The 1,153,433-nt window shown below is 43.9% G+C and overlaps 1 long non-coding RNA gene across 1 annotated transcript; it reads left to right on the top strand.

Moving 5' to 3' along the window:
• Positions 1–402,892: 402,892 nt before the first annotated feature.
• Positions 402,893–405,362, top strand: LOC141196865 (uncharacterized). The gene is made up of 3 exons (XR_012269255.1): positions 402,893–402,953; positions 404,229–404,362; positions 405,297–405,362. It is a non-coding gene; the product is annotated as an uncharacterized lncRNA (long non-coding RNA).
• The last annotated feature ends 748,071 nt before the right edge of the window (positions 405,363–1,153,433 follow it).

Genomic DNA, 1,153,433 nt, shown 5'->3' with positions numbered 1-1,153,433 from the left:
ACTTCCTCTGTAATCCCTCCTGGAAATGTAAGAACTTTACTTTATACACTTCCTCTGTAATCCCTCCTGGAAATGTAAGAACTTTACTTTATGCACTTCCTCTGTAATCCCTCCTGGAAATGTAAGAACTTTACTTTATGCACTTCCTCTGTAATCCCTCCTGGAAATGCAAGAACTTTACTTCACTTCCTCCGTAATCCCTCCTGGAAATGTAAGAAATCTACTTTGTGCACTTCCTCTGTAATTCCTCCTGGAAATGTAAGAACGTTGTGCATTTCCTCTGTAATTCCTCCTGGAAATGTAAGAACTTTACTTTATGGACTTCCTCTGTAATCCCTCCTGGAAATGTAAGAACTTTACTTTTTGCACTTCTTCTGTAATTCCTCCTGGAAATGTAAGAACTTTACTTTATGCACTTCCTCTGTAATCTCTCCTGGAAATGTTAGAACTTTACTTTATGCACCTCCTCTGAAATCCCTCCTGGAAACGTAAGAAATCTACTTTGTGCACTTCCTCTGTAATCCCTCCTGGAAATGTAAGAACTCTACTTTGTGCACTTCCTCTGTAATCCCTCCTGGAAATGTAAGGACTCTACTTTCTGCACTTCCTTTTTCATTCCTCATGGAAATGTAAGAACTTTACCATATGCACTTCCTCTGTAATCCCTCCTGGAAATGTAAGAACTTTACTTTGTGCACTTCCTCTGTAAATCCTCCTGGAAATGTAAGGACTCTACTTTGTGCACTTCCTCTTTAATTACTCCTGGAAATGTAAGAACTTTACTTTATGCACTTCCTCTGTAATCCCTCCTGGAAATGTAAGAACTTTACTTTATGCACTTCCTCTGTAGTCCCTCCTGGAAATGTAAGAACTTTACTTTATGCACTTCCACTGTAATCCCTCCTGGAAATGTAAGAAATCTACTTTGTACACTTCCTCTGTAATCCCTCCTGGAAATGTAAGAACTTTACTTTATGCACTTCCTCTGTAATCCCTCCTGGAAATGTAAGAACTTTACTTTATGCACTTCCTATGTAATCCCTCCTGGAAATGTAAGAAATCTACTTTGTGCACTTCCTCTGTAATCCCTCCTGGAAATGTAAGAACGTTGTGCATTTCCTCTGTAATTTCTCCTGGAAATGTAAGAACTTTACATTATGCACTTCCTCTGTAATCCCTCCTGGAAATGTAAGAACTTTACTTTATGTACTTCCTCTGTAATCCCTCCTGGAAATGTAAGAACTTTACTTTTTGCAATTCCTCTGTAAATACTCCTGGAAATGTAAGGACTCTACTTTGTGCACTTCCTCTTTAATTCCTCATGGAAATGTAAGAACTTTACTATACGCACTTCCTCTGTAATCCCTCCTGGAAATGTAAGGACTCTACTTTCTGCACTTCCTCTTTAATTCCTCATGGAAATGTAAGAACTTTACTATATGCACTTCCTCTGTAAATCCTCCTGGAAATGTAAGAACTTTACTTTATGCACTTCCTCTGTAATCCCTCCTGGAAATGTAAGAACTTTACTTTGTGCACTTCCTCTGTAAATCCTCCTGGAAATGTAAGGACTCTACTTTGTGCACTTCCCCTTTAATTACTCCTGGAAATGTAAGAGCTTTACTTTATGCACTTCCTCTGTAATCCCTCCTGGAAATGTAAGAACTTTACTTTATGCACTTCCTCTTTAATCCCTCCTGGAAATGTAAGAACTTTACTTTTTGCACTTCCTCTGTAATCCCTCCTGGAAATGTAAGAACTTCACTTTATGCACTTCCTCTGTAATCCCTCCTGGAAATGCAAGAACTTTACTTCACTTCCTCCGTAATCCCTCCTGGAAATGTAAGAAATCTACTTTGTGCACTTCCTCTGTAATTCCTCCTGGAAATGTAGGAACGTTGTGCATTTCCTCTGTAATTCCTCCTGGAAATGTAAGAACTTTACTTTATGGACTTCCTCTGTAATCCCTCCTGGAAATGTAAGAACTTTACTTTTTGCACTTCTTCTGTAATTTCTCCTGGAAATGTAAGAACTTTACTTTATGGACTTCCTCTGTAATTCCTCCTGGAAATGTAAGAACTTTACTTTATGGACTTCCTCTGTAATCCCTCCTGGAAATGTAAGAACTTTACTTTTTGCACTTCTTCTGTAATTCCTCCTGGAAATGTAAGAACTTTACTTTATGGACTTCCTCTGTAATTCCTCCTGGAAATGTAAGAACTTTACTTTATGCACTTCCTCTGTAATCCCTCCTGGAAATGTAAGAACTTTGCTTTATGCACTTCCTCTGTAATCCCTCCTGGAAATGTATGAACTTTACTTTATGCACTTCCTCTGTAATCTCTCCTGGAAATGTAAGAACTTTACTTTATGCACCTCCTCTGAAATCCCTCCTGGAAACGTAAGAAATCTACTTTGTGCACTTCCTCTGTAATCCCTCCTGGAAATGTAAGAACTCTACTTTGTGCACTTCCTCTGTAATCCCTCCTGGAAATGTAAGGACTCTACGTTCTGCACTTCCTTTTTCATTCCTCATGGAAATGTAAGAACTTTACCATATGCACTTCCTCTGTAATCCCTCCTGGAAATGTAAGAACTTTACTTTGTGCACTTCCTCTGTAAATCCTCCTGGAAATGTAAGGACTCTACTTTGTGCACTTCCTCTTTAATTACTCCTGGAAATGTAAGAACTTTACTTTATGCACTTCCTCTGTAATCCCTCCTGGAAATGTAAGAACTTTACTTTATGCACTTCCTCTGTAGTCCCTCCTGGAAATGTAAGAACTTTACTTTATGCACTTCCACTGTAATCCCTCCTGGAAATGTAAGAAATCTACTTTGTACACTTCCTCTGTAATCCCTCCTGGAAATGTAAGAACTTTACTTTATGCACTTCCTCTGTAATCCCTCCTGGAAATGTAAGAACTTTACTTTATGCACTTCCTATGTAATCCCTCCTGGAAATGTAAGAACTTTACTTTATGCACCTCCTCTGAAATCCCTCCTGGAAACGTAAGAAATCTACTTTGTGCACTTCCTCTGTAATCCCTCCTGGAAATGTAAGAACTCTACTTTGTGCACTTCCTCTGTAATCCCTCCTGGAAATGTAAGGACTCTACTTTCTGCACTTCCTTTTTCATTCCTCATGGAAATGTAAGAACTTTACCATATGCACTTCCTCTGTAATCCCTCCTGGAAATGTAAGAACTTTACTTTGTGCACTTCCTCTGTAAATCCTCCTGGAAATGTAAGGACTCTACTTTGTGCACTTCCTCTTTAATTACTCCTGGAAATGTAAGAACTTTACTTTATGCACTTCCTCTGTAATCCCTCCTGGAAATGTAAGAACTTTACTTTATGCACTTCCTCTGTAGTCCCTCCTGGAAATGTAAGAACTTTACTTTATGCACTTCCACTGTAATCCCTCCTGGAAATGTAAGAAATCTACTTTGTACACTTCCTCTGTAATCCCTCCTGGAAATGTAAGAACTTTACTTTATGCACTTCCTCTGTAATCCCTCCTGGAAATGTAAGAACTTTACTTTATGCACTTCCTATGTAATCCCTCCTGGAAATGTAAGAAATCTACTTTGTGCACTTCCTCTGTAATCCCTCCTGGAAATGTAAGAACGTTGTGCATTTCCTCTGTAATTTCTCCTGGAAATGTAAGAACTTTACATTATGCACTTCCTCTGTAATCCCTCCTGGAAATGTAAGAACTTTACTTTATGTACTTCCTCTGTAATCCCTCCTGGAAATGTAAGAACTTTACTTTTTGCAATTCCTCTGTAAATACTCCTGGAAATGTAATGACTCTACTTTGTGCACTTCCTCTTTAATTCCTCATGAAAATGTAAGAACTTTACTATACGCACTTCCTCTGTAATCCCTCCTGGAAATGTAAGAACTTTGCTTTGTGCACTTCCTCTGTAAATCCTCCTGGAAATGTAAGGTCTCTACTTTGTGCACTTCCCCTTTAATTACTCCTGGAAATGTAAGAACTTTACTTTATGCACTTCCTCTGTAATCCCTCCTGGAAATGTAAGAACTTTACTTTATGCACTTCCTCTGTAATCCCTCCTGGAAATGTAAGAACTTTACTTTATGCACTTCCTCTGTAATCCCTCCTGGAAATGTAAGAACTTTACTTTATGCACTTCCTCTGTAATCCCTCCTAGAAATGTAAGAACTTTACTTTATGCACTTCCTCTGTAATCCCTCCTGGAAATGTAAGAAATCTACTTTGTGCACTTCCTCTGTAATCCCTCCTGGAAATGTAAGAACGTTGTGCATTTCCTCTGTAATTCCTCCTGGAAATGTAAGAACTTTACATTATGCACTTCCTCTGTAATCCCTCCTGGAAATGTAAGAACTTTACTTTATGCACTTCCTCTGTAATCCCTCCTGGAAATGTAAGAACTTTACTTTTTGCAATTCCTCTGCAAATACTCCTGTAAATGTAAGGACTCTACTTTGTGCACTTCCTCTTTAATTCCTCATGGAAATGTAAGAACTTTACTATACGCACTTCCTCTGTAATCCCTCCTGGAAATGTAAGGACTCTACTTTCTGCACTTCCTCTTTAATTACTCATGGAAATGTAAGAAATTTACTATATGCACTTCCTCTGTAAATCCTCCTGGAAATGTAAGAACTTTACTTTATGCACTTCCTCTGTAATCCCTCCTGGAAATGTAAGAACTTTACTTTGTGCACTTCCTCTGTAAATCCTCCTGGAAATGTAAGGACTCTACTTTGTGCACTTCCCCTTTCATTACTCCTGGAAATGTAAGAACTTTACTTTATGCACTTCCTCTGTAATCCCTCCTGGAAATGTAAGAACTTTACTTTATACACTTCCTCTGTAATCCCTCCTGGAAATGTAAGAACTTTACTTTATGCACTTCCTCTGTAATCCCTCCTGGAAATGTAAGAACTTTACTTTATGCACTTCCTCTGTAATCCCTCCTGGAAATGCAAGAACTTTACTTCACTTCCTCCGTAATCCCTCCTGGAAATGTAAGAAATCTACTTTGTGCACTTCCTCTGTAATTCCTCCTGGAAATGTAAGAACGTTGTGCATTTCCTCTGTAATTCCTCCTGGAAATGTAAGAACTTTACTTTATGGACTTCCTCTGTAATCCCTCCTGGAAATGTAAGAACTTTACTTTTTGCACTTCTTCTGTAATTTCTCCTGGAAATGTAAGAACTTTACTTTATGGACTTCCTCTGTAATTCCTCCTGGAAATGTAAGAACTTTACTTTATGCACTTCCTCTGTAATCCCTCCTGGAAATGTAAGAACTTTGCTTTATGCACTTCCTCTGTAATCCCTCCTGGAAATGTATGAACTTTACTTTATGCACTTCCTCTGTAATCTCTCCTGGAAATGTAAGAACTTTACTTCATGCACTTCCTCTGTAATCCCTCCTGGAAATGTAAGAACTTTACTTTATGCACTTCCTCTGTAATCTCTCCTGGAAATGTAAGAACTCTACTTTGTGCACTTCCTCTGTAATCCCTCCTGGAAATGTAAGGACTCTACTTTCTGCACTTCCTTTTTAATTCCTCATGGAAATGTAAGAACTTTACTATATGCACTTCCTCTGTAATCCCTCCTGGAAATGTAAGAACTTTACATTGTGCACTTCCTCTGTAAATCCTCCTGGAAATGTAAGGACTCTACTTTGTGCACTTCCTCTTTAATTACTCCTGGAAATGTAAGAACTTTACTTTATGCACTTCCTCTGTAATCCCTCCTGGAAATGTAAGAACTTTACTTTATGCACTTCCTCTGTAATCGCTCCTGGAAATGTAAGAACTTTACTTTATGCACTTCCACTGTAATCCCTCCTGGAAATGTAAGAAATCTACTTTGTACACTTCCTCTGTAATCCCTCCTGGAAATGTAAGAACTTTACTTTATGCACTTCCTCTGTAATCCCTCCTGGAAATGTAAGAACTTTACTTTATGCACTTCCTCTGTAATCCCTCCTGGAAATGTAAGAAATCTACTTTGTGCACTTCCTCTGTAATCCCTCCTGGAAATGTAAGAACGTTGTGCATTTCCTCTGTAATTCCTCCTGGAAATGTAAGAACTTTACATTATGCACTTCCTCTGTAATCCCTCCTGGAAATGTAAGAACTTTACTTTATGCACTTCCTCTGTAATCCCTCCTGGAAATGTAAGAACTTTACTTTTTGCAATTCCTCTGTAAATACTCCTGGAAATGTAATGACTCTACTTTGTGCACTTCCTCTTTAATTCCTCATGAAAATGTAAGAACTTTACTATACGCACTTCCTCTGTAATCCCTCCTGGAAATGTAAGGACTCTACTTTCTGCACTTCCTCTTTAATTCCTCATGGAAATTTAAGAACTTTACTATATGCACTTCCTCTGTAAATCCTCCTGGAAATGTAAGAACTTTACTTTATGCACTTCCTCTGTAATCCCTCCTGGAAATGTAAGAACTTTACTTTGTGCACTTCCTCTGTAAATCCTCCTGGAAATGTAAGGACTCTACTTTGTGCACTTCCCCTTTAATTACTCCTGGAAATGTAAGAACTTTACTTTATGCACTTCCTCTGTAATCCCTCCTGGAAATGTAAGAACTTTACTTTATGCACTTCCTCTGTAATCCTTCCTGGAAATGTAAGAACTTTACTTTATGCACTTCCTCTGTAATCCCTCCTGGAATTGTAAGAACTTTACTTTATGCACTTCCTCTGTAATCCCTCCTGGAAATGTAAGAACTTTACTTTATGCACTTCCTCTGTAATCCCTCCTGGAAATGTAAGAAATCTACTTTGTGCACTTCCTCTGTAATCCCTCCTGGAAATGTAAGAACGTTGTGCATTTCCTCTGTAATTCCTCCTGGAAATGTAAGAACTTTACATTATGCACTTCCTCTGTAATCCCTCCTGGAAATGTAAGAACTTTACTTTATGCACTTCCTCTGTAATCCCTCCTGGAAATGTAAGAACTTTACTTTTTGCAATTCCTCTGTAAATACTCCTGTAAATGTAAGGACTCTACTTTGTGCACTTCCTCTTTAATTCCTCATGGAAATGTAAGAACTTTACTATACGCACTTCCTCTGTAATCCCTCCTGGAAATGTAAGGACTCTACTTTCTGCACTTCCTCTTTAATTACTCATGGAAATGTAAGAAATTTACTATATGCACTTCCTCTGTAAATCCTCCTGGAAATGTAAGAACTTTACTTTATGCACTTCCTCTGTAATCCCTCCTGGAAATGTAAGAACTTTACTTTGTGCACTTCCTCTGTAAATCCTCCTGGAAATGTAAGGACTCTACTTTGTGCACTTCCCCTTTCATTACTCCTGGAAATGTAAGAACTTTACTTTATGCACTTCCTCTGTAATCCCTCCTGGAAATGTAAGAACTTTACTTTATGCACTTCCTCTGTAATCCCTCCTGGAAATGTAAGAACTTTACTTTATGCACTTCCTCTGTAATCCCTCCTGGAAATGTAAGAACTTTACTTTATGCACTTCCTCTGTAATCCCTCCTGGAAATGCAAGAACTTTACTTCACTTCCTCCATAATCCCTCCTGGAAATGTAAGAAATCTACTTTGTGCACTTCCTCTGTAATTCCTCCTGGAAATGTAAGAACGTTGTGCATTTCCTCTGTAATTCCTCCTGGAAATGTAAGAACTTTACTTTATGGACTTCCTCTGTAATCCCTCCGGGAAATGTAAGAACTTTACTTTTTGCACTTCTTCTGTAATTCCTCCTGGAAATGTAAGAACTTTACTTTATGGACTTCCTCTGTAATTCCTCCTGGAAATGTAAGAACTTTACTTTATGCACTTCCTCTGTAATCCCTCCTGGAAATGTAAGAACTTTACTTTATGCACTTCCTCTGTAATCCCTCCTGGAAATGTAAGAAATCTACTTTGTGCACTTCCTCTGTAATCCCTCCTGGAAATGTAAGAACGTTGTGCATTTCCTCTGTAATTCCTCCTGGAAATGTAAGAACTTTACATTATGCACTTCCTCTGTAATCCCTCCTGGAAATGTAAGAACTTTACTTTATGCACTTCCTCTGTAATCCCTCCTGGAAATGTAAGAACTTTACTTTTTGCAATTCCTCTGTAAATACTCCTGGAAATGTAATGACTCTACTTTGTGCACTTCCTCTTTAATTCCTCATGAAAATGTAAGAACTTTACTATACGCACTTCCTCTGTAATCCCTCCTGGAAATGTAAGAACTTTGCTTTGTGCACTTCCTCTGTAAATCCTCCTGGAAATGTAAGGTCTCTACTTTGTGCACTTCCCCTTTAATTACTCCTGGAAATGTAAGAACTTTACTTTATGCACTTCCTCTGTAATCCCTCCTGGAAATGTAAGAACTTTACTTTATGCACTTCCTCTGTAATCCCTCCTGGAAATGTAAGAACTTTACTTTATGCACTTCCTCTGTAATCCCTCCTGGAAATGTAAGAACTTTACTTTATGCACTTCCTCTGTAATCCCTCCTAGAAATGTAAGAACTTTACTTTATGCACTTCCTCTGTAATCCCTCCTGGAAATGTAAGAAATCTACTTTGTGCACTTCCTCTGTAATCCCTCCTGGAAATGTAAGAACGTTGTGCATTTCCTCTGTAATTCCTCCTGGAAATGTAAGAACTTTACATTATGCACTTCCTCTGTAATCCCTCCTGGAAATGTAAGAACTTTACTTTATGCACTTCCTCTGTAATCCCTCCTGGAAATGTAAGAACTTTACTTTTTGCAATTCCTCTGCAAATACTCCTGTAAATGTAAGGACTCTACTTTGTGCACTTCCTCTTTAATTCCTCATGAAAATGTAAGAACTTTACTATACGCACTTCCTCTGTAATCCCTCCTGGAAATGTAAGAACTTTGCTTTGTGCACTTCCTCTGTAAATCCTCCTGGAAATGTAAGGTCTCTACTTTGTGCACTTCCCCTTTAATTACTCCTGGAAATGTAAGAACTTTACTTTATGCACTTCCTCTGTAATCCCTCCTGGAAATGTAAGAACTTTACTTTATGCACTTCCTCTGTAATCCCTCCTGGAAATGTAAGAACTTTACTTTATGCACTTCCTCTGTAATCCCTCCTGGAAATGTAAGAACTTTACTTTATGCACTTCCTCTGTAATCCCTCCTAGAAATGTAAGAACTTTACTTTATGCACTTCCTCTGTAATCCCTCCTGGAAATGTAAGAAATCTACTTTGTGCACTTCCTCTGTAATCCCTCCTGGAAATGTAAGAACGTTGTGCATTTCCTCTGTAATTCCTCCTGGAAATGTAAGAACTTTACATTATGCACTTCCTCTGTAATCCCTCCTGGAAATGTAAGAACTTTACTTTATGCACTTCCTCTGTAATCCCTCCTGGAAATGTAAGAACTTTACTTTTTGCAATTCCTCTGCAAATACTCCTGTAAATGTAAGGACTCTACTTTGTGCACTTCCTCTTTAATTCCTCATGGAAATGTAAGAACTTTACTATACGCACTTCCTCTGTAATCTCTCCTGGAAATGTAAGGACTCTACTTTCTGCACTTCCTCTTTAATTACTCATGGAAATGTAAGAAATTTACTATATGCACTTCCTCTGTAAATCCTCCTGGAAATGTAAGAACTTTACTTTATGCACTTCCTCTGTAATCCCTCCTGGAAATGTAAGAACTTTACTTTGTGCACTTCCTCTGTAAATCCTCCTGGAAATGTAAGGACTCTACTTTGTGCACTTCCCCTTTCATTACTCCTGGAAATGTAAGAACTTTACTTTATGCACTTCCTCTGTAATCCCTCCTGGAAATGTAAGAACTTTACTTTATACACTTCCTCTGTAATCCCTCCTGGAAATGTAAGAACTTTACTTTATGCACTTCCTCTGTAATCCCTCCTGGAAATGTAAGAACTTTACTTTATGCACTTCCTCTGTAATCCCTCCTGGAAATGCAAGAACTTTACTTCACTTCCTCCGTAATCCCTCCTGGAAATGTAAGAAATCTACTTTGTGCACTTCCTCTGTAATTCCTCCTGGAAATGTAAGAACGTTGTGCATTTCCTCTGTAATTCCTCCTGGAAATGTAAGAACTTTACTTTATGGACTTCCTCTGTAATCCCTCCTGGAAATGTAAGAACTTTACTTTTTGCACTTCTTCTGTAATTCCTCCTGGAAATGTAAGAACTTTACTTTATGGACTTCCTCTGTAATTCCTCCTGGAAATGTAAGAACTTTACTTTATGCACTTCCTCTGTAATCCCTCCTGGAAATGTAAGAACTTTGCTTTATGCACTTCCTCTGTAATCCCTCCTGGAAATGTATGAACTTTACTTTATGCACTTCCTCTGTAATCTCTCCTGGAAATGTAAGAACTTTACTTTATGCACCTCCTCTGAAATCCCTCCTGGAAACGTAAGAAATCTACTTTGTGCACTTCCTCTGTAATCCCTCCTGGAAATGTAAGAACTCTACTTTGTGCACTTCCTCTGTAATCCCTCCTGGAAATGTAAGGACTCTACTTTCTGCACTTCCTTTTTCATTCCTCATGGAAATGTAAGAACTTTACCATATGCACTTCCTCTGTAATCCCTCCTGGAAATGTAAGAACTTTACTTTGTGCACTTCCTCTGTAAATCCTCCTGGAAATGTAAGGACTCTACTTTGTGCACTTCCTCTTTAATTACTCCTGGAAATGTAAGAACTTTACTTTATGCACTTCCTCTGTAATCCCTCCTGGAAATGTAAGAACTTTACTTTATGCACTTCCTCTGTAGTCCCTCCTGGAAATGTAAGAACTTTACTTTATGCACTTCCACTGTAATCCCTCCTGGAAATGTAAGAAATCTACTTTGTACACTTCCTCTGTAATCCCTCCTGGAAATGTAAGAACTTTACTTTATGCACTTCCTCTGTAATCCCTCCTGGAAATGTAAGAACTTTACTTTATGCACTTCCTATGTAATCCCTCCTGGAAATGTAAGAAATCTACTTTGTGCACTTCCTCTGTAATCCCTCCTGGAAATGTAAGAACGTTGTGCATTTCCTCTGTAATTTCTCCTGGAAATGTAAGAACTTTACATTATGCACTTCCTCTGTAATCCCTCCTGGAAATGTAAGAACTTTACTTTATGTACTTCCTCTGTAATCCCTCCTGGAAATGTAAGAACTTTACTTTTTGCAATTCCTCTGTAAATACTCCTGGAAATGTAAGGACTCTACTTTGTGCACTTCCTCTTTAATTCCTCATGGAAATGTAAGAACTTTACTATACGCACTTCCTCTGTAATCCCTCCTGGAAATGTAAGGACTCTACTTTCTGCACTTCCTCTTTAATTCCTCATGGAAATGTAAGAACTTTACTATATGCACTTCCTCTGTAAATCCTCCTGGAAATGTAAGAACTTTACTTTATGCACTTCCTCTGTAATCCCTCCTGGAAATGTAAGAACTTTACTTTGTGCACTTCCTCTGTAAATCCTCCTGGAAATGTAAGGACTCTACTTTGTGCACTTCCCCTTTAATTACTCCTGGAAATGTAAGAGCTTTACTTTATGCACTTCCTCTGTAATCCCTCCTGGAAATGTAAGAACTTTACTTTATGCACTTCCTCTGTAATCCCTCCTGGAAATGTAAGAACTTTACTTTTTGCACTTCCTCTGTAATCCCTCCTGGAAATGTAAGAACTTCACTTTATGCACTTCCTCTGTAATCCCTCCTGGAAATGCAAGAACTTTACTTCACTTCCTCCGTAATCCCTCCTGGAAATGTAAGAAATCTACTTTGTGCACTTCCTCTGTAATTCCTCCTGGAAATGTAGGAACGTTGTGCATTTCCTCTGTAATTCTTCCTGGAAATGTAAGAACTTTACTTTATGGACTTCCTCTGTAATCCCTCCTGGAAATGTAAGAACTTTACTTTTTGCACTTCTTCTGTAATTTCTCCTGGAAATGTAAGAACTTTACTTTATGGACTTCCTCTGTAATTCCTCCTGGAAATGTAAGAACTTTACTTTATGCACTTCCTCTGTAATCCCTCCTGGAAATGTAAGAACTTTGCTTTATGCACTTCCTCTGTAATCCCTCCTGGAAATGTATGAACTTTACTTTATGCACTTCCTCTGTAATCTCTCCTGGAAATGTAAGAACTTTACTTTATGCACTTCCTCTGTAATCCCTCCTGGAAATGTAAGAACTTTACTTTATGCACTTCCTCTGTAATCTCTCCTGGAAATGTAAGAACTCTACTTTGTGCACTTCCTCTGTAATCCCTCCTGGAAATGTAAGGACTCTACTTTCTGCACTTCCTTTTTAATTCCTCATGGAAATGTAAGAACTTTACTATATGCACTTCCTCTGTAATCCCTCCTGGAAATGTAAGAACTTTACATTGTGCACTTCCTCTGTAAATCCTCCTGGAAATGTAAGGACTCTACTTTGTGCACTTCCTCTTTAATTACTCCTGGAAATGTAAGAACTTTACTTTATGCACTTCCTCTGTAATCCCTCCTGGAAATGTAAGAACTTTACTTTATGCACTTCCTCTGTAATCCCTCCTGGAAATGTAAGAACTTTACTTTATGCACTTCCACTGTAATCCCTCCTGGAAATGTAAGAAATCTACTTTGTACACTTCCTCTGTAATCCCTCCTGGAAATGTAAGAACTTTACTTTATGCACTTCCTCTGTAATCCCTCCTGGAAATGTAAGAACTTTACTTTATGCACTTCCTCTGTAATCCCTCCTGGAAATGTAAGAAATCTACTTTGTGCACTTCCTCTGTAATCCCTCCTGGAAATGTAAGAACGTTGTGCATTTCCTCTGTAATTCCTCCTGGAAATGTAAGAACTTTACATTATGCACTTCCTCTGTAATCCCTCCTGGAAATGTAAGAACTTTACTTTATGCACTTCCTCTGTAATCCCTCCTGGAAATGTAAGAACTTTACTTTTTGCAATTCCTCTGTAAATACTCCTGGAAATGTAATGACTCTACTTTGTGCACTTCCTCTTTAATTCCTCATGAAAATGTAAGAACTTTACTATACGCACTTCCTCTGTAATCCCTCCTGGAAATGTAAGGACTCTACTTTCTGCACTTCCTCTTTAATTCCTCATGGAAATGTAAGAACTTTACTATATGCACTTCCTCTGTAAATCCTCCTGGAAATGTAAGAACTTTACTTTATGCACTTCCTCTGTAATCCCTCCTGGAAATGTAAGAACTTTACTTTGTGCACTTCCTCTGTAAATCCTCCTGGAAATGTAAGGACTCTACTTTGTGCACTTCCCCTTTAATTACTCCTGGAAATGTAAGAACTTTACTTTATGCACTTCCTCTGTAATCCCTCCTGGAAATGTAAGAACTTTACTTTATGCACTTCCTCTGTAATCCTTCCTGGAAATGTAAGAACTTTACTTTATGCACTTCCTCTGTAATCCCTCCTGGAAATGTAAGAACTTTACTTTATGCACTTCCTCTGTAATCCCTCCTGGAAATGTAAGAACTTTACTTTATGCACTTCCTCTGTAATCCCTCCTGGAAATGTAAGAAATCTACTTTGTGCACTTCCTCTGTAATCCCTCCTGGAAATGTAAGAACGTTGTGCATTTCCTCTGTAATTCCTCCTGGAAATGTAAGAACTTTACATTATGCACTTCCTCTGTAATCCCTCCTGGAAATGTAAGAACTTTACTTTATGCACTTCCTCTGTAATCCCTCCTGGAAATGTAAGAACTTTACTTTTTGCAATTCCTCTGTAAATACTCCTGTAAATGTAAGGACTCTACTTTGTGCACTTCCTCTTTAATTCCTCATGGAAATGTAAGAACTTTACTATACGCACTTCCTCTGTAATCCCTCCTGGAAATGTAAGGACTCTACTTTCTGCACTTCCTCTTTAATTACTCATGGAAATGTAAGAAATTTACTATATGCACTTCCTCTGTAAATCCTCCTGGAAATGTAAGAACTTTACTTTATGCACTTCCTCTGTAATCCCTCCTGGAAATGTAAGAACTTTACTTTGTGCACTTCCTCTGTAAATCCTCCTGGAAATGTAAGGACTCTACTTTGTGCACTTCCCCTTTCATTACTCCTGGAAATGTAAGAACTTTACTTTATGCACTTCCTCTGTAATCCCTCCTGGAAATGTAAGAACTTTACTTTATGCACTTCCTCTGTAATCCCTCCTGGAAATGTAAGAACTTTACTTTATGCACTTCCTCTGTAATCCCTCCTGGAAATGTAAGAACTTTACTTTATGCACTTCCTCTGTAATCCCTCCTGGAAATGCAAGAACTTTACTTCACTTCCTCCGTAATCCCTCCTGGAAATGTAAGAAATCTACTTTGTGCACTTCCTCTGTAATTCCTCCTGGAAATGTAAGAACGTTGTGCATTTCCTCTGTAATTCCTCCTGGAAATGTAAGAACTTTACTTTATGGACTTCCTCTGTAATCCCTCCTGGAAATGTAAGAACTTTACTTTTTGCACTTCTTCTGTAATTCCTCCTGGAAATGTAAGAACTTTACTTTATGGACTTCCTCTGTAATTCCTCCTGGAAATGTAAGAACTTTACTTTATGCACTTCCGCTGTAATCCCTCCTGGAAATGTAAGAACTTTGCTTTATGCACTTCCTCTGTAATCCCTCCTGGAAATGTATGAACTTTACTTTATGCACTTCCTCTGTAATCTCTCCTGGAAATGTAAGAACTTTACTTTATGCACCTCCTCTGAAATCCCTCCTGGAAACGTAAGAAATCTACTTTGTGCACTTCCTCTGTAATCCCTCCTGGAAATGTAAGAACTCTACTTTGTGCACTTCCTCTGTAATCCCTCCTGGAAATGTAAGGACTCTACTTTCTGCACTTCCTTTTTCATTCCTCATGGAAATGTAAGAACTTTAACATATGCACTTCCTCTGTAATCCCTCCTGGAAATGTAAGAACTTTACTTTGTGCACTTCCTCTGTAAAGCCTCCTGGAAATGTAAGGACTCTACTTTGTGCACTTCCTCTTTAATTACTCCTGGAAATGTAAGAACTTTACTTTATGCACTTCCTCTGTAATCCCTCCTGGAAATGTAAGAACTTTACTTTATGCACTTCCTCTGTAGTCCCTCCTGGAAATGTAAGAACTTTACTTTATGCACTTCCACTGTAATCCCTCCTGGAAATGTAAGAAATCTACTTTGTGCACTTCCTCTGTAATCCCTCCTGGAAATGTAAGAACGTTGTGCATTTCCTCTGTAATTCCTCCTGGAAATGTAAGAACTTTACATTATGCACTTCCTCTGTAATCCCTCCTGGAAATGTAAGAACTTTACTTTATGTACTTCCTCTGTAATCCCTCCTGGAAATGTAAGAACTTTACTTTTTGCAATTCCTCTGTAAATACTCCTGGAAATGTAAGGACTCTACTTTGTGCACTTCCTCTTTAATTCCTCATGGAAATGTAAGAACTTTACTATACGCACTTCCTCTGTAATCCCTCCTGGAAATGTAAGGACTCTACTTTCTGCACTTCCTCTTTAATTCCTCATGGAAATGTAAGAACTTTACTATATGCACTTCCTCTGTAATCCCTCCTGGAAATGTAAGAACTTTACTTTGTGCACTTCCTCTGTAAATCCTCCTGGAAATGTAAGGACTCTACTTTGTGCACTTCCCCTTTCATTACTCCTGGAAATGTAAGAACTTTACTTTATGCACTTCCTCTGTAATCCCTCCTGGAAATGTAATAACTTTACTTTATGCACTTCCTCTGTAATCCCTCCTGGAAATGTAAGAACTTTACTTTATGCACTTCCTCTGTAATCCCTCCTGGAAATGTAAGAACTTTACTTTATGCACTTCCTCTGTAATCCCTCCTGGAAATGCAAGAACTTTACTTCACTTCCTCCATAATCCCTCCTGGAAATGTAAGAAATCTACTTTGTGCACTTCCTCTGTAATTCCTCCTGGAAATGTAAGAACGTTGTGCATTTCCTCTGTAATTCCTCCTGGAAATGTAAGAACTTTACTTTATGGACTTCCTCTGTAATCCCTCCTGGAAATGTAAGAACTTTACTTTTTTCACTTCTTCTGTAATTCCTCCTGGAAATGTAAGAACTTTACTTTATGGACTTCCTCTGTAATTCCTCCTGGAAATGTAAGAACTTTACTTTATGCACTTCCTCTGTAATCCCTCCTGGAAATGTAAGAACTTTACTTTATGCACTTCCTCTGTAATCCCTCCTGGAAATGTAAGAAATCTACTTTGTGCACTTCCTCTGTAATCCCTCCTGGAAATGTAAGAACGTTGTGCATTTCCTCTGTAATTCCTCCTGGAAATGTAAGAACTTTACATTATGCACTTCCTCTGTAATCCCTCCTGGAAATGTAAGAACTTTACTTTATGCACTTCCTCTGTAATCCCTCCTGGAAATGTAAGAACTTTACTTTTTGCAATTCCTCTGTAAATACTCCTGGAAATGTAATGACTCTACTTTGTGCACTTCCTCTTTAATTCCTCATGAAAATGTAAGAACTTTACTATACGCACTTCCTCTGTAATCCCTCCTGGAAATGTAAGAACTTTGCTTTGTGCACTTCCTCTGTAAATCCTCCTGGAAATGTAAGGTCTCTACTTTGTGCACTTCCCCTTTAATTACTCCTGGAAATGTAAGAACTTTACTTTATGCACTTCCTCTGTAATCCCTCCTGGAAATGTAAGAACTTTACTTTATGCACTTCCTCTGTAATCCCTCCTGGAAATGTAAGAACTTTACTTTATGCACTTCCTCTGTAATCCCTCCTGGAAATGTAAGAACTTTACTTTATGCACTTCCTCTGTAATCCCTCCTAGAAATGTAAGAACTTTACTTTATGCACTTCCTCTGTAATCCCTCCTGGAAATGTAAGAAATCTACTTTGTGCACTTCCTCTGTAATCCCTCCTGGAAATGTAAGAACGTTGTGCATTTCCTCTGTAATTCCTCCTGGAAATGTAAGAACTTTACATTATGCACTTCCTCTGTAATCCCTCCTGGAAATGTAAGAACTTTACTTTTTGCAATTCCTCTGCAAATACTCCTGTAAATGTAAGGACTCTACTTTGTGCACTTCCTCTTTAATTCCTCATGGAAATGTAAGAACTTTACTATACGCACTTCCTCTGTAATCCCTCCTGGAAATGTAAGGACTCTACTTTCTGCACTTCCTCTTTAATTACTCATGGAAATGTAAGAAATTTACTATATGCACTTCCTCTGTAAATCCTCCTGGAAATGTAAGAACTTTACTTTATGCACTTCCTCTGTAATCCCTCCTGGAAATGTAAGAACTTTACTTTGTGCACTTCCTCTGTAAATCCTCCTGGAAATGTAAGGACTCTACTTTGTGCACTTCCCCTTTCATTACTCCTGGAAATGTAAGAACTTTACTTTATGCACTTCCTCTGTAATCCCTCCTGGAAATATAAGAACTTTACTTTATGCACTTCCTCTGTAATCCCTCCTGGAAATGTAAGAACTTTACTTTATGCACTTCCTCTGTAATCCCTCCTGGAAATGTAAGAACTTTACTTTATGCACTTCCTCTGTAATCCCTCCTGGAAATGCAAGAACTTTACTTCACTTCCTCCGTAATCCCTCCTGGAAATGTAAGAAATCTACTTTGTGCACTTCCTCTGTAATTCCTCCTGGAAATGTAAGAACGTTGTGCATTTCCTCTGTAATTCCTCCTGGAAATGTAAGAACTTTACTTTATGCACTTCCTCTGTAATCCCTCCTGGAAATGTAAGAACTTTGCTTTATGCACTTCCTCTGTAATCCCTCCTGGAAATGTATGAACTTTACTTTATGCACTTCCTCTGTAATCTCTCCTGGAAATGTAAGAACTTTACTTTATGCACCTCCTCTGAAATCCCTCCTGGAAACGTAAGAAATCTACTTTGTGCGCTTCCTCTGTAATCCCTCCTGGAAATGTAAGAACTCTACTTTGTGCACTTCCTCTGTAATCCCTCCTGGAAATGTAAGACTCTACTTTCTGCACTTCCTTTTTCATTCCTCATGGAAATGTAAGAACTTTACCATATGCACTTCCTCTGTAATCCCTCCTGGAAATGTAAGAACTTTACTTTGTGCACTTCCTCTGTAAATCCTCCTGGAAATGTAAGGACTCTACTTTGTGCACTTCCTCTTTAATTACTCCTGGAAATGTAAGAACTTTACTTTATGCACTTCCTCTGTAATCCCTCCTGGAAATGTAAGAACTTTACTTTATGCACTTCCTCTGTAGTCCCTCCTGGAAATGTAAGAACTTTACTTTATGCACTTCCACTGTAATCCCTCCTGGAAATGTAAGAAATCTACTTTGTACACTTCCTCTGTAATCCCTCCTGGAAATGTAAGAACTTTACTTTATGCACTTCCTCTGTAATCCCTCCTGGAAATGTAAGAACTTTACTTTATGCACTTCCTATGTAATCCCTCCTGGAAATGTAAGAAATCTACTTTGTGCACTTCCTCTGTAATCCCTCCTGGAAATGTAAGAACGTTGTGCATTTCCTCTGTAATTCCTCCTGGAAATGTAAGAACTTTACATTATGCACTTCCTCTGTAATCCCTCCTGGAAATGTAAGAACTTTACTTTATGTACTTCCTCTGTAATCCCTCCTGGAAATGTAAGAACTTTACTTTTTGCAATTCCTCTGTAAATACTCCTGGAAATGTAAGGACTCTACTTTGTGCACTTCCTCTTTAATTCCTCATGGAAATGTAAGAACTTTACTATACGCACTTCCTCTGTAATCCCTCCTGGAAATGTAAGGACTCTACTTTCTGCACTTCCTCTTTAATTCCTCATGGAAATGTAAGAACTTTACTATATGCACTTCCTCTGTAAATCCTCCTGGAAATGTAAGAACTTTACTTTATGCACTTCCTCTGTAATCCCTCCTGGAAATGTAAGAACTTTACTTTGTGCACTTCCTCTGTAAATCCTCCTGGAAATGTAAGGACTCTACTTTGTGCACTTCCCCTTTAATTACTCCTGGAAATGTAAGAGCTTTACTTTATGCACTTCCTCTGTAATCCCTCCTGGAAATGTAAGAACTTTACTTTATGCACTTCCTCTTTAATCCCTCCTGGAAATGTAAGAACTTTACTTTTTGCACTTCCTCTGTAATCCCTCCTGGAAATGTAAGAACTTCACTTTATGCACTTCCTCTGTAATCCCTCCTGGAAATGCAAGAACTTTACTTCACTTCCTCCGTAATCCCTCCTGGAAATGTAAGAAATCTACTTTGTGCACTTCCTCTGTAATTCCTCCTGGAAATGTAGGAACGTTGTGCATTTCCTCTGTAATTCTTCCTGGAAATGTAAGAACTTTACTTTATGGACTTCCTCTGTAATCCCTCCTGGAAATGTAAGAACTTTACTTTTTGCACTTCTTCTGTAATTTCTCCTGGAAATGTAAGAACTTTACTTTATGGACTTCCTCTGTAATTCCTCCTGGAAATGTAAGAACTTTACTTTATGCACTTCCTCTGTAATCCCTCCTGGAAATGTAAGAACTTTGCTTTATGCACTTCCTCTGTAATCCCTCCTGGAAATGTATGAACTTTACTTTATGCACTTCCTCTGTAATCTCTCCTGGAAATGTAAGAACTTTACTTTATGCACTTCCTCTGTAATCCCTCCTGGAAATGTAAGAACTTTACTTTATGCACTTCCTCTGTAATCTCTCCTGGAAATGTAAGAACTCTACTTTGTGCACTTCCTCTGTAATCCCTCCTGGAAATGTAAGGACTCTACTTTCTGCACTTCCTTTTTAATTCCTCATGGAAATGTAAGAACTTTACTATATGCACTTCCTCTGTAATCCCTCCTGGAAATGTAAGAACTTTACATTGTGCACTTCCTCTGTAAATCCTCCTGGAAATGTAAGGACTCTACTTTGTGCACTTCCTCTTTAATTACTCCTGGAAATGTAAGAACTTTACTTTATGCACTTCCTCTGTAATCCCTCCTGGAAATGTAAGAACTTTACTTTATGCACTTCCTCTGTAATCCCTCCTGGAAATGTAAGAACTTTACTTTATGCACTTCCACTGTAATCCCTCCTGGAAATGTAAGAAATCTACTTTGTACACTTCCTCTGTAATCCCTCCTGGAAATGTAAGAACTTTACTTTATGCACTTCCTCTGTAATCCCTCCTGGAAATGTAAGAACTTTACTTTATGCACTTCCTCTGTAATCCCTCCTGGAAATGTAAGAAATCTACTTTGTGCACTTCCTCTGTAATCCCTCCTGGAAATGTAAGAACGTTGTGCATTTCCTCTGTAATTCCTCCTGGAAATGTAAGAACTTTACATTATGCACTTCCTCTGTAATCCCTCCTGGAAATGTAAGAACTTTACTTTATGCACTTCCTCTGTAATCCCTCCTGGAAATGTAAGAACTTTACTTTTTGCAATTCCTCTGTAAATACTCCTGGAAATGTAATGACTCTACTTTGTGCACTTCCTCTTTAATTCCTCATGAAAATGTAAGAACTTTACTATACGCACTTCCTCTGTAATCCCTCCTGGAAATGTAAGGACTCTACTTTCTGCACTTCCTCTTTAATTCCTCATGGAAATGTAAGAACTTTACTATATGCACTTCCTCTGTAAATCCTCCTGGAAATGTAAGAACTTTACTTTATGCACTTCCTCTGTAATCCCTCCTGGAAATGTAAGAACTTTACTTTGTGCACTTCCTCTGTAAATCCTCCTGGAAATGTAAGGACTCTACTTTGTGCACTTCCCCTTTAATTACTCCTGGAAATGTAAGAACTTTACTTTATGCACTTCCTCTGTAATCCCTCCTGGAAATGTAAGAACTTTACTTTATGCACTTCCTCTGTAATCCTTCCTGGAAATGTAAGAACTTTACTTTATGCACTTCCTCTGTAATCCCTCCTGGAAATGTAAGAACTTTACTTTATGCACTTCCTCTGTAATCCCTCCTGGAAATGTAAGAACTTTACTTTATGCACTTCCTCTGTAATCCCTCCTGGAAATGTAAGAAATCTACTTTGTGCACTTCCTCTGTAATCCCTCCTGGAAATGTAAGAACGTTGTGCATTTCCTCTGTAATTCCTCCTGGAAATGTAAGAACTTTACATTATGCACTTCCTCTGTAATCCCTCCTGGAAATGTAAGAACTTTACTTTATGCACTTCCTCTGTAATCCCTCCTGGAAATGTAAGAACTTTACTTTTTGCAATTCCTCTGTAAATACTCCTGTAAATGTAAGGACTCTACTTTGTGCACTTCCTCTTTAATTCCTCATGGAAATGTAAGAACTTTACTATACGCACTTCCTCTGTAATCCCTCCTGGAAATGTAAGGACTCTACTTTCTGCACTTCCTCTTTAATTACTCATGGAAATGTAAGAAATTTACTATATGCACTTCCTCTGTAAATCCTCCTGGAAATGTAAGAACTTTACTTTATGCACTTCCTCTGTAATCCCTCCTGGAAATGTAAGAACTTTACTTTGTGCACTTCCTCTGTAAATCCTCCTGGAAATGTAAGGACTCTACTTTGTGCACTTCCCCTTTCATTACTCCTGGAAATGTAAGAACTTTACTTTATGCACTTCCTCTGTAATCCCTCCTGGAAATGTAAGAACTTTACTTTATGCACTTCCTCTGTAATCCCTCCTGGAAATGTAAGAACTTTACTTTATGCACTTCCTCTGTAATCCCTCCTGGAAATGTAAGAACTTTACTTTATGCACTTCCTCTGTAATCCCTCCTGGAAATGCAAGAACTTTACTTCACTTCCTCCGTAATCCCTCCTGGAAATGTAAGAAATCTACTTTGTGCACTTCCTCTGTAATTCCTCCTGGAAATGTAAGAACGTTGTGCATTTCCTCTGTAATTCCTCCTGGAAATGTAAGAACTTTACTTTATGGACTTCCTCTGTAATCCCTCCTGGAAATGTAAGAACTTTACTTTTTGCACTTCTTCTGTAATTCCTCCTGGAAATGTAAGAACTTTACTTTATGGACTTCCTCTGTAATTCCTCCTGGAAATGTAAGAACTTTACTTTATGCACTTCCGCTGTAATCCCTCCTGGAAATGTAAGAACTTTGCTTTATGCACTTCCTCTGTAATCCCTCCTGGAAATGTATGAACTTTACTTTATGCACTTCCTCTGTAATCTCTCCTGGAAATGTAAGAACTTTACTTTATGCACCTCCTCTGAAATCCCTCCTGGAAACGTAAGAAATCTACTTTGTGCACTTCCTCTGTAATCCCTCCTGGAAATGTAAGAACTCTACTTTGTGCACTTCCTCTGTAATCCCTCCTGGAAATGTAAGGACTCTACTTTCTGCACTTCCTTTTTCATTCCTCATGGAAATGTAAGAACTTTAACATATGCACTTCCTCTGTAATCCCTCCTGGAAATGTAAGAACTTTACTTTGTGCACTTCCTCTGTAAAGCCTCCTGGAAATGTAAGGACTCTACTTTGTGCACTTCCTCTTTAATTACTCCTGGAAATGTAAGAACTTTACTTTATGCACTTCCTCTGTAATCCCTCCTGGAAATGTAAGAACTTTACTTTATGCACTTCCTCTGTAGTCCCTCCTGGAAATGTAAGAACTTTACTTTATGCACTTCCACTGTAATCCCTCCTGGAAATGTAAGAAATCTACTTTGTACACTTCCTCTGTAATCCCTCCTGGAAATGTAAGAACTTTACTTTATGCACTTCCTCTGTAATCCCTCCTGGAAATGTAAGAACTTTACTTTATGCACTTCCTATGTAATCCCTCCTGGAAATGTAAGAAATCTACTTTGTGCACTTCCTCTGTAATCCCTCCTGGAAATGTAAGAACGTTGTGCATTTCCTCTGTAATTCCTCCTGGAAATGTAAGAACTTTACATTATGCACTTCCTCTGTAATCCCTCCTGGAAATGTAAGAACTTTACTTTATGTACTTCCTCTGTAATCCCTCCTGGAAATGTAAGAACTTTACTTTTTGCAATTCCTCTGTAAATACTCCTGGAAATGTAAGGACTCTACTTTGTGCACTTCCTCTTTAATTCCTCATGGAAATGTAAGAACTTTACTATACGCACTTCCTCTGTAATCCCTCCTGGAAATGTAAGGACTCTACTTTCTGCACTTCCTCTTTAATTCCTCATGGAAATGTAAGAACTTTACTATATGCACTTCCTCTGTAATCCCTCCTGGAAATGTAAGAACTTTACTTTGTGCACTTCCTCTGTAAATCCTCCTGGAAATGTAAGGACTCTACTTTGTGCACTTCCCCTTTCATTACTCCTGGAAATGTAAGAACTTTACTTTATGCACTTCCTCTGTAATCCCTCCTGGAAATGTAATAACTTTACTTTATGCACTTCCTCTGTAATCCCTCCTGGAAATGTAAGAACTTTACTTTATGCACTTCCTCTGTAATCCCTCCTGGAAATGTAAGAACTTTACTTTATGCACTTCCTCTGTAATCCCTCCTGGAAATGCAAGAACTTTACTTCACTTCCTCCATAATCCCTCCTGGAAATGTAAGAAATCTACTTTGTGCACTTCCTCTGTAATTCCTCCTGGAAATGTAAGAACGTTGTGCATTTCCTCTGTAATTCCTCCTGGAAATGTAAGAACTTTACTTTATGGACTTCCTCTGTAATCCCTCCTGGAAATGTAAGAACTTTACTTTTTTCACTTCTTCTGTAATTCCTCCTGGAAATGTAAGAACTTTACTTTATGGACTTCCTCTGTAATTCCTCCTGGAAATGTAAGAACTTTACTTTATGCACTTCCTCTGTAATCCCTCCTGGAAATGTAAGAACTTTACTTTATGCACTTCCTCTGTAATCCCTCCTGGAAATGTAAGAAATCTACTTTGTGCACTTCCTCTGTAATCCCTCCTGGAAATGTAAGAACGTTGTGCATTTCCTCTGTAATTCCTCCTGGAAATGTAAGAACTTTACATTATGCACTTCCTCTGTAATCCCTCCTGGAAATGTAAGAACTTTACTTTATGCACTTCCTCTGTAATCCCTCCTGGAAATGTAAGAACTTTACTTTTTGCAATTCCTCTGTAAATACTCCTGGAAATGTAATGACTCTACTTTGTGCACTTCCTCTTTAATTCCTCATGAAAATGTAAGAACTTTACTATACGCACTTCCTCTGTAATCCCTCCTGGAAATGTAAGAACTTTGCTTTGTGCACTTCCTCTGTAAATCCTCCTGGAAATGTAAGGTCTCTACTTTGTGCACTTCCCCTTTAATTACTCCTGGAAATGTAAGAACTTTACTTTATGCACTTCCTCTGTAATCCCTCCTGGAAATGTAAGAACTTTACTTTATGCACTTCCTCTGTAATCCCTCCTGGAAATGTAAGAACTTTACTTTATGCACTTCCTCTGTAATCCCTCCTGGAAATGTAAGAACTTTACTTTATGCACTTCCTCTGTAATCCCTCCTAGAAATGTAAGAACTTTACTTTATGCACTTCCTCTGTAATCCCTCCTGGAAATGTAAGAAATCTACTTTGTGCACTTCCTCTGTAATCCCTCCTGGAAATGTAAGAACGTTGTGCATTTCCTCTGTAATTCCTCCTGGAAATGTAAGAACTTTACATTATGCACTTCCTCTGTAATCCCTCCTGGAAATGTAAGAACTTTACTTTTTGCAATTCCTCTGCAAATACTCCTGTAAATGTAAGGACTCTACTTTGTGCACTTCCTCTTTAATTCCTCATGGAAATGTAAGAACTTTACTATACGCACTTCCTCTGTAATCCCTCCTGGAAATGTAAGGACTCTACTTTCTGCACTTCCTCTTTAATTACTCATGGAAATGTAAGAAATTTACTATATGCACTTCCTCTGTAAATCCTCCTGGAAATGTAAGAACTTTACTTTATGCACTTCCTCTGTAATCCCTCCTGGAAATGTAAGAACTTTACTTTGTGCACTTCCTCTGTAAATCCTCCTGGAAATGTAAGGACTCTACTTTGTGCACTTCCCCTTTCATTACTCCTGGAAATGTAAGAACTTTACTTTATGCACTTCCTCTGTAATCCCTCCTGGAAATATAAGAACTTTACTTTATGCACTTCCTCTGTAATCCCTCCTGGAAATGTAAGAACTTTACTTTATGCACTTCCTCTGTAATCCCTCCTGGAAATGTAAGAACTTTACTTTATGCACTTCCTCTGTAATCCCTCCTGGAAATGCAAGAACTTTACTTCACTTCCTCCGTAATCCCTCCTGGAAATGTAAGAAATCTACTTTGTGCACTTCCTCTGTAATTCCTCCTGGAAATGTAAGAACGTTGTGCATTTCCTCTGTAATTCCTCCTGGAAATGTAAGAACTTTACTTTATGCACTTCCTCTGTAATCCCTCCTGGAAATGTAAGAACTTTGCTTTATGCACTTCCTCTGTAATCCCTCCTGGAAATGTATGAACTTTACTTTATGCACTTCCTCTGTAATCTCTCCTGGAAATGTAAGAACTTTACTTTATGCACCTCCTCTGAAATCCCTCCTGGAAACGTAAGAAATCTACTTTGTGCGCTTCCTCTGTAATCCCTCCTGGAAATGTAAGAACTCTACTTTGTGCACTTCCTCTGTAATCCCTCCTGGAAATGTAAGACTCTACTTTCTGCACTTCCTTTTTCATTCCTCATGGAAATGTAAGAACTTTACCATATGCACTTCCTCTGTAATCCCTCCTGGAAATGTAAGAACTTTACTTTGTGCACTTCCTCTGTAAATCCTCCTGGAAATGTAAGGACTCTACTTTGTGCACTTCCTCTTTAATTACTCCTGGAAATGTAAGAACTTTACTTTATGCACTTCCTCTGTAATCCCTCCTGGAAATGTAAGAACTTTACTTTATGCACTTCCTCTGTAGTCCCTCCTGGAAATGTAAGAACTTTACTTTATGCACTTCCACTGTAATCCCTCCTGGAAATGTAAGAAATCTACTTTGTACACTTCCTCTGTAATCCCTCCTGGAAATGTAAGAACTTTACTTTATGCACTTCCTCTGTAATCCCTCCTGGAAATGTAAGAACTTTACTTTATGCACTTCCTATGTAATCCCTCCTGGAAATGTAAGAAATCTACTTTGTGCACTTCCTCTGTAATCCCTCCTGGAAATGTAAGAACGTTGTGCATTTCCTCTGTAATTCCTCCTGGAAATGTAAGAACTTTACATTATGCACTTCCTCTGTAATCCCTCCTGGAAATGTAAGAACTTTACTTTATGTACTTCCTCTGTAATCCCTCCTGGAAATGTAAGAACTTTACTTTTTGCAATTCCTCTGTAAATACTCCTGGAAATGTAAGGACTCTACTTTGTGCACTTCCTCTTTAATTCCTCATGGAAATGTAAGAACTTTACTATACGCACTTCCTCTGTAATCCCTCCTGGAAATGTAAGGACTCTACTTTCTGCACTTCCTCTTTAATTCCTCATGGAAATGTAAGAACTTTACTATATGCACTTCCTCTGTAAATCCTCCTGGAAATGTAAGAACTTTACTTTATGCACTTCCTCTGTAATCCCTCCTGGAAATGTAAGAACTTTACTTTGTGCACTTCCTCTGTAAATCCTCCTGGAAATGTAAGGACTCTACTTTGTGCACTTCCCCTTTAATTACTCCTGGAAATGTAAGAGCTTTACTTTATGCACTTCCTCTGTAATCCCTCCTGGAAATGTAAGAACTTTACTTTATGCACTTCCTCTTTAATCCCTCCTGGAAATGTAAGAACTTTACTTTTTGCACTTCCTCTGTAATCCCTCCTGGAAATGTAAGAACTTCACTTTATGCACTTCCTCTGTAATCCCTCCTGGAAATGCAAGAACTTTACTTCACTTCCTCCGTAATCCCTCCTGGAAATGTAAGAAATCTACTTTGTGCACTTCCTCTGTAATTCCTCCTGGAAATGTAGGAACGTTGTGCATTTCCTCTGTAATTCTTCCTGGAAATGTAAGAACTTTACTTTATGGACTTCCTCTGTAATCCCTCCTGGAAATGTAAGAACTTTACTTTTTGCACTTCTTCTGTAATTTCTCCTGGAAATGTAAGAACTTTACTTTATGGACTTCCTCTGTAATTCCTCCTGGAAATGTAAGAACTTTACTTTATGCACTTCCTCTGTAATCCCTCCTGGAAATGTAAGAACTTTGCTTTATGCACTTCCTCTGTAATCCCTCCTGGAAATGTATGAACTTTACTTTATGCACTTCCTCTGTAATCTCTCCTGGAAATGTAAGAACTTTACTTTATGCACTTCCTCTGTAATCCCTCCTGGAAATGTAAGAACTTTACTTTATGCACTTCCTCTGTAATCTCTCCTGGAAATGTAAGAACTCTACTTTGTGCACTTCCTCTGTAATCCCTCCTGGAAATGTAAGGACTCTACTTTCTGCACTTCCTTTTTAATTCCTCATGGAAATGTAAGAACTTTACTATATGCACTTCCTCTGTAATCCCTCCTGGAAATGTAAGAACTTTACATTGTGCACTTCCTCTGTAAATCCTCCTGGAAATGTAAGGACTCTACTTTGTGCACTTCCTCTTTAATTACTCCTGGAAATGTAAGAACTTTACTTTATGCACTTCCTCTGTAATCCCTCCTGGAAATGTAAGAACTTTACTTTATGCACTTCCTCTGTAATCCCTCCTGGAAATGTAAGAACTTTACTTTATGCACTTCCACTGTAATCCCTCCTGGAAATGTAAGAAATCTACTTTGTACACTTCCTCTGTAATCCCTCCTGGAAATGTAAGAACTTTACTTTATGCACTTCCTCTGTAATCCCTCCTGGAAATGTAAGAACTTTACTTTATGCACTTCCTCTGTAATCCCTCCTGGAAATGTAAGAAATCTACTTTGTGCACTTCCTCTGTAATCCCTCCTGGAAATGTAAGAACGTTGTGCATTTCCTCTGTAATTCCTCCTGGAAATGTAAGAACTTTACATTATGCACTTCCTCTGTAATCCCTCCTGGAAATGTAAGAACTTTACTTTATGCACTTCCTCTGTAATCCCTCCTGGAAATGTAAGAACTTTACTTTTTGCAATTCCTCTGTAAATACTCCTGGAAATGTAATGACTCTACTTTGTGCACTTCCTCTTTAATTCCTCATGAAAATGTAAGAACTTTACTATACGCACTTCCTCTGTAATCCCTCCTGGAAATGTAAGGACTCTACTTTCTGCACTTCCTCTTTAATTCCTCATGGAAATGTAAGAACTTTACTATATGCACTTCCTCTGTAAATCCTCCTGGAAATGTAAGAACTTTACTTTATGCACTTCCTCTGTAATCCCTCCTGGAAATGTAAGAACTTTACTTTGTGCACTTCCTCTGTAAATCCTCCTGGAAATGTAAGGACTCTACTTTGTGCACTTCCCCTTTAATTACTCCTGGAAATGTAAGAACTTTACTTTATGCACTTCCTCTGTAATCCCTCCTGGAAATGTAAGAACTTTACTTTATGCACTTCCTCTGTAATCCTTCCTGGAAATGTAAGAACTTTACTTTATGCACTTCCTCTGTAATCCCTCCTGGAAATGTAAGAACTTTACTTTATGCACTTCCTCTGTAATCCCTCCTGGAAATGTAAGAACTTTACTTTATGCACTTCCTCTGTAATCCCTCCTGGAAATGTAAGAAATCTACTTTGTGCACTTCCTCTGTAATCCCTCCTGGAAATGTAAGAACGTTGTGCATTTCCTCTGTAATTCCTCCTGGAAATGTAAGAACTTTACATTATGCACTTCCTCTGTAATCCCTCCTGGAAATGTAAGAACTTTACTTTATGCACTTCCTCTGTAATCCCTCCTGGAAATGTAAGAACTTTACTTTTTGCAATTCCTCTGTAAATACTCCTGTAAATGTAAGGACTCTACTTTGTGCACTTCCTCTTTAATTCCTCATGGAAATGTAAGAACTTTACTATACGCACTTCCTCTGTAATCCCTCCTGGAAATGTAAGGACTCTACTTTCTGCACTTCCTCTTTAATTACTCATGGAAATGTAAGAAATTTACTATATGCACTTCCTCTGTAAATCCTCCTGGAAATGTAAGAACTTTACTTTATGCACTTCCTCTGTAATCCCTCCTGGAAATGTAAGAACTTTACTTTGTGCACTTCCTCTGTAAATCCTCCTGGAAATGTAAGGACTCTACTTTGTGCACTTCCCCTTTCATTACTCCTGGAAATGTAAGAACTTTACTTTATGCACTTCCTCTGTAATCCCTCCTGGAAATGTAAGAACTTTACTTTATGCACTTCCTCTGTAATCCCTCCTGGAAATGTAAGAACTTTACTTTATGCACTTCCTCTGTAATCCCTCCTGGAAATGTAAGAACTTTACTTTATGCACTTCCTCTGTAATCCCTCCTGGAAATGCAAGAACTTTACTTCACTTCCTCCGTAATCCCTCCTGGAAATGTAAGAAATCTACTTTGTGCACTTCCTCTGTAATTCCTCCTGGAAATGTAAGAACGTTGTGCATTTCCTCTGTAATTCCTCCTGGAAATGTAAGAACTTTACTTTATGGACTTCCTCTGTAATCCCTCCTGGAAATGTAAGAACTTTACTTTTTGCACTTCTTCTGTAATTCCTCCTGGAAATGTAAGAACTTTACTTTATGGACTTCCTCTGTAATTCCTCCTGGAAATGTAAGAACTTTACTTTATGCACTTCCTCTGTAATCCCTCCTGGAAATGTAAGAACTTTGCTTTATGCACTTCCTCTGTAATCCCTCCTGGAAATGTATGAACTTTACTTTATGCACTTCCTCTGTAATCTTTCCTGGAAATGTAAGAACTTTACTTTATGCACCTCCTCTGAAATCCCTCCTGGAAACGTAAGAAATCTACTTTGTGCACTTCCTCTGTAATCCCTCCTGGAAATGTAAGAACTCTACTTTGTGCACTTCCTCTGTAATCCCTCCTGGAAATGTAAGGACTCTACTTTCTGCACTTCCTTTTTCATTCCTCATGGAAATGTAAGAACTTTAACATATGCACTTCCTCTGTAATCCCTCCTGGAAATGTAAGAACTTTACTTTGTGCACTTCCTCTGTAAAGCCTCCTGGAAATGTAAGGACTCTACTTTGTGCACTTCCTCTTTAATTACTCCTGGAAATGTAAGAACTTTACTTTATGCACTTCCTCTGTAATCCCTCCTGGAAATGTAAGAACTTTACTTTATGCACTTCCTCTGTAGTCCCTCCTGGAAATGTAAGAACTTTACTTTATGCACTTCCACTGTAATCCCTCCTGGAAATGTAAGAAATCTACTTTGTACACTTCCTCTGTAATCCCTCCTGGAAATGTAAGAACTTTACTTTATGCACTTCCTCTGTAATCCCTCCTGGAAATGTAAGAACTTTACTTTATGCACTTCCTATGTAATCCCTCCTGGAAATGTAAGAAATCTACTTTGTGCACTTCCTCTGTAATCCCTCCTGGAAATGTAAGAACGTTGTGCATTTCCTCTGTAATTCCTCCTGGAAATGTAAGAACTTTACATTATGCACTTCCTCTGTAATCCCTCCTGGAAATGTAAGAACTTTACTTTATGTACTTCCTCTGTAATCCCTCCTGGAAATGTAAGAACTTTACTTTTTGCAATTCCTCTGTAAATACTCCTGGAAATGTAAGGACTCTACTTTGTGCACTTCCTCTTTAATTCCTCATGGAAATGTAAGAACTTTACTATACGCACTTCCTCTGTAATCCCTCCTGGAAATGTAAGGACTCTACTTTCTGCACTTCCTCTTTAATTCCTCATGGAAATGTAAGAACTTTACTATATGCACTTCCTCTGTAAATCCTCCTGGAAATGTAAGAACTTTACTTTATGCACTTCCTCTGTAATCCCTCCTGGAAATGTAAGAACTTTACTTTGTGCACTTCCTCTGTAAATCCTCCTGGAAATGTAAGGACTCTACTTTGTGCACTTCCCCTTTAATTACTCCTGGAAATGTAAGAGCTTTACTTTATGCACTTCCTCTGTAATCCCTCCTGGAAATGTAAGAACTTTATTTTATGCACTTCCTCTTTAATCCCTCCTGGAAATGTAAGAACTTTACTTTTTGCACTTCCTCTGTAATCCCTCCTGGAAATGTAAGAACTTCACTTTATGCACTTCCTCTGTAATCCCTCCTGGAAATGCAAGAACTTTACTTCACTTCCTCCGTAATCCCTCCTGGAAATGTAAGAAATCTACTTTGTGCACTTCCTCTGTAATTCCTCCTGGAAATGTAGGAACGTTGTGCATTTCCTCTGTAATTCCTCCTGGAAATGTAAGAACTTTACTTTATGGACTTCCTCTGTAATCCCTCCTGGAAATGTAAGAACTTTACTTTTTGCACTTCTTCTGTAATTTCTCCTGGAAATGTAAGAACTTTACTTTATGGACTTCCTCTGTAATTCCTCCTGGAAATGTAAGAACTTTACTTTATGCACTTCCTCTGTAATCCCTCCTGGAAATGTAAGAACTTTGCTTTATGCACTTCCTCTGTAATCCCTCCTGGAAATGTATGAACTTTACTTTATGCACTTCCTCTGTAATCTCTCCTGGAAATGTAAGAACTTTACTTTATGCACTTCCTCTGTAATCCCTCCTGGAAATGTAAGAACTTTACTTTATGCACTTCCTCTGTAATCTCTCCTGGAAATGTAAGAACTCTACTTTGTGCACTTCCTCTGTAATCCCTCCTGGAAATGTAAGGACTCTACTTTCTGCACTTCCTTTTTAATTCCTCATGGAAATGTAAGAACTTTACTATATGCACTTCCTCTGTAATCCCTCCTGGAAATGTAAGAACTTTACATTGTGCACTTCCTCTGTAAATCCTCCTGGAAATGTAAGGACTCTACTTTGTGCACTTCCTCTTTAATTACTCCTGGAAATGTAAGAACTTTACTTTATGCACTTCCTCTGTAATCCCTCCTGGAAATGTAAGAACTTTACTTTATGCACTTCCTCTGTAATCCCTCCTGGAAATGTAAGAACTTTACTTTATGCACTTCCACTGTAATCCCTCCTGGAAATGTAAGAAATCTACTTTGTACACTTCCTCTGTAATCCCTCCTGGAAATGTAAGAACTTTACTTTATGCACTTCCTCTGTAATCCCTCCTGGAAATGTAAGAACTTTACTTTATGCACTTCCTCTGTAATCCCTCCTGGAAATGTAAGAAATCTACTTTGTGCACTTCCTCTGTAATCCCTCCTGGAAATGTAAGAACGTTGTGCATTTCCTCTGTAATTCCTCCTGGAAATGTAAGAACTTTACATTATGCACTTCCTCTGTAATCCCTCCTGGAAATGTAAGAACTTTACTTTATGCACTTCCTCTGTAATCCCTCCTGGAAATGTAAGAACTTTACTTTTTGCAATTCCTCTGTAAATACTCCTGGAAATGTAATGACTCTACTTTGTGCACTTCCTCTTTAATTCCTCATGAAAATGTAAGAACTTTACTATACGCACTTCCTCTGTAATCCCTCCTGGAAATGTAAGGACTCTACTTTCTGCACTTCCTCTTTAATTCCTCATGGAAATGTAAGAACTTTACTATATGCACTTCCTCTGTAAATCCTCCTGGAAATGTAAGAACTTTACTTTATGCACTTCCTCTGTAATCCCTCCTGGAAATGTAAGAACTTTACTTTGTGCACTTCCTCTGTAAATCCTCCTGGAAATGTAAGGACTCTACTTTGTGCACTTCCCCTTTAATTACTCCTGGAAATGTAAGAACTTTACTTTATGCACTTCCTCTGTAATCCCTCCTGGAAATGTAAGAACTTTACTTTATGCACTTCCTCTGTAATCCTTCCTGGAAATGTAAGAACTTTACTTTATGCACTTCCTCTGTAATCCCTCCTGGAAATGTAAGAACTTTACTTTATGCACTTCCTCTGTAATCCCTCCTGGAAATGTAAGAACTTTACTTTATGCACTTCCTCTGTAATCCCTCCTGGAAATGTAAGAAATCTACTTTGTGCACTTCCTCTGTAATCCCTCCTGGAAATGTAAGAACGTTGTGCATTTCCTCTGTAATTCCTCCTGGAAATGTAAGAACTTTACATTATGCACTTCCTCTGTAATCCCTCCTGGAAATGTAAGAACTTTACTTTATGCACTTCCTCTGTAATCCCTCCTGGAAATGTAAGAACTTTACTTTTTGCAATTCCTCTGTAAATACTCCTGTAAATGTAAGGACTCTACTTTGTGCACTTCCTCTTTAATTCCTCATGGAAATGTAAGAACTTTACTATACGCACTTCCTCTGTAATCCCTCCTGGAAATGTAAGGACTCTACTTTCTGCACTTCCTCTTTAATTACTCATGGAAATGTAAGAAATTTACTATATGCACTTCCTCTGTAAATCCTCCTGGAAATGTAAGAACTTTACTTTATGCACTTCCTCTGTAATCCCTCCTGGAAATGTAAGAACTTTACTTTGTGCACTTCCTCTGTAAATCCTCCTGGAAATGTAAGGACTCTACTTTGTGCACTTCCCCTTTCATTACTCCTGGAAATGTAAGAACTTTACTTTATGCACTTCCTCTGTAATCCCTCCTGGAAATGTAAGAACTTTACTTTATGCACTTCCTCTGTAATCCCTCCTGGAAATGTAAGAACTTTACTTTATGCACTTCCTCTGTAATCCCTCCTGGAAATGTAAGAACTTTACTTTATGCACTTCCTCTGTAATCCCTCCTGGAAATGCAAGAACTTTACTTCACTTCCTCCGTAATCCCTCCTGGAAATGTAAGAAATCTACTTTGTGCACTTCCTCTGTAATTCCTCCTGGAAATGTAAGAACGTTGTGCATTTCCTCTGTAATTCCTCCTGGAAATGTAAGAACTTTACTTTATGGACTTCCTCTGTAATCCCTCCTGGAAATGTAAGAACTTTACTTTTTGCACTTCTTCTGTAATTCCTCCTGGAAATGTAAGAACTTTACTTTATGGACTTCCTCTGTAATTCCTCCTGGAAATGTAAGAACTTTACTTTATGCACTTCCTCTGTAATCCCTCCTGGAAATGTAAGAACTTTGCTTTATGCACTTCCTCTGTAATCCCTCCTGGAAATGTATGAACTTTACTTTATGCACTTCCTCTGTAATCTTTCCTGGAAATGTAAGAACTTTACTTTATGCACCTCCTCTGAAATCCCTCCTGGAAACGTAAGAAATCTACTTTGTGCACTTCCTCTGTAATCCCTCCTGGAAATGTAAGAACTCTACTTTGTGCACTTCCTCTGTAATCCCTCCTGGAAATGTAAGGACTCTACTTTCTGCACTTCCTTTTTCATTCCTCATGGAAATGTAAGAACTTTAACATATGCACTTCCTCTGTAATCCCTCCTGGAAATGTAAGAACTTTACTTTGTGCACTTCCTCTGTAAAGCCTCCTGGAAATGTAAGGACTCTACTTTGTGCACTTCCTCTTTAATTACTCCTGGAAATGTAAGAACTTTACTTTATGCACTTCCTCTGTAATCCCTCCTGGAAATGTAAGAACTTTACTTTATGCACTTCCTCTGTAGTCCCTCCTGGAAATGTAAGAACTTTACTTTATGCACTTCCACTGTAATCCCTCCTGGAAATGTAAGAAATCTACTTTGTACACTTCCTCTGTAATCCCTCCTGGAAATGTAAGAACTTTACTTTATGCACTTCCTCTGTAATCCCTCCTGGAAATGTAAGAACTTTACTTTATGCACTTCCTATGTAATCCCTCCTGGAAATGTAAGAAATCTACTTTGTGCACTTCCTCTGTAATCCCTCCTGGAAATGTAAGAACGTTGTGCATTTCCTCTGTAATTCCTCCTGGAAATGTAAGAACTTTACATTATGCACTTCCTCTGTAATCCCTCCTGGAAATGTAAGAACTTTACTTTATGTACTTCCTCTGTAATCCCTCCTGGAAATGTAAGAACTTTACTTTTTGCAATTCCTCTGTAAATACTCCTGGAAATGTAAGGACTCTACTTTGTGCACTTCCTCTTTAATTCCTCATGGAAATGTAAGAACTTTACTATACGCACTTCCTCTGTAATCCCTCCTGGAAATGTAAGGACTCTACTTTCTGCACTTCCTCTTTAATTCCTCATGGAAATGTAAGAACTTTACTATATGCACTTCCTCTGTAAATCCTCCTGGAAATGTAAGAACTTTACTTTATGCACTTCCTCTGTAATCCCTCCTGGAAATGTAAGAACTTTACTTTGTGCACTTCCTCTGTAAATCCTCCTGGAAATGTAAGGACTCTACTTTGTGCACTTCCCCTTTAATTACTCCTGGAAATGTAAGAGCTTTACTTTATGCACTTCCTCTGTAATCCCTCCTGGAAATGTAAGAACTTTATTTTATGCACTTCCTCTTTAATCCCTCCTGGAAATGTAAGAACTTTACTTTTTGCACTTCCTCTGTAATCCCTCCTGGAAATGTAAGAACTTCACTTTATGCACTTCCTCTGTAATCCCTCCTGGAAATGCAAGAACTTTACTTCACTTCCTCCGTAATCCCTCCTGGAAATGTAAGAAATCTACTTTGTGCACTTCCTCTGTAATTCCTCCTGGAAATGTAGGAACGTTGTGCATTTCCTCTGTAATTCCTCCTGGAAATGTAAGAACTTTACTTTATGGACTTCCTCTGTAATCCCTCCTGGAAATGTAAGAACTTTACTTTTTGCACTTCTTCTGTAATTTCTCCTGGAAATGTAAGAACTTTACTTTATGGACTTCCTCTGTAATTCCTCCTGGAAATGTAAGAACTTTACTTTATGCACTTCCTCTGTAATCCCTCCTGGAAATGTAAGAACTTTGCTTTATGCACTTCCTCTGTAATCCCTCCTGGAAATGTATGAACTTTACTTTATGCACTTCCTCTGTAATCTCTCCTGGAAATGTAAGAACTTTACTTTATGCACTTCCTCTGTAATCCCTCCTGGAAATGTAAGAACTTTACTTTATGCACTTCCTCTGTAATCTCTCCTGGAAATGTAAGAACTCTACTTTGTGCACTTCCTCTGTAATCCCTCCTGGAAATGTAAGGACTCTACTTTCTGCACTTCCTTTTTAATTCCTCATGGAAATGTAAGAACTTTACTATATGCACTTCCTCTGTAATCCCTCCTGGAAATGTAAGAACTTTACATTGTGCACTTCCTCTGTAAATCCTCCTGGAAATGTAAGGACTCTACTTTGTGCACTTCCTCTTTAATTACTCCTGGAAATGTAAGAACTTTACTTTATGCACTTCCTCTGTAATCCCTCCTGGAAATGTAAGAACTTTACTTTATGCACTTCCTCTGTAATCCCTCCTGGAAATGTAAGAACTTTACTTTATGCACTTCCACTGTAATCCCTCCTGGAAATGTAAGAAATCTACTTTGTACACTTCCTCTGTAATCCCTCCTGGAAATGTAAGAACTTTACTTTATGCACTTCCTCTGTAATCCCTCCTGGAAATGTAAGAACTTTACTTTATGCACTTCCTCTGTAATCCCTCCTGGAAATGTAAGAAATCTACTTTGTGCACTTCCTCTGTAATCCCTCCTGGAAATGTAAGAACGTTGTGCATTTCCTCTGTAATTCCTCCTGGAAATGTAAGAACTTTACATTATGCACTTCCTCTGTAATCCCTCCTGGAAATGTAAGAACTTTACTTTATGCACTTCCTCTGTAATCCCTCCTGGAAATGTAAGAACTTTACTTTTTGCAATTCCTCTGTAAATACTCCTGGAAATGTAATGACTCTACTTTGTGCACTTCCTCTTTAATTCCTCATGAAAATGTAAGAACTTTACTATACGCACTTCCTCTGTAATCCCTCCTGGAAATGTAAGGACTCTACTTTCTGCACTTCCTCTTTAATTCCTCATGGAAATGTAAGAACTTTACTATATGCACTTCCTCTGTAAATCCTCCTGGAAATGTAAGAACTTTACTTTATGCACTTCCTCTGTAATCCCTCCTGGAAATGTAAGAACTTTACTTTGTGCACTTCCTCTGTAAATCCTCCTGGAAATGTAAGGACTCTACTTTGTGCACTTCCCCTTTAATTACTCCTGGAAATGTAAGAACTTTACTTTATGCACTTCCTCTGTAATCCCTCCTGGAAATGTAAGAACTTTATTTTATGCACTTCCTCTGTAATCCTTCCTGGAAATGTAAGAACTTTACTTTATGCACTTCCTCTGTAATCCCTCCTGGAAATGTAAGAACTTTACTTTATGCACTTCCTCTGTAATCCCTCCTGGAAATGTAAGAACTTTACTTTATGCACTTCCTCTGTAATCCCTCCTGGAAATGTAAGAAATCTACTTTGTGCACTTCCTCTGTAATCCCTCCTGGAAATGTAAGAACGTTGTGCATTTCCTCTGTAATTCCTCCTGGAAATGTAAGAACTTTACATTATGCACTTCCTCTGTAATCCCTCCTGGAAATGTAAGAACTTTACTTTATGCACTTCCTCTGTAATCCCTCCTGGAAATGTAAGAACTTTACTTTTTGCAATTCCTCTGTAAATACTCCTGTAAATGTAAGGACTCTACTTTGTGCACTTCCTCTTTAATTCCTCATGGAAATGTAAAAACTTTACTATACGCACTTCCTCTGTAATCCCTCCTGGAAATGTAAGGACTCTACTTTCTGCACTTCCTCTTTAATTACTCATGGAAATGTAAGAAATTTACTATATGCACTTCCTCTGTAAATCCTCCTGGAAATGTAAGAACTTTACTTTATGCACTTCCTCTGTAATCCCTCCTGGAAATGTAAGAACTTTACTTTGTGCACTTCCTCTGTAAATCCTCCTGGAAATGTAAGGACTCTACTTTGTGCACTTCCCCTTTAATTACTCCTGGAAATGTAAGAACTTTACTTTATGCACTTCCTCTGTAATCCCTCCTGGAAATGTAAGAACTTTACTTTATGCACTTCCTCTGTAATCCCTCCTGGAAATGTAAGAACTTTACTTTATGCACTTCCTCTGTAATCCCTCCTGGAAATGTAAGAACTTTACTTTATGCACTTCCTCTGTAATCCCTCCTGGAAATGCAAGAACTTCACTTCCTCCGTAATCCCTCCTGGAAATGTAAGAAATCTACTTTGTGCACTTCCTCTGTAATTCCTCCTGGAAATGTAAGAACGTTGTGCATTTCCTCTGTAATTCCTCCTGGAAATGTAAGAACTTTACTTTATGGACTTCCTCTGTAATCACTCCTGGAAATGTAAGAACTTTACTTTTTGCACTTCTTCTGTAATTCCTCCTGGAAATGTAAGAACTTTACTTTATGGACTTCCTCTGTAATTCCTCCTGGAAATGTAAGAACTTTACTTTATGCACTTCCTCTGTAATCCCTCCTGGAAATGTAAGAACTTTGCTTTATGCACTTCCTCTGTAATCCCTCCTGGAAATGTATGAACTTTACTTTATGCACTTCCTCTGTAATCCCTCCTGGAAATGTAAGAACTTTACTTTATGCACTTCCTCTGTAATCCCTCCTGGAAATGTAAGAACTTTACTTTATGCACTTCCTATGTAATCCCTCCTGGAAATGTAAGAAATCTACTTTGTGCACTTCCTCTGTAATCCCTCCTGGAAATGTAAGAACGTTGTGCATTTCCTCTGTAATTCCTCCTGGAAATGTAAGAACTTTACATTATGCACTTCCTCTGTAATCCCTCCTGGAAATGTAAGAACTTTACTTTATGCACTTCCTCTGTAATCCCTCCTGGAAATGTAAGAACTTTACTTTTTGCAATTCCTCTGTAAATACTCCTGGAAATGTAAGGACTCTACTTTGTGCACTTCCTCTTTAATTCCTCATGGAAATGTAAGAACTTTACTATACGCACTTCCTCTGTAATCCCTCCTGGAAATGTAAGGACTCTACTTTCTGCACTTCCTCTTTAATTCCTCATGGAAATGTAAGAACTTTACTATATGCACTTCCTCTGTAAATCCTCCTGGAAATGTAAGAACTTTACTTTATGCACTTCCTCTGTAATCCCTCCTGGAAATGTAAGAACTTTACTTTGTGCACTTCCTCTGTAAGTCCTCCTAGAAATGTAAGGACTCTACTTTGTGCACTTCCCCTTTAATTACTCCTGGAAATGTAAGAACTTTACTTTATGCACTTCCTCTGTAATCCCTCCTGGAAATGTAAGAACTTTACTTTATGCACTTCCTCTGTAATCCCTCCTGGAAATGTAAGAACTTTACTTTATGCACTTCCTCTGTAATCCCTCCTGGAAATGTAAGAACTTTACTTTATGCACTTCCTCTGTAATCCCTCCTGGAAATGCAAGAACTTTACTGCACTTCCTCCGTAATCCCTCCTGGAAATGTAAGAAATCTACTTTGTGCACTTCCTCTGTAATTCCTCCTGGAAATGTAGGAACGTTGTGCATTTCCTCTGTAATTCCTCCTGGAAATGTAAGAACTTTACTTTATGGACTTCCTCTGTAATCCCTCCTGGAAATGTAAGAACTTTACTTTTTGCACTTCTTCTGTAATTCCTCCTGGAAATGTAAGAACTTTACTTTATGGACTTCCTCTGTAATTCCTCCTGGAAATGTAAGAACTTTACTTCATGTACTTCCTCTGTAATCCCTCCTGGAAATGTAAGAACTTTGCTTTATGCACTTCCTCTGTAATCCCTCCTGGAAATGTAAGAAATCTACTTTGTGCACTTCCTCTGTAATCCCTCCTGGAAATGTAAGAACGTTGTGCATTTCCTCTGTAATTCCTCCTGGAAATGTAAGAACTTTACATTATGCAATTCCTCTGTAATCCCTCCTGGAAATGTAAGAACTTTGCTTTATGCACTTCCTCTGTAATCCCTCCTGGAAATGTAAGAAATCTACTTTGTGCACTTCCTCTGTAATCCCTCCTGGAAATGTAAGAACGTTGTGCATTTCCTCTGTAATTCCTCCTGGAAATGTAAGAACTTTACATTATGCACTTCCTCTGTAATCCTTCCTGGAAATGTAAGAACTTTACTTTATGCACTTCCTCTGTAATCCCTCCTGGAAATGTAAGAACTTTACTTTTTGCAATTCCTCTGTAAATACTCCTGTAAATGTAAGGACTCTACTTTGTGCACTTCCTCTTTAATTCCTCATGGAAATGTAAGAACTTTACTATACGCACTTCCTCTGTAATCCCTCCTGGAAATGTAAGGACTCTACTTTCTGCACTTCCTCTTTAATTACTCATGGAAATGTAAGAAATTTACTATATGCACTTCCTCTGTAAATCCTCCTGGAAATGTAAGAACTTTACTTTATGCACTTCCTCTGTAATCCCTCCTGGAAATGTAAGAACTTTACTTTGTGCACTTCCTCTGTAAATCCTCCTGGAAATGTAAGGACTCTACTTTGTGCACTTCCCCTTTAATTACTCCTGGAAATGTAAGAACTTTACTTTATGCACTTCCTCTGTAATCCCTCCTGGAAATGTAAGAACTTTACTTTATGCACTTCCTCTGTAATCCCTCCTGGAAATGTAAGAACTTTACTTTATGCACTTCCTCTGTAATCCCTCCTGGAAATGTAAGAACTTTACTTTATGCACTTCCTCTGTAATCCCTCCTGGAAATGCAAGAACTTTACTTCACTTCCTCCGTAATCCCTCCTGGAAATGTAAGAAATCTACTTTGTGCACTTCCTCTGTAATTCCTCCTGGAAATGTAAGAACGTTGTGCATTTCCTCTGTAATTCCTCCTGGAAATGTAAGAACTTTACTTTATGGACTTCCTCTGTAATCCCTCCTGGAAATGTAAGAACTTTACTTTTTGCACTTCTTCTGTAATTCCTCCTGGAAATGTAAGAACTTTACTTTATGGACTTCCTCTGTAATTCCTCCTGGAAATGTAAGAACTTTACTTTATGCACTTCCTCTGTAATCCCTCCTGGAAATGTAAGAACTTTGCTTTATGCACTTCCTCTGTAATCCCTCCTGGAAATGTATGAACTTTACTTTATGCACTTCCTCTGTAATCTCTCCTGGAAATGTAAGAACTTTACTTTATGCACCTCCTCTGAAATCCCTCCTGGAAAAGTAAGAAATCTACTTTGTGCACTTCCTCTGTAATCCCTCCTGGAAATGTAAGAACTCTACTTTGTGCACTTCCTCTGTAATCCCTCCTGGAAATGTAAGGACTCTACTTTCTGCACTTCCTTTTTCATTCCTCATGGAAATGTAAGAACTTTACCATATGCACTTCCTCTGTAATCCCTCCTGGAAATGTAAGAACTTTACATTGTGCACTTCCTCTGTAAATCCTCCTGGAAATGTAAGGACTCTACTTTGTGCACTTCCCCTTTAATTACTCCTGGAAATGTAAGAACTTTACTTTATGCACTTCCTCTGTAATCCCTCCTGGAAATGTAAGAACTTTACTTTATGCACTTCCTCTGTAATCCCTCCTGGAAATGTAAGAACTTTACTTTATGCACTTCCTCTGTAATCCCTCCTGGAAATGTAAGAACTTTACTTTATGCACTTCCTCTGTAATCCCTCCTGGAAATGCAAGAACTTTACTTCACTTCCTCCGTAATCCCTCCTGGAAATGTAAGAAATCTACTTTGTGCACTTCCTCTGTAATTCCTCCTGGAAATGTAAGAACGTTGTGCATTTCCTCTGTAATTCCTCCTGGAAATGTAAGAACTTTACTTTATGGACTTCCTCTGTAATCCCTCCTGGAAATGTAATAACTTTACTTTTTGCACTTCTTCTGTAATTCCTCCTGGAAATGTAAGAACTTTACTTTATGGACTTCCTCTGTAATTCCTCCTGGAAATGTAAGAACTTTACTTTATGCACTTCCTCTGTAATCCCTCCTGGAAATGTAAGAACTTTGCTTTATGCACTTCCTCTGTAATCCCTCCTGGAAATGTATGAACTTTACTTTATGCACTTCCTCTGTAATCTCTCCTGGAAATGTAAGAACTTTACTTTATGCACCTCCTCTGAAATCCCTCCTGGAAAAGTAAGAAATCTACTTTGTGCACTTCCTCTGTAATCCCTCCTGGAAATGTAAGAACTCTACTTTGTGCACTTCCTCTGTAATCCCTCCTGGAAATGTAAGGACTCTACTTTCTGCACTTCCTTTTTCATTCCTCATGGAAATGTAAGAACTTTACCATATGCACTTCCTCTGTAATCCCTCCTGGAAATGTAAGAACTTTACATTGTGCACTTCCTCTGTAAATCCTCCTGGAAATGTAAGGACTCTACTTTGTGCACTTCCTCTTTAATTACTCCTGGAAATGTAAGAACTTTACTTTATGCACTTCCTCTGTAATCCCTCCTGGAAATGTAAGAACTTTACTTTATGCACTTCCTCTGTAGTCCCTCCTGGAAATGTAAAAACTTTACTTTATGCACTTCCACTGTAATCCCTCCTGGAAATGTAAGAAATCTACTTTGTACACTTCCTCTGTAATCCCTCCTGGAAATGTAAGAACTTTACTTTATGCACTTCCTCTGTAATCCCTCCTGGAAATGTAAGAACTTTACTTTATGCACTTCCTATGTAATCCCTCCTGGAAATGTAAGAAATCTACTTTGTGCACTTCCTCTGTAATCCCTCCTGGAAATGTAAGAACGTTGTGCATTTCCTCTGTAATTCCTCCTGGAAATGTAAGAACTTTACATTATGCACTTCCTCTGTAATCCCTCCTGGAAATGTAAGAACTTTACTTTATGCACTTCCTCTGTAATCCCTCCTGGAAATGTAAGAACTTTACTTTTTGCAATTCCTCTGTAAATACTCCTGTAAATGTAAGGACTCTACTTTGTGCACTTCCTCTTTAATTCCTCATGGAAATGTAAGAACTTTACTATACGCACTTCCTCTGTAATCCCTCCTGGAAATGTAAGGACTCTACTTTCTGCACTTCCTCTTTAATTACTCATGGAAATGTAAGAAATTTACTATATGCACTTCCTCTGTAAATCCTCCTGGAAATGTAAGAACTTTACTTTATGCACTTCCTCTGTAATCCCTCCTGGAAATGTAAGAACTTTACTTTGTGCACTTCCTCTGTAAATCCTCCTGGAAATGTAAGGACTCTACTTTGTGCACTTCCCCTTTCATTACTCCTGGAAATGTAAGAACTTTACTTTATGCACTTCCTCTGTAATCCCTCCTGGAAATGTAATAACTTTACTTTATGCACTTCCTCTGTAATCCCTCCTGGAAATGTAAGAACTTTACTTTATGCACTTCCTCTGTAATCCCTCCTGGAAATGTAAGAACTTTACTTTATGCACTTCCTCTGTAATCCCTCCTGGAAATGCAAGAACTTTACTTCACTTCCTCCATAATCCCTCCTGGAAATGTAAGAAATCTACTTTGTGCACTTCCTCTGTAATTCCTCCTGGAAATGTAAGAACGTTGTGCATTTCCTCTGTAATTCCTCCTGGAAATGTAAGAACTTTACTTTATGGACTTCCTCTGTAATTCCTCCTGGAAATATAAGAACTTTACTTTTTGCACTTCTTCTGTAATTCCTCCTGGAAATGTAAGAACTTTACTTTATGGACTTCCTCTGTAATTCCTCCTGGAAATGTAAGAACTTTACTTTATGCACTTCCTCTGTAATCCCTCCTGGAAATGTAAGAACTTTACTTTATGCACTTCCTCTGTAATCCCTCCTGGAAATGTAAGAAATCTACTTTGTGCACTTCCTCTGTAATCCCTCCTGGAAATGTAAGAACGTTGTGCATTTCCTCTGTAATTCCTCCTGGAAATGTAAGAACTTTACATTATGCACTTCCTCTGTAATCCCTCCTGGAAATGTAAGAACTTTACTTTATGCACTTCCTCTGTAATCCCTCCTGGAAATGTAAGAACTTTACTTTTTGCAATTCCTCTGTAAATACTCCTGGAAATGTAATGACTCTACTTTGTGCACTTCCTCTTTAATTCCTCATGAAAATGTAAGAACTTTACTATACGCACTTCCTCTGTAATCCCTCCTGGAAATGTAAGAACTTTGCTTTGTGCACTTCCTCTGTAAATCCTCCTGGAAATGTAAGGTCTCTACTTTGTGCACTTCCCCTTTAATTACTCCTGGAAATGTAAGAACTTTACTTTATGCACTTCCTCTGTAATCCCTCCTGGAAATGTAAGAACTTTACTTTATGCACTTCCTCTGTAATCCCTCCTGGAAATGTAAGAACTTTACTTTATGCACTTCCTCTGTAATCCCTCCTGGAAATGTAAGAACTTTACTTTATGCACTTCCTCTGTAATCCCTCCTAGAAATGTAAGAACTTTACTTTATGCACTTCCTCTGTAATCCCTCCTGGAAATGTAAGAAATCTACTTTGTGCACTTCCTCTGTAATCCCTCCTGGAAATGTAAGAACGTTGTGCATTTCCTCTGTAATTCCTCCTGGAAATGTAAGAACTTTACATTATGCACTTCCTCTGTAATCCCTCCTGGAAATGTAAGAACTTTACTTTTTGCAATTCCTCTGCAAATACTCCTGTAAATGTAAGGACTCTACTTTGTGCACTTCCTCTTTAATTCCTCATGGAAATGTAAGAACTTTACTATACGCACTTCCTCTGTAATCCCTCCTGGAAATGTAAGGACTCTACTTTCTGCACTTCCTCTTTAATTACTCATGGAAATGTAAGAAATTTACTATATGCACTTCCTCTGTAAATCCTCCTGGAAATGTAAGAACTTTACTTTATGCACTTCCTCTGTAATCCCTCCTGGAAATGTAAGAACTTTACTTTGTGCACTTCCTCTGTAAATCCTCCTGGAAATGTAAGGACTCTACTTTGTGCACTTCCCCTTTCATTACTCCTGGAAATGTAAGAACTTTACTTTATGCACTTCCTCTGTAATCCCTCCTGGAAATGTAAGAACTTTACTTTATGCACTTCCTCTGTAATCCCTCCTGGAAATGTAAGAACTTTACTTTATGCACTTCCTCTGTAATCCCTCCTGGAAATGTAAGAACTTTACTTTATGCACTTCCTCTGTAATCCCTCCTGGAAATGCAAGAACTTTACTTCACTTCCTCCGTAATCCCTCCTGGAAATGTAAGAAATCTACTTTGTGCACTTCCTCTGTAATTCCTCCTGGAAATGTAAGAACGTTGTGCATTTCCTCTGTAATTCCTCCTGGAAATGTAAGAACTTTACTTTATGGACTTCCTCTGTAATCCCTCCTGGAAATGTAAGAACTTTACTTTTTGCACTTCTTCTGTAATTCCTCCTGGAAATGTAAGAACTTTACTTTATGGACTTCCTCTGTAATTCCTCCTGGAAATGTAAGAACTTTACTTTATGCACTTCCTCTGTAATCCCTCCTGGAAATGTAAGAACTTTGCTTTATGCACTTCCTCTGTAATCCCTCCTGGAAATGTATGAACTTTACTTTATGCACTTCCTCTGTAATCTCTCCTGGAAATGTAAGAACTTTACTTTATGCACCTCCTCTGAAATCCCTCCTGGAAACGTAAGAAATCTACTTTGTGCGCTTCCTCTGTAATCCCTCCTGGAAATGTAAGAACTCTACTTTGTGCACTTCCTCTGTAATCCCTCCTGGAAATGTAAGGACTCTACTTTCTGCACTTCCTTTTTCATTCCTCATGGAAATGTAAGAACTTTACCATATGCACTTCCTCTGTAATCCCTCCTGGAAATGTAAGAACTTTACTTTGTGCACTTCCTCTGTAAATCCTCCTGGAAATGTAAGGACTCTACTTTGTGCACTTCCTCTTTAATTACTCCTGGAAATGTAAGAACTTTACTTTATGCACTTCCTCTGTAATCCCTCCTGGAAATGTAAGAACTTTACTTTATGCACTTCCTCTGTAGTCCCTCCTGGAAATGTAAGAACTTTACTTTATGCACTTCCACTGTAATCCCTCCTGGAAATGTAAGAAATCTACTTTGTACACTTCCTCTGTAATCCCTCCTGGAAATGTAAGAACTTTACTTTATGCACTTCCTCTGTAATCCCTCCTGGAAATGTAAGAACTTTACTTTATGCACTTCCTATGTAATCCCTCCTGGAAATGTAAGAAATCTACTTTGTGCACTTCCTCTGTAATCCCTCCTGGAAATGTAAGAACGTTGTGCATTTCCTCTGTAATTCCTCCTGGAAATGTAAGAACTTTACATTATGCACTTCCTCTGTAATCCCTCCTGGAAATGTAAGAACTTTACTTTATGTACTTCCTCTGTAATCCCTCCTGGAAATGTAAGAACTTTACTTTTTGCAATTCCTCTGTAAATACTCCTGGAAATGTAAGGACTCTACTTTGTGCACTTCCTCTTTAATTCCTCATGGAAATGTAAGAACTTTACTATACGCACTTCCTCTGTAATCCCTCCTGGAAATGTAAGGACTCTACTTTCTGCACTTCCTCTTTAATTCCTCATGGAAATGTAAGAACTTTACTATATGCACTTCCTCTGTAAATCCTCCTGGAAATGTAAGAACTTTACTTTATGCACTTCCTCTGTAATCCCTCCTGGAAATGTAAGAACTTTACTTTGTGCACTTCCTCTGTAAATCCTCCTGGAAATGTAAGGACTCTACTTTGTGCACTTCCCCTTTAATTACTCCTGGAAATGTAAGAGCTTTACTTTATGCACTTCCTCTGTAATCCCTCCTGGAAATGTAAGAACTTTACTTTATGCACTTCCTCTTTAATCCCTCCTGGAAATGTAAGAACTTTACTTTTTGCACTTCCTCTGTAATCCCTCCTGGAAATGTAAGAACTTCACTTTATGCACTTCCTCTGTAATCCCTCCTGGAAATGCAAGAACTTTACTTCACTTCCTCCGTAATCCCTCCTGGAAATGTAAGAAATCTACTTTGTGCACTTCCTCTGTAATTCCTCCTGGAAATGTAGGAACGTTGTGCATTTCCTCTGTAATTCTTCCTGGAAATGTAAGAACTTTACTTTATGGACTTCCTCTGTAATCCCTCCTGGAAATGTAAGAACTTTACTTTTTGCACTTCTTCTGTAATTTCTCCTGGAAATGTAAGAACTTTACTTTATGGACTTCCTCTGTAATTCCTCCTGGAAATGTAAGAACTTTACTTTATGCACTTCCTCTGTAATCCCTCCTGGAAATGTAAGAACTTTGCTTTATGCACTTCCTCTGTAATCCCTCCTGGAAATGTATGAACTTTACTTTATGCACTTCCTCTGTAATCTCTCCTGGAAATGTAAGAACTTTACTTTATGCACTTCCTCTGTAATCCCTCCTGGAAATGTAAGAACTTTACTTTATGCAATTCCTCTGTAATCTCTCCTGGAAATGTAAGAACTCTACTTTGTGCACTTCCTCTGTAATCCCTCCTGGAAATGTAAGGACTCTACTTTCTGCACTTCCTTTTTAATTCCTCATGGAAATGTAAGAACTTTACTATATGCACTTCCTCTGTAATCCCTCCTGGAAATGTAAGAACTTTACATTGTGCACTTCCTCTGTAAATCCTCCTGGAAATGTAAGGACTCTACTTTGTGCACTTCCTCTTTAATTACTCCTGGAAATGTAAGAACTTTACTTTATGCACTTCCTCTGTAATCCCTCCTGGAAATGTAAGAACTTTACTTTATGCACTTCCTCTGTAATCCCTCCTGGAAATGTAAGAACTTTACTTTATGCACTTCCACTGTAATCCCTCCTGGAAATGTAAGAAATCTACTTTGTACACTTCCTCTGTAATCCCTCCTGGAAATGTAAGAACTTTACTTTATGCACTTCCTCTGTAATCCCTCCTGGAAATGTAAGAACTTTACTTTATGCACTTCCTCTGTAATCCCTCCTGGAAATGTAAGAAATCTACTTTGTGCACTTCCTCTGTAATCCCTCCTGGAAATGTAAGAACGTTGTGCATTTCCTCTGTAATTCCTCCTGGAAATGTAAGAACTTTACATTATGCACTTCCTCTGTAATCCCTCCTGGAAATGTAAGAACTTTACTTTATGCACTTCCTCTGTAATCCCTCCTGGAAATGTAAGAACTTTACTTTTTGCAATTCCTCTGTAAATACTCCTGGAAATGTAATGACTCTACTTTGTGCACTTCCTCTTTAATTCCTCATTAAAATGTAAGAACTTTACTATACGCACTTCCTCTGTAATCCCTCCTGGAAATGTAAGGACTCTACTTTCTGCACTTCCTCTTTAATTCCTCATGGAAATGTAAGAACTTTACTATATGCACTTCCTCTGTAAATCCTCCTGGAAATGTAAGAACTTTACTTTATGCACTTCCTCTGTAATCCCTCCTGGAAATGTAAGAACTTTACTTTGTGCACTTCCTCTGTAAATCCTCCTGGAAATGTAAGGACTCTACTTTGTGCACTTCCCCTTTAATTACTCCTGGAAATGTAAGAACTTTACTTTATGCACTTCCTCTGTAATCCCTCCTGGAAATGTAAGAACTTTACTTTATGCACTTCCTCTGTAATCCTTCCTGGAAATGTAAGAACTTTACTTTATGCACTTCCTCTGTAATCCCTCCTGGAAATGTAAGAACTTTACTTTATGCACTTCCTCTGTAATCCCTCCTGGAAATGTAAGAACTTTACTTTATGCACTTCCTCTGTAATCCCTCCTGGAAATGTAAGAAATCTACTTTGTGCACTTCCTCTGTAATCCCTCCTGGAAATGTAAGAACGTTGTGCATTTCCTCTGTAATTCCTCCTGGAAATGTAAGAACTTTACATTATGCACTTCCTCTGTAATCCCTCCTGGAAATGTAAGAACTTTACTTTATGCACTTCCTCTGTAATCCCTCCTGAAAATGTAAGAACTTTACTTTTTGCAATTCCTCTGTAAATACTCCTGTAAATGTAAGGACTCTACTTTGTGCACTTCCTCTTTAATTCCTCATGGAAATGTAAGAACTTTACTATACGCACTTCCTCTGTAATCCCTCCTGGAAATGTAAGGACTCTACTTTCTGCACTTCCTCTTTAATTACTCATGGAAATGTAAGAAATTTACTATATGCACTTCCTCTGTAAATCCTCCTGGAAATGTAAGAACTTTACTTTATGCACTTCCTCTGTAATCCCTCCTGGAAATGTAAGAACTTTACTTTGTGCACTTCCTCTGTAAATCCTCCTGGAAATGTAAGGACTCTACTTTGTGCACTTCCCCTTTCATTACTCCTGGAAATGTAAGAACTTTACTTTATGCACTTCCTCTGTAATCCCTCCTGGAAATGTAAGAACTTTACTTTATGCACTTCCTCTGTAATCCCTCCTGGAAATGTAAGAACTTTACTTTATGCACTTCCTCTGTAATCCCTCCTGGAAATGTAAGAACTTTACTTTATGCACTTCCTCTGTAATCCCTCCTGGAAATGCAAGAACTTTACTTCACTTCCTCCGTAATCCCTCCTGGAAATGTAAGAAATCTACTTTGTGCACTTCCTCTGTAATTCCTCCTGGAAATGTAAGAACGTTGTGCATTTCCTCTGTAATTCCTCCTGGAAATGTAAGAACTTTACTTTATGGACTTCCTCTGTAATCCCTCCTGGAAATGTAAGAACTTTACTTTTTGCACTTCTTCTGTAATTCCTCCTGGAAATGTAAGAACTTTACTTTATGGACTTCCTCTGTAATTCCTCCTGGAAATGTAAGAACTTTACTTTATGCACTTCCTCTGTAATCCCTCCTGGAAATGTAAGAACTTTGCTTTATGCACTTCCTCTGTAATCCCTCCTGGAAATGTATGAACTTTACTTTATGCACTTCCTCTGTAATCTCTCCTGGAAATGTAAGAACTTTACTTTATGCACCTCCTCTGAAATCCCTCCTGGAAACGTAAGAAATCTACTTTGTGCACTTCCTCTGTAATCCCTCCTGGAAATGTAAGAACTCTACTTTGTGCACTTCCTCTGTAATCCCTCCTGGAAATGTAAGGACTCTACTTTCTGCACTTCCTTTTTCATTCCTCATGGAAATGTAAGAACTTTACCATATGCACTTCCTCTGTAATCCCTCCTGGAAATGTAAGAACTTTACTTTGTGCACTTCCTCTGTAAAGCCTCCTGGAAATGTAAGGACTCTACTTTGTGCACTTCCTCTTTAATTACTCCTGGAAATGTAAGAACTTTACTTTATGCACTTCCTCTGTAATCCCTCCTGGAAATGTAAGAACTTTACTTTATACACTTCCTCTGTAGTCCCTCCTGGAAATGTAAGAACTTTACTTTATGCACTTCCACTGTAATCCCTCCTGGAAATGTAAGAAATCTACTTTGTACACTTCCTCTGTAATCCCTCCTGGAAATGTAAGAACTTTACTTTATGCACTTCCTCTGTAATCCCTCCTGGAAATGTAAGAACTTTACTTTATGCACTTCCTACGTAATCCCTCCTGGAAATGTAAGAAATCTACTTTGTGCACTTCCTCTGTAATCCCTCCTGGAAATGTAAGAACGTTGTGCATTTCCTCTGTAATTCCTCCTGGAAATGTAAGAACTTTACATTATGCACTTCCTCTGTAATCCCTCCTGGAAATGTAAGAACTTTACTTTATGTACTTCCTCTGTAATCCCTCCTGGAAATGTAAGAACTTTACTTTTTGCAATTCCTCTGTAAATACTCCTGGAAATGTAAGGACTCTACTTTGTGCACTTCCTCTTTAATTCCTCATGGAAATGTAAGAACTTTACTATACGCACTTCCTCTGTAATCCCTCCTGGAAATGTAAGGACTCTACTTTCTGCACTTCCTCTTTAATTCCTCATGGAAATGTAAGAACTTTACTATATGCACTTCCTCTGTAAATCCTCCTGGAAATGTAAGAACTTTACTTTATGCACTTCCTCTGTAATCCCTCCTGGAAATGTAAGAACTTTACTTTGTGCACTTCCTCTGTAAATCCTCCTGGAAATGTAAGGACTCTACTTTGTGCACTTCCCCTTTAATTACTCCTGGAATTGTAAGAGCTTTACTTTATGCACTTCCTCTGTAATCCCTCCTGGAAATGTAAGAACTTTACTTTATGCACTTCCTCTTTAATCCCTCCTGGAAATGTAAGAACTTTACTTTTTGCACTTCCTCTGTAATCCCTCCTGGAAATGTAAGAACTTCACTTTATGCACTTCCTCTGTAATCCCTCCTGGAAATGCAAGAACTTTACGTCACTTCCTCCGTAATCCCTCCTGGAAATGTAAGAAATCTACTTTGTGCACTTCCTCTGTAATTCCTCCTGGAAATGTAGGAACGTTGTGCATTTCCTCTGTAATTCCTCCTGGAAATGTAAGAACTTTACTTTATGGACTTCCTCTGTAATCCCTCCTGGAAATGTAAGAACTTTACTTTTTGCACTTCTTCTGTAATTTCTCCTGGAAATGTAAGAACTTTACTTTATGGACTTCCTCTGTAATTCCTCCTGGAAATGTAAGAACTTTACTTTATGCACTTCCTCTGTAATCCCTCCTGGAAATGTAAGAACTTTGCTTTATGCACTTCCTCTGTAATCCCTCCTGGAAATGTATGAACTTTACTTTATGCACTTCCTCTGTAATCTCTCCTGGAAATGTAAGAACTTTACTTTATGCACTTCCTCTGTAATCCCTCCTGGAAATGTAAGAACTTTACTTTATGCACTTCCTCTGTAATCTCTCCTGGAAATGTAAGAACTCTACTTTGTGCACTTCCTCTGTAATCCCTCCTGGAAATGTAAGGACTCTACTTTCTGCACTTCCTTTTTAATTCCTCATGGAAATGTAAGAACTTTACTATATGCACTTCCTCTGTAATCCCTCCTGGAAATGTAAGAACTTTACATTGTGCACTTCCTCTGTAAATCCTCCTGGAAATGTAAGGACTCTACTTTGTGCACTTCCTCTTTAATTACTCCTGGAAATGTAAGAACTTTACTTTATGCACTTCCTCTGTAATCCCTCCTGGAAATGTAAGAACTTTACTTTATGCACTTCCTCTGTAATCCCTCCTGGAAATGTAAGAACTTTACTTTATGCACTTCCACTGTAATCCCTCCTGGAAATGTAAGAAATCTACTTTGTACACTTCCTCTGTAATCCCTCCTGGAAATGTAAGAACTTTACTTTATGCACTTCCTCTGTAATCCCTCCTGGAAATGTAAGAACTTTACTTTATGCACTTCCTCTGTAATCCCTCCTGGAAATGTAAGAAATCTACTTTGTGCACTTCCTCTGTAATCCCTCCTGGAAATGTAAGAACGTTGTGCATTTCCTCTGTAATTCCTCCTGGAAATGTAAGAACTTTACATTATGCACTTCCTCTGTAATCCCTCCTGGAAATGTAAGAACTTTACTTTATGCACTTCCTCTGTAATCCCTCCTGGAAATGTAAGAACTTTACTTTATGCACTTCCTCTGTAATCCTTCCTGGAAATGTAAGAACTTTACTTTATGCACTTCCTCTGTAATCCCTCCTGGAAATGTAAGAACTTTACTTTATGCACTTCCTCTGTAATCCCTCCTGGAAATGTAAGAACTTTACTTTATGCACTTCCTCTGTAATCCCTCCTGGAAATGTAAGAAATCTACTTTGTGCACTTCCTCTGTAATCCCTCCTGGAAATGTAAGAACGTTGTGCATTTCCTCTGTAATTCCTCCTGGAAATGTAAGAACTTTACATTATGCACTTCCTCTGTAATCCCTCCTGGAAATGTAAGAACTTTACTTTATGCACTTCCTCTGTAATCCCTCCTGGAAATGTAAGAACTTTACTTTTTGCAATTCCTCTGTAAATACTCCTGTAAATGTAAGGACTCTACTTTGTGCACTTCCTCTTTAATTCCTCATGGAAATGTAAAAACTTTACTATACGCACTTCCTCTGTAATCCCTCCTGGAAATGTAAGGACTCTACTTTCTGCACTTCCTCTTTAATTACTCATGGAAATGTAAGAAATTTACTATATGCACTTCCTCTGTAAATCCTCCTGGAAATGTAAGAACTTTACTTTATGCACTTCCTCTGTAATCCCTCCTGGAAATGTAAGAACTTTACTTTGTGCACTTCCTCTGTAAATCCTCCTGGAAATGTAAGGACTCTACTTTGTGCACTTCCCCTTTAATTACTCCTGGAAATGTAAGAACTTTACTTTATGCACTTCCTCTGTAATCCCTCCTGGAAATGTAAGAACTTTACTTTATGCACTTCCTCTGTAATCCCTCCTGGAAATGTAAGAACTTTACTTTATGCACTTCCTCTGTAATCCCTCCTGGAAATGTAAGAACTTTACTTTATGCACTTCCTCTGTAATCCCTCCTGGAAATGCAAGAACTTCACTTCCTCCGTAATCCCTCCTGGAAATGTAAGAAATCTACTTTGTGCACTTCCTCTGTAATTCCTCCTGGAAATGTAAGAACGTTGTGCATTTCCTCTGTAATTCCTCCTGGAAATGTAAGAACTTTACTTTATGGACTTCCTCTGTAATCACTCCTGGAAATGTAAGAACTTTACTTTTTGCACTTCTTCTGTAATTCCTCCTGGAAATGTAAGAACTTTACTTTATGGACTTCCTCTGTAATTCCTCCTGGAAATGTAAGAACTTTACTTTATGCACTTCCTCTGTAATCCCTCCTGGAAATGTAAGAACTTTGCTTTATGCACTTCCTCTGTAATCCCTCCTGGAAATGTATGAACTTTACTTTATGCACTTCCTCTGTAATCTCTCCTGGAAATGTAAGAATTTTACTTTATGCACCTCCTCTGAAATCCCTCCTGGAAACGTAAGAAATCTACTTTGTGCACTTCCTCTGTAATCCCTCCTGGAAATGTAAGAACTCTACTTTGTGCACTTCCTCTGTAATCCCTCCTGGAAATGTAAGGACTCTACTTTCTGCACTTCCTTTTTCATTCCTCATGGAAATGTAAGAACTTTACCATATGCACTTCCTCTGTAATCCCTCCTGGAAATGTAAGAACTTTACATTGTGCACTTCCTCTGTAAATCCTCCTGGAAATGTAAGGACTCTACTTTGTGCACTTCCTCTTTAATTACTCCTGGAAATGTAAGAACTTTACTTTATGCACTTCCTCTGTAATCCCTCCTGGAAATGTAAGAACTTTACTTTATGCACTTCCTCTGTAGTCCCTCCTGGAAATGTAAGAACTTTACTTTATGCACTTCCACTGTAATCCCTCCTGGAAATGTAAGAAATCTACTTTGTACACTTCCTCTGTAATCCCTCCTGGAAATGTAAGAACTTTACTTTATGCACTTCCTCTGTAATCCCTCCTGGAAATGTAAGAACTTTACTTTATGCACTTCCTATGTAATCCCTCCTGGAAATGTAAGAAATCTACTTTGTGCACTTCCTCTGTAATCCCTCCTGGAAATGTAAGAACGTTGTGCATTTCCTCTGTAATTCCTCCTGGAAATGTAAGAACTTTACATTATGCACTTCCTCTGTAATCCCTCCTGGAAATGTAAGAACTTTACTTTATGCACTTCCTCTGTAATCCCTCCTGGAAATGTAAGAACTTTACTTTTTGCAATTCCTCTGTAAATACTCCTGGAAATGTAAGGACTCTACTTTGTGCACTTCCTCTTTAATTCCTCATGGAAATGTAAGAACTTTACTATACGCACTTCCTCTGTAATCCCTCCTGGAAATGTAAGGACTCTACTTTCTGCACTTCCTCTTTAATTCCTCATGGAAATGTAAGAACTTTACTATATGCACTTCCTCTGTAAATCCTCCTGGAAATGTAAGAACTTTACTTTATGCACTTCCTCTGTAATCCCTCCTGGAAATGTAAGAACTTTACTTTGTGCACTTCCTCTGTAAGTCCTCCTAGAAATGTAAGGACTCTACTTTGTGCACTTCCCCTTTAATTACTCCTGGAAATGTAAGAACTTTACTTTATGCACTTCCTCTGTAATCCCTCCTGGAAATGTAAGAACTTTACTTTATGCACTTCCTCTGTAATCCCTCCTGGAAATGTAAGAACTTTACTTTATGCACTTCCTCTGTAATCCCTCCTGGAAATGTAAGAACTTTACTTTATGCACTTCCTCTGTAATCCCTCCTGGAAATGCAAGAACTTTACTGCACTTCCTCCGTAATCCCTCCTGGAAATGTAAGAAATCTACTTTGTGCACTTCCTCTGTAATTCCTCCTGGAAATGTAGGAACGTTGTGCATTTCCTCTGTAATTCCTCCTGGAAATGTAAGAACTTTACTTTATGGACTTCCTCTGTAATCCCTCCTGGAAATGTAAGAACTTTACTTTTTGCACTTCTTCTGTAATTCCTCCTGGAAATGTAAGAACTTTACTTTATGGACTTCCTCTGTAATTCCTCCTGGAAATGTAAGAACTTTACTTCATGTACTTCCTCTGTAATCCCTCCTGGAAATGTAAGAACTTTGCTTTATGCACTTCCTCTGTAATCCCTCCTGGAAATGTAAGAAATCTACTTTGTGCACTTCCTCTGTAATCCCTCCTGGAAATGTAAGAACGTTGTGCATTTCCTCTGTAATTCCTCCTGGAAATGTAAGAACTTTACATTATGCAATTCCTCTGTAATCCCTCCTGGAAATGTAAGAACTTTGCTTTATGCACTTCCTCTGTAATCCCTCCTGGAAATGTAAGAAATCTACTTTGTGCACTTCCTCTGTAATCCCTCCTGGAAATGTAAGAACGTTGTGCATTTCCTCTGTAATTCCTCCTGGAAATGTAAGAACTTTACATTATGCACTTCCTCTGTAATCCCTCCTGGAAATGTAAGAACTTTACTTTATGCACTTCCTCTGTAATCCCTCCTGGAAATGTAAGAACTTTACTTTTTGCAATTCCTCTGTAAATACTCCTGTAAATGTAAGGACTCTACTTTGTGCACTTCCTCTTTAATTCCTCATGGAAATGTAAGAACTTTACTATACGCACTTCCTCTGTAATCCCTCCTGGAAATGTAAGGACTCTACTTTCTGCACTTCCTCTTTAATTACTCATGGAAATGTAAGAAATTTACTATATGCACTTCCTCTGTAAATCCTCCTGGAAATGTAAGAACTTTACTTTATGCACTTCCTCTGTAATCCCTCCTGGAAATGTAAGAACTTTACTTTGTGCACTTCCTCTGTAAATCCTCCTGGAAATGTAAGGACTCTACTTTGTGCACTTCCCCTTTAATTACTCCTGGAAATGTAAGAACTTTACTTTATGCACTTCCTCTGTAATCCCTCCTGGAAATGTAAGAACTTTACTTTATGCACTTCCTCTGTAATCCCTCCTGGAAATGTAAGAACTTTACTTTATGCACTTCCTCTGTAATCCCTCCTGGAAATGTAAGAACTTTACTTTATGCACTTCCTCTGTAATCCCTCCTGGAAATGCAAGAACTTTACTTCACTTCCTCCGTAATCCCTCCTGGAAATGTAAGAAATCTACTTTGTGCACTTCCTCTGTAATTCCTCCTGGAAATGTAAGAACGTTGTGCATTTCCTCTGTAATTCCTCCTGGAAATGTAAGAACTTTACTTTATGGACTTCCTCTGTAATCCCTCCTGGAAATGTAAGAACTTTACTTTTTGCACTTCTTCTGTAATCCCTCCTGGAAATGTAAGGACTCTACTTTCTGCACTTCCTTTTTCATTCCTCCTGGAAATGTAAGAACTTTACCATATGCACTTCCTCTGTAATCCCTCCTGGAAATGTAAGAACTTTACATTGTGCACTTCCTCTGTAAATCCTCCTGGAAATGTAAGGACTCTACTTTGTGCACTTCCTCTTTAATTACTCCTGGAAATGTAAGAACTTTACTTTATGCACTTCCTCTGTAATCCCTCCTGGAAATGTAAGAACTTTACTTTATGCACTTCCTCTGTAGTCCCTCCTGGAAATGTAAGAACTTTACTTTATGCACTTCCACTGTAATCCCTCCTGGAAATGTAAGAAATCTACTTTGTACACTTCCTCTGTAATCCCTCCTGGAAATGTAAGAACTTTACTTTATGCACTTCCTCTGTAATCCCTCCTGGAAATGTAAGAACTTTACTTTATGCACTTCCTATGTAATCCCTCCTGGAAATGTAAGAAATCTACTTTGTGCACTTCCTCTGTAATCCCTCCTGGAAATGTAAGAACGTTGTGCATTTCCTCTGTAATTCCTCCTGGAAATGTAAGAACTTTACATTATGCACTTCCTCTGTAATCCCTCCTGGAAATGTAAGAACTTTACTTTATGCACTTCCTCTGTAATCCCTCCTGGAAATGTAAGAACTTTACTTTTTGCAATTCCTCTGTAAATACTCCTGGAAATGTAAGGACTCTACTTTGTGCACTTCCTCTTTAATTCCTCATGGAAATGTAAGAACTTTACTATACGCACTTCCTCTGTAATCCCTCCTGGACATGTAAGGACTCTACTTTCTGCACTTCCTCTTTAATTCCTCATGGAAATGTAAGAACTTTACTATATGCACTTCCTCTGTAAATCCTCCTGGAAATGTAAGAACTTTACTTTATGCACTTCCTCTGTAATCCCTCCTGGAAATGTAAGAACTTTACTTTGTGCACTTCCTCTGTAAGTCCTCCTAGAAATGTAAGGACTCTACTTTGTGCACTTCCCCTTTAATTACTCCTGGAAATGTAAGAACTTTACTTTATGCACTTCCTCTGTAATCCCTCCTGGAAATGTAAGAACTTTACTTTATGCACTTCCTCTGTAATCCCTCCTGGAAATGTAAGAACTTTACTTTATGCACTTCCTCTGTAATCCCTCCTGGAAATGTAAGAACTTTACTTTATGCACTTCCTCTGTAATCCCTCCTGGAAATGCAAGAACTTTACTGCACTTCCTCCGTAATCCCTCCTGGAAATGTAAGAAATCTACTTTGTGCACTTCCTCTGTAATTCCTCCTGGAAATGTAGGAACGTTGTGCATTTCCTCTGTAATTCCTCCTGGAAATGTAAGAACTTTACTTTATGGACTTCCTCTGTAATCCCTCCTGGAAATGTAAGAACTTTACTTTTTGCACTTCTTCTGTAATTCCTCCTGGAAATGTAAGAACTTTACTTTATGGACTTCCTCTGTAATTCCTCCTGGAAATGTAAGAACTTTACTTCATGTACTTCCTCTGTAATCCCTCCTGGAAATGTAAGAACTTTGCTTTATGCACTTCCTCTGTAATCCCTCCTGGAAATGTAAGAAATCTACTTTGTGCACTTCCTCTGTAATCCCTCCTGGAAATGTAAGAACGTTGTGCATTTCCTCTGTAATTCCTCCTGGAAATGTAAGAACTTTACATTATGCAATTCCTCTGTAATCCCTCCTGGAAATGTAAGAACTTTGCTTTATGCACTTCCTCTGTAATCCCTCCTGGAAATGTAAGAAATCTACTTTGTGCACTTCCTCTGTAATCCCTCCTGGAAATGTAAGAACGTTGTGCATTTCCTCTGTAATTCCTCCTGGAAATGTAAGAACTTTACATTATGCACTTCCTCTGTAATCCCTCCTGGAAATGTAAGAACTTTACTTTATGCACTTCCTCTGTAATCCCTCCTGGAAATGTAAGAACTTTACTTTTTGCAATTCCTCTGTAAATACTCCTGTAAATGTAAGGACTCTACTTTGTGCACTTCCTCTTTAATTCCTCATGGAAATGTAAGAACTTTACTATACGCACTTCCTCTGTAATCCCTCCTGGAAATGTAAGGACTCTACTTTCTGCACTTCCTCTTTAATTACTCATGGAAATGTAAGAAATTTACTATATGCACTTCCTCTGTAAATCCTCCTGGAAATGTAAGAACTTTACTTTATGCACTTCCTCTGTAATCCCTCCTGGAAATGTAAGAACTTTACTTTGTGCACTTCCTCTGTAAATCCTCCTGGAAATGTAAGGACTCTACTTTGTGCACTTCCCCTTTAATTACTCCTGGAAATGTAAGAACTTTACTTTATGCACTTCCTCTGTAATCCCTCCTGGAAATGTAAGAACTTTACTTTATGCACTTCCTCTGTAATCCCTCCTGGAAATGTAAGAACTTTACTTTATGCACTTCCTCTGTAATCCCTCCTGGAAATGTAAGAACTTTACTTTATGCACTTCCTCTGTAATCCCTCCTGGAAATGCAAGAACTTTACTTCACTTCCTCCGTAATCCCTCCTGGAAATGTAAGAAATCTACTTTGTGCACTTCCTCTGTAATTCCTCCTGGAAATGTAAGAACGTTGTGCATTTCCTCTGTAATTCCTCCTGGAAATGTAAGAACTTTACTTTATGGACTTCCTCTGTAATTCCTCCTGGAAATGTAAGAACTTTACTTTTTGCACTTCTTCTGTAATTCCTCCTGGAAATGTAAGAACTTTACTTTATGGACTTCCTCTGTAATTCCTCCTGGAAATGTAAGAACTTTACTTTATGCACTTCCTCTGTAATCCCTCCTGGAAATGTAAGAACTTTGCTTTATGCACTTCCTCTGTAATCCCTCCTGGAAATGTATGAACTTTACTTTATGCACTTCCTCTGTAATCTCTCCTGGAAATGTAAGAACTTTACTTTATGCACCTCCTCTGAAATCCCTCCTGGAAAAGTAAGAAATCTACTTTGTGCACTTCCTCTGTAATCCCTCCTGGAAATGTAAGAACTCTACTTTGTGCACTTCCTCTGTAATCCCTCCTGGAAATGTAAGGACTCTACTTTCTGCACTTCCTTTTTCATTCCTCATGGAAATGTAAGAACTTTACCATATGCACTTCCTCTGTAATCCCTCCTGGAAATGTAAGAACTTTACATTGTGCACTTCCTCTGTAAATCCTCCTGGAAATGTAAGGACTCTACTTTGTGCACTTCCTCTTTAATTACTCCTGGAAATGTAAGAACTTTACTTTATGCACTTCCTCTGTAATCCCTCCTGGAAATGTAAGAACTTTACTTTATGCACTTCCTCTGTAGTCCCTCCTGGAAATGTAAAAACTTTACTTTATGCACTTCCACTGTAATCCCTCCTGGAAATGTAAGAAATCTACTTTGTACACTTCCTCTGTAATCCCTCCTGGAAATGTAAGAACTTTACTTTATGCACTTCCTCTGTAATCCCTCCTGGAAATGTAAGAACTTTACTTTATGCACTTCCTATGTAATCCCTCCTGGAAATGTAAGAAATCTACTTTGTGCACTTCCTCTGTAATCCCTCCTGGAAATGTAAGAACGTTGTGCATTTCCTCTGTAATTCCTCCTGGAAATGTAAGAACTTTACATTATGCACTTCCTCTGTAATCCCTCCTGGAAATGTAAGAACTTTACTTTATGCACTTCCTCTGTAATCCCTCCTCGAAATGTAAGAACTTTACTTTTTGCAATTCCTCTGTAAATACTCCTGGAAATGTAAGGACTCTACTTTGTGCACTTCCTCTTTAATTCCTCATGGAAATGTAAGAACTTTACTATACGCACTTCCTCTGTAATCCCTCCTGGAAATGTAAGGACTCTACTTTCTGCACTTCCTCTTTAATTCCTCATGGAAATGTAAGAACTTTACTATATGCACTTCCTCTGTAAATCCTCCTGGAAATGTAAGAACTTTACTTTATGCACTTCCTCTGTAATCCCTCCTGGAAATGTAAGAACTTTACTTTGTGCACTTCCTCTGTAAATCCTCCTGGAAATGTAAGGACTCTACTTTGTGCACTTCCCCTTTAATTACTCCTGGAAATGTAAGAACTTTACTTCATGCACTTCCTCTGTAATCCCTCCTGGAAATGTAAGAACTTTACTTTATGCACTTCCTCTGTAATTCCTCCTGGAAATGTAAGAACTTTACTTTATGCACTTCCTCTGTAATCCCTCCTGGAAATGTAAGAACTTTACTTTATGCACTTCCTCTGTAATCCCTCCTGGAAATGCAAGAACTTTACTTCACTTCCTCCGTAATCCCTCCTGGAAATGTAAGAAATCTACTTTGTGCACTTCCTCTGTAATTCCTCCTGGAAATGTAGGAACGTTGTGCATTTCCTCTGTAATTCCTCCTGGAAATGTAAGAACTTTACTTTACGGACTTCCTCTGTAATACCTCCTGGAAATGTAAGAACTTTACTTTTTGCACTTCTTCTGTAATTCCTCCTGGAAATGTAAGAACTTTACTTTATGGACTTGCTCTGTAATTCCTCCTGGAAATGTAAGAACTTTACTTTATGCACTTCCTCTGTAATCCCTCCTGGAAATGTAAGAACTTTGCTTTATGCACTTCCTCTGTAATCCCTCCTGGAAATGTATGAACTTTACTTTATGCACTTCCTCTGTAATCTCTCCTGGAAATGTAAGAACATTACTTTATGCACTTCCTCTGTAATCCCTCCTGGAAACGTAAGAAATCTACTTTGTGCACTTCCTCTGTAATCCCTCCTGGAAATGTAAGAACGTTGTGCATTTCCTCTGTAATTCCTCCTGGAAATGTAAGAACGTTACTTTCTGCACTTCGCCTGTAATCCCTCCTGGAAATGTAAGAACTTTACTTTATGGACTTCCTCTGTAATTCCTCCTGGAAATGTAAGAACTTTACTTTATGCACTTCCTCTGTAATCCCTCCTGGAAACGTAAGAAATCTACTTTGTGCACTTCCTCTGTAATCCCTCCTGGAAATGTAAGAACTCTACTTTGTGCACTTCCTCTGTGATCCCTCCTGGAAATGTAAGAATTCTACTTTGTGCACTTCCTCTGTAATCCCTCCTGGAAATTTAAGAACGTTGTGCATTTCCTCTGTAATTCCTCCTGGAAATGTAAGAACTTTACTTTATGGACTTCCTCTGTAATCCCTCCTGGAAATGTAAGAAATCTACTTTGTGCACTTCCTCTGTAATCCCTCCTGGAAATGTAAGAACGTTGTGCATTTCCTCTGTAATTCCTCCTGGAAATGTAAGAACGTTACTTTCTGCACTTCGCCTGTAATCCCTCCTGGAAATGTAAGAACTTTACTTTATGGACTTCCTCTGTAATTCCTCCTGGAAATGTAAGAACTTTACTTTGTGCACTTCCTCTGTAAATCCTCCTGGAAATGTAATGACTCTACTTTTTGCACTTCCTCTTTAATTACTCCTGGAAATGTAAGAACTTTACTTTATGCACTTCCTCTGTAATCCCTCCTGGAAATGTAAGAACTTTACTTTATGCAATTCCTCTGTAATCCCACCTGGAAATGTAAGAACTTTACTTTACGCACTTCCTCTGTAATCCCTCCTGGAAATGTAAGAACTTTACTTTATGCACTTCCTCTGTAATCCCTCCTGGAAATGCAAGAACTTTAATTCACTTCCTCCGTAATCCCTCCTGGAAATGTAAGAAATCTACTTTGTGCGCTTCCTCTGTAATCCCTCCTGGAAATTTAAGAACGTTGTGCATTTCCTCTGTAATTCCTCCTGGAAATGTAAGAACTTTACTTTATGGACTTCCTCTGTAATCCCTCCTGGAAATGTAAGAACTTTACTTTTTGCACTTCCTCTGTAATTCCACCTGGAAATGTAAGAACTTTACTTTATGGACTTCCTCTGTAATTCCTCCTGGAAATGTAAGAACTTTACTTTTTGCACTTCCTCTGTTAATCCTCCTGGAAATGTAAGAACTCTACTTTGTGCACATCCCCTGTAATACCTCCTGGAAATGTAAGGACTCTACTTTCTGCACTTCCTCTTTAATTCCCCCTGGAAATGTAAGAACTTTACTTTATGCACTTCCTCTGTAATCCCTCCTGGAAATGTAAGAACTTTACTTTTTGCACTTGCACTGTAAATACTCCTGCAAATGTAAGAACTCTACTTTGTGCACATCCCCTATAATCCCTCCTGGAAATGTAAGAACTCTACTTTGTACACTTCCTCTGTAATCCCTACTGGAAATGTAAGGACTCTACTTTCTGCACTTCCTTTTTAATTCCTCATGGAAATGTAAGAACTTTACTATATGCACTTCCTCTGTAATCCCTCCTGGAAATGTAAGAACTTTACTTTGTGCACTTCCTCTGTAAATCCTCCTGGAAATGTAAGGACTCTACTTTGTGCACTTCCTCTTTAATTACTCCTGGAAATGTAAGAACTTTACTTTACGCACTTCCTCTGTAATCCCTCCTGGAAATGTAAGAACTTTACTTTATGCACTTCCTCTGTAATCCCTCCTGGAAATGTAAGAACTTTACTTTATGCACTTCCACTGTAATCCCTCCTGGAAATGTAAGAAATCTACTTTGTGCACTTCCTCTGTAATCCCTCCTGGAAATGTAAGAACTTTACTTTATGCACTTCCTCTGTAATCCCTCCTGGAAATGTAAGAACTTTACTTTATGCACTTCCTCTGTAATCCCTCCTGGAAATGTAAGAAATCTACTTTGTGCACTTTCTCTGTAATCCCTCCTGGAAATGTAAGAACGTTGTGCATTTCCTCTGTAATTCCTCCTGGAAATGTAAGAATTTTACATTATGCACTTCCTCTGTAATCCCTCCTGGAAATGTAAGAACTTTACTTTATGCACTTCCTCTGTAATCCCTCCTGGAAATGTAAGAACTTTACTTTTTGCACTTCCTCTGTAAATACTCCTGAAAATGTAAGGACTCTACTTTGTGCACTTCCTCTTTAATTCCTCATGGAAATGTAAGAACTTTACTATACGCACTTCCTCTGTAATCCCTCCTGGATATGTAAGGACTCTACTTTCTGCACTTCCTCTTTAATTCCTCATGGAAATGTAAGAACTTTACTATATGCACTTCCTCTGTAAATACTCCTGGAAATGTAAGAACTTTACTTTATGCACTTCCTCTGTAATCCCTCCTGGAAATGTAAGAACTTTACTTTGTGCACTTCCTCTGTAAATCCTCCTGGAAATGTAAGGACTCTACTTTGTGCACTTCCCCTTTAATTACTCCTGGAAATGTAAGAACTTTACTTTATGCACTTCCTCTGTAATCCCTCCTGGAAATGTAAGAACTTTACTTTATGCACTTCCTCTGTAATTCCTCCTGGAAATGTAAGAACTTTACTTTATGCACTTCCTCTGTAATGCCTCCTGGAAATGTAAGAACTTTACTTTGTGCACTTCCTCTGTAATCCCTCCTGGAAATGCAAGAACTTTACTTCACTTCCTCCGTAAACCCTCCTGGAAATGTAAGAAATCTACTTTGTGCACTTTCTCTGTAATTCCTCCTGGAAATGTAAGAACGTTGTGCATTTCCTCTGTAATTCCTCCTGGAAATGTAAGAACTTTACTTTATGGACTTCCTCTGTAATCCCTCCTGGAAATGTAAGAACTTTACTTTTTGCACTTCCTCTGTAATTCCTCCTGGAAATGTAAGAACTTTACTTTATGGACTTCCTCTGTAAGTCCTCCTGGAAATGTAAGAACTTTACTTTATGCACTTCCTCTGTAATCCCTCCTGGAAATGTAAGAACTTTGCTTTATGCACTTCCTCTGTAATCCCTCCTGGAAATGTAAGAACTTTACTTTATGCACTTCCTCTGTAATCCCTCCTGGAAATGTAAGAACTTTACTTTATGCACTTCCTCTGTAATCCCTCCTGGAAATGTAAGAAATCTACTTTGTGCACTTCCTCTGTAATCCCTCCTGGAAATGTAAGAACGTTGTGCATTTCCTCTGTAATTCCTCCTGGAAATGCAAGAACTTTACTTTCTGCACTTCCGCTGTAATCCCTCCTGGAAATGTAAGGACTCTACTTTGTGCATTTCCTCTGTAATCCCTCCTGGAAATGTAAGAACTTTACTTTGTGCACTTCCTCTGTAAATCCTCCTGGAAATGTAAGGACTCTACTTTGTGCACTTCTTCTTTAATTACTCCTGGAAATGTAAGAACTTTACTTTATGCACTTCCTCTGTAATACCTCCTGGAAATGTATGAACTTTACTTTATGCACTTCCTCTGTAATCCTCCTGGAAATGTAAGAACTTTACTTTATGCACTTCCTCTCTAATCCCTCCTGGAAATGTAAGAACTTTACTTTATGCACTTCCTCTGTAATCCCTCCTGGAAATGCAAGAACTTTACTTCACTTCCTCCGTAATCCCTCCTGGAAATGTATGAAATCTACTTTGTGCACTTCCTCTGTAATCTCTCCTGGAAATGTAAGAATGTTGTGCATTTCCTCTGTAATTCCTCCTGGAAATGTAAGAACTTTACTTTATGGACTTCCTCTGTAATCCCTCCTGCAAATGTAAGAACTTTACTTTTTGCACTTCCTCTGTAATTCCTCCTGGAAATGTAAGAACTTTACTTTATGGACTTCCTCTGTAATTCCTCCTGGAAATGTAAGAACTTTACTTTATGCACTTCCTCTGTAATCCCTCCTGGAAATGTAAGAACTTTGCTTTATGGACTTCTTCTGTAATCCCTCCTGGAAATGTATGAACTTTACTTTATGCACTTCCTCTGTAATCCCTCCTGGAAATGTAAGAACTTTACTTTATGCACTTCCTCTGTAATCCCTCCTGGAAATGTATGAGCTTTACTTTATGCACTTCCTCTGTAATCTCTCCTGGAAATGTAAGAACTTTACTTTATGCACTTCCTCTGTAATCCCTCCTGGAAACGTAAGAAATCTACTTTGTGCACTTCCTCTGTAATCCCTCCTGGAAATGTAAGAACGTTGTGCATTTCCTCTGTAATTCCTCCTGGAAATGTAAGAATGTTACTTTCTGCACTTCGCCTGTAATCCCTCCTGGAAATGTAAGAACTTTACTTTATGGACTTCCTCTGTAATTCCTCCTGGAAATGTAAGAACTTTACTTTATGCACTTCCTCTGTAATCCCTCCTGGAAATGTAAGAACTTTACTTTATGCACTTCCTCTGTAATCCCTCCTGGAAATGTAAGAAATCTACTTTGTGCACTTCCTCTGTAATCCCTCCTGGAAATGTAAGAATTCTACATTGTGCACTTCCTCTGTAATCCCTCCTGGAAATGTAAGAACGTTGTGCATTTCCTCTGTAATCCCTCCTGGAAATGTAAGGACTCTACTTTGTGCACTTCCTCTGTAATCCCTCCTGGAAATGTAAGAACTTTACTTTGTGCACTTCCTCTGTAAATCCTCCTGGAAATGTAAGGACTCTACTTTTTGCACTTCCTCTTTAATTACTCCTGGAAATGTAAGAACTTTACTTTATGCACTTCCTCTGTAATCCCTCCTGGAAATGTAAGAACTTTACTTTATGCACTTCCTCTGTAATCCCACCTGGAAATGTAAGAACTTTACTTTACGCACTTCCTCTGTAATCCCTCCTGGAAATGTAAGAACTTTACTTTATGCACTTCCTCTGTAATCCATCCTGGAAATGCAAGAACTTTAATTCACTTCCTCCGTAATCCCTCCTGGAAATGTAAGAAATCTACTTTGTGCGCTTCCTCTGTAATCCCTCCTGGAAATTTAAGAACGTTGTGCATTTCCTCTGTAATTCCTCCTGGAAATGTAAGAACTTTACTTTATGGACTTCCTCTGTAATCCCTCCTGGAAATGTAAGAACTTTACTTTTTGCACTTCCTCTGTAATTCCTCCTAGAAATGTAAGAACTTTACTTTATGGACTTCCTCTGTAATTCCTCCTGGAAATGTAAGAACGTTGTGCATTTCCTCTGTAATTCCTCCTGGAAATGTAAGAATTTTACATTATGCACTTCCTCTGTAATCCCTCCTGGAAATGTAAGAACTTTACTTTATGGACTTCCTCTGTAATTCCTCCTGGAAATGTAAGAACTTTACTTTATGCACTTCCTCTGTAATCCCTCCTGGAAATGTAAGAACTTTACTTTATGCACTTCCTCTGTAATCCCTCCTGGAAATGTAAGAAATCTACTTTGTGCACTTCCTCTGTAATCCCTCCTGGAAATGTAAAAATTCTACTTTGTGCACTTCCTCTGTAATCCCTCCTGGAAATGTAAGAACGTTGTGGATTTCCTCTGTAATTCCTCCTGGAAATGTAAGAACTTTACTTTCTGCACTTTCCCTGTAATCCCTCCTGGAAATGTAAGGACTCTACTTTGTGCACTTCCTCTGTAATCCCTCCTGGAAATGTAAGAACTTTACTTTGTGCACTTCCTCTGTAAATCCTCCTGGAAATGTAAGGACTCTACTTTTTGCACTTCCTCTTTAATTACTCCTGGAAATGTAAGAACTTTACTTTATGCACTTCCTCTGTAATCCCTCCTGGAAATGTAAGAACTTTACTTTATGCACTTCCTCTGTAATCCCACCTGGAAATGTAAGAACTTTACTTTACGCACTTCCTCTGTAATCCCTCCTGGAAATGTAAGAACTTTACTTTATGCACTTCCTCTGTAATCCCTCCTGGAAATGTAAGAACTTTACTTTATGCACTTCCTCTGTAATCCCTCCTGGAAATGTAAGAAATCTACTTTGTGCACTTCCTCTGTAATCCCTCCTGGAAATGTAAGAACGTTGTGCATTTCCTCTGTAATTCCTCCTGGAAATGTAAGAACTTTACATTATGCACTTCCTCTGTAATCCCTCCTGGAAATGTAAGAACTTTACTTTATGCACTTCCTCTGTAATCCCTCCTGGAAATGTAAGAACTTTACTTTTTGCAATTCCTCTGTAAATACTCCTGTAAATGTAAGGACTCTACTTTGTGCACTTCCTCTTTAATTCCTCATGGAAATGTAAGAACTTTACTATACGCACTTCCTCTGTAATCCCTCCTGGAAATGTAAGGACTCTACTTTCTGCACTTCCTCTTTAATTACTCATGGAAATGTAAGAAATTTACTATATGCACTTCCTCTGTAAATCCTCCTGGAAATGTAAGAACTTTACTTTATGCACTTCCTCTGTAATCCCTCCTGGAAATGTAAGAACTTTACTTTGTGCACTTCCTCTGTAAATCCTCCTGGAAATGTAAGGACTCTACTTTGTGCACTTCCCCTTTCATTACTCCTGGAAATGTAAGAACTTTACTTTATGCACTTCCTCTGTAATCCCTCCTGGAAATGTAAGAACTTTACTTTATGCACTTCCTCTGTAATCCCTCCTGGAAATGTAAGAACTTTACTTTATGCACTTCCTCTGTAATCCCTCCTGGAAATGCAAGAACTTTACTTCACTTCCTCCGTAATCCCTCCTGGAAATGTAAGAAATCTACTTTGTGCACTTCCTCTGTAATTCCTCCTGGAAATGTAAGAACGTTGTGCATTTCCTCTGTAATTCCTCCTGGAAATGTAAGAACTTTACTTTATGGACTTCCTCTGTAATCCCTCCTGGAAATGTAAGAACTTTACTTTTTGCACTTCTTCTGTAATTCCTCCTGGAAATGTAAGAACTTTACTTTATGGACTTCCTCTGTAATTCCTCCTGGAAATGTAAGAACTTTACTTGATGCACTTCCTCTGTAATCCCTCCTGGAAATGTAAGAACTTTGCTTTATGCACTTCCTCTGTAATCCCTCCTGGAAATGTATGAACTTTACTTTATGCACTTCCTCTGTAATCTCTCCTGGAAATGTAAGAACTTTACTTTATGCACCTCCTCTGAAATCCCTCCTGGAAACGTAAGAAATCTACTTTGTGCACTTCCTCTGTAATCCCTCCTGGAAATGTAAGAACTCTACTTTGTGCACTTCCTCTGTAATCCCTCCTGGAAATGTAAGGACTCTACTTTCTGCACTTCCTTTTTCATTCCTCATGGAAATGTAAGAACTTTACCATATGCACTTCCTCTGTAATCCCTCCTGGAAATGTAAGAACTTTACTTTGTGCACTTCCTCTGTAAAGCCTCCTGGAAATGTAAGGACTCTACTTTGTGCACTTCCTCTTTAATTACTCCTGGAAATGTAAGAACTTTACTTTATGCACTTCCTCTGTAATCCCTCCTGGAAATGTAAGAACTTTACTTTATGCACTTCCTCTGTAGTCCCTCCTGGAAATGTAAGAACTTTACTTTATGCACTTCCACTGTAATCCCTCCTGGAAATGTAAGAAATCTACTTTGTACACTTCCTCTGTAATCCCTCCTGGAAATGTAAGAACTTTACTTTATGCACTTCCTCTGTAATCCCTCCTGGAAATGTAAGAACTTTACTTTATGCACTTCCTACGTAATCCCTCCTGGAAATGTAAGAAATCTACTTTGTGCACTTCCTCTGTAATCCCTCCTGGAAATGTAAGAACGTTGTGCATTTCCTCTGTAATTCCTCCTGGAAATGTAAGAACTTTACATTATGCACTTCCTCTGTAATCCCTCCTGGAAATGTAAGAACTTTACTTTATGTACTTCCTCTGTAATCCCTCCTGGAAATGTAAGAACTTTACTTTTTGCAATTCCTCTGTAAATACTCCTGGAAATGTAAGGACTCTACTTTGTGCACTTCCTCTTTAATTCCTCATGGAAATGTAAGAACTTTACTATACGCACTTCCTCTGTAATCCCTCCTGGAAATGTAAGGACTCTACTTTCTGCACTTCCTCTTTAATTCCTCATGGAAATGTAAGAACTTTACTATATGCACTTCCTCTGTAAATCCTCCTGGAAATGTAAGAACTTTACTTTATGCACTTCCTCTGTAATCCCTCCTGGAAATGTAAGAACTTTACTTTGTGCACTTCCTCTGTAAATCCTCCTGGAAATGTAAGGACTCTACTTTGTGCACTTCCCCTTTAATTACTCCTGGAATTGTAAGAGCTTTACTTTATGCACTTCCTCTGTAATCCCTCCTGGAAATGTAAGAACTTTACTTTATGCACTTCCTCTTTAATCCCTCCTGGAAATGTAAGAACTTTACTTTTTGCACTTCCTCTGTAATCCCTCCTGGAAATGTAAGAACTTCACTTTATGCACTTCCTCTGTAATCCCTCCTGGAAATGCAAGAACTTTACTTCACTTCCTCCGTAATCCCTCCTGGAAATGTAAGAAATCTACTTTGTGCACTTCCTCTGTAATTCCTCCTGGAAATGTAGGAACGTTGTGCATTTCCTCTGTAATTCCTCCTGGAAATGTAAGAACTTTACTTTATGGACTTCCTCTGTAATCCCTCCTGGAAATGTAAGAACTTTACTTTTTGCACTTCTTCTGTAATTTCTCCTGGAAATGTAAGAACTTTACTTTATGGACTTCCTCTGTAATTCCTCCTGGAAATGTAAGAACTTTACTTTATGCACTTCCTCTGTAATCCCTCCTGGAAATGTATGAACTTTACTTTATGCACTTCCTCTGTAATCTCTCCTGGAAATGTAAGAACTTTACTTTATGCACTTCCTCTGTAATCCCTCCTGGAAATGTAAGAACTTTACTTTATGCACTTCCTCTGTAATCTCTCCTGGAAATGTAAGAACTCAACTTTGTGCACTTCCTCTGTAATCCCTCCTGGAAATGTAAGGACTCTACTTTCTGCACTTCCTTTTTAATTCCTCATGGAAATGTAAGAACTTTACTATATGCACTTCCTCTGTAATCCCTCCTGGAAATGTAAGAACTTTACATTGTGCACTTCCTCTGTAAATCCTCCTGGAAATGTAAGGACTCTACTTTGTGCACTTCCTCTTTAATTACTCCTGGAAATGTAAGAACTTTACTTTATGCACTTCCTCTGTAATCCCTCCTGGAAATGTAAGAACTTTACTTTATGCACTTCCTCTGTAATCCCTCCTGGAAATGTAAGAACTTTACTTTATGCACTTCCACTGTAATCCCTCCTGGAAATGTAAGAAATCTACTTTGTACACTTCCTCTGTAATCCCTCCTGGAAATGTAAGAACTTTACTTTATGCACTTCCTCTGTAATCCCTCCTGGAAATGTAAGAACTTTACTTTATGCACTTCCTCTGTAATCCCTCCTGGAAATGTAAGAAATCTACTTTGTGCACTTCCTCTGTAATCCCTCCTGGAAATGTAAGAACGTTGTGCATTTCCTCTGTAATTCCTCCTGGAAATGTAAGAACTTTACATTATGCACTTCCTCTGTAATCCCTCCTGGAAATGTAAGAACTTTACTTTATGCACTTCCTCTGTAATCCCTCCTGGAAATGTAAGAACTTTACTTTTTGCAATTCCTCTGTAAATACTCCTGGAAATGTAATGAATCTACTTTGTGCACTTCCTCTTTAATTCCTCATGAAAATGTAAGAACTTTACTATACGCACTTCCTCTGTAATCCCTCCTGGAAATGTAAGGACTCTACTTTCTGCACTTCCTCTTTAATTCCTCATGGAAATGTAAGAACTTTACTATATGCACTTCCTCTGTAAATCCTCCTGGAAATGTAAGAACTTTACTTTATGCACTTCCTCTGTAATCCCTCCTGGAAATGTAAGAACTTTACTTTGTGCACTTCCTCTGTAAATCCTCCTGGAAATGTAAGGACTCTACTTTGTGCACTTCCCCTTTAATTACTCCTGGAAATGTAAGAACTTTACTTTATGCACTTCCTCTGTAATCCCTCCTGGAAATGTAAGAACTTTACTTTATGCACTTCCTCTATAATCCTTCCTGGAAATGTAAGAACTTTACTTTATGCACTTCCTCTGTAATCCCTCCTGGAAATGTAAGAACTTTACTTTATGCACTTCCTCTGTAATCCCTCCTGGAAATGTAAGAACTTTACTTTATGCACTTCCTCTGTAATCCCTCCTGGAAATGTAAGAAATCTACTTTGTGCACTTCCTCTGTAATCCCTCCTGGAAATGTAAGAACGTTGTGCATTTCCTCTGTAATTCCTCCTGGAAATGTAAGAACTTTACATTATGCACTTCCTCTGTAATCCCTCCTGGAAATGTAAGAACTTTACTTTATGCACTTCCTCTGTAATCCCTCCTGGAAATGTAAGAACTTTACTTTTTGCAATTCCTCTGTAAATACTCCTGTAAATGTAAGGACTCTACTTTGTGCACTTCCTCTTTAATTCCTCATGGAAATGTAAAAACTTTACTATACGCACTTCCTCTGTAATCCCTCCTGGAAATGTAAGGACTCTACTTTCTGCACTTCCTCTTTAATTACTCATGGAAATGTAAGAAATTTACTATATGCACTTCCTCTGTAAATCCTCCTGGAAATGTAAGAACTTTACTTTATGCACTTCCTCTGTAATCCCTCCTGGAAATGTAAGAACTTTACTTTGTGCACTTCCTCTGTAAATCCTCCTGGAAATGTAAGGACTCTACTTTGTGCACTTCCCCTTTAATTACTCCTGGAAATGTAAGAACTTTACTTTATGCACTTCCTCTGTAATCCCTCCTGGAAATGTAAGAACTTTACTTTATGCACTTCCTCTGTAATCCCTCCTGGAAATGTAAGAACTTTACTTTATGCACTTCCTCTGTAATCCCTCCTGGAAATGTAAGAACTTTACTTTATGCACTTCCTCTGTAATCCCTCCTGGAAATGCAAGAACTTCACTTCCTCCGTAATCCCTCCTGGAAATGTAAGAAATCTACTTTGTGCACTTCCTCTGTAATTCCTCCTGGAAATGTAAGAACGTTGTGCATTTCCTCTGTAATTCCTCCTGGAAATGTAAGAACTTTACTTTATGGACTTCCTCTGTAATCACTCCTGGAAATGTAAGAACTTTACTTTTTGCACTTCTTCTGTAATTCCTCCTGGAAATGTAAGAACTTTACTTTATGGACTTCCTCTGTAATTCCTCCTGGAAATGTAAGAACTTTACTTTATGCACTTCCTCTGTAATCCCTCCTGGAAATGTAAGAACTTTGCTTTATGCACTTCCTCTGTAATCCCTCCTGGAAATGTATGAACTTTACTTTATGCACTTCCTCTGTAATCTCTCCTGGAAATGTAAGAATTTTACTTTATGCACCTCCTCTGAAATCCCTCCTGGAAACGTAAGAAATCTACTTTGTGCACTTCCTCTGTAATCCCTCCTGGAAATGTAAGAACTCTACTTTGTGCACTTCCTCTGTAATCCCTCCTGGAAATGTAAGGACTCTACTTTCTGCACTTCCTTTTTCATTCCTCATGGAAATGTAAGAACTTTACCATATGCACTTCCTCTGTAATCCCTCCTGGAAATGTAAGAACTTTACATTGTGCACTTCCTCTGTAAATCCTCCTGGAAATGTAAGGACTCTACTTTGTGCACTTCCTCTTTAATTACTCCTGGAAATGTAAGAACTTTACTTTATGCACTTCCTCTGTAATCCCTCCTGGAAATGTAAGAACTTTACTTTATGCACTTCCTCTGTAGTCCCTCCTGGAAATGTAAGAACTTTACTTTATGCACTTCCACTGTAATCCCTCCTGGAAATGTAAGAAATCTACTTTGTACACTTCCTCTGTAATCCCTCCTGGAAATGTAAGAACTTTACTTTATGCACTTCCTCTGTAATCCCTCCTGGAAATGTAAGAACTTTACTTTATGCACTTCCTATGTAATCCCTCCTGGAAATGTAAGAAATCTACTTTGTGCACTTCCTCTGTAATCCCTCCTGGAAATGTAAGAACGTTGTGCATTTCCTCTGTAATTCCTCCTGGAAATGTAAGAACTTTACATTATGCACTTCCTCTGTAATCCCTCCTGGAAATGTAAGAACTTTACTTTATGCACTTCCTCTGTAATCCCTCCTGGAAATGTAAGAACTTTACTTTTTGCAATTCCTCTGTAAATACTCCTGGAAATGTAAGGACTCTACTTTGTGCACTTCCTCTTTAATTCCTCATGGAAATGTAAGAACTTTACTATACGCACTTCCTCTGTAATCCCTCCTGGAAATGTAAGGACTCTACTTTCTGCACTTCCTCTTTAATTCCTCATGGAAATGTAAGAACTTTACTATATGCACTTCCTCTGTAAATCCTCCTGGAAATGTAAGAACTTTACTTTATGCACTTCCTCTGTAATCCCTCCTGGAAATGTAAGAACTTTACTTTGTGCACTTCCTCTGTAAGTCCTCCTAGAAATGTAAGGACTCTACTTTGTGCACTTCCCCTTTAATTACTCCTGGAAATGTAAGAACTTTACTTTATGCACTTCCTCTGTAATCCCTCCTGGAAATGTAAGAACTTTACTTTATGCACTTCCTCTGTAATCCCTCCTGGAAATGTAAGAACTTTACTTTATGCACTTCCTCTGTAATCCCTCCTGGAAATGTAAGAACTTTACTTTATGCACTTCCTCTGTAATCCCTCCTGGAAATGTAAGAACTTTACTTTATGCACTTCCTCTGTAATCCCTCCTGGAAATGCAAGAACTTTACTGCACTTCCTCCGTAATCCCTCCTGGAAATGTAAGAAATCTACTTTGTGCACTTCCTCTGTAATTCCTCCTGGAAATGTAGGAACGTTGTGCATTTCCTCTGTAATTCCTCCTGGAAATGTAAGAACTTTACTTTATGGACTTCCTCTGTAATCCCTCCTGGAAATGTAAGAACTTTACTTTTTGCACTTCTTCTGTAATTCCTCCTGGAAATCTAAGAACTTTACTTTATGGACTTCCTCTGTAATTCCTCCTGGAAATGTAAGAACTTTACTTCATGTACTTCCTCTGTAATCCCTCCTGGAAATGTAGGAACTTTGCTTTATGCACTTCCTCTGTAATCCCTCCTGGAAATGTAAGAAATCTACTTTGTGCACTTCCTCTGTAATCCCTCCTGGAAATGTAAGAACGTTGTGCATTTCCTCTGTAATTCCTCCTGGAAATGTAAGAACTTTACATTATGCAATTCCTCTGTAATCCCTCCTGGAAATGTAAGAACTTTGCTTTATGCACTTCCTCTGTAATCCCTCCTGGAAATGTAAGAAATCTACTTTGTGCACTTCCTCTGTAATCCCTCCTGGAAATGTAAGAACGTTGTGCATTTCCTCTGTAATTCCTCCTGGAAATGTAAGAACTTTACATTATGCACTTCCTCTGTAATCCCTCCTGGAAATGTAAGAACTTTACTTTATGCACTTCCTCTGTAATCCCTCCTGGAAATGTAAGAACTTTACTTTTTGCAATTCCTCTGTAAATACTCCTGTAAATGTAAGGACTCTACTTTGTGCACTTCCTCTTTAATTCCTCATGGAAATGTAAGAACTTTACTATACGCACTTCCTCTGTAATCCCTCCTGGAAATGTAAGGACTCTACTTTCTGCACTTCCTCTTTAATTACTCATGGAAATGTAAGAAATTTACTATATGCACTTCCTCTGTAAATCCTCCTGGAAATGTAAGAACTTTACTTTATGCACTTCCTCTGTAATCCCTCCTGGAAATGTAAGAACTTTACTTTGTGCACTTCCTCTGTAAATCCTCCTGGAAATGTAAGGACTCTACTTTGTGCACTTCCCCTTTAATTACTCCTGGAAATGTAAGAACTTTACTTTATGCACTTCCTCTGTAATCCCTCCTGGAAATGTAAGAACTTTACTTTATGCACTTCCTCTGTAATCCCTCCTGGAAATGTAAGAACTTTACTTTATGCACTTCCTCTGTAATCCCTCCTGGAAATGTAAGAACTTTACTTTATGCACTTCCTCTGTAATCCCTCCTGGAAATGCAAGAACTTTACTTCACTTCCTCCGTAATCCCTCCTGGAAATGTAAGAAATCTACTTTGTGCACTTCCTCTGTAATTCCTCCTGGAAATGTAAGAACGTTGTGCATTTCCTCTGTAATTCCTCCTGGAAATGTAAGAACTTTACTTTATGGACTTCCTCTGTAATCCCTCCTGGAAATGTAAGAACTTTACTTTTTGCACTTCTTCTGTAATTCCTCCTGGAAATGTAAGAACTTTACTTTATGGACTTCCTCTGTAATTCCTCCTGGAAATGTAAGAACTTTACTTTATGCACTTCCTCTGTAATCCCTCCTGGAAATGTAAGAACTTTGCTTTATGCACTTCCTCTGTAATCCCTCCTGGAAATGTATGAACTTTACTTTATGCACTTCCTCTGTAATCTCTCCTGGAAATGTAAGAACTTTACTTTATGCACCTCCTCTGAAATCCCTCCTGGAAAAGTAAGAAATCTACTTTGTGCACTTCCTCTGTAATCCCTCCTGGAAATGTAAGAACTCTACTTTGTGCACTTCCTCTGTAATCCCTCCTGGAAATGTAAGGACTCTACTTTCTGCACTTCCTTTTTCATTCCTCATGGAAATGTAAGAACTTTACCATATGCACTTCCTCTGTAATCCCTCCTGGAAATGTAAGAACTTTACATTGTGCACTTCCTCTGTAAATCCTCCTGGAAATGTAAGGACTCTACTTTGTGCACTTCCTCTTTAATTACTCCTGGAAATGTAAGAACTTTACTTTATGCACTTCCTCTGTAATCCCTCCTGGAAATGTAAGAACTTTACTTTATGCACTTCCTCTGTAGTCCCTCCTGGAAATGTAAAAACTTTACTTTATGCACTTCCACTGTAATCCCTCCTGGAAATGTAAGAAATCTACTTTGTACACTTCCTCTGTAATCCCTCCTGGAAATGTAAGAACTTTACTTTATGCACTTCCTCTGTAATCCCTCCTGGAAATGTAAGAACTTTACTTTATGCACTTCCTATGTAATCCCTCCTGGAAATGTAAGAAATCTACTTTGTGCACTTCCTCTGTAATCCCTCCTGGAAATGTAAGAACGTTGTGCATTTCCTCTGTAATTCCTCCTGGAAATGTAAGAACTTTACATTATGCACTTCCTCTGTAATCCCTCCTGGAAATGTAAGAACTTTACTTTATGCACTTCCTCTGTAATCCCTCCTCGAAATGTAAGAACTTTACTTTTTGCAATTCCTCTGTAAATACTCCTGGAAATGTAAGGACTCTACTTTGTGCACTTCCTCTTTAATTCCTCATGGAAATGTAAGAACTTTACTATACGCACTTCCTCTGTAATCCCTCCTGGAAATGTAAGGACTCTACTTTCTGCACTTCCTCTTTAATTCCTCATGGAAATGTAAGAACTTTACTATATGCACTTCCTCTGTAAATCCTCCTGGAAATGTAAGAACTTTACTTTATGCACTTCCTCTGTAATCCCTCCTGGAAATGTAAGAACTTTACTTTATGCACTTCCTACGTAATCCCTCCTGGAAATGTAAGAAATCTACTTTGTGCACTTCCTCTGTAATCCCTCCTGGAAATGTAAGAACGTTGTGCATTTCCTCTGTAATTCCTCCTGGAAATGTAAGAACTTTACATTATGCACTTCCTCTGTAATCCCTCCTGGAAATGTAAGAACTTTACTTTATGTACTTCCTCTGTAATCCCTCCTGGAAATGTAAGAACTTTACTTTTTGCAATTCCTCTGTAAATACTCCTGGAAATGTAAGGACTCTACTTTGTGCACTTCCTCTTTAATTCCTCATGGAAATGTAAGAACTTTACTATACGCACTTCCTCTGTAATCCCTCCTGGAAATGTAAGGACTCTACTTTCTGCACTTCCTCTTTAATTCCTCATGGAAATGTAAGAACTTTACTATATGCACTTCCTCTGTAAATCCTCCTGGAAATGTAAGAACTTTACTTTATGCACTTCCTCTGTAATCCCTCCTGGAAATGTAAGAACTTTACTTTGTGCACTTCCTCTGTAAATCCTCCTGGAAATGTAAGGACTCTACTTTGTGCACTTCCCCTTTAATTACTCCTGGAATTGTAAGAGCTTTACTTTATGCACTTCCTCTGTAATCCCTCCTGGAAATGTAAGAACTTTACTTTATGCACTTCCTCTTTAATCCCTCCTGGAAATGTAAGAACTTTACTTTTTGCACTTCCTCTGTAATCCCTCCTGGAAATGTAAGAACTTCACTTTATGCACTTCCTCTGTAATCCCTCCTGGAAATGCAAGAACTTTACTTCACTTCCTCCGTAATCCCTCCTGGAAATGTAAGAAATCTACTTTGTGCACTTCCTCTGTAATTCCTCCTGGAAATGTAGGAACGTTGTGCATTTCCTCTGTAATTCCTCCTGGAAATGTAAGAACTTTACTTTATGGACTTCCTCTGTAATCCCTCCTGGAAATGTAAGAACTTTACTTTTTGCACTTCTTCTGTAATTTCTCCTGGAAATGTAAGAACTTTACTTTATGGACTTCCTCTGTAATTCCTCCTGGAAATGTAAGAACTTTACTTTATGCACTTCCTCTGTAATCCCTCCTGGAAATGTATGAACTTTACTTTATGCACTTCCTCTGTAATCTCTCCTGGAAATGTAAGAACTTTACTTTATGCACTTCCTCTGTAATCCCTCCTGGAAATGTAAGAACTTTACTTTATGCACTTCCTCTGTAATCTCTCCTGGAAATGTAAGAACTCTACTTTGTGCACTTCCTCTGTAATCCCTCCTGGAAATGTAAGGACTCTACTTTCTGCACTTCCTTTTTAATTCCTCATGGAAATGTAAGAACTTTACTATATGCACTTCCTCTGTAATCCCTCCTGGAAATGTAAGAACTTTACATTGTGCACTTCCTCTGTAAATCCTCCTGGAAATGTAAGGACTCTACTTTGTGCACTTCCTCTTTAATTACTCCTGGAAATGTAAGAACTTTACTTTATGCACTTCCTCTGTAATCCCTCCTGGAAATGTAAGAACTTTACTTTATGCACTTCCTCTGTAATCCCTCCTGGAAATGTAAGAACTTTACTTTATGCACTTCCACTGTAATCCCTCCTGGAAATGTAAGAAATCTACTTTGTACACTTCCTCTGTAATCCCTCCTGGAAATGTAAGAACTTTACTTTATGCACTTCCTCTGTAATCCCTCCTGGAAATGTAAGAACTTTACTTTATGCACTTCCTCTGTAATCCCTCCTGGAAATGTAAGAAATCTACTTTGTGCACTTCCTCTGTAATCCCTCCTGGAAATGTAAGAACGTTGTGCATTTCCTCTGTAATTCCTCCTGGAAATGTAAGAACTTTACATTATGCACTTCCTCTGTAATCCCTCCTGGAAATGTAAGAACTTTACTTTATGCACTTCCTCTGTAATCCCTCCTGGAAATGTAAGAACTTTACTTTTTGCAATTCCTCTGTAAATACTCCTGGAAATGTAATGAATCTACTTTGTGCACTTCCTCTTTAATTCCTCATGAAAATGTAAGAACTTTACTATACGCACTTCCTCTGTAATCCCTCCTGGAAATGTAAGGACTCTACTTTCTGCACTTCCTCTTTAATTCCTCATGGAAATGTAAGAACTTTACTATATGCACTTCCTCTGTAAATCCTCCTGGAAATGTAAGAACTTTACTTTATGCACTTCCTCTGTAATCCCTCCTGGAAATGTAAGAACTTTACTTTGTGCACTTCCTCTGTAAATCCTCCTGGAAATGTAAGGACTCTACTTTGTGCACTTCCCCTTTAATTACTCCTGGAAATGTAAGAACTTTACTTTATGCACTTCCTCTGTAATCCCTCCTGGAAATGTAAGAACTTTACTTTATGCACTTCCTCTGTAATCCTTCCTGGAAATGTAAGAACTTTACTTTATGCACTTCCTCTGTAATCCCTCCTGGAAATGTAAGAACTTTACTTTATGCACTTCCTCTGTAATCCCTCCTGGAAATGTAAGAACTTTACTTTATGCACTTCCTCTGTAATCCCTCCTGGAAATGTAAGAAATCTACTTTGTGCACTTCCTCTGTAATCCCTCCTGGAAATGTAAGAACGTTGTGCATTTCCTCTGTAATTCCTCCTGGAAATGTAAGAACTTTACATTATGCACTTCCTCTGTAATCCCTCCTGGAAATGTAAGAACTTTACTTTATGCACTTCCTCTGTAATCCCTCCTGGAAATGTAAGAACTTTACTTTTTGCAATTCCTCTGTAAATACTCATGTAAATGTAAGGACTCTACTTTGTGCACTTCCTCTTTAATTCCTCATGGAAATGTAAAAACTTTACTATACGCACTTCCTCTGTAATCCCTCCTGGAAATGTAAGGACTCTACTTTCTGCACTTCCTCTTTAATTACTCATGGAAATGTAAGAAATTTACTATATGCACTTCCTCTGTAAATCCTCCTGGAAATGTAAGAACTTTACTTTATGCACTTCCTCTGTAATCCCTCCTGGAAATGTAAGAACTTTACTTTGTGCACTTCCTCTGTAAATCCTCCTGGAAATGTAAGGACTCTACTTTGTGCACTTCCCCTTTAATTACTCCTGGAAATGTAAGAACTTTACTTTATGCACTTCCTCTGTAATCCCTCCTGGAAATGTAAGAACTTTACTTTATGCACTTCCTCTGTAATCCCTCCTGGAAATGTAAGAACTTTACTTTATGCACTTCCTCTGTAATCCCTCCTGGAAATGTAAGAACTTTACTTTATGCACTTCCTCTGTAATCCCTCCTGGAAATGCAAGAACTTCACTTCCTCCGTAATCCCTCCTGGAAATGTAAGAAATCTACTTTGTGCACTTCCTCTGTAATTCCTCCTGGAAATGTAAGAACGTTGTGCATTTCCTCTGTAATTCCTCCTGGAAATGTAAGAACTTTACTTTATGGACTTCCTCTGTAATCACTCCTGGAAATGTAAGAACTTTACTTTTTGCACTTCTTCTGTAATTCCTCCTGGAAATGTAAGAACTTTACTTTATGGACTTCCTCTGTAATTCCTCCTGGAAATGTAAGAACTTTACTTTATGCACTTCCTCTGTAATCCCTCCTGGAAATGTAAGAACTTTGCTTTATGCACTTCCTCTGTAATCCCTCCTGGAAATGTATGAACTTTACTTTATGCACTTCCTCTGTAATCTCTCCTGGAAATGTAAGAATTTTACTTTATGCACCTCCTCTGAAATCCCTCCTGGAAACGTAAGAAATCTACTTTGTGCACTTCCTCTGTAATCCCTCCTGGAAATGTAAGAACTCTACTTTGTGCACTTCCTCTGTAATCCCTCCTGGAAATGTAAGGACTCTACTTTCTGCACTTCCTTTTTCATTCCTCATGGAAATGTAAGAACTTTACCATATGCACTTCCTCTGTAATCCCTCCTGGAAATGTAAGAACTTTACATTGTGCACTTCCTCTGTAAATCCTCCTGGAAATGTAAGGACTCTACTTTGTGCACTTCCTCTTTAATTACTCCTGGAAATGTAAGAACTTTACTTTATGCACTTCCTCTGTAATCCCTCCTGGAAATGTAAGAACTTTACTTTATGCACTTCCTCTGTAGTCCCTCCTGGAAATGTAAGAACTTTACTTTATGCACTTCCACTGTAATCCCTCCTGGAAATGTAAGAAATCTACTTTGTACACTTCCTCTGTAATCCCTCCTGGAAATGTAAGAACTTTACTTTATGCACTTCCTCTGTAATCCCTCCTGGAAATGTAAGAACTTTACTTTATGCACTTCCTATGTAATCCCTCCTGGAAATGTAAGAAATCTACTTTGTGCACTTCCTCTGTAATCCCTCCTGGAAATGTAAGAACGTTGTGCATTTCCTCTGTAATTCCTCCTGGAAATGTAAGAACTTTACATTATGCACTTCCTCTGTAATCCCTCCTGGAAATGTAAGAACTTTACTTTATGCACTTCCTCTGTAATCCCTCCTGGAAATGTAAGAACTTTACTTTTTGCAATTCCTCTGTAAATACTCCTGGAAATGTAAGGACTCTACTTTGTGCACTTCCTCTTTAATTCCTCATGGAAATGTAAGAACTTTACTATACGCACTTCCTCTGTAATCCCTCCTGGAAATGTAAGGACTCTACTTTCTGCACTTCCTCTTTAATTCCTCATGGAAATGTAAGAACTTTACTATATGCACTTCCTCTGTAAATCCTCCTGGAAATGTAAGAACTTTACTTTATGCACTTCCTCTGTAATCCCTCCTGGAAATGTAAGAACTTTACTTTGTGCACTTCCTCTGTAAGTCCTCCTAGAAATGTAAGGACTCTACTTTGTGCACTTCCCCTTTAATTACTCCTGGAAATGTAAGAACTTTACTTTATGCACTTCCTCTGTAATCCCTCCTGGAAATGTAAGAACTTTACTTTATGCACTTCCTCTGTAATCCCTCCTGGAAATGTAAGAACTTTACTTTATGCACTTCCTCTGTAATCCCTCCTGGAAATGTAAGAACTTTACTTTATGCACTTCCTCTGTAATCCCTCCTGGAAATGTAAGAACTTTACTTTATGCACTTCCTCTGTAATCCCTCCTGGAAATGCAAGAACTTTACTGCACTTCCTCCGTAATCCCTCCTGGAAATGTAAGAAATCTACTTTGTGCACTTCCTCTGTAATTCCTCCTGGAAATGTAGGAACGTTGTGCATTTCCTCTGTAATTCCTCCTGGAAATGTAAGAACTTTACTTTATGGACTTCCTCTGTAATCCCTCCTGGAAATGTAAGAACTTTACTTTTTGCACTTCTTCTGTAATTCCTCCTGGAAATCTAAGAACTTTACTTTATGGACTTCCTCTGTAATTCCTCCTGGAAATGTAAGAACTTTACTTCATGTACTTCCTCTGTAATCCCTCCTGGAAATGTAGGAACTTTGCTTTATGCACTTCCTCTGTAATCCCTCCTGGAAATGTAAGAAATCTACTTTGTGCACTTCCTCTGTAATCCCTCCTGGAAATGTAAGAACGTTGTGCATTTCCTCTGTAATTCCTCCTGGAAATGTAAGAACTTTACATTATGCAATTCCTCTGTAATCCCTCCTGGAAATGTAAGAACTTTGCTTTATGCACTTCCTCTGTAATCCCTCCTGGAAATGTAAGAAATCTACTTTGTGCACTTCCTCTGTAATCCCTCCTGGAAATGTAAGAACGTTGTGCATTTCCTCTGTAATTCCTCCTGGAAATGTAAGAACTTTACATTATGCACTTCCTCTGTAATCCCTCCTGGAAATGTAAGAACTTTACTTTATGCACTTCCTCTGTAATCCCTCCTGGAAATGTAAGAACTTTACTTTTTGCAATTCCTCTGTAAATACTCCTGTAAATGTAAGGACTCTACTTTGTGCACTTCCTCTTTAATTCCTCATGGAAATGTAAGAACTTTACTATACGCACTTCCTCTGTAATCCCTCCTGGAAATGTAAGGACTCTACTTTCTGCACTTCCTCTTTAATTACTCATGGAAATGTAAGAAATTTACTATATGCACTTCCTCTGTAAATCCTCCTGGAAATGTAAGAACTTTACTTTATGCACTTCCTCTGTAATCCCTCCTGGAAATGTAAGAACTTTACTTTGTGCACTTCCTCTGTAAATCCTCCTGGAAATGTAAGGACTCTACTTTGTGCACTTCCCCTTTAATTACTCCTGGAAATGTAAGAACTTTACTTTATGCACTTCCTCTGTAATCCCTCCTGGAAATGTAAGAACTTTACTTTATGCACTTCCTCTGTAATCCCTCCTGGAAATGTAAGAACTTTACTTTATGCACTTCCTCTGTAATCCCTCCTGGAAATGTAAGAACTTTACTTTATGCACTTCCTCTGTAATCCCTCCTGGAAATGCAAGAACTTTACTTCACTTCCTCCGTAATCCCTCCTGGAAATGTAAGAAATCTACTTTGTGCACTTCCTCTGTAATTCCTCCTGGAAATGTAAGAACGTTGTGCATTTCCTCTGTAATTCCTCCTGGAAATGTAAGAACTTTACTTTATGGACTTCCTCTGTAATCCCTCCTGGAAATGTAAGAACTTTACTTTTTGCACTTCTTCTGTAATTCCTCCTGGAAATGTAAGAACTTTACTTTATGGACTTCCTCTGTAATTCCTCCTGGAAATGTAAGAACTTTACTTTATGCACTTCCTCTGTAATCCCTCCTGGAAATGTAAGAACTTTGCTTTATGCACTTCCTCTGTAATCCCTCCTGGAAATGTATGAACTTTACTTTATGCACTTCCTCTGTAATCTCTCCTGGAAATGTAAGAACTTTACTTTATGCACCTCCTCTGAAATCCCTCCTGGAAAAGTAAGAAATCTACTTTGTGCACTTCCTCTGTAATCCCTCCTGGAAATGTAAGAACTCTACTTTGTGCACTTCCTCTGTAATCCCTCCTGGAAATGTAAGGACTCTACTTTCTGCACTTCCTTTTTCATTCCTCATGGAAATGTAAGAACTTTACCATATGCACTTCCTCTGTAATCCCTCCTGGAAATGTAAGAACTTTACATTGTGCACTTCCTCTGTAAATCCTCCTGGAAATGTAAGGACTCTACTTTGTGCACTTCCTCTTTAATTACTCCTGGAAATGTAAGAACTTTACTTTATGCACTTCCTCTGTAATCCCTCCTGGAAATGTAAGAACTTTACTTTATGCACTTCCTCTGTAGTCCCTCCTGGAAATGTAAAAACTTTACTTTATGCACTTCCACTGTAATCCCTCCTGGAAATGTAAGAAATCTACTTTGTACACTTCCTCTGTAATCCCTCCTGGAAATGTAAGAACTTTACTTTATGCACTTCCTCTGTAATCCCTCCTGGAAATGTAAGAACTTTACTTTATGCACTTCCTATGTAATCCCTCCTGGAAATGTAAGAAATCTACTTTGTGCACTTCCTCTGTAATCCCTCCTGGAAATGTAAGAACGTTGTGCATTTCCTCTGTAATTCCTCCTGGAAATGTAAGAACTTTACATTATGCACTTCCTCTGTAATCCCTCCTGGAAATGTAAGAACTTTACTTTATGCACTTCCTCTGTAATCCCTCCTCGAAATGTAAGAACTTTACTTTTTGCAATTCCTCTGTAAATACTCCTGGAAATGTAAGGACTCTACTTTGTGCACTTCCTCTTTAATTCCTCATGGAAATGTAAGAACTTTACTATACGCACTTCCTCTGTAATCCCTCCTGGAAATGTAAGGACTCTACTTTCTGCACTTCCTCTTTAATTCCTCATGGAAATGTAAGAACTTTACTATATGCACTTCCTCTGTAAATCCTCCTGGAAATGTAAGAACTTTACTTTATGCACTTCCTCTGTAATCCCTCCTGGAAATGTAAGAACTTTACTTTGTGCACTTCCTCTGTAAATCCTCCTGGAAATGTAAGGACTCTACTTTGTGCACTTCCCCTTTAATTACTCCTGGAAATGTAAGAACTTTACTTCATGCACTTCCTCTGTAATCCCTCCTGGAAATGTAAGAACTTTACTTTATGCACTTCCTCTGTAATCCCTCCTGGAAATGTAAGAACTTTACTTTATGCACTTCCTCTGTAATCCCTCCTGGAAATGTAAGAACTTTACTTTATGCACTTCCTCTGTAATCCCTCCTGGAAATGCAAGAACTTTACTTCACTTCCTCCGTAATCCCTCCTGGAAATGTAAGAAATCTACTTTGTGCACTTCCTCTGTAATTCCTCCTGGAAATGTAGGAACGTTGTGCATTTCCTCTGTAATTCCTCCTGGAAATGTAAGAACTTTACTTTACGGACTTCCTCTGTAATCCCTCCTGGAAATGTAAGAACTTTACTTTTTGCACTTCTTCTGTAATTCCTCCTGGAAATGTAAGAACTTTACTTTATGGACTTGCTCTGTAATTCCTCCTGGAAATGTAAGAACTTTACTTTATGCACTTCCTCTGTAATCCCTCCTGGAAATGTAAGAACTTTGCTTTATGCACTTCCTCTGTAATCCCTCCTGGAAATGTATGAACTTTACTTTATGCACTTCCTCTGTAATCTCTCCTGGAAATGTAAGAACATTACTTTATGCACTTCCTCTGTAATCCCTCCTGGAAACGTAAGAAATCTACTTTGTGCACTTCCTCTGTAATCCCTCCTGGAAATGTAAGAACGTTGTGCATTTCCTCTGTAATTCCTCCTGGAAATGTAAGAACGTTACTTTCTGCACTTCGCCTGTAATCCCTCCTGGAAATGTAAGAACTTTACTTTATGGACTTCCTCTGTAATTCCTCCTGGAAATGTAAGAACTTTACTTTATGCACTTCCTCTGTAATCCCTCCTGGAAACGTAAGAAATCTACTTTGTGCACTTCCTCTGTAATCCCTCCTGGAAATGTAAGAACTCTACTTTGTGCACTTCCTCTGTGATCCCTCCTGGAAATGTAAGAATTCTACATTGTGCACTTCCTCTGTAATCCCTCCTGGAAATTTAAGAACGTTGTGCATTTCCTCTGTAATTCCTCCTGGAAATGTAAGAACTTTACTTTATGGACTTCCTCTGTAATCCCTCCTGGAAATGTAAGAAATCTACTTTGTGCACTTCCTCTGTAATCCCTCCTGGAAATGTAAGAACGTTGTGCATTTCCTCTGTAATTCCTCCTGGAAATGTAAGAACGTTACTTTCTGCACTTCGCCTGTAATCCCTCCTGGAAATGTAAGAACTTTACTTTATGGACTTCCTCTGTAATTCCTCCTGGAAATGTAAGAACTTTACTTTGTGCACTTCCTCTGTAAATCCTCCTGGAAATGTAATGACTCTACTTTTTGCACTTCCTCTTTAATTACTCCTGGAAATGTAAGAACTTTACTTTATGCACTTCCTCTGTAATCCCTCCTGGAAATGTAAGAACTTTACTTTATGCAATTCCTCTGTAATCCCACCTGGAAATGTAAGAACTTTACTTTACGCACTTCCTCTGTAATCCCTCCTGGAAATGTAAGAACTTTACTTTATGCACTTCCTCTGTAATCCCTCCTGGAAATGCAAGAACTTTAATTCACTTCCTCCGTAATCCCTCCTGGAAATGTAAGAAATCTACTTTGTGCGCTTCCTCTGTAATCCCTCCTGGAAATTTAAGAACGTTGTGCATTTCCTCTGTAATTCCTCCTGGAAATGTAAGAACTTTACTTTATGGACTTCCTCTGTAATCCCTCCTGGAAATGTAAGAACTTTACTTTTTGCACTTCCTCTGTAATTCCTCCTGGAAATGTAAGAACTTTACTTTATGGACTTCCTCTGTAATTCCTCCTGGAAATGTAAGAACTTTACTTTTTGCACTTCCTCTGTTAATCCTCCTGGAAATGTAAGAACTCTACTTTGTGCACATCCCCTGTAATACCTCCTGGAAATGTAAGGACTCTACTTTCTGCACTTCCTCTTTAATTCCCCCTGGAAATGTAAGAACTTTACTTTATGCACTTCCTCTGTAATCCCTCCTGGAAATGTAAGAACTTTACTTTTTGCACTTGCACTGTAAATACTCCTGCAAATGTAAGAACTCTACTTTGTGCACATCCCCTATAATCCCTCCTGGAAATGTAAGAACTCTACTTTGTACACTTCCTCTGTAATCCCTACTGGAAATGTAAGGACTCTACTTTCTGCACTTCCTTTTTAATTCCTGATGGAAATGTAAGAACTTTACTATATGCACTTCCTCTGTAATCCCTCCTGGAAATGTAAGAACTTTACTTTGTGCACTTCCTCTGTAAATCCTCCTGGAAATGTAAGGACTCTACTTTGTGCACTTCCTCTTTAATTACTCCTGGAAATGTAAGAACTTTACTTTACGCACTTCCTCTGTAATCCCTCCTGGAAATGTAAGAACTTTACTTTATGCACTTCCTCTGTAATCCCTCCTGGAAATGTAAGAACTTTACTTTATGCACTTCCACTGTAATCCCTCCTGGAAATGTAAGAAATCTACTTTGTGCACTTCCTCTGTAATCCCTCCTGGAAATGTAAGAACTTTACTTTATGCACTTCCTCTGTAATCCCTCCTGGAAATGTAAGAACTTTACTTTATGCACTTCCTCTGTAATCCCTCCTGGAAATGTAAGAAATCTACTTTGTGCACTTTCTCTGTAATCCCTCCTGGAAATGTAAGAACGTTGTGCATTTCCTCTGTAATTCCTCCTGGAAATGTAAGAATTTTACATTATGCACTTCCTCTGTAATCCCTCCTGGAAATGTAAGAACTTTACTTTATGCACTTCCTCTGTAATCCCTCCTGGAAATGTAAGAACTTTACTTTTTGCACTTCCTCTGTAAATACTCCTGAAAATGTAAGGACTCTACTTTGTGCACTTCCTCTTTAATTCCTCATGGAAATGTAAGAACTTTACTATACGCACTTCCTCTGTAATCCCTCCTGGAAATGTAAGGACTCTACTTTCTGCACTTCCTCTTTAATTCCTCATGGAAATGTAAGAACTTTACTATATGCACTTCCTCTGTAAATACTCCTGGAAATGTAAGAACTTTACTTTATGCACTTCCTCTGTAATCCCTCCTGGAAATGTAAGAACTTTACTTTGTGCACTTCCTCTGTAAATCCTCCTGGAAATGTAAGGACTCTACTTTGTGCACTTCCCCTTTAATTACTCCTGGAAATGTAAGAACTTTACTTTATGCACTTCCTCTGTAATCCCTCCTGGAAATGTAAGAACTTTACTTTATGCACTTCCTCTGTAATTCCTCCTGGAAATGTAAGAACTTTACTTTATGCACTTCCTCTGTAATGCCTCCTGGAAATGTAAGAACTTTACTTTGTGCACTTCCTCTGTAATCCCTCCTGGAAATGCAAGAACTTTACTTCACTTCCTCCGTAAACCCTCCTGGAAATGTAAGAAATCTACTTTGTGCACTTTCTCTGTAATTCCTCCTGGAAATGTAAGAACGTTGTGCATTTCCTCTGTAATTCCTCCTGGAAATGTAAGAACTTTACTTTATGGACTTCCTCTGTAATCCCTCCTGGAAATGTAAGAACTTTACTTTTTGCACTTCCTCTGTAATTCCTCCTGGAAATGTAAGAACTTTACTTTATGGACTTCCTCTGTAAGTCCTCCTGGAAATGTAAGAACTTTACTTTATGCACTTCCTCTGTAATCCCTCCTGGAAATGTAAGAACTTTGCTTTATGCACTTCCTCTGTAATCCCTCCTGGAAATGTAAGAACTTTACTTTATGCACTTCCTCTGTAATCCCTCCTGGAAATGTAAGAACTTTACTTTATGCACTTCCTCTGTAATCCCTCCTGGAAATGTAAGAAATCTACTTTGTGCACTTCCTCTGTAATCCCTCCTGGAAATGTAAGAACGTTGTGCATTTCCTCTGTAATTCCTCCTGGAAATGTAAGAACTTTACTTTCTGCACTTCCGCTGTAATCCCTCCTGGAAATGTAAGGACTCTACTTTGTGCATTTCCTCTGTAATCCCTCCTGGAAATGTAAGAACTTTACTTTGTGCACTTCCTCTGTAAATCCTCCTGGAAATGTAAGGACTCTACTTTGTGCACTTCTTCTTTAATTACTCCTGGAAATGTAAGAACTTTACTTTATGCACTTCCTCTGTAATCCCTCCTGGAAATGTATGAACTTTACTTTATGCACTTCCTCTGTAATCCTCCTGGAAATGTAAGAACTTTACTTTATGCACTTCCTCTCTAATCCTTCCTGGAAATGTAAGAACTTTACTTTATGCACTTCCTCTGTAATCCCTCCTGGAAATGCAAGAACTTTACTTCACTTCCTCCGTAATCCCTCCTGGAAATGTAAGAAATCTACTTTGTGCACTTCCTCTGTAATCTCTCCTGGAAATGTAAGAATGTTGTGCATTTCCTCTGTAATTCCTCCTGGAAATGTAAGAACTTTACTTTATGGACTTCCTCTGTAATCCCTCCTGCAAATGTAAGAACTTTACTTTTTGCACTTCCTCTGTAATTCCTCCTGGAAATGTAAGAACTTTACTTTATGGACTTCCTCTGTAATTCCTCCTGGAAATGTAAGAACTTTACTTTATGCACTTCCTCTGTAATCCCTCCTGGAAATGTAAGAACTTTGCTTTATGGACTTCTTCTGTAATCCCTCCTGGAAATGTATGAACTTTACTTTATGCACTTCCTCTGTAATCCCTCCTGGAAATGTAAGAACTTTACTTTATGCACTTCCTCTGTAATCCCTCCTGGAAATGTATGAGCTTTACTTTATGCACTTCCTCTGTAATCTCTCCTGGAAATGTAAGAACTTTACTTTATGCACTTCCTCTGTAATCCCTCCTGGAAACGTAAGAAATCTACTTTGTGCACTTCCTCTGTAATCCCTCCTGGAAATGTAAGAACGTTGTGCATTTCCTCTGTAATTCCTCCTGGAAATGTAAGAACGTTACTTTCTGCACTTCGCCTGTAATCCCTCCTGGAAATGTAAGAACTTTACTTTATGGACTTCCTCTGTAATTCCTCCTGGAAATGTAAGAACTTTACTTTATGCACTTCCTCTGTAATCCCTCCTGGAAATGTAAGAACTTTACTTTATGCACTTCCTCTGTAATCCCTCCTGGAAATGTAAGAAATCTACTTTGTGCACTTCCTCTGTAATCCCTCCTGGAAATGTAAGAATTCTACATTGTGCACTTCCTCTGTAATCCCTCCTGGAAATGTAAGAACGTTGTGCATTTCCTCTGTAATCCCTCCTGGAAATGTAAGGACTCTACTTTGTGCACTTCCTCTGTAATCCCTCCTGGAAATGTAAGAACTTTACTTTGTGCACTTCCTCTGTAAATCCTCCTGGAAATGTAAGGACTCTACTTTTTGCACTTCCTCTTTAATTACTCCTGGAAATGTAAGAACTTTACTTTATGCACTTCCTCTGTAATCCCTCCTGGAAATGTAAGAACTTTACTTTATGCACTTCCTCTGTAATCCCACCTGGAAATGTAAGAACTTTACTTTACGCACTTCCTCTGTAATCCCTCCTGGAAATGTAAGAACTTTACTTTATGCACTTCCTCTGTAATCCATCCTGGAAATGCAAGAACTTTAATTCACTTCCTCCGTAATCCCTCCTGGAAATGTAAGAAATCTACTTTGTGCGCTTCCTCTGTAATCCCTCCTGGAAATTTAAGAACGTTGTGCATTTCCTCTGTAATTCCTCCTGGAAATGTAAGAACTTTACTTTATGGACTTCCTCTGTAATCCCTCCTGGAAATGTAAGAACTTTACTTTTTGCACTTCCTCTGTAATTCCTCCTGGAAATGTAAGAACTTTACTTTATGGACTTCCTCTGTAATTCCTCCTGGAAATGTAAGAACGTTGTGCATTTCCTCTGTAATTCCTCCTGGAAATGTAAGAATTTTACATTATGCACTTCCTCTGTAATCCCTCCTGGAAATGTAAGAACTTTACTTTATGGACTTCCTCTGTAATTCCTCCTGGAAATGTAAGAACTTTACTTTATGCACTTCCTCTGTAATCCCTCCTGGAAATGTAAGAACTTTACTTTATGCACTTCCTCTGTAATCCCTCCTGGAAATGTAAGAAATCTACTTTGTGCACTTCCTCTGTAATCCCTCCTGGAAATGTAAAAATTCTACTTTGTGCACTTCCTCTGTAATCCCTCCTGGAAATGTAAGAACGTTGTGGATTTCCTCTGTAATTCCTCCTGGAAATGTAAGAACTTTACTTTCTGCACTTTCCCTGTAATCCCTCCTGGAAATGTAAGGACTCTACTTTGTGCACTTCCTCTGTAATCCCTCCTGGAAATGTAAGAACTTTACTTTGTGCACTTCCTCTGTAAATCCTCCTGGAAATGTAAGGACTCTACTTTTTGCACTTCCTCTTTAATTACTCCTGGAAATGTAAGAACTTTACTTTATGCACTTCCTCTGTAATCCCTCCTGGAAATGTAAGAACTTTACTTTATGCACTTCCTCTGTAATCCCACCTGGAAATATAAGAACTTTACTTTACGCACTTCCTCTGTAATCCCTCCTGGAAATGTAAGAACTTTACTTTATGCACTTCCTCTGTAATCCCTCCTGGAAATGTAAGAAATCTACTTTGTGCACTTCCTCTGTAATCCCTCCTGGAAATGTAAGAACGTTGTGCATTTCCTCTGTAATTCCTCCTGGAAATGTAAGAACTTTACATTATGCAATTCCTCTGTAATCCCTCCTGGAAATGTAAGAACTTTGCTTTATGCACTTCCTCTGTAATCCCTCCTGGAAATGTAAGAAATCTACTTTGTGCACTTCCTCTGTAATCCCTCCTGGAATTGTAAGAACGTTGTGCATTTCCTCTGTAATTCCTCCTGGAAATGTAAGAACTTTACATTATGCACTTCCTCTGTAATCCCTCCTGGAAATGTAAGAACTTTACTTTATGCACTTCCTCTGTAATCCCTCCTGGAAATGTAAGAACTTTACTTTTTGCAATTCCTCTGTAAATACTCCTGTAAATGTAAGGACTCTACTTTGTGCACTTCCTCTTTAATTCCTCATGGAAATGTAAGAACTTTACTATACGCACTTCCTCTGTAATCCCTCCTGGAAATGTAAGGACTCTACTTTCTGCACTTCCTCTTTAATTACTCATGGAAATGTAAGAAATTTACTATATGCACTTCCTCTGTAAATCCTCCTGGAAATGTAAGAACTTTACTTTATGCACTTCCTCTGTAATCCCTCCTGGAAATGTAAGAACTTTACTTTGTGCACTTCCTCTGTAAATCCTCCTGGAAATGTAAGGACTCTACTTTGTGCACTTCCCCTTTAATTACTCCTGGAAATGTAAGAACTTTACTTTATGCACTTCCTCTGTAATCCCTCCTGGAAATGTAAGAACTTTACTTTATGCACTTCCTCTGTAATCCCTCCTGGAAATGTAAGAACTTTACTTTATGCACTTCCTCTGTAATCCCTCCTGGAAATGTAAGAACTTTACTTTATGCACTTCCTCTGTAATCCCTCCTGGAAATGCAAGAACTTTACTTCACTTCCTCCGTAATCCCTCCTGGAAATGTAAGAAATCTACTTTGTGCACTTCCTCTGTAATTCCTCCTGGAAATGTAAGAACGTTGTGCATTTCCTCTGTAATTCCTCCTGGAAATGTAAGAACTTTACTTTATGGACTTCCTCTGTAATCCCTCCTGGAAATGTAAGAACTTTACTTTTTGCACTTCTTCTGTAATTCCTCCTGGAAATGTAAGAACTTTACTTTATGGACTTCCTCTGTAATTCCTCCTGGAAATGTAAGAACTTTACTTTATGCACTTCCTCTGTAATCCCTCCTGGAAATGTAAGAACTTTGCTTTATGCACTTCCTCTGTAATCCCTCCTGGAAATGTATGAACTTTACTTTATGCACTTCCTCTGTAATCTCTCCTGGAAATGTAAGAACTTTACTTTATGCACCTCCTCTGAAATCCCTCCTGGAAAAGTAAGAAATCTACTTTGTGCACTTCCTCTGTAATCCCTCCTGGAAATGTAAGAACTCTACTTTGTGCACTTCCTCTGTAATCCCTCCTGGAAATGTAAGGACTCTACTTTCTGCACTTCCTTTTTCATTCCTCATGGAAATGTAAGAACTTTACCATATGCACTTCCTCTGTAATCCCTCCTGGAAATGTAAGAACTTTACATTGTGCACTTCCTCTGTAAATCCTCCTGGAAATGTAAGGACTCTACTTTGTGCACTTCCTCTTTAATTACTCCTGGAAATGTAAGAACTTTACTTTATGCACTTCCTCTGTAATCCCTCCTGGAAATGTAAGAACTTTACTTTATGCACTTCCTCTGTAGTCCCTCCTGGAAATGTAAAAACTTTACTTTATGCACTTCCACTGTAATCCCTCCTGGAAATGTAAGAAATCTACTTTGTACACTTCCTCTGTAATCCCTCCTGGAAATGTAAGAACTTTACTTTATGCACTTCCTCTGTAATCCCTCCTGGAAATGTAAGAACTTTACTTTATGCACTTCCTATGTAATCCCTCCTGGAAATGTAAGAAATCTACTTTGTGCACTTCCTCTGTAATCCCTCCTGGAAATGTAAGAACGTTGTGCATTTCCTCTGTAATTCCTCCTGGAAATGTAAGAACTTTACATTATGCACTTCCTCTGTAATCCCTCCTGGAAATGTAAGAACTTTACTTTATGCACTTCCTCTGTAATCCCTCCTCGAAATGTAAGAACTTTACTTTTTGCAATTCCTCTGTAAATACTCCTGGAAATGTAAGGACTCTACTTTGTGCACTTCCTCTTTAATTCCTCGTGGAAATGTAAGAACTTTACTATACGCACTTCCTCTGTAATCCCTCCTGGAAATGTAAGGACTCTACTTTCTGCACTTCCTCTTTAATTCCTCATGGAAATGTAAGAACTTTACTATATGCACTTCCTCTGTAAATCCTCCTGGAAATGTAAGAACTTTACTTTATGCACTTCCTCTGTAATCCCTCCTGGAAATGTAAGAACTTTACTTTGTGCACTTCCTCTGTAAATCCTCCTGGAAATGTAAGGACTCTACTTTGTGCACTTCCCCTTTAATTACTCCTGGAAATGTAAGAACTTTACTTCATGCACTTCCTCTGTAATCCCTCCTGGAAATGTAAGAACTTTACTTTATGCACTTCCTCTGTAATCCCTCCTGGAAATGTAAGAACTTTACTTTATGCACTTCCTCTGTAATCCCTCCTGGAAATGTAAGAACTTTACTTTATGCACTTCCTCTGTAATCCCTCCTGGAAATGCAAGAACTTTACTTCACTTCCTCCGTAATCCCTCCTGGAAATGTAAGAAATCTACTTTGTGCACTTCCTCTGTAATTCCTCCTGGAAATGTAGGAACGTTGTGCATTTCCTCTGTAATTCCTCCTGGAAATGTAAGAACTTTACTTTACGGACTTCCTCTGTAATCCCTCCTGGAAATGTAAGAACTTTACTTTTTGCACTTCTTCTGTAATTCCTCCTGGAAATGTAAGAACTTTACTTTATGGACTTGCTCTGTAATTCCTCCTGGAAATGTAAGAACTTTACTTTATGCACTTCCTCTGTAATCCCTCCTGGAAATGTAAGAACTTTGCTTTATGCACTTCCTCTGTAATCCCTCCTGGAAATGTATGAACTTTACTTTATGCACTTCCTCTGTAATCTCTCCTGGAAATGTAAGAACATTACTTTATGCACTTCCTCTGTAATCCCTCCTGGAAACGTAAGAAATCTACTTTGTGCACTTCCTCTGTAATCCCTCCTGGAAATGTAAGAACGTTGTGCATTTCCTCTGTAATTCCTCCTGGAAATGTAAGAACGTTACTTTCTGCACTTCGCCTGTAATCCCTCCTGGAAATGTAAGAACTTTACTTTATGGACTTCCTCTGTAATTCCTCCTGGAAATGTAAGAACTTTACTTTATGCACTTCCTCTGTAATCCCTCCTGGAAACGTAAGAAATCTACTTTGTGCACTTCCTCTGTAATCCCTCCTGGAAATGTAAGAACTCTACTTTGTGCACTTCCTCTGTGATCCCTCCTGGAAATGTAAGAATTCTACATTGTGCACTTCCTCTGTAATCCCTCCTGGAAATTTAAGAACGTTGTGCATTTCCTCTGTAATTCCTCCTGGAAATGTAAGAACTTTACTTTATGGACTTCCTCTGTAATCCCTCCTGGAAATGTAAGAAATCTACTTTGTGCACTTCCTCTGTAATCCCTCCTGGAAATGTAAGAACGTTGTGCATTTCCTCTGTAATTCCTCCTGGAAATGTAAGAACGTTACTTTCTGCACTTCGCCTGTAATCCCTCCTGGAAATGTAAGAACTTTACTTTATGGACTTCCTCTGTAATTCCTCCTGGAAATGTAAGAACTTTACTTTGTGCACTTCCTCTGTAAATCCTCCTGGAAATGTAATGACTCTACTTTTTGCACTTCCTCTTTAATTACTCCTGGAAATGTAAGAACTTTACTTTATGCACTTCCTCTGTAATCCCTCCTGGAAATGTAAGAACTTTACTTTATGCAATTCCTCTGTAATCCCACCTGGAAATGTAAGAACTTTACTTTACGCACTTCCTCTGTAATCCCTCCTGGAAATGTAAGAACTTTACTTTATGCACTTCCTCTGTAATCCCTCCTGGAAATGCAAGAACTTTAATTCACTTCCTCCGTAATCCCTCCTGGAAATGTAAGAAATCTACTTTGTGCGCTTCCTCTGTAATCCCTCCTGGAAATTTAAGAACGTTGTGCATTTCCTCTGTAATTCCTCCTGGAAATGTAAGAACTTTACTTTATGGACTTCCTCTGTAATCCCTCCTGGAAATGTAAGAACTTTACTTTTTGCACTTCCTCTGTAATTCCTCCTGGAAATGTAAGAACTTTACTTTATGGACTTCCTCTGTAATTCCTCCTGGAAATGTAAGAACTTTACTTTTTGCACTTCCTCTGTTAATCCTCCTGGAAATGTAAGAACTCTACTTTGTGCACATCCCCTGTAATACCTCCTGGAAATGTAAGGACTCTACTTTCTGCACTTCCTCTTTAATTCCCCCTGGAAATGTAAGAACTTTACTTTATGCACTTCCTCTGTAATCCCTCCTGGAAATGTAAGAACTTTACTTTTTGCACTTGCACTGTAAATACTCCTGCAAATGTAAGAACTCTACTTTGTGCACATCCCCTATAATCCCTCCTGGAAATGTAAGAACTCTACTTTGTACACTTCCTCTGTAATCCCTACTGGAAATGTAAGGACTCTACTTTCTGCACTTCCTTTTTAATTCCTCATGGAAATGTAAGAACTTTACTATATGCACTTCCTCTGTAATCCCTCCTGGAAATGTAAGAACTTTACTTTGTGCACTTCCTCTGTAAATCCTCCTGGAAATGTAAGGACTCTACTTTGTGCACTTCCTCTTTAATTACTCCTGGAAATGTAAGAACTTTACTTTACGCACTTCCTCTGTAATCCCTCCTGGAAATGTAAGAACTTTACTTTATGCACTTCCTCTGTAATCCCTCCTGGAAATGTAAGAACTTTACTTTATGCACTTCCACTGTAATCCCTCCTGGAAATGTAAGAAATCTACTTTGTGCACTTCCTCTGTAATCCCTCCTGGAAATGTAAGAACTTTACTTTATGCACTTCCTCTGTAATCCCTCCTGGAAATGTAAGAACTTTACTTTATGCACTTCCTCTGTAATCCCTCCTGGAAATGTAAGAAATCTACTTTGTGCACTTTCTCTGTAATCCCTCCTGGAAATGTAAGAACGTTGTGCATTTCCTCTGTAATTCCTCCTGGAAATGTAAGAATTTTACATTATGCACTTCCTCTGTAATCCCTCCTGGAAATGTAAGAACTTTACTTTATGCACTTCCTCTGTAATCCCTCCTGGAAATGTAAGAACTTTACTTTTTGCACTTCCTCTGTAAATACTCCTGAAAATGTAAGGACTCTACTTTGTGCACTTCCTCTTTAATTCCTCATGGAAATGTAAGAACTTTACTATACGCACTTCCTCTGTAATCCCTCCTGGAAATGTAAGGACTCTACTTTCTGCACTTCCTCTTTAATTCCTCATGGAAATGTAAGAACTTTACTATATGCACTTCCTCTGTAAATACTCCTGGAAATGTAAGAACTTTACTTTATGCACTTCCTCTGTAATCCCTCCTGGAAATGTAAGAACTTTACTTTGTGCACTTCCTCTGTAAATCCTCCTGGAAATGTAAGGACTCTACTTTGTGCACTTCCCCTTTAATTACTCCTGGAAATGTAAGAACTTTACTTTATGCACTTCCTCTGTAATCCCTCCTGGAAATGTAAGAACTTTACTTTATGCACTTCCTCTGTAATTCCTCCTGGAAATGTAAGAACTTTACTTTATGCACTTCCTCTGTAATGCCTCCTGGAAATGTAAGAACTTTACTTTGTGCACTTCCTCTGTAATCCCTCCTGGAAATGCAAGAACTTTACTTCACTTCCTCCGTAAACCCTCCTGGAAATGTAAGAAATCTACTTTGTGCACTTTCTCTGTAATTCCTCCTGGAAATGTAAGAACGTTGTGCATTTCCTCTGTAATTCCTCCTGGAAATGTAAGAACTTTACTTTATGGACTTCCTCTGTAATCCCTCCTGGAAATGTAAGAACTTTACTTTTTGCACTTCCTCTGTAATTCCTCCTGGAAATGTAAGAACTTTACTTTATGGACTTCCTCTGTAAGTCCTCCTGGAAATGTAAGAACTTTACTTTATGCACTTCCTCTGTAATCCCTCCTGGAAATGTAAGAACTTTGCTTTATGCACTTCCTCTGTAATCCCTCCTGGAAATGTAAGAACTTTACTTTATGCACTTCCTCTGTAATCCCTCCTGGAAATGTAAGAACTTTACTTTATGCACTTCCTCTGTAATCCCTCCTGGAAATGTAAGAAATCTACTTTGTGCACTTCCTCTGTAATCCCTCCTGGAAATGTAAGAACGTTGTGCATTTCCTCTGTAATTCCTCCTGGAAATGTAAGAACTTTACTTTCTGCACTTCCGCTGTAATCCCTCCTGGAAATGTAAGGACTCTACTTTGTGCATTTCCTCTGTAATCCCTCCTGGAAATGTAAGAACTTTACTTTGTGCACTTCCTCTGTAAATCCTCCTGGAAATGTAAGGACTCTACTTTGTGCACTTCTTCTTTAATTACTCCTGGAAATGTAAGAACTTTACTTTATGCACTTCCTCTGTAATCCCTCCTGGAAATGTATGAACTTTACTTTATGCACTTCCTCTGTAATCCTCCTGGAAATGTAAGAACTTTACTTTATGCACTTCTTCTCTAATCCCTCCTGGAAATGTAAGAACTTTACTTTATGCACTTCCTCTGTAATCCCTCCTGGAAATGCAAGAACTTTACTTCACTTCCTCCGTAATCCCTCCTGGAAATGTAAGAAATCTACTTTGTGCACTTCCTCTGTAATCTCTCCTGGAAATGTAAGAATGTTGTGCATTTCCTCTGTAATTCCTCCTGGAAATGTAAGAACTTTACTTTATGGACTTCCTCTGTAATCCCTCCTGCAAATGTAAGAACTTTACTTTTTGCACTTCCTCTGTAATTCCTCCTGGAAATGTAAGAACTTTACTTTATGGACTTCCTCTGTAATTCCTCCTGGAAATGTAAGAACTTTACTTTATGCACTTCCTCTGTAATCCCTCCTGGAAATGTAAGAACTTTGCTTTATGGACTTCTTCTGTAATCCCTCCTGGAAATGTATGAACTTTACTTTATGCACTTCCTCTGTAATCCCTCCTGGAAATGTAAGAACTTTACTTTATGCACTTCCTCTGTAATCCCTCCTGGAAATGTATGAGCTTTACTTTATGCACTTCCTCTGTAATCTCTCCTGGAAATGTAAGAACTTTACTTTATGCACTTCCTCTGTAATCCCTCCTGGAAACGTAAGAAATCTACTTTGTGCACTTCCTCTGTAATCCCTCCTGGAAATGTAAGAACGTTGTGCATTTCCTCTGTAATTCCTCCTGGAAATGTAAGAACGTTACTTTCTGCACTTCGCCTGTAATCCCTCCTGGAAATGTAAGAACTTTACTTTATGGACTTCCTCTGTAATTCCTCCTGGAAATGTAAGAACTTTACTTTATGCACTTCCTCTGTAATCCCTCCTGGAAATGTAAGAACTTTACTTTATGCACTTCCTCTGTAATCCCTCCTGGAAATGTAAGAAATCTACTTTGTGCACTTCCTCTGTAATCCCTCCTGGAAATGTAAGAATTCTACATTGTGCACTTCCTCTGTAATCCCTCCTGGAAATGTAAGAACGTTGTGCATTTCCTCTGTAATCCCTCCTGGAAATGTAAGGACTCTACTTTGTGCACTTCCTCTGTAATCCCTCCTGGAAATGTAAGAACTTTACTTTGTGCACTTCCTCTGTAAATCCTCCTGGAAATGTAAGGACTCTACTTTTTGCACTTCCTCTTTAATTACTCCTGGAAATGTAAGAACTTTACTTTATGCACTTCCTCTGTAATCCCTCCTGGAAATGTAAGAACTTTACTTTATGCACTTCCTCTGTAATCCCACCTGGAAATGTAAGAACTTTACTTTACGCACTTCCTCTGTAATCCCTCCTGGAAATGTAAGAACTTTACTTTATGCACTTCCTCTGTAATCCATCCTGGAAATGCAAGAACTTTAATTCACTTCCTCCGTAATCCCTCCTGGAAATGTAAGAAATCTACTTTGTGCGCTTCCTCTGTAATCCCTCCTGGAAATTTAAGAACGTTGTGCATTTCCTCTGTAATTCCTCCTGGAAATGTAAGAACTTTACTTTATGGACTTCCTCTGTAATCCCTCCTGGAAATGTAAGAACTTTACTTTTTGCACTTCCTCTGTAATTCCTCCTGGAAATGTAAGAACTTTACTTTATGGACTTCCTCTGTAATTCCTCCTGGAAATGTAAGAACGTTGTGCATTTCCTCTGTAATTCCTCCTGGAAATGTAAGAATTTTACATTATGCACTTCCTCTGTAATCCCTCCTGGAAATGTAAGAACTTTACTTTATGGACTTCCTCTGTAATTCCTCCTGGAAATGTAAGAACTTTACTTTATGCACTTCCTCTGTAATCCCTCCTGGAAATGTAAGAACTTTACTTTATGCACTTCCTCTGTAATCCCTCCTGGAAATGTAAGAAATCTACTTTGTGCACTTCCTCTGTAATCCCTCCTGGAAATGTAAAAATTCTACTTTGTGCACTTCCTCTGTAATCCCTCCTGGAAATGTAAGAACGTTGTGGATTTCCTCTGTAATTCCTCCTGGAAATGTAAGAACTTTACTTTCTGCACTTTCCCTGTAATCCCTCCTGGAAATGTAAGGACTCTACTTTGTGCACTTCCTCTGTAATCCCTCCTGGAAATGTAAGAACTTTACTTTGTGCACTTCCTCTGTAAATCCTCCTGGAAATGTAAGGACTCTACTTTTTGCACTTCCTCTTTAATTACTCCTGGAAATGTAAGAACTTTACTTTATGCACTTCCTCTGTAATCCCTCCTGGAAATGTAAGAACTTTACTTTATGCACTTCCTCTGTAATCCCACCTGGAAATATAAGAACTTTACTTTACGCACTTCCTCTGTAATCCCTCCTGGAAATGTAAGAACTTTACTTTATGCACTTCCTCTGTAATCCCTCCTGGAAATGCAAGAACTTTAATTCACTTCCTCCGTAATCCCTCCTGGAAATGTAAGAAATCTACTTTGTGCACTTCCTCTGTAATCCCTCCTGGAAATGTAAAAATTCTACTTTGTGCACTTCCTCTGTAATCCCTCCTGGAAATGTAAGAACGTTGTGGATTTCCTCTGTAATTCCTCCTGGAAATGTAAGAACTTTACTTTCTGCACTTTCCCTGTAATCCCTCCTGGAAATGTAAGGACTCTACTTTGTGCACTTCCTCTGTAATCCCTCCTGGAAATGTAAGAACTTTACTTTGTGCACTTCCTCTGTAAATCCTCCTGGAAATGTAAGGACTCTACTTTTTGCACTTCCTCTTTAATTACTCCTGGAAATGTAAGAACTTTACTTTATGCACTTCCTCTGTAATCCCTCCTGGAAATGTAAGAACTTTACTTTATGCACTTCCTCTGTAATCCCACCTGGAAATGTAAGAACTTTACTTTACGCACTTCCTCTGTAATCCCTCCTGGAAATGTAAGAACTTTACTTTATGCACTTCCTCTGTAATCCATCCTGGAAATGCAAGAACTTTAATTCACTTCCTCCGTAATCCCTCCTGGAAATGTAAGAAATCTACTTTGTGCGCTTCCTCTGTAATCCCTCCTGGAAATTTAAGAACGTTGTGCATTTCCTCTGTAATTCCTCCTGGAAATGTAAGAACTTTACTTTATGGACTTCCTCTGTAATCCCTCCTGGAAATGTAAGAACTTTACTTTTTGCACTTCCTCTGTAATTCCTCCTGGAAATGTAAGAACTTTACTTTATGGACTTCCTCTGTAATTTCTCCTGGAAATGTAAGAACGTTGTGCATTTCCTCTGTAATTCCTCCTGGAAATGTAAGAATTTTACATTATGCACTTCCTCTGTAATCCCTCCTGGAAATGTAAGAACTTTACTTTATGGACTTCCTCTGTAATTCCTCCTGGAAATGTAAGAACTTTACTTTATGCACTTCCTCTGTAATCCCTCCTGGAAATGCAAGAACTTTACTTTATGCACTTCCTCTGTAATCCCTCCTGGAAATGTAAGAAATCTACTTTGTGCACTTCCTCTGTAATCCCTCCTGGAAATGTAAAAATTCTACTTTGTGCACTTCCTCTGTAATCCCTCCTGGAAATGTAAGAACGTTGTGGATTTCCTCTGTAATTCCTCCTGGAAATGTAAGAACTTTACTTTCTGCACTTTCCCTGTAATCCCTCCTGGAAATGTAAGGACTCTACTTTGTGCACTTCCTCTGTAATCCCTCCTGGAAATGTAAGAACTTTACTTTGTGCACTTCCTCTGTAAATCCTCCTGGAAATGTAAGGACTCTACTTTTTGCACTTCCTCTTTAATTACTCCTGGAAATGTAAGAACTTTACTTTATGCACTTCCTCTGTAATCCCTCCTGGAAATGTAAGAACTTTACTTTATGCACTTCCTCTGTAATCCCACCTGGAAATGTAAGAACTTTACTTTACGCACTTCCTCTGTAATCCCTCCTGGAAATGTAAGAACTTTACTTTATGCACTTCCTCTGTAATCCCTCCTGGAAATGCAAGAACTTTAATTCACTTCCTCCGTAATCCCTCCTGGAAATGTAAGAAATCTACTTTGTGCGCTTCCTCTGTAATCCCTCCTGGAAATTTAAGAACGTTGTGCATTTCCTCTGTAATTCCTCCTGGAAATGTAAGAACTTTACTTTATGGACTTCCTCTGTAATCCCTACTGGAAATGTAAGAACTTTACTTTTTGCACTTCCTCTGTAATTCCTCCTGGAAATGTAAGAACTTTACTTTATGGACTTGCTCTGTAATTCCTCCTGGAAATGTAAGAACTTTACTTTATGCACTTCCTCTGTAATCCCTCCTGGAAATGTAAGAACATTACTTTATGCACTTCCTCTGTAATCCCTCCTGGAAACGTAAGAAATCTACTTTGTGCACTTCCTCTGTAATCCCTCCTGGAAATGTAAGAACGTTGTGCATTTCCTCTGTAATTCCTCCTGGAAATGTAAGAACGTTACTTTCTGCACTTCGCCTGTAATCCCTCCTGGAAATGTAAGAACTTTACTTTATGGACTTCCTCTGTAATTCCTCCTGGAAATGTAAGAACTTTACTTTATGCACTTCCTCTGTAATCCCTCCTGGAAACGTAAGAAATCTACTTTGTGCACTTCCTCTGTAATCCCTCCTGGAAATGTAAGAACTCTACTTTGTGCACTTCCTCTGTGATCCCTCCTGGAAATGTAAGAATTCTACATTGTGCACTTCCTCTGTAATCCCTCCTGGAAATTTAAGAACGTTGTGCATTTCCTCTGTAATTCCTCCTGGAAATGTAAGAACTTTACTTTATGGACTTCCTCTGTAATCCCTCCTGGAAATGTAAGAAATCTACTTTGTGCACTTCCTCTGTAATCCCTCCTGGAAATGTAAGAACGTTGTGCATTTCCTCTGTAATTCCTCCTGGAAATGTAAGAACGTTACTTTCTGCACTTCGCCTGTAATCCCTCCTGGAAATGTAAGAACTTTACTTTATGGACTTCCTCTGTAATTCCTCCTGGAAATGTAAGAACTTTACTTTGTGCACTTCCTCTGTAAATCCTCCTGGAAATGTAATGACTCTACTTTTTGCACTTCCTCTTTAATTACTCCTGGAAATGTAAGAACTTTACTTTATGCACTTCCTCTGTAATCCCTCCTGGAAATGTAAGAACTTTACTTTATGCAATTCCTCTGTAATCCCACCTGGAAATGTAAGAACTTTACTTTACGCACTTCCTCTGTAATCCCTCCTGGAAATGTAAGAACTTTACTTTATGCACTTCCTCTGTAATCCCTCCTGGAAATGCAAGAACTTTAATTCACTTCCTCCGTAATCCCTCCTGGAAATGTAAGAAATCTACTTTGTGCGCTTCCTCTGTAATCCCTCCTGGAAATTTAAGAACGTTGTGCATTTCCTCTGTAATTCCTCCTGGAAATGTAAGAACTTTACTTTATGGACTTCCTCTGTAATCCCTCCTGGAAATGTAAGAACTTTACTTTTTGCACTTCCTCTGTAATTCCTCCTGGAAATGTAAGAACTTTACTTTATGGACTTCCTCTGTAATTCCTCCTGGAAATGTAAGAACTTTACTTTTTGCACTTCCTCTGTTAATCCTCCTGGAAATGTAAGAACTCTACTTTGTGCACATCCCCTGTAATACCTCCTGGAAATGTAAGGACTCTACTTTCTGCACTTCCTCTTTAATTCCCCCTGGAAATGTAAGAACTTTACTTTATGCACTTCCTCTGTAATCCCTCCTGGAAATGTAAGAACTTTACTTTTTGCACTTGCACTGTAAATACTCCTGCAAATGTAAGAACTCTACTTTGTGCACATCCCCTATAATCCCTCCTGGAAATGTAAGAACTCTACTTTGTACACTTCCTCTGTAATCCCTACTGGAAATGTAAGGACTCTACTTTCTGCACTTCCTTTTTAATTCCTCATGGAAATGTAAGAACTTTACTATATGCACTTCCTCTGTAATCCCTCCTGGAAATGTAAGAACTTTACTTTGTGCACTTCCTCTGTAAATCCTCCTGGAAATGTAAGGACTCTACTTTGTGCACTTCCTCTTTAATTACTCCTGGAAATGTAAGAACTTTACTTTACGCACTTCCTCTGTAATCCCTCCTGGAAATGTAAGAACTTTACTTTATGCACTTCCTCTGTAATCCCTCCTGGAAATGTAAGAACTTTACTTTATGCACTTCCACTGTAATCCCTCCTGGAAATGTAAGAAATCTACTTTGTGCACTTCCTCTGTAATCCCTCCTGGAAATGTAAGAACTTTACTTTATGCACTTCCTCTGTAATCCCTCCTGGAAATGTAAGAACTTTACTTTATGCACTTCCTCTGTAATCCCTCCTGGAAATGTAAGAAATCTACTTTGTGCACTTTCTCTGTAATCCCTCCTGGAAATGTAAGAACGTTGTGCATTTCCTCTGTAATTCCTCCTGGAAATGTAAGAATTTTACATTATGCACTTCCTCTGTAATCCCTCCTGGAAATGTAAGAACTTTACTTTATGCACTTCCTCTGTAATCCCTCCTGGAAATGTAAGAACTTTACTTTTTGCACTTCCTCTGTAAATACTCCTGAAAATGTAAGGACTCTACTTTGTGCACTTCCTCTTTAATTCCTCATGGAAATGTAAGAACTTTACTATACGCACTTCCTCTGTAATCCCTCCTGGAAATGTAAGGACTCTACTTTCTGCACTTCCTCTTTAATTCCTCATGGAAATGTAAGAACTTTACTATATGCACTTCCTCTGTAAATACTCCTGGAAATGTAAGAACTTTACTTTATGCACTTCCTCTGTAATCCCTCCTGGAAATGTAAGAACTTTACTTTGTGCACTTCCTCTGTAAATCCTCCTGGAAATGTAAGGACTCTACTTTGTGCACTTCCCCTTTAATTACTCCTGGAAATGTAAGAACTTTACTTTATGCACTTCCTCTGTAATCCCTCCTGGAAATGTAAGAACTTTACTTTATGCACTTCCTCTGTAATTCCTCCTGGAAATGTAAGAACTTTACTTTATGCACTTCCTCTGTAATGCCTCCTGGAAATGTAAGAACTTTACTTTGTGCACTTCCTCTGTAATCCCTCCTGGAAATGCAAGAACTTTACTTCACTTCCTCCGTAAACCCTCCTGGAAATGTAAGAAATCTACTTTGTGCACTTTCTCTGTAATTCCTCCTGGAAATGTAAGAACGTTGTGCATTTCCTCTGTAATTCCTCCTGGAAATGTAAGAACTTTACTTTATGGACTTCCTCTGTAATCCCTCCTGGAAATGTAAGAACTTTACTTTTTGCACTTCCTCTGTAATTCCTCCTGGAAATGTAAGAACTTTACTTTATGGACTTCCTCTGTAAGTCCTCCTGGAAATGTAAGAACTTTACTTTATGCACTTCCTCTGTAATCCCTCCTGGAAATGTAAGAACTTTGCTTTATGCACTTCCTCTGTAATCCCTCCTGGAAATGTAAGAACTTTACTTTATGCACTTCCTCTGTAATCCCTCCTGGAAATGTAAGAACTTTACTTTATGCACTTCCTCTGTAATCCCTCCTGGAAATGTAAGAAATCTACTTTGTGCACTTCCTCTGTAATCCCTCCTGGAAATGTAAGAACGTTGTGCATTTCCTCTGTAATTCCTCCTGGAAATGTAAGAACTTTACTTTCTGCACTTCCGCTGTAATCCCTCCTGGAAATGTAAGGACTCTACTTTGTGCATTTCCTCTGTAATCCCTCCTGGAAATGTAAGAACTTTACTTTGTGCACTTCCTCTGTAAATCCTCCTGGAAATGTAAGGACTCTACTTTGTGCACTTCTTCTTTAATTACTCCTGGAAATGTAAGAACTTTACTTTATGCACTTCCTCTGTAATCCCTCCTGGAAATGTATGAACTTTACTTTATGCACTTCCTCTGTAATCCTCCTGGAAATGTAAGAACTTTACTTTATGCACTTCCTCTCTAATCCCTCCTGGAAATGTAAGAACTTTACTTTATGCACTTCCTCTGTAATCCCTCCTGGAAATGCAAGAACTTTACTTCACTTCCTCCGTAATCCCTCCTGGAAATGTAAGAAATCTACTTTGTGCACTTCCTCTGTAATCTCTCCTGGAAATGTAAGAATGTTGTGCATTTCCTCTGTAATTCCTCCTGGAAATGTAAGAACTTTACTTTATGGACTTCCTCTGTAATCCCTCCTGCAAATGTAAGAACTTTACTTTTTGCACTTCCTCTGTAATTCCTCCTGGAAATGTAAGAACTTTACTTTATGGACTTCCTCTGTAATTCCTCCTGGAAATGTAAGAACTTTACTTTATGCACTTCCTCTGTAATCCCTCCTGGAAATGTAAGAACTTTGCTTTATGGACTTCTTCTGTAATCCCTCCTGGAAATGTATGAACTTTACTTTATGCACTTCCTCTGTAATCCCTCCTGGAAATGTAAGAACTTTACTTTATGCACTTCCTCTGTAATCCCTCCTGGAAATGTATGAGCTTTACTTTATGCACTTCCTCTGTAATCTCTCCTGGAAATGTAAGAACTTTACTTTATGCACTTCCTCTGTAATCCCTCCTGGAAACGTAAGAAATCTACTTTGTGCACTTCCTCTGTAATCCCTCCTGGAAATGTAAGAACGTTGTGCATTTCCTCTGTAATTCCTCCTGGAAATGTAAGAACGTTACTTTCTGCACTTCGCCTGTAATCCCTCCTGGAAATGTAAGAACTTTACTTTATGGACTTCCTCTGTAATTCCTCCTGGAAATGTAAGAACTTTACTTTATGCACTTCCTCTGTAATCCCTCCTGGAAATGTAAGAACTTTACTTTATGCACTTCCTCTGTAATCCCTCCTGGAAATGTAAGAAATCTACTTTGTGCACTTCCTCTGTAATCCCTCCTGGAAATGTAAGAATTCTACATTGTGCACTTCCTCTGTAATCCCTCCTGGAAATGTAAGAACGTTGTGCATTTCCTCTGTAATCCCTCCTGGAAATGTAAGGACTCTACTTTGTGCACTTCCTCTGTAATCCCTCCTGGAAATGTAAGAACTTTACTTTGTGCACTTCCTCTGTAAATCCTCCTGGAAATGTAAGGACTCTACTTTTTGCACTTCCTCTTTAATTACTCCTGGAAATGTAAGAACTTTACTTTATGCACTTCCTCTGTAATCCCTCCTGGAAATGTAAGAACTTTACTTTATGCACTTCCTCTGTAATCCCACCTGGAAATGTAAGAACTTTACTTTACGCACTTCCTCTGTAATCCCTCCTGGAAATGTAAGAACTTTACTTTATGCACTTCCTCTGTAATCCATCCTGGAAATGCAAGAACTTTAATTCACTTCCTCCGTAATCCCTCCTGGAAATGTAAGAAATCTACTTTGTGCGCTTCCTCTGTAATCCCTCCTGGAAATTTAAGAACGTTGTGCATTTCCTCTGTAATTCCTCCTGGAAATGTAAGAACTTTACTTTATGGACTTCCTCTGTAATCCCTCCTGGAAATGTAAGAACTTTACTTTTTGCACTTCCTCTGTAATTCCTCCTGGAAATGTAAGAACTTTACTTTATGGACTTCCTCTGTAATTCCTCCTGGAAATGTAAGAACGTTGTGCATTTCCTCTGTAATTCCTCCTGGAAATGTAAGAATTTTACATTATGCACTTCCTCTGTAATCCCTCCTGGAAATGTAAGAACTTTACTTTATGGACTTCCTCTGTAATTCCTCCTGGAAATGTAAGAACTTTACTTTATGCACTTCCTCTGTAATCCCTCCTGGAAATGTAAGAACTTTACTTTATGCACTTCCTCTGTAATCCCTCCTGGAAATGTAAGAAATCTACTTTGTGCACTTCCTCTGTAATCCCTCCTGGAAATGTAAAAATTCTACTTTGTGCACTTCCTCTGTAATCCCTCCTGGAAATGTAAGAACGTTGTGGATTTCCTCTGTAATTCCTCCTGGAAATGTAAGAACTTTACTTTCTGCACTTTCCCTGTAATCCCTCCTGGAAATGTAAGGACTCTACTTTGTGCACTTCCTCTGTAATCCCTCCTGGAAATGTAAGAACTTTACTTTGTGCACTTCCTCTGTAAATCCTCCTGGAAATGTAAGGACTCTACTTTTTGCACTTCCTCTTTAATTACTCCTGGAAATGTAAGAACTTTACTTTATGCACTTCCTCTGTAATCCCTCCTGGAAATGTAAGAACTTTACTTTATGCACTTCCTCTGTAATCCCACCTGGAAATATAAGAACTTTACTTTACGCACTTCCTCTGTAATCCCTCCTGGAAATGTAAGAACTTTACTTTATGCACTTCCTCTGTAATCCCTCCTGGAAATGCAAGAACTTTAATTCACTTCCTCCGTAATCCCTCCTGGAAATGTAAGAAATCTACTTTGTGCACTTCCTCTGTAATCCCTCCTGGAAATGTAAAAATTCTACTTTGTGCACTTCCTCTGTAATCCCTCCTGGAAATGTAAGAACGTTGTGGATTTCCTCTGTAATTCCTCCTGGAAATGTAAGAACTTTACTTTCTGCACTTTCCCTGTAATCCCTCCTGGAAATGTAAGGACTCTACTTTGTGCACTTCCTCTGTAATCCCTCCTGGAAATGTAAGAACTTTACTTTGTGCACTTCCTCTGTAAATCCTCCTGGAAATGTAAGGACTCTACTTTTTGCACTTCCTCTTTAATTACTCCTGGAAATGTAAGAACTTTACTTTATGCACTTCCTCTGTAATCCCTCCTGGAAATGTAAGAACTTTACTTTATGCACTTCCTCTGTAATCCCACCTGGAAATGTAAGAACTTTACTTTACGCACTTCCTCTGTAATCCCTCCTGGAAATGTAAGAACTTTACTTTATGCACTTCCTCTGTAATCCATCCTGGAAATGCAAGAACTTTAATTCACTTCCTCCGTAATCCCTCCTGGAAATGTAAGAAATCTACTTTGTGCGCTTCCTCTGTAATCCCTCCTGGAAATTTAAGAACGTTGTGCATTTCCTCTGTAATTCCTCCTGGAAATGTAAGAACTTTACTTTATGGACTTCCTCTGTAATCCCTCCTGGAAATGTAAGAACTTTACTTTTTGCACTTCCTCTGTAATTCCTCCTGGAAATGTAAGAACTTTACTTTATGGACTTCCTCTGTAATTTCTCCTGGAAATGTAAGAACGTTGTGCATTTCCTCTGTAATTCCTCCTGGAAATGTAAGAATTTTACATTATGCACTTCCTCTGTAATCCCTCCTGGAAATGTAAGAACTTTACTTTATGGACTTCCTCTGTAATTCCTCCTGGAAATGTAAGAACTTTACTTTATGCACTTCCTCTGTAATCCCTCCTGGAAATGCAAGAACTTTACTTTATGCACTTCCTCTGTAATCCCTCCTGGAAATGTAAGAAATCTACTTTGTGCACTTCCTCTGTAATCCCTCCTGGAAATGTAAAAATTCTACTTTGTGCACTTCCTCTGTAATCCCTCCTGGAAATGTAAGAACGTTGTGGATTTCCTCTGTAATTCCTCCTGGAAATGTAAGAACTTTACTTTCTGCACTTTCCCTGTAATCCCTCCTGGAAATGTAAGGACTCTACTTTGTGCACTTCCTCTGTAATCCCTCCTGGAAATGTAAGAACTTTACTTTGTGCACTTCCTCTGTAAATCCTCCTGGAAATGTAAGGACTCTACTTTTTGCACTTCCTCTTTAATTACTCCTGGAAATGTAAGAACTTTACTTTATGCACTTCCTCTGTAATCCCTCCTGGAAATGTAAGAACTTTACTTTATGCACTTCCTCTGTAATCCCACCTGGAAATGTAAGAACTTTACTTTACGCACTTCCTCTGTAATCCCTCCTGGAAATGTAAGAACTTTACTTTATGCACTTCCTCTGTAATCCCTCCTGGAAATGCAAGAACTTTAATTCACTTCCTCCGTAATCCCTCCTGGAAATGTAAGAAATCTACTTTGTGCGCTTCCTCTGTAATCCCTCCTGGAAATTTAAGAACGTTGTGCATTTCCTCTGTAATTCCTCCTGGAAATGTAAGAACTTTACTTTATGGACTTCCTCTGTAATCCCTACTGGAAATGTAAGAACTTTACTTTTTGCACTTCCTCTGTAATTCCTCTTGGAAATGTAATAACTTTACTTTATGGACTTCCTCTGTAATTCCTCCTGGAAATGTAAGAACTTTACTTTTTGCACTTCCTCTGTTAATCCTCCTGGAAATGTAAGAACTCTACTTTGTGCACATCCCCTGTAATACCTCCTGGAAATGTAAGGACTCTACTTTCTGCACTTCCTCTTTAATTCCCCCTGGAAATGTAAGAACATTACTTTATGCACTTCCTCTGTAATCCCTCCTGGAAATGTAAGAACTTTACTTTTTGCACTTCCACTGTAAATACTCCTGCAAATGTAAGAACTCTACTTTGTGCACATCCCCTGTAATCCCTCCTGGAAATGTAAGAACTCTACTTTGTGCACTTCCTCTTTAATTCCTCATGGAAATGTAAGAACTTTACTATATGCACTTCCTCTGTAAATCCTCCTGGAATTGTAAGAACTTTACTTTATGCACTTCCTCTGTAATCCCTCCTGGAAATGTAAGAACTTTACTTTGTGCACTTCCTCTGTAAATCCTCCTGGAAATGTAAGGACTCTACTTTGTGCACTTCCCCTTTAATTACTCCTGGAAATGTAAGAGCTTTACTTTATGCACTTCCTCTGTAATCCCTCCTGGAAATGTAAGAACTTTACTTTATGCACTTCCTCTTTAATCCCTCCTGGAAATGTAAGAACTTTACTTTTTGCACTTCCTCTGTAATCCCTCCTGGAAATGTAAGAACTTCACTTTATGCACTTCCTCTGTAATCCCTCCTGGAAATGCAAGAACTTTACTTCACTTCCTCCGTAATCCCTCCTGGAAATGTAAGAAATCTACTTTGTGCACTTCCTCTGTAATTCCTCCTGGAAATGTAGGAACGTTGTGCATTTCCTCTGTAATTCCTCCTGGAAATGTAAGAACTTTACTTTATGGACTTCCTCTGTAATCCCTCCTGGAAATGTAAGAACTTTACTTTTTGCACTTCTTCTGTAATTTCTCCTGGAAATGTAAGAACTTTACTTTATGGACTTCCTCTGTAATTCCTCCTGGAAATGTAAGAACTTTACTTTATGCACTTCCTCTGTAATCCCTCCTGGAAATGTAAGAACTTTGCTTTATGCACTTCCTCTGTAATCCCTCCTGGAAATGTATGAACTTTACTTTATGCACTTCCTCTGTAATCTCTCCTGGACATGTAAGAACTTTACTTTATGCACTTCCTCTGTAATCCCTCCTGGAAATGTAAGAACTTTACTTTATGCACTTCCTCTGTAATCTCTCATGGAAATGTAAGAACTCTACTTTGTGCACTTCCTCTGTAATCCCTCCTGGAAATGTAAGGACTCTACTTTCTGCACTTCCTTTTTAATTCCTCATGGAAATGTAAGAACTTTACTATATGCACTTCCTCTGTAATCCCTCCTGGAAATGTAAGAACTTTACATTGTGCACTTCCTCTGTAAATCCTCCTGGAAATGTAAGGACTCTACTTTGTGCACTTCCTCTTTAATTACTCCTGGAAATGTAAGAACTTTACTTTATGCACTTCCTCTGTAATCCCTCCTGGAAATGTAAGAACTTTACTTTATGCACTTCCTCTGTAATCCCTCCTGGAAATGTAAGAACTTTACTTTATGCACTTCCACTGTAATCCCTCCTGGAAATGTAAGAACTTTACTTTATGCACTTCCTCTGTAATCCCTCCTGGAAATGTAAGAAATCTACTTTGTGCACTTCCTCTGTAATCCCTCCTGGAAATGTAAAAACGTTGTGCATTTCCTCTGTAATTCCTCCTGGAAATGTAAGAACTTTACATTATGCACTTCCTCTGTAATCCCTCCTGGAAATGTAAGAACTTTACTTTATGCACTTCCTCTGTAATCCCTCCTGGAAATGTAAGAACTTTACTTTTTGCAATTCCTCTGTAAATACTCCTGGAAATGTAATGACTCTACTTTGTGCACTTCCTCTTTAATTCCTCATGAAAATGTAAGAACTTTACTATACGCACTTCCTCTGTAATCCCTCCTGGAAATGTAAGGACTCTACTTTCTGCACTTCCTCTTTAATTCCTCATGGAAATGTAAGAACTTTACTATATGCACTTCCTCTGTAAATCCTCCTGGAAATGTAAGAACTTTACTTTATGCACTTCCTCTGTAATCCCTCCTGGAAATGTAAGAACTTTACTTTGTGCACTTCCTCTGTAAATCCTCCTGGAAATGTAAGGACTCTACTTTGTGCACTTCCCCTTTAATTACTCCTGGAAATGTAAGAACTTTACTTTATGCACTTCCTCTGTAATCCCTCCTGGAAATGTAAGAACTTTACTTTATGCACTTCCTCTGTAATCCTTCCTGGAAATGTAAGAACTTTACTTTATGCACTTCCTCTGTAATCCCTCCTGGAAATGTAAGAACTTTACTTTATGCACTTCCTCTTTAATCCCTCCTGGAAATGTAAGAACTTTACTTTTTGCACTTCCTCTGTAATCCCTCCTGGAAATGTAAGAACTTCACTTTATGCACTTCCTCTGTAATCCCTCCTGGAAATGCAAGAACTTTACTTCACTTCCTCCGTAATCCCTCCTGGAAATGTAAGAAATCTACTTTGTGCACTTCCTCTGTAATTCCTCCTGGAAATGTAGGAACGTTGTGCATTTCCTCTGTAATTCCTCCTGGAAATGTAAGAACTTTACTTTATGGACTTCCTCTGTAATCCCTCCTGGAAATGTAAGAACTTTACTTTTTGCACTTCTTCTGTAATTTCTCCTGGAAATGTAAGAACTTTACTTTATGGACTTCCTCTGTAATTCCTCCTGGAAATGTAAGAACTTTACTTTATGCACTTCCTCTGTAATCCCTCCTGGAAATGTAAGAACTTTGCTTTATGCACTTCCTCTGTAATCCCTCCTGGAAATGTATGAACTTTACTTTATGCACTTCCTCTGTAATCTCTCCTGGACATGTAAGAACTTTACTTTATGCACTTCCTCTGTAATCCCTCCTGGAAATGTAAGAACTTTACTTTATGCACTTCCTCTGTAATCTCTCATGGAAATGTAAGAACTCTACTTTGTGCACTTCCTCTGTAATCCCTCCTGGAAATGTAAGGACTCTACTTTCTGCACTTCCTTTTTAATTCCTCATGGAAATGTAAGAACTTTACTATATGCACTTCCTCTGTAATCCCTCCTGGAAATGTAAGAACTTTACATTGTGCACTTCCTCTGTAAATCCTCCTGGAAATGTAAGGACTCTACTTTGTGCACTTCCTCTTTAATTACTCCTGGAAATGTAAGAACTTTACTTTATGCACTTCCTCTGTAATCCCTCCTGGAAATGTAAGAACTTTACTTTATGCACTTCCTCTGTAATCCCTCCTGGAAATGTAAGAACTTTACTTTATGCACTTCCACTGTAATCCCTCCTGGAAATGTAAGAAATCTACTTTGTACACTTCCTCTGTAATCCCTCCTGGAAATGTAAGAACTTTACTTTATGCACTTCCTCTGTAATCCCTCCTGGAAATGTAAGAACTTTACTTTATGCACTTCCTCTGTAATCCCTCCTGGAAATGTAAGAAATCTACTTTGTGCACTTCCTCTGTAATCCCTCCTGGAAATGTAAAAACGTTGTGCATTTCCTCTGTAATTCCTCCTGGAAATGTAAGAACTTTACATTATGCACTTCCTCTGTAATCCCTCCTGGAAATGTAAGAACTTTACTTTATGCACTTCCTCTGTAATCCCTCCTGGAAATGTAAGAACTTTACGTTTTGCAATTCCTCTGTAAATACTCCTGGAAATGTAATGACTCTACTTTGTGCACTTCCTCTTTAATTCCTCATGAAAATGTAAGAACTTTACTATACGCACTTCCTCTGTAATCCGTCCTGGAAATGTAAGGACTCTACTTTCTGCACTTCCTCTTTAATTCCTCATGGAAATGTAAGAACTTTACTATATGCACTTCCTCTGTAAATCCTCCTGGAAATGTAAGAACTTTACTTTATGCACTTCCTCTGTAATCCCTCCTGGAAATGTAAGAACTTTACTTTGTGCACTTCCTCTGTAAATCCTCCTGGAAATGTAAGGACTCTACTTTGTGCACTTCCCCTTTAATTACTCCTGGAAATGTAAGAACTTTACTTTATGCACTTCCTCTGTAATCCCTCCTGGAAATGTAAGAACTTTACTTTATGCACTTCCTCTGTAATCCTTCCTGGAAATGTAAGAACTTTACTTTATGCACTTCCTCTGTAATCCCTCCTGGAAATGTAAGAACTTTACTTTATGCACTTCCTCTGTAATCCCTCCTGGAAATGTAAGAACTTTACTTTATGCACTTCCTCTGTAATCCCTCCTGGAAATGTAAGAAATCTACTTTGTGCACTTCCTCTGTAATCCCTCCTGGAAATGTAAGAACGTTGTGCATTTCCTCTGTAATTCCTCCTGGAAATGTAAAAACTTTACATTATGCACTTCCTCTGTAATCCCTCCTGGAAATGTAAGAACTTTACTTTATGCACTTCCTCTGTAATCCCTCCTGGAAATGTAAGAACTTTACTTTTTGCAATTCCTCTGTAAATACTCCTGTAAATGTAAGGACTCTACTTTGTGCACTTCCTCTTTAATTCCTCATGGAAATGTAAGAACTTTACTATACACACTTCCTCTGTAATCCCTCCTGGAAATGTAAGGACTCTACTTTCTGCACTTCCTCTTTAATTACTCATGGAAATGTAAGAAATTTACTATATGCACTTCCTCTGTAAATCCTCCTGGAAATGTAAGAACTTTACTTTATGCACTTCCTCTGTAATCCCTCCTGGAAATGTAAGAACTTTACTTTGTGCACTTCCTCTGTAAATCCTCCTGGAAATGTAAGGACTCTACTTTGTGCACTTCCCCTTTAATTACTCCTGGAAATGTAAGAACTTTACTTTATGCACTTCCTCTGTAATCCCTCCTGGAAATGTAAGAACTTTACTTTATGCACTTCCTCTGTAATCCCTCCTGGAAATGTAATAACTTTACTTTATGCACTTCCTCTGTAATCCCTCCTGGAAATGTAAGAACTTTACTTTATGCACTTCCTCTGTAATCCCTCCTGGAAATGCAAGAACTTCACTTCCTCCGTAATCCCTCCTGGAAATGTAAGAAATCTACTTTGTGCACTTCCTCTGTAATTCCTCCTGGAAATGTAAGAACGTTGTGCATTTCCTCTGTAATTCCTCCTGGAAATGTAAGAACTTTACTTTATGGACTTCCTCTGTAATCACTCCTGGAAATGTAAGAACTTTACTTTTTGCACTTCTTCTGTAATTCCTCCTGGAAATGTAAGAACTTTACTTTATGGACTTCCTCTGTAATTCCTCCTGGAAATGTAAGAACTTTACTTTATGCACTTCCTCTGTAATCCCTCCTGGAAATGTAAGAACTTTGCTTTATGCACTTCCTCTGTAATCCCTCCTGGAAATGTATGAACTTTACTTTATGCACTTCCTCTGTATTCTCTCCTGGAAATGTAAGAACTTTACTTTATGCACCTCCTCTGAAATCCCTCCTGGAAACGTAAGAAATCTACTTTGTGCACTTCCTCTGTAATCCCTCCTGGAAATGTAAGAACTCTACTTTGTGCACTTCCTCTGTAATCCCTCCTGGAAATGTAAGGACTCTACTTTCTGCACTTCCTTTTTCATTCCTCATGGAAATGTAAGAACTTTACCATATGCACTTCCTCTGTAATCCCTCCTGGAAATGTAAGAACTTTACATTGTGCACTTCCTCTGTAAATCCTCCTGGAAATGTAAGGACTCTACTTTGTGCACTTCCTCTTTAATTACTCCTGGAAATGTAAGAACTTTACTTTATGCACTTCCTCTGTAATCCCTCCTGGAAATGTAAGAACTTTACTTTATGCACTTCCTCTGTAGTCCCTCCTGGAAATGTAAGAACTTTACTTTATGCACTTCCACTGTAATCCCTCCTGGAAATGTAAGAAATCTACTTTGTACACTTCCTCTGTAATCCCTCCTGGAAATGTAAGAACTTTACTTTATGCACTTCCTCTGTAATCCCTCCTGGAAATGTAAGAACTTTACTTTATGCACTTCCTATGTAATCCCTCCTGGAAATGTAAGAAATCTACTTTGTGCACTTCCTCTTTAATCCCTCCTGGAAATGTAAGAACGTTGTGCATTTCCTCTGTAATTCCTCCTGGAAATGTAAGAACTTTACATTATGCACTTCCTCTGTAATCCCTCCTGGAAATGTAAGAACTTTACTTTATGCACTTCCTCTGTAATCCCTCCTGGAAATGTAAGAACTTTACTTTTTGCAATTCCTCTGTAAATACTCCTGGAAATGTAAGGACTCTACTTTGTGCACTTCCTCTTTAATTCCTCATGGAAATGTAAGAACTTTACTATACGCACTTCCTCTGTAATCCCTCCTGGAAATGTAAGGACTCTACTTTCTGCACTTCCTGTTTAATTCCTCATGGAAATGTAAGAACTTTACTATATGCACTTCCTCTGTAAATCCTCCTGGAAATGTAAGAACTTTACTTTATGCACTTCCTCTGTAATCCCTCCTGGAAATGTAAGAACTTTACTTTGTGCACTTCCTCTGTAAGTCCTCCTGGAAATGTAAGGACTCTACTTTGTGCACTTCCCCTTTAATTACTCCTGGAAATGTAAGAACTTTACTTTATGCACTTCCTCTGTAATCCCTCCTGGAAATGTAAGAACTTTACTTTATGCACTTCCTCTGTAATCCCTCCTGGAAATGTAAGAACTTTACTTTATGCACTTCCTCTGTAATCCCTCCTGGAAATGTAAGAACTTTACTTTATGCACTTCCTCTGTAATCCCTCCTGGAAATGCAAGAACTTTACTGCACTTCCTCCGTAATCCCTCCTGGAAATGTAAGAAATCTACTTTGTGCACTTCCTCTGTAATTCCTCCTGGAAATGTAGGAACGTTGTGCATTTCCTCTGTAATTCCTCCTGGAAATGTAAGAACTTTACTTTATGGACTTCCTCTGTAATCCCTCCTGGAAATGTAAGAACTTTACTTTTTGCACTTCTTCTGTAATTCCTCCTGGAAATGTAAGAACTTTACTTCATGTACTTCCTCTGTAATCCCTCCTGGAAATGTAAGAACTTTGCTTTATGCACTTCCTCTGTAATCCCTCCTGGAAATGTAAGAAATCTACTTTGTGCACTTCCTCTGTAATCCCTCCTGGAAATGTAAGAACGTTGTGCATTTCCTCTGTAATTCCTCCTGGAAATGTAAGAACTTTACATTATGCAATTCCTCTGTAATCCCTCCTGGAAATGTAAGAACTTTGCTTTATGCACTTCCTCTGTAATCCCTCCTGGAAATGTAAGAAATCTACTTTGTGCACTTCCTCTGTAATCCCTCCTGGAAATGTAAGAACGTTGTGCATTTCCTCTGTAATTCCTCCTGGAAATGTAAGAACTTTACATTATGCACTTCCTCTGTAATCCCTCCTGGAAATGTAAGAACTTTACTTTATGCACTTCCTCTGTAATCCCTCCTGGAAATGTAAGAACTTTACTTTTTGCAATTCCTCTGTAAATACTCCTGTAAATGTAAGGACTCTACTTTGTGCACTTCCTCTTTAATTCCTCATGGAAATGTAAGAACTTTACTATACGCACTTCCTCTGTAATCCCTCCTGGAAATGTAAGGACTCTACTTTCTGCACTTCCTCTTTAATTACTCATGGAAATGTAAGAAATTTACTATTTGCACTTCCTCTGTAAATCCTCCTGGAAATGTAAGAACTTTACTTTATGCACTTCCTCTGTAATCCCTCCTGGAAATGTAAGAACTTTACTTTGTGCACTTCCTCTGTAAATCCTCCTGGAAATGTAAGGACTCTACTTTGTGCACTTCCCCTTTAATTACTCCTGGAAATGTAAGAACTTTACTTTATGCACTTCCTCTGTAATCCCTCCTGGAAATGTAAGAACTTTACTTTATGCACTTCCTCTGTAATCCCTCCTGGAAATGTAAGAACTTTACTTTATGCACTTCCTCTGTAATCCCTCCTGGAAATGTAAGAACTTTACTTTATGCACTTCCTCTGTAATCCCTCCTGGAAATGCAAGAACTTTACTTCACTTCCTCCGTAATCCCTCCTGGAAATGTAAGAAATCTACTTTGTGCACTTCCTCTGTAATTCCTCCTGGAAATGTAAGAACGTTGTGCATTTCCTCTGTAATTCCTCCTGGAAATGTAAGAACTTTACTTTATGGACTTCCTCTGTAATCCCTCCTGGAAATGTAAGAACTTTACTTTTTGCACTTCTTCTGTAATTCCTCCTGGAAATGTAAGAACTTTACTTTATGGACTTCCTCTGTAATTCCTCCTGGAAATGTAAGAACTTTACTTTATGCACTTCCTCTGTAATCCCTCCTGGAAATGTAAGAACTTTGCTTTATGCACTTCCTCTGTAATCCCTCCTGGAAATGTATGAACTTTACTTTATGCACTTCCTCTGTAATCTCTCCTGGAAATGTAAGAACTTTACTTTATGCACCTCCTCTGAAATCCCTCCTGGAAAAGTAAGAAATCTACTTTGTGCACTTCCTCTGTAATCCCTCCTGGAAATGTAAGAACTCTACTTTGTGCACTTCCTCTGTAATCCCTCCTGGAAATGTAAGGACTCTACTTTCTGCACTTCCTTTTTCATTCCTCATGGAAATGTAAGAACTTTACCATATGCACTTCCTCTGTAATCCCTCCTGGAAATGTAAGAACTTTACATTGTGCACTTCCTCTGTAAATCCTCCTGGAAATGTAAGGACTCTACTTTGTGCACTTCCTCTTTAATTACTCCTGGAAATGTAAGAACTTTACTTTATGCACTTCCTCTGTAATCCCTCCTGGAAATGTAAGAACTTTACTTTATGCACTTCCTCTGTAGTCCCTCCTGGAAATGTAAAAACTTTACTTTATGCACTTCCACTGTAATCCCTCCTGGAAATGTAAGAAATCTACTTTGTACACTTCCTCTGTAATCCCTCCTGGAAATGTAAGAACTTTACTTTATGCACTTCCTCTGTAATCCCTCCTGGAAATGTAAGAACTTTACTTTATGCACTTCCTATGTAATCCCTCCTGGAAATGTAAGAAATCTACTTTGTGCACTTCCTCTGTAATCCCTCCTGGAAATGTAAGAACGTTGTGCATTTCCTCTGTAATTCCTCCTGGAAATGTAAGAACTTTACATTATGCACTTCCTCTGTAATCCCTCCTGGAAATGTAAGAACTTTACTTTATGCACTTCCTCTGTAATCCCTCCTCGAAATGTAAGAACTTTACTTTTTGCAATTCCTCTGTAAATACTCCTGGAAATGTAAGGACTCTACTTTGTGCACTTCCTCTTTAATTCCTCATGGAAATGTAAGAACTTTACTATACGCACTTCCTCTGTAATCCCTCCTGGAAATGTAAGGACTCTACTTTCTGCACTTCCTCTTTAATTCCTCATGGAAATGTAAGAACTTTACTATATGCACTTCCTCTGTAAATCCTCCTGGAAATGTAAGAACTTTACTTTATGCACTTCCTCTGTAATCCCTCCTGGAAATGTAAGAACTTTACTTTGTGCACTTCCTCTGTAAATCCTCCTGGAAATGTAAGGACTCTACTTTGTGCACTTCCCCTTTAATTACTCCTGGAAATGTAAGAACTTTACTTCATGCACTTCCTCTGTAATCCCTCCTGGAAATGTAAGAACTTTACTTTATGCACTTCCTCTGTAATCCCTCCTGGAAATGTAAGAACTTTACTTTATGCACTTCCTCTGTAATCCCTCCTGGAAATGTAAGAACTTTACTTTATGCACTTCCTCTGTAATCCCTCCTGGAAATGCAAGAACTTTACTTCACTTCCTCCGTAATCCCTCCTGCAAATGTAAGAAATCTACTTTGTGCACTTCCTCTGTAATTCCTCCTGGAAATGTAGGAACGTTGTGCATTTCCTCTGTAATTCCTCCTGGAAATGTAAGAACTTTACTTTACGGACTTCCTCTGTAATCCCTCCTGGAAATGTAAGAACTTTACTTTTTGCACTTCTTCTGTAATTCCTCCTGGAAATGTAAGAACTTTACTTTATGGACTTGCTCTGTAATTCCTCCTGGAAATGTAAGAACTTTACTTTATGCACTTCCTCTGTAATCCCTCCTGGAAATGTAAGAACTTTGCTTTATGCACTTCCTCTGTAATCCCTCCTGGAAATGTATGAACTTTACTTTATGCACTTCCTCTGTAATCTCTCCTGGAAATGTAAGAACATTACTTTATGCACTTCCTCTGTAATCCCTCCTGGAAACGTAAGAAATCTACTTTGTGCACTTCCTCTGTAATCCCTCCTGGAAATGTAAGAACGTTGTGCATTTCCTCTGTAATTCCTCCTGGAAATGTAAGAACGTTACTTTCTGCACTTCGCCTGTAATCCCTCCTGGAAATGTAAGAACTTTACTTTATGGACTTCCTCTGTAATTCCTCCTGGAAATGTAAGAACTTTACTTTATGCACTTCCTCTGTAATCCCTCCTGGAAACGTAAGAAATCTACTTTGTGCACTTCCTCTGTAATCCCTCCTGGAAATGTAAGAACTCTACTTTGTGCACTTCCTCTGTAATCCCTCCTGGAAATGTAAGAATTCTACTTTGTGCACTTCCTCTGTAATCCCTCCTGGAAATTTAAGAACGTTGTGCATTTCCTCTGTAATTCCTCCTGGAAATGTAAGAACTTTACTTTATGGACTTCCTCTGTAATCCCTCCTGGAAATGTAAGAAATCTACTTTGTGCACTTCCTCTGTAATCCCTCCTGGAAATGTAAGAACGTTGTGCATTTCCTCTGTAATTCCTCCTGGAAATGTAAGAACGTTACTTTCTGCACTTCGCCTGTAATCCCTCCTGGAAATGTAAGAACTTTACTTTATGGACTTCCTCTGTAATTCCTCCTGGAAATGTAAGAACTTTACTTTATGCACTTCCTCTGTAATCCCTCCTGGAAATGTAAGAACTTTACTTTATGCACTTCCTCTGTAATCCCTCCTGGAAATGTAAGAAATCTACTTTGTGCACTTCCTCTGTAATCCCTCCTGGAAATGTAAGAATTCTACTTTGTGCACTTCCTCTGTAATCCCTCCTGGAAATGTAAGAACGTTGTGGATTTCCTTTGTAATTCCTCCTGGAAATGTAAGAACTTTACTTTCTGCACTTCCCCTGTAATCCCTCCTGGAAATGTAAGTACTCTACTTTGTGCACTTCCTCTGTAATCCCTCCTGGAAATGTAAGAACTTTACTTTGTGCACTTCCTCTGTAAATCCTCCTGGAAATGTAATGACTCTACTTTTTGCACTTCCTCTTTAATTACTCCTGGAAATGTAAGAACTTTACTTTATGCACTTCCTCTGTAATCCCTCCTGGAAATGTAAGAACTTTACTTTATGCAATTCCTCTGTAATCCCACCTGGAAATGTAAGAACTTTACTTTACGCACTTCCTCTGTAATCCCTCCTGGAAATGTAAGAACTTTACTTTATGCACTTCCTCTGTAATCCCTCCTGGAAATGCAAGAACTTTAATTCACTTCCTCCGTAATCCCTCCTGGAAATGTAAGAAATCTACTTTGTGCACTTCCTCTGTAATCCCTCCTGGAAATTTAAGAACGTTGTGCATTTCCTCTGTAATTCCTCCTGGAAATGTAAGAACTTTACTTTATGGACTTCCTCTGTAATCCCTCCTGGAAATGTAAGAACTTTACTTTTTGCACTTCCTCTGTAATTCCTCCTGGAAATGTAAGAACTTTACTTTATGGACTTCCTCTGTAATTCCTCCTGGAAATGTAAGAACTTTACTTTTTGCACTTCCTCTGTTAATCCTCCTGGAAATGTAAGAACTCTACTTTGTGCACATCCCCTGTAATACCTCCTGGAAATGTAAGGACTCTACTTTCTGCACTTCCTCTTTAATTCCCCCTGGAAATGTAAGAACTTTACTTTATGCACTTCCTCTGTAATCCCTCCTGGAAATGTAAGAACTTTACTTTTTGTGCTTCCACTGTAATTACTCCTGCAAATGTAAGAACTCTACTTTGTGCACATCCCCTATAATCCCTCCTGGAAATGTAAGAACTCTACTTTGTACACTTCCTCTGTAATCCCTACTGGAAATGTAAGGACTCTACTTTCTGCACTTCCTTTTTAATTCCTCATGGAAATGTAAGAACTTTACTATATGCACTTCCTCTGTAATCCCTCCTGGAAATGTAAGAACTTTACTTTGTGCACTTCCTCTGTAAATCCTCCTGGAAATGTAAGGACTCTACTTTGTGCACTTCCTCTTTAATTACTCCTGGAAATGTAAGAACTTTACTTTACGCACTTCCTCTGTAATCCCTCCTGGAAATGTAAGAACTTTACTTTATGCACTTCCTCTGTAATCCCTCCTGGAAATGTAAGAACTTTACTTTATGCACTTCCACTGTAATCCCTCCTGGAAATGTAAGAAATCTACTTTGTGCACTTCCTCTGTAATCCCTCCTGGAAATGTAAGAACTTTACTTTATGCACTTCCTCTGTAATCCCTCCTGGAAATGTAAGAACTTTACTTTATGCACTTCCTCTGTAATCCCTCCTGGAAATGTAAGAAATCTACTTTGTGCACTTTCTCTGTAATCCCTCCTGGAAATGTAAGAACATTGTGCATTTCCTCTGTAATTCCTCCTGGAAATGTAAGAATTTTACATTATGCACTTCCTCTGTAATCCCTCCTGGAAATGTAAGAACTTTACTTTATGCACTTCCTCTGTAATCCCTCCTGGAAATGTAAGAACTTTACTTTTTGCACTTCCTCTGTAAATACTCCTGAAAATGTAAGGACTCTACTTTGTGCACTTCCTCTTTAATTCCTCATGGAAATGTAAGAACTTTACTATACGCACTTCCTCTGTAATCCCTCCTGGAAATGTAAGGACTCTACTTTCTGCACTTCCTCTTTAATTCCTCATGGAAATGTAAGAACTTTACTATATGCACTTCCTCTGTAAATACTCCTGGAAATGTAAGAACTTTACTTTATGCACTTCCTCTGTAATCCCTCCTGGAAATGTAAGAACTTTACTTTGTGCACTTCCTCTGTAAATCCTCCTGGAAATGTAAGGACTCTACTTTGTGCACTTCCCCTTTAATTACTCCTGGAAATGTAAGAACTTTATTTTATGCACTTCCTCTGTAATTCCTCCTGGAAATGTAAGAACTTTACTTTGTGCACTTCCTCTGTAATCCCTCCTGGAAATGCAAGAACTTTACTTCACTTCCTCCGTAAACCCTCCTGGAAATGTAAGAAATCTACTTTGTGCACTTTCTCTGTAATCCCTCCTGGAAATGTAAGAACGTTGTGCATTTCCTCTGTAATTCCTCCTGGAAATGTAAGAATTTTACATTATGCACTTCCTCTGTAATCCCTCCTGGAAATGTAAGAACTTTACTTTATGCACTTCCTCTGTAATCCCTCCTGGAAATGTAAGAACTTTACTTTTTGCACTTCCTCTGTAAATACTCCTGAAAATGTAAGGACTCTACTTTGTGCACTTCCTCTTTAATTCCTCATGGAAATGTAAGAACTTTACTATACGCACTTCCTCTGTAATCCCTCCTGGAAATGTAAGGACTCTACTTTCTGCACTTCCTCTTTAATTCCTCATGGAAATGTAAGAACTTTACTATATGCACTTCCTCTGTAAATACTCCTGGAAATGTAAGAACTTTACTTTATGCACTTCCTCTGTAATCCCTCCTGGAAATGTAAGAACTTTACTTTGTGCACTTCCTCTGTAAATCCTCCTGGAAATGTAAGGACTCTACTTTGTGCACTTCCCCTTTAATTACTCCTGGAAATGTAAGAACTTTACTTTATGCACTTCCTCTGTAATCCCTCCTGGAAATGTAAGAACTTTATTTTATGCACTTCCTCTGTAATTCCTCCTGGAAATGTAAGAACTTTACTTTATGCACTTCCTCTGTAATGCCTCCTGGAAATGTAAGAACTTTACTTTGTGCACTTCCTCTGTAATCCCTCCTGGAAATGCAAGAACTTTACTTCACTTCCTCCGTAAACCCTCCTGGAAATGTAAGAAATCTACTTTGTGCACTTTCTCTGTAATTCCTCCTGGAAATGTAAGAACGTTGTGCATTTCCTCTGTAATTCCTCCTGGAAATGTAAGAACTTTACTTTATGGACTTCCTCTGTAATCCCTCCTGGAAATGTAAGAACTTTACTTTTTGCACTTCCTCTGTAATTCCTCCTGGAAATGTAAGAACTTTACTTTATGCACTTCCTCTGTAATCCCTCCTGGAAATGTAAGAACTTTGCTTTATGCACTTCCTCTGTAATCCCTCCTGGAAATGTAAGAACTTTACTTTATGCACTTCCTCTGTAATCCCTCCTGGAAATGTAAGAACTTTACTTTATGCACTTCCTCTGTAATCCCTCCTGGAAATGTAAGAAATCTACTTTGTGCACTTCCTCTGTAATCCCTCCTGGAAATGTAAGAACGTTGTGCATTTCCTCTGTAATTCCTCCTGGAAATGTAAGAACTTTACTTTCTGCACTTCCGCTGTAATCCCTCCTGGAAATGTAAGGACTCTACTTTGTGCATTTACTCTGTAATCCCTCCTGGAAATGTAAGAACTTTACTTTGTGCACTTCCTCTGTAAATCCTCCTGGAAATGTAAGGACTCTACTTTGTGCACTTCTTCTTTAATTACTCCTGGAAATGTAAGAACTTTACTTTATGCACTTCCTCTGTAATCCCTCCTGGAAATGTATGAACTTTACTTTATGCACTTCCTCTGTAATCCTCCTGGAAATGTAAGAACTTTACTTTATGCACTTCCTCTCTAATCCCTCCTGGAAATGTAAGAACTTTACTTTATGCACTTCCTCTGTAATCCCTCCTGGAAATGCAAGAACTTTACTTCACTTCCTCCGTAATCCCTCCTGGAAATGTAAGAAATCTACTTTGTGCACTTCCTCTGTAATCTCTCCTGGAAATGTAAGAACGTTGTGCATTTCCTCTGTAATTCCTCCTGGAAATGTAAGAACTTTACTTTATGGACTTCCTCTGTAATCCCTCCTGGAAATGTAAGAACTTTACTTTTTGCACTTCCTCTGTAATTCCTCCTGGAAATGTAAGAACTTTACTTTATGGACTTCCTCTGTAATTCCTCCTGGAAATGTAAGAACTTTACTTTATGCACTTCCTCTGTAATCCCTCCTGGAAATGTAAGAACTTTGCTTTATGGACTTCTTCTGTAATCCCTCCTGGAAATGTATGAACTTTACTTTATGCACTTCCTCTGTAATCCCTCCTGGAAATGTAAGAACTTTACTTTGTGCACTTCCTCTGTAAATCCTCCTGGAAATGTAAGGACTCTACTTTGTGCACTTCTTCTTTAATTACTCCTGGAAATGTAAGAACTTTACTTTATGCACTTCCTCTGTAATCCCTCCTGGAAATGTATGAACTTTACTTTATGCACTTCCTCTGTAATCCTCCTGGAAATGTAAGAACTTTACTTTATGCACTTCCTCTCTAATCCCTCCTGGAAATGTAAGAACTTTACTTTATGCACTTCCTCTGTAATCCCTCCTGGAAATGCAAGAACTTTACTTCACTTCCTCCGTAATCCCTCCTGGAAATGTAAGAAATCTACTTTGTGCACTTCCTCTGTAATCTCTCCTGGAAATGTAAGAACGTTGTGCATTTCCTCTGTAATTCCTCCTGGAAATGTAAGAACTTTACTTTATGGACTTCCTCTGTAATCCCTCCTGGAAATGTAAGAACTTTACTTTTTGCACTTCCTCTGTAATTCCTCCTGGAAATGTAAGAACTTTACTTTATGGACTTCCTCTGTAATTCCTCCTGGAAATGTAAGAACTTTACTTTATGCACTTCCTCTGTAATCCCTCCTGGAAATGTAAGAACTTTGCTTTATGGACTTCTTCTGTAATCCCTCCTGGAAATGTATGAACTTTACTTTATGCACTTCCTCTGTAATCCCTCCTGGAAATGTAAGAACTTTACTTTATGCACTTCCTCTGTAATCCCTCCTGGAAATGTATGAGCTTTACTTTATGCACTTCCTCTGTAATCTCTCCTGGAAATGTAAGAACTTTACTTTATGCACTTCCTCTGTAATCCCTCCTGGAAACGTAAGAAATCTACTTTGTGCACTTCCTCTGTAATCCCTCCTGGAAATGTAAGAACGTTGTGCATTTCCTCTGTAATTCCTCCTGGAAATGTAAGAACGTTACTTTCTGCACTTCGCCTGTAATCCCTCCTGGAAATGTAAGAACTTTACTTTATGGACTTCCTCTGTAATTCCTCCTGGAAATGTAAGAACTTTACTTTATGCACTTCCTCTGTAATCCCTCCTGGAAATGTAAGAACTTTACTTTATGCACTTCCTCTGTAATCCCTCCTGGAAATGTAAGAAATCTACTTTGTGCACTTCCTCTGTAATCCCTCCTGGAAATGTAAGAATTCTACATTGTGCACTTCCTCTGTAATCCCTCCTGGAAATGTAAGAACGTTGTGCATTTCCTCTGTAATTCCTCCTGGAAATGTAAGAACTTTACTTTCTGCACTTTCCCTGTAATCCCTCCTGGAAATGTAAGGACTCTACTTTGTGCACTTCCTCTGTAATCCCTCCTGGAAATGTAAGAACTTTACTTTGTGCACTTCCTCTGTAAATCCTCCTGGAAATGTAAGGACTCTACTTTTTGCACTTCCTCTTTAATTACTCCTGGAAATGTAAGAACTTTACTTTATGCACTTCCTCTGTAATCCCTCCTGGAAATGTAAGAACTTTACTTTCTGCACTTCCTCTGTAATCCCACCTGGAAATGTAAGAACTTTACTTTACGCACTTCCTCTGTAATCCCTCCTGGAAATGTAAGAACTTTACTTTATGCACTTCCTCTGTAATCCCTCCTGGAAATGCAAGAACTTTAATTCACTTCCTCCGTAATCCCTCCTGGAAATGTAAGAAATCTACTTTGTGCGCTTCCTCTGTAATCCCTCCTGGAAATTTAAGAACGTTGTGCATTTCCTCTGTAATTCCTCCTGGAAATGTAAGAACTTTACTTTATGGACTTCCTCTGTAATCCCTCCTGGAAATGTAAGAACTTTACTTTTTGCACTTCCTCTGTAATTCCTCCTGGAAATGTAAGAATTTTACTTTATGGACTTCCTCTGTAATTCCTCCTGGAAATGTAAGAACGTTGTGCATTTCCTCTGTAATTCCTCCTGGAAATGTAAGAACTTTACTTTCTGCACTTTCCCTGTAATCCCTCCTGGAAATGTAAGGACTCTACTTTGTGCACTTCCTCTGTAATCCCTCCTGGAAATGTAAGAACTTTACTTTATGCACTTCCTCTGTAATCCCTCCTGGAAATGTAAGAACTTTACTTTGTGCACTTCCTCTGTAAATCCTCCTGGAAATGTAAGGACTCTACTTTTTGCACTTCCTCTTTAATTACTCCTGGAAATGTAAGAACTTTACTTTATGAACTTCCTCTGTAATCCCTCCTGGAAATGTAAGAACTTTACTTTATGCACTTCCTCTGTAATCCCACCTGGAAATGTAAGAACTTTACTTTACGCACTTCCTCTGTAATCCCTCCTGGAAATGTAAGAACTTTACTTTATGCACTTCCTCTGTAATCCCTCCTGGAAATGCAAGAACTTTAATTCACTTCCTCCGTAATCCCTCCTGGAAATGTAAGAAATCTACTTTGTGCGCTTCCTCTGTAATCCCTCCTGGAAATTTAAGAACGTTGTGCATTTCCTCTGTAATTCCTCCTGGAAATGTAAGAACTTTACTTTATGGACTTCCTCTGTAATCCCTCCTGGAAATGTAAGAACTTTACTTTTTGCACTTCCTCTGTAATTCCTCCTGGAAATGTAAGAACTTTACTTTATGGACTTCCTCTGTAATTCCTCCTGGAAATGTAAGAACGTTGTGCATTTCCTCTGTAATTCCTCCTGGAAATGTAAGAATTTTACATTATGCACTTCCTCTGTAATCCCTCCTGGAAATGTAAGAACTTTACTTTATGGACTTCCTCTGTAATTCCTCCTGGAAATGTAAGAACTTTACTTTATGCACTTCCTCTGTAATCCCTCCTGGAAATGTAAGAACTTTACTTTATGCACTTCCTCTGTAATCCCTCCTGGAAATGTAAGAAATCTACTTTGTGCACTTCCTCTGTAATCCCTCCTGGAAATGTAAAAATTCTACTTTGTGCACTTCCTCTGTAATCCCTCCTGGAAATGTAAGAACGTTGTGGATTTCCTCTGTAATTCCTCCTGGAAATGTAAGAACTTTACTTTCTGCACTTCCCCTGTAATCCCTCCTGGAAATGTAAGGACTCTACTTTGTGCACTTCCTCTGTAATCCCTCCTGGAAATGTAAGAACTTTACTTTGTGCACTTCCTCTGTAAATCCTCCTGGAAATGTAAGGACTCTACTTTTTGCACTTCCTCTTTAATTACTCCTGGAAATGTAAGAACTTTACTTTATGCACTTCCTCTGTAATCCCTCCTGGAAATGTAATAACTTTACTTTATGCACTTCCTCTGTAATCCCACCTGGAAATGTAAGAACTTTACTTTACGCACTTCCTCTGTAATCCCTCCTGGAAATGTAAGAACTTTACTTTATGCACTTCCTCTGTAATCCCTCCTGGAAATGCAAGAACTTTAATTCACTTCCTCCGTAATCCCTCCTGGAAATGTAAGAAATCTACTTTGTGTGCTTCCTCTGTAATCCCTCCTGGAAATTTAAGAACGTTGTGCATTTCCTCTGTAATTCCTCCTGGAAATGTAAGAACTTTACTTTATGGACTTCCTCTGTAATTCCTCCTGGAAATGTAAGAACTTGACTTTTTGCACTTCCTCTGTTAATCCTCCTGGAAATGTAAGAACTCTACTTTGTGCACATCCCCTGTAATACCTCCTGGAAATGTAAGGACTCTACTTTCTGCACTTCCTCTTTAATTCCCCCTGGAAATGTAAGAACTTTACTTTATGCACTTCCTCTGTAATCCCTCCTGGAAATGTAAGAACTTTACTTTTTGCACTTCCACTGTAAATACTCCTGCAAATGTAAGAACTCTACTTTGTGCACATCCCGTATAATCCCTCCTGGAAATGTAAGAACTCTACTTTGTACACTTCCTCTGTAATCCCTCCTGGAAATGTAAGGACTCTACTTTCTGCACTTCCTTTTTAATTCCTCATGGAAATGTAAGAACTTTACTATATGCACTTCCTCTGTAATCCCTCCTGGAAATGTAAGAACTTTACTTTGTGCACTTCCTCTGTAAATCCTCCTGGAAATGTAAGGACTCTACTTTGTGCACTTCCTCTTTAATTACTCCTGGAAATGTAAGAACTTTACTTTACGCACTTCCTCTGTAATGCCTCCTGGAAATGTAAGAACTTTACTTTATGCACTTCCTCTGTAATCCCTCCTGGAAATGTAAGAACTTTACTTTATGCACTTCCACTGTAATCCCTCCTGGAAATGTAAGAAATCTACTTTGTGCACTTCCTCTGTAATCCCTCCTGGAAATGTAAGAACTTTACTTTATGCACTTCCTCTGTAATCCCTCCTGGAAATGTAAGAACTTTACTTTATGCACTTCCTCTGTAATCCCTCCTGGAAATGTAAGAAATCTACTTTGTGCACTTTCTCTGTAATCCCTCCTGGAAATGTAAGAACGTTGTGCATTTCCTCTGTAATTCCTCCTGGAAATGTAAGAATTTTACATTATGCACTTCCTCTGTAATCTCTCCTGGAAATGTAAGAACTTTACTTTATGCACTTCCTCTGTAATCCCTCCTGGAAATGTAAGAACTTTACTTTTTGCACTTCCTCTGTAAATACTCCTGAAAATGTAAGGACTCTACTTTGTGCACTTCCTCTTTAATTCCTCATGGAAATGTAAGAACTTTACTATAAGCACTTCCTCTGTAATCCCTCCTGGAAATGTAAGGACTCTACTTTCTGCACTTCCTCTTTAATTCCTCATGGAAATGTAAGAACTTTACTATATGCACTTCCTCTGTAAATACTCCTGGAAATGTAAGAACTTTACTTTATGCACTTCCTCTGTAATCCCTCCTGGAAATGTAAGAACTTTACTTTGTGCACTTCCTCTGTAAATCCTCCTGGAAATGTAAGGACTCTACTTTGTGCACTTCCCCTTTAATTACTCCTGGAAATGTAAGAACTTTACTTTATGCACTTCCTCTGTAATCCCTCCTGGAAATGTAAGAACTTTACTTTATGCACTTCCTCTGTAATTCCTCCTGGAAATGTAAGAACTTTACTTTATGCACTTCCTCTGTAATGCCTCCTGGAAATGTAAGAACTTTACTTTGTGCACTTCCTCTGTAATCCCTCCTGGAAACGCAAGAACTTTACTTCACTTCCTCCGTAAACCCTCCTGGAAATGTAAGAAATCTACTTTGTGCACTTCCTCTGTAATTCCTCCTGGAAATGTAAGAACGTTGTGCATTTCCTCTGTAATTCCTCCTGGAAATGTAAGAACTTTACTTTATGGAGTTCCTCTGTAATCCCTCCTGGAAATGTAAGAACTTTACTTTTTGCACTTCCTCTGTAATTCCTCCTGGAAATGTAAGAACTTTACTTTATGGACTTCCTCTGTAAGTCCTCCTGGAAATGTAAGAACTTTACTTTATGCACTTCCTCTGTAATCCCTCCTGGAAATGTAAGAACTTTGCTTTATGCACTTCCTCTGTAATCCCTCCTGGAAATGTAAGAACTTTACTTTATGCACTTCCTCTGTAATCCCTCCTGGAAATGTAAGAACTTTACTTTATGCACTTCCTCTGTAATCCCTCCTGGAAATGTAAGAACTTTACTTTATGCACTTCCTCTGTAATCCCTCCTGGAAATGTAAGAAATCTACTTTGTGCACTTCCTCTGTAATCCCTCCTGGAAATGTAAAAATTCTACTTTGTGCACTTCCTCTGTAATCCCTCCTGGAAATGTAAGAACGTTGTGGATTTCCTCTGTAATTCCTCCTGGAAATGTAAGAACTTTACTTTCTGCACTTCCCCTGTAATCCCTCCTGGAAATGTAAGGACTCTACTTTGTGCACTTCCTCTGTAATCCCTCCTGGAAATGTAAGAACTTTACTTTGTGCACTTCCTCTGTAAATCCTCCTGGAAATGTAAGGACTCTACTTTTTGCACTTCCTCTTTAATTACTCCTGGAAATGTAAGAACTTTACTTTATGCACTTCCTCTGTAATCCCTCCTGGAAATGTAAGAACTTTACTTTATGCACTTCCTCTGTAATCCCACCTGGAAATGTAAGAACTTTACTTTACGCACTTCCTCTGTAATCCCTCCTGGAAATGTAAGAACTTTACTTTATGCACTTCCTCTGTAATCCCTCCTGGAAATGCAAGAACTTTAATTCACTTCCTCCGTAATCCCTCCTGGAAATGTAAGAAATCTACTTTGTGCGCTTCCTCTGTAATCCCTCCTGGAAATTTAAGAACGTTGTGCATTTCCTCTGTAATTCCTCCTGGAAATGTAAGAACTTTACTTTATGGACTTCTTCTGTAATCCCTCCTGGAAATGTAAGAACTTTACTTTTTGCACTTCCTCTGTAATTCCTCCTGGAAATGTAAGAACTTTACTTTATGGACTTCCTCTGTAATTCCTCCTGGAAATGTAAGAACTTGACTTTTTGCACTTCCTCTGTTAATCCTCCTGGAAATGTAAGAACTCTACTTTGTGCACATCCCCTGTAATACCTCCTGGAAATGTAAGGACTCTACTTTCTGCACTTCCTCTTTAATTCCCCCTGGAAATGTAAGAACTTTACTTTATGCACTTCCTCTGTAATCCCTCCTGGAAATGTAAGAACTTTACTTTTTGCACTTCCACTGTAAATACTCCTGCAAATGTAAGAACTCTACTTTGTGCACATCCCGTATAATCCCTCCTGGAAATGTAAGAACTCTACTTTGTACACTTCCTCTGTAATCCCTCCTGGAAATGTAAGGACTCTACTTTCTGCACTTCCTTTTTAATTCCTCATGGAAATGTAAGAACTTTACTATATGCACTTCCTCTGTAATCCCTCCTGGAAATGTAAGAACTTTACTTTGTGCACTTCCTCTGTAAATCCTCCTGGAAATGTAAGGACTCTACTTTGTGCACTTCCTCTTTAATTACTCCTGGAAATGTAAGAACTTTACTTTACGCACTTCCTCTGTAATGCCTCCTGGAAATGTAAGAACTTTACTTTATGCACTTCCTTTGTAATCCCTCCTGGAAATGTAAGAACTTTACTTTATGCACTTCCACTGTAATCCCTCCTGGAAATGTAAGAAATCTACTTTGTGCACTTCCTCTGTAATCCCTCCTGGAAATGTAAGAACTTTACTTTATGCTCTTCCTCTGTAATCCCTCCTGGAAATGTAAGAAATCTACTTTGTGCACTTTCTCTGTAATCCCTCCTGGAAATGTAAGAACGTTGTGCATTTCCTCTGTAATTCCTCCTGGAAATGTAAGAATTTTACATTATGCACTTCCTCTGTAATCCCTCCTGGAAATGTAAGAACTTTACTTTTTGCACTTCCTCTGTAATCCCTCCTGGAAATGTAAGAACTTTACTTTTTGCACTTCCTCTGTAAATACTCCTGAAAATGTAAGAACTCTACTTTGTGCACTTCCTCTTTAATTCCTCATGGAAATGTAAGAACTTTACTATACGCACTTCCTCTGTAATCCCTCCTGGAAATGTAAGGACTCTACTTTCTGCACTTCCTCTTTAATTCCTCATGGAAATGTAAGAACTTTACTATATGCACTTCCTCTGTAAATACTCCTGGAAATGTAAGAACTTTACTTTATGCACTTCCTCTGTAATCCCTCCTGGAAATGTAAGAACTTTACTTTGTGCACTTCCTCTGTAAATCCTCCTGGAAATGTAAGGACTCTACTTTGTGCACTTCCCCTTTAATTACTCCTGGAAATGTAAGAACTTTACTTTATGCACTTCCTCTGTAATCCCTCCTGGAAATGTAAGAACTTTACTTTATGCACTTCCTCTGTAATTCCTCCTGGAAATGTAAGAACTTTACTTTATGCACTTCCTCTGTAATGCCTCCTGGAAATGTAAGAACTTTACTTTGTGCACTTCCTCTGTAATCCCTCCTGGAAACGCAAGAACTTTACTTCACTTCCTCCGTAAACCCTCCTGGAAATGTAAGAAATCTACTTTGTGCACTTCCTCTGTAATTCCTCCTGGAAATGTAAGAACGTTGTGCATTTCCTCTGTAATTCCTCCTGGAAATGTAAGAACTTTACTTTATGGAGTTCCTCTGTAATCCCTCCTGGAAATGTAAGAACTTTACTTTTTGCACTTCCTCTGTAATTCCTCCTGGAAATGTAAGAACTTTACTTTATGGACTTCCTCTGTAAGTCCTCCTGGAAATGTAAGAACTTTACTTTATGCACTTCCTCTGTAATCCCTCCTGGAAATGTAAGAACTTTGCTTTATGCACTTCCTCTGTAATCCCTCCTGGAAATGTAAGAACTTTACTTTATGCACTTCCTCTGTAATCCCTCCTGGAAATGTAAGAACTTTACTTTATGCACTTCCTCTGTAATCCCTCCTGGAAATGTAAGAAATCTACTTTGTGCACTTCCTCTGTAATCCCTCCTGGAAATGTAAGAACGTTGTGCATTTCCTCTGTAATTCCTCCTGGAAATGTAAGAACTTTACTTTCTGCACTTCCGCTGTAATCCCTCCTGGAAATGTAAGGACTCTACTTTGTGCATTTCCTCTGTAATCCCTCCTGGAAATGTAAGAACTTTACTTTGTGCACTTCCTCTGTAAATCCTCCTGGAAATGTAAGAACTCTACTTTGTGCACTTCCCCTTTAATTACTCCTGGAAATGTAAGAACTTTACTTTATGCACTTCCTCTGTAATCCCTCCTGGAAATGTATGAACTTTACTTTATGCACTTCCTCTGTAATCCCTCCTGGAAATGTAAGAACTTTACTTTATGCACTTCCTCTCTAATCCCTCCTGGAAATGTAAGAACTTTACTTTATGCACTTCCTCTGTAATCCCTCCTGGAAATGCAAGAACTTTACTTCACTTCCTCCGTAATCCCTCCTGGAAATGTAAGAAATCTACTTTGTGCACTTCCTCTGTAATCCCTCCTGGAAATGTAAGAACGTTGTGCATTTCCTCTGTAATTCCTCCTGGAAATGTAAGAACTTTACTTTATGGACTTCCTCTGTAATCCCTCCTGGAAATGTAAGAACTTTACTTTTTGCACTTCCTCTGTAATTCCTCCTGGAAATGTAAGAACTTTACTTTATGGACTTCCTCTGTAATTCCTCCTGGAAATGTAAGAACTTTACTTTATGCACTTCCTCTGTAATCCCTCCTGGAAATGTAAGAACTTTGCTTTATGGACTTCTTCTGTAATCCCTCCTGGAAATGTATGAACTTTACTTTATGCACTTCCTCTGTAATCCCTCCTGGAAATGTAAGAACTTTACTTTATGCACTTCCTCTGTAATCCCTCCTGGAAATGTATGAGCTTTACTTTATGCACTTCCTCTGTAATCTCTCCTGGAAATGTAAGAACTTTACTTTATGCACTTCCTCTGTAATCCCTCCTGGAAACGTAAGAAATCTACTTTGTGCACTTCCTCTGTAATCCCTCCTGGAAATGTAAGAACGTTGTGCATTTCCTCTGTAATTCCTCCTGGAAATGTAAGAACGTTACTTTCTGCACTTCGCCTGTAATCCCTCCTGGAAATGTAAGAAGTTTACTTTATGGACTTCCTCTGTAATTCCTCCTGGAAATGTAAGAACTTTACTTTATGCACTTCCTCTGTAATCCCTCCTGGAAATGTAAGAACTTTACTTTATGCACTTCCTCTGTAATCCCTCCTGGAAATGTAAGAAATCTACTTTGTGCACTTCCTCTGTAATCCCTCCTGGAAATGTAAGAATTCTACTTTGTGCACTTCTTCTGTAATCCCTCCTGGAAATGTAAGAACGTTGTGCATTTCCTCTGTAATTCCTCCTGGAAATGTAAGAACTTTACTTTCTGCACTTTCCCTGTAATCCCTCCTGGAAATGTAAGGACTCTACTTTGTGCACTTCCTCTGTAATCCCTCCTGGAAATGTAAGAACTTTACTTTGTGCACTTCCTCTGTAAAACCTCCTGGAAATGTAAGGACTCTACTTTTTGCACTTCCTCTTTAATTACTCCTGGAAATGTAAGAACTTTACTTTATGCACTTCCTCTGTAATCCCTCCTGGAAATGTAAGAACTTTACTTTATGCACTTCCTCTGTAATCCCACCTGGAAATGTAAGAACTTTACTTTACGCACTTCCTCTGTAATCCCTCCTGGAAATGCAAGAACTTTAATTCACTTCCTCCGTAATCCCTCCTGGAAATGTAAGAAATCTACTTTGTGCGCTTCCTCTGTAATCCCTCCTGGAAATTTAAGAACGTTGTGCATTTCCTCTGTAATTCCTCCTGGAAATGTAAGAACTTTACTTTATGGACTTCCTCTGTAATCCCTACTGGAAATGTAAGAACTTTACTTTTTGCACTTCCTCTGTAATTCCTCTTGGAAATGTAAGAACTTTACTTTATGGACTTCCTCTGTAATTCCTCCTGGAAATGTAAGAACTTTACTTTTTGCACTTCCTCTGTTAATCCTCCTGGAAATGTAAGAACTCTACTTTGTGCACATCCCCTGTAATACCTCCTGGAAATGTAAGGACTCTACTTTCTGCACTTCCTCTTTAATTCCCCCTGGAAATGTAAGAACATTACTTTATGCACTTCCTCTGTAATCCCTCCTGGAAATGTAAGAACTTTACTTTTTGCACTTCCACTGTAAATACTCCTGCAAATGTAAGAACTCTACTTTGTGCACATCCCCTGTAATCCCTCCTGGAAATGTAAGAACTCTACTTTGTGCACTTCCTCTGTAATCCCTCCTGGAAATGTAAGGACTCTACTTTCTGCACTTCCTTTTTAATTCCTCATGGAAATGTAAGAACTTTACTATATGCACTTCCTCTGTAATCCCTCCTGGAAATGTAAGAACTTTACTTTGTGCACTTCCTCTGTAAATCCTCCTGGAAATGTAAGGACTCTACTTTGTGCACTTCCTCTTTAATTACTCCTGGAAATGTAAGAACTTTACTTTACGCACTTCCTCTGTAATCCCTCCTGGAAATATAAGAACTTTACTTTATGCACTTCCTCTGTAATCCCTCCTGGAAATGTAAGAACTTTATTTTATGCACTTCCACTGTAATCCCTCCTGGAAATGTAAGAAATCTACTTTGTGCACTTCCTCTGTAATCCCTCCTGGAAATGTAAGAACTTTACTTTATGCACTTCCTCTGTAATCCCTCCTGGAAATGTAAGAACTTTACTTTATGCACTTCCTCTGTAATCCCTCCTGGAAATGTAAGAAATCTACTTTGTGCACTTTCTCTGTAATCCCTCCTGGAAATGTAAGAACGTTCTGCATTTCCTCTGTAATTCCTCCTGGAAATGTAAGAACTTTACTTTTTGCACTTCCTCTGTAAATACTCCTGGAAATGTAAGGACTCTACTTTGTGCACTTCCTCTTTAATTCCTCATGGAAATGTAAGAACTTTACTATACGCACTTCCTCTGTAATCCCTCCTGGAAATGTAAGGACTCTACTTTCTGCACTTCCTCTTTAATTCCTCATGGAAATGTAAGAACTTTACTATATGCACTTCCTCTGTAAATACTCCTGGAAATGTAAGAACTTTACTTTATGCACTTCCTCTGTAATCCCTCCTGGAAATGTAAGAACTTTACTTTGTGCACTTCCTCTGTAAATCCTCCTGGAAATGTAAGGACTCTACTTTGTGCACTTCCCCTTTAATTACTCCTGGAAATATAAGAACTTTACTTTATGCACTTCCTCTGTAATCCCTCCTGGAAATGTAAGAACTTTACTTTATGCACTTCCTCTGTAATCCCTCCTGGAAATGTAAGAACTTTACTTTATGCACTTCCTCTGTAATCCCTCCTGGAAATGTAAGAACTTTACTTTGTGCACTTCCTCTGTAATCCCTCCTGGAAATGCAAGAACTTTACTTCACTTCCTCCGTAAACCCTCCTGGAAATGTAAGAAATCTACTTTGTGCACTTCCTCTGTAATTCCTCCTGGAAATGTAAGAACGTTGTGCATTTCCTCTGTAATTCCTCCTGGAAATGTAAGAACTTTACTTTATGGACTTCCTCTGTAATCCCTCCTGGAAATGTAAGAACTTTACTTTTTGCACTTCCTCTGTAATTCCTCCTGGAAATGTAAGAACTTTACTTTATGGACTTCCTCTGTAATTCCTCCTGGAAATGTAAGAACTTTACTTTATGCACTTCCTCTGTAATCCCTCCTGGAAATGTAAGAACTTTGCTTTATGCACTTCCTCTGTAATCCCTCCTGGAAATGTAAGTACTTTACTTTAGGCACTTCCTCTGTAATCCCTCCTGGAAATGTAAGAACTTTACTTTATGCACTTCCTCTGTAATCCCTCCTGGAAATGTAAGAAATCTACTTTGTGCACTTCCTCTGTAATCCCTCCTGGAAATGTAAGAACGTTGTGCATTTCCTCTGTAATCCTCCTGGAAATGTAAGAACTTTACTTTCTGCACTTCCGCTGTAATCCCTCCTGGAAATGTAAGGACTCAACTTTGTGCATTTCCTCTGTAATCCCTCCTGGAAATGTAAGAACTTTACTTTGTGCACTTCCTCTGTAAATCCTCCTGGAAATGTAAGGACTCTACTTTGTGCACTTCTTCTTTAATTACTCCTGGAAATGTAAGAACTTTACTTTGTGCACTTCCTCTGTAATCCCTCCTGGAAATGTATGAACTTTACTTTATGCACTTCCTCTGTAATCCCTCCTGGAAATGTAAGAACTTTACTTTATGCACTTCCTCTCTAATCCCTCCTGGAAATGTAAGAACTTTACTTTATGCACTTCCTCATTAATCCCTCCTGGAAATGCAAGAACTTTACTTCACTTCCTCCGTAATCCCTCCTGGAAATGTAAGAAATCTACTTTGTGCACTTCCTCTGTAATCCCTCCTGGAAATGTAAGAACGTTGTGCATTTCCTCTGTAATTCCTCCTGGAAATGTAAGAACTTTACTTTATGGACTTCCTCTGTAATCCCTCCTGGAAATGTAAGAACTTTACTTTTTGCACTTCCTCTGTAATTCCTCCTGGAAATGTAAGAACTTTACTTTATGGACTTCCTCTGTAATTCCTCCTGGAAATGTAAGAACTTTACTTTATGCACTTCCTCTGTAATCCCTCCTGGAAATGTAAGAACTTTGCTTTTTGGACTTCTTCTGTAATCCCTCCTGGAAATGTATGAACTTTACTTTATGCACTTCCTCTGTAATCCCTCCTGGAAATGTAAGAACTTTACTTTACGCACTTCCTCTGTAATCCCTCCTGGAAACGTAAGAAATCTACTTTGTGCACTTCCTCTGTAATCCCTCCTGGAAATGTAAGAACGTTGTGCATTTCCTCTGTAATTCCTCCTGGAAATGTAAGAACTTTACTTTCTGCACTTCCCCTGTAATCCCTCCTGGAAATGTAAGAACTTTACTTTATAGACTTCCTCTGTAATTCCTCCTGGAAATGTAAATACTTTACTTTATGCACTTCCTCTGTAATCCCTCCTGGAAATGTAAGAACTTTACTTTATGCACTTCCTCTGTAATCCCTCCTGGAAATGTAAGAACTTTACTTTATGCACTTCCTCTGTAATCCCTCCTGGAAATGTAAGAAATCTACTTTGTGCACTTCCTCTGTAATCCCTCCTGGAAATGTAAGAACGTTGTGCATTTCCTCTGAAATTCCTCCTGGAAATGTAAGAACTTTACTTTCTGCACTTCCCCTGTAATCCCTCCTGGAAATGTAAGGACTCTACTTTGTGCACTTCCTCTGTAATCCCTCCTGGAAATGTAAGAAATTTACTTTGTGCACTTCCTCTGTAAATCCTCCTGGAAATGTAAGGACTCTACTTTGTGCACTTCCTCTTTTATTACTCCTGGAAATGTAAGAACTTTACTTTATGCACTTCCTCTGTAATCCCTCCTGGAAATGTAAGAACTTTACTTTTAGCACTTCATCTGTAATACCTCCTGGAAATGTAAGAACTTTACTTTATGCACTTCCTCTGTAATCCCTCCTGGAAATGTAAGAACTTTACTTTATGCACTTCCTCTGTAATCCCTCCTGGAAATGCAAGAACTTTACTTCACTTCCTCCGTAATCCCTCCTGGAAATGTAAGAAATCTACTTTGTGCACTTCCTCTGTAATCCCTCCTGGAAATGTAAGAACGTTGTGCATTTCCTCTGTAATTCCTCCTGGAAATGTAAGGACTTTACTTTATGGACTTCCTCTGTAATCCCTCCTGGAAATGTAAGAACTTTTATTTTTGCACTTCCTCTGTAATTCCTCCTGGAAATGTAAGAACTTTACTTTATGGACTTCCTCTGTAATTCCTCCTGGAAATGTAAGAACTTTACTTTATGCACTTCCTCTGTAATCCCTCCTGGAAATGTAAGAACTTTGCTTTATGGACTTCTTCTGTAATCCCTCCTGGAAATGTATGAACTTTACTTTATGCACTTCCTCTGTAATCCCTCCTGGAAATGTAAGAACTTTACTTTATGCACTTCCTCTGTAATCCCTCCTGGAAACGTAAGAAATTTACTTTGTGCACTTCCTCTGTAATCCCTCATGGAAATGTAAGAACGTTGTGCATTTCCTCTGTAATTCCTCCTGGAAATGTAAGAACTTTACTTTCTGCACTTCCCCTGTAATCCCTCTTGGAAATGTAAGAACTTTACTTTATGGACTTCCTCTGTAATTCCTCCTGGAAATGTAAGAACTTTACTTTTTGCACTTCCTCTATAATCCCTCCTGGAAAAGTAAGAACTTTGCTTTATGCACTTCCTCTGTAATCCCTCCTGGAAATGTAAGAACTTTACTTTATGCACTTCCTCTGTAATCCCTCCTGGAAATGTAAGAACTTTACTTTTTGCACTTCCTCTGTAAATACTCCTGGAAATGTAAGGACTCTACTTTGTGCACTTCCTCTTTAATTCCTCATGGAAATGTAAGAACTTTACTATACGCACTTCCTCTGTAATCCCTCCTGGAAATGTAAGGACTCTACTTTCTGCACTTCCTCTTTAATTCCTCATGGAAATGTAAGAACTTTACTATATGCACTTCCTCTGTAAATACTCCTGGAAATGTAAGAACTTTACTTTATGCACTTCCTCTGTAATCCCTCCTGGAAATGTAAGAACTTTACTTTGTGCACTTCCTCTGTAAATCCTCCTGGAAATGTAAGGACTCTACTTTGTGCACTTCCCCTTTAATTACTCCTGGAAATGTAAGAACTTTACTTTATGCACTTCCTCTGTAATCCCTCCTGGAAATGTAAGAACTTTACTTTATGCACTTCCTCTGTAATCCCTCCTGGAAATGTAAGAACTTTACTTTATGCACTTCCTCTGTAATCCCTCCTGGAAATGTAAGAACTTTACTTTATGCACTTCCTCTGTAATCCCTCCTGGAAATGCAAGAACTTTACTTCACTTCCTCCGTAAACCCTCCTGGAAATGTAAGAAATTTACTTTATGGACTTCCTCTGTAATTCCTCCTGGAAATGTAAGAACTTTACTTTATGCACTTCCTCTGTAATCCCTCCCGGAAATGTAAGAACTTTGCTTTATGCACTTCCTCTGTAATCCCTCCTGGAAATGTAAGAAATCTACTTTGTGCACTTCCTCTGTAATCCCTCCTGGAAATGTAAGAACGTTGTGCATTTCCTCTGTAATTCCTCCTGGAAATGTAAGAACTTTACTTTCTGCACTTCCGCTGTAATCCCTCCTAGAAATATAAGGACTCTACTTTGTGCATTTCCTCTGTAATCCCTCCTGGAAATGTAAGAACTTTACTTTGTGCACGTCCTCTGTAAATCCTCCTGGAAATGTAAGGACTCTACTTTGTGCACTTCTTCTTTAATTACTCCTGGAAATGTAAGAACTTTACTTTATGCACTTCCTCTGTAATCCCTCCTGGAAATGTATGAACTTTACTTTATGCACTTCCTCTGTAATCCCTCCTGGAAATGTAAGAACTTTACTTTATGCACTTCCTCTCTAATCCCTCCTGGAAATGTAAGAACTTTACTTTATGCACTTCCTCTATAATCCCTCCTGGAAATGCAAGAACTTTACTTCACTTCCTCCGTAATCCCTCCTGGAAATGTAAGAAATCTACTTTGTGCACTTCCTCTGTAATCCCTCCTGGAAATGTAAGAACGTTGTGCATTTCCTCTGTAATTCCTCCTGGAAATGTAAGAACTTTACTTTATGGACTTCCTCTGTAATCCCTCCTGGAAATGTAAGAACTTTTATTTTTGCACTTCCTCTGTAATTCCTCCTGGAAATGTAAGAACTTTACTTTATGGACTTCCTCTGTAATTCCTCCTGGAAATGTAAGAACTTTACTTTATGCACTTCCTCTGTAATCCCTCCTGGAAATGTGAGAACTTTGCTTTATGGACTTCTTCTGTAATCCCTCCTGGAAATGTATGAACTTTACTTTATGCACTTCCTCTGTAATCCCTCCTGGAAATGTAAGAACTTTACTTTACGCACTTCCTCTGTAATCCCTCCTGGAAACGTAAGAAATCTACTTTGTGCACTTCCTTTGTAATCCCTCCTGGAAATGTAAGAACGTTGTGCATTTCCTCTGTAATTCCTCCTGGAAATGTAAGAACTTTACTTTCTGCACTTCCCCTGTAATCCCTCCTGGAAATGTAAGAACTTTACTTTATGGACTTCCTCTGTAATTCCTCCTGGAAATGTAAGAACTTTACTTTATGCAATTCCTCTGTAATCCCTCCTGGAAATGTAAGAACTTTACTTAATGCACTTCCTCTGTAATCCCTCCTGGAAATGTAAGAACTTTACTTTATGCACTTCCTCTGTAATCCCTCCTGGAAATGTAAGAACGTTGTGCATTTCCTCTGAAATTCCTCCTGGAAATGTAAGAACTTTACTTTCTGCACTTCCCCTGTAATCCCTCCTGGAAATGTAAGGACTCTACTTTGTGCACTTCCTCTGTAATCCCTCCTGGAAATGTAAGAAATTTACTTTGTGCACTTCCTCTGTAAATCCTCCTGGAAATGTAAGGACTCTACTTTGTGCACTTCCTCTTTTATTACTCCTGGAAATGTAAGAACTTTACTTTATGCACTTCCTCTGTAATCCCTCCTGGAAATGTAAGAACTTTACTTTAAGCACTTCCTCTGTAATTCCTCCTGGAAATGTAAGAACTTTACTTTATGCACTTCCTCTGTAATCCCTCCTGGAAATGTAAGAACTTTACTTTATGCACTTCCTCTGTAATCCCTCCTGGAAATGCAAGAACTTTACTTCACTTCCTCCGTAATCCCTCCTGGAAATGTAAGAAATCTACTTTGTGCACTTCCTCTGTAATCCCTCCTGGAAATGTAAGAACGTTGTGCATTTCCTCTGTAATTCCTCCTGGAAATGTAAGAACTTTACTTTATGGACTTCCTCTGTAATTCCTCCTGGAAATGTAAGAACTTTACTTTATGCACTTCCTCTGTAATCCCTCCTGGAAATGTAAGAACTTTGCTTTATGGACTTCTTCTGTAATCCCTCCTGGAAATGTATGAACTTTACTTTATGCACTTCCTCTGTAATCCCTCCTGGAAATGTAAGAACTTTACTTTATGCACTTCCTCTGTAATCCCTCCTGGAAACGTAAGAAATCTCCTTTGTGCACTTCCTCTGTAATCCCTCATGGAAATGTAAGAACGTTGTGCATTTCCTCTGTAATTCCTCCTGGAAATGTAAGAACTTTACTTTCTGCACTTCCCCTGTAATCCCTCCTGGAAATGTAAGAACTTTACTTTATGGACTTCCTCTGTAATTCCTCCTGGAAATGTAAGAACTTTACTTTATGCACTTCCTCTGTAATCCCTCCTGGAAATGTAAGAACTTTGCTTTATGCACTTCCTCTGTAATCCCTCCTGGAAATGTAAGTACTTTACTTTAGGCACTTCCTCTGTAATCCCTCCTGGAAATGTAAGAACTTTACTTTATGCACTTCCTCTGTAATCCCTCCTGGAAATGTAAGAAATCTACTTTGTGCACTTCCTCTGTAATCCCTCCTGGAAATGTAAGAACGTTGTGCATTTCCTCTGTAATCCTCCTGGAAATGTAAGAACTTTACTTTCTGCACTTCCGCTGTAATCCCTCCTGGAAATGTAAGGACTCAACTTTGTGCATTTCCTCTGTAATCCCTCCTGGAAATGTAAGAACTTTACTTTGTGCACTTCCTCTGTAAATCCTCCTGGAAATGTAAGGACTCTACTTTGTGCACTTCTTCTTTAATTACTCCTGGAAATGTAAGAACTTTACTTTGTGCACTTCCTCTGTAATCCCTCCTGGAAATGTATGAACTTTACTTTATGCACTTCCTCTGTAATCCCTCCTGGAAATGTAAGAACTTTACTTTATGCACTTCCTCTCTAATCCCTCCTGGAAATGTAAGAACTTTACTTTATGCACTTCCTCATTAATCCCTCCTGGAAATGCAAGAACTTTACTTCACTTCCTCCGTAATCCCTCCTGGAAATGTAAGAAATCTACTTTGTGCACTTCCTCTGTAATCCCTCCTGGAAATGTAAGAACGTTGTGCATTTCCTCTGTAATTCCTCCTGGAAATGTAAGAACTTTACTTTATGGACTTCCTCTGTAATCCCTCCTGGAAATGTAAGAACTTTACTTTTTGCACTTCCTCTGTAATTCCTCCTGGAAATGTAAGAACTTTACTTTATGGACTTCCTCTGTAATTCCTCCTGGAAATGTAAGAACTTTACTTTATGCACTTCCTCTGTAATCCCTCCTGGAAATGTAAGAACTTTGCTTTTTGGACTTCTTCTGTAATCCCTCCTGGAAATGTATGAACTTTACTTTATGCACTTCCTCTGTAATCCCTCCTGGAAATGTAAGAACTTTACTTTACGCACTTCCTCTGTAATCCCTCCTGGAAACGTAAGAAATCTACTTTGTGCACTTCCTCTGTAATCCCTCCTGGAAATGTAAGAACGTTGTGCATTTCCTCTGTAATTCCTCCTGGAAATGTAAGAACTTTACTTTCTGCACTTCCCCTGTAATCCCTCCTGGAAATGTAAGAACTTTACTTTATAGACTTCCTCTGTAATTCCTCCTGGAAATGTAAATACTTTACTTTATGCACTTCCTCTGTAATCCCTCCTGGAAATGTAAGAACTTTACTTTATGCACTTCCTCTGTAATCCCTCCTGGAAATGTAAGAACTTTACTTTATGCACTTCCTCTGTAATCCCTCCTGGAAATGTAAGAAATCTACTTTGTGCACTTCCTCTGTAATCCCTCCTGGAAATGTAAGAACGTTGTGCATTTCCTCTGAAATTCCTCCTGGAAATGTAAGAACTTTACTTTCTGCACTTCCCCTGTAATCCCTCCTGGAAATGTAAGGACTCTACTTTGTGCACTTCCTCTGTAATCCCTCCTGGAAATGTAAGAAATTTACTTTGTGCACTTCCTCTGTAAATCCTCCTGGAAATGTAAGGACTCTACTTTGTGCACTTCCTCTTTTATTACTCCTGGAAATGTAAGAACTTTACTTTATGCACTTCCTCTGTAATCCCTCCTGGAAATGTAAGAACTTTACTTTTAGCACTTCATCTGTAATACCTCCTGGAAATGTAAGAACTTTACTTTATGCACTTCCTCTGTAATCCCTCCTGGAAATGTAAGAACTTTACTTTATGCACTTCCTCTGTAATCCCTCCTGGAAATGCAAGAACTTTACTTCACTTCCTCCGTAATCCCTCCTGGAAATGTAAGAAATCTACTTTGTGCACTTCCTCTGTAATCCCTCCTGGAAATGTAAGAACGTTGTGCATTTCCTCTGTAATTCCTCCTGGAAATGTAAGGACTTTACTTTATGGACTTCCTCTGTAATCCCTCCTGGAAATGTAAGAACTTTTATTTTTGCACTTCCTCTGTAATTCCTCCTGGAAATGTAAGAACTTTACTTTATGGACTTCCTCTGTAATTCCTCCTGGAAATGTAAGAACTTTACTTTATGCACTTCCTCTGTAATCCCTCCTGGAAATGTAAGAACTTTGCTTTATGGACTTCTTCTGTAATCCCTCCTGGAAATGTATGAACTTTACTTTATGCACTTCCTCTGTAATCCCTCCTGGAAATGTAAGAACTTTACTTTATGCACTTCCTCTGTAATCCCTCCTGGAAACGTAAGAAATTTACTTTGTGCACTTCCTCTGTAATCCCTCATGGAAATGTAAGAACGTTGTGCATTTCCTCTGTAATTCCTCCTGGAAATGTAAGAACTTTACTTTCTGCACTTCCCCTGTAATCCCTCTTGGAAATGTAAGAACTTTACTTTATGGACTTCCTCTGTAATTCCTCCTGGAAATGTAAGAACTTTACTTTTTGCACTTCCTCTATAATCCCTCCTGGAAAAGTAAGAACTTTGCTTTATGCACTTCCTCTGTAATCCCTCCTGGAAATGTAAGAACTTTACTTTATGCACTTCCTCTGTAATCCCTCCTGGAAATGTAAGAACTTTACTTTTTGCACTTCCTCTGTAAATACTCCTGGAAATGTAAGGACTCTACTTTGTGCACTTCCTCTTTAATTCCTCATGGAAATGTAAGAACTTTACTATACGCACTTCCTCTGTAATCCCTCCTGGAAATGTAAGGACTCTACTTTCTGCACTTCCTCTTTAATTCCTCATGGAAATGTAAGAACTTTACTATATGCACTTCCTCTGTAAATACTCCTGGAAATGTAAGAACTTTACTTTATGCACTTCCTCTGTAATCCCTCCTGGAAATGTAAGAACTTTACTTTGTGCACTTCCTCTGTAAATCCTCCTGGAAATGTAAGGACTCTACTTTGTGCACTTCCCCTTTAATTACTCCTGGAAATGTAAGAACTTTACTTTATGCACTTCCTCTGTAATCCCTCCTGGAAATGTAAGAACTTTACTTTATGCACTTCCTCTGTAATCCCTCCTGGAAATGTAAGAACTTTACTTTATGCACTTCCTCTGTAATCCCTCCTGGAAATGTAAGAACTTTACTTTATGCACTTCCTCTGTAATCCCTCCTGGAAATGCAAGAACTTTACTTCACTTCCTCCGTAAACCCTCCTGGAAATGTAAGAAATTTACTTTATGGACTTCCTCTGTAATTCCTCCTGGAAATGTAAGAACTTTACTTTATGCACTTCCTCTGTAATCCCTCCTGGAAATGTAAGAACTTTGCTTTATGCACTTCCTCTGTAATCCCTCCTGGAAATGTAAGAAATCTACTTTGTGCACTTCCTCTGTAATCCCTCCTGGAAATGTAAGAACGTTGTGCATTTCCTCTGTAATTCCTCCTGGAAATGTAAGAACTTTACTTTCTGCACTTCCGCTGTAATCCCTCCTAGAAATATAAGGACTCTACTTTGTGCATTTCCTCTGTAATCCCTCCTGGAAATGTAAGAACTTTACTTTGTGCACGTCCTCTGTAAATCCTCCTGGAAATGTAAGGACTCTACTTTGTGCACTTCTTCTTTAATTACTCCTGGAAATGTAAGAACTTTACTTTATGCACTTCCTCTGTAATCCCTCCTGGAAATGTATGAACTTTACTTTATGCACTTCCTCTGTAATCCCTCCTGGAAATGTAAGAACTTTACTTTATGCACTTCCTCTCTAATCCCTCCTGGAAATGTAAGAACTTTACTTTATGCACTTCCTCTATAATCCCTCCTGGAAATGCAAGAACTTTACTTCACTTCCTCCGTAATCCCTCCTGGAAATGTAAGAAATCTACTTTGTGCACTTCCTCTGTAATCCCTCCTGGAAATGTAAGAACGTTGTGCATTTCCTCTGTAATTCCTCCTGGAAATGTAAGAACTTTACTTTATGGACTTCCTCTGTAATCCCTCCTGGAAATGTAAGAACTTTTATTTTTGCACTTCCTCTGTAATTCCTCCTGGAAATGTAAGAACTTTACTTTATGGACTTCCTCTGTAATTCCTCCTGGAAATGTAAGAACTTTACTTTATGCACTTCCTCTGTAATCCCTCCTGGAAATGTGAGAACTTTGCTTTATGGACTTCTTCTGTAATCCCTCCTGGAAATGTATGAACTTTACTTTATGCACTTCCTCTGTAATCCCTCCTGGAAATGTAAGAACTTTACTTTACGCACTTCCTCTGTAATCCCTCCTGGAAACGTAAGAAATCTACTTTGTGCACTTCCTTTGTAATCCCTCCTGGAAATGTAAGAACGTTGTGCATTTCCTCTGTAATTCCTCCTGGAAATGTAAGAACTTTACTTTCTGCACTTCCCCTGTAATCCCTCCTGGAAATGTAAGAACTTTACTTTATGGACTTCCTCTGTAATTCCTCCTGGAAATGTAAGAACTTTACTTTATGCAATTCCTCTGTAATCCCTCCTGGAAATGTAAGAACTTTACTTAATGCACTTCCTCTGTAATCCCTCCTGGAAATGTAAGAACTTTACTTTATGCACTTCCTCTGTAATCCCTCCTGGAAATGTAAGAACGTTGTGCATTTCCTCTGAAATTCCTCCTGGAAATGTAAGAACTTTACTTTCTGCACTTCCCCTGTAATCCCTCCTGGAAATGTAAGGACTCTACTTTGTGCACTTCCTCTGTAATCCCTCCTGGAAATGTAAGAAATTTACTTTGTGCACTTCCTCTGTAAATCCTCCTGGAAATGTAAGGACTCTACTTTGTGCACTTCCTCTTTTATTACTCCTGGAAATGTAAGAACTTTACTTTATGCACTTCCTCTGTAATCCCTCCTGGAAATGTAAGAACTTTACTTTAAGCACTTCCTCTGTAATTCCTCCTGGAAATGTAAGAACTTTACTTTATGCACTTCCTCTGTAATCCCTCCTGGAAATGTAAGAACTTTACTTTATGCACTTCCTCTGTAATCCCTCCTGGAAATGCAAGAACTTTACTTCACTTCCTCCGTAATCCCTCCTGGAAATGTAAGAAATCTACTTTGTGCACTTCCTCTGTAATCCCTCCTGGAAATGTAAGAACGTTGTGCATTTCCTCTGTAATTCCTCCTGGAAATGTAAGAACTTTACTTTATGGACTTCCTCTGTAATTCCTCCTGGAAATGTAAGAACTTTACTTTATGCACTTCCTCTGTAATCCCTCCTGGAAATGTAAGAACTTTGCTTTATGGACTTCTTCTGTAATCCCTCCTGGAAATGTATGAACTTTACTTTATGCACTTCCTCTGTAATCCCTCCTGGAAATGTAAGAACTTTACTTTATGCACTTCCTCTGTAATCCCTCCTGGAAACGTAAGAAATCTCCTTTGTGCACTTCCTCTGTAATCCCTCATGGAAATGTAAGAACGTTGTGCATTTCCTCTGTAATTCCTCCTGGAAATGTAAGAACTTTACTTTCTGCACTTCCCCTGTAATCCCTCCTGGAAATGTAAGAACTTTACTTTATGGACTTCCTCTGTAATTCCTCCTGGAAATGTAAGAACTTTACTTTTTGCACTTCATCTATAATCCCTCCTGGAAAAGTAAGAACTTTGCTTTATGCACTTCCTCTGTAATCCCTCCTGGAAATGTAAGAACTTTACTTTTTGTACTTCCTCTGTAAATACTCCTGGAAATGTAAGGACTCTACTTTGTGCACTTCCTCTTTAATTCCTCATGGAAATGTAAGAACTTTACTATACGCACTTCCTCTGTAATCCCTCCTGGAAATGTAAGGACTCTACTTTCTGCACTTCCTCTTTAATTCCTCATGGAAATGTAAGAACTTTACTATATGCACTTCCTCTGTAAATACTCCTGGAAATGTAAGAACTTTATACACTTCCTCTGTAATCCCTCCTGGAAATGTAAGAACTTTACTTTGTGCACTTCCTCTGTAAATCCTCCTGGAAATGTAAGGACTCTACTTTGTGCACTTCCCCTTTAATTACTCCTGGAAATGTAAGAACTTTACTTTATGCACTTCCTCTGTAATCCCTCCTGGAAATGTAAGAACTTTACTTTATGCACTTCCTCTGTAATCCCTCCTGGAAATGTAAGAACTTTACTTTATGCACTTCCTCTGTAATCCCTCCTGGAAATGTAAGAACTTTACTTTATGCACTTCCTCAGTAATCCCTCCTGGAAATGCAAGAACTTTACTTCACTTCCTCCGTAAACCCTCCTGGAAATGTAAGAAATCTACTTTGTGCACTTCCTCTGTAATTCCTCCTGGAAATGTAAGAACGTTGTGCATTTCCTCTGTAATTCCTCCTGGAAATGTAAGAACTTTACTTTATGGACTTCCTCTGTAATCCCTCCTGGAAATGTAAGAACTTTACTTTTTGCACTTCCTCTGTAATTCCTGCTGGAAATGTAAGAACTTTACTTTATGGACTTCCTCTGTAATTCCTCCTGGAAATGTAAGAACTTTACTTTATGCACTTCCTCTGTAATCCCTCCTGGAAATGTAAGAACTTTGCTTTATGCACTTCCTCTGTAATCCCTCCTGGAAATGTAAGAACTTTACTTTATGCACTTCCTCTGTAATCCCTCCTGGAAATGTAAGAACTTTACTTTATGCACTTCCTCTGTAATCCCTCCTGGAAATGTAAGAAATCTACTTTGTGCACTTCCTCTGTAATCCATCCTGGAAATGTAAGAACGTTGTGCATTTCCTCTGTAATTCCTCCTGGAAATGTAAGAACTTTACTTTCTGCACTTCCCCTGTAATCCCTGCTGGAAATGTAAGGACTCTACTTTGTGCATTTCCTCTGTAATCCCTCCTGGAAATGTAAGAACTTTACTTTGTGCACTTCCTCTGTAAATCCTCCTTGAAATGTAAGGACTTTACTTTGTGCACTTCTTCTTTAATTACTCCTGGAAATGTAAGAACTTTACTTTATGCACTTCCTCTGTAATCCCTCCTGAAAATGTAAGAACTTTACTTTATGCACTTCCTCTGTAATCCCTCCTGGAAGTGTAAGAACTTTACTTTATGCACTTCCTCTGTAATCCCTCCTGGAAATGTAAGAACTTTACTTTATGCACTTCCTCTTTAATCCCTCCTGGAAATGCAAGAACTTTACTTCACTTCCTCCGTAATCCCTCCTGGAAATGTAAGAAATCTACTTTGTGCACTTCCTCTGTAATCCCTCCTGGAAATGTAAGAACGTTGTGCATTTCCTCTGTAATTCCTCCTGGAAATGTAAGAACTTTACTTTATGGACTTCCTCTGTAATCCCTCCTGGAAATGTAAGAACTTTACTTTTTGCACTTCCTCTGTAATTCCTCCTGGAAATGAAAGAACTTTACTTTATGGACTTCCTCTGTAATTCCTCCTGGAAATGTAAGAACTTTACTTTATGCACTTCCTCTGTAATCCCTCCTGGAAATGTAAGAACTTTGCTTTATGGACTTCTTCTGTAATCCCTCCTGGAAATGTATGAACTTTACTTTATGCACTTCCTCTGTAATCCCTCCTGGAAATGTAAGAACTTTACTTTATGCACTTCCTCTGTAATCCCTCCTGGAAAAGTAAGAAATCTACTTTGTGCACTTCCTCTGTAATCCCTCATGGAAATGTAAGAACTTTACTTTATGCACTTCCTCTGTAATCCCTCCTGGAAATGTAAGAACGTTGTGCATTTCCTCTGTAATTCCTCCTGGAAATGTAAGAACTTTACTTTCTGCACTTCCCCTGTAATCCCTCCTGGAAATGTAAGAACTTTACTTTATGGACTTCCTCTGTAATTCCTCCTGGAAATGTAAGAACTTTACTTTATGCACTTCCTCTATCATCCCTCCTGGAAAAGTAAGAACTTTGCTTTATGCACTTCCTCTGTAATCCCTCCTGGAAATGTAAGAACTTTACTTTATGCACTTCCTCTGTAATCCCTCCTGGAAATGTAAGAACTTTACTTTATGCACTTCCTCTGTAATCCCTCCTGGAAATGTAAGAAAATTACATTGTGCACTTCCTATGTAATCCCTCCTGGAAATGTAAGAACGTTGCGCATTTCCTCTGTAATTCCTCCTGGAAATGTAAGAACTTTACTTTCTGCACTTCCCCTGTAATCCCTCCTGGAAATGTAAGAACGTTGTGCATTTCCTCCGTAATTCCTCCTGGAAATGTAAGAACTTTACTTTCTGCACTTCCCCTGTAATCCCTCCTGGAAATGTAAGGACTCTACTTTGTGCACTTCCTCTGTAATCCCTCCTGGAAATGAAAGAACTTTACTTTGTGCACTTCCTCTGTAAATCCTCCTGGAAATGTAAGGACTCTACTTTGTGCACTACCTCTTTTATTACTCCTGGAAATGTAAGAACTTTACTTTATGCACTTCCTCTGTAATCCCTCCTGGAAATGTAAGAACTTTGCTTTATGGACTTCTTCTGTAATCCCTCCTGGAAATGTATGAACTTTACTTTATGCACTTCCTCTGTAATCCCTCCTGGAAATGTAAGAACTTTACTTTATGCACTTCCTCTGTAATCCCTCCTGGAAACGTAAGAAATCTACTTTGTGCACTTCCTCTGTAATCCCTCCTGGAAATGTAAGAACGTTGTGCATTTCCTCTGTAATTCCTCCTGGAAATGTAAGAACTTTACTTTCTGCACTTCCCCTGTAATCCCTCCTGGAAATGTAAGAACTTTACTTTATGGACTTCCTCTGTAATTCCTCCTGGAAATGTAAGAACTTTACTTTATGCACTTCCTCTATAATCCCTCCTGGAAAAGTAAGAACTTTGCTTTATGCACTTCCTCTGTAATCCCTCCTGGATATGTAAGAACTTTACTTTATGCACTTCCTCTGTAATCCCTCCTGGAAATGTAAGAACTTTATTTTATGCACTTCCTCTGTAATCCCTCCTGGAAATGTAAGAACTTTACTTTATGCACTTCCTCTGTAATCCCTCCTGGAAATGAAAGAACTTTACTTCACTTCCTCCGTAATCCCTCCTGGAAATGTAAGAAATCTACTTTGTGCACTTCCTCTGTAATCCCTCCTGGAAATGAAAGAACGTTGTGCATTTCCTCTGTAATTCCTCCTGGAAATGTAAGAACTTTACTTTCTGCACTTCCCCTGTAATCCCTCCTGGAAATGTAAGGACTCTACTTTGTGCACTTCCTCAGTAATCCCTCCTGGAAATGTAAGAACTTTACTTTGTGCACTTCCTCTGTAAATCCTCCTGGAAATGTAAGGACTCTACTTTGTGCACTTCCTCTTTTATTACTCCTGAAAATGTAAGAACTTTACTTTATGCACTTCCTCTGTAATCCCTCCTGGAAATGTAAGAACTTTACTTTATGCACTTCCTCTGTAATCCCTCCTGGAAATGTAAGAACTTTACTTTATGCACTTCCTATGTAATCCCTCCTGGAAATGTAAGAACTTTATGCAATTCCTCTGTAATCCCTCCTGGAAATGCAAGAACTTTACTTCACTTCCTCCGTAATCCCTCCTGGAAATGTAAGAAATCTACTTTGTGCACTTCCTCTGTAATCCCTCCTGGAAATGTAAGAACGTTGTGCATTTCCTCTGTAATTCCTCCTGGAAATGTAAGAACTTTACTTTTTGGACTTCCTCTGTAATCCCTCCTGGAAATGTAAGAACTTTACTTTTTGCACTTCCTCTGTAATTCCTCCTGGAAATGTAAGAACTTTACTTTATGGACTTCCTCTGTAATTCCTCCTGGAAATGTAAGAACTTTACTTTATGCACTTCCTCTGTAATCCCTCCTGGAAATGTAAGAACTTTGCTTTATGCACTTCCTCTGTAATCCCTCCTGGAAATGTATGAACTTTACTTTCTGCACTTCCCCTGTAATCCCTCCTGGAAATGTAAGGACTCTACTTTGTGCACTTCCTCTGTAATCCCTCCTGGAAATGTAAGAACTTTACTTTGTGCACTTCCTCTGTAAATCCTCCTGGAAATGTAAGGACTCTACTTTGTGCACTTCCTCTTTTATTACTCCTGGAAATGTAAGAACTTTACTTTATGCACTTCCTCTGTAATCCCTCCTGGAAATGTAAGAACTTTACTTCATGCACTTCGTCTGTAATCCCTCCTGGAAATGTAAGAACTTTACTTTATGCACTTCCTCTGTAATCCCTCCTGGAAATGCAAGAACTTTACTTCACTTCCTCCGTAATCCCTCCTGGAAATGTAAGAAATCTACTTTGTGCACTTCCTCTGTAATCCCTCCTGGAAATGTAAGAACGTTGTGCATTTACTCTGTAATTCCTCCTGGAAATGTCAGAACTTTACTTTATGGACTTGCTCTGTAATCCCTCCTGGAAATGTAAGAACTTTACTTTTTGCACTTCCTCTGTAATTCCTCCTGGAAATGTAAGAACTTTACTTTATGGACTTCCTCTGTAATTCCTCCTGGAAATGTAAGAACTTTACTTTATGCACTTCCTCTGTAATCCCTCCTGGAAATGTAAGAACTTTGCTTTATGGACTTCTTCTGTAATCCCTCCTGGAAATGTATGAACTTTACTTTATGCACTTCCTCTGTAATCCCTCCTGGAAATGTAAGAACTTTACTTTATGAACTTCCTCTGTAATCCCTCCTGGAAACGTAAGAAATCTACTTTGTGCACTTCCTCTGTAATCCCTCCTGGAAATGTAAGAACGTTGTGCATTTCCTCTGTAATTCCTCCTGGAAATGTAAGAACTTTACTTTCTGCACTTCCCCTGTAATCCCTCCTGGAAATGTAAGAACTTTACTTTATGGACTTCCTCTGTAATTCCTCCTGGAAATGTAAGAACTTTAGTTTATGCACTTCCTCTATAATCCCTCCTGGAAAAGTAAGAACTTTGCTTTATGCACTTCCTCTGTAATCCCTCATGGAAATGTAAGAACTTTACTTTATGCACTTCCTCTGTAATCCCTCCTGGAAATGTAAGAACTTTACTTTATGCACTTCCTCTGTAATCCCTCCTGGAAATGTAAGAAATCTACTTTGTGCACTTCCTCTGTAATCCCTCCTGGAAATGTAAGAACGTTGTGCATTTCCTCTGTAATTCCTCCTGGAAATGTAAGAACTTTACTTTCTGCACTTCCCCTGTAATCCCTCCTGGAAATATAAGCACTCTACTTTGTGCACTTCCTCTGTAATCCCTCCTGGAAATGTAAGAACTTTACTTTGTGCACTTCCTCTGTAAATCCTCCTGGAAATGTAAGGACTCTACTTTGTGCACTTCCTCTTTTATTACTCCTGGAAATGTAAGAACTTTACTTTATGCACTTCCTCTGTAATCCCTCCTGGAAATGTAAGAACTTTACTTTATGCACTTCCTCTGTAATCCCTCCTGGAAATGAAAGAACTTTACTTCACTTCCTCCGTAATCCCTCCTGGAAATGTAAGAAATCTACTTTGTGCACTTCCTCTGTAATCCCTCCTGGAAATGTAAGAACGTTGTGCATTTCCTCTGTAATCCCTCCTGGAAATGTAAGAACTTTATTTTATGCACTTCCTCTGTAATCCCTCCTGGAAATGTAAGAAATCTACTTTGTGCACTTCCTCTGTAATCCCTCCTGGAAATGTAAGAACGTTGTGCATTTCCTCTGTAATTCCTCCTGGAAATGTAAGAACTTTACTTTCTGCACTTGCCCTGTAATCCCTCCTGGAAATGTAAGGACTCTACTTTGTGCACTTCCTCTGTAATCCCTCCTGGAAATGTAAGAACTTTACTTTGTGCACTTCCTCTGCAAATCCTCCTGGAAATGTAAGGACTCTACTTTGTGCACTTCCTCTTTTATTACTCCTGGAAATGTAAGAACTTTACTTTATGCACTTCCTCTGTAATCCCTCCTGGAAATGTAAGAACTTTACTTTATGCACTTCCTCTGTAATCCCTCCTGGAAATGAAAGAACTTTACTTCACTTCCTCCGTAATCCCTCCTGGAAATGTAAGAAATCTACTTTGTGCACTTCCTCTGTAATCCCTCCTGGAAATGTAAGAACGTTGTGCATTTCCTCTGTAATTCCTCCTGGAAATGTAAGAACTTTACTTTCTGCACTTCCCCTGTAATCCCTCCTGGAAATGTAAGGACTCTACTTTGTGCACTTCCTCAGTAATCCCTCCTGGAAATGTAAGAACTTTACTTTGTGCACTTCCTCTGTAAATCCTCCTGGAAATGTAAGGACTCTACTTTGTGCACTTCCTCTTTTATTACTCCTGAAAATGTAAGAACTTTACTTTATGCACTTCCTCTGTAATCCCTCCTGGAAATGTAAGAACTTTACTTTATGCACTTCCTCTGTAATCCCTCCTGGAAATGTAAGAACTTTACTTTATGCACTTCCTATGTAATCCCTCCTGGAAATGTAAGAACTTTATGCAATTCCTCTGTAGTCCCTACTGGAAATGCAAGAACTTTACTTCACTTCCTCCGTAATCCCTCCTGGAAATGTAAGAAATCTACTTTGTGCACTTCCTCTGTAATCCCTCCTGGAAATGTAAGAACGTTGTGCATTTCCTCTGTAATTCCTCCTGGAAATGAAAGAACTTTACTTTATGGACTTCCTCTGTAATCCCTCCTGGAAATGTAAGAACTTTACTTTTTGCACTTCCTCTGTAATTCCTCCTGGAAATGTAAGAACTTTACTTTATGGACTTCCTCTGTAATTCCTCCTGGAAATGTAAGAACTTTACTTTATGCACTTCCTCTGTAATCCCTCCTGGAAATGTAAGAACTTTGCTTTATGCACTTCCTCTGTAATCCCTCCTGGAAATGTATGAACTTTACTTTCTGCACTTCCCCTGTAATCCCTCCTGGAAATGTAAGGACTCTACTTTGTGCACTTCCTCTGTAATCCCTCCTGGAAATGTAAGAACTTTACTTTGTGCACTTCCTCTGTAAATCCTCCTGGAAATGTAAGGACTCTACTTTGTGCACTTCCTCTTTTATTACTCCTGGAAATGTAAGAACTTTACTTTATGCACTTCCTCTGTAATCCCTCCTGGAAATGTAAGAACTTTACTTCATGCACTTCGTCTGTAATCCCTCCTGGAAATGTAAGAACTTTACTTTATGCACTTCCTCTGTAATCCCTCCTGGAAATGCAAGAACTTTACTTCACTTCCTCCGTAATCCCTCCTGGAAATGTAAGAAATCTACTTTGTGCACTTCCTCTGTAATCCCTCCTGGAAATGTAAGAACGTTGTGCATTTACTCTGTAATTCCTCCTGGAAATGTCAGAACTTTACTTTATGGACTTGCTCTGTAATCCCTCCTGGAAATGTAAGAACTTTACTTTTTGCACTTCCTCTGTAATTCCTCCTGGAAATGTAAGAACTTTACTTTATGGACTTCCTCTGTAATTCCTCCTGGAAATGTAAGAACTTTACTTTATGCACTTCCTCTGTAATCCCTCCTGGAAATGTAAGAACTTTGCTTTATGGACGTCTTCTGTAATCCCTCCTGGAAATGTAAGAACTTTACTTTATGCACTTCCTCTGTAATCCCTCCTGGAAATGTAAGAAATCTACTTTGTGCACTTCCTCTGTAATCCCTCCTGGAAATGTAAGAACGTTGTGCATTTCCTCTGTAATTCCTCCTGGAAATGTAAGAACTTTACTTTCTGCACTTCCCCTGTAATCCCTCCTGGAAATGTAAGCACTCTACTTTGTGCACTTCCTCTGTAATCCCTCCTGGAAATGTAAGAACTTTACTTTGTGCACTTCCTCTGTAAATCCTCCTGGAAATGTAAGGACTCTACTTTGTGCACTTCCTCTTTTATTACTCCTGGAAATGTAAGAACTTTACTTTATGCACTTCCTCTGTAATCCCTCCTGGAAATGTAAGAACTTTACTTTATGCACTTCCTCTGTAATCCCTCCTGGAAATGAAAGAACTTTACTTCACTTACTCCGTAATCCCTCCTGGAAATGTAAGAAATCTACTTTGTGCACTTCCTCTGTAATCCCTCCTGGAAATGTAAGAACGTTGTGCATTTCCTCTGTAATCCCTCCTGGAAATGTAAGAACTTTATTTTATGCACTTCCTCTGTAATCCCTCCTGGAAATGTAAGAAATCTACTTTGTGCACTTCCTCTGTAATCCCTCCTGGAAATGTAAGAACGTTGTGCATTTCCTCTGTAATTCCTCCTGGAAATGTAAGAACTTTACTTTCTGCACTTCCCCTGTAATCCCTCCTGGAAATGTAAGGACTCTACTTTGTGCACTTCCTCTGTAATCCCTCCTGGAAATGTAAGAACTTTACATTGTGCACTTCCTCTGTAATCCCTCCTGGAAATGTAAGGACTCTACTTTGTGCACTTCCTCTTTTATTACTCCTGGAAATGTAAGAACTTTACTTTATGCACTTCCTCTGTAATCCCTCCTGGAAATGTAAGAACTTTACTTTATGCACTTCCTCTGTAATCCCTCCTGGAAATGTAAGAACTTTACTTTATGCACTTCCTCTGTAATCCCTTCTGGAAATGAAAGAACTTTACTTCACTTCCTCCGTAATCCCTCCTGGAAATGTAAGAAATCTACTTTGTGCACTTCCTCTGTAATCCCTCCTGGAAATGTAAGGACTCTACTTTGTGCACTTCCTCAGTAATCCCTCCTGGAAATGTAAGAACTTTACTTTGTGCACTTCCTCTGTAAATCCTCCTGGAAATGTAAGGACTCTACTTTGTGCACTTCCTCTTTTATTACTCCTGAAAATGTAAGAACTTTACTTTATGCACTTCCTCTGTAATCCCTCCTGGAAATGTAAGAACTTTACTTTATGCACTTCCTCTGTAATCCCTCCTGGAAATGTAAGAACTTTACTTTATGCACTTCCTATGTAATCCCTCCTGGAAATGTAAGAACTTTATGCAATTCCTCTGTAGTCCCTCCTGGAAATGCAAGAACTTTACTTCACTTCCTCCGTAATCCCTCCTGGAAATGTAAGAAATCTACTTTGTGCACTTCCTCTGTAATCCCTCCTGGAATTGTAAGAACGTTGTGCATTTCCTCTGTAATTCCTCCTGGAAATGTAAGAACTTTACTTTATGGACTTCCTCTGTAATCCCTCCTGGAAATGTAAGAACTTTACTTTTTGCACTTCCTCTGTAATTCCTCCTGGAAATGTAAGAACTTTACTTTATGGACTTCCTCTGTAATTCCTCCTGGAAATGTAAGAACTTTACTTTATGCACTTCCTCTGTAATCCCTCCTGGAAATGTAAGAACTTTGCTTTATGCTCTTCCTCTGTAATCCCTCCTGGAAATGTATGAACTTTACTTTCTGCACTTCCCCTGTAATCCCTCCTGGAAATGTAAGGACTCTACTTTGTGCACTTCCTCTGTAATCCCTCCTGGAAATGTAAGAACTTTACTTTGTGCACTTCCTCTGTAAATCCTCCTGGAAATGTAAGGACTCTACTTTGTGCACTTCCTCTTTTATTACTCCTGGAAATGTAAGAACTTTACTTTATGCACTTCCTCTGTAATCCCTCCTGGAAATGTAAGAACTTTACTTCATGCACTTCGTCTGTAATCCCTCCTGGAAATGTAAGAACTTTACTTTATGCACTTCCTCTCTAATCCCTCCTGGAAATGCAAGAACTTTACTTCACTTCCTCCGTAATCCCTCCTGGAAATGTAAGAAATCTACTTTGTGCACTTCCTCTGTAATCCCTCCTGGAAATGTAAGAACGTTGTGCATTTACTCTGTAATTCCTCCTGGAAATGTCAGAACTTTACTTTATGGACTTGCTCTGTAATCCCTCCTGGAAATGTAAGAACTTTACTTTTTGCACTTCCTCTGTAATTCCTCCTGGAAATGTAAGAACTTTACTTTATGGACTTCCTCTGTAATTCCTCCTGGAAATGTAAGAACTTTACTTTATGCACTTCCTCTGTAATCCCTCCTGGAAATGTAAGAACTTTGCTTTATGGACTTCTTCTGTAATCCCTCCTGGAAATGTATGAACTTTACTTTATGCACTTCCTCTGTAATCCCTCCTGGAAATGTAAGAACTTTACTTTATGAACTTCCTCTGTAATCCCTCCTGGAAACGTAAGAAATCTACTTTGTGCACTTCCTCTGTAATCCCTCCTGGAAATGTAAGAACGTTGTGCATTTCCTCTGTAATTCCTCCTGGAAATGTAAGAACTTTACTTTCTGCACTTCCCCTGTAATCCCTCCTGGAAATGTAAGAACTTTACTTTATGGACTTCCTCTGTAATTCCTCCTGGAAATGTAAGAACTTTACTTTATGCACTTCCTCTATAATCCCTCCTGGAAAAGTAAGAACTTTGCTTTATGCACTTCCTCTGTAATCCCTCCTGGAAATGTAAGAACTTTACTTTATGCACTTCCTCTGTAATCCCTCCTGGAAATGTAAGAACTTTACTTTATGCACTTCCTCTGTAATCCCTCCTGGAAATGTAAGAAATCTACTTTGTGCACTGCCTCTGTAATCCCTCCTGGAAATGTAAGAACGTTGTGCATTTCCTCTGTAATTCCTCCTGGAAATGTAAGAACTTTACTTTCTGCACTTCCCCTGTAATCCCTCCTGGAAATGTAAGCACTCTACTTTGTGCACTTCCTCTGTAATCCCTCCTGGAAATGTAAGAACTTTACTTTGTGCACTTCCTCAGTAAATCCTCCTGGAAATGTAAGGACTCTACTTTGTGCACTTCCTCTTTTATTACTCCTGGAAATGTAAGAACTTTACTTTATGCACTTCCTCTGTAATCCCTCCTGGAAATGTAAGAACTTTACTTTATGCACTTCCTCTGTAATCCCTCCTGGAAATGAAAGAACTTTACTTCACTTCCTCCGTAATCCCTCCTGGAAATGTAAGAAATCTACTTTGTGCACTTCCTCTGTAATCCCTCCTGGAAATGTAAGAACGTTGTGCATTTCCTCTGTAATTCCTCCTGGAAATGTAAGAACTTTACTTTCTGCACTTCCCCTGTAATCCCTCCTGGAAATGTAAGGACTCTACTTTGTGCACTTCCTCAGTAATCCCTCCTGGAAATGTAAGAACTTTACTTTGTGCACTTCCTCTGTAAATCGTCCTGGAAATGTAAGGACTCTACTTTGTGCACTTCCTCTTTTATTACTCCTGAAAATGTAAGAACTTTACTTCATGCACTTCCTCTGTAATCCCTCCTGGAAATGTAAGAACTTTACTTTATGCACTTCCTCTGTAATCCCTCCTGGAAATGTAAGAACTTTACTTTATGCACTTCCTATGTAATCCCTCCTGGAAATGTAAGAACTTTATGCAATTCCTCTGTAATCCCTCCTGGAAATGCAAGAACTTTACTTCACTTCCTCCGTAATCCCTCCTGGAAATGTAAGAAATCTACTTTGTGCACTTCCTCTGTAATCCCTCCTGGAAATGTAAGAACGTTGTGCATTTCCTCTGTAATTCCTCCTGGAAATGTAAGAACTTTACTTTATGGACGTCCTCTGTAATCCCTCCTGGAAATGTAAGAACTTTACTTTTTGCACTTCCTCTGTAATTCCTCCTGGAAATGTAAGAACTTTACTTTATGGACTTCCTCTGTAATTCCTCCTGGAAATGTAAGAACTTTACTTTATGCACTTCCTCTGTAATCCCTCCTGGAAATGTAAGAACTTTGCTTTATGCACTTCCTCTGTAATTCCTCCTGGAAATGTATGAACTTTACTTTATGCACTACCTCTGTAATCCCTCCTGGAAATGTAAGAACTTTACTTTATGCACTTCCTCTGTAATCCCTCCTGGAAACGTAAGAAATCTACTTTGTGCAATTCCTCTGTAATCCCTCCTGGAAATGTAAGAACGTTGTGCATTTCCTCTGTAATTCCTCCTGGAAATGTAAGAACTTTACTTTCTGCACTTCCCCTGTAATCCCTCCTGGAAATGTAAGAACTTTACTTTATGGACTTCCTCTGTAATTCCTCCTGGAAATGTAAGAACTTTACTTTATGCACTTCCTCTGTAATCCCTCCTGGAAAAGTAAGAACTTTGCTTTATGCACTTCCTCTGTAATCCCTCCTGGAAATGTAAGAACTTTACTTTATGCACTTCCTCTTTAATCCCTCCTGGAAATGTAAGAACTTTACTTTATGCACTTCCTCTGTAATCCCTCCTGGAAATGTAAGAAATCTACTTTGTGCACTTCCTCTGTAATCCCTCCTGGAAATGTAAGAACGTTGTGCATTTCCTCTGTAATTCCTCCTGGAAATGTAAGAACTTTACTTTCTGCACTTCCCCTGTAATCCCTCCTGGAAATGTAAGAACTTTACTTTGTGCACTTCCTCTGTAATTCCTCCTGGAAATGTAAGAACTTTACTTTGTGCACTTCCTCTGTAATCCCTCCTGGAAATGTAAGAAATCTACTTTGTGCACTTCCTCTGTAATCCCTCCTGGAAATGTAAGAACGTTGTGCACTTCCTCTGTAGTCCCTCCTGGAAATGTAAGAACTTTACTTTCTGCACTTCCCCTGTAATCCCTCCTGGAAATGTAAGGACTCTACTTTGTGCACTTCCTCTGTAGTCCCTCCTGGAAATGTAAGAACTTTACTTTGTGCACTTCCTCTGTAAATCCTCCTGGAAATGTAAGGACTCTACTTTGTGCACTTCCTCTTTTATTACTCCTGGAAATGTAAGAACTTTACTTTATGCACTTCCTCTGTAATCCCTCCTGGAAATGTAAGAACTTTACTCTATGCACTTCCTCTGTAATCCCTCCTGGAAATGTAAGAACTTTACTTTATGCACTTCCTCTGTAATCCCTCCTGGAAATGTAAGAACTTTATGCACTTCCTCTGTAATCCCTCCTGGAAATGCAAGAACTTTACTTCACTTCCTCCGTAATCCCTCCTGGAAATGTAAGAAATCTACTTTGTGCACTTCCTCTGTAATCCCTCCTGGAAATGTAAGAACGTTGTGCATTTCCTCTGTAATTCCTCCTGGAAATGTAAGAACTTTACTTTATGGACTTCCTCTGTAATCCCTCCTGGAAATGTAAGAACTTTACTTTTTGCACTTCCTCTGTAATTCCTCCTGGAAATGTAAGAACTTTACTTTATGGACTTCCTCTGTAATTCCTCCTGGAAATGTAAGAACTTTACTTTATGCACTTCCTCTGTAATCCCTCTTGGAAATGTAAGAACTTTGCTTTATGCACTTCCTCTGTAATCCCTCCTGGAAATGTATGAACTTTACTTTATGCACTTCCTCTGTAATCCCTCCTGGAAATGTAAGAACTTTACTTTATGCACTTCCTCTGTAATCCCTCCTGGAAACGTAAGAAATCTACTTTGTGCACTTCCTCTGTAATCCCTCCTGGAAATGTAAGAACGTTGTGCATTTCCTCTGTAATTCCTCCTGGAAATGTAAGAACTTTACTTTCTGCACTTCCCCTGTAATCCCTCCTGGAAATGTAAGAACTTTACTTTATGGACTTCCTCTGTAATTCCTCCTGGAAATGTAAGAACTTTACTTTATGGACTTCCTCTGTAATTCCTCCTGGAAATGTAAGAACTTTACTTTATGCACTTCCTCTGTAATCCCTCCTGGAAATGTAAGAACTTTGCTTTATGCACTTCCTCTGTAATTCCTCCTGGAAATGTATGAACTTTACTTTATGCACTACCTCTGTAATCCCTCCTGGAAATGTAAGAACTTTACTTTATGCACTTCCTCTGTAATCCCTCCTGGAAACGTAAGAAATCTACTTTGTGCACTTCCTCTGTAATCCCTCCTGGAAATGTAAGAACGTTGTGCATTTCCTCTGTAATTCCTCCTGGAAATGTAAGAACTTTACTTTCTGCACTTCCCCTGTAATCCCTCCTGGAAATGTAAGAACTTTACTTTATGGACTTCCTCTGTAATTCCTCCTGGAAATGTAAGAACTTTACTTTATGCACTTCCTCTGTAATCCCTCCTGGAAAAGTAAGAACTTTGCTTTATGCACTTCCTCTGTAATCCCTCCTGGAAATGTAAGAACTTTACTTTATGCACTTCCTCTTTAATCCCTCCTGGAAATGTAAGAACTTTACTTTATGCACTTCCTCTGTAATCCCTCCTGGAAATGTAAGAAATCTACTTTGTGCACTTCCTCTGTAATCCCTCCTGGAAATGTAAGAACGTTGTGCATTTCCTCTGTAATTCCTCCTGGAAATGTAAGAACTTTACTTTCTGCACTTCCCCTGTAATCCCTCCTGGAAATGTAAGAACTTTACTTTGTGCACTTCCTCTGTAATTCCTCCTGGAAATGTAAGAACTTTACTTTGTGCACTTCCTCTGTAATCCCTCCTGGAAATGTAAGAAATCTACTTTGTGCACTTCCTCTGTAATCCCTCCTGGAAATGTAAGAACGTTGTGCACTTCCTCTGTAGTCCCTCCTGGAAATGTAAGAACTTTACTTTCTGCACTTCCCTGTAATCCCTCCTGGAAATGTAAGGACTCTACTTTGTGCACTTCCTCTGTAGTCCCTCCTGGAAATGTAAGAACTTTACTTTGTGCACTTCCTCTGTAAATCCTCCTGGAAATGTAAGGACTCTACTTTGTGCACTTCCTCTTTTATTACTCCTGGAAATGTAAGAACTTTACTTTATGCACTTCCTCTGTAATCCCTCCTGGAAATGTAAGAACTTTACTCTATGCACTTCCTCTGTAATCCCTCCTGGAAATGTAAGAACTTTACTTTATGCACTTCCTCTGTAATCCCTCCTGGAAATGTAAGAACTTTATGCACTTCCTCTGTAATCCCTCCTGGAAATGCAAGAACTTTACTTCACTTCCTCCGTAATCCCTCCTGGAAATGTAAGAAATCTACTTTGTGCACTTCCTCTGTAATCCCTCCTGGAAATGTAAGAACGTTGTGCATTTCCTCTGTAATTCCTCCTGGAAATGTAAGAACTTTACTTTATGGACTTCCTCTGTAATCCCTCCTGGAAATGTAAGAACTTTACTTTTTGCACTTCCTCTGTAATTCCTCCTGGAAATGTAAGAACTTTACTTTATGGACTTCCTCTGTAATTCCTCCTGGAAATGTAAGAACTTTACTTTATGCACTTCCTCTGTAATCCCTCCTGGAAATGTAAGAACTTTGCTTTATGCACTTCCTCTGTAATCCCTCCTGGAAATGTATGAACTTTACTTTATGCACTTCCTCTGTAATCCCTCCTGGAAATGTAAGAACTTTACTTTATGCACTTCCTCTGTAATCCCTCCTGGAAACGTAAGAAATCTACTTTGTGCACTTCCTCTGTAATCCCTCCTGGAAATGTAAGAACGTTGTGCATTTCCTCTGTAATTCCTCCTGGAAATGTAAGAACTTTACTTTCTGCACTTCCCCTGTAATCCCTCCTGGAAATGTAAGAACTTTACTTTATGGACTTCCTCTGTAATTCCTCCTGGAAATGTAAGAACTTTACTTTATGCACTTCCTCTGTAATCCCTCCTGGAAAAGTAAGAACTTTGCTTTATGCACTTCCTCTGTAATCCCTCCTGGAAATGTAAGAACTTTACTTTATGCACTTCCTCTGTAATCCCTCCTGGAAATGTAAGAACTTTACTTTATGCACTTCCTCTGTAATCCCTCCTGGAAATGTAAGAAATCTACTTTGTGCACTTCCTCTGTAATCCCTCCTGGAAATGTAAGAACGTTGTGCATTTCATCTGTAATTCCTCCTGGAAATGTAAGAACTCTACTTTGTGCACATCCCCTGTAATCCCTCCTGGAAATGTAAGGACTCCACTTTCTGCACTTCCTTGTTAATTCCCCCTGGAAATGTAAGAACTTTACTTTATGCACTTCCTCTGTAATCCCTCCTGGAAATGTAAGAACTTTACTTTTTGCACTTCCTCTGTAATCCCTCCTGGAAATGTAAGAACTCTACTTTATGCACTTCCTCTGTAATCTCTCCTGGAAATGTAAGAACTTTACTTTATGCACTTCCTCTGTAATCCCTCCTGGAAATGTTAGACCTTTACTTTATGCACTTCCTCTGTAATCTCTCCTGGAAATGTAAGAAATCTACTTTGTGCTCTTCCTCTGTAATCCCTCCTGGAAATGTAAGAACATTGTGCATTTCCTCTGTAATTCCTCCTGGAAATGTAAGAACTTTACTTTCTGCACTTCCCCTGTAATCCCTCCTGGAAATGTAAGGACTCTACTTTGTGCACTTCCTCTGTAATCCCCCCTGAAAATGTAAGAACTTTACTTTGTGCACTTCCTCTGTAAATCCTCCTGGAAATGTAAGGACTCTACTTTGTGCACTTCCTCTTTAATTACTCCTGGAAATGTAAGAACTTTAATTTATGCACTTCCTCTGTAATCCCTCCTGGAAATGTAAGAACTCTACTTTCTGCACTTCCCCTGTAATCCCTCCTGGAAATGTAAGAATTTTACTTTATGCACTTCCTCTGTAATCCCTCCTGGAAATGTAAGAACTTTACTTTATGCACTTCCTCTGTAATCCCTCCTGAAATTTAAGAACTCTACTTTGTGCACATCCCCTGTAATCCCTCCTGGAAATGTAAGAACTTTACTTAATGCATTTCCTCTGTAATCCCTCCTGGAAATGTAAGAACTTTACTTTATGCACTTCCTCTGTAATCCCTCCTGGAAATGTAAGAACTTTACTTTATGCACTTCCTCTGTAATCCCTCCTGAAATTTAAGAACTCTACTTTGTGCACATCCCCTGTAATCCCTCCTGGAAATGTAAGAACTTTACTTTATGCATTTCCTCTGTAATCCCTCCTGGAAATGTAAGAACTTTACTTTATGCACTTCCTCTGTAATCCGTCCTGGAAATGTAAGAACTTTACTTTATGCACTTCCTCTGTAATCCCTCCTGGAAATGTACGAACTTTACTTTATGCACTTCCTCTGTAATCCCTCCTGGAAATGTAAGAACTCTACTTTGTGCACATCCCCTGTAATCCCTCCTGGAAATGTAAGAATTTTACTTTATGCACTTCCTCTGTAAATCCTCCTGGAAAAGTAAGAACTCTACTTTGTGCATATCCCCTGTAATCCCTCCTGGAAATATAAGAACTTTACTTTATGCACTTCCTCTGTAATCCCTCCTGGAAATGTAAGAATTTTACTTTATGCACTTCCTCTGTAATCCCTCCTGGAAATGTAAGAATTTTACTTTTTGCACTTCCTCTGTAAATCCTCCTGGAAATGTAAGAACTCTACTTTGTGCAGATCCCCTGTAATCCCTCCTGGAAATGTAAGGACTCCACTTTCTGCACTTCCTCTTTAATTCCCCCCGGAAATGTAAGAACTTTACTTTATGCACTTCCTCTGTAATCCCTCCTGGAAATGTAAGAACTTTACTTTTTGCACTTCCTCTGTAATCCCTCCTGGAAATGTAAGAACTCTATTTTATGCACTTCCTCTGTAATCCCTCCTGGAAATGTAAGAACTCTACTTTGTGCATTTCCTCTTTAATTCCTCATGGAAATGTGAGAACTTTACTTTATGCATTTCCTCTGTAATCCCTCCTGGAAATGTAAGAACTTTACATTTTGCACTACCTCTGTGAATACTCCTGGAAATGTAAGATCTCTACTTTGTGCACATCCCCTGTAATCCCTCCTGGAAATGTAAGGACTCTACTTTGTGCACTTCCTCTGTAATCCCTCCTGGAAATGTAAGGACTCTACTTTCTGCACTTCCTCTTTAATTCCTCATGGAAATGTAAGAACTTTACTATATGCACTTCCTCTGTAATCCCTCCTGGAAATGTAAGAACTTTACTTTGTGCACTTCCTCTGTAAATCCTCCTGGAAATGTAAGGACTCTACTTTGTGCACTTCCTCTTTAATTACTCCTGGAAATGTAAGAACTTTACTTTATGCACTTCCTCTGTAATCCCTCCTGGAATTGTAAGAACTTTACTTTATGCACTTACACTGTAATCCCTCCTGGAAATGTAAGAAATCTACTTTGTGCACTTCCTCTGTAATCCCTCCTGGAAATGTAAGAACTTTACTTTATGGACTTCCTCTGTAATTCCTCCTGGAAATGTAAGAACTTTACTTTATGCACTTCCTCTGTAATCCCTCCTGGAAAATTAAGAACTTTGCTTTATGCACTTCCTCTGTAATCCCTCCTGGAAATGTAAGAACTTTACTTTATGCACTTCCTCTGTAATCCCTCCTGGAAATGTAAGAACTTTACTTTATGCACTTCCTCTGTAATCCCTCCTGGAAATGTAAGAAATCTACTTTGTGCACTTCCTCTGTAATCCCTCCTGGAAATGTAAGAACATTGTGCATTTCCTCTGTAATTCCTCCTGGAAATGTAAGAACTTTACTTTCTGCACTTCCCCTGTAATCTCTCCTGGAAATGTAAGGACTCTACTTTGTGCACTTCCTCTGTAGTCCCTCCTGGAAATGTAAGAACTTTACTTTCTGCACTTCCCCTGTAATCCCTCCTGGAAATGTAAGGACTCTACTTTGTGCACTTCCTCTGTAGTCCCTCCTGGAAATGTAAGAACTTTACTTTGTGCACTTCCTCTGTAAATCCTCCTGGAAATGTAAGGACTCTACTTTGTGCACTTCCTCTTTTATTACTCCTGGAAATGTAAGAACTTTACTTTATGCACTTCCTCTGTAATCCCTCCTGGAAATGTAAGAACTTTACTTTATGCACTTCCTCTGTAATCCCTCCTGGAAATGTAAGAACTTTACTTTATGCACTTCCTCTGTAATCCCTCCTGGAAATGTAAGAACTTTATGCACTTCCTCTGTAATCCCTCCTGGAAATGCAAGAACTTTACTTCACTTCCTCCGTAATCCCTCCTGGAAATGTAAGAAATCTACTTTGTGCACTTCCTCTGTAATCCCTCCTGGAAATGTAAGAACGTTGTGCATTTCCTCTGTAATTCCTCCTGGAAATGTAAGAACTTTACTTTATGGACTTCCTCTGTAATCCCTCCTGGAAATGTAAGAACTTTACTTTTTGCACTTCCTCTGTAATTCCTCCTGGAAATGTAAGAACTTTACTTTATGGACTTCCTCTGTAATTCCTCCTGGAAATGTAAGAACTTTACTTTATGCACTTCCTCTGTAATCCCTCCTGGAAATGTAAGAACTTTGCTTTATGCACTTCCTCTGTAATCCCTCCTGGAAATGTATGAACTTTACTTTATGCACTTCCTCTGTAATCCCTCCTGGAAATGTCAGAACTTTACTTTATGCACTTCCTCTGTAATCCCTCCTGGAAACGTAAGAAATCTACTTTGTGCACTTCCTCTGTAATCCCTCCTGGAAATGTAAGAACGTTGTGCATTTCCTCTGTAATTCCTCCTGGAAATGTAAGAACTTTACTTTCTGCACTTCCCCTGTAATCCCTCCTGGAAATGTAAGAACTTTACTTTATGGACTTCCTCTGTAATTCCTCCTGGAAATGTAAGAACTTTACTTTATGCACTTCCTCTGTAATCCCTCCTGGAAAAGTAAGAACTTTGCTTTATCCACTTCCTCTGTAATCCCTCCTGGAAATGTAAGAACTTTACTTTATGCACTTCCTCTGTAATCCCTCCTGGAAATGTAAGAACTTTACTTTATGCACTTCCTCTGTAATCCCTCCTGGAAATGTAAGAAATCTACTTTGTGCACTTCCTCTGTAATCCCTCCTGGAAATGTAAGAACGTTGTGCATTTCATCTGTAATTCCTCCTGGAAATGTAAGAACTTTACTTTCTGCACTTCCCCTGTAATCCCTCCTGGAAATGTAAGGACTCTACTTTGTGCACTTCCTCTGTAGTCCCTCCTGGAAATGTAAGAACTTTACTTTGTGCACTTCCTCTGTAAATCCTCCTGGAAATGTAAGGACTCTACTTTGTGCACTTCCTCTTTAATTACTCCTGGAAATGTAAGAACTTTACTTTATGCACTTCCTCTATAATCCCTCCTGGAAATGTAAGAACTTTACTTTATGCACTTCCTCTGTAATCCCTCCTGGAAATGTAAGAACTTTACTTTATGCACTTCCACTGTAATCCCTCCTGGAAATGTAAGAAATCTACTTTGTGCACTTCCTCTGTAATCCCTCCTGGAAATGTAAGAACTTTACTTTATGCACTTCCTCTGTAATCCCTCCTGGAAATGTAAGAAATCTACTTTGTGCACTTCCTCTGTAATCCCTCCTGGAAATGTAAGAACGTTGTGCATTTCCTCTGTAATTCCTCCTGGAAATGTAAGAACTTTACTTTCTGCACTTCCCCTGTAATCCCTCCTGGAAATGTAAGAACTTTACTTTGTGCACTTCCTCTGTAATCCCTCCTGGAAATGTAAGAAATCTACTTTGTGCACTTCCTCTGTAATCCCTCCTGGAAATGTAAGAACGTTGTGCACTTCCTCTGTAGTCCCTCCTGGAAATGTAAGAACTTTACTTTCTGCACTTCCCCTGTAATCCCTCCTGGAAATGTAAGGACTCTACTTTGTGCACTTCCTCTGTAGTCCCTCCTGGAAATGTAAGAACTTTACTTTGTGCACTTCCTCTGTAAATCCTCCTGGAAATGTAAGGACTCTACTTTGTGCACTTCCTCTTTTATTACTCCTGCAAATGTAAGAACTTTACTTTATGCACTTCCTCTGTAATCCCTCCTGGAAATGTAAGAACTTTACTTTATGCACTTCCTCTGTAATCCCTCCTGGAAATGTAAGAACTTTACTTTATGCACTTCCTCTGTAATCCCTCCTGGAAATGTAAGAACTTTATGCACTTCCTCTGTAATCCCTCCTGGAAATGCAAGAACTTTACTTCACTTCCTCCGTAATCCCTCCTGGAAATGTAAGAAATCTACTTTGTGCACTTCCTCTGTAATCCCTCCTGGAAATGTAAGAACGTTGTGCATTTCCTCTGTAATTCCTCCTGGAAATGTAAGAACTTTACTTTATGGACTTCCTCTGTAATCCCTCCTGGAAATGTAAGAACTTTACTTTTTGCACTTCCTCTGTAATTCCTCCTGGAAATGTAAGAACTTTACTTTATGGACTTCCTCTGTAATTCCTCCTGGAAATGTAAGAACTTTACTTTATGCACTTCCTCTGTAATCCCTCCTGGAAATGTAAGAACTTTGCTTTATGCACTTCCTCTGTAATCCCTCCTGGAAATGTATGAACTTTAGTTTATTCCTTTCCTCTGTAATCCCTCCTGGAAATGTAAGAACTTTACTTTATGCACTTCCTCTGTAATCCCTCCTGGAAACGTAAGAAATCTACTTTGTGCACTTCCTCTGTAATCCCTCCTGGAAATGTAAGAACGTTGTGCATTTCCTCTGTAATTCCTCCTGGAAATGTAAGAACTTTACTTTCTGCACTTCCCCTGTAATCCCTCCTGGAAATGTAAGAACTTTACTTTATGGACTTCCTCTGTAATTCCTCCTGGAAATGTAAGAACTTTACTTTATGCACTTCCTCTGTAATCCCTCCTGGAAAAGTAAGAACTTTGCTTTATGCACTTCCTCTGTAATCCCTCCTGGAAATGTAAGAACTTTACTTTATGCACTTCCTCTGTAATCCCTCCTGGAAATGTAAGAACTTTACTTTATGCACTTCCTCTGTAATCCCTCCTGGAAATGTAAGAAATCTACTTTGTGCACTTCCTCTGTAATCCCTCCTGGAAATGTAAGAACGTTGTGCATTTCATCTGTAATTCCTCCTGGAAATGTAAGAACTTTACTTTCTGCACTTCCCCTGTAATCCCTCCTGGAAATGTAAGGACTCTACTTTGTGCACTTCCTCTGTAGTCCCTCCTGGAAATGTAAGAACTTTACTTTGTGCACTTCCTCTGTAAATCCTCCTGGAAATGTAAGGACTCTACTTTGTGCACTTCCTCTTTAATTACTCCTGGAAATGTAAGAACTTTACTTTATGCACTTCCTCTATAATCCCTCCTGGAAATGTAAGAACTTTACTTTATGCACTTCCTCTGTAATCCCTCCTGGAAATGTAAGAACTTTACTTTATGCACTTCCACTGTAATCCCTCCTGGAAATGTAAGAAATCTACTTTGTGCACTTCCTCTGTAATCCCTCCTGGAAATGTAAGAACTTTACTTTATGCACTTCCTCTGTAATCCCTCCTGGAAATGTAAGAATTTTACTTTTTGCACTTCCTCTGTAAATCCTCCTGGAAATGTAAGAACTCTACTTTGTGCACATCCCCTGTAATCCCTCCTGGAAATGTAAGGACTCCACTTTCTGCACTTCCTCATTAATTCCCCCTGGAAATGTAAGAACTTTACTTTATGCACTTCCTCTGTAATCCCTCCTGGAAATGTAAGAACTTTACTTTTTGCACTTCCTCTGTAATCCCTCCTGGAAATGTAAGAACTCTACTTTATGCACTTCCTCTGTAATCTCTCCTGGAAATGTAAGAACTTTACTTTATGCACTTCCTCTGTAATCCCTCCTGGAAATGTAAGACCTTTACTTTATGCACTTCCTCTGTAATCTCTCCTGGAAATGTAAGAAATCTACTTTGTGCTCTTCCTCTGTAATCCCTCCTGGAAATGTAAGAACATTGTGCATTTCCTCTGTAATTCCTCCTGGAAATGTAAGAACTTTACTTTCTGCACTTCCCCTGTAATCCCTCCTGGAAATGTAAGGACTCTACTTTGTGCACTTCCTCTGTAATCCCTCCTGGAAATGTAAGAACTTTACTTTGTGCACTTCCTCTGTAAATCCTCCTGGAAATATAAGGACTCTACTTTGTGCACTTCCTCTTTAATTACTCCTGGAAATGTAAGAACTTTAATTTATGCACTTCCTCTGTAATCCCTCCTGGAAATGTAAGAACTTTACTTTATGCACTTCCTCTGTAATCCCTCCTGGAAATGTAAGAATTTTACTTTATGCACTTCCTCTGTAATCCCTCCTGGAAATGTAAGAACTTTACTTTATGCACTTCCTCTGTAATCCCTCCTGAAATTTAAGAACTCTACTTTGTGCACATCCCCTGTAATCCCATTTCCTCTGTAATCCCTCCTGGAAATGTAAGAACTTTACTTTATGCACTTCCTCTGTAATCCCTCCTGGAAATGTAAGAACTTTACTTTATGCACTTCCTCTGTAATCCCTCCTGAAATTTAAGAACTCTACTTTGTGCACATCCCCTGTAATCCCTCCTGGAAATGTAAGAACTTTACTTTATGCATTTCCTCTGTAATCCCTCCTGGAAATGTAACAACTTTACTTTATGCACTTCCTCTGTAATCCGTCCTGGAAATGTAAGAACTTTACTTTATGCACTTCCTCTGTAATCCCTCCTGGAAATGTAAGAACTTTACTTTATGCACTTCCTCTGTAATCCCTCCTGGAAATGTAAGAACTCTACTTTGTGCACATCCCCTGTAATCCCTCCTGGAAATGTAAGAATTTTACTTTATGCACTTCCTCTGTAAATCCTCCTGGAAAAGTAAGAACTCTACTTTGTGCATATCCCCTGTAATCCCTCCTGGAAATGTAAGAACTTTACTTTATGCACTTCCTCTGTAATCCCTCCTGGAAATGTAAGAATTTTACTTTATGCACTTCCTCTGTAATCCCTCCTGGAAATGTAAGAACTCTACTTTATGCACTTCCTCTGTAATCTCTCCTGGAAATGTAAGAACTTTACTTTATGCACTTCCTCTGTAATCCCTCCTGGAAATGTAAGACCTTTACTTTATGCACTTCCTCTGTAATCTCTCCTGGAAATGTAAGAAATCTACTTTGTGCTCTTCCTCTGTAATCCCTCCTGGAAATGTAAGAACATTGTGCATTTCCTCTGTAATTCCTCCTGGAAATGTAAGAACTTTACTTTCTGCACTTCCCCTGTAATCCCTCCTGGAAATGTAAGGACTCTACTTTGTGCACTTCCTCTGTAATCCCTCCTGGAAATGTAAGAACTTTACTTTGTGCACTTCCTCTGTAAATCCTCCTGGAAATGTAAGGACTCTACTTTGTGCACTTCCTCTTTAATTACTCCTGGAAATGTAAGAACTTTAATTTATGCACTTCCTCTGTAATCCCTCCTGGAAATGTAAGAACTTTACTTTATGCACTTCCTCTGTAATCCCTCCTGGAAATGTAAGAATTTTACTTTATGCACTTCCTCTGTAATCCCTCCTGGAAATGTAAGAACTTTACTTTATGCACTTCCTCTGTAATCCCTCCTGAAATTTAAGAACTCTACTTTGTGCACATCCCCTGTAATCCCTCCTGGAAATGTAAGAACTTTACTTTATGCATTTCCTCTGTAATCCCTCCTGGAAATGTAAGAACTTTACTTTATGCACTTCCTCTGTAATCCCTCCTGGAAATGTAAGAACTTTACTTTATGCACTTCCTCTGTAATCCCTCCTGAAATTTAAGAACTCTACTTTGTGCACATCCCCTGTAATCCCTCCTGGAAATGTAAGAACTTTACTTTATGCATTTCCTCTGTAATCCCTCCTGGAAATGTAAGAACTTTACTTTATGCACTTCCTCTGTAATCTGTCCTGGAAATGTAAGAACTTTACTTTATGCACTTCCTCTGTAATCCCTCCTGGAAATGTAAGAACTTTACTTTATGCACTTCCTCTGTAATCCCTCCTGGAAATGTAAGAACTCTACTTTGTGCACATCCCCTGTAATCCCTCCTGGAAATGTAAGAATTTTACTTTATGCACTTCCTCTGTAAATCCTCCTGGAAAAGTAAGAACTCTACTTTGTGCATATCCCCTGTAATCCCTCCTGGAAATGTAAGAACTTTACTTTATGCACTTCCTCTGTAATCCCTCCTGGAAATGTAAGAATTTTACTTTATGCACTTCCTCTGTAATCCCTCCTGGAAATGTAAGAATTTTACTTTTTGCACTTCCTCTGTAAATCCTCCTGGAAATGTAAGAACTCTACTTTGTGCACATCCCCTGTAATCCCTCCTGGAAATGTAAGGACTCCACTTTCTGCACTTCCTCTTTAATTCCCCCTGGAAATGTAAGAACTTTACTTTATGCACTTCCTCTGTAATCCCTCCTGGAAATGTAAGAACTTTACTTTTTGCACTTCCTCTGTAATCCCTCCTGGAAATGTAAGAACTCTACTTTATGCACTTCCTCTGTAATCCCTCCTGGAAATGTAAGAACTCTACTTTGTGCATTTCCTCTTTAATTCCTCATGGAAATGTGAGAACTTTACTTTATGCATTTCCTCTGTAATCCCTCCTGGAAATGTAAGAACTTTACTTTTTTCACTTCCTCTGTAAATACTCCTGGAAATGTAAGATCTCTACTTTGTGCACATCCCCTGTATTCCCTCCTGGAAATGTAAGGACTCTACTTTGTGCACTTCCTCTGTAATCCCTCCTGGAAATGTAAGGACTCTACTTTCTGCACTTCCTCTTTAATTCCTCATGGAAATGTAAGAACTTTACTATATGCACTTCCTCTGTAATCCCTCCTGGAAATGTAAGAACTTTACTTTGTGCACTTCCTCTGTAAATCCTCCTGGAAATGTAAGGACTCTACTTTGTGCACTTCCTCTTTAATTACTCCTGGAAATGTAAGAACTTTACTTTATGCACTTCCTCTGTAATCCCCCCTGGAAATGTAAGAACTTTACTTTATGCACTTCCTCTGTAATCCCTCCTGGAATTGTAAGAACTTTACTTTATGCACTTACACTGTAATCCCTCCTGGAAATGTAAGAAATCTACTTTGTGCACTTCCTCTGTAATCCCTCCTGGAAATGTAAGAACTTTACTTTATGCCCTTCCTCTGTAATCCCTCCTGGAAATGTAAGAACTTTACTTTATGCACTTCCTCTGTAATCCCTCCTGGAAATGTAAGAAATCTACTTTGTGCACTTCCTCTGTAATCTCTCCTGGAAATGTAAGAACGTTGTGCATTTCCTCTGTAATTCCTCCTGGAAATGTAAGAGCTTTAGTTTATGCACTTCCTCTGTAATCCCTCCTGGAAATGTAAGAACTTTACTTTATGCCCTTCCTCTGTAATCCCTCCTGGAAATGTAAGAACTTTACTTTTTGCACTTCCTCTGTAAATACTCCTGGAAATGTAACGACTGTACTTTGTGCGCTTCCTTTTTAATTCCTCATGGAAATGTAAGAACTTTACTATACGCACTTCCTCTGTAATCCCTCCTGGAAATGTAAGGACTAGTGTTGAGCGAACATGCTCGACACTGCTCGGTACTCGCCCGAGCATCACGCTATTCGGGATGTTCGGCGAGCACCGAGCATTTCCGGGTTACTCGGGCGGGAGCTCGGGTCTCCGCCCTGCATGTTTGGCGCTCTTTACAGAGCCAATGAACATGCAGGGATTGCCAGCCAGTCACTGTAATGCCGCAGCCATGTTGTTTGTGGGCATTACAGTGATTGGCTGGCCGCACAGCGTCACCTCGAGTATTTAAAACCGGGTGCCGCCATCTTGGACACAGTCGCTCCGGATCAGACAGTGTAGGGACAGCGCTGCTGATTTAGGGAGAGATATATCCTGCAAAATAGATAGTGTAGGGTCTGTAAAGGCTGCCAGATCAAACAAACAGTCCTTCTCAGGACTAATATCCATCCCAGGTATATCAGGCAGGCAGGCTGTATAGGAGATGCAGTGGTTATACCAGCAAACGCTGCATTACAGTCCTGTGTGCTGCTCCTGTTGCTGAAATTGCTGGACTTAGCTCCAGGTCCCGGGGGCCAGGAAAAATCCTTTTTTTTTTTATCAAAATCCTCTTTTTTTTTTCCTCCTTCACAATGTACAAATACCCATCTTATTAACCTTTTGGTGTCCCGTCCCCCCCCCAAAAAAAAGTGTGCCTCTGATTTTTCAGACACAAATATATCTGTTGAAAATAGTCTGGTGTAGGCCAGAGAAACAGAAGTGTGGTTTTGCAGTTCTATGGGCCATTTGTATCTAAAAAAAACAGTTTGAGTGTGTCGCTCAGCCGCAAATATATATATATTTTAAAAAGCCTGGTATACACCAGTAAATTATTACTGTGGTTTTGATGTTCCACAGTAAAACATCTCTATTATCCTGTTTTTGGCATTTTTTGCTGTATAAAAATAATAATAGTGTCTCCCTGATTTTTCAGACACAAATATATCTGTTGAAAATAGTCTAGTGTAGGCCAGAGAGACAGAAGTGTGCTTTTGCTGTTCCATGGTAAAAAATCTCTATTATCCTGCTTTTTGCATTTTTTGTTGTAAAAAAAAAAAAAAAAATAGTGTCTCCCTGATTTTTCAGACACAAATATATCTGTTGAAAATAGTCTGGTGTAGGCCCGAGAAATACAAGTGTGGTTTTGCAGTTCCACGGTACAAACCTCTGTATTATCCACTTTTGGGCCATTTGTATCTAAAAAAAACAGTTTGAGTGTGTCGCTCACTGTTCAGCCGCAAATATATGTATATTTTAAAAAGCCTGGTATACACCAGTAAATTATTACTGTGGTTTTGATGTTCCACGGTAAAACATCTCTATTATCCTGTTTTTGGCATTTTTTGCTGTATAAAAATAATAATAGTGTCTCCCTGATTTTTCAGACACAAATATATCTGTTGAAAATAGTCTGGTGTAGGCCAGAGAGACAGAAGTGTGCTTTTGCTGTTCCACGGTAAAAAATCTCTATTATCCTGCTTTTTGCATTTTTTGCTGTAAAAAAAAAAAAATAGTGTCTCCCTGATTTTTCAGACACAAATATATCTGTTGAAAATAGTCTGGTGTAGGCCCGAGAAATACAAGTGTGGTTTTGCAGTTCCACGGTACAAACCTCTGTATTATCCACTTTTGGGCCATTTGTATCTAAAAAAAACAGTTTGAGTGTGTCGCTCACTGTTCAGCCGCAAATATATATATATTTTAAAAAGCCTGGTATACACCAGTAAATTATTACTGTGGTTTTGATGTTCCACGGTAAAACATCTCTATTATCCTGTTTTGGGCATTTTTTGCTGTATAAAAATAATAATAGTGTCTCCCTGATTTTTCAGACACAAATATATCTGTTGAAAATAGTCTGGTGTAGGCCCAAGAAATACAAGTGTGGTTTTGCAGTTCCACGGTACAAACCTCTGTATTATCCACTTTTGGGCCATTTGTATCTAAATAAAACAGTTTGAGTGTGTCGCTCACTGTTCAGCCGCAAATATATATATATTTTAAAAAGCCTGGTATACACCAGTAAATTATAACTGTGGTTTTGCTGTTCCACGGTAAAAAAATCTCTATTATTCATATTTTGGTAGTTTTTTCCGTAAAGAAAAACAGTAGTGTCTCCTAACTGTTGTGACACAAAAATATATCTGTTGAAAATAGTCTTGTGTAGGCCCGACATCCCAGTGTGGTTTCGCAGTTCCACGGGTCAAATCGCTGTACTATCCAGTTTTGGGCCTTTGGTATCTAAAAAAAAAGCAGTTTGAGTGTGTCGCTCACTGTTCAGCCGCAAATATCTCTATTTAAAAAAGTGTGGTATACCCCAGTAAACAATAACTGGTTTTCCTCTGCCACGGTTCTAATCTACTCTTTATTACCCTTTTTCCATTGATAGTGCAAGTGTAAGCTATTTTACTTCATTTATAATGGGCAAGGCGCGTGGCAAGGGACGTGGAAGTGGACGTTCTGTGATGGTTCGTGCAGAGGACGGCGCCGTGGCCAAGGTGAAAATGTGCCACAACCAACAGCCACATCTTCTCGCTCCCACTTCTTGACCGAATTACTAGGGAAGCACAGAACAACACCAGTATTGAGAACTGATCAGTGTGAACAGGTTATTAATTGGATAGCAGACAATACTTCCAGTTACCTGGGCACCACCACCTCCGGTCTGTCTTCCACACGGTCAACTCTTAGTAGCCGTGAGTCTCGACCGCATACTCCTCCTCACCCTGATGCTCCTTCCTCCCACCATGCCGAGTGTCGTCAGACAGCAAGTGATCCCACACTTGGACACTCTGAAGAGCTGTTCACTGGTCCATTTCCATATTTGGGCCCCTCGCCTGATACGCTTGAAGTGGTGGCAGAGGAGATCCCATGTTGCGATGCCCAAATATTTGAACAGCCACGGCCACAGGAAGTCGACGTTGGCAATCTGTCACAAGAGGTGGACGATGACGAGACACAATTGCCAGGAAGTGAGGAGGAGGATCGTGGTGCGCAAGTGGAAGAGGAGGAGGTGGTGGATGATCTAGTAACTGACCCAACGTGGAAGGAGGACATGCAGAGTGAGGCCAGCAGCACACAGGGGGAGGGAGGCAGAGTACCCCAACAGGCAGGAAGAAGCAGTGTGGTGGCCGCAGACAGAAGGCAGGCAACCGTTCCCCGTAACACCAACACGAGGGACGTTGCCAGTACAAGCGGTAGGTCTTCCAGAGTCTAGAATTTTTTTAAAGACTCTGCTGATAACCCCAAAAAGGCCATATGTTCCACCTGCCATGCCAGCATCAGCAGGGGTGACAAAACTACCAGCCTGACCACCACCAGCATGATCAGGCACATGGCAGCAAAGCACCCGACTTTGTGGGGCGAAACCCAGGGTCCACGACAAGTGTCAGCGGGTGTCACCACTGCTTCTTCCACTGTTGTGCGTGCAAGGCAATCCCCTGTCCATACTGCATGTAAAAATGCCCCCTCCTCTCAGTCTTCACTTATTATGGCAGTTTCTCAAGAAACAGCATCAACGTCCACATCCACGTCCCACCGCAGCGTTCAATTGTCCATATCCCAGACCTTTGAACGAAAGCGGAAATTCGCAGCTAACGCCCCACAGGCCACAGTCCTAAATTCGCACATTTCACGACTGCTGGCATTGGAAATGCTGCCTTTTAGGCTGGTGGAGACGGAATCCTTCCGCAATCTTATGGCGGTGGCCGTCCCTCGGTACTCGGTCCCCAGCCGACACTATTTTGCCCGGTGTGCCATCCCCGCACTGCACAAGCACGTGTCCCAAAGCATCTGCCGTGCCCTCAACAACGCAGTTACTGGGAGAGTCCACCTGACAACGGACACGTGGACAAGTGCTTGTGGCCAGGGACGGTACATCTCTCTGACGGCACACTGGGTAAACATAGTGGAAGCCGGGACCCAGTCGGACCTTGGGATGGAACACATCCTCCCCACACCGAGGATTGCGGGCCCTATGTCAGTCAGAGTTGCCCCCACAGTGTACAGCTCCTGCGCATCCTCCTCCTCCTCCTCCTCATGTTCAGCCTCCCTCTCAGATATCACCACATCAGTTACAAGCTGGAAGCATTGCAGTACTGCCTCCGCCAAGCGGCAACAGGCTGTGCTGAAACTCATAAGCTTAGGTGATAAACCTCACACTGCTTGTGAGTTGTGGACAGCTGTGAAAGAGCAGGCAGATCTGTGGCTGAGACCGCTGAACCTACATCCCGGCATGGTCGTGTGTGACAATGGCCTTAACCTGGTGGCGGCTCTGAGGCGAGGTGAGATCACACACGTACCATGCCTGGCTCATGTGCTTAACCTCGTGGTTCAGCGGTTTCTTAAATCGTACCCCGAGTTGCCAGATCTGCTCGTGAAAGTACGCCGCCTGTCAGCTCATTTTCGCAAGTCGGCTACAGCTTCCACCGCCCTTGCTGTGTTGCAGCAGCGTTTGCAGCTTCCGGCACACCGACTGGTGTGTGATGTCCCCACATGCTGGAACTCTACCCTCCACATGTTGCAAAGGATTTGTGAGCAGAAGAGAGCAGTTGTGGAGTACCAGCTGCAACAAGGCCGTCGATATTCAGGTCAGACTCCACACATAAGACCTCAGGAGTGGACCTGGATGTCTGACATTTGTACCATCCTGACAAACTTTGAGGAGGCCACCAAGATGGTGAGTGGCGATGACGCCATCATTAGTGTCAGCATCCCACTTGTCTGTCTTTTGCAACGCTCTCTGCAGAGAATTAAAGAGGAGGCATTGCAGCCAGAGTATGATGAGATGGATCAAGAAGCCGTAGCGGGCGATTACACACAGCCCAGCCTCATCTCATTCCAATGTGCATTGGGGGACAATGAGGGAGAGGAGGAGGAGGAGGAGGAAGAACAGGAGCTGCTATCATGCGTTGTAGACGGTAGTACCTGTACAAGTGTCATACCGTCGGTTCAGCGTGGGTGGCCTGAGGACGGGGGGGGGGGAAGAGGAGGAGGAGGAGGAGAGCATGGTCAGTCGTCATCTTGGTGAGGACACGGAAATCTTGCCCGTTACCAGTCTGGCACGCATGGCTGACTTTATGTTACGCTGCCTTAACCGTGACCCTCGCGTTGTCAAAATGTTGGGTGACAGTCATTACTGGTTGGTGACACTTGTAGACCCCCGCTACAAGGAGAACTTTCACTCTCTTATTCCTGAGGTGGAGAGGTCTACAAAAATGGGGCAGTACCAGAAGGCCCTTGCTGCAGAACTCTTAAAAAAATTCCCATCTGAACACGCTAGCGGCAGAGGTCACAGTTCGTTGCCCAACCAAGGCGTACAGGCGAGAGAGATGCAACTCCAATCCAGCAGAGGCAGGGGAACACTGTCAACGTTCTGGGACAGTTTTCTGACACCCGCCCAGCTTATAGGCCCTGAGGCGCGGGGTACTCTCACAAGGAGTGGAAAGTTTCAAAAGATGGTGAGGGAGTACCTTGCCGATCGTACCAGCGTCCTCCGTGATTCCTCTGTGCCTTTTAATTATTGGGTATCCAAGCTGGACTCTTGGAATGAACTCGCTCTGTACGCCTTGGAGGTCCTGGCCTGCCCTGCCGCTAGCGTGTTATCGGAGCGTGTTTTTAGTGCCGCTGGGGGAATTATAACTGATAAGCGCACTCGCCTGTCAACTGACAATGCTGACAAGCTGACCCTTATCAAAATGAACAAGGGCTGGATTGGGCCAGACTTCTCATCACCACCAAATGACAGCAGAGTAACATAAAGTCAAATCCACTGTGTTATTTCGGGAGGTGTATTCACATGCACCGCTTCACACCCACACATGGGTATACGCTTCCTCGTTTCGGCTGTTTTATCTTCTCCTTATCCTCAGCCTCCACCACCACTATACCACCAGGGTGCCAGCATTGCAAGTTCCTCCGTCCTTATTTTTGGCAGCTTTTGCTTGCAAGGCATAAGCAAATACTATGGGACACCCACTCCCCAATAATGGGACTTATGTTTGTAATATGCTGTACTGCATGGCTCTTGTAAGGGGCATTGCAAGTTGCTCCGTCATAATTTTTGGCAGCTTTTGCTTGGAAAGCATAAGCAAATACTATGGGACACCCACTCCCCAATAATGGGACTTATGTTTGTAATATGCTGTACTGCATGGCTCTTGTAAGGGGCATTGCAAGTTGCTCCGTCCTAATTTTTGGCAGCTTTTGCTTGGAAAGCATAAGCAAATACTATGGGACACCCACTCCCCAATAATGGGACTTATGTTTGTAATATGCTGTACTGCATGGCTCTTGTAAGGGGCATTGCAAGTTGCTCCATCCTAATTTTTGGCAGCTTTTGCTTGGAAAGCATAAGCAAATACTATGGGACACCCACTCCCCAATAATGGGACTTATGTTTGTAATATGCTGTACTGCATGGCTCTTGTAAGGGGCATTGCAAGTTGCTCCGTCCTAATTTTTGGCAGATTTTGCTTGCAAGGCATCAGCAAATACTATGGGAGACCAACTCTCCAATAATGGGACTTATGTTTGTAATATGCTGTACTGCATGGCTCTTGTAAGGGGCATTGCAAGTTGCTCCGTCCTAATTTTTGGCAGCTTTTGCTTGGAAAGCATAAGCAAATGCCATGGGACACCCACTCCCCAATAATGAGACTTATGTTTGTAATATGCTGTACTGCATGGCTCTTGTAAGGGGCATTGCAAGTTGCTCCGTCCTAATTTTTGGCAGCTTTTGCTTGCAAGGCATAAGCAAATACTATGGGACACCCACTCCCCAATAATGGGACTTATGTTTGTAATATGCTGTACTGCATGGCTCTTGTAAGGGGCATTGCAAGTTGCTCCGTCCTAATTTTTCGCAGCTTTTGCTTGGAAAGCATAAGCAAATACCATGGGACACCCACTCCCCAATAATGGGACTTATGTTTGTAATATGCTGTACTGCATGTGACGCGCCCCCTGGGCCGTGTGTACACGTGTGTGGGATACCCGGTGCCGGATCTCTGGGGTCTGTAGACTCCGTGGCAGTGACCCGGTCCCGTGGCTCAGGCTGGTCAAACCAGTGGCAGTCTTTCTTAAGTTTTGAGGTTAATTGTCCGACTGCGCCACCCGTGGATTGCGGTCAGGGAGTACCACCGCTGCGAGGCAGACCGCTGAGGCTGGTGTTGTGTGCGCAGCATAGAATGGGATAACTCCCCTTGGGAGGAGTATAGCCTCAGGGCAGTGAGTGTGGATGATGGGGGTGTTGGTGCACGAGTGCAGCAGGAACGACTCAGAGTCTTTGCAGTGCAGTTCAGGGTCTTTACTGATGATTATAAGGTAGACCCTCCCGGGAGTACTGGCTAACATAAGAGGCCTGGTCAGTCTGTGAGCAAGCAGGAGTTCCCCTGGCCAGGTGGAGTTGTAGGCCTCCCCGTCTGTCTGCACTCTTCCTGGCTACCTTGCTGTAAGCGGGTAGAAGTAGCCCACATCCCTGAGTGTACCGTGTAGTGCTCACCCATATGGCTGATGACTTGGGGCCTTCTGTTAGCCTCTGCTCCACGACGGCGGTGCTGGTCCCTTGCTTGTGACTGAGCCACCGGGCTTCTATGGCCAGAGGACCTGAAATCCCCTGCCGGCTGGTTTCTGCTGCTGGATATATAAGTCCTCACAGCTTCGGACTCCTGTGTCCGGTTCCTATTGTCTTCTGCCAGGGCGAGCTCTGCTCAGCTTCCAGCCTCTGGTCTTTAGCTCCTAGCTCCTACAGAGCTCCTTGCTGTTACTTTCCCTTGCTCTCTCTCTGACTCTGACTGTTCTCTGACTCACTCAACCCCGCCCCAGATCCAGTTTATAAGGGCAGAATTCTCCCCTCCCAGGACTGGGGCAGGAGGATGTTGCATGTTTAAGGGATCCTGACCAGGAAACCTCCCACTTGCTCTCCGACGTAATATCTCTATTACTGTGGTGACCAGACCCCTGGGGTGCCAAACATGGCTCTTGTAAGGGGCATTTCAGTTCCTCATAATTTTTGGAAAGCCTTCCATTCACTGCTTAGGCCAACAGTGCACGGGAGACCCAGTTGCTATAAATGGAAAAAAAGGTTTAGTTAATGCCCTCTGACCTCCATGTCATTTCCAAGGGGCATTGGAGTGGCTCGAAATTTCTGGTAGGCATTGCACTCACTGTATGCCCTATAACTGTGTAGCCGAACCGCTCCTTTTGTTACAGAAACATATCCTACAAGACATATCTGGTTGACTGGCCTGATATTGATGTGAATGGTCCCTGTTCCTCCTGCTCTTTCTCCTTTGCCACTACCTCATCCATCATTTATCACCTGAAGCTTTGTTTTAACGGGAGTCATAGAACTTGGATAGTAGCAGGAAAACATCCAGCAATCCTCGGAGGAGGTAGGATATGCGCCAAAACGCTGACCACCTCAGGCCTAGCTGCTACTACATACATGCGCTTGCATTACAACAAAACAAAGCAGATGCTAACTTCTATCATCCTCATCATGCTCCTCACCTTGGCACTCTCAACTCCCCTGATGGAGAAGCCAGGGCCCACCGGAGGAGTCTGATAGTCCGGTGGGCTCGGCCAATGCTGCCCTAAAGCAGGCCAGGCTAAGAAAAGTGTGGGAAAGGTTACCGGGATAAATAGGGGTGGCTGGGGACCGAGTATGGACACCCGGCCACCCCCTGGAGGCTGGGGAGCAAGCGGGGACACCCGGCCACCAGGCGGCTGGGGACTGAGTATGGATACCAGGCCGTCGACACAGCCATGGCGTGGTGGCCAGATTCCGCCTCCACATGCCTAAAAGGCCCAATTTAAAGTGCAATCAAGCAAGCAGTATGGTATTGCAGCCTGGGGGTGGGTGGGTGGCAGGCTGCATACTTGCGCTTGCATTGCAAGGAATGGGAGAGGTACAATTGAACACTGCCCTGGGACAAGGACTTGAATGGGGATAGTTGCAAGTCTGCAATGACAGGTGCAAGGTGGGAGGCATCTTCGCATGTACCATGAACAGGGTTTTGGCATGCACACACTACAGCGGAATAGGCTCTCCTTCCCACTAAATGCACTGGGGAGGGCACAGGTAATGTTTTGGTATACGCGCTTAATCTTATGTAAAAGGCACACCAGGACAAATATGGGCGGCTGGGGACTGAGTATGGATACCTCGCTGCCGAAGCAGCCATGTGGTAGTGGCCAGCTTCGGCCTCCTCCAAACTAAAAGGCCCCATTTCAAGTGCAAGCTAGCAGTATGGAATTGCAGTCTGGGGGTGGGTGGGTGGCAGGCTGCACACTTACACTTGCATTAAAAGAAAACATAGCAGATGCTAACTTCTGTCATCATCATCATGCTCCTCACCTTGGCACTCTCAACTCCACCGATGGAGAAGTCAGGGCCCACGGGAGTAGTCTGGTTCTCTGGTGGGCTCGTCCAATGCTGCCTAAAGCAGGCCGGGCTAAGAAAAGTGTGTGGGGGGATGTTCCAAGGAGAAATAGGGGCGGCTGGGGACCGTTTATGGACACCCGGCTGCCCCCAGGCGGCTGGGGACCGTGTGTGGACACCCGGCCGCGGGGCGGCTGGGGACCGAGTATGGACACCCGGCCGCCGGGTGGCTGGGGACTGAGTATGGATTCCAGGCCGCCAACACAGCCATGACGTGGTGGCCAGATTCCACCTCCACATGCCTAAAAGGCCCAATTTCAAGTTCAAGCAAGCAAGCAGTATGGTATTGCAGCCTGGGGGTGGGTGGGTGGCAGGCTGCATACTTGAGCTTTTATTGCAAGAAATGGGGGAGGTACAATTGAACACTGCCCTGGGACTAGAACTTGCATGGGGATAGTTGCAAGTCTGCATCTTCTGATGCGGTAAGGATCACTTATGATGGGCACACTTTTAGACAGTGACCTGGGAGTCAGAGATGCTTCCAGGGGTCTTCCCCATGCTGTTCCCTTGTCTTTTCAGCACTTTATGCATGTGTCACACAGCACATGGCCAGATAAGGTTGTAAAATGTTAAAATGACATTTCACGGTGAATGCATTTGTCATAGTTGAAAGCAATACAAAAGTGCAAAAACGCATAAAAAATGCTACTTGTGAACATAGCCGAAGGTGTGGAGGAGTATTTTTGTTTTTGGTCATTTATTTTAACTTATACACAAGTATTTTCCCTGGAAAGGATGTTCCTTAACATATTTCACAGGAAAAAAGTTTCACTTTCGTTTTTGAACGTTTTATTGTGAGCCCGTAAAAGTGGCTTAATACCTCTGACCACGTTGTTGACAGCAGTGACCTAGGGGTCAGAAATGCTTCCTGGGGCGATCCCCATGCTGTCTCCATGTCATTTGAGCACTGTCACTATCGTTTTGGGCACTTGTTAGGCTTTTAAAAGACTGCCCGGGGTGCCACCGCAAAAATGCTCGAGTCTCCCATAGACTAACATTGGGCTTGTTGCTCGGGTCGAGCACCCGAGTATCACGGCGAGCTCGGCCCGAGCTTCGAGCACCCGAGCATTTTAGTGCTCGCTCAACACTACTGATAACCCAAGAAGGTTCTCACCTGGAGAAGAATGCTCCTCCACAAGCTAAGCAACTGTGGAATGAGAGAAGCCGGCTGTTCATCTACAGAGAGAAGCTGTGCAGAAGGTATGTCAACCCCAGAACCCATGAAATGGTGTGGCAGATTGTAGTACCCAGGACAGACATCCAGATGGTGTTAGAGGCCTACCACAATCAAGCAGGTCACTTTGGCTGGAAGAAACTGGAAACCCTGCTGAAAGACCGGTTTTATTTGGTTGGAATGCGGAGCTCCATAGAAAGGTGGTGCCGGAATTGTGGGCCCTGTAGCCTCAGAAGGAAGGACTACGGCAGCCAGAAAGCACCCCTGCAGCCCATCAAAACAACTCGACCCTTGGAGATTGTCGCTCTGGATCACGTCAAGTTGTCACCCAGCAGGTCAGGCTATTCCTATGCCCTGACCATGGTGGATCACTATTCCTGGTTCCTGGTGGTAGCCCCTGTCAAAGATCTGATAGCAGAAACTGCAGCAAGAACGTTCCAAGCATACTTCTGCAGGCCCCATGGATACCCGGACAAGGTGCTGACAGATCAAGGCCCTGCCTTTGAAGCCGAGCTGTTTAAAGAATTCTGTCATCTGTATGGGTGCAAGAAGATCCGGACTACACCGTATCACCCTCAAACCAAAGGTTTGTGCTAGAAAATGAACAACATCGTCATAGACCTGCTGAAAACCTTATCCTTGGAAGAAAGGAACCAGTTGCCAGACAAACTACCTGACCTGGTAGATCTGTACAATCACATACCTGTGAGTTCTACTAATTGTACCCCAGCGTACCTCATGAGCGCAAGACCCGGAAAGTTGCCCATGGACCTGGACCTCGGAGTGGTAGAACCTGATGCAGATGTGTCCACTGAAGACTGGGACACAACTCGACAAGAGCAGTACAGGAGAGTACAGGCCTGTGTCAAAGACAGTCTAAACAGAGTAAGGGAAAAGCAAGAAGGCTAGTATAATAAGCATGCAGCAGCAGAACCCTTGGCACCTGGAGAAATCGTGCTCAAGCGGAAAAGAAGAGGTCACAAGCTCGATGACTAGTGGGAAAGAGAACCCTACACTGTGTTAAATTCTAGATTTGATAACAGCAAAACCTGCCTGATCAGTAAAGACGGAGGTAAGACAACTGCAACAGTCTCAAGAGACCACTTGAAATTATGCCCAGGTCTATTGAAGCCACAGGAGAAGGAAGTACCTCTTATAGTACCCAAAGAAGATGAACTTCATACAGTTCTAGGAGATTTCCCTGCAGACTGGCCTCAACTTGATGGAGCAGTTATCATACCAGTGATGCACTTCTATCAGCAACCAGAAGAACCTCCACAGCAAGTAGAACCTGTAAGCGCCCAGGAAGAGCCTGCTCAGGAACAAGAAGAATCCCCAGAAGAAGGATCACCAGTTGAAGCAGAGCCAGAAGGCCCAGTAAACACTGTACTTGCCAGTCCCATAGAGAGATTGAGGCAGTTCTATAATTTACCCACACGTAGATCTGATAGGTTAGCGGATAGTGCACGCACAGACACTAATAACACCCCAGTGCTACGTAGGTCTACACGCAGCACACAAGGCCAAATCCCAGCCAGGTATAGGGAATAAGTTAAAAATGGCTGCAGTGTAAATAGTTATCCAGTTGGGTATTGCCTGCTGTTATTATTTATGTGAACTGAAAATATATATGTGTGTTTAGTTACCCGTAAGGGTTTAAAGACTTGTAGGCTGAGGACTGTGAGCAGCCAAAAACTTTATTTGTAAATAGTTGTACTCCTTAAAGTGCCCCCTTTATTGATTTTATTTATGCAACACATGACCTCAGAACAAAAACCCGTTTGGAGTGGCCGAAGACGTGGTCCAACACCTGGATCACCTATGCCCTGCAGCCAAGACGAGGGCCTACGTTGAGGGTTTTCGGACGGGTCCCTCATACTGCTCCATTTGCACCTTCACCAATGAGATGGACACCTGTAATGGATCTCACTGAGACTTTAGAAGGGTGTATTATATGTTTTAAGGAAATGTTATTATTGTTATTATAATTGTTGTTGTTGTAACCTTTTACAAAATGCTTGAGTCCAGGAGTACTGAATTGTACTAGGGGGGAATGTGGCGCCCTGCTGTTCACAGGTACCACAGGACTCAAAAGGGTGCATGGATGGGCTTCTCCACAAGAGACCCTCGCTACACACAAACACCTCCACCCTTCCACCTCATACCACCAGAGGGAGTCTGTCAGTGACATATATATTGGAGGGTGGAGTTAGGTAGTCAGATCAGTCTGCTAGATCAGTTAAGAGTGTGCTCAGTGAAGTAGCAGCACGCTGGCTGCTGTGCTGAGGCAAGTTGAGGCCTGCAGCACATGCTGAAGCCTGAGTTGAGGGCCCCGAGTGTGGCCGGAGGCAAGGAGAGAAGGAGAGAAGTGATAAGGGGGCAGAGGAGCATCATAGGCTCACCCCAGAACGGGGGCATCTACACCCAGTAGGGATCACCGGCATACCAGGAGGACTACAAGTCCCTGGTCGACCTGAAGCTAAACCCATCGACAGGACTAGGAACCACGAAGGCCCCAGCATCCAGGGAGAGTGGTTGCCAAGAGGAAAGTCCTTCTACAAAGGCAGCAGGTGAGAGAGAGAGAGAGAGAGAGAAACAGCATAGAAGCCAGGCCTAGCTCCAGGCAGGTCAGAAGCTTAGAAAGAGGAAGCAACGGACCAGGAGGCCTTATACCCGCTCACTGGGAAGAGTCCAGAAGTGCACCCTTACCACCGAGTTCCCTGGACCGTACCAGTTATCCACACCAGTAAAGGTACTGAAGGGAACCCCTGTGTGCGTGTCCGTCATTCCCCCTGATCCAACCTGGCCACCTCTCACCTGCATCCCCATCCATCCTACACTGCCCTGGAGCCGGCTCCACCTGTGGGGAGCCGTTCCAACCAAGCTGCCCTATCAACTGCCCCAGAGGTCTGCAGCAGCGCCGGTACCGATTACCGGAAACCACAGGTGGCGTCACGATCAAACTACAACTTGTAAATAATCCCCTTTTTGTTGACCGCCCTGGGCCACGGACCGGGCCGCAGCCACTGTGGCATACATATATCTCATTCCCCAGTATCTAAAGGCCCGGCTGCCGAGCACCCCATTGCCCTGGGGGGCACGTCAAATAAAAAAATAAAGTTGAATTCTGTAGTGCTATAGCATGTACACATGAAACATTAGAAATTTAAATTGAATTACTCTAGATAATAAGAAAAAATGGAGATGCTTTGCGCATAATTTTGCCAATTCATGCATGCCCAGAAGCCAACAACAAGGCAATCTCATTTTGCTGGGAACAGCCTTCCAGTATCTCTTGCTGCCGCAAGTTACACCTCCTGCTGTTGAGCCAATGCTAGTGGAGCAGGTCATATTTTCTGTAAAGGAGAGTTAGCGAAGGTATAAGTAAGAACCAATGCATGTATTCTGGAGGCAAAGGGCATTAAGTTCACCTGTGCCCAGTGAAGCCGGGAAACTGCAACACCTAGGGTAGGTCGGAAAGAGATGACCCTAGGTGAAAAAGATTGCTCTCATAAACTAGTGACCGAAGTCACAGTGGCCTGTGGTGAGAAGTCTCTCTACACTACCGCCCATATTGATTCCAGTTCGGCTGCCAACTTCATCCTGTCAGGACATGGCTTTTGAGCTTCAACTTCCGACACAACGACTTGATCAACCCATGGCTAGTGCTTCCATACATGAACAACTCTTGGCTGAGCCTATCCAATTCATGAGATAGCTCGTCAGGTTCCAGATTGGAGCTCTGCATTCTGAAAAGATTTTGTTCTGCGTGCTGTCAAAATCTGTGAACTCTGTCCTGCTGGGTCTGCCATGGTTGCGTTCACACGTGCCAGCTGTTGATTTGTCCTCCGGTTAAGTGCTTCAGTGGGGACTGTCGTGCGCTACCGCTTGCCTCGCCAAGGTCTTGACCTAGTCTCTGCCTTCCATGCCTACGAACTGTTCTTCTCTGCCCACCTATTGTCAAGCCTTTGCAGGCTTGACATTGAAGGCAGAGGTCTTGCCACCTCATAGACCTTACGATTGCCCCATAGACCTTCAGTCTGGCACCTCTCCTCCCCGAGGCTGGGTATACCTTCTATCACTACCAGAGACTCAGACCATATCAGAATATATCCAAGAGAACCTTGCCAAGGGATTTCTTCGTAAGTCCTCTTCTCCTGCTGCTGCCAGCTTCTTCTTCGTGACAAAGAAGGATGGTTACCTACATTGACTATCAGGGCCTTAACAAAATCACCATCAAAAACAATTATCCTCTGCCCTTGATTTCAGAACTTTTTGACAGAATCCGTGGGGCTAAGATTTTCATCAAATTGGATCTAATAGTGTATTATAACTTGATCCAGATATGCAAAGGCAACGAGTAGATGACATCTTCAGGGACCTTCTTTATATTAAAATGGTTGTATATTTGGACGACATCCTGATATTCTCTCATTATCTACTGTATCCACCCATAGAAGACACGTACGTCAGGTTCTGCAGCGTCTATGGGAGAACAATTAATGAGTCTGTCGTGTCTTCTTTCCAGCACTTAGAAGAGGCCTTTATGAGAACTCCGGTGCTGCATCACCCTGACCCTAACAAACAGTTTCTACTAGAAGTGGATGCCTCCTTTATCGATGCTGGGGAAGTTCCTCTGCAAAAAACTTCTTCTGGGAATCTGTCTCCTGTGGATTCTTTTCTAAACTGTTCTCACCGACTGAGCGTAATTACTCTATTAGGGATTGCGAACTACTGGCCATTAAGATGGTGCTAAAAGGATGGCGTCATCTACTGGAAGGCACCAGCTCTCCAGTTATTATATACACTGATCATAAGAACTTAACCTTTCTGCAGTCAACCCAACGGCTAAATCCTCGTCAAGCCAGGTGGGCACTCTTCGTCTCTTGTTTTGATTTTGAGCTACACTTCCTTCCAGTGGACAAGAATGTTAAAGCAGATGCTCTGTCTTGATATTTTGAAGTGACTATTTTCGTGGAAGAGGCTCAGTATATCATAGATCCAGCCAGGATTGTTGAAGCAGCCCTTGTCCTCCTAAAAGACATTCATCTGGGGAAAACCTTTGTTCCTAGTGCTAAAAGAAGGAAAATACTGTCGTGGGGACAAGAATCCAAGCTAGCCTGCCATGTGGGAGTACTCACATCCACTGAGCTAATTGCACACCGCTTTTGGTGGCCATCGCTGTCCAAGGATGTTCAGGACTTTGTGACCACTTGTCCGCAGTGCCCAAGAAACAAGTCTCCCAGGAACAAGCCTGCTGGTCTCCTTCAGCCTCTGCCAGTTCTTTCCGCCCCCCTGGCAACATATCGCTATGGATTTCATCATGAACCTGCCCCTCTCTGAGGGTTACAACACCATCTGGGTCATGGTGGAACAGTTCTCTAAGATGGGTCACTTTATCCCCTTGGTCGGCCTACCTTGGACTCCCAAGCTTGCCACATAGTTCTTCCAGCATGAGTTTCATCCTCATGCTTTCCCTCTCCACATTGTCTCTGACCGCAGAGTCCAGTTTACATCTAAATTTTGGAGAGATCTTTGCAAGCTGCTGAATGTCCAGCTGGATTTCTCCACCGCGTGCCATCCACAGAGCAATGGACAAGTGAAACCAGTTAACAAAACTCTTGAAAACTACAGTATGCTTGCCCCTTTATTTCTGCTCACCAGGATGACTGGATACAACGTCTTCTATGGGCAGAGTTCTCCTACAGCAACCACATTGGACTCACAATAAAACGTTCAAAAACGAAAGTGAAACTGTTTTCCTGTGAAATATGTTAAGGAACATCCTTTCCAGGGTAAAGTCTTGTATATAAGGTAAAATAAATAACTAAAAACAAAAATACTCCTCCACACCTTGGGCTATGTTCACAAGTAGCATTTTTTATGCCTTTTTGCACTTTTGTATTGCTTTCAACCGTGACAAATGCATTCACCAGGAAATGTCATTTTAACATTTTACAACCTTATCTGGTCATGTGCTGTGTGACACATGCATACAGTGCTGAAAAGACATGGGAACAGCATGGGGAAGACCCCTGGAAGCATCTCTGACACCCAGGTCAATTCCTGGAAGTGATCCTTGCTGCTTCAGAAGATGCAGACTTGCAACTATCCCTGTGCAAGTCCTTGTCCCAGGGCAGTGTTCAATTGTACCTCCCCCATTCCTTGCAATGCAAGCGCAAATATGCAGCCAACCACCCACCCACCTGTAGGCTGCAATACTATACTGCTAGCTTGGACTTGAAATGGGGCTTTTTAGTTTGGAGAAGGCCGAAGCTGGCCACTACCTCATGGCTGCGTCGGTGGCGAGGTCTCCATACTCAGTCCCCAGCCGCCACTATTTGTCCTGGGAACCTTCCCCACACTTTTCTTAGCTTGGCCTGCTTTAGGGCAGCATTGGACGAGCCCACCAGACAACCAGACTCCTCCGGTGGGCCCTGGCTTCTCAATCAGGGGAGTTGAGAGTGCCAAGGTGAGGAGCATGATGATGATAGAAGTTAGCATCTGCTTTGTTTTCTTGGAATGTGAGCGTAAGTGTGCAGCCTGCCACCCACCCACCCCCAGGCTGCAATACCATACTGCTAGCTTGCTTGCACTTGAAATGAGGCCTTTTAGGCTTGTGGAGGCAGACGCCGGCCACCATGTTATGGCTGCATCGGCGGCCTGGTATCCATACTCAGTCCCCAGCCGCCCGGCGGCCGGGTGTCCACACTCGGTCCCCAGCCGCCCCTATTTGTCCCGGTGCACCTTATACATAAGCACGCATACCAAAACATTACCTGAGCCCTCCCCAGTGCATTTAGTGGGAAGGACAGCCTAACCACAAACACGTGGACAAGTGAATGTGGCCAGGGATGGTCCATCTCACTGATGCCTTCACACTGGGTTAATATTGTGGAAGCCGGGACACAGTTGAACACTGGGATGCAACATGTCCTCTAGACATAGAGGATTGCGGGTCCTGGGTAAATCAGGCTTCAACACAAAGTTCAGAAGGTAGACAGCAGCAGTGGTCGGCCTCCTACACAACGAGTAAATTATTCATGATCATGAGGCGAATCTATCTCCTTAGCTTTCTGTTCCTTGGAATGGAAGCGCATGTATGTAGTAGCGGATAGGCCTGAGGTGGTCAGTGTTTTGGCGCATATCCTACCTCCTCCGAGGATTGCTGGATGTTTTCCTGCTACTATTCCAGTTCTATGACTCCCATTAAAACAAAGCTTCAGGTGATGAATGATGGATGAGGTGGTGGCAAAGGAGAAAGAGCAGGAGGAACAGGGACCATTCACATCAATATCAGGCCAGTCAACCATACATGTCTTGTAGGATATGTTTCTGTACCAAAAGGAGCAGTTTGGCTACACAGTTGTAGGGCATACAGTGAGTGCAATGCCTACCAAAAATATTAAATGTAATAGATGTAAGTCTGTGCTGCCAGCTAGGTAGTACAAGATTATAGTCAAGTAAAAATCCTAGTCCAGATTCGGTCAGGTGATTTAGAGTCAGAGAAATCCGCATTAGTGGGACCCTATGGTAAAGAAAGATATGGCAAATAACGATTCCCCCTGTATAGGATGTCAGGTGTTGAAGGGGTTAATTGCAGGACACTAAGTACTGCTTTCTATTGTTATGTTATAACAACACCCACATCAACGGAGCAGGGAGAGTGGCATCAAAAGATTAACATTACCTTGGGTCATGTTGGCAGAGTCTGGGGCAGCTTAGAGCGAGATGCTGGGGATGTGCAGTAGCCTCGACGCGCGTTTCGCATGGAAATGGCTTCGTCAGGAAGCATATCCTACCTCCTCTGAGGATTGCTGGATTTTTTCCTGCTACTATCCCAGTTCTATGACTCCCATTAAAACAAAGCTTCAGGTGATGAATGATGGATGAGGTGGTGGCAAAGGAGAAAGAGCAGGAGGAACAGAGACCATTCACATCAATATCAGGCCAGTCAACCATACATGTCTTGTAGGATATGTTTCTGTACCAAAAGGAGCAGTTTGGCTACACAGTTGTAGGGCATACAGTGAGTGCAATGCCTACCAAAAATTTTGAGGCACTCCAATGCCCCTTGGAAGTGACATGGAGGTCAGAGGGCCTTAACTAAACCTTTTTTTCCATTTATAGCAACTGGGTCTCCTGTACACTGTTAGCCTAAGCAGTGAATGGAAGGCTTTCCAAAAATTATGAGGAACTGCAATGCCCCTTGAAACAGACGTGGATTACAGCATACTAAAAACCTTCTACCCATTATTGGGGAGTGGGTCTCCCTTAGTGTTCGCCTATGCATTGAAAAGCAAAAACTGACTAAAATTAGGAGGAAATGCAATGCCCGTTGGAAGAGTCATGGAGGTTAGAGGTAATTAAAAACAATATTTCAATGCCCCTTGGAAGAGCTGTGGAGTTCAGAGTGGTTTAACAAGAAGGTTTTAATGCCCCTTGGAAGAGACGTGGAGGTCACAGTAGCTTAACAAGACGGTTTTAATGCCCCTTGGAAGAGACGTGGAGTTCAGAGTGGTTTAACAAGACGGTTTTAATGCCCCTTGGAAGAGACGTGGAGGTCCCAGTGGAATAAAAAGACAATATCAATGCCCCTTGGAAGAGTGGTGGAGGTCCCAGTGGAATAAAAAGACAATATCAATGCCCCTTGGAAGCGTGGTGGAGGTTACAGTGGAATCAAAAGACAATATAAATGCCCCTTGGAAGAGTGGTGGAGGTCGCAGTGGAATAAAAAGACAATATCAATGCCCCTTGGAAGAGTGGTGGAGGTCGCAGTGGAAGAAAAAGACAATATCAATGCCCCTTGGAAGAGTGGTGGAGGTCCCAGTGGAATAAAAAGACAATATCAATGACCCTTGGAAGAGACGTGGAGGTCACAGTAGCTTAACAAGACGATTTTAATGCCCCTTACAAGAGCCATGCAGTACAGCATATTAAAAACATTATTCCCATTATTGGGGAGTGGGTCTCCCATAGTCTTTGCCTATGCCTTCCAAGCAAAAGCTGCCAAAAATTAGGACGGAGGAACTTGCAATGCTGGAAACACGGACAACGGTCACCCTGGTGGTATAGTGGTGGTGGAGGCTGAGGATAAGGAGAAGAGCAAAAAACAGCCGAAATGAGGAAGCGTATACCCATGTGTGGGTGTGAAGCCGTGCATGGGATTACACCTCCCTAAATAACACAGTGGTTTTGACTTTATGTTACTCTGCTGTCATTTGGTGGTGATGAGAAGTCTGGCCCAATCCAGCCCTTGTTCATTTTGATAAGGGTCAGCTTGTCAGCACTGTCAGTTGACAGGCGAGTGCGCTTATCAGTTATAATTCCTCCAGCGGCACTAAAAACACGCTCCGATAACACGCTAGCGGCAGGGCAGGCCAGGACCTCCAAAGCATACAGAGCGAGTTCATTCCAAGTGTCCAGCTTGGATACCCAATAATTAAAAGGCACAGAGGAATCACGGAGGACGCTGGCACGGTCAGCAAGGTACTCCATCACCATCTTTTGAAACTTTCCACTCCTTGTGAGAGTACCCCGCGCCTCAGAGCCTGTAAGCTGGGCAGGTCTCAGAAAACTGTTCCAGAACGTTGACAGTGTTCCCCTGCCTCTGCTGGATTGGAGTTGCGTCTCTTTCGCATGTACGCCTTGGTTGGGCAACAAATTGTGACCTCTGCCGCTAGCGTGTTCAGATTGGAATTTTTTTAACAGTTCTGCAGCAAGGACCTTTTGGTACTGCCCCATTTTTGTAGACCTCTCCACCTCAGGAATAAGAGAGTGAAAGTTCTCGTTGTAGCGGGAGTCTAAAAGTGTCACCAACCAGTAATTACAGTCACCCAACATTTTGACAACGCGAGGGTCACGGTTAAGGCAGCGTAACATAAAGTCAGCCATGCGTGCCAGACTGGTAACGGGCAAGATTTCCGTGTCCTCACCAAGATGACGACTGACCATGCTCTCCTCCTCCTCCTCCCCCACCCCCCTGTCCTCAGGCTATCCACGCTGAACCGATGGTATGTCCGTTGTACAGGTACTACCGTCTACAGCGCATGATACCAGCTCCTGTTCTTCCTCCTCCTCTCTCTCATTGTCCCCAATGCACGTTAGGATGAGATGAGGCTTGGCTGTGTGTAATTGCCCGCTATGGCTTCTTGATCCATCTCATCATACTCTGGCTGCAATGCCTCCTCTTTAATTCTCTGCAGAGAGAATTGCAAAATACAGACAAGTGGGATGCTGACGCTAATGATGGCGTCATCGCCACTCACCATCTTGGTGGACTCCTCAAAGTTTGTCAGGATGGTACATATGTCAGACTTCCAGGTCCACTCCTGAGGTCTTATGTGTGGAGTCTGACCTGAATATCGACGGCCTTGTTGCAGCTGGTACTCCACAACTGCTCTCTTCTGCTCACAAATCCTTTGCAACATGTGGAGGGTAGAGTTCCAATGTTCCATCACACACCAGTCGGTGTGCCGGAAGCTGCAAACGCTGCAGCAACACAGCAAGGGCGGCGGAAGCTGTAGCCGAGTTCCGAAAATGAGCTGACAGGTGGCGTACTTTGACGAGCAGATCTGGCAACTCGGGGTATGATTTAAGAAATCGCTGAACCACGAGGTTAAGCACATGAGCCAGGCATGGTACGTGTGTGATCTCGCCTCGCCTCAGAGCCGCCACCAGGTTACAGCCATTGTCACACACGACCATGCCTGGATGTAGGTTCAGCGATCTCAGCCACAGATCTGCCTGCTCTTTCACAGCTGTCCACAACTCACAAGCAGTGTGAGGTTTATCACCTAAGCTTATGAGTTTCAGCACAGCCTGTTGCCGCTTGGCTGAGGCAGTACTGCAGTGCTTCCAGCTTGTAACTGATGTGGTGATATCTGAGATGGAGGCTGAACATGAGGAGGAGGAGGAGGATGATGCGCAGGAGCTGTACACTGTGGGGGCAACTCTGACAGACATAGGGCCCGCAATCCTCGGTGTGGGGAGGATGTGTTCCGTCCCAAGGTTCGACTGGGTCATGGCTACCACTATGTTTACCCATTGTTCCGTCAGGGAGATGTACCGTCCCTGGCCACAAGCACTTGTCCAAGTGTCCGTTCTCGGGTGGACTCTCCCAGTAACTGTGTTGTTGAGGGCACGGCAGATGTTTTGGGTTACGTGCTTGTGTAGTGCGGGGATGGCACACCGGGCAAAATAGTGTCGGCTGGGGACCGAGTACCGAGGGACGGCCACCGCCATAAGGTTGCGGAAGGATTCCGTCTCCACCAGCCTAAAAGGCAGCATTTCCAACGCAAGCAGTCGTGAAATGTGCAAATTTAGGACTGTGGCCTGTGGAGCGTTTGGCTGCGAATTTGCGCTTTCGTTCAAATGTCTGGGATATGGACAATTGAACGCTGCGGTGGGACGTGGACGTGGACGTTGATGCTGTTTCTTGAGAAACTGCCATAACAAGTGAAGACTAAGAAGAGGGGGCATCTTTGCATGCAGTATGGACAGGGGATTGCCTTGCACGCACAACAGGGGGTTCTCTTACACGCACAACAGAGGAAGAAGCAGTGGTGATACCCACTGACACTGGTCGTGGACCCTGGGATTCACCCCACAAAGTCGGGTGCTTTGCTGACATGTGCCTGATCATGCTGGTGGTGGTCAGGCTGGTAGTTTTGTCACCCCTGCTGATGCTGGCCTGGCAGGTGGTACAAATGGCCTTTTTGGGGTTATTAACAGAGTCTTAAAAAAATTTCAGACTCTGGAAGACCTACCGGTTGTACTGGCAACGTCCCTCGTGTTGGTGTTACAGGGAATGGTTGCCCGCCTTCTGTCTGCGGCCACCACACTGCTTCTTCCTTCCTGTTGGGGTACTCTGTCTCCCTCCCCCTGTGTGCTGCTTGCCTCGCTCTGCGTGTCCTCCTGCCACGTTGGGTCAGTTACTAGATCATCCACCACCTCCTCCTCTTCCACTTCCGCACCACGGTCCTCCTCCTCACTTCCTGGCAATTGTGTTTCGTCATCGTCCACCTCTTGTGACAAATTGCCAGCGTCGCCTTCCTGTGGCCGTGGCTGTTCAAATATTTGGCCATCGCTACATGGGATCTCCTCTTTCACCACTTCAAGCGGAGCAGGCGAGGGGCCCAAATATGGAAATGGACCAGTGAACAGCTCTTCAGAGTGTCCAAGTGTGGGATCAGTTGCTGTCTGAGGACACTCGGCATGGTGGGAGGAAGGAGCATCAGGGTGAGGAGGAGTATGCGGTCGAGACTCACGGCTACTAAGACTTGATCGTGTGGAAGACAGACTGGAGATGGTGGTGCCAGGGTGACTGGAAGTATTATCTGCTATCCAATTAATAATCTGTTCACACTGATCAGTTGGCAAAAGTGTTGTTGTTGTGTGCTTCCCTAGTAATTCGGTCAAGAACTGGAAGCGAGAAGATGTGGCTGTTGGTTGTGGCACATTTTCACCTTGGCCACGGCCCCGTCCTCTGCACGCACCATCACCAGAACGTCCAGTTCGACGTCCTTTGCCACGCGCCTTGCCCATTGTAAATGAAGTATACTAGCTTACGCTCGCACTATCAATGGCAAAAGGGTAATAAAAAGGAGATTAGAACAGTGGAAGAGGAAAACCGCAGTTCTATTTCTCTGGCCTACACCAGAATCTTTTAAACAGATATATTTGTGTCTGAACAGTCAGCGAGACACCCAAACTGTTTTTTTTTATGTAAAAAAGGCAAAAAGGTGGATTACACCCAGATTTGAACCGTGGAAGAGGAAAACCACAGTTCTAGTTATCTGGCCTTCACCAGAATATTTTAAACAGATATATTTGTGCCTGAACAGTCAGCGAGACACTCAAACTGTTTTTTATTATGGAAAAAAGGCAAAAAAGTGGATAATTCATAGATTTGAACCGTGGAACTGCAAAACCACAGTTCTAGCTATCTGGCCGAAACCAGACTCTTTTAAACAGATATATTTGTGTCTGAACACTCACAGACACACTCAATTTTTTTTTGTGGGGAAAAAATACCAAAAGGTTAATAAGACGGGTATTTGTACAGTCTGAGTGAGGAAAAAAAAAAAAAAAGAGGATTTAGATAAAAAAAAAAGAATTTTTCCTGGCCCCTGAGACCTGGGGCTAAGTCTAGCAATTTGAGCAACAGCAGCACACAGGACTGTAATGCAGTGTTTGTTGGTATAACCACTACGTCTCCTTTACAGCCTGCCTGCCTGCCTGATATCTGGGATGAATATTAGTCCTCAGAAGGACTGTTTGATTTTGCAAGCTTTAGAGACTCTACACTACCTATTTCGCAGTATAAATCTCTCCCTAGCTCAGCAGCACTCTCCCTACACTGTCTGATCCGGAGTGACTGTGTCCAAGATGGCGGCACCCGGTTTTAAATACTCAAGGTGACGCTGTGCGGCCAGCCAATCACTGTAATGCCCACAAACAACATGGCTGCGACATTACAGTGACTGGCTGGCAATCCCTGCATGTTCATTGGCTCTGTAAAGAGCGCCAAACATGCAGGGCAGAGACCCGAGCTCCCGCCCGAGTAACCCGGAAATGCTCGGTGCTCGCCGAACATCCCGAGTAGTGAGATGCTCGTGCAAGTACCGAGCAGTGTTGAGCATGCTCGCTCAACACTAATCATGATCCCTGACCCTTAAATTCTGAATAATGGCTTGAAAGGACAAATGTGAACTATAAAAAAGGAGTATCTGCGTCTTTTCGGGGAGACTCTATATGATGTTAGCCTAAGGGACCACAGTCTGGCTGGAAAAATACAGATCTGCTCCATTGACCATTGATGAAATTCAGAGACGATTTGAAAAATCCAGGTTGGGACAATCAGGTCACCTGGCCACATATCTCACGGCTCTAATCCAAGCGGGCCAGCGGAAGGGTGAGACTCTGTAATTTGTACCATCTGATGGATTTGCTGGGACTGTTCTATATGTTATTGATTGCTGGTGGTTCAATAAATTATTGCCACACTGTTTACCATCACTCTGTGTTGTCTTAGTGTTCTGCCCACGGTAAAAGAGATCGGGCATTCAATGATATGAGCCCTGGTCTAAAGATAGCTGGGCCAGCAGACAAGAGCACCCACTGACCCCCGTGCTTATCTACTGCAGAATAATATAATATACAGCTCACCTGCTGCAGAATATTATATATACAGCTCATCTACTGTAGAATATTATAATATACAGCTCATCTACTGCAGAATATTATATATACAGCTCACCTGCTGCAGAATATTATAATATACAGCTCACCTGCTGCAGAATATTATAATATACAGCTCATCTACTGCAGAATATTATAATATACAGCTCATCTACTACAGAATATTATATATACAGCTCATCTACTACAGAATATTATAATATACAGCTCACCTGCTACAGAATATTATATATACAGCTCATCTACTGCAGAATATTATAATATATAGCTCATCTGCTGCAGAATATTATATATACAGCTCATCTACTGCAGCATATTATAATATACAGCTCATCTACTGCAGAATATTATAATATACAGCTCATCTACTGCAGAATAATATATATACAGCTCATCTTCTGCAGAATATTATATACAGTCATATGAAAAAGTTTGGGCACCCCTATTAATCTTAAGCTTAATGTTTTATAAAAATTGGTGTTTTTGCAACAGCTATTTCAGTTTGATATATGTAATAACTGTTGGACACAGTAATGTTTCTGCCTTGAAATGAGGTTTATTGTGCTAACAGAAAATGCAATCTGCATTCAAACAAAATTTGACCTGTGCATAAGTATGGGCACCCTTATCATTTTCTTGTTTTAAATACTCCTGCCTACTTTTTACTGACTTACTAAAGCACTTTTTTTGGTTTTGTAACCTCATTGAGCTTTGAACTTTATAGCCAGGTGTATGCAATCATGAGAAAAGCTACTTAAAGTGGCCACTTGCAAGTTGTTCTCCTGTTTGAATCTCCTCTGAAGAGTGGCATCATGGGCTCCTCAAAACAACTGTCAAATGATCTGAAAACAAAGATTATTCAACATAGTTGTTCAGGGGAAGGATACAAAAAGCTGTCACAGAGATTTAACCTGTCAGTTTCCACTGTGAGGAACATAGTAAGGAAATGGAAGAACATAGGGACAGTTCTTGTTAAGGCCAGAAGTGTCAGGACAAGAAAAACATCAGAAAGGCAGAGAAGAAGAATGGTGAGATCAGTCAAGGACAATCCTCAGACCACCTCCAGAGAGCTGCAGCATCAACTTGCTGCAGATGGTGTCACTGTGCATCGGTCAACTATACAACGCACTTTGCACAAGGAGAAGCTGTATGGGAGAGTGATGCGAAAGAAGCCGTTTCTGCAAGTACGCACAAACAGAGTCGGCTGAGGTATGCAAAAGCACATTTGAAGAAGCCTATTTCTTTTTGGAAGAAGGTCCTGTGGACTGATGAAACCAAGATTGAGTTGTTTGGTCATACAAAAAGGCGTTATGCATGGTGGCAAAAAAACACAGCATTCCAAGAAAAACACTTGCTACCCACAGTAAAATTTGGTGGAGGTTCCATCATGCTTTGGGGCTGTGTGGTCAATGCTGGCACTGGGAATCTTGTTAAAGTTGAGGGACGCATGGATTCCACTCAGTATCAGCAGATTCTTGGCAATAGTGTTCAAGAATCAGTGATAAAGTTGAAGTTACGCAGTGGATGGATCTTTCAGCAAGACAATGATCCAAAACACCGCTCCAAATCTACTCAGGCATTCATGCAGAGGAACAATTACAATGTTCTGGAATGGCCATCCCAGTCCCCAGACCTGAATATCATTGAACATCTGTGGGATCATTTGAAGAGGGCTGTCCATGCTCGGCGACCATCAAACTTAACTGAACTGGAATTGTTTTGTAAAGAGGAATGGTCAAAAATACCTTCATCCAGGATCTAGGAACTCATTAAAAGCTACAGGAAGCGACTAGAGGCTGTTATTTTTGCAAAAGGAGGATCTACTAAATATTAATGTCACTTTTCTGGTGAGGTGCCCATACTTATGCACCTGTCAAATTTTGTTTGAATGCAGATTGCACATTTTCTGTTAGTACAATAAACCTCATTTCAAGGCAGAAACATTACTGTGTCCAACAGTTATTACATATATCAAACTGAAATAGCTGTTGCAAAAACACCAATTTTTATAAAACATTAAGCTTAAGATTAATAGGGGTGCCCAAACTTTTTCATATGACTGTATACAGCTCATCTACTGCAGAATAATATATATACAGCTCATCTTCTGCAGAATATTATATATACAGCTCATCTTCTGCAGAATATTATATATACAGCTCATCTACTGCAGAATAATATAATATACAGCTCATCTACTGCAGAATATTATAATATACAGCTCATCTTCTGCAGAATATTATAATATACAGCTCATCTACTGCAGAATATTATATATACAGCTCATCTACTGCAGAATATTATATATACAGCTCATCTACTGCAGAATATTATAATATACAGCTCATCTACTGCAGAATATTATAATATGCAGCTCATCTTCTGCAGAATATTATAATATACAGCTCATCTACTGCAGAATATTATAATATACAGCTCATCTGCTGCAGAATATTATAATATACAACTCATCTACTGCAGAATATTATAATATACAGCTCATCTTCTGCAGAATATTATAATATACAGCTCACCTGCTGCAGAATATTATATATACAGCTCATCTACTACAGAATATTATAATATATATACATCTCATCTACTGCAGAATATTATAATATACAGCTTATCTACTGCAGAATAATATAATATACAGCTCATCTACTGCAGAATATTATAATAAACAGCTCACCTACTGCAAAATATTATAATATACAGCTCATCTACTGCAGAATATTATATATACAGCTCATCTACTGCAGAATATTATAATAAACAGCTCATCTACTACAGAATATTATAATATACAGCTCATCTACTGCAGAATATTATAATATACAGCTCATCTACTGCAGAATATTATATATACAGCTCATCTACTGCAGAATATTATATATACAGCTCATCTTCTGCAGAATATTATATATACAGCTCACCTGCTGCAGAATAGTATAATATACAGCTCACCTGCTGCAGAATATTATAATATACAGCTCACCTGCTGCAGAATAGTATAATATACAGCTCACCTGCTGCAGAATAGTATAATATACAGCTCATCTACTGCAGAATATGATATATACAGCTCATCTACTACAGAATATTATAATATACAGCTCACCTGCTGCAGAATATTATATATACAGCTCATCTACTGCAGAATATGATATATACAGCTCATCTACTACAGAATATTATAATATACAGCTCATCTTCTGCAGAATATTATAATATACAGCTCATCTTCTGCAGAATATTATAATATACAGCTCATCTACTACAGAATATTATAATATACAGCTCATCTACTGCAGAATATTATATATACAGCTCATCTACTGCAGAATAATATAATATACAGCTCACCTGCTGCAGAATATTATAATATACAGCTCATCTACTACAGAATATTATAATATACAGCTCATCTACTGCAGAATATTATATATACAGCTTATCTACTGCAGAATATTATAATATACAGCTCATCTTCTGCAGAATATTATATATACAGCTCATCTACTGCAGAACATTATATATACAGCTCATCTACTGCAGAATATTATAATATACAGCTCATCTACTACAGAATATTATAATATACAGCTCATCTACTACAGAATATTATAATATACAGCTCATCTTCTGCAGAATATTATAATATACAGCTTATCTACTGCAGAATAATATAATATACAGCTCACCTGCTGCAGAATATTATAATATACAGCTCATCTACTGCAGAATATTATATATACAGCTTATCTACTGCAGAATATTATAATATACAGCTCATCTTCTGCAGAATATTATATATACAGCTCATCTACTGCAGAACATTATATATACAGCTCATCTACTGCAGAATATTATAATATACAGCTCATCTACTACAGAATATTATAATATACAACTCATCTGCTGCAGAACATTATATATACAGCACACCTGCTGCAGAATATTATAATAAACAGCTCATCTACTACAGAATATTATAATATACAGCTCACCTGCTGCAGAATATTATAATATACAGCTCACCTGCTGCAGAATATTATAATATACAGCTCATCTACTGCAGAATATTATAATATACAACTCATCTGCTGCAGAACATTATATATACAGCTCACCTGCTGCAGAATATTATAATAAACAGCTCATCTACTACAGAATATTATAATATACAGCTCACCTGCTGCAGAATATTATAATATACAGCTCACCTGCTGCAGAATATTATAATATACAGCTCACCTGCTGCAGAATATTATATATACAGCTCATCTACTGCAGAATATTATAATATACAGCTCATCTACGGCAGAATAATATAATATACAGCTCATCTACTGCAGAATATTATAATATACAGCTCATCTTCTGCAGAATATTATAATATACAGCTCATCTACTGCAGAATATTATAATATACAGCTCATCTTCTGCAGAATATTATAATATACAGCTCATCTACTGCAGAATATTATAATACACAACTCATCTACTGCAGAATATTATAATATACAGCTCATCTTCTGCAGAATATTATAATATACAGCTCACCTGCTGCAGAATATTATATATACAGCTCATCTACTACAGAATATTATAATATATATACATCTCATCTACTGCAGAATATTATAATAAACAGCTCACCTACTGCAAAATATTATAATATACAACTCATTTGCTGCAGAATATTATATATACAGCTCATCTACTGCAGAATATTATAATATACAGCTCATCTACTGCAGAATATTATAATATACAGCTCATCTACTGCAGAATATTATATATACATCTCATCTACTGCAGAATATTATAATATACAGCTCATCTACTGCAGAATATTATATATACATCTCATCTACTGCAGAATATTATAATATACAGCTCATCTACTGCAGAATATTATAATATACAGCTCATCTACTGCAGAATATTATATATACAGCTCATCTACTGCAGAATATTATAATATACAGCTCATCTACTGCAGAATATTATAATATACAGCTCATCTACTGCAGAATATTATATATACATCTCATCTACTGCAGAATATTATAATATACAGCTCATCTACTGCAGAATATTATAATATACAGCTCATCTACTGCAGAATATTATAATATACAGCTCATCTACTGCAGAATATTATATATACATCTCATCTACTGCAGAATATTATAATATACAGCTCATCTACTGCAGAATATTATAATATACAGCTCATCTACTACAGAATATTATAATATACAACTTATCTACTGCAGAATATTATAATATACAGCTCATCTACTGCAGAATATTATAATATACAGCTCATCTACTGCAGAATATTATAATATACAGCTCATCTACTACAGAATATTATAATATACAACTTATCTACTGCAGAATATTATAATATACAGCTCATCTACTGCAGAATAATATAATATACAGCTCATCTACTGTAGAATATTATAATATACAGCTCATCTACTGCAGAATATTATATATACAGCTCATCTACTGCAGAATAATATAATATACAGCTCATCTACTGCAGAATAATATAATATACAGCTCATCTACTGCAGAATATTATATATACAGCTCATCTACTGCAGAATAATATAATATACAGCTCATCTTCTGCAGAATATTATATATACAGCTCATCTTGTGCAGAATATTATAATATACAGCTCATCTACTGCAGAATATTATAATATACAGCTCATCTTCTGCAGAATATTATAATGTACAGCTCATCTACTGCAGAATATTATATATACAGCTCATCTACTGCAGAATATTATAATATACAGCTCATCTACTGCAGAATAATATAATATACAGCTCATCTACTGCAGAATATTATATATACAGCTCATCTTCTGCAGAATATTATAATATACAGCTCATCTACTGCAGAATATTATATATACAGCTCATCTACTGCAGAATATTATAATATACAGCTCATCTACTGCAGAATATTATAATATACAGCTCATCTTCTGCAGAATATTATATATACAGCTTATCTACTGCAGAATATTATATATACAGCTCATCTTCTGCAGAATATTATAATATACAGCTCATCTACTGCAGAATATTATATATACATCTCATCTACTGCAGAATATTATAATATACAGCTCATCTGCTACAGAATATTATATATACAGCTCATCTACTGCAGAATAATATAATATACAGCTCATCTACTGCAGAATATTATATATACAGCTCATCTACTGCAGAATATTATAATATACAGCTCATCTACTGCAGAATATTATAATATACAGCTCATCTTCTGCAGAATATTATATATACAGCTCATCTACTGCAGAATATTATAATATACAGCTCATCTACTGCAGAATATTATAATATACAGCTCATCTTCTGCAGAATATTATATATACAGCTCATCTACTGCAGAATATTATAATATACAGCTCATCTACTGCAGAATATTATAATATACAGCTCATCTACTGCAGAATATTATATATACAGCTCATCTACTGCAGAATATTATAATATACAGCTCATCTACTGCAGAATATTATAATATACAGCTCATCTACTGCAGAATAATATATATACAGCTCATCTTCTGCAGAATATTATATATACAGCTCATCTACTGCAGAATAATATAATATACAGCTCACCTGCTGCAGAATATTATAATATACAGCTCATCTTCTGCAGAATATTATAATATACAGCTCATCTACTGCAGAATATTATATATACAGCTCATCTACTGCAGAATATTATATATACAGCTCATCTACTGCAGAATATTATAATATACAGCTCATCTACTGCAGAATATTATAATATGCAGCTCATCTTCTGCAGAATATTATAATATACAGCTCATCTACTGCAGAATATTATAATATACAGCTCATCTGCTGCAGAATATTATAATATACAACTCATTTACTGCAGAATATTATAATATACAGCTCATCTTCTGCAGAATATTATAATATACAGCTCACCTGCTGCAGAATATTATATATACAGCTCATCTACTACAGAATATTATAATATATATACATCTCATCTACTGCAGAATATTATAATATACAGCTTATCTACTGCAGAATAATATAATATACAGCTCACCTGCTGCAGAATATTATAATAAACAGCTCACCTACTGCAAAATATTATAATATACAGCTCATCTACTGCAGAATATTATATATACAGCTCATCTACTGCAGAATATTATAATAAACAGCTCATCTACTACAGAATATTATAATATACAGCTCATCTACTGCAGAATATTATAATATACAGCTCATCTACTGCAGAATATTATATATACAGCTCATCTACTGCAGAATATTATATATACAGCTCATCTTCTGCAGAATATTATATATACAGCTCACCTGCTGCAGAATAGTATAATATACAGCTCACCTGCTGCAGAATATTATAATATACAGCTCACCTGCTGCAGAATAGTATAATATACAGCTCACCTGCTGCAGAATAGTATAATATACAGCTCATCTACTGCAGAATATTATATATACAGCTCATCTACTACAGAATATTATAATATACAGCTCATCTTCTGCAGAATATTATAATATACAGCTCATCTTCTGCAGAATATTATAATATACAGCTCATCTACTACAGAATATTATAATATACAGCTCATCTACTGCAGAATATTATAAATACAGCTCATCTACTGCAGAATAATATAATATACAGCTCACCTGCTGCAGAATATTATAATATACAGCTCATCTACTGCAGAATATTATATATACAGCTTATCTACTGCAGAATATTATAATATACAGCTCATCTTCTGCAGAATATTATATATACAGCTCATCTACTGCAGAACATTATATATACAGCTCATCTACTGCAGAATATTATAATATACAGCTCATCTACTACAGAATATTATAATATACAGCTCATCTACTACAGAATATTATAATATACAGCTTATCTACTGCAGAATAATATAATATACAGCTCATCTACTACAGAATATTATAATATACAGCTCATCTACTGCAGAATATTATATATACAGCTTATCTACTGCAGAATATTATAATATACAGCTCATCTTCTGCAGAATATTATATATACAGCTCATCTACTGCAGAACATTATATATACAGCTCATCTACTGCAGAATATTATAATATACAGCTCATCTACTACAGAATATTATAATATACAACTCATCTGCTGCAGAATATTATATATACAGCTCACCTGCTGCAGAATATTATAATAAACATCTCATCTACTACAGAATATTATAATATACAGCTCACCTGCTGCAGAATATTATAATATACAGCTCACCTGCTGCAGAATATTATAATATACAGCTCACCTGCTGCAGAATATTATAATATACAGCTCACCTGCTGCAGAATATTACAATATACAGCTCACCTGCTGCAGAATATTGTAATATACAGCTCACCTGCTGCAGAATATTATATATACAGCTCATCTACTGCAGAATATTATAATATACAGCTCATCTACGGCAGAATAATATAATATACAGCTCATCTACTGCAGAATATTATAATATACAGCTCATCTTCTGCAGAATATTATAATATACAGCTCATCTACTGCAGAATATTATAATATACAGCTCATCTTCTGCAGAATATTATAATATACAGCTCATCTACTGCAGAATATTATAATATACAACTCATCTACTGCAGAATATTATAATATACAGCTCATCTTCTGCAGAATATTATAATATACAGCTCACCTGCTGCAGAATATTATATATACAGCTCATCTACTACAGAATATTATAATATATATACATCTCATCTACTGCAGAATATTATAATAAACAGCTCACCTACTGCAAAATATTATAATATACAACTCATTTGCTGCAGAATATTATATATACAGCTCATCTACTGCAGAATATTATAATATACAGCTCATCTACTGCAGAATATTATATATACATCTCATCTACTGCAGAATATTATAATATACAGCTCATCTACTGCAGAATATTATATATACATCTCATCTACTGCAGAATATTATAATATACAGCTCATCTACTGCAGAATATTATAATATACAGCTCATCTACTGCAGAATATTATATATACAGCTCATCTACTGCAGAATATTATAATATACAGCTCATCTACTGCAGAATATTATAATATACAGCTCAACTACTGCAGAATATTATATATACATCTCATCTACTGCAGAATATTATAATATACAGCTCATCTACTGCAGAATATTATAATATACAGCTCATCTACTGCAGAATATTATAATATACAGCTCATCTACTGCAGAATATTATATATACATCTCATCTACTGCAGAATATTATAATATACAGCTCATCTATTGCAGAATATTATAATATACAGCTCATCTACTGCAGAATATTATAATATACAGCTCATCTACTACAGAATATTATAATATACAACTTATCTACTGCAGAATATTATAATATACAGCTCATCTACTGCAGAATATTATAATATACAGCTCATCTACTGCAGAATATTATAATAAACAGCTCATCTACTACAGAATATTATAATATACAGCTCATCTACTGCAGAATAATATAATATACAGCTCATCTACTGTAGAATATTATAATATACAGCTCATCTACTGCAGAATATTATATATACAGCTCATCTACTGCAGAATAATATAATATACAGCTCATCTACTGCAGAATAATATAATATACAGCTCATCTACTGCAGAATATTATATATACAGCTCATCTACTGCAGAATAATATAATATACAGCTCATCTACTGCAGAATATTATAATATACAGCTCATCTACTGCAGAATATTATATATACAGCTCATCTACTGCAGAATATTATAATATACAGCTCATCTACTGCAGAATAATATAATATACAGCTCATCTACTGCAGAATATTATATATACAGCTCATCTACTGCAGAATATTATAATATACAGCTCATCTTCTGCAGAATATTATAATATACAGCGCATCTACTGCAGAATATTATATATACAGCTCATCTTCTGCAGAATATTATAATATACAGCTCATCTACTGCAGAATATTATATATACAGCTCATCTACTGCAGAATATTATATATACAGCTCATCTACTGCAGAATATTATAATATACAGCTCATCTACTGCAGAATATTATAATATACAGCTCATCTTCTGCAGAATATTATATATACAGCTTATCTACTGCAGAATATTATATATACAGCTCATCTTCTGCAGAATATTATAATATACAGCTCATCTACTGCAGAATATTATATATACAGCTTATCTACTGCAGAATATTATATATACAGCTCATCTTCTGCAGAATATTATATATACAGCTCATCTACTGCAGAATATTATATATACATCTCATCTACTGCAGAATATTATAATATACAGCTCATCTACTGCAGAATATTATATATACAGCTTATCTACTGCAGAATATTATAATATACAGCTCATCTTCTGCAGAATATTATAATATACAGCGCATCTACTGCAGAATATTATATATACAGCTCATCTTCTGCAGAATATTATAATATACAGCTCATCTACTGCAGAATATTATATATACAGCTCATCTACTGCAGAATATTATATATACAGCTCATCTACTGCAGAATATTATAATATACAGCTCATCTACTGCAGAATATTATAATATACAGCTCATCTTCTGCAGAATATTATATATACAGCTTATCTACTGCAGAATATTATATATACAGCTCATCTTCTGCAGAATATTATAATATACAGCTCATCTACTGCAGAATATTATATATACAGCTTATCTACTGCAGAATATTATATATACAGCTCATCTTCTGCAGAATATTATATATACAGCTCATCTTCTGCAGAATATTATAATATACAGCTCATCTACTGCAGAATATTATATATACATCTCATCTACTGCAGAATATTATAATATACAGCTCATCTTCTGCAGAATATTATATATACAGCTTATCTACTGCAGAATATTATATATACAGCTCATCTTCTGCAGAATATTATAATATACAGCTCATCTACTGCAGAATATTATATATACATCTCATCTACTGCAGAATATTATAATATACAGCTCATCTACTGCAGAATATTATATATACAGCTCATCTTCTGCAGAATATTATAATATACAGCTCATCTACTGCAGAATATTATAATATACAGCTCATCTGCTACAGAATATTATATATACAGCTCATCTACTGCAGAATAATATAATATACAGCTCATCTACTGCAGAATATTATATATACAGCTCATCTACTGCAGAATATTATATATACAGCTCATCTACTGCAGAATATTATAATATACAGCTCATCTACTGCAGAATATTATAATATACAGCTCATCTTCTGCAGAATATTATAATATACAGCTCATCTACTGCAGAATATTATAATAAACAGCTCACCTACTGCAAAATATTATAATATACAACTCATTTGCTGCAGAATATTATATATACAGCTCATCTACTGCAGAATATTATAATATACAGCTCATCTACTGCAGAATATTATATATACATCTCATCTACTGCAGAATATTATAATATACAGCTCATCTTCTGCAGAATATTATAATATACAGCTCATCTTCTGCAGAATATTATAATATACAGCTCATCTACTGCAGAATATTATATATACATCTCATCTACTGCAGAATATTATAATATACAGCTCATCTACTGCAGAATATTATAATATACAGCTCATCTACTGCAGAATATTATATATACAGCTCATCTACTGCAGAATATTATAATATACAGCTCATCTACTGCAGAATATTATAATATACAGCTCAACTACTGCAGAATATTATATATACATCTCATCTACTGCAGAATATTATAATATACAGCTCATCTACTGCAGAATATTATAATATACAGCTCATCTACTGCAGAATATTATAATATACAGCTCATCTACTGCAGAATATTATATATACATCTCATCTACTGCAGAATATTATAATATACAGCTCATCTACTGCAGAATATTATAATATACAGCTCATCTACTGCAGAATATTATAATATACAGCTCATCTACTACAGAATATTATAATATACAACTTATCTACTGCAGAATATTATAATATACAGCTCATCTACTGCAGAATATTATAATATACAGCTCATCTACTGCAGAATATTATAATAAACAGCTCATCTACTACAGAATATTATAATATACAGCTCATCTACTGCAGAATAATATAATATACAGCTCATCTACTGTAGAATATTATAATATACAGCTCATCTACTGCAGAATATTATATATACAGCTCATCTACTGCAGAATAATATAATATACAGCTCATCTACTGCAGAATAATATAATATACAGCTCATCTACTGCAGAATATTATATATACAGCTCATCTACTGCAGAATAATATAATATACAGCTCATCTACTGCAGAATATTATAATATACAGCTCATCTACTGCAGAATATTATATATACAGCTCATCTACTGCAGAATATTATAATATACAGCTCATCTACTGCAGAATAATATAATATACAGCTCATCTACTGCAGAATATTATATATACAGCTCATCTACTGCAGAATATTATAATATACAGCTCATCTTCTGCAGAATATTATAATATACAGCGCATCTACTGCAGAATATTATATATACAGCTCATCTTCTGCAGAATATTATAATATACAGCTCATCTACTGCAGAATATTATATATACAGCTCATCTACTGCAGAATATTATATATACAGCTCATCTACTGCAGAATATTATAATATACAGCTCATCTACTGCAGAATATTATAATATACAGCTCATCTTCTGCAGAATATTATATATACAGCTTATCTACTGCAGAATATTATATATACAGCTCATCTTCTGCAGAATATTATAATATACAGCTCATCTACTGCAGAATATTATATATACAGCTTATCTACTGCAGAATATTATATATACAGCTCATCTTCTGCAGAATATTATATATACAGCTCATCTACTGCAGAATATTATATATACATCTCATCTACTGCAGAATATTATAATATACAGCTCATCTACTGCAGAATATTATATATACAGCTTATCTACTGCAGAATATTATAATACACAGCTCATCTTCTGCAGAATATTATAATATACAGCGCATCTACTGCAGAATATTATATATACAGCTCATCTTCTGCAGAATATTATAATATACAGCTCATCTACTGCAGAATATTATATATACAGCTCATCTACTGCAGAATATTATATATACAGCTCATCTACTGCAGAATATTATAATATACAGCTCATCTACTGCAGAATATTATAATATACAGCTCATCTTCTGCAGAATATTATATATACAGCTTATCTACTGCAGAATATTATATATACAGCTCATCTTCTGCAGAATATTATAATATACAGCTCATCTACTGCAGAATATTATATATACAGCTTATCTACTGCAGAATATTATATATACAGCTCATCTTCTGCAGAATATTATATATACAGCTCATCTTCTGCAGAATATTATAATATACAGCTCATCTACTGCAGAATATTATATATACATCTCATCTACTGCAGAATATTATAATATACAGCTCATCTTCTGCAGAATATTATATATACAGCTTATCTACTGCAGAATATTATATATACAGCTCATCTTCTGCAGAATATTATAATATACAGCTCATCTACTGCAGAATATTATATATACATCTCATCTACTGCAGAATATTATAATATACAGCTCATCTACTGCAGAATATTATATATACAGCTCATCTTCTGCAGAATATTATAATATACAGCTCATCTACTGCAGAATATTATAATATACAGCTCATCTGCTACAGAATATTATATATACAGCTCATCTACTGCAGAATAATATAATATACAGCTCATCTACTGCAGAATATTATATATACAGCTCATCTACTGCAGAATATTATATATACAGCTCATCTACTGCAGAATATTATAATATACAGCTCATCTACTGCAGAATATTATAATATACAGCTCATCTTCTGCAGAATATTATAATATACAGCTCATCTACTGCAGAATATTATAATATACAGCTCATCTGCTGCAGAATATTATAATATACAACTCATCTACTGCAGAATATTATAATATACAGCTCATCTACTGCAGAATATTATAATATACAGATCATCTACTGCAGAATATTATAATATACAGCTCATCTTCTGCAGAATATTATAATATACAGCTCATCTTCTGCAGAATATTATATATACAGCTCATCTACTGCAGAATATTATAATATACAGCTCATCTACTGCAGAATATTATAATATGCAGCTCATCTTCTGCAGAATATTATATATACAGCTCATCTACTGCAGAATATTATAATATACAGCTCATCTTCTGCAGAATATTATATATACAGCTCATCTACTGCAGAATATTATAATATACAGCTCATCTACTGCAGAATATTATAATATACAGCTCATCTACTGCAGAATATTATAATATACAGCTCATCTTCTGCAGAATATTATATATACAGCTCATCTACTGCAGAATATTATAATATACAGCTCATCTACTGCAGAATATTATATATACAGCTCATCTACTGCAGAATATTATAATATACAGCTCATCTACTGCAGAATATTATAATATACAGCTCATCTACTGCAGAATATTATATATACATCTCATCTACTGCAGAATATTATAATATACAGCTCATCTACTGCAGAATATTATAATATACAGCTCATCTTCTGCAGAATATTATAATATACAGCTCATCTACTGCAGAATATTATATATACAGCTCATCTACTGCAGAATATTATAATATACAGCTCACCTGCTGCAGAATATTATAATATACATCTCATCTACTGCAGAATATTATAATATACAGCTCACCTGCTGCAGAATATTATATATACAGCTCATCTACTGCAGAATATTATAATATACAGCTCACCTGCTGCAGAATATTATAATATACATCTCATCTACTGCAGAATATTATAATATACAGCTCACCTGCTGCAGAATATTATATATACAGCTCATCTACTGCAGAATATTATATATACAGCTCATCTACTGCAGAATATTATAATATACAGCTCACCTGCTGCAGAATATTATAATATACATCTCATCTACTGCAGAATATTATAATATACAGCTCACCTGCTGCAGAATATTATATATACAGCTCATCTACTGCAGAATATTATAATATACAGCTCACCTGCTGCAGAATATTATAATATACATCTCATCTACTGCAGAATATTATAATATACAGCTCACCTGCTGCAGAATATTATATATACAGCTCATCTACTGCAGAATATTATATATACAGCTCATCTACTGCAGAATATTATATATACAGCTCATCTACTGCAGAATATTATAATATACAGCTCATCTACTGCAGAATATTATATATACAGCTCATCTACTGCAGAATATTATATATACAGCTCATCTACTGCAGAATATTATAATATACAGCTCATCTACTGCAGAATATTATAATATACAGCTCATCTACTGCAGAATATTATATATACAGCTCATCTACTGCAGAATATTATAATATACAGCTCATCTACTGCAGAATATTATAATATACAGCTCATCTACTGCAGAATATTATATATACATCTCATCTACTGCAGAATATTATAATATACAGCTCATCTACTGCAGAATATTATAATATACAGCTCATCTTCTGCAGAATATTATAATATACAGCTCATCTACTGCAGAATATTATATATACAGCTCATCTACTGCAGAATATTATATATACAGCTCATCTACTGCAGAATATTATAATATACAGCTTATCTACTGCAGAATATTATATATACAGCTCATCTTCTGCAGAATATTATAATATACAGCTCATCTACTGCAGAATATTATATATACAGCTCACCTGCTGCAGAATATTATATATACAGCTCATCTTCTGCAGAATATTATATATACAACTCATCTACTGCAGAATATTATAATATACAGCTCATCTACTGCAGAATATTATATATACATCTCATCTACTGCAGAATATTATAATATACAGCTCACTTGCTGCAGAATATTATAATATACAGCTCACCTGCTGCAGAATATTATAATATACAGCTCACCTGCTGCAGAATATTATAATATACAGCTCATCTACTGCAGAATATTATAATATACAACTCATCTACTGCAGAATATTATAATATACAGCTCATCTGCTACAGAATATTATAATATACAGCTCATCTACTGCAGAATATTATAATATACAGCTCATCTACTGCAGAATATTATAATATACAGCTCACCTGCTGCAGAATATTATATATACAGCTCATCTACTGCAGAATATTATAATATACAGCTCATCTTCTGCAGAATATTATAATATACAGCTCATCTACTACAGAATATTATAATATACATCTCATCTACTGCAGAATATTATATATACAGCTCATCTACTGCAGAATATTATAATATACATCTCATCTACTGCAGAATATTATAATATACAGCTCATCTACTGCAGAATATTATAATAAACAGCTCATCTTCTGCAGAATATTATAATATACAGCTCATCTACTGCAGAATATTATAATATACAGCTCATCTACTACAGAATATTATAATATACAGCTCATCTACTGCAGAATATTATAATATACAGCTCATCTACTGCAGAATATTATAATATACAGCTCATCTACTACAGAATATTATAATATACAGCTCATCTACTGCAGAATATTATAATATACAGCTCATCTACTGCAGAATATTATAATATACAGCTCATCTACTGCAGAATATTATATATACAGCTCATCTACTGCAGAATATTATAATATACAGCTCATCTTCTGCAGAATATTATAATATACAGCTCATCTACTACAGAATATTATAATATATATACATCTCATCTACTGCAGAATATTATAATATACAGCTTATCTACTGCAGAATAATATAATATACAGCTCACCTGCTGCAGAATATTATAATAAACAGCTCACCTACTGCGAAATATTATAATATACAGCTCATCTACTGCAGAATATTATAATATACAGCTCATCTACTGCAGAATATTATAATAAACAGCTCATCTACTACAGAATATTGTAATATACAGCTCATCTACTGCAGAATATTATAATATACAGCTCACCTGCTGCAGAATAGTATAATATACAGCTCACCTGCTGCAGAATAGTATAATATACAGCTCATCTACTGCAGAATATTATAATATATAGCTCATCTTCTGCAGAATATTATAATATACAGCTTATCTGCAGAATATTATAATATACAGCTCATCTTCTGCAGAATATTATAATATACAGCTTATCTGCAGAATATTATAATATACAGCTCATCTACTGCAGAATATTATAATATACAGCTCATCTTCTGCAGAATATTATAATATACAGCTTATCTGCAGAATATTATAATATACAGCTCATCTACTGCAGAATGTTATAATATACAGCTCATCTACTGCAGAATATTATAATATACAGCTCATCTTCTGCAGAATATTATAATATACAGCTCATCTACTGCAGAATATTATAATATACAGCTCACCTGCTGCAGAATATTATAATATACAGCTCACCTGCTGCAGAATATTATATATACAGCTCATCTTCTGCAGAATATTATATATACAGCTCATCTACTGCAGAATATTATAATATACAGCTCATCTACTGCAGAATATTATAATATACAGCTCATCTACTGAAGAATATTATAATATACAGCTCATCTGCTGCAGAATGTTATAATATACAGCTCATCTACTACAGAATATTATAATATACAGCTCATCTACTGCAGAATATTATAATATACAGCTCATCTACTGCAGAATATTATAATATACAGCTCACCTGCTGCAGAATATTATAATATACAGCTCATCTACTGCAGAATGTTATAATATACAGCTCATCTACTACAGAATATTATAATATACAGCTCATCTTCTGCAGAATATTATAATATACAGCTCATCTACTGCAGAATATTATAATATACAGCTCATCTACTGCAGAATATTATAATATACAGCTCATCTGCTGAAGAATATTATATATACAGCTCATCTACTGCAGTAGATGAGCTCTATATTATAATATTCTGCAGTATATGAGCTGTATATTATAATATTCTGCAGTAGATGAGCTGTATATTATAATATTCTGCATTAGATGAGCTGTATATTATACTATTCTGCAGTAGATGAGATGTATATTATAATATTCTGCAGCAGATGAGCTGTATATTATAATATTCTGCAACAGCTGAGCTGTATATATAATATTCTGTAGCAGGTGAGCTGTATATTATAATATTCTGCAGTAGATGAGCTGTATATATAATATTCTGTAGCAGGTGAGCTGTATATTATAATATTCTGCAGTAGATGAGCTGTATATATAATATTCTGCAGTAGATGAGCTTTATATTATAATATTCTGCAGTAGATGAGCTTTATATTATAATATTCTGCAGCAGGTGAGCTGTATATTATAATATTCTGCAGTAGATGTGACACGCCCCCTGGGCCTGTGCTGTGCAGGGGGATACCCGGAGCCGGATCGCTGCGGGTTGTAGTTCTCCGTGGCGGTAACCCGGTCCGTGCCCAGGGCGGTCAAACCAGTGGCAGTCTTAGGTAATAACAATGCCCGACTACGCCACCCGTGGATTGCGGTCAGTGGGGACCGCCGCTGCGCTGCAGACCGCTGAGGCTGATGTTGTTTGCACAGCCGAGTATGGGATAACTCCCCACGGGAGAAGTATTGCCTCAGGGCAGCTAATGTGAGAGATGATGGGAGTGATGGTGTGAGCGTCCCAGTGCTAATGGTGCTGGTGCGGCAAGGAATCACAGAGACGTGTGGTGCAGTTCAGGGTCTTTACTGATGGTATAAGGCAGACCCTCCCGGGAGTACTGGCTAGCATAAGGGGCCTGGTCAGTCTGCGAGCAAGCAGGATCTCCCTTGGCCAGGTGGAGTTGTAGGCCTCCCCGTTTATCTGCACTCTTCCTGGCTACCTTGCTCTATGCGGGTAGAAGTAGCCCACGTCCCTGAGTATACCGTGTGGTGCTCACCCGTATGGCTGGTGACTTGGGGCCTTCTGTTAGCCTCCGCTCCTGGATGGCGGCGCTGGTCCCTTCTTTGTGACTGAGCCTCCGGGCTTCTATGGCCAGAGGACCTGGAATCCCCTGCCGGCTGGTTTCTGCTGCTGGGTATATATCAGTCCCCACAGCCTCGGACTCCTGTGTGGTTTTTAGTGTCCTCAGCCAGGGCGAGCTATATCTCTGCTCACAGCCCCTGGCCTTCTGCTTCTCCTCCTACAGAGCTCCTGTTCTCACTTTCCCTCTCCAGGCTCTGACTGCTCTGCTTGTTCTGCAGGCTCTGTCTCTGTCTGCAGCTTCACTCACTAATCCCGCCCCAGACCCAGTTTATAAGGGCAGATTCCTCCCCTCCCAGGTGTGGGCGGACCGTGTTGCATGCTTAGGGCTCCTGACCAGAGAAACCTCCCACTTGCTCTCAGACATAATATCTCTATTACTGTGGTAACCAGACCCCTGGGGTGCCACATTCCCCCCTAGTAAATTTTAGTACTCCGGGACTAAACACATTTTTTTAAAGAAACATAAATACAGGGTATAAACGATAATACAAAAACATATTTACAAGAAGCTTTAGTTCTTTAAAGGTCACGGCGTGTCCGCAACCGGGTGTCCATATCACCCAAGGTGAAGTTTTTGAAACAAGGGGGTGTCCATGTCACCCAAGGTGAAACTTTAAGCGAAGTAGGGGACCTGTCCAAAGCAAACCCCTTGCGTTGGCCTTGGGCGTGGCTGCAAGGGTAGACTAACTACTTTGGGCCGCAAGGAGGCCACGCCAGACAGGTTTTCTCTTCCGCGGCCGTCTTCGCAAGAGGCACCAAGGTGCAACTATCTACAAGCATTGTTCCGGTTATCCAGCTTCCATGACCTGTTAGTCCAAATAAATCTGCAGGGTAACTGAGAAACATAATTAGTAACAGTCAACAACAAAAACCATAAACAGTTAAACAGATAAATTCACAGTGCATCACTTTAGATTCTCCAGCGAGCGGGCATCTGACTTCTAGTGACTCTAGTGGACCTACGGAGCTCACTAACTGGTCCTGCACTACAGGGTGTAGGGGAGGTTATGGGCAAGCTGGGCAGCTGTCTGCGCACTCTTTGGCTCACTAGGGGCACAGCAGGCTCACTACTAGCAGAGGGTTGATCCTCCTGTACTGCTGGTGTGGACTCTTCTGCCTCTTGGGCCGGCTGCTCTTCCAGCTCTACCGGTTCCTCTGTAGGCACTTGCGGGGCTGGCTGGAGAAAGGTGAGGACGGGTACCACGACAGCGCCGTTTACTTGTGTCCAAGACCGGGGGAAGTCTCCGAGTACGGTACTGATCATTTCTTCCCTTTCCTCTGAGGGTTGAGGGTTTTCTTGATCTTCTTCAGGGCTTTGCAGCTGCTCGAGACACTTCTTCAGGTGGTCTCTGGAGACAATGGCTGTGGTTTCTCCTCCATCCTTACTGATTACGCAGATTTTTGGGTTCTCATGGCTTGATGGCAGTACGGTGTACGGGTCCTTCTCCCACTGGTCGTCCAACTTGTGAAGCCGCCTCTTCCTCTTCAAGACCTGCTCTCCAGGTACTAGGGGAACAGCGGGAGCATACTGGTTATAAGCCTTCTCTTGCCTTTCTCTAGCTTGAGACAGACTTCGCTCGACGCTCTCCTGTACTTTCCGATACTGCTGCTGCCGTTCTGTATCCCAGTCTGCCTCTGGCGAGGTGTCCTCAGGTGTCAGGACTCCCATATCCAGGTCAATAGGCAGCTTACCAGGTCTTGCTCTCATTAGGTAAGCCGGGGTACAGTTGGTGGAACCTACAGGGATGTGGTCATACAGGTCCACCAGATCGGGCAGTTTCTCAGGCCACAGACTGCGTTCTTCCAGGGGCAATGTTTTTAGCAGATCTATCACCACCTGGTTCATCTTCTCGCAGAGTCCATTGGTTTGAGGGTGATAGGGCATTGTTCTTATCCTCTTGCAGCCATACAGGTTACAGAACTCCTGGAAGACCTTCGCTTCGAAGGCTGGTCCTTGGTCTGTCATCACTTGGTCCGTGTACCCGTGTGGATGGCAGAAGTGCTGCTGGAAGGCTCTAGCTGCTGTTTGAGCCGTTAAGTCCTTGACCGGGACCACCACCAGGAACCGGGAGTAATGATCTACGATTGTGAGGGCGTAGACATACCCAGATCTGCTTGGAGCCAGTTTCACATGGTCCAGGGCTACCAGTTCCAGTGGCTGTCTGGTGATGATGGGCTGCAGGGGAGTCTTCTGGCTGGCTCGGTCTTTTGTTATCAGGTGACACGGGCCACAGTCTCTGCACCACCTCTCGATGGCTCCTCTCATGCCTACCCAGTAGAACCATTCACGCAACAAGAACTCCAGCTTCTTCCATCCGAAATGCCCTGCTCCGTTGTGGTATGCCTCCAGAACCATAGCTGCGTCTCGTCTTGGGACCACTACCTGCCAGGTCAACTCATGTGTTTGAGAGTTAACCATTCTCCGGCACAGCTTCTCCCTGTAGAGGAACAGCTTACTTTTCTCCTTCCACAGTTGCTTGGTCTCCTCCGGAGCATCTGGGTCAAGACGGGCATCGGCCTGGGTCAGCATTTCCTTCACCAAATGGACTGCGGGATCACTGTCTTGCGTCTCCGCCCAGTTGTAGTGGGGCAAGGGATTGAACGTCACAGAGCGCCTGTCCTTCACACGGTGGGAATACAGGGTAATCCCATGATGGTGGAACGCAGGGAGCTCAACTTCTTCCAGATCTTCTGGATCTTTCCCTACGTCCGGTAAGTTCGGCATTCTAGACAGGGCATCTGCGTTGGCATTTGAGCGTCCTGCCCGGTATTTGATGGTGAATTCAAAGTTGGACAGGCGGGCCATCCATCTCTGTTCCAGGGCACCGAGCCTTGCAGTGTCCAGGTGTGTCAACGGGTTGTTATCCGTGTACACGGTGAATTTGGAGGAGGCAAGGTAATGCTTGAAACGTTCGGTCACTGCCCACACTACTGCCAGGAACTCCAGCTTGAATGAGCTATAATTCTCAGGGTTCCTCTCCGTGGGCCGTAGCTTTCGGCTGGCGTAAGCGATTACCCGTTCTTTCCCTTGCTGGATCTGGGACAGTACGGCTCTTAGCCCGATGTTGCTTGCGTCCGTGTGGAGGATAAAGGGCTGGCTGTAGTCTGGATATGCCAGGATTTCATCCCCCGTGAGGGCCATCTTCAGCTGGCAGAAGGACTCCTCTTCCAGCTTTTCCCACCTAAAGGGCGGCTTCTGGTTTCTGGCTTTCCGAGATTGACCTATCAGGAGGTCCTGCATAGGGGCTGCCATTTTGGTGAAACCGGGAATGAATCTTCGGTAGTAGCCTACCAACCCGAGGAACTGCCACACTTCCTTTATGCTGGAGGGTCTTGGCCAGTCCTTAATCACGGTGATCTTATCAGGGTCGGGAGCCACTCCATCAGCACTCACCACGTGTCCCAGGTACTGCACCTTTGGTTTCAAGAGGTGACACTTGGAGGGTTTCACCTTTAGGCCGTAGCTTGCCAGAGCTTCAAACACTTCTGCCAGGTGTTTCAGGTGGTCCTCGTAGGTCTTGGAATAGACGATGACATCGTCCAGGTATAACAGGACCATCTCGAAGTTCCGGTGTCCCAGACAGCATTCCATCAACCGTTGGAAGGTTCCTGGTGCGTTGCAGAGCCCGAACGGCATACAGTTAAATTCGCTGAGACCCATCGGGGTAGTGAATGCGGTCTTCTCCCGGTCCGCCTCTGCTACAGGAACCTGCCAGTACCCGCTAGTGAGATCCAAAGTAGAGAAGAAGTTAGCAGATTTTAATGCAGCTAAGGACTCTTCTATCCTTGGTAACGGGTACGCATCTTTGTGTGTGATACGGTTGACCTTCCTGTAGTCTACACACATTCTCATGGTGTTGTCTTTCTTTTTCACTAAGACTAGTGGAGCTGCCCAAGGGCTACAGCTGTCCCTGATTACCCCAGCCTCCTTCATGTCTCTAAGCATCCCCTTGGCGTGTTGATAGTGTGCAGGGGGTACGGGTCGGTATCTCTCCTTTATGGGAGGATGGTCTCCCGTGGAGATGTGGTGTTCTACCCCCTTTACTCGCCCGAAGTCTAGCGGGTGTTTACTAAACACTCTCTCGTACTCTCGAACCACCCGATAGACTCCCTGTTTCTGGTGTGAGGGAGTGGAGTCAGTACCCAAATGCAGTTGCTGACACCAGTCCTCCATTGGTTTCTTAGAGCCGTTACCTTCCTCTGGTTGAGATGGAGGCAAGGGTTCCACGGCCTGTACAGAGTTCTGGTTGATGGTGAACAATTTGGCTAGCGTGGCGTACCGGGGCAGGTGTACTTCTCTCTCCCCGATATTTATGATGCGAACGGGCACCCTCCCATGGCGCACATCGACCACCCCCCGTGCTGTCAAAATGGTGGGCCTACTGTCTGAGTAGACGGGTTCTACCATTGCTTGGTAGTCTCTACCTCTTAGACCAATAGCTGCCCGGCACCAAATCATCATCTCACTTTTTGGGGTCATGGCAATAGGGAACGGGTCACACATTCTCACGCTACCTATCTCACCACCAGATAGTTCCACCTGTTGCCGCTTCATTAGTGCCCGGATCTCTTTTTGGAGCACACGCTGCTGGCCGGAACTGGCGTTCTTGGCAACCTGCTGTAAAATGAGAATCACCTCTGCAAGACAATTTTCAATCACATTAGTTCCCAAGGTTATTCTAGGGTGACTCTCATGACGGTCTATGTCCACTATAATCAGTCCTTGTGCCGCCAGTTCGACTTTACCGATCTTAATGGTGTCCTGTTTGAATCCCACCTGCGGCATGGGCTGACCATTGCTGGCGATGATACTCAGGTCGTCATCTGGGTAGCGGGTTATGTCCGAGTCATTCCAGTACTGCTTAAAGAGCACGTATGGGATGGTGGTCACCTGTGACCCAGTGCCTAGTAGGGCACTCATAGGAATGCCATCCAGTACCACAGGCAAGATTGGACGTCCCCCTACGTATTTATCATGCCAGTTTGATGGGCCTGATGGTCTTATGTCTGGGGGTTGGCCCTCAACCCCAGGTTGTGCCCGTTTAAATGACAGTACCTTGCCACATGTCCGGGTTGATTGCAGCGGCGGCAGATGGGTCGTCCGTCCTCATTGTATCTGTCGCTGGGTCTTCCTCTGGCCGGTGGGGTCCTCCTCAGTCGGCGCCACGGGACGTCCTCCGGTCCGGATGCCAGCTGGATCTTTCCTGGAGAAGAGACCTGTAAAGACTGCACAGTTCTGGTTAGCGCGGCAACGCTCTTAGTCAGCTCTTGGACCTGGTGGTGTAGGTCTGTTGCCGGGTCATTGTTCAAAGCCTGCGCATCAGCTCCCACAGGCCCTGCAGACAAGGGCGCCGTCTCCTGGTGATAAGTGATAGCAGGGCGCCTGTGGGTCACAGCGCCACCTGGTGCCGGTTCTCGGAGCACCCGGATGGCTCTGTCCTTGAACTGTGCAAAGTCCAGGTCAGGGTCCTGTAAGGCCATTGCCCGCAACTGGGTTCGGTGGGCATTGCACAGTAGACCCTCAATAAATTGTTCAGTCAACAGCTTATCTTCATTTCCCACGCTGTCAGGGTCTGCCTGCTTAATGGCTCTCAGGGCCTCTTGTAGGTTTAAAGCATAGTCTCTTATACTCTCATGTGCCCGCTGTTTACACCCGTAAAATCGGAGCTTTATTTCGGCTGAGGTGCGGGTGTCAAATGTGTCTTTCAGCCGGGCTAGTATCTCTCTGACAGTCCTCTTCCTCCCAGGTGGCCAGGACTTTACCTCCCTTTGGGCTGCCCCGATTAATTGGGCCACCAGGATGCTCACTTTTTGCTCTTCTGTGAGGGGGTACACCTGGAAGAGGCTATCCAGTCTTTCTCTAAAGTCATTTAGGGTATGTGACTCCCCTGTGTACTGGGGTAGCCAGGTTGCCCCCGGGATATAGGGCATGGTGAATGGCATGACTGCTGCAGCGGTTGCGCTGGCGGTGGCTGTGGCAGTGCAGCTCCCCTCGGTGTCCGGCATCCTCCTCCCCCCTAGTGGACCGTGGCCTACCTTGCGATGCTCTTCTTCCGTAGGCCGCGGCTCCGCAGTCGATCGTCGGGGTCGAGGACCTGGCGTCGCGCTCCGATGATGTCAGCGTCGCTATTCCTCCCTTCCAGGACCTTGCGCAGCGTCACTGTGTGGGGCGGAGCTTCGGATCTCGCGCGCTTTCGGCGTCCACGCCCCTCTTCTTCCTGTGCGGCGTCCCGAAGATGGCGTCCGAAGGCGGGAAGCAGCTGCGGATGGCGGGAAGAAGGCAGAAGACGGCGGGAAACGGTCCAAGATGGCGTCTGATGGCGGGAATCGGCTCCGGATGGCGGGAAACGACTCCGGACGGCGGGAAACTTCACCACAGGTAAGTTCAAAAGTCTTTTTCAGGCACGCAGTACCCGGTGGTTGCGGGCACGAAATCCTGCCGACTACGCCAAAGTTGACGCACCCCCTGGGCCTGTGCTGTGCAGGGGGATACCCGGAGCCGGATCGCTGGGGGTTGTAGTTCTCCGTGGCGGTGACCCGGTCCGTGCCCAGGGCGGTCAAACCAGTGGCAGTCTTAGGTAATAACAATGTCCGACTACGCCACCCGTGGATTGCGGTCAGTGGGGACCGCCACTGCGCTGCAGACCACTGAGGCTGATGTTGTTTGCGCAGCCGAGTATGGGATAACTCCCCACGGGAGAAGTATTGCCTCAGGGCAGCTAATGTGAGAGATGATGGGAGTGATGGTGTGAGCGTCCCAGTGCTAATGGTGCTGGTGTGGCAAGGAATCACAGAGACGTGTGGTGCAGTTCAGGGTCTTTACTGATGGTATAAGGCAGACCCTCCCGGGAGTACTGGCTAGCATAAGGGGCCTGGTCAGTCTGCGAGCAAGCAGGAGTTCCCCTGGCCAGGTGGAGTTGTAGGCCTCCCCGTTTATCTGCACTCTTCCTGGCTACCTTGCTCTATGCGGGTAGAAGTAGCCCACGTCCCTGAGTATACCGTGTGGTGCTCACCCATATGGCTGGTGACTTGGGGCCTTCTGTTAGCCTCCGCTCCTGGATGGCGACGCTAGTCCCTTCTTTGTGACTGAGCCTCCGGGCTTCTATGGCCAGAGGACCTTGAATCCCCTGCCGGCTGGTTTCTGCTGCTGGGTATATATCAGTCCCCACAGCCTCGGACTCCTGTGTCCGGTTTTTAGTGTCCTCAGCCAGGGCGAGCTATATCTCTGCTCACAGCCCCTGGCCTTCTGCTTCTCCTCCTACAGAGCTCCTGTTCTCACTTTCCCTCTCCAGGCTCTGACTGCTCTGCTTGTTCTGCAGGCTCTGTCTCTGTCTGCAGCTTCACTCACTAATCCCGCCCCAGACCCAGTTTATAAGGGCAGATTCCTCCCCTCCCAGGTCTGGGCGGACCGTGTTGCATGCTTAGGGCTCCTGACCAGAGAAACCTCCCACTTGCTCTCAGACATAATATCTCTATTACTGTGGTAACCAGACCCCTGGGGTGCCACAGATGCGCTGTATATTATAATATTCTGTAGCAGGTGAGCTGTATATATAATATTCTGCAGATGAGCTGTATATTATAATATTCTACAGTAAATGAGTTGTATATTATAATATTCTGCAGAAGATGAGCTGTATATTATAATATTCTGCAGAAGATGAGCTGTATATTTTAATATTCTGCAGTAGATGAGCTGTATATTATAATATTCTGCAGTAGATGAGCTGTATATATAATATTCTGCAGCAGATGAGCTGTATATTATAATATTCTGCAGAAGATGAGCTGTATATTATAATATTCTGCAGTAGATGAGCTGTATATTATAATATTCTGCAGTAGATGAGCTGTATATATAATATTCTGCAGTAGATGAGCTGTATATTATAATATTCTGCAGTAGATGAGCTGTATATATAATATTCTGCAGTAGATGAGCTGTATATATAATATTCTGCAGTAGATGAGCTGTATATTATAATATTCTGTAGAAGATGAGCTGTATATTATAATATTCTGCAGCAGGTGAGCTGTATATTATAATATTCTGCTGTAGATGAGCTGTATATTATAATATTCTGTAGTAGATGAGCTGTATATTATAATATTCTGCAATAGATGAGCTGTATATTATAATATTCTGCAGCAGATGAGTTGTATATTATAATATTCTGCAGTAGATGAGCTGTATATTATAATATTCTGCAGTAGATGAGCTGTATATTATAATATTCTGCAGCAGGTGAGCTGTATATTATGATATTCTGCAGAAGATGAGCTGTATATATAATATTCTGCAGTAGATGAGCTGTATATATAATATTCTGAAGTAGATGAGCTGTATATTATAATATTCTGCAGTAGATGAGCTGTATATTATAATATTCTGCAGTAGATGAGCTGTATATATAATATTCTGCAGTAGATGAGCTGTATATATAATATTCTGCAGCAGGTGAGCTGTATATTATAATATTCTGCAGAAGATGAGCTGTATATTATAATATTCTGCAGAAGATGAGCTGTACATTATAATATTCTGCAGTAGATGAGCTGTATATATAATATTCTGCAGCAGGTGAGCTGTATATATAATATTCTACAGTAAATGAGTTGTATATTATAATATTCTACAGTAGATGAGCTGTATATATAATATTCTGCAGCAGATGAGCTGTATATTATAATATTCTACAGTAAATGAGTTGTATATTATAATATTCTGCAGAAGATGAGCTGTATATTATAATATTCTGCAGAAGATGAGCTGTATATTTTAATATTCTGCAGTAGATGAGCTGTATATTATAATATTCTGCAGTAGATGAGCTGTATATATAATATTCTGCAGCAGATGAGCTGTATATTATAATATTCTGCAGCAGATGAGCTGTATATTATAATATTCTACAGTAAATGAGTTGTATATTATAATATTCTGCAGAAGATGAGCTGTATATTATAATATTCTGCAGAAGATGAGCTGTATATTTTAATATTCTGCAGTAGATGAGCTGTATATTATAATATTCTGCAATAGATGAGCTGTATATATAATATTCTGCAGCAGATGAGCTGTATATTATAATATTCTGCAGCAGATGAGCTGTATATATAATATTCTGCAGTAGATGAGCTGTATATATAATATTCTGCAGCAGATGAGCTGTATATATAATATTCTGCAGCAGATGAGCTGTATATATAATATTCTGCAGTAGATGAGCTGTATATTATAATATTCTGCAGAAGATGAGCTGTATATTATAATATTCTGCAGAAGATGAGCTGTATATTATAATATTCTGCAGTAGATGAGCTGTATATTATAATATTCTGCAGTAGATGAGCTGTATATATAATATTCTGCAGTAGATGTGCTGTATATTATAATATTCTGCAGCAGGTGAGCTGTATATTATAATATTCTGCAGCAGGTGAGCTGTATATTATAATATTCTGCTGTAGATGAGCTGTATATTATAATATTCTGTAGTAGATGAGCTGTATATTATAATATTCTGCAATAGATGAGCTGTATATTATAATATTCTGCAGCAGATGAGTTGTATATTATAATATTCTGCAGTAGATGAGCTGTATATTATAATATTCTGCAGTAGATGAGCTGTATATATAATATTCTGCAGCAGGTGAGCTGTATATTATAATATTCTGCAGAAGATGAGCTGTATATATAATATTCTGCAGTAGATGAGCTGTATATATAATATTCTGCAGTAGATGAGCTGTACATTATAATATTCTGCAGTAGATGAGCTGTATATATAATATTCTGCAGCAGGTGAGCCGTATATTATAATATTCTGCAGAAGATGAGCTGTATATTATAATATTCTGCAGAAGATGAGCTGTATATATAATATTCTGCAGCAGGTGAGCTGTATATTATAAGATTCTGCAGTAGATGAGCTGTATATTATAATATTCTGCAGCAGGTGAGCTGTATATATAATATTCTGCAGTAGATGAGCTGTATATTATAATATTCTGCAGTAGATGAGTTGTATATTATAATATTCTGCAGTAGATGAGCTGTATATTATAATATTCTGCAGTAGATGAGCTGTATATTATAATATTCTGCAGTAGATGAGCTGTATATTATAATATTCTGCAGTAGATGAGCTGTATATTATAATATTCTGCAGTAGATGAGCTGTATATATAATATTCTGCAGAAGATGAGCTGTACATTATAATATTCTGCAGTAGATGAGCTGTATATATAATATTCTGCAGCAGGTGAGCTGTATATTATAATATTCTGCAGAAGATGAGCTGTATATTATAATATTCTGCAATAGATGAGCTGTATATATAATATTCTGCAGTAGATGAGCTGTATATTATAATATTCTGCAGCAGATGAGCTGTATATTATAATATTCTGCAATAGATGAGCTGTATATATAATATTCTGCAGTAGATGAGTTGTATATTATAATATTCTGCAGTAGATGAGCTGTATATTATAATATTCTGCAGTAGATGAGCTGTATATATAATATTCTGCAGCAGGTGAGCTGTATATTATAATATTCTGCAGAAGATGAGCTGTATATTATAATATTCTGCAATAGATGAGCTGTATATATAATATTCTGCAGTAGATGAGTTGTATATTATAATATTCTGCAGTAGATGAGCTGTATATTATAATATTCTGCAGTAGATGAGCTGTATATATAATATTCTGCAGCAGGTGAGCTGTATATTATAATATTCTGCAGAAGATGAGCTGTATATTATAATATTCTGCAGAAGATGAGCTGTATATTATAATATTCTGCAGTAGATGAGCTGTATATATAATATTCTGCAGCAGATGAGCTGTATATTATAATATTCTGCAGCAGATGAGCTGTATATTATAATATTCTACAGTAAATGAGTTGTATATTATAATATTCTGCAGAAGATGAGCTGTATATTATAATATTCTGCAGAAGATGAGCTGTATATTTTAATATTCTGCAGTAGATGAGCTGTATATATAATATTCTGCAGCAGATGAGCTGTATATTATAATATTCTGCAGCAGATGAGCTGTATATTATAATATTCTGCAGAAGATGAGCTGTATATTATAATATTCTGCAGTAGATGAGCTGTATATATAATATTCTGCAGTAGATGAGCTGTATATTATAATATTCTGCAGTAGATGAGCTGTATATATAATATTCTGCAGCAGATGAGCTGTATATTATAATATTCTGCAGCAGATGAGCTGTATATTATAATATTCTGCAGAAGATGAGCTGTATATTATAATATTCTGCAGTAGATGAGCTGTATATTATAATATTCTGCAGTAGATGAGCTGTATATATAATATTCTGCAGTAGATGAGCTGTATATTATAATATTCTGCAGTAGATGAGCTGTATATTATAATATTCTGTAGTAGATGAGCTGTATATTATAATATTCTGCAATAGATGAGCTGTATATTATAATATTCTGCAGCAGATGAGCTGTATATTATAATATTCTGTAGCATTGAGCTGTATATATAATATTCTGCAGTAGATGAGCTGTATATATAATATTCTGCAGTAGATGAGTTGTATATTATAATATTCTGCAGTAGATGAGCTGTATATTATAATATTCTGCAGTAGATGAGCTGTATATTATAATATTCTGCAGTAGATGAGCTGTATATTATAATATTCTGCAGAAGATGAGCTGTATATTATAATATTCTGCAGTAGATGAGCTGTATATATAATATTCTGCAGAAGATGAGCTGTATATTATAATATTCTGCAGTAGATGAGCTGTATATATAATATTCTGCAGCAGGTGAGCTGTATATTATAATATTCTGCAGTAGATGAGCTGTATATTATAATATTCTGCAGTAGATGAGCTGTATATATAATATTCTGCAGTAGATGAGCTGTATATATAATATTCTGCAGCAGATGAGCTGTATATTATAATATTCTGCAGTAGATGAGCTGTATATTATAATATTCTGCAGTAGATGAGCTGTATATATAATATTCTGCAGTAGATGAGCTGTATATTATAATATTCTGCAGTAGATGAGCTGTATATTATAATATTCTGCAGTAGATGAGCTGTTTATTATAATATTCTGCAGATGAGCTGTATATTATAATATTCTGCAGAAGATGAGCTGTATATTATAATATTCTGCAGTAGATGAGCTGTATATTATAATATTCTGCAGTAGATGAGCTGTATATATAATATTCTGCAGTAGATGAGCTGTATATATAATATTCTGCAGTAGATGAGCTGTATATATAATATTCTGCAGTAGATGAGCTGTATATTATAATATTCTGTAGAAGATGAGCTGTATATTATAATATTCTGCAGTAGATGAGCTGTATATATAATATTCTGCAGTAGATGAGCTTTATATTATAATATTCTGCAGAAGATGAGTTTTATGTTATAATATTCTGCAGCAGATGAGCAGTACATTATAATATTCTGCAGTAGATGAGCTGTATATATAATATTCTGCAGCAGGTGAGCTGTATATTATAATATTCTGCAGAAGATGAGCTGTACATTATAATATTCTGCAGTAGATGAGCTGTATATTATAATATTCTGCAGAAGATGAGCTGTATATTATAATATTCTGCAGCAGGTGAGCTGTATATTATAATATTCTGCAGCAGCTGAGCTGTATATTATAATATTCTGCAGTAGATGAGCTGTATATTATAATATTCTGTAGTAGATGAGCTGTATATTATAATATTCTGCAGCAGGTGAGCTGTATATTATAATATTCTGCAGTAGATGAGCTGTATATTATAATATTCTGCAGTAGATGAGTTGTATATTATAATATTCTGCAGAAGATGAGCAGTATATTATAATATTCTGCAGAAGATGAGCTGTATATTATAATATTCTGCAGTAGATGAGCTGTATATTATAATATTCTGCAGAAGATGAGCTGTATATTATAATATTCTGCAGTAGATGAGCTGTATATTATAATATTCTGCAGAAGATGAGCTGTATATTATAATATTCTGCAGTAGATGAGCTGTATATTATAATATTCTGCAGCAGATGAGTTGTATATTATAATATTCTGCAGAAGATGAGCGGTATATTATAATATTCTGCAGCAGGTGAGCTGTATATTATAACATTCTGCAGCAGATGAGCTGTATATTATAATATTCTGCAGCAGATGAGTTGTATATTAGAATATTCTGCAGAAGATGAGCGGTATTTTATAATATTCTGCAGCAGGTGAGCTGTATATTATAATATTCTGCAGTAGATGAGCTGTATATATAATATTCTGCAGTAGATGAGCTGTATATATAATATTCTGCAGCAGGTGAGCTGTATATTATAATATTCTGCAGCAGATGAGTTGTATATTATAATATTCTGCAGAAGATGAGCGGTATATTATAATATTCTGCTGTAGATGAGCTGTATATTATAATATTCTGCAGTAGATGAGCTGTATATTATAATATTCTGCAGAAGATGAGATGTATATTATAATATTCTGCAGCAGATGAGTTGTATATTATAATATTCTGCAGAAGATGAGCTGTATATATAATATTCTGCAGCAGATGAGCTGTATATATAATATTCTGCAGCAGGTGAGCTGTATATTATAACATTCTGCAGCAGATGAGCTGTATATTATAATATTCTGCAGCAGATGAGTTGTATATTAGAATATTCTGCAGAAGATGAGCGGTATATTATAATATTCTGCAGCAGGTGAGCTGTATATTATAATATTCTGCAGTAGATGAGCTGTATATTATAATATTCTGCAGCAGATGAGTTGTATATTATAATATTCTGCAGAAGATGAGCGGTATATTATAATATTCTGCAGCAGGTGAGCTGTATATTATAATATTCTGCAGTAGATGAGCTGTATATTATAATATTCTGCAGTAGATGAGTTGTATATTATAATATTCTGCAGTAGATGAGTTGTATATTATAATATTCTGCAGAAGATGAGCAGTATATTATAATATTCTGCAGAAGATGAGCTGTATATTATAATATTCTGCAGCAGATGAGTTGTATATTATAATATTCTGCAGAAGATGAGCTGTATATTATAATATTCTGCAGCAGGTGAGCTGTATATTATAATATTCTGCAGCAGCTGAGCTGTATATTATAATATTCTGCAGTAGATGAGCTGTATATTATAATATTCTGTAGTAGATGAGCTGTATATTATAATATTCTGCAGCAGGTGAGCTGTATATTATAATATTCTGCAGTAGATGAGCTGTATATTATAATATTCTGCAGCAGATGAGTTGTATATTATAATATTCTGCAGAAGATGAGCGGTATATTATAATATTCTGCAGCAGGTGAGCTGTATATTATAATATTCTGCAGTAGATGAGCTGTATATTATAATATTCTGCAGCAGATGAGTTGTATATTATAATATTCTGCAGAAGATGAGCGGTATATTATAATATTCTGCAGCAGGTGAGCTGTATATTATAATATTCTGCAGTAGATGAGCTGTATATTATAATATTCTGCAGTAGATGAGTTGTATATTATAATATTCTGCAGTAGATGAGTTGTATATTATAATATTCTGCAGAAGATGAGCAGTATATTATAATATTCTGCAGAAGATGAGCTGTATATTATAATATTCTGCAGTAGATGAGCTGTATATTATAATATTCTGCAGAAGATGAGCTGTATATTATAATATTCTGCAGTAGATGAGCTGTATATTATAATATTCTGCAGAAGATGAGCTGTATATTATAATATTCTGCAGTAGATGAGCTGTATATTATAATATTCTGCAGAAGATGAGCTGTATATTATAATATTCTGCAGTAGATGAGCTGTATATTATAATATTCTGCAGCAGATGAGCTGTATATATAATATTCTGCAGTAAATGAGCTGTATATATAATATTCTGCAGTAGATGAGCTGTATATTATAATATTCTGCAGAAGATGAGCTGTATATTATAATATTCTGCAGAAGATGAGCTGTATATTATAATATTCTGCAGAAGATGAGCTGTATATTATAATATTCTGCAGTAGATGAGCTGTATATTATAATATTCTGCAGTAGATGAGCTGTATTTTTCTAATATTCTGCAGAAGATGAGCTGTATTTTATAATATTCTGCAGCGGAGGACAGAGGAGCGGAGGACGGAGGGGAGGACGGAGGGGAGGCCGGAGCGGAGGACAGAGGAGCGGAGGACGGAGCGGACGGCGGAGCCGAGGGCGGAGCGGAGGACGGAGGGGAGGCGGGAGCGGAGGACGGAGGGGAGGCCAGAGCGGAGGACGGAGGGGAGGCCAGAGCGGAGGACGGAGGGGAGGACGGAGGGGAGGACGGAGCGGAGGACGGAGGGGAGGACGGAGCGGAGGACGGAGCGGAGGACGGAGCGGAGGACGGAGGGGAGGACGGAGGGGAGGACGGAGCGGAGGACGGAGGGGAGGACGGAGCGGAGGACGGAGGGGAGGACGGAGGGAAGGGCGGAGGGGAGTGCGGAGGACGGAGCGGAGGACGGAGCGGAGGGCAGAGGGGAGGACGGAGGGGAGGAAGGAGGGGAGGACGGAGCGGAGGACGGAGGGGAGGACGGAGCGGAGGACGGAGGGAAGGGCGGAGCGGAGGACAGAGGAGCGGAGGACGGAGCGGACGGCGGAGCCGAGGGCGGAGCGGAGGACGGAGGGGAGGCGGGAGCGGAGGACGGAGGGGAGGCCAGAGCGGAGGACGGAGGGGAGGCCAGAGCGGAGGACGGAGGGGAGGACGGAGGGGAGGACGGAGCGGAGGACGGAGGGGAGGACGGAGGGGAGGACGGAGCGGAGGACGGAGCGGAGGACGGAGCGGAGGACGGAGGGGAGGACGGAGGGGAGGACGGAGCGGAGGACGGAGGGGAGGACGGAGCGGAGGACGGAGGGGAGGACGGAGGGAAGGGCGGAGGGGAGTGCGGAGGACGGAGCGGAGGACGGAGCGGAGGGCAGAGGGGAGGACGGAGGGGAGGAAGGAGGGGAGGACGGAGCGGAGGACGGAGGGGAGGATGGAGCGGAGGACGGAGGGGAGGACGGAGGGAAGGGCGGAGGGGAGTGCGGAGGACGGAGCGGAGGACGGAGCGGAGGGCAGAGGGGAGGACGGAGGGGAGGAAGGAGCGGAGGACGGAGCGGAGGACGGAGCGGAGGACGGAGGGGAGGACAGAGCGGAGGATGGAGCGGAGGGCGGAGCAGAGGGGACTTCTCTGCAGCTTGATAAGAGACGTGTCTGAGCCGCCATGGGCCCCGCGGGGGAGTACAGAGACGCCGTCTATTCCTGGCAGCGGCCTCCGGCTTCCTCAGGGACTTTCTGTGGCGGAATCCGCCTGTGAGAGGCGCAGTGTGAACACAGCCTTACTGGCAGACACTGCGAGACTCTGTGCCGGACCCCACAATGTAACACGGGTATCCCCAGCTGAGAATAACCACAAGAGCCCAGCAGGGACACAGGAAACCCCGTGCTTTTATGTATCTTGGAGCCTACAGATTTACGTTACATAAGATAAAACAGATGAGACCCCCCAGGGATGAAATCCTATAACCCCCCCTATAAAGCGCAGCCAAGCTCCTCCCCTGTACAGTGATAACAGGACTATTATAGCGCTATTACAGGCGAGTAGGTAACGTGTCTCCAGCCAATAAGAGCGGCCCGTCCATTATCCAATCAGATTACAGAGGTGCCGGGGCAGCGACCAATCAGGACGCGCTGATGACAGTTCTGGATCGGCGGTCCCGGCTTCCCGTCCGTGCTCTTTATCGGTGTCCGCTCCGCTCTCAGGAGCGGCTGTCAGGCGGTGTCTAGTAACCGTCTGTGAATACGTTCCCGGCTTCCCTGCCTGTGACGCTGCTGGTGGAAGGCGGTTTGTGTTATGGCGTCTTATTACCTCCGTTACATGACAAGCGCTGGCTTGTCAGCTGCCGTGAGACTACAACTCCCAGCATGCCCGCCTATGTCCTGATGGTGCTGGTGTGCCGGGAGCTGTAATGTCGCCATGTTGGCTCTCCTGTGGCTTACTCTAGTCTTGCGCTGCTGCTAGACACCAGTAGGGGGAGCCCTGTGCATAGGATTTCATATATGGGCTCTATAACCCAAGTCTGTTCCCCGGGCTCCCCCTGGTGGTGGATGCAGGTATAGCATGGGGCTGAATGATGAGCTGCTCTTCGCCCGGCTTCTGTAGTTAGAGAGAAACCTCCCTACTAATTCTCTGGGGTTTCCTCTTCTCCTTGTCTCTACAGTCTGTGGTAGTGCAGATGAATCATGTACTGCTGAATACATGGACCTGATGCATGAAGACTAGTGATGAGCGAGCATGCTCTCTACTGCTCGGTGCTCGCCCCAGCATCTCACTGCTCGAGATGCTCCACGCTCCCCGAGTATTTCCGGGGTTGCTCGGCGGGAGCTCGAGTCCCCTCCCTGCATGTTTGTTGCTCTTTACCGAGCTAATGAACATGCAGGGATTGCCTGTCACTCATTGTAATGCCGCAGCCATGTTGGTTGTGGCATTACAGTGATTGGCTGGCCGCACAGAGTCATCAGGTCTATATCAGACCTGGGGCCGCTGTGCTCGTCAGTCACTCCGGAATCAGACAGTGGAGGGAGAGCAGGTAGATCTGTGGCTCACACCGCCGAGCCTAAAGCCAGGCATGGTCGTGTGTGACAATGGCCGGACCCTGGTGGCAGCTCTGAGGCGAGCTCACACACGTACCAGGCCTGGCCCATGTGCTTAACCTCGTGGTTCAGCGCTGTCTCAAATCCTACCTGGAGCTGCCGGATCTGCTTGTTAAAGTACGCCGCCTGTGTGCCCATTTTAGAAAATCACCTCCAGCTTCCGCCACCCTTGCCGTGTTTCCACAGCGTTTGCAGCTTCCGTCCCATAGACTGGTATGTGATGTCCCTACGCGTTGGAACTCTACACTGCAGATGTTGGGAAGGATTTGTGAGCAGAAGAGGGCAGTTGTTGACTACCAGCATCAACAAGGCCGTCGGTATTCAGTTCAGACTCCACACGCAGTGTAGACATGGCTGCTGATCAGTGCTGCTCATAACACTATGGATCTGTCAGGTCCCTGTAATGGGTAATTGCTGCAGTGTAGACATGGCTGCTGATCAGTGCTGCTCATAGCAGAATGGATCTGTCAGGACCCTGTAATGGGTAATTGCTGCAGTGTAGACATGGCTGCTGATCAGTGCTGCTCATAGCACTATGGATCTGTCAGGTCCCTGTAATGGGTAATTGCTGCAGTGTAGACATGGCTGCTGATCAGTGCTGCTCATAGCACTATGGATCTGTTAGGACCCTGTAATGGGTAATTGCTGCAGTGTAGACATGGCTGCTGATCAGTGCTGCTCATAGCACTATGGATCTGTCAGGTCCCTGTAATGGGTAATTGCTGCAGTGTAGACATGGCTGCTGATCAGTGCTGCTCATAGCACTATGGATCTGTCAGGACCCTGTAATGGGTAATTGCTGCAGTGTAGACATGGCTGCTGATCAGTGCTGCTCATAGCACTATGGATCTGTCAGGACCCTGTAATGGTAATTGCTGCAGTGTAGACATGGCTGCTGATCGGTGCTGCTCATAGCACTATGGATCTGTCAGGTCCCTGTAATGGGTAATTGCTGCAGTGTAGACATGGCTGCTGATCGGTGCTGCTCATAGCACTATGGATCTGTCAGGACCCTGTAATGGTAATTGCTGCAGTGTAGACATGGCGGCTGATCAGTGCTGCTCATAGCACTATGGATCTGTCAGGTCCCTGTAATGGGTAATTGCTGCAGTGTAGACATGGCTGCTGATCAGTGCTGCTCATAACACTATGGATCTGTCAGGACCCTGTAGTAGGTAATTGCTACAGTGTAGACATGGCTGCTGATCAGTGCAGCTCATAGCACTATGGATCTGTCAGGACCCTGTAATGGGTAATTGCTGCAGTGTAGACATGGCGGCTGATCAGTGCTGCTCATAGCACTATGGATCTGTCAGGTCCCTGTAATGGGTAATTGCTGCAGTGTAGACATGGCTGCTGATCAGTGCTGCTCATAGCTGAATGGATCTGTCAGGACCCTGTAATGGGTAATTGCTGCAGTGTAGACATGGCTGCTGATCAGTGCTGCTCATAGCACTATGGATCTGTCAGGTCCCTGTAATGGGTAATTGCTGCAGTGTAGACATGGCTGCTGATCAGTGCTGCTCATAACACTATGGATCTGTCAGGACCATGTAATGGGTAATTGCTGCAGTGTAGACATGGCTGCTGTTCATTACTGCTCATAGCACTATGGATCTGTCAGGTCCCTGTAATGGGTAATTGCTGCAGTGTAGACATGGCTGCTGATCAGTGCTGCTCATAACACTATGGATCTGTCAGGTCCCTGTAATGGGTAATTGCTGCAGTGTAGACATGGCTGCTGATCAGTGCTGTTCATAGCAGAATGGATCTGTCAGGACCCTGTAATGGGTAATTGCTGCAGTGTAGACATGGCTGCTGATCAGTGCTGCTCATAACACTATGCATCTGTCAGGTCCCTGTAATGGGTAATTGCTGCAGTGTAGACATGGCTGCTGATCAGTGCTGCTCATAGCACTATGGATCTGTCAGGTCCCTGTAATGGGTAATTGCTGCAGTGTAGACATGGCTGCTGATCAGTGCTGCTCATGGCAGAATGGATCTGTCAGGTCCCTGTAATGGGTAATTGCTGCAGTGTAGACATGGCTGCTGATCAGTGCTGCTCATAGCACTATGGATCTGTCAGGTCCCTGTAATGGGTAATTGCTGCAGTGTAGACATGGCTGCTGATCAGTGCTGCTCATAGCATTATTGATCTGTCAGGACCCTGTAATGGGTAATTGCCGCAGTGTATACATGGCGGCTGATCAGTGCTGCCCATAGCACTATGGATCTGTCAGGTCCCTGTAATGGGTAATTGCTGCAGTGTAGACATGGCGGCTGATCAGTGCTGCTCATAGCACTATGGATCTGTCAGGTCCCTGTAATGGGTAATTGCTGCAGTGTAGACATGGCTGCTGATCAGTGCTGCTCATAGCACTATGGATCTGTCAGGTCCCTGTAATGGGTAATTGCTGCAGTGTAGACATGGCTGCTGATCAGTGCTGCTCATAGCACTATGGATCTGTCAGGTCCCTGTAATGGGTAATTGCTGCAGTGTAGACATGGCTGCTGATCAGTGCTGCTCATAGCACTATGGATCTGTCAGGTCCCTGTAATGGGTAATTGCTGCAGTGTAGACATGGCTGCTGATCAGTGCTGCTCATAGCATTATTGATCTGTCAGGACCCTGTAATGGGTAATTGCTGTAGTGTAGACATGGCTGCTGATCAGTGCTGCTCATAGCACTATGGATCTGTCAGGTCCCGGTAATGGGTAATTGCTGCAGTGTAGACATGGCTGCTGATCAGTGCTGCTCATAGCACTATGGATCTGTCAGGTCCCTGTAATGGGTAATTGCTGCAGTGTAGACATGGCTGCTGATCAGTGCTGTTCATAGCAGAATGGATCTGTCAGGACCCTGTAATGGGTAATTGCTGCAGTGTAGACATGGCTGCTGATCAGTGCTGCTCATAACACTATGCATCTGTCAGGTCCCTGTAATGGGTAATTGCTGCAGTGTAGACATGGCTGCTGATCAGTGCTGCTCATAGCACTATGGATCTGTCAGGTCCCTGTAATGGGTAATTGCTGCAGTGTAGACATGGCTGCTGATCAGTGCTGCTCATAGCAGAATGGATCTGTCAGGTCCCTGTAATGGGTAATTGCTGCAGTGTAGACATGGCTGCTGATCAGTGCTGCTCATAGCACTATGGATCTGTCAGGTCCCTGTAATGGGTAATTGCTGCAGTGTAGACATGGCTGCTGATCAGTGCTGCTCATAACACTATGGATCTGTCAGGTCCCTGTAATGGGTAATTGCTGCAGTGTAGACATGGCTGCTGATCAGTGCTGTTCATAGCAGAATGGATCTGTCAGGACCCTGTAATGGGTAATTGCTGCAGTGTAGACATGGCTGCTGATCAGTGCTGCTCATAACACTATGCATCTGTCAGGTCCCTGTAATGGGTAATTGCTGCAGTGTAGACATGGCTGCTGATCAGTGCTGCTCATAGCACTATGGATCTGTCAGGTCCCTGTAATGGGTAATTGCTGCAGTGTAGACATAGCTGCTGATCAGTGCTGCTCATGGCAGAATGGATCTGTCAGGTCCCTGTAATGGGTAATTGCTGCAGTGTAGACATGGCTGCTGATCAGTGCTGCTCATAGCACTATGGATCTGTCAGGTCCCTGTAATGGGTAATTGCTGCAGTGTAGACATGGCTGCTGATCAGTGCTGCTCATAGCATTATTGATCTGTCAGGACCCTGTAATGGGTAATTGCCGCAGTGTATACATGGCGGCTGATCAGTGCTGCCCATAGCACTATGGATCTGTCAGGTCCCTGTAATGGGTAATTGCTGCAGTGTAGACATGGCGGCTGATCAGTGCTGCTCATAGCACTATGGATCTGTCAGGTCCCTGTAATGGGTAATTGCTGCAGTGTAGACATGGCTGCTGATCAGTGCTGCTCATAGCACTATGGATCTGTCAGGTCCCTGTAATGGGTAATTGCTGCAGTGTAGACATGGCTGCTGATCAGTGCTGCTCATAGCACTATGGATCTGTCAGGTCCCTGTAATGGGTAATTGCTGCAGTGTAGACATGGCTGCTGATCAGTGCTGCTCATAGCACTATGGATCTGTCAGGTCCCTGTAATGGGTAATTGCTGCAGTGTAGACATGGCTGCTGATCAGTGCTGCTCATAGCATTATTGATCTGTCAGGACCCTGTAATGGGTAATTGCTGTAGTGTAGACATGGCTGCTGATCAGTGCTGCTCATAGCACTATGGATCTGTCAGGTCCCGGTAATGGGTAATTGCTGCAGTGTAGACATGGCTGCTGATCAGTGCTGCTCATAGCACTATGGATCTGTCAGGTCCCTGTAATGGGTAATTGCTGCAGTGTAGACATGGCTGCTGATCAGTGCTGTTCATAGCAGAATGGATCTGTCAGGACCCTGTAATGGGTAATTGCTGCAGTGTAGACATGGCTGCTGATCAGTGCTGCTCATAACACTATGCATCTGTCAGGTCCCTGTAATGGGTAATTGCTGCAGTGTAGACATGGCTGCTGATCAGTGCTGCTCATAGCACTATGGATCTGTCAGGTCCCTGTAATGGGTAATTGCTGCAGTGTAGACATGGCTGCTGATCAGTGCTGCTCATAGCAGAATGGATCTGTCAGGTCCCTGTAATGGGTAATTGCTGCAGTGTAGACATGGCTGCTGATCAGTGCTGCTCATAGCACTATGGATCTGTCAGGTCCCTGTAATGGGTAATTGCTGCAGTGTAGACATGGCTGCTGATCAGTGCTGCTCATAGCATTATTGATCTGTCAGGTCCCTGTAATGGGTAATTGCTGCAGTGTAGACATGGCTGCTGATCAGTGCTGCTCATAGCACTATGGATCTGTCAGGTCCCTGTAATGGGTAATTGCTGCAGTGTAGACATAGCTGCTGATCAGTGCTGCTCATAGCACTATGGATCTGTCAGGTCCCTGTAATGGGTAATTGCTGCAGTGTAGACATGGCTGCTGATCAGTGCTGCTCATAGCATTATTGATCTGTCAGGACCCTGTAATGGGTAATTGCCGCAGTGTATACATGGCGGCTGATCAGTGCTGCCCATAGCACTATGGATCTGTCAGGTCCCTGTAATGGGTAATTGCTGCAGTGTAGACATGGCGGCTGATCAGTGCTGCTCATAGCACTATGTATCTGTCAGGTCCCTGTAATGGGTAATTGCTGCAGTGTAGACATGGCTGCTGATCAGTGCTGCTCATAGCACTATGGATCTGTCAGGTCCCTGTAATGGGTAATTGCTGCAGTGTAGACATGGCTGCTGATCACTGCTGCTCATAGCACTATGGATCTGTCAGGTCCCTGTAATGGGTAATTGCTGCAGTGTAGACATGGCTGCTGATCAGTGCTGCTCATAGCACTATGGATCTGTCAGGTCCCTGTAATGGGTAATTGCTGCAGTGTAGACATGGCTGCTGATCAGTGCTGCTCATAGCATTATTGATCTGTCAGGACCCTGTAATGGGTAATTGCTGCAGTGTAGACATGGCTGCTGATCAGTGCTGCTCATAGCATTATTGATCTGTCAGGACCCTGTAATGGGTAATTGCTGCAGTGTAGACATGGCTGCTGATCGGTGCTGCTCATAGCACTATGGATCTGTCAGGACCCTGTAATGGGTAATTGCTGCAGTGTAGACATGGCTGCTGATCAGTGCTGCTCATGGCTCTATGGATCTGTCCGGTTCCTGTAATGGGTTGTTGCTGTGGTTGGAGGTACAGGCCTCTATTCTCTGGTCCTGGCATCTGTAGAAGGATCATCACTATAACACTGGGCACCTGCTTACCAGGAATGGCTTCCTCTCCTGAGCTCACGCTATACTCCTCCTGACAAGGACCAGCATTATGAAGGGCTCCTCTAATATTCCTGAGTTGTGGTGTGAGGAGATTGTCCAGGGGTTGGTGAGGAGGACACTACTTGTTGGTGTGTTCTAAAATGAAACGTGGCTCATTCTTATATTTTGCCTGCAGAATCTGACTATAATGGCGACCGTGATCTACACTGACCAGGAGAACGGTGATGTTAATGCTGCGCTGTTGTCCAGAGATCGTGCACAACTATCAGGTGCCGGTAAGTGGTTTCTAAAGGTAACGGCCGATCTGGCCCCAATTCATCAAGGGGTTTAATAGATTTCTAGCAGAACTCTGACAAGTCAAAACTTTTATGCAACTAGATGTTAATTTATATATATATATATATATATATATATATATATATATATATATATATTTATTTAAGCACTTTCACTCCAGCTCTGCCAAGTGGACGGAGCATGGTGAAGCCACCTGAGTCACAACTTTCCATAAATTAAGTGCACCCCATCACTATGATGCGCCTCATAATAAACTTTGCTTTTACTTTTGCCCACCCATCTTTAAAGAATCTCTGCCATCAGTTTTTATTCTCTATATATTGCAGTCATCATATTATATAGCACTGTGTACTTACAATTGCTCATTTTGCCTTTCTACCCAGCTTATTGTCATTTACCTAATGGAAAAGAGATGTGATTAATAACTGACTAGCTGAATCCTTCTAATCTCTATGTTACCACAAGGTGAACTTTTCCTGCATGAGTCATAAGTCCCTGCAGAGGAGGAGGGGGCAGCTGGGTCAGGAGGTGAAGAGGAGAATGATTTTTGCAGGGAAGAGGCTTCCTGTCTCTACATAGAAAAGAATTTACTGGGTAGAAAGGTAAAGTGAGCAATTGTTAGTACACAGTCCTATATAATTACAATATAGTAAGAGGATAAGCTCTGATGGGAGAGGTTCTTTAAGACTGTCATGTATTGGGTAATGAGTTGGGGTGTCAGTCTCCATCAGTGCTGGCTGAACACTGACTATCCTGCTCAGATTACTACACATGGCGCTGCTCCTCCCTGTAGTATGGGCTACGCAGGACGGTGCCAAGGCTCCAGATTCTACCTGCACAGCGACAAGGTCCCAACACTTCTACCTCTATAACTTGCCTAATGCAGACGCAAACCTGCAGCCTTTCCACTGAGATCTTGTCGGCCTTCTACACTGCCATGGCTTTGTCTGCACAATGTAGCTTAAAGGGAATGTCCACTTCTTAAGCATCCTAGAAGTCTACAATATAAGGTCGGTATTCCTCTAACCCTCTGCCTTATTTGGCTGCCATTGAAGGCAGTCAGCGAAATGGGTTCAATTTTCTATAGAAGTGGCAGAATTTAACCCCTTCCTGACCGTGTTATTTCCCGTCTCTGCATTTTTCTTATTCTTCTAAGAGCAGTAACTTTATCTTTCTGTCAATACAGCCATATGAGGGTTTTTGTTTTTATGCCGTTCACTGATCAGGTAAATTATTTTTATATTTTGATTGGACTTTTACAGAAGTAACGCCCATATGTTTTATTTTAAAATGGGTCATAGAGAGGCAGGGGTGATTTGAATGTTCAGATTATACTTTTTCCTTTTTGTCCCCTTAGGCTGTGTGCCCACGATGCGTTTTTTAAGCGTTTCCGCAGTGGCAAAAACACTGCAGAAACGCTTAAAAAACACATGGTAGAAGGCCTGCCATGTTCCCCAATGATAATCCACATGTGCTGTGCACATGCTGCGGAAATTTCTGCTGCGGATTATCATTGCGGAAAAAAACGCAGCAATAACAATTATTTTGCGGAAGTGCTGCGTTTTCGCCGCCACTTACTTGCATTAGAACGCATGGATTACGCATCACTGTATATGTAGATGCGCAATCCACGCGTTCCAATGTGCGGATGGTTCCCAGGTATAGAGGAGAGGAGACCCTCCTCCGGACCCGGGTACCATAGAAACTGTGAAAAAAAGAATAAAATAAAAACTAAATATGATACTTACCTTCTGGCGGCCCCCGCTGCGCTCCTCCTCTCATGCCGGCAAATCGCGATGGACTGAAGGACCTGCGCTGATGTCATAGTCATGTGATGGGTCACGCGACGCTGACGTCGGCAGGTCCTTCAGTGCAGTGTACCGCGATCTGCCGGCAGTCAGCACCGAGTGAAGCAAGACTCTGGGGTCTATCGGAAGGTAAGTATAGATTTATTTTTTATTTTTTGACATTCTCTCGGGTCACACTATATAAATCCATGTCGTTTGCATGGATTTATATAGTGTGACCAAGTTGACAAGCACTTTCCAAGTGATGCTAAAATCGCTTGGAAAGCGCTTGACAACCCGCATGCGGAAATGCATGTTAAGAACTCTTCATTTCCGCATGTCCCTGGCAGGAAAATGCATGTACAATCCGCATGTACAATCCGCATGAACAATCCACATGCGTTTTTTCTGCCAGGGGAGATGCAGAAACGCTCAGGAAAAATACGGAGCATTTCTGCATGGTGGGCACATAGCCTTAGGGGACTTGAACATGCAATCATCTGATTTCTTGTTACGTACAGCAATACTGCAGTATATAGCCAGCATTCACAGATCTGTCATGACAGGCATGGGTCTTTTCAGCAGACTCCTTTCTGGCAGTGATGGCATCCCACGATCGTGTTACAGGAGCACAGATGGGCACATGGCATGACTCCCTTCTCAGTTCGCTGTTAATGCCGCTGTCCGTCTCTAACAGGTGGAGCTCTGCCCTACATGTGGCTATTAGAGGTTGATGATGGCTAAATATCACAGCTGGCATATGATGTAACTGCAAATCATGTTGGTAAGGGGTTAAAGTGCCACTCCAGTGGGTTTTTTTTGTTTCACTTTTAGTGTAGAAATGATTTTCAAGTATGTGCTCAGATTGGGCATGGGTGCTGGGATTACTAGTACACCTGACATCCAGGTGGGCATAATTCTGTTCCTTGTGTATTGGAAGACTCTGCCTCTGCTGCTTTGGTGTTGGCAATCTTTCAGTTTCTTGCCCATTGATGCTCGGGAACAATCCTCAAAGTATCTATTTATCGGTCGACCATGACTGCACCACGAGAGAGGGAATCCGCCCACCAAGTACAAGAAACCTACAGGCTTAAAAGGGGCGGCACCTCTCGCCTCAGTTTGGTTTCCTGTCCTTGATGAAGGGAACCTGTGGCAGGCTTACCTGTTGACGATGTACGGATTCTGAAGAATCGAGCTGTCGAGCAGCGCCCACAGCCTGGGGTCGGCAGCTCCAGCATCGCTCTGCATCAGTGGCTGTGGAGCGGTGCCTATGTCTGGGGTTGGCAGCCCCAGCATCGAATGGGCGCTGGATGGCAGCAGGGGCTGTGCCCCTGTCTGGGGTTGGCAGCCCCAACATCATGCTGGTGCCAGATGGTAAGGGGGAGCTGCGCCCCTGTCTGTGGTGGGCCGCCCAGTGTCGTTCTGGCGCCAGGCAGCGGTGTCCCTGTGGGAAGTTGCAGCTTCAGTGCCGCATGATACGGCGGGGCCACACGCTTCCGGTCTCTCTATGTAGCCGGAGGCGTGGCATGATGCTGCTGTGCTCCCCGGTGGTCACGTGACCGGACCAGGAAGTTCCGGCCACATGTGTGCAGACTCCAAAGGGAGTGCTGCAATAACCTCTACGGCCAGCAGGTGGCACGCCCAGTGGTAGAATTAGCAACCCTTAAATCCCTCTCCCTTAAAACAGCACTACTAATAGCTTTAACCTCTGCTAGGAGGATTGGTCACATTCAGGCTCTGTCTACGGCCTTACCATTTACTCAAATCCTGGATGATAGGCAGGATCAGGTTTAAGAATTACTCTATCTCCCTAAGGTAGCTACTCATTTCCACTGACTTCAGGAAGTAGTACTACCCTCCTTCTGTCCTAATCCGAGTAACCAGAAGGAAGCGGAGTTGCATATATTAGACGTAAGGAGTTGTGTGGTTAGGTACCTCTCGGTTACCAAAGACTTTAGGAAAGAGAGCTCATTGTTTATATCCTACCAAGGGGTTAGGAAAGGGTTTAAAGTCAAGGTCCCCGTAGCTAGATGGATGAGGGAGGCTATTTCTCTAGCTTATGCGTTTAGTGGCGAAGAAGTATCACAAGGGTTGAACGCTCACTCCACCCGGGCTGTCTATCTCCTGGGCAGAGAAGACGGGTGTCTCGATAGACATATGTAAGGCTGCTACCTGGTCTTCTCCCTCTACATTCTATAGGCACTATAGACTGGATATGGGTGTTTCATCTGACCTCACCTTTGGGAGAAGGGTGCTCCAAGCTGTGGACCCTCCCTAGACTTCTTAATCTCTACAATTCTCTCGTGGTGCTGTCATGGTCGACCGATGGTCATAAGTTACTTACCGGTAACGGGATTTTTCTGAGACCATGACAGCACCCTTATATTTCCTCCCTTCATGTTTGTGGGAGCACTCTGTTTGTTAGAATTTCACACTTAATGGGTGGTGTATGAGTAATTTTGTGATTGTTTGCTATGTTTATCCTGGCAGTACTCTCAATACTCTGTAATCCAAACTGAGGCGAGAAGTGGCACCCCTTTTTAAGCCTGTAGGTTTGCTGTCCTTGGTGGGCTGATTCCCCCCCCCCCCCATGGTGCTGTCATGGTCTCCGATAGATCCTGTTACCGGTAAGTAACTTGACTTTTTCCCTATAGGAAAGTCGCTTGTCAAAAGCCACCAGGACAAAGTGCGCAGTTCTGCATCAAGTGGGAAAACATCAAGAAAAGCTCTGGGAAATGTCAACAAGCAAGTAATGACCCAGAAGAACGGGCAGCCTCTGAAAGGAGACCGGAAAGTGCCAAAGCCTGCGCCCGCTGTTATACAGGTATAATGTATTACCGCAGCTCTGATCATACACCGCTCTTGTGTTCTGCCCTGTACTGATGTACAGACTTGTATCTACATAATCCTAAAATGCCACAGGAACATCTGCAAGAAGATCACATGGCATGTTCTACTATTACAAGTCCCATTATTATCTGTTGGATTAAAGTAGGCTAATATCTGGCTAATCTAGCTGTGTAATGTGTATGGGGGTCTCCTGGCTGCCCTAACAAATATTCAGTTCAAATACCCGCTCCTTGTTCTCTAGGCACAAATTGCTTAGAGGCAGCAGATTACCCTCCTCCCCACAGAACACATGAGAGCTCATCTGTATGTTGGGAGAGATGGCTGCTAGCCAAACAGTGTATGGCCAGGCCACAGCTATGCCACAGGGGCTTGGCTGACTCCTTTTCAGATCATATATGGGGAACCTAATGGCAAACACTGGATAAATGAAGCTTGTGACCTGGTTCCTGTTCCCCTCTAGGTTTCTGGCACTTCTGATAAGACAGATGAGCAGCAGTACCCCGACATTGAGAAGTTTGTTCCCTACAATCCTGCAGGTAACTCTTCCATACCTTGATGTACCTATTGCCTGCCATTAGCCACTTGCCTTTACATTTAATTTTGAGCATGAGAATCAATTCTAATACTTGCACCTGAAGCTGGATGGGGTTAGTGAATTTGTCACCAGGATTTTGCTGCCCCATCTGAGAGCAGCATGACTTAGGGGCAGAGACCCTGATTACAGTGATGGATCACTTGGTGCAGTTCAGAGTAACTGTGTCTGCTGCAGATCTACAAATGCTCTGAATGCTGGGCTCTGTATAACCCCACCCACATCACTGATTGGTAGCTTTCTGCCTATGCACAGTGTACAGAACTATCCATCCATTGTGGGGACAGGGTTGGACTACATGGCAGAAGCTTTACTAGTCATCTGGTGGCAGTCTCCTGCTTGTGGAAGATCTCTTATCAAAACTACAGCAGTCAGCCCAGAAAGCAACACGTCACTGGAATTGGGGATCTTTGTCCCCACGTTGTGCTGTTCTCAGATCAGGTGGCAATAAACCTGGTGACAGATTCCCTTTAAATGCAGTTTAGGGCCATCTCTGTTACACTCTTACTCTCTATTAGCTGCAATGTCCCATCTGCCTAATGCAGCCACAGATCTCATGGCTGCAGTATCCGGATCTTCAGAAACTCGCTGACATCGTGTCAGTTAATCCAATGAGTGTTTGCAGTGACAGCAATGTCTGTTAGCTGGGCTTCTGCTGCTGCTCAGTTGTGGAGGAGAGCAGACAGATGTCAGTGTGGTGTTCAGAGGTTCCTGGGGCCCCTGCAGGTGACATCAGGAGTGCCAGAGATCCAGAGTGTGGTCTTGGGCTCCACTATACAGGTGGGACTTTGCAGGTATTTGGGGGTGGGGAGAGGAGGGCACAACACTGACGTGTGCAGTGAAGGTGGTTAAAGTTCATTGATGCTAGATGACTCATTTTGTTGCATTGAGCCCATAGACAAACTAGGAATGCCAAAGAACCAATCAAGAACAACCGAACAAAATAGTCAAATTCTGCAAAAATAGGAAATTTAAAAAACCTATAATGAATACACGGTTAAGTAAGTGACACCGTAGAGACAGGCACTCACACCAATGTACATACAATAGTTAAAATAGAAAAATATAGAATAGATGTATACTACCAGGAGTAGTTCTAGAACCGCCCGCCAGGGTTAGTACTGGAACCGCCCGCCAGGGTTAGTACTGGAACCGCCCGCCAGGGTTAGTACTGGAACCGCCCGCCAGGGTTAGTACTGGAACCGCCCACTGGCGCCAGGGGTAGTACTGGGACCGCCCACTGGCGCCAGGGGTAGTACTGGGACCGCCCACTGGCGCCAGGGGTAGTACTTGGACCGCCCACTGGCGCCAGGGGTAGTACTGGGACCGCCCACTGGCGCCAAGGGTAGTACCGGGACCGCCCACTGGCGCCAAGGGTAGTACTGGGACCGCCCACTGGCGCCAAGGGTAGTACTGGGACCGCCCACTGGCGCCAGGGGTCGTACTGGAACCGCCCACTGGCGCCAGGGGTCGTACTGGAACTGCCCACTGGCGCCAGGGGTCGTACTGGAACCGCCCACTGGCGCCAGGGGTCGTACTGGAACCGCCCACTGGCGCCAGGAGTCGTACTGGAACCGCCCACTGGCGCCAGGGGTCGTACTGGAACCGCCCACTGGCGCCAGGGGTCGTACTGGAACCGCCCACTGGCGCCAGGGGTCGTACTGGAACCGCCCACTGGCGCCAGGGGTCGTACTGGAACCGCCCACTGGCGCCAGGGGTCGTACTGAAACCGCCCACTGGCGCCAGGGGTAGTACTGAAACCGCCCACTGGTGCCAGGGGTAGTACTGGAACCGCCCACTGGTGCCAGGGGTAGTATTGGAACCGCCCACTGGCGCCAGGGGTAGTATTGGAACCGCCCACTGGCGCCAGGGGTAGTACTGGAACCGCCCACTTGCACCAGGGGTAGTTCTTGAACTACCCACCAGGAGCATACCAGGAACAGTACTAGAACCGCCCACGAGGACTTGCACGCTAGGAGTAATTCTAGAACCGCCCACCGGCACCAGGGGTTGTTCAGGAACCGCCCGCCAGGGGTAGATCTAGAACCGCCCTCCAGCACCAGGAGTAATTCTAGAACCGCCCACCATCACCAGGGGTTGTTCTGGAACCGCCCACCAGGGGTAGTTCTAGAACCGCCCACCAAAACTAGGGGTAGTTCTAGAACCAACCACCAGGAGTAATTCTAGAACCGCCCACCATCACCAGGGGTTGTTCAGGAACCGCCCGCCAGGGGTAGATCTAGAACCGCCCTCCAGCACCAGGAGTAATTCTTGAACCACCCACCATCACCAGGGGTTGTTCTGGAACCGCCCACCAGGGGTAGTTCTAGAACTGCCCACCAAAACTAGGGGTAGTTCTAGAACCAACCACCAGGAGTAATTCTAGAACCGCCCACTATCACCAGGGGTTGTTCAGGAACCACCTGCCAGGGGTAGAACTAGAACCGCCCTCCAGCACCAGGAGTAATTCTAGAACCGCCCACCATCACCAGGGGTTGTTCTGGAACCGCCCACCAGGGGTAGTTCTAGAACCGCCCACCAAAACTAGGAGTAGTTCTAGAACCGCCCACCAGGTGCAGTACTAGAACTGCACACTAGGAGTAGTTCTAAAACCGCCCATCAGCACCAGGGGTTGTTCCAGAACCGCCCGCCAGGGGTTGTTCTAGAACCACCAGCACCAGGAGCAGTACTAGAACTGCCAACACCAGGAGCAGTACTAGAACTGCCAGCACCAGGAGCGGTACTAGAACTGCCAGCACCAGGAGCAGTACTAGAACTGCCAGCACCAGGAGCAGTACTAGAACTGCCAGCACCAGGAGCAGTACTAGAACTGCCAGCACCAGGAGCAGTACTACAGTAGAACCGGCAGCACCAGGAGCAGTACTAGAACCGCCATCACCAGGAGCAGTACTAGAACCGCCATCACCAGGAGCAGTACTAGAACCGCCATCACCAGGAGCGGTACTAGAACCGCCCCACCAGGAGCGGTACTAGAACCGCCAGCACCAGGAGCGGTACTAGACCCACCCCGCCAGGAGCAGTACTAGACCCGCCATCACCAGGAGCGGTACTAGACCCGCCCTGCCAGGAGCGGTACTAGACCCGCCCCGCCAGGAGCGGTACTAGACTCGCCCCGCCAGGAGCGGTACTAGACCCGCCCCGCCAGGAGCGGTACTAGACCCGCCCCGCCAGGAGCGGTACTAGACCCGCCCCGCCAGGAGCGGTACTAGACCCGCCCCGCCAGGAGCTGTACTAGACCCGCCCCGCCAGGAGCTGTACTAGACCCGCCCCGCCAGGAGCTGTACTAGACCCGCCCCGCCAGGAGCAGTACTAGACCCGCCCCGCCAGGAGCAGGACTAGACCCGCCCAGCAGCAGGAGCAGGACTAGACCCGCCCAGCAGCAGGAGCAGGACTAGACCCGCCCAGCAGCAGGAGCAGGACTAGACCCGCCAGCACCAGGAGCAGGACTAGAACCGCCAGCACCAGGAGCAGTACTAGAACCGCCCCGCCAGGAGCAGAACTAGAACCGCCCCGCCAGGAGCAGTACTAGAACCGCCCCGCCAGGAGCAGTACTAGAACCGCCCCGCCAGGAGCAGTACTAGAACCGCCCCGCCAGGAGCAGTACTAGAACCGCCCCGCCAGGAGCAGTACTAGAACCGCCCCGCCAGGAGCAGTACTAGAACCGCCCCGCCAGAAGCAGTACTAGAACCGCCCCGCCAGGAGCAGTACTAGAACCGCCCCGCCAGGAGCAGTACTAGAACCGCCCCGCCAGGAGCAGTACTAGAACCGCCCCGCCAGGAGCAGTACTAGAACCTCCCCGCCAGGAGCAGTACTAGAACCCGCCCGCCACCCGCCCGTCAGCAGAGGGTAGTTTTTTGACCGCCCCACAGTCAGCAGAGGGTAGTTTTTTGACCGCCCCACAGTCAGCAGAGGGCAGTTTTTTGACCGCCCCACAGTCAGCAGAGGGCAGTTTTTTGACCGCCCCACAGTCAGCAGAGGGCAGTTTTTTGACCGCCCCACAGTCAGCAGAGGGCAGTTTTTTGACCGCCCCACAGTCAGCAGAGGGCAGTTTTTTGACCGCCCCACAGTCAGCAGAGGGCAGTTTTTTGACCGCCCCACAGTCAGCAGAGGGCAGTTTTTTGACCGCCCCACAGTCAGCAGAGGGCAGTTTTTTGACCGCCCCACAGTCAGCAGAGGGCAGTTTTTTGACCGCCCCACAGTCAGCAGAGGGCAGTTTTTTGACCGCCCCACAGTCAGCAGAGGGCAGTTTTTTGACCGCCCCACAGTCAGCAGAGAGCAGTTTTTTGACCGCCCCACAGTCAGCAGAGGGGGTAGTTTTTTGACCGCCCCACAGTCAGCAGAGTGGGTAGTTTTTTGACCGCCCCACAGTCAGCAGAGGGGGTAGTTTTTTGACCGCCCCACAGTCAGCAGAGGGGGTAGTTTTTTGACCGCCCCACAGTCAGCAGAGGGGGTAGTTTTTTGACCGCCCCACAGTCAGCAGAGGGGGTAGTTTTTTGACCGCCCCACAGTCAGCAGAGGGGGTAGTTTTTTGACCGCCCCACAGTCAGCAGAGGGGGTAGTTTTTTGACCGCCCCACAGTCAGCAGAGGGGGTAGTTTTTTGACCGCCCCACAGTCAGCAGAGGGGGTAGTTTTTTGACCGCCCCACAGTCAGCAGAGGGGGTAGTTTTTTGACCGCCCCACAGTCAGCAGAGGGGGTAGTTTTTTGACCGCCCCACAGTCAGCAGAGGGGGTAGTTTTTTGACCGCCCCACAGTCAGCAGAGGGGGTAGTTTTTTGACCGCCCCACAGTCAGCAGAGGGGGTAGTTTTTTGACCGCCCCACAGTCAGCAGAGGGGGTAGTTTTTTGACCGCCCCACAGTCAGCAGAGGGGGTAGTTTTTTGACCGCCCCACAGTCAGCAGAGGGGGTAGTTTTTTGACCGCCCCACAGTCAGCAGAGGGGGTAGTTTTTTGACCGCCCCACAGTCAGCAGAGGGGGTAGTTTTTTGACCGCCCCACAGTCAGCAGAGGGGGTAGTTTTTTGACCGCCCCACAGTCAGCAGAGGGGGTAGTTTTTTGACCGCCCCACAGTCAGCAGAGGGGGTAGTTTTTTGACCGCCCCACAGTCAGCAGAGGGGGTAGTTTTTTGACCGCCCCACAGTCAGCAGAGGGGGTAGTTTTTTGACCGCCCCACAGTCAGCAGAGGGGGTAGTTTTTTGACCGCCCCACAGTCAGCAGAGGGGGTAGTTTTTTGACCGCCCCACAGTCAGCAGAGGGGGTCGTTTTTTGACCGCCCCACAGTCAGCAGAGGGGGTCGTTTTTTGACCGCCCCACAGTCAGCAGAGGGGGTAGTTTTTTGACCGCCCCACAGTCAGCAGAGGGGGTAGTTTTTTGACCGCCCCACAGTCAGCAGAGGGGGTAGTTTTTTGACCGCCCCACAGTCAGCAGAGGGGGTAGTTTTTTGACTGCCCCACAGTCAGCAGAGGGGGTAGTTTTTTGACTGCCCCACAGTCAGCAGAGGGGGTAGTTTTTTGACCGCCCCACAGTCAGCAGAGGGGGTAGTTTTTTGACCGCCCCAGTCAGCAGAGGGGGTAGTTTTTTGACCGCCCCACAGTCAGCAGAGGGGGTAGTTTTTTGACCGCCCCACAGTCAGCAGAGGGGGTAGTTTTTTGACCGCCCCACAGTCAGCAGAGGGGGTAGTTTTTTGACCGCCCCACAGTCAGCAGAGGGGGTAGTTTTTTGACCGCCCCACAGTCAGCAGAGGGGGTAGTTTTTTGACCGCCCCACAGTCAGCAGAGGGGGTAGTTTTTTGACCACCCCACAGTCAGCAGAGGGGGTAGTTTTTTGACCGCCCCACAGTCAGCAGAGGGGGTAGTTTTTTGACCGCCCCACAGTCAGCAGAGGGGGTAGTTTTTTGACCGCCCCACAGTCTGCCGAGGGCAGTTTTTTGACCGCCCCACAGTCTGCCGAGGGCAGTTTTTTGACCGCCCCACAGTCTGCCGAGGGCAGTTTTTTGACCGCCCCACAGTCTGCCGAGGGCAGTTTTTTGACCGCCCCACAGTCTGCCGAGGGCAGTTTTTTGACCGCCCCACAGTCAGCAGAGGGTAGTTTTATGACCGCCCCACAGTCACCAGAGGGTAGTTTTATGACCGCCCCACAGTCACCAGAGGGTAGTTTTATGACCGCCCCACAGTCACCAGAGGGTAGCCCCTAACTTATTAGTCCCCTGTGCAGCTGCACTGGTTGCACCAATGATATCCACTTAGCCTAGTAAAATCTATCATCCCTTATCAAAGCTGAGCAACAAAAAACTCTCCTAGTTACCCATAGCAATCAGAAATTAAAAGGGTATTCCCATCTCCAAGATTCTATCCCAATATATAGTAGGTGTAATAATAATAATATTAGCAAATACCTCCAATAAGAAATGTAGAATAGTTTTTCTGATTCGCTATGTTTCTTTCCTCATGTGAAGGCATTGCAGGACCTTAGGTATCCATGGTTACGACCACTAGCAACTAGATAACTATTGCTATAAGTGGTTGTAAGCATGGATAGCTAAGGTCCTGCAATGCCTGCACATGAGGGAAGAGACATGGCGAGTCAGAAAAACTATTCTACATTTCTAATTGGAGGTATTTGCTAACATTATTATTATTACACCTACTCCATATTCCACAGTGATATAAAAAAAGAATAAAAAGGGGAGACAGGGGGCGCAGAGTCTAAGTGTAGATGAATATGTGCATTTGCCACAACAATATTTGTTTTTTGCACTCACCCTTTAGATGTCTTGTATTTTCTCTCAAATGATCTGTATAGTGGATCAGCTCTTTGCAATCCTCTGGTCTGGAGCACAAATGCGGGAACTATGTCAGCCCTGGTATAAGGCTTGCATGTTGGATATTGTAGTGGAGAGAAGATTTCCCTTTTTTGGCGCTTCCAGAGGATAAGGATCGTTACAGATGAATTCTTTTTCTCAAAATCAGATTTATTCGGACACTATATTAAGAACAAACAACGTGTTTCTGCCAGCAACGGCCTTCATCAGGTATAATATGCACTTGTAAGGACTTTAAGGGAAGACAATCTTTATAGACTAGTTACTCTTAAGATGTCGTGTTTTTTTTTTTTTTTTCTTTCCTTGACTTGGTTGAATTGATTAGGATTGACACCACACCCCAATTAAGTTAGGAGAGTGGGTAGTTGTTCAGCATTACATTCTAACACCATTCTGTGTACTAGAATGGTATATTTTTTCATATTAGAATGAACATATATATAATAAAATTCCTTTCTCTTATAATTTCCTTCACTTTCCCCTCCTTATATATATAGAAAGAGAAAGTGATATATAATAGTAATTTTAGAATACATAGTTGTGATTAAAATATACCTGGTGATGGTTATATTTATATATAAAAAAAAATAATAAATAAATTACATAGTACTGATCATAAAAATACATAATTGTTAGTCTAGTATATAAAAAAAATCATAAAATATAAGTTATTTTTACAGGAATGAGATCTTACAATAAAACAAATATTATTTTCAGTATTGGTAAATAGGGCTGTGCATTATTAAATATACATTTTTTTTCTTCTTTTTCCCCCTCACACATTTTCCACTATATCATTAAGACCATCTGGATATAGGGTTTTCAATCTAAAGATACAATAAGACTCTTTTCTGTTTAGTTTCTGGAGTTACCTTTATGTCACATTGTTTGTGGTGTTTAAATAAAAGGTGTCTGGACAAACTGTGTTTTAAAAAACCTTTTTTGGTGTTGTGTCTGTGGCCATTCATACGCGACCGCAGTGTCTGTGTAGTGCGGCCCACGTATTGAAGACCACAGGCACAATTGATCACGTAGATAACGTGATCACTCTCATAAGTAAGGTGCTGGTTTACATTTATTGTCTCTCCTGTGCTTCTTGATGTGATACATTTTTGTTTGTGACTAATGATATTGCAGCAATGACATTTTTTTGATCCACATCTAAAAACTCCAAGGGGATTTTGTATAGGAGTCTTTTTTGGTCTTAAAGGAGAGAGGGGTTTCTCTAAAACACTAGGCGCAATAATGTTCCCAATAGTAACCCCCCTCCGGAATGTGATACCAGGATTCTCCGGTAGCCACTTTTTGAGGAAGGAATCCCTTCTTAGAATGTACCAATACTTTTTTAAAAAATAATAAATACAAAAATACTGAAAAAATATCATTCAATACCAAAGACAATATTTCAAAATCAGAGAAGTTGGCTCTCAAACAATTGAAAAATAATAAAAAAAATAGTCATCAGACAAGCGGATAAAGGAGGTGGAGTGGTCATTCAGGACAGGGAAACATATCTGCAGGAAGCTCACAATATCCTAGCAGATAAAAAATACTATAAAAAATTAGATGCAGATCCTGCAAAAACATTTAAATCAGAATACCACATGTTCATAAATGTAGCATATTCACAAAATATTATCAATAAAAAAGAAAAACGTTTCCTGACAAACAAAAACCCAAACACAGCAATTTTTTATCATTTACCAAAGGTCCACAAAAACCCTGTAGTACCACCAGGTAGACCGATTATTTCCGGTATTGGATCTCTAACTAGTCAGTTATCTCACTATATAGACTTACATCTTCAGGACCTTGTAAAAAAGCTACCGTCTTTCCTCCATGATTCTTACCAACTTATAAAGGAATGTAGTTCTTTAAACTGGGAAAATGATTATCTTTTCATTACACTGGACGTGAATGCTCTGTACTCCAATATAGAACATAATATGGGAGTTGAAGCAGTATCACACTATTTATCTGAGATTCCAAATATGCCGTCGGCCCAGAGAGATTTCCTTCTATCAGGCTTAAAGTTTATATTGGAGCATAATGTTTTTGAATTCCAGGGTGAATTGTTCCTGCAGCAGTTTGGCACCGCGATGGGGACTCGGGTCGTGCCAAGTTTTGCTAATCTTTTTATGGGGCGATTCGAGTCCTCATCGCCCATCAGCCAAACACCATATAAGGAACACATATTGCTATATAGGCGCTATATAGATGATTTAATCGTCTTCTGGAAGGGCACAGAAAAACAAGCTATTTCTCTTATAGAGGAACTTAACAAAAATAGTTGTTGTATTTCATTCACATATAACATGGATAAAGAAAAAATCCATTATCTGGACCTGGAAATCAGTCACTCTAATAATAAAATTATAACTAAAACCTTTTTTAAAAACAACGGATTCTAATGGATTTTTGGACTTTCGGAGCGCACATTATCCAAAATGGAAGCAGAACATACTGTTCAGCCAATACCTGCGCATCCGAAAGAACAATACGAAAGACAAAGATTATGTGGAACAATCCAAAATTCTGACTAAAAAATTCTTGGATAAAAAATACCCCAAAAAATTGATAGCAGAAGCCTATGAAACCAACCTGAAAAAAACTCAAAATGAATGTCTGTATGAAAAACTCACAGAAAAAAAACAGTGCTCTGTTATAGACAATGAACAAACAAATACGTACAAAAAGAGAGATAAAGAAAATAATAAAAGATGGCAATATAATTTTATTACTGCTTTTAATCAGGGAAGTGTGAAAGTAAGACAGATTTTAAAAAAGTATTGGTACATTCTAAGAAGGGATTCCTTTCTCAAAAAGTGGCTACCGGAGAATCCTGGTATCACATTCCGGAGGGGGGTTACTATTGGGAACATTATTGCGCCTAGTGTCTTAGGGAAACCCCTCTCTCCTTTAAGACCAAAAAAGACTCCTATACAAAATCCCCTTGGAGTTTTTAGATGTGGATCAAAAAAATGTCATTGCTGCAATATCATTAGTCACAAACAAAAATGTATCACATCAAGAAGCACAGCAGAGACAATAAATATAAGCCAGCACCTTACTTGTGAGAGTGATCACGTTATCTACGTGATCAATTGTGCCTGTGGTCTTCAATACGTGGGCCGCACTACACAGACACTGCGGTCGCGTATGAATGGCCACAGACACAACACCAAAAAAGGTTTTTTAAAACACAGTTTGTCCAGACACCTTTTAGTTAAACACCACAAACAATTTGACATAAAGGTAACTCCAGAAACTAAACAGAAAAGAGTCTTATTGGATCTTTAGATTGAAAACCCTATATCCAGATGGTCTTAATGATATAGTGGAAAATGTGTGAGGGGGAAAAAGAAGAAAAAAAATGTATATTTAATAATGCACAGCCCTATTTACCAATACTGAAAATAATATTTGTTTTATTGTAAGATCTCATTCCTGTAAAAATAACTGTTATATTTTATGATTTTTTTTTATATACTAGACTAACAATTATGTATTTTTATGATCAGTACTATGTAATTTATTTATTTATTTTTTTATATATATAAATATAACCATCACCAGGTATATTTTAATCACAACTATGTATTCTAAAATTACTATTATATATCACTTTCTCTTTCTATATATATAAGGAGGGGAAAGTGAAGGAAATGATAAGAGAAAGGAATTTTATTATATATATGTTCATTCTAATATGAAAAAATATACCATTCTAGTACACAGAATGGTGCTAGAATGTAATGCTGAACAACTACCCACTCTCCTAACTTAATTGGGGTGTGGTGTCAATCCTAATCAATTCAACCAAGTCAAGGAAAGAAGGAAAAAAAAAACACGACATCTTAAGAGTAACTAGTCTATAAAGATTGTCTTCCCTTAAAGTCCTTACAAGTGCATATTATACCTGATGAAGGCCGTTGCTGGCAGAAACGCGTTGTTTGTTCTTAATATAGTGTCCGAATAAATCTGATTTTGAGAAAAAAAATTCATCTGTAACGATCCTTATCCTCTGGAAGCGCCGAAAAAGGGAAATCTTCTCTCCACTACAACCTACTCCATATTGGGAGAGGATTTGGAGATGGGAATACCCCTGTAATAAAAGCTGAGCTCTGACTGGTTGCTATGGGTAACGAGAATAGTTGTAATTCTGCTCCATAATCTACATAATTTCTCCCCTTTCTCATCATTCAGGTGGATGTGACGGGGTCCTGGGTCTCCTCCTCCGCTTCCATCCGGTCAGTCTTGTCATGGCTCAGTGAAGGCTAAGAAGCGGGTTATTCTGTTCTTCTTGGCTTTCTCCTGTCCCTATTCTCCAATCGATTCTTCTTGCCTTCCTTGTGGTTTGTGAGCTCCCGTGTGTCTCCTCTCACCTGCGCTCCTGTGTATGCAGGCACCTGCCATTGTGATGTCATCGCTATGTCATAGATTCCACATTCCGGCACCTGCCATTGTGATGTCATCGCTATGTCGCCATGCTTCCACATGCTGGTATGTGCCTCTGTGATATCACAGCTTTGGCCAATATGGCTGTAGTCCTGGGGCAGCATAAGTCACATGACTGGTACCAGTCGTATGGTCCAGGACATTGCAGTCCAATTGAAGAAATCATTGCTTGATTACAATCCGGTTTTCCACACAATTTACCTCACACACATTATTTACACCAGTGCATTATTAATGGCCGTACAGAACTAGGCCTCAAAAAGGCTGGGTTTATTGAGGTCCTGACAAGACCAGGTAATGAAGGGTTTATTACAGGGTTTGATATGGAGGTTGGATGTGGAACTAGGAATGTGATAGGCTGGTGGTGGAGTTCTAGTGAGATTTATATAATAGGAGGGCAGCCATATTTGGCGTGACATTCAGTGCTGGCTTCACTTTCCTCTCCTACAGACATCATTGACATCTGGAGGAGGTGGGAGAGCAGCTGCAGCGGTCAATTCCTCCAAAGTACGAGAGAGTGAAGACACCTCTGATTGGCCGCAGGGATCGCGGGGCCCCGGGAGAGCCAGTGCTGACACTGCTGGAATGGCCAAACCAGGTCTTCATAGGTCATTGAATAAAATGGAGGTTTATTTAGAATAAAGTTACAAGTAAAGGTATAGATAAGGATAAGATATAAAAACCTTATACAGAAACCTCTATGAATGAGAAGTGGGTCTGCCTTCTTGCAAAAGGGTGCAGTATTTAAATGTAAATTTCTCTCATGCATGGAGTTTCCACGCACGCCCAGACAATATAATGAAATGACATGGAAATCTGTATTCCAAGCAAAACATCCATATTCACAGGTGATTAGAATGAGAGAAAAATGTATTTTGAATAATAGTTACAGTTCAGAGATGGAGATGAGACATAAAATGCGTATACAGGACCCCTATGAATGAGAGAGGGACCTACTCTGTTACAGAAGAGTGCAGGATCTAAACCAAAGTTCTGGCTCACAGTAACAAAGTTTCCATGCATGTTCAGATTAAACATTACAATTCTTAGTTCTCAAGGATAAGTCTGTTGCAGGAGACCTCCAGACGCCTGGTTTCTGTGAGTACATTTTATCTATAGAATAACATGGTACAGAACTTTCTAACAATATCTGCAGGCTCAGCCTTGATTTCCCTTACAGAAACAAAACATGATTTAATAAAGCTAGACTATATCAGACGTATCACAAGTAATATAACATATTGGAAAATTATGGATTATAATTACTGTATTGATTATTTTCTTTATTAGAAATATTTAAAGTAAAATATAATTAGTACTTAAGCATAAATCTGACAAGGAGGCTTCCAGGCGGTTTGTTTCTGAAAGAATATCTGATCTATAGTGCAATGTCTTACAGAACCTTCTGACCATATCGGAAGCTTAGCGCAGAGGCAGATCTGTTTTCCGGCACCCGGAGCAAGACTTCAGTTTGGCGCCCCCCACACACACCGCTCATGCAGTTTGAATAGTAGTCATGTGACCGCTCATATACGATTTGCTTTTTGACAGTCACGTGACTAGCTGCTCTTCCTAATTCTCTCAATTTCAGTGAAAAACGACAGCCCCTATTTCATGAAGAGAAGCAGGATTAAAGGCTAGTTGTCACATAACCGTAAGTATGAAAATCACATACGAGTGGTCATGTGGTGTCTGCTGGACCCAGCTAGCAGAGCTGAATCCTGACATTGAGTATATTGCACGCTGTTAAGGTTGGGCATGCTACAGTACTTAATTTTATAATTAAAAGGGTTGTCCAGGTTTGTGATTAAAGTCGGCAGTAACTCTAGGTGGCTGCAGACTTCTGAATACTCGCAGCGCATGCACTGCACACTTTCACCTTTCCTCCAGCACAGGAGAATCCTGAAAGGTCATGTGAGTGCAAGTATGAGATTTTCATACTTCTGGCCACATTCCAACTAAACGTGACCAGCCTCACTCAAGTCATTTGTATAGAATGAGGCCACGCATGTCTAGTTGGCATGTGACCAAGTGTATGCAAATCGCATAATTGTGGTTTCAAGATTTCCTGCTCTCACCACTAGCGCCAGAGAGTCCTGACCGCATGCAGTGCACATGCGCACGGTGAAAATTCAGAGGTCTGCTGTCAGTGATTGCAGACTTTCATCACAAATTTGAACAACCCTTTTAATTTTCCTAAAACAAATAAAAACAGAGTAACTCTTGTCAGACAGCACAACACTTTATTAATATGGCCATGTATCATGTAATTTTATAAGTTATGGACTGTTCAATGTGTACAGGATCAGAACCAATAACTGCACAAAAATACATCAACATAACTACCAGCAGTATGCAAAAATACAGCATCACAACCCTCATCAGTACAGTACAACACCAGAACCACCATCAGTACATGTACTGTCTCCTCCTTGGTATGTCCTCACACTGTCTCTTCATGTTACCCCTTTCCCCACATTACCCAGTCTCTATTATGTGCCCGCACAAACTTTTCTCCTCCTATACTGTCTCCTGACACCCCCCCCACCATTCCTTATACTATTTCTGCACACATCCCCCCCCCCGTTCCTCATTATCTCCACACACCCATTCACGCTTGCTCCTCACACATTCCCTCCCCGCAGTGTTTCCACACCCATTCCTCACCCCCGCTCACTATGCTGTTTCCTCACACATTCTCCCCTCGCTCTCCATACTGTTTCTTCACACATTCTCTCCATACTGTCTCCTCAAATTCACCCAGCATTACAATAATTCTTTGGTTCCTTCAGCTTAATTGGAGTGCTTGCCACACCAACAGACATTCTTCACGCCTATGTGTCGCTCAAGAGTGTCATCAGCAGTATAATCAGATGACCTGATGACGGCTGACGTCGCCCTGACCCAGAAGTGCGGGAAGTCAGTGCTTGAATTGTTCTTGTGCATGAAAGACGTGAGTAAAGTTGATTGCTGGGAGCCGTTGTTGCACCTTCTCTGAGCCGGCCATCAAGCTAATAGCTGAATCCCACTATGGGGGCGGCAGAGACGCGCATGACCGCGACTTTAGGTGGCCCGATGGCGCCCCCTGGCCTGCTGCACTGAAGTTTAATGCCACACCTGCACCCCCTTAGATACGCCCCTGATTAGAATTGGTTTCTTTTAGCTGAAACAAAACATCACTTTATAAAGCTGACATATAATCCATCATTTGCCAATATGTTATATTACTTGTTATAATAGCTATACAGATTATTTTCATCAGTTCCCACCTTTGTTTTGCACGTAAACAACTCTATGAATCACAAAATTAAAAGCAATAGCTACTTTTTCAAGCTTAAAAGTACACTGTTTCTATTTCGAATCTTCATGTGTATTTGCAATGTCTAGAATTATAATAACACAAATTGCAACAATAGGTTTTGAGGAATGAAACAAAGAACTCAATGAACTGAGCTCCTAGGGAACCTATTTTGGATGCTATCACTTGGAGCTCTTTTACATTCTTGAGATGCTCAATCACAACTTCAGAGCTATCAAAGATACAACATTAATCCTCCACGAATGAACACACAACCTTGAGCTGCCAGTAAGAAATCTGCTACTCTACATGTCTGTTCTAATTCTAAAGAGATTTCTGCCAGAGCATCAGAAGTCTCATTGATAACCTGGTCCATAATATTACTATACAGATTTAGCTTTTTCATAATGCGGATACCCCAACCTATCAAAATTGGGGCCATTGAATAGAATCATAGATTCGTAGCTGTAAGTGACCTCCAGGTTCATCGTGTTCAACCCCCTGCTCAATGCAAGATTCAATAAACCATCTCCGGACAGATGTCTGTCCAGCCTCTGTTTGAAGACTTCTATTGAAGGCGAACTCGCCACCTCTCGTGGCAGCCTGTTCCACTCATTGATCACCCTGTCAAAATGTTTTTTCTAATATCTAATCTGTATCTGCTCCCTTTTCAGTTTTATTCCATTGCTTCTCTTGTTTCCATGTGCAAATTAGAATAAAGATGATCCCTCTACACTGTCCCATCCCTTCAGATATTTGTAGACAGCTATTAAGTCTCCTCTTGGCCTTCTTTTTGCAAGCTAAACATTCTCAGATCCTTTAACCGTTCCTCGTTGGACATAGTTTGCAGTCCGCTCAATATCCTCGTGGATCTTCTCTGAACTTCCAGTTTTTCGATGTCTTTTTCAAATGTGGTGCCCAGAAGTGGACACAGTATTTCAGATGAGGTCTGACCATGGAGGAGTAGAGGGGGATAATTACTTCCCTTTATCTAGATTCTATGCTTCTCTTAATACATCCCAGAACTGTTTGCCTTTATTTCTGCTGCATCACACTGTTGACTTATGTGCAGTCTGTGATCTATTATTATACCCAAGTCTTTTTCACATGTGCTGTTGCTTGGTTCTATTCTTCCCATTCTGTAGATGTCCTTTTCGCTTTTTTCTTGCCCAATGAATGTAATTTTAAAACTGGTAAAAATATCCCTTCTGATAATGATAGCCATGTGATGTGAAGAGCTAATCAGTTCTTTAACCCCTTCACCCTTGTTTCACCTTCATGACTAGGCCAACTTGTACAATTTAGACCACTGCCACTTTATATTGTAGTAACTCTGAACGCTTCAAATCCCAATGATTGAGATTGGGTTTTTTTTTTTTTGACACATTGTACTTTTAGTAGTAAACTTACAGTTAGGTCCATATATATTTGGACAGAGACAAAATTTTTCTAATTTTGTTTCACAATATTTTTATTGAATTTTATCAACATTTAAACACGAACTCGAACATGGTTCGTATGGGGGGGGTGGGGAGGGATGGAAAGGGGGGGGAGGGGAAAGAATTTGTGAAAGGGGAAGGAGGGTAATCAGGTACATTAGCATTGTTTATCCAAGATAATATAAATCAAAACAAAACAGAACAAGTAAAAGCGAATACGCTTAGCAATGACACATTGGAACAACATGTTAAACCTGTGTGAAAGGTTTGGGAATGACTATTGTCTGTCTATGGTTTCTCTTTAATCGGGGAATTTTTTTGACCATAATGACCATTTTTTTAAGTTTCTTGTTGAGCCATTTATGCTGGAAGCATATCTGAACTCGTACGATTTATGGAGTGAGATTCTGCCTAGAAGTTCGAAGAAACGAGGGGGATCTGGTTTCTTCAAGTTATATGCGATTGAATTTTTTATTACCAAACATATGTGGATGATAAGGTATCTAGTGTGTGAGGTCAGTGATTCCAACTCTAAGGACCAGAGAGCCTTCTGGGGTGTAAGGGCGATTTCTTGGTTGGTTAGGTTATTAATTAGTTTAGACGTCTGAGCCCAGATTTTTTTAATTTTGGGGCAGTTCCAGAAAATGTGGATCAGATCTCCGTATTGCCCGCAATTTCTCCAACAGAGAGGGGAATTGTTGGGGTCTATATGCGAGGGCCTTAAAGGGGTATAGTACCAACGTGATAACGTTTTATAGTATCCCTCATGTAACGCCATGCAAATGTTGGAGGAATATGATGAGCAGAGGGCGTTTTCCCACATCTCCATTGTGAAGGATGTATTTAAGTCTACTTCCCATTTTTTCATGAATGTAGTTTTTTTTAAAAATGCGTCTTTGTTAAAACTTGAGTAAATATATTTCAGACTCCAGAAGATGTTATGGTTTGTATTACGAAGTAAGTTTATAGAGGCCTCAGACATTGATTTCCTGCTGGATAGAAATATTCCAATCATGTCCTTAGTCATTGAGTAGTAGAAGAACTCGTCGGATGTCAATTTAAATTTGGATTTTAGTTCTGCGAAGGGAATAAAATTGCTACTGTTAAAAATGTCTTTGATTTTGCTTATGCCTATGATGGGCCAATGAGAGGGGAATGGGTGATTGTAGATTGCTGCGATATATGAAAGAGGAAAATTCAGTGAGTTATTTGAATTGTTTTTGCTTCTATTGAGAGTAATGAACTTTCCCCAAGCAAATAAAGCAGCTTGGAAGATAGGGTGGGATGGAGTATACCGGGATTTTTTGAAAAGATTATTAAGGAGTAGATTTTGGGGAAGAAGGTTACCATTGAGCAATGTCTCCAATTCAATCCATGCTGGAGGGTGTTTTGAATGTAACCAGTATTGGCTTTGTTTAATTAAATTTGCTAAATAGTAAGCGTTCACATTGATGAGACCAATGCCACCGTTAACTTTGCTTTTATATAGCAAAGCTGTCGGGGTCCTCACTTTTTTACCGCTCCAAAAGAATGTATTGATAAGGCATTGCATCTTGGTTATGTATGGGGCGGGAATAATTAAGGGAAGGTTTCTTAGTACGTATAAGATTTTAGGAAGTACAAATGCTTTCAGGATTAGCGACTTGCCTAGCCACGATAGGTCTTTGTCGTTAAAGTATTGTAAGTCTTTATTGTTTCTGTTATTGAAACCATATTTTTGGTGGTAATTGAGTTTATATTTTTTGTGATGATGATTCCTAGGTATGTGAATTCTTCCTCTTCCCAATCGTAGTTAAAGTCTTTTTTTATTGTATTTATTATGCAGTTGCTTAGGTTGATTTGGATTATTTTTGATTTTTTGTTGTTTATTTTGAAATACGATATTTCCGAGAATTTTTCCAGGGTGTTTGTTACCTCTTTGACCGAATTGAGGGGGTCAGCTAGTGTAAGGAGAATATCGTCTGCAAACAGACTAATTGTAAATTGTGGGGAGCCTGCCTGTATCCCTTTGATATTTTCATTTTCCCTGATTTTTTGTGCGAGGGGTTCAATTGCCAAAGCAAACAAAAGAGGTGGTAGGGGGCAAACCTGCCTGGTTCCGTTATTTATTTTTATTGGGCTAGATAAGTGATTGTTGGCGTATATTTTGGCAGAGGGGTTAGAGTATAACGCGAGGATGGAAGACAAAATTTTTTCGCCAAAACCAAATTTCATTAGTGCAAGTTTTAAATATAGCAAGTTGAGACGATCGAACGCTTTTTCAGCGTCAGGAGGATTGATGGGGTTTTGGATAAATTCAATAATTTGATAATATTAATGAGGCGTCTCGTTCCGTCTGTAGATTGTCTTTTTTCGACAAAGCCAATTTGATCGTTGTTTATTAAGGTAGGTAATATAGATTTTAATCTATTTGCCAACACTTTGGAGTATAGTTTGGCATCGGTGTTTATAAGGGAGATGGGCCTGAAGTTTTTGACATCCTCCGGATTTCCTTTGGGTTTGGGTATAAGTATGATTATGGCTTCCAGCATTTCGTCTGGGAATGAGCCCTGAGACGCTGCCTTATTAAATACTTGGGTGAGGTGAGGGGTAAGAATAGATTTGAACGTTTTGAAATATTGGTTGGTGAATCCGTTGGGGCCTGGGGATTTATAGGGTTTTAGTTGTGTTAATGCCTCGACGACCTCTTTTTCTGTAAAGGGGGATGATAACGTTTCTAAGTCATGTTTACTGGCTTTTGGTAGATTAATTGAGGAAAGGAATTTGTTGATGAGTTCTTTGTTAGGCTTTGGTATGGAATCATTTGTGTTAATATTATATAGTCTATGATAGTCTCCACTTTTGAGAAATACTATCTCTTTTGGGTGATGTCTAAGTGTGCCATCCTCCGATAGAACTTTATTAATCCTGTTTTGTATCCTCTTTTTCTTAATACGGTTCATCATAAATTTAGTCGGTTTGTTCAAGGATGCATATACTTTAAATTGTGAGTTCTTGACTAGAGATTCGAAGGGGGCAAATAATTCTTTGAGTTCTACTCTTAAATTATGAATTTCTTGGCCAATTTTTCGAGAGGGTGGGTAAGTGTTGGTTTGGATCTCCTCCTTAGATCTAATTAAGGCTTGGAGTTCTATAATTTTATCCCTATTTTTCTTTTTGATGGAGGATGACAGTTTCAGCAATGTCCCTCTGAGGACTGCCTTATGAGCATTCCAGAGAGTAAATGGACTAATGGTTTCATCTTCATTTTCATTGAAGTATTGTTTTAAATTTTCCTCAATTATAGATCTGTACTCTGGTGAATAAAGGAGGGACGGGTTGCATTTCCAAAGAAAGCTATTAGTGAGGGGTGGGCCTAACCTAATTTCTCCCAGCTAAGGGGAGTGGTCAGAGATAGTTTTTGGGAGAATTTCAATTTTTTCAATTTTTAAGATGGAAAAGACATCAGTTAGAATAAGGACTATTCTGGACGCAGTCTGGTGGACGTCTGAAAAAAACGTGTACTCTTTTGAGGTAGTGTTGATACACCTAAATGCGTCAAACAGCTCGTTTTTTATTAGCCACGGGTTTAGGGAAGCAGATAGACATCTTCTGGGGGATGAGGAGTCCATATGATCATCAGGAACCATATTGAAATCACCCAGTATAAACAGTTCTCCCTTCTTGATTTTGGAAATCTTTTTCATCACCTTGTTAAGAAAGCTGATTTGTCTTTTGTTGGGAGCATAAATGTTTACAATTGTACAAATCTTGTTATTGACCCCACAAACAAGAATGTGATATCTGCCATTAGGGTCAGAAACCTCTTCTTCAAGTTTAAAGGGGACGGTATTTTTGATTATAGTGGCGACCCCCGCTTTTTTTTTATTCTTGTTTGTAGACTCAAAAATGTTAGTAAAGTTTTTGTGGCCGAATTTGGGATGATTGGATTCAGAGAATTTTGTCTCTTGTAGACAGATAATGTCCGCTTTTTGGGAGTTAATTTCTTTCCAGAGGGATAATCTTTTATTCAGGCTATTTAGTCCCTTAACATTATATGATGATATTTTAATACTCAAGTTGGAGAATGCTTATATTCAATTGGGAAAGGTGGAGAGATTTAGGAGTTGGAATCAGGTAGTATGTTAAAGCTTTTTAGATGACTACACAGGTGAGTTATTATAATAAATGTGTCATAAAATGTGTGAACAATTCACAATGCAAACAACAAACAAATGAGAACAATAACACAACTTTAGGATTGTACGTGATAAGCGAAGTGAATATTTGTGTAATAAAATCACGACTTCTAGACAAACCTCCAGGGGATACCTACTAGTCCGTAGGGTTTTTTTTCTGGGGGAAAAAAGTTTGTGAAATTGTCCGATGTAGAACAACCAAGTTGTTAGAAGAGAAAATCCCAGTGTGAAGAGGTCCAGTTAGGATTGCATACAGTTGGTATATAACACACTACGAAACGCATAATACCTGTATGATGAAAAGGTTATATAATTATAACATAACATTAAATCCTTCAACAACGTGGAGGGAAACTGCAGCTTTAAGCAGTAAACAAATTTTTAGAAAAGGTAATGGTTAGCCGGAAGTTCAACGATTGTCCCTTTGGGAGAGAGGAGGGACTTTAAATGAGGAATCGTCCTTCAGCGAGGCAATAAATTTACGCCCTTCCTCGGGGGAGAAAAGAACGATGGTTTTTCCTTTGTGAAAAACTAATAGTTTTAGCGGGAAGCCCCATCTGTAGGGCACTCCCGATTCTCTCAAATATGTCGTGGTGTCTCTGAAGGATTTTCTGGCATCTATTGTTTCCTTAGACAGGTCTGTGTAGATTTTTAGATCTTTAAATGGTTCAGGAAAGGTTTTTTCTACCTTGATAAAGTTTTGAATTTTTTCTTTTGTTTGGTAGAAGTGAATTCGTAAGATTGTATCTCTTGGGGTGTCGGCTGCAACTGAGTTGGGACGGGGTAGTCTGTGGATCCTGTCTATAGTGAGTTCTTGATTGGATAATAAGGGCAGAGCTTTTTTGAACACTGATTTAGCGTATTCAGATAGATCTTGTGGTGGGACTGTCTCCGGGATACCTCGTATTTTGAGGTTGTTCCTGCGGTTACGGTCCTCCAAATCCGCAAGTTTTGCTCTGAGCTTGTTGATCTCTGCGTGGGTATTATACTGGTCGTTTGTTGTTTTTTCGGTTTTGACATCTACAAGAGTAAGTCTTTTTTCATAATCCTCCAGTCTTTTATTGAAAACTTGGAAAGTGGAATTTATTGTTTCTGTTTGTTTGTCCAGAGTAATTTTCATATTATCGTTGATCACTCTGGCCAATTCTAACATGTAAGATTCAGTGTTATTTGAGGGAGGTGGAAATTCCTTGTAACTGCCTGAATTGTAAGAAGCTTTATCGGGGGTCTTGGGCCCGTGATCTGTTTTCTGCTTATTTTTTTCCGGGCTATGATTTGGGGATGAGTCTGTGAAGTCAGAGTCTGAGTCAGACTCAGCGTGATCCTGGCACACTGTGCCCTTGTGACCCCAGCTTTCAGGTTTCGATCTTTTATGAGATATTGAGGTGTCCATTCCTTCGAAGTTCAGATTATTAGGTGCGATTGAAGGAGGATGGTCCTTGTTTATGACTGTTGGAGGGGATAGGATAGAGGAAGAGGGATTTTGGAAAGAAGTTTGTGACACTTCTTTTTGGGAATTTTTTCTGGAGGTTGATTTTTCTTCCCTTTTGAGGGGAGATCTGGACTTGAGAGGCTGTATTTGGAGAGTCCTCCAGGGTATTACAGTATGTGTGGTAATCAGGATTTTTCTCGGCAGGATTTTTAGATTTATTTGTAGAATTAGAGGATTTGCTACTTGCAGTAGCACTTTTTTTTAGTAGAGCTCATGTTTGACTGTGTCAGTTAGAGCAAAATTTGAAATTTTTAGACAGGATTTGATTTTGAAATGAGTTTATCCGACACGTCTGTAGTTTATAGGTTTTTGTAAAGAAAAAAAAAATGTTATTGGATATTAAATGATATCAACCAAGCAGAGGTAATCTGTCAGAGATATAATTAACCTGTATTACTAAGTGAGAAAAATACAAGTTAGACGGTTGGAAATAAGTCCGTGGGACTCTGTAATCCTAACGTTTAATATGATTTTCCTTCTTTTCCAGTGACAGGTTGAGACCTATTGCCTGAACATAGGAGAGTTTTGTAGGGGGTCCAAGTAAATGATACGAGAATTGAACCTTAAGAGATCAGTAGCACTGATTTATTGTGCCAAAATTGAGGAAGTCACAACTTTGTCGTGTTATATGTGTCATAGATTTTGCATTCAGATGTGATCTATGCTCAAGATTGGCAGTTGGCAGAAGTAATTCTGTAGATGCAAGTAGGGAACAGTGTTACGTTTTGCAATTCCAATTAGTGCTGCGAGATGCACTTAGATTCTGCTGTTGAGGCAGTTGACTGTCAGGTGTAACACTGTAGGTGTTAGGGGAGTTGTAGCTGTGATATGCAGATGGCAATCTGTATTCACACTCTGCATATATACATTGCAGTTCTGTCTCTTTTGGAACTCAATGTGCCACAAGGTCCAGTTAATATTTAAATGCAGAACAGTCAGCAGTCTGTATTCACACTGTGGGAGCTGAGAAGGACGCGATGATTCCTTCGTTCGCCGGGTAGTATGGGGGGACGGGATGGGGGAGTATGTACTAGCCTGTACTATGTCTCCGCTGATCCGGTGTCCTCTTCGCTCCCTCCGTGCAGTCCGCGCTGTCCTCCTCACCGTGGTGCTGGATCTTCTCCTCCGTGCCTTCCTGTGTGGGACCTCGGTCGGCCTTTTCGTGATCCAAGGGTGTCAGGAAGGATGTGGGTTTGTGATGAGGCACAGCTTGTTAATGGTGCCGGAGGTGCTGTCGCCTTCCCTCTTCTCCCTTGGGAACTTGAGCTGTGCTTCTGATGGTGGGAAAGTGCAGCCGCCGGCTTCAAGTAGCTGGAACAACTTCAATTTTGGTGCGATTTCTTCAGGGAAGGTCTCAAAATACTCCTGAGACGTTCCCCAGACGGATTTTGTAGGAGCATTTGGGATTTCCTCATTTAAATTGCTTTGAGGTAGCTTTGATTTGGTTGCCTGTATGGAGCTCAGCTCTTCTGCAACCTACATCAGCCAAGCCCAGGCCACGTCCCCCACTTCTACTTTTTAAACCATTTTCACTGTGCGGCATTTTTCCACACCTGCCTGTCTAGTTGATTGGAGGGGTTTCGGTCCTGAGGAAAGGTCTTGGGAGCCTGCCGACAGCATCGTTCTCCCCCCTGTGATTTTTGAGCAGTTTCTCTGTCGGGTTGGCCTAAAGAACAGTGGGGCGTAAGGGGGGTGCTGTCACAGCAGTAACTCACGTGCCTCCTCAGCGTCGTCCTACTCTCCATCGTCAGCGTTCGGCGTCTCCTCCCATCAGGTCGGCTCGCTGAGGTTTGCCTCTTGCCGCTCTCCTCTACACAGCTGCAACAGCATGGTGTTTTCCCTTTGGCCTTAGGGGGCGTGGCCGGTCTCTGCAGGAATTTAACCCTGCTTTGTCCTGCAGAGATCAGGAGTGGTACCTGGCGACTACCTGCGGCCAAGACTATCCTCGCCACCAGAGGCTCAAGTGAAAACCAGTTAGTTGCTTAGTCACGCCACTCCAGGGTAAGCCCGGCCCCAGGAGCAGTGGGTCCACACCCAGCCGTGTTACCGGAAGTTTCAGCAGTTTTTATTTTAAGTACATTAAGACTTTTTCTGTTGAACAACTTCCTTTGTAGAGAAGCTGTCACTTGACATAAATGTGTAATTTTTTCCGTTCTCATGAATCTGCGTCATTTTGTTTTTCTTTCCTGTGCCCCTTCGTTTCTAAGATATGGCACTTTACGCCTTGTGTAAAGTAGTCTTTTTAGCCAACTCGGAGTGGTCTTTAACCCCTTACTGGCCAGGGGCGTATTAGTATGCCCCAGGCCATCACCCCCGGTTCAGCACTGGCTCCGGCGCTGAGCCCGCACTGAACCAGGCACATGTCAGCTGATTCTTACAGCTGACATGTGGCTGCAACAGCCGTTGGTGGAATTGCGATCCACCCGCAGCTGTTAACCACTTAAATGCCGCAGTCAATCTCCGACAGCGGCATTAGCCCCGCCCATCTGTGACCTGTCACTTGATCGCGGGTTACCGATGCGTGGGCATGGCAACCCGGGGTCTGCAGCAGACCCCTGTGGTTGTCATGTCTTGCTTGCTATGAGCGCCACCTAGTGGTTGGCGCTCATAGCACATGAGCATTTCTGCTACATAGAGGCAATCTGCTCATCGCCTTTCTGAAGCCGAGCCGGTCAGGTAACTGCAGCTTCTGGTCTCCTGTGGAGACTATTGACGCATGCAGAAAGTGGGAAAAAATGTTTTTAAAAATATGAAAAAGGTAAAACAATCTATAAAAGTTTAAATCGCCCCCCTTTCGCCCCATTCAAAATAAAATAATAATAATAAAGAAAAAACACATAAACATATTTGGTATTGCTGCGTTCACAATCGCCCATTCTATCAATATAAAAAAAAGAATTAATCCGATCAGTAAACGGCGTAACGAGAAAATTCTAAACGCCAGAATTATGTTTTTTGGTCGTTGCAACATTGAAATAAAATGAAATAACGGGCGATCAGCTCGACACGCAAAAAATAAGCCCTCACTTGGCCCCAGATCCCGAAAAATGGAGACTCTACGGGTCTCGGAAAATGGCACCATTTTTAGCAAACTTTGGATTTTTTTTCACTTAAATAAAAAAGAACCTATACATGTTTGGTGTCTACAAACTCGTAATGACCTGGAGAATCATAATTGCAGGTCAGTTATAGCATTCAGTGAACGTGGTAAAAAAAAAACAACCGTGGAATTGCATTTCATTTGCAATTTCACCGCGCTTGGAATTTTTGTCCCCGTTCTCCAGTACATGATATGGTAAAACCAGTGATGGCGTTTAAAAGTACAACTTGTCCCGCAAAAAATAAGCCCTCACATGGCAATATTGACCTAAAAATAAAAAGGCTATGGGTCTGGGAAGAAGGGGAGCAAAAAATGAAAATGCAAAAATGGAAAATGCTCTGGTCATTAAGGGGTTAAAAAGACCCCCATGTAGAGGAGTTTTGTATCACTACCACTTAGCTAAAGGGACAAGATGAATCTATAAGTAAGAGGAGTGGAGTGGCCGATGGAAAAGGGAATAAAACCAATCCCAGATCCAGAAGAACAGCGGCATTTACACCAAATAAATGTTCTAGATTTATGACAAGTGACAGATCCTATTTAATGTGATTGTTTCTGTGACAAAACAGACATTTTCTGCTATTCTAGAACTCCTTTCCATATAAATGTATTGTGGCTCTAGATGGTACCGTGTATGCTATCATTGTAATCTCCATTACTGGATAGAATTAGAGAAGAAAGACTAAGGCTCGAAGCTGTGACCAAAAATGATCAAAAGTGACTGCAGATTTTATTTGTATTTTTTTTAGGCAAAAGGAGTTAATAACAGCGATCACCTGACCGGGGTCTTACATCTTCAAGCAACTATTCCCAATCATCTGGGGAATCTACAAGAAGAAATGTCTTGTTTGCAGCCACTGATTTCTCTGCCTCCATTCAGTCCACAGTTGTGGATTTGTCCGGCTGAATCTTCCATGAGGCTTTTCCTCTCCATCACTGACTGCGAGGATCCATCACATAACTGCCATAGATTCAGCTTACGTGCTCAGCCATCACTGGGAGCCCCCCAGCAATGTATACATGACATTGCCAGAACAGCCCACCCCACTGTATCCAGAGCTGATCACTCCGTACTAGGACCCTGTAATAGAAGTGGACGGCCCCCACACACAGGGGGCAGCTGTGGACGTGGTCCTGTGCCGGCTTCATTAGGGCAAGGTATATAGAGGATCTCATCTGTACCGAGAAGCCGGACAAGCAGTCCTGCAGCAGAAGTGACCGAACACTGCGAGGGTCAGTACCTAGGACCACCTCTTGGGAGGAGGAGGATGTTTTAATGAAGTATAAAAACTTAGGACACTATAGTCCTGATTGATCAATGCAATTATGCCAGAATTCTGGTGTAAATCACTTTGAAAAGTCACAATTTTTGTGCATTGTTGAGTTGATTAAAAATGTTGTGACTTTTGGTGTTTTCATGTCAGTTTTGCCCAGCTTCACCAAAATGGGCAGAGTTGGGGCAGGATGGAAGTGTGGCACCACAGCTTGTCTAATTCATAGCGAACTGTGGCTTCCCTTACACCAGAAATCTTACTCCAGTCCGTGACTGGAGTAAGATTTGTGGCAAGGTGCACACACCACTTGACAGAAGCGCATAATTCATGTGTGGCACCCCAGGGGTCTGGTTTCCACAGTAACAGCAATGTTATGTCTGAGAGCAGGTGGGAGGTCTCTTGGTCAGGGATCCGATGCATGCCACACCTCCTGCCCAGTCCTGGGAGGGGAAGAACTTCCCCTATATAAACCTAGGGCTGAGGCAGGGTTAGTGAGTAGAGAAGAAGTAGAGACAGAGAAGAGCAGCAGATATAGGAGAAGAACATCAGGAGCTCTGTGGGAGCAGTGCTATAAGGAGTCAGGGGCTGGCAGCTGCAGAGCTCGCCCTGACTGAGAAGCTATCACCGGACCCGGAGTCCGAGGCTGTGGGGACTAATCTTTACCCAGCAGCAGAAACCGCCCGGCAGGGGATTTCAGGTCCTCTGGCCAAGAAACCCGAAGGCACGGTCACACGCGTGGGACCAGCACCGCCGTCGTGGAGCGGACGCCACTAGAAGGCCCCGAGTCACCGGCCATACGGGTGAGCACCACACGGTACACTCAGGGACGTGGGCTACTTATACCCGCCTCTAGCAAGGTAGCCAGAAGAGTACAGTCAGTTTGGGAGGCCTACAACTCCGCCTGGCCAGGGAAGATCCCATCTGCTCAAGGACTGACCAGGCCCCGATCGCTAGCCAGTACTCCGGGAGGGTCTATCTTTATCACCAGTAAAGACCCTGAACTACACCACATCGTCTCTGAGTGATTCCTGATACCCCCATCATCCACGTCGGCTGCCCTGAGGCCATACCCCTCCCGTTGGGGGTGATACTACCACGCTGCACAATCCTACCACCGGCCTCAGCGGTCTGCCCTGCAGCGGCAGCTCCTTCGCTGCATTCAACGGGTGGCGTAGTCGTCCAACATCTACCGCTAATACAACGCCACTTAGTCTGACTCCCTGGGCACGGACCGGGTCACCGCCACGAGACTACAACCCTCAACAGATCCGGCTCCGGGTAAGCTCCTGCATGCGCAACGCTGTGCGACACAGGCCCAGGGGTGCGTCAACTTTTGGCGTAGTCGGCAGGATATCGTGCCCGCAACCACCGGGTACTGCGTGCCTGAAAAAGACTGTTCAAACTTACCAGTGGTGAAGATTCCCGCCATCCGTGGAGGTTTCCCGCCATCCGGCGCCATCTTCTGCCTTCTTCCCGCCATCCGTGGAGTTTTCTCGCCGTTGGACGCCATCTTGAAGACGCCGCGCGGGAAGAAGAGGGGCGTGGACTCCGAAAGCGCGCGAGAACGGAAGCCCCGCCTCACGTCCGGACGTTGCGTAAGGTCCTGGAAGGAGCCCAGCAGACGCCGACGTCACAGGAGCGCGACGGAAGGTCCTCAACCCTGACGATCCACTGCGTAGCCGCGGCCTACGGAAGAGGATCATCGCAAGGTAGGCCACGGTCCACTAGGGGGGAGGAAGATGTCGGATACGGAGGTGAGCTTCACTGCCTCAACCCCCGCCAGCGCCACCGCTGCTGCAGTCATGCCTTTCACCATGCCCTATATCCCGGGAGCGGCCTGGCTACCCCAGTACTCAGGGGAGTCACATACCCTGCATGACTTTAGAGAAAAGCTGGATAGCCTCTTCCAGGTGTACCCCCTCACAGAAGAGCAAAAAGTGAGCATCCTGGTGGCCCAATTAACCGGGGCAGCCCAAAGGGAGGTAAAGTCCTGGCCACCTGGGGGGAGGACTGTTGCAGGGATACTAACCCGGCTGAGGGACACCTTTGATACCCGCACCTCAGCCGAGATCAAGCTTAGATTCTACGGGTGCAAGCAGCGAGCATACGAGAGTATAAGGGACTATGCCCTGAACCTACAAGAGGCCCTGAGAGCCATTAAGCAGACCGACCCTGACGGCGTGGGAGACGAGGACAGGCTGTTGACTGAACAATTTATAGAGGGTTTATATTGCAATGCCCACCGAACCCAGTTGCGGGCAATGGCCTTACAGGACCCTCATCTGGGATTTGCACAGTTCAAGGACAGAGCCATCCGGGTGCTCCGAGAACCGGCACCAGGTGGCGTTGTGACCCACAGACGCCCCACTACCACTTACCACCAGGAGGCGGCGCCCTTGTTGGCAGGGCCTGTGGGAGCTGATGCGCAGGCTTTGAACAATGACCCGGCTCCAGACCTGCACCATCAGGTCCAAGAGCTAGCTAAAAGCGTTGCCGCGCTAACCCGAACTGTGCAGTCTTTACAGGTTTCCACTCCAGGGAAGATCCAGCTGGCATCCGGACCGGAGGACATCCCGTGGCGTCGACCAAGGAGGACCCCACCGGCCAGAGGAAGACCCAGCGACCGATACAACGAGGACGGACAACCCATCTGCCGCCGCTGCAATCAACCCGGACATATGGCAAGGTACTGTCCTTTAAACTGGCACAACCTGGGGTAGAGGGCCAAACCCCAGGAAAAAGATCATCAGGCCCATCGAACTGGCGCGACAAATATGTGGGAGGACGTCCAGTCTTGCCTGTGGTACTGGATGGCATCCCTATGAGTGCCCTACTGGACACCGGGTCACAGGTTACCACTATCCCGTACGTGCTCTTCAAGCAGTACTGGAATGACTCGGATATCACCCGCTACCCTGACGACGATTTGAGTATCATCGCCAGCAATGGTCAGCCCGTGCCACAGATTGGATTTAAAGAGGTGACCATTAAAATCGGTAGAGTTGAACTGGCGGCACAGGGACTGATCATTGTAGACATTGACAAGCACGAGAGTCACCCAAAGATAACTCTAGGAACTAATGTAATTGAAAATTGTCTTGCAGAGGTGATTTTCCTTTTACAGCAGGTTGCCAAGAACGCCAGCTCCGGCCAGCAGCGAGTGCTCCAGAAAGAGATCCGGGCACTGATGCGACGGCAACAGATAGAACTCTCCGGTGGTGAGATTGGTAGCGTAAGAATGTGTGACCCTTTCCCTATTGCCATGCCCCCAAAAAGTGAAATGATGATTTGGTGCCGGGCAGCTATTGGTCTGAGAGGTAGAGATTACCAGGCAATGGTAGAACCAGTTTACTCAGACAGTAGGCCCACCATTTTGACAGCACGGGGGGTGGTCGATGTACGCCATGGGAGGGTGCCCGTTCGCATAATAAATATCGGGAAGAGGGAAGTGTACCTGCCCCGGTATGCCACGCTAGCCAAATTGTATACCATCAATCAAAATTCCATACAGTCCGTAGAACCCTTGCCTCCATCTTCCCCGGAGGAAGGTAACGGCTCTAAGGAAACAATGGAGGACTGGTGTCAGCAACTACATTTGGGTACTGACTCCACTCCCTCACACCAGAGACAGGGAGTCTATCGGGTGGTTCAAGAGTACGAGAGAGTGTTTAGTAAACACCCGTTAGACTTCGGGCGAGTCAAGGGGGTAGAACACCGCATCCCCACGGGAGACCATCTTCCCATAAAAGAGAGGTATCGACCCGTACCCCCTGCACACTACCAACACGCCAAGGGGATGCTTAGGGACATGAAGGAGGCTGGGGTGATCAGGGATAGCTGTAGCCCCTGGGCAGCTCCACTAGTCTTAGTCAAAAAGAAAGACAACACCATGAGGATGTGTGTAGATTACCGGAAAATCAACCGTATCACACACAAGGATGCGTACCCCTTACCAAGGATAGAGGAGTCTTTGGCTGCTTTAAGATCTGCTAACTTCTTCTCTACCTTGGATCTCACTAGTGGGTACTGGCAGGTTCCTGTAGCAGAGGCGGACCGGGAGAAGACCGCATTCACCACCCCGATGGGACTTAGCGAGTTTACCTGCATGCCGTTCGGACTCTGTAACGCACCAGGAACCTTTCAACGATTAATGGAGTGCTGTCTGGGCCACAAAAACTTCGAGACGGTCCTGTTGTACCTGGACGATGTCATCGTATATTCCAAGACTTATGAGGACCACCTGAAACACCTGGCGGAAGTGTTCGAAGCTCTGGCAAACTACGGTCTAAAGGTAAAACCCTCCAAGTGTCACCTCCTAAAACCAAAGGTGCAGTACCTGGGACACGTGGTGAGCGCTGACGGAGTGGCTCCCGACCCTGATAAGATCACCGCAATTAAGGAATGGCCAAGTCCCTCCAGTGTAAAGGAAGTGCGGCAGTTCCTCGGGTTGGTAGGCTATTACCGCAGATTCATCCCCGGTTTCACCAAAAAGGCAGCTCCTATGCAGGACCTCCTGATAGGCCAGTCCCGGAAGGCCAAGAACCAGAAGCCGCCCTTCAAATGGGAGAAGTTAGAAGAAGAGTCCTTCCGCCAGCTGAAGATGGCCCTCACGGGGGATGAAATCCTGGCGTACCCTGATTACAGCCAGCCCTTTATCCTCTACACCGACGCAAGTAACATCGGGCTAGGAGCCGTACTGTCCCAGATCCAGCAGGGGAAAGAACGAGTAATCGCTTACGCCAGTCGAAAACTGCGACCCACCGAAAGAAACCCTGAGAATTACAGCTCATTTAAGCTAGAGTTCCTGGCAGTGGTGTGGGCAGTCACCGAACGCTTTAAGCACTACCTCGCTTCTTCCCGGTTCACCGTGTACACGGATAACAACCCGTTGACACACCTGGACACGGCAAGACTCGGTGCCTTAGAGCAGAGATGGATGGCCCGTCTGTCCAACTACGAGTTCACAATCAAATACCGGGCAGGACGCTCCAATACCAACGCGGACGCCCTGTCCAGGATGCCAAACCTACCGGACGTAGGAGAAGATTCAGAGGGGCTGGAAGAAGTCGAACTCCCCGCGTTCCACCGTCATGGGACTATCCAGTATTCCCATCAGGTAAGGAGTAAGCAAGCCGCTACGTTTAACCCCTTGCCTCACTACAACTGGGAGGAAACGCAAGACAGTGACCCTGCCGTCCGACTGGTGAAGGAGATGCTGACTCGGCCAGAGGCTCGCCTTGACCCAGACGCTCCGGAGGAAGCCAAACAACTGTGGGCTGAGAAGAGTCGACTGTTCCTTTACAAGGGGAAGTTGTGCCGCAGAATGGTTAACTCCCGGACGCATGAACTAATCTGGCAAGTAGTGGTGCCACGAAGAGACGCAGCCATGGTGATGGAGGCATACCACGACGGGGCTGGACACTTCGGATGGAAGAAGTTGGAGTTCCTGCTGCGCGGGCGGTTCCACTGGGTAGGCATGAGGGGAACCATCGAGAGGTGGTGCAGAGACTGTGGCCCGTGCAACCTAAGAAGGAAGGACCGTGCCAGCCAGAAGACCCCCCTTCAGTCCATCGTCACCAAGCAGCCGTTGGAACTGGTAGCCTTGGATCATGTAAAACTGACCCCAAGCAGAAGTGGCTACGTCTACGCGTTAACCATTGTGGATCATTACTCCCGGTTCTTGGTTGTCGTCCCCGTTAAGGACTTAACAGCTCAAACAGCAGCTAGAGCCTTCCAGCAGCACTTCTGCCGTCCACACGGGTACCCGAACCAAGTGCTGACGGACCAGGGACCTGCCTTTGAAGCGGAGGTCTTCCAGGAATTCTGCAATCTGTATGGCTGCCGGAAGATAAGGACGACGCCCTATCATCCGCAAACTAATGGACTTTGTGAGAAAATGAACCAGGTGGTAATGGATCTTCTGAAAACGTTGTCCCTGGAAGAACGCAGTCTGTGGCCTGAGAAGCTGCCCGACCTGGTGGACCTATACAACTACATCCCTGTAGGTTCCACCAACTGTACCCCGGCTTACCTAATGAGGGCAAGGCCTGGTAAGCTACCTGTTGACCTGGAGATGGGAGTCCTGACACCCGAGGACACTTCACCGGAAGCAGACTGGGACACAGAGAGGCAGCAGCAGTACCGGAAAGTACAGGAGAGCGTGGAGCGAAGTCTCTGTCTCGCTAGGGAAAGACAAGAGAAAACTTACAACCAGTATGCTCCCGCTGTTCCCCTGGTACCCGGAGAGCAGGTCTTGAAGAGGAAGAGACGGCTCCACAAGTTGGACGACCAGTGGGAGAAGGACCCGTACACCGTACTGCCCTCAAGCCACGACAACCCAAAGGTTTGTACCATCAGTAAAGACGGAGGGGAAACCACAGCCATTGTATCCCGGGATCACCTGAAGAAGTGTCCCGAACAGCTATGGAACCCAGAAGGAGAGCAAGAAGACCCTCGACCCGTAGAGGAAAGGGAAGATATGGTTAGTACTGTGCTCGGAGACTTCTCTCGGTCCTGGACTCAAGTCAATGGTGCAGTTGTGGTACCCGTCCTCACGTTCCTCCAACCAGCATCCCAAGTGCCTACGGAGCAACAGGTAGAGCTGGAAGAGCAGCCGGTCCAGGAGGCAGCAGACTCCACACAAGCAGAACAGGAGGATCAACCCTCTGCTCATAGTGAGCCTGCCGTACCCCTAGTGAGCCAAAGAGCCCGTAAACAGCTGCCCAGTTTACCCTTGACAGCTCCTACACCCTGTAGTTCAGGGCCAGACAGTCAGCTCCGTAGGTCCACTAGGGCCACTAGAGGCCAGTTACCCGCACGTTGGAGGATTTGAAGTGTTTAAATTGTTTTATTGAGGTCACCTGTCTGTTACTTGTAAATAATTATGTGTTTCTAGTTATTTTTAGGAGTCCTTGGTGGGTTTACCGGGAATCCTTGTACAATTGGTTGGAGCGTAACCTAGGAATGGACTAAAGACTGTTAAGGACTCGGGGCAGGACAGACCCCTACCTGGTTACGTCTCCCTGTTTTGGTGAAATGGACACCTTGCTTTTCTTCAAAATTGCACCCGGTTGCGGACACGCCGTAACCATCTTTATGTGTTTTTCTTATTGTATTATTATTGTTTATACCTTGTTATGTTTTTCTAAAAATATGTTTAGTCCCGGAGTACTAAATTTCACTAGGGGGGAATGTGGCACCCCAGGGGTCTGGTTTCCACAGTAACAGCAATGTTATGTCTGAGAGCAGGTGGGAGGTCTCTTGGTCAGGGATCCGATGCATGCCACACCTCCTGCCCAGTCCTGGGAGGGGAAGAACTTCCCCTATATAAACCTAGGGCTGAGGCAGGGTTAGTGAGTAGAGAAGAAGTAGAGACAGAGAAGAGCAGCAGATATAGGAGAAGAACATCAGGAGCTCTGTGGGAGCAGTGCTATAAGGAGTCAGGGGCTGGCAGCTGCAGAGCTCGCCCTGACTGAGAAGCTATCACCGGACCCGGAGTCCGAGGCTGTGGGGACTAATCTTTACCCAGCAGCAGAAACCGCCCGGCAGGGGATTTCAGGTCCTCTGGCCAAGAAACCCGAAGGCACGGTCACACGCGTGGGACCAGCACCGCCGTCGTGGAGCGGACGCCACTAGAAGGCCCCGAGTCACCGGCCATACGGGTGAGCACCACACGGTACACTCAGGGACGTGGGCTACTTATACCCGCCTCTAGCAAGGTAGCCAGAAGAGTACAGTCAGTTTGGGAGGCCTACAACTCCGCCTGGCCAGGGGAGATCCCATCTGCTCAAGGACTGACCAGGCCCCGATCGCTAGCCAGTACTCCGGGAGGGTCTATCTTTATCACCAGTAAAGACCCTGAACTACACCACATCGTCTCTGAGTGATTCCTGATACCCCCATCATCCACGTCGGCTGCCCTGAGGCCATACCCCTCCCGTTGGGGGTGATACTACCACGCTGCACAATCCTACCACCGGCCTCAGCGGTCTGCCCTGCAGCGGCAGCTCCTTCGCTGCATTCAACGGGTGGCGTAGTCGTCCAACATCTACCGCTAATACAACGCCACTTAGTCTGACTCCCTGGGCACGGACCGGGTCAACGCCACGAGACTACAACCCTCAACAGATCCGGCTCCGGGTAAGCTCCTGCATGCGCAACGCTGTGCGACACAGGCCCAGGGGTGCGTCACATGCGCCACTTAATGAATCTGGACCGTCTGACTCCAGCACGCTCCCTCATCAAGAGCAGCTTGAATATGGCCAGTCTTAATGAATCCGTGTCCTAAGTGCTTTATTAGTTAAAGAATAACCGTTGTTTTAATTTTTGTTTTGTAAATTAATATTACACATGAAAATAAGTAATTTTATAATCTTATCAGAGAAGTCTTCTTTTTCCTGCTGGATTGATCTTTCAGTCTCAATTCGCGGTAACATCTGTAAAATCTGTATTCAGTGAAGACAAACTTTCCTATTAGTGAGATAGATGACAGTTAGTGCTATTAATACTCTTTAAAGAAGGAAGGGGGAGGAGCTAGCAGAAGGGGGAGGAGCTAGCGGAAGGCACAGACCTTCTGCTGCAAGTTCTCCTGAAACCACAGTTACTTCTCCATGGAAGATTGCAGCTGGTGTTTATACATAGAATCCTAGAACATTAGAATTGGAGGAACCTCCAGGGTCCTAGTGTCCAACCCCTGCTCAATGCAGGATTCACTAAACCATCTCAGACAAATGTCTGTCCAGCCTCTGTTTGAAGACTTCCATTGAAGGAGAATTCACCACCTCTCGTGGCAGCCTGTTCCATTGAAAAACGCACCAAATCTGCAGCGTGTGCACACAGCCTTGTTGTTCTTTTGGTCACAGGCAGGTCTTTGCACAGTCCTGAATGATAAGTACAGCACATACACGCTAAGGCTATGTGCCCACGTAGCAGATTTGATGCAGAGCGTTTTTGCCTCTCTCTGGCAGAAAAAAACGCATGCAGATTTACATGCAGATTTACATGCAGATTTACATGCAGATTTTCTGCCAGAGAGAAGTGTTTTTTCAGCATTTTTTCAGCGTTTTCGCATGCGTTTTTTCAAGCACTTTTCCAAGTGATTTTGAGCATCACTTGGAAAAGTGCTTGACAAGTTGGTCACACAATATAAATCCATGCAACCGGCATGGATTTATATTGTGTGACCAACTTAGATGCTTTAAATGCTGCATCTATAGTAAAAAAAAACAAAAACCTGTATACTCATCTCTCCAGTCTCCTCCCGGCAGCGTTCTCTCTCTTCAGCGTCCCGCGGTATACTGGCAGGACCTGCGGTGACATCATTTAGTCAGCTGATGGTCACGCGACCATCACCTGACCGCTGACGTCAGCGGTCAGGTGACCATCAGCTGACTAGATGACGTCACCGCAGGTCCTGCCAGTATACCGCTGGACGCCGAGGAGAGAGGATCGCCGCCGGGAGCAGACCGGAGAGGGGAGTATACAGGTTTTTTTTATTTTTAACTTATTTATTTCTTTTTTTCACCGCTTGGTAGCCGGGATGAAGAGGAGTTGTAGTCTCTTCTTCATCCTGGGTGCCACACGGGTTTGCTGCTTTTCAATGGCCGCGTAATCGCGGTAGAAATGGTCATGCTGCGTGTTGCAACGCAATGCGAATTCGGCGCGCTAATTAGCGCATCATGTGCACAGCACATCCCAATTCACATTGCTTTGCATGGCAGACGGTTTTACATGGGCACATAGCCTAAGAGCGGGGAGCGGCTCTAGTGTCACCTGCTGGGATGGCACAATCACTGTCAGCAGGATACAGGGGACATTATCAGAAAGGAGGAGATGACGTCTCTTCCCTCCCGCCTATTAGAGAATAGATGGCTGTATACGGGGGGGCCTTATCCTCCTCTATTACACAGCACTCAGTTCCTAAAGGGAATGATTTGACCATAATACAATATATTTGAGTGGGGCCAGTGCTCCAGTTTTACCTTCATAATGTTGAATGGAGATTGATCAGTTCCAGTGTGTCTGAACAGGGTCCGAGCCCACATCTCCTGAGCTCAGGCTTTACACTGAGCATCACTGTCACGGAGGTCACATTAGAAGGGCATGGAGCACGATGTGGATGGTTGCCCCCGTATCCGCCATTACCTGGACTGCTAGCTTTACCTGGACACTCTGGATCAGCTCCTCCGTCTTGTCGAGACCTCTAAGGGCCTGTTCACACAAGCAGATAAAATATCATTCAGAGTTTCATCCAGAAAAGTGGGAGAATTCTTTCCTCACTTGTCGTCCATGTGCAGTCCAGATCTAATCTGGCTTTTTAACCATTTACAGTTTCCAGGGCTACAGGATTGCAATGTATCTGTATAAAGCAGATTTTTTTCTGTACCCATAGACTTGAATGGGTGAATCTTGTCTGACGGATGAAACGAGGACATGCTGCCATTTTCTTTCTTTATTTTTTGCTCACACACAGATTCGATCAGTGACAAAAAAGAAAAATGACTCCTCTGCACTTTCCCATTGAATCCCATTAGTCTGAGTGCCGTCCATTTGTTCCACAGACAACTTTCCTACTGAAAATACATTCGTGTGAACGAGTCCTAAGAAAGACATTGTAATTGGTTATTAGATGTTCACTGAAGTTTGGCTCTGAAAATGCAGGGCTCTTAAAGACGTTCTCTAATACTTTAATGCAGATGATTTATGCATAAAATAGGTGGTCTATATCAGATCGTTGTAGGTCCGACTCTTGGCTCCCCACCAATAAGCTGTTTATAGCTCTGGCAACGGCCGGATGTAACTTGTGAACAGAGCGCACCCCAGTGGCCACTGCCTGGTGCTGCAGATCACCTCCGGTACTCCTCAATAGCTGGTCTGCACCCGGCAGCGGCCGCAGTGTACGGAGCGGTTTTGTTCCACTTTGAACATTGCCTGCATCTTGCCAGAGGTGATGACAGCTGATCATCGGGGGGCCGATGGTTGGACCCCACCTATCTTATATTAATGACCTATCCAGTGGAGTATAAAAGTGTTTGATAACTCCTTTTAAAATCTTGTTTCCATCCCATTGTCTTATACAGCGTGTATCTGTGTTCTTTCTGTAACCAGATGGGCCTGACCTCTGATGGTTCTTCTAGGCTTCTATTACAGCTCTTACAGCCCCAGCATGCATCATTTGTGCTGGAGAGGAATATGAAGACGCAGGAGCAAATAGAAGAACAATTAGGAAAGCTTGGATTATTAGAAGAGCAAAAAATGCTCATAGTGGAGGTGAGCCGATTATTTATTTTTATTTTTTTAACTTTCATTTTTATATTTTTTTATTTTTAGGACATTTGCTTCCTCTCCTCAGAAAATAACAGTAGATAAGATTGATTAAAGCTTCTGGAAAGGTGTTCAATAACGTCTGATCAGGTGGCTGGTTTGTAATGGTTGTCCCATCTTACCAATCCCTCTCTTCTACCATGAATGTCACATTGTGGGATGAATATATATATATGTATATGTGTATGTGTGAAAAGTTGTTTGCCCCTTTCTGATTTCTCATTCTTTTGCATGTTTGTCACACTTAAATATTTCAGATCTCAAAACAAATTTTAATATTAGACAAAGATAACACAAGTAACCACAAAATGCAGTTTTTAAATGAAGATCCTAATTATTAAGGGAAAAAGAAATCTAAACCTACAGGGCCCTGTGTGAAAAAGTGATTGCCCTCTAAACCTAATAACTGGTTGAAGCACCCTCAGCAACAACAACTACAATCAAGTGTTTGGGATAATTGGCAATGAGTCTTTTACAACACTCTGGAGGAATTTTTGCCAACTCATCTTTGCAAAATTGTTGTAATTTAGCCACATTGGAGGGTTTCCGAGCATGAACCGCTTTCTTAAGGTCAGGACTTTGACTAAGCCACTGCAAAGTCTTAATTTTGTTTTCCTTAAGCCAATCAGAGGTGGACTTAATAGTGTGTTTTGGATCATTGTCCTGCTGCATAACCCAAGTGCACTTCAGCTTGAGGTCATGAACAGATGGCCGGACATTCTCTTTCAGGATTTTTTGGTTAACCAGCAGAATTCATGGTTCCATTTACCACAGCAAGTCTTCCAGGTCCTGAAGCAGCATAACAGTCCCAGACCATCACGCTACCGCCACCATATTTTACTGTTGGTATGATGTTCCTTTTTTGAAATGCAGTGTTACTTCTACGCCAGATGTAATGGGACATACACCTTCCAAAAAGTTCAACTTTTGTCTTGTCAGTCCACAGAGTATTCTCCCAAAAGTCTTGGCGATCATCAAGATGTTTTCTGCCAAAACTGAGATGAGCCTTTGTTCTTATTGCTCAGCAGTGGTTTTTGTCTTGGAACTCTGCTATGCGTGTCATTTTTGCCCAGTCTCTTTCTTATGGTGGAGTCATGAACACTGACCTTAACTGAGGCAAGTGAGACCTGCAGTTCTCTGGATGTTGTTGTGGGGTCTTTTGTGACCTCTTGGATGAGTCGTTGCTGCGCTCTTGGGGTAATTTTGATCAGCCGGCCACGCCTAGGAAAGTTCACCATTGTTCCATATTTTCACCTATTGTGGATAATGACTCCCACTGTGGTTCGCTGGAGTCCCAAATCTTTAGAAATGGCTTTAGAACTTTTTCCAGACTGATAGATCTCAATTACTTTGTTTCTCATTTGGTCCTGAATTTCTTTGGATCGCAGCATGATGTCTAGCTTTAGAGGATCTTTTGTTCTAGGGTTAAGATAATTGTGTAAATTCGCGCTAATGGTAGTGGGTTTGGAGAAAGAAAACCAGAGGTGGATAACTTAATTTGCTTGAAGCTTTTATTAAGATATAAAATATATGGGGGTGGGGAAAAAAAAAGTTTTAAAAGGGTGATATGTATCACCAGGATTAGTGTACAAATTTCTTTAAAAATGCTCCAGGCTAATATGATAAAAACATAAAACATAGAAAGAAATTTGATGATTGAAATTAATCTTCCTTCTCAGGTGCGACGGGTAGGTTAGATCGGCTGGGCCTGTTGTTGAGTACTTGTAGAATGTGGATAGGGACTCTCGTAGGAGAGGATTAGATACACAGCTCAGCAGACTGTATCACACAGGATAAGATTAGATACACAGCTCAGCAGACAGTATCACACAGGAGAGGATTAGATACACGGCTCAGCAGACAGTATCACACAGCATAGGATTAGATACACGGCTCAGCAGACAGTATCACAAAGGAGTGGATTAGATACACAGCTCAGCAGACAGTATCACACAGGAGAGGATTAGATACACAGTTCATCAGACAGTATCACATAGGAGAGGATTAGATACACGGCTCAGCAGACACTATCACACAGGAGAGGATTAGATACACAGCTCAGCAGACAGTATCACACAGCATAGGATTAGATACACGGCTCAGCAGACAGTATCACAAAGGAGTGGATTAGATACACAGCTCAGCAGACAGTATCACACAGGAGAGGATTAGATACACAGTTCATCAGACAGTATCACATAGGAGAGGATTAGATACACGGCTCAGCAGACAGTATCACACAGCATAGGATTAGATACACAGCTCAGCAGACAGTATCACACAGCATAGGATTAGATACACAGCTCAGCAGACAGTAGAACACAGGAGAGGATTAGATACACAGTTCATCAGACAGTATCACATAGGAGAAGATTAGATACACGGCTCAGCAGACACTATCACATAGGAGAGGATTAGATACACGGCTCAGCAGACAGTATCACATAGGAGAGGATTAGATACACGGCTCAGCAGACAGTATCACACAGCATAGGATTAGATACACTGCTCAGCAGACAGTATCACACAGGAGTGGATTAGATACACAGCTCAGCAGACAGTATCACACAGGATAGGATTAGATACACGGCTCAGCAGACAGTATCACACAGCATAGGATTAGATACACGGCTCAGCAGACAGTATCACAAAGGAGTGGATTAGATACACAGCTCAGCAGACAGTATCACACAGGAGAGGATTAGATACACAGTTCATCAGACAGTATCACATAGGAGAGGATTAGATACACGGCTCAGCAGACAGTATCACACAGCATAGGATTAGATACACAGCTCAGCAGACAGTATCACACAGCATAGGATTAGATACACAGCTCAGCAGACAGTAGAACACAGGAGAGGATTAGATACACAGTCAATCAGACAGTATCACATAGGAGAGGATTAGATACACGGCTCAGCAGACAGTATCACACAGCATAGGATTAGATACACAGCTCAGCAGACAGTATCACACAGCATAGGATTAGATACACAGCTCAGCAGACAGTATCAAAAAGGAGTGGATTAGATACACAGCTCAGCAGACAGTATCACACAGGAGAGGATTAGATACACAGTTCATCAGACAGTATCACATAGGAAAGGATTAGATACACGGCTCAGCAGACAGCATCACACAGCATAGGATTAGATACACAGCTCAGCAGACAGTATCACACAGCATAGGATTAGATACACAGCTCAGCAGACAGTAGAACACAGGAGAGGATTAGATACACAGTTCATCAGACAGTATCACATAGGAGAGGATTAGATACACGGCTCAGCAGACAGTATCACACAGCATAGGATTAGATACACAGCTCAGCAGACAGTATCACACAGCATAGGATTAGATACACAGCTCATCAGACAGTATCACACAGGATGGGATTAGATACACAGCTCAGCAGATGGTATCACACAGGATAGGATTAGATACACAGCTCAATAGACAGTATCACACAGGATAGTGTTATAGCAGAAGATGGAGTCCCTCAAGTTTAAAGGCCCAATCTATGCTATTTAAGTCTGACAGTTATTTTAGGTGAAAACAACAGCTATGAATGTTCCTTCTTGTATCATTGTGAGAAGACAAAGTATACTCCCTGGCCAGATGTTTCTTCTTGTAGCAATAATGTGTTCTTGCAGAAAGATGAAATGACCTTGCTAACTAGATAAGTCTAATTAAATATTTTAAAGCATACAGAAACTAGCTTTTTTTCGCTTGTTCAGCTAAACTGTATAATCGAACCATATATGGCAAATCCGTTTCCTGCCTTTTAGGGTGTATATTAGCCCTGTGTTTTGTAATAAAGTTTTTAGAGTATGTTTAGACACAAACATCCTGTCCTGTGTCTTCATTCTCTCCGAGCTCGTAATCCAAAGGATAGAAGACCCAAAATTCAGTGACGACAGCTGGCGCCCGAACAGGGACCTTGAGTTAATCTACCCAAGGGTGCTCGACCGGTCAAAGACGTGGGACGAGTGAAGCTCTCTGTTGGTGATATATACAGCGCTGAGGTAAGAATAACTGTTATATTCTACCTAATTATATTACTGCATAGAAGAGACTCCCTCACCCCCGAGCGGTCGGCTCCCCAGGTAATTCAACAGATTGTTGTCTGGCTCAGGTCCCTTTGAACCAGTAGAATCCCTCAGATAAATTGACAGTCCTGCCTTCTATCCTTTAGAGAATTTAAGAATGAAAGTATGGATCCGATGATTGTGTTGTGGATGTGTCCCGGGATTGATGTTTTTGGTCTGTTTTTCTGGTTGGCGTATAAGTCCTAGAGAGGCTAGTAGTGGAATGGTTCAGAAACCTTTGTGGCCCATTGTCTAAGTGACCATTGTCTAAGTGACTGAGGAGTCTCTTCTAGGTGAGGAGAACCGAAAAAAATGGAGAACCAAAATGCCAAGGAAGGCATTATAGCCAAAGACTTAGTGGTACGCAGAGAAGGGAAACAGGCACTGATTGGAATTGACAAAATATTGTGTAAAGCGGGAATGAATGAGAATGGAGAGATGAATGGAGAGAAATGGAAATCCTTCTTTAACTCCTATCATGGATGGTTGAAAGATAAGGGTCTGTTGAAGACAGTGGATGTATGGATGAATGCATGCGCTTATTTTGAAGGAAAGATTGAAGAATTAGGAGACGGACGTTACAGACTGACAAAAACTGGAATGACAGATTTTCCTCCCTGTCCGCTCCCGACGTCACCCCCACCCCAGTACCAGAATTCTCAAGAACCTAAATGTTGGGATTGCCCCAGATGTGGACAGCAGAACCCCTTGACAGTAGACATCTGTGTGGCATGTGGAGGACCGAGACCCCACCCAACTAGTCTATTCCCAATGAGGACGGTAGTTATGCCAGGAGCACCGGGAGCAGCAGCAGCAGCAGGGGGGGATGCAGTGGTTCCAGGTCAGGAAGCTCGTACAATGTTAATGTATACACCATGGAGTCCTTCAGAGCAGTTGGCACTGATCTCCCAGCTGCCAGACCCATCCCAGTCCCCTATGGGTTTCGCTAGAATGATCACCACCATACAGGATACGTACCATGCCACTAGAATAGATCTGCAGGGGGTAATTAAGGGAAAATTGGCAGATGAAGCCCGCTATGATAGGTTGATAGATGAGACAAAAAAACAGTATGCCAATAGGACCGGACCCGTAGATGCAGAATCTAATGATGCAGCAGCTGGAGTCCTATTCGCAGCAGCATTGGTAAAAGCATGTCAAGACAGGCAAGCAGAAAAGCAAGTTACACTAGAAGATAGAGTGCAGGGGAAGGAGGAAGATCCTAAGGATTATTTCTATGCACTAAAGAAAACCTGGTCAGAAATGGGGTTCAACCCCGGGAATAAGACTAGTGAGAGGGTATTAGCAAGTGCTTTCATGAATGGACTAAAGAAAGAGATTGCAGAGAAGGTAAAAGCAAGTAGACCGGACTGGAGATCAGTGAAGGCAGAAGATTTAGCTAGAATAGCTCAGGGGGCACAGCATGACATAGCGCAGGCAAAAAGAGCTGCCAGAATACATATAGTAGAGACGACCCCCAGTAACAACAGAGGCAGAGGACGGACTGAAGGAGGAGGACAGAAACTGTGTTACGGATGTAAAAAGCCAGGACATTTTAGAAAGAACTGTAGGACCAACCTGTATCCAAATGCTCAGAGTACGGGTCCTCCAGCCGACCAAACAACGCCCCCATAGGATGAGGGTAGCTTGCACATGAACCCCCTCATCTCCTTACCCCCAACTCCCAGTTGTATAGTGCAGGTGAACCTACCAGGGGGACATGAAATCGATTTCCAAGTAGATACGGGGGCCGACAATTCAGTAATTACGCAAGGTGATTGGCCATATACTGACACTGATTTTTCACATCATGTCATTGCCACCCCCTTCAATTCCCCGTCTGTCCTGCTTCCTGTCACTAAGAGAATTCCCCTGCAAATTCAAGGAGCTACTGTACATAGCCAGCTCATGGTATCGCCCCGAGGCCAATGAAATCTATTGGGAAATGATGTGTTGTCCCAATTACAAGCACATATTGAGTATCATCCCGATGGCACTGTCACCATGACCCCAGGTTTAAAACCAAGTACCCTTTGCAAAATTATGTCACTAGATATTGCCAGCATAGAAGAGACAAATGAGTTTCCCCCGATATTGGAGCAGGCTGTACCACATGATTTTTGGGCCTCAGACAAAACAGATGTTGGTAGGTTAAGAGTTCAACCAGTAATGGTGAAATTAAAACCAGGAGCAATCTTACCTCAACAGAGGCAGTATCCCCTTAGCTCGGCTCAGGAGAATGCCATAGCCCCGCAGGTCCAAAAATTACTACAGAGAGGAGTCCTAGTCAAAACCCAGTCCCCTTGCAACACTCCCCTGTTCCCAGTAAAGAAAAAGAGCGTGCCAGGACAACCAGCCGCATATAGAATGGTCCATGACCTCTGGTTGGTTAACAAAGCCACAGAACTTCTAACACCAGTTGTGCCCAACCCGCATACTCTCCTGTCACAGATACCTTCTAACTCTCTTTGCTTTTCAGTGGTTGATTTGGCAAATGCATTTTTCAGTGTACCATTACATCCTGACAGCCAGTACCTGTTTGCTTTCACATTCCAGGGCAGTCAATATACATGGACAGTGTTGCCACAGGGTGCCCAGAATTCACCCACAATGTACACTGCAAGTCTGCAGGAAATACTGGAGGGATGGTCTGAACCACATATCGTTGTTTTGCAATATGTCGATGACCTGCTCATTTGTGCCCCCTCCAGGAAACAATGTCATAGTGCAACTATATCGCTTATGTTGTTTCTCTATCGCGCTGGCTGCAAGGCATCGAAAGATAAGCTTCAGTTTTGTAAATCTTCAGTCAGCTTTTTGGGACATTGCATTACACCAGGAGCTCGTCATTTAACAAATGCACGTAAACAAGCAGTACAGGCATTCACCGTCCCCATTAATGTTGCAGCCCTCAGAACTTTTCTTGGACTTGTTTCCTATTGCAGACAGTGGATTCATGCCGTCTCTATTTTAATGCAGCCCCTCTATGACTGTCTTACCCCAACACCTTTTGTACTAACATCAGAGGCAATAGACTGTTTTTATTCTCTCAAGAACCGTATTTTGGCCGCTCCAGCTTTGGGTACCCCTAATTATGAGCTCCCATTTACTCTGTACCTTCATGAACAAGCTGGACATGCAGCAGTTTTTACTCAAACACACGGTGATAATCAGAGACCTGTTGCCTACTTTAGTGGCAGATTGGATGCGGTAGCCAGAGGTGCACCATCCTGCGTACGTGCTCTGCATGCTGTTGGACTATTACTCCATAAATCCGCAGACATTGTTCTTGACCACCCGCTCACCGTTCTACACCTCATGATGTCTACACTATATTGAATCAAGTGCAACCCGCTCACCTCTCAGCAGCAAATAGTAACATAGTAACATAGTTTGTAAAGCCGAATAAAGACTTGTGTCCATCAAGTTCGACCTGTTAGTTCTGTAATTGCTAAAGTTGATCCAGAGGAGGGCAAAAACCCCAAATGATTTGGCCAATCTTCACCTGAGGAAAAATTCCCTCCCGACTCTGAAACCAGCAGTCAGAATAAATCCCTGTATCAACCTACTATTTTATTTTATTTTTAAGTATATGCTGAAATCTGCCTGGTATCTAGAAATGCATCCAGTCCCCGCTTGAACTGGTGTAGTGAATCCGACATTACCGTCTCCTCACTCAGTGAATTCCATATTCTCACTGCTCTTACCGTAAAGAACCCCTTCCTATGCTGGTGCTGAAACCTTTTCTCTTCCAGTCTTAGTGAGTGCCCTCTTGTTACCGTAATATCCCTCCTTTTGAACAAATCCCGGGCAAGATCTCTATACTGTCCCCTAACATATTTGTACACATTTATTATGTCCCCCCTCAACCTTCTCTTTTCCAGGCTGAATAGTCCTAGTTTTGCCAACCTCTCTGGGTATTGCAGTCCCTCCATTCCCTTTATTAATTTTGTTGCCCTCCTTTGTACCTTTTCAAGCTCATTTATATCCTTTCTATATATTGGGGCCCATAACTGAGCACAGTATTCCAAGTGTGGTCTGACCAGTGCTTTGTACAGTGGAAGAACAATGTTCTCATCCTTTGCAGCTATACCTCTTCTGATACATCCCATTACCCTGTTTGCCCTTACAGCAGCGGCCTGACTTTGGGCACTCCAATTTAGTTTGCTATCAATCAAGATGCCCAAGTCCTTCTCCATCTCTGAATTCCCCAATGATTTCCCATTCAGTGAGTACTGGTGACTTCCATTTTTCCTTCCCATATGTATGACCTTACATTTCTCCTCGTTAAACCTCATTTGCCATTTAATGCTCCACCTACCCAGCTTATCCAAATCCCTCTGTAGGTCTGCACTGTCCTCTTTTGTATTAATTATTTTACATAACTTTGTGTCATCTGCAAATATTGATATTTTACTATTGATCCCGTTGACTATGTCGTTAATAAAGATATTAAATAACATTGGGCCTAGTACAGACCCCTGTGGTACCCCACTAGTGACGCTTACCCAATCTGAGTATATTCCATTTATAACCACCCTCTGCCTTCTATCCTTTAGCCAGTTAGCTACCCACTTGCAGACATTCTCCCCCAGCCCCATCATTCTCATTTTGTAGACCAACCTATTATGTGGCACGCTATCGAACGCTTTTGAGAAGTCGAGATACACGACATCCACTGGTTCCCCCTGATCTACTCGAGAGCTAACCTCCTCGTAGAAGTCAATCAGGTTTGTTTGGCAGGAGTGATTCCTCATGAATCCATGTTGGTTCGGGATTAAAAGATTATTAGCATCAAGATGCTCCGTAATTGCCTCTTTAATGAAACTCTCAAAAATGTTGCCCACAACGGACGTCAGACTCACCGGCCGATAGTTTCCGGCGTCACTTTTCGCTCCCTTTTTGAATATTGGCACTACATTCGCCTGTCGCCAATCAAGTGGCACAGACCCAGTCTCAAGTGGCACAGACCAGTATTGTTAACATTTACACAGAATCTAGGTACGCATTCGGTATATCGCATGATTTTAGTCCAATATGGAAGTCAAGAGGTTTCCTGACGGCAGCAGGACACCCCATTAAGAATGCTGATGCGGTCCAGCAGTTAATTGATGCGCTACAACAACCTAAACAAGTAGCTGTCATAAAGGTAAGAGCACATACCAGACGCACCGACCAGGTAAGCAGAGGAAACGCGATGGCAGATGCAGCGGCAAAAACAGCAGCCTGTAAGCCGCAACAAGGGTCAACAGTACGTCAGTTAAGTGCCCCTAAAAACCCCTTTGTGTCGGAGGACATCTTATCCCAAATGCAGGCTCAGGCTCAAAAGGAGGAGGTTGATAAGTGGTTAAAGGAAAGTGCATGCCTGAATGAAGCAAATGGGGTATGGGGGAAAGGGACACGACGATGCCTTCCAAGGGCACTGTACCCAGCAGCTGCCCAGATACTACATGGGCCGACACACCAATCTAAAACGGGTGTGATGAGTGTGATGCAGAAACATTGGGTGGCACCAGGATTCTACACCTGTATTGAAAACCTGGTACAAGGGTGCATGATATGTGCTACACATAATCAGGGTAGAGTAGTTAAAACACCACCCAAACACACCCCCCGGCCCCTCTATCCATTCCAGAGACTGCAAATTGATTATATTCAGCTGCCAAAGTCAGGATCATGGGAATATGTGTTGGTCTGTATTGATTTGTTCTCAGGATGGCCAGAGGCTTTCCCGATTGCCAAAGCCACGGCTGCGGCAACCGCAAAGAAACTGCTTGCGGAGGTGGTCTGCAGGTATGGGGTACCAGAGGTAATTGAGAGTGACAGAGGTACACACTTCACAGGTGAAATAATGAATGAAGTCATGTCAGCTCTAGGAATTCAACAAGCATTCCACACCCCATATCACCCACAAAGTAGTGGTAAAGTGGAAAGACTGAATGGGACATTGAAATTAAAAATTCAGAAAGCCATGGCTGAGACAGGAAAACCATGGCCGGACTGTTTACCACTTGCTCTGTTTTCAGTAAGATACACGCCTAATAGAAAGACTGGACTCTCCGCATATGAGATATTGTTTGGCAATGTACCCAGCCTAGGGTGTTTCTATCCGCAAGCATTAGAAATGAACAACCATGTGCTAAGTTCCTATGTGAGGGCTTTACACAAAAAGATTAAGAAAGTACATGATAATGTCTTCAGTTCTCTTCCAGATCCAGATCAAGACTCTAGCAGCCATACGCTGCAACCTGGAGACTGGGTGGTTATAAAAAGACACGTGAGGAAAAGCCTAGATCCACGGTTTGACGGACCCTTTCAAGTTCTGCTGACCACAAGTACAGCCGTTAAGCTAGAGGGAAAAGAGGCCTGGATCCACGCGTCCCATTGCAAAAAGATACTAGGAGAACCAGCGGACAAAGAATGATGACATTTATACTTACCTGCATACTTACAACCACAGGTGCATGGACTACGTTAGGCACCATGGATGGAGATGACAATAGATTCATTAGACACCATCTTGCTCTAATCGATGGACTAAAGGAGCAAAACCAGACCATTGCTAATTGTTGGATATGTACACATGCCCCTGTGACGTCCACTAGCATACCCTTTCTCGCTGTCCCGGTCTCATGGGAAGAGATAAACTTTTGGGTGAACTGTTCAGATACTTGGGCCAATAATTCCACACAGAGATTTTCCTTTCTAAATCCCACAAATTGGTTTAAAGGTATTGGTGGGTGGTTGGCTGGTATAGTACAAGTGATTTTACAGGTTTTGCTAATGTGTCTTGCGGTTTATTTGGTTTTTAAGCTTTTTTTAATGTGTATTCAGCGTTGTACTAAAAGAAAACATAGAAATTCGTATTGATAAATGAAGGAACAAAAGAATGGAATGTTATAGCAGAAGATGGAGTCCCTCAAGTTTAAAGGCCCCATCTATGCTATATAAGTCTGACAGTTATTTTAGGTGAAAACAACAGCTATGAATGTTCCTTCTTGTATCAATAGCGTGTCCTTGGGAGAAGATAAAGTGATTCTCCCTGGCCAGATGTTTCTTCTTGTAGCAATAATGTGTTCTTGCAGAAAGATGAAATGACCTTGCTAACTAGATAAGTCTAATTAAATATTTTAAAGCATACAGAAACTAGCTTTTTTTCGCTTGTTCAGCTAAACTGTATAATCGAACCATATATGGCAAATCTGTTTCCTGCCTTTTAGGGTGTATATTAGCCCTGTGTTTTGTAATAAAGTTTTTACAGTATGTTTAGACACAAACATCCTGTCCTGTGTCTTCATTCTCTCCGAGCTCGTAATCCAAAGGATAGAAGACCCAAAATTCAGTGACGACAATAAGATTAGATACACAGCTCAGCAGACAGTATCACACAGGAGAGGATTAGATACACAGCTCAGCAGACAGTATCACACAGGAGAAGATTAGATACACAGCTCAGGAGACAGTATCACACAGTATAAGATTAGATACACTGCTCAGCAGACAGTATCACACAGGAGAGGTTAGATACACAGCTCAGCAGACAGTATCTCACAGGAGAGGATTAGATACACTGCTCAGTAGACGGTATCGCACAGGAGAGGATTAGATACATGGCTCCGCAGACAGTATCACACAGGGTAGGATTAGAGACACAGCTCACCAGACAGTATCACACAGGAAAGCATTAGATACATAACTCAGCAGACGGTATCACACAGGACAGGATTAGATGCATAGCTCAGCAGACAGTATCACACAGGATAGGATTAGATACACAGCTCAGCAGACAGTATCACACAGGAGGGGATTAGATACATAGCTCAGCAGACAGTATCACACAGGAGAGGATTAGATACACAGCTCAGCAGACAGTATCACACAGGAGGGGATTAGATACATAGCTCAGCAGACAGTATCACACAGGAGGGGATTAGATACATAGCTCAGCAGACAGTATCACACAGGAGAGGATTAGATACACAGCTCAGCACACAGTATCACACAGGAGAGGATTAGATACACAGCTCAGCAGACAGTATCGCACAGGAGAGGATTAGATACACGGCTCAGCTGACAGTATCACACAGGAGAGGATTAGATACACAGCTCAGCAGACAGTATCACACAGGAGAGGATTAGATACACAGTTCATCAGACAGTATCACACAGGAGTGGATTAGATACACGGCTCAGCAGACAGTATCGCACAGGGCGGGATTAGATACACGACTCAGCAGACAGTATCACGCAAGATAGGATTAGATACACAGTTCATCAGACAGTATCACACAGGATGGGATTAGATACACAGCTCAGCACACAGTTTCACACAGAAGAGGATTAGATACACGGCTCAGCAGACAGTATCACACAGGAGAGGATTAGATACACAGCTCAAAAGACAGTATCGCACAGGAGAGGATTAGATACACAGCTCAGCAGAAGGTATCACACAGCTTAGATACACTGCTCAGCAGATGGTATCACACAGGAGAGGATTAGATACACGGCTCAGCAGACAGTATCACACAGGAGAGGATTAGATACACTGCTCAGCAGACAGTATCACACAGGGTAGGATTAGAGATACAGCTCAGCAGACAGTATCACACAGGAGAGGATTAGATACACAGCTCAGCAGACAGTATCACACAGGAGAGGATTAGATACACGGCTCAGCAGACAGTATCACACAGGAGAGGATTAGATACACGGCTCAGCAGACAGTATCACACAGGAGAGGATTAGATACACAGCTCAGCAGACAGTATCACACAGGAGAGAATTAGATACATGGCTCAGCAGAAAGTATCACACAGGAGAGGATTAGATACACAGCTCAGCACACCAGTATCACACAGGAGAGGATTAGATACACGGCTCAGCAGACAGTATCACACAGGAGAGGATTAGATACACAGCTCAGCAGACAGTATCACACAGGATAGGATTAGATACACTGCTCAGCAGATGGTATTACACTGGATAGGATTAGATACACAGCTCAGCAGACAGTATCACACAGGATAGGATTAGATACATGGCTCAGCAGACATTATCACACAGGAGAGGATTAGATACACAGCATAGGATTAGATACATAGCTCAGCAGACAGTATCACACAGCATAGGGTTAGATACACGGCTCAGCGGACAGTATCACACAGCAGGGGATTAGAGACACTGCTCATCAGACAGTATCGCACAGGAGAGGATTAGATACATGGCTCAGCAGACAGTATCACACAGCATAGGGTTAGATACACGGCTCAGCAGACAGTATCACACAGGAGGGGATTAGATACACAGCTCAGCAGATAGTATCACACAGGAGTGGATTAGATGCATAGCTCAGCAGACAGTATCACACAGGAGAGGATTAGATACACAGCTCAGCAGACAGTATCACACAGGAGAGGATTAGATACACAGGAGAGGATTAGATACACAGCATAGGATTAGATACACAGCTCAGCAGACGGTATCACACAGCATAGGATTAGATACACAGCTCAGCAGACAGTATCACACAGGAGGGGATTGGAGACACAGCTCAGCTGACAGTATCACACAGGAGGGGATTAGATACACAGCTCAGCAGACAGTATCACACAGGAGAGGATTAGATACACTGCTCAGCAGACAGTATCACACAGGAGAGGATTAGATACACAGCTCAACACACAGTATTACACAGGAGAGGATTAGATACACAGCTCAGCACACAGTATCACACAGGAGAGGATTAGATACACATCTCAGCAGACAGTATCACACAGGAGAGGATTAGATACACAGCTCAACTCACAGTATTACACAGGAGAGGATTAGATACACGGCTCAGCAGACAGTATCACACAGGAGAGGATTAGATACACAGCTCAGCTGACAGTATCACACAGGAGAGGATTAGATACATGGCTCAGCAGACAGTATCACACAGGAGAGGATTAGATAGACACCTCAGCAGACAGTATCACACAGGAGAGGATTAGATACACGGCTCAGCAGACAGTATCACACAGGGTAGGATTAGAGATACAGCTCAGTAGACAGTATCACACAGGAGAGGATTAGATACACGGCTCAGCAGACAGTATCACACAGGGTAGTATTAGAGATACAGCTCAGCAGACAGTATCACACAGGGTAGGATTAGATACACGGCTTAGCAGACAGTATCACACAGGAGGGGATTAGATACACAGCTCAGCAGACAGTATCATACAGGAGGGGATTAGATACACAGCTCAGCAGACAGTATCACACAGGATAAGATTAGATACACAGCTCAGCAGACAGTATCACACAGGAGAGGATTAGATACATGGCTCAGCAGATAGTATCACACAGGATAGGATTAGATACACTGCTCAGCAGACAGTATCACACAGGAGTGGATTAGCTACACAGCTCAGCAGACAGTATCACACAGGAGAGGATTAGATACACGGCTCAGCAGACAGTATCACACAGGAGAGGATTAGCTACACGGGTCAGCAGACAGTATCACACAGGGTAGGATTAGAGATACAGCTCAGCAGACAGTATCACACAGGAGAGTATTAGATACACAGCTCAGCAGACAGTACCACACAGGAGAAGATTAGATACACAGCTCAGCAGACAGTATCACACAGGAGAGGATTAGATACACAGTTCATCAGACAGTATCACACAGGAGAGGATTAGAGATACAGCTCAGCAGACAGTATCACACAGGAGTGGATTAGCTACACAGCTCAGCAGACAGTATCACACAGGAGAGGATTAGATACACAGCTCAGTAGACAGTATCACACAGGAGATGATTAGATACACTGCTCAGCAGACAGTATCACACAGGATAGGATTAGATGCACAGCTCAGCAGACAGTATCACACAATAGAGGATTAGATACACAGCTCAGCAGACAGTATCGCACAGGACAGGATTGGATACACAGCTCAGCAGACAGTATCACACAGGATAGGATTAGATACACAATTCACCATCACTGAGTCATAATAGCTCAGCGGTATGTGGTGAGGGACTACTACTCCCAGCAAGTGACAGCGCAGGCACCGATCATGTAACTAAACCATCACTGCGTCATAATAGCACTGCAGTATGTGGTGAGGGACTACAACTCCCAGCAAGTGACAGCACAGGCACCGATCATGTAACTAAACCATCACTGCATCATAATAGCCCTGCAGTGTGTGGTGAGGGACTACAACTCCCAGCAAGTGACAGCGCAGGCACCGATCATGTAAATAAACCATCACTGCGTCATAATAGCACTGCAGTATGTGGTGAGGGACTACAACTCCCAGCAAGTGACAGCGCAGGTACCGGTCATGTAACTAAACCATCACTGCGTCATAATAGCACTGCAGTATGTGGTGAGGGACTACAACTCCCAGTAAGTGACAGCGCAGGCACCGATCATGTAACTAAACCATCACTGCGTCATAATAGCACTGCAGTATGTGGTGAGGGACTACAACTCCCAGCAAGTGACAGCACAGGCACCGATCATGTAACTAAATCATCACTGCATCATAATAGCATTGCAGTGTGTGGTGAGGGACTACAACTCCCAGCAAGTGACAGCGCAGGCACCGATCATGTAACTAAACCATCACTGCATCATAATAGCACTGCAGTATGTGGTGAGGGACTACAACTCCCAGCAAGTGACAGCGCAGGCACCGATCATGTAACTAAACCATCACTGCATCATAATAGCACTGCAGTATGTGGTGAGGGACTACAACTCCCAGCAAGTGACAGTGCAGGCACCGATCATGTAACTAAACCATCACTGCATCATATAGCACTGCAGTATGTGGTGAGGGACTACAACTCCCAGCAAATGACAGAACAGGCACCGGTCATGTAACTAAACCATCACTGCATCATAATAGCACTGCAGTATGTGGTGAGGGACTACAACTCCCAGCAAGTGACAGCGCAGGCACCGATCATGTAACTAAACCATCACTGCATCATAATAGCCCTGCAGTATGTGGTGAGGGACTACAACTCCCAGCAAGTGACAGCGCAGGCACCGATCATGTAACTAAACCATCACTGCGCCATAATAGCATTGCAGTATGTGCTGAGGGACTACAACTCCCAGCAAGTGACAGCGCAGGCACCGATCATGTAACTAAACCATCACTGCGTCATAATAGCACTGCAGTATGTGGTGAGGGACTACAACTCCCAGCAAGTGACAGCGCAGGCACCGGTCATGTAACTAAACCATCACTGCGTCATGATAACACTGCAGTATGTGGTGAGGGACTACAACTCCCAGCAAGTTTATTTCTTTTTATTTTACACGCTGCTGTTTTCCACAGTGAATTACCAGAAAGATCTGCACCAAAATCATGGAGTGCAAATTTGCTGCTGTGGATTTTCTTGCGGATTTTTGCTAATTTGCTCTGATTTTCTATGGAAATCCTCCAGGAACAATCTGCCACATTTGAACAGATCTTCAGGCCTCATTCAGACATCTGTAGTTTTCTGGTACATTAAAAAAAAAGCAAAAAAAAACAAAACTGATTTTCATCAAAGGGATCGATCCGAATTGTATTAATGTTTGTTACTATATGCAAATAAAAATATATATATATATGGATATGTGAGCTGCCCCATAGATGATAAAGGTGCGTATTATGTCTGTCAATAACATGGATGTAAAAAAACAGACGTGTGAATGAGACGTTCACCCACAAGATCATCTAGCAATAGTGCAGCTCTGACCTGACACATAGCATTCACAGAAAGGCTCCTGATCAGCACATATGATGTCTGTGATCTATAAAGAGTCCTCCACATTGTACCCACTACATATACATTCACAATAAAGCTGCCCCCGTAACATCAACTGCCCCACACCTACCACATATAGCCAGGTCCCCGCTCCCCCACACACAGTATATAGCCAAGATCCCCGCTCCCCCACACACAGTATATAGCCAGGTCCCCGCTCCCCCACACACAGTATATAGCCAAGATCCCCGCTCCCCCACACACAGTATATAGCCAGGTCCCCGCTCCCCCACACACAGTATATAGCCAGGTCCCCGCTCCCCCACACAAAGTATATAGCCAGGTCCCCGCTCCCCCACACACAGTATATAGCCAGGTCCCCGCTCCCCCACACACAGTATATAGCCAGGTCCCCGCTCCCCCACACAAAGTATATAGCCAGGTCCCCGCTCCCCCACACACAGTATATAGCCAGGTCCCCGCTCCCCCACACACAGTATATAGCCAAGATCCCCGCTCCCCCACACACAGTATATAGCCAGGTCCCCGCTCCCCCACACACAGTATATAGCCAAGATCCCCGCTCCCCCACACACAGTATATAGCCAGGTCCCCGCTCCCCCACACAAAGTATATAGCCAGGTCCCCGCTACCCCACACACAGTATATAGCCAGGTCCCCGCTCCCCCACACACAGTATATAGCCAGGTCCCCGCTCCCCCACACACAGTATATAGCCAAGATCCCCGCTCCCCCACACAAAGTATATAGCCAGGTCCCCGCTCCCCCACACACAGTATATAGCCAGGTCCCCGCTCCCCCACACAAAGTATATAGACAAGGTCCCCGCTCCCCCACACAAAGTATATAGCCAAGATCCCCTCCTCCATGTATAGCATATTTATCCAGGTCTCCCTCCCCCACACAAAGTATATAGCCAAGATCCCCTCCTCCATGTATAGCATATTTATCCAGGTCTCCTCCCCCACATATAGCAAAGAGAACCAAGTCCAGCACCCCCTCCCCCACCACACAGCATACGGTATATAGACAAGTACCCCACACAGCATACGGTATATAGACAAGTCCCCCATACACAGCATACGGTATATAGCCAAGATCCCCTCCTCCATGTATAGCATATTTATCCAGGTCCCCGCTCCCCCACACAAAGTATATAGCCAAGGTCCCCTCCTCCATGTATAGCATATTTATCAAGGTCTCCCTCCCCCACATATAGCAAAGAGAACCAAGTCCAGCACCCCCTCCCCCACCACACAGCATACGGTATATAGACAAGTAACCCACACAGCATACGGTATATAGACAAGTCCCCCACACACAGCATACAGTATATAGACAAGTCCCCCACCACACAGCATACGGTATATAGACAAGTACCCCACACAGCATACGGTATATAGACAAGTCCCCCCCACACAGCATACGGTATATAGACAAGTCCCCCACACACAGCATACGGTATATAGACAAGACCCCCACACACAGCATACAGTATATAGACAAGACCCCCACACACAGCATACGGTATATAGACAAGACCCCCACACACAGCATACGGTATATAGACAAGTCCCCCCCACACAGCATACGGTATATAGACAAGTCCCCCCCACACAGCATACGGTATATAGACAAGTCCCCCACACACAGCATACGGTATATTGACAAGTCCCCCACACACAGCATACAGTATATAGACAAGTCCCCCACACACAGCATACGGTATATTGACAAGTCCCCCACACACAGCATACGGTATATAGACAAGTCCCCCATACACAGCATACAGTATATAGACAAGTCCCCCACACACAGCATACAGTATATAGACAAGTCCCCCACACACAGCATACGGTATATAGACAAGTCCCCCACACACAGCATACAGTATATAGACAAGTCCCCCACACACAGCAGACGGTATATAGACAAGACCCCCACACACAGCATACGGTATATAGACAAGTCCCCCCCACACAGCATACGGTATATAGACAAGTCCCACCCACACAGCATACGGTATATAGACAAGTCCCCCACACACAGCATACGGTATATAGACAAGTCCCCCACACACAGCATACGGTATATAGACAAGTCCCCCATACACAGCATACGGTATATAGACAAGTCCCCCATACACAGCATACGGTATATAGACAAGTCCCCCCCACACAGCATACAGTATATAGACAAGTCCCCCACACACAGCATACAGTATATAGACAAGTCCCCCACACACAGCATACGGTATATAGACAAGTCCCCCACACACAGCATGCGGTATATAGACAAGTCCCCCATACACAGCATACGGTATATAGACAAGTCCCCCACACACAGCATACAGTATATAGACAAGTCCCCCACCACACAGCATACGGTATATAGACAAGTACCCCACACAGCATACGGTATATAGACAAGTCCCCCCACACAGCATACGGTATATAGACAAGACCCCCACACACAGCATACAGTATATAGACAAGTCCCCCACACACAGCATACGGTATATAGACAAGACCCCCACACACAGCATACGGTATATAGACAAGTCCCCCCCACACAGCATACAGTATATAGACAAGTCCCCCATACACAGCATACAGTATATAGACAAGTACCCTACACACAGCATACGGTATATAGACAAGTCCCCCACACACAGCATACGGTATATAGACAAGTCCCCCACACACAGCATACGGTATATAGACAAGTCCCCCACACACAGCATACGGTATATAGACAAGTCCCCCATACACAGCATACGGTATATAGCCAAGATCCCCTCCTCCATGTATAGCATATTTATCCAGGTCCCCGCTCCACCACACAAAGTATATAGCCAAGGTCCCCTCCTCCATGTATAGCATATTTATCAAGGTCTCCCTCCCCCACATATAGCAAAGAGAACCAAGTCCAGCACCCCCTCCCCCACCACACAGCATACGGTATATAGACAAGTAACCCACACAGCATACGGTATATAGACAAGTCCCCCACACACAGCATACAGTATATAGACAAGTCCCCCACCACACAGCATACGGTATATAGACAAGTACCCCACACAGCATACGGTATATAGACAAGTCCCCCCCACACAGCATACGGTATATAGACAAGTCCCCCACACACAGCATACGGTATATAGACAAGACCCCCACACACAGCATACAGTATATAGACAAGACCCCCACACACAGCATACGGTATATAGACAAGACCCCCACACACAGCATACAGTATATAGACAAGTCCCCCACACACAGCATACGGTATATAGACAAGTCCCCCACACACAGCATACGGTATATAGACAAGACCCCCACACACAGCATACGGTATATAGACAAGTCCCCCCCACACAGCATACAGTATAAAGACAAGTCCCCCATACACAGCATACAGTATATAGACAAGTACCCTACACACAGCATACGGTATATAGACAAGTCCCCCACACACAGCATACGGTATATAGACAAGTCCCCCACACACAGCATACGGTATATAGACAAGTCCCCCACACACAGCATACGGTATATAGACAAGTCCCCCACACACAGCATACGGTATATAGACAAGTCCCCCACACACAGCATACGGTATATAGACAAGTCCCCCATACACAGCATACGGTATATAGACAAGTCCCCCGCACACAGCATACGGTATATAGACAAGTCCCCCACACACAGCATACGGTATATAAACAAGTCCCCCACACACAGCATACGGTATATAGACAAGTCCCCCACACAGCATATGGTATATAGACAAGTCCCCCACACACAGCATACAGTATATAGACAAGTCCCACACACACAGCATACAGTATATAAACAAGTCCCCCATACACAGCATACGGTATATAGACAAGTGCACCACACACAGCATACGGTATATAGACAAGTCCCCCACACACAGCATACGGTATATAGACAAGTCCCCCATACACAGCATACGGTATATAGACAAGTCCCCCATACACAGCATACAGTATATAGACAAGTCCCCCACACACAGCATACAGTATATAGACAAGTCCCCCACACACAGCATACGGTATATAGACAAGTCCCCCACACACAGCATACGGTATATAGACAAGTCCCCCATACACAGCATACAGTATATAGACAAGTCCCCCACACACAGCATACAGTATATAGACAAGTCCCCCACACACAGCATACAGTATATAGACAAGTCCCCCGCACACAGCATACGGTATATAGACAAGTACCCCACACAGCATACGGTATATAGACAAGTCCCCCACACACAGCATACAGTATATAGACAAGTCCCCCACCACACAGCATACGTTATATAGACAAGTACCCCACACAGCATACGGTATATAGACAAGTCCCCCCCACACAGCATACGATATATAGACAAGTCCCCCACACACAGCATACGGTATATAGACAAGTCCCCCACACACATCATACGGTATATAGACAAGACCCCCACACATAGCATACGGTATATAGACAAGTCCCCCCCACACAGCATACAGTATATAGACAAGTCCCCCATACACAGCATACGGTATATAGACAAGTACCCTACACACAGCATACGGTATATAGACAAGTCCCCCACACACAGCATACGGTATATAGACAAGTCCCCCACACACAGCATACGGTATATAGACAAGTCCCCCACACACAGCATACGGTATATAGACAAGTCCCCCACACACAGCATACGGTATATAGACAAGTCCCCCACACACAGCATACGGTATATAGACAAGTCCCTCATACACAGCATACGGTATATAGACAAGTCCCCCACACACAGCATACGGTATATAGACAAGTCCCCCCCACACAGCATACGGTATATAGACAAGTCCCCCACACACAGCATACAGTATATAGACAAGTCCCCCACACACAGCATACGGTATATAGACAAGTCCCCCACACACAGCATACAGTATATAGACAAGTCCCCCGCACACAGCATACGGTATATAGACAAGTCCCCCACACACAGCATACGGTATATAAACAAGTCCTCCACACACAGCATACGGTATATAGACAAGTCCCCCACACAGCATATGGTATATAGACAAGTCCCCCACACACAGCATACAGTATATAGACAAGTCCCACACACACAGCATACAGTATATAGACAAGTCCCCCATACACAGCATACGGTATATAGACAAGTGCCCCACACACAGCATACGGTATATAGACAAGTCCCCCACACACAGCATACAGTATATAGACAAGTCCCCCACACACAGTATACAGTATATAGACAAGTCCCCCACACAGCATACAGTATATAGACAAGTCCCCCACACACAGCATACGGTATATAGACAAGTCCCCCACACAAAAGCATACGGTATATAGACAAGTCCCCCACACAGCATACGGTATATAGACAAGTCCCCCACACACAGCATAAGGTATATAGACAAGTCCCCACACACAGCAAACGGTATATAGACAAGTCCCCCATACACAGCATACAGTATATAGACAAGTCCCCCACACACAGCATACGGTATATAGACAAGTCCCCCCCACACACAGCATACGGTATATAGACAAGTCCCCCACACACAGCATACGGTATATAGACAAGTCCCCCCCACACAGCATACGGTATATAGACAAGTCCCCCCCACACAGCATACGGTATATAGACAAGTCCCCCCCCACACAGCATACGGTATATAGACAAGTCCCCCACACAGCATACAGTATATAGACAAGTCCCCTACACAGCATACAGTATATAGACAAGTCTCCCACACACAGTATACGGTATATAGACAAATCCCCCACACACACAGCATACGGTATATAGACAAGTCCCCCACACAGCATACAGTATATAGACAAGTCCCCCCCACACAGCATACAGTGTATAGACAAGTCCCCCCCCACACAGCATACGGTATATAGACAAGTCCCCCACACACAGCATACAGTATATAGACAAGTCCCCCGCACACAGCATACGGTATATAGACAAGTCCCCCACACACAGCATACGGTATATAAACAAGTCCTCCACACACAGCATACGGTATATAGACAAGTCCCCCACACAGCATATGGTATATAGACAAGTCCCCCACACACAGCATACAGTATATAGACAAGTCCCACACACACAGCATACAGTATATAGACAAGTCCCCCATACACAGCATACGGTATATAGACAAGTGCCCCACACACAGCATACGGTATATAGACAAGTCCCCCACACACAGCATACAGGATATAGACAAGTCCCCCACACACAGCATACAGTATATAGACAAGTCCCCCACACACAGCATACGGTATATAGACAAGTCCCCCCCACACACAGCATACAGTATATAGACAAGTCCCCCACACACAGTATACAGTATATAGACAAGTCCCCCACACAGCATACAGTATATAGACAAGTCCCCCACACACAGCATACGGTATATAGACAAGTCCCCCACAAAAAAGCATACGGTATATAGACAAGTCCCCCACACAGCATACGGTATATAGACAAGTCCCCCACACACAGCATAAGGTATATAGACAAGTCCCCACACACAGCAAACGGTATATAGACAAGTCCCCCATACACAGCATACAGTATATAGACAAGTCCCCCACACACAGCATACGGTATATAGACAAGTCCCCCCCACACACAGCATACGGTATATAGACAAGTCCCCCACACACAGCATACGGTATATAGACAAGTCCCCCCCACACAGCATATGGTATATAGACAAGTCCCCCCCACACAGCATACGGTATATAGACAAGTCCCCCCCCCCACAGCATACGGTATATAGACAAGTCCCCCACACAGCATACAGTATATAGACAAGTCCCCCCCACACAGCATACAGTGTATAGACAAGTCCCCCCCCACACAGCATACGGTATATAGACAAGTCCCCCATACACAGCATACAGTATATAGACAAGTCCCCCACACACAGCATACAGTATATAGACAAGTCCCCCACACAGCATACGGTATATAGACAAGTCCCCAACACAGCATACGGTATATAGACAAGTCCCCTACACAGCATACAGTATATAGACAAATCCCCCACACACAGTATACGGTATATAGACAAGTCCCCTACACAGCATACAGTATATAGACAAGTCCCCTACACAGCATACAGTATATAAACAAGTCCTCCACACACAGTATACGGTATATAGACAAGTCCCCCACACACACAGCAAACGGTATATAGACAAGTCCCCCACACACAGCATACAGTATAAAGACAAGTCCCCCACACACAGCATACGGTATATAGACAAGTCCCCACCACACAGCATACAGTATATAGACAAGTCCCCCACACACAGCATACGGTATATAGACAAGTCCCCCATACACAGCATACAGTATATAGACAAGTCCCCCACACACAGCATACGGTATATAGACAAGTCCCCCATACACAGCATACAGTATATAGACAAGTCCCCCACACACAGCATACAGTATATAGACAAGTCCCCCACACAGCATACGGTATATAGACAAGTCCCCCACACACAGCATACAGTATATAGACAAGTCCCCCACACAGTATACGGTATATAGACAAGTCCCCTACACAGCATACAGTATATAGACAAGTCCCCCACACACAGTATACGGTATATAGACAAGTCCCACATACACACAGCATACGGTATATAGACAAGTCCCACACACACACAGCATACGGTATATAGACAAGTCCCCCACACACAGCATACAGTATATAGACAAGTCACCCACACACAGCATACAGTATATAGACAAGTTCCCCACACACAGCATACAGTATACAGACAAGTCCCCCTCACAGCATACGGTATATAGACAAGTCCCCCACACACAGCATACGGTATATAGACAAGTCCCCCACACACAGCATACAGTATATAGACAAGACCCACACACAGCATACAGTATATAGACAAGTCCCCCACACACAGCATACGGTATATAGACAAGACCCCCACACAGCATACAGTATATAGACAAGTCCCCCACACACAGCATACGGTATATAGACAAGACCCCCACACAGCATACAGTATATAGACAAGTCCCCCCCACACAGCATACAGTATATAGACAAGACCCCCCACACAGCATACAGTATATAGACAAGTCCCCCCCACACAGCATACAGTATATAGACAAGTCCCCCACACACAGCATACGGTATATAGACAAGTCCCCCATACACAGCATACGGTATATAGACAAGTACCCCACACACAGCATACGGTATATAGACAAGTCCCCCCCACACAGCATACGGTATATAGACAAGTCCCCCCCCACACAGCATACGGTATATAGACAAGTCCCCCACACAGCATACAGTATATAGACAAGTCCCCTACACAGCATACAGTATATAGACAAGTCCCCCACACACAGTATACGGTATATAGACAAATCCCCCACACACACAGCATACGGTATATAGACAAGTCCCCCACACAGCATACAGTATATAGACAAGTCCCCCCCACACAGCATACGATATATAGACAAGTCCCCCACACACAGCATACGGTATATAGACAAGTCCCCCACACACATCATACGGTATATAGACAAGACCCCCACACATAGCATACGGTATATAGACAAGTCCCCCCCACACAGCATACAGTATATAGACAAGTCCCCCATACACAGCATACGGTATATAGACAAGTACCCTACACACAGCATACGGTATATAGACAAGTCCCCCACACACAGCATACGGTATATAGACAAGTCCCCCACACACAGCATACGGTATATAGACAAGTCCCCCACACACAGCATACGGTATATAGACAAGTCCCCCACACACAGCATACGGTATATAGACAAGTCCCCCACACACAGCATACGGTATATAGACAAGTCCCTCATACACAGCATACGGTATATAGACAAGTCCCCCACACACAGCATACGGTATATAGACAAGTCCCCCCCACACAGCATACGGTATATAGACAAGTCCCCCACACACAGCATACAGTATATAGACAAGTCCCCCACACACAGCATACGGTATATAGACAAGTCCCCCACACACAGCATACAGTATATAGACAAGTCCCCCGCACACAGCATACGGTATATAGACAAGTCCCCCACACACAGCATACGGTATATAAACAAGTCCTCCACACACAGCATACGGTATATAGACAAGTCCCCCACACAGCATATGGTATATAGACAAGTCCCCCACACACAGCATACAGTATATAGACAAGTCCCACACACACAGCATACAGTATATAGACAAGTCCCCCATACACAGCATACGGTATATAGACAAGTGCCCCACACACAGCATACGGTATATAGACAAGTCCCCCACACACAGCATACAGTATATAGACAAGTCCCCCACACACAGTATACAGTATATAGACAAGTCCCCCACACAGCATACAGTATATAGACAAGTCCCCCACACACAGCATACGGTATATAGACAAGTCCCCCACACAAAAGCATACGGTATATAGACAAGTCCCCCACACAGCATACGGTATATAGACAAGTCCCCCACACACAGCATAAGGTATATAGACAAGTCCCCACACACAGCAAACGGTATATAGACAAGTCCCCCATACACAGCATACAGTATATAGACAAGTCCCCCACACACAGCATACGGTATATAGACAAGTCCCCCCCACACACAGCATACGGTATATAGACAAGTCCCCCACACACAGCATACGGTATATAGACAAGTCCCCCCCACACAGCATACGGTATATAGACAAGTCCCCCCCACACAGCATACGGTATATAGACAAGTCCCCCCCCACACAGCATACGGTATATAGACAAGTCCCCCACACAGCATACAGTATATAGACAAGTCCCCTACACAGCATACAGTATATAGACAAGTCTCCCACACACAGTATACGGTATATAGACAAATCCCCCACACACACAGCATACGGTATATAGACAAGTCCCCCACACAGCATACAGTATATAGACAAGTCCCCCCCACACAGCATACAGTGTATAGACAAGTCCCCCCCCACACAGCATACGGTATATAGACAAGTCCCCCACACACAGCATACAGTATATAGACAAGTCCCCCGCACACAGCATACGGTATATAGACAAGTCCCCCACACACAGCATACGGTATATAAACAAGTCCTCCACACACAGCATACGGTATATAGACAAGTCCCCCACACAGCATATGGTATATAGACAAGTCCCCCACACACAGCATACAGTATATAGACAAGTCCCACACACACAGCATACAGTATATAGACAAGTCCCCCATACACAGCATACGGTATATAGACAAGTGCCCCACACACAGCATACGGTATATAGACAAGTCCCCCACACACAGCATACAGGATATAGACAAGTCCCCCACACACAGCATACAGTATATAGACAAGTCCCCCACACACAGCATACGGTATATAGACAAGTCCCCCCCACACACAGCATACAGTATATAGACAAGTCCCCCACACACAGTATACAGTATATAGACAAGTCCCCCACACAGCATACAGTATATAGACAAGTCCCCCACACACAGCATACGGTATATAGACAAGTCCCCCACAAAAAAGCATACGGTATATAGACAAGTCCCCCACACAGCATACGGTATATAGACAAGTCCCCCACACACAGCATAAGGTATATAGACAAGTCCCCACACACAGCAAACGGTATATAGACAAGTCCCCCATACACAGCATACAGTATATAGACAAGTCCCCCACACACAGCATACGGTATATAGACAAGTCCCCCCCACACACAGCATACGGTATATAGACAAGTCCCCCACACACAGCATACGGTATATAGACAAGTCCCCCCCACACAGCATATGGTATATAGACAAGTCCCCCCCACACAGCATACGGTATATAGACAAGTCCCCCCCCCCACAGCATACGGTATATAGACAAGTCCCCCACACAGCATACAGTATATAGACAAGTCCCCCCCACACAGCATACAGTGTATAGACAAGTCCCCCCCCACACAGCATACGGTATATAGACAAGTCCCCCATACACAGCATACAGTATATAGACAAGTCCCCCACACACAGCATACAGTATATAGACAAGTCCCCCACACAGCATACGGTATATAGACAAGTCCCCAACACAGCATACGGTATATAGACAAGTCCCCTACACAGCATACAGTATATAGACAAATCCCCCACACACAGTATACGGTATATAGACAAGTCCCCTACACAGCATACAGTATATAGACAAGTCCCCTACACAGCATACAGTATATAAACAAGTCCTCCACACACAGTATACGGTATATAGACAAGTCCCCCACACACACAGCAAACGGTATATAGACAAGTCCCCCACACACAGCATACAGTATAAAGACAAGTCCCCCACACACAGCATACGGTATATAGACAAGTCCCCACCACACAGCATACAGTATATAGACAAGTCCCCCACACACAGCATACGGTATATAGACAAGTCCCCCATACACAGCATACAGTATATAGACAAGTCCCCCACACACAGCATACGGTATATAGACAAGTCCCCCATACACAGCATACAGTATATAGACAAGTCCCCCACACACAGCATACAGTATATAGACAAGTCCCCCACACAGCATACGGTATATAGACAAGTCCCCCACACACAGCATACAGTATATAGACAAGTCCCCCACACAGTATACGGTATATAGACAAGTCCCCTACACAGCATACAGTATATAGACAAGTCCCCCACACACAGTATACGGTATATAGACAAGTCCCACATACACACAGCATACGGTATATAGACAAGTCCCACACACACACAGCATACGGTATATAGACAAGTCCCCCACACACAGCATACAGTATATAGACAAGTCACCCACACACAGCATACAGTATATAGACAAGTTCCCCACACACAGCATACAGTATACAGACAAGTCCCCCTCACAGCATACGGTATATAGACAAGTCCCCCACACACAGCATACGGTATATAGACAAGTCCCCCACACACAGCATACAGTATATAGACAAGACCCACACACAGCATACAGTATATAGACAAGTCCCCCACACACAGCATACGGTATATAGACAAGACCCCCACACAGCATACAGTATATAGACAAGTCCCCCACACACAGCATACGGTATATAGACAAGACCCCCACACAGCATACAGTATATAGACAAGTCCCCCCCACACAGCATACAGTATATAGACAAGACCCCCCACACAGCATACAGTATATAGACAAGTCCCCCCCACACAGCATACAGTATATAGACAAGTCCCCCACACACAGCATACGGTATATAGACAAGTCCCCCATACACAGCATACGGTATATAGACAAGTACCCCACACACAGCATACGGTATATAGACAAGTCCCCCCCACACAGCATACGGTATATAGACAAGTCCCCCCCCACACAGCATACGGTATATAGACAAGTCCCCCACACAGCATACAGTATATAGACAAGTCCCCTACACAGCATACAGTATATAGACAAGTCCCCCACACACAGTATACGGTATATAGACAAATCCCCCACACACACAGCATACGGTATATAGACAAGTCCCCCACACAGCATACAGTATATAGACAAGTCCCCCCCACACAGCATACAGTGTATAGACAAGTCCCCCCCACACAGCATACGGTATATAGACAAGTCCCCCATACACAGCATACAGTATATAGACAAGTCCCCCACACACAGCATACAGTATATAGACAAGTCCCCCACACAGCATACGATATATAGACAAGTCCCCAACACAGCATACGGTATATAGACAAGTCCCCTACACAGCATACAGTATATAGACAAATCCCCCACACACAGTATACGGTATATAGACAAGTCCCCTACACAGCATACAGTATATAGACAAGTCCCCTACACAGCATACAGCATATAGACAAGTCCCCCACACACAGCATACAGTATATAGACAAGTTCCCCACACAGAGCATACAGTATATAGACAAGTCCCCCATACACAGCATACGGTATATAGACAAGTCCCCCCCACACAGCATACGGTATATAGACAAGTCCCCCACACACAGCATACAGTATATAGACAAGTCCCCCACACACAGCATACGGTATATAGACAAGTCCCCCACACACAGCATACAGTATATAGACAAGTCCCCCGCACACAGCATACGGTATATAGACAAGTCCCCCACACACAGCATACGGTATATAAACAAGTCCTCCACACACAGCATACGGTATATAGACAAGTCCCCCACACAGCATATGGTATATAGACAAGTCCCCCACACACAGCATACAGTATATAGACAAGTCCCACACACACAGCATACAGTATATAGACAAGTCCCCCATACACAGCATACGGTATATAGACAAGTGCCCCACACACAGCATACGGTATATAGACAAGTCCCCCACACACAGCATACAGTATATAGACAAGTCCCCCACACACAGTATACAGTATATAGACAAGTCCCCCACACAGCATACAGTATATAGACAAGTCCCCCACACACAGCATACGGTATATAGACAAGTCCCCCACACAAAAGCATACGGTATATAGACAAGTCCCACACACAGCATACGGTATATAGACAAGTCCCCCACACACAGCATAAGGTATATAGACAAGTCCCCACACACAGCAAACGGTATATAGACAAGTCCCCCATACACAGCATACAGTATATAGACAAGTCCCCCACACACAGCATACGGTATATAGACAAGTCCCCCCCACACACAGCATACGGTATATAGACAAGTCCCCCACACACAGCATACGGTATATAGACAAGTCCCCCCCACACAGCATACGGTATATAGACAAGTCCCCCCCACACAGCATACGGTATATAGACAAGTCCCCCCCCACACAGCATACGGTATATAGACAAGTCCCCCACACAGCATACAGTATATAGACAAGTCCCCCCCACACAGCATACAGTGTATAGACAAGTCCCCCCCCACACAGCATACGGTATATAGACAAGTCCCCCATACACAGCATACAGTATATAGACAAGTCCCCCACACACAGCATACAGTATATAGACAAGTCCCCCACACAGCATACGGTATATAGACAAGTCCCCAACACAGCATACAGTATATAGACAAATCCCCCACACACAGTATACGGTATATAGACAAGTCCCCTACACAGCATACAGTATATAGACAAGTCCCCTACACAGCATACAGTATATAAACAAGTCCTCCACACACAGTATACGGTATATAGACAAGTCCCCCACACACACAGCATACGGTATATAGACAAGTCCCCCACACACAGCATACAGTATAAAGACAAGTCCCCCACACACAGCATACGGTATATAGACAAGTCCCCACCACACAGCATACAGTATATAGACAAGTCCCCCACACACAGCATACGGTATATAGACAAGTCCCCCATACACAGCATACAGTATATAGACAAGTCCCCCACACACAGCATACGGTATATAGACAAGTCCCCCATACACAGCATACAGTATATAGACAAGTCCCCCACACACAGCATACAGTATATAGACAAGTCCCCCACACAGTATACGGTATATAGACAAGTCCCCTACACAGCATACAGTATATAGACAAGTCCCCCACACACAGTATACGGTATATAGACAAGTCCCACATACACACAGCATACGGTATATAGACAAGTCCCACACACACACAGCATACGGTATATAGACAAGTCCCCCACACACAGCATACAGTATATAGAGAAGTCACCCACACACAGCATACAGTATATAGACAAGTTCCCCACACACAGCATACAGTATACAGACAAGTCCCCCTCACAGCATACGGTATATAGACAAGTCCCCCACACACAGCATACGGTATATAGACAAGTCCCCCACACACAGCATACAGTATATAGACAAGACCCACACACAGCATACAGTATATAGACAAGTCCCCCACACACAGCATACGGTATATAGACAAGTCCCCCACACACAGCATACAGTATATAGACAAGTCCCCCACACACAGCATACGGTATATAGACAAGTCCCCCCCACACAGCATACAGTATATAGACAAGACCCCCCACACAGCATACAGTATATAGACAAGTCCCCCCCACACAGCATACAGTATATAGACAAGTCCCCCACACACAGCATACGGTATATAGACAAGTCCCCCATACACAGCATACGGTATATAGACAAGTCCCCCACACACAGCATACGGTATATAGACAAGTCCCCCACACACAGCATACGGTATATAGACAAGTCCCCCACAAACAGCATACGGTATATAGACAAGTCACCCACACACAGCATACAGTATATAGACAAGTCCCCCCCACACAGCATACGGTATATAGACAAGTCCCCCCCACACACAGCATACGGTATATAGACAAGTCCCCCCCACACAGCATACAGTATATAGACAAGTCACCCACACACAGCATACAGTATATAGACAAGTCCCCCACACACAGCATACGGTATATAGACAAGTCCCCCATACACAGCATACAGTATATAGACAAGTCCCCCACACACAGCATACATTATATAGACAAGTCCCCTACACAGCATACAGTATATAGACAAGTCCCCCACACACAGCATACATTATATAGACAAGTCCCCTACACAGCATACAGTATATAGACAAGTCCCCTACACAGCATACGGTATATAGACAAGTCCCCCACACACAGCATACGGTATATAGACAAGTCCCCCACACACAGCATACAGTATATAGACAAGTCCCCCCCACACAGCATACAGTATATAGACAAGTCCCCCACACAGCATACGGTATATAGACAAGTCCCCCATACACAGCATACAGTATATAGACAAGTCCCCCACACACAGCATACGGTATATAGACAAGTCCCCCGCACACAGCATATGGTATATAGACAAGTCCCCGCCACACACAGCATACGGTATATAGACAAGTCCCCCCCACACAGCATACAGTATATAGACAAGTCCCCCACACACAGCATACAGTATATAGACAAGTCCCCCACACACAGCATACGGTATATAGACAAGTCCCCCACACACAGCATACGGTATATAGACAAGACCCACACACAGCATACAGTATATAGACAAGTCCCCCACACACAGCATACGGTATATAGACAAGTCCCCCACACACAGCATACAGTATATAGACAAGTCACCCACACACAGCATACAGTATATAGACAAGTTCCCCACACACAGCATACAGTATATAGACAAGTCCCCCTCACAGCATACGGTATATAGACAAGCCCCCACACACAGCATACGGTATATAGACAAGTCCCCCACACACAGCATACGGTATATAGACAAGTCCCCCACACACAGCATACGGTATATAGACAAGTCCCCAACACAGCATACAGTATATAGACAAATCCCCCACACACAGTATACGGTATATAGACAAGTCCCCTACACAGCATACAGTATATAGACAAGTCCCCTACACAGCATACAGTATATAAACAAGTCCTCCACACACAGTATACGGTATATAGACAAGTCCCCCACACACACAGCATACGGTATATAGACAAGTCCCCCACACACAGCATACAGTATAAAGACAAGTCCCCCACACACAGCATACGGTATATAGACAAGTCCCCACCACACAGCATACAGTATATAGACAAGTCCCCCACACACAGCATACGGTATATAGACAAGTCCCCCATACACAGCATACAGTATATAGACAAGTCCCCCACACACAGCATACGGTATATAGACAAGTCCCCCATACACAGCATACAGTATATAGACAAGTCCCCCACACACAGCATACAGTATATAGACAAGTCCCCCACACAGTATACGGTATATAGACAAGTCCCCTACACAGCATACAGTATATAGACAAGTCCCCCACACACAGTATACGGTATATAGACAAGTCCCACATACACACAGCATACGGTATATAGACAAGTCCCACACACACACAGCATACGGTATATAGACAAGTCCCCCACACACAGCATACAGTATATAGACAAGTCACCCACACACAGCATACAGTATATAGACAAGTTCCCCACACACAGCATACAGTATACAGACAAGTCCCCCTCACAGCATACGGTATATAGACAAGTCCCCCACACACAGCATACGGTATATAGACAAGTCCCCCACACACAGCATACAGTATATAGACAAGACCCACACACAGCATACAGTATATAGACAAGTCCCCCACACACAGCATACGGTATATAGACAAGTCCCCCACACACAGCATACAGTATATAGACAAGTCCCCCACACACAGCATACGGTATATAGACAAGTCCCCCCCACACAGCATACAGTATATAGACAAGACCCCCCACACAGCATACAGTATATAGACAAGTCCCCCCCACACAGCATACAGTATATAGACAAGTCCCCCACACACAGCATACGGTATATAGACAAGTCCCCCATACACAGCATACGGTATATAGACAAGTCCCCCACACACAGCATGCGGTATATAGACAAGTCCCCCACACACAGCATACGGTATATAGACAAGTCCCCCACAAACAGCATACGGTATATAGACAAGTCACCCACACACAGCATACAGTATATAGACAAGTCCCCCCCACACAGCATACGGTATATAGACAAGTCCCCCCCACACACAGCATACGGTATATAGACAAGTCCCCCCCACACAGCATACAGTATATAGACAAGTCACCCACACACAGCATACAGTATATAGACAAGTCCCCCACACACAGCATACGGTATATAGACAAGTCCCCCATACACAGCATACAGTATATAGACAAGTCCCCCACACACAGCATACATTATATAGACAAGTCCCCTACACAGCATACAGTATATAGACAAGTCCCGTACACAGCATACGGTATATAGACAAGTCCCCCACACACAGTATATGGTATATAGACAAGTCCCCCACACACAGCATACGGTATATAGACAAGTCCCCCACACACAGCATACAGTATATAGACAAGTCCCCCCCACACAGCATACAGTATATAGACAAGTCCCCCACACAGCATACGGTATATAGACAAGTCCCCCATACACAGCATACAGTATATAGACAAGTCCCCCACACACAGCATACGGTATATAGACAAGTCCCCCCCACACAGCATACGGTATATAGACAAGTCCCCGCCACACACAGCATACGGTATATAGACAAGTCCCCCCCACACAGCATACAGTATATAGACAAGTCCCCCACACACAGCATACAGTATATAGACAAGTCCCCCACACACAGCATACGGTATATAGACAAGTCCCCCACACACAGCATACGGTATATAGACAAGACCCACACACAGCATACAGTATATAGACAAGTCCCCCACACACAGCATACGGTATATAGACAAGTCCCCCACACACAGCATACAGTATATAGACAAGTCACCCACACACAGCATACAGTATATAGACAAGTTCCCCACACACAGCATACAGTATATAGACAAGTCCCCCTCACAGCATACGGTATATAGACAAGCCCCCACACACAGCATACGGTATATAGACAAGTCCCCCACACACAGCATACAGTATATAGACAAGACCCACACACAGCATACAGTATATAGACAAGTCCCCCACACACAGCATACGGTATATAGACAAGTCCCCCACACACAGCATACAGTATATAGACAAGTCCCCCACACACAGCATACAGTATATAGACAAGTCCCCCACACACAGCATACGGTATATAGACAAGTCCCCCACACACAGCATACGGTATATAGACAAGTCCCCCACACACAGCATACAGTATATAGACAAGTCCCCCACACACAGCATACGGTATATAGACAAGCCCCCAAACACAGCATACGGTATATAGACAAGTCCCCCACACACAGCATACAGTATATAGACAAGACCCACACACAGCATACAGTATATAGACAAGTCCCCCACACACAGCATACGGTATATAGACAAGTCCCCCACACACAGCATACAGTATATAGACAAGTCCCCCACACACAGCATACAATATATAGACAAGTCCCCCACACACAGCATACAGTATATAGACAAGTCCCCCACACACAGCATACGGTATATAGACAAGCCCCCACACACAGCATACGGTATATAGACAAGTCCCCCACACACAGCATACAGTATATAGACAAGTCCCCCACACACAGCATACGGTATATAGACAAGTCCCCCACACACAGCACACAGTATATAGACAAGTCCCCCACACACAGCATACAGTATATAGACAAGTCCCCCACACACAGCATACAGTATATAAACAAGTCCCCCACACACAGCATACGGTATATAGACAAGTCCCCCACACAGCATACGATATATAGACAAGTCCCCCACACACAGCATACGGTATATAGACAAGTCCCCCACACACAGCATATGGTATATAGACAAGTCCCCCACACACAGCATACAGTATATAGACAAGTCCCCCACACACAGCATACGGTATATAGACAAGTCCCCCATACACAGCATACGGTATATAGACAAGTCCCCCACACACAGCATACAGTATATAGACAAGTTCCCCACACACAGCATACAGTATATAGACAAGTCCCCCACACAGCATACAGTATATAGACAAGTCCCCCACACAGCATACAGTATATAGACAAGTCCCCCACACACAGCATACAGTATATAGACAAGTCCCCCACACAGCATACGGTATATAGACAAGTCCCCCATACACAGCATACAGTATATAGACAAGTCCCCCATACACAGCATACGGTATATAGACAAGTCCCCACCACACAGCAAACAGTATATAGACAAGTCCCCCACACACAGCATACGGTATATAGACAAGTCCCCCACACACAGCATACGGTATATAGACAAGTCCCCCACCACACAGCATACAGTATATCGACAAGTCCCCCACCCCCTCCCCCCCCACACACAGCATACAGTATATAGACAATTTCACACACACAGCATACAGTATATAGACAAGTCTCCCACACACAGCATACGGTATATAGACAAGTCCCCCACACACAGCATACGGTATATAGACAAGTCCCCCACACACAGCATACAGTATATAGACAAGTTCCCCACACACAGCATATAGTATATAGACAAGTCCCCCTCACAGCAAACGGTATATAGACAATCCCCCACATACAGCATACAGTATATAGACAAGTCCCCCACACACAGCATACAGTATATAGACAAGTCCCCCACACACAGCATACGGTATATAGACAAGTCCCCCACACACAGCATACAGTATATAGACAAGTCCCCAAACACACAGCATACAGTATATAGACAAGTCCCCCACACACAGCATACGGTATATAGACAAGTCCCCCACACACAGCATACAGTATATAGACAAGCCCCCACACACAGCATACAGTATATAGACAAGTCCCCCACACACAGCATACAGTATATAGACAAGTCCCCCACACACAGCATACAGTATATAGACAAGTCCCCCACACACAGCATACAGTATATAGACAAGTTCCTCACACAGAGCATACAGTATATAGACAAGTCCCCCACACACAGCATACAGTGTATAGACAAGTTCCCCACACAGAGCATACGGTATATAGACAAGTCCCCCACACACAGCATACAGTATATAGACAAGTCCCCCACACACAGCATACAGTATATAGACAAGTCCCCCATACACAGCATACAGTATATAGACAAGTCCCCCACACACAGCATACAGTATATAGACAAGTCCCCCATACACAGCATACGGTATATAGACAAGTCCCCCACACACAGCATACAGTATATAGACAAGTCCCCCATACACAGCATACGGTATATAGACAAGTCCCCCACACACAGCATACGGTATATAGACAAGTCCCCCACACACAGCATACAGTATATAGACAAGACCCCCACATAGCATACAGTATATAGACAAGTCCCCCACACACAGCATACAGTATATAGACAAGTCCCCCATGCACAGCATACAGTATATAGACAAGTCCCCCACCACACAGGATACAGTATATAGACAAGTCCGCCACCCCCTCCCCCCCCCCACACACAGCATACGGTATATAGACAAGTCCCCCACACACAGCATACAGTATATAGACAAGACCCCCACACAGCATACAGTATATAGACAAGTCCCCCCCACACAGCATACGGTATATAGACAAGTCCCCCACACACAGCATACGGTATATAGACAAGTCCCCCACACACAGCATACGATATATAGACAAGTCCCCCACACACAGCATACGGTATATAGACAAGTCCCCCACACACAGCATACGGTATATAGACAAGTCCCCCATACACAGCATACGGTATATAGACAAGTTCCCCACACACAGCATACAGTATATAGACAAGTTCCCCACACACAGCATACAGTATATAGACAAGTCCCCCACCCCCTCCCCCTCCACACACAGCATACGGTATATAGACAAGTCCCCCACACAGCATACAGTATACAGACAAGTTCCCCACACACAGCATAAGGTATATAGACAAGTCCCCCACACAGCATACGGTATATAGACAAGTCCCCCACTCCCTCCCCCCCCACACACAGCATACAGTATATAGACAAGTCCCCCACACAGCATACGGTATATAGACAAGTCCCCCATACACAGCATACAGTATATAGACAAGTCCTCCACACACAGCATACGGTATATAGACAAGTCCCCACCACACAGCAAACAGTATATAGATGTGGCACCCCAGGGGTCTGGTTTTCCACAGTAATGTAATGTTATGTCTGAGAGCAGGTGGGAGGTCCTTTGGTCAGGGATCCTGTGCATGCCACACCTCCTGCCCAGTCTTGGGAGGGGAAGAACTTCCCCTGTATAAACCCTGGGCTGAGGCAGGGTTAGTCAGTCAAGGAGAGTAGAGACAAGAAACAGTCACAGGAAGAAACAGCAGAAGCTCAGTGGGAGCAATACTACTACAAGTCAGGGGCTGGCAGCTGCAGAGCTCGCCCTGACTGAGAAGCTTTCTTACCGGACCCGGCGTCCGAGGCTGTGGGGACTAACTCTTACCCAGCAGCAGAAGCCGATCGGCAGGGGATTTCAGGTCCTCAGGCCCAGAAACCCGAAGGCACGGTCACACGCGTGGGACCAGCACCGCCATCGTGGAGCGGAAGCCATTAGAAGGCCCCGAGTCACCGGCCATACGGGTGAGCACCACACGGTACACTCAGGGACGTGGGCTACTTATATCCGCTTCTAGCAAGGTAGCCAGAAGAGTACAGTCAGTTTGGGAGGCCTACAACTCCGCCTGGCCAGGGGAGATCCCATCTGCTCAAGGACTGACCAGGCCCCGTTCACTAGCAAGTACTCCGGGAGGGTCTATCGTTGTTACCAGTAAAGACCCTGAATTACACCGCACCGTCTCTGAGTGGTTCCTGCTACCCCCATCATCCACATCTGCTGCCCTGAGGCCATACCCCTCCCGTTGGGGGTTATACCATCTACGCTGCACCATCCATCCACCGGCCTCAGCGGACTGTCTTGCAGCGGCAGCTCCATAGCTGCATTCAACGGGTGGCGTAGTCGTCCTACATATACCGCTGTTACATCGCCGCTCAGTTTGACTCCCTGGGCACGGACCGGGTCACCGCCACGAGACTACAACCCTCAAGAGATCCGGCTCCGGGTAAGCTCCCGCGTGCGCAACGCAGCGCGACACAGGCCCAGGGGCGCGTCAACTTTGGCGTAGTCGGCAGGATTTCGTGCCCGCAACCACCGGGTACTGCGTGCCTGAAAAAGAGACTTTTCAAACTTACCTGTGGTGAAGATTCCTGCCATCCGGCGCCATCTTCAGCCTTCTTCCCGCCATCGGTGAAGTTTCCCGCCATCCGGCGCCATCTTCTGCCTTCTTCCCGCCATCCGTGGAGTTTTCCCGCCATTGGACGCCATCTTGAGGACGCCGCGCGGGAAGAAGAGGGGCGTGGACTGCGAAAGCGCGCGAGAACTGAAGCCCCGCCTCACGTCCGGACGTTGCGTAAGGTCCTGGAAGGAGCCCAGCAGACGCCGACGTCACAGGAGCGCGACGGAAGGTCCTCAACCCTGACGATCCACTGCGGAGCCGCGGCCTACGGAACAGGATCATCGCAAGGTAGGCCACGGTCCACTAGGGGGGAGGAAGATGTCGGATACGGAGGAGAGCTTCACTGCCTCAACCCCCGCCAGCGCTACCGCTGCTGCAGTTATGCCCTTCACCATGCCCTATATCCCGGGAGCAGCTTGGCTACCCCAGTACTCAGGGGAGTCACATACCCTGCATGACTTTAGAGAAAAGCTGGATAGCCTCTTCCAGGTGTACCCCCTCACAGAAGAGCAAAAAGTGAGCATCCTGGTGGCCCAACTAACCGGGGCAGCCAAAAGGGAAGTAAAATCCTGGCCACCTGGGAGGAAGACTGTCGCAGGGATACTAACCCGGCTGATGGACACCTTTGATACCCGCACCTCAGCCGAGATTAAGCTTAGATTCTACGGGTGCAAGCAGCGAGCGCATGAGAGTATAAGGGACTATGCACTAAACCTACAAGAGGCCCTGAGGGCCATTAAGCAGACCGACCCTGATGGAGTGGGAAACGAGGACAGGCTGTTGACCGAACAGTTTATAGAGGGACTGTATTGTAATACCCACCGAACCCAGTTGCGGGCAATGGCCTTACAGGATCCCCATCTGGGCTTTGCACAGTTCAAGGACAGAGCCATCCGGGTGCTCCGAGAACCGGCACCGGGTGGCGTTGTGACCCACAAGCGCCCTGCTATCACTTACCACCAGGAGGCGGCGCCCTTGTCGGCAGGGCCTGTGGGAGCTGATGCGCAGGCTTTGGACAATGACCCGGCTCCAGACCTACACCATCAGGTCCAAGAGCTAGCTAAGAGCGTTGCTGCGCTAACCCGAACTGTGCAGTCTTTACAGGCTTCCACCCCAGGGAAGATCCAGCTGGCATCCGGACCGGAGGACATCCCGTGGCGTCGACCAAGGAGGACCCCACCGGCCAGAGGAAGACCCAGTGACCGATACAGCGAGGACGGACGACCCATCTGCCGCCGCTGCAATCAACCTGGACATATGGCAAGGTACTGTTCTTTAAACGGGCACAACCTGGGGTAGAGGGCCAACCCCCAGGAAAAAGATCACCAGGCCCATCGAACTGGCGCGACAGATATGTGGGAGGACGTCCAGTCTTGCCTGTGGTACTGGATGGCATTCCCATGAGTGCCCTACTGGACACCGGGTCACAGGTCACCACCATCCCGTACGTGCTCTTTAAGCAGTACTGGAATGACTCGGATATTACCCGCTACCCTGACGACGACTTGAGTATCATCGCCAGCAATGGCCAGCCCGTGCCACAGATCGGATTTAAAGAGGTGACCACAAAATCGGTAGAGTCGAACTGGCAGCACAGGGACTGATCATTGTAGATATTGACAAACATGAGAGTCACCCAAAAATAACTCTAGGAACTAATGTAATTGAAAATTGTCTTGCAGAGGTGATTTTCCTTTTACAGCAGGTTGCCAAGAACGCCAGCTCCGGCGAGCAGCGGGTGCTCCAGAAAGAGATCCGGTCACTGATGCGACGGCAACAGGTGGAACTCTCCGGCGGTGAGATTGGTAGCGTAAGAATGTGTGACCCTTTTCCTATTACCATGCCCCCAAAAAGTGAAATGATGATTTGGTGCCGGGCAGCTATTGGTCTGAGAGGTAGAGATTACCAGGCAATGGTAGAACCAGTTTACTCAGACAGTAGGCCCACCATTTTGACAGCACGGGGGGTGGTCAATGTACGCCATGGGAGGGTGCCCGTTCGCATAATCAATATCGGGGAGAGGGAAGTGTACCTGCCCCGGTATGCCACGCTAGCCAAATTATATACCATTAACCAAAATGCTATACAATCTGTGGAACCCTTGCCTCCATCTCACCCGGAGGAAGGTAACGGCTCTAAGAAAACAAAGGAGGACTGGTGTCAGCAACTACATTTGGGTACTGACTCCACTCCCTCACATCAGAAACAGGGAGTCTATCGGGTGGTTCAAGAGTACGAGAGAGTGTTTAGTAAACACCCGTTAGACTTCGGGCGAGTCAAGGGGGTAGAACACCACATCCCCACGGGAGACCATCCTCCCATAAAAGAGAGGTATCGACCCGTACCCCATGCACACTACCAACACGCCAAGGGGATGCTTAGAGACATGAAGGAGGCTGGGGTGATCAGGGATAGCTGTAGCCCCTGGGCAGCTCCACTAGTCTTAGTCCGAAAGAAAGACAACACCATGAGGATGTGTGTAGATTACCGGAAAATCAATCGTATCACACACAAGGATGCGTACCCCTTACCAAGGATAGAGGAGTCATTGGCTGCTTTAAGATCTGCTAACTTCTTCTCTACCTTGGATCTCACTAGCGGGTACTGGCAGGTTCCTGTAGCAGAGGCGGACCAGGAGAAGACCGCATTCACCACCCCGATGGGACTTAGCGAGTTCACCTGCATGCCGTTCGGACTCTGCAACGCACCGGGAACCTTCCAACGACTAATGGAGTGTTGTCTGGGCCACAGAAACTTCGAGACGGTCCTGTTGTACCTGGACGATGTCATCGTATATTCCAAGACGTATGAGGACCACCTGAAACACCTGGCGGAAGTGTTCGAAGCTCTGGCAAGTTACGGCCTAAAGGTGAAACCCTCCAAGTGTCACCTCCTGAAACCAAAGGTGCAGTACCTGGGACACGTGGTGAGCGCTGACGGAGTGGCTCCCGACCCTGATAAGATCACCGCAATTAAGGAATGGCCAAGCCCCTCCAGCGTAAAAGAAGTGCGGCAGTTCCTCGGGTTGGTAGGCTACTACCGAAGGTTTATTCCCGGTTTCACCAAAAAGGCAGCACCTATGCAGGACCTCCTGATAGGCCAGTCCCGGAAGGCCAAGAACCAGAAGCCGCCCTTCAAATGGGAGGAGCTGGAAGAAGAGTCCTTCCGCCAGCTGAAGATGGCCCTCACGGGGGACGAAATCCTGGCGTACCCGGATTATAGCCAGCCCTTTATCCTCTACACCGACGCCAGTAACATCGGGCTAGGAGCCGTACTGTCCCAGATCCAGCAGGGGAAGGAACGAGTAATCGCCTACGCCAGCCGAAAACTGCGACCCACCGAAAGGAACCCCGAGAATTACAGCTCATTTAAGCTAGAGTTCCTGGCCGTAGTATGGGCAGTCACCGAGCGCTTTAAGCATTACCTCGCTTCTTCCCGGTTCACCGTGTACACGGATAACAACCCGTTGACACACCTGGACACGGCAAGACTCGGTGCCCTGGAGCAGAGGTGGATGGCCCGTCTGTCCAACTACGAGTTCACAATCAAATACCGGGCAGGACGCTCCAATACCAATGCGGACGCCCTGTCCAGGATGCCAAACCTGCCGGACGGAGGAGAAGATCCGGAGGGACTGGAAGAAGTTGAACTCCCTGCGTTCCACCGTCATGGGACTATTCAGTATTCCCACCAGGTAAGGAGTAAGCAGGCTGCTACGTTGAACCCCTTACCTCACTACAACTGGGCGGAAACGCAAGACAGCGACCCTGCCGTCCGACTGGTGAAGGAGATGCTGACTCGGCCGGAGGCTCGCCTTGAACCAGACGCTCCGGAGGAAGCCAAACAACTATGGGCAGAGAAGAGTCGACTGTTCCTTTACAAAGGGAAGTTGTGCCGCAGAATGGTTAACTCCCGGACGCATGAATTACTCTGGCAAGTAGTGGTGCCACGAAGGGACGCAGCCATGGTGATGGAGGCATACCACGACGGAGCTGGGCACTTCGGGTGGAAGAAGCTGGAGTTCCTGCTGCGCGAGCGGTTCCACTGGGTAGGCATGAGGGGAACCATTGAGAAGTGGTGCAGAGACTGTGGCCCGTGCAACCTGAGAAGGAAGGACCGTGCCAGCCAGAAGACTCCCCTGCAGTCCATCGTCACCCGGCAACCGTTGGAACTGGTAGCCTTGGATCATGTAAAACTGACCCCAAGCAGAAGTGGCTACGTCTACGCGTTAACCATCGTGGATCATTACTCCCGGTTTCTGGTTGTCGTCCCCGTCAAGGACTTAACGGCTCAAACAGCAGCTAGAGCCTTCCAGCAGCACTTTTGCCGTCCACACGGGTACCCGGACCAAGTGCTGACGGACCAGGGACCTGCCTTTGAAGCGGAGGTCTTCCAGGAATTCTGCAATCTGTATGGCTGCCGGAAGATAAGGACGACACCCTACCATCCGCAAACTAATGGACTTTGTGAGAAAATGAACCAGGTGGTAATGGATCTTCTAAAAACGTTGCCCCTGGAAGAACGCAGTCTGTGGCCTGAGAAGTTGCCCGATCTGGTGGACCTATACAACCACATCCCGGTAGGTTCCACCAACTGTACCCCGGCTTACCTAATGAGGGCAAGACCTGGTAAGTTACCTGTTGACCTGGAAATGGGAGTCCTGACACCCGAGGACACTTCACCAGAAACAGACTGGGACAAAGAGAGGCAGCAGCAGTACCGGAGAGTACAGGAGAGCGTGGAGCGAAGTCTCTGTCAGGCTAGGGAAAGACAAGAGAAAACTTACAACCAGTATGCTCCCGCTGTTCCCCTGGTACCCGGAGAGCAGGTCTTGAAGAGGAAGAGACGGCTCCACAAGTTGGATGACCAGTGGGAGAAGGACCCGTACACCGTACTGCCCTCAAGCCACGAGAACCCGAAGGTTTGTACCATCAGTAAAGACGGAGGGGAAACCACAGCCATTGTATCCCGGGACCACCTGAAGAAGTGTCCCGAACAACTGAGGAACCCTGAAGAGGAACAAGAAGACCATCGACCAGTAGAGGAAAGGGAAGATATGGTTAGTACTGTGGTCGGGGACTTCCCTCGGTCTTGGACTCAAGTCAATGGTGCAGTTGTGGTACCCGTACTCACCTTCCTCCAACCAGCATCCCAAGCACCTACGGAGCAACAGGTAGAGCTGGAAGAACAGCCGGTCCAGGAGGCAGAAGACTCCACACAAGCAGGACAGGAGGATCAACCCTCTGCTTATAGTGAGCCTGCCGTACCCCTAGTGAGACAAAGAGCCGGTAGACAGCTGCCCAGTTTACCCTTGACAGCTCCTACACCCTGTAGTTCAGGGCCAGACAGTCAGCTCCGTAGGTCCACTAGGGCCACTAGAGGCCAGTTACCCGCACGCTGGAGGATTTGAAGTGTATAAATTGTTTTATTTATGTTTATCTGTGTATTGTTGCTTGTGTATAATTTTGTATTTCCAGTTATTTTTAGGAATCCTTGGTGGATTTACCGGGAATCCTTGTACATAGTTGGAGCGTAACCCAGGATGGACTAGAGACTGTTAAGGACTCGGGGTAGGACAGACCCCTACCTGGTTACGTCTCCCTGTTTTGGTGAAATGGACACCTTGCTTTCTTCAAAGACTACACCCGGTTACGGACATGCCGTGACCACCTTTATGTGTTTCTTCTTATTGTACTATTATTGTTGTTATATCTTGTTATGTTTTTTCTAAAATATGTTTAGTCCCGGAGTACTAAATTTCACTAGGGGGGAATGTGGCACCCCAGGGGTCTGGTTTTCCACAGTAATGTAATGTTATGTCTGAGAGCAGGTGGGAGGTCCTTTGGTCAGGGATCCTGTGCATGCCACACCTCCTGCCCAGTCTTGGGAGGGGAAGAACTTCCCCTGTATAAACCCTGGGCTGAGGCAGGGTTAGTCAGTCAAGGAGAGTAGAGACAAGAAACAGTCACAGGAAGAAACAGCAGAAGCTCAGTGGGAGCAATACTACTACAAGTCAGGGGCTGGCAGCTGCAGAGCTCGCCCTGACTGAGAAGCTTTCTTACCGGACCCGGCGTCCGAGGCTGTGGGGACTAACTCTTACCCAGCAGCAGAAGCCGATCGGCAGGGGATTTCAGGTCCTCAGGCCCAGAAACCCGAAGGCACGGTCACACGCGTGGGACCAGCACCGCCATCGTGGAGCGGAAGCCATTAGAAGGCCCCGAGTCACCGGCCATACGGGTGAGCACCACACGGTACACTCAGGGACGTGGGCTACTTATATCCGCTTCTAGCAAGGTAGCCAGAAGAGTACAGTCAGTTTGGGAGGCCTACAACTCCGCCTGGCCAGGGGAGATCCCATCTGCTCAAGGACTGACCAGGCCCCGTTCACTAGCAAGTACTCCGGGAGGGTCTATCGTTGTTACCAGTAAAGACCCTGAATTACACCGCACCGTCTCTGAGTGGTTCCTGCTACCCCCATCATCCACATCTGCTGCCCTGAGGCCATACCCCTCCCGTTGGGGGTTATACCATCTACGCTGCACCATCCATCCACCGGCCTCAGCGGACTGTCTTGCAGCGGCAGCTCCATAGCTGCATTCAACGGGTGGCGTAGTCGTCCTACATCTACCGCTGTTACATCGCCGCTCAGTTTGACTCCCTGGGCACGGACCGGGTCACCGCCACGAGACTACAACCCTCAAGAGATCCGGCTCCGGGTAAGCTCCCGCGTGCGCAACGCAGCGCGACACAGGCCCAGGGGCGCGTCATAGACAAGTCCCCCCCACACAGCATACGGTATATAGACAAGTCCCCCACCCCCTCCCCCCCACACACAGCATACAGTATATAGACAAGTCCCCCACACAGCATACAGTATATAGACAAGTTCCCCACACACAGCATACAGTATATAGACAAGTCCCCCACACACAGCATACAGTATATAGACAAGTTCCCCACACAGAGCATACAGTATATAGACAAGTCCCCCACGCACAGCATACAGTATATAGACAAGTCCCCCACACACAGCATACAGTATATAGACAAGTCCCCCACACAGCATACGGTATATAGACAAGTCCCCCACACACAACATACAGTATATAGACAAGTCACCCACACAGCATACAGTATATAGACAAGTCCCCCACACACAGCATACAGTATATAGACAAGTCCCCCACACACAGCATATGGTATATAGACAAGTCCCCCACCTCCCACACACGGTATACAGACAAGTACCCCCCACACACAGCATACAGTATATAGACAAGTCCCCCACCTCCCACACACGGTATACAGACAAGTCCCCCCCACACACACACAGCATACAGTATATAGACAAGTCAAACCACACACCCCCACACACACAGCATACGGTATATAGACAAGTGCATAGCTGTGCTAGGGTAGGTGTGGGAGGAGCCTTCCTTCTCTTGTCAGTGCTGGCCCTGCAGTGGGGCCCACCAGGGAATTCCCCAGCAGGCCAGTCCGTGCCTGGTCACATGCTGACTAGAGTCTCAGACACCTCTCTGAGTAGCCCACTGATAGAAGTGGATGAGAATCTAGTCGGCATTTGACCTCAACTATTACATCATAACACCGGCTTTATCTTTTTAAAGCTTTGTAACCTTTACTCACTTTATGAATCAGCCACAGATAAAACTCAATAAGGATGGGTTGCTACTGTGTGCAATTTGCCAGCCAGCCCAGAACAGCGGTGACATGAGCCGACAGCAGCGACTTGAGTAGACTGTGGCCACCTGAGCCAACAGCGGCATTTAAATTGAGCTATCGCCAGGAAATGGATGACAATGGCAGTCAGGGGAATGGTGAAGGCCTGCATGGCTGCCATCTTGGTACTCCTGTGAAGTTCATCCACAGTCTGGACTTAATCTTATAAACTGTATACTGCATTACTAGAGGATTACTGTATATAGAATAAGCAGTCAAGAGATTGCAGGTTCAAGTGCCCTAAGGGGACATAAAAAAATAAAGTAAAAATGGAAAAAAAAGAAAAAAGTTTTACAAAGGAAAAAAAATAAACAAAAATGTTAAATCACCCCTATTTTCCAAGGTAACAAAAAAAGAAATTAAAAAAGAAACATTTTATATTGTCATGTCTGTAAAAGTCCGACCTATCAAAGCCCAAATTATTTAAACCGCACGTTAAATAGCGGAAAAATAAATTAAGAAGCCAGAATTGCCGTATTATGGTGTCACCAAACAGTAATAAATAACCCGGTATTGTGTCACCATTTTGTGGGACCCTGCATTTGTTCCATGTTTCTGCTGATGAATCTGGGCGAGGTTCGCTTTCTGCTCGCCGACCTGCAGGGGTTATTGATGCCATTCTCTGCTGTCTACAAACTTTTCATCTCTTTTTGATGCATTTTTTGGGAGGTAAAATTACCCAAAAAGAAAAAAAAATTGGGTGTTTAGATTATCTTTGCTGTTGGGCATTTGCTGTAGGGGTTAATATATTTATGATTTGATAGATCGGACTTTTTGTCAGTGTGTCAATACTAAATAAATAAATATATATATATAATCTTTTAGTCTTGCTTTGTATTGACAAATGGAGGTAGGAAATTTAAAAGGATTTTTTTTATATATATAAATTTCAATTTTAATACTTTTCTATCACATTATTTTTTGGTCCCGTTGGGCAACTTGAACCAAAAATCCACAACTCATTGGAATTGCGACACTTAAATTCTGCGGATGTCGGGAAGGGGATAAAGAGAATAAAGTAACTTTGCAGAATGCTTCCGTTTTGTGTACACAGCTCCTGTGCTGACTTAGTGTTCTCTTTGGTTACACCACACACCCATTCTGTGTCCGGCCCCCACAGATCGCCATCTCCATATATATGGGGGGATTTCCTCATGTGACGGCCCCTCTGCCGATGTATACAGATCACATGTGGCTTCACCTTCAGCTTTGATCTCCGCAGTCTTCAGTTCCGGATCCTCCAGGATGAGGGATAAATCTTTCTTGCTCTTCATTCCCCTCCGTGGCTGATACAGCAGCTCCACCGCGCCGACGTTCCCCTCATAGGGAGGAATCGCTCCGCAAAGACTGTTCTCAGCCACAGGACGATCCGCCGGATACAGGAGGAAAGTTCTCCTCTCTGCAATGAAGGATTATTCCACTTTTCTGCCATTTGTAAGATCTCTGCTTGTTGTCTGAGAATAAAATCATTCTTGTTAATATCCAGAACCGGAAAAAAATCTAATCCTGACAGCAGCGGAGCATTTATTACAATGGTATTCAGTCTAGACGATCCCCCTCCTGTCCTGACCGTTTGCTACAATGTATCAGTGCAGGGAAAATCTATCAGTTCGGACTTGGTTTCCCTTACAGAGGATTGTCCAGGCCAGACACCATTGTACCCAGTGGCGTCCCGCCAATGGCGGCAGGCCACGCGACTGCTATGGGGCCCGTGAGCTGGGGGGGACCCATAGCAGTCGCCTGCACTGTGTACCTCCGCATCGGGTCCCCCTCCTGCACCCAGGCAAGAGGCGGGGCCCTGAGCAGGCGGGGGGCTTACTCGCCGTCGGGCATCCCAGCGCACTATGGGCCCCCCCGCCTGCTCAGGGCCCCGGCCGGCACAATACTTACCTCTTCCCGTGCCCTAGACGCTAGAATGTATGGGATCCTTCCAGGTGTGATGTCATTTCCGGGGGCGTGTTCTAGTTCAGCACCAGACGCCAGAGTCTCATGCAGAGACAGAGCTGCCGGTGAAGCTGCAGGAGGAGGTCAGTGTCCTAAGCTGAGAAACAGGAGATTGTTCTATTAATTGCTGGTCTGATGTCTTTTCTTCGTGTTGTTTTTGGGGTGAGGGGGCTTGATATTTGCGAGTGAGGGATTTGGGGGGGTTAATGCTGGAGGGCAGTCTGGTGGGGTTAATTAATGCTTGTGGAGATCTTAGGGGGCTCTGGGGAATAATGCAGGGATAATGTGTGCTTGTGGGGGCCCTAAGGGGATGCTGTGGGCTTGTGAGGGCTCTGGGGGGGATGCTGCGGGCTTGTGGGGGCCCTAAGGGGGATTTTGCGGTCTTGTGGGGGCTCTGGGGGGGATGCTGCGAGCTTGTGGGGCCCTGGGGGAGATGCTGCGGGCTTGTGGGGCCCTGGGGGGGATGCTGTGGGCTTGTGGGTGCTCTGGGGGGGATGCTGCGGGCTTGTGGGGCCCTGAAGGGGTGCTGTGGGCTTGTGGGGGCCCTGGGGGGGATGCTGTGGGCTTCTGGGGCCCTGGGGGGGATGCTGTGGGTTTGTGGGGGCCATTGGGGGGATACTGTGGGCTTGTGGGTGCTCTGGGGGGATGCTGCTTGCTTGTGGGGCCCTGGGGGGGGATGCTGTGGGCTTGTGGGTGCTCTCGGGGGGATGCTGCAGTCTTGTGGGTGCTCTGGGGGGGGATGCTGTGGGCTTGTGGGGGCTCTGGGGGGGATGCTGCAGGCTTCTGGGTCCTCTGCGGGGGGGGTGCTGCAGGCTTGTGGGGGCCCCGGGGGGAAGCAGAAGGCTTGTGGGGGCCCCGGGTGGGATGCAGCGGGCTTGTGGGGCCTCTGTATGGGGTCCAGCCTGCATATGGCATTACATGGGGACCAGGCAGTATTCTCCACGTTGAATTATATGGGATCCAGTATTTTGTATGGAGCATTATATGGGGCTCATAATACTGTATGGAGGACTATGTGGTGCCCATAATATTGTATGGAGGACTTAGTGGTGCCATAACACTGTATGGAGGACTATACTGTCCGGTCTGCACTGTGCGCTGTGAGGATTCACCGGTTTCTGAGCTATTGTAGAATTTACAATAGATATCACTCATGAAATGTAAGAAGTCAGTGAAATGTTTGGCATTGTACTATATCTATATCTATAATTTCTCTGCTGTATCTGTGCATCATGAATGGTTGGCTGTGTTAAAGGGGCCACTGAGACTCTTTCGCCCGGGGCCCACGAAAACCTGGAGGAGGGAGCATCATGTGACACTCCCTCTCCCATCATTCCTCCTCTGCGTCTGACGCAGCAGCATGATGACGCGCCACGCTGTGTCAGACAGTGGAGCTGGCAGCTGCTGAGGTGATCAGCTGCAGAGACTGAAGCAGCGGGGAACGAGGAGCGGTAAGTATGTATTTATTTATAAATCAGTGTGTACTGATAATACTGGAGGACTGGGGCTGCATTTTACCCTATGGGGGGCTGCATTATACTGAGTGGAGATCCATGGTGAGTGTCTTATACTGTGTGGAGGACCATGGGGGAGTGCATTATACTGAGTGGAGATCCATGGTGAGTGTCTTATACTGTGTGGAGGACCATGGGGGAGTGCATTGTACTGTGTGGAGGACCATGGGGGAGTGCATTGTACTGTGTGGAGGACCATGGGGGAGTGCATTGTACTGTGTGGAGGACCACGTGGGAGTGCATTATACTGCGTGGAGGACCACGGGAAGTGCATTGTACTGTGTGGAGGACCACGAGGGAGTGCATTATACTGCGTGGAGGACCACGAGGGAGTGCATTATACTGTGTGGAGGACCACGAGGGAGTGCATTATACTGCGTGGAGGACCATGGCGAGTGTATTATACTGCGTGGAGGACCACGGCGAGTGCCTTATACTGTGTGGACGACCATGGCGAGAGTCTTATACTGTGTGGAGGACCATGGCGAGTGCATTGTACTCTATGGAGTATGGAGAGGTGTGGGGCAGTTGGGGGATCATACTGTGTTGGTGTCATCATACTTTACCCTGGGAGTTGAGGTCGGGTACAGTAGGGTCATTATACTGTGCATATGGAGGAATTCACCATGGGGGTATCATACCGTGTTTGGGGGGCACTTTTGTTGGCACCACACTTTATGGGCAATGAAAAAGGGATCTAGGACTTCAGCAGGAGGAAAATTACTATGTAAAGGCTGGAAGGTTGTGAGATCTGCTCTTCTGTGACCCCGACAATTATTTACATTTTTACAATTTTTTGTTGGGGGGGGGGGGCCCAATTAGAACTTCTGCTATGGGGCCCCATGATTCCTATGTACGCCCCTGATTGTACCAAATCCTCAGCTGTGCTGGTACTAAGGATTTGGACACTCAGACATTTTGGGCTAAATATATACATACAAATATTTTTTCAATAACGTTTCATAAACAATTTGGCTTTTTTATTTCCTTTGCATTGCTAGTTGCAGAATGAGCTCACTGAGAATTTATCAGTGAGCTCATTCTGACCTTCTCTGTGCTGATTATGTTCACAGACCAGCATGAAAGTTGGGCTGATCTCTGATGCAGTCATAAATCATCGCAGAAATAAAAGAGCTGGAAAATCCACATCATAAGGAGCTCACTGACTGAATCTCAAGTTAACTCATTCTGCAGCCATCAATGTGCTGCTGGGAAACAAAAAGCTGGTAAAGGCCGAACAGAGCAAATGTTACAAGAAGCAAAATAGTAAAAAGTCTTTTTAGACCAATATACATGTATTTAAAGGGATTGTCCGGTGTGAAGCTGAAGGCTGCAGTCATCTGTGTGACTCTCTGTGACTGCAGACTTGTAATCCTCACATCATGTAGACTGCGCGCTGCCAGCATTATTCTCAGCCCAGAGATGGCAGAAGCCCCTGTATCATGTGTACAGGAATTGTGCCCCCTCTCCCCGAGGAGCAGCAGTGCCTCATCCTCCAGATACATGAGGGTCCCATCGGGGAGATCCGCATGTACCGGCCATGATGTCATCTCCATGGATACGGCATCAATGTGCAGAGCAGAAGACCCCTGTAAGGGAGAGCTCAGACGTGGGGGGATTGATGTGGATGTGAGGAGCAGATCCCCCCCATATTCACAGATTATCGCACAATACATGTGGCCTTGCACAGGAAAAACTGTGAGGAAAGAAGAAATCAGATTTCTTACAATATAGAATAATGTCCTCCTGCCCTCGCTCATGTCCAGTATTATTTATCCCCTGACCTTTTGGGTGGGGAACCCCTCCTGAGCCCCCTCCATTATATAGGAGCCATATATCTGCTCCATTACTGGCAGAAGGTAAGGAGCCAATCACACTGCACGGCTTCTACTTCCTGCTCTAAGCCCCGCCCACCTGCCTTCCCTTGAGATCTCCATGACAACCCTTGTGTGACTACAGTGACAGGCCACGCCCCCGAGGATTCTGATCAGTGCGGATGTCTCCATATTGCTGAGGACTGTGAGCGGCTGATGGGCGGAGCCAGCAGCGATGTGAGGGGCGGAGCCAGCAGCGATATGAAGGGCGGAGCCAGCAGCGACATGAGGGGCGGAGCCAGCAGCGACATGAGGGGCGGAGCCAGCAGCGATATGAGAGGCTGAGCCAGCAGCGACACGAGGGGCGGAGCCAGCAGCGATATGAGGGGCGGAGCCAGCAGCGATGTGAGGGGCGGAGCCAGCAGCGATGTGAGGGGCGGAGCCAGCAGTGATGTGAGGGGCGGAGCCAGCAGCGATGTGAGGGGCGGAGCCAGCAGCGATGTGAGGGGCAGAGCCAACAGCGATATGAGGGGCGGAGCCAGCAGCGATATGAGGGGCGGAGCCAGCAGTGATATGAGGGGCGGAGCCAGCAGCGATATGAGGGGCGGAGCCAGCAGTGATGTGAGGGGCGGAGCCAGCAGCGATATGAGGGGTGGAGCCAGCAGCGATATGAGGGGCAGAGCCAGCAGCGATATGATGGGCGGAGCCAGCAGCGATATGATGGGCGCAGCCAGCAGTGACATGAGGGGCGGAGCCAGCAGCGATATGAGGGGCGGAGTCAGCAGTGATATGAGGGGCGGAGCCAGCAGCGATATGAGGAGCGGAGCCAGCAGTGATATGAGGGGCGCTCACAGCACTGACAGGAGCAGGTGTGTGTGCAGCCAGTTCCTCTGCTGTGGGTGTTGTGGTGTGTGAGCTTCGCCGTGTATATATTATACATATATATATATATATATATATATATATATATATATATATACACAGTTGAAATCAGAAGTTTCCATACACTGTATAAATAGACACATCTGCAGGTTTTTCTCAATATCTGACATGAAATCAGAATAAACCTTTCCCATTTTAGGTCAATTAGGATTACCATCATTTTTAATATTTGCCAAATGCCAGAATAATGAGAGAGAGAGAATGTTTTAGGACATTTTTATTACTTACTGCTAAGTCAAAAGTTTCCCTCTTTCCCTCTCCTCATTCATTGGGAGTGGGGCGCGGAGGATGCTGGGTGGGACGCGCGGGGTAACCCCCGCCCACAGCCCAGCATCCACCGCGGGGTCCGCGACACTAATGTCACACCTCATTTGACGTGACATCAGCGGAAGAAAGAGCCGGCTGCAGCCGGGGGGTCACGTGATGCCTGTGAGTGGCGCTATCGCCAGTCCCTCCTACAGGAAATCAACCCCACATGATGCTGCCTCCCCCATGTTTCACAGTTGGGATGGTGTTCTTAGGCTTCCAAGCTTCTCCTTTTTTCTTCCAAAAGTAACGATGGTCACTATGCCCAAAAAGTTCAGTTTTAGTTTCATCAGACCACGGGACATGTCTCCAAAAATTAAGGTCTTTGTTCCTGTGTGCATTTGCAAACATTAATCTGGCTTTTTTATCTTTCTTTTGGAGTAATGGCTTCTTCCTGGCACAGTGGCCTTTCAGCCTATATTGATACAGTACTCATTTCACTGTGGATATTGACACAATCTAATCAGCTTCCCCTATCATCTTCACAAGATCTTTTGCTTTTGTCCTTGATATGCACATATCGGACCAAAGCACGTTCATGTCTGGGACACAGAACCCGTCTCCTTCCTGAGCGGTATGATGGCTGGACATTCCCATCTTGTTTGTACTTGCATATAATTGTTTGTACAGATTAACGAGACACCTTCAGGTATCTTGAAATTGTACCCAAGGATGAGCCAGACTTGTGCAAGTCCACAATTCTCTTCCTGATATCTTGGTTGATTTCTTTAGACTTTCCCATGATGCTACACAAAGAAGCAGTGTGTTTCAGGTGTGCATTAAAATACATCCACAGGTGTGTCTCTAATTAACTGAGATGTTGCCAAAAAAGCTATCAGAAGTTTCCAAACACATGACATCATCATATGGGCAGTCCAGAATTTGTTAAAGGTATAGCAATATTAGTGTATGTAAACTTATGACTTTGCAGTAAGTAATAAAAATGCTTTAAAACATTCTCTCTCTCTCTTATTATTCTGGCATTTGGCAAATCTTAAAAATTATGGTAATCCTAATTGACCTAAAACGTGAAGGTTTATTCTGATTTCATGTCAGATATTGAGAAAAACATGTGACGCGCCCCTGGGCCTGTGTCGCGCTGCGTTGCGCACGCGGGAGCCTACCCGGAGCCGGATCAGTGGAGGGTTGTAGTCTCGTGGCGGTGACCCGGTCCGTGCCCAGGGAGTCAAACTAGACGGCAGTCTATTAGTAGTAAATAGTTGATGACTACGCCACCCGTTGAGTGCAGCCAGGAAGCTGCTGCTGCAGGGCAGACCGCTGAGGCCGGTGGTAGGATTGTGCAGCGTGATAGTATAACCCCCAACGGGAGGGGTATGGCCTCAGGGCAGCCGACGTGGATGATGGGGGTAGCAGGAACCACTCAGAGACGGTACGGTGTAGTTCAGGGTCTTTACTGGTAACAACGACAGACCCTCCCGGAGTACTTGCTAGCAAACGGGGCCTGGTCAGTCTTTGAGCAGATGGGATCTCCCCTGGCCAGGCGTAGTTGTAGGCCTCCCAAACTGACTGTACTCTTCTGGCTACCTTGCTAGAAGCTGATGTAAGTAGCCCACGTCCCTGAGTGTACCGTGTGGTGCTCACCCGTATGGCCGGTGACTCGGGGCCTTCTAATGGCTTCCGCTCCACGATGGCGGTGCTGGTCCCACGCGTGTGACCGTGCCTTCGGGCTTCTGGGCCAGAGGACCTGAAATCCCCTGCCTGACGGATTCTGCTGCTGGGTAGGAGTTAGTCCCCACAGCCTCGGACTCCGGGTCCGGTAAAGAATCTTCTTAGTCAGGGCGAGCTCTGCAGCTGCCAGCCCCTGACTCCTTGTAACTCTGCTGTTTCCTATGCTGCTTCTTGTCTCCACTCTCCTTGTCTGACTCACCCTGCCTCAGCCCCGGGTTTATACAGGGGAAGTTCTTCCCCTCCCAAGACTGGGCAGGAGGTGTGGCATGCACAGGATCCCTGACCAAAGGACCTCCCACCTGCTCTCAGACATAACATTACATTACTGTGGAAAACCAGACCCCTGGGGTGCCACACATGCATATGTGTCTTTTTATTGTTATGATCTGCAACAAGTACTAAGGAAAGAAGGGAGAAAGCTATCCCTACAGTAAGACTAAGCTGAATCCCTACGATGTAGCGGCTGCCTGTTCCTAGCGAACAGACCCGCCTTAGTCCTCGGCTAGTCTGAACGAAGACCTATAGCATAAAGGAGAGGGGTCCCTAAAAGAACTAAGGACTGGAACAAAAATGGGACATCTCCTAAACAGAGAAGTTGTTACAGAACACAAAAAGATAAACTGACAAAAAGGTACTAGAGGTCCCAGAAGGACCAAGCGAACTGACAGAGAAAGGCACAGAAGCACCTGGCTAGAAAAGCAGTCAAACAACACTGAAGTCCAACACAGCCAAAAGGGCGGAGATGGAATATAAAGGCAGATGGTCTTGTGACCGCAAAACACAAGATGGAAAAAACAAACAGGAGGGTTCTAACATTTATATAGTGTATGTAAATTTCTGGTTTCAACTGTGTATACAGGTGACAGGAGCAGGTGTGTGTGCAGCCAGGTCCGCTCTTTTTGTGGCGCCGCAGCGGAGCGTGTTGTGGTGTGTGAGCTCTGCCGTGTATATAGTACAGAGGAGTATATATATACATACACACACACGGGGCATGCAGGAGTTTTTAGTTTACCAGTTTGGGTCCATGCGGAGCAGCTATAGGATTCACTGGTAACATTTTGGGGAACAGACAAAGTTTTTATAATTTTTATTCCATTTTTCTTTTGCGTGAGATTAATAAAAAAACAATTCTGCTGATGTTTTTTTATTTTTTCCAGCATTCAATGGCAAAACCCCAGGAATGGTTCTTATATTTTTTCTTTCCAGCGTTTATCGTGCAGTATAGAGACAAAATGAACAAAAGCTACAATTTTGCCATTAATTCTTACTATTTTATTCTTGATGCTGTTTTTCGTGCCGGATAAATCATGTGATCGTTGTACAGTTTGGGTTGTTGTTCTCTGCGATGTTAATCAGGTTTAGTTTTTTTGTTCTTGTTTTTTGGGGGTTTATTTTAATAAAATCAAGTTTTAATGTAAGAAAAAAAATTATATTTGAGTTTTTACTTTGTATATTTCCAAATATTTTATTGAAACGGAGTAAAGGAAAGAAGGATGAACTAGTGGGAGAGCAACTGTAAAGGACCCCTGCCAGTCCCTAAAACTAAAGGGGCCTGTGACGACACAGCATTTAATCGTAATTATCCAGATGTAAATTCCATAGGCCCAGAATGATAGACTATTGCCTGAATTATTAACTATTGAATTTATGTGTTTCTTTCTTCGGTTGGTCAACGCACATGATCTTTTGTCATTAGTCCGAATGTTGACTCATCTTGTAGGTTGAGGTGATATTTGTTAATTGATAAATGGTTATTTACCTCTTATATCAACTCTTCTGGTTTATTGTACTGTTATCTTTGCAATACAGGGACGCAGGCTCTTTGAACAATGGATGTTTGCTAAATATGTTGATTACCATTTTATAAGTCCATGCAATTTGTTGACTTGCATTGTTTCGGAATTTATAGTTTATCCTTCAATGTTTGCAATGTTTGCAAGTCAACATTTGGGGGATGAACTGTGGATGCTCCAGTAATGGGAATTAGTAACACCACCCCTTTCTCTTGACCTGTGAATGAAGTCTTGAAGAAGGACAGTTGTGAACTACATAAAGGAGTCTTTTTACAAAACCACTGCCAGGAACACTCTATGGGACAGCTCTACAGAACACCATGAATCCATTAAGAGGGACACAGATTTGGTTTCTACAGGATGTCAGCTTAAGGGACCACAGCCCTGGCTGGAGGAATACAGATCTGCTCCATTGACTACTATAGAACCCATGGATACATCTGGGAAAACCAGGTTGGGACCCACCAGTCACCTGGTCCCATGGAGATGTTTGGAGTAGCCAGGTTGGGACACTCTGGCCACCTGGAACTCGTGAATATGCTCGGAAAAAGCCAAGTCGGGACCTTCCGGTCACCTAGTTCCATGGATATGTTCGGAGAAGCCAGGTTGGAACTTTCTGGTCTCCTGGCCACGTACCTCAATGGACTGTCAGCTTTCTAAGCTTGTTGTTACCTCCTCTTTGTGGGTGTTCTTTGGTGGGGGTGCCATTGGTGGGGGTAGTCAGCCCCAGAAGCCCCTCGGATTGGCAGCTGCTTTAATCCCAGCGAGTCAGCGGAAGGGTGAGACTCTGTAATTTGCACCATATTAGGTATTTGCTGGGACTGTTCGATATGTTTATTGTGTGTTTGGTGGCTCAATAAAATATTACCTCACTGTTTTACAATCATCCTGTGTTGTTGTTTATGTATCTTCTATCAGTGATGGATTATAATGAGTGTGATCTGCTCCACCATGAGGGGCCCGATCCTCCCGGGGGCCCACGTTCAAAGATCCCAGCACGGCTCAGGACGGATTCTTGTAGTGCTGATGTTTGATAAATAGGATAATAGAGCGCTCATAGAAAATAAATGTCTGACCTCTTCTTTCTGATGGGCATTTTAGAGCGAGGAGCTGCGCTCTGGACTCACCGCTGCACTCCCCATGCCATTGCGGTGGCCATCTTAATATCGATCTGTGCGGAGGAGACTGTGGGAGTCAGACGGAGGTGTCAAATGTACGGACCCTTTTAATCACAGGATGGAGGGTCACTGTGAATATTAATTCATGAACCACTGTGCATAGTGACTCGCCCCCAGGGCCGTGGGGCACTCGGCAGCCGGGCCTCTGGTTGCCGGGGGATATCACGGTGGCTGGCCCAGTCCGTGGCCCAGGGCGGTCACTCAAAGGGGGGGGGGATGCTTATAGGGGAAATTGTCGTGACGCCACCTGTGGATTCTGGTAAGAGGTTACCAGCGCTGCGACAGTCCACTGAGGCTGATGTTAGGGGCAGCTATGATGGGACGGCTCCCCACAGGTGGAGCAGGCCTCAGGGCAGTGTAGAGGTGTAGAAAGATGGTGGAAGCAGGAGGGAGACGGCAGGACGGTCCCAGAGGAAGTACAGGCACACACACAAGGGTAAACTTCAATACCTTTACTGGTGGTGATGCAGGTACGGTCCAGGGCTTGTGGGGGCCCCGGGGGGATGCTGCGGGCTTGTGGGGGCCCTAAGGGGATGCTGCGGGCTTGTGGGGCCCTGGGGGGGATTCTGCGGGCTTGTGGGGCCCTGGAGGGGATGCTGTGGGCTTGTGGGTGCTCTGGGGGGGATGCTGCAGGCTTGTGGGGTCTATGGGTGGGATGCTGCAGGCATGTGGGGGCTCTGGGGGGAGTGATGCAGGCTTGAGGGGGGCCCTGGGGGGATGCAGCCGGCTTGTGGGGGCCCCGGGGAGGATGCAGCGGGCTTGTGGGGCCTCTGTATGGGGTCCAGCCTGCATATGGCATTACATGGGGACCAGGCAGTATTCTCTATGGTGAATTATATGGGATCCAGTATTTTGTATGGAGCATTATATAGGTCTCATAATACTGTATGGAGGACTATGTGGTGCAATAACACTGTATGGAGGACTATACTGTCCGGTCTGCACTGTGCGCTGTGAGGATTCACCGGTTTCTGAGCTATTGTAGAATTTACAGTAGATATCACTCATGAAATGTAAGAAGTCAGTGACATTTTTGGCATTGTACTATATCTATATATATAATTTCTCTGCTGTATCTGTGCATCATGAATGGTTGGATGTGTTAAAGGGGCCACTGAGACTCTTTCGCCCGGGGCCCACGAAAACCTGAAGGAGGGAGCATCATGTGACACTCCCTCTCCCATCATTCCTCCTCTGCGTCTGACGCAGCAGCATGATGACGCGCCACGCTGTGTCAGACAGTGGAGCTGGCAGCTGCTGAGGTGATCAGCTGCAGAGACTGAAGCAGCGGGGAACGAGGAGCGGTAAGTATGTATTTATTTTTTAAATCATTGTGTACTGATAATACTGGAGGACTGGGGCTGCATTTTACCCTACGGGTGGGGGGGGCTGCATTTTACCCTATGGGGGGCTGCATTATACTGCGTACAGGACCATGGGGGAATGCATTATACTGAGTGGAGAACCATGGCGAGTGTCTTAAGGCCCCGTCACACTAAGCGATGCAGCAGCGATCCCGACAACGATACGACCTGTCAGGGATCGTTGCTGCATCGCTAATACATCGCTGGTGAGCTGTCAAACAGGCAGGCTCACCAGCGATCAGGGGAGCAGCGATATCGTGGAAAGAATCGTTCCACGATGTCCTGCTCCTGTTACCAGCCTGCTGCTTAAGCAGGAGCAGGCTGGTAACTATGGTAAACATCGGGTTACTAAGTGCGCGTGTGCCCCTAGTAACCCGCTGTTTATCATGGATACAACTCTGCTAAGGTGAACGGTAGCCTCCGCGCACCGTAGCAGAGTGGTATCCATGGTAAACAGCGGGTTACTAAGTGCGCGCGTGCCCCTAGTAACCCGATGTTTACCATGGTTACCAGCCAGATCGTTGGTCCCGCTGGTCACACACAGCGATGTGTGCTGGCCAGCGGGAGGCCAACGACCAAAAAATGGTCCAGGACACTTTGCAGCGATCAGCGACCTCACAGCAGGGGCCTGATCGTTGCAAAGTGTCACACATAGCGACATCGCTGGTGAGGTCGCTGTTGAGTCACCAAAACCGTGACACAGCAGCGATCTCGCTAGCGATATCGCTATGTGAGACGGGGGCTTTATACTGTGTGGAGGACCATGGGGGAGTACATTGTACAGTGTGGAGGACCATGGGGGAGTGCATTGTACTGTGTGGAGGACCATGGGGGAGTGCATTATACTGTGTGGAGGACCACGGGGAGTGCATTGTACTGTGTGGAGGACCACGTGGGAGTGCATTATACTGCGTGGAGGACCACGAGGGAGTGCATTATACTGCGTGGAGGACCATGGCGAGTGCCTTATACTGTGTGGAGAACCATGGCGAGAGTCTTATACTGAGTGCATTATACTCTATGGAGTGTGGAGAGGTGTGGGGCAGTTGGGGGATCATACTTTACCCTGGGAGTTGAGGTCGGGTACAGTAGGGTCATTATACTGCGCATATGGAGGAATTCACCATGGGGGTATCATACCGTGTTTGGGGGGCACTTTTGTTGGCACCACACTTTATGGGCAATGAAAAAGGGATCTAGGACTTCAGCAGGAGGAAAATTACTATGTAAAGGCTGGAAGGTTGTGAGATCTGATCTTCTGCAACCCCGACAATTATTTACATTTTTATTGCTGGGGGGGGGGGGCCCAATTAGAATTTCTGCGTCCTATGTACGCCCCTGATTATACCAAATCCTCAGCTGTGCTGGTACTAAGGATATGGACACTCAGACAATTTGGGCTAAATATATACATACAAATATTTTTTCAATAACGTTTCATAAACAATTTGGCTTTTTTATTTCCTTTGCATTGCTAGTTGCAGAATGAGCTCACTGAGAATTTATCAGTGAGCTCATTCTGACCTTCTCTGTGCTGATTATGTTCACAGACCAGCATGAAAGTTGGGCTGATCTCTGATGCAGTCATAAATCATCGCAGAAATAAAAGCGCTGGAAACTCCACATCATAAGGAGCTCACTGACTGAATCTCAAGTTAACTCATTCTGCAGCCATCAATGTGCTGCTGGGAAACAAAAAGCTGGTAAAGGCCAAACAGAGCAAATGTTACATGAAGCAAAATAGTAAAAAGTCTTTTTAGACCAATATACATGTATTTAAAGGGATTGTCCGGTGTGAAGCTGAAGGCTGCAGTCATCTGTGTGACTCTCTGTGACTGCAGACTTGTAATCCTCACATCATGTAGACTGCGCGCTGCCAGCATTATTCTCAGCCCAGAGATGGCAGAAGCCCCTGTATCATGTGTACAGGAATTGTGCCCCCTCTCCCCGAGGAGCAGCAGCGCCTCGTCCTCCAGATACATGAGGGTCCCATCGGGGAGATCCGCATGTACCGGCCATGATGTCATCTCCATGGATACGGCATTAATGTGCAGAGCAGAAGACCCCTGTAAGGGAGAGCTCAGACGTGGGGGGATTGATGTGGATGTGAGGAGCAGATCCCCCCATATTCACAGATTATCGCACAATACATGTGGCCTTGCACAGGAAAAACTGTGAGGAAAGAAGAAATCAGATTTCTTACAATATAGAATAATGTCCTCCTGCCCTCGCTCATGTCCAGTATTATTTATCCCCTGACCTTTAGGGTGGGGAACCCCTCCTGAGCCCCCTCCATTATATAGGAGCCATATATCTGCTCCATTACTGGCAGAAGGTAAGGAGCCAATCACACTGCACGACTTCTACTTCCTGCTCTAAGCCCCGCCCACCTGCCTTCCCTTGAGATCTCCATGACAACCCTTGTGTGACTACAGTGACAGGCCACACCCCCGAGGATTCTGATCAGTGCGGATGTCTCCATATTGCTGAGGACTGTGAGCGGCTGATGGGCGGAGCCAGCAGCGGTGTGAGGGGCAGAGCCAGCAGCGATATGAGGGGCGGAGCCAACAGCGACATGAGGGGCGGAGCCAGCAGCGATATGAGAGGCGGAGCCAGCAGCGATGTGAGGGGCGGAGCCAGCAGCGATATGAGGGGCTGAGCCAACAGCGACATGAGGGGCGGAGCCAGCAGCGATATGAGGGGCGGAGCCAGCAGCGATGTGAGGGGCAGAGCCAGCAGCGATATGAGGGGCGGAGCCAGCAGTGATATGAGGGGCGGAGCCAGCAGTGATATGAGGGGCGGAGCCAGCAGCGATATGAGAGGCGGAGCCAGCAACGATATGAGGGGCGGAGCCAGCAGCGACATGAGGGGCGGAGCCAGCAGCGATATGAGGGGCGGAGCCAGCAGCGATATGAGGGGCGGAGCCAGCAGCGATATGAGGGGCGGAGCCAGCAGCGATATGAGGGGCGGAGCCAGCAGCGATATGAGGGCGGAGCCAGCAGCGATATGAGGGGCGCTCACAGCACTGACAGGAGCAGGTGTGTGTGCAGCCAGTTCCTCTGCTGTGGGTGTTGTGTTGTGTGAGCTTCGCCGTGTATATAATATACACATATACAGTACAGACCAAAAGTTTGGACACACCTTCTCATTTAAAGATTTTTCTGTATTTTCATGACTATGAAAATTGTACATTCACACTGAAGGCATCAAAACTATGAATTAACACATGTGGAATTATATACTTAACAAAAAAGTGTGAAACAACTGAAAATATGTCTTATATTCTTGGTTCTTCAAAGTAGCCACCTTTTGCGTTGATGACTGCTTTGCATACTCTTGGCATTCTCTTGATGAGCTTCAAGAGGTAGTCACCGGAAATGGTTTTCACTTCACAGGTGTGCCCTGTCAGGTTTAATAAGTGGGATTTCTTGCCTTATAAATGGGGTTGGGACCATCAGTTGTGTTGTGCAGAAGTCTGGTGGATACACAGCTGATAGTCCTACTGAATAGACTGTTAGAATTTGTATTATGGCAAGAAAAAAGCAGCTAAGTAAAGAAAAACGAGTGGCCATCATTACTTTAAGAAATGAAGGTCAGTCAGTGCGAAAAATTGGGAAAACTTTGAAAGAGTCCCCAAGTGCAGTTGCATAAACCATCAAGCGCTACAAAGAAACTGGCTCACATGAGGATCGCCCCAGGAAAGGAAGACCAAGAGTCACCTCTGCTTCTGAGGATAAGTTTATCCGAGTCACCAGCCTCAGAATTCGCAGGTTAACAGCAGCTCAGATTAGAGACCAGGTCAATGCCACACAGAGTTCTAGCAGCAGACTCATCTCTTCAACAACTGTTAAGAGGAGACTTTGTGCAGCAGGCCTTCATGGTAAAATAGCTGCTAGGAAACCACTGCTAAGGACAGGCAACAAGCAGAAGAGACTTGTTTGGGCTAAAGAACACAAGAAATGGACATTAAACCAGTGGAAATCTGTGCTTTGGTCTGATCAGTCCAAATTTGAGATCTTTGGTTCCAACCACCGTGTCTTTGTGCGATGCAGAAAAGGTGAACATATGGACTCTACATGCCTGGTTCCCACCGTGAAGCATGGAGGAGGAGGTGTGATGGTAGGCATACTGAACCAGCATGGCTACCACAGCATCTTGCAGCGGCATGCTATTACCTTCAGTTTATGTTTAGTTGGACCATCATTTATTTTTCAACAGGACAATGACCCCAAACACACCTTCAGGCTGTGCAAGGGCTATCTGACCAACAAGAAGAGTGATGGGGTGCTACGCCAGATGACCTGGCCTCCACAGTCACCAGACCTGAACCCAATCGAGATGGTTTGGGGTGAGCTGGACCGCAGAGTGTAGGCAAAAGGGCCAACAAGTGCTAAGCATCTCTGGGAACTCTTTCAAGATTGTTGGAAAACCATTTCCGGTGATTACCTCTTGAAGCTCATCAAGAGAATGCCAAGAGTGTGCAAAGCAGTCATCAAAGCAAAAGGTGGCTACTTTGAAGAACCTAGAATATAAGACATATTTTCAGCTGTTTCACACTTTTTTGTTAAGTATATAATTCCACATGTGTTAATTCATAGTTTTGATGCCTTCGGTGTGAATATACAATTTTCATAGTCATGAAAATACAGAAAAATCTTTAAATGAGAAGGTGTGTCCAAACTTTTGGTCTGTACTGTATATATATATATATATATATATATACAGAGTTGAAATCAGAAGTTTCCATACACTGTATAAATAGACACATCTGCAGGTTTTTCTCAATATCTGACATGAAATCAGAATAAACCTTTCCCATTTTAGGTCAATTAGGATTACCATCATTTTTAATATTTGCCAAATGCCAGAATAATGAGCGTCTCTTGTAAGGGGCATTAAAAGAGTCTTGTTATACCACTCTGACCTCCACGTGTCTTGTAAGGGGCATTAAAACCGTCTTGTTATACCACTCTGACCTCCACGTGTCTTGTAAGGGGCATTAAAACCGTCTTGTTATACCACTCTGACCCCCACGCCTCTTCAGAGGGGCATTAAAACCGTCTTGTTATACCACTCTGACCTCCACGTCTCTTCTGAGGGGCATTAAAACCATCTTGTTATACCACTCTGACCTCCACGTCTCTTGTAAGGGGCATTAAAACCGTCTTGTTATACCACTCTGACCTCCACGTCTCTTCTGAGGGGCATTAAAACCGTCTTGTTATGCCACTCTGACCTCCACGTCTCTTCTGAGGGGCATTAAAAGCGTCTTGTTAAGCTACTGGGACCTCCACGACTCTTCGAACGGGCATTGCATTTCCTCATAATTTTTGGAAGCTTTTGCTTGGAAGGCATAAGCAAATACTATGGGAGACCCACTCCCCAATAATGGGAATAATGTTTTTAAGATGCTGTACTGTATGGCTCTTGTAAGGGGCATTAAAACCGTCTTGTTAAGCTACTGTGACCTCCACGTCTCTTCAAAGGGGCATTAAAAGCGTCTTCTTAAGCCACTCTGAACTCCACAGCTCTTCCAAGGGGCATCGAAATGTTGTTTTTAATTACCTTACCTCTAATCTCCATGACTCTTCCAACGGGCATTGCATTTCCTCCTAATTTTAGTCAGCTTTTGCTTTTCAATGCAAAGGTGAAAACTAAGGGAGACACACTCCCCAATAATGGGTAGAAGGTTTTTAGTACGCTGTAATCCACGTCTGTTTCCAGGGGCATTGCAGTTCCTTATAATTTTTGGAAAGCCTTCCATTCACTGCTTAGGCCAACAGTGCACAGGAGACCCAGTTGCCATAAATGGAAAAAAAGGTTTAGTTAAGGCCCTCTGACCTCCATGTCATTTCCAAGGGGCATTGGAGTGCCTCAAAAGTTTTGGTAGGCATTGCACTCACTGTATGCCCTATAACTGTGTAGCCAAACCGCTCCTTTTGTTACAGAAACATATCCTACAAGACATATGTGGTTGACTGGCCTGATATTGATGTGAATGGTCCCTGTTCCTCCTGCTCTTTCTCCTTTGCCACTACCTCATCCATCATTTATCACTTGAAGCTTTGTTTTAACAAGAGTCATAGAACTTGGATAGTAGCAGGAAAACATCCAGCAATCCTCGGAGGAGGTAGGATATGCGCCAAAACGCTGACCACCTCAGGCCTAGCCGCTACTACATACATGCGCTTGCATTCCTTGAAAACAAAGCAGATGCTAACTTCTATCATCCTCATCATGCTCCTCACCTTGGCACTCTCAACTCCCCTGATAAAGAAGCCAGGGCCCACCGGAGAAGTCAGGTTCTTTGGTGGGCTCGTCCAATGCTGCCCTAAAGCAGGCCAGTCTAAGAAAAGTGTGTGGGGATGTTCCGCGGAGAAATCGGGGCGGCTTGGAACCGTTTATGGACACCTGGCCGCGGGGTGGCTGGGGACCGAGTGTGGACACCCGGCCGCCCCCTGGCGGCTGGGGACCGAGCATGGACACCCGGCCGCCGGGCGGCTGGGGACTGAGTATCGATACCTCGCTGCCGAAGCACCCATGAGGTAGTGGCCAGCTCTGGCCTCCACATGCCTAAAAGGCCCAATTTCAAGTGCACGCATGCTAGCAGTATGGTATTGCAGCCTCGGGGTGGGTTGGTGGCAGGTTGCACACTTATGCTTGCATTCCAACAAAACAAAGCAGATGCTAACTTCTATCATCATCATGCTCCTCACCTTGGCATTCTCACCTCCCCTGATGGAGTCGGTTTCTCTAGTGGGCTTGTCCAATGCTGCCCTAAAGCAGGCCAGTCTAAGAAAAGTGTGTGGGGATGTTCCGCGGAGAAATCGGGGTGGCTGGGGACCGTCTATGGACACCCCGCCGCCCCCAGGCGGCTGGGGACCAGGCGTGGATACCCGGCCGCCGGGCGGCTGGGGACTGAGTATGGATACCTCGCTGCCGAAGCAGCCATGAGTTAGTGGCCAGCTTCGGCCTCCTCAAAACTAAAAGGCCCAATTTCAAGTGCAAGCTAGCAGTATGGTATTGCAGCCTGGGGGTGGGTGGTTGGCTGCATATTTGCGCTTGCATTGCAAGGAATGGGGGAGGTATAATTGAACACTGCCCTGGGACAAGGACTTGCACGGGGATAGTTGCAAGTCTGCATCTTCTGATGCGGCAAGGATCACTTCTGATGGGCACACTTTTAGGCAGTGACCTGGGAGTCAGAGATCCTTCCAGGGGTCTTCCCCATGCTGTTCCCATGTCTTTTCAGCACTATATGCATGTGTCACACAGCACATGGCCAGATAAGGTTGTAAAATGTTAAAATGACATTTCCCGGTGAATGCATTTGTCACAGTTGAAAGCAATACAAAAGTGCAAAAACGCATAAAAAATGCTACTTGTGAACATAGCCCAAGGTGTGGAGGAGTATTTTTGTTTTTGGTTATTTATTTTACCTTATACACAAGTCTTTACCCTGGAAAAGAAATTCCTTAACATATTTCACAGGAAAAAAGTTTCACTTTCGTTTTTGAACATTTTCTTATGAGCCTGTAAAGGTGGCTTAATACCTCTGACCACGTTGTTGACAACAGTGACCTGGGGGTCAGAAATGCTTCCTGGGGCGATCCCCATGCTGTCCCCATGTCATCTGAGCACTGTCACTATCATTTTGGGCACTTTTTAGGCTTTCTACAGACTGCCGGGGGTGCCTCCGCAAAAATGCTCGGGTCTCCCATAGACTAACATGGGCTCGTTGCTCGGGTCGAGCACCCGAGTATCACGGCGAGCTCGGGCCGAGCTTCGAGCACCCGAGCATTTTAGTGCTCGCTCAACACTATTTATAATGGGAGCACAAGCTAGTGACTGATTTATATTCTCAGTGGAGCAGGATTCATTGTGGTGAATGATATACTCATGGGCACAGTGTGGCACATATTTGCATTTGGTGGCACAGTGGGCGGCATTATTTATTTAAGTCGCTTATATTTGTAACATTTTTGTTTTTCAGGAGTGCGGTGATCTGCTGAAAAGTGCGGAGCAGCCGAAACCTGGACAGCAAACTGCAAAGACGAATCATGGCGGGAAGTCGTCACGAAAGACTGGACTAGGTAAAGAAGAGAAGAAAGAGAGCGACTGCAGTGTATAAACTGGAGGGTTAAGTGGGGCCCATTATATTATAATAAATCTATGTGGGGCCCATTATATTATAATAAATCTATGTGGGGTCCATAATATTAAAGGGACGGATATGTGGGGCCCATTATATAATAATAAATCTATGTGCGGCCCATTATATTATAATAAATCTATGTGGGGCCCATTATATTATAATAAATCTATGTGGGGCCCATTATATTATAATAAATCTATGTGGGGCCCATTATATTATAATAAATCTATGTGGGGTCCATAATATTAAAGGGACGGATATGTGGGGCCCATTATATTATAATAAATCTATGTGCGGCCCATTATATTATAATAAATCTATGTGGGGCCCATTATATTATAATAAATCTATGTGGGGCCCATTATATTATAATAAATCTATGTGGGGTCCATAATATTATAATAAATCTATGTGGGGTCCATAATATTAAAGGGACGGATATGTGGGGCCCATTATATTATAATAAATCTATGTGGTGCCCATTATATTAAAGGGAAAGCTATGTGGGGCCAATTATATTAAAGGGAAAGCTATGTGGGGCCCATTATATTAAAGAGAAAGCTATGTGGGGCCCATTATATTAAAGAGAAAGCTATGTGGGGCCCATTATATTAAAGAGAAAGCTATGTGGGGCCAATTATATTAAGGGGAAAGCTATGTGGGGCCCGTTATATTAAAGGGAAAGCTATGTGGGGCCCATTATATTAAAGAGAAAGCTATGTGGGGCCCATTATATTAAAGAGAAAGCTATGTGGGGCCCATTATATTAAAGAGAAAGCTATGTGGGGCCCATTATATTAAAGAGAAAGCTATGTGGGGCCCATTATATTAAAGAGAAAGCTATGTGGGGCCCATTATATTAAAGGGAAAGCTATGTGGGGCCCATTATGTTAAAGAGAAAGCTATGTGGGGCCCATTATATTAAAGAGAAAGCTATGTGGGGCCCATTATATTAAAGAGAAAGCTGTGTGGGGCCCATTATATTAAAGAGAAAGCTATATGGGGCCCATTATATTAAAGAGAAAGCTATATGGGGCCCATTATATTAAAGAGAAAGCTATGTGGGGCCCATTATATTAAAGGGAAAGCTATGTGGGGCCCATTATATTAAAGAGAAAGCTATGTGCGGCCCATTATATTAAAGAGAAAGCTATGTGGGGCCCATTATATTAAAGAGAAAGCTATGTGGGGCCCATTATATTAAAGAAAAAGCTATGTGGGGCCCATTATATTAAAGAAAAAGTTATGTGGGACCCATTATATTAAAGGGAAAGCTATGTGGGGCCCATTATATTAAAGGGAAAGCTATGTGGGGCCCATTATATTAAAGGGAAAGCTATGTGCGGCCCATTATATTAAAGAGAAAGCTATGTGGGGCCCATTATATTAAAGAGAAAGCTATGTGGGGCCCATTATATTAAAGGGAAAGCTATGTGGGGCCCATTATATAATAATAAAATCTATGTGGTGCCCATTATATTAAAGGGAAAGCTATGTGGGGCCCATTATATTAAAGAGAAAGCTATGTGGGGCCCATTATATTAAAGGGAAAGCTATGTGGGGCCCATTATATTAAAGGGAAAGCTATGTGGGGCCCGTTATCTTAAAGGGACATCTACGTAGGGCCCATTATATTAAATGGATGTCTCTGTGGGGCCCATTATATTAAAGAGAGAGCTATGTGGGGCCCATTATATTAAAGAGAAAGCTATGTGGGGCCCATTATATTAAAGGGAAAGCTATGTGGGGCCCATTATATTAAAGAGAAAGCTATGTGGGGCCCATTATATTAAAGGGAAAGCTATGTGGGGCCTATTATATAATAATAAAATCTATGTGGGGCCGATTATATTAAAGGGAAAGCTATGTGGGGCCCGTTATCTTAAAGGGACATCTACGTATATGATAAATTCTATATGGGGCCCATGATATTTAATGGAAGGCTATGTGAGGCCCATTATATTAAATAGAGGACTATGTGGGGACCAATACATTAAAAAGAAAGCTATATTGGGGCCCACTATGTTATCTGGAAGGTTTTGTGGGGCCCTCTGTATTAAATTGAGGGCTATGTGAGGCCTATTAAATTAAATGGAAAGCGTTGCGGGGCCCATAATATTATATGGAGGGCTATGTGAGGCGCATTTATCAAATAAAGGGCTATGTAGCGCCAATTATATTAAATGGAAGCCTGTGTTTTGTCCATTATATTAAATAGAGATGTATCTTGGCTCCATTATAATAAATGGAAGGCAATGTGGGGACCATTATATTAAATGGAGGGTTATGTGGGGCCCATTATATTAAATGGAAGCCTATATGGAGCCCAGTAAATTAAATGTAAAGCTATGTGGGGCCCAATATTTTAAATGGAAGGTTAAGTGGGGCCAATTGTATTAAATAGAGGGCTATGTGGTGCCCAATATAAAACATGGAAGGCTTTTTGGTGCCCATTATATTAAATAGAGGGATATTTTGGCCCCATTTTATTAAATGGAAGGCTATGTCAGGTCCAATATATTAAATGGAGTCCAGTGCGGCCTATTATATTAAATTGACGGTTATGTGGGGTTCAATAAATTAAATGAAAAGCTATGTGGAGCCCAATAAATTAAATTATAGTACATGGAAGGCAATGTGCGGCTCATTATACTATATAGAGGGCTATGTGGGGGCCATTATACTTTATAGAATTCTATGTGGGGGTCCATTATACTTTTGCCAATGGCAAATTGTGTGTTCCGGTGGCACTCCAAAGGTAAAGGGTGTGCTCCGGTGGCACTCCAACGTCATAGGGTGTGCTCTGGTGGCACACCAATGGCAAAAAGGCCAAAGAGTAGACTCTGGTGGCAGACTGAGCAGCCCTAGAGTGCGCCCCAGTGATAAGCAATAAGGCCAAAGAATGTACCCTGGTGGTAGGCTAAAAAGCCCTAGAGTGCGCCCCAGTGGTAAGCAATAAGGCCAAAAAGTGCACCCCGGTGGCAGGCTAAAAAAGCCTAAAATGAGTGCTCCGGTGGTAAGCAAAATGGTCAGAGTGTACCCTGGTCGCAGTTAAAAAGCCCAAGTTGGGTGCCCCGGTGGTAAGCTAAAAGGCCAAAGAGTGCACCCCGGTGGAAGCTAAAAAGCCCAAGATGGGTGCCCCGGTGGTAAGCAAAAAAGGTCACATATTGGGCCCCTCTGGTAGGCCTACGGGAAATAGAGTTCTCCGATGGCACACCAACGGTAAAGGGTGTGCCCGATGGTACTCCAATGGTAAAGGGTGTGCTTCAGTGGCATGCCAGTGGCAAAAAGTGTACTCCGGTGGCATGCTAATGGTGAAAGGTGTGCTCTTTTGGCACCCCAACTGTAAAGAGTGTGTTCCAGTGGCACCCCAGCAGCCAATGGTGTACTTCGGTGGCAGACCATCGGGAAATGGTGTGATATGTAAGGCTCATCATAACAAAAGGGAGGGCTATGTGGGACCCATTATTTTACATGGAAAGCAAGGTGGGGCCCATTATATTAATTAGGCGCTTATGTGGGGCTCTTTATATTAAATAAAAACATATGTGGGCCCCATTAAATAAAATGGAAGGCTATGTGGACCCCATTAAATTAAATGGAAGGCTATGTGGACCCCATTAAATTAAATGGAAGGCTATGTGGGGCCCATTATATTAAATGGAAGCCTATATGGGGCCCAATAAATTAAATGAAAAGCTACAGTATGTACAGCAATAATAAAAATGGTAATAATACAGGGTGGGCTATTTATATGGATACACCTAAATTAAATGGAATGGTTGGTGATGTCAACTTCCTGTTTATGGCACATTAGTATATGGGAGGGGGAAACTTTTCCAGATGGGTGGTGACTATGGCGGCCATTTTGAAGTCGGCCATTTTGGATCTAACTTTATTTTTTTCAATGGGAAGAGGGTGATGTGACACATCAAACTCATTGAGAATTTCATAAGAAAATACAATGGTGTGCTTGGTTTTAACATAACTTTATTCTTTCATGAATTTTTTACAAGTTTATGACCACTTATAAAATGTGTTTAAAGTGCTGCCCATTGTGTTGGATTGTCAATGCAACCCTCTTCTCCCACTCTTGACACACTGATAGCAACACCGCAGAAGAAATGCTAGCACAGGCTTTCAGTATCCGTTGTTTCAGATGCTGAAAGGTTATATGGGGCCTATTAAAATAAATGGAAGACTATGCAGGACCTCTTGTAATAACTAGAAGGCAATTTGTGGCCCATTATATTAAACTAGATGGTGGCCCGATTCTAACTCATCGGGTATTCTAGAATATGTATGCGGCCGGCCGCGACCAATCAGCGAACCGTGTTAGTGAGGACCGGAGAGCATGTTTAAATTTGGCGACAAAACCGGTGATTGGTCACGGCTGGCGGCCGCGACCAATCAGCGAATCGTATTAGTGAGAACCGGGGAGCGGGTACTTCCACTGTGAGCAGCCGGGAGATGACCGGCTGCTCGCAGCAGAAGTATCCCAACCGGCGGCGCCGCTCCCCGGTCCTCCCTTCACACTTGCCGTCGGGAGATCAGCGGCCCTAGCCGCTGATCTAGCGAAGGTAGCCGCATGAAGGTCAGCGGCGCCGCAGGTCGGGGTACTTCTGCTGCGAGCAGCCGGGAGATGACCGGCTGCATCGCCACTGACCTCTGTGCAGAGCGGTGTTTAAATTTGGAGCCAATATCGCTGATTGGTCGTGGCCGCCGAATCGTATTAGTGAGGACAGGGGAGCGGCGCTGCCTGTGCGGGTACTTCCACTGCGAGCAGCCGGGAAATGACCGGCCTCTCGCAGCAGAAGTATCCCGACCGGTGGCGCCGCTCCCCGGTCCTCCCTTCACACTTTCCGTCGGAAGATCAGCGGCCCTAACCGCTGATCTCCCGACGGTAGCCGCATGGAGGTCAGCGGCGCCGCTGGTCGGGGTACTTCTGCTGCTAGCGCCGGTCATCTCCCGGCTACATCGCCGCTGACCTCCGTGCGGCAGATGAGCTGCTAATGGCCGCCATCTTTTTCTGAAATCCCACGTCGCTGATTGACCACGGTCGGACCAATCAGCGACGCAGGACTTCCTGGACAGAAGGACAGACAGACATGATAAGACGATTATATATATTAAATGTAAGGTTATGTAGGGCCCAATATATTCAATGAAAAACTATATGGACCCATTATATAAAAGAAAAAGCTAAGTGTGACCCATTTTATTAAATGGATGATGGCGTGCTCCCTTGGCAAGCCAGCGGGAAAGTGGCGTGCTTCCGGTGGCAAGCCAGCTGGACAGTGGCGTGCTCCGGTGGCAAGCCAGCGGGAAAGTGGCGTGCTCCGGTGGCAAGCCAGCGGGAAAGTGGCGTGCTCCGGTGGCAAGCCAGCGGGAAAGTGGCGTGCTCCGGTGGCAAGCCAGCGGGAGAGTGGCGTGCTCCGGTGGCAAGCCAGCGGGAAAGTGGCGTGCTCCGGTGGCAAGCCAACGGGAAAGTGGCGTGCTCCGGTGGCAAGCCAACGGGAAAGTGGCGTGCTCCGGTGGCAAGCCAACGGGAAAGTGGCGTGCTCCGGTGACAAGCCAACGGGAAAGTGGCGTGCTCCGGTGGCAAGCCAACGGGAAAGTGGCGTGCTCCGGTGGCAAGCCAACGGGAAAGTGGCGTGCTCCGGTGGCAAGCCAACGGGAAAGTGGCGTGCTCCGGTGGCAAGCCAACGGGAAAGTGGCGTGCTCCGGTGGCAAGCCAGCGGGAAAGTGGCGTGCTCCGGTGGCAAGCCAACGGGAAAGTGGCGTGCTCCGGTGGCAAGCCAACGGGAAAGTGGCGTGCTCTGGTGGCAAGCCAACGGGAAAGTGGCGTGCTCCGGTGGCAAGCCAACGGGAAAGTGGCGTGCTCCGGTGGCAAGCCAACGGGACTGTGGCATGCTCCGGTGGCAAGCCAACGGGAAAGTGGCGTGCTCCGGTGGCAAGCCAACGGGAAAGTGGCGTGCTCCGGTGGCAAGCCAACGGGAAAGTGGCGTGCTCCGGTGGCAAGCCAACGGGAAAGTGGCGTGCTCCGGTGGCAAGCCAACGGGAAAGTGGCGTGCTCCGGTGGCAAGCCAACGGGACTGTGGCGTGCTCCGGTGGCAAGCCAACGGGAAAGTGGCGTGCTCCGGTGGCAAGCCAACGGGAAAGTGGCGTGCTCCGGTGGCAAGCCAACGGGAAAGTGGCGTGCTCCGGTGGCAAGCCAACGGGAAAGTGGCGTGTTCCGGTGGCAAGCCAACGGGAAAGTGGCGTGCTCCGGTGGCAAGCCAACGGAAAAGTGGCGTGCTCCGGTGGCAAGCCAGCGGGAAAGTGGCGTGCTCCGGTGGCAAGCCAACGGGAAAGTGGCGTGCTCCGGTGGCAAGCCAACGGGAAAGTGGCGTGCTCCGGTGGCAAGCCAACGGGAAAGTGGCGTGCTCCGGTGGCAAGCCAACGGGACAGTGGCGTGCTCCGGTGGCAAGCCAACGGGAAAGTGGCGTGCTCCGGTGGCAAGCCAACGGGAAAGTGGCGTGCTCCGGTGGCAAGCCAACGGGAAAGTGGCGTGCTCCGGTGGCAAGCCAACGGGAAAGTGGCGTGCTCCGGTGGCAAGCCAACGGGAAAGTGGCGTGCTCCGGTGGCAAGACAACAGGAAAGTGGCGTGCTCCGGTGGCAAGCCAACGGGAAAGTGGCGTGCTCCGGTGGCAAGCCAACGGGAAAGTGGCGTGCTCCGGTGGCAAGCCAACGGGAAAGTGGCGTGCTCCGGTGGCAAGCCAACGGGAAAGTGGCGTGCTCCGGTGGCAAGCCAACGGGAAAGTGGCATGTTCCGGTGGCAAGCCAACGGGAAAGTGGCGTGCTCCGGTGGCAAGCCAACGGGAAAGTGGCGTGCTCCGGTGGCAAGCCAGCGGGAAAGTGGCGTGCTCCGGTGGCAAGCCAACGGGAAAGTGGCGTGCTCCGGTGGCAAGCCAACGGGAAAGTGGAGTGCTCCGGTGGCAAGCCAACGGGAAAGTGGCGTGCTCCGGTGGCAAGCCAACGTGAAAGTGGCGTGCTCCGGTGGCAAGCCAACGGGACTGTGGCGTGCTCCGGTGGCAAGCCAACGGGAAAGTGGCGTGCTCCGGTGGCAAGCCAACGGGAAAGTGGCGTGCTCCGGTGGCAAGCCAACGGGAAAGTGGCGTGCTCCGGTGGCAAGCCAACGGGAAAGTGGCGTGCTCCGGTGGCAAGCCAACGGGACTGTGGCGTGCTCCGGTGGCAAGCCAACGGGACTGTGGGGTGCTCCGGTGGCAAGCCAACGGGAAAGTGGCGTGCTCCGGTGGCAAGCCAACGGGAAAGTGGCGTGCTCCGGTGGCAAGCCAACGGGAAAATGGCGTGCTCCGGTGGCAAGCCAACGGGAAAGTGGCGTGCTCCGGTGGCAAGCCAACGGGAAAGTGGTGTGCTCCGGTGGCAAGCCAACGGGAAAGTGGCGTGCTCCGGTGGCAAGCCAACGGGAAAGTGGCGTGCTCCGGTGGCAAGCCAACGGGAAACTGGCGTGCTCCGGTGGCAAGCCAACGGGAAAGTGGCGTGCTCCGGTGGCAAGCCAACGGGAAAGTGGTGTGCTCCGGTGGCAAGCCAACGGGAAAGTGGCGTGCTCCGGTGGCAAGCCAACGGGAAAGTGGCGTGCTCCGGTGGCAAGCCAACGGGAAAGTGGCGTGCTCCGGTGGCAAGCCAATGGGAAAGTGGCGTGGGCCGGTGGCAAGCCAACGGGAAAGTGGTGTGCTCCGGTGGCAAGCCAACGGGAAAGTGGCGTGCTCTGGTGGCAAGCCAACGGGAAAGTGGCGTGCTCCGATGGCAAGCCAACGGGAAAGTGGCGTGCTTCGGTGGCAAGCCAACGGGAAAGTGGCGTGCTCCGGTGGCAAGCCAACGGGAAAGTGGCGTGCTCCGGTGGCAAGTCAACGGGAAAGTGGCGTGCTCGGGTGGCAAGCCAACGGGAAAGTGGCGTGCTCCGGTGGCAAGCCAACGGGAAAGTGGCGTGCTCCGGTGGCAAGCCAACGGGAAAGTGGCGTGCTCCGGTGGCAAGCCAACGGGAAAGTGGCGTGCTCCGGTGGCAAGCCAACGGGAAAGTGGCGTGCTCCGGTGGCAAGCCAACGGGACTGTGGCGTGCTCCGGTGGCAAGCCAACGGGACTGTGGCGTGCTTCGGTGGCAAGCCAGCGGGAAAGTGGTGTGCTCCGGTGGCAAGCCAACGGGAAAAGGTGTGCTCCGGTGGCATGCTAATGGTAAAGGTGTGCTCCAGTGGCATTCTAACGGTAAAGGTGTGCTGCGGTCACATGCTAATGGTAAAGGTGTGCTCCGGTGGCATGCTAACGGGAATAGGTGTGCTCCGATGGCATGCTAACGGGAATAGGTGTGCCCGGTGGCATACTAACGGGAAAAGGTGTGCTACGGTGGCATGCTAGCGGGAAATGGTGTGCTTCGGTGGCATGATAACGAGAAAAGGGGTACTCCATTGGCACCACAATGGTCAAGGGACTTGGAAATGTCACATGTGAAGTCATACTCGCATAGTGTCTGTTGTTGCAGGGATCAAAAGAGCGACCCGGTGGAACAAGATGTGGACACTGTGCGGCAGATTGTGGTTTAAGGACAGCAAACAGCAAAATAAGACCAAGCAACAGCAAGAAAACAATCCAAGAATTACCGCAGCAGACAAGTAAGTGATTGTGATTCTTTTAAACGGTGATGTATGATCAGATGAAGTGGAATGCAGTAAGTTTGGAAATATGATTAACATGTTAATAAAGTGTCTGAAATGTATGAGCGAGAAAGAGAAAAAGGTGGATTGTTACAGGGGGACAGCTGAGAGTAGGGAGTTGCAGAGAAAGTCCTTGTGACAGGTTTAGGATGTATACGGCTGTTTATTGTCTCCTCCACATACAAAGGCAGGAGATGAGACTATTGAACTTGGAGTTGTCAGTAATGTTGGAGGTGAAATTAATAAAGCAAGTAAAATGGGAAAGAAAAAAAGGGGTTGTATGTTTGCCTGGTCAGAGGGATGTTTGCCTGGTCATGGGGATGTTTGTCTGGTCAGAGGGATGTTTGCCTGGTCAGAGGGATGTTTGCCTGGTCAGGGGGATGTTTGCCTGGTCAGGGGGATGTTTGCCTGGTCAGGGGGATGTTTGTCTGGTCAGGGGGATGTTTGTCTGGTCAGAGGGATGTTTGCTTCACGTTGGAGAAGAGGGAAAGGACTGAATAATCCAGCACCTGTCCTATCCACAGGATGGTCAGCTAGTGCCGCCATTGGGAAAGAGCTGACCTAGTGTCACTATCAATCATCAGAGTCTGCAGTACAACTGATTAGGGGTCCAGCAGGGGGGCGCTGATGACACAGGTGGACCTTGGGCGGTTTTCCGGATGCGGACGCTGCACCTAGAGGGTTTTCTTCATGTAATTATCCTCCTCACATTGCAGACTTGTGAACTTTATAAATTTTCTTCATTTGCTTATTTTCTTCCTTCTCTCCCAAACACGTTGCTGAAGTGCTGTCTCACCCCCACTGCCCCCATCCAGAAGCTTCTTGTGGCTGCTGTTCAGTGAGATTTGTCCTCTATATACCAGCAGTCTGTGTATGGGCCTGTCTCTGTCTGATCCTCTCTGCTCTCCACCCCTGCACTCAGACATGGGAAACCCTGTACTCGGATTACTTCACATCTTGGTGAACAACAGCTGAAAGGACCCTATAAAGGAGCCTGTACCAGGCAGGTGACAGCGGTGCAGCATTGTGCTTGTGGGGGCAATCGGGCGGTGGAGTCAGAAATTGGGGAATACTTGGGTGCTCTCTGGACGGACAATATTAGTGCTGCAGTAATTTCCCACAAGTTTTTGCACAGAGCGGCCACTAATATAGAATAAAGTAAAACAATTGTGCCCTGTAAATAATGGCTGTGCTTTGCTACAAATGCTTCATGTTTGCAGGAGGTTTTTTTTTCTTTAATAAATTTTATTTAGTTTATAATTGATTTTTTCTCTTTCTGCTAGATATCAGGACATGATAGAGGCCGTACGGGACTGATATAAGAAGTTCTTGGCTGAGAAGGAAAGAAGCTTCATTCCTCCATGAGCTGCAGTTCTTTGTGTCCAGTCGGGAACTCTATTAGTAAGTAGATTTTATCACCGGCGCAGACATTTCTGGGAAGGTTCCAATTGGCCGAATACAAGATGTTCATTAAACTCTTCATTAGAAATAAACGTCTGGTTATCATCCACAATACTTAATACCGGTCACTTGTCACAAATTTGTATATTTTTACCTGTTATAAAATGCTGCTCATCCCTTGAATCTTTTCTTTTTTTTTGTCATTTTAGACAAAACATTACATATTCCTGACAAGTCCCAGGTCTTTTCACACCACTCGTTTTGCAGGTTCTTTAATGCTACAGCACTTATGTTATTGGGGTCATTTTTGTGCAGTTTGCAGTTACATGATTTTTTATACATGTTTTTTTTTAGCTTTGTCTTGTTATTACATCACATTCATCTTTTTCCTCTCTTGCTTTCCTGGACTGAAGGAAACATATCTCCAAGTCACTCTGAGCTGCCGGCAGGAGAGATGGACCCTCAGGAGCCTCCTAGTCTTCAGAATCCACATGAAGGAGAAGTCCAAGAACAAGAAAGGCCTCCGACAGCAGAGCAACCTGTCCGCCAAAAAGTCCCAGAAGAAGAAGCGATGGTCCCGCAGCTCATCTGTGTTTTTCCTAAATGTGGATTATACTTTTACTGATTGTAATTTTCTTGGTCGATACCAGATAAAGTTTTGGATGACAACTGTCTGAACTTGTGTCTTATTTTACATTTCTCCTTTTTTCTTCTTGCTTCCCCTCCAGTGAGATCTGGCTTAGGTGATAAAAGCCTTTCTCTATCCGGTATTTTTGCAGCAGGCTGGAGAATGACTTTCTGGATGATAACTTGCCTTAGTCTCAGATGCCCATACACTAGTTAGCTTTAGACCGGACGCTTGTCCACACAACACATCCCGACTCCCCCATATACATGAATGTGGTTATATGTGTGGGGGAGATGGCCCCATACACAGCACATGGTCGGCTGCTCCAGCAAAAATCCTTGGGTTTGACCTACCTTCCTGTAATATATATGGGGGGCCATTAGTTGGATGTTTGCAGGACCCCTCTTTGTCCGACAGCTTCCCTCCCCCACACATAGCAAGCAGTGTACATACAAGCTCCCTTCCCGCACATACAGTATATATAGCACATAAAGAAAAAACCTAGAAGTCTAAACTGAAACATAAATTGATGTGCATGCAAAATGTAAATGCATGTTCACACACGGCCACTAGACAAAGAAAAACCAAAGACAAGCAAAATACCCAAGTAACTGGAAGTAAATGGGTAAATCGCACAGTGCAAAAATAATAAATAATGAAGGGTATTTAGTTAACATAATTTTGATCAAAATAATGTAAAAGCTATCCCGCCACGTCATAGCAACCCTTATGGGACAGTCCTAACTCTAATATTAAAACCTTACCATTTGTCAAGTGACGTACATATGGATAAGGGCAGAGAGACTAACCCCCTAGTAGAAGCATAGACCTGAGGCAGAATAAACATTTCAGCTCAGACAAAGGGTGGCCACACCCTAATATGTACTAAAGCACACTGAACTACAAAGAAAAAACCTAGAAGTCTGAACTGAAACATAAATTGATGTGCATGCAAAATGTAAATGCATGTTCACACAAGGACACTAGACAAAGAAAAACCAAAGGCAAGCAAAATACCCAAGTAACTAGAAGTAAATGGGTAAATCGCAAAGTGCAAAAATAATAAATAATGAAGGGTATTTAGTAGTGAAGAGCGAGCACTAAAATGCTCGGATGCTCAAAGCTCGGGCCGAGCTCGCCATGATACTCGGTTGCTCGACCTGAGCCACGAGCCCAATGTTAGTCTATGGGAGACCCGAGCATTTTCGCGGCGGCATCCCCGGCTGTCTTTTAAAAGCCTAACAAGTGCCCAAAACGATAGTGACAGTGCTCAAATGACATGGGGACAGCATGGGGATCGCCCCAGGAAGCATTTCTGACCCCCAGGTCACTTCTGTCAACAACGTGGTCAGAGGTATTAAGCCACTTTTAAGGGCTCACAATAAAACGTTCAAAAACTAAACTGAAACTGCTTTCCTGTGAAATATGTTAAGGAAGTTCCTTTCCAGGGTAAAGACTTGTGTATAAGGAAAAATAAATAACAAAAAAAAAAAAATACTCCTCCACACCTTGGGCTATGTTCACAAGTAGCATTTTTAATGTGTTTTTGCACTTTTGTATTGCTTCAACCGTGACAAATGCATTCACCGGGAAATGTCATTTTAACATTTTACAACCTTATCTGGCCATGTGCTGTGTGACACATGCATACAGTGCTGAAAAGACATGGGGACAGCATGGGGAAGACCCCTGGAAGCATCTCTGACTCCCCGGTCACTGCCTAAAAGTGTGCCCATCAGAAGTCATCCTTGCAGCATCAGAAGATGCAGACTTGCAACTATCCCCGTGCAAGTTCTTGTCCCAGGGCAGGGTTCAATTGTACCTCCCCCATTCCTTGCAATGCAAGCGCAAATATGCAGCCAACCACCCACCCACCCCCAGGCTGCAATACCATACTGCTTGCTTGCACTTGAAATTGGGCCTTTTAGGCATGTGGAGGTGGAATCTGGCCACCATGTCATGGCAGCGTTGGCGGCCTGGTATCCATACTCAGTCCCCAGCCGCCCGGCGGCGGGGTGTCCACACTCGGTCCCCAACCGCCAGGGGGCGGCCGGGTGTCCATACTCGGTCGCCAGCCGCCTGGGGGCAGCCGGGTGTCCATAAACGGTCCCCAGCCGCCCCTATTTCTCCTTGGAACATCCACCCACACACTTTTCTTAGCCTGGCCTGCTTTAGGGCAGCATTGGACGAGCCCACCAGAGAACCAGACTCCTCCGGTGGGCCCTGGCTTCTCCATCAGGGGAGTTGAGAGTGCCAAGGTGAGGACCATGATGATGATACAAGTTAGCATCTGCTTTGTTTTGTTGGAATGCAAGCGCATGTATGTAGTAGCGGCAAGGCCTGAGGTGGTCAGCGTTTTGGCGCATATCCTACCTCCTCCGAGGATTGCTGGATGTTTTCCTGCTACTATCCCAGTTCTATGACTCCCGTTAAAACAAAGCTTCAGGTGATGAATGATGGATGAGGTGGTGGCAAAGGAGAGCAGGAGGAACAGGGACCATTCACATCAATATCAGGCCAGTCAACCACATATGTCTTGTAGGATATGTTTCTGTAACAAAAGGAGCGGTTTGGCTACACAGTTATAGGGCATACAGTGAGTGCAATGTCTACCAAAAATTTCGAGGCACTCCAATGTACCTTGGAAATGACATGGAGGTCAGAGGGCCTTAACTAAACAGTTTTTTCCATTTATAGCAACTGGGTCTCCTGTACACTGTTGGCCTAAACAGTGAATGGAAGGCTTTCCAAAAATTATGAGGAACTGCAATGCCCCTTGAAACAGACGTGGATTACAGCGTACTAAAAACCTTCTACCCACTATTGGGGAGTGGGTCTCCCTTAGTATTCGCCTTTGCATTGAAAAGCAAAAGCTGACTAAAATTAGGAGGAAATGCAATGTCCGTTGGAAGAGTTGTGGAGGTTAGAGGTAATTAAAAACAACATTTCAATGCCCCTAGGAAGAGCTGTGGAGTTCAGAGTGGCTTAAGAAGACTGTTTTAATGTCCCTTTGAAGAGACATGGAGGTCACAGTAGCTTAACAAGATGGTTTTAATGCCCCTCGGAAAAGACGTGGAGGTCCCAGTAGCTTAACCAGACGGTTTGAATGCCCCTCGGAAGAGGGGCTTTTAATGCCCCTTCCAAGAGCCATACAGTACAGCATAGTACAAACATTATTCCCATTATTGGGGAGTGTGTATCCCATAGTCATTGCTTATGCCTTCCAAGCAAAAGCTGCCAAAAATTGGGACGGAGGAACTTGCAATGCCCCTTACAAGAGCCATGCAGTACAGCATATTCCAAACATTATTCCCATTATTGGGGAGTGGGTCTCCCATAGTCTTTGCTTATGCCTTCCAAGCAAAAGCTGCCAAAAATTAGGACGAAGGAGCTTGCAATGCCCCTTACAAGAGCCATGCAGTACAGCATATTACAAACATTATTCCCATTATTGGGGAGTGGGTCTCCCATAGTATTTGCTTATGCCTTCCAAGAAAAAGCTGCCAAAAATTAAGAGGAACTGCAATGCCCGTTCGAAGAGTCGTGGTTAGAGTTAATTAAAAACAACATATCAATGCCCCTTGGAAGAGCAGTGGAGTTCAGAGTGGTTTAACAAGACGCTATTAATGCCCCTTAAAAGAGATGTGGAGGTCCCAGTAGCTTAACAAGACGGTTTTAATACCCCTTGGAAAAGTGGTGGAGGTCCCAGTAGCTTAACAAGATGGTTTTAATACCCCTCGGAAAAGTGGTGGAGGTCACAGTAGCTTAAGAAGACGCTTTTAATGCCCCTCAGAAGAAACGTGGAGATCCCAGTAGCTTAACAAGACGGTTTTAATGCCCCTTGGAAAAGTGGTGGAGGTCGCAGTAGCTTAACAAGACGCTATTAATGCCCCTCAGAAGAGACGTGGAGGTCCCAGCAGCTTAACAAGACGGTTTGAATGCCCCTTGGAAGAGACGTGGAGGTCACAGTAGCTTAACAAGACGCTATTAATGCCCCTCAGAAGAGACGTGGAGGTTCCAGCAGCTTAACATGACGGTTTTAATGCTCCTCAGAAAAGTGGTGGAGGTCCCAGTAGCTTAACAAGATGGTTTTAATGCCCCTCAGAAACGTAGTGGAGGTCCCAGTAGCTTAACAAGACTGTTTGAATGCCCCTTGGAAGAGATGTGGAGGTCCCAGTAGCTTAACTGGCCGGTTTAAATGCCCCTTGGAAAAGTGGTGGAGGTCACAGTAGCTTAACAAAACGCTATTAATGCCCCTCAGAAGAGACGTGGAGGTCTCAGTAGCTTAACAAGACGGTTTTAATGCTCCTCAGAAAAGTGGTGGAGGTCCCAGTAGCTTAACAAGACGGTTTTAATGCCCCTTGGAAAAGTGGTGGAGGTCGCAGTAGCTTAACAAGACGGTTTGAATGCTCCTTGGAAGAGACGTGGAGGTCCCAGTAGCTTAACAAGACGGTTTTAATGCTCCTCAGAAAAGTGGTGGAGGTCCCAGTAGCTTAACAAGACGGTTTTAATGCCCCTTGGAAAAGTGGTGGAGGTCGCAGTAGCTTAACAAGACGGTTTGAATGCCCCTTGAAAGAGACGTGGAGGTCCCTGTAGCTTAACAAGACGGTTTGAATGCCCCTTGGAAGAGACGTGGAGGTCCCAGTAGCTTAACAAGACTGTTTTAATGCCCCTCGGAAAAGTGGTGGAGGTCACAGTAGCTTAACAAGACGCTTTTAATGCCCCTCGGAAGAGACGTGGAGGTCCAAGTAGCTTAACAAGACGGTTTGAATGCCCCTTGGAAGAGACGTGGAGGTCCCAGTAGCTTAACAAGACAGTTTTAATGCCCCTCGGAAAAGTTGTGGAGGTCACAGTAGCTTAACAAGATGCTTTTAATGCCTCTCAGAAGAGACGTGGAGTTCCCAGTAGTTTAAGAAGATGGTTTGAATGCCCCTTGGAAGAGAAGTGGAGGTCCCAGTAGCTTAACAAGACGGTTTTAATGCTTCTCGGAAAAGTGGTGGAGGTCCAAGTAGCTTAAAAAGACGCTTTTACTGCCCCTCAAAAAAGTGGTGGAGGTCGCAGTAGCTTAACAAGACGGTTTGAATGTCCCTTGGTAGAGACGTGGAGGTCCCAGTAGCTTAACAAGACAGTTTGAATGCCCCTTGGAAGAGACGTGGAGGTCCTACTAGCTTAACAAGACGGTTTTAATGCCCCTCGGAAAAGTGGTGGAGGTCACAGTAGCTTAACAAGTCGCTTTTAATGCCCCTCAGAAGAGAAGTGGAGATCCCAGTAGCTTAACAAGACGGTTTGAATGCCCCTTGGAAGAGACGTGGAGGTCACAGTAGCTTAACAAGACGGTTAGAATGCCCCTTGGAAGAGACGTGGAGGTCACAGTAGCTTAACAAGATGGTTTTAATGCTCCTCGGAAAAGTGGTGGAGGTCCCAGTAACTTAACAAGATGCTTTTAATGCCCCTCGGAAAAGTGGTGGAGGTCCCAGTAGCTTAACAAGACGCTTTGAATGCCCCTTGGAAGAGACGTGGAGGTCACAGTAGCTTAACAAGATGGTTTTAATGCTCCTCGGAAAAGTGGTGGAGGTCCCAGTAGCTTAACAAGATGCTTTTAATGCCCCTCGGAAAAGTGGAGGTCCCAGTAGCTTAACAAGACGGTTTTAATGCCCCTTGGAAAAGTGGTGGAGGTCGTAGTAGCTTAACAAGACTGTTTGAATGCCCCTTGGAAAAGTGGTGCAGGTCCCAGTAGCTTAACAAGATGGTTTGAATGCCCCTTGGAAGAGACGTGGAGGTACCAGTAGCTTAAAAAGACGGTTTTAATGCCCCTTGGAAAAGTGGTGGAGGTCCCAGTAGCTTAACAAGACGGTTTTAATGCCCCTCGGAAAAGTGGTGGAGGTCCCAGTAGCTTAACAATACGCTTTTAATGCCTCTCAGAAGAGACGTGGAGGTCCCAGTAGCTTAACAAGACGGTTTTAATGCCCCTTGGAAGAGACGTGGAGGTCCCAGTAGCTTAACAAGACGGTTTTAATGCTTCTCGGAAAAGTGGTGGAGGTCCCAGTAGCTTAATAAGACGCTTTTAATGCCCCTCGAAAAAGTGGTGGAGGTCGCAGTAGCTTACCAAGACGGTTTGAATACCCCTTGGAAGAGACGTGGAGGTCCCAGTAGCTTAACAAGACAGTTTGAATGCCCCTTGGAAGAGACGTGGAGGTCCCACTAGCTTAACAAGACGTTTTTAATGCCCCTCGAAAAAGTGGTGGACGTACCAGTAGCTTAATAAGACGCTTTTAATGCCCCTCAGAAAAGTGGTGGAGGTCCCAGTAGCTTAACAAGACGGTTTGAATGCCCCTTGGAAGAGATGTGGAAGTCCCAGTAGATTAACAAGACGGTTTTAATGCTCCTCGGAAAAGTGGTGGAGGTCGCAGTAGCTTAACAAGACGCTTTTAATGCCCCTTACAAGAGCCATACAGTACAGCATTTTAAAAATATTATTCCCATTATTGGGGAGTGGGTCTCCCACAGTCTTTGCTTATGCCTTCCAAGCAAAAGCTGACAAAAATAAGGACGGAGGAACTTTCAATAATGGCAACACGGACCACGGTCACCCTAGTGGTATAGTGGTGGTGGAGGCTGAGGATAAGGAGAAGAACATAAAACAGCCGAAATGAGGAAGCGTATACCCATGTGTGGGTGTGAAGCGGTGCATGTGAATACACCTTCCGAAATAACACAGTGGATTTGACTTTATGTTACTCTGCTGTCATTTGGTGGTGATGAGAAGTCTGGCCCAATCCAGCTACTGTTCATTTTGATAAGGGTCAGCTTGTCAGCATTGTCAGTTGACAGGCGAGTGCGCTTATCAGTTATAATTACCCCAGCAGCACTAAAAACACGCTCTAATAACACGCTAGCGGCAGGGCAGGCCAGGACCTCCAAGGCGTACAGAGCGATTTCATTCCAAGTGTCCAGCTTGGATACCCAATAATTAAAAGGCACAGAGGAATCACGGAGGACGCTGGTACGGTCGGCAAGGTACTCCCTCACCATCTTTTGAAACTTTCCACTGCTTGTGAGAGTACCCTGCGCCTCAGGGCCTGTAAGCTGGGCAGGTCTCAGAAAACTGTCCCAGAATGTTGACAGTGTTCCCCTGCCTCTGCTGGATTGGAGTTGCCTCTCTCTCGCTTGTACGCCTTGGTTGGTCAACGAACTGTGACCTCTGCCGCTAGCGTGTTCAGATGGGAATTTTTTTTTAACAGTTCTGCAGCAAGGGCCTTCTGGTACTGCCCCATTTTCGTAGACCTCTCCACCTCAGGAATAAGAGAGTGAAAGTTCTCCTTGTAGCGGGGGTCTAAAAGTGTCACCAACCAGTAATGACTGTCACCCAACATTTTGACAACGCTAGGGTCACAGTTAAGGCAGAGTAACATAAAGTCAGCCATGCGTGCCAGACTGGTAACGGGCAAGACTTCCGTGTCCTCACCAAGATGACGACTGACCATGCTCTCCTCCTCCTCCTCCTCCACCCCCCCCCCTGTCCTCAGGCCACCCACGCTGAACTGACAGTATGACAGTTGTACAGGTACTACCGTCTACAGCGCATGATACAAGCTCCTGTTCTTCCTCCTCCTCCTCTCCCTCATTGTCCCCCAATGCACGTTGGGATGAGATGAGGCTGGGCTGTGTGTAATCGACCGCTACGGCTTCTTGATCCATTTCATCATACTCTGGCTGCAATGCCTCCTCTTTAATTCTCTGCAGAGAGCATTGCAAAAGAAAGACAAGTGGAATGCTGACGCTAATGATGGCGTCATCGCCACTCACCATCTTGGTGGACTCCTCAAAGTTTGTCAAGATGGTACATACAGTACAGACCAAAAGTTTGGACACACCTTCTCATTTAAAGATTTTTCTGTATTTTCATGACTATGAAAATTGTACATTCACACTGAAGGCATCAAAACTATGAATTAACACATGTGGAATTATATACTTAACAAAAAAGTGTGAAACAACTGAAAATATGTCTTATATTCTAGGTTCTTCAAAGTAGCCACCTTTTGCTTTGATGACTGCTTTGCACTCTTGAGAGACTGCCATAAAGACTGAGAGGAGGAGGCATCTTTGCATGCAGTATGGACAGGGGATTGCCATGCACACACAACAGGTGACACCCGCTGACACTGGTCATGGACCCTGGGGTTCGCCCCACAAATTCGGGTGCTTTGCTGCCATGTGCTTGATCATGCTGGTGGTGGTCAGGCTGGTAGTTTTGTCACCCCTGCTGATGCTGGCATGGCAGGTGGTACAAATGGCCTTTTTGGGGATATCAGCAGAGTCTTTAAAAAAATTCCAGACTCTGGAAGACCTACAAGTTGTACTGGCAACGTCCCTCGTGTTGGTGTTATGGGGAACTGTTGCCGGCCTTCTGTGTGCGGCCACCACACTGCTTTTTTCTGCCTGTTGGGGTACTCTGCCTCCCTCACCCTGTCTGCTGCTGGCCTCGCTCTGCATGTCCTCCTGCCACATTGGGTCAGTTACTAGATCATCCACCACCTCCTCCTCTTCCACTTGCGCACCACGATCCTCCTCCTCACTTCCTGGCAATTGTGTCTCGTCATCGTCAACCTCTTGTGACAAATTGCCAGCGTTGACTTCCTCTGGCCGTGGCTGTTCAAATATTTGGGCATCTCTACATGGGATCTCCTCTTCCACCACTTCAAGCGGAGCAGGCGAGGGGCACAAATCTGGAAATGGACCAGTGAACAGCTCTTCAGAGTGTCCAAGTGTGGGATCAGTTGCTGTCTGACGACACTCGGCATGGTGGGAGGGAGGAGCATCAGGGTGAGGAGGAGTATGCGGTCGAGACTCATGGCTACTAAGAGTTGACCGTGTGGAAGACAGACCGGAGGTGGTGGTGCCCAGGTAACTGGAAGTATTATCTGCTATCCAATTAATAACCTGTTCACACTGATCAGTTCGCAATACTGGTGTTGTTCTGTGCTTCCCTAGTAATTCGGTCAAGAAGTGGGAGCGAGAAGATATGGCTGTTGGTTGTGGCACATTTTCACCTTGGCCACGGCCCCGTCCTCTGCATGCACCATCACCAGAACGTCCACTTCCATGTCCCTTGCCACGCGCCTTGCCCATTGTAAAGTAAGTAAAATAGCTTACACTCGCACCATCAATGGAAAAAGGGTAATAAAGTAGATTAGAACCGTGGAAGAGGAAAACCACAGTTCTATTTCTCTGGCCTACACCCGACTCTTTTAAACAATCTGAACAATCAGGGAGAAACTATTACTGTTTTTCTTTACGGAAAAAATACCAAAAGGTGAATAATAGAGATTTTTTACCGTGGAATGGCAAAACCACAGTTATTGTTTACTGGGGTATACCAGAAAATTTTAAATAGATATATTTGTGACGCGCCCCCTGGGACATATTCCTTTTTGAGAGGAATACCCGGCACCGGATCAGATGGGGGGGGTTGTAGTCTCCGAGCGGCTGTGACCCGGTCCCGTGCCCAGGGCGTCAAGCTAAGTGTTATGTGGCAGCTTTACAGATGTTACTAAAGTTCTTTTGTGTCGACTACGCCACCCGTTGTGATGCGGTCACTGTGGCCGCCGCTGCTGCAGGGTCCGCTGAGGCTGATGGTGGATGCGCAGCTTGGTGGGATAACCCCCAACGGGAGGGGTATAGCCTCAGAGGGGACAGGCGCAGAGGATGGGGGTTGTGGTGGTGCGATGCAGCCGGCAATGAAGACAGACTCGGGTTGTGCAGTTAAGGGTGTTTACTTACTGCTGATGTTGTACTGGTCACTCCAGCTGCTAGTGACCACCCGAGCCGTGCTGCGTCCACCAGGTCCTGGATCCGGCCAACCCCCAAACAAGTCCAGAGCGTGGCCCTGAGCTCTCCCTCTGTCCTTTCTTCAGCCGTCCCCACCAGTGATTCACCTAGGTCCAGCTCCCTCGGGCCTTCTTTTGGGACACCCTTGGCCCTGGGTTCCCTGACCCTTCATGTGGTGTGCCTTCGGGGTGAATGTGGTGGGTGACCGTGACAGACACTGCCCACGGTCTCCGGTCTCTGGCTGGGGAATGTCTTTGCCCCCACCAGCTTGGGTTCCGGTACCCTCTTGCTGACTCCTCACCCGGTGCTCTAATTTGGGTTCTTGGGTCCCTTCAGTCTTCCCCCTCTGGGTCTTTCTCTGCTCCACTCTCTCTCTCTCCAGGGCTGCTGTTTCCTTCTCTCTCCTCTCCAACTGACTTGTTCTCAGCGTCTGACCCTGATCTAAGTTGGTGCCCTCCTTATATATCCCTCTATGTGTGAGCTCAGGTGACCAGCACCCAATGAGCTCCTAACTTTACCCAGGCTGCTCCCCCTATCTGCCCCTACACTACATGGGATGTACCACCCCCCTCCCACTCCAGCCAGGAACAGGCTCGGTTGTACCTGCACATTTCTAAGTGGGAGTACCGTCGGCCTGCTCCTCTGGAATGGGATGTATGTAGTGCATGCAGTCTATCTGAGCTCAGTTCCACACTCCTTCCTTACCCGGGAGTGGAATATCACACCTCTGGGTTGAGGTGCAATACCCCTGTAGCAGCCGAATCCTCAGGGTGCTACATTCCCCCCTGGTAAATCACAGCACGTCCTCGGGCTGTAAGACATAAAACACCAAAACATACAAAATTTTTATATGAACATATAAAACATATAAACATTATATATATATAAAACTTTTTATATAAACATTCTCGTAGACTTCTCTTGTCTCTGGTTCCTCCTCTGGACACTGTGCAACGTGTGTCCGGGAAAAGTGCGACAGTCTCTTAGAAAACTCTGGTTTTCTATAAAACCGGTAGGGGGCGCTTTAGGACGCGCAACTATATACAGGGGAAGTTGAAAGTTGGCCGCTCTCAGTCCTCGGCCAGTTAGAGGGTAGGGAATGGCTGCTCACAGTCCTCAGCCTGTAGGATGAAGGGGTTAACGGGTACACAGTTCCCTGGTCCCAACGGGGACTATTTTAGCAGCAACAGTTTCAGTTTCTATATACCCCGATTGGGTAACTATTTACAGCTCCTGCTCTGCCGCACTCAACGGCGTGTTCCTCCTGCTCTTTCTTGATATGATGTTTCTTCAGACCCGTCCGGGTCCTCTGGCTCCTCCTCCGTCAAGCGGCGTACGTGGAGGGCGTAAGGTCCTTTGGCACACTTGTGCCGGGTGAAAGTGACCTCGTCTCCGACGTAGAGGTCACGGCCTTTGTGACCTTCCGGCAGGTGGGACTCGACGTCTCTGCGGGTCACAAAAACGTCACCGCGGTTGTTACGGTCCCGAATAAAGCCCCACCCATGCTGCGGGTTGAACTTTATCACTGTCCCGATGGTGCGGGGACAATGCGCTGCACGGGGGTTCCTCCTAGTCCGTCTCTTCTGCTCCGCGCTCTGGATTTGGGCCTGTTGTTCTCTGACCCGCCTCTCCTCCCGTTCTCTCTTAAACTCTGCCAGCTGTTGACGGCAACACTCTGTACGTTCAGCTGCGGCTGCCCGAGTTTCTCCGGTGAACCCCATCAAATCTTCTCCCGTGGGGTCCCACACGAATTGGGCTTCTGCTAGAGGAGGCGAGACCCGAGCCACGGGCTTCGGAGCCGGGATTAGGGGCTCACACAAGGGCCCTAGTCTTTGCTGCCGCTCCAGCTCAGGGTACCCTTCGGGCCAGATGAAGGGCCGCCCGTCCGGCCATGTGAGCTGGCCGAAGAGGTCCTCCCCCAGGTGTGGCACCCTAGGTATTGCGGGCGCGGGCGCGGTGGTGGTGGCGCCCGGGTTGCCCAGGCCTTGCGGCCAGGCCTGGGGCACCTGGAAGGTGAAGGGCACCGTTAGGACGGCGGCGCCCTGGGCTACCTGGCCTTGCGGCCAGGCCGGAGGCTCCGCGGAGGTAGGGGGCGCTGTTGGTGGTGCGGCGCCCGGGGGTACTAGGCCTTGCGACCAGGCTGGTGGTAATTCCTGCTTTGTCACGCTCCGGGTCGGGGCGCGTGACGTCACAGGGGTCGCTGCGGCGGCTTCCGGTCGGGGCCTAGTCCATGGCGGCGACCCGGCGGCTACGGGCACAGCAGGGGGACTTTCGGGCTCTGCGACGGGGAGCTGGGGCAGGTAAGCGGTGTTACGGCTTGGGGTATAGGCGTCCCCTTTACCTGCCTCCATGCGTTCGGCTCCCTCCTCGGCGCCGTCTCCGGCCTTGGGTCCTCCCGCGCCATCCTCAGAGGCGGTCTGCTTCCTCTTCCAGGGTAGCGTGCTCCGTTGACTGGTCTCTGCTTGCTGGGTCATCTCCCGGCTCCACTCCGCCAGTATCTCACGCTGTACCCGGGCCATCCTCCGTGCGAGGCCCTCCAGGGCAGTCTGTGCACACTCCCGGTCTCGGGGGAGCTGCGCTAGGATCTCCGCTAGACCTAGCGGGGTTGTGGACTCTAGCAGGCTCCTGACCATCGGGTCGGTGCTGCTCTGCTCTGCTTCCGGCAGGCTCCTGGCCAGCGGGCCGGTGCTGTTCTGCTTTCTTTCCATCTCCGGGTGAGCTTCTCCGCTACTCCTTGTTAGACCTCTTGCCTCCGGGTGCGCTCGCTCCAGACTCCTCCAAGCGACACCCATCTTTTCTCTTCTCTTTCGTCCCCTCCCACTTCGAGGGCGGTCCCGGGGCAACTCGGTGACTGTCAGCTCCAGGGGGAGTTCTTTCACGCTGACAGACACCTCCAGCATCACAGTCTCTGTTGGTGGGGGCGGTTTCCACTTTTGGCGCCATTTTCTGTCCTGGCCCACGATGGGAGGTGGCCTCCTGCCCTCCTTTGGCACGCCCATAATGGCGTCCGCTGCTCTTCCAAGGCGGGAAATCTGCGGTTTTGGCGGGAAGCGTCGCCCAGTGGCGGGAAACTCTGCAGATGGCGGGAACAAGTTGGAAATGGCGGACAATCGGCGGGAAACGACTGGTGATGGAGTCCGATGGCGTGGACCCTCCGGAACCGGCGGGAGACTTCTTTCTGAGGTAAACTTGCACTTTTCTTCAGGCACGCAGTACCCGGGTGTTGCGGGCACGTAATCCTGCCGACTACGCCAAAGTTGACGCGCCCCCTGGGACATATTCCTTTTTGAGAGGAATACCCGGCACCGGATCAGATGGGGGGGGTTGTAGTCTCCGAGCGGCTGTGACCCGGTCCCGTGCCCAGGGCGTCAAGCTAAGTGTTATGTGGCAGCTTTACAGATGTTACTAAAGTTCTTTTGTGTCGACTACGCCACCCGTTGTGATGCGGTCACTGTGGCCGCCGCTGCTGCAGGGTCCGCTGAGGCTGATGGTGGATGCGCAGCTTGGTGGGATAACCCCCAACGGGAGGGGTATAGCCTCAGAGGGGACAGGCGCAGAGGATGGGGGTTGTGGTGGTGCGATGCAGCCGGCAATGAAGACAGACTCGGGTTGTGCAGTTAAGGGTGTTTACTTACTGCTGATGTTGTACTGGTCACTCCAGCTGCTAGTGACCACCCGAGCCGTGCTGCGTCCACCAGGTCCTGGATCCGGCCAACCCCCAAACAAGTCCAGAGCGTGGCCCTGAGCTCTCCCTCTGTCCTTTCTTCAGCCGTCCCCACCAGTGATTCACCTAGGTCCAGCTCCCTCGGGCCTTCTTTTGGGACACCCTTGGCCCTGGGTTCCCTGACCCTTCATGTGGTGTGCCTTCGGGGTGAATGTGGTGGGTGACCGTGACAGACACTGCCCACGGTCTCCGGTCTCTGGCTGGGGAATGTCTTTGCCCCCACCAGCTTGGGTTCCGGTACCCTCTTGCTGACTCCTCACCCGGTGCTCTAATTTGGGTTCTTGGGTCCCTTCAGTCTTCCCCCTCTGGGTCTTTCTCTGCTCCACTCTCTCTCTCTCCAGGGCTGCTGTTTCCTTCTCTCTCCTCTCCAACTGACTTGTTCTCAGCGTCTGACCCTGATCTAAGTTGGTGCCCTCCTTATATATCCCTCTATGTGTGAGCTCAGGTGACCAGCACCCAATGAGCTCCTAACTTTACCCAGGCTGCTCCCCCTATCTGCCCCTACACTACATGGGATGTACCACCCCCCTCCCACTCCAGCCAGGAACAGGCTCGGTTGTACCTGCACATTTCTAAGTGGGAGTACCGTCGGCCTGCTCCTCTGGAATGGGATGTATGTAGTGCATGCAGTCTATCTGAGCTCAGTTCCACACTCCTTCCTTACCCGGGAGTGGAATATCACACCTCTGGGTTGAGGTGCAATACCCCTGTAGCAGCCGAATCCTCAGGGTGCTTCATTTGTGTCTGAACAATCAGGAGACAGTACTGTTTTTCTTTACAGCAAAAAATGCAAAAAAGCAGGATAATACAGAGATTTGACCCGTGGAACTGCAAAACCACACTTGTATTTCTCGGGCCTACACCAGACTATTTTCAACAGATATATTTGTGTCTGAACAATCAGGAGACACTACTACTGTTTTTCTTTGCGGCAAAAAATGCCAAAAGCAGGATAATAGAGATTTTTTACCGTGGAACAGCAAAACCACAGTTATAATTTACTGGTGTATACCAGACTATTTTCAACAGATATATTTGTGTCTGAACAATCAGGAGACACTATTAGTTTTTTTTTTTTACGGTGACACATATTACGATAACTTGCACCCATAGTGCACAAAAAACAAAAACCCTAAAAAAACACAATGGGTTCAACCGTACTCAAATTGTTAACTAGGAGCAATGATTAGTGTGAATAATATAATATTTTGATTGGAGATGATCCAACCTCTGGTTCCACCACTGATCCTGAGAATGAAGGAATGGGGAACCTATCAGCTTTTTTTTTTCCTGCACAGCTGTGCTCCCAACCACCCACAGTGCAAAAAAAAAAACTAAAAAAACAATAGGTATAACCGTACTCAAATTGATAATTGGGAGCAGCGATTAGTGTGAAGGATATAATATTGTGATAGGCGATGTTCCATCCACTGATTCTGAGAAAGAAGGAATGGGGAACCTATCAGCTTTTTTTCCTGCACAGCTGTGCTCCCACCCATTGCGCAAAAATACCCTAAAAAAATGCACGTACTCAAATTGTTAATTGGGAGCAATGATGAGTGTGAAGGGATATAATATCTTGATTGGCGATGGTCCGACCTGTGGTTCCGCCACCGATCCCAAGAATGAAGGAATTGAGAACCTGTAAGCTTTTTTTTTTCCTGCACAGCTGTGCTCCCAACCACCCACCCACAGTGCAAAAAATAAAAAAACAATAGATCCAACTGTACTCAAATTGTTAAATTGGGAGCGTGAAAAAAATAATGCATCCACTTCTTTCTAAATTAGGCTGTCAGACCCCCAAGAATGACATCCTAGTAATATGCCATGACTTATACCTCTTTAAATGTATGCAAAGGATAAACCTGGATATCCAGGTATACGTTCTATTGATTGATTTCTATAAGGGCCTATTTACACATGTAAATGTGTATCTGCTACGGACATGAATGATCGGCTGCAGCCCTTCCACTTGGCCAGTCAATGGATCCGCAAATCACAACAAGTAATTCAAGGAAATGGAAAAGTAAAAAAAAAAAATTCTAGTAACATTGCATAGCGTACCGGCGATATTTAACTTGCCATCAGTGATTGACAGCATATAAATGGTTAAACAGCAGTGATTGACGCTCCGCTCTCGCCGCTGCTGTTACAGCAAGATGTCAGCTGTGTAGGATGGGGGCTCTGCTCCTGAGCCCACCCGAAACAGCAATCCAATGGACGGTTTCACACACCACATTATCCAGTGGTGTTTAATTTGCTTTTCTATTTAGGAAACAAAACCGTTTTAATAACGTTTTCCTTCTCTGGTATCTAGGAGCCATTTCAGCTATTTGTAAAGGGAATCTGTCAGCAGGTTTTTCTTGGCTATTCTGAGAGCAGCATGATGGGGTGAGCGCCGCACTAGGAGTAGGACCACCGAGCCCAGAGCTATTGCAAGACGTGCAGACAATATATACCAGGTATGAATGAATCCAATACAACATTATTGTTACTTGGGAATTAACCTACTTGGATATAATACATCCCTTGATATGTATATACCAAAAGGTCATTATCTTGGGAATGCCTATATTGGCTTTTATTATTTGGGATTATATCCTTTTACTATGTGACCTAGGATATACTATCAGTATGCATTAGCACAATTGGAGCTACTACTATTTAGCCCTGGTGTCTCTGCAATTCAAATATTTACATTATACCTCCTCACTATTATATGGTATTACTATATATATTTGTGTGTGCTCTTTTCTTTGCCACCATGTACCCAAATTATTGTAATAAAGGTCTTTTTTAACACATTGACCCCTTGTCGGATGTACTATATATTGGTTGTTGTTGAGAGCAGCATGATGTAGAGACAAAGACCCTGATTCTAGGGACGTCTCACTTACAGGGCTGCTTGTTGTAGTTTTGATAAAAATCACACTTTTATTAGCAGAAGATTATCACTAGAGGACTAGTAAACCTGCTGCCAGGTAGTCCAACCACGCCCCCCACCACTGATTGGCAGTTTAAATACAGTGTACACAGAAAGCTGCCAATCAGAGGTGTGGGTGGGGTTATTATACAGAGCTCAGCATTCAGAGATCTGCATGAGAAAAAAAAAACTGCAATTTTATCAAAATAACACCAAGCAGCCCAGTAAGTGATACATCGTTGGAATCAGGGCCTCGGATTATGCTGCTCTCAAATGGGATAGCAAAAACCTGCTGACATATTCCATTTAAAGGGGCAGCTGCTACTAAATCCAGACATGGTGCAAAATTTAAATTCTGCTGCAGATTTACTGCTGTAGATTTTTAATTCCTAAAAATCCCTGTAGATTCAGAGGATCTCAACCTTTTCAATGCAAATTATTTTCAAGACTTATTCACAGATATTATGAAATATTACAGTAGAAATAAAAAAAAAAAAAGCACAATACCTAAACCCCTTCCTTGGGAAAAATATACGGCAAGTATAAGAAAGACAAAAATTTATTCTGGAGTCATATTGAAGTCTAAATAGAATTGTAACCATACAATGTAAACAGCAGCGAATGTAAGTAGGATCCACTGGATCTATATAAGAGGAACGTTTTCCAAAGCTGATCTTCTGAGCCCACCGCTATGCTGGCTGGACCGGCATTGTGATCGTCAGCACCTGGAATATACGTCACGTTTTACTGCAGCTCATAGAACCAAATGATAAGACGCAGAGCAGTGCGAGGCTTGTGACTCGCTATACACAAAATATACGACATGTTTGATGAATGGCATAAAGGAAAGCCGATGCATTCAGATGTCTCTGGGCAACTATATGTTGTGATAGATAAGTTCCTGTCAGGGTGAGGGGCAGCATCCTATCTGCTCACTCATCATGACAGGTTTACAACATGTTGACTCATGGACGTGATCAGTCAGTCAATCAATGACAGATGCACGTTCTTGATTCCGACAGGTAGGTCAGAGAAGTCCGTCTCAAACAGTTTACTTTCACCCATCTAGGATGGATGGCTGCTGACATCGTTGGCCATTATGTCCATATGCAATTATTATCCCCTAATTGTGATGTACAGTACAAATTTATATTGTGGTACCGTGTTAGCCAGAAAATTTGATGGAAATAATTTTATGCCCAAAAATGGCAAAAGTATTCTCGGAGTGATCCCTTTATTGGCTAACCAGAAAAAAAATATATATATGCAAACTTACAGAGCACAGAGGCTTCTTCTTCAGGCAGGATTACAAATGTTATGAATTCATGTGTAATATTGCCTGAAGAAGGAGCCTCTGTGCTCTGAAAGCTTGCATATATTTTTTTTTCTGGTTAGCCAATAAAGGTATCACTCCAAGAACACTTTTGCCATTTTTGGGCATAAAAGTATTCACATAGAATTATTCACTAATTAAAACAATTTATTTTTGCTAAATAAATGTATACATTTTTTAAAATTTAATTTTATACATTTTCTCAGAGAACCTCTTTAAGAAGGAGATTTCAGAATGGGCTATAAGACATGTCCAGCTTTGCTTAATTGTCTCACCTTACTGTCCTTGTTGAACTGAGCTCCACTTTGTTCTTGGATGATATTGTAAGGAATGAAGACGTCTAGATGATACAAATCGGGACGTCTGACTATTCTGTCTTCACCCAAGTCCAACACAAGAGATCTAGCAGAAGACTGTAAAGAGAAGACCAGCGTGGTAACAACGCTTATGTCGCTGAATGCTTCTGTACGGGAAAGAAAGTTGTAACCAACAAGTGCACAAAAATCTAAACTTTTATCTTGATACGTGGCCAACTAGAAGTTACTGTGTAGCTCCACACGTCTCCTACATTAAATCTGACACGTGGAGGAACTGCTCACAGAAAATGCTGAAAAATATTTTTTAGGATTCACACTGCATTAAAAGGGGTTGTCCACCACTTTAATACTAATGGAATATCCTTAGGATAGGTCATCAATATTAAAGTGCCAGGCAACCCCTTTAAGTGAGGCATAATGAATGGTACCAGAATTTCACATAATGTAGCCTTCATTAGGCAGAAGGCCCACTCGGTTATATGAAGAAATCTGGGGTCCCCAAAAGCAAACCCCGTAATCACCAGATTCCCGTGTGGTGACTACTTAATCTGCTTTTTGGGAAGACCAGAACTGACCCCTATATTTAACCAAGTGGGTCCCCTTAAGCTACATTATCCTGTCTGATGAAGGCTACATTAGCTGAAACATTCTTCATCTTCATTATGCCTCATTTAACGCAATGTGAATCATGGACATGAGAAAAATCAAATTAAAAAATAAATACATTTAAAGCATTTTCTGTGCGATTCCTCCAAATGTCGCATTAATGTAGAAAAAATAAAGAGCGGCGTGTTCTACACTATTGCAACAAGCCTCTTTCATCATTTATATCATCATTATAACATCATTTATATGCACCAGCACCATGGAATCAATGGCACTATATAATTAAATAACAATAATAATATATACATCTTCCCACCAGCTTGTTTTCCCTCTATCTCCTCTGTGGATCTATGAAGCCAGAACTGTCAAAGAAGAGGTGATGGTGGAGATGGAGGGGAAACAAGCAGGGGGGGAGGCTTATATAAATGACTGGTCCCGCCGTGAAGCACTGGGCGTCTGTGCTTGGTTTGAACAGTCATTCTCCGCTGACAGAGTCGTTTACAGAGATCTTCTTTCCCATTCCAACAGCTTGCAAACAACCCACCATGGTATGAAAAAAAAATTAGATCATCATCATCCAGCAAATGTGTCACAGCTGCCAGCAATTGGCTACTGTGGACACATCAAAGCTGTGATGATAAAAGTTGGCAGAGGAGGACCGGTAGCACGAGGTTGGCACAGACTTTTAATAAGGGAAGACTATTGGAGATCACATGAAATGCAAAAAGGTCACAATCCTAAACCACATCTGAGGGTCTCACCACTTTAGGTAAAGCGATTTCAGCCACCAGAAAACTTGGGTGTCCTACAGGAGGTTCCGCCACAATCATGTAATCTGGTTTCACGGGTGAACTGATAAAAAAAGGAAGGCAGCAGTATATTGCAAGGGTACACCATCAATTTATGATCTGTTGGGGTCGATCTCTAATATAATAAAGGGGCACTGATGCTGGTAATGAGGAACAGCCCCTTTCACAGTCATTCCCTGCACATTGGCATCATGGCCTCCACTGTGCAGCGGAACGACAGCATAGATCCAGCAAAGTGAATGGGCTTAGCTGCAGTTCTCCTGCACAGTGAATATCCGGGTAGCTGCCCCACACCAGCATATTCTTTAAAAAGGGCAGCGGCGTTACTTCCAGGCTGCAGCCCCCTTATTCTTGGAGTCCAAGAAGTTGGATATCCTATATCTTTTGTAAGATGGGATTCTAAAAAAATTAAATGCATGCATTAAACCTCAAAGTAACCCAAACCTTTCAACTTCTGAGATGAGGGACTTGCTTGGAGTTAGCTGGGAGGGTCTGTAGGAAAAAAATAAAGACAATAAAGGCATAATAGTTAAAACAAAAAAAAAACAATGTCCACATTGTTCTTGCACCATAACAAGCCATTCTGCAACTTCCCCCATCTGTTGGGTATAACCCATCACCACGAGGAGTAGCGCTCCCCCATCTGTTGGGTATAACCCATCACCTCAAGGAGTGGTGCTTCCCCATCTGTTGGGTGTAACCCATCACCACAAGGAGTGGCGCTCCCCCATCTGTTGGGTGTAACCCATCACCACAAGGAGTGGAGCTCCCCCATCTGTTGGGTGTAACCCATCACCACGAGGAGTGGCGCTCCCCCATCTGTTGGGTATAACCCATCACCACGAGGAGTGGAACTCCCCCATCTGTTGGGTATAACCTATCACCTCAAGGAGTGGCGCTCCCCCATCTGTTGGGTATAACCCATCACCACGAGGAGTGGCGCTCCCCCATCTGTTGGGTGTAACCCATCACCACGAGGAGTGGCGCTCCCCCATCTGTTGGGTGTAACCCATCACCACGAGGAGTGGCGCTCCCCCATCTGTTGGGTATAACCTATCACCAGGAGGAGTGGCGCTCGTCATACTTTGTGTCCCTAGGGGAAATGTGGTATTATAAGACATTCAATCAATTGAATGGCCGACCATGTACTGCATGGATGAGCGAGGAACATCAGAGAAGAAGCCGCCGATGCTCAACAGCAGCCTACTCTGTCGTCTTTTACAGACTGTATGCCATAGACTTGTACCTTAGAGTTGGGACTTACCCCATTATGTCCATTTCCTGAATCATCGGTTTTGATTTGGTTCTGATATACTGTTCGAAAATGGATCCCAGGAACTTCCGATTTTTCTGCATTTTTCACTCTGAAGGAAAACCATAGATGATAAACAGGGTCGGACTGGAACTGAAACTCAGCCCTGGCATGTGAGAGCACGCAGGCCCGCCCAACGCGCGTTGAATGTGAAATATTTTCGTGAATGATTTGGGTATATGTCACAATAAAAATTGCTGCAAACTGCACTTTATCATCGATAGACAAAAACTGACATAATGTAAAATATAAACTTCCCTCCAGGAAAATGTTAATTTCTTTCAACTGGGGGGACGGACATATTTGTAATATAGAGCTCCAAGTTCCCAAAAACGCTATGTTTGATAGTACCAGGAAAAGTGAATCCTTGCAGATTTGAAGCAGTTTCATGTCTATTCTTTCAGTATTTTTGCAGCGTTTCTAAAGAACGGGGAAAAAAAATCTCAAAAAATGCAATATCAAGGGGATTTTCCTGCCGAGCGACACGTTTTTTGTGCAGAAATGTTCTTCCCTTTCTTTTTTGTTTATATTTTGTGTTATACACTAGTGGCCAAAATTGAGGCAACACCTTCAGTTTTTCACCATCACCAATATTTAATGGAGGTTTTCACTGACCTACTTACTTGTACACACGCCCTCTTCTGCCATATGTATTCTATGTTGGTTTATAGTGACCTGGGTGTGATTTAAGACAGATATTGTGCGATTAAAATGCGGTTTTTATATTTTAAAGCCAGTTTGTCATCAGAAGGTAAGCAATTACATGTTTTCGTTCTCAAAGTGTGTAAGCGGTTTCAAGAGACTGGTTCGATAAAGAATAAACCAGGTAGAGAAAGGAAGAAGGCTACAAGTCCTCAGACTGATAGAAGAATTGTTAGAATCGCCCTAAATAACAGGAAATAAACGGCTGTTAACATCAACAAGGAGCTTGTCAACACCGGAGTGACAGTGTCTGACCGGACGGTTCGACGACGACTGGTAAATGCAGGGTTAAGAGCCAGAATACCAGGTAAAAAGCCATTTTTGAAAACCTCACAGCGTCAGAAACGTCTGCAGGGGCCAAAGAACATTGTAAATGGACCATTGAACAATGGAGAAATGTTATATGGAGCGATGAGACACGCATATCCATCTTTGGCAGCGACGGTGTCCGCTACGTTCGACGACGACCTGGAGAGGACTGGTTGCCAGAGGGTACAGTACCCACCATGAAGCCTCCTCTGAGTGTTATGGTAGGGGGCTGCGTGTCCAGAGATGCAGGTGGTCGGCTGCAGGTAATTGAAGGAACAGTTAATGCTGAAAAGTACATCAAGGAAGTCCTTCAGCCTAAACTCATTCCTTCGGCACATGATGTATTTGGTGAAGGGACACCGTTTATTTTTCAGCAAGATGGAGCCCCATGCCATACAGCTAAAAAATGTCTCTCTTGGTTCAAGGACAAAAATGTCCAGCTATTGAATTGGCCAGGAAACAGCCCAGATCTCAATCCTATTGAGAATCTCTGGGCTCGGCTCAAAAGAGCGGTGTCAAAACAGCGGGCTTCACACAAGCAGGAACTCATTGCAGCCATCATCAAATCATGGCTTCATATCATCACACCATCTGATTTACACAAACTGGTAGATAGCATGCCAAGTAGATGCCAGGCAGTCATCAAGGCCGAGGGCTATCCAACTGAGTATTAACATTTAGTGTTAGGCTGAGTTCACACGATGCGTTTTTCATGCGTTTCCGCGGCGTTTTTGCAGTTGCGTAAACGCCGCGGAAACGCATGAAAAACGCATGGTAGAAGGGCAGCAATGTTCCCCAATGGAAATCCGTATGTGCTGTGCCCATGATGCGGATTTTTCCGCAGCGTAAACGCTGCGGTCAAAAATCCGCAGCATGTCAATTAATTTTGCGGAAACGCTGCTCTTTTGCCGCCATTGACTTGCATTAGACCGCATGGAATCCGCATCACTGTATATGTTGATGCGCTTTTCATGCGGTCTAATGTGCGGATGGTACCCGGGTGTGGAGGAGAGGACTCTCATCCAGACCCAGGTACCATTAAAAAAAAAAGAATAAAATAAAAAATATATATATTCTCACCTTCTGACGGCCCGCGCTGCGTCCTGCCGGCTTCCCGCGCACTTCGGGGTTGAATGATGAAGGACCTTCGCTGACGTCAGAGTCATGTGACGGGTCACGTGACGCTGACGTCGGAAGGTCCTACAGTCTTCACTGCCGGCAGCCGGGACCGATGAAGCAGGACACCGCGGGCCATCAGAGGGTAAAGTATAGATTTATTTTTTATTTTTTGACCTCACACACTATATAAATCCATGCCGGTTGCATGGATTTATATACTGTGAAGTTGACAAGCACTTTCCAAGTGATGCTAAAATCGCTTGGGAAGCTCTTGTCAACCCGCATGCGGAAATGAAAGTGAAGACCGCTTCATTTCCGCATGTCCCTGGCAGGAAACCGCATGTCCAATCCGCATGCGTTTTTTCCTGCCAGAGAGATGCAGAAACGCTCAGGAAAAAATCCTGAGCATTTCTGCATCGTGTGCACATACCCTTAGATATGAAAATAGGACAAATCAATGGCTTTTCTCCCACAGTCATCTGAGTGACAATAGTCTCCAATTTGTTGACAAATGAACAAATTTCCTGCTAATATTGTGTTTCTATATGAGATTTTATTTCTGCTTAAAAACTTTACTGTGAAATCAAAAACATTCATGAAATTTGTATTTGTATTGGCAAAATGCTAAAAATTCATAAATCTTGGGGGTGTTGCCTCAATTTTGGCCACTAGTGTATAGAGTTCCTCAGTATATTTATATGTTGTCCCCCATCACCTTTTTCATCTCTCCTTACAAGTATGCCTTGTATCTTAGCTAAAACATGGTAGTAAGTAGCATATGAAACCCTTTTATAATGGGTAGTGTAGAATCGCTGCATATTTCAGGGATATGCGCTCCTGAGGACTCATTAGTGCTGCCCTCCTCAGGCGAAACCTGGTTGTGACCTCGTATAATATGGGGCTAGCCGGTCTCACCTACCAGTTTGGGTCACAAACCCTTTTTCGTTTGCTTTGATGTTTTACTCATTGTTTATTACGTTTACACCCCAAATCTCTCCTAATCCTGGAGATCAAACCTATGAAAGCAATTTATGAATGATCGTAACACCTCTATGAAGGGTAATTATCACATCCTTCATAAATATACATTTATATGTATAAATACATATGTGGTCAATGCATAGTACTGGCACATGACTTATCACTTTCCAGGACCTTACAAAGCACCGGGAACATTCATAACAAGCGGAGGTGAAGCGATTCTGGCAACTTAATAGGAAAGGATTCTTTACAGTTAGAGCAGTCAGACTGTGGAATGCCAACCACAAGATATAGTAATGGCAGATAGTATAACAGCATTTGTAGAAGGGCTGGATACGTTTTTACCAAAACATGACATTGTGGGTTATAAATAATCTAGTAATAGAAAATGTATAACTTTGGAGATAGACCAAGGACATTAAAGTTAAAACTTTTTCAACCTATGTAACTATGCAAGTATGCAGAATGCACATTAGGAAAATGCTTGAAATGCAATTCCCTATAATATTATTTTACAAGTAATTTCCTCTTAATTTTCCGCTTTGTAAAGTGCTAGTTATAAGCACAATCTATGGATCTAAAAAGTGCAAAACACTCCTGAAACACTTGTACGTATGTTCTATAATCTTTATTTCTTATGGTGCTTAAGGGAAGCCGTAATGATAAGACTCCTGCTTGGTAACAAGTGCAGTTATTTGCCTCCATAATGAAAGTGAATTGCCAATGATGAAAGGGTTAATACTTGGACCCTGCATCAGTAATAGCTAGTGTTGAGCGATACCTTCCGATATCGGGAAATATCGGATCGGATTGGATCGGACCGATACCGAAAAAGTATCGGATATCGCCGATTCCGATACCGGAAACCAATGCAAGTCAATGGGACAGAAATATCGGAATGAAAATAAACCCTTTCTTTCCTTGTAGGTTAATTCTACATGAAGTAAAACAACTAAGAATAATATAGAATGTATTGGGGGAGGTGGGGGAGACAATAAAGGCATAGAGGTTTAGCCCAATCAAATGGAATAGCAGGAATTAATATTTTTTTTAAGACGTTCTGAGTTACGGAAATATTGACTATGTTGAGTATTTTTATATTTTGTCAGATATTTATGTTTCACTACTTCTATGCTCTTCACCTTCTTTTTTACTTCTCCCACACTTTCTCCTTCATCATCCATAGCATCTTTTTCATCCTCTTCTTCTTCACCTTCTTCATTTTCTTCTTCTTCACCTTCTTCGTATTATTCTTTTTTTTTACATTCTTCATATTCTACTTCTTCATCTTCTTCATATTCTTCTTCTTCATCATATTCTTATTTGTGACAGGCATTCCTGTAGCTGTTATCTATAAAAGGTTGGACATTACACCTTTCGTTCTGCCCGTCACAAAAGATTTACAACAGGATTTGCCCGCGTTCAGTTTGGCCTGCAGCAGCAGGTCTTTTCCAGGGGCACCACGAGGAGAAACGGACTCACCCCCATATACTGCTTAGTCATCTTCTGCTTATAATTTAGATATTATCTTTTGCTCTGATTTTTAGTCTTATGCTTAATGTTCTTCCGCTTTTTGTTCTGCAGCTTCTTGTATTTCTGCTTCTTGGTTTTCTGTCTCTTGTTCTTCTGTATCTTGGTGCTTGTCTTCTCTTCTTTGTCCTCTTGGCCAACTTCTTCAGGGTCATCTTCTTGGTCTTCTTCGGGGTGGTCTTCAGGGTCGTCGTCTTCGGGGGTCGTCGTCTTCGGGGTCCTCGGCTTCTTTGGGTTGGTCTTCTGGGTCCTCGTCTTCGGGGTCCTCGTCTTCTTCGGGCTGGTCTTCAGGGTCCTCGTCTTCTTCGGGGTGGTCTTCAGGGTCCTCGTCTTCTTCGGGGTGGTCTTCAGGGTCCTCGTCTTCTTCGGGGTGGTCTTCAGGGTCCTCGTCTTCAGGGTCGTTGTCTTCGGGGTCCTCGTCTTCTTAGGGTTGGTCTTCAGGGTCCTCGTCTTCAGGGTCCTCGTCAGGGAGATCCAGAGTGATTACCAAGAACCATTTCAAAAAGCATGAACTTGGAAATGTAGCAGAAGGTACAAGAAAGCTGAGGAACTACCGAGAACCAGCTGACGGTACTGGTACCCGGATGGGTAGCAGAAGGTACAAGAGCCAATGGAACTGCCGAAGACCAGCTGATGGTACTGGAACTCGGTTACTAAGCAGGAGGTACCTGTGCCAGAAAGCACTACCAAGGACCAGCAGACGTTGGTGGAACTTGGATACCGAGAAGGAGGCACCTAATCCAAAGGCACTGCCGAGAACCAGCTGATGGTACTGGAACCCGGATGGGTAGCAGAAGGTACCCATGTAAAAAAAAGTTCAAGGCCGCGAGCCGGCCGCAGTTACCAAAACCCACAGTCCTACAGGGGGTGCTTGTCTTATTGGCACTATGGAACCAGCCTTCATTGCCTGATCCCGCAGCCCACATAGGAGTCACCTAAACTGCAGGCACCATAGAGTCGGCTAACCCGACCGCAACACGACAGGACAACGCATTGGAGGCAAAGTGACGTTGACACTACCCGGAAACAGCTGGCGTGCTGGAACCAGGCTGGGCAGGAGGGAGTACCCATGCCAAAGTCACTGCCGAGAACCAGCTGACGGTACTGGAACCCTGATGGGTAGTAGAAGGTACAAGAGCAAATGGAACTACCGAGGACCAGCTGATGGTACTGGAACCCGGATGGGTAGCAGAAGGTACAAGAGCCAATGGAACTGCCGAAGACCAGCTGACGGTACTGGAACTCGGTTACTAAGCAGGAGGTACCTGTGCCAGAAAGCACTACCAAGGACCAGCAGACGTTGGTGGAACTTGGATACCGAGAAGGAGGCACCTAATCCAAAGGCACTGCCGAGAACCAGCTGACGGTACTGGAACCCGGATGGGTAGCAGAAGGTACCCATGTAAAAAAAAGTTCAAGGCCGCGAGCCGGCCGCAGTTACCAAAACCCACAGTCCTACAGGGGGTGCTTGTCCTATAGGCACTATGGAACCAGCCTTCATTGCCAGATCCCGCAGCCCACATAGGAGTCACCTAAACTGCAGGCACCATAGAGTCGGCTAACCCGACCGCAACACGACAGGACAACGCATTGGAGGCAAAGTGACGTTGACACTACCCGGAAACAGCTGGCGTGCTGGAACCAGGCTGGGCAGGAGGGAGCACCCGTGCCAAAGACACTGCCGAGAACCAGCTGACGGTACTGGAACCCGGATGGGTAGTAGAAGGTACAAGAGCAAATTGAACTACCGAGGACCAGCTGACGGTACTGGAACCCGGATGGGTAGCAGAAGGTACAAGAGCCAATGGAACTGCCGAAGACCAGCTGACGGTACTGGAACTCGGTTACTAAGCAGGAGGTACCTGTGCCAGAAAGCACTACCAAGAACCAGCAGACGTTGGTGGAACTTGGATACCGAGAAGGAGGCACCTAATCCAAAGGCCGAGAACCAGCTGACGGTACTGGAACCCGGATGGGTAGTAGAAGGTACAAGAGCAAATGGAACTACCGAGAACCAGCTGGCGGTGCTGGAACACAGGAAAAATACTAAAAACAGAGTGGAGCCAGAGGTGTAATTGGAGCATCTTTTAAATCAGTAGTACAGTGGATGTGGACAAAGCAGGAGAATTTGCCGGACACACAGCAGGGGAACAGCTGACGTTACTGAACCCCAAAAACACTGGAGCAAGTGTTGACTGTGCAGACGGCACTTCTGAGCAGCAACTAGCGGTATTGGAGCCCAGGGTAAATACTAAAAACAGAGAAGCCAGAGGTGTATTTGGAGGAGGTTTTAAATCAGTAGTACAGTGGATGTGGACAAAGCAGGAGAAATTGCCGTCCGCACAGCAGGGGAACAGCTGACGTTACCGAACCCCAATAACAAGGCAGCAAGCGTTGACTGTGCAGACGGCACTTCCGAGCGCCAACTGGCGGTGTTGGAGCTCAGGGATAATACTGAAAACAGAGGAGCCAGAGGTGTATTTGGAGGAGGTTTTAAATCAGTAGTACAGTGGATGTGGACAGAGCAGGAGAAATTGCCGTCCGCACAGCAGGGGAACAGCTGATGTTACTGAACCCCAATAACACGGCAGCAAGTGTTGACTGTGCAAACGGCACTTTCAAGCGCCAACTGGCGGTGTTGGAGCTCAGGGATAATACTGAAAACAGAGGAGCCAGAGGTGTAATTGGAGCAACTTTAAAATCTGTAGTAGTGAGAATGTGGACAGAGCAGGAGAAATTGCTGTCCGCACAGCAGGGGAACAGCTGACGTTACTGAACCCCAATGACACGGCAGCAAGTGTTGACTGTGCAGACGGCACTTCCGAGAGCCAACTGGCGGTGTTGGAGCTCAGGGATAATACTGAAAACAGAGGAGCCAGAGGTGTAATTGGAGGAGGTTTTAAATCAGTAGTACAGTGGATGTGGACAGAGCAGGAGAAATTGCCGTCCGCATAGCAGGGGAACAGCTGACGTTACTGAACCCCAATAACATGGCAGCAAGTGTTGACTGTGCAGACGGTACTTCCGAGCGCCAACTGGCGATGTTGGAGCTCAGGGATAATACTGAAAACAGAGGAGCCAGAGGTGTATTTGGAGGAGGTTTTAAATCAGTAGTACAGTGGATGTGGACAGAGCAGGAGAAATTGCCGTCCGCACAGCAGGGGAACAGCTGACGTTACTGAACCCCAATAACATGGCAGCAAGTGTTGACTGTGCAGACGGCACTTCCGAGCGCCAACTGGCGATGTTGGAGCTCAGGGATAATACTGAAAACAGAGGAGCCAGAGGTGTATTTGGAGGAGGTTTTAAATCAGTAGTACAGTGGATGTGGACAGAGCAGGAGAAATTGCCGTCCGCACAGCAGGGGAACAGCTGACGTTACTGAACCCCAATAACATGGCAGCAAGTGTTGACTGTGCAGATGGCACTTCCGAGCGCCAACTGGCGGTGTTGGAGCTCAGGGATAATACTGAAAACAGAGAAGCCAGAGGTGTAATCGGAGCAACTTTAAAATCTGTATTAGTGAGAATGTGGACAGAGCAGGAGAAATTGCCGTCCGCACAGCAGGGGAACAGCTGACGTTACTGAACCCCAATAACATGGCAGCAAGTGTTGACTGTGCAGACGGCACTTCCGAGCGCCAACTGGCGGTGTTGGAGCTCAGGGATAATACTGAAAACAGAGGAGCCAGAGGTGTATTTGGAGGAGGTTTTAAATCAGTAGTAGAGTGGATGTGGACAGAGCAGGAGAAAGTGCCGTCCGCACAGCAGGGGAACAGCTGACGTTACTGAACCCCAATAACACGGCAGCAAGTGTTGACTGTGCAGACGGCACTTCCGAGCGCCAACTGGTGGTGTTGGAGCTCAGGGATAATACTGAAAACAGAGGAGCCAGAGGTGTAATTGGAGCAACTTTAAAATCAGTAGTAGTGAGAATGTGGACCGAGCAGGAGAAATTGCCGTCTGCACAGCAGGGGAACAGCTGACGTTACTGAACCCCAATAACACGGCAGCAAGTGTTGACTGTGCAGACGGCACTTCCGAGCACCAACTGGCGGTGTTGGAGCTCAGGGATAATACTGAAAACAGAGGAGCCAGAGGTGTAATTGGAGCAACTTTAAAATCTGTAGTAGTGAGAATGTGGACAGAGCAGGAGAAATTGCCGTCCGCACAGCAGGGGAACAGCTGACGTTACTGAACCCCAATGACACGGCAGCAAGTGTTGACTGTGCAGACGGCACTTCCGAGCGCCAACTGGCGGTGTTGGAGCTCAGGGATAATACTGAAAACAGAGGAGCCAGAGGTGTATTTGGAGGAGGTTTTAAATCAGTAGTACAGTGGATGTGGACAGAGCAGGAGAAATTGCCGTCCGCACAGCAGGGGAACAGCTGACGTTACTGAACCCCAATAACATGGCAGCAAGTGTTGACTGTGCAGACGGCACTTCCGAGCGCCAACTGGCGATGTTGGAGCTCAGGGATAATACTGAAAACAGAGGAGCCAGAGGTGTATTTGGAGGAGGTTTTAAATCAGTAGTACAGTGGATGTGGACAGAGCAGGAGAAATTGCCGTCCGCACAGCAGGGGAACAGCTGACGTTACTGAACCCCAATAACATGGCAGCAAGTGTTGACTGTGCAGACGGCACTTCCGAGCGCCAACTGGCGATGTTGGAGCTCAGGGATAATACTGAAAACAGAGGAGCCAGAGGTGTATTTGGAGGAGGTTTTAAATCAGTAGTACAGTGGATGTGGACAGAGCAGGAGAAATTGCCGTCCGCACAGCAGGGGAACAGCTGACGTTACTGAACCCCAATAACATGGCAGCAAGTGTTGACTGTGCAGACGGCACTTCCGAGCGCCAACTGGCGGTGTTGGAGCTCAGGGATAATACTGAAAACAGAGGAGCCAGAGGTGTAATTGGAGCAACTTTAAAATCTGTAGTAGTGAGAATGTGGACAGAGCAGGAGAAATTGCCGTCCGCACAGCAGGGGAACAGCTGACGTTACTGAACCCCAATAACATGGCAGCAAGTGTTGACTGTGCAGACGGCACTTCCGAGCGCCAACTGGCGGTGTTGGAGCTCAGGGATAATACTGAAAACAGAGGAGCCAGCGGTGTATTTGGAGGAGGTTTTAAATCAGTAGTACAGTGGATGTGGACAGAGCAGGAGAAATTGCCATCCGCACAGGAGGGGAACAGCTGACGTTACTGAACCCTAATGACACGGCAGCAAGTGTTGACTGTGCAGACGGCACTTCCGAGCGCCAACTGGCGGTGTTGGAGCTCAGGGATAATACTGAAAACAGAGGAGCCAGAGGTGTAATTGGAGCAACTTTAAAATCAGTAGTAGTGAGAATGTGGACAGAGCAGGAGAAATTGCCGCCCGCACAGCAGGGGAACAGCTGACGTTACTGAACCCCAATAACACGGCAGCAAGTGTTGACTGTGCAGACGGCACTTCCGAGCGCCAACTGGCGGTGTTGGAGCTCAGGGATAATACTGAAAACAGAGGAGCCAGAGGTGTAATTGGAGCAACTTTAAAATCTGTAGTAGTGAGAATGTGGACAGAGCAGGAGAAATTGCCGTCCGCACAGCCGGGGAACAGCTGACGTTACTGAACCCCAATGACACGGCAGCAAGTGTTGACTGTGCAGACGACACTTCCGAGCGCCAACTGGCGGTGTTGGAGCTCAGGGATTACAGTTCAGGTGGTAGAAACATGAACAGAACAGGAGACCTGGATACTTTTGCCAACAATTATTTATTCTAGAAGAGGACTGGCAAATTCATGAGAGATCCAGGCCTTGTTCATTTTGAGAAAAGTAAGCCGGTCAACGTTATCGGAGGATAGTCGCATGCGACGGTCTGTTAGTACACCACCTGCGGCACTAAAGACGCGTTCCGATAATACACTAGCAGCAGGTCAAGCTAGCACCTCCAATGCATACTGACTTAGCTCTGGCCATGTATCTAGCTTACAGACCCAAAACTTGAAGGGAGAAGAGCCGTCTGGGAGTACACTAAGAGGGCAAGACATGTAGTCTGTCACCATCTGACGGAAACGTTGCCTCCTGCTGACTGGAGCCGTCTTTGATGGTGTAGACATTTGTGGCGGCGGGGACACAAAACTTTGCCACATTTCGGCCATACTGATCTTGCCTTGTGCTGAGGCGCTGCTTCTGCTCCCTCTTTGTGCAGAGCTTCCTCCACTGCCTCGACGCACTGAGCTGCTTTGTAAAGCACTAGCAGCACTGCTCTCGGTTGGAATGGAGAACATGATGGAATGCACCAGTGCGTCTTGGTACTCCCGCATTTTACGCTCCCGGTTCAACGGTGTTATGAGGCTTTGTAAGTTGTCCCGGTAGCGAGGATCTAGGAGGGTGGACACCCAATAATCAGCCGTGTTGAGAATGTGGGCGATGCGGCGATCGTTTCTCAGGCACTGCAGCATGAAATCAACCATGTGCTGCAGACTGCCAACTGGCCAAGAAACGCTGTCCCCTGCTTGAGGCGTGATCTCTGCCTGCTCTGCATCACCCCACCCTCGCTCTAGATACTGACTACTAGAGCATTGTGTACCTCCCTCCTCTGGACAGATGTCTTCCTCATCCATTGACTCCTCCTCATCCTCCTCACAAAGTGTCCCCTGCCTAGGCCTTTGTGAGGAACCACGATGCGCAGACTGTAGAGAAGCAGATGGCATTTGTGACTCCTCATCCTCCACCTCTTCCAAAACCTCGTCCCTTAGTGCTTGCAGTGTTTTTTCAAGCAGGCAGATAAGGGGGATAGTCATACTGACTAGTGCATCATCTGCACTCGCCATCCGCGTGGAATAATCGAAGGCACGCAAAACGTGGCAAATGTCCTTCATAGAGGCCCACTCATTGGTGGTGAAGTGTGAACGGCGTGCACTGCGACTTCTTTGCGCCTGCTGCAGCTGGTACTCCATTACTGCTGCCTGCTGCTCACACAACCTCTCCAACATATGTAACGTTGAATTCCACCGGGTGGGTAGGTCACATATGATGCGATGTTCCGGAAGACGTAATTGGCGCTGCAGAGCTGCAATGCGTGATCTTGCATTGCTGGAACGCCGCAAGTGAGCGCACTCTATGCGGACCTTGTGAAGCAGTGCATCAAGATCCGGATAGTCCCTCAAAAAACTCTGCACGACCAAGTTGAGCACATGTGCCAGACATGGGATGTGAGTGAGGTTGCCTAGGCCCAGAGCTGCCACCAGATTTCAGCCATTGTCACACACTACCATGCCTGGCTGGAGATTCGCTGGCACAAACCACACGTCGCTCTGCTGCTTGATGGCATTCCAGAGCTCCTGCGCTGTGTGGCTTCGATTCCCCAAAGAAATTAATTTTAATACGGCCTGTTGACGTTTGGCCACGACTGTGCTCATATTGGTCACCATAACAGGTAACCGTTCACGGGTCGATGTGGAGGTAGACCGTGACGGCTCCTGCAGCGCTGATTTAGAGGAACTGGAATATGAGGAGGAGTCAATGTGTACAGACTGGATTCCTGCAATCCTTGGAGTTGGCAGAACACGTACAGCGCCACTCTCAAGATCTGTACCCGGCTCCACAACATTTACCCAATGGGCAGTGAGGGAAAGGTATCGTCCCTGTCCATGCTTACTGGTCCACGCATCGGTGGTTAGGTGGACCTTGCTACTGACGGCGTTTTGTAGCGCATGTTTAATTTTTCCCTCCACATGATGTTGCAGGGCAGGGGCAGCTTGCCTGCTGAAATAAAATCGGCTGGGCACGTTGTATTGTGGGACTGCCAATGCCATAAAGTTACGGAATGTGTCAGTCTCCACCAGCCTGAATGATAGCATTTCAAGGGCCAGTAGTTTAGCAATGCCAGCATTCAGAGCCTGTGCTCGGGGGTGGTTTGCCGAGTATGGGCGCCTTTTCTCCCATGCCTGTGCTAACGATGGCTGTAGACTGGCCTGGGAGTGTGAGGATGACTGGGAAAGTGGTGCTGTGGGTGGAATTACACTGTGTCTCTGTACAACAGTGCCAGAGATTCTTCCATGGCGATCCTGTGAGGAAGCCGAACCAGCTGTGTGTGAGCTGGAGGAAGAGGCTACAACACGAGCTGAAGAGGTGGTAGGTGGCGCTGTAGGTTGGCCTAGGTCTTCAGTGTGTTTTTGTAACTCCACCACGTGGTTGGTCCGCACATGTTTCCACATATTTGTGGTATTGAGGTTGCTGACACTTTTCCCTCTTTTCACCTTTTGATTACACAGCTTGCATTTGACAAAGCAAATGTCATCTGCAACTGTGTCAAAAAAGGACCAGGCACTGCAAGTCTTGGGAGCGCCCGCTTTGGATTTTGGAAGAGCCATGCTCCTAATGGGTGCCGAAGTGGAGGCTACAGGCAACCAAGTCTGCCCCCTCCCTCTCCCTCCTTTTTGGGCTGTTCGGGGAATCTCTTCCTCAGAGCTGCTCCCACCACCTTCCTGTCCCTCACACCATGATGGGTCAAGGACCTCATCATCTACACCACCCTCTTCAAACAACTGCTTCTCCTGGGTAGTCTCGACAGCACAGTACGCACCAGAAAGTGGCACCTGAGTCTCATCATCAGATGCGTACTGAGGTGTGCTGCTGACCATAGGCACTGGCCCACCCGCCTCTTCAGATTTAGAGAGACAAAACGGTTGCGCATCACTGCATACTACCTCTTCTTCAAATTCTCGAATTCTGCTTGGCTGGCCCCCTCTTTCCAAGCCAAGAGATTCAGAGAACAGAAGTAGAGATGGCTCCTGTCCAGGGCTCTCTGACTGCCTGGGCAATTTGGCAGGTGGTGAAGAGACAGATGGGTGCTCTTCAGTGCTCAGGACCTGAGAGGATCTGGAACTAATTGAAGTCGATGCGTTAGCTGCCATCCATCCGACAACGGCTTCAATTTGGTCCTCCCGCAGCAGTGGGGTACGGCTAGCTCCTACAAAGCTGCGCATAAAGGACTGTTCCCTGGTAAAACTGGGGGATGCTGAGTCACTGGTGCCCGCAGCAGGCACAGAATCCCCACGTCCTCTCCCTGCAGGCACAGAATCCTCACGTCCTCTCCCTGCAGAAACTCCACGCCCACGCCCACATGCCTTACTCCCTGCCTTCTTCATCTTGGTAGACTGATAAAGATAGGCAGAAAAGTACTAAGGGCTTAGTGTGCTTATTCCTGAACAGCTGCTAACAGGTATAAGAAACACTAATTTTATAAAGTGTGGACTAGACTTTAATATGAGCTAATGTGGCCTACACAACTGTAAAGTGGAGTGTTTGGTGAACTTTATTTAGGTTTTTTTTGTCACAAAAAGACACTGGATGTGCCTAAAGATGTAATAACGATAGTATCACAAACTTTTTGTAGCTATTACAATGTAGGAAGGTAACCTACAATGCTATAGATAAGGCTGCAAAAAATAGGCTAATACTAATCTGGCTGGGGCTGCAGGGCCCAATGCTGCAGAAAGGCTCCTCTAACTACTCCTATATAGTGTGTTTGGAACCAATTTAGCTGAATACGGATGGAACCACCACACTAATAGGAGAAATCAGGAAAAATGATCAATTAGCAAAAAAGGACAATGTATGAGGCAGTGACGCACGCTAAGCGCACTACAACCAACGTGGCTGAAGCACACACTACAGGGTGAGCTGCACTCACACACCAGACCTTGCAGACAGCCGTGAACAGTGCAGATGCAGAGCACTGAGCACTAGTGCTGCAAGACAAAAAGAAATTCTCTATCTACTCCTGTATAGTGTGTTTGGAACCAATTTAGCTGAATACGGATGGAACCACCACACTAATAGGAGAAATCAGGAAAAATTATCAATTAGCAAAAAAGGACAATGTATGAGGCAGTGACGCACGCTGAGCGCACTACAACCAGACGTGGCTGAAGCACACACTACAGCGTGAGCTGCACTCACACACCAGACCTTGCAGACAGTGGTGAACAGCACAGAGAACTGTGCACTAGCGCTGCAAGGCACAGCGATTTATAAAGTAGCTTGGGTAAAGCAGAATAGAGCTAATAGGTAGCTAAAACTGTCCCTCAGAACAACAGCGTCCTATCCCTAACTGAATTCACAGCAGAGTGAGCTCAAAATGGCGGCAGCGGCTTTTATAGTGCATCATGACATCATTTCAGCAGCCAATCACAGCCATGCCATTAGTTAACATGCCTACACGCCTAACAGGATGTGCCCACACTTCTTAGGATCCTCATTGACTGAATAAAATGAAAATGGCTCATTGCATTATGGGAACTTCCGATTCCGGTATATGATATTCTAAAAGTATTGGAATTAAGTATCGGAATTCCGATACCGCGAATATCGGCCGATACCCGATATTTCAGCATCGGATGCTCAACACTACTGATGACACATTAATGACGTTGCACCAGCCAGACTAATCAAAAGCCACGTTAGGGAACCCTCCAAAGTAAGAGATTTGCGAGCCTCCTATCCAGAGGCCAGAGACTACTGACTTGGCTGATGGATCGGGATCCCACAAATGAGTACACCCCTCTGTAAAAACAAATCTTTTTTTTCTGTTTTATTGTTTTCATATTCTTAGGATCATAACGTGTTTTATTGGTACTATTTTGGGATATGTAAGTCTTTTTGGTCATCCTTATTTTTGTGATAAAATGACAAATGTGTGTGGTTTTTTTTGTTGGAATTTGTTTTTTATTTGATAAAAAAAAATTATTGGGAAAACAAAACCTGTTTTTCAACATTTTTGTAAATGATTAGTTTCACAACGGGAACGCGCAATGCGTTAGTTGCATAAATAATCCATTAGTGCAGTTCAATGTCCAGCCTGTGTGTGTTATATTGGCAGGCCGCCTATTAGATGGGGTCTCCAGTCGGATCTAATATCTCCAGTGACCATGGCATGTAAGGAGTTAACGGAGCAGCGGCAGAGTGCTGACAGTGCACCCTTTCACTGCTGGGTCCCTGCTTGATGTGGGTAGTGAGCACTGTTGGATGGAGCCCTGGGATCATGATTCCAGGATGAAGATGCAAGTCCTAATGTCAATGGGCATGTTCCATTAGGAAGTGCTTTGACGGGAAGTGGTTTATCTACTACATTTTTTTTATCTTAACATCCAATATTATGAAAGCTTAGGTTTGATCTCTCGTATCAAAGGGTTTTTTAATCTCCAGCATTCATGGTATATGCACAGGATATGCCATAATAGCTGGATAGGTGATGGTGTTACCTCCCGGGCCTCTGCCTGTCAGGAGTACAGGAGTTCCACTTTGCATTGGCTAACATTCTGAAGCCCGCCATCCTGTTCTTGGTTAGATATGGGTACCCATACTCATCTGCTTTTTCTTTTCTTTTCCAAGGACTTGAGAAGTTTCCTTTACAAAAAACTTCCAAGGTACTTTCTTTCCATAGTTTTTCGTATGATTAATGATTGCTATTATGTAATTATATTTAATAATTTAAGACCTCAACTCCCAAGGTGTGAATAACAAAACTCCTGCCCTCCTCTCTCTGACGATACAGCCTGGTCTCTGGGGCCTTTATTTCTGATACCAATGCCCATGCGTTGGCTCGTTAACAATGGTCATTCTGATGTGAGGTGTGTAGTAAATTATGTCTATTACTAACATAACCTTTTGATTGTTGTTTTATTAGTGTTGAAGGACTTCATGCCATTGTAGTGTCAGACAGAGATGGGGTACCTGTAATTAAAGGTAAGGAACTAGAATGGACATGCATGTCTCGGCATGCAGTTCTGCTGTAATGTGGTTCTCTGCCCTTATACCCACTCTTACAGCTAGGTTACACACCTCAACTCTTATCTCAAACTTCCAAATTAATGATGCGGATATGATGAACCACTGGTGAGCCCACAAGCTACTATCTGACCAGCAGATTTGTTCCTGCCAATATTGGAACTCAATCTAATAATTTCAGCCATAATGATAATTGAGATTAAAGAAGTTGTCCACTACGTGTACATTGATGCCCTATCCATAGGATAGGACATCAATGTCTGGTCGGTTGGGGTCCCACACCCGGCACTCCCGCCGATCCGCTGTTATCGGTGCCGCCGGCTGTAAGTGCTTACTTGCGGAGCTTGGCCATCAAGTTGTAGTGGCCACCGCAGGGTACTTCACATTCGCCTCCTATTCAGTTCAATTTAATAAGAGGCGGATGTGTAGTACTCCACGGCGGCCACTACAACTAGGCGGCCAAGATCTGCAAGTAAGCACTTCCGTCCGGCAGCACCGATTACAGCTGATCATCAGGGGTGCTGGTTGTGGGACCCCAGTTGATCAGACATTGATGCTCTATCCTACGCATGGGGCATCAATGTAAAAGTAGTGGATGGGTTTGTTTCCATGTTGAGATTTTTTTTTTTTTTTAAGCGGTTTTTGTAGCTAAAGCCAGAAATGAATAATAAATGGTAGATGTCTCTTTTTTTAATCCACTCTTGGTTTTGGCTTCAAAAACTGCATCAAAATCTGAAGTTGGAAACCACTTTCATTATTTTTAAAAGGAAAAAGAGGGTGATATGAATCTTAATACAATTAGTTTACTTTATTTTTTAGTCCGCTTAGAGGACTTGAAAACCTGTGATCCTTTGCTTTTTCTATATACTGCAAAACTATGATTGCTCTATTTAACTGCCACTGCCAGTGATTGACAGCAGCGCCTAGGTAGTTAAACATCAGCGACTGGAACAAGCGCTGCTGCTGAAGACTGATGGTGGCTGTATAGCAGCCGGTATATGGCGCAAGCTGAGCCCCCTCCACACATGCAGACCCCAGTACGAACATACAGGTACATGCATTTGCTCCAGAGTTGTAAAGAGCCATGCCACATGACTTGGGCTATAAAGAAAAACCAGGACCCTCTATTTGTGTACAGCCATTTTGGGCTGCTTGTACCTCATCAACCAAAAGTAGGAGACTGGATTATAGAAATGTTCACATTCAAACACTTATTGCTGTTTTCTTTATCAGTTGCAAATGAGAATTCCCCTGAACATGCTCTGAGGCCATGTTTCCTATCCACATTTGCACTGGCCACTGACCAGGGAAGCAAGCTGGGACTCTCCGAAAACAAAAGCATCATATGTTACTACACCACGTATCAGGTAGGTAAGGCTGTAGACCCAGGACGGCTTTGTGAGCATCGGGTGTGATTATCACAATCGGTGGTGGTGATGGACATGCTCATCCCAACCAGATTCAAGTGGTATCATCTTCTGGTTTAGAGTTTTTTGGGGGCAGGTATTTTCGGGCAGGTTTGTCTGACCTGCTATACAGTTGGCTTTAGATATGTAGATTGTAAATATTTTCCAAAGTTCTCAAAGAGATTGTCCCAAATCAGAAAATCGTGATCCCTGGGTGCAGTTTGTTATAAAACGATTGTAAAATTGTCTGGTGTAAGCCACCCTCTTCCGGTCCGGTGCTGAGCCTCTCCGGCTGCTCCATGTGTCCAGTATTACCTGCGGGGCCGATGTCACATCAGCAGCTTGGCAGCCAGTCAGTGAGCTCAGGTGTTTTGAGTGGGGTGTTTTGTCTACACCGCCAAGCCACTGAGCTCTCTGATTTGCTGGTGTGCTGTCGACATGACGTCAGCGCTGCAGCCCATATCCGTTACCGAGAGCTATGGTGGAGACTCAGCCCTGCACCTGGGGAGGGGGAGTAAAGCGTGGGGTCCAAGAACAAGCTAAACCCTGATGAAACACTTTGTTTTAATTCCATTTGTTATGAGGATTGTGTGTAAAGTGCCGGTGTTAATAGACATATTAATAGGCCCATCCTCCTTTTAGAATTGCTGTTTCAGTCCTCATTGCACTGATATTAACCGGATCTCACTGTGTTTTCTTTGTGGTCCACAAGTCACTTTCTCCATGCATACCTCACATTACGGTTCATAGGGATCCATTGGAAGTGTTTTCCATGTTCATTGTACAGTAAAGCATCATTTACACAATAGAAAACGCCTTTAAGCAGCATGGAAATATGGAGGTTATAAGTATCACTTCATTTCTATTGTCTGTAAGTCATTGATTTGTGTTTCAGGTTGTCCAGTTTAACAGATTGCCGTTGGTTGTGAGCTTCATAGCTAGCAGCAATGCCAATACAGGTAGGCGTTCTTCTGTATTATTTACATTGTATTTACATGTCTAGCCCGATAAAAGGTGCAGTGTACAGTACAGACCAAAAGTTTGGACACACCTTCTCATTTAAAGATTTTTCTGTATTTTCATGACTATGAAAATTGTACATTCACACTGAAGGCATCAAAACTATGAATTAACACATGTGGAATTATATACTTACTAGATGGTGGCCCGATTCTAACGCATCGGGTATTCTAGAATATGTATGCGACCGACCGGGCGCAATTAGCAGAGCGGTGTTTAAATTTGGCGCCAAAATCGCTGATTGGTCGCGTTTGGCAACCGCGACCAATCAGCGAAGCGGTGTTTAAATTTGGCGGCAATATCGGAGATTGGTCGCGGGCGGCGGCTGCGACCAATCAGCGAACCGTGTTAGTGAGAACTGGAGAGCGTGTTTAAATTTGGCACCAAAATCGCTGATTAGTCGCGACCAATCAGCAGAGCGGTTTTTAAATTTGGTGCCAATACTGCTGATTGGTCGCGGTTGGCGGTCGCGACCAATCAGCAGAGCGATGCAGAGCGTTGTTTAAATTTGGCGCCAAAATTGCTGATTGGTCGCGGATGGCGGCCGCGACCAATCAGCAGAGCGGTGTTTAAATTTGGCACCAATCTCGCTGATTGGTCGCGGCTGGCGGCCACAACCAATCAGCAAAGCGGTGTTTAAATTTTGGGCCAAAATCGCTGATTGGTCGCGGGCGGCGGTCGCGACCAATCGGCGAACCGTGTTAGTGAGGACTGGAGAGCGTGTTTAAATTTGGCACCAAAATCGCTGATTAGTCGCGACCGCGACCAATCAGCAAAGAGGTGTTTAAATTTGGCGACAATACTGCTGATTGGTCGCGGCCGGTGACCGCGACCAATCAGCAGAGCGATGCAGAGCGGGGTTTAAATTTGGCGCCAAAATCGCTGATTAGTCGCGACCGCGATCAATCAGCAGAGCGTTGTTTAAATTTGGCGCCAATCTTGCTGATTGGACGCGTCCGACATCCACGACCAATCAGCAGAGCGGTGTTTAAATTTGGCGCCAAAATCGCTGATTAGTCACAGCTGAAGGCCGCGACCAATCAGCAGAGCGTTGTTTAAATTTGGCGCCAAAATCGCTGATTGGTCGCGGCCGGCGGCCTCAACCAATCAGCAGAACGGTGTTTAAAATTGTCGCCAATCTCGCTGATTGTTCGCGGCTGGCGGCCGCGACCAATTAGCAGAGCGGGGTTTAAATTTGGCACCAATAATGCTGATGGGTCGCGGCCGGCGACCGCGACCAATCAGCAGAGCGGGGTTTAAATTTGGCCCCAATACTGCTAATGGGTCGCGGCAAGCGACCGCGACCAATCAGCAGAGCTTTGTTTAAATTTGGCACAAAAAACGAAGATTGGTCGCGGCCGGTGGTTGCGACCAATCAGCAGAGTGAGGTTTAAATTTGGCGCCAATACTGCTGACTGGTCACGGCCGACAACCGCGACCAATCAGCAGAGCGGTGTTTAAATTTTGCGCCAATACTGCTGATTGATCTCGGCCAGCGACCGCGATCAATCAGCAGAGCGTTGCTTAAATTTGGTGCCAATCTCATTGATTGGTTGCGGCTGGAGTCCGCGACCAATCAGCAGAGCGTTGTTTAAATTTGGCGCCAATCTCGCTGATTGGACGCGTCCGGTATCCGCGACCAATCAGCAGAGCGTTGTTTAAATTTGGCGCCAAGGTCGCTGATTGGTTGCGGCTGGCGTCCGCGACCAATTAGCACAGCAGTGTTTAAATGTGGCAGCAAGATCGGTGATTGGTCGCGGCCGCTATTTAAATGTGGCGCCCAAATCGGTGATTGGTCGCGGCCGCTATTTAAATGTGGCGCCCAAATCGGTGATTGGTCGCGGGCAGCGGCCGCGACCAATCAGCAGAGCGGTGTTTAACTTTAGCGCCAAGATCACTGATTGGTCGCGCTGTCCGCACGCGACCAACCAGCGAATCGTATTGGTGAGGAGCGGGGAGCGGAATTGTATTAGTGAGGACCGTACCTCCTATTTGAGGCCAATCAGCTGGGAAGTCTCCTAGGTCAGTGTGTATCACCGCTTCTGCAGGTTCTTCCTGGATTGTGAGAGGCACTTTTTCTTGGGGTTTCAGTAAATCTGGACACAATTTTAGGTGGTCCCTGGACACTGTTGTAGATGTTTTTCCTCCATCTCGACTGATTAAGCATGTTTTCTTGTTGTCAAACCTTGACGGTAACACAGTGTAGGGGTCTTTTTCCAACTGGTCATCAAGTTTGTGGTTACGTCTTTTTTTTTTCAATACTGTTTCACCAGGTGTGAAAGGTTCTGCGGGTGCTTTTTTGTAAGACTGTCCTTGACACAAGCTTGTACTCTTCTGTACTGCTCTTGTCTGGTCTTGTCCCAGTCTTCAGTGGTCATATCAGCTTCAGGCTCAACAACACCAAGCTCCAGATCCATGGGCAGCTTTCCTGGCCTTGCCCGCATGAGATATGCCGGAGTGCAATTGGTGGAACTCACTGGTATATGATTATACTGATCCACTAAGTCAGGTAGTAGGTCTGGCCACTGGTTTCTCTCCTCAAGTGGTATGGTCTTTAGCAGGTCGATGATGCTGTTGTTCATCTTTTCGCAGAGACCGTTGGTTTGTGGATGGTACGGTGTAGTTCTGATTTTTTTACAACCGTAGAGATGACAGAACTCCTTGAACAACTCAGCCTCAAAGGCCGGGCCTTGGTCCGTCAGCACCTGCTCAGGGTAACCATAGGGTCTGCAGAAATATGCTTGGAACGTCTTTGCTGCTGTCTCTGCCGTCAGGTCTTTGACGGGGGCGACCACCAGGAAACGTGAGTAGTGATCCACCATGGTCAGAGCATAGGAGTACCCTGACCTGCTGGAGGACAGCTTGACATGGTCCAGGGCCACGATCTCCAGGGGCCGAGTCGTCTTGATGGGTTGCAGGGGTGCCTTCTGGCTGCTGAAGTCTTTTCTTCTTAGGCCACAGGGTCCACAGTCCCGGCACCACCTCTCAATAGAGCTGCGCATTCCTACCCAGTAGAATCAACACTTCAGCAGGGTCTCTAGCTTTTTCCAGCCAAAGTGCCCCGCCTGATCGTAGTAAGCTTCTAATACCATCTGGATGTCTGTCTTCGGGACCACTATCTGCCATACCATCTCATGAGTTTTTGGATTGACGTATCTCCGGCACAGCTTCTCACGGTAGATAAACAGCCGGCTTCTTTCGTTCCACAGCTGCTTTGCTTGCAGAGACGCATCCTTCTCCAGGGAGGCACCTTCTTGGGTTATCAGCTGTTTGATGCAGCTGACAACCCGGTCGCTGTCCTGGGTCTCTTTCCAGCTGTGGTGAGTCAGGGGGTTTAACGTCTTTCCACGCTGCTTCCTGGAGGCTCGTTGCTCGTGGATCATCCCATTCCGGTGAAAGGCAGGTAGCTCAATCTCTTCCAAGTCATCCACTTCTTCTTCTGTGTCTGACTGGTGAGGCATCCTAGACAGGGCATCGGCATTGGCGTTCTTGCGGCCCGCCCGGTATTTGATTGTAAATTGATAGTTTGACAGCCGAGCCATCCATCGTTGTTCCAGTGCCCCCAACTTAGCTGTTTCAAGATGGGTCAAGGGGTTGTTATCAGTAAAGGCAGTGAACTTACTGGAGGCTAGATAGTGCTTGAACCTTTCAGTGATGGCCCAGACTAAGGCCAGGAACTCCAACTTGAAGCTGCTATAGTTCTCTGGGTTCCTCTCAGTCGGGCGGAGCTTCCTGCTTGCGTATGCGATCACTTTCTCTTGCCCATTCTGCTTCTGACTTAGAACAGCGCCCAGACCTTCGTTGCTGGCATCTGTGTACAGCAGGAACGGTTGGCTGTAGTCAGGGTAGGCTAGGATCTCATCACCTGTCAGGATCTCCTTCATCTCCTGAAACGACTGGGCTTGCTCCTTACCCCAGTGGAATGGGGGATTTCTGCCTTTGGGGGACTGTCCTACCAGGAGGTCTTGCAGAGGAGCTGCTTTCTTAGTGTAGTCCTTAACGAACCTCCAGTAGTATCCGACTAGTCCCAAGAACTGACGCACCTCCTTGAGGTTTTTCGGCTCCGGCCACTTCTGGATGGCAGTGACTTTCTCCGGGTCTGGTGCTACCCCTTCCGGACTGACAATGTGCCCCAGATACTGTACCTTTCTCTTGAGCAGGTGGCACTTTGAGGGCTTCAACTTCATCCCGTACCGGGACAGTGACTCAAATACCTCTGCCAGGTGCTTCTAGTGGTCCTCGTACCTTCTGGAGTACACTATTACATCGTCCAGGTAAAGTAACACAGTCTCAAAGTTGCGGTGTCCCAGGCAGCACTCCATCAATCTCTGGAACGTTTCGGGGGCATTGCAGAGTCCAAACGGCATACTGTTGAACTCGCAGAGTCCCATCGGGGTGGTGAAGGCCGTCTTCTCCCGATCCTCCTCAGCCACAGCTACTTGCCAGTAACCACTAGTGAGGTCAAGGGTGGAAAAGTAATTTGCAGACTTTAAGGCAGCTAGGGACTCCTCTATGCGTGTTAAAGGGTATGCATCTTTATGTGTAATGCGATTTACTTGACGGTAATCTACACACATTCTCATGCTCCCGTCCTTTTTCCTCACTAGCACTAGGGAGCTGCCCAGAGACTACAACTATCCCTTATCACTCCCGCCTTCCTCATGTCATGCAGCATTTCTTTTGCCTTCTGGTAGTGAGCTGGGGGTCTAGGCCTATAACGTTCTTTGATTGGGGAATGGTTGCCTGTGGGGATATGATGTTGAACCCCCTTAACCCTCCCGAAGTCAAGTGGATGTTTACTGAACACCTGCGAGTATTCTTGAACCACCCGGTGTACACCCTGTCTTTGATGGGCAGGAGTGGTGTCTGTCTCAACATGGAGCTGTTGACACCAATCCTCCACCTGAGTTGCAGGGTCATTATCCTCTACTTCATCTGGTGAGGTTAAGGACTCCGCCTCGTGAATGCAGTTGTTATTGACAGCATGTAATTTGGCAACAGTGGCATAACGTGGCAGTTTGACCTCATCTTCCCCTAAATTGAGAAGACGAACAGGCACCCTCCCATTACGTACATCTACCACTCCCCTGGCGGTTAAGAGCGTGGGTCTATGTTCGGAGCAAAGGGGTTCTACTACCGCCTGGTAGCTCTGTCCTCTAAGACCTATAGCAGCTCTACACCAGATGAGCATTTCATTCATTGGGGGGATGACAATGGGTATAGGGTCTGTTACCCGCACGTTACCGATTTCACCATCTGTTAACTTTACTTGCTGTTGATACATCAGGACTCGGATTTCCTTCTGCAGTGCCCTTCTCTGTCTCGGTCTGGCAGTGTCGGCGATCTGTTGGAGCAAGAACACAACTTCTCCCAAACAGTTACCAGCAATGTTAGTGCCAAGTACCATATACGGGTTAGCGTCATCAGGATTAGTCTCTACTACAATTAGTCCTTGATCCTTCAGCTCCACTCTCCCCACCTTTACAGTCACATTCTTAACCCCGTGTAGGTTAAGGGGGAGTCCATTTGAGGCGTATACAGACAAATTTGGAGCTGGCGGACGTAGGTCGTCCGTGGACCAGAACCTCTTGTAGAGGACTTCAGGCATGATGGTTACCTGAGATCCTGTGTCCAGCAGGGCATGCGTCGGGATCCCGTCCAACACAATGGACAGGAAAGGTCTTCCTCCGACGAACCTGTTGTACCAGTCTGATGGGCCTGGTGAGGTTACTCCTGGGTGTCGGCCCTCGGACCCAGGGTTTTCTCGTTTAAAGGACAATTCTGGGCGATGTGTCCAGTCTTGCGGCAGCAGTAGCAGGCAGGGTCCTTCTGTGGACGGCGCTGGTCACTGGTCCTCGGCGAGGGCGGTGTTGGCCTCCTCCAGGGGACATCCTCAGGGCTATCGGCTAGCAGGATCTTCCCTCCTTCCTCAGGCTCCGTCCGCAGCTGTAGAGCACTCAGCACAGTGGTCAGGGTTTTGCTCAACTGACGCACCTCAGAGCGCAAACTGTCCAGTTCTTTAGGGGACTTTGCTGGGATTTTAGCTTCAGCAGCCACTGGGGAAAAGGTGGGTGTAGCCGGTACTGGGGTAGCCCCACCCTGGTAACGTTGGATGACATTTGTTTCCAGGGGCTGCAGTCCTTTTACAGCCATGTCCTTGAGGTTGTCAAAGGTGGCATCTGGATGATCCAGGGACCACCAACGCACAGTCCTGCTCTCCTCTGGAGACCTCAGTCCCCGGACAAACTGTTCCTTCAGCATTTTGTTCTCATTCTCAACACTGGTTGGACTAACCTGGTTCAGAGCCCGCAGGGCCCCTTGAAGACGCCAGGCGTAGTCCCGAACATTGTCCTCTGGTTGTTGGGAACAGCTGTAGAACGTCATCCGGAGGTCCGCCTCAGTAAGGTCCTCAAAGACAGTCTGTAGTTTTTGAAGTATTGCGGACACTGACTGCTGGTCTGCGGCCGACCATGTTTCCACTTCCCGTTCCGCAGCACCGGTCAGTTGTCCTAATACAACGGCGGCTCTTTGTTTACCGGTCATGGAGTACATATCTAAGATACCACATATCTTCCGTTTGAATCCATACAGGGTATCTGGTTTGCCGTTGTACTGGGGGAGCCACTTTGCTCCAGGAATGTAAGGTAAAGTCATAGGAATTACAGGTGTTACAGGCGCTGCTGGTTGAGCGGCGGCTTCGGCCTGCTCATCGTCGGGCGCGGGTTGAATATCAGGGACGTTGGCCAGCATTTCGGCGTTCTGCTGCTGCTCGTCGGACATCTTGGCGCCCCCCTAGTTAACCGTGGCCTATCTTCTGGTTTTTCTTCCGGCAGGCCGCAGCTCCGCAGGTAACGGTCGTCTTCAGGACCTTGCGTCGCTTGCGTCCTACGTCAGAGCGTTCAGCAACACCCCTTATAGGACCTGGCGCTTCTCGCTTTGACGTCGAGGCATGGGGCGTGTCCGGGACTTCGCGCTCTTTTGCAGCTACACCCCTTATTTTCCAGCGGTTACGCCCATCTTCTCGCTCAGCGACCCAACAATGGCGGCAATCTTCACCACAACTTTACGTACACAGTTCAGAATAAAGGCGCACAGTACCCGGTGGCAACGGGCACAACACCTCATCGTTGCAGCGGGCACGCAATCCTGTTCGTGACGCCAAGTTGGAGATGACTCGCCCAGGGGAATGGGGACGACTCGGTACCCAGGCCTTTAGCCTGGCCTTTAGGGATGTCGCGGTGGTCGGCTCCCGTGCCCGTACCCTGGGGTCGCTCCTTTAAAAGGGTTAATAGGTATTTGTGAAATTTGTTAAAGTTATAAGAGTTCGTGATGCCACCGGTGGCTTCTGGTGAGGATCACCAGCGCTGCTCAGTCCACTGAGGCTGATGATAAGGCAGCTCGATGGTATGGCTCCCCACAGGTGGAGCTAGGCCTCAGGGCAGTGAATGAAGGGGGAATGCAGGACAGGCGAGACCCAGCCGGGTCAGAGCAAGAACAGGGACAGACACGATAGTCACTTCAGTACCTTTTACTGATGGAAATTCAGGCACGTCCCGGAGCACTGTAGGGTGAAGGGTGCATATCAGGATCCTCCCCAATGAGCAGGTGTTAGACCTCCTGTTTCTTGCTTCTGCGTAGTAAGTTTCTGACCTGCCTGGAGCTAGGCCTAACTTTGTCTCTGTCCTGCGCTGGCTGACCTTGTGGTAGGGCCTTCTCTTGGAGTGCATGCTCCCGACTTACGGGGCCTATGTGTCTCCTGGCTCTGTTACGTATCAGCACTTTAGCGATCCTGGGACTTGTAGTTCTCCAGGGATTCCGGTTATATCTTACTGGGTCATGGAGTCACCAGTAAATATTCTGCAGTAGATGAGCTGTACATTATAATATTCTGCAGTAGATGAGCTGTATATATAATATTTTGCAGTAGATGAGCTGTATATTATAATATTCTGCAGCTGATGAGCTGTATATTATATTATTCTGCAGTAGATGAGTTGTATATTATAATATTCTGCAGTAGATGAGCTGTATATTATAATATTCTGCAGTAGATGACCTGTGTATTATAATATTCTGCAGTAGATGACCTGTGTATTATAATATTCTGCAGTAGATGAGCTGTATATATAATATTCTGCAGTAGATGAGCTGTATATTATAATATTCTGCAGAAGATGAGCTGTATATTATAATATTCTGCAGTAGATGACCTGTGTATTATAATATTCTGCAGTAGATGAGCTGTATATTATAATATTCTGCAGTAGATGAGCTGTATATATAATATTCTGCAGTAGATGAGCTGTATATATAATATTCTGCAGTAGATGACCTGTATATTATAATATTCTGCAGTAGATGAGCTGTATATATAATATTCTGCAGCAGATGAGCTGTATATATAATATTCTGCAGTAGATGAGCTGTATATTTTAATATTCTGCAGAAGATGAGCTGTATATATAATATTCTTCAGTAAATGAGCTGTATATTATAATATTCTGCAGAAGATGAGCTGTATATTATAATATTCTTCAGTAGATGAGCTGTATATATAATATTCTGCAGTAGATGAGCTGTATATTATAATATTCTGCAGAAGATAAGCTGTATATTATAATATTCTGCAGTAGATGAGCTGTATATATAATATTCTGCAGTAGATGAGCTGTATATTATAATATTCTGCATATGAGCTCTATATTATAATATTCTGCAGTAGATGAGCTGTATATTATAATATTCTGCAGCAGATGAGCTGTATATTATAATATTCTGCAGTAGATGAGCTGTATATATAATATTCTGCAGTAGATGAGCTGTATATTATAATATTCTGCAGCAGATGAGCTGTTTATTATAATATTCTGCAGTAGATGAGTTGTATATTATAATATTCTGCAGATGAGCTGTATATTATAATATTCTGCAGTAGATGAGTTGTATATTATAATATTCTGCAGCAGATGAGCTGTATATTATAATATTCTGCAGCAGATGAGCTGTATATATAATATTCTGCAGTAGATGAGCTGTATATTATAATATTCTGTAGCAGGTGAGCTGTATATTATAATATTCTGCAGCAGATGAGCTGTATATATAATATTCTGCAGTAGATGAGCTGTATATTATAATATTCTGCAGAAGATGAGCTGTATATATAATATTCTTCAGTAGATGAGCTGTATATTATAATATTCTGCAGATGAGCTCTATATTATAATATTCTGCAGTAGATGAGCTGTATATTATAATATTCTGCAGAAGATGCGCTGTATATTATAATATTCTGCAGATGAGCTCTATATTATAATATTCTGCAGTAGATGAGCTGTATATTATAATATTCTGCAGCAGATGAGCTGTATATATAATATTCTGCAGTAGATGAGCTGTATATTATAATATTCTGTAGCAGGTGAGCTGTATATTATAATATTCTGCAGCAGATGAGCTGTATATATAATATTCTGCAGTAGATGAGCTGTATATTATAATATTCTGCAGAAGATGAGCTGTATATATAATATTCTTCAGTAGATGAGCTGTATATTATAATATTCTGCAGAAGATGAGCTGTATATATAATATTCTTCAGTAGATGAGCTGTATATTATAATATTCTGCAGAAGATGAGCTGTATATATAATATTCTGCAGTAGATGAGCTGTATATTATAATATTCTGCAGAAGATGAGCTGTATATATAATATTCTTCAGTAGATGAGCTGTATATTATAATATTCTGCAGAAGATGAGCTGTATATTATAATATTCTGCAGAAGATGAGCAGTATATTATAATATTCTGCAGTAGATGAGCTGTATATTATAATATTCTGCAGCAGGTGAGCTGTATATTATAATATTCTGCAGTAGATGAGCTGTATATTATAATATTCTTCAGTAGATGAGCTGTATATTATAATATTCTGCAGAAGATGAGCTGTATATTATAATATTCTGCAGAAGATGCGCTGTATATTATAATATTCTGCAGATGAGCTCTATATTATAATATTCTGCAGTAGATGAGCTGTATATTATAATATTCTGCAGCAGATGAGCTGTATATTATAATATTCTGCAGTAGATGAGCTGTATATTATAATATTCTGCAGTAGATGAGATGTATATTATAATATTCTGCAGAAGATGCGCTGTATATTATAATATTCTGCAGATGAGCTCTATATTATAATATTCTGCAGTAGATGAGCTGTATATTATAATATTCTGCAGAAGATGAGCAGTATATTATAATATTCTGCAGTAGATGAGCTGTATATTATAATATTCTGCAGTAGATGAGCTGTATATTATAATATTCTGCAGCAGATGAGCTGTTTATTATAATATTCTGCAGTAGATGAGTTGTATATTATAATATTCTGCAGATGAGCTGTATATTATAATATTCTGCAGTAGATGAGTTGTATATTATAATATTCTGCAGCAGATGAGCTGTATATTATAATATTCTGCAGCAGATGAGCTGTATATATAATATTCTGCAGTAGATGAGCTGTATATTATAATATTCTGCAGCAGATGAGCTGTATATTATAATATTCTGCAGTAGATGAGCTGTATATTATAATATTCTGCAGCAGATGAGCTGTTTATTATAATATTCTGCAGTAGATGAGTTGTATATTATAATATTCTGCAGATGAGCTGTATATTATAATATTCTGCAGTAGATGAGTTGTATATTATAATATTCTGCAGCAGATGAGCTGTATATTATAATATTCTGCAGCAGATGAGCTGTATATATAATATTCTGCAGTAGATGAGCTGTATATTATAATATTCTGTAGCAGGTGAGCTGTATATTATAATATTCTGCAGCAGATGAGCTGTATATATAATATTCTGCAGTAGATGAGCTGTATATTATAATATTCTGCAGAAGATGAGCTGTATATATAATATTCTTCAGTAGATGAGCTGTATATTATAATATTCTGCAGATGAGCTCTATATTATAATATTCTGCAGTAGATGAGCTGTATATTATAATATTCTGCAGAAGATGCGCTGTATATTATAATATTCTGCAGATGAGCTCTATATTATAATATTCTGCAGTAGATGAGCTGTATATTATAATATTCTGCAGCAGATGAGCTGTATATATAATATTCTGCAGTAGATGAGCTGTATATTATAATATTCTGTAGCAGGTGAGCTGTATATTATAATATTCTGCAGCAGATGAGCTGTATATATAATATTCTGCAGTAGATGAGCTGTATATTATAATATTCTGCAGAAGATGAACTGTATATATAATATTCTTCAGTAGATGAGCTGTATATTATAATATTCTGCAGAAGATGAGCTGTATATTATAATATTCTGCAGAAGATGAGCAGTATATTATAATATTCTGCAGTAGATGAGCTGTATATTATAATATTCTGCAGCAGGTGAGCTGTATATTATAATATTCTGCAGTAGATGAGCTGTATATTATAATATTCTGCAGTAGATGAGCTGTATATTATAATATTCTTCAGTAGATGAGCTGTATATTATAATATTCTGCAGAAGATGAGCTGTATATTATAATATTCTGCAGAAGATGAGCTGTATATTATAATATTCTTCAGTAGATGAGCTGTATATTATAATATTCTGCAGTAGATGAGCTGTATATTATAATATTCTTCAGTAGATGAGCTGTATATTATAATATTCTGCAGAAGATGAGCTGTATATTATAATATTCTGCAGTAGATGAGCTGTATATTATAATATTCTTCAGTAGATGAGCTGTATATTATAATATTCTGCAGATGAGCTGTATATTATAATATTCTGCAGATGAGCTCTATATTATAATATTCTGCAGTAGATGAGCTGTATATTATAATATTCTGCAGCAGATGAGCTGTATATTATAATATTCTGCAGTAGATGAGCTGTATATTATAATATTCTGCAGTAGATGAGATGTATATTATAATATTCTGCAGAAGATGCGCTGTATATTATAATATTCTGCAGATGAGCTCTATATTATAATATTCTGCAGTAGATGAGCTGTATATTATAATATTCTGCAGAAGATGAGCAGTATATTATAATATTCTGCAGTAGATGAGCTGTATATTATAATATTCTGCAGTAGATGAGCTGTATATTATAATATTCTGCAGTAGATGAGCTGTATATTATAATATTCTGCAGCAGATGAGCTGTTTATTATAATATTCTGCAGTAGATGAGTTGTATATTATAATATTCTGCAGATGAGCTGTATATTATAATATTCTGCAGTAGATGAGTTGTATATTATAATATTCTGCAGCAGATGAGCTGTATATTATAATATTCTGCAGCAGATGAGCTGTATATATAATATTCTGCAGTAGATGAGCTGTATATTATAATATTCTGCAGAAGATGAGCTGTATATATAATATTCTGCAGTAGATGAGCTGTATATTATAATATTCTGCCGTAGATGAGCTGTATAATATAATATTCTGCAGTAGATGAGCTGTATATTATAATATTCTGCAGCAGGTGAGCTGTATATTATAATATTCTGCAGAAGATGAGCTGTATATATAATATTCTGCAGTAGATGAGCTGTATATTATAATATTCTGCAGTAGATGAGCTGTATAATATAATATTCTGCAGTAGATGAGCTGTATATTATAATATTCTGCAGTAGATGAGCTGTATATATAATATTCTGCAGTAGATAAGCTGTATATTATAATATTCTGCAATAGATGAGCTGTATTTCATAATATTCTGCAGTAGATGAGCTGTATAATATAATATTCTGCAGAAGATTAGCTGTATATTATAATATTCTGCAGTAGATGAGCTGTATATATAATATTCTGCAGTAGATGAGCTGTATATATAATATTCTGCAGAAGATGAGCTGTATATTATAATATTCTGCAGTAGATGAGCTGTATATATAATATTCTGCAGTAGATGAGCTGTATATTATAATATTCTGAAGCAGGTGAGCTGTATAATATAATATTCTGCAGCAGATGAGCTGTATATATAATATTCTGCAGTAGATGAGCTGTATATTATAATATTCTGAAGCAAGTGAGCTGTATAATATAATATTCTGCAGCAGGTGAGCTGTATATTATAATATTCTGCAGTAGATGAGCTGTATATTATAATAATCTGCAGTAGATGAGCTGTATATATAATATTCTGCAGCAGATGAGCTGTATAATATAATATTCTGCAGTAGATGAGCTGTATATATAATATTCTGCAGAAGATGAGCTGTATATTATAATATTCTGCAGCAGGTGAGCTGTATATTATAATATTCTGCAGAAGATTAGCTGTATATTATAATATTCTGCAGTAGATGAGCTGTATATTATAATATTCTGCAGTAGATGAGTTGTATGTTATAATATTCTGCAGAAGATGAGCTGTATATATAATATTCTGCAGAAGATTTGCTGTATATATAATATTCTGCAGTAGATGAGCTGTATATTATAATATTCTGCAGTAGATGAGCTGTATATATAATATTCTGCAGTAGATGAGCTGTATATATAATATTCTGCAGTAGATGAGCTGTATATATAATATTCTGCAGTAGAGGAGCTGTATATTATAATATTCTGCAGTAGATGAGCTGTATATATAATATTCTGCAGTAGATAAGCTGTATATTATAATATTCTGCAGCAGATGAGCTGTATATATAATATTCTGCAGTAGATGAGCTGTATATTATAATATTCTGCAGTAGATGAGCTGTATATTATAATATTCTGCAGCAGATGAGCTGTATATTATAATATTCTGCAGTAGATGAGCTGTATATATAATATTCTGCAGTAGATAAGCTGTATATTATAATATTCTGCAGCAGATAAGCTGTATATTATAATATTCTGCAGTAGATGAGCTGTATATATAATATTCTGCAGAAGATTTGCTGTATATATAATATTCTGCAGTAGATGAGCTGTATATATAATATTCTGCAGTAGATGACCTGTATATTATAATATTCTGCAGTAGATGAGCTGTATATATAATATTCTGCAGTAGATGAGCTGTATATTTAATATTCTGCAGAAGATGAGCTGTATATTATAATATTCTGCAGAAGATTAGCTGTATATTATAATATTCTGCAGCAGATGAGCTGTATATTATAATATTCTGCAGAAGATTAGCTGTATATTATAATATTCTGCAGCAGGTGAGCTGTATATTATAATATTCTGCAGAAGATGAGCTGTATATTATAATATTCTGCAGTAGATGAGCTGTATATTATAATATTCTGCAGAAGATGAGCTGTTTATTATAATATTCTGCAGAAGATGAGCTGTATATATAATATTCTGCAACAGGTGAGCTGCATATTATAATATTCTGCAGTAGATGAGCTGTATATTATAATATTCTGCAGTAGATGAGCTGTATATATAATATTCTGCAGTAGATGAGCTGTATGTATAATATTCTGCAGAAGATGAGCTGTATATTATAATATTCTGCAACAGGTGAGCTGTATATTATAATATTCTGCAGTAGATGAGCTGTATATTATAATATTCTGCAGTAGATGAGCTGTATATTATAATATTCTGTAGTAGATGAGCTGTATATATACTATTCTGCAGTAGATTAGCTGTATATTATAATATTCTGCAGCAGGTGAGCTGTATATTATAATATTCTGCAGTAGATGAGCTGTATATTATAATATTCTGCAGTAGATGAGCTGTATATTATAATATTCTGTAGTAGATGAGCTGTATATATAATATTCTGCAGTAGATGAGCTGTATATTATAATATTCTGCAGCAGGTGAGCTGTATATATAATATTCTGCAGAAGATGAGCTGTATATATAATATTCTGCAGAAGATGAACTGTATATTATAATATTCTGCAGAAGATGAGCTGTATATATAATATTCTGCAGAAGATGAACTGTATATTATAATATTCTGCAGAAGATGAGCTGTATATATAATATTCTGCAGAAGATTTGCTGTATATATAATATTCTGCAGTAGATGAGCTGTATATTATAATATTCTGCAGTAGATGAGCTGTATATATAATATTCTGCAGTAGATGAGCTGTATATATAATATTCTGCAGAAGATGAGCTGTATATATAATATTCTGCAGTAGATGAGCTGTATATATAATATTCTGCAGAAGATGAGCTCTATATTATAATATTCTGCAGTAGATGAGCTGTATATATAATATTCTGCAGTAGATGAGCTGTATATTTTAATATTCTGCAGTAGATGAGCTGTATATTATAATATTCTGCAGAAGATGAGCTGTATATTATAATATTCTGCAGTAGATGAGCTGTATATATAATATTCTGCAGTAGATGAGCAGTATATTATAATATTCTGCAGTAGATGAGCTGTATCTATAATATTCTGCAGTAGATGAGCTGTATATTATAATATTCTGCAGTAGATGAGCTGTATATATAATATTCTGCAGTAGATGAGCTGTATATATAATATTCTGCAGTAGATGAGCTGTATATTATAATATTCTGCAGTAGATGAGCTGTATATATAATATTCTGCAGTAGATGAGCTGTATATTATAATATTCTGCAGTAGATGAGCTGTATATATAATATTCTGCAGAAGATGAGCTGTATATTATAATATTCTGCAGTAGATGAGCTGTATATATAATATTCTGCAGTAGATGAGCTGTATATTATAAATTATAATATTCTGAAGCAGGTGAGCTGTATAATATAATATTCTGCAGCAGATGAGCTGTATATTATAATATTCTGCAGTAGATGAGTTGTATGTTATAATATTCTGCAGAAGATGAGCTGTATATATAATATTCTGCAGAAGAGTTGCTGTATATATAATATTCTGCAGTAGATGAGCTGTATATTATAATATTCTGCAGTAGATGAGCTGTATATTATAATATTCTGCAGTAGATGAGCTGTATATATAATATTCTGCAGTAGATGAGCTGTATATATAATATTCTGCAGTAGATGAGCTGTATATTATAATATTCTGCAGTAGATGAGCTGTATATATAATATTCTGCAGTAGATGAGCTGTATATATAATATTCTGCAGTAGATGAGCTGTATATTATAATATTCTGCAGAAGATGAGCTGTATATATAATATTCTGCAGTAGATGTGCTGTATATTATAATATTCTGCAGTAGATGAGCTGTATATTATATTATTCTGCAGTAGATGAGCTGTATATTATAATATTCTGCAGTAGATGAGCTGTATATATAATATTCTGCAGAAGATGAGCTGTATATTATAATATTCTGCAGAAGATTAGCTGTATATTATAATATTCTGCAGCAGGTGAGCTGTATATTATAATATTCTGCAGAAGATGAGCTGTATATATAATATTCTGCAGTAGATGAGCTGTATATTATAATATTCTGCAGTAGATGAGCTGTATATTATATTATTCTGCAGTAGATGCGCTGTATATTATAATATTCTGCAGCAGATGAGCTGTATATATAATATTCTGCAGAAGATGAGCTGTATATTATAATATTCTGCAGTAGATGAGCTGTATATATAATATTCTGCAGTAGATGAGCTGTATATTATAATATTCTGCAGTAGATGAGCTGTATATTATAATATTCTGCAGTAGATGAGCTGTATATTATATTATTCTGCAGTAGATGCGCTGTATATTATAATATTCTGCAGCAGATGAGCAGTATATATAATATTCTGCAGTAGATGAGCTGTATATATAATATTCTGCAGTAGATGAGCTGTATATTATAATATTCTGTAGAAGATGAGCTGTATATTATATTATTCTGCAGTAGATGCGCTGTATAATATAATATTCTGCAGCAGATGAGCTGTATATATAATATTCTGCAGCAGGTGAGCTGTATATTATAATATTCTGCAGTAGATGAGCTGTATATTATAATATTCTGCAGTAGATGAGCTGTATATTATAATATTCTGCAGTAGATGAGCTGTATATTATAATATTCTGCAGTAGATGAGCTGTATATTATAATATTCTGCAGCAGATGAGCTGTATATATAATATTCTGCAGTAGATGAGCTGTATATATAATATTCTGCAGTAGATGAGCTGTATATTATAATATTCTGCAGAAGATGAGCTGTATATTATAATATTCTGCAGTAGATGAGTTGTATATTATAATATTCTGCAGTAGATGAGCTGTATATTATAATATTCTGCAGTAGATGAGCTGTATTTCATAATATTCTGCAGTAGATGAGCTGTATATATAATATTCTGCAGTAGATGAGCTGTATATTATAATATTCTGCAGAAGATGAGCTGTATATACAGTGCCTACAAGTAGTATTCAACCCCCTGCAGATTTAGCTGGATGACACATGCGGAATTAACTTGGCATTGTGACATTTGTACTGTAGATCAGCCTGGAAGTGGGAAATGCACTGCAGCAAATATTGTTTTTTTTTTTTTTTTTTTTTTTTTTTTTTTAAAACGTTAAAAGTTAATTCAGAGTGTCATTTATTATTCAACCCCTCAAACCACAAGAATTCTGTTTGGCCCCCCTAAAGTATTAAGAAGTAGTTCAGGCACCAAGAATAATGAGCTTCACATGTGTGGATTAAAGATCTCTTTTGCCAGCCTTTTCTGACTATTTAAGACCCTCCCCAAACTTGTGAACAGCACTCAGACATGGCCAACATGGGAAAGACAAAGGAGCATTCCAAGGCCATCAGAGACAAGATCGTGGAGGGTCACAAGGCTGGCAAGGGGTACAAAACCCTTTCCAAGGAGTTGGACCTACCTGTCTCCACTGTTGGGAGCATCATCCGTAAGTGGAAGGCTTATGGAACTACTGTTAGCCTTCCACGGCCTGGACAGCCTTTGAAAGTGTCCTCCCGTGCCGAGGCCAGGCTTGTCCGAAGAGTCAAGGCTAACCCAAGGACAACAAGGAAGGAGCTCCGGGAAGATCTCATGGCAGTGGGGACATTGGTTTCAGTCAATACCATAAGTAACGTACTCCACCGCAATGGTCTCCGTTCCAGACGAGCCCGTAAGGTACCTTTACTTTCAAAGCGTCATGTCAAGGCTCGTCTACGGTTTGCTCATGATCACTTGGAGGACTCTGAGACAGACTGGTTCAAGGTTCTATGGTCTGATGAGACCAAGATCGAGATCTTTGGTGCCATCCACACACGTGACGTTTGGAGACTGGATGGCACTGCATACGACCCCAAGAATACCATCCCTACAGTCAAGCATGGTGGTGGCAGCATCATGCTGTGGGGCTGTTTCTCAGCCAAGGGGCCTGGCCATCTGGTCCGCATCCATGGGAAGATGGATAGCACGGCCTACCTGGAGATTTTGGCCAAGAACCTCCGCTCCTCCATCAAGGATCTTAAGATGGGTCGTAATTTCATCTTCCAACAAGACAACGACCCAAAGCACACAGCCAAGAAAACCAAGGCCTGGTTCAAGAGGGAAAAAGTCAAGGTGTTGGAGTGGCCTAGTCAGTCTCCTGACCTTAACCCAATTGAAAACTTGTGAAAGGAGCTCAAGAATAAAGTCCACATGAGACACCCAAAGAACCTAGATAACTTGGAGAAGATCTGCATGGAGGAGTGGGCCAAGATAACTCCACAGACCTGTGCCGGCCTGATCAGGTCTTATAAAAGACGATTATTAGCTGTAATTGCAAACAAGGGTTATTCCACAAAATATTAAACATAGGGGTTGTATAATAATTGACCCACACTTTTATGTTTAAAATTTATTGAAATTCAACTGAGCAACATAACTTTTTGGTTTGTAAGATTTATGCTTCTGTTTATAAATCCTACTCTCGTTTGCAGTTTGAAGGCTCTAACTTATTTGCATCTTATCAAACCAGCTAAATCTGCAGGGGGTTGAATACTACTTATAGGCACTGTATAATATTCTGCAGTAGATGAGCTGTATATTATAATATTCTGCAGTAGATGAGCTGTATATATTATATTCTGCAGTAGATGTGTAGCACCCTGAGGATTCGGCTGCTACAGGGGTATTACACCTCAAGCCAGAGGTGTGGTATTCCACTCCCGGGTAAGGATGGAGTGTGGAACTGAGCTTAGTAGGCTGCATGCACTACATACATCCCATTTCCGGGGGACAGAACTACGGTACTCCCACCAGTATATGTGCAGGTACGACAGCGTCTGTCCCTGGCTGGAGTGGGAGGGGGGTGGAACATCCCAGTAGTGTAGGGGCAGATAGGGGGAGTAGTCTGGGTAAAGCTAGGAGTTCATTGGGTGTTGGTCACCTGAGCTCACACATAGAGGGAGTATATAAGGTGGGCACCATCTTAGATCAGGGTTCAGTTCAGGCAGAGGAGAAGAGCAGAGGAGCTCAGCCAGGAGGGCTGACAGGGAGCTGTGGCTCCGGCTGGGCCCAGCTCCAGAGCAAGGCCTGCTGCTGAGAGAGAGAGAGAGGAGTCAGAAGGACCCAGAGAGGAAACAAGAAGGAACCCCAAGATCCCAGAATAAGGACAGAAGGGTGAAGGGTTGGCGGACAAGGGTACCGGATCCCAAGCTGGCAGAGACCAAAACCAACCTTAGCCAGGAACCGGAGGTCGTGGTCAGGATCTGCCACGACCCTCACCAAATCCACTAGAAAGGCACACCGAGCATAGGGTCAGGGAGCCCAGAGGAGGCTTGACCACCAAGAGGCCCGAGGGAGCCGGCCAAAAGTGGAACCCTGGTGGGAACGACCAGAGGAAGGGAGAGTCAGAAAGGAGCTCAGGACCACGCTCCGGAATTGCCTGGGGGTTGGCCGAGTCCAGGACCTGGTGGACGCAGCACGGCTCGGGTGGTCACTCAAGGCCAGAGTGACCAAGAGGACACCAGTAAGTAAAAACCCTGAACTGCATCTCCCGACTCTGAGTCTCCTTACTGCACCGTCACAACCCCCACCATCTACACCTGCTGCCCTGAGGCCATACCCCTCCCGTTGGGGGTTATACCATCACTGCTGCACATATACCACCGGCCTCAGCGGACTGCTCTGCAGCGGCGGCTTCAAAGCCGCACTCAACGGGTGGCGTAGTCGACAATCAAGTTAACATCTACTGCCATAGACTGCCACTTAGTTTGACACCCTGGGCACGGACCGGGTCACCGCCACAAGGACTACTACCCCTATCCAGATCCGGCTCCGGGTATCCCCTACAGCACTGGCCCAGGGGGCGCGTCAACTTTTGGCGTAGTCGGCAGGATCACGTGCCCGCAACCACCGGGTACTGCGTGCCTGAAGAAAAGTTCACATTTACCTCAAAAAAGAAGTCTCCCGCCGGTTCCGGAGGGTCCCCGCCATCGGACGCCATCGCGGGTCGTTTCCCGCCGGTTGCCCGCCATCTGCAGCTTTTTCCCGCCATCCACCGAGTTTCCCGCCACTGGGAGGCGATTCCCGCCATTTCAGAAGATTTCCCGCCCTGGCAGAGCGGACGCCATTATGGGCGTGCCAGAGGGTGGCAAGAGGCCACCTCCCATCGTGGGCCAGGACCAAGAGTGGCGCCAAAAACGAAGACCGCCCCCACCAGCAGAGACTGCAATGATTGAGATGTCCATCAGCGTGGGGGGTCTGCCCCTGGAACTGACAATCACCAAGTTTCCCCGGGACCGCCCTCAGTATGGGCGTAGACAGAACAAAAGAGAGAAGATGGGAGCAGCTTGGAGGAGTCTGGAGGAGCCGTACCCGGAGATGGAGGGAGAGGCAGGCAGCACCGACCCAGTGGTCAGGAGCCTGTTGCAAGCGACAACCCCAGAAGGCCTGGTGGAGATCCTGGCGCAGCTCCCCAGAGATCGGGAGCATGCACGGACCGCACTGGAGGGCTTGGCTCAGAGGATGGCCCGAGTGCAGCGGGACGTACTGGCCGCATGGAGCAGAGAGATGGCCCAGCAGGCTGGAACCCGCCAGCGAAGCACGCCACCCACAACAAGGAGCATGTCCGCCTCTGAGGACGGTGCAGGAGGGACGACGGCCGGAGACGACGCCGCGGAGGGAGTTGAAGAAAAGGGAGCAGGTAATGGGGACGACAACATCCCGTGCCTGATGGTCGCAAGCCTGCCCCAACTCCCCGTCGCAGAGCCCGAGACCCCACTCACCACTCACGTTGCTGCATCGTCACCGCTCCAAGCTAGGCCTCAAGCGGCAGGAGCCGCGACCACGCCCCCTGTGACGTCACGCGCCTCAACCCTGAGCGCGGCCAAGCAGGAGACGCCACCGGCCTGGTCGCAAGGCCGAGTACCCCCGGGCGCCGCAGTACCAACAGCGCCCTCTACCTCCACTGAGCCACCGGCCTGGTCGCTGGGCCAAGTAACCCCGGGCGCCGCCGTCTTCACGGTGCCCTTTACATTCAGGGTGCCCCAAGCCTGGTCGCAAGGCCTGGTGAACCCGGGCGCCGCCACCACAACAGCGCCCTCAACGTCCACAGCGCCACACCTGGGTGAAGACCTATTTGCCCAGCACACATGCCCGGATGGGCAGCCCTTTGTGTGGCCACCGGAGTTCCACCATCCCCGACTCCGGAAAGAAAGACCCCTGGATGAGCCCCTAATCCCGGTTCCGGCGCCCGTCAAAATGACCCCGCTCTCGTTAGAGGAGGCGCAGTTTGAGTGGGACCCCGCAGGAGGAGACCTCATCGGGTTCACTCAAGAGGACCCGGACGGGTCTGAAGAATACAGGGAGGAAGCATCAGGAGGACGCCGTTATTAGAGTACGGTATGAGAACTGTTATAAGTACTGCTGCTAGTTAAAATATAGTCCCCGTTGGGACCAGTGAACTGTTCCAGTGTGTCCCATCTCCCCACAGGCTGAGGACTGTGAGCAGCCATCCCTTTTCCCCACTGGCCGAGGACTGAGAGCGGCCATACCTCCCCTTGTATATAGTTGCGCTTTCTAAAGTGCCCCCTACCGGTTTTATAGGAAACTGTTTTTTCTACCAGAGACTGTGGCACTTACCTGGTCACAATTTGCACAAGTGGCCAGAGGTCAAAAATGTTTTATATGAAGAGTATTATGCTGCTGATATATATATAGTGTTTTATATGTTTATGATGTTTTTGCAAAACTTTTGTATGTTTTTGGATATTTTGCTCTTTTACAGCCCGAGGACGTGCTGTGATTTACCAGGGGGGAATGTAGCACCCTGAGGATTCGGCTGCTACAGGGGTATTACACCTCAAGCCAGAGGTGTGGTATTCCACTCCCGGGTAAGGATGGAGTGTGGAACTGAGCTTAGTAGGCTGCATGCACTACATACATCCCATTTCCGGGGGACAGAACTACGGTACTCCCACCAGTATATGTGCAGGTACGACAGCGTCTGTCCCTGGCTGGAGTGGGAGGGGGGTGGAACATCCCAGTAGTGTAGGGGCAGATAGGGGGAGTAGTCTGGGTAAAGCTAGGAGCTCATTGGGTGCTGGTCACCTGAGCTCACACATAGAGGGAGTATATAAGGTGGGCACCATCTTAGATCAGGGTTCAGTTCAGGCAGAGGAGAAGAGCAGAGGAGCTCAGCCAGGAGGGCTGACAGGGAGCTGTGGCTCCGGCTGGGCCCAGCTCCAGAGCAAGGCCTGCTGAGAGAGAGAGAAAGGAGTCAGAAGGACCCAGAGAGGAAACAAGAAGGAACCCCAAGATCCCAGAATAAGGACAGAAGGGTGAAGGGTTGGCGGACAAGGGTACCGGATCCCAAGCTGGCAGAGGCCAAAACCAACCTTAGCCAGGAACCGGAGGTCGTGGTCAGGATCTGCCACGACCCTCACCAAATCCACTAGAAAGGCACACCGAGCATAGGGTCAGGGAGCCCAGAGGAGGCTTGACCACCAAGAGGCCCGAGGGAGCCGGCCAAAAGTGGAACCCTGGTGGGAACGGCCAGAGGAAGGGAGAGTCAGAAAGGAGCTCAGGACCACGCTCCGGAATTGCCTGGGGGTTGGCCGAGTCCAGGACCTGGTGGACGCAGCACGGCTCGGGTGGTCACTCAAGGCCAGAGTGACCAAGAGGACACCAGTAAGTAAAAACCCTGAACTGCATCTCCCGACTCTGAGTCTCCTTACTGCACCGTCACAACCCCCACCATCTACACCTGCTGCCCTGAGGCCATACCCCTCCCGTTGGGGGTTATACCATCACTGCTGCACATATACCACCGGCCTCAGCGGACTGCTCTGCAGCGGCGGCTTCAAAGCCGCACTCAACGGGTGGCGTAGTCGACAATCAAGTTAACATCTACTGCCATAGACTGCCACTTAGTTTGACACCCTGGGCACGGACCGGGTCACCGCCACAAGGACTACTACCCCTATCCAGATCCGGCTCCGGGTATCCCCTACAGCACTGGCCCAGGGGGCGCGTCAACTTTTGGCGTAGTCGGCAGGATCACGTGCCCGCAACCACCGGGTACTGCGTGCCTGAAGAAAAGTTCACATTTACCTCAAAAAAGAAGTCTCCCGCCGGTTCCGGAGGGTCCCCGCCATCGGACGCCATCGCGGGTCGTTTCCCGCCGGTTGCCCGCCATCTGCAGCTTTTTCCCGCCATCCACCGAGTTTCCCGCCACTGGGAGGCGATTCCCGCCATTTCAGAAGATTTCCCGCCCTGGCAGAGCGGACGCCATTATGGGCGTGCCAGAGGGTGGCAAGAGGCCACCTCCCATCGTGGGCCAGGACCAAGAGTGGCGCCAAAAACGAAGACCGCCCCCACCAGCAGAGACTGCAATGATTGAGATGTCCATCAGCGTGGGGGGTCTGCCCCTGGAACTGACAATCACCAAGTTGCCCCGGGACCGCCCTCAGTATGGGCGTAGACAGAACAAAAGAGAGAAGATGGGAGCAGCTTGGAGGAGTCTGGAGGAGCCGTACCCGGAGATGGAGGGAGAGGCAGGCAGCACCGACCCAGTGGTCAGGAGCCTGTTGCAAGCGACAACCCCAGAAGGCCTGGTGGAGATCCTGGCGCAGCTCCCCAGAGATCGGGAGCATGCACGGACCGCACTGGAGGGCTTGGCTCAGAGGATGGCCCGAGTGCAGCGGGACGTACTGGCCGCATGGAGCAGAGAGATGGCCCAGCAGGCTGGAACCCGCCAGCGAAGCACGCCACCCACAACAAGGAGCATGTCCGCCTCTGAGGACGGTGCAGGAGGGACGACGGCCGGAGACGACGCCGCGGAGGGAGTTGAAGAAAAGGGAGCAGGTAATGGGGACGACAACATCCCGTGCCCGATGGTCGCAAGCCTGCCCCAACTCCCCGTCGCAGAGCCCGAGACCCCACTCACCACTCACGTTGCTGCATCGTCACCGCTCCAAGCTAGGCCTCAAGCGGCAGGAGCCGCGACCACGCCCCCTGTGACGTCACGCGCCTCAACCCTGAGCGCGGCCAAGCAGGAGACGCCACCGGCCTGGTCGCAAGGCCGAGTACCCCCGGGCGCCGCAGTACCAACAGCGCCCTCTACCTCCACTGAGCCACCGGCCTGGTCGCTGGGCCAAGTAACCCCGGGCGCCGCCGTCTTCACGGTGCCCTTTACATTCAGGGTGCCCCAAGCCTGGTCGCAAGGCCTGGTGAACCCGGGCGCCGCCACCACAACAGCGCCCTCAACGTCCACAGCGCCACACCTGGGTGAAGACCTATTTGCCCAGCACACATGCTCGGATGGGCAGCCCTTTGTGTGGCCACCGGAGTTCCACCATCCCCGACTCCGGAAAGAAAGACCCCTGGATGAGCCCCTAATCCCGGTTCCGGCGCCCGTCAAAATGACCCCGCTCTCGTTAGAGGAGGCGCAGTTTGAGTGGGACCCCGCAGGAGGAGACCTCATCGGGTTCACTCAAGAGGACCCGGACGGGTCTGAAGAATACAGGGAGGAAGCATCAGGAGGACGCCGTTATTAGAGTACGGTATGAGAACTGTTATAAGTACTGCTGCTAGTTAAAATATAGTCCCCGTTGGGACCAGTGAACTGTTCCAGTGTGTCCCATCTCCCCACAGGCTGAGGACTGTGAGCAGCCATCCCTTTTCCCCACTGGCCGAGGACTGAGAGCGGCCATACCTCCCCTTGTATATAGTTGCGCTTTCTAAAGTGCCCCCTACCGGTTTTATAGGAAACTGTTTTTTCTACCAGAGACTGTGGCACTTACCTGGTCACAATTTGCACAAGTGGCCAGAGGTCAAAAATGTTTTATATGAAGAGTATTATGCTGCTGATATATATATAGTGTTTTATATGTTTATGATGTTTTTGCAAAACTTTTGTATGTTTTTGGATATTTTGCTCTTTTACAGCCCGAGGACGTGCTGTGATTTACCAGGGGGGAATGTAGCACCCTGAGGATTCGGCTGCTACAGGGGTATTACACCTCAAGCCAGAGGTGTGGTATTCCACTCCCGGGTAAGGATGGAGTGTGGAACTGAGCTTAGTAGGCTGCATGCACTACATACATCCCATTTCCGGGGGACAGAACTACGGTACTCCCACCAGTATATGTGCAGGTACGACAGCGTCTGTCCCTGGCTGGAGTGGGAGGGGGGTGGAACATCCCAGTAGTGTAGGGGCAGATAGGGGGAGTAGTCTGGGTAAAGCTAGGAGCTCATTGGGTGCTGGTCACCTGAGCTCACACATAGAGGGAGTATATAAGGTGGGCACCATCTTAGATCAGGGTTCAGTTCAGGCAGAGGAGAAGAGCAGAGGAGCTCAGCCAGGAGGGCTGACAGGGAGCTGTGGCTCCGGCTGGGCCCAGCTCCAGAGCAAGGCCTGCTGAGAGAGAGAGAAAGGAGTCAGAAGGACCCAGAGAGGAAACAAGAAGGAACCCCAAGATCCCAGAATAAGGACAGAAGGGTGAAGGGTTGGCGGACAAGGGTACCGGATCCCAAGCTGGCAGAGGCCAAAACCAACCTTAGCCAGGAACCGGAGGTCGTGGTCAGGATCTGCCACGACCCTCACCAAATCCACTAGAAAGGCACACCGAGCATAGGGTCAGGGAGCCCAGAGGAGGCTTGACCACCAAGAGGCCCGAGGGAGCCGGCCAAAAGTGGAACCCTGGTGGGAACGGCCAGAGGAAGGGAGAGTCAGAAAGGAGCTCAGGACCACGCTCCGGAATTGCCTGGGGGTTGGCCGAGTCCAGGACCTGGTGGACGCAGCACGGCTCGGGTGGTCACTCAAGGCCAGAGTGACCAAGAGGACACCAGTAAGTAAAAACCCTGAACTGCATCTCCCGACTCTGAGTCTCATTACTGCACCGTCACAACCCCCACCATCTACACCTGCTGCCCTGAGGCTATACCCCTCCCGTTGGGGGTTATACCATCACTGCTGCACATATACCACCGGCCTCAGCGGACTGCTCTGCAGCGGCGGCTTCAAAGCCGCACTCAACGGGTGGCGTAGTCGACAATCAAGTTAACATCTACTGCCATAGACTGCCACTTAGTTTGACACCCTGGGCACGGACCGGGTCACCGCCACAAGGACTACTACCCCTATCCAGATCCGGCTCCGGGTATCCCCTACAGCACTGGCCCAGGGGGCGCGTCAGATGAGCTGTATATATAATATTCTGTAGTAGATGAGCTGTATATATAATATTCTGCAGTAGATGAGCTGTATATTATAATATTCTGCAGTTGATGAGCTGTATATTATAATATTCTGCAGTAGATGAGCTGTATATTATAATATTCTGTAGTAGATGAGCTGTATATATAATATTCTGCAGTAGATGAGCTGTATATTATAATATTCTACAGTAGATGAGCTGTATATATAATATTCTGTAGTAGATGAGCTGTATATATAATATTCTGCAGTAGATGAGCTGTATATTATAATATTCTGCAGTAGATGAGCTGTATCTATAATATTCTGCAGCAGGTGAGCTGTATATTATAATATTCTGCAGCAGGTGAGCTGTATATTATAATATTCTGCAGCAGATGAGCTGTATATTATAATATTCTGCAGCAGGTGAGCTGTATATTATAATATTCTGCAGCAGGTGAGCTATATATTATAATATTCTGCAGCAGGTGAGCTGTTTATTATAATATTCTGCAGTAGATGAGATGGATATTATAATATTCTGCAGCAGATGAGCAGAATATTATATTCTGCAGCAGGTGAGCTGTATATTATATTATTCTGTAGTAGATGAGATGTTTATTATAATATTCTGCAGTAGATGAGATGGATATTATAATATTCTGCAGCAGATGAGCTGTATATATAATATTCTGCAGTAGATGAGCTGTATATTATAATATTCTGTAGTAGATGAGATGGATATTATAATATTCTGCAGCAGATGAGCAGAATATTATATTCTGCAGCAGGTGAGCTGTATATCATATTATTCTGCAGTAGATGAGATGTTTATTATAATATTCTGCAGTAGATGAGCTGTATATTATAATATTCTGTAGCAGATGAGCTGTATATATAATATTCTGCAGTAGATGAGCTGTATATTATAATATTCTGCAGTAGATGCGCTGTATATTATAATATTCTGCAGTAGATGACCTGTATATTATAATATTCTGCAGTAGATGAGCTGTATATTATAATATTCTGCAGTAGATGAGCTGTATATATAATATTCTGCAGCAGGTTAGCTGTTTATATAATATTCAGCAGAAGATTAGCTGTATATTATAATATTCTGCAGCAGGTGAGCTGTATATTATAATATTCTGCAGTAGATGAGCTGTATATTATAATATTCTGCAGTAGATGAGCTGTATATCATAATATTCTGCAACAGGTGAGCTGCATATTATAATATTCTGCAGTAGATGAGATGTATATTATAATATTCTGCAGTAGATGAGCTGTATATATAATATTCTGCAGTAGATGAGCTGTATATTATAATATTCTGCAGAAGATGAGCTGTATATATAATATTCTGCAGAAGATGAGCTGTATATTATAATATTCTGCAGTAGATGAGCTGTATATATAATATTCTGCAGTAGATGAGCTGTATATTATAATATTCTGCAGAAGATGAGCTGTATATATAATATTCTGCAGTAGATGAGCTGTATATTATAATATTCTGCAGTAGATGAGCTGTATATTATAATATTCTGCAGTAGATGAGCTGTATATATAATATTCTGCAGTAGATGAGCTGTATATATAATATTTTGCAGTAGATGAGCTGTATATATAATATTCTGCAGTAGATGAGTTGTATGTTATAATATTCTGCAGTAGGTGAGCGGTATATTATAATATTCTGCAGTAGATGAGCTGTATATATAATATTCTGCAGTAGATGAGCTGTATATTATAATATTCTGCAGTAGATGAGCTGTATATTATAATATTCTGCAGTAGATGAGCTGTATATATAATATTCTGCAGAAGATTTGCTGTATATATAATATTCTGCAGTAGATGAGCTGTATATTATAATATTCTGCAGAAGATTTGCTGTATATATAATATTCTGTAGCAGGTGAGCTGTATATTATAATATTCTGCAGCAGGTGAGCTGTATATTATAATATTCTGCAGTAGATGAGCTGTATATATAATATTCTGCAGTAGATGAGCTGTATATTATAATATTCTGCAGATGAGCTGTATATATAATATTCTGCAGAAGATGAGCTGTATATTATAATATTCTGCAGTAGATGAGCTGTATATATAATATTCTGCAGTAGATGAGCTTTATATTATAATATTCTGCAGATGAGCTGTATATATAATATTCTGCAGAAGATGAGCTGTATATTATAATATTCTGCAGTAGATGAGCTGTATATTATAATATTCTGCAGTAGATGAGCTGTATATTATAATATTCTGCAGCAGGTGAGCTGTATATTATAATATTCTGCAGTAGATGAGCTGTATATTATAATATTCTGCAGAAGATGAGCTGTATATATAATATTCTGCAGTAGATGAGCTGTATATTATAATATTCTGAAGCAGGTGAGCTGTATAATATAATATTCTGCAGCAGATGAGCTGTATATTATAATATTCTGCAGTAGATGAGTTGTATGTTATAATATTCTGCAGAAGATGAGCTGTATATATAATATTCTGCAGAAGATTTGCTGTATATATAATATTCTGCAGTAGATGAGCTGTATATTATAATATTCTGCAGTAGATGAGCTGTATATATAATATTCTGCAGTAGATGAGCTGTATATTTAATATTCTGCAGAAGATGAGCTGTATATTATAATATTCTGCAGAAGATTAGCTGTATATTATAATATTCTGCAGCAGATGAGCTGTATATTATAATATTCTGCAGAAGATGAGATGTTTATTATAATATTCTGCAGTAGATGAGCTGTATATTATAATATTCTGCAGTAGATGAGTTGTATGTTATAATATTCTGCAGAAGATGAGCTGTATATATAATATTCTGCAGAAGATTTGCTGTATATATAATATTCTGCAGTAGATGAGCTGTATATTATAATATTCTGCAGTAGATGAGCTGTATATATAATATTCTGCAGTAGATGAGCTGTATATTTAATATTCTGCAGAAGATGAGCTGTATATTATAATATTCTGCAGAAGATTAGCTGTATATTATAATATTCTGCAGAAGATGAGCTGTATATTATAATATTCTGCAGTAGATGAGCTGTATATTATAATATTCTGCAGAAGATGAGCTGTTTATTATAATATTCTGCAGAAGATGAGCTGTATATATAATATTCTGCAGTAGATGAGCTGTATATTATAAAATTCTGCAGTAGATGAGATGTATATTATAATATTCTGTAGTAGATGAGCTGTATATATAATATTCTGCAGTAGATGAGTTGTATATTATAATATTCTGCAGTAGATGAGATGTATATTATAATATTCTGTAGTAGATGAGCTGCATATTATAATATTCTGCAGTAGATGAGCTGTATATATAATATTCTGCAGAAGATGAGCTGTATATTATAATATTCTGCAACAGGTGAGCTGTATATTATAATATTCTGCAGTAGATGAGCTGTATATATAATATTCTGCAGTAGATGAGCTGTATATATAATATTCAGCAGAAGATTAGCTGTATATATAATATTCTGCAGTAGATGAGCTGTATATATAATATTCAGCAGAAGATTAGCTGTATATTATAATATTCTGCAGCAGGTGAGCTGTATATTATAATATTCTGTAGTAGATGAGCTGTATATTATAATATTCTGTAGTAGATGAGCTGCATATTATAATATTCTGCAGTAGATGAGCTGTATATATAATATTCTGCAGTAGATGAGCTGTATATATAATATTCTGCAGAAGATGAGCTGTATATTATAATATTCTGCAACAGGTGAGCTGTATATTATAATATTCTGCAGTAGATGAGCTGTATATATAATATTCTGCAGTAGATGAGCTGTATATATAATATTCAGCAGAAAATTAGCTGTATATTATAATATTCTGCAGCAGGTGAGCTGTATATTATAATATTCTGCAGTAGATGAGCTGTATATTATAATATTCTGCAGTAGATGAGCTGTATATTATAATATTCTGTAGTAGATGAGCTGTATATATAATATTCTGCAGTAGATGAGCTGTATATCATAATATTCTGCAACAGGTGAGCTGCATATTATAATATTCTGCAGTAGATGAGATGTATATTATAATATTCTGCAGTAGATGAGCTGTATCTATAATATTCTGCAGTAGATGAGCTGTATATTATAATATTCTGCAGCAGGTGAGCTGTATATTATAATATTCTGCAGAAGATGAGCTGTATATATAATATTCTGCAGAAGATGAGCTGTATATATAATATTCTGCAGCAGATGAGCTGTATATATAATATTCTGCAGTAGATGAGCTGTATATTATAATATTCTGCAGAAGATGAGCTGTATATATAATATTCTGCAGTAGATGAGCTGTATATTATAATATTCTGCAGAAGATTTGCTGTATATATAATATTCTGCAGTAGATGAGCTGTATATTATAATATTCTGCAGCAGATGAGCTGTATATATAATATTCTGCAGTAGATAAGCTGTATTTTATAATAATCTGCAGTAGATGAGCTGTATATTATAATATTCTGCAGTAGATGAGTTGTATATTATAATATTCTGCAGTAGATGAGCTGTATATTATAATATTCTGCAGTAGATGAGCTGTATATTATAATATTCTGCAGTAGATGAGCTGTATATTATAATATTCTGTAGTAGATGAGCTGTATATATAATATTCTGCAGTAGATGAGCTGTATATCATAATATTCTGCAACAGGTGAGCTGCATATTATAATATTCTGCAGTAGATGAGTTGTATATTATAATATTCTGCAGTAGATGAGCTGTATATTATAATATTCTGCAGTAGATGAGCTGTATATTATAATATTCTGCAGCAGATGAGCTGTATATTATAATATTCTGCAGCAGGTGAGCTGTATATATAATATTCTGCAGAAGATCAACTGTATATTATAATATTCTGCAGTAGATGAGCTGTATATTATAATATTCTGCAGTAGATGAGCTATATATTATAATATTCTGTAGTAGATGAGCTGTATATATAATATTCTGCAGTAGATGAGATGTATATTATAATATTCTGCAGTAGATGAGCTGTATATTATAATATTCTGCAGCAGGTGAGCTGTATATTATAATATTCTGCAGAAGATGAGCTGTATATTATAATATTCTGCAGAAGATGAGCTGTATATATAATATACTGCAGCAGGTGAGCTGTATATTATAATATTCTGCAGTAGATGAGCTGTATATATAATATTCTGCAGAAGATGAGCTGTATATATAATATTCTGCAGAAGATGAGCTGTATATTATAATATTCTGCAGAAGATGAGCTGTATATATAATATTCTGCAGAAGATTTGCTGTATATATAATATTCTGCAGTAGATGAGCTGTATATTATAATATTCTGCAGTAGATGAGCTGTATATATAATATTCTGCAGTAGATGAGCTGTATATATAATATTCTGCAGTAGATGAGCTGTATATATAACATTCTGCAGAAGATGAGCTGTATATTATAATATTCTGCAGTAGATGAGCTGTATATATAATATTCTGCAGTAGATGAGCTGTATATATAATATTCTGCAGAAGATGAGCTGTATATTATAATATTCTGCAGTAGATGAGCTGTATATATAATATTCTGCAGCAGATGAGCTGTATATTATAATATTCTGAAGCAGGTGAGCTGTATAATATAATATTCTGCAGCAGATGAGCTGTATATTATAATATTCTGCAGTAGATGAGCTGTATATATAATATTCTGCAGTAGATGAGCTGTATATTATAATATTCTGCAGTAGATGAGCTGTATATTATAATATTCTGCAGTAGATGAGCTGTATATATAATATTCTGCAGTAGATGAGCTGTATATATAATATTCTGCAGTAGATGAGCTGTATATATAATATTCTGCAGTAGATGAGCTGTATATATAACATTCTGCAGAAGATGAGCTGTATATTATAATATTCTGCAGTAGATGAGCTGTATATATAATATTCTGCAATAGATGAGCTGTATATATAATATTCTGCAGTAGATGAGCTGTATATTATAATATTCTGCAGTAGATGAGCTGTATATTATAATATTCTGTAGCATTGAGCTGTATATATAATATTCTGCAGTAGATGAGCTGTATATATAATATTCTGCAGAAGATGAGCTGTATATATAATATTCTGTAGTAGATGAGCTGTATAATATTCTGCAGAAGATGAGCTGTATATTATAATATTCTGCAGTAGATGAGCTGTATATTATAATATTCTGCAGCAGGTGAGCTGTATATTATAATATTCTGCAGTAGATGAGCTGTATATATAATATTCTGCAGTAGATGAGCTGTACATTATAATATTCTACAGTAAATGAGTTGTATATTATAATATTCTGCAGAAGATGAGCTGTATATATAATATTCTGCAGAAGATGAGCTGTATATATAATATTCTGCAGCAGATGAGCTGTATATTATAATATTCTGCAGTAGATGAGCTGTATATATAATATTCTGCAGCAGATGAGCTGTATATTATAATATTCTGCAATAGATGAGCTGTATATATAATATTCTGCAGCAGATGAGCTGTATATTATAATATTCTACAGTAGATGAGCTGTATATTATAATATTCTGCAGTAGATAAGCTGTATATTATAATATTCTGCAGAAGATGAGCTGTATATTATAATATTCTGTAGTAGATGAACTGTATATATAATATTCTGCAGTAGATGAGCTGTATATCATAATATTCTGCAACAGGTGAGCTGCATATTATAATATTCTGCAGTAGATGAGTTGTATATTATAATATTCTGCAGTAGATGAGCTGTATATTATAATATTCTGCAGTAGATGAGCTGTATATTATAATATTCTGCAGCAGATGAGCTGTATATTATAATATTCTGCAGCAGGTGAGCTGTATATATAATATTCTGCAGAAGATCAACTGTATATTATAATATTCTGCAGTAGATGAGCTGTATATTATAATATTCTGCAGTAGATGAGCTATATATTATAATATTCTGTAGTAGATGAGCTGTATATATAATATTCTGCAGTAGATGAGATGTATATTATAATATTCTGCAGTAGATGAGCTGTATATTATAATATTCTGCAGCAGGTGAGCTGTATATTATAATATTCTGCAGAAGATGAGCTGTATATTATAATATTCTGCAGAAGATGAGCTGTATATATAATATACTGCAGCAGGTGAGCTGTATATTATAATATTCTGCAGTAGATGAGCTGTATATATAATATTCTGCAGAAGATGAGCTGTATATATAATATTCTGCAGAAGATGAGCTGTATATTATAATATTCTGCAGAAGATGAGCTGTATATATAATATTCTGCAGAAGATTTGCTGTATATATAATATTCTGCAGTAGATGAGCTGTATATTATAATATTCTGCAGTAGATGAGCTGTATATATAATATTCTGCAGTAGATGAGCTGTATATATAATATTCTGCAGTAGATGAGCTGTATATATAACATTCTGCAGAAGATGAGCTGTATATTATAATATTCTGCAGTAGATGAGCTGTATATATAATATTCTGCAGTAGATGAGCTGTATATATAATATTCTGCAGAAGATGAGCTGTATATTATAATATTCTGCAGTAGATGAGCTGTATATATAATATTCTGCAGCAGATGAGCTGTATATTATAATATTCTGAAGCAGGTGAGCTGTATAATATAATATTCTGCAGCAGATGAGCTGTATATTATAATATTCTGCAGTAGATGAGCTGTATATATAATATTCTGCAGTAGATGAGCTGTATATTATAATATTCTGCAGTAGATGAGCTGTATATTATAATATTCTGCAGTAGATGAGCTGTATATATAATATTCTGCAGTAGATGAGCTGTATATATAATATTCTGCAGTAGATGAGCTGTATATATAATATTCTGCAGTAGATGAGCTGTATATATAACATTCTGCAGAAGATGAGCTGTATATTATAATATTCTGCAGTAGATGAGCTGTATATATAATATTCTGCAATAGATGAGCTGTATATATAATATTCTGCAGTAGATGAGCTGTATATTATAATATTCTGCAGTAGATGTGACGCGCCCCTGGGCCTGTGTCGCGCTGCGTTGCGCACGCGGGAGCTTACCCGGAGCCGGATCTGTTTAGGGTTGTAGTCTCGTGGCGGTGACCCGGTCCGTGCCCAGGGAGTCAAACTGGACGGCAGTCTGTTAGCGGTAGAAAATGGTTGATGACTACGCCACCCGTTGAATGCAGCCAGGGGGCTGCTGCTGCAGGGCAGACCGCTGAGGCCGGTGGAAGGATGGTGCAGCGTGATAGTATAACCCCCAACGGGAGGGGTATGGCCTCAGGGCAGCCGACGTGGATGATGGGGGTAGCAGGAACCACTCAGAGACGGTATGGTAGCGTTCAGGGTCTTTACTGGTAACAACGATAGACCCTCCCGGAGTACTTGCTAGCGAACGGGGCCTGGTCAGTCCTTGAGCAGATGGGATCTCCCCTGGCCAGGCGTAGTTGTAGGCCTCCCAAGCTGACTGTACTCTTCTGGCTACCTTGCTAGAAGCTGATGTAAGTAGCCCACGTCCCTGAGTGTACCGTGTGGTGCTCACCCGTATGGCCGGTGACTCGGGGCCTTCTAATGGCTTCCGCTCCACGATGGCGGTGCTGGTCCCACGCGTGTGACCGGGCCTTCGGGCTTCTGGGCCAGGGGACCTGAAATCCCCTGCCTGACGGATTCTGCTGCTGGGTAGAAGTTAGTCCCCACAGCCTCGGACTCCGGGTCCGGTAAAGAATCTTCTTAGTCAGGGCGAGCTCTTTAGCTGCCAGCCCCTGACTCCTTGTGACTCTGCTGCTTCCTATGCTGCTCTTGTCTCTACTCTTCCTGGACTCACTCACCCTGCCTCAGCCCCGGGTTTATACAGGGGAAGTTCTTCCCCTCCCAAGGCTGGGCAGGAGGTGTGGCATGCACAGGATCCCTGACCAAAGGACCTCCCACCTGCTCTCAGACGTAATATCTCTATCACTGTGACAACCAGACCCCTGGGGTGTCACACTCCCCCCTAGTGAAATTTAGTACTCCGGGACTAAACACTTTTTAGAAAAATATAACAAGGTATATCAAAGAACAATAAAATACAATAAGGAAACACAATAAGATGGTCACGGATGTCCGCAACCGGGTGCAGTCTTTGAAGAAAAGCAAAGGTGTCCATTTCACCAACACAGGGAGACGTAACCAGGTAGGGGTCTGTCCTACCCCGAGTCCTTAACAGTCTCTAGTCCATCCTGGGTTACGCTCCAACTATATACAAAGGATTCCCGGTAAATCCACCGAAGACTCCTAAAAACAACTAGAAACACAAAATTACACACAAGCAACAATAAACAGGTAAACATTGTAAAACAACTTAAACATTTAGATCCTCCAACGTGCGGGTAACTGGCCTCTAGTGGCCCTAGTGGACCTACGGAGCTGACTGTCTGGCCCTGAACTACAGGGTGTAGGAGCTGTCAAGGGTAAACTGGGCAGCTGTCTACCGGCTCTTTGTCTCACTAGGGGTACGGCAGGCTCACTATAAGCAGAGGGTGGATTCTCCTGTTCCGCTTGGGTGGAGTCTTCTGCCTCCTGGACCGGCTGCTCTTCCAGCTCTAGCCGTTGCTCCGTAGGTTCTTGGGATGATGGTTGGAGGAAGGTGAGTACGGGTACCACAACTGCACCATTGACTTGAGTCCAAGACCGAGGGAAGTCCCCGAGCATGGTACTAACCATATCTTCCCTTTCTTCCACGGGTCGATGGTCTTCCTGTTCCTCCTCAGGGTTCCTCAGTTGTTCGGGGCACTTCTTCAGGTGGTCCCGGGATACAATGGCTGTGGTTTCCCCTCCGTCTTTACTGATGGTACAGACCTTCGGGTTCTCGTGGCTTGAGGGCAGTACGGTGTACGGGTCCTTCTCCCACTGGTCGTCCAACTTGTGGAGCCGTCTCTTCCTCTTCAAGACCTGCTCTCCGGGTACCAGGGGAACAGCGGGAGCATACTGGTTGTAAGTCTTCTCTTGTCTTTCCCTAGCCTGACAGAGACTTCGCTCCACGCTCTCCTGTACTTTCCGGTACTGCTGCTGCCTCTCTGTGTCCCAGTCCGTTTCTGGTGAAGTGTCCTCGGGCGTCAGGACTCCCATTTCCAGGTCAACAGGTAACTTACCAGGTCTTGCCCTCATTAGGTAAGCCGGGGTACAGTTGGTGGAACCTACCGGGATGTGGTTGTATAGGTCCACCAGATCGGGCAACTTCTCAGGCCACAGACTGCGTTCTTCCAGGGGCAACGTTTTTAGAAGATCCATTACCACCTGGTTCATTTTCTCACAAAGTCCATTAGTTTGCGGATGGTAGGGTGTCGTCCTTATCTTCCGGCAGCCATACAGATTGCAGAATTCCTGGAAGACCTCCGCTTCAAAGGCAGGTCCCTGGTCCGTCAGCACTTGGTCCGGGTACCCGTGTGGACGGCAAAAGTGCTGCTGGAAGGCTCTAGCTGCTGTTCGAGCCGTTAAGTCCTTGACGGGGACGACAACCAGAAACCGGGAGTAATGATCCACGATGGTTAACGCGTAGACGTAGCCACTTCTGCTGGGGGTCAGTTTTACATGATCCAAGGCTACCAGTTCCAACGGTTGCCGGGTGACGATGGACTGCAGGGGAGTCTTCTGGCTGGCCCGGTCCTTCCTTCTCAGATTGCACGGGCCACAGTCTCTGCACCACTTCTCGATGGTTCCCCTCATGCCTACCCAGTGGAACCGCTCGCGCAGCAGGAACTCCAGCTTTTTCCACCCGAAGTGTCCAGCTCCGTCGTGGTATGCCTCCATCACCATGGCTGCGTCTCTTCGTGGCACCACTACTTGCCAGAGTAGTTCATGCGTCCTGGAGTTAACCATTCTGCGGCACAACTTCCCCTTGTAAAGGAACAGTCGACTCTTCTCTGCCCATAGTTGTTTGGCTTCCTCTGGAGCGTCTGATTCCAGGCTAGCCTCCGGGCGAGTCAGCATCTCCTTCACCAGTCGGACGGCAGGGTCGCTGTCTTGCGTTTCCGCCCAGTTGTAGTGAGGTAAGGGGTTCAACGTAGCAGCCTGCTTACTCCTTACCCGGTGGGAATACTGGATAGTCCCATGACGGTGGAACGCAGGGAGTTCAACTTCTTCCAGTCCCTCCGGATCTTCTCCTCCGTCCGGCAGGTTGGGCATCCTGGACAGGGCGTCCGCGTTGGTATTGGAGCGCCCTGCCCGGTATTTAATTGTGAACTCGTAGTTGGACAGACGGGCCATCCACCTCTGCTCCAGGGCACCGAGTCTTGCCGTGTCCAGGTGTGTCAGCGGGTTGTTATCCGTGTATACGGTGAACCGGGAAGAAGCGAGGTAATGCCTAAAGCGCTCGGTGACTGCCCATACCACGGCCAGGAACTCTAGCTTAAATGAGCTGTAATTTTCGGGGTTCCTTTCGGTGGGTCGCAGTTTTCGGCTGGCATAGGAGATTACTCGTTCTCTCCCCTGCTGAATCTGGGACAGTACGGCTCCTAGCCCGATGTTACTGGCGTCGGTGTAGAGGATGAAGGGCTGGCTATAGTCCGGGTACGCCAAGATTTCATCCCCCGTGAGGGCCATCTTCAGCTGGCGGAAGGACTCTTCTTCTAGCTTTTCCCATTTGAAGGGCGGCTTCTGGTTCTTGGCCTTCCGGGACTGGCCTATCAGGAGGTCCTGCATAGGTGCTGCCTTTTTGGTGAAACCGGGAATAAACCTTCGGTAGTAGCCTACCAACCCTAGGAACTGCCGCACTTCTTTTACGCTGGAGGGGCTTGGCCATCCCTTAATTGCGGTGATCTTATCGGGGTCGGGAGCCACTCCGTCAGCGCTCACCACGTGTCCCAGGTATTGCACCTTTGGTTTCAGGAGGTGACACTTGGAGGGTTTCACCTTTAGGCCGTAACTCGCCAGAGCTTCGAACACCTCCGCCAGGTGTTTCAGGTGGTCCTCATAAGTTTTGGAGTATACGATGACATCGTCCAGGTACAACAGGACCGTCTCGAAGTTTCTGTGGCCCAGACAGCACTCCATTAATCGTTGGAAGGTTCCTGGGGCGTTGCAGAGTCCGAACGGCATGCAGGTGAACTCGCTAAGTCCCATCGGGGTGGTGAATGCGGTCTTCTCCCGGTCCGCCTCTGCTACAGGAACCTGCCAGTACCCGCTAGTGAGATCCAAGGTAGAGAAGAAGTTAGCAGATCTTAAAGCAGCCAATGACTCCTCTATCCTTGGTAAGGGGTACGCATCCTTGTGTGTGATACGGTTGATTTTCCGGTAATCTACACACATCCTCATGGTGTTGTCTTTCTTTTTGACTAAAACTAGTGGGGCTGCCCAGGGGCTACAGCTATCCCGGATTACCCCAGCCTCCTTCATGTCTCTAAGCATCCCCTTGGCGTGTTGGTAATGTGCAGGGGGTACGGGTCGATACCTCTCTTTTATGGGAGGATGATCTCCCGTGGGGATGCGGTGTTCTACCCCCTTGACTCGCCCGAAGTCTAACGGGTGTTTACTAAACACTCTCTCATACTCTTGAACCACCCGATAGACTCCTTGTTTCTGGTGTGAGGGAGTGGAGTCAGTACCCAGATGTAGTTGCTGACACCAGTCCTCCATGTCTTTCTTAGAGCCGTTACCTTCCTCCGGGTGAGATGGAGGCAAGGGTTCCACAGATTGTATAGAATTTTGATTAGTGGTATATAATTTGGCTAGCGTGGCATACCGGGGCAGGTACACTTCCCTCTCCCCGATATTTATTATGCGAACGGGCACCCTCCCATGGCGTACATTGACCACCCCCCGTGCTGTCAAAATGGTGGGCCTACTGTCTGAGTAAACTGGTTCTACCATTGCCTGGTAATCTCTACCTCTCAGACCAATAGCTGCCCGGCACCAAATCATCATTTCACTTTTTGGGGGCATGGCAATAGGAAAAGGGTCACACATTCTTACGCTACCAATCTCACCGCCGGAGAGTTCCACTTGTTGCCGTTGCATCAGTGCCCGGATCTCTTTCTGGAGCACCCGCTGCTCGCCGGAGCTGGCATTCTTGGCAACCTGCTGTAAAAGGAAAATCACCTCTGCAAGACAATTTTCAATTACATTAGTTCCTAGAGTTATTTTTGGGTGACTCTCATGTTTGTCAATATCTACAATGATCAGTCCCTGTGCGGCCAGTTCGACTCTACCAATTTTGATGGTCACCTCTTTAAATCCGATCTGTGGCACGGGCTGACCATTGCTGGCGATGATACTCAAGTCGTCGTCAGGGTAGCGGGTAATATCCGAGTCATTCCAGTACTGCTTGAAGAGCACGTACGGGATGGTGGTGACCTGTGACCCGGTGTCCAGTAGGGCACTCATGGGAATGCCATCCAGTACCACAGGCAAGACTGGACGTCCTCCCACATATCTGTCGCGCCAGTTCGATGGGCCTGGTGATCTTTTTCCTGGGGGTTGGCCCTCTACCCCAGGTTGTGCCCGTTTAAAGAACAGTACCTTTCCATATGTCCGGGTTGATTGCAGCGGCGGCAGATGGGTCGTCCGTCCTCGCTGTATCGGTCACTGGGTCTTCCTCTGGCCGGTGGGGTCCTCCTTGGTCGACGCCACGGGATGTCCTCCGGTCCGGATGCCAGCTGGATCTTCCCTGGAGTGGAAACCTGTAAAGACTGCACAGTTCGGGTTAGCGCAGCAACGCTTTTAGCTAGCTCTTGGACCTGATGGTGTAGGTCTGGAGCCGGGTCATTGTCCAAAGCCTGCGCATCAGCTCCCACAGGCCCTGCTGACAAGGGCGCCGCCTCCTGGTAGTAAGTGGTAGTGGGGCGTCTGTGGGTCACAACGCCACCTGGTGCCGGTTCTCGGAGCACCCGGATGGCTCTGTCCTTGAACTGTGCAAATTCTAGATGAGGGTCCTGTAAGGCCATTGCCCGCAACTGGGTGCGGTGGGCATTGCAATATAAACCCTCTATAAATTGTTCGGTCAACAGCCTGTCCTCGTTTCCCACTCCATTAGGGTCGGTCTGCTTAATGGCCCTCAGGGCCTCTTGTAGGTTGAGTGCATAGTCCCTTATACTCTCATGCGCTCGCTGCTTGCACCCGTAGAATCTAAGTTTAATCTCGGCTGAGGTGCGGGTATCAAAGGTGTCCTTCAGCCGGGTTAGTATCCCTGCGACAGTCTTCCTCCCAGGTGGCCAGGATTTTACTTCCCTTTTGGCTGCCCCAGTTAGTTGGGCCACCAGGATGCTCACTTTTTGCTCTTCTGTGAGGGGGTACACCTGGAAGAGGCTATCCAGCTTTTCTCTAAAGTCATGCAGGGTATGTGACTCCCCTGAGTACTGGGGTAGCCAAGCTGCTCCCGGGATATAGGGCATGGTGAAGGGCATAACTGCAACAGCGGTAGCGCTGGCGGGGGTTGAGGCAGTGGAGCTCTCCTCCGTATCCGACATCTTCCTCCCCCCTAGTGGACCGTGGCCTACCTTGCGATGATCCTGTTCCGTAGGCCGCGGCTCCGCAGTGGATCGTCAGGGTTGAGGACCTTCCGTCGCGCTCCTGTGACGTCGGCGTCTGCTGGGCTCCTTCCAGGACCTTACGCAACGTCCGGACGTGAGGCGGGGCTTCAGTTCTCGCGCGCTTTCGGAGTCCACGCCCCTCTTCTTCCCGCGCGGCGTCCTCAAGATGGCGTCCAATGGCGGGAAAACTCCACGGATGGCGGGAAGAAGGCTGAAGATGGCGCCGGATGGCGGGAAACTTCACCGATGGCGGGAAGAAGGCTGAAGATGGCGCCGGATGGCGGGAATCTTCACCGATGGCGGGAATCTTCACCACTGGTAAGTTTGAACAGTCTTTGCTTTTCAGGCACGCAGTACCCGGTGGTTGCGGGCACGTGATCCTGCCGACTACGCCAAAGTTGACGCGCCCCTGGGCCTGTGTCGCGCTGCGTTGCGCACGCGGGAGCTTACCCGGAGCCGGATCTGTTTAGGGTTGTAGTCTCGTGGCGGTGACCCGGTCCGTGCCCAGGGAGTCAAACTGGACGGCAGTCTGTTAGCGGTAGAAAATGGTTGATGACTACGCCACCCGTTGAATGCAGCCAGGGGGCTGCTGCTGCAGGGCAGACCGCTGAGGCCGGTGGAAGGATGGTGCAGCGTGATAGTATAACCCCCAACGGGAGGGGTATGGCCTCAGGGCAGCCGACGTGGATGATGGGGGTAGCAGGAACCACTCAGAGACGGTATGGTAGCGTTCAGGGTCTTTACTGGTAACAACGATAGACCCTCCCGGAGTACTTGCTAGCGAACGGGGCCTGGTCAGTCCTTGAGCAGATGGGATCTCCCCTGGCCAGGCGTAGTTGTAGGCCTCCCAAGCTGACTGTACTCTTCTGGCTACCTTGCTAGAAGCTGATGTAAGTAGCCCACGTCCCTGAGTGTACCGTGTGGTGCTCACCCGTATGGCCGGTGACTCGGGGCCTTCTAATGGCTTCCGCTCCACGATGGCGGTGCTGGTCCCACGCGTGTGACCGGGCCTTCGGGCTTCTGGGCCAGGGGACCTGAAATCCCCTGCCTGACGGATTCTGCTGCTGGGTAGAAGTTAGTCCCCACAGCCTCGGACTCCGGGTCCGGTAAAGAATCTTCTTAGTCAGGGCGAGCTCTTTAGCTGCCAGCCCCTGACTCCTTGTGACTCTGCTGCTTCCTATGCTGCTCTTGTCTCTACTCTTCCTGGACTCACTCACCCTGCCTCAGCCCCGGGTTTATACAGGGGAAGTTCTTCCCCTCCCAAGGCTGGGCAGGAGGTGTGGCATGCACAGGATCCCTGACCAAAGGACCTCCCACCTGCTCTCAGACGTAATATCTCTATCACTGTGACAACCAGACCCCTGGGGTGTCACAGATGAGCTGTATATTATAATATTCTGTAGCATTGAGCTGTATATATAATATTCTGCAGTAGATGAGCTGTATATATAATATTCTGCAGAAGATGAGCTGTATATATAATATTCTGTAGTAGATGAGCTGTATAATATTCTGCAGTAGATGAGCTGTATATTATAATATTCTGTAGCATTGAGCTGTATATATAATATTCTGCAGTAGATGAGCTGTATATATAATATTCTGCAGAAGATGAGCTGTATATATAATATTCTGTAGTAGATGAGCTGTATAATATTCTGCAGTAGATGAGTTGTATATTATAATATTCTGCAGTAGATGAGCTGTATATTATAATATTCTGCAGTAGATGAGCTGTATATATAATATTCTGCAGTAGATGAGCTGTATATTATAATATTCTGCAGTAGATGAGCTGTATATTATAATATTCTGCAGCAGGTGAGCTGTATATTATAATATTCTGCAGTAGATGAGCTGTATATATAATATTCTGCAGTAGATGAGCTGTACATTATAATATTCTACAGTAAATGAGTTGTATATTATAATATTCTGCAGAAGATGAGCTGTATATATAATATTCTGCAGAAGATGAGCTGTATATATAATATTCTGCAGCAGATGAGCTGTATATTATAATATTCTGCAGTAGATGAGCTGTATATATAATATTCTGCAGCAGATGAGCTGTATATTATAATATTCTGCAATAGATGAGCTGTATATATAATATTCTGCAGCAGATGAGCTGTATATTATAATATTCTACAGTAGATGAGCTGTATATTATAATATTCTGCAGTAGATAAGCTGTATATTATAATATTCTGCAGAAGATGAGCTGTATATTATAATATTCTGTAGTAGATGAACTGTATATATAATATTCTGCAGTAGATGAGCTGTATATCATAATTTTCTGCAACAGGTGAGCTGCATATTATAATATTCTGCAGTAGATGAGTTGTATATTATAATATTCTGCAGTAGATGAGCTGTATATTATAATATTCTGCAGTAGATGAGCTGTATATTATAATATTCTGCAGCAGATGAGCTGTATATTATAATATTCTGCAGCAGGTGAGCTGTATATATAATATTCTGCAGAAGATGAGCTGTATATTATAATATTCTGCAGTAGATGAGCTGTATATTATAATATTCTGCAGTAGATGAGCTATATATTATAATATTCTGTAGTAGATGAGCTGTATATATAATATTCTGCAGTAGATGAGCTGTATATCATAATATTCTGCAACAGGTGAGCTGCATATTATAATATTCTGCAGTAGATGAGATGTATATTATAATATTCTGCAGTAGATGAGCTGTATATTATAATATTCTGCAGCAGGTGAGCTGTATATTATAATATTCTGCAGAAGATGAGCTGTATATATAATATTCTGCAGAAGATGAGCTGTATATTATAATATTCTGCAGAAGATGAGCTGTATATATAATATTCTGCAGAAGATTTGCTGTATATATAATATTCTGCAGTAGATGAGCTGTATATTATAATATTCTGCAGTAGATGAGCTGTATATATAATATTCTGCAGTAGATGAGCTGTATATATAATATTCTGCAATGGATGAGCTGTATATATAATATTCTGCAGTAGATGAGCTGTATATTATAATATTCTGCAGTAGATGAGCTGTATATTATAATATTCTGTAGCATTGAGCTGTATATATAATATTCTGCAGTAGATGAGCTGTATATATAATATTCTGCAGAAGATGAGCTGTATATATAATATTCTGTAGTAGATGAGCTGTATAATATTCTGCAGAAGATGAGCTGTATATTATAATATTCTGCAGTAGATGAGCTGTATATTATAATATTCTGCAGCAGGTGAGCTGTATATTATAATATTCTGCAGTAGATGAACTGTATATATAATATTCTGCAGTAGATGAGCTGTATATATAATATTCTGCAGTAGATGAGCTGTACGTTATAATATTCTACAGTAAATGAGTTGTATATTATAATATTCTGCAGAAGATGAGCTGTATATATAATATTCTGCAGAAGATGAGCTGTATATATAATATTCTGCAGCAGATGAGCTGTATATTATAATATTCTGCAGTAGATGAGCTGTATATATAATATTCTGCAGCAGATGAGCTGTATATTATAATATTCTGCAATAGATGAGCTGTATATATAATATTCTGCAGCAGATGAGCTGTATATTATAATATTCTACAGTAGATGAGCTGTATATTATAATATTCTGCAGTAGATAAGCTGTATATTATAATATTCTGCAGAAGATGAGCTGTATATTTTAATATTCTGCAGTAGATGAGCTGTATATTTTAATATTCTACAGTAGATGATCTGTATATTATAATATTCTGCAGTAGATAAGCTGTATATTATAATATTCTGCAGAAGATGAGCTGTATATTATAATATTCTGCAGTAGATGAGCTGTATATTTTAATATTCTACAGTAGATGATCTGTATATTATAATATTCTGCAGTAGATAAGCTGTATATTATAATATTCTGCAGAAGATGAGCTGTATATTATAATATTCTGCAGAAGATGAGCAGTATATTATAATATTCTGCAGTAGATGAGCTGTATATTATAATATTCTGCAGTAGATGAGCTGTATATATAATATTCTGCAGCAGATGAGCTGTATATTATAATATTCTGCAGCAGATGATCTGTATATTATAATATTCTGCAGAAGATGAGCTGTATATTATAATATTCTGCAGTAGATGAGCTGTATATTATAATATTCTGCAGTAGATGAGCTGTATATTATAATATTCTGTAGAAGATGAGCTGTATATTATAATATTCTGCAGTAGATGAGCTGTATATTATAATATTCTGCAGCAGGTGAGCTGTATATTATGATATTCTGCAGTAGATGACCTGTATATATAATATTCTGCAGTAGATGAGCTGTATATTATAATATTCTGCAGAAGATGAGCTGTATATATAATATTCTGCAGAAGATGAGCTGTATATATAATATTCTGCAGTAGATGAACTGTATATTATAATATTCTGCAGAAGATGAGCTGTATATATAATATTCTGCAGTAGATGAGCTGTATATTATAATATTCTGTAGTAGATGAGCTGTATATTATAATATTCTGCAGCAGGTGAGCTGTATATATAATATTCTGCAGCAGGTGAGCTGTATATTATAATATTCTGCTGTAGATGAGCTGTATATTATAATATTCTGCAGTAGATGAGCTGTATATATAATATTCTGCAGTAGATGAGCTGTATATTATAATATTCTGCAGTAGATGAGCTGTATATATAATATTCTGCAGCAGGTGAGCTGTATATATAATATTCTGCAGAAGATGAGCTGTATATTATAATATTCTGCAGTAGATGAGCTGTATATATAATATTCTGCAGCAGATGAGCTGTATATATAATATTCTGCAGTAGATGAGCTGTATATGTAATATTCTGCAGTAGATGAGCTGTATATTATAATATTCTGCAGTAGATGATCTGTATATATAATATTCTGCAGCAGGTGAGCTGTATATATAATATTCTGCAGAAGATGAGCTGTATATTATAATATTCTGCAATAGATGAGCTGTATATTATAATATTCTGCAGCAGATGAGTTGTATATTATAATATTCTGCAGTAGATGAGCTGTATATATAATATTCTGCAGTAGATGAGCTGTATCTATAATATTCTGTAGTAGATGAGCTGTATATATAATATTCTGCAGTAGATGAGCTGTATATATAATATTCTGCAGTAGATGAGCTGTATATATAATATTCTGCAGTAGATGAGCTGTATATTATAATATTCTGCAGTAGATGAGCTGCATATATAATATTCTGTAGTAGATGAGCTGTATATTATAATATTCTGCAGAAGATGAGCTGTATATATAATATTCTGTAGTAGATGAGCTGTATATTATAATATTCTGCAGTAGATGAGCTGTATATATAATATTCTGCAGTAGATGAGCTGTTTATTATAATATTCTGCAGCAGATGAGCTGTATATATAATATTCTGCAGTAGATGAGCTGTATATTATAATATTCTGCAGTAGATGAGCTGCATATATAATATTCTGTAGTAGATGAGCTGTATATTATAATATTCTGCAGAAGATGAGCTGTATATATAATATTCTGTAGTAGATGAGCTGTATATTATAATATTCTGCAGTAGATGAGCTGTATATTATAATATTCTGCAGAAGATGAGCTGTATATATAATATTCTGTAGTAGATGAGCTGTATATTATAATATTCTGCAGTAGATGAGCTGTATATATAATATTCTGCAGCAGGTGAGCTGTATATTATAATATTCTGCAGAAGATGAGCTGTATATATAATATTCTGCAGCAGGTGAGCTGTATATTATAATATTCTGCAGAAGATGAGCTGTATATATAATATTCTACAGTAGATGAGCTGTATATTATAATATTCTGCAGTAGATGAGCTGCATATTATAATATTCTGCAGCAGGTGAGCTGTATATTATAATATTCTTCAGTAGATGAGCTGTATATTATAATATTCTGCAGTAGATGAGCTGTATATTATAATATTCTTCAGTAGATGAGCTGTATATTATAATATTCTGCAGTAGATGAGCTGTTTATTATAATATTCTTCAGTAGATGAGCTGTTTATTATAATATTCTTCAGTAGGTGAGCTGTATATTATAATATTCTGCAGCAGGTGAGCTGCATATTATAATATTCTGCAGTAGATGAGCTGTATATTATAATATTCTTCAGTAGATGAGCTGTATATCATAATATTCTGCAACAGGTGAGCTGCATATTATAATATTCTGCAGTAGATGAGATGTATATTATAATATTCTGCAGTAGATGAGCTGTATATTATAATATTCTGCAGCAGGTGAGCTGTATATTATAATATTCTGCAGAAGATGAGCTGTATATATAATATTCTGCAGAAGATGAGCTGTATATTATAATATTCTGCAGAAGATGAGCTGTATATATAATATTCTGCAGAAGATTTGCTGTATATATAATATTCTGCAGTAGATGAGCTGTATATTATAATATTCTGCAGTAGATGAGCTGTATATATAATATTCTGCAGTAGATGAGCTGTATATATAATATTCTGCAGTAGATGAGCTGTATATATAACATTCTGCAGAAGATGAGCTGTATATTATAATATTCTGCAGTAGATGAGCTGTATATATAATATTCTGCAGCAGATGAGCTGTATATTATAATATTCTGAAGCAGGTGAGCTGTATAATATAATATTCTGCAGCAGATGAGCTGTATATTATAATATTATGCAGTAGATGAGCTGTATATATAATATTCTGCAGTAGATGAGCTGTATATTATAATATTCTGCAGTAGATGAGCTGTATATTATAATATTCTGCAGTAGATGAGCTGTATATATAATATTCTGCAGTAGATGAGCTGTATATATAATATTCTGCAGTAGATGAGCTGTATATATAACATTCTGCAGAAGATGAGCTGTATATTATAATATTCTGCAGTAGATGAGCTGTATATTATAATATTCTGTAGTAGATGAGCTGTATATATAATATTCTGCAATAGATGAGCTGTATATATAATATTCTGCAGTAGATGAGCTGTATATTATAATATTCTGCAGTAGATGAGCTGTATATTATAATATTCTGTAGCATTGAGCTGTATATATAATATTCTGCAGTAGATGAGCTGTATATATAATATTCTGCAGAAGATGAGCTGTATATATAATATTCTGTAGTAGATGAGCTGTATAATATTCTGCAGAAGATGAGCTGTATATTATAATATTCTGCAGTAGATGAGCTGTATATTATAATATTCTGCAGCAGGTGAGCTGTATATTATAATATTCTGCAGTAGATGAACTGTATATATAATATTCTGCAGTAGATGAGCTGTACATTATAATATTCTACAGTAAATGAGTTGTATATTATAATATTCTCCAGAAGATGAGCTGTATATATAATATTCTGCAGAAGATGAGCTGTATATATAATATTCTGCAGCAGATGAGCTGTATATTATAATATTCTGCAGTAGATGAGCTGTATATATAATATTCTGCAGCAGATGAGCTGTATATTATAATATTCTGCAATAGATGAGCTGTATATATAATATTCTGCAGCAGATGAGCTGTATATTATAATATTCTACAGTAGATGAGCTGTATATTATAATATTCTGCAGTAGATAAGCTGTATATTATAATATTCTGCAGAAGATGAGCTGTATATTATAATATTCTGTAGTAGATGAGCTGTATATATAATATTCTGCAGTAGATGAGCTGTATATCATAATATTCTGCAACAGGTGAGCTGCATATTATAATATTCTGCAGTAGATGAGTTGTATATTATAATATTCTGCAGTAGATGAGCTGTATATTATAATATTCTGCAGTAGATGAGCTGTATATTATAATATTCTGCAGCAGATGAGCTGTATATTATAATATTCTGCAGCAGGTGAGCTGTATATATAATATTCTGCAGAAGATGAGCTGTATATTATAATATTCTGCAGTAGATGAGCTGTATATTATAATATTCTGCAGTAGATGAGCTATATATTATAATATTCTGTAGTAGATGAGCTGTATATATAATATTCTGCAGTAGATGAGCTGTATATCATAATATTCTGCAACAGGTGAGCTGCATATTATAATATTCTGCAGTAGATGAGATGTATATTATAATATTCTGCAGTAGATGAGCTGTATATTATAATATTCTGCAGCAGGTGAGCTGTATATTATAATATTCTGCAGAAGATGAGCTGTATATATAATATTCTGCAGAAGATGAGCTGTATATTATAATATTCTGCAGAAGATGAGCTGTATATATAATATTCTGCAGAAGATTTGCTGTATATATAATATTCTGCAGTAGATGAGCTGTATATTATAATATTCTGCAGTAGATGAGCTGTATATATAATATTCTGCAGTAGATGAGCTGTATATATAATATTCTGCAGTAGATGAGCTGTATATATAACATTCTGCAGAAGATGAGCTGTATATTATAATATTCTGCAGTAGATGAGCTGTATATATAATATTCTGCAGTAGATGAGCTGTATATATAATATTCTGCAGAAGATGAGCTGTATATTATAATATTCTGCAGTAGATGAGCTGTATATATAATATTCTGCAGCAGATGAGCTGTATATTATAATATTCTGAAGCAGGTGAGCTGTATAATATAATATTCTGCAGCAGATGAGCTGCATATTATAATATTATGCAGTAGATGAGCTGTATATATAATACTCTGCAGTAGATGAGCTGTATATTATAATATTCTGCAGTAGATGAGCTGTATATTATAATATTCTGCAGTAGATGAGCTGTATATATAATATTCTGCAGTAGATGAGCTGTATATATAATATTCTGCAGCAGATGAGCTGTATATTATAATATTCTACAGTAGATGAGCTGTATATTATAATATTCTGCAGTAGATAAGCTGTATATTATAATATTCTGCAGAAGATGAGCTGTATATTATAATATTCTGTAGTAGATGAGCTGTATATATAATATTCTGCAGTAGATGAGCTGTATATCATAATATTCTGCAACAGGTGAGCTGCATATTATAATATTCTGCAGTAGATGAGTTGTATATTATAATATTCTGCAGTAGATGAGCTGTATATTATAATATTCTGCAGTAGATGAGCTGTATATTATAATATTCTGCAGCAGATGAGCTGTATATTATAATATTCTGCAGCAGGTGAGCTGTATATATAATATTCTGCAGAAGATGAGCTGTATATTATAATATTCTGCAGTAGATGAGCTGTATATTATAATATTCTGCAGTAGATGAGCTATATATTATAATATTCTGTAGTAGATGAGCTGTATATATAATATTCTGCAGTAGATGAGCTGTATATCATAATATTCTGCAACAGGTGAGCTGCATATTATAATATTCTGCAGTAGATGAGATGTATATTATAATATTCTGCAGTAGATGAGCTGTATATTATAATATTCTGCAGAAGATGAGCTGTATATATAATATTCTGCAGAAGATGAGCTGTATATTATAATATTCTGCAGAAGATGAGCTGTATATATAATATTCTGCAGAAGATTTGCTGTATATATAATATTCTGCAGTAGATGAGCTGTATATTATAATATTCTGCAGTAGATGAGCTGTATATATAATATTCTGCAGTAGATGAGCTGTATATATAATATTCTGCAGTAGATGAGCTGTATATATAACATTCTGCAGAAGATGAGCTGTATATTATAATATTCTGCAGTAGATGAGCTGTATATATAATATTCTGCAGTAGATGAGCTGTATATATAATATTCTGCAGAAGATGAGCTGTATATTATAATATTCTGCAGTAGATGAGCTGTATATATAATATTCTGCAGCAGATGAGCTGTATATTATAATATTTTGAAGCAGGTGAGCTGTATAATATAATATTCTGCAGCAGATGAGCTGCATATTATAATATTATGCAGTAGATGAGCTGTATATATAATACTCTGCAGTAGATGAGCTGTATATTATAATATTCTGCAGTAGATGAGCTGTATATTATAATATTCTGCAGTAGATGAGCTGTATATATAATATTCTGCAGTAGATGAGCTGTATATATAATATTCTGCAGTAGATGAGCTGTATATATAATATTCTGCAGTAGATGAGCTGTATATATAACATTCTGCAGAAGATGAGCTGTATATTATAATATTCTGCAGTAGATGAGCTGTATATATAATATTCTGCAATAGATGAGCTGTATATATAATATTCTGCAGTAGATGAGCTGTATATTAAAATATTCTGCAGTAGATGAGCTGTATATTATAATATTCTGTAGCATTGAGCTGTATATATAATATTCTGCAGTAGATGAGCTGTATATATAATATTCTGCAGAAGATGAGCTGTATATATAATATTCTGTAGTAGATGAGCTGTATAATATTCTGCAGAAGATGAGCTGTATATTATAATATTCTGCAGTAGATGAGCTGTATATTATAATATTCTGCAGCAGGTGAGCTGTATATATAATATTCTGCAGTAGATGAGCTGTATATATAATATTCTGCAGTAGATGAGCTGTACATTATAATATTCTACAGTAAATGAGTTGTATATTATAATATTCTGCAGAAGATGAGCTGTATATATAATATTCTGCAAAAGATGAGCTGTATATATAATATTCTGCAGCAGATGAGCTGTATATTATAATATTCTGCAGTAGATGAGCTGTATATATAATATTCTGCAGCAGATGAGCTGTATATTATAATATTCTGCAATAGATGAGCTGTATATATAATATTCTGCAGAAGATGAGCTGTATATATAATATTCTGCAGCAGATGAGCTGTATATTATAATATTCTGCAATAGATGAGCTGTATATATAATATTCTGCAGTAGATGAGCTGTATATATAATATTCTGCAGTAGATGAGCTGTATATATAATATTCTGCAGCAGATGAGCTGTATATTATAATATTCTGCAATAGATGAGCTGTATATATAATATTCTGCAGTAGATGAGCTGTATATTATAATATTCTGCAGTAGATGAGCTGTATATTATAATATTCTGCAGCAGATGAGCTGTATATTATAATATTCTACAGTAGATGAGCTCTATATTATAATATTCTGCAGTAGATAAGCTGTATATTATAATATTCTGCAGAAGATGAGCTGTATATTATAATATTCTGCAGTAGATGAGCTGTATATTTTAATACTCTACAGTAGATGATCTGTATATTATAATATTCTGCAGTAGATAAGCTGTATATTATAATATTCTGCAGAAGATGAGCTGTATATTATAATATTCTGCAGAAGATGAGCAGTATATTATAATATTCTGCAGTAGATGAGCTGTATATTATAATATTCTGCAGTAGATGAGCTGTATATATAATATTCTGCAGCAGATGAGCTGTATATTATAATATTCTGCAGCAGATGATCTGTATATTATAATATTCTGCAGAAGATGAGCTGTATATTATAATATTCTGCAGTAGATGAGCTGTATATTATAATATTCTGTAGAAGATGAGCTGTATATTATAATATTCTGCAGTAGATGAGCTGTATATTATAATATTCTGCAGCAGGTGAGCTGTATATTATAATATTCTGCAGTAGATGACCTGTATATATAATATTCTGCAGTAGATGAGCTGTATATTATAATATTCTGCAGCAGGTGAGCTGTATATTATAATATTCTGCTGTAGATGAGCTGTATATTATAATATTCTGTAGTAGATGAGCTGTATATATAATATTCTGCAGTAGATGAACTGTATATTATAATATTCTGTAGTAGATGAGCTGTATATTATAATATTCTGCAGCAGGTGAGCTGTATATTATAATATCCTGCTGTAGATGAGCTGTATATTATAATATTCTGCAATAGATGAGCTGTATATTACAATATTCTGCAGCAGATGAGTTGTATATTATAATATTCTGCAGTAGATGAGCTGTATATCATAATATTCTGCAGTAGATGAGCTGTATATTATAATATTCTGCAGTAGATGAGCTGTATATTATAATATTCTGCAGTAGATGAGCTGTACATTATAATATTCTGCAGTAGATGAGCTGTATATATAATATTCTGCAGTAGATGAGCTGTATATTATAATATTCTGCAGTAGATGAGCTGTATATATAATATTCTGCAGCAGGTGAGCTGTATATATAATACTCTGCAGAAGATGAGCTGTATATTATAATATTCTGCAATAGATGAGCTGTATATTACAATATTCTGCAGCAGATGAGTTGTATATTATAATATTCTGCAGTAGATGAGCTGTATATCATAATATTCTGCAGCAGATGAGCTGTATATATAATATTCTGCAGCAGATGAGCAGTATATATAATATTCTGCAGAAGATGAGCTGTATATATGATATTCTGCAGTAGATGAGCTGTATATTATAATATTCTGCAGTAGATGAGCTGTATATATGATATTCTGCAGTAGATGAGCTGTATATATAATATTCTGCAGCAGGTGAGCTGTATATTATAATATTCTGTAGTAGATGAGCTGTATATTATAATATTCTGCAGTACATGAGCTGTATATATAATATTCTGCAGAAGATGAGCTGTATATATAATATTCTGTAGTAGATGAGCTGTATATTATAATATTCTGCAGTACATGAGCTGTATATATAATATTCTGCAGTAGATGAGCTGTATCTATAATATTCTGTAGTAGATGAGCTGTATATATAATATTCTGCAGTAGATGAGCTGTATATATAATATTCTGCAGTAGATGAGCTGTTTATTATAATATTCTGCAGCAGATGAGCTGTATATATAATATTCTGCAGTAGATGAGCTGTATATTATAATATTCTGCAGTAGATGAGCTGCATATATAATATTCTGTAGTAGATGAGCTGTATATTATAATATTCTGCAGAAGATGAGCTGTATATATAATATTCTGTAGTAGATGAGCTGTATATTATAATATTCTGCAGTAGATGAGCTGTATATATAATATTCTGCAGTAGATGAGCTGTATATATAATATTCTGCAGCAGGTGTGCTGTATATTATAATATTCTGCAGAAGATGAGCTGTATATATAATATTCTGCAGCAGGTGAGCTGTATATTATAATATTCTGCAGAAGATGAGCTGTATATATAATATTCTACAGTAGATGAGCTGTATATTATAATATTCTGCAGTAGATGAGCTGTATATTATAATATTCTGCAGCAGGTGAGCTGTATATTATAATATTCTTCAGTAGATGAGCTGTATATTATAATATTCTGCAGTAGATGAGCTGTTTATTATAATATTCTGCAGTAGATGAGCTGTTTATTATAATATTCTTCAGTAGATGAGCTGTTTATTATAATATTCTTCAGTAGATGAGCTGTATATTATAATATTCTGCAGCAGGTGAGCTGTATATTATAATATTCTTCAGTGGATGAGCTGTATATTATAATATTCTGCAGCAGGTGAGCTGTATATTATAATATTCTTCAGTAGATGAGCTGTATATTATAATATTCTGCAGCAGGTGAGCTGTATATTATAATATTCTGCAGTAAATGAGCTGTATATTATAATATTCTGCAGAAGATGAGCTGTATATTATAATATTCTGCAGAAGATGAGCTGTACATTATAATATTCTGCAGTAGATGAGCTGTATATATAATATTCTGCAGCAGGTGAGCTGTATATTATAATATTCTGCAGAAGATGACTTGTATGTTATAATATTCTGCAGTTGATGAGCTGTATATTATAATATTCTGCAGCAGGTGAGCTGTATATTATAATATTCTGCAGTAAATGAGCTGTATATTATAATATTCTGCAGAAGATGAGCTGTATATTATAATATTCTGCAGAAGATGAGCTGTACATTATAATATTCTGCAGTAGATGAGCTGTATATATAATATTCTGCAGCAGGTGAGCTGTATATTATAATATTCTGCAGAAGATGACTTGTATGTTATAATATTCTGCAGTAGATGAGCTGTATATATAATATTCTGCAGCAGGTGAGCTGTATATTATAATATTCTGCAGAAGATGACTTGTATGTTATAATATTCTGCAGTTGATGAGCTGTATATTATAATATTCTGCAGTAGATGAGCTGTATATTATAATATTCTGTAGAAGATGAGCTGTATATATAATATTCTGCAGAAGATGAGCTGTACATTATAATATTCTGCAGTAGATGAGCTGTATATATAATATTCTGCAGTAGATGAGCTGTATATATAATATTCTACAGTAGATGAGCTGTATATTATAATATTCTGCTGTAGATGAGTTGTATATTATAATATTCTGCAGTAGATGAGCTGTATATTATAATATTCTGCAGTAGATGAGCTGTATATTATAATATTCTGTAGTAGATGAGCTGTATATATAATATTCTGCAGCAGGTGAGCTGTATATTATAATATTCTGCAGAAGATGAGCTGTATATTATAATATTCTGCAGAAGATGAGCTGTATATTATAATATTCTGCAGTAGATGAGCTGTATATTATAATATTCTGCAGAAGATGAGCTGTATATTATAATATTCTGCAATAGATGAGCTGTATATATCATATTCTGCAGTAGATGAGCTGTATATTATAATATTCTGCAGAAGATGAGCTGTATATTATAATATTCTGCAATAGATGAGCTGTATATATCATATTCTGCAGAAGATGAGCAGTATATTATAATATTCTGCAGAAGATGAGCTGTATATTATAATATTCTGCAGAAGATGAGCTGTATATTATAATATTCTGCAGTAGATGAGCTGTATATATAATATTCTGCAGTAGATGAGCTGTATATATAATATTCTGCAGTAGATGAGCTGTATATATAATATTCTGCAGCAGATGAGCTGTATATTATAATATTCTGCAGTAGATGAGCTGTATATTATAATATTCTGTAGCAGGTGAGCTGTATATATAATATTCTGCAGATGAGCTGTATATTATAATATTCTACAGTAAATGAGTTGTATATATAATATTCTGCAGCAAATGAGCTGTATATATAATATTCTGCAGAAGATGAGCTGTATATTATAATATTCTGCAGAAGATGAGCTGTATATTATAATATTCTGCAGTAGATGAGCTGTATATTATATTATTCTGCAGTAGATGAGATGTTTATTATAATATTCTGCAGTAGATGAGCTGTATATATAATATTCTGCAGTAGATGAGCTGTATATTATAATATTCTGCAGTAGATGAGCTGTATATTATAATATTCTGCAGTAGATGAGCTGTATATTATAATATTCTGCAGAAGATGAGCTGTATATTATAATATTCTGCAGAAGATGAGTTGTATGTTATAATATTCTGTAGCAGGTGAGCTGTATATATAATATTCTGCAGTAGATGAGCTGTATATTATAATATTCTGCAGTAGATGAGCTGTATATTATAATATTCTGCAGCAGATGAGTTGTAAATTATAATATAATGCAGTAGATGAGCTGTATATTATAACATTCTGCAGAAGATGAGTTGTATATTATAATATTCTGCAGAAGATGAGCTGTACATTATAATATTCTGCAGTAGATGAGCTGTATATATAATATTCTGCAGCAGGTGATGTGTATATTATAATATTCTGCAGTAGATGAGCTGTATATATAATATTCTGCAGTAGATGAGCTGTATATATAATATTCTGCAGTAAATGAGCTGTATATTGTAATATTCTGCAGAAGATGAGCTGTATATTATAATATTCTGCAGTAGATGAGCTGTATATTATAATATTCTGCAGTAGATGAGCTGTATATATAAAATTCTGGAGAAGATGAGCTGTATATTATAATTTTCTGCAGTAGATGAGCTGTATATTATAATATTCTGCAGTAGATGAGCTGTATATTATAATATTCTGCAGAAGATGAGCTGTATATTATAATATTCTGCTGTAGATGAGCTGTATATATAATATTCTGCAGTAGATGAGTTGTATATTATAATATTCTGCAGTAGATGAGCTGTATATATAATATTCTGCAGCAGGTGAGGTGTATATTATAATATTCTGCAGAAGATGAGCTGTATATTATAATATTCTGCAGAAGATGAGCTGTACATTATAATATTCTGCAGTAGATGAGCTGTATATATAATATTCTGCAGCAGGTGAGGTGTATATTATAATATTCTGCAGTAGATGAGCAGTATATTATAATATTCTGCAGAAGATGAGCTGTATATTATATTATTCTGCAGTAGATGAGATGTTTATTATAATATTCTGCAGTAGATGAGCTGTATATTATAATATTCTGCAGAAGATGAGCTGTATATTATAATATTCTGCAGAAGATGAGTTGTATATTATAATATTCTGCAGATGAGCTGTATATTATAATATTCTACAGTAACTGAGTTGTATATTATAATATTCTGCAGAAGATGAGCTGTATATTATAATATTCTGCAGAAGATTTGTTTTATGTTATAATATTCTGCAGCAGATGAGCTGTATATATAATATTCTGCAGAAGATGAGCTGTATATATAATATTCTGCACCAGATGAGCTGTATATTATAATATTCTGCAGTAGATGAGCTTTATATTATAATATTCTGCAGAAGATGAGTTTTATGTTATAATATTCTGCAGCAGATGAGCTGTATATATAATATTCTGCAGCAGGTGAGCTGTATATTATAATATTCTGCAGAAGATGAGCTGTACATTATAATATTCTGCAGTAGATGAGCTGTATATTATAATATTCTGCAGTAGATGAGCTGTATATTATAATATTCTGCAGCAGATGAGTTGTATATTATAATATTCTGTAGTAGATGAGCTGTATATATAATATTCTGCAGTAGATGAGCTGTATATATAATATTCTGTAGTAGATGAGCTGTATATTATAATATTCTGCAGAAGATGAGTTGTATGTTATAATATTCTGCAGCAGATGAGTTGTATATTATAATATTCTGCAGTAGATGAGCTGTATATTATAATATTCTGCAGAAGAAGAATTGTATGTTATAATATTCTGTGGCAGGTGAGCTGTATATATAATATTCTGCAGTAGATGAGCTGTATATTATAATATTCTGCAGTAGATGAGCTGTATATATAATATTCTGCAGCAGATGAGTTGTATATTATAATATTCTGTAGCAGGTGAGCTGTATATATAATATTCTGCAGTAGATGAGCTGTATATTATAATATTCTGCAGTAGATGAGCTGTATATATAATATTCTGCAGTAGATGAGCTGTATATTATAATATTCTGCAGAAGATGAGCTGTATATTATAATATTCTGCAGCAGATGAGTTGTATATTATAATATTCTGCAGTAGATGAGCTGTATATTATAATATTCTGCAGAAGATGAGCTGTATATATAATATTCTGCAGTAGATGAGCTGTATATTATAATATTCTGCAGAAGATGAGTTGTATGTTATAATATTCTGTAGCAGGTGAGCTGTATATATAATATTCTGCAGTAGATGAGCTGTATGTTATAATATTCTGTAGCAGGTGAGCTGTATATATAATATTCTGCAGTAGATGAGCTGTATATTATAATATTCTGCAGAAGATGAGTTGTATGTTATAATATTCTGTAGCAGGTGAGCTGTATATATAATATTCTGCAGTAGATGAGCTGTATATTATAATATTCTGCAGAAGATGAGATGTATATTATAATATTCTGCAGCAGATGAGCTGTATATTATAATATTCTACAGAAGATGAGCTGTACATTATAATATTCTGCAGTAGATGAGCTGTATATTATAATATTCTGCAGTAGATGAGCTGTATATTATAATATTCTGCAGTAGATGAGCTGTATATTATAATATTCTGCAGAAGTTGAGTTGTATGTTATAATATTCTGCAGAAGATGAGCTGTATATTATAATATTCTGCAGAAGATGAGTTGTATGTTATAATATTCTGCAGAAGATGAGCTGTATATTATAATATTCTGCAGAAGATGAGCTGTATATTATAATATTCTGCAGTAGATGAGCTGTATATTATAATATTCTGCAGTAGATGAGCTGTATATTATAATATTCTGCAGAAGATGAGATGTATATTATAATATTCTGCAGCAGATGAGCTGTATATTATAATATTCTGCAGAAGATGAGATGTATATTATAATATTCTGCAGCAGATGAGCTGTATATTATAATATTCTGCAGAAGATGAGCTGTACATTATAATATTCTGCAGTAGATGAGCTGTATATTATAATATTCTGCAGTAGATGAGCTGTATATTATAATATTCTGCAGTAGATGAGCTGTATATTATAATATTCTGCAGTAGATGAGCTGTATATTATAATATTCTGCAGAAGATGAGTTGTATGTTATAATATTCTGCAGAAGATGAGCTGTATATTATAATATTCTGCAGAAGATGAGTTGTATGTTATAATATTCTGCAGAAGATGAGCTGTATATTATAATATTCTGCAGAAGATGAGCTGTATATTATAATATTCTGCAGTAGATGAGCTGTATATATAATATTCTGCAGTAGATGAGCTGTACATTATAATATTCTGCAGTAGATGAGCTGTATATATAATATTCTGCAGTAGATGAGCTGTATATTATAATATTCTGCAGTAGATGAGCTGTATATTATAATATTCTGCAGTAGATGAGCTTTATATTATAATATTCTGCAGAAGATGAGTTTTATGTTATAATATTCTGCAGCAGATGAGCTGTATATATAATATTCTGCAGAAGATGAGCTGTATATATAATATTCTGCACCAGATGAGCTGTATATTATAATATTCTGCAGTAGATGAGCTTTATATTATAATATTCTGCAGAAGATGAGTTTTATGTTATAATATTCTGCAGCAGATGAGCTGTATATATAATATTCTGCAGCAGGTGAGCTGTATATTATAATATTCTGTAGTAGATGAGCTGTATATTATAATATTCTGCAGCAGGTGAGCTGTATATTATAATATTCTGCAGAAGATGAGCTGTACATTATAATATTCTGCAGTAGATGAGTTGTATATTATAATATTCTGCAGCAGATGAGTTGTATATTATAATATTCTGTAGTAGATGAGCTGTATATATAATATTCTGCAGTAGATGAGCTGTATATTATAATATTCTGCAGTAGATGAGCTGTATATATAATATTCTGCAGCAGATGAGTTGTATATTATAATATTCTGTAGCAGGTGAGCTGTATATATAATATTCTGCAGTAGATGAGCTGTATATTATAATATTCTGCAGAAGATGAGCTGTATATTATAATATTCTGCAGCAGATGAGTTGTATATTATAATATTCTGCAGTAGATGAGCTGTATATTATAATATTCTGCAGAAGATGAGTTGTATGTTATAAAATTCTGTAGCAGGTGAGCTGTATATATAATATTCTGCAGTAGATGAGCTGTATATTATAATATTCTGCAGAAGATGAGCTGTACATTATAATATTCTGCAGTAGATGAGCTGTATATATAATATTCTGCAGTAGATGAGTTGTATATTATAATATTCTGCAGCAGATGAGTTGTATATTATAATATTCTGTAGTAGATGAGCTGTATATATAATATTCTGCAGTAGATGAGCTGTATATTATAATATTCTGCAGTAGATGAGCTGTATATATAATATTCTGCAGCAAATGAGTTGTATATTATAATATTCTGTAGCAGGTGAGCTGTATATATAATCTGCAGTAGATGAGCTGTATATTATAATATTCTGCAGAATATGAGCTGTATATTATAATATTCTGCAGCAGATGAGTTGTATATTATAATATTCTGCAGTAGATGAGCTGTATATTATAATATTCTGCAGAAGATGAGCTGTATATTATAATATTCTGCAGCAGATGAGTTGTATATTATAATATTCTGCAGTAGATAAGCTGTATATTATAATATTCTTCAGTAGATGAGCTGTATATATAATATTCTGCAGTAGATGAGCTGTATATTATAATATTCTGCAGTAGATGAGCTGTATATTATAATATTCTGCAGAAGATGAGCTGTATATTATAATATTCTGCAGCAGATGAGTTGTAAATTATAATATTCTGCAGAAGATGAGTTGTATATTATAATATTCTGCAGTAGATGAGCTGTATATTATAATATTCTGCAGTAGATGAGCTGTATATTATAATATTCTGCAGAAGATGAGCTGTATATTATAATATTCTGCAGAAGATGAGCTGTACATTATAATATTCTGCAGTAGATGAGCTGTATATATAATATTCTGCAGTAGATGAGCTGTATATATAATATTCTGCAGTAAATGAGCTGTATATTATAATATTCTGCAGTAGATGAGCTGTATATTATAATATTCTGCAGAAGATGAGATGTATATATAATATTCTGCAGTAGATGAGCTGTATATTATAATATTCTGCAGTAGATGAGCTGTATATATAATATTCTGCAGCAGGTGAGGTGTATATTATAATATTCTGCAGTAGATGAGCTGTATATATAATATTCTGCAGTAGATAAGCTGTATATATAAAATTCTGGAGAAGATGAGCTGTATATTATAATGTTCTGCAGTAGATGAGCTGTATATTATAATATTCTGCAGAAGATGAGCTGTATATTATAATATTCTGCAGAAGATGAGCTGTATATTATAATATTCTGCAGAAGATGAGCTGTATATTATAATATTCTGCAGTAGATGAGCTGTATATTATAATATTCTGCAGAAGATGAGCTGTATATTATAATATTCTGCAGAAGATGAGCTGTATATTATAATATTCTGCAGCAGATGAGCTGTATATTATAATATTCTGCAGCAGGTGAGCTGTATATTATAATATTCTGCAGCAGCTGAGCTGTATATTATAATATTCTGCAGTAGATGAGCTGTATATATAATATTCTGCAGTAGATGAGTTGTATATTATAATATTCTGCAGTAGATGAGCTGTATATATAATATTCTACAGCAGGTGAGGTGTATATTATAATATTCTGCAGAAGATGAGCTGTATATTATAATATTCTGCAGAAGATGAGCTGTACATTATAATATTCTGCAGTAGATGAGCTGTATATATAATATTCTGCAGCAGGTGAGGTGTATATTATAATATTCTGCAGTAGATGAGCTGTATATATAATATTCTGCAGTAGATGAGCTGTATATTATAATATTCTGCAGTAGATGCGCTGTATATTATAATATTCTGCAGTAGATGAGCTGTATATTATAATATTCTGCAGTAGATGAGCTGTATATTATAATATTTGGCAGTAGATGAGCTGTATATTATAATATTCTGCAGTAGATGAGCTGTATATATAATATTCTGCAGTAGATGAGCTGTATATTATAATATTCTGCAGAAGATGAGCTGTATATTATAATATTCTGCAGTAGATGAGCTGTATATTATAATATTCTGTAGTAGATGAGCTGTATATTATAATATTCTGCAGTAGATGAGCTGTATATATAAAATTCTGGAGAAGATGAGCTGTATATTTTAATGTTCTGCAGTAGATGAGCTGTATATTATAATATTCTGCAGAAGATGAGCTGTATATTATAATATTCTGCAGCAGGTGAGCTGTATATTATAATATTCTGCAGTAGATGAGCTGTATATATAATATTCTGCAGTAGATGAGCTGTATATATAATATTCTGCAGTAGATGAGCTGTATATATAAAATTCTGGAGAAGATGAGCTGTATATTATAATGTTCTGCAGTAGATGAGCTGTATATTATAATATTCTGCAGAAGATGAGCTGTATATTATAATATTCTGCAGCAGGTGAGCTGTATATTATAATATTCTGCAGTAGATGAGCTGTATATATAATATTCTGCAGTAGATGAGCTGTATATATAATATTCTGCAGTAGATGAGCTGTATATTATAATATTCTGTAGTAGATGATCTGTATATTATAATATTCTGCAGCAGGTGAGCTGTATATATAATATTCTGCAGAAGATGAGCTGTATATTATAATATTCTGCAGCAGATGAGCTGTATATTATAATATTCTGCAGTAGATGAGTTGTATATTATAATATTCTGCAGAAGATGAGCAGTATATTATAATATTCTGCAGAAGATGAGCTGTATATTATAATATTCTGCAGTAGATGAGCTGTATATATAATATTCTGCAGAAGATGAGCTGTATATTATAATATTCTGCAGTAGATGAGTTGTATATTATAATATTCTGCAGAAGATGAGCAGTATATTATAATATTCTGCAGAAGATGAGCTGTATATTATAATATTCTGCAGTAGATGAGCTGTATATTATAATATTCTGCAGAAGATGAGCTGTATATTATAATATTCTGCAGTAGATGAGCTGTATATTATAATATTCTGCAGAAGATGAGCTGTATATTATAATATTCTGCAGTAGATGAGCTGTATATTATAATATTCTGCAGCAGATGAGTTGTATATTATAATATTCTGCAGAAGATGAGCGGTATATTATAATATTCTGCAGTAGATGAGCTGTATATTATAATATTCTGCAGCAGATGAGTTGTATATTATAATATTCTGCAGAAGATGAGCGGTATATTATAATATTCTGCAGTAGATGAGCTGTATATTATAATATTCTGCAGTAGATGAGCTGTATATTATAATATTCTGCAGTAGATGAGCTGTATTTTATAATATTCTGCAGAAGATGAGCTGTATTTTATAATATTCTGCAGCGGAGGACAGAGGAGCGGAGGACGGAGGGGAGGCCGGAGCGGAGGACAGAGGAGCGGAGGACGGAGCGGACGGCGGAGCGGAGGGCGGAGCAGAGGACGGAGGGGAGGCGGGAGCGGAGGATGGAGGGTAGGCGGGAGCGGAGGATGGAGGGGAGGCCAGAGCGGAGGACAGAGCGGAGGACGGAGGGGAGGACGGAGGGGAGGATGGAGGGGAGGACGGAGGGGAGGCCAGAGCGGAGGACAGAGCGGAGGACGGAGGGGAGGACGGAGCGGAGGACGGAGGGGAGGGCGGAGTGGAGGACGGAGGGGAGGATGGAGGGAAGGGCGGAGCGGAGGACGGAGGGGAGGACGGAGGGGAGGACGGAGGGGAGGACGGAGCGGAGGGGAGGATGGAGGGGAGGATGGAGGGGAGGCCAGAGCGGAGGACAGAGCGGAGGACGGAGGGGAGGACGGAGCGGAGGATGGAGGGGAGGGCGGAGTGGAGGACGGAGGGGAGGACGGAGGGAAGGGCGGAGGGGAGTGCGGAGGACGGAGCTGAGGACGGAGGGGAGGACGGAGGGGAGGACGGAGGGGAGGACGGAGCGGAGGACGGAGCGGAGGACGGAGCGGAGGACGGAGCGGAGGACGGAGGGGAGGGCGGAGGGGAGGGCGGAGCAGAGGGGACACTTCTCTGCAGCTTGATAAGAGACGTGTCTGAGCCGCCATGGGTCCCGCGGGGGAGTACAGAGACGCCGTCTATTCCTGGCAGCGGCCTCCGGCTTCCTCAGGGGCTTTCTATGGCGGAATCCGCCTGTGAGAGGCGCAGTGTGAACACAGCCTTACTGGCAGACACTGCGAGACTCTGTGCTGGACCCCACAATGTAACACGGGTATCCCCCGCTGAGAATAACCACAAGAGCCCAGCAGGGACACAGGAAACCCCGTGCTTTTATGTATCTTGGAGCCTACAGATTTACGTTACATAAGATAAAACAGATGAGACCCCCCGGGATGAAATCCTATAACCCCCCCTATAAAGCGCAGCCAAGCTCCTCCCCTGTACAGTGATAACAGGACTATTATAGCGCTATTACAGGCGAGTAGGTAACGTGTCTCCAGCCAATAAGAGCGGCCCGTCCATTATCCAATCAGATTACAGAGGTGCCGGGGCAGCGACCAATCAGGACGCGCTGATGACAGTTCTGGATCGGCGGTCCCGGCTTCCCGTCCGTGCTCTTTATCGGTGCCCGCTCCGCTCTCAGGAGCGGCTGTCAGGCGGTGTCTAGTAACCGTCTGTGAATACGTTCCCGGCTTCCCTGCCTGTTACGCTGCTGGTGGAGGGCGGTTTGTGTTATGGCGTCTTATTACCTCCGTTACATGACAAGCGCTGACTTGTCAGCTGCCGTGAGACTACAACTCCCAGCATGCCCGCCTATGTCCTGATGGTGCTGGTGTGCCGGGAGCTGTAATGTCGCCATGTTGGCTCTCCTGTGGCTTACTCTAGTCTTGCGCTGCTGCTAGACACCAGTAGGGGGAGCCCTGTGCATAGGATTTCATATATGGGCTCTATAACCCAAGTCTGTTCCCCGGGCTCCCCCTGGTGGTGGATGCTGGTATAGCATGGGGCTGAATGATGAGCTGCTCTTCGCCCGGCTTCTGTAGTTAGAGAGAAACCTCCCTACTAATTCTCTGGGGTTTCCTCTTCTCCTTGTCTCTACAGTCTGTGGTAGTGCAGATGAATCATGTACTGCTGAATACATGGACCTGATGCATGAAGACTAGTGATGAGCGAGCATGCTCTCTACTGCTCGGTGCTCGCCCCAGCATCTCACTGCTCGAGATGCTCCACGCTCCCCGAGTATTTCCGGGGTTGCTCGGCGGGAGCTCGAGTCCCCTCCCTGCATGTTTGTTGCTCTTTACCGAGCTAATGAACATGCAGGGATTGCCTGTCACTCATTGTAATGCTGCAGCCATGTTGGTTGTGGCATTACAGTGATTGGCTGGCCGCACAGAGTCATCAGGTCTATATCAGACCTGGGGCCGCTGTGCTCGTCAGTCACTCCGGAATCAGACAGTGGAGGGAGAGCAGGTAGATCTGTGGCTCACACCGCCGAGCCTAAAGCCAGGCATGGTCGTGTGTGACAATGGCCGGACCCTGGTGGCAGCTGTGAGGCGAGCTCACACACGTACCATGCCTGGCCCATGTGCTTAACCTCGTGGTTCAGCGCTGTCTCAAATCCTACCTGGAGCTGCCGGATCTGCTTGTTAAAGTACGCCGCCTGTGTGCCCATTTTAGAAAATCACCTCCAGCTTCCGCCTCCCTTGCCGTGTTTCCGCAGCGTTTGCAGCTTCCGGCTCATAGACTGGTATGTGATGTCCCTACGCGTTGGAACTCTACACTGCAGATGTTGGGAAGGATTTGTGAGCAGAAGAGGGCAGTTGTTGACTACCAGCATCAACAAGGCCGTCGGTATTCAGTTCAGACTCCACACGTAACACCTCAGGAGTGGACATGGATGTCAGACATATCCTCCAAAACTTTGAGGACTCCACCAAGATGGTGAGTGGCGATGACGCCATAATTAGGCTATGTGCCCACGATGCAGAAATGAAGCAGAAAATTTCTGCATCATTTCTGCATCTCCCTGGCAGATTATGCATGCGTTTTTCCTGCCAAATACATGCGGATTTGAAGCGTTCTTCACATGCGTTTCCGCATGCGGATTGACAAGCGCTTTCCAGGCGATTTTAGCATCACTTGGAAAGTGCTTGACAACTAGGTCACACTATATAAATCCATGCAACCGGCATGGATTTATATAGTGTGACCGTAAGAATGTTTAAAAATAAAAAAATAAACCTATACTTACCCTCCGATGGCCCGGCGTGTGTAGCTGCGCTCGCTTCTGTCTGCTAGCTGATCGCAGGACACTGCACTGAAGGGCCTGCGGTCACAAGACTGTGACGTCACCGCAGGTCCTTCAGTCCTGCCCGCAAGCAAAGGGAAGGAGACCGGGGGCCATCAAAAGGTGAATATAAACTTTATTTTTTATTTTATTCTTTTTTTTACAGGTACAATGGTACCCAGGTCTGGATGAGAGTCTCCTCTCCTCCAGAACTGGGTACCATCCGCACATTGAAACGCATATAATCCGTGAGTACAAATGTACTGACACGAATTATGTGCGTCTCAATGCAAGTCAATGGCGGCGATTACGCTGCGCTTCCGCAAAATTAATGGACATGCTGCGGATTTTTGAGCGCAGCATAAACGCTGCGGAAATATCCGCAGCATGGGCATAGAACTTGCGGAATCCCCTTGGGGACCATGGGGGGCGGATTACCTAGCGTTTAACAAGCGTTTATGCTGCGGAAATTCCACAGCATATACGCTTGAAAAACGCTATGTGGGCACTTAGCCTTAGCGTCACCATCCTGCTTCTGTCTTCTGAAATGCTCTCTGCTCACAATAAAAGAGTATGCACTGCTGGCGGAGCACGATGAGATGGAGCAAGGAACCATACAGGGTGATTACACACAGCCCAGCCTCATCTCATCCCAATGTGGATTGGGTGACAATGAGGAAGAGGAGGAGTAAGAACAGCAGCTAGTTTCCTGCGCTATAGATGGTACTATCTGCACTACTGTCATACCGTCTGTTCAGCGTGGATGGTCTGAGGACAGAGAGGAGGAGAGCATGGTCAGTGGTCCTATTGGTGAGGACACAGAAGTATTGCCTGTTAGCAGTCTGGCATGCATGGCTGAGTTTGTTACGCTGCCTTTCCCATGACCCTCGCGTTCTCAAAATTTTGGTTGGTGACACTTCTAGACCCACTCTACAAGTAGAAATTTCTATCTCTTATTCCTGAGGCGGACAGGTCTACAAAAATGGGGCAGTACCAGAAGGCCCTTGTTGCGGAACTATTAAAAATCTGAAAACGCTGGTGGCAGAGGTCACAGTTCGTTGGACAACCAAGCAGCAGAGGCGAGAGACACAACTCCAATCCAGCAGAGGCAGTGGAACACTGTCCAAGTTCTGGGAGAATTTTCTCTGCCCCTCCCAGGCCCTGAGGCTCGGGGTACTCTCACAAGGAGAGCAAAGTTTGGGAAGATGCTGAGGGAGTACCTTGCCGACCGTACCAACGTCCTCTGTAATTCCTCTGTGCCTTATAATTGTTTGGTATCCAAGCTGGATACATGGAATGAACTGGCTCTCTACGCCTTGGAGGTCCTGGCCTGCCCTGCCGCCAGTGTTTTATCAGAGCGGGTTTTTAGTGACGTTGGTGGAATTATAACTGATAAGCACATCCGCCTGTCAACTGAAAATGCTGACAGGCTGTCTCTTATAAAAATGAACAAGGGCTGGATTGGGCCAGACTTCTCAACACCACAGTATGAAAGCAGCGTAACATAAACTCAAACCAGTGTCTTTTTTTGGGAGGTGTTTTCACATGCACCTTTTCACACCCACACATGGGTATAAGCTTCCTGATTTTGGTGGCTATTTGCTCTTGTCCTCCTCCTTCTCCTCATCATCCACCACCATATCACCAGGGTGACCGTGGTCCGTGATGCAACACCCACAAATTTTTTTAAAGGGTGTTTATGATGCCCATAAAAAATTTTTTTTATGTTGTATGTTATCTGTCAGGACCCTGTAATGGGTAATTGCTGCAGTGTAGACATGGCGGCTGATCAGTGCTGCTCATAGCATTATGGATCTGTCAGGTCCCTGTAATGGGTAATTGCTGCAGTGTAGACATGGCTGCTGATCAGTGCTGCTCATAGCACTATGGATCTGTCAGGACCCTGTAATGGGTAATTGCTGCAGTGTAGACATGGCTACTGATCAGTGCTGCTCATAGCAGAATGGATCTGTCAGGACCCTGTAATGGGTAATTGCTGCAGTGTAGACATGGCTGCTGATCAGTGCTGCTCATAGCAGAATGGATCTGTCAGGACCCTGTAATAGGTAATTGCTGCAGTGTAGACATGGCGGCTGATCAGTGCTGCTCATAGCACTATGGATCTGTCAGGACCCTGTAATGGTAATTGCTGCAGTGTAGACATGGCTGCTGATCAGTGCTGCTCATAACACTATGGATCTGTCAGGACCCTGTAATGGGTAATTGCTGCAGTGTAGACATGGCTGCTGATCAGTGCTGCTCATAACACTATGGATCTGTCAGGACCCTGTAATGGGTAATTGCTGCAGTGTAGACATGGCTGCTGAGCAGTGCTGCTCATAGCACTATGGATCTGTCAGGACCCTGTAATGGGTAATTGCTGCAGTGTAGACATGGCGGCTGATAAGTGCTGCTCATTGCACTATGGATCTGTCAGGACCCTGTAATAGGTAATTGCTGCAGTGTAGACATGGCTGCTGATCAGTGCTGCTCATAGCACTATGGATCTGTCAGGACCCTGTAATGGGTAATTGCTGCAGTGTAGACATGGCGGCTGATAAGTGCTGCTCATTGCACTATGGATCTGTCAGGACCCTGTAATAGGTAATTGCTGCAGTGTAGACATGGCTGCTGATCATTGCTGCTCATAGCACTATGGATCTGTGAGGACTCTGTAATGGGTAATTGCTGCAGTGTAGACATGGCTGCTGATCAGTGCTGCTCATAGCACTATGGATCTGTCAGGACCCTGTAATGGGTAATTGCTGCAGTGTAGACATGGCTGCTGATCAGTGCTGCTCATAGCACTATGGATCTGTCAGGACCCTGTAATGGGTAATTGCTGCAGTGTAGACATGGCGACTGATAAGTGCTGCTCATTGCACTATGGATCTGTCAGGACCCTGTAATAGGTAATTGCTGCAGTGTAGACATGGCTGCTGATCAGTGCTGCTCATAGCACTATGGATCTGTCAGGACCCTGTAATGGGTAATTGCTGCAGTGTAGACATGGCTGCTGATCAGTGCTGCTCATAGCACTATGGATCTGTCAGGACCCTGTAATGGGTAATTGCTGCAGTGTAGACATGGCTGCTGATCAGTGCTGCTCATAGCACTATGGATCTGTCAGGACCCAGTAATGGGTAATTGCTGCAGTGTAGACATGGCGGCTGATCAGTGCTGCTCATAGCACTATGGATCTGTCAGGACCCTGTAATGGGTAATTGCTGCAGTGTAGACATGGCTGCTGATCAGTGCTGCTCATAGCACTATGGATCTGTCAGGACCCTGTAATGGGTAATTGCTGCAGTGTAGACATGGCTGCTGATCAGTGCTGCTCATAGCACTATGGATCTGTGAGGACCCTGTAATGGGTAATTGCTGCAGTGTAGACATGGCTGCTGATCAGTGCTGCTTATAGCACTATGGATCGGTCAGGACCCTGTAATGGGTAATTGCTGCAGTGTAGACATGGCTGCTGATCAGTGCTGCTCATAGCACTATGGATCTGTCAGGACCCTGTAATGGGTAATTGATGCAGTGTAGACATGGCTGCTGATCAGTGCTGCTCATAGCACTATGGATCTGTGAGGACCCTGTAATGGGCAATTGCTACAGTGTAGACATGGCTGCTGATCAGTGCTGCTCATAGCACTATGGATTGGTCAGGACCCTGTAATGGGTAATTGCTGCAGTGCAGACATGGCGGCTGATTAGTGCTGCTCATAACACTATGGATCTGTCAGGTCCCTGTAATGGGTAATTGCTGCAGTGTAGACATGGCTGCTGATCAGTGCTGCCCATAGCACTATGGATCTGTCAGGACCCTGTAATGGGTAATTGCTGCAGTGTAGACATGGCTGCTGATCAGTGCTGCTCATAGCACTATGGATCTGTCAGGACCCTGTAATGGGTAATTGCTGCAGTGTAGACATGGCTGCTGATCAGTGCTGCTCATAGCACTATGGATCTGTCAGGTCCCTGTAATGGGTAATTGCTGCAGTGTAGACATGGCTGCTGATCAGTGCTGCTCATAGCACTATGGATCTGTCAGGACCCTGTAATGGGTAATTGCTGCAGTGTAGACATGGCTGCTGATCAGTGCTGCTCATAGCACTATGGATCGGTCAGGACCCTGTAATGGGTAATTGCTGCAGTGTAGACATGGCTGCTGATCAGTGCTGCTCATAGCACTATGGATCTGTCAGGACCCTGTAATGCGTAATTGCTGCAGTGTAGACATGGCTGCTGATCAGTGCTGCTCATAGCAATATGGATCTGTCAGGACCCTGTAATGGGTAATTGCTGCAGTGTAGACATGGCTGCTGATCAGTGCTGCTCATAGCACTATGGATCTGTCAGGTCCCTGTAATGGGTAATTGCTGCAGTGTAGACATGGCTGCTGATCAGTGCTGCCCATAGCACTATGGATCTGTCAGGACCCTGTAATGGGTAATTGCTGCAGTGTAGACATGGCTGCTGATCAGTGCTGCTCATAGCACTATGGATCTGTCAGGACCCTGTAATGGGTAATTGCTGCAGTGTAGACATGGCTGCTGATCAGTGCTGCTCATAGCACTATGGATCTGTCAGGTCCCTGTAATGGGTAATTGCTGCAGTGTAGACATGGCTGCTGATCAGTGCTGCTCATAGCACTATGGATCTGTCAGGACCCTGTAATGGGTAATTGCTGCAGTGTAGACATGGCTGCTGATCAGTGCTGCTCATAGCACTATGGATCGATCAAGACCCTGTAATGGGTAATTGCTGCAGTGTAGACATGGCGGCTGATCAGTGCTGCTCATAACACTATGGATCTGTCAGGTCCCTGTAATGGGTAATTGCTGCAGTGTAGACATGGCTGCTGCTCAGTGCTGCTCATAGCAGAATGGATCTGTCAGGACCCTGTAATGGGTAATTGCTGCAGTGTAGACATGGCTACTGATCAGTGCTGCTCATAGCACTATGGATCTGTCAGGTCCCTGTAATGGGTAATTGCTGCAGTGTAGGCATAGCTGCTGATCAGTGCTGCTCATAGCACTATGGATCTGTCAGGTCCCTGTAATGGGTAATTGTTGCAGTGTAGACATGGCTGCTGATCAGTGCTGCTCATAGCACTATGGATCTGTCAGGACCCTGTAATGGGTAATTGCTGCAGTGTAGATATGGCTGCTGATCAGTGCTGCTCATAGCACTATGGATCGATCAAGACCCTGTAATGGGTAATTGCTGCAGTGTAGACATGGCGGCTGATCAGTGCTGCTCATAACACTATGGATCTGTCAGGTCCCTGTAATGGGTAGTTGCTGCAGTGTAGACATGGCTGCTGCTCAGTGCTGCTCATAGCAGAATGGATCTGTCAGGACCCTGTAATGGGTAATTGCTGCAGTGTAGACATGGCTACTGATCAGTGCTGCTCATAGCAGTATGGATCTGTCAGGACCCTGTAATGGGTAATTGCTGCAGTGTAGACATGGCTGCTGATCAGTGCTGCTCATAACACTATGGATCTGTCAGGTCCCTGTAATGGGTAATTGCTGCAGTGTAGACATGGCTGCTGATCAGTGCTGCTCATAGCACTATGGATCTGTCAGGTCCCTGTAATGGGCAATTGCTGCAGTGTAGACATGGCTACTGATCAGTGCTGCTCATAGCACTATGGATCTGTCAGGACCCTGTAATGGGTAATTGCTGCAGTGTAGATATGGCTGCTGATCAGTGCTGCTCATGGCACTATGGATCGATCAAGACCCTGTAATGGGTAATTGCTGCAGTGTAGACATGGCGGCTGATCAGTGCTGCTCATAACACTATGGATCTGTCAGGTCCCTGTAATGGGTAGTTGCTGCAGTGTAGACATGGCTGCTGCTCAGTGCTGCTCATAGCAGAATGGATCTGTCAGGACCCTGTAATGGGTAATTGCTGCAGTGTAGACATGGCTACTGATCAGTGCTGCTCATAGCACTATGGATCTGTCAGGTCCCTGTAATGGGTAATTGCTGCAGTGTAGACATGGCTGCTGATCAGTGCTGCTCATAGCAGTATGGATCTGTCAGGACCCTGTAATGGGTAATTGCTGCAGTGTAGACATGGCTGCTGATCAGTGCTGCTCATAACACTATGGATCTGTCAGGTCCCTGCAATGGGTAATTGCTGCAGTGTAGACATGGCTGCTGATCAGTGCTGCTCATAGCACTATGGATCTGTCAGGTCCCTGTAATGGGCAATTGCTGCAGTGTACACATGGCTCCTGATCAGTGCAGCTCATAGCACTATGGATCTGTCAGGTCCCTGTAATGGGTAATTGCTGCAGTGTAGACATGGCAGCTGATCAGTGCTGCTCATAGCACTATGGATCTGTCAGGTCCCTGTAATGGGCAATTGCTGCAGTGTACACATGGCTCCTGATCAGTGCAGCTCATAGCCCTATGGATCGGTCAGGACCCTGTAATGGGTAATTGCTGCAGTGTAGACATGGCGGCTGATCAGTGCTGCTCATAGCACTATGGATCTGTCAGGACCCTGTAATGGGTAATTGCTGCAGTGTAGACATGGCTGCTGATCAGTGCTGCTCATAGCCCTATGGATCTGTCAGGACCCTGTAATGGGTAATTGCTGCAGTGTAGACATGGCGGCTGATCAGTGCTGCTCATAGCACTATGGATCTGTCAGGTCCCTGTAATGGGTAATTGCTGCAGTGTAGACATGGCTGCTGATCAGTGCTGCTCATGGCTCTATGGATCTGTCCGGTTCCGGTAATGGGTAATTGCTGCAGTGTAGACATGGCTACTGATCAGTGCTGCTCATGGCTCTATGGATCTGTCCGGTTCCTGTAATGGGTTGTTGCTGTGGTTGGAGGCACAGTCCACTATTCTCTGGTCCTGGCATCTGTAGGAGGATCATCGCTATAACACTGGGCACCTGCTTACCAGGAATGGCTTCCTCTCCTGAGCTCACGCTATACTCCTCCTGACAAGGACCAGCATTATGAAGGGCTCCTCTAATATTCCTGAGTTGTGGTGTGAGGAGATTGTCCAGGGGTTGGTGAGGAGGACACTACTTGTTGGTGTGTTCTAAAATGAAACGTGGCTCATTCTTATATTTTGCCTGCAGAATCTGACTATAATGGCGACCGTGATCTACAGTGACCAGGAGAACGGTGATGTTAATGCTGCGCTGTTGTCCAGAGATCGTGCACAACTATCAGGTGCCGGTAAGTGGTTTCTAAAGGTAACGGCCGATCTGGCCCCAATTCATCAAGGGGTTTAATAGATTTCTAGCAGAACTCTGACAGGTCAAAACTTTTATGCAACTAGATGTTAATTTTTTTATATAATATATATATATAATTGGTTAGTATATGGGTACAGGAGGCGCTGTGGGCTCGTCACTACTAGTGGCAGCAAATTTGTGGACAGGGAACCAGGGTTGTCCAAATAAGTGTTGATATAGCCGAGAAGAAGTAAATTTGCGCTAGTGGTAGTGAACAGAAGGACGGCACGAGAGATTTTGAGTGCAAGGGATAATTTTATTTAATCGAACATGTGCTTAAAAATAGCTAGTTAAAATGATTCAGACTCAGTGAGGTCACTGGGTCGGATATAAGAATAGTTATTAAAAGTATTAAAAGTTATAAAATCGATAAATAGATCGGTGTCCACTGATACAAGGTAATCACTGATTGATAAAAATAGGCCTTTTTCCCTCGTAGTCTGAGGATGTTCGGTTGCAGTAGATGTATAAGGAGGCAAAGGCTTGTAGACCTGGTGGGATAGAATAGGAATGTATAAATATGGTATACTAATGAGCGATGGGGGAAGGGGTAGGTATCTGTTTGTCTGTGGTTACCTGATACTGGTGCCTCGTATGGGGTATGGAGGTTCACTGGTGGCACGTGTTGGTGCCTGGGAGGGAGGACGAGGGGTACCTAGAGTGGGGTACACAAAAAAATGTATGGATAAGTGGGGGTGGAACTCGACAGAGATGTCTCTGCTGGACTCTGAGTTGGGTCGTGAGTTACCTGTTCTTGGTATGGTACTCAATAGACTGTGGTAGTAGTTAGCTGTTGATCCACAGTAGCACTGCTACTGGTGTGACAGTCAGCAGGCTGTGTGGATAATACTGGATTCACCGGAGCAGTACTATAGGGAGTGAGAGGAGACAAGTATTAAGAATAGGGTGCAGGGCTCAAGGGTTAAGGTACAGGGTTCAAAGAGGGTAGTTTTGGATTAGTTACCTTCTAGAGGGTAGCGGGGGGTGTCCTGATTATTTTGGATGACTAGGAGGTATCGGTCCTGGTCCTTCTTGGAGAGAGGTAGAGGATATGTCACACACGGCTGTGGGTTGATGATCTGAGTTAGATCTGCAGGGGGAAGGAATAGGGATAGATCATAAATTAACTGATGTAGCTGTGGTACAAGCCTTGGAGACAAGAGTTTTGGGGTTACCTGTTGGTAGGTACAAGGGGCATCCAGGGACGTCTTAGAATGAGCTGGAGGTAGTAGTCCTGGTCCCTTGTTGAGTGGAGGTAGCACGAGGAGGTCAGAAGTAGGATGCAGCAAGAGGCTTGTACTAGCATGTAATGTCTCTGTTCGCTGTATAGAGATCTGTAGGGAGGGGGAGGGGGTGTATCTGTTAAGGTATCACTGGATTGTGGCTGTAGCCTCCAGTTTTTACCCAGAGATCGTGATTTACCTGCTTCGTAGGGATTAGGGTGTCAATAGTAGATGCTGGTTCAGGTCTCCATAATGTAGATACAGCAGGGTGCTGTAGTAGGAGGCTATAGTTATGTCAGAGGTAACCAGAGATAGGATACAGTAGGAGGCTTATGTTTTCCTATGTTGGGTGCACCAGGAGGCTCTGGCTGGAAACAGTGGGTGCCAGATTCAGCAATAGGGAGGGTGGCTGGTGCAGAGCCCAACTGAAGGGGTTGATAGCAAGTACTGCGGGGAACAGGGAAAAAACGTTAGAGGGTCAGCTGCGTACAGTATGGACTTGGTGGGGCAGGGGCCCGTTGTTACTTACGGTCTGTAGAGGGCTTCACCGTCTGGGGGTGGTCGAGGTCCGGAGCGAGAGCGGAGTCCTGGCCGGTGACTGCCGCGTGCTCGCTACTTCCGGGTAGGAGGAGGAGAGAGAGAGTATGTGGAGAGCGCACAAGAGGGGGGCAGCGTGACGTGGGGTCACGTGGTGTGCAGCGTGCACAAGGTACGGAGGCCTGTGGGCGCCTCTTTAGCTGTGTTAAGGGTCAGTCCGACGCGTTTCAACAACTGCGGCTGTCTTCCTCAGGGATGGCTTAACCCAGTCAAATGGTGTCCTTATATATGCAGGGCTGGTGACGTCATAGGTCAATTTGTTAGTCATTAAATGCAAAGAGCTCTATTTCGCTGTTCAATCCTCTTGGTCTTAAGGTGTTCAGTTTAAAAATCCACTCACTTTCTTTCCTGGACATGCTCTTAATAAAATCTCCTTGTCTCCAGTTCTTGTGGACGATTTGTATACCTACTATTTTAATTCCTTTTATTGACCCATTGTGTTTTTTTATAAAGTGTTTTGAGAGAGGGTGGCCCATGTATTTATTTTTGATGTTCCTTAAATGTTCGTTGATCCTGATGTTCATAGGTCTTTTTGTTCTGCCTATATATAATTTGCCACATGGGCAATATAGCCCGTATATGACCCCTGTGGTGTTGCATGTTATAAAATCTGTGATGGGGTATATTTCTTTTTGGTGGCTGACGGTGTGTTGTTTTGGTGTGTTTAGGGTTTTGCATGTCTTACATTTTTTGCATGGAAAGAAGCCTTTTAGTTTTTGATGGAATGGGGTTTGAGGTTTTTGAGAACTGGTGTGTATCCTTACTGTGGGGGCTATAATTGATCCTAGGTTACGTGCCTTTTTGAAGATGAATTTGGGTCGGTTTGGGATTTTGTCATCGTGTTCGATTAAATAAAATTATCCCTTGCACTCAATATATATATATTTATTTATTTAAGCACTTTCACTCCAGCTCTGCCAAGTGGACGGAGCATGGTGAAGCCACCTGAGTCACAACTTTCCATAAATTAAGTGCACCCCATCACTATGGTGCGCCTCACCAGAAGTGTTAAGTGGAGTCCACCTCATAATAAACTTTGCTTTTACTTTTGCCCACCCATCTTTAAAGAATCTCTCCCATCAGTTTTTATTCTCTATATATTGCAGTCATCATATTATATAGCACTGTGTACTTACAATTGCTCATTTTGCCTTTCTACCCAGCTTATTGTCATTTACCTAATGGAAAAGAGATGTGATTAAAAACTGACTAGCTGAATCCTTCTAATCTCTATGTTAACACAAGGTGAACTTTTCCTGCATGAGTCATAAGTCCCTGCAGAGGAGGAGGGAGCAGCTGGGTCAGGAGGTGAAGAGGAGAATGATTTTTGCAGGGAAGAGGCTTCCTGTTTCTACATAGAAAAGAATTTACTGGGTAGAAAGGTAAAGTGAGCAATTGTTAGTACACAGTCCTATATAATTACAATATATTAAGAGGATAAGCTCTGATGGGAGAGGTTCTTTAAGACTGTCATGTATTGGGTAATGAGTTGGGGTGTCAGTCTCCATCAGTGCTGGCTGAACACTGACTATCCTGCTCAGATTACTACACATGGCGCTGCTCCTCCCTGTAGTATGGGCTACGCAGGACGGTGCCGAGGCTCCAGATTCTACCTGCACAGCAACAAGGTCCCAACACTTCTACCTCTATAACTTGCCTAATGCAGACGCAAACCTGCAGCCTTTCCACTGAGATCTTGTCGGCCTTCTACACTGCCATGGCTTTGTCTGCACAATGTAGCTTAAAGGGAATGTCCACTTCTTAAGCATCCTAGAAGTCTACAATATAAGGTCAGTATTCCTCTAACCCTCTGCCTTATTTGGCTGCCATTGAAGGCAGTCAGCGAAATGGGTTCAATTTTCTATAGAAGTGGCAGAATTTAACCCCTTCCTGACCGTGTTATTTCCCATCTCTGCATTTTTCTTATTCTTCTAAGAGCAGTAACTTTATCTTTCTGTCAATACAGCCATATGAGGGTTTTTGTTTTTATGCCGTTCACTGATCAGGTAAATTATTTTTATATTTTGATTGGACTTTTACAGAAGTAACGCCCATATGTTTTATTTTAAAATGGGTCATAGAGGGGCAGGGGTGATTTGAAGGTTCAGATTATACTTTTTCCTTTTTGTCCCCTTAGGCTGTGTGCCCACGATGCGTTTTTTAAGCATTTCCGCAGCGGCAAAAATGCTGCAGAAACGCTTAAAAAACACATGGTAGAAGGCCTGCCATGTTCCCCAATGATAATCCGCATGTGCTGTGCACATGCTGCGGAAATTTCTGCTGCGGATTATCATTGCGGAAAAAAAACGCAGCACTACCAATTATTTTGCGGAAGTGCTGCTTTTTCGCCGCCACTTACTTGCATTAGATCGCATGGATTACGCATCACTGTATATGTAGATGCGCAATCCACGCGTTCCAATGTGCGGATGGTTCCCAGGTCTAGAGGAGAGGAGACCGTCCTCCGGACCCGGGTACTATAGAAACTGTGAAAAAAAGAATAAAATAAAAACTAAATATGATACTTACCTTCTGGCGGCCCCCGCTGCGCCCCTCCTCTCATGCCGGCAAATCGCGATGGACTGAAGGACCTGCGCTGATGTCATAGTCATGTGATGGGTCACGCGACGCTGACGTCGGCAGGTCCTTCAGTGCAGTGTACCGCGATCTGCCTGCAGTCAGCACCGAGTGAAGCAAGACTCTGGGGTCTATCGGAAGGTAAGTATAGATTTATTTTTTATTTTTTGACATTCTCTCGGGTCACACTATATAAATCCATGCCGTTTGCATGGATTTATATAGTGTGACCAAGTTGACAAGCACTTTCCAAGTGATGCTAAAATCGCTTGGAAAGCGCTTGACAACCCGCATGCGGAAATGCATGTTAAGAACTCTTCATTTCCGCATGTCCCTGGCAGGAAAATGCATGTACAATCCGCATGTACAATCCGCATGTACAATCCGCATGTACAATCCGCATGTACAATCCGCATGTACAATCCGCATGTACAATCCACATGTACAATCCACATGCGTTTTTTCTGCCAGGGGAGATGCAGAAACGCTCAGGAAAAATCCGGAGTATTTCTGCATCGTGGGCACATAGCCTTAGGGGACTTGAACATGCAATCATCTGATTTCTTGTTACGTACAGCAATACTGCAGTATATAGCCAGCATTCACAGATCTGTCATGACAGGCATGGGTCTTTTCAGCAGACTCCTTTCTGGCAGTGATGGCATCCCACGATCGTGTTACAGGAGCACAGATGGGCACATGGCATGACTCCCTTCTCAGTTCGCTGTTAATGCCGCTGTCCGTCTCTAACAGGTGGAGCTCTGCCCTACATGTGGCTATTAGAGGTTGATGATGGCTAAATATCACAGCTGGCATATGATGTAACTGCAAATCATGTTGGTAAGGGGTTAAAGTGCCACTCCAGTGGGTTTTTTTTCTTTCACTTTTAGTGCAGAAATGATTTTCAAGTATGTGCTCAGATTGGGCATGGGTGCTGGGATTACTAGTACACCTGACATCCAGGTGGGCATAATTCTGTTCCTTGCGTATTGGAAGACTCTGCCTCTGCTGCTTTGGTGTTGGCAATCTTTCAGTTTCTTGCCCATTGATGCTCGGGAACAGTCCTCAAAGTATCTATTTATCGGTCGACCATGACTGCACCACGAGAGAGGGAATCCGCCCACCAAGTACAAGAAACCTACAGGCTTAAAAGGGGCGGCACCTCTCGCCTCAGTTTGGTTTCCTATCCTTGATGAAGGGAACCTGTGGCAGGCTTACCTGTTGAAGATGTACGGATTCTGAAGAATCGAGCTGTCGAGCAGCGCCCACAGCCTGGGGTCGGCAGCTCCAGCATCGCTTTGCGTCAGTGGCTGTGGAGCGGCGCCTATGTCTGGGGTTGGCAGCCCCAGCATCAAATGGGCGCTGGATGGCAGCAGGGGCTGTGCCCCTGTCTGGGGTTGGCAGCCCCAACATCATGCTGGTGCCAGATGGTAAGGGGGAGCTGCGCCCCTGTCTGGGGTGGGCCGCCCCAGTGTCGTTCTGGCGCCAGGCAGTGGTGTCCCTGTGGGAAGTTGCAGCTTCAGTGCCGCATGATACGGCGGGGCCACACGCTTCCGGTCTCTCTATGTAGCCGGAGGCGTGGCATGATGCTGCTGTGCGCCCCGGTGGTCACGTGACCGGACCAGGAAGTTCCGGCCACATGTGTGCCGACTCCAAAGGGAGTGCTGCAATAACCTCTACGGCCAGCAGGTGGCACGCCCAGTGGTAGAATTAGCAACCTTTAAATCCCTCTCCCTTAAAACAGCACTACTAATAGCTTTAACCTCTGCTAGGAGGATTGGTCACATTCAGGCTCTGTCTACGGCCTTACCATTTACTCAAATCCTGGATGATAGGCAGGATCAGGTTTAAGAATGACTCTATCTCCCTAAGGTAGCTACTCATTTCCACTGACTTCAGGAAGTAGTACTACCCTCCTTCTGTCCTAATCCGAGTAACCAGAAGGAAGCAGAGTTGCATACATTAGACGTAAGGAGTTGTGTGGTTAGGTACCTCTCGGTTACCAAAGACTTTAGGAAAGAGAGCTCATTGTTTATATCCTACCAAGGGGTTAGGAAAGGGTTTAAAGTCAAGGTCCCCATAGCTAGATGGATGAGGGAGGCTATTTCTCTAGCTTATGCATTTAGTGACGAAGAAGTATCACAAGGGTTGAACGCTCACTCCACCCGGGCTGTCTATCTCCTGGGCAGAGAAGACGGGTGTCTCGATAGACATATGTAAGGCTGCTACCTGGTCTTCTCCCTCTACATTCTATAGGCACTATAGACTGGATATGGGTGTTTCATCTGACCTCACCTTTGGGAGATGGGTGCTCCAAGCTGTGGACCCTCCCAAGACTTCTTAATCTCTACAATTCTCTCGTGGTGCTGTCATGGTCGACCGATGGTCATAAGTTACTTACCGGTAACGGGATTTTTCTGAGACCATGACAGCACCCTTATATTTCCTCCCTTCATGTTTGTGGGAGCACTCTGTTTGTTAGAATTTCACACTTAATGGGTGGTGTATGAGTAATTTTGTGATTGTTTGCTATGTTTATCCTGGCAGTCCTCTCAATACTCTGTAATCCAGACTGAGGCGAGAAGTGGCACCCCTTGTTAAGCCTGTAGGTTTGCTGTCCTTGGTGGGCTGACCCCCCCCCCCCCCATGGTGCTGTCATGGTCTCCGAAAGATCCTGTTACCGGTAAGTAACTTGACTTTTTCCCTATAGGAAAGTCGCTTGTCAAAAGCCACCAGGGCAAAGTGCGCAGTTCTGCATCAAGTGGGAAAACATCAAGAAAAGCTCTGGGAAATGTCAACAAGCAAGTAATGACCCAGAAGAACGGGCAGCCTCTGAAAGGAGACCGGAAAGTGCCAAAGCCTGCGCCCGCTGTTATACAGGTATAATGTATTACCGCAGCTCTGATCATACACCGCTCTTGTGTTCTGCCCTGTACTGATGTACCGACTTGTATCTACATAATCCTAAAATGCCACAGGAACATCTGCAAGAAGATCACATGGCATGTTCTACTATTACAAGTCCCATTATTATCTGTTGGATTAAAGTGGGCTAATATCTGGCTAATCTAGCTGTGTAATGTGTATGGGGGTCTCCTGGCTGCCCTAACAAATATTCAGTTCAAATACCCGCTCCTTGTTCTCTAGGCACAAATTGCTTAGAGGCAGCAGATTACCCTCCTCCCCACAGAACACATGAGAGCTCATCTGTATGTTGGGAGAGATGGCTGCTAGCCAAACAGTGTATGGCCAGGCCACAGCTATGCCACAGGGGCTTGGCTGACTCCTTTTCAGATCATATATGGAGAACCTAATGGCAAACACTGGATAAATGAAGCTTGTGACCTGGTTCCTGTTCCCCTCTAGGTTTCTGGCACTTCTGATAAGACAGACGAGCAGCAGTACCCCGACATTGAGAAGTTTGTTCCCTACAATCCTGCAGGTAACTCTTCCACACCTTGCTGTACCTATTGCCTGCCATTAGCCACTTGCCTTTACATTTAATTTTGAGCATGAGAATCAATTCTAATACTTGCACCTGAAGCTGGATGGGGTTAGTGAATTTGTCACCAGGATTTTGCTGCCCCATCTGAGAGCAGCATGACTTAGGGGCAGAGACCCTGATTACAGTGATGGATCACTTGGTGCAGTTCAGAGTAACTGTGTCTGCTGCAGATCTACAAATGCTCTGAATGCTGGGCTCTGTATAACCCCACCCACATCACTGATTGGTAGCTTTCTGCCTATGCACAGTGTACAGAACTATCCATCCATTGTGGGGACAGGGTTGGACTACATGGCAGAAGCTTTACTAGTCATCTGGTGGCAGTCTCCTGCTTGTGGAGGATCTCTTATCAAAACTACAGCAATCAGCCCAGAAAGCAACACGTCACTGGAATTGGGGATCTTTGTCCCCACGTTGTGCTGCTCTCAGATCAGGTGGCAATAAACCTGGTGACAGATTCCCTTTAAATGCAGTTTAGGGCCATCTCTGTTACACTCTTACTCTCTATTAGCTGCAATGTCCCATCTGCCTAATGCAGCCACAGATCTCATGGCTGCAGTATCCGGATCTTCAGAAACTCGCTGACATCGTGTCAGTTAATCCAATGAGTGTTTGCAGTGACAGCAATGTCTGTTAGCTGGGCTTCTGCTGCTGCTCAGTTGTGGAGGAGAGCAGACAGATGTCAGTGTGGTGTTCGGAGGCTCCTGGGGCCCCTGCACGTGACATTAGGAGTGCCAGAGATCCAGAGTGTGGTCTTGGGCTCCACTATACAGGTGGGACTTTGCAGCTATTTGGGGGTGGGGAGAGGAGGACACAACACTGACGTGTGCAGTGAAGGTGGTTAAAGTTCATTGACGCTAGATGACTCATTTTGTTGCATTGAGCCCATAGACAAACTAGGAATGCCAAAGAACCAATCAAGAACAACCGAACTAAATAGTCAAATTCTGCAAAAATAGGAAATTTAAAAAACGTATAATGAATACACGGTTAAGTAAGTGACACCGTAGAGACAGGCACTCACACCAATGTACATACAATAGTTAAAATAGAAAAATATAGAATAGATGTATACTACCAGGAGTAGTTCTAGAACGCACACCAGGGGTAGGTGTAGAACCGCCCGCCAGGGTTAGTACTGGAACCGCCCACTGGCACCAGGGGTAGTACTGGAACCGCCCACTGGCGCCAGGGGTAGTACTGGAACCGCCCACTGGCGCCAGGGGTAGTACTGGGACCGCCCACTGGCGCCAGGGGTAGTACTGGGACCGCCCACTGGCGCCAAGGGTAGTACTGGGACCGCCCACTTTTGCCATGGGTAGTACTGGAACCGCCCACTGGCGCCAGGGGTAGTACTGGAACCGCCCACTGGCGCCAGGGGTAGTACTGGAACCGCCCACTGGCGCCAGGGGTCATACTGGAACCGCCCACTGGCGCCAGGGGTCGTACTGGAACCGCCCACTGGCGCCAGGGGTCGTACTGGAACCGCCCACTGGCGCCAGGGGTCATACTGGAACCGCCCACTGGCGCCAGGGGTCGTACTGGAACCGCCCACTGGCGCCAAGGGTAGTACTGGGACCGCCCACTGGCGCCAAGGGTAGTACTGGGACCGCCCACTGGCGCCAAGGGTAGTACTGGGACCGCCCACTGGCGCCAAGGGTAGTACTGGAACCGCCCACTGGCGCCAGGGGTCGTACTGGAACCGCCCACTGGCGCCAGGGGTCGTACTGGAACCGCCCACTGGCGCCAGGGGTCGTACTGGAACCGCCCACTGGCGCCAGGGGTCATACTGGAACCGCCCACTGGCGCCAGGGGTCGTACTGGAACCGCCCACTGGCGCCAGGGGTCGTACTGGAACCGCCCACTGGCGCCAGGGGTCGTACTGGAACCGCCCACTGGCGCCAGGGGTCGTACTGGAACCGCCCACTGGCGCCAGGGGTAGTTCTTGAACCGCCCACCAGGAGCATACCAGGAACAGTACTAGAACCGCCCACGAGGACTTGCACGCTAGGAGTAATTCTAGAACCGCCCACCGGCACCAGGGGTTGTTCAGGAACCGCCCGCCAGGGGTAGATCTAGAACCGCCCTCCAGCACCAGGAGTAATTCTAGAACCGCCCACCATCACCAGGGGTTGTTCTGGAACCGCCCACCAGGGGTAGTTCTAGAACCGCCCACCAAAACTAGGGGTAGTTCTAGAACCAACCACCAGGGGTAATTCTAGAACCGCCCACCATCACCAGGGGTTGTTCAGGAACCACCCGCCAGGGGTAGATCTAGAACCGCCCTCCAGGAGTAATTCTAGAACCACCCACCATCACCAGGGGTTGTTCTGGAACCGCCCACCAGGGTAGTTCTAGAACCGCCCACCAAAACTAGGAGTAGTTATATAACCGCCCACCAGGAGCAGTACTAGAACTGCACACTAGGAGTACTTCTAAAACCGCCCATCAGCACCAGGGGTTGTTCCAGAACCATCCGCCAGGGGTTGTTCTAGAACCACCAGCAACAGGAGCAGTACTAGAACTGCCAACACCAGGAGCAGTACTACAACTGCCAGCACCAGGAGCAGTACTACAGTAGAACCGGCAGCACCAGGAGCAGTACTAGAACCGCCATCACCAGGAGCAGTACTAGAACCGCCCCGCCAGGAGCAGTACTAGAACCGCCAGCACCAGTACTAGACCCGCCCCGCCAGGAGCAGTACTAGACCCGCCATCACCAGGAGCAGTACTAGACCCGCCCCGCCAGGAGCAGTACTAGACCCGCCCCACCAGGAGCAGTACTAGACCCGCCCCGCCAGGAGCAGTACTAGACCCGCCCCGCCAGGAGCAGTACAAGACCTGCCCCGCCAGGAGCAGTAGTAGACCCGCCCCGCCAGGAGCAGTACTAGACCCGCCCCGCCAGCACCAGGAGCAGTACTATAACCGACAGCACCAGGAGCAGTACTAGAACCGCCAGCACCAGGAGCAGGACTAGAACCGCCAGTACCAGGAGCAGGACTAGAACCGCCAGCACCAGGAGCAGGACTAGAACCGCCAGCACCAGGAGCAGGACTAGAACCGCCAGCACCAGGTGCAGTACTAGACCCGCCCCGCCAGGAGCAGTACTAGACCCGCCCCGCCAGGAGCAGTACTAGACCCGCCCCGCCAGGAGCAGTACTAGACCCGCCCCGCCAGGAGCAGTACTAGACCCGCCCCGCCAGGAGCAGTACTAGACCCGCCCCGCCAGGAGCAGTACTAGACCCGCCCCACCAGGAGCAGTACTAGACCCGCCCCGCCAGGAGCAGTACTAGACCCGCCCCGCCAGGAGCAGTACTAGACCCGCCCACCAGCAGCAGGAGCAGGACTAGAACCGCCAGCACCAGGAGCAGTACTAGAACCGCCAGCACCAGGAGCAGTACTAGAACCGCCCCGCCAGGAGCAGTACTAGAACCGCCCCGCCAGGAGCAGTACTAGAGCCGCCCCGCCAGGAGCAGTACTAGAGCCGCCCCGCCAGGAGCAGTACTAGAGCCTCCCCGCCAGGAGCAGTACTAGAGCCTCCCCGCCAGGAGCAGTACTAGAGCCGCCCCGCCAGGAGCAGTACTAGAGCCGCCCCGCCAGGAGCAGTACTAGAGCCGCCCCGCCAGGAGCAGTACTAGAGCCGCCCCGCCAGGAGCAGTACTAGAGCCGCCCCGCCAGGAGCAGTACTAGAACCCACCCGCCAGCACTAGGAGTAGTTTGAGAACCGCCCACAGTCAGCAGAGGGTAGTTTTTTGACCGCCCCACAGTCAGCAGAGGGTAGTTTTTTGACCGCCCCACAGTCAGCAGAGGGGGTAGTTTTTTGACCGCCCCACAGTCAGCTGATGGGGTAGTTTTTTGACCGCCCCACAGTCAGCCGAGGGGGTAGTTTTTTGACCGCCCCACAGTCAGCAGAGGGGGTAGTTTTTTGACCGCCCCACAGTCAGCCGAGGGAGTAGCTTTTTGACCGCCCCACAGTCAGCCGAGGGGGTAGCTTTTTGACCGCCCCACAGTCAGCCGAGGGGGTAGCTTTTTGACCGCCCCACAGTCAGCCGAGGGGGTAGCTTTTTGACCGCCCCACAGTCAGCCGAGGGGGTAGCTTTTTGACCGCCCCACAGTCAGCCGAGGGGGTAGCTTTTTGACCGCCCCACAGTCAGCCGAGGGGGTAGCTTTTTGACCGCCCCACAGTCAGCCGAGGGGGTAGCTTTTTGACCGCCCCACAGTCAGCCGAGGGGGTAGCTTTTTGACCGCCCCACAGTCAGCCGAGGGGGTAGCTTTTTGACCGCCCCACAGTCAGCCGAGGGGGTAGCTTTTTGACCGCCCCACAGTCAGCCGATGGGGTAGCTTTTTGACCGCCCCACAGTCAGCCGAGGGGGTAGCTTTTTGACCGCCCCACAGTCAGCCGAGGGGGTAGCTTTTTGACCGCCCCACAGTCAGCCAAGGGGGTAGCTTTTTGACCGCCCCACAGTCAGCCGAGGGGGTAGCTTTTTGACCGCCCCACAGTCAGCCGAGGGGGTAGCTTTTTGACCGCCCCACAGTCAGCCGAGGGGGTAGCTTTTTGACCGCCCCACAGTCAGCCGAGGGGGTAGCTTTTTGACTGCCTCACAGTCAGCCGAGGGGGTAGCTTTTTGACCGCCCCACAGTCAGCCGAGGGGGTAGCTTTTTGACCGCCCCACAGTCAGCCGAGGGGGTAGCTTTTTGACCGCCCCACAGTCAGCCGAGGGGGTAGCTTTTTGACCGCCTCACAGTCAGCCGAGGGGGTAGCTTTTTGACCGCCCCACAGTCAGCCGAGGGGGTAGCTTTTTGACCGCCCCACAGTCAGCCGAGGGGGTAGCTTTTTGACCGCCCCACAGTCAGCCGAGGGGGTAGCTTTTTGACCGCCCCAGTCAGCCGAGGGGGTAGCTTTTTGACCGCCCCACAGTCAGCCGAGGGGGTAGCTTTTTGACCGCCCCACAGTCAGCCAAGGGGGTAGCTTTTTGACCGCCCCACAGTCAGCCGAGGGGGTAGCTTTTTGACCGCCCCACAGTCAGCCGAGGGGGTAGCTTTTTGACCGCCCCACAGTCAGCCGAGGGGGTAGCTTTTTGACCGCCCCACAGTCAGCCGAGGGGGTAGCTTTTTGACCGCCCCACAGTCAGCCGAGGGGGTAGCTTTTTGACCGCCCCACAGTCAGCCGAGGGGGTAGCTTTTTGACCGCCCCACAGTCAGCCGAGGGGGTAGCTTTTTGACCGCCCCACAGTCAGCCGAGGGAGTAGTTTATTGACCGCCCCACAGTCAGCCGAGGGGGTAGTTTATTGACCGCCCCACAGTCAGCCGAGGGGGTAGTTTTCTGACCGCCCCACAGTTAGCCGAGGGGGTAGTTTTCTGACCGCCCCAGTCAGCCGAGGGGGTAGTTTTCTGACCGCCCCACAGTCAGCCGAGGGGGTAGTTTTCTGACCGCCCCACAGTCAGCCGAGGGGGTAGTTTTCTGACCGCCCCACAGTCAGCCGAGGGGGTAGTTTTTTGACCGCCCCACAGTCAGCCGAGGGGGTAGCTTTTTGACCGCCCCACAGTCAGCCGAGGGGGTAGCTTTTTGACCGCCCCACAGTCAGCCAAGGGGGTAGCTTTTTGACCGCCTCACAGTCAGCCGAGGGGGTAGCTTTTTGACCGCCCCACAGTCAGCCGAGGGGGTAGCTTTTTGACCGCCCCACAGTCAGCCGAGGGGGTAGCTTTTTGACCGCCCCACAGTCAGCCGAGGGGGTAGCTTTTTGACCGCCCCACAGTCAGCCGAGGGGGTAGCTTTTTGACCGCCCCACAGTCAGCCAAGGGGGTAGCTTTTTGACCGCCCCACAGTCAGCCGAGGGGGTAGCTTTTTGACCGCCCCACAGTCAGCCGAGGGGGTAGCTTTTTGACCGCCCCACAGTCAGCCGAGGGGGTAGCTTTTTGACCGCCCCACAGTCAGCCGAGGGGGTAGCTTTTTGACCGCCCCACAGTCAGCCGAGGGGGTAGCTTTTTGACCGCCCCACAGTCAGCCGAGGGGGTAGCTTTTTGACCGCCCCACAGTCAGCCGAGGGAGTAGTTTATTGACCGCCCCACAGTCAGCCGAGGGGGTAGTTTATTGACCGCCCCACAGTCAGCCGAGGGGGTAGTTTTCTGACCACCCCACAGTCAGCCGAGGGGGTAGTTTTCTGACCGCCCCACAGTCAGCCGAGGGGGTAGTTTTCTGACCGCCCCACAGTCAGCCGAGGGGGTAGTTTTCTGACCGCCCCACAGTCAGCCGAGGGGGTAGTTTTCTGACCGCCCCACAGTCAGCCGAGGGGGTAGTTTTTTGACCGCCCCACAGTCAGCCGAGGGGGTAGTTTTATGACCGCCCCACAGTCACCAGAGGGTAGTTTTATGACCGCCCCACAGTCACCAGAGGGTAGTTTTATGACCGCCCCACAGTCACCAGAGGGTAGCCCCTAACCTATTAGTCCCCTGTGCAGCTGCACTGGTTGCACCAATGATATCCACTTAGCCTAGTAAAATCTATCATCCGTTATCAAAGCTGAGCAACAAAAAACTCTCCTAGTTACCCATAGCAATCAGAAATTAAAAGGGTATTCCCATCTCCAAGATCCTATCGCAATATATAGTAGGTGTAATAATAATAATATTAGCAAATACCTCCAATAAGAAATGTAGAATACTTTTTCTGATTCGCTATGTTTCTTTCCTCATGTGCAGGCATTGCAGGACCTTAGGTATCTATGGTTACGACCACTAGCAACTAGATAACTATCGCTATAAGTGGTTTGTAAGCATGGATAGCTAAGGTCCTGCAATGCCTGCACATGAGGGAAGAGACATGGCGAATCAGAAAAACTATTCTACATTTCTAATTGGAGGTATTTGCTAACATTATTATTATTACACCTACTCCATATTCCACAGTGATATAAAAAAAGAATAAAAAGGGGAGACAAGGGGCGCAGAGTCTAAGTGTAGATGAATATGTGCATTTGCCACAACAATATTTGTTTTTTGCACTCACCCTTTAGATGTCTTGTATTTTCACTCAAATGATCTGTATAGTGGATCAGCTCTTTGCAATCCTCTGGTCTGCAGCACAAATGCGGGAACTATGTCAGCCCTGGTATAAGGCTTGCATGTTGGATATTGTAGTGGAGAGAAGATTTCCCTTTTTCGGCGCTTCCAGAGGATAAGGATCGTTACAGATGAATTCTTTTTCTCAAAATCAGATTTATTCGGACACTATATTAAGAACAAACAACGTGTTTCTGCCAGCAACGGCCTTCATCAGGTATAATATGCACTTGTAAGGACTTTAAGGGAAGACCATCTTTATAGACTAGTTACTCTTAAGATGTCGTGTTTTTTTTTTTTTTTCTTTCCTTGACTTGGTTGAATTGATTAGGATTGACACCACACCCCAATTAAGTTAGGAGAGTGGGTAGTTGTTCAGCATTACATTCTAGCACCATTCTGTGTACTAGAATGGTATATTTTTTTATATTAGAATGAACATATATATAATAAAATTCCTTTCTCTTATCATTTCCTTCACTTTCCCCTCCTTATATATATAGAAAGAGAAAGTGATATATAATAGTAATTTTAGAATACATAGTTGTGATTAAAATATACCTGGTGATGGTTATATTTATATATAAAAAAATAATAATAAATAAATTACATAGTACTGATCATAAAAATACAGAATTGTTAGTCTAGTATATAAAAAAATTCATAAAATATAACAGTTATTTTTACAGGAATGAGATCTTACAATAAAACAAATATTATTTTCAGTATTGGTAAATAGGGCTGTGCATTATTAAATATACATTTTTTTCTTCTTTTTCCCCCTCACACATTTTCCACTATATCATTAAGACCATCTGGATATAGGGTTTTCAATCTAAAGATCCAATAAGACTCTTTTCTGTTTAGTTTCTGGAGTTACCTTTATGTCAAATTGTTTGTGGTGTTTAACTAAAAGGTGTCTGGACAAACTGTGTTTTAAAAAACCTTTTTTGGTGTTGTGTCTGTGGCCATTCATACGCGACCGCAGTGTCTGTGTAGTGCGGCCCACGTATTGAAGACCACAGGCACAATTGATCACGTAGATAACGTGATCACTCTCACAAGTAAGGTGCTGGTTTATATTTATTGTCTCTCCTGTGCTTCTTGATGTGATACATTTTTGTTTGTGACTAATGATATTGCAGCAATGACATTTTTTTGATCCACATCTAAAAACTCCAAGGGGATTTTGTATAGGAGTCTTTTTTGGTCTTAAAGGAGAGAGGGGTTTCCCTAAGACACTAGGCGCAATAATGTTCCCAATAGTAACCACCCTCCGGAATGTGATACCAGGATTCTCCGGTAGCCACTTTTTGAGAAAGGAATCCCTTCTTAGAATGTACCAATACTTTTTTTAAAAATAATAAATACAAAAATACTGAAAAAATATCATTCAGTACCAAAGACAATATTTCAAAATCAGAGAAGTTGGCTCTCAAGCAATTGAAAAATAATAAAAAAAATAGTCATCAGACAAGCTGATAAAGGAGGTGGAGTGGTCATTCAGGACAGGGAAACATATCTGCAGGAAGCTCACAATATCCTAGCAGATAAAAAATACTATAACAAATTAGATACAGATCCTGCAAAAACATTTAAATCAGAATACCACATGTTCATAAATGTAGCATATTCACAAAATATTATCAATAAAAAAAAAAAACGTTTCCTGACAAACAAAAACCCAAACACAGCAATTTTTTATCATTTACCAAAGGTCCACAAAAACCCTGTAGTACCACCAGGTAGACCGATTATTTCCGGTATTGGATCTCTAACTAGTCAGTTATCTCACTATATAGACTTACATCTTCAGGACCTTGTAAAAAAGCTACCGTCTTTCCTCCATGATTCTTACCAACTTATAAAGGAATATAGTTCTTTAAACTGGGAAAATGATTATCTTTTCATTACACTGGATGTGAATGCTCTGTACTCCAATATAGAACATAATATGGGAGTTGAAGCAGTATCACACTATTTATCTGAGATTCCAAATATGCCGTCGGCCCAGAGAGATTTCCTTCTATTAGGCTTAAAGTTTATATTGGAGCATAATGTTTTTGAATTCCAGGGTGAATTGTTCCTGCAGCAGTTTGGCACCGCGATGGGGACTCGGGTCGCGCCAAGTTTCGCTAATCTTTTTATGGGGCGATTCGAGTCCTCATCTCCCATCAGCCAAACACCATTTAAGGAACACATATTGCTATATAGAAGCTATATAGATGATTTAATCATCTTCTGGAAGGGCACAGAAAAACAAGCTATTTCTCTTATAGAGGAACTTAACAAAAATAGTTGGGGTATTTCATTCACATATAACATGGATAAAGAAAAAATCCATTATCTGGACCTGGAAATCAGTCACTCTAATAATAAAATTATAAGTAAAACCTTTTTTAAAAAAAACGGATTCTAATGGATTTTTGGACTTTCGGAGCGCACATTATCCAAAATGGAAGCAGAACATACTGTTCAGCCAATAGCTGCGCATCCGAAAGAACAATACGAAAGACAAAGATTATGTGGAACAATCCAAAATTCGGACTAAAAAATTCTTGGATAAAAAACACCCCAAAAAATTGATAGCAGAAGCCTATGAAACCAACCTGAAAAAAACTCAAAATGAATGTCTGTATGAAAAACTCACAGAAAAAAAACAGTGCTCTGTTATAGACAATGAACAAACAAATACGTACAAAAAGAGAGATAAAGAAAATAATACAAGATGGCAATATAATTTTATTACTGCTTTTAATCAGGGAAGTGTGAAAGTAAGACAGATTTTAAAAAAGTATTGGTACATTCTAAGAAGGGATTCCTTTCTCAAAAAGTGGCTACCGGAGAATCCTGGTATCACATTCCGGAGGGCGGTTACTATTGGGAACATTATTGCGCCTAGTGTCTTAGGGAAACCCCTCTCTCCTTTAAGACCAAAAAAGACTCCTATACAAAATCCCCTTGGAGTTTTTAGATGTGGATCAAAAAAATGTCATTGCTGCAATATCATTAGTCACAAACAAAAATGTATCACATCAAGAAGCACAGCAGAGACAATAAATATAAACCAGCACCTTACTTGTGAGAGTGATCACGTTATCTACGTGATCAATTGTGCCTGTGGTCTTCAATACGTGGGCCGCACTACACAGACACTGCGGTCGCGTATGAATGGCCACAGACACAACACCAAAAAAGGTTTTTTTAAAACACAGTTTGTCCAGACACCTTTTAGTTAAACACCACAAACAATTTGACATAAAGGTAACTCCAGAAACTAAACAGAAAAGAGTCTTATTGGATCTTTAGATTGAAAACCCTATATCCAGATGGTCTTAATGATATAGTGGAAAATGTGTGAGGGGGAAAAAGAAGAAAAAAAATGTATATTTAATAATGCACAGCCCTATTTACCAATACTGAAAATAATATTTGTTTTATTGTAAGATCTCATTCCTGTAAAAATAACTGTTATATTTTATGATTTTTTTTTATATACTAGACTAACAATTATGTATTTTTATGATCAGTACTATGTAATTTATTTATTTATTTTTTTATATATATAAAATATAACCATCACCAGGTATATTTTAATCACAACTATGTATTCTAAAATTACTATTATATATCACTTTCTCTTTCTATATATATAAGGAGGGGAAAGTGAAGGAAATGATAAGAGAAAGGAATTTTATTATATATATGTTCATTCTAATATCAAAAAATATACCATTCTAGTACACAGAATGGTGTTAGAATGTAATGCTGAACAACTACCCACTCTCCTAACTTAATTGGGGTGTGGTGTCAATCCTAATCAATTCAACCAAGTCAAGGAAAGAAGAAAAAAAAAAACCACGACATCTTAAGAGTAACTAGTCTATAAAGATTGTCTTCCCTTAAAGTCCTTACAAGTGCATATTATACCTGATGAAGGCTGTTGCTGGCAGAAACGCGTTGTTTGTTCTTAATATAGTGTCCGAATAAATCTGATTTTGAGAAAAAAAATTCATCTGTAACGATCCTTATCCTCTGGAAGCGCCGAAAAAGGGAAATCTTCTCTCCACTACAACCTACTCCATATTGGGAGAGGATTTTGGAGATGGGAATACCCCTGTAATAAAAGCTGAGCTCTGACTGGTTGCTATGGGTAACGAGAATAGTTGTAATTCTGCTCCATAATCTACATAATTTCTCCCCTTTCTCATCATTCAGGTGGATGTGACGGGGTCCTGGGTCTCCTCCTCAGCTTCCATCCTGTCAGTCTTGTCATGGCTCAGTGAAGGCTAAGAAGCGGGTTATTCTGTTCTTCTTGGCTTTCTCCTGTCCCTATTCTCCAATCGATTCTTCTTGCCTTCCTTGTGGTTTGTGAGCTCCCGTGTGTCTCCTCTCACCTGCGCTCCTGTGTATGCAGGCACCTGCCATTGTGATGTCATCGCTATGTCATAGATTCCACATTCCGGCACCTGCCATTGTGATGTCATCGCTATGTCATAGATTCCACATTCCGGCGCCTGCCATTGTGATGTCATCGCTATGTCGCCATGCTTCCACATGCTGGTATGGGCCTCTGTGATATCACAGCTTTGGCCAATATGGCTGTAGTCCTGGGGCAGCATAAGTCACATGACTGGTACCAGTCGTATGGTTCAGGACATTGCAGTCCAATTGAAGAAATCATTGCTGGATTACAATCCGGTTTTCCACACAATTTACCTCACACACATTATTTACACCAGTGCATTATTAATGGCCGTACAGAACTAGGCCTCAAAAAGGCTGGGTTTATTGAGGTCCTGACAAGACCAGGTAATGAAGGGTTTATTACAGGGTTTGATATGGAGGTTGGATGTGGAACTAGGAATGTGATAGGCTGGTGGTGGAGTTATAGTGAGATTTATATAATAGGAGGGCTGCCATATTTGGCGTGACATTCAGCGCTGGCTTCACTTTCCTCTCCTACAGACATCATTGACATCTGGAGGAGGTGGGAGAGCAGCTGCAGCGGTCAATTCCTCCAAAGTACGAGAGAGTGAAGACACCTCTGATTGGCCGCAGGGATCGCGGGCCCCGGGAGAGCCAGTGCTGACACTGCTGGAATGGCCAAACCAGGTCTTCATAGGTAATTGAATAAAATGGAGGTTTATTTAGAATAAAGTTACAAGTAAAGGTATAGATAAGGATAAGATATAAAAACCTTATCCAGAAACCTCTATGAATGAGAAGTGGGTCTGCCTTCTTGCAAAAGGGTGCAGTATTTAAATCTAAATTTCTCTCATGCATGGAGTTTCCACGCACGCCCAGACAATATAATGAAATGACATGGAAATCTGTATTCCAAGCAAAACATCCATATTCACAGGTGATTAGAATGAGAGAAAAATGTATTTTGAATAATAGTTACAGTTCAGAGATGGAGATGAGACATAAAATGCGTATACAGGACCCCTATGAATGAGAGCGGGACCTACTCTGTTACAGAAGAGTGCAGGATCTAAGCCAAAGTTCTGGCTCACAGTAACAAAGTTTCCATGCATGTTCAGATTAAACATTACAATTCTTAGTTCTCAAGGATAAGTCTGTTGCAGGAGACCTCCAGACGCCTGGTTTCTGGGAGTACATTTTATCTATGGAATAACATGGTACAGAACTTTCTAACAATATCTGCAGGCTCAGCCTTGATTTCCCTTACAGAAACAAAACATGATTTAATAAAGCTAGACTATATCAGACGTATCACAAGTAATATAACATATTGGAAAATTATGGATTATAATTACTGTATTGATTATTTTCTTTATTAGAAATATTTAAAGTAAAATATAATTAGTACTTAAGCATAAATCTGACAAGGAGTCTTCCAGGCGGTTTGTTTCTGAAAGAATATCTGATCTATAGTGCAATGTCTTACAGAACCTTCTGACCATATCGGAAGCTTAGCACAGAGGCAGATCTGTTTTCCGGCACCCGGAGCAAGAATTCAGTTTGGCGCCCCCCACACACACCGCTCATGCAGTTTGAATAGTAGTCATGTGACCGCTCATATACGATTTGCTTTTTGACAGTCATGTGACTAGCTGCTCTTCCTAATTCTCTCAATTTCAGTGAAAAACGACAGCCCCTATTTCATGAAGAGAAGCAGGATTAAAGGCTAGTTGTCACATAACCGTAAGTATGAAAATCACATACGAGTGGTCATGTGGTGTCTGCTGGACCCAGCTAGCAGAGCTGAATCCTGACATTGAGTATATTGCACGCTATTAAGGTTGGGCATGCTACAGTACTTAATTTTATAATTAAAAGGGTTGTCCAGGTTTGTGATTAAAGTCGGCAGTAACTCTAGGTGGCTGCAGACTTCTGAATACTCGCAGCGCATGCACTGCACACTTTCACCTTTCCTCCAGCACAGGAGAATCCTGAAAGGTCATGTGAGTGCAAGTATGAGATTTTCATACTTCTGGCCACATTCCAACTAAACGTGACCAGCCTCACTCAAGTCATTTGTATAGAATGAGGCCACGCATGTCTAGTTGGCATGTGACCAAGTGTATGCAAATCGCATAACTGTGGTTTCAAGATTTCCTGCTCTCACCACTAGTGCCAGAGAGTCCTGACCGCATGCAGTGCACATGCGCACGGTGAGAATTCAGAGGTCTGCTGTCAGTGATTGTAGACTTTCATCACAAATTTGAACAACCCTTTTAATTTTCCTAAAACAAATAAAAACAGAGTAACTCTTGTCAGACAGCACAACACTTTATTAATATGGCCATGTATCATGTAATTTTATAAGTTATGGACTGTTCAATGTGTACAGGATCAGAACCAATAACTACACAATAATACATCAACATAACTACCAGCAGTATGCAAAAATACAGCATCACAACCCTCATCAGTACAGTACAACACCAGAACCACCATCAGTACATGTACTGTCTCCTCCTTGGTATGTCCTCACACTGTCTCTTCATGTTACCCCTTTCCCCACATTACCCAGTCTCTATTATGTGCCCGCACAAACTTTTCTCCTCCTATACTGTCTCCTGACACCCCCCCCCACCATTCCTTATACTATTTCTGCACACATCCCCCCCCCCGTTCCTCATTATTTCCACACACCCATTCACGCTTGCTCCTCACACATTCCCTCCCCGCAGTGTTTCCACACCCATTCCTCACCCCCGCTCACTATTCTGTTTCCTCACACATTCTCCCCTCGCTCTCCGTACTGTTTCTTCACACATTCTCTCCATACTGTCTCCTCAAATTCACCCAGCATTACAATAATTCTTTGGTTCCTTCAGCTTAATTGGAGTGCTTGCCACACCAACAGACATTCTTCACGCCTATGTGTCGCTGAAGAGTGTCATCAGCAGTATAATCTGATGACTCTGCTGACGTCGCCCTGACCCAGAAGTGCGGGAAGTCAGTGCTTGAATTGTTCTTGTGCATGAAAGACGTGAGTAAAGTTGATTGCTGGGAGCCGTTGTTGCACCTTCTCTGAGCCGGCCATCAAGCTAATAGCTGAATCCCACTATGGGGGCGGCAGAGACGCGCATGACCGCGACTTTAGGTGGCCCGATGGCGCCCCCTGGCCGGCTGCACTGAAGTTTAATGCCACACCTGCACCCCCTTAGATACGCCCCTGATTAGAATTGGTTTCTTTTAGCTGAAACAAAACATCACTTTATAAAGCTGACATATAATCCATCATTTGCCAATATGTTATATTACTTGTTATAATAGCTATACGGATTATTTTCATCAGTTCCCACCTTTGTTTTGCACGTAAACAACTCTATGAATCACAAAATTAAAAGCAATAGCTACTTTTTCAAGCTTAAAAGTACAGTTTCTATTTTGAATATTCATGTGTATTTGCAATGTCTAGAATTATAATAACACAAATTGCAACAATAGGTTTTGAGGAATGAAACAAAGAACTCAATCAACTGAGCTCCTAGGGAACCTATTTTGGATGCTATCACTTGGAGCTCTTTTACATTCTTGAGATGCTCAATCACAACTTCAGAGCTATCAAAGATACAACATTAATCCTCCACGAATGAACACACAACCTTGAGCTGCCAGTAAGAAATCTGCTACTCTACATGTCTGTTCTAATTCTAAAGAGATTTCTGCCAGAGCATCAGAAGTCTCATTGATAACCTGGTCCATAATATTACTATACAGATTTAGCTTTTTCATAATGAGGATACCCCAACCTATCAAAATTGGGGCCATTGAATAGAATCATAGATTCGTAGCTGTAAGTGACCTCCAGGTTCATCGTGTCCAACCCCCTGCTCAATGCAAGATTCAATAAACCATCTCCGGACAGATGTCTGTCCAGCCTCTGTTTGAAGACTTCTATTGAAGGCGAACTCGCCACCTCTCGTGGCAGCCTGTTCCACTCATTGATCACCCTGTCAAAATGTTTTTTCTAATATCTAATCTGTATCTGCTCCCTTTTCAGTTTTATTCCATTGCTTCTCTTGTTTCCATGTGCAAATTAGAATAAAGATGATCCCTCTACACTGTCCCATCCCTTCAGATATTTGTAGACAGCTATTAAGTCTCCTCTTGGCCTTCTTTTTGCAAGCTAAACATTCTCAGATCCTTTAACCGTTCCTCGTTGGACATAGTTTGCAGTCCGCTCAATATCCTCGTGGATCTTCTCTGAACTTGTTCCAGTTTTTCGATGTCTTTTTCAAATGTGGTGCCCAGAAGTGGACACAGTATTTCAGATGAGGTCTGACCATGGAGGAGTAGAGGGGGATAATTACTTCCCTTTATCTAGATTCTATGCTTCTCTTAATACATCCCAGAACTGTTTGCCTTTATTTCTGCTGCATCACACTGTTGACTTATGTGCAGTCTGTGATCTATTATTATACCCAAGTCTTTTTCACATGTGCTGTTGCTTGGTTCTATTCTTCCCATTCTGTAGATGTCCTTTTCGCTTTTTTCTTGCCCAATGAATGTAATTTTAAAAGTGGTAAAAATATCCCTTCTGATAATGATAGCCATGTGATGTGAAGAGCTAATCAGTTCTTTAACCCCTTCACCCTTGTTTCACCTTGATGACTAGGCCAACTTGTACAATTTAGACCACTGCCACTTTATATTGTAGTAACTCTGAACGCTTCAAATCCCAATGATTGAGATTGGGGTTTTTTTTTTTGACACATTGTACTTTTAGTGGTAAACTTACAGTTAGGTCCATATATATTTGGACAGAGACAAAATTTTTCTAATTTTGTTTCACAATATTTTTATTGAATTTTATCAACATTTAAACACGAACTCGAACATGGTTCGCATGGGGGGGGGGATGGGGGGGGGGGAAGAATTTGTGAAAGGGGAAGGAGGGTAATCAGGTACATTAGCATTGTTTATCCAAGATAATATAAATCAAAACAAAACAGAACAAGTAAAAGCGAATACGCTTAGTAATGACACATTGGAACAACATGTTAAACCTGTGTGAAAGGTTTGGGAATGACTATTGTCTGTCTATGGTTTCTCTTTAATCGGGGAATTTTTTTGACCATAATGACCATTTTTTTAAGTTTCTTGTTGAGCCATTTATGCTGGAAGCATATCTGAACTCGTACGATTTATGGAGTGAGATTCTGCCTAGAAGTTCGAAGAAACGAGGGGGATCTGGTTTCTTCAAGTTATATGCGATTGAATTTTTTATTACCAAACATATGTGGATGATAAGGTATCTAGTGTGTGAGGTCAGTGATTCCAACTCTAAGGACCAGAGAGCCTTCTGAGGTGTAAGGGCGATTTCTTGGTTGGTTAGGTTATTAATTAGTTTAGACGTCTGAGCCCAGATTTTTTTAATTTTGGGGCAGTTTCAGAAAATGTGGATCAGATCTCCGTATTGCCCGCAATTTCTCCAACAGAGAGGGGAATTGTTGGGGTCTATATGCGAGGGCCTTAAAGGGGTATAGTACCAACGTGATAACGTTTTATAGTATCCCTCATGTAACGCCATGCAAATGTTGGAGGAATATGATGAGCAGAGGGCGTTTTCCCACATCTCCATTGTGAAGGATGTATTTAAGTCTACTTCCCAGTTTTTCATGAATGTAGTTTTTTTTAAAAATGCGTCTTTGTTAAAACTTGAGTAAATATATTTCAGACTCCAGAAGATGTTATGGTTTGTATTACGAAGTAAGTTTATAGAGGCCTCAGACATTGATTTCCTGCTGGATAGAAATATTCCAATCATGTCCTTAGTCATTGAGTAGTAGAAGAACTCGTCGGATGTCAATTTAAATTTGGATTTTAGTTCTGCGAAGGGAATAAAATTGCTACTGTTAAAAATGTCTTTGATTTTGCTTATGCCTATGATGGGCCAATGAGAGGGGAATGGGTGATTGTAGATTGCTGCGATATATGAAAGAGGAAAATTCAGTGAGTTATTTGAATTGTTTTTGCTTCTATTGAGAGTAATGAACTTTCCCCAAGCAAATAAAGCAGCTTGGAAGATAGGGTGGGATGGAGTATACCGGGATTTTTTGAAAAGATTATTAAGGAGTAGATTTTGGGGAAGAAGGTTACCATTGAGCAATGTCTCCAATTCAATCCATGCTGGAGGGTGTTTTGAATGTAACCAGTATTGGCTTTGTTTAATTAAATTTGCTAAATAGTAAGCGTTCACATTGATGAGACCAATGCCACCGTTAACTTTGCTTTTATATAGCAAAGCTGTCGGGGTCCTCGCTTTTTTACCGCTCCAAATTAATGTATTGATAAGGCATTGCATCTTGGTTATGTATGGGGCGGGAATAATTAAGGGAAGGTTTCTTAGTACGTATAAGATTTTAGGAAGTACAAATGCTTTCAGGATTAGCGACTTGCCTAGCCACGATAGGTCTTTGTCGTTAAAGTATTGTAAGTCTTTATTGTTTCTGTAATTGAAACCATATTTTTGGTGATAATTGAGTTTATATTTTTTGTGATGATGATTCCTAGGTATGTGAATTCTTCCTCTTCCCAATCGTAGTTAAAGTCTTTTTTGATTGTATTTATTATGCAGTTGCTTAGGTTGATTTGGATTATTTTTGATTTTTTGTTGTTTATTTTGAAATACGATATTTCCGAGAATTTTTCCAGGGTGTTTGTTACCTCTTTGACCGAATTGAGGGGGTCAGCTAGTGTAAGGAGAATATCGTCTGCAAACAGACTAATTGTAAATTGTGGGGAGCCTGCCTGTATCCCTTTGATATTTTCATTTTCCCTGATTTTTTGTGCGAGGGGTTCAATTGCCAAAGCAAACAAAAGAGGTGATAGGGGGCAACCCTGCCTGGTTTCGTTATTTATTTTTATTGGGCTAGATAAGTGATTGTTGGCGTATATTTTGGCAGAGGGGTTAGAGTATAACGCGAGGATGGAAGACAAAATTTTTTCGTCAAAACCAAATTTCATTAGTGCAAGTTTTAAATATAGCAAGTTGAGACGATCGAACGCTTTTTCAGCGTCAAGAGTCAGGAGGATTGATGGGGTTTTGGATAAATTCAATAATTTGATAATATTAATGAGGCGTCTCGTTCCGTCTGTAGATTGTCTTTTTTCGACAAAGCCAATTTGATCGTTGTTTATTAAGGTAGGTAATATAGATTTTAATCTATTTGCCAACACTTTGGAGTATAGTTTGACATCGGTGTTTATAAGGGAGATGGGCCTGAAGTTTTTGACATCCTCCGGATTTCCTTTGGGTTTGGGTATAAGTATGATTATGGCTTCCAGCATTTCGTCTGGGAATGAGCCCTGAGACGCTGCCTTATTAAATACTTGGGTGAGGTGAGGGGTAAGAATAGATTCGAACGTTTTGAAATATTGGTTGGTGAATCCGTCGGGGCCTGGGGATTTATAGGGTTTTAGTTGTGTTAATGCCTCGACGACCTCTTTTTCTGTAAAGGGGGATGATAACGTTTCTAAGTCATGTTTACTGGCTTTTGGTAGATTAATTGAGGAAAGGAATTTGTTGATGAGTTCTTTGTTAGGCTTTGGTATGGAATCATTTGTGTTAATATTATATAGTTTATGATAGTCTCCACTTTTGAGAAATACTATCTCTTTTGGGTGATGTCTAAGTGTGCCATCCTCCGATAGAACTTTATTAATCCTGTTTTGTATCCTCTTTTTCTTAATACGGTTCATCATAAATTTAGTCGGTTTGTTCAAGGATGCATATACTTTAAATTGTGAGTTCTTGACTAGAGATTCGAAGGGGGCAAATAATTCTTTTTTGAGTTCTACTCTTAAATTATGAATTTCTTGGCCAATTTTTCAAGAGGGTGGGTAAGTGTTGGTTTGGATCTCCTCCTTAGATCTAATTAAGGCTTGGAGTTCTATAATTTTAGCCCTATTCTTCTTTTTGATGGAGGATGAGAGTTTCAGCAATGTCCCTCTGAGGACTGCCTTATGAGCATTCCAGAGAGTAAATGGACTAATGGTTTCATCTTCATTTTCATTGAAGTATTGTTTTAAATTTTCCTCAATTATAGATCTGTACTCTGGTGAATAAAGGAGGGACGGGTTGCATTTCCAAAGAAAGCTATTAGTGAGGGGTGGGCCTAACCTAATTTCTCCCAGCAAAGGGGAGTGGTCAGAGATAGTTTTTGGGAGAATTTCAATTTTTTCAAATTTTAAGATGGAAAAGACATCAGTTAGAATAAGGTCTATTCTGGACGCAGTCTGGTGGACGTCTGAAAAAAACGTGTACTTTTTTGAGGTAGTGTTGATACACCTAAATGCGTCAAACAGCTCGTTTTTTATTAGCCACGGGTTTAGGGAAGCAGATAGACATCTTCTGGGGGATGAGGAGTCCATATGACCATCAGGAACCATATTGAAATCACCCAGTATAAATAGTTCTCCCTTCTTGATTTTGGAAATCTTTTTCATCACCTTGTTAAGAAAGCTGATTTGTCTTTTGTTGGGAGCATAAATGTTTACAATTGTACAAATCTTGTTATTGACCCCATAAACAAGAATGTGATATCTGCCATTAGGGTCAGAAACCTCTTCTTCAAGTTTAAAGGGGACGGTATTTTTGATTATAGTGGCGACCCCCGCTTTTTTTTTATTCTTGTTTGTAGACTAAAAAATGTTAGTAAAGTTTTTGTGGCTGAATTTGGGATGATTGGATTCAGAGAATTTTGTCTCTTGTAGACAGATAATGTCCGCTTTTTGGGAGTTAATTTCTTTCCAGAGGGATAATCTTTTATTCAGGCTATTTAGTCCCTTAACATTATATGATGATATTTTAATACTCAAGTTGGAGAATGCTTATATTCAATTGGGAAAGGTGGAGAGATTTAGGAGTTGGAATCAGGTAGTATGTTAAAGCTTTTTAGATGACTACACAGGTGAGTTATTATAAATGTGTCATAAAATGTGTGAACAATTCACAATGCAAACAACAAACAAATGAGAACAATAACACAACTTTTGGATTGTACGTGATAAGCGAAGTGAATATTTGTGTAATAAAATCACGACTTCTAGACAAACCTCCAGGAGATACCTACTAGTCCGTAGGGTTTTTTTTCTGGGGGAAAAAAGTTTGTGAAATTGTCCGATGTAGAACAACCAAGTTGTTAGAAGAGAAAATCCCAGTGTGAAGAGGTCCAGTTAGGATTGCATACAGTTGGTATATAACACACTACGAAACGCATAATACCTGTATGATGAAAAGGTTATATAATTATAACATAACATTAAATCCTTCAACAACGTGGAGGGAAACTGCAGCTTTAAGCAGTAAACAAATTTTTAGAAAAGGTAATGGTTAGCCGGAAGTTCAACGATTGTCCCTTTGGGAGAGAGGAGGGACTTTAAATGAGGAATCGTCCTTCAGCGAGGCAATAAATTACGATGGTTTTTCCTTTGTGAAAAACTAATAGTTTTAGCAGGAAGCCCCATCTGTAGGGCACTCCCGATTCTCTCAAATATGTCGTGGTGTCTCTGAAGGATTTTCTGGTGTCTATTGTTTCCTTAGACAGGTCTGTGTAGGTTTTTTCTACCTTAATAAAGTTTTGAATTTTTTCTTTTGTTTGGTAGAAGTGAATTCGTAAGATTGTATCTCTTGGGGTGTCGGCTGCAACTGAGTTGGGATGGGGTAGTCTGTGGATCCTGTCTATAGTGAGTTCTTGATTGGATAATAAGGGCAGAGCTTTTTTGAACACTGATTTAGCGTATTCAGATAGATCTTGTGGTGGGACTGTCTCTGGGATACCTCGTATTTTGAGGTTGTTCCTGCGGTTACGGTCCTCCAAATCCGCAAGTTTTGCTCTGAGCTTGTTGATCTCTGCGTGGGTATTATACTGGTCGTTTGTTGCTTTTTCGGTTTTGACTTCTACAAGAGTAAGTCTTTTTTCATAATCCTCCAGTCTTTTATTGAAAACTTGGAAAGTGGAATTTATTGTTTCTGTTTGTTTGTCCAGAGTAATTTTCATATTATCGTTAATCACTCTGGCCAATTCTAACATGTAAGATTCAGTGTTATTTGAGGGAGGTGGAAATTCCTTGAAAATGCCTGAATTGTAAGAAGCTTTATCGGGGGTCTTGGGCCCGTGATCTGTTTTCTGCTTATTTTTTTCCGGGCTATGATTTGGGGATGAGTCTGTGAAGTCAGAGTCTGAGTCAGACTCAGCGTGATCCTGGCACACTGTGCCCTTGTGACCCCAGCTTTCAGGTTTCGATCTTTTATGAGATATTGAGGTGTCCATTCCCTCGAAGTTCAGATTGTTAGGTGCGATTGAAGGAGGATGGTCCTTGTTTATGACTGTTGGAGGGGATAGGATAGAGGAAGAGGGATTTTGGAAAGAAGTTTGTGACACTTCTTTTTGGGAATTTTTTCTGGAGGTTGATTTTTCTTCCCTTTTGAGGGGAGATCTGGACTTGAGAGGGCTTGCTGTATTTGGAGAGTCCTCCAGGGTATTACAGTATGTGTGGTAATCAGGATTTTTCTCGGCAGGATTTTTAGATTTATTTGTAGAATTAGAGGATTTGCTACTTGCAGTAGCACTTTTTTTTAGTAGAGCTCATGTTTGACTGTGTCAGTTAGAGCAAAATTTGAAATTTTTAGACAGGATTTGATTTTGAAATGAGTTTATCCGACACCTCTGTAGTTTATAGGTTTTTGTAAAGAAAAAAAAAATGTTATTGGATATTAAATGATAACAACCAAGCAGGGGTAATCTGTCAGAGATATAATTAACCTGTATTACTAAGTGAGAAAAATACAAGTTAGACGGTTGGAAATAAGTCTGTGGGACTCTGTAATCCTAACGTTTAATATGATTTTCCTTCTTTTCCAGTGACAGGTTGAGACTTATTGCCTGAACATAGGAGAGTTTTGTAGGGGATCCAAGTAAATGATACGAGAATTGAACCTTAAGAGATCAGTAGCACTGATTTATTGTGCCAAAATTGAGGAAGTCACAACTTTGTCGTGTTATATGTGTCATAGATTTTGCATTCAGATGTGATCTATGCTCAAGATTGGCAGTTGGCAGAAGTAATTCTGTAGATGCAAGTAGGGAACAGTGTTACGTTTTGCAATTCCAATTAGTGCTGCGAGATGCACTTAGATTCTGCTGTTGAGGCAGTTGACTGTCAGGTGTAACACTGTAGGTGTTAGGGGAGTTGTAGCTGTGATATGCAGATGGCAATCTGTATTCACACTCTGCATATATACATTGCAGTTCTGTCTCTTTTGGAACTCAATGTGCCACAAGGTCCAGTTAATATTTAAATGCAGAACAGTCAGCAGTCTGTATTCACACTGTGGGAGCTGAGAAGGACGTGATGATTCCTTCGTTCGCCGGGTAGTAGGGGGGGACGGAACGGGGGAGTATGTACTAGCCTGTACTATGTCTCTGCTGATCCGGTGTCCTCTTCGCTCCCTCCGTGCAGTCCGCGCTGTCCTCCTCACCGTGGTGCTGGATCTTCTCCTCCGTGCCTTCCTGTGTGGGACCTCGGTCGGCCTTTTCGTGATCCAAGGGTGTCAGGAAGGATGTGGGTTTGTGATGAGGCACAGCTTGTTAATGGTGCCTGAGGTGCTGTCGCCTTCCCTCTTCTCCCTTGGGAACTTGAGCTGTGCTTCTGATGGTGGGAAAGTGCAGCCGCCGGCTTCAAGTAGCTGGAACAACTTCAATTTTGGTGCGATTTCTTCAGAGAAGGTCTCAAAATACTCCTGAGACGTTCCCCAGACGGATTTTGTAGGAGCATTTGGGATTTCCTCATTTAAATTGCTTTGAGGTAGCTTTGATTTGGTTGCCTGTACGGAGCTCAGCTCTTCTGCAACCTACATCAGCCAAGCCCAGGCCACGCTCCCCACTTCTACTTTTTAAACCATTTTCACTATGCAGCATTTTTCCACACCTGCCTGTCTAGTTGATTGGAGGGGTTTCGGTCCTGAGGAAAGGTCTTGGGAGCCTGCCGACAACATCGTTCTCCCCCCTGTGATTTTTGAGCAGTTTCTCCGTCGGGTTGGCCTAAAGAACAGTGGGGCGTAAGGGGGGTGCTGTCACAGCAGTAACTCACGTGCCTCCTCAGCGTCGTCCTACTCTCCATCGTCAGCGTTCGGCGTCTCCTCCCATCAGGTCGGCTCGCTGAGGTTTGCCTCTTGCCGCTCTCCTCTGCACAGCTGCAACAGCATGGTGTTTTCCCTTTGGCCTTAGGGGGCGTGGCCGGTCTCTGCAGGAATTTAACCCTGCTTTGTCCTGCAGAGATCAGGAGTGGTACCTGGCGACTACCTGCGGCCGAGACTATCCTCGCCACCAGAGGCTCTAGTGAAAACCAGTTAGTTGCTTAGTCACGCCACTCCAGGGTAAGCCCGGCCCCAGGAGCAGTGGGTCCACACCCAGCCGTGTTACAGGAAGTTTCAGCAGTTTTTATTTTAAGTACATTAAGACAACTTTTTCTGTTGAACAACTTCCTTTGTAGAGAAGCTGTCACTTGACATAAATGTGTAATTTTTTCCGTTCTCATGAATCTGCGTCATTTTGTTTTTCTTTCCTGTGCCCCTTCGTTTCTAAGATATGGCACTTTACGCCTTGTGTAAAGTAGTCTTTTTAGCCAACTCGGAGTGGTCTTTAACCCCTTACTGGCCAGGGGCGTATTAGTACACCCCAGGCCATCACCCCCGGTTCAGCACTGGCTCCGGCGCTGAGCCCGCACTGAACCAGGCACATGTCAGCTGATTCTTACAGCTGACATGTGGCTGCAACAGCCGTTGGTGGAACTGCGATCCACCCGCAGCTGTTAACCACTTAAATGCCGCTGTCAATCTCCGACAGCGGCAATAGCCCCGCCCATCGGTGACCTGTCACGTGATCGCAGGTTACCGATGCGTGGGCATGGCAACCCGGGGTCTGCAACAGACCCCTGTGGTTGTCATGTCTTGCTTGCTATGAGCGCCACCTAGTGGTTGGCACTCATAGCACATGAGCATTTCTGCTACATAGAGGCAATCTGCTCATCGCCTTTCTGAAGCCGAGCCGATCAGGTAACTGCAGCTTCTGGTCTCCTGCGGAGACTATTGAAGCATGCAGAAAGTGGAAAAAAAAGTTTTTAAAATTATGAAAAAGGTAAAACAATATATAAAAGTTTAAATCGCCCCCCTTTCACCCCATTCAAAATAAAATAATAATAAAGAAAAAACGCATACACATATTTGGTATTGCTGCGTTCAGAATCGCCCATTCTATCAATATAAAAAAAAGAATTAATCCGATCGGTAAACGGCGTAACGAGAAAATTCTAAACGCCAGAATTATGTTTTTTGGTCGGCACAACATTGAAATAAAATGAAATAACGGGCGATCAGCTCGACACGCAAAAAATAAGCCCTCACTTGGCCCCAGATCCCGAAAAATGGAGACTCTACGGGTCTCTGAAAATGGCGCCATTTTTAGCAAACGTTGGATTTTTTTTTCACCACTTAAATAAAAAAGAACCTATACATGTTTGGTGTCTACAAACTCGTAATGACCTGGAGAATCATAATTGCAGGTCAGTTATAGCATTCAGTGAACGTGGTAAAAAAAAACAACCGTGGAATTGCATTTTTTTTGCAATTTCACCGCGCTTGGAATTTTTGTCCCCGTTCTCCAGTACATGATATGGTAAAACCAGTGATGGCGTTTAAAAGTCCAACTTGTCCCGCAAAAAATAAGCCCTCACATGGCAATATTGACCGAAAAATAAAAAGGCTATGGGTCTGGGAAGAAGGGGAGCAAAAAATGAAAATGCAAAAATGGAAAATGCTCCGGTCATTAAGGGGTTAAAAAGACCCCTATGTAGAGGAGTTTTGTATCACTACCACTTAGCTAAAGGGACAAGATGAATCTATAAGTAAGAGGAGTGGAGTGGCAGATGGAAAAGGGAATAAACCAATCCCAGATTCAGAAGAACAGCGGCATTTACACCAAATAAATGTTCTAGATTTATGACAAGTGACAGATCCTATTTAATGTGATTGTTTCTGTGACATTACAGACATTTTCTGCTATTCTAGAACTCCTTTCCATATAAATGTATTGTGGCTCTAGATGGTACCGTGTATGCTATCATTGTAATCTCCATTACTGGATAGAATTAGAGAAGAAAGACTAAGGCTCGAAGCTGTGACCAAAAATTATCAAAAGTGACTGCAGATTTTATTTGTATCTTTTTTAGGCAAAAGGAGTTAATAACAGCGATCACCTGACCGGGGTCTTACATCTTCAAGCAACTATTCCCAATCATCTGGGAATCTACAAGAAGAAATGTCTTGTTTGCAGCCACTGATTTCTCTGCCTCCATTCAGTCCACAGTTGTGGATTTGTCCGGCTGAATCTTCCATGAGGCTTTTCCTCCATCACTGACTGCGAGGATCCATCACAGAACTGCCATAGATTCAGCTTATGTGCTCAGACATCACTGGGAGCCCCCCAGCAATGTATACATGACATTGCCAGAACAGACCACCCACTGTATCCAGAGCTGATCACTCCGTACTAGGACCCTGTAATAGAAGTGGACGGCCCCCACACACAGGGGGCAGCTGTGGACGTGGTCCTGTGCCGGCTTCATTAGGGCAAGGTATATAGAGGATCTCATCTGTACCGAGAAGCCGGACAAGCAGTCCTGCAGCAGAAGTGACCGAACACTGCGAGGGTCAGTACCTAGGACCACCTCTTGGGAGGAGGAGGATGTTTTAATGAAGTATAAAAACTTAGGACACTATAGTCCTGATTGATCAATGCAATTATGCCAGAATTCTGGTGTAAATCACTTTGAAAAATCACAATTTTTGTGCATTGTTGAGTTGATTAAAAATGTTGTGACGTTTGGTGTTTTCACGTCAGTTTTGCCCAGCTTCACCAAAATGGGCAGAGTTGGGGCTGGATGGAAGTGTGGCACCACAGCTTGTCTAATTCATAGCGAACTGTGGCTTCCCTTACACCAGAAATCTTACTCCAGTCCGTGACTTAACAAAAAAGTGTGAAACAACTGAAAATATGCCTTATATTCTAGGTTCTTCAAAGTAGCCACCTTTTGCTTTGATGACTGCTTTGCACACTCTTGGCATTCTCTTGATGAGCTTCAAGAGGTAGTCACCAGAAATGGTTTTCACTTCATAGGTGTGCCCTGTCAGGTTTAATAAGTGGGATTTCTTGCCTTATAAATGGGGTTGGGACCATCAGTTGTGTTGTGCAGAAGTCTGGTGGATACACAGCTGATAGTCCTACTGAATAGAATTTGTACTATGGCAAGAAAAAAAGCAGAAAAACACGTCCCCAGCATGAGACACCCATTCAGGGCCGGCGTAAGGGCAGGCAGACTAGGCATCTTCCTAGGGCCTCCAGCCCGTGGCGTGCCGCTATAGGGCCCGTGAGTTCGTCCCCCCGCATCGCGCATTGAACTGTATCGGTAGCGGGGGAATGACTGTGCCTGCAGAGTGGAGCTGCTGAGACGCTCTGCAGAGCATGGAGCAGCTGGAGAACGAGGAGAGGTGAGTATTGTATGTATTTGTTTTTTATACGTGGTGACCATAATACTGCAGAACTGGGGGGCTGCATTATACTGTATGGAGTGGCTGAATTATACTTTATCGAGGACTATGGATTGCATTATATTATATGTACTATATGTTTGGCTGCATTATACTATAGGGAGGCTGCATTATACTGTATTAAGGACTGAGGAGAATGCATTATACTATATGAAGGACTATGGGGAGTGCATTATACACTATAAAGGACTATGGGGAGTGCATTATACTATAGGGAGGGCTATGAGGAGTGCATTATACTATAGGGAGGGCTATAGGGAGTGCATTATACTATATGGAGGACTATGAGGTGCATTCCATTATATGGAGGACTATGGGGAGTATATTATACTATATGGAGGGCTATGGGGAGTGTATTATACTATTTGGAGGAATATCGACCACATTATACAATATGGAGGGCTGTGGGGCACATTATACAATATGGAGGACTATGGGGAGTATATTATACTATATAGAGGGTTATGGGGAGTGCATTATACTATATAGAGGGCTATCGAGAGTGTATTATACTATATGGAGGACTATGGGCCTCATTATACAATATGGGGGGCTGTGGGGCACATTATAAAATATGGAGGACTATGGCATGTATTATACTAAACAAGCAAAATGCTGCCGATTCATCGAGTAATTGGATTGTTTATGCCAGAACAAAAATCCTTGTTCTCAGCAGCACATCGGCCGGTGTAACCTGCAGATGTGCTGCTGATAACATGATGCTGTATGGGGACAGATTGATCTATTAGTGATTGTTCTGTATCCATCATTCTTCCTCAGCTGGTGTAAAGAGGTCGGGAAACAAGCGTCGAACGGCTTCAGTATTGTGGATTGCGCTCGTTTAGCGGCCTGATCTCAGCGCATGTACATACAAGCTAAATGTTTGTGTGGTGCTGTATGTCAGCATTTGGGACCCCACTTTAAACTTTTCCCCAGGGCCCCACTTTATCTAAAATCGGCCCTGCACCCATTTAAATGGTTCCCGTCCGCTGCACAGACTGGGAGAGAGAGGGGAGACTATTTGGGGCTTATGTAGTGGCGCTCAGTTTTGTGGACATCGGAGGGAAAGTTTTCTTTTAATTTATGAAATTCAATTCATGTGATAAATTTAAAAAAATATTAGTAACAATTCAACTTTATTTTAATCCTTAGGTTATGGGTGAGGATCTTTTGGCAGAAAGAACAGAGGAAGGACAAATGGACACAAAAACCACTCAGACATTGGCCTCTTACATAATGGCGTCTGATGCCGAGTTCAGAGTCAAATGGTTTCAGAAAGCGACCACTTTCCTAATGAGCAGCGAGTAAAGATGATCAGCTCTCCGCCATCACTGACTGTCTGCCAACTGGAGCTCGTCCATCTCTAATCATTCCTGCTCAATGGGGGCCACAATATTTTTACTTCACAGTAATCACTGACATCTTTTCGGAGTATATTGTATACATAGTGATCTTTATACGGCTGGAGCACTTACAGTAGCCAATCAGATGGCATGCAGGTAGCGTTGTGCGAGATCCAGTATGCCGTCCTGCTTCTATCATTAGAGGGTCCTGCTAGAGAACAGCGGCCACACTATTATACTGTGTCCAGAGTTACAGGACTCTGTCAGATGGGGACTGCTACGTTCCAAAAAATGCTTAATAAGTTGTTTTTTTTTCAAACTGGATTGATATGCAAAATATTTTTAATAAAATCATTTTCTTATACTTTGCAGGGTTTCTGCTTATTCAGTAATGTTGTAGCTGTTTGCTCTCACGCTGTGGATGATTGTAAATGAATACAGTTTCCTACATAATCATTGCAGCGGATCAGTTAAAAACGGGTGCCGTATGTGTTGTACCCAGGGCCGGCATCACCACCCGGGCAAGTGCCTGGGCCCTGAGCGAGCAGGGGGCCCACTCACCCTCTGGGACACCAACGCGCTATGGGGCCCATGAGTCAGCGGGGCCTGATGCCAGCGAATGGGCACTTGCACTGGGCCTTCCCCAGTGCTTTAAACTGTTTTCAATACTTACCTCTCCCTGTTCCTCTGCTGCTCCTCTGTCTTCTGCGTCTTCTTACTCTGTGACATCTCAGGGCAGAGGGCGCGATGACGTCACTACAGAGCGCCCTCTGCTGAGCAGTCCCAGTGCAGGAAGTCGGAAGACGCTGATGAGACAGGCCTGCTTCCAGCAAGGAGCGGTATTTGATTTTTTTTTTTATGTAAGGAGTATTATATGGGGTTCATTATGTATGGAGTATTATATGGGGCTCATTATCTATTGAACAATATAAGGGGCTCATTATGTATGGAGTATTATATGGGGCTCATTATCTATTGAACAATATGAGGGGCTCATTATGTATGGAGTATTATATGGGGCTCATTATCTATTGAACAATATATGGGGCCCATTATGTAAGGAGTATTATATGTGGCTCATTATCTATTGAACAATATATGGGGCCCATTATGTATGGAGTATTATATAGGGCCCATTATCTATGGAGCATTATATGGGGCCTATTCTTTATGGAGCAATATATTGGGCCCACTATTTATGGAGCAATATATAGGGCCCACTATTTATGGAGCAATATATAGGGCCCATACTGTATGGAGCAATATTTGGGCTCCATTATTCTGTATGGAGCATTATATGGTACCCATTATGTATGGAGCAATATATGGGGCTCATTTTACTTTATGGAGCAATATATGGGGTCCATTATACTGAATGGAGCAATATATGGGGATCATACTGTATGGAGCATTATATGCGGTCCATTATTCTGTATGGAGCAATATATGGTGCCCATAGTACTGGATGCAGGACCATGTGCTGCCCATAATACTGTATGGAGGACCATGTGGTGTCCATAATACTGTATGGAGGACCATGTGGTGTCCATAATACTGTATGGAGGACCATGTGGTGTCCATAATACTGTATTGAGGACCATGTAGTGCCCATAATACTGTGTGGAGGACCATGTGGTGCCCATAATACTGTGTGGAGGACCATGTGGTGCCCACAATACTGTATATGGAGGACCATGTGGTGTCCATAATACTGTATGGAGGACCATGTGGTGTCCATAATACTGTATATGGAGGACCACGTTGTGCCCATAATACTGTATATGGAGGACCACGTGGTGTCCATAATACTGTATATGGAGGACTACGTGGGGCCCATAATACTGTATAGAGGACTATATTGTCTGGTCTGAACTGTGCGCTGGGAGGATTCGCTGGTTTCTGAGCTGTTGTAGACTTTACAATAGATATCACTCATGTAATGTGAGAAGTAAGTGAGATCTTTAGCATTGTACTATACCTATATTTCTGTGCATCATGAATCGTGGTAGGTGTGAAAGGGGCCCACTGAGACTTTTGCCCGGGGCCCATGAAATCCTGGAGCGGCCCTGGTTGTGGCATCTATTTCTTTTTGTACTGGATGCATGAGTTTTAATGGCGAATTTCTTTCAAAAAACAGTGGGATAAACAGTCATCTGAACTTGTCCCTTAACTTACATTGGTCTGTGAGGTGATCTGAAAGCAGAAAATCCAATGCTGACTTCTAGAACATTTGGGGTAACTTTCCCGCATTGGTCTCTACATAATCTGTGAATTCAGGGAACTGCTAGATCTGCAGCAGATAAAAGAGGGATTATATCAAAATGGCATCATGCAGACCAGCAAGTGACACATCGCTGGGATAAGGTCCTCTGCCCCGACTTGTTGCTTTTAGATTACATAGCAAAAAGCTGATGACAGTTTCCCTGTAATAAAATCCCAGAGCTTCTCCCATGGGAAATCCAGCGGGTGGCAGATACTGGCCTGGAATCCTGCAGATACACAGCACTGCCGTCGCCTATACACTGCATTGTGAAAGGATTTGGACCCCTTGAACTTTTCTACCTTTTGCCACATTTCTGGCTTCAAACAAAGATATAAAATTCTATTTTTTGGGGGAAGAATCAACAACAAGTGGGACACAATCGTGAAGTGGAATGAAATTTATTTGCTATTTTATACTTTTTTAACAAATTAAAAACTGAAAAGTGGGGCGTGCAATATTATTCGGCCCCCTTGAGTTAATACTTTGTAGCGCCACCTTTTGCTGCGATTACAGCTGCAAGTCGCTTGGGGTATGTCTCTATCAGTTTTGCACATCGAGTGGCTAAAATTCTTGCCCATACTTCCTTGCAAAACAGCTCGAGCTCATTGAGGTTGGATGGAGGGCGTTTGTGAACAGCAGTTTTCAGCTCTTTCCACAGATTCTCGATTAGATTCAGGTCTGGACTTTGACTTGGCCATTCTAACACCTGGATATGTTTATTTTTGAACCATTCCATTGTAGATTTTGCTTTATGTTTGGGATCATTGTCTTGTTGGAAGATAAATCTCCGTCCCAGTCTCAGGTCTTTTGCAGACTCCAACAGGTTTTCTTTCAGAATGGTCCTGTATTTGGCTCCATCCATCTTCCCATCAATTTTAACCATTTTCTTTGTCCCTGCTGAAGAAAAGCAGGCCCAAACCAAGATGCTGCCACCACCATGTTCGACAGTGGGGATGGTGTTTTGAGGGTGATGAGCTGTGTTGCTTTTACGCCAAACATATCGTTTTGCATTGTGGCCAAAAAGTTTGATTTTGGTTTCATCTGACCAGAGCACCTTATTCCACATGTTTGGTGTGTCTCCCAGATGGCTTGTGGCAAACTTCAAATGAGACTTTTTATGGATATCTTTGAGAAATGGCTTTCTTCTTGCCATTCTTCCATAAAGCCCAGATTTGTGCAGTGTACAACTGATTGTTGTCCTATGGACAGACTAACCCACCTCAGCTCTAGATCTCTGCAGTTCATCCAGAGTGATCATGGGCCTTTTGGCTGCATCTCTGATCAGTCTTCTCCTTGTTCGAGATGAAAGTTTAGAGCAGTGTTTCCCATACTCCAGTCCTCACAGACCCCACAGGTCGTGTTTTCAGGATTTCCATAGTATTGCACAGGTGAGAGAATTCCTGATGCCTTGATGATACTTCCATCACCTATGCAACACTAAGGAAATCCTGAAAACACGACCTGTGGGGGTCCGTGAGGACTGGAGTTTGGGAAACACTGGTTTAGAGGTACGGCCTGGTCTTGGTAGATTTGCATTGGTCTGATACTCCTTCCATTTCAATATGATCGCTTGCACAGTGCTCCTTGAGATGTTTAAAACTTGGGAAATCTTTTTGTATCCAAATCCGGCTTTGAACTTCGCCACAACAGTATCTCGGACCTGCCTGGTGTGTTCCTTGGTCTTCATGATGCTCTCTGCACTTGAAACAGAACCCTGAGACTATCACACAGCAGGTGCATTTATACAGAGACTTGATTACACACAGGTGGATTCTAGTTATCGTTACCAGTCTTTTAGGACAACATTGGATCAGTGGATTCTATTTATCATTACCAGTCATTTAGGACAACATTGGATCATTCAGAGATCCTCACTGAACTTCTGGAGTGAGTTTGCTGCACTGAAAGTAAAGGGGCCGAATAATATTGCTCGCCCCACTTTTCAGTTTTTATTTTTTTTTAAAAGTTTAAAATATCCAATAAATTTCATTCCCACTTGTTGATTCTTCCCAAAAAAATTTCAATTTTATATCTTTATGTTTGAAGCCAGAAATGTGGCAAAAGGTGGAAAAGTTCAAGGGGGCCAAATCCTTTCACAATGCGCTGTATCTACCACTCGCTGACCTCCCTCTGTGAGAAGCTGATGTTTATTAATGATGGAATACAATGTTTTATTATAGCGGTGAGTGCTGCATTCACTTCTTACACTCATTCATGTGGATTTGTCTGATTAGTGACCTGCACCAGCTTATATCATGGGGCTGCTCAAAGTATAAACATTTACCAAAAAGGTGTGGTCTGTTTATTTTCTTTTGGTTTCCATTTTGTTTTACTTTTTTTTTTTTTTCTTTACCTGGATCTTTCAGTAAAAAATAAATAAATAAAAAATAAAATATAGTCAACCTCTGGTATGCTCTACTACCATGAGATCCCCATAATAAAGGCAGAATTTAATAAAGGGTTACACATTTATCCAAGACATTGAAAGTTACGGTTAAAAAGGTAAAAAGACTTTTCTTTTTTTGCAGCAAAATTGGCTACAATTGCACAGACAGGTTATATTTGCCCACAGCGTGGGACTGGGGAGACTGGGGCCCACCCTACAGCTAGATGCAGATACCTGTTAGCCGTTATCCCCGTTATAGTGGGACCTCGACTGTAAAACACAGGCGGCTCCTGCACATCTACTGTGCGCACAGCACAACTGGGATGGACAATTACGGTAGTTTGCATTAAAGGGCTTCTTTGGTGAAAACAAGTTATCACCGATCCATGGGCTCCTCAGGATTGGTGATAACTTAATGATCGTTTGGGTCCGACCATTGGAAACCGCACTGATCAGAATTGGGAAGTTTTATCCCTGACAGGACACTTTTATCCCCATTTTAAAATGCAGCGGCAGGTGGGATGTCTGACCGCAGATCCATTCATTCTCTTTGGGGCTTCCAGAAAAAAACAAGAGCAGCGCTCGCAGCCATTGAGGGAATGAATGGATCAGTGGTGAAGTCGCGCATGCTGCTCCAGTCTAGTGGGGATAAAAGCTCCACATTCTACCAATCGGTGCGGGTCCCAGCAGTCAGACCCCCACCAATCAATACCTTATCACTTATCCTTTGGAAAGGTGATTACTTGTTTTCACAGTAGAATTCCTGTAAGTGCATCTTGTTCCAAGTATTTAATCACAAATCTAAATAAAGATTATTCTCCTAATTAATATCAGAGAGAACAATTGACTGCTGTACACAACACAATCCACTTTTTCAAGACCAATAATACCACATTCAAGGGAGAACTAACGTGACACTGTGACCAGACCACATATTACCAGCATAAAGCGACCGAATAATCCCACGTAGAAGGGAGAAATACAGCCACACTGTGACCAGACCACATATTACCACCACATAGTGACCGAATAATACCACATATTGTATAAGGGACAAATATCGCCACACCATGATCAGACCAGATTTTAGCAGCATATAGCGACCAAATTATTCCACATAGAAGGGAGAACTACCGTCACACCGTGAGCAGACCACATATGACCACCACATAGTGACCGAACAATACCTCATACTGTAAAAGGGACAAATATCGCCACACCATGACCAGACCAGATTTTAGCAGCATATAGCGACCAAATTATTCCACATAGAAGGGAGAACTACCGTCACACCGTGAGCAGACCACATATGACCACCACATAGTGACCGAACAATACCTCATACTGTAAAAGGGACAAATATCGCCACACCATGACCAGACCAGATTTTTGCAGCATATAGCGACCAAATTATTCCACATAGAAGGGAGAACTACCGTCACACCGTGAGCAGATCACATATGACCACCACATAGTGACCGAACAATACCTTATACTGTAAAAGGGAGAAATATCGCCACACCATGACCAGACCAGATATTACCAACATACAGCGACCAAATAATTCCACATACAAGGGAGAAATACCACCACACCATGTCCACACCACATAGTGACCAAATAATAACACATACAAGATAAATACCACACCATGACCGGACCAGATATTACAACATAGTGACCGAATATTACAATACTGATCATTAATGAAATGTCCTCGGACGTACATTCAGTTGAAACCAGTGGGCCCCCTCTACGTCCTGCTCAGGGTCCTGCCAAGGACCCTGGCCCACCGGATAATCGTCCAGTGTCCCGGTGCTCCAGTCAGACCCTGTTTGCCCACCAAACTCATCCATTTAAATGTCTGATTTTAGAGTTTGCATTGTGTTCCTTTTCTTAGCTTATAAAAACATAATAATTATAGTCTATGGACCTTTTCTGATGCTGATGGTTCACAAAAGAAATTTGAGACATGTTTGATTGTAATCTGATTTGCAGATAAAGCTGGCCCATTCAAATGATTGGATTGCCAAAAAAAGATCCATTTGCATCCTTGTTCTGTATGTTTTTCACTGACTAATGTTAGAAGTTTGTAAATCTTCATCACTTTTTGTCTCTCATCAATAGGTGGCAGAAAATGTCATTTTTCAACATGAGGAGAGAAAACTTCATCCCATCACTTTACCTGATGGGCCCATGCAGGGTCGGACTGGCCTGGTGTGATAAATTCCCGGTGGGCCCCGATGAGGGAGTGAGAGAATTGGTAGCGGGGGCTCTTAAAAAGTGCGGACCCTTTAAAAGCGCAGCCGAAGGAAATGTAGCGTCGCGTGCGGCGCTCATACTATTCAGTGGTGACAGCGGGTGACGCGCATAGTCACATGACAGGAGGACGTGTTCTTGGTGGGCGGTGACACGCACCGCGCTTTGCTTTCCCGCTGGTGGCTGACAGTTGTGTGGTGTCAGGTGACACGCTGACGTCACGCTCTCCTCTCCCTGCTCCCCTGCCGGCTTTTGATACGCCGACGCCGCGCTCTGCTCTCCAGTCCCGGCTCCTGCTCCTTTGGAATTGGCCTTGTAACACCGGCTCCCGTCCGGGTATGTAACACCGCACCGCCCTCTTCTCTCCTGCTCTCTTGGCCTTTTAAGCCGGCTCCTGGGCTGAGTATGCGGTGACCTGCACTCTGCTCTCTCACCATCACCCTGGAAACAAGGCTGCCGGCCCCGGCTACAGCTCTCCCTGCTTCACCTTCAAGTCAAGTGCAATATCCACGTTTTTCTGGGTGAGTGTTCCCAGCATTGGTCATCATCCATATATGGAGGGGTCGCAGGCTGGTCACATGGGGACATGGGGCTGAAGGGGGGACTGGCTGGACCCATGGGAACATGGATGGGGACATGGGGCAGAAGGGGGGCCTGGCTGGACCCATGATGACATGGATGGAGACATGGGGCTGAAGGGGGGGGCTGGATGGACCCATGGGGACATGGATGGAGACATGGGGCTGAAGGGGGGGGCTGGATGGACCCATGGGGACATGGATGGAGACATGGGGCTGAAGGGGGGGCTGGCGGGACCCATGGGGACATGGATGGAGACATGGGGCTGAAGGGGGGGGGGCTGGATGGACCCATGGGGACATGGATGGAGACATGGGGCTGAAGGGGGGGCTGGCGGGACCCATGGGGACATGGATGGAGACATGGGGCTGAAGGGGGTGCTGGATGGACCCATGGGGACATGGAGGGGGATATGGGGCTGAAGGGGGGGCTGTCTGGACCCATGGGGCTGAAGGGGGGGCTGGCTGGACCCATGGGGACATGGGGCTGAAGGGGGGGCTGGCTGGACCCATGGGGACATGGATGGGGACATGGGGCTGAAGGGGGGGCTGGCTGGACCCATGGGGACATGGATGGGGACATGGGGCTGAAGGGGGGGCTGGATGGACCCATGGGGACATGGAGGGGGATATGGGGCTGAAGGGGGGGCTGTCTGGACCGATGGGGACATGGAGGGGGACATGGGGCTGAAGGGGGGGCTGGATGGACACATGGGGACATGGGGCTGAAGGGAGGGCTGGCTGGATCCATGGGGACATGGAGGAGGACATGGGGCTGAAGGGGGGGTGGCTGGCTGGATCCATGGGGACATGGAGGAGGACATCGGGCTGAAGGGGGGGGGGCTGGCTGGATCCATGGGGACATGGAGGAGGACATGGGGCTGAAGGGGGGGGGCTGGCTGGATCCATGGGGACATGGAGGAGGACATGGGGCTGAAGGGGGGGGGCTGGCTGGATCCATGGGGACATGGAGGAGGACATGGGGCTGAAGGGGGGGGGGCTGGCTGGATCCATGGGGACATGGAGGAGGACATGGGGCTGAAGGGGGGGGCTGGCTGGACCCATGGGGACATGGAGGGGGACATGGGGCTGAAGGTGGGCTGGATGGACCCATGGGGACATGGAGGGGGACATGGGGCTGAAGGTGGGCTGGATGGACCCATGGGGACATGGAGGGGGACATGGGGCTGAAGGGGGGGCTGGCTGGACCCATGGGGACATGGAGGGGGACATGGGGCTGAAGGTGGGGCTGGCTGGACCCATGGGGACATGAAGGGGGACATGGGGCTGAAGGGGAGGCTGGCTGGACCCATGGGGACATGGGGCTCAAGGGGGGGCTGGCTGGACCCATGGGGACATGGAGGGGGACATGGGGCTGAAGGGGAGGCTGGCTGGACCCATGGGGACATGGGGCTCAAGGGGGGGCTGGCTGGACCCATGGGGACATGGAGGGGGACATGGGGTGGAAGGGGGGGCTGGCAGGACCCATGGGGACATGGGGCTGAAGGGGGGGGGTGGCTGGCTGGACCCATGGTGACATGGATGGGGACATGGGGCTGAAGGGGGGGGCTGGATGGACCCATGGGGACATGGATGGGGACATGGGGCTGAAGGGGGGAGGGCTGGCTGGACGCATGGGGAGACATGGATGGAGGCATGGTGCTGAAGGGGGGGGCTGGATGGAGGCATGGGGCTGAAGGGGGGGCTGGCTGGACGCATGGGAGGACATATGGATGGAGGCACGGGGCTGAAGGGGGGGCTGGCTGGACGCATGGGGGGACCCATGGAGGTGAAGGGGGCCAAGTTGGGGACCTGGATGGACACATGGAGGTGAAGGGGGGCAAGCTGGACACATGGGGACCTGGATGGACACATGGAGGTGAAGGGCGGCAAGCTGGACACATGGGGACCTTCATGGATACATGGAGGTAAAGGGCGGCAAGCTGGACACATGGGGACCTGGATGGACACATGGAGGTGAAGGGCAGCAAGCTGGACACATGGGGACTTGGATGGACACATGGAGGTAAAGGGCGGCAAGCTGGACACATGGGGACCTGGATAGATATATGGGGTGGGGTGGGATGCATATATGAGGGGGACAGGATGGATATCTGAAGGGGGGCGGGCTGGTCACATGGAGGCCCGGATGGATATATGGGAGGGGCAGGCTGGACACATGGAGACCAGAATGGATATATGGGGGGGGGGTCAGGATGGATAGATGGGGGCCACGCTGGACAAGGGACTTTATTACTGTTTAGGGGCCAGATTGAGGAACTTTATTAGTTTATGATGGCGAGTGGGGAACATTATTACTTTAGAGTCCAATTAGGGACATTATTACTTCTGTAATATAACTTACTTTTTAGGAAACAGTTTTCCATAAGAGGGGACAAAAGGGGGGTCCTGTTACTGTGCAGGGCGGCACTATGTCGCTTTATTTCTTCAACTGGTGTAGTGTAGAAGCCTGGGGAAAAGTGGGAATGTGCTCTAAAAGAGATCAGTTATTGATAACTGTGTGTTATTTTCTGCAGAGATGATTCCTGGCTGGAAGAAGTGATGGCGGACTGTGCCAGATGAAGAAAAGCGAAGATGAAGAACTTCACCTAGAGACATCACTGGTGAGTCAGTGTATTACTGTACACTTACACTATATAGTATATTCAGAGTTCCTGTGTATGTCACTGGTGACCAGTGTATTACCTATATACAGAGCTCCTGTGTATAATGTCACTCGTGATAACTGTATTACCTGTACACTATATGCAGAGCTCCTGTGTATAATGTCACTCGTGATAACTGTATTACCTGTACACTATATACAGAGCTCCTGTGTATAATGTCACCGGTGATCACTGTATTACCTGTACACTGACACGATATACAGAGATCCTGTTTATAATGTCACTGGGGATCACTGTATTACCTGTACACTGACACTATATACAGAGCTCATATGTATAGTGACAGTGTTGTTAGCATTGTGGTTTGTATTCCTGATTAGTATTGTATTATTTGGTCACTATGTGGTGGTAATATGTGGTCTGGTCATGGTGTGGCGATATTTGTCCCTTTTGTATGTGGTATTATTGGTGTTATTATAGTGGATTATGTTGTGTATGGCGGTCATTTGTTCTCGCTGAGATTAACTAGGAAAAGATTTTTTTCCATGAGGCCACGGCTTCACTATCAGCATTTGGTCAGTATTGTTTCTCAGTAGTGAGAGGCAAAAGCAGGAGTGGGTGATAAATCCAGAATTGGTGACTTGTTTCTATTCTACCTTTTCTCTGATTGTTCCTCACCTGGTTTTGGCTCCCACTCCTGAGAATAATCCTGACTGAATACTGATAGTGGGGCTGTGGCCTTAGAGATGAAATACTTGGAGCAGAGCGTCAGAGATGCACTTACAGTGGATCTCCGGTGAAAACAAGTAATCACCTCTCCACAGGATCAGTGATAACTTATTGATTGGTGGGGGTCTGACTACTGGGACCTGCACCGATCGGCAGAATGTGGAGCTTTTCTCCCCATTAGACTGGAGCTCATGTGCGACTCGACCACTGATCCATTCATTCCCTCAGAGGCTGCGAGCGCTGCTCTTTTTTGGAAGCCCCCAAGAGAACGAATGAGGCTGTGGTCAGACGTCCCACCTGTCGCTGCATTTTAAAATGGGGATAAGTGTCCTGTCAGGGATAAAACTTCCCCATTCTTCCAATCAATAAGTGATCACCTATCCTGTGTAGCCCATGAATCTGTGATCACTTGTTTTAACCAAAGAAGCTCTTTCATGCAAACTCCAGAAATTGTCCATCCCTGTTCTAGTCTGTGCACAGTAGATGTGAGGAGCCGCCGGTCACTGCTCCACTATAACAGGGAGAGCAGAGAAAAGAGATCTGCATATTGCTGTAGGTGGCCCCTAGAGTCAATGTCCCCTGTGGGCCCAGACGCCCCAGTCCGACCCTGCTGACATCTGATTAAGGCCTAAGGCCCCGTTCACATGTCAGGTTTTAATCAGTGTTTTTTTCTCATTTTCATCTGATTTTGGTCAGTGTGTCAGTTTTTCTCCTCAGTGGGGCATATTTTTTTATATGTAAAGTAAAAAGCTAAAGGTTTCCTAGCCTCGCTTGCCCGGCCTATAGACACTGGAGAACAGGCAGTACAGGCAACATGGTTGGTTCTGGCCATTTTTCTGACAGACTCATTGACTTCAATAGATGATCTTTATCTACAAATCGGATGAAAATCGGACCGGTCTCAGTTCTGATTTACAGATCAATCGTCCACAAAAAATAGAGCTGTAAACCTGTCCCCGGTCTATAACGGAGCATATTCTACCTGTTAGAGAAATAACCAGACGTGAAAAGAGCCATGTGCTATTCTTACTGGGAAGGGGCCACCATTTTATGTTTTGTATTAATAATTATGTAATCAATTATTTTTAATACAAAATTAAATGTCCCACTTTATTAGTTTTTTATTTATTTATTTTTACATTGGCCACTAGGGGCTGCCATTTTTATTTGGGGGGGGGGGGGTGTAAGAAGCGCTCTTACACACCTCATTTACAGCAGCCCTGGCCATAAGAGACAGTAGTCTGTCACCGACCCTATCTCTAACATTAGAGGCCGCTCCTCCTGCCTCTAGCTGTGACCTGGGCACGCCCCCTTGGCTGTTCAGGTCGCAGCCGTGGGAGGAGATTGCAGCCATCTTTGTGGAGCCTGCAGTGTAAGCTGTACATTCCCCCTATCGTCGCACGCACTGCTCAGTCAGAGCGTGCCATGACAGGAGCTGCCGGGGAGGAAATGCCTGGGAGTGGACGTCCCGAGTGAGTATCTGCGGCGGCGCCGTGCGGTGATCTCAGCTTCTCTACTGTTATCACTGCCGACATCTTCAGGCAACACAGACACAGCGCTGCGTGGGAACGTGGAAGGTGAGTAGAAGCATTTATTGTTTTGTTTATTTTTTTCCCTTTGCATTGAATATATGGGGGCATATACACACAAGGGTGGAGTTGGAGGCATATACCCACCAGGGTGGAGGAGGGGGCATATACCCACCAGGATGGGATGGAAGGGGCATATACCCACCAGGATGTAGGGAGTGTGCATATACCCACCAATGAAGGGGGGCATTTACCCACCAGGATGGATGAAGGGGGCATATATCCACCAGGATGGATGGAGGGGGGGGCATACACCCACAAGGATGGAGGGGGGGCATATATCCACAAGGATGAAGGTGGGGCATATACCGACAAGGATGGAGGGGGGCATATACCCATCAAGATGGATGGAGGGGGGCATATACCCACCAGGAAGGATGGAGGGGGGCATATACCCACCAGGATGGATGGAGGGGGGCATATACCCACCAGGATGGATGGAGGGGGGGCATATACCCACCAGGATGGATGGAGGGGGGCATATACCCACCAGGATGGATGGAGGGGGGCATATACCCACCAGGATGGATGGAGGGGGGCATATACCCACCAGGATGGATGGAGGGGGGCATATACCCACCAGGATGGATGGGGGGGGCATATACCCACCAGGATGGAGAGGTGGCATATACTCACCAGAATAGAGGGAGAGGGCATATACACCTACCCAGGATGGATGGAGGGGCATATACACCTTCCCAGGATGGATGGATGGAGGGGCATATATACCTACCCAGGATAGATGGATGGAGAGGCATATACACCTACCCAGGATGGATGGATGGAGGGGCATATACACCTACCCAGGATGGATGAATGGAGGGGTATCTACACCTACCCAGAATGGATGGATGGAGGGGCATATACACCTACCCAGGATGGATGGATGGAGGCGCATATACACCTAGCCAGGATGGATGGATGGAGGCGCATATACACCTACCCAGGATGGATGGATGGAGGCGCATATACACCTACCCAGGATGGATGGATGGAGGCGCATATACACCTACCCAGGATGGATGGATGGAGGCGCATATACACCTACCCAGGATGGATGGATGGAGGCGCATATACACCTACCCAGGATGGATAGATGGAGGGGTATATACACCTACCCAGGATGGATGGATGGAGGGGCATATACACCTACCCAGAATGGATGGATGGAGGGGCATATTCTCCTACCAAGGATGGATGGAGGGGCATATACTCCTACCCAGCATGGATGGATGGAGGGTCATCTACACCTTACCAGGATGGATGGAGGGGCATAAACACATACTAGAATAGACTACCCAGGATGGATGGATGGAGGGTCATCTACGCCTACCCAGAATGGATGGATGGAGGGGCATATACACCTACCCATGATGGATGGATGGGCCGATACACCTACCCAGGATGGATTGATGGATGGAGGGGCATCTACAACTACCCAGAATTGATGGATGGAGAGGCATATACACCTACCCAGGATGGATGGATGGAGAGGCATATACACCTACCCAGGATGGATGGAGGGGCATATACACCTACCCAGGATGGATGGATGGAGGAAGGGACATATACTGCTACCCAGGATGGATGGATGGAGGGGCATATACACCTACCCAGGATGGATGGACGGGCAAATACACCTACCCAGGTTGGATGGAGGGGCCGAAACACCTATCCAGGATGGATTGATGGATGGAGGGGCATCTACAACTACCCAGAATTGATGGATGGAGAGGCATATACACCTACCCAGGATTAATGGATGGAGAGGCATATTCACCTACCCAGGATGGATGGTTGGAGGGGCATATACACCTACTCAGGAAGGATGGAAGGGTATATACACCTATCCAGGATGGATGGAGGGGCATATATACCTACCCAGGATGGATGGATGGAGGGGCATCTACACCTACCCAGGATGGGGACCATATTCCATATACCAGGATGGGGCATGTAGAAGGATGAGGGGCATATACTGTAGGGCATATATTGGGCCATTACGCTTTGGCTCTTTTGATACCTGTGATACGTCTGACCTCATAGTATGTCCCCCCCTTTTTACTCTTTTGAAGGAGGCTGTTTTATACTTGAAGCATATATTTGTTACAATCCATAACTAAATCGTGTGTATTTTTTATTTTTCCTCTTTAGTGGTTAACTCTGGAATGAAGCACCGCTTTGTATTCATTTATATGAGATATTTTCATGTGCTGAGTGTCGGCTTATTTGTTACCCCCCCTCTTTTTCTCAGATATGATTGTAATTTGATTTATCATGAGACGATGGATTTTCGTTTTTTATACAGTTCTTCCCATTTTTGTATGTTTTAGATAAACCTTGATAAAGGCTGAGGCCGAAGTGTTGGTCAAACATCTGTATCATGAACAATTTATTGTCTGAATAAATACCTTGATTTGCATCAATATCCATTGTGCCTAAAGGTTTATATATATATATATATATATATATATATATATATATATATATATATATATATATATATATATATATATATATAAAATAAGTATTTTTGCATGTGAGTTTTCTTATAATGTTTTTAAATAGAAGACCGTATTGCGATATCATTAAGATACAAATGTTTCTGTTGCGATCCTCAGCTCTACCTGAGAACACAATCTGCGTGGGACTGGGCCGAGTGGGGGGCATCTGGCCAACATATAGCGGCGGGCACTCTGCAGCAACTCAGCACTGTTGACTTTGGAGGTCCTCTTCATTCCCTGGTGGTCAGCGGCTGCATGCATCCCCTAGAACTGGATATGCTAAGACTGTTTGCTGTGGAGCCCTCTAGTTTCGATCAGATAAATGTGGAGGACAGCTCAACATATCTGTCATCATAGACAATCTGTGCCGAATCCGCACCCCTCACTGCTGAGCAGCTACCCTGTCTAGGTGGCAGCACACAGTGCTTTGTGTGTGTCCCATTGTGTCACTAGTGATATAGCAGTATACTAGGGATGCACCAACTCCACATTTTTATTAATATTACTCCAGATATGGACGAAACCCTCCAAGATGCAGGCTTTATTATACTACAGAATTTTGGTGCATCTATAATATATGCTCAAGCACTTTAATAGAAACCTGTTCCACCATGTCCATCCTTCACTGCGCTACTGGTATTTATTTGGAAACACAGGGATATTCCAGGAAAACGTGTTTTATGCTTAATAAAAATAAACTGATCACATTTTCAGAGAATTTCCATTGGTGTTTATGTCCTTTTTTGTAATTTACCTGTCTGGTTAATTCACACTTTTCATGTTTTTTGTACAACCAGTTAATGGGGTGGTCTCAGTTTCTTAAAGGGAGTCTGTCACCCCAATACTCAAATCATTTATGGATTTGTATAGGAATCTAGGCCCCTATAAAAAAAATATACTTTAGGTACAGATGATATTTTTATGCAAAAACAGGATTTACACCCCACGCTTAATTACCATTCTCTGCCCCTCCCCTTACGATGATTGACAGCACTGCCTATATTGAATCCTCAGCCCTGCACACACTGACACTGCAGGAGCTGAAAACTCAGTGTCCGAGCTTGCGGGCATCCTCTGATCCCATTGTCCAGTCTACAGTTGTCTCGTTCAGTGGGCAGAAAAAAGCTTTTACTTAAAAATTGTAAGTCTCGATTTGTTTGCCAAAAGACATGTGGGAGACTCCCAAAATATATGGAGGAATGTGGTTTGGTCAGATGAGACCAAAATTGAACTTTTTGGCCACCAAGGTAAATGCTATGTCTGGCACCAAACCAACAGCTCATCACCCCAAGAACACCATCCCCACAGTGAAACATGGTGGTTGCAGTATCATGCTGTGGGTATGTTTTTCTGCAGCAGCCACCTCCATTATCTGAATGCAATGAAGATTGTGAACTTGTGCGGTAACACTTTTTCATTTCTGCTCCATTCTGTCTTCAAGCACAGGGTTAACAATGCTCTGACTCCATATCCGGCTTCATGGCTTGATCATAGATGCTGGATCCTGATTCCCAAGAAAATCCCACCAACCCAAGATTGTGAAAGAAATGCACAAAACACTTTTAGTGAATGTTAAATAGACCAAATTTTATTACAAATCATATTATTTCATTCAGTGTCTGAAATTTAGAATCAGCCAATTGCTATGAAAAAGACACTGAAAATGGCAAACCTCCGACTCACGAAGAATCATCCGTCAGCACTCAGGAGAGGAAAACCCCCTGTGGAGGAAACCTCTAGGGAACCATGGCTGGAGGACTTGCCCATCCCTCGGGCTTAGAAGGATAGTGCCAACAAGTAACAGCAAATTGTACTAGAATTTGTACATTCTATCATATTTACAGTGAGACATGATATACATCCACTATAGATATGATAGCAGTGACATCACATAGTCACACAAGTTACACATTACATCATCAGAAAACAGACAGTAATGGAGAAGGTCAAAGTAGGTGCCCTGTGCGAGCACCATATGGAGAAGTCTAATGCGACATCTCCAGGCCGTACACATAAAGGTGAAGGCAACTAGTACCGGACGTGAGGGAGATCTGGTTGCAACATCTGTCACCCCATTGATCGCTAGGGTTAGTTTGATCTGGCTGGCTAGGCGATATGGCTGATCTGGCTGGCTAGGCGATATGGCTGATCTGGCTGGCTAGGCGGTATGGCTGATCTGGCAGGCTAGGCGGTATGGCTGGCTAGGCGGTATGGCTGATCTGGCTGGCTAGGCAGTATCCCCTTCCTCCCTTACAGGTTGTGGAGTGATGAAGCTCCAGGTCTCCAGACACATCAAGTACGGCGCTTCATACGGCTGAATGACCTGTGGTTCCGGAATCATCTTTTATATCATAGATGTATGTGTTTATGACATCAGCACAGTTGCTGTAGTTACCACAGGTGTTCATTACTGGTGCTTCACTGGCTAGAAAGTCTCTCTCAGTGTTCCAAAGAATTAACCCTTGAATGACTGGCATTGTAGATTTGTCCAGAATCCTGTAACATAATCTTGTCACTATGCAGGACCGTTATCAATATTATACTTTAAAATTGCCCTAAACAAAGTCTAATTAGTGAGCGCATCTACAGATTTGATGGGTAACGAGCACAATAATCCCCTTAAGCCCTACTAAATGCATAAGTGTCCAATATGAGTACAGAGCAGTCCATACAGAATGGATGATATAGAGGGCAATACAGTTAGATAAAGAAGTAGAAAGCCAAACCAAGTAAATGTCTCCTGAGATCTCGGCTACTGAGGTCTCAATTGCGCATCTGCTGCCTCAGGCGGCCATTTGTGTAACACAAGCGATCGGAAGATCACAGCTTCTAGTCTGCTAAGGAGACTATTGAAGCATGTAAAAAGTAAAAAAAAATATTTAAAAGTTCAAATCACCCCCCTTTTGCCCCATTCAAAATAAAACAATCAAAAACACACGTTTGGTATCGCTGCATTTAGAATCGCCCGATCTATCAATATATAAAAAGAATGACTCCCATCAGTAAACTGTATAACGAGAAAAAAAACAAAACTCCAGAATTAAGTTGTTTTGGTCGCCGCAACATTGCATTAAAATGTAATAACAGGCGATCATAACATCATATCTACACCAAAACGGTATCAATAAAAATGTCAGCTCAGTGCGCAAAAAATAACCCCTGACCCGGCTCTAGATCACGAAAAATGGAGACGCTACGGTCTCGGAAAAATGATTATTTTTTTTTACAAGCTTTGAATTTTGATTTCACCACTTAAATAAAGTAGAAGCTGCACATGTTTGGTAACTATGAACTCGTAATGACCTGGAGAATCATAATGGCCGGTCAGTGTTAGCATTTACTGAACATGGAAAAAAAAAACCTTTTGTGGAATTGCACTTTTTTTGACATTTCACTGCACTTGGATATTTTTCCCATTTTCCAGTACACAATATGGTAAAATCAATGTTGGTGTTCAAAAGAATAACTCATCCCACAATAAAACAAGCCCTCACATGGCCATATTGACGGAAAAATAAAAAAGTTATGGCTCTGGGAAGAAGGGAGCAAAAAATGAAAGCGCAAAAACGGAAAAACCTGAGGTGATAAAGGGGTTAACTGGAATTTTCTGCCATGGACTCATTGGCAAATCTGAAATAGATATTTCTCGCTCCCTTATCAGTGTGGAAACATATATCTTTGGCCTCATTCAGACGTCTGTTTTTCATGTTTGTGTCCTCTCCATATTTGTTACGGATAGATCACATACACAATATAATCTGTGGAGTCGTCCACATGTCATTTTTTTTTTGAAAACCGCGTAGTGTCCGTTTTTTATCCTAGTGGTTGATGGAAATTCTCCAGTCAGATCTATGGGTCCATGACATCGCTGACAGCTGGCATTGCCATCCATGTGCTGTCTGTGATAACACTGTCACCATAGGAGAAGCTTCTCAATTTATGGATTTATTTTGCATATAAGAAAAGCTGATGAAACGCTGAAGATAAAAACTGACCACTTTCAGACATTTTTTGCATATACGATAAGTCACTGACATCTGATTAAGGCCTAAGGCCCCGTTCACATGTCAGGTTTTAATCAGTGTTTTTTTCTCATTTTCATCTGATTTTGGTCAGTGTGGCAGTTTTTCTCCTCAGTGGGGCATATTTTTTATATGTAAAGTAAAAAGCTAAAGGTTTCCTAGCCTCGCTTGCCCGGCCTATAGACACTGGAAAACAAGCAGTACAGGCAACATGGTTGGTTCTGGCCATTTTTCTGACCGACTCATTGACTTCAATAGATGATCTTTATCTACAAATCGGATGAAAATCGGACCGGTCTCAGTTCTGATTTACAGATCAATCGTCCACAAAAAATAGAGCTGTAAACCTGTCCCCGGTCTATAACGGAGCATATTCTACCTGTTAGAGAAATAACCAGACGTGAAAAGAGCCGTGTGCTATTCTTACAGGGAAGGGGCCACCATTTTATGTTTTGTATTAATAATTATGTAATCAATTATTTTTAATACAAAATAAATGTACCACTTTATTAGTTTTTTATTTATTTATTTTTACATTGGCCACTAGGGGCTGCCATTTTTATTTGGGGGGTGTGTAAGAAGCGCTCTTACACACCTCATTTACGGCAGCCCTGGCCATAAGAGACAGTACAGTCATGGCCAAAAGTTTTGAGAATGACACCAAAATTATATTTTCACATGATCTGCTGGCCTCTGGTTTTTATTAGTGTTTGTCTGATGTTTATATCACATACAGAAATACGGTTATATGAAAAAGTTTGGGCACCCCTATTAATCTTAAGCTTAATGTTTTATAAAAATTGGTGTTTTTGCAACAGCTATTTCAGTTTGATATATGTAATAACTTTTGGACACAGTAATGTTTCTGCCTTGAAATGAGGTTTATTGTTCTAACAGAAAATGTGCAATCTGCATTCAAACAAAATTTGACAGGTGCATAAGTATGGGCACCCTTATCATTTTCTTGTTTTAAATACTCCTACCTACTTTTTACTGACTTACTAAAGCACTTTTTTTGGTTTTGTAACCTCATTGAGCTTTGAACTTCATAGCCAGGTGTATGCAATCATGAGAAAAGCTACTTAAAGTGGCCACTTGCAAGTTGTTCTCCTGTTTGAATCTCCTCTGAAGAGTGGCATCATGGGCTCCTCAAAACAACTGTCAAATGATCTGAAAACAAAGATTATTCAACATAGTTGTTCAGGGGAAGGATACAAAAAGCTGTCTCAGAGATTTAACCTGTCAGTTTCCACTGTGAGGAACATAGTAAGGAAATGGAAGAACACAGGCACAGTTCTTGTTAAGGCCAGAAGTGGCAGGCCAAGAAAAACATCAGAAAGGCAGAGAAGAAGAATGGTGAGATCAGTCAAGGACAATCCTCAGACCACCTCCAGAGAGCTGCAGCATCAACTTGCTGCAGATGGTGTCACTGTGCATCGGTCAACTATACAACGCACTTTGCACAAGGAGAAGCTGTATGGGAGAGTGATGCGAAAGAAGCCGTTTCTGCAAGCACGCCACAAACAGAGTCGGCTGAGGTATGCAAAAGCACATTTGGAGAAGCCAATTTCTTTTTGGAAGAAGGTCCTGTGGACTGATGAAACCAAGATTGAGTTGTTTGGTCATACAAAAAGGAGTTATGCATGGCGGCAAAAAAACACAGCATTCCAAGAAAAACACTTGCTACCCACAGTAAAATTTGGTGGAGGTTCCATCATGCTTTGGGGCTGTGTGGCCAATGCCGGCACCGGGAATCTTGTTAAAGTTGAGGGACGCATGGATTCCACTCAGTATCAGCAGATTCTTGACAATAATGTTCAAGAATCAGTGACAAAGTTGAAGTTACGCAGGGGATGGATCTTTCAGCAAGACAATGATCCAAAACACCGTTCCAAATCTACTCAGGCATTCATGCAGATGAACAATTACAATGTTCTGGAATGGCCATCCCAGTCCCCAGACCTGAATATCATTGAACATCTGTGGGATCATTTGAAGAGGGCTGTCCATGCTTGGCGACCATCAAACTTAACTGAACTGGAATTGTTTTGTAAAGAGGAATGGTTAAAAATACCTTCATCCAGGATCCAGGAAATCATTAAAAGCTACAGGAAGCGACTAGAGGCTGTTATTTTTGCAAAAGGAGGATCTACTAAATATTAATGTCACTTTTCTGGTGAGGTGCCCATACTTATGCACCTGTCAAATTTTGTTTGAATGCAGATTGCACATTTTCTGTTAGTACAATAAACCTCATTTCAAGGCAGAAACATTACTGTGTCCAACAGTTATTACATATATCAAACTGAAATAGCTGTTGCAAAAACACCAATTTTTATAAAACATTAAGCTTAAGATTAATAGGGGTGCCCAAACTTTTTCATATGACTGTATAATTGCAATCATATTATGAGTACCAATAGGTTATATTGACAGTTAGAATGAGTTAATGCAGCAAGTCAATATTTGCAGTGTTGCCCCTTCTTCTTCAAGACCTCTGTATTTCTCCCTGGCATGCTCTCAATCAACTTTTGTACCAAATCCTGACTGATAGCAGTCCATTCTTGCATAATCAATGCTTGCATTTTGCCAGAATTTGTTGGTTTTTGTTTTTCCACCCGTCTCTTGATGATTGACCACAAGTTCTTAATGGGATTAAGATCTGGGGAGTTTCCAGGCCATCGTCCCAAAATCTCTGTTTTGTTCCATGAGCCATTTAGTTATCACCTTTGCTTTATGGCAAGGTGCTCCATCATGCTGGAAAAGGCATTGTTGGGCGCCAAACTGCTCTTGGACGGTTGGGAGAAGTTGCTCTTGGAGGACATTCTGGTACCATTCTTTATTCATGGCTGTGTTTTTAGGCAAGACTGTGAGTGTGCCGATTCCCTTGGCTGAGAAGCAACCCCACACATGAATGGTTTCAGGATGCTTTACAGTTGGCATGAGACAAGACTGGTGGTAGCGCTCACCTCTTCTTCTCCGAATAATCTGTTTTCCAGATGTTCCAAACAATCGAGAAGGGGATTCATCAGAGAAAATGACTTTGCCACAGTCCTCAGCAGTCCACTCCCTGTACCTTTTGCAGAATATCAGTCGGTCCCTGATGTTTTTCTGGAGAGAAGTGGCTTCTTTGCTGCCCTCCTTGAAACCAGCCCTTGCTCAAAGAGTCTCCGCCTCACAGTGCGTGCAGAAGCATTCACACCAGCCTGCTGCCATTCCTGAGCAAGCTCGGCACTGCTGGTAGTCCGATCCCGCAGCTGAAACAGTTTTAAGATACGGTCCTGGCGCTTGCTGGTCTTTCTTGGGCGCCCTGGAGCCTTTTTGACAACAATGGAAGCTCTCTCCTTGAAGTTCTTGATGATGCGATAGATTGTTGACTAAGGTGCAATCTTTGTAGCTGTGATACTCTTCCCTGTTAGGCCATTTTTGTGCAGTGCAATGATGGCTGCACGTGTTTCTTTAGAGATAACCATGGTTAACTGAAGAGAAACAATGATACCAAGAACCAGCCTCCTTTTAAAGTGTCCAGTGATGTCATTCTTACTTAATCATGACTGATTGATCGCCAGCCCTGTCCTCATCAACACCCACACCTGTGTTAATGGATCACTCACTAAAACGATGTTAGCTGCTCCTTTTAAGGCAGGACTGCAATGATGTTGAAATGTGTTTTGGGGGTTAAAGTTCATTTTCTGGGCAAATATTGACTTAGCAAGTACAGTAATTGCTGTTAAGCTGATCACTCTTTGACATTCAGGAGTATATGCAAATTGCCATTACAAAAAATGAAGCCGTAAACTTTGGAAAAATTACTATTTGTCTCATTCTCAATACTTTTGGCCATGACTGTAGTCTGTCACCGACCCTATCTCTAACATTAGAGGCCGCTCCTCCTGCCTCTAGCTGTGACCTGGGCACGCCCCCTTGGCTGTCCAGGTCGCAGCCGTGGGAGGAGATTGCAGCCATCTTTGTGGAGCCTGCAGTGTAAGCTGTACATTCCCCCTGTCGTTGCACGCACTGCTCAGTCAGAGCGTGCCATGACAGGAGCTGCCGGGGAGGAAATGCCTGGGAATGGACGTCCCGAGTGAGTATCTGCGGCTGCGCCGTGCGGTGATCTCAGCTTCTCTGCTGTTATCACTGCCGACATCTTCAGGCAACACAGACACAGCGCTGCGTGGAAACGTGGAAGGTGAGTAGAAGCGTTTATTGTTTTGTTTTTTTTCCCTTTGCATTGAATACATGGGGGCATAAACCCACCAGGATGGAGGAGGGGGCATAAACCCACCAGGATGGAGGAGGAGGCATAAAACTACCAGGATGGAGGGGGCATATACCCACCATGATGGATGGAGGGGGGGCATATACCCACCATGATGGATGGAGGGGGGGCATATACCCACCAGTATGGAGGGGGGGATATACCCACCTGGATGGATGGATGGAGGGGGGCATATACTGACTGGGATGGATGGAGGGGCATATACACCTAACCAGGATGGATGGAGGGGCATATACACCTAACCAGAATGGATGGAGGTACATATACACTTACCCAGGATGGATGGATGGAGGGGCATATGCACCTACCCAGAATGGATGGATGGAGAGGCATATACACCTAACCAGGATGGATTGAGGGGCATATACACCTACCCAGGATGGATGGATGGAGGTGCATATACACCTACCCTGGATGGATGGATGGAGGGGCATTTACACCTACCCAGGATGGATGGAGGGATGGAGAGGCATTTACACCTACCCAGGATGGATGGATGGGCATTTACACCTACCCAAGATGGATGGAGGGGCATATACACCTACCCAGGAAAGATGGAGGGGCAGATACTCCTACCCAGGATGGATGGAGGGGCAGATACTCCTACCCAGGATGGATGGAGGGGCATATACACCTATCCAGGATGGATGGAGGGGCATATACCCCTACCCAGGATGGATGGATGGAGGGGCATATACACCTACTCAGAATGGATGGATGGAGAGGCATATACACCTACCCTGGATGGATGGATGGATGGAGGGGCATGTACATCTACCCAGGATGGATGGAGGGGCATATACACCTACCCAGGATGGATGGATGGAGAGGCATTTACACCTACCCAGGATGGATAGATGGAGGGGCATTAACACCTACCCAGGATGGATGGATGGAGGGGCATTAACACCTACCATGGATGGATGGATGGATGGAGGGACATGTACACCTACCCAGGATGGATGGAGGGGCATGTACACCTACCCAGGATGGATGGAGGGGCATTTACACCTACCCAGGATGGATGGATGGATGGAGGGGCATTTACACCTACCCAGGATGGATGGAGGGCCATGTACACCTACCCAGGATAGATGGATGGATGGAGGGGCATGTACACCTACCCAGGAGTGATGGATGGATGGAGGGGCATTTACACCTACCCAGGAGGGATGGATGGAGGGGCATTTACACCTACCCAGGATGGATGGATGGAGGGGCATTTACACCTACCCAGGATGGATGGATGGAGGGTCATTTACACCTACCCAGGATGGATGGATGGAGGAGCATTTACACCTACCCTGGATGGATGGATGGATTTAGAGGCATGTACACCTACCCAGGATGGATGGATGGATGGAGGGGCATTTACACCTACCCAGGATGTATGGATGGAGGGGCATTTACACCTACCCAGGATGGATGTAGGGGCATTTACACCTACCCAGGAGGGATGGATGGATAGAGGGGCATTTACACCTACCCAGGATAGATGGATGGATTGACATTTACACCTAGCCAGGATGGATGGATGAAGGGGCATATACACTTACCCAGGATGGATGGATGGAGGGGCATATACACCTACCCAGAATGGATGGATGGAGAGGCATATACACCTAACCAGGATGGATTGAGGGGCATATACACATAGCCAGGATGGATGGATGTAGGGGCATTTACACCTACGCAGGATGGATGGATGGAGGGGCATATACACCTACCCTGGATGGATGGATGGAGGGGCATTTACACCTACCCAGGATGGATGGAGGGATGGAGAGGCATTTACACCTACCCAGGATGGATGGATGGGCATTTACACCTACCCAAGATGGATGGAGGGGCATATACACCTACCCAGGAAAGATGGAGGGGCAGATACTCCTACCCAGGATGGATGGAGGGGCATATACACCTATCCAGGATGGATGGAGGGGCATATACCCCTACCCAGGATGGATGGATGGAGGGGCATATACACCTACTCAGAATGGATAGATGGAGAGGCATATACACCTACCCAGGATGGATGGATGGAGGGGCATGTACATCTACCCAGGATGGATGGAGGGGCATATACACCTACCCAGGATGGATGGATGGAGAGGCATTTACACCTACCCAGGATGGATAGATGGAGGGGCATTAACACCTACCCAGGATGGATGGATGGAGGGGCATTAACACCTACCATGGATGGATGGATGGATGAAGGGACATGTACACCTACCCAGGATGGATGGAGGGGCATGTACACCTACCCAGGATGGATGGAGGGGCATTTACACCTACCCAGGATGGATGGATGGATGGAGGGGCATTTACACCTACCCAGGATGGATGGAGGGCCATGTACACCTATCCAGGATAGATGGATGGATGGAGGGGCATGTACACCTACCCAGGAGTGATGGATGTATGGAGGGGCATTTACACCTACTCAGGAGGGATGGATGGATGGAGGGGCATTTACACCTACCCAGGATGGATGGATGGAGGGGCATTCACACCTACCCAGGATGGATGGATGGAGGGTCATTTACACCTACCCAGGATGGATGGATGGAGGAGCATTTACACCTACCCTGGATGGATGGATGGATTTAGAGGCATGTACACCTACCCAGGATGGATGGAGGGGCATTTACACATACCCAGGATGGATGGATGGAGGGGCATTTTCACCTACCCAGGATGAATGGATGGATGGAGGGACATTTACACCTACCCAGGATGGATGGATGGATGGAGGGGCATTTACACCTACCCAGGATGGATGGATGGATGGAGGGGCATTTACACCTACCCAGGATGGATGGATGGATGGATGGAGGGGCATTTACACCTACCCAGGATGGATGTAGGGGCATTTACACCTACCCAGGATGGATGGATGGATGGAGGGGCATTTACACCTACCCAGGATAGATGGATGGATTGGCATTTACACCTAGCCAGGATGGATGGATGAAGGGGCATATACATTTACCCAGGATGGATGGATGGATGGAGGGGCATATACACCTACCCAGGATTGATGGAGGGGCGTCTACACCTGCCCAGGATGGATGGATGGATGGGCATCTACGCCTACTCAGAATGGATGGATCGATGGAGGGGCATATACATCTACCCAGGATGGATGGATGGGGGGGCATATAAACCTACCCAGCATGGATGGATGGAGGGGCATTTACACCTACCCAGGATGGATGGATAGAGGGGCATTTACACCTACCCAGGATGGATGGATGGATGAAGTGGCATATACACCTACCCAGGATGGATGGATGAAGGGACATTTACACCTACCCATGATGGATGGCGGGGCACATACACCTACCGAGGATGAATGGAGGGGCATATACACCTACCCAGGATGGATGGATGGAGGGGCACATACACCTACCTAGGATGGATGGAGGGGCATCTACACCTGCCTGGGATGGATGGATGGAGGGGCATCTACGCCTACCCAGAATGGATGGATCGATGGAGGGGCATATACATCTACCCAGGATGGATGGATGGGTGGGCATATAAACCTACCCAGCATGGATGGATGGAGGGGCATATACACCTACCCAGGATGGATGGATGGAAGGGCATATATACCTACCCAGAATGGATGGATGGAGGGGCATATACACCTAACCAGGATGGGGACCATATACCATATACGAAGATGTAGCCATATACAAGTATGGGGAGGGCATATACTGTGGGGCATATATGGGACCATTACGCTGTAGAGCACCATATGGGGACATTACGCTGTGGTTCACCATATGGGGCCATTACGCCTTTGGCTCACCATATGGGGCCATTACGCCTTTGGCTCACCATATGTGGCCATTACGCTGTGGCTGACCATATGTGGCCATTACACTGTGGCTCACCATATGTGGCCATTACGCTGTGGCTCACCATATGGGGCCATTACGCTGTTGCTTACCATATAGGGCCATTACGCTGTGGCTCACCATATGGGGCCATTACGCTGTGGCTCACCATATAGGGCCTTTACGCTGTGGGGCACCATATGGGGCCACTGAAGTTCTCCACTAAGGGGGTTAGAAACTCCTATTACAGTTACTGATGATTACTGCATGGCTCCTGTCACACAATTATGTTATAGCCTACTGACTTTGTACTTATATATAAAGATGATAATCATAGTGTCATTTCAGCAGAGACAGATGTTACAGACTTTGCAGTAACTAATAAAAATGATGCCTTAAAACATTCTCTCATTATTCTGGCATTTAGCAAATATTACAAATTATGGTAATCCTAATTGACCTAAAACGGGAAAGATTTATTCTGATTTCATGTCAGATATTGAGAAACACATGCATATGTGTCTTTTTATATAGTGTATGGAAACTTCAGGGTGGTGAGCCCGGGTGGTGAGCATTTTTATTGGTATATCGCCTCCCATGCTGGTATGTGCTGCCCCCCTCCTTGTATTTGTGATTCCCCCATCCTGTACCCACCATCCAATCCTGGTATGCGTGGTACCCCTCACCCCCAATCCTGGTATGCGTGGCACCCCTCACCCCCAATCCTGGTATGCGTGGCACCCTCACCCCCAATCCTGGTATGCTTGGCACCCCTCACCCCCAATCCTGGTATGCGTGGCACCCCTCACCCCCAATCCTGGTATGCGTGGCACCCTATCCCTCACTCCCAATCCCGGTATGCGTGGCACCCCTCACACCTATCCTGGTGTGTATGGTATCCCTCATCCTGGTATGCATGGCACCCTATCCCTCACTCCCAATCCCGGTATGCGTGGCTCCCCTCATCCCGGTATGCGTGGCACCCCTCACCCCCAATCCCGGTATGCGTGGCAACCCTCACTCCCAATCCCAGTATGCGTAGCACCCCTCATCCTTATCCTGGTGTGTATGGTATCCCTCATCCTAGTATGCATGGTACCCCATCCCTCTTCCCTATCCTGGTGTGTATGGTATCCTTCAACCTGGTATGCTTGGCACCCCATCCCTCATTCCCAATCCCGGTATGCGTGGCACCCCTCATCCCCAATCCCGGTATGCCTGGCACCCCTCATCCCTATCCTGGTATGTAATGGCACTCCTCATCACTATCCTGGTGTCTATTGTATCCCTCATCCTGGTATGCATGGTACCCCATCTCTCATCCCGGTATGCATGGCACTCCATCCCTCATCCCCAATCCCGGTATGCGTGGCACACCTCATCCCCAATCCCGGTATGCGTGGCACCCCTCATCCCCAATCCCGGTATGCGTGGCACCCTTCATCCCCAATCCTGGCATGCGTGGCACCCCTCATCCCCAATCCCGTCATGCGTGGCACCCCTCATCCCCAGTCCCGTCATGCGTGGCACCCCTCATCCCCAATCCCGGCATGCGTGGCACCCCTCACCCCCAATCCCGGTATGCGTGGCACCCCTCATCCCCAATCCCGGTATGCGTGGCACCCCTCATCCCCAATCCCGGTATGCCTGGCACCCCTCACCCTCAATCCTGGTATGCATGGTCCCCTCAACCCCCAATCCTGGTATGTGTGTTACCCCTCACCCCCCAATCCTGGTAAGCGTGGTACCCCTCACCCCCCAATCCTGGTAAGCGTGGTACCCCTCACCCCCCAATCCTGGTATGCGTGGTACCCCTCACCCCCCAATCCTGGTATGCGTGGTACCCCTCACCCCCCAATCCTGGTATGCGTGGTACCCCTCACCCCCCAATCCTGGTATGCGTGGTAGCCCTCACCCCCAATCCTGGTATGTGTGGTACCCCTCACCCCCCAATCCTGGTATGTGTGGTACCCCTCATCCCCAATCCTGGTATGCGTGGCACTCCTCACCCCCAATCCCGGTATGCGTGGCACCCCTCACCCCAAATCCCGTTATGCGTGGCACCCCTCATCCCGGTATGCGTGGCACCCCTCATCCCTATCCTGGTATGTATGGCACCCCTCATCACTATCTTTGTGTGTATGGTATCCCTCATCCTGGTATGCATGGTACCCCATCCCTCATCCCGGTATGCATGGCATTCCATCCCTCATCCCCAATCCCGGTATGCATGGCATTCCATCCCTCATCCCCAATCCCGGTATGCGTGGCACCCCTCATCCCCAATCCCGGCATGCGTGGCACCCCTCATCCCCAATCCCGGCATGCGTGGCACCCCTCATCCCCAATCCCGTCATGCGTGGCACCCCTCATCCCCAATCCCGGCATGCGTGGCACCCCTCATCCCCAATCCTGGCATGCGTGGCACCCCTCATCCCCAATCCTTGTGAGTGTGGCACCCCTCACCCTCAATCCTGGTATGCATGGTCCCCTCACCCCCCAATCCTGGTATGCGTGTTACCCCTCACCCCCAATCCTGGTATGCGTGGTACCCCTCACCCCCCAATCCTGTTATGCTTGGTACCCCTCACCCCCCAATCCTGGTATGCGTGGTACCCCTCACCCCCCAATCCTGGTATGCGTGGTACCCCTCACCCCCCAATCCTGTTATGTGTGGTACCCCTCACCCCCTAATCTTGGTATGTGTGGCACCCCTCACCCCCCAATCCTGGTATGTGTGGCACCCCTCACCCCCCCAATCCTGGTATGTGTGGCACCCCTCTCCGCTCAATCCTGGTATGTGTGGCACCCCTCACCGCCCAATCCTGGTATGTTTGATACCCCTCACCCCCCAATCCTGGTATGCGTGGTACCCCTCACCCCCCAATCCTGGTATGCGTGGTACCCCTCACCGCCCATCCTGGTATGCGTGGTAGCCCTCACCCCCAATCCTTGTATGTGTGGTACCCCTCACCCCCCAATCCTGGTATGTGTGGTACCCCTCACCCCCCAATCCTGGTATGTGTGGTACCCCTCACCCCCCAATCCTGGTATGCGTGGTACTCCTCACCCCCAATCCTGGTATGTGTGGTACCCCTCACCCCCAAATCCTGATATATGCATGGTCACCTCACCCCACAATCCTGTTATGTGTGGCCTCCTCATCCCTTTCACACTGTACACACATACAAAAAAAAACAAAACAATTATACTCACCTTTCTTCTCTGTACTCCAGCGCTGCTGCGTCCTCTTCTGCTGGAGGCCGGGGGAGGAGTGCGGCGCCGGAGCACCGCGCTGTCTGGTGCCATTTTGCTGAAGACACGCTGTAAATGTGTCTTCAGTAAAATGGCGCCGGATAGCGCAATGCGCACGCGCCGGTCCGACGCCTTCACTCCGCCCCCGGTCTCCAGCGGAGAGAGGCGCCGCGGCAACGCTCCTCCCGGTCAGGTAAGTATCTAAGTATGACGCCGGAGATCGCGGTATGCGTTCAGTGTCTACGCATGCCGCGAACTCCGGCGCCATACACCTCCTCTTACCTGTAACGGCTGGATGCGTGCTTCTCTCTGGAGCCAGACTGCGCGTCACGCATGCGCAGTCTATCGAGGCTTCAGACAGAGACACGCATCCCGCCTTATATTATAGATATATGTATATATATAAAATATATATATATATACAGTACAGACCAAAAGTTTGGACACACCTTCTCATTTAAAGATTTTTCTGTATTTTCATGACTATGAAAATTGTACATTCACACTGAAGGCATCAAGACTATGAATTAACACATGTGGAATTATATACTTAACAAAAAAGTGTGAAACAACTGAAAATATGTCTTATATTCTAGGTTCTTCAAGGTAGCCACCTTTTGTTTTGATGACTGCTTTGCGCACACTTGGCATTCTCTTGATGAGCTTCAAGAGATAGTCATCGGAAATGGTCTTCTAACAATCTTGAAGGAGTTCCCAGAGATGCTTAGCACTTGTTGGCCCTTTTGCCTTCACTCTGCTGTCCAGCTCACCCCAAACCATCTCGATTGGGTTCTGGTCTGGTGACTGTGGAGGCCAGGTCATCTGGCGTAGCACCCCATCACTCTCCTTCTTGGTCAAATAGCCCTTACACAGCCTGGAGGTGTGTTTGGGGTCATTGTCCTGTTGAAAAATAAATGATGGTCCAACTAAACGCAAACCGGATGGAATAGCATGCCGCTGCAAGATGCTGTGGTACCCATGCTGGTTCAGTATGCCTTCAATTTTGAATAAATCCCCAACAGTGTCACCAGTAAAGCACCCCCACACCATCACACTTCCTCTTCCATGCTTCACGGTGGGAACCAGGCATGTAGAGTCCATCCGTTCACCTTTTCTGCGTCGCCCAAAGACACTGTGGTTGGAACCAAAGATCTCAAATTTGGACTCATCAGACCAAAGCAGATTTCCACTGGTCTAATGTTTATTCCTTGTGTTCTTTAGCCCAAACAAGTCTCTTCTGCTTGTTGCCTGTCCTTAGCAGTGGTTTCCTAGAAGCTATTTTACCATGAAGGCCTGCTGCACAAAGTCTCTTAACAGTTGTTGAAGAGATGTGTCTGCTGCTAGAACTCTGTGTGGCATTGACCTGGTCTCTAATCTGAGCTGCTGTTAACCTGCGATTTCTGAGGCTGGTGACTCGGATAAACTTATCCTCAGAAGCAGGGGTGACTCTTGGTCTTCCTTTCCTGGGGCGGTCCTCATGTGAGACAGTTTCTTTGTAGCGCTTGATGATTTTTGCAACTTCACTTGGGGACACTTTCAAAGTTTTCCCAATTTTTCGCACTGGCTGACCTTCATTTCTTAAAGTAATGATGACCACTCGTTTTTCTTTACTTAGAATTTGTATTATGGCAAGAAAAAAGCAACTAACGGTCTATTCAGTAGGATTATCAGCTGTGTTTCCTCCAGACTTATGCACAACACAACTGATGGTCCCAACCCTATTTATAAGGCAAGAAATCCCACTTATTAAACCTGACAGGGCACACCTGTGAAGTGAAAACCATTTCCGGTGACTACCTCTTGAAGCTCATCAAGAGAATGCCAAGAGTGTGCAAAGCAGTCATCAAAGCAAAAGGTGGCTACTTTGAAGAACCTAGAATATAAGACATATTTTCAGTTGTTTCACACTTTTTTTGTTAAGTATATAATTCCACATGTGTTAATTCATAGTTTTGATGCCTTCAGTGTGAATGTACAATTTTCATAGTCATGAAAATGCAGAAAAATCTTTAAATGAGAAGGTGTGTCCAAACTTTTGGTCTGTACTGTATATATATATATATATATATATATATATATATATATAATTTTGCATGTGAGCTTCCCTATCATAATGTTTTTAAATAGCAGACCATATTACGATATCATTGTGATACAAATGTTTCTGTTGCGATCCTCAGCTCTAATTGAGAACACAATCTGCGTGGGCCTGGGCCGAGTGGGGGCATCTGACCAACATTTAGCGGCAGGCCACGCGACTGCTATGGGGCCCGTGAGCCGGGGCTGCCCCATAGCAGTCGCCCCCCTCCTGCACCCCCCACTCCACTGCTTGATTGCCTCCGTCGCCCGCCAGTACTGTCTTCAGGCATGACTGTGTGCAGTGCGCTGTGTGGCTGTGTCTTGTAGTAATGACACGGCAGAGGCGACGCTACACCTTTAATTGTGCTTGTGTCGCCCCTGCTGTCATTACTAGCAGACCAGCCGCGCAGCACACTGCACGCGGCCATGCCTGAAAACAGAGCTGGTGGGCGATGGCGGCATTCAAGCAGCGGAGCTGGGGTGCAGGTGGGGGGACCCGATGAAGGGAGGCCCTGAGGGGGGCCCCGATGAAGGGAGGCCTCGAGGGGGGCCCCGATGAAGGGAGGCCTTGAGGGGGGCCCTGATGAATGCGGGCCCCGATGAAGGGAGGCCTCGAGAGGGGCCCTAATGAAGGGGGGCCCCGATGAAGGGAGGCCCTGAGAGGGGCCCCGATGAAGGGGGGCCCCAATGAAGGGAGGCCCTGAGGGGTGCCCTGATGAAGCGCCAGTAATTAAGCAGCGCTGGCAGAGCGGGGGAGCAGGAGGGGGGTCCTGATGAAGTGCTGGCTATCAAACACCGCCGGAGGTTCTCCCTGTGGAGATGCTTGGGGAGCAGTCCAGGCCCCGACGGCGAGTTGGCTCCTCTGATGGTCTAGGGCCTGTGATGGCCATCAGACAAGCCGGTGGCCCTGCCCAGTTGGACTGGACACAGGACAAGGGGCAGGTGAGTGAGGCTTGTCGCCAGATACCCCAATCCCCATATTAACCCCTTAACGCCCAATGACAGACACTGCACGGCATGAGCAGGTGTATGTTAACGCTCCTTGCCGTGCAGTGTCCGTCATGGCTTTAAACTCACTGTGTGTAGACACGCAGTGACAGTTAAGTAGTTAAGTACCGACAGCTGTCTGTGACAGCTGAGTGGCACGAGAAGGGGTGCAGGGATCCATGCTGTTGGTCCCCGCACCCAGATCGCTGAGATCGGTCAGTCAATTTGACTGACCGATCTCGGTATGATCGCCCAGGAGTGGCTGTAATATCAGCCCCTCCTGCATGTTCAGTGCCAAAGCTCAGCACTGCTGGTGGCTGAGCTCCGCCACTAAACAGCCAGGAGCAGTGTCAGCGCCGCCCCTGGCTGTTAACTCCCTGAATGCTGCGATTGAGCGCGATCGCCGTGTTCAGGAGGCAGGCAGAGGGACGGCAGTTCCCTCTGCCTTCAGATCGGCGCCCCTGCGATGTAATCGCGGGGCTCAATCGTTGCCATGGTGACCCGGGTCACCAAGCTACAGAAAGCTGCTGAAACCATGTTCACAGCATGGTCTCAGGAGCTTTCACTACAGGTATAATATACTGCAATGCATTATACCTGTGATCATAGGCGGATTATAATGAGGGCAATCTGGGCTACCGCCCAGGGCTCCGGGGGCCCCGGGACCCCGAGGGGTCTATGGCCAGATTGCCCTCATTATAATATGTGCGGTGTCGCGGCACATACCGGCAGTCATAGGTGGGGGGCCCCCGGATCGCTCCCCCAGCAGCGGCGCACGGCCACTGCTTCTTCTTCGGCCGGGCCAGCACTGCACCTGTTAACTTCCCCGTGTTTTCCCGGCCACGTCACAGCTAGGAGACACGGCCCTGTGTGCGGCCGTGTCTGCTAGTGTGAAGTCACGCAGTGCGCGCCCTGCACTGCTACTTACCACCGGAGAGGAGCTGGACGACAGGAGCCGGGGGATGGTGAGTGTGTGTGTGTGTGAGTGTGCAGATATGTGTTTATGCGTGTATGTATATGTCTGTATATGTTTGTGTGACTGCGTGCGGCCTCCCGCTGTCTCTGGGGGGGAGCGCCGTGCGGCCTCCCGCTGTGTATAGATGGCGCCATGCGGCCTCCCGCTGTGTATAGATGGCGCCATGCGGCCTCCCGCTGTGTATAGATGGCTACCTGCGGCCTCCTGCTGTATATAGATGGCTACGTGCGGCCTTCTGCTGTGTATAGATGGCTACGTGTGGCCCCCTGCTGTGTATAGATGGCTACGAGCGGCCTCCTGCTGTGTATAGATGGCTACTTGCGGCCTCCTGCTGTGTATAGATGGCTACCTGCGGCCTCCCACTGTGTATAGATGGCTACCTGCGGCCTCCCGCTGTGTATAGATGGCTTAGTTCGGCCTCCTGCTGTGTATAGATGGCACCGTGCGGCCTCCCGCTGTGTATAGATGGCACCGTGCAGCCTCTCGCTGTGTATAGATGGCACCGTGCGGCCTCTCGCTGTGTATAGATGGCACTGTGCGGCCTCCCGCTGTGTATAGATGGCACAGTCCGGCCTCCTGCTGTGTATAGATGGCACCGTGTGGCCTCCTGATGTGTATAGGAGGATTGTGGCAGCTCATATTGTGTGTAGGGTCTCATACTGTATATAGGGGATGTCAGCATACTTAATTGTGCTCAATATTAAGTCACACAATTAATGTAGAAAAAAATATTATAATTAATATATTAATATTGTGCCAAATTAATTTCACGTGAACTATCACATGATCTATCACAGGGGATTATGTGACATGTCACGTGATACATCAGGTGTGTGTGGGGGGCGCCACGCCTTCTAAACTGCCCGGGGCCCTTGCTACTCTTAATCCACCCCTGCCTGTGATCAAAGAGAAAAAAGTGAAAGTCCCATAAAGGGACTAAGTAAAAAGTTTTAAAAAATTGTAAAAAAAAATATTCCAAAATAATAATAATAAAAATATTCACTAAGAAATACACATTTTTATGTAAAAAAAATAAATATATATAACTCCTATATAAAGTAAAGTATAGGCTATAGGAGGCAGAGAGTGCAGTATAAGTCATATATGGGGTCACCGCCTATATGATCTATATATCGCACTCTCTGCCTCCTATATGAAATATAGATCACACTCTCGGCCTCTTATAAGACATATATAGTCTATAAAGGGTCTTTAACACATCTGTGTTTCTAGTTCATGTGGTGACAGTTTCCACACGTACCGGAGACACATACACACGTAGACACATTCAAATGAATGGGTCTGTGCACATGTCAGTGTTTCCACGGACTGTGTGTCCGTGGGCAAAAGACGCTGACATGTCAGTTTTTTTATACACTGCACGGGCCGAAAAACGTCCCACACACGTGCACACTGATGACACACAGATGACATGCGTGTGTTATCCGTGTGACACATACCGGCGCCTGTGAATCAGCGGTACAGTTCATGCTGTTCCCAGGTGCTTAAGGAATCACTCATCTTTGTCCCCTGCCGGCACTGCCATCAGCGCTAGCAAGGGACAATGTTGAGAGTAGTAGGTTCACCTCCTGATGTCGCCAAAACCTGTAAATATAAGAAAATAAAAACATATTCACCTGGCTTGAGGCGACCACACATGCTGAGGAGAATGACTCCCTGCAGCGAGCGGGCCCCTACGCTGACCTCACTGAGTGACAGGGCATCGCTCACTGAGCTCAGCACAGGTCGGGGGCCCGCTCACTGCAACAAGTCATTCTCCTCCGCTCCTCAGCGTGTGTGGTCACTTCAAGCCAGGTGAGTATAATGTTTTTTTTATTTTAGTATTATATTTACAGGTTTTGGAGACATTTGGAGGTTAATACTATGAAGAGCGATTCCTTCAGCACCCGGTGCCTGGGAACAGCACAAACTGTACCGCTGATTCCCAGGCGCCGGTATGGTATGTGTGATCCTGATGCAGCACACGTATGCCACACAGACACGGATATCTCCGGTACTGGTTTTCCAGTACCGGAAATATCCGGGTGTGTGAAAGAGCCCTATGCCATATAGGAGGCCGAGAGTCTGCATGTCACATAGGAGACCAAGAGTGCGGTATACAATATATATGGGGCCTATATGACATAATAGACCACACTCTCTACCTCCTATATGAAATATAGATCACACTCTTGGCCTCTTATGACATATACAGTGTATATGTCATATAGGAGGCTGAGAGTGCGGGTCTATATGACGTATACAACACACTCAGCCTCATATATAAAGTATATATTATAGGAGACCGAAAGTGCGGTTTGTATGTCGTATAGGAGGCCGAGAGTGCGATATATGTCACGTGTGGGGCCTATATGATGATAGAAGTGAAGTATGCCGGCACCAGTTCCCAAATCTTGCCTGTTTAGTCAAAAAAACCTCTATGACGGGTTTTTTAGCCCTTGGCTATCCCCATCAGGAGGTGCAATGTCTAAATAAGCAGTGTTAATCAAATGTCCAAGGAAGTATGAAAAAGACAGCACTCACCAATGGATGCCAAAAAAGATCCTTTTATTTCAGATCCAGCATACAGACGTTGCAGATTGGTGAGTGCTATCTTTTTCATACCTCCTATATGATGTATAGATCGCACTTTCTACCTCATGACAAACAGACCGCACTCTCTTCCTTCTATATGACATATACAACGCATTTAGCCTCCTATATTTCATTGCAGCTATTTGGTAAATTCTAAAAAGTAATTTTTTTTTCTCATTAAAGTACACTCTGCGCCCCATCTTGACTGAAAAAAAACAGAAATGTAAAAATTTTTGCTAATTTATTAAAAAAGAAAAACTGAAATATCACATGGTCATAAGTATTCAGACCCTTTGCTCAGACACTCATATTTAAGTCACATGCTGTCCATTTCCTTGTGATCCTCCTTGAGATGGTTCTACTCCTTCATTGGAGTCCAGCTGTGTTTAATTAAACTGATAGGACTTGATTTGGAAAGGCACACACCTGTCTATATAAGACCTCACAACTCACAGTGCATGTCAGACCAAATGAGAATCTTGAGCTCAAAGGAACTGCCCAAGGAGCTCAGAGACAGAATTGTGGCAAGGCACAGATCTGGCCAAGGTTACAAAAGAACCTAGAATATAAGACATATTTTCAGTTGTTTCACACTTTTTGTTAAGTATATAATTCCACATGTGTTAATTCATAGTTTTGATGCCTTCAGTGTGAATGTACAATTTTCATAGTCAAGTTGTGTCACCCTGGCCTGGATGCTGTGTCTAAGAGCAGGGGGGAGGTTCTCTAGTCAGGGGAACATTAGCATGCAGTACCTCCTGTCTCAGGCCAGTAGGGGGAGCAGGCTGCCCCTATAAAAGCTGGTGCTGGGGGCAGGGTTAGAGAGAACTGGACGACCTGTCTCAGCACTGAGAAGTGTCCAGAGCAGAGAGGGACAGTCGTATTGCACCCTAAGAGGAAGTGTGGCAGAAGGAGAGCCACAAGCCAGAGACAAGAGGCGAAGCAAGCCTGTCTTGGCAGATAAAGGACTTTATTTACCAGACTTTGGTGTCTGAGGCTGGGAGGATTCCACATCCTACAGCAGATAACCAGTCCGCAGGGGACTGTATGTTCCTTGGCCTAAGAAACCTGGAGGATCTGCCACAACAGAAGGGACCAGTAAAGCCGTACCAGGCCGGGAGCAGAAAGGAACCCACGTCGCAGGCCATACAGGCGAGAGTACACGGAAAGCTCGGAAACGTGGGCTGTTACCCTATAAGGAGATAGCCAGAAGGAGCACAGAAAGCACGGTAGGCCTACACCCTCACCCTCACCCTGACCAGGGCCAATTTCCCCATTGCTCTCAGACATCCAGGTCCCCTCCTAGCCGGGACTGTTTATGGGTCTGTTTACCTGTTTTAGTTAAGGCCCTGGACTGCAACCTGTTGTCTGTGTGCTCCTTCACGCCTCCAGCACTACCGGTACTGGGACTCTCACCACCATCACTCCCACCATCCATTATACTGCCCTGGGGCCGCACTCTTCCCATGGGGAGTCACACTACCCTAGCTGCACACCTCATCAGCCCCAGCGGTCTGCATGCAGCGGTGGTTCCTAATAACCGCAATCCACGGGTGGCGTAGTCGGACATAATCATCAGCGCATAACAGACTACCACTGGCCTGACCACCCTGAGCCACGGAACCGGGTTGCCACTACTACTTCCATCGTTCCCCTACTGCCCGGATCCGAGTGCCCCACGGCCCAGGGGGCGAGTCAGCTTTGGCGTAGTCGGCAGGATTGCAACCAACCCGCCACAAACGGGTATTGCGTGCCTGAAAAAGACTTTGCACTTACCTGAAAAGATGTTTCCTGCCGTCCGGAGCCGTTTCCCGCCATTTCCAGCCGTCTCCCGCCATCTTCCATCGGTTCCCGCCATCTTCAGCTGTTTTCCCGCCATCCAAAGTCGTTTTCCCGCCGTCGGACCCCATCTTCAGGACGCTGCGCGGGAAGAAAAGGGGCGTGGACGCCGAAAGCACGCGAGACCTGAAGCTCCGCCCCACGCACCGACGCTGCGCAAGGTCCTGGAAGGGAGAGAGAGCGACGCTGACGTCACCAGGACGCGACGCAAGGTCCTCGTCCAGAGCAGCAGCAGCGGAGCCGCGGCCTACAGAAGAGGATCATCGGAAGGTAGGCCACGCTTAACTAGTGGGGAGGAAGATGTCGGATACAGAGGCGCCCACTACCACCAATGCAGATGCAGCAGCGGTGATGCCATTTTCCCTGCCCTACATCCCTGGAGCGGCCTGGCTGCCCAAGTACTCAGGGGAGCCCCATGCCCTAACTGACTTTAAGGAAAGGCTGTACAGTTTGTTCCAAGTCTACCCCCTGACAGAGGAACAGAAGGTCAGCATATTAACAGGGCAGTTAACTGGCGCAGCCCAAAGGGAGGTAAAATCATGGCCCACTGAGGAGAAAAGGACCGTGAAGGGTATTCTGGCCCGGCTGCGGGGTACCTTTGACACACGTACCTCCGCTGAAATTAAAATGAGGTTCTATGGATGTAAGCAGCGGGCACAGGACAGCATCAGAGACTATGCCCTAAATTTGCAGGAAGCCTTGAGGGCCATCCAACAAGCTGACCCTGGCAGTGTGCAGGAAACGGATAAGCTACTAACAGAACAGTTTATAGAAGGTCTGCTTTCTAGCGCCCACAGGACCCAGCTGTGCCTCATGTTCTTTCAGAACCCTGATCTGACCTTTGCCCAATTCAAGGACAGGGCCATAAGGGTGCTCCGTGAATCCGCAACAAGTGGTGCTATAAACCCCCGGCGCCCTGCTCTCACCTACCACCAGGATGCGGCGCCCTCCTCTATGGACTCCGTGGGGGCTGATGCACAGGCCCTGAACCAAGCCCCGTCGAAAGATTTGCACCACCAAGTCCAGGAGCTGACCAGGAGCGTCGCGGCGTTGACCAGGACCGTCCAGACGTTACAAGTGGACCCGTCAAGACCCATCGAGCTGGCTTCAAGTCCGGAGGATGTCCCGTGGTGTCGACAGAGGAGGATCCCGTCGTTCCGAGGGAGGCCCACCGACCGCTACGCAGAGGATGGACAGCCCATTTGCCGTCGATGCAACCAGCCCGGACACATTTCCAGGTACTGTAATTTAAACGGGTCCAACCTGGGGCAGAGGGCCAACCCCCAGGCATAAGATCACCAGGCCCTTATAATTGGCGTGATAAGTGCGTTGGGGGGCGCCCGGTTTTACCCGTGGTGCTGGACGGTATCCCCATGAGCGCCTTGCTGGATACTGGGTCGCAAGTAACCACTATCCCTTATGTACTTTTTAAGCAGTATTGGACTGATGCTGATATCACACGGTATCCAGACAGTAACTTGAGCATCATCGCCAGTAATGGCTTACCCGTGCAGCAGATGGGGTTCAAGGAGATGACCATTAAGATTGGTAAAGTTGAACTGCCGGCACAGGGAGTAATTGTTGTGGACATTGACCGTCATGAAAGTCACCCTAAAATAACTGTGGGTACTAACGTGATTGAAAATTGTCTTTCAGAGATCATTTTAATTCTACAACAGGTGGCGGTGAATGCTAGTTCCAGCCAACAGAGAGTCCTCAACAAGGAGATAAAAGCCCTGATGAGACCGCAGCAGGTAGAACTGTCTGGTGGTGAGATCGGTAGTGTAAGACTGAGTGACCCATTCCCCATTTCCATGCCTCCCAAAAGTGAAATGATGATCTGGTGTCGGACTGCAATCGGGTTGAGAGGTAGAGACTACCAAGCCATGGTAGAACCCGTGTACTCAGACAGCAGGCCCACCATTTTGACAGCCCGGGGGGTGGTTGATATCCGTCATGGGAGGGTGCCCGTCCCCATCCTCAACATTGGGGAGAGGGAAGTACACTTACCCAGGTACGCTACACTCGCCAAACTGTTTGTTGTCGAACACAAAGCTATCAGGGCCGTGGAACCCTTGCCTCCATCTCAACAGGCGGAGGGTAATGGCTCCCAGAAACAAAAGGAGGACTGGTGCCAGAAACTCCATGTGGGTGCTGACTCCACTCCCCTGCACCAAAAACAAGGAGTCTACCGGGTGGTACAGGAGTACGAGAGAGTCTTTAGTAAGCACCCACTAGACTTCGGCAGAGTAAAGGGGATAGAACACCACATCCCCACAGGGAGCCACCCACCGATAAAAGAAAGACACAGACCTGTACCCCCTGCACATTATCAGAATGCAAAGGGCATGCTAAGAGAAATGAAAGAAGCCGGGGTCATTAGAGATAGCTGTAGCCCCTGGGCAGCCCCCTTGGTTCTCGTGAAAAAGAAAGACGGCACCATGAGAATGTGCGTAGACTATAGACAAATCAACCGTATCACCCATAAAGACGCATACCCGCTGCCTAGAATAGAGGAGTCTTTAGCCGCACTAAAATCAGCTAACTTCTTTTCTACTTTGGACCTTACTAGCGGGTACTGGCAGGTTCCTGTGGCAGAGGCTGACAAGGAGAAGACCGCCTTCACCACCCCGATGGGACTGAGCGAGTTCAACTGTATGCCTTTCGGGCTCTGCAACGCACCAGGGACCTTCCAGCGATTGATGGAATGCTGTCTAGGGCACCGAAACTTCGAGACAGTCCTCCTTTATCTGGACGACGTGATCGTCTATTCGAAAACCTACGAGGACCATCTAAAGCACCTGGCTGAGGTGTTCGAAGCCCTGGCAGGCTATGGTCTGAAGGTGAAACCATCGAAGTGTCACCTGCTGAAACCAAAGGTCCAGTACCTAGGGCACGTGGTAAGCGCGGAAGGAGTGGCCCCCGACCCTGACAAGGTCACGGCAATCAAGAACTGGCCAAGCCCCTCGAACATCAAATAGGTGAGACAGTTTCTCGGATTGGTAGGCTACTACCGAAGGTTCATCCCCGGGTTCACTAGGATGGCAGCTCCTATGCAGGACCTCCTAATCGGACAGTCTAAGTCTAGGAGCCAAAAGCCGCCCTTCAAGTGGGATAAACCGGAAGAGGAGTCCTTCTGCCAGTTGAAGATGGCCCTCACGGGGGATGAGATCCTGGCCTACCCTGATTATGGTCAGCTTTTTATTCTCCACACGGATGCCAGTAATGTGTGACTGGGAGCAGTACTGTCCCAAAACCAACAGGGCAGAGAAAGGGTGATCGCGTACGCCAGCCGGAAGCTGAGGCCCACCGAGAGGAAGCCGGAGAATTGCAGCTCCTTCAAGCTAGAATTCTTGGCGGTGGTGTGGGCCGTGACAGAACGCTTCAAGCATTACCTGGCCTCCGCAAAGTTCACCGTGTACACGGACAACAACCCGTTGACACACCTGGACAATGCAAGACTGGGTGCCCTAGAACAGCGGTGGATGGCCCGTCTCTCCAACTATGACTTCGTGATCAAGTACCGGGCCGGCAAAACCAATGCCAACGCTGACGCCCTATCGAGGATGCCTCACTTACTTGAAGGTGACGAAGACCCAGAAGAGCTGGAGGAGGTAGAACTCCCCGTGTTTCACCGGTACTTAGCCGCTCAATACTCCCACCGCGTGAAGGAGGAGGATCTAACAACCGTGATGATCAATCCCGTACCTCACCACAGCTGGGCCGATACCCAAGATAGTGACCCTGCCATCCGCCTGGTGAAAGATCTGCTGACCCAGGAGGACGCCCGCATGGATCCGGATGCTCCAGAGGAAGCCAAGCAGCTGTGGAAGGAGAAGAGCAAGCTGTTCCTCTACGAAGGCAAGCTGTGCAGAAGGATTGTCAACCACCGGACGCACGAGCTGACCTGGCAAGTCGTGGTCCCAAGGCGGGATGCAGCTATGGTCCTGGGGGCTTACCATGACAGAGCAGGGCACTTTGGTTGGAAGAAACTGGAGTTCCTGCTAAGAGGAAGATTCTTTTGGGTCGGCATGAGAGGGGCTGTAGAAAAGTGGTGCAGAGACTGTGGCCCTTGTCACCTAAGGAGGAAGGACCGTGCCAGCCAGAAGACACCCTTGAGGCCCATCGTCACCACGCAGCCTCTTGAGCTGGTAGCTCTGGACCACGTCAAATTGGCTCCAAGCCGGTCAGGATACATCTAAGCCCTGACAATCGTGGACCACTATTCCCGTTTTCTAGTGGTGGTCCCGGTAAAGGACTTGACAGCCCAAACAGCGGCCAGAGCCTTCCAGCAATACTTCTGCCGTCCACACGGGTATCCGGAACAAGCCCTGACAGACCTGGGTCCAGCGTTTGAGGCTGAAATCTTCCAAGAGTTCTGCATCCTCTATGGCTGTAAGAAGATTCGGACAACGCCTTACCATCCACAAACCAACGGGATGTGTGAGAAAATGAACAATATAGTCATTGATCTCCTGAAGACATTGCCCCTGGAGGAACGCAGCCTGTGGCCAGAAGAACTGCCGGACCTGATAGACTTATACAATCATATCCCGGTGAATGCTTCCAACTGCACCCCGGCTTACCTGATGCGAGCCAGACCAGGTAAGCTGCCCGTAGACCTGGAGATGGGAGTCCTGACGCCTGAGGACACCTCCCCGGATGCGGACTGGGATACGGAAAGGCAACTGCAGTACAAGAAGGTACAGGAGAGTGTGGAGAGGAGCCTGGCCAAGGTGAGAGAACGGCAAGAAAAACTCTTCAACCAACACGCCCCTGCTGGTCCCCTGGAACCTGGTGAGCAGGTCCTGAAGCGGAAGAGAAGGCTACATAAGTTGGACGACCAGTGGAAAAGGGAACCCTACACCGTACTTCAGTCTGATCACGACAACCCGAAGGTGTGCGTGATCACCAAGGATGGAGGAGAAACCACTAGTACCGTCTCCAGAGACCACCTCAAAAGGTGCCCCGAGCAACTCCGTAGTGCAGAAGAGGATCAGAGTGACCTTGAACCCGCAGAGGACAAGGAAGAAATGATCAGCACCGTTCTCGGAGAGTTCCCTCAGTCCTGGACTCGAATAAATGATGCCATAGTGGTACCCGTCCTGCATTTCCTGCAACCGACTGCGCAACAACCTGCACCAGAGCCGGAAGGTGAAGAGGAGCAAGCGATTCCAGAGGCAGAAGAGCCTGTATCAGCCGCCCAGGAGAGTCAACCCTCTGCTGACAGTGAGCCTGCCATGCCTGCGGTAAGCCAAAGAACCCGCAGACAGCTGCCTGCCCTACCTGTACACCCAGCTGGTAGCTGTACCCCTAACGCTAGTGGGGAAAGCCAAGTCGGTCCACCACCAGACAGTGGGTTAAGGAGACCAACCAGGAGCACAAAGGGGCAGATACCCGCTCGCTGGAAAATATAGAGCGCGCTAAAATTGTAAATAACCCTGTTGCCAAATGTTGAATTGTTTGCCAAGTTACATGCTTGTTTGGTAATTCTGTGTTTCAGTTTCTTGCAGCTACCATAAGGACTCAAAGGTTATGGACTTTTTATAACCGGAATCTTGTATGGACTGCGTTCGGAGCCTAACCAAGGAATGAACTAAGACTGTGAAGGACTTGGGGTAGGACAGACCCCCACCCGGTTAAGGCTCCCCGTTGTATTGGTGATATGGACACCCGGTCACAGACCACACTGTGACCTTAAGAACTCAATCTGTGCGTCACTTTCCTGATAATGTTTTATGGTCATGCATATTGTCTTTGTTTATTGTTTAGTCCCAGAGTACTAAATTTCACTAGGGGGAATGTGTCACCCTGGCCTGGATGCCACAAAATGTAATAAAGCTGTGTCTGAGAGCAGGGGGGAGGTTCTCTAGTCAGGGGAACATTAGCATGCAGTACCTCCTGTCTCAGGCCAGTAGGGGGAGCAGGCTGCCCCTATAAAAGCTGGTGCTGGGGGCAGGGTCAGAGAGAACTGGACGGACCTGTCTCAGCACTGAGAAGTGTCCAGAGCAGAGAGGGACAGTCGTATTGCACCCTAAGAGGAAGTGTGGCAGAAGGAGAGCCACAAGCCAGAGACAAGAGGCGAAGTGAGCCTGTCTTGGCAGATAAAGGACTTAATTTACCAGATTTTGGTGTCTGAGGCTGGGAGGATTCCACATCCTACAGCAGATAACCAGTCCGCAGGGGACTGTATGTTCCTTGGCCTAAGAAACCTGGGGGCTCTGCCACAACAGAAGGGACCAGTAAAGCCGTACCAGGCCGGGAGCAGAAAGGAACCCACGTCGCAGGCCATACAGGCGAGAGTACACGGAAAGCTCGGAAACGTGGGCTGTTACCCTATAAGGAGGAGATAGCCAGAAGGAGCACAGAAAGCACGGTAGGCCTACACCCTCACCCTGACCAGGGCCAATTTCCCCATTGCTCTCAGACATCCAGGTCCCCTCCTAGCTGGGACTGTTTATGGGTCAGTTTACCTGTTTTAGTAAAGGCCCTGGACTGCAATCTGTTGTCTGTGTGCTCCTTCACGCCTCCAGCACTACCGGTACTGGGACTCTCACCACCATCACTCCCACCATCCATTATACTGCCCTGGGGCCGCACTCTTCCCGTGGGGAGTCACACTACCCTAGCTGCACACCTCATCAGCCCCAGCGGTCTGCATGCAGCGGAGGTTCCTAATAACTGCAATCCACGGGTGGCTTAGTCGGACATAATCATCAGCGCATAACAGACTACCACTGGCCTGACCACCCTGAGCCACGGAACCGGGTTGCCACTACTACTCCCATCGTTCCCCTACTGCCCGGATCCGAGTGCCCCACGGCCCAGGGGGCGAGTCAAAGTAAATACAGAAAAATCTTTAAATGAGATTATTATATATATATATATATGTATATATTGCAGAGTACCACTTCTGTCCTGTATACTGGGCGTAATTCTCTGTATGTATTATTCTGTATATACAGTATATACACTGGATAGAACCAATTCTCCTGTCCTGTATACTGGGTGTAATTCTCTGTGTATGTATTATTCTGTATATACAGTATATACACTGGATAGAACCAATTCTCCTGTTCTGTATACTGGGCGTAATTCTCTGTATGTATTATTCTGTATATACAGTATATACACTGGATAGAACCAATTCTCCTGTCCTGTATACTGGGTGTAATTCTCTGTGTATGTATTATTCTGTATATACAGTATATACACTGGATAGAACCAATTCTCCTGTCCTGTATACTGGGTGTAATTCTCAGTATCTGTATATACACACTGCACTGCTAAAATAAAATGTATAATAATAATAATTTGAGTGGTTTACCCTCTGATACGTACCACTCCCAGCATGCACTATCAGATTTAACCCTTCAGGGCCTGCTGGGAGTTGTAGTTTGTTACAGCAGTGATGATGCGGGGACAGGTATTGCATTTGAACCCACAGCATCAAGTCATTCACACTTTAAAGAGAACCTGTCGCGTCCTACCTGCCCTCTACACTGCCCCCATAGCGTTGGTAGTGGTGCAATGTGCATCACTAACAAGCTGTTTTCATGAAAATCAAAGCAGCTAGAATGAATTTATAATGTTTAATATACTTATATCCTACCTGCCTTTTCAGTCATAGGGACGTGCTTGTCATATTCAGTCAAGGGTGGGCGCAGCATTCACTCACTGCTGGCGCCGTCCATGTATTTGAATCCTGTTCCCAACAAGTGGTAATATTGTGGGGCGCACTTGTAGATGTCCGGCCGCCTGCGCAGTGAGGCTGTGATTACCAGATTCACTGCGTATGCGCCGGGAACATAGCGCGTCATAGTGCATGCGCAGTGAAGCTGTGTAGTCCTCAGCTGCACTGCGCATGCGCTATGACGCTCTATACCCCGCGCATGCGCAGTGAAGCTGTGTAGTCCTCAGCTGCACTGCGCATGCGCTATGACGCTCTATACCCCGCGCATGCGCAGTGAGGCTGTATGATTATGACTTTTTCTTCACTTTGAAAATTGTTTAAGTTGGCTGAGGGACTGGGTGGTTTACCTAGGACAAGGAATGGCCATGTGTAAGAAAAACCGCTACTGATTGTAAATGACAGATTCTGTTAACTACAATAAATAAGTTGGTTAACAAGAAACACTTTGATATAGTGCACTACACAATACAGTTCTCTTTTACACACTGTATAGTTTGCTAAAAGGCACATGTTTTAGTGGGAGAGGCCAAAAAATGAACGAGTAATACAACCGTTTATGGTAGCTGTAGTGTGGGCCACTAGAGTCAATTCTCCTGGTGGGCCCTAGGCACCCCAGTCCAACCCTGCTTTGTACTGTGCCTCAAAAGTAGTTCCCAATTACATGTAGGGTATTGGCGTACTCAGGAGAAATTGCCCAACAAAATGAGAGGTTAATTTTCTTCTGTTACTCTTGTGAAAATAAAAAATTTGGGGCTGAAAGAAAATTTTTGTGGAAAAAAATAGATTTTTTTATTTTCATAGCTCTACGTTACAAACGTTTGTGAAGCACCTGGGGTTCAAAGTGCTCACCACACATCTAGATAAGTTTATTGAGGGGTCTAGTTTCCAAAATGGTGTCACTTGTGGGGGTTTCCACTGTTTAGGCGCATCAGGGGCTCTCCAAATGTGACATGGCGTCCGCTAATTATTCCAGCAAATTTTGAATTCAAAAAGTCAAATGGCGCTTCGTCCCTTCCGAGCCCTGCCATGTGCCCAAACAGTGGTCTTACAGCACATATTGGGTATTGGCATGCTCAGGAAAAATTGCACAATACATTTTGGGGTCAATTTTTATCTGTTACCCTTGTAAAAATAAAAAAAAGAGTCTAAATTACATTTGTTGTGAAAAAAAGATAAATGTTAATTTTTTTTCTTCCTCATTGCTTCAGTTCCTGTGAAGCACCTGAAGGGTTAATAAAGTTCTTGAATGTGGTTTTGAGCACCTTGAGGGGTGCAGTTTTTAGAATGGTGTCACTTTTGAGTATTTTCTGTCATAAAGGCCCCTCAAAGTCACTTGAAATGTGATGTGGTCCCTAAAAAAAAATGATTTTGTAAATTTTGTTGGAAAAATGAGAAATCGCTGGTCAACTTTTAACCTTTGTAACTTTCTAACAAAAAAAATTTTGTTTCCAAAATGCTGATGTAAAGTAGACATATGGGAAATATTAGTTATTAACTATTTTGTGTTACATATCTATCTGACTTAAAGGCATAACAATTCTAAGTTTGAAAATTGCAAAATTTTCAACATTTTCGCCAAATTTCCATTTTTTTCACAAATAAACGCAAGTCATATCGCATAAATTGTACCACTATCATGAAGTAAAATATGTCACAAAAAAACTATTTCAGAATCAGTGCGATCAGTTGAAGCGTTCCAGAGTTATTACCTCATAAAGTGACAGTGGTCATATTTAAAAAAATAATGCCCGGTCATTAACCTACAAAGTGGCTCAGTCCTTAAGGGGTTAAATATATTTCTAATGTGTCTTGTATGTATGACTGTGTATATATATTTATGTCTGTTTTATGTGTTTTTAAGAATGTGTTTAAATATGTAAGTATGTCTGTATGTGTACGTATCTGTGTATGTGCGTGTCTGCGTAATGTATGTGTGCATATCTGTGTACCATGTGTGTGTGTGTATGTCTGTGTACCGTGTGCGTGCATGTCTGCGTACCGTGTGCGTGCATGTCTGCGTACCGTGTGTGTGCATGTCTGCGTACCGTGTGCGTGCATGTCTGTGTACTGTGTGTGTGCATGTCTGCGTACTGTGTGCGTGCATGTCTGTGTACTGTGTGTGTGCATGTCTGCGTACCGTGTGCGTGCATGTCTGCGTACCGTGTGCGTGCATGTCTGCGTACCGTGTGCGTGCATGTCTGTGTACTGTGTGTGTGCATGTCTGAGTACTGTGTGCATGCATGTCTGTGTACTGTGTGTGTGCATGTCTGCGTACTGTGTGCATGCATGTCTGCGTACTGAGTGTGTGTGTTCATATCTGCGTACTGTGTATGTATGTCTGCATACTGTGTGTGCATCTGCGTACTGTGTGTGCGCGCATGTCTGCGTACTATGTGTGTGTGCATCTGTGTACTGTGTGTGCGCATGTCTGCGTACTGAGTGTGTGTGTGCATATCTGCGTACTATGTATGTATGTCTGCATACTGTGTGTGCGTGCATGTCTGCATACTATGTGTGTGTGAGCATCTGTGTACTGTGTGTGCGCATGTCTGTGTACTGTGTGTGTGAGCATCTGTGTACTGTGTGCGCACATGTCTGCGTACTGTGTGTGTGTGAGCATCTGTGTACTGTGTGTGTGCATGTCTGGGTACTGTGTGTGTGTGCATGTCTGTGTACTGTGTGTGTGCATGTCTGTGTACTGTGTGTGTTTGCATGTCTGTGTACTGTGTGTGTGCATGTCTGTGTACTGTGTGTGTGCATGTCTGGGTACTGTGTGTGTGTGCATGTCTGTGTACTGTGTGTGTGCATGTCTGCCTACTGTGTGTGTGTGAGCATGTCTGGGTACTGTGTGTGTGTGTGTGCATGTCTGTGTACTGTGTGTGTGCATGTCTGCGTACTGTGTGTGTGTGAGCATGTCTGGGTACTGTGTGTGTGCATGTCTGTGTACTGTGTACTGTGTGTGTGCGTGCGTGTCTGTGTACTGTGTGTGTGTGTGTGTTTGCATATGTGAAGGATGAGGGAGCAGGCTGGGCCCTGTGTTGTATACCTATATTTCTCTGCAGTATCTCTGCATCATGAATTGTGGTATGTGTTAAAGGGGCCACTGAGAGTCTTTCGCCCGGGGCCCACGAAACCCTGGAGCCGGCAATGATGGAGGAGGGAGCATCATGTGACACCCCCCTTTCCTATCATTACGCCTTTGCGTCTGACGCAGCAGCATGATGACGCGCCATGCTGTGTCAGACAGTGGAGCTGGCAGCTCCTGAGTTGCTGAGAGAGACGCGGTGCAGAGACTGAAGCAGCCAAGAATGAGGAGGGGTAAGTATGTATTTATTTATTCATTTTTAAATCAGTGTATACTGATAATACTGGAGGACTGGGGCTGCATTTTACCCTATGGTGGAGGGGGAGCTGCGTTTTACCCTCTGGGGGGCTGCATTATACTTCTTACAGGACCATGGGGTGCACTATACTGTGTTGAGGACAATGGGGAGTGCATTATACTACGCGGAGAACCATGGGGAGTTCATTATACTGCATGTAGGACCATGGACAGTGCATTATACTGTGTAGAGGACTATGGGGAGTTCATTATACTGTGTGGCGGACCATAGGGAGTGCATTATACTTGGTGAAAGACCATGGGGAGTGCATTATACTGCGTGGAGGACCATGGGGAGTGCATTATACTGCGTGGAGGACCATGGGGAGTTCATTATACTGCGTGGAGGACCATGGGGACTGCATTATACTGCGTGGAGGACCATAGGGAGTGCATTATACTGCGTGGAGGACCATGGGGAGTTCATTATACTGCGTGGAGGACCATAGGGAGTGCATTATGCTGCGTGGAGGACCATAGGGAGTGCATTATACTGCGTGGAGGACCATGGGGAGTTCATTATACTGCGTGGAAGACCATGGGGACTGCATTATACTGTGTGGAGGACCATAGGGAGTGCATTATACTGTGTTGAGGACCATGGCGAGTGCATTATACTGTGTTGAGGACCATGGCGAGTGCATTATACTGTGTGGGGGACCATGGCGAGTGCATTATATTGTGTGGAGGACCATGGCGAGTGCATTATACTGTGTGGAGAACCATGGGAAGTGTCTTATACTGTGTGGAGGACAATGGGGAGAGCATTATACTGAGTGGAGGACCATTGTTAGTGCATTATACTGTGTGGAGGACTATGGCGAGTGCATTATACTGTGTGGAGGAAGATGGTGAATGCATTATACTGTCGAGGACCATGGGGAGTGCATTATACTGCGTGGAGGACCATGGGAAGCATATTATACTGTGTGGAGGACCATAGGGAGTGCATTATACTGCGTGAAAGACCATGGGGAGTTCATTATACTGCATGTAGGACCATGGACAGTGCATTATACTGTGTAGAGGACTATGGGGAGTTCATTATACTGTGTGGAGGACCATAGGGAGTGCATTATACTTGGTGAAAGACCATGGGGAGTGCATTATACTGCGTGGAGGACCATGGGGAGTGCATTATACTGCGTGGAGGACCATGGGGAGTTCATTATACTGCGTGGAGGACCATGGGGACTGCATTATACTGCATGGAGGACCATAGGGAGTGCATTGTACTGCGTGGAGGACCATGGGGAGTTCATTATACTGCGTGGAGGACCATAGGGAGTGCATTATGCTGCGTGGAGGACCATAGGGAGTGCATTATACTGCGTGGAGGACCATGGGGAGTTCATTATACTGCGTGGAAGACCATGGGGACTGCATTATACTGTGTGGAGGACCATAGGGAGTGCATTATACTGTGTTGAGGACCATGGGGAGTGCATTATACTGCGTGGAGGACCATGGGGAGTGCATTATACTGTGTGGAGGACCATGGGGAGTTCATTATACTGCGTGGAGGACCATGGGGACTGCATTATACTGCGTGGAGGACCATGGGGAGTTCATTATACTGCGTGGAAGACCATGGGGACTGCATTATACTGTGTGGAGGACCATAGGGAGTGCATTATACTGTGTTGAGGACCATGGGGAGTGCATTATACTGCGTGGAGGACCATGGGGAGTGCATTATACTGCGTGGAGGACCATGGGGAGTTCATTATACTGCGTGGAGGACCATGGGGACTGCATTATACTGCGTGGAGGACCATGGGGAGTGCATTATACTGCATGGAGGACCATAGGGAGTGCATTGTACTGCGTGGAGGACCATGGGGAGTTCATTATACTGCGTGGAGGACCATAGGGAGTGCATTATGCTGCGTGGAGGACCATAGGGAGTGCATTATACTGCGTGGAGGACCATGGGGAGTTCATTATACTGCGTGGAAGACCATGGGGACTGCATTATACTGTGTGGAGGACCATAGGGAGTGCATTATACTGTGTTGAGGACCATGGGGAGTGCATTATACTGCGTGGAGGACCATGGGGAGTGCATTATACTGCGTGGAGGACCATGGGGAGTTCATTATACTGCGTGGAAGACCATGGGGACTGCATTATACTGCATGGAGGACCATGGGGAGTGCATTATACTGCGTGGAGGACCATGGGGAGTTCATTATACTGCGTGGAGGACCATAGGGAGTGCATTATGCTGCGTGGAGGACCATAGGGAGTGCATTATACTACGTGGAGGACCATGGGGAGTTCATTATACTGCGTGGAAGACCATGGGGACTGCATTATACTGTGTGGAGGACGATAGGGAGTGCATTATACTGTGTTGAGGACCATGGGGAGTGCATTATACTGTGTTGAGGACCATGGCGAATGCATTATACTGTGTGGGGGACCATGGCGAGTGCATTATATTGTGTGGAGGACCATGGCGAGTGCATTATACTGTGTGGAGAACCATGGGAAGTGTCTTATACTGTGTGGAGGACCATGGGGAGAGCATTATACTGAGTGGAGGACCATTGTTAGTGCATTATACTGTGTGGAGGACTATGGCGAGTGCATTATACTGTGTGGAGGAAGATGGTGAATGCATTATACTGTCGAGGACCATGGGGAGTGCATTATACTGTGTGGAGGACCATGGGAAGCATATTATACTGTGTGGAGGACCATAGGGAGTGCATTATACTGCGTGGAGGACCATAAGGAGTGCATTATTCTGAGTGGAGGACCATATGGAGTGCATTATACTGCGTGGAGGACCATAGGGAGTGCATTATACTGCGTGCAGGACCATGGAGAGCGTATTATACTGTGTGAAGTACCCTAGGGAGTGCATTATACTGCTTGGAAGACCATAGGGAGTGCATTATACTGCGTGGAGGTCCATGGGGACTGCATTATACTGTGTGGAGGACCATAGGGAGTGTATTATACTGCGTGGAGGACCATGGGGAGTGTATTATACTGTGTGCAGGACCATAGCGAGTGCATTATACTGTGTGGAGGACCATGACGAGTGCATTATACTGTGTGCAGGACCATGGCGAGTGCATTATACTGTGTGCAGGACCATGGCGAGTGCATTATACTGTGTGGAGGACCATGACGAATGCATTATACTGTGTGCATTACCATGGCGAGTGCATTATACTGTGTGAAGGACCATGACGAGTGCATTATACTGTGTGGAGGACCATGGCGAGTGAATTATACTCTGTGAAGGACCATGGTGAATGCATTATACTGTGGAGGACCATGATGAATGTGTTATACTGTGGAGGATCATGGGGAGTGCATTATACTCTGTGGAGTGTGGAGAGGTGTGGGGCCATATACTGTATGCTAGGCCCACTATACTGCATGGAGGGCTGTGTGGGGATCACAGGTGTGGGGATCATAAAGTGTTGGGGTCACCATACTTTGCCCTGGGAGTTGAGGTGGGGTACAGTAGGGTCATCATACTGCACATGTGGAGGAATTCACCATGGGGATATCATACTGTGTTTGGGGGAAACTTTTGTTGGCATCATATTTATGGGGCAATGAAAAAGGAATCTAGCACTTCAGCAGGAGGAAAATTACTATGTAAAGGTTGGAAAGTTGTGAGATCTGCTCTTCTATGACCCCAAGAATTTTTTATATTTTTGTTTTGGGAAGGGGGCGGGGGGACAATTAGAACTTCTGCTATGGGGACCCATGAATCTTATGTATGCCCCTTGGTGCGGGCACTCTGCAGCAACTCAGCACTGTTGACTTTGGAGGTCCTCTTCATTCCCTGGTGATCAGTGGCTGCATGCATCCCCTAGAACTGGATATGCTAAGATTGTTTGCTGTGGAGCCCTCTAGTTTCGATCAGATAAATGTGGAGGACAGCTCAACATATCTGTCATCATAGACAATCTGTGCCGAATCCGCACCCCTCACTGCTGAGCAGCTACCCTGTCTAGGTGGCAGCACACAGTGCTTTGTGTGTGTCCCATTGTGTCACTAGTGATATAGCAGTATACTAGGGATGCACCAACTCCACATTTTTATTAATATTACTCCAGATATGGACGAAACCCTCCAAGATGCAGGCTTTATTATACTACAGAATTTTGGTGCATCCATAATATATGCTCAAGCACTTTAATAGAAACCTGTTCCACCATGTCCATCCTTCACTGCGCTACTAGTATTTATTTGGAAACACAGGGATATTCCAGGAAAACGTGTTTTATGCTTAATAAAAATAAACTGATCACATTTTCAAAGAATTTCCATTGGTATTTATCTCCTTTTTGTAATTTACCTGTCAGGTTAATTCACACTTTTCATGTTTTTTCTACAACCAGTTAATGGGGTGGTCTCAGTTTCTTAAAGGGAGTCTGTCACCCCAATACTCAAATCATTTATGGATTTGTATAGGAATCTTGGCCCCTATAAAAAAAATTATACTTTAGGTACAGATGATATTTTTATGCAAAAACAGCATTTACACCCCACGCTTAATTACCATCCTCTGCCCCTCCCCTTACAATGATTGACAGCACTGCCTATATTGAATCCTCAGCCCTGCACACACTGACACTGCAGGAGCTGAAAACTCAGTGTCCGAGCTTGCGGGCATCCTCTGATCCCCTTGTCCAGTTTACAGTTGTCTCTTTCAGTGGGCAGAAAAAAAGCTTTTACTTAAAAATTGTAAGGGTCGATTTGAGTTTGCCAAAAGACATGTGGGAGACTCCCAAAATATATGGAGGAATGTGCTGTGGTCAGATGAGACCAAAATTGAACTTTTTGGCCACCAAGGTAAATGCTATGTCTGGCACCAAACCAACAGCTTATCACCCCAAGAACACCATCCCCACAGTGAAACATGGTGGTTGCAGTATCATGCTGTGGGTATGTTTTTCTGCAGCAGCCACCTCCATTATCTGAATGCAAGGAAGATTGTGAACTTGTGCTACTTGTGCAGTAACACTTTGTCATTTCTGCTCCATTCTGTCTTCAAGCACAGGGCTAACAATGCTCTGACTCCATATCCGGCTTCATGGCTTGATCATAGATGCTGGATCCTGATTCCCAAGAAAATCCCACCAACCCAAGATTGTGAAAGAAATGCACAAAACACTTTTAGTGAATGTTAAATAGACCAAATTTTATTACAAATCATATTATTTCATTCAGTGTCTGAAATTTAGAATCAGCCAATTGCTATGAAAAAGACACTGAAAATGGCAAACCTCCGACTCACGAAGAATCATCCGTCAGCACTCAGGAGAGGAAAACCCCCTGTGGAGGAAACCTCTAGGGAACCATGGCTGGAGGACTTGCCCATCCCTCGGGCTTAGAAGGATAGTGCCAACAAGTAACAGCAAATTGTACTAGAATTTGTACATTCTATCATATTTACAGTGAGACATAATATACATCCACTATAGATATGATAGCAGTGACATCACATAGTCACACAAGTTACACATTACATCATCAGAAAACAGACAGTAATGGAGAAGGTCAAAGTAGGTGCCCTGTGTGAGCACCATATGGAGAAGTCTAATGTGACATCTCCAGGCCGTACACATAAAGGTGAAGGCAACAAGTACCGGACGTGAGGGAGATCTGGCTGCAACATCTGTCACCCCATTGATCGCTAGGGTTAGTTTGATCTGGCTGGCTAGGCGATATGGCTGATCTGGCTGGCTAGGCGGTATGGCTGATCTGGCTGGCTAGGCGGTATGGCTGGTCTGGCTGGCTAGGCGGTATGGTTGATCTGGCTGGCTAGGCCGTATCCCCTTCCTCCCTTACAGGTTGTGGAGTGATGAAGCTCCAGGTCTCCAGACACATCAAGTACGGCGCTTCATACGGCTGAATGACCTGTGGTTCCGGAATCATCTTCTATATCATAGATGTATGTGTTTATGACATCAGCACAGTTGCCGTAGTTACCACAGGTGTTCATTACTGGTGCTTCACTGGCTAGAAAGTCTCTCTCAGTGTTCCAAAGAATTAACCCTTGAATGACTGGCATTGTACATTTGTCCAGAATCCTGTAACATAATCTTGTCACTGTGCAGGACCGTTATCAATATTATACTTTAAAATTGCCCTAACCAAAGTCTAATTAGTGAGCGCATCTACAGATTTGATGGGTAACAAGCACAATAATCCCCTTAAGCCCTACTAAATGCATAAATGTCCAATATGAGTACAGAGCAGTCCATACAGAATGGATGATATAGAGGGCAATACAGTTAGATAAAGAAGTAGAAAGCCAAACCAAGTAAATGTCTCCTGAGATCTCGGCTACTGAGGTCTCAATTGCGCATCTGCTGCCTCAGGCGGCCATTTGTGTAACACAAGCGATCGGAAGATCCCAGCTTCTAGTCTGCTAAGGAGACTATTGAAGCAGGTAAAAAGTAAAAAAAAATATTTAAAAGTTCAAATCACCCCCCTTTTACCCCATTCAAAATAAAACAATCAAAAATCCACGTTTGGTATCGCCGCATTTAGAATCGCCCGATCTATCAATATATAAGAAGAATGACTTCGATCAGTAAACTGTATAACGAGAAAAAAAAAAAAACTCCAAAATTAAGTTGTTTTGGTCGCCGCAACATTGCATTAAAGTGTAATAACAGGCGATCATAACATCATATCTACACCAAAACGGTATCAATAAAGATGTCAGCTCAGTGCGCAAAAAATAACCCCTGACCCGGCTCTAGATCACGAAAAATGGAGACGCTACGGGTCTCGGAAAAATGATTATTTTTTTTTACAAGCTTTGAATTTTGATTTCACCACTTAAATAAAATAGAAGCTCCACATGTTTGGTAACTACGAACTCGTAATGACCTGGAGAATCATAATGGCCGGTCAGTGTTAGCATTTACTGAACATGGTAAAAAAAAACCTTTTGTGGAATTGCACTTTTTTTGCCATTTCACTGCACTTGGATATTTTTCCCATTTTCCAGTGCACAATATGGTAAAATCAATGGTGGTGTTCAAAAGAATAACTCATCCCACAATAAAACAAGCCCTCACATGGCCATATTGACGGAAAAATAAAAAAGTTATGGCTCTGGGAAGAAGGGGAGCAAAAAATGAAAGCGCAAAAACGGAAAAACCTGAGGTGATAAAGGGGTTAACTGGAATTTTCTGCCATGGACTCATTGGCAAATCTGAAATAGATATTTCTCGCTCCCTTATCAGTGTGGAAACATATATCTTTGGCCTCATTCAGACGTCTGTTTTTCATGTTTGTGTCCTCTCCATATTTGTTACGGATAGATCACATACACAATATAATCTGTGGAGTCGTCCACATGTCATTTTTTTGTTGAAAACCGCGTAGTGTCCGTTTTTTATCCTAGTGGTTGATGAAAATTCTCCAGTCAGATCTATGGGTCCATGACATCGCTGACAGCTGGCATTGCCATCCATGTGCTGTCTGTGATAACACTGTTACCATAGTAACATAGTAACATAGTTTGTAAAGCCGAATAAAGACTTGCGTCCATCAAGTTCGACCTGTTAGTTCTGTAATTGCTAAAGTTGATCCAGAGGAGGGCAAAAACCCCAAATGATTTAGCCAATCTTCACCTGAGGAAAAATTCCCTCCCGACTCTGAAACCAGCAGTCAGAATAAATCCCTGTATCAACCTACTATTTTATTTTATTTTTAAGTATACGCTGAAATCTGCCTGGTATCTAGAAATGCATCCAGTCCCCGCTTGAACTGGTGTAGTGAATCCGACATTACCGTCTCCTCACTCAGTGAATTCCATATTCTCACTGCTCTTACCGTAAAGAACCCCTTCCTATGCTGGTGCTGAAACCTTTTCTCTTCCAGTCTTAGTGAATGCCCTCTTGTTACCGTAATATCCCTCCTTTTGAACAAATCTCGGGCAAGATCTCTATACTGTCCCCTAACATATTTGTACACATTTATTATGTCCCCCCTCAACCTTCTCTTTTCCAGGCTGAATAGTCCTAGTTTTGCCAACCTCTCTGGGTATTGCAGTCCCTCCATTCCCTTTATTAATTTTGTTGCACTCCTTTGTACCTTTTCAAGCTCATTTATATCCTTTCTATATATTGGGGCCCATAACTGAGCACAGTATTCCAAGTGTGGTCTGACCAGTGCTTTGTACAGTGGAAGAACAATGTTCTCATCCTTTGCAGCTATACCTCTTCTGATACATCCCATTACCCTGTTTGCCCTTACAGCAGCGGCCTGACTTTGGGCACTCCAATTTAGTTTGCTATCAATCAAGATGCCCAAGTCCTTCTCCATCTCTGAATTCCCCAATGATTTTCCATTCAGTGAGTACTGGTGACTTCCATTTTTCCTTCCCATATGTATGACCTTACATTTCTCCTCGTTAAACCTCATTTGCCATTTAATGCTCCACCTACCCAGCTTATCCAAATCCCTCTGTAGGTCTGCACTGTCCTCTTTTGTATTAATTGTTTTACATAACTTTGTGTCATCTGCTAATATTGATATTTTACTATTTATCCCGTTGACTATGTCGTTAATAAAGATATTAAATAACATTGGGCCTAGTACAGACCCCTGTGGTAACCCACTAGTGACGCTTACCCAATCTGAGTATATTCCATTTATAACCACCCTCTGCCTTCTATCCTTTAGCCAGTTTGCTACCCACTTGCAGACATTTTCCTCCAGCCCCATCATTCTCATTTTGTATACCAACCTATTATGTGGCACGCTATCGAACGCTTTTGAGAAGTCGAGATACACGACATCCACTGGTTCCACTGGTTCCCCCTGATCTACTCAAAGTTTGTCAGGATGGTACATATGTCAGACATCCAGGTCCACTCCTGAAGTCTTATGTGTGGAGTCTGACCTGAATATCGACGGCCTTGTTGCAGCTGGTACTCCACAACTGCTCTCTTCTGCTCACAAATCCTTTGCAACATGTGGAGGGTAGAGTTCCAGCATGTGGGGACATCACACACCAGTCGGTGTGCCGGAAGCTGCAAACGCTGCTGCAACACAGCAAGGGCGGCGGAAGCTGTAGCCGACTTGCGAAAATGAGCTGACAGGCGGCGTACTTTCACGAGCAGATCTGACAACTCGGGGTACGATTTAAGAAACCGCTGAACCACGAGGTTAAGCACATGAGCCAGGCATGGTACGTGTGTGATCTCACCTCGCCTCAGAGCCGCCACCAGGTTAAGGCCATTGTCACACACGACCATGCCGGGATGTAGGTTCAGCGGTCTCAGCCACAGATCTGCCTGCTCTTTCACAGCTGTCCACAACTCACAAGCAGTGTGAGGTTTATCACCTAAGCTTATGAGTTTCAGCACAGCCTGTTGCCGCTTGGCGGAGGCAGTACTGCAATGCTTCCAGCTTGTAACTGATGTGGTGATATCTGAGATGGAGGCTGAACATGAGGAGGAGGAGGAGGATGCGCAGGAGCTGTACACTGTGGGGGCAACTCTGACTGACATAGGGCCCGCAATCCTCGGTGTGGGGAGGATGTGTTCCGTCCCAAGGTCCGACTGGGTCCCGGCTTCCACTATGTTTACCCAGTGTGCCGTCAGAGAGATGTACCGTCCCTGGCCACAAGCACTTGTCCACGTGTCCGTTGTCAGGTGGACTCTCCCAGTAACTGCGTTGTTGAGGGCACGGCAGATGCTTTGGGACACGTGCTTGTGTAGTGCGGGGATGGCACACCGGGCAAAATAGTGTCGGCTGGGGACCGAGTACCGAGGGACGGCCACCGCCATAAGATTGCGGAAGGATTCCGTCTCCACCAGCCTAAAAGGCAGCATTTCCAATGCAAGCAGTCGTGAAATGTGCGAATTTAGGACTGTGGCCTGTGGGGCGTTAGCTGCGAATTTCCGCTTTCGTTCAAAGGTCTGGGATATGGACAATTGAATGCTGCGGTGGGACGTGGACGTTGATGCTGTTTCTTGAGAAACTGCCATAACAAGTGAAGACTGAGAGGAGGGGGCATTTTTACATGCAGTATGGACAGGGGATTGCCTTGCACACACAACAGGGGGTTCTATTGCACGCACAACAGTGGAAGAAGCAGTGGTGACACCCGCTGACACTTGTCGTGGACCCTGGGTTTCGCCCCACAAAGTCGGGTGCTTTGCTGCCATGTGCCTGATCATGCTGGTGGTGGTCAGGCTGGTAGTTTTGTCACCCCTGCTGATGCTGGCATGGCAGGTGGAACATATGGCCTTTTTGGGGTTATCAGCAGAGTCTTTAAAAAAATTCCAGACTCTGGAAGACCTACCGCTTGTACTGGCAACGTCCCTCGTGTTGGTGTTACGGGGAACGGTTGCCTGCCTTCTGTCTGCGGCCACCACACTGCTTCTTCCTGCCTGTTGGGGTACTCTGCCTCCCTCCCCCTGTGTGCTGCTGGCCTCACTCTGCATGTCCTCCTTCCACGTTGGGTCAGTTACTAGATCATCCACCACCTCCTCCTCTTCCACTTGCGCACCACGATCCTCCTCCTCACTTCCTGGCAATTGTGTCTCGTCATCGTCCACCTCTTGTGACAGATTGCCAACGTCGACTTCCTGTGGCCGTGGCTGTTCAAATATTTGGGCATCGCAACATGGGATCTCCTCTGCCACCACTTCAAGCGTATCAGGCGAGGGGCCCAAATATGGAAATGGACCAGTGAACAGCTCTTCAGAGTGTCCAAGTGTTGGATCACTTGCTGTCTGACGACACTCGGCATGGTGGGAGGAAGGAGCATCAGGGTGAGGAGGAGTATGCGGTCGAGACTCACGGCTACTAAGAGTTGACCGTGTGGAAGACAGACCGGAGGTGGTGGTGCCCAGGTAACTGGAAGTATTGTCTGCTATCCAATTAATAACCTGTTCACACTGATCAGTTCTCAATACTGGTGTTGTTCTGTGCTTCCCTAGTAATTCGGTCAAGAAGTGGGAGCGAGAAGGTGTGGCTGTTGGTTGTGGCACATTTTCACCTTGGCCACGGCCCCGTCCTCTGCACGAACCATCACAGAACGTCCACTTCCATGTCCCTTGCCACGCGCCTTGCCCATTATAAATGAAGTAAAATAGCTTACACTTGCACTATCAATGGAAAAAGGGTAATAAAGAGTAGATTAGAACCGTGGCAGAGGAAAACCACAGTTATTGTTTACTGGGGTATACCACACTTTTTTAAATAGAGATATTTGCGGCTGAACAGTGAGCGACACACTCAAACTGCTTTTTTTTTAGATACCAAAGGCCCAAAACTGGATAGTACAGCGATTTGACCCGTGGAACTGCGAAACCACACTGGGATGTCGGGCCTACACAAGACTATTTTCAACAGATATATTTTTGTGTCACAACAGTTAGGAGACTACTGTTTTTCTTTACGGAAAAAACTACCAAAACCTGAATAATAGAGATTTTTTTACCGTGGAACAGCAAAACCACAGTTATAATTTACTGGTGTATACCAGGCTTTTTAAAATATATATATATTTGCGGCTGAACAGTGAGCGACACACTCAAACTGTTTTATTTAGATACAAATGGCCCAAAAGTGGATAATACAGAGGTTTGTACCGTGGAACTGCAAAACCACACTTGTATTTCTTGGGCCTACACCAGACTATTTTCAACAGATATATTTGTGTCTGAAAAATCAGGGAGACACTATTATTATTTTTATACAGCAAAAAATGCCAAAAACAGGATAATAGAGATGTTTTACCGTGGAACAGCAAAAGCACACTTCTGTCTCTCTGGCCTACACCAGACTATTTTCAACAGATATATTTGTGTCTGAAAAATCAGGGAGACACTATTATTATTTTTATACAGCAAAAAATGCCAAAAACAGGATAATAGAGATGTTTTACCGTGGAACATCAAAACCACAGTAATAATTTACTGGTGTATACCAGGCTTTTTAAAATATATATATATTTGCGGCTGAACAGTGAGCGACACACTCAAACTGTTTTTTTTTAGATACAAATGGCCCAAAAGTGGATAATACAGAGGTTTGTACCGTGGAACTGCAAAACCACACTTGTATTTCTCGGGCCTACACCAGACTATTTTCAACAGATATATTTGTGTCTGAAAAATCAGGGAGACACTATTTTTTTTTTTTTTTACAACAAAAAATGCAAAAAGCAGGATAATAGAGATTTTTTACCATGGAACAGCAAAAGCACACTTCTGTCTCTCTGGCCTACACCAGACTATTTTCAACAGATATATTTGTGTCTGAAAAATCAGGGAGACACTATTATTATTTTTATACAGCAAAAAATGCCAAAAACAGGATAATAGAGATGTTTTACCGTGGAACATCAAAACCACAGTAATAATTTACTGGTGTATACCAGGCTTTTTAAAATATATATATATTTGCGGCTGAACAGTGAGCGACACACTCAAACTGTTTTTTAGATACAAATGGCCCATAGAACTGCAAAACCACACTTCTGTTTCTCTGGCCTACACCAGACTATTTTCAACAGATATATTTGTGTCTGAAAAATCAGAGGCACACTTTTTTTTGGGGGGGGGGGGGGACACCAAAAGGTTAATAAGATGGGTATTTGTACATTGTGAAGGAGGAAAAAAAAAGAGGATTTTGATAAAAAAAAGGATTTTTCCTGGCCCCCGGGACCTGGAGCTAAGTCCAGCAATTTCAGCAACAGGAGCAGCACACAGGACTGTAATGCAGCGTTTGCTGGTATAACCACTGCGTCTCCTATACAGCCTGCCTGCCTGCCTGATATACCTGGGATGGATATTAGTCCTGAGAAGGACTGTTTGTTTGATCTGGCAGCCTTTACAGACCCTACACTAACTATTTTGCAGGATATATCTCTCCCTAAATCAGCAGCGCTGTCCCTACACTGTCTGATCCGGAGCGACTGTGTCCAAGATGGCGGCACCCGGTTTTAAATACTCGAGGTGATGCTGTGCGGCCAGCCAATCACTGTAATGCCAACAAACAACATGGCTGCGGCATTACAGTGACTGGCTGGCAATCCCTGCATGTTCATTGGCTCTGTAAAGAGCGCCAAACATGCAGGGCGGAGACCCGAGCTCCCGCCCGAGTAACCCGGAAATGCTCGGTGCTCGCCGAACATCCCGAGTAGCGTGATGCTCGGGCGAGTACCGAGCAGTGTCGAGCATGTTCGCTCAACACTAGTCCTTACATTTCCAGGAGGGATTACAGAGGAAGTGCGTATAGTAAAGTTCTTACATTTCCATGAGAAATTAAAGAGGAAGCGCACAAAGTACAGTCGTTACATTTCCAGGAGTATTTACAGAGGAAGTGCAAAAAGTAAAGTTCTTACATTTCCAGGAGGGATTACAGAGGAAGTGCATAAAGTAAAGTTCTTACATTTCCAGGAGGGATTACAGAGGAAGTGCATAAACTAAAGTTCTTACATTTCCAGGAGGAATTACAGAGGAAATGCACAACGTTCTTACATTTCCAGGAGGGATTACAGAGGAAGTGCACAAAGTAGATTTCTTACATTTCCAGGAGGGATTACAGAGGAAGTGCATAAAGTAAAGTTCTTACATTTCCAGGAGGGATTACAGAGGAAGGGCATAAAGTAAAGTTCTTACATTTCCAGGAGGGATTACAGAGGAAGTGCACAAAGTAGATTTCTTACATTTCCAGGAGGGATTACAGTGGAAGTGCATAAAGTAAAGTTCTTACATTTCCAGGAGGGATTACAGAGGAAGTGCATAAAGTAAAGTTCTTACATTTCCAGGGGGGATTACAGAGGAAGTGCATAAAGTAAAGTTCTTACATTTCCAGGAGTAATTAAAGAGGAAGTGCACAAAGTAGAGTCCTTACATTTCCAGGAGGATTTACAGAGGAAGTGCACAAAGTAAAGTTCTTACATTTCCAGGAGGGATTACAGAGGAAGTGCATATAGTAAAGTTCTTACATTTCCATGAGGAATTAAAGAGGAAGTGCAGAAAGTAGAGTCCTTACATTTCCAGGAGGGATTACAGAGGAAGTGCACAAAGTAGAGTCCTTACATTTCCAGGAGGGATTACAGGGGATGTGCACAAAGTAGAGATCTTACATTTCCAGGAGTATTTACAGAGGAAGTGCAAAAAGTAAAGTTCTTACATTTCCAGGAGGGATTACAGAGGAAATGCATAAAGTAAAGTTCTTACATTTCCATGAGGAATTAAAGAGGAAATGCACAAAGTAGAGTTCTTACATTTCCAGGAGGGATTACAGAGGAAGTGCATAAAGTAGAGTTCTTACATTTCCAGGAGTATTTACAGAGGAAGTGCAAAAAGTAAAGTTCTTACATTTCCAGGAGGGATTACAGAGGAAATGCATAAAGTAAAGTTCTTACATTTCCATGAGGAATTAAAGAGGAAATGCACAAAGTAGAGTTCTTACATTTCCAGGAGGGATTACAGAGGAAGTGCATAAAGTAGAGTTCTTACATTTCCAGGAGGGATTACAGAGGAAGTGCACAAAGTAAAGTTCTTACATTTCCAGGAGGGATTACAGAGGAAGTGCATAAAGTAAAGTTCTTACATTTCCAGGAGGGATTACAGAGGAAGTGCAAAAAGTAAAGTTCTTACATTTCCAGGAGGGATTACAGGGGATGTGCACAAAGTAGAGTTCTTACATTTCCAGTAGGATTTACAGAGGAAGTGCAAAAAGTAAAATTCTTACATTTCCAGGAGGGATTACAGAGAAAGTGCATAAAGTAAAATTCTTACATTTCCAGGAGGGATTACAGAGGAAGTGCATAAAGTAAAGTTCTTACATTTCCAGGAGGGATTACAGGGGATATGCACAAAGTAGAGTTCTTACTTTTCCAGGAGGATTTACAGAGGAAGTGCATAAAGTAAAATTCTTACATTTCCAGGAGGGATTACAGGGGATGTGCACAAAGTAGAGTTCTTACATTTCCAGGAGGGATTACAGAGGAAGTGCATAAAGTAAAGTTCTTACATTTCCAGGAGGGATTACAGAGGAAGTGCATAAAGTAAAGTTCTTACATTTCCAGGAGGGATTACAGAGGAAGTGCATAAAGTAAAGTTCTTACATTTCCAGGAGGGATTACAGAGGAAATGCATAAAGTAAAGTTCTTACATTTCCAGGAGGGATTACAGGGGATGTGCACAAAGTAGAGTTCTTAAATTTCAGGAGGGATTACAGAGGAAGTGCATAAAGTAAAGTTCTTACATTTCCAGGAGGGATTACAGAGGAAGTGCATAAAGTAAAGTTCTTACATTTCCGGGAGGGATTACAGAGGAAGTGCATAAAGTAAAGTTCTTACATTTCCAGGAGGGATTACAGAGGAAGTGCACAAAGTAGATTTCTTACATTTCCAGGAGGGATTACAGTGGAAGTGCATAAAGTAAAGTTCTTACATTTCCAGGAGGGATTACAGAGGAAGTGCATAAAGTAAAGTTCTTACATTTCCAGGAGGGATTACAGAGGAAGTGCAAATTAAAGTTCTTACATTTCCAGGAGTAATTAAAGAGGAAGTGCACAAAGTAGAGTCCTTACATTTCCAGGAGGATTTACAGAGGAAGTGCACAAAGTAAAGTTCTTACATTTCCAGGAGGGATTACAGAGGAAGTGCACAAAGTAGAGTCCTTACATTTCCAGGAGGGATTACAGGGGAAGTGCAGAAAGTAAAGTTCTTACATTTCCAGGAGGAATTACAGAGGAAATGGACAATGTTCTTACATTTCCAGGAGGGATTACAGAGGAAGAGCACAAAGTAGATTTCTTACATTTCCAGGAGAGATTACAGAGGAAGTGCATAAAGTAAAGGTCTTACATTTCCAGGAGGGATTACAGAGGAAGTGCATAAAGTAAAGTTCTTACATTTCCAGGAGAGATTACTGAGGAAGTGCATAAAGTAGAGTTCTTACATTTCCAGGAGGGATTACAGAGGAAGTGCAAAAGTAAAGTTCTTACATTTCCAGGAGGGATTACAGAGGAAGTGCACAAAGTAAAGTTCTTACATTTCCAGGAGGGATTACAGAGGAAGTGCACAAAGTAGAGTCCTTACATTTCCAGGAGGGATTACAGGGGAAGTGCAGAAAGTAAAGTTCTTACATTTCCAGGAGGAATTACAGAGGAAATGCACAACGTTCTTACATTTCCAGGAGGGATTACAGAGGAAGTGCACAAAGTAGATTTCTTACATTTCCAGGAGGGATTACAGAGGAAGTACATAAAGTAAAGTTCTTACATTTCCAGAAGGGATTACAGAGGAAGTGCATAAAGTAAAGTTCTTACATTTCCAGGAGGGATTACAGAGGAAGTGCATAAAGCAAAGTTCTTACTTTTCCAGGAGGGATTACAGAGGAAGTGCATAAAGTAAAGTTCTTATATTTCCAGGAGGAATTACAGAGGAAGTCCATAAAGTAAAGTTCTTACATTTCCAGGACGGATTACAGGGGAAGTGCAGAAAGTAGAGTCCTTACATTTCCAGGAGGGATTACAGGGGAAGTGCAGAAAGTAAAGTTCTTACATTTCCAGGAGGAATTACAGAGGAAATGCACAATGTTCTTACATTTCCAGGAGGGATTACAGAGGAAGAGCACAAAGTAGATTTCTTACATTTCCAGGAGAGATTACAGAGGAAGTGCATAAAGTAAAGGTCTTACATTTCCAGGAGGGATTACAGAGGAAGTGCATAAAGTAAAGTTCTTACATTTCCAGGAGAGATTACAGAGGAAGTGCATAAAGTAGAGTTCTTACATTTCCAGGTGGGATTACAGAGGAAGTGCAAAAGTAAAGTTCTTACATTTCCAGGAGGGATTACAGAGGAAGTGCATAAAGTTAAGTTCTTACATTTCCAGGGGGAATTAACGAGGAAGTGCAGAAAGTGGAGTCCTTACATTTCCAGGAGGGATTACAGGGGATGTGCACAAAGTAGAGTTCTTACATTTCCAGGAGGGATTACAGAGGAAGTGCATAAAGTAAAGTTAATACATTTCCAGGAGGAATTACAGAGGAAATGCACAACGTTCTTACATTTCCAGGAGGGATTACAGAGGAAGTGCACAAAGTAGATTTCTTACATTTCCAGGAGGGATTACGGAGGAAGTGAAGTAAAGTTCTTGCATTTCCAGGAGGGATTGCAGAGGAAGTGCATAAAGTAAAGTTCTTACATTTCCAGGAGGGATTACAGAGGAAGTGCATAAAGTAAAGTTCTTACATTTCCAGGAGGGATTACAGAGGAAGTGCATAAAGTAAAGTTCTTACATTTCCAGGAGGGATTACAGAGGAAGTGCATAAAGTAAAGTTCTTACATTTCCAGGAGTAATTAAAGAGGAAGTGCACAAAGTAGAGTCCTTACATTTCCAGGAGGATTTACAGAGGAAGTGCACAAAATCAAGTTCTTACATTTCCAGGAGGGATTACAGAGGAAGTGCACAAAGTAGAGTCCTTACATTTCCAGGAGGGATTACAGGGGAAGTGCAGAAAGTAAAAAGTTCTTACATTTCCAGGAGGAATTACAGAGGAAATGCATAAAGTAGGTTTCTTATATTTCTAGGAGGGATTACAGAGGAAGTGCATAAAGTAAAGTTCTTACATTTCCAGGAGGAAACCGCGCGCATTTTGAATCTTTTTTTTTAAGCTTTTTTCACTGTTTTCAGAACATTAACAGTAAGAACATGGAAGAGTCCAGGAGCCATTTGGTGAGCTGCATATCCTGCTACATGTTCACAGACTTGCCAGTGGAAAAGCCAAACTTCACATGCCAGAAATGCAAGCTTGTGTCCCTGTTGGAGGAAAAGTTGCGAAATCTAGAAGAGAGGTTAACTACCTTGAAAATCATTAAGGAAGGTGAAGAGTTCTTAGACAGAGCAGAATTATCTCTTCATGATTCAGAAAGAGAAGAAATTCGAACTGCACCTGACGAAACAGAGGAATGGAAGCATGTGACCCACAGAAGCAGGAGGATCGAGAGGCAGTCAGCACCCATACTGCTCAGGAACCAGTACCAGGCTCTCACGCAGGAGAACCATGAAGAAATACAGCAAAATAAGACTTTGCCAGCAATGAATAACCTTGTAAGCCCTCAGAATTCTCCTGGATGGAGAAAGAAGAATGTTGTGAAGAAAAAACGGAGAGTGGTGGTCATGGGGGATTCCCTGTTAAGAGGAACTGAGGCCGCTATCTGCAGACCAGACATAACCTCAAGAGAAATGTGCTGTCTTCCAGGAGCAAAAATTAAAGATGTGTCTGACAGGATATCAAGACTCTTCAGACCTACAGATCACTACCCATTCCTGCTAATACATGTGGGGACAAATGACACCGCAAGAAAGGACCTGGAAACCATCTGCAGTGACTTTGAAGACTTAGGCAAGAAAGTGAAAGAATTGGGAGCGCAGGTGGTCTTCTCATCCATCCTCCCAGTGGATGGCCATGGAACAATGAGGTGGAATAAGATTCTACAGGTGAACAACTGGCTACGTCGATGGTGCCGTCAACAAGGATTTGGATTTCTGGATCACGGAATGAATTACCTATACGATGGACTACTTGCTAGAGATGGGGTGCACCTTACGAAGACTGGAAAACATGTATTTGGAAGTCGCCTTGCTACACTCATCAGAAGAGCTTTAAACTAGAACAATGTGGGAAGGGAAGCAAAAGGCCAGAAAAAGCCATACAGCTGACAAATACTATTGAGATCTCTGCTACTGGAAGTGGAAAGGAAGAACAAAGACAAAACAATTTAAATAATAAAAATATGGGAGGAAGAGAAACCAATCACAAACTAAAATGTTTTTATACAAATGCACAAAGCATGGGCAACAAACAAGGAGAATTGGAACTACTAATGCAGGAAAAGAAATATGATGTCATTGGAATCACTGAAACTTGGTGGGACGATACACATGATTGGAATAAAAGGCTAAAAGGATACAACTTATTTGCAAGAAACAGACTTGATAAACGAGGAGGAGGTGTCGCATTGTATGTTAGAAAAGCGTATATCTGCACAGAGATTGAAGCTTCAGAGACTGGGAGTTCTGTGGAAACTGTTTGGGTAAGAATACAAGGAGAGAACAACGGAAAGGACACCATTGTAGGCATTTACTACAGGCCACCTGGGCAAGCTGAAGATATGGATGAACTCTTTATGTATCAAATGACCAAGTTCTCCAAAAAATATGACGTAGTGGTCATGGGAGATTTCAACTATCCAGACATTTGTTGGGAATCTCTCTCAAGTAAAACTAACAGGTCAAGCAATTTCTTATCCTCTCTTGCTGACAACTTTATCTTCCAAAAGGTAGGGGAGAAAACAAGGGGATCTGCTACTTTGGATCTAATCCTTATAAACAGGGAGGAAATGGTTGAGGAGGTAAAGGTGGCTGGGACCCTAGGAGGCAGCGATCATGCTATTATAGAATTTTGGATAACTAGAGGAGGAAGACATGTGAAGACTCAAACTTCAAGGTTAGATTTTAGAAAGGCAGATTTTAAGAGACTCAGAAAGAGAATAGGAGGGATCCAATGGCTGGATGTCCTTAAGGACAAAAATGTCCAGGAAGGATGGGAAATTTTTAAAAATGAGATTCTCAAAGCACAATCGTTAACAATCCCGAAAAGTAGGAAGAATGGGAAGCATTTAAGGAAACCAGGATGGATGAACACAGAACTTAAACACATGCTAAAAAGAAAGAAAGAAATGTTTATTAAATGGAAAGAGGGAGGCATATCTAAAGAAGATTATAATGCAGTCTGCAGATCCTGCAGGGCACGTATCAGGTTAGCTAAAGCTGACAATGAATTAAGGCTTGCAAGAGATGTCAAAAGCAATAAAAAAGGATTTTGGGGGTATGTCAAAAGTAAAAGAAAAGTCAAAGATGCTATAGGATTTTTACAGGATGAAAATGGAGAAATGGTAAGAGAGGATGTTGAGAAGGCCGAACTTTTTAATTCCTATTTTGCATCTGTTTTCTCTCAGAAAGAAAATGTAACATCAACTGATCTTCACTGTCCTTTTAAAGGAATAGAGGAATCCAAGTTATCTGTAAACAGAAAGATTGTGAGGGAATATTTAGCTAACATAAATGAGTTCAAGTCTCCAGGTCCAGATGAATTACACCCCAGAGTACTGAAGGAGATCGTAGAAGAAATTTTAGAACCACTCTCCATAATCTTTGAAAATTCTTGGAGAACAGGAGAAGTCCCAGAAGACTGGAGAAGAGCAAATGTTGTTCCTATCTTCAAAAAGGGGAAGAAGGTGGACCCAGGGAACTATAGGCCGGTGAGTCTGACTTCTATACCAGGAAAGATCTTTGAACAAATTATTAAACAACATGTATGTAAGTACCTGGATAAGAATGAAGTGATTAACCAGAGTCAGCATGGGTTTGTAACTAACAAGTCATGTCAGACTAACTTAATTTTCTTCTATGACAGAATCACTGACTGGGTGGATCAGGGAAATGCTGTAGATATAGTATATCTTGACTTCAGCAAAGCATTTGACAAAGTATCTCACACCATCCTTATTGAAAAAATGACCAAGTATGCAATGGACCAGGCAACTGTTAGGTGGATTCATAACTGGCTTAGTGATTGGACTCAAAGGGTGGTTGTAAATGGCTTCACATCCAGCTGGATGAATGTCTCAAGTGGGGTACCACAGGGCTCCGTCCTGGGACCTGTATTGTTCAACATCTTTATCAATGATTTAGATGAAGGAATTGAGGGTAAACTGATTAAATTTGCTGATGACACAAAGCTAGGAGGGATAGCTAATACTAGAGAAGAGAGAGAGAGGATTCAAAAAGACCTAAATAAACTGGAGCAGTGGGCAGCAACCAACAGAATGGTTTTTAACAGGGAAAAATGCAAAGTACTACATCTGGGCAATAAAAATGAAAAAAGCATATACAGAATGGGAGGAATAGAGCTAAGCAACAGTACATGTGAAAAAGACTTAGGTATACTAATAGATCATAGACTGAACATGAGTCAACAGTGTGATGCAGCAGCAAAAAAGGCAAATACAATTCTGGGATGTATTAGCAGAAGCATACAGTCTAGATCACGTGAAGTCATTATCGGTCTTTACTCCTCTTTGGTCAGACCTCATCTGGAATACTGTGTACAGTTTTGGGCACCACATTTTAAAAAAGACATAGACAAACTGGAGCAAGTTCAGAGAAGAGCGACCAGAATGGTGACTGGTCTGCAAACCATGTCCTATGAGGAACGGTTGCAGGATTTGGGAATGTTTAGCTTGCAAAAAAGAAGACTGAGAGGAGACTTAATAGCTGTATACAAATATGTCAAGGGCTGTCACATTGTAGAAGGATCATCTTTATTCTCATTTGCACAAGGAAAGACTAGAAGCAATGGGATGAAACTAAATGGGAGGAGACACAGATTAGATATTAGAAAAAACTTTTTGACAGTTAGGGTGATTAATGAGTGGAACAGGCTGCCACGAGCGGTGGTGAGTTCCCCTTCAATGGACGTCTTCAAACAGAGGCTGGACAGACATCTGTCTGAGATGATTTAGTGAAACCTGCTTTGAGCAGGGGGTTGGACCAGATGACCCAGGAGGTCCCTTCCAACTCTACCATTCTATGATTCTATGATTACAGAGGAAGTGCATAAAGTAAAGTTCTTACATTTCCAGGAGGGATTACAGAGGAAGTGCATAAAGTAAAGTTCTTACATTTCCAGGGGGGGATTACAGAGGAAGTGCATAAAGTAGAGTTCTTACATTTCCAGGAGGGATTACAGAGGAAGTGCAAAAAGTAGAGTTCTTACATTTCCAGGTGGGATTACAGAGGAAGTGCAAAAGTAAAGTTCTTACATTTCCAGGAGGGATTACAGAGGAAGTGCATAAAGTTAAGTTCTTACATTTCCAGGGGGAATTAACGAGGAAGTGCAGAAAGTGGAGTCCTTACATTTCCAGGAGGGATTACAGGGGATGTGCACAAAGTAGAGTTCTTACATTTCCAGGAGGATTTACAGAGGAAGTGCACAAAGTAAAGTTCTTACATTTCCAGGAGGGATTACAGAGGAAGCGCACAAAGTAGAGTCCTTACATTTCCAGGAGGGATTACAGGGGAAGTGCAGAAAGTAAAGTTCTTACATTTCCAGGAGGAATTACAGAGGAAATGCACAACGTTCTTACATTTCCAGGAGGGATTACAGAGGAAGTGCACAAAGTAGATTTCTTACATTTCCAGGAGGGATTACAGAGGAAGTGCATAAAGTAAAGTTCTTACATTTCCAGGAGGGATTACAGAGGAAGTGCATAAAGCAAAGTTCTTACTTTTCCAGGAGGGATTACAGAGGAAGTGCATAAAGTAAAGTTCTTACATTTCCAGGAGGAATTACAGAGGAAGTCCATAAAGTAAAGTTCTTACATTTCCAGGAGGGATTACAGGGGAAGTGCAGAAAATAAAGTTCTTACATTTCCAGGAGGAATTACAGAGGAAATGCACAACGTTCTTACATTTCCAGGAGGGATTACAGAGGAAGTGCACAAAGTAGATTTCTTACGTTTCCAGGAGGGATTACAGAGGAAGTGCATAAAGTAAAGTTCTTACATTTCCAGGAGGGATTACAGAGGAAGTGCATAAAGTAAAGTTAATACATTTCCAGGAGGGATTACAGAGGAAGTGCATAAAGCAAAGTTCTTACATTTCCAGGAGGGATTACAGAGGAAGTGCATAAAGTAAAGTTCTTACATTTCCAGGAGGAATTACAGAGGAAGTCCATAAAGTAAAGTTCTTACATTTCCAGGAGGAATTACAGAGGAAGTGCAAAAAGTAAAGTTCTTACATTTCCAGGAGGGATTACAGAGGAAGTCCATAAAGTAAAGTTCTTACATTTCCAGGAGGAATTACAGAGGAAATGCACAACGTTCTTACATTTCCAGGAGGGATTACAGAGGAAGTGCACAAAGTAGATTTCTTACATTTCCAGGAGGGATTACGGAGGAAGTGAAGTAAAGTTCTTACATTTCCAGGAGGATTTACAGAGGAAGTGCACAAAGTAAAGTTCTTACATTTCCAGGAGGGATTACAGAGGAAGCGCACAAAGTAGAGTCCTTACATTTCCAGGAGGGATTACAGGGGAAGTGCAGAAAGTAAAGTTCTTACATTTCCAGGAGGAATTACAGAGGAAATGCACAACGTTCTTACATTTCCAGGAGGGATTACAGAGGAAGTGCACAAAGTAGATTTCTTACATTTCCAGGAGGGATTACAGAGGAAGTGCATAAAGTAAAGTTCTTACATTTCCAGGAGGGATTACAGAGGAAGTGCATAAAGCAAAGTTCTTACTTTTCCAGGAGGGATTACAGAGGAAGTGCATAAAGTAAAGTTCTTACATTTCCAGGAGGAATTACAGAGGAAGTCCATAAAGTAAAGTTCTTACATTTCCAGGAGGGATTACAGGGGAAGTGCAGAAAATAAAGTTCTTACATTTCCAGGAGGAATTACAGAGGAAATGCACAACGTTCTTACATTTCCAGGAGGGATTACAGAGGAAGTGCACAAAGTAGATTTCTTACGTTTCCAGGAGGGATTACAGAGGAAGTGCATAAAGTAAAGTTCTTACATTTCCAGGAGGGATTACAGAGGAAGTGCATAAAGTAAAGTTAATACATTTCCAGGAGGGATTACAGAGGAAGTGCATAAAGCAAAGTTCTTACATTTCCAGGAGGGATTACAGAGGAAGTGCATAAAGTAAAGTTCTTACATTTCCAGGAGGAATTACAGAGGAAGTCCATAAAGTAAAGTTCTTACATTTCCAGGAGGAATTACAGAGGAAGTGCAAAAAGTAAAGTTCTTACATTTCCAGGAGGGATTACAGAGGAAGTCCATAAAGTAAAGTTCTTACATTTCCAGGAGGAATTACAGAGGAAATGCACAACGTTCTTACATTTCCAGGAGGGATTACAGAGGAAGTGCACAAAGTAGATTTCTTACATTTCCAGGAGGGATTACGGAGGAAGTGAAGTAAAGTTCTTACATTTCCAGGAGGGATTACAGAGGAAGTGCATAAAGTAAAGTTCTTACATTTCCAGGAGGGATTACAGAGGAAGTGCATACAGTAAAGTTCTTACATTTCCAGGAGGGATTACAGAGGAAGTGCATAAAGTAAAGTTCTTACATTTCCAGGAGGGATTACAGAGGAAGTGCATAAAGTAAAGTTCTTACATTTCCAGGAGTAATTAAAGAGGAAGTGCACAAAGTAGAGTCCTTACATTTCCAGGAGGATTTACAGAGGAAGTGCACAAAATCAAGTTCTTACATTTCCAGGAGGGATTACAGAGGAAGTGCGCAAAGTAGAGTCCTTACATTTCCAGGAGGGAATACAGGGGAAGTGCAGAAAGTAAAAAGTTCTTACATTTCCAGGAGGAATTACAGAGGAAATGCATAAAGTAGATTTCTTATATTTCTAGGAGGGATTACAGAGGAAGTGCATAAAGTAAAGTTCTTACATTTCCAGGAGGGATTACAGAGGAAGTGCATAAAGTAAAGTTCTTACATTTCCAGGAGGGATTACAGAGGAAGTGCACAAAGTAGATTTCTTATATTTCTAGGAGGGATTACAGAGGAAGTGCATAAAGTAAAGTTCTTACATTTCCAGGAGGGATTACAGAGGAAGTGCATAAAGTAAAGTTCTTACATTTCCAGGGGGGGATTACAGAGGAAGTGCATAAAGTAGAGTTCTTACATTTCCAGGAGGGATTACAGAGGAAGTGCAAAAAGTAGAGTTCTTACATTTCCAGGTGGGATTACAGAGGAAGTGCAAAAGTAAAGTTCTTACATTTCCAGGAGGGATTACAGAGGAAGTGCATAAAGGTAAGTTCTTATATTTCCAGGGGGAATTAACGAGGAAGTGCAGAAAGTGGAGTCCTTACATTTCCAGGAGGGATTACAGGGGATGTGCACAAAGTAGAGTTCTTACATTTCCAGGAGGATTTACAGAGGAAGTGCACAAAGTAAAGTTCTTACATTTCCAGGAGGGATTACAGAGGAAGTGCACAAAGTAGAGTCCTTACATTTCCAGGAGGGATTACAGGGGAAGTGCAGAAAGTAAAGTTCTTACATTTCCAGGAGGAATTACAGAGGAAATGCACAACGTTCTTACATTTCCAGGAGGGATTACAGAGGAAGTGCACAAAGTAGATTTCTTACATTTCCAGGAGGGATTACAGAGGAAGTGCATAAAGTAAAGTTCTTACATTTCCAGGAGGGATTACAGAGGAAGTGCATAAAGTAAAGTTCTTACATTTCCAGGAGGGATTACAGAGGAAGTGCATAAAGCAAAGTTCTTACTTTTCCAGGAGGGATTACAGAGGAAGTGCATAAAGTAAAGTTCTTACATTTCCAGGAGGAATTACAGAGGAAGTCCATAAAGTAAAGTTCTTACATTTCCAGGAGGGATTACAGGGGAAGTGCAGAAAATAAAGTTCTTACATTTCCAGGAGGAATTACAGAGGAAATGCACAACGTTCTTACATTTCCAGGAGGGATTACAGAGGAAGTGCACAAAGTAGATTTCTTACGTTTCCAGGAGGGATTACAGAGGAAGTGCATAAAGTAAAGTTCTTACATTTCCAGGAGGGATTACAGAGGAAGTGCATAAAGTAAAGTTAATACATTTCCAGGAGGGATTACAGAGGAAGTGCATAAAGCAAAGTTCTTACATTTCCAGGAGTGATTACAGAGGAAGTGCATAAAGTAAAGTTCTTACATTTCCAGGAGGAATTACAGAGGAAGTCCATAAAGTAAAGTTCTTACATTTCCAGGAGGAATTACAGAGGAAGTGCAAAAAGTAAAGTTCTTACATTTCCAGGAGGGATTACAGAGGAAGTCCATAAAGTAAAGTTCTTACATTTCCAGGAGGAATTACAGAGGAAATGCACAACGTTCCTACATTTCCAGGAGGGATTACAGAGGAAGTGCACAAAGTAGATTTCTTACATTTCCAGGAGGGATTACGGAGGAAGTGAAGTAAAGTTCTTGCATTTCCAGGAGGGATTACAGAGGAAGTGCATAAAGTAAAGTTCTTACATTTCCAGGAGGGATTACAGAGGAAGTGCATAAAGTAAAGTTCTTACATTTCCAGGAGGGATTACAGAGGAAGTGCATAAAGTAAACTTCTTACATTTCCAGGAGGGATTACAGAGGAAGTGCACAAAGTAGAGTCCTTACATTTCCAGGAGGATTTGCAGAGGAAGTGCACAAAATAAAGTTCTTACATTTCCAGGAGGAATTACAGAGGAAATGCACAACGTTCTTACATTTCCAGGAGGGATTACAGAGGAAGTGCACAAAGTAGATTTCTTATATTTCTAGGAGGGATTACAGAGGAAGTGCATAAAGTAAAGTTCTTACATTTCCAGGAGGGATTACAGAGGAAGTGCATAAAGTAAAGTTCTTACATTTCCAGGGGGGATTACAGAGGAAGTGCATAAAGTAGAGTTCTTACATTTCCAGGAGGTATTACAGAGGAAGTGCAAAAAGTAAAGTTCTTACATTTCCAGGAGAGATTACAGAGGAAGTGCATAAAGTAAAGTTCTTACATTTCCAGGACGGATTACAGAGGAAGTGCATAAAGTAAAGTTCTTACATTTCCAGGAGGGATTACAGAGGAAATGCATGAAGTAAAGTTCTTACATTTCCAGGAGGTATTACAGGGGATGTGCACAAAGTAGAGTTCTTAAATTTCAGGAGGGATTACAGAGGAAGTGCATAAAGTAAAGTTCTTACATTTCCAGGAGGGATTACAGAGGAAGTGCATAAAGTAAAGTTCTTACATTTCCAGGAGGGATTACAGAGGAAGTGCATAAAGTAAAGTTCTTACATTTCCAGGAGGGATTACAGAGGAAATGCATAAAGTAAAGTTCTTACATTTCCAGGAGGGATTACAGGGGATGTGCACAAAGTAGAGTTCTTAAATTTCAGGAGGGATTACAGAGGAAGTGCATAAAGTAAAGTTCTTACATTTCCAGGAGGGATTACAGAGGAAGTGCATAAAGTAAAGTTCTTACATTTCCGGGAGGGATTACAGAGGAAGTGCATAAAGTAAAGTTCTTACATTTCCAGGAGGGATTACAGAGGAAGTGCACAAAGTAGATTTCTTACATTTCCAGGAGGGATTACAGTGGAAGTGCATAAAGTAAAGTTCTTACATTTCCAGGAGGGATTACAGAGGAAGTGCATAAAGTAAAGTTCTTACATTTCCAGGAGGGATTACAGAGGAAGTGCAAATTAAAGTTCTTACATTTCCAGGAGTAATTAAAGAGGAAGTGCACAAAGTAGAGTCCTTACATTTCCAGGAGGATTTACAGAGGAAGTGCACAAAGTAAAGTTCTTACATTTCCAGGAGGGATTACAGAGGAAGTGCACAAAGTAGAGTCCTTACATTTCCAGGAGGGATTACAGGGGAAGTGCAGAAAGTAAAGTTCTTACATTTCCAGGAGGAATTACAGAGGAAATGGACAATGTTCTTACATTTCCAGGAGGGATTACAGAGGAAGAGCACAAAGTAGATTTCTTACATTTCCAGGAGAGATTACAGAGGAAGTGCATAAAGTAAAGTTCTTACATTTCCAGGAGGGATTACAGAGGAAGTGCATAAAGTAAAGTTCTTACATTTCCAGGAGAGATTACTGAGGAAGTGCATAAAGTAGAGTTCTTACATTTCCAGGAGGGATTACAGAGGAAGTGCAAAAGTAAAGTTCTTACATTTCCAGGAGGGATTACAGAGGAAGTGCATAAAGTAAAGTTCTTACATGTCCAGGGGGAATTAACGAGGAAGTGCAGAAAGTGGAGTCCTTACATTTCCAGGAGGGATTACAGGGGATGTGCACAAAGTAGAGTTCTTACATTTCCAGGAGGATTTACAGAGGAAGTGCACAAAGTAAAGTTCTTACATTTCCAGGAGGGATGACAGAGGAAGTGCACAAAGTAGAGTCCTTACATTTCCAGGAGGGATTACAGGGGAAGTGCAGAAAGTAAAGTTCTAACATTTCCAGGAGGAATTACAGAGGAAATGCACAACGTTCTTACATTACCAGGAGGGATTACAGAGGAAGTGCACAAAGTAGATTTCTTACATTTCCAGGAGGGATTACAGAGGAAGTGCATAAAGTAAAGTTCTTACATTTCCAGGAGGGATTACAGAGGAAGTGCATAAAGTAAAGTTCTTACATTTCCAGGAGGGATTACAGAGGAAGTGCATAAAGCAAAGTTCTTACTTTTCCAGGAGGGATTACAGAGGAAGTGCATAAAGTAAAGTTCTTATATTTCCAGGAGGAATTACAGAGGAAGTCCATAAAGTAAAGTTCTTACATTTCCAGGACGGATTACAGGGGAAGTGCAGAAAGTAGAGTCCTTACATTTCCAGGAGGGATTACAGGGGAAGTGCAGAAAGTAAAGTTCTTACATTTCCAGGAGGAATTACAGAGTAAATGCACAATGTTCTTACATTTCCAGGAGGGATTACAGAGGAAGAGCACAAAGTACATTTCTTACATTTCCAGGAGAGATTACAGAGGAAGTGCATAAAGTAAAGGTCTTACATTTCCAGGAGTGATTACAGAGGAAGTGCATAAAGTAAAGTTCTTACATTTCCAGGAGAGATTACAGAGGAAGTGCATGAAGTAGAGTTCTTACATTTCCAGGTGGGATTACAGAGGAAGTGCAAAAGTAAAGTTCTTACATTTCCAGGAGGGATTACAGAGGAAGTGCATAAAGTTAAGTTCTTACATTTCCAGGGGGAATTAACGAGGAAGTGCAGAAAGTGGAGTCCTTACATTTCCAGGAGGGATTACAGGGGATGTGCACAAAGTAGAGTTCTTACATTTCCAGGAGGATTTACAGAGGAAGTGCACAAAGTAAAGTTCTTACATTTCCAGGAGGGATTACAGAGGAAGTGCACAAAGTAGAGTCCTTACATTTCCAGGAGGGATTACAGGGGAAGTGCAGAAAGTAAAGTTCTTACATTTCCAGGAGGAATTACAGAGGAAATGCACAACGTTCTTACATTTCCAGGAGGGATTACAGAGGAAGTGCACAAAGTAGATTTCTTACATTTCCAGGAGGGATTACAGAGGAAGTGCATAAAGTAAAGTTCTTACATTTCCAGGAGGGATTACAGAGGAAGTGCATAAAGTAAAGTTCTTACATTTCCAGGATGGATTACAGAGGAAGTGCATAAAGCAAAGTTCTTACTTTTCCAGGAGGGATTACAGAGGAAGTGCATAAAGTAAAGTTCTTACATTTCCAGGAGGAATTACAGAGGAAGTCCATAAAGTAAAGTTCTTACATTTCCAGGCGGGATTACAGGGGAAGTGCAGAAAATAAAGTTCTTACATTTCCAGGAGGAATTACAGAGGAAGTCCATAAAGTAAAGTTCTTACATTTCCAGGAGGGATTACAGAGGAAGTGCACAAAGTAGATTTCTTACGTTTCCAGGAGGGATTACAGAGGAAGTGCATAAAGTAAAGTTCTTACATTTCCAGGAGGGATTACAGAGGAAGTGCATAAAGTAAAGTTAATACTTTTCCAGGAGGGATTACAGAGGAAGTGCATAAAGCAAAGTTCTTACATTTCCAGGAGGGATTACAGAGGAAGTGCATAAAGTAAAGTTCTTACATTTCCAGGAGGAATTACAGAGGAAGTCCATAAAGTAAAGTTCTTACATTTCCAGGAGGAATTACAGAGGAAGTGCAAAAAGTAAAGTTCTTACATTTCCAGGAGGGATTACAGAGGAAGTCCATAAAGTAAAGTTCTTACATTTCCAGGAGGAATTACAGAGGAAATGCACAACATTCTTACATTTCCAGGAGGGATTACAGAGGAAGTGCACAAAGTAGATTTCTTACATTTCCAGGAGGGATTACGGAGGAAGTGAAGTAAAGTTCTTGCATTTCCAGGAGGGATTACAGAGGAAGTGCATAAAGTAAAGTTCTTACATTTCCAGGAGGGATTACAGAGGAAGTGCATAAAGTAAAGTTCTTACATTTCCAGGAGGGATTACAGAGGAAGTGCATAAAGTAAAGTTCTTACATTTCCAGGAGGGATTACAGAGGAAGTGCATAAAGTAAAGTTCTTACATTTCCAGGAGTAATTAAAGAGGAAGTGCACAAAGTAGAGTCCTTACATTTCCATGAGGATTTACAGAGGAAGTGCACAAAATAAAGTTCTTACATTTCCAGGAGGGATTACAGAGGAAGTGCACAAAGTAGAGTCCTTACATTTCCAGGAGGGATTACAGAGGAAGTGCACAAAGTAGATTTCTTACATTTCCAGGAGGGATTACGGAGGAAGTGAAGTAAAGTTCTTGCATTTCCACTAGGGATTACAGAGGAAGTGCATAAAGTAAAGTTCTTACATTTCCAGGAGGAATTACAGAGGAAATGCACAACGTTCTTACATTTCCAGGAGGGATTACAGAGGAAGTGCACAAAGTAGATTTCTTATATTTCTAGGAGGGATTACAGAGGAAGTGCATAAAGTAAAGTTCTTACATTTCTAGGAGGGATTACAGAGGAAGTGCATAAAGTAAAGTTCTTACATTTCCAGGGGGGATTACAGAGGAAGTGCATAAAGTAGAGTTCTTACATTTCCAGGAGGGATTACAGAGGAAGTGCAAAAAGTAGAGTTCTTACATTTCCAGGTGGGATTACAGAGGAAGTGCAAAAGTAAAGTTCTTACATTTCCAGGAGGGATTACAGAGGAAGTGCATAAAGTTAAGTTCTTACATTTCCAGGGGAAATTAACGAGGAAGTGCAGAAAGTGGAGTCCTTACATTTCCAGGAGGGATTACAGGGGATGTGCACAAAGTAGAGTTCTTACATTTCCAGGAGGATTTACAGAGGAAGTGCACAAACTAAAGTTCTTACATTTCCAGGAGGGATTACAGAGGAAGTGCACAAAGTAGAGTCCTTACATTTCCAGGAGGGATTACAGGGGAAGTGCAGAAAGTAAAGTTCTTACATTTCCAGGAGGAATTACAGAGGAAATGCACAACGTTCTTACATTTCCAGGAGGGATTACAGAGGAAGTGCACAAAGTAGATTTCTTACATTTCCAGGAGGGATTACAGAGGAAGTGCATAAAGTAAAGTTCTTACATTTCCAGGAGGGATTACAGAGGAAGTGCATAAAGTAAAGTTCTTACATTTCCAGGATGGATTACAGAGGAAGTGCATAAAGCAAAGTTCTTACTTTTCCAGGAGGGATTACAGAGGAAGTGCATAAAGTAAAGTTCTTACATTTCCAGGAGGAATTACAGAGGAAGTCCATAAAGTAAAGTTCTTACATTTCCAGGCGGGATTACAGGGGAAGTGCAGAAAATAAAGTTCTTACATTTCCAGGAGGAATTACAGAGGAAGTCCATAAAGTAAAGTTCTTACATTTCCAGGAGGGATTACAGAGGAAGTGCACAAAGTAGATTTCTTACGTTTCCAGGAGGGATTACAGAGGAAGTGCATAAAGTAAAGTTCTTACATTTCCAGGAGGGATTACAGAGGAAGTGCATAAAGTAAAGTTAATACATTTCCAGGAGGGATTACAGAGGAAGTGCATAAAGCAAAGTTCTTACATTTCCAGGAGGGATTACAGAGGAAGTGCATAAAGTAAAGTTCTTACATTTCCAGGAGGAATTACAGAGGAAGTCCATAAAGTAAAGTTCTTACATTTCCAGGAGGAATTACAGAGGAAGTGCAAAAAGTAAAGTTCTTACATTTCCAGGAGGGATTACAGAGGAAGTCCATAAAGTAAAGTTCTTACATTTCCAGGAGGAATTACAGAGGAAATGCACAACATTCTTACATTTCCAGGAGGGATTACAGAGGAAGTGCACAAAGTAGATTTCTTACATTTCCAGGAGGGATTACGGAGGAAGTGAAGTAAAGTTCTTGCATTTCCAGGAGGGATTACAGAGGAAGTGCATAAAGTAAAGTTCTTACATTTCCAGGAGGGATTACAGAGGAAGTGCATAAAGTAAAGTTCTTACATTTCCAGGAGGGATTACAGAGGAAGTGCATAAAGTAAAGTTCTTACATTTCCAGGAGGGATTACAGAGGAAGTGCATAAAGTAAAGTTCTTACATTTCCAGGAGTAATTAAAGAGGAAGTGCACAAAGTAGAGTCCTTACATTTCCATGAGGATTTACAGAGGAAGTGCACAAAATAAAGTTCTTACATTTCCAGGAGGGATTACAGAGGAAGTGCACAAAGTAGAGTCCTTACATTTCCAGGAGGGATTACAGAGGAAGTGCACAAAGTAGATTTCTTACATTTCCAGGAGGGATTACGGAGGAAGTGAAGTAAAGTTCTTGCATTTCCACTAGGGATTACAGAGGAAGTGCATAAAGTAAAGTTCTTACATTTCCAGGAGGAATTACAGAGGAAATGCACAACGTTCTTACATTTCCAGGAGGGATTACAGAGGAAGTGCACAAAGTAGATTTCTTATATTTCTAGGAGGGATTACAGAGGAAGTGCATAAAGTAAAGTTCTTACATTTCTAGGAGGGATTACAGAGGAAGTGCATAAAGTAAAGTTCTTACATTTCCAGGGGGGATTACAGAGGAAGTGCATAAAGTAGAGTTCTTACATTTCCAGGAGGGATTACAGAGGAAGTGCAAAAAGTAGAGTTCTTACATTTCCAGGTGGGATTACAGAGGAAGTGCAAAAGTAAAGTTCTTACATTTCCAGGAGGGATTACAGAGGAAGTGCATAAAGTTAAGTTCTTACATTTCCAGGGGAAATTAACGAGGAAGTGCAGAAAGTGGAGTCCTTACATTTCCAGGAGGGATTACAGGGGATGTGCACAAAGTAGAGTTCTTACATTTCCAGGAGGATTTACAGAGGAAGTGCACAAACTAAAGTTCTTACATTTCCAGGAGGGATTACAGAGGAAGTGCACAAAGTAGAGTCCTTACATTTCCAGGAGGGATTACAGGGGAAGTGCAGAAAGTAAAGTTCTTACATTTCCAGGAGGAATTACAGAGGAAATGCACAACGTTCTTACATTTCCAGGAGGGATTACAGAGGAAGTGCACAAAGTAGATTTCTTACATTTCCAGGAGGGATTACAGAGGAAGTGCATAAAGTAAAGTTCTTACATTTCCAGGAGGGATTACAGAGGAAGTGCATAAAGTAAAGTTCTTACATTTCCAGGAGGGATTACAGAGGACGTGCATAAAGCAAAGTTCTTACTTTTCCAGGAGGGATTACAGAGGAAGTGCATAAAGTAAAGTTCTTACATTTCCAGGAGGAATTACAGAGGAAGTCCATAAAGTAAAGTTCTTACATTTCCAGGAGGGATTACAGAGGAAATGCACAACGTTCTTACATTTCCAGAAGGGATTACAGAGGAAGTGCACAAAGTAGATTTCTTACATTTCCAGGAGGGATTACGGAGGAAGTGAAGTAAAGTTCTTGCATTTCCAGGAGGGATTACAGAGGAAGTGCATAAAGTAAAGTTCTTACATTTCCAGGAGGGATTACAGAGGAAGTGCATAAAGTAAAGTTCTTACATTTCCAGGAGGGATTACAGAGGAAGTGCATAAAGTAAACTTCTTACATTTCCAGGAGGGATTACAGAGGAAGTGCATAAAGTAAAGTTCTTACATTTCCAGGGGGGATTACAGAGGAAGTGCATAAAGTAGAGTTCTTACATTTCCAGGAGGGATTACAGAGGAAGTGCAAAAAGTAAAGTTCTTACATTTCCAGGAGGGATTACAGAGGAAGTGCATAAAGTAAAGTTCTTACATTTCCAGGACGGATTACAGAGGAAGTGCATAAAGTAAAGTTCTTACATTTCCAGGAGGGATTACAGAGGAAATGCATAAAGTAAAGTTCTTACATTTCCAGGAGGTATTACAGGGGATGTGCACAAAGGTGAGTTCTTAAATTTCAGGAGGGATTACAGAGGAAGTGCATAAAGTAAAGTTCTTACATTTCCAGGAGGGATTACAGAGGAAGTGCATAAAGTAAAGTTCTTACATTTCCAGGAGGGATTACAGAGGAAGTGCATAAAGTAAAGTTCTTACATTTCCAGGAGGGATTACAGAGGAAGTGCACAAAGTAGATTTCTTACATTTCCAGGAGGGATTACAGTGGAAGTGCATAAAGTAAAGTTCTTACATTTCCAGGAGGGATTACAGAGGAAGTGCATAAAGTAAAGTTCTTACATTTCCAGGAGGGATTACAGAGGAAGTGCATAAAGTAAAGTTCTTACATTTCCAGGAGTAATTAAAGAGGAAGTGCACAAAGTAGAGTCCTTACATTTCCAGGAGGATTTACAGAGGAAGTGCACAAAGTAAAGTTCTTACATTTCCAGGAGGGATTACAGAGGAAGTGCACAAAGTAGAGTCCTTACATTTCCAGGAGGGATTTCAGGGGAAGTGCAGAAAGTAAAGTTCTTACATTTCCAGGAGGAATTACAGAGGAAATGCACAATGTTCTTACATTTCCAGGAGGGATTACAGAGGAAGAGCACAAAGTAGATTTCTTACATTTCCAGGAGAGATTACAGAGGAAGTGCATAAAGTAAAGTTCTTACATTTCCAGGAGAGATTACAGAGGAAGTGCATAAAGTAGAGTTCTTACATTTCCAGGAGGGATTACAGAGGAAGCGCAAAAGTAAAGTTCTTACATTTCCAGGAGGGATTACAGAGGAAGTGCATAAAGTAAAGTTCTTACATTTCCAGGGGGAATTACAGAGGAAGTCCATAAAGTAAAGTTCTTACATTTCCAGGACGGATTACAGGGGAAGTGCAGAAAGTAGAGTCCTTACATTTCCAGGAGGGATTACAGGGGAAGTGCAGAAAGTAAAGTTCTTACATTTCCAGGAGGAATTACAGAGTAAATGCACAATGTTCATACATTTCCAGGAGGGATTACAGAGGAAGAGCACAAAGTAGATTTCTTACATTTCCAGGAGAGATTACAGAGGAAGTGCATAAAGTAAAGGTCTTACATTTCCAGGAGGGATTACAGAGGAAGTGCATAAAGTAAAGTTCTTACATTTCCAGGAGAGATTACAGAGGAAGTGCATAAAGTTAAGTTCTTACATTTCCAGGGGGAATTAACGAGGAAGTGCAGAAAGTGGAGTCCTTACATTTCCAGGAGGGAATACAGGGGATGTGCACAAAGTAGAGTTCTTACATTTCCAGGTGGGATTACAGAGGAAGTGCAAAAGTAAAGTTCTTACATTTCCAGGAGGGATTACAGAGGAAGTGCATAAAGTTAAATTCTTACATTTCCAGGGGGAATTAACGAGGAAGTGCAGAAAGTGGAGTCCTTACATTTCCAGGAGGGATTACAGGGGATGTGCACAAAGTAGAGTTCTTACATTTCCAGGAGGATTTACAGAGGAAGTGCACAAAGTAAAGTTCTTACATTTCCAGGAGGGATTACAGAGGAAGTGCACAAACTAGAGTCCTTACATTTCCAGGAGGGATTACAGGGGAAGTGCAGAAAGTAAAGTTCTTACATTTCCAGGAGGAATTACAGAGGAAATGCACAACGTTCTTACATTTCCAGGAGGGATTACAGAGGAAGTGCACAAAGTAGATTTCTTACATTTCCAGGAGGTATTACAGAGAAAGTGCATAAAGTAAAGTTCTTACATTTCCAGGAGGGATTACAGAGGAAGTGCATAAAGTAAAGTTCTTACATTTCCAGGAGGGATTACAGAGGAAGTGCATAAAGCAAAGTTCTTACTTTTCCAGGAGGGATTACAGAGGAAGTGCATAAAGTAAAGTTCTTACATTTCCAGGAGGAATTACAGAGGAAATGCACAACGTTCTTACATTTCCAGGAGGGATTACAGAGGAAGTGCACAAAGTAGATTTCTTACGTTTCCAGGAAGGATTACAGAGGAAGTGCATGAAGTAAAGTTCTTACATTTCCAGGAGGGATTACAGAGGAAGTCCATAAAGTAAAGTTAATACATTTCCAGGAGGGATTACAGAGGAAGTGCATAAAGCAAAGTTCTTACATTTCCAGGAGGGATTACAGAGGAAGTGCATAAAGTAAAGTTCTTACATTTCCAGGAGGAATTACAGAGGAAGTCCATAAAGTAAAGTTCTTACATTTCCAGGAGGAATTACAGAGGAAGTGCAAAAAGTAAAGTTCTTACATTTCCAGGAGGGATTACAGAGGAAGTCCATAAAGTAAAGTTCTTACATTTCCAGGAGGAATTACAGAGGAAATGCACAACGTTCTTACATTTCCAGGAGGGATTACAGAGGAAGTGCACAAAGTAGATTTCTTACATTTCCAGGAGGGATTACGGAGGAAGTGAAGTAAAGTTCTTGCATTTCCAGGAGGGATTACAGAGGAAGTGCATAAAGTAAAGTTCTTACATTTCCAGGAGGGATTACAGAAGAAGTGCATAAAGTAAAGTTCTTACATTTCCAGGAGGGATTACAGAGGAAGTGCATAAAGTAAAGTTCTTACATTTCCAGGAGGGATTACAGAGGAAGTGCATAAAGTAAAGTTCTTACATTTCCAGGAGTAATTAAAGAGGAAGTGCACAAAGTAGAGTCCTTACATTTCCAGGAGGATTTACAGAGGAAGTGCACAAAATAAAGTACTTACATTTCCAGGAGGGATTACAGAGGAAGTGCACAAAGTAGAGTCCTTACATTTCCAGGAGGGATTACAGGGGAAGTGCAGAAAGTAAAGTTCTTACATTTCCAGGAGGAATTACAGAGGAAATGCACAACGTTCTTACATTTCCAGGAGGGATTACAGAGGAAGTGCACAAAGTAGATTTCTTATATTTCTAGGAGGGATTACAGAGGAAGTGCATAAAGTAAAGTTCTTACATTTCCAGGAGGGATTACAGAGGAAGTGCATAAAGTAAAATTCTTACATTTCCAGGGGGGATTACAGAGGAAGTGCATAAAGTAGAGTTCTTACATTTCCAGGAGGGATTACAGAGGAAGTGCAAAAAGTAGAGTTCTTACATTTCCAGGTGGGATTACAGAGGAAGTGCAAAAGTAAAGTTCTTACATTTCCAGGAGGGATTACAGAGGAAGTGCATAAAGTTAAGTTCTTACATTTCCAGGGGGAATTAACGAGGAAGTGCAGAAAGTGGAGTCCTTACATTTCCAGGAGGGATTACAGGGGATGTGCACAAAGTAGAGTTCTTACATTTCCAGGAGGATTTACAGAGGAAGTGCACAAAGTAAAGTTCCTACATTTCCAGGAGGGATTACAGAGGAAGTGCACAAAGTAGAGTCCTTACATTTCCAGGAGGGATTACAGGGGAAGTGCAGAAAGTAAAGTTCTTACATTTCCAGGAGGAATTACAGAGGAAATGCACAACGTTCTTACATTTCCAGGAGGGATTACAGAGGAAGTGCACAAAGTAGATTTCTTACATTTCCAGGAGGGATTACAGAGGAAGTGCATAAAGTAAAGTTCTTACATTTCCAGGAGGGATTACAGAGGAAGTGCATAAAGTAAAGTTCTTACATTTCCAGGAGGGATTACAGAGGAAGTGCATAAAGCAAAGTTCTTACTTTTCCAGGAGGGATTACAGAGGAAGTGCATAAAGTAAAGTTCTTACATTTCCAGGAGGAATTACAGAGGAAGTCCATAAAGTAAAGTTCTTACATTTCCAGGAGGGATTACAGAGGAAATGCACAACGTTCTTACATTTCCAGGAGGGATTACAGAGGAAGTGCACAAAGTAGATTTCTTACGTTTCCAGGAGGGATTACAGAGGAAGTGCATAAAGTAAAGTTCTTACATTTCCAGGAGGGATTACAGAGGAAGTGCATAAAGTAAAGTTAATACATTTCCAGGAGGGATTACAGAGGAAGTGCATAAAGCAAAGTTCTTACATTTCCAGGAGGGATTACAGAGGAAGTGCATAAAGTAAAGTTCTTACATTTCCAGGAGGAATTACAGAGGAAGTCCATAAAGTAAAGTTCTTACATTTCCAGGAGGAATTACAGAGGAAGTGCAAAAAGTAAAGTTCTTACATTTCCAGGAGGGATTACAGAGGAAGTGCATAAAGTAAAGTTCTTACATTTCCAGGAGGGATTACAGAGGAAGTGCATAAAGTAAAGTTCTTACATTTCCAGGAGTAATTAAAGAGGAAGTGCACAAAGTAGAGTCCTTACATTTCCAGGAGGATTTACAGAGGAAGTGCACAAAATAAAGTACTTACATTTCCAGGAGGGATTACAGAGGAAGTGCACAAAGTAGAGTCCTTACATTTCCAGGAGGGATTACAGGGGAAGTGCAGAAAGTAAAGTTCTTACATTTCCAGGAGGAATTACAGAGGAAATGCACAAGGTTCTTACATTTCCAGGAGGGATTACAGAGGAAGTGCACAAAGTAGATTTCTTATATTTCTAGGAGGGATTACAGAGGAAGTGCATAAAGTAAAGTTCTTACATTTCCAGGAGGGATTACAGAGGAAGTGCATGAAGTAAAATTCTTACATTTCCAGGGGGGATTACAGAGGAAGTGCATAAAGTAGAGTTCTTACATTTCCAGGAGGGATTACAGAGGAAGTGCAAAAAGTAGAGTTCTTACATTTCCAGGTGGGATTACAGAGGAAGTGCAAAAGTAAAGTTCTTACATTTCCAGGAGGGATTACAGAGGAAGTGCATAAAGTTAAGTTCTTACATTTCCAGGGGGAATTAACGAGGAAGTGCAGAAAGTGGAGTCCTTACATTTCCAGGAGGGATTACAGGGGATGTGCACAAAGTAGAGTTCTTACATTTCCAGGAGGATTTACAGAGGAAGTGCACAAAGTAAAGTTCTTACATTTCCAGGAGGGATTACAGAGGAAGTGCACAAAGTAGAGTCCTTACATTTCCAGGAGGGATTACAGGGGAAGTGCAGAAAGTAAAGTTCTTACATTTCCAGGAGGATTTACAGAGGAAATGCACAACGTTCTTACATTTCCAGGAGGGATTACAGAGGAAGTGCACAAAGTAGATTTCTTACATTTCCAGGAGGGATTACAGAGGAAGTGCATAAAGTAAAGTTCTTACATTTCCAGGAGGGATTACAGAGGAAGTGCATAAAGTAAAGTTCTTACATTTCCAGGAGGGATTACAGAGGAAGTGCATAAAGCAAAGTTCTTACTTTTCCAGGAGGGATTACAGAGGAAGTGCATAAAGTAAAGTTCTTACATTTCCAGGAGGAATTACAGAGGAAGTCCATAAAGTAAAGTTCTTACATTTCCAGGAGGGATTACAGAGGAAATGCACAACGTTCTTACATTTCCAGGAGGGATTACAGAGGAAGTGCACAAAGTAGATTTCTTACGTTTCCAGGAGGGATTACAGAGGAAGTGCATAAAGTAAAGTTCTTACATTTCCAGGAGGGATTACAGAGGAAGTGCATAAAGTAAAGTTAATACATTTCCAGGAGGGATTACAGAGGAAGTGCATAAAGCAAAGTTCTTACATTTCCAGGAGGGATTACAGAGGAAGTGCATAAAGTAAAGTTCTTACATTTCCAGGAGGAATTACAGAGGAAGTCCATAAAGTAAAGTTCTTACATTTCCAGGAGGAATTACAGAGGAAGTGCAAAAAGTAAAGTTCTTACATTTCCAGGAGGGATTACAGAGGAAGTCCATAAAGTAAAGTTCTTACATTTCCAGGAGGAATTACAGAGGAAATGCACAACGTTCTTACATTTCCAGGAGGGATTACAGAGGAAGTGCACAAAGTAGATTTCTTACATTTCCAGGAGGGATTACGGAGGAAGTGAAGTAAAGTTCTTGCATTTCCAGGAGGGATTACAGAGGAAGTGCATAAAGTAAAGTTCTTACATTTCCAGGAGGGATTACAGAGGAAGTGCATGAAGTAAAGTTCTTACATTTCCAGGAGGGATTACAGAGGAAGTGCATAAAGTAAACTTCTTACATTTCCAGGAGGGATTACAGAGGAAGTGCATGAAGTAAAGTTCTTACATTTCCAGGAGTAATTAAAGAGGAAGTGCACAAAGTAGAGTCCTTACATTTCCAGGAGGATTTACAGAGGAAGTGCACAAAATAAAGTTCTTACATTTCCAGGAGGGATTACAGAGGAAGTGCACAAAGTAGAGTCCTTACATTTCCAGGAGGGATTACAGGGGAAGTGCAGAAAGTAAAGTTCTTACATTTCCAGGAGGAATTACAGAGGAAATGCACAACTTTCTTACATTTCCAGGAGGGATTACAGAGGAAGTGCACAAAGTAGATTTCTTATATTTCTAGGAGGGATTACAGAGGAAGTGCATAAAGTAAAGTTCTTACATTTCCAGGAGGGATTACAGAGGAAGTGCATAAAGTAAAGTTCTTACATTTCCAGGGGGGATTACAGAGGAAGTGCATAAAGTAGAGTTCTTACATTTCCAGGAGGGATTACAGAGGAAGTGCAAAAAGTAAAGTTCTTACATTTCCAGGAGGGATTACAGAGGAAGTGCATAAAGTAAAGTTCTTACATTTCCAGGACGGATTACAGAGGAAGTGCATAAAGTAAAGTTCTTACATTTCCAGGAGGGATTACAGAGGAAATGCATAAAGTAAAGTTCTTACATTTCCAGGAGGTATTACAGGGGATGTGCACAAAGGAGAGTTCTTAAATTTCAGGAGGGATTACAGAGGAAGTGCATAAAGTAAAGTTCTTACATTTCCAGGAGGGATTACAGAGGAAGTGCATAAAGTAAAGTTCTTACATTTCCAGGAGGGATTACAGAGGAAGTGCATAAAGTAAAGTTCTTACATTTCCAGGAGGGATTACAGAGGAAGTGCACAAAGTAGATTTCTTACATTTCCAGGAGGGATTACAGTGGAAGTGCATAAAGTAAAGTTCTTACATTTCCAGGAGGGATTACAGAGGAAGTGCATAAAGTAAAGTTCTTACATTTCCAGGAGGGATTACAGAGGAAGTGCATAAAGTAAAGTTCTTACATTTCCAGGAGTAATTAAAGAGGAAGTGCACACAGTAGAGTCCTTACATTTCCAGGAGGATTTACAGAGGAAGTGCACAAAGTAAAGTTCTTACATTTCCAGGAGGGATTACAGAGGAAGTGCACAAAGTAGAGTCCTTACATTTCCAGGAGGGATTTCAGGGGAAGTGCAGAAAGTAAAGTTCTTACATTTCCAGGAGGAATTACAGAGGAAATGCACAATGTTCTTACATTTCCAGGAGGGATTACAGAGGAAGAGCACAAAGTAGATTTCTTACATTTCCAGGAGAGATTACAGAGGAAGTGCATAAAGTAAAGTTCTTACATTTCCAGGAGAGATTACAGAGGAAGTGCATAAAGTAGAGTTCTTACATTTCCAGGAGGGATTACAGAGGAAGCGCAAAAGTAAAGTTCTTACATTTCCAGGAGGGATTACAGAGGAAGTGCATAAAGTAAAGTTCTTACATTTCCAGGGGGAATTACAGAGGAAGTCCATAAAGTAAAGTTCTTACATTTCCAGGACGGATTACAGGGGAAGTGCAGAAAGTAGAGTCCTTACATTTCCAGGAGGGATTACAGGGGAAGTGCAGAAAGTAAAGTTCTTACATTTCCAGGAGGAATTACAGAGTAAATGCACAATGTTCATACATTTCCAGGAGGGATTACAGAGGAAGAGCACAAAGTAGATTTCTTACATTTCCAGGAGAGATTACAGAGGAAGTGCATAAAGTAAAGGTCTTACATTTCCAGGAGGGATTACAGAGGAAGTGCATAAAGTAAAGTTCTTACATTTCCAGGAGAGATTACAGAGGAAGTGCATAAAGTTAAGTTCTTACATTTCCAGGGGGAATTAACGAGGAAGTGCAGAAAGTGGAGTCCTTACATTTCCAGGAGGGATTACAGGGGATGTGCACAAAGTAGAGTTCTTACATTTCCAGGTGGGATTACAGAGGAAGTGCAAAAGTAAAGTTCTTACATTTCCAGGAGGGATTACAGAGGAAGTGCATAAAGTTAAATTCTTACATTTCCAGGGGGAATTAACGAGGAAGTGCAGAAAGTGGAGTCCTTACATTTCCAGGAGGGATTACAGGGGATGTGCACAAAGTAGAGTTCTTACATTTCCAGGAGGATTTACAGAGGAAGTGCACAAAGTAAAGTTCTTACATTTCCAGGAGGGATTACAGAGGAAGTGCACAAAGTAGAGTCCTTACATTTCCAGGAGGGATTACAGGGGAAGTGCAGAAAGTAAAGTTCTTACATTTCCAGGAGGAATTACAGAGGAAATGCACAACGTTCTTACATTTCCAGGAGGGATTACAGAGGAAGTGCATAAAGTAAAGTTCTTACATTTCCAGGAGGGATTACAGAGGAAGTGCATAAAGTAAAGTTCTTACATTTCCAGGAGGGATTACAGAGGAAGTGCATAAAGCAAAGTTCTTACTTTTCCAGGAGGGATTACAGAGGAAGTGCATAAAGTAAAGTTCTTACATTTCCAGGAGGAATTACAGAGGAAATGCACAACGTTCTTACATTTCCAGGAGGGATTACAGAGGAAGTGCACAAAGTAGATTTCTTACGTTTCCAGGAAGGATTACAGAGGAAGTGCATGAAGTAAAGTTCTTACATTTCCAGGAGGGATTACAGAGGAAGTCCATAAAGTAAAGTTAATACATTTCCAGGAGGGATTACAGAGGAAGTGCATAAAGCAAAGTTCTTACATTTCCAGGAGGGATTACAGAGGAAGTGCATAAAGTAAAGTTCTTACATTTCCAGGAGGAATTACAGAGGAAGTCCATAAAGTAAAGTTCTTACATTTCCAGGAGGAATTACAGAGGAAGTGCAAAAAGTAAAGTTCTTACATTTCCAGGAGGGATTACAGAGGAAGTCCATAAAGTAAAGTTCTTACATTTCCAGGAGGAATTACAGAGGAAATGCACAACGTTCTTACATTTCCAGGAGGGATTACAGAGGAAGTGCACAAAGTAGATTTCTTACATTTCCAGGAGGGATTACGGAGGAAGTGAAGTAAAGTTCTTGCATTTCCAGGAGGGATTACAGAGGAAGTGCATAAAGTAAAGTTCTTACATTTCCAGGAGGGATTACAGAAGAAGTGCATAAAGTAAAGTTCTTACATTTCCAGGAGGGATTACAGAGGAAGTGCATAAAGTAAAGTTCTTACATTTCCAGGAGGGATTACAGAGGAAGTGCATAAAGTAAAGTTCTTACATTTCCAGGAGTAATTAAAGAGGAAGTGCACAAAGTAGAGTCCTTACATTTCCAGGAGGATTTACAGAGGAAGTGCACAAAATAAAGTACTTACATTTCCAGGAGGGATTACAGAGGAAGTGCACAAAGTAGAGTCCTTACATTTCCAGGAGGGATTACAGGGGAAGTGCAGAAAGTAAAGTTCTTACATTTCCAGGAGGAATTACAGAGGAAATGCACAACGTTCTTACATTTCCAGGAGGGATTACAGAGGAAGTGCACAAAGTAGATTTCTTATATTTCTAGGAGGGATTACAGAGGAAGTGCATAAAGTAAATTTCTTACATTTCCAGGAGGGATTACAGAGGAAGTGCATAAAGTAAAATTCTTACATTTCCAGGGGGGATTACAGAGGAAGTGCATAAAGTAGAGTTCTTACATTTCCAGGAGGGATTACAGAGGAAGTGCAAAAAGTAGAGTTCTTACATTTCCAGGTGGGATTACAGAGGAAGTGCAAAAGTAAAGTTCTTACATTTCCAGGAGGGATTACAGAGGAAGTGCATAAAGTTAAGTTCTTACATTTCCAGGGGGAATTAACGAGGAAGTGCAGAAAGTGGAGTCCTTACATTTCCAGGAGGGATTACAGGGGATGTGCACAAAGTAGAGTTCTTACATTTCCAGGAGGATTTACAGAGGAAGTGCACAAAGTAAAGTTCCTACATTTCCAGGAGTGATTACAGAGGAAGTGCACAAAGTAGAGTCCTTACATTTCCAGGAGGGATTACAGGGGAAGTGCAGAAAGTAAAGTTCTTACATTTCCAGGAGGAATTACAGAGGAAATGCACAACGTTCTTACATTTCCAGGAGGGATTACAGAGGAAGTGCACAAAGTAGATTTCTTACATTTCCAGGAGGGATTACAGAGGAAGTGCATAAAGTAAAGTTCTTACATTTCCAGGAGGGATTACAGAGGAAGTGCATAAAGTAAAGTTCTTACATTTCCAGGAGGGATTACAGAGGAAGTGCATAAAGCAAAGTTCTTACTTTTCCAGGAGGGATTACAGAGGAAGTGCATAAAGTAAAGTTCTTACATTTCCAGGAGGAATTACAGAGGAAGTCCATAAAGTAAAGTTCTTACATTTCCAGGAGGGATTACAGAGGAAATGCACAACGTTCTTACATTTCCAGGAGGGATTACAGAGGAAGTGCACAAAGTAGATTTCTTACGTTTCCAGGAGGGATTACAGAGGAAGTGCATAAAGAAAAGTTCTTACATTTCCAGGAGGGATTACAGAGGAAGTGCATAAAGTAAAGTTAATACATTTCCAGGAGGGATTACAGAGGAAGTGCATAAAGCAAAGTTCTTACATTTCCAGGAGGGATTACAGAGGAAGTGCATAAAGTAAAGTTCTTACATTTCCAGGAGGAATTACAGAGGAAGTCCATAAAGTAAAGTTCTTACATTTCCAGGAGGAATTACAGAGGCAGTGCAAAAAGTAAAGTTCTTACATTTCCAGGAGGGATTACAGAGGAAGTGCATAAAGTAAAGTTCTTACATTTCCAGGAGGGATTACAGAGGAAGTGCATAAAGTAAAGTTCTTACATTTCCAGGAGTAATTAAAGAGGAAGTGCACAAAGTAGAGTCCTTACATTTCCAGGAGGATTTACAGAGGAAGTGCACAAAATAAAGTACTTACATTTCCAGGAGGGATTACAGAGGAAGTGCACAAAGTAGAGTCCTTACATTTCCAGGAGGGATTACAGGGGAAGTGCAGAAAGTAAAGTTCTTACATTTCCAGGAGGAATTACAGAGGAAATGCACAAGGTTCTTACATTTCCAGGAGGGATTACAGAGGAAGTGCACAAAGTAGATTTCTTATATTTCTAGGAGGGATTACAGAGGAAGTGCATAAAGTAAAGTTCTTACATTTCCAGGAGGGATTACAGAGGAAGTGCATGAAGTAAAATTCTTACATTTCCAGGGGGGATTACAGAGGAAGTGCATAAAGTAGAGTTCTTACATTTCCAGGAGGGATTACAGAGGAAGTGCAAAAAGTAGAGTTCTTACATTTCCAGGTGGGATTACAGAGGAAGTGCAAAAGTAAAGTTCTTACATTTCCAGGAGGGATTACAGAGGAAGTGCATAAAGTTAAGTTCTTACATTTCCAGGGTGAATTAACGAGGAAGTGCAGAAAGTGGAGTCCTTACATTTCCAGGAGGGATTACAGGGGATGTGCACAAAGTAGAGTTCTTACATTTCCAGGAGGATTTACAGAGGAAGTGCACAAAGTAAAGTTCTTACATTTCCAGGAGGGATTACAGAGGAAGTGCACAAAGTAGAGTCCTTACATTTCCAGGAGGGATTACAGGGGAAGTGCAGAAAGTAAAGTTCTTACATTTCCAGGAGGATTTACAGAGGAAATGCACAACGTTCTTACATTTCCAGGAGGGATTACAGAGGAAGTGCACAAAGTAGATTTCTTACATTTCCAGGAGGGATTACAGAGGAAGTGCATAAAGTAAAGTTCTTACATTTCCAGGAGGGATTACAGAGGAAGTGCATAAAGTAAAGTTCTTACATTTCCAGGAGGGATTACAGAGGAAGTGCATAAAGCAAAGTTCTTACTTTTCCAGGAGGGATTACAGAGGAAGTGCATAAAGTAAAGTTCTTACATTTCCAGGAGGAATTACAGAGGAAGTCCATAAAGTAAAGTTCTTACATTTCCAGGAGGGATTACAGAGGAAATGCACAACGTTCTTACATTTCCAGGAGGGATTACAGAGGAAGTGCACAAAGTAGATTTCTTACGTTTCCAGGAGGGATTACAGAGGAAGTGCATAAAGTAAAGTTCTTACATTTCCAGGAGGGATTACAGAGGAAGTGCATAAAGTAAAGTTAATACATTTCCAGGAGGGATTACAGAGGAAGTGCATAAAGCAAAGTTCTTACATTTCCAGGAGGGATTACAGAGGAAGTGCATAAAGTAAAGTTCTTACATTTCCAGGAGGAATTACAGAGGAAGTCCATAAAGTAAAGTTCTTACATTTCCAGGAGGAATTACAGAGGAAGTGCAAAAAGTAAAGTTCTTACATTTCCAGGAGGGAATACAGAGGAAGTCCATAAAGTAAAGTTCTTACATTTCCAGGAGGAATTACAGAGGAAATGCACAACGTTCTTACATTTCCAGGAGGGATTACAGAGGAAGTGCACAAAGTAGATTTCTTACATTTCCAGGAGGGATTACGGAGGAAGTGAAGTAAAGTTCTTGCATTTCCAGGAGGGATTACAGAGGAAGTGCATAAAGTAAAGTTCTTACATTTCCAGGAGGGATTACAGAGGAAGTGCATAAAGTAAAGTTCTTACATTTCCAGGAGGGATTACAGAGGAAGTGCATAAAGTAAACTTCTTACATTTCCAGGAGGGATTACAGAGGAAGTGCATGAAGTAAAGTTCTTACATTTCCAGGAGTAATTAAAGAGGAAGTGCACAAAGTAGAGTCCTTACATTTCCAGGAGGATTTACAGAGGAAGTGCACAAAATAAAGTTCTTACATTTCCAGGAGGGATTACAGAGGAAGTGCACAAAGTAGAGTCCTTACATTTCCAGGAGGGATTACAGGGGAAGTGCAGAAAGTAAAGTTCTTACATTTCCAGGAGGAATTACAGAGGAAATGCACAACGTTCTTACATTTCCAGGAGGGATTACAGAGGAAGTGCACAAAGTAGATTTCTTATATTTCTAGGAGGGATTACAGAGGAAGTGCATAAAGTAAAGTTCTTACATTTCCAGGAGGGATTACAGAGGAAGTGCATAAAGTAAAGTTAATACATTTCCAGGAGGGATTACAGAGGAAGTGCATAAAGCAAAGTTCTTACATTTCCAGGAGGGATTACAGAGGAAGTGCATAAAGTAAAGTTCTTACATTTCCAGGAGGAATTACAGAGGAAGTCCATAAAGTAAAGTTCTTACATTTCCAGGAGGAATTACAGAGGAAGTGCAAAAAGTAAAGTTCTTACATTTCCAGGAGGGATTACAGAGGAAGTGCATAAAGTAAAGTTCTTACATTTCCAGGAGGGATTACAGAGGAAGTGCATAAAGTAAAGTTCTTACATTTCCAGGAGTAATTAAAGAGGAAGTGCACAAAGTAGAGTCCTTACATTTCCAGGAGGATTTACAGAGGAAGTGCACAAAATAAAGTACTTACATTTCCAGGAGGGATTACAGAGGAAGTGCACAAAGTAGAGTCCTTACATTTCCAGGAGGGATTACAGGGGAAGTGCAGAAAGTAAAGTTCTTACATTTCCAGGAGGAATTACAGAGGAAATGCACAAGGTTCTTACATTTCCAGGAGGGATTACAGAGGAAGTGCACAAAGTAGATTTCTTATATTTCTAGGAGGGATTACAGAGGAAGTGCATAAAGTAAAGTTCTTACATTTCCAGGAGGGATTACAGAGGAAGTGCATGAAGTAAAATTCTTACATTTCCAGGGGGGATTACAGAGGAAGTGCATAAAGTAGAGTTCTTACATTTCCAGGAGGGATTACAGAGGAAGTGCAAAAAGTAGAGTTCTTACATTTCCAGGTGGGATTACAGAGGAAGTGCAAAAGTAAAGTTCTTACATTTCCAGGAGGGATTACAGAGGAAGTGCATAAAGTTAAGTTCTTACATTTCCAGGGGGAATTAACGAGGAAGTGCAGAAAGTGGAGTCCTTACATTTCCAGGAGGGATTACAGGGGATGTGCACAAAGTAGAGTTCTTACATTTCCAGGAGGATTTACAGAGGAAGTGCACAAAGTAAAGTTCTTACATTTCCAGGAGGGATTACAGAGGAAGTGCACAAAGTAGAGTCCTTACATTTCCAGGAGGGATTACAGGGGAAGTGCAGAAAGTAAAGTTCTTACATTTCCAGGAGGATTTACAGAGGAAATGCACAACGTTCTTACATTTCCAGGAGGGATTACAGAGGAAGTGCACAAAGTAGATTTCTTACATTTCCAGGAGGGATTACAGAGGAAGTGCATAAAGTAAAGTTCTTACATTTCCAGGAGGGATTACAGAGGAAGTGCATAAAGTAAAGTTCTTACATTTCCAGGAGGGATTACAGAGGAAGTGCATAAAGCAAAGTTCTTACTTTTCCAGGAGGGATTACAGAGGAAGTGCATAAAGTAAAGTTCTTACATTTCCAGGAGGAATTACAGAGGAAGTCCATAAAGTAAAGTTCTTACATTTCCAGGAGGGATTACAGAGGAAATGCACAACGTTCTTACATTTCCAGGAGGGATTACAGAGGAAGTGCACAAAGTAGATTTCTTACGTTTCCAGGAGGGATTACAGAGGAAGTGCATAAAGTAAAGTTCTTACATTTCCAGGAGGGATTACAGAGGAAGTGCATAAAGTAAAGTTAATACATTTCCAGGAGGGATTACAGAGGAAGTGCATAAAGCAAAGTTCTTACATTTCCAGGAGGGATTACAGAGGAAGTGCATAAAGTAAAGTTCTTACATTTCCAGGAGGAATTACAGAGGAAGTCCATAAAGTAAAGTTCTTACATTTCCAGGAGGAATTACAGAGGAAGTGCAAAAAGTAAAGTTCTTACATTTCCAGGAGGGATTACAGAGGAAGTCCATAAAGTAAAGTTCTTACATTTCCAGGAGGAATTACAGAGGAAATGCACAACGTTCTTACATTTCCAGGAGGGATTACAGAGGAAGTGCACAAAGTAGATTTCTTACATTTCCAGGAGGGATTACGGAGGAAGTGAAGTAAAGTTCTTGCATTTCCAGGAGGGATTACAGAGGAAGTGCATAAAGTAAAGTTCTTACATTTCCAGGAGGGATTACAGAGGAAGTGCATAAAGTAAAGTTCTTACATTTCCAGGAGGGATTACAGAGGAAGTGCATAAAGTAAACTTCTTACATTTCCAGGAGGGATTACAGAGGAAGTGCATGAAGTAAAGTTCTTACATTTCCAGGAGTAATTAAAGAGGAAGTGCACAAAGTAGAGTCCTTACATTTCCAGGAGGATTTACAGAGGAAGTGCACAAAATAAAGTTCTTACATTTCCAGGAGGGATTACAGAGGAAGTGCACAAAGTAGAGTCCTTACATTTCCAGGAGGGATTACAGGGGAAGTGCAGAAAGTAAAGTTCTTACATTTCCAGGAGGAATTACAGAGGAAATGCACAACGTTCTTACATTTCCAGGAGGGATTACAGAGGAAGTGCACAAAGTAGATTTCTTATATTTCTAGGAGGGATTACAGAGGAAGTGCATAAAGTAAAGTTCTTACATTTCCAGGAGGGATTACAGAGGAAGTGCATAAAGTAAAGTTCTTACATTTCCAGGGGGGATTACAGAGGAAGTGCATAAAGTAGAGTTCTTACATTTCCAGGAGGGATTACAGAGGAAGTGCAAAAAGTAAAGTTCTTACATTTCCAGGAGGGATTACAGAGGAAGTGCATAAAGTAAAGTTCTTACATTTCCAGGACGGATTACAGAGGAAGTGCATAAAGTAAAGTTCTTACATTTCCAGGAGGGATTACAGAGGAAATGCATAAAGTAAAGTTCTTACATTTCCAGGAGGTATTACAGGGGATGTGCACAAAGTAGAGTTCTTAAATTTCAGGAGGGATTACAGAGGAAGTGCATAAAGTAAAGTTCTTACATTTCCAGGAGGGATTACAGAGGAAGTGCATAAAGTAAAGTTCTTACATTTCCAGGAGGGATTACAGAGGAAGTGCATAAAGTAAAGTTCTTACATTTCCATGAGGGATTACAGAGGAAGTGCACAAAGTAGATTTCTTACATTTCCAGGAGGGATTACAGTGGAAGTGCATAAAGTAAAGTTCTTACATTTCCAGGAGGGATTACAGAGGAAGTGCATAAAGTAAAGTTCTTACATTTCCAGGAGGGATTACAGAGGAAGTGCATAAAGTAAAGTTCTTACATTTCCAGGAGTAATTAAAGAGGAAGTGCACAAAGTAGAGTCCTTACATTTCCAGGAGGATTTACAGAGGAAGTGCACAAAGTAAAGTTCTTACATTTCCAGGAGGGATTACAGAGGAAGTGCACAAAGTAGAGTCCTTACATTTCCAGGAGGGATTACAGGGGAAGTGCAGAAAGTAAAGTTCTTACATTTCCAGGAGGAATTACAGAGGAAATGCACAATGTTCTTACATTTCCAGGAGGGATTACAGAGGAAGAGCACAAAGTAGATTTCTTACATTTCCAGGAGAGATTACAGAGGAAGTGCATAAAGTAAAGTTCTTACATTTCCAGGAGAGATTACAGAGGAAGTGCATAAAGTAGAGTTCTTACATTTCCAGGAGGGATTACAGAGGAAGCGCAAAAGTAAAGTTCTTACATTTCCAGGAGGGATTACAGAGGAAGTGCACAAAGTTGATTTCTTACATTTCCAGGAGGGATTACGGAGGAAGTGAAGTAAAGTTCTTGCATTTCCAGGAGGGATTACAGAGGAAGTGCATAAAGTAAAGTTCTTACATTTCCAGGAGGGATTACAGAGGAAGTGCATAAAGTAAAGTTCTTACATTTCCAGGAGGGATTACAGAGGAAGTGCATAAAGTAAACTTCTTACATTTCCAGGAGGGATTACAGAGGAAGTGCATGAAGTAAAGTTCTTACATTTCCAGGAGTAATTAAAGAGGAAGTGCACAAAGTAGAGTCCTTACATTTCCAGGAGGATTTACAGAGGAAGTGCACAAAATAAAGTTCTTACATTTCCAGGAGGGATTACAGAGGAAGTGCACAAAGTAGAGTCCTTACATTTCCAGGAGGGATTACAGGGGAAGTGCAGAAAGTAAAGTTCTTACATTTCCAGGAGGAATTACAGAGGAAATGCACAACGTTCTTACATTTCCAGGAGGGATTACAGAGGAAGTGCACAAAGTAGATTTCTTATATTTCTAGGAGGGATTACAGAGGAAGTGCATAAAGTAAAGTTCTTACATTTCCAGGAGGGATTACAGAGGAAGTGCATAAAGTAAAGTTCTTACATTTCCAGGGGGGATTACAGAGGAAGTGCATAAAGTAGAGTTCTTACATTTCCAGGAGGGATTACAGAGGAAGTGCAAAAAGTAAAGTTCTTACATTTCCAGGAGGGATTACAGAGGAAGTGCATGAAGTAAAGTTCTTACATTTCCAGGACGGATTACAGAGGAAGTGCATAAAGTAAAGTTCTTACATTTCCAGGAGGGATTACAGAGGAAATGCATAAAGTAAAGTTCTTACATTTCCAGGAGGTATTACAGGGGATGTGCACAAAGTAGAGTTCTTAAATTTCAGGAGGGATTACAGAGGAAGTGCATAAAGTAAAGTTCTTACATTTCCAGGAGGGATTACAGAGGAAGTGCATAAAGTAAAGTTCTTACATTTCCAGGAGGGATTACAGAGGAAGTGCATAAAGTAAAGTTCTTACATTTCCAGGAGGGATTACAGAGGAAGTGCCCAAAGTAGATTTCTTACATTTCCAGGAGGGATTACAGTGGAAGTGCATAAAGTAAAGTTCTTACATTTCCAGGAGGGATTACAGAGGAAGTGCATAAAGTAAAGTTCTTACATTTCCAGGAGGGATTACAGAGGAAGTGCATAAAGTAAAGTTCTTACATTTCCAGGAGTAATTAAAGAGGAAGTGCACAAAGTAGAGTCCTTACATTTCCAGGAGGATTTACAGAGGAAGTGCACAAAGTAAAGTTCTTACATTTCCAGGAGGGATTACAGAGGAAGTGCACAAAGTAGAGTCCTTACATTTCCAGGAGGGATTACAGGGGAAGTGCAGAAAGTAAAGTTCTTACATTTCCAGGAGGAATTACAGAGGAAATGCACAATGTTCTTACATTTCCAGGAGGGATTACAGAGGAAGAGCACAAAGTAGATTTCTTACATTTCCAGGAGAGATTACAGAGGAAGTGCATAAAGTAAAGTTCTTACATTTCCAGGAGAGATTACAGAGGAAGTGCATAAAGTAGAGTTCTTACATTTCCAGGAGGGATTACAGAGGAAGCGCAAAAGTAAAGTTCTTACATTTCCAGGAGGGATTACAGAGGAAGTGCATAAAGTAAAGTTCTTACATTTCCAGGGGGAATTAACGAGGAAGTGCAGAAAGTGGAGTCCTTACATTTCCAGGAGGGATTACAGGGGATGTGCACAAAGTAGAGTTCTTACATTTCCAGGAGGATTTACAGAGGAAGTGCAAAAAGTATAATTCTTACATTTCCAGGAGGGATTACAGAGGAAGTGCATAAAGTAAAGTTCTTACATTTCCAGGAGGGATTACAGAGGAAGTGCACAAAGTAGATTTCTTACATTTCCAGGACGGATTACAGTGGAAGTGCATAAAGTAAAGTTCTTACATTTCCAGGAGGGATTACAGAGGAAGTGCATAAAGTAAAGTTCTTACATTTCCAGGAGGGATTACAGAGGAAGTGCATAAAGTAAAGTTCTTACATTTCCTGGAGTAATTAAAGAGGAAGTGCACAAAGTAGAGTCCTTACATTTCCAGGAGGATTTACAGAGGAAGTGCACAAAGTAAAGTTCTTACATTTCCAGGAGGGATTACAGAGGAAGTGCACAAAGTAGAGTCCTTACATTTCCAGGAGGGATTACAGGGGAAGTGCAGAAAGTAAAGTTCTTACATTTCCAGGAGAAATTACAGAGGAAATGCACAACATTCTTACATTTCCAGGAGGGATTACAGAGGAAGTGCACAAAGTAGAGTCCTTACATTTCCAGGAGGGATTACAGAGGAAGTGCACAAAGTAGATTTCTTACATTTCCAGGAGGGATTACGGAGAAAGTGAAGTAAAGTTCTTGCATTTCCAGGAGGGATTACAGAGGAAGTGCATAAAGTAAAGTTCTTACATTTCCAGGAGGAATTACAGAGGAAATGCACAACGTTCTTACATTTCCAGGAGGGATTACAGAGGAAGTGCACAAAGTAGATTTCTTATATTTCTAGGAGGGATTACAGAGGAAGTGCATAAAGTAAAGTTCTTACATTTCCAGGAGGGATTACAGAGGAAGTGCATAAAGTAAAGTTCTTACATTTCCAGGGGGGATTACAGAGGAAGTGCATAAAGTAGAGTTCTTACATTTACAGGAGGGATTACAGAGGAAGTGCAAAAAGTAGAGTTCTTACATTTCCAGGTGGGATTACAGAGGAAGTGCAAAAGTAAAGTTCTTACATTTCCAGGAGGGATTACAGAGGAAGTGCATAAAGTTAAGTTCTTACATTTCCAGGGGGAATTAACGAGGAAGTGCAGAAAGTGGAGTCCTTACATTTCCAGGAGGGATTACATTGGATGTGCACAAAGTAGAGTTCTTACATTTCCAGGAGGATTTACAGAGGAAATGCACAACGTTCTTACATTTCCAGGAGGGATTACAGAGGTAGTGCACAAAGTAGATTTCTTACATTTCCAGGAGGGATTACAGAGGAAGTGCATAAAGTAAAGTTCTTACATTTCCAGGAGGGATTACAGAGGAAGTACATAAAGTAAAGTTCTTACATTTCCAGGAGGGATTACAGAGGACGTGCATAAAGCAAAGTTCTTACTTTTCCAGGAGGGATTACAGAGGAAGTGCATAAAGTAAAGTTCTTACATTTCCAGGAGGAATTACAGAGGAAGTCCATAAAGTAAAGTTCTTACATTTCCAGGAGGGATTACAGAGGAAATGCACAACGTTCTTACATTTCCAGAAGGGATTACAGAGGAAGTGCACTAAGTAGATTTCTTACGTTTCCAGGAGGGATTACAGAGGAAGTGCATAAAGTAAAGTTCTTACATTTCCAGGAGGGATTACAGAGGAAGTGCATAAAGTAAAGTTAATACATTTCCAGGAGGGATTACAGAGGAAGTGCATAAAGCAAAGTTCTTACATTTCCAGGAGGGATTACAGAGGAAGTGCATAAAGTAAAGTTCTTACATTTCCAGGAGGAATTACAGAGGAAGTCCATAAAGTTCTTACATTTCCAGGAGGAATTACAGAGGAAGTGCAAAAAGTAAAGTTCTTACATTTCCAGGAGGGATTACAGAGGAAGTCCATAAAGTAATGTTCTTACATTTCCAGGAGGAATTACAGAGGAAATGCACAACGTTCTTACATTTCCAGGAGGGATTACAGAGGAAGTGCACAAAGTAGATTTCTTACATTTCCAGGAGGGATTACGGCGGAAGTGAAGTAAAGTTCTTGCATTTCCAGGAGGGATTACAGAGGAAGTGCATAAAGTAAAGTTCTTACATTTCCAGGAGGGATTACAGAGGAAGTGCATAAAGTAAAGTTCTTACATTTCCAGGAGGGATTACAGAGGAAGTGCATAAAGTAAACTTCTTACATTTCCAGGAGGGATTACAGAGGAAGTGCATAAAGTAAAGTTCTTACATTTCCAGGGGGGATTACAGAGGAAGTGCATAAAGTAGAGTTCTTACATTTCCAGGAGGGATTACAGAGGAAGTGCAAAAAGTAAAGTTCTTACATTTCCAGGAGGGATTACAGAGGAAGTGCATAAAGTAAAGTTCTTACATTTCCAGGACGGATTACAGAGGAAGTGCATAAAGTAAAGTTCTTACATTTCCAGGAGGGATTACAGAGGAAATGCATAAAGTAAAGTTCTTACATTTCCAGGAGGTATTACAGGGGATGTGCACAAAGTAGAGTTCTTAAATTTCAGGAGGGATTACAGAGGAAGTGCATAAAGTAAAGTTCTTACATTTCCAGGAGGGATTACAGAGGAAGTGCATAAAGTAAAGTTCTTACATTTCCAGGAGGGATTACAGAGGAAGTGCATAAAGTAAAGTTCTTACATTTCCAGGAGGGATTACAGAGGAAGTGCACAAAGTAGATTTCTTACATTTCCAGGAGGGATTACAGTGGAAGTGCATAAAGTAAAGCTCTTACATTTCCAGGAGGGATTACAGAGGAAGTGCATAAAGTAAAGTTCTTACATTTCCAGGAGGGATTACAGAGGAAGTGCATAAATTAAAGTTCTTACATTTCCAGGAGTAATTAAAGAGGAAGTGCACAAAGTAGAGTCCTTACATTTCCAGGAGGATTTACAGAGGAAGTGCACAAAGTAAAGTTCTTACATTTCCAGGAGAGATTACAGAGGAAGTGCATAAAGTAGAGTTCTTACATTTCCAGGAGGGATTACAGAGGAAGCGCAAAAGTAAAGTTCTTACATTTCCAGGAGGGATTACAGAGGAAGTGCATAAAGTAAAGTTCTTACATTTCCAGGGGGAATTACAGAGGAAGTCCATAAAGTAAAGTTCTTACATTTCCAGGACGGATTACAGGGGAAGTGCAGAAAGTAGAGTCCTTACATTTCCAGGAGGGATTACAGGGGAAGTGCAGAAAGTAAAGTTCTTACATTTCCAGGAGGAATTACAGAGTAAATGCACAATGTTCTTACATTTCCAGGAGGGATTACAGAGGAAGAGCACAAAGTAGATTTCTTACATTTCCAGGAGAGATTACAGAGGAAGTGCATAAAGTAAAGGTCTTACATTTCCAGGAGGGATTACAGAGGAAGTGCATAAAGTAAAGTTCTTACATTTCCAGGGGGGATTACAGAGGAAGTGCATAAAGTAGAGTTCTTACATTTCCAGGAGGGATTACAGAGGAAGTGCAAAAAGTAAAGTTCTTACATTTCCAGGAGGGATTACAGAGGAAGTGCATAAAGTAAAGTTCTTACATTTCCAGGACGGATTACAGAGGAAGTGCATAAAGTAAAGTTCTTACATTTCCAGGAGGGATTACAGATTAAATGCATAAAGTAAAGTTCTTACATTTCCAGGAGGTATTACAGGGGATGTGCACAAAGTAGAGTTCTTAAATTTCAGGAGGGATTACAGAGGAAGTGCATAAAGTAAAGTTCTTACATTTCCAGGAGGGATTACAGAGGAAGTGCATAAAGTAAAGTTCTTACATTTCCAGGAGGGATTACAGAGGAAGTGCATGAAGTAAAGTTCTTACATTTCCAGGAGGGATTACAGAGGAAGTGCACAAAGTAGATTTCTTACATTTCCAGGAGGGATTACAGTGGAAGTGCATAAAGTAAAGTTCTTACATTTCCAGGAGGGATTACAGAGGAAGTGCATAAAGTAAAGTTCTTACATTTCCAGGAGGGATTACAGAGGAAGTGCATAAATTAAAGTTCTTACATTTCCAGGAGTAATTAAAGAGGAAGTGCACAAAGTAGAGTCCTTACATTTCCAGGAGGATTTACAGAGGAAGTGCACAAAGTAAAGTTCTTACATTTCCAGGAGGGATTACAGAGGAAGTGCACAAAGTAGAGTCCTTACATTTCCAGGAGGGATTACAGGGGAAGTGCAGAAAGTAAAGTTCTTACATTTCCAGGAGGAATTACAGAGGAAATGCACAATGTTCTTACATTTCCAGGAGGGATTACAGAGGAAGAGCACAAAGTAGATTTCTTACATTTCCAGGAGAGATTACAGAGAAAGTGCATAAAGTAAAGTTCTTACATTTCCAGGAGAGATTACAGAGGAAGTGCATAAAGTAGAGTTCTTACATTTCCAGGAGGGATTACAGAGGAAGCGCAAAAGTAAAGTTCTTACATTTCCAGGAGGGATTACAGAGGAAGTGCATAAAGTAAAGTTCTTACATTTCCAGGGGGAATTAACGAGGAAGTGCAGAAAGTGGAGTCCTTACATTTCCAGGAGGCATTACAGGGGATGTGCACAAAGTAGAGTTCTTACATTTCCAGGAGGATTTACAGAGGAAGTGCAAAAAGTAAAATTCTTACATTTCCAGGAGGGATTACAGAGGAAGTGCATAAAGTAAAGTTCTTACATTTCCAGGAGGGATTACAGAGGAAGTGCACAAAGTAGATTTCTTACATTTCCAGGACGGATTACAGTGGAAGTGCATAAAGTAAAGTTCTTACATTTCCAGGAGGGATTACAGAGGAAGTGCATAAAGTAAAGTTCTTACATTTCCAGGAGGGATTACAGAGGAAGTGCATAAAGTAAAGTTCTTACATTTCCTGGAGTAATTAAAGAGGAAGTGCACAAAGTAGAGTCCTTACATTTCCAGGAGGATTTACAGAGGAAGTGCACAAAGTAAAGTTCTTACATTTCCAGGAGGGATTACAGAGGAAGTGCACAAAGTAGAGTCCTTACATTTCCAGGAGGGATTACAGAGGAAGTGCACAAAGTAGATTTCTTACATTTCCAGGAGGGATTACGGAGGAAGTGAAGTAAAGTTCTTGCATTTCCAGGAGGGATTACAGAGGAAGTGCATAAAGTAAAGTTCTTACATTTCCAGGAGGAATTACAGAGGAAATGCACAACGTTCTTACATTTCCAGGAGGGATTACAGAGGAAGTGCACAAAGTAGATTTCTTATATTTCTAGGAGGGATTACAGAGGAAGTGCATAAAGTAAAGTTCTTACATTTCCAGGAGGGATTACAGAGGAAGTGCATAAAGTAAAGTTCTTACATTTCCAGGGGGGATTACAGAGGAAGTGCATAAAGTAGAGTTCTTACATTTCCAGGAGGGATTACAGAGGAAGTGCAAAAAGTAGAGTTCTTACATTTCCAGGTGGGATTACAGAGGAAGTGCAAAAGTAAAGTTCTTACATTTCCAGGAGGGATTACAGAGGAAGTGCATAAAGTTAAGTTCTTACATTTCCAGGGGGAATTAATGAGGAAGTGCAGAAAGTGGAGTCCTTACATTTCCAGGAGGGATTACAGGGGATGTGCAGAAAGTAGAGTTCTTACATTTCCAGGAGGATTTACAGAGGAAGTGCACAAAGTAAAGTTCTTACATTTCCAGGAGGGATTACAGAGGAAGTGCACAAAGTAGAGTCCTTACATTTCCAGGAGGGATTACAGGGGAAGTGCAGAAAGTAAAGTTCTTACATTTCCAGGAGGAATTACAGAGGAAATGCACAACGTTCTTACATTTCCAGGAGGGATTACAGAGGAAGTGCACAAAGTAGATTTCTTACATTTCCAGGAGGGATTACAGAGGAAGTGCATAAAGTAAAGTTCTTACATTTCCAGGAGGGATTACAGAGGAAGTGCATAAAGTAAAGTTCTTACATTTCCAGGAGGGATTACAGAGGACGTGCATAAAGCAAAGTTCTTACTTTTCCAGGAGGGATTACAGAGGAAGTGCATAAAGTAAAGTTCTTACATTTCCAGGAGGAATTACAGAGGAAGTCCATAAAGTAAAGTTCTTACATTTCCAGGAGGGATTACAGAGGAAATGCACAACGTTCTTACATTTCCAGAAGGGATTACAGAGGAAGTGCACAAAGTAGATTTCTTACGTTTCCAGGAGGGATTACAGAGGAAGTGCATAAAGTAAAGTTCTTACATTTCCAGGAGGGATTACAGAGGAAGTGCATAAAGTAAAGTTAATACATTTCCAGGAGGGATTACAGAGGAAGTGCATAAAGCAAAGTTCTTACATTTCCAGGAGGGATTACAGAGGAAGTGCATAAAGTAAAGTTCTTACATTTCCAGGAGGAATTACAGAGGAAGTCCATAAAGTTCTTACATTTCCAGGAGGAATTACAGAGGAAGTGCAAAAAGTAAAGTTCTTACATTTCCAGGAGGGATTACAGAGGAAGTGCATAAAGTAAAGTTCTTACATTTCCAGGGGGAATTAACGAGGAAGTGCAGAAAGTGGAGTCCTTACATTTCCAGGAGGGATTACAGGGGATGTGCACAAAGTAGAGTTCTTACATTTCCAGGAGGATTTACAGAGGAAGTGCAAAAAGTAAAATTCTTACATTTCCAGGAGGGATTACAGAGGAAGTGCATAAAGTAAAGTTCTTACATTTCCAGGAGGGATTACAGAGGAAGTGCACAAAGTAGATTTCTTACATTTCCAGGACGGAATACAGTGGAAGTGCATAAAGTAAAGTTCTTACATTTCCAGGAGGGATTACAGAGGAAGTGCATAAAGTAAAGTTCTTACATTTCCAGGAGGGATTACAGAGGAAGTGCATAAAGTAAAGTTCTTACATTTCCTGGAGTAATTAAAGAGGAAGTGCACAAAGTAGAGTCCTTACATTTCCAGGAGGATTTACAGAGGAAGTGCACAAAGTAAAGTTCTTACATTTCCAGGAGGGATTACAGAGGAAGTGCACAAAGTAGAGTCCTTACATTTCCAGGAGGGATTACAGGGGAAGTGCAGAAAGTAAAGTTCTTACATTTCCAGGAGAAATTACAGAGGAAATGCACAACGTTCTTACATTTCCAGGAGGGATTACAGAGGAAGTGCACAAAGTAGAGTCCTTACATTTCCAGGAGGGATTACAGAGGAAGTGCACAAAGTAGATTTCTTACATTTCCAGGAGGGATTACGGAGGAAGTGAAGTAAAGTTCTTGCATTTCCAGGAGGGATTACAAAGGAAGTGCATAAAGTAAAGTTCTTACATTTCCAGGAGGAATTACAGAGGAAATGCACAACGTTCTTACATTTCCAGGAGGGATTACAGAGGAAGTGCACAAAGTAGATTTCTTATATTTGTAGGAGGGATTACAGAGGAAGTGCATAAAGTAAAGTTCTTACATTTCCAGGAGGGATTACAGAGGAAGTGCATAAAGTAAAGTTCTTACATTTCCAGGGGGGATTACAGAGGAAGTGCATAAAGTAGAGTTCTTACATTTCCAGGAGGGATTACAGAGGAAGTGCAAAAAGTAGAGTTCTTACATTTCCAGGTGGGATTACAGAGGAAGTGCAAAAGTAAAGTTCTTACATTTCCAGGAGGGATTACAGAGGAAGTGCATAAAGTTAAGTTCTTACATTTCCAGGGGGAATTAATGAGGAAGTGCAGAAAGTGGAGTCCTTACATTTCCAGGAGGGATTACAGGGGATGTGCAGAAAGTAGAGTTCTTACATTTCCAGGAGGATTTACAGAGGAAGTGCACAAAGTAAAGTTCTTACATTTCCAGGAGGGATTACAGAGGAAGTGCACAAAGTAGAGTCCTTACATTTCCAGGAGGGATTACAGGGGAAGTGCAGAAAGTAAAGTTCTTACATTTCCAGGAGGAATTACAGAGGAAATGCACAACGTTCTTACATTTCCAGGAGGGATTACAGAGGAAGTGCACAAAGTAGATTTCTTACATTTCCAGGAGGGATTACAGAGGAAGTGCATAAAGTAAAGTTCTTACATTTCCAGGAGGGATTACAGAGGAAGTGCATAAAGTAAAGTTCTTACATTTCCAGGAGGGATTACAGAGGACGTGCATAAAGCAAAGTTCTTACTTTTCCAGGAGGGATTACAGAGGAAGTGCATAAAGTAAAGTTCTTACATTTCCAGGAGGAATTACAGAGGAAGTCCATAAAGTAAAGTTCTTACATTTCCAGGAGGGATTACAGAGGAAATGCACAACGTTCTTACATTTCCAGAAGGGATTACAGAGGAAGTGCACAAAGTAGATTTCTTACGTTTCCAGGAGGGATTACAGAGGAAGTGCATAAAGTAAAGTTCTTACATTTCCAGGAGGGATTACAGAGGAAGTGCATAAAGTAAAGTTAATACATTTCCAGGAGGGATTACAGAGGAAGTGCATAAAGCAAAGTTCTTACATTTCCAGGAGGGATTACAGAGGAAGTGCATAAAGTAAAGTTCTTACATTTCCAGGAGGAATTACAGAGGAAGTCCATAAAGTTCTTACATTTCCAGGAGGAATTACAGAGGAAGTGCAAAAAGTAAAGTTCTTACATTTCCAGGAGGGATTACAGAGGAAGTGCATAAAGTAAAGTTCTTACATTTCCAGGGGGAATTAACGAGGAAGTGCAGAAAGTGGAGTCCTTACATTTCCAGGAGGGATTACAGGGGATGTGCACAAAGTAGAGTTCTTACATTTCCAGGAGGATTTACAGAGGAAGTGCAAAAAGTAAAATTCTTACATTTCCAGGAGGGATTACAGAGGAAGTGCATAAAGTAAAGTTCTTACATTTCCAGGAGGGATTACAGAGGAAGTGCACAAAGTAGATTTCTTACATTTCCAGGACGGATTACAGTGGAAGTGCATAAAGTAAAGTTCTTACATTTCCAGGAGGGATTACAGAGGAAGTGCATAAAGTAAAGTTCTTACATTTCCAGGAGGGATTACAGAGGAAGTGCATAAAGTAAAGTTCTTACATTTCCTGGAGTAATTAAAGAGGAAGTGCACAAAGTAGAGTCCTTACATTTCCAGGAGGATTTACAGAGGAAGTGCACAAAGTAAAGTTCTTACATTTCCAGGAGGGATTACAGAGGAAGTGCACAAAGTAGAGTCCTTACATTTCCAGGAGGGATTACAGGGGAAGTGCAGAAAGTAAAGTTCTTACATTTCCAGGAGAAATTACAGAGGAAATGCACAACGTTCTTACATTTCCAGGAGGGATTACAGAGGAAGTGCACAAAGTAGAGTCCTTACATTTCCAGGAGGGATTACAGAGGAAGTGCACAAAGTAGATTTCTTACATTTCCAGGAGGGATTACGGAGGAAGTGAAGTAAAGTTCTTGCATTTCCAGGAGGGATTACAAAGGAAGTGCATAAAGTAAAGTTCTTACATTTCCAGGAGGAATTACAGAGGAAATGCACAACGTTCTTACATTTCCAGGAGGGATTACAGAGGAAGTGCACAAAGTAGATTTCTTATATTTGTAGGAGGGATTACAGAGGAAGTGCATAAAGTAAAGTTCTTACATTTCCAGGAGGGATTACAGAGGAAGTGCATAAAGTAAAGTTCTTACATTTCCAGGGGGGATTACAGAGGAAGTGCATAAAGTAGAGTTCTTACATTTCCAGGAGGGATTACAGAGGAAGTGCAAAAAGTAGAGTTCTTACATTTCCAGGTGGGATTACAGAGGAAGTGCAAAAGTAAAGTTCTTACATTTCCAGGAGGGATTACAGAGGAAGTGCATAAAGTTAAGTTCTTACATTTCCAGGGGGAATTAATGAGGAAGTGCAGAAAGTGGAGTCCTTACATTTCCAGGAGGGATTACAGGGGATGTGCAGAAAGTAGAGTTCTTACATTTCCAGGAGGATTTACAGAGGAAGTGCACAAAGTAAAGTTCTTACATTTCCAGGAGGGATTACAGAGGAAGTGCACAAAGTAGAGTCCTTACATTTCCAGGAGGGATTACAGGGGAAGTGCAGAAAGTAAAGTTCTTACATTTCCAGGAGGAATTACAGAGGAAATGCACAACGTTCTTACATTTCCAGGAGGGATTACAGAGGAAGTGCACAAAGTAGATTTCTTACATTTCCAGGAGGGATTACAGAGGAAGTGCATAAAGTAAAGTTCTTACATTTCCAGGAGGGATTACAGAGGAAGTGCATAAAGTAAAGTTCTTACATTTCCAGGAGGGATTACAGAGGACGTGCATAAAGCAAAGTTCTTACTTTTCCAGGAGGGATTACAGAGGAAGTGCATAAAGTAAAGTTCTTACATTTCCAGGAGGAATTACAGAGGAAGTCCATAAAGTAAAGTTCTTACATTTCCAGGAGGGATTACAGAGGAAATGCACAACGTTCTTACATTTCCAGAAGGGATTACAGAGGAAGTGCACAAAGTAGATTTCTTACGTTTCCAGGAGGGATTACAGAGGAAGTGCATAAAGTAAAGTTCTTACATTTCCAGGAGGGATTACAGAGGAAGTGCATAAAGTAAAGTTAATACATTTCCAGGAGGGATTACAGAGGAAGTGCATAAAGCAAAGTTCTTACATTTCCAGGAGGGATTACAGAGGAAGTGCATAAAGTAAAGTTCTTACATTTCCAGGAGGAATTACAGAGGAAGTCCATAAAGTTCTTACATTTCCAGGAGGAATTACAGAGGAAGTGCAAAAAGTAAAGTTCTTACATTTCCAGGAGGGATTACAGAGGAAGTCCATAAAGTAAAGTTCTTACATTTCCAGGAGGAATTACAGAGGAAATGCACAACGTTCTTACATTTCCAGGAGGGATTACAGAGGAAGTGCACAAAGTAGATTTCTTACATTTCCAGGAGGGATTACAGAGGAAGTGAAGTAAAGTTCTTGCATTTCCAGGAGGGATTACAGAGGAAGTGCATAAAGTAAAGTTCTTACATTTCCAGGAGGGATTACAGAGGAAGTGCATAAAGTAAAGTTCTTACATTTCCAGGAGGGATTACAGAGGAAGTGCATAAAGTAAACTTCTTACATTTCCAGGAGGGATTACAGAGGAAGTGCATAAAGTAAAGTTCTTACATTTCCAGGGGGGATTACAGAGGAAGTGCATAAAGTAGAGTTCTTACATTTCCAGGAGGGATTACAGAGGAAGTGCAAAAAGTAAAGTTCTTACATTTCCAGGAGGGATTACAGAGGAAGTGCATAAAGTAAAGTTCTTACATTTCCAGGACGGATTACAGAGGAAGTGCATAAAGTAAAGTTCTTACATTTCCAGGAGGGATTACAGAGGAAATGCATAAAGTAAAGTTCTTACATTTCCAGGAGGTATTACAGGGGATGTGCACAAAGTAGAGTTCTTAAATTTCAGGAGGGATTACAGAGGAAGTGCATAAAGTAAAGTTCTTACATTTCCAGGAGGGATTACAGAGGAAGTGCATAAAGTAAAGTTCTTACATTTCCAGGAGGGATTACAGAGGAAGTGCATAAAGTAAAGTTCTTACATTTCCAGGAGGGATTACAGAGGAAGTGCACAAAGTAGATTTCTTACATTTCCAGGAGGGATTACAGTGGAAGTGCATAAAGTAAAGTTCTTACATTTCCAGGAGGGATTACAGAGGAAGTGCATAAAGTAAAGTTCTTACATTTCCAGGAGGGATTACAGAGGAAGTGCATAAATTAAAGTTCTTACATTTCGAGGAGTAATTAAAGAGGAAGTGCACAAAGTAGAGTCCTTACATTTCCAGGAGGATTTACAGAGGAAGTGCACAAAGTAAAGTTCTTACATTTCCAGGAGAGATTACAGAGGAAGTGCATAAAGTAGAGTTCTTACATTTCCAGGAGGGATTACAGAGGAAGCGCAAAAGTAAAGTTCTTACATTTCCAGGAGGGATTACAGAGGAAGTGCATAAAGTAAAGTTCTTACATTTCCAGGGGGAATTACAGAGGAAGTCCAAAAAGTAAAGTTCTTACATTTCCAGGACGGATTACAGGGGAAGTGCAGAAAGTAGAGTCCTTACATTTCCAGGAGGGATTACAGGGGAAGTGCAGAAAGTAAAGTTCTTACATTTCCAGGAGGAATTACAGAGTAAATGCACAATGTTCTTACATTTCCAGGAGGGATTACAGAGGAAGAGCACAAAGTAGATTTCTTACATTTCCAGGAGAGATTACAGAGGAAGTGCATAAAGTAAAGGTCTTACATTTCCAGGAGGGATTACAGAGGAAGTGCATAAAGTAAAGTTCTTACATTTCCAGGAGAGATTACAGAGGAAGTGCATAAAGTAGAGTTCTTACATTTCCAGGGGGAATTAACGAGGAAGTGCAGAAAGTGGAGTCCTTACATTTCCAGGAGGGATTACAGGGGATTTGCACAAAGTAGAGTTCTTACATTTCCAGGTGGGATTACAGAGGAAGTGCAAAAGTAAAGTTCTTACATTTCCAGGAGGGATTACAGAGGAAGTGCATAAAGTTAAGTTCTTACATTTCCAGGGGGAATTAACGAGGAAGTGCAGAAAGTGGAGTCCTTACATTTCCAGGAGGGATTACAGGGGATGTGCACAAAGTAGAGTTCTTACATTTCCAGGAGGATTTACAGAGGAAGTGCACAAAGTAAAGTTCTTACATTTCCAGGAGGGATTACAGAGGAAGTGCACAAAGTAGAGTCCTTACATTTCCAGGAGGGATTACAGGGGAAGTGCAGAAAGTAAAGTTCTTACATTTCCAGGAGGAATTACAGAGGAAATGCACAACGTTCTTACATTTCCAGGAGGGATTACAGAGGAAGTGCACAAAGTAGATTTCTTACATTTCCAGGAGGGATTACAGAGGAAGTGCATAAAGTAAAGTTCTTACATTTCCAGGAGGGATTACAGAGGAAGTGCATAAAGTAAAGTTCTTACATTTCCAGGAGGGATTACAGAGGACGTGCATAAAGCAAAGTTCTTACTTTTCCAGGAGGGTTTACAGAGGAAGTGCATAAAGTAAAGTTCTTACATTTCCAGGAGGAATTACAGAGGAAGTCCATAAAGTAAAGTTCTTACATTTCCAGGAGGGATTACAGAGGAAATGCACAACGTTCTTACATTTCCAGAAGGGATTACAGAGGAAGTGCACAAAGTAGATTTCTTACGTTTCCAGGAGGGATTACAGAGGAAGTGCATAAAGTAAAGTTCTTACATTTCCAGGAGGGATTACAGAGGAAGTGCATAAAGTAAAGTTAATACATTTCCAGGAGGGATTACAGAGGAAGTGCATAAAGCAAAGTTCTTACATTTCCAGGAGGGATTACAGAGGAAGTGCATAAAGTAAAGTTCTTACATTTCCAGGAGGAATTACAGAGGAAGTCCATAAAGTTCTTACATTTCCAGGAGGAATTACAGAGGAAGTGCAAAAAGTAAAGTTCTTACATTTCCAGGAGGGATTACAGAGGAAGTCCATAAAGTAAAGTTCTTACATTTCCAGGAGGAATTACAGAGGAAATGCACAACGTTCTTACATTTCCAGGAGGGATTACAGAGGAAGTGCACAAAGTAGATTTCTTACATTTCCAGGAGGGATTACAGAGGAAGTGAAGTAAAGTTCTTGCATTTCCAGGAGGGATTACAGAGGAAGTGCATAAAGTAAAGTTCTTACATTTCCAGGAGGGATTACAGAGGAAGTGCATAAAGTAAAGTTCTTACATTTCCAGGAGGGATTACAGAGGAAGTGCATAAAGTAAACTTCTTACATTTCCAGGAGGGATTACAGAGGAAGTGCATAAAGTAAAGTTCTTACATTTCCAGGGGGGATTACAGAGGAAGTGCATAAAGTAGAGTTCTTACATTTCCAGGAGGGATTACAGAGGAAGTGCAAAAAGTAAAGTTCTTACATTTCCAGGAGGGATTACAGAGGAAGTGCATAAAGTAAAGTTCTTACATTTCCAGGACGGATTACAGAGGAAGTGCATAAAGTAAAGTTCTTACATTTCCAGGAGGGATTACAGAGGAAATGCATAAAGTAAAGTTCTTACATTTCCAGGAGGTATTACAGGGGATGTGCACAAAGTAGAGTTCTTAAATTTCAGGAGGGATTACAGAGGAAGTGCATAAAGTAAAGTTCTTACATTTCCAGGAGGGATTACAGAGGAAGTGCATAAAGTAAAGTTCTTACATTTCCAGGAGGGATTACAGAGGAAGTGCATAAAGTAAAGTTCTTACATTTCCAGGAGGGATTACAGAGGAAGTGCACAAAGTAGATTTCTTACATTTCCAGGAGGGATTACAGTGGAAGTGCATAAAGTAAAGTTCTTACATTTCCAGGAGGGATTACAGAGGAAGTGCATAAAGTAAAGTTCTTACATTTCCAGGAGGGATTACAGAGGAAGTGCATAAATTAAAGTTCTTACATTTCCAGGAGTAATTAAAGAGGAAGTGCACAAAGTAGAGTCCTTACATTTCCAGGAGGATTTACAGAGGAAGTGCACAAAGTAAAGTTCTTACATTTCCAGGAGAGATTACAGAGGAAGTGCATAAAGTAAAGTTCTTACATTTCCAGGGGGAATTACAGAGGAAGTCCAAAAAGTAAAGTTCTTACATTTCCAGGACGGATTACAGGGGAAGTGCAGAAAGTAGAGTCCTTACATTTCCAGGAGGGATTACAGAGGAAGTGCAGAAAGTAAAGTTCTTACATTTCCAGGAGGAATTACAGAGTAAATGCACAATGTTCTTACATTTCCAGGAGGGATTACAGAGGAAGAGCACAAAGTAGATTTCTTACATTTCCAGGAGAGATTACAGAGGAAGTGCATAAAGTAAAGGTCTTACATTTCCAGGAGGGATTACAGAGGAAGTGCATAAAGTAAAGTTCTTACATTTCCAGGAGAGATTACAGAGGAAGTGCATAAAGTAAATTCTTACATTTCCAGGGGGAATTAACGAGGAAGTGCAGAAAGTGGAGTCCTTACATTTCCAGGAGGGATTACAGGGGATGTGCACAAAGTAGAGTTCTTACATTTCCAGGTGGGATTACAGAGGAAGTGGAAAAGTAAAGTTCTTACATTTCCAGGAGTAATTACAGAGGAAGTGCATAAAGTTAAGTTCTTACATTTCCAGGGGGAATTAACGAGGAAGTGCAGAAAGTGGAGTCCTTACATTTCCAGGAGGGATTACAGGGTATGTGCACAAAGTAGAGTTCTTACATTTCCAGGAGGATTTACAGAGGAAGTGCACAAAGTAAAGTTCTTACATTTCCAGGAGGGATTACAGAGGAAGTGCACAAAGTAGAGTCCTTACATTTCCAGGAGGGATTACAGGGGAAATGCAGAAAGTAAAGTTCTTACATTTCCAGGAGGAATTACAGAGGAAATGCACAACGTTCTTACATTTCCAGGAGGGATTACAGAGGAAGTGCACAAAGTAAAGTTCTTACATTTCCAGGAGGGATTACAGAGGAAGTGCATAAAGTAAAGTTCTTACATTTCCAGGAGGGATTACAGAGGAAGTGCATAAAGCAAAGTTCTTACTTTTCCAGGAGGGATTACAGAGGAAGTGCATAAAGTAAAGTTCTTACATTTCCAGGAGGAATTACAGAGGAAGTCCATAAAGTAAAGTTCTTACATTTCCAGGAGGGATTACAGGGGAAGTGCAGAAAGTAAAGTTCTTACATTTCCAGGAGGAATTACAGAGGAAATGCACAACGTTCTTACATTTCCAGGAGGGATTACAGAGGAAGTGCACAAAGTAGATTTCTTATATTTCTAGGAGGGATTACAGAGGAAGTGCATAAAGTAAAGTTCTTACATTTCCAGGAGGGATTACAGAGGAAGTGCATAAAGTAAAATTCTTATATTTCCAGGGGGGATTACAGAGGAAGTGCATAAAGTAGAGTTCTTACATTTCCAGGAGGGATTACAGAGGAAGTGCAAAAAGTAGAGTTCTTACATTTCTAGGTGGGATTACAGAGGAAGTGCAAAAGTAAAGTTCTTACATTTCCAGGAGGGATTACAGAGGAAGTGCATAAAGTTAAGTTCTTACATTTCCAGGGGGAATTAACGAGGAAGTGCAGAAAGTGGAGTCCTTACATTTCCAGGAGGGATTACAGGGGATGTGCACAAAGTAGAGTTCTTACATTTCCAGGAGGATTTACAGAGGAAGTGCACAAAGTAAAGTTCTTACATTTCCAGGAGGGATTACAGAGGAAGTGCACAAAGTAGAGTCCTTACATTTCCAGGAGGGATTACAGGGGAAGTGCAGAAAGTAAAGTTCTTACATTTCCAGGAGGAATTACAGAGGAAATGCACAACGTTCTTACATTTCCAGGAGGGATTACAGAGGAAGTGCACAAAGTAGATTTCTTACATTTCCAGGAGGGATTACAGAGGAAGTGCATAAAGTAAAGTTCTTACATTTCCAGGAGGGATTACAGAGGAAGTGCATAAAGTAAAGTTCTTACATTTCCAGGAGGGATTACAGAGGAAGTGCATAAAGCAAAGTTCTTACTTTTCCAGGAGGGATTACAGAGGAAGTGCATAAAGTAAAGTTCTTACATTTCCAGGAGGAATTACAGAGGAAGTCCATAAAGTAAAGTTCTTACATTTCCAGGAGGGATTACAGAGGAAATGCACAACGTTCTTACATTTCCAGGAGGGATTACAGAGGAAGTGCACAAAGTAGATTTCTTACGTTTCCAGGAGGGATTACAGAGGAAGTGCATAAAGTAAAGTTCTTACATTTCCAGGAGGGATTACAGAGGAAGTGCATCAAGTAAAGTTAATACATTTCCAGGAGGGATTACAGAGGAAGTGCATAAAGCAAAGTTCTTACATTTCCAGGAGGGATTACAGAGGAAGTGCATAAAGTAAAGTTCTTACATTTCCAGGAGGAATTACAGAGGAAGTCCATAAAGTAAAGTTCTTACATTTCCAGGAGGAATTACAGAGGAAGTGCAAAAAGTAAAGTTCTTACATTTCCAGGAGGGATTACAGAGGAAGTCCATAAAGTAAAGTTCTTACATTTCCAGGAGGAATTACAGCGGAAATGCACAACGTTCTTACATTTCCAGGAGGGATTACAGAGGAAGTGCACAAAGTAGATTTCTTACATTTCCAGGAGGGATTACGGAGGAAGTGAAGTAAAGTTCTTACATTTCCAGGAGGGATTACAGAGGAAGTGCATGAAGTAAAGTTCTTACATTTCCAGGAGGGATTACAGAGGAAGTGCATAAAGTAAACTTCTTACATTTCCAGGAGGGATTACAGAGGAAGTGCATAAAGTAAAGTTCTTACATTTCCAGGAGTAATTAAAGAGGAAGTGCACAAAGTAGAGTCCTTACATTTCCAGGAGGATTTACAGAGGAAGTGCACAAAATAAAGTTCTTACATTTCCAGGAGGGATTACAGAGGAAGTGCACAAAGTAGAGTCCTTACATTTCCAGGAGGGATTACAGGGGAAGTGCAGAAAGTAAAGTTCTTACATTTCCAGGAGGAATTACAGAGGAAATGCACAACGTTCTTACATTTCCAGGAGGGATTACAGAGGAAGTGCACAAAGTAGATTTCTTATATTTCTAGGAGGGATTACAGAGGAAGTGCATAAAGTAAAGTTCTTACATTTCCAGGAGGGATTACAGAGGAAGTGCATAAAGTAAAGTTCTTACATTTCCAGGGGGGATTACAGAGGAAGTGCATAAAGTAGAGTTCTTACATTTCCAGGAGGGATTACAGAGGAAGTGCAAAAATTAAAGTTCTTACATTTCCAGGAGGGATTACAGAGGAAGTGCACAAAGTAGAGTCCTTACATTTCCAGGAGGGATTACAGGGGAAGTGCAGAAAGTAAAGTTCTTACATTTCCAGGAGGAATTACAGAGGAAATGCACAACGTTCTTACATTTCCAGGAGGGATTACAGAGGAAGTGCACAAAGTAGATTTCTTACATTTCCAGGAGGGATTACAGAGGAAGTGCATAAAGTAAAGTTCTTACATTTCCAGGAGGGATTACAGAGGAAGTGCATAAAGTAAAGTTCTTACATTTCCAGGAGGGATTACAGAGGACGTGCATAAAGCAAAGTTCTTACTTTTCCAGGAGGGTTTACAGAGGAAGTGCATAAAGTAAAGTTCTTACATTTCCAGGAGGAATTACAGAGGAAGTCCATAAAGTAAAGTTCTTACATTTCCAGGAGGGATTACAGAGGAAATGCACAACGTTCTTACATTTCCAGAAGGGATTACAGAGGAAGTGCACAAAGTAGATTTCTTACGTTTCCAGGAGGGATTACAGAGGAAGTGCATAAAGTAAAGTTCTTACATTTCCAGGAGGGATTACAGAGGAAGTGCATAAAGTAAAGTTAATACATTTCCAGGAGGGATTACAGAGGAAGTGCATAAAGCAAAGTTCTTACATTTCCAGGAGGGATTACAGAGGAAGTGCATAAAGTAAAGTTCTTACATTTCCAGGAGGAATTACAGAGGAAGTCCATAAAGTTCTTACATTTCCAGGAGGAATTACAGAGGAAGTGCAAAAAGTAAAGTTCTTACATTTCCAGGAGGGATTACAGAGGAAGTCCATAAAGTAAAGTTCTTACATTTCCAGGAGGAATTACAGAGGAAATGCACAACGTTCTTACATTTCCAGGAGGGATTACAGAGGAAGTGCACAAAGTAGATTTCTTACATTTCCAGGAGGGATTACAGAGGAAGTGAAGTAAAGTTCTTGCATTTCCAGGAGGGATTACAGAGGAAGTGCATAAAGTAAAGTTCTTACATTTCCAGGAGGGATTACAGAGGAAGTGCATAAAGTAAAGTTCTTACATTTCCAGGAGGGATTACAGAGGAAGTGCATAAAGTAAACTTCTTACATTTCCAGGAGGGATTACAGAGGAAGTGCATAAAGTAAAGTTCTTACATTTCCAGGGGGGATTACAGAGGAAGTGCATAAAGTAGAGTTCTTACATTTCCAGGAGGGATTACAGAGGAAGTGCAAAAAGTAAAGTTCTTACATTTCCAGGAGGGATTACAGAGGAAGTGCATAAAGTAAAGTTCTTACATTTCCAGGACGGATTACAGAGGAAGTGCATAAAGTAAAGTTCTTACATTTCCAGGAGGGATTACAGAGGAAATGCATAAAGTAAAGTTCTTACATTTCCAGGAGGTATTACAGGGGATGTGCACAAAGTAGAGTTCTTAAATTTCAGGAGGGATTACAGAGGAAGTGCATAAAGTAAAGTTCTTACATTTCCAGGAGGGATTACAGAGGAAGTGCATAAAGTAAAGTTCTTACATTTCCAGGAGGGATTACAGAGGAAGTGCATAAAGTAAAGTTCTTACATTTCCAGGAGGGATTACAGAGGAAGTGCACAAAGTAGATTTCTTACATTTCCAGGAGGGATTACAGTGGAAGTGCATAAAGTAAAGTTCTTACATTTCCAGGAGGGATTACAGAGGAAGTGCATAAAGTAAAGTTCTTACATTTCCAGGAGGGATTACAGAGGAAGTGCATAAATTAAAGTTCTTACATTTCCAGGAGTAATTAAAGAGGAAGTGCACAAAGTAGAGTCCTTACATTTCCAGGAGGATTTACAGAGGAAGTGCACAAAGTAAAGTTCTTACATTTCCAGGAGAGATTACAGAGGAAGTGCATAAAGTAAAGTTCTTACATTTCCAGGGGGAATTACAGAGGAAGTCCAAAAAGTAAAGTTCTTACATTTCCAGGACGGATTACAGGGGAAGTGCAGAAAGTAGAGTCCTTACATTTCCAGGAGGGATTACAGAGGAAGTGCAGAAAGTAAAGTTCTTACATTTCCAGGAGGAATTACAGAGTAAATGCACAATGTTCTTACATTTCCAGGAGGGATTACAGAGGAAGAGCACAAAGTAGATTTCTTACATTTCCAGGAGAGATTACAGAGGAAGTGCATAAAGTAAAGGTCTTACATTTCCAGGAGGGATTACAGAGGAAGTGCATAAAGTAAAGTTCTTACATTTCCAGGAGAGATTACAGAGGAAGTGCATAAAGTAAATTCTTACATTTCCAGGGGGAATTAACGAGGAAGTGCAGAAAGTGGAGTCCTTACATTTCCAGGAGGGATTACAGGGGATGTGCACAAAGTAGAGTTCTTACATTTCCAGGTGGGATTACAGAGGAAGTGGAAAAGTAAAGTTCTTACATTTCCAGGAGTAATTACAGAGGAAGTGCATAAAGTTAAGTTCTTACATTTCCAGGGGGAATTAACGAGGAAGTGCAGAAAGTGGAGTCCTTACATTTCCAGGAGGGATTACAGGGTATGTGCACAAAGTAGAGTTCTTACATTTCCAGGAGGATTTACAGAGGAAGTGCACAAAGTAAAGTTCTTACATTTCCAGGAGGGATTACAGAGGAAGTGCACAAAGTAGAGTCCTTACATTTCCAGGAGGGATTACAGGGGAAATGCAGAAAGTAAAGTTCTTACATTTCCAGGAGGAATTACAGAGGAAATGCACAACGTTCTTACATTTCCAGGAGGGATTACAGAGGAAGTGCACAAAGTAAAGTTCTTACATTTCCAGGAGGGATTACAGAGGAAGTGCATAAAGTAAAGTTCTTACATTTCCAGGAGGGATTACAGAGGAAGTGCATAAAGCAAAGTTCTTACTTTTCCAGGAGGGATTACAGAGGAAGTGCATAAAGTAAAGTTCTTACATTTCCAGGAGGAATTACAGAGGAAGTCCATAAAGTAAAGTTCTTACATTTCCAGGAGGGATTACAGGGGAAGTGCAGAAAGTAAAGTTCTTACATTTCCAGGAGGAATTACAGAGGAAATGCACAACGTTCTTACATTTCCAGGAGGGATTACAGAGGAAGTGCACAAAGTAGATTTCTTATATTTCTAGGAGGGATTACAGAGGAAGTGCATAAAGTAAAGTTCTTACATTTCCAGGAGGGATTACAGAGGAAGTGCATAAAGTAAAATTCTTATATTTCCAGGGGGGATTACAGAGGAAGTGCATAAAGTAGAGTTCTTACATTTCCAGGAGGGATTACAGAGGAAGTGCAAAAAGTAGAGTTCTTACATTTCTAGGTGGGATTACAGAGGAAGTGCAAAAGTAAAGTTCTTACATTTCCAGGAGGGATTACAGAGGAAGTGCATAAAGTTAAGTTCTTACATTTCCAGGGGGAATTAACGAGGAAGTGCAGAAAGTGGAGTCCTTACATTTCCAGGAGGGATTACAGGGGATGTGCACAAAGTAGAGTTCTTACATTTCCAGGAGGATTTACAGAGGAAGTGCACAAAGTAAAGTTCTTACATTTCCAGGAGGGATTACAGAGGAAGTGCACAAAGTAGAGTCCTTACATTTCCAGGAGGGATTACAGGGGAAGTGCAGAAAGTAAAGTTCTTACATTTCCAGGAGGAATTACAGAGGAAATGCACAACGTTCTTACATTTCCAGGAGGGATTACAGAGGAAGTGCACAAAGTAGATTTCTTACATTTCCAGGAGGGATTACAGAGGAAGTGCATAAAGTAAAGTTCTTACATTTCCAGGAGGGATTACAGAGGAAGTGCATAAAGTAAAGTTCTTACATTTCCAGGAGGGATTACAGAGGAAGTGCATAAAGCAAAGTTCTTACTTTTCCAGGAGGGATTACAGAGGAAGTGCATAAAGTAAAGTTCTTACATTTCCAGGAGGAATTACAGAGGAAGTCCATAAAGTAAAGTTCTTACATTTCCAGGAGGGATTACAGAGGAAATGCACAACGTTCTTACATTTCCAGGAGGGATTACAGAGGAAGTGCACAAAGTAGATTTCTTACGTTTCCAGGAGGGATTACAGAGGAAGTGCATAAAGTAAAGTTCTTACATTTCCAGGAGGGATTACAGAGGAAGTGCATCAAGTAAAGTTAATACATTTCCAGGAGGGATTACAGAGGAAGTGCATAAAGCAAAGTTCTTACATTTCCAGGAGGGATTACAGAGGAAGTGCATAAAGTAAAGTTCTTACATTTCCAGGAGGAATTACAGAGGAAGTCCATAAAGTAAAGTTCTTACATTTCCAGGAGGAATTACAGAGGAAGTGCAAAAAGTAAAGTTCTTACATTTCCAGGAGGGATTACAGAGGAAGTCCATAAAGTAAAGTTCTTACATTTCCAGGAGGAATTACAGCGGAAATGCACAACGTTCTTACATTTCCAGGAGGGATTACAGAGGAAGTGCACAAAGTAGATTTCTTACATTTCCAGGAGGGATTACGGAGGAAGTGAAGTAAAGTTCTTACATTTCCAGGAGGGATTACAGAGGAAGTGCATGAAGTAAAGTTCTTACATTTCCAGGAGGGATTACAGAGGAAGTGCATAAAGTAAACTTCTTACATTTCCAGGAGGGATTACAGAGGAAGTGCATAAAGTAAAGTTCTTACATTTCCAGGAGTAATTAAAGAGGAAGTGCACAAAGTAGAGTCCTTACATTTCCAGGAGGATTTACAGAGGAAGTGCACAAAATAAAGTTCTTACATTTCCAGGAGGGATTACAGAGGAAGTGCACAAAGTAGAGTCCTTACATTTCCAGGAGGGATTACAGGGGAAGTGCAGAAAGTAAAGTTCTTACATTTCCAGGAGGAATTACAGAGGAAATGCACAACGTTCTTACATTTCCAGGAGGGATTACAGAGGAAGTGCACAAAGTAGATTTCTTATATTTCTAGGAGGGATTACAGAGGAAGTGCATAAAGTAAAGTTCTTACATTTCCAGGAGGGATTACAGAGGAAGTGCATAAAGTAAAGTTCTTACATTTCCAGGGGGGATTACAGAGGAAGTGCATAAAGTAGAGTTCTTACATTTCCAGGAGGGATTACAGAGGAAGTGCAAAAATTAAAGTTCTTACATTTCCAGGAGGGATTACAGAGGAAGTGCATAAAGTAAAGTTCTTACATTTCCAGGACGGATTACAGAGGAAGTGCATAAAGTAAAGTTCTTACATTTCCAGGAGGGATTACAGAGGAAATGCATAAAGTAAAGTTCTTACATTTTCAGGAGGTATTACAGGGGATGTGCACAAAGTAGAGTTCTTAAATTTCAGGAGGGATTACAGAGGAAGTGCATAAAGTAAAGTTCTTACATTTCCAGGAGGGATTACAGAGGAAGTGCATAAAGTAAAGTTCTTACATTTCCAGGAGGGATCACAGAGGAAGTGCATAAAGTAAAGTTCTTACATTTCCAGGAGGGATTACAGAGGAAGTGCACAAAGTAGATTTCTTACATTTCCAGGAGGGATTACAGTGGAAGTGCATAAAGTAAAGTTCTTACATTTCCAGGAGGGATTACAGAGGAAGTGCATAAAGTAAAGTTCTTACATTTCCAGGAGGGATTACAGAGGAAGTGCATAAATTAAAGTTCTTACATTTCCAGGAGGAATTACAGAGGAAGTCCATAAAGTAAAGTTCTTACATTTCCAGGAGGAATTACAGAGGAAGTGCAAAAAGTAAAGTTCTTACATTTCCAGGAGGGATTACAGAGGAAGTCCATAAAGTAAAGTTCTTACATTTCCAGGAGGAATTACAGAGGAAATGCACAACATTCTTACATTTCCAGGAGGGATTACAGAGGAAGTGCACAAAGTAGATTTCTTACATTTCCAGGAGGGATTACGGAGGAAGTGAAGTAAAGTTCTTGCATTTCCAGGAGGGATTACAGAGGAAGTGTATAAAGTAAAGTTCTTACATTTCCAGGAGGGATTACAGAGGAAGTGCATAAAGTAAAGTTCTTACATTTCCAGGAGGGATTACAGAGGAAGTGCATAAAGTAAACTTCTTACATTTCCAGGAGGGATTACAGAGGAAGTGCATAAAGTAAAGTTCTTACATTTCCAGGAGTAATTAAAGAGGAAGTGCACAAAGTAGAGTCCTTACATTTCCAGGAGGATTTACAGAGGAAGTGCACAAAATAAAGTTCTTACATTTCCAGGAGGGATTACAGAGGAAGTGCACAAAGTAGAGTCCTTACATTTCCAGGAGGGATTACAGGGGAAGTGCAGAAAGTAAAGTTCTTACATTTCCAGGAGGAATTACAGAGGAAATGCACAACGTTCTTACATTTCCAGGAGGGATTACAGAGGAAGTGCACAAAGTAGATTTCTTATATTTCTAGGAGGGATTACAGAGGAAGTGCATAAAGTAAAGTTCTTACATTTCCAGGAGGGATTACAGAGGAAGTGCATAAAGTAAAGTTCTTACATTTCCAGGGGGGATTACAGAGGAAGTGCATAAAGTAGAGTTCTTACATTTCCAGGAGGGATTACAGAGGAAGTGCAAAAAGTAAAGTTCTTACATTTCCAGGAGGGATTACAGAGGAAGTGCATAAAGTAAAGTTCTTACATTTCCAGGACGGATTACAGAGGAAGTGCATAAAGTAAAGTTCTTACATTTCCAGGAGGGATTACAGAGGAAATGCATAAAGTAAAGTTCTTACATTTCCAGGAGGTATTACAGGGGATGTGCACAAAGTAGAGTTCTTAAATTTCAGGAGGGATTACAGAGGAAGTGCATAAAGTAAAGTTCTTACATTTCCAGGAGGGATTACAGAGGAAGTGCATAAAGTAAAGTTCTTACATTTCCAGGAGGGATTACAGAGGAAGTGCATAAAGTAAAGTTCTTCCATTTCCAGGAGGGATTACAGAGGAAGTGCACAAAGTAGATTTCTTACATTTCCAGGAGGGATTACAGTGGAAGTGCATAAAGTAAAGTTCTTACATTTCCAGGAGGGATTACAGAGGAAGTGCATAAAGTAAAGTTCTTACATTTCCAGGAGGGATTACAGAGGAAGTGCATAAATTAAAGTTCTTACATTTCCAGGAGTAATTAAAGAGGAAGTGCACAAAGTAGAGTCCTTACATTTCCAGGAGGATTTACAGAGGAAGTGCACAAAGTAAAGTTCTTACATTTCCAGCAGGGATTACAGAGGAAGTGCACAAAGTAGAGTCCTTACATTTCCAGGAGGGATTACAGGGGAAGTGCAGAAAGTAAAGTTCTTACATTTCCAGGAGGAATTACAGAGGAAATGCACAATGTTCTTACATTTCCAGGAGGGATTACAGAGGAAGAGCACAAAGTAGATTTCTTACATTTCCAGGAGAGATTACAGAGGAAGTGCATAAAGTAAAGTTCTTACATTTCCAGGAGAGATTACAGAGGAAGTGCATAAAGTAGAGTTCTTACATTTCCAGGAGGGATTACAGAGGAAGCGCAAAAGTAAAGTTCTTACATTTCCAGGAGGGATTACAGAGGAAGTACATAAAGTAAAGTTCTTACATTTCCAGGGGATATTAACGAGGAAGTGCAGAAAGTGGAGTCCTTACATTTCCAGGAGGGATTACAGGGGATGTGCACAAAGTAGAGTTCTTACATTTCCAGGAGGATTTACAGAGGAAGTGCATAAAGTAAAGTTCTTACATTTCCAGGAGGGATTACAGGGGATGTGCACAAAGTAAAGTTCTTACATTTCCAGGAGGGATTACAGAGGAAGTGCATAAAGTAAAGTTCTTACATTTCCAGGAGGGATTACAGAGGAAGTGCATAAAGTAAAGTTCTTACATTTCCTGGAGTAATTAAAGAGGAAGTGCACAAAGTAGAGTCCTTACATTTCCAGGAGGATTTACAGAGGAAGTGCACAAAGTAAAGTTCTTACATTTCCAGGAGGGATTACAGAGGAAGTGCACAAAGTAGAGTCCTTACATTTCCAGGAGGGATTACAGGGGAAGTGCAGAAAGTAAAGTTCTTACATTTCCAGGAGGAATTACAGAGGAAATGCACAACGTTCTTACATTTCCAGGAGGGATTACAGAGGAAGTGCACAAAGTAGATTTCTTACATTTCCAGGAGGGATTACAGAGGAAGTGCATAAAGTAAAGTTCTTACATTTCCAGGAGTAATTAAAGAGGAAGTGCACAAAGTAGAGTCCTTACATTTCCAGGAGGATTTACAGAGGAAGTGCACAAGGTAAAGTTCTTACATTTCCAGGAGGGATTACAGAGGAAGTGCACAAAGTAGAGTCCTTACATTTCCAGGAGGGATTACAGGGGAAGTGCAGAAAGTAAAGTTCTTACATTTCCAGGAGGAATTACAGAGGAAATGCACAACGTTCTTACATTTCCAGGAGGGATTACAGAGGAAGTGCACAAACTAGATTTCTTACATTTCCAGGAGGGATTACAGAGGAAGTGCATAAAGTAAAGTTCTTACATTTCTAGGAGGGATTACAGAGGAAGTGCATAAAGTAAAGTTCTTACATTTCCAGGAGGGATTACAGAGGAAGTACATAAAGCAAAGTTCTTACTTTTCCAGGAGGGATTACAGAGGAAGTGCATAAAGTAAAGTTCTTACATTTCCAGGAGGAATTACAGAGGAAGTCCATAAAGTAAAGTTCTTACATTTCCAGGAGGGATTACAGGGGAAGTGCAGAAAGTAAAGTTCTTACATTTCCAGGAGGAATTACAGAGGAAATGCACAACGTTCTTACATTTCCAGGAGGGATTACAGAGGAAGTGCACAAAGTAGATTTCTTACGTTTCCAGGAGGGATTACAACGGAAGTGCATGAAGTAAAGTTCTTACATTTCCAGGAGGGATTACAGAGGAAGTGCATAAAGTTCATACATTTCCAGGAGGAATTACAGAGGAAGTGCATAAAGCAAAGTTCTTACATTTCCAGGAGGGATTACAGAGGAAGTGCATAAAGTAAAGTTCTTACATTTCCAGGAGGAATTACAGAGGAAGTCCATAAAGTAAAGTTCTTACATTTCCAGGAGGAATTACAGAGGAAGTGCAAAAAGTAAAGTTCTTACATTTCCAGGAGGGATTACAGAGGAAGTCCATAAAGTAAAGTTCTTACATTTCCAGGAGGAATTACAGAGGAAATGCACAACGTTCTTACATTTCCAGGAGGGATTACAGAGGAAGTGCACAAAGTAGATTTCTTACATTTCCAGGAGGGATTACGGAGGAAGTGAAGTAAAGTTCTTGCATTTCCAGGAGGGATTACAGAGGAAGTGCATAAAGTAAAGTTCTTACATTTCCAGGAGGGATTACAGAGGAAGTGCATAAAGTAAAGTTCTTACATTTCCAGGAGGGATTACAGAGGAAGTGCATAAAGTAAAGTTCTTACATTTCCAGGAGGGATTACAGAGGAAGTGCATAAAGTAAAGTTCTTATATTTCCAGGAGTAATAAAAGAGGAAGTGCACAAAGTAGAGTCCTTACATTTCCAGGAGGATTTACAGAGGAAGTGCACAAAGTAAAGTTCTTACATTTCCAGGAGGGATTACAGAGGAAGTGCACAAAGTAGAGTCCTTACATTTCCAGGAGGAATTACAGAGGAAATGCACAACGTTCTTACATTTCCAGGAGGGATTACAGAGGAAGTGCACAAAGTAGATTTCTTACATTTCCAGGAGGGATTACAGAGGAAGTGCATAAAGTAAAGTTCTTACATTTCCAGGAGGGATTACAGACGAAGTGCATGAAGTAAAGTTCTTACATTTCCAGGAGGGATTACAGAGGAAGTCCATAAAGTAAAGTTCTTACATTTCCAGGAGGGATTACAGGGGAAGTGCAGAAAGTAAAGTTCTTACATTTCCAGGAGGAATTACAGAGCAAATGCACAACGTTCTTACATTTCCAGCAGGGATTACAGAGGAAGTGCACAAAGTAGAGTTCTTACATTTCCAGGAGGGATTACAGAGGAAGTGCATAAAGTAAAGTTCTTACGTTTCCAGGAGGGATTACAGAGGAAGTGCATAAAGTAAAGTTCTTACATTTCCAGGAGGGATTACAGAGGAAGTGCATAAAGTAAAGTTCATACATTTCCAGGAGGGATTACAGAGGAAGTGCATAAAGTAAAGTTCTTACGTTTCCAGGAGGGAATACAGAGGAAGTGCATAAAGTTCTTACATTTCCAGGAGGGATTACAGAGGAAGTGCATGAAGTAAAGTTCTTACGTTTCCAGGAGGGATTAAAGAGGAAGTGCATAAAGTAAAGTTCTTACATTTCCCGGAGGGATTACAGAGGAAGTGCATAAAGTAAAGTTCTTACATTTCCAGGAGGGATTACAGAGGAAGTGCATGAATTAAAGTTCTTACATTTCCAGGAGGGATTACAGAGGAAGTGCATAAAGTAAAGTTCATATATTTCAAGGAGGGATTACAGAGGAAGTGCATAAAGCAAAGTTCTTACATTTCCAGGAGGGATTACAGAGGAAGTGCATAAAGCAAAGTTCTTACATTTCCAGGAGGGATTACAGAGGAAGTGCATAAAGTAAAGTTCTTACATTTCCAGGAGGGATTACAGGGGAAGTGCAGAAAGTAAAGTTCTTACATTTCCAGGAGGAATTACAGAGGAAATGTACAACGTTCTTACATTTCCAGGAGGGATTACAGAGGAAGTGCACAAAGTAGAGTTCTTACATTTCCAGGAGGGATTACAGAGGAAGTGCATAAAGTAAAGTTCTTACGTTTCCAGGAGGGATTACAGAGGAAGTGCATAAAGTAAAGTTCTTACATTTCCAGGAGGGATTACAGAGGAAGTGCATAAAGTAAAGTTCATACATTTCCAGGAGGGATTACAGAGGAAGTGCATAAAGTAAAGTTCTTACGTTTCCAGGAGGGAATACAAAGGAAGTGCATAAAGTAAAGTTCTTACATTTCCAGGAGGGATTACAGAGGAAGTGCATAAAGTAAAGTTCTTACGTTTCCAGGAGGGATTAAAGAGGAAGTGCATAAAGTAAAGTTCTTACATTTCCAGGAGGGATTACAGAGGAAGTGCATAAAGTAAAGTTCTTACGTTTCCAGGAGGGATTACAGAGGAAGTGCATGAAGTAAAGTTCTTACATTTCCAGGAGGGATTACAGAGGAAGTGCATAAAGTAAAGTTCTTACATTTCCAGGAGGGATTACAGAGGAAGTACATAAAGTAAAGTTCTTACATTTCCAGGAGGGATTACAGGGGAAGTGCAGAAAGTAAAGTTCTTACATTTCCAGGAGGAATTACAGAGGAAATGCACAACGTTCTTACATTTCCAGGAGGCATTACAGAGGAAGTGCACAAAGTAGATTTCTTACGTTTCCAGGAGGGATTACAGAGGAAGTGCATAAAGTAAAGTTCTTACATTTCCAGGAGGGATTACAGAGGAAGTGCATAAAGTAAAGTTCATACATTTCCAGGAGGAATTACAGAGGAAGTGCATAAAGCAAAGTTCTTACATTTCCAGGAGGGATTACAGAGGAAGTGCAGAAAATAAAGTTCTTACATTTCCAGGAGGAATTACAGAGGAAGTCCATAAAGTAAAGTTCTTACATTTCCAGGAGGAATTACAGAGGAAGTGCAAAAAGTAAAGTTCTTACATTTCCAGGAGGGACTACAGAGGAAGTCTATAAAGTAAAGTTCTTACATTTCCAGGAGGAATTACAGAGGAAATGCACAACGTTCTTACATTTCCAGGAGGGATTACAGAGGAAGTGCACAAAGTAGATTTCTTACATTTCCAGGAGGGATTACGGAGGAAGTGAAGTAAAGTTCTTGCATTTCCAGGAGGGATTACAGAGGAAGTGCATCAAGTAAAGTTAATACATTTCCAGGAGGGATTACAGAGGAAGTGCATAAAGCAAAGTTCTTACATTTCCAGGAGGGATTACAGAGGAAGTGCATAAAGTAAAGTTCTTACATTTCCAGGAGGAATTACAGAGGAAGTCCATAAAGTAAAGTTCTTACATTTCCAGGAGGAATTACAGAGGAAGTGCAAAAAGTAAAGTTCTTACATTTCCAGGAGGGATTACAGAGGAAGTCCATAAAGTAAAGTTCTTACATTTCCAGGAGGAATTACAGCGGAAATGCACAACGTTCTTACATTTCCAGGAGGGATTACAGAGGAAGTGCACAAAGTAGATTTCTTACATTTCCAGGAGGGATTACGGAGGAAGTGAAGTAAAGTTCTTACATTTCCAGGAGGGATTACAGAGGAAGTGCATAAAGTAAAGTTCTTACATTTCCAGGAGGGATTACAGAGGAAGTGCATAAAGTAAACTTCTTACATTTCCAGGAGGGATTACAGAGGAAGTGCATAAAGTAAAGTTCTTACATTTCCAGGAGTAATTAAAGAGGAAGTGCACAAAGTAGAGTCCTTACATTTCCAGGAGGATTTACAGAGGAAGTGCACAAAATAAAGTTCTTACATTTCCAGGAGGGATTACAGAGGAAGTGCACAAAGTAGAGTCCTTACATTTCCAGGAGGGATTACAGGGGAAGTGCAGAAAGTAAAGTTCTTACATTTCCAGGAGGAATTACAGAGGAAATGCACAACGTTCTTACATTTCCAGGAGGGATTACAGAGGAAGTGCACAAAGTAGATTTCTTATATTTCTAGGAGGGATTACAGAGGAAGTGCATAAAGTAAAGTTCTTACATTTCCAGGAGGGATTACAGAGGAAGTGCATAAAGTAAAGTTCTTACATTTCCAGGGGGGATTACAGAGGAAGTGCATAAAGTAGAGTTCTTACATTTCCAGGAGGGATTACAGAGGAAGTGCAAAAATTAAAGTTCTTACATTTCCAGGAGGGATTACAGAGGAAGTGCACAAAGTAGATTTCTTACATTTCCAGGAGGGATTACAGAGGAAGTGCATAAAGTAAAGTTCTTACATTTCCAGGAGTAATTAAAGAGGAAGTGCACAAAGTAGAGTCCTTACATTTCCAGGAGGATTTACAGAGGAAGTGCACAAGGTAAAGTTCTTACATTTCCAGGAGGGATTACAGAGGAAGTGCACAAAGTAGAGTCCTTACATTTCCAGGAGGGATTACAGGGGAAGTGCAGAAAGTAAAGTTCTTACATTTCCAGGAGGAATTACAGAGGAAATGCACAACGTTCTTACATTTCCAGGAGGGATTACAGAGGAAGTGCACAAAGTAGATTTCTTACATTTCCAGGAGGGATTACAGAGGAAGTGCATAAAGTAAAGTTCTTACATTTCTAGGAGGGATTACAGAGGAAGTGCATAAAGTAAAGTTCTTACATTTCCAGGAGGGATTACAGAGGAAGTACATAAAGCAAAGTTCTTACTTTTCCAGGAGGGATTACAGAGGAAGTGCATAAAGTAAAGTTCTTACATTTCCAGGAGGAATTACAGAGGAAGTCCATAAAGTAAAGTTCTTACATTTCCAGGAGGGATTACAGGGGAAGTGCAGAAAGTAAAGTTCTTACATTTCCAGGAGGAATTACAGAGGAAATGCACAACGTTCTTACATTTCCAGGAGGGATTACAGAGGAAGTGCACAAAGTAGATTTCTTACGTTTCCAGGAGGGATTACAACGGAAGTGCATGAAGTAAAGTTCTTACATTTCCAGGAGGGATTACAGAGGAAGTGCATAAAGTTCATACATTTCCAGGAGGAATTACAGAGGAAGTGCATAAAGCAAAGTTCTTACATTTCCAGGAGGGATTACAGAGGAAGTGCATAAAGTAAAGTTCTTACATTTCCAGGAGGAATTACAGAGGAAGTCCATAAAGTAAAGTTCTTACATTTCCAGGAGGAATTACAGAGGAAGTGCAAAAAGTAAAGTTCTTACATTTCCAGGAGGGATTACAGAGGAAGTCCATAAAGTAAAGTTCTTACATTTCCAGGAGGAATTACAGAGGAAATGCACAACGTTCTTACATTTCCAGGAGGGATTACAGAGGAAGTGCACAAAGTAGATTTCTTACATTTCCAGGAGGGATTACGGAGGAAGTGAAGTAAAGTTCTTGCATTTCCAGGAGGGATTACAGAGGAAGTGCATAAAGTAAAGTTCTTACATTTCCAGGAGGGATTACAGAGGAAGTGCATAAAGTAAAGTTCTTACATTTCCAGGAGGGATTACAGAGGAAGTGCATAAAGTAAAGTTCTTACATTTCCAGGAGGGATTACAGAGGAAGTGCATAAAGTAAAGTTCTTATATTTCCAGGAGTAATAAAAGAGGAAGTGCACAAAGTAGAGTCCTTACATTTCCAGGAGGATTTACAGAGGAAGTGCACAAAGTAAAGTTCTTACATTTCCAGGAGGGATTACAGAGGAAGTGCACAAAGTAGAGTCCTTACATTTCCAGGAGGAATTACAGAGGAAATGCACAACGTTCTTACATTTCCAGGAGGGATTACAGAGGAAGTGCACAAAGTAGATTTCTTACATTTCCAGGAGGGATTACAGAGGAAGTGCATAAAGTAAAGTTCTTACATTTCCAGGAGGGATTACAGACGAAGTGCATGAAGTAAAGTTCTTACATTTCCAGGAGGGATTACAGAGGAAGTCCATAAAGTAAAGTTCTTACATTTCCAGGAGGGATTACAGGGGAAGTGCAGAAAGTAAAGTTCTTACATTTCCAGGAGGAATTACAGAGCAAATGCACAACGTTCTTACATTTCCAGCAGGGATTACAGAGGAAGTGCACAAAGTAGAGTTCTTACATTTCCAGGAGGGATTACAGAGGAAGTGCATAAAGTAAAGTTCTTACGTTTCCAGGAGGGATTACAGAGGAAGTGCATAAAGTAAAGTTCTTACATTTCCAGGAGGGATTACAGAGGAAGTGCATAAAGTAAAGTTCATACATTTCCAGGAGGGATTACAGAGGAAGTGCATAAAGGAAAGTTCTTACGTTTCCAGGAGGGAATACAGAGGAAGTGCATAAAGTTCTTACATTTCCAGGAGGGATTACAGAGGAAGTGCATGAAGTAAAGTTCTTACGTTTCCAGGAGGGATTAAAGAGGAAGTGCATAAAGTAAAGTTCTTACATTTCCCGGAGGGATTACAGAGGAAGTGCATAAAGTAAAGTTCTTACGTTTCCAGGAGGGATTACAGAGGAAGTGCATGAAGTAAAGTTCTTACATTTCCAGGAGGGATTACAGAGGAAGTGCATAAAGTAAAGTTCATATATTTCAAGGAGGGATTACAGAGGAAGTGCATAAAGCAAAGTTCTTACATTTCCAGGAGGGATTACAGAGGAAGTGCATAAAGCAAAGTTCTTACATTTCCAGGAGGGATTACAGAGGAAGTGCATAAAGTAAAGTTCTTACATTTCCAGGAGGGATTACAGGGGAAGTGCAGAAAGTAAAGTTCTTACATTTCCAGGAGGAATTACAGAGGAAATGTACAACGTTCTTACATTTCCAGGAGGGATTACAGAGGAAGTGCACAAAGTAGAGTTCTTACATTTCCAGGAGGGATTACAGAGGAAGTGCATAAAGTAAAGTTCTTACGTTTCCAGGAGGGATTACAGAGGAAGTGCATAAAGTAAAGTTCTTACATTTCCAGGAGGGATTACAGAGGAAGTGCATAAAGTAAAGTTCATACATTTCCAGGAGGGATTACAGAGGAAGTGCATAAAGTAAAGTTCTTACGTTTCCAGGAGGGAATACAAAGGAAGTGCATAAAGTAAAGTTCTTACATTTCCAGGAGGGTTTACAGAGGAAGTGCATAAAGTAAAGTTCTTACGTTTCCAGGAGGGATTAAAGAGGAAGTGCATAAAGTAAAGTTCTTACATTTCCAGGAGGGATTACAGAGGAAGTGCATAAAGTAAAGTTCTTACGTTTCCAGGAGGGATTACAGAGGAAGTGCATGAAGTAAAGTTCTTACATTTCCAGGAGGGATTACAGAGGAAGTGCATAAAGTAAAGTTCTTACATTTCCAGGAGGGATTACAGAGGAAGTACATAAAGTAAAGTTCTTACATTTCCAGGAGGGATTACAGGGGAAGTGCAGAAAGTAAAGTTCTTACATTTCCAGGAGGAATTACAGAGGAAATGCACAACGTTCTTACATTTCCAGGAGGCATTACAGAGGAAGTGCACAAAGTAGATTTCTTACGTTTCCAGGAGGGATTACAGAGGAAGTGCATAAAGTAAAGTTCTTACATTTCCAGGAGGGATTACAGAGGAAGTGCATAAAGTAAAGTTCATACATTTCCAGGAGGAATTACAGAGGAAGTGCATAAAGCAAAGTTCTTACATTTCCAGGAGGGATTACAGAGGAAGTGCAGAAAATAAAGTTCTTACATTTCCAGGAGGAATTACAGAGGAAGTCCATAAAGTAAAGTTCTTACATTTCCAGGAGGAATTACAGAGGAAGTGCAAAAAGTAAAGTTCTTACATTTCCAGGAGGGACTACAGAGGAAGTCCATAAAGTAAAGTTCTTACATTTCCAGGAGGAATTACAGAGGAAATGCACAACGTTCTTACATTTCCAGGAGGGATTACAGAGGAAGTGCACAAAGTAGATTTCTTACATTTCCAGGAGGGATTACGGAGGAAGTGAAGTAAAGTTCTTGCATTTCCAGGAGGGATTACAGAGGAAGTGCATCAAGTAAAGTTAATACATTTCCAGGAGGGATTACAGAGGAAGTGCATAAAGCAAAGTTCTTACATTTCCAGGAGGGATTACAGAGGAAGTGCATAAAGTAAAGTTCTTACATTTCCAGGAGGAATTACAGAGGAAGTCCATAAAGTAAAGTTCTTACATTTCCAGGAGGAATTACAGAGGAAGTGCAAAAAGTAAAGTTCTTACATTTCCAGGAGGGATTACAGAGGAAGTCCATAAAGTAAAGTTCTTACATTTCCAGGAGGAAATACAGCGGAAATGCACAACGTTCTTACATTTCCAGGAGGGATTACAGAGGAAGTGCACAAAGTAGATTTCTTACATTTCCAGGAGGGATTACGGAGGAAGTGAAGTAAAGTTCTTACATTTCCAGGAGGGATTACAGAGGAAGTGCATAAAGTAAAGTTCTTACATTTCCAGGAGGGATTACAGAGGAAGTGCATAAAGTAAACTTCTTACATTTCCAGGAGGGATTACAGAGGAAGTGCATAAAGTAAAGTTCTTACATTTCCAGGAGTAATTAAAGAGGAAGTGCACAAAGTAGAGTCCTTACATTTCCAGGAGGATTTACAGAGGAAGTGCACAAAATAAAGTTCTTACATTTCCAGGAGGGATTACAGAGGAAGTGCACAAAGTAGAGTCCTTACATTTCCAGGAGGGATTACAGGGGAAGTGCAGAAAGTAAAGTTCTTACATTTCCAGGAGGAATTACAGAGGAAATGCACAACGTTCTTACATTTCCAGGAGGGATTACAGAGGAAGTGCACAAAGTAGATTTCTTATATTTCTAGGAGGGATTACAGAGGAAGTGCATAAAGTAAAGTTCTTACATTTCCAGGAGGGATTACAGAGGAAGTGCATAAAGTAAAGTTCTTACATTTCCAGGGGGGATTACAGAGGAAGTGCATAAAGTAGAGTTCTTACATTTCCAGGAGGGATTACAGAGGAAGTGCAAAAATTAAAGTTCTTACATTTCCAGGAGGGATTACAGAGGAAGTGCATAAAGTAAAGTTCTTACATTTCCAGGACGGATTACAGAGGAAGTGCATAAAGTAAAGTTCTTACATTTCCAGGAGGGATTACAGAGGAAATGCATAAAGTAAAGTTCTTACATTTCCAGGAGGTATTACAGGGGATGTGCACAAAGTAGAGTTCTTAAATTTCAGGAGGGATTACAGAGGAAGTGCATAAAGTAAAGTTCTTACATTTCCAGGAGGGATTACAGAGGAAGTGCATAAAGTAAAGTTCTTACATTTCCAGGAGGGATTACAGAGGAAGTGCATAAAGTAAAGTTCTTACATTTCCAGGAGGGATTACAGAGGAAGTGCACAAAGTAGATTTCTTACATTTCCAGGAGGGATTACAGTGGAAGTGCATAAAGTAAAGTTCTTACATTTCCAGGAGGGATTACAGAGGAAGTGCATAAAGTAAAGTTCTTACATTTCCAGGAGGGATTACAGAGGAAGTGCATAAATTAAAGTTCTTACATTTCCAGGAGGAATTACAGAGGAAGTCCATAAAGTAAAGTTCTTACATTTCCAGGAGGAATTACAGAGGAAGTGCAAAAAGTAAAGTTCTTACATTTCCAGGAGGGATTACAGAGGAAGTCCATAAAGTAAAGTTCTTACATTTCCAGGAGGAATTACAGAGGAAATGCACAACATTCTTACATTTCCAGGAGGGATTACAGAGGAAGTGCACAAAGTAGATTTCTTACATTTCCAGGAGGGATTACGGAGGAAGTGAAGTAAAGTTCTTGCATTTCCAGGAGGGATTACAGAGGAAGTGTATAAAGTAAAGTTCTTACATTTCCAGGAGGGATTACAGAGGAAGTGCATAAAGTAAAGTTCTTACATTTCCAGGAGGGATTACAGAGGAAGTGCATAAAGTAAACTTCTTACATTTCCAGGAGGGATTACAGAGGAAGTGCATAAAGTAAAGTTCTTACATTTCCAGGAGTAATTAAAGAGGAAGTGCACAAAGTAGAGTCCTTACATTTCCAGGAGGATTTACAGAGGAAGTGCACAAAATAAAGTTCTTACATTTCCAGGAGGGATTACAGAGGAAGTGCACAAAGTAGAGTCCTTACATTTCCAGGAGGGATTACAGGGGAAGTGCAGAAAGTAAAGTTCTTACATTTCCAGGAGGAATTACAGAGGAAATGCACAACGTTCTTACATTTCCAGGAGGGATTACAGAGGAAGTGCACAAAGTAGATTTCTTATATTTCTAGGAGGGATTACAGAGGAAGTGCATAAAGTAAAGTTCTTACATTTCCAGGAGGGATTACAGAGGAAGTGCATAAAGTAAAGTTCTTACATTTCCAGGGGGGATTACAGAGGAAGTGCATAAAGTAGAGTTCTTACATTTCCAGGAGGGATTACAGAGGAAGTGCAAAAAGTAAAGTTCTTACATTTCCAGGAGGGATTACAGAGGAAGTGCATAAAGTAAAGTTCTTACATTTCCAGGACGGATTACAGAGGAAGTGCATAAAGTAAAGTTCTTACATTTCCAGGAGGGATTACAGAGGAAATGCATAAAGTAAAGTTCTTACATTTCCAGGAGGTATTACAGGGGATGTGCACAAAGTAGAGTTCTTAAATTTCAGGAGGGATTACAGAGGAAGTGCATAAAGTAAAGTTCTTACATTTCCAGGAGGGATTACAGAGGAAGTGCATAAAGTAAAGTTCTTACATTTCCAGGAGGGATTACAGAGGAAGTGCACAAAGTAGATTTCTTACATTTCCAGGAGGGATTACAGTGGAAGTGCATAAAGTAAAGTTCTTACATTTCCAGGAGGGATTACAGAGGAAGTGCATAAAGTAAAGTTCTTACATTTCCAGGAGGGATTACAGAGGAAGTGCATAAATTAAAGTTCTTACATTTCCAGGAGTAATTAAAGAGGAAGTGCACAAAGTAGAGTCCTTACATTTCCAGGAGGATTTACAGAGGAAGTGCACAAAGTAAAGTTCTTACATTTCCAGCAGGGATTACAGAGGAAGTGCACAAAGTAGAGTCCTTACATTTCCAGGAGGGATTACAGGGGAAGTGCAGAAAGTAAAGTTCTTACATTTCCAGGAGGGATTACAGAGGAAATGCATAAAGTAAAGTTCTTACATTTCCAGGAGGTATTACAGGGGATGTGCACAAAGTAGAGTTCTTAAATTTCAGGAGGGATTACAGAGGAAGTGCATAAAGTAAAGTTCTTACATTTCCAGGAGGGATTACAGAGGAAGTGCATAAAGTAAAGTTCTTACATTTCCAGGAGGGATTACAGAGGAAGTGCACAAAGTAGATTTCTTACATTTCCAGGAGGGATTACAGTGGAAGTGCATAAAGTAAAGTTCTTACATTTCCAGGAGGGATTACAGAGGAAGTGCATAAAGTAAAGTTCTTACATTTCCAGGAGGGATTACAGAGGAAGTGCATAAATTAAAGTTCTTACATTTCCAGGAGTAATTAAAGAGGAAGTGCACAAAGTAGAGTCCTTACATTTCCAGGAGGATTTACAGAGGAAGTGCACAAAGTAAAGTTCTTACATTTCCAGCAGGGATTACAGAGGAAGTGCACAAAGTAGAGTCCTTACATTTCCAGGAGGGATTACAGGGGAAGTGCAGAAAGTAAAGTTCTTACATTTCCAGGAGGAATTACAGAGGAAATGCACAATGTTCTTACATTTCCAGGAGGGATTACAGAGGAAGAGCACAAAGTAGATTTCTTACATTTCCAGGAGAGATTACAGAGGAAGTGCATAAAGTAAAGTTCTTACATTTCCAGGAGAGATTACAGAGGAAGTGCATAAAGTAGAGTTCTTACATTTCCAGGAGGGATTACAGAGGAAGCGCAAAAGTAAAGTTCTTACATTTCCAGGAGGGATTACAGAGGAAGTACATAAAGTAAAGTTCTTACATTTCCAGGGGATATTAACGAGGAAGTGCAGAAAGTGGAGTCCTTACATTTCCAGGAGGGATTACAGGGGATGTGCACAAAGTAGAGTTCTTACATTTCCAGGAGGATTTACAGAGGAAGTGCATAAAGTAAAGTTCTTACATTTCCAGGAGGGATTACAGGGGATGTGCACAAAGTAAAGTTCTTACATTTCCAGGAGGGATTACAGAGGAAGTGCATAAAGTAAAGTTCTTACATTTCCAGGAGGGATTACAGAGGAAGTGCATAAAGTAAAGTTCTTACATTTCCTGGAGTAATTAAAGAGGAAGTGCACAAAGTAGAGTCCTTACATTTCCAGGAGGATTTACAGAGGAAGTGCACAAAGTAAAGTTCTTACATTTCCAGGAGGGATTACAGAGGAAGTGCACAAAGTAGAGTCCTTACATTTCCAGGAGGGATTACAGGGGAAGTGCAGAAAGTAAAGTTCTTACATTTCCAGGAGGAATTACAGAGGAAATGCACAACGTTCTTACATTTCCAGGAGGGATTACAGAGGAAGTGCACAAAGTAGATTTCTTACATTTCCAGGAGGGATTACAGAGGAAGTGCATAAAGTAAAGTTCTTACATTTCCAGGAGTAATTAAAGAGGAAGTGCACAAAGTAGAGTCCTTACATTTCCAGGAGGATTTACAGAGGAAGTGCACAAGGTAAAGTTCTTACATTTCCAGGAGGGATTACAGAGGAAGTGCACAAAGTAGAGTCCTTACATTTCCAGGAGGGATTACAGGGGAAGTGCAGAAAGTAAAGTTCTTACATTTCCAGGAGGAATTACAGAGGAAATGCACAACGTTCTTACATTTCCAGGAGGGATTACAGAGGAAGTGCACAAAGTAGATTTCTTACATTTCCAGGAGGGATTACAGAGGAAGTGCATAAAGTAAAGTTCTTACATTTCTAGGAGGGATTACAGAGGAAGTGCATAAAGTAAAGTTCTTACATTTCCAGGAGGGATTACAGAGGAAGTACATAAAGCAAAGTTCTTACTTTTCCAGGAGGGATTACAGAGGAAGTGCATAAAGTAAAGTTCTTACATTTCCAGGAGGAATTACAGAGGAAGTCCATAAAGTAAAGTTCTTACATTTCCAGGAGGGATTACAGGGGAAGTGCAGAAAGTAAAGTTCTTACATTTCCAGGAGGAATTACAGAGGAAATGCACAACGTTCTTACATTTCCAGGAGGGATTACAGAGGAAGTGCACAAAGTAGATTTCTTACGTTTCCAGGAGGGATTACAACGGAAGTGCATGAAGTAAAGTTCTTACATTTCCAGGAGGGATTACAGAGGAAGTGCATAAAGTTCATACATTTCCAGGAGGAATTACAGAGGAAGTGCATAAAGCAAAGTTCTTACATTTCCAGGAGGGATTACAGAGGAAGTGCATAAAGTAAAGTTCTTACATTTCCAGGAGGAATTACAGAGGAAGTCCATAAAGTAAAGTTCTTACATTTCCAGGAGGAATTACAGAGGAAGTGCAAAAAGTAAAGTTCTTACATTTCCAGGAGGGATTACAGAGGAAGTCCATAAAGTAAAGTTCTTACATTTCCAGGAGGAATTACAGAGGAAATGCACAACGTTCTTACATTTCCAGGAGGGATTACAGAGGAAGTGCACAAAGTAGATTTCTTACATTTCCAGGAGGGATTACGGAGGAAGTGAAGTAAAGTTCTTGCATTTCCAGGAGGGATTACAGAGGAAGTGCATAAAGTAAAGTTCTTACATTTCCAGGAGGGATTACAGAGGAAGTGCATAAAGTAAAGTTCTTACATTTCCAGGAGGGATTACAGAGGAAGTGCATAAAGTAAAGTTCTTACATTTCCAGGAGGGATTACAGAGGAAGTGCATAAAGTAAAGTTCTTATATTTCCAGGAGTAATAAAAGAGGAAGTGCACAAAGTAGAGTCCTTACATTTCCAGGAGGATTTACAGAGGAAGTGCACAAAGTAAAGTTCTTACATTTCCAGGAGGGATTACAGAGGAAGTGCACAAAGTAGAGTCCTTACATTTCCAGGAGGAATTACAGAGGAAATGCACAACGTTCTTACATTTCCAGGAGGGATTACAGAGGAAGTGCACAAAGTAGATTTCTTACATTTCCAGGAGGGATTACAGAGGAAGTGCATAAAGTAAAGTTCTTACATTTCCAGGAGGGATTACAGACGAAGTGCATGAAGTAAAGTTCTTACATTTCCAGGAGGGATTACAGAGGAAGTCCATAAAGTAAAGTTCTTACATTTCCAGGAGGGATTACAGGGGAAGTGCAGAAAGTAAAGTTCTTACATTTCCAGGAGGAATTACAGAGCAAATGCACAACGTTCTTACATTTCCAGGAGGGATTACAGAGGAAGTGCACAAAGTAGAGTTCTTACATTTCCAGGAGGGATTACAGAGGAAGTGCATAAAGTAAAGTTCTTACGTTTCCAGGAGGGATTACAGAGGAAGTGCATAAAGTAAAGTTCTTACATTTCCAGGAGGGATTACAGAGGAAGTGCATAAAGTAAAGTTCATACATTTCCAGGAGGGATTACAGAGGAAGTGCATAAAGTAAAGTTCTTACGTTTCCACTAGGGAATACAGAGGAAGTGCATAAAGTTCTTACATTTCCAGGAGGGATTACAGAGGAAGTGCATGAAGTAAAGTTCTTACGTTTCCAGGAGGGATTAAAGAGGAAGTGCATAAAGTAAAGTTCTTACATTTCCCGGAGGGATTACAGAGGAAGTGCATAAAGTAAAGTTCTTACGTTTCCAGGAGGGATTACAGAGGAAGTGCATGAAGTAAAGTTCTTACATTTCCAGGAGGGATTACAGAGGAAGTGCATAAAGTAAAGTTCATATATTTCAAGGAGGGATTACAGAGGAAGTGCATAAAGCAAAGTTCTTACATTTCCAGGAGGGATTACAGAGGAAGTGCATAAAGCAAAGTTCTTACATTTCCAGGAGGGATTACAGAGGAAGTGCATAAAGTAAAGTTCTTACATTTCCAGGAGGGATTACAGGGGAAGTGCAGAAAGTAAAGTTCTTACATTTCCAGGAGGAATTACAGAGGAAATGCACAACGTTCTTACATTTCCAGGAGGGATTACAGAGGAAGTGCACAAAGTAGAGTTCTTACATTTCCAGGAGGGATTACAGAGGAAGTGCATAAAGTAAAGTTCTTACGTTGCCAGGAGGGATTACAGAGGAAGTGCATAAAGTAAAGTTCTTACATTTCCAGGAGGGATTACAGAGGAAGTGCATAAAGTAAAGTTCATACATTTCCAGGAGGGATTACAGAGGAAGTGCATAAAGTAAAGTTCTTACGTTTCCAGGAGGGAATACAAAGGAAGTGCATAAAGTAAAGTTCTTACATTTCCAGGAGGGATTACAGAGGAAGTGCATAAAGTAAAGTTCTTACGTTTCCAGGAGGGATTAAAGAGGAAGTGCATAAAGTAAAGTTCTTACATTTCCAGGAGGGATTACAGAGGAAGTGCATAAAGTAAAGTTCTTACGTTTCCAGGAGGGATTACAGAGGAAGTGCATGAAGTAAAGTTCTTACATTTCCAGGAGGGATTACAGAGGAAGTGCATAAAGTAAAGTTCTTACATTTCCAGGAGGGATTACAGAGGAAGTGCATAAAGTAAAGTTCTTACATTTCCAGGAGGGATTACAGGGGAAGTGCAGAAAGTAAAGTTCTTACATTTCCAGGAGGAATTACAGAGGAAATGCACAACGTTCTTACATTTCCAGGAGGCATTACAGAGGAAGTGCACAAAGTAGATTTCTTACGTTTCCAGGAGGGATTACAGAGGAAGTGCATAAAGTAAAGTTCTTACATTTCCAGGAGGGATTACAGAGGAAGTGCATAAAGTAAAGTTCATACATTTCCAGGAGGAATTACAGAGGAAGTGCATAAAGCAAAGTTCTTACATTTCCAGGAGGGATTACAGAGGAAGTGCAGAAAATAAAGTTCTTACATTTCCAGGAGGAATTACAGAGGAAGTCCATAAAGTAAAGTTCTTACATTTCCAGGAGGAATTACAGAGGAAGTGCAAAAAGTAAAGTTCTTACATTTCCAGGAGGGACTACAGAGGAAGTCCATAAAGTAAAGTTCTTACATTTCCAGGAGGAATTACAGAGGAAATGCACAACGTTCTTACATTTCCAGGAGGGATTACAGAGGAAGTGCACAAAGTAGATTTCTTACATTTCCAGGAGGGATTACGGAGGAAGTGAAGTAAAGTTCTTGCATTTCCAGGAGGGATTACAGAGGAAGTGCATAAAGTAAAGTTCTTACATTTCCAGGAGGGATTACAGAGGAAGTGCATAAAGTAAAGTTCTTACATTTACAGGAGGGATTACAGAGGAAGTGCATAAAGTAAAGTTCTTGCATTTCCAGGAGGGATTACAGAGGAAGTGCACAAAGTAGAGTCCTTACATTTCCAGGAGGATTTACAGAGGAAGTGCACAAAGTAAAGTTCTTACATTTCCAGGAGGGATTACAGAGGAAGTGCACAAAGTAGAGTGCTTACATTTCCAGGAGGGATTACAGGGGAAGTGCAGAAAGTAAAGTTCTTACATTTCCAGGAGGAATTACAGAGGAAATGCACAACGTTCTTACATTTCCAGGAGGGATTACAGAGGAAGTGCACAAAGTAGATTTCTTACATTTCCAGGAGGGATTACAGGGGAAGTGCATGAAGTAAAGTTCTTACATTTCCAGGAGGGATTACAGAGGAAGTGCATAAAGTAAAGTTCTTACATTTCCACGAGGGATTACAGAGGAAGTGCATAAAGCAAAGTTCTTACTTTTCCAGAAGGGATTACAGAGGAAGTGCATAAAGTAAAGTTCTTACATTTCCAGGAGGAATTACAGAGGAAGTCCATAAAGTAAAGTTCTTACATTTCCAGGAGGGATTACAGGGGACGTGCAGAAAGTAAAGTTCTTACATTTCCAGGAGGAATTACAGAGGAAATGCACAACGTTCTTACATTTCCAAGAGGGATTACAGAGGAAGTGCACAAAGTAGAGTTCTTACATTTCCAGGAGGGATTACAGAGGAAGTGCATAAAGTAAAGTTCTTACGTTTCCAGGAGGGATTACAGAGGAAGTGCATAAAGTAAAGTTCATACATTTCCAGGAGGGATTACAGAGGAAGTGCATAAAGTAAAGTTCTTACGTTTCCAGGAGGGATTACAGAGGAAGTGCATAAAGTAAAGTTCTTACATTTCCAGGAGGGATTACAGAGGAAGTGCATAAAGTAAAGTTCTTACGTTTCCAGGAGGGATTACAGAGGAAGTGCATGAAGTAAAGTTCATACATTTCCAGGAGGGATTACAGAGGAAGTGCATAAAGCAAAGTTCTTACATTTCCAGGAGGGATTACAGAGGAAGTGCATAAAGTAAAGTTCTTACATTTCCAGGAGGAATTACAGAGGAAATGCACAACGTTCTTACATTTCCAGGAGGGATTACAGAGGAAGTGCACAAAGTAGATTTCTTACATTTCCAGGAGGGATTACGGAGGATTGAAGTAAAGTTCTTGCATTTCCAGGAGGGATTACAGAGGAAGTGCAGAAAGTAAAGTTCTTACATTTCCAGGAGGGATTACAGAGGAAGTGCATAAAGTAAAGTTCTTACATTTCCAGGAGTAATTAAAGAGGAAGTGCACAAAGTAGAGTCCTTACATTTCCAGGAGGATTTACAGAGGAAGTGCACAAAGTAAAGTTCTTACATTTCCAGGAGGGATTACAGAGGAAGTGCACAAAGTAGAGTCCTTACATTTCCAGGAGGGATTACAGGGGAAGTGCAGAAAGTAAAGTTCTTACATTTCTAGGAGGAATTACAGAGGAAGTGCACAAAGTAAAGTTCTTACATTTCCAGGAGGGATTACAGAGGAAGTGCATATAGTAAAGTTCTTACATTTCCATGAGGAATTAAAAAGGAAGTGCAGAAAGTAGAGTCCTTTCATTTCCAGGAGGGATTACAGAGGAAGTGCACAAAGTAGAGTTCTTACATTTCCAGGAGGGATTACAGGGGATGTGCACAAAGTAGAGTTCTTACATTTGCAGGAGTATTTACAGAGTAAGTGCAAAAAGTAAAGTTCTTACATTTCCAGGAGGGATTACAGAGGAAGTCCATAATGTAAACTTCTTACATTTCCAGGAGGAATTACAGAGGAAGTGCAAAAAGTAAAGTTCTTACATTTCCAGGAGGGATTACAGAGGAAGTCCATAAAGTAAAGTTCTTACATTTCCAGGAGGAATTACAGAGGAAATGCACAACGTTCTTACATTTCCAGGAGAGATTACAGAGGAAGTGCACAAAGTAGATTTCTTACATTTCCAGGAGGGATTACGGAGGAAGTGAATTAAAGTTCTTGCATTTCCAGGAGGGATTACAGAGGAAGTGCATAAAGTAAAGTCCTTACATTTCCAGGAGGGATTAGAGGAAGTGCATAAAGTAAAGTTCTTACATTTCCAGGAGGGATTACAGAGGAAGTGCATAAAGTAAAGTTCTTACATTTCCAGGAGGGATTACAGAGGAAGTGCATAAAGTAAAGTTCTTACATTTCCAGGAGTAATTAAAGAGGAAGTGCACAAAGTAGAGTCCTTACATTTCCAGGAGGATTTACAGAGGAAGTGCACACAGTAAAGTTCTTACATTTCCAGGAGGGATTACAGAGGAAGTGCACAAAGTAGAGTCCTTACATTTCCAGGAGGGATTACAGGGGAAGTGCAGAAAGTAAAGTTCTTACATTTCCAGGAGGAATTACAGAGGAAATGCACAACGTTCTTACATTTCCAGGAGGGATTACAGAGGAAGTACACAAAGTAGATTTCTTACATTTCCAGGAGGGATTACAGAGGAAGTGCACAAAGTAGATTTCTTACATTTCCAGGAGGGATTACAGAGGAAGTGCATAAAGTAAAGTTCTTACATTTCCAGGAGGGATTACAGAGGAAGTGCATAAAGCAAAGTTGTTACATTTCCAGGAGGGATTACAGAGGAAGTGCATAAAGTAAAGTTCTTACATTTCCAGGAGGAATTTCAGAGGAAGTCCATAAAGTAAAGTTCTTACATTTCCAGGAGGGATTACAGGGGAAGTGCAGAAAGTAAAGTTCTTACATTTCCAGGAGGAATTACAGAGGAAATGCACAACGTTCTTACATTTCCAGGAGGGATTACAGAGGAAGTGCACAAAGTAGATTTCTTACGTTTCCAGGAGGGATTACAGAGGAAGTGCATAAAGTAAAGTTCTTACATTTCCAGGAGAGATTACAGAGGAAGTGCATAAAGTAAAGCTCATACATTTCCAGGAGGGATTACAGAGGAAGTGCATAAAGCAAAGTTCTTACATTTCCAGGAGGGATTACAGAGGAAGTGCATAAAGTAAAGTTCTTACACTTCCAGGAGAGATTACAGAGGAAGTGCACAAAGTAGATTTCTTACATTTCCAGGAGGGATTACAGTGGAAGTGCATGAAGTAAAGTTCTTACATTTCCAGGAGGGATTACAGAGGAACTGCATAAAGTAAAGTTCTTACATTTCCAGGAGGGATTACAGAGGATGTGCATAAAGTAAAGTTCTTACATTTCCAGGAGTAATTAAAGAGGAAGTGCACAAAGTAGAGTCCTTACATTTCCAGGAGGATTTACAGAGGAAGTGCACAAAGTAAAGTTCTTACATTTCCAGGAGGGATTACAGAGGAAGTGCATATAGTAAAGTTCTTACATTTCCATGAGGAATTAAAAAGGAAGTGCAGAAAGTAGAGTCCTTTCATTTCCAGGAGGGATTACAGAGGAAGTGCACAAAGTAGAGTTCTTACATTTCCAGGAAGGATTACAGGGGATGTGCACAAAGTAGAGTTCTTACATTTGCAGGAGTATTTACAGAGGAAGTGCAAAAAGTAAAGTTCTTACATTTCCAGGAAGGATTACAGAGGAAATGCATAAAGTAAAGTTCTTACATTTCCATGAGGAATTAAAGAGGAAGTGCACAAAGTAGAGTTCTTACATTTCCAGGAGGTATTACAGAGGAAGTGCATAAAGTAGAGTTCTTACATTTCCAGGAGGATTAACAGAGGAAGTGCAAAAAGTAAAGTTCTTACATTTCCAGGAGGGATTACAGAGGAAGTTCATAAAGTAAAGTTCTTACATTTCCAGGAGGAATTACAGAGGAAGTGCAAAAAGTAAAGTTCTTACATTTCCAGGAGGGATTACAGAGGAAGTCCATAAAGTAAAGTTCTTACATTTCCAGGAGGAATTACAGAGGAAATGCACAACGTTCTTACATTTCCAGGAGGGATTACAGAGGAAGTGCACAAAGTAGATTTCTTACATTTCCAGGAGGGATTACGGAGGAAGTGAATTAAAGTTCTTGCATTTCCAGGAGGGATTACAGAGGAAGTGCATAAAGTAAAGTTCTTACATTTCCAGGAGGGATTACAGAGGAAGTGCATAAAGTAAAGTTCTTACATTTCCAGGAGGGATTACAGAGGAAGTGGATAAAGTAAAGTTCTTACATTTCCAGGAGTAATTAAAGAGGAAGTGCACAAAGTAGAGTCCTTACATTTCCAGGAGGATTTACGGAGGAAGTGCACAAAGTAAAGTTCTTACATTTCCAGGAGGGATTACAGAGGAAGTGCACAAAGTAGAGTCCTTACATTTCCAGGAGGGATTACAGGGGAAGTGCAGAAAGTAAAGTTCTTACATTTCCAGGAGGAATTACAGAGGAAATGCACAACGTTCTTACATTTCCAGGAGGGATTACAGAGGAAGTACACAAAGTAGATTTCTTACATTTCCAGGAGGGATTACAGAGGAAGTGCACAAAGTAGATTTCTTACATTTCCAGGAGGGATTACAGAGAAAGTGCATAAAGTAAAGTTCTTACATTTCCAGGAGGGATTACAGAGGAAGTGCATAAAGCAAAGTTGTTACTTTTCCAGGAGGGATTACAGAGGAAGTGCATAAAGTAAAGTTCTTACATTTCCAGGAGGAATTACAGAGGAAGTCCATAAAGTAAAGTTCTTACATTTCCAGGAGGGATTACAGGGGAAGTGCAGAAAGTAAAGTTCTTACATTTCCAGGAGGAATTACAGAGGAAATGCACAAAGTTCTTACATTTCCAGGAGGGATTACAGAGGAAGTGCACAAAGTAGATTTCTTACGTTTCCAGGAGGGATTACAGAGGAAGTGCATAAAGTAAAGTTCTTACATTTCCAGGAGAGATTACAGAGGAAGTGCCTAAAGTAAAGTTCATACATTTCCAGGAGGGATTACAAAGGAAGTGCATAAAGCAAAGTTATTACATTTCCAGGAGGAATTACAGAGGAAGTGCATAAAGTAAAGTTCTTACATTTCCAGGAGGAATTACAGAGGAAGTCCATAAAGTAAAGTTCTTACATTTACAGGAGGAATTACAGAGGAAGTGGAAAAAGTAAAGTTCTTACATTTCCAGGAGGAATTACAGAGGAAATGCACAACGTTCTTACATTTCCAGGAGGAATTACAGAGGAAGTGCACAAAGTAGATTTCTTACATTTCCAGGAGGGATTACGGAGAAAGTGAAGTAAAGTTCTTGTATTTCCAGGAGGGATTATGGAGGAAGTGCATAAAGTAAAGTTCTTACATTTCCAGGAGGGATTACAGAGGAAGTGCATAAAGTAAAGTTCTTACATTTCCAGGAGGGATTACAGAGGAAGTGCATAAAGTAAAGTTCTTACATTTCCAGGAGGATTTACAGAGGAAGTGCATATAGTAAAGTTCTTACATTTCCATCAGGAATTAAAGAGGAAGTGCAGAAAGTAGAGTCCTTACATTTCCAGGAGGGATTACAGAGGAAGTGCGTATAGTAAAGTTCTTACATTTCCATGAGGAATTAAAGAGGAAGTGCACAAAGTAGAATCCTTACATTTCCATGAGTATTTACAGAGGAATTGCAAAAAGTAAAGTTCTTACATTTCCAGGAGGGATTACAGAGGAAGTGCATAAAGTAAAGTTCTTACATTTCCAGGAGGAATTACAAAGGAAATGCACAACGTTCTTACATTTCCAGGAGGGATTACAGAGGAAGTGCACAAAGTAGATTTCTTACATTTCCAGGAGGGATTACAGAGGAAGTGCATAAAGTAAAGTTCTTACATTTCCAGGAGGGATTACAGAGGAAGTGCATAAAGTAAAGTTCTTACATTTCCAGGAGGGATTACAGTTGAAGTGCACAAAGTAGATTTCTTACATTTCCAGGAGGGATTACAGTGGAAGTGCATAAAGTAAAGTTCTTACATTTCCAGGAGGGATTACAGAGGAAGTGCATAAAGTAAAGTTCTTACATTTCCAGGAGGGATTACAGAGGAAGTGCATGAAGTAAAGTTCTTACATTTCCAGGAGTAATTAAAGAGGAAGTGCACAAAGTAGAGTCCTTACATTTCCAGGAGGATTTACAGAGGAAGTGCACAAAGTAAAGTTCTTACATTTCCAGGAGGGATTACGGAGGAAGTGCATATAGTAAAGTTCTTACATTTCTATGAGGAATTAAAAAGGAAGTGCAGAAAGTAGAGTCCTTACATTTCCACGAGGGATTACAGAGGAAGTGCACAAAGTAGAGTCCTTACATTTCCAGGAAGATTTACGGAGGAAGTGCACAAAGTAAAGTTCTTACATTTCCAGGAGGGATTACAGAGGAAGTGCACAAAGTAGAGTCCTTACATTTTCAGGAGGGATTACAGGGGAAGTGCAGAAAGTAAAGTTCTTACATTTCCAGGAGGAATTACAGAGGAAATGCACAACGTTCTTACATTTCCAGGAGGGATTACAGAGGAAGTACACAAAGTAGATTTCTTACATTTCCAGGAGGGATTACAGAGGAAGTGCACAAAGTAGATTTCTTACATTTCCAGGAGGGATTACAGAGGAAGTGCATAAAGTAAAGTTCTTACATTTCCAGGAGGGATTACAGAGGAAGTGCATAAAGCAAAGTTGTTACTTTTCCAGGAGGGATTACAGAGGAAGTGCATAAAGTAAAGTTCTTACATTTCCAGGAGGAATTACAGAGGAAGTCCATAAAGTAAAGTTCTTACATTTCCAGGAGGGATTACAGGGGAAGTGCAGAAAGTAAAGTTCTTACATTTCCAGGAGGAATTACAGAGGAAATGCACAACGTTCTTACATTTCCAGGAGGGATTACAGAGGAAGTGCACAAAGTAGATTTCTTACATTTCCAGGAGGGATTACAGAGGAAGTGCATAAAGCAAAGTTATTACATTTCCAGGAGGGATTACAGAGGAAGTGCATAAAGTAAAGTTCTTACATTTCCAGGAGGAATTACAGAGGAAGTCCATAAAGTAAAGTTCTTACATTTCCAGGAGGAATTACAGAGGAAGTGGAAAAAGTAAAGTTCTTACATTTCCAGGAGGAATTACAGAGGAAATGCACAACGTTCTTACATTTCCAGGAGGAATTACAGAGAAAGTGCACAAAGTAGATTTCTTACATTTCCAGGAGGGATTACGGAGAAAGTGAAGTAAAGTTCTTGCATTTCCAGGAGGGATTACGGAGGAAGTGCATAAAGTAAAGTTCTTACATTTCCAGGAGGGAATACAGAGGAAGTGCATAAAGTAAAGTTCTTACATTTCCAGGAGGGATTACAGAGGAAGTGCATAAAGTAAAGTTCTTACATTTCCAGGAGTAATTAAAGGGGAAGTGCACAAAGTAGAGTCCTTACATTTCCAGGAGGATTTACAGAGGAAGTGCACAAAGTAAAGTTCTTACATTTCCAGGAGGGATTACAGAGGAAGTGCATAAAGTAAAGTTCTTACATTTCCAGGAGGAATTACAAAGGAAATGCACAACGTTCTTACATTTCCAGGAGGGATTACAGAGGAAGTGCACAAAGTAGATTTCTTACATTTCCAGGAGGGATTACAGAGGAAGTGCATAAAGTAAAGTTCTTACATTTCCAGGAGGGATTACAGAGGAAGTGCATAAAGTAAAGTTCTTACATTTCCAGGAGGGATTACAGTTGAAGTGCACAAAGTAGATTTCTTACATTTCCAGGAGGGATTACAGTGGAAGTGCACAAAGTAGATTTCTTACATTTCCAGGAGGGATTACAGAGGAAGTGCATATAGTAAAGTTCTTACATTTCCATGAGGAATTAAATAGGAAGTGCACAAAGTAGAGTTCTTACATTTCCAGGAGGTATTACAGAGGAAGTGCATAAAGTAGAGTTCTTACATTTCCAGGAGGGATTACAGAGGAAGTGCAAAAAGTAAAGTTCTTACATTTCCAGGAGGGATTACAGAGGAAGTGCATAAAGTAAAGTTCTTACATTTCCAGGGGGAATTAAAGAGGAAGTGCAGAAAGTAGAGTCCTTACATTTCCAGGAGGTATTACAGGGGATGTGCACAAAGTAGAGTTCTTACATTTCCAGGAGGATTTACAGAGGAAGTGCAAAAAGTAAAATTCTTACATTTCCAGGAGGGATTACAGAGGAAGTGCATAAAGTAAAATGCTTACATTTCCAGGAGGGATTACAGAGGAAGTGCATAAAGTAAAGTTCTTACATTTCCAGGAGGGATTACAGGGGATGTGCACAAAGTAGAGTTCCTACTTTTCCAGGAGGATTTACAGAGGAAGTGCATAAAGTAAAGTTCTTACATTTCCAGGAGGGATTACAGGGGATGTGCACAAAGTAGAGTTCTTACATTTCCAGGAGGGATTACAGAGGAACTGCATAAAGTAAAGTTCTTACATTTCCAGGAGGGATTACAGAGGAAGTGCGTAAAGTAAAGTTCTTACATTTCCAGGAGGGATTACAGAGGAAATGCATGAAGTAAAGTTCTTACATTTCCAGGAGGGATTGCAGGGGATGTGCACACAGTAGAGTTCTTACATTTCCAGGAGGGATTACAGAGGAAGTGCATAAAGTAAAGTTCTTACATTTCCAGGAGGGATTACAGAGGAAGTGCATAAAGTAAAGTTCTTACATTTCCAGGAGGGATTACAGAGGAAGTGCATAAAGTAAAGTTCTTACATTTCCAGGAGGGATTACAGAGGAAGTGCATAAAGTAAAATTCTTACATTTCCAGGAGGGATTACAGAGGAAGTGCATAAAGTAAAATTCTTACATTTCCAGGAGGGATTACAGAGGAAGTGCATAAAGTAAAGTTCTTACATTTCCAGGAGGGATTACAGGGGATGTGCACAAAGTAGAGTTCCTACTTTTCCAGGAGGATTTACAGAGGAAGTGTATAAAGTAAAGTTCTTACATGTCCAGGAGGGATTACAGGGGATGTGCACAAAGTAGAGTTCTTACATTTCCAGGAGGGATTACAGAGGAACTGCATAAAGTAAAGTTCTTACATTTCCAGGAGGGATTACAGAGGAAGTGCGTAAAGTAAAGTTCTTACATTTCCATGAGGGATTACAGAGGAAGTGCATAAAGTAAAGTTCTTACATTTCCAGGAGGGATTACAGAGAAATGCATGAAGTAAAGTTCTTACATTTCCAGGAGGGATTACAGAGGAAGTGCATAAAGTAAAGTTCTTACATTTCCAGGAGGGATTACAGAGGAAGTGCATAAAGTAAAGTTCTTACATTTCCAGGGGGAATTAAAGAGGAAGTGCAGAAAGTAGAGTCCTTACATTTCCAGGAGGTATTACAGGGGATGTGCACAAAGTAGAGTTCTTACATTTCCAGGAGGATTTACAGAGGAAGTGCAAAAAGTAAAATTCTTTCATTTCCAGGAGGGATTACAGAGGAAGTGCATAAAGTAAAATTCTTACATTTCCAGGAGGGATTACAGAGGAAGTGCATAAAGTAAAGTTCTTACATTTCCAGGAGGGATTACAGGGGATGTGCACAAAGTAGAGTTCCTACTTTTCCAGGAGGATTTACAGAGGAAGTGCATAAAGTAAAGTTCTTACATTTCCAGGAGGGATTACAGGGGATGTGCACAAAGTAGAGTTCTTACATTTCCAGGAGGGATTACAGAGGAACTGCATAAAGTAAAGTTCTTACATTTCCAGGAGGGATTACAGAGGAAGTGCGTAAAGTAAAGTTCTTACATTTCCATGAGGGATTACAGAGGAAGTGCATACAGTAAAGTTCTTACATTTCCAGGAGGGATTACAGAGGAAATGCATGAAGTAAAGTTCTTACATTTCCAGGAGGGATTGCAGGGGATGTGCACAAAGTAGAGTTCTTACATTTCCAGGAGGGATTACAGAGGAAGTGCATAAAGTAAAGTTCTTACATTTCCATGAGGAATTAAAGAGGAAGTGCACAAAGTAGAGTTCTTACATTTCCAGGAGGTATTACAGAGGAAGTGCATAAAGTAGAGTTCTTACATTTCCAGGAGGATTAACAGAGGAAGTGCAAAAAGTAAAGTTCTTACATTTCCAGGAGGGATTACAGAGGAAGTCCATAATGTAAACTTCTTACATTTCCAGGAGGAATTACAGAGGAAGTGCAAAAAGTAAAGTTCTTACATTTCCAGGAGGGATTACAGAGGAAGTACATAAAGCAAAGTTCTTACTTTTCCAGGAGGGATTACAGAGGGAAGTGCATAAAGTAAAGTTCTTACATTTCCAGGAGGAATTACAGAGGAAGTCCATAAAGTAAAGTTCTTACATTTCCAGGAGGGATTACAGGGGAAGTGCAGAAAGTAAAGTTCTTACATTTCCAGGAGGAATTACAGAGGAAATGCACAACGTTCTTACATTTCCAGGAGGGATTACAGAGGAAGTGCACAAAGTAGATTTCTTACGTTTCCAGGAGGGATTACAACGGAAGTGCATGAAGTAAAGTTCTTACATTTCCAGGAGGGATTACAGAGGAAGTGCATAAAGTTCATACATTTCCAGGAGGAATTACAGAGGAAGTGCATAAAGCAAAGTTCTTACATTTCCAGGAGGGATTACAGAGGAAGTGCATAAAGTAAAGTTCTTACATTTCCAGGAGGAATTACAGAGGAAGTCCATAAAGTAAAGTTCTTACATTTCCAGGAGGAATTACAGAGGAAGTGCAAAAAGTAAAGTTCTTACATTTCCAGGAGGGATTACAGAGGAAGTCCATAAAGTAAAGTTCTTACATTTCCAGGAGGAATTACAGAGGAAATGCACAACGTTCTTACATTTCCAGGAGGGATTACAGAGGAAGTGCACAAAGTAGATTTCTTACATTTCCAGGAGGGATTACGGAGGAAGTGAAGTAAAGTTCTTGCATTTCCAGGAGGGATTACAGAGGAAGTGCATAAAGTAAAGTTCTTACATTTCCAGGAGGGATTACAGAGGAAGTGCATAAAGTAAAGTTCTTACATTTCCAGGAGGGATTACAGAGGAAGTGCATAAAGTAAAGTTCTTACATTTCCAGGAGGGATTACAGAGGAAGTGCATAAAGTAAAGTTCTTACATTTCCAGGAGGGATTACAGAGGAAGTGCATAAAGTAAAGTTCTTACATTTCCAGGAGGGATTACAGAGGAAGTGCGTAAAGTAAAGTTCTTACATTTCCAGGAGGGATTACAGAGGAAATGCATGAAGTAAAATTCTTACATTTCCAGGAGGGATTGCAGGGGATGTGCACACAGTAGAGTTCTTACATTTCCAGGAGGGATTACAGAGGAAGTGCATAAAGTAAAGTTCTTACATTTCCAGGAGGGATTACAGAGGAAGTGCATAAAGTAAAGTTCTTACATTTCCAGGAGGGATTACAGAGGAAGTGCATAAAGTAAAGTTCTTACATTTCCAGGAGGGATTACAGAGGAAGTGCATAAAGTAAAGTTCTTACATTTCCAGGAGGGATTACAGAGGAAGTGCATAAAGTAAAATTCTTACATTTCCAGGAGGGATTACAGAGGAAGTGCATAAAGTAAAGTTCTTACATTTCCAGGAGGGATTACAGAGGAAGTGCATAATGTAAAGTTCTTACATTTCCAGGAGGGATTACAGAGAAAGTGCATAAAGTAAAATTCTTACATTTCCAGGAGGGATTACAGAGGAAGTGCATAAAGTAAAATTCTTACATTTCCAGGAGGGATTACAGAGGAAGTGCATAAAGTAAAGCTCTTACATTTCCAGGAGGGATTACAGAGGAAGTGCATAAAGTAAAATTCTTACATTTCCAGGAGGGATTACAGAGGAAGTGCATAAAGTAAAATTCTTACATTTCCAGGAGGGATTACAGAGGAAGTGCATAAAGTAAAGTTCTTACATTTCCAGGAGGGATTACAGGGGATGTGCACAAAGTAGAGTTCCTACTTTTCCAGGAGGATTTACAGAGGAAGTGCATAAAGTAAAGTTCTTACATTTCCAGGAGGGATTACAGGGGATGTGCACAAAGTAGAGTTCTTACATTTCCAGGAGGGATTACAGAGGAACTGCATAAAGTAAAGTTCTTACATTTCCAGGAGGGATTACAGAGGAAGTGCGTAAAGTAAAGTTCTTACATTTCCATGAGGGATTACAGAGGAAGTGCATAAAGTAAAGTTCTTACATTTCCAGGAGGGATTACAGAGGAAATGCATGAAGTAAAGTTCTTACATTTCGAGGAGGGATTACAGAGGAAGTGCATAAAGTAAAGTTCTTACATTTCCAGGAGGGATTACAGAGGAAGTGCATAAAGTAAAGTTCTTACATTTCCAGGGGGAATTAAAGAGGAAGTGCAGAAAGTAGAGTCCTTACATTTCCAGGAGGTATTACAGGGGATGTGCACAAAGTAGAGTTCTTACATTTCCAGGAGGATTTACAGAGAAAGTGCAAAAAGTAAAATTCTTTCATTTCCAGGAGGGATTACAGAGGAAGTGCATAAAGTAAAATTCTTACATTTCCAGGAGGGATTACAGAGGAAGTGCATAAAGTAAAATTCTTACATTTCCAGGAGGGATTACAGGGGATGTGCACAAAGTAGAGTTCCTACTTTTCCAGGAGGATTTACAGAGGAAGTGCATAAAGTAAAGTTCTTACATTTCCAGGAGGGATTACAGGGGATGTGCACAAAGTAGAGTTCTTACATTTCCAGGAGGGATTACAGAGGAACTGCATAAAGTAAAGTTCTTACATTTCCAGGAGGGATTACAGAGGAAGTGCGTAAAGTAAAGTTCTTACATTTCCATGAGGGATTACAGAGGAAGTGCATACAGTAAAGTTCTTACATTTCCAGGAGGGATTACAGAGGAAATGCATGAAGTAAAGTTCTTACATTTCCAGGAGGGATTGCAGGGGATGTGCACAAAGTAGAGTTCTTACATTTCCAGGAGGGATTACAGAGGAAGTGCATAAAGTAAAGTTCTTACATTTCCATGAGGAATTAAAGAGGAAGTGCACAAAGTAGAGTTCTTACATTTCCAGGAGGTATTACAGAGGAAGTGCATAAAGTAGAGTTCTTACATTTCCAGGAGGATTAACAGAGGAAGTGCAAAAAGTAAAGTTCTTACATTTCCAGGAGGGATTACAGAGGAAGTCCATAATGTAAACTTCTTACATTTCCAGGAGGAATTACAGAGGAAGTGCAAAAAGTAAAGTTCTTACATTTCCAGGAGGGATTACAGAGGAAGTACATAAAGCAAAGTTCTTACTTTTCCAGGAGGGATTACAGAGGGAAGTGCATAAAGTAAAGTTCTTACATTTCCAGGAGGAATTACAGAGGAAGTCCATAAAGTAAAGTTCTTACATTTCCAGGAGGGATTACAGGGGAAGTGCAGAAAGTAAAGTTCTTACATTTCCAGGAGGAATTACAGAGGAAATGCACAACGTTCTTACATTTCCAGGAGGGATTACAGAGGAAGTGCACAAAGTAGATTTCTTACGTTTCCAGGAGGGATTACAACGGAAGTGCATGAAGTAAAGTTCTTACATTTCCAGGAGGGATTACAGAGGAAGTGCATAAAGTTCATACATTTCCAGGAGGAATTACAGAGGAAGTGCATAAAGCAAAGTTCTTACATTTCCAGGAGGGATTACAGAGGAAGTGCATAAAGTAAAGTTCTTACATTTCCAGGAGGAATTACAGAGGAAGTCCATAAAGTAAAGTTCTTACATTTCCAGGAGGAATTACAGAGGAAGTGCAAAAAGTAAAGTTCTTACATTTCCAGGAGGGATTACAGAGGAAGTCCATAAAGTAAAGTTCTTACATTTCCAGGAGGAATTACAGAGGAAATGCACAACGTTCTTACATTTCCAGGAGGGATTACAGAGGAAGTGCACAAAGTAGATTTCTTACATTTCCAGGAGGGATTACGGAGGAAGTGAAGTAAAGTTCTTGCATTTCCAGGAGGGATTACAGAGGAAGTGCATAAAGTAAAGTTCTTACATTTCCAGGAGGGATTACAGAGGAAGTGCATAAAGTAAAGTTCTTACATTTCCAGGAGGGATTACAGAGGAAGTGCATAAAGTAAAGTTCTTACATTTCCAGGAGGGATTACAGAGGAAGTGCATAAAGTAAAGTTCTTACATTTCCAGGAGGGATTACAGAGGAAGTGCATAAAGTAAAGTTCTTACATTTCCAGGAGGGATTACAGAGGAAGTGCGTAAAGTAAAGTTCTTACATTTCCAGGAGGGATTACAGAGGAAATGCATGAAGTAAAGTTCTTACATTTCCAGGAGGGATTGCAGGGGATGTGCACACAGTAGAGTTCTTACATTTCCAGGAGGGATTACAGAGGAAGTGCATAAAGTAAAGTTCTTACATTTCCAGGAGGGATTACAGAGGAAGTGCATAAAGTAAAGTTCTTACATTTCCAGGAGGGATTACAGAGGAAGTGCATAAAGTAAAGTTCTTACATTTCCAGGAGGGATTACAGAGGAAGTGCATAAAGTAAAGTTCTTACATTTCCAGGAGGGATTACAGAGGAAGTGCATAAAGTAAAATTCTTACATTTCCAGGAGGGATTACAGAGGAAGTGCATAAAGTAAAGTTCTTACATTTCCAGGAGGGATTACAGAGGAAGTGCATAAAGTAAAGTTCTTACATTTCCAGGAGGGATTACAGAGGAAGTGCATAAAGTAAAATTCTTACATTTCCAGGAGGGATTACAGAGGAAGTGCATAAAGTAAAATTCTTACATTTCCAGGAGGGATTACAGAGGAAGTGCATAAAGTAAAGTTCTTACATTTCCAGGAGGGATTACAGAGGAAGTGCATAAAGTAAAATTCTTACATTTCCAGGAGGGATTACAGAGGAAGTGCATAAAGTAAAATTCTTACATTTCCAGGAGGGATTACAGAGGAAGTGCATAAAGTAAAGTTCTTACATTTCCAGGAGGGATTACAGGGGATGTGCACAAAGTAGAGTTCCTACTTTTCCAGGAGGATTTACAGAGGAAGTGCATAAAGTAAAGTTCTTACATTTCCAGGAGGGATTACAGGGGATGTGCACAAAGTAGAGTTCTTACATTTCCAGGAGGGATTACAGAGGAACTGCAAAAAGTAAAGTTCTTACATTTCCAGGAGGGATTACAGAGGAAGTGCGTAAAGTAAAGTTCTTACATTTCCATGAGGGATTACAGAGGAAGTGCATAAAGTAAAGTTCTTACATTTCCAGGAGGGATTACAGAGGAAATGCATGAAGTAAATTTCTTACATTTCCAGGAGGGATTGCAGGGGATGTGCACAAAGTAGAGTTCTTACATTTCCAGGAGGGATTACAGAGGAAGTGCATAAAGTAAAGTTCTTACATTTCCAGGAGGGATTACAGAGGAAGTGCATAAAGTAAAGTTCTTACATTTCCAGGAGGGATTACAGAGGAAGTGCATAAAGTAAAGTTCTTACATTTCCAGGAGGGATTACAGAGGAAGTGCATAAAGTAAAGTTATTACATTTCCAGGGGGAATTAAAGAGGAAGTGCAGAAAGTAGAGTCCTTACATTTCCAGGAGGTATTACAGGGGATGTGCACAAAGTAGAGTTCTTACATTTCCAGGAGGATTTACAGAGGAAGTGCAAAAAGTAAAATTCTTTCATTTCCAGGAGGGATTACAGAGGAAGTGCATAAAGTAAAATTCTTACATTTCCAGGAGGGATTACAGAGGAAGTGCATAAAGTAAAGTTCTTACATTTCCAGGAGGGATTACAGGGGATGTGCACAAAGTAGAGTTCCTACTTTTCCAGGAGGATTTACAGAGGAAGTGCATAAAGTAAAGTTCTTACATTTCCAGGAGGGATTACAGGGGATGTGCACAAAGTAGAGTTCTTACATTTCCAGGAGGGATTACAGAGGAACTGCATAAAGTAAAGTTCTTACATTTCCATGAGGGATTACAGAGGAAGTGCATACAGTAAAGTTCTTACATTTCCAGGAGGGATTACAGAGGAAATGCATGAAGTAAAGTTCTTACATTTCCAGGAGGGATTGCAGGAGATGTGCACAAAGTAGAGTTCTTACATTTCCAGGAGGGATTACAGAGGAAGTGCATAAAGTAAAGTTCTTACATTTCCATGAGGAATTAAAGAGGAAGTGCACAAAGTAGAGTTCTTACATTTCCAGGAGGTATTACAGAGGAAGTGCATAAAGTAGAGTTCTTACATTTCCAGGAGGATTAACAGAGGAAGTGCAAAAAGTAAAGTTCTTACATTTCCAGGAGGGATTACAGAGGAAGTCCATAATGTAAACTTCTTACATTTCCAGGAGGAATTACAGAGGAAGTGCAAAAAGTAAAGTTCTTACATTTCCAGGAGGGATTACAGAGGAAGTACATAAAGCAAAGTTCTTACTTTTCCAGGAGGGATTACAGAGGGAAGTGCATAAAGTAAAGTTCTTACATTTCCAGGAGGAATTACAGAGGAAGTGCATAAAGTAAAGTTCTTACATTTCCAGGAGGGATTACAGGGGAAGTGCAGAAAGTAAAGTTCTTACATTTCCAGGAGGAATTACAGAGGAAATGCACAACGTTCTTACATTTCCAGGAGGGATTACAGAGGAAGTGCACAAAGTAGATTTCTTACGTTTCCAGGAGGGATTACAACGGAAGTGCATGAAGTAAAGTTCTTACATTTCCAGGAGGGATTACAGAGGAAGTGCATAAAGTTCATACATTTCCAGGAGGAATTACAGAGGAAGTGCATAAAGCAAAGTTCTTACATTTCCAGGAGGGATTACAGAGGAAGTGCATAAAGTAAAGTTCTTACATTTCCAGGAGGAATTACAGAGGAAGTCCATAAAGTAAAGTTCTTACATTTCCAGGAGGAATTACAGAGGAAGTGCAAAAAGTAAAGTTCTTACATTTCCAGGAGGGATTACAGAGGAAGTCCATAAAGTAAAGTTCTTACATTTCCAGGAGGAATTACAGAGGAAATGCACAACGTTCTTACATTTCCAGGAGGGATTACAGAGGAAGTGCACAAAGTAGATTTCTTACATTTCCAGGAGGGATTACGGAGGAAGTGAAGTAAAGTTCTTGCATTTCCAGGAGGGATTACAGAGGAAGTGCATAAAGTAAAGTTCTTACATTTCCAGGAGGGATTACAGAGGAAGTGCATAAAGTAAAGTTCTTACATTTCCAGGAGGGATTACAGAGGAAGTGCATAAAGTAAAGTTCTTACATTTCCAGGAGGGATTACAGAGGAAGTGCATAAAGTAAAGTTCTTACATTTCCAGGAGTAATAAAAGAGGAAGTGCACAAAGTAGAGTCCTTACATTTCCAGGAGGATTTACAGAGGAAGTGCACAAAGTAAAGTTCTTACATTTCCAGGAGGGATTACAGAGGAAGTGCACAAAGTAGAGTCCTTACATTTCCAGGAGGGATTACAGGGGAAGTGCAGAAAGTAAAGTTCTTACATTTCCAGGAGGAATTACAGAGGAAGTCCATAAAGTAAAGTTCTTACATTTCCAGGAGGGATTACAGGGGAAGTGCAGAAAGTAAAGTTCTTACATTTCCAGGAGGAATTACAGAGGAAATGCACAACGTTCTTACATTTCCAAGAGGGATTACAGAGGAAGTGCACAAAGTAGAGTTCTTACATTTCCAGGAGGGATTACAGAGGAAGTGCATAAAGTAAAGTTCTTACGTTTCCAGGAGGGATTACAGAGGAAGTGCATAAAGTAAAGTTCATACATTTCCAGGAGGGATTACAGAGGAAGTGCATAAAGTAAAGTTCTTACGTTTCCAGGAGGGAATACAGAGGAAGTGCATAAAGTAAAGTTCTTACATTTCCAGGAGGGATTACAGAGGAAGTGCATAAAGTAAAGTTCTTACGTTTCCAGGAGGGATTACAGAGGAAGTGCATAAAGTAAAGTTCTTACATTTCCAGGAGGGATTACAGAGGAAGTGCATAAAGTAAAGTTCTTACGTTTCCAGGAGGGATTACAGAGGAAGTGCATGAAGTAAAGTTCTTACATTTCCAGGAGGGATTACAGAGGAAGTGCATGAAGTAAAGTTCATACATTTCCGAGAGGGATTACAGAGGAAGTGCATAAAGCAAAGTTCTTACATTTCCAGGAGGGATTACAGAGGAAGTGCATAAAGTAAAGTTCTTACATTTCCAGGAGGAATTACAGAGGAAATGCACAACGTTCTTACATTTCCAGGAGGGATTACAGAGGAAGTACACAAAGTAGATTTCTTACATTTCCAGGAGGGATTACGGAGGAAGTGAAGTAAAGTTCTTGCATTTCCAGGAGGGATTACAGAGGAAGTGCAGAAAGTAAAGTTCTTACATTTCCAGGAGGGATTACAGAGGAAGTGCATAAAGTAAAGTTCTTACATTTCCAGGAGTAATTAAAGAGGAAGTGCACAAAGTAGAGTCCTTACATTTCCAGGAGGATTTACAGAGGAAGTGCACAAAGTAAAGTTCTTACATTTCCAGGAGGGATTACAGAGGAAGTGCACAAAGTAGAGTCCTTACATTTCCAGGAGGGATTACAGGGGAAGTGCAGAAAGTAAAGTTCTTACATTTCCAGGAGGAATTACAGAGGAAGTGCACAAAGTAAAGTTCTTACATTTCCAGGAGGGATTACAGAGGAAGTGCATATAGTAAAGTTCTTACATTTCCATGAGGAATTAAAAAGGAAGTGCAGAAAGTAGAGTCCTTTCATTTCCAGGAGGGATTACAGAGGAAGTGCACAAAGTAGAGTTCTTACATTTCCAGGAGGGATTACAGGGGATGTGCACAAAGTAGAGTTCTTACATTTGCAGGAGTATTTACAGAGTAAGTGCAAAAAGTAAAGTTCTTACATTTCCAGGAGGGATTACAGACGAAATGCATAAAGTAAAGTTCTTACATTTCCATGAGGAATTAAAGAGGAAGTGCACAAAGTAGAGTTCTTACATTTCCAGGAGGTATTACAGAGGAAGTGCATAAAGTAGAGTTCTTACATTTCCAGGAGGATTAACAGAGGAAGTGCAAAAAGTAAAGTTCTTACATTTCCAGGAGGGATTACAGAGGAAGTCCATAATGTAAACTTCTTACATTTCCAGGAGGAATTACAGAGGAAGTGCAAAAAGTAAAGTTCTTACATTTCCAGGAGGGATTACAGAGGAAGTCCATAAAGTAAAGTTCTTACATTTCCAGGAGGAATTACAGAGGAAATGCACAACGTTCTTACATTTCCAGGAGAGATTACAGAGGAAGTGCACAAAGTAGATTTCTTACATTTCCAGGAGGGATTACGGAGGAAGTGAATTAAAGTTCTTGCATTTCCAGGAGGGATTACAGAGGAAGTGCATAAAGTAAAGTCCTTACATTTCCAGGAGGGATTACAGAGGAAGTGCATAAAGTAAAGTTCTTACATTTCCAGGAGGGATTACAGAGGAAGTGCATAAAGTAAAGTTCTTACATTTCCAGGAGGGATTACAGAGGAAGTGCATAAAGTAAAGTTCTTACATTTCCAGGAGTAATTAAAGAGGAAGTGCACAAAGTAGAGTCCTTACATTTCCAGGAGGATTTACAGAGGAAGTGCACACAGTAAAGTTCTTACATTTCCAGGAGGGATTACAGAGGAAGTGCACAAAGTAGAGTCCTTACATTTCCAGGAGGGATTACAGGGTAAGTGCAGAAAGTAAAGTTCTTACATTTCCAGGAGGAATTACAGAGGAAATGCACAATGTTCTTACATTTCCAGGAGGGATTACAGAGGAAGTACACAAAGTAGATTTCTTACATTTCCAGGAGGGATTACAGAGGAAGTGCACAAAGTAGATTTCTTACATTTCCAGGAGGGATTACAGAGGAAGTGCATAAAGTAAAGTTCTTACATTTCCAGGAGGGATTACAGGGGAAGTGCAGAAAGTAAAGTTCTTACATTTCCAGGAGGAATTACAGAGGAAATGCACAACGTTCTTACATTTCCAGGAGGGATTACAGAGGAAGTGCACAAAGTAGATTTCTTACGTTTCCAGGAGGGATTACAGAGGAAGTGCATAAAGTAAAGTTCTTACATTTCCAGGAGGGATTACAGAGGAAGTGCATAAAGTAAAGTTCATACATTTCCAGGAGGAATTACAGAGGAAGTGCATTAAGCAAAGTTCTTACATTTCCAGGAGGGATTACAGAGGAAGTGCAGAAAATAAAGTTCTTACATTTCCAGGAGGAATTACAGAGGAAGTCCATAAAGTAAAGTTCTTACATTTCCAGGAGGAATTACAGAGGAAGTGCAAAAAGTAAAGTTCTTACATTTCCAGGAGGGATTACAGAGGAAGTCCATAAAGTAAAGTTCTTACATTTCCAGGAGGAATTACAGAGGAAATGCACAACGTTCTTACATTTCCAGGAGGGATTACAGAGGAAGTGCACAAAGTAGATTTCTTACATTTCCAGGAGGGATTACGGAGGAAGTGAAGTAAAGTTCTTGCATTTCCAGGAGGGATTACAGAGGAAGTGCATAAAGTAAAGTTCTTACATTTCCAGGAGGGATTACAGAGGAAGTGCATAAAGTAAAGTTCTTACATTTACAGGAGGGATTACAGAGGAAGTGCATAAAGTAAAGTTCTTACATTTCCAGGAAGGATTACAGAGGAAGTGCATAAAGTAAAGTTCTTACATTTCCAGGAGTAATAAAAGAGGAAGTGCACAAAGTAGAGTCCTTACATTTCCAGGAGGATTTACAGAGGAAGTGCACAAAGTAAAGTTCTTACATTTCCAGGAGGGATTACAGAGGAAGTGCACAAAGTAGAGTGCTTACATTTCCAGGAGGGATTACAGGGGAAGTGCAGAAAGTAAAGTTCTTACATTTCCAGGAGGAATTACAGAGGAAATGCACAACGTTCTTACATTTCCAGGAGGGATTACAGAGGAAGTGCACAAAGTAGATTTCTTACATTTCCAGGAGGGATTACAGGGGAAGTGCATAAAGTAAAGTTCTTACATTTCCAGGAGGGATTACAGAGGAAGTGCATAAAGTAAAGTTCTTACATTTCCATGAGGGATTACAGAGGAAGTGCATAAAGCAAAGTTCTTACTTTTCCAGAAGGGATTACAGAGGAAGTGCATAAAGTAAAGTTCTTACATTTCCAGGAGGAATTACAGAGGAAGTCCATAAAGTAAAGTTCTTACATTTCCAGGAGGGATTACAGGGGAAGTGCAGAAAGTAAAGTTCTTACATTTCCAGGAGGAATTACAGAGGAAATGCACAACGTTCTTACATTTCCAAGAGGGATTACAGAGGAAGTGCACAAAGTAGAGTTCTTACATTTCCAGGAGGGATTACAGAGGAAGTGCATAAAGTAAAGTTCTTACGTTTCCAGGAGGGATTACAGAGGAAGTGCATAAAGTAAAGTTCATACATTTCCAGGAGGGATTACAGAGGAAGTGCATAAAGTAAAGTTCTTACGTTTCCAGGAGGGAATACAGAGGAAGTGCATAAAGTAAAGTTCTTACATTTCCAGGAGGGATTACAGAGGAAGTGCATAAAGTAAAGTTCTTACGTTTCCAGGAGGGATTACAGAGGAAGTGCATAAAGTAAAGTTCTTACATTTCCAGGAGGGATTACAGAGGAAGTGCATAAAGTAAAGTTCTTACGTTTCCAGGAGGGATTACAGAGGAAGTGCATGAAGTAAAGTTCTTACATTTCCAGGAGGGATTACAGAGGAAGTGCATGAAGTAAAGTTCATACATTTCCGAGAGGGATTACAGAGGAAGTGCATAAAGCAAAGTTCTTACATTTCCAGGAGGGATTACAGAGGAAGTGCATAAAGTAAAGTTCTTACATTTCCAGGAGGAATTACAGAGGAAATGCACAACGTTCTTACATTTCCAGGAGGGATTACAGAGGAAGTGCACAAAGTAGATTTCTTACATTTCCAGGAGGGATTACGGAGGAAGTGAAGTAAAGTTCTTGCATTTCCAGGAGGGATTACAGAGGAAGTGCAGAAAGTAAAGTTCTTACATTTCCAGGAGGGATTACAGAGGAAGTGCATAAAGTAAAGTTCTTACATTTCCAGGAGTAATTAAAGAGGAAGTGCACAAAGTAGAGTCCTTACATTTCCAGGAGGATTTACAGAGGAAGTGCACAAAGTAAAGTTCTTACATTTCCAGGAGGGATTACAGAGGAAGTGCACAAAGTAGAGTCCTTACATTTCCAGGAGGGATTACAGGGGAAGTGCAGAAAGTAAAGTTCTTACATTTCCAGGAGGAATTACAGAGGAAGTGCACAAAGTAAAGTTCTTACATTTCCAGGAGGGATTACAGAGGAAGTGCATATAGTAAAGTTCTTACATTTCCATGAGGAATTAAAAAGGAAGTGCAGAAAGTAGAGTCCTTTCATTTCCAGGAGGGATTACAGAGGAAGTGCACAAAGTAGAGTTCTTACATTTCCAGGAGGGATTACAGGGGATGTGCACAAAGTAGAGTTCTTACATTTGCAGGAGTATTTACAGAGTAAGTGCAAAAAGTAAAGTTCTTACATTTCCAGGAGGGATTACAGACGAAATGCATAAAGTAAAGTTCTTACATTTCCATGAGGAATTAAAGAGGAAGTGCACAAAGTAGAGTTCTTACATTTCCAGGAGGTATTACAGAGGAAGTGCATAAAGTAGAGTTCTTACATTTCCAGGAGGATTAACAGAGGAAGTGCAAAAAGTAAAGTTCTTACATTTCCAGGAGGGATTACAGAGGAAGTCCATAATGTAAACTCCTTACATTTCCAGGAGGAATTACAGAGGAAGTGCAAAAAGTAAAGTTCTTACATTTCCAGGAGGGATTACAGAGGAAGTCCATAAAGTAAAGTTCTTACATTTCCAGGAGGAATTACAGAGGAAATGCACAACGTTCTTACATTTCCAGGAGAGATTACAGAGGAAGTGCACAAAGTAGATTTCTTACATTTCCAGGAGGGATTACGGAGGAAGTGAATTAAAGTTCTTGCATTTCCAGGAGGGATTACAGAGGAAGTGCATAAAGTAAAGTCCTTACATTTCCAGGAGGGATTACAGAGGAAGTGCATAAAGTAAAGTTCTTACATTTCCAGGAGGGATTACAGAGGAAGTGCATAAAGTAAAGTTCTTACATTTCCAGGAGGGATTACAGAGGAAGTGCATAAAGTAAAGTTCTTACATTTCCAGGAGTAATTAAAGAGGAAGTGCACAAAGTAGAGTCCTTACATTTCCAGGAGGATTTACAGAGGAAGTGCACACAGTAAAGTTCTTACATTTCCAGGAGGGATTACAGAGGAAGTGCACAAAGTAGAGTCCTTACATTTCCAGGAGGGATTACAGGGGAAGTGCAGAAAGTAAAGTTCTTACATTTCCAGGAGGAATTACAGAGGAAATGCACAATGTTCTTACATTTCCAGGAGGGATTACAGAGGAAGTACACAAAGTAGATTTCTTACATTTCCAGGAGGGATTACAGAGGAAGTGCACAAAGTAGATTTCTTACATTTCCAGGAGGGATTACAGAGGAAGTGCATAAAGTAAAGTTCTTACATTTCCAGTAGGGATTACAGAGGAAGTGCATAAAGCAAAGTTGTTACATTTCCAGGAGGGATTACAGAGGAAGTGCATAAAGTAAAGTTCTTACATTTCCAGGAGGAATTTCAGAGGAAGTCCATAAAGTAAAGTTCTTACATTTCCAGGAGGGATTACAGGGGAAGTGCAGAAAGTAAAGTTCTTACATTTCCAGGAGGAATTACAGAGGAAATGCACAACGTTCTTACATTTCCAGGAGGGATTACAGAGGAAGTGCACAAAGTAGATTTCTTACGTTTCCAGGAGGGATTACAGAGGAAGTGCATAAAGTAAAGTTCTTACATTTCCAGGAGAGATTACAGAGGAAGTGCATAAAGTAAAGTTCATACATTTCCAGGAGGGATTACAGAGGAAGTGCATAAAGCAAAGTTCTTACATTTCCAGGAGGGATTACAGAGGAAGTGCATAAAGTAAAGTTCTTACACTTCCAGGAGAGATTACAGAGGAAGTGCACAAAGTAGATTTCTTACATTTCCAGGAGGGATTATAGTGGAAGTGCATAAAGTAAAGTTCTTACATTTCCAGGAGGGATTACAGAGGAAGTGCATAAAGTAAAGTTCTTACATTTCCAGGAGGGATTACAGAGGATGTGCATAAAGTAAAGTTCTTACATTTCCAGGAGTAATTAAAGAGGAAGTGCACAAAGTAGAGTCCTTACATTTCCAGGAGGATTTACAGAGGAAGTGCACAAAGTAAAGTTCTTACATTTCCAGGAGGGATTACAGAGGAAGTGCATATAGTAAAGTTCTTACATTTCCATGAGGAATTAAAAAGGAAGTGCAGAAAGTAGAGTCCTTTCATTTCCAGGAGGGATTACAGAGGAAGTGCACAAAGTAGAGTTCTTACATTTCCAGGAAGGATTACAGGGGATGTGCACAAAGTAGAGTTCTTACATTTGCAGGAGTATTTACAGAGGAAGTGCAAAAAGTAAAGTTCTTACATTTCCAGGAAGGATTACAGAGGAAATGCATAAAGTAAAGTTCTTACATTTCCATGAGGAATTAAAGAGGAAGTGCACAAAGTAGAGTTCTTACATTTCCAGGAGGTATTACAGAGGAAGTGCATAAAGTAGAGTTCTTACATTTCCAGGAGGATTAACAGAGGAAGTGCAAAAAGTAAAGTTCTTACATTTCCAGGAGGGATTACAGAGGAAGTTCATAAAGTAAAGTTCTTACATTTCCAGGAGGAATTACAGAGGAAGTGCAAAAAGTAAAGTTCTTACATTTCCAGGAGGGATTACAGAGGAAGTCCATAAAGTAAAGTTCTTACATTTCCAGGAGGAATTACAGAGGAAATGCACAACGTTCTTACATTTCCAGGAGGGATTACAGAGGAAGTGCACAAAGTAGATTTCTTACATTTCCAGGAGGGATTACGGAGGAAGTGAATTAAAGTTCTTGCATTTCCAGGAGGGATTACAGAGGAAGTGCATAAAGTAAAGTTCTTACATTTCCAGGAGGGATTACAGAGGAAGTGCATAAAGTAAAGTTCTTACATTTCCAGGAGGGATTAGAGGAAGTGGATAAAGTAAAGTTCTTACATTTCCAGGAGTAATTAAAGAGGAAGTGCACAAAGTAGAGTCCTTACATTTCCAGGAGGATTTACGGAGGAAGTGCACAAAGTAAAGTTCTTACATTTCCAGGAGGGATTACAGAGGATGTGCACAAAGTAGAGTCCTTACATTTCCAGGAGGGATTACAGGGGAAGTGCAGAAAGTAAAGTTCTTACATTTCCAGGAGGAATTACAGAGGAAATGCACAACGTTCTTACATTTCTAGGAGGGATTACAGAGGAAGTACACAAAGTAGATTTCTTACATTTCCAGGAGGGATTACAGAAGAAGTGCACAAAGTAGATTTCTTACATTTCCAGGAGGGATTACAGAGGAAGTGCATAAAGTAAAGTTCTTACATTTCCAGGAGGGATTACAGAGGAAGTGCATAAAGCAAAGTTGTTACTTTTCCAGGAGGGATTACAGGAAGTGCATAAAGTAAAGTTCTTATATTTCCAGGAGGAATTACAGAGGAAGTCCATAAAGTAAAGTTCTTACATTTCCAGGAGGGATTACAGGGGAAGTGCAGAAAGTAAAGTTCTTACATTTCCAGGAGGAATTACAGAGGAAATGCACAACGTTCTTACATTTCCAGGAGGGATTACAGAGGAAGTGCACAAAGTAGATTTCTTACGTTTCCAGGAGGGATTACAGAGGAAGTGCATAAAGTAAAGTTCTTACATTTCCAGGAGAGATTACAGAGGAAGTGCCTAAAGTAAAGTTCATACATTTCCAGGAGGGATTACAAAGGAAGTGCATAAAGCAAAGTTATTACATTTCCAGGAGGAATTACAGAGGAAGTCCATAAAGTAAAGTTCTTACATTTCCAGGAGGAATTACAGAGGAAGTGGAAAAAGTAAAGTTCTTACATTTCCAGGAGGAATTACAGAGGAAATGCACAACGTTCTTACATTTCCAGGAGGAATTACAGAGGAAGTGCACAAAGTAGATTTCTTACATTTCCAGGAGGGATTACGGAGAAAGTGAAGTAAAGTTCTTGCATTTCCAGGAGGGATTACGGAGGAAGTGCATAAAGTAAAGTTCTTACATTTCCAGGAGGGATTACAGAGGAAGTGCATAAAGTAAAGTTCTTACATTTCCAGGAGGGATTACAGAGGAAGTGCATAAAGTAAAGTTCTTACATTTCCAGGAGTAATTAAAGGGGAAGTGCACAAAGTAGAGTCCTTACATTTCCAGGAGGATTTACAGAGGACATGCACAAAGTAAAGTTCTTACATTTCCAGGAGGGATTACAGAGGAAGTGCATAAAGTAAAGTTCTTACATTTCCAGGAGGATTTACAGAGGAAGTGCATATAGTAAAGTTCTTACATTTCCATCAGGAATTAAAGAGGAAGTGCAGAAAGTAGAGTCCTTACATTTCCAGGAGGGATTACAGAGGAAGTGCGTATAGTAAAGTTCTTACATTTCCATGAGGAATTAAAGAGGAAGTGCACAAAGTAGAATCCTTACATTTCCATGAGTATTTACAGAGGAATTGCAAAAAGTAAAGTTCTTACATTTCCAGGAAGGATTACAGAGGAAGTGCATAAAGTAAAGTTCTTACATTTCCAGGAGGAATTACAAAGGAAATGCACAACGTTCTTACATTTCCAGGAGGGATTACAGAGGAAGTGCACAAAGTAGATTTCTTACATTTCCAGGAGGGATTACAGAGGAAGTGCATAAAGTAAAGTTCTTACATTTCCAGGAGGGATTACAGAGGAAGTGCATAAAGTAAAGTTCTTACATTTCCAGGAGGGATTACAGTTGAAGTGCACAAAGTAGATTTCTTACATTTCCAGGAGGGATTACAGTGGAAGTGCATAAAGTAAAGTTCTTACATTTCCAGGAGGGATTACAGAGGAAGTGCATAAAGTAAAGTTCTTACATTTCCAGGAGGGATTACAGAGGAAGTGAATGAAGTAAAGTTCTTACATTTCCAGGAGTAATTAAAGAGGAAGTGCACAAAGTAGAGTCCTTACATTTCCAGGAGGATTTACAGAGGAAGTGCACAAAGTAAAGTTCTTACATTTCCAGGAGGGATTACAGAGGAAGTGCATATAGTAAAGTTCTTACATTTCTATGAGGAATTAAAAAGGAAGTGCAGAAAGTAGAGTCCTTACATTTCCACGAGGGATTACAGAGGAAGTGCACAAAGTAGAGTCCTTACATTTCCAGGAAGATTTACGGAGGAAGTGCACAAAGTAAAGTTCTTACATTTCCAGGAGGGATTACAGAGGAAGTGCACAAAGTAGAGTCCTTACATTTCCAGGAGGGATTACAGGGGAAGGGCAGCAAGTAAAGTTCTTACATTTCCAGGAGGAATTACAGAGGAAATGCACAACGTTCTTACATTTCCAGGAGGGATTACAGAGGAAGTACACAAAGTAGATTTCTTACATTTCCAGGAGGGATTACAGAGGAAGTGCACAAAGTAGATTTCTTACATTTCCAGGAGGGATTACAGAGGAAGTGCATAAAGTAAAGTTCTTACATTTCCAGGAGGGATTACAGAGTAAGTGCATAAAGCAAAGTTGTTACTTTTCCAGGAGGGATTACAGAGGAAGTGCATAAAGTAAAGTTCTTACATTTCCAGGAGGAATTACAGAGGAAGTCCATAAAGTAAAGTTCTTACATTTCCAGGAGGGATTACAGGGGAAGTGCAGAAAGTAAAGTTCTTACATTTCCAGGAGGAATTACAGAGGAAATGCACAACGTTCTTACATTTCCAGGAGGGATTACAGAGGAAGTGCACAAAGTAGATTTCTTACGTTTCCAGGAGGGATTACAGAGGAAGTGCATAAAGTAAAGTTCTTACATTTCCAGGAGAGATTACAGAGGAAGTGCCTAAAGTAAAGTTCATACATTTCCAGGAGGGATTACAGAGGAAGTGCATGAAGCAAAGTTATTACATTTCCAGGAGGGATTACAGAGGAAGTGCATAAAGTAAAGTTCTTACATTTCCAGGAGGAATTACAGAGGAAGTCCATAAAGTAAAGTTCTTACATTTCCAGGAGGAATTACAGAGGAAGTGGAAAAAGTAAAGTTCTTACATTTCCAGGAGGAATTACAGAGGAAATGCACAACGTTCTTACATTTCCAGGAGGAATTACAGAGGAAGTGCACAAAGTAGATTTCTTACATTTCCAGGAGGGATTACGGAGAAAGTGAAGTAAAGTTCTTGCATTTCCAGGAGGGATTACGGAGGAAGTGCATAAAGTAAAGTTCTTACATTTCCAGGAGGGATTACAGAGGAAGTGCATAAAGTAAAGTTCTTACATTTCCAGGAGGGATTACAGAGGAAGTGCATAAAGTAAAGTTCTTACATTTCCAGGAGTAATTAAAGGGGAAGTGCACAAAGTAGAGTCCTTACATTTCCAGGAGGATTTACAGAGGAAGTGCACAAAGTAAAGTTCTTACATTTCCAGGAGGGATTACAGAGGAAGTGCATAAAGTAAAGTTCTTACATTTCCAGGAGGATTTACAGAGGAAGTGCATATAGTAAAGTTCTTACATTTCCATCAGGAATTAAAGAGGAAGTGCAGAAAGTAGAGTCCTTACATTTCCAGGAGGGATTACAGAGGAAGTGCGTATAGTAAAGTTCTTACATTTCCATGAGGAATTAAAGAGGAAGTGCACAAAGTAGAATCCTTACATTTCCATGAGTATTTACAGAGGAATTGCAAAAAGTAAAGTTCTTACATTTCCAGGAGGGATTACAGAGGAAGTGCATAAAGTAAAGTTCTTACATTTCCAGGAGGAATTACAAAGGAAATGCACAACGTTCTTACATTTCCAGGAGGGATTACAGAGGAAGTGCATAAAGTAAAGTTCATACATTTCCAGGAGGGATTACAAAGGAAGTGCATAAAGCAAAGTTATTACATTTCCAGGAGGAATTACAGAGGAAGTCCATAAAGTAAAGTTCTTACATTTCCAGGAGGAATTACAGAGGAAGTGGAAAAAGTAAAGTTCTTACATTTCCAGGAGGAATTACAGAGGAAATGCACAACGTTCTTACATTTCCAGGAGGAATTACAGAGGAAGTGCACAAAGTAGATTTCTTACATTTCCAGGAGGGATTACGGAGAAAGTGAAGTAAAGTTCTTGCATTTCCAGGAGGGATTACGGAGGAAGTGCATAAAGTAAAGTTCTTACATTTCCAGGAGGGATTACAGAGGAAGTGCATAAAGTAAAGTTCTTACATTTCCAGGAGGGATTACAGAGGAAGTGCATAAAGTAAAGTTCTTACATTTCCAGGAGTAATTAAAGGGGAAGTGCACAAAGTAGAGTCCTTACATTTCCAGGAGGATTTACAGAGGACATGCACAAAGTAAAGTTCTTACATTTCCAGGAGGGATTACAGAGGAAGTGCATAAAGTAAAGTTCTTACATTTCCAGGAGGATTTACAGAGGAAGTGCATATAGTAAAGTTCTTACATTTCCATCAGGAATTAAAGAGGAAGTGCAGAAAGTAGAGTCCTTACATTTCCAGGAGGGATTACAGAGGAAGTGCGTATAGTAAAGTTCTTACATTTCCATGAGGAATTAAAGAGGAAGTGCACAAAGTAGAATCCTTACATTTCCATGAGTATTTACAGAGGAATTGCAAAAAGTAAAGTTCTTACATTTCCAGGAAGGATTACAGAGGAAGTGCATAAAGTAAAGTTCTTACATTTCCAGGAGGAATTACAAAGGAAATGCACAACGTTCTTACATTTCCAGGAGGGATTACAGAGGAAGTGCACAAAGTAGATTTCTTACATTTCCAGGAGGGATTACAGAGGAAGTGCATAAAGTAAAGTTCTTACATTTCCAGGAGGGATTACAGAGGAAGTGCATAAAGTAAAGTTCTTACATTTCCAGGAGGGATTACAGTTGAAGTGCACAAAGTAGATTTCTTACATTTCCAGGAGGGATTACAGTGGAAGTGCATAAAGTAAAGTTCTTACATTTCCAGGAGGGATTACAGAGGAAGTGCATAAAGTAAAGTTCTTACATTTCCAGGAGGGATTACAGAGGAAGTGAATGAAGTAAAGTTCTTACATTTCCAGGAGTAATTAAAGAGGAAGTGCACAAAGTAGAGTCCTTACATTTCCAGGAGGATTTACAGAGGAAGTGCACAAAGTAAAGTTCTTACATTTCCAGGAGGGATTACAGAGGAAGTGCATATAGTAAAGTTCTTACATTTCTATGAGGAATTAAAAAGGAAGTGCAGAAAGTAGAGTCCTTACATTTCCACGAGGGATTACAGAGGAAGTGCACAAAGTAGAGTCCTTACATTTCCAGGAAGATTTACGGAGGAAGTGCACAAAGTAAAGTTCTTACATTTCCAGGAGGGATTACAGAGGAAGTGCACAAAGTAGAGTCCTTACATTTCCAGGAGGGATTACAGGGGAAGGGCAGCAAGTAAAGTTCTTACATTTCCAGGAGGAATTACAGAGGAAATGCACAACGTTCTTACATTTCCAGGAGGGATTACAGAGGAAGTACACAAAGTAGATTTCTTACATTTCCAGGAGGGATTACAGAGGAAGTGCACAAAGTAGATTTCTTACATTTCCAGGAGGGATTACAGAGGAAGTGCATAAAGTAAAGTTCTTACATTTCCAGGAGGGATTACAGAGTAAGTGCATAAAGCAAAGTTGTTACTTTTCCAGGAGGGATTACAGAGGAAGTGCATAAAGTAAAGTTCTTACATTTCCAGGAGGAATTACAGAGGAAGTCCATAAAGTAAAGTTCTTACATTTCCAGGAGGGATTACAGGGGAAGTGCAGAAAGTAAAGTTCTTACATTTCCAGGAGGAATTACAGAGGAAATGCACAACGTTCTTACATTTCCAGGAGGGATTACAGAGGAAGTGCACAAAGTAGATTTCTTACGTTTCCAGGAGGGATTACAGAGGAAGTGCATAAAGTAAAGTTCTTACATTTCCAGGAGAGATTACAGAGGAAGTGCCTAAAGTAAAGTTCATACATTTCCAGGAGGGATTACAGAGGAAGTGCATGAAGCAAAGTTATTACATTTCCAGGAGGGATTACAGAGGAAGTGCATAAAGTAAAGTTCTTACATTTCCAGGAGGAATTACAGAGGAAGTCCATAAAGTAAAGTTCTTACATTTCCAGGAGGAATTACAGAGGAAGTGGAAAAAGTAAAGTTCTTACATTTCCAGGAGGAATTACAGAGGAAATGCACAACGTTCTTACATTTCCAGGAGGAATTACAGAGGAAGTGCACAAAGTAGATTTCTTACATTTCCAGGAGGGATTACGGAGAAAGTGAAGTAAAGTTCTTGCATTTCCAGGAGGGATTACGGAGGAAGTGCATAAAGTAAAGTTCTTACATTTCCAGGAGGGATTACAGAGGAAGTGCATAAAGTAAAGTTCTTACATTTCCAGGAGGGATTACAGAGGAAGTGCATAAAGTAAAGTTCTTACATTTCCAGGAGTAATTAAAGGGGAAGTGCACAAAGTAGAGTCCTTACATTTCCAGGAGGATTTACAGAGGAAGTGCACAAAGTAAAGTTCTTACATTTCCAGGAGGGATTACAGAGGAAGTGCATAAAGTAAAGTTCTTACATTTCCAGGAGGATTTACAGAGGAAGTGCATATAGTAAAGTTCTTACATTTCCATCAGGAATTAAAGAGGAAGTGCAGAAAGTAGAGTCCTTACATTTCCAGGAGGGATTACAGAGGAAGTGCGTATAGTAAAGTTCTTACATTTCCATGAGGAATTAAAGAGGAAGTGCACAAAGTAGAATCCTTACATTTCCATGAGTATTTACAGAGGAATTGCAAAAAGTAAAGTTCTTACATTTCCAGGAGGGATTACAGAGGAAGTGCATAAAGTAAAGTTCTTACATTTCCAGGAGGAATTACAAAGGAAATGCACAACGTTCTTACATTTCCAGGAGGGATTACAGAGGAAGTGCATAAAGTAAAGTTCTTACATTTCCAGGAGGGATTACAGAGGAAGTGCATAAAGTAAAGTTCTTACATTTCCAGGAGGGATTACAGTTGAAGTGCACAAAGAAGATTTCTTACATTTCCAGGAGGGATTACAGTGGAAGTGCACAAAGTAGATTTCTTACATTTCCAGGAGGGATTACAGAGGAAGTGCATATAGTAAAGTTCTTACATTTCCATGAGGAATTAAAGAGGAAGTGCACAAAGTAGAGTTCTTACATTTCCAGGAGGTATTACAGAGGAAGTGCATAAAGTAGAGTTCTTACATTTCCAGGAGGGATTACAGAGGAAGTGCAAAAAGTAAAGTTCTTACATTTCCAGGAGGGATTACAGAGGAAGTGCATAAAGTAAAGTTCTTACATTTCCAGGGGGAATTAAAGAGGAAGTGCAGAAAGTAGAGTCCTTACATTTCCAGGAGGTATTACAGGGGATGTGCACAAAGTAGAGTTCTTACATTTCCAGGAGGATTTACAGAGGAAGTGCAAAAAGTAAAATTCTTAAATTTCCAGGAGGGATTACAGAGGAAGTGCATAAAGTAAAATTCTTACATTTCCAGGAGGGATTACAGAGGAAGTGCATAAGTAAAGTTCTTACATTTCCAGGAGGGATTACAGGGGATGTGCACAAAGTAGAGTTCCTACTTTTCCAGGAGGATTTACAGAGGAAGTGCATAAAGTAAAGTTCTTACATTTCCAGGAGGGATTACAGGGGATGTGCACAAAGTAGAGTTCTTACATTTCCAGGAGGGATTACAGAGGAACTGCATAAAGTAAAGTTCTTACATTTCCAGGAGGGATTACAGAGGAAGTGCGTAAAGTAAAGTTCTTACATTTCCATGAGGGATTACAGAGGAAGTGCATAAAGTAAAGTTCTTACATTTCCAGGAGGGATTACAGAGGAAATGCATGAAGTAAAGTTTTTACATTTCCAGGAGGGATTGCAGGGGATGTGCACACAGTGGAGTTCTTACATTTCCAGGAGGGATTACAGAGGAAGTGCATAAAGTAAAGTCCTTCCATTTCCAGGAGGGATTACAGAGGAAGTGCATAAAGTAAAGTTCTTACATTTCCAGGAGGGATTACAGAGGAAGTGCATAAAGTAAAGTTCTTACATTTCCAGGAGGGATTACAGAGGAAGTGCATGAAGTAAAGTTCTTACATTTCCAGGAGGGATTATAGAGGAAGTGCATAAAGTAAAGTTCTTACATTTCCAGGGGGAATTAAAGAGGAAGTGCAGAAAGTAGAGTCCTTACATTTCCAGGAGGTATTACAGGGGATGTGCACAAAGTAGAGTTCTTACATTTCCAGGAGGATTTACAGAGGAAGTGCAAAAAGTAAAATTCTTACATTTCCAGGAGGGATTACAGAGGAAGTGCATAAAGTAAAATTCTTACATTTCCAGGAGGGATTACAGAGGAAGTGCATAAAGTAAAGTTCTTACATTTCCAGGAGGGATTACAGGGGATGTGCACAAAGTAGAGTTCCTACTTTTCCAGGAGGATTTACAGAGGAAGTGCATAAAGTAAAGTTCTTACATTTCCAGGAGGGATTACAGGGGATGTGCACAAAGTAGAGTTCTTACATTTCCAGGAGGGATTACAGAGGTAGTGCATAAAGTAAAGTTCTTACATTTCCAGGAGGGATTACAGAGGAAGTGCATGAAGTAAAGTTCTTACATTTCCAGGAGTAATTAAAGAGGAAGTGCACAAAGTAGAGTCCTTACATTTCCAGGAGGATTTACAGAGGAAGTGCACAAAGTAAAGTTCTTACATTTCCAGGAGGGATTACAGAGGAAGTGCATATAGTAAAGTTCTTACATTTCTATGAGGAATTAAAAAGGAAGTGCAGAAAGTAGAGTCCTTACATTTCCACGAGGGATTACAGAGGAAGTGCACAAAGTAGAGTCCTTACATTTCCAGGAAGATTTACGGAGGAAGTGCACAAAGTAAAGTTCTTACATTTCCAGGAGGGATTACAGAGGAAGTGCACAAAGTAGAGTCCTTACATTTCCAGGAGGGATTACAGGGGAAGTGCAGAAAGTAAAGTTCTTACATTTCCAGGAGGAATTACAGAGGAAATGCACAACGTTCTTACATTTCCAGGAGGGATTACAGAGGAAGTACACAAAGTAGATTTCTTACATTTCCAGGAGGGATTACAGAGGAAGTGCACAAAGTAGATTTCTTACATTTCCAGGAGGGATTACAGAGGAAGTGCATAAAGTAAAGTTCTTACATTTCCAGGAGGGATTACAGAGGAAGTGCATAAAGCAAAGTTGTTACTTTTCCAGGAGGGATTACAGAGGAAGTGCATAAAGTAAAGTTCTTACATTTCCAGGAGGAATTACAGAGGAAGTCCATAAAGTAAAGTTCTTACATTTCCAGGAGGGATTACAGGGGAAGTGCAGAAAGTAAAGTTCTTACATTTCCAGGAGGAATTACAGAGGAAATGCACAACGTTCTTACATTTCCAGGAGGGATTACAGAGGAAGTGCACAAAGTAGATTTCTTACGTTTCCAGGAGGGATTACAGAGGAAGTGCATAAAGTAAAGTTCTTACATTTCCAGGAGAGATTACAGAGGAAGTGCATAAAGTAAAGTTCATACATTTCCAGGAGCGATTACAGAGGAAGTGCATAAAGCAAAGTTATTACATTTCCAGGAGGGATTACAGAGGAAGTGCATAAAGTAAAGTTCTTACATTTCCAGGAAGAATTACAGAGGAAGTCCATAAAGTAAAGTTCTTACATTTCCAGAAGGAATTACAGAGGAAGTGGAAAAAGTAAAGTTCTTACATTTCCAGGAGGAATTACAGAGGAAATGCACAACGTTCTTACATTTCCAGGAGGAATTACAGAGGAAGTGCACAAAGTAGATTTCTTACATTTCCAGGAGGGATTACGGAGAAAGTGAAGTAAAGTTCTTGCATTTCCAGGAGGGATTACGGAGGAAGTGCATAAAGTAAAGTTCTTACATTTCCAGGAGGGATTACAGAGGAAGTGCATAAAATAAAGTTCTTACATTTCCAGGAGGGATTACAGAGGAAGTGCATAAAGTAAAGTTCTTACATTTCCAGGAGTAATTAAAGGGGAAGTGCACAAAGTAGAGTCCTTACATTTCCAGGAGGATTTACAGAGGAAGTGCACAAAGTAAAGTTCTTACATTTCCAGGAGGGATTACAGAGGAAGTGCATAAAGTAAAGTTCTTACATTTCCAGGAGGATTTACAGAGGAAGTGCATATAGTAAAGTTCTTACATTTCCATCAGGAATTAAAGAGGAAGTGCAGAAAGTAGAGTCCTTACATTTCCAGGAGGGATTACAGAGGAAGTGCGTATAGTAAAGTTCTTACATTTCCAGGAGGAATTACAAAGGAAATGCACAATGTTCTTACATTTCCAGGAGGGATTACAGAGGAAGTGCATAAAGTAAAGTTCTTACATTTCCAGGAGGGATTACAGAGGAAGTGCATAAAGTAAAGTTCTTACATTTCCAGGAGGGATTACAGTTGAAGTGCACAAAGTAGATTTCTTACATTTCCAGGAGGGATTACAGTGGAAGTGCACAAAGTAGATTTCTTACATTTCCAGGAGGGATTACAGAGGAAGTGCATATAGTAAAGTTCTTACATTTCCATGAGGAATTAAAGAGGAAGTGCACAAAGTAGAGTTCTTACATTTCCAGGAGGTATTACAGAGGAAGTGCATAAAGTAGAGTTCTTACATTTCCAGGAGGGATTACAGAGGAAGTGCAAAAAGTAAAGTTCTTACATTTCCAGGAGGGATTACAGAGGAAGTGCATAAAGTAAAGTTCTTACATTTCCAGGGGGAATTAAAGAGGAAGTGCAGAAAGTAGAGTCCTTACATTTCCAGGAGGTATTACAGGGGATGTGCACAAAGTAGAGTTCTTACATTTCCAGGAGGATTTACAGAGGAAGTGCAAAAAGTAAAATTCTTACATTTCCAGGAGGGATTACAGAGGAAGTGCATAAAGTAAAATTCTTACATTTCCAGGAGGGATTACAGAGGAAGTGCATAAAGTAAAGTTCTTACATTTCCAGGAGGGATTACAGGGGATGTGCACAAAGTAGAGTTCCTACTTTTCCAGGAGGATTTACAGAGGAAGTGCATAAAGTAAAGTTCTTACATTTCCAGGAGGGATTACAGGGGATGTGCACAAAGTAGAGTTCTAACATTTCCAGGAGGGATTACAGAGGAACTGCATAAAGTAAAGTTCTTACATTTCCAGGAGGGATTACAGTGGAAGTGCACAAAGTAGATTTCTTACATTTCCAGGAGGGATTACAGAGGAAGTGCATATAGTAAAGTTCTTACATTTCCATGAGGAATTAAAGAGGAAGTGCACAAAGTAGAGTTCTTACATTTCCAGGAGGTATTACAGAGGAAATGCATAAAGTAGAGTTCTTACATTTCCAGGAGGGATTACAGAGGAAGTGCAAAAAGTAAAGTTCTTACATTTCCAGGAGGGATTACAGAGGAAGTGCATAAAGTAAAGTTCTTACATTTCCAGGGGGAATTAAAGAGGAAGTGCAGAAAGTAGAGTCCTTACATTTCCAGGAGGTATTACAGGGGATGTGCACAAAGTAGAGTTCTTACATTTCCAGGAGGATTTACAGAGGAAGTGCAAAAAGTAAAATTCTTACATTTCCAGGAGGGATTACAGAGGAAGTGCATAAAGTAAAATTCTTACATTTCCAGGAGGGATTACAGAGGAAGTGCATAAAGTAAAGTTCTTACATTTCCAGGAGGGATTACAGGGGATGTGCACAAAGTAGAGCTCCTACTTTTCCAGGAGGATTTACAGAGGAAGTGCATAAAGTAAAGTTCTTACATTTCCAGGAGGGATTACAGGGGATGTGCACAAAGTAGAGTTCTTACATTTCCAGGAGGGATTACAGAGGAACTGCATAAAGTAAAGTTCTTACATTTCCAGGAGGGATTACAGAGGAAGTGCGTAAAGTAAAGTTCTTACATTTCCATGAGGGATTACAGAGGAAGTGCATAAAGTAAAGTTCTTACATTTCCAGGAGGGATTACAGAGGAAATGCATGAAGTAAAGTTCTTACATTTCCAGGAGGGATTGCAGGGGATGTGCACAAAGTAGAGTTCTTACATTTCCAGGAGGGATTACAGAGGAAGTGCATAAAGTAAAGTTCTTACATTTCCAGGAGGGATTACAGAGGAAGTGCATAAAGTAAAGTTCTTACATTTCCAGGAGGGATTACAGAGGAAGTGCATAAAGTAAAGTTCTTACATTTCCAGGAGGGATTACAGAGGAAGTGCATAAAGTAAAGTTCTTACATTTCCAGGGGGAATTAAAGAGGAAGTGCAGAAAGTAGAGTCCTTACATTTCCAGGAGGTATTACAGGGGATGTGCACAAAGTAGAGTTCTTACATTTCCAGGAGGATTTACAGAGGAAGTGCAAAAAGTAAAATTCTTTCATTTCCAGGAGGGATTACAGAGGAAGTGCATAAAGTAAAATTCTTACATTTCCAGGAGGGATTACAGAGGAAGTGCATAAAGTAAAGTTCTTACATTTCCAGGAGGGATTACAGGGGATGTGCACAAAGTAGAGTTCCTACTTTTCCAGGAGGATTTACAGAGGAAGTGCATAAAGTAAAGTTCTTACATTTCCAGGAGGGATTACAGGGGATGTGCACAAAGTAGAGTTCTTACATTTCCAGGAGGGATTACAGAGGAACTGCATAAAGTAAAGTTCTTACATTTCCAGGAGGGATTACAGAGGAAGTGCGTAAAGTAAAGTTCTTACATTTCCATGAGGGATTACAGAGGAAGTGCATACAGTAAAGTTCTTACATTTCCAGGAGGGATTACAGAGGAAATGCATGAAGTAAAGTTCTTACATTTCCAGGAGGGATTGCAGGGGATGTGCACAAAGTAGAGTTCTTACATTTCCAGGAGGGATTACAGAGGAAGTGCATAAAGTAAAGTTCTTACATTTCCAGGAGGGATTACAGAGGAAGTGCATAAAGTAAAGTTCTTACATTTCCAGGAGGTATTACAGAGGAAGTGCATAAAGTAAAGTTCTTACATTTCCAGGAGGGATTACAGAGGAAGTGCATAAAGTAAAGTTCTTACATTTCCAGGGGGAATTAAAGAGGAAGTGCAGAAAGTAGAGTCCTTACATTTCCTGGAGGTATTACAGGGGATGTGCACAAAGTAGAGTTCTTACATTTCCAGGAGGATTTACAGAGGAAGTGCAAAAAGTAAAATTCTTACATTTCCAGGAGGGATTACAGAGGAAGTGCATAAAGTAAAATTCTTACATTTCCAGGAGGGATTACAGAGGAAGTGCATAAAGTTCTTACATTTCCAGGAGGGATTACAGGGGATGTGCACAAAGTAGAGTTCCTACTTTTCCAGGAGGATTTACAGAGGAAGTGCATAAAGTAAAGTTCTTACATTTCCAGGAGGGATTACAGGGGATGTGCACAAAGTAGAGTTCTTACATTTCCAGGAGGGATTACAGAGGAACTGCATAAAGTAAAGTTCTTACATTTCCAGGAGGGATTACAGAGGAAGTGCGTAAAGTAAAGTTCTTACATTTCCATGAGGGATTACAGAAGAAGTGCATAAAGTAAAGTTCTTACATTTCCAGGAGGGATTACAGAGGAAATGCATGAAGTAAAGTTCTTACATTTCCAGGAGGGATTGCAGGGGATGTGCACACAGTAGAGTTCTTACATTTCCAGGAGGGATTACAGAGGAAGTGCATAAAGTAAAGTTCTTACATTTCCAGGAGGGATTACAGAGGAAGTGCATAAAGTAAAGTTCTTACATTTCCAGGAGGGATTACAGAGGAAGTGCATAAAGTAAAGTTCTTACATTTCCAGGAGGGATTACAGAGGAAGTGCATAAAGTAAAGTTCTTACATTTCCAGGAGGGATTACAGAGGAAGTGCATAAAGTAAAATTCTTACATTTCCAGGAGGGATTACAGGGGATGTGCACAAAGTAGAGTTCTTACATTTCCAGAAGGGATTACAGAGGAAGTGCATAAAGTAAAGTTCTTACATTTCCACGAGGGATTACAGAGGAAGTGCATAAAGTAAAGTTCTTAAATTTCCAGGAGGGATTACAGAGGAAGTGCATAAAGTAAAGTTCTTACATTTCCAGGAGGGATTACAGAGGAAATGCATAAAGTAAAGTTCTTACATTTCCAGGAGGGATTACAGGGGATGTGCACAAAGTAGAGTTCTTACATTTCCAGGAGGGATTACAGAGGAAGTCCATAAAGTAAAATTCTTACATTTCCAGGAGGAATTACAGGGGATGTGCACAAAGTAGAGTTCTTACGTTTCCAGAAGGGATTACAGAGGAAGTGCATAAAGTAAAGTTCTTACATTTCCAGGAGGGATTACAGAGGAAGTGCACAAAGTAGATTTCTTACATTTCCAGGAGGGATTACAGTGGAAGTGCATAAAGTAAAGTTCTTACATTTCCAGGAGGGATTACAGAGGAAGTGCATAAAGTAAAGTTCTTACATTTCCAGGAGGGATTACAGAGGAAGTGCATAAAGTAAAGTTCTTACATTTCCAGGAGTAATTAAAGAGGAAGTGCACAAAGTAGAGTCCTTACATTTCCAGGAGGATTTACAGAGGAAGTGCACAAAGTAAAGTTCTTACATTTCCAGGAGGGATTACAGAGGAAGTGCATATAGTAAAGTTCTTACATTTCCATGAGGAATTAAAAAGGAAGTGCAGAAAGTTCAGTCCTTTCATTTCCAGGAGGGATTACAGAGGAAGTGCACAAAGTAGAGTTCTTACATTTCCAGGAAGGATTACAGGGGATGTGCACAAAGTAGAGTTCTTACATTTGCAGGAGTATTTACAGAGGAAGTGCAAAAAGTAAAGTTCTTACATTTCCAGGAGGTATTACAGAGGAAATGCATAAAGTAAAGTTCTTACATTTCCATGAGGAATTAAAGAGGAAGTGCACGAAGTAGAGTTCTTACATTTCCAGGAGGTATTACAGAGGAAGTGCATAAAGTAGAGTTCTTACATTTCCAGGAGGATTAACAGAGGAAGTGCAAAAAGTAAAGTTCTTACATTTCCAGGAGGGATTACAGAGGAAGTCCATAAAGTAAAGTTCTTACATTTCCAGGAGGAATTACAGAGGAAGTGCAAAAAGTAAAGTTCTTACATTTCCAGGAGGGATTACAGAGGAAGTGCATAAAGTAAAGTTCTTACATTTCCAGGAGTAATAAAAGAGGAAGTGCACAAAGTAGAGTCCTTACATTTCCAGGAGGATTTACAGAGGAAGTGCACAAAGTAAAGTTCTTACATTTCCAGGAGGGATTACAGAGGAAGTGCACAAAGTAGAGTCCTTACATTTCCAGGAGGGATTACAGGGGAAGTGCAGAAAGTAAAGTTCTTACATTTCCAGGAGGAATTACAGAGGAAATGCACAACGTTCTTACATTTCCAGGAGGGATTACAGAGGAAGTGCACAAAGTAGATTTCTTACATTTCCAGGAGGGATTACAGAGGAAGTGCATAAAGTAAAGTTCTTACATTTCCAGGAGGGATTACAGAGGAAGTGCATGAAGTAAAGTTCTTACATTTCCAGGAGGGATTACAGAGGAAGTCCATAAAGTAAAGTTCTTACATTTCCAGGAGGGATTACAGGGGAAGTGCAGAAAGTAAAGTTCTTACATTTCCAGGAGGAATTACAGAGCAAATGCACAACGTTCTTACATTTCCAGGAGGGATTACAGAGGAAGTGCACAAAGTAGAGTTCTTACATTTCCAGGAGGGATTACAGAGGAAGTGCATAAAGTTCTTACGTTTCCAGGAGGGATTACAGAGGAAGTGCATAAAGTTCTTACGTTTCCAGGAGGGATTACAGAGGAAGTGCATAAAGTAAAATTCTTACATTTCCAGGAGGGATTACAGAGGAAGTGCATAAAGTAAAGTTCTTACATTTCCAGGAGGGATTACAGGGGATGTGCACAAAGTAGAGTTCCTACTTTTCCAGGAGGATTTACAGAGGAAGTGCATAAAGTAAAGTTCTTACATTTCCAGGAGGGATTACAGGGGATGTGCACAAAGTAGAGTTCTTACATTTCCAGGAGGGATTACAGAGGAACTACATAAAGTAAAGTTCTTACATTTCCAGGAGGGATTACAGTGGAAGTGCACAAAGTAGATTTCTTACATTTCCAGGAGGGATTACAGAGGAAGTGCATATAGTAAAGTTCTTACATTTCCATGAGGAATTAAAGAGGAAGTGCACAAAGTAGAGTTCTTACATTTCCAGGAGGTAATACAGAGGAAGTGCATAAAGTAGAGTTCTTACATTTCCAGGAGGGATTACAGAGGAAGTGCAAAAAGTAAAGTTCTTACATTTCCAGGAGGGATTACAGAGGAAGTGCATAAAGTAAAGTTCTGACATTTCCAGGGGGAATTAAAGAGGAAGTGCAGAAAGTAGAGTCCTTACATTTCCAGGAGGTATTACAGGGGATGTGCACAAAGTAGAGTTCTTACATTTCCAGGAGGATTTACAGAGGAAGTGCAAAAAGTAAAATTCTTACATTTCCAGGAGGGATTACAGAGGAAGTGCATAAAGTAAAATTCTTACATTTCCAGGAGGGATTACAGAGGAAGTGCATAAAGTAAAGTTCTTACATTTCCAGGAGGGATTACAGGGGATGTGCACAAAGTAGAGCTCCTACTTTTCCAGGAGGATTTACAGAGGAAGTGCATAAAGTAAAGTTCTTACATTTCCAGGAGGGATTACAGGGGATGTGCACAAAGTAGAGTTCTTACATTTCCAGGAGGGATTACAGAGGAACTGCATAAAGTAAAGTTCTTACATTTCCAGGAGGGATTACAGAGGAAGTGCGTAAAGTAAAGTTCTTACATTTCCATGAGGGATTACAGAGGAAGTGCATAAAGTAAAGTTCTTACATTTCCAGGAGGGATTACAGAGGAAATGCATGAAGTAAAGTTCTTACATTTCCAGGAGGGATTGCAGGGGATGTGCACAAAGTAGAGTTCTTACATTTCCAGGAGGGATTACAGAGGAAGTGCAGAAAGTAAAGTTCTTACATTTCCAGGAGGGATTACAGAGGAAGTGCATAAAGTAAAGTTCTTACATTTCCAGGAGGGATTACAGAGGAAGTGCATAAAGTAAAGTTCTTACATTTCCAGGAGGGATTACAGAGGAAGTGCATAAAGTAAAGTTCTTACATTTCCAGGGGGAATTAAAGAGGAAGTGCAGAAAGTAGAGTCCTTACATTTCCAGGAGGTATTACAGGGGATGTGCACAAAGTAGAGTTCTTACATTTCCAGGAGGATTTACAGAGGAAGTGCAAAAAGTAAAATTCTTTCATTTCCAGGAGGGATTACAGAGGAAGTGCATAAAGTAAAATTCTTACATTTCCAGGAGGGATTACAGAGGAAGTGCATAAAGTAAAGTTCTTACATTTCCAGGAGGGATTACAGGGGATGTGCACAAAGTAGAGTTCCTACTTTTCCAGGAGGATTTACAGAGGAAGTGCATAAAGTAAAGTTCTTACATTTCCAGGAGGGATTACAGGGGATGTGCACAAAGTAGAGTTCTTACATTTCCAGGAGGGATTACAGAGGAACTGCATAAAGTAAAGTTCTTACATTTCCAGGAGGGATTACAGAGGAAGTGCGTAAAGTAAAGTTCTTACATTTCCATGAGGGATTACAGAGGAAGTGCATACAGTAAAGTTCTTACATTTCCAGGAGGGATTACAGAGGAAATGCATGAAGTAAAGTTCTTACATTTCCAGGAGGGATTGCAGGGGATGTGCACAAAGTAGAGTTCTTACATTTCCAGGAGGGATTACAGAGGAAGTGCATAAAGTAAAGTTCTTACATTTCCAGGAGGGATTACAGAGGAAGTGCATAAAGTAAAGTTCTTACATTTCCAGGAGGTATTACAGAGGAAGTGCATAAAGTAAAGTTCTTACATTTCCAGGAGGGATTACAGAGGAAGTGCATAAAGTAAAGTTCTTACATTTCCAGGGGGAATTAAAGAGGAAGTGCAGAAAGTAGAGTCCTTACATTTCCTGGAGGTATTACAGGGGATGTGCACAAAGTAGAGTTCTTACATTTCCAGGAGGATTTACAGAGGAAGTGCAAAAAGTAAAATTCTTACATTTCCAGGAGGGATTACAGAGGAAGTGCATAAAGTAAAATTCTTACATTTCCAGGAGGGATTACAGAGGAAGTGCATAAAGTTCTTACATTTCCAGGAGGGATTACAGGGGATGTGCACAAAGTAGAGTTCCTACTTTTCCAGGAGGATTTACAGAGGAAGTGCATAAAGTAAAGTTCTTACATTTCCAGGAGGGATTACAGGGGATGTGCACAAAGTAGAGTTCTTACATTTCCAGGAGGGATTACAGAGGAACTGCATAAAGTAAAGTTCTTACATTTCCAGGAGGGATTACAGAGGAAGTGCGTAAAGTAAAGTTCTTACATTTCCATGAGGGATTACAGAAGAAGTGCATAAAGTAAAGTTCTTACATTTCCAGGAGGGATTACAGAGGAAATGCATGAAGTAAAGTTCTTACATTTCCAGGAGGGATTGCAGGGGATGTGCACACAGTAGAGTTCTTACATTTCCAGGAGGGATTACAGAGGAAGTGCATAAAGTAAAGTTCTTACATTTCCAGGAGGGATTACAGAGGAAGTGCATAAAGTAAAGTTCTTACATTTCCAGGAGGGATTACAGAGGAAGTGCATAAAGTAAAGTTCTTACATTTCCAGGAGGGATTACAGAGGAAGTGCATAAAGTAAAGTTCTTACATTTCCAGGAGGGATTACAGAGGAAGTGCATAAAGTAAAATTCTTACATTTCCAGGAGGGATTACAGGGGATGTGCACAAAGTAGAGTTCTTACATTTCCAGAAGGGATTACAGAGGAAGTGCATAAAGTAAAGTTCTTACATTTCCACGAGGGATTACAGAGGAAGTGCATAAAGTAAAGTTCTTAAATTTCCAGGAGGGATTACAGAGGAAGTGCATAAAGTAAAGTTCTTACATTTCCAGGAGGGATTACAGAGGAAATGCATAAAGTAAAGTTCTTACATTTCCAGGAGGGATTACAGGGGATGTGCACAAAGTAGAGTTCTTACATTTCCAGGAGGGATTACAGAGGAAGTCCATAAAGTAAAATTCTTACATTTCCAGGAGGAATTACAGGGGATGTGCACAAAGTAGAGTTCTTACGTTTCCAGAAGGGATTACAGAGGAAGTGCATAAAGTAAAGTTCTTACATTTCCAGGAGGGATTACAGAGGAAGTGCACAAAGTAGATTTCTTACATTTCCAGGAGGGATTACAGTGGAAGTGCATAAAGTAAAGTTCTTACATTTCCAGGAGGGATTACAGAGGAAGTGCATAAAGTAAAGTTCTTACATTTCCAGGAGGGATTACAGAGGAAGTGCATAAAGTAAAGTTCTTACATTTCCAGGAGTAATTAAAGAGGAAGTGCACAAAGTAGAGTCCTTACATTTCCAGGAGGATTTACAGAGGAAGTGCACAAAGTAAAGTTCTTACATTTCCAGGAGGGATTACAGAGGAAGTGCATATAGTAAAGTTCTTACATTTCCATGAGGAATTAAAAAGGAAGTGCAGAAAGTAGAGTCCTTTCATTTCCAGGAGGGATTACAGAGGAAGTGCACAAAGTAGAGTTCTTACATTTCCAGGAAGGATTACAGGGGATGTGCACAAAGTAGAGTTCTTACATTTGCAGGAGTATTTACAGAGGAAGTGCAAAAAGTAAAGTTCTTACATTTCCAGGAGGTATTACAGAGGAAATGCATAAAGTAAAGTTCTTACATTTCCATGAGGAATTAAAGAGGAAGTGCACGAAGTAGAGTTCTTACATTTCCAGGAGGTATTACAGAGGAAGTGCATAAAGTAGAGTTCTTACATTTCCAGGAGGATTAACAGAGGAAGTGCAAAAAGTAAAGTTCTTACATTTCCAGGAGGGATTACAGAGGAAGTCCATAAAGTAAAGTTCTTACATTTCCAGGAGGAATTACAGAGGAAGTGCAAAAAGTAAAGTTCTTACATTTCCAGGAGGGATTACAGAGGAAGTGCATAAAGTAAAGTTCTTACATTTCCAGGAGGGATTACAGAGGAAGTGCATAAAGTAAAGTTCTTACATTTCCAGGAGTAATAAAAGAGGAAGTGCACAAAGTAGAGTCCTTACATTTCCAGGAGGATTTACAGAGGAAGTGCACAAAGTAAAGTTCTTAAATTTCCAGGAGGGATTACAGAGGAAGTGCATAAAGTAAAGTTCTTACATTTCCAGGAGGGATTACAGAGGAAATGCATAAAGTAAAGTTCTTACATTTCCAGGAGGGATTACAGGGGATGTGCACAAAGTAGAGTTCTTACATTTCCAGGAGGGATTACAGAGGAAGTCCATAAAGTAAAATTCTTACATTTCCAGGAGGAATTACAGGGGATGTGCACAAAGTAGAGTTCTTACGTTTCCAGAAGGGATTACAGAGGAAGTGCATAAAGTAAAGTTCTTACATTTCCAGGAGGGATTACAGAGGAAGTGCACAAAGTAGATTTCTTACATTTCCAGGAGGGATTACAGTGGAAGTGCATAAAGTAAAGTTCTTACATTTCCAGGAGGGATTACAGAGGAAGTGCATAAAGTAAAGTTCTTACATTTCCAGGAGGGATTACAGAGGAAGTGCATAAAGTAAAGTTCTTACATTTCCAGGAGTAATTAAAGAGGAAGTGCACAAAGTAGAGTCCTTACATTTCCAGGAGGATTTACAGAGGAAGTGCACAAAGTAAAGTTCTTACATTTCCAGGAGGGATTACAGAGGAAGTGCATATAGTAAAGTTCTTACATTTCCATGAGGAATTAAAAAGGAAGTGCAGAAAGTAGAGTCCTTTCATTTCCAGGAGGGATTACAGAGGAAGTGCACAAAGTAGAGTTCTTACATTTCCAGGAAGGATTACAGGGGATGTGCACAAAGTAGAGTTCTTACATTTGCAGGAGTATTTACAGAGGAAGTGCAAAAAGTAAAGTTCTTACATTTCCAGGAGGTATTACAGAGGAAATGCATAAAGTAAAGTTCTTACATTTCCATGAGGAATTAAAGAGGAAGTGCACGAAGTAGAGTTCTTACATTTCCAGGAGGTATTACAGAGGAAGTGCATAAAGTAGAGTTCTTACATTTCCAGGAGGATTAACAGAGGAAGTGCAAAAAGTAAAGTTCTTACATTTCCAGGAGGGATTACAGAGGAAGTCCATAAAGTAAAGTTCTTACATTTCCAGGAGGAATTACAGAGGAAGTGCAAAAAGTAAAGTTCTTACATTTCCAGGAGGGATTACAGAGGAAGTGCATAAAGTAAAGTTCTTACATTTCCAGGAGGGATTACAGAGGAAGTGCATAAAGTAAAGTTCTTACATTTCCAGGAGTAATAAAAGAGGAAGTGCACAAAGTAGAGTCCTTACATTTCCAGGAGGATTTACAGAGGAAGTGCACAAAGTAAAGTTCTTACATTTCCAGGAGGGATTACAGAGGAAGTGCACAAAGTAGAGTCCTTACATTTCCAGGAGGGATTACAGGGGAAGTGCAGAAAGTAAAGTTCTTACATTTCCAGGAGGAATTACAGAGGAAATGCACAACGTTCTTACATTTCCAGGAGGGATTACAGAGGAAGTGCACAAAGTAGATTTCTTACATTTCCAGGAGGGATTACAGAGGAAGTGCATAAAGTAAAGTTCTTACATTTCCAGGAGGGATTACAGAGGAAGTGCATGAAGTAAAGTTCTTACATTTCCAGGAGGGATTACAGAGGAAGTCCATAAAGTAAAGTTCTTACATTTCCAGGAGGGATTACAGGGGAAGTGCAGAAAGTAAAGTTCTTACATTTCCAGGAGGAATTACAGAGCAAATGCACAACATTCTTACATTTCCAGGAGGGATTACAGAGGAAGTGCACAAAGTAGAGTTCTTACATTTCCAGGAGGGATTACAGAGGAAGTGCATAAAGTTCTTACGTTTCCAGGAGGGATTACAGAGGAAGTGCATAAAGTTCTTACGTTTCCAGGAGGGATTACAGAGGAAGTGCATAAAGTAAAGTTCTTACATTTCCAGGAGGGATTACAGAGGAAGTGCATAAAGTAAAGTTCTTACGTTTCCAGGAGGGAATACAGAGGAAGTGCATAAAGTTCTTACATTTCCAGGAGGGATTACAGAGGAAGTGCATGAAGTAAAGTTCTTACGTTTCCAGGAGGGATTAAAGAGGAAGTGCATAAAGTAAAGTTCTTACATTTCCAGGAGGGATTACAGAGGAAGTGCATAAAGTAAAGTTCTTACGTTTCCAGGAGGGGTTACAGAGGAAGTGCATGAAGTAAAGTTCTTACATTTCCAGGAGGGATTACAGAGGAAGTGCATAAAGTAAAGTTCATATATTTCAAGGAGGGATTACAGAGGAAGTGCATAAAGCAAAGTTCTTACATTTCCAGGAGGGATTACAGAGGAAGTGCATAAAGCAAAGTTCTTACATTTCCAGGAGGGATTACAGAGGAAGTGCATAAAGTAAAGTTCTTACATTTCCAGGAGGGATTACAGGGGAAGTGCAGAAAGTAAAGTTCTTACATTTCCAGGAGGAATTACAGAGGAAATGCACAACGTTCTTACATTTCCAGGAGGGATTACAGAGGAAGTGCACAAAGTAGAGTTCTTACATTTCCAGGAGGGATTACAGAGGAAGTGCATAAAGTAAAGTTCTTACGTTTCCAGGAGGGATTACAGAGGAAGTGCATAAAGTAAAGTTCTTACATTTCCAGGAGGGATTACAGAGGAAGTGCATAAAGTAAAGTTCATACATTTCCAGGAGGGATTACAGAGGAAGTGCATAAAGTAAAGTTCTTACGTTTCCAGGAGGGAATACAAAGGAAGTGCATAAAGTAAAGTTCTTACATTTCCAGGAGGGATTACAGAGGAAGTGCATAAAGTAAAGTTCTTACGTTTCCAGGAGGGATTAAAGAGGAAGTGCATAAAGTAAAGTTCTTACATTTCCAGGAGGGATTACAGAGGAAGTGCATAAAGTAAAGTTCTTACGTTTCCAGGAGGGATTACAGAGGAAGTGCATGAAGTAAAGTTCTTACATTTCCAGGAGGGATTACAGAGGAAGTGCATAAAGTAAAGTTCATACATTTCCAGGAGGGATTACAGAGGAAGTGCATAAAGCAAAGTTCTTACATTTCCAGGAGGGATTACAGAGGAAGTGCATAAAGTAAAGTTCTTACATTTCCAGGAGGGATTACAGGGGAAGTGCAGAAAGTAAAGTTCTTACATTTCCAGGAGGAATTACAGAGGAAATGCACAACGTTCTTACATTTCCAGGAGGGATTACAGAGGAAGTGCACAAAGTAGATTTCTTAGGTTTCCAGGAGGGATTACAGAGGAAGTGCATAAAGTAAAGTTCTTACATTTCCAGGAGGGATTACAGAGGAAGTGCATAAAGTAAAGTTCATACATTTCCAGGAGGAATTACAGAGGAAGTGCATAAAGCAAAGTTCTTACATTTCCAGGAGGGATTACAGAGGAAGTGCAGAAAGTAAAGTTCTTACATTTCCAGGAGGAATTACAGAGGAAGTTCATAAAGTAAAGTTCTTACATTTCCAGGAGGAATTACAGAGGAAGTGCAAAAAGTAAAGTTCTTACATTTCCAGGAGGGATTACAGAGGAAGTCCATAAAGTAAAGTTCTTACATTTCCAGGAGGAATTACAGAGGAAATGCACAACGTTCTTACATTTCCAGGAGGGATTACAGAGGAAGTGCACAAAGTAGATTTCTTACATTTCCAGGAGGGATTACGGAGGAAGTGAAGTAAAGTTCTTGCATTTCCAGGAGGGATTACAGAGGAAGTGCATAAAGTAAAGTTCTTACATTTCCAGGAGGGATTACAGAGGAAGTGCATAAAGTAAAGTTCTTACATTTACAGGAGGGATTACAGAGGAAGTGAATAAAGTAAAGTTCTTACATTTCCAGGAGGGATTACAGAGGAAGTGCATAAAGTAAAGTTCTTACATTTCCAGGAGTAATAAAAGAGGAAGTGCACAAAGTAGAGTCCTTACATTTCCAGGAGGATTTACAGAGGAAGTGCACAAAGTAAAGTTCTTACATTTCCAGGAGGGATTACAGAGGAAGTGCACAAAGTAGAGTCCTTACATTTCCAGGAGGGATTACAGGGGAAGTGCAGAAAGTAAAGTTCTTACATTTCCAGGAGGAATTACAGAGGAAATGCACAACGTTCTTACATTTCCAGGAGGGATTACAGAGGAAGTGCACAAAGTAGATTTCTTACATTTCCAGGAGAGATTACAGGGGAAGTGCATAAAGTAAAGTTCTTACATTTCCAGGAGAGATTACAGAGGAAGTGCATAAAGTAGAGTTCTTACATTTCCAGGAGGGATTACAGAGGAAGCGCAAAAGTAAAGTTCTTACATTTCCAGGAGGGATTACAGAGGAAGTGCATAAAGTAAAGTTCTTACATTTCCAGGGGGAATTAACGAGGAAGTGCAGAAAGTGGAGTCCTTACATTTCCAGGAGGGATTACAGGGGATGTGCACAAAGTAGAGTTCTTACATTTCCAGGAGGATTTACAGAGGAAGTGCAAAAAGTAAAATTCTTACATTTCCAGGAGGGATTACAGAGGAAGTGCATAAAGTAAAGTTCTTACATTTCCAGGAGGGATTACAGAGGAAGTGCACATAGTAGATTTCTTACATTTCCAGGACGGATTACAGTGGAAGTGCATAAAGTAAAGTTCTTACATTTCCAGGAGGGATTACAGAGGAAGTGCATAAAGTAAAGTTCTTACATTTCCAGGAGGGATTACAGAGGAAGTGCATAAAGTAAAGTTCTTACATTTCCTGGAGTAATTAAAGAGGAAGTGCACAAAGTAGAGTCCTTACATTTCCAGGAGGATTTACAGAGGAAGTGCACAAAGTAAAGTTCTTACATTTCCAGGAGGGATTACAGAGGAAGTGCACATAGTAGAGTTCTTACATTTCCAGGAGGGATTACAGGGGAAGTGCAGAAAGTAAAGTTCTTACATTTCCAGGAGGAATTACAGAGGAAATGCACAACATTCTTACATTTCCAGGAGGGATTACAGAGGAAGTGCACAAAGTAGATTTCTTACATTTCCAGGAGGGATTACAGAGGAAGTGCATAAAGTAAAGTTCTTACATTTCCAGGAGTAATTAAAGAGGAAGTGCACAAAGTAGAGTCCTTACATTTCCAGGAGGATTTACAGAGGAAGTGCACAAGGTAAAGTTCTTACATTTCCAGGAGGGATTACAGAGGAAGTGCACAAAGTAGAGTCCTTACATTTCCAGGAGGGATTACAGGGGAAGTGCAGAAAGTAAAGTTCTTACATTTCCAGGAGGAATTACAGAGGAAATGCACAACGTTCTTACATTTCCAGGAGGGATTACAGAGGAAGTGCACAAAGTAGATTTCTTACATTTCCAAGAGGGATTACAGAGGAAGTGCAAAAAGTAAAGTTCTTACATTTCCAGGAGGAATTACAGAGGAAATGCACAACGTTCTTACATTTCCAGGAGGGATTACAGAGGAAGTGCACAAAGTAGATTTCTTACATTTCCAGGAGGGATTACAGAGGAAGTGCATAAAGTAAAGTTCTTACATTTCCAGGAGGGATTACAGAGGAAGTGCATAAAGTAAAGTTCTTACATTTCCAGGAGGGATTACAGAGGAAGTGCATAAAGCAAAGTTCTTACTTTTCCAGGAGGGATTACAGAGGAAGTGCATAAAGTAAAGTTCTTACATTTCCAGGAGGAATTACAGAGGAAGTCCATAAAGTAAAGTTCTTACATTTCCAGGAGGGATTACAGGGGAAGTGCAGAAAGTAAAGTTCTTACATTTCCAGGAGGAATTACAGAGGAAATGCACAACGTTCTTACATTTCCAGGAGGGATTACAGAGGAAGTGCACAAAGTAGATTTCTTACGTTTCCAGGAGGGATTACAACGGAAGTGCATGAAGTAAAGTTCTTACATTTCCAGGAGGGATTACAGAGGAAGTGCATAAAGTTCATACATTTCCAGGAGGAATTACAGAGTAAGTGAATAAAGCAAAGTTCTTACATTTCCAGGAGGGATTACAGAGGAAGTGCATAAAGTAAAGTTCTTACATTTCCAGGAGGAATTACAGAGGAAGTCCATAAAGTAAAGTTCTTACATTTCCAGGAGGAATTACAGAGGAAGTGCAAAAAGTAAAGTTCTTACATTTCCAGGAGGGATTACAGAGGAAGTCCATAAAGTAAAGTTCTTACATTTCCAGGAGGAATTACAGAGGAAATGCACAACGTTCTTACATTTCCAGGAGAGATTACAGAGGAAGTGCACAAAGTAGATTTCTAACATTTCCAGGAGGGATTACGGAGGAAGTGAAGTAAAGTTCTTGCATTTCCAGGAGGGATTACAGAGGAAGTGCATAAAGTAAAGTTCTTACATTTCCAGGAGGGATTACAGAGGAAGTGCATAAAGTAAAGTTCTTACATTTCCAGGAGGGATTACAGAGGAAGTGCATAAAGTAAAGTTCTTACATTTCCAGGAGGGATTACAGAGGAAGTGCATAAAGTAAAGTTCTTACATTTCCAGGAGTAATAAAAGAGGAAGTGCACAAAGTAGAGTCCTTACATTTCCAGGAGGATTTACAGAGGAAGTGCACAAAGTAAAGTTCTTACATTTCCAGGAGGGATTACAGAGGAAGTGCACAAAGTAGAGTCCTTACATTTCCAGGAGGGATTACAGGGGAAGTGCAGAAAGTAAAGTTCTTACATTTCCAGGAGGAATTACAGAGGAAATGCACAACGTTCTTACATTTCCAGGAGGGATTACAGAGGAAGTGCACAAAGTAGATTTCTTACATTTCCAGGAGGGATTACAGAGGAAGTGCATAAAGTAAAGTTCTTACATTTCCAGGAGGGATTACAGAGGAAGTGCATGAAGTAAAGTTCTTACATTTCCAGGAGGGATTACAGAGGAAGTCCATAAAGTAAAGTTCTTACATTTCCAGGAGGGATTACAGGGGAAGTGCAGAAAGTAAAGTTCTTACATTTCCAGGAGTAATTACAGAGCAAATGCACAACGTTCTTACATTTCCAGGAGGGATTACAGAGGAAGTGCACAAAGTAGAGTTCTTACATTTCCAGGAGGGATTACAGAGGAAGTGCATAAAGTAAAGTTCTTACGTTTCCAGGAGGGATTACAGAGGAAGTGCATAAAGTAAAGTTCTTACATTTCCAGGAGGGATTACACAGGAAGTGCATAAAGTAAAGTTCATACATTTCCAGGAGGGATTACAGAGGAAGTGCATAAAGTAAAGTTCTTACGTTTCCAGGAGGGAATACAGAGGAAGTGCATAAAGTTCTTACATTTCCAGGAGGGATTACAGAGGAAGTGCATGAAGTAAAGTTCTTACGTTTCCAGGAGGGATTAAAGAGGAAGTGCATAAAGTAAAGTTCTTACATTTCCAGGAGGGATTACAGAGGAAGTGCATAAAGTAAAGTTCTTACGTTTCCAGGAGGGGTTACAGAGGAAGTGCATGAAGTAAAGTTCTTACATTTCCAGGAGGGATTACAGAGGAAGTGCATAAAGTAAAGTTCATATATTTCAAGGAGGGATTACAGAGGAAGTGCATAAAGCAAAGTTCTTACATTTCCAGGAGGGATTACAGAGGAAGTGCATAAAGCAAAGTTCTTACATTTCCAGGAGGGATTACAGAGGAAGTGCATAAAGTAAAGTTCTTACATTTCCAGGAGGGATTACAGGGGAAGTGCAGAAAGTAAAGTTCTTACATTTCCAGGAGGAATTACAGAGGAAATGCACAACGTTCTTACATTTCCAGGAGGGATTACAGAGGAAGTGCACAAAGTAGAGTTCTTACATTTCCAGGAGGGATTACAGAGGAAGTGCATAAAGTAAAGTTCTTACGTTTCCAGGAGGGATTACAGAGGAAGTGTATAAAGTAAAGTTCTTACATTTCCATGAGGGATTACAGAGGAAGAGCATAAAGTAAAGTTCATACATTTCCAGGAGGGATTACAGAGGAAGTGCATAAAGTAAAGTTCTTACGTTTCCAGGAGGGAATACAAAGGAAGTGCATAAAGTAAAGTTCTTACATTTCCAGGAGGGATTACAGAGGAAGTGCATAAAGTAAAGTTCTTACGTTTCCAGGAGGGATTAAAGAGGAAGTGCATAAAGTAAAGTTCTTACATTTCCAGGAGGGATTACAGAGGAAGTGCATAAAGTAAAGTTCTTACGTTTCCAGGAGGGATTACAGAGGAAGTGCATGAAGTAAAGTTCTTACATTTCCAGGAGGGATTACAGAGGAAGTGCATAAAGTAAAGTTCATACATTTCCAGGAGGGATTACAGAGGAAGTGCATAAAGCAAAGTTCTTACATTTCCAGGAGGGATTACAGAGGAAGTGCATAAAGTAAAGTTCTTACATTTCCAGGAGGGATTACAGGGGAAGTGCAGAAAGTAAAGTTCTTACATTTCCAGGAGGAATTACAGAGGAAATGCACAACGTTCTTACATTTCCAGGAGGGATTACAGAGGAAGTGCACAAAGTAGATTTCTTACGTTTCCAGGAGGGATTACAGAGGAAGTGCATAAAGTAAAGTTCTTACATTTCCAGGAGGGATTACAGAGGAAGTGCATAAAGTAAAGTTCATACATTTCCAGGAGGAATTACAGAGGAAGTGCATAAAGCAAAGTTCTTACATTTCCAGGAGGGATTACAGAGGAAGTGCAGAAAGTAAAGTTCTTACATTTCCAGGAGGAATTACAGAGGAAGTCCATAAAGTAAAGTTCTTACATTTCCAGGAGGAATTACAGAGGAAGTGCAAAAAGTAAAGTTCTTACATTTCCAGGAGGGATTACAGAGGAAGTCCATAAAGTAAAGTTCTTACATTTCCAGGAGGAATTACAGAGGAAATGCACAACGTTCTTACATTTCCAGGAGGGATTACAGAGGAAGTGCACAAAGTAGATTTCTTACATTTCCAGGAGGGATTACGGAGGAAGTGAAGTAAAGTTCTTGCATTTCCAGGAAGGATTACAGAGGAAGTGCATAAAGTAAAGTTCTTACATTTCCAGGAGGGATTACAGAGGAAGTGCATAAAGTAAAGTTCTTACATTTACAGGAGGGATTACAGAGGAAGTGAATAAAGTAAAGTTCTTACATTTCCAGGAGGGATTACAGAGGAAGTGCATAAAGTAAAGTTCTTACATTTCCAGGAGTAATAAAAGAGGAAGTGCACAAAGTAGAGTCCTTACATTTCCAGGAGGATTTACAGAGGAAGTGCACAAAGTAAAGTTCTTACATTTCCAGGAGGGATTACAGAGGAAGTGCAAAAAGTAGAGTCCTTACATTTCCAGGACGGATTACAGGGGAAGTGCAGAAAGTAAAGTTCTTACATTTCCAGGAGGAATTACAGAGGAAATGCACAACGTTCTTACATTTCCAGGAGGGATTACAGAGGAAGTGCACAAAGTAGATTTCTTACATTTCCAGGAGGGATTACAGGGGAAGTGCATAAAGTAAAGTTCTTACATTTCCAGGAGGGATTACAGAGGAAGTGCATAAAGTAAAGTTCTTACATTTCCAGGAGGGATTACAGAGGAAGTGCATAAAGCAAAGTTCTTACTTTTCCAGAAGGGATTACAGAGGAAGTGCATAAAGTAAAGTTCTTACATTTCCAGGAGGAATTACAGAGGAAGTCCATAAAGTAAAGTTCTTACATTTCCAGGAGGGATTAAAGGGGAAGTGCAGAAAGTAAAGTTCTTACATTTCCAGGAGGAATTACAGAGGAAATGCACAACGTTCTTACATTTCCAGGAGGGATTACAGAGGAAGTGCACAAAGTAGAGTTCTTACATTTCCAGGAGGGATTACAGAGGAAGTGCATAAAGAAAAGTTCTTACGTTTCCAGGAGGGATTACAGAGGAAGTGCATAAAGTAAAGTTCATACATTTCCAGGAGGGATTACAGAGGAAGTGCATAAAGTAAAGTTCTTACGTTTCCAGGAGGGAATACAGAGGAAGTGCATAAAGTAAAGTTCTTACATTTCCAGGAGGGATTACAGAGGAAGTGCATAAAGTAAAGTTCTTACATTTCCAGGAGGGATTACAGAGGAAGTGCATAAAGTAAAGTTCATACATTTCCAGGAGGAATTACAGAGGAAGTGCATAAAGCAAAGTTCTTACATTTCCAGGAGGGATTACAGAGGAAGTGCAGAAAGTAAAGTTCTTACATTTCCAGGAGGAATTACAGAGGAAGTCCATAAAGTAAAGTTCTTACATTACCAGGAGGAATTACAGAGGAAGTGCAAAAAGTAAAGTTCTTACATTTCCAGGAGGGATTACAGAGGAAGTCCATAAAGTAAAGTTCTTACATTTCCAGGAGGAATTACAGAGGAAATGCACAACGTTCTTACATTTCCAGGAGGGATTACAGAGGAAGTGCACAAAGTAGATTTCTTACATTTCCAGGAGGGATTACGGAGGAAGTGAAGTAAAGTTCTTGCATTTCCAGGAGGGATTACAGAGGAAGTGCATAAAGTAAAGTTCTTACATTTCCAGGAGGGATTACAGGGGAAGTGCAGAAAGTAAAGTTCTTACATTTCCAGGAGGAATTACAGAGGAAATGCACAACGTTCTTACATTTCCAGGAGGGATTACAGAGGAAGTGCACAAAGTAGAGTTCTTACATTTCCAGGAGGGATTACAGAGGAAGTGCATAAAGTAAAGTTCTTACGTTTCCAGGAGGGATTACAGAGGAAGTGTATAAAGTAAAGTTCTTACATTTCCAGGAGGGATTACAGAGGAAGTGCATAAAGTAAAGTTCATACATTTCCAGGAGGGATTACAGAGGAAGTGCATAAAGTAAAGTTCTTACGTTTCCAGGAGGGAATACAAAGGAAGTGCATAAAGTAAAGTTCTTACATTTCCAGGAGGGATTACAGAGGAAGTGCATAAAGTAAAGTTCTTACGTTTCCAGGAGGGATTAAAGAGGAAGTGCATAAAGTAAAGTTCTTACATTTCCAGGAGGGATTACAGAGGAAGTGCATAAAGTAAAGTTCTTACGTTTCCAGGAGGGATTACAGAGGAAGTGCATGAAGTAAAGTTCTTACATTTCCAGGAGGGATTACAGAGGAAGTGCATAAAGTAAAGTTCATACATTTCCAGGAGGGATTACAGAGGAAGTGCATAAAGCAAAGTTCTTACATTTCCAGGAGGGATTACAGAGGAAGTGCATAAAGTAAAGTTCTTACATTTCCAGGAGGGATTACAGGGGAAGTGCAGAAAGTAAAGTTCTTACATTTCCAGGAGGAATTACAGAGGAAATGCACAACGTTCTTACATTTCCAGGAGGGATTACAGAGGAAGTGCACAAAGTAGATTTCTTACGTTTCCAGGAGGGATTACAGAGGAAGTGCATAAAGTAAAGTTCTTACATTTCCAGGAGGGATTACAGAGGAAGTGCATAAAGTAAAGTTCATACATTTCCAGGAGGAATTACAGAGGAAGTGCATAAAGCAAAGTTCTTACATTTCCAGGAGGGATTACAGAGGAAGTGCAGAAAGTAAAGTTCTTACATTTCCAGGAGGAATTACAGAGGAAGTCCATAAAGTAAAGTTCTTACATTTCCAGGAGGAATTACAGAGGAAGTGCAAAAAGTAAAGTTCTTACATTTCCAGGAGGGATTACAGAGGAAGTCCATAAAGTAAAGTTCTTACATTTCCAGGAGGAATTACAGAAGAAATGCACAACGTTCTTACATTTCCAGGAGGGATTACAGAGGAAGTGCACAAAGTAGATTTCTTACATTTCCAGGAGGGATTACGGAGGAAGTGAAGTAAAGTTCTTGCATTTCCAGGAGGGATTACAGAGGAAGTGCATAAAGTAAAGTTCTTACATTTCCAGGAGGGATTACAGAGGAAGTGCATAAAGTAAAGTTCTTACATTTACAGGAGGGATTACAGAGGAAGTGCATAAAGTAAAGTTCTTACATTTCCAGGAGGGATTACAGAGGAAGTGCATGAAGTAAAGTTCTTACATTTCCAGGAGTAATAAAAGAGGAAGTGCACAAAGTAGAGTCCTTACATTTCCAGGAGGATTTACAGAGGAAGTGCACAAAGTAAAGTTCTTACATTTCCAGGAGGGATTACAGAGGAAGTGCACAAAGTAGAGTCCTTACATTTCCAGGAGGGATTACAGGGGAAGTGCAGAAAGTAAAGTTCTTACATTTCCAGGAGGAATTACAGAGGAAATGCACAACGTTCTTACATTTCCAGGAGGGATTACAGAGGAAGTGCACAAAGTAGATTTCTTACATTTCCAGGAGGGATTACAGGGGAAGTGCATAAAGTAAAGTTCTTACATTTCCAGGAGGGATTACAGAGGAAGTGCATAAAGTAAAGTTCTTACATTTCCAGGAGGGATTACAGAGGAAGTGCATAAAGCAAAGTTCTTACTTTTCCAGAAGGGATTACAGAGGAAGTGCATAAAGTAAAGTTCTTACATTTCCAGGAGGAATTACAGAGGAAGTCCATAAAGTAAAGTTCTTACATTTCCAGGAGGGATTACAGGGGAAGTGCAGAAAGTAAAGTTCTTACATTTCCAGGAGGAATTACAGAGGAAATGCACAACGTTCTTACATTTCCAGGAGGGATTACAGAGGAAGTGCACAAAGTAGAGTTCTTACATTTCCAGGAGGGATTACAGAGGAAGTGCATAAAGTAAAGTTCTTACGTTTCCAGGAGGGATTACAGAGGAAGTGCATAAAGTAAAGTTCATACATTTCCAGGAGGGATTACAGAGGAAGTGCATAAAGTAAAGTTCTTACATTTCCAGGAGGGATTACAGAGGAAGTGCATAAAGTAAAGTTCTTACGTTTACAGGAGGGATTACAGAGGAAGTGCATAAAGTAAAGTTCTTACATTTCCAGGAGGGATTACAGAGGAAGTGCATAAAGTAAAGTTCTTACGTTTCCAGGAGGGATTACAGAGGAAGTGCATGAAGTAAAGTTCTTACATTTCCAGGAGGGATTACAGAGGAAGTGCATAAAGTAAAGTTCTTACGTTTCCAGGAGGGATTACAGAGGAAGTGCATGAAGTAAAGTTCTTACATTTCCAGGAGGGATTACAGAGGAAGTGCATAAAGTAAAGTTCTTACGTTTCCAGGAGGGATTACAGAGGAAGTGCATAAAGTAAAGTTCATACATTTCCAGGAGGAATTAAAGAGGAAGTGCACAAAGTAGAGTCCTTACATTTCCAGGAGGATTTACAGAGGAAGTGCACAAAGTAAAGTTCTTACATTTCCAGGAGGGATTACAGAGGAAGTGCACAAAGTAGAGTCCTTACATTTCCAGGAGGGATTACAGGGGAAGTGCAGAAAGTAAAGTTCTTACATTTCCAGGAGGAATTACAGAGGAAGTGCACAAAGTAAAGTTCTTACATTTCCAGGAGGGATTACAGAGGAAGTGCATATAGTAAAGTTCTTACATTTCCATGAGGAATTAAAAAGGAAGTGCAGAAAGTAGAGTCCTTTCATTTCCAGGAGGGATTACAGAGGAAGTGCACAAAGTAGAGTTCTTACATTTCCAGGAGGGATTACAGGGGATGTGCACAAAGTAGAGTTCTTACATTTGCAGGAGTATTTACAGAGTAAGTGCAAAAAGTAAAGTTCTTACATTTCCAGGAGGGATTACAGAGGAAATGCATCAAGTAAAGTTCTTACATTTCCATGAGGAATTAAAGAGGAAGTGCACAAAGTAGAGTTCTTACATTTCCAGGAGGTATTACAGAGGAAGTGCATAAAGTAGAGTTCTTACATTTCCAGGAGGATTAACAGAGGAAGTGCAAAAAGTAAAGTTCTTACATTTCCAGGAGGGATTACAGAGGAAGTCCATAATGTAAACTTCTTACATTTCCAGGAGGAATTACAGAGGAAGTGCAAAAAGTAAAGTTCTTACATTTCCAGGAGGGATTACAGAGGAAGTCCATAAAGTAAAGTTCTTACATTTCCAGGAGGAATTACAGAGGAAATGCACAACGTTCTTACATTTCCAGGAGAGATTACAGAGGAAGTGCACAAAGTAGATTTCTTACATTTCCAGGAGGGATTACGGAGGAAGTGAATTAAAGTTCTTGCATTTCCAGGAGGGATTACAGAGGAAGTGCATAAAGTAAAGTCCTTACATTTCCAGGAGGGATTACAGAGGAAGTGCATAAAGTAAAGTTCTTATATTTCCAGGAGGGATTACAGAGGAAGTGCAAAAAGTAAAGTTCTTACATTTCCAGGAGGGATTACAGAGGAAGTGCATAAAGTAAAGTTCTTACATTTCCAGGAGTAATTAAAGAGGAAGTGCACAAAGTAGAGTCCTTACATTTCCAGGAGGATTTACAGAGGAAGTGCACACAGTAAAGTTCTTACATTTCCAGGAGGGATTACAGAGGAAGTGCACAAAGTAGAGTCCTTACATTTCCAGGAGGGATTACAGGGGAAGTGCAGAAAGTAAAGTTCTTACATTTCCAGGAGGAATTACAGAGGAAATGCACAACTTTCTTACATTTCCAGGAGGGATTACAGAGGAAGTACACAGAGTAGATTTCTTACATTTCCAGGAGGGATTACAGAGGAAGTGCACAAAGTAGATTTCTTACATTTCCAGGAGGGATTACAGAGGAAGTGCATAAAGTAAAGTTCTTACATTTCCAGGAGGGATTACAGAGGAAGTGCATAAAGCAAAGTTGTTACATTTCCAGGAGGGATTACAGAGGAAGTGCATAAAGTAAAGTTCTTACATTTCCAGGAGGAATTTCAGAGGAAGTCCATAAAGTAAAGTTCTTACATTTCCAGGAGGGATTACAGGGGAAGTGCAGAAAGTAAAGTTCTTACATTTCCAGGAGGAATTACAGAGGAAATGCACAACGTTCTTACATTTCCAGGAGGGATTACAGAGGAAGTGCACAAAGTAGATTTCTTACGTTTCCAGGAGGGATTACAGAGGAAGTGCATAAAGTAAAGTTCTTACATTTCCAGGAGAGATTACAGAGGAAGTGCATAAAGTAAAGTTCATACATTTCCAGGAGGGATTACAGAGGAAATGCATAAAGCAAAGTTCTTACATTTCCAGGAGGGATTACAGAGGAAGTGCATAAAGTAAAGTTCTTACACTTCCAGGAGAGATTACAGAGGAAGTGCACAAAGTAGATTTCTTACATTTCCAGGAGGGATTACAGTGGAAGTGCATAAAGTAAAGTTCTTACATTTCCAGGAGGGATTACAGAGGAAGTGCATAAAGTAAAGTTCTTACATTTCCAGGAGGGATTACAGAGGATGTGCATAAAGTAAAGTTCTTACATTTCCAGGAGTAATTAAAGAGGAAGTGCACAAAGTAGAGTCCTTACATTTCCAGGAGGATTTACAGAGGAAGTGCACAAAGTAAAGTTCTTACATTTCCAGGAGCGATTACAGAGGAAGTGCATATAGTAAAGTTCTTACATTTCCATGAGGAATTAAAAAGGAAGTGCAGAAAGTAGAGTCCTTTCATTTCCAGGAGGGATTACAGAGGAAGTGCACAAAGTAGAGTTCTTACATTTCCAGGAAGGATTACAGGGGATGTGCACAAAGTAGAGTTCTTACATTTGCAGGAGTATTTACAGAGTAAGTGCAAAAAGTAAAGTTCTTACATTTCCAGGAGGGATTACAGAGGAAATGCATAAAGTAAAGTTCTTACATTTCCATGAGGAATTAAAGAGGAAGTGCACAAAGTAGAGTTCTTACATTTCCAGGAGGTATTACAGAGGAAGTGCATAAAGTAGAGTTCTTACATTTCCAGGAGGATTAACAGAGGAAGTGCAAAAAGTAAAGTTCTTACATTTCCAGGAGGGATTACAGAGGAAGTCCATAATGTAAACTTCTTACATTTCCAGGAGGAATTACAGAGGAAGTGCAAAAAGTAAAGTTCTTACATTTCCAGGAGGGATTACAGAGGAAGTCCATAAAGTAAAGTTCTTACATTTCCAGGAGGAATTACAGAGGAAATGCACAACGTTCTTACATTTCCAGGAGAGATTACAGAGGAAGTGCAGAAAGTAGATTTCTTACATTTCCAGGAGGGATTACAGAGGAAGTGCATAAAGTAAAGTTCTTACATTTCCAGGAGTAATAAAAGAGGAAGTGCACAAAGTAGAGTCCTTACATTTCCAGGAGGATTTACAGAGGAAGTGCACAAAGTAAAGTTCTTACATTTCCAGGAGGGATTACAGAGGAAGTGCACAAAGTAGAGTCCTTACATTTCCAGGAGGGATTACAGGGGAAGTGCAGAAAGTAAAGTTCTTACATTTCCAGGAGGAATTACAGAGGAAATGCACAACGTTCTTACATTTCCAGGAGGGATTACAGAGGAAGTGCACAAAGTAGATTTCTTACATTTCCAGGAGGGATTACAGAGGAAGTGCATAAAGTAAAGTTCTTACATTTCCAGGAGGGATTACAGAGGAAGTGCATGAAGTAAAGTTCTTACATTTCCAGGAGGGATTACAGAGGAAGTCCATAAAGTAAAGTTCTTACATTTCCAGGAGGGATTACAGGGGAAGTGCAGAAAGTAAAGTTCTTACATTTCCAGGAGGAATTACAGAGCAAATGCACAACGTTCTTACATTTCCAGGAGGGATTACAGAGGAAGTGCACAAAGTAGAGTTCTTACATTTCCAGGAGGGATTACAGAGGAAGTGCATAAAGTAAAGTTCTTACGTTTCCAGGAGGGATTACAGAGGAAGTGCATAAAGTAAAGTTCTTACATTTCCAGGAGGGATTACAGAGGAAGTGCATAAAGTAAAGTTCATACATTTCCAGGAGGGATTACAGAGGAAGTGCATAAAGTAAAGTTCTTACGTTTCCAGGAGGGAATACAGAGGAAGTGCATAAAGTTCTTACATTTCCAGGAGGGATTACAGAGGAAGTGCATGAAGTAAAGTTCTTACGTTTCCAGGAGGGATTAAAGAGGAAGTGCATAAAGTAAAGTTCTTACATTTCCAGGAGGGATTACAGAGGAAGTGCATAAAGTAAAGTTCTTACGTTTCCAGGAGGGGTTACAGAGGAAGTGCATGAAGTAAAGTTCTTACATTTCCAGGAGGGATTACAGAGGAAGTGCATAAAGTAAAGTTCATATATTTCAAGGAGGGATTACAGAGGAAGTGCATAAAGCAAAGTTCTTACATTTCCAGGAGGGATTACAGAGGAAGTGCATAAAGCAAAGTTCTTACATTTCCAGGAGGGATTACAGAGGAAGTGCATAAAGTAAAGTTCTTACATTTCCAGGAGGGATTACAGGGGAAGTGCAGAAAGTAAAGTTCTTACATTTCCAGGAGGAATTACAGAGGAAATGCACAACGTTCTTACATTTCCAGGAGGGATTACAGAGGAAGTGCACAAAGTAGAGTTCTTACATTTCCAGGAGGGATTACAGAGGAAGTGCATAAAGTAAAGTTCTTACGTTTCCAGGAGGGATTACAGAGGAAGTGCATAAAGTAAAGTTCTTACATTTCCAGGAGGGATTACAGAGGAAGTGCATAAAGTAAAGTTCATACATTTCCAGGAGGGATTACAGAGGAAGTGCATAAAGTAAAGTTCTTACGTTTCCAGGAGGGAATACAAAGGAAGTGCATAAAGTAAAGTTCTTACATTTCCAGGAGGGATTACAGAGGAAGTGCATAAAGTAAAGTTCTTACGTTTCCAGGAGGGATTAAAGAGGAAGTGCATAAAGTAAAGTTCTTACATTTCCAGGAGGGATTACAGAGGAAGTGCATAAAGTAAAGTTCTTACGTTTCCAGGAGGGATTACAGAGGAAGTGCATGAAGTAAAGTTGTTACATTTCCAGGAGGGATTACAGAGGAAGTGCATAAAGTAAAGTTCTTACATTTCCAGGAGGGATTACAGGGGAAGTGCAGAAAGTAAAGTTCTTACATTTCCAGGAGGAATTACAGAGGAAATGCACAACGTTCTTACATTTCCAGGAGGGATTACAGAGGAAGTGCACAAAGTAGATTTCTTACGTTTCCAGGAGGGATTACAGAGGAAGTGCATAAAGTAAAGTTCTTACATTTCCAGGAGGGATTACAGAGGAAGTGCATAAAGTAAAGTTCATACATTTCCAGGAGGAATTACAGAGGAAGTGCATAAAGCAAAGTTCTTACATTTCCAGGAGGGATTACAGAGGAAGTGCAGAAAGTAAAGTTCTTACATTTCCAGGAGGAATTACAGAGGAAGTCCATAAAGTAAAGTTCTTACATTTCCAGGAGGAATTACAGAGAAAGTGCAAAAAGTAAAGTTCTTACATTTCCAGGAGGGATTACAGAGGAAGTCCATAAAGTAAAGTTCTTACATTTCCAGGAGGAATTACAGAGGAAATGCACAACGTTGTTACATTTCCAGGAGGGATTACAGAGGAAGTGCACAAAGTAGATTTCTTACATTTCCAGGAGGGATTACGGAGGAAGTGAAGTAAAGTTCTTGCATTTCCAGGAGGGATTACAGAGGAAGTGCATAAAGTAAAGTTCTTACATTTCCAGGAGGGATTACAGAGGAAGTGCATAAAGTAAAGTTCTAACATTTACAGGAGGGATTACAGAGGAAGTGAATAAAGTAAAGTTCTTACATTTCCAGGAGGGATTACAGAGGAAGTGCATAAAGTAAAGTTCTTACATTTCCAGGAGTAATAAAAGAGGAAGTGCACAAAGTAGAGTCCTTACATTTCCAGGAGGATTTACAGAGGAAGTGCACAAAGTAAAGTTCTTACATTTCCAGGAGGGATTACAGAGGAAGTCCACAAAGTAGAGTCCTTACATTTCCAGGAGGGATTACAGGGGAAGTGCAGAAAGTAAAGTTCTTACATTTCCAGGAGGAATTACAGAGGAAATACACAACGTTCTTACATTTCCAGGAGGGATTACAGAGGAAGTGCACAAAGTAGATTTCTTACATTTCCAGGAGGGATTACAGGGGAAGTGCATAAAGTAAAGTTCTTACATTTCCAGGAGGGATTACAGAGGAAGTGCATAAAGTAAAGTTCTTACATTTCCAGGAGGGATTACAGAGGAAGTGCATAAAGCAAAGTTCTTACTTTTCCAGAAGGGATTACAGAGGAAGTGCATAAAGTAAAGTTCTTACATTTCCAGGAGGAATTACAGAGGAAGTCCATAAAGTAAAGTTCTTACATTTCCAGGAGGGATTACAGGGGAAGTGCAGAAAGTAAAGTTCTTCCATTTCCAGGAGGAATTACAGAGGAAATGCACAACGTTCTTACATTTCCAGGAGGGATTACAGAGGAAGTGCACAAAGTAGAGTTCTTACATTTCCAGGAGGGATTACAGAGGAAGTGCATAAAGTAAAGTTCTTACGTTTCCAGGAGGGATTACAGAGGAAGTGCATAAAGTAAAGTTCATACATTTCCAGGAGAGATTACAGAGGAAGTGCACAAAGTAGATTTCTTACATTTCCAGGAGGGATTACGGAGGAAGTGAATTAAAGTTCTTGCATTTCCAGGAGGGATTACAGAGGAAGTGCATAAAGTAAAGTCCTTACATTTCCAGGAGGGATTACAGAGGAAGTGCATAAAGTAAAGTTCTTACATTTCCAGGAGGGATTACAGAGGAAGTGCATAAAGTAAAGTTCTTACATTTCCAGAAGGGATTACAGAGGAAGTGCATAAAGTAAAGTTCTTACATTTCCAGGAGTAATTAAAGAGGAAGTGCACAAAGTAGAGTCCTTACATTTCCAGGAGGATTTACAGAGGAAGTGCACACAGTAAAGTTCTTACATTTCCAGGAGGGATTACAGAGGAAGTGCACAAAGTAGAGTCCTTACATTTCCAGGAGGGATTACAGGGGAAGTGCAGAAAGTAAAGTTCTTACATTTCCAGGAGGAATTACAGAGGAAATGCACGTTCTTACATTTCCAGGAGGGATTACAGAGGAAGTACACAAAGTAGATTTCTTACATTTCCAGGAGGGATTACAGAGGAAGTGCACAAAGTAGATTTCTTACATTTCCAGGAGGGATTACAGAGGAAGTGCATAAAGTAAAGTTCTTACATTTCCAGGAGGGATTACAGAGGAAGTGCATAAAGCAAAGTTGTTACATTTCCAGGAGGGATTACAGAGGAAGTGCATAAAGTAAAGTTCTTACATTTCCAGGAGGAATTTCAGAGGAAGTCCATAAAGTAAAGTTCTTACATTTCCAGGAGGGATTACAGGGGAAGTGCAGAAAGTAAAGTTCTTACATTTCCAGGAGGAATTACAGAGGAAATGCACAACGTTCTTACATTTCCAGGAGGGATTACAGAGGAAGTGCACAAAGTAGATTTCTTACGTTTCCAGGAGGGATTACAGAGGAAGTGCATAAAGTAAAGTTCTTACATTTCCAGGAGAGATTACAGAGGAAGTGCATAAAGTAAAGTTCATACATTTCCAGGAGGGATTACAGAGGAAGTGCATAAAGCAAAGTTCTTACATTTCCAGGAGGGATTACAGAGGAAGTGCATAAAGTAAAGTTCTTACACTTCCAGGAGAGATTACAGAGGAAGTGCACAAAGTAGATTTCTTACATTTCCAGGAGGGATTACAGTGGAAGTGCATAAAGTAAAGTTCTTACATTTCCAGGAGGGATTACAGAGGAAGTGCATAAAGTAAAGTTCTTACATTTTCAGGAGGGATTACAGAGGATGTGCATAAAGTAAAGTTCTTACATTTCCAGGAGTAATTAAAGAGGAAGTGCACAAAGTAGAGTCCTTACATTTCCAGGAGGATTTACAGAGGAAGTGCACAAAGTAAAGTTCTTACATTTCCAGGAGCGATTACAGAGGAAGTGCATATAGTAAAGTTCTTACATTTCCATGAGGAATTAAAAAGGAAGTGCAGAAAGTAGAGTCCTTTCATTTCCAGGAGGGATTACAGAGGAAGTGCACAAAGTAGATTTCTTACATTTCCAGGAGGGATTACAGAGGAAGTGCATAAAGTAAAGTTCTTACATTTCCAGGAGGGATTACAGAGGAAGTGCATGAAGTAAAGTTCTTACATTTCCAGGAGGGATTACAGAGGAAGTCCATAAAGTAAAGTTCTTACATTTCCAGGAGGGATTACAGGGGAAGTGCAGAAAGTAAAGTTCTTACATTTCCAGGAGGAATTACAGAGCAAATGCACAACATTCTTACATTTCCAGGAGGGATTACAGAGGAAGTGCACAAAGTAGAGTTCTTACATTTCCAGGAGGGATTACAGAGGAAGTGCATAAAGTAAAGTTCTTACGTTTCCAGGAGGGATTACAGAGGAAGTGCATAAAGTAAAGTTCTTACATTTCCAGGAGGGATTACAGAGGAAGTGCATAAAGTAAAGTTCATACATTTCCAGGAGGGATTACAGAGGAAGTGCATAAAGTAAAGTTCTTACATTTCCAGGAGGGATTACAGAGGAAGTGCATAAAGTAAAGTTCATATATTTCAAGGAGGGATTACAGAGGAAGTGCATAAAGCAAAGTTCTTACATTTCCAGGAGGGATTACAGAGGAAGTGCATAAAGCAAAGTTCTTACATTTCCAGGAGGGATTACAGAGGAAGTGCATAAAGTAAAGTTCTTACATTTCCAGGAGGGATTACAGGGGAAGTGCAGAAAGTAAAGTTCTTACATTTCCAGGAGGAATTACAGAGGAAATGCACAACGTTCTTACATTTCCAGGAGGGATTACAGAGGAAGTGCACAAAGTAGAGTTCTTACATTTCCAGGAGGGATTACAGAGGAAGTGCATAAAGTAAAGTTCTTACGTTTCCAGGAGGGATTACAGAGGAAGTGCATAAAGTAAAGTTCTTACATTTCCAGGAGGGATTACAGAGGAAGTGCATAAAGTAAAGTTCATACATTTCCAGGAGGGATTACAGAGGAAGTGCATAAAGTAAAGTTCTTACGTTTCCAGGAGGGAATACAAAGGAAGTGCATAAAGTAAAGTTCTTACATTTCCAGGAGGGATTACAGAGGAAGTGCATAAAGTAAAGTTCTTACGTTTCCAGGAGGGATTAAAGAGGAAGTGCATAAAGTAAAGTTCTTACATTTCCAGGAGGGATTACAGAGGAAGTGCATAAAGTAAAGTTCTTACGTTTCCAGGAGGGATTACAGAGGAAGTGCATGAAGTAAAGTTCTTACATTTCCAGGAGGGATTACAGAGGAAGTGCATAAAGTAAAGTTCATACATTTCCAGGAGGGATTACAGAGGAAGTGCATAAAGCAAAGTTCTTACATTTCCAGGAGGGATTACAGAGGAAGTGCATAAAGTAAAGTTCTTACATTTCCAGGAGGGATTACAGGGGAAGTGCAGAAAGTAAAGTTCTTACATTTCCAGGAGGAATTACAGAGGAAATGCACAACGTTCTTACATTTCCAGGAGGGATTACAGAGGAAGTGCACAAAGTAGATTTCTTACGTTTCCAGGAGGGATTACAGAGGAAGTGCATAAAGTAAAGTTCTTACATTTCCAGGAGGGATTACAGAGGAAGTGCATAAAGTAAAGTTCATACATTTCCAGGAGGAATTACAGAGGAAGTGCATAAAGCAAAGTTCTTACATTTCCAGGAGGGATTACAGAGGAAGTGCATAAAGTAAAGTTCATATATTTCAAGGAGGGATTACAGAGGAAGTGCATAAAGCAAAGTTCTTACATTTCCAGGAGGGATTACAGAGGAAGTGCATAAAGCAAAGTTCTTACATTTCCAGGAGGGATTACAGAGGAAGTGCATAAAGTAAAGTTCTTACATTTCCAGGAGGGATTACAGGGGAAGTGCAGAAAGTAAAGTTCTTACATTTCCAGGAGGAATTACAGAGGAAATGCACAACGTTCTTACATTTCCAGGGGGGATTACAGAGGAAGTGCACAAAGTAGAGTTCTTACATTTCCAGGAGGGATTACAGAGGAAGTGCATAAAGTAAAGTTCTTACGTTTCCAGGAGGGATTACAGAGGAAGTGCATAAAGTAAAGTTCTTACATTTCCAGGAGGGATTACAGAGGAAGTGCATAAAGTAAAGTTCATACATTTCCAGGAGGGATTACAGAGGAAGTGCATAAAGTAAAGTTCTTACGTTTCCAGGAGGGAATACAAAGGAAGTGCATAAAGTAAAGTTCTTACATTTCCAGGAGGGATTACAGAGGAAGTGCATAAAGTAAAGTTCTTACGTTTCCAGGAGGGATTAAAGAGGAAGTGCATAAAGTAAAGTTCTTACATTTCCAGGAGGGATTACAGAGGAAGTGCATAAAGTAAAGTTCATACATTTCCAGGAGGGATTACAGAGGAAGTGCATAAAGCAAAGTTCTTACATTTCCAGGAGGGATTACAGAGGAAGTGCATAAAGTAAAGTTCTTACATTTCCAGGAGGGATTACAGGGGAAGTGCAGAAAGTAAAGTTCTTACATTTCCAGGAGGAATTACAGAGGAAATGCACAACGTTCTTACATTTCCAGGAGGGATTACAGAGGAAGTGCACAAAGTAGATTTCTTACGTTTCCAGGAGGGATTACAGAGGAAGTGCATAAAGTAAAGTTCTTACATTTCCAGGAGGGATTACAGAGGAAGTGCATAAAGTAAAGTTCATACATTTCCAGGAGGAATTACAGAGGAAGTGCATAAAGCAAAGTTCTTACATTTCCAGGAGGGATTACAGAGGAAGTGCAGAAAGTAAAGTTCTTACATTTCCAGGAGGAATTACAGAGGAAGTCCATAAAGTAAAGTTCTTACATTTCCAGGAGGAATTACAGAGGAAGTGCAAAAAGTAAAGTTCTTACATTTCCAGGAGGGATTACAGAGGAAGTCCATAAAGTAAAGTTCTTACATTTCCAGGAGGAATTACAGAGGAAATGCACAACGTTCTTACATTTCCAGGAGGGATTACAGAGGAAGTGCACAAAGTAGATTTCCTACATTTCCAGGAGGGATTACGGAGGAAGTGAAGTAAAGTTCTTGCATTTCCAGGAGGGATTACAGAGGAAGTGCATAAAGTAAAGTTCTTACATTTCCAGGAGGGATTACAGAGGAAGTGCATAAAGTAAAGTTCTTACATTTACAGGAGGGATTACAGAGGAAGTGAATAAAGTAAAGTTCTTACATTTCCAGGAGGGATTACAGAGGAAGTGCATAAAGTAAAGTTCTTACATTTCCAGGAGTAATAAAAGAGGAAGTGCACAAAGTAGAGTCCTTACATTTCCAGGAGGATTTACAGAGGAAGTGCACAAAGTAAAGTTCTTACATTTCCAGGAGGGATTACAGAGGAAGTGCACAAAGTAGAGTCCTTACATTTCCAGGAGGGATTACAGGGGAAGTGCAGAAAGTAAAGTTCTTACATTTCCAGGAGGAATTACAGAGGAAATGCACAACGTTCTTACATTTCCAGGAGGGATTACAGAGGAAGTGCACAAAGTAGATTTCTTACATTTCCAGGAGGGATTACAGGGGAAGTGCATAAAGTAAAGTTCTTACATTTCCAGGAGGGATTACAGAGGAAGTGCATAAAGTAAAGTTCTTACATTTCCAGGAGGGATTACAGAGGAAGTGCATAAAGCAAAGTTCTTACTTTTCCAGAAGGGATTACAGAGGAAGTGCATAAAGTAAAGTTCTTACATTTCCAGGAGGAATTACAGAGGAAGTCCATAAAGTAAAGTTCTTACATTTCCAGGAGGGATTACAGGGGAAGTGCAGAAAGTAAAGTTCTTACATTTCCAGGAGGAATTACAGAGGAAATGCACAACGTTCTTACATTTCCAGGAGGGATTACAGAGGAAGTGCACAAAGTAGAGTTCTTACATTTCCAGGAGGGATTACAGAGGAAGTGCATAAAGTAAAGTTCTTACGTTTCCAGGAGGGATTACAGAGGAAGTGCATAAAGTAAAGTTCATACATTTCCAGGAGGGATTACAGAGGAAGTGCATAAAGTAAAGTTCTTACGTTTCCAGGAGGGAATACAGAGGAAGTGCATAAAGTAAAGTTCTTACATTTCCAGGAGGGATTACAGAGGAAGTGCATAAAGTAAAGTTCTTACATTTCCAGGAGGGATTACAGAGGAAGTGCATAAAGTAAAGTTCATACATTTCCAGGAGGAATTACAGAGGAAGTGCATAAAGCAAAGTTCTTATATTTCCAGGAGGGATTACAGAGGAAGTGCAGAAAGTAAAGTTCTTACATTTCCAGGAGCAATTACAGAGGAAGTCCATAAAGTAAAGTTCTTACATTTCCAGGAGGAATTACAGAGGAAGTGCAAAAAGTAAAGTTCTTACATTTCCAGGAGGGATTACAGAGGAAGTCCATAAAGTAAAGTTCTTACATTTCCAGGAGGAATTACAGAGGAAATGCACAATGTTCTTACATTTCCAGGAGGGATTACAGAGGAAGTGCACAAAGTAGATTTCTTACATTTCCAGGAGGGATTACGGAGGAAGTGAAGTAAAGTTCTTGCATTTCCAGGAGGGATTACAGAGGAAGTGCATAAAGTAAAGTTCTTACATTTCCAGGAGGGATTACAGAGGAAGTGCATAAAGTAAAGTTCTTACATTTACAGGAGGGATTACAGAGGAAGTGCATAAAGTAAAGTTCTTACATTTCCAGGAGGGATTACAGAGGAAGTGCATGAAGTAAAGTTCTTACATTTCCAGGAGTAATAAAAGAGGAAGTGCACAAAGTAGAGTCCTTACATTTCCAGGAGGATTTACAGAGGAAGTGCACAAAGTAAAGTTCTTACATTTCCAGGAGGGATTACAGAGGAAGTGCACAAAGTAGAGTCCTTACATTTCCAGGAGGGATTACAGGGGAAGTGCAGAAAGTAAAGTTCTTACATTTCCAGGAGGAATTACAGAGGAAATGCACAACGTTCTTACATTTCCAGGAGGGATTACAGAGGAAGTGCACAAAGTAGATTTCTTACATTTCCAGGAGGGATTACAGGGGAAGTGCATAAAGTAAAGTTCTTACATTTCCAGGAGGGATTACAGAGGAAGTGCATAAAGTAAAGTTCTTACATTTCCAGGAGGGATTACAGAGGAAGTGCATAAAGCAAAGTTCTTACTTTTCCAGAAGGGATTACAGAGGAAGTGCATAAAGTAAAGTTCTTACATTTCCAGGAGGAATTACAGAGGAAGTCCATAAAGTAAAGTTCTTACATTTCCAGGAGGGATTACAGGGGAAGTGCAGAAAGTAAAGTTCTTACATTTCCAGGAGGAATTACAGAGAAAATGCACAACGTTTTTACATTTCCAGGAGGGATTACAGAGGAAGTGCACAAAGTAGAGTTCTAACATTTCCAGGAGGGATTACAGAGGAAGTGCATAAAGTAAAGTTCTTACGTTTCCAGGAGGGATTACAGAGGAAGTGCATAAAGTAAAGTTCATACATTTCCAGGAGGGATTACAGAGGAAGTGCATAAAGTAAAGTTCTTACATTTCCAGGAGGGATTACAGAGGAAGTGCATAAAGTAAAGTTCTTACGTTTACAGGAGGGATTACAGAGGAAGTGCATAAAGTAAAGTTCTTACATTTCCAGGAGGGATTACAGAGGAAGTGCATAAAGTAAAGTTCTTACGTTTCCAGGAGGGATTACAGAGGAAGTGCATGAAGTAAAGTTCTTACATTTCCAGGAGGGATTACAGAGGAAGTGCATGAAGTAAAGTTCATACATTTCCAGGAGGGATTACAGAGGAAGTGCATAAAGCAAAGTTCTTACATTTCCAGGAGGGATTACAGAGGAAGTGCATAAAGTAAAGTTCTTACATTTCCAGGAGGAATTACAGAGGAAATGCACAACGTTCTTACATTTCCAGGAGGGATTACAGAGGAAGTGCACAAAGTAGATTTCTTACATTTCCAGGAGGGATTACGGAGGCAGTGAAGTAAAGTTCTTGCATTTCCAGGAGGGATTACAGAGGAAGTGCAGAAAGTAAAGTTCTTACATTTCCAGGAGGGATTACAGAGGAAGTGCATAAAGTAAAGTTCTTACATTTCCAGGAGTAATTAAAGAGGAAGTGCACAAAGTAGAGTCCTTACATTTCCAGGAGGATTTACAGAGGAAGTGCACAAAGTAAAGTTCTTACATTTCCAGGAGGGATTACAGAGGAAGTGAACAAAGTAGAGTCCTTACATTTCCAGGAGGGATTACAGGGGAAGTGCAGAAAGTAAAGTTCTTACATTTCCAGGAGGAATTACAGAGGAAGTGCACAAAGTAAAGTTCTTACATTTCCAGGAGGGATTACAGAGGAAGTGCATATAGTAAAGTTCTTACATTTCCATGAGGAATTAAAAAGGAAGTGCAGAAAGTAGAGTCCTTTCATTTCCAGGAGGGATTACAGAGGAAGTGCACAAAGTAGAGTTCTTACATTTCCAGGAAGGATTACAGGGGATGTGCACAAAGTAGAGTTCTTACATTTGCAGGAGTATTTACAGAGTAAGTGCAAAAAGTAAAGTTCTTACATTTCCAGGAGGGATTACAGAGGAAATGCATAAAGTAAAGTTCTTACATTTCCATGAGGAATTAAAGAGGAAGTGCACAAAGTAGAGTTCTTACATTTCCAGGAGGTATTACAGAGGAAGTGCATAAAGTAGAGTTCTTACATTTCCAGGAGGATTAACAGAGGAAGTGAAAAAAGTAAAGTTCTTACATTTCCAGGAGGGATTACAGAGGAAGTCCATAATGTAAACTTCTTACATTTCCAGGAGGAATTACAGAGGAAGTGCAAAAAGTAAAGTTCTTACATTTCCAGGAGGGATTACAGAGGAAGTCCATAAAGTAAAGTTCTTACATTTCCAGGAGGAATTACAGAGGAAATGCACAACGTTCTTACATTTCCAGGAGAGATTACAGAGGAAGTGCAGAAAGTAGATTTCTTACATTTCCAGGAGGGATTACAGAGGAAGTGCATAAAGTAAAGTTCTTACATTTCCAGGAGTAATAAAAGAGGAAGTGCACAAAGTAGAGTCCTTACATTTCCAGGAGGATTTACAGAGGAAGTGCACAAAGTAAAGTTCTTACATTTCCAGGAGGGATTACAGAGGAAGTGCACAAAGTAGAGTCCTTACATTTCCAGGAGGGATTACAGGGGAAGTGCAGAAAGTAAAGTTCTTACATTTCCAGGAGGAATTACAGAGGAAATGCACAACGTTCTTACATTTCCAGGAGGGATTACAGAGGAAGTGCACAAAGTAGATTTCTTACATTTCCAGGAGGGATTACAGAGGAAGTGCATAAAGTAAAGTTCTTACATTTCCAGGAGGGATTACAGAGGAAGTGCATGAAGTAAAGTTCTTACATTTCCAGGAGGGATTACAGAGGAAGTCCATAAAGTAAAGTTCTTACATTTCCAGGAGGGATTACAGGGGAAGTGCAGAAAGTAAAGTTCTTACATTTCCAGGAGGAATTACAGAGCAAATGCACAACGTTCTTACATTTCCAGGAGGGATTACAGAGGAAGTGCACAAAGTAGAGTTCTTACATTTCCAGGAGGGATTACAGAGGAAGTGCATAAAGTAAAGTTCTTACGTTTCCAGGAGGGATTACAGAGGAAGTGCATAAAGTAAAGTTCTTACATTTCCAGGAGGGATTACAGAGGAAGTGCATAAAGTAAAGTTCATACATTTCCAGGAGGGATTACAGAGGAAGTGCATAAAGTAAAGTTCTTACGTTTCCAGGAGGGAATACAGAGGAAGTGCATAAAGTTCTTACATTTCCAGGAGGGATTACAGAGGAAGTGCATGAAGTAAAGTTCTTACGTTTCCAGGAGGGATTAAAGAGGAAGTGCATAAAGTAAAGTTCTTACATTTCCAGGAGGGATTACAGAGGAAGTGCATAAAGTAAAGTTCTTACGTTTCCAGGAGGGGTTACAGAGGAAGTGCATGAAGTAAAGTTCTTACATTTCCAGGAGGGATTACAGAGGAAGTGCATAAAGTAAAGTTCATATATTTCAAGGAGGGATTACAGAGGAAGTGCATAAAGCAAAGTTCTTACATTTCCAGGAGGGATTACAGAGGAAGTGCATAAAGCAAAGTTCTTACATTTCCAGGAGGGATTACAGAGGAAGTGCATAAAGTAAAGTTCTTACATTTCCAGGAGGGATTACAGGGGAAGTGCAGAAAGTAAAGTTCTTACATTTCCAGGAGGAATTACAGAGGAAATGCACAACGTTCTTACATTTCCAGGAGGGATTACAGAGGAAGTGCACAAAGTAGAGTTCTTACATTTCCAGGAGGGATTACAGAGGAAGTGCATAAAGTAAAGTTCTTACGTTTCCAGGAGGGATTACAGAGGAAGTGCATAAAGTAAAGTTCTTACATTTCCAGGAGGGATTACAGAGGAAGTGCATAAAGTAAAGTTCATACATTTCCAGGAGGGATTACAGAGGAAGTGCATAAAGTAAAGTTCTTACGTTTCCAGGAGGGAATACAAAGGAAGTGCATAAAGTAAAGTTCTTACATTTCCAGGAGGGATTACAGAGGAAGTGCATAAAGTAAAGTTCTTACGTTTCCAGGAGGGATTAAAGAGGAAGTGCATAAAGTAAAGTTCTTACATTTCCAGGAGGGATTACAGAGGAAGTGCATAAAGTAAAGTTCTTACGTTTCCAGGAGGGATTACAGAGGAAGTGCATGAAGTAAAGTTCTTACATTTCCAGGAGGGATTACAGAGGAAGTGCATAAAGTAAAGTTCATACATTTCCAGGAGGGATTACAGAGGAAGTGCATAAAGCAAAGTTCTTACATTTCCAGGAGGGATTACAGAGGAAGTGCATAAAGTAAAGTTCTTACATTTCCAGGAGGGATTACAGGGGAAGTGCAGAAAGTAAAGTTCTTACATTTCCAGGAGGAATTACAGAGGAAATGCACAACGTTCTTACATTTCCAGGAGGGATTACAGAGGAAGTGCACAAAGTAGATTTCTTACGTTTCCAGGAGGGATTACAGAGGAAGTGCATAAAGTAAAGTTCTTACATTTCCAGGAGGGATTACAGAGGAAGTGCATAAAGTAAAGTTCATACATTTCCAGGAGGAATTACAGAGGAAGTGCATAAAGCAAAGTTCTTACATTTCCAGGAGGGATTACAGAGGAAGTGCATAAAGTAAAGTTCATATATTTCAAGGAGGGATTACAGAGGAAGTGCATAAAGCAAAGTTCTTACATTTCCAGGAGGGATTACAGAGGAAGTGCATAAAGCAAAGTTCTTACATTTCCAGGAGGGATTACAGAGGAAGTGCACAAAGTAGAGTTCTTACATTTCCAGGAGGGATTACAGAGGAAGTGCATAAAGTAAAGTTCTTACGTTTCCAGGAGGGATTACAGAGGAAGTGCATAAAGTAAAGTTCTTACATTTCCAGGAGGGATTACAGAGGAAGTGCATAAAGTAAAGTTCATACATTTCCAGGAGGGATTACAGAGGAAGTGCATAAAGTAAAGTTCTTACGTTTCCAGGAGGGAATACAAAGGAAGTGCATAAAGTAAAGTTCTTACATTTCCAGGAGGGATTACAGAGGAAGTGCATAAAGTAAAGTTCTTACGTTTCCAGGAGGGATTAAAGAGGAAGTGCATAAAGCAAAGTTCTTACATTTCCAGGAGGGATTACAGAGGAAGTGCATAAAGTAAAGTTCATATATTTCAAGGAGGGATTACAGAGGAAGTGCATAAAGCAAAGTTCTTACATATCCAGGAGGGATTACAGAGGAAGTGCATAAAGCAAAGTTCTTACATTTCCAGGAGGGATTACAGAGGAAGTGCACAAAGTAGAGTTCTTACATTTCCAGGAGGGATTACAGAGGAAGTGCATAAAGTAAAGTTCTTACGTTTCCAGGAGGGATTACAGAGGAAGTGCATAAAGTAAAGTTCTTACATTTCCAGGAGGGATTACAGAGGAAGTGCATAAAGTAAAGTTCATACATTTCCAGGAGGGATTACAGAGGAAGTGCATAAAGTAAAGTTCTTACGTTTCCAGGAGGGAATACAAAGGAAGTGCATAAAGTAAAGTTCTTACATTTCCAGGAGGGATTACAGAGGAAGTGCATAAAGTAAAGTTCTTACGTTTCCAGGAGGGATTAAAGAGGAAGTGCATAAAGTAAAGTTCTTACATTTCCAGGAGGGATTACAGAGGAAGTGCATAAAGTAAAGTTCTTACGTTTCCAGGAGGGATTACAGAGGAAGTGCATGAAGTAAAGTTCTTACATTTCCAGGAGGGATTACAGAGGAAGTGCATAAAGTAAAGTTCATACATTTCCAGGAGGGATTACAGAGGAAGTGCATAAAGCAAAGTTCTTACATTTCCAGGAGGGATTACAGAGGAAGTGCATAAAGTAAAGTTCTTACATTTCCAGGAGGGATTACAGGGGAAGTGCAGAAAGTAAAGTTCTTACATTTCCAGGAGGAATTACAGAGGAAATGCACAACGTTCTTACATTTCCAGGAGGGATTACAGAGGAAGTGCACAAAGTAGATTTCTTACGTTTCCAGGAGGGATTACAGAGGAAGTGCATAAAGTAAAGTTCTTACATTTCCAGGAGGGATTACAGAGGAAGTGCATAAAGTAAAGTTCATACATTTCCAGGAGGAATTACAGAGGAAGTGCATAAAGCAAAGTTCTTACATTTCCAGGAGGGATTACAGAGGAAGTGCATAAAGTAAAGTTCATATATTTCAAGGAGGGATTACAGAGGAAGTGCATAAAGCAAAGTTCTTACATTTCCAGGAGGGATTACAGAGGAAGTGCATAAAGCAAAGTTCTTACATTTCCAGGAGGGATTACAGAGGAAGTGCATAAAGTAAAGTTCTTACATTTCCAGGAGGGATTACAGGGGAAGTGCAGAAAGTAAAGTTCTTACATTTCCAGGAGGAATTACAGAGGAAATGCACAACGTTCTTACATTTCCAGGAGGGATTACAGAGGAAGTGCACAAAGTAGAGTTCTTACATTTCCAGGAGGGATTACAGAGGAAGTGCATAAAGTAAAGTTCTTACGTTTCCAGGAGGGATTACAGAGGAAGTGCATAAAGTAAAGTTCTTACATTTCCAGGAGGGATTACAGAGGAAGTGCATAAAGTAAAGTTCATACATTTCCAGGAGGGATTACAGAGGAAGTGCATAAAGTAAAGTTCTTACGTTTCCAGGAGGGAATACAAAGGAAGTGCATAAAGTAAAGTTCTTACATTTCCAGGAGGGATTACAGAGGAAGTGCATAAAGTAAAGTTCTTACGTTTCCAGGAGGGATTAAAGAGGAAGTGCATAAAGTAAAGTTCTTACATTTCCAGGAGGGATTACAGAGGAAGTGCATAAAGTAAAGTTCATACATTTCCAGGAGGGATTACAGAGGAAGTGCATAAAGCAAAGTTCTTACATTTCCAGGAGGGATTACAGAGGAAGTGCATAAAGTAAAGTTCTTACATTTCCAGGAGGGATTACAGGGGAAGTGCAGAAAGTAAAGTTCTTACATTTCCAGGAGGAATTACAGAGGAAATGCACAACGTTCTTACATTTCCAGGAGGGATTACAGAGGAAGTGCACAAAGTAGATTTCTTACGTTTCCAGGAGGGATTACAGAGGAAGTGCATAAAGTAAAGTTCTTACATTTCCAGGAGGGATTACAGAGGAAGTGCATAAAGTAAAGTTCATACATTTCCAGGAGGAATTACAGAGGAAGTGCATAAAGCAAAGTTCTTACATTTCCAGGAGGGATTACAGAGGAAGTGCAGAAAGTAAAGTTCTTACATTTCCAGGAGGAATTACAGAGGAAGTCCATAAAGTAAAGTTCTTACATTTCCAGGAGGAATTACAGAGGAAGTGCAAAAAGTAAAGTTCTTACATTTCCAGGAGGGATTACAGAGGAAGTCCATAAAGTAAAGTTCTTACATTTCCAGGAGGAATTACAGAGGAAATGCACAACGTTCTTACATTTCCAGGAGGGATTACAGAGGAAGTGCACAAAGTAGATTTCCTACATTTCCAGGAGGGATTACGGAGGAAGTGAAGTAAAGTTCTTGCATTTCCAGGAGGGATTACAGAGGAAGTGCATAAAGTAAAGTTCTTACATTTCCAGGAGGGATTACAGAGGAAGTGCATAAAGTAAAGTTCTTACATTTACAGGAGGGATTACAGAGGAAGTGAATAAAGTAAAGTTCTTACATTTCCAGGAGGGATTACAGAGGAAGTGCATAAAGTAAAGTTCTTACATTTCCAGGAGTAATAAAAGAGGAAGTGCACAAAGTAGAGTCCTTACATTTCCAGGAGGATTTACAGAGGAAGTGCACAAAGTAAAGTTCTTACATTTCCAGGAGGGATTACAGAGGAAGTGCACAAAGTAGAGTCCTTACATTTCCAGGAGGGATTACAGGGGAAGTGCAGAAAGTAAAGTTCTTACATTTCCAGGAGGAATTACAGAGGAAATGCACAACGTTCTTACATTTCCAGGAGGGATTACAGAGGAAGTGCACAAAGTAGATTTCTTACATTTCCAGGAGGGATTACAGGGGAAGTGCATAAAGTAAAGTTCTTACATTTCCAGGAGGGATTACAGAGGAAGTGCATAAAGTAAAGTTCTTACATTTCCAGGAGGGATTACAGAGGAAGTGCATAAAGCAAAGTTCTTACTTTTCCAGAAGGGATTACAGAGGAAGTGCATAAAGTAAAGTTCTTACATTTCCAGGAGGAATTACAGAGGAAGTCCATAAAGTAAAGTTCTTACATTTCCAGGAGGGATTACAGGGGAAGTGCAGAAAGTAAAGTTCTTACATTTCCAGGAGGAATTACAGAGGAAATGCACAACGTTCTTACATTTCCAGGAGGGATTACAGAGGAAGTGCACAAAGTAGAGTTCTTACATTTCCAGGAGGGATTACAGAGGAAGTGCATAAAGTAAAGTTCTTACGTTTCCAGGAGGGATTACAGAGGAAGTGCATAAAGTAAAGTTCATACATTTCCAGGAGGGATTACGGAGAAAGTGAAGTAAAGTTCTTGCATTTCCAGGAGGGATTACGGAGGAAGTGCATAAAGTAAAGTTCTTACATTTCCAGGAGGGATTACAGATGAAGTGCATAAAGTAAAGTTCTTACATTTCCAGGAGGGATTACAGAGGAAGTGCATAAAGTAAAGTTCTTACATTTCCCGGAGTAATTAAAGGGGAAGTGCACAAAGTAGAGTCCTTACATTTCCAGGAGGATTTACAGAGGAAGTGCACAAAGTAAAGTTCTTACATTTCCAGGAGGGATTACAGAGGAAGTGCATGAAGTAAAGTTCTTACATTTCCAGGAGGGATTACAGAGGAAGTGCATAAAGTAAAGTTCATACATTTCCAGGAGGGATTACAGAGGAAGTGCATAAAGCAAAGTTCTTACATTTCCAGGAGGGATTACAGAGGAAGTGCATAAAGTAAAGTTCTTACATTTCCAGGAGGGATTACAGGGGAAGTGCAGAAAGTAAAGTTCTTACATTTCCAGGAGGAATTACAGAGGAAATGCACAACGTTCTTACATTTCCAGGAGGGATTACAGAGGAAGTGCACAAAGTAGATTTCTTACGTTTCCAGGAGGGATTACAGAGGAAGTGCATAAAGTAAAGTTCTTACATTTCCAGGAGGGATTACAGAGGAAGTGCATAAAGTAAAGTTCATACATTTCCAGGAGGAATTACAGAGGAAGTGCATAAAGCAAAGTTCTTACATTTCCAGGAGGGATTACAGAGGAAGTGCATAAAGTAAAGTTCATATATTTCAAGGAGGGATTACAGAGGAAGTGCATAAAGCAAAGTTCTTACATTTCCAGGAGGGATTACAGAGGAAGTGCATAAAGCAAAGTTCTTACATTTCCAGGAGGGATTACAGAGGAAGTGCATAAAGTAAAGTTCTTACATTTCCAGGAGGGATTACAGGGGAATTGCAGAAAGTAAAGTTCTTACATTTCCAGGAGGAATTACAGAGGAAATGCACAACGTTCTTACATTTCCAGGAGGGATTACAGAGGAAGTGCACAAAGTAGAGTTCTTACATTTCCAGGAGGGATTACAGAGGAAGTGCATAAAGTAAAGTTCTTACGTTTCCAGGAGGGATTACAGAGGAAGTGCATAAAGTAAAGTTCTTACATTTCCAGGAGGGATTACAGAGGAAGTGCATAAAGTAAAGTTCATACATTTCCAGGAGGGATTACAGAGGAAGTGCATAAAGTAAAGTTCTTACGTTTCCAGGAGGGAATACAAAGGAAGTGCATAAAGTAAAGTTCTTACATTTCCAGGAGGGATTACAGAGGAAGTGCATAAAGTAAAGTTCTTACGTTTCCAGGAGGGATTAAAGAGGAAGTGCATAAAGTAAAGTTCTTACATTTCCAGGAGGGATTACAGAGGAAGTGCATAAAGTAAAGTTCTTACGTTTCCAGGAGGGATTACAGAGGAAGTGCATGAAGTAAAGTTCTTACATTTCCAGGAGGGATTACAGAGGAAGTGCATAAAGTAAAGTTCATACATTTCCAGGAGGGATTACAGAGGAAGTGCATAAAGCAAAGTTCTTACATTTCCAGGAGGGATTACAGAGGAAGTGCATAAAGTAAAGTTCTTACATTTCCAGGAGGGATTACAGGGGAAGTGCAGAAAGTAAAGTTCTTACATTTCCAGGAGGAATTACAGAGGAAATGCACAACGTTCTTACATTTCCAGGAGGGATTACAGAGGAAGTGCACAAAGTAGATTTCTTACGTTTCCAGGAGGGATTACAGAGGAAGTGCATAAAGTAAAGTTCTTACATTTCCAGGAGGGATTACAGAGGAAGTGCATAAAGTAAAGTTCATACATTTCCAGGAGGAATTACAGAGGAAGTGCATAAAGCAAAGTTCTTACATTTCCAGAAGGGATTACAGACGAAGTGCAGAAAGTAAAGTTCTTACATTTCCAGGAGGAATTACAGAGGAAGTCCATAAAGTAAAGTTCTTACATTTCCAGGAGGAATTACAGAGGAAGTGCAAAAAGTAAAGTTCTTACATTTCCAGGAGGGATTACAGAGGAAGTCCATAAAGTAAAGTTCTTACATTTCCAGGAGGAATTACAGAGGAAATGCACAACGTTCTTACATTTCCAGGAGGGATTACAGAGGAAGTGCACAAAGTAGATTTCCTACATTTCCAGGAGGGATTACGGAGGAAGTGAAGTAAAGTTCTTGCATTTCCAGGAGGGATTACAGAGGAAGTGCATAAAGTAAAGTTCTTACATTTCCAGGAGGGATTACAGGGGAAGTGCAGAAAGTAAAGTTCTTACATTTCCAGGAGGAATTACAGAGGAAATGCACAACGTTCTTACATTTCCAGGAGGGATTACAGAGGAAGTACACAAAGTAGATTTCTTACATTTCCAGGAGGGATTACAGAGGAAGTGCACAAAGTAGATTTCTTACATTTCCAGGAGGGATTACAGAGGAAGTGCATAAAGTAAAGTTCTTACATTTCCAGGAGGGATTACAGAGGAAGTGCATAAAGCAAAGTTGTTACATTTCCAGGAGGGATTACAGAGGAAGTGCATAAAGTAAAGTTCTTACATTTCCAGGAGGGATTTCAGAGGAAGTCCATAAAGTAAAGTTCTTACATTTCCAGGAGGGATTACAGGGGAAGTGCAGAAAGTAAAGTTCTTACATTTCCAGGAGGAATTACAGAGGAAATGCACAACGTTCTTACATTTCCAGGAGGGATTACAGAGGAAGTGCACAAAGTAGATTTCTTACGTTTCCAGGAGGGATTACAGAGGAAGTGCATAAAGTAAAGTTCTTACATTTCCAGGAGAGATTACAGAGGAAGTGCATAAAGTAAAGTTCATACATTTCCAGGAGGGATTAAAGAGGAAGTGCATAAAGCAAAGTTCTTACATTTCCAGGAGGGATTACAGAGGAAGTGCATAAAGTAAAGTTCTTACACTTCCAGGAGAGATTACAGAGGAAGTGCACAAAGTAGATTTCTTACATTTCCAGGAGGGATTACAGTGGAAGTGCATAAAGTAAAGTTCTTACATTTCCAGGAGGGAATACAGAGGAAGTGCATAAAGTAAAGTTCTTACATTTCCAGGAGGGATTACAGAGGATGTGCATAAAGTAAAGTTCTTACATTTCCAGGAGTAATTAAAGAGGAAGTGCACAAAGTAGAGTCCTTACATTTCCAGGAGGATTTACAGAGGAAGTGCACAAAGTAAAGTTCTTACATTTCCAGGAGCGATTACAGAGGAATTGCATATAGTAAAGTTCTTACATTTCCATGAGGAATTAAAAAGGAAGTGCAGAAAGTAGAGTCCTTTCATTTCCAGGAGGGATTACAGAGGAAGTGCACAAAGTAGAGTTCTTACATTTCCAGGAAGGATTACAGGGGATGTGCACAAAGTAGAGTTCTTACATTTGCAGGAGTATTTACAGAGGAAGTGCAAAAAGTAAAGTTCTTACATTTCCAGGAAGGATTACAGAAGAAATGCATAAAGTAAAGTTCTTACATTTCCATGAGGAATTAAAGAGGAAGTGCACAAAGTAGAGTTCTTACATTTCCAGGAGGTATTACAGAGGAAGTGCATAAAGTAGAGTTCTTACATTTCCAGGAGGATTAACAGAGGAAGTGCAAAAAGTAAAGTTCTTACATTTCCAGGAGGGATTACAGAGGAAGTTCATAAAGTAAAGTTCTTACATTTCCAGGAGGAATTACAGAGGAAGTGCAAAAAGTAAAGTTCTTACATTTCCAGGAGGGATTACAGAGGAAGTCCATAAAGTAAAGTTCTTACATTTCCAGGAGGAATTACAGAGGAAATGCACAACGTTCTTACATTTCCAGGAGGGATTACAGAGGAAGTGCACAAAGTAGATTTCTTACATTTTCAGGAGGGATTACGGAGGAAGTGAATTAAAGTTCTTGCATTTCCAGGAGGGATTACAGAGGAAGTGCATAAAGTAAAGTTCTTACATTTCCAGGAGGGATTACAGAGGAAGTGCATAAAGTAAAGTTCTTACATTTCCAGGGGGGATTACAGAGGAAGTGGATAAAGTAAAGTTCTTACATTTCCAGGAGTAATTAAAGAGGAAGTGCACAAAGTAGAGTCCTTACATTTCCAGGAGGATTTACGGAGGAAGTGCACAAAGTAAAGTTCTTACATTTCCAGGAGGGATTACAGAAGAAGTGCAAAAAGTAGAGTCCTTACATTTCCAGGAGGGATTACAGGGGAAGTGCAGAAAGTAAAGTTCTTACATTTCCAGGAGGAATTACAGAGGAAATGCACAACGTTCTTACATTTCCAGGAGGGATTACAGAGGAAGTACACAAAGTAGATTTCTTACATTTCCAGGAGGGATTACAGAGGAAGTGCACAAAGTAGATTTCTTACATTTCCAGGAGGGATTACAGAGGAAGTGCATAAAGTAAAGTTCTTACATTTCCAGGAGGGATTACAGAGGAAGTGCATAAAGCAAAGTTGTTACTTTTCCAGGAGGGATTACAGAGGAAGTGCATAAAGTAAAGTTCTTACATTTCCAGGAGGAATTACAGAGGAAGTCCATAAAGTAAAGTTCTTAAATTTCCAGGAGGGATTACAGGGGAAGTGCAGAAAGTAAAGTTCTTACATTTCCAGGAGAAATTACAGAGGAAATGCACAACATTCTTACATTTCCAGGAGGGATTACAGAGGAAGTGCACAAAGTAGATTTCTTAAGTTTCCAGGAGGGATTACAGAGGAAGTGCATAAAGTAAAGTTCTTACATTTCCAGGAGAGATTACAGAGGAAGTGCCTAAAGTAAAGTTCATACATTTCCAGGAGGGATTACAAAGGAAGTGCATAAAGCAAAGTTATTACATTTCCAGGAGGAATTACAGAGGAAGTGCATGAAGTAAAGTTCTTACATTTCCAGGAGGAATTACAGAGGAAGTCCATAAAGTAAAGTTCTTACATTTCCAGGAGGAATTACAGAGGAAGTGGAAAAAGTAAAGTTCTTACATTTCCAGGAGGAATTACAGAGGAAATGCACAACGTTCTTACATTTCCAGGAGGAATTACAGAGGAAGTGCACAAAGTAGATTTCTTACATTTCCAGGAGGGATTACGGAGAAAGTGAAGTAAAGTTCTTGCATTTCCAGGAGGGATTACAGGGGAAGTGCAGAAAGTAAAGTTCTTACATTTCCAGGAGGAATTACAGAGCAAATGCACAACGTTCTTACATTTCCAGGAGGAATTACAGAGGAAGTCCATAAAGTAAAGTTCTTACATTTCCAGGAGGAATTACAGAGGAAGTGGAAAAAGTAAAGTTCTTACATTTCCAGGAGGAATTACAGAGGAAATGCACAACGTTCTTACATTTCCAGGAGGAATTACAGAGGAAGTGCACAAAGTAGATTTCTTACATTTCCAGGAGGGATTACGGAGAAAGTGAAGTAAAGTTCTTGCATTTCCAGGAGGGATTACGGAGGAAGTGCATAAAGTAAAGTTCTTACATTTCCAGGAGGGATTACAGAGGAAGTGCATAAAGTAAAGTTCTTACATTTCCAGGAGGGATTACAGAGGAAGTGCATAAAGTAAAGTTCTTACATTTCCAGGAGTAATTAAAGGGGAAGTGCACAAAGTAGAGTCCTTACATTTCCAGGAGGATTTACAGAGGAAGTGCACAAAGTAAAGTTCTTACATTTCCAGGAGGGATTACAGAGGAAGTGCATAAAGTAAAGTTCTTACATTTCCAGGAGGATTTACAGAGGAAGTGCATATAGTAAAGTTCTTACATTTCCATCAGAAATTAAAGAGGAAGTGCAGAAAGTAGAGTCCTTACATTTCCAGGAGGGATTACAGAGGAAGTGCGTATAGTAAAGTTCTTACATTTCCATGAGGAATTAAAGAGGAAGTGCACAAAGTAGAATCCTTACATTTCCATGAGTATTTACAGAGGAATTGCAAAAAGTAAAGTTCTTACATTTCCAGGAGGGATTACAGAGGAAGTGCATAAAGTAAAGTTCTTACATTTCCAGGAGGAATTACAAATGAAATGCACAACGTTCTTACATTTCCAGGAGGGATTACAGAGGAAGTGCACAAAGTAGATTTCTTACATTTCCAGGAGGGATTACAGAGGAAGTGCATAAAGTAAAGTTCTTACATTTCCAGGAGGGATTACAGAGGAAGTGCATAAAGTAAAGTTCTTACATTTCCAGGAGGGATTACAGTTGAAGTGCACAAAGTAGATTTCTTACATTTCCAGGAGGGATTACAGTGGAAGTGCACAAAGTAGATTTCTTACATTTCCAGGAGGGATTACAGAGGAAGTGCATATAGTAAAGTTCTTACATTTCCATGAGGAATTAAAGAGGAAGTGCACAAAGTAGAGTTCTTACATTTCCAGGAGGTATTACAGAGGAAGTGCAAAAAGTAGATTTCTTACATTTCCAGGAGGGATTACAGAGGAAGTGCATAAAGTAAAGTTCTTACATTTCCAGGAGGGATTACAGAGGAAGTGCATAAAGTAAAGTTCTTACATTTCCAGGAGGGATTACAGAGGAAGTGCATAAAGTAAAGTTCTTACATTTCCAGGAGGAATTACAGAGGATGTGCATAAAGTAAAGTTCTTACATTTCCAGGAGTAATTAAAGAGGAAGTGCACAAAGTAGAGTCCTTACATTTCCAGGAGGATTTACAGAGGAAGTGCACAAAGTAAAGTTCTTACATTTCCAGGAGCGATTACAGAGGAAGTGCATATAGTAAAGTTCTTACATTTCCATGAGGAATTAAAAAGGAAGTGCAGAAATTAGAGTCCTTTCATTTCCAGGAGGGATTACAGAGGAAGTGCACAAAGTAGAGTTCTTACATTTCCAGGAAGGATTACAGGGGATGTGCACAAAGTAGAGTTCTTACATTTGCAGGAGTATTTACAGAGGAAGTGCAAAAAGTAAAGTTCTTACATTTCCAGGAAGGATTACAGAGGAAATGCATAAAGTAAAGTTCTTACATTTCCATGAGGAATTAAAGAGGAAGTGCACAAAGTAGAGTTCTTACATTTCCAGGAGGTATTACAGAGGAAGTGCATAAAGTAGAGTTCTTACATTTCCAGGAGGATTAACAGAGGAAGTGCAAAAAGTAAAGTTCTTACATTTCCAGGAGGGATTACAGAGGAAGTTCATAAAGTAAAGTTCTTACATTTCCAGGAGGGATTACAGAGGAAGTCCATAAAGTAAAGTTCTTACATTTCCAGGAGGAATTACAGAGGAAATGCACAACGTTCTTACATTTCCAGGAGGGATTACAGAGGAAGTGCACAAAGTAGATTTCTTACATTTCCAGGAGGGATTACGGAGGAAGTGAATTAAAGTTCTTGCATTTCCAGGAGGGATTACAGAGGAAGTGCATAAAGTAAAGTTCTTACATTTCCAGGAGGGATTACAGAGGAAGTGCATAAAGTAAAGTTCTTACATTTCCAGGAGGGATTACAGAGGAAGTGGATAAAGTAAAGTTCTTACATTTCCAGGAGTAATTAAAGAGGAAGTGCACAAAGTAGAGTCCTTACATTTCCAGGAGGATTTACGGAGGAAGTGCACAAAGTAAAGTTCTTACATTTCCAGGAGGGATTACAGAAGAAGTGCACAAAGTAGAGTCCTTACATTTCCAGGAGGGATTACAGGGGAAGTGCAGAAAGTAAAGTTCTTACATTTCCAGGAGGAATTACAGAGGAAATGCACAACGTTCTTACATTTCCAGGAGGGATTACAGAGGAAGTACACAAAGTAGATTTCTTACATTTCCAGGAGGGATTACAGAGGAAGTGCACAAAGTAGATTTCTTACATTTCCAGGAGGGATTACAGAGGAAGTGCATAAAGTAAAGTTCTTACATTTCCAGGAGGGATTACAGAGGAAGTGCATAAAGCAAAGTTGTTACTTTTCCAGGAGGGATTACAGAGGAAGTGCATAAAGTAAAGTTCTTACATTTCCAGGAGGAATTACAGAGGAAGTCCATAAAGTAAAGTTCTTACATTTCCAGGAGGGATTACAGGGGAAGTGCAGAAAGTAAAGTTCTTACATTTCCAGGAGGAATTACAGAGGAAATGCACAACGTTCTTACATTTCCAGGAGGGATTACAGAGGAAGTGCACAAAGTAGATTTCTTACGTTTCCAGGAGGGATTACAGAGGAAGTGCATAAAGTAAAGTTCTTACATTTCCAGGAGAGATTACAGAGGAAGTGCCTAAAGTAAAGTTCATACATTTCCAGGAGGGATTACAAAGGAAGTGCATAAAGCAAAGTTATTACATTTCCAGGAGGAATTACAGAGGAAGTGCATAAAGTAAAGTTCTTACATTTCCAGGAGGAATTACAGAGGAAGTCCATAAAGTAAAGTTCTTACATTTCCAGGAGGAATTACAGAGGAAGTGGAAAAAGTAAAGTTCTTACATTTCCAGGAGGAATTACAGAGGAAATGCACAACGTTCTTACATTTCCAGGAGGAATTACAGAGGAAGTGCACAAAGTAGATTTCTTACATTTCCAGGAGGGATTACGGAAAAAGTGAAGTAAAGTTCTTGCATTTCCAGGAGGGATTACGGAGGAAGTGCATAAAGTAAAGTTCTTACATTTCCAGGAGGGATTACAGATGAAGTGCATAAAGTAAAGTTCTTACATTTCCAGGAGGGATTACAGAGGAAGTGCATAAAGTAAAGTTCTTACATTTCCCGGAGTAATTAAAGGGGAAGTGCACAAAGTAGAGTCCTTACATTTCCAGGAGGATTTACAGAGGAAGTGCACAAAGTAAAGTTCTTACATTTCCAGGAGGGATTTACAGAGGAAGTGCATATAGTAAAGTTCTTACATTTCCATCAGGAATTAAAGAGGAAGTGCAGAAAGTAGAGTCCTTACATTTCCAGGAGGGATTACAGAGGAAGTGCGTATAGTAAAGTTCTTACATTTCCATGAGGAATTAAAGAGGAAGTGCACAAAGTAGAATCCTTACATTTCCATGAGTATTTACAGAGGAATTGCAAAAAGTAAAGTTCTTACATTTCCAGGAGGGATTACAGAGGAAGTGCATAAAGTAAAGTTCTTACATTTCCAGGAGGAATTACAAAGGAAATGCACAACGTTCTTACATTTCCAGGAGGGATTACAGAGGAAGTGCACAAAGTAGATTTCTTACATTTCCAGGAGGGATTACAGAGGAAGTGCATAAAGTAAAGTTCTTACATTTCCAGGAGGGATTACAGAGGAAGTGCATAAAGTAAAGTTCTTACATTTCCAGGAGGGATTACAGTTGAAGTGCACAAAGTAGATTTCTTACATTTCCAGGAGGGATTACAGTGGAAGTGCATAAAGTAAAGTTCTTACATTTCCAGGAGGGATTACAGAGGAAGTGCATAAAGTAAAGTTCTTACATTTCCAGGAGGGATTACAGAGGAAGTGCATGAAGTAAAGTTCTTACATTTCCAGGAGTAATTAAAGAGGAAGTGCACAAAGTAGAGTCCTTACATTTCCAGGAGGATTTACAGAGGAAGTGCACAAAGTAAAGTTCTTACATTTCCAGGAGGGATTACAGAGGAAGTGCATATAGTAAAGTTCTTACATTTCTATGAGGAATTAAAAAGGAAGTGTAGGAAGTAGAGTCCTTACATTTCCACGAGGGATTACAGAGGAAGTGCACAAAGTAGAGTCCTTACATTTCCAGGAAGATTTACGGAGGAAGTGCACAAAGTAAAGTTCTTACATTTCCAGGAGGGATTACAGAGGAAGTGCACAAAGTAGAGTCCTTACATTTCCAGGAGGGATTACAGGGGAAGTGCAGAAAGTAAAGTTCTTACATTTCCAGGAGGAATTACAGAGGAAATGCACAACGTTCTTACATTTCCAGGAGGGATTACAGAGGAAGTACACAAAGTAGATTTCTTACATTTCCAGGAGGGATTACAGAGGAAGTGCACAAAGTATATTTCTTACATTTCCAGGAGGGATTACAGAGGAAGTGCATAAAGTAAAATTCTTACATTCCCAGGAGGGATTACAGAGGAAGTGCATAAAGCAAAGTTGTTACTTTTCCAGGAGGGATTACAGAGGAAGTGCATAAAGTAAAGTTCTTACATTTCCAGGAGGAATTACAGAGGAAGTCCATAAAGTAAAGTTCTTACATTTCCAGGAGGGATTACAGGGGAAGTGCAGAAAGTAAAGTTCTTACATTTCCAGGAGGAATTACAGACGAAATGCACAACGTTCTTACATTTCCAGGAGGGATTACAGAGGAAGTGCACAAAGTAGATTTCTTACGTTTCCAGGAGGGATTACAGAGGAAGTGCATAAAGTAAAATTCTTACATTTCCAGGAGAGATTACAGAGGAAGTGCCTAAAGTAAAGTTCATACATTTCCAGGAGGGATTACAGAGGAAGTGCATAAAGCAAAGTTATTACATTTCCAGGAGGGATTACAGAGGAAGTGCACAAAGTAGATTTCTTACATTTCCAGGAGGGATTACAGAGGAAGTGCATAAAGTAAAGTTCTTACATTTCCAGGAGGGATTACAGAGGAAGTGCATAAAGCAAAGTTGTTACTTTTCCAGGAGGGATTACAGAGGAAGTGCATAAAGTAAAGTTCTTACATTTCCAGGAGGAATTACAGAGGAAGTCCATAAAGTAAAGTTCTTAAATTTCCAGGAGGGATTACAGGGGAAGTGCAGAAAGTAAAGTTCTTACATTTCCAGGAGGAATTACAGAGGAAATGCACAACATTCTTACATTTCCAGGAGGGATTACAGAGGAAGTGCACAAAGTAGATTTCTTAAGTTTCCAGGAGGGATTACAGAGGAAGTGCATAAAGTAAAGTTCTTACATTTCCAGGAGAGATTACAGAGGAAGTGCCTAAAGTAAAGTTCATACATTTCCAGGAGGGATTACAAAGGAAGTGCATAAAGCAAAGTTATTACATTTCCAGGAGGAATTACAGAGGAAGTGCATGAAGTAAAGTTCTTACATTTCCAGGAGGAATTACAGAGGAAGTCCATAAAGTAAAGTTCTTACATTTCCAGGAGGAATTACAGAGGAAGTGGAAAAAGTAAAGTTCTTACATTTCCAGGAGGAATTACAGAGGAAATGCACAACGTTCTTACATTTCCAGGAGGAATTACAGAGGAAGTGCACAAAGTAGATTTCTTACATTTCCAGGAGGGATTACGGAGAAAGTGAAGTAAAGTTCTTGCATTTCCAGGAGGGATTACAGGGGAAGTGCAGAAAGTAAAGTTCTTACATTTCCAGGAGGAATTACAGAGAAAATGCACAACGTTCTTACATTTCCAGGAGGAATTACAGAGGAAGTCCATAAAGTAAAGTTCTTACATTTCCAGGAGGAATTACAGAGGAAGTGGAAAAAGTAAAGTTCTTACATTTCCAGGAGGAATTACAGAGGAAATGCACAACGTTCTTACATTTCCAGGAGGAATTACAGAGGAAGTGCACAAAGTAGATTTCTTACATTTCCAGGAGGGATTACGGAGAAAGTGAAGTAAAGTTCTTGCATTTCCAGGAGGGATTACGGAGGAAGTGCATAAAGTAAAGTTCTTACATTTCCAGGAGGGATTACAGAGGAAGTGCATAAAGTAAAGTTCTTACATTTCCAGGAGGGATTACAGAGGAAGTGCATAAAGTAAAGTTCTTACATTTCCAGGAGTAATTAAAGGGGAAGTGCACAAAGTAGAGTCCTTACATTTCCAGGAGGATTTACAGAGGAAGTGCACAAAGTAAAGTTCTTACATTTCCAGGAGGGATTACAGAGGAAGTGCATAAAGTAAAGTTCTTACATTTCCAGGAGGATTTACAGAGGAAGTGCATATAGTAAAGTTCTTACATTTCCATCAGAAATTAAAGAGGAAGTGCAGAAAGTAGAGTCCTTACATTTCCAGGAGGGATTACAGAGGAAGTGCGTATAGTAAAGTTCTTACATTTCCATGAGGAATTAAAGAGGAAGTGCACAAAGTAGAATCCTTACATTTCCATGAGTATTTACAGAGGAATTGCAAAAAGTAAAGTTCTTACATTTCCAGGAGGGATTACAGAGGAAGTGCATAAAGTAAAGTTCTTACATTTCCAGGAGGAATTACAAATGAAATGCACAACGTTCTTACATTTCCAGGAGGGATTACAGAGGAAGTGCACAAAGTAGATTTCTTACATTTCCAGGAGGGATTACAGAGGAAGTGCATAAAGTAAAGTTCTTACATTTCCAGGAGGGATTACAGAGGAAGTGCATAAAGTAAAGTTCTTACATTTCCAGGAGGGATTACAGTTGAAGTGCACAAAGTAGATTTCTTACATTTCCAGGAGGGATTACAGTGGAAGTGCACAAAGTAGATTTCTTACATTTCCAGGAGGGATTACAGAGGAAGTGCATATAGTAAAGTTCTTACATTTCCATGAGGAATTAAAGAGGAAGTGCACAAAGTAGAGTTCTTACATTTCCAGGAGGTATTACAGAGGAAGTGCAAAAAGTAGATTTCTTACATTTCCAGGAGGGATTACAGAGGAAGTGCATAAAGTAAAGTTCTTACATTTCCAGGAGGGATTACAGAGGAAGTGCATAAAGTAAAGTTCTTACATTTCCAGGAGGGATTACAGAGGAAGTGCATAAAGTAAAGTTCTTACATTTCCAGGAGGAATTACAGAGGATGTGCATAAAGTAAAGTTCTTACATTTCCAGGAGTAATTAAAGAGGAAGTGCACAAAGTAGAGTCCTTACATTTCCAGGAGGATTTACAGAGGAAGTGCACAAAGTAAAGTTCTTACATTTCCAGGAGCGATTACAGAGGAAGTGCATATAGTAAAGTTCTTACATTTCCATGAGGAATTAAAAAGGAAGTGCAGAAATTAGAGTCCTTTCATTTCCAGGAGGGATTACAGAGGAAGTGCACAAAGTAGAGTTCTTACATTTCCAGGAAGGATTACAGGGGATGTGCACAAAGTAGAGTTCTTACATTTGCAGGAGTATTTACAGAGGAAGTGCAAAAAGTAAAGTTCTTACTTTTCCAGGAAGGATTACAGAGGAAATGCATAAAGTAAAGTTCTTACATTTCCATGAGGAATTAAAGAGGAAGTGTACAAAGTAGAGTTCTTACATTTCCAGGAGGTATTACAGAGGAAGTGCATAAAGTAGAGTTCTTACATTTCCAGGAGGATTAACAGAGGAAGTGCAAAAAGTAAAGTTCTTACATTTCCAGGAGGGATTACAGAGGAAGTTCATAAAGTAAAGTTCTTACATTTCCAGGAGGGATTACAGAGGAAGTCCATAAAGTAAAGTTCTTACATTTCCAGGAGGAATTACAGAGGAAATGCACAACGTTCTTACATTTCCAGGAGGGATTACAGAGGAAGTGCACAAAGTAGATTTCTTACATTTCCAGGAGGGATTACGGAGGAAGTGAATTAAAGTTCTTGCATTTCCAGGAGGGATTACAGAGGAAGTGCATAAAGTAAAGTTCTTACATTTCCAGGAGGGATTACAGAGGAAGTGCATAAAGTAAAGTTCTTACATTTCCAGGAGGGATTACAGAGGAAGTGGATAAAGTAAAGTTCTTACATTTCCAGGAGTAATTAAAGAGGAAGTGCACAAAGTAGAGTCCTTACATTTCCAGGAGGATTTACGGAGGAAGTGCACAAAGTAAAGTTCTTACATTTCCAGGAGGGATTACAGAAGAAGTGCACAAAGTAGAGTCCTTACATTTCCAGGAGGGATTACAGGGGAAGTGCAGAAAGTAAAGTTCTTACATTTCCAGGAGGAATTACAGAGGAAATGCACAACGTTCTTACATTTCCAGGAGGGATTACAGAGGAAGTACACAAAGTAGATTTCTTACATTTCCAGGAGGGATTACAGAGGAAGTGCACAAAGTAGATTTCTTACATTTCCAGGAGGGATTACAGAGGAAGTGCATAAAGTAAAGTTCTTACATTTCCAGGAGGGATTACAGAGGAAGTGCATAAAGCAAAGTTGTTACTTTTCCAGGAGGGATTACAGAGGAAGTGCATAAAGTAAAGTTCTTACATTTCCAGGAGGAATTACAGAGGAAGTCCATAAAGTAAAGTTCTTACATTTCCAGGAGGGATTACAGGGGAAGTGCAGAAAGTAAAGTTCTTACATTTCCAGGAGGAATTACAGAGGAAATGCACAACGTTCTTACATTTCCAGGAGGGATTACAGAGGAAGTGCACAAAGTAGATTTCTTACGTTTCCAGGAGGGATTACAGAGGAAGTGCATAAAGTAAAGTTCTTACATTTCCAGGAGAGATTACAGAGGAAGTGCCTAAAGTAAAGTTCATACATTTCCAGGAGGGATTACAAAGGAAGTGCATAAAGCAAAGTTATTACATTTCCAGGAGGAATTACAGAGGAAGTGCATAAAGTAAAGTTCTTACATTTCCAGGAGGAATTACAGAGGAAGTCCATAAAGTAAAGTTCTTACATTTCCAGGAGGAATTACAGAGGAAGTGGAAAAAGTAAAGTTCTTACATTTCCAGGAGGAATTACAGAGGAAATGCACAACGTTCTTACATTTCCAGGAGGAATTACAGAGGAAGTGCACAAAGTAGATTTCTTACATTTCCAGGAGGGATTACGGAAAAAGTGAAGTAAAGTTCTTGCATTTCCAGGAGGGATTACGGAGGAAGTGCATAAAGTAAAGTTCTTACATTTCCAGGAGGGATTACAGATGAAGTGCATAAAGTAAAGTTCTTACATTTCCAGGAGGGATTACAGAGGAAGTGCATAAAGTAAAGTTCTTACATTTCCCGGAGTAATTAAAGGGGAAGTGCACAAAGTAGAGTCCTTACATTTCCAGGAGGATTTACAGAGGAAGTGCACAAAGTAAAGTTCTTACATTTCCAGGAGGGATTTACAGAGGAAGTGCATATAGTAAAGTTCTTACATTTCCATCAGGAATTAAAGAGGAAGTGCAGAAAGTAGAGTCCTTACATTTCCAGGAGGGATTACAGAGGAAGTGCGTATAGTAAAGTTCTTACATTTCCATGAGGAATTAAAGAGGAAGTGCACAAAGTAGAATCCTTACATTTCCATGAGTATTTACAGAGGAATTGCAAAAAGTAAAGTTCTTACATTTCCAGGAGGGATTACAGAGGAAGTGCATAAAGTAAAGTTCTTACATTTCCAGGAGGAATTACAAAGGAAATGCACAACGTTCTTACATTTCCAGGAGGGATTACAGAGGAAGTGCACAAAGTAGATTTCTTACATTTCCAGGAGGGATTACAGAGGAAGTGCATAAAGTAAAGTTCTTACATTTCCAGGAGGGATTACAGAGGAAGTGCATAAAGTAAAGTTCTTACATTTCCAGGAGGGATTACAGTTGAAGTGCACAAAGTAGATTTCTTACATTTCCAGGAGGGATTACAGTGGAAGTGCATAAAGTAAAGTTCTTACATTTCCAGGAGGGATTACAGAGGAAGTGCATAAAGTAAAGTTCTTACATTTCCAGGAGGGATTACAGAGGAAGTGCATGAAGTAAAGTTCTTACACTTCCAGGAGTAATTAAAGAGGAAGTGCACAAAGTAGAGTCCTTACATTTCCAGGAGGATTTACAGAGGAAGTGCACAAAGTAAAGTTCTTACATTTCCAGGAGGGATTACAGAGGAAGTGCATATAGTAAAGTTCTTACATTTCTATGAGGAATTAAAAAGGAAGTGCAGGAAGTAGAGTCCTTACATTTCCACGAGGGATTACAGAGGAAGTGCACAAAGTAGAGTCCTTACATTTCCAGGAAGATTTACGGAGGAAGTGCACAAAGTAAAGTTCTTACATTTCCAGGAGGGATTACAGAGGAAGTGCACAAAGTAGAGTCCTTACATTTCCAGGAGGGATTACAGGGGAAGTGCAGAAAGTAAAGTTCTTACATTTCCAGGAGGAATTACAGAGGAAATGCACAACGTTCTTACATTTCCAGGAGGGATTACAGAGGAAGTACACAAAGTAGATTTCTTACATTTCCAGGAGGGATTACAGAGGAAGTGCACAAAGTATATTTCTTACATTTCCAGGAGGGATTACAGAGGAAGTGCATAAAGTAAAATTCTTACATTCCCAGGAGGGATTACAGAGGAAGTGCATAAAGCAAAGTTGTTACTTTTCCAGGAGGGATTACAGAGGAAGTGCATAAAGTAAAGTTCTTACATTTCCAGGAGGAATTACAGAGGAAGTCCATAAAGTAAAGTTCTTACATTTCCAGGAGGGATTACAGGGGAAGTGCAGAAAGTAAAGTTCTTACATTTCCAGGAGGAATTACAGAGGAAATGCACAACGTTCTTACATTTCCAGGAGGGATTACAGAGGAAGTGCACAAAGTAGATTTCTTACGTTTCCAGGAGGGATTACAGAGGAAGTGCATAAAGTAAAATTCTTACATTTCCAGGAGAGATTACAGAGGAAGTGCCTAAAGTAAAGTTCATACATTTCCAGGAGGGATTACAGAGGAAGTGCATAAAGAAAAGTTATTACATTTCCAGGAGGGATTACAGAGGAAGTGCATAAAGTAAAGTTCTTACATTTCCAGGAGGAATTACAGAGGAAGTCCATAAAGTAAAGTTCTTACATTTCCAGGAGGAATTACAGAGGAAGTGGAAAAAGTAAAGTTCTTACATTTCCAGGAGGAATTACAGAGGAAATGCACAACGTTCTTACATTTCCAGGAGGAATTACAGAGGAAGTGCACAAAGTAGATTTCTTACATTTCCAGGAGGGATTACGGAGAAAGTGAAGTAAAGTTCTTGCATTTCCAGGAGGGATTACGGAGGAAGTGCATAAAGTAAAGTTCTTACATTTCCAGGAGGGATTACAGAGGAAGTGCATAAAGTAAAGTTCTTACATTTCCAGGAGGGATTACAGAGGAAGTGCATAAAGTAAAGTTCTTACATTTCCAGGAGTAATTAAAGGGGAAGTGCACAAAGTAGAGTCCTTACATTTCCAGGAGGATTTACAGAGGAAGTGCACAAAGTAAAGTTCTTACATTTCCAGGAGGGATTACAGAGGAAGTGCATAAAGTAAAGTTCTTACATTTCCAGGAGGATTTACAGAGGAAGTGCATATAGTAAAGTTCTTACATTTCCATCAGGAATTAAAGAGGAAGTGCAGAAAGTAGAGTCCTTACATTTCCAGGAGGGATTACAGAGGAAGTGCGTATAGTAAAGTTCTTACATTTCCATGAGGAATTAAAGAGGAAGTGCACAAAGTAGAATCCTTACATTTCCATGAGTATTTACAGAGGAATTGCAAAAAGTAAAGTTCTTACATTTCCAGGAGGGATTACAGAGGAAGTGCATAAAGTAAAGTTCTTACATTTCCAGGAGGAATTACAAAGGAAATGCACAACGTTCTTACATTTCCAGGAGGGATTACAGAGGAAGTGCACAAAGTAGATTTCTTACATTTCCAGGAGGGATTACAGAGGAAGTGCATAAAGTAAAGTTCTTACATTTCCAGGAGGGATTACAGAGGAAGTGCATAAAGTAAAGTTCTTACATTTCCAGGAGGGATTACAGTTGAAGTGCACAAAGTAGATTTCTTACATTTCCAGGAGGGATTACAGTGGAAGTGCACAAAGTAGATTTCTTACATTTCCAGGAGGGATTACAGAGGAAGTGCATATAGTAAAGTTCTTACATTTCCATGAGGAATTAAAGAGGAAGTGCACAAAGTAGAGTTCTTACATTTCCAGGAGGTATTACAGAGGAAGTGCATAAAGTAGAGTTCTTACATTTCCAGGAGGGATTACAGAGGAAGTGCAAAAAGTAAAGTTCTTACATTTCCAGGAGGGATTACAGAGGAAGTGCATAAAGTAAAGTTCTTACATTTCCAGGGGGAATTAAAGAGGAAGTGCAGAAAGTAGAGCCCTTACATTTCCAGGAGGTATTACAGGGGATGTGCACAAAGTAGAGTTCTTACATTTCCAGGAGGATTTACAGAGGAAGTGCAAAAAGTAAAATTCTTACATTTCCAGGAGGGATTACAGAGGAAGTGCATAAAGTAAAATTCTTACATTTCCAGGAGGGATTACAGAGGAAGTGCATAAAGTAAAGTTCTTACATTTCCAGGAGGGATTACAGGGGATGTGCACAAAGTAGAGTTCCTACTTTTCCAGGAGGATTTACAGAGGAAGTGCATAAAGTAAAGTTCTTACATTTCCAGGAGGGATTACAGGGGATGTGCACAAAGTAGAGTTCTTACATTTCCAGGAGGGATTACAGAGGAACTGCATAAAGTAAAGTTCTTACATTTCCAGGAGGGATTACAGAGGAAGTGCGTAAAGTAAAGTTCTTACATTTCCATGAGGGATTACAGAGGAAGTGCATAAAGTAAAGTTCTTACATTTCCAGGAGGGATTACAGAGGAAATGCATGAAGTAAAGTTCTTACATTTCCAGGAGGGATTGCAGGGGATGTGCACACAGTAGAGTTCTTACATTTCCAGGAGGGATTACAGAGGAAGTGCATAAAGTAAAGTTCTTACATTTCCAGGAGGGATTACAGAGGAAGTGCATAAAGTAAAGTTCTTACATTTCCAGGAGGGATTACAGAGGAAGTGCATAAAGTAAAGTTCTTACATTTCCAGGAGGGATTACAGAGGAAGTGCATAAAGTAAAGTTCTTACATTTCCAGGAGGGATTACAGAGGAAGTGCATAAAGTAAAGTTCTTACATTTCCAGGGGGAATTAAAGAGGAAGTGCAGAAAGTAGAGTCCTTACATTTCCAGGAGGTATTACAGGGGATGTGCACAAAGTAGAGTTCTTACATTTCCAGGAGGATTTACAGAGGAAGTGCAAAAAGTAAAATTCTTACATTTCCAGGAGGGATTACAGAGGAAGTGCATAAAGTAAAATTCTTACATTTCCAGGAGGGATTACAGAGGAAGTGCATAAAGTAAAGTTCTTACATTTCCAGGAGGGATTACAGGGGATGTGCACAAAGTAGAGTTCCTACTTTTCCAGGAGGATTTACAGAGGAAGTGTATAAAGTAAAGTTCTTACATTTCCAGGAGGGATTACAGGGGATGTGCACAAAGTAGAGTTCTTACATTTCCAGGAGGGATTACAGAGGAACTGCATAAAGTAAAGTTCTTACATTTCCAGGAGGGATTACAGAGGAAGTGCGTAAAGTAAAGTTCTTACATTTCCATGAGGGATTACAGAGGAAGTGCATAAAGTAAAGTTCTTACATTTCCAGGAGGGATTACAGAGGAAATGCATGAAGTAAAGTTCTTACATTTCCAGGAGGGATTGCAGGGGATGTGCACAAAGTAGAGTTCTTACATTTCCAGGAGGGATTACAGAGGAAGTGCATTAAGTAAAGTTCTTACATTTCCAGGAGGGATTACAGAGGAAGTGCATAAAGTAAAGTTCTTACATTTCCAGGAGGGATTACAGAGGAAGTGCATAAAGTAAAGTTCTTACATTTCCAGGAGGGATTACAGAGGAAGTGCATAAAGTAAAGATCTTACATTTCCAGGGGGAATTAAAGAGGAAGTGCAGAAAGTAGAGTCCTTACATTTCCAGGAGGTATTACAGGGGATGTGCACAAAGTAGAGTTCTTACATTTCCAGGAGGATTTACAGAGGAAGTGCAAAAAGTAAAATTCTTTCATTTCCAGTTGGGATTACAGAGGAAGTGCATAAAGTAAAGTTCTTACATTTCCAGGAGGGATTACAGGGGATGTGCACAAAGTAGAGTTCCTACTTTTCCAGGAGGATTTACAGAGGAAGTGCATAAAGTAAAGTTCTTACATTTCCAGGAGGGATTACAGGGGATGTGCACAAAGTAGAGTTCTTACATTTCCAGGAGGGATTACAGAGGAACTGCATAAAGTAAAGTTCTTACATTTCCAGGAGGGATTACAGAGGAAGTGCGTAAAGTAAAGTTCTTACATTTCCATGAGGGATTACAGAGGAAGTGCATACAGTAAAGTTCTTACATTTCCAGGAGGGATTACAGAGGAAATGCATGAAGTAAAGTTCTTACATTTCCAGGAGGGATTGCAGGGGATGTGCACAAAGTAGAGTTCTTACATTTCCAGGAGGGATTACAGAGGAAGTGCATAAAGTAAAGTTCTTACATTTCCAGGAGGGATTACAGAGGAAGTGCATAAAGTAAAGTTCTTACATTTCCAGGAGGGATTACAGAGGAAGTGAATAAAGTAAAGTTCTTACATTTCCAGGAGGGATTACAGAGGAAGTGCAAAAAGTAAAGTTCTTACATTTCCAGGAGGGATTACAGAGGAAGTGCATAAAGTAAAATTCTTACATTTCCAGGAGGGATTACAGAGGAAGTGCATAAAGTTCTTACATTTCCAGGAGGGATTACAGGGGATGTGCACAAAGTAGAGTTCCAACTTTTCCAGGAGGATTTACAGAGGAAGTGCATAAAGTAAAGTTCTTACATTTCCAGGAGGGATTACAGGGGATGTGCACAAAGTAGAGTTCTTACATTTCCAGGAGGGATTACAGAGGAACTGCATAAAGTAAAGTTCTTACATTTCCAGGAGGGATTACAGAGGAAGTGCGTAAAGTAAAGTTCTTACATTTCCATGAGGGATTACAGAGGAAGTGCATAAAGTAAAGTTCTTACATTTCCAGGAGGGATTACAGAGGAAATGCATGAAGTAAAGTTCTTACATTTCCAGGAGGGATTGCAGGGGATGTGCACACAGTAGAGTTCTTACATTTCCAGGAGGGATTACAGAGGAAGTGCATAAAGTAAAGTTCTTACATTTCCAGGAGGGATTACAGAGGAAGTGCATAAAGTAAAGTTCTTACATTTCCAGGAGGGATTACAGAGGAAGTGCATAAAGTAAAGTTCTTACATTTCCAGGAGGGATTACAGAGGAAGTGCATAAAGTAAAGTTCTTACATTTCCAGGAGGGATTACAGGGGATGTGCACAAAGTAGAGTTCCTACTTTTCCAGGAGGATTTACAGAGGAAGTGTATAAAGTAAAGTTCTTACATTTCCAGGAGGGATTACAGGGGATGTGCACAAAGTAGAGTTCTTACATTTCCAGGAGGGATTACAGAGGAACTGCATAAAGTAAAGTTCTTACATTTCCAGGAGGGATTACAGAGGAAGTGCGTAAAGTAAAGTTCTTACATTTCCATGAGGGATTACAGAGGAAGTGCATAAAGTAAAGTTCTTACATTTCCAGGAGGGATTACAGAGGAAATGCATGAAGTAAAGTTCTTACATTTCCAGGAGGGATTGCAGGGGATGTGCACAAAGTAGAGTTCTTACATTTCCAGGAGGGATTACAGAGGAAGTGCATTAAGTAAAGTTCTTACATTTCCAGGAGGGATTACAGAGGAAGTGCATAAAGTAAAGTTCTTACATTTCCAGGAGGGATTACAGAGGAAGTGCATAAAGTAAAGTTCTTACATTTCCAGGAGGGATTACAGAGGAAGTGCATAAAGTAAAGATCTTACATTTCCAGGGGGAATTAAAGAGGAAGTGCAGAAAGTAGAGTCCTTACATTTCCAGGAGGTATTACAGGGGATGTGCACAAAGTAGAGTTCTTACATTTCCAGGAGGATTTACAGAGGAAGTGCAAAAAGTAAAATTCTTTCATTTCCAGGAGGGATTCCAGAGGAAGTGCATAAAGTAAAATTCTTACATTTCCAGGAGGGATTACAGAGGAAGTGCATAAAGTAAAGTTCTTACATTTCCAGGAGGGATTACAGGGGATGTGCACAAAGTAGAGTTCCTACTTTTCCAGGAGGATTTACAGAGGAAGTGCATAAAGTAAAGTTCTTACATTTCCAGGAGGGATTACAGGGGATGTGCACAAAGTAGAGTTCTTACATTTCCAGGAGGGATTACAGAGGAACTGCATAAAGTAAAGTTCTTACATTTCCAGGAGGGATTACAGAGGAAGTGCGTAAAGTAAAGTTCTTACATTTCCATGAGGGATTACAGAGGAAGTGCATACAGTAAAGTTCTTACATTTCCAGGAGGGATTACAGAGGAAATGCATGAAGTAAAGTTTTTACATTTCCAGGAGGGATTGCAGGGGATGTGCACAAAGTAGAGTTCTTACATTTCCAGGAGGGATTACAGAGGAAGTGCATAAAGTAAAGTTCTTACATTTCCAGGAGGGATTACAGAGGAAGTGCATAAAGTAAAGTTCTTACATTTCCAGGAGGGATTACAGAGGAAGTGAATAAAGTAAAGTTCTTACATTTCCAGGAGGGATTACAGAGGAAGTGCATAAAGTAAAGTTCTTACATTTCCAGGGGGAATTAAAGAGGAAGTGCAGAAAGTAGAGTCCTTACATTTCCTGGAGGTATTACAGGGGATGTGCACAAAGTAGAGTTCTTACATTTCCAGGAGGATTTACAGAGGAAGTGCAAAAAGTAAAATTCTTACATTTCCAGGAGGGATTACAGAGGAAGTGCATAAAGTAAAATTCTTACATTTCCAGGAGGGATTACAGAGGAAGTGCATAAAGTTCTTACATTTCCAGGAGGGATTACAGGGGATGTGCACAAAGTAGAGTTCCAACTTTTCCAGGAGGATTTACAGAGGAAGTGCATAAAGTAAAGTTCTTACATTTCCAGGAGGGATTACAGGGGATGTGCACAAAGTAGAGTTCTTACATTTCCAGGAGGGATTACAGAGGAACTGCATAAAGTAAAGTTCTTACATTTCCAGGAGGGATTACAGAGGAAGTGCGTAAAGTAAAGTTCTTACATTTCCATGAGGGATTACAGAGGAAGTGCATAAAGTAAAGTTCTTACATTTCCAGGAGGGATTACAGAGGAAATGCATGAAGTAAAGTTCTTACATTTCCAGGAGGGATTGCAGGGGATGTGCACACAGTAGAGTTCTTACATTTCCAGGAGGGATTACAGAGGAAGTGCATCAAGTAAAGTTCTTACATTTCCAGGAGGGATTACAGAGGAAGTGCATAAAGTAAAGTTCTTACATTTCCAGGAGGGATTACAGAGGAAGTGCATAAAGTAAAGTTCTTACATTTCCAGGAGGGATTACAGAGGAAGTGCATAAAGTAAAGTTCTTACATTTCCAGGAGGGATTACAGAGGAAGTGCATAAAGTAAAGTTCTTACATTTCCAGGAGGGATTACAGGGGATGTGCACAAAGTAGAGTTCCTACTTTTCCAGGAGGATTTACAGAGGAAGTGTATAAAGTAAAGTTCTTACATTTCCAGGAGGGATTACAGGGGATGTGCACAAAGTAGAGTTCTTACATTTCCAGGAGGGATTACAGAGGAACTGCATAAAGTAAAGTTCTTACATTTCCAGGAGGGATTACAGAGGAAGTGCGTAAAGTAAAGTTCTTACATTTCCATGAGGGATTACAGAGGAAGTGCATAAAGTAAAGTTCTTACATTTCCAGGAGGGATTACAGAGGAAATGCATGAAGTAAAGTTCTTACATTTCCAGGAGGGATTGCAGGGGATGTGCACAAAGTAGAGTTCTTACATTTCCAGGAGGGATTACAGAGGAAGTGCATTAAGTAAAGTTCTTACATTTCCAGGAGGGATTACAGAGGAAGTGCATAAAGTAAAGTTCTTACATTTCCAGGAGGGATTACAGAGGAAGTGCATAAAGTAAAGTTCTTACATTTCCAGGAGGGATTACAGAGGAAGTGCATAAAGTAAAGATCTTACATTTCCAGGGGGAATTAAAGAGGAAGTGCAGAAAGTAGAGTCCTTACATTTCCAGGAGGTATTACAGGGGATGTGCACAAAGTAGAGTTCTTACATTTCCAGGAGGATTTACAGAGGAAGTGCAAAAAGTAAAATTCTTTCATTTCCAGGAGGGATTCCAGAGGAAGTGCATAAAGTAAAATTCTTACATTTCCAGGAGGGATTACAGAGGAAGTGCATAAAGTAAAGTTCTTACATTTCCAGGAGGGATTACAGGGGATGTGCACAAAGTAGAGTTCCTACTTTTCCAGGAGGATTTACAGAGGAAGTGCATAAAGTAAAGTTCTTACATTTCCAGGAGGGATTACAGGGGATGTGCACAAAGTAGAGTTCTTACATTTCCAGGAGGGATTACAGAGGAACTGCATAAAGTAAAGTTCTTACATTTCCAGGAGGGATTACAGAGGAAGTGCGTAAAGTAAAGTTCTTACATTTCCATGAGGGATTACAGAGGAAGTGCATACAGTAAAGTTCTTACATTTCCAGGAGGGATTACAGAGGAAATGCATGAAGTAAAGTTCTTACATTTCCAGGAGGGATTGCAGGGGATGTGCACAAAGTAGAGTTCTTACATTTCCAGGAGGGATTACAGAGGAAGTGCATAAAGTAAAGTTCTTACATTTCCAGGAGGGATTACAGAGGAAGTGCATAAAGTAAAGTTCTTACATTTCCAGGAGGGATTACAGAGGAAGTGAATAAAGTAAAGTTCTTACATTTCCAGGAGGGATTACAGAGGAAGTGCATAAAGTAAAGATCTTACATTTCCAGGGGGAATTAAAGAAGAAGTGCAGAAAGTAGAGTCCTTACATTTCCAGGAGGTATTACAGGGGATGTGCACAAAGTAGAGTTCTTACATTTCCAGGAGGATTTACAGAGGAAGTGCAAAAAGTAAAATTCTTTCATTTCCAGGAGGGATTCCAGAGGAAGTGCATAAAGTAAAATTCTTACATTTCCAGGAGGGATTACAGAGGAAGTGCATAAAGTAAAGTTCTTACATTTCCAGGAGGGATTACAGGGGATGTGCACAAAGTAGAGTTCCTACTTTTCCAGGAGGATTTACAGAGGAAGTGCATAAAGTAAAGTTCTTACATTTCCAGGAGGGATTACAGGGGATGTGCACAAAGTAGAGTTCTTACATTTCCAGGAGGGATTACAGAGGAACTGCATAAAGTAAAGTTCTTACATTTCCAGGAGGGATTACAGAGGAAGTGCGTAAAGTAAAGTTCTTACATTTCCATGAGGGATTACAGAGGAAGTGCATACAGTAAAGTTCTTACATTTCCAGGAGGGATTACAGAGGAAATGCATGAAGTAAAGTTCTTACATTTCCAGGAGGGATTGCAGGGGATGTGCACAAAGTAGAGTTCTTACATTTCCAGGAGGGATTACAGAGGAAGTGCATAAAGTAAAGTTCTTACATTTCCAGGAGGGATTACAGAGGAAGTGCATAAAGTAAAGTTCTTACATTTCCAGGAGGGATTACAGAGGAAGTGAATAAAGTAAAGTTCTTACATTTCCAGGAGGGATTACAGAGGAAGTGCATAAAGTAAAGTTCTTACATTTCCAGGGGGAATTAAAGAGGAAGTGCAGAAAGTAGAGTCCTTACATTTCCTGGAGGTATTACAGGGGATGTGCACAAAGTAGAGTTCTTACATTTCCAGGAGGATTTACAGAGGAAGTGCAAAAAGTAAAATTCTTACATTTCCAGGAGGGATTACAGAGGAAGTGCATAAAGTAAAATTCTTACATTTCCAGGAGGGATTACAGAGGAAGTGCATAAAGTTCTTACATTTCCAGGAGGGATTACAGGGGATGTGCACAAAGTAGAGTTCCAACTTTTCCAGGAGGATTTACAGAGGAAGTGCATAAAGTAAAGTTCTTACATTTCCAGGAGGGATTACAGGGGATGTGCACAAAGTAGAGTTCTTACATTTCCAGGAGGGATTACAGAGGAACTGCATAAAGTAAAGTTCTTACATTTCCAGGAGGGATTACAGAGGAAGTGCGTAAAGTAAAGTTCTTACATTTCCATGAGGGATTACAGAGGAAGTGCATAAAGTAAAGTTCTTACATTTCCAGGAGGGATTACAGAGGAAATGCATGAAGTAAAGTTCTTACATTTCCAGGAGGGATTGCAGGGGATGTGCACACAGTAGAGTTCTTACATTTCCAGGAGGGATTACAGAGGAAGTGCATAAAGTAAAGTTCTTACATTTCCAGGAGGGATTACAGAGGAAGTGCATAAAGTAAAGTTCTTACATTTCCAGGAGGGATTACAGAGGAAGTGCATAAAGTAAAGTTCTTACATTTCCAGGAGGGATTACAGAGGAAGTGCATAAAGTAAAGTTCTTACATTTCCAGGAGGGATTACAGAGGAAGTGCATAAAGTAAAATTCTTACATTTCCAGGAGGGATTACAGGGGATGTGCACAAAGTAGAGTTCTTACATTTCCAGAAGGGATTACAGAGGAAGTGCATAAAGTAAAGTTCTTACATTTCCAGGAGGGATTACAGAGGAAGTGCATAAAGTAAAGTTCTTAAATTTCCAGGAGGGATTACAGAGGAAGTGCATAAAGTAAAGTTCTTACATTTCCAGGAGGGATTACAGAGGAAATGCATAAAGTAAAGTTCTTACATTTCCAGGAGGGATTACAGGGGATGTGCACAAAGTAGAGTTCTTACATTTCCAGGAGGGATTACAGAGGAAGTCCATAAAGTAAAATTCTTACATTTCCAGGAGGAATTACAGGGGATGTGCACAAAGTAGAGTTCTTACGTTTCCAGAAGGGATTACAGAGGAAGTGCATAAAGTAAAGTTCTTACATTTCCAGGAGGGATTACAGAGGAAGTGCACAAAGTAGATTTCTTACATTTCCAGGAGGGATTACAGTGGAAGTGCATAAAGTAAAGTTCTTACATTTCCAGGAGGGATTACAGAGGAAGTGCATAAAGTAAAGTTCTTACATTTCCAGGAGGGATTACAGAGGAAGTGCATAAAGTAAAGTTCTTACATTTCCAGGAGTAATTAAAGAGGAAGTGCACAAAGTAGAGTCCTTACATTTCCAGGAGGATTTACAGAGGAAGTGCACAAAGTAAAGTTCTTACATTTCCAGGAGGGATTACAGAGGAAGTGCATATAGTAAAGTTCTTACATTTCCATGAGGAATTAAAAAGGAAGTGCAGAAAGTAGAGTCCTTTCATTTCCAGGAGGGATTACAGAGGAAGTGCACAAAGTAGAGTTCTTACATTTCCAGGAAGGATTACAGGGGATGTGCACAAAGTAGAGTTCTTACATTTGCAGGAGTATTTACAGAGGAAGTGCAAAAAGTAAAATTCTTTCATTTCCAGGAGGGATTACAGAGGAAGTGCATAAAGTAAAATTCTTACATTTCCAGGAGGGATTACAGAGGAAGTGCATAAAGTAAAGTTCTTACATTTCCAGGAGGGATTACAGGGGATGTGCACAAAGTAGAGTTCCTACTTTTCCAGGAGGATTTACAGAGGAAGTGCATAAAGTAAAGTTCTTACATTTTCAGGAGGGATTACAGGGGATGTGCACAAAGTAGAGTTCTTACATTTCCAGGAGGGATTACAGAGGAACTGCATAAAGTAAAGTTCTTACATTTCCAGGAGGGATTACACAGGAAGTGCGTAAAGTAAAGTTCTTACATTTCCATGAGGGATTACAGAGGAAGTGCATAAAGTAAAGTTCTTACATTTCCAGGAGGGATTACAGAGGAAATGCATGAATTAAAGTTCTTACATTTCCAGGAGGGATTGCAGGGGATGTGCACACAGTAGAGTTCTTACATTTCCAGGAGGGATTACAGAGGAAGTGCATAAAGTAAAGTTCTTACATTTCCAGGAGGGATTACAGTGGAAGTGCATAAAGTAAAGTTCTTACATTTCCAGGAGGGATTACAGAGGAAGTGCATAAAGTAAAGTTCTTACATTTCCAGGAGGGATTACAGAGGAAGTGCATAAAGTAAAGTTCTTACATTACCAGGGGGGATTACAGAGGAAGTGCATAAAGTAAAATTCTTACATTTCCAGGAGGGATTACAGGGGATGTGCACAAAGTAGAGTTCTTACATTTCCAGAAGGGATTACAGAGGAAGTGCATGAAGTAAAGTTCTTACATTTCCAGGAGGGATTACAGAGGAAGTGCATAAAGTAAAGTTCTTAAATTTCCAGGAGGGATTACAGAGGAAGTGCATAAAGTAAAGTTCTTACATTTCCAGGAGGGATTACAGAGGAAATGCATCAAGTAAAGTTCTTACATTTCCAGGAGGGATTACAGGGGATGTGCACAAAGTAGAGTTTTTACATTTCCAGGAGGGATTACAGAGGAAGTCCATAAAGTAAAATTCTTACATTTCCAGGAGGAATTACAGGGGATGTGCACAAAGTAGAGTTCTTACGTTTCCAGAAGGGATTACAGAGGAAGTGCATAAAGTAAAGTTCTTACATTTCCAGGAGGGATTACAGAGGAAGTGCACAAAGTAGATTTCTTACATTTCCAGGAGGGATTACAGTGGAAGTGCATAAAGTAAAGTTCTTACATTTCCAGGAGGGATTACAGAGGAAGTGCATAAAGTAAAGTTCTTACATTTCCAGGAGGGATTACAGAGGAAGTGCATAAAGTAAAGTTCTTACATTTCCAGGAGTAATTAAAGAGGAAGTGCACAAAGTAGAGTCCTTACATTTCCAGGAGGATTTACAGAGGAAGTGCACAAAGTAAAGTTCTTACATTTCCAGGAGGGATTACAGAGGAAGTGCATATAGTAAAGTTCTTACATTTCCATGAGGAATTAAAAAGGAAGTGCAGAAAGTAGAGTCCTTTCATTTCCAGGAGGGATTACAGAGGAAGTGCACAAAGTAGAGTTCTTACATTTCCAGGAAGGATTACAGGGGATGTGCACAAAGTAGAGTTCTTACATTTGCAGGAGTATTTACAGAGGAAGTGCAAAAAGTAAAGTTCTTACATTTCCAGGAGGTATTACAGAGGAAATGCATAAAGTAAAGGTCTTACATTTCCATGAGGAATTAAAGAGGAAGTGCACGAAGTAGAGTTCTTACATTTCCAGGAGGTATTACAGAGGAAGTGCATAAAGTAGAGTTCTTACATTTCCAGGAGGATTAACAGAGGAAGTGCAAAAAGTAAAGTTCTTACATTTCCAGGAGGGATTACAGAGGAAGTCCATAAAGTAAAGTTCTTACATTTCCAGGAGGAATTACAGAGGAAATGCACAACGTTCTTACATTTCCAGGAGGGATTACAGAGGAATTGCACGAAGTAGATTTCTTACATTTCCAGGAGGGATTACGGAGGAAGTGAATTAAAGTTCTTGCATTTCCAGGAGGGATTACAGAGGAAGTGCATAAAGTAAAGTTCTTACATTTCCAGGAGGGATTACAGAGGAAGTGCATAAAGTAAAGTTCTTACATTTCCAGGAGGGATTACAGATGAAGTGCATAAAGTAAAGTTCTTACATTTCCAGGAGGGATTACAGAGGAAGTGGATAAAGTAAAGTTCTTACATTTCCAGGAGTAATTAAAGAGGAAGTGCACAAAGTAGAGTCCTTACATTTCCAGGAGGATTTACAGAGGAAGTGCACAAAGTAAAGTTCTTACATTTCCAGGAGGGATTACAGAGGAAGTGCACAAAGTAGAGTCCTTACATTTCCAGGAGGGATTACAGGGGAAGTGCAGAAAGTAAAAAGTTCTTACATTTCCAGGAGGAATTACAGAGGAAATGCACAACGTTCTTACATTTCCAGGAGGGATTACAGAGGAAGTACACAAAGTAGATTTCTTACATTTCCAGGAGGGATTACAGAGGAAGTGCACAAAGTAGATTTCTTACATTTCCAGGAGGGATTACAGAGGAAGTGCATAAAGTAAAGTTCTTACATTTCCAGGAGGGATTACAGAGGAAGTGCATAAAGCAAAGTTGTTACTTTTCCAGGAGGGATTACAGAGGAAGTGCATAAAGTAAAGTTCTTACATTTCCAGGAGGAATTACAGAGGAAGTCCATAAAGTAAAGTTCTTACATTTCCAGGAGGGATTACAGGGGAAGTGCAGAAAGTAAAGTTCTTACATTTCCAGGAGGAATTACAGAGGAAATGCACAACGTTCTTACATTTCCAGGAGGGATTACAGAGGAATTGCACAAAGTAGATTTCTTACGTTTCCAGGAGGGATTACAGAGGAAGTGCATAAAGTAAAGTTCTTACATTTCCAGGAGAGATTACAGAGGAAGTGCATAAAGTAAAGTTCATACATTTCCAGGAGGGATTACAGAGGAAGTGCATAAAGCAAAGTTCTTACATTTCCAGGAGGGATTACAGAGGAAGTGCATAAAGTAAAGTTCTTACATTTCCAGGAGGAATTACAGAGGAAGTCCATAAAGTAAAGTTCTTACATTTCCAGGAGGAATTACAGAGGAAGTGCAAAAAGTAAAGTTCTTACATTTCCAGGAGGAATTACAGAGGAAATGCACAACGTTCTTACATTTCCAGGAGGAATTACAGAGGAAGTGCACAAAGTAGATTTCTTACATTTCCAGGAGGGATTACGGAGGAAGTGAAGTAAAGTTCTTACATTTCCAGGAGGGATTACAGAGGAAGTGCATAAAGTAAAGTTCTTACATTTCCAGGAGGGATTACAGGGGAAGTGCATAAAGTAAAGTTCTTACATTTCCAGGAGGGATTACAGAGGAAGTGCATAAAGTAAAGTTCTTACATTTCCAGGAGTAATTAAAGGGGAAGTGCACAAAGTAGAGTCCTTACATTTCCAGGAGGATTTACAGAGGAAGTGCACAAAGTAAAGTTCTTACATTTCCAGGAGGGATTACAGAGGAAGTGCATAAAGTAAAGTTCTTACATTTCCAGGAGGATTTACAGAGGAAGTGCATATAGTAAAGTTCTTACATTTCCATGAGGAATTAAAGAGGAAGTGCAGAAAGTAGAGTCCTTACATTTCCAGGAGGGATTACAGAGGAAGTGCGTATAGTAAAGTTCTTACATTTCCATGAGGAATTAAAGAGGAAGTGCACAAAGTAGAATCCTTACATTTCCATGAGTATTTACAGAGGAATTGCAAAAAGTAAAGTTCCTACATTTCCAGGAGGGATTACAGAGGAAGTGCATAAAGTAAAGTTCTTACATTTCCAGGAGGGATTACAGAGGAAGTGCATAATGTAAAGTTCTTACATTTCCAGGAGGAATTACAGAGGAAATGCACAACGTTCTTACATTTCCAGGAGGGATTACAGAGGAAGTGCACAAAGTAGATTTCTTATATTTCCAGGAGGGATTACAGAGGAAGTGCATAAAGTAAAGTTCTTACATTTCCAGGAGGGATTACAGAGGAAGTGCATAAAGTAAAGTTCTTACATTTCCAGGAGGGATTACAGAGGAAGTGCACAAAATAGATTTCTTACATTTCCAGGAGGGATTACAGTGGAAGTGCATAAAGTAAAGTTCTTACATTTCCAGGAGGGATTACAGAGGAAGTGCATAAAGTAAAGTTCTTACATTTCCAGGAGGGATTACAGAGGAAGTGCATAAAGTAAAGTTCTTACATTTCCAGGAGGGATTACAGAGGAAGTGCATAAAGTAAAGTTCTTACATTTCCAGGAGTAATTAAAGAGGAAGTGCACAAAGTAGAGTTCTTACATTTCCAGGCGGTATTACAGAGGAAGAGCATAAAGTAGAGTTCTTACATTTCCAGGAGGGATTACAGAGGAAGTGCAAAAAGTAAAGTTCTTACATTTCCAGGAGGGATTACAGAGGAAGTGCATAAAGTAAAGTTCTTACATTTCCAGGGGGAATTAAAGAGGAAGTGCAGAAAGTAGAGTCCTTACATTTCCAGGAGGTATTACAGGGGATGTGCACAAAGTAGAGTTCTTACATTTCCAGGAGCATTTACAGAGGAAGTGCAAAAAGTAAAATTCTTACATTTCCAGGAGGGATTACAGAGGAAGTGCATAAAGTAAAATTCTTACATTTCCAGGAGGGATTACAGAGGAAGTGCATTAAGTAAAGTTCTTACATTTCCAGGAGGGATTACAGGGGATGTGCACAAAGTAGAGTTCCTACTTTTCCAGGAGGATTTACAGAGGAAGTGCATAAAGTAAAGTTCTTACATTTCCAGGAGGGATTACAGGGGATGTGCACAAAGTAGAGTTCTTACATTTCCAGGAGGGATTACAGAGGAACTGCATAAAGTAAAGTTCTTACATTTCCAGGAGGGATTACAGAGGAAGTGCGTAAAGTAAAGTTCTTACATTTCCATGAGGGATTACAGAGGAAGTGCATAAAGTAAAGTTCTTACATTTCCAGGAGGGATTACAGAGGAAATGCATGAAGTAAAGTTCTTACATTTCCAGGAGGGATTGCAGGGGATGTGCACAAAGTAGAGTTCTTACATTTCCAGGAGGGATTACAGAGGAAGTGCATAAAGTAAAGTTCTTACATTTCCAGGAGGGATTACAGAGGAAGTGCATAAAGTAAAGTTCTTACATTTCCAGGAGGGATTACAGAGGAAGTGCATAAAGTAAAGTTCTTACATTTCCAGGAGGGATTACAGAGGAAGTGCATATAGTAAAGTTCTTACATTTCCATGAGGAATTAAAAAGGAAGTGCAGAAAGTAGAGTCCTTACATTTCCAGGAGGGATTACAGAGGAAGTGCACAAAGTAGAGTTCTTACATTTCCAGGAGGGATTACAGGAGATGTGCACAAAGTAGAGTTCTTACATTTGCAGGAGGGATTACAGAGGAAATGCATAAAGTAAAGTTCTTACATTTCCATGAGGAATTAAAGAGGAAGTGCACAAAGTAGAGTTCTTACATTTCCAGGAGGTATTACAGAGGAAGTGCATAAAGTAGAGTTCTTACATTTCCAGGAGGGATTACAGAGGAAGTGCAAAAAGTAAAGTTCTTACATTTCCAGGAGGGATTACAGAGGAAGTGCATAAAGTAAAGTTCTTACATTTCCAGGGGGAATTAAAGAGGAAGTGCAGAAAGTAGAGTCCTTACATTTCCAGGAGGTATTACAGGGGATGTGCACAAAGTATAGTTCTTACATTTCCAGGAGGATTTACAGAGGAAGTGCAAAAAGTAAAATTCTTACATTTCCAGGAGGGATTACAGAGGAAGTGCATAAAGTAAAATTCTTACATTTCCAGGAGGGATTACAGAGGAAGTGCATAAAGTAAAGTTCTTACATTTCCAGGAGGGATTACAGGGGATGTGCACAAAGTAGAGTTCTTACATTTCCAGGAGGGATTACAGAGGAACTGCATGAAGTAAAGTTCTTACATTTCCAGGAGGGATTACAGAGGAAGTGCGTAAAGTAAAGTTCTTACATTTCCATGAGGGATTACAGAGGAAGTGCATAAAGTAAAGTTCTTACATTTCCAGGAGGGATTACAGAGGAAATGCATGAAGTAAAGTTCTTACATTTACAGGAGGGATTGCAGGGGATGTGCACAAAGTAGAGTTCTTACATTTCCAGGAGGGATTACAGAGGAAGTGCATAAAGTAAAGTTCTTACATTTCCAGGAAGGATTACAGAGGAAGTGCATAAAGTAAAGTTCTTACATTTCCAGGAGGGATTACAGAGGAAGTGCATAAAGTAAAGTTCTTACATTTCCAGGAGGGATTACAGAGGAAGTGCATAAAGTAAAGTTCTTACATTTCCAGGGGGAATTAAAGAGGAAATGCAGAAAGTAGAGTCCTTACATTTCCAGGAGGTATTACAGGGGATGTGCACAAAGTAGAGTTCTTACATTTCCAGGAGGATTTACAGAGGAAGTGCAAAAAGTAAAATTCTTACATTTCCAGGAGGGATTACAGAGGAAGTGCATAAAGTAAAATTCTTACATTTCCAGGAGGGATTACAGAGGAAGTGCATAAAGTAAAGTTCTTACATTTCCAGGAGGAATTACAGAGGAAATGCACAACGTTCTTACATTTCCAGGAGGAATTACAGAGGAAGTGCACAAAGTAGATTTCTTACATTTCCAGGAGGGATTACGGAGGAAGTGAAGTAAAGTTCTTGCATTTCCAGGAGGGATTACAGAGGAAGTGCATAAAGTAAAGTTCTTACATTTCCAGGAGGGATTACAGAGGAAGTGCATAAAGTAAAGTTCTTACATTTCCAGGAGGGATTACAGAGGAAGTGCATAAAGTAAAGTTCTTACATTTCCAGGAGGGATTACAGAGGAAGTGCATAAAGTAAAGTTCTTACATTTCCAGGAGTAATTAAAGGGGAAGTACACAAAGTAGAGTCCTTACATTTCCAGGAGGATTTACAAAGGAAGTGCACAAAGTAAAGTTCTTACATTTCCAGGAGGGATTACAGAGGAAGTGCATAAAGTAAAGTTCTTACATTTCAAGGAGGATTTACAGAGGAAGTGCATATAGTAAAGTTCTTACATTTCCATGAGGAATTAAAGAGGAAGTGCAGAAAGTAGAATCCTTACATTTCCATGAGTATTTACAGAGGAAGTGCATAATGTAAAGTTCTTACATTTCCAGGAGGAATTACAGAGGAAATGCACAACGTTCTTACATTTCCAGGAGGGATTACAGAGGAAGTGCACAAAGTAGATTTCTTACATTTCCAGGAGGGATTACAGAGGAAGTGCATAAAGTAAAGTTCTTACATTTCCAGGAGGGATTACAGAGGAAGTGCATAAAGTAAAGTTCTTACATTTCCAGGAGGGATTACAGAGGAAGTGCACAAAATAGATTTCTTACATTTCCAGGAGGGATTACAGTGGAAGTGCATAAAGTAAAGTTCTTACATTTCCAGGAGGGATTACAGAGGAAGTGCATAAAGTAAAGTTCTTACATTTCCAGGAGGGATTACAGAGGAAGTGCATAAAGTAAAGTTCTTACATTTCCAGGAGTAATTAAAGAGGAAGTGCAGAAAGTAGAGTCCTTACATTTCCAGGAGGGATTACAGAGGAAGTGCACAAAGTAGAGTTCTTACATTTCCAGGAGGGATTACAGGGGATGTGCACAAAGTAGAGTTCTTACATTTGCAGGAGGGATTACAGAGGAAATGCATAAAGTAAAGTTCTTACATTTCCATGAGTAATTAAAGAGGAAGTGCACAAAGTAGAGTTCTTACATTTCCAGGAGGTATTACAGAGGAAGTGCATAAAGTAGAGTTCTTACATTTCCAGGAGGGATTACAGAGGAAGTGCAAAAAGTAAAGTTCTTACATTTCCAGGAGGGATTACAGAGGAAGTGCATAAAGTAAAGTTCTTACATTTCCAGGGGGAATTAAAGAGGATGTGCACAAAGTAGAGTCCTTACATTTCCAGGAGGATTTACAGAGGAAGTGCAAAAAGTAAAATTCTTACATTTCCAGGAGGGATTACAGAGGAAGTGCATAAAGTAAAATTCTTACATTTCCAGGAGGGATTACAGAGGAAGTGCATAAAGTAAAGTTATTACATTTCCAGGAGGGATTACAGGGGATGTGCACAAAGTAGAGTTCCTACTTTTCCAGGAGGATTTACAGAGGAAGTGCATAAAGTAAAGTTCTTACATTTCCAGGAGGGATTACAGGGGATGTGCACAAAGTAGAGTTCTTACATTTCCAGGAGGGATTACAGACGAACTGCATAAAGTAAAGTTCTTACATTTCCAGGAGGGATTACAGAGGAAGTGCGTAAAGTAAAGTTCTTACATTTCCATGAGGGATTACAGAGGAAGTGCATAAAGTAAAGTTCTTACATTTCCAGGAGGGATTACAGAGGAAATGCATGAAGTAAAGTTCTTACATTTCCAGGAGGGATTGCAGGGGATGTGCACAAAGTAGAGTTCTTACATTTCCAGGAGGGATTACAGAGGAAGTGAATAAAGTAAAGTTCTTACATTTCCAGGAGGGATTACAGAGGAAGTGCATAAAGTAAAGTTCTTACATTTCCAGGAGGGATTACAGAGGAAGTGCATAAAGTAAAGTTCTTACATTTCCAGGAGGGATTACAGAGGAAGTGCATATAGTAAAGTTATTATATTTCCATGAGGAATTAAAAAGGAAGTGCAGAAAGTAGAGTCCTTACTTTTCCAGGAGGGATTACAGAGGAAGTGCACAAAGTAGAGTTCTTACATTTCCAGGAGGGATTACAGGGGATGTGCACAAAGTAGAGTTCTTACATTTGCAGGAGGGATTACAGAGGAAATGCATAAAGTAAAGTTCTTACATTTCCATGAGGAATTAAAGAGGAAGTGCACAAAGTAGAGTTCTTACATTTCCAGGAGGTATTACAGAGGAAGTGCATAAAGTAGAGTTCTCACATTTCCAGGAGGGATTACAGAGGAAGTGCAAAAAGTAAAGTTCTTACATTTCCAGGAGGGATTACAGAGGAAGTGCATAAAGTAAAGTTCTTACATTTCCAGGGTGAATTAAAGAGGAAGTGCAGAAAGTAGATTCCTTACATTTCCAGGAGGTATTACAGGGGATGTGCACAAAGTAGAGTTCTTACATTTCCAGGAGGATTTACAGAGGAAGTGCAAAAAGTAAAATTCTTACATTTCCAGGAGGGATTACAGAGGAAGTGCATAAAGTAAAATTCTTACATTTCCAGGAGGGATTACAGAGGAAGTGCATAAAGTAAAGTTCTTACATTTCCAGGAGGGATTACAGGGGATGTGCACAAAGTAGAGTTCCTACTTTTCCAGGAGGATTTACAGAGGAAGTGCATAAAGTAAAGTTCTTACATTTCCAGGAGGGATTACAGGGGATGTGCACAAAGTAGAGTTCTTACATTTCCAGGAGGGATTACAGAGGAACTGCATAAAGTAAAGTTCTTACATTTCCAGGAGGGATTACAGAGGAAGTGCGTAAAGTAAAGTTCTTACATTTCCATGAGGGATTACAGAGGAAGTGCATAAAGTAAAGTTCTTACATTTCCAGGAGGGATTACAGAGGAAATGCATGAAGTAAAGTTCTTACATTTCCAGGAGGGATTGCAGGGGATGTGCACAAAGTAGAGTTCTTACATTTCCAGGAGGGATTACAGAGGAAGTGCATAAAGTAAAGTTCTTACATTTCCAGGAGGGATTACAGAGGAAGTGCATAAAGTAAAGTTCTTACATTTCCAGGAGGGATTACAGAGGAAGTGCATAAAGTAAAGTTCTTACATTTCCAGGAGGGATTACAGAGGAAGTGCATATAGTAAAGTTCTTACATTTCCATGAGGAATTAAAAAGGAAGTGCAGAAAGTAGAGTCCTTACATTTCCAGGAGGGATTACAGAGGAAGTGCACAAAGTAGAGTTCTTACATTTCCAGGAGGGATTACAGGGGATGTGCACAAAGTAGAGTTCTTACATTTGCAGGAGGGATTACAGAGGAAATGCATAAAGTAAAGTTCTTACATTTCCATGAGGAATTAAAGAGGAAGTGCACAAAGTAGAGTTCTTACATTTCCAGGAGGTATTACAGAGGAAGTGCATAAAGTAGAGTTCTTACATTTCCAGGAGGGATTACAGAGGAAGTGCAAAAAGTAAAGTTCTTACATTTCCAGGAGGGATTACAGAGGAAGTGCATAAAGTAAAGTTCTTACATTTCCAGGGGGAATTAAAGAGGAAGTGCAGAAAGTAGAGTCCTTACATTTCCAGGAGGTATTACAGGGGATGTGCACAAAGTAGAGTTCTTACATTTCCAGGAGGATTTACAGAGGAAGTGCAAAAAGTAAAATTCTTACATTTCCAGGAGGGATTACAGAGGAAGTGCATAAAGTAAAATTCTTACATTTCCAGGAGGGATTACAGAGGAAGTGCATAAAGTAAAGTTCTTACATTTCCAGGAGGGATTACAGGGGATGTGCACAAAGTAGAGTTCCTACTTTTCCAGGAGGATTTACAGAGGAAGTGCATGAAGTAAAGTTCTTACATTTCCAGGAGGGATTACAGGGGATGTGCACAAAGTAGAGTTCTTACATTTCCAGGAGGTATTACAGAGGAAGTGCATAAAGTAGAGTTCTCACATTTCCAGGAGGGATTACAGAGGAAGTGCAAAAAGTAAAGTTCTTACATTTCCAGGAGGGATTACAGAGGAAGTGCATAAAGTAAAGTTCTTACATTTCCAGGGTGAATTAAAGAGGAAGTGCAGAAAGTAGATTCCTTACATTTCCAGGAGGTATTACAGGGGATGTGCACAAAGTAGAGTTCTTACATTTCCAGGAGGATTTACAGAGGAAGTGCAAAAAGTAAAATTCTTACATTTCCAGGAGGGATTACAGAGGAAGTGCATAAAGTAAAATTCTTACATTTCCAGGAGGGATTACAGAGGAAGTGCATAAAGTAAAGTTCTTACATTTCCAGGAGGGATTACAGGGGATGTGCACAAAGTAGAGTTCCTACTTTTCCAGGAGGATTTACAGAGGAAGTGCATAAAGTAAAGTTCTTACATTTCCAGGAGGGATTACAGGGGATGTGCACAAAGTAGAGTTCTTACATTTCCAGGAGGGATTACAGAGGAACTGCATAAAGTAAAGTTCTTACATTTCCAGGAGGGATTACAGAGGAAGTGCGTAAAGTAAAGTTCTTACATTTCCATGAGGGATTACAGAGGAAGTGCATAAAGTAAAGTTCTTACATTTCCAGGAGGGATTACAGAGGAAATGCATGAAGTAAAGTTCTTACATTTCCAGGAGGGATTGCAGGGGATGTGCACAAAGTAGAGTTCTTACATTTCCAGGAGGGATTACAGAGGAAGTGCATAAAGTAAAGTTCTTACATTTCCAGGAGGGATTACAGAGGAAGTGCATAAAGTAAAGTTCTTACATTTCCAGGAGGGATTACAGAGGAAGTGCATAAGGTAAAGTTCTTACATTTCCAGGAGGGATTACAGAGGAAGTGCATATAGTAAAGTTCTTACATTTCCATGAGGAATTAAAAAGGAAGTGCAGAAAGTAGAGTCCTTACATTTCCAGGAGGGATTACAGAGGAAGTGCACAAAGTAGAGTTCTTACATTTCCAGGAGGGATTACAGGGGATGTGCACAAAGTAGAGTTCTTACATTTGCAGGAGGGATTACAGAGGAAATGCATAAAGTAAAGTTCTTACATTTCCATGAGGAATTAAAGAGGAAGTGCACAAAGTAGAGTTCTTACATTTCCAGGAGGTATTACAGAGGAAGTGCATAAAGTAGAGTTCTCACATTTCCAGGAGGGATTACAGAGGAAGTGCAAAAAGTAAAGTTCTTACATTTCCAGGAGGGATTACAGAGGAAGTGCATAAAGTAAAGTTCTTACATTTCCAGGGTGAATTAAAGAGGAAGTGCAGAAAGTAGATTCCTTACATTTCCAGGAGGTATTACAGGGGATGTGCACAAAGTAGAGTTCTTACATTTCCAGGAGGATTTACAGAGGAAGTGCAAAAAGTAAAATTCTTACATTTCCAGGAGGGATTACAGAGGAAGTGCATAAAGTAAAATTCTTACATTTCCAGGAGGGATTACAGAGGAAGTGCATAAAGTAAAGTTCTTACATTTCCAGGAGGGATTACAGGGGATGTGCACAAAGTAGAGTTCCTACTTTTCCAGGAGGATTTACAGAGGAAGTGCATAAAGTAAAGTTCTTACATTTACAGGAGGGATTACAGGGGATGTGCACAAAGTAGAGTTCTTACATTTCCAGGAGGGATTACAGAGGAACTGCATAAAGTAAAGTTCTTACATTTCCAGGAGGGATTACAGAGGAAGTGCGTAAAGTAAAGTTCTTACATTTCCAGGAGGGATTACAGAGGAAGTGCATAAAGTAAAGTTCTTACATTTCCAGGAGGGATTACAGAGGAAGTGCATAAAGTAAAGTTCTTACATTTCCAGGAGGGATTACAGAGGAAGTGCATATAGTAAAGTTCTTACATTTCCATGAGGAATTAAAAAGGAAGTGCAGAAAGTAGAGTACTTACATTTCCAGGAGGGATTACAGAGGAAGTGCACAAAGTAGAGTTCTTACATTTCAAGGAGGGATTACAGGGGATGTGCACAAAGTAGAGTTCTTACATTTGCAGGAGGGATTACAGAGGAAATGCATAAAGTAAAGTTCTTACATTTCCATGAGGAATTAAAGAGGAAGTGCACAAAGTAGAGTTCTTACATTTCCAGGAGGTATTACAGAGGAAGTGCATAAAGTAGAGTTCTCACATTTCCAGGAGGGATTACAGAGGAAGTGCAAAAAGTAAAGTTCTTACATTTCCAGGAGGGATTACAGAGGAAGTGCATAAAGTAAAGTTCTTACATTTCCAGGGTGAATTAAAGAGGAAGTGCAGAAAGTAGATTCCTTACATTTCCAGGAGGTATTACAGGGGATGTGCACAAAGTAGAGTTCTTACATTTCCAGGAGGATTTACAGAGGAAGTGCAAAAAGTAAAATTCTTACATTTCCAGGAGGGATTACAGAGGAAGTGCATAAAGTAAAATTCTTACATTTCCAGGAGGGATTACAGAGGAAGTGCATAAAGTAAAGTTCTTACATTGCCAGGAGGGATTACAGGGGATGTGCACAAAGTAGAGTTCCTACTTTTCCAGGAGGATTTACAGAGGAAGTGCATAAAGTAAAGTTCTTACATTTACAGGAGGGATTACAGGGGATGTGCACAAAGTAGAGTTCTTACATTTCCAGGAGGGATTACAGAGGAACTGCATAAAGTAAAGTTCTTACATTTCCAGGAGGGATTACAGAGGAAGTGCGTAAAGTAAAGTTCTTACATTTCCATGAGGGATTACAGAGGAAGTGCATAAAGTAAAGTTCTTACATTTCCATTAGGGATTACAGAGGAAATGCATGAAGTAAAGTTCTTACATTTCCAGGAGGGATTGCAGGGGATGTGCACAAAGTAGAGTTCTTACATTTCCAGGAGGGATTACAGAGGAAGTGCATAAAGTAAAGTTCTTACATTTCCAGGAGGGATTACAGAGGAAGTGCATAAAGTAAAGTTCTTACATTTCCAGGAGGGATTACAGAGGACGTGCATAAAGTAAAGTTCTTACATTTCCAGGAGGGATTACAGAGGAAGTGCATATAGTAAAGTTCTTACATTTCCATGAGGAATTAAAAAGGAAGTGCAGAAAGTAGAGTCCTTACATTTCCAGGAGGGATTACAGAGGAAGTGCACAAAGTAGAGTTCTTACATTTCCAGGAGGGATTACAGGGGATGTGCACAAAGTAGAGTTCTTACATTTGCAGGAGGGATTACAGAGGAAATGCATAAAGTAAAGTTCTTACATTTCCATGAGGAATTAAAGAGGAAGTGCACAAAGTAGAGTTCTTACATTTCCAGGAGGTATTACAGAGGAAGTGCATAAAGTAGAGTTCTTACATTTCCAGGAGGGATTACAGAGGAAGTGCAAAAAGTAAAGTTCTTACATTTCCAGGAGGGATTACAGAGGAAGTGCATAAAGTAAAGTTCTTACATTTCCAGGGGGAATTAAAGAGGAAGTGCAGAAAGTAGAGTCCTTACATTTCCAGGAGGTATTACAGGGGATGTGCACAAAGCAGAGTTCTTACATTTCCAGGAGGATTTATAGAGGAAGTGCAAAAAGTAAAATTCTTACATTTCCAGGAGGGATTACAGAGGAAGTGCATAAAGTAAAATTCTTACATTTCCAGGAGGGATTACAGAGGAAGTGCATAAAGTAAAGTTCTTACATTTCCAGGAGGGATTACAGGGGATGTGCACAAAGTAGAGTTCCTACTTTTCCAGGAGGATTTACAGAGGAAGTGCATGAAGTAAAGTTCTTACATTTCCAGGAGGGATTACAGGGGATGTGCACAAAGTAGAGTTCTTACATTTCCAGGAGGTATTACAGAGGAAGTGCATAAAGTAGAGTTCTCACATTTCCAGGAGGGATTACAGAGGAAGTGCAAAAAGTAAAGTTCTTACATTTCCAGGAGGGATTACAGAGGAAGTGCATAAAGTAAAGTTCTTACATTTCCAGGGTGAATTAAAGAGGAAGTGCAGAAAGTAGATTCCTTACATTTCCAGGAGGTATTACAGGGGATGTGCACAAAGTAGAGTTCTTACATTTCCAGGAGGATTTACAGAGGAAGTGCAAAAAGTAAAATTCTTACATTTCCAGGAGGGATTACAGAGGAAGTGCATGAAGTAAAATTCTTACATTTCCAGGAGGGATTACAGAGGAAGTGCATAAAGTAAAGTTCTTACATTTCCATGAGGGATTACAGGGGATGTGCACAAAGTAGAGTTCCTACTTTTCCAGGAGGATTTACAGAGGAAGTGCATAAAGTAAAGTTCTTACATTTCCAGGAGGGATTACAGGGGATGTGCACAAAGTAGAGTTCTTACATTTCCAGGAGGGATTACAGAGGAACTGCATAAAGTAAAGTTCTTACATTTCCAGGAGGGATTACAGAGGAAGTGCGTAAAGTAAAGCTCTTACATTTCCATGAGGGATTACAGAGGAAGTGCATAAAGTAAAGTTCTTACATTTCCAGGAGGGATTACAGAGGAAATGCATGAAGTAAAGTTCTTACATTTCCAGGAGGGATTGCAGGGGATGTGCACAAAGTAGAGTTCTTACATTTCCAGGAGGGATTACAGAGGAAGTGCATAAAGTAAAGTTCTTACATTTCCAGGAGGGATTACAGAGGAAGTGCATAAAGTAAAGTTCTTACATTTCCAGGAGGGATTACAGAGGAAGTGCATAAAGTAAAGTTCTTACATTTCCAGGAGGGATTACAGAGGAAGTGCATATAGTAAAGTTCTTATATTTCCATGAGGAATTAAAAAGGAAGTGCAGAAAGTAGAGTCCTTACATTTCCAGGAGGGATTACAGAGGAAGTGCACAAAGTAGAGTTCTTACATTTCCAGGAGGGATTACAGGGGATGTGCACAAAGTAGAGTTCTTACATTTGCAGGAGGGATTACAGAGGAAATGCATAAAGTAAAGTTCTTACATTTCCATGAGGAATTAAAGAGGAAGTGCACAAAGTAGAGTTCTTACATTTCCAGGAGGTATTACAGAGGAAGTGCATAAAGTAGAGTTCTTACATTTCCAGGAGGGATTACAGAGGAAGTGCAAAAAGTAAAGTTCTTACATTTCCAGGAGGGATTACAGAGGAAGTGCATAAAGTAAAGTTCTTACATTTCCAGGGGGAATTAAAGAGGAAGTGCAGAAAGTAGAGTCCTTACATTTCCAGGAGGTATTACAGGGGATGTGCACAAAGTAGAGTTCTTACATTTCCAGGAGGATTTACAGAGGAAGTGCAAAAAGTAAAATTCTTACATTTCCAGGAGGGATTACAGAGGAAGTGCATAAAGTAAAATTCTTACATTTCCAGGAGGGATTACAGAGGAAGTGCATAAAGTAAAGTTCTTACATTTCCAGGAGGGATTACAGGGGATGTGCACAAAGTAGAGTTCCTACTTTTCCAGGAGGATTTACAGAGGAAGTGCATGAAGTAAAGTTCTTACATTTCCAGGAGGGATTACAGGGGATGTGCACAAAGTAGAGTTCTTACATTTCCAGGAGGGATTACAGAGGAACTGCATAAAGTAAAGTTCTTACATTTCCAGGAGGGATTACAGAGGAAGTGCGTAACGTAAAGTTCTTACATTTCCATGAGGGATTACAGAGGAAGTGCATAAAGTAAAGTTCTTACATTTCCAGGAGGGATTACAGAGGAAATGCATGAAGTAAAGTTCTTACATTTCCAGGAGGGATTGCAGGGGATGTGCACAAAGTAGAGTTCTTACATTTCCAGGAGGGATTACAGAGGAAGTGCATAAAGTAAAGTTCTTACATTTCCAGGAGGGATTACAGAGGAAGTGCATAAAGTAAAGTTCTTACATTTCCAGGAGGGATTACAGAGGAAGTGCATAAAGTAAAGTTCTTACATTTCCAGGAGGGATTACAGAGGAAGTGCATAAAGTAAAGTTCTTACATTTCCACGGGGAATTAAAGAGGAAGTGCAGAAAGTAGAGTCCTTACATTTCCAGGAGGTATTACAGGGGATGTGCACAAAGTAGAGTTCTTACATTTCCAGGAGGATTTACAGAGGAAGTGCAAAAAGTAAAATCCTTACATTTCCAGGAGGGATTACAGAGGAAGTGCATAAAGTAAAATTCTTACATTTCCAGGAGGGATTACAGAGGAAGTGCATAAAGTAAAGTTCTTACATTTCCAGGAGGGATTACAGGGGATGTGCACAAAGTAGAGTTCCTACTTTTCCAGGAGGATTTACAGAGGAAGTGCATAAAGTAAAGTTCTTACATTTCCAGGAGGGATTACAGGGGATGTGCACAAAGTAGAGTTCTTACATTTCCAGGAGGGATTACAGAGGAAGTGCATAAAGTAAAGTTCTTACATTTCCAGGAGGGATTACAGAGGAAATGCATAAAGTAAAGTTCTTACATTTCCAGGAGGGATTACAGGGGATGTGCACAAAGTAGAGTTCTTACATTTCCAGGAGGGATTACAGAGGAAGTGCATAAAGTAAAATTCTTACATTTCCAGGAGGGATTACAGGGGATGTGCACAAAGTAGAGTTCTTACATTTCCAGAAGGGATTACAGAGGAAGTGCATAAAGTAAAGTTCTTACATTTCCAGGAGGGATTACAGAGGAAATGCATAAAGTAAAGTTCTTACATTTCCAGCAGCGATTGCAGGGGATGTGCACAAAGTAGAGTTCTTACATTTCCAGGAGGGATTACAGAGGAAGTGCATAAAGTAAAGTTCTTACATTTCCAGGAGGGATTACAGAGGAAGTGCATAAAGTAAAGTTCTTACATTTCCAGGAGGGATTACAGAGGAAGTGCATAAAGTAAAGTTCTTACATTTCCAGGAGGGATTACAGAGGAAGAGCATAAAGTAAAGTTCTTACATTTCCAGGAGGGATTACAGAGGAAATGCATAAAGTAAAGTTCTTACATTTCCAGGAGGGATTACAGGGGATGTGCACAAAGTAGAGTTCTTACATTTCCAGGAGGGATTACAGAGGAAGTGCATAAAGTAAAGTTCTTACATTTCCAGGAGGGATTACAGAGGAAGTGCATAAAGTAAAGTTCTTACATTTCCAGGAGGGATTACAGAGGAAGTGCATAAAGTAAAGTTCTTACATTTCCAGGAGGGATTACAGAGGAAGTGCATAAAGTAAAGTTCTTACATTTCCAGGAGGGATTACAGAGGAAATGCATGAAGTAAAGTTCTTACATTTCCAGGAGGATTTACAGAGGAAGTGCAAAAAGTAAAATTCTTACATTTCCAGGAGCGATTACAGAGGAAGTGCATAAAGTAAAATTCTTACATTTCCAGGAGGGATTACAGAGGAAGTGCATAAAGTAAAGTTCTTACATTTCCAGGAGGGATTACAGGGGATGTGCACAAAGTAGAGTTCCTACTTTTCCAGGAGGATTTACAGAGGAAGTGCATAAAGTAAAGTTCTTACATTTCCAGGAGGGATTACAGGGGATGTGCACAAAGTAGAGTTCTTACATTTCCAGGAGGGATTACAGAGGAACTGCATAAAGTAAAGTTCTTACATTTCCAGGAGGGATTACAGAGGAAGTGCGTAAAGTAAAGTTCTTACATTTCCATGAGGGATTACAGAGGAAGTGCATAAAGTAAAGTTCTTACATTTCCAGGAGGGATTACAGAGGAAATGCATGAAGTAAAGTTCTTATATTTCCAGGAGGGATTGCAGGGGATGTGCACAAAGTAGAGTTCTTACATTTCCAGGAGGGATTACAGAGGAACTGCATAAAGTAAAGTTCTTACATTTCCAGGAGGGATTACAGAGGAAGTGCGTAAAGTAAAGTTCTTACATTTCCATGAGGGATTACAGAGGAAGTGCATAAAGTAAAGTTCTTACATTTCCAGGAGGGATTACAGAGGAAGTGCATAAAGTAAAGTTCTTACATTTCCACGGGGAATTAAAGAGGAAGTGCAGAAAGTAGAGTCCTTACATTTCCAGGAGGTATTACAGGGGATGTGCACAAAGTAGAGTTCTTACATTTCCAGGAGGATTTACAGAGGAAGTGCAAAAAGTAAAATCCTTACATTTCCAGGAGGGATTACAGAGGAAGTGCATAAAGTAAAATTCTTACATTTCCAGGAGGGATTACAGAGGAAGTGCATAAAGTAAAGTTCTTACATTTCCAGGAGGGATTACAGGGGATGTGCACAAAGTAGAGTTCCTACTTTTCCAGGAGGATTTACAGAGGAAGTGCATAAAGTAAAGTTCTTACATTTCCAGGAGGGATTACAGGGGATGTGCACAAAGTAGAGTTCTTACATTTCCAGGAGGGATTACAGAGGAAGTGCATAAAGTAAAGTTCTTACATTTCCAGGAGGGATTACAGAGGAAATGCATAAAGTAAAGTTCTTACATTTCCAGGAGGGATTACAGGGGATGTGCACAAAGTAGAGTTCTTACATTTCCAGGAGGGATTACAGAGGAAGTGCATAAAGTAAAATTCTTACATTTCCAGGAGGGATTACAGGGGATGTGCACAAAGTAGAGTTCTTACATTTCCAGAAGGGATTACAGAGGAAGTGCATAAAGTAAAGTTCTTACATTTCCAGGAGGGATTACAGAGGAAATGCATAAAGTAAAGTTCTTACATTTCCAGCAGGGATTGCAGGGGATGTGCACAAAGTAGAGTTCTTACATTTCCAGGAGGGATTACAGAGGAAGTGCATAAAGTAAAGTTCTTACATTTCCAGGAGGGATTACAGAGGAAGTGCATAAAGTAAAGTTCTTACATTTCCAGGAGGGATTACAGAGGAAGTGCATAAAGTAAAGTTCTTACATTTCCAGGAGGGATTACAGAGGAAGAGCATAAAGTAAAGTTCTTACATTTCCAGGAGGGATTACAGAGGAAATGCATAAAGTAAAGTTCTTACATTTCCAGGAGGGATTACAGGGGATGTGCACAAAGTAGAGTTCTTACATTTCCAGGAGGGATTACAGAGGAAGTGCATAAAGTAAAGTTCTTACATTTCCAGGAGGGATTACAGAGGAAGTGCATAAAGTAAAGTTCTTACATTTCCAGGAGGGATTACAGAGGAAGTGCATAAAGTAAAGTTCTTACATTTCCAGGAGGGATTACAGGGGATGTGCACAAAGTAGAGTTCCTACTTTTCCAGGAGGATTTACAGAGGAAGTGCATAAAGTAAAGTTCTTACATTTCCAGGAGGGATTACAGGGGATGTGCACAAAGTAGAGTTCTTACATTTCCAGGAGGGATTACAGAGGAACTGCATAAAGTAAAGTTCTTACATTTCCAGGAGGGATTACAGAGGAAGTGCGTAAAGTAAAGTTCTTACATTTCCATGAGGGATTACAGAGGAAGTGCATAAAGTAAAGTTCTTACATTTCCAGGAGGGATTACAGAGGAAATGCATGAAGTAAAGTTCTTATATTTCCAGGAGGGATTGCAGGGGATGTGCACAAAGTAGAGTTCTTACATTTCCAGGAGGGATTACAGAGGAACTGCATAAAGTAAAGTTCTTACATTTCCAGGAGGGATTACAGAGGAAGTGCGTAAAGTAAAGTTCTTACATTTCCATGAGGGATTACAGAGGAAGTGCATAAAGTAAAGTTCTTACATTTCCAGGAGGGATTACAGAGGAAATGCATGAAGTAAAGTTCTTATATTTCCAGGAGGGATTGCAGGGGATGTGCACAAAGTAGAGTTCTTACATTTCCAGGAGGGATTACAGAGGAAGTGCATAAAGTAAAGTTCTTACATTTCCAGGAGGGATTACAGAGGAAGTGCATAAAGTAAAGTTCTTACATTTCCAGGAGGGATTACAGAGGAAGTGCATAAAGTAAAGTTCTTACATTTCCAGGAGGGATTACAGAGGAAGTGCATAAAGTAAAGTTCTTACATTTCCAGGGGGAATTAAAGAGGAAGTGCAGAAAGTAGAGTCCTTACATTTCCAGGAGGTATTACAGGGGATGTGCACAAAGTAGAGTTCTTACATTTCCAGGAGGATTTACAGAGGAAGTGCAAAAAGTAAAATTCTTACATTTCCAGGAGGGATTACAGAGGAAGTGCATAAAGTAAAATTCTTACATTTCCAGGAGGGATTACAGAGGAAGTGCATAAAGTAAAGTTCTTACATTTCCAGGAGGGATTACAGGGGATGTGCACAAAGTAGAGTTCCTACTTTTCCAGGAGGATTTACAGAGGAAGTGCATAAAGTAAAGTTCTTACATTTCCAGGAGGGATTACAGGGGATGTGCACAAAGTAGAGTTCTTACATTTCCAGGAGGGATTACAGAGGAACTGCATAAAGTAAAGTTCTTACATTTCCAAGAGGGATTACAGAGGAAGTGCGTAAAGTAAAGTTCTTACATTTCCATGAGGGATTACAGAGGAAGTGCATAAAGTAAAGTTCTTACATTTCCAGGAGGGATTACAGAGGAAATGCATGAAGTAAAGTTCTTACATTTCCAGGAGGGATTGCAGGGGATGTGCACAAAGTAGAGTTCTTACATTTCCAGGAGGGATTACAGGGGATGTGCACAAAGTAGAGTTCTTACATTTCCAGAAGGGATTACAGAGGAAGTGCATAAAGTAAAGTTCTTAAATTTCCAGGAGGGATTACAGAGGAAGTGCATAAAGTAAAGTTCTTACATTTCCAGGAGGGATTACAGAGGAAATGCATAAAGTAAAGTTCTTACATTTCCAGGAGGGATTACAGGGGATGTGCACAAAGTAGAGTTCTTACATTTCCAGGAGGGATTACAGAGGAAGTGCATAAAGTAAAATTCTTACATTTCCAGGAGGGATTACAGGGGATGTGCACAAAGTAGAGTTCTTACATTTCCAGAAGGGATTACAGAGGAAGTGCATAAAGTAAAGTTCTTACATTTCCAGGAGGGATTACAGAGGAAATGCATAAAGTAAAGTTCTTACATTTCCAGGAGGGATTGCAGGGGATGTGCACAAAGTAGAGTTCTTACATTTCCAGGAGGGATTACAGAGGAAGTGCATAAAGTAAAGTTCTTACATTTCCAGGAGGGATTACAGAGGAAGTGCATAAAGTAAAGTTCTTACATTTCCAGGAGGGATTACAGAGGAAGTGCATAAAGTAAAGTTCTTACATTTCCAGGAGGGATTACAGAGGAAGTGCATAAAGTAAAGTTCTTACATTTCCAGGAGGGATTACAGAGGAAATGCATAAAGTAAAGTTCTTACATTTCCAGGAGGGATTACAGGGGATGTGCAAAAAGTAGAGTTCTTACATTTCCAGGAGGGATTACAGAGGAAGTGCATAAAGTAAAGTTCTTACATTTCCAGGAGGGATTACAGAGGAAGTGCATAAAGTAAAGTTCTTACATTTCCAGGAGGGATTACAGAGGAAGTGCATGAGGTAAAGTTCTTACATTTCCAGGAGGGATTACAGAGGAAGTGCATAAAGTAAAGTTCTTACATTTCCAGGAGAGATTACAGAGGAAGTGCACAAAGTAGATTTCTTTCATTTCCAGGAGGGATTACAGTGGAAGTGCATAATGTAAAGTTCTTACATTTCCAGGAGGGATTACAGAGGAAGTGCATAAAGTAAAGTTCTTACATTTCCAGGAGGGATTACAGAGGAAGTGCATAAAGTAAAGTTCTTACATTTCCAGGAGTAATTAAAGAGGAAGTGCACAAAGGAGAGTCCTTACATTTCCAGGAGGATTTACAGAGGAAGTGCACAAAGTAAAGTTCTTACATTTCCAGGAGGGATTACAGAGGAAGTGCATATAGTAAAGTTCTCACATTTCCATGAGGAATTAAAGAGGAAGTGCAGAAAGTAGAGTCCTTACATTTCCAGGAGGGATTACAGAGGAAGTGCACAAAGTAGAGTTCTTACATTTCCAGGAGGGATTACAGGGGATGTGCACAAAGAAGAGTTCTTACATTTCCAGGAGTATTTACAGAGGAAGTGCAAAGAGTAAAGTTCTTACATTTCCAGGAGGGATTACAGAGGAAATGCATAAAGTAAAGTTCTTACATTTCCATGAGGAATTAAAGAGGAAGTGCAAAAAGTAAAGTTCTTACATTTCCAGGAGGGATTACAGAGGAAATGCATAAAGTAAAGTTCTTACATTTCCATGAGGAATTAAAGAGGAAGTGCATAAAGTAAAGTTCTTACATTTCCAGGAGGGATTACAGAGGAAGTGTATAAAGTAAAGTTCTTACATTTCCAGGGGGAATTAAAGAGGAAGTGCAGAAAGTGGAGTCCTTACATTTCCAGGAGGGATTACAGGGGATGTGCACAAAGTAGAGTTCTTACATTTCCAGGAGGATTTACAGAGGAAGTGCAAAAAGTAAAATTCTTACATTTCCAGGAGGGATTACAGAGGAAGTGCATAAAGTAAAATTCTTACATTTCCAGGAGGGATTACAGGGGATGTGCACAAAGTAGAGTTCTTACATTTCCAGAAGGGATTACAGAGGAAGTGCATAAAGTAAAGTTCTTACATTTCCAGGAGGGATTACAGAGGAAGTGCATAAAGTAAAGTTCTTAAATTTCCAGGAGGGATTACAGAGGAAGTGCATAAAGTAAAGTTCTTACATTTCCAGGAGGGATTACAGAGGAAATGCATAAAGTAAAGTTCTTACATTTCCAGGAGGGATTACAGGGGATGTGCACAAAGTAGAGTTCTTATATTTCCAGGAGGGATTACAGAGGAAGTGCATAAAGTAAAATTCTTACATTTCCAGGAGGGATTACAGGGGATGTGCACAAAGTAGAGTTCTTACATTTCCAGAAGGGATTACAGAGGAAGTGCATAAAGTAAAGTTCTTACATTTCCAGGAGGGATTACAGAGGAAATGCATAAAGTAAAGTACTTACATTTCCAGGAGGGATTGCAGGGGATGTGCACAAAGTAGAGTTCTTACATTTCCAGGAGGGATTACAGAGGAAGTGCATAAAGTAAAGTTCTTACATTTCCAGGAGGGATTACAGAGGAAGTGCATAAAGTAAAGTTCTTACATTTCCAGGAGGGATTACAGAGGAAGTGCATAAAGTAAAGTTCTTACATTTCCAGGAGGGATTACAGAGGAAGTGCATAAAGTAAAGTTCTTACATTTCCAGGAGGGATTACAGAGGAAGTGCATAAAGTAAAATTCTTACATTTCCAGGAGGGATTACAGGGGATGTGCACAAAGTAGAGTTCTTACATTTCCAGGAGGATTTACAGAGGAAGTGCAAAAAGTAAAATTCTTACATTTCAAGGAGGGATTACAGAGGAAGTGCATAAAGTAAAATTCTTACATTTCCAGGACGGATAACAGAGGAAGTGCATAAAGTAAAGTTCTTACATTTCCAGGAGGGATTACAGGGGATGTGCACAAAGTAGAGTTCTTACTTTTCCAGGAGGATTTACAGAGGAAGTGCATGAAGTAAAATTCTTACATTTCCAGGAGGGATTACAGGGGATGTGCACAAAGTAGAGTTCTTACATTTCCAGGAGGGATTACAGAGTAACTGCATAAAGTAAAGTACTTACATTTCCAGGAGGGATTGCAGGGGATGTGCACAAAGTAGAGTTCTTACATTTCCAGGAGGGATTACAGAGGAAGTGCATAAAGTAAAGTTCTTACATTTCCAGGAGGGATTACAGAGGAAGTGCATAAAGTAAAGTTCTTACATTTCCAGGAGGGATTACAGAGGAAGTGCATAAAGTAAAGTTCTTACATTTCCAGGAGGGATTACAGAGGAAGTGCATAAAGTAAAGTTCTTACATTTCCAGGAGGGATTACAGAGGAAGTGCATAAAGTAAAATTCTTACATTTCCAGGAGGGATTACAGGGGATGTGCACAAAGTAGAGTTCTTACATTTCCAGGAGGATTTACAGAGGAAGTGCAAAAAGTAAAATTCTTACATTTCAAGGAGGGATTACAGAGGAAGTGCATAAAGTAAATTCTTACATTTCCAGGACGGATAACAGAGGAAGTGCATAAAGTAAAGTTCTTACATTTCCAGGAGGGATTACAGGGGATGTGCACAAAGTAGAGTTCTTACTTTTCCAGGAGGATTTACAGAGGAAGTGCATGAAGTAAAATTCTTACATTTCCAGGAGGGATTACAGGGGATGTGCACAAAGTAGAGTTCTTACATTTCCAGGAGGGATTACAGAGTAACTGCATAAAGTAAAGTTCTTACATTTCCAGGAGGGATTACAGAGGAAGTGCATAAAGTAAAGTTCTTACATTTCCAGGAGGGATTACAGAGGAAGTGCATAAAGTAAAGTTCTTACATTTCCAGGAGGGATTACAGAGGAAGTGCATAAAGTAAAGTTCTTACATTTCCAGGAGTGATTACAGAGGAAGTGCACAAAGTAAAGTTCTTACATTTCCAGGAGGATTTACAGAGGAAGTGCATAAAGTAAAGTTCTTACATTTCCAGGAGGGATTACAGAGGCAGTGCATAAAGTAGAGTTCATACATTTCCAGGAGGGATTACAGAGGAAGTGCATAAAGTAAAGTTCTTACATTTCCAGGAGGGATTACAGAGGAAGTGCATAAAGTAGAGCTCTTACATTTCCAGGAGGATTTACAGAGGAAGTGCATGAAGTAAAATTCTTACATTTCCAGGAGGGATTACAGAGGAAATGCATAAAGTAAAGTTCTTACATTTCCAGGAGGGATTACAGAGGAAGTGCATAAAGTAAAGTTCTTACATTTCCAGGAGGGATTACAGAGGAAATGCATAAAGTAAAGTTCTTACATTTCCAGGAGGGATTACAGAGGAAGTGCATAAAGTAAAGTTCTTACATTTCCAGGAGGATTTACAGAGGAAGTGCATAAAGTAAAGTTCTTACATTTCCAGGAGGGATTACAGAGGCAGTGCATAAAGTAGAGTTCATACATTTCCAGGAGGGATTACAGAGGAAGTGCATAAAGTAAAGTTCTTACATTTCCAGGAGGGATTACAGAGGAAGTGCATAAAGTAGAGCTCTTACATTTCCAGGAGGATTTACAGAGGAAGTGCATGAAGTAAAATTCTTACATTTCCAGGAGGGATTACAGAGGAAGTGCATAAAGTAAAGTTCTTACATTTCCAGTGGGAATTAAAGAGGAAGTGCAGAAAGTAGAGTCCTTACATTTCCAGGAGGGATTACAGGGGATGTGCACAAAGTAGAGCTCTATGAAATAAGCCTCCCGAAACAGATATGTAAAAAAAGAGCTAAGTTTAATTTGAATTCTCTGTTATCCCTCCTGGAAATGAATGTCTCAACTGATAACTGGGTGATACAATTTCATGGTAAAAATATCAAACTGTGTAGAGACTCACCACACATTAAAAAAGGAGCACCCTTCTTGTCAAGTAATTTACACATTTCCAGGAGGAATAATAGAGGAACAGCATAAAAAATGCTACAGAATTGTAAAGAAAGTGTATAGTATAAGCCCAGCACTAAGAGAAGAGCATTCTCCTGTGTCCGCAGGGTGGTCCGGCCCCCCGGAGGATACGTCATCCAGGGCTATATCTGTCCTTGTCACTGAGTCAAGTGCCCTGTCAGGACTAGCCCCTGTCTGTGACCACCAGGGAATCTGCACTATTCCCAGACCCCATAGTGCCAGGACGCAGGCTGTGATCAGCGCCCCCCCTGGCATGTAGGAAATACTGCACCCAAAGTCTCTCCAACTTCTGCACTAATTGAGTGACTCAAAAAATTTGAGGGGACAAGACGGGAAAAATAATCAGTATTTAGATAAAATATTTTAAAATTTTATTTTACTTTATCGGCCCATTGTTATATAGATCAGTGAAAAGAACTTGACTTTAAAAAAAAAAGTGCCGTTCCTCTATTATTCCTCCTGGAAATGACTAAATAGGCAACTGGGTCTTATCTAGAGATGAGCGTTGTTCTACTCGAACTGTTCGCCAATCTCAAATTCAAGCTGTTTTGGGCGGTGTTCGAGCCGGTCGGCGAACACGAACAATTTGAGAAAAATTCGGCTGTTCGAGGTTATGTTCGATAACTGTTCGTGCACCAAAATCATAACTGGATTTTTTCTCAGTAATGATGAAAATTAATGTTAATATGCAGTTTGAGTGTACAGCGGGGCGGGGGGAGGGGCAGGGGATGGATCTCTGCAGGAACAATGAAGATCTCCATTTTTTTTTCTCTTTCCCGCATTTGCAGTGGGGAGGTGCAATCTGTCAGCCTATCAGCAGCGCACACACGGAGCGAAGTGCTTTTTTTCACACAAGCAAGGGCATGTGTCATTGGCAGTGTATGTCACATGTCCTTGCCCTATAAGACCAAGCCATTTTCCCCGTCGCCACCATTTTCTCACTGCTGCAGCTGCGTGTTAGACGGCACCGCTGTTGCTGTGTGCGCTATACCTTGTTAATTTCAAGCCAATTTTCGCACAAATATACAGATAGCTTGGGAGTAGGGAATAGTTGTGATTGCAGTCCTTTTAAGGACTAGGTTACAGCATTTCCTACGACTTTTATCAGGCAGGTCTGTGCTCTTAAATAGATAGGTTGTGGGAGTAAAGACTAATTGTAATTGGAGTCCTTTTCAGGACTAGGTTACATGAGTTCCTATCAGTTTTTGCCAGGCAGGTCTGTGCCAGTGCTGTGCAAGTTTTTTTCACAGCATTTGGCTGAATCTAGCAAAGCTAATCCTTTTTGGCCTATTGCAGAGTGTGTTAGTCAGTGGAGTAGCCTATCTGTGTTGCAAGATATACCACCTGTGTATAGAATACCAATTTTTTTACTGCACCTAGTGAAGTAAAATCTTTTGGGCATAGCATCATTCTATTAGTCCATCTATACTGACCTCCATCAGGTTGCAAACTGAATATAATTTTTTTCTGCATCTAGCTCTGAAAAAATATTTGGGCTTCTAGCAGTGTGTGGGACTTGGTCTATTAGTCCATCTATACTGACCTCCATCAGGTTGCAAATTAAAAATAATTTTTTTCTGCATCTAGCTCTGAAAAAATATTTGGGCTTCTAGCAGTGTGTGGGACTTGGTCTATTAGTCCATCTATACTGACCTACATCAGGTTGCAAATTAAAAATAATTTTTTTCTGCATCTAGCTCTGAAAAAATATTTGGGCTTCTAGCGGTGTGTGGGACTTGGTCTATTAGTCCACCTATACTGACCTCCATCAGGTTGCAAATTAAAAATAATTTTTTTCTGCATCTAGCTCTGAAAAAATATTTGGGCTTCTAGCAGTGTGTGGGACTTGGTCTATTAGTCCATCTATACTGACCTACATCAGGTTGCAAATTAAAAATAATTTTTTTCTGCATCTAGCTCTGAAAAAATATTTGGGCTTCTAGCGGTGTGTGGGACTTGGTCTATTAGTCCATCTATACTGACCTCCATCAGGTTGCAAATTAAAAATATTTTTTTTCTGCATCTAGCTCTGAAAAAATATTTGGGCTTCTAGCAGTGTGTGGGACTTGGTCTATTAGTCCATCTATACTGACCTCCATCAGGTTGCAAATTAAAAATATTTTTTTTCTGCATCTAGCTCTGAAAAAATATTTGGGCTTCTAGCAGTGTGTGGGACTTGGTCTATTAGTCCATCTATACTGACCTCCATCAGGTTGCAAATTAAAAATAATTTTTTTCTGCATCTAGCTCTGAAAAAATATTTGGGCTTCTAGCGGTGTGTGGGACTTGGTCTATTAGTCCATCTATACTGACCTCCATCAAGTTGCAAATTAAAAATAATTTTTTTCTTCATTTATCTCTGAAAAAATATTTGGGCTTCTAGCAGCGTGTGGGACTTGTTCTATTAGTCCATCTATACTGACCTCCATCAGGTTGCAAATTAAAAATAATTTTTTTCTGCATCTAGCTCTGAAAAATATTTGGGCTTCTAGCAGTGTGTGGGACTTGGTCTATTAGTCCATCTATACTGACCTCCATCAGGTTGCAAATTAAAAATAATTTTTTTCTGCATCTAGCTCTGAAAAAATATTTGGGCTTCTAGCAGTGTGTGGGACTTGGTCTATTAGTCCATCTATACTGACCTCCATCAGGTTGCAAATTGAATAAAAACATTTTCTGCATCTAGCTCTGAAAAAATATTTGGGCTTCTAGCGGTGTGTGGGACTTGGTCTATTAGTCCATCTATACTGACCTCCATCAGGTTGCAAATTAAAAATAATTTTTTTCTGCATCTAACCCAGCCAATAGTTTTGGCCTAATACCACAGTTTGGCCACTCAGCTCTGCTCGGTTACCATCCATTGTTTTTTTGTGCAAACAACTCCAGAGTTGTGAATTAGTTAACCACCAAAATGAGTGGAAAAAGGCCTGCTGCTGGTGGAAAGGGGAATAGGCGTGTTGGGAAGGGGAAAAAAGGTTGTGTCCGTGGGGTAGGTGCAGAAGAAAGACCATCTTCCAGCCAAACTAAAATGTCTACTTCTTTTAGCGGACAATGTGATAAGATCCCTTTCTTACGGCCACGCCAATCGCTACAAATTCCAGATGAGGCACAAAAACAGCAGGTGCTTCAACGGATATCAAGTGCTCCTTTAAGTGGGCTCTCCTCCACATCAACTTCAACATCACAAATACTCCAGTCCTCAAAGGTGTCACCCAAATCGCACTTGCTTCCTCACAGCTCCCAAATCTCCAGCTGCCCGTCTGAGTGTGAGGTAGAACAGATGGTTGAGTCTGCAGAGCTGTTTACTCATACTATAGCCTGGGAATCAGAGGTCGACTCCAGCGCTTCTGTGAATCCAGACGAGGAAATGATCTGCACTGATGCCCAGAATCTTTATGAGTCGGATCCAGGACCAGACGCAGAAGGTTCTGACCATAATGTAGACCCTCATTCCCAAACTGTAACTCCTGTTGGTGGAGACAATGAGGAAGACGATGATAAGACTCAAATACCTGATTGGAGCGACAACTTTAGTTTTTTGTCAGGGCAGGAACAGGTTGGCTCTGAGGACGACGGGTGTGATAACGCACAGGGTGATGATGATGAGGTCAGAGATCCCACTTACTGTCAACCCACAGTCAGCCAAGAGATGAGGTCAGCAGAGGAGGTGGAGGAAGATGCTAGTGACGACGAGGTCAGGTTGCGCCTTCCTGGACAGAGACGTAGTACTGGAAGCACGTCAACAACTGCATCCTCAAACACAACTCTGCCTCTCACCACAAGTCGTGGTGGCTCTTCAGGTCGCATGGGTGCTAAGCCTTGCATAGCCTGGGCATTTTTTCAGATCGATAAAGATGACCCAACTCGTGTTATCTGTAACATTTGTCAGCAAAAGCTAAGTAGAGGCCAAAAAATACATAGTTTGAGTACTTCATGCATGAACCGGCACATGGACATGAAGCATAAGTTGCAGTGGGAAGCTCAGTGTGCTACAATGCGGCCTAGCCGGCCGGGCCAATCACCGTCTGCCATATCTTGTGCATCCGCGGCCTCTTCATCCTCTGTGACTGGGGGCACAGCAGTCACACCTGTTTTGGGGCGCAGACCTGCCACCTCTTTACCCGCAACAGCCAGCGTGATTGGCAGGTCATCATTTTCTTTGGAGGTGGTAACACCAGCTGGTCTTGAGCGCTGTCCGACATCGATAGCACCACCTTTGGATCAAGGCAACCTAACATGTCCGCCTGCATCTTCCTCACAGACCGGCAGTTTGCCGGGGACACCCTTATCAACCCCGTCTAAGCACAATAGCCAGCCCTCGGTCCCTCAGATGTGGACAAGTAAAAGACCATTTCCTCCTAGCCATGAGAAAGCTAAGAGGTTGAATTTCACCATCTGCAAGCTCTTGGCTACAGAAATGCTGCCTTTCCGCCTGGTGGACACAGAGGATTTTCGAGACCTTATGTCCGTCGCAGTGCCCCAGTACCAGATGCCCAGTCGGCACTACTTCTCAAAGAAAGGTGTGCCTGCGCTCCACCAGCATGTCGCACACAACATCACCGCTTCTTTGAGAAACTCTGTGTGTGACAGGGTGCATTTCACCACAGACACTTGGACGAGTAGGCATGGACAGGGGCGTTACATGTCGCTGACTGGGCACTGGGTAACTATGGTGACAGCAGGACAAGGGGCTGCTGTCCAAGTCTTGCCGTCCCCACGAGTTGTGCGTCAATCCTCTTTATGTCAAAGTTCCTCCACTGCTTCTGCCTCCTCAACCTCCTCTCGGTCTTCCACCTGCACCCAAAGCCTGTCTGGTCATGCCACAAGCTTTCTAACTGCGCAGAAGGGATCCTGCACACCTCCTTACTATGCTGGCAGTAGGGCTCAACGTCATCAGGCGGTTTTTACATTGAAATGTCTGGGAAATGTGAGTCACACAGCTGAGGAGTTGTGGTCAGCTCTGGAGAACCAATTTCATGAATGGTTGTCTCCACTGGACCTGAAACCAGGGAAGGCCGTGTGCGACAATGCTGCAAACCTGGGTGCGGCCCTTCGCCGGGGCAATGTCACACACGTGCCTTGTATGGCTCACGTGTTGAACCTGGTTGTCCAGCAATTTTTAGCCCACTATCCCAGACTAGATGGCCTTCTGCAGAGGGCACGGTCGCTGTGTGCTCACTTCCGCCGTTCGCATCCCGCAGCTCAGCGACTTACATCTCTACAGAAGTCGTTGGGCCTGCCACTTCACCGGCTAAAATGCGATGTGCCTACCCGGTGGAATTCAACTCTGCACATGTTGCAGCGACTGTGGCAGCACCGACAAGCCCTGGTGCAATACGTTCTGACGTATAGCCTGGGCCAACGAGATTCAGAGGTGGGGCAAATCACGCTGGAGGAGTGGTCTCAGATCAGGGACCTATGCACCCTTCTGCACAGTTTTGAAATGGCGACGAAGATGTTTAGTGCTGACGATGCCATTATCAGCATGACTATTCCGGTGATTTACATGCTGGAGCACATGTTAAACAGAATTCGGAGTCAGGTGGTGGCACAAGAGGAGGTGGAGGAAGTAGAGGAGGAGGAGTTGTATGCGGAAGGGCTAACATCTGCAAGGTCCAGACGGTCGGCAGCACCAAGGCGGCAGGCATGTGAGGGTGGGGGAGATGGTTTTACCAGGGCGCATGGTAGCAGCCAAACTAGTGAGGAAGGTGCAGGAGCCCAGGAAGAAGTGGAGGACGAACTGATGGAAGACTCATCAGATGAGGGAGACCTTGATCACATTTCTGTTGTGCGAGGTTGGGGGGAGAGGACAGAGGAAGGAAGCATGATTGTTACCTCGCCACCAACACAACAGGGACTTGGTGCTCCTGGATGCGCAACACACATGAGTGCCTTCTTGCTGCACTACCTGCAACATGACCCTCGAATTGTGAGAATTAGAAATAATCCTGACTACTGGGTTGCCACACTGTTAGATCCCCGGTACAAAAGTAAATTTGCAGAAATTATTCCTGCCATAGAAAGGGATGCACGCATGCAGGAGTATCAGCAGAGACTGTTGCAGAATCTTACATGTGCTTTTCCACAAAATACCAGTGGTGCACGTAGTGAATCTCACAGTTCCAACTTGCCAACCGTGGGACCGTCAAGTGTTCAGCACTCAAACCGTGACAGAACCACAGTATCTGCTGGTAACATCAATTTTGCGGAATCATTTCACCACTTTTTTAGCCCATCCTTTGCAAGGCCACAGGAGACAAGAAGTCTGACACATAGTCAACGCCTAGAGACGATGGTACAGGAGTATCTCCAAGTAAACATTGAAGCCACGACTGTGTCACTGGACCCTTGCTCTTTTTGGGCTTCCAATCTGGATAAATGGCCGGAGCTAGCCACTTACGCCTTGGAGATCTTGTCATGCCCCGCAGCCAGCGTTCTGTCTGAACGTGTGTTCAGCGCTGCTGGTGGTGTGCTGACAGATAAGCGCACGCGGCTCTCCACTGATAATGTAGACAGACTCACGTTCATAAAGATGAACAAATCATGGATCCGAAACGACTTTTCTACCCCTGTGTCATCCTGGGGAGAGTAAAAGCTTGATGATTGGTTAAAATCACCCTACCAACCGTTTTAAGCTTTCAAATTACTAATCATGTTTATCTGTATCTTGACTGGAAAATAATTTGGGCTTTGTAGCAGTGTGCAGCACTGATCCTATTAGGCCATCTATACTAAAGCTTCACCAGATTTAAAATTAAAAATAATTTTTAGCTGCATCTAGCCCGGAAAATAATTTTGGGGCTCCGAGATGCGCAAGACACATAAGTGCCTTCTTGCTGCACTACCTGCAGCATGACCCTCATATTGTCAGAATTCGAAGTAATCATGACTACTGGGTTGCCACACTCTTAGATCCCCCAAACTTTTCGATCAACCTTTTCATTTTAATAAAGACCAAAAAAATGGTCATTTTTGAAATTATAAGCATTAGCAGGTTGTTAGAAACTGAAATCAAACAGTTTTCAACTCAAAACTTTATTCTAGGTGATGTTACATTTTCACATAGGACCCCTTGTTCGAAAGGAGCTTCTGAACTCTCTCGTCCATTGAATTTGTCAGGTTTTGGATGGTTTCTGCTTCAATTGTTTTGCATGAGGACAGAATACCCTCCCAGAGCTGTTGCTTAGATGTGAACTGCCTCCCGCCATCATAGACACTCCTTTTAATGATGCTCCAAAGGTTCTGAATGGGGTAGAGGTCAGGGGAGCATGGGGGTCACACCATAAGTTTGTCCCCTTTTATGCCCATATCAGCCAGAGATGCAGATGTTTTATGTGCAGCATGAGATGGTGCATTATCATGCAGAAAAATGATCTTGCTGTGAAATACACGGTTCTTCTTCTTGAACCATGGCAGGAAGTGCTGTTTGAGAAAATCCACATACATTATGGAGTTCATCTTTAGCGCCTTCAGGGATCCTAAAGGGGCCGACAATCTCTCTCCCCATGATTCCAGCCCAAAACATTACTCCACCTCCTCCTTGTTGGCGCTGTAGCCGTGTTTGCGTGGGGTGTCCATCAACCAGCCATCCTCCACTCCATCCATCTGGACCATCGAGCGCTGCACGGCACTCATCCGTGAACAAAACAGTTTTGAAATCAGTCTTCATGTAATGTTTGGCCCACTGGAGCCGTTTCTGCTTGTGTGAAGTGGATAGAGGAGGTCGACAGGATGGCGCATGCACAGCTGCAAACCTCTGAAGGACCCTGCATCTTGTTGTTCGGGGGACGTTGGAGGCACAAGCAGCTTCAAAAACTTGTCTGCTGCTATGACAAGGCTTTTTTGCCGCTGCTCTTTCAACCTGACGTAATTGCCTGTAGGAAAGAGTCCTCAATTTGCCCTTATCAGCACGCACACGTGTGTACTGTGAATCAGCTACATACTTCTTGATTGCCAGGACACTTCATCCTGATCATCGCACAATGTTGATTGTAGTCATGCCTTGACCTAAACACTCCACAATTTGTTGCTTCTCAGCAGCCGACACATCCTTTTTCTTTCCCATTTTGGCAGAAAATGTAGGCTGCTTAATAATGTGAGAGAGCCTTCTTAAGTAGTCTTGCCTTTCATTGGACACACCTGCCAAACTAATTAGCACAGGTGTCTGCAATTGCTTACAGTGATATAAAGAGCCCTGACACACATCACCATCAATGAGTTTAACTGACAAACAAACAAATTCTTCCCTTATCACTCCTAAACACTTTTTGTATAATAATTTGGAACGCAGTGTACATGTGCTTTTCCACAAAACACCAGTGGTTCACGTAGTGAATCTTACAGTTCTAACTTGCCAACCGTGGTCTGTATGGAGTTGTGCAATAAAGGGCCCAAAATTAAGATAACATAGATGGGAGAGGTCTTTATGAATAGGAATTCCTAAGTATTTGATACCCTGTGAGGGCCAGGCAAAGGGAAAGTTGGACTGGATGGAATCCTATATGGATTTGGGGAGGGAGACATCGAGGGCCTCAGACTTCGCTGCATTGATTTTAAAATTTTACCATGTAACAAAGTGATCTATTTCAGCCATAACAGCATGGATGGATATATGTGATTGAGTGATATATACTAGGACATCATCAGCAAATAGAGAGCACTTGTACTCGGTGCCTCCCACCTCAATCCACCTAATATTGGGGTTATGGCGAATTGATGAGAGCAGGTGCTCCGTCACTAGGATGTATAAGAGAGGGGACAGAGGACATCACTGCCTTGTCCCATTGGTGATTGTGAAAGGTGATGAAAATGTTCTGACGCACCCCCTGGGCCTTGGGACACCCGGAGCCGGACCCTTTTTGGTGGATGCTGGTGGTTGTAGTCTTCGTGGCGGCGACCCAGTTCCGTGGCTCAGGGCGGTCAAACCAGTGGCGGAACTATTTATGTGGTTTTCATGTTTAAATGTCCGACTACGCCACCCGTGGATTGCGGTCAGAGTGAACCGCCGCTACAGGGCAGACCACTGAGGCTGGTGTTGTGGGTGCAGCAGAGCGTAGCATAACTCCCCACGGGAGGAGTATAGCCTCAGGGCAGTGTATGCGGAGGATGGGGGTGATGGTGCAGGGCAGCAGCAGTAACGACACGGAGTCAGTGATGCAGTTCAGGGCCTTTACTCACAGTTCTTATTATCCAGACCACGTCTGCAGGTAACGGCTGCCCACGTCGTACTGTGCTCACCAGGTGAGGGGCTCAGACAACTCCCAGATAACTTTGGAGCACTTCACAGGACCCCCTTTGTGTGTCCTTTGTCTGGCCTTTCTTACCAACACTTCTGTCCGGCTGCCTCGGGCCTCCTCTTGGTAAACTTGGCGCCAGTTTCCCTGACCCTATGTGGTGCCTTCCTAGCGGGTGTAGCGAGGGGCTGCGCCACATAAAATGTCAGAGCCTCCGGTTTCTAGCTGAGGGTCGTTTCCTGCCTCCACTAGTTCGGGGACCGGTCTCCCCCTTTGGCCTGACCCCTCCACGCAGGTGGATTCGGGCGTGCGGTGGCGACTCGCCCGTCCGCACCCCTGGGATCCCTTCATTCCTCGTTCCTGGAGCCTTCTCCGCTCCTCTTCCTTCCTTCTCCCTCTTCCAGGCCTGGGCCTCTGTTACTAGGCCCGCCTCCGGAGCAGAGCTCATGCAGAGCCCCTGCTCCCTGCCACTTCTGCTCAGACTTCTCTGCACTGAACTAAGATGGTGCCCACCTTTTATACTCCCTTCTCAATGCACCCAGGAACTGCTTCCTCCCTGCTCCTGCACTACAGGGTTCCCCTTCCTCAGTGTTCCCTCCCCCCACTCCAGCCAGGGACAGGGACTGTCGTGCCCATCTCAGGGGCATATTGGTCGCCCTGCCCCACGGCAATGTGGTGTAATGCATGCAGGTGTCGGGTCCTGATCCACACTCCATCCTTACCTGAGAGTGAGATATCACACCTCTGGGTGAGGTGCAATACGTCTGTAGCAACCGAGCCCTCAGGGTGCTACAGTTCCATTTATCTTCAGCCTAGGTGACGTATTGCGATACAGGGCCGTGATTTTGGCTATAAAAGGGTCCCCTAGACCCCTACCCCAAGCTTTTTAAGAGAATCATATATGGCGTGCCAGGAGACTCTATGGAATGCTTTCTCAGCATCCAACGAGAGTATCTACTTACAAATTTTTAACTGCATCTAGCCCAGGAAATACTTTGTGCCTAGTAGCAGTGTCTGCTAGTCAGCGGATTATCCCGGCTGTTAAGCAAGCTACACCACCTGTAGTTTGGACACTTAATTTTTTCAAAGGAAATGCTTCGGGACCATGGGATACTTAGTGAAGAGCATCAGGAGGCACCCCAAGGCATAGGGGCTGGGACTGGCAGTAGGATGCCTTGCGGTGGACAGCCGAGCTCGATCCTTATAAAAGCTTTTTAACTGCAGCAGCTTTAGTGGACGCTACTGGAGCTGGAATTACGCGGCTGCTGGCATGAGACTTGCCCTCCAATAGATCCTTGTAAATGGATTTAAAGTGTATTCATTCAAATTAGAGAGACAATTTAAATTAAAAAGCTTAGAGCTGCCTCCACCACAGGGGGGCTCGCTCGACCCACCAGCGGACAGGCACCAGTATTGGGAGAGGGGGGCTGGCCGTCAGGGTTCACCGCGGCTCTGGCACAAACCCGGCGACACGGAGGTGGCACGGGCAGGAGCGGACTGGCCGTGTCGGCTTCTCACTTTTTGGATTTTAGAAGGGCATGACATGCCTATATCTGTGTCTCCCCCTCCTTTTACTCCTCCACCTCTTTTATTTTCGCATGACTATATGTACTTGTCACTTTTCCATGTGTTAGTTGTGTCTTCTGAGCAGTTTGTCAGCTTTTGGACACCTTTGAAGGTGTTTTCTATGTGTTTCTATGTGTTTTTGTTTGCCTGCCATTGGTTTTAACGGTGTTCGAAGGTGTTCGACGAACAGTTCGACGAACGGTTCGGCGAACACACGGGTGTTCGACGAACCGAACCGAACTCGAACACTACGGGGGTGGCTCAACACTAGTCTTATCGTTCCATTATTCATGAGTGTCCAATCAGTACTGACAATATTAGTCACACTCTGTTTTAAATGGGAATGATTGTGCCAAGTTATTAATTGATGCACACATTTCCAAGAGGAATAACAGAGGACAAGACAGGAGAATTAATCAGTATTTGATCCAAAATGACACTTATTTCCAACATTTCAGGTATTTTATTGGCCCAATGTTATAGATTAGTGAGATGGATTTTGCAGCATTTTTTTTTCTTCTTAAAATTGTGCCACTCCTCTGTTATTCTTCCTGGAAATGTATGACTAAATCGACAATGTTATAGTTTAGTGCATTGGATTTACATAAAGGATCTGTCCTGACATATCACTGATACTTCCCCCAAAAAACAATAATTTGGGAATATTTTTCCTCTGTTATTCTTCCTGGAAATGTATGACCAAATTGACAACTACATGTTACCGTTCCTTTGTCTTTGAGAATGTTTCTGTCCTATCAGTGCTGCTGATTACGATAGCCACGCCCTATTGAAAAGTAAGTGGGTGTGTCAATGGGGCGTGTCTCTACACAGAATGTCCCTCTCTAATCACTACTGACAATGTTAGTCACGCCCTGTTGTAAGGTTAGTACATTTCCAGGAGGAACAACAGGTGAACAGCAAAAATAAATAAAAAAATAAAAAACAAAATGTGTTCTAAAATAGTCATTCCCCCTGTTGTTCCTCTTGGAAATGTATTTACCTTATAATAGTGCGTGACAAACATTGTCAGCCCTGATTGGACAGGGACATTGTGTAGGGACACGCCTCACTGACGCAACCTATAAAATAACAATTCTGGAACATATTTTTTTTTCTGTTCCAATGTTGTTCCTCCTGGAAATGTAAAGTGAAGACATTTCAAGAGGAACAACATGGGAAATAGTTATTCTGGAACATTTTTTTTTTTTTATTGATGTTCCCATATTGTTCCTCCTGGAAATGTATTGACCTTTCATTATTTTTGAAAGAAAAGCAAATTTTTTTCAATGAAGCTAACATTAAATGAATCAGAAATACACTCTATACATTGTTAATGTGGTAAATGACTATTCTAGCTGCAAACGTCTTGTTTTTATTGCAATATCTACATAGGTGTATAGAGGCCCATTTCCAACAACCACCACTCCAGTGTTTTAATGGTACATTGTGTTTGCTAACTGTGTAAGAAGGCTAATGGATGTTTAGAAAACCCTAGAAAACCCTTGCACAAGTATGTTAGCCCAGCTGAAAACGGTTTGGCTGATTTGAGAAGCTATAAAATTGACCTTCCTTTGAGCTAGTTGAGAATCTGGAGCATTACATTTGTTTGTTCTATGAAACTCTCAAAATGGCCAGAAAAAGAGAACTTTCATGTGAAACTCAACAGTCTATTCTTGTTCTTAGAAATGAAGGCTATTCCATGCAAGAGATTGCCAAGAAACTGAAGATTTCCTCCAACGGTGTGTACTACTCCCTTCAGAGGAGAGCACAAACAGGCTCTAACCAGAGTAGAAAGAGAAGTGGGAGCCACGCAGCACAACTGAGCAACAAGACAAATACATTAGAGTCTCTAGTTTGAGAAATCGACGTCTCACAGCTCCTCAACTGACAGCTTCATTAAATAGTACACGCAAAATGCCAGTGTCAACGTCTACAGTGAAGAGGCGACTCCGGGATGCTGGCCTTCAGGGCAAAGTGGCAAAGAAAAAGCCATATCTGAGACTGACTAATAAAAGGAAAAGATTAATATGGGCAAAAGAACACAGACATTGGACAGAGGAAGATTGGAAAAAAGTTTTATGGACAGACGAATCAAAGTTTGAGGTGTTTGGATCACATAGAAGAACATTTGTGAGACGCAGAACAACTGAAAAGATGCTGGAAGAGTGCCTGACGCCATCTGTCAAGCATGGTGGAGGTAATGTGATGGTCTGGGGTTGCTTTGGTGCTGGTAAAGTGTGAGATCTGTACAAGATAAATGGGATTTTGAATAAGGAAGGCTATCACTCCATTTTGCAACGCCATGCCATACACTGTGGACAGCGCTTGAATGGAGCCAATTTCATCCTACAACAGGAAGATGACCCAAAGCACACCTCCAAATTATGCATGAACTATTTAGGGAAGAAGCAGGCAGCTGGTATTCTATCTGTAATGGAGTGGCCAGCAGTCACCAGATCTCAGCCCCATTGAGCTGTTGTGGGATCAGATCAGATTGACCATATGATACGCAAAAAGTGCCCATCAAGCCAATCCAACTTGTGTGAGGGGCTTCAGGAAGCATGGGGGGGGAATTTCTCAAGATTACCTCAGCAAATTAACAGCTAGAATGCCAAAGGTCTGCAATGCTGTAATTGCTGCAAAGGAGCATTCTGTGACGAAAGCAAAGTTTGAAGCAGAAATTATTCTTTCCAATAAAAATCATTATTTCTAACCTTGTCAATGTCTGGACTATTTTCTATTCATTTTTCAACTCATTTGATAAATAAAAGTATGAGTTTTCATGGAAAAAAAAAATTGTCTGGGTGACCCCAAAGTTTTGAATGGTAGTGTGTATGTATATATATATATATATATATATATTTGCAAAGGTTTAGGTTTGGGGCTCATAGATATATATATATATATATACACTGCTCAAAGAAATAAGGAGGGAGCATCATGTGACACTCCCTCTCCCATCATTCCTCCTCTGCGTCTGACGCAGCGGCATGATGACGCGCCACGCTGTGTCAGACAGTGGAGCTGGCAGCTGCTGAGGTGATCAGCTGCAGAGACTGAAGCAGCGGGGAACGAGGAGCGGTAAGTATGTATTTATTTATAAATCAGTGTGTACTGATAATACTGGAGGACTGGGGCTGCATTTTACCCTAGGGGTGGGGGGCTGCATTTTACCCTATGGCTGGCTGCATTATACTGCGTACAGGACCATGGGGGAATGCATTATACTGAGTGGAGGACCAAGGCGAGTGTCTTATACTGTGTGGAGGACCATGGGGGAGTGCATTGTACTGTGTGGAGGACCATGGGGGAGTGCATTATACTGTGTGGAGGACCACGAGGGAGTGCATTATACTGCGTGGAGGACCATGGGGGAGTGCATTATACTGTGTGGAGGACCACGTGGGAGTGCATTATACTGCGTGGAGGACCACAAGGGAGTGCATTATACTGCGTGGAGGACCACGAGGGAGTGCATTATACTTCGTGGAGGACCATGGGAGTGTATTATACTGCATGGAGGACCATGGCGAGTGCCTTACACTGTGTGGAGGACCATGGCGAGAGTCTTATACTGTGCGGAGGACCATGGTGAGTGCATTTAACTCTATGGAGTGTGGAGAGGTGTGGGGCAGTCGGGGGATCATACTTTACCCTGGGAGTTGAGGTGGGGTATAGTAGGGTCATTATACTGCGCATATGGAGGAATTCACCATGGGAGTATCATACCGTGTTTGGGGGGCACTTTTGTTGGCACCACACTTTATGGGCAATGAAAAAGGGATCTAGGACTTCAGCAGGAGGAAAATTACTATGTGAAGGCTGGAAGGTTGTGAGATCTGCTCTTCTGTGACCCCGACAATTATTTACATTTTTACATTTTTTTGTTGGGGGGCCCAATTAGAACTTCTGCTATGGGGCCCCATGATTCCTATGTACGCCCCTGATTGTACCAAATCCTCAGCTGTGCTGATACTAAGGATATGGACACTCAGACATTTTGGGCTAAATATATACAGTACAGACCAAAAGTTTGGACACACCTTCTGATTTAAAGATTTTTCTGTATTTTCATGACTTTGAAAATTGTACATTCACACTGAAGGCATCAAAACTATGAATTAACACATGTGAAATTATATACCTAACAAAAAAGTGTGAAACAACTGAAAATATGTCTTATATTCTAGGTTCTTCAAAGTAGCCACCTTTTGCTTTGATGACTGCTTTGCACACTCTTGGCATTCTCTTGATGAGCTTCTAGAGGTAGTCACCGGAAATGGTTTTCACTTCACATGTGTGCCCTTTCAGGTTTAATAAGTGGGATTTCTTGCCTTATAAATGGGGTTGGGACCATCAGTTGTGTTGTGCAGAAGTCAGGTGGATACACAGCTGATAGTCCTACTGAATAGACTGTTAGAATTTGTATTATGGCAAGAAAAAAGCAGCCAAGTAAAGAAAAACGAGTGGCAATCATTACTTTAAGAAATGAAGGTCAGTCAGTCTGAAAAATTGGGCAAACTTTGAAAGTGTCCCCAAGTGTAGTTGCAAAAACCATCAAGCGCTACAAAGAAACTGGCTCACATGAGGACCGCCCCAGGAAAGGAAGACCAAGAGTCACCTCTGCTTCTGAGGCTAAGTTTATCCGAGTCACCAGCCTCAGAAATCGCAGGTTAACAGCAGCTCAGATTAGAGACCAGGTCAATGCCACACAGAGTTCTAGCAGCAGACACATCTCTACAACAACTGTTAAGAGGAGACTTTGTGCAGCAGGCCTTCACGGTAAAATAGCTGCTAGGAAACCACTGCTAAGGACAGGCAACAAGCAGAAGAGACTTGTTTGGGTTAAAGAACACAAGGAATGGACATGAGACCAGTGGAAATCTGTGCTTTGGTCTGATGAGTCCAAATTTGAGATCTTTGGTTCCAACCACAGTGTCTTTGTGCAACGCAGAAAAGGTGAACGGATGGACTCTACATGCCTGGTTCCCACCGTGAAGCATGGAGGAGGAGGTGTGATGGTGTGGGGGTGCTTTGCTGGTGACACTGTTGGGGATTTATTCAAAATTGAAGACATACTGAACCAGTATGGCTACCACAGCATCTTGCAGCGGCATGCTATTCCAATCGGTTTGCGTTTAGTTGGAGCATCATTTATTTTTCAACAGGACAATGACCCGAAACACACCTCCAGGCTGTGTAAGGGCTATTTGACCAAGAAAGCGAGTGATGGGGTGCTACGCCAGATGACCTGGCCTCCACAGTCACCAGACCTGAACCCAATCGAGATGGTTTGGGGTGAGCTGGACCGCAGAGTGAAGGCAAAAGGGCCAACAAGTGCTAAGCATCTCTGGGAACTCCTTCAAGATTGTTGGAAGACCATTTCCGGTGACTACCTCTTGAAGCTCATCAAGAGAATGCCAAGAGTGTGCAAAGCAGTCATCAAAGCAAAAGGTGGCTACTTTGAAGAACCTAGAATATAAGACATATTTTCAGTTGTTTCACACTTTTTTGTTAAGTATATAATTCCACATGTGTTAATTCATAGTTTTGATGCCTTCAGTGTGAATGTACAATTTTCATAGTCATGAAAATATAGAAAAATCTTTAAATGAGAAGGCGTGTCCAAACTTTTGGTCTGTACTGTACATACAAATATTTTTTCAATAAAGTTTCATAAACAATTTGGCTTTTTTATTTCCTTTGCATTGCTAGTTGCAGAATGAGCTCACTGAGAGTTTATCAGTGAGCTCATTCTGACCTTCTCTGTGCTGATTATGTTCACAAACCAGCATGAAAGTTGGGCTGATCTCTGATTCAGTCATAAATCATCGCAGAAATAAAAGAGCTGGAAACTCCACATCATAAGGAGCTCACTGACTGAATCTCAAGTTAACTCATTCTGCAGCCATCAATGTGCTGCTGGGAAACAAAAAGCTGGTAAAGGCCGAACAGAGCAAATATTACATGAAGAGAAATAGTAAAAAGTCTTTTTAGAGCAATATACATGTATTTAAAGGGATTGTCCGGTGTGAAGCTGAAGGCCTGCAGTCATCTGTGTGACTCTCTGTGACTGCAGACTTGTAATCCTCACATCATGTAGACTGCGCGCTGCCAGCATTATTCTCAGCCCAGAGATGGCAGAAGCCCCTGTATCATGTGTACAGGAATTGTGCCCCCTCTCCCCGAGGAGCAGCAGTGCCTCGTCCTCCAGATACATGAGGGTCCCATCGGGGAGATCCGCATGTACCGGCCATGATGTCATCTCCATGGATACGGCATCAATGTGCAGAGCAGAAGACCCCTGTAAGGGAGAGCTCAGACGTGGGGGGATTGATGTGGATGTGAGGAGCAGATCCCCCCCATATTCACAGATTATCGCACAATACATGTGGCCTTGCACAGGAAAAACTGTGAGGAAAGAAGAAATCAGATTTCTTACAATATAGAATAATGTCCTCCTGCCCTCGCTCATGTCCAGTATTATTTATCCCCTGACCTTTTGGGTGGGGAACCCCTCCTGAGCCCCCTCCATTATATAGGAGCCATATATCTGCTCCATTACTGGCAGAAGGTAAGGAGCCAATCACACTGCACGGCTTCTACTTCCTGCTCTAAGCCCCGCCCACCTGCCTTCCCTTGAGATCTCCATGACAACCCTTGTGTGACTACAGTGACAGGCCACGCCCCCGAGGATTCTGATCAGTGCGGACGTCTCCATATTGCTGAGGACTGTGAGCGGCTGATGGGCGGAGCCAGCAGCGATGTGAGGGGCGGAGCCAGCAGCGATATGAGGGGCTGAGCCAGCAGCGACATGAGGGGCGGAGCCAGCAGCGATATGAGGGGCGGAGCCAACAACGACAAGAGGGGCGGAGCCAACAGCGACACGAGGAGCGGAGCCAGCAGCGATATGAGAGGCGGAGCCAGCAGCGATATGAGGGGCGGAGCCAGCAGCGACATGAGGGGCGGAGCCAACAGCGACACGAGGGGCGGAGCCAGCAGCGATATGAGGGGCGGAGCCAGCAGCGATATGAGGAGCGCTCTCAGCACTGACAGGAGCAGGTGTGTGTGCAGCCCGTTCCTCTGTTGTGGGTGTTGTGGTGTGTGAGCTTCGCCGTGTATATAATATACACACATATATATATATATATATACAGAGTTGAAATCAGAAGTTTCCATACACTGTATAAATAGACACATCTGCAGGTTTTTCTCAATATCTGACATGAAATCAGAATAAACCTTTCCCATTTTCGGTCAATTAGGATTACCATCATTTTTAATATTTGCCAAATGCCAGAATAATGAGAGAGAGAGAATGTTTTAGGACATTTTTATTACTTACTGCTAAGTCAAAAGTTTCCCTCTTTCCCTCTCCTCATTCATTGGGAGTGGGGCGCGGAGGATGCTGGGTGGGACGAGCGGGGTAACCCCCGCCCACAGCCCAGCATCCACCGCGGGGTCTGCGACTCTAATGTCACCCCTCATTTGACGTGACATGAGCGGAAGAAAGAGCCGGCTGCAGCCGGGGGGTCACGTGATGCCTGTGAGGGGCGCTATCGCCAGTCCCTTCTACAGGAAATCAACCCCACATGATGCTGCCACCCCCATGTTTCACAGTTGGGATGGTGTTCTTAGGCTTCCAAGCTTCTCCTTTCTTCTTCCAAAAGTAACGATGGTCACTATGCCCAAAAAGTTCAGTTTTAGTTTCATCAGACCACGGGACATGTCTCCAAAAATTAAGGTCTTTGTTCCTGTGTGCATTTGCAAACATTAATCTGGCTTTTTTATCTTTCTTTTGGAGTAATGGCTTCTTCCTGGCACAGTGGCCTTTCAGCCTATATTGATACAGTACTCATTTCACTGTGGATATTGACACAATCTTATCAGCTTCCCCTATCATCTTCACAAGATCTTTTGCTTTTGTCCTTGATATGCACATATCGGACCAAAGCACATTCATCTCTGGGACACAGAACCCGTCTCCTTCCTGAGCGGTATGATGGCTGGACATTCCCATCTTGTTTGTACTTGCATATAATTGTTTGTACAGATTAACGAGACACCTTCAGGTATCTTGAAATTGTACCCAAGGATGAGCCAGACTTGTGCAAGTCCACAATTCTCTTCCTGATATCTTGGTTGATTTCTTTAGACTTTCCCATGATGCTACACAAAGAAGCAGTGTGTTTCAGGTGTGCATTCAAATACATCCACAGGTGTGTCTCTAATTAACTGAGATGTTGCCAAAAAAACTATCAGAAGTTTCCAAACACATGACATCATCATATGGGCAGTCCAGAATTGTTTAAAGGTATAGCAATATTAGTGTATGTAAACTTATGACTTTGCAGTAAGTAATAAAAATGCTTTAAAACATTCTCTCTCTCTCTTATTATTCTGGCATTTGGCAAATCTTAAAAATTATGGTAATCCTAATTGACCTAAAACGGGAAGGTTTATTCTGATTTCATGTCAGATATTGAGAAAAACATGCAGATGTGTCTTTTTATTGTTATGATCTGCAACAAGTACTAAGGAAAGAAAGGAGAAAGCTATCCCTACAGTAAGACTAAGCTGAATCCCTTCGATGTAGCGGGCTGCCTGTTCCTAGCGAACAGACCCGCCTTAGTCCTCGGCTAGTCTGAACGAAGCCCTATAGCATAAAGGAGAGGGGTCCCTAAAAGAACTAAGGAGTGGAACAAAAATGGGACATCTCCTAAACAGAGAAGTTGTTACAGAACACAAAAAGATAAACTGACAAAAAGGTACTAGAGGTCCCAGAAGGACCAAGCGAACTGACAGAGAAAGGCACAGAAGCACCTGGCTAGAAAAGCAGTCAAACAACACTGAAGTCCAACACAGCCAAAAGGGCGGAGCTGGAATATAAAGGCAGATGGTCTTGTGACCGCAAAACACAAGATGGAAAAAACAAACAGGAGGGTTCTAACATTTATATAGTGTATGAAAATTTCTGGTTTCAACTGTGTATACAGGTGACAGGAGCAGGTGTGTGTGCAGCCAGGTCCGCTCTTTTTGTGGAGCCGCAGCGGAGCGTGTTGTGGTGTGTGAGCTCTGTCGTGTATATAGTACAGAGGAGTATATATATATGTGTATGTATATATATATATATATACATACACACACACGGGGCATGCAGGAGTTTTTAGTTTACCAGTTTGGGTCCATGCGGAGCAGCTATAGGATTCACTGGTAACATTTTGGGGAACAGACAACGTTTTTATAATTTTTATTCCATTTTTCTTTTGCGTGAGATTAATAAAAAAACAATTCTGCTGATGTTTTTTTATTTTTTCCAGCATTCAATGGCAAAACCCCAGGAAAGGTTCTTATATTTTTTCTTTCCAGCGTTTATCGTGCAGTATAGAGACAAAATGAACAAAAGCTACAATTTTGCCATTAATTATTACTATTTTATTCTTGATGCTGTTTTTTGTGCCGGATAAATCATGTGATCGTTGTACAGTTTGGTTTGTTGTTCTTTGCGATGTTAATCAGGTTTAGTTTTTTTGTTCTTGTTTTTTGGGGGTTTATTTTAATAAAATCTAGTTTTAATGTAAGAAAAAAAATTATATTTGAGTTTTTACTTTGTATATTTCCAAATATTTTATTGAAACGGAGTAAAGGAAAGAAGGATGAACTAGTGGGAGAGCAACTGTAAAGGACCCCTGCCAGTCCCTAAAACTAAAGGGGCCTGTGACGACACAGCATTTAATCGTAATTATCCAGATGTAAATTCCATAGGCCCAGAATGATAGACTATTGCCTGACTTATTAACTATTGAATTTATGTGTTTCTTTCTTCGGTTGGTCAACGCACATGATCTTTTGTCATGAGTCCGAATGTTGACTCATCTTGTAGGTTGAGGTGATATTTGTTAATTGATAAATGGTTATTTACCTCTTATATCAACTCTTCTGGTTTATTGTACTGTTACCTTTGCAATACAGGGACGCAGGCTCTTTGAACAATGGATGTTTGCTAAATATGTTGATTACCATTTTATAAGTCCATGCAATTTGTTGACTTGCATTGTTTCGGAATTTATAGTTTATCCTTCAATGTTTGCAATGTTTGCAAGTCAACATTGGGGGATGAACTGTGGATGCTCCAGTAATGAGAATTAGTAACACCACCCCTTTCTCTTGACCTGTGGATGAAGTCTTGAAGAAGGACAGTTGTGAACTACATAAAGGAGTCTTTTTACAAAACCACTGCCAGGAACACTCTATGGGACAGCTCTACAGAACACCATGAATCCATTAAGAGGGACACAGATTTGGTTTCTACAGGATGCCAGCTTAAGGGACCACAGCCCCGGCTGGAGGAATACAGATCTGCTCCATTGACTACTATAGAACCCATGGATACATCTGGGAAAACCAGGTTGGGACCCACCAGTCACCTGGTCCCATGAAGATGTTTGGAGTAGCCAGGTTGGGACACTCCGGCCACCTGGAACTCGTGAATATGCTCGGAAAAAGCCAAGTCGGGACCTTCCAGTCACCTAGTTCCATGGATATGTTCGGAGAAGCCAGGTTGGAACTTTCTGGTCTCCTGGCCATGTACTTCAATGGACTGTCAGCTTTCTAAGCTTGTTGTTACCTCCTCTTTGTGGGTGCTCTTTAGTGGGGGTGCCATTGGTGGGGGTAGTCAGCCCCAGAAGCCCCTCGGATTGGCAGCTGCTTTAATCCCAGCGAGTCAGCGGAAGGGTGAGACTCTGTAATTTGCACCATATTAGGTATTTTCTGGGACTGTTCGATATGTTTATTGTGTGTTTGGTGGCTCAATAAAATATTACCTCACTGTTTTACAATCATCCTGTGTTGTTGTTTATGTATCTTCTATCAGTGATGGATTATAATGAGTGTGATCTGCTCCACCATGAGGGGCCCGATCCTCCCGGGGGCCCACGTTCAAAGATCCCAGCACGGCTCAGGACGGATTCTTGTAGTGCTGATGTTTGATAAATAGGATAATAGAGCGCTCATAGAAAATAAATGTCTGACCTCTTCTTTCTGATGGGCATTTTAGAGCGAGGAGCTGCGCTCTGGACTCACCGCTGCACTCCCCATGCCATTGCGGTGGCCATCCTAATATCGATCTGTGCGGAGGAGACTGTGGGAGTCAGACGGAGGTGTCAAATGTACGGACCCTTTTAATCACAGGATGGAGGGTCACTGTGAATATTAATTCATGAACCGCTGTGCATAGTGACTCACCCCAGGGCCGTGGGGCACTCGGCAGCCGGGCCTCTGGTTGCCGGGGGATATCACGGTGGCTGGCCCAGTCCGTGGCCCAGGGCGGTCACTCAAAGGGGGGGGAATGCTTATAGGGGAAATTGTCGTGACGCCACCTGTGGATTCTGGTAAGAGGTTACCAGCGCTGCGACAGTCCACTGAGGCTGATGTTAGGGGCAGCTATGATGGGACGGCTCCCCACAGGTAGAGCAGGCCTCAGGGCAGTGTAGAGGTGTAGAAAGATGGTGGAAGCAGGAGGGAGACGGCAGGACGGTCCCAAAGGAAGTACAGGCACACACACAAGGGTAAACTTCAATACCTTTACTGGTGGTGATGCAGGTGCGGTCCAGGGCTTGTGGGGGCCCCGGGGGGATGCTGCGGGCTTGTGGGGGCCCTAAGGGGATGCTGCGGGCTTGTGGGGCCCTGGGGGGGATTCTGCGGGCTTGTGGGGCCCTGGAGGGGATGCTGTGGGCTTGTGGGTGCTCTGGGGGGGATGCTGCAGGCTTGTGGGGTCTATGGGGGGGATGCTGCAGGCATGTGGGGGCTCTGGGGGGGGTGATGCAGGCTTGAGGGGGGCCCTGGGGGGATGCAGCCGGCTTGTGGGGGCCCCGGGGAGGATGCAGCGGGTTTGTGGGGCCTCTGTATGGGGTCCAGCCTGCATATGGAATTACATGGGGACCAGGCAGTATTCTCTATGGTGAATTATATGGGATCCAGTATTTTGTATGGAGCATTATATAGGGCTCATAATACTGTATGGAGGACATAGTGGTGCCATAACACTGTATGGAGGACTATACTGTCCGGTCTGCACTGTGCGCTGTGAGGATTCACCGGTTTCTGAGCTATTGTAGAATTTACAAAAGATATCACTCATAAGTGGAGAACCATGGCGAGTGTCTTAAGGCCCCGTCACACTAAGCGATGCAGCAGCGATCCCGACAATGATACGACCTGTCAGGGATCGTTGCTGCATCGCTAATACATCGCTGGTGAGCTGTCAAACAGGCAGGCTCACCAGCGATCAGGGGAGCAGCGATATCGTGGAAAGAATCGTTCCACGATGTCCTGCTCCTGTTACCAGCCTGCTGCTTAAGCAGGAGCAGGCTGGTAACTATGGTAAACATCAGGTTACTAAGTGCGCGTGTGCCCCTAGTAACCCGCTGTTTATCATGGATACGACTCTGCTAAGATGAACGGTAGCCTCCGCGCACCGTAGCAGAGTGGTATCCATGGTAAACAGCGGGTTACTAAGTGCGTGCGTGCCCCTAGTAACCCGATGTTTACCATGGTTACCAGCCAGATCGTTGGTCCCGCTGGTCACACACAGCGATGTGTGCTGGCCAGCGGGAGGCCAACGACCAAAAAATGGTCCAGGACACTTTGCAGCGATCAGCAACCTCACAGCAGGGGCCTGATCGTTGCAAAGTGTCACACATAGCGACATCGCTGGTGAGGTCGCTGGTGAGTCACCAAAACCGTGACACAGCAGCGATCTCGCTAGCGAGATCGCTATGTGAGACGGGGGCTTTATACTGTGTGGAGGACCATGGGGGAGTACATTGTACTGTGTGGAGGACCATGGGGGAGTGCATTGTACTGTGTGGAGGACCATGGGGGAGTGCATTGTACTGTGTGGAGGACCATGGGGGAGTACATTGTACTGTGTGGAGGACCATGGGGGAGTGCATTGTACTGTGTGGAGGACCATGGGGGAGTGCATGGTACTGTGTGGAGGACCATGGGGGAGTGCATTATACTGTGTGGAGGACCACGGGGAGTGCATTGTACTGTGTGGAGGACCACGTGGGAGTGCATTATACTGCGTGGAGGACCACGAGGGAGTGCATTATACTGCGTGGAGGACCATGGCGAGTGCCTTATACTGTGTGGAGAACCATGGCGAGAGTCTTATACTGAGTGCATTATACTCTATGGAGTGTGGAGAGGTGTGGGGCAGTTGGGGGATCATACTTTACACTGGGAGTTGAGGTCGGGTACAGTAGGGTCATTATACTGCGCATATGGAGGAATTCACCATGGGGGTATCATACCGTGTTTGGGGGGCACTTTTGTTGGCACCACACTTTATGGGCAATGAAAAAGGGATCTAGGACTTCAGCAGGAGGAAAATTACTATGTAAAGGCTGGAAGGTTGTGAGATCTGCTCTTCTGTGACCCCGACAATTATTTACATTTTTACATATTTTTGTTGGGGGGGGGGCCCAATTAGAACTTCTGCTATGGGGCCCCATGATTCCTATGTACGCCCCTGATTGTACCAAATCCTCAGCTGTGCTGGTACTAAGGATATGGACACTCAGACATTTTGGGCTAAATATATACATACAAATATTTTTTCAATAACGTTTCATAAACAATTTGGCTTTTTTATTTCCTTTGCATTGCTAGTTGCAGAATGAGCTCACTGAGAATTTATCAGTGAGCTCATTCTGACCTTCTCTGTGCTGATTATGTTCACAGACCAGCATGAAAGTTGGGCTGATCTCTGATGCAGTCATAAATCATCGCAGAAATAAAAGCGCTGGAAACTCCACATCAGAAGGAGCTCACTGACTGAATCTCAAGTTAACTCATTCTGAAGCCATCAATGTGCTGCTGGGAAACAAAAAGCTGGTAAAGGCCGAACAGAGCAAATGTTACATGAAGCAAAATAGTAAAAAGTATTTTTAGACCAATATACATGTATTTAAAGGGATTGTCCGGTGTGAAGCTGAAGGCCTGCAGTCATCTGTGTGACTCTCTGTGACTGCAGACTTGTAATCCTCACATCATGTAGACTGCGCGCTGCCAGCATTATTCTCAGCCCAGAGATGGCAGAAGCCCCTGTATCATGTGTACAGGAATTGTGCCCCCTCTCCCCGAGGAGCAGCAGTGCCTCGTCCTCCAGATACATGAGGGTCCCATCGGGGAGATCCGCATGTACCGGCCAGGATGTCATCTCCATGGATACGGCATCAATGTGCAGAGCAGAAGACCCCTGTAAGGGAGAGCTCAGACGTGGGGGGATTGATGAGGATGTGAGGAGCAGATCCCCCCATATTCACAGATTATCGCACAATACATGTGGCCTTGCACAGGAAAAACTGTGAGGAAAGAAGAAATCAGATTTCTTACAATATAGAATAATGTCCTCCTGCCCTCGCTCATGTCCAGTATTATTTATCCCCTGACCTTTTGGGTGGGGAACCTCTCCTGAACCCCCTCCATTATATAGGAGCCATATATCTGCTCCATTACTGGCAGAAGGTAAGGAGCCAATCACACTGCACGGCTTCTACTTTCTGCTCTAAGCCCCGCCCACCTGCCTTCCCTTGAGATCTCCATGACAACCCTTGTGTGACTACAGTGACAGGCCACGCCCCCGAGGATTCTGATCAGTGCGGATGTCTCCATATTGCTGAGGACTGTGAGCGGCTGATGGGCGGAGCCAGCAGCGATGTGAGGGACGGAGCCAGCAGCGATGTGAGGGGCAGAGCCAGCAGCGATATGAGGGGCGGAGCCAGCAGCGATGTGAGGAGCGGAGCCAGCAGCGATATGAGGGGCGTAGCCAGCAGCGATATGAGGGGCGGAGCCAGCAGCGACATGAGGGGCGGAGCCAGCAGTGATATGAGAGGCGGAGCCAGCAGCGATATGAGGGGCGGAGCCAGCAGCGATATGAGGGGCAGAGCCAGCAGCGATATGATGGGCGGAGCCAGCAGCGATATGAGGGGCGGAGCCAGCAGCGATATGAGGAGCGCTCACAGCACTGACAGGAGCAGGTGTGTGTGCAGCCAGTTCCTCTGCTGTGGGTGTTGTGGTGTGTGAGCTTCGCCGTGTATATAATATATACACATATATATATATATATACATACACAGTTGAAATCAGAAGTTTCCATACACTGTATAAATAGACACATCTGCATGTTTTTCTCAATATCTGACATGAAATCAGAATAAACCTTTCCCATTTTAGGTCAATTAGGATTACCATCATTTTTAATATTTGCCAAATGCCAGAATAATGCTCTCTTGTAAAGGGCATTAAAAGAGTCTTGTTATACCACTCTGACCTCCACGTGTCTTGTAAGGGGCATTAAAACCGTCTTGTTATACCACTCTGACCTCCACGTCTCTTCTGAGGGGCATTAAAAGCGTCTTGTTATACCACTCTGACCTCCACGTGTCTTGTAAGGGGCATTAAAACCGTCTTGTTATGCCACTCTGACCTCCACGTCTCTTCTGAGGGGCATTAAAAGCGTCTTGTTAAGCTACTGGGACCTCCACAACTCTTCGAACGGGCATTGCATTTCCTCATAATTTTTGGAAAATTTTGCTTGGAAGGCATAAGCAAATACTATGGGAGACCCACTCCCCAATAATGGGAATAATGTTTTTAAGATGCTGTACTGCATGGCTCTTGTAAGGGGCATTGAAACCGTCTTGTTAAGCTACTGTGACCTCCACGTCTCTTCAAAGGGGCATTAAAAGCGTCTTCTTAAGCCACTCTGAACTCCACAGCTCTTCCAAGGGGCACTGAAATGTTGTTTTTAATTACCTTACCTCTAATCTCCATGACTCTTCCAACGGGCATTGCATTTCCTCCTAATTTTAGTCAGCTTTTGCTTTTCAATGCAAAGGTGAAAACTAAGGGAGACACACTCCCCAATAATGGGTAGAAGGTTTTTAGTACGCTGTAATCCACGTCTGTTTCCAGGGGCATTGCAGTTCCTTATAATTTTTGGAAAGCCTTCCATTCACTGCTTAGGCCAACAGTGCACAGGAGACCCAGTTGCCATAAATGGAAAAAAAGGTTTAGTTAAGGCCCTCTGACCTCCATGTCATTTCCAAGGGGCATTGGAGTGCCTCAAAAGTTTTGGTAGGCATTGCACTCACTGTATGCCCTATAACTGTGTAGCCAAACCGCTCCTTTTGTTACAGAAACATATCCTACAAGACATATGTGGTTGACTGGCCTGATATTGATGTGAATGGTCCCTGTTCCTCCTGCTCTTTCTCCTTTGCCACTACCTCATCCATCATTTATCACTTGAAGCTTTGTTTTAACGAGAGTCATAGAACTTGGATAGTAGCAGGAAAACATCCAGCAATCCTCGGAGGAGGTAGGATATGCGCCAAAACGCTGACCACCTCAGGCCTAGCCGCTGCTACATACATGCGCTTGCATTCCTTGAAAACAAAGCAGATGCTAACTTCTATCATCCTCATCATGCTCCTCACCTTGGCACTCTCAACTCCCCTGATAGAGAAGCCAGGGCCCACCGGAGAAGTCGGGTTCTTTGGTGGGCTCGTCCAATGCTGCCCTAAAGCAGGCCAGTCTAAGAAAAGTGTGTGGGGATGTTCCGCGGAGAAATCGGGGCGGCTTGGAACCGTTTATGGACACCTGGCCGCGGGGCGGCTGGGGACCGAGTGTGGACACCCAGCCGCCCCCTGGCGGCTGGGGACCGAGCATGGACACCCGGCCGCCGGGCGGCTGGGGACTGAGTATCGATACCTCGCTGCCGAAGCAGCCATGAGGTAGTGGCCAGCTCTGGCCTCCACATGCCTAAAAGGCCCAATTTCAAGTGCACGCATGCTAGCAGTATGGTATTGCAGCCTCGGGGTGGGTTGGTGGCAGGTTGCACACTTATGCTTGCATTCCAACAAAACAAAGCAGATGCTAACTTCTATCATCATCATGCTCCTCACCTTGGCATTCTCACCTCCCCTGATGGAGTCGGGTTCTCTAGTGGGCTCGTCCAATGCTGCCCTAAAGCAGGCCAGTCTAAGAAAAGTGTGTGGGGATGTTCCGCGGAGAAATCGGGGTGGCTGGGGACCATCTATGGACACCCCGCCGCCCCCAGGCGGCTGGGGACCAGGTGTGGACACCCGGCCGCCGGGCGGCTGGGGACTGAGTATGGATACCTCGCTGCCGAAGCAGCCATGAGGTAGTGGCCAGCTTCGGCCTCCTCAAAACTAAAAGGCCCAATTTCAAGTGCAAGCTAGCAGTATGGTATTGCAGCCTGGGGGTGGGTGGGTGGTTGGCTGCATATTTGCGCTTGCATTGCAAGGAATGGGGGAGGTACAATTGAACACTGCCCTGGGACAAGGACTTGCACGGGGATAGTTGCAAGTCTGCATCTTCTGATGCGGCAAGGATCACTTCTGATGGGCACACTTTTAGGCAGTGACCTGGGAGTCAGAGATCCTTCCAGGGGTCTTCCCCATGCTGTTCCCATGTCTTTTCAGCACTGTATGCATGTGTCACACAGCACATGGCCAGATAAGGTTGTAAAATGTTAAAATGACATTTCCCGGTGAATGCATTTGTCACAGTTGAAAGCAATACAAAAGTGCAAAAACGCATAAAAAATGCTACTTGTGAACATAGCCCAAGGTGTGGAGGAGTATTTTTGTTTTTGGTTATTTATTTTACCTTATACACAAGTCTTTACCCTGGAAAAGAAATTCCTTAACATATTTCACAGGAAAAAAGTTTCACTTTCGTTTTTGAACATTTTCTTATGAGCCTGTAAAAGTGGCTTAATACCTCTGACCACGTTGTTGACAACAGTGACCTGGGGGTCAGAAATGCTTCCTGGGGCGATCCCCATGCTGTCCCCATGTCATCTGAGCACTGTCACTATCATTTTGGGCACTTTTTAGGCTTTCTACAGACTGCCGGGGGTGCCTCCGCAAAAATGCTCGGGTCTCCCATAGACTAACATGGGCTCGTTGCTCGGGTCGAGCACCCGAGTATCACGGCGAGCTCGGGCCGAGCTTCGAGCACCCGAGCATTTTAGTGCTCGCTCAACACTATTTATAACGGGGGCACAAGCTAGTGACTGATTTATATTCTCAGTGGAGCAGACTTCATTGCGGTGAATGATATACTCATGGGCACAGTGTGGCACATATTTGCATTTGGTGGCACAGTGGGCAGCATTATTTATTTAAGTCGCTTATATTTGTAACAATTTTGTTTTTCAGGAGTGCGGTGATCTGCTGAAAAGTGCGGAGCAGCCGAAACCTGGACAGCAAACTGCAAAGAAGAAATCATGGCGGGAAGTCGTCACGAAAGACTGGACTAGGTAAAGAAGAGAAGAAAGAGAGCGACTGCAGTGTATAAACTGGAGGGTTAGGTGGGGACCATTATATTATAATAAATCTATGTGCGGCCCATTATATTATAATAAATCTATGTGGGGTCCATAATATTATAATAAATCTATGTGGGGTCCATAATATTAAAGGGACGGATATGTGGGGCCCATTATATTATAATAAATCTATGTGGTGCCCATTATATTAAAGGGAAAGCTATGTGGGGCCAATTATATTAAAGGGAAAGCTATGTGGGGCCAATTATATTAAGGGGAAAGCTATGTGGGGCCCGTTATATTAAAGGGAAAGCTATGTGGGGCCCATTATATTAAAAAGAAAGCTATGTGGTGCCCATTATATTAAAGAGAAAGCTATGTGGGGCCCATTATATTAAAGGGAAAGCTATGTGGGGCCCATTATATTAAAGAGAAAGCTATGTGGGGCCCATTATATTAAAGAGAAAGCTATGTGGGGCCCATTATATTAAAGAGAAAGCTATGTGGGGCCCATTATATTAAAGAGAAAGCTATGTGGGGCCCATTATATTAAAGAGAAAGCTATGTGGGGCCCATTATATTAAAGGGAAAGCTATGTGGGGCCCATTATGTTAAAGAGAAAGCTATGTGGGGCCCATTATATTAAAGAGAAAGCTATGTGGGGCCCATTATATTAAAGGGAAAGCTATGTGGGGCCCATTATGTTAAAGAGAAAGCTATGTGGGGCCCATTATATTAAAGAGAAAGCTATGTGTTGCCCATTATATTAAAGATAAAGCTATGTGCGGCCCATTATATTAAAGAGAAAGCTATGTGGGGCCCATTATATTAAAGAGAAAGCTATGTGGGGCCCATTATATTAAAGAGAAAGCTATGTGGGGCCCATTATATTAAAGAAAAAGCTATGTGGGGCCCATTATATTAAAGGGAAAGCTATGTGGGGCCCATTATATTAAAGGGAAAGCTATGTGGGGCCCATTATATTAAAGGGAAAGCTATGTGCGGCCCATTATATTAAAGAGAAAGCTATGTAGGGCCCATTTTATTAAAGAGAAAGCTATGTGGGGCCCATTATATTAAAGAGAAAGCTATGTGGGGCCCATTATATTAAAGGGAAAGCTATGTGGGGCCCATTATATAATAATAAAATCTATGTGGTGCCCATTATATTAAAGGGAAAGCTATGTGGGGCCCATTATATTAAAGAGAAAGCTATGTGGGGCCCATTATATTAAAGGGAAAGCTATGTGGGGCCCATTATATTAAAGGGAAAGCTATGTGGGGCCCGTTATCTTAAAGGGACATCTACGTAGGGCCCATTATATTAAATGGATGGCTATGTGGGGCCCATTATATTAAAGAAAAAGCTATGTGGGGCCCATTATATTAAAGGGAAAGCTATGTGGGGCCCATTATATTAAAGGGAAAGCTATGTGGGGCCCATTATATTAAAGGGAAAGCTATGTGCGGCCCATTATATTAAAGAGAAAGCTATGTGGGGCCCATTTTATTAAAGAGAAAGCTATGTGGGGCCCATTATATTAAAGAGAGAGCTATGTGGGGCCCATTATATTAAAGAGAAAGCTATGTGGGGCCCATTATATTAAAGAGAAAGCTATGTGGGGCCCATTATATTAAAGGGAAAGCTATGTGGGGCCCATTATATTAAAGAGAAAGCTATGTGGGGCCCATTATATTAAAGGGAAAGCTATGTGGGGCCCATTATATAATAATAAAATCTATGTGGGGCCCATTATATTAATGGGAAAGCTATGTGGGGCCCGTTATCTTAAAGGGACATCTACGTATATGATAAATTCTATATGGGGCCCATGATATTTAATGGAAGGCTATGTGAGGCCCATTATATTAAATAGAGGGCTATGTGGGGACCAATACATTAAAAAGAAAGCTATATTGGGGCCCACTATGTTATCTGGAAGGTTTTGTGGGGCCCTCTGTATTAAATTGAGGGCTATGTGAGGCCTATTAAATTAAATGGAAAGCGTTGCGGGGCCCACAATATTATATGGAGGGCTATGTGAGGCGCATTTATCAAATAAAGGGCTATGTAGCGCCAATTATATTAAATGGAAGCCTGTGTTTTGTCCATTATATTAAATAGAGATGTATCTTGGCTCCATTATAATAAATGGAAGGCAATGTGGGGACCATTATATTAAATGGAGGGTTATGTGGGGCCCATTATATTAAATGGAAGCCTATATGGAGCTCAGTAAATTAAATGTAAAGCTATGTGGGGCCCAATATTTTAAATGGAAGGTTAAGTGGGGCCAATTGTATTAAATGGAGGGCTATGTGGTGCCCAATATAAAACATGGAAGGCTTTTTGGTGCCCATTATATTAAATAGAGGGATATTTTGGCCCCATTTTATTAAATGGAAGCCTATGTCAGGTCCAATATATTAAATGGAGTCCAGTGCGGCCTATTATATTAAATTGACGGTTATGTGGGGTTCAATAAATTAAATGAAAAGCTATGTGGAGCCCAATAAATTAAATTATAGTACATGGAAGGCAATGTGCGGCTCATTATACTATATAGAGGGCTATGTGGGGGCCATTATACTTTATAGAATTCTATGTGGGGGTCCATTATACTTTTACCAGTGGCAAATTGTGTGTTCCGGTGGCACTCCAAAGGTAAAGGGTGTGCTCCGGTGGCACTCCAACGTCATAGGGTGTGCTCTGGTGGCACACCAATGGCAAAAAGGCCAAAGAGTAGACTCGGCCCCAGTGATAACAATAAGGCCAAAGAATTTACCCTGGTGGTAGGCTAAAAAGCCCTAGAGTGCGCCCCAGTGGTAAGCAATATGGCCAAAAAGTGCACCCCGGTGGCAGGCTAAAAAAGCCTAAAATGAGTGCCCCGGTGGTAAGCAAAATGGTCAGAGTGTACCCCGGTCGCAGTTAAAAAGCCCAAGTTGGGTGCCCCGGTGGTAAGCTAAAAGGCCAAAGAGTGCACCCCGGTGGAAGCTAAAAAGCCCAAGATGGGTGCCCCGGTGGTAAGCAAAAAAGGTCACATATTGGGCCCCTCTGGTAGGCCTACGGGAAATAGAGTTCTCCGATGGCACACCAACGGTAAAGGGTGTGCCCGATGGTACTCCAATAGTAAAGGGTGTGCTTCAGTGGCATGCCAGTGGCAAAAAGTGTACTCCGGTGGCATGCTAATGGTGAAAGGTGTGCTCTGTTGGCACCCCAACTGTAAAGAGTGTGTTCCAGTGGCACCCCAGCACCCAATGGTGTACTTCGGTGGCAGACCATCGGGAAATGGTGTGATATGTAAGGCTCATCATAACAAAAGGGAGGGCTATGTGGGACCCATTATTTTATATGGAAAGCAAGGTGGGGCCCATTATATTAATTAGGGGCTTATGTGGGGCTCTTTATATTAAATAAAAACATATGTGGGCCCCATTAAATAAAATGGAAGGCTATGTGGACCCCATTAAATTAAATGGAAGGCTATGTGGACCCCATTAAATTAAATAGAAGGCTATGTGGGGCCCATTATATTAAATGGAAGCCTATATGGGGCCCAATAAATTAAATGAAAAGCTACAGTATGTACAGCAATAATAAAAATGGTAATAATACAGGGTGGGCTATTTATATGGATACACCTAAATTAAATGGGAATGGTTGGTGATGTCAACTTCCTGTTTATGGCACATTAGTATATGGGAGGGGGAAACTTTTCCAGATGGGTGGTGACTATGGCGGCCATTTTGAAGTCGGCCATTTTGGATCTAACTTTATTTTTTTCAATGTGACACATCAAACTCATTGAGAATTTCATAAGAAAATACAATGGTGTGCTTGGTTTTAACATAACTTTAATTTTTTACAAGTTTATGACCACTTATAAAATGTGTTTAAAGTGCTGCCCATTGTGTTGGATTGTCAATGCAACCCTCTTCTCCCACTCTTGACACACTGATAGCAACACCGCAGAAGAAATGCTAGCACAGGCTTTCAGTATCCGTTGTTTCAGATGCTGAAAGGTTATATGGGGCCTATTAAAATAAATGGAAGACTATGCAGGACCTCTTGTAATAACTAGAAGGCAATTTGTGGCCCATTATATTAAACTAGATGGTGGCCCGATTCTAACTCATCGGGTATTCTAGAATATGTATGCGGCCGGCCGCGACCAATCAGCGAACCGTGTTAGTGAGGACCGGAGAGCATGTTTAAATTTGGCGCCAAAACCGGTGATTGGTGACGGCTGGCGGCCGCGACCAATCAGCGAATCGTATTAGTGAGACCCGGGGAGCGGGTACTTCCACTGTGAGCAGCCGGGAGATGACCGGCTGCTCGCAGCAGAAGTATCCCAACCGGCGGCGCCGCTCCCCGGTCCTCCCTTCACACTTGCCGTCGGGAGATCAGCGGCCCTAGCCGCTGATCTAGCGACGGTAGCCGCATGGAGGTCAGCGGCGCCGCAGGTCGGGGTACTTCTGCTGCGAGCAGCCGGGAGATGACCGGCTGCATCGCCACTGACCTCTGTGCAGAGCGGTGTTTAAATTTGGAGCCAATATCGCTGATTGGTCGTGGCCGCCAAATCGTATTAGTGAGGACAGGGGAGCGGCGCTGCCTGTGCGGGTACTTCCACTGTGAGCAGCCGGGAAATGACCGTCTGCTCGCAGCAGAAGTATCCGGACCGGTGGCGCCGCTCCCCGATCCTCCCTTCACACTTTCCGTCGGAAGATTAGCGGCCCTAACCGCTGATCTCCTGACGGTAGCCGCATGGAGGTCAGCGGCGCCGCTGGTCAGGGTACTTCTGCTGCGAGCAACCGGGAGTTGACCGGCTAGCGCCGGTCATCTCCCGGCTGCATCGCCGCTGACCTCCGTGCGGCAGATGAGCTGCTAATGGCCGCCATCTTTTTCTGAAATCCCACGTCGCTGATTGACCACGGTCGGACCAATCAGCGACGCATGACTTCCTGGACAGAAGGACAGACAGACAGACATGATAAGACGATTATATATATTAAATGTAAGGTTATGTAGGGCCCAATATATTCAATGAAAAACTATATGGGCCCATTATATAAAAGAAAAAGCTAAGTGTGGCCCATTTTATTAAATGGATGATGGCGTGCTCCCTTGGCAAGCCAGCGGGAAAGTGGCGTGCTTCCGGTGGCAAGCCAGTGGGACAGTGGCGTGCTCCGGTGGCAAGCCAGTGGGACAGTGGCGTGCTCCGGTGGCAAGCCAGAGGGAAAGTGGCGTGCTCCGGTGGCAAGCCAGCGGGAAAGTGGCATGCTCCGGTGGCAAGCCAGCGGGAAAGTGGCGTGCTCCGGTGGCAAGCCAGCGGGAAAGTGGCGTGCTCCGGTGGCAAGCCAGCGGGAAAGTGGCGTGCTCCGGTGGCAAGCCAACGGGAAAGTGGCGTGCTCCGGTGGCAAGCCAGTGGGAAAGTGGCGTGCTCCGGTGGCAAGCCAACGGGAAAGTGGCGTGCTCCGGTGGCAAGCCAACGGGAAAGTGGCGTGCTCCGGTGGCAAGCCAACGGGAAAGTGGCGTGCTCCGGTGGCAAGCCAACGGGAAAGTGGCGTGCTCCGGTGGCAAGCCAACGGGAAAGTGGCGTGCTCCGGTGGCAAGCCAACGGAAAAGTGGCGTGCTCCGGTGGCAAGCCAACGGGAAAGTGGCGTGCTTCGGTGGCAAGCCAACGGGAAAGTGGTGTGCTCCGGTGGCAAGCCAACGGGAAAGTGGCGTGCTCCGGTGGCAAGCCAACGGGAAAGTGGCGTGCTCCGGTGGCAAGCCAACGGGAATGTGGCGTGCTCCGGTGGCAAGCCAACGGGACTGTGGCGTGCTCCGGTGGCAAGCCAACGGGAAAGTGGCGTGCTCCGGTGGCAAGCCAAAGGGAAAGTGGCGTGCTCCGGTGGCAAGCCAACGGGAAAGTGGCGTGCTCCGGTGGCAAGCCAACGGGAAAGTGGCGTGCTCCGGTGGCAAGCCAACGGGAAAGTGGCGTGCTCCGGTGGCAAGCCAACGGGACTGTGGCGTGCTCCGGTGGCAAGCCAACGGGAAAGTGGCGTGCTCCGGTGGCAAGCCAACGGGAAAGTGGCGTGCTCCAGTGGCAAGCCAACGGGACAGTGGCGTGCTCCGGTGGCAAGCCAACGGGAAAGTGGCGTGCTCCGGTGGCAAGCCAACGGGAAAGTGGCGTGCTCCGGTGGCAAGCCAACGGGAAAGTGGCGTGCTCCGGTGGCAAGCCAACGGGACTGTGGCGTGCTCCGGTGGCAAGCCAACGGGACTGTGGCGTGCTCCGGTGGCAAGCCAACGGGACTGTGGCGTGCTCCGGTGGCAAGCCAACGGGAAAGTGGCGTGCTCCGGTGGCAAGCCAACGGGAAAGTGGCGTGCTCCGGTGGCAAGCCAACGGGAAAGTGGCGTGCTCCGGTGGCAAGCCAACGGGAAAGTGGCGTGCTCCGGTGGCAAGCCAACGGGAAAGTGGCGTGCTCCGGTGGCAAGCCAACGGGAAAGTGGCGTGCTCCGGTGGCAAGCCAACGGGAATGTGGCGTGCTCCGGTGGCAAGCCAACGGGACTGTGGCGTGCTCCGGTGGCAAGCCCACGGGACTGTGGCGTGCTCCGGTGGCAAGCCAACGGGATAGTGGCGTGCTCCGGTGGCAAGCCAACGGGACAGTGGCGTGCTCCGGTGGCAAGCCAACGGGACAGTGGCGTGCTCCGGTGGCAAGCCAACGGGAATGTGGCGTGCTCCGGTGGCAAGCCAACGGGACTGTGGCGTGCTCCGGTGGCAAGCCAACGGGAAAGTGGCGTGCTCCGGTGGCAAGCCAACGGGAAAGTGACGTGCTCCGGTGGCAAGCCAACGGGAAAGTGGCGTGCTCCGGTGGCAAGCCAACGGGAATGTGGCGTGCTCCGGTGGCAAGCCAACGGGACAGTGGCGTGCTCCGGTGGCAAGCCAACGGGAAAGTGGCGTGCTCCGGTGGCAAGCCAACGGGAAAGTGGCGTGCTCCGGTGGCAAGCCAACGGGAAAGTGGCGTGCTCCGGTGGCAAGCCAACGGGAAAGTGGCGTGCTCCGGTGGCAAGCCAACGGGAAAGTGGCGTGCTCCGGTGGCAAGCCAACGGGAAAGTGGCGTGCTCCGGTGGCAAGCCAACGTTAAAGTGGCGTGCTCCAGTGGCAAGCCAACGGGAAAGAGGCGTGCTCCGGTGGCAAGCAAACGGGAAAGTGGCGTGCTCAGGTGGCAAGCCAACGGGACTGTGGCGTGCTCCGGTGGCAAGCCAACGGGACTGTGGCGTGCTCCGGTGGCAAGCCAACGGGACTGTGGCGTGCTCCGGTGGCAAGCCAACGGAACTGTGGCGTGCTCCGGTGGCAAGCCAACGGGACTGTGGCGTGCTCCGGTGGCAAGCCAACGGGACTGTGGCGTGCTCCGGTGGCAAGCCAACGGGACTGTGGCGTGCTCCGGTGGCAAGCCAACGGGACTGTGGCGTGCTCCGGTGGCAAGCCAACGGGACTGTGGCGTGCTCCGGTGGCAAGCCAACGGGACTGTGGCGTGCTCCGGTGGCAAGCCAACGGGACTGTGGCGTGCTCCGGTGGCAAGCCAACGGGAAAGTGGCGTGCTCCGGTGGCAAGCCAACGGGAAAGTGGCGTGCTCCGGTGGCAAGCCAACGGGAAAGTGGCGTGCTCCGGTGGCAAGCCAACGGGAAAGTGGCGTGCTCCGGTGGCAAGCCAACGGGAAAGTGGCGTGCTCCGGTGGCAAGCCAACGGGAAAGTGGCGTGCTCCGGTGGCAAGCCAACGGGGAAATGGCGTGCTCCGGTGGCAAGCCAACGGAAAAGTGGCGTGCTCCGGTGGCAAGCCAACGGGAAAGTGGCGTGCTCCGGTGGCAAGCCAACGGGAAAGTGGCGTGCTCCGGTGGCAAGCCAACGGGAAAGTGGCGTGCTCCGGTGGCAAGCCAACGGGAAAGTGGCGTGCTCCGGTGGCAAGCCAACGGGAAAGTGGCGTGCTCCGGTGGCAAGCCAACGGGAAAGTGGCGTGCTCCGGTGGTAAGCCAACGGGAAAGTGGCGTGCTCCGGTGGCAAGCCAACGGGAAAGTGGCGTGCTCCGGTGGCAAGCCAACGGGACTGTGGCGTGCTCCGGTGGCAAGCCAACGGGAAAGTGGCGTGCTCCGGTGGCAAGCCAACGGGAAAGTGGCGTGCTCCGGTGGCAAGCCAACGAGAAAGTGGCGTGCTCCGGTGGCAAGCCAACGGGAAAGTGGCGTGCTCCGGTTGCAAGCCAACGGGAAAGTGGCGTGCTCCGGTGGCAAGCCAACGGGAAAGTGGCGTGCTCCGGTGGCAAGCCAACGGGTAAAGGTGTGCTCCGGTGGCATGCTAATGGTAAAAGTGTGCTCCAGTGGCATTCTAACGGTAAAGGTGTGCTGCGGTCACATGCTAATGGTAAAGGTGTGCTTCGGTGGCATGCTATCGGGAATAGGTGTGCTCCGATGGCATGCTAACGGGAATAGTTGTGCCCGGTGGCATACTAACGGGAAAAGGTGTGCTACGGTGGCATGCTAGCGGGAAATGGTGTGCTTCGGTGGCATGATAACGAGAAAAGGGGTACTCCATTGGCACCACAATGGTCAAGGGACTTGGAAATGTCACATGTGAAGTCATACTCGCATAGTGTCTGTTGCTGCAGGGATCAAAAGAGCGACCTGGTGGAACAAGATGTGGACACTGCGCGGCAGATGGTGGTTTAAGGACAGCAAACAGCAAAATAAGACCAAGCAACAGCAAGAAAACAATCCAAGAATTACCGCAGCAGACAAGTAAGTGATTGTGATTCTTTTAAACGGTGATGTATGATCAGATGAAGTGGAATGCAGTAAGTTTGGAAATATGATTAACATGTTAATAAAGTGTCTGAAATGTATGAGCGAGAAAGAGAAAAAGGTGGCTTGTTACAGGGGGACAGCTGAGAGTAGGGAGTTGCAGAGAAAGTCCTTGTGACAGGTTTAGGATGTATACGGCTGTTTATTGCCTCCTCCACATACAAAGGCAGGAGATGAGACTATCAAACTATTGAACTTGGAGTTGTCAGTAATGTTGGAGGTGAAATTAATAAAGCAAGTAAAATGGGAAAGAAAAAAAGGGGTTGTATGTTTGCCTGGTCAGAGGGATGTTTGCCTGGTCATGGGGATGTTTGTATGGTCAGGGGGATGTTTGCCTGGTCAGGGGGATGTTTGCCTGGTCAGGGGGATGTTTGTCTGGTCAGGGGGATGTTTGCCTGGTCAGGGGGATGTTTGGTCAGAGGGATGTTTGTCTGGTCAGGGGGATGTTTGTCTGGTCAGAGGGATGTTTGCTTCACGTTGGGGAAGAGGGAAAGGACTGAATGATCCGGCACCTGTACTATCCACAGGATGGTCAGCTAGTGCCGCCATAGGGAAAGAGCTGACTGTTATGTTCTGCTACCAAAGCTAAGGAAAGAGAGGAGATCTGTCCCTACTATAGGACTCAGCTGAATCCCTACGATGTAACAGGGAACCTGATCCTGCGATCAGACCTGCTAAAGTCCTAATCTAGTCTGTACGGAGACCTATAGATGTGGGGAGGGAATCCCTACAAGTACTAAGGACTGGGAGGAATATGGGACACCTCCTAACAGAAATAGTAGCAGACAGAAGAACAAACAAAATAGATAGAACATAGAGGTCCGTAGACCAAGCAAACTAACAGAGTTAGATACAGAGCACAGGCTAGCTAGAAAGTAGATATACAATGAAGTCCAGCAAAGCCAGAAGGGCGGAGCAGGATTAAATAGGCCAACAAGGTCATGTGACCAGCAAAGGAAAAAAAACCTAACAGCAAGGTTCTAACAGTACCCCCCCTTCTAAGAGGATCCTCCGGATCCCCTAGGACCAGGCTTATCAGGAAATCTCCTGTGAAACGCTCTGATAAGTCTGGACGCGGAAACATCATCTGACCTCACCCAAGAGTTATCCTCGGGTCCGAAACCTTTCCAGGCCACAAGATACTGCAAACTACCTCTATACCGTCTAGAGTCAAGGATGCGAGAAATTTCATATTCCCCGTCCTCCACCACCGGAGGAACAGAGGCAGAGGCGTCACCATCCGACACAACAGCTTTTTTTAACAGAGAGACATGAAAGACCGGATTAATTCTCCAGGAGGTAGGAACCTCCAACCTAACAGCAGATTGGTTGACAACCTGAAGCACCTTAAAGGGCCCTACAAACTTGGGACCCAATTTCTTAGAAGGAATCCTCAACCGCAGATTCCTAGAGGACAACCAAACCATGTCACCAACAGCGAACAAAACCTCCTGTCGTTTCCTATCAAAGTAGTCTTTAGATTTTCTGTTGGCCTCCTGAAGATTACCACGCACATCCGTCCAAACTCTTTCCAAATCACCGGAAAAATTCTCCTCCTCAGGCACGGCAGATCCCAACTTGGAGAACGACCCAAACGACGGATGTCTCCCAGAACAACAAAAAAAAGGCGAACAACCAGCAGAAGAAGATGTATGATTGTTCAGAGCAAATTCGGCAAGTGGCAGAAACTCAGACCACCCCTCTTGATTGTCTGCCACAAAACAACGCAAGAACTGCTCAACATCCTGGTTTTTCCTTTCTGTCTGGCCATTAGATTCAGGATGATATCCGGACGAAAACGACAAATGAATTCCCAACCTGTCACAAAAGGCACGCCAAAAACGAGCCACGAACTGAGGACCCCTATCAGAAACAATGTCAGTAGGAACGCCATGAAGTCTGACAATTTCCTTGACAAAGGCCTTAGCGAGAGTTTTAGCGCAGGGCAGTTTGACGAAGGGAACCAAGTGACACATCTTGCTAAAACGGTCCACGACCACCCAGATGACAGTAAAACCCTCAGAGGGGGGAAGGTCAGTTATAAAGTCCATAGCCAAATGTGTCCAAGGAGCACTGGGGACCTCCAAAGGACAAAGCAACCCCGCAGCAGGAGTATGTGAGGACTTAGATCTAGCACATATAGTACATTGGCGCACCCACTTAATGACTTCCTTCTGCCATCCAGGCCACCAAAAACTGCGACCCACCAGTCTCTTGGTCTCAGAGATTCCGGGATGACCTGCCAACCGAGATTCGTGACACTCAACAAACAAATCTCTCCTAAAGGTCCCAGGCACAAACAACCTCCCATGAGGAGTGTTAGATGGGGCATTCTCCTGAGCTTTAAGAATCTCATCTTCCAAAACGGAGTCTAAAGCAGCTATCACAACACCTTCTTGTAAAATGTTTTCCTCTTTCTCAGCACCGACTATGGGAGAAAAACTGCGAGACAAGGCATCCGCCTTAACATTCTTAGTACCAGGGATGTAAGTAACGGAGAAATTAAACCGCGAGAAAAACAGTGCCCACCTAGCCTGACGGGCATTCAGGCGCTTGGCAGCATCAAGATATATCAGATTTTTATGATCCGTAAGAACCTGAACGGGAAATTCCGCACCTTCCAAGAAGTGGCGCCAGTGTTCAAATGCGAGTTTAATAGCCAATAATTCCCGATTACCAATATCGTAATTCAATTCAGTCTCCGAAAATTTTTTTGAAAAAAAGGCACAGGGATGTAATCCATCCCCGTTATCCTGAGACAATACTGCGCCAACCCCCACAGAGGAAGCATCAACCTCAACCAAAAACGGCCTAGTAACATCAGGCTGCATAAGGATGGGAGCAGAGGTGAACCTCTCCTTGAGATACACAAAAGCTTCAATGGCCTCAGAAGACCACTGAACCGCATCAGCACCTTTCCTGGTGAGATCAGTCAGAGGTTTGACAATACTAGAAAAATTTTTTATGAATTTTCTATAGTAATTGGCGAAACCCAAAAACCTCTGTATCGATTTCAAACCAATAGGCCTAGGCCATTCCTGCACAGCCTGAACCTTAACCGGATCCATCTCAAAACCTTTGCTGGAGATAATGTAGCCCAAAAAACTAATTCTCTGTACAGCGAACTCACATTTCTCCAGCTTAGCAAAAAGCGAATTGTCCATTAATAACTGTAATACCTCACGCACGCTCCGCCAATGAGACTCCAGATCTGGCGAATAAATCAAAATGTCATCCAAATACACAACCACATTTTTACCGATCAAAGGTCTAAGGATGTCATTAATCAGATTCTGAAAAAATGCAGGAGCATTAGTAAGACCAAAAGGCATAACCAGATTCTCAAAATGACCCACAGGAGTGTTAAAAGCAGTCTTCCATTCATCACCCTCCTTCATGCGCAACAGATTGTATGCCCCCTTAAGGTCAATTTTAGAGAACCACTTGGCCCCCAATAACTGGTTAAAAAGATCAGGAATCAATGGCAGTGGGTAAGGATTGCGTACCGTAATTTTGTTAATCTCACGAAAATCCAGACAAGGACGTAAACCGCCGTCCTTTTTTTTTACAAAAAAAAATCCAACCGCCACAGGAGACTTAGAGGGCCTAATGTGACCGGCGGCCAAACTTGTCTGTATGTATTCCTCCAAAGCCTTCCTCTCAGGAATAGTAAGGTTAAATAAACGACTTTTAGGAAGAGTCGCTCCAGGGACAAATTCAATAGAACAATCATAGTCTCTATGGGGAGGCAAAACCTGCGATTCTTTCTCAGAAAAAACTCTCCAAAAATCCTGAATAGGAACAGGCAATTCTCCCCTATCCAAAGCTGTAATACGCCCGTTACAACACTTGTCATAACATTTATGGCTCCAGGATTTAATTTCACTGGTAGACCAATCCAGTACAGGATTGTGAAATTTTAACCAGGGCAAACCCAATATTACTGGAGAAGGCAAGTTATTCAACACTACCAAATCCAATTTCTCATGGTGAACACCATTAATAGTGAGAGGAAATTCACTGACCTTGAGAGTAATATTCTTCAAAGGGGAACCATCCACAGAAACCACAGCAATGGGGGATGATAAAGGTTCAGGTTTTAAATTGAGTTTTTCCACGAATCCCCCATCAATTACATTCAGTGTAGACCCGCAATCAACAAACACCCGAAATTCCATTAATTTTTCCTGAGCAATCGTGGAAGCAGCTAAAAATATACCCTTGGAATTTAAACAGGCAATACGGGCGTGACTGACCATTTTTTTTTCTTTCTTCATACGAAGCTCACAGCCTTTAATCAAATGACCAGATTTTCCGCAATAGAAACACAAGCCTTCCGAAAAACGACGGTCTTTTTCTTGAGAGCGAGGTGCCACCGATCCAATCTCCATCGGTTCACCACTGTTAGTACACACATTATCATAACCAGAAACTGACTTGGCAGAGGATTTGCTCTCATTAACCCTAGCATGCAGTCTTCTATCCACCCGTATAGCTAATTGCATAGCCTGTTGCAAATCCTCAGGTGTAGGATAAGCAATTAGCAGGTCTTTAACCCTTTCACTGAGCCCAGCAAGAAATAGACTTTTCAGAGCAGAATCGTTCCACCCTGTTTGAGTGGACCAACGACGAAAATGAGTACAATATTTTTCCACATTACCTGATCCTTGTTTTAAACGTCTCAACTCAGTCTCAGCTGATGCCACACGGTCAGGATCATCATATAATAGTCCTAAAGCAGAAAAAAAACTATCCACTGATCTGAAGCATGTATCACTAGGTTGCAAAGAAAAGGCCCACTCCTGAGGCTCTTTGCGCAAAAGTGACATTATGAACCCTACGCGCTGGGATTCATCCCCAGAGGACTTGGGTCTCAAACGAAAATACAGTAAGCAAGCATTTTTAAATGAAAAAAATTCTCGATGTTCACCAAAAAATAAATCCGGCAAACATACCTTAGGCTCCAAGAAATATGCTCCAGGACAGTTACTCACGTGCTGACGGAGCTCGGCCACTTCCAGAGAGAGTCCCTGCAGGTGTTTAGCCAAATCCTGAACCGACACCATGATGGAACAAAAAAAATCTTTCCTTAGAGAATTTGCAGGCTGGACTTACTGTTATGTTCTGCTACCAAAGCTAAGGAAAGAGAGGAGATCTGTCCCTACTATAGGACTCAGCTGAATCCCTACGATGTAACAGGGAACCTGATCCTGCGATCAGACCTGCTAAAGTCCTAATCTAGTCTGTACGGAGACCTATAGATGTGGGGAGGGAATCCCTACAAGTACTAAGGACTGGGAGGAATATGGGACACCTCCTAACAGAAATAGTAGCAGACAGAAGAACAAACAAAATAGATAGAACATAGAGGTCCGTAGACCAAGCAAACTAACAGAGTTAGATACAGAGCACAGGCTAGCTAGAAAGTAGATATACAATGAAGTCCAGCAAAGCCAGAAGGGCGGAGCAGGATTAAATAGGCCAACAAGGTCATGTGACCAGCAAAGGAAAAAAAACCTAACAGCAAGGTTCTAACACTGACCTAGTGTCACTATCAATCATCTGAGTCTGCAGTACAACTGATTAGGGGTCCAGCAGGGGGGCGCTGATGACACAGGTGGACCTTGGGCGGTTTTCTGGTTGCCGACGCTGCACCTAGAGGGTTTTCTTCATGTAATTATCCTCCTCACATTGCAGACTTGTGAACTTCATAAATATTCTTCATTTGCTTATTTTCTTCCTTCTCTCCCAAACACGTTGCTGAAGTGCTGTCTCACCCCCACTGCCCCCATCCAGAAGCTTCTTGTGGCTGCTGTTCAGTGAGATTTGTCCTCTATATACCAGCAGTCTGTGTATGGGCCTGTCTCTGTCTGATCCTCTCTGCTCTCCACCCCTGCACTCAGACATGGGAAACCCTGTACTCGGATTACTTCACATCTTGGTGAACAACAGCTGAAAGGACCCTATAAAGGAGCCTGTACCAGGCAGGTGACAGCGGTGCAGCATTGTGCTTGTGGGGGCAATCGGGCGGTGGAGTCAGAAATTGGGGAATACTTGGGTGCTCTCTGGGTGGACAATATTAGTGCTGCAGTAATTTCCCACAAGTTTTTGCACAGAGCGGCCACTAATATAGAATAAAGTAAAACAATTGTGCCCTGTAAATAATGGCTGTGCTTTGCTACAAATGCTTCATGTTTGCAGGAGGTTTTTTTTTCTTTAATAAATTTTATTTAGTTTATAATTGATTTTTTCTCTTTCTGCCAGATATCAGGACATGATAGAGGCCGTACGGGACTGATATAAGAAGTTCTTGGCTAAGAAGGAAAGAAGCTTCATTCCTCCATGAGCTGCAGTTCTTTGTGTCCAGTCGGGAGCTCTATTAGTAAGTAGATTTTATCACCGGCGCAGACATTTCCGGGAAGGTTCCAATTGGCCGAATACAAGACGTTCATTAAACTCTTCATTTGAAATAAACGTCTGGTTATCATCCACAATACTTAATACCGGTCACTTGTCACAAATTTGTATATTTTTTACCTGTTATAAAATGCTGCTCATCCCTTGAATATTTTCTTTTTTTTTGTCATTTTAGACAAAACATTACATATTTCTGACAAGTCCCAGGTCTTTTCACACCACTCGTTTTGCAGGTTCTTTAATACTACAGCACTTACGTTATTGGGGTCATTTTTGTGCAGTTTGCAGTTACATGATTTTTTATACATGTTTTTTTTTAGCTTTGTCTTGTTATTACATCACATTCATCTTTTTCCTCTCTTGCTTTCCTGGACTGAAGTAAACATATCTCCAAGTCACTCTGAGTTGCCGGCAGGAGAGATGGACCCTCAGGAGCCTCCTAGTCTCCAGAATCCACATGAAGGAGAAGTCCAAGAACAAGAAAGGCCTCCGACAGCAGAGCAACCTGTCCGCCAAAAAGTCCCAGAAGAAGAAGCGATGGTCCCGCAGCTCATCTGTGTTTTTCCTAAATGTGGATTATACTTTTACTGATTGTAATTTTCTTGGTCGATACCAGATAAAGTTTTGGATGACAACTGTCTGGACTTGTGTCTTATTTTACATTTCTCCTTTTTTCTTCTTGCTTCCCCTCCAGTGAGATCTGGCTTAGGTGATAAAAGCCTTTCTCTATCCGGCATTTTTTCAGCAGGCTGGAGAAAGACTTTCTGGATGATAACTTGCCTTAGTCTCAGATGCCCATACACTAGTTAGCTTTAGACCGGACGCTTGTCCACACAACACATCCCGACTCCCCCATATACATGAATGTGGTTATATGTGTGGGGGAGATGGCCCCATACACAGCACATGGTCGGCTGCTCCAGCAAAAATCCTTGGGTTTGACCTACCTTCCTGTAATATATATGGGGGGCCATTAGTTGGATGTTTGCAGGACCCCTCTTTGTCCGACAGCTTCCCTCCCCCACACATAGCAAGCAGTGAACAGACAAGCTACCTTCCCGCACATACAGCATATATAGCATATAAAGAAAAAACCTAGAAGTCTGAACTGAAACATAAATTGATGTGCATGCAAAATGTAAATGCATGTTCACACACGGCCACTAGACAAAGAAAAACCAAAGACAAGCAAAATATCCAAGTAACCGGAAGTGAATGGGTAAATCGCACAGTGCAAAAATAATAAATAATGAAGGGTATTTAGTTAACATAATTTTGATCAAAATAATGTAAAAGCTATCCCGCCACATCACGGCAACCCTTATGGGACAGTCCTAACTCTAATATTAAAACCTTACCATTTGTCAAGTGACGTACATATGGATAAGGGCAGAGAGACTGACCCCCTAGTAGAAGCATAGACCTGAGGCAGAATAAACATTTCAGCTCAGACAAAGGGTGGCCACACCCTAATATGTACTAAAGCACACTGAACTACAAAGAAAAAACCTAGAAGTCTGAACTGAAACATAAATTGATGTGCATGCAAAATGTAAATGCATGTTCACACAAGGACACTAGACAAAGAAAAACCAAAGGCAAGCAAAATACCCAAGTAACTAGAAGTAAATGGGTAAATCGCAAAGTGCAAAAATAATAAATAATGAAGGGCATTTAGTAGTGAAGAGCGAGCACTAAAATGCTCGGGTGCTCAAAGCTCGGGCCGAGCTCGCCATGATACTCGGTTGCTCGACCTGAGCCACGAACCCAATGTTAGTCTATGGGAGACCCGAGCATTTTCGCGGCGGAATCCCCGGCTGTCTTTTAAAAGCCTAACAAGTGCCCAAAACGATAGTGACAGTGCTCAAATGACATGGGGACAGCATGGGGATCGCCCCAGGAAGCATTTCTGACCCCCAGGTCATTTCTGTCAACAACGTGGTCAGAGGTATTAAGCCACTTTTAAGGGCTCACAATAAAACGTTCAAAAACTAAACTGAAGCTGCTTTCCTGTGAAATATGTTAAGGAAGTTCCTTTCCAGGGTAAAGACTTGTGTATAAGGTAAAATAAATAATCAAAAAAAAAAAAATACTCCTCCACACCTTGGGCTATGTTCACAAGTAGCATTTTTAATGCGTTTTTGCACTTTAGTATTGCTTCAACCGTGACAAATGCATTCACCGGGAAATGTCATTTTAACATTTTACAACCTTATCTGGCCATGTGCTATGTGACACATGCATACAGTGCTGAAAAGACATGGGGACAGCATGGGGAAGACCCCTGGAAGCATCTCTGACTCCCCGGTCACTGCCTAAAAGTGTGCCCATCAGAAGTCATCCTTGCCGCATCAGAAGATGCAGACTTGCAACTATCCCCGTGCAAGTTCTTGTCCCAGGGCAGGGTTCAATTGTACCTCCCTCATTCCTTGCAATGCAAGCGCAAATATGCAGCCAACCACCCACCCACCCCCAGGCTGCAATACCATACTGCTTGCTTGCACTTGAAATTGGGCCTTTTAGGCATGTGGAGGCGGAATCTGGCCACCATGTCATGGCAGCGTTGGCGGCCTGGTATCCATACTCAGTCCCCAGCGGCCCGGTGGCGGGGTGTCCACACTCGGTCCCCAACCGCCAGGGGGCGGCCGGGTGTCCATACTCGGTCGCCAGCCGCCTGGGGGCAGCCGGGTGTCCATGAACGGTCCCCAGCCGCCCCTATTTCTCCTTGGAACATCCCCCCACACACTTTTCTTAGCCTGGCCTGCTTTAGGGCAGCATTGAACGAGCCCACCAGAGAACCAGACTCCTCCGGTGGGCCCTGGCTTCTCCATCAGGGGAGTTGAGAGTGCCAAGGTGAGGACCATGATGATGATACAAGTTAGCATCTGCTTTGTTTTGTTGGAATGCAAGCGCATGTATGTAGTAGCGGCAAGGCCTGAGGTGGTCAGCGTTTTGGCGCATATCCTACCTCCTCCGAGGATTGCTGGATGTTTTCCTGCTACTATCCCAGTTCTATGACTCCCGTTAAAACAAAGCTTCAAGTGATGAATGATGGATGAGGTGGTGGCAAAGGAGAGCAGGAGGAACAGGGACCATTCACATCAATATCAGGCCAGTCAACCACACATGTCTTGTAGGATATGTTTCTGTAACAAAAGAAGCGGTTTGGCTACACAGTTATAGGGCATACAGTGAGTGCAATGCCTACCAAAAATTTTGAGGCACTCCAATGTACCTTGGAAATAACATGGAGGTCAGAGGGCCTTAACTAAACAGTTTTTTCCATTTATAGCAACTGGGTCTCCTGTACACTGTTGGCCTAAACAGTGAATGGAAGGCTTTCCAAAAATTATGAGGAACTGCAATGCCCCTTGAAACAGACGTGGATTACAGCGTACTAAAAACCTTCTACCCACTATTGGGGAGTGGGTCTCCCTTAGTATTCGCCTTTGCATTGAAAAGCAAAAGCTGACTAAAATTAGGAGGAAATGCAATGTCCGTTGGAAGAGTTGTGGAGGTTAGAGGCAATTAAAAACAACATTTCAATACCCCTAGGAAGAGCTGTGGAGTTCAGAGTGGCTTAAGAAGACTGTTTTAATGTCCCTTTGAAGAGACATGGAGGTCACAGTAGCTTAACAAGATGGTTTTAATGCCCCTCGGAAAAGACGTGGAAGAGGGGCTTTTAATGCCCCTTCCAAGAGCCATACAGTACAGCATAGTACAAACATTATTCCCATTATTGGGGAGTGTGTATCCCATAGTCATTGCTTATGCCTTCCAAGCAAAAGCTGCCAAAAATTGGAACGGAGGAACTTGCAATGCCCCTTACAAGAGCCATGCAGTACAGCATATTCCAAACATTATTCCCATTATTGGGGAGTGGGTCTCCCATAGTCTTTGCTTATGCCTTCCAAGCAAAAGCTGCCAAAAATTAGGACGAAGGAGCTTGCAATGCCCCTTACAAGAGCCATGTAGTACAGCATATTACAAACATTATTCCCATTATTGGGGAGTGGGTCTCCCATAGTATTTGCTTATGCCTTCCAAGAAAAAGCTGCCAAAAATTAAGAGGAACTGCAATGCCCGTTCGAAGAGTCGTGGAGGTTAGAGTTAATTAAAAACAACATATCAATGCCCCTTGGAAGAGCTGTGGAGTTCAGAGTGGTTTAACAAGACGCTATTAATGCCCCTCAAAAGAGATGTGGAGGTCCCAGTAGCTTAACAAGACGGTTTTAATACCCCTTGGAAAAGTGGTGGAGGTCCCAGTAGCTTAACAAGACGGTTTTCATACCCCTCGGAAAAGTGGTGGAGGTCACAGTAGCTTAAGAAGACGCTTTTAATGCCCCACAGAAGAAACGTGGAGATCCCAGTAGCTTAACAAGACGGTTTTAATGCCCCTTGGAAAAGTGGTGGAGGTTGCAGTAGCTTAACAAGACGCTATTAATGCCCCTCAGAAGAGACGTGGAGGTCCCAGCAGCTTAACAAGACGGTTTGAATGCCCCTTGGAAGAGACGTGGAGGTCACAGTAGCTTAACAAGACGCTATTAATGCCCCTCAGAAGAGACGTGGAGGTTCCAGCAGCTTAACATGACATTTTTAATGCTCCTCAGAAAAGTGGTGGAGGTCCCAGTAGCTTAACAAGATGGTTTTAATGCCCCTCAGAAACGTAGTGGAGGTCCCAGTAGCTTAACAAGACTGTTTGAATGCCCCTTGGAAGAGACGTGGAGGTCCCAGTAGCTTAACTGGCCGGTTTAAATGCCCCTTGGAAAAGTGGTGGAGGTCTCAGTAGCTTAACAAGACGGTTTTAATGCTCCTCAGAAAAGTGGTGGAGGTCCCAGTAGCTTAACAAGACGGTTTTAATGCCCCTTGGAAAAGTGGTGAAGGTCGCAGTAGCTTAACAAGACGGTTTGAATGCCCCTTGGAAGAGACGTGGAGGTCCCAGTAGCTTAACAAGACGGTTTTAATGCTCCTCGGAAAAGTGGTGCAGGTCCCAGTAGCTTAACAAGACAGTTTTAATGCCCCTTGGAAAAGTGGTGGAGGTCGCAGTAGCTTAACAAGACGGTTTGAATGCCCCTTGGAAGAGACGTGGAGGTCCCAGTAGCTTAACAAGACGGTTTGAATGCCCCTTGGAAGAGACGTGGAGGTCCCAGTAGCTTAACAAGACTGTTTTAATTCCCCTCGGAAAAGTGGTGGAGGTCACAGTAGCTTAACAAGACGCTTTTAATGCCCCTCGGAAGAGACGTGGAGGTCCAAGTAGCTTAACAAGACGGTTTGAATGCCCCTTGGAAGAGACGTGGAGGTCCCAGTAGCTTAACAAGACGGTTTGAATGCCCCTTGGAAGAGACGTGGAGGTCCCAGTAGCTTAACAAGACAGTTTTAATGCCCCTCGGAAAAGTTGTGGAGGTCACAGTAGCTTAACAAGATGCTTTTAATGCCTCTCAGAAGACATGGAGGTCCCAGTAGCTTAACAAGATGGTTTGAATGCCCCTTGGAAGAGAAGTGGAGGTCCCAGTAGCTTAACAAGACGGTTTTAATGCTTCTCGGAAAAGTGGTGGAGGTCCCAGTAGCTTAAAAAGACGCTTTTACTGCCCCTCAAAAAAGTGGTGGAGGTCGCAGTAGCTTAACAAGACGGTTTGAATGCCCCTTGGTAGAGACGTGGAGGTCCCAGTAGCTTAACAAGACAGTTTGAATGCCCCTTGGAAGAGACGTGGAGGTCCCAGTAGCTTAACAAGACGGTTTTAATGCCCCTCGGAAAAGTGGTGGAGGTCACAGTAGCTTAACAAGTTGCTTTTAATGCCCCTCAGAAGAGAAGTGGAGATCCCAGTAGCTTAACAAGACGGTTTGAATGCCCCTTGGAAGAGACGTGGAGGTCACAGTAGCTTAACAAGACGGTTAGAATGCCCCTTGGAAGAGACGTGGAGGTCACAGTAGCTTAACAAGATGGTTTTAATGCTCCTCGGAAAAGTGGTGGAGGTCCCAGTAGCTTAACAAGATGCTTTTAATGCCCCTCGGAAAAGTGGTGGAGGTCCCAGTAGCTTAACAAGACGCTTTGAATGCCCCTTGGAAGAGACGTGGAGGTCACAGTAGCTTAACAAGATGGTTTTAATGCTCCTCGGAAAAGTGGTGGAGGTCCCAGTAGCTTAACAAGATGCTTTTAATGCCCCTCGGAAAAGTGGAGGTCCCAGTAGCTTAACAAGACGGTTTTAATGCCCCTTGGAAAAGTGGTGGAGGTCGTAGTAGCTTAACAAGACTGTTTGAATGCCCCTTGGAAAAGTGGTGCAGGTCCCAGTAGCTTAACAAGATGGTTTGAATGCCCCTTGGAAGAGACGTGGAGGTACCAGTAGCTTAAAAAGACGGTTTTAATGCCCCTCGGAAAAGTGGTGGAGGTCCCAGTAGCTTAACAAGACGGTTTTAATGCCCCTCGGAAAAGTGGTGGAGGTCCCAGTAGCTTAACAATACGCTTTTAATGCCTCTCAGAAGAGAAGTGGAGGTCCCAGTAGCTTAACAAGACGGTTTTAATGCTTCTCGGAAAAGTGGTGGAGGTCCCAGTAGCTTAAAAAGACGCTTTTACTGCCCCTCAAAAAAGTGGTGGAGGTCGCAGTAGCTTAACAAGACGGTTTGAATGCCCCGTGGTAGAGACGTGGAGGTCCCAGTAGCTTAACAAGACAGTTTGAATGCCCCTTGGAAGAGACGTGGAGGTCCCAGTAGCTTAACAAGACGGTTTTAATGCCCCTCGGAAAAGTGGTGGAGGTCACAGTAGCTTAACAAGTTGCTTTTAATGCCCCTCAGAAGAGAAGTGGAGATCCCAGTAGCTTAACAAGACGGTTTGAATGCCCCTTGGAAGAGACGTGGAGGTCACAGTAGCTTAACAAGACGGTTAGAATGCCCCTTGGAAGAGACGTGGAGGTCACAGTAGCTTAACAAGATGGTTTTAATGCTCCTCGGAAAAGTGGTGGAGGTCCCAGTAGCTTAACAAGATGCTTTTAATGCCCCTCGGAAAAGTGGTGGAGGTCCCAGTAGCTTAACAAGACGCTTTGAATGCCCCTTGGAAGAGACGTGGAGGTCACAGTAGCTTAACAAGATGGTTTTAATGCTCCTCGGAAAAGTGGTGGAGGTCCCAGTAGCTTAACAAGATGCTTTTAATGCCCTTCGGAAAAGTGGAGGTCCCAGTAGCTTAACAAGACGGTTTTAATGCCCCTTGGAAAAGTGGTGGAGGTCGTAGTAGCTTAACAAGACTGTTTGAATGCCCCTTGGAAAAGTGGTGCAGGTCCCAGTAGCTTAACAAGATGGTTTGAATGCCCCTTGGAAGAGATGTGGAGGTACCAGTAGCTTAAAAAGACGGTTTTAATGCCCCTCGGAAAAGTGGTGGAGGTCCCAGTAGCTTAACAAGACGGTTTTAATGCCCCTCGGAAAAGTGGTGGAGGTCCCAGTAGCTTAACAATACGCTTTTAATGCCTCTCAGAAGAGACGTGGAGGTCCCAGTAGCTTAACAAGACGGTTTGAATGCCCCTTGGAAGAGACGTGGAGGTCCCAGTAGCTTAAGAAGACGGTTTGAATGCCCCTTGGAAGAGACGTGGAGGTCCCAGTAGCTTAACAAGACGGTTTTAATGCTTCTCGGAAAAGTGGTGGAGGTCCCAGTAGCTTAATAAGACGCTTTTAATGCCCCTCGAAAAAGTGGTGGAGGTCGCAATAGCTTACCAAGACGGTTTGAATGCCCCTTGGAAGAGACGTGGAGGTCCCAGTAGCTTAACAAGACAGTTTGAATGCCCCTCAGAAGAGACGTGGAGGTCCCACTAGCTTAACAAGACGTTTTTAATGCCCCTCGGAAAAGTGGTGGACGTACCAGTAGCTTAATAAGACGCTTTTAATGCCCCTCAGAAAAGTGGTGGAGGTCCCAGTAGCTTAACAAGACGGTTTGAATGCCCCTTGGAAGAGATGTGGAAGTCCCAGTAGATTAAGAAGACGGTTTTAATGCTTCTCGGAAAAGTGGTGGATGTCGCAGTAGCTTAACAAGACGCTTTTAATGCCCCTTACAAGAGCCACACAGTACAGCATTTTAAAAATATTATTCCCATTATTGGGGAGTGGGTCTCCCACAGTCTTTGCTTATGCCTTCCAAACAAAAGCTGACAAAAATAAGGACGGAGGAACTTTCAATAATGGCAACACGGACCATGGTCACCCTGGTGGTATAGTGGTGGTGGAGGCTGAGGATAAGGAGAAGAACATAAAACAGCCGAAATGAGGAAGCGTATACCCATGTGTGGGTGTGAAGCGGTGCATGTGAATACACCTTCCGAAATAACACAGTGGATTTGACTTTATGTTACTCTGCTGTCATTTGGTGGTGATGAGAAGTCTGGTCCAATCCAGCTACTGTTCATTTTGATAAGGGTCAGCTTGTCAGCATTGTCAGTTGACAGGCGAGTGCGCTTATCAGTTATAATTACCCCAGCAGCACTAAAAACACGCACCGATAACACGCTAGCGGCAGGGCAGGCCAGGACCTCCAAGGCGTACAGAGCGATTTCATTCCAAGTGTCCAGCTTGGATACCCAATAATTAAAAGGCACAGAGGAATCACGGAGGACGCTGGTACGGTCGGCAAGGTACTCCCTCACCATCTTTTGAAACTTTCCACTGCTTGTGAGAGTACCCCGCGCCTCAGGGCCTGTAAGCTGGGCAGGTCTCAGAAAACTGTCCCAGAATGTTGACAGTGTTCCCCTGCCTCTGCTGGATTGGAGTTGCCTCTCTCTCGCTTGTACGCCTTGGTTGGTCAACGAACTGTGACCTCTGCCGCTAGCGTGTTCAGATGGGAATTTTTTTTTAACAGTTCTGCAGCATGGGCCTTCTGGTACTGCCCCATTTTCGTAGACCTCTCCACCTCAGGAATAAGAGAGTGAAAGTTCTCCTTGTAGCGGGGGTCTAAAAGTGTCACCAACCAGTAATGACTGTCACCCAACATTTTGACAACGCGAGGGTCACGGTTAAGGCAGAGTAACATAAAGTCAGCCATGCGTGCCAGACTGGTAACGGGCAAGACTTCCGTGTCCTCACCAAGATGACGACTGACCATGCTCTCCTCCTCCTCCTCCTCTCCCCTGTCCTCAGGCCACCCACGCTGAACTGACAGTATGACAGTTGTACAGGTACTACCGTCTACAGCGCATGATACAAGCTCCTGTTCTTCCTCCTCCTCCTCTCCCTCATTGTCCCCCAATGCACGTTGGGATGAGATGAGGCTGGGCTGTGTGTAATCGACCGCTACGGCTTCTTGATCCATTTCATCATACTCTGGCTGCAATGCCTCCTCTTTAATTCTCTGCAGAGAGCATTGCAAAAGACAGACAAGTGGAATGCTGACGCTAATGATGGCGTCATCGCCACTCACCATCTTGGTGGACTCCTCAAAGTTTGTCAAGATGGTACATACAGTACAGACCAAAAGTTTGGACACACCTTCTCATTTAAAGATTTTTCTGTATTTTCATGACTATGAAAATTGTACATTCACACTGAAGGCATCAAAACTATGAATTAACACATGTGGAATTATATACTTAACAAAAAAGTGTGAAACAACTGAAAATATGTCTTATATTCTAGGTTCTTCAAAGTAGCCACCTTTTGCTTTGATGACTGCTTTGCACACTCTTGAGAGACTGCCATAAAGACTGAGAGGAGGGGGCATCTTTGCATGCAGTATGGACAGGGGATTGCCATGCACACACAACAGGTGACACCCGCTGACACTGGTCATGGACCCTGGGGTTCGCCCCACAAAGTCGGGTGCTTTGCTGCCATGTGCCTGATCATGCTGGTGGTGGTCAGGCTGGTAGTTTTGTCACCCCTGCTGATGCTGGCATGGCAGGTGGTACAAATGGCCTTTTTGGGGATATCAGCAGAGTCTTTAAAAAAATTCCAGACTCTGGAAGACCTACAGGTTGTACTGGCAATGTCCCTCGTGTTGGTGTTAAGGGGAACTGTTGCCGGCCTTCTGTGTGCGGCCACCACACTGCTTTTTTCTGCCTGTTGGGGTACTCTGCCTCCCTCACCCTGTCTGCTGCTGGCCTCGCTCTGCATGTCCTCCTGCCACATTGGGTCAGTTACTAGATCATCCACCACCTCCTCCTCTTCCACTTGCGCACCACGATCCTCCTCCTCACTTCCTGGCAATTGTGTCTCGTCATCGTCAACCTCTTGTGACAAATTGCCAGCGTTGACTTCCTCTGGCCGTGGCTGTTCAAATATTTGGGCATCTCTACATGGGATCTCCTCTTCCACCACTTCAAGCGGAGCAGGCGAGGGGCACAAATCTGGAAATGGACCAGTGAACAGCTCTTCAGAGTGTCCAAGTGTGGGATCAGTTGCTGTCTGACGACATTCGGCATGGTGGGAGGGAGAAGCATCAGGGTGAGGAGGAGTATGCGGTCGAGACTCATGGCTACTAAGAGTTGACCGTGTGGAAGACAGACCGGAGGTGGTGGTGCCCAGGTAACTGGAAGTATTATCTGCTATCCAATTAATAACCTGTTCACACTGATCTGGTGTTGTTCTGTGCTTCCCTAGTAATTTGGTCAAGTAGTGGGAGCGAGAAGATATGGCTGTTGGTTGTGGCACATTTTCACCTTGGCCACGGCCCAGTCCTCTGCATGCACCATCACCAGAACGTCCACTTCCATGTCCCTTGCCACGCGCCTTGCCCATTGTAAAGTAAGTAAAATAGCTTACACTCGCACCATCAATGGAAAAAGGGTAATAAAGTAGATTAGAACCGTGGAAGAGGAAAACCACAGTTCTATTTCTCTGGCCTACACCCGACTCTTTTAAACAATCTGAACAATCAGGGAGAAACTATTACTGTTTTTCTTTACGGAAAAAATACCAAAAGGTGAATAATAGAGATTTTTTACCGTGGAATGGCAAAACCACAGTTATTGTTTACTGGGGTATACTAGAAAATTTTAAATAGAGATATTTGTGTCTGAACAATCAGGAGACAGTACTGTTTTTCTTTACAGCAAAAAATGCAAAAAAGCAGGATAATACAGAGATTTGACCCGTGGAACTGCAAAACCACACTTGTATTTCTCGGGCCTACACCAGACTATTTTCAACAGATATATTTGTGTCTGAACAATCAGGAGACACTACTACTGTTTTTCTTTGCGGCAAAAAATGCCAAAAGCAGGATAATAGAGATTTTTTACCGTGGAACAGCAAAACCACAGTTATAATTTACTGGTGTATATCAGACTATTTTCAACAGATATATTTGTGTCTGAACAATCAGGAGACACTATTAGTTTTTTTTTTTACGGTGACACATATTACTATAACTTGCACCCATAGTGCAAAAAAAAACAAAAACCCCAAAAAAACACAATAGGTTCAACCGTACTCAAATTGTTAACTAGGAGCAATGATTAGTGTGAATAATATAATATTTTGATTGGAGATGATCCAACCTCTGGTTCCACCACTGATCCTGAGAATGAAGGAATGGGGAACCTATCAGCTTTTTTTTTTCCTGCACAGCTGTGCTCCCAACCACCCACAGTGCAAAAAAAACCCCTAAAAAAACAATAGGTATAACCGTACTCAAATTGATAATTGGGAGCAACGATTAGTGTGAAGGATATAATATTGTGATAGGCGATGTTCCATCCACTGATTCTGAGAAAGAAGGAATGGGGAACCTATCAGCTTTTTTTCCTGCACAGCTGTGCTCCCACCCATTGCGCAAAAATACCCTAAAAAAATGCACGTACTCAAATTGTTAATTGGGAGCAATGATGAGTGTGAAGGGATATAATATCTTGATTGGCGATGGTCCGACCTGTGGTTCCGCCACCGATCCCAAGAATGAAGGAATTGAGAACCTGTAAGCTTTTTTTTCCTGCACAGCTGTGCTCCCAACCACCCACCCATAGTGCAAAAAATAAAAAAAACAATAGATCCAACTGTACTCAAATTGTTAAATTGGGAGCGTGAAAAAAATAATGCATCCACTTCTTTCTAAATTAGGCTGTCAGACCCCCAAGAATGACATCCTAGTAATCTGCCATGACTTATACCTCTTTAAATGTATGCAAAGGATAAACCTGGATATCCAGGTATACGTTCTATTGATTGATTTCTATAAGGGCCTATTTACACATGTAAATGTGTATCTGCTACGGACATGAATGATCGGCTGCAGCCCTTCCACTTGGCCAGTCAATGGATCCGCAAATCACAACAAGTAATTCAAGGAAATGGAAAAGTAAAAAAAAAATTTCTAGTAACATTGCATAGCGTACCGGCGATTGCGCTATTTAACTTGCCATCAGTGATTGACGGCATATAAATGGTTAAACAGCAGTGATTGACGCTCCGCTCTGGCCGCTGCTGTTACAGCAAGATGTCAGCTGTGTAGGATGGGGGCTCTGCTCCTGAGCCCACCCGAAACAGCAATCCAATGGACGGTTTCACACACCACATTATCCAGTGGTGTTTAATTTGCTTTTCTATTTAGGAAACAAAACCGTTTTAATAACGTTTTCCTTCTCTGGTATCTAGGAGCCATTTCAGCTATTTGTAAAGGGAATCTGTCAGCAGGTTTTTCTTGGCTATTCTGAGAGCAGCATGATGGGGTGAGCGCCACACTAGGAGTAGGACCACCGAGCCCAGAGCTATTGCAAGACGTGCAGACAATATATACCAGGTATGAATGAATCCAATACAACATTATTGTTACTTGGGAATTAACCTACTTGGATATAATACATCCCTTGAAATATGTATATACCAAAAGGTCATTATCTTGGGAATGCCTATATTGGCTTTTATTATTTAGGATTATATCCTTTTACTATGTGACCTAGGATATACTATCAGTATGCATTAGCACAATTGGAGCTACTACTATTTAGCCCTGGTGTCTCTGCAATTCAAATATTTACATTATACCTCCTCACTATTATATGGTATTACTATATATATGTGTGTGCGCTCTTTTCTTTGCCGCCATGTACCCAAATTATTATAATAAAGGTCTTTTGACACATTGACCCCTTGTCGGATGTACTATATATTGGTTGTTGTTGAGAGCAGCATGATGTAGAGACAAAGACCCTGATTCTAGGGACGTCTCACTTACAGGGCTGCTTGTTGTAGTTTTGATAAAAATCACACTTTTATTAGCAGAAGATTATCACTAGAGGACTAGTAAACCTGCAGCCAGGTAGTCCAACCACGCCCCCCACCACTGATTGGCAGTTTAAATACAGTGTACACAGAAAGCTGCCAATCAGTGGTGTGGGTGGGGTTATTATACAGAGCTCAGCATTCAGAGATCTGCATGAGAAAAAAAAACCTGCAATTTTATCAAAATAACCCCAAGCAGCCCAGTAAGTGATACATCGTTGGAATCAGGGCCTCGGATTATGCTGCTCTCAAATGGGGTAGCAAAAACCTGCTGACATATTCCATTTAAAGGGGCAGCTGCTACTAAATCCAGACATGGTGCAAAATGTAAATTCTGCTGCAGATTTACTGCTGTAGATTTTTAATTCCTAAAAATCCCTGTAGATTCAGAGGATCTCAACCTTTTCGATGCAAATTATTTTCAAGACTTATTCACAGATATTATGAAATATTACAGTAGAAATAAAAAAAAAAGCACAATACCTAAACCCCCTCCTTGGGAAAAATATACGGCAAGTATAAGAAAGACAAAAATTTATTCTGGAGTCATATTGAAGTCTAAATAGAATTGTAACCATACAATGTAAACAGCAGTGAATGTAAGTAGGATCCACTGGATCTATATAAGAGGAACGTTTTCCAAAGCTGATCTTCTGAGCCCACCGCTATGCTGGCTGCACCGGCATTGTGATCGTCAGCACCTGGAATATACGTCACGTTTTACTGCAGCTCATAGAACCAAATGATAAGACGCAGAGCAGTGCGAGGCTTGTGACTCGCTATACACAAAATATACGACATGTTTGATGAATGGCATAAAGGAAAGCGGATGCATTCAGATGTCTCTGGGCAACTATATGTTGTGATAGATAAGTTCCTGTCAGGGTGAGGGGCAGCATCCTATCTGCTCACTCATCATGACAGGTTTACAACATGTTGACTCATGGACGTGATCAGTCAGTCAATCAATGACATAGATGAACGTTCTTGATTCCGACAGGTAGGTCAGAGATGTCCGTCTCAAACAGTTTACCTTCACCCATCTAGGATGGATGGCTGCTGACATCGTTGGCCATTATGTCCATACGCAATTATTATCCCCTAATTGTGATGTACAGTACAAATTTATATTGTGGTACCGTGTTAGCCAGAAAATTTGATGGAAATACTTTTATGCCCAAAAATGGCAAAAGTATTCTCGGAGTGATACCTTTATTGGCTAACCAGAAAAAAATAAATATATGCAAACTTACAGAGCACACAGGCTCCTTCTTCAGGCGGGATTGCAAATGTTATGAATTCATGTGTAATATTGCCTGAAGAAGGAGCCTCTGTGCTCTGAAAGCTTGCATATATTTTTTTTTTCTGGTTAGCCAATAAAGGTATCACTCCGAGAATACTTTTGCCATTTTTGGGCATAAAAGTATTCACATAGAATTATCCACTAATTAAAAGAATTTATTTTTGCTAAATAAATGTATACATTTTTTTAAATTTTATTTTATACATTTTCTCAGAGAACCTCTTTAAGAAGGAGATTTCAGAATGGGCTATAAGACATGTCCAGCTTTGCTTAATTGTCTCACCTTACTGTCCTTGTTGAACTGAGCTCCACTTTGTTCTTGGATGATATTGTAAGGAATGAAGACGTCTAGATGATACAAATCGGGACGTCTGAATATTCTGTCTTCACCCAAGTCCAACACAAGAGATCTAGCAGAAGACTGTAAAGAGAAGACCAGCGTGGTAACAAGGCTTATGTCGCTGAATGCTTCTGTACGGGAAAGAAAGTTGTAACCAACAAGTGCACAAAAATCTAAACTTTTATCTTGATACGTGGCCAACTAGAAGTTACTGTGTAGCTCCAGACGTCTCATACATTAAATCTGACACGTGGAGGAACTGCTCACAGAAAATGCTGAAAAATATTTTTTAGGATTCACACTGCATTAAAAGGGGTTGTCCACCACTTTAATACTAATGGAATATCCTTAGGATAGGTCATCAATATTAAATTGCCAGGCAACCCCTTTAAGTGAGGCATAATGAATGGTACCAGAATTTCACATAATGTAGCCTTCATTAGGCAGAAGGCCCACTCGGTTACATGAAGAAATCTGGGGTCCCCAAAAGCAAACCCAGTAATCACCAGATTCCCGTGTGGTGACTACTTCATCTGCTTTTTGGGAAGACCAGAACTGACCCCTATATTTAACCAAGTGGGTCCCCTTAAGCTACATTATCCTGTCTGATGAAGGCTACATTAGCTGAAACATTCTTCATCTTCATTGTGCCTCATTTAACGCAATGTGAATCATGGACATGAGAAAAATCAAATTAAAAAATAAATACATTTAAAGCATTTTCTGTGCGATTCCTCCAAATGTCGCATTAATATAGAAAAAATAAAGAGCGGCGTGTTCTACACTATTGCAACAAGCCTCTTTCATCAGTTCTATCATCATTATAACATCATTTATATGCACCAGCACCATGGAATCAATGGCACTATATAATTAAATAATAATAATAATATATACATCTTCCCACCAGCTTGTTTTCCCTCTATCTCCTCTCTGGATCTATGAAGCCAGAACTGTCAAAGAAGAGGTGATGGTGGAGATGGAGGGGAAACAAGCAGGGGGGAAGGCTTATATAAATGACTGGTCCCGCCGTGAAGCACTGGGCGTCTGTGCTTGGTTTGAACAGTCGTTCTCTGCTGACAGAGTCGTTTACAGAGATCTTCTTTCCCATTCCAACAGCTTTCAAACACCCCACCATGGTATGAAAAAAAAATTATATCATCATCATCCAGCAAATGTGTCACAGCTGCCAGCAATTGGCTACGGTGGACACATCAAAGCTGTGATGATAAAAGTTGGCAGAGGAGGACCGGTAGCACGAGGTTGGCACAGACTTTTAATAAGGGAAGACTATTGGAAATCACATGAAATGCAAAAAGGTCACAGTCCTAAACCACATCTGAGGGTCTCACCACTTTAGGTAAAGAGACTTCAGCCACCAGAAAACTTGGGTGTCCTACAGGAGGTTCCGCCACAATCATGTAATCTGGTTTCACGGGTGAACTGATAAGAAAAGGAAGGAAGCAGTATATTGCAAGGGTACACCATCAATTTATGATCTGTTGGGGTCAATCTCTAATATAATAAAGGGGCACTGATGCTGGTAATGAGGAACAGCCCCTTTCACAGTCATTCCCTGCACATTGGCATCATGGCCTCCACTGTGCAGCGGAACGACCGCATAGATCCAGCAAAGTGAATGGGCTTAGCTGCATTTCTCCTGCACAGTGAATATCCGGGTAGCTGCCCCACACCAGCATATTCTTTAAAAAGGGCAGCGGGGTTACTTCCAGGCTGCAGCCCCCTTATTCTTGGAGTCCAAGAAGTTGGATATCTTATATCTTTTGTTAGATGGGATTCTAAAAAAAGTAAATGCATGCATTAAAGCTCAAAGTAACCCAAACCTTTCAACTTCTGAGATGAGGGACTTGCTTGGAGTTAGCTGGGAGGGTCTGTAGGAAAAAAATAAAGAACATAAAGGCATAATAGTTAAAACAACAAAAAAAAAACAATGTCCACATTGTTCTTACACCATAACAAGCCATTCTGCAACTTCCCCCATCTGTTGGGTATAACCCATCACCACGAGGAGTGGCGCTGCCCCATCTGTTGGGTATAACCCATCACCACGAGGAGTGGCGCTCACCCATCTGTTGGGTATAATCTATCACCTCAAGGAGTGTTGCTCCCCCATCTGTTGGGTGTAACCCATCACCACGAGGAGTGGAGCTCCTCCATCTGTTGGGTGTAACCCATCACCACGAGGAGTGGCGCTCCCCCATCTGTTGGGTATAACCCATCACCACGAGGAGTGGAGCTCCCCCATCTGTTGGGTGTAACCCATCACCACGAGGAGTGGAGCTCCCCCATCTGTTGGGTGTAACCCATCACCACGAGGAGTGGCGCTCCCCCATCTGTTGGGTGTAACCCATCACCACGAGGAGTGGCGCTGCCCCATCTGTTGGGTATAACCTATCACCAGGAGGAGTGGCGCTCGTCATACTTTGTGTCCCTAGGGGAAATGTGGTATTATAAGACATCCAATCAATTGAATGGCCGACCATGTACTGCATGGATGAGCGAGGAACATCAGAGAAGAAGCCGCCGATGCTCAACAGCAGCCTACTCTGTCGTCTTTTACAGACTGTATGCCATAGACTTGTACCTTAGAGTTGGGACTTACCCCATTATGTCCATTTCCTGAATCATCGGTTTTGATTTGGTTCTGATATTCTGTTCAAAAATGGATCCCAGGAACTTCCGATTTTTCAGCATTTTCCATTCTGAAGGGAAACCATAGATGATTAACAGGGTCGGACTGGAACTGAAACTCAGCTCTGGCATGTGAGAGCACGCAGGCCCGTCCGACGCGCGTTGAATGTGAAATATTTTCGTGAATGATTTGGGTATATGTCACAATAAAAATTGCTGCAAACTGCACTTTATCATCGATAGACAAAAAATGATATCATGTAAAATATAAACTTCCCTCCAGGAAAATGTTAATTTCTTTCAACTGGCGGGACGGACATATTTGTAATATAGAGCTCCATATTCCCAAAAACGCTATGTTTGATAGTACCAGGAAAAGCAGGAAAAGTGAATCCTTGCTGACTTAAAGCAGTTTCATGTCTATTCCTTCAGTAGTTTTGCAGCGTTTCTAAAGAACGGGAAAAAAAAAATCTCAAAAACGCAATATCAAGGGGATTTTCCTGCCGAGCGACACGTTTTTTGTGCAGAAATGTTCTTCCCTTGACAGTGTCCGATCGGACGGTTCGACGACGATTGGTAAATACAGGGTTAAGAGCCAGAATACCAGGTAAAAAGCCATTTTTGAAAGCCTCACAGCGTCAGAAACGTCTGCAGGGGCCAAAGAACATTGTAAATGGACCATTGAACAATGGAGAAATGTTATATGGAGCGATGAGACACGCATATCCATCTTTGGCAGCGACGGTGTCCGCTACGTTCGACGATGACCTGGAGAGGACTGGTTGCCAGAGGGTACAGTACCCACCATGAAGCCTCCTCTGAGTGTTATGGTAGGGGGCTGCGTGTCCAGAGATGCAGGTGGTCGGCTGCAGGTAATTGAAGAAACAGTTAATGCTGAAAAGTACATCAAGGAAGTCCTTCAGCTTAAACTCATTCCTTCGGCACGTGATGTATTTAGTGAAGGGACACCGTTTATTTTTCAGCAAGATGGAGCCCCATGCCATACAGCTAAAAAATGTCTCTCTTGGTTCAAGGACAAAAATGTCCAGCTATTGAATTGGCCAGGAAACAGCCCAGATCTCAATCCTATTGAGAATCTCTGGGCTCGGCTCAAAAGAGCGGTGTCAAAACAGCGGGCTTCACACAAGCAGGAACTCATTGCAGCCATCATCAAATCATGGCTTCATATCATCACGCCATCTGATTTACACAAACTGGTAGATAGCATGCCAAGTAGATGCCAGGCAGTCATCAAGGCCGAGGGCTATCCAACTGAGTATTAACATTTAGTGTTAGATATGAAAATACGACAAATCAATGGCTTTTCTCCCACAGTCATCTGAGTGACAATAGTGTCCAATTTGTTGACAAATGAACAAATTTCCTGCTAATATTGTGTTTCTATATGAGATTTTATTTCAACTTAAAAACTTTACTGTGAAATCAAAAACATTCATGAAATTTGTATTGGTATTGGCAAAATGCTAAAAATTCATAAATCTTGGGGGTGTTGCCTCAATTTTGGCCACTAGTGTATAGAGTTCCTCAGTATATTTATATGTTGTCCCCCGTCACCTTTTTCATCTCTCCTTACAAGTATGCCTTGTATCTTAACTAAAACATGGTAGTAAGTAGCATATGAAACCCTTTTATAATGGGCAGTGTAGAATCGCTGCATATTTCAGGGTTATGCGCTCCTGAGGACTCATTAGTGCTGCGCTCCTCAGGCGAAACCTGGTTGTGACCTCGTATAATATGGGGCTAGCCGGTCTCACCTACCAGTTTGGGTCACAAACCCTTTTTCGTTTGCTTTGATGTTTTACTCATTGTTTATTACGTTTACACCCCAAATCTCTCCTAATCCTGGAGATCAAACCTATGAAAGCAATTTATGAATGATCGTAACACCTCTATGAAGGGTAATTATCATCTCCTTCATAAATATACATTTATATGTATAAATACATATGTGGTCAATGCATAGTACTGGCACATGACTTATCACTTTCCAGGACCTTACAAAGCACCAGGAACATTCATAAGAAGTGGAGGTGAAGCGATTCTGGCAACTTAATAGGAAAGGATTCTTTACAGTTAGAGCAGTCAGACTGTGGAATGCCAACCACAAGATATAGTAATGGCAGATAGCATAACAGCATTTATAGAAGGGCTGGATACTTTTTTAACAAAACATGACATTGTGGGTTATAAATAATCTAGTAATAGAAAATGTATAACTTTGGAGATAGACCAAGGACATTAAAGTTAAAACTTTTTCAACCTATGTAACTATGCAAGTATGCAGAATGCACATTAGGAAAATGCTTGAAATGCAATTCCCTATAATATTATTTTACAAGTAATTTCCTCTTAATTTTCTGCTTTGTAAAGTGCTAGTTATAAGCCCAATCTATGGATCTAAAAAGTGCAAAACACTCCTGAAACACTTGTACGTATGTTCTATAATCTTTATTTCTTATGGTGCCTAAGGGAAGCCGTAATGATAAGACTCCTGCTTGGTAACAAGTGCAGTTATTTGCCTCCATAATGAAAGTGAATTATCAATGATGAAAGGGTTAATACTTGGACCCTGCATCAGTAATAGCCCTTGTAGTAACCATGACAACTATTGTGAGGGCATAAACAAGTGTCATAAAGAAGATTCCATAAAAGAATGCCGCGCTGCCATGATCAGCGCCATTACTAATGATGCGCCTGAGGACCTTGAGCTTGACCACCCCACGTAATGTGCCAATGTTGGTGTAATTTGGAGGTTCTAGCAGGGAAAGGGGTTGTCTTCTTAGACACCCCGGGGGGAAGGGAAGGTAACAGAGGGGGGGTCCCCAAAACAGGATCCCCTTCTGTTACTATGTACAAAGAGCTGCTCTTCTTTGGGAGTTCATGGATGGATCCTTGACTTTAATGGGTGATAAATTGGGAGGGGGAGGGGATACTCATCCTATTAGGGGTTATCCATAATGAGCAACCCCTGTAACCAAGTACCCAACATCTTGAGAGACGGAGCTGGATCTGTAAGGGAGAAGTGGTAGATCCACCTGGGAAATCAGATCAACTAAATTCGTTCCAGCAATAAATGTGGTGACAGATAGCGCAGCCAGATCTCTCCCACATCCAGTTTATCACATTAATAGTCTATATTTGTTATGTCGCTCTCTGTAAATATGTAGAAATTCTAAAACTCCGTCATATATCGGCACTAACTCTCTAAGCCCAAGGGAAGGGCAGCCCTCCAGCCATGGTTCCCTAGAGGTTTCCTCCACAGGGGGTTTTCCTCTCCTGAGCGCTGGAGGGTGACTCTTCGTGAGTCGAGGGTTGTGCCATTTTCGGTGTCATGTAAATTTAAATAAAGTTGAGAACGTTTGACACCTAATTGCAATGATTTGTGTATTTATTTTGTATGTGTCTGATTCATTTTGTTTGGGAGTCGGGGTCCATCACACATCACTGAGTCATACGTCTGGACATCTGCCGCCAGAAATTTTGCTCCAGGGGTTGCCCCTGCTCTGGGGAGTTTGATGGAGCAGAGAAGACAAGAATTACAGAACTCATCCTCAGAATAAGGACTTCTATTACAGTACTACAAGCAGCTTCCTCGCCTCATTCACACAGTGAGTATTTTGGGCACTAATTTACATCAGTATTTGTAAGCTGAAAACCAGAGGGGAACAAACACAGTGAAAAATAGTAACTGAAACACTTTCACCTCTTCTGTTTTGGATCCACTCCTGGCGTCTGCTAACAAATACTGATGCAAAATATCGCCATGGAAGTGCCCTAAATTCTTACTGACTGATTTGACTGTTTGAGTAGCAGTCAAGCAACAGAGGTTGCAAGCGTTAAAGGAGTTTTCTGGTATCAAAAACCCCTGTCCCCCTTGCCATTTTTCTCTATCCTGAACCTGTGCTTCCTGCCCTGATCTCAGACTGTCTGACCTAGTCCTTGTCTTCGCTCTCCTGAGTCTGGTACCCTGGTACCTCCGGAATGCTGCTGCAGTCCCGGGAACTGCACTGAAGTGGTACCTGGTGTCTACCGGCGGCCCAGTCTATCCTCACCACCAGAGGTTCTAGTGGAGACCCAGTAGACACCTAGTCACAACCCTCCCGTGGGGCAGTGGGTCCATATCCACCAGGGTTACACCCACATAGCAAATGTGGTACCAATATTCAAGAAGGGGATAACATCTGAGCCTGGAATTTATAGGTCGGTAAGTTTAACTTGTACTGTGGGCAACAACTTTGAGGGTTTTCTAAGAGATACTAACCTGGAGCACCTCAATAAGAATAACCTAAACATATGATTATGAGGGATCTGTCCTGCAAACTAATCTGAAAAGATTCTATGGGAGGTAAGTTCAGGTTGGACCAGGGTAACTTAGTGGATGTTGTCTATCTGGACTTTTCAAAGGCATTTGATACGGTGCCATACAACAGGTTGGTACATAAAAATGTTCAATATATTATATGGTAAACTTGCTCCAAGAAAGAACAAGTCCTTGTGTGGTCGATGGAAAAATCAAGGAAAAGATCAGTGATGCGGTCGTTACCTCTTGACAGCTCCATTTCGTACTTGTTCTCTAGTCCCTCCATGGCCACGGTGATAAAAAATTCCCTGAAAAGCTCATTATTCTAATAAAAAAAATACAAAGTAAGGAGCTGACACAAAGGAGAGCAGACAGCTCGTATGTCGGAATAAGCAATTGCAGTTACCGTAATTTTCTCAAAGAAGGTGCCATTAATCACTATGTCGTACGCCGAGCAGCCGCCTCTACCTGTAGGACAAAGTGCACCAGGACTTAGATACTTTGCGGTGCCGACTCAATCCATTGACCTTAGTAGGGCTGCTATGAATAAGTGGTATAAGTTCTTAAAGGGGAATCCAAGTAGTGGACAATCCCTCTAAGTCCCAAATCTAAACCAAAAAAGTTCAAAAGTCAACAACAAGATGTCAAACTTTATTCCGCAGACTGGAAGTGGACCTACCAGAACCTGTGGAGATGGCACCTTTGACCATTGAGGATTAGTAAGTTGTAATACTTGCTATTTTAACCCCTTTAAGGATATCTCTGGACTATCCCTTTAAAAAGAGAAGCGCTGTATTAAAAAAAAACGTACTATTATCAACTTCAACGTGGGGCTCTCCAAGGCTCATGGGGACTCGATAGCCGGAGGGATCATCAGATTCCAGGATGCTGACTAACTCCTGCTCCGTCAGGTCCGGGGCCGCTGGGATCTGGTTCGACTTGCAGATGTTAATAAAGATTTTGGTATTTTTGGATGTGCGAGTTTTAATGCAGAAACCTAACACAGAAATAAAAACAAAAAGTGAACAAAAACACAATAAAATCGGCAAAAGCCAAGCAGCATTTACATGTAATCAACTGCATAAGAAATTATGTGACCCCCCACGTTGGTTGCATCATGTGACCGTTGCAGTCAATAAGACCCCACTGCCCCACTGTGGTATCTGTCACATAATATGCACAAAGTAATCTGGATAATAATCAGAGGACGCCCATCTCACCCGGCTGGGGTCTGATCTCTCTGCTTTCTGGTAAGTTCGGTATTCTGCTCTCCATCTCCTGTTTGGCCTGAAATGAGGCAACAAGTGTGAATCAGTGAGTAACATGAACAGGATGGTTCTGCAAACTGATTTTTCCTGCACCAAAATAGTACAACTGTGAGGGGTCTAAAGCCAACAATACACATTAGGTAAATGCTGGAGACTGCCGCGCCCCCGGCGCCTGACGGAGGAGACATTCACCCGGTGATTGCTGGCCTCTCCAATTCATCTTCGTACCTTCATCAGCATCTGTTCATACAGCGCTTCCTCCATGTTTGTGTTCATTTCTGCAGACAGCAGCGACTTGTCAGAGGCCATTTTTTCGGTCAAAGACAGAAGCTCAGAGATCTTGTTTTATAAGAGAAAACCTGAAAAATGAAAATATGTATTAATCTTCTCCACAGACAACGACAAGGGGAGAGTGCGGGAGCCCGACGGCCCACGACATGAGGGGGTGCGGGAGCCTGACAGCCCTCGACACGAGGGGGTGCGGGAGCCTGACAGCCCTCGACACGAGGGGGTGCGGGAGCCTGACAGCCCTCGACACGAGGGGGTGCGGGAGCCTGACAGCCCACGACACGAGGGGGTGCGGGAGCCTGACAGCCCACGACACGAGGGGGTGCGGGAGCCTGACAGCCCATGACACGACGGGGGGCGGGAGCCTGACAGCCCTCGACGCGAGGGGGTGCGGGAGCCTGGCAGCCCACGACACGAGGGGGTGCAGGAGCCTGGCAGCCCACGACACGAGGGGGTGCGGGAGCCTGGCAGCCCACGACACGAGGGGGTGCGGGAGCCTGACAGCCCACGACACGAGGGGGTGCGGGAGCCTGACAGCCCACGACACGAGGGGGTGCGGGAGCCTGACAGCCCTCGACACGAGGGGGTGCGGGAGCCTGACAGCCCACGACACGAGGGGGTGCGGGAGCCTGACAGCCCACGACACGAGGGGGTGCGGGAGCCTGGCAGCCCACGACACGAGGGGGTGCGGGAGCCTGGCAGCCCACGACACGAGGGGGTGCGGGAGCCTGGCAGCCCACGACACGAGGGGGTGCGGGAGCCTGGCAGCCCACGACACGAGGGGGTGCGGGAGCCTGACAGCCCACAGCACGAGGGGATGCGGGAGCCTGGCAGCCCACGACACGAGTGGGTGCGGGAGCCTGACAGCCCACGACACGAGGGGGTGCGGGAGCCTGACAGCCCACGACACGAGGGGGTGCGAGACCCTGACAATATTGGGAGTAGGATTCTGCACACCTACAGCTAGCTACTTATTGTCCTGAATGTAGTAATCACCTTGGCACATTCCCATCTTCTTACCTGTAGTACAGACGCCAAACACCACTACTCTGACTGCAATCACCCAGCTACAGCGTCACCACGCCTCAGCAACAGGGGAGCGTCTAGATTGGAGTTGATTTCTTGAGGGGGAGGAGTGATTTCATGGAATCATGATGTCACCGGAAGGGGCGGGGCCTTCTCAGTCCAGTGGACACTATTCCACCTGCTGCTGCAGCAGTGCGCACATTGTGCCGGGACAGGAGGATGGTGATGAGGAGCTCGTGTTCTGCGTTGTGCTGTGAGGACTGAGGCGGGGAGAACACAATATTAATTATAATAATTTTTTTTAGGCTGTGTGCCCACTATGCGTTTTTTAAGCGTTTCCGCGGTGGCAATTCCGCTGCAGAAACGCTTAAAAACGCTTGATAGAAGGTCGGCCATGTTCCCCAATGATAATCCGCATGTGCTGTGCACATGCTGTGTAAATTTCCGCTGCGAATTATCATTGCGGAAAAATCCGCTGCACTACCAATTATTTTGCGGAAGCACGGCGCTTTCGCCGCCATTGACTTGCATTAGAACACATGGAATCCGCATCACTGCATCTGTACATGCAGAATCCATGCGCTTCAATGTGCGGATGGTGCCCGGGTTTGGAGAAGAGGAGACTGTCCTCCGGACCCGGGTACCATAGAACCTGTAAAAAAAGAATAAAATAAAAAATAAATATTATACTTACCTTCTGATGGCCCCCGGTGTCTTTATCCGATGCGTCCTGGCTTGCCAGCAGCTCGCGATGGTCTGAAAAGGACCTGCCGTGACGTCATTTAGTCATGTGACGGGTCACGCGACCGCTGACGTCGGCAGGCCATCAGAAGGTAATTATATATTTATTTTTTACCATTCTTTTATGGTCACACTATATAAATCCATGCCGGTTGCATGTATTTATATAGTGTGACCAAGTTGTCAAGCACTTTTCAAGTGATGCTAAAATCGCTTGGAAAGCGCTTGTCAACCCGCATGCGGAAATGCAAGTGAAGAACGCTTCACATCAGCAAGTCCCTGGCAGGAAAAACGCATGTACAATCCGCATGTACAATCCGCAGGTACAATCCACATGCGTTTTTTCTGCCAGGGAGATGCGGAAACGCTCAAAAAAAATCCGGAGCATTTCTGCATCGTGGGCACATAGCCTTACATTAATTGTATGACTCAATATTGAGCACACGTAACCATCTATACACAGCTGGAGGCCGCACGTAGCCATCTATACACAGCAGGAGGCCGCACGTAGCCATCTATACACAGCGGGAGGCCGCACGTAGCCATCTATACACAGCGGGAGGCCGCACGTAGCCATCTATACACAGCGGGAGGCCGCACTAAGCCATCTATACACAGCGAGAGGCCGCACGTAGCCATCTATACACAGCGGGAGGCCGCACGTAGCCATCTATACACAGCGGGAGGCCGCACGTAGCCATCTATACACAGCGGGAGGCCGCACGGCGCCATCTATACACAGCGGGAGGCCACACGGCGCCACCTATACACAGCGGGAGGCCCACAGCGCCCCCCCCAGAGAGAGCAGGAGGCCGCACGGCGCAATCTATACACAGCGGGAGGCCGCACAGCGCCCCCCTCACAGAGACAGCAGGAGGCCGCACGGCGCCATCTATACTCAGCAGGAGGCCGCACGGCGCACCCGACCCCAAAGACAGCAGGAGGCCGCACGGCGCCATCTATACTCAGCAGGAGGCCGCACGGCGTCACCTATACACAGCGGGAGGCCGCACGGCGCCACCTATACACAGCGGGAGGCCGCACGGCGCCACCTATACACAGCGGGAGGCCGCACGGCGCCACCTATACACAGCGGGAGGCAGCACGGCGCCACCTATACACAGCGGGAGGCCGCACGGCGCCACCTATACACAGCGGGAGGCGCCACCTATACACAGCGGGAGGCCGCACGGCGCCACCTATGCACAGCGGGCGGCGCCACCTATACACAGCGGGAGGCCGCACGGCGCCACCTATACACAGCGGGAGGCCCCACGGCGCCACCTATAAACAGCGGAAGGCCGCACGATGCCATCTATACACAGGGGGCCGCACAATGCCATCTATACACAGCGGGAGGCCGCACGGTGCAATCTATACACAGCGAGAGGCTGCACGGCGCCATATATACACAGCGGGAGGCTACACGGCGCCCCCCCCCCAAGAGACAGCAGTAGGCCGCACGGCGCCATCTATACACAGCGGGAGGCCGCACGGCGCCCCCCCCCCAGAGACAGCAGGAGGCCGCACAGCGCCATCTATACACAGCGGGAGGCCGCACGGCGCCCCCCCAGAGACAGCAGGAGGCCGCACGGCGCCATCTATACTCAGCAGGAGGCCGCACGCAGTCACGCACACACAAACATATACAGACATATACATACACGCATAAACACATTTGAAACATAAAAATACATATAAACAGACATCACACAATGACATCTGCCTGCACACACACACACATACATACATACACACACACACACTCACCATCCCCCGACTCGGCTCCAGCTCTTTTCCGGTGCAGCAGTGCAGGCTGGGTGCGCACTGCGTGACGTCACAGCTAGGAGACACGGCCGCGCACAGGGCCGTGTCTCCTAGCAGTGACGCGGCCGGGCCAGCACAGGGAAGTTAACTGCTGCAGTGCTGGCCCGGCCGAAGAAGAAGCAGCGGCTGTGTGCCGCTGCTGGGGGAGCGATCCGGGGCCCGCCCCCCACTGTCTGCCGGTATGTGCCGTGGCGCCGCACATATAATGAGGACAATCTGGCCATAGACACCCCGGAGCCCCCTGGAGGTTCGGGGCCCCGGGCGGTAGCCCAGATCGTCCTCATTATAATCCGCCTATGCTTATATACATGTAACACTCACTACCCCCTATTCCTGTGTATTGCTGTAATATATAACCTATACTCGTTATCCATCATTATAAATTAAGAAGATTTTCCACTTTATCCGATAAATATCCACACTCAATCAGTAGATTAGATGTCTGCTGAAGAGGCAATACACATGAACGTCTCCACATCATCCTCCCCGACTGTATCTATATGTGCCCCGTGACCCCCGATCAAGTGTCTCCATCACGTGCTCGCAGCATCACAGGTCACATAGTTTCCTCGTAGCGTTGGTGCGCGTTGTGTATCGCGCCGCGCCTCCTCAGCACCCATTGGTTGGTGGAGACATACCTCCATCCTGATTGGCTATAGTTGGCCATTTAACTCTTAGCTCTTTCCGAATGATGCCACCCCCTGACGAAGACAAGAAGCCGAAACATACATCGGGTGGACGCCAATCAGGAGTGGGATCTGCATCTGCTATAGCGTGAGTACAATCCACATGTGGTCACCTTTTTTAAAAATGCTTAAAGTGGATACAAATACAGATCTGTCAACAGCACATATGCCCAAGTCAGTGCACTACTCTCTACAGGATTCACACCGACATCCAAATAATAAGGGACCAGCCCTTGTATATATACATATACAGGTGCATCTCACTAAAATAGAATATCATCAAAAAGTTAATTTATTTCAGTTCTTCAATACAAAAAAGTGAAACTCGTATAGCCATAATCATCAGCATTAACAGAAATAAACAATAACTGTTTGATTATATTCTAATTTAGTGAGAAACACCTGTATTTGTTCACATATGAGATATATAATTTATGTAGATTTATTCTTTGGAGGCACTTGCACTTTATGTAAAGTTTATGATAATGAAACAATCATATGTACAGATATATCTAACTAATGATATGTATATATATTTTTATATACTGGATTAATTTGTGGCTTGATTCTCTGTATTATCCCTTTGCTGTTCTAATCATGATCCATTCCCACTGGTGTTAATTGTAATTCCTGTCTCGACGTCCCCTTTGCGTATAGTTTTTAATTCCCCCCTTTTTTGCATTTCCTCCTCTTCCACCTGGTTATCAATATAATAATTATTAGCATCACCCACATGCCTGGACTCTTCTGGTCGATGTCTCCTTTCTGCTATATACTAGAGTGGTATACTATGTGCACAGATACATGGAGTGCCATATACTTCTCAGGAGGTGCGCAGCGTCCACCTCCTCACCGCACAGGCCCACAAGCTCCTCTCCGGCAGGAAGAAGATGCATTCAGGCGGCTCCTACCACTGCAGCAGACGGCAGTGCACAAGTATACAGGGTGCAGTGTGGATGTGTCTGCACCACTGGGATGTGGCCGACCTGCATGTATACATATGCCCCTCTACAGGGGCGGACTGGCCCACCGGAGGATCGGGAAAACCCACGGGTCCCGATGGCCCCGCCCCCTACACCCCCTGGGCCCTGTACAGAGAACAGAGGGCCCCCCCCGGTTCGCAGCACTGCCGATATGATTAGTGATGGGCCCTCTGCCTCCTCTGCGCAGCGACACTGCCGGCGCGTGCGCAGGAGGTCAGTCTCAGGGTGATGACGTCATTGCCCTGGGACTGCTTCCTGTGCGCGCTGTGGAGTACGGACCCTGCGTCGCTCCAGGCAGCGGCTGCAGCTCATCTCGACGCGTCAGTATGAAACGGGGAGGGGAGGGGGGAAGGGATAGGGGGGAGGGGTGACTGGGAGGACCCCTGGCCGAGGCTGGCAGTAAATACTACTGGACAATGGGCATGATTATCATCATGCCCATTGCCCAGCATGTCCTGCTGCCAGCCTCTGGTTACTGGTACTATGCCCAGCAGCATGTACTATCACCAGGGGCTGGCAGGACATAGTGGGTGGGCATGATAGTACCAAGGAGGCTGGCAGGACATACTAGGCATGAATCATGCCCAGCATGTCCTGCCAGCCACTGGTGGTACCATCATGCATGCCCATTACCCAGCCACTGGTGGTGTGGTACTATCATGCTAGTACTAACACCAGTGGCTGGCTGGCAGGACATGCCATGTGAGCTTGAATGCTAATACCACAGAGGCTGGCAGTACATACTGGGCAATGGGCATGATAGTACCACCAGTAGACTGACTAGGTGGTCTCCAGGGCTCCGTCTCCCCTTCTCGCTGCTGTTAGGCTGGGTTATCATTGCGTTTATGCTGTGCGTTACAACGCATCCGTTGTAAATCAGTGCAGACGTAATGTACCGTAGACTTGCATTGCAAAAATAGGCATGTGTTTGAAAGTATGCATTATTTGCAACGCACAGGAAAACATGGTCGGCGGCTGGAGGCCAGCTGAGCACTTCTCTGACAACTGGGTTCTAGTGTCATTCTGTGCCTGCTCATCTCTGTCAGCAGGCATATTTGTCTAATGGCAAAGATGTAGCTGAGCTGGAGACAGAAGATCCGTGGATTACGTCAGAGCAAGGGTTTTGTTTTTTTATTAAAGATGGAGTCCCTACATGTGTTTTGTGTTTTATTTTTATTAAAAAAAAAATTCTGTGTTGTGTTTTTTTCTGTTTACTGGAAATTCATGGTGGCCATGTCTAGTTTGGCGTGACTCCATGAATTTCAGGCTTAGTGCCAGCTGATAATACAAAGCTGGTATTAACTCCATTATTACCCAGCGTGCCGCCCCCCACCAGGGCCGTTGGAAGAGCCGGATAAAGTGCCTGGAAATGGTGCTACGATGAATGCGCCAATTCCAGGGGTGGCTGCAGGCTGCCATTTTCAGCGTGGGGGGCCCAGAATGCTTGGGCCTTACCATGCTGAGAATCCCAGCCCCCAGCCCCAACGATCAAAATATGGCGGGAGCCCACGCATTTTTTTTTTTTAATTATTTTTTTAAATAATTAAAAAAAAACATTGGGCTTTCCTGACTTTTGATCGCCAGTCAAGGTAAAACCAGGCAGATAAAGCAGACAGGTACGGGCTGCCACCTCTATCTGCGCTGAGAATCAAAATTTCTGCAGAGCGCTATGTCATTTTTGTTTTATTATTTATTTATTTTCACACTTCTATATGTGACAGTCCCAACAGCTAATCACAGAGGCTGACACAGAGAATGGGCGTCTGTGACTGGCTGCTTGAGTAACCTGAAAGCAGCCCATACATAGTACCATACTAGAATGTATGGGCTGATTGTACATTACTCAAACAGCCAATCACAGAAGCCCATCCTCTTTGACAGCATCTGCGATTGACTGTTGGGTCTGTCACATATAAAAGTGTGAATAGAAAATTTTAAAAATGAATTTTTGATTCTCACCGCAGATAAAGCAGACAGCTACGTACTGCCACCCCCAGCTGCCTGGTTTTACCTTGGCTGGCGATCAAAAGACAGAGAAGCCGAATATTTGTTTTAAACTTAACTTTTTTTTTCCCGCCATATGTTGATCGCCAGCCAGATAAAACCAGGCAGCTGGGGGCTGGGATTCGCAGCATAGTAAGGCCCAAGCGTTCTTGGCCCTCCACACTGAAAATCGCAGCCCACAGCCACCCCTGAAAATGGCGCATTCATCATAGCACCATTTCCAGGTGCTTTACCCGGCTCTTCCAGCGGCCCTGGTGGTGAGTGGCACCCTGGGTAATAATAGGGTTAGTACCAGGCCATCTTTGCCTTATCAGCTGGTACTAAGCCCGAAATTCATGGTTTCACGCCAAATTAGACATAGCCACCATCAATTTCTAGTAAACAGAAAAAAAAAAGATAGAATTTTTTTTTTTATTATTAAAAATAAAACACATTTAGGGACTCCATCTTTAATAAAGAAAAATCCTCACTCCCAACGTAATCCATAGGTCTTCTGTCTTCATCTCTCTTAGATCTTTGCCATCAGACAAATATGTCTGCTGACAGATGAGCAGGCACAGAATGACACTGGAGCACTGTTACTGTGTAGTACAGTGCTATGTTTCTTTTTTTGTCATTTCATGCAGTGTAGAAATCTTGGGAAAAGTGTGGATTGTGCTCTGGAAGTGATCAGTTATAGCTAACTATGTTATTTTCTGCAGAGATAAGTACTGTATAGAAGATGTGATATATCGGTCTGCAGTTAAAGAACTTCACCTAGAGACATCACTGGTGAGTATGTGTATTACCTATACACACACAATGACACTATATACAGAGCTCCTGTGTATAATGTCACTGGTGATCACTGTATTACCTGTACACTGACACTATATACTGAGCTCCTATGCATAATGTCACTGGTGAACACTGTATTACCTGTACACTGACACCAAACACAGAGCTCCTGTGTATAATGTCACTGATGATCCCTGTATTACCTGTACACTGACACTATATACAGAGCTTCTGTGTATAATGTCACTGGTGATCACTGTATTACCTCTACACTGACACTATACACAGAGCTCCTGTGTATAATGTCACTGATAATCTCTACATTATCTGTACACTGACTCTATATACAGAGCTCCTGTGTATAATGTCACTGGTGATCACTATATTACCTGTACACTGACACTATATACAGAGCTCCTGTGTATAATGTCACTGATGATCACTGTATTACCTCTACACTGACACTATACACAGAGCTCCTGTGTATAATGTCACTGATAATCTCTACATTATCTGTACACTGACTATATACAGAGCTTTTTTACATTTTCATTATCAGTCACTATCTGGTGCCATTATGTGCCATGGTCATGGCATGGCGGTATTTGTCCCTTGTATGTGTTATTATTCAGACAGTCACTATGTGGTGGTAATATGTGGTCTTCTCATGGTGTGGCAGTATATATACCTTGTACTTGGTAGTATTTGATCACTATGTGGTGGTATGTGTTCTGGTCATGGTGTGGCGGTATTTCTCTCTTCTATATGGTATTATTAGTCTAGGTATAGTGGATGGTTGTCAGTCATTTGTTTTTTCGGATATTAAGAATGGGAACATTCTTTATTTGCAATACATATTAAATACTTGGATGTTTAACCTCTCCCTGTGTTGTGACTACTACACAGCAGCAGAGATTTATTGGTTAATAAAGTTGATTCATTTTGAAAGAGTTTGTGGACTTATGTTATTCCTATATACGGTAACTGCATGGTGCTGGTGGGCCCCAAGATTGATTTTTTCCTGGTGGGCCCCAGGTACTCCAGTCCGGCGCTGGTCCCAGTTACCTCCTCATCTGTCCTGCTGCCGGCTGGGAGTCCTGTACAGCGCAGCATGTAGTGTGATGTGAATGCCACACTATGGAGATGCTGCTCCTACTACTGCCAAGTGAGGATCTCACCTCCCCAGTATGGTGCCCTCAGGAGCTCCCACAGGGCATCACAGGCCTTAGTATGAAGCAATACCACAAGTCTTCTAGTATTGCTTCATACTAAGGCCTGTGATGCCCTGTGAGAGCTCCCTGAGGAGGTGAGAGCCTCACCTCATAGGGCCCCATGATCTCTATGTACGATCCCTGACTGGGCCCCATGATCTCTATGTACGCCGCTGACTGGGCCCCATGATCTCTATGTACGCCGCTGACTGGGCCCCATGATCTCTATGTACACCGCTGACTGGGCTCCATGATCTCTATGTACGCCGCTGACTGGGCCCCATGATCTCTATGTACTCCGCTGACTGGGCCCCATGATCTCTATGTACGCCGCTGAGGGGGCCCCATGATCTCTATGTACACCCCTAACCTGATTGGCCCCATGATCTCTATGTACGCCTCTGACTCGGCCCCATGATCTTTATGTACGCCGCTGACTGGGCCCCATGATCTCTATGTACACCGCTGACTGGGCCCCATGATCTCTATGTACGCCGCTGACTGGGCCCCATGATCTCTATGTACTCCGCTGACTGGGCCCCATGATCTCTATGTACGCCGCTGAGGGGGCCCCATGATCTCTATGTACACCCCTAACCTGATTGGCCCCATGATCTCTATGTACGCCGCTGACTGGGCCCCATGATCTCTATGTACGCCGCTGACTGGGCCCCATGATCTCTATGTACGATCCCTGACTGGGCCCCATAATCTCTATGTACGCCGCTGACTGGGCCCCATGATCTCTATGTACTCCGCTGACTGGGCCCCATGATCTCTATGTACGCCGCTGAGGGGGCCCCATGATCTCTATGTACACCCCTAACCTGATTGGCCCCATGATCTCTATGTACGCCGCTGACTGGGCCCCATGATCTCTATGTACACCCCTAACCTGATTGGCCCCATGATTTCTGTATACGCCCCTGACTGAGCCACATGATTTCTATGTACGATCCCTGACTGGGCCCCATAATCTCTGATCTCTCATGATGTTTTTTTTTTATTAAAGATGGAGTCCCTAAATGTATTTTGTGTTTTATTTTACTGTGTAGTGCGGCACTATGTTGCATTTTGTCATTTCATGCAGTGTAGAAATCTTGGGAAAAGTGTGGCTTGTGCTCTGGAAGTGATCAGTTATAGCTAACTATGTTATTTTCTGCAGAGATAAGTCCTGCATAGAAGATGTGATATATCGGTCTGCAGATAAAGAACTTCACCTAGAGACATCACTGGTGAGTATGTGTATTACCTATACACACACACACTGACACTATATACAGAGCTCCTGTGCATAATGTCACTGGTGATCACTGTATTACCTGTACACTGACACTATATACAGAGCTCCTGTGTATAATGTCACTGGTGATCACTGTATTACCTGTACACTATATACAGAGCTCCTGTGTATAATATCAATGGTGATCATTGCATTACCTGTACACTGACACTATATACAGAGCTTCTGTGTATAATGTCACTGGTGATGACTGTATAACCTGTACACTATATACAGAGCTCCTGTGCATAATGTCACTGGTGATCACTGTATAACCTGTACACTGACCCAATATACTGAGCTTTTTTACATTTTTATTATTTTAGCATTATTTGTCACTATGTGGTGGCATTATGTGCTTTGGTCATGACATGACGATATTTGTCCCTTCTATGTGGTATTATTCAGTCACTATGTGGTGGTAATATGTGGTCTCATGGTGTGTCAGTATTTATACCTTGTATCTGGTAGCATTTGATCACTATGTGGTGATATTATGTGCTTTGGTCATGGTGTGGCGGTATTTGTGCCTTGTATGTGGCATTATTTGGGCACTATGTGGTGGTAATATGTGATCTGGTCACGGTGTGGTGGTATTTCTGCCTTCTATCTGGTAATATTGGTCTTGGTAGAGTGGATTGTGGTTGGTCATTTGTTTTATCTGATATCAATAAGGGGAAACCTCTTTATTTCCAATAGATATTAAATACTTGGATGTTTAACCCCTCCCTGCCCTGTGACTATTACACAGCAGCAGAGATGCAGTTACAGAGGTTCACCAGAGAAAGCAAGTTGGCATTTGGTGAGATTTTCACCTCTGTATTTATAAGAGAAAACCAGGAGTGGGTGAGAAATGCATAAAACATTACCTCGGATTGCTCCACTCCTGGTTTTGTCTTATAAATACAGAGGTAAAAATCTCACCAAATACTCAAAGTGCCACAATCTTCTGACAGTGCGGATTCCACCAATAAATAAGTGATCACCTTCCCAACCTGTGCATCGCTGAGAACTTGTTTTCACCAATAAAAACCCTTTAATGCAAACTACAGTAATTGTACATCGCAGTTCTGGTGAGCGCACAGTGATGGGCAGGAGCCGCCAATATAATGGGTATAACGGCTAACAGGTATTTGCAAATAGCTGAAGGGTGGGTGGGCCCCTGGAGTCAATGTCCCTGGTGGGCCCCAGACACCCCAGTCCGGCTCTGCCCCCGACCCAGTCACGCACGGACCCGAAGCGACTGTGCCCTGCGATACACACATCCTGTTGAAATTTCTGCTGGTGTTTACAAGCCCCAACCCCCCCTGGGCCCGGTCGCAGTGACTGCCACTGCGACCGCGGACATTACGCCCCTGGCTACGTGAATCACATGTCCCATTTTGGTGCTCCTCACCATTTGCATGGCACAGTCATGCATGCTTCTCTATCACCATAGCATGCTGCAAACAATCAGGATGGCTTCTGCTACATCTCTATATAAAAAGATAGTATATCTGTATTTCTATGAAACGTAGAGTGGATGGAAATCATACATCTTGCTAATATTTATTATATTACATTCATCTGATGCTCTGTAGTAACAATGTAAATTAAATTGGAGACTTAGTGCAGTTCTATTACTATTACTAAATGTGGCACCTTGTGTTCCACAGAATAGCTGAATATTACCTGAATATTTAATCTCAGCTAATGTTCATTTATCTCTTAAATATCATTGGTCAGATGCTGATCACATGACCAGTGGTGGTGCATGCATGATGATTCCATATGAAGTGCACTGAGTGACAGTTGGAAGTGACAGTTGGAATTGACCAACAACAGTGGAAGAGATGTCGGCTAACTCTAAGCAAAGCAATAATATGAATATAAAAGAGGAGGAGATTGTGGTGAGCAGAGAAAGAGTGAAGACACGAAGACCTTCCCATGACACATCTGATGATGAGAGGAAGTCTTCAGTCAACAGGACAAAACCACCAGTCCAGAAGAAAGAAGAAGTAGAGGAGAACGTGGTGAGGAGAGAAGCAGCGAAGAGACTAAGACCTTCCCATGACACATCTGATGATGAGAGGAAGTCTTCAGTCAACAGGACAAAACAACCAGTCCAGAAGAAAGAAGAAGTGGAAGAAAAGGAGAAGGTAGAAAGTCAGAAGATGGGAGCCAAGAAGAGAGGAGCCATCTTCATCTCATCAGGGGACAAAAAGGAGAAGAAAAGAAGAAGGATTACATCAGGACAGAAACCCATGGATCTAAAGCAGAAGGCTGAAGAAGCTGAAGGAAGCAGCGGTGTTCGGCCAACCGGCTCCAAAAGCACAGTCTCTGATACCATCAAGAGGAGATTATTATTCCATCAAGTGCTTGGCCGGGGATGCTATGGAACGGTCCTGCTGGCGGAAGATTCATCTACCCGCAAACATTTTGCTGTTAAGATCATCGGCAAAAGAGCCCTGCTTGCTGACGGTGATGAGCGTGTGATGGTGGAGCGACGGGTTTTACAGCTGGCATCTGGGAGCCCCTTCCTTGTCCACGCAGACTTTGCATTCCAGACCAAGGTAGAGTATTGATTGCTCGATATTAGGAAATGTCACACGTACCACACACTGCTCTGCCTCATGGACCCCACTGATATCATCTTACATTTCAATATAGCATGTCCCAAGGTAACCGCAGACAATAAGATGAATGTGATGACTATACACATGGGATATTGTGGCCCCTACTGTAATCAATAACATTTATGGCGGGGCTTGGTACATTGGGAATCATTTATTAAAACAGCCTTTTTACTTATCCCAGCCAATCACAGAACAGCTTTTACTTTTCCAGGTCAGTTAAAACAACCTTAGCTGAGCTCTAATTGGTTAGGATGGGCAACTAGTTTTCTAGTGAGCAGATTTATTAATGAGGCCCAATGTACCCCGCTCTATAAATGATTGAAAATATTAGATGTCATCATAGAGGTCAATGAACTGTAGAAAATCACTTGCCCGGACCTCATGTGTCTAATTGGGTGACTGGTAATATTTGTATCATTTGCAGCATTAGCTGGGCATTATCTTGTTGTAGGCATCATCGCCATGTAGTAGTCTCTAGCTCATTTCTTTCACACTGTAGAATTTTACATATTATTATCTTGCATAGACATGGGATTTCAGAATAGATTAAATGTATTTGTTATTTTTGTTATTTCCTGGATGACATTGTATTTTGTGTATACCATGTGGGGGGACGGGACCCTGTGTACACTATATGTCAGGGCTATTGACTTTTGTGCACTTTATATACAATTTGAGAATGTGTTAATATTTTTGTATACAAGTATTATCTGTATCTTAAAGGCTTTTTTTAATTAATGTTGGGACATTTTTATGCACGTGCATCTACTTGTTTTTCATTGCCATGTTTTCTATGTATAAATATACTGGAATAAAGTACAAAATCCACTGTCTTGGAGTGAAATTTCTTCTAACCTCACCAGCTAATGAAAAAGATGGTATCATATTGACCAGGGGCGAGGTGGGCCAGAGGGGCACATGCCCTCCAGGCCGGTGGCCAAGCAGCTGCTTCTTTACAGACTGCAGGGCGGCCCTGTATCTTTCATTGTGTACATGTGCCAGCTGGGCATCTGCAGCCCAGAACAGCCGGCACAGGCCACGGTCTTATGCCTGCCGGAGAGAAGCTTCAGCCGCTGAGCAGTACGAGAGGGCAGACATCTTTGATTCTTGTAAGGCCACGACCCCACTATCAGTATTTGGTCAGTATTCGGTCAGTATTTTTTCTCAGGAGTTGGAGACAAAACCAGGAGTTGGTGATAAATGCAGAATTGGTGACTTGTTTCTATTATACCTTTTCTCTGATTGTTACTGACCTGGTTTTGGCTCCCACTCCTGAGAAAATATACTGACCAGATACTGATAGTGGGGCCGTGGCCTTAGCCTGAGCTCCGGATAGTGGTCTGGACAGGAGATTTATACTTTTTGTAGAGTGTGGAAGTGGCAGGATGCTGCTCACCTCCTGACAAGTCCAGGGCCAGATCCTGAATGTTATCTATGGTCGCTCTGCTGAGGATCAGAAAGATTTATTGTAGCAGATGGACCCTTCAAGCAGGTTGGGGTCGTGCTGTCAGTGTGAGATCATCGGCTCTCGATCTGTATGAATGTTCAAATCACATCGGACCTGAGATCGAGACACTTCAGACCTTACTATACAGACCCCTGCCCCAGACTGATCCTGCACCAGCTACAGGGTCAGAGCCGGCATAACCACCCATTGCACCAGGGCAAGTGCCAGGGCCCTGGGCAAGAGGGGGGCCCCACTCACAGTTGGGGACACTGGAACGCTATTGGGCCTGTGAGTTGGGGGGGCCCGGTGTAACCCCCCCCCCCCGTGCTTTACGGTGTTTGAAATACTCACCTCTCGTCATACCCTGCTGGCCGCAGGTCCAGTCTCCTCTGCGTCTTCTGACTCTGTCACGTCTCAGTGTTGAAGAGACAGGACCTGTAGCCAGCAGGGTATGAGGAGAGGTGAGTATTTTATTATTTATTTTTTATGTATGGAGCCCATTCTCTATGGAGCATTATATGGGGCCCATTCTCTATGGAGCATTATATGGGGCCCATTCTCTATGGAGCATTATATGGGGCCCATTCTCTATGGTGCATTATATGGGGCCCATTCTCTATGGTGCATTATATGGGGCCCATTCTCTATGGAGCATTATATGGGGCCCATTCTCTATGGAGCATTATATGGGGCCCATTATTCTGTATGGCATATTACATGACGCCCATTATTCTTCATGGAGTAATATATGGGGTCAATTATGGTGTAATGAGCATTATATGGGGTTCATTATTCTGTATAGAGCATTATATGGGGCCTATTATTCTGTATGGAACATTATATGGGGTCCATTATTCAGTATGGAGCCCATTCTGTATAGAGGACTATGTGGTGCCCATAATACTGTATGGAGTGCTATGTAGTGCCCATAATACTGTATGGAGGACTATGTGGTGTCCACAATACTGTATGGAGGACTATGTGGTGCTCATACTACTGTATGGAGGACTATAATGTACAGTCTAAAATGAAAACTTTTGAATCCCCCCATGACACGCCCCATGCACTGTGAGGATTCGCCGGTTTCTGAGCTATTATAGAATTTACAATAGATATCACTCATGTAATGTAAGAAGTACTGTATTTTTCGGACTATAAGATGCACCGGACCATAAGACGCACCTAGGTTTTAGAGGAGGAAAATAAAAATAAAAAAATTTAAGCCAAAAATGTGTTCCTGATGCACTTTTAAGGGGGAGGGGGTCTTCTGCTGACACTGGTATAGGGGTAATGTCCCCCAATTCTGACAATATCCCCCATCCTGGTATATATGCCCCCCCCCTTCCTTTTATACGTGGTCCCCATCCCCATCCTGGTATGCATGGCACCCCTCATCCCTATCCCGGTATGCATGGCACCCCTCATCCCTATCCCGGTATGCATGGCACCCCTCATCCCTGTCCCGGTATGCATGGCACCCCTCATCCCTGTCCCGGTATGCATGGCACCCCTCATCCCTGTCCCGGTATGCATGGCACCCCTCATCCCTGTCCCGGTATGCATGGCACCCCTCATCCCTGTCCCGGTATGCATGACACCCCTCATCCTTATCCTGGTATAGTGGTATGCATGGCACCCCTCATCCCTGTCCTGGTATAGTGGTATGCATGGCACCCCTCATCCCTGTCCTGTTATGTATGGCACCTCTAATCCCCATCATGCTGCACATGGCCCCCTCAGCGTTACCCTGGTATGTATGGCCTCCTCATCCCCCATCCTGGTATGCATGGCTCTCTCATCCCCAATCCTGGTATGCATGATTCTCTCATCCCCAATCCTGGTACATATGGCCTCCTCATCCCCCAATCCTGGTATGCATGGTTCCCTCATCCCCCAATCCTGGTATGCATGGTTCCCTCATCCCCCAATCCTTGTATGCATGGTCCCCTCATCCCCCAATCCAGGTATGCATGGTCCCCTCATCCCCCAATCCAGGTATGCATGGTACCCCTCATCCCTATTCTGGTATGCATAGAACCCCACTTTCCTATCCTTGTATGCATGGTACCCCTCACCCCCCAATCCTGGTATGTATGGCACCACTCACCCCCCAATCCTGGTATGTATGGCACCCCTCACCCCCAATCCTGGTTTTCATGGTTCAGTCACCCCCCAAATCCTGGTATGTATGGCACCCCTCACCCCCCAATCCTGGTATGTATGGCATCCCTCACCCCCCAATCCTGGTTTTCATGGTTCAGTCACCCCCCAAATCCTGGTATGCATTGTACCCCTCATCCCCCAATCCTGGTATGCATGGTCCCCCTCACACCCCTTTCCTGGTATGTATGGTACCCCTCACCCCCCATTCCTGGTATGTATGGCACCACTCACCCCCCAATCCTGGTATGTATGGCACCCCTCACCCCCAATCCTGGTTTTCATGGTTCAGTCACCCCCCAAATCCTGGTATGTATGGCACCCCTCACCCCCCAATCCTGGTATATATGGCACCCCTCACCCCCCAATCCTGGTATGTATGGCACCCCTCACCCCCCAATCCTGGTTTTCATGGTTCAGTCAGCCCCCAAATCCTGGTATGCATTGTACCCCTCACACCCCTTTCCTGGTATGTATGGTACCCTTCACACCCCATTGCTGGTATGTATGACACCCCTCATCCCTTTCACGGTGCACAGATACAAAAAAATAAACACATACTCACCTTTCTTCCCTGTGCTCCAGCGCTTCTGAATCCTGTTCTGCCGGGGAGCAGTGCGGCGCCAGAGTACGCGTGTGCCCATACCGTGCTGTTCAACGCCATTTTGCTGAAGACACACTGCAAATATGTCTTCAGTAAAATGGCGCCGGATAGAGCTATGCATATGTGCCGATTCCAACGCCTTCACTCCTGCCCTGGTCTCCGGCGAGAAGAGAAGCACCGCTGCAACGCTCCTCCCGGTCAGGTAAGTATGGCGCCGGAGATCGCGGTATGTGTTCAGTGTCTACGCATACCGCAATCTCCGGCGCCATACACACTCCTCTTACCTGTAACGTAATGGGTTCTTCTGTCTAGAGCCAGACTGCGCAGGCATGTAGGGCTTGCCAAGTCTTTAAAGGCTTCAGACAGAGGGAGGCTTGTAGTGTTATATTATATATACAGTACAGACCAAAAGTTTATTTAAAGATTTTTCTGTATTTTCATGACTCTGAATATTGTACATTCACACTGAAGGCATCAAAAGTATGAATTAACAAATGTGGAATTATATACTTAACAAAAAAGTGTGAAACAACTGAAAATATGTCTTATATTCTAGGTTCTTCAAAGTAGCCACCTTTTGCTTTGATGACTGCTTTGCACACTCTTGGCATTCTCTTGATGAGCTTCAAGAGGGAGTCACCGGAAATGGTCTTCCAACAACCTTGATGGAGTTCCCAGAGATGCTTAGCACTTGTTGGCCTTTTTGCCTTCACTCTGCGGTCCAGCTCACCCCAAACCATCTCGATTGGGTTCAGGTCTGGTGACTGTGGAGGCCAGGTCATCTGGTGTAGCACCCCATCACTCTCCTTCTTGGTCAAATAGCCCTTACACAGCCTGGAGGTGTGTTTGGGGTCATTGTCCTGTTGAAAAATAAATGATGGTCCAACTAAACGCAAACCGGATGGAATAGCATGCCGCTGCAAGATGCTGTGGTAGCCATGCTGGTTCAGTATGCCTTAAATTTAGAATAAATCCCCAACAGTGTCACCAGCAAAGCACCCCCACACCATCACACCTCCTCCTCCATGCTTCACGGTGGGAACCAGGCATGTAGAGTCCATCCGTTCACCTTTTCTGCGTCGCACAAAAACACAGTGGTTGGAACCAAAGATCTCAAATTTGGACTTATCAGACCAAAGCACAGATTTCCACTGGTCTAATGTCCATTCCTTGTGTTCCTTATCCCAAACAAGTCTCTTCTGCTTGTTGCCTGTCCTTAGCAGTGGTTTCCTAGCAGCTATTTTACCATGAAGGCCTGCTGCACAAAGTCTCCTCTTAACAGTTGTTGTAGAGATGTGTCTGCTGCTAGAACTCTGTGTGCCATTGACCTGGTCTCTAATCTGAGCTGCTGTTAACCTGCGATTTCTGAGGCTGGTGACTCGGATAAACTTATCCTCAGAAGCAGAGGTGACTCTTGGTCTTCCTTTCCTGGGGCGGTCCTCATGTGAGCCAGTTTCTTTGTTTTCTTGATGGGTTTTGCAACTGCACTTGGGGATACATTCAAAGTTTTCCCAATTTTTCGGACTGACAGACCTTCATTTCTTAAAGTAATGATGGCCACTCGTTTTTCTTTACTTAGAATTTGTATTATGATAAGAAAAAAGCAGCTAACAGTCTATTCAGTACGACTATCAGCTGTGTATCCAGCTGATTTCTGCACAACACAACTGATGGTCCCAACCCCATTTATAAGGCAAGAAATCCCACTTATTAAACCTGACAGGAAACACCTGTGAAGTGAAAACCATTTCCGGTGACTACCTCTTGAAGCTCATCAAGAGAATGCCAAGAGTGTGCAAAGCAGTCAGCAAAGAAAAAGGTGGCTACTTTGAAGAACCTAGAATATAAGACATATTTTCAGTTGTTTCACACTTTTTTGTTAAGTATATAATTCCACATGTGTTAATTCATAGTTTTGATGCCTTCAGTGTGAATGTACAATTTTCATAGTTATGAAGATACAGAAAAAGCTTTAAATGAGAAGGTGTGTCCAAACTTTTGGTCTGTACTGTATATATATATATGTGACTACTATGTCTCTATAAATGTGATACTCATGTGTTTGTGATCCTCCATTGCTCTACTCTGTACGATTGTCTTAATTTTTGCAATATTTAATAGAGATTTATTTTAGCGGCAATAAGCGCCTATTGTTTCATTTTGGTGGTATCTATAGTTTTGGTGTTGCCTGTAGTGATAAAGTCTTGGATTACTCATGCTCCTTATGTTGGTAGTCATATATATGACAGTGTATCTACTGTAAAACATCTGATGTCTGTATCACAGTATTTGATATACCAGTCACATATTATTGGCTGGCAAATTTTAGCCTGGGGGGCAAGCACAATGCAGCGGCCCATGAGTGTCGCGGCCATCTTTAGGCTTGAGTTTCATGTAGCACCTGATGAGTATAGCATGTGTGCGACCAAGGTACATCTGCTAACAACCCATTTCATAAAGATCACAGCTTTTTTCAGCTGTACTGGTAGAAATTAATTACAAATGGTTCACTTATTGTTAATGGCTGCACAGTTTTTGCAAAAGCATGCGGCCATTACCAAGAAACAAGCAATTTGCACTTAATATCTAATCATATAGTGGAAAAACAGTAGTTAAATGATTGGCAGTCAGCTCCTGTGCTTGGTTTGCACAGTCATGCTGAAAGAGTCCTATTAAAAGCATAAATATAGCTTCCAAATTAGTTTTACATGTTGGATAAACCCTTTATTTGTCCTGCTTATTCTTTTCTTTTAAACATCTTTTTATTAAGGTTTTTTTTAAAGAAGGTTAACAATTGAACAAAGAAAAGTCACATTGTTAATGAAACAAATCAAAGATAACGATATCACATAGATTATAAGAGCAGAAATTGACCAGACTGCATAAATTTCAGCCAAACATTGACACGTTTCGGAAGAGAGAAAAAATATAAGAGAGGTTCAATTCTTTTGAACATGTCGTAGTACAAAATTGTGGTCACATAACATGTTATCATATTCAAGAAGGTTTATTGTGATATCCTGGAAATAAAAACTTCAGAAGAGAAAAAGAAAAAAAAAAACCTGGAGAAGGGGGGAAGGTTGAAAGGGAAATGGGATGAACGGGGAGATGAGATGGAGGTGGGGGGGGACTACAAAGATATAGATGATGGGAGGGGGGGGGGGGAGTTGGGATTAGAATGGGCTAGCGATCTAAGTATTTTAGGTTAGTATTGTGCGGTCTGTAATATATTTGTGCCAGGGACGCCATATCAACGAGAATTGTTTATGCCTTTTTTCATCCCAACTAGTCAATTCTTCTAGCCTGTATACTTGTTCAACCTTCATTTCCCAGAGTGAGATATTTGGGGTCTTCGCAGATTTCCATAAGGATGTCACAAGTAACTTAGCCGAGGCCAGGAGCTGTCTAAGAAGGGTTAATTTTATTTTAGGGAAGTTATCTAGGAACAGAAACAGAAGGCAGATCTCCGGCGAGGTCAAGAGTTGCAAGTTTAAAATTGTATTAATAGTTTGAATTATTTTTGTCCAGAAGGGCTTAATCAATGTACAGTTCCACCACATGTGGAGCATAGTGCCCACATCAGAAGAGCATCTCCAGCAGTTAGGATCAAGTCCTTTGTAACATTTCTGAAGTTTTGATGGAGTCATATACCACCTGGAGAGAACTTTATAGCCATTCTCTTGTACTCTAACACATCTAGAGGAGACTTTAGGTGCTAGTAGTGATCTTTTAATTTCAGATGGGGTGAAAGGCCTATTCAGATCCTGTTCCCACTTCATTACATATGGCAGTTTCTTAGGGGTTCTGGCTAGGCATAATTGTTTTTGTAGAGCTGATAACGTTCTTTTTTAGGGTTTTTTTGCAGCTATAAGTTTTTCAAAATCAGTCATTTCCCTAATATAATTTGGAGTTTTAAAGACTAGTTTTAAGTTAGACATAAATTTCTGGTACATAAAGGGGTGAAAAGAGATAGTATCTAGCATTTGATTGAGTTCTGCCAAGCAGGGCATGACCCCATTATCTGTAATTTTTTGGAGTGGTGTTATCAAGTTGCGAATTGAGTTGTGTATTGTGGCATTATGGGCTGGAGAAAGGAGAGAACTAGGTCTGTAACTTGTAGGAGAGGGGAGGGAAACGGGGAGCATATTTGTCTTATATGGGGATTGGACCAGATTTTAAAAGTAGTGGCGGTGAAAGGGTTTTTAATTGATGTATACCTAGTACTACTTGAGGGCGTGAGGATGAGCTGTCTAAGGGGGAATTTAAGGATTGTTTCTTCTACTTTAATCCATTGCTTCTGTGGTGGGAGCCTGATCCAATCCACGACTCTTTGGAGATGAGTGGCTTGTTGAAGTATCTTTAGATCTGGCAGATCTATACCTCCTTCAGAGTGTGGGAGGGATAATATTTGTAAGGGAAGTCTGGGTTTTTGGTTGTGCCACAGAAAACGGCTGAGGAGTTTTCGTATGTCAATGAAAAAAGAATTAGGTAGGTGGATTGGAAGGGCTTGCACTAGATAAGTTATTTTTGGCCATATCATACATTTAAGGAGATTTTTCCTACCCAACCAGGAGATGTATGAGATATTCCAGTTGGGGGTAAGTTTCTGGATTTTCTGCAATAGCGGTGGGAAGTTTAACTTATAAAGTTCTTGTAGGTTTGGAGAAATCTCAACTCCCAAGAAACGTATTGATGGGGGGGACCAGGTAAAGGGGGACCCGATTGCCATTTGTGTTTTTTGTGGTTCTGGGATATTTATATTTAAGACTTGAGATTTGCTAAGATTCACCTTAAAATTTGATAGTGCACCGTATTCCTTGAGTAATGTCAGGATAACTGGGACAGATATTCTCGGGTTAGAGGTCATGATAAGTAGATCGTCTGCGTATGCTGCGATTTTATGTTCAGTACCAGCTGATTTGATGCCAACGATCCTCCCCTCCTCTCTGAGCTTTTGTAGTAAAGGTTCTAGTGTAAGAATAAAAAGGAGAGGGGAAAGCGGGCATCCCTGCCTGGTGCCGTTAGAAATATTAAAAGATGAAGACATAACATGAGAGAGGATTAGATACACTGCTCAGCAGACAGTATCACACCGGATAGGATTAGATACACAGCTCAGCAGACAGTATCACACAGGATAGGATTAGATACACAGCTCAGCAGACAGTATCACACAGGATAGGATTAGATACACGGCTCAGCAGACAGTATCACAGGAGGGGATTAGATACACGGCTCAGTAGACAGTATCACACAGGAGAGGATTAGATACACATCATAGGATTAGATACACAGCTCAGCAGACAGTATCACACCGGATAGGATTAGATACACAGCTCAGCAGACAGTATCACACAGGATAGGATTAGATACACAGCTCAGCAGACATTATCACACCGGATAGGATTAGATACACAGCTCAGCAGACAGTATCACACCGGATAGGATTAGATACACAGCTCAGCAGACAGTATCACACAGGAGAAGATTAGATACACAGCTCAGCAGACAGTATCACACAGGAGAAGATTAGATACACAGCTCAGCAGACAGTATCACACAGCATAGTATTAGATACACAGCTCAGCAGACAGTATCACACCGGATAGGATTAGATACACAGCTCAGCAGACGGTATCACACAGGAGAAGATTAGATACACAGCTCAGCAGACAGTATCACACAGGAGAAGATTAGATACACTGCTCAGCAGACAGTATCACACCGAATAGGATTAGATACACAGCTCAGCAGACAGTATCACACCGGATAGGATTAGATACACAGCTCAGCAGACAGTATCACACCGAATAGGATTAGATACACAGCTCAGCAGACAGTATCACACCGAATAGGATTAGATACACAGCTCAGTAGACAGTATCACACAGGAGAAGATTAGATACACAGCTCAGCAGACAGTATCACACAGGAGAGGATTAGAAACAATGCTCAGCAGACAGTATCACACAGGAGAGGATTAGATACACAGCTCAGCAGACAGTATCACACAGGATAGGATTAGATACACAGCTCAGCAGACATTATCACACAGGAGAAGATTAGATACACAGCTCAGCAGACAGTATCACACAGGAGAGGATTATATACACGGCTCAGCAAACAGTATCACACAGGAGAGGATTAGATACACGGCTCAGCAGACAGTATCACACAGGAGAGGATTAGATACACGGCTCAGCAGATGGTATCACACAGGAGAGGATTAGAGATACAGCTCAGCAGACAGTATCACACAGGAGAGGATTAGATACACGGCTCAGCCGACAGTATCACACAGGAGAGGATTAGATACACGGCTCAGCAGACAGTATCACACAGGAGAGGATTAGATACACAGCTCAGCAGACAGTATCACACAGGAGAGGATTAGATACACGGCTCAGCAGACAGTATGACACAGGAGAGGATTAGATACACGGCTCAGCAGACAGTATCACACAGGAGAGGATTAGATACACGGCTCAGCAGATAGTATCACACAGGATAGGATTAGATACACAGCTCAGCAGACGGTATCGCACAGGACAGGATTAGATACACAGCTCAGCAGACATTATCACACAGGAGAGGATTAGATACACAGCTCAGCAGACAGTATCACACAGGACAGGATTAGATACATAGCTCAGCAGACGGTATCACACAGGAGAGGATTAGATACACGGCTCAGCAGACAGTATCACACAGGAGGGGATTAGATACACAGCTCAGCAGACAGTACCACACAGTATAAGATTAGATACACTGCTCAGCAGACAGTATCACACAGGAGAGGATTAGATACACAGCTCAGCAGGCAGTATCAAACAGGAGGGGATTAGATACACAGCTCAGAAGACAGTATCACACAGTATAAGATTAGATACACTGCTCAGCAGATTATCACAGCATAGGATTAGATACACGGCTCAGCAGACAGTATCACACAGGAGAGGATTAGATACACAGCTCAGCAGACAGTATCACACAGGAGAGGATTAGATACACAGCTCAGCAGACAGTATCACACAGTATAAGATTAGATACACTGCTCAGCAGACAGTATCACACAGGAGAGGATTAGATACACAGCTCAGCAGACAGTATCGCACAGGAGAGGATTAGATACACAGCTCAGCAGACGGTATCGCACAGGAGAGGATTAGATACACGGCTCCACAGACAGTATCACACAGGAGAGGATTAGATACACAGCTCAGCAGATGGTATCACACAGGAAAGGATTAGATACATAGCTCAGCAGACGGTATCACACAGGACAGGATTAGATGCACAGCTCAGCAGACAGTATCACACAGGAGAGGATTAGATACACAGCTCAGCTGACAGTATCACATAAGACAGGATTAGATACACAGTTCATCAGACAGTATCACACAGGAGTGGATTAGATACACGGCTCAGCAGACAGTATGACGAAAGATAGGATTAGATACACAGTTCATCAGACAGTATCACACAGGAGACGATTAGATACACAGCTCAGCAGACAGTATCACACATTACATGATTAGATACACAGCTCAGCAGACAGTATCACACAGGATGGGATTAGATACACGGCTCAGCAGACAGTATCACACAGGAGAGGATTAGATACACAGCTCAGCAGACAGTAACGCACAGGAGAGGATTAGATACACAGCTCAGCACACAGTATCACACAGGAGAGGATTAGATACACGGCTCAGCAGACAGTATCACACAGGAGAGGATTAGATACACAGCTCAGCAGACAGTATCACACAGGAGAGGATTAGATACACAGCTCAGCAGACAGTATCACACAGGATAGGATTAGATACACTGCTCAGCAGACAGTATCACACCGGATAGGATTAGATACACAGCTCAGCAGACAGTATCACACAGGATAGGATTAGATACACAGCTCAGCAGACAGTATCACACCGGATAGGATTAGATACACAGCTCAGCAGACAGTATCACACCGGATAGGATTAGATACACAGCTCAGCAGACAGTATCACACCGGATAGGATTAGATACACAGCTCAGCGGACAGTATCACACCGGATAGGATTAGATACACAGCTCAGCACACAGTATCACACCGGATAGGATTAGATACACAGCTCAGCAGACAGTATCACACCGAATAGGATTAGATACACAGCTCAGCAGACAGTATCACACCGAATAGGATTAGATACACAGCTCAGCAGACAGTATCACACAGGAGAGGATTAGAAACACTGCTCAGCAGACAGTATCACACAGGAGAGGATTAGATACAATGCTCAGCAGACAGTATCACACAGGAGAGGATTAGATACACGGCTCAGCAGACAGTATCACACAGGAGAGGATTAGATATACGGCTCAGCAGATGGTATCACACAGGAGAGGATTAGAGATACAGCTCAGCAGACAGTATCACACAGGAGAGGATTAGATACACGGCTCAGCAGACAGTATGACGCAGGAGAGGATTAGATACACGGCTCAGCAGACAGTATCACACAGGAGAGGATTAGATACACAGCTCAGCAGACAGTATCACACAGGAGAGGATTAGATACACGGCTCAGCAGACAGTATGACACAGGAGAGGATTAGATACACGGCTCAGCAGACAGTATCATACAGGGTAGGATTAGATACACAGCTCAGCAGACAGTATCACACCGGATAGGATTAGATACACAGCTCAGCAGACAGTATCACACCGGATAGAATTAGATACACAGCTCAGCAGACAGTATCACACCGAATAGGATTAGATACACAGCTCAGCAGACAGTATCACACCGAATAGGATTAGATACACAGCTCAGCAGACAGTATCACACAGGAGAAGATTAGATACACAGCTCAGCAGACAGTATCACACAGGAGAAGATTAGATACACAGCTCAGCAGACAGTATCACACAGGAGAGGATTAGATACACGGCTCAGCACACAGTATCACACAGGAGAGGATTAGAAACACTGCTCAGCACACAGTATCACACAGTAGAGGATTAGATACAATGCTCAGTAGACAGTATCACACAGGAGAGGATTAGATACACGGCTCAGCAGACAGTATCACACAGGAGAGGATTAGATACACGGCTCAGCAGACAGTATCACACAGGAGAGGATTAGATACACGGCTCAGCAGATGGTATCACACAGGAGAGGATTAGAGATACAGCTCAGCAGACAGTATCACACAGGAGAGGATTAGATACACGGCTCAGCAGACAGTATGACACAGGAGAGGATTAGATACACGGCTCAGCAGACAGTATCACACAGGAGAGGATTAGATACATAGCTCAGCAGACAGTATCACACAGGAGAGGATTAGATACACGGCTCAGCAGACAGTATGACACAGGAGAGGATTAGATACACGGCTCAGCAGACAGTATCATACAGGGTAGGATTAGATACACAGCTCAGCAGACAGTATCACACAGGAGAGGATTAGATACACGGCTCAGCAGATAGTATCACACAGGATAGGATTAGATACACAGCTCAGCAGACGGTATCACACAGGACAGGATTAGATACACAGCTCAGCAGACATTATCACACAGGAGAGGATTAGATACACAGCTCAGCAGACATTATCACACAGGAGGGGATTAGATACATACACAGCTCAGCAGACAGTATCACACAGGACAGGATTAGATACATAGCTCAGCAGACGGTATCACACAGGAGAGGATTAGATACACGGCTCAGCAGACAGTATCACACAGGAGGGGATTAGATACACAGCTCAGCAGACAGTACCACACAGTATAAGATTAGATACACTGCTCAGCAGACAGTATCACACAGGAGAGGATTAGATACACAGCTCAGCAGACAGTATCAAACAGGAGGGGATTAGATACACAGCTCAGAAGACAGTATCACACAGTATAAGATTAGATACACTGCTCAGCAGATTATCACAGCATAGGATTAGATACACGGCTCAGCAGACAGTATCACACAGGAGAGGATTAGATACACAGCTCAGCAGACAGTATCACACCAGAGAGGATTAGATACACAGCTCAGCAGACAGTATCACACAGTATAAGATTAGATACACTGCTCAGCAGACAGTATCACACAGGAGAGGATTAGATACACTGCTCAGCAGACAGTATCGCACAGGAGAGGATTAGATACACAGCTCAGCAGACGGTATCGCACAGGAGAGGATTAGATACACGGCTCCACAGACAGTATCACACAGGAGAGGATTAGATACACAGCTCAGCAGATGGTATCACACAGGAAAGGATTAGATACATAGCTCAGCAGACGGTATCACACAGGACAGGATTAGATGCACAGCTCAGCAGACAGTATCACACAGGAGAGGATTAGATACACAGCTCAGCTGACAGTATCACATAAGACAGGATTAGATACACAGTTCATCAGACAGTATCACACAGGAGTGGATTAGATACACGGCTCAGCAGACAGTATGACGAAAGATAGGATTAGATACACAGTTCATCAGACAGTATCACACAGGAGACGATTAGATACACAGCTCAGCAGACAGTATCACACATTACATGATTAGATACACAGCTCAGCAGACAGTATCACACAGGATGGGATTAGATACACGGCTCAGCAGACAGTATCACACAGGAGAGGATTAGATACACAGCTCAGCAGACAGTAACGCACAGGAGAGGATTAGATACACAGCTCAGCACACAGTATCACACAGGAGAGGATTAGATACACGGCTCAGCAGACAGTATCACACAGGAGAGGATTAGATACACAGCTCAGCAGACAGTATCACACAGGATAGGATTAGATACACTGCTCAGCAGACAGTATCACACCGGATAGGATTAGATACACAGCTCAGCAGACAGTATCACACAGGATAGGATTAGATACACAGCTCAGCAGACAGTATCACACCGGATAGGATTAGATACACAGCTCAGCAGACAGTATCACACCGGATAGGATTAGATACACAGCTCAGCAGACAGTATCACACCGGATAGGATTAGATACACAGCTCAGCGGACAGTATCACACCGGATAGGATTAGATACACAGCTCAGCACACAGTATCACACCGGATAGGATTAGATACACAGCTCAGCAGACAGTATCACACCGAATAGGATTAGATACACAGCTCAGCAGACAGTATCACACCGAATAGGATTAGATACACAGCTCAGCAGACAGTATCACACAGGAGAGGATTAGAAACACTGCTCAGCAGACAGTATCACACAGGAGAGGATTAGATACAATGCTCAGCAGACAGTATCACACAGGAGAGGATTAGATACACGGCTCAGCAGACAGTATCACACAGGAGAGGATTAGATATACGGCTCAGCAGATGGTATCACACAGGAGAGGATTAGAGATACAGCTCAGCAGACAGTATCACACAGGAGAGGATTAGATACACGGCTCAGCAGACAGTATGACGCAGGAGAGGATTAGATACACGGCTCAGCAGACAGTATCACACAGGAGAGGATTAGATACACAGCTCAGCAGACAGTATCACACAGGAGAGGATTAGATACACGGCTCAGCAGACAGTATGACACAGGAGAGGATTAGATACACGGCTCAGCAGACAGTATCATACAGGGTAGGATTAGATACACAGCTCAGCAGACAGTATCACACCGGATAGGATTAGATACACAGCTCAGCAGACAGTATCACACCGGATAGAATTAGATACACAGCTCAGCAGACAGTATCACACCGAATAGGATTAGATACACAGCTCAGCAGACAGTATCACACCGAATAAGATTAGATACACAGCTCAGCAGACAGTATCACACAGGAGAAGATTAGATACACAGCTCAGCAGACAGTATCACACAGGAGAAGATTAGATACACAGCTCAGCAGACAGTATCACACAGGAGAGGATTAGATACACGGCTCAGCACACAGTATCACACAGGAGAGGATTAGAAACACTGCTCAGCACACAGTATCACACAGGAGAGGATTAGATACAATGCTCAGTAGACAGTATCACACAGGAGAGGATTAGATACACGGTTCAGCAGACAGTATCACACAGGAGAGGATTAGATACACGGCTCAGCAGACAGTATCACACAGGAGAGGATTAGATACACCGCTCAGCAGATGGTATCACACAGGAGAGGATTAGAGATACAGCTCAGCAGACAGTATCACACAGGAGAGGATTAGATACACGGCTCAGCAGACAGTATGACACAGGAGAGGATTAGATACACGGCTCAGCAGACAGTATCACACAGGAGAGGATTAGATACATAGCTCAGCAGACAGTATCACACAGGAGAGGATTAGATAGACGGCTCAGCAGACAGTATGACACAGGAGAGGATTAGATACACGGCTCAGCAGACAGTATCATACAGGGTAGGATTAGATACACAGCTCAGCAGACAGTATCACACAGGAGAGGATTAGATACACGGCTCAGCAGATAGTATCACACAGGATAGGATTAGATACACAGCTCAGCAGACGGTATCACACAGGACAGGATTAGATACACAGCTCAGCAGACATTATCACACAGGAGAGGATTAGATACACAGCTCAGCAGACATTATCACACAGGAGGGGATTAGATACATACACAGCTCAGCAGACAGTATCACACAGGACAGGATTAGATACATAGCTCAGCAGACGGTATCACACAGGAGAGGATTAGATACACGGCTCAGCAGACAGTATCACACAGGAGGGGATTAGATACACAGCTCAGCAGACAGTACCACACAGTATAAGATTAGATACACTGCTCAGCAGACAGTATCACACAGGAGAGGATTAGATACACAGCTCAGCAGACAGTATCAAACAGGAGGGGATTAGATACACAGCTCAGAAGACAGTATCACACAGTATAAGATTAGATACACTGCTCAGCAGATTATCACAGCATAGGATTAGATACACGGCTCAGCAGACAGTATCACACAGGAGAGGATTAGATACACAGCTCAGCAGACAGTATCACACCAGAGAGGATTAGATACACAGCTCAGCAGACAGTATCACACAGTATAAGATTAGATACACTGCTCAGCAGACAGTTTCACACAGGAGAGGATTAGATACACTGCTCAGCAGACAGTATCGCACAGGAGAGGATTAGATACACAGCTCAGCAGACGGTATCGCACAGGAGAGGATTAGATACACGGCTCCACAGACAGTATCACACAGGAGAGGATTAGATACACAGCTCAGCAGATGGTATCACACAGGAAAGGATTAGATACATAGCTCAGCAGACGGTATCACACAGGACAGGATTAGATGCACAGCTCAGCAGACAGTATCACACAGGAGAGGATTAGATACACAGCTCAGCTGACAGTATCACATAGGACGGGATTAGATACATAGTTCATCAGACAGTATCACACAGGAGTGGATTAGATACACGGCTCAGCAGACAGTATCACGAAAGATAGGATTAGATACACAGTTCATCAGACAGTATCACACAGGAGACGATTAGATACACAGCTCAGCAGACAGTATCACACATTACATGATTAGATACACAGCTCAGCAGACAGTATCACACAGGATGGGATTAGATACACAGCTCAGCACACAGTATCACACAGGAGAGGATTAGATACACGGCTCAGCAGACAGTATGACACAGGAGAGGATTAGAAACACTGCTCAGCAGACAGTATCACACCGGATAGGATTAGATACACAGCTCAGCAGACAGTATCACACCGAATAGGATTAGATACACAGCTCAGCAGACAGTATCACACCGAATAGGATTAGATACACAGCTCAGCAGACAGTATCACACAGGAGAAGATTAGATACACAGCTCAGCAGACAGTATCACATAGGAGAGGATTAGAAACACTGCTCAGCAGACAGTATCACACAGGAGAGGATTAGATACAATGCTCAGCAGACAGTATCACACAGGAGAGGATTAGATACACGGCTCAGCAGACAGTATCACACAGGAGAGGATTAGATACACGGCTCAGCAGATGGTATCACACAGGAGAGGATTAGAGATACAGCTCAGCAGACAGTATCACACAGGAGAGGATTAGATACACGGCTCAGCAGACAGTATGACACAGGAGAGGATTAGATACACGGCTCAGCAGACAGTATCACACAGGAGAGGATTAGATACACAGCTCAGCAGACAGTATCACACAGGAGAGGATTAGATACACGGCTCAGCAGACAGTATGACACAGGAGAGGATTAGATACACGGCTCAGCAGACAGTATCATACAGGGTAGGATTAGATACACAGCTCAGCAGACAGTATCACACAGGAGAGGATTAGAGATACAGCTCAGCAGACAGTATCACACAGGAGAGGATTAGATACACGGCTCAGCAGACAGTATGACACAGGAGAGGATTAGAAACACTGCTCAGCAGACAGTATCACACAGGAGAGGATTAGATACAATGCTCAGTAGACAGTATCACACAGGAGAGGATTAGATACACGGCTCAGCAGACAGTATGACACAGGAGAGGATTAGATACACGGCTCAGCAGACAGTATCACACAGGAGAGGATTAGATACACGGCTCAGCAGACAGTATCATACAGGGTAGGATTAGATACACAGCTCAGCAGACAGTATCACACAGGAGAGGATTAGATACACGGCTCAGCAGATAGTATCACACAGGATAGGATTAGATACACAGCTCAGCAGACGGTATCATACAGGACAGGATTGGATACACAGCTCAGCAGACATTATCACACAGGAGAGGATTAGATACACAGCTCAGCAGACATTATCACACAGGAGGGGATTAGATACATACACAGCTCAGCAGACAGTATCACACAGGACAGGATTAGATACACAGCTCAGCAGACAGTATCACACAGGAGGGGATTAGATACACAGCTCAGCAGACAGTACCACACAGTATAAGATTAGATACACTGCTCAGCAGACAGTATCACACAGGAGAGGATTAGATACACAGCTCAGCAGACAGTATCAAACAGGAGGGGATTAGATACACAGCTCAGAAGACAGTATCACACAGTATAAGATTAGATACACTGCTCAGCAGATTATCACAGCATAGGATTAGATACACGGCTCAGCAGACAGTATCACACAGGAGAGGATTAGATACACAGCTCAGCAGACAGTATCACACAGGAGAGGATTAGATACACAGCTCAGCAGACAGTATCACACAGTATAAGATTAGATACACTGCTCAGCAGACAGTATCACACAGGAGAGGATTAGATACACAGCTCAGCAGACAGTATCGCACAGGAGAGGATTAGATACACAGCTCAGCAGACGGTATCGCACAGGAGAGGATTAGATACACGGCTCCACAGACAGTATCACACAGGAGAGGATTAGATACACAGCTCAGCAGATGGTATCACACAGGAAAGGATTAGATACATAGCTCAGCAGACGGTATCACACAGGACAGGATTAGATGCACAGCTCAGCAGACAGTATCACACAGGAGAGGATTAGATACACAGCTCAGCTGACAGTATCACATAGGACGGGATTAGATACACAGTTCATCAGACAGTATCACACAGGAGTGGATTAGATACACAGCTCAGCAGACAGTATCACACATTACATGATTAGATACACAGCTCAGCAGACAGTATCACACAGGATGGGATTAGATACACAGCTCAGCACACAGTATCACACAGGAGAGGATTAGATACACGGCTCAGCAGACAGTATCACACAGGAGAGGATTAGAAACACTGCTCAGCAGACAGTATCACACCGGATAGGATTAGATACACAGCTCAGCAGACAGTATCACACCGAATAGGATTAGATACACAGCTCAGCAGACAGTATCACACCGAATAGGATTAGATACACAGCTCAGCAGACAGTATCACACAGGAGAAGATTAGATACACAGCTCAGCAGACAGTATCACATAGGAGAAGATTAGATACACAGCTCAGCAGACAGTATCACACAGGAGAGGATTAGATACAATGCTCAGCAGACAATATCACACAGGAGAGGATTAGATACACGGCTCAGCAGACAGTATCACACAGGAGAGGATTAGATACACGGCTCAGCAGACAGTATGACACAGGAGAGGATTAGATACACGGCTCAGCAGACAGTATCACACAGGAGAGGATTAGATACACGGCTCAGCAGACAGTATCACGAAAGATAGGATTAGATACACAGTTCATCAGACAGTATCACACAGGAGACGATTAGATACACAGCTCAGCAGACAGTATCACACATTACATGATTAGATACACAGCTCAGCAGACAGTATCACACAGGATGGGATTAGATACACAGCTCAGCACACAGTATCACACAGGAGAGGATTAGATACACGGCTCAGCAGACAGTATCACACAGGAGAGGATTAGAAACTGCTCAGCAGACAGTATCACACAGGAGAGGATTAGATACAATGCTCAGTAGACAGTATCACACAGGAGAGGATTAGATACACGGCTCAGCAGACAGTATCACACAGGAGAGGATTAGATACACGGCTCAGCAGACAGTATCACACAGGAGAGGATTAGATACACGGCTCAGCAGATGGTATCACACAGGAGAGGATTAGATACACGGCTCAGCAGATGGTATCTCACAGGAGAGGATTAGAGATACAGCTCAGCAGACAGTATCACACAGGAGAGGATTAGATACACGGCTCAGCAGACAGTATGACACAGGAGAGGATTAGATTCACGGCTCAGCAGACAGTATCACACAGGAGAGGATTAGATACATAGCTCAGCAGACAGTATCACACGGGAGAGGATTAGATACACGGCTCAGCAGACAGTATGACACAGGAGAGGATTAGATACACGGCTCAGCAGACAGTATCATACAGGGTAGGATTAGATACATAGCTCAGCAGACAGTATCACACAGGAGAGGATTAGATACACGGCTCAGCAGATAGTATCACACAGGATAGGATTAGATACACAGCTCAGCAGACGGTATCACACAGGACAGGATTAGATACACAGCTCAGCAGACATTATCACACAGGAGAGGATTAGATACACAGCTCAGCAGACATTATCACACAGGAGGGGATTAGATACATACACAGCTCAGCAGACAGTATCACACAGGACAGGATTAGATACATAGCTCAGCAGACGGTATCACACAGGAGAGGATTAGATACACGGCTCAGCAGACAGTATCACACAGGAGGGGATTAGATACACAGCTCAGCAGACAGTACCACACAGTATAAGATTAGATACACTGCTCAGCAGACAGTATCACACAGGAGAGGATTAGATACACAGCTCAGCAGACAGTATCAAACAGGAGAGGATTAGATACACCGCTCAGAAGACAGTATCACACAGTATAAGATTAGATACACTGCTCAGCAGATTATCACAGCATAGGATTAGATACACGGCTCAGCAGACAGTATCACACAGGAGAGGATTAGATACACTGCTCAGCAGACAGTATCACACAGGAGAGGATTAGATACACAGCTCAGCAGACAGTATCGCACAGGAGAGGATTAGATACACGGCTCCACAGACAGTATCACACAGGAGAGGATTAGATACACAGCTCAGCAGATGGTATCACACAGGAAAGGATTAGATACATATCTCAGCAGACGGTATCACACAGGACAGGATTAGATGCACAGCTCAGCAGACAGTATCACACAGGAGAGGATTAGATACACAGCTCAGCTGACAGTATCACATAGGACAGGATTAGATACACAGTTCATCAGACAGTATCACACAGGAGTGGATTAGATACACGGCTCAGCAGACAGTATCACGAAAGATAGGATTAGATACACAGTTCATCAGACAGTATCACACAGGAGACGATTAGATACACAGCTCAGCAGACAGTATCACACATTACATGATTAGATACACAGCTCAGCAGACAGTATCACACAGGATGGGATTAGATACACGGCTCAGCAGACAGTATCACACAGGAGAGGATTAGATTCACAGCTCAGCAGACAGTAACGCACAGGAGAGGATTAGATACACAGCTCAGCACACAGTATCACACAGGAGAGGATTAGATACACGGCTCAGCAGACAGTATCACACAGGAGAGGATTAGATACACAGCTCAGCAGACAGTATCACACAGGATAGGATTAGATACACTGCTCTGCAGATAGTATCACACAGGATAGGATTAGATACACGGCTTAGCAGACAGTATCACACAGGAGAGGATTAGATACACGGCTCAGCAGACAGTATCACACAGGATAGGATTAGACACACAGCTCAGCAGACAGTATCACACAGGAGAGGATTAGATACACAGCTCAGCAGACAGTATCACACAGGAGGGGATTAGATACACAGCTCAGCAGACAGTATCACGCAGGAGAGGATTAGATACACAGCTCAGCAGACAGTATCACACAGTATAAGATTAGATACACTGCTCAGCAGACTATCACACAGCATAGGATTAGATACACGGCTCAGCAGACAGTATCACACAGGAGAGGATTAGATACACAGCTCAGCAGACAATATCACACAGGAGGGGATTAGATACACAGCTCAGGAGACAGTATCACACAGTATAAGATTAGATACACTGCTCAGCAGACAGTATCACACAGGAGAGGATTAGATACACAGCTCAGCAGACAGTATCGCACAGGAAAGGATTAGACACACTGCTCAGCAGACGGTATCGCACAGGAGAGGATTAGATACACGGCTCAGCAGACAGTATCGCACAGGAGAGGATTATATACACAGCTCAGCAGACAGTATCACACAGGAAAGGATTAGATACATAGCTCAGCAGACGGTATCACACAGGACAGGATTAGATGCACAGCTCAGCAGACAGTATCACACAGGAGAGGATTAGATACACAGCTCAGCTGACAGTATCACATAGGACAGGATTAGATACACAGTTCATCAGACAGTATCACACAGGAGTGGATTAGATACACGGCTCAGCAGACAGTATCGCACAGGGCGGGATTAGATATATGACACAGCAGACAGTATCACACAGGAGAGGATTAGATACACAGCTCAGCTGACAGTATCACATAGGACAGGATTAGATACACAGTTCATCAGACAGTATCACACAGGAGAGGATTAGATACACAGCTCAGCAGACAGTAACGCACAGGAGAGGATTAGATACACAGCTCAGCACAAAGTATCACACAGGAGAGGATTAGATACACGGCTCAGCAGACAGTATCACACAGGAGAGGATTAGATACACAGCTCAGCAGACAGTATCACACAGGATAGGATTAGATACACTGCTCAGCAGATGGTATTACACAGGATAGGATTAGATACACAGCTCAGCTGACAGTATCACACAGGATAGGATTAGATACACGGCTCAGAAGACATTATCACACAGGAGATGATTAGATCCACAGCATAGGATTAGATACACAGCTCAGCAGACAGTATCACACAGCATAGGATTAGATACACTTCTCAGCAGACAGAATCACACAGGAGGGGATTAGATACACAGCTCAGCAGACAGTATCACAGGATAAGATTAGATACACTGCCCAGCAGACGGTATCACACAGGACAGGATTAGATGCATAGCTCAGCAGACGGTATCACACAGGACAAGATTAGATACACAGCTCAGCAGACAGTATCACAAAGGAGAGGATTAGATACACAGCTCAGCAGACAGTATCACACAGGAGAGGATTAGATACACTGCTCACCAGACAGTATCACACAGCATAGGATTAGAAACACAGCTCAGCAGACAGTATCACACAGGAGTGGATTAGATACACGGCTCAGCAGACAGTATCGCACAGGGCGGGATTAGATACATGGCTCAGCAAACAGTATCACACAGGATAGGATTAGATACACAGTTCACCATCACTGCGTCATAATAGCACTGCAGTATGTGGTAAGGGACTACAACTCCCAGCAAGTGACAGTGCAGGCACCGATCATGTAACTAAACCATCACTGCGTCATAATAGCACTGCAGTATGTGGTGAGGGACTACAACTCCCAGCAAGTGACAGCGCAGGCACTGGTCATGTAACTAAACCATCACTGCGTTATAATAGCACTGCAGTATGTGGTGAGGGACTACAACTCCCAGCAAGTGACAGCGCAGGCACCGATCATGTAACTAAACCATCACTGCGTCATAATAGCACTGCAGTATGTGGTGAGGGACTACAACTCCCAGCAAGTTTATTTCTTTTTATTTTACACGCTGCTGTTTTCCACAGTGAATTACCAGAAAGATCTGCACCAAAATCATGAAGTGCAAATTTGCTGTTGTGGATTTTCTTGCGGATTTTTCCTAATTTGCTCTGATTTTCTATGGAAATCCTCCAGGAACAATCTGCCACATTTGAACAGATCTTCAGGCCTCATTCAGACATCTGTAGTTTTCTGGTACATTAAAAAAAAGGAAAAAAAACAAAACTGATTTTCATCAAAGGGATCGATCCGAATTGTATCAATGTTTGTTACTATATGCAAATAAAAAAATATATATATATATGGATATGTGAACTGCCCCATAGATGATAAAGGTGCGTATTATGTCTGTCAATAACATGGATGTAAAAAAACAGACGTCTGAATGAGACGTTCACTCCACAAGATCATCTAGCAATAGTGCAGCTCTGACCTGACACATCGCATTCACAGAAAGGCTCCTGATCAGCACATATGATGTCTGTGATCTATAAAGAGTCCTCCACATTGTACCCACTACATATACATTCACAATAAAGCTGCCCCCGTAACATCAACTGCCCCACACCTACCACATAGAGCCAGGTCCCCGCTCCCCCACACACAGTATATAGCCAGGTCCCCGCTCCCCCACACAAAGTATATAGCCAGGTCCCCGCTCCCCCACACAAAGTATATAGCCAGGTCCCCGCTCCCCCACACACAGTATATAGCCAAGATCCCCGCTCCCCCACACACAGTATACAGCCAGGTCCCCGCTCCCCCACACACAGTATATAGCCAGGTCCCCGCTCCCCCACACACAGTATATAGCCAGGTCCCCGCTCCCCCACACAAAGTATATAGCCAGGTCCCCGCTCCCCCACACAAATTATATAGACAAGGTCCCCTCCTCCATGTATAGCATATTTATCCAGGTCTCCCTCCCCCACACACAGTATATAGCCAAGGTCCCCGCTCCCCCACACAAAGTATATAGCCAAGGTCCCCGCTCCCCCACACAAAGTATATAGCCAGGTCCCCGCTCCCCCACACAAAGTATAGAGCCAAGGTCCCCGCTCCCCCACACAAAGTATATAGCCAGGCCCCCGCTCCCCCACACAAAGTATAGAGCCAAGGTCCCCGCTCCCCCACACAAAGTATATAGCCAGGCCCCCGCTCCCCCACACAAAGTATATAGCCAAGCTCCCCTCCTCCATGTATAGCATATTTACCCAGGTCTCCCTCCCCCACACAAAGTATATAGCCAGGTTCCCGCTCCCCTACACAAAGTATATAGCCAGGTCCCCGCTCCCCCACACAAAGTATATAGCCAGGTCCCCGCTCCCCCACACACAGTATATAGCCAAGGTCCCCTCCTCCATGTATAGCATATTTATCCAGGTCTCCGCTCCCCCACACACAGTATATAGCCAAGGTCCCCTCCTCCATGTATAGCATATTTATCCAGGTCCCCGCTCCCCCACACAAAGTATATAGCCAAGATCCCCTTCTCCATGTATAGCATATTTATCCAGGTCTCCCTCCCCCACATATAGCAAAGAGAACCAAGTCCAGCACCCCCTCCCCCACCACACAGCATACGGTATATAGACAAGACCCCCACACACAGCATACGGTATATAGACGAGTCCCCCACACACAGCATACGGTATATAGACAAGTCCCCCACACACAGCATACGGTATATAGACAAGTCCCCCCCACACAGCATACAGTATATAGACAAGTCCCCCCACACAGCATACGATATATAGACAAGTCCCCCCACACAGCATACAGTATATAGACAAGTCCCCCACACACAGCATACAGTATATAGACAAGTCCCCCCACACAGCATACAGTATATAGACAAGTCCCCCACACACAGCATACAGTATATAGACAAGTCCCCCCCACACAGCATACAGTATATAGACAAGTCCCCCACACACAGCATACGGTATATAGACAAGTCCCCCCCACACACAGCATACAGTATATAGACAAGTCCCCCCCACACAGCATACGGTATATAGACAAGTCCCCCACACACAGAATACAGTATATAGACAAGCCCCCACACACAGCATACGGTATATAGACAAGTCCCCCACACACAGCATACGGTATATAGACAAGTCCCCCACACACAGCATACAGTATATAGACAAGTCCCCCATATACAGCATACGGTATATAGACAAGTCCCCCATACACAGCATACGGTATATAGACAAGTCCCCCACACACAGCATACGGTATATAGACAAGTCCCCCACACACAGCATACGGTATATAGACAAGTCCCCCACACACAGCATAAAGTATATAGACAAGTCCCCCATACACAGCATACGGTATATAGACAAGTCCCCCATACACAGCATACGGTATATAGACAAGTCCCCCACACACAGCATACGGTATATAGACAAGTCCCCCACACACAGCATACGGTATATAGACAAGTCCCCCACACACAGCATACGGTATATAGACAAGTCCCCCACACACAGCATACAGTATATAGACAAGTCCCCCATACACAGCATACGGTATATAGACCAGTCCCCCACACACAGCATACAGTATATAGACAAGTCCCCCACACACAGCATACGGTATATAGACAAGTCCCCCACACACAGCATACGGTATATAGACAAGTCCCCCACACACAGCATACAGTATATAGACAAGTCCCCCATACACAGCATACGGTATATAGACAAGTCCCCCATACACAGCATACGGTATATAGACAAGTCCCCCACACACAGCATACGGTATATAGACAAGTCCCCCCCACACAGCATACGGTATATAGACAAGTCCCCCCACACACAGCATACGGTATATAGACAAGTCCCCCATACACAGCATACGGTATATAGACAAGTCCCCCCACACAGCATACAGTATATAGACAAGTCCCCCCCACACAGCATACGGTATATAGACAAGTCCCCCACACACAGCATACAGTATATAGACAAGTCCCCCACACACAGCATACGGTATATAGACAAGTCCCCCCACACACAGCATAAGGTATATAGACAAGTCCCCCCCCACAGCATATGGTATATAGACAAGTCCCCCATACACAGCATACGGTATATAGACAAGTCCCCCCACACAGCATACAGTATATAGACAAGTCCCCCCCACACAGCATACGGTATATAGACAAGTCCCCCACACACAGCATACAGTATATAGACAAGTCCCCCACACACAGCATACGGTATATAGACAAGTCCCCCCACACACAGCATAAGGTATATAGACAAGTCCCCCCCCACAGCATAAGGTATATAGACAAGTCCCCCCACACAGCATACAGTATATAGACAAGTCCCCCACACACAGCTTACGGTATATAGACAAGTCCCCCCCACACAGCATACAGTATATAGACAAGTCCACCACACACAGCATACGGTATATAGACAAGTCCCCCCCATACGGTATATAGACAAGTCCCCCACACACAGCATACGGTATATAGACAAGTCCCCCCACACAGCATACGGTATATAGACAAGTCCCCCCCACACACAGCATACAGTATATAGACAAGTCCCCCCCACACAGCATACGGTATATAGACAAGTCCCCCCACACAGCATACAGTATATAGACAAGTCCCCCACACACAGCATATGGTATATAGACAAGTCCCCCCACACAGCATACGGTATATAGACAAGTCCCCCCCCACACACAGCATACAGTATATACACAAGTCCCCCACACACAGCATACGGTATATAGACAAGTCCCCCACACAGCATACGGTATATAGACAAGTCCCCCCCACACAGCATACAGTATATAGACAAGTCCACCACACACAGCATACGGTATATAGACAAGTCCCCCCCACACACAGCATACAGTATATAGACAAGTCCCCCCCACACAGCATACGGTATATAGACAAGTCCCCCCCACACAGCATACAGTATATAGACAAGTCCCCCCACACAGCATACGGTATATAGACAAGTCCCCCCCACACACAGCATACGGTATATAGACAAGTCCCCCCCACACAGCATACGGTATATAGAGAAGTCCCCCCCCCCCACAGCATACAGTATATAGACAAGTCCTCCACATAGCATACGGTATATAGACAAGTCCCCCACACACAGCATACAGTATATAGACAAGTCCCCCACACAGCATACAGTATATAGACAAGTCCCCCACACACAGCATACGGTATATAGACAAGTCCCCAACACAGCATACGGTATATAGACAAGTCCTCCACATAGCATACGGTATATAGACAAGTCCCCCACACACAGAATACAGTATATAGACAAGTCCCCCACACAGCATACGGTATAGAGACAAGTCCCCCACACACAGCATACGGTATATAGACAAGTCCCCCACACACAGCATACGGTATATAGACAAGTCCCCCACACATAGCATACAGTATATAGACAAGTCCCCCACACACAGCATACGGTATATAGACAAGTCCCCCACACACATCATACGGTATATAGACAAGTCCCCCACACACAGCATACGGTATATAGACAAGTCCCCCCCACACATCATACGGTATATAGACAAGTCCCCCCCACACACAGCATACGGTATATAGACAAGTCCCCCCCACACATCATACGGTATATAGACAAGTCCCCCCCCACACACAGCATACGGTATATAGACAAGTCCCCCCCACACATCATACGGTATATAGACAAGTCCCCCCAACACAGCATACGGTATATAGACAAGTCCCCCACACACAGCATACGGTATATAGACAAGTCCCCCCCACACATCATACGGTATATAGACAAGTCCCCCACACACAGCATACGGTATATAGACAAGTCCCCCCCACACATCATACGGTATATAGACAAGTCCCCCACACACAGCATACGGTATATAGACAAGTCCCCCACACACAGCATACGGTATATAGACAAGTCTCCCCAACACAGCATACGGTATATAGACAAGTCCCCCACACACAGCATACGGTATATAGACAAGTCCCCCACACACAGCATACTGTATATAGACAAGTCCCCCACACACAGCATACGGTATATAGACAAGTCCCCCACACACAGCATACGGTATATAGACAAGTCCCCCCACACAGCATACGGTATATAGACAAGTTCCCCACACACAGCATACGGTATATAGACAAGTCCCCCACACACAGCATACGGTATATAGACAAGTTCCCCACACACAGCATACAGTATATAGACAAGTCCCCCCCACAGCATACGGTATATAGACAAGTCCCCCACACACAGCATACAGTATATAGACAAGTCCCCCACACACAGCATACGGTATATAGACAAGTCCCCCACACACAGCATACGGTATATAGACAAGTTCCCCACACACAGCATACGGTATAAAGACAAGTTCCCCACACACAGCATACGGTATATAGACAAGTTCCCCACACACAGCATACAGTATATAGACAAGTCCCCCCACACAGCATACAGTATATAGACAAGTCCCCCCACACAGCGTACGGTATATAGACAAGTCCCCCACACACAGCATACGGTATATAGACAAGTCCCCCCACACAGCATACGGTATATAGACAAGTCCCCCACACACAGCATACGGTATATAGACAAGTCCCCCACACACAGCATACAGTATATAGACAAGTCCCCCCACACAGCATACGGTATATAGACAAGTCCCCCACACACAGCATACAGTATATAGACAAGTCCCCCCACACAGCATACGGTATATAGACAAGTCCCCCACACACAGCATACAGTATATAGACAAGTCCCCCCACACAGCATACGGTATATAGACAAGTCCCCCCACACAGCATACGGTATATAGACAAGTCCCCCCACACAGCATACAGTATATAGACAAGTCCCCCCACACAGCATACGGTATATAGACAAGTCCCCCACACACAGCATACAGTATATAGACAAGTCCCCCACACACAGCATACAGTATATAGACAAGTCCCCCACACACAGCATACGGTATATAGACAAGTCCCCCACACGCAGCATACAGTATATAGACGAGTCACCCACACACAGCATACAGTATATAGACAAGTACCCCACACACAGCATACAGTATATAGACAAGTACCCCACACACAGCATACAGTATATAGACAAGTCCCCCACACGCAGCATACAGTATATAGACAAGTCCCCCACACACAGCATACAGCATATAGACAAGTCCCCCACACGCAGCATACTGTATATAGACAAGTCCCCCACACACAGCATACAGTATATAGACAAGTCCCCCACACACAGCATACGGTATATAGACAAGTCCCCCACACACACCATACAGTATATAGATAAGTCCCCCACACACAGCATACGGTATATAGACAAGTCCCCCACACACAGCATACGGTATATAGACAAGTCCCCCACACACACCATACAGTATATAGATAAGTCCCCCACACACAGCATACGGTATATAGACAAGTCCCCACACACAGCATACAGTATATAGACAAGTCCCCCACACACAGCATACGGTATATAGACAAGTCCCCCACACACAGCATACAGTATATAGATAAGTCCCCCATACACAGCATACGGTATATAGACAAGTCCCCCACACACAGCATACGGTATATAGACAAGTCCCCCCCCACACACACAGCATACAGTATATAGACAAGTCCCCCCCACACACAGCATACGGTATATAGACAAGTCAAACCACACACCCCCACACACACAGCATACGATGTATAGACAAGTGCATAGCTGTGCTAGGGTAGGAGTGGGAGGAGCCTTCCTTCTCTTGTCAGTGCTGGCCCTGCAGTGGAGCCCACCGGGGAATTCCCCAGCAGGCCAGTCCGAGCCTGGTCACATGCTGACTAGAGTCTCAGACACCTCTCTGAGTAGCCCACTGATAGAAGTGGATGAGAATCTAGTCGGCATTTGACCTCAACTATTACATCATAACACTGGCTTTATCTTTTTAAAGCTTTGTAACCTTTACTCACTTTATGAATCAGCCACAGATAAAACTCAATAAGGATGGGTTGCTACTGTGTGCAATTTGCCAGCCAGCCCAGAACAGCGGTGACCTGAGCCGACAGCAGCGGCTTGAGTAGACTGTGGCCACCTGAGCCAACAGCGGCATTTATATTGAGCTATCGCCAGGAAATGGATGACAATGGCAGTCAGGGGAATGGTGAAGGCCTGCATGGCTGCCATCTTGGTACTCCTGTGAAGTTCATCCACAGTCTGGACTTAATCATATAAACTGTATACTGCATTACTAGAGGATTACTGTATATAGAATAAGCAGTCAAGAGATTGCAGGTTCAAGTGCCCTAAGGGGACATAAAAAAAGAAAGTAAAAATGGAAAAAAAAGAAAAAGTTTTATAAAGGAAAAAAAATAAACAAAAATGTTAAATCACCCCTATTTTCCGAGGTAAAAAAAAAGAAATTAAAAAAGAAACATTTTATATTGTCGTGTCTGTAAAAGTCCGACCTATCAAAGCCCAAATTATTTAAACCGCACGTTAAATAGCGGAAAAATAAATGAAGAAGCCAGAATTGCCGTATTATGGTGTCACCAAACAGTAATAAATAACCCGGTATTGTGTCACCATTTTGTGAGACCCTGCATTTGTTCCATGTTTCTGCTGATGAATCTGGGCGAGGTTCGCTTTCTGCTCGCCGACCTGCGGGGGTTATTGATGCCATTCTCTGCCGTCTACAAACTTTTCATCTCTTTTTGATGCATTTTTTGGGAGGTAAAATTACCCAAAAAGAAAAAAAAACTGGGTGTTTAGATTATCTTTGCTGTTGGGCATTTGCTGTAGGGGTTAATATATTTATGATTTGATAGATCGGACTTTTTGTCAGTGTGTCAATACTAAATAAATAAATATATATATATAATCTTTTAGTCTTGCTTTGTATTGACAAATGGAGGTAGGAAATTTCAAAGGATTTTTTTTATATATATAAATTTCAATTTTAATACTTTTCTATCACATTATTTTTTGGTCCCGTTGGGCAACTTGAACCAAAAATCCACAACTCATTGGAATTGCGACACTTAAATTCTGTGGATGTCGGGAAGGGGATAAAGAGAATAAAGTAACTTTGCAGAATGCTTCCGTTTTGTGTACACAGCTCCTGTGCTGACTTAGTGTTCTCTTTGGTTACACCACACACCCATTCTGTGTCCGGCCCCCACAGATCGCCATCTCCATATATATGGGGGGATTTCCTCATGTGACGACCCCTCTGCCGATGTATACAGATCACATGTGGCTTCACCTTCAGCTTTGATCTCCGCAGTCTTCAGTTCCGGATCCTCCAGGATGAGGGATAAATCTTTCTTGCTCTTCATTCCCCTCCGTGGCTGATACAGCAGCTCCACCGCGCCGACGTTCCCCTCATAGGGAGGAATCGCTCCGCAAAGACTGTTTTCAGCCACAGGACGATCCGCCGGATACAGGAGGAAAGTTCTCCTCTCTGCAATGAAGGATTATTCCACTTTTCTGCCATTTGTAAGATCTCTGCTTGTTGTCTGAGAATAAAATCATTCTTGTTAATATCCAGAACCTGAAAAAAATCTAATCCTGACAGCAGCGGAGCATTTATTACAATGGTATTCAGTCTAGACGATCCCCCTCCTGTCCTGACCGTTTGCTACAATGTATCAGTGCTGGGAAAATCTATCAGTTTGGACTTGGTTTCCCTTACAGAGGATTGTCCAGGCCAGACACCATTGTACCCAGTGGCGTCCCGCCAATGGCGGCAGGCCACGCGACTGCTATGGGGCCCGTGAGCTGGGGTGGCCCCATAGCAGTCGCCTGCACTGTGTACCCCCGCATCGGGTCCCCCTCCTGCACCCAGGCAAGCGGAGGGGCCCTGAGCAGGCGGGGGGCTTACTCGCCGTCGGGCATCCCGGCGCGCCATGGGCCACCCCCGCCTGCTCAGGGCACCGGCCGACACAATACTTACCTCTTCCGGTGCCCTAGACGCTAGAATGTATGGGATCCTTCCAGGTATGATGTCATTTCCGGGGGCGTGTTCTAGTTCAGCACCAGATGCCAGAGTCTCATGCAGAGACAGAGCTGCCGGTGAAGCTGCAGGAGGAGGTCAGTATCCTAAGCTGAGAAACAGGAGATTGTTCTATTAATTGCTGGTCTGATGTCTTTTCTTCTTGTTGTTTTTGGGGTGAGGGGGCTTGATACTTGCGAGTGAGGGATTTGGGGGGGTTAATGCTGGAGGGCAGTCTGGTGGGGTTAATTAATGCTTGTGGAGATCTTAGGGGGCTCTGGGGAATAATGCAGGGATAATGCGTGCTTGTGGGGGCCCTAAGGGGATGCTGTGGGCTTGTGGGGCCCTGGGGGGGATTCTGCGGGCTTGTGGGTGCTCTAGGGGGGAATGCTGCGGGCTTGTGGGTGCTCTGGGGGGGTTGCTGTGGGCTTGTGGGTGCTCTGGGGGGGATGCTGCGGGCTTGTGGGGGCTCTGGTGGGGGGATGCTGTGGGCTTGTGGGGGCCCTGGGGGGGATGCTGTGGGCTTGTGGGGGCCCTTGGGGGATACTGCGAGCTTGTGGGAGCTCTGGGGGGGTGTGCTGCAGGCTCGTGGGGGCCCCGGGGGGATGCAGCAGGCTTGTGGGGGCCCTGGGGGGGATGCATCGGGCTTGTGGGTGCTCTGGGGGGGATGCAGCGGGCTTGTGGGTGCTCTGGGGGGGATGCTGCCGGCTTGTGGGTGCTCTGGGGGGGGATGCTGCAGGCTTGTGGGGGCTCTGGGGGGGATGCTGCAGGCTTGTGGGGGGCTTGTTGGGCCTCTGTATGGGGTCCAGCCTGCATATGGCATTACATGGGGACCAGGCAGTATTCTCTATGGTGAATTATATGAGATCCAGTATTTTGTATGGAGCATTATATGGGGCTCATAATACTGTATGGAGGACTATGTTGTGCCCATAATATTGTATGGAGGACTTAGTGGTGCCATAACACTGTATGGAGGACTATACTGTCCGGTCTGCACTGTGCGCTGTGAGGATTCACCGGTTTCTGAGCTATTGTAGAATTTACAGTAGATATCACTCATGAAATGTAAGAAGTCAGTGAAATGTTTGGCATTGTACTATATCTATATCTATAATTTCTCTGCTGTATCTGTGCATCATGAATGGTTGGATGTGTTAAAGGGGCCACTGAGACTCTTTCGCCCGGGGCCCACGAAAACCTGGAGGAGGGAGCATCATGTGACACTCCCTCTCCCATCATTCCTTCTCTGCATCTGACGCAGCGGCATGATGACGCGCCACGCTGTGTCAGACAGTGGAGCTGGCAGCTGCTGAGGTGATCAGCTGCAGAGACTGAAGCAGCGGGAACGAGGAGCGGTAAGTATGTATTTATTTTTAAATCAGTGTGTACTGATAATACTGGAGGACTGGGGCTGCATTTTACCCTACGGGTGGGGGGGCTGCATTTTACCCTATGGGGGGCTGCATTATACTGCGTACAGGACCATGGGGGAATGCATTATACTGAGTGGAGAACCATGGCGAGTGTCTTATACTGTGTGGAGGACCATGGGGGAGTACATTGTACTGTGTGGAGGACCATGGGGGAGTGCATTGTACTGTGTGGAGGACCACGGAGAGTGCATTGTACTGTGTGGAGGACCACGTGGGAGTGCATTATACTGCGTGGAGGACCACGAGGGAGTGCATTATACTGCGTGGAGGACCACGATGGAGTGCATTATACTGCGTGGAGGACCATGGGGAGTGTATTATACTGCGTGGAGGACCATGGCGAGTGCCTTATACTGTGTGGAGGACCATGGCGAAAGTCTTATACTGTGTGGAGGACCATGGCGAGTGCATTGTACTCTATGGAGTGTGGAGAGGTGTGGGGCAGTTGGGGGATCATACTGTGTTGGTGTCATACTTTACCCTGTGAGTTGAGGTGGGGTACAGTAGGGTCATTATACTGCGCATATGGAGGAATTCACCATGGGGGTATCATACCGTGTTTGGGGGGCACTTTTGTTGGCACCACACTTTATGGGCAATGAAAAAGGGATCTAGGACTTCAGCAGGAGGAAAATTACTATGTAAAGGCTGGAAGGTTGTGAGATCTGATCTTCTGCGACCCCGACAATTATTTACATTTTTACATATTTTTGTTGGGGGGGGGGGCCCAATTAGAACTTCTGCTATGGGGCCCCATGATTCCTATGTCCGCCCCTGATTGTACCAAATCCTCAGCTGTGCTGGTACTAAGGATATGGACACTCAGACATTTTGGGCTAAATATATACATACAAATATTTTTTCAATAACGTTTCATAAACAATTTGGCTTTTTTATTTCCTTTGCATTGCTAGTTGCAGAATGAGCTCACTGAGAATTTATCAGTGAGCTCATTCTGACCTTCTCTGTGCTGATTATGTTCACAGACCAGCATGAAAGTTGGGCTGATCTCTGATGCAGTCATAAATCATCGCAGAAATAAAAGAGCTGGAAACTCCACTTGGTAAGGAGCTCACTGACTGAATCTCAAGTTAACTCATTCTGAAGCCATCAATGTGCTGCTGGGAAACAAAAAGCTGGTAAAGGCCGAACAGAGCAAATATTACATGAAGAGAAATAGTAAAAAGTATTTTTAGAGAAATATACATGTATTTAAAGGGATTGTCCGGTGTGAAGCTGAAGGCTGCAGTCATCTGTGTGACTCTCTGTGACTGCAGACTTGTAATCCTCACATCATGTAGACTGCGCGCTGCCAGCATTATTCTCAGCCCAGAGATGGCAGAAGCCCCTGTATCATGTGTACAGGAATTGTGCCCCCTCTCCCCGAGGAGCAGCAGTGCCTCGTCCTCCAGATACATGAGGGTCCCATCGGGGAGATCCGCATGTACCGGCCATGATGTCATCTCCATGGATACGGCAGAAGACCCCTGTAAGGGAGAGCTCAGACGTGGGGGGATTGATGTGGATGCGAGGAGCAGATCCCCCCGATATTCACAGATTATCGCACAATACATGTGGCCTTGCACAGGAAAAACTGTGAGGAAAGAAGAAATCAGATTTCTTACAATATAGAATAATGTCCTCCTGCCCTCGCTCATGTCCAGTATTATTTATCCCCTGACCTTTTGGGTGGGGAACCCCTCCTGAGCCCCCTCCATTATATAGGAGCCATATATCTGCTCCATTACTGGCAGAAGGTAAGGAGCCAATCACACTGCACGGCTTCTACTTCCTGCTCTAAGCCCCGCCCACCTGCCTTCCCTTGAGATCTCCATGACAACCCTTGTGTGACTACAGTGACAGGCCACGCCCCCGAGGATTCTGACCAGTGCGGATGTCTCCATATTGCTGAGGACTGTGAGCGGCTGATGCGCGGAGCCAGCAGCAATGTGAGGGGCGGAGCCAGCAGTGATATGAGGGGCGGAGCCAGCAGCGATGTGAGGGGCGGAGCCAGCAGCGACATGAGGGGCGGAGCCAGCAGCGATGTCAGGGGCGGAGCCAGCAGCGATGTGAGGGGCGGAGCCAGCAGCGATATGAGGGGCGGAGCCAGCAGCGACATGAGGGGCGGAGCCAGCAGCGACATGAGGGCGGAGCCAGCAGCGATATGAGAGGCGGAGCCAGCAGCTATATGAGGGGCGGAGCCAGCAGAGATATGATGGGCGGAGCCAGCAGTGATATGAGGGGCGGAGCCAGCAGCGACATGAGGGGCGGAGCCAGCAGCGATATGAGGGGCGGAGCCAGCAGCGACATGAGGGGCGGAGCCAGCAGCGATATGAGGGCCGCTCACAGCACTGACAGGAGCAGGTGTGTGTGCAGCCAGTTCCTCTGCTGTGGGTGTTGTGGTGTGTGAGCTTCGCCGTGTATATATTATACACATATATATATATATACAGAGTTGAAATCAGAAGTTTCCATACACTGTATAAATAGACACATCTGCAGGTTTTTCTCAATATCTGACATGAAATCAGAATAAACCTTTCCCATTTTAGGTCAATTAGGATTACCATCATTTGTAATATTTGCCAAATGCCAGAATAATGAGAGAGAGAGAGAATGTTTTAGGACATTTTTATTACTTACTGCTAAGTCAAAAGTTTCCCTCTTTCCCTCTCCTCATTCATTGGGAGTGGGGCGCGGAGGATGCTGGGTGGGACGCGCGGGGTAACCCCCGCCCACAGCCCAGCATCCACCGCGGGGTCCGCGACTCTAATGTCACCCCTCATTTGACGTGACATCAGCGGAAGAAAGAGCCGGCTGCAGCCGGGAGGTCACGTGATGCCTGTGAGGGGCGCTATCGCCAGTCCCTCCTACAGGAAATCAACCCCACATGATGCTGCCACCCCCGTGTTTCACAGTTGGGATGGTGTTCTTAGGCTTCCAAGCTTCTCCTTTTTCCTTACAAAAGTAACGATGGTCACTATGCCCAAAAAGTTCAATTTTAGTTTCATCAGACCACGGGACATGTCTCCAAAAATTAAGGTCTTTTTTCCTGTGTGCATTTGCAAACATTAATCTGGCTTTTTTATCTTTCTTTTGGAGTAATGGCTTCTTCCTGGCACAGTGGCCTTTCAGCCTATATTCATACAGTACTCATTTCACTGTGGATATTGACACAATCTTATCAGCTTCCCCTATCATCTTCACAAGATCTTTTGCTTTTGTCCTTGATATGCACATATCGGACCAAAGCACGTTCATCTCTGGGACACAGAACCCGTCTCCTTCCTGAGCGGTATGATGGCTGGACATTCCCATCTTGTTTGTACTTGCATATAATTGTTTGTACAGATTAACGAGACACCTTCAGGTATCTTGAAATTGTACCCAAGGATGAGCCAGACTTGTGCAAGTCCACAATTCTCTTCCTGATATCTTGGTTGATTTCTTTAGACTTTCCCATGATGCTACACAAAGAAGCAGTGTGTTTCAGGTGTGCATTAAAATACATCCACTGGTGTGTCTCTAATTAACTGAGATGTTGCCAAAAAAGCTATCAGAAGTTTCCAAACACATGACATCATCATATGGGCAGTCCAGAATTGTTTAAAGGTATAGCAATATTAGTGTATGTAAACTTATGACTTTGCAGTAAGTAATAAAAATGCTTTAAAACATTCTCTCTCTCTCTTATTATTATTCTGGCATTTGGCAAATCTTAAAAATGATGGTAATCCTAATTGACCTAAAACGGGAAGGTTTATTCTGATTTCATGTCAGATATTGAGAAAAACATGCAGATGTGTCTTTTTATTGTTATGATCTGCAACAAGTACTAAGGAAAGAAGGGAGAAAGCTATCCCTACAGTAAGACTAAGCTGAATCCCTACGATGTAGCGGGCTGCCTGTTCCTAGCGAACAGACCCGCCTTAGTCCTCGGCTAGTCTGAACGAAGACCTATAGCATAAAGGAGAGGGGTCCCTAAAAGAACTAAGGACTGGAACAAAAATGGGACATCTCCTAAACAGAGAAGTTGTTACAGAACACAAAAAGATAAACTGACAAAAAGGTACTAGAGGTCCCAGAAGGACCAAGCGAACTGACAGAGAAAGGCACAGAAGCACCTGGCTAGCAAAGCAGTCAAACAACACTGAAGTCCAACACAGCCAAAAGGGCGGAGCTGGAATATAAAGGCAGATGGTCACATGACCGCAAAACACAAGATGGAAAAACAAACAGGAGGGTTCTAACATTTATATAGTGTATGTAAATTTCTGGTTTCAACCGTGTATACAGGTGACAGGAGCAGGTGTGTGTGCAGCCAGGTCCGCTCTTTTTGTGGCGCCGCAGCGGAGCGTGTTGTGGTGTGTGAGCTCTGCCGTGTATATAGTACAGAGGAGTATATATATATGTGTATGTATATATATATATATATATATACATACACACACACGGGGCATGCAGGAGTTTTTAGTTTACCAGTTTGGGTCCATGCGGAGCTGCTATAGGATTCACTGGTAACATTTTGGGGAACAAAGTTTTTATAATTTTTATTCCATTTTTATTTTGCGTGAGATTAATAAAAAACAATTCTGCTGATGTTTTTTTATTTTTTCCAGCATTCAATGGCAAAACCCCAGGAATGGTTCTTATATTTTTTCTTTCCAGCGTTTATCGTGCAGTATAGAGACAAAATGAACAAAAGCTACAATTTTGCCATTAATTATTACTATTTTATTCTTGATGCTGTTTTTCGTGCCGGATAAATCATGTGATCGTTGTACTGTTTGGGTTGTTGTTCTTTGCGATGTTAATCAGGTTTAGTTTTTTTGTTCTTGTTTTTTGGGGGTTTATTTTAATAAAATCAAGTTTTAATGTAAGAAAAAAAATTATATTTGAGTTTTTACTTTGTATATTTCCAAATATTTTATTGAAATGGAGTAAAGGAAAGAAGGATGAACTAGTGGGAGAGCAACTGTAAAGGACCCCTGCCAGTCCCTAAAACTAAAGGGGCCTGTGACGACACAGCATTTAATCGTAATTATCCAGATGTAAATTCCATAGGCCCAGAATGATAGACTATTGCCTGAATTATTAACTATTGAATTTATGTGTTTCTTTCTTCGGTTGGTCAACGCACATAATCTTTTGTCATGAGTCTGAATGTTGACTCATCTTGTAGGTTGAGGTGATATTTGTTAATTGATAAATGGTTATTTACCTCTTATATCAACTCTTCTGGTTTATTGTACTGTTATCTTTACAATACAGGGACGCAGGCTCTTTGAACAATGGATGTTTGCTAAATATGTTGATTACCATTTTATAAGTCCATGCAATTTGTTGACTTGCATTGTTTCGGAATTTATAGTTTATCCTTCAATGTTTGCAATGTTTGCAAGTCAACATTGGGGGATGAACTGTGGATGCTCCAGTATTGCGTATTAGTAACACCACCCCTTTCTCTTGACCTGTGGATGAAGTCATGAAGAAGGACAGTTGTGAACTACATAAAGGAGTCTTTTTACAAAACCACTGCCAGGAACACTCTATGGGACAGCTCTACAGAACACCATAAATCCATTAAGAGGGACACAGATTTGGTTTCTACAGGATGCCAGCTTAAGGGACCACAGCCCTGGCTGGAGGAATACAGATCTGCTCCATTGACTACCACAGAACCCATGGATACATCTGGGAAAACCAGGTTGGGACCCACCAGTCACCTGGTCCCATGGAGATGTTTGGAGTAGCCAGGTTGGGACACTCCGGCCACCTGGAACTCGTGAATATGCTCGGAAAAAGCCAAGTCGGGACCTTCCGATCACCTAGTTCCATGGATATGTTCGGAGAAGCCAGGTTGGAACTTTCTGGTCTCCTGGCCACGTACCTCAATGGACTGTCAGCTTTCTAAGCTTGTTGTTACCTCCTCTTTGTGGGTGCTCTTTGGTGGGGGTGCCATTGGTGGGGGTAGTCAGCCCCATAAGCCCCTCAGATTGGCAGCTGCTTTAATCCCGGCGAGTCAGCGGAAGGGTGAGACTCTGTAATTTGCACCATATTAGGTATTTGCTGGGACTGTTCGATATGTTTATTGTGTGTTTGGTGGCTCAATAAAATATTGCCTCACTGTTTTACAATCATCCTGTATTGTTGTTTATGTATCTTCTATCAGTGATGGATTATAATGAGTGTGATCTGCTCCACCATGAGGGGCCCGATCCTCCCGGGGGCCCACGTTCAAAGATCCCAGCACGGCTCAGGACGGATTCTTGTAGTGCTGATGTTTGATAAATAGGATAATAGAGCGCTCATAGAAAATAAATGTCTGACCTCTTCTTTCTGATGGGCATTTTAGAGCGAGGAGCTGCGCTCTGGACTCACCGCTGTACTCCCCATGCCATTGCGGTGGCCATCTTAATATCGATCTGTGCGGAGGAGACTGTGGGAGTCAGACGGAGGTGTCAAATGTACGGACCCTTTTAATCACAGGATGGAGGGTCACTGTGAATATTAATTCATGAACCACTGTGCATAGTGACTCGCCCCCAGGGCCGTGGGGCACTCGGCAGCCGGGCCTCTGGTTGCCGGGGGATATCACGGTGGCTGGCCCGGTCCGTGGCTCAGGGCGGTCACTCAAAAGGGGGGGAATGCTTATAGGGGAATTTGTCGTGACGCCACCTGTGGATTCTGGTAAGAGGTTACCAGCGCTGCGACAGTCCACTGAGGCTGATGTTAGGGGCAGCTATGATGGGACGGCTCCCCACAGGTAGAGCAGGCCTCAGGGCAGTGTAGAGGTGTAGAAAGATGGTGGAAGCAGGAGGGAGACGGCAGGACGGTCCCAGAGGAAGTACAGGCACACACACAAGGGTAAACTTCAATACCTTTACTGGTGGTGATGCAGGAACGGTCCAGGGCTTGTGGGGGCCATGGGGGGATGCTGCAGGATTGTGGGGGCCCTAAGGGGATGCTGTGGGCTTGTGGGGCCCTGGGGGGGATTCTGCGGGCTTGTGGGTGCTCTAGGGGGGAATGCTGCGGGCTTGTGGGTGCTCTGGGGGGGATGCTGCAGGCTTGTGGGGTCTCTGGGGGGGATGCTGCAGGCTTGTGGGGGCTCTGGGGTGGGGTGCTGCAGGCTTGTGGGGGCCCCGGGGGTATGCAGCCGGCTTGTGGGGGCCCCGGAGAGGATGCAGCGGGCTTGTGGGGCCTCTGTATGGGGTCCAGCCTGCATATGGCATTACATGGGGACCAGGCAGTATTCTCTATGGTGAATTATATGGGATCCAGTATTTTGTATGGAGCATTATATGGGGCTCATAATACTGTATGGAGGACTATGTGGTGCCCATAATATTGTATGGAGGACATAGTGGTGCCATAACACTGTATGGAGGACTATACTGTCCGGTCTGCACTATGCGCTGTGAGGATTCACCGGTTTCTGAGCTATTGTAGAATTTACAGTAGATATCACTCATGAAATGTAAGAAGTCAGTGACATTTTTGGCATTGTACTATATCTATATCTATAATTTCTCTGCTGTATCTGTGCATCATGAATGGTTAGATGTGTTAAAGGGTCCACTGAGACTCTTTCGCCCGGGGCCCACGAAAACCTGGAGGAGGGAGCATCATGTGACACTCCCTCTCCCATCATTCCTCCTCTGCGTCTGACGCAGCGGCATGATGACGCGCCACGCTGTGTCAGACAGTGGAGCTGGCAGCTGCTGAGGTGATCAGCTGCAGAGACTGAAGCAGCGGGGAACGAGGAGCGGTAAGTATGTATTTATTTTTTAAATCAGTGTGTACTGATAATACTGGAGGACTGGGGCTGCATTTTACCCTACAGTGGGGGGGGGGGCTGCATTTTACCCTACGGGTGGGGGGTGGGGCTGCATTTTACCCTATGGGGGACTGCATTATACTGCGTACAGGACCATGGAGGAGTGCATTATACTGTGTGGAGGACCATGGGGGAGTGCATTGTACTGTGTGGAGGACCATGGGGGAGTGCATTGTACTGTGTGAAGGACCATGGGGGAGTGCATTGTACTGTGTGGAGGACCACGTGGGAGTGCATTATACTGCGTGGAGGACCACGAGGGAGTGCATTATACTGCGTGGAGGACCACGAGGGAGTGCATTATACTGCGTGGAGGACCACGAGGGAGTGCATTATACTGCGTGGAGAACCATGGCGAGAGTCTTATACTGTGTGGAGGACCATGGCGAATGCATTATACTCTATGGAGTGTGGAGAGGTGTGGGGCAGTTGGGGGATCATACTTTACCCTGGGAGTTGAGGTCGGGTACAGTAGGATCATTATACTGCGCATATGGAGGAATTCACCATGGGGGTATCATAGCATGTTTGGGGGGCACTTTTGTTGGCACCACACTTTATGGGCAATGAAAAAGGGATGTAGGACTTCAGCAGGAGGAAAATTACTATGTAAAGGTTGGAAGGTTGTGAGATCTGCTCTTCTGTGACTCCGACAATTATTTACATTTTTAAAAAAAAATTTTCGGGGGGGGGGCCCAATTAGAACTTCTGCTATGGGGCCCCATGATTCCTATGTACGCCCCTGATTGTACCAAATCCTCAGCTGTGCTGGTACTAAGGATATGGACACTCAGACATTTTGGGCTAAATATATACATACAAATATTTTTTCAATAACGTTTCATAAACAATTTGGCTTTTTTATTTCCTTTGCATTGCTAGTTGCAGATTGAGCTCACTGAGAATTTATCAGTGAGCTCATTCTGACCTTCTCTGTGCTGATTATGTTCACAGACCAGCATGAAAGTTGGGCTGATCTCTGATTCAGTCATAAATCATCGCAGAAATAAAAGAGCTGGAAACTCCACATCATAAGGAGCTCACTGACTGAATCTCAAGTTAACTCATTCTGCAGCCATCAATGTGCTGCTGGGAAACAAAAAGCTGGTAAAGGCCGAACAGAGGAAATGTTACATGAAGAGAAATAGTAAAAAGTATTTTTAGACCAATATACATGTATTTAAAGGGATTGTCCGGTGTGAAGCTGAAGGCTGCAGTCATCTGTGTGACTCTCTGTGACTGCAGACTTGTAATCCTCACATCATGTAGACTGCGCGCTGCCAGCATTATTCTCAGCCCAGAGATGGCAGAAGCCCCTGTATCATGTGTACAGGAATTGTGCCCCCTCTCCCCGAGGAGCAGCAGTGCCTCGTCCTCCAGATACATAAGGGTCCCATCGGGGAGATCCGCATGTACCGGCCATGATGTCATCTCCATGGATACGGCATCAATGTGCAGAGCAGAAGACCCCTGTAAGGGAGAGCTCAGACGTGGGGGGATTGATGTGGATGTGAGGAGCAGATCCCCCCCATATTCACAGATTATCGCACAATACATGTGGCCTTGCACAGGAAAAACTGTGAGGAAAGAAGAAATCAGATTTCTTACAATATAGAATAATGTCCTCCTGCCCTCGCTCATGTCCAGTATTATTTATCCCCTGACCTTTAGGGTGGGGAACCCCTTCTGAGCCCCCTCCATTATATAGGAGCCATATATCTGCTCCATTACTGGCAGAAGGTAAGGAGCCAATCACACTGCACGGCGTCTACTTCCTGCTCTAAGCCCCGCCCACCTGCCTTCCCTTGAGATCTCCATGACAACCCTTGTGTGACTACAGTGACAGGCCACGCCCCCGAGGATTCTGATCAGTGCGGATGTCTCCATATTGCTGAGGACTGTGAGCGGCTGATGGGCGGAGCCAGCAGCAATGTGAGGGGCGGAGCCAGCTGCGATATGAGGGGCGGAGCGCCAGCAGCGACATGAGGGGCGGAGCCAGCAGCGACATGAGGGGCGGAGCCAGCAGCGGTATGAGGGGCGGAGCCAACAGCGACGTGAGGGGCGGAGCCAGCAGCGATATGAGGGGTGGAGCCAACAGCGACACGAGGGGCGGAGCCAGCAGCGATGTGAGGGGTGGAGCCAGCAGCGACATGAGGGGCGGAGCCAGCAGCGATATGAGGGGCGCTCACAGCACTGACAGGAGCAGGTGTGTGTGCAGCCCGTTCCTCTGCTGTGGGTGTTGTTGTGTGTGAGCTTCGCCGTGTATATAATATATACACATATACATATATATATATACAGTTGAAATCAGAAGTTTCCATACACTGTATAAATAGACACATCTGCATGTTTTTCTCAATATCTGACATGAAATCAGAATAAACCTTTCCCATTTTAGGTCAATTAGGATTACCATAATTTTTAATATTTGCCAAATGCCAGAATAATGAGCGTCTCTTGTAAGGGGCATTAAAAGCGTCTTGCTATACCACTCTGACCTCCGCGTCTCTTCTGAGGGCCATTAAAAGAGTCTTGTTATACCACTCTGACCTCCACATCTCTTGTAAGGGGCATTAAAACCATCTTGTTATACCACTCTGACCTCCACGTCTCTTCTGAGGGGCATTAAAACCATCTTATTATACCACTCTGACCTCCACGTCTCTTGTAAGGGGCATTAAAACCGTCTTGTTATACCACTCTGACCTCCACGTCTCTTCTGAGGGGCATTAAAAGCGTCTTGTTATACCACTCTGACCTCCAGTTGTCTTGTAAGGGGCATTAAAAGCGTCTTGTTATACCACTCTGACCTCCACGTGTCTTGTAAGGGGCATTAAAAGCGTCTTGTTATACCACTCTGTCATCCACGTCTCTTCTGAGGGGCATTAAAAGCGTCTTGTTAAGCTACTGGGACCTCCACGACTCTTCGAACGGGCATTGCATTTCCTCATAATTTTTGGAAGCTTTTGCTTGGAAGGCATAAGCAAATACTATGGGAGACCCACTCCCCAATAATGGGAATAATGTTTTTAAGATGCTGTACTGTATGGCTCTTGTAAGGGGCATTAAAACCATCTTGTTAAGCTACTGTGACCTCCACGTCTCTTCAAAGGGGCATTAAAAGCGTCTTCTTAAGCCACTCTGAACTCCACAGCTCTTCCAAGGGGCATTGAAATGTTGTTTTTAATTACCTTACCTCTAATCTCCACGACTCTTCCAACGGGCATTGCATTTCCTCCTAATTTTAGTCAGCTTTTGCTTTTCAATGCAAAGGTGAAAACTAAGGGAAACACACTCCCCAATAATGGGTAGAAGGTTTTTAGTACGCTGTAATCCACGTCTGTTTCAAGGGGCATTGCAGTTCCTCATAATTTTTGGAAAGCCTTCCATTCACTGCTTAGGCCAACAGTGTACAGGAGACCCAGTTGCTATAAATGGAAAAACGGTTTAGTTTAGGCCCTCTGATCTCCATGTCATTTCCAAGGGGCATTGCAGTTCCTCATAATTTTGGAAAGCCTTCCATTCACTGCTTAGGCCAACAGTGCACAGGAGACCCAGTTGCTATAAATGGAAAAAAAGGTTTAGTTAAGGCCCTCTGACCTCCATGTCATTTCCAAGGGGCATTGGAGTGCCTCAAAAGTTTTGGTAGGCATTGCACTCACTGTATGCCCTATAACTGTGTAGCCGAACCGCTCTTTTTATTACAGAAACATATCCTACAAGACATATGTGGTTGACTGGCCTGATATTGATGTGAATGGTCCCTGTTCCTCCTGCTCTTTCTCCTTTGCCACTACCTCATCCATCATTTATCACTTGAAGCTTTGTTTTAACGAGAGTCATAGAACTTGGATAGTAGCAGGAAAACATCCAGCAATCCTCAGAGGAGGTAGGATATGCACCAAAACGCTGACCACCTCAGGCCTAGCCGCTACTACATACATGCGCTTGCATTCCTTGAAAACAAAGCAGATGCTAACTTCTATCATCCTCATCATGCTCCTCACCTTGGCACTCTCAACTCCCCTGATAGAGAAGCCGGGGCCCACCGGAGAAGTCGGGTTCTCTGGTGGGCTCGTCCAATGCTGCCCTAAAGCAGGCCAGTCTAAGAAAAGTGTGTGGGGATGTTCCGCGGTGAAATCGGGGCGGCTGGGGACCGTTTATGGACACCTGGCCGCGGGGCGGCTGGGGACCGAGTGTGGACACCCGGCCGCCCCCTGGCGACTGGGGACCGTGCGTGGACACCCAGCCGCCGGGCGGCTGGGGACTGAGTATGGATACCTCGCTGCCGCAGCAGCCATGAGGTAGTGGCCAGCTTCGGCCTCCACATGCCTAAAAGGCCCAATTTCAAGTGCACGCAAGCTAGCAGTATGGTTTTGCAGCCTGGGGGTGGGTTGGTGGCAGGTTGCACACTTATGCTTGCATTCCAACAAAACAATGCAGATGCTAACTTCTATCATCATCATGCTCCTCACCTTGACACTCTCACCTCCCCTGATGGAGTCGGGTTCTCTAGTGGGCTCGTCCAATGCTGCCCTAAAGCAGGCCAGTCTAAGAAAAGTGTGTGGGGATGTTCCGCGGAGAAATCGGGGTGGCTGGGGACTGTCTATGGACACCCCGCTGCCCCCAGGCGGCTGGGGACCAGGTGTGGACACCCAGCCGCGGGGCGGCTGGGGACCGAGTGTGGACACCCGGCCGCCGGGCGGCTGGGGACTGAGTATGGATACCTCGCTGCCGAAGCAGCCATGAGGTAGTGGCCAGCTTCGGCCTCCTCAAAACTAAAAGGCCCCATTTCAAGTGCAAGCTAGCAGTATGGTATTGCAGCCTGGGGGTGGGTGGTTGGCTGCATATTTGCGCTTGCATTGCAAGGAATGGGGGAGGTACAATTGAACACTGCCCTGGGACAAGGACTTGCACGGGGATAGTTGCAAGTCTGCATCTTCTGATGCGGCAAGGATCACATCTGATGGGCACACTTAGGCAGTGACCTGGGAGTCAGAGATGCTTCCCCATGCTGTTCCCATGTCTTTTCCATGCTGTTCCCATGTCTTTTCAGCACTGTATGCATGTGTCACACAGCACATGGCCAGATAAGGTTGTAAAATGTTTAAATGACATTTCCCAGTGAATGCATTTGTCACAGTTGAAAGCAATACAAAAGTGCAAAAACGCATAAAAAATGCTACTTGTGAACATAGCCCAAGGTGTGGAGGAGTATTTTTGTTTTTGGTTATTTATTTTACCTTATACACAAGTCTTTACCCTGGAAAGGATGTTCCTTAACATATTTCACAGGAAAAAAGTTTCACTTTCGTTTTTGAACGTTTTCTTATGAGCCTGTAAAAGTGGCTTAATACCTCTGAACACATAGTTGACAACAGTGACCTGGGGGTCATAAATGCTTCCTGGGGCGATCCCCATGCTGTCCCCATGTCATCTGAGCACTGTCACTATCATTTTGGGCACTTTTTAGGCTTTCTACAGACTGCCGGGGGTGCCGCCGCAAAAATGCTCGGGTCTCCCATAGACTAACATGGGCTCGTTGCTCAGGTCGAGCACCCGAGTATCACGGCGAGCTTGGGCCGAGCTTCGAGCACCCGAGCATTTTAGTGCTCGCTCAACACTATTTATAACGGGGGCACAAGCTAGTGACTGATTTATATTCTCAGTGGAGCAGACTTCATTGTGGTGAATGATATACTCATGGGCACAGTGTGGCACATATTTGCATTTGGTGGCACAGTGGGCGGCATTATTTATTTAAGTCGCTTATATTTGTAACATTTTTGTTTTTCAGGAGTGCGGTGATCTGCTGAAAAGTGCGGAGCAGCCGAAACCTGGACAGCAAACTGCAAAGACGAATCATGGCGGGAAGTCGTCACGAAAGACTGGACTAGGTAAAGAAGAGAAGAAAGAGAGCGACTGCAGTGTATAAACTGGAGGGTTAGGTGGGGCCCATTATATTATAATAAATCTATGTGGGGCCCATTATATTATAACAAATCTATGTGGGGTCCATAATATTAAAGGGACGGATATGTGGTGCCCATTATATTAAAGGGAAAGCTATGTGGGGCCCAATATATTAAAGATAAAGCTATATGGGGCCAATTATATTAAAGGGAAAGCTATGTGGGGCCAATTATATTAAGGGGAAAGCTATGAGGGGCCCAATATATTAAAGATAAAGCTATGTGGGGCCCATTATATTAAAGGGAAAGCTATGTGGGGCCCATTATATTAAAGGGAAAGCTATGTGGGGCCCATTATATTAAAGAGAAAGCTATGTGGGGCCCATTATATTAAAGAGAAAGCTATGTGGGGCCCATTATATTAAAGAGAAAGCTATGTGGGGCCCATTATGTTAAAGAGAAAGCTATGTGGGGCCAATTATATTAAAGAGAAAGCTATGTGGGGCCCATTATATTAAAGGGAAAGCTATGTGGGGCCCATTATATTAAAGAGAAAGCTATGTGGGGCCCATTATATTAAAGGGAAAGCTATGTGGGGCCCATTATATTAAAGAGAAAGCTATGTGGGGCCCATTATATTAAAGAGAAAGCTATGTGGGGCCCATTATATTAAGGGGAAAGCTATGTGGGGCCCAATATATAAAAGATAAAGCTATATGGGGCCAATTATATTAAAGGGAAAGCTATGTGGGGCCAATTATATTAAGGGGAAAGCTATGTGGGGCCCAATATATTAAAGATAAAGCTATGTGGGGCCCATTATATTAAAGGGAAAGCTATGTGGGGCCCATTATATTAAAGGGAAAGCTATGTGGGGCCCATTATATTAAAGAGAAAGCTATGTGGGGCCCATTATATTAAAGAGAAAGCTATGTGGGGCCCATTATATTAAAGAGAAAGCTATGTGGGGCCCATTATGTTAAAGAGAAAGCTATGTGGGGCCAATTATATTAAAGAGAAAGCTATGTGGGGCCCATTATATTAAAGGTAAAGCTATGTGGGGCCCATTATATTAAAGAGAAAGCTATGTGGGGCCCATTATATTAAAGGGAAAGCTATGTGGGGCCCATTATATTAAAGAGAAAGCTATGTGGGGCCCATTATATTAAAGAGAAAGCTATGTGGGGCCCATTATATTAAAGAGAAAGCTATGTGGGGCCCATTATATTAAAGAGAAAGCTATGTGGGGCCAATTATATTAAAGGGAAAGCTATGTGGGGCCCATTATATTAAAGGGATAGCTATGTGGGGCCCATTATATTAAAGAGAAAGCTATGTGGGGCCCATTATATTAAAGGGAAAGCTATGTGGGGCCCATTATATTAAAAGGAAAGCTATGTGGGGCCCATTATATAATAATAAAATCTATGTGGTGCCCATTATATTAAAGGGAAAGCTATGTGGGGCCCATTATATTAAAGAGAAAGCTATGTGGGGCCCATTATATTAAAGGGAAAGCTATGTGGGGCCCATTATATTAAAGAGAAAGCTATGTGGGGCCCATTATATTAAAGAGAAAGCTATGTGGGGCCCATTATATTAAAGAGAAAGCTATGTGGGGCCCATTATGTTAAAGAGAAAGCTATGTGGGGCCAATTATATTAAAGAGAAAGCTATGTGGGGCCCATTATATTAAAGGGAAAGCTATGTGGGGCCCATTATATTAAAGAGAAAGCTATGTGGGGCCCATTATATTAAAGGGAAAGCTATGTGGGGCCCATTATATTAAAGAGAAAGCTATGTGGGGCCCATTATATTAAAGAGAAAGCTATGTGGGGCCCATTATATTAAGGGGAAAGCTATGTGGGGCCCAATATATAAAAGATAAAGCTATATGGGGCCAATTATATTAAAGGGAAAGCTATGTGGGGCCAATTATATTAAGGGGAAAGCTATGTGGGGCCCAATATATTAAAGATAAAGCTATGTGGGGCCCATTATATTAAAGGGAAAGCTATGTGGGGCCCATTATATTAAAGGGAAAGCTATGTGGGGCCCATTATATTAAAGAGAAAGCTATGTGGGGCCCATTATATTAAAGAGAAAGCTATGTGGGGCCCATTATATTAAAGAGAAAGCTATGTGGGGCCCATTATGTTAAAGAGAAAGCTATGTGGGGCCAATTATATTAAAGAGAAAGCTATGTGGGGCCCATTATATTAAAGGTAAAGCTATGTGGGGCCCATTATATTAAAGAGAAAGCTATGTGGGGCCCATTATATTAAAGGGAAAGCTATGTGGGGCCCATTATATTAAAGAGAAAGCTATGTGGGGCCCATTATATTAAAGAGAAAGCTATGTGGGGCCCATTATATTAAAGAGAAAGCTATGTGGGGCCCATTATATTAAAGAGAAAGCTATGTGGGGCCAATTATATTAAAGGGAAAGCTATGTGGGGCCCATTATATTAAAGGGATAGCTATGTGGGGCCCATTATATTAAAGAGAAAGCTATGTGGGGCCCATTATATTAAAGGGAAAGCTATGTGGGGCCCATTATATTAAAAGGAAAGCTATGTGGGGCCCATTATATAATAATAAAATCTATGTGGTGCCCATTATATTAAAGGGAAAGCTATGTGGGGCCCATTATATTAAAGAGAAAGCTATGTGGGGCCCATTATATTAAAGGGAAAGCTATGTGGGGCCCATTATATTAAAGAGAAAGCTATGTGGGGCCAATTATATTAAAGGGAAAGCTATGTGGGGCCCATTATATTAAAGAGAAAGCTATGTGGGCCCATTATATTAAAGGGAAAGCTATGTGGGGCCCATTATATTAAAGAGAAAGCTATGTGGGGCCTATTATATTAAAGGGAAAGCTATGTGGGGCCCATTATATTAAAGGGAAAGCTATGTGGGGCCCGTTATCTTAAAGGGACATCTACGTAGGGCCCATTATATTAAATGGATGGCTATGTGGGGCCCATTATATTAAAGAGAGAGCTACGTATGGCCCATTATAATAAATGTATGACTATATGGGGCCCATTATATTAAATGGATGACTATGTGTGTTCCATTATATTTAATGGAAGGCTATGCGGGGCCCATTTAATTATGATAAATTCTATGTGGGGCACATGATATTAAATGGAAGGCTATGTGGAGCCCATTATATTTAATAGAGGGCTATGTGGGGACCAATACATTAAAAAGAAAGCTATATTGGGGCCCACTATGTTATCTGGAAGGTTTTGTGGGGCCCTCTGTATTAAATTGAGGGCTATGTGAGGCCTATTAAATTAAATGGAAAGCGTTGCGGAGCCCATAATATTATATGGAGGGCTATGTGAGGCACATTTATCAAATAAAGGGCTATGTAGCGCCAATTATATTAAATGGAAGCCTATGTTTTGTCCATTATATTAAATAGAGATGTATCTTGCCTCCATTATAATAAATGGAAGGCAATGTGGGGACCATTATATTAAATGGAGGGTTATGTGGGGCCCATTATATTAAATGGAAGCCTATATGGAGCCCAGTAAATTAAATGTAAAGCTATGTGGGGCCCAATATTTTAAATGGAAGGTTAAGTGGGGCCAATTGTATTAAATAGAGGGCTATGTGGTGCCCAATATAAAACATGGAAGGCTTTTTGGTGCCCATTATATTAAATAGAGGGATATTTTGGCCCCATTTTATTAAATGGAAGGCTATGTCAGGTCCAATATATTAAATGGAGTCCAGTGCGGCCTATTATATTAAATTGAAGGTTATATGGGGTTCAATAAATTAAATGAAAAGCTATGTGGAGCCCAATAAATTAAATTATAGTACATGGAAGGCAATGTGCGGCTCATTATACTATATAGAGGGCTATGTGGGGGCCATTATACTTTATAGAATTCTATGTGGGGGTCCATTATAATTTTGCCAATGGCAAATTGTGTGCTCCGGTGGCACTCCAAAGGTAAAGGGTGTGCTCCGGTGGCACTCCAACGTCATAGGGTGTGCTCTGGTGGCACACCAATGGCAAAAAGGCCAAAGAGTAGACCCTGGTGGCAGACTGAGCAGCCCTAGAATGCGCCCCAGTGGTAAGCAATAGGGGCCAAAGAATGCACCCTGGTGGCAGGCTAAAAAGCCCTAGAGTGCGCCCCAGTGGTAAGCAATAAGGCCAAAAAGTGCACTCCGGTAGCAGGCTAAAAAAGCCTAAGAGTGCCCCGGTGGTAAGCAAAATGGTCAGAGTGTACCCCGGTCGCAGTTAAAAAGCCCAAGATGGGTGCCCCGGTGGTAAGCTAAAAGGCCAAAGAGTGCACCCCGGTGGAAGCTAAAAAGCTCAAGATGGGTGCCCCAGTGGTAAGCAAAAAAGGTCACATATTGGGCCCCTCTGGTAGGCCTACGGGAAATAGAGTTCTCCGATGGCACGCCAACGGTAAAGGGTGTGCCCGATGGTACTCCAATGGTAAAGGGTGTGCTTCAGTGGCATGCCAGTGGCAAAAAGTGTACTCCGGTGGCATGCTAATGGTGAAAGGTGTGCTCTGTTGGCACCCCAACTGTAAAGAGTGTGTTCCAGTGGCACCCCAGCAGCCAATGGTGTACTTCGGTGGCAGACCATCGGGAAATGGTGTGATATGTAAGGCTCATGATAACAAAAGGGAGGGCTATGTGGGACCCATTATTTTATATGGAAAGCAAGGTGGGGCCCATTATATTAATTAGGGGCTTATGTGGGGCTCTTTATATTAAATAAAAACATGTGTGGGCCCCATTAAATTAAATGGAAGGCTATGAGGACACCATTAAATTAAATGGAAGGCTATGTGGACCCCATTAAATTAAATGGAAGGCTATGTGGGGCCCATTATATTAAATGGAAGCCTATATGGGGCCCAATAAATTAAATGAAAAGCTACAGTATGTACAGCAATAATAAAAATGGTAATAATACAGGGTGGGCTATTTATATGGATACACCTAAATTAAATGGGAATGGTTGGTGATGTCAACTTCCTGTTTATGACACATTAGTATATGGGAGGGGGAAACTTTTCCAGATGGGTGGTGACTATGGCGGCCATTTTGAAGTCGGCCATTTTGGATCTAACTTTATTTTTTTCAATGGGAAGAGGGTCATGTGACACATCAAACTCATTGAGAATTTCATAAGAAAATACAATGGCGTGCTTGGTTTTAACATAACTTTATTCTTTCATGAATTTTTTACAAGTTTATGACCACTTATAAAATGTGTTCAAAGTACTGCCCATTGTGTTGGATTGTCAATGCAACCCTCTTCTCCCACTCTTGACACACTGATAGCAACACCGCAGAAGAAATGCTAGCACAGGCTTTCAGTATCCGTTGTTTCAGATGCTGAAAGGTTATATGGGGCCTATTAAAATAAATGGAAGACTATGCAGGACCTCTTGTAATAACTAGAAGGCAATTTGTGGCCCATTATATTAAAGTAGATGGTGGCCCGATTCTAACTCATCGGTTATTCTAGAATATGTATGCGGCCGGCCGCGACCAATCAGCGAACCGTGTTAGTGAGGACCGGAGAGCATGTTTAAATTTGGCGCCAAAACCGGTGATTGGTCACGGACGGCGGCCGCGACCAATCAGCGAATCGTATTAGTGAGAACCGGGGAGCGGGTACTTCCACTGTGAGCAGCCGGGAGATGACCGGCTGCTCGCAGCAGAAGTATCCCAACCGGCGGCGCCGCTCCCCGGTCCTCCCTTCACACTTGCCGTCGGGAGATAAGCGGCCCTAGCCACTGATCTAGCGACGGTAGCCGCATGGAGGTCAGCGGCGCCGCCGGTCGGGGTACTTCTGCTGCGAGCAGCTGGGAGATGACCGGATGCATCGCCACTGACCTCTGTGCAGAGCGGTGTTTAAATTTGGAGCCAATATCGCTGATTGGTCGCGGCCGCCGAATCGTATTAGTGAGGACAGGGGAGCGGCGCTGCCTGTGCGGGTACTTCCGCTGCGAGCAGCCGGGAGATGACCGGCTGCTCGCAGCAGAAGTATCCCGACCGGTGGCGCCGCTCCTCGATCCTCCCTTCACACTTGCCGTCGGAAGATCAGCAGCCCTAACCGCTGATTTCCCGATGGTAGCCGCATGGAGGTCAGCGGCGCCGCCGGTCGGGGTACTTCTGCTGCGAGCCGGAAGTTGACCGCTAGCGCCGGTCATCTCCCGGCTTCATCGCCGCTGACCTCCGTGCGGCAGATGAGCCGCTAATGGCCGCCATCTTTTTCTGAAATCCCACGTCGCTGATTGACCACGGTCGGACCAATCAGCGACGCAGGACTTCCTGGACAGAAGGACAGACAGACAGACATGATAAGACGATTATATATATTAAATGTAAGGTTATGTGGGGCCCAATATATTCAATGAAAAACTATATGGGCCCATTATATAAAAGAAAAAGCTAAGTGTGGCCCATTTTATTAAATGGATGATGGTGTGCTCCGGTGGCAAGCCAGCGGGAAAGTGGTGTGCTCCGGTGGCAAGCCAACGGGAAAGTGGCGTGCTTCGGTGGCAAGCCAACGGGAAAGTGGCGTGCTCCGGTGGCAAGCCAACGGGAAAGTGGCGTGCTCCGGTGGCAAGCCAACGGGAAAGTGGCGTGCTCCGGTGGCAAGCCAACGGGAAAGTGGCGTGCTCCGGTGGAAAGCCAACGGGAAAGTGGCGTGCTCCGGTGGCAAGCCAACGGGGAAGTGGCGTGCTCCGGTGGCAAGCCAACGGGAAAGTGGCGTGCTCCTGTGGCAAGCCAACGGGAAAGTGGCGTGCTCCGGTGGCAAGCCAACGGGAAAGTGGCGTGCTCCGGTGGCAAGCCAACGGGAAAGTGGCGTGCTCCGGTGGCAAGCCAACGGGACTGTGGCGTGCTCCGGTGGCAAGCCAACGGGACTGTGGCGTGCTCCGGTGGCAAGCCAACGGGACTGTGGAGTGCTCCGGTGGCAAGCCAACGGGACTGTGGCGTGCTCCGGTGGCAAGCCAACGGGACTGTGGCGTGCTCCGGTGGCAAGCCAACGGGAAAGTGGCGTGCTCCGGTGGCAAGCCAACGGGAAAGTGGCGTGCTCCGGTGGCAAGCCAACGGGAAAGTGGCGTGCTCCGGTGGCAAGCCAACGGGAAAGTGGCGTGCTCCGGTGGCAAGCCAACGGGAAAGTGGCGTGCTCCGGTGGCAAGCCAACGGGAAAGTGGCGTGCTCCGGTGGCAAGCCAATGGGACTGTGGCGTGCTCCGGTGGCAAGCCAACGGGACTGTGGCGTGCTCCGGTGGCAAGCCAAGGGGGAAGTGGCGTGCTCCGGTGGCAAGCCAACGGGGAAGTGGCGTGCTCCGGTGGCAAGCCAACGGGGAAGTGGCGTGCTCCGGTGGCAAGCCAACGGGAAAGTGGCGTGCTCCGGTGGCAAGCCAACGGGAAAGTGGCGTGCTCCGGTGGCAAGCCAACGGGAAAGTGGCGTGCTCCGGTGGCAAGCCAACGGGAAAGTGGCGTGCTCCGGTGGCAAGCCAACGGGAAAGTGGCGTGCTCCGGTGGCAAGCCAACGGGAAAGTGGCGTGCTCCGGTGGCAAGCCAACGGGAAAGTGGCGTGCTCCGGTGGCAAGCCAACGGGAAAGTGGCGTGCTCCGGTGGCAAGCCAACGGGAAAGTGGCGTGCTCCGGTGGCAAGCCAACGGGAAAGTGGCGTGCTCCGGTGGCAAGCCAACGGGAAAGTGGCGTGCTCCGGTGGCAAGCCAACGGGAAAGTGGCGTGCTCCGGTGGCAAGCCAACGGGACTGTGGCGTGCTCCGGTGGCAAGCCAACGGGACTGTGGCGTGCTCCGGTGGCAAGCCAACGGGACTGTGGCGTGCTCCGGTGGCAAGCCAACGGGACTGTGGCGTGCTCCGGTGGCAAGCCAACGGGACTGTGGCGTGCTCCGGTGGCAAGCCAACGGGAAAGTGGCGTGCTCCGGTGGCAAGCCAACGGGAAAGTGGCGTGCTCCGGTGGCAAGCCAACGGGAAAGTGGCGTGCTCCGGTGGCAAGCCAACGGGAAAGTGGCGTGCTCCGGTGGCAAGCCAACGGGAAAGTGGCGTGCTCCGGTGGCAAGCCAACGGGACTGTGGCGTGCTCCGGTGGCAAGCCAACGGGACTGTGGCGTGCTCCGGTGGCAAGCCAACGGGACTGTGGCGTGCTCCGGTGGCAAGCCAACGGGACTGTGGCGTGCTCCGGTGGCAAGCCAACGGGAAAGTGGCGTGCTCCGGTGGCAAGCCAACGGGAAAGTGGCGTGCTGCGGTGGCAAGCCAACGGGAAAGTGGCGTGCTGCGGTGGCAAGCCAACGGGAAAGTGGCGTGCTGCGGTGGCAAGCCAACGGGAAAGTGGCGTGCTCCGGTGGCAAGCCAACGGGAAAGTGGCGTGCTGCGGTGGCAAGCCAACGGGAAAGTGGCGTGCTGCGGTGGCAAGCCAACGGGAAAGTGGCGTGCTCCGGTGGCAAGCCAACGGGAAAGTGGCGTGCTGCGGTGGCAAGCCAACGGGAAAGTGGCGTGCTCCGGTGGCAAGCCAACGGGAAAGTGGCGTGCTCCGTGGCAAGCCAACGGGAAAGTGGCGTGCTCCGGTGGCAAGCCAACGGGAAAGTGGCGTGCTCCGGTGGCAAGCCAACGGGAAAGTGGCGTGCTCCGGTGGCAAGCCAACGGGAAAGTGGCGTGCTCCGGTGGCAAGCCAACGGGAAAGTGGCGTGCTCCGGTGGCAAGCCAACGGGACTGTGGCGTGCTCCGGTGGCAAGCCAACGGGACTGTGGCGTGCTCCGGTGGCAAGCCAACGGGAAAGTGGCGTGCTCCGGTGGCAAGCCAACGGGGAAGTGGCGTGCTCCGGTGGCAAGCCAACGGGGACGTGGCGTGCTCCGGTGGCAAGCCAACTGGGAAGTGGCGTGCTCCGGTGGCATGCTAACGGTAAAGGTGTGCTCCGGTCACATGCTAATGGTAAAGGTGTGCTCCGGTGGCATGCTAACGGGAATAGGTGTGCCCGGTGGCATACTAACGGGAAAAGGTGTGCTACGGTGGCATGCTAGCGGGAAATGGTGTGCTTCGGGGGCATAATAATGAGAAAAGGGGTACTCCATTGGCACCACAATGGTAAAGGGACTTGGAAATGTCACATGTGAAGTCATACTCGCATAGTGTCTGTTGTTGCAGGGATCAAAAGAGCGACCCGGTGGAACAAGATGTGGACTCTGTGCGGCAGATGGTGGTTTAAGGACAGCAAAAAAGCAAAATAAGACCAAGTAACAGCAAGAAAACAATCCAAGAATTACAGCAGCAGACAAGTAAGTGATTGTGATTCTTTTAAACGGTGATGTATGATCAGATGAAGTGGAATGCAGTAAGTTTGGAAATATGATTAACAAGTTAATAAAGTGTCTGAAATGTATGAGCGAGAAAGAGAAAAAGGTGGATTGTTACAGGGGGACAGCTGAGAGTAGGGCGTTGCAGAGAAAGTCCTTGTGACAGGTTTAGGATGTATACGGCTGTTTATTGCCTCCTCCACATACAAAGGCAGGAGATGAGACTATCAAACTATTGAACTTGGAGTTGTCAGTAATGTTGGAGGAGAAATTAATAAAGGAAGTAAAATGGGAAAGAAAATAAGGGGTTGTATGTTTGCCTGGTCAGAGGGATGTTTGCCTGGTCAGAGGGATGTTTGCCTGGTCAGGGGGATGTTTGCCTGGTCAGGGGAATGTTTGCCTGGTCAGGGGGATGTTTGCCTGGTCAGGGGGATGTTTGTCTGGTCAGAGGGATGTTTGTCTGGTCAGAGGGATGTTTGCTTCACGTTGGGGAAGAGGGAAAGGACTGAATGATCCGGCACCTGTCCTATGCACAGGATGGTCAGCTAGTGCCGCCATAGGGAAAGAGCTGACCTAGTGTCACTATCAATCATCTGAGTCTGCAGTACAACTGATTAGGGGTCCAGCAGGGGGGCGCTGATGACACAGGTGGACCTTGGGGCGGTTTTCCGGTTGCCGACGCTGCACCTAGAGGGTTTTCTTCATCTAATTATCCTCCTCACATTGCAGACTTGTGAACTTTATAAATTTTCTTCATTTGCTTATTTTCTTCCTTCTCTCCCAAACACGTTGCTGAAGTGCTGTCTCACCCCCACTGCCCCCATCCAGAAGCTTCTTGTGGCTGCTGTTCAGTGAGATTTGTCCTCTATATACCAGCAGTCTGTGTATGGGCCTGTCCCTGTCTGATCCTCTCTGCTCTCCACCCCTGCACTCAGACATGGGAAACCCTGTACTCGGATTACTTCACATCTTGGTGAATAACAGCTGAAAGGACCCTATAAAGGAGCCTGTACCAGGCAGGTGACAGCGGTGCAGCATTGTGCTTGTGGGGGCAATCGGGCGGTGGAGTCAGAAATTGGGGAATACTTGGGTGCTCTCTGGACGGACAATATTAGTGCTGCAGTAATTTCCCACAAGTTTTTGCACAGAGCGGCCACTAATATAGAATAAAGTAAAACAATTGTGCTGTGTAAATAATGGCTGTGCTTTGCTACAAATGCTTCATGTTTGCAGGAGGTTTTTTTTTCTTTAATAAATTTTATTTAGTTTATAATTGATTTTTTCTCTTTCTGCTAGATATCAGCACATGATAGAGGCCGTACGGGACTGATATAAGAAGTTCTTGGCTGAGAAGGAAAGAAGCTTCATTCCTCCATGAGCTGCAGTTCTTTGTGTCCAGTCGGGAGCTCTATTAGTAAGTAGATTTTATCACCGGCGCAGACATTTCCGGGAAGGTTCCAATTGGCCGAATACAAGACGTTCATTAAACTCTTCATTTGAAATAAACGTCTGGTTATCATCCACAATACTTAATACTGGTCACTTGTCACAAATTTGTATATTTTTTACCTGTTATAAAATGCTGCTGATCCCTTGAATCTTTTCTTTTTTTTTGTCATTTTAGTCCCAGGTCTTTTCACACCACTCGTTTTGCAGGTTCTTTAATACTACAGCACTTACGTTATTGGGGTCATTTTTGTGCAGTTTGCAGTTACATGATTTTTTATACATGTTTTTTTTTTAGGTTTGTCTTGTTATTACATCACATTCATCTTTTTCCTCTCTTGCTTTCCTGGACTGAAGGAAACATATCTCCAAGTCATTCTGAGCTGCCGGCAGGAGAGATGGACCCTCAGGAGCCTCCTAGTCTTCAGAATCCACATGAAGGAGAAGTCCAAGCACAAGAAAGGCCTCCGACAGCAGAGCAACCTGTCCGCCTAAAAGTCCCAGAAGAAGAAGCGATGGTCCCGCAGCTCATCTGTGTTTTTCCTAAATGTGGTTTATACTTTTACTGATTGTAATTTTCTTGGTCGATACCAGATAAAGTTTTGGATGACAACTGTCTGGACTTGTGTCTTATTTTACATTTCTCCTTTTTTCTTCTTGCTTCCCCTCCAGTGAGATCTGGCTTAGGTGATAAAAGCCTTTCTCTATCCGGCATTTTTGCAGCAGGCTGGAGAATGACTTTCTGGATGATAACTTGCCTTAGTCTCAGGTGCCCATACACTAGTTAGTTTTAGACCGGATGCTTGTCCACACAACACATCCCGACTCCCCCATATACATGAATGTGGTTATATGTGTGGGGGAGATGGCCCCATACACAGCACATGGTCGGCTGCTCCAGCAAAAATCCTTAGGTTTGACCTACCTTCCTGTAATATATATGGGGGGCCATTAGTTGGATGTTTGCAGGACCCCTCTTTGTCCAACAGCTTCCCTCCCCCACACATAGCAAGCAGTGTACATACAAGCTCCCTTCCCGCACATACAGCATATATAGCATATAAAGAAAAAACCTAGAAGTCTGAACTGAAACATAAATTGATGTGCATGGAAAATGTAAATGCATGTTCTCACAAGGCCACTAGACAAAGAAAAACCAAAGACAAGCAAAATACCCAAGTAACCGGAAGTGAATGGGTAAATCGCAAAGTGCAAAAATAATAAATAATGAAGGGTATTTAGTTAACATAATTTTGATAAAAATAATGTAAAAGCTATCCTGCCACATCACGGCAACCCTTATGGGACAGTCCTAACGCTAATATTAAAACCTTACCATTTGTCAAGTGACGTACATATGGCTAAGGGCAGAGAGACTGACCCCCTAGTAGAAGCATAGACCTGAGGCAGAATAAACATTTCAGCTCAGACAAAGGGTGGCCACACCAGTATATGTACTAAAGCACACTGAACTACAAAGAAAAAACCTAGAAGTCTGAACTGAAACATAAATTGATGTGCATGCAAAATGTAAATGCATGTTCACACAAGGCCACTAGACAAAGAAAAACCAACAGCAAGCAAAATACCCAAGTAACTGGAAGTAAATGGGTAAATCGCAAAGTGCAAAAATAATAAATAATGAAGGGTATTTAGTAGTGAAGAGCGAGCACTAAAATGCTCGGGTGCTCAAAGCTCGGGCCTAGCTCGCCATGATACTCGGTTGCTCGACCTGAGCCACGAGCCCAATGTTAGTCTATGGGAGACCCGAGCATTTTCGCGGCGGCATCCCCGGCTGTCTTTTAAAAGCCTAACAAGTGCCCAAAACGATAGTGACAGTGCTCAAATGACATGGGGACAGCATGGGGATCGCCCCAGGAAGCATTTCTGACCCCCAGGTCACTGCTGCCAACAACGTGGTCAGAGGTATTAAGCCACTTTTAAGGGCTCACAATAAAACGTTCAAAAACTAAACTGAAACTGCTTTCCTGTGAAATATGTTAAGGAAGTTCCTTTCCAGGGTAAAGACTTGTGTATAAGGTAAAATAAATAACAAAAAAAATAAATACTCCTCCACACCTTGGGCTATGTTCACAAGTAGCATTTTTAATGCGTTTTTGCACTTTTGTATTGCTTCAACCGTGACAAATGCATTCACCGGGAAATGTCATTTTAACATTTTACAACCTTATCTGGCCATGTGCTGTGTGACACATGCATACAGTGCTGAAAAGACATGGGGACAGCATGGGGAAGACCCCTGGAAGCATCTCTGACTCCCCGGTCACTGCCTAAAAGTGTGCCCATCAGAAGTCATCCTTGCCGCATCAGAAGATGCAGACTTGCAACTATCCCCGTGCAAGTTCTTGTCCCAGGGCAGTGTTCAATTGTACCTCCCCCATTCCTTGCAATGCAAGCGCAAATATGCAGCCAACCACCCACCCACCCCCAGGCTGCAATACCATACTGCTTGCTTGCACTTGAAATTGGGCCTTTTAGGCATGTGGAGGCGGAATCTGGCCACCATGTCATGGCAGCGTTGGCGGCCTGGTATCCAGTCCCCAGCCGCCCGGCGGCGGGGTGTCCACACTCGGTCCCCAACCGCCAGGGGGCGGCCGGGTGTCCATACTCGGTCCCCAGCCACCTGGGGGCAGCCGGGTGTCCATAAATGGTCCCTAGCCGCCCCTCTTTCTCCTTGGAACATCCCCCCACACACTTTTCTTAGCCTGGCCTGCTTTAGGGCAGCATTGGACGAGCCCACCAGAGAACCAGACTCCTCCGGTGGGCCCTGGCTTCTCCATCAGGGGAGTTGAGAGTGACAAGGTGAGGACCATGATGATGATGATACAAGTTAGCATCTGCTTTGTTTTCTTGGAATGCAAGCGTAAGTGTGCAGCCTGCCACCCACCCACCGCCAGGCTGCAATACCATACTGCTTGCTTGCTTGCACTTGAAATTGGGCCTTTTTAGGCACGTGGAGGCGGAATCTGACCACCGCGTCATGGCAGCATTGGCGGCCTGGAATCCATACTCAGTCCCCAGCCGCCCGGCTGCCGGGTGTCCATACTCGGTCCCCAGCCGCCCCGCGACCGGGTGTTCACACACGGTCCCCAGCCGCCTGGGGGCAGCCGGGTGTCCATAAATGGTCCCCAGCCGCCCCTATTTCTCCTTGGAACATCCCCCCACACACTTTTCTTAGCCTGGCCTGCTTTAGGGCAGCATTGGACGAGCCCACCAGAGAACCAGACTCCTCCGGTGGGCCCTGGCTTCTCCATCAGGGGAGTTGAGAGTGCCAAGGTGAGGACCATGATGATGATGATACAAGTTAGCATCTGCTTTGTTTTGTTGGAATGCAAGCGCATGTATGTAGTAGCGGCTAGGCCTGAGGTGGTCAGCGTTTTGGCGCATATCCTACCTCTCCTTTGGAAGTGCATTGAGGTGAAGGGTACATTGCTGGAAAAGGAAAAAAAAAAAAAAAAAAAACTCTTTAAATCTCTTAGTTTGCGAGTGTGAACGAGCTGCGTGTGTCCGGAGCGTAAGTGCGAACGAAAGTAAGTGTGTGACTTGTTTTTCAGTGAAGAGGTATTTGGGAATCCTGCAGAAAATACCTGTGTGAATTGCGGTGAGTGGCTGCATTGTGACCTGCTGAGTGCTTTTCTACCTGTTTAGATTTATTGGGCTTTTTAAAATCTATTTTAGTTTCTTAGTTTACTACCTGTGTATTTAAGGGTTAACTACATTGCACTAAAATCCTGAGGTGTAGATTTACTCACAAGGGGTTAATTAAGGGGAAGGGGTCATAATTAAGGGTTTATAAGGGACAGCTGGTTGGGCATCAAGTCCTTTGGAAGTGCATTGAGGTGAAGGGTACATTGCTGGAAAAGGAAAAAAAAACAACAACAAAAAACTCTTTAAATCTCTTAGTTTGTGAGTGTGAACGAGCTGCGTGTGTCCGGAGCGTAAGTGCGAACGAAAGTAAGTGTGTGACTTGTTTTTCAGTGACTTTGTTTTCAGGGAGTTTGGAAGGAAGGACTTTGGACTGAATTGCTGACTGTATTTCATTAATTTCTTTACTTTACTTTTTACTTGATTAATCCACCTGACCTACTTAGCTGATTTCCCCATCCATACTTGATACTTAATTGATCCCCCGTCCATACTTAACTGATCCCCCACCGATATCTAATTGATACACCTGCACATCCCTAATTGATCCCCGTCCATACACCTATATATAAATAATTGTGTTTTGTACTTGTATATATATACTGACTGTATCCCCATATTTAGAATGACGTCCATGTTGGCCGGAGCCGTGCAGTGTACATCTTGCGCAATGTATGCATTCCGTGAGCATCCGCTCGAGGATCCATACTGCTGCGAGAGATGTGAGCATATCGTGCACTTGGAAGCCCAAATTCTGGATCTAAGTGCTCAGATAGCGGTACTGAGGAGCATCGACAACATGGAACGGAGTTTGCTGCTCACCGAGCAGACACTCAATGGGTCAATACTGGGGGTGGAGCATAGAGGGGAAGTGCAGGCTGAACAGGCAGGGAGCTGGATAACAGTTAGGAGGGATAGAAGGAAGAAGTATAGGAAGGCTGGTTCAGAACCGGCATTATTGGAGCACGACAGATCCTCTGACCGCCGGGGGAGTGTATGCTCCAGTAATGAGGGGGAGGGGGGAAGTGTAGGGCAGGCAAGACAGGTTCTGGTAGTGGGTGACTCTATTATTAGGGGGACAGACAGGGCAATCTGTCACAAAGACCGGGATCGCCGAACGGTGTGCTGCCTCCCTGGCGCTCGAGTCCGGCACATCGCGGATCGGGTTGACAGGTTACTGGGTGGGGCTGGCGAAGACCCAGCGGTCATGGTCCACATCGGCACCAATGACAAAGTGAGTGGTAGATGGAGGGTCCTTAAAAATGATTTCAGGGACCTAGGTAGGAAGCTTAGGGCAAGGACCTCCAAGGTAGTTTTCTCAGAAATACTACCAATCCCGCGAACCACACAGGAGCGCCAACGGGAGGTTAGGGAGGTGAATAAGTGGCTAAAGAGTTGGTGCAAGGCAGAAGGGTTTGGGTTCATGGAGAACTGGGCCGACTTCGCGGTCGGCTACAGTCTCTACCGTAGGGACGGGCTGCACCTCAATGGGGAGGGTGCAGCGGTGCTGGGGAAGAAGATGGCTAATAGGTTGGAGGAGTTTTTAAACTAGAGATGGGGGGGGGACCAAGGAAATAGGTGGGATGTGAGGCAAGCAAGGGGGAACGGGAGAAGTGAATATAATGAGGGTGGAGAGGGGGGTGGGGATAGTACAGTTAGATCGTTAGAGAAGAATAGGATGCTAAATAACCCCAAAGTTTTATCTTGCATGCTGACCAACGCAAGAAGCCTGACCAATAAGGCGGATGAGCTGCGGGCGCTTATATCGGAGGAGAGGTATGACATCGTAGGTATAACAGAGACTTTATATGTAAAGTCATGTCTAAAGCCCAGACTAAGGGAAGATATAGGAGAGGGAGAAGAGGGGGTCGAGTCCATGTGGGTAGAGATAGAGGGGGCAAAAAATAATAATAAAATATTACTGGGGGTCTGCTATAAGCCACCAAATATAACAGAGGAGAATGAGAATCTGCTATTAGGACAAATAGACAAAGTAGCAAAACATAATGAAGTGATTGTTATGGGGGACTTCAACTACCCGGATATTGACTGGGAAACAGAAACCTGTAGATCTCAGAAAGGAAAAAGGTTCTTGACAAATATTAAGGATAATTATCTCTCCCAACTAGTGCAGGAACCAACGAGAGGGAAGGCCGTGTTGGACTTAATATTGACTAATAGGCCTGATAGAATAACTGAGGTACAGATAGGGGGGCACCTAGGTAATAGCGACCATAATATTATCGACTTCAAAATGCCCTTCAGTAGGGTTATCAATAAGGGAACAATAAAAACATTAAACTTTAGGAGGGCGAAGTTTGATCAGCTGAAAGAAAGCCTTCATCTTATTGACTGGGACAAAATTCTTAATCAAAGGAATACGAAAAGTAAATGGGAAACCTTCAAAAGAATTCTGAATACTCAGTGCGAGAGGTATATACCGTATGGGAATAAAAGGGCCAGAAATAAGAGGAAACCAATATGGTTGAACAAGAACGTAAAAGGGGCGTTAAATAGCAAAAAAGAGGCATTCAAGAGATTAAAACAGGAAAACAGTAAGGAGGCACTAATGTGTTACAAGGAAAAAACGAGAACCTGTAAAAAACAAATAAAAATAGCGAAGGAGGAAACAGAGAGACGTATTGCTAGGGAAAGTAGATCAAATCCCAAACTGTTCTTTACGTATATAAATAGTAAAAGGATTAAATCGGATAATATTGGACCAATAAAAAGTGAGGAAGGCAAAATCATAGAGAAAGATGAGGATAAAGCTAATCTATTAAATAATTTTTTTTCGACAACTTTCACAAAGAAAATCGAACTAACAGGAGAAATGAGAAGTGACAAGCTTAATCCTCCACTAAGTATGACAAATCTAACCCAAGCTGGGGTACAGAAACGCCTCAGTAACATTAAAATAAACAAATCACCAGGACCTGATGGCATACACCCACGGGTACTAAGGGAACTAAGTAATGTGATAGACAGACCGTTATATCTTATATTTAAGGACTCTGTTGAGACTGGGTCTGTGCCACTTGATTGGCGACAGGCGAATGTAGTGCCAATATTCAAAAAGGGAGCAAAAAGTGAAGCCGGAAACTATCGGCCGGTGAGTCTGACGTCCGTTGTGGGCAAAATTTTTGAAAGCTTCATTAAAGAGGCGATTGCGGAGCATCTTGATGCTAATAATCTTTTAATCCCGAACCAACATGGATTCATGAGGAATCGCTCCTGCCAAACAAACCTGATTGACTTCTACGAGGAGGTTAGCTCTCGAGTAGATCAGGGGGAACCAGTGGATGTCGTGTATCTCGACTTCTCAAAAGCTTTCGATAGCGTGCCACATAATAGGTTGGTATACAAAATGAGAATGATGGGGCTGGGGGAAAATGTCTGCAAGTGGGTAGCTAACTGGCTAAGGGATAGAAGGCAGAGGGTGGTTATAAATGGAATATACTCAGATTGGGTAAGCGTCACTAGTGGGGTACCACAGGGGTCTGTACTAGGCCCAATGTTATTTAATATCTTTATTAACGACATAGTCAACGGGATAAATAGTAAAATATCAATATTTGCAGATGACACAAAGTTATGTAAAACAATTAATACAAAAGAGGACAGTGCAGACCTACAGAGGGATTTGGATAAGCTGGGTAGGTGGAGCATTAAATGGCAAATGAGGTTTAACGAGGAGAAATGTAAGGTCATACATATGGGAAGGAAAAATGGAAGTCACCAGTATTCACTGAATGGGAAATCATTGGGGAATTCAGAGATGGAGAAGGACTTGGGCATCTTAATTGATGGCAAACTAAATTGGAGTGCCCAAAGTCAGGCCGCTGCTGTAAGGGCAAATAGGGTAATGGGATGTATCAGAAGAGGTATAGCTGCAAAGGATGAGAACATTGTTCTTCCACTGTACAAAGCTCTGGTCAGTCCACACTTGGAATACTGTGCTCAGTTATGGGCCCCAATATATAGAAAGGATATAAATGAGCTTGAAAAGGTACAAAGGAGGGCAACAAAATTAATAAAGGGAATGGAGGGACTGCAATACCCAGAGAGGTTGGCAAAACTAGGACTATTCAGCCTGGAAAAGAAAAGGTTGAGGGGGGACATAATAAATGTGTACAAATATGTTAGGGGACAGTATAGAGACCTTGCCAGGGATTTGTTCAAAAGGAGGGATATTACGGTAACAAGAGGGCATTCACTAAGACTGGAAGAGAAAAGGTTTCAGCACCAGCATAGGAAGGGGTTCTTTACGGTAAGAGCAGTGAGAATATGGAATTCACTGAGTGAGGAGACGGTGATGTCAGATTCACTACACCAGTTCAAGCGGGGACTGGATGCATTTCTAGATACCAGGCAGATTTCAGCATATACTTAAAAATAAAATAAAATAGTAAGTTGATACAGGGATTTATTCTGACTGCTGGTTTCAGAGTCAGGAGGGAATTTTTCCTCAGGTGAAGATTGGCCAAATCATTTGGGGTTTTTGCCCTCCTCTGGATCAACTTTAGCAATTACAGAACTAACAGGTCGAACTTGATGGACGCAAGTCTTTATTCGGCTTTTACTAACTATGTTTACAAACTATGTTACTATGTTTTGGAAGAATGTTCTCTGGTCAGATGAGACAAAAGTCGAGCTTTTTGGGAAAAACCATCAACATAGAGTGTACAGGAAAAAAAAAGAGGCATTCAAAGAAAAGAACATGGTCCCTACAGTCAAACATGGCGGAGGTTCCCTGATGTTTTGGGGTTGCTTTGCTGCCTCTGGCACTGGACTGCTTGACCGTGTGCATGGCATTATGAAGTCTGAAGACTACCAACAAATTTTGCAGCATAATGTAGGGCCCAGTGTGAGAAAGCTGGGTCGCCCTTAGAGGTCATGGGTCTTCCAGCAGGACAATGACCCAAAACACACTTCCAAAAGCACTATAAAATGGTTTTAGAGAAAGCACTGGAGACTTCTAAGGTGGCCAGCAATGAGTCCAGACCTGAGTCCCATAGAACACCTGTGGAGAGATCACAAAATGGCAGTTTGGAGAAGGCTCCCTTGAAATATCAGGGACCTGGAGCAGTTTGCCAAAGAAGAATGGTCTACGATTCCAGCAGAGCATTGTAAGAAACTCATTGATGGTTAACGGAAGCGGTTTTTCGCAGTTATTTTGGCTAAAGGTTGTGCAACCAAGTATTAGGCTGAGGGTGCCAATACTTTTGTCTGGCCCATTTTTGGAGTTTTGTGTGAAATGATCAAGGTTTTGATTTTTGCTTCATTCTCTTTTGTGTTTTTTCCTTGCAAGCAAATTAAATGAAGATAATAATACCAAAGAATTTGTGATTGCAATCATTTTCAGGAAGAAACTGAGTATTATCTGTCAGAATTGCAGGGGTGCCAATACTTTTGGCCACCACTGTAATAAGTGAGCTGTCATTTATTCATAAGACGTTCTATTCTTCAGAGCTGAGACTGTAAAATAAAAAGTGAACAATAAAATATCTGATGACTGTTCTTTCACTGTGAGTAAGAAACAGATAATAAAATTAAAGGAAAAAATAACTGAGGGGAGAACCCTGCAGGTTTATTGTCCTTCTATAGCTGTATGGTGGCAGGATGGTGACACTGCTGGAGTCCTGGTGAGGATCTGCATGATATTCATTTCTGTTGACTTTTTATTGCCAACATATTCTGCAGTGATGTACATATAGTCCCTGCCCACAATGCGGTACACATGAGGGACAATTTCATATTAAGCCAAGTAACCTATGATGTCAAGGTCTCATATTTACAAGGTGCTTATTGGCAATCTGAGCCGGCGAATGGCTCTGTGTCCGTATATTCGCTATATACTGCCCGCAATATCTTGTAGAAAGCTCACAGTGACTAAAATGTATAAATAGTTCTCTTTGGAGAATTTAATTAGATCCATTCATACCTTACCTTATAATGAGGACTTAAAGGGCTTTTATAACTAGGTAAAACAAGCTTAACGGGACTGTCCAGGACTTATATATTAATGACCGATTTTAGGATAAGTCATCAACAGGGTGGGACTGGGCTGGCGGGGTACCCTTCTGCAGAGGAGAGGGGGAGAAGAGAATGAAAAAATAAAAAAACCTGTGGTTTTAAGGGGCACGGGCCCTTTAAAAGCGCAGGCACAGTGTATGCAGGGACGCGCTCACGCGGCGTTCATTACCTGAACCGCCGTTACACACGTCCCAGTGAAGCAGCTGAAGCTGCGCGTCTCCCTTCCCCGGCCGGCGTATGACGTCATCGTCATGCGCCTGCAGTGAAGGAGGCGCGCAACTCAGCCGCCGGAGAAGGAGGACACCGCACGGGAGAGCAGGAAGGTAAGAGGTGTCTGTGTGTGTGTCTGTGTGTATATGAGTGGATGCAGAATGGGATGGGCCCCTGGCTGGACACACAAGGGGGGGCCCGGCTAGACACACAAGGGGGGACCCTGGCTGGACACACAAGGGGGGGACCGGATGGACACACAAGGGGGGCCTTGCTGGACACACAAGGGGGAGCCCTGGCTGGACACACAAGGGGGAACCCTGGCTGGACACACAAGGGGGAGCCCTGGCTGGACACACAAGGAGAAGCCCTGGCTGGACACACAAGGGGGAGCCCTGACTGGACACACAAGGGGGAGCCCTGGCTGGACACACAAGGGGGGAGCTGGATGGACACACAAGGGGGAACCCTGGCTGGACCCACAAGGGGGAGCCCTGGCTGGACACACAAGGGGAAGCCCTGACTGGACACACAAGAGGGAACCCTGGCTGGACACACAAGGGGGAACCCTGGCTGGACACACAAGGGGGAACACTGGCTGGACACACAAGGGTGAGAGCCTGGCTAGACACACAAGGGGGAACCCTGGCTGGACACACAAGGGTGTGAGCCTGGCTGGACACACAAGGGGGAACCCTGGCTGGACACACAAGGGGGGGAGCCTGGCTGGACACATAAGGGGGAGCCTGGCTGGACACATGGGAAAGGGTGGGCAGGATGGCTATATGGTGGGGCAGGCTGGACACATGGAGGCCAGGATGGATATGTGAGGGGGATGGATATATGGGGGGCCGGATATATGGGGGGCGGGGCAGGCTGGACACATGATGGCCAGGATGGATATGTGGGGGGCAGTCTGGACACATGGGGGCTAGGATAGGTATGTGGGGGGGCAGGCTCGATACACGTGGGCTAGGATAAATATATGGAGGGGCCACGCTGGACATATGGGGGCCAGTATGGATATATGGGGGGGTGTCAGGATGGATATATGCAGGGGGGAAGGGCAGGATGGATATATGAGGGGGCAGGCTGGACACATGGAGGCCAGGATGGATATATGGGGGGCAGGCTGGAAACATGGAGGCCAGGATGGATATATTGGGGGGGGCAGGCTGGACACATGGAGGCCAGGATGGATATGTAGGGGGGCATGCTGGACACATGGAGGCCAGGATGGATATATGGGGGGGCAGGCTTGACACATGGGGCTTTAGGACAGATATATGGGAGGGGGCAGGTTGGACACATGGAGGCCAGGACAGATATATGGAGGGGCAGGCTGGAAACATGGAGGCCAGGATGGATATGTGGGGGGGCAGGCTGGACACATGGAGGCCAGGATGGATATATGGGGGGAACAGGAGGGCCACATGGGGGACTAGGATGGGTATATGGGAGGGGGCAGGCTCGATACACGTGGGCTAGGATAAATATATGGAGGGGTCACACTGGACATATGGGGGCCAGAAGGGATATATGGGGGGTGTCAGGATGGATATATGCAGGGAAGGGGGGGCCAGGATGGATATATGGGGGTGCCAGGCTGAACAAGGGACTTAATTACTGTTTATTATTTTAGAGTCCAATTAGAGACATTATTACTTCTGTAATATAATTTACTTTTTAGGAAATTGTTTTCCATGGGATAGGACAAAAGCGGGCTCCTGTTACTGTGCAGGGCGGCACTATATCGCTTTTTTTCTTCAACTGGTGTAGTGTAGAAGTCGGGGGGTAGAGTGGGAATATTCCCTAGAAGAGATCAGTTATTGATAACTGTGTGTTATTTTCTGCAGAGATGATTCCTGGCTGGAAGAAGTGATGGCCGTCTGTGCCAGATGAAGAAGAAAAGCGAAGATGAAGGACTTCACCTAGAGACGTCACTGGTGAGTCAGTGTATTACATGTGACTCGCCCCCTGGGCCGTGGGGCACTCGGATCCGTGCAATAGGGAGACGATGGGGGTAGTAGTGGCGACCCGGTTCTGTGGCTTAGGGTGGTCAGGCCAATGGTAGTCTGCTATGTTCTGCTGATAATGTCCGACTACGCCACCCGTGGATTGCGGTTATTAGGAACCGCCGCTGCATGCAGACCGCTGGGGCTGATGAGGTGTGCAGCTAGGGTAGTGTGACTCTCCACGGGAAGAGTGCGGCCCCAGGGCAGTATAATGGATGTTGGGAGTGATGGTAGTGGGAGTCCCAGTGCTGATTGTGCTGGAGGAGCAAGGAGCACACAGACAACAGGTTGCAGTCCAGGGTCTTTACTAAACAGGTAAACTGACCCACAAACAGTCCCGGCTAGGAGGGGACCTGGATGTCTGAGAGCAACGGGGAAATTGGCCCTGGTCAGGGTGAGGGTGTAGGCCTACCGTGCTTTCTGCACTCCTTCTGGCTATCTCCTCCTGATAGGGTAACAGCCCACGTTTCCGAGCTTTCCGTGTTTTCTCGCCTGTATGGCCTGCGACGTGGGTTCCTTTCTGCTCCCAGCCTTGTATGGCTTTACTGGTCCCTTCTGTTGTGGCAGGGCCTCCAGGCTTCTTAGGCCAAGGAATATACAGTCCCTTGCGGACTGGTTCTCTGCTGGGGGATGTGGAATCCTTCCAGCCTCAGACACCAAAGTCTGGTAGATTAAGTCTGTTATCTGCCAAGACAGGCTTGCTTCGCCTCTTGTCTCTGGCTTGTGGCTCTCCTCCTGCCACACTTCCTCTTAGGTGCAGTGCAACTGTCTGTCCCTGCTCTGCTGAGACACGTCTCAGTCCTGAGACAGGTCATCTGGGTTCTCTCTAACCCTGCCCCCAGCACCAGCTTTTATAGGGGCAGCCTGCTCCCCCTACTGGCCTGAGACAGGAGGCATTGCATGCTAATGTTCCCCTGACTAGAGAACCTCCCCCCTGCTCTCAGACACAGCTTTAATTACACTTGTGGCATCCAGGCCAGGGTGACACATTCCCCCCTAGTGAAATTTAGTACTCCGGGACTAAACAGTAAACAAAGACAATATGCATAACAATAAAACATTAATAGACAGACGACGCACAAATTGAGTTCTTAAGGTCACAGTGTGGCCTGTGACCGGGTGTCCATATCACCAGCACAACGGGGAGCCTTAACCAGGTGGGGGTCTGTCCTACCCCAAGTCCTTCACAGTCTTAGTTCATTCCTGGGTTAGGCTCTGAACGCAGTCCATACAAGGTCCCGGTTATAAAAAGTCCATAACCTGTGAGTCCTTACGGTAGCTGCAAGAAACTGAAACAGAGTATTACCAAACATGCATGTAACTTTGCAAACAATTCAACATTTGGCAACAGGGTTATTTACAATTTTAGTACACTCTATATTCTCCAGCGAGCGGGTATCTGTCCCTTTGTGCTCCTGGTTGACCTACGTAGCCCACTGTCTGGTGGTGGACTGACTTGGCTTTCCCCACTAGCGTTAGGGGTGCAGCTACCAGCTGGGTGTACAGGTAGGGCAGGCAGCTGTCTGCGGGTCCTTTGGCTTACCGCAGGCATGGCAGGCTCACTGTCAGCAGATTGTTGACTCTCCTGGGCTGCTGGTACAGGCTCTTCTGCCTCTGGAACTGCTTGCTCCTCTTCACCTTCCGGCTCTGGTGTTGGTTGTTGCTGTGCCGGTTGCAGGAAATGCAGGACAGGTACCACTATGGCATCATTTATGCGAGTCCAGGACTGAGGGAACTCTCCGAGAACGGTGCTGATCATTTCTTCTTTGTCCTCTGCGGGTTCAAGGTCACTCTGATCCTCTTCTGCACTACGGAGTTGCTCAGGGCACCTTTTGAGATGGTCTCTGGAGACGACACTAGTGGTTTCTCCTCCGTCCTTGGTGATTACGCACACCTTTGGGCTGTCGTGGTCAGACTGCAGTACGGTGTAGGGTTCCCTTTCCCACTGGTCGTCCAACTTATGTAGCCTTCTTTTTCGCTTTAGGACTTGCTCACCAGGTTCTAGGGGACTAGCAGGGGCGTGTTGATTGAAGAGTCTTTCTTGCTTCTCTCTCACCTGGGCCAGGCTCTTCTCCACACTCTCCTGTACCTTCTTGTACTGCAGTTGCCTTTCCGTATCCCAGTCCGCATCCGGGGAGGTGTCCTCAGGTATTAGGACTCCCATCTCCAGGTCTACGGGCAGCTTTCCTGGTCTAGCTCGCATCAGGTAAGCCGGGGTGCAGTTTGTAGCATTCACCGGGATATTTTTATATAGGTCTATCAGGTCCGGCAGTTTTTCTGGCCACAGGCTGCGTTCCTCCAGGGGCAACGTCTTCAGGAGATCAATGACTATATTGTTCATCTTCTCACACATCCCGTTGGTTTGGGGGTGGTAAGGCGTTGTACGAATCTTCTTACAGCCATAGAGGTTGCAGAACTCCTGGAAGATTTCAGCCTCGAACGCTGGACCCTGGTCTGTCAGGACCTGTTCCGGATACCCGTGTGGACGGCAGAAATATTGCTGGAAGGCTCTGGCCGCTGTTTGGGCTGTCAAGTCCTTTACCGGGACCACCACTAGAAAACGGGAATAGTGGTCCACGATTGTCAGGGCATAGATGTATCCTGACCGGCTGGGAGCCAATTTGACATGGTCCAGAGCTACCAGCTCAAGAGGCTGCGTGGTGACGATGGGCCTCAAGGGTGTCTTCTGGCTGGCACGGACCTTCCTCCTTAGGTGACAAGGGCCACAGTCTCTGCACCATTTTTCTACAGCTCCTCTCATGCCGACCCAAAAGAATCTTCCTCTTAGTAGGAACTCCAGTTTCTTCCAACCGAAGTGTCCCGCTCTGTCATGGTAAGCCCCCAGGACCATAGCTGCATCCCTCCTTGGGACCACGACTTGCCAGGTCAGCTCGTGCGTCCGGTGGTTGACAATCCTTCTGCACAACTTGCCTTCGTAGAGGAACAGCTTGCTCTTCTCCTTCCATAGCTGCTTGGCTTCCTCTGGGGCATCTGGATCTAAGCGGGCGTCTTCCCGGGTCAGCAGATCTTTCACCAGGCGGACTGCAGGGTCACTATCTTGGGTCTCGGCCCAGCTGTGGTGAGGTAGGGGATTCATCATCACAGTTGTTAGATCCTCCTCCTTCACGCGGTGAGAGTGTTGAGCGGCTCCATACCGGTGAAACGCGGGGAGTTCTACCTCCTCCAGCTCTTCTGGGTCTTCGTCACCTTCAGGTAAGTGAGGCATCCTTGATAGGGCGTCCGCGTTGGCGTTGGTTTTGCCTGCCCGGTACTTGATCACGAAGTCATAGTTGGAGAGACGGGCCATCCACCGCTGTTCCAGGGCACCCAGTCTTGCATTGTCCAGGTGTGTCAACGGGTTGTTGTCCGTGTACACGGTGAACTTTGCGGAGGCCAGGTAATGCTTGAAGCGTTCCGTCACGGCCCACACCACCGCCAAGAATTCTAGCTTGAAGGAGCTGTAATTCTCCGGGTTCCTTTCGGTGGGCCTCAGCTTCCGGCTGGCGTATGCGATCACCTGTTATCTGCCCTGTTGGTTTTGGGACAATACGGCTCCCAGTCCCACATTACTGGCATCTGTGTGGAGAATGAAAGGCTGGCCATAATCAGGGTAGGCCAGGATCTCATCCCCTGTGAGGGCCATCTTTAGCTGGCGGAAGGACTCCTCTTCCGGTTTATCCCACTTGAAGGGCGGCTTTTGGCTCCTGGACTTAGACTGTCCGATCAGGAGGTCCTGCATAGGAGCTGCCATCTTGGTGAACCCGGGGATGAATCTTCGGTAGTAGCCTACCAACCCGAGAAACTGTCTCACCTCTTTGATGTTCGAGGGGCTTGGCCAGCTCTTGATTGCCGTGACCTTGTCAGGGTCGGGGGCCACTCCTTCCGCGCTTACTACGTGCCCTAGGTACTGGACCTTTGGTTTCAGCAGGTGACACTTCGATGGTTTCACCTTCAGGCCATAGCCTGCCAGGGCTTCGAACACCTCGGCCAGGTGCTTCAGATGGTCCTCGTAGGTCTTCGAATAGACGATCACGTCGTACAGGTAAAGGAGGACCGTCTCGAAGTTTCGGTGCCCTAGACAGCATTCCATCAGCCGCTGGAAGGTCCCTGGTGCGTTGCAGAGCCCGAAAGGCATGCAGTTGAATTCGCTCAGTCCCATCGGGGTGGTGAAGGCGGTCTTCTCCTTGTCAGCCTCTGCCACAGGAACCTGCCAGTACCCGCTAGTAAGGTCCAAAGTAGAAAAGAAGTTAGCTGATTTTAGTGCGGCTAAAGACTCCTCTATTCTAGGCAGCGGATATGCGTCTTTGTGAGTGATACGGTTGATTTGTCTATAGTCGACGCACATTCTCATGGTGCCGTCTTTCTTTTTGACCAGAACCAAGGGGGCTGCCCAGGGGCTACAGCTGTCTCTAATAACCCCAGCTTCTTTCATCTCTCTTAGCATGCCCCTTGCGTTCTGATAATGTGCAGGGGGTACAGGTCTGTGCCTCTCTTTTATCGGTGGGTGGCTCCCTGTGGGGATGTGGTGTTCTATCCCCTTTACTCTGCCGAAGTCTAGCGGGTGCTTACTAAAGACTCTCTCGTACTCCTGTACCACCCGGTAGACTCCTTGTTTTTGGTGCAGGGGAGTGGAGTCAGCACCCACGTGGAGTTTCTGGCACCAGTCCTCCTTTTGTTTCTGGGAGCCATTACTCTCCGCCTGTGGAGATGGAGGCAAAGGTTCCACGGCCCTGATAGCTTTGTGTTCGACCACAAACAGCTTGGCAAGTGTAGCGTACCTGGGTAAGTGTACCTCCCTCTCCCCAATGTTGAGGATGCGGACGGGCACCCTCCCATGACGGACATCAACCACCCCCCGGGCTGTCAAAATGGTGGGCCTGCTGTCTGAGTACACGGGTTCTACCATGTCTTGGTAGTCTCTACCTCTCAACCCAATTGCAGTCCGACACCAGATCATCATTTCACTTTTGGGAGGCATGGAAATGGGGAATGGGTCACTCAGTCTTACGCTACCGATCTCACCACCAGACAGTTCTACCTGCTGCCGTCTCATCAGGGCCTTTATCTCCTTGTTGAGGATTCTCTGTTGGCTGGAACTAGCATTCACCGCCACCTGTTGTAAGATTACAATTACCTCTGAAAGACAATTTTCAATTACGTTAGTACCCACAGTTATTTTAGGGTGACTTTCATGACGGTCAATGTCCACAATAATCACTCCCTGTGCCGGTAGTTCAACTTTACCAATCTTAATGGTCATCTCCTTGAACCCCATCTGCGGCACGGGTAAGCCATTACTGGCGATGATGCTCAAGTTACCGTCTGGATACCGTGTGATATCAGCATCAGTCCAATACTGCTTAAAAAGTACATAAGGGATAGTGGTTACTTGTGACCCAGTATCCAGCAAGGCGCTCATGGGGATACTGTCCAGCACCACGGGTAAAACCGGGCGCCCCCCAACGTACTTATTACGCCAATTGTAAGGGCCTGGTGATCTTATGCCTGGGGGTTGGCCCTCTGCCCCAGGTTGGACCCGTTTAAATTACAGTACCTGGAAATGTGTCCGGGCTGGTTGCATCGACGGCAAATGGGCTGTCCATCCTCTGCGTAGCGGTCTGTGGGCCTCCCTCGGAACGACGGGATCCTCCTCTGTCGACGCCATGGGACATTCTCCGGACTTGAAGCCAGCTCGATGGGTCTTGACGGGTCCACTTGCAACGCCTGGACGGTCCTGGTCAACGCCGCGATGCTCCTGGTCAGTTCCTGGACTTGGTGGTGCAGATCTTTCGACGGGGCTTGGTTCAGGGCCTGTGCATCAGCCTCCACGGAGTCCATAGAGGAGGGCGCCGCCTCCTGGTGGTAAGTGATAGCAGGGCGCTGGGGGTTTATAGCGCTACTGGTTGCAGATTCACGGAGCACCCTTATGGCCCTGTCCTTAAATTGGGCAAAGGTCAGGTCGGGGTTCTGAAAGAACATGAGGCGCAGTTGGGCCCTGTGGGCGCTAGACAGCAGACCTTCTATGAATTGTTCTGTTAGCAGCTTATCCGTTTCCTGCACACTGCCAGGGTCAGTTTGTTGAATAGCCCTCAAGGCTTCCTGCAGATTTAGGGCATAGTCTCTGATGCTGTCCTGTGCCCGCTGCTTACATCCATAGAACCTCATTTTAATCTCAGCGGAGGTACGTGTGTCAAAGGTACCCCGCAGCCGGGCCAGAATACCCTTCACAGTCCTTTTCTCCTCAGTGGGCCATGATTTTACCTCCCGCTGGGCTGCGCCAGTTAACTGCCCTGTTAATATGCTGACCTTCTGTGTCAGGGGGTAAACGTGGAACAAACTGTATAGCCTTTCCTTGAAGTCAGTTAGGGCATGGGGCTCCCCTGAGTATTTGGGCAGCCAGGCCGCTCCAGGGATGTAGGGCAAGGAAAAGGGCATCACCGCTGCTGCAGCTGCGTTGGTGGTAGTGGGCGCCTCTGTGTCCGTCATCTTCCTCCCCCCCTAGTTACGCGTGGCCTACCTTCCGACGATCCTCTTCTGTAGGCCGCGGCTCCGCTGCTGCTGCTATGGACGAGGACCTGGCGTCGCGTCCTGATGACGTCAGCGTCGCTCTCTCTCCCTTCCAGGACCTTGCGCAGCGTCGGTGCGTGGGGCGGAGCTTCGGATCTCGCGCGGTTTTGACGTCCACGCCCATCTTCTTCCCGCGCGGCGTCCTGAAGATGGCGTCCGATGGCGGGAAGCAGCTGCGGATGGTGGGAAGGCGGCAGAAGACGGCGGGAAACGGTCCAAGATGGCGTCCGATGGCGGGAATCGGCTCCGGATGGCGGGAAACGACTCCGGACGGCGGGAAACTTTGCCACAGGTAAGTTACAAAAGTCTTTTTCAGGCACGCAGTACCCGGTGGTTGCGGGCACGAAATCCTGCCGACTACGCCAAAGCTGACTCGCCCCCTGGGCCGTGGGGCACTCGGATCCGGGCAATAGGGAGACGATGGGGGTAGTAGTGGCGACCCGGTTCCGTGGCTCAGGGTGGTCAGGCCAATGGTAGTCTGCTATGTTCTGCTGATAATGTCCGACTACGCCACCCGTGGATTGCGGTTATTAGGAACCGCCGCTGCATGCAGACCGCTGGGGCTGATGAGGTGTGCAGCTAGGGTAGTGTGACTCTCCACGGGAAGAGTGCGGCCCCAGGGCAGTATAATGGATGTTGGGAGTGATGGTAGTGGGAGTCCCAGTGCTGATAGTGCTGGAGGAGCAAGGAGCACACAGACAACAGGTTGCAGTCCAGGGTCTTTACTAAACAGGTAAACTGACCCACAAACAGTCCCGGCTAGGAGGGGACCTGGATGTCTGAGAGCAACGGGGAAATTGGCCCTGGTCAGGGTGAGGGTGTAGGCCTACCGTGCTTTCTGCGCTCCTTCTGGCTATCTCCTCCTGATAGGGTAACAGCCCACGTTTCCGAGCTTTCCGTGTTTTCTCGCCTGTATGGCCTGCGACGTGGGTTCCTTTCTGCTCCCAGCCTTGTATGGCTTTACTGGTCCCTTCTGTTGTTGCAGAGCCTCCAGGCTTCTTAGGCCAAGGAATATACAGTCCCTTGCGGACTGGTTCTCTGCTGGGGGATGTGGAATCCTTCCAGCCTCAGACATCAAACTCTGGTAGATTAAGTCTGTTATCTGCCAAGACAGGCTCTCTTCGCCTCTTGTCTCTGGCTTGTGGCTCTCCTCCTGCCACACTTCCTCTTAGGTGCAGTGCAACTGTCTGTCCCTGCTCTGCTGAGACACGTCTCAGTCCTGAGACAGGTCATCTGGGTTCTCTCTAACCCTGACCTCAGCACCAGCTTTTATAGGGGCAGCCTGCTCCCCCTACTGGCCTGAGACAGGAGGCATTGCATGCTAATGTTCCCCTGACTAGAGAACCTCCCCCCTGCTCTCAGACACAGCTTTAATTACACTTGTGGCATCCAGGCCAGGGTGACACACATGTACACTTACACTACACACGTGGTCAAAACTGTTGGTACCCCTCGTTTAATGAAAGAAAAACCCACAATGGTCACAGAAATAACTTGAATCTGACAAAAGTAATAATAAATTAAAAATCTATGAAAATGAACAAATGAAAGTCAGACATTGCTTTTCTGCTTCCACAGAATAAAAAAAATAAAATAAACTGATGAAACAGGCCTGGACAGAAATGATGGTTCTTCTTAACTTAATATTTTGCTGAACAACCTTTTGACGCAATCACTGCAATCAAACGACTCCTGTAACTGTCAATGAGACTTCTGCACCTCTCCACAGGTATTTTGGCCACTCCTCATGAGCAAACTGCTCCAGTTGTCTCATGGTTGAAGGTTGCCTTTTCCAGACGTCATGTTTCAGCTCTTTCCAAAGATGCTCAATAGGATTTAGGTCAGGGCTCATAGAAGGTCACTTCAGAATAGTCCAATGTTTTCCTCTTAGCCATTGTTGGGTGTTTTTAGCTGTGTGTTTTGGGTCATAATACTGTTGCAGGACCCATGACCTGCGACTGAGACCACGCTTTCTGACACTGGGCAGCACATTTCTCTCTAGAATCCCTTGATAGTCTTGAGATTTCATTGTACCCTGCACAGATTCAAGACACCCTGTGCCAGATGCGGCAGACCAGCCCCAAAACATAAAAGAGACTCCTCCATGTTTCACAGTAGGGACAGTGTTCTTATCTTGATATGCTTAATTTTTCCATCTGTGAACATAGATCTGATGTGCCTTGCCAAAAACTTCCATTTTTGTCTCATCTGTCCATAGGGCATTCTCCTAAAAGCTTTGTGACTTGTGAACATGTAGTTTGGCAAATTCCAGTCTGGCTTTTTTATGATTTTTTTTCAACAATGGTGTACTCCTTGGTCGTCTCCCATGAAGTCCACTTTAGATCAAACAACGACGGATGGTGCGATCTGACACTGATGTTCCTTGAGCTTGAAGTTCACCTTTAATCTCTTTAGAAGTTTTCCTGGGCTCTTTTGTTACCATTCATATTATTCGTCTCTTTGATTTGTTATCAATTTTCCTCCTGCGGCCACGTCCAGGGAGGTTGGCTACAGTCCCATGGATCTTAAATTTCTGAATAATATGTGCAACTGTAGTTACAGGAACATCAAGCTGCTTGGAGATGGTCTTATAACCTTTACCTTTAACATGCTTGTCTATAATTTTCTTTCTAATCTCCTGAGACAACTCTTTCCTTTGCTTCCTTTGGTCCATGTTGAGTGTGGTACACACCATGTCACCAAACAGCACAGTGAGTATCTGTAGCCCTATATACAGGCCCACTGACTGATTACAAGATTGTAGACACCTGTGATGCTAATTAGTGGACACAACTTGATTTAACATGTCCCTTTTGTCACATTATTTTCAGGGGTACCATCATTTCTGTCCAGGCCTATTTCAAGAGTTTAATTTTTTTTAAATTCTGTGGAAGCAGGGTTGAAAAGCAATGTCTGTCTTTCATTTGTTCATTTTCATCGATTTTTAATTTATTATTACTTTTGTCAGATTCAAGTTTTTTCTGTGACCATTGTGGGTTTTTCTTTCATTAAACGAGGGGTACCAACAATTTTGACCACGTGTGTATATAGTATATACAGAGCTCCTGTGTATGTCACTGGTGATCACTGTATTACCTATACACTATATACAGAGCTCCTGTCTATAATGTCACTGGTGATCACTGTGTTACCTGTACACTGACACTATATACAGAGCTCCTGTGTATAATGTCACTGGTGGTAATAACAGTGTTGTTAGTATTGTGGTTTTGTATTCATGATCAGTACTGTAGTATTTGGTCACCTTGGGGTGGTAATATATGGTCTGGTCATAGTTTGGCCATATTTGTTCCTTGTATGTGGTATTATTCAGTCACTATGTAGTGGTAATATGTGATCTAGTCAAGGTGTGGCGATATTTGTCCCTTTTGTATGTGGTATTATTGGTGTTGATATAGTGGACTGTGCTGTGTATGGCGGTCATTTTGTTCTCGCTGATCTTAACTAGGAAAAGATTTTTTTCCATTAGGCCACAGCCCCACCATCAGTATTTGGTCAGTATTTTTCTCAGGAGTGGCTGCCGAAACCAGGAATGGTTGATAAATGCAGAATTGGTGACTTGTTTCTATTATACCTTTTCTCTGATTGTTCATCACCTGTTTTGGCTCCCACTCCTGAGAAAAAATACTGACTGGATACTGACTGAATACTGATAGTAGGGCCGTGGCCTTAGCGATTAAATACTTGGACCAGAGCGGCAGAGATGCACTTACAGGGGTTCTCCGGTGAAAACAAGTAATCACCTCTCCACAGGATCATTGATAATATTGATTGGTGGGGGTCTGACTGCTTGCACACACCGGCAGAATGTGGAGCTTTTCTCCCCATTAGACTGGAGCGGCATGTGAGATGCGACCACTGATCCATTCATTCTCTCAGTGGCTGTGAGCGCTGCTCTTTTTTGCAAGTCTCTAAGAGAATGAATAGAGCTGCGGTCAGACGTCCCACCTGCCGCAGCATTTTAAAATAGGGATAAGTGTTCTGTCAGGGATAAAACTTCCCCATTCTTCCGATAGGTGCGTTTTCCAATGTTCGGACACAAATGCTCAATAAGTGATCACCTATCCTGTAGAGCCCATGGATCGGTGATAACTTGTTTTAACTAGTGTTGAGCGAGTATGTTCTGTCCGAGTATGCTCGGCCCGAGCTCCGAGTATTTACAGCTGCTCGGTGATATGGTTGAATCGCTCCCGTGTGCATGATTTGCAACTGTTTGACAGCTTTAACCCCTTAACGACATGTCACGTATTAGTACGCGCATGTCGTTATCCTCCGGTTCAGTGAGGGCTCCGGCGCTGAGCCCGCACTGAACCAAGCACATGTCAGCTGATTCTTACAGCTGACATGTGCCCGCAACAGGCGCGGGTGGAATTGCTATGAGCGCCATCTAGTGGTCGGTGCTCATAGGACAGGACCATTTCTGCTGCATACAGGGGATCTGCTGGTTCCCTGTATGTAGCAGAGGTGATCGGACAGTTGCTGCTTCAAGTCTCCTATGTAGAGTACAGAAGCATGCAAAAAGTGAAAAAGAAAGTTTTAAAAAATATGAAAAAAAATAAAAAAATTTAAAAGTTTAAATCACCCCCCTTTCGCCCCATTCAAAATAAAATCATAAAATAAACCCCACATACACATATTTGGTATTGCCGCGTTCAGAATCGCCTGATCTATCAATATAAAAATAGAATTAATGCGATCGGTAAATGGCGTAATGAGAAAAAAATTCTAAACGCCAGAATTACGTTTTTTGGTCACCGTAAAATTGCAATAAAATGCAATAACGGACGATCAAAACATCGGATCTACCCCAAAATAGCATCTATAAAAACTTCAGCTCGGTTCACAAAAAATAAGCCCTCACCCTGCCCCAGATCCCGAAAAATGGAGACGCTACGGGTCTCGGAAAATGGCACCATTTTTTTTTTTTTTTTTTTTTTTACCAAACTTTGGATTTTTTTTTCATCACTTAAATAAAAAAGAACCTATACATGTTTGGTGTCTACGAGCTCTTAATGACATGGAGAATAATAATGGCAGGTCAGTTTTAGCATTCAGTGAACGTGGTAAAAAAAATAAAAAAAAACCTCAGTCGTATTGCACTTTTTTTGCAATTTCACGGCGCTTGGAATTTTTTTCCCGTTTTCCCGTACACGGCATGGTAAAACTAGTAATGGCGTTGAAAAGTACAACTCGTCCCGCAAAAAATAAGCCCTAACATGGCCATATTGACCAAAAAATAAAAACGCTATGGCTCTGGGAACAAGTGGAGCAAAAAGCGAAAATGCAAAAACGGAAAATGCTCCGCGGCTTAAGGGGTTAATACATGTGAGGAATGTCTATTTCTTACACATTCCTCACATGTATTAAAACCGTCAAACAGTCGCAAATCATGCACACGGGAGCGATTCAACCATATCACCGAGCAGCTGTAAATACTCGGAGCTCGGCCCGAGCATACTCGCCGAAAGGGTTAACAGAACATACTCGCTCAACACTAGTTTTAACCAAAGAAGCCCTTTAATGCAAACATGTCCATCCCAGTTAGAGTGTCGCCCAGTAGATGTGCAGGAGCCGCCAGTCAATGCTCCACTATAACAGCGAGAGCGGATAACAGATATTTGCATCTTGCTGTAGGTGGGCCCCTAGAGTTAATTTCCCCTGTGGGCCCCAGACACCGCAGTCCGACCCTGGTCATCAATATCAGATCAGTGAGGTTCCAACACACGGCCCCCTCACCAATAAGACAGCAGCTGGAAATACTCAGCGTAGAGAGCCCAAACAGCACAGCGCTGTACACTGTGTAGTGGCCGATCTTGGTACTGCAGCTCCTATTGAAATGATTGTGATCTGAGCTGTAGTACCTGAAACCAGCCATTGCACAGTGTGCGGAGCTGTGCTATTCCAGCTCTTAACACTGTGTACATCATCTTGCAGAAGTAGCTGATGTCTGGGGATTTCAGGTGTCAGACCCCCACTAATCACTGTATGAGTTCTGCTCTACTCCTTTATTAAAGGGGTGGTCTTGTGTTCCTCTCATCAGAAGCTGAAGATTTACAGTTCTGGCCGGTGGCTTGGCTGAGCCGCTTGTCTGAATTGTGCCCTCTTGCATTCTGCGGGCAGAGGCAGCTTTGCCTCTGCAGAATGGGACAGGCACAGGGGCACTGAAGTCCACCAGTCTGCAAGTGAGCGCTTCTTGCCAAGGAGACCAGCCACTTCTCAGGTGGTCAGTAACCATAGCAATGAGCTGTACACTGCAGAATTAAAAATCTTTTCCTTCTTGAGAACAGAGAAGATTTTGAATAAGAAGGAAATTGCAAAGTTTCTTGTTTTTACAAGCTCTTTGCAATCTTAGCCTTTTAATACATTCATTTTATTTAGTTATATATTTATTTTACTCTCTTATATAGCGCCGTTAGATTTTGTAGCACCTTACAGACATTATCATCACTGTCCCCATTGGGGCTCACAATATGAATTCCCTATCAGTATGTCTTTGGAGTGTGGGAGGAAACCGGAGAACCCGGAGGAAACCCACACAAACACGGGGAGAACATACAAACTCCTTGCAGATGTTGTCCTTGCTATTATATGAACCCAGCCCCACAGCGTTAATCATTGACCCACCATGTTGCCCACATTCCTCGGCTTTTTTAAGATTTTCTGCAATGAATAAGAACACTGAAGAAAATCTAGATTGATCAACATTTCCTATCACAAATGCAGTTGCTGCAAAACTTGTCCATAGTCCTGTTCCCAGCTGAAAATTGGATACAATTGTATCTTGTGTAGACAATGCTCTGTGAGCTAAATAGCCGGGATCCACTGCTACAAGGCAGGAAACAGACAGATTCTGCTGATGGGTTCTGCTCCCAGAGCATTATTCAGCCTGGACATCTCAGCTCAGAGCAAAACCAGCTATAAGGCTGTGTGCACACCTAGCAGATTTGATGCAGATTTACATGCGTTTTTTCTGCCAGAGAGAAGCGTTTTCACATGCGTTTTTTCAAGCACTTTTCCAAGCAATTTTGAGCATCACTTGGAAAAGTGCTTGACAAGTTGATCACACAATATAAATCCATGCAACCGACATGGATCTATAATGTGTGAACAACTTAGATGCTTTAAATGCAGCATCTATAGTAAAAAAAAGAAAACGTTAATAAATAAAAAAAAACAACGGTATATTCACCTCTCCGGCGGCCCCCGGTCTGCTCTCCGGTCTCCTCCGGTCTGCTCCCGGCCGCGTCTTCTCTCTTCAGCGTCCTGCAGTGTACGGTCAGGACCTGCGGTGACGTCATTTAGTCAGCTGATGGTCACGCGACCATCACCTGATGCCGACGTCAGCTGTCATGCAACCATCACCTGACTAAATGACGTCACCGCAGGTCCTGACAGTACAGACAGCAGACTGGAGGAGACCGGAGAGCAGACCGGGGGCCGCCGGAGAGGTGAATATACAGGTTTTGTTTGTTTTTAACTTTTTTATTTCTTTTTTTCACCGCGTGGTAGCCGGGATGAAGAGGAGTTGTAGTCTCGTCTTCCTCCCAGATACCACACGCATCGCGAATAAGCTTCAGCGTAATCGCAGTAGAAATGGTCATGCTGCGTTTTGCAAAGTAATGCGAATTCGGCGCGCAAATTAGCGCATCATGTGCACAGCACATCCGAATTCACATGGCTTTGCATGGCAGACTGTTCTACAAACGTTTTCGCGGCCGTAAAAATGCTACAAAAACGCTACGTGGGCACATGGCCTAAGGCTGTGTGCCCACAATGCGTTTTTTAAGCGTTTCGGCATGGCAAAAACGCTGCAGAAACGCTTAAAAACGCATGTTAGAAGGTCTGCCATGTTCCCCAATGATAGTTCGCATGTGCTGTGCACATGCTGCGGAAATTTCCACTGCGGATTATCATTGCGGAAAAAAACGCAGCACTACCAATTATTTCGCGTAAGCGCTGCTTTTTCGCCGCCATTGACTTGCATTGGAACAAATGGATTCCGCTTCACTAGATAAGCACATGCGGAATACATGCGTTCAATGTGCGGATGGTACCCGCGTGTGGAGGATGGGAGACTCTCCTCCGGACCCGGGTACCATAGAACCTGTCAAAAAAAAGAATAAAATATAAAATAAATGTTATATTTACCTTCTGACGGCCCCCGCTGCGCTCGTCCTCCCATGCCGGCAGCTCGCGATGGACTGAAGGACCTGCGCTGACGTCATAGTCATGTGACAGCAGGTCCTTCAGTGTACCGCGATCTGCCGGCAGCCAGGACGGAGCGAAGCAAGACTGCGGGGGCCATCGGAAGTTAAGTATAGATTTATAGATGGTGGCCTGATTCTAACGCATCGGGTATTCTAGAATATGTATGCGGCAGACCGGGCGCAATCAGCAGAGCGGTGTTTAAATTTGGCGCCAAAATCGCTGATTGGTCGCGGCCAACAACCGCGACCAATCAGCAAAGCGGTGTTGAAATTTGGCGGCTATATCGCTGATTGGTCACGGCCGGCAGTCGCGACTAATCAGCAGGGCGGGGTTTAAATTTTGCGCCAATAATGCTGATTGGTCGCGGCCAGCGAACGTGACCAATCAGCAGAGCGGGGTTTAAATTTTGCGCCAATAATGCTGATTGGTTGCAGCCGCCGGTCGCGACCAATCAGCAAAGCGGTGTTTAAATTTGGCGCCAATAGTGGTGACTGGTCACGGCCACGACCATTCAGCAGAGCGGTGTTTAAATTTGGCGGCAATAATGCTGATTAGTCAAGGCCGGCAATTTGGCGCCAACAATACTGATTAGTCGCGGCCGGCAACCGCGACCAATCAGCAGAGCGGGGTTTAAGTTTGGCGCCAAAATTGCTGATTGGTGGCGGCCGGCTGTCTCGACCAATCAGCAGAGCGGGGTTTAAATTTGGCGCCAAGATCACTGATTGGTCGCGTGTGGAGAGCGAGACCAATCAGCGAATCGTATTGGTGAGGACCGGGGAGCGGAATCGTATTAGTGAGGACCGGGGAGCGCCGCTGCCTGTGCGGCTACTCCCGCTGCGAGAAGCCGGGAGATGAGCGACTGCTCGCAGCTGAAGTATCCGGACCCGCAGCGCCGCTCCCCGGTCCTCCCTTGACACCCTAGCCGCTGATGTCCCCACAGTATCCGCATTGTGTTACAAAGGTCCGGACATTTGTGTTAAAAATCGGTGATTGGTCGCTGGCGCTGCCCGCGACCAATCACCGATTTGGGCGCCAAATTTAAATATCGGCCGTGACCAATCACCGATCTTGGCTCCACATTTAAACACCGCTGTGCTGATTGGTCGCCGACGCTTGGCGCGACCAATCACCGATTTTGGCGCCACATTTAAATAGCGTCCGCGACCAATCAGTACAGCGGTGTTTAAATGTGGAGCCAAGATCGGTGATTGGTCGCGGCCGATATTTAAATTTGGCGCCCAAATCGGTGATTGGTCGCGGGCAGCGTCCGCGACCAATCAGCACAGTAGTGTTTAACTTTTGCGGCAAGATCAGTGATTGGTCGCGGGCCAAGACCGCGACCAATCACCGATTTGTGCGGCACATTTAAATAGCGGCTGCGACCAATTGGATGTCAGCGCCGCTCCCCGGTCCTCCCTTCACACCCTAGCCGCTAATGTCCCCACAGTATCCGCATGGTGTTACAAAGGTCCGGACAATTGTGTTAAAAATCGCTGATTGGTCGCCGACGCTGGGCGCGACCAATCACCGATTTTGGCGCCACATTTAAATAGCGTCGGCGACCAATCAGCGATTTTTAACACAAATGTCCGGACCTTTGTAACACCATGCAGATACTGTGGGGACATCAGCGACTAGGGTGTGAAGGGAGGACCGGGGAGCGGCGCTGACATCCATGCGGCTAGGGTGTGAAGGGAGGACCGGGGAGCGGCGCTGACATCCATGCGGCTAGGGGGTGAAGGGAGGACCGGGGAGCGGCGCTGACATCCATGCGGCTAGGGTGTGAAGGGAGGACCGGGGAGCGGCGCTGACATCCATGCGGCTAGGGGGTGAAGGGAGGACCGGGGAGCGGCGCTGACATCCAATTGGTCGCGGCCGCTATTTAAATGTGCCGCACAAATCGGTGATTGGTCGCGGTCTTGGCCCGCGACCAATCACTGATCTTGCCGCAAAAGTTAAACACTACTGTACTGATTGGTCGCGGACGCTGCCCGCGACCAATCACCGATTTGGGCGCCAAATTTAAATATCGGCCGCGACCAATCACCGATCTTGGCTACACGATTTTGACTCCCGGCTGCATCTCCGTCCCGCAGATGGGTCCGGCGGTCGATGTCCTTCTGCTGGTACCGGCCGGGAGATGAGCGCCTCGCGGCGCTCATCTCCCGGCTGCATCGCCGCTGAGCTCCGTCCCGCAGATGAGCCGCTAACGGCCGCCATCTTTTTTCAGAAATCCCGCGGCGCTGATTGGCCGCTGCCGGACCAATGAGCGACGCGGGATTTCCAGGACAGACGGACAAACAGACAGACAGACAGATGGGATAAGACAATTATACAGTAGATTTTTTTATTTTTAACCAGTCTTTGGGTTCACACTATATAAATCCATGCCGTTTTCATGGATTTCTATAGTGTGACCAAGTTGACAAGCACTTTCCAAGTGATGCTAAAATCGCTTGTAAAGCGCTTGTCAACCCGCATGTGGAAATGCATGTGAAGAACGCTTCACTTCTGCATGTCCCTGGCAGGAAAAACGCATGTACAATCCGCATGTACAATCCGCATGTACAATCCGCATATACAATCCGCATGTACAATCCGCATATACAATCCGCATGTACAATCCGCATGTACAATCCGCATATACAATCCGCATGTATAATCCGCATATACAATCCGCATATACAATCCGCATATACAATCCGCATGTACAATCCGCATATACAATCCGCATATACAATCCGCATGTACAATCCGCATATACAATCCGCATGTACAATCCGTGTGTACAATCCGCATATACAATCCGCATATACAATCCGCATGTACAATCCGCATATACAATCCGCATGTACAATCCGCATGTACAATCCGCATGTACAATCCGCATGCGTTTTTTCTGCCAGGGAGATGCAGAAACGCTCAGGAAAAATCCGGAGCTTTTGTGCATCGTGGGCACATAGCCTAAGTCTCTGCATTTGTCTGCTTACACATCTGTACATTTCTGAACACATTCAGCAAAAATTGCAGTACATTTGTTAAAATTGGGCATATAGCATACTATAGGTGCTTCTCACAAAATTAGAATATCATCAAAAAGTTAATTTATTTCAGTTCTTCAATACAAAAAGTAAAACTCATATTATATAGAGTCATTACAGACAGAGTGATCTATTTTAAGTGTTTATTTCTGTTAATGCTATTATCTCAGTAAATTAGAATACTTTATAACACCAGCTTGAAAAATGTTTTTAAAATCTGAAATGTTGTCCTACTGAAATGTATGTTCAGTAAATGCCCTCAATACTTGGCCAGGCTCCTTTTGCATCAATTACTGCATCAATGCGGCAATGTGTCATGGAGGGATCAGCCTGTGACACTGCTGAGGTGTTATGGAAGCCCAGGTGGCTTTGATAGAAGCCTTCAGCTCGTCTGCATTGTTGGGTCTGGTGTCTCTCATCTTTCTCTTGACAATACCCCATAGATTCTCTATAATAGATTCTCTATGGGGTTAAGGTCAGGTGAGTTTGCTGCCAATCAAGCACAGTGATACTGTTGTGTAAACCAGGTATTGGTACTTTTGGCCGTGTGGACAGGTGCCAAGTCCTGCTGGAAAATGACATTTCCATCTCCATAAAGCTTGTCGGCAGAGGGAAGCATGAAGTGCTCTACAATGTCCTGGTAGACGGGTGCGCTGACTTTGGTCTTGATAAAACACAGTGGACCTACACCAGCAGATGACATGGCTCCCCAAACCATCACCGATTGTGGAAACTTCACACGAGACCTCAAGCAGCTTGGATTGTGGCCTCTCCACTCTTCCTCCAGACTCTGGGACCTTGATTTCCAAATTAAATGCAAAATTTACTTTCATCGGAAAACAACACCTTGGACCACTGAGCAACAGTCCAGGTGTTTTTCTCCTTGGCCCAGGTAAGATGCTTCTGGCGTTGTCTATTGGTCATGAGTGGCTCGACACAAGGAATGTGACACTTGTAGCCCATGTCCTGGATACGTCTGTGTGTGGTGGCTCTTGAAGCAATGACTCCAGCAGCAGTCCACTCCTTGTGAATCTTCCCCAAATGTTTGAATGGCCTTTCCTTAACAATCTTTTCAAGGCTGCGGTTATCCCGGTTGCTTGTGCACCTCTTCCTACCACACTTTTTCTTTCCACTCAACTTTCCATAAATATGCTTGGATACAGCACTCTGTTAACAGCCAGCTTTTTTAGCAATGACCTTTTGTGGTTTACACTCCTTGTGGAGTGTGTCAATGACTGCCTTCTGGACATCTGTCAAGTCAGCAGTCTTCCCCATGATTGTGGAGCCTACTGAAACAGACAAAGGGACCTTTTTAAATGCGTAAGAAGCCTTTGCAGGTGATTTTTGTTAATTATTCTAATTTACTGAGATAATGACTTTGTGTTTTCATTGGCTGTAAGCCATCATTATCAACATTAACAGAAATAAACACTTGAAATAGATCACTCTGTAATGACTCTGTATAATATATGAGTTTTACTTTTTGGATTGAAGAACTGAAATAAATTAACTTTTTGATGATATTCTAATTTTGTGAGAAGCACCTGTATGTTTGATGCATCTCATTAGCTAAGCTCAACCTCTTCCTTGCTTCACCTCAATTTGAGCCATAAATTGTGATATTTCATTTTGGTGCATTTTATGACTCCTTTTTGTCTCACTTTTCTCATAACTATTTTTTTTATAACTGAGGGAAAATAACAAAATCTTATTTGTTGTACTCAAGTTTTCACAGAAACATCTGATAAAGTGTTGACTTATTTTTCTGAGTTAAACTCTTCCTTTTGGCCCTCTATATATTTGAGTTTGACAGCCCTGATGTAGATGGATGATGATGTGGCAAGAAGGGGCAGAGGGGCAGAGCCTCCTGGCTCTCAGCTTCGCTCTCCACTGCTCACAGGAGACAGCAGTTACTTCACAAATGTAACTGATAGAAAAGATGTCACGTAAGAGGGGGTCAGGGGAGCGATGTGCTGCAGGAGGGGGAAGATTAGCCAGAGGAATGGTGTGCTGCAGGAAGGGGAGGGGATTAGGCAGGGGTGCGATGTGCTGCAGGAGGGGGAAGATTAGCCAGGGGAGTGGTGTAATGCAGGATAGGGAGAATCATGCAGGGAGCGATGTGCTGCAGGAAGAGGAGGATTATGCAGGGGAGTGATGTAATGCAGGATAGGGAGAATCATGCAGGGAGCGATGTGCTGCAGGAAGAGGAGGATTAGGCAAGGAGCGCTGTGCTGCAGGAAGAGGAGGATTAGGCAGGGGAGTGATGTAATGCAGGAGGGGGAGGCTTAGGCAGGGAAGCGATGTGCTGCAGGAAGAGGTGGCTTATGCAGGGGAGTGATGTAATGCAATAGGAGAGGATTAGGCAGGGAGCGATATGCAGCAGGAAGTGCAGGATTTGGCAGTGGGCGATGTGGTGCAAGAGGGGATTTGGCAGTGGGTGATGTGGTGCTGGAAGGGGGAGATTTAGAAAGGGCACAATGTGCTGCAAGGAGGGGAGGATTAGACGGGAGCAATGTGCCGCAAGAGGGGGAGGTTTAGACAGGGGAGTGATGTGCTGCAGGAGTGGGAGAATTAAGCGGTGAGAAACATGCTGCAGGATGGGGAGGGTTAGGCAGGGGAGCAATGTGCTGCAGGTGGAAGGAGAATCTGTGACTACAGCCCAGTGTTTAAGGTTTATTGGAGCCTGTCTTTTATATATTTTATTGTTTTTTTTTCTGACAAAACTGCATAACATCTGACATGAAGTCCGCTTAGCAGTCACTGTCCCTGTAGATTGTTACTGTCCAGGTTCACCGCGGTCTCTTTTTGTTTTTAGTGCCAATCTGACAGCAGTGAAGGTTCCGCTGATAATGGCGGTCGGGTTCCGAATAGAATGTTCATGTCTGTTCTCATTGTAGTAACATCACGGAATATGCTAATTTCTTCTGACCACACCCGATGACTGAATAAAGGCGCCTCACCCACTTGTCTATGTCATCACTTTGTGGTGTCACAATGATCTAAGGGGATAAAAAAACGCTCCTGGCAGCTTTACAGTCATTCGTCCCTTCGTGTTAAAGGAGCAGGATGATAGAGCCGCACCATGCCAGCCAGAAGAAAAGAAAGTGGAGCCCTTCAAGATGATGAAGCAAGAAAGCAGACTGTGGAAGGCCATCCAGGACCAAGAGCATCATGAGGGCCTGGTAACGTATACTACACAACTGTTCTGTATATGCTCATGCCATGTACACCTATGGTGGCCGATTCATCAAGGCTGGTGGATTTCTATACCAGCATTCATGAAGCGCCTATTGGAGGAACGTGCACCAAATTCATTAAAAAGACTAAACCTCTTAATGAACTTGACTCATCCTTAAAGGGGTTGTTCCCTTTCAATAAATGAATGTCCCTAGCTGCAGGTCATTTAATTAAAAAAAAGAGGTTCCACCATCTCAGAGCTGCAGCAGCTCAGTGCGCTCAGCTGGGCAGTCCGTCTGATTACATTTGTTGGCTGCGGCAGTATTGAGGTGATGTCAGTGCCATACACAATCCCAGGAATGGGTCAGGACAGCACAGTTTGATTCTTTATACCTGCAGCCAGGGTCATTCATTTATTGAAATATCCCCTTAAAGCTGACGTACTACACCTCAAGAAATGTACTCCAGTCAAAAGATGGAGTCAATTTCAGTCCTAATTTACACCACTTTTCCAGCCTAATTTGTAATAAGTTTTCAGGTAAAGCTAAGCCACAAGCGGTCCAGATAAGCTCTGTTCACTATTTAAGAAGTTAAAAGAGTGGGTGTAAAAAGGTCAGAGTATTTAAATGTAAGTTGCGCAGGAATTTACTGAGATTCAAACAGTTGTGCAACACATTTCCGGTGAAAACTGCTTGATGAAAAATGTTCCTTGAATAATATAACATTTCAGGTTAGTGGTAATAGATTTTATTATGGGACGTTGATCCAGGGAACTAGTCTGATTGCCATATGTGGAGTCGGGAAGGAATTTTTCCCCTAAAATGGGGCAATTAGCATCTGCCTCATGGGGTTTTTGCCTTCCTCTGGATCAACACATTAGCTTTTAGGTTGAACTTGATGGACTTGTGTCTTTCAACCTTAAAACTATGAAACTGTCCCTGTATTGAGGTTCAAGGGTGAAGCCCAGGGTTCATTTGGAACCATCAGAAATGGTGTGTTTTGCGCCCAGTCTGTCCAAGGAAGCCTGTTTGAGCCAACGGCCTCAGAAATATCCTAATATTTCAGAAAGTAGCAATAGTTAGGGTGGCTGAACCATTCTAGCCTTAAGTTTGCCCCTCCAGTCAGCATCTACTATGTAGATGCAATCAAGGCCATGTAATAAGTCTTTATCGCTGTACAGGGCTGTAAGAGTGAAGGCCAGAGTTCCTTTGGAACCTGTAGGATAGACTGGCTTTTGCCAAGTCTTTCCAAAGAAGCTTTTTTGAGCCATAGGCCTCAGACAGGTCCTAACAAGAAAGTGGCATTAGATAGCTTTTTCTTTAGTTAGGATTGATTCAACTACTCAAGCCTCAAGCGCACTCCTCCGGCCAGCAGCTACTCTGTAGATGCAACCCTGGGCCTATGGTAAGTATCTATCCCTGTACAGGGGTGTAATGGTAAAAACCTGGGTTCCCTTGGGATCTGCAGAATGGAGTAGCTTGCGCCAAGTCTGTCCGAGGAAGTCTGTTTGAGCCAACAGCCTTAAACAGATCCCAGTATTTAGGAAAAAAAAAAAGCTTCAGTTAGAGTTGAATCAACCACTATAGCCTCAAGCTCGCTCCTCCGGCCAGCAGCTACTCTGTAGATGCAGCCCTGGGCCTATGGTAAGTATCTATCCATGTACAGGCGTGTAATGGTAAAGGCCAGGGTTCCCTTGGGATCTGCAAAATGGAGTAGCTTGCGCCAAGTCTGTCCGAGAAAGCCTTTTTGAGCTGATGGATTTAAACAAATTTCAACATTTAGGAAAAAAGCATTAATCTATTTCAGTTAGAGTTAATTCAATTACTCTAGCATAAAGATCCTAATTCACTTTGTCTAAAGGAAGTTAGTTGGCAAATTTTTATTGTGTGAGCAATGAGGTTATGGAACTCTCTACCACATGAACTTGAAATACTTAATTTTCTAAAAAAAATTCAAGGAGGGCATATGTGTGCCTTTCTTGAATAATATAAAATTGCAGGTTATCCATACTAGATTTTGTTATGGGACGTTGATCCAGGGAACTAGTCTGATTGCCATATGTGGAGTCGGGAAGGAATTTTTCCTCTAATATGGGGCAATTAGCATCTGCCTCATGGGGTTTTTGCCTTCCTCTGGATCAACACATTAGCTTTTAGGTTGAACTTGATGGACTTGTGTCTTTCAACCTTAAAACTATGAAACTGTCCATGTATTGAGGTTCAAGGGTGAAGCCCAGGGTTCATTTGGAACCATCAGAAATGGTGTGTTTTGCACCCAGTCTGTCCAAGGAAGCCTGTTTGAGCCAACGGCCTCAGAAATATCCTAACATTTAAGAAAGTAGCAATAGTTAGGGTTGGCTGAACCATTCTAGCCTTAAGTTTGCCCCTCCAGTCAGTATCTACTATGTAGATGCAATCAAGGCCCTGCAATAAGTCTTTATCGCTGTACAGAGCTGAAAGAGTGAAGGCCAGAGTTCCTTTGGAACCTGTAGGATAGACTGGCTTTTGCCAAGTCTTTCCAAAGAAGCTTTTTTGAGCCATAGGCCTCAGACAGGTCCTAACAAGAAAGTGGCATTAGATAGGTTTTTCTTTAGTTAGGATTGATTCAACTACTCAAGCTTCAAGCGCACTCCTCCGGCCAGCAGCTACTCTGTAGATGCAACCCTGGGCCTATGGTAAGTATCTATCCCTGTACAGGGGTGTAATGGTAAAAACCAGGGTTCCCTTGGGATCTGCAGAATGGAGTAGCTTGCGCCAAGTTTGTCCGAGGAAGTCTGTTTGAGCCAACAGCCTTAAACAGATCCCAGTATTTAGGAAAAAAAAGCTTTAGTTAGAGTTGAATCAACCACTATAGCCTCAAGCTCGCTCCTCCGGCCAGCAGCTACTCTGTAGATGCAGCCCTGGGCCTATGGTAAGTATCTATCCCTGTACAGGGGTGTAATGGTAAAGGCCAGGGTTCCCTTGATGGATTTAAACAAATTTCAACATTTAGGAAAAAAGCATTAATCTATTTCAGTTAGAGTTAATTCAATTACTCTAGCATAAAGATCCTAATTCACTTTGTCTAAAGGAAGTTAGTTGGCAAATTTTTATTGTGTGAGCAATGAGGTTATGAAACTCTCTACCACATGAAATTGAAATACTTAATTTTCTAAAAAAAATTCAAGGAGGGCATGTGTGTGCCTTTCTTGAATAATATAAAATTGCAGGTTATCCGTACTAGATTTTGTTATGGGACGTTGATCCAGGGAACTAGTCTGATTGCCATATGTGGAGTCGGGAAGGAATTTTTCCCCTAATATGGGGCAATTAGCATCTGCCTCATGGGGTTTTTGCCTTCCTCTGGATCAACACATTAGCTTTTAGGTTGAACTTGATGGACTTGTGTCTTTCAACCTTAAAACTATGAAACGGTCCCTGTATAGAGGTTCAAGGGTGAAGCCCAGGGTTCATTTGGAAACATCAGAAATGGTGTGTTTTGCGCCCAGTCTGTCCAAGGAAGCCTGTTTGAGCCAACGGCCTCAGAAATATCTTAACATTTAAGAAAGTAGCAATAGTTAGGGTTGGCTGAACCATTCTAGCCTTAAGTTTGCCCCTCCAGTCAGCATCTACTATGTAGATGCAATCAAGGCCCTGTAATAAGTCTTTATCGCTGTACAGGGCTGTAAGAGTGAAGGCCAGAGTTCCTTTGGAACCTGTAGGATAGACTGGCTTTTGCCAAGTCTTTCCAAAGAAGCTTTTTTGAGCCATAGGCCTCAGACAGGTCCTAACAAGAAAGTGGCATTAGATAGGTTTTTCTTTAGTTAGGATTGATTCAACTACTCATGCCTCAAGCGCACTCCTCCGGCCAGCAGCTACTCTGTAGATGCAACCCTGGGCCTATGGTAAGTATCTATCCCTGTACAGGGGTGTAATGGTAAAAACCAGGGTTCCCTTGGGATCTGCAGAATGGAGTAGCTTGCGCCAAGTCTGTCCGAGGAAGTCTGTTTGAGCCAACAGCCTTAAACAGATCCCAGTATTTAGGAAAAAAAAGCTTTAGTTACAGTTGAATCAACCACTATAGCCTCAAGCTCGCTCCTCCGGCCAGCAGCTACTCTGTAGATGCAGCCCTGGGCCTATGGTAAGTATCTATCCCTGTACAGGGGTGTAATGGTAAAGGCCAGGGTTCCCTTGGGATCTGCAGAATGGAGTAGCTTGCGCCAAGTCTGTCCGAGAAAGCCATTTTGAGCTGATGGATTTAAACAAATTTCAACATTTAGGAAAAAAGCATTAATCTATTTCAGTTAGAGTTAATTCAATTACTCTAGCATAAAGATCCTAATTCACTTTGTCTAAAGGAAGTTAGTTGGCAAATTTTTATTGTGTGAGCAATGAGGTTATGAAACTCTCTACCACATGAAATTGAAATACTTAATTTTCTAAAAAAAATTCAAGGAGGGCATGTGTGTGCCTTTCTTAAATAATATAAAATTGCAGGTTATCCGTATTAGATTTTGTTATGGGACGTTGATCCAGGGAACTAGTCTGATTGCCATATGTGGAGTCGGGAAGGAATTTTTCCCCTAATATGGGGCAATTAGCATCTGCCTCATGGGGTTTTTGCCTTCCTCTGGATCAACACATTAGCTTTTAGGTTGAACTTGACAGACTTGTGTCTTTCAACCTTAAAACTATGAAACAGTCCCTGTATAGAGGTTCAAGGGTGAAGCCCAGGGTTCATTTGGAAACATCAGAAATGGTGTGTTTTGCGCCAAGTCTGTCCAAGGAAGCCTGTTTGAGCCAATGGCCTCAGAAATATCCTAACATTTAAGAAAGTAGCAATAGTTAGGGTTGGCTGAACCATTCTAGCCTTAAGTTTGCCCCTCCAGTCAGCATCTACTATGTAGATGCAATCAAGGCCCTGTAATAAGTCTTTATCACTGTACAGGGCTGTAAGAGTGAAGGCCAGAGTTCCTTTTGAACCTGTAGGATAGACTGGCTTTTGCCAAGTCTTTCCAAAGAAGCTTTTTTGAGCCATAGGCCTCAGACAGGTCCTAACAAGAAAGTGTCATTAGATAGGTTTTTCTTTAGTTAGGATTGATTCAACTACTCAAGCCTCAAGCGCACTCCTCCGGCCAGCAGCTACTCTGTAGATGCAACCCTGGGCCTATGGTAAGTATCTATCCCTGTACAGGTGTGTAATGGTAAAAACCAGGGTTCCCTTGGGATCTGCAGAATGGAGTAGCTTGCGCCAAGTCTGTCCGAGGAAGTCTGTTTGAGCCAACAGCCTTAAACAGATCCCAGTATTTAGGAAAAAAAAGCTTTAGTTAGAGTTGAATCAACCACTATAGCCTCAAGCTCGCTCCTCCGGCCAGCAGCTACTCTGTAGATGCAGCCCTGGGCCTATGGTAAGTATCTATCCCTGTACAGGGGTGTAATGGTAAAGGCCAGGGTTCCCTTGGGATCTGCAGAATGGAGTAGCTTGCGCCAAGTCTGTCCGAGAAAGCCTTTTTGAGCTGATGGATTTAAACAAATTTCAACATTTAGGAAAAAAGCATTAATCTATTTCAGTTAGAGTTAATTCAATTACTCTAGCATAAAGATCCTAATTCACTTTGTCTAAAGGAAGTTAGTTGGCAAATTTTTATTGTGTGAGCAATGAGGTTATGAAACTCTCTACCACATGAAATTGAAATACTTAATTTTCTAAAAAAAATTCAAGGAGGGCATGTGTGTGCCTTTCTTGAATAATATAAAATTGCAGGTTATCCGTACTAGATTTTGTTATGGGACGTTGATCCAGAGAACTAGTCTGATTGCCATATGTGGAGTCGGGAAGGAATTTTTCCCCTAATATGGGGCAATTAGCATCTGCCTCATGCGGTTTTTGCCTTCCTCTGGATCAACACATTAGCTTTTAGGTTGAACTTGATGGACTTGTGTCTTTCAACCTTAAAACTATGAAACGGTCCCTGTATAGAGGTTCAAGGGTGAAGCCCAGGGTTCATTTGGAAACATCAGAAATGGTGTGTTTTGCGCCAAGTCTGTCCAAGGAAGCCTGTTTGAGCCAACGGCCTCAGAAATATCCTAACATTTAAGAAAGTAGCAATAGTTAGGGTTGGCTGAACCATTCTAACCTTAAGTTTGCCCCTCCAGTCAGCATCTACTATGTAGATGCAATCAAGGCCCTGTAATAAGTCTTTATCACTGTACAGGGCTGTAAGAGTGAAGGTCAGAGTTCCTTTGGAACCTGTAGGATAGACTGGCTTTTGCCAAGTTTTTCCAAAGAAGCTTTTTTGAGCCATAGGCCTCAGACAGGTCCTAACAAGAAAGTGTCATTAGATAGGTTTTTCTTTAGTTAGGATTGACTCAACTACTCAAGCCTCAAGCGCACTCCTTCGGCCAGCAGCTACTCTGTAGATGCAACCCTGGGCCTATGGTAAGTATCTATCCCTGTACAGGGGTGTAATGGTAAAAACCAGGGTTCCCTTGGGATCTGCAGAATGGAGTAGCTTGCGCCAAGTCTGTCCGAGGAAGTCTGTTTGAGCCAACAGCCTTAAACAGATCCCAGTATTTAGGAAAAAAAAGCTTTAGTTAGAGTTGAATCAACCACTATAGCCTCAAGCTCGCTCCTCCGGCCAGCAGCTACTCTGTAGATGCAACTCTGGGCCTATGGTAAATATCTATCCCTGTACAGGGGTGTAATGGTAAAGGCCAGTGTTCCCTTGGGATCTGCAGAATGGAGTAGCTTGCGCCAAGTCTGTCCGAGGAAGCCTTTTTGAGCCAATGGCCTTAGACAGAACCCATCATTTAGTAATAAAAAAACTTTAGTTAGAGTTATAGCCTCAAGCTCGCTCCTCTGGCCAGCAGCTACTCTGTAGATGCAACCCTGAGCATGTGGTAAGTCTCCATTCCTGTAAAGGGGTGTAATGGTAAAGATCAGGGTTCCTTTTGACCTGCTTATGCCAAGTCTGTCAAAGGAAGCCTTTTTGAGCTGATGGCTCTACACAGATCCTAATGTTTAGGAAAAAAGCTTATGTGTATTTCAGTTAGATTAAAAGTAAAGCCAACAAAAGAGAATTTAACTTTCCTCAAAAAATCAATTATTAATATAGCATTTACCTGCCCAGATCTCAGAACTAATGCACTATTAGGATGTAGCAATCCCATATAATTTTGTGTGCAGTTTTAATACTATGTAATCACCCCCCTCCATTAATTGGTAATATGTGAGTGGTTGTCACATCAGTATTTTGCACCTGTGTTGCTGTCATCGTTATTATATGGTATGATTAGTACTGAGACCTAGGCAGGTAAACACTGTTGCCCTTTTTTCCTGTGTTAATTCTTGAATTTTGGTGGGAATTTAAATTTGTCTTTGCTTTTAATGTTAGTGTAGGGACTCGCAAGTATGAGGACCCTTGACGCGGGTTGCGAGCTTGTGTATTTTGGCCAAAATATTTACTAATACCTCATATATATCATATATATCATATATATTTTTTGCACGTTATTTTTATTCAGGGTGCAGCCAGACCCATCAATGTTGGCCTTGTAAACTAGGGTGTCTGTCTTCATGGGGTGTACTTAAAAAGTGCTGGGCAGCCCGCCTAATAGTTTGGGCTTCACTAATAGGCTGTAAGCCAGACATTGTGCACTACCTGTGTGTGACCAGTGCCCTATACAAGGCTTATTTGTGTGCAGTTTTAATACTAAGCAATCACCCCCTCCATGAATTGGTAGGTTGTGAGTGGTTGTCTCATCAATATTTTGCACCTGTGTTGCTGACTTCTTCATTATATGGGTTTGCTGCATCCTTGTAATTATTGTTGCTGTATTTGCTGTGTTAATTCTTGAATTTTGGTGGGAACTTTAATTCCTTGTTTTGTGACTTTGCTTTTAATGTTAGTGTAGGGACTCGCAAGTATGAGGACCCTTGAGCAGGTTGCGAGCTTGTATATTTTGGCCAAAATATCGACCAATACCTCATATATATCATATATATTTTTTACATGCTATTTTTATTCAGGGTGCAGCCAAGCCCATCTACAGGTGCATCTCACAAAATTAGAATATCACCAGAAAAGTTAATTTATTTCAGTTCTTCAATACAAAACGTGAAACTCATATATTATATAGAGCCATTACACACAGAGTGATCTATTTCACGTGTTTATTTCTGTTAATGTTGATGATTATGGCTTACAGCCAATGAAAACTCAAAAGTCATTATTTCAATTAATTAGAATACCTTATAACAACAGCTTGAAAAATGTTTTCAAAATCCAAAATGTTATCCTACTGAAATGTATGTTCAATAAATGCCCTCAATACTTGGCCAGGCTCCTTTTACATCAATTACTGCATCAATGCGGCAATGTGGCATGGAGGGATCAGCCTGTGGCACTGCTGAGGGGTTATGGAAGCCCAGGTGGCTTTGATAGAAGCCTTCAGCTCGTCTGCATTGTTGGGTCTGGTGTCTCTCATTTTCCTCTTGACAATACCCCATAGATTCTCTATAATAGATTCTTTATGGGGTTAAGGTCAGGTGAGTTTGCTGCCAATCAAGCACAGTGATACTGTTGTGTGTAAACCAGGTATTAGTACTTTTGTCAGTGTGGACAGGGGCCAAGTCCTGCTGGAGAATGAAATTTCCATCTCCAAAAAGCTTGGCGTAGCTAAGGTTTTGGTTCAGGGGGCCGAAACTTCTGAGTGGGCCTCTAACCAGGTAACCCTGATTCCAACTATAGCGGCGCACCCAGATAGTTGATGTAGGAAAACCTCAGCAGATGACCGCGCTGTTACTAAAAATAATCTCTATACAAAGACCAGCACTGATATTACCGCCATATGGTGACATATATTGATAGATGCCAGTCCTGCAGAACATATAAGAGATCACAGCTCAGTTATATATAGTACCTTACAGCTGACGTTCTTTCTGATTAAATTGTTCACTTTTCCCGTCTTTTCCATCTGGCCCAGACCGACACGACAACTTCTCCAGCCAGGGCTCAGAGTCTCAGGTCTGCAGAGATCACAACAAAGACACATTTGACTCCTTACATTTCAGGCACTGACCACATCTATCCCCAACCTGCACAAACTTCTCATCCTGCTGATACCCCAATACTGAGCCTCTGCTGCAAAATGTGTCCCTATTACTGCACCTACTGTGTGCCCTCTAGATGGTAAAACAAACCTCTAAAATAAAGTAATGCCGTGTGCAAGTGTCCTAGAAAACAGTGCCCACATTGTGCCCCCTAGAAAGTAATAATGCCCCTTCGACAGTCACGATAACCTGAGTTCCCCTATAACAATAAGTGCCCACCTAAGATTTAATAATGTCCTGAGTCTCCCCCCATGTAGAGCTCCGCTCTAACCAGTATGATGTTCTCCTATTCACGATATAATTCCCCCTCACTGTATAGTACCCCCACAAAGTATACTGACCCCTTAGTAGCCCCCAAGCTGATGGCTCCAACACTGTATGATGGCCTCCACACTATACAAAGACCCCACATTATCTCCCACACTGTATGATGGCCCCCACGCTGTTCAAAGAACCCACATTATCTCCCACACTGTATAAATAGCCTACATATAGTATAATGCACCAGATAGTCCTCAATATAGTATAATGCACTCCCCATAGTCCTTCGTATAGTATAATGCGCCCCTATAGGTAGAGTCTGTAGTAAAATGCTCCCCCCATTGACAGAGTCTGTAGTATAAAGCTCCCCCCCATAGGCAGAGTCTGTAGTATAATGCTCCCCCCCTCCTCATAGGCAGAGTCTGTGGTATAATGCCCCCCCATAGGCAGAGTCTGCAGTATAATGCCCCCCCCATAGGCAGAGTCTGTAGTATAATGCTCCCCCCTCCTCATAGGCAGAGTCTGTGGTATAATGCCCCCCCCATAGGCAGAGTCTGTAGTATAATGCTCCCCCCTCCTCATAGGCAGAGTCTGTAGTATAATGCCCCCCCCTCCTCATAGGCAGAATCTGTAGTATAATGCCCCCCCCATCTCATAGGCAGAGTCTGTAGTGTAATGTGCCCCCCCTCCTCATAGGCAGAGTCTGTGGTATAATGCCCCCCCCATCTCATAGGCAGCGTCTGTAGTATAATGCCCCACCTATAGGCAGAGTCTGTAGTAAAATGCACCCCCCATAGGCAGAGTCTGTAGTATAATGCTCCCCCTCTTATAGGCAGAGTCTGTAGTACAATGTCCCCCCCATAGGCAGAGTCTGTAGTATAATGCTCCCCCCCTCCTCATAGGCAGAGTCTGTAGTATAATGCCCCCCCATAGGCAGAGTCTGCAGTATAATGCCCCCCCATAGGCAAAGTCTGTAGTATAATGCTCCCCCCTCCTCATAGTCAGAGTCTGTAGTATAATCCCCCCCCCTCCTCATAGTCAGAATCTGTAGTATATTGCCCCCCCATCTCATAGGCAGAGTCTGTAGTATAATGTGCCCCCCCTCCTCATAGGCAGAGTCTGTGATATAATACCCCCCCATCTCATAGGCAGCGTCTGTAGTATAATGCCCCACCTATAGGCAGAGTCTGTAGTAAAATGCACCCCCCATAGGCAGAGTCTGTAGTATAATGCTCCCCCTCTTATAGGCAGAGTCTGTAGTACAATGTCCCCCCATAGGCAGAGTCTGTAGTCTACTGCTCTCCCCTGCTCATAAACAGAGTCTGTAGTATAATGCCCCCCCATAGGCAGAGTCTGTAGTAGAATGCCCCCCATAGACAGAGGCTTTAGTATAATGCTCCCCCCCTCCCCATAGACAGTCTGTAGTATAATGCCCCCCCTCCCCATAGGCAGAGTCTTTAGTATAATGCCCCCCCTCTCTGTGGGCAGAGTCTTTAGGATAATGCTCCCCCATAGGCAGAGTCTGTAGTATAATGCACCTCCCCCTTCCCATAGGCAGAGTCTGTAATATAATGCCGCCCCCCACCCGGCAAAAAATAAATAAACAGTACTCATCTCTCCTCCTGGTTCCCTCGCTGCTCAGAGCACCCAGCACGCACACATCTTCAGCACAGCGGGCTGGGCGCCAAGTGATGATGTCAGAGACGTCAGTCACAGAAGGGACTAATGGGAGAGAGATCCGCGCTCCCTCTCTCATCAGTAAACTTGTGGCGGTGGCGGGCAGTGGGGCCCGATGCTGGCACCAGGGGCATGCTAGATACAGTTACACTGGCGTAGCCCTGGATGGGCCCCCTAAGAGCGAGGGGCCCGGGGCCACCGCCTCCTTTGCCCCCCTGGTAGCTTGATACTGTGGCAGAGGGAAGCATGAAGTGCTCTAAAATTTCCTGGTAGACGGCTGCGCTGACTTTGGTGTTGAAAAAACACAGTGGACCTACACCAGCAGATGACACGGCTCCCCAAACCATCACTGATTGTGGAAACTTCACACTAGACCTCAAGCAGCTTGGATTGTGGCCTCTCCACTCTTCTTCCAGACTCTGGGACCTTGATTTCAAATGAAAATTGGAACTCTGGACATCTGTCAAGTCAGCAGTCTTCACCATGATTGTCATGATTGTGGAGCCTACTAAAACAGACTAAGGGACCTTTTTAAATGCTTAGGAAGTCTTTGCAGGTGTTTTTTGTTAATTATTTTAATTTACTGAGTTAATGACTTTTGTGTTTTCATTGGCTATAAGCCATAATCATCAACATTAACAGAAATAAACACTTGAAATAGATCACTGTGTTTGTAATGACTCTATATAATATATGAGGTTCACTTTTTGCATTGAAGAACTGAAATAAATTAACTTTTTGATGATATTCTAATTTTGTGAGATGCACCTATATGTTATGGCCTTGTAAATTAGAGTGTCTATCTTCATGGGGTGCACTTAAATAGTGCTGGGCAGCCCGTGTTCTGGCCTCAGCAGCGAATTTAGCTATCCAGGGAATCTAGTCACTTTATGTGTATATCAGTTCTGACATTATGTTGCTTGCATTTGAATCCTGTCTCTTTTTTATTGTTTGATAACGGCACTGTCTGCTAGTGATTTAATGTATTTGCTCTAGTTTCAATTTGCAATGCATTATGGGAAAGTTCCAAGAGCATTGTGAGACAGTTCTTGTTGCATTGTGGTCCTGTTCTTGTCACAGTTTGGGCAGCGACCATTATTTCCTCGTCTCTTCTGATGGAGAAGTTCCCTTATCACTCATCTTGTAAAGTGGCACAGAGCGGTAGTCGTGACTGAACGTCGGTCTGATTTCGCTCTGGCACTTTACAGACAATGGGTGTCCCAGTCCCAGTGTGCTCTAGGGTGTGGGGTGCAGCACACTCTCTTGTAGGCCGCAGGCCTCCACTGCCTTCAGGCTTCTGTCCTCAGAAGCCGCCGCTCACAATTTAGGGAACACGAAGTTCTTTGTAACAGTCAAACATATACTTGACAGTTCAAGTTCATCAGGTGGGTACAGATGGGATAAGGCACAGCAATTCACATTATCCTCCTTCTTAGCATAACTCCTCTTCAGCCGTGTTGCTAGCTCATCCTGTATTTCTCGTCCACCTCTGCAGTGCACCCGGGACTGGCCTTCAACTTCCATCTATGCAGGTCCCTGTCCATCTTCCTTTGTACTTCAGAGCACACAAAGTGTCCGGCAGCTCCTATGCCAGACCTTAGGCTCTGGACGTGACTGGAGCGACTGCTCTGGATCCCAGTAATGCCTCCCACTGCCTGGAACATTGAGTACTATATACAGTGGGTACGGAAAGCATTCAGACCCCTTTACATCTTTCACTCTTTGTTTCATTGCAGCCATTTGGTAAATTCTAAAAAGTTCTTTTTTTCTTCTCATTAAAGTACACTGTGCACCCTATCTTGACTGAAAAAAAAACAGAAATGTAGAAATTTTTGCAAATTTATTAAAAAAGGAAAACTGAAATATCACATGGTCATAAGTATTCAGACCCTTTGCTCATATTTAAGTCACATGCTGTCCATTTCTTGTGATCCTCCTTGAGATGGTTCTACTCTTTCATTGGAGTCCAGCTGTGTTTAATTAAACTGATAGGACTTGATTTGGAAAGGCACACACCTGTCTATATAAGACCTCACAGCTCACAGTGCATGTCAGACCAAATGAGAATCATGAGCTCAAAGGAACTGCCTGTTACGATGTTAGTAGATACCCTGAAGTCCAATGGCGTGGGCCAAAAGCAGAGACTGAGACAAGAGTAGTGTGAAAGTCTATTTTAAACTCAAGTGCAAAAGATCACAGCAAACAGTTTATGAAGGTAAGTTCATTCCAAACAACACTTCTTAGAACCTAATCTGTAAGGCACGGCCTTCATTACTATTAGGGTATGTAAACGTTAACGATAGTCCAAGTTTACTTAGGTACAGTAATATGCAAACAGAAATAAGGATAGTAAGCAGACGTAGGTATTCCTCAGTTGATTGTGGACTCACGTAGTGCAGAAGAGAAGACAAACTGGAATATGGATCTGGATATTGAAGAATGCAGGAGGTGCAGCGGAGGAAACAGCGATGTCTTAAGCAGAGCTGGAGCCGGGTATTTAAACACAGAGCAAGATGGTGACTATACCAGAGGTGTAGAGATCCAGGAGAAGTTTTCTTCAGGAAGACAAAAGTTCAGAGATCCCAGCGTGAGTGAACAACAGCCAGTGGTTCCTTTCAGCAGAAGTCCCCTTAGCAGAGGATTCAGGCAGCAATCCTTTCAGCGGATGACTAGGAGTAAACACAAGGTCAGCAAGACTCTATTCAGAGGGCTAGCACAGGTGAGTAGAAAGCTAAAAGCACACAATACTCAGGCAAGGCATGATTGCAACACATGCAGTTTAAGTAGGTCCACAGGCAGGAAACACATGACCCCAGTGAGGCAATGGAAGCCATCTTGGCTAAGGGAAAAACTACTGGCAAAGTAAAATTAAACCTGGCATCCTGACACTGCCCAAGGAGCTTAGAGACAGAATTGTGGCAAGGCACAGATCTGGCCAAGTTTACAAAAGAATTTCTGCATTAGTCAAGGGTCCTAAGAACACAGTGGCCTCCATAATCCTTAAGTGGAAGAAGTTTGGGACCACCAGAAGTCTTCCTAGACCTGGTCGTCCAGCTAAACTGAGCAATCGTGGGAGAAGAGCCTTGGTGAGAGAGGTAAAGATGAACCCCAAGATCACTGTGGCTCAGCTCCAAAGATGCAGTAGGGAGATGGGAGAAAGTTGCATAAAGTCAACTATCACTGCAGCCCTCCACAAGTCGAGCCTTTATGGCAGAGTGGCCCAACGGAAGCCTCTCCTCAGTGCAAGACATATGAAAGCCTGCACAGAGTTTGCTTAAAAACACATGAAGGACTCCCAGTCTATGAGAAATAAGATTCTTTGGTCTGATGAGACTAAGATAGAACTTTTTGGTGATAATTCTAAGGGGTATGTGTGGAAAAAACCAGGCACTGCTCATCACCTGCCCAATACAATCCCAACAGTGAAACATGGTGGTGGCAGCATCATGGGGGTGTTTTTCAGCTGCAGGGACAGGACGACTGGTTGGAATTGAAAGAAACATGAATGCGGCCAAGTACACAGATATCCTGGATGAAAACCTCTTCCAGAGTGCTCTGGACCTCAGACTTGGCCGAAGGTTCACCTTCCAACAAGACAATGACCCTAAGCACACAGTTAAAATAACAAAGGAGTGGCTTCAGAACAACTCTGTGACCATTCTAGACTGGCCCAGCCAGAGCCCTGACCTAAACCCAATTGAACATCTCTGGAGAGACCTGAAAATGGCTGTCCACCAACGTTCACCATCCAACCTGACAGAACTGGAGAGGATCTGCAAGGAAGAATGGCAGAGGAACCCCAAATCCAGGTGTGAAAAACTTGTTGCATCATTCCCAAGAAGACTCATGGATGCACTAGCTCAAAAGGGGGCTTCTACTCAATACTGGTCATTTGGTCTGACATGCACTGTGAGCTGTGAGGTCTTATATAGACAGGTGTGTGCCTTTCCAAATCAAGTCCTATCAGTTTAATTAAACACAGCTGGACTCCAATGAAAGAGTAGAACCATCTCAAGGAGGATCACAAGGAAATGGACAGCATGTTGTAGTGCCGGCGTCCCTGCCCTCTGCTAGGCAGGGACGCTGTTCCCCTCACCGCTCTGCTCCGTGCCCGGCGTCCCTCTCCCGCTCTGCTGGCAGCGCGCGCTCCTTCCCGGCCACTGTGCTTAGGGCGCGCGCGCGCGCCCTCCCTCCCTCTTAAAGGGGCCGCGCGCGCCGTCCTAAGGAGTCCCCGGCCAATGGCCGGAGGACTTTACCATATATAAGGCACCTCCTCCAAAATGGAGGTGCCCGAGCAATGTTGTTGCACCGTTCTACTCTGCTTCAGCCCTCAGGTCCCGTTGCCAGTTACCTGCCAGATTCCTGCCAGCTTGCTGTCCTAATCCTGCCTGATTTCCTGTTACCTGCCTGCCTGCCTGAGGTCCGACGGTCTGCCTTACAACTCCGGTCAGTCTGTCTAAGGACCAACTTGCCCGCTCACCTGGGAGCGCACATCAGCTACCTGCCTGCTTGCCTGAGGTCCGACGGTCTGCCTTACAACTCCGGTCAGTCTGTCTATGGACCAGCTTGCCCGCTCACCTGGGAGCGCTTCTCCGCTACCTGCCTGCTTGCCTGCCCGGAGGCTCCGCTGTCACGTGCTGTGACCACCAGCTATTCCAGACTCTTGCTCGCTCACCTGGGAGCGCTTCTCCGCTACCTGCCTGCTTGCCAGCCCGGAGGCTCCGCTGTCACGTGCTGTGACCACCAGCTATTCCAGACTCTTGCCCGCTCACCTGGGAGCGCTTCTCCGCTACCTGCCTGCTTGCCAGCCCGGAGGCTCCGCTGTCACGTGCTGTGACCACCAGCTATTCCAGACTCTTGCCCGCTCACCTGGGAGCGCTTCTCCGCTACCTGCCTGCTTGCCAGCCCGGAGGCTCCGCTGTCACGTGCTGTGACCACCAGCTATTCCAGAGACTCTTGCCCGCTCAACTGGGAGCGCTTCTCCGCTACCTGCCTGCTTGCCTACCTGGAGGCTCCGCCGTCACGTGCTGTGACCACCTGCTATTCCAGAGACTCTCGCTTGCTCACCTGGGAGCACACATCCTCCATCTGCCTTGCTAGCCTACCTGGAGGTTCAGCCATCACAGGTCGTACCTACCCTTTACTTAGAGACTGCCCCGGTCACTTGCCGTGACCTCCAGCCCGTTCTTCCAGAGACTGCCCGGTCACTTGCCGTGACCTCCAGCCCGTTCTTCCAGAGACTGCCTCGATCACTTGCCGTGACCTCCTGCCCGTACACCCAGAGACTGTCCCGGTCACCTGCTGTGATTGCCTGCCTGGTCGCCACCCGCTCCCTTACAAGGACCACCCCCTTGTATAGTAGCCCAGAGGTTCCGCCTCCCAGACCCGTTACACATGTGACTTAAATATGAGCAAAGGGTCTGAATACTTATGACCATGTGATATTTCAGTTTTCCTTTTTTAATAAATTTGCAAAAATTTCTACATTTCTGTTTTTTTCAGTCAAGATGGGGTGCAGAGTGTACTTTAATGAGAAAAAAATGAACTTTTTAGAATTTACCAAATGGCTGCAATGAAACAAAGAGTGAAAAATTTAAAGGGGTCTGAATGCTTTCCGTACCCACTGTACTTCAATAAAACTCACCCTATAGATACCCTAGCCTGAACCTGCATGTCAACGGAGATGGGCATCCTACATATAGATGACAATGGCACCCTTGCTGAACGGCAGCTGCCCCTAGACCCTAAAAGTCCCTTATTCGTACTTATGACGCGCCCCTGGGCCTGTGTCGCGCAGCGTTGCGCACGCGGGAGCTTACCCGGAGCCGGATCTGGTGAGGGTTGTAGTCTCGTGGCGGTGACCCGGTCCGTGCCCAGGGAGTCAGACTAAGTGGCGCTGTATTAGCGGTAGATGTTGGACGACTACGCCACCCGTTGAGTGCAGCTAAGGAGCTGCTGCTGCAGGGCAGACCGCTGAGGCCGGTGGAAGGATTGTGCAGCGTGATAGTATAACCCCCAACGGGAGGGGTATGGCCTCAGGGCAGCCGACGTGGATGATGGGGGTAGCAGGAACCACTCGGAGACGGTACGGTGTAGTTCAGGGTCTTTACTGGTGACAAAGACAGACCCTCCCGGAGTACTGGCTAGCGATTGGGGCCTGGTCAGTCCTTGAGCAGATGGGATCTCCCCTGGCCAGGCGGAGTTGTAGGCCTCCCAAACTAACGTTACTCTTCTGGCTACCTTGCTAGAGGCGGGTATAAGTAGCCCACGTCCCTGAGTGTACCGTGTGGTGCTCACCCGTATGGCCGGTGACTCGGGGCCTTCTAGTAGCTTCCGCTCCACGACGGCGGTGCTGGTCCCACGCGTGTGACCGTGCCTTCGGGTTTCTGGGCCAGAGGACCTGCAATCCCCTGCCGGTCGGTTTCTGCTGCTGGATAGGAGTTAGTCCCCACAGCCTCGGACTCCGGGTCCGGTGATAGCTTCTCAGTCAGGGCGAGCTCTGCAGCTGCCAGCCCCTGACTCCTTGTAGCACTGCTCCCACAGAGCTCCTGTTGTTTCTTCCCATAGCTGCTTCTCTTCTCTGTCTCTACTTCTGGCATGGCCCAGGAGCTGGGCCCAGCTGGAGCCACAGCTCCCTGTCAGCCCTCCTGGCTGAACTCTCCCTTTGAACTCTCTAACCCTGCCTCAGCCCCAGGTTTATATAGGGGAAGTCCTTCCCCTCCCAGGACTGGGCAGGAGGTGTGGCATGCATAGGATTCCTGACCAAGAGACCTCCCACCTGCTCTCAGACATAACATTGCTGTTACTGTGGAAACCAGACCCCTGGGGTGCCACACTTACATAGACCAAAGATCTAACAGTCTACCAGAAACTGGTACAGATATCACATCAAACAATCAATCCTCAGTGTGTACTAAATGATTAAAGTGACAACAGTGAATAAAGTGACAATGTGCAAATTTATAAAAACACCCAAGAACGTTCCTAATATCTTTGGACCTCCAAGCCAAAGGATACATTCGGGCATCCAAACAAAGGCTACAATCAGCCCTGTTCAACACCCTAGATGCTGATTACCTGCCTTATAGTGGAGGGTGACACCCTAGTTAATGTTGACACTGTGGCGCCCCCGCTCCACGGCGGCTATCCCTGGATAACCCTAGCCAGCCCTGGAATTAATCACCCATAGAGGTATCAATGACATAAATGATCACAAGACTAAACAATAAAAGGAACTTATCTTGATAAAGTGCAATACTGATGCGTATCATCTTTATGCCGCATGTCCCGATTTTAAAGAGATTTAATAAAATTTGTATTTTAGGGTTTATGTTATACTTATGTCTTATGGTATCCTAAGCTTATCTTATGCTATACTCACATTATGCATTAACACTTCACATGCTGTTACATCACCATTATACATTACATAAGACACATATCACTTTTAGATATAAAACCGCAAGACAGTATTCACATGACGCGTTTGTTGTCTTCAGGGGCAGGAACAGGGTAAGACAGTCCACATCCCTACAGTTTTGTATCTTGAGCTCTGTGCACACAGCCTGCTCCAAGCTTAGCCGGTAAGAGCCCTATCTATGTGGTACAATACTGGGGTTCATCGTATGTTTTCCGCATCTACTGTATGGAGGTTTCTCTACTATCAATAAAGAGAAGGTTTTTCGCAGCCTTATTCTTAAGCAGACAGGGGGTTTAGCTCCATGTCACACTACACACCGTGGTAAGGTGTATGAGGGGAGCATAGCCTGCCTAATCTAATAGTATGGGCGTCACTAATAGGCTGTAAACCAGACACTGTGCGTGACCAGCGCCAAAATATCTACCAGTACCTCATATATAGATTTTGCACGTTATTTTTATTCAGGGTTCAGACAAGCCCATCAATGCTGGATTTGTAAACTAGGGGGTTTGTCCTCATGGGGTGCACTTAGATAGTGCTTTGCAGCCTGCCTAATCTAACAGTATGAGGGTCACTAATAGGCTGTAAGCCCTATATTGAGCACTATCTGTGTTAGGCGTCAGGTGTTTTCTGGATCCGAAATGGGTTCAGAATCATCAGTGGATTCTGTGGTCTCCCATTCCGGTCCAGATGCTTCTCAGCATCATCGTCAGTCCCAACGCCTAGCTGGTGCACGAGATGTACAAGTTGTCTCTCGGGTCTTTGTTCCTAGCAACATGAAGGATAGGTTGCGGAGGGAAACAGGGCTGTTACAGCCTAAGTCCAGGATACACTGCACTGAGCATGCCCGTGACATGGCGGACCGTGATTGGTGGTTTGGGAGTCAGCTGATCCGGTGACCTGGCACCGCCTGATTGGTCGCGGGTGACGTCACCAATAATGTGACGATGGGCAGGGCTTAATATTTAAATAGCACGCCCACAAACATGGCGGCGCACTCTGATCATTGAGCTGAGTTGGTGTTATTGTGTGGACGCTTGGTCGTTTCGGCTCCACGTGTGCTTTTGCTGTTATAGCTTCTGACAGGCAGGTTTAGCAGGGGATAGACAGCCTTAGATGGAGGGAGGCAGGTAGCTTCGTCTGACACTCTGGCTCCAACAAGGGGGTCGCTATACACCCCGAGCAGACTGCGGACTCCGTATTCCCGGCACCGCCTGTTAGCCACGTGGAGAGATACTCCTCAGTCCGGTAGCAAGCCGGCTGGGAGCACGTATAAGCCGGCGTGAATCACACACGCATCCGAGCGCCTGCTGCGTAGCCTCTGTGCAGTTAACAGGGCTACGGCTCCATTATTTGTCGCACATCTCTCGTGCAGTTAATGGAGATAGTGCGAATCCCTATTCCCGTTCCGGTGTGCAGTAACACGGGGGGGATTGTTATTTCAGTTGGTTGTTTTACCTTCTTACCCGGAAGGTGTTCGTCCACAGTCCTCCAGGCTGCATCACGGACCCCGGGTTCGTTTGCTTTCCATTATTTAATAAAGTTGTTTGCAACCATTCCCCTAACAATCTGTGTGTGACCAGTGACCTATACAAGCCATTTTTTTGTGTGCAGTTTTAATACTAAGCAATGACCCCCTCCAAGAATTGGTAGGTTATGAGTTGGTTGTCTCATCAGTATTTTGCACCTGTGCTGCCCCTGCCTTTATTATATGGTTTGCTTCATCCTGATTAGTGCATTAGTTTTGAGACCTGGGCTGGAGAATAAATACTGTTCCTCTTTTTTGCTGTGTTAATAATTTTTTTCAGTTTTAATTCAACTACTCTAGCATCTAGCTCCTAATTCGCTTTGTCTAAAGGAAGTTAGATGGCAATGTTTTATTGTGTGAGGTATGGAACTCTCTACCACATGACCTTGTAATACTTAATTCTCTAAAAAAAAGTTCAAGGAGGTCCTGTGTGACTTTCTTGAATAACATTACAGGTTATTCATACTAGATTTTGTTATGGGACGTTGATCCAAGCAACTAGTCTGATTGCCATATGTGGAGTCGGGAAGGAATTTTTCCCCTAATTTTGGGCAAGCAGCATCTGCCTCATGGTTTTTTTTGACTTCCTCTGGATCAACACATAAGCTTTTCACAGGTCTCTATATATAGTGTGATGGCTCCCACAGCTCTTTATATACAGTACTAGATGGTGGCCCGATTCTAACGCATCGGGTATTCTAGAATCTGTATGCGGCCGACCAGGCGCAATCAACAGAGTGGTGTTTAAATGTGGCGCCAAAATCGCTGATTGGTCGCGGCCGCCGGCCACGACCAATCAGCAGAGCGGTGTTTAAATTTGGCGCCAGTATCGCTGATTGGTCGCGGCGCCAATATCGCTGATTCCGACCAATCAGCGAATCGTATTACTGAGGACCGGGCAGCGACACTACCTGTGCGGGTACTTCCGCTGCAAGGAACCGGGAGATGGCCGGCTGCTCACAGCCGAAGTATCCCGACTGGCGGCGCCGCTCCCCGGTCCTCGCTTCACACTTGCCGTCGGGAGATCAGCGGCGCCGCCGGTCGCGGTACTTCTGCTGCGAGCAGCCGGGAGATGAGCGGCTAGCGCCGGTCATCTCCCGGCTGCATCGCCGCTGACCTCCGTGCGGCAGATGAGCTGCTAACGGCCGCCATCTTTTTCTGAAATCCCGCGTCGCTGATTGGCCGCGGCTGGACCAATCAGCGACGCAGGATTTCCTGGACAGAAGGACAGACAGACAGACGGGATAAGACGATTATATACAGTACAGACCAAAAGTTTGGACACACCTTCTCATTTCAAGATTTTTCTGTATTTTCATGACTATGAAAATTGTACATTCACACTGAAGGCATCAAAACTATGAATTAACACATGTGGAATTATATACTTAACAAAAAAGTGTGAAACAACTGAAAATATGTCTTATATTCTAGGTTCTTCAAAGTAGCCACCTTTTGCTTTGATGACTGCTTTGCACACTCTTGGCATTCTCTTGATGAGCTTCAAGAGGTAGTCAATGGAAATGGTCTTCCAACAATCTTGAAGGAGTTCCCAGAGATGCTTAGCACTTGTTGGCCCTTTTGCCTTCACTCTGCGGTCCAGCTCACCCCAAATCATCTCGATTGGGTTCAGGTCTGGTGACTGTGGAGGCCAGGTCATCTGGCGTAGCACCCCATCATTCTCCTTCTTGGTCAAATAGCCCTTACACAGCCTGGAGGTGTGTTTGGGGTCATTGTCCTGTTGAAAAATAAATGATGGTCCAACTAAACGCAAACCGGATGGAATAGCATGCCGCTGCAAGATGCTGTTGTAGCCATGCTGGTTCAGTATGCCTTCAATTTTGAATAAATCCCCAACAGTGTCACCAGCAAAGCACCCCCACACCATCACACCTCCTCCTCCATGCTTCTCGGTGGGAACCAGACATGTAGAGTCCATCCGTTCACCTTTTCTGCATCGCACAAAGACACGGTGGTTGGAACCAAAGATCTCAAATTTAGACTCATCAGACCAAAGCACAGATTTCCACTGGTCTAATGTCCATTCCTTGTGTTCTTTAGCCCAAATATGTCTCTTCTGCTTGTTGCCTGTCCTTAGCAGTGGTTTCCTAGCAGCTATTTTACCATGAAGGCCTGCTGCACAAAGTCTCCTCTTAACAGTTGTTGAAGAGATGTGTCTGCTGCTAGAACTCTGTGTGGCATTGACCTGGTCTCTAATCTGAGCTGCTGTTAACCTGCGATTTCTGAGGCTGGTGACTCGGATAAACTTATCCTCAGAAGCAGAGGTGACTCTTGGTCTTCCTTTCCTGGGGCAGTCCTCATGTGAGCCAGTTTCTTGCAGCGCTTGATGGTTTTTGCATCTGCACTTGGGGACACTTTCAAAGTTTTACCAATTTTTTGCATTGACTGACCTTCATTTCTTAAAGTAATGATGGCCACTCATTTTTCTTTACTTAGCTGCTTTTTTCTTGCCATAATACAAATTCTAACAGTCTATTTAGTAGGACTATCAGCTGTGTATCCACCAGACTTCTGCACAACACAGCTGATGATCCGAACCCCATTTATAAGGCAAGAACTCCCACTTATTAAACCTGACAGGGCACACCTGTGAAGTGAAAACCATTTCCGGTGACTACCTCTTGAAGCTCATCAAGAGAATGCCAAGAGTGTGCAAAGCAGTCATCAAAGCAAAAGGTGGCTACTTTGAAGAACCTAGAATATAAGACATATTTTCAGTTGTTTCACACTTTTTTTGTTAAGTATATAATTCCACATGTGGTAATTCATAGTTTTGATGCCTTCAGTGTGAATGTACAATTTTCATAGTCATGAAAATACAGAAAAATCTTTAAATGAGAAGGTGTGTCCAAACTTTTGGTCTGTACTGTATATTAGATGATGACCCCACAGACCCTTTACACAGCATTATGTTTCCACAGCTCCTTGTATACAGTATGATTCCCTCATTGTTCCCTAAATACAGTATGATGTGCTCACAGCTCCATATACACCGTATGATGTCCCCACACATGCAGATACACAATATGATACCTATACACAATATGATGCCCCTACATCTCCCTATACACAATATGATGCCCCTACATCTCCCTCCATCTGAACAAGTCTCTCCAGCTTCAGAAAGATTATGGACGCATCACATTTTTTTTTACGGACAGGGAAAAAAGTGCCCTATTTTTATGGACTGTCCAAGAATTTCTGGACAGTTGGCAACCCTGCTATTAGTTCCACTGGGGTGGCAGCCTAGGTGGATGCTGGAAGCACAACCGTCTCTCCCTAAGATTCGGAGAGGGAAGGCCACCGATTCCTGACCCTTGCTGTGGCCTTTTCGTTGAGAGGGATGGTTTATTGAGGGCCCATATATACACACAGTCATGGCTGGAAGTGTTTAGCAACCTTGAGATTGTTCCAGAAAGTGAAGTATTTCTCCCAGAAAATTATTACAATTACACGTTTTGTTATACATTTGTTATAATATTTATTTCCTTTGTGTGTATTGAAACAGCACAAAAAATGGGAAAAAAAGGCAAATTGGACATAATTTCACACAAAACTCCAAAAATGGGCCGGACAAAATTGTTGGCACTTTTCCAAAATTGTGGAAAAACAACTTTGCTTCAAGCATGTGATGCTCGTTAAAACTCACCTGTGGCAAGTAACAGTCGTGGGTAATATGAAAGTCATACCTGAGACCAGATAAAAAGTGGAGAAGATAGATAGATATGAGATTGATAGATAGATAGATATGAGATAGATAGATGGATATGTGGCACCCCAGGGTCTGGTTACCACTGTAATAGAAATATTATGTCTGAGAGCAAGTGGGAGGTTTCCTGGTTCGGAGCCCTTAAACATGCAACACCTCCTGTCCCAGACCAGATAGGGGAGGAACCTGCCCTATATAAACTGGATCTGGGGCGGGGTTAGTGAAGTCAGAGCCTGGAGTTAGTTCCAGACACAGGGAAAGTAACAGCGAGGAGCTCTGTAGGAGCAGGAGCTGAAGACCAGGGACTTGAGCTAAGCGGAGTTCGTCCTGGCAGAAGACTCTGAGAACCGGACACAGGAGTCCGAGGTTGCGGGGACTTATATATACCCAGCAGCAGAAACCCGCCGGCAGGGGATTTCAAGTCCTCTGGCCATAGAAGCCCGGAGGCTCAGTCACGAGCAAGGGACCAGCACTGCAATCGAGGAGCGGGGGCTATCAGAAGGCCCCAAGTCACCAGCCATACAGGTGAGCACCACACGGAACACTCAGGGACGTGGGCTACTTCCACTCGCTTACAGCAAGGTAGCCAGGAAGAGTGCAGATAGTCGGGGAGGCCTACAACTCCACCTGGCCAGGGGAACTCCAGTTTGCTCACAGACTGACCAGGCCTCTTATGCTAGCCAGTACTCCCGGGAGGGTCTGCCTTATCACCATCAGTAAAGACCCTGAACTGCACTGCAAAGCCTCTGAGTCGTTCCTGCTGCGCTCGTGCACCATCACTCCTATCATCCACACTCACTAGCCTGAGGCTATACTCCTCCCGTGGGGAGTTATACTACACTCTGCTGCCCTCACAACATCAGCCTCAGAGGTCTGCTCAGCAGCGGCGGTTCTTATTGACCGCAATCCACGGGTGGCGTAGTCGGACATTGCATTATACTGATACAGAGACTGCCACAATATTGGTCTGGCCACCCTGAGCCACGGGACCGGGTCGCCACTACTACTCCCAGCATTGCCGTGAAGTCCGGTCCCGGGTGCCCCATGGCCCAGGGGGCGCGTCATATAGATAATAGATAGATGATAGATAGTCCTATGATATGAGATAGAGGTCGTTATAGACAGGTTTATACACTCTCTCCCGAAGTCGGTAAAATCCTGGGTTGCCCAGGGAGATCCCTATAATGCTGATGACTTGGTGGGGTTGGTGGAAAGATACCAGGCGGTTGAGAGTCCGTTGGGAAAACAAGGGGTCGTAGCCTCTCAATACTGGGGTTCCCAAAAGGTGGCGGACACCCAAAAGAAGCGAGCTAGCGCCACACCTGGGGGGCATCCTAGAGTTCAGGAGGGGTCTGAGTTGCTGCCCAAGGTCCCACCCCATAATATAGTGTGTTGGAGATGTCATACCCCTGGCCATATTGCCTCCCGGTGTCCCATAACCTCTGAACCAATGGACTGTAACATGGGCCGGCGTTGCTCTTATTTTGCCTACCCCGCCTGCAGCGCGGTTCGTCAACATGGCGAGGGCCCTCAGGCATGCTCAGTGTCAGTTAACGGGGCACAAGTCTCTGGACTATTGGTCTCAGGAAGTTTGGTGACCCTGATAAGGGCCACACTCCCTCATCGGCTGGTTTCTGGGAAGGTGGTGGATGTCCGGTGTATCCATGGGGACGCTAAGAACTATCCTGTGGCCCAGGTGGATGTAAACACAGACTGTGGCACCACATCTCATGAAGTGGCGGTCGTTAAGGACCTATTGCATCCCATAATAATTGGACGTTACTTTGCATTATTCTGGGAAATGTGGGGGAAAGCGGGGACACCTGGTTGCTTGGACGACAGCCAGATCGCCCCTAAGGAAACTTACTGTTATGCACACGCCCGGGCTAAGCGGCGTGTGCGTGTGATTGGTAGTGATTCCACTGGACCGTGCCGGAGAGTGAATGCCTGGAGGGGCGTGACTAAGTATTCACCCGATCCGACCAGGGTCGCACGACGGCATACGACGCCAGTGCACCAAGGAGGAACCGAGCAGAGGGACCAGGTGCTACTCCAGGACAGACCCCGGACACGGCTGTTGACCCACACAGGGGAATACAGGAACAGGCTGGTAGGCTGGCACACAGACTGGAGGGTATAGGCAGGCACGACTGGTATGCAGGCAGGCGGGTATGCAGGCAGGGGGGTAAAGGCAAGCACAGCTAGAGTGCAGACAGGGAGGCACTAGCAGGTAGGAACACAGGCGGGATAGGACCCAGTACACACCGGGACTCAGGAACAATACAGGCAGAGGGTTACAGGCAAGCACAGCTAGAGTGCAGACAAGGCTGAGAAGGGAGGACAGGGCTCTGTACACACGGAACAGACAGGAAGGGAAAGACAGAGCCAGATACTCACACAGTACTTGCAGAGACAACAAGCAGGAGTTAGGTACGAGTTCAGACTCTGCAGAAAAAGGAAGGGAACGGACATAGAGGCAAAACAGGTAAAGGACAGGAGAGAGTTCAGACTGGAACTGAGTGTACGGAGGAGACCGACACTGCAGAGGGATACAGGAGCGGGTCTGGGAATACGGCCCCCAGAGAGGCGGAACGAACAGGCAAGGAGCGTGTTCAGACAGGACAGACCAGACGCAGGAGCGGGTCTAGGAAATCGGCCACTAGAAGGCGGAACGAACGGGCAAGGAGCGTGTTCAGACAGGACAGACCAGACACAGGAGCGGGTCTAGGAAATCGGCCACTAGAAGGCGAGAGGAACAGGCTAGGAGCGTGTTCAGACAGGACAGACAAGAGAACACAGAAAGGAGTCAGTTCAGACACGGGAGCTGATACCGCAAAGCAGGAGACATACAGGACTCAGTTCAGACACGGGAACTGATACAAAAAGCAGGAGACAAGAGACGGGACCTGGCACCTTCAGAGTGCAAGCACACACTGAAGGAAACACTATGCTCAGGCAGGGATAGAAGGGAGCTGCTGAGCTATATACCAAGTGACAGACAGCAATAGGCTGAGGACGCACAAGGGGTGTGACCCACAGCAGGTACAAAAGGCAGGAAGTGATCGGGCGCCGCCCTTAAGCAGCAGAAACAGACACAAACAGACAGCATGGAGGGAAGCCAGAGAGACATTCTGGACAGGAGATCAAGTGCGCCCTCTTGCACAGTGGGAGATGGACCACCATGCAAGGACGCCGCCAGGTATGTTACAGTACCTCCCCCCTTACGCCCCCTCTTCTTCAGGCCTGCCAGAATCTTCCGCAGGGAATTCGAGGACCAGTCGTTCACTGGGTTGGATGGGGACAGAGACTTAAGGGTAATCTCTGCTTCGAGGTACATCTTGTCAAGCTCACAGGAAGAAATAGACGGGTTATCAGGTACATAATGAGGAAAAGTCACTGTCTCTTTGTTATCTGGTGGTATCCCGGAGGATTCAGGAAACAACTGGAGGTCCTCCGCCGGGTCAGAAGAGTGCAGAGGCTCAGAGAAAACAACTGCTTCAGAGTACACTAGGTCGGACTCACTGGAGGAAGCAGGCGAGGTATCGGGTACCGAGTATAGGAAAGTCTCTGTCCATTCACCACCAGGTGGCACCCCGAAGGGTTCTGGAGACAGCTGGCGGTTCTCCGCCTGGTCAGAGGGGTGTAGAGACTCATGGGTAACCTCTGCTTCAGAGTACACTAGGTCGGACTCACTGGACGAAGCAAGCGAGGTATCAGATCCAGGATATAGGAAAGTCTCTGTCCATTCACCACCAGGTGGCACCCCGAAGGATTCTGAACACAACTGGAGGTCCTCCGCCTGGTCGGAGGGGTGTAGAGACTCAGGAGTAACCTCTGCTTCGGAGTACACTAGGTTGGACTCACTGGACGAAGCGAGCGAGGTATCAGGTACAGAGTATAGGAAAGTCTCTGTCCATTCACCACCAGGTGGCACCCCGAAGGATTCTGAACACAACTGGAGGTCCTCCGCCTGGTCGGAGGGGTGTAGAGACTCAGGAGTAACCTCTGCTTCGGAGTACACTAGGTTGGACTCACTGGACGAAGCGAGCGAGGTATCAGGTACAGAGTATAGGAGAGTCTCTGTCCTTTCGCTACCAGGTAGCACCCCGAAGGGTTCAGGAGACAACTGGAGGTCCTCCGCCTGGTCGGAGGGGTGTAGAGACTCGGAGGTAACTACCACTTTGGGGTACCCATTGTCAGGCTCACAGGACGAAGCGGACAAAGTATTGAGTACCGGGTGTAGAGAAGTCTCTCTCCATTTGTCATCGAGTGGTATCCCGGAGGGTTCAGGAGGCAACAGGGGATCCTCCGCCAGGTAGTAGAGGTGCACAGACTCTGAGGTAACCACAGCTTTGGAGCATCCTTGGACATGCACACCGGTTAAAGAGAAAGAAGCATCTGATGCCGGGTGCAGGAAGTTCTCCTGTGTGGAGTCTGGATGGGCAGAAGTCTCTTCGGCCAGGAGAACTGGTGCACTACCCATGCACATTACCCATTGGGGTTTCTCCGGGATACAGGGAGATGAAGCTTCAGTAGGGACTTCAAGGTTGGGGTCAGGAGGTCTCAGGGAGGACAGACCCTGGCGTGACGGCTTGCCTCTAAGTCTAGCACGTCTGGACTGCCTCTTGAGGTTGAGAGAAGTATTCCGGAAAGCGTAGTCACCCTGTGAGGATTCTGGGTGGGCAGTAGTCTCATTGGGCTGGAGGACTATTGCGCTACCCACACACATTACCCGTCGGGGCTGCTCCGGGATATTGGGAAGTGAAGCTTCAGCAGGGGCTTCAGAGTTAGGGTCCTCGAAGACCATACGAAAGGCCACCAGGAAGGCCTGCAGGTCAAGGATGACAGGATCCCATGCTTCCCATAGGGGGGTGACCCATTTCAAGGCATCACCCGCTAGGTAGTCAATCATAAAGGCCACTTTAGCCCAATCGGAAGGAAAATAGAGAGGGTAGGCCTTAAAGTGTAGCATGCATTGCTCCACAAATGCACGACACTGTCTTGGATCCCCATAGTAACGTGGCGGATCCGCAGGAACGAGAGCTGATAGATCCATCTGGACGGGTGCGTAATTCGCCTGGAACTCAGCTAAAGGGGGGAAAAAAATTTATTTATTTATTTTAATGCATGTATTCGCTGGAAAAACTTCTCAAAGAGCGAAGGCCGTGGGGCTCAACGGGAACCATGGCCTGAGCATGCTGTTATGCACACGCCCGGGCTAAGCGGCGTGTGCGTGTGATTGGTAGTGATTCCACTGGACCGTGCCGGAGAGTGAATGCCTGGAGGGGCGTGACTAAGTATTCACCCGATCCGACCAGGGTCGCACGACGGCATACGACGCCAGTGCACCAAGGAGGAACCGAGCAGAGGGACCAGGTGCTACTCCAGGACAGACCCCGGACACGGCTGTTGACCCACACAGGGGAATACAGGAACAGGCTGGTAGGCTGGCACACAGACTGGAGGGTATAGGCAGGCACGACTGGTATGCAGGCAGGCGGGTATGCAGGCAGGGGGGTAAAGGCAAGCACAGCTAGAGTGCAGACAGGGAGGCACTAGCAGGTAGGAACACAGGCGGGATAGGACCCAGTACACACCGGGACTCAGGAACAATACAGGCAGAGGGTTACAGGCAAGCACAGCTAGAGTGCAGACAAGGCTGAGAAGGGAGGACAGGGCTCTGTACACACGGAACAGACAGGAAGGGAAAGACAGAGCCAGATACTCACACAGTACTTGCAGAGACAACAAGCAGGAGTTAGGTACGAGTTCAGACTCTGCAGAAAAAGGAAGGGAACGGACATAGAGGCAAAACAGGTAAAGGACAGGAGAGAGTTCAGACTGGAACTGAGTGTACGGAGGAGACCGACACTGCAGAGGGATACAGGAGCGGGTCTGGGAATACGGCCCCCAGAGAGGCGGAACGAACAGGCAAGGAGCGTGTTCAGACAGGACAGACCAGACGCAGGAGCGGGTCTAGGAAATCGGCCACTAGAAGGCGGAACGAACGGGCAAGGAGCGTGTTCAGACAGGACAGACCAGACACAGGAGCGGGTCTAGGAAATCGGCCACTAGAAGGCGAGAGGAACAGGCTAGGAGCGTGTTCAGACAGGACAGACAAGAGAACACAGAAAGGAGTCAGTTCAGACACGGGAGCTGATACCGCAAAGCAGGAGACATACAGGACTCAGTTCAGACACGGGAACTGATACAAAAAGCAGGAGACAAGAGACGGGACCTGGCACCTTCAGAGTGCAAGCACACACTGAAGGAAACACTATGCTCAGGCAGGGATAGAAGGGAGCTGCTGAGCTATATACCAAGTGACAGACAGCAATAGGCTGAGGACGCACAAGGGGTGTGACCCACAGCAGGTACAAAAGGCAAGAAGTGATCGGGCGCCGCCCTTAAGCAGCAGAAACAGACACAAACAGACAGCATGGAGGGAAGCCAGAGAGACATTCTGGACAGGAGATCAAGTGGGAGATGGACCACCATGCAAGGACGCCGCCAGGTATGTTACACTTACCCGCAGAACATAGTAGATGAGTTTCCCATGTGTGTGCTGGTGGGCAATGAGGATGAAGTAGCATCCCCTGAGTCCAATATCCCTGAGCTGGAGGTGTCCGAGGGAAACTTTGGAACTGCCCAACTCAGGGATTTAACTCTGAAAGGGGCCTTTGAAAATGTTACTGTGTTAAATGGGGTGCCTCAGGAACCGGGGGCTGACACTAGGTTCCCTCATTTTGCTGTGAATGGGGATTTGCTGTACAGAATAACCAAGCCAAGGGGTGAGGTAATAGAACAGTTGCTGGTGCCAGGGCCCTATAGACGCAGGGTGTTAGACATGGCTCATTCTCATGTGTTGGGTGGTCACCTGGGTGCAGACAAGATTCAAGAACGGATCCTCCAAAGATTCTACTGGCCAGGTTGCTATAGAGAAATATAGAGTTATTGTCGTTCCTGCCCCACATGCCAGATAACCTCCCCAGTGGCCCACTTCCGCAGTCCCCTAGTGCCACTACCAGTCATCGAGGTTCCATTCGAACGCATAGCAATGGATCTAGTGGGGCCTCTGGTCAAGTCCGCCCAAGGGCATCAGTATATCCTGGTGGTATTAGATTATGCTACATGGTATCTGGAGGCCGTACCACTACGAAACTCCTCCACCAGGTGTATAGCCCGGGAGTTAGTCCACATGTTTTCAAGAACCGGGTTGCCTAACGAGATCCTAACAGACCAAGGAACTCCATTTATGTCGAAGGTCATGAGGGAATTGTGCAAGACACTGCAGATTGCACAACTGAGAACCTCCGTGTACTCTCCCCAGACGGACGGACTGGTAGAGAGGTTTAACAAAACCTTGAAAGCAATGTTGAGGAAAGCAGTGGAAAAGGATGGCCGAGACTGGGACTATATGTTGTTCGCCATGAGGGAAGTTCCCAAAGCTTCCACAGGTTTCTCCCCGTTTGAACCACTCTATGGACGACACCCTCAGGACTCCTGGAGGTGGAGAAAGAGTCCTGGGAAGCTGAGACCACTCCCTATAGGAGAGTGGTGGAGCACGTTGCCCAGATGCAAGAGAGGATTGCCCATGTGATGCCCATTGTGAGGGAGCACCTCCTCAAGGCACAAGAGGCACAGTCCAGGGTGTATAATAGGTCGGCCAGGGTGAGATCGTTCAACCCAGGAGATCAAGTGCTTGTGCTAGTCCCACAGTGGAGAGCAAGTTCATGGCCAAGTGGCAGGGCCCCTATGAGGTGGTAGAGAAAGTGGGGGAAGTCAACTTTAAGATCCACCAACCAGGGAAGAGGAAGCCCTACCAAATTTACCATGTTAACTTGATTAAGCCATGGCAAGATAGAGAGCCTGCGGAAGCTCCCTGTTTAGTGGCTGAGGCTGAGGCCGATGTGAAAGAGGTCAAGGTGGCAGAGTCACTGTCACATGCCCAAAAGCAACAGTGCAAAGAGTTGTTACAGCGAAATAAAGACATGTTTTCGGAGTTGCCAGGACTCACTCAGGTCATAGAGCATGAGGTTCTCACAGAGCCTCATGTTCGCGTCAATCTAAAACCATACCGGATCCCCGAAGCCCGCAGAGAGGTGATCTCTAAAGAAGTAAGGCGGATGCTAAACCTGGGAGTCATTGAAGAGTCCAAAAGTGGATGGTCCAGTCCTATAGTCTTAGTGCCGAAACCAGATGGGGAATGGCGGTTTTGCAACGACTATAGGAAGCTGAAGGAGGTCTCAAAGTTCGACGCCTACCCAATGCCTAGGGTAGATGAGCTTATCGAAAGGCTAGGACGGGCTCGGTACATCACCACTCTGGACCTCACCAAAGGATATTGGCAAATTCCCCTGTCCAAAGAGGCTAAGGAGAAGACAGCCTTCTCGACGCCAATACGTCAGGATGCCGTTTGGGTTGAAGGGAGCTCCGGCCACCTTCCAGAGAGCCATGGACCGGATCTTAGCACCCCACAAACAGTATGCAGCGGCCTACCTAGATGCTATCGTCATATTTAGCCAGGACTGGGAAAGTCATCTGGACAAAGTTCAAGCCATACTTGATGCCCTAAGGAAGGCGGGCTTTACTATCAACCCGAAGAAATGTGCCATGGGGATGGAGGAAGCCAAGTACCTAGGGTACGTGGTTGGTAGAGGGGAAATAAAACCACAAATAAATAAGGTCGAGGCGATCTTGAACTGGCCACAGCCCCTCTCGAAGAAGCAGGTCAGGGCGTTTCTAGGCATTGTGGGCTACTATCGAAGATTTGTCCTTAACTTTGCCCTGATAGCAGCCCCACTGATGGATCTTCTGAAAGGGATGAAGTCAGCTATGGCCAAGTGGTCCCCGGAAGCAGAAGCGACCTGCCAGGAATTGAAACTGGTCCTCTGTAAACAACCAGTCTTGGTGGCACCCAGCTTCTCCAAGGAGTTTGTGGTCCAGATGGATGCATCGGATGTCGGGCTGGGAGCAGTCTTGTCCCAGGAGATTAACGGAGAAGAACACCCTGTAAAATACCTCAGTCTGAAGCTCTCCGCTTGTGAGAAGGACTACTCCATTGTAGAAAAAGAATGTTTGGCCATTAAGTGGGCGTTAGACACTCTGAGGTATTACCTATTAGGTAGAAGGTTCAGGTTAGTGTCAGACCATGCCCCATTGAGGTGGATGCGAGAAAAGAAGGGAAACAATGCCAGAGTGACTAGGTGGTTCCTGGCTCTACAAGATTTTAGTTTCCAGGTAGAGCATAGGCCTGGGAAACAACATGGGAATGCCGCTGCCTTGTCAAGGATTTATTGTATGGTGACAGAAGGTGCCAAGCCCTACGGCTTTGGACAGAGGGGGGGTGTATGTAAGGTTGCTGCCGGACAGATCGTGGACGGGAGGTATGTGTCCTCGAAGTGCCATGCTTCGGTGATGTAGGATCCGGAGAAGCAGGCTCCAGCACACATAGTGCTGAGAGGAATTTAATGGGTCCGGATTACAGGGCCGGGTTTTATGAGCAGCTGAAAGAGCTGGGGGGGAACAGCTGCTCACTTACCTCCAGTCCGGTCTTGGAAGGCTAATTTAAGACAGCTGCGCCTGTCTCTGTCTGTCTGTGTTTGCTGGGCAAGGTGAGCAGACCTTGCAGGTGCTTCTTAGACTCTGCAGGAGGCAGAGAAAAGCACCTTGTTTAAACGGCTGAATCCGTGCTGCATGGACTTGTTATTTTGAGCTTTGTTCTGTTATTCCTTTTTGTGCCAGGAAAAGGCTGTAACTTTTGTTTCTTAACTGGTGTATGGACACTAAAATAAGCCACCAGTTTGTTTGAACCCGTGGACTGCATCACTGTGTGAACCTGTGCCTACCTCCAACGCGGCTCAGTGAGTACAAATCCCTACACTATCTATCTATCTATTTATCTATCTATCCATCTATCCATCCATCTATTTATTCATCTATCCATCTATCTATCCATCCATCATACATGGATAGATAGAAAGATAGATAGATACATATATGGATAGATAGATGGATAGATAGATATGAAATAGAGAATATAAGGATAGATAGATGATAGATAATCCTATGATATGATAGGTTTGATCGTGCATTTCCAATGTCTCTTACCACTGCGGCCATGATAGAGCATTTTCTACACTTTCTCGGTTCCCTCTTCCATTGCTGGAGGCTAACTTCTGCCGCATGAAATACAGTGGTGGCCAAAAGTATTGGCACCCTGGCAATTCTGTCAGATAATACTCAGTTTCTTCCTGAAAATGATTGCAATCACAAATTCTTTGGTATTATTATCTTCATTTAATTTGTCTTCAATGAAAAAACACAAATAGAATTGTCCTAAAGCCAAATTGGATATAATTCCACATCAAACCTAAAAAAGGGGATGGACAAAAGTATTGGCACTGTTTGAAAAATCATGTGATGCTTCTCTAATTTGTGTAATTAACAGCACCTGTAACTTACCTGTGGCACCTAACAGGTGTTGGCAATAACTAAATCACACTTGCAGCCAGTTAACATGGATTAAAGTTGACTCAACCTCTGTCCTGTGTCCTTGTGTGTACCACATTGAGCATGGAGAAAAGAAAGAAGACCAAAGAATTGTCTGAGGACTTGTGAAACCAAATTGTGAGGAAGCATGAGCAATCTGAAGGCTACAAGTCCGTCTCCAAAGACCTGAATGTTCCTGTGTCTTCCGTGCGCAGTGTCATCAAGAAATTTAAAGCCCATGGCACTGTGGCTAACCTCCCTACATGTGGACGGAAAAGAAAAATTGACGAGAGATTTCAGCGCAAGATTGTGCGGATGGTGGATAAAGAACCTCGACTAACATCCAAACAAGTTCAAGCTGCCCTGCAGTCTGAGGGTACAACAGTGTCAACCCGTACTATCCGTCGGCGTCTGAATGAAAAGGGACTGTATGGTAGGATACCCAGGAAGACCCCACTTCTTACCCCGAGACATAAAAAAGCCAGGCTGGAGTTTGCCAAAACTTACCTGATAAAGCCTAGAACTGGAAGTGCATTGAGGTGAAGGTGAAGAGGTATTGGGAATCCTGCAGAAAATACCTGTGTGAATTGCGTGAAGAGGTATTGGGAATCCTGCAGAAAATACCTGTGTGAATTGCGTGAAGAGGTATTGGGAATCCTGCAGAAAATACCTGTGTGAATTGCGTGAAGAGGTATTGGGAATCCTGCAGAAAATACCTGTGTGAATTGCGGTGAGTGCTGCATTGTGATCTGCTGAGTGCTTTTCTACCTGTTTAGATTTATTGGGCTTTTTAAAATCTATTTTCTCACTACAGTTTTAGTTTCTTAGTTTACTACCTGTGTATTTAAAGGTTAACTACATTGCACTAAAATCCTGAGGTGTAGATTTACTCACAAGGGGTTAATTAAGGGGAAGGGGTCATAATTAAGGGTTTATAAGGGGCAGCTGGTTGGGCATAAAGTCCTTTGGAAGTGCATTGAGGTGAAGGGTACATTGCTGGAAAAGGAAAAAAAAAAAAAAAACACTTTAAATCTCTTAGTTTGCGAGTGTGAACGAGCTGCGTGTGTCCGGAGCGTAAGTGCGAACGAAAGTAAGTGTGTGACTTGTTTTTCAGTGACTTTGGATTCAGGGAGTTTGGAAGGGAGGACTTAGGACTGAATTGCTGACTGTATTTCATTCTTTCTTTACTTTACTTTTTACTTAATTAATCCACCTGACCTACTTAGCTGATTCCCCCGTCCATACTTGATGCTTAATTGATCCCCCGTCCATACTTAACTGATCCCCTGTCAATATCTAATTGATACACTTGCACATCCCTAATTGATCCCCGTCCATACACCTATATATAAATAATTGTGTTTTGTACTTGTATATATATACTGACTGTATCCCCATATTTAGAATGACGTCCATGTTGGACGGAGCCGTGCAGTGTACATCTTGCGCAATGTATGCATTCCGTGAGCACCCACTCGAGGATCCATACTGCTGCGAGAGATGTGAGCATATCGTGCACTTGGAAGCCCAAATTCTGGATCTAAGTGCTCAGATAGCGGTACTGAGGAGCATCGACAACATAGAACGGAGTTTGCTGCTCACCGAGCAGACACTCAATGGGTCAATACTGGGGGTGGAGCATAGAGGGGAAGTGCAGGCTGAACAGGCAGGGAGCTGGATAACAGTAAGGAGGGATAGAGGGAAGAAGTATAGGAAGGCTGGTTCAGAACCGGCATTATTGGAGCATGACAGATCCTCTGACCGCCGGGGGAGTGTATGCTCCAGTAATGAGGGGGAGGGGGGAAGTGTAGGGCAGGCAAGACAGGTTCTGGTAGTGGGTGACTCTATTATTAGGGGGACAGACAGGGCAATCTGTCACAAAGACCGGGATCGCCGAACGGTGTGCTGCCTCCCTGGCGCTCGAGTCCGGCACATCGCGGATCGGGTTGACAGGTTACTGGGTGGGGCTGGCGAAGACCCAGCGGTCATGGTCCACATCGGCACCAATGACAAAGTGAGTGGTAGATGGAGGGTCCTTAAAAATGATTTCAGGGACCTAGGTAGGAAGCTTAGGGCAAGGACCTCCAAGGTAGTTTTCTCAGAAATACTACCAATCCCGCGAGCCACACAGGAGCGCCAACAGGAAGTTAGGGAGGTGAATAAGTGGCTAAAGAGTTGGTGCAAGGCAGAAGGGTTTGGGTTCATGGAGAACTGGGCCGACTTCGCGGTCGGATACAGGCTCTACCGTAGGGACGGGCTGCACCTCAATGGGGAGGGTGCAGCGGTGCTGGGGAAGAAGATAGCTAATAGGTTGGAGGAGTTTTTAAACTAGAGACGGGGGGGGAAACCAAGGAAATAGGTGGGATGTGAGGCAAGCAAGGGGGAAGGGGAGAAGTGAATATAATGAGGGTGGAGAGGGGGGTGGGGATAGTACAGTTAGATCGTTAGAGAAGAATAGGATGCTAAATAACCCCAAAGTTTTATCTTGCATGCTGACCAACGCAAGAAGCCTGACCAATAAGGCAGATGAGCTGCGGGCGCTTATATGGGAGGAGAGGTATGACATCGTAGGTATAACAGAGACTTGGCTAGACGATAGCTACGACTGGGCGGTAAATTTATTAGATTATAGTTTATTTAGAAGGGACCAGAAACAGGGGAAAGGCGGAGGAGTCTGCTTATATGTAAAGTCATGTCTAAAACCCAGACTAAGGGAAGATATAGGAGAGGGAGAAGAGGGGGTCGAGTCCATGTGGGTAGAGATAGAGGGAACTAAAAATAATAATAAAATATTACTGGGGGTCTGCTATAAGCCACCCAATATAACAGAGGAGAATGAGAATCTGCTATTAGGACAAATAGACAAAGTAGCAAAACATAATGAAGTGATTGTAATGGGGGATTTCAACTACCCGGATATTGACTGGGAAACAGAAACCTGTAGATCTCAGAAAGGAAAAAGGTTCTTGACAAATATTAAGGATAATTATCTCTCCCAACTAGTGCAGGAACCAACGAGAGGGAAGGCCGTGTTGGACTTAATATTGACTAATAGGCCTGATAGAATAACTGAGGTACAGATAGGGGGGCACCTAGGTAATAGCGACCATAATATTATCGACTTCAAAATGCCCTTCAGTAGGGTTATCAATAAGGGAACAACAAAAACATTAAACTTTAGGAGGGCGAAGTTTGATCAGCTGAAAGAAAGCCTTCAACTTATTGACTGGGACAAAGTACTTAATCAATGGAATACGAATAGTAAATGGGAAACCTTCAAAAGAATTCTGAATACTCAGTGCGAGAGGTATATACCGTATGGGAATAAAAGGGCCAGAAATAAGAGGAAACCAATATGGTTGAACAAAAACGTAAAAGGGGCGTTAAATAGCAAAAAAGAGGCATTCAAGAGATTAAAACAGGAAAACAGTAAGGAGGCACTAATGTATTACAAGGAAAAAACGAGAACCTGTAAAAAACAAATAAAAATAGCGAAGGAGGAAACAGAGAGACGTATTGCTAGGGAAAGTAGATCAAATCCCAAACTGTTCTTTACGTATATAAATAGTAAAAGGATTAAATCGGATAATATTGGACCAATAAAAAGTGAGGAAGGCAAAATCATAGAGAAAGATGAGGATAAAGCTAATCTATTAAATAATTTTTTTTCGACAACTTTCACAAAGGAAATCAAACTAACAGGAGAAATGAGAAGTGACAAGCTTAATCCTCCACTAAGTATGACAAATCTAACCCAAGTTGAGGTACAGAAACGCCTCAGTAACATTAAAATAAACAAATCACCAGAACCTGATGGCATACACCCACGGGTACTAAGGGAACTAAGTAATGTGATAGACAGACCGTTATATCTTATATTTAAGGACTCTGTTGAGACTGGGTCTGTGCCACTTGATTGGCGACAGGCGAATGTAGTGCCAATATTCAAAAAGGGAGCGAAAAGTGACGCCGGAAACTATCGGCCGGTGAGTCTGACGTCCGTTGTGGGCAAAATTTTTGAAAGCTTCATTAAAGAGGCAATTACGGAGCATCTTGATGCTAATAATCTTTTAATCCCGAACCAACATGGATTCATGAGGAATCGCTCCTGCCAAACAAACCTGATTGACTTCTACGAGGAGGTTAGCTCTCGAGTAGATCAGGGGGAACCAGTGGATGTCGTGTATCTCGACTTCTCAAAAGCTTTCGATAGCGTGCCACATAATAGGTTGGTATACAAAATGAGAATGATGGGGCTGGGGGAAAATGTCTGCAAGTGGGTAGCTAACTGGCTAAGGGATAGAAGGCAGAGGGTGGTTATAAATGGAATATACTCAGATTGGGTAAGCGTCACTAGAGGCGTTCTTTACGGTAAGAGCAGTGAGAATATGGATTTCACAGAGTGAGGAGACGGTGATGTCAGATTCACTACACCAGTTCAAGCGGGGACTGGATGCATTTCTAGATACCAGGCAGATTTCAGCATATACTTAAAAATAAAATAAAATAGTAAGTTGATACAGGGATTTATTCTGACTGCTGGTTTCAGAGTCAGGAGGGAATTTTTCCTCAGGTGAAGATTGGCCAAATCATTTGGGGTTTTTGCCCTCCTCTGGATCAACTTTACCAATTACAGAACTAACAGGTCGAACTTGATGGACGCAAGTCTTTATTCGGCTTTACTAACTATGTTTACAAACTATGTTACTATGTTTTGGAAGAATGTTCTCTGGTCAGATGAGACAAAAGTCGAGCTTTTTGGGAAAAACCATCAACATAGAGTGTACAGGAAAAAAAAAGAGGCATTCAAAGAAAAGAACATGGTCCCTACAGTCAAACATGGCGGAGGTTCCCTGATGTTTTGGGGTTGCTTTGCTGCCTCTGGCACTGGACTGCTTGACCGTGTGCATGGCATTATGAAGTCTGAAGACTACCAACAAATTTTGCAGCATAATGTAGGGCCCAGTGTGAGAAAGCTGGGTCGCCCTTAGAGGTCATGGGTCTTCCAGCAGGACAATGACCCAAAACACACTTCCAAAAGCACTATAAAATGGTTTTAGAGAAAGCACTGGAGACTTCTAAGGTGGCCAGCAATGAGTCCAGACCTGAATCCCATAGAACACCTGTGGAGAGATCACAAAATGGCAGTTTGGAGAAGGCACCCTTCAAATATCAGGGACCTGGAGCAGTTTTCCAAAGAAGAATGGTCTACAATTCCAGCAGAGCATTGTAAGAAACTCATTGATGGTTACCGGAAGTGGCTGTTCGCAGTTATTTTGGCTAAAGGTTGTGCAACCAAGTATTAGGCTGAGGGTGCCAATACTTTTGTCTGGCCCATTTTTGGAGTTTTGTGTGAAATGATCAATGATTTGATTTTTGCTTCATTCTCTTTTGTGTTTTTTCCTTGCAAGCAAATTAAATGAAGATAATAATACCAAAGAATTTGTGATTGCAATCATTTTCAGGAAGAAACTGAGTATTATCTGATAGAATTGCAGGGGTGCCAATACTTTTGGCCACCACTGTAATAAGTGAGCTGTCATTTATTCATAAGACGTTCTATTCTTCAGAGCTGAGACTGTAAAATAAAAAGTGAAGAATAAAATATCTGATGACTGTTCTTTCACTGTGAGTAAGAAACAGATAATAAAATTAAAGGAAAAATAACTGAGGGGAGAACCCTGCAGGTTTATTGTCCTTCTATAGCTGTATGGTGGCAGGATGGTGACACTGCTGGAGTCCTGGTGAGGATCTGCATGATATTCATTTCTGTTGACTTTTTATTGCCAACATATTCTGCAGTGATGTACATATAGTCCCTGCCCACAATGCGGTACACATGAGGAACAATTTCATATTAAGCCAAGTAACCTATGATGTCAAGGTCTCATATTTACAACGTGCTTATTGGCAATCTGAGCCGGCGAATGGCTCTGTGTCCGTATATTCGCTATATACTGCCCGCAATATCTTGTAGAAAGCTCACAGTGACTAAAATGTATAAATAGTTCTCTTTGGAGAATTTAATTAGATCCATTCATACCTTACCTTATAATGAGGACTTAAAGGGCTTTTATAACTAGGTAAAACAAGCTTAACGGGACTGTCCAGGACTTATATATTAATGACCGATTTTAGGATAAGTCATCAACAGGGTGGGACTGGGCTGGCGGGGTACCCTTCTGCAGAGGAGAGGGGGAGAAGAGAATGAAAAAATAAAAAAACCTGCGGTTTTAAGGGGCACGGGCCCTTTAAAAGCGCAGGCACAGTGTATGCAGGGACGCGCGCACGCGGCGTTCATTACCTGAACCGCCGCGACACACGTCCCAGTGAAGCAGCTGAAGCTGCGCGTCTCCCTTCCCCGGCCGGCGTATGACGTCACCGGAGAAGGAGGACACCGCACGGGAGAGCAGGAAGGTAAGAGGTGTCTGTGTGTGTGTCTGTGTGTATATGAGTGGATGCAGAATGGGATGGGCCCCTGGCTGGACACACAAGGGGGGGCCCGGCTAGACACACAAGGGGGGACCCTGGCTGGACACACAAGGGGGGGCCCGGATGGACACACAAGGGGGGCCTTGCTGGACACACAAGGGGGAGCCCTGGCTGGACACACAAGGGGGAGCCCTGGCTGGACACACAAGGAGAAGCCCTGGCTGGACACACAAGGGGGAGCCCTGACTGGACACACAAGGGGGAGCCCTGACTGGACACACAAGAGGGAACCCTGGCTGGACACACAAGGGGGAGCCCTGGCTGGACACACAAGGGGGAGCCCTGGCTGGACACACAAGGGGGAGCCCTGACTGGACACACAAGGGGGAGCCCTGGCTGGACACACAAGGGGGGAGCTGGATGGACACACAAGGGGGAACCCTGGCTGGACCCACAAGGGGGAGCCCTGGCTGGACACACAAGGGGAAGCCCTGACTGGACACACAAGAGGGAACCCTGGCTGGACACACAAGGGGGAACCCTGGCTGGACACACAAGGGGGAACACTGGCTGGACACACAAGGGTGAGAGCCTGGCTGGACACACAAGGGGGAACCCTGGCTGGACACACAAGGGGGGGAGCCTGGCTGGACACATAAGGGGGGGAGCCTGGCTGGACACATGGGAAAGGGTGGGCAGGATGGCTATATGGTGGGGCAGGCTGGACACATGGAGGCCAGGATGGATATGTGAGGGGGATGGATATATGGGGGGGCCGGATATATGGGGGGCGGGGCAGGCTGGACACATGATGGCCAGGATGGATATGTGGGGGGCAGGCTGGACACATGGAGGGCTAGGATAGATATGTGGAGGGGCAGGCTTGATACACGTGGGCTAGGATAAATATATGGAGGGGCCACGCTGGACATATGGGGGCCAGTATGGATATATGGGGGGGTGTCAGGATGGATATATGCAGGGGGGAAGGGCAGGATGGATATATGAGGGGGAGGCTGGACACATGGAGGCCAGGATGGATATATGGGGGGCAGGCTGGAAACATGGAGGCCAGGATGGATATATTGTGGGGGGCAGGCTGGACACATGGAGGCCAGGAAGGATATGTAGGGGGGGCATGCTGGACACATGGAGGCCAGGATGGATATATGGGGGGCAGGCTTGACACATGGGGCTTTAGGACAGATATATGGGAGGGGGCAGGCTGGACACATGGAGGCAAGGACAGATATATGGGGGGGCAGGCTGGAAACATGGAGGCCAGGATGGATATGTGGGGGGGCAGGCTGGACACATGGAGGCCAGGATGGATATATGGGGGGAACAGGAGGGCCACATGGGGGACTAGGATGGGTATATGGGAGGGGGCAGGCTCGATACACGTGGGCTAGGATAAATATATGGAGGGGTCACACTGGACATATGGGGGCCAGAAGGGATATATGGGGGGTGTCAGGATGGATATATGCAGGGAAGGGGGGCCAGGATGGATATATGGGGGTGCCAGGCTGAACAAGGGACTTAATTACTGTTTGGGGCCAGATTGAGGAACATACTTTATTAGTTTATGGTGGCCAGTGAGGAACATTATTATTTTAGAGTCCAATTAGAGACATTATTACTTCTGTAATATAATTTACTTTTTAGGAAATTGTTTTCCATGGGATAGGACAAAAGCGGGCTCCTGTTACTGTGCAGGGCGGCACTATATCGCTTTTTTTCTTCAACTGGTGTAGTGTAGAAGTCGGGGGGTGGAGTGGGAATATTCCCTAGAAGAGATCAGTTATTGATAACTGTGTGTTATTTTCTGCAGAGATGATTCCTGGCTGGAAGAAGTGATGGCCGTCTGTGCCAGATGAAGAAGAAAAGCGAAGATGAAGGACTTCACCTAGAGACGTCACTGGTGAGTCAGTGTATTACATGTGACTCGCCCCCTGGGCCGTGGGGCACTCGGATCCGGGCAATAGGGAGACGATGGGGGTAGTAGTGGCGACCCGGTTCCGTGGCTCAGGGTGGTCAGGCCAATGGTAGTCTGCTATGTTCTGCTGATAATGTCCGACTACGCCACCCGTGGATTGCGGTTATTAGGAACCGCCGCTGCATGCAGACCGCTGGGGCTGATGAGGTATGCAGCTAGGGTAGTGTGACTCTCCACGGGAAGAGTGCGGCCCCAGGGCAGTATAATGGATGTTGGGAGTGATGGTAGTGGGAGTCCCAGTGCTGATAGTGCTGGAGGAGCAAGGAGCACACAGACAACAGGTTGCAGTCCAGGGTCTTTACTAAACAGGTAAACTGACCCACAAACAGTCCCGGCTAGGAGGGGACCTGGATGTCTGAGAGCAACGGGGAAATTGGCCCTGGTCAGGGTGAGGGTGTAGGCCTACCGTGCTTTCTGCGCTCCTTCTGGCTATCTCCTCCTGATAGGGTAACAGCCCACGTTTCCGAGCTTTCCGTGTTTTCTCGCCTGTATGGCCTGCGACGTGGGTTCCTTTCTCCTCCCAGCCTTGTATGGCTTTACTGGTCCCTTCTGTTGTGGCAGGGCCTCCAGGCTTCTTAGGCCAAGGAATATACAGTCCCTTGCGGACTGGTTCTCTGCTGGGGGATGTGGAATCCTTCCAGCCTCAGACACCAAAGTCTGGTAGATTAAGTCTGTTATCTGCCAAGACAGGCTTGCTTCGCCTCTTGTCTCTGGCTTGTGGCTCTCCTCCTGCCACACTTCCTCTTAGGTGCAGTGCAACTGTCTGTCCCTGCTCTGCTGAGACACGTCTCAGTCCTGAGACAGGTCATCTGGGTTCTCTCTAACCCTGCCCCCAGCACCAGCTTTTATAGGGGCAGCCTGCTCCCCCTACTGGCCTGAGACAGGAGGCATTGCATGCTAATGTTCCCCTGACTAGAGAACCTCCCCCCTGCTCTCAGACACAGCTTTAATTACACTTGTGGCATCCAGGCCAGGGTGACACATTCCCCCCTAGTGAAATTTAGTACTCCGGGACTAAACAGTAAACAAAGACAATATGCAAAACAATAAAACATTAATAGACAGACGACGCACAAATTGAGTTCTTAAGGTCACAGTGTGGCCTGTGACCGGGTGTCCATATCACCAGCACAACGGGGAACCTTAACCAGGTGGGGGTCTGTCCTATCCCAAGTCCTTCACAGTCTTAGTTCATTCCTGGGTTAGGCTCTGAACGCAGTCCATACAAGGTCCCGGTTATAAAAAGTCCATAACCTGTGAGTCCTTACGGTAGCTGCAAGAAACTGAAACAGAGTATTACCAAACATGCATGTAACTTTGCAAACAATTCAACATTTGGCAACAGGGTTATTTACAATTTTAGTACACTATATTCTCCAGCGAGCGGGTATCTGTCCCTTTGTGCTCCTGGTTGACCTACGTAGCCCACTGTCTGGTGGTGGACTGACTTGGCTTTCCCCACTAGCGTTAGGGGTGCAGCTACCAGCTGGGTGTACAGGTAGGGCAGGCAGCTGTCTGCGGGTCCTTTGGCTTACCGCAGGCATGGCAGGCTCACTGTCAGCAGAGGGTTGACTCTCCTGGGCTGCTGGTACAGGCTCTTCTGCCTCTGGAACTGCTTGCTCCTCTTCACCTTCCGACTCTGGTGTTGGTTGTTGCTGTGCCGGTTGCAGGAAATGCAGGACAAGTACCACTATGGCATCATTTATGCGAGTCCAGGACTGAGGAAACTCTCCGAGAACGGTGCTGATCATTTCTTCCTTGTCCTCTGCGGGTTCAAGGTCACTCTGATCCTCTTCTGCACTACGGAGTTGCTCGGGGCACCTTTTGAGATGGTCTCTGGAGACGACACTAGTGGTTTCTCCTCCGTCCTTGGTGATTACGCACACCTTTGGGTTGTCGTGGTCAGACTGCAGTACGGTGTAGGGTTCCCTTTCCCACTGGTCGTCCAACTTATGTAGCCTTCTTTTTCGCTTTAGGACTTGCTCACCAGGTTCTAGGGGACTAGCAGGGGCGTGTTGATTGAAGAGTCTTTCTTGCTTCTCTCTCACCTGGGCCAGGCTCTTCTCCACACTCTCCTGTACCTTCTTGTACTGCAGTTGCCTTTCCGTATCCCAGTCCGCATCCGGGGAGGTGTCCTCAGGTATTAGGACTCCCATCTCCAGGTCTACGGGCAGCTTTCCTGGTCTAGCTCGCATCAGGTAAGCCGGGGTGCAGTTTGTAGCATTCACCAGGATATTGTTGTATAGGTCTATCAGGTCCGGCAGTTTTTCTGGCCACAGGCTGCGTTCCTCCAGGGGCAACGTCTTCAGGAGATCAATGACTATATTGTTCATCTTCTCACACATCCCGTTGGTTTGGGGGTGGTAAGGCGTTGTACGAATCTTCTTACAGCCATAGAGGTTGCAGAACTCCTGGAAGATTTCAGCCTCGAACGCTGGACCCTGGTCTGTCAGGACCTGTTCCGGATACCCGTGTGGACGGCAGAAATATTGCTGGAAGGCTCTGGCCGCTGTTTGGGCTGTCAAGTCCTTTACCGGGACCACCACTAGAAAACGGGAATAGTGGTCCACGATTGTCAGGGCATAGATGTATCCTGACCGGCTGGGAGCCAATTTGACATGGTCCAGAGCTACCAGCTCAAGAGGCTGCGTGGTGATGATGGGCCTCAAGGGTGTCTTCTGGCTGGCACGGTCCTTCCTCCTTAGGTGACAAGGGCCACAGTCTCTGCACCATTTTTCTACAGCTCCTCTCATGCCGACCCAAAAGAATCTTCCTCTTAGTAGGAACTCCAGTTTCTTCCAACCGAAGTGTCCCGCTCTGTCATGGTAAGCCCCCAGGACCATAGCTGCATCCCTCCTTGGGACCACAACTTGCCAGGTCAGCTCGTGCGTCCGGTGGTTGACAATCCTTCTGCACAACTTGCCTTCGTAGAGGAACAGCTTGCTCTTCTCCTTCCATAGCTGCTTGGCTTCCTCTGGGGCATCTGGATCTAAGCGGGCGTCTTCCCGGGTCAGCAGATCTTTCACCAGGCGGACTGCAGGGTCACTATCTTGGGTCTCGGCCCAGCTGTGGTGAGGTAGGGGATTCATCATCACAGTTGTTAGATCCTCCTCCTTCACGCGGTGAGAGTGTTGAGCGGCTCCATACCTGTGAAACGCGGGGAGTTCTACCTCCTCCAGCTCTTCTGGGTCTTCGTCACCTTCAGGTAAGTGAGGCATCCTTGATAGGGCGTCCGCGTTGGAGTTGGTTTTGCCTGCCCGGTACTTGATCACGAAGTCATAGTTGGAGAGACGGGCCATCCACCGCTGTTCCAGGGCACCCAGTCTTGCATTGTCCAGGTGTGTCAACGGGTTGTTGTCCGTGTACATGGTGAACTTTGCGGAGGCCAGGTAATGCTTGAAGCATTCCGTCACGGCCCACACCACCGCCAAGAATTCTAGCTTGAAGGAGCTGTAATTCTCCGGGTTCCTCTCGGTGGGCCTCAGCTTCCGGCTGGCGTATGCGATCACCCGTTCTCTGCCCTGTTGGTTTTGGGACAATACGGCTCCCAGTCCCACATTACTGGCATCTGTGTGGAGAATGAAAGGCTGGCCATAATCAGGGTAGGCCAGGATCTCATCCCCTGTGAGGGCCATCTTTAGCTGGCGGAAGGACTCCTCTTCCGGTTTATCCCACTTGAAGGGCGGCTTTTGCCTCCTGGACTTAGACTGTCCGATCAGGAGGTCCTGCATAGGAGCTGCCATCTTGGTGAACCCGGGGATGAATCTTCGGTAGTAGCCTACCAACCTGAGAAACTGTCTCACCTCTTTGATGTTCGAGGGGCTTGGCCAGCTCTTGATTGCCGCGACCTTGTCAGGGTCGGGGGCCACTCCTTCCGCGCTTACCACGTGCCCTAGGTACTGGACCTTTGGTTTCAGCAGGTGACACTTCGATGGTTTCACCTTCAGGCCATAGCCTGCCAGGGCTTCGAACACCTCGGCCAGGTGCTTCAGATGGTCCTCGTAGGTCTTCGAATAGACGATCACGTCGTCCAGGTAAAGGAGGACCGTCTCGAAGTTTCGGTGCCCTAGACAGCATTCCATCAGCCGCTGGAAGGTCCCTGGTGCGTTGCAGAGCCCGAAAGGCATGCAGTTGAATTCGCTCAGTCCCATCGGGGTGGTGAAGGCGGTCTTCTCCTTGTCAGCCTCTGCCACAGGAACCTGCCAGTACCCGCTAGTAAGGTCCAAAGTAGAAAAGAAGTTAGCTGATTTTAGTGCGGCTAAAGACTCCTCTATTCTAGGCAGCGGATATGCGTCTTTGTGAGTGATACGGTTGATTTGTCTATAGTCGACGCACATTCTCATGGTGCCGTCTTTCTTTTTGACCAGAACCAAGGGGGCTGCCCAGGGGCTACAGCTGTCTCTAATAACCCCAGCTTCTTTCATCTCTCTTAGCATGCCCCTTGCGTTCTGATAATGTGCAGGGGGTACAGGTCTGTGCCTCTCTTTTATCGGTGGGTGGCTCCCTGTGGGGATGTGGTGTTCTATCCCCTTTACTCTGCCGAAGTCTAGCGGGTGCTTACTAAAGACTCTCTCGTACTCCTGTACCACCCGGTAGACTCCTTGTTTTTGGTGCAGGGGAGTGGAGTCAGCACCCACGTGGAGTTTCTGGCACCAGTCCTCCTTTTGTTTCTGGGAGCCATTACCCTCCGCCTGAGGAGATGGAGGCAAGGGTTCCACGGCCCTGATAGCTTTGTGTTCGACCACAAACAGCTTGGCGAGTGTAGCGTACCTGGGTAAGTGTACCTCCCTCTCCCCAATGTTGAGAATGCGGACGGGCACCCTCCCATGACGGACATCAACCACCCCCCGGGCTGTCAAAATGGTGGGCCTGCTGTCTGAGTACACGGGTTCTACCATGGCTTGGTAGTCTCTACCTCTCAACCCGATTGCAGTCCGACACCAGATCATCATTTCACTTTTGGGAGGCATGGAAATGGGGAATGGGTCACTCAGTCTTACGCTACCGATCTCACCACCAGACAGTTCTACCTGCTGCCGTCTCATCAGGGCTTTTATCTCCTTGTTGAGGACTCTCTGTTGGCTGGAACTAGCATTCACCGCCACCTGTTGTAAGATTACAATTACCTCTGAAAGACAATTTTCAATTACATTAGTACCCACAGTTATTTTAGGGTGACTTTCACGACGGTCAATGTCCACAATAATCACTCCCTGTGCCGGTAGTTCAACTTTACCAATCTTAATGGTCATCTCCTTGAACCCCATCTGCGGCACGGGTAAGCCATTACTGGCGATGATGCTCAAGTTACCGTCTGGATACCGTGTGATATCAGCATCAGTCCAATACTGCTTAAAAAGTACATAAGGGATAGTGGTTTCTTGTGACCCAGTATCCAGCAAGGCGCTCATGGGGATACCGTCCAGCACCACGGGTAAAACCGGGCGCCCCCCAACGTACTTATTACGCCAATTGTAAGGGCCTGGTGATCTTATGCCTGGGGGTTGGCCCTCTGCCCCAGGTTGGACCCGTTTAAATTACAGTACCTGGAAATGTGTCCGGGCTGGTTGCATCGACAGCAAATGGGCTGTCCATCCTCTGCGTAGCGGTCTGTGGGCCTCCCTCGGAACGACGGGATCCTCCTCTGTCGACGCCATGGGACATCCTCCGGACTTGAAGCCAGCTCGATGGGTTTTGACGGGTCCACTTGCAACGCCTGGACGGTCCTGGTCAACGCCGCGACGCTCCTGGTCAGCTCCTGGACTTGTTGGTGCAGATCTTTCGACGGGGCTTGGTTCAGGGCCTGTGCATCAGCCTCCACGGAGTCCATAGAGGAGAGCGCCGCCTCCTGGTGGTAAGTGATAGCAGGGCGCCGGGGGTTTATAGCGCCACTGGTTGCAGATTCACGGAGCACCCTTATGGCCCTGTCCTTAAATTGGGCAAAGGTAAGGTCGAGGTTCTGAAAGAACATGAGGCGCAGTTGGGCCCTGTGGGCGCTAGACAGCAGACCTTCTATGAATTGTTCTGTTAGCAGCTTATCCGTTTCCTGCACACTGCCAGGGTCAGTTTGTTGAATAGCCCTCAAGGCTTCCTGCAGATTTAGGGCATAGTCTCTGATGCTGTCCTGTGCCCGCTGCTTACATCCATAGAACCTCATTTTAATCTCAGCGGAGGTTCGTGTGTCAAAGGTACCCCGCAGCCGGGCCAGAATACCCTTCACAGTCCTTTTCTCCTCAGTGGGCCATGATTTTACCTCCCGCTGGGCTGCGCCAGTTAACTGCCCTGTTAATATGCTGACCTTCTGTTCCTCTGTCAGGGGGTAAACGTGGAACAAACTGTATAGCCTTTCCTTGAAGTCAGTTAGGGCATGGGGCTCCCCTGAGTATTTGGGCAGCCAGGCCGCTCCAGGGATGTAGGGCAAGGAAAAGGGCATCACCGCTGCTGCAGTTGCGTTGGTGGTAGTGGGCGCCTCTGTGTCCGTCATCTTCCTCCCCCGCTAGTTACGCGTGGCCTACCTTCCGACGATCCTCTTCTGTAGGCCGCGGCTCCGCTGCTGCTGCTATGGACGAGGACCTGGCGTCGCGTCCTGATGACGTCAGCGTCGCTCTCTCTCCCTTCCAGGACCTTGCGCAGCGTCGGTGCGTGAGGCGGAGCTTCGGATCTCGCGCGGTTTTGACGTCCACGCCCCTCTTCTTCCCGCGCGGCGTCCTGAAGATGGCGTCCGATGGCGGGAAGCAGCTGCGGATGGCGGGAAGGCGGCAGAAGACGGCGGGAAACGGTCCAAGATGGCGTCCGATGGCGGGAATCGGCTCCGGATGGCGGGAAAAGACTCCGGACGGCGGGAAACTTTGCCACAGGTAAGTTACAAAAGTCTTTTTCAGGCACGCAGTACCCGGTGGTTGCGGGCACGAAATCCTGCCGACTACGCCAAAGCTGACTCGCCCCCTGGGCCGTGCGGCACTCGGATCCGGGCAATAGGGAGATGATGGGGGTAGTAGTGGCGACCCGGTTCCGTGGCTCAGGGTGGTCAGGCCAATGGTAGTCTGCTATGTTCTGCTGATAATGTCCGACTACGCCACCCATGGATTGCGGTTATTAGGAACCGCCGCTGCATGCAGACCGCTGGGGCTGATGAGGTGTGCAGCTAGGGTAGTGTGACTCTCCACGGGAAGAGTGCGGCCCCAGGGCAGTATAATGGATGTTGGGAGTGATGGTAGTGGGAGTCCCAGTGCTGATAGTGCTGGAGGAGCAAGGAGCACACAGACAACAGGTTGCAGTCTAGGGTCTTTACTAAACAGGTAAACTGACCCACAAACAGTCCCGGCTAGGAGGGGACCTGGATGTCTGAGAGCAACGGGGAAATTGGCCCTGGTCAGGGTGAGGGTGTAGGCCTACCGTGCTTTCTGCGCTCCTTCTGGCTATCTCCTCCTGATAGGGTAACAGCCCACGTTTCCGAGCTTTCCATGTTTTCTCGCTTGTATGGCCTGCGACGTGGGTTCCTTTCTGCTCCCAGCCTTGTATGGCTTTACTGGTCCCTTCTGTTGTGGCAGGGCCTCCAGGCTTCTTAGGCCAAGGAATATACAGTCCCTTGCGGACTGGTTCTCTGCTGGGGGATGTGGAATCCTTCCAGCCTCAGACACCAAACTCTGGTAGATTAAGTCTGTTATCTGCCAAGACAGGCTCTCTTCGCCTCTTGTCTCTGGCTTGTGGCTCTCCTCCTGCCACACTTCCTCTTAGGTGCAGTGCAACTGTCTGTCCCTGCTCTGCTGAGACACGTCTCAGTCCTGAGACAGGTCATCTGGGTTCTCTCTAACCCTGCCCTCAGCACCAGCTTTTATAGGGGCAGCCTGCTCCCCCTACTGGCCTGAGACAGGAGGCATTGCATGCTAATGTTCCCCTGACTAGAGAACCTCCCCCCTGCTCTCAGACACAGCTTTAATTACACTTGTGGCATCCAGGCCAGGGTGACACACATGTACACTTACACTACACACGTGGTCAAAACTGTTGGTACCCCTCGTTTAATGAAAGAAAAACCCACAATGGTCACAGAAATAACTTGAATCTGACAAAAGTAATAATAAATTAAAAATCTATGAAAATGAACAAATGAAAGTCAGACATTGCTTTTCTGCTTCCACAGAATAAAAAAAAAAAAAATAAACTGATAAAACAGGCCTGGACAGAAATGATGGTTCTTCTTAACTTTATATTTTGCTGAACAACCTTTTGAGGCAATCACTGCAATCAAACGACTCCTGTAACTGTCAATGAGACTTCTGCACCTCTCCACAGGTATTTTGGCCACTCCTCATGAGCAAACTGCTCCAGCTGTCTCGTGGTTGAAGGTTGCCTTTTCCAGACGGCATGTTTCAGCTCTTTCCAAAGATGCTCAATAGGATTTAGGTCAGGGCTCATAGAAGCCACTTCAGAATAGTCCAATGTTTTCCTCTTAGCCATTGTTGGGTGTTTTTAGCTGTGTGTTTTGGGTCATAATACTGTTGCAAGACCCATGACCTGCGACTGAGACCATGCTTTCTGACACTGGGCAGCACATTTCTCTCTAGAATCCCTTGATAGTCTTGAGATTTCATTGTACCCTGCACAGATTCAAGACACCCTGTGCCAGATGCGGCAGACCAGCCCCAAAACATAAAAGAGACTCCTCCGTGTTTCACAGTAGGGACAGTGTTCTTATCTTGATATGCTTCATTTTTCCATCTGTGAACATAGATCTGATGTGCCTTGCCAAAAACTTCCATTTTTGTCTCATCTGTCCATAGGGCATTCTCCTAAAAGCTTTTTGACTTGTGAACATGTAGTTTGGCAAATTCCAGTCTGGCTTTTTTATGATTTTTTTTCAACAATTGTGTACTCCTTGGTCGTCTCCCATGAAGTCCACTTTAGATCAAACAACGACGGATGGTGCGATCTGACACTGATGTTCCTTGAGCTTGAAGTTTACCTTTAATCTCTTTAGAAGTTTTCCTGGGCTCTTTTGTTACCATTCATATTATTCGTCTCTTTGATTTGTTATCAATTTTCCTCCTCCGTCCAGGGAGGTTGGCTACAGTCCCATGGATCTTAAATTTCTGAATAATATGTGCAACTGTAGTTACAGGAACATCAAGCTGCTTGGAGATGGTCTTATAACCTTTACCTTTAACATGCTTGTCTATAATTTTCTTTCTAATCTCCTGAGACAACTCTTTCCTTTGCTTCCTTTGGTCCATGTTGAGTGTGGTACACACCATGTCACCAAACAGCACAGTGAGTATCTGTAGCCCTATATACAGGCCCACTGACTGATTACAAGATTGTCGACACCTGTGATGCTAATTAGTGGACACAACTTGATTTAACATGTCCCTTTTGTCACATTATTTTCAGGGGTACCATCATTTCTGTCCAGGCCTATTTCAAGAGTTTAATTTTTTTTAAATTCTGTGGAAGCAGGGTTGAAAAGCAATGTCTGTCTTTCATTTGTTCATTTTCATCGATTTTTAATTTATTATTACTTTTGTCAGATTCAAGTTTTTTCTGTGACCATTGTGGGTTTTTCTTTCATTAAACGAGGGGTACCAACAATTTTGACCACGTGTGTATATAGTATATACAGAGCTCCTGTGTATGTCACTGGTGATCACTGTATTACCTATACACTATATACAGAGCTCCTGTCTATAATGTCACTGGTGATCACTGTGTTACCTGTACACTGACACTATATACAGAGCTCCTGTGTATAATGTTGCTGGTGGTAATAACAGTGTTGTTAGTATTGTGGTTTTGTATTCATGATCAGTATTGTAGTATTTGGTCACCTTGGGGTGGTAATATATGGTCTGGTCATAGTTTGGCCATATTTGTTCCTTGTATGTGGTATTATTCGGTCACTATGTAGTGGTAATATGTGATCTAGTCAAGGTGTGGCGATATTTGTCCCTTTTGTATGTGGTATTATTGGTGTTGATATAGTGGACTGTGTTGTGTATGGCGGTCATTTTATTCTCGCTGATCTTAACTAGGAAAAGATTTTTTTCCATTAGGCCACAGCCCCACCATCAGTATTTGGTCAGTATTTTTCTCAGGAGTGGCTGCCGAAACCAGGAATGGTTGATTAATGCAGAATTGGTGACTTGTTTCTATTATACCTTTTCTCTGATTGTTCATCACCTGTTTTGGCTCCCACTCCTGAGAAAAAATACTGACTGGACACTGACCGAATACTGATAGTAGGGCCGTGGCCTTAGCGATTAAATACTTGGACAAGAGCGGCAGAGATGCACTTACAGGGGTTCTCCGGTGAAAACAAGTAATCACCTCTCCACAGGATCATTGATAATATTGATTGGTGGGGGTCTGACTGCTTGCACACACCGGCAGAATGTGGAGCTTTTCTCCCCATTAGACTGGAGCGGCATGTGAGATGCGACCACTGATCCATTCATTCTCTCAGTGGCTGTGAGCGCTGCTCTTTTTTGCAAGTCTCTAAGAGAATGAATAGAGCTGCGGTCAGACGTCCCACCTGCCGCAGCATTTTAAAATAGGGATAAGTGTTCTGTCAGGGATAAAACTTCCCCATTCTTCCGATAGGTGCGTTTTCCAATGTTCGGACACAAATGCTCAATAAGTGATCACCTATCCTGTAGAGCCCATGGATCGGTGATAACTTGTTTTAACTAGTGTTGAGCGAGTATGTTCTGTCCGAGTATGCTCGGCCCGAGCTCCGAGTATTTACAGCTGCTCGGTGATATGGTTGAATCGCTCCCGTGTGCATGATTTGCAACTGTTTGACAGCTTTAACCCCTTAACGACATGTCACGTATTAGTACGCGCATGTCGTTATCCTCCGGTTCAGTGAGGGCTCCGGCGCTGAGCCCGCACTGAACCAAGCACATGTCAGCTGATTATTACAGCTGACATGTGCCCGCAACAGGCGCGGGTGGAATCGTGATCCACCAGCGGCTGTTAACATATTAAATGCCGCTGTCAATCTCTGACAGCGGCATTTAATGCGCGCTTCCTGGAAGCGCGTCACTTACCCCTCCCATCGGCAGCCCCGTCAGATGATCGTGGGTCGCCGATGGGTGGTCATGACAACCCTGGGTCTGCAGCAGACACCAGTGGTTGTAATGATCCTGTCGCTGTGAGCGCCACCTAGTGGTCGGCGCTCATAGCACAGGACCATTTCTGCTGCATACAGGGGATCTGATCATCCCCTGTATGTAGCAGAGGCGATCGGACAGTTGCTGCTTCTAGTCTCCTATGGAAACTACAGAAGCAAGCAAAAAGTGAAAAAAAAAGTTTTAAAAAATATGAAAAAAAATAAAAAAATATAAAAGTTTAAATCACCCCCCTTTCGCCTCATTCAAAATAAAATCATAAAAAAAAACCCTACATACACATATTTGGTATCGCCGCATTTAGAATTGCCCTATCTATCAATATAAAAAAAGAATTAATGCGATCGGTAAATGGCGTAATGAGAAAAAAATTCTAAACGACAGAATTACGTTTTTTGGTCGCCGTAAAATTGCAATAAAATGCAATAACGGGCGATCAAAACATCGGATCTACCCCAAAATAGCATCTATAAAAACTTCAGCTCGGTTCACAAAAAATAAGCCCTCACCCTGTCCCAGATCCCGAAAAATGGAGACGCTACGGGTCTCGGAAAATGGCACCATTTTTTTTTTTTACCAAACTTTGGAATTTTTTTTCATCACTTAAATAAAAAAGAACCTATACATGTTTGGTGTCTTTGAACTCTTAATGACCTGGAGAATAATAATGGCAGGTCAGTTTTAGCATTCAGTGAACGTGGTAAAAAAAAAATAAAAAAAACTTCAGTGGTATTGCACTTTTTTTGGAATTTCACGGCGCTTGGAATTTTTTTCCCGTTTTCCCGTACACGGCATGGTAAAACTAGTAATGGCGTTGAAAAGTACAACTCGTCCCGCAAAAAATAAGCCCTAACATGGCCATATTGACCAAAAAATAAAAACGCTATGGCTCTGGGAACAAGTGGAGCAAAAAGCGAAAATGCAAAAACGGAAAATGCTCCGCGGCTTAAGGGGTTAATACATGTGAGGAATGTCTATTTCTTACACATTCGGAAAATTATTTGCTAACTAATAGTGATCACCAAAATGATGGCTCTTTAGACAGTGGTGTTTTTCCACTATTTTATGGTGTTTTATATGTTTGTTAGTTTGTTACTACATGTATATGTGTCAGGAAACATTTGTATTTAATAAATTGATATATTTTCATAGATTGATATTGCTATTGATCACTATTTATTTATTTTTTTCTTTATCATTTTGGTGATCACTATTAGTTAGCATCTCCTCTTTCCCAAAAATAATTTTCCACTTGTTAGTTCATGAGATGCTGCAGGTAGATCCCGTTTATTAGATGGTGCCCTCCTCATTTATGGTGGTTATTTCTTACACATTCCTCACATGTATTAAAACCGTCAAACAGTCGCAAATCATGCACACGGGAGCGATTCAACCATATCACCGAGCAGCTATAAATACTCGGAGCTCGGCCCGAGCATACTCGCCGAAAGGGTTAACAGAACATACTCGCTCAACACTAGTTTTAACCAAAGAAGCCCTTTAATGCAAACATGTCCATCCCAGTTAGAGTGTCGCCCAGTAGATGTGCAGGAGCCGCCAGTCAATGCTCCACTATAACAGCGAGAGCGGATAACAGATATTTGCATCTTGCTGTAGGTGGGCCCCTAGAGTTAATTTCCCCTGTGGGCCCCAGACACCGCAGTCCGACCCTGGTCATCAATATCAGATCAGTGAGGTTCCAACACACGGCCCCCTCACCAATAAGACAGCAGCTGGAAATACTCAGCGTAGAGAGCCCAAACAGCACAGCGCTGTACACTGTGTAGTGGCCGATCTTGGTACTGCAGCTCCTATTGAAATGATTGTGATCTGAGCTGTAGTACCTGAAACCAGCCATTGCACAGTGTGCGGAGCTGTGCTATTCCAGCTCTTAACACTGTGTACATCATCTTGCAGAAGTAGCTGATGTCTGGGGATTTCAGGTGTCAGACCCCCACTAATCACTGTATGAGTTCTGCTCTACTCCTTTATTAAAGGGGTGGTCTTGTGTTCCTCTCATCAGAAGCTGAAGATTTACAGTTCTGGCCGGTGGCTTGGCTGAGCCGCTTGTCTGAATTGTGCCCTCTTGCATTCTGCGGGCAGAGGCAGCTTTGCCTCTGCAGAATGGGACAGGCACAGGGGCACTGAAGTCCACCAGTCTGCAAGTGAGCGCTTCTTGCCAAGGAGACCAGCCACTTCTCAGGTGGTCAGTAACCATAGCAATGAGCTGTACACTGCAGAATTAAAAATCTTTTCCTTCTTGAGAACAGAGAAGATTTTGAATAAGAAGGAAATTGCAAAGTTTCTTGTTATTACAAGCTCTTTGCAATCTTAGCCTTTTAATACATTCATTTTATTTAGTTATATATTTATTTTACTCTCTTATATAGCGCCGTTAGATTTCGTAGCACCTTACAGACATTATCATCATTGTCCCCATTGGGGCTCACAATATGAATTCCCTATCAGTATGTCTTTGGAGTGTGGGAGGAAACCGGAGAACCCGGAGGAAACCCACACAAACACGGGGAGAACATACAAACTTCTTGCAGATGTTGTCCTTGCTATTATATGAACCCAGCCCCACAGCGTTAATCATTGACCCACCATGTTGCCCACATTCCTCGGCTTTTTTAAGATTTTCTGCAATGAATAAGAACACTGAAGAAAATCTAGATTGATCAACATTTCCTATCACAAATGCAGTTGCTGCAAAACTTGTCCATAGTCCTGTTCCCAGCTGAAAATTGGATACAATTGTATCTTGTGTAGACAATGCTCTGTGAGCTAAATAGCCGGGATCCACTGCTACAAGGCAGGAAACAGACAGATTCTGCTGATGGGTTCTGCTCCCAGAGCATTATTCAGCCTGGACATCTCAGCTCAGAGCAAAACCAGCTATAAGGCTGTGTGCACACCTAGCAGATTTGATGCAGATTTACATGCGTTTTTTCTGCCAGAGAGAAGCGTTTTCACATGCGTTTTTTCAAGCACTTTTCCAAGCAATTTTGAGCATCACTTGGAAAAGTGCTTGACAAGTTGATCACACAATATAAATCCATGCAACCGACATGGATCTATAATGTGTGAACAACTTAGATGCTTTAAATGCAGCATCTATAGTAAAAAAAAGAAAACGTTAATAAATAAAAAAAAACAACGGTATATTCACCTCTCCGGCGGCCCCCGGTCTGCTCTCCGGTCTCCTTCGGTCTGCTCCCGGCCGCGTCTTCTCTCTTCAGCGTCCTGCAGTGTACGGTCAGGACCTGCGGTGACGTCATTTAGTCAGCTGATGGTCACGCGACCATCACCTGATGCCGACGTCAGCTGTCATGCAACCATCACCTGACTAAATGACGTCACCGCAGGTCCTGACAGTACAGACAGCAGACCGGAGGAGACCGGAGAGCAGAGCGGGGGCCGCCGGAGAGGTGAATATACAGGTTTTGTTTGTTTTTAACTTTTTTATTTCTTTTTTTCACCGCGTGGTAGCCGGGATGAAGAGGAGTTGTAGTCTCGTCTTCCTCCCAGATACCACACGCATCGCGAATAAGCTTCAGCGTAATCGCAGTAGAAATGGTCATGCTGCGTTTTGCAAAGTAATGCGAATTCGGCGCGCAAATTAGCGCATCATGTGCACAGCACATCCGAATTCACATGGCTTTGCATGGCAGACTGTTCTACAAACGTTTTCGCGGCCGTAAAAATGCCGCAAAAATGCTACAAAAACGCTGCGTGGGCACATGGCCTAAGGCTGTGTGCCCACAATGCGTTTTTTAAGCGTTTCGGCATGGCAAAAACGCTGCAGAAACGCTTAAAAACGCATGTTAGAAGGTCTGCCATGTTCCCCAATGATAGTCCGCATGTGCTGTGCACATGCTGCGGAAATTTCCACTGCGGATTATCATTGCGGAAGAAAACGCAGCACTACCAATTATTTCGCGTAAGCGCTGCTTTTTCGCCGCTATTGACTTGCATTGGAACAAATGGATTCCGCTTCACTAGATAAGCACATGCGGAATACATGCGTTCAATGTGCGGATGGTACCCGCGTGTGGAGGATGGGAGACTCTCCTCCGGACCCGGGTACCATAGAACCTGTCAAAAAAAAGAATAAAATATAAAATAAATGTTATATTTACCTTCTGACGGCCCCCGCTGCGCTCGTCCTCCCATGCCGGCAGCTCGCGATGGACTGAAGGACCTGCGCTGACGTCATAGTCATGTGACAGCAGGTCCTTCAGTGTACCGCGATCTGCCGGCAGCCAGGACGGAGCGAAGCAAGACTGCGGGGGCCATCGGAAGTTAAGTATAGATTTATAGATGGTGGCCTGATTCTAACGCATCGGGTATTCTAGAATATGTATGCGGCAGACCGGGCGCAATCAGCAGAGCGGTGTTTAAATTTGGCGCCAAAATCGCTGATTGGTCGCGGCCAACAACCGCGACCAATCAGCAAAGCGGTGTTGAAATTTAGCGGCTATATCGCTGATTGGTCACGGCCGGCAGTCGCGACTAATCAGCAGGGCGGGGTTTAAATTTTGCGCCAATAATGCTGATTGGTCGCGGCCAGCGAACGTGACCAATCAGCAGAGCGGGGTTTAAATTTTGCGCCAATAATGCTGATTGGTTGCAGCCGCCGGTCGCGACCAATCAGCAAAGCGGTGTTTAAATTTGGCGCCAATAGTAGTGACTGGTCACGGCCACGACCATTCAGCAGAGCGGTGTTTAAATTTGGCGGCAATAATGCTGATTAGTCGCGGCCGGCAATTTGGCGCCAACAATACTGATTAGTCGCGGCCGGCAACCGCGACCAATCAGCAGAGCGGGGTTTAAATTTGGCGGCAAAATTGCTGATTGGTGGCGGCTGGCTGTCTCGACCAATCAGCAGAGCGGGGTTTAAATTTGGCGCCAATAATGCTGATTGGTCGCAATCGCCGCCCGCGACCAATCAGCAGAGCGGTGTTTAAATTTGGCGCCAATACTGCTGATTGGTCGCGGCCGGCAACCGCGACCAATCAGCATAGCGGGGTTTAAATTTGGCGCCAATACTGCTGATTGGTCGCGGACGGCGACCGCGACCAATCAGCAGAGCGGTGTTTAAATTTTGCGCCAATATTGCTGATTGGTCGTGGACGGCGACCGCGACTAATCAGCAGAGCGGTGTTTAAATTTGGCGCAATACTGCTGATTGATCTCGGCCAGCGACCGCGATCAATCAGCAGAGCGGTGTTTAAATTTGGCGCCAGTAATGCTGATTAGTCGCGGCCGGCATCCGCGACCAACTAGCGGAGCGGGTTTAAATTTGGCGCCAAAATCGCTGATTGGTCGCGTCTGGCGTCCGCGACCAATCAGCACAGCAGTGTTTAAATGTGGCGGCAAGATCGGTGATTGGTCGCGGCCGCTATTTAAATGTGGCGCCCAAATCGGTGATTGGTCACGGGCAGCGGCCGCGACCAATCAGCAGAGCGGTGTTTAACTTTAGCGCCAAGATCACTGATTGGTCGCGTGTGGAGAGCGAGACCAATCAGTGAATCGTATTGGTGAGGACCGGGGAGCGGAATCGTATTAGTGAGGACCGGGGAGCGCCGCTGCCTGTGCGGCTACTTCCGCTGCGAGAAGCCGGGAGATGAGCGACTGCTCGCAGCAGAAGTATCCGGACCCGCAGCGCCGCTTCCCGGTCCTCCCTTGACACCCTAGCCGCTGATGTCCCCACAGTATCCGCATGGTGTTACAAAGGTCCGGACATTTGTGTTAAAAATCGGTGATTGGTCGCTGGCGCTGCCCGCGACCAATCACCGATTTGGGCGCCAAATTTAAATATCGGCCGCGACCAATCACCGATCTTGGCTCCACATTTAAACACCGCTGTGCTGATTGGTCGCCGACGCTTGGCGCGACCAATCACCGATTTTGGCGCCACATTTAAATAGCGTCCGCGACCAATCAGTACAGCGGTGTTTAAATGTGGAGCCAAGATCGGTGATTGGTCGCGGCCGATATTTAAATTTGGCGCCCAAATCGGTGATTGGTCGCGGGCAGCGTCCGCGACCAATCAGCACAGTAGTGTTTAACTTTTGCGGCAAAATCAGTGATTGGTCGCGGGCCAAGACCGCGACCAATCACCGATTTGTGCGGCACATTTAAATAGCGGCTGCGACCAATTGGATGTCAGCGCCGCTCCCCGGTCCTCCCTTCACACCCTAGCCGCTGATGTCCCCACAGTATCCGCATGATGTTACAAAGGTCCGGACAATTGTGTTAAAAATCGCTGATTGGTCGCCGACCCTGGGCGCGACCAATCACCGATTTTGGCGCCACATTTAAATAGCGTCGGCGACCAATCAGCGATTTTTAACACAAATGTCCGGACCTTTGTAACACCATGCAGATACTGTGGGGACATCAGCGGCTAGGGTGTGAAGGGAGGACCGGGGAGCGGCGCTGACATCCATGCGGCTAGGGTGTGAAGGGAGGACCGGGGAGCGGCGCTGACATCCATGCGGCTAGGGTGTGAAGGGAGGACCGTTGAGCGGCGCTGACATCCAATTGGTCGCGGCCGCTATTTAAATGTGCCGCACAAATCGGTGATTGGTCGCGGTCTTGGCCCGTGACCAATCACTGATCTTGCCGCAAAAGTTAAACACTACTGTACTGATTGGTCGCGGACGCTGCCCGCGACCAATCACCGATTTGGGCGCCAAATTTAAATATCGGCCGCGACCAATCACCGATCTTGGCTACACGATCTTGGCTCCCGGCTGCATCTCCGTCCCGCAGATGGGTCCGGCGGTCGATGTCCTTCTGCTGGTACCGGCCGGGAGATGAGCGCCTCGCGGCGCTCATCTCCCGGCTGCATCGCCGCTGAGCTCCGTCCCGCAGATGAGCCGCTAACGGCCGCCATCTTTTTTCAGAAATCCCGCGGCGCTGATTGGCCGCTGCCGGACCAATGAGCGACGCGGGATTTCCAGGACAGACGGACAAACAGACAGACAGACAGACGGGATAAGACAATTATACAGTAGATTTTTTTATTTTTAACCAGTCTTTGGGGTCACACTATATAAATCCATGCCGTTTTCATGGATTTCTATAGTGTGACCAAATTGACAAGCACTTTCCAAGTGATGCTAAAATCACTTGTAAAGCGCTTGTCAACCCGCATGCGGAAATGCATGTGAAGAACGCTTCACTTCTGCATGTCCCTGGCAGGAAAAAACGCATGTACAATCCGCATGTACAATCCGCATGTACAATCCGCATGTACAATCCGCATATACAATCCGCATGTACAATCCGCATGTACAATCCGCATGTACAATCCGCATGCACAATCCGCATGCACAATCCGCATGTACAATCCGCATGTACAATCCGCATGTACAATCCGCATGTACAATCCGCATGCGTTTTTTCTGCCAGGGAGATGCAGAAACGCTCAGGAAAAATCCGGAGCTTTTGTGCATCGTGGGCACATAGCCTAAGTCTCTGCATTTGTCTGCTTACACATCTGTACATTTCTGAACACATTCAGCAAAAATTGCAGTACATTTGTTAAAATTGGGCATATAGCATACTATAGGTGCTTCTCACAAAATTAGAATATCATCAAAAAGTTAATTTATTTCAGTTCTTCAATACAAAAAGTAAAACTCATATTATATAGAGTCATTACAGACAGAGTGATCTATTTCAAGTGTTTATTTCTGTTAATGCTATTATCTCAGTAAATTAGAATACTTTATAACACCAGCTTGAAAAATGTTTTTAAAATCTGAAATGTTGTCCTACTGAAATGTATGTTCAGTAAATGCCCTCAATACTTGGCCAGGCTCCTTTTGCATCAATTACTGCATCAATGCGGCAATGTGGCATGGAGGCGATCAGCCTGTGACACTGCTGAGGGGTTATGGAAGCCCAGGTGGCTTTGATAGAAGCCTTCAGCTCGTCTGCATTGTTGGGTCTGGTGTCTCTCATCTTTCTCTTGACAATACCCCATAGATTCTCTATAATAGATTCTCTATGGGGTTAAGGTCAGGTGAGTTTGCTGCCAATCAAGCACAGTGATACTGTTGTGTAAACCAGGTATTGGTACTTTTGGCCGTGTGGACAGGTGCCAAGTCCTGCTGGAAAATGACATTTCCATCTCCATAAAGCTTGTCGGCAGAGGGAAGCATGAAGTGCTCTACAATGTCCTGGTAGACGGCTGCGCTGACTTTGGTCTTGATAAAACACAGTGGACCTACACCAGCAGATGACATGGCTCCCCAAACCATCACCGATTGTGGAAACTTCACACGAGACCTCAAGCAGCTTGGATTGTGGCCTCTCCACTCTTCCTCCAGACTCTGGGACCTTGATTTCCAAATTAAATGCAAAATTTACTTTCATCGGAAAACAACACCTTGGACCACTGAGCAACAGTCCAGGTGTTTTTCTCCTTGGCCCAGGTAAGATGCTTCTGGCGTTGTCTATTGGTGATGAGTGGCTCGACACAAGGAATGTGACACTTGTAGCCCATGTCCTGGATACGTCTGTGTGTGGTGGCTCTTGAAGCAATGACTCCAGCAGCAGTCCACTCCTTGTGAATCTTCCCCAAATGTTTGAATGGCCTTTCCTTAACAATCTTTTCAAGGCTGCGGTTATCCCGGTTGCTTGTGCACCTCTTCCTACCACACTTTTTCTTTCCACTCAACTTTCCATAAATATGCTTGGATACAGCACTCTGTTAACAGCCAGCTTCTTTAGCAATGACCTTTTGTGGTTTACACTCCTTGTGGAGTGTGTCAATGACTGCCTTCTGGACATCTGTCAAGTCAGCAGTCTTCCCCATGATTGTGGAGCCTACTGAAACAGACAAAGGGACCTTTTTAAATGCGTAAGAAGCCTTTGCAGGTGATTTTTGTTAATTATTCTAATTTACTGAGATAATGACTTTGTGTTTTCATTGGCTGTAAGCCATCATTATCAACATTAACAGAAATAAACACTTGAAATAGATCACTCTGTAATGACTCTGTATAATATATGAGTTTCACTTTTTGGATTGAAGAACTGAAATAAATTAACTTTTTGATGATATTCTAATTTTGTGAGAAGCACCTGTATGTTTGATGCATCTCATTAGCTAAGCTCAACCTCTTCCTTGCTTCACCTCAATTTGAGCCATAAATTGTGATATTTCATTTTGGTGCATTTTATGACTCCTTTTTGTCACACTTTTCTCATAACTATTTTTTTTATAACTGAGGGAAAATAACAAAATCTTATTTGTTGTACTCAAGTTTTCACAGAAACATCTGATAAAGTGTTGACTTATTTTTCTGAGTTAAACTCTTCCTTTTGGCCCTCTATATATTTGAGTTTGACAGCCCTGATGTAGATGGATGATGATGTGGCAAGAAGGGGCAGAGGGGCAGAGCCTCCTGGCTCTCAGCTTCGCTCTCCACTGCTCACAGGAGACAGCAGTTACTTCACAAATGTAACTGATAGAAAAGATGTCACGTAAGAGGGGGTCAGGGGAGCGATGTGCTGCAGGAAGAGGAGGATTAGGCAGGGAGCGCTGTGCTGCAGGAAGAGGAGGATTAGGCAGGGGAGTGATGTAAGGCAGGAGGGGGAGGCTTAGGCAGGGAAGCGATGTGCTGCAGGAAGAGGAGGATTAGGCAGGGAGCGCTGTGCTGCAGGAAGAGGAGGATTAGGCAGGGGAGTGATGTAATGCAGGAGGGGGAGGCTTAGGCAGGGAAGCGATGTGCTGCAGGAAGAGGTGGCTTATGCAGGGGAGTGATGTAATGCAATAGGAGAGGATTAGGCAGGGAGCGATATGCTGCAGGAAGTGCAGGATTTGGCAGTGGGCGATGTGGTGCAAGAGGGGATTTGGCAGTGGGTGATGTGGTGCAGGAAGGGGGAGATTTAGAAAGGGCACAATGTGCTGCAAGGAGGGGAGGATTAGACGGGAGCAATGTGCCGCAAGAGGGGGAGGTTTAGACAGGGGAGTGATGTGCTGCAGGAGTGGGAGAATTAAGCGGTGAGAAACATGCTGCAGGACGGGGAGGGTTAGGCAGGGGAGCAATGTGCTGCAGGTGGAAGGAGAATCTGTGACTACAGCCCAGTGTTTAAGGTTTATTGGAGCCTGTCTTTTATATATTTTATTGTTTTTTTTTCTGACAAAACTGCATAACATCTGACATGAAGTCCGCTTAGCAGTCACTGTCCCTGTAGATTGTTACTGTCCAGGTTCACCGCGGTCTCTTTTTGTTTTTAGTGCCAATCTGACAGCAGTGAAGGTTCCGCTGATAATGGCGGTCGGGTTCCGAATAGAATGTTCATGTCTGTTCTCATTGTAGTAACATCACGGAATATGCTAATTTCTTCTGACCACACCCGATGACTGAATAAAGGCGCCTCACCCACTTGTCTATGTCATCACTTTGTGGTGTCACAATGATCTAAGGGGATAAAAAAACGCTCCTGGCAGCTTTACAGTCGTCCCTTCGTGTTAAAGGAGCAGGATGATAGAGCCGCACCATGCCAGCCAGAAGAAAAGAAAGTGGAGCCCTTCAAGATGATGAAGCAAGAAAGCAGACTGTGGAAGGCCATCCAGGACCAAGAGCATCATGAGGGCCTGGTAACGTATACTACACAACTGTTCTGTATATGCTCATGCCATGTACACCTATGGTGGCCGATTCATCAAGGCTGGTGGATTTCTATACCAGCATTCATGAAGCGCCTATTGGAGGAACGTGCACCAAATTCATTAAAAAGACTAAACCTCTTAATGAACTTGACTCATCCTTAAAGGGGTTGTTCCCTTTCAATAAATGAATGTCCCTAGCTGCAGGTCATTTAATTAAAAAAAAGAGGTTCCACCATCTCAGTGCTGCAGCAGCTCAGTGCGCTCAGCTGGGCAGTCCGTCTGATTACATTTGTTGGCTGCGGCAGTATTGAGGTGATGTCAGTGCCATACACAATCCCAGGAATGGGTCAGGACAGCACAGTTTGATTCTTTATACCTGCAGCCAGGGTCATTCATTTATTGAAATATCCCCTTAAAGCTGACGTACTACACCTCAAGAAATGTACTCCAGTCAAAAGATGGAGTCAATTTCAGTCCTATTTTACACCACTTTTCCAGCCTAATTTGTAATAAGTTTTCAGGTAAAGCTAAGCCACAAGCGGTCCAGATAAGCTCTGTTCACTATTTAAGAAGTTAAAAGAGTGGGTGTAAAAAGGTCAGAGTATTCAAATGTAAGTTGCGCAGGAATTTACTGAGATTCAAACAGTTGTGCAACACATTTTCGGTGAAAACTGCTTTATGAAAAATGTTCCTTGAATAATATAACATTTCAGGTTAGTGGTAATAGATTTTGTTATGTTACGTTGATCCAGGGAACTAGTCTGACTGCCATATGTGGAGTCGGGAAGGAATTTTTCCCCTAAAATGGGGCAATTAGCATCTGCCTCGTGGGGTTTTTGCCTTCCTCTGGATCAACACATTAGCTTTTAGGTTGAACTTGATGGACTTGTGTCTTTCAACCTTAAAACTATGAAACTGTCCCTGTATTGAGGTTCAAGGGTGAAGCCCAGGGTTCATTTGGAACCATCAGAAATGGTGTGTTTTGCGCCCAGTCTGTTCAAGGAAGCCTGTTTGAGCCAACGGCCTCAGAAATATCCTAACATTTCAGAAAGTAGCAATAGTTAGGGTGGCTGAACCATTCTAGCCTTAAGTTTGCCCCTCCAGTCAGCATCTACTATGTAGATGCAATCAAGGCCATGTAATAAGTCTTTATCGCTGTACAGGGCTGTAAGAGTGAAGGCCAGAGTTCCTTTGGAACCTGTAGGATAGACTGGCTTTTGCCAAGTCTTTCCAAAGAAGCTTTTTTGAGCCATAGGCCTCAGACAGGTCCTAACAAGAAAGTGGCATTAGATAGGTTTTCCTTTGGTTAGGATTGATTCAACTACTCAAGCCTCAAGCGCACTCCTCCGGCCAGCAGCTACTCTGTAGATGCAACCCTGGGCCTATGGTAAGTATCTATCCCTGTACAGGGGTGTAATGGTAAAAACCTGGGTTCCCTTGGGATCTGCAGAATGGAGTAGCTTGCGCCAAGTCTGTCCGAGGAAGTCTGTTTGAGCCAACAGCCTTAAACAGATCCCAGTATTTAGGAAAAAAAAAAGCTTCAGTTAGAGTTGAATCAACCACTATAGCCTCAAGCTCGCTCCTCCGGCCAGCAGCTACTCTGTAGATGCAGCCCTGGGCCTATGGTAAGTATCTATCCATGTACAGGCGTGTAATGGTAAAGGCCAGGGTTCTCTTGGGATCTGCAGAATGGAGTAGCTTGCGCCAAGTCTGTCCGAGAAAGCCTTTTTGAGCTGATGGATTTAAACAAATTTCAACATTTAGGAAAAAAGCATTAATCTATTTCAGTTAGAGTTAATTCAATTACTCTAGCATAAAGATCCTAATTCACTTTGTCTAAAGGAAGTTAGTTGGCAAATTTTTATTGTGTGAGCAATGAGGTTATGGAACTCTCTACCACATGAACTTGAAATACTTAATTTTCTAAAAAAAATTCAAGGAGGGCATATGTGTGCCTTTCTTGAATAATATAAAATTGCAGGTTATCCGTACTAGATTTTGTTATGGGACGTTGATCCAGGGAACTAGTCTGATTGCCATATGTGGAGTCGGGAAGGAATTTTTCCCCTAATATGGGGCAATTAGCATCTGCCTCATGGGGTTTTTGCCTTCCTCTGGATCAACACATTAGCTTTTAGGTTGAACTTGATGGACTTGTGTCTTTCAACCTTAAAACTATGAAACGGTCCCTGTATAGAGGTTCAAGGGTGAAGCCCAGGGTTCATTTGGAAACATCAGAAATGGTGTGTTTTGCGCCCAGTCTGTCCAAGGAAGCCTGTTTGAGCCAACGGCCTCAGAAATATCTTAACATTGAAGAAAGTAGCAATAGTTAGGGTTGGCTGAACCATTCTAGCCTTAAGTTTGCCCCTCCAGTCAGCATCTACTATGTAGATGCAATCAAGGCCCTGTAATAAGTCTTTATCGCTGTACAGGGCTGTAAGAGTGAAGGCCAGAGTTCCTTTGGAACCTGTAGGATAGACTGGCTTTTGCCAAGTCTTTCCAAAGAAGCTTTTTTGAGCCATAGGCCTCAGACAGGTCCTAACAAGAAAGTGGCATTAGATAGGTTTTCCTTTAGTTAGGATTGATTCAACTACTCAAGCCTCAAGCGCACTCCTCCGGCCAGCAGCTACTCTGTAGATGCAACCCTGGGCCTATGGTAAGTATCTATCCCTGTACAGGGGTGTAATGGTAAAAACCAGGGTTCCCTTGGGATCTGCAGAATGGAGTAGCTTGCGCCAAGTCTGTCCGAGGAAGTCTGTTTGAGCCAACAGCCTTAAACAGATCCCAGTATTTAGGAAAAAAAAGCTTTAGTTAGAGTTGAATCAACCACTATAGCCTCAAGCTCGCTCCTCCGGCCAGCAGCTACTCTGTAGATGCAGCCCTGGGCCTATGGTAAGTATCTATCCCTGTACAGGGGTGTAATGGTAAAGGCCAGGGTTCCCTTGGGATCTGCAGAATGGAGTAGCTTGCGCCAAGTCTGTCCGAGAAAGCCTTTTTGAGCTGATGGATTTAAACAAATTTCAACATTTAGGAAAAAAGCATTAATCTATTTCAGTTAGAGTTAATTCAATTACTCTAGCATAAAGATCCTAATTCACTTTGTCTAAAGGAAGTTAGTTGGCAAATTTTTATTGTGTGAGCAATGAGGTTATGAAACTCTCTACCACATGAAATTGAAATACTTAATTTTCTAAAAAAAATTCAAGGAGGGCATGTGTGTGCCTTTCTTAAATAATATAAAATTGCAGGTTATCCGTACTAGATTTTGTTATGGGACGTTGATCCAGGGAACTAGTCTGATTGCCATATGTGGAGTCGGGAAGGAATTTTTCCCCTAATATGGGGCAATTAGCATCTGCCTCATGGGGTTTTTGCCTTCCTCTGGATCAACACATTAGCTTTTAGGTTGAACTTGACAGACTTGTGTCTTTCAACCTTAAAACTATGAAACGGTCCCTGTATAGAGGTTCAAGGGTGAAGCCCAGGGTTCATTTGCAAACATCAGAAATGGTGTGTCTTGCGCCAAGTCTGTCCAAGGAAGCCTGTTTGAGCCAATGGCCTCAGAAATATCCTAACATTTAAGAAAGTAGCAATAGTTAGGGTTGGCTGAACCATTCTAACTTTAAGTTTGCCCCTCCAGTCAGCATCTACTATGTAGATGCAATCAAGGCCCTGTAATAAGTCTTTATCACTGTACATGGCTGTAAGAGTGAAGGCCAGAGTTCCTTTGGAACCTGTAGGATAGACTGGCTTTTGCCAAGTCTTTCCAAAGAAGCTTTTTTGAGCCATAGGCCTCAGACAGGTCCTAACAAGAAAGTGGCATTAGATAGGTTTTTCTTTAGTTAGGATTGATTCAACTACTCAAGCCTCAAGCGCACTCCTCCGGCCAGCAGCTACTCTGTAGATGCAACCCTGGGCCTATGGTAAGTATCTATCCCTGTACAGGTGTGTAATGGTAAAAACCAGGGTTCCCTTGGGATCTGCAGAATGGAGTAGCTTGCGCCAAGTCTGTCCGAGGAAGTCTGTTTGAGCCAACAGCCTTAAACAGATCCCAGTATTTAGGAAAAAAAAGCTTTAGTTAGAGTTGAATCAACCACTATAGCCTCAAGCTCGCTCCTCCGGCCAGCAGCTACTCTGTAGATGCAGCCCTGGGCCTATGGTAAGTATCTATCCCTGTACAGGGGTGTAATGGTAAAGGCCAGGGTTCCCTTGGGATCTGCAGAATGGAGTAGCTTGCGCCAAGTCTGTCCGAGAAAGCCTTTTTGAGCTGATGGATTTAAACAAATTTCAACATTTAGGAAAAAAGCATTAATCTATTTCAGTTAGAGTTAATTCAATTACTCTAGCATAAAGATCCTAATTCACTTTGTCTAAAGGAAGTTAGTTGGCAAATTTTTATTGTGTGAGCAATGAGGTTATGAAACTCTCTACCACATGAAATTGAAATACTTAATTTTCTAAAAAAAATTCAAGGAGGGCATGTGTGTGCCTTTCTTAAATAATATAAAATTGCAGGTTATCCGTACTAGATTTTGTTATGGGACGTTGATCCAGGGAACTAGTCTGATTGCCATATGTGGAGTCGGGAAGGAATTTTTCCCCTAATATGGGGCAATTAGCATCTGCCTCATGGGGTTTTTGCCTTCCTCTGGATCAACACATTAGCTTTTAGGTTGAACTTGACAGACTTGTGTCTTTCAACCTTAAAACTATGAAACGGTCCCTGTATAGAGGTTCAAGGGTGAAGCCCAGGGTTCATTTGCAAACATCAGAAATGGTGTGTCTTGCGCCAAGTCTGTCCAAGGAAGCCTGTTTGAGCCAATGGCCTCAGAAATATCCTAACATTTAAGAAAGTAGCAATAGTTAGGGTTGGCTGAACCATTCTAACTTTAAGTTTGCCCCTCCAGTCAGCATCTACTATGTAGATGCAATCAAGGCCCTGTAATAAGTCTTTATCACTGTACATGGCTGTAAGAGTGAAGGCCAGAGTTCCTTTGGAACCTGTAGGATAGACTGGCTTTTGCCAAGTCTTTCCAAAGAAGCTTTTTTGAGCCATAGGCCTCAGACAGGTCCTAACAAGAAAGTGGCATTAGATAGGTTTTTCTTTAGTTAGGATTGATTCAACTACTCAAGCCTCAAGCGCACTCCTCCGGCCAGCAGCTACTCTGTAGATGCAACCCTGGGCCTATGGTAAGTATCTATCCCTGTACAGGTGTGTAATGGTAAAAACCAGGGTTCCCTTGGGATCTGCAGAATGGAGTAGCTTGCGCCAAGTCTGTCCGAGGAAGTCTGTTTGAGCCAACAGCCTTAAACAGATCCCAGTATTTAGGAAAAAAAAGCTTTAGTTAGAGTTGAATCAACCACTATAGCCTCAAGCTCGCTCCTCCGGCCAGCAGCTACTCTGTAGATGCAGCCCTGGGCCTATGGTAAGTATCTATCCCTGTACAGGGGTGTAATGGTAAAGGCCAGGGTTCCCTTGGGATCTGCAGAATGGAGTAGCTTGCGCCAAGTCTGTCCGAGAAAGCCTTTTTGAGCTGATGGATTTAAACAAATTTCAACATTTAGGAAAAAAGCATTAATCTATTTCAGTTAGAGTTAATTCAATTACTCTAGCATAAAGATCCTAATTCACTTTGTCTAAAGGAAGTTAGTTGGCAAATTTTTATTGTGTGAGCAATGAGGTTATGAAACTCTCTACCACATGAAATTGAAATACTTAATTTTCTAAAAAAAATTCAAGGAGGGCATGTGTGTGCCTTTCTTAAATAATATAAAATTGCAGGTTATCCGTACTAGATTTTGTTATGGGACGTTGATCCAGGGAACTAGTCTGATTGCCATATGTGGAGTCGGGAAGGAATTTTTCCCCTAATATGGGGCAATTAGCATCTGCCTCATGGGGTTTTTGCCTTCCTCTGGATCAACACATTAGCTTTTAGGTTGAACTTGACAGACTTGTGTCTTTCAACCTTAAAACTATGAAACGGTCCCTGTATAGAGGTTCAAGGGTGAAGCCCAGGGTTCATTTGCAAACATCAGAAATGGTGTGTCTTGCGCCAAGTCTGTCCAAGGAAGCCTGTTTGAGCCAATGGCCTCAGAAATATCCTAACATTTAAGAAAGTAGCAATAGTTAGGGTTGGCTGAACCATTCTAACTTTAAGTTTGCCCCTCCAGTCAGCATCTACTATGTAGATGCAATCAAGGCCCTGTAATAAGTCTTTATCACTGTACATGGCTGTAAGAGTGAAGGCCAGAGTTCCTTTGGAACCTGTAGGATAGACTGGCTTTTGCCAAGTCTTTCCAAAGAAGCTTTTTTGAGCCATAGGCCTCAGACAGGTCCTAACAAGAAAGTGGCATTAGATAGGTTTTTCTTTAGTTAGGATTGATTCAACTACTCAAGCCTCAAGCGCACTCCTCCGGCCAGCAGCTACTCTGTAGATGCAACCCTGGGCCTATGGTAAGTATCTATCCCTGTACAGGTGTGTAATGGTAAAAACCAGGGTTCCCTTGGGATCTGCAGAATGGAGTAGCTTGCGCCAAGTCTGTCCGAGGAAGTCTGTTTGAGCCAACAGCCTTAAACAGATCCCAGTATTTAGGAAAAAAAAGCTTTAGTTAGAGTTGAATCAACCACTATAGCCTCAAGCTCGCTCCTCCGGCCAGCAGCTACTCTGTAGATGCAGCCCTGGGCCTATGGTAAGTATCTATCCCTGTACAGGGGTGTAATGGTAAAGGCCAGGGTTCCCTTGGGATCTGCAGAATGGAGTAGCTTGCGCCAAGTCTGTCCGAGAAAGCCTTTTTGAGCTGATGGATTTAAACAAATTTCAACATTTAGGAAAAAAGCATTAATCTATTTCAGTTAGAGTTAATTCAATTACTCTAGCATAAAGATCCTAATTCACTTTGTCTAAAGGAAGTTAGTTGGCAAATTTTTATTGTGTGAGCAATGAGGTTATGAAACTCTCTACCACATGAAATTGAAATACTTAATTTTCTAAAAAAAATTCAAGGAGGGCATGTGTGTGCCTTTCTTGAATAATATAAAATTGCAGGTTATCCGTACTAGATTTTGTTATGGGACGTTGATCCAGGGAACTAGTCTGATTGCCATATGTGGAGTCGGGAAGGAATTTTTCCCCTAATATGGGGCAATTAGCATATGCCTCATGGGGTTTTTGCCTTCCTCTGGATCAACACATTAGCTTTTAGGTTGAACTTGATGGACTTGTGTCTTTCAACCTTAAAACTATGAAACGGTCCCTGTATAGAGGTTCAAGGGTGAAGCCCAGGGTTCATTTGGAAACATCAGAAATGGTGTGTTTTGCGCCAAGTCTGTCCAAGGAAGCCTGTTTGAGCCAACGGCCTCAGAAATATCCTAACATTTAAGAAAGTAGCAATAGTTAGAGTTGGCTGAACCATTCTAACCTTAAGTTTGCCCCTCCAGTCAGCATCTACTATGTAGATGCAATCAAGGCCCTGTAATAAGTCTTTATCACTGTACATGGCTGTAAGAGTGAAGGTCAGAGTTCCTTTGGAACCTGTAGGATAGACTGGCTTTTGCCAAGTTTTTCCAAAGAAGCTTTTTTGAGCCATAGGCCTCAGACAGGTCCTAACAAGAAAGTGTCATTAGATAGGTTTTTCTTTAGTTAGGATTGACTCAACTACTCAAGCCTCAAGCGCACTCCTCCGGCCAGCAGCTACTCTGTAGATGCAACCCTGGGCCTATGGTAAGTATCTATCCCTGTACAGGGGTGTAATGGTAAAAACCAGGGTTCCCTTGGGATCTGCAGAATGGAGTAGCTTGCGCCAAGTCTGTCCGAGGAAGTCTGTTTGAGCCAACAGCCTTAAACAGATCCCAGTATTTAGGAAAAAAAAGCTTTAGTTAGAGTTGAATCAACCACTATAGCCTCAAGCTCGCTCCTCCGGCCAGCAGCTACTCTGTAGATGCAACCCTGGGCCTATGGTAAGTATCTATCCCTGTACAGGGGTGTAATGGTAAAGGCCAGGGTTCCCTTGGGATCTGCAGAATGGAGTAGCTTGCGCCAAGTCTGTCCGAGAAAGCCTTTTTGAGCTGATGGATTTAAACAAATTTCAACATTTAGGAAAAAAGCATTAATCTATTTCAGTTAGAGTTAATTCAATTACTCTAGCATAAAGATCCTAATTCACTTTGTCTAAAGGAAGTTAGTTGGCAAATTTTTATTGTGTGAGCAATGAGGTTATGAAACTCTCTACCACATGAAATTGAAATACTTAATTTTCTAAAAAAAATTCAAGGAGGGCATGTGTGTGCCTTTCTTAAATAATATAAAATTGCAGGTTATCCGTACTAGATTTTGTTATGGGACGTTGATCCAGGGAACTAGTCTGATTGCCATATGTGGAGTCGGGAAGGAATTTTTCCCCTAATATGGGGCAATTAGCATCTGCCTCATGGGGTTTTTGCCTTCCTCTGGATCAACACATTAGCTTTTAGGTTGAACTTGACAGACTTGTGTCTTTCAACCTTAAAACTATGAAACGGTCCCTGTATAGAGGTTCAAGGGTGAAGCCCAGGGTTCATTTGGAAACATCAGAAATGGTGTGTCTTGCGCCAAGTCTGTCCAAGGAAGCCTGTTTGAGCCAATGGCCTCAGAAATATCCTAACATTTAAGAAAGTAGCAATAGTTAGGGTTGGCTGAACCATTCTAACTTTAAGTTTGCCCCTCCAGTCAGCATCTACTATGTAGATGCAATCAAGGCCCTGTAATAAGTCTTTATCACTGTACATGGCTGTAAGAGTGAAGGCCAGAGTTCCTTTGGAACCTGTAGGATAGACTGGCTTTTGCCAAGTCTTTCCAAAGAAGCTTTTTTGAGCCATAGGCCTCAGACAGGTCCTAACAAGAAAGTGGCATTAGATAGGTTTTTCTTTAGTTAGGATTGATTCAACTACTCAAGCCTCAAGCGCACTCCTCCGGCCAGCAGCTACTCTGTAGATGCAACCCTGGGCCTATGGTAAGTATCTATCCCTGTACAGGTGTGTAATGGTAAAAACCAGGGTTCCCTTGGGATCTGCAGAATGGAGTAGCTTGCGCCAAGTCTGTCCGAGGAAGTCTGTTTGAGCCAACAGCCTTAAACAGATCCCAGTATTTAGGAAAAAAAAGCTTTAGTTAGAGTTGAATCAACCACTATAGCCTCAAGCTCGCTCCTCCGGCCAGCAGCTACTCTGTAGATGCAGCCCTGGGCCTATGGTAAGTATCTATCCCTGTACAGGGGTGTAATGGTAAAGGCCAGGGTTCCCTTGGGATCTGCAGAATGGAGTAGCTTGCGCCAAGTCTGTCCGAGAAAGCCTTTTTGAGCTGATGGATTTAAACAAATTTCAACATTTAGGAAAAAAGCATTAATCTATTTCAGTTAGAGTTAATTCAATTACTCTAGCATAAAGATCCTAATTCACTTTGTCTAAAGGAAGTTAGTTGGCAAATTTTTATTGTGTGAGCAATGAGGTTATGAAACTCTCTACCACATGAAATTGAAATACTTAATTTTCTAAAAAAAATTCAAGGAGGGCATGTGTGTGCCTTTCTTGAATAATATAAAATTGCAGGTTATCCGTACTAGATTTTGTTATGGGACGTTGATCCAGGGAACTAGTCTGATTGCCATATGTGGAGTCGGGAAGGAATTTTTCCCCTAATATGGGGCAATTAGCATCTGCCTCATGGGGTTTTTGCCTTCCTCTGGATCAACACATTAGCTTTTAGGTTGAACTTGATGGACTTGTGTCTTTCAACCTTAAAACTATGAAACGGTCCCTGTATAGAGGTTCAAGGGTGAAGCCCAGGGTTCATTTGGAAACATCAGAAATGGTGTGTTTTGCGCCAAGTCTGTCCAAGGAAGCCTGTTTGAGCCAACGGCCTCAGAAATATCCTAACATTTAAGAAAGTAGCAATAGTTAGGGTTGGCTGAACCATTCTAACCTTAAGTTTGCCCCTCCAGTCAGCATCTACTATGTAGATGCAATCAAGGCCCTGTAATAAGTCTTTATCACTGTACAGGGATGTAAGAGTGAAGGTCAGAGTTCCCTTGGAACCTGTAGGATAGACTGGCTTTTGCCAAGTTTTTCCAAAGAAGCTTTTTTGAGCCATAGGCCTCAGACAGGTCCTAACAAGAAAGTGTCATTAGATAGGTTTTTCTTTAGTTAGGATTGACTCAACTACTCAAGCCTCAAGCGCACTCCTCCGGCCAGCAGCTACTCTGTAGATGCAACCCTGGGCCTATGGTAAGTATCTATCCCTGTACAGGGGTGTAATGGTAAAAACCAGGGTTCCCTTGGGATCTGCAGAATGGAGTAGCTTGCGCCAAGTCTGTCCGAGGAAGTCTGTTTGAGCCAACAGCCTTAAACAGATCCCAGTATTTAGGAAAAAAAAGCTTTAGTTAGAGTTGAATCAACCACTATAGCCTCAAGCTCGCTCCTCCGGCCAGCAGCTACTCTGTAGATGCAACCCTGGGCCTATGGTAAGTATCTATCCCTGTACAGGGGTGTAATGGTAAAGGCCAGGGTTCCCTTGGGATCTGCAGAATGGAGTAGCTTGCGCCAAGTCTGTCCGAGGAAGCCTTTTTGAGCCAATGGCCTTAGACAGAACCCATCATTTAGTAATAAAAAAGCTTTAGTTAGAGTTATAGCCTCAAGCTCACTCCTCTGGCCAGCAGCTACTCTGTAGATGCAACCCTGAGCATGTGGTAAGTCTCCATTCCTCTAAAGGGGTGTAATGGTAAAGATCAGGGTTCCTTTTGACCTGCTTATGCCAAGTCTGTCAAAGGAAGCCTTTTTGAGCTGATGGCTCTACACAGATCCTAATGTTTAGGAAAAAAGCTTATGTGTATTTCAGTTAGATTAAAAGTAAAGCCAACAAAAGAGAATTTAACTTTCCTCAAAAAATCAATTATTAATATAGCATTTACCTGCCCAGATCTCAGAACTAATGCACTATTAGGATGTAGCAATCCCATATAATTTTGTGTGCAGTTTTAATACTATGTAATCACCCCCCTCCATTAATTGGTAATATGTGAGTGGTTGTCGCATCAGTATTTTGCACCTGTATTGCTGTCATCGTTATTATATGGTATGATTAGTACTGAGACCTAGGCAGGTAAACACTGTTGCCCTTTTTTCCTGTGTTAATTCTTGAATTTTGGTGGGAATTTAAATTTGTCTTTGCTTTTAATGTTAGTGTAGGGACTCGCAAGTATGAGGACCCTTGACGCGGGTTGCGAGCTTGTGTATTTTGGCCAAAATATTTACTAATACCTCATATATATCATATATATTTTTTGCACGTTATTTTTATTCAGGGTGCAGCCAGACCCATCAATGTTGGCCTTGTAAACTAGGGTGTCTGTCTTCATGGGGTGCACTTAAAAAGTGCTGGACAGCCCGCCTAATCTAATAGTTTGGGCTTCACTAATAGGCTGTAAGCCAGACATTGTGCACTACCTATGTGTGACCAGTGCCCTATACAAGGCTTATTTGTGTGCAGTTTTAATACTAAGCAATCACCCCCTCCATGAATTGGTAGGTTGTGAGTGGTTGTCTCATCAATATTTTGCACCTGTGTTGCTGACTTCTTCATTATATGGGTTTGCTGCATCCTTGTAATTATTGTTGCTGTATTTGCTGTGTTAATTCTTGAATTTTGGTGGGAACTTTAATTCCTTGTTTTTGTGACTTTGCTTTTAATGTTAGTGTAGGGACTCGCAAGTATGAGGACCCTTGAGCAGGTTGCGAGCTTGTATATTTTGGCCAAAATATCGACCAATACCTCATATATATCATATATATTTTTTACATGCTATTTTTATTCAGGGTGCAGCCAAGCCCATCTACAGGTGCATCTCACAAAATTAGAATATCACCAGAAAAGTTAATTTATTTCAGTTCTTCAATACAAAACGTGAAACTCATATATTATATAGAGCCATTACACACAGAGTGATCTATTTCACGTGTTTATTTCTGTTAATATTGATGATTATGGCTTACAGCCAATGAAAACTCAAAAGTCATTATTTCAATTAATTAGAATACCTTATAACAACAGCTTGAAAAATGTTTTCAAAATCCAAAATGTTATCCTACTGAAATCTATGTTCAATAAATGCCCTCAATACTTGGTCGGGGATCCTTTTACATCAATTACTGCATCAATGTGGCAATGTGGCATGGAGGCGATCAGCCTGTGACACTGCTGAGGGGTTATGGAAGCCCAGGTGGCTTTGATAGAAGCCTTCAGCTCGTCTGCATTGTTGGGTCTGGTGTCTCTCATTTTCCTCTTGACAATACCCCATAGATTCTTTATGGGGTTAAGGTCAGGTGAGTTTGCTGCCAATCAAGCACAGTGATACTGTTGTTTTAAACCAGGTATTAGTACTTTTGTCAGTGTGGACAGGGGCCAAGTCCTGCTGGAGAATGAAATTTCCATCTCCAAAAAGCTTGGCGTAGCTAAGGTTTTGGTTCAGGGGGCCGAAACTTCTGAGTGGGCCTCTAACCAGGTAACCCTGATTCCAACTATAGCGGCGCACCCAGATAGTTGATGTAGGAAAACCTCAGCAGATGACCGCGCTGTTACTAAAAATAATCTCTATACAAAGACCAGCACTGATATTACCGCCATATGGTGACATATATTGATAGATGCCAGTCCTGCAAAACATATAAGAGATCACAGCTCAGTTATATATAGTACCTTACAGCTGACGTTCTTTCTGATTAAATTGTTCACTTTTCCCGTCTTTTCCATCTGGCCCAGACCGACACGACAACTTCTCCAGCCAGGGCTCAGAGTCTCAGGTCTGCAGAGATCACAACAAAGACACATTTGACTCCTTACATTTCAGGCACTGACCACATCTATCCCCAACCTGCACAAACTTCTCATCCTGCTGATACCCCAATACTGAGCCTCTGCTGCAAAATGTGTCCCTATTACTGCACCTACTGTGTGCCCTCTAGATGGTAAAACAAACCTCTAAAATAAAGTAATGCCGTGTGCAAGTGTCCTAGAAAACAGTGCCCACATTGTGCCCCCTAGAAAGTAATAGTGCCCCTTCGACAGTCACGATAACCTGAGTTCCCCTATAACAATAAGTGCCCACCTAAGATTTAATAATGTCCTGAGTCTCCCCCCATGTAGAGCTCCGCTCTAACCAGTATGATGTTCTCCTATTCACGATATAATTCCCCCTCACTGTATAGTACCCCCACAAAGTATACTGACCCCTTAGTAGCCCCCAAGCTGATGGCTCCAACACTGTATGATGGCCTCCACACTATACAAAGACCCCACATTATCTCCCACACTGTATGATGGCCCCCACGCTGTTCAAAGAACCCACATTATCTCCCACACTGTATAAATAGCTTACATATAGTATAATGCACCAGATAGTCCTCAATATAGTATAATGCACTCCCCATAGTCCTTCGTATAGTATAATGCGCCCCTATAGGCAGAGTCTGTAGTAAAATGCTCCCCCCATTGACAGAGTCTGTAGTATAAAGCTCCCCCCCATAGGCAGAGTCTGTAGTATAATGCTCCCCCCCTCCTCATAGGCAGAGTCTGTGGTATAATGCCCCCCCATAGGCAGAGTCTGCAGTATAATGCCCCCCCCCATAGGCAGAGTCTGTAGTATAATGCTCCCCCCTCCTCATAGGCAGAGTCTGTAGTATAATGCCCCCCCCTCCTCATAGGCAGAATCTGTAGTATAATGCCACCCCCCCATCTCATAGGCAGAGTCTGTAGTGTAATGTGCCCCCCCTCCTCATAGGCAGAGTCTGTGGTATAATGCCCCCCCATCTCATAGGCAGCGCCTGTAGTATAATGCCCCACCTATAGGCAGAGTCTGTAGTAAAATGCACCCCCCATAGGCAGAGTCTGTAGTATAATGCTCCCCCTCTTATAGGCAGAGTCTGTAGTACAATGTCCCCCCCATAGGCAGAGTCTGTAGTATAATGCTCCCCCCCTCCTTATAGGCAGAGTCTGTAGTATAATGCCCCCCCATAGGCAGAGTCTGTAGTATAATGCTCCCCCCTCCTCATAGTCAGAGTCTGTAGTATAATCCCCCCCTCCTCATAGGCAGAATCTTTAGTATAATGCCCCCCCATCTCATAGGCAGAGTCTGTAGTATAATGTGCCCCCCCTCCTCATAGGCAGAGTCTGTGATATAATGCCCCCCCCATCTCATAGGCAGCGTCTGTAGTATAATGCCCCACCTATAGGCAGAGTCTGTAGTAAAATGCACCCCCCATAGGCAGAGTCTGTAGTATAATGCTCCCCCTCTTATAGGCAGAGTCTGTAGTACAATGTCCCCCCATAGGCAGAGTCTGTAGTCTACTGCTCTCCCCTGCTCATAAACAGAGTCTGTAGTATAATGCCCCCCATAGGCAGAGTCTGTAGTAGAATGCCCCCCCATAGACAGAGGCTTTAGTATAATGCTCCCCCCTCCCCATAGACAGTCTGTAGTATAATGCCCCCCCTCCCCATAGGCAGAGTCTTTAGTATAATGCCCCCCCTCTCTGTGGGCAGAGTCTTTAGGATAATGCTCCCCCATAGGCAGAGTCTGTAGTATAATGCACCTCCCCCTTCCCATAGGCAGAGTCTGTAATATAATGCCGCCCCCCACCCGGCAAAAAATAAATAAACAGTACTCATCTCTCCTCCTGGTTCCCTCGCTGCTCAGAGCACCCAGCACGCACACATCTTCAGCACAGCGGGCTGGGCGCCAAGTGATGATGTCAGAGACGTCAGTCACAGAAGGGACTAATGGGAGAGAGATCCGCGCTCCCTCTCTCATCAGTAAACTTGCGGCGGTGGCGGGCAGTGGGGCCCGATGCTGGCACCAGGGGCATGCTAGATACAGTTACACTGGCGTAGCCCTGGATGGGCCCCCTAAGAGCGAGGGGCCCGGGGCCACCGCCCCCTTTGCCCCCCTGGTAGCTTGATACTGTGGCAGAGGGAAGCATGAAGTGCTCTAAAATTTCCTGGTAGACGGCTGCGCTGACTTTGGTGTTGAAAAAACACAGTGGACCTACACCAGCAGATGACACGGCTCCCCAAACCATCACTGATTGTGGAAACTTCACACTAGACCTCAAGCAGCTTGGATTGTGGCCTCTCCACTCTTCTTCCAGACTCTGGGACCTTGATTTCAAATGAAAATTGGAACTCTGGACATCTGTCAAGTCAGCAGTCTTCACCATGATTGTCATGATTGTGGAGCCTACTAAAACAGACTAAGGGACCTTTTTAAATGCTTAGGAAGTCTTTGCAGGTGTTTTTTGTTAATTATTTTAATTTACTGAGTTAATGACTTTTGTGTTTTCATTGGCTATAAGCCATAATCATCAACATTAACAGAAATAAACACTTGAAATAGATCACTGTGTTTGTAATGACTCTATATAATATATGAGGTTCACTTTTTGCATTGAAGAACTGAAATAAATTAACTTTTTGATGATATTCTAATTTTGTGAGATGCACCTATATGTTATGGCCTTGTAAATTAGAGTGTCTATCTTCATGGGGTGCACTTAAATAGTGCTGGGCAGCCCGTGTTCTTGCCTCAGCAGCGAATTTAGCTATCCAGGGAATCTAGTCACTTTATGTGTATATCAGTTCTGACATTATGTTGCTTGCATTTGAATCCTGTCTCTTTTTTATTGTTTGATAACGGCACTGTCTGCTAGTGATTTAATGTATTTGCTCTAGTTTCAATTTGCAATGCATTATGGGAAAGTTCCAAGAGCATTGTGAGACAGTTCTTGTTGCATTGTGGTCCTGTTCTTGTCACAGTTTGGGCAGCGACCATTATTTCCTCGTCTCTTCTGATGGAGAAGTTCCCTTATCACTCATCTTGTAAAGTGGCACAGAGCGGTAGTCGTGACTGAACGTCGGTCTGATTTCGCTCTGGCACTTTACAGACAATGGGTGTCCCAGTCCCAGTGTGCTCTAGGGTGTGGGGTGCAGCACACTCTCTTGTAGGCCGCAGGCCTCCACTGCCTTCAGGCTTCTGTCCTCAGAAGCCGCCGCTCACAATTTAGGGAACACGAAGTTCTTTGTAACAGTCAAACATATACTTGACAGTTCAAGTTCATCAGGTGGGTACAGATGGGATAAGGCACAGCAATTCACATTATCCTCCTTCTTAGCATAACTCCTCTTCAGCCCTGTTGCTAGCTCATCCTGTATTTCTCGTCCACCTCTGCAGTGCACCCGGGACTGGCCTTCAACTTCCATCTATGCAGGTCCCTGTCCATCTTCCTTTGTACTTCAGAGCACACAAAGTGTCCGGCAGCTCCTATGCCAGACCTTAGGCTCTGGACGTGACTGGAGCGACTGCTCTGGATCCCAGTAATGCCTCCCACTGCCTGGAACATTGAGTACTATATACAGTGGGTACGGAAAGCATTCAGACCCCTTTACATCTTTCACTCTTTGTTTCATTGCAGCCATTTGGTAAATTCTAAAAAGTTCATTTTTTTTCTCATTAAAGTACACTGTGCACCCCATCTTGACTGAAAAAAAAACAGAAATGTAGAAATTTTTGCAAATTTATTAAAAAAGGAAAACTGAAATATCACATGGTCATAAGTATTCAGACCCTTTGCTCATATTTAAGTCACATGCTGTCCATTTCTTGTGATCCTCCTTGAGATGGTTCTACTCTTTCATTGGAGTCCAGCTGTGTTTAATTAAACTGATAGGACTTGATTTGGAAAAGCACACACCTGTCTATATAAGACCTCACAGCTCACAGTGCATGTCAGACCAAATGAGAATCATGAGCTCAAAGGAACTGCCTGTTACGATGTTAGTAGCTACCCTGAAGTCCAATGGCGTGGGCCAAAAGCAGAGACTGAGACAAGAGTAGTGTGAAAGTCTATTTTAAACTCAAGTGCAAAAGATCACAGCAAACAGTTTATGAAGGTAAGTTCATTCCAAACAATACTTCTTAGAACCTAATCTGTAAGGCACGGCCTTCATTACTATTAGGGTATGTAAACGTTAACGATAGTCCAAGTTTACTTAGGGACAGTAATATGCAAACAGAAATAAGGATAGTAAGCAGACGTAGGTATTCCTCAGTTGATTGTGGACTCACGTAGTGCAGAAGAGAAGACAAACTGGAATATGGATCTGGATATTGAAGAATGCAGGAGGTGCAGCGGAGGAAACAGCGATGTCTTAAGCAGAGCTGGAGCCGGGTATTTAAACACAGAGCAAGATGGTGACTATACCAGAGGTGTAGAGATCCAGGAGAAGTTTTCTTCAGGAAGACAAAAGTTCAGAGATCCCAGCGTGAGTGAACAACAGCCAGTGGTTCCTTTCAGCAGAAGTCCCCTTAGCAGAGTATTCAGGCAGCAATCCTTTCAGCGGATGACTAGGAGTAAACACAAGGTCAGCAAGACTCTATTCAGAGGGCTAGCACAGGTGAGTAGAAAGCTAAAAGCACACAATACTCAGGCAAGGCATGATTGCAACACATGCAGTTTAAGTAGGTCCACAGGCAGGAAACACATGACCCCAGTGAGGCAATGGAAGCCATCTTGGCTAAGGGAAAAACTACTGGCAAAGTAAAATTAAACCTGGCATCCTGACACTGCCCAAGGAGCTTAGAGACAGAATTGTGGCAAGGCACAGATCTGGCCAAGTTTACAAAAGAATTTCTGCATTAGTCAAGGGTCCTAAGAACACAGTGGCCTCCATAATCCTTAAGTGGAAGAAGTTTGGGACCACCAGAAGTCTTCCTAGACCTGGCCGTCCAGCTAAACTGAGCAATCGTGGGAGAAGAGCCTTGGTGAGAGAGGTAAAGATGAACCCCAAGATCACTGTGGCTCAGCTCCAAAGATGCAGTAGGGAGATGGGAGAAAGTTGCATAAAGTCAACTATCACTGCAGCCCTCCACAAGTCGAGCCTTTATGGCAGAGTGGCCCAACGGAAGCCTCTCCTCAGTGCAAGACATATGAAAGCCTGCACAGAGTTTGCTTAAAAACACATGAAGGACTCCCAGTCTATGAGAAATAAGATTCTTTGGTCTGATGAGACTAAGATAGAACTTTTTGGTGATAATTCTAAGGGGTATGTGTGGAAAAAACCAGGCACTGCTCATCACCTGCCCAATACAATCCCAACAGTGAAACATGGTGGTGGCAGCATCATGGGGGTGTTTTTCAGCTGCAGGGACAGGACGACTGGTTGGAATTGAAAGAAACATGAATGCGGCCAAGTACACAGATATCCTGGATGAAAACCTCTTCCAGAGTGCTCTGGACCTCAGACTTGGCCGAAGGTTCACCTTCCAACAAGACAATGACCCTAAGCACACAGTTAAAATAACAAAGGAGTGGCTTCAGAACAACTCTGTGACCATTCTAGACTGGCCCAGCCAGAGCCCTGACCTAAACCCAATTGAACATCTCTGGAGAGACCTGAAAATGGCTGTCCACCAACGTTCACCATCCAACCTGACAGAACTGGAGAGGATCTGCAAGGAAGAATGGCAGAGGAACCCCAAATCCAGGTGTGAAAAACTTGTTGCATCATTCCCAAGAAGACTCATGGATGCACTAGCTCAAAAGGGGGCTTCTACTCAATACTGGTCATTTGGTCTGACATGCACTGTGAGCTGTGAGGTCTTATATAGACAGGTGTGTGCCTTTCCAAATCAAGTCCTATCAGTTTAATTAAACACAGCTGGACTCCAATGAAAGAGTAGAACCATCTCAAGGAGGATCACAAGGAAATGGACAGCATGTTGTAGTGCCGGCGTCCCTGCCCTCTGCTAGGCAGGGACGCTGTTCCCCTCACCGCTCTGCTCCGTGCCCGGCGTCCCTCTCCCGCTCTGCTGGCAGCGCGCGCTCCTTCCCGGCCACTGTGCTTAGGGCGTGCGCGCGCGCCCTCCCTCCCTCTTAAAGGGGCCGCGCGCGCCGTCCTAAGGAGTCCCCGGCCAATGGCCGGAGGACTTTACCATATATAAGGCACCTCCTCCAAAATGGAGGTGCCCGAGCAATGTTGTTGCACCGTTCTACTCTGCTTCAGCCCTCAGGTCCCGTTGCCAGTTACCTGCCAGATTCCTGCCAGCTTGCTGTCCTAATCCTGCCTGATTTCCTGTTACCTGCCTGCCTGCCTGAGGTCCGACGGTCTGCCTTACAACTCCGGTCAGTCTGTCTAAGGTCCAACTTGCCCGCTCACCTGGGAGCGCACATCAGCTACCTGCCTGCTTGCCTGAGGTCCGACGGTCTGCCTTACAACTCCGGTCAGTCTGTCTATGGACCAGCTTGCCCGCTCACCTGGGAGCGCTTCTCCGCTACCTGCCTGCTTGCCTGCTCGGAGGCTCCGCTGTCACGTGCTGTGACCACCAGCTATTCCAGACTCTTGCTCGCTCACCTGGGAGCGCTTCTCCGCTACCTGCCTGCTTGCCAGCCCGGAGGCTCCGCTGTCACGTGCTGTGACCACCAGCTATTCCAGACTCTTGCCCGCTCACCTGGGAGCGCTTCTCCGCTACCTGCCTGCTTGCCAGCCCGGAGGCTCCGCTGTCACGTGCTGTGACCACCAGCTATTCCAGAGACTCTTGCCCGCTCACCTGGGAGCGCTTCTCCGCTACCTGCCTGCTTGCCTACCTGGAGGCTCCGCCGTCACGTGCTGTGACCACCTGCTATTCCAGAGACTCTCGCTTGCTCACCTGGGAGCACACATCCTCCATCTGCCTTGCTAGCCTACCTGGAGGTTCAGCCATCACAGGTCGTACCTACCCTTTACCTAGAGACTGCCCCGGTCACTTGCCATGACCTCCAGCCCGTTCTTCCAGAGACTGCCCGGTCACTTGCCGTGACCTCCAGCCCGTTCTTCCAGAGACTGCCTCGATCACTTGCCGTGACCTCCTGCCCGTACACCCAGAGACTGTCCCGGTCACCTGCTGTGATTGCCTGCCTGGTCGCCACCCGCTCCCTTACAAGGACCGCCCCCTTGTATAGTAGCCCAGAGGTTCCGCCTCCCAGACTCGTTACAGTTTGCTCGGGCCATGGAACCCGGTGGCACCCAAGCTCCCTCGCTCTCGGACCTGTGTCATGAACTGTCCCGTCAAAGGTCCCAACAGGAGTCCATCCTGGGTCACCTGCGGAATGTCAATACTCGCCTGGACACTCTGACTGCTCCACCAACAACCTCCGCCAGTGCCATGTCTCGCAATCCGGCAGCTCCGCTGTCCACTAACACCATGATATCCTACCCCGGACCTCGGCTTTCTGCACCTCCTCGCTTCGGAGGCGACTCAGCCCAGGCTCGAGGCTTCATAAATCAGTGCACCCTGCACTTTGAACTATTGTCCCACCAGTTTAACTCCGACCGAGCCAAAATTGCATTCATCATGTCCCATCTCACCGGGGAGGCCGTGGCCTGGCTAAATCCTCTATGGGAGAGAGGAGACCCCCTGGTGTCCAACTTGCCTGCTTTTCTCACGGCTTTCCGGAAAGTCTTCGACGAACCCGGACGGAAGACCTCATCCGCATCATCGCTGCTACGCCTCCGTCAGGAAAGTCTCACCGTGGGCCAATATGCCATACGGTTCCGTACCCTTGCCTCGGAGCTGGCCTGGGATAACGACGCTCTGGTTTCCGTCTTCTGGGAGGGTCTGTCCGGCCGTATTAAAGATGAACTTGCCGGTCGGGACATTCCTACCACTCTCGATGACTTAATAACTCTTGCCACCCGGATTGACCTACGGTTCCAGGAGCGTGCCAGAGAGGTCACCCGTGAGAGGAGGTTACCACGTCTAGCTCCTACTTTTCAGAAACCCGTCACTCCTTCTGTCTCTAACCAGGTACACCCTCCTGAGCCTATGCAGGTCGACCAGACCAAGATGGTCAAGACCCGTCAGGACTTACGCCGTGCCGAGGGGACCTGCTTCTACTGTGGCAGTAAGGAGCACCGGATCCGTGCCTGCCCGGAGAGGTCGGGAAACGCCTGTGTCTAGGTTCGCTCAGAGAGGTCCACCTAGACAAGAATAAATCCTCTCCATCCCTGCTGTTGTCAGTTTCAATCGTCTACGGGGAGAACCGTTATTTCGAACTAGCCCAACTGGACTCTGGAGCAGCCGGGAATCTTATTTCACAGTCCCTGGTAGAGAAATACCGCATCCCCACCAAACCTCTGGCTGTACCCTTGTCTGTTGCTGCCGTGGATGGGGGGCTCTTACCACGCCCCATCCAACTCATCACCGAATCCATTACTCTGCAGGTGGGAATGCTGCATTCTGAAAGTATCTCCTTCCATGTTCTGCCTGGACTCTCTCACGCCCTCTTGCTAGGCCTACCTTGGCTCCAGAAACATGCACCCGTTCTTGACTGGCAGACCGGAGAAGTCCTTCGCTGGGGACAGGGCTGCCATAAGACCTGTCTGGTTCCCGTTCATCCCGTCCGTCCTTCTCCTACCCCAGCTAATCTACCTGGACTTCCGATTCCTTATTGGTCTTATGCTGATGTCTTTAATAAAAAGGAGGCAGAGACACTACCCCCTCATAGACCATACGACTGCCCTATCGACCTGTTACCTGGTACTTCTCCCCGTGGGCGTATTTATCCATTATCCGCTGCTGAGACCCGGTCGATGTCCGAATATATTGAGGAGAATCTGGCCAGGGGATTCATCCGGAAATCTACCTCCCCGGCGGGAGCAGGCTTCTTTTTCGTCAAAAAGAAGGACGGCTCTCTCCGTCCCTGTATAGACTATAGAGGCCTTAACCAGATCACGGTGAAGAATAAGTACCCCCTTCCGCTCATTCCGGAGTTATTTGATCGTCTGAGGGGGGCTAGAATCTTCACCAAACTGGATCTCCGTGGGGCGTACAACCTGGTTCGTATCCGTCAGGGGGATGAATGGAAGACGGCATTCAACACCCGGGACGGCCACTATGAATATCTGGTAATGCCCTTTGGCCTCTGTAACGCTCCTGCCGTCTTTCAAGAGTTGGTCAATGACATCTTCCGGGACCTTCTCTACTCCTGCGTAGTGGTGTACCTGGACGACATCTTGGTCTTCTCTCCGGATCTCCAGACTCACCGGAGGGATGTTCGTCAGGTCCTGCTCAGGCTCAGGCAGAACCATCTCTACGCTAAATATGAGAAGTGCCTCTTTGAGCAGACCTCGCTTCCGTTTCTGGGCTACATTATCTCTCAGACTGGCCTACAAATGGATCCTGAGAAACTGTCTGCCATCGAGAAATGGCCCCGACCAGAGGGGTTGAAGGCTATTCAACGGTTCCTGGGCTTCGCCAACTATTACCGCCTCTTCATCCCGCACTTCTCTTCCCGGACTGCCCCAATTTCCGCGCTCACCCGTAAGGGTACTAATCCCAAAGAGTGGCCGCCCGAAGCAGAGGAGGCCTTTCTTTCCCTAAAACAGGCCTTCTCTTCCGCCCCGGTGCTGCATCGCCCGGACGGCAACAAGCAGTTCTTCCTGGAAGTTGACGCCTCCTCCTCTGGAGCCGGAGCGGTACTTACTCAAAAATCATCTTCCGGGAGAATGGTAACTTGTGGCTTCTTCTCCAAACTCTTCTCCTCTTCTGAGCGCAACTATTCCATAGGAGACCGAGAGTTATTGGCCATCAAGCTGGCGTTGGAGGAGTGGCGTTACCTACTCGAGGGGGCTCTTCATCCGGTAATAATTTACACTGACCACAAGAACTTGGCTTACCTCCAGCATGCCCAGAGACTTAACCCGCGCCAAGCCCGGTGGTCCTTGTTTTTTGCTCGCTTTGATTTTGTTCTTCATTTTCGCCCGGCTGACAAAAACGTCAAAGCAGACACCTTGTCCCGATCCTTTCTGGTGTCCGATCTCGAGGAAGAACCTAAACATATCATCGATCCCGCCAGAGTAATGCAGGTGGCTCCCGTGAGTCTAAATCGTCTCCCTCCCGGTAAGACGTTTGTTTCAGTACCTGATCGGGAGAAGATCCTACACTGGGGCCATTCGTCTAAACTAGCTGGCCACGCTGGTCAGAAAAAGACCCTCCAGCTTATTGCCCGGCACTATTGGTGGCCTACCCTGCACAAGGACATAATAGACTTTGTTTCTGCCTGTGTGTCCTGCGCCCGCAACAAAGTCCCGAGACATCTGCCAGCCGGACGCCTCCTTCCGCTTCCTGTACCTGCTGCCCCCTGGCAGCATATAGCAATGGACTTTATAACTGATCTCCCCGTCTCTGCCGGTTGTACGGTCATTTGGGTGGTCGCTGACCGCTTTTCCAAGATGGCTCACTTTATTCCCCTGCCAGGCCTTCCGTCTGCACCCGAGCTGGCTAAAGACTTTATCCGCCACATCTTCCGTCTTCATGGCCTGCCCCTCCACATCGTGTCGGATCGTGGGGTACAGTTCACCTCACGTTTCTGGAGAGCCACTTGTAAACTACTAGACGTCACCCTGGACTTCTCTTCCGCTTACCACCCACAGTCCAATGGTCAAGTGGAGCGGATCAATCAGAACCTGACCAGTTACCTCCGGCACTTCGTTAATGCCCACCATTCTGACTGGGTGGATCTCCTACCATGGGCCGAGTTCTCTTATAATAATCACGAGAGCGAATCCTCCTCCAAATCCCCGTTTTTTGTAGTCTTTGGTCAGCATCCTCGGATTCCTTTTCCTGTCTCCACCTCTGTGGACAACCCGGCTGCGGAATCTCTCGTTAGCAAATTTTCCTCCATATGGGAGAGTACCCGGTCCGCACTCCTTCTGTCATCCGAGCGTATGAAAAGACACGCTGACAAAAAACGCCTGGATCCTCCACAATTTCGTCCAGGAGATAAAGTCTGGCTCTCATCTAAATATGTTCGACTCAAGATACCTTCTTACAAGTTAGGGCCTCGGTTCATCGGTCCTCTGGAGGTCATCAGTCAGATCAACCCGGTGGCCTATAAATTGAAACTCCCGGCCAACTTACGGATCCCTAACTCCTTCCATGTATCTCTCCTCAAACCCGTGGTGCTTAACTCTTTTTCCAAGTCTACAGGTGCGCCTCCTGCTCCGGTTTCTGCTGAGGACGAGTTTGAGGTAGAGAACATTCTTGCCACCAAAAGGGTAAGAGGAAAGACCTTTTTTTTGGTAGATTGGAAGGGGTTTGGTCCTGAGGAGAGAACGTGGGAGCCCCGGGAGAACATCCATGCCCCTCTCATCCTAGCTAAATTTCTATCTGGCCTAAAAAAGGGGGGGCCTAAAGGGGGGGGTACTGTAGTGCCGGCGTCCCTGCCCTCTGCTAGGCAGGGACGCTGTTCCCCTCACCGCTCTGCTCCGTGCCCGGCGTCCCTCTCCCGCTCTGCTGGCAGCGCGCGCTCCTTCCCGGCCACTGTGCTTAGGGCGCGCGCGCGCGCCCTCCCTCCCTCTTAAAGGGGCCGCGCGCGCCGTCCTAAGGAGTCCCCGGCCAATGGCCGGAGGACTTTACCATATATAAGGCACCTCCTCCAAAATGGAGTTGCCCGAGCAATGTTGTTGCACCGTTCTACTCTGCTTCAGCCCTCAGGTCCCGTTGCCAGTTACCTGCCAGTTACCTGCCAGATTCCTGCCAGCTTGCTGTCCTAATCCTGCCTGATTTCCTGTTACCTGCCTGCCTGCCTGAGGTTCGACGGTCTGCCTTACAACTCCGGTCAGTCTGTCTAAGGACCAACTTGCCCGCTCACCTGGGAGTGCACATCAGCTACCTGCCTGCTTGCCTGAGGTCCGACGGTCTGCCTTACAACTCCGGTCAGTCTGTCTATGGACCAGCTTGCCCGCTCACCTGGGAGCGCTTCTCCGCTACCTGCCTGCTTGCCTGCCCGGAGGCTCCGCTGTCACGTGCTGTGACCACCAGCTATTCCAGACACTTGCCCGCTCACCTGGGAGCGCTTCTCCACTACCTGCCTGCTTGCCAACCCGGAGGCTCCGCTGTCACGTGCTGTGACCACCAGCTATTCCAGACTCTTGCCCGCTCACCTGGGAGCGCTTCTCCGCTACCTGCCTGCTTGCCAGCCCAGAGGCTCCGCTGTCACGTGCTGTGACCACCAGCTATTCCAGAGACTCTTGCCCGCTCACCTGGGAGCGCTTCTCCGCTACCTGCCTGCTTGCCTACCTGGAGGCTCCGCCGTCACGTGCTGTGACCACCTGCTATTCCAGAGACTCTCGCTTGCTCACCTGGGAGCACACATCCTCCATCTGCCTTGCTAGCCTACCTGGAGGTTCAGCCATCACAGGTCGTACCTACCCTTTACTTAGAGACTGCCCCGGTCACTTGCCGTGACCTCCAGCCCGTTCTTCCAGAGACTGCCCGGTCACTTGCCGTGACCTCCAGCCCGTTCTTCCAGAGACTGCCTCGATCACTTGCCGTGACCTCCTGCCCGTACACCCAGAGACTGTCCCGGTCACCTGCTGTGATTGCCTGCCTGGTCGCCACCCGCTCCCTTACAAGGACCACCCCCTTGTATAGTAGCCCAGAGGTTCCGCCTCCCAGACCCGTTACACATGTGACTTAAATATGAGCAAAGGGTCTGAATACTTATGACCATGTGATATTTCAGTTTTCCTTTTTTAATAAATTTGCAAAAATTTCTACATTTCTGTTTTTTTCAGTCAAGATGGGGTGCAGAGTGTACTTTAATGAGAAAAAAATGAACTTTTTAGAATTTACCAAATGGCTGCAATGAAACAAAGAGTGAAAAATTTAAAGGGGTCTGAATGCTTTCCGTACCCACTGTACTTCAATAAAACTCACCCTATAGATACCCTAGCCTGAACCTGCATGTCAACGGAGATGGGCATCCTACATATAGATGACAATGGCACCCTTGCTGAACGGCAGCTGCCCCTAGACCCTAAAAGTCCCTTATTCGCACTTATGACGCGCCCCTGGGCTTGTGTCGCGCAGCGTTGCGCACGCGGGAGCTTACCCGGAGCCGGATCTGGTGAGGGTTGTAGTCTCGTGGCGGTGACCCGGTCCGTGCCCAGGGAGTCAGACTAAGTGGCGCTGTATTAGCGGTAGATGTTGGACGACTACGCCACCCGTTGAGTGCAGCTAAGGAGCTGCTGCTGCAGGGCAGACCGCTGAGGCCGGTGGTAGGATTGTGCAGCGTGATAGTATAACCCCCAACAGGAGGGGTATGGCCTCAGGGCAGCCGACGTGGATGATGGGGGTAGCAGGAACCACTCGGAGACGGTACGGTGTAGTTCAGGGTCTTTACTGGTGACAAAGACAGACCCTCCCGGAGTACTGGCTAGCGATTGGGGCCTGGTCAGTCCTTGAGCAGATGGGATCTCCCCTGGCCAGGCGGAGTTGTAGGCCTCCCAAACTAACGTTACTCTTCTGGCTACCTTGCTAGAGGCGGGTATAAGTAGCCCACGTCCCTGAGTGTACCGTGTGGTGCTCACCCGTATGGCCGGTGACTCGGGGCCTTCTAGTAGCTTCCGCTCCACGACGGCGGTGCTGGTCCCACGCGTGTGACCGTGCCTTCGGGTTTCTGGGCCAGAGGACCTGCAATCCCCTGCCGGTCGGTTTCTGCTGCTGGATAGGAGTTAGTCCCCACAGCCTCGGACTCCGGGTCCGGTGATAGCTTCTCAGTCAGGGCGAGCTCTGCAGCTGCCAGCCCCTGACTCCTTGTAGCACTGCTCCCACAGAGCTCCTGTTGTTTCTTCCCATAGCTGCTTCTCTTCTCTGTCTCTACTTCTGGCATGGCCCAGGAGCTGGGCCCAGCCGGAGCCACAGCTCCCTGTCAGCCCTCCTGGCTGAACTCTCCCTTTGAACTCTCTAACCCTGCCTCAGCCCCAGGTTTATATAGGGGAAGTCCTTCCCCTCCCAGGACTGGGCAGGAGGTGTGGCATGCATAGGATTCCTGACCAAGAGACCTCCCACCTGCTCTCAGACATAACATTGCTGTTACTGTGGAAACCAGACCCCTGGGGTGCCACATTCCCCCCTAGTGAAATTTAGTACTCCGGGACTAAACAATTTTTTTTTTGAAAAACATAATAAGGTATAAACAATAATAATACAACAAGAAAAACACATAAAGATGGTCACGGCGTGTCCGCAACCGGGTGCAGTCTTTGAAGAAAAGCAAGGTGTCCATTTCACCAAAACAGGGAGACGTAACCAGGTAGGGGTCTGTCCTGCCCCGAGTCCTTAACAGTCTTTAGTCCATCCCTAGGTTACGCTCCAACTATGTACACAGGATTCCCGGTAAATCCACCAAAGACTCCTATAAATTACTAGAGACACATAATTATTTACAAGATATGGCCGCTCTCAGTCCTCGGCCAGTGGGGATAAGGATTGGCTGCTCACAGTCCTCAGCCTGGTAAGGGATAGGGGATGGCTGCTCACAGTCCTCAGCCTGGTAAGGGATAGGGACACACGGGGAACAATTCACTAATCCCAACGGGGACCATATTTTAATTAGCATCAGTTCTCATACCCTGACGGGTAACGATATACAGTTCTTTGTTTATGCTACTTCCCTTCAGTAGCGGTGTCCTCTTTGTGCTCCCTCCTGAGGGTAGTCCTCAGACCCGTCCGGGTCCTCTTGGCTTTCCTCGTATTGGTAGCACTGCAGCCCCTCCTTGGTTAGCCGGGCTAGTATCTCTGCGACAGTCCTCCTCCCAGGTGGCCAGGACTTTACCTCCCTTTGGGCTGCCCCGGTTAATTGGGCCACCAGGATGCTCACTTTTTGCTCTTCTGTGAGGGGGTACACCTGGAAGAGGCTATCCAGCTTTTCTCTAAAGTCCTGCAGGGTATGTGACTCCCCTGAGTACTGGGGTAGCCAGGCTGCCCCCGGGATATAGGGCATGGTGAAAGGCATGACCGCAACAGCGGTGGCGCTGGCGGGGGTTGGAGCGGTGAAGCTCTCCTCCGTATCCGACATCCTTCTCCCCCTAGTGGACCGTGGCCTACCTTGCGATGATCCTCTTCCGTAGGCCGCGGCTCCGCAGTGGATCGTCAGGGTTGAGGACCTTCCGTCGCGCTCCTGTGACGTCGGCGTCTGCTGGGCTCCTTCCAGGACCTTACGCAACGTCCGGACGTGAGGCGGGGCTTCAGTTCTCGCGCGCTTTCGGAGTCCACGCCCCTCTTCTTCCCGCGCGGCGTCCTCAAGATGGCGTCCAATGGCGGGAAACCTCCACGGAGGGCGGGAAGAAGGCCGAAGATGGCGCCGGATGGCGGGAATCTTCACCACTGGTAAGTTTGAACAGTCTTTTTCAGGCACGCAGTACCCGGTGGTTGCGGGCACGAGATCCTGCCGACTACGCCAAAAGTTGACGCGCCCCTGGGCCTGTGTCGCGCAGCGTTGCGCACGCGGGAGCTTACCCGGAGCCGGATCTGGTGAGGGTTGTAGTCTCGTGGCGGTGACCCGGTCCGTGCCCAGCGAGTCAGACTAAGTGGCGCTGTATTAGCGGTAGATGTTGGACGACTACGCCACCCGTTGAGTGCAGCTAAGGAGCTGCTGCTGCAGGGCAGACCGCTGAGGCCGGTGGTAGGATTGTGCAGCGTGAAAGTATAACCCCCAACGGGAGGGGTATGGCCTCAGGGCAGCCGACGTGGATGATGGGGGTAGCAGGAACCACTCGGAGACGGTACGGTGTAGTTCAGGGTCTTTACTGGTGACAAAGACAGACCCTCCCGGAGTACTGGCTAGCGATTGGGGCCTGGTCAGTCCTTGAGCAGATGGGATCTCCCCTGGCCAGGCGGAGTTGTAGGCCTCCCAAACTAACGTTACTCTTCTGGCTACCTTGCTAGAGGCGGGTATAAGTAGCCCACGTCCCTGAGTGTACCGTGTGGTGCTCACCCGTATGGCTGGTGACTCGGGGCCTTCTAGTAGCTTCCGCTCCACGACGGCGGTGCTGGTCCCACGCGTGTGACCGTGCCTTCGGGTTTCTGGGCCAGAGGACCTGCAATCCCCTGCCGGTCGGTTTCTGCTGCTGGATAGGAGTTAGTCCCCACAGCCTCGGACTCCGGGTCCGGTGATAGCTTCTCAGTCAGGGCGAGCTCTGCAGCTGCCAGCCCCTGACTCCTTGTAGCACTGCTCCCACAGAGCTCCTGTTGTTTCTTCCCATAGCTGCTTCTCTTCTCTGTCTCTACTTCTGGCATGGCCCAGGAGCTAGGCCCAGCCGGAGCCACAGCTCCCTGTCAGCCCTCCTGGCTGAACTCTCCCTTTGAACTCTCTAACCCTGCCTCAGCCCCAGGTTTATATAGGGGAAGTCCTTCCCCTCCCAGGACTGGGCAGGAGGTGTGGCATGCATAGGATTCCTGACCAAGAGACCTCCCACCTGCTCTCAGACATAACATTGCTGTTACTGTGGAAACCAGACCCCTGGGGTGCCACACTTACATAGACCAAAGATCTAACAGTCTACCAGAAACTGGTACAGATATCACATCAAACAATCAATCCTCAGTGTGTACTAAATGATTAAAGTGACAACAGTGAATAAAGTGACAATGTGCAAATTTATAAAAACACCCAAGAACGTTCCTAATATCTTTGGACCTCCAAGCCAAAGGATACATTCGGGCATCCAAACAAAGGCTACAATCAGCCCTGTTCAACACCCTAGATGCTGATTACCTGCCTTATAGTGGAGGGTGACACCCTAGTTAATGTTGACACTGTGGCGCCCCCGCTCCACGGCGGCTATCCCTGGATAACCCTAGCCAGCCCTGGAATTAATCACCCATAGAGGTATCAATGACATAAATGATCACAAGACTAAACAATAAAAGGAACTTATCTTGATAAAGTGCAATACTGATGCGTATCATCTTTATGCCGCATGTCCCGATTTTAAAGAGATTTAATAAAATTTGTATTTTAGGGTTTATGTTATACTTATGTCTTATGGTATCCTAAGCTTATCTTATGCTATACTCACATTATGCATTAACACTTCACATGCTGTTACATCACCATTATACATTACATAAGACACATATCACTTTTAGATATAAAACCGCAAGACAGTATTCACATGACGCGTTTGTTGTCTTCAGGGGCAGGAACAGGGTAAGACAGTCCACATCCCTACAGTTTTGTATCTTGAGCTCTGTGCACACAGCCTGCTCCAAGCTTAGCCGGTAAGAGCCCTATCTATGTGGTACAATACTGGGGTTCATCGTATGTTTTCCGCATCTACTGTATGGAGGTTTCTCTACTATCAATAAAGAGAAGGTTTTTCGCAGCCTTATTCTTAAGCAGACAGGGGGTTTAGCTCCATGTCACACTACACACCGTGGTAAGGTGTATGAGGGGAGCATAGCCTGCCTAATCTAATAGTATGGGCGTCACTAATAGGCTGTAAACCAGACACTGTGCGTGACCAGCGCCAAAATATCTACCAGTACCTCATATATAGATTTTGCACGTTATTTTTATTCAGGGTTCAGACAAGCCCATCAATGCTGGATTTGTAAACTAGGGGGTTTGTCCTCATGGGGTGCACTTAGATAGTGCTTTGCAGCCTGCCTAATCTAACAGTATGAGGGTCACTAATAGGCTGTAAGCCCTATATTGAGCACTATCTGTGTTAGGCGTCAGGTGTTTTCTGGATCCGAAATGGGTTCAGAATCATCAGTGGATTCTGTGGTCTCCCATTCCGGTCCAGATGCTTCTCAGCATCATCGTCAGTCCCAACGCCTAGCTGGTGCACGAGATGTACAAGTTGTCTCTCGGGTCTTTGTTCCTAGCAACATGAAGGATAGGTTGCGGAGGGAAACAGGGCTGTTACAGCCTAAGTCCAGGATACACTGCACTGAGCATGCCCGTGACATGGCGGACCGTGATTGGTGGTTTGGGAGTCAGCTGATCCGGTGACCTGGCACCGCCTGATTGGTCGCGGGTGACGTCACCAATAATGTGACGATGGGCAGGGCTTAATATTTAAATAGCACGCCCACAAACATGGCGGCGCACTCTGATCATTGAGCTGAGTTGGTGTTATTGTGTGGACGCTTGGTCGTTTCGGCTCCACGTGTGCTTTTGCTGTTATAGCTTCTGACAGGCAGGTTTAGCAGGGGATAGACAGCCTTAGATGGAGGGAGGCAGGTAGCTTCGTCTGACACTCTGGCTCCAACAAGGGGGTCGCTATACACCCCGAGCAGACTGCGGACTCCGTATTCCCGGCACCGCCTGTTAGCCACGTGGAGAGATACTCCTCAGTCCGGTAGCAAGCCGGCTGGGAGCACGTATAAGCCGGCGTGAATCACACACGCATCCGAGCGCCTGCTGCGTAGCCTCTGTGCAGTTAACAGGGCTACGGCTCCATTATTTGTCGCACATCTCTCGTGCAGTTAATGGAGATAGTGCGAATCCCTATTCCCGTTCCGGTGTGCAGTAACACGGGGGGGATTGTTATTTCAGTTGGTTGTTTTACCTTCTTACCCGGAAGGTGTTCGTCCACAGTCCTCCAGGCTGCATCACGGACCCCGGGTTCGTTTGCTTTCCATTATTTAATAAAGTTGTTTGCAACCATTCCCCTAACAATCTGTGTGTGACCAGTGACCTATACAAGCCATTTTTTTGTGTGCAGTTTTAATACTAAGCAATGACCCCCTCCAAGAATTGGTAGGTTATGAGTTGGTTGTCTCATCAGTATTTTGCACCTGTGCTGCCCCTGCCTTTATTATATGGTTTGCTTCATCCTGATTAGTGCATTAGTTTTGAGACCTGGGCTGGAGAATAAATACTGTTCCTCTTTTTTGCTGTGTTAATAATTTTTTTCAGTTTTAATTCAACTACTCTAGCATCAAGCTCCTAATTCGCTTTGTCTAAAGGAAGTTAGATGGCAATGTTTTATTGTGTGAGGTATGGAACTCTCTACCACATGACCTTGTAATACTTAATTCTCTAAAAAAAAGTTCAAGGAGGTCCTGTGTGACTTTCTTGAATAACATTACAGGTTATTCATACTAGATTTTGTTATGGGACGTTGATCCAAGCAACTAGTCTGATTGCCATATGTGGAGTCGGGAAGGAATTTTTCCCCTAATTTTGGGCAAGCAGCATCTGCCTCATGGTTTTTTTTGACTTCCTCTGGATCAACACATAAGCTTTTCACAGGTCTCTATATATAGTGTGATGGCTCCCACAGCTCTTTATATACAGTACTAGATGGTGGCCCGATTCTAACGCATCGGGTATTCTAGAATCTGTATGCGGCCGACCAGGCGCAATCAACAGAGTGGTGTTTAAATGTGGCGCCAAAATCGCTGATTGGTCGCGGCCGCCGGCCACGACCAATCAGCAGAGCGGTGTTTAAATTTGGCGCCAGTATCGCTGATTGGTCGCGGCGCCAATATCGCTGATTCCGACCAATCAGCGAATCGTATTACTGAGGACCGGGCAGCGACACTACCTGTGCGGGTACTTCCGCTGCAAGGAACCGGGAGATGGCCGGCTGCTCACAGCCGAAGTATCCCGACTGGCGGCGCCGCTCCCCGGTCCTCGCTTCACACTTGCCGTCGGGAGATCAGCGGCGCCGCCGGTCGCGGTACTTCTGCTGCGAGCAGCCGGGAGATGAGCGGCTAGCGCCGGTCATCTCCCGGCTGCATCGCCGCTGACCTCCGTGCGGCAGATGAGCTGCTAACGGCCGCCATCTTTTTCTGAAATCCCGCGTCGCTGATTGGCCGCGGCTGGACCAATCAGCGACGCAGGATTTCCTGGACAGAAGGACAGACAGACAGACGGGATAAGACGATTATATACAGTACAGACCAAAAGTTTGGACACACCTTCTCATTTCAAGATTTTTCTGTATTTTCATGACTATGAAAATTGTACATTCACACTGAAGGCATCAAAACTATGAATTAACACATGTGGAATTATATACTTAACAAAAAAGTGTGAAACAACTGAAAATATGTCTTATATTCTAGGTTCTTCAAAGTAGCCACCTTTTGCTTTGATGACTGCTTTGCACACTCTTGGCATTCTCTTGATGAGCTTCAAGAGGTAGTCAATGGAAATGGTCTTCCAACAATCTTGAAGGAGTTCCCAGAGATGCTTAGCACTTGTTGGCCCTTTTGCCTTCACTCTGCGGTCCAGCTCACCCCAAATCATCTCGATTGGGTTCAGGTCTGGTGACTGTGGAGGCCAGGTCATCTGGCGTAGCACCCCATCATTCTCCTTCTTGGTCAAATAGCCCTTACACAGCCTGGAGGTGTGTTTGGGGTCATTGTCCTGTTGAAAAATAAATGATGGTCCAACTAAACGCAAACCGGATGGAATAGCATGCCGCTGCAAGATGCTGTTGTAGCCATGCTGGTTCAGTATGCCTTCAATTTTGAATAAATCCCCAACAGTGTCACCAGCAAAGCACCCCCACACCATCACACCTCCTCCTCCATGCTTCTCGGTGGGAACCAGACATGTAGAGTCCATCCGTTCACCTTTTCTGCATCGCACAAAGACACGGTGGTTGGAACCAAAGATCTCAAATTTAGACTCATCAGACCAAAGCACAGATTTCCACTGGTCTAATGTCCATTCCTTGTGTTCTTTAGCCCAAATATGTCTCTTCTGCTTGTTGCCTGTCCTTAGCAGTGGTTTCCTAGCAGCTATTTTACCATGAAGGCCTGCTGCACAAAGTCTCCTCTTAACAGTTGTTGAAGAGATGTGTCTGCTGCTAGAACTCTGTGTGGCATTGACCTGGTCTCTAATCTGAGCTGCTGTTAACCTGCGATTTCTGAGGCTGGTGACTCGGATAAACTTATCCTCAGAAGCAGAGGTGACTCTTGGTCTTCCTTTCCTGGGGCAGTCCTCATGTGAGCCAGTTTCTTGCAGCGCTTGATGGTTTTTGCATCTGCACTTGGGGACACTTTCAAAGTTTTACCAATTTTTTGCATTGACTGACCTTCATTTCTTAAAGTAATGATGGCCACTCATTTTTCTTTACTTAGCTGCTTTTTTCTTGCCATAATACAAATTCTAACAGTCTATTTAGTAGGACTATCAGCTGTGTATCCACCAGACTTCTGCACAACACAGCTGATGATCCGAACCCCATTTATAAGGCAAGAACTCCCACTTATTAAACCTGACAGGGCACACCTGTGAAGTGAAAACCATTTCCGGTGACTACCTCTTGAAGCTCATCAAGAGAATGCCAAGAGTGTGCAAAGCAGTCATCAAAGCAAAAGGTGGCTACTTTGAAGAACCTAGAATATAAGACATATTTTCAGTTGTTTCACACTTTTTTTGTTAAGTATATAATTCCACATGTGGTAATTCATAGTTTTGATGCCTTCAGTGTGAATGTACAATTTTCATAGTCATGAAAATACAGAAAAATCTTTAAATGAGAAGGTGTGTCCAAACTTTTGGTCTGTACTGTATATTAGATGATGACCCCACAGACCCTTTACACAGCATTATGTTTCCACAGCTCCTTGTATACAGTATGATTCCCTCATTGTTCCCTAAATACAGTATGATGTGCTCACAGCTCCATATACACCGTATGATGTCCCCACACATGCAGATACACAATATGATACCTATACACAATATGATGCCCCTACATCTCCCTATACACAATATGATGCCCCTACATCTCCCTCCATCTGAACAAGTCTCTCCAGCTTCAGAAAGATTATGGATGCATCACATTTTTTTTTACGGACAGGGAAAAAAGTGCCCTATTTTTATGGACTGTCCAAGAATTTCTGGACAGTTGGCAACCCTGCTATTAGTTCCACTGGGGTGGCAGCCTAGGTGGATGCTGGAAGCACAACCGTCTCTCCCTAAGATTCGGAGAGGGAAGGCCACCGATTCCTGACCCTTGCTGTGGCCTTTTCGTTGAGAGGGATGGTTTATTGAGGGCCCATATATACACACAGTCATGGCTGGAAGTGTTTAGCAACCTTGAGATTGTTCCAGAAAGTGAAGTATTTCTCCCAGAAAATTATTACAATTACACGTTTTGTTATACATTTGTTATAATATTTATTTCCTTTGTGTGTATTGAAACAGCACAAAAAATGGGAAAAAAAGGCAAATTGGACATAATTTCACACAAAACTCCAAAAATGGGCCGGACAAAATTGTTGGCACTTTTCCAAAATTGTGGAAAAACAACTTTGCTTCAAGCATGTGATGCTCGTTAAAACTCACCTGTGGCAAGTAACAGTCGTGGGTAATATGAAAGTCATACCTGAGACCAGATAAAAAGTGGAGAAGATAGATAGATATGAGATTGATAGATAGATAGATATGAGATAGATAGATGGATATGTGGCACCCCAGGGTCTGGTTACCACTGTAATAGAAATATTATGTCTGAGAGCAAGTGGGAGGTTTCCTGGTTCGGAGCCCTTAAACATGCAACACCTCCTGTCCCAGACCAGATAGGGGAGGAACCTGCCCTATATAAACTGGATCTGGGGCGGGGTTAGTGAAGTCAGAGCCTGGAGTTAGTTCCAGACACAGGGAAAGTAACAGCGAGGAGCTCTGTAGGAGCAGGAGCTGAAGACCAGGGACTTGAGCTAAGCGGAGTTCGTCCTGGCAGAAGACTCTGAGAACCGGACACAGGAGTCCGAGGTTGCGGGGACTTATATATACCCAGCAGCAGAAACCCGCCGGCAGGGGATTTCAAGTCCTCTGGCCATAGAAGCCCGGAGGCTCAGTCACGAGCAAGGGACCAGCACTGCAATCGAGGAGCGGGGGCTATCAGAAGGCCCCAAGTCACCAGCCATACAGGTGAGCACCACACGGAACACTCAGGGACGTGGGCTACTTCCACTCGCTTACAGCAAGGTAGCCAGGAAGAGTGCAGATAGTCGGGGAGGCCTACAACTCCACCTGGCCAGGGGAACTCCAGTTTGCTCACAGACTGACCAGGCCTCTTATGCTAGCCAGTACTCCCGGGAGGGTCTGCCTTATCACCATCAGTAAAGACCCTGAACTGCACTGCAAAGCCTCTGAGTCGTTCCTGCTGCACTCGTGCACCATCACTCCTATCATCCACACTCACTAGCCTGAGGCTATACTCCTCCCGTGGGGAGTTATACTACACTCTGCTGCCCTCACAACATCAGCCTCAGAGGTCTGCTCAGCAGCGGCGGTTCTTATTGACCGCAATCCACGGGTGGCGTAGTCGGACATTGCATTATACTGATACAGAGACTGCCACAATATTGGTCTGGCCACCCTGAGCCACGGGACCGGGTCGCCACTACTACTCCCAGCATTGCCCTGAAGTCCGGTCCCGGGTGCCCCATGGCCCAGGGGGCGCGTCATATAGATAATAGATAGATGATAGATAGTCCTATGATATGAGATAGAGGTCGTTATAGACAGGTTTATACACTCTCTCCCGAAGTCGGTAAAATCCTGGGTTGCCCAGGGAGATCCCTATAATGCTGATGACTTGGTGGGGTTGGTGGAAAGATACCAGGCGGTTGAGAGTCCGTTGGGAAAACAAGGGGTCGTAGCCTCTCAATACTGGGGTTCCCAAAAGGTGGCGGACACCCAAAAGAAGCGAGCTAGCGCCACACCTGGGGGGCATCCTAGAGTTCAGGAGGGGTCTGAGTTGCTGCCCAAGGTCCCACCCCATAATATAGTGTGTTGGAGATGTCATACCCCTGGCCATATTGCCTCCCGGTGTCCCATAACCTCTGAACCAATGGACTGTAACATGGGCCGGCGTTGCTCTTATTTTGCCTACCCCGCCTGCAGCGCGGTTCGTCAACATGGCGAGGGCCCTCAGGCATGCTCAGTGTCAGTTAACGGGGCACAAGTCTCTGGACTATTGGTCTCAGGAAGTTTGGTGACCCTGATAAGGGCCACACTCCCTCATCGGCTGGTTTCTGGGAAGGTGGTGGATGTCCGGTGTATCCATGGGGACGCTAAGAACTATCCTGTGGCCCAGGTGGATGTAAACACAGACTGTGGCACCACATCTCATGAAGTGGCGGTCGTTAAGGACCTATTGCATCCCATAATAATTGGACGTTACTTTGCATTATTCTGGGAAATGTGGGGGAAAGCGGGGACACCTGGTTGCTTGGACGACAGCCAGATCGCCCCTAAGGAAACTTACCCGCAGAACATAGTAGATGAGTTTCCCATGTGTGTGCTGGTGGGCAATGAGGATGAAGTAGCATCCCCTGAGTCCAATATCCCTGAGCTGGAGGTGTCCGAGGGAAACTTTGGAACTGCCCAACTCAGGGATTTAACTCTGAAAGGGGCCTTTGAAAATGTTACTGTGTTAAATGGGGTGCCTCAGGAACCGGGGGCTGACACTCGGTTCCCTCATTTTGCTGTGAATGGGGATTTGCTGTACAGAATAACCAAGCCAAGGGGTGAGGTAATAGAACAGTTGCTGGTGCCAGGGCCCTATAGACGCAGGGTGTTAGACATGGCTCATTCTCATGTGTTGGGTGGTCACCTGGGTGCAGACAAGATTCAAGAACGGATCCTCCAAAGATTCTACTGGCCAGGTTGCTATAGAGAAATATAGAGTTATTGTCGTTCCTGCCCCACATGCCAGATAACCTCCCCAGTGGCCCACTTCTGCAGTCCCCTAGTGCCACTACCAGTCATCGAGGTTCCATTCGAACGCATAGCAATGGATCTAGTGGGGCCTCTGGTCAAGTCCGCCCAAGGGCATCAGTATATCCTGGTGGTATTAGATTATGCTACATGGTATCTGGAGGCCGTACCACTACGAAACTCCTCCACCAGGTGTATAGCCCGGGAGTTAGTCCACATGTTTTCAAGAACCGGGTTGCCTGATGAGATCCTAACAGACCAAGGAACTCCATTTATGTCGAAGGTCATGAGGGAATTGTGCAAGACACTGCAGATTGCACAACTGAGAACCTCCGTGTACTCTCCCCAGACGGACGGACTGGTAGAGAGGTTTAACAAAACCTTGAAAGCAATGTTGAGGAAAGCAGTGGAAAAGGATGGCCGAGACTGGGACTATATGTTGTTCGCCATGAGGGAAGTTCCCAAAGCTTCCACAGGTTTCTCCCCATTTGAACCACTCTATGGACGACACCCTCAGGACTCCTGGAGGTGGAGAAAGAGTCCTGGGAAGCTGAGACCACTCCCTATAGGAGAGTGGTGGAGCACGTTGCCCAGATGCAAGAGAGGATTGCCCATGTGATGCCCATTGTGAGGGAGCACCTCCTCAAGGCACAAGAGGCACAGTCCAGGGTGTATAATAGGTCGGCCAGGGTGAGATCGTTCAACCCAGGAGATCAAGTGCTTGTGCTAGTCCCACAGTGGAGAGCAAGTTCATGGCCAAGTGGCAGGGCCCCTATGAGGTGGTAGAGAAAGTGGGGGAAGTCAACTTTAAGATCCACCAACCAGGGAAGAGGAAGCCCTACCAAATTTACCATGTTAACTTGATTAAGCCATGGCAAGATAGAGAGCCTGCGGAAGCTCCCTGTTTAGTGGCTGAGGCTGAGGCCGATGTGAAAGAGGTCAAGGTGGCAGAGTCACTGTCACATGCCCAAAAGCAACAGTGCAAAGAGTTGTTACAGCGAAATAAAGACATGTTTTCGGAGTTGCCAGGACTCACTCAGGTCATAGAGCATGAGGTTCTCACAGAGCCTCATGTTCGCGTCAATCTAAAACCATACCGGATCCCCGAAGCCCGCAGAGAGGTGATCTCTAAAGAAGTAAGGCGGATGCTAAACCTGGGAGTCATTGAAGAGTCCAAAAGTGGATGGTCCAGTCCTATAGTCTTAGTGCCGAAACCAGATGGGGAATGGCGGTTTTGCAACGACTATAGGAAGCTGAAGGAGGTCTCAAAGTTCGACGCCTACCCAATGCCTAGGGTAGATGAGCTTATCGAAAGGCTAGGACGGGCTCGGTACATCACCACTCTGGACCTCACCAAAGGATATTGGCAAATTCCCCTGTCCAAAGAGGCTAAGGAGAAGACAGCCTTCTCGACGCCAATACGTCAGGATGCCGTTTGGGTTGAAGGGAGCTCCGGCCACCTTCCAGAGAGCCATGGACCGGATCTTAGCACCCCACAAACAGTATGCAGCGGCCTACCTAGATGCTATCGTCATATTTAGCCAGGACTGGGAAAGTCATCTGGACAAAGTTCAAGCCATACTTGATGCCCTAAGGAAGGCGGGCTTTACTATCAACCCGAAGAAATGTGCCATGGGGATGGAGGAAGCCAAGTACCTAGGGTACGTGGTTGGTAGAGGGGAAATAAAACCACAAATAAATAAGGTCGAGGCGATCTTGAACTGGCCACAGCCCCTCTCGAAGAAGCAGGTCAGGGCGTTTCTAGGCATTGTGGGCTACTATCGAAGATTTGTCCCTAACTTTGCCCTGATAGCAGCCCCACTGATGGATCTTCTGAAAGGGATGAAGTCAGCTATGGCCAAGTGGTCCCCGGAAGCAGAAGCGACCTGCCAGGAATTGAAACTGGTCCTCTGTAAACAACCAGTCTTGGTGGCACCCAGCTTCTCCAAGGAGTTTGTGGTCCAGATGGATGCATCGGATGTCGGGCTGGGAGCAGTCTTGTCCCAGGAGATTAACGGAGAAGAACACCCTGTAAAATACCTCAGTCTGAAGCTCTCCGCTCGTGAGAAGGACTACTCCATTGTAGAAAAAGAATGTTTGGCCATTAAGTGGGCGTTAGACACTCTGAGGTATTACCTATTAGGTAGAAGGTTCAGGTTAGTGTCAGACCATGCCCCATTGAGGTGGATGCGAGAAAAGAAGGGAAACAATGCCAGAGTGACTAGGTGGTTCCTGGCTCTACAAGATTTTAGTTTCCAGGTAGAGCATAGGCCTGGGAAACAACATGGGAATGCCGCTGCCTTGTCAAGGATTTATTGTATGGTGACAGAAGGTGCCAAGCCCTACGGCTTTGGACAGAGGGGGGGTGTATGTAAGGTTGCTGCCGGACAGATCGTGGACGGGAGGTATGTGTCCTCGAAGTGCCATGCTTCGGTGATGTAGGATCCGGAGAAGCAGGCTCCAGCACACATAGTGCTGAGAGGAATTTAATGGGTCCGGATTACAGGGCCGGGTTTTATGAGCAGCTGAAAGAGCTGGGGGGGAACAGCTGCTCACTTACCTCCAGTCCGGTCTTGGAAGGCTAATTTAAGACAGCTGCGCCTGTCTCTGTCTGTCTGTGTTTGCTGGGCAAGGTGAGCAGACCTTGCAGGTGCTTCTTAGACTCTGCAGGAGGCAGAGAAAAGCACCTTGTTTAAACGGCTGAATCCGTGCTGCATGGACTTGTTATTTTGAGCTTTGTTCTGTTATTCCTTTTTGTGCCAGGAAAAGGCTGTAACTTTTGTTTCTTAACTGGTGTATGGACACTAAAATAAGCCACCAGTTTGTTTGAACCCGTGGACTGCATCACTGTGTGAACCTGTGCCTACCTCCAACGCGGCTCAGTGAGTACAAATCCCTACACTATCTATCTATCTATTTATCTATCTATCCATCTATCTATCCATCTATTTATTCATCTATCCATCTATCTATCCATCCATCATACATGGATAGATAGAAAGATAGATAGATACATATATGGATAGATAGATGGATAGATAGATATGAAATAGAGAATATAAGGATAGATAGATGATAGATAATCCTATGATATGATAGGTTTGATCGTGCATTTCCAATGTCTCTTACCACTGCGGCCATGATAGAGCATTTTCTACACTTTCTCGGTTCCCTCTTCCATTGCTGGAGGCTAACTTCTGCCGCATGAAATACAGTGGTGGCCAAAAGTATTGGCACCCCGGCAATTCTGTCAGATAATACTCAGTTTCTTCCTGAAAATGATTGCAATCACAAATTCTTTGGTATTATTATCTTCATTTAATTTGTCTTCAATGAAAAAACACAAATAGAATTGTCCTAAAGCCAAATTGGATATAATTCCACATCAAACCTAAAAAAGGGGATGGACAAAAGTATTGGCACTGTTTGAAAAATCATGTGATGCTTCTCTAATTTGTGTAATTAACAGCACCTGTAACTTACCTGTGGCACCTAACAGGTGTTGGCAATAACTAAATCACACTTGCAGCCAGTTAACATGGATTTCACTTTCTGACTCCGGAGGGTGTGGACATGCCTGTCTGCCTCTCTGCTAGATTGTGGAGACAATACGGCGCCGGACTACTGGCAGCCCATTGCAGCAGCAGAAGCTTCTACTTTATTTCAGTTACAGTTTTGTTACAGTTATTTTATTTTATTATTTTATTACCTTCTCTGGATTGCAACGTTCCTGTATACTCGTCTATTGGGGATGGAAGATACAACACTTCCCACACTATCAACTGCTGCTGGGCACACAGCACGAGATCTGCACCTGGATCTTCTTCCACCACTTACAAGTCTCCTGCAGGTACAGACACTCTGGGGCACGCAATACGGACCATCTCAGCTAATGCTACTGAAGGATGCATGCTGCTACCCACAGCCTGTGACAGGGATACAGCCATATGTGAGCGGTGGAGGTCACTGCATACGATCTGCCATGGAGAGGACTGGTGTGACGGGTGGAAACAATGACGGGATGGTGGACCCTAGGTCTGTTGCTAAACGAGCAGTGTATTCTAGGGATCGTCTTCTGGAACTGCGCAGGATAAAGTCTTCTCCAGCAGTGGCAATACTGAATGTTCCACGGGAAATAAGGAGACCTTTCAGAGGCTGCAGAGCAGGCAAGAAGATCAAGTCCTGGAGGAGAAGGTTTAAACCAGTGGTCCCATCCATTATCATGGGTAACGTACGATCGCTGGGAAATAAGTCGGATGAACTGCTGGCTCTGAGTAAGACCCAGAAGGAGTTTAGGGAATGCAGTCTCATGTGCTTTACAGAAACCTGGCTGCATGAGGAGGTCCCAGATTCATGTGTCTCGGTACCAGGGTTTCAAATGGTTCGGGCTGATAGAGAGAGAGTTAGATGCGGCAAGAAAAAAGGTGGAGGAGTGATACTCTACATTAACAACAGATGGTGCAATCAGGGGCATGTAACTGTTAAGGAGAAACATTGCTGTCCAAATATTGAACTGTTAGCAGTGGGCCTCAGGCCTTACTATCTGCCTAGAGAATTCACTCTTGTTATTGTAGTTGTGATGTATATACCACCATCTGCGAACCCAGAGGCTGCTGGGGATGTGTTGTCAGGGGTGATGGCCCGGCTTCAGACTAAACACCCAAACTCTCTAACTGTAATTTCTGGGGATTTCAATCGAGTAAAGATCTCATCTGCAATACCAAAGTTCTATCAATATGTCAAATGTCCTACACGGGACAACAACACACTGGATCTCCTCTTTGCTAATGTTAAGAATGCTTATTCATCGGCTGCATTACCCCCCCTGGGGAAATCTGACCACAACCTCATACTATTGTCTCCTGCTTACCAACCAGACGTCCGCAAACAACCAGTGACAATTAAAAAGATAAGGAAGTGGTGTCCAGCAGCAGAGGAGGCGTTACAAGACTGCTTTGATTGTACAGACTGGGAGGTGTTGTGTACCATGAAAGAGAATTGTGATGTTAATGAGATTACTGGCAGAGTTACTGATTACATCAACTTCTGTATGGACATATTAGTACCTGTTCAAGAGATTCGGTGTTATGCAAACAATAAGCCATGGATTACAAAAGAGTTGAAACATTTACTAAACATGAAAAAACTGGCTTTTAAAAGGAAGGACAAGGAGGCATTGAAAATTATACAGCGAGACCTAAAGGGGAAAATTAAGATTGCCCGTGAGGCATTCAGAGTTAAATTAGAAAATCAATTTGCACAAAAAAGCTCCAGAGAGGTGTGGGCTGGAATGAAGCTAGTGACTGGGTTTAAGGCAAGGTCGGAGCAGGGGGGTGGTGGACTTAGAATGGCTAATGAAATGAATGAGTTCTTCAATAGATTCAGCAATAAAGGTGCGGTAGCAGCAGGGAAGGGGGAGGAGGCCGGGGAACAACTAGCTAAATTAACAGGGGGTGAAATAGATCATTTCTCGGTCTCCAAAAATGACGTGAGGGACCAGTTTAGTAAGCTGGCCATTGGCAAAGCAGCAGGGCCTGACGGTCTCAGTCCACGTGTCCTCAGAGTGTGTGCAAATGAGTTGTGTACTGTCTTCCAGCATCTCTTTAACCAGAGCTTACAATCAAAGAGAGTACCAGTGCTATGGAAGACTTCCTGCCTGGTGCCGGTTCCCAAGACTACCTTCCCGGCTTCCCCGGGGGACTATAGACCGGTGGCCTTAACATCGCATGCGATGAAGTCCTTGGAGAGAATAGTACTTGCTCACTTGTGTCCGAGGGTGATGGCGTATACTGATGCTCTTCAGTTTGCGTACCGGCAGGGACTGGGGGTGGACGATGCTGTAGCGTCTCTGCTACAAACAGTACATTCCTTTTTGGACAATGATGGAACCACAGTGCGTGCTTTGTTCTTTGATTTCTCTAGTGCGTTCAACACATTACAGCCACTCTTACTGCGTGGAAAGTTGATTAAAATGGCGGTGGATGAGGGACTTGTGAATTGGATAATTGACTACCTGTCGGATAGGCCACAGTTTGTTAGGTGGGGGACGGCTACATCAGATAGTGTACTGAGCAGTGTCGGAGCCCCGCAGGGAACAGTGCTGTCGCCATTCCTCTTTACATTGTACACAGCTGACTTTCAGTATAAATCAGACCGTTGCCACCTCCAGAAGTACTCGGATGACTCTGTGATAGTTGGCGGTATTGGGAAGGACCAGGATGAAGAGGAATATAGAAGGGTAGTTGCGGACTTTGTAGTATGGTGCCAGGCTAACCATCTAGAACTAAATGTTAAGAAAACCAGGGAGTTGGTGATGAGCTATGGAAGGTGCAAGAAGGTATGCCTACCTGTTACCATTGACGGTCAGGATGTGGAGATGGTGGACAGTTTCAAATATTTGGGGGTTTACCTGGATAGCAAGCTAGACTGGAAGTGCCACATGGAGAAGGTCTACAAGAAGGGGATGAGTAGATTGTACTTCCTAAGGAAGTTAAGGTCTTTTAATGTGTGTGGCAAAATGCTTGAGGTGTTCTACCAATCCATTGTGGCTAGTGCCACCTTTGCGGCAATAATTTGCTGGGGTAACAGTGTGCGTGTTGCTGACGCCAACAAGCTCAACAAACTTATAAAGAAGGCTAGCGCGACGGTGGGCCTACAGCTTGGGACTTTTGAAGAGGTGGTAGAGGATAGGATTAAGAAGAAGTGCAGAGCTATAATGGGCAACAACACACACCCGCTTTATGAACTGTTTGCGAAACAGAAGAGCACATTCAGCAATCGCCTAATACAACTAAGGTGTAAAAAGGAAAAATACAGGAGATCGTTTGTTCCAACAGCTATGGGGGTGTTTAACAAATGTCTGAAAAGCAATGTCTAAAGCATTCCAAATGTTTTGTTATTATATGTGTCATGTTCGAGATCTGTGTTCTGCTGCTGTGATACCGCAATTTCCTCCGGGATAAATAAAGTATATCTTATCTTATCTTATCTTATCTTATCTTATTAAAGTTGACTCAACCTCTGTCCTGTGTCCTTGTGTATACCACATTGAGCATGGAGAAAAGAAAGAAGACCAAAGAATTGTCTGAGGACTTGTGAAACCAAATTGTGAGGAAGCATGAGCAATCTGAAGGCTACAAGTCCGTCTCCAAAGACCTGAATGTTCCTGTGTCTTCCGTGCGCAGTGTCATCAAGAAATTTAAAGCCCATGGCACTGTGGCTAACCTCCCTACATGTGGACGGAAAAGAAAAATTGACGAGAGATTTCAGCGCAAGATTGTGCGGATGGTGGATAAAGAACCTCGACTAACATCCAAACAAGTTCAAGCTGCCCTGCAGTCTGAGGGTACAACAGTGTCAACCCGTACTATCCGTCGGCGTCTGAATGAAAAGGGACTGTATGGTAGGATACCCAGGAAGACCCCACTTCTTACCCCGAGACATAAAAAAGCCAGGCTGGAGTTTGCCAAAACTTACCTGATAAAGCCTAGAACTGGAAGTGCATTGAGGTGAAGGTGAAGAGGTATTGGGAATCCTGCAGAAAATACCTGTGTGAATTGCGTGAAGAGGTATTGGGAATCCTGCAGAAAATACCTGTGTGAATTGCGTGAAGAGGTATTGGGAATCCTGCAGAAAATACCTGTGTGAATTGCGTGAAGAGGTATTGGGAATCCTGCAGAAAATACCTGTGTGAATTGCGGTGAGTGCTGCATTGTGATCTGCTGAGTGCTTTTCTACCTGTTTAGATTTATTGGGCTTTTTAAAATCTATTTTCTCACTACAGTTTTAGTTTCTTAGTTTACTACCTGTGTATTTAAAGGTTAACTACATTGCACTAAAATCCTGAGGTGTAGATTTACTCACAAGGGGTTAATTAAGGGGAAGGGGTCATAATTAAGGGTTTATAAGGGGCAGCTGGTTGGGCATAAAGTCCTTTGGAAGTGCATTGAGGTGAAGGGTACATTGCTGGAAAAGGAAAAAAAAAAAAAACCACTTTAAATCTCTTAGTTTGCGAGTGTGAACGAGCTGCGTGTGTCCGGAGCGTAAGTGCGAACGAAAGTAAGTGTGTGACTTGTTTTTCAGTGACTTTGGATTCAGGGAGTTTGGAAGGGAGGACTTAGGACTGAATTGCTGACTGTATTTCATTCTTTCTTTACTTTACTTTTTACTTAATTAATCCACCTGACCTACTTAGCTGATTCCCCCGTCCATACTTGATGCTTAATTGATCCCCCGTCCATACTTAACTGATCCCCTGTCAATATCTAATTGATACACTTGCACATCCCTAATTGATCCCCGTCCATACACCTATATATAAATAATTGTGTTTTGTACTTGTATATATATACTGACTGTATCCCCATATTTAGAATGACGTCCATGTTGGACGGAGCCGTGCAGTGTACATCTTGCGCAATGTATGCATTCCGTGAGCACCCACTCGAGGATCCATACTGCTGCAAGAGATGTGAGCATATCGTGCACTTGGAAGCCCAAATTCTGGATCTAAGTGCTCAGATAGCGGTACTGAGGAGCATCGACAACATAGAACGGAGTTTGCTGCTCACCGAGCAGACACTCAATGGGTCAATACTGGGGGTGGAGCATAGAGGGGAAGTGCAGGCTGAACAGGCAGGGAGCTGGATAACAGTAAGGAGGGATAGAGGGAAGAAGTATAGGAAGGCTGGTTCAGAACCGGCATTATTGGAGCATGACAGATCCTCTGACCGCCGGGGGAGTGTATGCTCCAGTAATGAGGGGGAGGGGGGAAGTGTAGGGCAGGCAAGACAGGTTCTGGTAGTGGGTGACTCTATTATTAGGGGAACAGACAGGGCAATCTGTCACAAAGACCGGGATCGCCGAACGGTGTGCTGCCTCCCTGGCGCTCGAGTCCGGCACATCGCGGATCGGGTTGACAGGTTACTGGGTGGGGCTGGCGAAGACCCAGCGGTCATGGTCCACATCGGCACCAATGACAAAGTGAGTGGTAGATGGAGGGTCCTTAAAAATGATTTCAGGGACCTAGGTAGGAAGCTTAGGGCAAGGACCTCCAAGGTAGTTTTCTCAGAAATACTACCAATCCCGCGAGCCACACAGGAGCGCCAACAGGAAGTTAGGGAGGTGAATAAGTGGCTAAAGAGTTGGTGCAAGGCAGAAGGGTTTGGGTTCATGGAGAACTGGGCCGACTTCGCGGTCGGATACAGGCTCTACCGTAGGGACGGGCTGCACCTCAATGGGGAGGGTGCAGCGGTGCTGGGGAAGAAGATAGCTAATAGGTTGGAGGAGTTTTTAAACTAGAGACGGGGGGGGAAACCAAGGAAATAGGTGGGATGTGAGGCAAGCAAGGGGGAAGGGGAGAAGTGAATATAATGAGGGTGGAGAGGGGGGTGGGGATAGTACAGTTAGATCGTTAGAGAAGAATAGGATGCTAAATAACCCCAAAGTTTTATCTTGCATGCTGACCAACGCAAGAAGCCTGACCAATAAGGCGGATGAGCTGCGGGCGCTTATATGGGAGGAGAGGTATGACATCGTAGGTATAACAGAGACTTGGCTAGACGATAGCTACGACTGGGCGGTAAATTTATTAGATTATAGTTTATTTAGAAGGGACCAGAAACAGGGGAAAGGCGGAGGAGTCTGCTTATATGTAAAGTCATGTCTAAAACCCAGACTAAGGGAAGATATAGGAGAGGGAGAAGAGGGGGTCGAGTCCATGTGGGTAGAGATAGAGGGAACTAAAAATAATAATAAAATATTACTGGGGGTCTGCTATAAGCCACCCAATATAACAGAGGAGAATGAGAATCTGCTATTAGGACAAATAGACAAAGTAGCAAAACATAATGAAGTGATTGTAATGGGGGATTTCAACTACCCGGATATTGACTGGGAAACAGAAACCTGTAGATCTCAGAAAGGAAAAAGGTTCTTGACAAATATTAAGGATAATTATCTCTCCCAACTAGTGCAGGAACCAACGAGAGGGAAGGCCGTGTTGGACTTAATATTGACTAATAGGCCTGATAGAATAACTGAGGTACAGATAGGGGGGCACCTAGGTAATAGCGACCATAATATTATCGACTTCAAAATGCCCTTCAGTAGGGTTATTGTTATGCACACGCCCGTACTGACTGGCGTGTGCGGGTGTTGTGGTTCCACTGGACCATGGACCGGAGAGTGCCTGGAGGGGCGTGACTAAGTATCTGGCCGATCCGACCAAGGTGGCACGACGGCATACGACGCCAGTGCACCAGGGAGAAACCGGGCAGAGGGACCAGGTGCTACTCCAGGTCAAACTCCGGACACGGGGGTTGACCCACACTGGGATTACTGGAACAGGCAGGTTAGGCTGGCACAGACTGGTGGATGTAAGCAAACACGGCAGGTATGCAGATGGGTGGATACAGGCGAGTATGCAGGCAGGGAGGTACTGGCCGAAAGGACGGGCTGGAGCACAGAAAGGTTAAGACCCAGTACAGACTGGGTCACAGAACCGCAGATGCGGTAGACAACCACAGCAGAGAGGGAATGCCCGAAGCGGTGGGCAAGAACAGAGCAGGACGGGGCTGCAGGAGCAGCGAGCACAAGCAGGGCAGGACAGGACTGCCGGAGCAGCGGGCAGAAGCAGGGCAGGACAGGACTGCCGGAGCAGCAGGCAGAAGCAGGGCAGGACAGGACTGCCGGAGCAGCGGGCAGAAGCAGGGCAGGACAGGACTGCCGGAGCAGCGGGCAGAAGCAGGGCAGGACAGGACTGCCGGAGCAGCGGGCAGAAGCAGGGCAGGACAGGACTGCCGGAGCAGCGGGCAGAAGCAGGGCAGGACAGGACAGGACTGCCGGAGCAGCGGGCAGAAGCAGGGCAGGACAGGACTGCCGGAGCAGTGAGCAAAAGGGTCAGAGCGGAGCAAGGCTGCCGGAGCAGTGAGCAAAAGGGTCAGAGCGGAGCAAGGCTGCGGAGCAGTGAGCAAGGAGTCAGAGCAGGCTAGAACCGCCGGAGCGGTAAGCAAAGGAGTCAGAGCAGACTAGAACCGCCGGAGCGGTGAGCAAAGGAGTCAGAGCAGGCTAGAACCGCCGGAGCGGTGAGCAAAGGAGTCAGAGCAGGCTAGAACCGCCGGAGCGGTAAGCAAAGGAGTCAGAGCAGGCTAGAACCGCCGGAGCGGTGAGCAAAGGAGTAAGAGCAGGCAAGGCTGAGTAGGGGGGACAGGGCTCTGTTCACACGGAACAGACAGGAAGGGAAAGGCAGAGCCAGACACCCACAGGGTACGTGCAGAGAAGTAGCGAGTGGACCACAAACTCACAAACGGGAGTACAGAGACAACAAGCAGGAGTTAGGTACGAGTTCAGACTCTGCAGAAAAAGGAAGGGAACGGACATAGAGGCAAAACAGTTAAAGGATAGGAGAGAGTTCAGACTGGAACTGAGTGTACGGAGGAGACCGACACTGCAGCGGAATACAGGAGCGGGTCTGGGAATACGGCCCCCAGAGAGGCAGGACGAACAGGCAAGGAGCGTGTTCAGACAGGACAGACAAGATACAGGAGCGGGTCTAGGTAATCGGCCCCTAGAAGGCGGGAGGAACAGGCTAGGAGTGTGTTCAGACAGGTCAGACAAGATACAGGAACGGGTCTAGGTAATCGGCCCCTAGAAGGCAGGAGGAACAGGCTAGGAGCGTGTTCAGACAGGCCTGGAAATACAGCCTCCAGGATAGGCAGACAAGAGAACACAGAACGGGACCTGGCACCTTCAGAGTGCAAGCACACACTGAAAAAAACACTATGCTCAGGCAGGAATAGATGGGAGCAGCTGAGCTATATACCAGGTGACAGACAGCAATAGGCTGAGGACGCACAAGGGGTGTGACCCACAGCAGGTACAAAAATCAGGAAGTGATCGGGCGCCACCCTTAAGCAGCAGAAACAGACACAAACAGACAGCATGGAGGGAAGCCAGAGAGACATTCTGGACTGGAGATCAAGTGCGCGCTCTTGCACAGTGGGAGATGGACCACCATGCAAGGACGCCGCCAGGTATGTTACAGTACCCCCCCCCCTTACGCCCCCTCTTCTTCAGGCCTGCCAGAATCTTCCGCAGGGAATTCGAGGACCAGTCGTTCACTTCAAGGAGATCACTTCCACTGTCCACAGGAAAAACTGATCTCATCTGGTTAGCTAGGATGCTACCTCCTATCCAGCCATCCTCAGCAACAGACGAAACGGGTGGAGTACCAGGAACAGCACACAAGGAAGTCTCTCTCCACATATTTTCAGGTGGCACCCCAGAGGGTACAGGAGACAACTGGAAGTCCTTCACCGGGTTGGAGGGGGACAGAGACTTGGGGGTAATCTCTGCTTCGAGGTACATCTTGTCAAGCTCACAGGAAGAAATAGACGGGTTATCAGGTACATAATGAGGAAAAGTCACTGTCTCTTTGTTATCTGGTGGTAATTCAGGAAACAACTGGAGGTCCTCCGCCGGGTCAGAAGAGTGCAGAGGCTCAGAGAAAACATCTGCTTCAGAGTACACTAGGTCGGACTCACTGGAGGAAGCAGGCGAGGTATCGGGTACCGAGTATAGGAAAGTCTCTGTCCATTCACCACCAGGTGGCACCCCGAAGGGTTCTGGAGACAACTGGAGGTCCTCCACCTGGTCAGAGGGGTGTAGAGACTCAAGGGTAACCTCTGCTTCAGAGTACACAAGGTCGGACTCACTGGACGAAGCAAGCGAGGTATCAGATCCAGGATATAGGAAAGTCTCTGTCCATTCACCACCAGGTGGCACCCCGAAGGGTTCTGGAGACAACTGGAGGTCCTCCGCCTGGTCGGAGGGGTGTAGAGACTCGGGATTAACCTCTGCTTCGGAGTACACTAGGTTGGACTCACTGGACGAAGCAAGCGAGGTATCAGGTACAGAGTAAAGGAGAGTCTCTGTCCTTTCGCTACCAGGTAGCACCCCGAAGGGTTCTGGAGACAACTGGAGGTCCTGCGCCTGGTCGGAGGGGTGTAGAGACTCGGGAGTAACCTCTGCTTCGGAGTACACTAGGTTGGACTCACTGGACGAAGCGAGCGAGGTATCAGGTACAGAGTATAGGAGAGTCTCTGTCCTTTCGCTACCAGGTAGCACCCCGAAGGGTTCTGGAGACAACTGGAGGTCCTCCGCCTGGTCGGAGGGGTGTAGAGACTCGGGATTAACCTCTGCTTCGGAGTACACTAGGTTGGACTCACTGGACGAAGCGAGCGAGGTATCAGGTACAGAGTAAAGGAGAGTCTCTGTCCTTTCGCTACCAGGTAGCACCCCGAAGGGTTCTGGAGACAACTGGAGGTCCTGCGCCTGGTCGGAGGGGTGTAGAGACTCGGGAGTAACCTCTGCTTCGGAGTACACTAGGTTGGACTCACTGGACGAAGCGAGCGAGGTATCAGGTACAGAGTATAGGAGAGTCTCTGTCCTTTCGCTACCAGGTAGCACCCCGAAGGGTTCTGGAGACAACTGGAGGTCCTCCGCCTGGTCGGAGGGGTGTAGAGACTCGGGGGTAACTACCACTTTGGGGTACCGATTGTCAGGCTCACAGGACGAAGCGGACAAAGTATCGAGTACCGAGTGTAGAGAAGTCTCTCTCCATTTGTCATCGAGTGGTATCCCGGAGGATTCAGGAGGCAACAGGGGGTCCTCCGCCAGGTAGTAGAGGTGCACAGACTCAGAGGTAACCACAGCTTTGGAGCATCCTTGGACATGCACACCGGTTAAAGTGGGTGAAGCATCTGATGCCGGGTGCAGGAAGTTCTCCTGTGTGGAGTCTGGATGGGCAGAAGTCTCTTCGGGCAGGAGAACCGGAGCACTACCCACGCACATTACCCGTTGGGGCTTCTCCGGGATACAGGGAGATGAAGCTTCAGTAGGGACTTCAAGGTTGGGGTGAGGAGGTCTCAGGGAGGACAGACCCTGGCGTGACGGCTTGCCTCTACGTCTAGCACGTCTGGACTGCCTCTTGAGGTTGGGAGATGTATTCCGGAAAGCGTAGTCACCCTGTGAAGATTCTGGGTGGACAGTAGTCTCATTGGGCTGGAGGACTATTGCGCTACCCACACACATTACCCATCGGGGCTGCTCCGGGATATTGGGAGGTGAAGCTTCAGCAGGAGCCTCCGGGTTAGGATCATCGAAGACCATTAGAAAGGCCACCAGGAAGGCCATTAGGTCCAGGAGGATCGGATCCTGTGTTTCATATAGGGGGTTGATCCATTCCAAGGCATCACCCGCCAGGTAAGACATAATGAATGCCACCTTAACCCGATCGGTGGGAAAACATAGAGGGTAGAACTTGAAGTGTAGCATGCATTGCTCCACAAATGCACGACTTTGTCTTGGATCCCCATAGTAACGTGGCGGATCCGCAGGAACGAGAGCAGATAGATCCATCTGGACAGGTGCGTAATTCGCCTGGAACTCAGCTGAGAGAAAAAAAATTTTTTATTTATTTATTTTTAATGCATGTATTCGCTGGAAAACTTCTCAGAGAGCGAAGGCCGTGGGGCTCAACGGGAACCATGGCCTGAGCATGCTGTTATGCACACGCCCGTACTGACTGGCGTGTGCGGGTGTTGTGGTTCCACTGGACCATGGACCGGAGAGTGCCTGGAGGGGCGTGACTAAGTATCTGGCCGATCCGACCAAGGTGGCACGACGGCATACGACGCCAGTGCACCAGGGAGAAACCGGGCAGAGGGACCAGGTGCTACTCCAGGTCAAACTCCGGACACGGGGGTTGACCCACACTGGGATTACTGGAACAGGCAGGTTAGGCTGGCACAGACTGGTGGATGTAAGCAAACACGGCAGGTATGCAGATGGGTGGATACAGGCGAGTATGCAGGCAGGGAGGTACTGGCCGAAAGGACGGGCTGGAGCACAGAAAGGTTAAGACCCAGTACAGACTGGGTCACAGAACCGCAGATGCGGTAGACAACCACAGCAGAGAGGGAATGCCCGAAGCGGTGGGCAAGAACAGAGCAGGACGGGGCTGCAGGAGCAGCGAGCACAAGCAGGGCAGGACAGGACTGCCGGAGCAGCGGGCAGAAGCAGGGCAGGACAGGACTGCCGGAGCAGCAGGCAGAAGCAGGGCAGGACAGGACTGCCGGAGCAGCGGGCAGAAGCAGGGCAGGACAGGACTGCCGGAGCAGCGGGCAGAAGCAGGGCAGGACAGGACTGCCGGAGCAGCGGGCAGAAGCAGGGCAGGACAGGACTGCCGGAGCAGCGGGCAGAAGCAGGGCAGGACAGGACAGGACTGCCGGAGCAGCGGGCAGAAGCAGGGCAGGACAGGACTGCCGGAGCAGTGAGCAAAAGGGTCAGAGCGGAGCAAGGCTGCCGGAGCAGTGAGCAAAAGGGTCAGAGCGGAGCAAGGCTGCGGAGCAGTGAGCAAGGAGTCAGAGCAGGCTAGAACCGCCGGAGCGGTAAGCAAAGGAGTCAGAGCAGACTAGAACCGCCGGAGCGGTGAGCAAAGGAGTCAGAGCAGGCTAGAACCGCCGGAGCGGTGAGCAAAGGAGTCAGAGCAGGCTAGAACCGCCGGAGCGGTAAGCAAAGGAGTCAGAGCAGGCTAGAACCGCCGGAGCGGTGAGCAAAGGAGTAAGAGCAGGCAAGGCTGAGTAGGGGGGACAGGGCTCTGTTCACACGGAACAGACAGGAAGGGAAAGGCAGAGCCAGACACCCACAGGGTACTTGCAGAGAAGTAGCGAGTGGACCACAAACTCACAAACGGGAGTACAGAGACAACAAGCAGGAGTTAGGTACGAGTTCAGACTCTGCAGAAAAAGGAAGGGAACGGACATAGAGGCAAAACAGGTAAAGGATAGGAGAGAGTTCAGACTGGAACTGAGTGTACGGAGGAGACCGACACTGCAGCGGAATACAGGAGCGGGTCTGGGAATACGGCCCCCAGAGAGGCAGGACGAACAGGCAAGGAGCGTGTTCAGACAGGACAGACAAGATACAGGAGCGGGTCTAGGTAATCGGCCCCTAGAAGGCGGGAGGAACAGGCTAGGAGTGTGTTCAGACAGGTCAGACAAGATACAGGAACGGGTCTAGGTAATCGGCCCCTAGAAGGCAGGAGGAACAGGCTAGGAGCGTGTTCAGACAGGCCTGGAAATACAGCCTCCAGGATAGGCAGACAAGAGAACACAGAACGGGACCTGGCACCTTCAGAGTGCAAGCACACACTGAAAAAAACACTATGCTCAGGCAGGAATAGATGGGAGCAGCTGAGCTATATACCAGGTGACAGACAGCAATAGGCTGAGGACGCACAAGGGGTGTGACCCACAGCAGGTACAAAAAGCAGGAAGTGATCGGGCGCCACCCTTAAGCAGCAGAAACAGACACAAACAGACAGCATGGTGGGAAGCCAGAGAGACATTCTGGACTGGAGATCAAGTGCGCGCTCTTGCACAGTGGGAGATGGACCACCATGCAAGGACGCCGCCAGGTATGTTACAGTTATCAATAAGGGAACAACAAAAACATTAAACTTTAGGAGGGCGAAGTTTGATCAGCTGAAAGAAAGCCTTCAACTTATTGACTGGGACAAAGTACTTAATCAATGGAATACGAATAGTAAATGGGAAACCTTCAAAAGAATTCTGAATACTCAGTGCGAGAGGTATATACCGTATGGGAATAAAAGGGCCAGAAATAAGAGGAAACCAATATGGTTGAACAAGAACGTAAAAGGGGCGTTAAATAGCAAAAAAGAGGCATTCAAGAGATTAAAACAGGAAAACAGTAAGGAGGCACTAATGTGTTACAAGGAAAAAACGAGAACCTGTAAAAAACAAATAAAAATAGCGAAGGAGGAAACAGAGAGACGTATTGCTAGGGAAAGTAGATCAAATCCCAAACTGTTCTTTACGTATATAAATAGTAAAAGGATTAAATCGGATAATATTGGACCAATAAAAAGTGAGGAAGGCAAAATCATAGAGAAAGATGAGGATAAAGCTAATCTATTAAATAATTTTTTTTCGACAACTTTCACAAAGGAAATCAAACTAACAGGAGAAATGAGAAGTGACAAGCTTAATCCTCCACTAAGTATGACAAATCTAACCCAAGTTGAGGTACAGAAACGCCTCAGTAACATTAAAATAAACAAATCACCAGAACCTGATGGCATACACCCACGGGTACTAAGGGAACTAAGTAATGTGATAGACAGACCGTTATATCTTATATTTAAGGACTCTGTTGAGACTGGGTCTGTGCCACTTGATTGGCGACAGGCGAATGTAGTGCCAATATTCAAAAAGGGAGCGAAAAGTGACGCCGGAAACTATCGGCCGGTGAGTCTGACGTCCGTTGTGGGCAAAATTTTTGAAAGCTTCATTAAAGAGGCAATTACGGAGCATCTTGATGCTAATAATCTTTTAATCCCGAACCAACATGGATTCATGAGGAATCGCTCCTGCCAAACAAACCTGATTGACTTCTACGAGGAGGTTAGCTCTCGAGTAGATCAGGGGGAACCAGTGGATGTCGTGTATCTCGACTTCTCAAAAGCTTTCGATAGCGTGCCACATAATAGGTTGGTATACAAAATGAGAATGATGGGGCTGGGGGAAAATGTCTGCAAGTGGGTAGCTAACTGGCTAAGGGATAGAAGGCAGAGGGTGGTTATAAATGGAATATACTCAGATTGGGTAAGCGTCACTAGAGGCGTTCTTTACGGTAAGAGCAGTGAGAATATGGATTTCACAGAGTGAGGAGACGGTGATGTCAGATTCACTACACCAGTTCAAGCGGGGACTGGATGCATTTCTAGATACCAGGCAGATTTCAGCATATACTTAAAAATAAAATAAAATAGTAAGTTGATACAGGGATTTATTCTGACTGCTGGTTTCAGAGTCAGGAGGGAATTTTTCCTCAGGTGAAGATTGGCCAAATCATTTGGGGTTTTTGCCCTCCTCTGGATCAACTTTACCAATTACAGAACTAACAGGTCGAACTTGATGGACGCAAGTCTTTATTCGGCTTTACTAACTATGTTTACAAACTATGTTACTATGTTTTGGAAGAATGTTCTCTGGTCAGATGAGACAAAAGTCGAGCTTTTTGGGAAAAACCATCAACATAGAGTGTACAGGAAAAAAAAAGAGGCATTCAAAGAAAAGAACATGGTCCCTACAGTCAAACATGGCGGAGGTTCCCTGATGTTTTGGGGTTGCTTTGCTGCCTCTGGCACTGGACTGCTTGACCGTGTGCATGGCATTATGAAGTCTGAAGACTACCAACAAATTTTGCAGCATAATGTAGGGCCCAGTGTGAGAAAGCTGGGTCGCCCTTAGAGGTCATGGGTCTTCCAGCAGGACAATGACCCAAAACACACTTCCAAAAGCACTATAAAATGGTTTTAGAGAAAGCACTGGAGACTTCTAAGGTGGCCAGCAATGAGTCCAGACCTGAATCCCATAGAACACCTGTGGAGAGATCACAAAATGGCAGTTTGGAGAAGGCACCCTTCAAATATCAGGGACCTGGAGCAGTTTTCCAAAGAAGAATGGTCTACAATTCCAGCAGAGCATTGTAAGAAACTCATTGATGGTTACCGGAAGTGGCTGTTCGCAGTTATTTTGGCTAAAGGTTGTGCAACCAAGTATTAGGCTGAGGGTGCCAATACTTTTGTCTGGCCCATTTTTGGAGTTTTGTGTGAAATGATCAATGATTTGATTTTTGCTTCATTCTCTTTTGTGTTTTTTCCTTGCAAGCAAATTAAATGAAGATAATAATACCAAAGAATTTGTGATTGCAATCATTTTCAGGAAGAAACTGAGTATTATCTGATAGAATTGCAGGGGTGCCAATACTTTTGGCCACCACTGTAATAAGTGAGCTGTCATTTATTCATAAGACGTTCTATTCTTCAGAGCTGAGACTGTAAAATAAAAAGTGAAGAATAAAATATCTGATGACTGTTCTTTCACTGTGAGTAAGAAACAGATAATAAAATTAAAGGAAAAATAACTGAGGGGAGAACCCTGCAGGTTTATTGTCCTTCTATAGCTGTATGGTGGCAGGATGGTGACACTGCTGGAGTCCTGGTGAGGATCTGCATGATATTCATTTCTGTTGACTTTTTATTGCCAACATATTCTGCAGTGATGTACATATAGTCCCTGCCCACAATGCGGTACACATGAGGGACAATTTCATATTAAGCCAAGTAACCTATGATGTCAAGGTCTCATATTTACAAGGTGCTTATTGGCAATCTGAGCCGGCGAATGGCTCTGTGTCCGTATATTCGCTATATACTGCCCGCAATATCTTGTAGAAAGCTCACAGTGACTAAAATGTATAAATAGTTCTCTTTGGAGAATTTAATTAGATCCATTCATACCTTATCTTATAATGAGGACTTAAAGGGCTTTTATAACTAGGTAAAACAAGCTTAACGGGACTGTCCAGGACTTATATATTAATGACCGATTTTAGGATAAGTCATCAACAGGGTGGGACTGGGCTGGCGGGGTACCCTTCTGCAGAGGAGAGGGGGAGAAGAGAATGAAAAAATAAAAAAACCTGCGGTTTTAAGGGGCACGGGCCCTTTAAAAGCGCAGGCACAGTGTATGCAGGGACGCGCGCACGCGGCGTTCATTACCTGAACCGCCGCGACACACGTCCCAGTGAAGCAGCTGAAGCTGCGCGTCTCCCTTCCCCGGCCGGCGTATGACGTCACCGGAGAAGGAGGACACCGCACGGGAGAGCAGGAAGGTAAGAGGTGTCTGTGTGTGTGTCTGTGTGTATATGAGTGGATGCAGAATGGGATGGGCCCCTGGCTGGACACACAAGGGGGGGCCCGGCTAGACACACAAGGGGGGACCCTGGCTGGACACACAAGGGGGGGCCCGGATGGACACACAAGGGGGGCCTTGCTGGACACACAAGGGGGAGCCCTGGCTGGACACACAAGGGGGAGCCCTGGCTGGACACACAAGGAGAAGCCCTGGCTGGACACACAAGGGGGAGCCCTGACTGGACACACAAGGGGGAGCCCTGACTGGACACACAAGAGGGAACCCTGGCTGGACACACAAGGGGGAGCCCTGGCTGGACACACAAGGGGGAGCCCTGGCTGGACACACAAGGGGGAGCCCTGACTGGACACACAAGGGGGAGCCCTGGCTGGACACACAAGGGGGGAGCTGGATGGACACACAAGGGGGAACCCTGGCTGGACCCACAAGGGGGAGCCCTGGCTGGACACACAAGGGGAAGCCCTGACTGGACACACAAGAGGGAACCCTGGCTGGACACACAAGGGGGAACCCTGGCTGGACACACAAGGGGGAACACTGGCTGGACACACAAGGGTGAGAGCCTGGCTGGACACACAAGGGGGAACCCTGGCTGGACACACAAGGGGGGGAGCCTGGCTGGACACATAAGGGGGAGCCTGGCTGGACACATGGGAAAGGGTGGGCAGGATGGCTATATGGTGGGGCAGGCTGGACACATGGAGGCCAGGATGGATATGTGAGGGGGATGGATATATGGGGGGGCCGGATATATGGGGGGCGGGGCAGGCTGGACACATGATGGCCAGGATGGATATGTGGGGGGCAGGCTGGACACATGGGGGGCTAGGATAGATATGTGGAGGGGCAGGCTCGATACACGTGGGCTAGGATAAATATATGGAGGGGCCACGCTGGACATATGGGGGCCAGTATGGATATATGGGGGGGTGTCAGGATGGATATATGCAGGGGGGAAGGGCAGGATGGATATATGAGGGGGAGGCTGGACACATGGAGGCCAGGATGGATATATGGGGGGCAGGCTGGAAACATGGAGGCCAGGATGGATATATTGTGGGGGGCAGGCTGGACACATGGGGGCCAGGAAGGATATGTAGGGGGGGCATGCTGGACACATGGAGGCCAGGATGGATATATGGGGGGCAGGCTTGACACATGGGGCTTTAGGACAGATATATGGGAGGGGGCAGGCTGGACACATGGAGGCCAGGACAGATATATGGGGGGGGCAGGCTGGAAACATGGAGGCCAGGATGGATATGTGGGGGGGCAGGCTGGACACATGGAGGCCAGGATGGATATATGGGGGGAACAGGAGGGCCACATGGGGGACTAGGATGGGTATATGGGAGGGGGCAGGCTCGATACACGTGGGCTAGGATAAATATATGGAGGGGTCACACTGGACATATGGGGGCCAGAAGGGATATATGGGGGGTGTCAGGATGGATATATGCAGGGAAGGGGGGGCCAGGATGGATATATGGGGGTGCCAGGCTGAACAAGGGACTTAATTACTGTTTGGGGCCAGATTGAGGAACATACTTTATTAGTTTATGGTGGCCAGTGAGGAACATTATTATTTTAGAGTCCAATTAGAGACATTATTACTTCTGTAATATAATTTACTTTTTAGGAAATTGTTTTCCATGGGATAGGACAAAAGCGGGCTCCTGTTACTGTGCAGGGCGGCACTATATCGCTTTTTTTCTTCAACTGGTGTAGTGTAGAAGTCGGGGGGTGGAGTGGGAATATTCCCTAGAAGAGATCAGTTATTGATAACTGTGTGTTATTTTCTGCAGAGATGATTCCTGGCTGGAAGAAGTGATGGCCGTCTGTGCCAGATGAAGAAGAAAAGCGAAGATGAAGGACTTCACCTAGAGACGTCACTGGTGAGTCAGTGTATTACATGTGACTCGCCCCCTGGGCCGTGGGGCACTCGGATCTGGGCAATAGGGAGACGATGGGGGTAGTAGTGGCGACCCGGTTCCGTGGCTCAGGGTGGTCAGGCCAATGGTAGTCTGCTATGTTCTGCTGATAATGTCCGACTACGCCACCCGTGGATTGCGGTTATTAGGAACCGCCGCTGCATGCAGACCGCTGGGGCTGATGAGGTGTGCAGCTAGGGTAGTGTGACTCTCCACGGGAAGAGTGCGGCCCCAGGGCAGTATAATGGATGTTGGGAGTGATGGTAGTGGGAGTCCCAGTGCTGATAGTGCTGGAGGAGCAAGGAGCACACAGACAACAGGTTGCAGTCCAGGGTCTTTACTAAACAGGTAAACTGACCCACAAACAGTCCCGGCTAGGAGGGGACCTGGATGTCTGAGAGCAACGGGGAAATTGGCCCTGGTCAGGGTGAGGGTGTAGGCCTACCGTGCTTTCTGCGCTCCTTCTGGCTATCTCCTCCTGATAGGGTAACAGCCCACGTTTCCGAGCTTTCCGTGTTTTCTCGCCTGTATGGCCTGCGACGTGGGCTCCTTTCTCCTCCCAGCCTTGTATGGCTTTACTGGTCCCTTCTGTTGTGGCAGGGCCTCCAGGCTTCTTAGGCCAAGGAATATACAGTCCCTTGCGGACTGGTTCTCTGCTGGGGGATGTGGAATCCTTCCAGCCTCAGACACCAAAGTCTGGTAGATTAAGTCTGTTATCTGCCAAGACAGGCTTGCTTCGCCTCTTGTCTCTGGCTTGTGGCTCTCCTCCTGCCACACTTCCTCTTAGGTGCAGTGCAACTGTCTGTCCCTACTCTGCTGAGACACATCTCAGTCCTGAGACAGGTCATCTGGGTTCTCTCTAACCCTGCCCCCAGCACCAGCTTTTATAGGGGCAGCCTGCTCCCCCTACTGGCCTGAGACAGGAGGCATTGCATGCTAATGTTCCCCTGACTAGAGAACCTCCCCCCTGCTCTCAGACACAGCTTTAATTACACTTGTGGCATCCAGGCCAGGGTGACACATTCCCCCCTAGTGAAATTTAGTACTCCGGGACTAAACAGTAAACAAAGACAATATGCAAAACAATAAAACATTAATAGACAGACGACGCACAAATTGAGTTCTTAAGGTCACAGTGTGGCCTGTGACCGGGTGTCCATATCACCAGCACAACGGGGAACCTTAACCAGGTGGGGGTCTGTCCTACCCCAAGTCCTTCACAGTCTTAGTTCATTCCTGGGTTAGGCTCTGAACGCAGTCCATACAAGGTCCCGGTTATAAAAAGTCCATAACCTGTGAGTCCTTACGGTAGCTGCAAGAAACTGAAACAGAGTATTACCAAACATGCATGTAACTTTGCAAACAATTCAACATTTGGCAACAGGGTTATTTACAATTTTAGTACACTATATTCTCCAGTGAGAGGGTATCTGTCCCTTTGTGCTCCTGGTTGACCTACGTAGCCCACTGTCTGGTGGTGGACTGACTTGGCTTTCCCCACTAGCGTTAGGGGTGCAGCTACCAGCTGGGTGTACAGGTAGGGCAGGCAGCTGTCTGCGGGTCCTTTGGCTTACCGCAGGCATGGCAGGCTCACTGTCAGCAGAGGGTTGACTCTCCTGGGCTGCTGGTACAGGCTCTTCTGCCTCTGGAACTGCTTGCTCCTCTTCACCTTCCGGCTCTGGTGTTGGTTGTTGCTGTGCCGGTTGCAGGAAATGCAGGACAAGTACCACTATGGCATCATTTATGCGAGTCCAGGACTGAGGAAACTCTCCGAGAACGGTGCTGATCATTTCTTCCTTGTCCTCTGCGGGTTCAAGGTCACTCTGATCCTCTTCTGCACTACGGAGTTGCTCGGGGCACCTTTTGAGATGGTCTCTGGAGACGACACTAGTGGTTTCTCCTCCGTCCTTGGTGATTACGCACACCTTTGGGTTGTCGTGGTCAGACTGCAGTACAGTGTAGGGTTCCCTTTCCCACTGGTCGTCCAACTTATGTAGCCTTCTTTTTCGCTTTAGGACTTGCTCACCAGGTTCTAGGGGACTAGCAGGGGCGTGTTGATTGAAGAGTCTTTCTTGCTTCTCTCTCACCTGGGCCAGGCTCTTCTCCACACTCTCCTGTACCTTCTTGTACTGCAGTTGCCTTTCCGTATCCCAGTCCGCATCCGGGGAGGTGTCCTCAGGTATTAGGACTCCCATCTCCAGGTCTACGGGCAGCTTTCCTGGTCTAGCTCGCATCAGGTAAGCCGGGGTGCAGTTTGTAGCATTCACCAGGATATTGTTGTATAGGTCTATCAGGTCCGGCAGTTTTTCTGGCCACAGGCTGCGTTCCTCCAGGGGCAACGTCTTCAGGAGATCAATGACTATATTGTTCATCTTCTCACACATCCCGTTGGTTTGGGGGTGGTAAGGCGTTGTACGAATCTTCTTACAGCCATAGAGGTTGCAGAACTCCTGGAAGATTTCAGCCTCGAACGCTGGACCCTGGTCTGTCAGGACCTGTTCCGGATACCCGTGTGGACGGCAGAAATATTGCTGGAAGGCTCTGGCCGCTGTTTGGGCTGTCAAGTCCTTTACCGGGACCACCACTAGAAAACGGGAATAGTGGTCCACGATTGTCAGGGCATAGATGTATCCTGACCGGCTGGGAGCCAATTTGACATGGTCCAGAGCTACCAGCTCAAGAGGCTGCGTGGTGATGATGGGCCTCAAGGGTGTCTTCTGGCTGGCACGGTCCTTCCTCCTTAGGTGACAAGGGCCACAGTCTCTGCACCATTTTTCTACAGCTCCTCTCATGCCGACCCAAAAGAATCTTCCTCTTAGTAGGAACTCCAGTTTCTTCCAACCGAAGTGTCCCGCTCTGTCATGGTAAGCCCCCAGGACCATAGCTGCATCCCTCCTTGGGACCACGACTTGCCAGGTCAGCTCGTGCGTCCGGTGGTTGACAATCCTTCTGCACAACTTGCCTTCGTAGAGGAACAGCTTGCTCTTCTCCTTCCATAGCTGCTTGGCTTCCTCTGGGGCATCTGGATCTAAGCGGGCGTCTTCCCGGGTCAGCAGATCTTTCACCAGGCGGACTGCAGGGTCACTATCTTGGGTCTCGGCCCAGCTGTGGTGAGGTAGGGGATTCATCATCACAGTTGTTAGATCCTCCTCCTTCACGCGGTGAGAGTGTTGAGCGGCTCCATACCGGTGAAACGCGGGGAGTTCTACCTCCTCCAGCTCTTCTGGGTCTTCGTCACCTTCAGGTAAGTGAGGCATCCTTGATAGGGCGTCCGCGTTGGAGTTGGTTTTGCCTGCCCGGTACTTGATCACGAAGTCATAGTTGGAGAGACGGGCCATCCACCGCTGTTCCAGGGCACCCAGTCTTGCATTGTCCAGGTGTGTCAACGGGTTGTTGTCCGTGTACATGGTGAACTTTGCGGAGGCCAGGTAATGCTTGAAGCGTTCCGTCACGGCCCACACCACCGCCAAGAATTCTAGCTTGAAGGAGCTGTAATTCTCCGGGTTCCTCTCGGTGGGCCTCAGCTTCCGGCTGGCGTATGCGATCACCCGTTCTCTGCCCTGTTGGTTTTGGGACAATACGGCTCCCAGTCCCACATTACTGGCATCTGTGTGGAGAATGAAAGGCTGGCCATAATCAGGGTAGGCCAGGATCTCATCCCCTGTGAGGGCCATCTTTAGCTGGCGGAAGGACTCCTCTTCCGGTTTATCCCACTTGAAGGGCGGCTTTTGCCTCCTGGACTTAGACTGTCCGATCAGGAGGTCCTGCATAGGAGCTGCCATCTTGGTGAACCCGGGGATGAATCTTCGGTAGTAGCCTACCAACCCGAGAAACTGTCTCACCTCTTTGATGTTCGAGGGGCTTGGCCAGCTCTTGATTGCCGCGACCTTGTCAGGGTCGGGGGCCACTCCTTCCGCGCTTACCACGTGCCCTAGGTACTGGACCTTTGGTTTCAGCAGGTGACACTTCGATGGTTTCACCTTCAGGCCATAGCCTGCCAGGGCTTCGAACACCTCGGCCAGGTGCTTCAGATGGTCCTCGTAGGTCTTCGAATAGACGATCACGTCGTCCAGGTAAAGGAGGACCGTCTCGAAGTTTCGGTGCCCTAGACAGCATTCCATCAGCCGCTGGAAGGTCCCTGGTGCGTTGCAGAGCCCGAAAAGCATGCAGTTGAATTCGCTCAGTCCCATCGGGGTGGTGAAGGCGGTCTTCTCCTTGTCAGCCTCTGCCACAGGAACCTGCCAGTACCCGCTAGTAAGGTCCAAAGTAGAAAAGAAGTTAGCTGATTTTAGTGCGGCTAAAGACTCCTCTATTCTAGGCAGCGGATATGCGTCTTTGTGAGTGATACGGTTGATTTGTCTATAGTCGACGCACATTCTCATGGTGCCATCTTTCTTTTTGACCAGAACCAAGGGGGCTGCCCAGGGGCTACAGCTGTCTCTAATAACCCCAGCTTCTTTCATCTCTCTTAGCATGCCCCTTGCGTTCTGATAATGTGCAGGGGGTACAGGTCTGTGCCTCTCTTTTATCGGTGGGTGGCTCCCTGTGGGGATGTGGTGTTCTATCCCCTTTACTCTGCCGAAGTCTAGCGGGTGCTTACTAAAGACTCTCTCGTACTCCTGTACCACCCGGTAGACTCCTTGTTTTTGGTGCAGGGGAGTGGAGTCAGCACCCACGTGGAGTTTCTGGCACCAGTCCTCCTTTTGTTTCTGGGAGCCATTACCCTCCGCCTGAGGAGATGGAGGCAAGGGTTCCACGGCCCTGATAGCTTTGTGTTCGACCACAAACAGCTTGGCGAGTGTAGCGTACCTGGGTAAGTGTACCTCCCTCTCCCCAATGTTGAGAATGCGGACGGGCACCCTCCCATGACGGACATCAACCACCCCCCGGGCTGTCAAAATGGTGGGCCTGCTGTCTGAGTACACGGGTTCTACCATGGCTTGGTAGTCTCTACCTCTCAACCCGATTGCAGTCCGACACCAGATCATCATTTCACTTTTGGAAGGCATGGAAATGGGGAATGGGTCACTCAGTCTTACGCTACCGATCTCACCACCAGACAGTTCTACCTGCTGCCGTCTCATCAGGGCTTTTATCTCCTTGTTGAGGACTCTCTGTTGGCTGGAACTAGCATTCACCGCCACCTGTTGTAAGATTACAATTACCTCTGAAAGACAATTTTCAATTACATTAGTACCCACAGTTATTTTAGGGTGACTTTCACGACGGTCAATGTCCACAATAATCACTACCTGTGCCGGTAGTTCAACTTTACCAATCTTAATGGTCATCTCCTTGAACCCCATCTGCGGCACGGGTAAGCCATTACTGGCGATGATGCTCAAGTTACCGTCTGGATACCGTGTGATATCAGCATCAGTCCAATACTGCTTAAAAAGTACATAAGGGATAGTGGTTACTTGTGACCCAGTATCCAGCAAGGCGCTCATGGGGATACAGTCCAGCACCACGGGTAAAACCGGGCGCCCCCAACGTACTTATTACGCCAATTGTAAGGGCCTGGTGATCTTATGCCTGGGGGTTGGCCCTCTGCCCCAGGTTGGACCCGTTTAAATTACAGTACCTGGAAATGTGTCCGGGCTGGTTGCATCGACAGCAAATGGGCTGTCCATCCTCTGCGTAGCGGTCTGTGGGCCTCCCTCGGAACGACGGGATCCTCCTCTGTCGACGCCATGGGACATCCTCCGGACTTGAAGCCAGCTCAATGGGTTTTGACGGGTCCACTTGCAACGCCTGGACGGTCCTGGTCAACGCCGCGACGCTCCTGGTCAGCTCCTGGACTTGTTGGTGCAGATCTTTCGACGGGGCTTGGTTCAGGGCCTGTGCATCAGCCTCCACGGAGTCCATAGAGGAGGGCGCCGCCTCCTGGTGGTAAGTGATAGCAGGGCGCCGGGGGTTTATAGCGCCACTGGTTGCAGATTCACGGAGCACCCTTATGGCCCTGTCCTTAAATTGGGCAAAGGTAAGGTCGAGGTTCTGAAAGAACATGAGGCGCAGTTGGGCCCTGTGGGCGCTAGACAGCAGACCTTCTATGAATTGTTCTGTTAGCAGCTTATCCGTTTCCTGCACACTGCCAGGGTCAGTTTGTTGAATAGCCCTCAAGGCTTCCTGCAGATTTAGGGCATAGTCTCTGATGCTGTCCTGTGCCCGCTGCTTACATCCATAGAACCTCATTTTAATCTCAGCGGAGGTACGTGTGTCAAAGGTACCCCGCAGCCGGGCCAGAATACCCTTCACAGTCCTTTTCTCCTCAGTGGGCCATGATTTTACCTCCCGCTGGGCTGCGCCAGTTAACTGCCCTGTTAATATGCTGACCTTCTGTTCCTCTGTCAGGGGGTAAACGTGGAACAAACTGTATAGCCTTTCCTTGAAGTCAGTTAGGGCATGGGGCTCCCCTGAGTATTTGGGCAGCCAGGCCGCTCCAGGGATGTAGGGCAAGGAAAAGGGCATCACCGCTGCTGCAGTTGCGTTGGTGGTAGTGGGCGCCTCTGTGTCCGTCATCTTCCTCCCCCGCTAGTTACGCGTGGCCTACCTTCCGACGATCCTCTTCTGTAGGCCGCGGCTCCGCTGCTGCTGCTATGGACGAGGACCTGGCGTCGCGTCCTGATGACGTCAGCGTCGCTCTCTCTCCCTTCCAGGACCTTGCGCAGCGTCGGTGCGTGAGGCGGAGCTTCGGATCTCGCGCGGTTTTGACGTCCACGCCCCTCTTCTTCCCGCGCGGCGTCCTGAAGATGGCGTCCGATGGCGGGAAGCAGCTGCGGATGGCGGGAAGGCGGCAGAAGACGGCGGGAAATGGTCCAAGATGGCGTCCGATGGCGGGAATCGGCTCCGGATGGCGGGAAAAGACTCCGGATGGCGGGAAACTTTGCCACAGGTAAGTTACAAAAGTCTTTTTCAGGCACGCAGTACCCGGTGGTTGCGGGCACGAAATCCTGCCGACTACGCCAAAGCTGACTCGCCCCCTGGGCCGTGCGGCACTCGGATCCGGGCAATAGGGAGACGATGGGGGTAGTAGTGGCGACCCGGTTCCGTGGCTCAGGGTGGTCAGGCCAATGGTAGTCTGCTATGTTCTGCTGATAATGTCCGACTACGCCACCCATGGATTGCGGTTATTAGGAACCGCCGCTGCATGCAGACCGCTGGGGCTGATGAGGTGTGCAGCTAGGGTAGTGTGACTCTCCACGGGAAGAGTGCGGCCCCAGGGCAGTATAATGGATGTTGGGAGTGATGGTAGTGGGAGTCCCAGTGCTGATAGTGCTGGAGGAGCAAGGAGCACACAGACAACAGGTTGCAGTCTAGGGTCTTTACTAAACAGGTAAACTGACCCACAAACAGTCCCGGCTAGGAGGGGACCTGGATGTCTGAGAGCAACAGGGAAATTGGCCCTGGTCAGGGTGAGGGTGTAGGCCTACCGTGCTTTCTGCGCTCCTTCTGGCTATCTCCTCCTGATAGGGTAACAACCCACGTTTCCGAGCTTTCCATGTTTTCTCGCCTGTATGGCCTGCGACGTGGGTTCCTTTCTGCTCCCAGCCTTGTATGGCTTTACTGGTCCCTTCTGTTGTGGCAGGGCCTCCAGGCTTCTTAGGCCAAGGAATATACAGTCCCTTGCGGACTGGTTCTCTGCTGGGGGATGTGGAATCCTTCCAGCCTCAGACACCAAACTCTGGTAGATTAAGTCTGTTATCTGCCAAGACAGGCTCTCTTCGCCTCTTGTCTCTGGCTTGTGGCTCTCCTCCTGCCACACTTCCTCTTAGGTGCAGTGCAACTGTCTGTCCCTGCTCTGCTGAGACACGTCTCAGTCCTGAGACAGGTCATCTGGGTTCTCTCTAACCCTGCCCTCAGCACCAGCTTTTATAGGGGCAGCCTGCTCCCCCTACTGGCCTGAGACAGGAGGCATTGCATGCTAATGTTCCCCTGACTAGAGAACCTCCCCCCTGCTCTCAGACACAGCTTTAATTACACTTGTGGCATCCAGGCCAGGGTGACACACATGTACACTTACACTACACACGTGGTCAAAACTGTTGGTACCCCTCGTTTAATGAAAGAAAAACCCACAATGGTCACAGAAATAACTTGAATCTGACAAAAGTAATAATAAATTAAAAATCTATGAAAATGAACAAATGAAAGTCAGACATTGCTTTTCTGCTTCCACAGAATAAAAAAAAAAAAAATAAACTGATAAAACAGGCCTGGACAGAAATGATGGTTCTTCTTAACTTTATATTTTGCTGAACAACCTTTTGAGGCAATCACTGCAATCAAACGACTCCTGTAACTGTCAATGAGACTTCTGCACCTCTCCACAGGTATTTTGGCCACTCCTCATGAGCAAACTGCTCCAGTTGTCTCATGGTTGAAGGTTGCCTTTTCCAGACGGCATGTTTCAGCTCTTTCCAAAGATGCTCAATAGGATTTAGGTCAGGGCTCATAGAAGCCACTTCAGAATAGTCCAATGTTTTCCTCTTAGCCATTGTTGGGTGTTTTTAGCTGTGTGTTTTGGGTCATAATACTGTTGCAAGACCCATGACCTGCGACTGAGACCACGCTTTCTGACACTGGGCAGCACATTTCTCTCTAGAATCCCTTGATAGTCTTGAGATTTCATTGTACCCTGCACAGATTCAAGACACCCTGTGCCAGATGCGGCAGACCAGCCCCAAAACATAAAAGAGACTCCTCCGTGTTTCACAGTAGGGACAGTGTTCTTATCTTGATATGCTTCATTTTTCCATCTGTGAACATAGATCTGATGTGCCTTGCCAAAAACTTCCATTTTTGTCTCATCTGTCCATAGGGCATTCTCCTAAAAGCTTTGTGACTTGTGAACATGTAGTTTGGCAAATTCCAGTCTGGCTTTTTTATGATTTTTTTTCAACAATGGTGTACTCCTTGGTCGTCTCCCATGAAGTCCACTTTAGATCAAACAACGACGGATGGTGCGATCTGACACTGATGTTCCTTGAGCTTGAAGTTCACCTTTAATCTCTTTAGAAGTTTTCCTGGGCTCTTTTGTTACCATTCATATTATTCGTCTCTTTGATTTGTTATCAATTTTCCTCCTGCGGCCACGTCCAGGGAGGTTGGCTACAGTCCCATGGATCTTAAATTTCTGAATAATATGTGCAACTGTAGTTACAGGAACATCAAGCTGCTTGGAGATGGTCTTATAACCTTTACCTTTAACATGCTTGTCTATAATTTTCTTTCTAATCTCCTGAGACAACTCTTTCCTTTGCTTCCTTTGGTCCATGTTGAGTGTGGTACACACCATGTCACCAAACAGCACAGTGAGTATCTGTAGCCCTATATACAGGCCCACTGACTGATTACAAGATTGTCGACACCTGTGATGCTAATTAGTGGACACAACTTGATTTAACATGTCCCTTTTGTCACATTATTTTCAGGGGTACCATCATTTCTGTCCAGGCCTATTTCAAGAGTTTAATTTTTTTTTAAATTCTGTGGAAGCAGGGTTGAAAAGCAATGTCTGTCTTTCATTTGTTCATTTTCATCGATTTTTAATTTATTATTACTTTTGTCAGATTCAAGTTTTTTCTGTGACCATTGTGGGTTTTTCTTTCATTAAACGAGGGGTACCAACAATTTTGACCACATGTGTATATAGTATATACAGAGCTCCTGTGTATGTCACTGGTGATCACTGTATTACCTATACACTATATACAGAGCTCCTGTCTATAATGTCACTGGTGATCACTGTGTTACCTGTACACTGACACTATATACAGAGCTCCTGTGTATAATGTTGCTGGTGGTAATAACAGTGTTGTTAGTATTGTGGTTTTGTATTCATGATCAGTATTGTAGTATTTGGTCACCTTGGGGTGGTAATATATGGTCTGGTCATAGTTTGGCCATATTTGTTCCTTGTATGTGGTATTATTCGGTCACTATGTAGTGGTAATATGTGATCTAGTCAAGGTGTGGCGATATTTGTCCCTTTTGTATGTGGTATTATTGGTGTTGATATAGTGGACTGTGTTGTGTATGGCGGTCATTTTATTCTCGCTGATCTTAACTAGGAAAAGATTTTTTTCCATTAGGCCACAGCCCCACCATCAGTATTTGGTCAGTATTTTTCTCAGGAGTGGCTGCCGAAACCAGGAATGGTTGATTAATGCAGAATTGGTGACTTGTTTCTATTATACCTTTTCTCTGATTGTTCATCACCTGTTTTGGCTCCCACTCCTGAGAAAAAATACTGACTGGACACTGACCGAATACTGATAGTAGGGCCGTGGCCTTAGCGATTAAATACTTGGACAAGAGCGGCAGAGATGCACTTACAGGGGTTCTCCGGTGAAAACAAGTAATCACCACTCCACAGGATCATTGATAATATTGATTGGTGGGGGTCTGACTGCTTGCACACACCGGCAGAATGTGGAGCTTTTCTCCCCATTAGACTGGAGCGGCATGTGAGATGCGACCACTGATCCATTCATTCTCTCAGTGGCTGTGAGCGCTGCTCTTTTTTGCAAGTCTCTAAGAGAATGAATAGAGCTGCGGTCAGACGTCCCACCTGCCGCAGCATTTTAAAATAGGGATAAGTGTTCTGTCAGGGATAAAACTTCCCCATTCTTCCGATAGGTGCGTTTTCCAATGTTCGGACACAAATGCTCAATAAGTGATCACCTATCCTGTAGAGCCCATGGATCGGTGATAACTTGTTTTAACTAGTGTTGAGCGAGTATGTTCTGTCCGAGTATGCTCGGGCCGAGCTCCGAGTATTTACAGCTGCTCGGTGATATGGTTGAATCGCTCCCGTGTGCATGATTTGCAACTGTTTGACAGCTTTAACCCCTTAACGACATGTCACGTATTAGTACGCGCATGTCGTTATCCTCCGGTTCAGTGAGGGCTCCGGCGCTGAGCCCGCACTGAACCAAGCACATGTCAGCTGATTATTACAGCTGACATGTGCCCGCAGCAGGCGCGGGTGGAATCGTGATCCACCAGCGGCTGTTAACATATTAAATGCCGCTGTCAATCTCCGATAGCGGCATTTAACGCGCGCTTCCTGGAAGCGCGTCACTTACCCCTCCCATCGGCAACCCCGTCACATGATCGTGGGTCGCCGATGGGTGGTCATGACAACCCTGGGTCTGCAGCAGACACCAGTGGTTGTAATGATCCTGTCGCTGTGAGCGCCACCTAGTGGTCGGCGCTCATAGCACAGGACCATTTCTGCTGCATACAGGGGATCTGATCGTCCCCTGTATGTAGCAGAGGCGATCGGACAGTTGCTGCTTCTAGTCTCCTATGGAAACTACAGAAGCAAGCAAAAAGTGAAAAAAAAAGTTTTAAAAAATATGAAAAAAAAAAAAAAAAAATAAAAGTTTAAATCACCCCCCTTTCGCCTCATTCAAAATAAAATCATAAAAAAAAACCCTACATACACATATTTGGTATCGCCGCATTTAGAATTGCCCTATCTATCAATATAAAAAAAGAATTAATGCGATCGGTAAATGGCGTAATGAGAAAAAAATTCTAAACGACAGAATTACGTTTTTTGGTCGCCGTAAAATTGCAATAAAATGCAATAACGGGCGATCAAAACATCGGATCTACCCCAAAATAGCATCTATAAAAACTTCAGCTCGGTTCACAAAAAATAAGCCCTCACCCTGTCCCAGATCCCGAAAAATGGAGACGCTACGGGTCTCGGAAAATGGCACCATTTTTTTTTTTACCAAACTTTGGAATTTTTTTTCATCACTTAAATAAAAAAGAACCTATACATGTTTGGTGTCTTTGAACTCTTAATGACCTGGAGAATAATAATGGCAGGTCAGTTTTAGCATTCAGTGAACGTGGTAAAAAAAAATTAAAAAAAACCTCAGTGGTATTGCACTTTTTTTGGAATTTCGCGGCGCTTGGAATTTTTTTCCCGTTTTCCCGTACACGGCATGGTAAAACTAGTAATGGCGTTGAAAAGTACAACTCGTCCCGCAAAAAATAAGCCCTAACATGGCCATATTGACCAAAAAATAAAAACGCTATGGCTCTGGGAACAAGTGGAGCAAAAAGCGAAAATGCAAAAACGGAAAATGCTCCGCGGCTTAAGGGGTTAATACATGTGAGGAATGTCTATTTCTTACACATTCGGAAAATTATTTGCTAACTAATAGTGATCACCAAAATGATGGCTCTTTAGACAGTGGTGTTTTTCCACTATTTTATGGTGTTTTATATGTTTGTTAGTTTGTTACTACATGTATATGTGTCAGGAAACATTTGTATTTAATAAATTGATATATTTTCATAGATTGATATTGCTATTGATCACTATTTATTTATTTTTTTCTTTATCATTTTGGTGATCACTATTAGTTAGCATCTCCTCTTTCCCAAAAATAATTTTCCACTTGTTAGTTCATGAGATGCTGCAGGTAGATCCCGTTTATTAGATGGTGCCCTCCTCATTTATGGTGGTTATTTCTTACACATTCCTCACATGTATTAAAACCGTCAAACAGTCGCAAATCATGCACACGGGAGCGATTCAACCATATCACCGAGCAGCTATAAATACTCGGAGCTCGGCCCGAGCATACTCGCCGAAAGGGTTAACAGAACATACTCGCTCAACACTAGTTTTAACCAAAGAAGCCCTTTAATGCAAACATGTCCATCCCAGTTAGAGTGTCGCCCAGTAGATGTGCAGGAGCCGCCAGTCAATGCTCCACTATAACAGCGAGAGCGGATAACAGATATTTGCATCTTGCTGTAGGTGGGCCCCTAGAGTTAATTTCCCCTGTGGGCCCCAGACACCGCAGTCCGACCCTGGTCATCAATATCAGATCAGTGAGGTTCCAACACATGGCCCCCTCACCAATAAGACAGCAGCTGGAAATACTCAGCGTAGAGAGCCCAAACAGCACAGCGCTGTACACTGTGTAGTGGCCGATCTTGGTACTGCAGCTCCTATTGAAATGATTGTGATCTGAGCTGTAGTACCTGAAACCAGCCATTGCACAGTGTGCGGAGCTGTGCTATTCCAGCTCTTAACACTGTGTACATCATCTTGCAGAAGTAGCTGATGTCTGGGGATTTCAGGTGTCAGACCCCCACTAATCACTGTATGAGTTCTGCTCTACTCCTTTATTAAAGGGGTGGTCTTGTGTTCCTCTCATCAGAAGCTGAAGATTTACAGTTCTGGCCGGTGGCTTGGCTGAGCCGCTTGTCTGAATTGTGCCCTCTTGCATTCTGCGGGCAGAGGCAGCTTTGCCTCTGCAGAATGGGACAGGCACAGGGGCGCTGAAGTCCACCAGTCTGCAAGTGAGCGCTTCTTGCCAAGGAGACCAGCCACTTCTCAGGTGGTCAGTAACCATAGCAATGAGCTGTACACTGCAGAATTAAAAATCTTTTCCTTCTTGAGAACAGAGAAGATTTTGAATAAGAAGGAAATTGCAAAGTTTCTTGTTTTTACAAGCTCTTTGCAATCTTAGCCTTTTAATACATTCATTTTATTTAGTTATATATTTATTTTACTCTCTTATATAGCGCCGTTAGATTTCGTAGCACCTTACAGACATTATCATCACTGTCCCCATTGGGGCTCACAATATGAATTCCCTATCAGTATGTCTTTGGAGTGTGGGAGGAAACCGGAGAACCCGGAGGAAACCCATACAAACACGGGGAGAACATACAAACTCCTTGCAGATGTTGTCCTTGCTATTATATGAACCCAGCCCCACAGCGTTAATCATTGACCCACCATGTTGCCCACATTCCTCGGCTTTTTTAAGATTTTCTGCAATGAATAAGAACACTGAAGAAAATCTAGATTGATCAACATTTCCTATCACAAATGCAGTTGCTGCAAAACTTGTCCATAGTCCTGTTCCCAGCTGAAAATTGGATACAATTGTATCTTGTGTAGACAATGCTCTGTGAGCTAAATAGCCGGGATCCACTGCTACAAGGCAGGAAACAGACAGATTCTGCTGATGGGTTCTGCTCCCAGAGCATTATTCAGCCTGGACATCTCAGCTCAGAGCAAAACCAGCTATAAGGCTGTGTGCACACCTAGCAGATTTGATGCAGATTTACATGCGTTTTTTCTGCCAGAGAGAAGCGTTTTCACATGCGTTTTTTCAAGCACTTTTCCAAGCAATTTTGAGCATCACTTGGAAAAGTGCTTGACAAGTTGATCACACAATATAAATCCATGCAACCGACATGGATCTATAATGTGTGAACAACTTAGATGCTTTAAATGCAGCATCTATAGTAAAAAAAAGAAAACGTTAATAAATAAAAAAAAACAACGGTATATTCACCTCTCCGGCGGCCCCCGGTCTGCTCTCCGGTCTCCTCCGGTCTGCTCCCGGCCGCGTCTTCTCTCTTCAGCGTCCTGCAGTGTACGGTCAGGACCTGCGGTGACGTCATTTAGTCAGCTGATGGTCACGCGACCATCACCTGATGCCGACGTCAGCTGTCATGCGACCATCACCTGACTAAATGACGTCAGCGCAGGTCCTGACAGTACAGACAGCAGACCGGAGGAGACCGGAGAGCAGAGCGGGGGCCGCCGGAGAGGTGAATATACAGGTTTTGTTTGTTTTTAACTTTTTTATTTCTTTTTTTCACCGCGTGGTAGCCGGGATGAAGAGGAGTTGTAGTCTCGTCTTCCTCCCAGATACCACACGCATCGCGAATAAGCTTCAGCGTAATCGCAGTAGAAATGGTCATGCTGCGTTTTGCAAAGTAATGCGAATTCGGCGCGCAAATTAGCGCATCATGTGCACAGCACATCCGAATTCACATGGCTTTGCATGGCAGACTGTTCTACAAACGTTTTCGCGGCCGTAAAAATGCCGCAAAAATGCTACAAAAACGCTGCGTGGGCACATGGCCTAAGGCTGTGTGCCCACAATGCGTTTTTTAAGCGTTTCGGCATGGCAAAAACGCTGCAGAAACGCTTAAAAACGCATGTTAGAAGGTCTGCCATGTTCCCCAATGATAGTCCGCATGTGCTGTGCACATGCTGCGGAAATTTCCACTGCGGATTATCATTGCGGAAGAAAACGCAGCACTACCAATTATTTCGCGTAAGCGCTGCTTTTTCGCCGCCATTGACTTGCATTGGAACAAATGGATTCCGCTTCACTAGATAAGCACATGCGGAATACATGCGTTCAATGTGCGGATGGTACCCGCGTGTGGAGGATGGGAGACTCTCCTCCGGACCCGGGTACCATAGAACCTGTCAAAAAAAAGAATAAAATATAAAATAAATGTTATATTTACCTTCTGACGGCCCCCGCTGCGCTCGTCCTCCCATGCCGGCAGCTCGCGATGGACTGAAGGACCTGCGCTGACGTCATAGTCATGTGACAGCAGGTCCTTCAGTGTACCGCGATCTGCCGGCAGCCAGGACGGAGCGAAGCAAGACTGCGGGGGCCATCGGAAGTTAAGTATAGATTTATAGATGGTGGCCTGATTCTAACGCATCGGGTATTCTAGAATATGTATGCGGCAGACCGGGCGCAATCAGCAGAGCGGTGTTTAAATTTGGCGCCAAAATCGCTGATTGGTCGCGGCCAACAACCGCGACCAATCAGCAAAGCGGTGTTGAAATTTAGCGGCTATATCGCTGATTGGTCACGGCCGGCAGTCGCGACTAATCAGCAGGGCGGGGTTTAAATTTTGCGCCAATAATGCTGATTGGTCGCGGCCAGCGAACGTGACCAATCAGCAGAGCGGGGTTTAAATTTTGCGCCAATAATGCTGATTGGTTGCAGCCGCCGGTCGCGACCAATCAGCAAAGCGGTGTTTAAATTTGGCGCCAATAGTGGTGACTGGTCACGGCCACGACCATTCAGCAGAGCGGTGTTTAAATTTGGCGGCAATAATGCTGATTAGTCGCGGCCGGCAATTTGGCGCCAACAATACTGATTAGTCGCGGCCGGCAACCGCGACCAATCAGCAGAGCGGGGTTTAAATTTGGCGCCAAAATTGCTGATTGGTGGCGGCCGGCTGTCTCGACCAATCAGCAGAGCGGGGTTTAAATTTGGCGCCAATAATGCTGATTGGTCGCAATCGCCGCCCGCGACCAATCAGCAGAGCGGTGTTTAAATTTGGCGCCAATACTGCTGATTGGTCGCGGCCGGCAACCGCGACCAATCAGCATAGCGGGGTTTAAATTTGGCGCCAATACTGCTGATTGGTCGCGGACGGCGACCGCGACCAATCAGCAGAGCGGTGTTTAAATTTTGCGCCAATATTGCTGATTGGTCGTGGACGGCGACCGCGACTAATCAGCAGAGCGGTGTTTAAATTTGGCGCCAATACTGCTGATTGATCTCGGCCAGCGACCGCGATCAATCAGCAGAGCGGTGTTTAAATTTGGCGCCAGTAATGCTGATTAGTCGCGGCCGGCATCCGCGACCAACTAGCGGAGCGGGTTTAAATTTGGCGCCAAAATCGCTGATTGGTCGCGTCTGGCGTCCGCGACCAATCAGCACAGCAGTGTTTAAATGTGGCGGCAAGATCGGTGATTGGTCGCGGCCGCTATTTAAATGTGGCGCCCAAATCGGTGATTGGTCACGGGCAGCGGCCGCGACCAATCAGCAGAGCGGTGTTTAACTTTAGCGCCAAGATCACTGATTGGTCGCGTGTGGAGAGCGAGACCAATCAGTGAATCGTATTGGTGAGGACCGGGGAGCGGAATCGTATTAGTGAGGACCGGGGAGCGCCGCTGCCTGTGCGGCTACTTCCGCTGCGAGAAGCCGGGAGATGAGCGACTGCTCGCAGCAGAAGTATCCGGACCCGCAGCGCCGCTCCCCGGTCCTCCCTTGACACCCTAGCCGCTGATGTCCCCACAGTATCCGCATGGTGTTACAAAGGTCCGGACATTTGTGTTAAAAATCGGTGATTGGTCGCTGGCGCTGCCCGCGACCAATCACCGATTTGGGCGCCAAATTTAAATATCGGCCGCGACCAATCACCGATCTTGGCTCCACATTTAAACACCGCTGTGCTGATTGGTCGCCGACGCTTGGCGCGACCAATCACCGATTTTGGCGCCACATTTAAATAGCGTCCGCGACCAATCAGTACAGCTGTGTTTAAATGTGGAGCCAAGATCGGTGATTGGTCGCGGCCGATATTTAAATTTGGCGCCCAAATCGGTGATTGGTCGCGGGCAGCGTCCGCGACCAATCAGCACAGTAGTGTTTAACTTTTGCGGCAAGATCAGTGATTGGTCGCGGGCCAAGACCGCGACCAATCACCGATTTGTGCGGCACATTTAAATAGCGGCTGCGACCAATTGGATGTCAGCGCCGCTCCCCGGTCCTCCCTTCACACCCTAGCCGCTGATGTCCCCACAGTATCCGCATGATGTTACAAAGGTCCGGACAATTGTGTTAAAAATCGCTGATTGGTCGCCGACGCTGGGCGCGACCAATCACCGATTTTGGCGCCACATTTAAATAGCGTCGGCGACCAATCAGCGATTTTTAACACAAATGTCCGGACCTTTGTAACACCATGCAGATACTGTGGGGACATCAGCGGCTAGGGTGTGAAGGGAGGACCGGGGAGCGGCGCTGACATCCATGCGGCTAGGGTGTGAAGGGAGGACCGGGGAGCGGCGCTGACATCCATGCGGCTAGGGTGTGAAGGGAGGACCGTTGAGCGGCGCTGACATCCAATTGGTCGCGGCCGCTATTTAAATGTGCCGCACAAATCGGTGATTGGTCGCGGTCTTGGCCCGCGACCAATCACTGATCTTGCCGCAAAAGTTAAACACTACTGTACTGATTGGTCGCGGACGCTGCCCGCGACCAATCACCGATTTTGGCGCCAAATTTAAATATCGGCCGCGACCAATCACCGATCTTGGCTACACGATCTTGGCTCCCGGCTGCATCTCCGTCCCGCAGATGGGTCCGGCGGTCGATGTCCTTCTGCTGGTACCGGCCGGGAGATGAGCGCCTCGCGGCGCTCATCTCCCGGCTGCATCGCCGCTGAGCTCCGTCCCGCAGATGAGCCGCTAAGGCCGCCATCTTTTTTCAGAAATCCCGCGGCGCTGATTGGCCGCTGCCGGACCAATGAGCGACGCGGGATTTCCAGGACAGACGGACAAACAGACAGACAGACAGACGGGATAAGACAATTATACAGTAGATTTTTTTATTTTTAACCAGTCTTTGGGGTCACACTATATAAATCCATTCCGTTTTCATGGATTTCTATAGTGTGACCAAATTGACAAGCACTTTCCAAGTGATGCTAAAATCACTTGTAAAGCGCTTGTCAACCCGCATGTGGAAATGCATGTGAAGAACGCTTCACTTCTGCATGTCCCTGGCAGGAAAAACGCATGTACAATCCGCATGTACAATCCGCATGTACAATCCGCATATACAATCCGCATGTACAATCCGCATGTACAATCCACATATACAATCCGCATATACAATCCGCATGTACAATCCGCATGTACAATCCGCATGTACAATCCGCATGCACAATCCGCATGTACAATCCGCATATACAATCCGCATGTACAATCCGCATGTACAATCCGCATGTACAATCCGCATGCGTTTTTTCTGCCAGGGAGATGCAGAAACGCTCAGGAAAAATCCGGAGCTTTTGTGCATCGTGGGCACATAGCCTAAATCTCTGCATTTGTCTGCTTACACATCTGTACATTTCTGAACACATTCAGCAAAAATTGCAGTACATTTGTTAAAATTGGGCATATAGCATACTATAGGTGCTTCTCACAAAATTAGAATATCATCAAAAAGTTAATTTATTTCAGTTCTTCAATACAAAAAGTAAAACTCATATTATATAGAGTCATTACAGACAGAGTGATCTATTTTAAGTGTTTATTTCTGTTAATGCTATTATCTCAGTAAATTAGAATACTTTATAACACCAGCTTGAAAAATGTTTTTAAAATCTGAAATGTTGTCCTACTGAAATGTATGTTCAGTAAATGCCCTCAATACTTGGCCAGGCTCCTTTTGCATCAATTACTGCATCAATGCGGCAATGTGGCATGGAGGCGATCAGCCTGTGACACTGCTGAGGTGTTATGGAAGCCCAGGTGGCTTTGATAGAAGCCTTCAGCTCGTCTGCATTGTTGGGTCTGGTGTCTCTCATCTTTCTCTTGACAATACCCCATAGATTCTCTATAATAGATTCTCTATGGGGTTAAGGTCAGGTGAGTTTGCTGCCAATCAAGCACAGTGATACTGTTGTGTAAACCAGGTATTGGTACTTTTGGCCGTGTGGACAGGTGCCAAGTCCTGCTGGAAAATGACATTTCCATCTCCATAAAGCTTGTCGGCAGAGGGAAGCATGAAGTGCTCTACAATGTCCTGGTAGACGGCTGCGCTGACTTTGGTCTTGATAAAACACAGTGGACCTACACCAGCAGATGACATGGCTCCCCAAACCATCACCGATTGTGGAAACTTCACACGAGACCTCAAGCAGCTTGGATTGTGGCCTCTCCACTCTTCCTCCAGACTCTGGGACCTTGATTTCCAAATTAAATGCAAAATTTACTTTCATCGGAAAACAACACCTTGGACCACTGAGCAACAGTCCAGGTGTTTTTCTCCTTGGCCCAGGTAAGATGCTTCTGGCGTTGTCTATTGGTCATGAGTGGCTCGACACAAGGAATGTGACACTTGTAGCCCATGTCCTGGATACGTCTGTGTGTGGTGGCTCTTGAAGCAATGACTCCAGCAGCAGTCCACTCCTTGTGAATCTTCCCCAAATGTTTGAATGGCCTTTCCTTAACAATCTTTTCAAGGCTGCGGTTATCCCGGTTGCTTGTGCACCTCTTCCTACCACACTTTTTCTTTCCACTCAACTTTCCATAAATATGCTTGGATACAGCACTCTGTTAACAGCCAGCTTCTTTAGCAATGACCTTTTGTGGTTTACACTCCTTGTGGAGTGTGTCAATGACTGCCTTCTGGACATCTGTCAAGTCAGCAGTCTTCCCCATGATTGTGGAGCCTACTGAAACAGACAAAGGGACCTTTTTAAATGCGTAAGAAGCCTTTGCAGGTGATTTTTGTTAATTATTCTAATTTACTGAGATAATGACTTTGTGTTTTCATTGGCTGTAAGCCATCATTATCAACATTAACAGAAATAAACACTTGAAATAGATCACTCTGTAATGACTCTGTATAATATATGAGTTTCACTTTTTGGATTGAAGAACTGAAATAAATTAACTTTTTGATGATATTCTAATTTTGTGAGAAGCACCTGTATGTTTGATGCATCTCATTAGCTAAGCTCAACCTCTTCCTTGCTTCACCTCAATTTGAGCCATAAATTGTGATATTTCATTTTGGTGCATTTTATGACTCCTTTTTGTCACACTTTTCTCATAACTATTTTTTTTATAACTGAGGGAAAATAACAAAATCTTATTTGTTGTACTCAAGTTTTCACAGAAACATCTGATAAAGTGTTGACTTATTTTTCTGAGTTAAACTCTTCCTTTTGGCCCTCTATATATTTGAGTTTGACAGCCCTGATGTAGATGGATGATGATGTGGCAAGAAGGGGCAGAGGGGCAGAGCCTCCTGGCTCTCAGCTTCGCTCTCCACTGCTCACAGGAGACAGCAGTTACTTCACAAATGTAACTGATAGAAAAGATGTCACGTAAGAGGGGATCAGGGGAGCGATGTGCTGCAGGAAGAGGAGGATTAGGCAGGGAGCGCTGTGCTGCAGGAAGAGGAGGATTAGGCAGGGGAGTGATGTAAGGCAGGAGGGGGAGGCTTAGGCAGGGAAGCGATGTGCTGCAGGAAGAGGAGGATTAGGCAGGGAGCGCTGTGCTGCAGGAAGAGGAGGATTAGGCAGGGGAGTGATGTAATGCAGGAGGGGGAGGCTTAGGCAGGGAAGCGATGTGCTGCAGGAAGAGGTGGCTTATGCAGGGGAGTGATGTAATGCAATAGGAGAGGATTAGGCAGGGAGCGATATGCTGCAGGAAGTGCAGGATTTGGCAGTGGGCGATGTGGTGCAAGAGGGGATTTGGCAGTGGGTGATGTGGTGCAGAAAGGGGGAGATTTAGAAAGGGCACAATGTGCTGCAAGGAGGGGAGGATTAGACGGGAGCAATGTGCCGCAAGAGGGGGAGGTTTAGACAGGGGAGTGATGTGCTGCAGGAGTGGGAGAATTAAGCGGTGAGAAACATGCTGCAGGACGGGGAGGGTTAGGCAGGGGAGCAATGTGCTGCAGGTGGAAGGAGAATCTGTGACTACAGCCCAGTGTTTAGGGTTTATTGGAGCCTGTCTTTTATATATTTTATTGTTTTTTTTTCTGACAAAACTGCATAACATCTGACATGAAGTCCGCTTAGCAGTCACTGTCCCTGTAGATTGTTACTGTCCAGGTTCACCGCGGTCTCTTTTTGTTTTTAGTGCCAATCTGACAGCAGTGAAGGTTCCGCTGATAATGGCGGTCGGGTTCCGAATAGAATGTTCATGTCTGTTCTCATTGTAGTAACATCACGGAACATGCTAATTTCTTCTGACCACACCCGATGACTGAATAAAGGCGCCTCACCCACTTGTCTATGTCATCACTTTGTGGTGTCACAATGATCTAAGGGGATAAAAAAAACGCTCCTGGCAGCTTTACAGTCGTCCCTTCGTGTTAAAGGAGCAGGATGATAGAGCCGCACCATGCCAGCCAGAAGAAAAGAAAGTGGAGCCCTTCAAGATGATGAAGCAAGAAAGCAGACTGTGGAAGGCCATCCAGGACCAAGAGCATCATGAGGGCCTGGTAACGTATACTACACAACTGTTCTGTATATGCTCATGCCATGTACACCTATGGTGGCCGATTCATCAAGGCTGGTGGATTTCTATACCAGCATTCATGAAGCGCCTATTGGAGGAACGTGCACCAAATTCATTAAAAAGACTAAACCTCTTAATGAACTTGACTCATCCTTAAAGGGGTTGTTCCCTTTCAATAAATGAATGTCCCTAGCTGCAGGTCATTTAATTAAAAAAAAGAGGTTCCACCATCTCAGTGCTGCAGCAGCTCAGTGCGCTCAGCTGGGCAGTCCGTCTGATTACATTTGTTGGCTGCGGCAGTATTGAGGTGATGTCAGTGCCATACACAATCCCAGGAATGGGTCAGGACAGCACAGTTTGATTCTTTATACCTGCAGCCAGGGTCATTCATTTATTGAAATATCCCCTTAAAGCTGACGTACTACACCTCAAGAAATGTACTCCAGTCAAAAGATGGAGTCAATTTCAGTCCTATTTTACACCACTTTTCCAGCCTAATTTGTAATAAGTTTTCAGGTAAAGCTAAGCCACAAGCGGTCCAGATAAGCTCTGTTCACTATTTAAGAAGTTAAAAGAGTGGGTGTAAAAAGGTCAGAGTATTCAAATGTAAGTTGCGCAGGAATTTACTGAGATTCAAACAGTTGTGCAACACATTTTCGGTGAAAACTGCTTGATGAAAAATGTTCCTTGAATAATATAACATTTCAGGTTAGTGGTAATAGATTTTGTTATGTTACGTTGATCCAGGGAACTAGTCTGACTGCCATATGTGGAGTCGGGAAGGAATTTTTCCCCTAAAATGGGGCAATTAGCATCTGCCTCGTGGGGTTTTTGCCTTCCTCTGGATCAACACATTAGCTTTTAGGTTGAACTTGATGGACTTGTGTCTTTCAACCTTAAAACTATGAAACTGTCCCTGTATTGAGGTTCAAGGGTGAAGCCCAGGGTTCATTTGGAACCATCAGAAATGGTGTGTTTTGCGCCCAGTCTGTTCAAGGAAGCCTGTTTGAGCCAACGGCCTCAGAAATATCCTAACATTTCAGAAAGTAGCAATAGTTAGGGTGGCTGAACCATTCTAGCCTTAAGTTTGCCCCTCCAGTCAGCATCTACTATGTAGATGCAATCAAGGCCATGTAATAAGTCTTTATCGCTGTACAGGGCTGTAAGAGTGAAGGCCAGAGTTCCTTTGGAACCTGTAGGATAGACTGGCTTTTGCCAAGTCTTTCCAAAGAAGCTTTTTTGAGCCATAGGCCTCAGACAGGTCCTAACAAGAAAGTGGCATTAGATAGGTTTTTCTTTAGTTAGGATTGATTCAACTACTCAAGCCTCAAGCGCACTCCTCCGGCCAGCAGCTACTCTGTAGATGCAACCCTGGGCCTATGGTAAGTATCTATCCCTGTACAGGGGTGTAATGGTAAAAACCTGGGTTCCCTTGGGATCTGCAGAATGGAGTAGCTTGCGCCAAGTCTGTCCAAGGAAGTCTGTTTGAGCCAACAGCCTTAAACAGATCACAGTATTTAGGAAAAAAAAAAGCTTCAGTTAGAGTTGAATCAACCACTATAGCCTCAAGCTCGCTCCTCCGGCCAGCAGCTACTCTGTAGATGCAGCCCTGGGCCTATGGTAAGTATCTATCCATGTACAGGCGTGTAATGGTAAAGGCCAGGGTTCTCTTGGGATCTGCAGAATGGAGTAGCTTGCGCCAAGTCTGTCCGAGAAAGCCTTTTTGAGCTGATGGATTTAAACAAATTTCAACATTTAGGAAAAAAGCATTAATCTATTTCAGTTAGAGTTAATTCAATTACTCTAGCATAAAGATCCTAATTCACTTTGTCTAAAGGAAGTTAGTTGGCAAATTTTTATTGTGTGAGCAATGAGGTTATGGAACTCTCTACCACATGAACTTGAAATACTTAATTTTCTAAAAAAAATTCAAGGAGGGCATATGTGTGCCTTTCTTGAATAATATAAAATTGCAGGTTATCCGTACTAGATTTTGTTATGGGACGTTGATCCAGGGAACTAGTCTGATTGCCATATGTGGAGTCGGGAAGGAATTTTTCCTCTAATATGGGGCAATTAGCATCTGCCTCATGGGGTTTTTGCCTTCCTCTGGATCAACACATTAGCTTTTAGGTTGAACTTGATGGACTTGTGTCTTTCAACCTTTAAACTATGAAACTGTCCTTGTATTGAGGTTCAAGGGTGAAGCCCAGGGTTCATTTGGAAACATCAGAAATGGTGTGTTTTGCGCCCAGTCTGTCCAAGGAAGCCTGTTTGAGCTAACGGCCTCAGAAATATCCTAACATTTAAGAAAGTAGCAATAGTTAGGGTTGGCTGAACCATTCTAGCCTTAAGTTTGCCCCTCCAGTCAGTATCTACTATGTAGATGCAATCAAGGCCCTGCAATAAGTCTTTATCGCTGTACAGAGCTGAAAGAGTGAAGGCCAGAGTTCCTTTGGAACCTGTAGGATAGACTGGCTTTTGCCAAGTCTTTCCAAAGAAGCTTTTTTGAGCCATAGGCCTCAGACAGGTCCTAACAAGAAAGTGGCATTAGATAGGTTTTTCTTTAGTTAGGATTGATTCAACTACTCAAGCCCCAAGCGCACTCCTCCGGCCAGCAGCTACTCTGTAGATGCAACCCTGGGCCTATGGTAAGTATCTATCCCTGTACAGGGGTGTAATGGTAAAAAACAGAGTTCCCTTGGGATCTGCAGAATGGAGTAGCTTGCGCCAAGTCTGTCCGAGGAAGTCTGTTTGAGCCAAGAGCCTTAAACAGATCCCAGTATTTAGGAAAAAAAAGCTTTAGTTAGAGTTGAATCAACCACTATAGCCTCAAGCTCGCTCCTCCGGCCAGCAGCTACTCTGTAGATGCAGCCCTGGGCCTATGGTAAGTATCTATCCCTGTACAGGGGTGTAATGGTAAAGGCCAGGGTTCCCTTGGGATCTGCAGAATGGAGTAGCTTGCGCCAAGTCTGTCCGAGAAAGCCTTTTTGAGCTGATGGATTTAAACAAATTTCAACATTTAGGAAAAAAGCATTAATCTATTTCAGTTAGAGTTAATTCAATTACTCTAGCATAAAGATCCTAATTCACTTTGTCTAAAGGAAGTTAGTTGGCAAATTTTTATTGTGTGAGCAATGAGGTTATGAAACTCTCTACCACATGAAATTGAAATACTTAATTTTCTAAAAAAAATTCAAGGAGGGCATGTGTGTGCCTTTCTTGAATAATATAAAATTGCAGGTTATCCGTACTAGATTTTGTTATGGGACGTTGATCCAGGGAACTAGTCTGATTGCCATATGTGGAGTCGGGAAGGAATTTTTCCCCTAATATGGGGCAATTAGCATCTGCCTCATGGGGTTTTTGCCTTCCTCTGGATCAACACATTAGCTTTTAGGTTGAACTTGATGGACTTGTGTCTTTCAACCTTAAAACTATGAAACGGTCCCTGTATAGAGGTTCAAGGGTGAAGCCCAGGGTTCATTTGGAAACATCAGAAATGGTGTGTTTTGCGCCCAGTCTGTCCAAGGAAGCCTGTTTGAGCCAACGGCCTCAGAAATATCTTAACATTGAAGAAAGTAGCAATAGTTAGGGTTGGCTGAACCATTCTAGCCTTAAGTTTGCCCCTCCAGTCAGCATCTACTATGTAGATGCAATCAAGGCCCTGTAATAAGTCTTTATCGCTGTACAGGGCTGTAAGAGTGAAGGCCAGAGTTCCTTTGGAACCTGTAGGATAGACTGGCTTTTGCCAAGTCTTTCCAAAGAAGCTTTTTTGAGCCATAGGCCTCAGACAGGTCCTAACAAGAAAGTGGCATTAGATAGGTTTTCCTTTAGTTAGGATTGATTCAACTACTCAAGCCTCAAGCGCACTCCTCCGGCCAGCAGCTACTCTGTAGATGCAACCCTGGGCCTATGGTAAGTATCTATCCCTGTACAGGGGTGTAATGGTAAAAACCAGGGTTCCCTTGGGATCTGCAGAATGGAGTAGCTTGCGCCAAGTCTGTCCGAGGAAGTCTGTTTGAGCCAACAGCCTTAAACAGATCCCAGTATTTAGGAAAAAAAAAGCTTTAGTTAGAGTTGAATCAACCACTATAGCCTCAAGCTCGCTCCTCCGGCCAGCAGCTACTCTGTAGATGCAGCCCTGGGCCTATGGTAAGTATCTATCCCTGTACAGGGGTGTAATGGTAAAGGCCAGGGTTCCCTTGGGATCTGCAGAATGGAGTAGCTTGCGCCAAGTCTGTCCGAGAAAGCCTTTTTGAGCTGATGGATTTAAACAAATTTCAACATTTAGGAAAAAAGCATTAATCTATTTCAGTTAGAGTTAATTCAATTACTCTAGCATAAAGATCCTAATTCACTTTGTCTAAAGGAAGTTAGTTGGCAAATTTTTATTGTGTGAGCAATGAGGTTATGAAACTCTCTACCACATGAAATTGAAATACTTAATTTTCTAAAAAAAATTCAAGGAGGGCATGTGTGTGTCTTTCTTAAATAATATAAAATTGCAGGTTATCCGTACTAGATTTTGTTATGGGACGTTGATCCAGGGAACTAGTCTGATTGCCATATGTGGAGTCGGGAAGGAATTTTTCCCCTAATATGGGGCAATTAGCATCTGCCTCATGGGGTTTTTGCCTTCCTCTGGATCAACACATTAGCTTTTAGGTTGAACTTGACAGACTTGTGTCTTTCAACCTTAAAACTATGAAACGGTCCCTGTATAGAGGTTCAAGGGTGAAGCCCAGGGTTCATTTGCAAACATCAGAAATGGTGTGTCTTGCGCCAAGTCTGTCCAAGGAAGCCTGTTTGAGCCAATGGCCTCAGAAATATCCTAACATTTAAGAAAGTAGCAATAGCTAGGGTTGGTTGAACCATTCTAACTTTAAGTTTGCCCCTCCAGTCAGCATCTACTATGTAGATGCAATCAAGGCCCCGTAATAAGTCTTTATCACTGTACATGGCTGTAAGAGTGAAGGCCAGAGTTCCTTTGGAACCTGTAGGATAGACTGGCTTTTGCCAAGTCTTTCCAAAGAAGCTTTTTTGAGCCATAGGCCTCAGACAGGTCCTAACAAGAAAGTGGCATTAGATAGGTTTTTCTTTAGTTAGGATTGATTCAACTACTCAAGCCTCAAGCGCACTCCTCCGGCCAGCAGCTACTCTGTAGATGCAACCCTGGGCCTATGGTAAGTATCTATCCCTGTACAGGTGTGTAATGGTAAAAACCAGGGTTCCCTTGGGATCTGCAGAATGGAGTAGCTTGCGCCAAGTCTGTCCAAGGAAGTCTGTTTGAGCCAACAGCCTTAAACAGATCCCAGTATTTAGGAAAAAAAAGCTTTAGTTAGAGTTGAATCAACCACTATAGCCTCAAGCTCGCTCCTCCGGCCAGCAGCTACTCTGTAGATGCAGCCCTGGGCCTATGGTAAGTATCTATCCCTGTACAGGGGTGTAATGGTAAAGGCCAGGGTTCCCTTGGGATCTGCAGAATGGAGTAGCTTGCGCCAAGTCTGTCCGAGAAAGCCTTTTTGAGCTGATGGATTTAAACAAATTTCAACATTTAGGAAAAAAGCATTAATCTATTTCAGTTAGAGTTAATTCAATTACTCTAGCATAAAGATCCTAATTCACTTTGTCTAAAGGAAGTTAGTTGGCAAATTTTTATTGTGTGAGCAATGAGGTTATGGAACTCTCTTGAAATACTTAATTTTCTAAAAAAAATTCAAGGAGGGCATATGTGTGCCTTTCTTGAATAATATAAAATTGCAGGTTATCCGTACTAGATTTTGTTATGGGACGTTGATCCAGGGAACTAGTCTGATTGCCATATGTGGAGTCGGGAAGGAATTTTTCCTCTAATATGGGGCAATTAGCATCTGCCTCATGGGGTTTTTGCCTTCCTCTGGATCAACACATTAGCTTTTAGGTTGAACTTGATGGACTTGTGTCTTTCAACCTTTAAACTATGAAACTGTCCTTGTATTGAGGTTCAAGGGTGAAGCCCAGGGTTCATTTGGAAACATCAGAAATGGTGTGTTTTGCGCCCAGTCTGTCCAAGGAAGCCTGTTTGAGCTAACGGCCTCAGAAATATCCTAACATTTAAGAAAGTAGCAATAGTTAGGGTTGGCTGAACCATTCTAGCCTTAAGTTTGCCCCTCCAGTCAGTATCTACTATGTAGATGCAATCAAGGCCCTGCAATAAGTCTTTATCGCTGTACAGAGCTGAAAGAGTGAAGGCCAGAGTTCCTTTGGAACCTGTAGGATAGACTGGCTTTTGCCAAGTCTTTCCAAAGAAGCTTTTTTGAGCCATAGGCCTCAGACAGGTCCTAACAAGAAAGTGGCATTAGATAGGTTTTTCTTTAGTTAGGATTGATTCAACTACTCAAGCCCCAAGCGCACTCCTCCGGCCAGCAGCTACTCTGTAGATGCAACCCTGGGCCTATGGTAAGTATCTATCCCTGTACAGGGGTGTAATGGTAAAAAACAGAGTTCCCTTGGGATCTGCAGAATGGAGTAGCTTGCGCCAAGTCTGTCCGAGGAAGTCTGTTTGAGCCAAGAGCCTTAAACAGATCCCAGTATTTAGGAAAAAAAAGCTTTAGTTAGAGTTGAATCAACCACTATAGCCTCAAGCTCGCTCCTCCGGCCAGCAGCTACTCTGTAGATGCAGCCCTGGGCCTATGGTAAGTATCTATCCCTGTACAGGGGTGTAATGGTAAAGGCCAGGGTTCCCTTGGGATCTGCAGAATGGAGTAGCTTGCGCCAAGTCTGTCCGAGAAAGCCTTTTTGAGCTGATGGATTTAAACAAATTTCAACATTTAGGAAAAAAGCATTAATCTATTTCAGTTAGAGTTAATTCAATTACTCTAGCATAAAGATCCTAATTCACTTTGTCTAAAGGAAGTTAGTTGGCAAATTTTTATTGTGTGAGCAATGAGGTTATGAAACTCTCTACCACATGAAATTGAAATACTTAATTTTCTAAAAAAAATTCAAGGAGGGCATGTGTGTGCCTTTCTTGAATAATATAAAATTGCAGGTTATCCGTACTAGATTTTGTTATGGGACGTTGATCCAGGGAACTAGTCTGATTGCCATATGTGGAGTCGGGAAGGAATTTTTCCCCTAATATGGGGCAATTAGCATCTGCCTCATGGGGTTTTTGCCTTCCTCTGGATCAACACATTAGCTTTTAGGTTGAACTTGATGGACTTGTGTCTTTCAACCTTAAAACTATGAAACGGTCCCTGTATAGAGGTTCAAGGGTGAAGCCCAGGGTTCATTTGGAAACATCAGAAATGGTGTGTTTTGCGCCCAGTCTGTCCAAGGAAGCCTGTTTGAGCCAACGGCCTCAGAAATATCTTAACATTGAAGAAAGTAGCAATAGTTAGGGTTGGCTGAACCATTCTAGCCTTAAGTTTGCCCCTCCAGTCAGCATTTACTATGTAGATGCAATCAAGGCCCTGTAATAAGTCTTTATCGCTGTACAGGGCTGTAAGAGTGAAGGCCAGAGTTCCTTTGGAACCTGTAGGATAGACTGGCTTTTGCCAAGTCTTTCCAAAGAAGCTTTTTTGAGCCATAGGCCTCAGACAGGTCCTAACAAGAAAGTGGCATTAGATAGGTTTTCCTTTAGTTAGGATTGATTCAACTACTCAAGCCTCAAGCGCACTCCTCCGGCCAGCAGCTACTCTGTAGATGCAACCCTGGGCCTATGGTAAGTATCTATCCCTGTACAGGGGTTTAATGGTAAAAACCAGGGTTCCCTTGGGATCTGCAAAATGGAGTAGCTTGCGCCAAGTCTGTCCGAGGAAGTCTGTTTGAGCCAACAGCCTTAAACAGATCCCAGTATTTAGGAAAAAAAAAGCTTTAGTTAGAGTTGAATCAACCACTATAGCCTCAAGCTCGCTCCTCCGGCCAGCAGCTACTATGTAGATGCAGCCCTGGGCCTATGGTAAGTATCTATCCCTGTACAGGGGTGTAATGGTAAAGGCCAGGGTTCCCTTGGGATCTGCAGAATGGAGTAGCTTGCGCCAAGTCTGTCCGAGAAAGCCTTTTTGAGCTGATGGATTTAAACAAATTTCAACATTTAGGAAAAAAGCATTAATCTATTTCAGTTAGAGTTAATTCAATTACTCTAGCATAAAGATCCTAATTCACTTTGTCTAAAGGAAGTTAGTTGGCAAATTTTTATTGTGTGAGCAATGAGGTTATGAAACTCTCTACCACATGAAATTGAAATACTTAATTTTCTAAAAAAAATTCAAGGAGGGCATGTGTGTGCCTTTCTTGAATAATATAAAATTGCAGGTTATCCGTACTAGATTTTGTTATGGGACGTTGATCCAGGGAACTAGTCTGATTGCCATATGTGGAGTCGGGAAGGAATTTTTCCCCTAATATGGGGCAATTAGCATCTGCCTCATGGGGTTTTTGCCTTCCTCTGGATCAACACATTAGCTTTTAGGTTGAACTTGACAGACTTGTGTCTTTCAACCTTAAAACTATGAAACGGTCCCTGTATAGAGGTTCAAGGGTGAAGCCCAGGGTTCATTTGCAAACATCAGAAATGGTGTGTCTTGCGCCAAGTCTGTCCAAGGAAGCCTGTTTGAGCCAATGGCCTCAGAAATATCCTAACATTTAAGAAAGTAGCAATAGCTAGGGTTGGCTGAACCATTCTAACTTTAAGTTTGCCCCTCCAGTCAGCATCTACTATGTAGATGCAATCAAGGCCCCGTAATAAGTCTTTATCACTGTACATGGCTGTAAGAGTGAAGGCCAGAGTTCCTTTGGAACCTGTAGGATAGACTGGCTTTTGCCAAGTCTTTCCAAAGAAGCTTTTTTGAGCCATAGGCCTCAGACAGGTCCTAACAAGAAAGTGGCATTAGATAGGTTTTTCTTTAGTTAGGATTGATTCAACTACTCAAGCCTCAAGCGCACTCCTCCGGCCAGCAGCTACTCTGTAGATGCAACCCTGGGCCTATGGTAAGTATCTATCCCTGTACAGGTGTGTAATGGTAAAAACCAGGGTTCCCTTGGGATCTGCAGAATGGAGTAGCTTGCGCCAAGTCTGTCCGAGGAAGTCTGTTTGAGCCAACAGCCTTAAACAGATCCCAGTATTTAGGAAAAAAAAGCTTTAGTTAGAGTTGAATCAACCACTATAGCCTCAAGCTCGCTCCTCCGGCCAGCAGCTACTCTGTAGATGCAGCCCTGGGCCTATGGTAAGTATCTATCCCTGTACAGGGGTGTAATGGTAAAGGCCAGGGTTCCCTTGGGATCTGCAGAATGGAGTAGCTTGCGCCAAGTCTGTCCGAGAAAGCCTTTTTGAGCTGATGGATTTAAACAGATTTCAACATTTAGGAAAAAAGCATTAATCTATTTCAGTTAGAGTTAATTCAATTACTCTAGCATAAAGATCCTAATTCACTTTGTCTAAAGGAAGTTAGTTGGCAAATTTTTATTGTGTGAGCAATGAGGTTATGAAACTCTCTACCACATGAAATTGAAATACTTAATTTTCTAAAAAAAATTCAAGAAGGGCATGTGTGTGCCTTTCTTGAATAATATAAAATTGCAGGTTATCCGTACTAGATTTTGTTATGGGACGTTGATCCAGGGAACTAGTCTGATTGCCATATGTGGAGTCGGGAAGGAATTTTTCCCCTAATATGGGGCAATTAGCATCTGCCTCATGGGGTTTTTGCCTTCCTCTGGATCAACACATTAGCTTTTAGGTTGAACTTGATGGACTTGTGTCTTTCAACCTTAAAACTATGAAACGGTCCCTGTATAGAGGTTCAAGGGTGAAGCCCAGGGTTCATTTGGAAACATCAGAAATGGTGTGTTTTGCGCCAAGTCTGTCCAAGGAAGCCTGTTTGAGCCAACGGCCTCAGAAATATCCTAACATTTAAGAAAGTAGCAATAGTTAGGGTTGGCTGAACCATTCTAACCTTAAGTTTGCCCCTCCAGTCAGCATCTACTATGTAGATGCAATCAAGGCCCTGTAATAAGTCTTTATCACTGTACAGGGATGTAAGAGTGAAGGTGAGAGTTCCTTTGGAACCTGTAGGATAGACTGGCTTTTGCCAAGTTTTTCCAAAGAAGCTTTTTTGAGCCATAGGCCTCAGACAGGTCCTAACAAGAAAGTGTCATTAGATAGGTTTTTCTTTAGTTAGGATTGACTCAACTACTCAAGCCTCAAGCGCACTCCTCCGGCCAGCAGCTACTCTGTAGATGCAACCCTGGGCCTATGGTAAGTATCTATCCCTGTACAGGGGTGTAATGGTAAAAACCAGGGTTCCCTTGGGATCTGCAGAATAGAGTAGCTTGCGCCAAGTCTGTCCGAGGAAGTCTGTTTGAGCCAACAGCCTTAAACAGATCCCAGTATTTAGGAAAAAAAAGCTTTAGTTAGAGTTGAATCAACCACTATAGCCTCAAGCTCGCTCCTCCGGCCAGCAGCTACTCTGTAGATGCAACCCTGGGCCTATGGTAAGTATCTATCCCTGTACAGGGGTGTAATGGTAAAGGCCAGGGTTCCCTTGGGATCTGCAGAATGGAGTAGCTTGCGCCAAGTCTGTCCGAGAAAGCCTTTTTGAGCTGATGGATTTAAACAAATTTCAACATTTAGGAAAAAAGCATTAATCTATTTCAGTTAGAGTTAATTCAATTACTCTAGCATAAAGATCCTAATTCACTTTGTCTAAAGGAAGTTAGTTGGCAAATTTTTATTGTGTGAGCAATGAGGTTATGAAACTCTCTACCACATGAAATTGAAATACTTAATTTTCTAAAAAAAATTCAAGGAGGGCATGTGTGTGCCTTTATTAAATAATATAAAATTGCAGGTTATCCGTACTAGATTTTGTTATGGGACGTTGATCCAGGGAACTAGTCTGATTGCCATATGTGGAGTCGGGAAGGAATTTTTCCCCTAATATGGGGCAATTAGCATCTGCCTCATGGGGTTTTTGCCTTCCTCTGGATCAACACATTAGCTTTTAGGTTGAACTTGACAGACTTGTGTCTTTCAACCTTAAAACTATGAAACGGTCCCTGTATAGAGGTTCAAGGGTGAAGCCCAGGGTTCATTTGGAAACATCAGAAATGGTGTGTCTTGCGCCAAGTCTGTCCAAGGAAGCCTGTTTGAGCCAATGGCCTCAGAAATATCCTAACATTTAAGAAAGTAGCAATAGTTAGGGTTGGCTGAACCATTCTAACTTTAAGTTTGCCCCTCCAGTCAGCATCTACTATGTAGATGCAATCAAGGCCCTGTAATAAGTCTTTAGCACTGTACATGGCTGTAAGAGTGAAGGCCAGAGTTCCTTTGGAACCTGTAGGATAGACTGGCTTTTGCCAAGTCTTTCCAAAGAAGCTTTTTTGAGCCATAGGCCTCAGACAGGTCCTAACAAGAAAGTGGCATTAGATAGGTTTTTCTTTAGTTAGGATTGATTCAACTACTCAAGCCTCAAGCGCACTCCTCCGGCCAGCAGCTACTCTGTAGATGCAACCCTGGGCCTATGGTAAGTATCTATCCCTGTACAGGGGTGTAATGGTAAAAACCAGGGTTCCCTTGGGATCTGCAGAATGGAGTAGCTTGCGCCAAGTCTGTCCGAGGAAGTCTGTTTGAGCCAACAGCCTTAAACAGATCCCAGTATTTAGGAAAAAAAAGCTTTAGTTAGAGTTGAATCAACCACTATAGCCTCAAGCTCGCTCCTCCGGCCAGCAGCTACTCTGTAGATGCAGCCCTGGGCCTATGGTAAGTATCTATCCCTGTACAGGGGTGTAATGGTAAAGGCCAGGGTTCCCTTGGGATCTGCAGAATGGAGTAGCTTGCGCCAAGTCTGTCCGAGAAAGCCTTTTTGAGCTGATGGATTTAAACAAATTTCAACATTTAGGAAAAAAGCATTAATCTATTTCAGTTAGAGTTAATTCAATTACTCTAGCATAAAGATCCTAATTCACTTTGTCTAAAGGAAGTTAGTTGGCAAATTTTTATTGTGTGAGCAATGAGGTTATGAAACTCTCTACCACATGAAATTGAAATACTTAATTTTCTAAAAAAAATTCAAGGAGGGCATGTGTGTGCCTTTCTTGAATAATATAAAATTGCAGGTTATCCGTACTAGATTTTGTTATGGGACGTTGATCCAGGGAACTAGTCTGATTGCCATATGTGGAGTCGGGAAGGAATTTTTCCCCTAATATGGGGCAATTAGCATCTGCCTCATGGGGTTTTTGCCTTCCTCTGGATCAACACATTAGCTTTTAGGTTGAACTTGATGGACTTGTGTCTTTCAACCTTAAAACTATGAAACGGTCCCTGTATAGAGGTTCAAGGGTGAAGCCCAGGGTTCATTTGGAAACATCAGAAATGGTGTGTTTTGCGCCAAGTCTGTCCAAGGAAGCCTGTTTGAGCCAACGGCCTCAGAAATATCCTAACATTTAAGAAAGTAGCAATAGTTAGGGTTGGCTGAACCATTCTAACCTTAAGTTTGCCCCTCCAGTCAGCATCTACTATGTAGATGCAATCAAGGCCCTGTAATAAGTCTTTATCACTGTACAGGGATGTAAGAGTGAAGGTCAGAGTTCCTTTGGAACCTGTAGGATAGACTGGCTTTTGCCAAGTTTTTCCAAAGAAGCTTTTTTGAGCCATAGGCCTCAGACAGGTCCTAACAAGAAAGTGTCATTAGATAGGTTTTTCTTTAGTTAGGATTGACTCAACTACTCAAGCCTCAAGCGCACTCCTCCGGCCAGCAGCTACTCTGTAGATGCAACCCTGGGCCTATGGTAAGTATCTATCCCTGTACAGGGGTGTAATGGTAAAAACCAGGGTTCCCTTGGGATCTGCAGAATGGAGTAGCTTGCGCCAAGTCTGTCCGAGGAAGTCTGTTTGAGCCAACAGCCTTAAACAGATCCCAGTATTTAGGAAAAAAAAGCTTTAGTTAGAGTTGAATCAACCACTATAGCCTCAAGCTCGCTCCTCCGGCCAGCAGCTACTCTGTAGATGCAACCCTGGGCCTATGGTAAGTATCTATCCCTGTACAGGGGTGTAATGGTAAAGGCCAGGGTTCCCTTGGGATCTGCAGAATGGAGTAGCTTGCGCCAAGTCTGTCCGAGGAAGCCTTTTTGAGCCAATGGCCTTAGACAGAACCCATCATTTAGTAATAAAAAAGCTTTAGTTAGAGTTATAGCCTCAAGCTCGCTCCTCTGGCCAGCAGCTACTCTGTAGATGCAACCCTGAGCATGTGGTAAGTCTCCATTCCTCTAAAGGGGTGTAATGGTAAAGATCAGGGTTCCTTTTGACCTGCTTATGCCAAGTCTGTCAAAGGAAGCCTTTTTGAGCTGATGGCTCTACACAGATCCTAATGTTTAGGAAAAAAGCTTATGTGTATTTCAGTTAGATTAAAAGTAAAGCCAACAAAAGAGAATTTAACTTTCCTCAAAAAATCAATTATTAATATAGCATTTACCTGCCCAGATCTCAGAACTAATGCACTATTAGGATGTAGCAATCCCATATAATTTTGTGTGCAGTTTTAATACTATGTAATCACCCCCCTCCATTAATTGGTAATATGTGAGTGGTTGTCGCATCAGTATTTTGCACCTGTATTGCTGTCATCGTTATTATATGGCATGATTAGTACTGAGACCTAGGCAGGTAAACACTGTTGCCCTTTTTTCCTGTGTTAATTCTTGAATTTTGGTGGGAATTTAAATTTGTCTTTGCTTTTAATGTTAGTGTAGGGACTCGCAAGTATGAGGACCCTTGACGCGGGTTGCGAGCTTGTGTATTTTGGCCAAAATATTTACTAATACCTCATATATATCATATATATTTTTTGCACGTTATTTTTATTCAGGGTGCAGCCAGACCCATCAATGTTGGCCTTGTAAACTAGGGTGTCTGTCTTCATGGGGTGCACTTAAAAAGTGCTGGGCAGCCCGCCTAATCTAATAGTTTGGGCTTCACTAATAGGCTGTAAGCCAGACATTGTGCACTACCTATGTGTGACCAGTGCCCTATACAAGGCTTATTTGTGTGCAGTTTTAATACTAAGCAATCACCCCCTCCATGAATTGGTAGGTTGTGAGTGGTTGTCTCATCAATATTTTGCACCTGTGTTGCTGACTTCTTCATTATATGGGTTTGCTGCATCCTTGTAATTATTGTTGCTGTATTTGCTGTGTTAATTCTTGAATTTTGGTGGGAACTTTAATTCCTTGTTTTTGTGACTTTGCTTTTAATGTTAGTGTAGGGACTCGCAAGTATGAGGACCCTTGAGCAGGTTGCGAGCTTGTATATTTTGGCCAAAATATCGACCAATACCTCATATATATCATATATATTTTTTACATGCTATTTTTATTCAGGGTGCAGCCAAGCCCATCTACAGGTGCATCTCACAAAATTAGAATATCACCAGAAAAGTTAATTTATTTCAGTTCTTCAATACAAAACGTGAAACTCATATATTACATAGAGCCATTACACACAGAGTGATCTATTTCACGTGTTTATTTCTGTTAATATTGATGATTATGGCTTACAGCCAATGAAAACTCAAAAGTCATTATTTCAATTAATTAGAATACCTTATAACAACAGCTTGAAAAATGTTTTCAAAATCCAAAATGTTATCCTACTGAAATGTATGTTCAATAAATGCCCTCAATACTTGGTCGGGGATCCTTTTACATCAATTACTGCATCAATGTGGCAATGTGGCATGGAGGGATCAGCCTGTGGCACTGCTGAGGGGTTATGGAAGCCCAGGTGGCTTTGATAGAAGCCTTCAGCTCGTCTGCATTGTTGGGTCTGGTGTCTCTCATTTTCCTCTTGACAATACCCCATAGATTCTTTATGGGGTTAAGGTCAGGTGAGTTTGCTGCCAATCAAGCACAGTGATACTGTTGTTTTAAACCAGGTATTAGTACTTTTGTCAGTGTGGACAGGGGCCAAGTCCTGCTGGAGAATGAAATTTCCATCTCCAAAAAGCTTGGCGTAGCTAAGGTTTTGGTTCAGGGGGCCGAAACTTCTGAGTGGGCCTCTAACCAGGTAACCCTGATTCCAACTATAGCGGCGCACCCAGATAGTTGATGTAGGAAAACCTCAGCAGATGACCGCGCTGTTACTAAAAATAATCTCTATACAAAGACCAGCACTGATATTACCGCCATATGGTGACATATATTGATAGATGCCAGTCCTGCAAAACATATAAGAGATCACAGCTCAGTTATATATAGTACCTTACAGCTGACGTTCTTTCTGATTAAATTGTTCACTTTTCCCGTCTTTTCCATCTGGCCCAGACCGACACGACAACTTCTCCAGCCAGGGCTCAGAGTCTCAGGTCTGCAGAGATCACAACAAAGACACATTTGACTCCTTACATTTCAGGCACTGACCACATCTATCCCCAACCTGCACAAACTTCTCATCCTGCTGATACCCCAATACTGAGCCTCTGCTGCAAAATGTGTCCCTATTACTGCACCTACTGTGTGCCCTCTAGATGGTAAAACAAACCTCTAAAATAAAGTAATGCCGTGTGCAAGTGTCCTAGAAAACAGTGCCCACATTGTGCCCCCTAGAAAGTAATAGTGCCCCTTCGACAGTCACGATAACCTGAGTTCCCCTATAACAATAAGTGCCCACCTAAGATTTAATAATGTCCTGAGTCTCCCCCCATGTAGAGCTCCGCTCTAACCAGTATGATGTTCTCCTATTCACGATATAATTCCCCCTCACTGTATAGTACCCCCACAAAGTATACTGACCCCTTAGTAGCCCCCAAGCTGATGGCTCCAACACTGTATGATGGCCTCCACACTATACAAAGACCCCACATTATCTCCCACACTGTATGATGGCCCCCACGCTGTTCAAAGAACCCACATTATCTCCCACACTGTATAAATAGCCTACATATAGTATAATGCACCAGATAGTCCTCAATATAGTATAATGCACTCCACATAGTCCTTCGTATAGTATAATGCGCCCCTATAGGCAGAGTCTGTAGTAAAATGCTCCCCCCATTGACAGAGTCTGTAGTATAAAGCTCCCCCCCATAGGCAGAGTCTGTAGTATAATGCTCCCCCCCTCCTCATAGGCAGAGTCTGTGGTATAATGCCCCCCCATAGGCAGAGTCTGCAGTATAATGCCCCCCCCATAGGCAGAGTCTGTAGTATAATGCTCCCCCCTCCTCATAGGCAGAGTCTGTAGTATAATGCCCCCCCTCCTCATAGGCAGAATCTGTAGTATAATGCCCCCCCCCCCATCTCATAGGCAGAGTCTGTAGTGTAATGTGCCCCCCCTCCTCATAGGCAGAGTCTGTGGTATAATGCCCCCCCATCTCATAGGCAGCGCCTGTAGTATAATGCCCCACCTAAAGGCAGAGTCTGTAGTAAAATGCACCCCCCATAGGCAGAGTCTGTAGTATAATGCTCCCCCTCTTATAGGCAGAGTCTGTAGTACAATGTCCCCCCCATAGGCAGAGTCTGTAGTATAATGCTCCCCCCCTCCTTATAGGCAGAGTCTGTAGTATAATGCCCCCCCATAGGCAGAGTCTGTAGTATAATGCTCCCCCCTCCTCATAGTCAGAGTCTGTAGTATAATCCCCCCCTCCTCATAGGCAGAATCTTTAGTATAATGCCCCCCCATCTCATAGGCAGAGTCTGTAGTATAATGTGCCCCCCCTCCTCATAGGCAGAGTCTGTGATATAATGCCCCCCCCCATCTCATAGGCAGCGTCTGTAGTATAATGCCCCACCTATAGGCAGAGTATGTAGTAAAATGCACCCCCCATAGGCAGAGTCTGTAGTATAATGCTCCCCCTCTTATAGGCAGAGTCTGTAGTACAATGTCCCCCCATAGGCAGAGTCTGTAGTCTACTGCTCTCCCCTGCTCATAAACAGAGTCTGTAGTATAATGCCCCCCATAGGCAGAGTCTGTAGTAGAATGCCCCCCCATAGACAGAGGCTTTAGTATAATGCTCCCCCCCTCCCCATAGACAGTCTGTAGTATAATGCCCCCCCTCCCCATAGGCAGAGTCTTTAGTATAATGCCCCCCCTCTCTGTGGGCAGAGTCTTTAGGATAATGCTCCCCCATAGGCAGAGTCTGTAGTATAATGCACCTCCCCCTTCCCATAGGCAGAGTCTGTAATATAATGCCGCCCCCCACCCGGCAAAAAATAAATAAACAGTACTCATCTCTCCTCCTGGTTCCCTCGCTGCTCAGAGCACCCAGCACGCACACATCTTCAGCACAGCGGGCTGGGCGCCAAGTGATGATGTCAGAGACGTCAGTCACAGAAGGGACTAATGGGAGAGAGATCCGCGCTCCCTCTCTCATCAGTAAACTTGCGGCGGTGGCGGGCAGTGGGGCCCGATGCTGGCACCAGGGGCATGCTAGATACAGTTACACTGGCGTAGCCCTGGATGGGCCCCCTAAGAGCGAGGGGCCCGGGGCCACCGCCCCCTTTGCCCTCCTGGTAGCTTGATACTGTGGCAGAGGGAAGCATGAAGTGCTCTAAAATTTCCTGGTAGACGGCTGCGCTGACTTTGGTGTTGAAAAAACACAGTGGACCTACACCAGCAGATGACACGGCTCCCCAAACCATCACTGATTGTGGAAACTTCACACTAGACCTCAAGCAGCTTGGATTGTGGCCTCTCCACTCTTCTTCCAGACTCTGGGACCTTGATTTCAAATGAAAATTGGAACTCTGGACATCTGTCAAGTCAGCAGTCTTCACCATGATTGTCATGATTGTGGAGCCTACTAAAACAGACTAAGGGACCTTTTTAAATGCTTAGGAAGTCTTTGCAGGTGTTTTTTGTTAATTATTTTAATTTACTGAGTTAATGACTTTTGTGTTTTCATTGGCTATAAGCCATAATCATCAACATTAACAGAAATAAACACTTGAAATAGATCACTGTGTTTGTAATGACTCTATATAATATATGAGGTTCACTTTTTGCATTGAAGAACTGAAATAAATTAACTTTTTGATGATATTCTAATTTTGTGAGATGCACCTATATGTTATGGCCTTGTAAATTAGAGTGTCTATCTTCATGGGGTGCACTTAAATAGTGCTGGGCAGCCCGTGTTCTTGCCTCAGCAGCGAATTTAGCTATCCAGGGAATCTAGTCACTTTATGTGTATATCAGTTCTGACATTATGTTGCTTGCATTTGAATCCTGTCTCTTTTTTATTGTTTGATAACGGCACTGTCTGCTAGTGATTTAATGTATTTGCTCTAGTTTCAATTTGCAATGCATTATGGGAAAGTTCCAAGAGCATTGTGAGACAGTTCTTGTTGCATTGTGGTCCTGTTCTTGTCACAGTTTGGGCAGCGACCATTATTTCCTCGTCTCTTCTGATGGAGAAGTTCCCTTATCACTCATCTTGTAAAGTGGCACAGAGCGGTAGTCGTGACTGAACGTCGGTCTGATTTCGCTCTGGCACTTTACAGACAATGGGTGTCCCAGTCCCAGTGTGCTCTAGGGTGTGGGGTGCAGCACACTCTCTTGTAGGCCGCAGGCCTCCACTGCCTTCAGGCTTCTGTCCTCAGAAGCCGCCGCTCACAATTTAGGGAACACGAAGTTCTTTGTAACAGTCAAACATATACTTGACAGTTCAAGTTCATCAGGTGGGTACAGATGGGATAAGGCACAGCAATTCACATTATCCTCCTTCTTAGCATAACTCCTCTTCAGCCCTGTTGCTAGCTCATCCTGTATTTCTCGTCCACCTCTGCAGTGCACCCGGGACTGGCCTTCAACTTCCATCTATGCAGGTCCCTGTCCATCTTCCTTTGTACTTCAGAGCACACAAAGTGTCCGGCAGCTCCTATGCCAGACCTTAGGCTCTGGACGTGACTGGAGCGACTGCTCTGGATCCCAGTAATGCCTCCCACTGCCTGGAACATTGAGTACTATATACAGTGGGTACGGAAAGCATTCAGACCCCTTTACATCTTTCACTCTTTGTTTCATTGCAGCCATTTGGTAAATTCTAAAAAGTTCTTTTTTTTTCTCATTAAAGTACACTGTGCACCCCATCTTGACTGAAAAAAAACAGAAATGTAGAAATTTTTGCAAATTTATTAAAAAAGGAAAACTGAAATATCACATGGTCATAAGTATTCAGACCCTTTGCTCATATTTAAGTCACATGCTGTCCATTTCTTGTGATCCTCCTTGAGATGGTTCTACTCTTTCATTGGAGTCCAGCTGTGTTTAATTAAACTGATAGGACTTGATTTGGAAAGGCACACACCTGTCTATATAAGACCTCACAGCTCACAGTGCATGTCAGACCAAATGAGAATCATGAGCTCAAAGGAACTGCCTGTTACGATGTTAGTAGATACCCTGAAGTCCAATGGCGTGGGCCAAAAGCAGAGACTGAGACAAGAGTAGTGTGAAAGTCTATTTTAAACTCAAGTGCAAAAGATCACAGCAAACAGTTTATGAAGGTAAGTTCATTCCAAACAATACTTCTTAGAACCTAATCTGTAAGGCACGGCCTTCATTACTATTAGGCTATGCAAAAGTTAACCATAGTTCAAGTTTACTTAGGTACAGTAATATGCAAACAGAAATAAGGATAGTAAGCAGACGTAGGCATTCCTCAGTTGATTGTGGACTCACGTAGTGCAGAAGAGAAGACAAACTGGAATATGGATCTGGATATTGAAGAATGCAGGAGGTGCAGTGGAGGAAACAGCGATGTCTTAAGCAGAGCTGGAGCCGGGTATTTAAACACAGAGCAAGATGGTGACTATACCAGAGGTGTAGAGATCCAGGAGAAGTTTTCTTCAGGAAGACAAAAGTTCAGAGATCCCAGCGTGAGTGAACAACAGCCAGCGGTTCCTTTCAGCAGAAGTCCCCTTAGCAGAGGATTCAGGCAGCAATCCTTTCAGCGGATGACTAGGAGTAAACACAAAGTCAGCAAGACTCTATTCAGAGGGCTAGCACAGGTGAGTAGAAAGCTAAAAGCACACAATACTCAGGCAAGGCATGATTGCAACACATGCAGTTTAAGTAGGTCCACAGGCAGGAAACACATGACCCCAGTGAGGCAATGGAAGCCATCTTGGCTAAGGGAAAAACTACTGGCAAAGTAAAATTAAACCTGGCATCCTGACACTGCCAAAGGAGCTTAGAGACAGAATTGTGGCAAGGCACAGATCTGGCCAAGTTTACAAAAGAATTTCTGCATTAGTCAAGGGTCCTAAGAACACAGTGGCCTCCATAATCCTTAAGTGGAAAAAGTTTGGGACCACCAGAAGTCTTCCTAGACCTGGCCGTCCAGCTCAACTGAGCAATCGTGGGAGAATAGCCTTGGTGAGAGAGGTAAAGATGAACCCCAAGATCACTGTGGCTGAGCTCCAAAGATGCAGTAGGGAGATGGGAGAAAGTTGCATAAAGTCAACTATCACTGCAGCCCTCCACAAGTCGAGCCTTTATGGCAGAGTGGCCCAACGGAAGCCTCTCCTCAGTGCAAGACATATGAAAGCCTGCACAGAGTTTGCTTAAAAACACATGAAGGACTCCCAGTCTATGAGAAATAAGATTCTTTGGTCTGATGAGACTAAGATAGAACTTTTTGGTGATAATTCTAAGGGGTATGTGTGGAGAAAACCAGGCACTGCTCATCACCTGCCCAATACAATCCCAACAGTGAAACATGGTGGTGGCAGCATCATGGGGGTGTTTTTCAGCTGCAGGGACAGGACGACTGGTTGGAATTGAAAGAAACATGAATGTGGCCAAGTACACAGATATCCTGGATGAAAACCTCTTCCAGAGTGCTCTGGACCTCAGACTTGGCCGAAGGTTCACCTTCCAACAAGACAATGACCCTATGCACACAGTTAAAATAACAAAGGAGTGGCTTCAGAACAACTCTGTGACCATTCTAGACTGGCCTAGCCAGAGCCCTGACCTAAACCCAATTGAACATCTCTGGAGAGACCTGAAAATGGCTGTCCACCAACGTTCACCATCCAACCTGACAGAACTGGAGAGGATCTGCAAGGAAGAATGGCAGAGGAACCCCAAATCCAGGTGTGAAAAACTTGTTGCATCATTCCCAAGAAGGCTCATGGATGCACTAGCTCAAAAGGGGGCTTCTACTCAATACTGGTCATTTGGTCTGACATGCACTGTGAGCTGTGAGGTCTTATATAGACAGGTGTGTGCCTTTCCAAATCAAGTCCTATCAGTTTAATTAAACACAGCTGGACTCCAATGAAAGAGTAGAACCATCTCAAGGAGGATCACAAGGAAATGGACAGCATGTGACTTAAATATGAGCAAAGGGTCTGAATACTTATGACCATGTGATATTTCAGTTTTCCTTTTTTAATAAATTTGCAAAAATTTCTACATTTCTGTTTTTTTCAGTCAACATGGGGTGCAGAGTGGACTTTAATGAGAAAAAAATGAACTTTTTAGAATTTACCAAATGGCTGCAATGAAACAAAGAGTGAAAAATTTAAAGGGGTCTGAATGCTTTCCGTACCCACTGTACTTCAATAAAACTCACCCTATAGATACCCTAGCCTGAACCTGCATGTCAATGGAGATGGGCATCCTACATATAGATGACAATGGCACCCTTGCTGAACGGCAGCTGCCCCTAGACCCTAAAAGTCCCTTATTCGTACTTACATAGACCAAAGATCTGACAGTCTACCAGAAACTGGTACAGATATCACATCAAACAATCAATCCTCAGTGTGTACTAAATGATTAAAGTGACAACAGTGAATAAAGTGACAATGTGCAAATTTATAAAAACACCCAAGAACGTTCCTAATATCTTTGGACCTCCAAGCCAAAGGATACATTCGGGCATCCAAACAAAGGCTACAATCAGCCCTGTTCAACACCCTAGATGCTGATTACCTGCCTTATAGTGGAGGGTGACACCCTAGTTAATGTTGACACTGTGGCGCCCCCGCTCCACGGCGGCTATCCCTGGATAACCCTAGCCAGCCCTGGAATTAATCACCCATAGAGGTATCAATGACATAAATGATCACAAGACTAAACAATAAAAGGAACTTATCTTGATAAAGTGCAATACTGATGCGGATCATCTTTATGCCGCATGTCCCGATTTTAAAGAGATTTAATAAAATTTGTATTTTAGGGTTTATGTTATACTTATGTCTTATGGTATCCTAAGCTTATCTTATGCTATACTCACATTATGCATTAACACTTCACATGCTGTTACATCACCATTATACATTACATAAGACACATATCACTTTTAGATATAAAACCGCAAGACAGTATTCACATGACGTGTTTGTTGTCTTCAGGGGCAGGAACAGGGTAAGACAGTCCACATCCCTACAGTTTTGTATCTTGGGCTCTGTGCACACAGCCTGCTCCAAGCTTAGCCGGTAAGAGCCCTATCTATGTGGTACAATACTGGGGTTCATCGTATGTTTTCCGCATCTACTGTATGGAGGTTTCTCTACTATCAATAAAGAGAAGGGTTTTCGCAGCCTTATTCTTAAGAAGACAGGGGGTTTAGCTCCATGTCACACTACACACCGTGGTAAGGTGTATGAGGGGAGCATAGCCTGCCTAATCTAATAGTATGGGCGTCACTAATAGGCTGTAAACCAGACACTGTGCGTGACCAGCGCCAAAATATCTACCAGTACCTCATATATAGATTTTGCACGTTATTTTTATTCAGGGTTCAGACAAGCCCATCAATGCTGGATTTGTAAACTAGGGGGTCTGTCCTCATGGGGTGCACTTAGATAGTGCTTTGCAGCCTGCCTAATCTAACAGTATGAGGGTCACTAATAGGCTGTAAACCCTATATTGAGCACTATCTGTGTTAGGCGTCAGGTGTTTTCTGGATCTGAAATGGGTTCAGAATCATCAGTGGATTCTGTGGTCTCCCGTTCCGGTCCAGATGCTGCTCAGCATCATCGTCAGTCCCAACGCCTAGCTGGTGCACGAGATGTACAAGCTGTCTCTTGGGTCTTTGTTCCTAGCAACATGAAAGATAGGTTGCGGAGGGAAACAGGGCTGTTACAGCCTAAGTCCAGGATACACTGCACTGAGCATGCCCGTGACATGGCGGACCGTGATTAGTGGTTTGGGAGTCAGCTGATCCGGTGACCTGGCACCGCCTGATTGGTCGCGGGTGACGTCACCAATAATGTGACGATGGGCAGGGCTTAATATTTAATATTTAAATAGCACGCCCACAAACATGGCGGCGCACTCTGATCATTGAGCTGAGTTGGTGTTATTGTGTGGACGCTTGGTCGTTTCGGCTCCACGTGTGCTTTTGCTGTTATAGCTTCTGACAGGCAGGTTTAGCAGGGGATAGACAGCCTTAGATGGAGGGAGGCAGGTAGCTTCGTCTGACACTCTGGCTCCAACAAGGGGGTCGCTATACACCCCGAGCAGACTGCGGACTCCGTATTCCCGGCACCGCCTGTTAGCCACGTGGAGAGATACTCCTCAGTCCGGTAGCAAGCCGGCTGGGAGCACGTATAAGCCGGCGTGAATCACACACGCATCCGAGCGCCTGCTGCGTAGCCGCTGTGCAGTTAACAGGGCTACGGCTCCATTATTTGTCGCACATCTCTCGTGCAGTTAACGGAGCGAATCCCTATTCCCGTTCCGGTGTGCAGTAACACGGGGGGGATTGTTATTTCAGTTGGTTGTTTTACCTTCTTACCCGGAAGGTGTTCGTCCGCAGTCCTCCAGGCTGCATCACGGACCCCGGGTTCGTTTGCTTTCCATTATTTAATAAAGTTGTTTGCAACCATTCCCCTAACAATCTGTGTGTGATCAGTGACCTATACAAGCCATTTTTTGTGTGCAGTTTTAATACTAAGCAATGACCCCCTCCAAGAATTGGTAGGTTATGAGTTGGTTGTCTCATCAGTATTTTGCACCTGTGCTGCCCCTGCCTTTATTATATGGTTTGCTTCATCCTGATTAGTGCATTCGTTTTGAGACCTGGGCTGGAGAATAAATACTGTTCCTCTTTTTTGCTGTGTTAATAATTTTTTTCAGTTTTAATTCAACTACTCTAGCATCAAGCTCCTAATTCGCTTTGTCTAAAGGAAGTTAGATGGCAATGTTTTATTGTGTGAGGTATGGAACTCTCTACCACATGACCTTGTAATACTTAATTCTCTAAAAAAAAGTTCAAGGAGGTCCTGTGTGACTTTCTTGAATAACATTACAGGTTATTCATACTAGATTTTGTTATGGGACGTTGATCCAAGCAACTAGTCTGATTGCCATATGTGGAGTCGGGAAGGAATTTTTCCCCTAATTTTGGGCAAGCAGCATCTGCCTCATGGGTTTTTTTGACTTCCTCTGGATCAACACATAAGCTTTTCACAGGTCTCTATATATAGTGTGATGGCTCCCACAGCTCTTTATATACAGTACTAGATGGTGGCCCGATTCTAACGCATCGGGTATTCTAGAATCTGTATGCGGCCGACCAGGCGCAATCAACAGAGTGGTGTTTAAATGTGGCGCCAAAATCGCTGATTGGTCGCGGCCGCCGGCCACGACCAATCAGCAGAGCGGTGTTTAAATTTGGCGCCAGTATCGCTGATTGGTCGCGGCGCCAATATCGCTGATTCCGACCAATCAGCGAATCGTATTACTGAGGACCGGGCAGCGACGCTACCTGTGCGGGTACTTCCGCTGCAAGGAACCGGGAGATGGCCGGCTGCTCACAGCCAAAGTATCCCGACTGGCGGCGCCGCTCCCCGGTCCTCGCTTCACACTTGCCGTCAGGAGATCAGCGGCCCTAGCCATTGATCTCCCGACGGTAGCCGCATGGAGGTCAGCGGCGCCGCCGGTCGCGGTACTTCTGCTGCGAGCAGCCGGGAGATGAGCGGCTAGCGCCGGTCATCTCCCGGCTGCATCGCCGCTGACCTCCATGCGGCAGATGAGCTGCTAACGGCCGCCATCTTTTTCTGAAATCCCGCGTCGCTGATTGGCCGCGGCTGGACCAATCAGCGACGCAGGATTTCCTGGACAGAAGGACAGACAGACAGACGGGATAAGACGATTATATACAGTACAGACCAAAAGTTTGGACACACCTTCTCATTTCAAGATTTTTCTGTATTTTCATGACTATGAAAATTGTACATTCACACTGAAGGCATCAAAACTATGAATTAACACATGTGGAATTATATACTTAACAAAAAAGTGTGAAACAACTGAAAATATGTCTTATATTCTAGGTTCTTCAAAGTAGCCACCTTTTGCTTTGATGACTGCTTTGCACACTCTTGGCATTCTCTTGATGAGCTTCAAGAGGTAGTCAATGGAAATGGTCTTCCAACAATCTTGAAGGAGTTCCCAGAGATGCTTAGCACTTGTTGGCCCTTTTGCCTTCACTCTGCGGTCCAGCTCACCCCAAATCATCTCGATTGGGTTCAGGTCTGGTGACTGTGGAGGCCAGGTCATCTGGCGTAGCACCCCATCATTCTCCTTCTTGGTCAAATAGCCCTTACACAGCCTGGAGGTGTGTTTGGGGTCATTGTCCTATTGAAAAATAAATGATGGTCCAACTAAACGCAAACCGGATGGAATAGCATGCCGCTGCAAGATGCTGTTGTAGCCATGCTGGTTCAGTATGCCTTCAATTTTGAATAAATCCCCAACAGTGTCACCAGCAAAGCACCCCCACACCATCACACCTCCTCCTCCATGCTTCTCGGTGGGAACCAGACATGTAGAGTCCATCCGTTCACCTTTTCTGCATCGCACAAAGACACGGTGGTTGGAACCAAAGATCTCAAATTTAGACTCATCAGACCAAAGCACAGATTTCCACTGGTCTAATGTCCATTCCTTGTGTTCTTTAGCCCAAATAAGTCTCTTCTGCTTGTTGCCTGTCCTTAGCAGTGGTTTCCTAGCAGCTATTTTACCATGAAGGCCTGCTGCACAAAGTCTCCTCTTAACAGTTGTTGAAGAGATGTGTCTGCTGCTAGAACTCTGTGTGGCATTGACCTGGTCTCTAATCTGAGCTGCTGTTAACCTGCGATTTCTGAGGCTGGTGACACGGATAAACTTATCCTCAGAAGCAGAGGTGACTCTTGGTCTTCCTTTCCTGGGGCAGTCCTCATGTGAGCCAGTTTCTTGCAGCGCTTGATGGTTTTTGCATCTGCACTTGGGGACACTTTCAAAGTTTTACCAATTTTTTGCATTGACTGACCTTCATTTCTTAAAGTAATGATGGCCACTCATTTTTCTTTACTTAGCTGCTTTTTTCTTGCCATAATACAAATTCTAACAGTCTATTTAGTAGGACTATCAGCTGTGTATCCACCAGACTTCTGCACAACACAGCTGATGATCCGAACCCCATTTATAAGGCAAGAACTCCCACTTATTAAACCTGACAGGGCACACCTGTGAAGTGAAAACCATTTCCGGTGACTACCTCTTGAAGCTCATCAAGAGAATGCCAAGAGTGTGCAAAGCAGTCATCAAAGCAAAAGGTGGCTACTTTGAAGAACCTAGAATATAAGACATATTTTCAGTTGTTTCACACTTTTTTTGTTAAGTATATAATTCCACATGTGTTAATTCATAGTTTTGATGCCTTCAGTGTGAATGTACAATTTTCATAGTCATGAAAATACAGAAAAATCTTTAAATGAGAAGGTGTGTCCAAACTTTTGGTCTGTACTGTATATTAGATGATGACCCCACAGACCCTTTACACAGCATTATGTTTCCACAGCTCCTTGTATACAGTATGATTCCCTCATTGTTCCCTAAATACAGTATGATGTGCTCACAGCTCCATATACACCGTATGATGTCCCCACACATGCAGATACACAATATGATACCTATACACAATATGATGCCCCTACATCTCCCTATACACAATATGATGCCCCTACATCTCCCTCCATCTGAACAAGTCTCTCCAGCTTCAGAAAGATTATGGACGCATCACATTTTTTTTTACGGACAGGGAAAAAAGTGCCCTATTTTTATGGACTGTCCAAGAATTTCTGGACAGTTGGCTACCCTGCTATTAGTTCCACTGGGGTGGCAGCCTAGGTGGATGCTGGAAGCACAACCGTCTCTCCCTAAGATTCGGAGAGGGAAGGCCACCGATTCCTGACCCTTGCTGTGGCCTTTTCGTTGAGAGGGATGGTTTATTGAGGGCCCATATATACACACAGTCATGGCCGGAAGTGTTTAGCAACCTTGAGATTGTTCCAGAAAGTGAAGTATTTCTCCCAGAAAATTATTACAATTACACATGTTTTGTTATACATTTGTTATAATATTTATTTCCTTTGTGTGTATTGAAACAGCACAAAAAAATGGGAAAAAAAGGCAAATTGGACATAATTTCACATAAAACTCCAAAAATGGGCCGGACAAAATTGTTGGCACTTTTCCAAAATTGTGGAAAAACAACTTTGCTTCAAGCATGTGATGCTCGATAAAACTCACCTGTGGCAAGTAACAGTCGTGGGTAATATGAAAGTCATACCTGAGACCAGATAAAAAGTGGAGAAGATAGATAGATATGAGATTGATAGATAGATAGATATGAGATAGATAGATGGATATGTGGCACCCCAGGGTCTGGTTACCACTGTAATAGAAATATTATGTCTGAGAGCAAGTGGGAGGTTTCCTGGTTCGGAGCCCTTAAACATGCAACACCTCCTGTCCCAGACCAGATAGGGGAGGAACCTGCCCTATATAAACTGGATCTGGGGCGGGGTTAGTGAAGTCAGAGCCTGGAGTTAGTTCCAGACACAGGGAAAGTAACAGTGAGGAGCTCTGTAGGAGCAGGAGCTGAAGACCAGGGACTTGAGCTAAGCGGAGTTCGTCCTGGCAGAAGACTCTGAGAACCGGACACAGGAGTCCGAGGTTGCGGGGACTTATATATACCCAGCAGCAGAAACCCGCCGGCAGGGGATTTCAAGTCCTCTGGCCATAGAAGCCCGGAGGCTCAGTCACGAGCAAGGGACCAGCACTGCAATCGAGGAGCGGGGGCTATCAGAAGGCCCCAAGTCACCAGCCATACAGGTGAGCACCACACGGAACACTCAGGGACGTGGGCTACTTCCACTCGCTTACAGCAAGGTAGCCAGGAAGAGTGCAGATAGTAAGGGAGGCCTACAACTCCACCTGGCCAGGGGAACTCCAGTTTGCTCACAGACTGACCAGGCCTCTTATGCTAGCCAGTACTCCCGGGAGGGTCTGCCTTATCACCATCAGTAAAGACCCTGAACTGCACTGCAAAGCCTCTGAGTCATTCCTGCTGCGCTCGTGCACCATCACTCCTATCATCCACACTCACTAGCCTGAGGCTATACTCCTCCCGTGGGGAGTTATACTACACTCTGCTGCCCTCACAACATCAGCCTCAGAGGTCTGCTCAGGTCTGCTCAGCAGCGGCGGTTCTTATTGACCGCAATCCACGGGTGGCGTAGTCGGACATTGCATTATACTGATACAGAGACTGCCACAATATTGGTCTGGCCACCCTGAGCCACGGGACCGGGTCGCCACTACTACTCCCAGCATTGCCCTGAAGTCCGGTCCCGGGTGCCCCATGGCCCAGGGGGCGCGTCATATAGATAATAGATAGATGATAGATTGTTCTATGATATGAGATAGAGGTCGTTATAGACAGGTTTATACACTCTCTCCCGAAGTCGGTAAAATCCTGGGTTGCCCAGGGAGATCCCTATAATGCTGATGACTTGGTGGGGTTGGTGGAAAGATACCAGGCGGTTGAGAGTCCGTTGGGAAAACAAGGGGTCGTAGCCTCTCAATACTGGGGTTCCCAAAAGGTGGCGGACACCCAAAAGAAGCAAGCTAGCGCCACACCTGGGGGGCATCCTAGAGTTCAGGAGGGGTCTGAGTTGCTGCCCAAGGTCCCACCCCATAATATAGTGTGTTGGAGATGTCATACCCCTGGCCATATTGCCTCCCGGTGTCCCATAACCTCTGAACCAATGGACTGTAACATGGGCCGGCGTTGCTCTTATTTTGCCTACCCCGCCTGCAGCGCGGTTCGTCAACATGGCGAGGGCCCTCAGGCATGCTCAGTGTCAGTTAACGGGGCACAAGTCTCTGGACTATTGGTCTCAGGAAGTTTGGTGACCCTGATAAGGGCCACACTCCCTCATCGGCTGGTTTCTGGGAAGGTGGTGGATGTCCGGTGTATCCATGGGGACGCTAAGAACTATCCTGTGGCCCAGGTGGATGTAAACACAGACTGTGGCACCACATCTCATGAAGTGGCGGTCGTTAAGGACCTATTGCATCCCATAATAATTGGACGTTACTTTGCATTATTCTGGGAAATGTGGGGGAAAGCGGGGACACCTGGTTGCTTGGACGACAGCCAGATCCCCTAGTGCCACTACCAGTCATCGAGGTTCCATTCGAACGCATAGCAATGGATCTAGTGGGGCCTCTGGTCAAGTCCGCCCAAGGGCATCAGTATATCCTGGTGGTATTAGATTATGCTACATGGTATCTGGAGGCCGTACCACTACGAAACTCCTCCACCAGGTGTATAGCCCGGGAGTTAGTCCACATGTTTTCAAGAACCGGGTTGCCTAACGAGATCCTAACAGACCAAGGAACTCCATTTATGTCGAAGGTCATGAGGGAATTGTGCAAGACACTGCAGATTGCACAACTGAGAACCTCCGTGTACTCTCCCCAGACGGACGGACTGGTAGAGAGGTTTAACAAAACCTTGAAAGCAATGTTGAGGAAAGCAGTGGAAAAGGATGGCCGAGACTGGGACTATATGTTGTTCGCCATGAGGGAAGTTCCCAAAGCTTCCACAGGTTTCTCCCCGTTTGAACCACTCTATGGACGACACCCTCAGGACTCCTGGAGGTGGAGAAAGAGTCCTGGGAAGCTGAGACCACTCCCTATAGGAGAGTGGTGGAGCACGTTGCCCAGATGCAAGAGAGGATTGCCCATGTGATGCCCATTGTGAGGGAGCACCTCCTCAAGGCACAAGAGGCACAGTCCAGGGTGTATAATAGGTCGGCCAGGGTGAGATCGTTCAACCCAGGAGATCGAGTGCTTGTGCTAGTCCCACAGTGGAGAGCAAGTTCATGGCCAAGTGGCAGGGCCCCTATGAGGTGGTAGAGAAAGTGGGGGAAGTCAACTTTAAGATCCACCAACCAGGGAAGAGGAAGCCCTACCAAATTTACCATGTTAACTTGATTAAGCCATGGCAAGATAGAGAGCCTGCGGAAGCTCCCTGTTTAGTGGCTGAGGCTGAGGCCGATATGAAAGAGGTCAAGGTGGCAGAGTCACTGTCACATGCCCAAAAGCAACAGTGCAAAGAGTTGTTACAGCGAAATAAAGACATGTTTTCGGAGTTGCCAGGACTCACTCAGGTCATAGAGCATGAGGTTCTCACAGAGCCTCATGTTCGCGTCAATCTAAAACCATACCGGATCCCCGAAGCCCGCAGAGAGGTGATCTCTAAAGAAGTAAGGCGGATGCTAAACCTGGGAGTCATTGAAGAGTCCAAAAGTCGATGGTCCAGTCCTATAGTCTTAGTGCCGAAACCAGATGGGGAATGGCGGTTTTGCAACGACTATAGGAAGCTGAAGGAGGTCTCAAAGCTCGACGCCTACCCAATGCCTAGGGTAGATGAGCTTATCGAAAGGCTAGGACCCACTCGGTACATCACCACTCTGGACTTCACCAAAGGATATTGGCAAATTCCCCTGTCCAAAGAGGCTAAGGAGAAGACAGCCTTCTCGACGCCAATACGTCAGGATGCCGTTTGGGTTGAAGGGAGCTCCGGCCACCTTCCAGAGAGCCATGGACCGGATCTTAGCACCCCACAAACAGTATGCAGCGGCCTACCTAGATGCTATCGTCATATTTAGCCAGGACTGGGAAAGTCATCTGGACAAAGTTCAAGCCATACTTGATGCCCTAAGGAAGGCGGGCTTTACTATCAACCCGAAGAAATGTGCCATGGGGATGGAGGAAGCCAAGTACCTAGGGTACGTGGTTGGTAGAGGGGAAATAAAACCACAAATAAATAAGGTCAAGGCGATCTTGAACTGGCCACAGCCCCTCTCGAAGAAGCAGGTCAGGGCGTTTCTAGGCATTGTGGGCTACTATCGAAGATTTGTCCCTAACTTTGCCCTGATAGCAGCCCCACTGATGGATCTTCTGAAAGGGATGAAGTCAGCTATGGCCAAGTGGTCCCCGGAAGCAGAAGCGACCTGCCAGGAATTGAAACTGGTCCTCTGTAAACAACCAGTCTTGGTGGCACCCAGCTTCTCCAAGGAGTTTGTGGTCCAGATGGATGCATCGGATGTCGGGCTGGGAGCAGTCTTGTCCCAGGAGATTAACGGAGAAGAACACCCTGTAAAATACCTCAGTCTGAAGCTCTCCGCTCGTGAGAAGGACTACTCCATTGTAGAAAAAGAATGTTTGGCCATTAAGTGGGCGTTAGACACTCTGAGGTATTACCTATTAGGTAGAAGGTTCAGGGTAGTGTCAGACCATGCCCCATTGAGGTGGATGCGAGAAAAGAAGGGAAACAATGCCAGAGTGACTAGGTGGTTCCTGGCTCTACAAGATTTTAGTTTCCGGGTAGAGCATAGGCCTGGGAAACAACATGGGAATGCCGCTGCCTTGTCAAGGATTTATTGTATGGTGACAGAAGGTGCCAAGCCCTACGGCTTTGGACAGAGGGGGGGTGTATGTAAGGTTGCTGCCGGACAGATCGTGGACGGGAGGTATGTGTCCTCGAAGTGCCATGCTTCGGTGATGTAGGATCCGGAGAAGCAGGCTCCAGCACACATAGTGCTGAGAGGTATTTAATGGGTCCGGATTACAGGGCCGGGTTTTGTGAGCAGCTGAAAGAGCTGGGGGGAACAGCTGCTCACTTACCTCCAGTCCAGGTCTTGGAAGGCTAATTTAAGACAGCTGCGCCTGTCTCTGTCTGTCTGTGTTTGCTGGGCAAGGTGAGCAGACCTTGCAGGTGCTTCTTAGACTCTGCAGGAGGCAGAGAAAAGCACCTTGTTTAAGCGGCTGAAGCCGTGCTGCATGGACTTGTTATTTTGAGCTTTGTTCTGTTATTCCTTTTTGTGCCAGGAAAAGGCTGTAACTTTTGTTTCTTAACTGGTGTATGGACACTAAAATAAGCCACCAGTTTGTTTGAACCCGTGGACTGCATCACTGTGTGAACCTGTGCCTACCTCCAAATCCCTACACTATCTATCTATCTATTTATCTATCTATCCATCTATCTATCCATCTATTTATTCATCTATCCATCTATCTATCCATCCATCATACATGGATAGATAGAAAGATAGATAGATACATATATGGATAGATAGATGGATAGATAGATATGAAATAGAGTATATAAGGATAGATAGATGATAGATAATCCTATGATATGATAGGTTTGATCGTGCATTTCCAATGTCTCTTACCACTGCTGCCATGATAGAGCATTTTCTACACTTTCTTGGTTCCCTCTTCCATTGCTGGAGGCTAACTTCTGCCGCATGAAATACAGTGGTGGCCAAAAGTATTGGCACCCCGGCAATTCTGTCAGATAATACTCAGTTTCTTCCTGAAAATGATTGCAATCACAAATTCTTTGGTATTATTATCTTCATTTAATTTGTCTTCAATGAAAAAACACAAATAGAATTGTCCTAAAGCCAAATTGGATATAATTCCACATCAAACCTAAAAAAGGGGATGGACAAAAGTATTGGCACTGTTTGAAAAATCATGTGATGCTTCTCTAATTCGTGTAATTAACAGCACCTGTAACTTACCTGTGGCACCTAACAGGTGTTGGCAATAACTAAATCACACTTGCAGCCAGTTAACATGGATTAAAGTTGACTCAACCTCTATCCTGTGTCCTTGTGTATACCACATAGAGCATGGAGAAAAGAAAGAAGACCAAAGAATTGTCTGAGGACTTGTGAAACCAAATTGTGAGGAAGCATGAGCAATCTGAAGGCTACAAGTCCGTCTCCAAAGACCTGAATGTTCCTGTGTCTTCCGTGCGCAGTGTCATCAAGAAATTTAAAGCCCATGGCACTGTGGCTAACCTCCCTACATGTGGACGGAAAAGAAAAATTGACGAGAGATTTCAACGCAAGATTGTGCGGATGGTGGATAAAGAACCTCGACTAACATCCAAACAAGTTCAAGCTGCCCTGCAGTCCAAGGCTACAACAGTGTCAACCCGTACTATCGGTCGGCGTCTGAATGAAAAGGGACTGTATGGTAGGATACCCAGGAAGACCCCACTTCTTACCCCGAGACATAAAAAAGCCAGGCTGGAGTTTGCCAAAACTTACCTGATAAAGCCTAGAACTGGAAGTGCATTGAGGTGAAGGTGAAGAGGTATTGGGAATCCTGCAGAAAATACCTGTGTGCATTGCGTGAAGAGGTATTGGGAATCCTGCAAGAAAAACCTGTGTGAATTGCGTGAAGAGGTATTGGGAATCCTGCAGAAAATACCTGTGTGAATTGCGTGAAGAGGTATTGGGAATCCTGCAGAAAATACCTGTGTGAATTGCGGTGAGTGCTGCATTGTGATCTGCTGAGTGCTTTTCTACCTGTTTAGATTTATTGGGCTTTTTAAAATCTATTTTCTCACTACAGTTTTAGTTTCTTAGTTTACTACCTGTGTATTTAAAGGTTAACTACATTGCACTAAAATCCTGAGGTGTAGATTTACTCACAAGGGGTTAATTAAGGGGAAGGGGTCATAATTAAGGGTTTATAAGGGGCAGCTGGTTGGGCATAAAGTCCTTTGGAAGTGCATTGAGGTGAAGGGTACATTGCTGGAAAAGGAAAAAAAAAAAAAAAAAAAACACTTTAAATCTCTTAGTTTGCGAGTGTGAACGAGCTGCGTGTGTCCGGAGCGTAAGTGCGAACGAAAGTAAGTGTGTGACTTGTTTTTCAGTGACTTTGGATTCAGGGAGTTTGGAAGGGAGGACTTAGGACTGAATTGCTGACTGTATTTCATTCTTTCTTTACTTTACTTTTTACTTAATTAATCCACCTGACCTACTTAGCTGATTCCCCCGTCCATACTTGATACTTAATTGATCCCCCGTCCATACTTAACTGATCCCCTGCCAATATCTAATTGATACACTTGCACATCCCTAATTGATCCCCGTCCATACACCTATATATAAATAATTGTGTTTTGTACTTGTATATATATACTGACTGTATCCCCATATTTAGAATGACGTCCATGTTGGACGGAGCCGTGCAGTGTACATCTTGCGCAATGTATGCATTCCGTGAGCACCCACTCGAGGATCCATACTGCTGCGAGAGATGTGAGCATATGGTGCACTTGGAAGCCCAAATTCTGGATCTAAGTGCTCAGATAGCGGTACTGAGGAGCATCGACAACATAGAACGGAGTTTGCTGCTCACCGAGCAGACACTCAATGGGTCAATACTGGGGGTGGAGCATAGAGGGGAAGTGCAGGCTGAACAGGCAGGGAGCTGGATAACAGTAAGGAGGGATAGAGGGAAGAAGTATAGGAAGGCTGGTTCAGAACCGGCATTATTGGAGCATGACAGATCCTGTGACCGCCGGGGGAGTGTATCCTCCAGTAATGAGGGGGAGGGGGGAAGTGTAGGGCAGGCAAGACAGGTTCTGGTAGTGGGTGACTCTATTATTAGGGGGACAGACAGGGCAATCTGTCACAAAGACCGGGATCGCCGAACGGTGTGCTGCCTCCCTGGCGCTCGAGTCCGGCACATCGCGGATCGGGTTGACAGGTTACTGGGTGGGGCTGGCGAAGACCCAGCGGTCATGGTCCACATCGGCACCAATGACAAAGTGAGTGGTAGATGGAGGGTCCTTAAAAATGATTTCAGGGACCTAGGTAGGAAGCTTAGGGCAAGGACCTCCAAGGTAGTTTTCTCAGAAATACTACCAATCACGCGAGCCACACAGGAGCGCCAACAGGAAGTTAGGGAGGTGAATAAGTGGCTAAAAAGTTGGTGCAAGGCAGAAGGGTTTGGGTTCATGGAGAACTGGGCCGACTTCGCGGTCAGATACAGGCTCTACCGTAGGGACGGGCTGCACCTCAATGGGGAGGGTGCAGCGGTGCTGGGGAAGAAGATAGCTAATAGGTTGGAGGAGTTTTTAAACTAGAGATGGGGGGGGGGGAAACCAAGGAAATAGGTGGGATGTGAGGCAAGCAAGGGGGAAGGGGAGAAGTGAATATAATGAGGGTGGAGAGGGGGGTGGGGATAGTACAGTTAGATCGTTAGAGAAGAATAGGATGCTAAATAAACCCAAAGTTTTATCTTGCATGCTGACCAACGCAAGAAGCCTGACCAATAAGGCGGATGAGCTGCGGGCGCTTATATGGGAGGAGAGGTATGACATCGTAGGTATAACAGAGACTTGGCTAGACGATAGCTACGACTGGGCGGTAAATTTATTAGATTATAGTTTACTTAGAAGGGACCGGAAACAGGGGAAAGGCGGAGGAGTCTGCTTATATGTAAAGTCATGTCTAAAACCCAGACTAAGGGAAGATATAGGAGAGGGAGAAGAGGGGGTCGAGTCCATGTGGGTAGAGATAGAGGGAACTAAAAATAATAATAAAATATTACTGGGGGTCTGCTATAAGCCACCCAATATAACAGAGGAGAATGAGAATCTGCTATTAGGACAAATAGACAAAGTAGCAAAACATAATGAAGTGATTGTAATGGGGGATTTCAACTACCCGGATATTGACTGGGAAACAGAAACCTGTAGATCTCAGAAAGGAAAAAGGTTCTTGACAAATATTAAGGATAATTATCTCTCCCAACTAGTGCAGGAACCAACGAGAGGGAAGGCCGTGTTGGACTTAATATTGACTAATAGGCCTGATAGAATAACTGAGGTACAGATAGGGGGGCACCTAGGTAATAGCGACCATAATATTATCGACTTCAAAATGCCCTTCAGTAGGGTTATCAATAAGGGAACAACAAAAACATTAAACTTTAGGAGGGCGAAGTTTGATCAGCTGAAAGAAAGCCTTCAACTTATTGACTGGGACAAAGTTCTTAATCAAAGGAATACGAATAGTAAATGGGAAACCTTCAAAAGAATTCTGAATACTCAGTGCGAGAGGTATATACCGTATGGGAATAAAAGGGCCAGAAATAAGAGGAAACCAATATGGTTGAACAAGAACGTAAAAGGGGCGTTAAATAGCAAAAAAGAGGCATTCAAGAGATTAAAACAGGAAAACAGTAAGGAGGCACTAATGTGTTACAAGGAAAAAACGAGAACCTGTAAAAAGCAAATAAAAATAGCGAAGGAGGAAACAGAGAGACGTATTGCTAGGGAAAGTAGATCAAATCCCAAACTGTTCTTTACGTATATAAATAGTCAAAGGATTAAATCGGATAATATTGGACCAATAAAAAGTGAGGAAGGCAAAATCATAGAGAAAGATGAGGATAAAGCTAATCTATTAAATAATTTTTTTTCGACAACTTTCACAAAGGAAATCAAACTAACAGGAGAAATGAGAAGTGACAAGCTTAATCCTCCACTAAGTATGACAAATCTAACCCAAGCTGGGGTACAGAAACGCCTCAGTAACATTAAAATAAACAAATCGCCAGAACCTGATGGCATACACCCACGGGTACTAAGGGAACTAAGTAATGTGATAGACAGACCGTTATATCTTATATTTAAGGACTCTGTTGAGACTGGGTCTGTGCCACTTGATTGGCGACAGGCGAATGTAGTGCCAATATTCAAAAAGGGAGCGAAAAGTGACGCCGGAAACTATCGGCCGGTGAGTCTGACGTCCGTTGTGGGCAAAATTTTTGAAAGCTTCATTAAAGAGGCAATTACGGAGCATCTTGATGCTAATAATCTTTTAATCCCGAACCAACATGGATTCATGAGGAATCGCTCCTGCCAAACAAACCTGATTGACTTCTACGAGGAGATTAGCTCTCGAGTAGATCAGGGGGAACCAGTGGATGTCGTGTATCTCGACTTCTCAAAAGCTTTCGATAGCGTGCCACATAATAGGTTGGTATACAAAATGAGAATGATGGGGCTGGGGGAAAATGTCTGCAAGTGGGTAGCTAACTGGCTAAGGGATAGAAGGCAGAGGGTGGTTATAAATGGAATATACTCAGATTGGGTAAGCGTCACTAGAGGGGTTCTTTACGGTAAGAGCAGTGAGAATATGGAATTCACAGAGTGAGGAGACGGTGATGTCAGATTCACTACACCAGTTCAAGCGGGGACTGGATGCATTTCTAGATACCAGGCAGATTTCAGCATATACTTAAAAATAAAATAAAATAGTAAGTTGATACAGGGATTTATTCTGACTGCTGGTTTCAGAGTCAGGAGGGAATTTTTCCTCAGGTGAAGATTGGCCAAATCATTTGGGGTTTTTGCCCTCCTCTGGATCAACTTTACCAATTACAGAACTAACAGGTCGAACTTGATGGACGCAAGTCTTTATTCGGCTTTACTAACTATGTTTACAAACTATGTTACTATGTTTTGGAAGAATGTTCTCTGGTCAGATGAGACAAAAGTCGAGCTTTTTGGGAAAAACCATCAACATAGAGTGTACAGGAAAAAAAAGAGGCATTCAAAGAAAAGAACATGGTCCCTACAGTCAAACATGGCGGAGGTTCCCTGATGTTTTGGGGTTGCTTTGCTGCCTCTGGCACTGGACTGCTTGACAGTGTGCATGGCATTATGAAGTCTGAAGACTACCAACAAATTTTGCAGCATAATGTAGGGCCCAGTGTGAGAAAGCTGGGTCGCCCTTAGAGGTCATGGGTCTTCCAGCAGGACAATGACCCAAAACACACTTCCAAAAGCACTATAAAATGGTTTTAGAGAAAGCACTGGAGACTTCTAAGGTGGCCAGCAATGAGTCCAGACCTGAATCCCATAGAACACCTGTGGAGAGATCACAAAATGGCAGTTTGGAGAAGGCACCCTTCAAATATCAGGGACCTGGAGCAGTTTGCCAAAGAAGAATGGTCTACAATTCCAGCAGAGCATTGTAAGAAACTCATTGATGGTTACCGGAAGCGGCTGTTCGCAGTTATTTTGGCTAAAGGTTGTGCAACCAAGTATTAGGCTGAGGGTGCCAATACTTTTGTCTGGCCCATTTTTGGAGTTTTGTGTGAAATGATCAATGATTTGATTTTTGCTTCATTCTCTTTTGTGTTTTTTCCTTGCAAGCAAATTAAATGAAGATAATAATACCAAAGAATTTGTGATTGCAATCATTTTCAGGAAGAAACTGAGTATTATCTGATAGAATTGCAGGGGTGCCAATACTTTTGGCCACCACTGTAATAAGTGAGCTGTCATTTATTCATAAGACGTTCTATTCTTTAGAGCTGAGACTGTAAAATAAAAAGTGAAGAATAAAATATCTGATGACTGTTCTTTCACTGTGAGTAAGAAACAGATAATAAAATTAAAGGAAAAATAACTGAGGGGAGAACCCTGCAGGTTTATTGTCCTTCTATAGCTGTATGGTGGCAGGATGGTGACACTGCTGGAGTCCTGGTGAGGATCTGCATGATATTCATTTCTGTTGACTTTTTATTGCCAACATATTCTGCAGTGATGTACATATAGTCCCTGCCCACAATGCGGTACACATGAGGGACAATTTCATATTAAGCCAAGTAACCTATGATGTCAAGGTCTCATATTTACAAGGTGCTTATTGGCAATCTGAGCCGGCGAATGGCTCTGTGTCCGTATATTCGCTATATACTGCCCGCAATATCTTGTAGAAAGCTCACAGTGACTAAAATGTATAAATAGTTCTCTTTGGAGAATTTAATTAGATCCATTCATACCTTACCTTATAATGAGGACTTAAAGGGCTTTTATAACTAGGTAAAACAAGCTTAACGGGACTGTCCAGGACTTATATATTAATGACCGATTTTAGGATAAGTCATCAACAGGGTGGGACTGGGCTGGCGGGGTACCCTTCTGCAGAGGAGAGGGGGAGAAGAGAATGAAAAAATAAAAAAACCTGCGGTTTTAAGGGGCACGGGCCCTTTAAAAGCGCAGGCACAGTGTATGTGACGCGCCCCTGGGCCTGTGTCGCGCTGCGTTGCGCACGCGGGAGCTTACCCGGAGCCGGATCAGATGAGGGTAGTAGTCTTGTGGCGGTGACCCGGTCCGTGCCCAGGGAGTCAGACTAAGTGGCGGTAAATTAGCAGTGGATGTTGGATGACTACGCCACCCGTTGAATGCAGCTATGGAGCTGCCGCTGCAGGGCAGACCGCTGAGGCCGGTGGAAGGATGGTGCAGCGTGGATGGTATAACCCCCAACGGGAGGGGTATGGCCTCAGGGCAGCCGACGTGGATGATGGGGGTAGCAGGAACCACTCAGAGACGATGCGGTGTAGTTCAAGGTCTTTACTGGTGACAAAGATAGACCCTCCCGGAGTACTTGCTAGCAATCGGGGCCTGGTCAGTCCTTGAGCAGATGGGATCTCCCCTGGCCAGGCGGAGTTGTAGGCCTTCCCAACTAACTGTACTCTTCTGGCTACCTTGCTAGAGGCGGGTAAAAGTAGCCCACGTCCCTGAGTGTACCGTGTGGTGCTCACCCGTATGGCCGGTGACTCGGGGCCTTCTAATGGCTTCCGCTCCACGATGGCGGTGCTGGTCCCACGCGTGTGACCGTGCCTTCGGGTTTCTGGGCCAGAGGACCTGCAATCCCCTGCCGGTCGGTTTCTGCTGCTGGGTAGGAGTTAGTCCCCACAGCCTCGGACTCCGGGTCCGGTAAGAAATCTTCTCAGTCAGGGCGAGCTCTGCAGCTGCCAGCCCCTGACTCGTAGTAGTACTGCTTCTGCTGTCTCTTCCTATGACTGTTTCTCGTCTCTACTCTCCTTGACTGCCTAACCCTGCCTCAGCCCCGGGTTTATATAGGGGAAGTCCTTCCCCTCCCAAGACTGGGCAGGAGGTGTGGCATGCACAGGATCCCTGACCAAAGGACCTCCCACCTGCTCTCAGACATAACATTACATTACTGTGGAAACCAGACCCCTGGGGTGCCACATTCCCCCTAGTGAAATTTAGTACTCCGGGACTAAACATATTTTTGGAAAAACATAACAGAGTACAACCAAAACATTATAATAAAGAGACACATAACGATGGTCACGGCGTGTCCGCAACCGGGTGCAGTCTTTGAGGGAAAGCAAGGTGTCCATTTCACCAAAACAGGGAGACGTAACCAGGTAGGGGCCTGTCCTGCCCCGAGTCCTTAACAGTCTTTAGTCCATCCTGGGTTACGCTCCAACTAATTGTACAAGGATTCCCGGTAAATCCACCAAGGACTCCTAAAAATAACTAGAAACACAAAATTATACACAAGCAACTATAAACAGGTAAACATTATAAGATAGCTTAAACATTTAGATCCTCCAACGTGTGGGTAACTGGCCTCTAGTGGCCCTAGTGGACCTACGGAGCTGACTGTCTGGCCCTGAACTACAGGGTGTAGGAGCTGTCAAGGGTAAACTGGGCCGCTGTCTATGGGCCCTCTGGCTCACTAGGGGTATGGCAGGCTCACTATAAGCAGAGGGTTGATTTTCCGGGTCTGCTTGTGTAGAGTCTTCTGCCTCCTGGACCGGCTGTTCTTCCAGCTCTACCGGTTGCTCCGTAGGTACTTGGGATGATGGTTGGAGGAAGGTGAGTACGGGTACCACAACTGCACCATTGACTTGAGTCCAAGACCGAGGGAAGTCCCCGAGCACGGTACTAACCATATCTTCCCTTTCCTCTACGGGTCGATGGTCTTCTTGTTCCTCTTCAGGGTTCCTCAGTTGTTCGGGACACTTCTTCAGGTGGTCCCGGGATACAATGGCTGTGGTCTCCCCTCCGTCTTTACTGATGGTACAGACCTTCGGGTTCTCGTGGCTTGAGGGCAGTACGGTGTACGGGTCCTTCTCCCACTGGTCGTCCAACTTGTGGAGCCGTCTTTTCCTCTTCAAGACCTGCTCTCCGGGTACCAGGGGAACAGCGGGAGCATACTGGTTGTAAGTTTTCTCTTGCCTTTCCCTAGCCTGACAGAGACTTCGCTCCACGCTCTCCTGTACTTTCCGGTACTGCTGTTGCCTCTCTGTGTCCCAGTCTGCTTCTGGTGAAGTGTCCTCAGGTGTCAGGACTCCCATTTCCAGGTCAACAGGTAACTTACCAGGTCTCGCCCTCATTAGGTAAGCCGGGGTACAGTTGGTGGAACCTACCGGGATGTGGTTGTATAGGTCCACCAGATCGGGCAACTTCTCAGGCCACAGACTGCGTTCTTCCAGGGGCAACGTTTTTAGAAGATCCATTACCACCTGGTTCATTTTTTCACAAAGTCCATTAGTTTGCGGATGGTAGGGTGTCGTATTTATCTTCCGGCAGCCATACAGATTGCAGAATTCCTGGAAGACCTCC

Source organism: Phyllobates terribilis, unplaced genomic scaffold, assembly GCF_046119375.1.
Source record: "Phyllobates terribilis strain yellow unplaced genomic scaffold, ASM4611937v1 Scaffold_76__1_contigs__length_6945272, whole genome shotgun sequence".
Classification (NCBI taxonomy): domain Eukaryota; kingdom Metazoa; phylum Chordata; class Amphibia; order Anura; family Dendrobatidae; genus Phyllobates; species Phyllobates terribilis.
The sequence above is the reverse complement of the archived record's forward strand: the minus strand, read 5'-3'. Positions and strand labels throughout refer to the sequence as shown.